Here is a 1,153,433-nt window from a genome sequence, read left to right as displayed (position 1 = left end):
AAAACCTTCTGTACAGCAAAGGATACCATCAATAGAACAAAAAGGCATCCTACAGTATGGAGGAATATATTCATAAATGACATATCCGATAAAGGGTTGACATCCATATAAAGAGCTCACACACCTCAACAAACAAAAAGCAAATAATCCAATTAAAAAATGGGCAGAGGAGCTGAACAGACAGTTCTCCAAAGACAAAATTCAGATGGCCAACAGGCACATGAAAAGATGCTCCACATAGTTAATCATCAGAGAAAAGCAAATTAAAACCACAATGAGATATCACCTCACACCAGTAAGGATGGCCACCATCAAAAAGACAAACAACAACAAATGTTGGCGAGGTTGTGGAGAAAGGGGAACCCTCCTACACTGCTGGTGGGAATGTAAATTAGTTCAACCATTGTGGAAAGCAGTATGGAGGTTCCTCAAAAAACTCAAAATAGAAATACCATTTGACCCAGGAATTCCACTCTTAGGAATTTACCCTAAGAATGCAGGAGGCCAGTTTAAAAAAGACATATGCACCCTTATATTTACTGCAGCACTATTTACAATAGCCAAGAAATGGAAGCAACCTAAGTGTCCATCAGTAGATGAATGGATAAAGAAGATGTGGTACATATACACAATGGAATATTATTCAGCCATAAGAAGAAAACAAATCCTACCATTTGCGACAACATGGATGGAGCTAGAGGGTATTATGCTCAGTGAAATAAGCCAGGCGGAGAAAGACAAGTATCAAATGATTTCACTCATCTGTGGAATATAAGAACAAAGAAAAAACTGAAGGAACAAAAACAGCAGCAGATTCACAGAACCCAAGAATGGACTAACAGTTACCAAAGGGAAAGGGACTGGGGAGGATGAGTGGGAAGGGAGGGATAAGGGGGAAAAAGGGGCATCACAATTAGCAGACATAATGTAGGGGGTGCACAGGGAGGGCTGTACAACACAAAGACAAGTAGTGATTTTATAGTATCTTACTACACTGATGAACAGTGATTGTAATGGGGTATGTGGTGGGGGACTTGATGATGGGGAAGCCTAGTAACCATAATGTTGCTCATGTAACTGTAGATAAATGATTCGAAAAAAGAAAAAAAAAGTAAGGCTATGTTTTCTTTGCCTCAGTCTCCCTCAACTTCACCAGCGGTTCTGGAAACAAGCTTACGAATAGCAATTCTACATGGGGCAGGATAAGAGAGAGAGAGAAACTGAGAGAGAGAGAGAGAGAGGAGCATGGCCGTTCTGTGTGGGAGGGGCCTTCAGAGCCCTGGGGGTGCAGGCAGCGCTGTGGGAAACAGCCATTTGGAGAGACAACCAGCGGTGGGGAATTGTGTACGCCTTGTCATCAGATGAAGCTTTTGGAGTCAGAGCAGATGTCATAGGCAGGACTGCTACTCTCCAGGTTGCCCACCTGAGCACCACCAGCCGAGGTGGACACACATTTAGTTTGCATATGCTCATCTCCTCCCACTAGGCTCCACATAAGCAGGGTTATTTTTTCCCCCTTTCTTGTTCACTGCTGCATCCTCAGTGCCTAGAATAGTGACTGGCACATAGTAAGCACTCAGTAAATGGCTATTGAATGAATGAATGAATTCATGCAGCCCAGCTTTCTTAAGTTGAATATGGTGCCCCCTCATTCCTCACTTTTGTCAACAGTTCGTCTGGTTCTTTCTCTTCCCTTTGATATAAGAGAAGAACTCACTTTAATCACCCATTTCCTCTGGATTCTTGTCTCAGCCACATCATCATGTGTCAATGGCTTCACAGAGGGAAGATACTATTCATAGAGAAAGGAAAATAGGATTAGAGAATGTTGAGCTTCTTTGGTTCCACCCTTTAAAAAATATAATTTTCCAATCCTTAAAATTTCCATGTTAACTTCTTGAGCTAAAGACACATTAGTTTCCCATGGCTGCTATAACAACTAAGCACAAACTGGGTGCCTTCAAACAATAGAAATTAATTTTCTCACAATTTTGGAGGCCAGAAGTCCAAAATCAAGGTGTCAACAGGGCCACATTCTCTCCAGGGACTCTAGGGGAGAATCCAGATTCTGATGGCTGCCAGCATCCCTTAGCTTGTAGTCACATCGTGCCATAATCTTCACAAAAACAGCCTCTTCAGTCTCTCTTTGCTTCTCTGTGTGCAGCCAAATCTCCCCCTTGTGAGGATACATGTAACTGCATTTAGGGCCCAGCTGGATGATCCAGGATAATCCCCCCATCTCAAGATCCTTAACTTAATCATATCTGTAAAAACTCTTTTCCTTTACGATTAGATTTGACGTGCTATCTTTGGGGCCATTATTCAGCCTACTGCAACACTGAAGGCCACTAGTTAAATATTTGTTTCATTTGCCAAACATTCTCTGGGCACCCACTCTATGCCAGGCACTGAGCTAGTCTATGGAGACAGACAGTAATAAACAAGATGATGTGCATCTTCCTCGACCCCACACTCTAGTGAAAGATACAGCACAACAAGGTAATCCACAGACCCTCAGGGCTAATCAGCTAGTCAATCACCTAGCAAGGTCTTACCTGAACAGAACCCAGGACAGGTACATTTTGACAGGTCAAGAGGACTGGTGCTTTAGGGATTTTGAGCAGGAAGGAAAAAGGGGAAGCCCCAGTACTAGCTACAATCTATTCAGAGGGCCTCTTGTGCATTAGGCCCTCTACCAAATGCTCTGATACATTATTTAATCTAATCTAATCTTATAATAAACCCAGGATATAGGTCTGATTATCCCCATTTGAAAGATGGAAAAAACTGAGATTCAGAGTTAAAATGACTTGTTTAGGGTCTCATAAAAATAAAAGACTGAGCTGAAATTTGAAGCAGGTCTGTCACACTGTAGTTGTCCTTAATCAGTCGTGACTTCCCGAGTGGTGCTAGGACACTGGACACGGTTCACTTGAGTACTGGGAGAGGGGGAGAGGCAATACTGGCAGTGCGAAGAGCTACTTTCTGGTCCTGATTGCTCTGCTTACTGTCTGTGTGTCCTTACCTAAGTACTTTACCACTTCAGCCTCAGTTTCCCCATCTGTTACATGAAGGGATGGGACCAGATAAACCCAAAGTCCCCATCTAAATCAATCTCTGCATCAGGAATGCACAGCTGAAATAAAAAAATCTATATCCTCACACTTGGCCTAGAACAGGGGCTCATGTCAGGCACCCAGGATCCCCAAGAGCCAAGAAACAGTGGAGACAGTGGGCCCCAGAGCTCTGGACTAGGATTACATAATGATGTAGCCATCATGCAAAACCAATGGCCTGGGACACCGGGATGAGGGATTTGGAGATGACTCTACAGGCCATTCACTTGAGTCCAGCCTGGAATCTGAGGACACAGAAGCCCTTATGGTTTCTTTAAGCATACAGGTGACAAACAGGTGGCTTCTCTACCTGCCTCTTCAGCAGCTGAAAGTCCCCAGGGGGAATTTCATGAGACACTCTAAGAACAAAGGGATACCAACACTTGCAGCTCTTATCTTCACTGATTGGAGGATGTAGGCCTGATGGAGGGTCATGGACCTCTGACAACTTGATTACATCTTAGAACACTCTCCCCAGAAAAATTCTCACAGGTGTGTACACACAGCATACTATAAAGCCCATTCGTGGTCACCAGGTTAAGAATCTCTGGTGCAGAGGGTGGATTTGTTTCAGGACTAAATCAGCCTAGAGGGCTAAGGAAAGAGTCAAGGCCACTCAGAAGTCACTTATTTTCAAATCATCTCATGTGATTCAAAAGCTGTCTTTGTTTGGAAGAAGAGAGTCAGAGAGCGAGAAAGATGATAATTAAAACATATTGGCATACAATTCTCAACCAGTTACTTTTTTTTCTTTACATCTGTTTTAGGATCTGGAGAATCTAACAGTATTTCCATTTCCTTGGTGATTTGGAAATTCATCCTGAAACACAGATCCTAGGAACAATATTGGTCTGCAAAAACTGGTCCTTGCCTTTCAGCAAGCCCTGGGGGTCCCTCCCATCTGTCTGGCAGCCACATTTTCTGATCCACATACCCATCAACCACCTGAAGTAGACTATCTGAATCAGAGTCAGCAGGGTGTCAGAAGTCTACAGGCAAAGTACCCCACCCATCACTGCAGTGTCAATGTTTGGATATCCAAGATACAGCTCTGAGAAATTTGACAGTTTTCTACTAATCCTTTGGAGGTCACTAATGCTTCTGAAAATCTGATAAAGCTATATACCCCCTCATAAAAAATACACAATGTATACAGAAACAAACATTTGGTACCAATTTCGAGGGGCTCACAACCTCCCTAAAGTTTACTCATGAATGCACCATCCAAGCTGGTGACTGCAAGCCACATGTGGAGCCCTTGAAATGCGGCTAGTCTGAATTGAGATATGCCCTAAGTGTAAAGTATTCACTGGATTTCAAAGACTTAGTATGAGGAAACGAATGTAAATTGTCTCATTAATTTTTATATGATTACAAGCTGAAATGATAAGATTTGGATATATTGAGTTAAATAAAATATATTATTAAAATTAATGTAACTTGTTTCACAAGTCTTAGGAGACTCTGGATTTACAAATTACAAACATTTGCTTTAAATCCTGTCCCACCCTATTCCCCACTGCCCCGTTGCCAGATGTAGTCAAGGTGGCTGTTCTAGACAGGGCTCCCATGACATACTTCCCCCTTCCCTTCCCCAGCAACCACTTACCCTATCAAGGACCACAGGGGAAGGATGTAGGAGAAAATGTAAGCTGCAGAACAGGATTTGAAAGGAGAAATTTGACTTGGTAGTGATCATTAGCTCTAATTATCTCTCCATCCTCCATGGGGATTTTAGGGTCTCTGTAAACTCAAGGTATTCTCGCTTCTGGATACTCCATTCCACTGCTTATCAAATGCATTCAAATACTCCCACAGCCTACATTAAATAGAATTTATACCTATTTGAGCTGATCTGCAATTAGATATTGAACATGTTAGTATTTATAGACATTTAATTAAAACATTATTAACTTGAGTATTTGACCTTGTTGCTGTTGAGTCTCAAGCATTCTCATAGGACTCTGCAGAACTCAGAACCCAAAGGGAGGGCACCTATTCAGCTGGCGCACTCCAGTACAGCCTGCCTGTTGTTCATCTCTAAACCCATTCCAATAGGTTAATGCCCATGCCCTCCAGATATTGTCTTTGAAAATCACCCTTGCCCAAAGGGTAAAATGGCCCTGACTTTCATGAGCTTACTTTGTCATCTTGGATAAGATGACAGCCTTGATTAACACTCTGCAGAAGGAAGGAATAAGTCATAGTGGGTCCTAAACAATAACAGCAGATTCCAAAAATTAGGGGTCCACTTGGGCCCCATCCTCATTGTGGATGAATCCCACGCTAGGAATAGGATCCCACAAGCACTGACCACATACACATTGACACTGAGCACTAAAAATGGTCATTGATGGTCACACATAGAGCACTTCTGAGTTTGCGGTATCACATAACGCATTTTTGCTAATGCGGGATAGAGAAGATGACAGCGTCACTGCCAGCACCCTCGTCTCCCACCCCGCAGAAACTAGAGTCCTGGCATAAGCATCTGGGTCCCTCATCAGCTGCAGAGAAGACCACATAATCCTCTCCCTCCTGCAGGTGCACACATATGGTTCGTCTGAGGCATGCAGCTTTGGTGGGGAGGTGTGCCCCAAGAGGCCATGGAGAGCCCACCCCCATCAGAACATCACCCTACTGGGTATGTCCAGCAGTACCAGAAAGTCCTCCAGCAGTATGGGGAGGAGCATAGGTGCTGAAGTCAGACACCCATGAGTTTGAACCTTGGCTCTGTCACTTGCTAACTGTGAGACTTGGGAAAGGTTCTTAGATCTCTTCCATTTCCTCGTCTCTAAAGTGGGGAGACCCCTCCTACCCTAAAAGGCTGTTGTAAATATTAAGGGAGATGTTGCTTGTAAAACACCAATCCTATGGTAGTCAGTCAAATCACCTGCTTTCCCATTCAATGTCATATGCTCCCTTGAATATTCCCAGTCCAGCCAAGGAGTGAAATCACACAGCTCAGGGGTTACAAGCCTGGAGTCAGAGGACCTGGATGCGAACCAACATTCTGCCACTTATTATCTGTGTGACTTTGAGCCAGTTACTTCATAGGTCTTCTCATCTATGAAAAAGGAAATGAAAATATTACAGACTTTGAAGGGTTGTTGGGAGGAGTAAATGAATTAACACATGAAAGTATTTGAAACAGTGTCAGACACATAGGAAACTCCCTTAGCTACTGACTGTTATTATTATGGTAGGTGCTCAATAAATGTTAATCAAATTCAAGTTTATCCACAAGGTGTCCTGGGGAAAAGATGTGACCTCCTTTCCATTCAAGTTCCCAGAGAATTATCATTTTTTTCAAGGTCCACATTTCCTTAGGAGAAAAACACAGGAGGGTGGAGGCCAGACCCCTGCCTAGATTGTCCTGAGGTGGACTGTTTTGGTGTGCTTTTCTGATATTTCCTTTCTCCAGTGTCCCTAGAAGGACCAAGCATGTAGTATGGCAGATAAGGGAATGGCATTGAAACAAGAAGTGGTCCTCTTTATCTTTCAGAGTTCTTTTCTATTAAGCTCTTATCTCTGTCCTACTGAAAAGAGAAGCCCCCATACAAGATGGCAGAGGAAGAGGCCAGAAGGTCTGTGGAGGACTGTGACCTACTAAGGATGTGTGGTTTTATAGGGACGGTCAGATCCCCCACCAAAACTCCTTGGTCTAGACCTTCACTGCTCAGTGTGCATGGCCCAGGAGCATAGTCATTGTATGAGAGCTCATTAGAAATGAAAAATCTCAGGCCCCATCCCAGATCTACTGAATCAGAATCTTCATTTTTACAAGATGCCTGAGTGGTTCATTTACACTTTAACATTTACTGCTCTAAAATAGTGTTGAGTTTGAGGGCTGAAGAGCTGGGTTTGCATCCTGGCTCAGCCACTCACAAGCTGCCTCACCTTGGAAAATTTACTTACCATATCTGAGCCTCAGCATCCTCATCTGAACAACTAAGAACAATTATAATGTGCTCAATCCAATAAGGATTATTGGAGCATGCTTATGGAAGTGTTTTGTAATGTATTAGGTGCTAGATAAGTATCAGATTTCATTGCTTTCCACTGTGAGCAGTTTTAAATAGTTTTGGTGTTCTATGCACTGAGAGGATGCCAGCCTGTTCCCTTTTTGATGTGAGGATAGCAGAGCATACCCCGATGTGAGCCCACCCGCACCGAGACGATGGCAGCTGCACTGAGAGCTGCTCCTGTTTGGACTGGATCTTGTCACTTTCTCCCAGTGCTTCCATGTGGACTGCCTAAGACCAGTGTGAAGGGAGGCAAAGCTGGCCACACAACTCCTGGGAGACCTGAAAGATTAATATTTATTAAGCCATAAAGAGGGATGCCCTGGATAGGGCAAAAAACATGGACTTTGAAGACCATAGGGCTTTACGTTGTAGCTTTGCCACTGCCTAGCTACAACTTTGAACATGTCAGCTGAGCTTTCCAATCCTCAATTTCTTCATCTGTGCAATGGAGAAAATAACATAGACTTTCCAGACAGCTGTAAGGATATTGTGAGATAATGTATGTAAAACTTCTAATATAGTACTTGGTATGTAGATGCTCAATAAATAATGGGAGTAGCATTAGAATTGTTATTACAACCAATGAGAATTATTATGCCCACTATAGATATCTGGTTTCCCAGTGACCATGAGAAGCTTGTCCTAGGCAAATATTTTGGGCCTGGAATAACTTGGGAGAAATAATCAGTCACTGACTCATTATTCAAGCATTTATGAAACTCCAGCTGCATGCAATGAAGCTTTGTGTAGCAGAAAGAGCATAGACTCTGCCTTCAGAAAAGCCATATTGAAACCTCCAAGGCTCTTCCCTCCTCTAATATTCTAGAATTTGTCAGCTTTCAGTGTAAGAAGAGAGAAGAGTACCCAGAGCAGGACCAATTCTGAGTGTCACCAAATTGGAAAGAATCATTCCTTTGCTGAAGGAAAAATACATGACTGAGGGCAAAAGGGATGAAAGAACAGGTCACACCCTAGGGTCCCACATCACAGGGAGCCAGGAACCACTGACCTCTAGGACAGCATCCACAGAGTAATCCTTCACCCCACACGAGAGTAATGTTTGATCTCCTATTCTTTGAGCAGCTTGGAACATACCAGAAGTTAGGATATTCCTTTAGAGCAAAAATTCTCAAGCTTTTGTGTGCATCATTATCACCCAAAGAGCTTGTTAAATATACAGATTACTGGGTTCTAGCCCCAGAGAAAGTGGGTCTTGGGATCAACACATGTAACAGATGTTTCTAATGTAGGTAAAATAAATTCTGCCTTAGGGACTGAAACCCACTCTTTCTGACTCCAAATTTTGTTCTTTTTCTATCACACTAGGACCCTCTGAAGGATGGATGGACACATGTATTGGTGGAGGGATGGATGAATGGATGGATAAAATGAATTACGGGTTCCCTCACGTAAGTCCACAAAGCTGTATGGGTATTAAAAGCTGGGACCCTTACCTTGTTTGTTTCTCCTGTCTCCTTACCATGGTTCCTGGGAAGGAGCTGAGCTTTGGAGTGCTGGCCATATTATTCTGGGACACTGATGAAAGCCAGCTTGGTATGATAGAAAGAATATGAGCTATGGAATTAGAACACATGTGTTCAGATCTAAGCTCTGGTACCCCCTGGTGGTATGACCTTATGGAAGTCACACTTTTACTGAACCTTAATTTTCTCATTTGTAAAAAGAAAAGTGCCCAACCGGCAAGATTGTTAAATACCGAAGTATAATAAATGCTAGCTAATTTCCCCAGATAAGGACACAACCACCAGTCCCACTCCCTTTTCCCTCCTGACCTGAAATCCTTAAGGAGGATCTAATAACCTCTCACGTTTATGTACAGATGGCTTTCAGTTATACAGTCCCATTGGAGTCTTGCAACAGTGTGTTGCCCTTTGTGAGGTAGATGGGGGTTATGATTCCCAACTAATAGATAGCAGAGGCAGTCAGGATCACCAGGTCACCCGGGCAGCAGTTGAGGAGTTACAGATCCCAAGGGATCTTTTGGTAGAAGTCCCCTGGCTTTTCAACTGCTCCCCACTGCCTCCTCCTGAAGAGGGCGCTCTCATAGTAAACTCGAGAAAAACTTTGACAGCTTGGCAGTGCGACAGGATCCCGGTTAAAATTAAATTGGTCCCTTACACTTGTTACTAGATTGTAATCGAAAGCATTTGAATTTTCAGTTCCTCCCCATCTACATCTGGCTGCTTAAGACCATTCACCCTGAAGGTGTTCCTGGAAACTTGAAATGTTCTCTTTGAGTCTGTTTCATGGACTCTTTGCCCCTCTGGCCTTCATAAGGCATCTGTGTTCTGCTTTCTGATAGAGGAGGCTCTGTGAGGGGACAGAGTCTATTTATTCCAACTTGCTCTGTCGCCTCTAATGTACTGTCACACAAGTGACTTGCTGTGCAATACTAGAAAAGTAACAATAAAATGCACGATTAAGAGTGTGGCTAATGCCTCCAAGGGAGTCTGCTCTCTGGAGGTCACATTTCCCCATGAATTCATTGCCCATGGACAGTTTCCCCATGGCCTTCGGAGGGGCTCTGCTGTAGGAAGCCTATCTTATTTATCCCTTTTCCACTTTTCCAAATGGAGCTGGGGATTAGGTGGGAAGTGAGAAGTGGGGAACAGAGAAGGTAGCCAGGGCCCACCCCATGCAGAGACCCTCCACGGCGAGATGGGCCTGCCTGGCCCTTTTTGTGGGAGAACTCTCTCCTCATCCTTGAGGTCAACCTTGCTTCAAAGAGCCAGCCCAGCTCTGCCTGTTATGGCTTGAATGACCTGGAACAAACAGATCCCACTGTGCTAAAATTTTTCTGGTCTGTTAAGTAAGTCCAAGTCACCCTGGTTCTCTCCTTTTTGGAGAGACTAAAGAATTAGGGTCTTCCTTGGATTCTTTTAATGAAGCCAACTGACTTGACTAGAATGCCACTTCCCTCCAACCACACAGTCCTAGATAGTGGGCAGTAATACCCCCACACTGTCAACAGATGGGGGTGGCAAGGACCCAGGAAAAAACTACAAGAAGGGAATGAACATGCATTGCATATTCATGTGCTTGACATTTATGTGACATCTCCAACCTCACACACCCAGCTGTGGTGGAGTCCTAATCCAGCCGACTCTCAGGGAGTATCATTCCTTAGATGAGCCAAATGTGGCCTTCTCACAGGAGACCCACTGGGTAAGAGGAAGTCCAGTGGCACCATCTGCAACAGGAGTGTCTGATACGCCCTGCTGGGGACTGTGGTGGAGAAATCAGGTCTTGCCCAAGAAGCCGCATCCAAGCACCAGCCTGGTTGTCACTGGCCCCACTCTTGGGGGAGCCCATACACAGAACCCCTCATTAAGGGCACACAAGGATAAAGCAGGTACTGGGTGAATTGTGAAGCAGCAAAGTTGGTTGTATTCTAATTCCATAGCTCATATCCTGGGAGTCTTGGCTCCTTCGCTTGCACCTTGTTGACATGACTGTCCTTTTCTTCAGGCCTCCAGGACACCAGGTGTCCCAGGGTCCATCTGATAAACTCACCTGAGCTCCTGGAGGTTAGCAAGAGAGGCAGGGAGGCAGCCTTAACTGTGGCCTTCTGGAGCTGAGGTCAGCACCTGGCATGGAGCCCTCAGTGACTTCCACCCTGAGAACGTCAGGAAGGCAAGCCAACAGGATGGAGGCCAGCCCATAGGGAGGAGGGTTTGACATCCCTCAGATCACATCCCAACAGGATGGGGGCCCACCCTTCAGGCTCCTGTTAGCTGATGCCCTAAAGGAATTCCCTCACCATATCTCACCCTCTGAAGTTCACGAAGAGGCCTGACGTCTCTATATCCTCCATGCAGCCACTGTGCAAGGTCCCAGGAAAATCACCTTCAAGATTTTGCCTCTTCCTTGGAGCCTCCCCTTCTACATCACCCCAGCCCTTGGTGCTACCTCCCTATCCAGTCCTGGGGTCAGGGGGACGTGACAACTCAATTCTGCTCACCCACCCACCCTCCCAGCCAAGGAAGATCTTCAGGAGCTCATCTGGCCACTGCCCTTGAATGTGACATTATAATGTGATATTACACCCTGGGGGGGGCCTGCTGTTGAGCAGAGCCAAGACCAGCCCACTTGCAGGCTGGAAGGGGCTTACATCTGGTGGCAAAAGGAGTTTCAGCAGCTCAGCCCTGAGCTGGAGGGAGTTAGGAGGCAGGACAGGGCTGCAGGACCAGGACACAGGCTGCATGAACATCGCAGGTAACCCTTGCTTTAGAAAGAGATCTATTAGGGGCTAGCTTATGCATAATAAAAGGAACCTTTACTTGATTTAAAAAAAAAAAAGAGTGACCACCACAGTGTTCTCTGACAGTAGTGGCCCCCACTCCCCCCCACCCCCCCACACCACAACTGAAAGCACACTTTGATTCAGGGTCAGCATCTGTGCATCATTTTCAGGCCCATGCCAGTGGCTCGGTGCCCCCCTGCTGCTGGGGCTCCCAGGAAGCCACAGTCACGGAGAATGCTTCAGGGCAAGCCGGGTAGGCAGATCTCAAGACATGGGCCCTGCTAAACAAACCCAGAAGGCACTTTCCCAAAGTGACTGCAGAAATGCCAGGATGCAAACGGTGACAAATTGGCCCAGCTAGGGTAAGATGAGGCACAGCATGTTATTCCTCCCTTTATGTGTTACTTTGGGGCATCTCAGTCTTCCCAGGTTGGTCTGCAGCTGACGTGGGGTAGGAAGAGATGGACTAAGAGCTCAGAGTGGAAGGTAGAAAGGCCAGAGAAAGGAGCCAAAGGAGAAACAGCCAGGTGAAGACAAAAAGCTAGGGGCCTCTGCGGGACTCACGGCTCCAGAGCTGAACTTGCAGCTTCGTGAAAGCTGACTTTAAGCCGACCTTCAGCAGCGCTTCTTAGCAATGTACACCAGGCAATCGCTGGTAAATCTTTATTAATTTTAATTGGCGGCACCCATTTATAAGAACCATTAAAAAGGATAAATTGAGCCCATCCGGCGTAATGTCTTTTGTTAATTAGTTTGTCAGCACTGTTTTAATATCCCCTAATGACTTCATATTTCAGACCTGACATTAAAGGAGACGCTGTGAGAAAGGAAATGGTCTTATCACGGTGTACTGTAACGTTTTTCTTTTTTGAACAAAAAGTGTCCTTCCAAACGCTGACCAAGGTTAGATATCATTTAATTCTCAAAGGTGGGTGCTTGAAGACTTCTGAGGCCCCACTTCTGTATCCAAGCCCGGCCACCCCATCATTTCTTAGCTTACCTTCTTCTTCCAGCCATCTCAGGCACCCCCAAAACACTCCCTTCATTTCTTCCTTCCTGCCTTCATGGATTCAACAAACCTTTATGAGGCCCCTCCGAAGCAGGGGAATCAGCTGCATGAAATCAAGCAAGACACAGCTACTTTCTAGAAAGAAGACCTAACAGCTTTGTACTCTGCATCCCACAGAAAGCCTCTTCTCATAAGTTCCAGGCCATCATTTTTGTTTGGGCAGGAAACCAAATAGGGGAGGGAAGAGAAAGAAAGACAAATAGTTAAGAGGGACCTTGACTCATGGTTCCAGACAGTTTTGCTTCAAAATCAAATGAAAAACAAGACTGACACTGAGGTGGTCGCCGATGGGAGGAGCACAAGGTTTGGACAGCGGGAAAGAAAACCATGCTCGGATCTTGGCGCCACTGCTTCTCCCACCTCTGCCACGGCGTTCACAGGAGAAGACGCAAAATCAAACCCTGCAACGCTGGAAGCCTTTTGGACCATTTACATGCTTGTAAGATCTAAACAGAAAGAAGGAAATTAAGCTTCGCTAATACGTAACGAAAGGTTTCCCACCTTCTTGCTGCCTTGGTCTGCATGTCCGAGGGCCACTGGGACACAGGGTGTGGGGCAAGGGAGGAAGGTCAGTGGCGGCGCCCGCTCTGCGTGTCGTCACTGCAGCTTTCCTTTGCCTTGTCCGTGGATTTACAGGTGATATTCTCTAGGTTGAACTGAATTACTCTCACAAAAGCACAATTAGAAGTCGTCGCTTAACCCACTAGTTGACATGAAAAATGACAGCTAAAACTTTCCCCAGTCCTGGTACAAGCCCTTTGTCAACCATATTAGGAGATAAAAATAATGTTGATCTAATCACATCTGACAAGCAATTGGCCAAAAAAAAAAAGGCATGAAAAATTATCAAGAAGACTATTTGAAATGTGAATTTACAGCCACTATTATTCACAGTAAACTCTGTCCTAGGGATAGTCTGTGCCTTGAGATACTAATAATTATGGGATTTATTTATGCTTTATGGATAAATAAACAGACATAAACGGAGCTGCATGCATGTTTAAAAATATTCTAATTGATAGGGTATAGGGACATAAAAGTCTGAAGACCACCCAAGTATGGGACTCTTGGCAAGTTCTTAACCTCCTGGACCTCACTTTTCTCATCTATAAAATGGTAATGATTCCATCTACTTTGTAGGATTGTTCTAACGGCATGAATGAAATGAGGCATTTAAAGTGCGCCTCACAGAGGCACATGACAGGAGACGCAGTCCTCCTCCTCATTCGCATCCTCACACCAGCAAGCCCTACTGGGTGATCCCTTTTAACAGGGTCCACAGCAAGTACAGAAGGAAGGGAGGGTGGGAAGGGGGGAGGGAGGGAGGGGGGGAGGGAGGGAAGGAAGGAAGGAAGGAGGGAAGGAAGGAGGGAGGGAGGGAAGGGAGGGAGGAAGGAAGGAGGGAGGGAGGGAGGAAGGAAGGAGGGAGGGAGGGAGGAAGGGAAGGGGCAGCAAAGGGAGGGAGGAGAAGGAGAAGGAAGGAGGAAAGAAGGAAGAAAACCCAGTTTCCCTTTAAAGGGACAGTAAGAGTTTCTTGCAGCCTCGAGGTTCCCCTGGTGCACTTTCTCCCAAGAGCTTTCTCCCATCTCATACATTGTTTGGCTGCTGTACAGGGGGCCCCAGCAACCGCAACGCACAGCTGATGCATGTGAACAAACAGCCCCGGGGTGGACCACCTGTCTAAAGGAGTGGTTGCTTCTCAGGCCATCAGGAGTAGCTGCTTTTTAGGAAGGTGGGCAGTTATTAGGAATGGAGATACCTTTAGGTGAAATCTTTCCTTTTCTTTTTTCTTGCATGCCTGTGTTTCTGTGCCTAAAAATAGCACTTTGGAGGTAGATTTCTTTGGTTCTTAGGGGGTTTTCTGTGTTAAGGGGACATGTTGAAAAGCGAATGTTCAAGAGGGAGCAAATACTCTAGGTATCAACTAACATCTAAAAGGTGATGTCAGCCTTTTGAGAGTGAAATCAAAGCCAAGAGATGGGGTAGGGAGCAGGGGTAAAGTAGGGAATGGGGGAGAAAGGGCTGAAAGACAAAGTAAGGGACCCTAGGAGTCCGTTGAACATTACCTACACCCCAGCTTTGGGAGCCTGGCCCTTAGTTTTGATGAGAGGACTATTGGCTTCTGAGGATCTACCCCTTCTCCTTTTCCTCCCTGTCTCCTCTCCACTCCCCCACTTTCTCCAATGTCCTCTCCCCAACACACACACACAACCACAGAGCTACTAGAGCTCTGAACTTTAAAAAAAGATTAGAATGAAAACAAGATTTGAAAAACCACTAGATTCTAATATAGAACAAATCTGAAAGGAAAATAAGCTGCATGTGGGTGCATATGGATGTGTGTAGTTCACAACTTTCAGCAACAGCTAATCCTCTTGTGCCTCCCAGACAAATTTCCATTAGCACATACTATGAATTAGACTTCATACTAAGTGCCAAGGATACTAAGATGAATAACAAAAATTATCTTTGTCTTCAAGGAGCTCACAGTTTAGGTGGCAACACCAATAGGTACACTATGATAGATAATTTCTCACACTCTTTACAGGAGGTGAATCTGTGGTAACATAGATGAGAGGGGTATCCGCATATTCCTTTGGGGAAGTTGGTTTGGGGAAGGCTGCATAATGGGAGTGTCTCATAAATTATATAGTTCTTAAAATGTTTTTTACTGTGCAGAAAAGAGTATACATCATGACATGTATCATTTAAACATCTGTGAACCCATTCCTCAGCCTAAGAAATAGCTTATATATCTTTGAAGCCCCTTTGAAGGATAAACCCAATTGGTTGTTATTTATGTTAACATATGTAGCTTCAATTAATTAGTTTTTGTTAATATACAGTATTTGAAATGTCTCAGTGCCTTTTAGTACTATCTGGCTGTGCTTCTGTCAATACAACTCTCATAAAGACTTTGTGGGCTTCCAGTTTATCTGATTCTGGTCTGCTTCATGCCATAGAGCCATATTCACAATTCCTTTGTAGAAAGGCCTCTCACCGCTTTTGGCAAATTCAAACCTTTTTGCTAACTAAGAGGGTCTAATAGGAACCACAATAAAACTTCAGAGGTCTTACCTAACAGTTTTACATACACAAACTTGACTTGATCTTTACCCTGAAACCATTACATATGTTGAAAATGATTTACTGGCTTGAGGGACTGGAATTAAGGTGCAGTTTTGTTTTCTAGTCTATTAAGTCCTAGATTGTCTAAAGTCACTATAAATTCTTCTTGAAAACTGAATAGTTCTTTTTTTAGCTCATCTCTTTTTTCCCATACCTTATCATAAGCAGTCAAAAGAAACAGACACTTTCAACATTCTGCCTGGAAATCATTTTATCAAAGTCCAGTTTCTCTGCATCTTTATTAGCTTTTGATATTGTCAGTAATATGTATTTTAGCTGTTCTGATACATACATAGTAGTTTCTCTCTGTGGTATTTAATTTGTATTTCCTTGAGACTGGTGCTATAGAATATCTTTTCATGTACTTATGTTTCCATCTGTATAATTTTTCAATGAAATGTCTCATGTCTTTTATCCATTTTCTAGTTGAATTGTTGGCTTTTTTTACTATTGAGATTTGAGAGCTTTTTAAAATATATATTCTAAATACTAGTCCTTTGTCAGGTATTTAGTTTGCAAATTTACTGTCCTATTCTGTAGCTCACTTTTTTCATCTCTTTAACAAGATCTTTTGCAGAGAAAATATTTTTTATTTTTATAAAGTCTAATTTATTGACTGTTTCTTTTATGTTATCATGCTTCGGATGTCATAGCTAAGAACTCCTGACCAAGCCCTAGATCCCAAAGATTTTCTTCTATGTTATCTTCTAAAAGTTTTGTAACTTTACATTTAAATATGTGATTCATTTTGAGTTAATTTTGTAAAGTATGAAACAAGGTGAGCCTCATTTTTTTGGCCTCTTGATGTCCAATTGCTCTAGCACCATCTTTTTTAATGTTAAGATATTGAACCTTTTTAAATCCCTTGTTTTAGGAGATTTCTGCCACCACTTCAGTGGGGAAAAAGAGGTGCTGCCTCATTACTGCGATGTGGCAATGAAAGTTTAGTTTCCTCTCTGACTCCATTAACACCTATGGCTGAAACAGCTCCTTATTAGGGGCACTCCCTATTAGAGATCACCCTGGATATCACAAATTTGCAGCCATAGAATATACACATTTGGTTATGGTATAGTATTGTACATATCAGATTATATATGTGTATATATATATATATATATGTATATATATCTGCATCCCACAAATTTCTGTGTTTTTTTCATTTTCAATTTCTTCAAAATATTTTCAAATTTCCCTTATGACTTTAACTTTGATTTTTGGATTATTAGAAAGTGTATTGTTTAATTTTCAGATATTTGGGGATTTTACAGATATCTTTCCATTTTTTATTTCTAATTAAATGATTAGAAAATACGCCCTGGTATAATCCTGATTATTTTATACTTATTTAAGTTTGTTTTATGGAAGCATATGATCTATGTTAGTGATGTTCCATATGTACTTGAAAAGAATGTGAATGGCAATTAGGTCAGTTTGACTGATAATATTGACTGATAATATTGTTATTGATAATAAGTTTCTATATGCCTGTAGATTTTCTGCCTGCCTGTTTGCTGTATCAGTTACTTAAAGAAAGAAATCTTCAACTATAATGTGGACTTGTTTACTTATTCTTCCAGTTCAATCATTTTTTTTCTTCATGTATTTTGAAGTTCTGTTATGAAACATACACTCTTTTAGTATTGTCATGTCTTCTGATAAATACACTCCTTTATCAGTATGAAGTGTCCTTTTATCCCTGGCAATATCCTTTGTTTTGAAGTATACTTTGTTTGATATTAATATAGCCACTCCAGCTTTTATATGACTAGTATTTTCATAGTATATGGTTTTACATCTTTTTACTTTTAAAAATCATCTTTATACTTACAGTGAGTTTCCTATAAAGAGAAAATAGATCTTGCTTTTTATCTAGTCTGATGATCACTGCTTTTTAACTGGAGTGTTTATACCATTTACACTTAATGGAATTATCTGTATTAGTGGGTTTAAATTGCTATATGCTATTTGTTTTCTCTTTAACCTTTCTGTTTTTTATTCTTTTTCCTTTTTTCATGCTTCTTTTGAATTACTTGAATATATTTTAATTTTTTTTCATTTCCTTGATTGGATTATTAGCTACAACTTTTTTTCTTACTGGTTACTGAAGTGTTTATAGTATGCACCTTTAATTTATCACAGTAAATTTTAAATAATATTTTACTACTTCGTGTGTAACATAGAACTCTTACAACAGTGTTCTTCCATTTCCCACTTCTATTCTCTGTCCTATTATTTTGTTCATATCTCTTGATTTATTTGTATAGACCCAACTTTCAATCTGGTATCATTTCTTTCTCCTTGAACACTTCCTTTAGCATTTCTTGTGTACAGATCTAATGGCAACAGATACTTTTATTTTTTGTCTGAAAATGTCTTTATTTCACTTTATTTTTGAAGAACAATTTTGTGTAATATGAAATGTTTGTCTTTTATCACTATAGTTCTGGCTCAGGCTGTTTCTGACAAAAAAATCTGTTGTAACTTTTAATCTTTGTTTTTTCATATAATGTGCCCCTTTCTCTGGCTATTTTAAAAATTTTCATTGATCACTAATTTTCAGGAATTTGATTATAATATGCCTTGGTGTTGTTTTCTTTGTGTTTACCCCACTTGGTTTTTGTTAGTATTCTTCAGTATGTTGGTTTATAGTTGTCATTGTATTTGGCAACTTTTTATCCTTTTTTTTTCAAATGCTTTTTTCTCCTCTCTTCCCTTTATTGTGGAGTTATAATTACAAATCAGTAATATAGCTTTATATTTCCCAATAGGTCACTAAAGTTCTGTTCATTTTTCAGTCTTTTTCTGTGTTGCTTAATTTTGGATAGTTTCTATTGCTTTTCTTCAAGTTTACTGATCTTTTCTTCTTAAGTGACCACTCTATTGTTCATCTCATTAGTGATATTTCAGATATTGTGACTACTTTGGAGGGTCACAATGCCTGCCTTACCTATCTCAGACAGTTGTAGAGATGCAACAACAAGAGGGGTTTTGCATTAGGCAGGGTCCAAGCAGGAAACAGAAACCAATCTAAGTATTTACAACAAAGAGAAGCTAATACACAAAGTGATGGAAAACTGAGGAGCCAACAAAGGAGAGTGAGGCAGACCAGAGCTTAGTGAATCAGGAAGCCACCAGCATCCGTGGGCTGGAAGAATAGAGGGAAAAAGTAGTGTTACCACAGTCTAGAAGTTGGAGTCCTCTGAGAGAGCAGAAGACCTATTGCACAGGAGCTGGAGCCATGGGGGAGACACTGGTGCTACTGGGGATATATCCTGAGGCAAAGAGGGAGAAGAATACCTGGTTTCTCCCTTTGTCCCACCCTCCAATCTCCCAGGAGTGCCCCCCATTGGCTTCACACAGCCAGATGACCTGGGAACCTGAGGAACATAGCAGAGATCTCCTCCCAGTATAAAGAGCGGACTAACAGATTAGAGGGCTCCCAGCCCCAAGATCAGCCCAATGTTCAAGAAAAACTTAGAAATATGAATGCAGTTTATAAATGTTAACTATAATATTAGGATATCAGGAGTAAAGCACACATGCACCATTCCTTAAAAGATCCATTCTAAAATCTCTTGTTTCACAGATGAGCCCACTAAGGCTCAGAGAGAGACTGAAATGAATGCTAGATGTACACATGAAAGCTCAAAAAAATTTTACTATGCAGTTGTGACTAAATTTATTGCAGGGAAGAGAAGAGTGTAATGGTAACTGAGTCAATCACCAGTGAACAGTGTGATTGTGAAACCAGGATCATAAAAGGTATTGGGACCTCCTCCATGTTTTCTCAGATCACTCCCTCAGAGGGTACCATGTTGTAGAGATACATCAAATGGTCCTAAGGAGAGATCCACATGGCAAGGAACTGAAGCAGCCCACCACAGCCAACAGAGACCTGTCAGTGGCCCTAACTGGACCACCTTGAAAGCAGTTCCTCCTTCCCCACTCAGGCCTTCAAATGACCCAGCCCCAGTTGCCATCTTGACCACAGCCTCATGAAAGACCATAAGCCAACACTACCCAGGTAAGCCACTCCCAAATTCCTGACCCACAGAAACTAAGTTACTCAATGTTTGCTTTCTTAAGTCACTAAGTGTTGAAGTCAACTTGTTACACAGACATAGATAATACAGTGAATTATTATCACAGGATCTTTTAAATCTTTTCCCATATACGCCTTTCTTGCCATGTTAGTGATCTTGGCTGCTCCAGTCCATTCCAATGTGTTTCAAAATCTCAAAGCAAAGAGAGCTGAATCTTATCCCTTTCTTTCTAACTTTGCCACACCTGGCAACTGTTAAGCACCACCTACCAATGTGTGTGTGGGAGTGGCAATAGGGCCCTACACCAGTTGGACTTCAAGCCCTGGTTAAGTAAAATTGTTTGGCTATCCTACTCCCACAGAGCAATAAGTAGTTACTTTCTTTACTTGCCTATCTTGAGGGTCTAAGTTAGATTTTTCCAGAACAACAAGATTACATCCCAGGATGAAATGACAACTGCCTTCCAGTGACAGGAAACTGCTAGCAAATTTTAAAGGTCAGCTCTCCAATTTCAAAAAAAAAAAAATTTTTGGAAAAAGTGTTCTATTAGGTCACACTTGAAATAATGTTTCCATTGAATCCTTCTCTTAGTAACAGAGCAGAAAGTTTTAACTGCCACTTCCGCCAGAGGACATCCACTGCTCCCCTGCAACACAGACACACAGAGGTAACAAGGTAATGCACCACTTGCTGCTGAATGATGGGGCTTTTGCCACAGATAGCCTTGGAGAAGCAAGGATTGCCCCCAATCATGGAAGCTGGGGCAAGGATGGGTGATCTAATTGTGGGACCCCCAAAGGTGCAGAGTTGGGAACCACGGAGATCATGCCTTGGTGGCAACACCAAGATTCCAGGGTGAGCAGGGTGGCAGTGCTCACAGCCCTATGCCTGTGTCTGACAGTGAGGCCAAGCAATGGGGCTGTCCAGTGTTTAACAGCAGTGGTGACAGCTCTGTCACCATCAGGCTGGTCTCTGCACTCCTGACTGCCTGATATTCTGCCCAAACTGATTTCCCAACCCTTCCAGACAAGAGGCCCTTCCAAAAGAGCTACTTTCTGGAGCTTGCAAATAAAACCTTAGATAAGAATGCATTCCTCTCCTAAACAAGACCAATGAAACCTTGATGTAGATTCAGGGCTGAGTGAGTGAATTCATGAGAACCAAAAGAACCCTAAGTTAACTGTCATCATCACCAATTATTAGTTGAACTGTGACATTGTTGTAGGTAATGTGTTATTCTGGAAATAATTACCTTTTTAAAATGTAACCTTTTTCAGAAGAAAAAAATGGTGCACGGGCAAAGGCTTCAGGAGACAAACCCCAGAAAACCAAAGCAAAAAAATGACATGTAATTTATGAACTGAGTACACAAAGGAACAGAAAACAAGTCTTCATCTATATTGCAACAAAAAAAGAGAATAAAGGAAAATGTTACTTCTTTATTAGATGGGGCTGAGAGGAATGAGTAGCAGATGATTGAAAAAAAATACAAAATAACATTTTGATCTGGTTTGATTTTGATCAATATCAACAAAATGATAAGGTGTAGAAAAGTCTGGTTAACAGGTGGACTTGGAGAAAAGAAGGACAAAATTGCAGACAGCTTAAAATTGATGTAAGAAGCAAATAAGATTCATTGAAATGAGCTGAGGTCCTGCAGACAGGGATCTTAGGAAACCATGCAGTCATTGCCAGCAGTTGCAAACTGGACAAACATATATGTTCATGGTGCTGGTGATTTCAGATGCATCCCACTTAATCCTCACAAAAATGCTTTCCTGTAAGAATGCTTAGTCCCAATCTATAGGTTAAAAAACTGGATCTAAAAGTCATGCAATAGGAGTGGGATAGTCAGGGCTGAAATGCCAGGTCTGGGGTATTCTTCCTACAGCTACCTTCATTGGTGGGTGTAACTCGGGGGGTCGGGAAGGAATATGTTTCCAGCCTAGGGCAAATAGCCTTTAGAGCCTAAATCAGTCAAAGGGAGAAATAAGGTGGGAAAAATCCATTTATTGCTTACAAGCAGTGGTCTACTTCTGCTCACCTGTGTCTCTCGGGATTAGGCTGCAAAAAGACCCCCACCAAACCTCTCCTGTCCAGGTGGGCACTCGCTCTCCACCCCCTTTGTAATCACCTATTGATAAGGAGATGGACTGCTTCTCTCCACTCCTTGGAAACACCTATTGATATGGAGATGCACTAAGGCCAGGTGAGAGATTCTGGAAATACTGTAATTTTACCCACAGTGGGGAGATGGAGAGATGAGGAAAGAGACAAAGACCCCAGGAGAACCAGCCTAGACCCTGGATAGCAGGTGCTGCAGGGTAGGTCCCATGCCAAATGCTGGCAGAGACAGAAGCATAACGTGCACTGTGCCACAAATGAGATCTAGGTCCTGCCCTAACTCTGAAGCCTCCTAGCTGTGTGAGAAAGTTTATCTTCTGCTCTGGGCCTCAGTTTCCTAGTGAAATGAGGAGATTGGTCCAGGTGACCTTTACCATTGCTTCAAATGCCAAGTCTATGATCTTGGCTGATTTGAAAATTCATAGAGGCATTCTGGAAAAGCTGTGAAGCCTGAGAATAACTATGGTTTCCCATTTACACAGCATGTATGTATTTTTCTGTATTTTTGTTGCTTTGCTCAACATACCTTTCACCCTCTTTCTGAGGCTAGAATCCTGCTCCCACCTCTGTGTCTTTCCTTTGGTGCTCTACCTCTCCCACAGTCCATGGAATTCTGATGGGGCTGCCAATCACAGTACTGCCCACCCCTGGCCCCAGTGATTGGCCCAAACAAAGGTTGGGCAAGAAGACCAATCAGAATCTTTCCCTGAATGTTTAAGTGTGGATACAGGGAGAAACAAGGTACTGACTCCTGGGGTTGCAGAGCTAAATGTAAACCCGGAAATATACATTCCCCATCCTCACCCCTAGCACTACTACCCTCCCCTACCTGTATTTCCTCACTTTTTCACCTCAGTGAGGAGGCTTATCTAGGGTAGAAGAGAGAAACAAAGGAAGGAGAGATGAAGAAGGGAGGACAGTTCCTGGGGGACCATGCTCAGGTATCAACTCTATTCCAGGCTTCTTAGCATGTGAGCCCACAAATTCTACATATTTGGGGGTTTTCAGTCTCCTGTAGCTGTTGGGACAAATAAATAGAGTGTTTTAAAACAACAGGAATTTATTCTCTCACAGGTCTGGAGATGAGAAGTGTGAAATCAGAATCCCTGGGCGAAAATCAAGGTGTCAGTAGGGCAGCGCTCCCTCTAGAGGCTCCGGGGAGAATCCACTATTTGCTTCTAGCTTCTGTGGCTGCCTGAGCTCCTTGGCTGGAGATTCACACCCTTGCAGTCCCTACCTTGGGGCTCACTCAGTTCCCCATCTACTGTCTGCATCAGATCTCCCCCTGCTGCCCCTCATAGAAGAACACTTGTCATGGCATTTAGGGCCCACCTGGGTAATCCAGGATAATCTCCCCATTGTGAAATTCTTAATTTAATCACATCTGCAGAACCCTTCCCCAAATAAGGTAATATTTACAGGTTCCAGGTATTAGGACTATCTGTGGGTAGCCTGTATTCAGCTCTGTGGGTGTTTAACAACTTGAGTTGTTTGCTACAAAAGTCTATTATTTGCTACAGAAAGAATTATAACACAGTGTTTGTTGCTTAAAATTAGAAAATATCAGATACAAAAAAGAGAGTAAAATCACACCCCACCCAATGACTCAGCTACTAATGAGTGTCTAATGTGCAACAAGGTGCTGGTTAACAGGAACAAAGTTGGCCTGATTTCTGACTCTCTGGGCCTTACGTAAAGTCTGACAAAAGAAATGAAAAAGAAACAAGTAAACAAGCAAATATAAACTGCCCTGCAGCAAACCATGCTAATGCTTTATTTCTTTCCATTCTCTATGTGTATTTTTCACTATTGATGGATGCAATGTTTTATCTCACTTTCACTTGATTTTATATAATTAGCATTTCCCACATCATTAAATATTCTCCAAAAGCAAGGTTTTTATATCACAAATATTCCTTCCTCCGGATGTGCTCTGGTATATTTAGTCATTCTCTAATATTGTTTTCAATTGTTTTACTATCATAAACATTATCATGATGTTCCTTTTCACCTGAATGGCTAATTGCTTCCTTAGGAAAGATTCTGAGAAGTGGAGGGAGTTACTAGGTTAGAAACCCTTTTTTAAAGGGTTCTGGATGAGTTTCGCCAGGTGTCTTTCCAGAAAGAGCAACAGTTTACATTCCTACAAATTGCCTCAGAATGCCTTTCTCACTGCACATATTATGTTTTATTTTAAACTTTTGTCAGGCTGATTGGGCAAAAATTGTGTTTTTTCAATATGTATTTTTCTTATTAGAGTGAGTCTTTTTTATCTCAAGAGTCCTCTTTATTTCTTCTCCTATCAATTGTTCTTCCATGCCCTTCGCCATTTTTCCCACTAGATATTAGTGTTTTTCTCATGGATTGGTAACCAGATTGTCATTCAGAAATAGTTTTTCCTGGTTTGCTGTTTGCTCTTTTATTCCGTTTATGATACTGATTCCTGACTTCTGGCATCCAGAATTATGGGAGGCCACCAAGTTTGTGGTAATTTGTTTTAACAGTCACAATTATACCCCTGTAATGGGATAATCCCCCCACCCCCCAAATGTGAACCTTTAAGCTGAAAGAGTTCTGGCTTCGCCTCTGGAATTATTTCCATGCCTGACACAGTAGCCTTATTGGTGAAAGAGAATCAGCACTCCAGGACCCTAATTCAGCTTCACAAAATACAAAATTGAAATGCAATCATCATGTTCTTTTGAGGAAGAAAGAAAACTGCTCTTTGGACTGGGCTTCACCTCCACTTTAATATTTATCTTTTTTTTTTGATACACATATGGCTCATTCTCAGGATTTAAAGTCAGTTTTAAAAAAATCAATTTCCAGAAATACACATACATTCTCCGCTAACTGACACATTTCTGACCAACCTACCCCACATGCAAAGGTCTTGCACATTGGAGTGCAAAGCCCAGCTGCAGCATGAGCAGATTATGACAGTATGTCACTAGTCCCCAGCACCCCGTGGAAGAGCCTGTGCATTCTGTTGTCACCATTGTTGTTCATTTGCTTTCTGTGTGTTATGGTAAACCATTTGGTATGACACATGTCTAAGGACACAAATACAGTTCCTAACCTGCACTGTAAAGTGGTGGGGCCAGCTGAGAGCTGGGCTTTTGACTTAACAAGTCAGGTACCCAAATTGCTCAGGGTGGGAAGAACAATTTTACAAGCCATAAGGCAGAAGGAGAGAAATGGATGAAGCAGGTACCTGACATCTGAAGAGAAAATCAGGATGGAATGGAGGTGTTTAAAGGAGAATTTTATGAGTTGTATCATGAGAAATGTGAGCCTTCCTAATCTCCTGATGAAAACCTCAGGAAAATATACACACCCCACAGGTGCACTCGGCATTGAGCCATCAGATGAGATGAAAGGGTGAGAACAGCCTCAAGTTGGATGCTGGGTGAGCACGGAGATGGAGGGTCAAGGGCCAGCCAAGTCCAGATTACAGAGGCACAGGGCACTTGCTGGCAGAGGGGCAGTCACTCCCTGTGATGTGGCAATGGGAAGGCAGCACTCTAGTCTGCCAGCCCACATCGGGAAGGATGACAGTCTGCCTCTCTTTTGACTACACTGACCAGAGTGAGCTCATGCCTTCACTGTTTCCCACTTGGAACATTCCAGCAGCCTCTCACATCCTAACTTTTCCATTAAGAAAGCACAATATGTACACATAGTATGGACTCAATAAATATTTTTTGGGTGAATAATAAGGATCATATGATATGTTGGGAATCTACAGACATCTCATAAGAACCCTAGAAGGTGGCAAATTACTGATGGGGAAAGAGAGGTTAAGCAACTTGCTCAAGACACACAGTAAGTAGTAGATCCTGGACACAAGCCCAGGCCTCTACATTCATGAAATAAAATGTCATATGAACAGGAGAGTTTCTGAGATGTATCACAGGTATAGTGAGGACAGTAAGTTCTTCAGAGGAGGGTAGGATTTGTGAGGGCAGAGTGAGCAAGGGAGAAATTATGGCAGAAGTGGAGCTTCAGCTGGGCTTTGAAGGATGGCGGAGAGGGGAAGGATGGCAAAATGACATCAGGACCTTGTGAATCCAGGAGGTCGACCGCCCCAAAGCACATACCTGGGAAGGGGTCGGCTGACCCAGAGCACCTTAGTCAACTGATGAGGTGGATGCACATTTCTCTAACAGCCGGAAAGTGATGAAAAAGTAATTGTTCAATATGTGTAAAAGATCACTAGCCTAACTAAGCATGTGGATGCACTTGAAACAGGCCAGATGCCCTCCCTGCTGTGAACTCCAGACTGCAGGGCAGAGCTGCTGAGCAAGGCACTGGGGGGTGGGGAGCAGGCATGCCCATGGGTCTTCAGTGAAGGGGGGGGTCCCTACTACACTGCTTCTGCAGAGCCTTGACCTCTGCCCTATGCACTCAGACCCACTGACCTAACAGGAAGAGGGTTTTTCATATCCACAGGGAACACCCCCAGACCTCCTAGGATGATGCAGAGAAAGTGCCTAGACTTTGATCCTGGTGACCAGGGTTCTAGTTCCAGCTCTGCCATTTACAAATATGTCACTTTAAACAATTCATGATACCACTCATGTCTCTGAGGAGCAGTATAGGACAGCATAGTGACTCCTTCAAATAGTGCAGGATTCCTCAAAATTGAGATCAATGTAATGTATCAAGACCAGGACTTTTTGGAATGCTAGGAAATGGAATAACTTCGAAAATATCAATATGCATTACATGTTTGGTGAAACTTGTATTTCACTTGTGTATGCATAGGGGATGGTCATATTAAAATGATTTTTTGTTGTGTGCTGTGAACAAAAATGTTTGCTAGCCCTTGGCGTTGTGTCTGAGGTTGAAAGATGTGGAGTCAGACAGCCTGAGTCTGAATTGAGCTCAGTTGCTTGCCAGCTGTGTGACTTTGGGCAAGTTATTTCACCTGTCTTTTCATTGGTTTCAATATCTATAAAACAGGAAGATAATATTAATACCTTCATAAGGTTGCTGAGACAATTAAATCAGTCATTCATAACAAATCAATCAAATCAAACAATCAATCAATCAAATAAATCAATATATATAAAGACCTTAAGACAGTGCCTGGTGTTCAGTAAGGAAACATTGGCTGCTGTTCCTGTGTTTGTCTTTGAGGCAGTTGGACCAACTAGGGTCCCTCAGCTCTGACCAGAGGCCCTGCTTTTGGAGATAAGAAAGGCCTAAAGAGGTCCTGAGGCTGACCCCGAATCACTTGGCTCTCCCTCAGTTTGAAGAGCCCAGTTTCCCTTTTCTGCAGCCTTTGTTCTGGTCCAGGCCGGCCCAGAGATCGGGGGATGAGATGGCGTTGTGAAGGTTCCTTCATCTCCTTTGCCCAGGCCCTGAGGCTCCTCCAGAGCTGACCTTCACCCAGAGGAAGCAGCACAGGGACCCTCTGACAGCGACCGCACGCTGGAGCACCACAGTGAACTAACGAGACCACAGCAGACTAGAAGAACGCCAGGGAACCCGCTCCCTGGGGGTGGGAGCCCCAGTGCTGGTAGGAAAGCCAGCCAGCAACCTTGTGTCTCAATTTTGGCTCGTAATTTTACAAGCCAAAGTAGCTCATGAATTTTACAAAAAACAAAAACATTTATCACGGTTTATCAACAACATTATAGTATATGCTAAACATGGTTGAATTGTTCTTCTAAAGGATAATAGTAATATACAATATGAACAGTATTACATACATATACATATTTAGCATATATACAACATAAATAGCAATTTGTAGGTATTGTGAGTAAAACTATTTACTTACCAAAAAATGCTTCATGAGTATTGGATTTTACTATTTTATATTGGCAACTTTAATACATGTGTAGGGACACCTATTCTAATTTTACTTATCTTTAAACACAGTATAATGAGTCTGACCTCTTTTTCCAGGTGTTTACTTCCTATTATCCTCTTTTCCTAACATGTAAACCCCCAGTCTTTTCCATCAGCAATACTTAGCATGTACTCATACCGGTTGAGTTTTACATTAGGCAGTAGAAGAGCAGTGCTTATTAAAGAAACTGCAGGTACTCGTCCTGTTCTCAAGGAGCTTACAGTCTAACAGTACAAATTAAACCTAACTGTTGTCTCAAAATATAGAATATACTTGGATTGTGGGTGAGGTGTGCACAGATTAAACTCCTAAAAGATAATGCCCCATGTGGAAGAGAGGGAGAAGGAAATTAAGGGGCATTATGATTAGCACACATCATCGGAGGGCCACAGGGAAGGCAGTATAGCACGGAGAAGACAAGTAGTGACTCTGTAGCATCTTACTATGCTGATGGACAGTGACTGCAATGGGGTGTGTTGGGGGGACTTGATAATATGGGTGAATGTAATAACTACAATGTTGCTCATGTGAAACTTTTATAAGATTGTATTCAATGATACCTTAATAAAAGAATAACAAAATGTACAAAAAAAAAAGGATAATACCCCACAGTCCTGGGAAATCTATGACCAGGGTAGCTAGATGCTGTTTCATCATCATATTTACACAGTACACCTGGCGCTGATATAGTCTAGTTCTGCAATAAGTCCAAGCCCAAATTCCTGAGAACCTACATCAGGATCTAACTTGGGTAGGACAGGAATCCCCTCTCAGAGGTCTGCTTCCTACACTTCCTGTTCCCTTAGATCCTGCTCAACACATATTAGCAGGGTGTTCATGAATCCCAGGTCCACAACTCAAGGCCATGAACACCCAACCCAAACGACCTAGAAATCTGGGTCCCTGGAGACTTTGAGCTATGGCTGTGCTTTCTCTTTCCAGTGGTCAGATCACCAAGTAAGATCATCTCCTCATCAGATGGCCCTTACTGCTGAACTGCGTCCCTCCCCAAATTCATACATTGCCATTCTGATCCTCAATAACTTAGAATATGACTGTATTTGGAGATAGGGCCTTTAAAGAGGTATTAATATTAAATGAGTTCATGTAGGGGGTCCCTAATATAATAGGACCGGTGTCCTCATAAGAGGAGGAAGAGATGCCAAGAATGCACACACGCAGAGAGGAAAAGCCATGTGCAGACAAAGCCAGGAGGTGGCCCTCTGCAAGCCAAGGAGAGAGGCCTCAGAGAAATGAGACCTAATGACCCCTTGATCTTGAACTTCTAGCTCCCAGAACTGAGAGGAAATAAGTTTCTGTTGTTTAAGCCACCTAGTCTATAGTCATTAGGTATGGCAGCCCAAGCAGATGAAGAAAATAACCCAATGAGAGTTGAAGGTTTAGGAACCCCAAAGAATGGACACCCCCTAAAATAAATTTTTGAGGTTTTCCCTCTCCAAATTTTTTCCATCCAAGGTAGAAGGGTCACTGATCAGCTTCCTTCCTTCCGTCACTCCTTCCCCAACACCTTTAGAACACTTGCCATGGGCCAGCAGCTTTGCACCCTACAAATCCTAAGGCCATTCCTTTCACACTCCCCAGGGCTCTGTGTCAGTAGAGACACCACCAACCTCAGCCAGCCTTTTATTTTCCACTCCATCCCATCAAAAAATGGAGGGGAAGACCCTACATAGAACCAGGCCAGAGGGCACTGTATTACAGCATCGTATACTCTTCCTCTCTCATCCTTAGCCATTCCATATGCAGGGACAACACCAAATTAAACAGCTCAGTGTTGTCATCTCCACAGGCCTGTTAATGCAAGGACATGGCTCTGCAATGGTCATCACACGAACCAGTTTTATAATAACTGTATCAATTCCCACAGTATGTGCTGGGTGAATGTCACTTCTAACAAGGTTCAAGCCAGCCATTGCCAAACACAGCTTATAATAATCGCTTTGTCTATAGTTCTTCCTTCTATCAAGATATGGACCTCTCTGTTGATGACACAGGCCTCTGGGTCATATGTGCAATGGAAGAAGTCAGAGGTAACATGATTCTGGCCAAAAGCAAAGAGACCGCCTTCCAACCACCCCTGTTCAGGGAAAACCGCCTCTTTTGCCCTGCAGTCAGCAATGCCTTCATGGCATGTGGGGTGCTGTATTGTTGTATGTAACCCAATGGTGTCCACCAAAAGTGAGGACATATTCTCCACCTATGACACCAAAATCCAAAAGGAAAAATACCTCAGCCCCCGGTTCCAGAAGAAGTGGTGAAATGTGACCAACTTGCACTATTGCCCAACCACCCAAAAAAACTACATGTACAGTGATGGCTAACGGACCCACTATGATGTTTGTTTTTATCATAATCTGTGAAGAAGCCAACAGGAAAGCTGGGCCGTGCTAGAGGATAAAGTTTCCTGTGACTGGAGATAAGAAAACTAGACACATTTGCATTTGTTCATTTGTCTCCTGTGCATGTGTTTGCTTGTCCTTCTTACACAGGAGGCCTTCCTCAAGGGTTTAGTGACCTTGGTTGTCTGTTCTTATTTAGGAGTGAGACATCAAAAGTCAATTGGTACCCTGTAACCTAGAAATTCCACTTCTAGGTAGATACTCAGCAGACATATATGCAAATATGCACAAAAACATATGTACAAGAATGTTTGTAGCAGCTCTATTTGCAATAGCCCAAAACTTGAAACTACCCAGGAGTCCATCAATAGTAGAAAGGATAAATTGTGGTAAATAAACACAGTTGGATAAAATACCTCAATGAAAATTAATAGTTTTCATTTTATTAATATTAGAACTCACATTAATAAAATGCACAGTGGATGCATTTTATTAATCCAATAAACCATATGGATGGATCTTACAAACATAATGTTGAATATAAGCAATCAGAACCAAAAAAAAAATGCACATGCCATATGATTTCATTTACTTAAGGACAAAACAGGCGCAATTATTCATTTTTGATGTCAGAAGTAGTGATTATCCTATTTCACCTATATATTGAATATTTCACCTATATAAATCAGAAAAGCAAAGAGAAATAGAAATATGCTATCAGGAGAATTTAACACACCATTCTCAGTACAACACTGATCAAACAGACACAAATTAAGGAAAGATGTAGAAATCTAAACAACCTAATCAACAAGGTACACCTTTAAAATAATTTTATCCTGCTTTAAGCACACATACATGCACACAGACACACACACATTGGTATTCTGATAGAAGGATATTATTAAACTTCTAGGTATTAAACTTCTACATTAATTTTAGAAGGATTTATATTTTTATACTGAGTTCGTTTATCCATGTGTATGAAATGTCTCTCCATTTGTATAGAGAAAAGCTATTGATTTTTGTATATTTATCTTGTATATAGCAACCTTTCAACATTCTATTACTCATCTTAATATTAATTTAAATCATTTACTGTTAGACTGGTTTTGCAATCTGGTTTCCCACGAAAAGATCATTTTTCCCTTCTTCAGCAATATTCATACAAACTATTTCTTTTCTTAATTTCATTAGTGAGAGCCTCCAAACTATGTTCAACATTAACATGATAACAGACAACCTTGTCTAATTATTGACATTACATGGATGACTCGGGCACATCTCAGAATCAAAAGGAGCCTGTGTCCCTTAGCCCCCACACCCAGGAAGTTACCAAGGTCCTGATCATCATAGGTAGCCCTTCACTCCAGGAGCCTATAGTACCCCAGAGCTGTGGTCCATGGGCACACCAGGCAATCCCAGTTCTCCACTCCTTTCTCTTCTATCTCTGTAACTCAGGTCCCTATCACCTTGCTCTGCAGTTATTACAGTGGCCTCCCTATTCTCTCCTGTGCCCTCCTGTGGTCTGTCCAGCACACTGCAGCCAGAATGAACTTTCAAAATGCAAATCTGATCATGTACCCTCTTCTTTATCTCCAAGCTTCTGAGGATAAAAATAGGAAAAGGCCATGTGAGCTGGTCCCCGCCTGACTCTACAGCTTCATCTCATCTACTCTCCCACCCTTTTAGGAAGAACCGACCATCTTTCAGGTCCCTAGATACACCCTGCCCCTTTCTGTAACAGCATTTTTCACACCTGCTTTTATTATCATATGTATCACCAACATCATTGACTCCAAAACATATACTATATAATTATTTGTTCAATGTCTTCATCTCTAGACTATAAATTCCACCAGGGTAGGGACTGTGCTTTTCTGCCACCCCAGCACCCAGTCCAGGCCCTGCCTAGCCCTTATGCAATGTTCAATAACTATTTTAAGTTAATAATTACTTAATAGGCCAGTGGATATCAGCCTTTCCTACTTCATAACCCACCAATTCCTGTTCATTCCCCTGAGAATTAGGTGGACTAAAAGTGCCTTTTATTCTTACTTATTTTTCAATATCTTTTAGCTAGGCATATAGTATCATTGGTTGGTTTCTTCTCACGGCTGGGTACAACAACCCTTAAATTTCTCCTGCCAAGCCTTGGTGACATGCAGATGCCTGCACTCTTTTCCAGCCAAGAAGAGGTTGTGTGTTGAGATTTTCATTCCTCCTTGATTTGCCATAGCAAGGCTCTGTGTGGGGGACCAGGAAGGAGATGTAAGTCTCAAGAACCCACAGAATGTCAGGGCAGATTCCCCAGTCTCTGCACACACTCACCTCCAGCACCCTGCCCACTTCTTCCCCTGAAAGATGGCCCTCAGTGCCTCTCCCACCTCTCACCCCTTCCATGCCAAGAGCCTCTACCCAGGGCTTTGTTCTTTACTGTATCCCATCTCACAAGTGAATATCTAAGAATCACTGGGCTGGAGGGATAGTCCAACAATCCCCCTGTGAAAGATATGCTCTAACAAGGAACTTGAGCAGGCTTCCCAGCCTGGAGCCTGGAGCCTGGAACCTGAAGCCTTCAAACAGAGACAGGATCTTATGGGTAGGTATCACTTAAGGCTTCCTATTAGTCTGCCCAAAGTGTGCTCTGAGGGCATGGCAAAGCCTGCAGGCAGAGTTTTGGAGCAATTAGCTATGAATGCAAGAGGCCACCCCTCTCCTGTGGTCAACCAAACCACAAATGTATTTCCTTCACTTATTAGGATATAGCTAAGACAATTTAGTATTGTAACTGTGGCCAATTAAAACCCCTGTAATTAAAGAAGGCCGGGGTGAGGAGTAAAAGTACTCTGATTCTGCAAGCTCAAAGTGGTTGAGCAAAAGAGCAATGTATATATTCACCACTAGATGGCAACTTCCTGCTTTATTCCCTGTCCAGTCCAATTTTAAATCTAGCCATGATTCTCAACCATCCCTCCAATAAGCCAATCCTCCCAAGTACTCAAACACATTTATACTCATAGAATGTTAAGGGTGGGCAAAAAATTTAGTTAAATATACTTTTTGGCCAAATCTTATGTTTAGAGAGGAGGCAGTATCCAAGAGGTCTGTTCGACCCCAGGTTTACAAATTCTGTACAGCCAGCTTGCTTTTCTATTATTCCGCCCTGCCTCCTGACAAAAGCAATCCAAAAGATGCTTTAAGAGAGATGATGGGTGTGTTCAGTTTCTGTAGAGCAGTGTTATGATGTGTGCACTTTTCCTATACGTAATCCTGAATGAAAATAACTTTTCCACAGAGTGGGATGCTTACCTCGTCTGGGTCTTGTAATTATTTGTGAGCCTGGCTAGTCCTTGGCTAGTGAGCAACTTGAAGTCTGGGATCCCTTATGCAGCTCTGTGCTCCCATGAGCCTTATACAACACTTGGCAAAAGAACAGATGGAGCTCTGGAGCGGGCTGAAGTAAATTAGAGTCCCTGCAACCAGCAGGGGAGCTTTAGCCAAAGGACCAGTTTCTCAGGACCTCAACTTCAAAACAGAGGATGTTAAATTTACACTATCATCTAAATCTCCAAGTGCAAAATATTTAAGAGAAATGTTTAGTCAGGAATGTTGTAGGACAATGTTTCTCAAAGTGTGGTCCAAAGAGCCCTAAAGGTTTCTTTCCTTTGTCCATATTTGTATGAAAATAGGTTTTCTTAACCAAAACAGCCTATCACAAAGATTGAATAGAAGCAGATATGAGATTCTATAAAATAAACATTAAAGAGACTTGCAAAAATATATGAAATGTCATCTTCATATGTTTCTTTGTTTTGGAAAATACTGTTTATAAAAATATATGATTTACATTAATAAGGGCTGGGCTTTTAGAGCTCTTTTTAAATACATTAATAAGCACTTAAATTTTTCCATTATAATTTCTAATGTAGTAAGACAAATATCATATAACTCATGAAAACCAAAGCCGTTTGGGGATTTCAATGGCTTTTAAGAGTGTTAAGGGGTCCTGACCCAAAAAGTTTGAGAACCACTGTAGTAGAAACTTAATTAACACCCTTTTAGCTCTCCATTATTTGTCTTTCATTCTTCAGAAGCAGAAAGCTATACATCAAATTATGTTAATTGCAGCATTATAACAGCAAAGAAAAAAAGAGACAACCTGAATGCCTTATATCAGGGGAAAAGTTTAATAATAAATATGTTCCACTAACCCAATGGAATTAAGTATTGTGGTATTATATAATAATGAAATGATTATATGACATAATATTAAGAATGAAAAGACATAAATCAGTACTGCTTCTAACTGTAAAAATGTGCGATTGGAATGCATAAAATGGAAACATTAAACACCTATTACATTATGTTTGGATGTTGCGATTATGGACGGTGTTTTTCTTTAATTAAACTAGTGGCTATTACCACTTCACTATATATTTTTTTAAGCAGCATTTTTTAGATGGCGTTTTAAGACCTGGCTCCCCCAGGTCTCTTACACTTGGGGCAAAGGGGCCATTGTCTTTTTCTATTTAACAAGCCAAAAAGCTTCCTAATTTTGAAAAGCCAACTTCCTCCAGCAGCCGGTAACAAAAGTGGTGGTCTCAGGCCTCTGGGAACAATCCCTGGCACAGGGCAAATCTGTACAAATACACAACCGCCCTGGCTATGGCAACACTCAAGAGAGCAGGCACTGAATGGGAAGGGGTCAGCCCTTCAGCCCGTCAGCGAGCAACAAGCGGTCTTTGTGCGAGGAGCAAACTGCATCTCCCCCTCACCGGGAGGTTCTCCGCCACCTCCTCCTCTCTTGCACTGTCCCGCCCTGACACACAGTGTGGATTTATGTTTTGCTTCATAGGCAAATCACTGAACTTCCTCTTAAGCTGTGAAAAACACTGGCAGGAGGAGGATACATGCTTCAAGGAATCCTTCCCTTCAGCCCATTTACTGGGTTCTGTCCCATCGTTCCCAAGACCATCTTGGGTAACTCTCCTTCTGAACTCCAAATATGCTTATGGTACTATTTCCGATTCCCAAGGTGGGTAGCCCAGTGCGAAAGAAACATGCTGGATAATTAAGGAGATGATTTCATTCAGGCTATCGCAACAGGGCAGACATTCATTAATGCAGAAGAACATCTCAGAGAAAACAAAGGAGGGCTGGGGTTTTACAGAAGCAGGAGTGGACAAATCTTATTTGAAAGGGGGTTAGGAGACAGGCTGGCTATGTGACGGCAGTGTCCTTTGCAGTTCCTTTGCTGTCCCAGCAAGCTGGCTTTCTGGGAACATGAGGTTCAGATACATTTCAACAAGGTCCGCAGGTTACCAAAAACCTGGCCTCTCTTGTAGCCGAGAGGAGAGGAGAGAGGGGTCAGAGTGAGGTCCTGGATACCTCTGGGGGAGGTGGGGAGGTGCCCAGAGAAAGGCAGAGAAGGAGGGGTGGGAAGGGTAGACACATCTCCAGAGCTCTTTTGGCAGCTGAAATATTGCTCCTCAAACTCAGAAGTCTATCCTGTTCTTCTTTACCTCTTTTCTTTCGCAATTGCCATGTGGAGGAGGATATTTTCAAAAGAAAATCAGTTGGATTCCCTTTATTTACCCCAAACACACACACAACACACAGGGCCCTGTTCCAACCTCCTAGAAGAAAACTGGCCACCACCAGAAGATTCCAGCCTAATACTCAGGGTTCCTGAAGGATGTCTTTTCAAGAGGAAAAAGGAGCTGAGATGGTTGAATCACTCCAGTCACAATGGAAAGTTATAATTTTCCTTTGCAGTAAGAATAGCCTTTTTCCTAATGTCTTCTTTGATAAAGGCAAGGCCCCCCAGCTTGCCCCAGCACCCCTCATTTCAACCAATCCAGTCAGATGTGTGAATGTTTTCCATTCACAGAGGGCAGAGTTTATGGATGTAAGAAAAGATGAGCTGTTTCCCCCATTACTGGGTCTTTCCACCCCGAGAGACAGTGCACAATCGTGCTGTTGGCTGAAGATAAAACAATCAGGGTGGAAGCTGCTCTGGAAACAGGGGGAGGGATGGGGATTTTTCCATCTGGAATCACAAGGCTGTTGGTGGCAGGGCCAGATGGAACCACGGTCTGTCTACGGAGACAAAGCTTCTTTTTAAACTGGTCGTGCAAGCAAAAATATGAGGTTTCTGACAATGAAATGGACAAGAGGTAGGAAAGTGAGACTGTTTATGAAATGCCAAGGGCAGAAGGCTTTGACTTTGGTGACTTAAGCCCACAGTGTAATTCAGCACGAAGCTTTCTTGAGCTGGTGAAAACAAGGACTGTAAGGCTTTGAATTCAAACCAGGGGACGTTAGAAAAACAACTCAGTCAGCCTGTCTGCATCCTCTGAATGTAAGTCATCTTTCAGCTGGGAGCAAAGATGTTTCCTTAATAACATGGTGAACCAGAACAATGCTGAGACTTACATGACTATAAAGACTTTTATAAATGCTGAGAGTCCCTGTCGACACTACTAATGAACATCCTTTAAACTGCACTTAAGCCAAATTCCAAGGTATAATTAGGGATACTGAACAATGATACAATCTAGATTTGCACTGGAAATCCAGGAAAGATCCAGTAATGGGGGAAACAGCTCATCTTTTCTTATATTCTTTGCAATGTGAATTTGCTTAAAGCCGCAAACATCCAATTAGAGGGATTGCAGCAGATTTCCCAGAAATAGGAGATGAAAACGTTTGTCACATCCTGCATCCTAAATTCTTCCTTCCAGGGGAACTCTGTGTCACTTAATAATGCCAAAAGGAATGCCTTCCTGGCCCTCAAACCCATCTTCCAACCAGAGATCAGTGAACACTCTACATACCCTAGGGAAAAGTTACTTGCCCACCTCTGAGCTTTAATTTTCTCTTCTATAAAATGCAGCAGGTGGACATGATTGGTGTTTTCAAACTTCTTTAGTGCAATGGAACATTCGCTTTTCCCTGGAGGAACCTTTAGGATGGAACTCTATTTGTAAATACCCTGTGTCACTTGAAAGAACATAATTGACATGCCAATGATCAGACTGCTGGAGGGAGTGAGCTTTGTGTCTTCAATCCCCAAGTAGCTTTCAGTTCCAATGTACTGGCTCACTCCCTGCAAACATCAAGTGCTTTATAAATACTGTCTAGGAAGAACTGTGTGCTTCAGTGGAAAACTATGCATCATTTAGAGCACATTCTCCCAGGCTATCTGATTGTGATACTATGAGCTATTTTACAACTCCATAAATTGTAGATAAATGATAGCAATGCAAATAATTCTTGTTTATAGACATACAAATAAATTTCTTCCTATGGAGGTTTAATTCCCTCCCTAACCCCCAAGAGAAAAGCCAGTTTCCTTCTATTTGTAAATTTATTTCACATTCCTTTACTCCATATAAATCCATGCTTCTTTGACTTCTCATTTGAACTGGCTGTAACATCTTATTAGCTCTCATTAATAATGATCTAAATAAAGTCTTTGACATATGTTCAACTTGTATCTGTGAGTCATGATTTCAGCTTTCTTTGAAAATTACCGTATTTTGAATATTCATTAATAACAAATTAACATTTGGTTGATTTTGGTTGTTTTTTTTTAGTTCTCCACTAACCTTCAATAGCATTTTACTCTCCACCACAACTGACTTTAAAAATAAAATGTTAATGGATGTGCCTTTAGAAAAGTTACGTACACTCATTGGGGAAGAAGAAACAAGAGGAAAAGCATTAGGGGTTAATAGTAGCTGGGCTTCTGCAGGCCTCAAAGGACAAGTGGAGAGAGCAATTATCCCAACTTAAGAGGGAGGGGTATCCCAACTCAAGCAGCCAGGAGCCAAGGGCTGAAATAAGGGGAAGCCACCTACCCAACAGGGAGAGTACAGAAAACTGAGCATTCAGACGTCTCTCTCCGACCTGCTCCCCATTGGCCAGACTCAATGGTAAGCGACAGGGTAGGGGAGAGTGTGGAAGTAGGTTGGTAAGAGAGAGCGTGGCGATACAGTCCACGCATGTCAGCTTCCAGCGTACAGAGCAAGATAGAGGGGATACCATTGCCATTCAGACAGCCAACAGAGACAGTTTGGAATGAGAATCAAACCACCCACACCTCATTGTTCATATTAACATGACTTTACTATTCCATTGTTTTCATCGAAATAACTCTACTATTCCAGAAGATTCTTGCCTAGGAAGATAAAAGTTGTAAATGACTTTACTGTTCATCCCAGGAACTTTCTGATAGACTGATCACCTCTTCCATAGGAAACATCAAAAGAAAGTTTATACCCCAAGATACTGAACCCTTCAAGTAGAAATCCAAGTTTTTGCTGTGTCCACCAATTCAGCTATTATTCATTATATTATGATCCTTACCAATCCTAAACAAACATGTCACCTCCACAGTGGCAGAGTCCCCTTATTCCAGGCTTCAAAGTCAATAAATACTTCACTCTGCCCTCCCCTCTGGGAGGTCCTGAGGCCATGCAGAGTGGTGCCTCCACAATAAACTCAGCCTTGCCTTATCAACACATTGTTTTGGTAATTTGGGGGAGATGGTATTCAACAGAGAGGAAAACTAATTGGATGCAATTGTGTATGTGAGCCTGAATTACTCAGGAATGTTTCTTCCCTGCTCAAGTTCACTGAGCAGGATGAATGGCATAAATATTCTTTTTTTTTTCTCCTATGTGGATACAAAAATCTAGAGTTTGGGGGACTGGAAGGAATCCAGCAGATGATCTAATCCCTTCCGTCCTTTATGGATGAGGTCACTGGGCCTCACAAGGGTAGGTCAGCCAGGGGACTGGAATCTGAACTCAAGTCTGCAGCTCTGGGCCAGGTTTCTTGCATTCATTCATTCTCTCCCATTTGTTTATTAGCAGTCATTTACTGCATGCTGGGCCCTCTGCCCTGTGGTGGGTGCTCAGAGATGGGGTCACGTTTTTGGATATTTGCCTCCTTTGTCCTCTGTCCCTTTTAAGCAGATCCTGAGTTTCATATTCTTTTCTTCAAGAAAGCAGGGAAAAGACAGAAAGCTGAGACCAGTCTGAGACCAGGCTTCTAATCCCTGAAGTCAAAATACTTGGGAAGAACAAAGAAAACTATAGATAAAGGCCAAAAAGCCTAGGAGAGGCTTTGCCTGGGTTGCTATTGGAGGAGAGAGGATGAAATTTAAAAAAGGACATGGGTCCCAAGAGGGGTGGCCTGTGCTCTGCCAGGGAGGGGAGGCCCACAGCAGACCCCAAGAGGGAGAGCCTGCATGGACAGAGCCCTAAGGGGTTCTGAGGCCTCTGCCACAGAGCATCTGAGAGCCCCGCACTCCTCCCTAAGGCCATGTGGGCGAGACGGAGGGACCAGTAACCTGGACCAAATGCATTGGCACCGGTAGGGTCCAGGCATCAAGACCATGAAACTTAAAAATCTTTAGGGAGTTGGTGCTGTAGGTACAGGGCCAGACACTGAGAGATGAGAAGGCTCCAGAATTTCTCCCCAAAATTGGGTCAAAACTACAGTGACTCCTTCCTCTCCGCCCAGACTTAACAAACTCCCAACCAGCACTGGGGTGGCCACTCCATAGGAGAAAGAAAAATATGATTCCTGCACTGGGGTTGTAAGAACTCCTCAACAAAAAGAGATCCTGAGCAAAATGATGCTGCTGTTGATTTTTAAATAAGTCTTGATCTTCCCAGCAAACAGTGTTTTCTGAGGGTCAGGGCAGCCCAGGAGCAGGGCCCAGCAGCAGGGGGGGTTAGGTGGTGGGAGGCAAGCACAGGCAGCCTCACTTCCTCTCTCCCAGATGCATCCCGGGTCTGACCCCGCAGGTGCCCCTCCCCTGCTGGCGGGGTGGGGGGGGCCGGATCTCAGATTGCAGTTGGTTCTACCTCCCAGGAGGACTGAACTTTGAAAAGGGGGAAGGAAGGAAGGAAAAAAGGGGAGGGAAAGAAGGAATCATAAGAGAATGGAGAGTTTAAAAGAGAAGGTGGTAGGCGGGGGTGGTTGATGGGGAAGGGAAAACCAGACAGGAGGAAACAGAATGAGAAACTAATTGTGAAATGGCAGTACCAATGACCTCCAGCCTTTGGGTCAACTCAGGTCTATCACAGTGAGGCAGCCTGGAACAGGGAGCAGAGGAACTCAGGGTTCAAATCAGAAGGCATGGGATAACAGGATGCTCAGGGTTCAAAACAACAGGATGCTTGCAGACCTGAACATACCAGAATAAAGGCTTAATGGTCTGCCTACCAAGTCAGTCTCCTCTTAAGGGCAAACATTTTCTTTCCCTCACTAGCAATGTGCAATACAGCCCAGAAGGCAAACTACCCACCCTGGCATCCATGAATATTCACTCCAGAGTAAATCAGACCCTTTTTAAACCCCAAACCACCACCTCTGGGCTGCTCATCCCTGGAGCATACCTGCATGCCCTCCTGGAGTGTGTACTTTTGCTTTATAAAAACTTGTGTCTGCTTGCACCTGCTCGGCCTGCTTTTGATTTTTTTCTGGATGGAGTCAAGAACCCTCTCCAGAGGCTGAGGTTTCACCTACCTAGGCAGGGAGACCTCTTCCACAGATTGGATTTCCCTACAACAGGGGGTATCAGGAAGGCTGTGTGCTGAGTCTCCTCAAATTTAGATTTTCACAGAGGTCCAGATGAAATACCAAAAGGCACAGATCTGCATTTTAAGATGACGATGGTCAATCTCAAACTTAAAGTATGTCACCACCATGGGTTACTCCAACAGCAGTGCACTGAGTCTGTATTGTTCACAGATTGAGTGATAGCAAGTCCAATTTTATTGCAATGTTTTTATCTGTTAAAGGCAAGCTTTTAAAATAAATCACAAATTTCATAATGCTGTAAGAGGTCTGTTTTTCCTTTCTTTATTTACAGGGAGTCTTTAAAAACAGAGGTGACCCAAGTTTCTCTCAATCCCTGAGGGGCTCTCATGCCTCCCACAGCCCTAGGCCTCTTATGCCACCCATTTCTCCTGGAGAACACCCACACCAACAAGGGAAGCCCCACCAAATGCTCAGGGAGGAAGTAGTCATGGCACCGTAATGGTTAAATTTATTCTGAAACTTGTTAAAACGGTAAGACTTAATGTAGGACTATCGCAACAGGTGTCAAGACTATTGCAGTAGGTGAGAGATCAGCTCAGCTCCAAATGCAGCAGGAACAAGTGGGGATTCATAGCCAAGGAACAGGTTTGGGAAACTACTATATATATAATACAGTAATTATACATGCAGCTAAGGTAGGGAGAAAATCACTAAGAGGAAACCTCAAGGGTAGGGGCATTCTTGCTAAGCCAACTTAACAAGATTCTTGCTAAAGGCAGCCAGGAGGATCAGATCACAAGGATCAGGAGCTTCTCTCTAAACTGACTTTGCAGGATTCTTGCTACTGTAACTGGGATATGCAGGCCCAGCAGGGATGGAGCCGAGGTCAAGGCCTAGTGCAGAAAAGGGCTCAGACGACTCAAGTTTTGTCAAGGACAGAGTTTTGGTGAGTCAAGAGCCACTTTCAGAAGGTCCCACAGCTGTTATGACATCACAAGAACTAGTTGTCCTTCATGAGAGACTAAGAGGAGGGGAGAAAGGAGACAATCTGGATACCAACTCAGGGAGTATTTTTAATCCTGGCACTGTACCCCATTTGTTAATGGCCTACCCAGCAGGCCTTCCCTGACCTGCTGCTTGCATGAGCTCGCCTTGTCTTCCCCTCTGAATGAGGAGTAGGAAGAGGACATGCCTGTTACTGTGGTGGTGGTCGTCCCCGCTGTGTGATGGCAAGTGCGAGCGCAGGATACGTGCTAGAGATGGAGACAGGAGCCTTGCTCCTTGGCGACATTGCACCCAGATTTCTTAGTTATGTGAGACAATTAGTGGCTTTTTTGCAAACTACTCCTTTGCAGATGCTCTGTAACTTGCAGCCCAAAGCACTTCTAATACCCCAGACCGTGTGAGGACTTTTAAGGACACAGACATCTAAGCCTCGGCCTTGCCCATTAATGCTAGAAGTGGGGAAGCCAGACAAATGTATATCCATTTAGTGTCCTTCAAACTTAAACAACTTAGAATATAAACAAGTCTTAAACTGAAAGTAATAGCAATTCCACTACTAGGAATTTTTTCCTCAGAAAGTGTTTTCAAAGATACCTACTGAATGATAACGCATAATGGAGAAAATGCAGTCATCCCTTCTGTGTCCAAAAATAGTGGTTGAAAATACAGCCAATAGGAATTACAGCCCATACATCTATATTATGAAGTCATTAAACATGATGATGTTGACCTATACTTTAAGAAGGAATTCTCTAGGCAGCGATCAGAAAAGAACAGGTCACTAACTGTGTTATCTCAGCCCACTCCGATGCAGAAAACCACCTCTGAGTCTGGATCACACATGGGGCTGTCAGCAGTGATCACCATCAACACCATGAGGTGGGATCATGATTGGTTTTGTTTACTCTACACTTTTCTGTACCTTTTGCATTTGCTGAAATAAACACATTACTTCTTTTATAGTAGTTCCATAAAGAATGTCTAGAAATGCAACTCATCAGTAACACTATCTACCTAGTACAATATAGGGGAGAACTTTAAAAAAGGTTACCAACTATTTGCAAAACAAGGAGGAGGGTAGAAAATACCAAAGACCGATCCACAGTCCCACACACAGTCCACAGCTTTAATCACCCAAGTGCCTACTCAGTAACTCGGGCACAGACAGGTGAGATGGTTCCATACAGTTCTATGAGCCATAGTATGTTTGTCACACATCCCACCCCCTCCAATGATATGATATATATTGAAGCAAACACCAAATTGTAAGTATTTGGCTTTTATGAAAAAAAAAAAAAAACTCTAGGCAAAAATTTTTGTATTGTGTATGGTATAGACAGAACGTAATCCAAGGATTGTGAATAGCTTCTGCGAAATGCTTTCAGGCGTAAGTTTTGCCTAAGAATTGTGTGCAAAGTCTGACTTAACACTGTCTACAATCTAGAACCCTAATTCACACCAAAGCCCTCTTTATTTCTTAAAGGCATAAATACATTAAAGGATCTCCCAACTCCCAAGCTATAAACAGTGTTACCAGCTCAAACTCTGTGGCATTCTGATAGGTTCATCGCTTGCTTGGGGACTCTGACCCTGCCAGCAGCATAGCTTAATTCCTAAATTGGACCTTCTTTCTCTGTTTCCCAGTGTATTCTAGCAAAATAAGCAGTATCCCAGCATTCTTTATACTAGAACAACATTAAAACAATTGAGATTACATTTAATATTTGAGTATAGCAAAAGATGGTACAGGGTGAAGGAATACATTGCCCCAAAATATGCCATCTTGGCATAAGGACTATTTTGAACTAAAGACACTTGAAGAACGGTAGATATAGGAAGGTCATTCTGATCTTGCCTTTTTTCCCTGAAAGGGGGAGTTAATACTCCCATGTGAACATGCCCTCCCTGTCCCAGGAGGAAAAACATCACCAGCAACAGAGCTGAGGCCAGAGAAACTTGTGCAAACAGACCTTTTTAAAATAACTCTTAACTTCCTATAGTCTCCCCATATATTTTAGTTACTTTTCCACAATTTCTACTCTTTGTTCAACCTAGTATATAAGCACCTGGGCCTATCTGCTCCTTGGGTCTTCGTATTTCTAAGGGGGTTTCCCATGTACATGTAAATTTCTGTAGGCTTTTCTCCTGTTATTCTGCCTTATGTCAATTTAATTCTCAGGACCAGCCAGAGACCCTAAGGGGGTGGAAGTAAAGTTATGCCTCCCCTACAATGCTTATTTACTAAAACTGTTGGCTGAGTTTACTGAGCCATCTAGTTTTGGATAATATTGATTTGTATAATATTGATTCACCCCACATTCCTGCAGTCCCCCCAGTTTGGAGCTGCTCCTGCTGAGTTACTTGACATTAGGAAACATCTCACCATCCTGCAAATGTAGAGTGGCCGAGTGAGAACTGTAAACCCAGGCAGCCGGGCTGTAAGGCATCTGCCTCCCGCCACTGAACCATATACTGCCTCTTAACATGAGCCAAGCCAGCCAGGGCAGGTTGTCTTGTGCAAACCCAAAGAACCTCACTATCATAGCACTACAAGAAAATGGCTAGGAGCTATTAGAAGTTGTGATTCTAGGATGCCATCTTTAAAACCCAATCATCAGCTTCCAAAATCAAAATTTGTTTCAGTGACAAAGGTTTCCCAAGGGAAATGACTATTTCAATCACTGTCTATGAAATGTTCTTTGGGCTAACAAAGCCTGAGCTTTCAAAACATTTCCCTCAAGTTGAAAATATTTCAGCTGAAACATTTTGACTCTCAAAAGGAAGTTTCTTTGTAAGACACTGTAAGAAATGCAGGTGCCACTAAGATACACTCAAAACAAAGGCTTCAGAAAACACCAGCTTCCTCTCAAAATCACACGGTTCCCAATTGTCTCACTCCCACATAACTCAAAGCCAAAGGAAATCTGCAAGAATGTGTGTGCATTGATTCCACTCTGCTTGGAGAGCATCAATCCCAAGGCAGGGAAAGAAATAGAAAAAAATGAACAAGGAAAAACACGTTTTTGCCTAACTATGCATCTGGCACTTGCAGTTGTTACCAAAATGCAGACGTCCTTGAATGCCAACAAAACTGCACTGCTCCCTTCACTACCACCGAGATGAGATGCTACTGAGCTTGTCCCGGAGGCAGCTCAATTGCTACCTTAAGGATTCTCTTTTTTAAGGTATTCCCGCTAATGTTAACATTTCATGATTCCATCTACAGCAGAACCATTGGAGACTATAATTTGGGTTTGCTCTCCTCTAAATCTCAAGGAGGTAGCCAGCTATTTGGAATTGTTCTCCATGGATTTCTGCAGAGGAGAAAGCAAAAGTTAGCTTCAGGTCAATGCCTCCCTTGCTTTTTATTTGGGGGCAGGGTGCCAAGATCTAAGGAAATGGAATGAAGAGATGTATTCCATGTGAGGAGGAGAGTAGAGTGGAAAAGGGCAGATGCGAGACTCCCCCAGCCTGCAGTGGGGAGCCATGAACCTTCTGGAAAGATCTGAAAGAACAAATGGCCATCTAGTGCACCTTGGGGTGCTGGGCCACAGGCACTAAGGCTTCAAGTCTTCTCCAGAGTCCCTGCCCCAAATGTGCATGGATGCAGCAGGGGCAGGGGCCTGAAGGGGGCAAGCAACTGAGACACAGGGGTCTTAGAGTGGCCACTGGGGTCAAGACTGGCAGAGTCCTTCAGATGAGGCTTTAGTGCTTAAGGTTTTAAGATCTTCATATAGCTTGGAGAAGGTGGGTGCTGTGGTGCAGAGCTATTAATCACTGGAATTTAACTTCCTACAAACAGGTGGGATAAACACAAGTTGATTTAAAAAGTATAAAGAAATATATTATTCTTGAACATCTGGGTTTGTATTCTGACATTCACACCGAATACACATTCATCCATTTGTTCATTTGACAAATAGTTATTGAGCTTCTACCACGTGCCGTACACTGAGAGGGGACCTGCGGACACAGTGGTTCCCTAGGCTCCTAGTGGTCACACACTCGGAGATGTCCATCCTAAACCAAGGAGAGGCTGCAAAGGGTCACTGATGGAAGGACAAGGTTCCACTTAATCTTCTGGGTATCACCACAAATAATACACCTTGTACTCATACTCTTCCACTGTTAAATTATATATAACACATCAAGTTTCAAAATTACACATTTAGGAGTTTGTTTCAAGGAAATAATTGTGGATGTATGTAATGATTTTTCTGGAAGAATGTTCATCTTAATGCCATTTATAATAGCAAAACCCTGAAACAGTAAAAATAAGTTAGTTAAATGTATTACAATATATCCACCAGTTGGAATACTCTGAAGGCATTAAGAATGATGACTATACATTATTTTTACAGTTAAAAATAAAGCATTGGAGAAAAATACTTTAGAAGATCATTTGATAATGTGGAAAGGCATGAAAAAAATATGTTGGTAAAAAAATTATATACTGAGCAGTTCTTTCTTTTGTAAAACTGATAGAAATATGTATATGTATAAATATGTGTGTTATGTTTACAGGATACAGGAGTACTGGGAAAATATACAACAAAATATTAAAAGTGGTTATTTCTGCCAGTTACGTCATGACTTTTGTGGGCCATAGGCACTTTTTCCTTCATGGACCCCTTCCTCCATTAAAAAAGTTGAAAATCCTATTTTTATGATGGTATTGATATAAAGATGAATGCAGTCCAGCTAGATTCATTGTTAGTATGTTCATGATTATTATATTCATTTTTTTCTTCCTTTTTTAAGAGAACTCAAAATGAAAACATCCTGGGCCCTGGGCTCCATGCCTCCTGGAGCTGTTAGGTAAGTCAGCCCTGATTTCTGAGTGATGGGATTCCTTGATTTTTATTTCCTTCTTCATGCCTATCTGCATTTTCTAAAGTTTTGAATGATGATTTATTCTTTTATTATAATGAAAAGCCATTTGAACAAATAAGTCGGTAAACATAAAAAGTGGTCTCTTTTATGCAATGCCAACATTCAACTGAGTGCAGCTTCCGGGGGCAACACCCTCCAGGGACTTGAAAGCAGCCCAGCTGGACCCAGCTTGACATCCATGGCGCTACTGGTCTACCTCATCGGATGACTTAGCTGCCATAACCAACCAACAGGACAACACCTCTGGCTTTCAGGACACAGCAGCTTTCTGGCTTACCAAAGAGAATGGGACGGTGCCCTGTTCTTCATGCACAAAGACAGCACAACCAACCCACGCTGGCTCAACTTCTCTCGGGGTGGAGACGGATTGCTGTGTTTCAGCCACTCTGTGACCCAATCTGAAGGGCATTTAGGCGAGGAGGGCAGGCTTTGGTAGGTATGGAAAGGCACTAACCCGCCCTGCCCTGCTCGGTCACAGCTCCAGTCTGTCATAAATAGGTGAGCTTTGCCGAATGGTGAAGTCTGTCAAGACTTAACAGTCTTGATTTTATAAAGTCAGCCTTGATACAAGGGAGATGAAGGCAGAGATACTGAACAAACAAAGGCACAGAAAATTTTGAAAAGAGAGAAGCAGTGGGTGCACTGAGAGTGTGTGGCAAGGGACCACACCCAGTCTGAAGAATCAAGGATCCAGCCTCCCCAGGAATGAAAGTTTGAACCCAGACACGGAAGGTAAGTAGGAGTTAGCCAAGCAGAAAAGGCGAGGATCAGGGGCAGAAGGAGGGGCTTATGCCCAGCACTGAGAGGCTGTGAGGAACTAAGGAACTGAGTCCTAAGGAACTGAAGGCTTCCAAGATGGTTGGTGAGTGTGGCAGGAGATAAGACTAGAGAGGCAGGCAGGGCCTGCATGTGAAGGGATATTGACGTCTGCAGGGCACTAGGACTGCTGTCCTCACTCCAGTGGGAAGCCACCACAGAGTTCGAAGCAAAGGAGTGCTTTGTGGATGTGTGGAGAATGAGTTACTGAACACTCCTGCAGTGGCCCTTGAGTCACTGGTACTGGTTGTTATGCAGCATAAGCCTGTAACATTCCAGCCTCGTTTAGACAACTGAAAGAAAGCAGAAGTACCTCCATACTTCCCACCCTCTCCATCCCCAGCCTTCAGAACCCCACCAAGAAGCAAAACTTCAAATAAAATGGGGCAGAGGCAGGAACACCCCGCTGTCCTAAATACTACAGATTCATAGTATATCTCAATGCTTCTGGTGTACATCTTCCATCTTTCTTTTTCTTCTTCTAGATTAACTTAACTCTTCCTAGCTGTTTGAATATATGTGAATTTTAAAATCATATATAATCAGCTTATTAATTTAAAGCCAGCTTGTCAATTTTCACAAAATAAAACCTGCTATTATTCTGATTGAGAGTGCACTGAATCTAAAGGTTAATTTGGAGAGAACTGACATCTTTGAGGTAGAGTCTTCCAATCTATGAACATGGTTTAGCCCACTATTTATTTAGGTTTTCTTTAACTTCTATCATTAATGACAAAGTTTTCCATTAAAGAGGACTCAGGTGCGTTTTGTTTTTGTTCTTAAGTCTATTTCTATATATGTGATGATTTTAGATGAATATAATAGGCAAATGTTAAAGATATCAATTACAGGAAATGTCTAGGGAAAGTACTTTGCAAAATGTGAAATTTTATACAAATTTGAGACATTCTTTCTCACCAAGACTACTGAACAAGCATTTTTGACACATCATTTTAGAAAGCCAGTCTACATACCCTCAAGGCATCTATCCCAGGGATCTATTCATTAACCAAGATGCTGAGACTATACAACCAGGATAGCCAAAAAGAGTGACATCAGAGGCCAGGAGGAGTTCCTGGCCTGGAATAAACTCTTAAGAAAAAACCAAGTTCTCAACCTGTGTTTGAATATTACCCAACAGCCACCAGATGGCCTCAGGAGGAAAAAAAAAATCTCAAAAAGCCCATCATTCAAGCAAAACTCAGGGACTTGATACACTTGATAGAAAACCTCATTCATTCTATGAGCTCTCAAGACTATTGCTGAAAATTAGCCTAGCGCAGCCCTCAGTGGGACCTGAAGTCCTTCTTCAGCTTCTCTGCCCTCTTCCATCATCACAGAAATCCTCATCTGCCGAAGAAAGGCCAGACGGGGCTGCTTCCTGGCAACAGTCCCTGGCTGATGCTCTGCCTTTCAGCTGCCTCTGAATCTGAGCTAGTGACTCACACCCTCTTCTCTGAGCCCAGCACCCCCTGCACCCCCTCCACCTGCCAAGCCCTGCCTGCCACAGCGCAGCTCTGGTGGGTTCTCACCTCCTTCCTCTTTCTATCAGTTTGGAGGTAAAAATGGCCATGAATGAAGCCTTCAGGACATAAAATTTCTTATGAAACACAAAGGAGAAACACTTTGCCATTATTTATCATTCGATTCCAGTCTCTTGGATCCTTCTTTAATCAATGTAGAAATAATCATTATTCTTTGAATCAACAAACACTTACCAAGCACCTACCATGTGCCTGGCAGTACTTTAAGCACCAGAGATACAGAAGATACAAAAGTGCCCACCTGCTTGCAGCTGACACGTTAGGGGAAGGCAGAGAGCAGCAGCAAACAGGATCACTGGTTGCAAAGCAAAATAATTTGAGAGACTCAGGGTCTTAGTTGGGGTTCCCCCCAAAGCAGACCCTAAGATAAGGATGTACAAGTAGGTTGCTTACTGAGGAAGAGATCCCGGCAAGCACAGGTGAGCCACTGGGGAAGTGACAGGGAGGGAAGAAAGCCATAGTTCATGAACCAGAGTGTTACCGCTGTGGGCAACTGAGGCTCAGTCCCAGAGACCCTGGTATGGACTGTGTAGAATGTGCCTCAAAAGTATCCCACTGAGGGGCAAGGAAGTTCAGGGGTTTATACACCCACTCCCATCCCTCATCAGTGAAGGGTGGCTCCTAGGGTCTTAACTCCCTGCACCTCAGGCAGAGAGAGGCAGGAAGCCATGAGCATGTCCAGGCACTGTCTGCAGGTGGCCTCTTAGAAGGGCTGTGCAGCTGCCACTCCTAGTCATCATGTTCCCTGTTACATGCCCAGCACTTAGTGGGGTTTCAGGTACACAGCAGGCAGTCAATAAATATTTATCATGCAATTGGATGTTTTATCATCTGGAGATGTCTTTAAAGCTATTTCAGAATCAGCAGAAGAAAGGCACTGAACTTGGACTTGGAAACAGTGGGCTCAACACACATTAAACTGTGTGACCTTGGGCAAGTCCCTTCCTCTTCCCAATCGCAGCCTTCACAGTCACACAACGGACATTCATACTTGTCTGACTCTAGACTGTGATAAGGAGTCAATGAGAGAAATGCTGTGAAAGTGCTTTGGAAAATCAGAACAGGCTAGAACTGTTTATCTTGTGTAAAAATACTGGAATATGGAATGAGATCCTAAACAGTAGATTTTGGTCAAGTAAATTCTCTGTTTCCTCACTTATAAAACAGACACAATGATAACCAGGCCACCACATATCTCAGGGGGCTGTTCTGGGGCTCAAAAGGTAAGATAATGGATGTAGTGTGCTCATCCCCTTCTGAAACTCTACTAAAATGACCATAAAGGGATGTGGATTTTAAAGAGGGGAAGGATCATAAACCCATGATGACAGAGCAACAGGAGGGGAAATAATGGCAACAAAATTTTGGACGCTGGAAAGTAGATGGCCACTTAGCAAATGGCTTAACTAGTAGAGAAAGTTAAATGGCAAAATGTTGCTGAGGAAAGCCAAGAAGGAATGTAGCTTGCCCCAAACATTAGGCACAAGAAGTGAGGATGAAGGTGGGGCAAAGAACAGGCAGATCAGCTCAAAGTCTTTTTAAGGAGTCAAACCTCCAAATCCCCTCCTTAACCCGGTGGAAACTCTGGGGGTCCTACCCAGCAATCTGTTTTTACAAGCCTGCCAAATGATTGGGGGCTCCCTGGGGATTATCTGATTCCATAGGGGTGTACACTTAACGGTTGTCTTTCTACAGACTAGGCTATTTTACAACCCTGTAAGGACAGAAGTTTAGCTGTAGAAAAACTGATAGTAATGTAACTCTTATCCAAAAGAAATGGAAATGAATTTTGTCCAGCAGAGATACACCAGTTTTTAGAAAAGATAACTCCATTCCAGTTCATTGCCCTATAGGGTTATTAACCAGTTTTACATCCATTGGCAAATTCTTTTCGGTATGACTGATCACGTATGTCTGTTCATATTCTCCCCTTAACTGGTTTTAACAACTTCCTGGTTCCCTCATTAATTAGGAAGCTAAAAAAATTTTAACACAAATTCATTTTATGTATGTATGAGAGCCATACATTTATATACGTATGAGAGCCAAAAAATTCATTTTATAATGTAAAGAACGAGAATTTTACCATCTTGAAAAGTATACTTCAGCACAGCGATTCTCAAAGTGCAGTCCCTGACCAGCACAGCAGCACCTGAGAGATGCAGATTCTCAGACCCCTCCCAGACCTGCTGAGTCAGGATCTCTGGGGGTGGGGCCCAGCTATTCGTGTGTACGGGGTCCCCCAGGTTCTGATGCTCACCCAAATTTGAAAAGCACTGCTTTAGCTTCAGCACATCCATCAAACACTGTCAAGATGCAGTTTTCTTCCTGACTCGTTGAAATCTTGGAACCTGACTGCTGTATGTGGTCTCTAACACAGCCTGTCTGTGATAGATGAGAGCAGGCCAGGCTACCCTTCTCTCTCACCTCCAGAGAAGCCTCAGCTGTCCCATCACTCACTCCCTGTCTCTCCCTGCACAAAGGAATGGAACAAGAGTTCTTTGTGAGCTGGAAAGAACATGAATGTCTAGTTATCCTTGAGAAGGTTCATCTAGGCCTGTTTGTACCTGCTGGTCTGACTAGGTGGCAGAGAAAACCCACAAGCTCCTGAACTAATGGAGCCCCAAATATTGTGTTTATTTATTCTTTGCCTCCTGCAATAATAGACTGTTATTTCATCACTGGCAGATGCACAGTAACAAGCCCATTGTGCCCTGATCTGCAGCCCATATGTTACACATTTATCATGCAGCCTGATGGGATGCTCTGCCCTGTTCACAGGAAGCCCTCCCTGATAGCCGAATGCCACACACACCTGATAACTGTCCTTCACCAGGGGAGAATCTATCAGAAACACTGCCTTCTCTTCCTCCGCACATCTGATGGGGTGGGCAGGGCATTTCAGCCACTCCCAGGGCACTAACACTCCACACCCCACCCACCCCGCCAAGCTGGCTGCTGCCCATGGCTATCCTGGGAACTCAACACAGAGGTACCGAAAGCCAAGGGGGCAGCCCAGTGGGGAAGGGCACCCTTGGGAGGTAGCAGAGCATAGTGATTCAGAGAAGAGATTCAACAAGCTCTGGGTTCAAATCCTGCCTCTGCCACTTAGCAGGTGTCAATTTGGGCATGTTACTTCTGAACCTTTTCAAGCCCCATCTCTCCAGTAGAATAGGGGTGATAAGAACACCTTCCTCTAGAGGTGCTGTAAGGACTCAATGAGTTAATTGTAAAGCCCTTAACACAGAGCCACATCCCAATTAAGCGCTAGCTGTTTGTACTTGATGGTGAGGGTTGATAATGAAATAGATTCCCTAAAAGCCCCCTGGAAGGGGATCAGGGGCCAGAGAATGAAAAGTAGGCATTCAGTGGTGGATGAAATAACAGAGGCCAGGAACGAGCTGGTTAAGAAGAACCTTGCAATCAATGAGGACCCCCCAGTCTGCCCTACAGTCCCATGGAAACTTTATGTGGCTGTCATTTGCTTATGTGCTAACACCAGCAAGCCACAGGGCCAGTGGGGAGATACAAATTGGAAAATCCAAGTGGAAACTCTTTGTCAAATGGAAAAACACTAAGCAAATTTTTTCCTCCTTTCTTCAATTGCCATAATCCTCTCTTTTCTACAAGATCCTCATAGGCTCAGGTAGAAAACCTTCTAACCTAAAACCAGTGGTTCCCAGCTGGACGTAACTGTCACAACTGGGAACTTGCATCTAGTAGGTAGAGGCCTTGGATGTTCCTAAACATACTACCAAGCATAGGACAGTCCCTGAAACAAACAATTGTGTGGTCCCATGTATCAATAGTGTCTAAAGTCAAACTTGGTTGCCTGGATTTGGACAAATCTCTCTCTCCTCTGTGTTCTGCAAATACCTTGTTTGAGCTTGTGCTGGGGCAGTAGCCTTACTCTGCCAGGTACTGTAATTAGCTGGTGGCTTCCTGGTACAGCAGAAAGGACACAGACTCTGAAATCTCACTCAGCCACCCCACTGGCTAGGTCCCAGAAAAAAACCATTTAGCTACTGTGAGACCATTTCCTCATCTGAAATATGGAGATTAGAATCCTTACTTGAAAGATTATGGTAAGGATGACATAAAATACTCTGTGTAGAGCACCTGGCATATGGTAAGTGCTCACTATGTTCTAGAACATGTCTTAGCAGATAACAGCCCAGAGGCCATAGTAATGTCTTGCATACCTACACTGCCTGTAGCATCTTAGGCTGTGCCATGCACATAGTAGGGACTCAGAAAATGTTGAACTAAAGTGAAGTCTTCCCTGGAAGCCAAGGCTCAAGAAATTAACCCAGTCCTCTGCATGGACTCATCATCCTGCAACTTGTCTGTGGTTATGATCTAGCCTTCAGGATGCACCATCATCTCAGGACAGCTCTGAGAAACCTGTTTCTCCCTGTCACCAAGTCTTAGGCCCTTCTGGTGAGCTGGGAAGCTGAGACTGGCCTTTGATTCTTTCTTGGATTGCCGGAGCCTTGACCACTGCTTTGGAGCAACCACTGCAGCCCAGCTATTACTTTGTGACAACCGGATAACCCACCATTAGCCAAACACCTGCTACGGTGCAGGGATGAAAGTCTGGATGATCATGATTTGCCTGGAAAATGAGAGGGGCCAACACCTGGCCTTCCACATTGAACAGAGCCTTCCTAAAGATATACCCAGTCTACACCTACCCACTGACACACACAGCCTGGCCACACCCTAAACAATCAGGGAAAGACCATCTCTACCCTTTGCCACTGCAAAGCTTTCAGAGGATCATCTACTACGAGCTTGTCTCCTGGTAGAGAAGACATCAGGGGAAGCATTCTGGGCCAGGAGGAGATCTGCATTCAAGTATGATCACCATCACTAACTGGATATGCAAGTCCTACTGCCTCGCTGAGCCTCAGTTTCCCATCTGTGAAATGAAACCTAGAAAGATCTCTAAGGGTCTTTCCAGCTATGATATTTTATGCTCTTTCTATGCCCAGTTGTGGCTTTGCTTCTAAATAGACCTGCTAAATGCCATACAGACAAGCCCTGATCTATTCCAAGTCGAGCCCTTACTGCTCTCCAAGGACTGTATTTCCTATTACTGTACACCGTGGCCCACAGCGAATGGCAGAGAGAGATATCTGCCCACTGTTAGAGTTCTTTGGTATAGACACAAAGAGTCCTTCCCCTTCTCAGTCCCTTGAGGCCAGGCCAGGCTGCCCAGGATGTATCAGTCAAGGACTCAGATTGTAAAGATCCACGGCAACACAGACACTCTGCCAGCCCACAGGAATCCAGGCCAAGATTAGATAATGCTTACTGTAGACATACACCATAATTTCCAGATGTTTATGAGCTAACTACTCCAGGTACAAGATGGTTTTTGGTTACTTCCTTCAAATCCCTTAAGAAAAAGAACTCAAGCAAAACCATTGACCAAACAGAGAACTCCACTCTAAATGCCCTACCTATCTTCTCCCTGAATCCCCCTTCTCTCCAGGTCCCAGTGCTTTCACTGAGCATGCTGTCCAGGTCACATCAGCTCCAGGGCTTCCGCTGACACGAAGGACACATCTCACCTCCATAGAGCTTTCTTTCCTCTATGGATCCAGAGCCCACCACTGCCTGCCAGCTGCCCCGCACTCTCAGCTCTGGGCTCAGCCCAGGGTGGCCGAGGAGAAAGAAGAGGAATTCTGGAGTTGGAATCCCAGCTGTGCCAGTTTGGACAAGATACAATCCTTAGCCACTATGCATCTCAGTTTGCTCATCTGTATACTGGTGTCAACAAAACTCACCCTGTAAGAGTGTCCTAGAGATTCAATGAAACTGCACTTGAAGTACCTGACCTACACCAGGTGCTCAGAAAAAGTGCTATGTTTAGAAGATCTCACCAACTTGGCTGAATAATGTAGCTCCAGGCACAAAACACACAAACGGCTTGACAGAACCAATTTGAAACCAGAAGTTCTTTTGGCACTTAACTAGAAGTGAATTGGATTCCTTTTGGGTTAAGAGAAGACATTCTCTAAGAATTTCGCATTTGATTCAGACAGATGCCAAATCTATGGAGAAGTCTCTGATTTTTGTCCTAAGAGTCCTGAGTGGAAGTCAGACCCTTGTGGATTCAGGTTTTCAGGTTATCTGAAGCAGATCACTTCCTGATGAGACCAGTTTGCAATGGTTCTCAAGCCCAGCTGCACAGTAGTACCACTGAGGGAACTTTTCCAACCAACCTCTGGGTATGCAAGGCCCACCCCAAACCAATTCCACCAGAATCTCTGCTGGGTAGGGCCCAGGAATCAGTACTTGTAAAGAATTCCCTGGATGATTCTGATGTGAGATCCACTGGACCAGATCTCCAAAACCCCTCGCAGGCATCTTGCTGCTACAACAATGTATGATTCAGAGTACCTACTTAGCTGAATAAACGAAGATTCTGACTCACCTTTATTTTTGCTGTATCCATACTCACATTGTATGAGGTATAAGAAGAAAGAGTTTAATCCCAAGTAAGAATGCTAGAGCAGTTCTGCCCAACAGAAATTTCTGCAGTGACGAAAATGTTCTATAATCCACACTTTTCAATACAATAACCATAAGTCATATGCGGTTATTGAGGATTTGAAATGTGGCTAATGTGACTGGAGAAATCAATTTTCAATTTTATTTAATGTTAATTAGATTTAAATAGACATATACCATATTTAATTAAATTTAAATAGATATATACCATATTTTGGCTACCATATTGGACAGTGCAGACATAGAATGCCTATCTTTCATAAACACATCTATGTCTGGGCATCTCCATGCACTTCTTTTACTAACAGCACCCCATTTTCACTTGGGGCAGCCCTACCCCCACTGCTTGCAATCCTTTGGGGTAGCTGCCCTGCCCTTCTCCGGCCAAGGAATGGGCCCAGGACCCAAGCTCAGTCAACAAGACTCCCCTCCCCAGAATTTGACTCAAGCTTCAGTGTCACAAGAAAACAAGTTGCAATGGATTAATACCAACATCAGTGCCCTAAGACACTGCATTAGTTTTCAGAACATTAGTCCAGAGTGTAACAATCACAACAGTAATATGTGATATGAGCTAGGCATCATTATCATCATGTCTGTCATCAGCAAAGTCACTTGTCCCCAGAAGCTCTGAGGTCCCAGCTCTTGAACTAAGTGCTTAAGTCAAAATGTCATTTCACTAGCTTCCCTGTGCATCATTTCTTCATCTGTACAATGGGAATTAACTCATCTTAATTTATTTCAGTTCTTGTGATGACAGCAAAAGAGATATTAGTCCTAAGAGCTTAGAGCCAAATGAGGAGTTAGAGGTGTTGTTCCCTGGGTATAAGTTTGGGGGAATCATGGGAGGATTTGATGTAGGACCTAAAATCTGGACCCAGTTTACAAGGTGTATGACACCCGACAAAATATTTGTCCTCTATAGGCTTTTGACTAAAATGAAATTGAGATAGACACTTCCCTATCCAATGTCACAATTTTCTAATCTATTTGCAAGCCCTTCCTACCTTGCCTGACACCTATCCCCTCCCGCTTCCACGAATACCCAGAAAACTCTCTAGCCTAGACCATGCTAATCTCATACCCAACTCATTTCTTTCCCTAGCAGCCTACCTGACCAGGAAGTTGCCCTGGGTAAATGCTCCAGTAGCTTCCTGTACTAAGCCGCTGGCAAAGTACTTCATCTTTGGAATCATGTTAAACTATGTCCTCCACTAGTTGACCATAAACCGTACTAGGCAACGACCAAGTTCCTCTTGTTCACCACTGTATCCCCAGTGCCTGGTACAGAGCTAGCCACATAGATGATACTCAATAAGTACTTATGTACTGTTTGAATGTTTGAATGACTACCCCCAAACTATTTTATCATTTGTCATTTCAGGGAATATCATTTCATGGAATTAGCAATTTAATGCTGCAAAACAAAGTACCCCAAAACTTACTGGCTTCCAACAACAACGATCACTTCTTCTCTCTCTATTCCTGTGGGAGAAAATTTCAGACAGGGCAAGAGAGGTTGGATTGTCTCTGTTCCACAACCAGGACCTCAGCTGGAAGGCTCAAAGGCGGGGTGAGAATCATCTCAGCTCATCACCTAGCTGGTGATTGATGCTAGCTGCTGGCTTAGAGATTAGCTGGACAGGTCAGCCAGAGCATTTCAGGTGGCCTCCCCCATGTGGCCTGGGCTTTCTCACAACATGTTGGCTGGCTTCCAAAGGTGAGTGTCCTGAAAGAGTAAGAGAGAGACAGGAGAAATGTCCCCTTTTCATGACCTAAGCTTAAGAGTTACACAACATTACTTCCACCATGTTCTGTTCATCAGAAGTAAGTCACTAAGTCCAGCTCATAATCAAGAGAAGGGGAATTAGACTCCATCAACTGAAAGAAGTGATAAAGAACTTGCAAATGTATTTTAAAACCACCACAACCACTTAGCTAACACAAAGTGCAGTATGAACGCTAAGTATTTGGTGAAGACTTCAGCTCAAATTATTAGCTGTGTGGGTTTGCAGAAATTCCTCTGAGCCTGGATTTCCCCATTTACATGGGGAATAGGTTGCAATTGTTTGTCCCCAGCCATTTTTACATGGTTAGAGTCTTCTTGCCTCGTTGAGCTAAAGAGAATACACTCTAACTTTCTGGAAGTCCTGTGACCCTTCCCATCACTTACCTCCCTTGGTTTCTGACCCTGCAGGCAGCCAGAGGTTGCTACTGGAGCTCAGGGGACAACTTTAAGGAACATATGGGGACCCACTGAGGACCTTGGGTTCTCCAAGGCCTTCTCTGTACAGCCAAGGTGAGGAAACCTCAGCTTGTCAAAGATGGGGATAGTGAGAAAACCAGCAGTCACAAACCCAAAGAATGTGAATCTTCTAGGGGCCCAGGTCCAGGAATCTGCATTTACCTCCATGAGACTGTCATTCACCCTAACTCCTAGTAGGAGTGGGCAAGAGCCAAAGCACACTGAGCGATCTCATTTTATTGAAGTTCTTAGCTGCTGCTCTCCATTCAACACCTTTGCCCAGTTACTACTCTGTGGGAGGGGACGGGGGAGAGCAGATTGGATCTCCTCAGTCCTGGGCCCGAGCACAACGATGGGCCGCACTTTCACCTTCTTCTGGGCCCGCTGACCATTCCCAACCCTCGCCTCCCACCCCTGTGGGTCGTGGACCCCGTGCATCTTCCCTCCCTCGGGGGATCAGGGGTTGGGGGTGTCCCGAGCCGGGTCCAAGGAGGCGCACTGGGAGAGAACACCGCACACCTGTTCCCACTGGTGCAGATCACGTGGTGAAATTGGGTAGCTGTTAACGCTTTCTCTTCCAGAGTTAGTGACCTTAAACTCCAGGTGTCCTCCCTTAAAAAACGCACGGGGGCCAGGACTGTGCGCTCACCCAGTGTGAAGACCTCAGCAGACAAATGGGGAAACTGAGGCCCACAGAGGAATGTGAGATCTGTTGGACGTCCCACAGGAAAACAGATGCTAAGACGGTCTAGAATCCCAGTGCTCTGGGCGAATGCTCTCGCCTATACACCCTAAGGGCGCCTGACCTCTAGGGAAATTCCCTACCGCAGGCCTTCCCAGCGCGAAATCTCCGTGGACTTGGCGCTCCAGTTATGCATGCTCCGCTGGGCTACAAAACTTAATCCATAGCTTCGCACCGCCTTCACGGTGCCCTGAAAAGGGGGGATAGAGAGGAGCGAACGCCCACCCACATCCTAGAGAGATAACCGGGAGCGGAGGCTTGGCCTCGGCAGGCTGAGGACCCGGCGGGAACGCACTGGCCCTTTAAGGGGGGGACGGAACGCATGCGCGGCGCGGGCTGGAGTCAGGCCGGGTGGGCGGCGGGCGGGCAGGGGACGCAGCCGGCAGCAGCTGGGTCCTGGGGCTACCAGGGCGGCAGCGGCCCGAGCCTCGCCTAGCCCCCGAACCGCGACCTGTGCGTGGACCCTGAGCTCTGGTGCTGCTCTCCGGGGACTAGCGCAGCCCGCGCTCTCTGAGGCTTTGTCGCTTGCCTCCAGTTTCATCTGCGGGCTGTTGCTGCGGGAGCCTTCCGGCTTGCCCTCCGCCCGCGGTACTTCCTCCACCCCTAGCCAGGGCAGCGCGAGCCCGAGCGAAGAGCTGCGGAGCATCTTTCGCCCGCCCCGGCCGCGTCACCGCCCATGCTGCAGCCAGTCCGGGACGGCGACCCCGCGGCCCGAGCCCGCCGCTTGGTGACCTCAGCCCGGCCGCTGTGCGCCGCTCGAGTCGGCACGGCTGAGCCCCGGGCCCGGGAACGGGACCCGCACCTCGCGATGGCTCGGCTGGCGCAGCGCGGCCACGGGCGTCGGTCGTCTGCCCGCTGAGACGCGCCCGCCTAGGCATCGGCGGGGCCTTGGCGCGCCCAGCTTTCTCCTTCCCGCCGCACCTTTCCCCTTTCGGGGGGCTCCGCTGCTGCTTTTTCCGGGGTCGAGGAGACAGGGGGCCGAGACAAAGCCCATTTTGTGCGGGGAGTTGGGAGTTGGCCCCCGGCGGGGAATGTGTGCGTCGGCGCGCGCCCCCTCCCCGCACCCGGCCAGCTGCGAGTCGTGGACTGGTCGCGTGGGAGAAATCGCGCCCCCTCGCTGCTCTCCGGCCCGGGGGTCTGGGCCCCAAGCTGATGCGGCCTGGAGTTGATTCAGTTCCCCCGCTCCGGAGCGTGCGCAGGTGCAAGCGTACTGTATTTTGTAGAGGAATTTGTTGTCTCCAAATCTGGGAACTGGGGCGCCCAGTCGACGTGGGTACCCGTGCCTTGACCCTCCCTGGTACCAGAGGTCCGAGCTGTCTGGCCTCAGTTTCCCTCTGATTTTTCTCCTGTCAGCCCTGACTCCTGCGGTTCATTGTTCTCCCTGTCAAATGGGGGTGCTTTGTGAAGGCTGCCAAGTTGGGTTGTGTTCCTTTTATTCCGTTTTTCGAACAGAACAAGGCCTTTAAGGCTAATCACGGATAACCACCTCTCCACCTCCCACTTCACGTGGAGGCACTGATTTTTTTTTTCTTATCAAGTAGTATTTTATTGTACAGGAGCCACGCCCTGGTTTCTTAAAGGAGCCTTGCACTCTGCTTGGCCATGTGTTATCTCTGCCGCTGGTGTGTGCGAGGTCTCCTGTGAACCACCTATTTTTTCCAGCCTCCTCATACCACCTCCCAACCCCGCCAAGGTTTTGGGGATGCCAGGGGGTAAGAAGGTGGTCGGGGGTGGCAGCAGTGGTGGTGTGCCCACCGCTGCTGCGGCCCCCTCAGGAGTCAGGCGTTTGGAGACCAGCGAAGGAGCCTCGGCCCAGAGAGAGGATGAGCCAGAGGAAGACGGGGAAGAGGACCTGCGAGATGGAGGCATCCCGTTCTTTGTCAACCGGGGTGGGCTGCCTGTGGACGAGCCCACCTGGGAAAGGATGTGGAAGCACGTGGCCAAGATCCACCCTGATGGAGAGGAGGTGGCCCAGCGGATCCGTGGAGCCACGGACCTCCCCAAGGTGAGGGGTGTTTGGATGGGGAGAAGGGGCCGAAAGGTTTTTAGTGACTTTGGGGCTGTGAGAGAAAAGCCACACTTTCCTTGGTGGGGTAAGGGATATTGGCATGGTGAGATTTAAAAAATAGAGTATGTCTGTCCAGAAGAATTTTCTCTCAAAAAAGTCACTGAGATGGTTCTGTGGGGTCTACATGCCCTGTTTCCAGGAGGCCCTATTCCATCTCTGTGAAAGCATCCATGTTTTGTGGGCAGGGCAGCAGATTAACAAGTACACTAATATGGCTTTACATTTTATTTGCTAAGCCAGAGAACTGTGGACAGAGAGATAATGACTAAGGAGGATACAGGGCTCTGGACGTTAAGAAAATATTGTCATGCCTTATCTCACCCTCCAACAGCCTTGTGAAGGAAGTGCAGTTTGGGGCCCCATTTTACAGATAGGAAAACTGAAAACTCAAGTTGAGAACTCAGGGTCCCCCAGCCAGTAAGTGGCTGAGACTCAGACACAGGTCTTCAGATTCCAGGTCTGCTGGACACTAGATTCAGGACACTTAGGAAAGGGCCTATGGAGAGGCATCTGTTTAGGGCTGAAACTCCTCCATGACAGCAATCCTTCAGTTGTGTCACCCATGAAGGATAAGGCTGTGTCCCTTTCATCTTTGTCCTTCTAAAGCCTCCTGTGTGCCTGGCACAGAACAGGCACTCATATGTGTTTGCTGAATGAAAGGGTGCTTGAGACCTTCTGTGCTGTACAGTGCTATGTGAAAAGCATGCCTGGTTTTTTATTTTTTATTTTTTAACTGTTATGGTTAAGATTAAGGAAGCAGTCTCCCAAATGCAGAGTCCTCAACAAAAAGCCCTTTGGTCTGAGATCAGAGGCACATGCTTAGGCAATCTGCTCAGGTGAGAAGAAAAGCACCCAGGGAGAGTGGCACTTAATGTGGACTAGACGTGGAAACAAGTGGCCTGTTTGGTTTTGTTTTTAACCAAGTTACTGGTAGAGCCATCAGAAATCATCTTCTGGGGAAAGGGAATTGCAGAGGTTGAAGGTTAAGCAACTGCCTAATACTTCCTGGGGAAGTAAAATGTAGGTTGATTTTGAATGGCTACATAGTTGCTCTATCTATGAACTTAGAATTTATTTAAGAATCCCCTATGATCGGACATTGTTTCTAATATTTTACTCTTAAAATGAACACAGTGGTGAACATCCTAAAACATAAATAACTGGGGTCCATCTCTGATTATTTCCTGGGATAAATTCCTGGAAAAGGAGGCAAATACATCAAAGGATACGGATATTATTAGTTCTAATCACCTGCCTATCTACATCAACTCAAGCAGGCCCCCTCAACCTTTTTGAACCAGTTTTCTCATCTGTAAAAAAGGGGTTGTTTGTGGTGAAAATTAAATGAGAGACTATGTGTTAAAGCATTTAACAAAGTGCAGGGCCTGAAAACAACACTGGTTATTGGATGCTCATTGCCTTTTTCACATCCTTCATCAGGAGGGGAGGCTAGATGTCACACAGCATTTGTGTAATGAAGCCAGAACCACACACCCTGTCCACAGCTTCTCCCACATGAGCAAGTTGGTGATTAGCAGACAGCTCTTTAGCCATCTTGCTTACATTAATTCAGGCTGTGGGAGAGTGTGATTGGTTCCCTGCAGAACTGTCACCACTCCTGAAAACTAAAAAACAAAAAAAACAATGAACTCATTAGCCACTGGTCTGTAATGCCATCTTGTTATCTTCAACATTCATGTATGGGAAAGACACCAGTGTAGTTAATGTCTGGGACAGGGGGTGTCATGACTAATAGGAGGATGGTAGCGTGGAGGGAATTTTGTGAGGGGATTGGGAAAACCTGAAACTTCCCCTCCTCAAACCATGGGAAAATGTCACAGAGAACCGACACAAATTTGTGTGGAGTTCCTCCCCAACCCTGGCCCAGAATAGAAAAGGGCCTATCATCTGGGAGGAGAAGAAGAGTCCGGGAGGTGTGGTGGTTGGAGCCCAGGGTGCCAGCAGCAGAGTGGACCCACCCCTGGGCTGGCCCTCTCCGAGGGGCTATACTAGAGAAGCTGGCACAGAGGTCACAGCATGGTGAGCCCAAGTGATGATTTGTTGGGATGGCACATGTTTTAAAAGACCACTTGAACCAAAATTTAAAATGGGGAGATTTCACGTAAAGATGCAGATTTTTGGCATCTTTTCAGAAAATGAGAAGATATAGAAACAGAGAATCTGTGATCCCACAGGACAGCTGGAGCTGGAGCTCAGTGGTTCTCCCTCCCCCAGTTGACCACCATCCTCATCCCTCAGTCCCAGGCCACCTTCCCTGTCTATGTTCCCTGCCCAGCCCATGCAGGTGGTTCATCGTGGGCCTCCTGCCTGTAGCATAGTGCGATCAAGCCCTGCAGTCAAATCCACCATGTTCAAATCCTGGTTCTTTCATAAGTACTTACATGAGGGTGTGTGACCACCTTGTGCCTCAGTTCCCTTAGCTGTAAAATGGGGATAATAACTACACTCACCTCCCAAGAGGGATCTTGGGAGGAGTTGAGAGAGTGCAAAACAGGTGAGTGTGTATTACATACCCAGTAAGTGGCGCAAAGGCTGAGGGTGCAGCAACCTCCGATTGGCTCTTTGGGGAAACAGCCTTTAAAAGGGTTTTTAGGCCAAAAAACACTCCATACCAGAAGACTGTGCAACACAGAGAAGACAAGTAGTGATTCTACAGCATCTTACTACACTGATGGAGAGTGACTGAAATGGGGTTTGTCAGGGGGGGTTTGGTGAAGGGGGGAGTCTAGTAAACATAATGTTCCTCATGTAATTATAGATTAATGATACCAAAATAAAAATAAAAAGTAAAAAAGGGTGATACCAGTATGATAAAGGGCAGCTGTTTCTAAAAGGATCCCAGCTCCATGAACGGTCTGTGCTCCTACATGAGAATCTCCCCTTGATGTCCCAAGCTGCCACCACCTTTAAAACTCCATGGCCTCTCATCCCAGGCCCAGCTGCTGAAGCACCTACCTCTGACTGGCTCTGGACAAGAAATTGCTGGGGTCAGCCCATGCCCACCAATAGCTCTGGCACACTCTAATGGCAGTGAGCAAGAACGGAGCCTTTGCTGCTCCCTGTTCTAAGTCCCTGTTCTAAGGCGCCACAGGTAGCCTCTCATTTACACTATAAGTTTGGTTCTATTATGGTGCCCATGTCACACATGAAGCGTCTGAGGCAGAGACATTAAGAAGTTTGATGCCAGAGAGTAAATGGCAGGGCTGGGATTTAAGTAGTGATGGTCTGGTTCTAGAACCAGCTCTATCAACCTCGAGGCTGTCCTGCTCCTTGCCCACACATTTAGCTGCAGACTGCCCCACTTCCTCCAAACCTGCTTATTGTGCTGAACTGATACAGGCTTATACTGGGAGAATGTCTTTCTAGACTCAGGACTGTGGGTATTCTTGTACAAGGGTAACCCTTGGCCTTGGTAGTGGAGTTGTTCCTGAAGAGATCTGGGTGGTGAATAATCACTCATCTCCACTGTACCCCACTTAACCCCACCCCTTGAAGATGGGGAAGCATTTCCTGGCTCCTTGTTTAGAGGCGGGGGTCGGGGGGCAAATCCAGGTGACCAGTCCTAAAGTGGGCTTGATCATTTGGATATACAGAATCTTGCTCATGTGTTTTTGAGTGAATGAGTTTGTACTTGTATGAATAGCTAGAAGGTAGGTGTTGGCTCTGTCTGCAGTGGTTAACAGGGGCTGACGAGCCTCACAGAGCTGGCAGGGCAGCTCCTTCCAGCTAAGCCTCAGTGACGGTGGCCTTGGAGGCCCTGCCTGTGAATTCCAGGACTGTTTTGACTCCTCTGGAGGCATTTCCTTCTCCCAGAGCAGCCAGTTACTGGGGCCTCTGGATGGCAGGTGATTTGCCCTCATGGGTGCTGTGCAGCCCTGGCCCAGGCCTGGCTCTAGTGAGCCTGTGTGAAGGACTCTTGGACTGCAGCTCCCTCTTTGTTTGGAGTGTCTTAAAGGATGGCATATTTTCAGCCTTTACCCAAAGCTACTGCGAGTCACTGGATGCCTTCGCTTGAGAAGCAGGGATGACCCACCTGCCTCTCAGGACTCGCCACCTGAGGAGGTCAGTTGTCACTCTGTTTACGGCAAATAGCAAAGTAATTCTGCTAATTCCTCTCCCATCCCCAACCCCACCCCATATCCTTGACACTAGAGAGGTAAGGCCAGGCCCTCAGAGAGTTCTGGAGCCCATCAGGCACAGGGTAACTAGGCAGAAGAGAGAAAGCCCCTCATCCACGGCCTTTAGCCCCCTTATCTGTAAGTGGTGGTGCTAGCTGACGTGAAAGGGGAAATAGCTTCCTCCAGACCTAGAAGTGTCAGCTGCTCGGACTGCCCAGACAGGAAGGAGGGGACCAGTGAGGGAGGGACAGGAAGTTCATGCAGAGTTGAGGCTGGGACTCTCCTGAACCAGGCCTTCTCTCCTGCGTCTCTGCCCTTTGGAGCAAGTAGGTGTGTGTCAGAGGTTGTCCTGTGTCCCCCTGCTGTCATTGGTACCCCAGACACAAGTGTTTAGTGATCACTGGTGGGCTCAGCATTCACTACAGGGAGAACCAACCCCGAGTTCACACAGGGCTCCTGCTTTACTCCTTCCCTTCATGCACACCCCTGCCTCTGCAGACAAAGACTCTCTGCAGCCCCAGCCTGCTGAGCAGGCTCCATGTAGGCTTGCGGGCTGGGCAGAAGCCTGCAGGGAGGGTGAGACCTCTCTGTGTGAGGACCCTGAGGCCACCTCACAGCAGCTATGCTGGTGGCCAAGGGGGAGTCCAGAGGTGTGGACCTTATGTCTGGAAATCTGTTTCTTCCACCCAGAGAAGTTTATTCTATGACCCCAGAGGACCGGACTCTAGATACTTCTCTTGGCCTTCTTGGCTTCACTGACTTGTTGGAGTCAGTCAGGATTTGGGCTCCCTTGACCTGGAGATGGGGCCTGGAGGTGCACACCTGCCTCCTGGTGGTGTGGACTCTTTCCTGGAGACTGCCTGGTTGCTGAGGAACAGCCCTGGGGGCCGTGGCAAGTAGGTCCACAGCAAGCCTTGTCCCAAAGCATGTCCCTCCAGCCTACTCCTCTGACTTCCTCCCCAGTGGTTCAGGTTGGAGCTGGAAGGCCAGGTCCACGTGCCAGTAGAGTGAGGTGCATTTACTCCTCACACGGGTGCTCCCCCACCCCAGGGCAGGGCCCTGAGAGGATGGGATTCCAAGTAAACCAGTTAGGGTCCCACATTTGAACCAGAGTGAACCCCAAACTCAAAAGAATTAACCTCATACTGAAATAATTGTTAAGCTTGAAGTTAATGAATATTTACAATTCAAAACAGTCAACCTGTGTTTTCTAAAATTATTAAAGCATAAAACTGGGACATCAACATAAGCTCCAAATTAGGAATGTTGTCAAGTGCCAGGAGGGAGAGGAATGGGGGCCTGACAGGAGTCTCCAGAAGTTGCCAAGAAGAGAGGCAAAGAGAAGAAGAGAAGGGGGAGGCTTCTCCTGGGGTGTGTCTTCTCTAGGAGCTAATCCTGGGTGTCAGGTGGGCTGGAAGCTCCGGATTGAGCCTCCTTCTTGTAACTACAGCTCTTTCTCTGTCCCCAGATTCCCATACCAAGTGTGCCTACGTTCCAGCCCTCTACACCCATCCCTGAGCGCCTGGAAGTGGTGCAGCGCTACATCCGGGAGCTGCAGTATCCTCCCTGGTCTGGGGTCATGGCCACCTCCCAGCTGTTGTGCTGGTCCAAAGGCCAAGTGGGGTTTGTTTTCATATGGGGCTAGACAGGTATCAGCAGATGACCTCATTCCACAACTCCAGGGGCACCATTCACCTGGCATCTCTGCCACCATGGAGTTGTGTAGGCACAACCTGTGTCTATCCTGGGGATTGGAGGATCTTGTCTGATGAATGCCAGTTGCACTCCAGCCTCTCTGCCACCTACTTCCTCCATCTCTGTGTGATGGGATAAATGTCTCCTGTACAACCAGCTAGTGGGATGGCCAAGTCGAAGTCCACCAGCCCAGACCTCTGCTGCCCCTCTAGCTGCAGCACTGGAAGAGAGAAGATCCCTTGGGGCTGTTTACAAACTGGTTTGAATGGGGAGAGGAGTGGACAGAGGAGAAAAGGATTTTACACTCCAGGTGGTAACTTCCACATTTTGTTCTCCCAGTTCTCTGACTTTCTTTCCTGGCAGGAGGCCAGCTGCCCAATGTGGACTCCTGAGCCCCAGATCCCCTGATATCCATGGTCTGGTCCCTACCCCTTACACCTGGCCAGAGCTATGTGTCTTGGGTCCTCTCCCCAGGCCTTCCAGATGCAGATGAAACACAGATGGAACAACCAGGCACAGGTTCTGAGCAGAGAAAAGCCACGCTGATTATTGAAAATCAGGTCTAGTCCTTCCCTTTGCCCAAAAGAGAACAACCCAGCAATTTAGTGGCACTAGGCGTCCACTCCAACCTCCTCCTCTCTTCATGTTGCTTCTGAGCTGATTGGAAACGGAAGTGCTGCGGAGAGCTATCCCCAACTCAGCCTCTTTCCCACCCTGGCTAGCCAGGCTGCCTGCTCCACAGCTCCTTCCTAGGAGAGGAGAACAGGGGAGAGCAAGGGCGGGAAGCCAAAGAGAATGGGAGAGGGACAGAGAGGGGCTGTGTGGGGACAGCAGAAACATACTTGCTGTGCCTCCCTCCCCGACCAGACGGTCAGGTTTTGGGCGCCCTTCAGGGTGCTTTGCAGAAGCGCTTTGTGGGTCCTTACCAGCCTGCACCCCTAGGAGTGCTGGGCCCCAGGGTCTGGGGGATGGGTGGGGACAGAGGGACATACCTCTTCCAGACCAAGCCAGGAAGACCTTAACCAGCATCCACAGGTACAATCACACAGGGACACAGTTCTTTGAAATTAAGAAAAGCAGACCTCTGACAGGGTAAGTGTGGGGAGTACCCTGTCCCTCTGCACAAGGCTAACAGTGTCCCTGGTCATCTTGGAGCCCCTTGGGAGCCTTCAGGTGGGAGGCAGGCAGGGAAACTTCTGCAGGGAGCCAGTCTGCAGGAGCAAGTACCACCATGGGGCACTAAGGATGCATAAAGAGGGAACTCTGGCCAGGGTGAATGGCCCCAGCCAGGGCTCCTTGAAAGATGGTAAGTCCCCATATCCATGCTGAGATGGGAGGATGATGGCAGATCCCCAGCCTGCCTTGGAGCTGACAGAGGTGGTCCCAGGTAGATGTCTGTACATACGCCTCAGCTTTCTCATTAGTGAGAGGCGGGAGAGCCCCCCTCCCCTTCCCCTTTCCCTGCCCTTGCCGTTCACTCCCCACTGCAGGGATCTCGTGCATTACCTGGTCACCACACTGACCTCTCTTTCAGTCATTTATTACAAGGTCCAATGTCTGAGCAGCAGGGACCCCACTGGAGAGAACCCTGCATTCTCACTTCCCATTTCCACTGCCCAAGTGTAGACCTCTGGCTGGATTCGCCACAAAGAAGCCCTGAGGGTAGAGGAGAGCGAAAAAATGCCGCAGCTGGGTCTGGGGTCTCAGCCCAAAGCTGCCACAGACTTTAAACCCTGTCTTAAAAGTTAATGTGACTTTTACATCTTGCTCCACAGATAACCTGTCCATGTTCACTTTCTTGTGAAAAATGCTTTAAATGGTTTAGTTGCTAGACTACTTAATTACTCCTTCTCCAAGCTCCTGGGTGGAATCCTGACTCCTAACCATAAAGTTTTGCTCTTGTTTTCCTGTGGCTGCTGTGTGCTGGAGGCCCAGCACTAGTCTCAGTGGGATGGAGGAGTCCTGCATCTGCCAGGAGCCAGGAGCCAGGTTGTCTTCCCAGGTGCAGGGGCAGCATTCAGTGCGGGAGGAACCAGGCCTCCGGACAGACTGTTAAAATGGCCTGAGTTCCAACTTCAGGAGCAGGCCAGAGAGTCGCCAGGCAGCTAACTGCCTGGGAGCCCATGTCCAGGTCCCAGGCAGCTGGCCAGCTGCGGGGGATCAGTCACAATCCATCACAAGCGCTTTGGAGGAGTCATGGTTGGGTCAGGGGTGTCTGCTGTGTTCCAGAAGAGACAAGGTCCCCAGCATAGATCTGTGTTCCCACCGGCCCCCCCAACACTGTCTTCACAGAAGGCCCCCAGCCCAGAGGGGGTTGAAGACCTGCCCATGACAGCCTGCCCCCTATTCATGCTCCTCTCCCTTAGAGGTCTTGGGAGCCAGGGCTTGAGGTGGGAGGAGGAACCTCCTTCCTTACCTTCAGTGGCTACCTCTTCTCCCTCCCACTCTGGCTCAGGAAAGACTTGTGAGGAGGAGAAAGGTGCTGGGCTTGAGCTGAGGCAGCTTAGAGGAGATGGCAGTGGTGTGTGTGGGGGTCTCTGTCCTTCTAGCATTTCTATCCTGCCTCTCCCCTCCTTCAGACACTCCCCCACCAGAAGGAGCGGGAGGCTCTGCTCTCATGGTTCTGCATCCCTCCCCCTCAGGCTGATGGACTTGGCCAAGGAAATGACCAAAGAGGCTCTGCCAATCAAATGCCTGGAAGCCGTGATCCTAGGAATGTATCCTTCCTCAGCCCTGGGAGGGGACAGGCAGTTGCTCAGCCCCTCTGGGCCCCGACTTCCTCCTCTGGAAGAGAAGGCTGCGGTTGCTTCAGGGCCTCCAAGCAATCTCTCCCAGCAGTCATCAGCGTGGCCTCAAACTAAAGGACCTTGAGGAGGGCTCAGCTCCCTGAGCTTCAGTGACTAACTTCCTGGCTTACTGGGCCTCTCTTTTATTAGTCACGTGGACAAATCAGGGCACAGTGTCTCAGAAAGGCTGGTGTGCCCTTTCCAAGAACCAAACTGTCTGGGAGAAGCAGGTTGGATGCCCAAATATTGGCATTTCCAGGACATGTTGATTTGTGGGATGGTGGATGGGATCTTTGAAACAGAACTGCCTTTTAAAAAAGCAAACAGGGTTTTTCAGTCACCCCTGCGCCCAAAGGGCAGAGCTGGAGGCCTATGACCATGTCACTAGGGTAGCTAGGTGGGACCGACCAGCCCCGGGCAGAGCAAGTGGGAGGCAGGTGTATATGACCAGGTCATTGTCCCAGTCAGTCTGAGCCTGAGCCCTATCCTTTTGTCTTGTTTTATTATGGAAATTGTTAATCAAGCTTGGACAAACAGAATAGTATCATGAATCCCATGTCCATCACTCAGTTTTACAAATTTAGGACCAATCTTAATTCATCTTGGCCCGCCTCCTACATCTCCCCCTTTCGCATAGTACCTACTGGCTTTTAAATATTCTCTGTGCCCCTGGCATAGGCACCTGGCTTGGTGGTGCAGTGTGGGCAAGGGGGAGGGTGCCTATGGAACAGGGTCTGCTCTCTAGGACAGACTGGGAAGAAGATGATGGTCGAAGGCTTCTCTGAGAAGGGCAGTGATCCCAGGGGGTGCTCCCCCACCTGCCCCACCCCATTGACAGACCTGCCTTAAATTATACAGAGACAGTTGATTTGCAGGGGTGATGGATGAGATCTTTGAAGCAGAACTGCCTTTTAAAAAAGCAAACAAGGTTTCTTGGTCACCCCTACCCAAAGGTCTCTGTTCCCCAAAGGTCCCTAGAGCTAACTCCACCATGGCATTTGTTTCTAACAGGCAGACGCATTTCCAAAGAGCCTGGCAAGCATTGCCCCAAAGGGTTCTTTGCTGAAACAAGTATGAGGCCAACCCAAGCACGTGAGCCACTGTTAGCACCTCCTTCACGACCCCACGTTCTCTTCCCCTTCAGGACTCATGCACACCAAAGTGGAGGTTCCCACCCTCATTGCAGGAAGGAGGCTGTGCTCCCTTGCCCCCAGAACACACGTAGAAGCTGGTCCAGGCTGAATCACATGGTCCCAGAGACCTTTCAGGGGTTACCTGGTGGCTTGGGGCAGGAAGATAACAAGATCAGCCCCCACCTGGGCTGGGGACCCTCCCTCTGTGCCCACAGAACTGCAGTGTCCCTCAGTTGCCACACACACAGTGGGTGCTGTCCTTGGTTTGTCCCTGTGCCTCATCCTCACAGCACCCTGAGCCTGTGCCTTGTTCATCTCTGTGTGCTCCATCACTTACTTGAAGGAGTCTGGCTCAGTAAGCATCATAGTTGACTGAGAGAGCAGGCTTCAGGGTCAGGCTGACCTAGACCTGAATCCAAGCCCTGCAGAGCACTCACTGGGTGACCCGGAGCAAGTTCCTAACATCTCTGAGCCTCAGAGTCCTCAGCCATAGGGCTCATGGCAGTGCCTGTCTCACTGTTTGGTAGGATGATTGAATGAGTCAGTGCATGGAGGACACTTGGCACAGCCTCTGTATGGGATATCTGTTCCTAGCTTTTACCTATTCATCTCCTACCACTCCTCCCAGAAGCATTACTGAGTAACTGTTATGTGCCTAGCTCTGTGCTGGGCTCCAGCCATACATCAAAAACATGACAGACAAGGTCCCTGTTCTCAGTGTATGTTCTAGCAGGGAGAAAAAAAAAAGCAAGTAAACAAAGACATTAAATAATTACAGATTGTGGTGAGTGTGTCATGGAAGAAATAAAAAGCAGAGCATGTGTGCTTTAAGAAGGGAGGTCAGCCATGACAGCATGAGAAGGAGCCAGCTGAGCGCAGGCAGGGCCCAGCCCTCTGGTCCAAGGGAGGAGCTAGTGCATAAGGTCCTCAGGGGGAAATCCAGATGGACAGAGAGACTGAACAAGTCTGGTGAGCAGGGTAGGAGACTGGAGTGGACAGCGGGACCAGGCTGTGTTGGCCTCCAGGGCCATGGCAACGAGCTTCGTTTTATTTGAAGGGCAGTAGGCACTATGTGTGCACATGGGGCAGGGGGCGGTGAGAGAGAGCAGAAATGCCTGTGCGTCTGTGAGGAAACGTGTGAAAGACAACATGGGAGTGTGTCTGAGAGAACCGCGGGTGAGCGGTACTGTGACTGACAGCACAGGGAGGGAGACAGGCAGGGTGCAGGTGGCAGGCCTGTCATCCCTCCTGCAGACACTACCCCTGCAGTTTGGCCTAAGGGACTTACTACTAGCTATTAGGATTTTGTGGGCCCTGCTTGACATCATGGCAGCAGCCGCTACTCACTAAGAACCCTGACACATAGAAATTTGTGTTTACCGAGCACAGACCTATGCCAGGCTCACGGAGATGAGCAACACAGGGTGTCTGCACTCAGGAGCTGAGTGGTCTAGGGGCCCTCACACAGCCTCCTCTTTGGGGTGGCACATCCTAGTCCTGTGCCTGTGTGCTGGCTGCCTCTCCCTGGCCTGTTTCCTTAGCTGGGCTGATGTGGCCAGTTACCTCACCAACAGCATGCCCACACTGGAACGCTTCCCCATCAGCTTCAAGACCTACTTCTCAGGGAACTACTTCCGCCACATTGTGCTGGGGGTGAACTTCGGGGGCCGTTATGGGGCCCTGGGCATGAGCCGACGCGAGGACCTGATGTACAAGCCACCAGCCTTCCGCACGCTCAGCGAGCTCGTGCTGGACTACGAGGCTGCCTACAGCCGCTGCTGGCACGTGCTAAAGAAGGTGAAGCTGGGCCAGTGCGTGTCCCATGACCCGCACAGTGTGGAGCAGATCGAATGGAAGCACTCCGTCCTAGACGTGGACAGGCTGGGCCGCGAGGACTTCCGCAAGGAGCTGGAGCGACACGCCCGCGACATGAGGCTCAAGGTCAGTGCGGGCACTGCCCACACGAGTCAGGGCCCTCGGCCCGGGATCTGGACATGGAAGGTCTGTGGCTTCCTAGTGCATCATTCTTCTAAGGAATGCCTCCCGCACCCTCACCCTGTTCCCCTGACCCAGCAGAGGTGGCGTGAGGATCAAGGGAAATAACAGTGTAGCATTTCTGCAGTGTCGGGCTTTGCTCAGTGGTCATTATTGCTGAGCCAGTCCCTTCAGGTGGGCAGGCTAGGGAAGGCTCTGGAAGGAGGCAGCAGGTGAGCTGGGTGTGGGTGGAGAGGGACAGGGGTGTGACACTCCAGGTGGAGGGGGCTGCCTGAGTAAAGATGATCGGTGGGAAATCAGAGCCTGCCTGGAGGGAACAGTAGGGTGGGATCTCCATCACTCCTGTGTATCCTAATCTTGACTTCCCAACCCCCACATTCAGTAAAGGACTCAGAGGAAGTCAGGAAAAGGAAGACCATGGGATGATGATGAAGGCTGTCATTACTTCTGCCTCTTTCCCATCCCCAGATAGCAGGAGGGGCTCGGGCTGTCCTACCCTGAGCAGGTGGGCTCCCCTGCTGAGGAGTTTGCCCCTATCCCTATAGTGCACAGAATCTTAGGTCTGGGTCTCCCTGGACTGGGGGTGCTATCCCTGGGGCCTTCTAGGCTAGTGTGAGTGTGCTGTCCCTCCCCACTGCTCAGTCACTGCTGTGCCTTGACTGTGCCCCTCCCACAGCCTGGTGGCACATTGCCTTGGTGCTTTCATGTTCACTGCTGCTCCCCAGGGCCATGGGGAGACCAGTGGGCAGTAGGCAGGGGCTCTGTTTTCAGGGTAGGAAACTAAGATGCAGGTTGCCCAGGGACTTGCTCATAGGCGGTGAGGAGACTGGACTGGAGTGCAGGCTCTGGATGGGGAGCCGGGGTCTGTTAATGCCCCAGCAGTGGGGTGTCAGAGCTAGGGCTGCCTGTAGGCCAGCCCCTAGCACAGGACCTTGTGGGGTGACCATGCTTCCCCCCAAGGCAGCATCTGGCTGCAGTGGACCCTGCTAGGCTCTCGGGCTGGTTGTCCCCTGCATAGCTCGGGTTGCCCAGCACCTGGCTGTTGCTGCTGTTGTTTTTAAGGGAGCAAGTTGGATCTAGAGTTAGAGCCAATAGTTACTTAGTCTTTAATGCTGTTGTTCCCAGTCTGTTTGGCCCTAAAGACTCCCCATGTTATTTGTCCGTCTCCAGCACTCCCACAGTGTACCCCACAATTTGAAAATTCAGGAAAAGTTGACTGTGCTGTATAAAACATGAGTCATTTGCTTTATTCATTTTTGCTTCATCAGACCTAGCTACCAGTCTGAGCTTCTGATTGGCTCAAGATAACCAGTGTCTCCCTTGGGGCTGGGATCCCAGCCCAGAGCCCAGATACAGGCTGCTTCCCCAGTTGGCACGTCTTCCTGGCATGGGTCAATGGGTCCCTTTTCTTGAGAGCATCTTACAGTATCACAAAAGCTCAGTAATATGCCTCTGTGTCCACACTATTTCTGGGGCTGGCAGGGATTGTGCAGCCCTGCTGAAGAACCGCTGCCCTGACAGCTTTGGAACCTGGGCAACAGGTTTGGGAAGACCCACAGATAGGGCACAGCCCGACCTGAGGCTTCCTGGCTCTGCCCAGGGTGGCCTTGGGGCTTGTTCCTGCAGGGCAGGAGGGGTTCTGGGGCAGCCCTGGAGTGAGCCTTTGATTCTTCCTCCCAACCAAGATTGGCAAAGGGACTGGACCTCCCTCCCCGACCAAGGACCGGAAGAAGGATGTGTCCTCCCCACAGAGGGGCCAGTCCAGCCCCCACCGGAGGAACAGCCGCAGCGAAAGGCGGTGAGAGATCCGGTCATGCCTGGGGGGGGTTGGTGAGGGATGGGGTTGAATCTGGTGGTCCTGAAGGAAACTCATCTTCTAGATCCCCACTATTTTCTCACTCTGCTTGTATCATTCCCACTCTTCTCTTTTTTCCCCACAGAGGGAGGTAATTTGGGATGGTGGGTGTTCATGCGTTGACACCTCCCAGCAGCAATGCAGTCCCATTTCCCCTGGGAAAACAGTGCTCACTGGCCCACTGGTTACCCTGTGTGGGGCCCTAGTGCGGGAGCAAGAGGGCCCGTACAGTCTGCGGCAAGCTTATGTGGGAAGGAGGGTTGGAAGGGTGGGCCCTGCTGGGTGGTGAGTTCTCCCAGGAATATTGTTCAGAAAGGTTTACCATCAGGTGGTGGCTGAAACATGGCTTTGAACTTAACTTTTGCCCCTGGGGATCTGTGGTTTTTGCCTGTATCAAATGGCAGAAACATCCCATTAAAATACCAGGCCACCACCTCTGATTTGTCTCCTACCTGTCAGTCTGGCTCTTGCTTTAAATATCATTGTCATTTAGGAGCCACAGCTGTGGTATGATTAAGGGGCACCAAGCAAGCCTCCAATGTCCAGCATCATTCACTTTGATCCAGGAGGCTTTTGTAGAGAAGAGATTTATGGCCAACTGCAGCCCAATTAGCTGACCTCCAGCAAAGAGCAGGAGCCTGTGGAAAGTGTGAGGCCCATGGATGCCATTGCTGCATGGGGGCACCTTGGATAATGGGGAGAGGCACCGGGGCAGCCAGTGCTCACTCCCTCCTCCCTCACCTCCTGATGACCACTCCTTCCCCCCTCCTCCCTACAGGCCCTCCGGTGAGAAGAAGCCTTCGGAGCCCAAAGCCATGCCAGACCTCAATGGGTACCAGATCCGGGTGTGAGGCCTCGCCTCTGGGGGCCATGATCCACCTGCCACAGCCAGCCTCACTGGTGGGGAGGGAGGTTGGTGATGGGACAGGGTGAGGGGTGAAGGAAGAGTGTGTCCCAGCTCAGCCACCCAAGCTGCTGCCCCTCCCACTGGGCCAAGCCCCCTAGCTTTGGACTGAGAGGCAGTTAGTGTTTTATTTGGAGTTTTTAACTGAGCAACTGAAGTTTAAGGTATTTGGGAAAACCTTAAATCTAATGGATCTGCCAATAGGTGGAAGGCCAGTGTTTAGGAGGTCTAAGTGCTATAGGGCTGGGAGGAGGGGTTGCTGGATCTGCTGGTGCCCCTGCCCCTGACATCCTCTGGCACTTGGGCACATCTTATCTATGGGAAGCCTCTCAGCCCCACTAGGCCTGTGGCCGGACAGGGATGGGATCGGGGAGGGCTGGAGGTATTTCTCCAGAATCTTAATCCAGGGAAAGGGAAGCAGGGTAGGAATCATCCTGGGCAAGGTCTGTGTGGCCCCTATCAGGTGCTTGGCACAGGCCACACGTGCTCTAAGAGTGGGAGCCCGTGACCCAGGAGAGGCCTTATGCCTGCAGCCCAACAGACAGTGCCATGTGGGCTGTAGGAGAGCCCAATGAGGGAAGTCCCCAGGCTCTATTCTACTCAGCCTAGCTCTGCCTGCTGCTAAAGCCAGGGCTCCCTGTGGAGGGACTGGGCTTTGCCAAGGGCCCAGAGTGGCACTAGGCCCAGCATAACTGTGGAGACCAAGCAGACCTGAGGGGATCCAGGAGCTGTGGCTGGGATTAGGTGGGACACTCAGGCCTGGGTCTGTCCCTAGGGGTGGGCAGTACTGCTCCCCACCTCTTAGCACCTCAGTCCTTACTGGGGAAATGAAGCCCAGACTAGGGTGCCTGTGCCCAGCCTATGTCCCACATTTAGCAGCCTGTTTAGGCTGAGGTCCAGGAATGATCAGGCTGGGTGCATGTGGCTTGTTAGGGAAGAACTGAGCAGCTGGAGTCTGCATAGCCTGCCTGGTGGGCAGATTTCCTGGTGAGCAAGTGAGAGATTAAGGAGAGAGGTCGGTGGGGCTGGGAGAAAGTTCTGGAGGCTCAAGCAACAAGGAGGTATAGGGGAGGGGTGCCCTGTGAACACCGAAGAGGTGCAGAGTCCAAGAATGGGGGTGCAAGTGAGAAAAGGATGTGGGGGAGTTTAGAGTCAGGCTTCCTTTAGATATGGGGGATGATGAGTCCCTATTACTGGAGGTATTCAGACAAAGACAAGATGGTTGCTTGTGAGGAAACTGTACAGAGGATTCAGGTTATAGAGAGGCAGGTGGATGAGATGACCGTTAAGGTTTCTTTTTACTGAGAGGCTGTGATTCGGTCAGGGGCAGCTGTTAGTAAGGCTACAGAGGGGCTGGAAGCCTGGCAAAGGGAGGATCAGAACAAGAGTTGTAAACTCATGCCTACAGGGCTAGGCAGGTGATTAAAAGGAGGGCTGCAGGGCTGGGTGGGGACTGTGGCCTACTAAAGAGGGCATCTATTAAAGCAGCCACTGCTGCTCAGCTGTTCTCAGAGTACAGGCCTTGCACTGCCAGATTGTCTGTTTGTTTCTGGAGGCCAGAACTCAGAATTTTTATGTGAAATATCCTGATTTTTAAATGTTGGCAATCAGTTCAGAAAACTTAAAAATCCCACATGAAAGAATGCCAGTTTGTAATCTTTGAGATAGAGTTTGTGCTGGGGAGAGGCTTACTCAGATGCCCTGAGGTGAAAAGTGTGAAAGTTCTAGCCTTCCCAGAGCAGGCTGGGCCTGGTAGGGTCCTCGCTGCTGAGGGTGCTCCAGAGTGGCAGCTGCCCCATGTTCATCCTCCTTACTCTTGCTGCAGACCACTCACCTAGAGACCCCTTGCTGTTGCCATGTCACCAGAGGGGAGGGGAGTGGCACAGAAACTGCAATTCTCAGTCTGCCAGGGAGATGGATGGTGTCTGGGAAGCAAAGAAAGAGGAAGGGAGGGAGCCAGGATAACTTTGCTGATGTGAGTGCCTGCCAGAGAAGGCCCCGGGGTAGGCAGCTCTTCAAACCAGCAGCTTTTGGCCCAGAGCCAGGCCCAGCAGGCAGGCCAGCTGGTCAGTCCCCTGCGATTCTCGTGGACCACCAGGTCCTAAGGAGGTGCCTAACCTGTCCCCAGGGCTGCAAGACCAATCCAGGGGTCATTGTGACCCCTGACTCACCATGCCATCCCATCCCAGTTTTCAGGGAGTGGTGTGGTGGTCCCCATGTTCCCACATTTGCCTGAAGCAGAGATGAGGTGAGGCCAAAAACAAGGTCTTTTCTGGGTCTGGGTGTGGGTATCCCCTGCAGGCCCCTCATCAGCAGGCGATGGCCCAGGCCCCTGGGGACCACAGGGCTCGAGTCAAAAGAGATGTGAGAGGAATCTGGGAGCCAGGGTCCCAGGAGAAATGAGTTACTGCTGGTGCAGGAGCCGAAGGATGCTCTGACCCACAGCTCTTTCCCCCAGAGCCCTCTGGGGAGAAGGAAGTAGAATGATGCCCCACCCCCACTGCTGACTGTGAGGGAGGGCGCTGACCACCCAAGCTGATAATCCCCTAGCACTCCCCCTTCCTAGCTAAGACTTTGGGTCTGTGGAGACCACCACAGGCTACAGGTGCTTTTGAATTTATTTTTAACTGTTTCTCATGTAGCAACTCCGCCTCCCATCCTGGGCACGTTTACACAGGCTCTGCTCCCTGGCTCTGGCCTGGCTGCAGTCCCTGGGAAACCAGAGGCTGGAACTTTGGGGCCTTAATCACCGCCTTTGGCATCACCACATCTCACTTCCTGTGAGGGGCAGCGCCTGGCTCCTCTGGGCTCAGCACTACCTTCCAGCAGTCTGTATGGGCTCCTCTGCCCCCAGGGTGGGGGCTGCTGGCTGGAGGGCTCAGGTGAGGTCAGAGAAAGCTACTTGACAAAGGATGGTCAGGCTGGGGGGTGACTGCTCCCCAAAGCCTGGCTTCTTGTACTCAGTGCCAAGTCAGAACACTGGGACCTAACTGCCAGTCCTCTTCCTCCCAGGGCCTCAACACATAGTCATGTCCCCTTACCCACCACACCAGCCACCCCATCCTCCCTGGGCATGGCCAAGTTGGAGAGCAGCAGCCCCCAGCCTGGGAGCAGTGATGAAGCCTGGGGCCATGGTTCTGAAGAGCAGGTAGAGCCCAGAGAGTGGCCATATCTGGTATCTGCTCCTCTGTCCTCTCACACCCCACTCCTTCCAGCTTGGACTTGACCTCCTCATTCTGAAATGGGGTCTAATTCTGGACAACAGCATGCCCAGAAGCCCATGTGCCCCTGGGTCTCCTGCCTGGATTGTTTCCTGGCTTAGTTGCAGCAGTATCTCTAGGCCCACCCTCTGGCCTCAGAGTGCAGGGAGGTGTGAGATGGGCCCTGCATAGTGGCTGTGTTGTGTGCCAGAGCTCGACTGTGTTGAAATCTCCACTGCCCTATTCCCACTGAGAAGCCAGTGTGAAGGGCAGGAAGCTGCTCTGGAGTGTGGGGTGGGAGCGGAGAGGTCTGCCCCAGCCAGGCAGGGCTGCTGTGGTGCTAGCTGCAAGTCTATCAGTATTGACTTCTTGCCTCGTCTGGGTGCTCTGGAGTCCCAGGTTTCCCTTCTTCAAGTCTGACAAGAGAAGAAGCCAGGTGTGCTTGGCCCTGGGGACCTGATGATGGTGGGCCACCCCTTCCCTTAGCTTTGTGTTGGGTTGCCATCCTTCTAGCCTCTGTTCTTCTCATATCAGTATTGGCCCCCCTTTCACCTGTATACTTTGTCTCATTCCTATTTTCACTTTCTCCCTGAAAAGAATAAAGTCTCCCCAGCTCTGCAGTATGGGCTGGGTAGAAATTACATGTGTGTGAGCCTTGTCCCCTTTCTTCTGGGAGCTGGGGCTGGAGACTGACCAGAGGAGAGGGGAGCCCTAGACCAGCCACCAGAAAACCTCACAGCCCCTGCAGTCATGACGAACCTTTGGAGCCCCCAGACTGTCACCCTCAGCCTGCTGAAGCCCTCACTCAGCTCTTGTTAATCCTAATCTGGAAGAATTTTCTTGCTGGCCATAAATGAACCCCTTCTCCCTGACACAGGCAGCTGGGCCCCCAGAGGCAAAGTCTGCTCCCAGGATGTGTTCCAGAACCCTGCTTTCCTTCCTAGTCCCCAGCAGTCCATCAGCACAGAGGAGGAGGAATGAGTGTTTCTCCCAGAAGAGGTTATTGCAGGAAACCATGGCAACAGATCTATGTCCCTTCTCAGCAGAGTTCCCAGTACAGAGTCTGTGGTGGTTAAAGCCATAGCTTTAGAAAACATCTCTGGTCTCACCCATCGCCCATTCCTCCCCTGCACTGTCCCTCTGGCTCTGGACCTCTTCCCATGCTTTAAGGCAAGCCCAAACAGTTGCAGCCAGACTTGCACAGCAATATCTTTTAGACCCCATGGCATTTTATACGTTTAACCCTTCCCCACTTTTTGGCTCTTTCATTCAGCTTGAGAATAAAGCCTAGGCTTGTAGGAGGTAGGATATTTACTACTTATCCCAGCCAGTCTCTAAAGTACTAACTAAAAGTATAGTTGAGCATGGCAAGAACCCTCATTTTCAGTAGTGTGGTAAGGTGTGGCAACTGGGAAAAGGAGAGGCAGTCCATTGGAATCCATGAACATACTTGACTTAAGGCACCATTCAGTTGAGCCAGTTCTCAGTTAAACACAACATAAACTATACTGAAAAAGGCCCTTTTGATAAAAGTAATCAGAATTTGTGAATAACTTGGATTGTACACCTTACACAAAGGCAGTAATTGATACATTCAAAACGAACTAAATATAAAGAAAGGGCCTTGTGGGTGGGCTCCAGTGAGATGGGCTCATACATAATGGACCCCTCAACTGGGCTTATACAAATAAGGGCTGGGTAAGTGCTGGGGTAAGGGTCTGCAAGAGGCTCACTGTGGACACCGATTGGCCACATTCTTAGAATTAACAGAGAAGTAAATGTCATTGTAGACTCTCAGCAGGCTCAGAACCCAACTTTGTGGGTGGTTGTCAGTAGGTGTGGAGGGGTTACTGCATTTCCTGTTGCCCGCTTTCTTCTAGGCTTGCAGCATGTGCCTGCCTAATTTAGGCACGTGAATACTCTGGGCTGTACCTTTGGTGTGCGGGTGGCACTTTAGAGCCATGAATATGAAGAGGTTAACTTCTGCCACCCTATCCCCCACGAGGATCTGACATCTTGACCACTACTGTGGAGGGCAGTGGTGACAGGAAGCGGTGGTCATACCAAAGACCAAAGCAAATGGCCCAGATGCAGGTTCCCAGGTAATCAATCCTTAGTGTTTGCCAAAAGGGAGAGGACCAGCTGCTGAGACCTGGCAGGTGGAGATGGCCCACCTCAGGACAGGTGGAGGGGTAGCTCTCTGAGGCTAGCCCACATGGGAATTTGCACTCCCTCCAACCCCCAGCCAGAAAGGATTTGGTCATGAGAAAGACCTCCAAGAATTTAAGTGTAGAGATTTCCACTCTTCTCCACAGCTGTCTGAGGCCCCAGGGGTACAGGAACTGACCAGGGATGGGGCAGAAGGCAGGGTTCCCCCTGAAACATACCAAGTTCACATTCTCCTAACCTGGGCAAGATCTGCACCCTGCCAAGCTCGCCTCTGTCCAGCCCTTACCTGAAACAGTTCTGTTTTGCACAGTCACTCAAGAGGGGAGAGAAATGGAGAGGAGTGGCACACCGGGATGAGACTGGGGTACTGCAGGTCAGCTCCCTACCCCTGGTGGAGAGCAGAACAAGTACACCCCTTCTACTCAGGAGAACACAAGAAATACTGCATCATGTAACCAACCAAAAAATTAATCTTATTGGTAGCCACACGAGAGCAAGAACTGGAGAAGGAAAAACAAAAACAGCAAACCAGCAGCAGACTGATTGGTCGTTTTCCTTCTCCCAGGACCTCTACTTGTCTGCCTTACAAGATAACCTGTCTTTCCTGCTCCTGGAAAGGCTATGTTCTGAAGATCTTGGGGTAGTAAGAAATAAAGCAAAGGAAATTCTCAGGTTACCTCTTTGAGATTCCTATTTCCTGAGATGTAAATGTCATAGATGAACACCTGAAACACCTGAACCGCCAACTCCTAGTGCTCCTGTCTACTGACAGTGGCAGGTGAAGCGCTGTGTACATTTAACGTAAGTGCTATGCAAATGTTACCTGACTCAGGCTACCAGGAGGGAAACCCTCCAAGCCAGGAAAGGAATCTTTGGGGATACACCTCAAAGCTTAGGAGCTATAAAACAATTCCCAGCCTAGGGACCAACTGCCCAGCCTGGCTGGGGAAAACTACCTACCCTCAATTCCTACCAATAATACTCTGGAAGTCTCAGCACATTCCTTGCTTGCCAAAGCTCAAGTAACATAATTTCACATCTGAAAATTCTTTACAAGTGGAAAAGATTATTACTTTAATTTCCATGTCACCAAGATATATGAACTGAAACACAAGGAGGGCTTAGCTTACCCACAGTCACCAGGTGACCTGGCCAAGATGACAAATGGTATTCCTAATCCCTGGCTGTTTTCTTTCCACTGAATCCCCCCAGCCCAGGTGGTTCAACAGAAGCACTCAGGTACCTCTAAATAATTCAGTTTCTCAGACTGATTCAGAGGGGTGAGGTCTGGGATTCTGTTCAGGTAAGGCAGAAAATCAAAGCTGGTTTCAGGGTTTCCCATTGGCATGGTGGACTTATTAGTGCATAAAGAGGTTGGAGGAAGAAAAAAGTATCAGCAGAAGCCCAGGAAGGAAGATAAATCTTTTCAGAAACAGATGGCCCACAGCTCACCCTGACAATACAAGACATTATCAGAAATAGATGCTCAGGAAGAGGCATCTGCCACATGCATCGTGCCTCCAGCAGCTGCCACTGCTTTGACCAGGAAAACACTTCTTGCCCTACTTTTGGCACAGACCTTCCTGAATTCAGTGTGTATTACAGGGAGGTCTGATGACAGCAGATGGAGTAAGAAGAAAATCAGCTGAAAGAGCTATTCTCCTCTAGCTGGCAAAGATGGAGAGAAGAGGGGCACCGCACAGAAGTCAGAGGGGCAGACTTTGCTCAAGCCCTGTTCCTCCCAGACCTCAGAACAATGGGAACTGGCCTGTCATTGCAGGGAGATTACACCACCTTTCTCTGGTCTAAATTTAGGATTTGAGACCCCACCCCAGGATGGGTCTCTTCCCCCACGCCCACCTTATCTCCAGGTCTCATTCTCCCCCATGCCCATTAGGATCCTAATAAAATGACCGACAGTAGCGGGGGGAAAAGATGAACCTTTATTTGGAAAAGAGAGTTAAATGATCATTTAAAATCCCCATTTCATTTCCAAAACAGAAACAAGAAAACAAGGAAAAGATCATCCTATCAAGCTCCTGCCCTCTGCCTTCTTTAGCTGTTTTTAAACTGCATTTCCTGGCAGAAGAGAACAGTGATGGGTCATAGTCCTAAGAACCAATAGGGCACCATCTTGAGACCATCTTAGGAGGTCTCACCCAGGGAGTAAGACAGTGAGTGGTGGGGTGTGGACAGTCAGGCCTGGGGCTCAGACAGGCATATGCCCAGTACCCAGTGTTTAAAAATACACATGCATAGATAAATTCTCCAGAACCTAGGCATGGAAAAATAGTATAAACATGAATGCAGCAGCAGACTTTAAGCTGGGTCTTTGGCTTTAAAAAAAAAAAAGAGAGAGAGAGAGAGAGAGTGAACATTAGCCTCTAGCTAACAGTCCCTAACCCAGCTGCTTGGTTATTCCCTTCAGTCCCATTCAGGAGGCCAAGTGGGACAAGAGCAAGGCAAATCTGCCAAGGGCCAGCTGCTCCTCTGAGTTAAGGGAGATGTGAGGGGGAGCTAACCCAGGAGCACCCCAGCAATGAAAAATTAAGGCATGTAGGTGATACATGTGGGCAAGGAAGCTCCCTGAATGGGCCAGCATACCCGTGCCCTGCGGGGAGGCAAGTGAGCAGCCAAGGCCCTGCTGGCCAGAGTGAATCCGCCAGCACTGCTGCTTCAAGTTCTTGGATCAATTTTGCCTAAGGCTACCCTTCTGCTGAGGTTTGGCCTAAACTAAATACCAGGCTTTTCTAGGGAGAAAATAGAAGGGAACTGGGGAGGCAGCAAAAGTAACAAGTGGTGGGAGGAAGGCACAGAAAACTGCTTCTTAGGTGTGTAGAGGAAAAGAACAGGTCCCTGAGGTCTTCTGAGTCCCAGCTGAGGCAGCTGCACAGCCCCAATGCTCTTGCCCCTACCGGGATTCCCACCCTTGCCCCAGTTCTGCAGGCTATGGAGTCCAGTGAGAGGAGAGTCTCCTGAAGGTTCTTTCTCCTCATCCTAAAAGAGTTTTAAACCTCAAACCACTATCCCAGCCCACTGACCCCCACCCCCCAACAGGGATTGTGTGTATTATTTATGCATTCAAACTTGTGTCTCCTCAGGGCACCCTAGGGAAAGGGAAGAACCCTAGAGAAAGCATCCCAGGCCTGTGGGGAGCTTGGGAAAAGGTGTGGAGGCTGCTGGGCAGGTAGTGCATCCCTGAATCTGCTGTTCCAGTCTTAGGGCCCATTTGTTCCCAGAGCCCAGATGATGAGTATGGCATGATGAACACCTAATGAAATATGGAAGGTGAAAGGAGAGAAGGGCCTATGCCCCTGCTGGTGCCTGGCAGCATACAGCTACCAGATCATGCTCCACACCTGCCTCTAAGCTAACAGCCCCAGTGTGTAAAGTTAGCTGGTCAGAGGAAGGAATGGGTGTACACGCAGAGCAGTCCCACTCCTGGAGGACACATACATGCTACATACATTTCACATATGTGTGCCTGGCAAGAGGGCTGGACCCAAAGATTGTAAAAGCAGGGAAGTCGGGCCAGAAGGTACCACCAAGAAATGGCCTGAAAGCAAATAACCAATGAGATTAATAGGTCCTACAACCCTGTAGTTAGAACTCAAGGGTGCTGGATACATGGAAGGGAGAACCCCCTGCTGCCTCTCCCAGGGCCACCAAGTATGTGGTGCAGGATTAGGAACAGGATGGGGTGGGGCAGGGACCACAGGCAGAGAACATGGATAGGCCTGGAGAACATCTAATCATGGGAAAAAGGGAATGAGGATGGGGGACGGGGAGACGTGTTTCTTGGATGTAGGTTTCCAGAAGTATGGGTATTTCCACCATCTCTGATCCAGTGAACTCTTCTGCAAGAGAAGCACTCTTCCCCTGAGAGCCCCATCATAGGGGCGTGATCTCCATCCCAAAGCTGGCCAGTAGACAGAGGTGGTCTGAAGAGCAGAGGGGGTTGGGTAAGCCATTGGCAGCCCATAGAATCTCTTCAGAGAGGAGGGAGAGACGGCCCAGGAGCTTGAGAGTCCCATCTTTGTACAGCCTGCGATCTGGGGCACAAAGCAGAAGCCAGTGGGTTATGCAGCCACAGCCACAATGCATGGGACAGCCAGGGCCCCAGGAATTGTGCCTCATAGAGGCTGCTACCCCTTGGCTGCTCTACCTTCCTCCCTCATCTCCTCCTGCTGCATCTGGCTGACGCCTCATTTTTCTCAGATACTCCAAGATGTATCAAGAATGAAGCAGGGTGGTTTCAGGAGGACTGTGGCAAACTAGAGAATATCCCAGGCCCAGTATTATAAGATCTTCTAATTTTATAATAGGAGATTTATTTATAGAAGCTATAAATCCAGATTTTCTACATAAAATCTGATTCTTAAACATACGCAATCAATTCAAACATTTTAAAAGACATGCTTTAAATAAAATGGGCATGGGGCTGGTGGTCTGCTATACCATGACTACCAGTATAGGATGAGGAGACAGGAAATAGGGTTTCTGTAACCTAACCAAGTCCTTCACTAACCAGCTGCTGCTAAATAAATCCAATCACTTCCAGGTGCTCTCTTTTTAACATCTAAAACAGAGGTAGGGCTTGTTCTGCCTCTCAAATGCTACAAGGATAAAGAGAAGGCAGCAAGTGGGCTAAGGGGAGAATGATGAGGATGACCAGTGCCAGGTGGTATGAAATCTGCTCCTGTGCTGGTCAGGTCCCAGAAGCCTATGCCATGTGACCAAATGCCTACCATCAGCTATTCCCAGGGACTTGAGGGGTGACATTTAGGAAGTCAGGACCCACCAGGCTTACCAGTTCTGTTCTCATGGTCACAGGATTCAGCTGAGAAAAAGATGTAATCTACTGTCATTCCAAGACCCAGGGGCATTGTGGTGACCTCTGGGCGTCCATGCTGGGGCAGGAAATGAGTATACACTGAGGTCAGGTGAAGGCAGTGCTGAATGGTGCCTTCAGTCCTACAGGGACAGAGGGGAAGATGTTAGCAAACATTATTAAACTTTTTCCAAGGTCATTTTCTCTGTTGGTTTTATGAAATTTTTAAAGAGATGATCTTGAGTATCTCAAAATCTAGCAAATTCCTTCCTATGCTAGTAAGAGACTGACAGTCTTACCAAGAGTTAGCCTACAAATACACACATTTATTTTCAGTTCCCCTGGTATTCCTCATCTCCCACTCTCCTCTTGCTCCCTGTATATATCAACATATACCAAATGTACCCCTGTCTGTGGGTCATCAAGCTCTTCTGTGAGGTCTTATTCCCTGAGGAAAAGTGCATAGGCTTTTTATGTGCAAGAATCTGGGTGTGTCACCACTGACCTCTGCACACCTGTATGCCCTCCATAAGCTTAGCAGGTATTAGGGGAAGAGGGAGCTTGCAAAATGTGCTCCCTGAAGTCAGCTCCAGGAAAGCCAATGGGAATCTCTGTCATATACCTAGACAGGGTCTGGAATGCAAGCTGAAGGGAACTGAAAGGAAGATTACCTGGGGAAGACAGGCTCAGGCTCAGGCTCAGGCTCAGGCTCAGATGTGTCTTCCCCAAGGGCAGGCTTGGCCCAGCCAGCAGGCCACTCTGTAGAAGATCAGAGAGAAAAGGTTTTATTATTCACAGACAGTGAGGAAGGGGTCAGAACCTTGCACCCTGAGATCCCTCAGATTTCTGACTAGACTGCTCCAGAAAGAGAAATAGAAAGAGGAAAGGTGAAGGGAAGAAGAAAACAATAGGCCAAAATCAAGAATCTCAGGAAGGCAGGCAGACAGAGGCTTCTAACATAAATATTTCTTCCTTGGCTCAGCACCTTTTTAATTTAAATTTTTTCTTTAGAATAGGTAATACAGCATATGGTACAAAAATCAAAGTGCAGAGAAAAAGACCAGTGAGAAGTCTCCCTCCCACTCTAGAGCCCCTGCCACTCAATTTCCCTCTCCAGAGGCATGTAGAGTTACAAAAGTCCTGGTATGTTCCTCCAGAGATCTTCTATCCACTGTGTGCATATGTATGTATGTGTGCATGCATATACTATGTGTGTATACACATGTTTACATACACGTGCACATACATGTACACTTACATAAAGAAAAAGATACACATGACCAATATCAGGAAAGAAAGAGGAGACATTACAGAGCCTACTGACATTAATAGTGTTATGGACTGAATACATGTGTCTCCCTGAAATATACTGAAATCCTAACCCCAATGTGAAGATATTAGGAGGTGGGGACTTTGGAAGGTAATTAGGTCATGAGGGTGAAATCCCCATGAATGGGACTAATGCCCTTATAAAAGAGGTTTCTCTTGCCCTCTTTCTGCCATGTGAGGGCAGAACAAGAAGTTGGTATTTTATTATAACAGCCCAAACTGACTAAGACAACAAGATAACAAGAATCAACAAAACCGACAAACTCTTAGCTAGACTGATCAAGAAAAACAAGAGAGAATTACCAAACCAAAAATGAGAGGGGCCATCACTACCAACCTTACAGGAAAAAAAATTCTGAGAATATTATAAACAACTGTATACCAACAAATCAGATAACTTAGATGAAATGGACAAATTCCTAAACACATAAACTACGTAAATTAATCTAAAAAAAATAGAAAATCTGAATAGGCCTGTAACAAGTAAAGAGATTGAATTAGTGATTTAAAAACTTCCCACAAAGGAAAGCTCAGGTTCAGATGGCTTCACTGGTGAATTCTGCCAAACATTTAAAGAAGTCATAATACAAATCCTTTACTTCCAAAAAAATAAAACAGGACACATCTCAATTCATGCTGTAAGGTTACCCTGGTATCAAAACTAGATGAGAACATCTCATAAAAAAAGATAACTACAGACCAGTAATCCCCTGTAACTGTGTATGCAAAATTCCTCAAAATTCCTGTGCTATTATGGTTTATAAAAAATACCTATTTGGAGAAATTCCATTTGACCCAGGAATTCTACTTCTAGGAATTTACCCTAAGAATGCAGCACTCCAGTTTGAAAAAGACAGATGCACCCCTATGTTTATCGCTGCACTATTTACAATAGTCAAGATATGGAAGCAACCTAAATGTCCATCAGTAGATGAATGGATAAAGAAGATGTGGTACATATACACAATGGAATATTACTCAGCCATAAGAAGAAAACAAATCCTACCATTTGCAACAACATAGATGGAGCTAGAGGGTATTATGCTCAGTGAAATAAGCCAGGCGGAGAAAGACAAATACCAAATGATTTCACTCATATGTGGAGTATAAGAAGAAAGGAAAACTGAAGGAACAAAACAGCAGCAGAATCACAGAACCCAAGAATGGACTAACAGTTACCAAAGGGAAAGGGACTGGGGAGGATGGGTGGGAAGGGAGGGATAAGGGCGGGGAAAAAGAAAGGGGACATTATGATTAGCATGTATAGTGTGTGTGGGGCACGCTGTGCAACACAGAGAAGACAAATACTGATTTTACAGCATCTTACTATGCTGATGGACAGTGACTGTGAAGGGGCATGTGGGGGGGACTTGGTGAAGGGGAGCCTAGTAAACATAATGTTCTTCATGTAATTATAGATTAATGATACCAAAAAAAAATACCTATTTGGTCATTCAGATGGCTAAAATATATTTCTCATATATATTTGGTCTTCCTCTAAAGTTCCTGACTCACAGCCTCCAAAAACTCATGGAATTACTAAGTGTTGAGAGTGACAAAGGTTCCATTTGTTATGTTAATGGAACTTTTGGAAAGCACCTAAACATGGGAACTGATTGCCAGGGGAACCAACCAGGTGATTAGAGGGGTTGGAACTAGTCCCTCTCTCTGACATCCAGGAAGGGGTGAGGGGCTGGAGGTGGAATCAGTTGCCAAGGCCAATGATTGAACCAATCAAGCCTATGAAATGAAGCCTCCCTCAAAACCCAAAAAGGAAAGGGTGCGTGAACATGTGGAGATACAGGAATGGCACCCCAGAGGGAGCACAGAAGCTCCACACCCCTTCCCACATACCTCACCCCGTGCATCTCTTCCATTCCACTGTTACTGAGTTATGTATCCTTGTATAATAAACTGGTAATCTAGTAAGCAAAATTTTCACTGAGTTCTGTGAGCTACTTTAGCAAATTAACTGAACCCAAGGAAGGAAGGGGTGGTGGGAACTTCTGAAAATTATAGTCTGTGAGTCAGAAGCACAAGCTGGCCTTGTGACTGGCATCTGAAGTTGAAAAGTGGGGAATCTCACAGTACTGTGCCCTTAACCTGTGGAACATGATATCATCTCAAATTAGATGGTATCAGAATTGAGTTGGATTGTTTGTTGGTGTAAGGGAAGCACCCTCCTGGCCACATTGGAAATTGAGTATCAGAACACCAGAAGAACAATATACCAGCAAATCAAACCCTGCAAAATATAAAAATGATTACAAACTATTATCTAGTATGATTTATCCTAGGAATGTATGTTTGGTTTAACATCTGAAAATCAATTAATGTAATATATCATATTAATAGGATATTAAAGGACAAAAAACACATGATCATCTGAATCAACATAGAAAAAACATTTGACAAAATTCAGTACCACTTTATGACCAAAAAAACACTTAAAAAACTAGGAATACAACTTCCTCAACCTGGTAAGAGGAATCCACAAAAATCCCCATAGCTAAAATCATACTAATTCTGGAAGACTGAAAGCTTAGCCCAGCATCAGGAACAAGACAAGAATGTGTACTTGCCCCACTCCACGCCATACTAAGAGTTCTAGTCGGGGCAATTATGGAAGAAGAAATAAATGGCATTCAGACTGGAAAGGGAGAAATAATACTATTTCTACTGCAAGATGACATGACTTTTTATATATATAAAATTCCTAAGAAATCTATTAAAAAACTATTAGAACTAGTAAAAGAGTTTGCAAGATTGAAGATACAAAATCAATACATAAAAATCACATTTCTAAACACTATCAATGAATAACATGAAATTAAGAAAACATTTCCACTTATAACAGCAACAAAAAGGATAAAATAGGAAAAAAATTAACAAAGGTGTAAGACTTATACACTGAAAACTACAAAACATGCAAATAAAAATCTAAATAAATGGAAATTTTTCCATGTTCATTAATCATAAGATAATATTGTTAAAATAGCAATACTTCCCAAAGTGAAATTTGTAGATCCCTGTCAAAATTCCAACTACCTTTTTGGCAGAAATTGACACACTGATCCGAAAATTCACAAAGAAATGTAAGGGACCCAGAATCATCTAAAAATAACAAAATTACAAGATTTACACTTCTCTATTTCAAAGTTAACACAGCTAAAATAATCAAGACAGTGTAATACCAGCATTAGTATAGACATATAGATGAATGGAATAGAATGGAGAGTCCAAAAACTGTTATGTCCACGGTCAATTGATTTTTCAGAAGGGAAAGTGTGAATGGAAAATGACAGCTAATGGATATGGGGTTCCTTTTGAAGGTGGTAAAAATGTTCTAAAATTAGATGGTGGTGATGGCTGAACAACTCTAAATATATTAAAAGCCACTAGTTTGTACACTTTAAATGGATACATTTTATGGCATGTGAATTTCATTTCACTAAAGCTGTTTTCCAAAAAAGAGTAAGAGAATGTTATGAACTTCATGCCAATAAATTTGATAATTTAGATGAAACAATCCTTTGTACACCTTACATTTTCCCTGTTGAATTATTTTATCTTTTTGTTGCTATTATAAATAGGGTATTTTTTTCATTGTATCTCTTAACAAACAAATCATTTATATATATATATTTCTGTATATTAATATTGTACCCAGCTACTTTATGCTGAATTACCTTAATGCTTAAAATAGTTGTTAGTTGGCTTTCTCTCAAGATGGCAACATGAGTAGGGTGTGGAAATCTCCTTCCAAAACCATATATACTTTGAAAATACAGCAAATACAACTATTCCTAAAAGAGAGACCAGAAGATACAGTACAACACCCAGGCTACATCTCCAGCTGCAAGAACTCAGCATCTCACAAAAAGGGTAAGACACAAAACCGTGACCCGGAGGAATGTGGGCACTCCCCCCACCCCAGCTCACCAGTGGGAGGAAAAGAATCAGAGTGGGGAGGGAGTGCAAGCACAGGACTGCTAAATAACCAGCCCTAGTAATCTGCACTGGGAGCACAGACACACATTGCATGGTGTACTGGATATTAGAGAAACAGAAAAGTAAAATCCGAGATGGAGACTGCAAGTGGGTCCCCACAGCCGGCAACCCTGGGACAAAAGAAGAGTGGGTGCTTTAAAAGTCTTAAAGGGACAAGGGCTTAACAGGTGGACAAAATCATCCTGGCACACTCAGCCCAGCAGGCTGGGGATTTTAAGAAACTTCAGGTGCCCTAACCCCCTGGGTGGCAATGCAGCTCTGAAGCCCCTCACAGCGATAAACAGCCTGCTGTTCATTACCCACCGCCAGCACTGCAAGCAAACCAGCTGACCTGCCATTGCTGCGGACCAGCCGGGGAGCAGCCCCACCCACAGAAACCACACAGTTTTCTCCCAGCATGCAGCTAACTGGGCCAGACCCAGAGGCTACAGCCTACACACAGCTGCCTGGCACGGGCGGAGGAAGCCAGGGCAACATCTGGAAGGCATGAAGGGGCGCCGTTCTCACAGGAGAACACACGCTGTTCATCTGCAACCCCTGCCAGTGTCCTAGGCTATCCCGAGGGCAGCCCCACCCACAGAAGCTCAGGGGATTAACCCAGAGACTGCTCCCTGTGAGTGGTTAACTGGCACAGGCAGCAGAGAAGGGCAAGGTGAGCAGCAAGCAGGAAGGGACTTTGTTCTCCCAGCTGACACATGTGCCACTCGCCAGTGATCACTTCTATCGCCACAAAACGGCAGAAGAACTTGGTCCAGTCCAAAATCACTCAAACACCAGAGAGAGGGCCTAGTGAAACAGATACAACCAATCTTAATGAAAAAGAATTCAAAATAAAAACCATACCCATGCTGATGGAGTTGCAAAGGAATATGTGAGAGCTAAGGGATGAAGTCCGGAGGGAAATAACAGAAATGAAACAAGCAATGGAAGGATTTAAGAGCAGACTGGATGAGTTGCAAGAGACTGTTAATGGAACAGAAATCAGAGAACAGGAATACAGAGAAGCTGAGGCAGAGAGACATAAAAGGATCTCTAGGAATGAAAGAATATTAGGAGAACTGTGTGACCAATCTAAACAGAACAATATTTGCATAATAGGGGTACCAGAAGAAGAAGAGAGAGAAAAAAAAGGATAGAAAGTATCTTTGAAGAAATAATTGCTACAAACTTCCCCAAGCTGGGGAAGGAAATAGTCTCTCAGACTAAGAAAGCCCACAGATCTCCCAACACAAGAGACCCAAGGAGGACAACACCAAGACATATAATAATTAAAATGGCAAAGATAAAAGACAAAAATAGGGTATTAAAAGCAGCCAGAGAGAGAAAAAAGATCACCTATAAAGGAAAACCCATCAGGCTATCATCATACTTCTCAACAGAAACCTTACAGACCAGAAAAGAATGGCATGATATATTTAATGCAATGAAACAAAAGGGCCTTGAACCAAGATTACTGTGTCCAGCACAATTATCATTTAAATTTGAAGGAGGGATTGAACAATTTCCAGATAAGCAAAAGCTGAGGGAATTTACCTCCCACAAACCACCTCTACAGGTTATTTTAAAGGCACTGCTCTAGATGGAAGTACTCCTAAGGCTAAATAGATGTCACTAGAGAAAATAAAATCACAGCAAAGAAAGCAGACCAATCAAATACTAACTAAAGGCAAAAAATAAAATAAGCTATCTGCAAAAGCAGTAAAGGGAAACACAAAAGAGTACAGAATAAAACACCTAACATATAAAGAGTAGAGGAGGAAAAATAAGAAGGTAGAGAAAAAAAGAATCACCACACTGTGTTTCTAATAGTGTAATAAGTGAGTTAAAGTTAGATGGTTAGATAGTAAAGAAGCTACCCTTGCCCCTTTGGTAACCACGAATCCAAAGCATGCAATGGCAATAAGTACATATCTATCAATAATCACCCTAAATGTAAATGGACTGAATGCACCAATCAAAAGACACAGAGTAATAGAATGGATAAAAAAGCAAGACCCATCTATATGCTGCTTACAAGAGACTCACCTCAAACCCAAAGACACACACAGACTAAAAATGAAGGGATGGAAAAAGACATTTTATGCAAACAATAGGGAGAAAAAAGCAGGTGTTGCAGTACTTGTATCAGACAAAATAGACTTCAAAACAAAGAAAGTAACAAGAGATAAAGGGGGACATTACACAATGATAAAAGGGTCAAACAAGAGGATATAACCATTATAAATATATATGCACCCAACACAGGGGCACTGACATACATGAAACAAATACTAACAGAATTAAAGGAGGAAACAGAATGCAATGTATTCATTTTAGGAGACTTCAACACACCACTCACTCTAAAGGACAGATCCACAAGACAGAAAATAAGTAAGGACACAGAGGCACTGAACAACACCCTAGAACAGATAGACCTAACTGACATCTACAGGACTCTACACCCAAAAGCAGAAGTATACACATTCTTCTCAAGTGCACATGAACATTTTCCAGAATAGACCACACACTAGGCCACAAAAAGTGCCTCAGTAAATTCAAAAAGACTGAAATTCTACCAACCAACTTCTCAGATCACAAAGGTATAAAACAAGAAATAAATTGTACAAAGAAAACAAAAAGGCTCACAAACACATGGAGGCTTAACAACATGCTCCTACATAATCAATGAATCAATGACCAAATTAAAACAGAGATCAAGTAATATATGGAGACAAATGAAAACAACAGCACAATGCCCCAACTTCTGTGGGACACAGTGAAGGCAGTTCTATGAGGAAAGTATATAGCAGGCCAGGCCTACTTAAAGAAGGAAGAACAATACCAAATGAATAAAGTCACAATTATTGAAACTGGAAAAAGAAGAACAAATGAGGCCCAAAAGCAGGAGAAGGAGGGACATAATAAAGATAAGAGAAGAAATAAATAAAATTGAGAAGAATAAAACAATAGAAAAAAATCAATGAAACCAAGAGCTGGTTCTTTGAGAAAATAAACAAAATAGATAAACCCCTAGACAGACTTATTAAGAGAAAAAGAGAATCTACACACAAAACAGAATCAGAAATGAGAAAGGAAAAATTATGACAGATACCACAAATATACAAAGAATTATTAGAGAATACTATGAAAATCTATATGCTAACTAACTGGATAACCTAGAAGAAATGGACAAATTTCTAGAAAAATACAACCTTCCAAAACTGACCAGGGAAGAAACAGAAAATCTACACAAACCAATTACCAGCAACAAAATTGAAGCAGTAATCAAAAAACTACCCAAGAACAAAACTCCTGGGTCAGATGGATTCACTGCTGAATTTTATCAGACATTTAGAGAAGACATATTACCCATTCTCCTTAAAGTTTTCCAAAATATAGAAGAGGAGGGAATACTTCCAGACTCATTCTATGAAGCCAGCATCACCCTAATACCAAAACCAGGCAAAGACCCCACAAAAAAAAGTACAGACCAATATCCCCGATGAACATAGATGCAAAAATACTCAACAAAATATTAGCAAACTGAATTCAAAAATACATCAAGAGGATTATACGCCATGATCAAATGGGATTCATCTCAGGGATGCAAGAATGGTACAACATTTAAAAATCCATCAACATCAGCAGCAAATCAACATCATCCACCACATCAACAAAAAGAAGGACAAAAACAACATGATCATCTCCATAGATGCTGAAAAAGCATTTGACAAAATTTAACATCCATTCATGATAAAAACTCTGAAGGAAATGGATATAGAGGACAAGTACCTCAACATAATAAAGGCCATATATGACAAACCCACAGCCAACATCATACTTAACAGTGAGAAGCTGAAAGCTTTTCACCTAAGATCGGGAACAAGGCAGGGATGCCCACTCTCCCCACTGTTATTCAACACAGTACTGGAGGTCCTAGCCATGGCAATCAGACAACACAAAGAAATAAAAGGCATCCAGATTGGTAAGGAAGAAGTCAAACTGTCCCTATGTGCAGATGACATATTGTCCATAAAAAACCCTAAAGAATCCACTCCAAGACTACTAGAACTAATATCTGAATTCAGCAAAGTTACAGGATACAAAATTAATACACAGAAATCTGTGGCATTCCTATACACTAACAATGAACTAGCAGAAAAAGAAATCAGGAAAACAATTCCATTCACAATTGCATCAAAAAGAATAATACCTAGGCATAAACCTAACCAAGGAAGTGAAAGACCTATACCCTGAAAACTACAAGACCTCTTACGAGAAATTAAAGAGGATGCTAACAAATGGAAACGCATCCCATGCTCTTGGGTAGAAAGAATTAATATTGTCAAAATGGCCATCCTGCCTAAAGCAATCTAAGGATTCAATGCAATCCCTATCAAAATACCAACAGTATTTTACAACAAACTGGAACGAATAGTTCTAAAATTTATATGAAACAACAAAAGACCCCAAATAGCCAAAGCAATCCTAAGAAGGAAAATTGTAGCAGGGGGATCTCACTTTCCAACTTCAAGCTCTACTACAAAGCCACAGTAATCAAGACAATTTGGTACTGGCACAAGAACAGACCCACAGACCAGTGGAATAGAATAGAGAGTCTAGATATTAACCCAAACATATAGGGTCAGTTAATATATGATAAAGGAGCCATGGATATACAATGGGGAAATGACAGCCAGTTCAACAGCTGGTGTTGGCAAAACTGGACAGCTACATATAAAAGAATAAAACTGGATCATTGTCTAACCCCATACACAAAAGTAAATTCGAAGTGGATCAAAGACATGAATGTAAGTCATGAAACCATAAAACTCTTAGAAAAAAACATAGGCAAAAATCTCTTTGACATAAACATGAGCAACTTCTTTAAGAACATATGTCCCCGGGCAAGGGAAACAAAAGCAAAAATGAACAAGTAGGACCATGTCAAGCTGAAAAGCTTCTGTAAAGCAAAGGATACCATCAATAGAACAAAAAGGCATCCTAGAGTATGGGAGAATATATTCATAAATGACATATCCAATAAAGGGTTGACATCCAAAATATATAAAGAGTTCATGCATCTCAACAAACAAAAAGCAAATAATCCAATTTAAAAATGGGCAGAGGAGCTGAACAGACACTTCTCCAAAGAAGAAATTCAGATGGCCAACAGGCACATGAAAAGATGCTCCACATTGCTAATCATCAGAGATGTGCAAATTAAAACCACAATAAGATATCACCTCACACCAGTTAGGATGGCCAACATCAAAAAGACAAACAACAAATGTTGGCGAGGATGTGGAGAAAGGGGAACCCTCCTACACTGCTGGTGGGAATGTAAATTAGTTCAACCATTGTGGAAAGCAGTATGGAGGTTCCTCAAAAAACTCAAAATAGAAATACCATTTGACCCAGGAATTCCACTCCTAGGAATTTACCCTAAGAATGCAGGAGCCCAGTTTGAAAAAGACATATGCACCCCTATGTTTACTGCAGCACTATTTACAATAGCCAAGAAATGGAAGCAACCTAAGTGTCCATCAGTAGATGTATGGATAAAGAAGATGAGGGACATACACACAATGGAATATCACTCAGCCATAAGAAGAAAACAAATCCTACCTTTTGCAACAACATGGATGGAGCTAGAGGGTATTATGCTCAGTGAAACAAGCCAGGTGGAGAAAGACAAGTATGAAATGATTTCACTTATCTGTGGAGTGTAAAAACAAAGAAAAAACTGAAGGAACAAAAACAGCAGCAGATTCACAAAACCCAAGAATGGACTAACAGTTACCAAAGGGAAAGGGACTGGGGAGGATGGGTGGGAAGGGTGGGATAAGGGGGGGGGGAAGGGCATTACAATTAATGCACATAATATAGTGGGAGGCACAAGGGGAAGGCAGTAAAGCACAGAGAAGACAAGTAGTGACTCTATAGCATCTTACTATGTTGATGGACAGTGACTGTATGTGGTGGGGACTTGATAATGGGGAAATTAGTAACCACAATGTTGCTCATGTAATTGTATATTTATTTTTAATGATACCAAAATTAAAAATTAAAAATAAATAGTTGTTAGTTGACTCTCTTAGATCACCAGTTATTGAACAACATTAGCAGCAAATAATAATTTACCCCCTCCTTTCCATTTTTTAACTCCTATTTCCTTAACTATATTTCTAATTCTGATGGCTGGTATCTCCAAACACAGCTGAAAAATAATAGTGGCATCCTTGTCTTGCTCCTGACTTTAATGGGAAGGCTACTAGAGAGTCTCCTCTAAGCAAGGTGTTGATTTTTGCAGCTGAGATAATTTTGTTTTAGTTTTCATTTTTGCTCTGTCAGGCCTGCAGCCCTTGTGCCATCACAGCATGCTCAGACTGATCAAGATAACTGTATTATACTAGTATAAGGGATTATCTATATCCTTAATTTGAGAGCTCTTTTTAAAAGAATCTAGAAAAAATGTTGAATTTTAACACATGTCCCTTCAACATATTTTGCATGATATGCATTTCATATATTTTAATAGACCCTATATATTAACATGATAAATTATATTAATAGATTTCCCAGTATCAAACTATCTTTATATCTCTGATAACTCCATTTAGTCGTATATTACTCTTTCAATGTGCCGCTAGATTCTGTTTCCTGAACTTCTATTTAAAATGTTTTGTATCAATATTTGGAAGTGCAGAATATCAGCATATGTAGTTTCCTTTTCCTGTGTAACTGCTGGTCAGATATTGGGGTCATACTGGTGTAATAAATCACATTTTCCAAAATTAACTTATGCCATATAAATTTCCAATTTCTTTTGCACTTAGTTAAGCAAAGAACCCCTTATAATCCTATTAATTCTGCATCTGGATACTTTTCTTACTCCTCCCCTGCTTTCTTACATAGTTTAGCTAATGGGCTCATCTAACTGATAGGTGATTTTACTCAAACAACCAACTCTTAAGAGTTTATTAGTTTGTGCTATTTTTCTGTCTTCTAAATTATTTCCATTTTTATCTTCTTTCAGTTTATTCTTTTTTCTAACTTTGTGACCTGGATGCTTAATTTGCTTACTTTCATCTTTCTTATCTATTAATACAATTGTGTGATTCTAAATATCCTATATAATTCTATGAATTTTTCACTGAACACCATTTTAATTACATCACAGAAATATATTCTATTTTCATTATTATTATTTCCTATTCTATAGTTCAGTTGAAATTTCACCTTTGACCCAAAAGTTGTTTGAAATTTTTTAAATGTCTAGGTAATAGTGTTTCCTATGGATACTTGAAAAGAAGTCTTTGCTCTGCTTTCAGTGGTCAGTTTGGTATATATCAGTCAGATTTACCATACAATATGTTCCTTAATTATATTCTTAGTTATCATTTCTCTACTTGATGTGTTGTGAACTGAAAAAGATATATTAAAACCTACCATTAGTTATTTTCTGACTATTATTTCTTGTTAAATCCTGTGGTTTCATTCTGTGACTGTTAATGTGATGCTATTGGAGCATAAACGTTCATAACCCTAACATCTTCCTCTTGAGTTACTCCTTTAGCCTTACAGTACACCAGAAAGATCACAGTGACTACTAGCAGGATAATGAAAATGGCTTCCCTCCACAGCAGGTTCTGCTCACGCAGCATGTGTATAACAGTCCTGGCTCTGCTGCAGCTACTCAGGACCCGAGGCCTCTGACGGCCCCACCAGACCACCGGAGCACAGGGGTCACACACAGCTGTCTCAACCCGAGTTGCAACATCTTCCTGGCTTGTTCAACACTGGTAGCAGCCAAGCAAGTAAACTCTTCCGCAAGTACTTGTGAGGAGGATAGTAAGTTGTGTCAGGCATGGGCCGGTGGAGAAGCTGGATTCAGAATTTCCCTCATGAGAAAACTGATCAGACAGCCTTTGCTCTGTGATCACCTAGTCAGTTTGTAAATCATGGTTTACAAAAATTGTCTATTAGCAATTGTTTTTTCCTACAATGAGCTCAATGGAGTATGTGGTATGTTCTTAAGTATTAAAAGACCTGAAGCTTTATAGTTCAATGGAAATATGCAGGTGCTCATAAGAAAGACAACATATAACCTCTTTAAGTGTCTTTAAGAACTATACTGGGAAGAAGAAATCACTAATAACTGAAAATGTTACAAGAGGAGGACTTACAATTTAGATCCCCTTCTTATGAATTAGTCCCTCACAAAAGGGACTGAGGACAGGGAGAATCACTGTTTATTATTATACCACCAGTAAAGAAGAACACTCCAGCACAATGCAACGTCAGCTGTGGGAAGTTAGACCATCCTTTTGCAACTCAGATGCTTCCCATTAAAGTCAGAGTCAGGGTCAAGACAGCAAGTTTTGATGTGCATGGTCAGGTTGGATGTCTGGTACTAGACTGGAAATAGACCAGGTAGGCACACCTAACCACATCCTCTAGAAAAAAGATCAAACACTTTGATCTCCTTGGACTGAACTTATTCTATTCATGGTCTAAAGATGGTGATAGCTTTTTAGATCTGGAGTCTTTAAAACAGACTTGTGGGAAGCCTGCTAAGCGCTGAGTAGGAGTACTGAACACATGAAGGGCATGTGTACAATATGTGGTAAATGGGTGTGTTTATCCAAATTTAATCTCAATTTTGAAAATACTGCTATTATTTTACAGTTTAGTGAACTGGATATTTTCCCCCTACATAATAATTCTACTTACAAAGTGGTTGTCAGAATGTATTTTAAATGTTCTTGGCTTAATTTTGTTACTAAATGGAAATGCTTACTTTACATTTCAAGTACAGTGCTGATTTTTTTTTAATAACCTATTCTTAACATGGAATTACCTTTGCAGGATCCTACTGCTTCCCTGCCTGAGACTAACTGATACAAGCACTTAACCCAGTTGCTGGCACGAGCTAGTCACTCAGTGCATGGTGGCTGTCATCATACTGCTATCGCTGCAGCAGCAGTAACACATTTAACTTTGCAATTTAAAAAAACTGAGCCATTGAAATGTCTGCTGCTCTGTGCAAAATGCCAACTCAAATTAAATTCCTACAAGAAAAATAATCTCATTGCTTACTACCAGTCTTTCTACTATAGTTTTTCCAGCCATTGCCTGGTTTCTTAATTTATTCTAGCAGTATCTTCAAGAAAGGCTTTTAGTTGAGCATAAAATTCATAAGCCATACCTTCTTTCCTTGAAGCCTTGCTACCCTGCCTTCCAGAGTTGAATGGTTATCTTAACAAGTCTGATGCCAACCTGATTATTTTTTCCCTTTAAAGCAGCCCAATATTTTTGGTTCAGTGGCACAAAGGATTCTTTTATCTGTGACTTCTAGTAATATCCCTAGCATGTCTTAGTGTTGATTCTCCTTTGTCATTTTGTACCAAGACATGGTACATCCTCTCAATGCAAATATTCAAATTTTTTCACTTTGAGAAAATCTTCCTCGAAATCATACTTTTCAATATTCTCTTTGTGCCAGTATATTGGTTTTCTTCTTTGTGAACTGCAATTATGTGTATGCTGAATCTCCTTATCTTCCACTACTGTCATTTTCTCTCTAGTCCTTTTTACCCTTTAACTTTCTTTTTATTTTCCCTGCCTCTGTCTCTTTTCTTATTTTCAGCAGTACCTATTCTCTCTTGTGTTGCATCCACTTTGTGTTCATTACATATGATTTTTAAAATTTTTCTTATCATGTGTACCTCTTTCCTCTGTATTATTCCACTTCTTTTCTGAGTTCTGCAGCTTACATTTCCTCTTCAGATGTCTTGCCATATTCGTGAACTTACTTTACAAAAGCAATTGTTTTGTTTTTGTGCTCTTATTTTATAAAAATAATTACTTCTTTTTTTTTCATGGGGAAATAATCGTAATTTTCATATGCCCCATGGCAACAATTTTTATCTTTGAAGTTAAGTGTTCTTTACCTGCCTTTTATTTGTTCTACTCCTTCCACCTTTTTTTTCTTGCAGTATTTTAGTACAGACCTCATGCTGGTTCCTTTTGGGCAGCCCAACTTTGAATTAGTTGAGGTTTTCTATACCAGCTATTTGTACAAAGTTTATCTAAAGGGAAGAACTGAGTATACATTCCAAGTAACAGAAATTTTCCTTATGACACAGGGTTGTGTATGAGTTCTTTCAATCTTTACATCTCCCCAGCGAAAAGAGAGATGCAGCTCTGTATCACATCCCCCACCCCGCTCCATACTTAACAGACTGCTTAATGCAGTATGGCTTGATTCCTCCATCAGTGTTTCCTCCATTACCTTTCAGGACCAAAACAGATTCAATCTCCTGTTGCAACCTCTGCATCTTATTCTTGTTGATGAAACAAGGGATTTGGGATTCTGCACTCAAGGTACACTCCTTGCCTCAGAGAAATAAACTCTGCTGGTTCTGAGAGCCATGTAGCCCCACAGAGAAATCTCCCCTTAATTCCTCCAGCACCCCTGCATAATCTCCAGTGCCTTTTGCAGTCATTCCACCTGTCTTGTGGTTCATGGTTTCAGGTTTCTTCAGATTACCTAGTTTTCTCAAAGATGGAGTTTGCATTTCTTTTTTCCATTCCCTTAAGCAACAAGAAGTGGAGAATGTCAACCATACTCTGCTACATTCAATCTGGAAGTTCTCAGTAGGAATAATTACAGCTAGGACTACTGTCACCTTACGATTTTCAAAGTCCTATCATGTGTACCTCTCTCTTCTATATGCTATACATGAGCTAGTTATTAGCAGCTTAAGCCTACAAACGTTAGGTTAAGTGTCTTATGCAAGGTCTTGGAGCTGCTTAGAACCCAGGTCTCTTGATTCCTGGCCCTTTTTCTTACCACACTGCACATCTATGCATGTACATGGCCACTGAACTCCACTGACCTTCCTTCTGAGCATACTTATTGCCATAAGTTGATTTCTAAGGGTTATACCTAGAAAAGACTAAGAAACCACATAACTGACAAATATCAGAAGTAAAGAGGAAAAAAAGACCAAGAAAATAAGCTTAGCTCCAATTACCTGGCTTAGTATCTGTTACTCCTTCCATAAGAACTAGTCCTACCGGCCGCTGACAGGCAATGTCACAGAACCGGAAACGTAACAGGAAGTCTCGGCTATAGTTACATCTCTCTGTAAACCAGGAAAAGCCATACAGTGAAAGAAAGGAAGAAGAACCACATGCTAAGACCTCCTTAATATCAAGAGTCTTCCAGCATAGGGACAAAGAGGAAGTCTGGCTCTGAAGACAAGGAGATTTTCCGATGTTTATGATTTAAAGATGTCCATTTTACTGGGTGACCATCAGGCAGACAGTGAGAAAAACAAAGGAACTTGCTAAAAGGACTGAGGGGATTACACTTCCTCTTGTCATTGAGGTGCTAGTTTCCTCCCAAAACGGGCATGGAGGCACAGCCAATCAAGAATATGGCACGTGCTCACCTGATCTCTTAGGGTGACAGGAGGTGACATACTGACAGCAATCAGTGATGCCCAGGGAGCTGGGCCATAGTGGGACCTGCAGCTTCCGCTGGTAAAGCTGATGGGAGAAATCTTCCTGTCCAGATACCTACAAGGAAAAAGTAGGTGGGAATGAGGAAACCAAGATAGAAAAAGGAAATAGCCCATGTTCTGGGGACACACAGATAAACATACACACACACAATCACATACTACATACATAATATAAACAAAACATGTAAGTCTCAGAGGAAGGTTAAAAATAAGGAGCTAATTAAAAACATTGTTTTTTTACTAGAAAAAGTGAAATGTGTATGAGACAAGAAAGAGGGGCAAGACAGAAAGGCATATGAGTCAAAGAAAACAGAACCATATGAACATATTGGCCCCCTATATTTCACCTCAGAAAAATCTACACAGTTCTCCACAGGGAATATCAACTTTCAGGGACTTTAATTTGCAGTGAGAAAAGGTTTATCCTGATCTTTGGATCTTCTGGATCAAGGTCTAGCATTTTAAGCCTACTGTTGGAAAACCACAGGGTCAAACCAAATGGGAAATGCACCAAATCACTTTACCATATCTATGTCACCATCCTCGGTCAAAGCCAGTTAGCAGCCTGGGAATGGACAGAATGTAATAGGGGAACATTCAGCAACATCAGTCAGCTGCATATCTCCAACATTTGTAGCAAAATTCCCTTTATTTCATTTTAACAACAAATGTTTGAATGCCAACTATGTGCAAGACACTAGCTAAGTGCTAGGGAGAGAGCAATGATGATACAATCTCTCTGATATAAATTTCAATATGCCATCTGAAGTAAAACAGACCTGGAATTTAATGGCCATTGACTAGCTGTGGGACTTTGGGCAAGCTAGTTAGCTCTCTCGGGTTCAATATCCTCAAATATAAAATGGGATAATACCACTAAATACAACTAAGAATCAAATAATCACTACCAGTTATTGATGGCTTCCTTTGAAGCAGGGACTAGAAGACTTTACGTGCATTATTTTATCTAATCCACCAAACCCAAAAAAATTCCTCTGAAGTAGGTTCCATTGTATCCTCAGTGTACAGAGGAGTCAAATGGGGCATAAGGTAGTTAAGTAACTTGCCCAAGGTGACAGAGCAGGGATTTGAACTCAGGACTGTCTAGCTTCAAAATGAGTGCTTTAATCACCATGCCAAACAGTGCCTGTCACATGGTGTACACTTAGTATATTCTTTTCCCTTCCCTGAGCTCCTTGATCACAGTAATTTTCCAGCAGAATGGTGTCTTTCTCTGCACACATGGTAACCAGGACACCCCTGGCACCTGAATAACCTCATTCCAAAAAAAGCCCAAAGCGCTCAACAATAATTCAGTCATTTTGTGTCTTTTCTCCACTGTACCTTGCTGAAAGTTAAGCAATAAGTTGGATTAGGAGGGGCAACACAGGAACAAGGAACTTCGGTGATGTATAAAGAAATCATCATAAGTTGAATGCCTATCAGCAGGGCAAAATAAGCCATGATAAAACTATGAGATATCTATGCTATTAACATTCAGCAGTTAAAAGGAATGAGATAGATCCAGATAAACATTGTTGAGGGAAAAAAACAAGCTACAAAATGAAATATACAGTAATATGTCATGTTTATAATCACACACACAATAGATACAGGTCAGCTACAAGAAGCAATCACAGCATAGTATTGGAGGGCAGGAGCTCTGGAGCCAGACCACCTGGTTACAAATCCTGACTCCACCACTACCTGCAGAACTTAGAGCAAATAAATTAATTACCTAACTTCTCTAAGCCTTAAGTCTCCTCATTTATAAAATGGAAGCAAAGAGAGAAATTGTGAAAATTAATGTGTTAATACATGTAAAGTGCTTAAAATAGCACCTGGCACATAGTAAGTGCTTAGTAAATGTAAACTATGATTACAGTATCACAGGGCATAGAGATCATTGTAGTGCATAGAAAATAATCTATAAGACCACCACCAGACTTCAAACATTATTACTTGACTCCAAGGAAAAAAGTAGAGAATGCAGGTAATAAAGGGAGCTTTGGTATTATCTTGTAATGTTTGAATTCTTGCAAGGATGTGCTCATGTATTGTATATAAACTAAAAATAAATTAATGATAAAAACAGAAACGATTCCAAAATGACAAAAGCACTCAAAGGTTCCTAACTTCCAGGCTTGGGTACAAGCTATTCAACAGAACAAGGAAAAGCATGAAGAAGTCAGAAGAGCTGTAAAAATGAGATTCCCGCCACAGAAGCAGCACTGGATGCCAACATCCAAATCTCTCACTAGGCTGTGTTCCCACCCCCACAATGGCCTTCCCCATTTCACCTTCCAGGCTGGCATCCCATGGTACTGGAGCTTTCTGTCTCTGATGAAGTTGTAGAGAGGTGAATCTGGGACAGAATTCAGGTCTCCACACAAAATGATGGGACAGTGGCTGCCATCTGACAATCTGGCCACCTTGTCCACTTCAGCCAAGAGAATGGCCATCTGAGCCAGCTTGATATCACCCCGGCGAGGGTTGTACAAGACGTGGGTATTTGCCACACATAAGGGGGGCACAGAGACTTGATCCAGGCCTTCTGGAACTAGTGGCTGTAGCAGCAACACTAAGCCTACATTGTCCCGATTGAGGAGCTCCAAGCCAGGTCGGAAGTACTCCACAGGGCTGGCACAGCGCAGACGGAATCTTGTGGGCTTATAGCAGACAGCACAGCCATCTGTCTTACACCTGGTCCTCCTCTTGTAGAAACAGGTGAAGCCTGCAAGGAACACCCCACCAAGGAGATGGATCAGAGTCCTTGAAGCCTGAATCCCTCCAACCAATGGCAGTGGCTCAGGCGTATGTGCCTAAGTAAGGCATTGCTCTTGCTGTTCAGTAAGGGGGGTCCTTGCCCTTGCAATTCCTCGGCTCTGCATAGGTTCCCTTACAGTTAGTTGTAACCAGATGACTGAGAGAGAGAGGGGAAGGGAAGACAAAAAGGTATGAAGCAATATCATTTGGGAGGAAAAGCATGGTTATCTATAGAGTCAAACTGGGAGTTGTAGCTCCATAGTCTACTATCACTGTAGCTTTGTGACCTTGAGCAAGTCACATAGATTTTCAGAACTGCAGTTTCACTGTAAAATGGGGATAAAAATACTTAGCCTCACAGGGTCAGTTACTTTAAGGATCAAGTTGCAATATATGTCAGAATTGCTTTAAAACTGCAGAACTCTACTTTGCTTCTCACCCACACAAAAAAGGTCACAGCTGAGACTGAGGGTTTAATAAGACAACAGAAAAAGATGGTGCCTTCAGGAGAGCAGACTACAACAAGCAAAACTGGTGAACATGCCAGGGAGCTGCATTACCCATCATTCGCAGGGAGGGCTCCAGCTGCTCCCAGTAATGATCTTCTTGGACTTCCTGGAGACATAGGATCTGGAAATTGACAAGAAAACCAATCACTCCAGAGTCCCCAGAGTGCTGGAGCGTGACTCCTACCCTAGGAGCAGACACTGAGGACAGGTGGAAAGCTGCTGTGGGTCTCAGGCCCACACTAACTTCCCACAGGGCTGACTCTTTCCAGGCAGCCAGGACCAGGAATAACAGGCCCAGAGTTGAGCTGAGTCTGGACACATGTGCTGGATTTTCCTGCTCCTTGAATAACCTCAAGTCTCCCTCCCTGCATAAAGGTGCTGGAAAGTGTGTATCTAGGGAGAATCTTCTCATCTGCAAAAACTAACTCACTCCAGACAGGTAAGCTCTAGGCCTAAGCAGGACTCCAGTCATATCAACAACCATGAAGTTGAATTCCTTTTCTAAGAGTATTAGTAAACAGCCCAAGTCCAGAGCAAATGCAAGATAGCAACCCTTTTCACTCACATCGGGGTCCCAGTGTTGGAATTCCTGCAAGAGATTCGCAAAGCGATAGTTCCAATTGAGGATGTCTGGGTGGCAATGCAGATAGAGCTCCGAGCTCTGCTGCATCAGGTCCTGGGCCAGGATGTTATAGGACATTAGAGTGAATTGGAACTGAGGGCCATCCCCTGCCTCCAGGCCCTGAGCACCTGGCTGAGCAGAGAAATCCTCCCATTCCCGCCGCAAGATTTCTGCAAAGGGATTGAGAAGAAGAGGTTCATGACAAGTACTTAACCACAGGCCCCACCATCTCCCACTCCTGACTCAGTGATACTGTGTCTAAAGTTTCTTTTTTCATCTTCTCTATCACCCATTATTCTCTGTGGCAATTTGAGCAGCACTCTGACATTCTCAGACTAGACAGTAAGCTCCAAAGCTAGAGATAATCTTGGCTGATTCACTGTATCTAGCATAGCAGAGCACCTGGCACCTAGCACATACTCAACAAATAGATATCGACAATTTCTCATTTTTGATAAATCCATGGGTCTCTGGGGAATCACTCAGATGAATGAAGTTAAAGACATTTCTAGAGTAATCTCAACCTTGGGCGTTTTCTGACCTCTAAACCATAACACGTCCCCCATCTCCCCTAGAGCATGGAGCTGCATAGAGAATTTCAAACCTACCTGAGCCACAGAAGTCACTCTTCAAATGTTAATGGGAGCCAAATAGGTAACAGAAAAAACTGAAGTTCGACACAGAGAGTGAAGGCCCTAAGAGCTCTCTACCCTACCCCCAGGAAGTCCTTGGGTCACCTCCAGAGAACCCATAGTGTAGAGAACCAGAACTAGGGTCTGCTTTCAGTTCTGCCCCTACTTAGCTTTGTGACTTTAGGCATGTCTTGTTACCTCTCTGCACCATAGTTAGTTCACCTCGAAGACCATGAGGCTGGATGAGATGATCTCTAAGGCCCCTCTCGACCTGACACTACAAGATTGTCAGAAGAACAGAATGTAGCCAGAGTTCCCCACCAAAGAACCTTCTCTTTAGCAATGGCTCTGCCCACACCCAAGACAGCCTGCTGCTCTGGCTCAGTCAGCCAGTTGTCAAACTCACCATGATATGGAATTTCCATTGGAGGAGGCTGTAACTGCCCCAGGCTCTCAAAGGGCCAGACAGGAGCCTCTTCCTGGGCCATAGGCTCAGGTGCTATGCTCCAGGCCAACACTGCAGGGTCCTCTTCCCATTGCTGTGCAGCCAGGGCACCCACTGGGAGGACAGCACAGTCTGCATACTGGGGGACAGTCTGCATCGGCACAGCTGCCCACATTGGGCCCTTGGCCTCTGGTAGTGGCTCCTCTCCTATCACCTCAGGAAAAGGCTCCTCCAGCTTCTCTGCTGCCCGCAGATCACTCAGCTGCCTGCTGGACCATTTGTCCTCTGAAGCAGCATCCTGTTCTCCAGGATTATCCATCAGGAGTGCCAGGCTGCTCTGGGCTAATCCCTTATCTACAAGGGGACTCTCACTCACAGCTGAGAGCACCTGGTTTGACCCTTCTTCTCGCCACTGCTGCAGCAGGCCCTCACACTCCTCCTGGCTAGGGTCCCGAGGGGCCATAGCAAACTTGCCCTCTCCCTGCAGGGATGAGCTCTTCGCCAGGAAGGCATTTTTTCGACAGGTGAAGAAAGCATCTAAGGAGAAAGCCAAAACACCATGTTATAAGATGATAGCATCACCCAACCCACTCTTCTCCCAACTAGAGTATAAGTCCCATACAAGCAAGAATCATATCCACCCTGCTCATTATCACACCATCAGTAAGCCTACCCGTTTTAGTGCTTGGAACATGAGAATCATCAACAGAATGAGCACTTATGGTATACCAGGCACTCTTCCAAGTGCTTTACAAGTATTAACTAATTTATATGGTAGGGATCTACCCCACTATTCATTCAGTGCCTGAATGAAAGAATGGCTGTCCCACAGAATCTAGGGCAGATGTGGTCACATACAACCACACCCCTTTTATCTAGCAGTTAAGACTCTATTAAACACCAGCTCTTTGGTTCTAAGAGCCACATTACTTTGGAACCAGCACTTGACCATGGACCAGAACTGTACGTTATTATGCACAAAAATTAATAAAACTGTGTGACCTTGGACAAGGATCCTAGTGAGACAGACTTACTCTTGACTGTAAAATGGGGACAAGGGAAGTTTGAACTAGACAATCTTCTCCAAGAACTTTTCTAATTCTATAAATCCTCTAATCTATTAATATATTCCAAATGAGAAAGTACATAAAACTTACTTCTTAGTAAAGCCCCTTGGTCCTCTTTCCAAAATTATTTATTCCACTCATAAATCTTCACAAACTTCATTATCAGCTTTCCTTATGAGGCTGTAAGTTAGAAGGTGCCAACAACTGACAGCAAGAGACAGCTGTCATTTCTTTGCTACAGCGGCCACAAGTAACAGCCAACAAGCAAGAAAGCAGGTGGGAAAACTTTAAAATTAGAGCCCCAAAACTCCAAGCACTGTATTTTGGTGCAAACATCCCCCACATACTAAATCACTTATTTACAGACCAGGACAAGGAAAATGCACAATGCTGACCCCAACCACCAGAGGCTAATTTCATCAGCTCTACTTTTTTTTTAAGTCAAGAAAAACTTTGAAATGGTTCCAATGTTGAAAGATACTATCTTATTCATGGCCTATGTGAATTTATTTCCCACTAAACCAGTGGTTTTCAACCAGAGGTGATTTTGTCATGAGGAAACATTAGGCATTGTCTGGGGACACTGTGGTTATCACAGCTGTGGGGATGCTACTGGCATCTAGTGGTTAGAGGATAAGGATAGTGCTGAACACCCCACAGTGCGAATGACAGCTCCGCAATACATTATCCAGGCACAAATGCCAACAGTGCCAAGACTGGGAAACCCTGCTTTAAACTCATGGGCTGGGTAGCTGGCTTAGTCTCAGGGACCTACTGATTCTCTGCCTCTGGAAACATCATCTATGCAGATGGCAGAGGGTCCTTGGTTTATGTGAGTTTGATTTTTGGTGGTGGTGGCGGTGGTTTGTTTTCAGAACCTTTTGTTAAAAAAAAAAAAAACCTTCTGTAGAAACCAAATACACAAAGTTAACACAAGTACGTGGGACTACTTTAACGGGTGTGTTTTGTGGGTTGGGGAGGTGGCTTCTCTGAGATCCCTAAAACTCTGCCTACCGCTCTAGAAACCTCTGGACTAGTATGTCACTAAAGCTGCCATGATGGACATTGGAAGAGATCGAGAAATGACAGCAACTTGGTTAAAGGACTATGCCTTAGTTTTCTGCAGACAATTACTTCTGTGGAGTTTCTCATTCCTCAGAAGTATGGACACAGAAGACACACCTGAGTTGAGTGCCTACTACATTCTGGGCAGTGCTAGCTAGCACTAGAAATACAGTGATGCAGAGCAAAAGATAAAGAGCAAAACGGGTACTTGCATTTCTAGTGGCAGACACACAGAAATAAAAAAATCAAACTATTTTATATGAAATACACAACAAATATAATAATATGAATTACAGACATATTGTGCAAAGTTACAGACAGAAAAATCACAGAATGCACAGTTGGACCCCTTATTTTTAAGAAAGTATTTCTTGGTCTGCCCCGCCCCCTAAACTGAGAAAACTCTGGGAGCTCTGTGGGATCGCTAAGAGGAACTGATGGTCTCATAAGAGCCTCAGGAATTTTAAAGACCAGGAATGGAGGGTGCAGGCAGATCATTTAAAAAGTGAAAGAACTCTCTTTGCTCTCTAAAATATCAACTAGGCATTGCCTCTACCCCACATCTCTCAGAGCACAGGGGCTGTCTTCAAAGCTGGGGCTTAAATGTCTCTGGATTCTGAGCATCCGTTTGTCAACCAAAGGCTCAGCTGAGAAGAGCTGAGACAGCTGTCCGAGGTGAGTGTGTAGCTGACCCAGGGGAAGACACGTCCGTCCTAGTCTTCAGCCCACAAGCCCCCCAGGGCCAACCGGCCCCTACCCATTCGGACATTCTCCTCGGCCCCGAGGTGCCAACCCTCTCCAGCTCCCCCAGGGCAGTGACTCAGCGGACCCCAAAATCTCTCTGCATTCCCGAGGGTTAGGAGCGGCCAGGAAGGAGCAGCTCCCGCCTCCCACCGGGTTAACTGTGGCCCGACGCCACCGCCACAGGCGTGAGGAGGCGGCCGCCCACGAGTGTCATCGGCCAGGCCCGGGCCTCGTGGGGTCCAGGGCGGGCACCGGAGCCAGGAAAAAGTGGTCTTGAGGCCCGACGCGCCGCACGCCACCCCAGGCCCCACTGGACCGCGCCGAGGCGGGCCGGGGTCTGGCCCCCGCCTGTCAGGACGCGGGGCCGGTACCTGAGAGGGCGCGGAAGAGGCGCGCGGCCGGCAGCAGCAGGTAACACAGGCACGACGCGATCATGACCGGCCGCCTGCGCTCGCGCCCGCTCCCGCCTCCCCTCTCCGCCGCGGCGCGCCGGGTCTCCCGCAGCGAGGCCCCGCCCCGGACTCGCCCCGCCTCCGGGCCCGCCCCCGGGCCGGCTCACGTGATGCCGCTGCCCTTCAACAACAGCTTTATTGGGAGTGTCCTGCCTGAAGGGCGCGGTAGAGGGCGGGGTGTCTGTTCTGTGGCAACGGTCGGCCTGGTTTCCTGAGGCCAACCAGGCGCCGGAGTTTGAATAAGCCCCTCGCTGAAGGATCCCTAATATTAAAAGGCCACAGTTACGCCGCTTAACTAGGGGTCCGAGTTGGGTCCACTAATGTAGCTTTACCGCCCCTCAGTTTACACATCTGTAAACTGAGGGGCTGGACTTTAAGGTCTCATCCAGCCCTGACTTACATAATTTCACCCTTCTCAGCCCTGAGAGGAGAGCGAGCAAGTTTTCCCCCTTTTAGCTCCTTTTCCTGACTCTCCTGTCTTTCCCCAGCTCAGAGTGTAGGTCACAACGTGAGCCTACACCTTTGCCTCCTTCCCCATCCTGTGCCAAATGGGCCCTCTTTTTATCTAAGCTGGAAAAGGGGGGGTGTCCCACGAATAAGGGAGTCAAGAAAGGGAAAAAAAACTTCTGCTGAGGTAGGGACCAGGTCTATTTGGTTGGTTGGTCTAACTGAGGTTAGCTCTCTAGTGCCTGCAACGGAGTCAGCACGTGGTAATGGGGCCAAATGTCTTTGTCCACTGAACAAAGCTTATGTCACTAAATGAAGGCCAGATCCTCCATTGATTCTGTGCCACCCACATACCACTTTGAGTTTCTCATCCACATTTCCCAAACTCAATAGTCTACCCCAACCACACTCAAGAAGGAAGGCCTATACAATACTCCCAATTACAGTACCCAGTGTCTGAGCTGTGCAATTTCCCATTTGTGGCTGGAGCCTTGGTTGTTCAGGGAAGCCCTCTAGAGAGTCACCAGATCCAGGACCTGCTGGGTACATCATAACACTGAAAGGCTGAAAGGAGGAAGAAGAGAAGGTCAGTATTGTGGCCCCTCTATTTTCCCTGAGCTTTAGAGACAGTGTCTGGCTCAGGCAGCTGTACTCACTGCCCGTGTCTAAGAGAGCCTCTTAGAAAGGAGAGCACAGAAGTCAGCTCTACCTAAGGAGCTCCTAAAGGTAGGCCCACTCCTTTGATGTGGCTTAAATAAATCTCCCTCGTACCTTCCATACACTTTTGTCCCAATAGCTACCCAGAAGTCCAAGTTTCAAATCAGATCCTAACTCAAAGTATTTATTTAGAGACCATGCTTATCATTTTGTGAAATGAGGGTTCTCTTATTAATTTGGAAAATGTTTTAAAAGTACAAATTCCTAGGCCCTTCCTACTCCCAGAATTGTGGGAATTCTGAATCCCCAGGTCTGGAATGGGGCCGTTGAACACTGACCACATTATTCTGGTGGACAGTTTGGGAAACTACTAAAGGACCTCAACTGGGCTGTTCGAGGCATGTGTGGGCAAAATGTGTCAGGCCAACTGATCCCCTATTCTTTTCAAGGCTTTTCCTGAGACCAAGTAAGCAAAGCTGCCCTCTTTCTGTTTCCTGATCCATAATCAGCTCTGTCAGAAAATGAGGATCACAAGCTTTGTAGTTAGACCTCCTGAGTTCAGATCCTGACACTTCCTACCCATGAATTTTCTCAGGTTACCTGACCTCGTGGTGCCTCAGTTTCCTCACAGTGCCCAGCCCAGAATACATTCTCAGTGTTTACTATTATATTTTTTGAATTTAGACCCAAACATCCCTGGCTACTGCTAACATATCCCTGGTAAAATGCGGGCCTTCCAGTCTGTAATGTCTTATTGCTAAGCAAGCAATAACTGCAGATTCCAAGGAGACTTGGCCTGGAGAAGTACAGCCTCAGGCTTCCCCACTCAAAGGAAAAGTACAAGACTAATCTTCACCATCTGTAGCCTCATCATGTCAGAAATAGTTCTCCAAGAAGAGAGACTGGATAAGTCCCTCAATTCATCCCAGATAACAGAGGAGACAACGATAAATATCTGCATCCACCTGAGTGGGGTTCGAGAATACGGAACCTCACTAATGGGTCAAGTGGGAGCTTTTGCAATACTTTGAGGGCTCTAAAATGTTCTTTTAGAGGGAAGTTTCCTGTTACAGAAAACCTAAGCCCTTGAGGGTTCAAATTTTACTTATGCCAACAGATATGTATGAAAGTTCAACATGGTGGCTGTCTTTTATCAATTTATTGGTTGAACATGTGCAATATACAGGGTGGCATAATGCTTCAGGATTACAGAGGCTAGTGACCAAGACCTGGATCAATGCTGCCCAAGAGAAATATAATGTGGACCACATATGTTATTTAAAATATTCTGGTAACCTTACAGAAAAAGTAAAAAAAAAGTGAAATTATATGTTTTATTTAATCCTATCTATCTAAAAACTTAGCATTTCAATACATCCTCAGTATTTAAACCTGAGATATTTGTGTTCTTTTTTTTCTTTTTTGTACTAAGTCTTTGAAATCCAGTGTGCATTTTGCATGGACAGCACATCTCAATTCAGACTAGCCACAGTTCACGTGCTCATAGCTAAGTGGGGCTGGTGGCTACTGTATTGAACCTTTGCAGTCCTAGAGGGCTCTCAGACTTGCCTATGTTCAACACCTGAAGCGTGTACACGCCTAGTAACTTGGCTTCTCCAAGCTGACTGTTTCCTCTGGGATCTCAGGATTTATGCCTAGATATTCCAAAAATATGCCAGATTGGTCTGAATTGATGTATTCATTCATTCACCTGTTCACTGATTTGCTCATTCATGTATTCATTAGAGATTGATTAAGCACCCATTAATGTTTATACCAACCTCACCCCAGTGTTTGTCTTTTCTTGACCTCAGGCCCCCTTAGCCTCTTTCATTGAACACTCTATCCCTGGGCTTACAGCCTTTCCTATCTCAAGTCCTTCTGTCCCAAATCCTAGAATGTCATTGTCACCACCTCCTCAATGACCTCATTCCCACTGTACTTCAGACGTGTCATTACTGGATCCTGCTCCATCTCTGAAATCAAAAGTTCACACACCCACTCTGATGGATCACCTTGTGGCTTTCCGTCTCTCCCACTTTCACTTCTGCTTCATCTGTTTAATTCCATCAAACCCTTGAGTTCTCTGTTCTGTCCTCAAGCTTCCCTTCAGTCATCATTTCTTTTTCTATTCAATATGAATCCCCATGAGCCATCTTTTAAATTACTCTTTTCCCTGTATCAACTCTCTTGCCCACTGTTCTTTGATCACACCTGTCTAGGTCAGTAAAACCATTCTGTTTCTTGGCTCTTATATCTGGGCTGCTGAACACCAGTGAATAAAATTATCAACCTCACAGATTGGAGCCACAGATGTGCTGGCCTCCAACCTCACTTCAGCCCTCAACCCTCCCCAGCAATTCTGTGTTCTTAAATTAGTTTTCTCTCCCATTGTCACAATGGCCATTTCTCTCAAACTTGCTGTCCTCTTACCTCCCTTCTTGCTCTCTGGAGATCATCTTCCTACCAACTTGAGGGAAAAATAGAACCGCCAAATGAAAACTCTACCCTCCGTTGCCACAGCAACACACTGACCGGTATCCCTCCCAGCAGTGGCTGAGCTCTCCACGGTGCTTGGCATCCATCCCTCTGCCTCCTCAGAGGCTGTGCTCCCTCTGCGCACTCCTCTCCTTTCCTTTTCTGACTCCTTCCCATTAACATTTAAACCTGCTCAAATCACTTCAAAATTATGAAGCCCTTCCTCAGCCCTCCCTTGTCTTTCTCAGACCTTCCTCCATTTCTCCCCCTCTCCTTCACAGCCAAGCTGCTTGAAAGGGTTGTGTGCTCCCCTGCCTCTACTTCCTTACCTCTCGTTCATCTTCAGTCCACAGAAATATAGCTTCCACCATCTTCACTCCACTGAAACTCCCCCATTAAAGTTCTCAATTACCGCTAAATTCAATGTACACTGTCCAGGCACTATTATTTCTTGAGTAGTCTGTAACTTTGCATAACTCTCCCGTTCTTGTAAGATGCTCTTCCCAGATAGTTTTTTTCAACAAATGGTGCAGGAACATTTTAACATCCACATGCAAAATGAACCTTGACCTACACCCTACACTTCATACAAAAATTAACTCAAAATGAATCATAGAAAAAGTTCTGAAATGGATAGTGGTGATGGTTGTACAACATTTTGAATGTGCTTAATGCCACTGAATTGTACATTTGAAAAGATTAAAATGGTAAACATCATGTTAGTATATTTTACCATAAAAATATTTTTAATGGATCATAGACCTAAATATAAAAGTAAAAGCTAAGGCTATAAAACTTCTGGAATAAAACATAGGAGAAAATCTACACGACCTTGGGTTAGGCAGAGAGAGTTTAACCAAAACCATGATCCATAAAGAAAAAAACGATTATTTTGATAAAATTTTACTTCATCAAAATTAAAATTTGTCCTCTGTGAGAGACACTGTTGAGAGTAAGAAACCACAGACTGAGAAAAAATATTTGTAAGCCACATTTCTGACAAAGGACATATGTAGATTATATCCAGAACTCATAGCACAGAAAGAAAAGAAGCAGCTCAATTTAAAATGGGCAAAAGATCTGAACAGAAAACAACGAAGATATATGAATAGCCAATAAGCATATCAAAGGATGCTCAATTTCATTAGTCATTAAGGAAATACAAATTAAAACCACCATCATCGCACACTTATTAGAATGGCAAAACAAAAACAATAGTGGCAATATCAAGTGTTGGCAAAAATATGGAGCAACTGGTGCTCTCATGTATTCCTAGTGGGAATTCAAAATGGTATAGCCACTTAGGATAACAATTTGGCAGTTCCTTACAAGGTTAAACCTACTATATGACCCAGCAATATCACTCATAGGTATCTACCTAAGACAAATGAAAACTTACATTCACACAAAAACCAGTATGTGATTTTTTTGTAGCTACTTTATTCATAATCAACAATAAAGGGAAAATATGAAGATGTGTCTTAGCAGGCTGATGAGCAAAGTGAGGCACATCCCTGCAATGGAATTTTACTCTGCAATGAAAAGGAATAAGCTACTGCTTTATCCAATAACATGGATGAAACTTAAATGTATTTTGATAAAGTGAAAGAAACAAGACCCACTAAAACTACACATTGTGTGATTTCATTTATATGACTCCGGAAAAGATGAAACAATAAGGATAGAAAATGGAACAGTGATTGCCAAGGGTTGGGGATATAGGGGGCTCATCATAAAGGAGCAAAATGATGGAAATTTTAGGGTGATAGAACTGTTTTGAATGGAACCATGGTGGTGGACACATGACTCTATGCATTTGTCAAAACCCATGGAACTTTGTGCACCACCAAGTGAATGTTACTGTATATAAATTAAATAAAATCAACCAGGATATAGGGGGAAAGATGAAATGCAGACTGTGACAAATGAGTTAAATAATCACACTGAAGGAGATCAGGAGAAAGAGTTGACGTACATAACTTGGGGAAAAATATTTTGACTGGTTATTATAAGAAAAGAACTACACAAAAGAACTACATGCTAATAAACACTGTGCTCCAGTTGGTAAATTTGTTTCCACGGTAGCAATTCTGAAACTTCTCTCTATATATACTAGAGATGAGCAAATAAGTAAATATATATTGGAGAGAATGAGAGTCAGTCTTTTTTGAGAAAGAAAGAAAGGACAAATATGAAAGGGAAGAGAACACGAATGTCTCCTGTAGTGCTGGACTAGAGTCAGAGGCATCAGTATAGACTCATGGTTTTTGTTTAACATATACAGATAGATGGGTATAGAAATAAATACAGATACATGTGTTATGCATGGGTTAATATACATACGTGCATATATTTCCTAGCTCTATCCACTGAAATGGACTAGAAGCCATGAGAACCCAATAATGATGAGCATGCTAGCTCCCATATCTAGTTTTCCATTCTCCTTGAAAAAGTGATTGATTCTTTTGGTGCCAGAAAAGAAGGAAGAGATCAAAATAAAAATAAAAGAGGGGAGTTGTTGAAAGGGCATAGGGTCCAACCTGAATGAGTTCCCATAGCCAAAGTTGGAACTTGAACAGCAATACAAATAGTATTGTACTGTAACCCAAAGAACAAAATAAACATCCATGAGTCTCTGTTAATATAAACAACCAAATAAACAAATACATGATGGGGAGGGGAATGGCCACTATCTCTTACAGAAGAATCCCAATTAACAAATATAGAAGGATTGTGGGAAATTGAAAATCACTATTCGAAAACCATAGTAATTAATTGTTGAGGCAAGATCCCTCAGTGGATGCTAAAATTAACAGGCACAAAGTTTAAACGGAAATAGGATATTTGCAAAATCTTAAAGTATCTTCTCCAAAATACATTTATCAATTTCAAAGGGGAAAACAACAACTTTACAGTTGAGAAACCTGGTAGATACCACTTTGACCAAGTGATCAGTATAATACATACAGACATCATGTATCCTTGTTATGCATGAGAAGTACTGATGAACTCTGATGACCTTCCCAATAATCATGACAAAACATCTGATAAATCCAAGGTGAGTGACATGCTACAAAAAGTATTTGACCAGTACTCTTCAAAAGTGTCAAGGTCATGAAAGACAAAGAAAGATTGAAGCAATATAGATGAGAAGAGACTAACAGAAACATGATAAATGGCACAATGTGGGATCCTAGATTGGATCCTGAACAAAGAATGGACATTAATGGAAAAACTGGTAAAATACAAATACAGTCTGTGGTTCAGTCAATAGAACTGTACCAATGTTACTTTCTTAGTTTTAATAATTTTTCTATGGTTATGTAAAATGTTAACATAGGGGGAAGTTGGGTAAAGAGTATACATGGGAACTCTACTATTTTTGTAACTTCTGTAATCTAAAATTATTTCAAAATAAAAACTTTAATGTAAATAAGGTTAGCCTTCGGCAATAGAGAAAAATTTTAAAGAACACTATACAAAAAGAACTTGCAGATATTACAGTACATTCATTAAAAGATACAAAAATTTTTAATTACGGTTTGTGAATATTTTATTTCTCCAGAATTAATTCTCACGCAAAAATAATTGCTGTCCATCATGATAAAAACCTTTATTAAATCATACTCCTGTTAAAACATTTTCAGTGGCTCCTTAATTGCCTTTTAATTACATTCGAATCTATCTCTGAAATTGCTCTGGTCCTTGTGGCCTCTCTTTTCCCTACTACTTACTCTTTGTACCCTTTATTCCCCCAGAACAAATGCACCTTGGGTTCTACAACCTTCCTTTATCCTACATTCCTGGAAATGCCTTTCCCTAGACTCCACTTGTTCAGACAAATGAGAAAAGATGACTGCCAGAGCCACCAAGGGGGGGAGGCTGGCTGTTGCCAGGTCCACCCACGAGGGTCACAATGACTGCATGAGGTCATGGAATCTTGAAGATGAAATGAAAGTGGCTCCAAAGTCATGAAGTCACAGGTGGGTGGGTATCCTTTCAACACAGCTCCCAGGAACAGAGCTGAACCCGTCCCCCAGATGATCCCAGGAAATACCTACTTCTGCCAGACAAAGTTGGGCTCAAATCCATGGATGTCCTGTTCCCCTGAAAGCCCACTCTCCCCAGAGCTTTCTGGGACAGACAGATAATTACAGGCCCCCTGGGATTCGTCTGTGTGAGGGTAGGGTGCACAACGTTTGAGACACAGGTGGATGGACAGGTGTGTTTATTGCAGAAGCAGCAGAGAAGTGGCAAGAAGCTGGCAGCAACCCCCGAGAAGGCCCTGGCACCATGGACATTTATGAACCTCTAGATGATCCTGAGACAAAAGGTGGAAAGGCACCCCATCCCTCACCACTCAGGCCCTCTGGGCTGCTTTGATATAACACCCAGTGATCACAGGGACCTTGAAGCCCCCTGTCCTCCTCACCAGGAACCCTCTAGAATTGAGATGACGGGTTACACTGACCTAGCTTCAGAGCTTGCAAGCAGGATATGAGAGAGTTGGATGCAATGCTATGCTGTAACTGGCCCACACCAGCTCTAGCTGACTTTAATTTTCAGTTTATGAGTTGGTCAGTGTCATATTAGTAGTTTGCAATGAGCTACATTGGGAATATTTACACCACCTGAATTCACTAATATTACAGGATTTTTTTTTCTTGGAGAGCCAGTTAAACATTTACCAGCATTCCACTGGTCAGACAAAATTCTAAAATTGTTTGACTAATGAGGAAATTAAGACTCAGAAAGCTATCACTGTTTGATGACTAAGCTGCTATATGTCTTCTATGTGGCCTATGCCAGGCCACTGCTACTTTCATCTATTATCACGACTTTGTCTTACAGGCTGTGAAATAAATGTTGGAGCATAGGCCTATAGACAAGGAATAAGAAAGGCACAGAACCTATGTGGACTCATCAGGAACACCACTATCTGAGAACCTGGGTAGTTAGAAATGGGACCCCTGCCATGAATGCTCAGCCTACCCAAAGAGTAAATTGGCTAAGTTCTGACGGGCTGCCTGTGGGGCAGCTTCGCTCCCCCTAACCATTGCCTCCTGCTGATTTGGAAAGGCTAGCTCTGGACCTTTGTGTGTGACTTTCAGGAGCTCATGGCTGGTCCTAGATCAGTGGCTCAGTGACAGAAAAATCACATCTATAAAGTGCAGGGGCTAGTGTGAGGGAAGCTCAGGAGATGTGTATTTAATCACAGCAATTAATTTCAACTCCAGGGAAGTTTTTCAAGCCCTTCCTTCCTCATGGTCATAAAATAAATGTTAGATTGGAAGGAAGAAAGGCTAGGTCAAATTTTTAGGAATCAAGTTATCCTTCTTGCTCCTAGGACTGCTTCTATTCTGTTTTATTTTATATTTGACCCGAGTCACCTGCCCAGCCCTGTCCCTTGCCTTCCCTGGCATCATTTGTGCCTGCTAATGTGGAAGCCTACATATCCACACACAGCCTTTCCCTGAAAGAGTAGAACCGGGACCCCACCCAATCCAATAAGAAGGAAATATGTGAGCAAGGGGCCATCTCCAAGGCAGATCCCAAACATGGAATGGGCAGGAGCAGCGGGTCTCCAGAGAACGCGTAGCGGTGCTTAGCACAGGACCCCATTTAAGATGGGAGAGGCAGCACTGCATTCAGGAAGGAGACCTGTAGAAAGGAGTCCCCCTGGCAGGGCTGAATGCATGCCTCAGTTCCTAGGCACCCTGAGCCACGTGGGGCTCAGGGGACAAAGGGGCAGCCAGGATCTGGGTCACAGAGGAAGGGGAAGCTGGTGGTAGACTCCACCTGAGAGGCCGGCAGGTTTCACTTCCAGAATCAAGGAGATGAGTTTTCTTCCAGATGAATCTGAAACCTCACCAGCACCACAGGACAGTGATGAAACTCTCTACTGTGAGGCCGAAGCCTCCCAGGCTGTGGGAAAAGAGAAACCAGCCTGGGAGTGTTCAGAAACAGACCTGGAGATCGAAGGTTAGAGTGGGCATTTAGGGGGCTCGGGTGGGGGCTCACCTCCTTCCTAGGAAGTTGGAGAAATCTGGTCTCCCTAGCAGGCCATGGCCCTTCCTGGTGGGCATCCTGTAGAAGAAATGTGCCAGGAACGCTCAATTGTATGCCATGTCCTTTTCAAGGCTGGCCGGGTGGCAGCAGCTGGAGCTGCCCCGTGCTCATGGCTTCAGGGGCCAAGGGGTCACATCAGCTTCATGAGAGTTGAACCAACACATGAACAGGGACTTGTGGTTTCCTAAATGTTTCCACATGTGACACATTACATCACCTATGCAATAGTCCCAGGAGGTAGGCATCATTACCCACCTTTTACAAAGAAGGAAACTGAAGCTTAAAGAGATGTGTGTGAGCTGTCCAAAGTCAACGAGAGCTTGCCAATGTTGGCTGATCCCATGTTCACCCCACCATGCCGCCCTGCCTTCTGTATTCTATATTCCAGTGGCTCCTGGAGTATTTGTGGCCCGTCTTGTATCCCAGGGACTTTCCTCTCTGTGCACCATGGTCCCTGTTTCCACTACTTGAGAGCCCCATGTTTGCCCTCTACAATTTCAAAGTCAGCTCAGAAACCTCCCCACCATGGTCAACCTACAGCCTCACCCTCCACACATACCTCCTCCCTCCCTGCAAGGTCCCCGCATCTTCTTGCTCTTTTTCTGACTTCTTTTCCCCTCAAGACTGCTGCTCATGTCACTCTCAACATGGAATTGTACCTGGTTGGAGGGGTTGGCAGATAAAAACTCCGGATGTTCTGTGCCAGACTCCTGCTTCTGTCTTTCTCCCTCCCCACCCTCTGCTCCTTGCAAATGATACCAATGTGGCAAGCTGCTTCTGAAATAGAGCAGTAGTGAATACACCTAGAAAGGTCAGTAGAATCAGAGCAAAATTAGTGCCAAGGAAGTGGGGGTGGGGGGAAGTGGCGGATGGGTTGGGTGGGGGGGTTACCTACCCTACTTTGGCAAACAGGAAGGAACCTCTGATGACTGAATTTGGGGCCAACAGCTCTGTGCCGGGACAGAGACTAAGGGCTTGGCTGCTGCAGCTTCTAGGGCCCCTGCAGCTGGTGCTGAGATCTGGGAGTGGGGCAGCCAGGGCTTTGGGACAGCCTGAGACATGAACCCAGGTGGAAATATCAAGTGGTGGGGAGACTGCAGCCGAGGGAGAGGAGGTAGCAGACATTGTTCGCCCGCTGTGTGCCGTTTTTCCTATGCAACCATGGTTCTCACTCAGGTGATTTTTATACCCCAGGGGACATTTGGCAAACTGGGGGTGGGGGATGCTATTGGCATCTCGTGGATAAAGGCTAGGAATCCTGCTGAATACCCTACACAGCCCCTCACAACAGAGAATTATCCATCTCAGGATGGCAGTAGGGCCGAGATGGAGAAACCCTGCTCAGCAGCCCTCCCGAAGATGAGGCCAATTTGTAGCTGTGCCAGCCAAGTCAACCTCCTTGTACAGCTGTCCTTTCACCAACAAAGTTTTCCTTGTCCACCTTAGAAATGTTTGGGGTGGGTTAGCCAAAGGCCCTGGGAGCCAAAGGAAAAACAGATGCAGGCTTAGGCCCCAGCTGGCCCCGGGAAGCTCAGCCATCGACGGGGCTTGCTTATGAGAACACAGCTGTGGGGGCATCCAGAAGCCAGGGAAGCCCAATGCCCACTGACCACGAGCCAGGCAGGTCTAGGGCCCAAGGAACAAAGGCCCCAAGAAGTTGGAAATGGAGAGCTTAAGTCCCTGATTCTGTTGGCTGCTCTGACTGGTTTAGCACTGATGAGCTAGCTATGATTTGTGGCTAGATTTGTCACTGGTAAAGTAGGGATGATGGCCCTTTTTGTGAGGAAAAACGACATGCAAGTCTTTGAAAGAGGAAAGCCTGCTCAAATACGAGTTCGTTTCCAACTTACCTGAGAGTTTCCCCATCTTGTAATGATTTGCTACCTGTGGATAAACGCTAGGGATCCTGCTAAATACCCTACACAGCCACTCTGACCTACTCGGGCTATTTTTAAGTGTATCTTTAAGTCTTTTATAAAGCTTTATCTATGGCTCACATTTTAATGGTGGGGATAAGTGTGATTCATGTCGCTCTCAACATGGAATTGTACCTGGTTGCAGGGGGTGGCAGATAAAAACTCCAGATATTCTGTGCCAGACTCCTGACACAAGAGTGAGACTAAAATGGAAGTGGGGACTCTCTCAACCAGCACAGATCACCAGTTTTCTGTCTGTTTGACTTTTAGAGCTGTTTCAAGGTGTGCAGGAGAGCTGGGCCTTTGCATGTCTTTGATGATCAGTCATTGTATGAGGCCAACAGGGGAAGGTAGGGGTGGGACACACTGCTCCTTCTCCTAGGAAAGCTCAGGGCTCTTAACCAAAGAGAGATGTCCATATAGGGCTTTCTGGGTTAGAGTCTACATCTCCCACCTCTGGCTGACTTCCTGATTGGAGTTGCCCTCTAGAGCACACACCCGTAGGGAGAGATCCTCAGGCAGAGGGGACACCAATCAGAAGCTGGGGGTGGAGAAAAGGCAAAGATAGAAGAGAAACCTTACTTCATCCACATGCCTCTTTCCATGCAGATACTGAGAAATTTTTTACCACTGGACAAAGGGAGCTATACCTGGAGGCCTGCAAACTAGTGGGTGTCGTACCTGCCTCCAGCTTCATCCAGAACATGGAGAAATCCTACATGAACCTCAACCACCGTGGGCTGGGCCCCAACGGTACCAAGGCCATTGCTATAGCCCTGGTGGTAAGCTTGCCAGTGGGGGCCCACAAAGCCTGACAGAGTTGGAGAGATGACAGAGTGGCAGGCCCACAAGTCAGAGACCCTAAATTGCAGCCTTTATACCCACCATGCTCTAGGCTCTATTTCACTGCCAGGTGATTTCTCCAGCCGACATAACACACCAGCTGCTAGGAAGGAGACTGCTGGCAACTCGGGCCTTGGAAGTTATGCTCTGTCCTATTCGGGAAGCAGAAATACCAGCCCTGGAATAGCGGCGAGGCTGGGCTTGGGCCCAGGTGCTGATGTGAGAGCACAATACAAAACGTCAGCCTGGGTCTCAATTCCGAAGCGCACCTTTGCTATAAATGGGTTCACTACTGAGCCATTCCATTCCATGTCTGCCTTTAGCAACATCATAATTCTTAAAAGATCGAACTGTAGAGTGGGTCATGGTTTCCCACAGGAATAATGTTCTCTTCCTTTTTTGGCTTGGCATGAGTGAACAAGGACTTGACCTTGAATTCATCCTAGCTTTCTATAATTATAATTGATTATATAAAAAACTGACTCCCATCCTAGGAAAACAGAAAATTTAACAATAGCTGTGTCAGCGCAACACTGTTTGTTCACTTATGACAGTAAAGGGTATGTGCCATGAGAAAGAAGAAAAGCACTAGCTCATTTTTGGAGATATAAAAGCATCTGCTTCTAGCACATGCCCATTAAAAAGTTACATGTCATGTGAGATTTGCCGCTTTCTGGGGAGAGGAAGGAAAGAGGGAAGAGCAGAGAAAGAACAAAGCCATCTTGAAATTTATTGAGCGTTGAAAGACTGATTAATGGAGTGTTAGGAATGCACCATTACCTCATGAGTTTCATGGGGAAAAAATGTATAATGATGACATCCTCTCATGACTTGGGCCACTTGTTTCTTAGTAACAGCAGTTTCTGCCTGGGGGAGTTTTCCTTCTGTGGTTCCCTGCATCACTCATTTGACAACCACTGGGACCTTCTGGAGGAGTGCACTTCCATGGATCCTTTGTATTGCTAACTTCAGACATGCTGTGTTTCCCTGGCTTAGATTAAAAGCCCCCTGAGAGTAGGGGTCATATTTCTCTTTTGAGTCTGTCCCCCACCTGCATATCTCCATGCCCTTGCACTTGGTGGGGTGTGGGCCCCTAGAGGTCCCAGATGTTCTCTGTTCATCCTTGTTTCCCCAGAGGTGGCACAGAGGGGAACCAACAGTGATGCACCTGCATAAGACACATGTGGATGGACGTGGTGATCAGTTGGTCTGATGCACCACGCAGTGCCCGTTGACCCCAGGATGACTCTGGGAGTGGCCATTTAAGCCCTGTTTCTGGACACTGCTAAATGACACCTAGCAGGGGAGGCCACTGGGGCCAACTCCCTTGGCTCTGAGTACACAGAATTGTGCCCACCCCAAGCTGAGACCAGACTGAGACATTTCATGAAGCCACCCAGTTGGGGGTGGCCATTCTGCCCTGCAGTAGCTCACACTATCACATTTTCCCTCTTCCTGGAGCTAGAGCTCCTTAGCACTTGCTGCTCCCCTCACTGCTTGGGGTGCTTTGAAAATGCTCGGATCCAAAGATGCATCCATTGCTTACATGTTCTGTAATGGGAATGAGACAGCAAAGGGAAGGATCAAAGTGCTGGCTAGAGCTAACTAGCCCCAGTCCCACACACTGCAAGTCATTTCCCCCTGCCTTGCTCTCTGTGGGAGTGCAGACTCAATGAGACATAGGTATTTAAGTCCAGATCCTTCTAAAGAGCCTTGAGACAATGTCCTGATGGGCCTGAAGCCTCAACTAAAGGAAAGGCCTCTGAAGGAAGCAGCCACAGGATATGCTTAATGCTTAACTACCCTTATTAAAAGTATCAAGTTCTCCTTAATCCTGGAGTGGGTCACAGGCCTCTCAACTGAAGCTAAATAGTTAAAATCTGGTCAGCTCATCCTTGTGCCTCAGCTACTTTTCAGGGCTCTCCTGTTTTAATGTCCCTCTTCTGAAGTCCCCTGGGAGCCCCTTTTGGTGGGATGCCCAGAATAAGCATATTGTCCCAGCAAAGCTCGGTGGGATAGAAGGTCCCTGTGTTTTTCTCCTGTCCCCATGCACTCCTCCAGAATTACTAGCCTGCATCTCCATGGCCCTGAAAAGGCTGGGCTGTTCAAGAAAGGGGACAGGTTCCAGGCAAGAGCAAGGAGCTGACTGGGTCACCAACGACCTCTGTCTTCCTCCCCCTTCCCTGTGGTGGCTGAAGTCCAACATGACTGTCCACACCCTGGAGCTGGCAGACAATTGCATCATGGAGGAGGGCGTCTTGAGCCTGGTAGAGATGCTGCAAGAGAACTACTACCTTCAGGAGATGGTACTGGGCCCTGCCTGCTGGTCCCCCTACACCTGGGGGCTCAGAGCCTAATCAGGACAAGCCAGAGGCCCCTGCCCAGCCCAGGCCAGCCGCCAGCTTTTCTGCAATGGGTCCGGGGGTCCCAATCCCTAGAAGTGACTTCTCAGAGGCTGGCCAGGGGCACTGGGACCCCTGTGGCCATAGGAAACCCTAAGAAGACATTTCTGTCTAGACCTCATAAGCCCCAAATGGATAACCTTACTTCTGTATAGTTGCCTTAAATGAACTTAAGGAAAATAAAAACATGGAATAATTTCATAAAATATAATGTGCCCAGAGATAGATGATGATGATGGTTGCATAACAATTCAAATATACTTACGACCACTGAACTGTGCACTTAAAAATGGTTAAGATGGTGTTATGTCTATTTTAACCACAATTTTAAAAATTGAAAAAAGGGGGGGTAAAAACAATTAAGACAATATTGCCTGGTTTATATGAAGTTCCTCCCACTAGCCTGAAAGGACTATGTCCATTTAGATCCCTACTTCTTCCTAGCAGAGTGATTCATGCTACATGAATCAATGAATGCAATTTACAGTGATGGTTCACTCTAATTTTTTAGTTGTTTTATGCCAAATTCTGTACATAAAGCTGTCTTGGGTTTCCAAAAAAATTATAATACGTTTATCTAAAGTACTGCGGCTAAATTGGGGCATGGGAACTCATTGAAGTTAGCTGTAGAGAAAACTAAGACCAGACAATGGGCCTCAGAACAAGGCTTGAGAAAATCCAGGTTTCCTATCTTCTTCTCGGCTTTGCACTTCCTAGTCCTTCTGTCCCTCCACCACTGCCCCCTCTTCCACCAAAACTACTCCCTGGGTGCAAGGCTCAAGCAAGCCCCACCCTGGCATCATTTGTTAACGAGGCCCCTTCAGTGGAATTTTTACAAACCTAAGCATTCTCTTATCTTTTAGAACATTTCTGACAATAATCTTGGTCTGAAAGAGGCTCACATCATCTCAGAGTTTCTCCAGAGAAATACCTCTTCACTCTTGACCCTTCAGCTTGCAGGTGAGCCCATGGAAGAGGAGGGAGAGGATATGGGGAATGAAAAGGAGGGGAGGGAAAGAGCCGAGAGAACCCAGGTCTCATTGAACCGGACCAGGCCCTTCCGCGTTCAGAGACCAGAGCACTTGTCTACACCCTGCTAAGCCCTTCCACTCACGTTTGCCCCCTCTCCGCAGCCACTCTGGCTTCCCAGCTTTCCTGGACGAGTGACTTCTGATGTACTGTGCAACATTCCTTCCACTGCATAGAAGTCTCTACCCCAGCTGGCTGCACGGCTCACTCTCTTGCTTCATTCATGTCTCTGCTTAAATATTATCTCCTTAGGAGGAACTTCCAGACCTCCCTATGCAAGCAGCACCCCCCCCTCCGTTACCATCATTCTCTCTCCTGCTTCCCTGCTTGGTTTTTCTAAATGACATCTATTGCTACCTGACCCCGGATTTTGTACACGGATTTTTTAGTTTATTATTTGTCTTTCTCACAGGAAAAACAGTTTTCTTATGAATTCTAGCATCCACAGTCCTGCCCTCATTTAGGGTTGTGGTTTGAATTTATACTATATTCAGGGTCCCCTAAGGCAAGAAATTAACATAAGGGTCTGTCCTATGTTGGTAATGCCCTGGGACATGCAATAGAAACAAACACAGCACCTCTTTGCACAACAACCCCTGGACCCAGCTGCAGGCTACTTAGGATTCCCACAGATAAAACTCCACTTAAAAAAGGCTCTCAGTCCAAAATTGCAAAACAAGGAAACAAAACACCATGAGAGTTTTCAGATGCAACAAGTGGCAGCATGGGACCCTCCAAGAACTTCAGAAAATACAGTTTTCAGATACAGACTATACATTGAGTGATCAATCATTTATCATCCAAACTGCATGAGCAGTGCTATTCATTAACTGAAACTGCAAGCAGATATCTTGCACTCAACTGCAGAGTGAGAAACATATAAATAAAAATATGCAAGAAGGAACCACTATTTTTTAAAAGATTTCCTCTAAAATATAAATTTATATTTAATAATTTAATTCAAGAAAGAACTGAATGGTATTCAAAATATTGAATGTCTTGATTTAAGAAGACTGTACAGGGTATAGTTCTGCCAGTGGAATATCTGTTTCCCTACACCATCTCCATAATTATCAACAAGTTACCTGTGAATCAGATTTAGTGTGTAAGGGTGTTGAAGTCACAGAGCTTGGGTTCCAGTTTTTCTGGTTGTATTGGCTTGGGCTTCTAATATAGTATTAACATACTATGAAGAGCTCTTTGTAAAAATACAAAGAACCTAGCTCTATACCAGGCTGCTGAATAGAATCTTTAGGGGGAGGGATCTGGGAATCTGTATGTTATCAAACTTCCCAGATGACTGTCTTAAAGCTAGTTCTGCACTATTTGTAACCCCTGATGTAAACACAATAATTTAAATAACTACTCACTTAGTTTTATACATTGACTAGCTCATTATCCCATTTTATTGCACTGGTACCAGACACAGCCAAAGAAGTATTTGTGTTTCGGTAGACTGATTCATTCATTCATTCATTCAGCATTTATTGAGCACCTGTTATGTACCAAGCACTATTTAGGTGCTAGAGATACAAAGATTATTAAGGGCTCAAAGGAGAAATTTGGGTATAAGTCTCTGTGTTATTTATTTCCTAGAAATCACACCTATTTCCTAGAAATCTTTTTAGACAACTAAGCAGGTCCAAGGCTAGGGTCAAAAAGGGAGGCACTCTCTTCAGTCACAAATTTTAAGGGGCTCCAAAAAACTCAGCAACCAAGTGAATAATGTCTTAATGCAATGTTTTTAAAAGTCAAAATTAATGCAAAAAAATGTGTGATGATCAAAATATCAAGACTTTAAAAAAAAAAACAGGATCCAAAAGGAATAGATTAGGGTGAGGTGGGTGAGGCCTAGCTATGCAGGTGGAGAGTCAGATCTTGTCTTTATTTACAATTTTTAAATTGTGTTCATCATAGATGTTTTTGCATTGGTTTTGATTTATTTTTATTTTTATTTTATTTTTTTAAAATTTTTATTAAGGTATCATTGATAATACACTCTTATGAAGGTTTCACATGAAAAACGATGTGGTTACTACATTCACCCATATTTTTACTTTGATTTTTTAAAATATCGTATTTAAATACTTTTCTTCATGATTACATCATGATTATTGAGCTTTTCATAACAAAGCAGGTTTTGCATACAAAGCAGGTGCCTCCCTTACCCTCTTCTCTGGTCACAGCCAGACTTGGATTAGCGTTTTGTATAGTGTTGCAGACTTTAGGCATGAGGCTGGGGCTTGGTGCTGCAAAAGAATGCACAGGGTGTGGTGTACCAACTCCTGGAACTCCTGGACGATCATGGCAGAGACGGAAGGAATGTTAAAGGAGATGGTAAACAGTTGCCCTTCTTCTAGTGTTTTCTTCTATGTCCATGTATTTGCTTTAAGTACTTGTCCCTTTTTCTATGGCTGATTATTCCAAAGGGAAGAGATTGGCAGGGCTAGGACTGGGGAGGGTAAGGAGCCCTAGTCTGGACAGCATTGCAAACTTCCACCTTCACTACAGGAAATAACTTCAAGGACGAGTCTGCAGAGCTGTTCTCCCAAGCCCTGTCGGTAAGATGCAAGGGGTGGGTGCACCTGAGCGCTGCAGGAGATGCCCCTGGTAGTTCTGGAGGTGGGGTGACCCTGGTGATAGGGAAATGAGGCCCCTTGCAGGGTTTAGAATGCTGGTGAGTGTTTGGACTCTGCCAATCCTGGCAAAAGCCTCATCAGGGCTGTTTGGATGTCATTAAACTCTCCTAGAATTCATCAACAGTAAAGCAGAAAATGAACAGGAGATTGTCTTCAGTGTAAGACCCCTGGCCTACTCAATTTTTGGTGTATGGGAGCCCTCCATCACACTGCCCAAAATAAATGAGCTACTTATGGTCACATAAAAGACAAAAGTTACCTCTCTCCACTGTTGCTTTCTGTAGATCAATTACCGAATTAAGACTCTAGACCTCAGCCACAACCAATTCTCTGATAAGGGAGGTGAACACCTGGGACAGATGTTGGGTAAGTGTCCCACAAAAGGAAGAGGGACTTGGAGGACAATTGCTTGTCAGAGCTGCAACTCCTGTCCTTCATCATTATCAAATGTTTTGATTATAAAAGGCATGTAAACCTTATCAAAAAAACATTTTAAATGGAGCAAACATTTGGATATGGGAAGTAAAACTTTAAAATGATTAAAAGAACACATAGAGAAATAACTTGCTCACCTCAGGGAGGCTAGAGATTATTAAATACTCACAGGGAGGATAAACTGTAACAAAAATAATTCACATATTTGAAAACAATAAATTTAAAACTTGCATATGATACAGATATTTTGGGACAATGTTAAGAGACAAGCAACAGGTGGGAATAGATATTTGCAGTATTTGTAAAATACAAAAGATTAGTGTTTTGAATATTGATCAAAGATCCTAGAGATCAACTAGACAATAAGTACTCCCAATAAAACAATGGTCAAGGCATATGTACAGTAGAAAAAGAAGCCAAATGCCCAAACTCTTTAGCAATTAAAGTAATGCAAAACAAAACAACGAAAAGATCCTCCTTGTCCACTATCAAAGCTGCAAAATGTTCAAGTCAGAGATTATCAAGTGCAGTGACTACAAGGGAGAAATGAGAAGATTCAGAAGCTGTTAGTTAAACACACATTGGAGAGCAATTTGACAGTATTTAGTAAAATCGAAAATGTATGTGTTTTATGATGCAGTAATTCACCTCTGCCTGTCTCAGAGACACTCTCATACACAGAGAGAGATGTCTCAAGCAGTTCATTGCAAAATTGTTACAAAAGAGAAGAGTACAAACAACCCAAATGTTCATCCCGAGGAAATGAATAGAAAGGGGAGGACACTGTTAACCAAAGGGACAGGGTGCTCAAATAGGTGGGTGGTAAGAGGAAACCTCACAGGCAAGATGGATTTTCATTGAAACCTGAATATCGAAAGTAGTAGCCTGCTTGGTTCTGGAAGCACAAATTCCAGGCAAAAAGTATAAATCTTGAATTGCTTGAAGAACATGGGGGACAGCGTGGCTGGAGCAGAGTGGCCAGGAGAGGAGAATGCAGGAAGAGGCCACTGAGATGGTCTGCAGTCATCATGTTGGGCTTTGTGGGCCATGACATGTACGAAGTCTGGATTTCATTCTACATGTGATGAAAAATCATTGGAGGATGGATGCTAAAGTGAGGGGGTGACCTGGTTTGCTCGCAGTTTTAGAACAGCGGTATAGAGAATGCTGCCAAGGAAAATCAGAAGGGAAGAAGAGAGGCCAATGAGGAGGCTTGTGTGGTAGTCTAGGCAAGATGGGATAATAGCTGAGCTATGGGAAGAGGTAGTGATAGACAAGAGTAGATGAATTCAGATGAAATTTCAGAAGGACTTGCTAATGTGAAGAATGAAGGAAAGGGAGAGAGAAAGAGGGACTCGTGGTTATTTTGTTTCAGCCCCTGGTTGGATGGTGGCGTCATTTATTTAGATGGGGGAAACTCAGGAGCCGGTATGGAGGAGCAGGAGTCAGGAGCCAAGATTTCCATTTTGGTCACATAATGTTTGTGTTGCCCATTTGACACCTACCTACAGATGTCAGACAGATGGTTTGTTATGTGAGTTTAGAGTTTGGTCAGCAGGTCAGGACTGGAGATACACATTTGGGATATATCATATGCATATAGACGTATTTAAAACCATGGGACAGGATGAAGCTGTCTAGGTAAGGAGGGTAGATAATGTTGAGTAGGTGGACATCGCACTGACCCCTGGGTCATCAAACATTTCCAGATGTCACAGAGGGGGAGGAGGAGCCTGAGAAGGAGCGGTCAGTCAAGTAGGGAAACTGAGGTATCAAGGATTATTTCACGTAACCCATCTGAAGGATTATTTCCAGAAGGGAGAAGTGGTCAGCTGGGTCAGGTGCTGCTTAAAGGTCAAATAAGATGAGGACAGAAAAGGGACCCCTGGACTGGGCAACAGGGAGATAATTGGTGGCTTGACAAATGGTTCAGTTGTGTTAGTGAAGTGGGTGAGTTTGGAAACTCACATGCAGAGTATGTTGAAGAAGTGGGAGGTACCTCCAGAGACTCTGCTGAGATGAGGCTGGAACGGAAGGCGGGTGCATGGAGTCCAGGAGGATTTTTAAAGGATGGAAAATGCTGATACAGGAAAAGGAGAAACTGATGATGCAGAAAGAGGAGGGAATGGTTCTAGGAGCACAGCCCTTGAAAAGGCTGAAAGCAGTTGCAGCCAGAACAAAAATGGAGGGGTCGCCTCTGAGAGCAGCAGGGCCCGTTCACTCATGGAGAGAGGGAGGGGGCCAAGAGTGGGTGCTCCGGTGCTTGCAGGCTGGTAGATTACGTGTAGGGAGGATGAAGGTTCCCCATCTCACTGCTGCCATTTTCCCAATGAAGTAGGAGGCCAGGTCTTCAACTGATAGTGGGGTACAGGCCCATAGATGTGAGGAGGGGGAGAAGGTATAAGAAAGCACTTAGGAGGGAGGACAAAGTGTAAAAGAACTGAGCAGTTTGAGTCTCCACTTGAAAACTAATTTTCAAACATTTGTAAATGAAATTTCAAAATGCAAAGCGAAACAGACTGTATTCTGTTTAAACACGGTTATTGTCATATTGTATATGTGGCTTCTAAAATATTTATCATATTATTAAAGCTACCAAATAGTGAGTGATCACATGTGATAGGCATCATGCTATGCAGTTTATGTCAACCTCACAACAACCTTGTGTGGGTTAATATCTGCATTTTACAGGAAATAGAAGTAAGGGAGAGATAAGTGACCCGCTCTTAGGTCGCACAGCTAGGAAATGATGAGAACAGAAGTAAAATTTAAATTTCTGGCCATTTAAGAGATGCAGGTGTGCGAGGTGTTAACTTAAGTGAGGGAATCGGCAGAGAAGAGGAAAAAGAGTAAGAAGAAAATGAGAGAGCAAGGGAGAGAGCATGAAGGTGGGAAGAAGTCTGTCCTCAAGATAATAGAGGGTGTTGTGCACTTGACCGAAAGTACATTCTGGTGGTTGACATGGAGAGAAACAGTCATTCCCAGTGTACTGTCCCTAAAAAATTATATGGAGTAAGACATTTTTCTGAGGCCGAGGGCTGAAGGGGGTTGCTTCCCTTCAGTAAAGCTTCCATGAGTGCTTTAGCCTCAGAACATCCATCTTCCCAGATAATACTGACAATAATAATGTGTTTAAATAGGATATTTTCTCTACCCTGCATAGCATATAAGCAAAAGCATCTTGAAGTTTTTAAAAAGTGCAGTTTTTGTGCAAACCCAATTTTTAGACCAGCCTGATGTCTCCCTACTTCCAACTGAGTGTGTCCTAAAGCTCTCCTGGATAGAAATACTGGAGCCACCACCGGTCCCGTAGGTGTCCATGAGAAAGGCATCCTGTAATGTCATGTGGCATGCCTAGCACAGTCTCCCTATGTAAACGCAGCCCTGGTTTTCCATGCTATCTCCATCTATTTTAATGGCTGAGTAATGTTCCACCAGGTAGATATTTATGATCTAGTTTACCCTTCCCTTGTGGGTCACAAACCTTACTTTTGTAGGTGATGGCATGGTAAACATCTGCAAGCATGTGGCTTTTCTCATAACCTGCACTGTCCCCTTAGGAAGTGTCTCGGAGGTGGTACTGCTGTGTAATAGGGTATACATGTTTTACTAGGAAAATCCCTGTGACCAGACAGTATTTGATTATACCAATTTACAGTATATCCACAGTATACAGGTTACACCAATTTGCTTGCCACCTGCAATATATGAGTAAGATAATTTTACCGCTTCATTGCCAGCTTTGGGCATCACCTTATAATCTTGTGTTTAAATGAATAACTAAAAAATTATTACCTCAGTTTTTTCCTTTGCATGACCGTTGAGTGATCCTCATCCTCAACGTCATGGGTATCTACCAACTCTGCAAGTGGGTTCTCTGGGATGTGGGGGATACTCAGATGACTCCCTCCCTCCCCCAGGCTTCAACGTAGGGCTCAAGTCGCTGAATCTGAGCTGGAATCACTTCCACATACGGGGAGCTGAGGCCCTGTGCAGTGGCCTCCGGGTAAGGCATTCTCAGTGCCATGTGTGAGCCAGTTGAGGGTGGTCAGGCCTCTCGCCCTGCCATCTTGAGCCTCGTCCTCATGGTCCCCATCGATGAGGGCATACTGAGCTCGCATCAAGTGCTGTCACCTTGTTAGACTCCCTCCCACAATTCCTGGATACACGTTATTCTTTACTGTAAATCCCACCCTGCCGGGGCCAAGGCAGCATCTTTAGGGATACTTGAAGAGGGCTGAGTAATTAGGGAGTGGGGTATGACCAGAACTCAAAGGGAATGAGTCTCAAGAGAGCTTGAGACTGTCTCAGCTGGGAAGGATCTGGAAAGATCTGGCAGATCTGTCTCTCCTGGTGTCACTGAGCACCCAGTGGGGAAGCCAGCAGTGAGAGACAGCCCCGTCGGGCTGCACGAGTCACACGCAACCCCCCACTGGTGCTCTTCTCCCCTCTCCCTGGAGGCTAACGGGACCCTGAAGAAACTGGATCTCTCCATGAATGGCTTTGGAAATAAGGGGGCTGCAGCCCTGGGGGAGGTCCTCAGACTCAACAACACTCTGGCCTACCTAGACCTCAGCAACAACGACATCAGCAATGAAGGAGTCTCCAAAATCAGCAGAGGCCTGGAGTTCAATGAACACCTCAGAGTTCTAAAGGTAAAGACTTTACGTAAGCTGGGCCCTGGGCTGCTCTGTGTGTGCAGTTGTGTGTGTGTGTGTGTCCATGCGCATATACATGTCTCCATGCTTCCATGTGGGCATCCATGTGTGTGTGCATGTGTCCATGTGTGTGTCCATGCATTGTGTGTGCATCAGTGTGTCCATGCATCTGTGAGCGTGCATCTATGTGCATGCATGTGCATGTCCATGTGTGTTGGGGTCCTGCAGCAGGCAATGGGGTGGGATATTGCTGGAATCATTGCAAAAGTTCCCTTGTGCTTCATGTGCACCTACATTCTTGACTATGTCATGGCTATAAACCCAAATCCCCCTCCACTCTTATCTGGTGCATGGCAATTGGGTCCTAAATGGGTCTTCCTTCCTCCCATCTGAGTCTCCTCCAGACTTTTCTCCACACTGCAGCCAGAGTGCCTGCTTTGAACATAAATCTGACTTGCACCCGCCCTGCCCCCATCTGCTCTCTTCCAGCTTAGATGCCCATGGCCTCCTCTGTTCATCCCCTGTGCTTCTCCCACCTCAGTTTACCTGAGGCTCTGCCTTGCTCTCCAGCCGAGGCCCTGAGGTCTTCTTTCTCTCCCTCCATCCTGCCAGGGCCCCGCCAGCATGTGCCCTCAGCTGGTAGTGCTTGCACTCTGCTGCTCCCCTCCACTTGCCATAATTACTGCTCTGTCTGAGAGCAAGCCGAGCAGCAATCCTCAGGGAATGCTGCAGAGCCCTCAGATCTCTGTTCACCCCTCCATGCAGGACTTGCCAGAATAGTGACTCTCTAACTTTCTGTCACCCTAACCAGCGTGAAACCTTCATGAGAACAAAGACTGTTTGGTTGTGGCTGTGATTATACCCCTTGTACCTAGCATATAGTTCTCCCCAGTAAATATTTATTAAATGAATGAATGGATGCATACTTCATTTTAAATTAATTTGCTTATGGAAGCTAATTTATAACATAGAAGCTTCCAGGCAGTTGGAAAACAGATGAAAGATGAGGTCCCCTTTCTGGGGCTCCTACTATGAGCCAGGTATGCCCAACTAGCAAGAGGCACAGGGCACTCAGCCCTCTCTGGCTTTCCGCTGTAATTCTGACTCCCTGAAGATGTGGAGTGATTCATGGGGGAGCACAGATGTGGGAGTGCTGGTGGAAGAGGAACGAGAGTTAGGAATCTATGCTGCTGAGCTGCCATCTGAGAGGACAGCCACCTTAGAGCCGCCAAGGTGACAGGAGGAAGTCAGGTCTCTGACCAGCAGAGGGAGCCTGGTGCCTGCATGGCAGACCAGCCAGCCAGGCCCTGGGCTGAGAGGGAAAGCCGAGAGTCTGCCCTGGTGGGAGGGAGTGGGACCAAGTATAACGCAGAGAAGAGAGACCGACCGAGCCTGCAACTGGCTCAGCCCCAGTGGCCAGTGAAGCCCAGGGAAGGACTGAGAACCTACATTTTTAAAGGCTAAAAATGGCAAGAGGGGTTTTCTCTGGTTTGGGTGGGATATCCGTGATTTTAACATTTTTCTATGTCTTTTTAAATTTCTTCTACAGTGACCATATGTAATAAATATATTTTAAATATTTTAAATGTTTTTAAATCAAAGACAAACTTTTAAAACATAACTTAAAACCTAACTCTCAGTTTGACCACAGGTGGAGGTCACATCAATTTTGCCACTGGAATTTTCTATTGTTCACATCCAGCCCAGCCCTCCTTTCCCTAATCTTGGAAATATGAGGAATTCCCTCTGGATAGTGAGTCAATTAAAGGATTCTAGATGCTAAGCCCTACAAAGGCAGGGCCCAAGCCCCTCTTTTCTCCCTGGATACATCAGAGCCTGGGAAACACTTGACATACGGTAGATGGTGAATAAAAGTTTAGCCTGCCTCATTATGAAACCACCCAGCAGTAAGCCTTCAGTAATAATAACTAACATTTGTTTGCTGCTTACTGTGTACCAAGCACTCCTTTGAAAGCTTGGCTTGAATTCTTGAATTGATTTATTGAATCCTCAGAACATCCCTAGGTGATAGTAACATGGTGGTCAGGGAACTAATACAAAGCCAGGAAGCTAGTAAGCAGAGCCACTGGGCTCCCCTGACGTGCTTCAGGGGCCCCCAGGACCCCTGAGATAATTCCGTGCACCCTTAACTAAGCCCACAGAGTCCTGTGTGATCTGGCCCATCCCAGCTTTGTGGACTTGTTCTCTCTGCTCCTGCTCACAAAACATTTGCTATTGCCCAAATAGCTCTGCATCTTGGCACCTGCCGACCCTTGTCTTCCTGAAAGTAGAGATCTTGTCATGTCTACCTGTGCTTAACCCAGCAACTGGCACATGGCAGGCCCCCAGGAAATATTTGTTGAATGGATGGATGGGTGGATGGATGGATACATGGCCAGACGGATAGGTGAGTAGTGGGTGGGTGGATGGATGGGTATGTGGATGGATGGATGGATGGATGAATGGATGGATGGATGAGCAGTAAAAATGACAGATGGATGGATGACTGGACAAGCAGATGTACAGGGAGATAGGTGTTTACAGAGAAGTCCGGGTGGAAGACAGAGACTGCGATTCGATGGGAAGAAATGGAAGTCATGCTCTGAGCCAGTGTCCTCCGTCTCACCCCACTTCCCACAGCTATTCCTGAACCCTCTGAGTATGGATGGGGCTCTTTTACTGATTCTGGCCATCAAGAGGAATGCCAAATCCAAAATGGAAGAGCTTGACATTTCCGTAAGTGATCAGATGGTAGTGGCTGGCAGCAGGGAACAAACCAGTTGCCATGGCTGCTCTGTGTCAGTAGGCACCTACAGATTGTCCTTCACAGACCCGCACACAAATGCTCCAGTGAAAAGGTCACTCCTTTGGGAGTACGACCCGCCCTCCAGGGGCCTTCAGTAGGAGTAGCCATTCAGTCAGTAATGTCATGATGAGAAATCGCTTACTGGAGCCTGGGAACTCGGGATCTGAACACCTGAGCAGGCCTGAGCAGACAGCAGGAGACCCCAGAGACAACGGCGGGGGTTTGCGGTCGCATCCGCCTGTGGGTAGTCCTGAGACCCAGAACCGTCCCACAGTCACAGGATTTTTAGAATCTGACTATTAAAACATGTCCAAACTTGTATTTGCTTTTCATGACTTGGCCTACTTAGAGTCGTATTGAGGGTAAACATCCCTCGATCGTGGAGGGAAGCCTGAGGAGGTAAGTTCCCTCTGCCAGGTACCCTTGCCTGAGTGATTACAGAGATGGCAACTGGCAATAATGAGAGTCTATACTCGCCTACTATTTTATACCATTATTCCCCAAAGTGAATTTATATATGCCACCTCATTTGATGCTACCCTGTATGCCAGCTCATGTGATCCTACTCTGGAAGGTAGGTAGAGTGTATTTGTGTATTAGGCCTGCTGTTAACGAAGTATCATAAACTGGGTAGCTTAAACAATAGAAACGTATCATCTCACAGTTCTAGAAACTGGAAGTCCAAGATCAAAGTGTTGGAAAGGTTGGGTCATCTGAGCGCTGTGAGACAGAAGGTGTCCCAGGCCTCCGTCTCGGCTCCTGGGGGCTGCTGGCTGTCTCTGGCCTCACTTGGCTTATAGAAGCATCACCTAGATGGCTCCTTCAGCCTGAGATGGTGTTTTCCCTCTGTGCATGTCTGTCGCTCTATCCAAACATCCCCTTTTTATAAAGGACACCAGTCATATCAGATTAGGGTTCATCCTAATGATTTCCTTTTAATGTGACCATCTGAAAAGACTATTTCCAAATAAAGTCACACTCACAGGTACTAGGGGTTAAGAACTTCATCATCTTTTTGGTGGGAATACAATTTAACCCAAAACAAGAACATTTCCTCATTTACCCATTTTATATATAAGGAAACTGAAACAGAGAGGTTAAGTCACTTGTCCAGGCCCACACAGCAAATGAGAAACAGAGCAAGGAGTAATCCCAGGGCCCCTCTGCCTCCTAATCCATGGAGTTCTATGAAGGCACTGTGTTAAAATCTTGTTACATTTTTTAATGCCACACAAATGTGATGTTTTGCTAAGATTTTAATGCCTTACAATTATATCAGCAATGATATTTTGAATGTTTAAACCCAAGTGCCTTAGAACTGAATAATAAGTAAGAGTTGGATTTATGTTTGCTACAGATTATAAAACATTATAAAAACACACCTGCTTTTCTTTTCGCTGTGTCCCCTTGCTCCTTCCTCCCTGCCCCAGGTGCCCTTTCATGGGTGCTCACCTTTCATGGTCTTTATCCCCAGAGGTCGTTTCTCCCCCTCCATCCTACAGTTCAGAACTTGTACCACCTCTGCCTCAGGCCTCTGAGTCTCAGTTACAGGCTCAGATTGTGATGGCATTTGTTCCCCTCTCCCCACTAATACAGGCTGCAAGGCAGGGACCCTGCACTGCCTTGATGTGTCTGAGGAAATGTTAAAAACAGTGCCATTTAGTCCCCCCAGTGACATACACCCCTTGGGCTGGGATCATGCTGCTACTTAAGAAGCCTACCAGAAGAGTCAGAAGTAGCCTTTTCCCTCCCTTTTGCTATCCATCCTGCCACAACTTTAAATGGTGTTGGAATTCCTTCATTGTAGATGCGTCTAGAACTTTCTCTAGAATATCAACAGAGGGGAGGGAGTATGTCTTCAGACCTTGCAGTGGGTTTAATTCTTCTAAAAGGCAAAGGATACTCAGAACCACATCTGAGGAGTGAGGCAGGTAGGTCAAACACTGCTTCACAGAACGTGTTTTCTCCTGTGGCCTGTGCCCCCGCTCTGAGGGCACTTCCTGAAGCGGAGCTCCCAGTGGGTTCTGAGCCATGACAAGATGGTTGGGACGAGGGATCCTCTTCCAGGGCACCAGCTGTGAAGGCCAACTATGGTGTTGAAATGGACATTTCAGGGCATTTGTTTGGGGACCAGCCCGGCAACCCCACAGCTGAGTCTCATCTGTCATGCACAGACCCTTATGCTCACCGTCTGAGAGCAGAGCAGAGCTGACAGTGTGTGACAGGCCACCAGCATCCCGCTAGAATCTCTGATCACAGTCACATGGGAAACTTACGAGTCAAATCACAAGCTCTATAAGGAGTGACCCATCCCAGCGTAGGAGCAGTACTGCAGAACAAACTGGAAAAGACGTCAGAACATTCTGACGTTGGCCTGGGTGGGCCCGCTGGTCTGGGCAGGGAGATGGCATGACAGTGGTGGCCTCCTGTGATGGGTCTCCTCTCCCCTTGCCTCAGAACGTGCTGGTGTCTGAGCAGTTCATGAAAACATTGGATGGGGTGTATGCCATCCACCCCCAGCTGGACGTGGTGTACAAGGCCGTACAGGGCCTCTCTTCCAGGAAAACGCTCTTCATGTGGACGAACCCGATTAAAACGATCCAGGTGAGTGCCTGCTCTCCTCTGAGACCCCAGAGACCCAGAGCCTCCCCTCCCCCAAAGGGTCTGCACAGTCCTCTCTGGCAAGGAATGTCTCAGACCTGGAATATTCCCTGTGAACATTGGCTCCCTCGGCAGTGGTTCCCAGAGGGAGGGAGGAGCTGAGCATGGGCTGCAGCGGGAGGCGCTTGAACAGGATGGCTTCTACCAGCCAGACTCCTCCACTTGCTAGTGTAGGCCACAGGCAAGCCCCTGTGCTCTCTGTGCCTCAGTCTTCCCACCTGTAAAATGGGCATAATAGCATCCTCTCACCAGTAGGGCTGCTGTGAAGATTAAGATCCATGATACACATGCAGTACTCAGAGCAAGGCCCAGCATAACATGCATCCAGCAAACATGGGACACCCTAGGTGGGCATCCTTGGGTGGCCCTTCTCAGATCCCCTCTTGGGGATAACGGGCCTTGCCACATGCTCCCGAGGCCTCCCACTTTACCCTTTCACTACACGACTCCAAACTCTGCCAGTCAGGAGCTCTGTTGGGTCTCACCAATGGCACTTACCACAGCAACAGCCCTTGTTGGGCTGCAGTTCATACAGCTGACCACACAATCCGCTTTAGCTGGGTTAGGCAGGGGCACATGTCTCCAGAGACAGGCAGGGGCACGTTGGGAGGGCTAGAGAAACACACTCCGAGTTTAGATTCTGGAAATGGCTCCCCACAGCCCGAATGGGTTGCCAGGATGCCACTGTTTCTGCCTCCCCCACAGCTGCTCACGGCCTGCTCTGTCCACATCAGACTGAGTGTTTGGTGAAACCATTCCATCCCAACCCCTAGCTGCATGGGGATTTGGGGAACACTGCTTTTTCTCGGCTCTCTGGTCTCCTCATGATGCAGTGGTGTGCTATGAAGAATGGAAGTGGGTGTCAGGGCTCCCCCATGGAGCCACCACAGCACTCAGTGATGCAGAGGTAGCTGACCGGGTCACTTCCGATGTGATGGACTGAGGTGCCAGTGAGGGGGATGTCAGCATGGACTTGTGAGCAGCTGCTGAGCATGCAGAACAGAAGTCACCCCAGCGGGGAGAGGCCCTGCACACCAGAGAGGGGCGTGTGGGGCACAAAGGGCAGGGGCCAAGGACTGATCCTGGAGGATCCCTGGGTGAGCAGGATGTCTGCAGTAATGCCTCAGTAGGCTGGGCTTTGCCCGGGGCCTTTTGAAGTGGGAGGGGAAGAGAAACAAAAACGATGTAAGGATTCTAGAAGGATATTTAATGACATTGTGAGGGTGTTCACAATGTATTGGTCCAGTGCATTTTGTAAAACTATATACAGTGAAAGGTGATGGATGGGTAGGTGGATGGATATAGATTAAAGATAGATAATGGAAAGATAGATAGATAGATAGATAGATAGATAGATAGATAGATAGATAGACAGACAGACAGACAGATAGATAGATATAGATAGAGATGAAAGGATACATCAAGATGTTACCTCTGGATGGTGAGATTGAATTTATGAGTTATTTTTCATTCTCTTCTTTCTCCTAATCTAAAATCACCTTACAATGTGAGTAGGTAATATTTTTTAAATGAAATTGATGAAATATTATTTTTAAAATACTCAGTGGTCTTTTGGTGCTGAGCTAATGGCTTACCTGCCATCCCAGGGCACCATCTACACTAGTCTTAGCAGAGGCGGTTTCAAAACTGAGTTAACTGGAAATGTGATCACCCTCGCTGTTCCCTCCAGTGCTGTGGGACCCTAACTGCATTGGCTCCAATCCTTCCGCCTTTGGTGGGCCTGGAGATTCTGCTCAGGGTGTGTGTGTTCTGGGCGGAGGGGAGCAGGGTTGAGAAGGGGGTGGGGAGGGGGTGCCTCCTTGGAACTGGGCACATGCACAGGCAGGGTCATGAGCACCTTGCACCTCAGTCTGCGCCAGCTCTTGATCTTCAGGGACTACTCACAAAGGAGACTCAAGCTGCTGAATCTGCCTTCTTACACTTGCCCTGCCCCTGCTGGTTCTGGGAACTTGGGCCAAAGGGAGGGGAAGGGCAGAGGAGTGTCACAGATGTTATAAGGCCCGGTGTCCGCCCCTGGTGTCTCCTGTCCCCGCAGAGCTATGTAGACCAACAAAAAATCACCATCATGGACTTCTTCAAGAGCTTAAACCCTAATGGGACGATGAAGATGCCTGTGGGCGAGTTCCGGAAAGCTATGATACAGGTGTGCTGATCCCTGGTAACCGCAGCACTGTGTGTGTGTGTGTGTGTGTGTGTGTGTGAAAGGCAGACAACACAAAGCATGAACACTTCATAGAGTTTCCTGGGAATGGCTGTGAGAAGCCAGTTGATCTCCCTCATTTACCTAGTCCCTGAGGGAAACCTACAGCCTCCCTCAGTCTTCGGCTGAAGTCTCTCTATGCTGTGAGGTCTGATGACCCAAGGTGCCACCTGAAGACACACATTCTATGCCCCCCAGGTCCTTTTCAAGATTGCATTTGACACTGGGCAGATTAAAAAAGGGAGTGGGAGAAGAGACCATATCCCAAAGCCCCAGTATTTCTACCTTCAGCCCTTTGGTCTTGCTGGAAATATGATAATGCCCCCATGGTGATGAAGGTGCTAAAGGCCCCCTGACAGGTAAGCTTGCAGAGCCCCATCACCAGAGCAGCCCTAGGAAGGACCTGGGTCTGGCAAGCATAGGACCCAGCAGAGGCAGCCCCACTGGGGCGCAGGTAGGGATGCATAAGACACTTGGTGGCGGACCCATGGTGGAGGGGCCTGGCCAGGACTCAGTAGCTGGGAGGTGAGAATGAACTTCACAAAGGGGAGTTCCTGTCCACCCCCAGGACTGCCCAGTACACCTGGGCCCCAATCTCCTTCACCCCTCTTGCTTCCCAGCAAAAGGAGACCCTCTGGAGTCTGAGCGATGATCCATTGGCTAGGGGCTTCCTCCTGCCTGTTGTGGGTCCCATATGTTCTGAGCCCTCAGTTGCCATCTGTGGTCCCATGGTGTGTGTCAGGAGCAGGGGTGAGGGAAGGCCTGGGAGGGCTGAGCAGAGAACTCCATTAACCCTGAATGTTCCCTCCACCTCCTCAGCAGGACAAGGTCCCTGTAAACCGGTACCAAGTCAGGGAGCTGATAAAGAGGATGGATGAGAAGACAGGCATGGTGGACTTCAGGTCAGTCCAGGCCTCATCTGGCTTCTGCCCCAGGCAGACCCCCACCTTTCCATAAGGCACCCTGTCTGGGTTGAGCTAAGCTCCAGGGACCACTCTGTCTGTATTTTATTAGGTGGGACCTCCCCACCTCCCCCACCCACAGCAGCCAGGCCACCCTTCTGGGTACCTCCTCATCTTAAGTTCATTCTCTCGGCAGAACTTCCTTCTTAGCCATGCGCTACCAACGACAGAGCCAGAAACCAGGGACACAGTGCTCACAGCTGAATAGGAGGTGACACAAGGGAGCAAATGGTTAGACCCCTGCATTGGGGTGTGTGCCAGGTACCACAGGAGCCAGGAGGTATCACTCAGGCAGGGGGTGTCCCATAGAGACAAGAGGACAGAGGGACAGCAAGTACCACACTGTGGGGTGTGAGCACATGTGCACCAGGGAACTGCCAGTCACCCACCTCTGCTGCGGCTTTTGGAGCGACACAGGGGGTGACTTTGGCTGAATTCCTTGGGACTCCCATCCATCAGGCACTGAGCTTCATGTCTTGTAGTGTCCATAAGGAGCTCCATCAGAGGAGCCCCCACTGGTCCTGCCCCACAAGCCTTTGCCCAGTACATCTCTCCTGTGCCTTGACTGGCATCTCCGTGGGGAGCAGCCATGGTGCAGATGGGAGGGGCAGACTGACCCATCTGCAAACCGTTTTCAGCAAGGGTGTGGCCATATGCAGGACTTTCAGTGCCCACATCCTTAGAATGGGGTAATAACCACAACATGCAAGAGGTTTTGTAAGGATGAGGTGGGGATGATGCACATAAAGGGCAGGCACATGTCATCCAGCAAGAGACCCCCAACCAAGGATAGCTCAGGCTCACCCCACCACCCACTGTCCCAAACACCCTTACTGCCCTCCCTAAAGTGGTGCCTCTTGTCCCTTGGGACACTGGTGGGAAGAGCCCCAGGAGGAGTCAGGAGACCAGGTTCCAGGTCCAGAAAACCTTTCAGCTTTACATATGAGGTCATGTGGCCTTTCAGAGGCAGTACTGGGGCTCAGGTTCCTGAATCTCGGGAACAGAGAAGAGGGGTGTCTTGCGGACACCTCAGATTGTCCCTGAGATCACACACTGAAGCTCTAATAGTTGTGAGAGCAGAATTATCATTCTTATTGATGCATTAATTTTTCATGTTCAGTTTTTGTTACAAGTTACGTCTACTTGGAAAAACTCTAAAAACACCAAAGTATAGCAACCCCCACAGTTCACTCATCCTCCCAGGGTGCACCCATGAACAGTGTGGGTTTTCATACAATCCAGCATGTGAGCATGTGTGTGTGTATGTGTGATATAATGGTTAGAAACGTGGGCTATGGGGCCAGACCACCTGACTCCCAATCCTGGCTCCACTCCTGCGGAGTCTTGGACAAGTTACCCAATCACCCCATGCCTCAGCTTCTCCATCTAAGTTCTGAGGCTAATAAAAGTACCTGTGGCATTGAATTTTTTAAGGATTAAATGAATTAATGCCTGTACAGCATTTAGAACATTATCTGGCAGGTGCTGGACTCAGAGTACATGTGTTTTATTATTTGTTATTTTACACACACACAGGGTTTCTTATTTATCATTAGTAGGATCATATGAGCATGTTCTTCTGAACTTACTTTGCTTTACAGTATGTCTTGGCGATCTTTCCCTGTCAGTACATTTAAATCCATCTCCATCTTTTTAACTATTATATGGTATTTCCTAACATGGAAGTCTCATAATTCTCATTTTCATGGGCATTTAAGTTATTTCCAATATTTTGCTGCTACAAATCATACTGTCCCAAACATCCTTTGGTATATAATGTTTGCACACATGAGTTTCTCTAACATGGGCTCACCAGAGCAGACCCAGTTGTTATCTCCTTACCTTCCAAACCAGTTTCTTGAAGCCATAGCAACAAGAATGGTCTGAAAAGAAGTCTCAGCAACAGAGAAGTCCTGGCAAGTCAGATGGTGGAAAAGAGGAGGTGGAGAGCTGGCTGGAACCTGGGTGGACGAATGCCAAGGCCAGGACTGTAAGCGAGCCAATAAAGTCAGGCTTGGTCTTGGTGTCTCCAGGCTGCTGGTGGGGTGAGGGGCACCCTCTGGTTTTAGTGAACACCAGAAGGCACATCCTGGGCAGCCTCATTAAGAACCAGGAAGACAAATTGGGAATGCCATGGAGTTGCTAGGCAGCAGGAAGAGAGCAGTGGGGAGAAGGTCAGTTCACAAAAGCTGTCATCATCGTAATTGTAAACTGTGTCAAGGGGAAGATTTCTGAGTTGGGGGAGGCAGTGGCAGAGGGCACAGGAAATGAGATGCTCAGGAAATGAGGGCAGAGCCTTTAGGAGCAAATGCTGAGGGGTCACAGGGAGAAAGCAGGAAACCAGGGCAGAAGACCTGGCATCTAGTTGTGGCTGGCATTACCTGGCCACCAAGCTTGGAGCCACATGCTTCCACCAGAAAGGTGGAAATAAGACCTCCCACCAGAAAGGTGAAATAAAGGCTTCCCGATCTGTTCTAGGGACTCTACCAATCTGCATTTCTTTTTAAAAGTCCTTGGGAATCTGGGGAGACGTGAAGAACTTAGCATAAGAAGAGCAAGAATAGCCAAGAACAATAGAAAACATGGGGATGGGGATTTGGATTAACCTTGCCAGCGTTTTTGGACCAACAGGGGCAGGAATTGTCTCATGCATGTCTGTAGCACACACAATGCATGGCGTGTATGTAGTAGACGTTCAATAAATACTTGTGGAATAAACCAACACTTTCATCTGGCATTGGCAATTATTTGGGCAAGTGGTGGGAAACTGGGAAAGTTTGGGGCTACTCCGGAACGGACAGTTTAGAGCACCGGCGGAATGCTGTCACAGCGTCGAGACGTCTGGCCCCAGCCCTTGGGTTTCACTTTGCTTCACTAAGGGCGGAGTTGATGCTGAGGCCTCTGTGCCTCATATAGCAGGATCATTATTTGAAATAACTTAGTCCCCCTCCCTGCTGCATATTTTCCCCTTTCTCTTCCTTATTCAAAGTCTTAATCTGAAGATGAATTTCCATTAATTGGGTGGTAAAGGGGCTCAGAGTCAAAATAAGGACGATGAAAAGGGAAAAAAAAGAAATGCAATAAGGAGTTAGTGGGCTGAAACTCAAGCTGCCATGCCCTCCCGGGTATCTGGATGTCTTTGCTCCGACTCCCCAAATAAATCGAATCCCCTTGAAGGTCAGAGCCCATGTCTTTTCTATTACAATCCATAAAATTCTGCATCAAGTCCCCTGCCTGTAACTGTGCAACCAGTAACCGTTGGTGTCTGCAGGGAGAACTGAGGATTATGAGGCCATGAAGTGTCAAAACAGGTACAGATCAATAAAAACAGCAAAGTTTTCTCAAGAGGTTTTTTTATTCATCTTTTGCTTAAAAAATGAAAAGAGAAATTTTCTTATCTAATTTTTTTGTTTGTAGATTTTTGGGAATGACAGAGATATGGGAGAGGCAAAACTCCCTCCCAGCACCACCTCGGACCCTCCAGGCCACCTCTTGACGCGGCCACACTCACTTAAGTGAGCTGGCCAAGTCAAAAACCTGCCTGCCACAGCCCTGGAACCTTCCCACTGGTAGAGTAATTCCTGCCTGTGACCACCAGGTGTCAGGTCAGCTCCAAAAGTCCTGAGGGCTGGGCTCCGGGCTCTTACAGACCAGTCATTGCCATTCACTTTCTCTGGTCTCCCAAACTTCTGCCCCTGAAGAGACCGGTTTGAAATCTGGGCCCCTCAGGGTCCAGTAGACTAGACAGACCTGGACAGACCTCTCCAAGTTTCCGTGTCCTCATTTTCTATCACTAGCTCATGCCCTTGCTGTGAGGAAAAAAATCAGGCAGCAGGTAAAAGCTCCATAAAAATTCAGTCCCCTTCCAGAGTCAGCCCACCCTGGAGTGAGCAAGACCACCAGAGGAGACCTGCTCCACTTGGGCAGGGCTGCACAAGGAACGCCCCTCTAACAACGGGCTGACTCATACTTTACCAGCGTGACAAGTCAGGAGGCTGGCAGGTAGGAGGAGCAGCCGCAGCAGCAAGACCGATGTGGCAGGAGGGACCTTGCAGGAATAGGAGAGGCCGTCAGGTCAAAGACAGTGGGAGGCGCTGGCCCACAAGCCCAGCATTGAAGGGGGTCAGGCTGCAGCGGGGGGAAAAGCACCTTGGGGTGCCCCTTCCATGTCCAACTCAATTTGGCTTCATGCACTCACTGCATCCCCATTTTACAGTTGGGGAAATGGAGGCATGGAGAACTTAATCATCTTGCCCCCGGTCTCCTGCCAGTAAGTGGCAAGGCTGAGATTCAGACCCTGGTAATATGGCTCTGGCTCCCTGAGGTCTTAGCCATTGAGATTCACTGCCCCATGTGGCTTCCAGGCAGCTTCGTATCAACATGGGGAAGTTGAAATGCACTTGTTCTGTTTACATCCTTTCTGCCACAAACAAGAATAACTGAATTGATGAGCAAGCATGAGCTCCAGGGTGGGCTGGACTGGCCAATGGGAGGGAAGCATAGGCAGGTGGTGCTTCACTGTGGTTAATTTCTCAAGACCAGGACGATATGCCCTCCCTGCTCCCTGCATTGCTCAGAAATTGCACCAGGAGAGGTAGGGTAGGAGAAAAGAAGGAAGAGTGTGAAATATCTGTGTGCCAGAAGCATAAAGTGGCTAAGCATGCAAATTCTGACATTTGACAATTCTGGGTTTGAATTCTGCCTGATTTCACCAATTACCAGCTCTGCACCGTTGAGAAAATCACTCAACCTGATGAGTGTTGAGAGTTCCTCATTAGTAAACAGAGATAATAATGGTGCCCTGTCCTTCACGGGGCTGCTGGGAAGATTTAATGAGATCATGCATGTGGAACACTGAGCCCAAGGCCTGGCACACAACAAGTGTTTCATGTAAGCATGATCTCATTACAGTGGAGTTCTACTCCTCAAGGAAGGGGTGTGGGGAGCTATGGGTCCAGCAGGGCACATTAGGGGCCAATGAACAGCCATCTTTGGAGAATATTCAAGTATTGGGCCTTTGAACCACCATGGGGAGCATTCTAATCCCAGGCTTTGGTTTAAGGTTTGCATTAAATCTAAGGAATGTGTCCAGAATCTTCAGGATAGAAGTAGGTGGGAAGGCCAGGGACCTCCTGAGCAGCACCATGTGGGCAGTGCAGGGATACCATAGACAGCTGGCATGTTTCTTGGCTGCTGAGCTCTGAACCATATTCCAGAGCTGGGAATGCCCACCTTACAAGCCTCGGAAGGAGCAGCTGGGATGTAGGTTCATGCCTACACCAATCACTCTCTGAGATAGACTCAGGACCTGGCATCCCAAAGAACTGGGGACCACAGAGAATTCCCTCTAGGAGCTGCCCCATTACAGCTAGATGGAGTCCTTGGAACAGGGGTGGTGGCAATACTGGTGGGGTTATTCAGAGTCCAGAGCCTGCTGGTCCATGGTGCAAGCTGTTAGGGGACTAGGCTGCCTTGCCAAGGGGGGGTTTGGGGTTGGTTTTGTTTTGCTTTGCTTTATTTTAAACAAAAGAAAACAATGATTGGCAAGGCAAGCCTGTGTCCTAAATACAGGCTGCTGACCAGCGGCCTTGAACTAGAGGAAAAGAGCAGTTCTTCAGGAAGGAGACATTCTGCAAGGGAAGGGAAACTAAGAGTAGCTGGGGTAGGGAACCCTGAGGCCCGGTGGTGACCTTTAGGGAGGGACGGTGGTGTGGTCCCTGGAGGGATGTCTTGTTGTTTCGCCACCACCTTAAGGAGTCTGTGGATGAACCTGAATGGGGCTAACTGGCTGGCTGCTGTGGTGACCAGGATGAATGAGAACTATGGTGGGTGTGTACACATGTCGTGGTGTAATCAGGTACAGGACAGGGTCTTTTTCCCACTTCTTGGCACTAAGCATCAAAAACCCTTGGAATTTCCTGAGCAACAGGAGGTGTGTCTGTTATGCTAATAAGGTGACCCAGGGTGGGCCCCTAGAAGCTTCTGGATGGGGCTAGTCACTAGAAAGGCCAACCTCCTGAGCAGAGCTTGGGACTTTTGGCCAGTAGGGAGAGGGCTGAAGATTGAGTTCAAACCCAGCCAGTGTTCAATCAATCACTGCTTCCTAATGAAAGTTCAGGGGAACTCTAGACACTGAGGCTCAGGAGCTTCCTGAGAGGCAAACACATACATGGATGTCCTGGGACGGTGACACATCCTGACTCCACAGGGAGAGGGTGTGTGATCTCTGCTCTCCATTTCAGATCCTGCCCTGCATGTCTCTTCACTTGCAGCGCCAGAGTCATATCCTTTACAACAGAACTGTAATCCTAGTAAGTACAGCACTTTCCATGAGTTCTGTGAGCAGTTCCAGTGAATTATCAACCCTGAGGGTGTCATGGGAACCCCCTACTTTGTAGCCAGCTGATCAGAAGTGCAGGTGTCCTGGGGACCCCCTTGCAGCTGGCATCTGAAGTGGGAGAGGCTGTTAGTCACTGAGCCCTGAACCTGTGGAATCTGCCACTACCTCGGGGTGGTGAGTGTCAGAACTGAATCGCAGTACACTCCAGGTGGTGTTACCCCAGGTGTGGTGGAAATGTAAAATGTATACACACAAAGCATGCCCACATTTGAATTTTGGAGACATGATGTGTATTCTTGAATATGTCTTTGCTCAACAAGAGGGTGTCTCTGCCCAACCAGAGGGTCTTGCCTATATGCTAACCACAGCCCCACATGCTTCCCTGCCAGGGTCGCTAACAACTAAACTTGGAAGCAGCTGCTGGGGTTTGGGTCTCCCTCCTGGCTGTGCCTCCATTTTCCCAGCAGAGGGCGCTCCCAACTCGCAAGTCCTCCAACCCCGCCAAGCTGCTTGCGCTTTCCAAGGCAGGGTTGAGAGAAGCACAGAAAAAGAAAGTAGGACCCCAAATTGGCTCAGGGAGATCAAATTTTTATTAGGTGTCTGTAAAAAGCAGCAATGCATCTGGCTTCAGCGACGCATATCACACTGGGGGATTGTGGGCCAGTGTGCCTGGGAAGCAGGTTCTGTGAGGGCTGTTTATACAATTCAGAGAGTCTCTTTAAAAAATACAATTTTACAAATACAAAGTTAGGTGTAGAAAATGGATGTTTTTTAGGATAACATAACAAATGGCAGTGTTTCTAAAAGCTGAGAATGGTATAAGCATCAAAACCTCCCAGGGCCTTAGTAGATGGCCTCATTGACTCAGGGTCCCTCAGCTCAGCCTCTTCGGCTTCTTGGTAAGTGCACCCCTGCCCACATCTCCCCCAGCAGTGACCAAGCATCTTCCCGATATGGAGTCATTTGCTTCTGCCCTGCCATGAGAACAGGCTGGACTCCTGGACTGGGAGGGGGCTGCCCTCCAGCACCCTTGCCTAGCTCTCCAGGCTTCTCTCCGAGCAGCTGTCCTCCAAGCAGCCCGTTGGAGTCACACCATGAACGTGGGTGGGACGCGGTGCCTTCCCCTCTGCCACGTCCGGGAGGCTGCCGCCTCTATCTCCTCGGCCTTTTGGGAAGTGTGAGGCGGCTCTTGGGCTTCTCTTTCCTTGAGTCCTGGCTCCACAGTGGGTCCTCAATCCATTCTGTGTAAAACAGCCCCCAAAGCATCTTTCCCAAGCCAGAAAGGGTCACCCCAAAGCCCTTCCCAAGGACAGGGCAGGTGGGTGGCAGGTCGAGGACACAGGTAGGCCAAGGGCAAAAGGGACAGGGGAAGAAAGGGGAGAGGAGGCACTACCTATCGATCTCCCAACAGGGCCCCACTGCACTCTGAGCGTGCTACCGCCACGTCAGCAGCCCACAGCTGGTAGGCTGGCAGGAGATCAGAGGCAAGAGGTGCACCCCTCAGTCTCTGTGACTCCCACAACACCTCCCTCCAATCTGTGCCACATTGCCTGGAAACCAATCCAAGCCGTAGCAGCCGCCACAGTCACCTAGCCATACCGCTGTCTATCCCATCTCAACAACATCTGGTGCTGTGGCAGAACCCGGGTTTGAAGACCTGGGTTCAAAGCTTTCTCCCATTGCTCTCTGGCCATGTGGTAAGGCTCCAGCTCCTCTGAGCCTCAGTTTCTGTATCTGTAAGTGGGATACTTGCACCTACTTCTCAGGAGTGTGAGAGGAATAAGTAAGATGATGTAAACAAAAGCACAGTGGAAATCTTAAGCTGTATAAAAATGTGAAGGAGCATCAGTACATGTTTGCAGAAAGACTGACACATGTAGGAAGGAGAGGAGGTCCTTCTCCTTCCTCAGCTACATACCTCCTCATTCTCCACATCTCAGCTCAGCCAGCACCTGTTCCAGGGAAACCTTCCCAACTCCTCATTATGGCTTAAGGAAGATCCTAGATCAGTGGTTCTCACCTAGGGGTGATCTCTACTCTCCCAAAGGACATTTGGCAATGTCTAGAGACATTTTGGGTTGTCATGGCTCAGGGGAGGTGTGCAGAGGCCAAGGATACTGCTAATCACCCGGTGATGCACAGAAGAGCCTACTGTTGATGGAATGTTTGTGTCCCCCACACAAACCCATGTTTAAATCCTAACCCCCAAAGTCATAGTATTAGGAGATGGGCTTTTGGGAGATGATTAGGTCATAAAGGTAGAGCCCTTACGAATGGGCTTAATGCCCTTATAAGAGAGACCCTAGAGAGCTCCCTTGCCCTTTGCACCATGTGAGGACACCGCAAGAAAACAGCTGTCTATGAACCAAGAAGCAGGCCTCACAACACCCCAAATCTGCCGGCACCTTGATCTTGGAGTTGTAGCCTCCAGAGCTGGGAGAAATAAACTGCTGTGTTTATAAGCCACCCACTCAATGGTATTCTATTGTATGGACTGAGACAAGCCCCCACTGTAAAGAATTATCCAGGCCAGATGCCAAGTGCCATTGTTGAGAAGCCCTGCTATAGATGGAATGAGGCAGGTGACCTCTTTCCCACTGGATGGCCAGTGCTCTTCTCCTGTCTTCCGGGCAGAGCTGAGGATGACTGGTACTCAGCTTCCCAGCCTCCTTTGCAGCTAGTCATGGCCATGTGACCCAAGTGGTCCAGTGAGATGTAAGGGGAAGTCCACCAGAGGCTTCTGGGGAAAATTTCACTCCTTGATAAAAGTAACAAGCACAGGAACACCCACCCTTCCACTCTGATTCTGGATGCAGTTGTGTGAGGATGTGACTCTTGGTGCTGTGGCATCCACCATGTGGACTGGAGATGGCACCACTAAAAATGCTGAGGATGGCAGGACAGAGAGACAGGATGAGCCTGTCTTCAATGACATCACTGAGTAGCTGGGCAATCCCACCCTACACCCTCCCTATGAAGTGAGCCAATAAATGTCCTTCTCTCTAGGCTTCTTTGAGTCAAGGTCTCTGGTGCTTGCAACCAAAAGCATCCTAGGAGATACTGAGCACCCTCTCTGTGCTCCCTGTACATACCATCATTGTATGTCCACTGGCTGGTGACACACGGCCCTCCTCTGCTAGACTGTGGGTCCCCTGAGTCTGTGGCTGTGCTCCCATCTGTAAATCTGCAGACTTAGCAGCATGCCTGGGACAGAGGAGGGACTCAAAGATGTGTGATGAATACATTTAGAAGACAGAAGGAGTGAACAGCTCCTTGCTCTCAGCAACCCAGCTGTGGGGTTCCCTGAGAGCTGCTCCAGCAGACACACCACCCCAGCAGCCTGGCAGTGCCTGGGTGTAAACACATCTTGGGTGAACACCCACAGATGCCTGGGATGACCGAGGTATTGGCACAGAGGCCGAGGCTCCAGCAGAACTCTGAAAGCGGGCATTCCGAGTGCACCAGGAAAGCTGAGGACAGAACTGCTCCACGGGGCAGGATCGGAAGCATGCTGTAAGCGCAGGTGCTTCTTCCAGAAAAGGCCTCCCTGTGGACACCCTTCCTGATACACAGCCACCCAGAGACAGACTTCCAGCTGCTAAGACCCCTGCCTCACAATAGAGATGAAAGGACTGGTAAGGGCAGCATATCTCAGGGTTGAGGGAGTAAGTCAACCAGGGACCTGCTGGACCGGCGGGGCCTGTGGAGGAGGAGCCTCCCTCAAGCTTCAGCGGGGTGGGGAAGGGTGACAGGGCCTCATCCCTCTCTCCCCCAAACTCCCACCATGATGCCAAGGTCAGTCAGTCTTGCCCCCTCTACAGTCTGGGCTGCATGCAGAGCCTCATTTGGGTTTTCTGCAAGGACCCGCACTAGCCTGGCAATAGTATGTCAAGGGAGCCCTCAATGAGAGGGAGGTAGTGTTGCCCAGTAGCTAGGGACACAGGCTTGGCATCAGGCTGGCCTAGGTTGGAATCCTGACTCAACCTCCTCCTCCCTCCCTCCCTCCCTTCCCTATTTATGGAGGTTCTAATATGTGCTGGGCATTGTGTGTGGCAGCAGGGTTATAGCCTTGAGCATTGCTATTGACCAGATGTAAATCCGAACCACAGCTCCACTCAATGGCATGGAGCTTAAGGCCCGATCAGGACGGCATACATAAAAAATCAGCCGCCCACACACTGTCATTGTAATGACGTCTGCGAAGGAAAAGCAGCACAGGGGACAACGTGGCAGCCGTGTGGCCTGGAACCAGTTGTTCAGTTAATCTGACTCTCATTATTGTAATAATGGGACCCACCTCCTAAAGCTTTTGGAAGAATAAACAAGACACTGCACACAGACCACTTAGCCCCTCGCCAGGCCCTCACCAATGGGAGGGGAGGGGAGCATTATTGCCCCCGAGGCTGGTGGAAGGCCTCAGCACCTGAGGAGGAGGCTGGGGAAAAGAGCATCTCATACTGGCTGTGGCCTGAGGGGCTTGCCAGGGCAGAGCGGCAGCTGGTTTGTGGCTCCCATCAGGCCCATTTTCCCTCTGGCCTGGGATCTCCCTGCAACTGGGAGGCCCTTTCCAGGCCCCAGGCAGGGCCTGCCTGCTCCCCCTGACCTCCGCCAGCTGCTGCTACTGGAGGCAGGCAAAATCCCCAAGTCAGGACCCTCCTTGGCCCAGGCTTCTCCCTTCCCCTGGCTCAGGGGACTGAACAGCCCCAAGGGCAGTCACCCTGCCAGGTGGCAGCTGAGTCAGCTGCTATGCAGTGGTGACAGCAAACAAAGCAAGTAGGCGTGGCAGCATGGAGGCCTGGTCTGGAGCTGGCAAAGCAGCCCAGGCCTCCCTGTCCCCTCTCCTGGGGAGAATGACACTATGGGGAACAGGAGGCCGGGATGGGAACTTCTGTACTGCCTCACCCCCTGCCCAAAGCCCTGGGGTTGGCACACTGACCCCAAGGGAGTTGGGGGGCCCCTGAACCCAGCCACCAGCACACCTAGCCTCCCCTTATTGTCTGAGATGGATAGTACTGCATGGGATCATGAGGCCCCAGGCCCCTTGCTGCCTCAGTTTCCCTGGGAGGAAGGTCAGGATGGGGCATCAGGCACTACCACTGAGGAGAGAGTAAGACAAGGTGGGAACAGAGCGGGTAGGTATCTGTTCAGACCCACCTTCCAGTCAAGGCCCCAAGGACATTCTATAGTCTAGGAGAGAGATGGGGGGAAGCAGGTCTGGTTTTCTGGTGCAACCTGTAGAGTCACACAGGGCCCCACACTTTGAAGGCTTGGGCTTGGTGTCATGATCTCATCTCACTGTCTTAAAACTCTTAATTTTTAACAAACAGCCCCACAAATTACATATCCAGTCCTGTCTAAAGGAAAGGACACTTATATACAAAGGGCCTTCCTGCCTGGGAAACGGAACTGAAGGGTGTTAGAGCTGCCAAGCCATTATCCTTCCCACAGCGACTCCAGGGAAGGAAGAACGGGAGGGGCCTCCTCCTGACTTTGGCCACATGGGATTTGTGATCTGGAGGAGAGGAGAGATAAGGAACACAGTTTGCAAGTAAGGCCCGCAGAGAGACAGGCATGGCCAGGGGAGGACAGTGCCCCTCTCAGGCCCTGGGTTACCTTTTCCACAAGTGGGGTAGTGGGGAGCACTGATGATCCCCTTCAGCTGGAACTCACCATCAGAGGAGCCTGCAGTTCTGAGCAGGCAGGCAGAGAGCAAACAAGAGGTAGTCAGGCCTCAGAGCCAGGAGAAAGGCTCCTTGGGCCCCAGCCAGCAGGGCCAGCCTGGGCCCGCTCCCGCCTCTGGTCTCCAGCCAGTAAGTAATTCAGAAACTCCTCCAGAATGCTGCTGGGGCTGCTGGCCTTCCTCCCCAAGCCGGAGCCAGCCTGCATGGGCCTGGCCGACTCCTGGATTCCACCTCCCGGAGGCCAGACAGCTGCTCTTGTGGCTGACCCCTCACTCACAGCTGGTCTGGGGTCAAAGGGTCTCGGGAAAAGAGCTGGCAGGAGGGGGGCTGGCCCTGGGTCCCCAGCCAGGGCTGGGGAGGAGCCAGGCTCCACAGAAGAGGGTGGGAGGATGCCCATCCCTATGTGCTTAGAGGAAAGGAGAAGAGGCTTAGCCTCGGGGATCTGCCTGAGGCCCAGCCTGGAGTCGGCCCAGCTCTCAGAGGCCGGCCCAGCATAGTCTGCCACCCCTGGCAGAGACCAGCCAGGACGCACTGGAGCCGGGAGCCCCACCAGAGCCTTCTCAACACCCCTCCCTTCTGTCCCCAAGGTTAAGAATGCGCCACCAGAGACTCCCTCCTCCGCACCCCTGGGTCCCCGGCTGCTAATCCCTCTCCATCAAAACTCAAAAGGCCCCAAAAGGGCAGACTTCGTGTCAGGCTCTCACTCTTCACACTTGTGGGAAGTTTGTGGCCAGCCAGCCTTGAGTAAAAACCCAGAGAAAGGGGCAAGGGAGGGGATTCGATGAAGTTGGCAGGAAAGTGTTGCTTCTGCAAGGGGAAACGAAGCAGTGGGCTAACCTACCCGTTTCAGAATTGCGCCGCAGAGGCTTCCCTGCTCTGACGCAGCTCATCACCCGCACCAGCCTCCCCCGCCCGTCCCTGCCAGCCTCCCTTCCTCCTCCTCCCAGCTCAGCCTTGCCACTGTGGCTCTCCGCGACCCCTTACACTTCTAAAGCCTCTCATGGTTTTCAAAGATTTCCCAGGGCTGCTTCTCTTGTGCTGCCATCCTTCCATGTACCCTCCCATTTTTGCAGACAGAGAGACAGAGGCAGTGGCTAACTGAGGTCAACCGCTAAGTGACAGAGTCATAACCAAAAGGCAATTCTGCTGACAGCTTCCTGGGGGCCCTCCCTGGACAGGGCTGTAACGACCCCAAGTGGAGAAGAGCTCTGGAGTTAGAGCCCAGCTTTGCGGCTTACTGGCTGCAGGACTTGGCCAAACACCTGACATCTCCCAACTGCAGCCTTCTCACCTGTAAAGGGGGATCTAACAACCCTCTTGCAGGTCACTGTGAATACAGGCTTCACCAGGATTATAAGGGGCCTGGCACTATGCCTCGTTGAAAGGAGGCACTCAATCAACCGATACTGTCCACCTTCGTGTGCTGTAACTGCTCACCCCTAACCCAAGTGGCATCCCCCACATTCCCACTGCCCAGTGCAGTCCCAGGCCTGGTTCACAAGCTCAGAGTGGTACCAAGCTATCAGAGATCTGGACGCACCCTTGGAAGAGCAACTCAGGCCCCAGCTGGAGCTCTGGCCCCCAACACAGTGGAGCCAATGCTTTCCTCACGTACTTTCCTGAGTGGCTAGTCCAGCCATCTGAGATGAAAAGTGAACTGGCCCTGAAGGCCCTGATTCCAGTCGCCTTCCGTTGTGAATGAATCTGAAAGTACCCTGACTCACCTCCAGGTCCACCAAATCTATAAAAGGTGCAGAACACAAATCTCCATTCACCTCCTCAGAATAAGAGGGGGTCTCCCGTGTGCCTCTACATCCATGGGGCCTCGAGGGTCTCAAAGCAAAGCCCAGTGCCTTCTGGTGCCCCTGCAGGACAGCGCTGCCTGCTGCTCCCACCTGAGCAGGCCTCCGCTGCCCAGCCCCGGCTGGCTCTCTGGCCTCCTCCACTCAAACCACTGCCTGCTTCTCAGGAGCCCCAGCTAGCTCCCTGACTTCCCCCTAATTGTGCTCCTGTCATGTTTTGACCTCTGTTCCTGCCTGAAGACTGACCCTTGGCCCCAGACCTCTAGCCATGAGCTCTACCCATCTGACCACATACAGGAACCTGCTGCCCACTCTCACCTGTCACCTGGTCTCCCTGATGCTCACCTCTGATCACTAATGCAGGACCCAAGTCCTCTGCAAAGTGCCCCCTAAGCCTCATCAAGAACTTCTGGAAACCGGGGGGCACCTCAAATGCACTCACAGACTAGACCAGGTTATCACCATGTGGCACCTGTGGGTAACTCCTCCTGCCCCCCTGTGGGCACCACTGATACTTGTTCCATCCTATTCTGAGGGGCACTGCCCCACCCAGTCATGCTGATGTCTGTGCGCACTGTTGCGGGGAGAGAATGTCTCTTCCCTTCTGTGTCTTGCTGTTAGAGGCCCCAGGCAGGACTGTTTGGCTCCCAGGGACACAGACAATCTGAATGACAGAATTCTGCACACTGAGATTTACTACATTCTTCCCACAGCTGCCTCTAGTGTCCACAGGGCTCTTGGGAGCTGAGGTGGGAGGGGAATCCTGATGACACTCCCTGAGGACATTTAGAATTGCCCCTCCTGGCAGATGCCTCAAGTACCAGCATACGGGGCCTGACCCCCTCCCTGGGGATGGGTCACAGCCCATGCACCCCTCTACTGATCCTACAGAGGATTTCTAGCATGCCTGTCCCTCCTGGCATAGACAGGTCTTGGGCTTACAGTGGGACCCACTACCCATCCACCAGCTCAGCCTGGCTCCTGGGCTGTGCTCTCCCTTCACCAAACTCCTTCCCCACCTGCCTGGGACTCACACTGCCTCCATCCATTCCCTCCTGGCAAGTGTTCCAGACCTTGCTTCTTCAGTGTCTGAGACATTTCCTATTCCTCCCCCATCTCAAACACGACCCAGATCTGGATGCACACGTGACAGATCCTGCACCTCGCAGAACTCCCCTTTGCCCTTTCTGCCTGCCTATGTGTTATTTCCTTCTATATCCAGAAGCTTATAGAAGTGATAGCCTCCATTTCCTGTACAAAATGAAAAGTGCTGCAGAATGACATGGTTTGGTTGGCAGCCATCTCTCTCTTTCTGCAGGGGGCTGGGTGCTGGGGTATGGTCTCTTTCTTGTCCATCTGCCACATACCCCTCCTGTCTTGGGGGAAGAACATACTACTGCCAAGCCTACGTGGGATCCCCCAGATGACTTAGAGACCCTTTGAAACAGACAAGTACTGTTCTCTTCTTACCACAGAGACAATACCTCCTCTGCTGCCACATCCAGAAAGCAGAAACCATCACCCCTCACCAGAAACAGCCCCGGTGAAGATCATGTTTACATGTGTCCTGTGCAGAGCTCTGTGACAGGGGCACCTCAGGAAACACGAAGATGTCTAAGATAAAGTCCCTGTCCTTAAAGGGTCTCTTAATCAGTTTTAGGCTATGAAACTTTCAAGAATCTGATGAAAGTTAGGGACTTGCCCCAGGAAAATGTACCCCCTCCCAGTTCTGCATACTATTTCAGGGGATTTTCTGACCCCCTGCTGCCCACCCTTGGACTCCTAGGTGTCCATGCCCCAGAATAGGAATCCTTCCTCAAAAGAAGCTTGCAACTATCCCCAGAACACCAGACCACCAACTTCAAAGGAATGTGGACATAAAGCTTGTCCTACAGTAAGAAGCCAGAATATGCTATAGGGTTGCAGCGGAAGGACAAAGGGATCGCCATTGACAGGATTAGGGAGCTCCTCCTGGAGAAGCTGGGGTGGGCTGGCCCTGCAGGACTCAGCCCATGCAAGGAAAGGCCTGGAGCTCCTACGCAGCACTGCTGAGTATCTGGGGTCCGCTCCAAGCTGAGAGACCAGCAGGAGGCAACAGGCTCTGAAGACTGTGTGGGACTAGAGAATTCCAGACTGGAAAGAAAGATATCTCCACCTGAATGTCCTTGGGAAGAAGGCTGGAAAGCTTACTAGAGCATACGTTAGCTTTACCCACCAGTTCTCAAACTTTAGTGTGCATCAGAATTGCAGGGGGAAGGAGGCATGTTAAAAATGCAGAAATAAGCCCCTCCCATCCTAGGACCTAGGAAGTGACACGGCTAATATGCAGACCACACATATGTGACCTTTGAGTGGGAGAAGAGCTCCCACCCCCAGAGGGATTCATCTGTCAGGATTGTCCTTCTGTTTGGGTGCAAATCACAGATCTGCCAGTTGACATAGCACAGGCATAATCTTGTCACCTCTCCCCATGGGAGAGCCCATGGCCTCCATGTCTGTGGGATTTGGAGCTCCTGATAGAAAGGTGAAGGCAGGAGACTCCAGTTTGCTCTGCACTCAGGGAACAGAGGAAGCTAGCAGTTCCTTCTGCCAATCCTGCAGGGCAGCCCACATAGCAGGGCCGGGGAAGGGGCTGCCTGCTCCCTTCCAGCTTCCCTTTTCCTCCAGGTCTGACCTTTCTGGTCCCACCCCCATCTAAGCCTATACTTGCAGAACATTCGGTCCCTGTGCTCACTGGGGGCTTTTAGGCAGGGATCTGGCAGGGCTGAGCCTGGGACTAGGGTTGGAGAGGAAGGTAGATGACAATGAGAAGGGTGACGGGCTCAGAGCAAGCAGCCCTGCCCAGCTCCACCTGGGGAAGCCCCTGGGCAGACACAGGATCTGAGGTCCAGGCTGCTGTGGATTGCCCAGGGCTGACGTGGGGAAAGCAGAAAGAGGAGAGCTCAGAGCAGTGGCTCCAGGCCTCACAGGCTCACGGACCATTGGGCATTTGCCCTGGACCAGGGGACACCTCATTTTGCAGCTTGAAGGCATGGGAGGTAGCAAGTCTTGTCACTCTGGAGATGAACCTCAGTGGCAGTGAAACTGGTTTTGTCCCCCCACCGCCCTCCCCACCAAACACACACACACACACATGCATGCACACAGGCACACATCTGCTTTGGAGAGAGGATGGAATCACATGGTTCTATCAAAGCCTTTAGAGCTCACCTGGCCTGATGCCCTAATTTTACAGTTAAAAAAACTGAGGCCCAAAGAGAAGGACTATGTATCCAAGACCACATGGCCTATTGATGACAGAGTTCCAACCCAGAGTCCCCAACTTCCCCCAAAAAGTCTTTCCTCAGCACTAACACAATAGGTCTTCTCAGGGGTGATATTTAAATATTTTAACTACAGGAACAGCACAACCTCAGCAATCAGATCGGACATCAGCCTTAGCAATGGGCCAGGGGCCTGTAAGACCCCAGAAGTTCCCCTGTAGTTGCCGGATCTGGGAGAGGTCATGGGACTGGGGCTGTGGGGGATATTTGGGGGACCTGGGGCAACTATTTACCAGCTAGAATGGAAGTATTTCAACATCACAACAATGCTGCACCACTTAAACATCAGCCAGGGTGAGACAGCCCTCTTTCCCATTTAGAACGGCTGTCTTGGGAGTGCAAGCTCTGACTTCCTGCCTGTCTGTGAACTGCTAAGCGCAGACCTGCCAGGTACAATGGGGGCCTGTGCATGTGGAGTGGGGTGGGGGGAGAGAACACAGTGAAAAGCAAGTGGCAGGGACCAGCCTTTAGCTTCAGGAACCTGGCCAGGTCACCAAATAACAGACAGTCCAAGCACCAGCCTGCCTGTCCCTGTGGCCAGCATAGCTGCTTTGTGTGTTAAGCTTGGAAACAGCTGACAAAATGGGTGTGTCATCCTTTTGGAGGTCACAGTATTCAGGTGAAGGGACATAAAGTAAGCTGGCGCTGGCTCTTCTGCTTCCCTGGCTCTGTAGGGTGCCCAGAGGCTGGGCTGAGGGGTGAACCAGCCCAGTGTCCAGAAGTCCCTTAGGGTTCTGTGGTTCAGCAGAGTGCAGACACCCTGGAGGTTGTCTACACCTTCTTCCCCAACCCTGGAGGGTCCTACAGAGGGTAGGAGCACACAGGGCCTGGGCGGGAACTCTGACACTCAGTGAATGAGCTGAAAGGGACAGGGCACTGGCTTTGGTGTCAGACCAACTAGGTCTGAATCCTGGCTCAGCCATTCCCTGGTTTCTGTGACACTCACCTCCCTAGTCTCTGTTTCTTCATCTGTAAAATGGAAGCAATCATACTGACCTTGCAGGTGTGGTGAGGAGTAAATGCTGCATGTAGTCCTCAGGTGAGATGGTGAGTCCACACGTGGTCATGTGTCAATTATGCTTCATAACTTTTATATGTATGTGACGTATTTCCTTTGTGGGTATTGAGCTGATGTGTATGTGCCTGACAAAATTCTGAAATATAGTAGGTGCTCAATATGTGCCAGGGTTTTCCCCACTGGGGTGCCCTGAGGTATGTATCTTTGAGGGATGGGTTACTGCAGCACCCCCGTGGGCTTGTCAACTCTCTCCTTCCCCCTAGTGACCAGAAAGAGCCCCTGTGGAGCTGCCCAGGACCTCATAGAGCTGTCATTAACTTTCTGGGACTGGCTGCCCTCCCAGAGCTACAGCCAGAAAGCAGAGCCCTGGTCCCTCTACTCTTGGTTATCCAAACATAATTGGGGTTTCCAGTGTCCAACACCCTAGGGATTCAGGGAAAGGTGAGAGGGTCCGGGCATAGCTCCCCACCCCACACGCAACCCACAAGTTAGCCTTCTGACTTCTGTTGCCTTCTCCCTCCCTGACCTGGAGACCTTCTCTCCCCGGAGGCAGGAATGGAAGAGGGTAATTAATTAGTCTTGCCTGATCCTATCTGCCAAACATTCCATCTTCAACCTTTAAAAATTATAAAAGCCCCAAGTGTGACATCCTTATTCATCATCTTGTAGCTAGATGGGGAGGAGTGCCCTAGGATTAAATCATCAGCTAGTACTTGCCTGGCATTTCCTAACCCCAGGGAGAGGCTGAGTGGGAGGCTGCCAGAAGTGAGTGCTGAGCAGCCAGGGTACCTGCCAGTGCCCCCTGCTGGGAGCTTGGGCCCAGAGCCAAAGCATCAACTGTGGTGGGAGAGGCTGAGGGCTGTGTCCTTCCTCTTGCAAGGAGGTGGAGATGATGGTGGCCCCGCCCCTCCCCGGAGACCAGGGAGAGTCCCAGCAGCCTCGGGCCTTGTAGTCTGGCTGTCTGTATCCTCCATGGCCCCAGCTCCTTGCAGAGAAACTCACCAAGATCCTGCTCTGGGCTCTTCTGCCTGCCCACTCACTCAGGCCCTGGGCCAGATTATGAGCTTAGAGCAGATAGAAGCTTTGCTTGCCTCTACCACTGACCACCTAGCAGTGTGTGACCTCATCAGGTTGCTTAAAATGTTGAGCCACTTGAGTTTAGTTGCCTGTAAGATGGGAGCTCTACTAACATCTCCCTCCCAGGGCTGTGAGAATTAGCTGAGATAGTGCACATAAAACGCTGAGCACAGTGCCTGGCTCAGACTCGACAGAGGGTGGTAATCTTTGTTCATATTATCCTTGTCCCCATCACAGCAGGGAAACAAGAATAAACTGCTCCCTAGCAGAGCCAGTAAATGGAGGCCTCCTGAGTAGCTGTCTACATATTCACCCAAGCAGACACTCAAACACTGGGTGCTGAACTGTCACCAGTCCTGAAACAAGACTGAGAAAGCCATGTCCTCCAGCCCTCTCCGGGAAAAGGACACACTTTGACAAGCTTCCTGGGAGAGGTGAAATACTCTTCACCAAGGAATATGCTCAACACAAGAGCTATTTACCTAGTGCAGCTGCCTTCTGGAGAGGATGGTCCGGCCAGGCAATAGTTGGTGAGGAGGGGTCAGTAACTTGGGGTGGGGCCAAATTGCCAAGGGGAGTAAAGGAGAAACTGAAGCTGCTGCCAGCCTCCCCACTTACCCCGAACCCCATGCAGGGCTCAGCCTCTTCTACAGACAAATGCTGAACAAGCACTTAAATCACACAACGTGAAGGCCTTCTGATCTATGAACATGCCAAGAGACCATGTATCCAGCCTGGCCCCAGATGCTCCTCCTAGCAGGAGTGTAGTCAGATACCAGGGAGGGGGGACCCTGTAAGTGGGGGCACATGGCAGGGCTGGGAAGCAATGTTTTCAAGGCCCCACCCTTCTGCCGTCATCTCTGAATGTTTCATGCTGTCTGAGGCTCGTGCTGGAATAGGGCTACTCAGAGTGCTGTCTAGTGCCCCTCTGCAGGCTGCTTGCACAGATCCAGGATAAGACAAGCACAGCAATCGCCAGCAAGCTTTTAGATACTTCCATAGCAATTCAATAGTCATTTATGTCAGCTGAATTTTAAAAAATATTTTAATTGGCTGTATTTTGTATGTCTCCTGTTCATTTCATTTTTTCCAGCAATTCTTTTGTGTTACATTCTGCAAAAGAAATGACCAGTCCTTGATTAGAAATTAAAAAGAGAACCATTGGCCCTTGACCACAGAGCTGGGGAATTTCTGCTCAGATGTCTTTTCATCTTGGTCTTAACAACCTGCATGTCAACATTTTCACCTGAAAATGTGCTGCTTAAGGAGGCATGTACAGGAGGGGCAAATGGCCCCACTTCCTGGACCCCAGCAACCCACCTGACCCTGGTCAGCTCCCCACACACACGCACCCCACCCCAGACACAGCCAATCCACAGCCCTCTCCTCCCCCGGAGCCCATAGGACTTTCTGTCTCCACCACTCATTTAGCAGTTCAGCTAATAAAAATCATAATAATAATTGAGTGCAAGGCTTTGTGCTGTGAAATGACACATGTCTTCTTGAACAGGTCTCTGGGGTGTTGTCTCCTGTAGCTGCTTTGCAGCCTCCATTGCCTGTGTGCAGAACCTCCACTTGCAGCCCACTGCCCACCCCTCTTGGCACGTGTGCCCTGTGGGCAAGGGTACTGCAGGAACAGATGGACAGTGCAGGGCTGGACCCAGCAGCAAACAGCAGAACTGCCTCGGTGCTGGCAGAAAGGGAGAAGCCAAGAAACCCCTTTCCCTTTCTTTTATTTATTTCCAAACACCAGGGCTTTTTTCTTTATATCCTAAAACACATTGAATTTTTTTTTAAGGTAAAAAATTGGAACCGTACAGGGAGTAGACAGAACACAGGGTATGTGCGACCTACCAGCCCCAGGGCCCCCTCAGAGACAACCACTCCTGCCCTCCCTTCAAAGGGGTTCCTTGGGCAGCAGTGGGCACTGTTGTGTAGATCTGCCCATTGTTTTCATGCCAGTGACACCGCCCACCCCTTCTGTACTAACGTGTTCTGTTTTAACAGTAGATCTTGTAACCAGCTATCCATTCTCACCTGCTCCTCTCAAAATCTTCTTTCTCATTAGCTCAAGAGCTGGAAATTTCCTCAGAAACTTGCTCTTTCAGGGCTGCCAGAATGGGGCCTCAGGTGTGGGTGTTTGTATGCCAGTCACCTGAGACAATCTGGGGCCCCACCCCTGGCAGGGGCTAGTGGCAGGCGCCTGGGAATATCAGGTGAGCTTCCGGCCTTGCCAGATTCAGGACCAGCAGATTGTCTGCCTTCTCTAGTTACAAGCAAGGAAACTGAGTCTCAGGGAGGGGACATGATTGCCCATGTCACATAGAAGGTCGTGGCAGGGAGACCCGCAGCCTGGGGTGATGTGCTGGCCGCTCCCAGGGGCCTCAGGACCCACATTGGTCTCCTAGGGCTGCCGTAACTAACTACCACAAACTGGGTGCCTGAGGACAACAGCAATGTATTCTCTCACCGCTAAGGAAGCCGCAAGTCAGATCAGGTTGCTGGCAGGGCCACATTCCTCCTGAGGCTCCCAGGGAGGAGCTTCCTCTGCCTCTTCCAGCTACCGGTGGCTCCTAGAAGTCCTGGCCTCACAGACACACCACTCTAGCTCCTCTGTTGTCACGTGGCCTTCTTCCCTGTGTGTGTCTGTGTGCCCTCTCCTCTTCTTATAAGGAGACTCTAAACCCAGGATGATAATACCTCACGATCATTAACTTACTGTATCTCCCAAGACCCTATTCCTAAATAAGGTCACATTCTAAGGTTCCAAGTGGATGTGAATTTGGGAACCACATTTTTTAACCAACTACAAAAACAGTTCCACAGGCAGACTGGATGCCTGTTTTGGGCTCCCAATCCCCAGCCTCACAGGTTTCTCACAGCTTTAAACCTTGGATGCTAGGGGACTGAGAGGGGCAGCTTCAGGCCAGGAGCTGTGCATCCAGGTTGCTAGGCATAGCACCCCAGATCCTTGTACCGGCTGGTGCCCCCAGTCCCAGCTGCTAGGTGTGACTGCTCACAGCCAATAACTCCTGAGGATCGCCCCAGCCTACTGGAGCTGCCTGGCCAGAAATGCTGGTTGCATCCAGATGGAGGCAATGAGTGAATGATCCTGGAGCACACAAGGCCAGTCTCCCCGCCTCAGGAAGGGATACACTTTGAGGGGCCACTCCTACTCCAGAGCTGCCAGGGGGCCCAGCGGAGGTGAGAGCTGTGTTTGTGAGCATCTTCCCTGCTTCCCTCACTGCCTCACTTTCACCTGAGAGTCCTCCTTCAAACACTCACCTGCGCAAGAATCCCCACCGCAGACTCTCCTTCTAGGCAACTTGACCTAAGATAGCAGGGAGGGCTGGGGGGTGCGGCAGGCCCGGGAACAGGGGCAGTGGCTCTCCCTGAGTCAGCGAACCACCCAGTGACCCCTCACCCAGCCCTCCCTTTGCATTCACCCTGGGCACTAGGCGCCAGGGAAGAGAAGGTGGAGAGGGCATAGCAGAGGAAGGGTAAAATAAATAGGTATCTCCATGGAGCTTGTATCATGGAAATAAGATGCACAGACATGAGCCGACTTGAGAGCAGTTACAGAACAATGTGGCCATGTGCCCAAACCAACCAGCATCTCTTGGTTATCTGAGGACAAGTCACAAAGGGTTCCTGAGCAGGAATTCACTTCTAGGCACCCTCACCACCTCACCCCGTTGTCATATGTTCTTGGTTCAAATACCAGGAGGCAAGAATAGATGGCTAACTAGAGTCCTTCTGCCACAGACCCCAAGGGTTGACAGAGCCTAGGTCCACCAGTGTCTAAGCCATTCTTATCAGGTAATTAGTTGGTTAGTTAGTTAGTTAACTGATAGTTAGTTAAAGAAAGAGGAGAATTTGGGCCAAGCCAGGCAGAGAGAACATGGACAAGGGCCCAAAGACAGCATGGCATGGTTAAGGGAGTGCCAGTAGGTGTCTGTGGGAATGTGAAGCAGGCAGTTGGGAATGAAGCTTAAGAGCTGGGCAGAGAGATCCCATGGGATCAGGAGAGCCTTGGGTGCTCAGCAGAGGAGTTAGGACTTCACCTTGAAAGTTGCGGGCAGCCACAGAAGGATTTTAGAAAGAAAATTACATGATCAGATTTTCATTTTACAAAGATTACTTTGGCATGGTTTGAAGGGTAATTTGGAAAGTGGTGTATTAGTTATTTATGGCTGTATAACATGTTACTCTAAAATGTAACAGCTTAAAGCAATGAATATTTATTATCTGACACAATTTCTAAGGGTCAGGAGTCTGGGAGCAGCCTAACGGGGTGGTTCTGGATCGGGGTCTCTCCTGTCTGGAGGCTTGCCGAGGGCTGGAAGATCTGCTTCAAGATGGTTCACTCACATGCTGTTGGCAGAATGCCTCAGGTCCTCACCGTGTCAGCTTCTCCATAGGGCTGCTCACAACACACACAGCAGCTAACATCAGAGCCAGCGATCCAAGAGAAAACAAAAAGGAAGCCATAGGCTTTTAGGGCCTAATCACATACAGACACTTCTGCCATATTCTTTTCTTAGAAGTGAATCTATAAGTCCAGCCTACACTAAAGGGAGAGGAATTAACTTCTACCTTTTGGAAGGAGGAGTATCAAAGATTTACAGACATGTTTTAAAACTGCCATATGTGGTTGGTTAGCCTATAACCAAGAGACCAGTTAGGAAACTATAGGAATGTTCTAGGAAAGAGATGTCATGGCCTGAACCAAGGCAGGGGCAGTGGGAATGGAAAGGAGGGGACATCTTAACGAGTTGTTAGTACCTTGATGGCTTATGGAGCACGGGGAACTGTGATGGGCTGGGAGCCCATTGGCAGGAGCAGCGTTTGGAGCACTGGACACAGGACCCTTGGCATGCAGGGGTGGCCTGAACTGCCTCTACCTGCAAATGGAAAGAAGCTGTCAGGTAATAGCTTGGGGGATAAAACCATCACTAACCAAACTGAAAGCTTCTGGGAGCCCAGTAGTGAGAACCTTTTAGATCTATCCCTCTAGAATAAGGTTAAGGTGAGAGCAGCCCCACAGAAGACAGAAGACAGAAACCACAGGTAGACAATGATAATTGCGGAGCAACATACTCTGAGTGAGGATGTCATGTCCTACAGCTCTACCACCTATCCTGGATGTGGTAGGCATGCATGTGTTCACTCACTCATTCAACAAATGTTTGCTAAGCATTCCCATGCCCCAGGCATTCTGCTAGGCCCTGGAGAGAAAAACCAGGAATTAAAAAGGCATCAGAGTTCTCAACAGTGATACTAGAAGCTAGAAGGCAATGGAGCAATGCTTTTGAAGTTCTGAGAGAAAATTATTTCCAACCTATAAATCTGTATCCAGCCAAACTATCAATCAATGTGAGGGGAACATGCAAACGTTTCACTCAAGCAAGGCCTCAAAATGCATACTTTCTCAGGAAGATATGGAAGATTTGGGCCACTGAAAAGTGAGAGAGAGACAGAAAGAGTTCCTAGGATGATGGAGGTGGGAACACTTCAGAATGACAGCCTAGTCAGCTCGTCCAGTTTGAAGCAGAAGCAGGACAGGACTCCAGGGGAGATGCCTTAAAAAAATCAAAAGAGCCAAGTCCAAGTTATATAAGAGAGGAAATGTGATCAAAGTACACTACAGGCCTCATCTGTGAACAAGTTCTACATCCACATAACAATGTACACACTAAACAATGGTTTAACCAAAAATGTCATAGGAGGACAGGTGTAGAGAAAGTGGGGTGGGCTAAGGAGTAGGGTGTGTGGTTAGAGAGCTAAATCCTAAGATCCCACTATAGAAAGTCAATTGATAAACTCTAAAGTATATATATAATATATAATTTATATTTATTTTATATATATATGTTTAAAACTCTGGAAGTATATAGCCTAAGAAATAGCTTAAAAGTCAAATGTGTTTGCCTCTGGGGAGGAGAACTCAAGAGCAGAAAGATGTCATTATAAGCTTCTAGTATATTTGATTTTTTTAAACACATACAGTTATTACTTTGGTTAAAACAATAAAAATTAATAAATAAAAACACAATAGTTAGTTGGTGAGGGAGTCTCCAGTCTGGTGAGCAGGCTTCAGGTGAGCAGCAGTTAGAAGGTTTCTTGGCTGAGTCACAGGTCCAGGGCTTGGAAGGTTCAGCTCCTTTATTTGGGGAAATTACATCAGTGCCCTCCAGGTGGTGGCAGGTGAAGAACAAGGAGCAAAGGAAGCTAGGCTAAGGTTCTGGAAAGCAGTATCTAGGCCCCAGTCGAATTGAATACTGAAGTCATAAACTTTTACTTGGTAAGCCAAACTGGGTTTTTGCTTCCTGAAGAGTCTCTGACTGGTCCTCCATTTCTCCCTTAGACGGTCTTGGAAAGACCCAGACAGTTTTGACTATGTAAATGGGCACCAAGGTCAGGGCCTGGCCTTTATCCAGAGTGTGAAAGGGAGAGCAGCACCCCAGAGCAGAGAGACATCTGTTGTTGCTCTGGCCAATCCAGCATCTAATTCTTCTTCCTCTGGCACTCTCAGTCCACACAGAGGTGATCCCCACTCCAGGCTCCATGGGGAGCACATGACCCAGGCCTAACCAATGAGAGCACTGTGTGTCCTTGACTGCCATGATTGGTCTGAAGTGGGCATGTGACCTAAGCTGGGCCAGTGACAGCCCTTGTCAGCATTTTTGCTGAATGATTAGAGAAAAAGTGCTACTTCACTGCTGGGACTGCTGTGTTCCAAGTCTGCAGATACCTAAGGGGCCACCACAAGGTGAAAAACTGCCTGAGAAGGAAGCCTACCCCGGGAAAAGCAGCACAGGGAGTTGGAAGGAAAGAGGTTCCTGATGATATCATAGGTGCATCTGGATCCAGCCATGCCTGAAAACAACATCCTAAGACTTTTAGTTAATTGAGTTGATAAATTCCCTTTTGAGGATTTTATGCCACTTATAACTGAAAGACTTTTAAGTGAGACACTTTCCAGGAGACAACATGATAGATGTGGGAGACCCCAATGGGAAGGTAAAACACAAAGTCATAACAACTAGGTTATCTAATCCAGCCATCCTCTCCCAACTTCTGTGATTCCCCTTTCAGGGCTAACCTAGTGCTGGGAGTTGTTTTTATCAAAGGACGTTTATTCTCTTACATGTGCATATGGAAAAAGGCCCACTGCACAATTCTGCAGACTCTTGATTAGCAGGGTCACCTGGTGACATAGCTGAGCCTCTCACACGCTCAGATACCTAGTCAGTCTTTATCTGATCCAAACACTGTGTCTTCATCTGGCGCTATGTAGGACCATCCAATTTCTGCTCACTCTTCCATGGGTGAAGACTGCCCCTGACTCACCATCAAATTTTTCACTGAGCCAAGAACCAAAAGCAGAGCTAAAAGGTTCTTCCTCTATCTGGCTGAGCCAGTTTCTGTTTCCCTGACCCATCCACAGTACCTAACAACATAGGAAAAGTCCAAACCCACTCCCAGAGACAGTCCTTCAGGTGTTTAAGGAGAGCTGTTGTGCCCTATTTTATTAATAGGGATTGAGTTCAAATGCATGAGTCAAAAAACAGACTACACATGCTTTACCAAATGCAGAGTGAGATTTTGTCACATTGCTAGAGGGCTTCTCTGGGCAGCCCAGAGCTGGTTTAAAGACTCTGTGAGGACTTTAATGTCCCTGTTCCTTTTCATCTTTCTCCTCCATCATCCTTATAGGTAGCTTTTAGCCTCATGGCTGCCTCACAGTCACAAAGTGGCTGCCCCACCTCCAGACTCCAATTCACACTCCAAGCAGGAAGGAAAAGAGGAAAGCATCAAGGAAACAACTTTCCCAGAAATATGCAGCCGACTTCTGTTTATGTCACATAGGACAAGATTGTATTAATGGCTTCCACAAGTTGCAGAGTAGTAGAGGATATCTTTTGTTTATTTCTTTAAATCTGGATACATTGCTGCTTCAAATAAAATGATAGTACTATTGGTAGGGAAAGACAGGAGTATGGGCATTGGGTAGGCAACTAGCAATTGCTTCAAAAGCTTTCTCCAAACAAAATTCTTTTACAGAGGCACATTGAAGTACAGCTGAACCTTGACTTGGGTGGGAGCCCCTAACTCCAAGTCCAACCCCACCCCTTTTGGGTGACTTTAGGAGATATTCTTAAGCTCAGTGAGCTCCTAAATGATCGTTTGCTTAGAGATGAAATGCGCTTTTCTCAAAGGTTTCTGGAGCTATTACAGAACACCCATGCAAAGTACCTTAACATTTGGACACTCAACAAATGTGAATTCTTCTCTTCCTATGGTGACTCATCATGGAACATGTGTCTAGTCCTTTTCTCCTATACATGCTCCCAGGATCTGCTCTAATGTCGCTTTCAAAAGGTAGCACTAGGATGTAACACAAACTCCATGCATCTTGTTCTTGGCATTGTCCTTCCTTCTCACACCACCTGGCTGTGAGCCCATGATTGTGGTGAGTACGGGGAGCTTGGCACTCATTTCTCCTTCCCATGGGTTCTTGGACTATCAAGAATAGACCAGAAGGAGATAAGCAGGGACCTGCATACAGGGTCAGCTTTATTAGTGTAGAGCTGGATGGAAAATTGGCAGGGCCTCCAACTTCCCTCCTCAGACCTGGACCCTGCACAACCCTGATGAATTTTCCAATCACAGCCAGAGAAACCGCAACTCAGGGAGCGAGGGCCTCACCGGCCCTGCCAGCAGGCGAAGGCCTGCATAGCCTGCTTAGTCCAGGGCAGCCAAAGTGGCTCCAGCTGCTCCCCCACCACATCTGAGCATGCCCGTCCTGGACTGTCATGCTCTCCCATCAGATCGGTGGTTTTGTCTCCAGCGGGGAGGAAAGTGAGAATGAGGTGAAGGAGGCTGCAGTGGGCCAACAAATGGCCCTCCAAAGATGTCATATCCTAATCCCTGGAAACTGACGTGGCAAAAGGGACTTTACCGATGTGATTTAGAGTCGTGGGGTGAAATAATCAAGATGAGGTAGACAAGAAGATCAAAGGCAGAAGGAAGAGATGGGATAGTGGGAGGAGAGGTTGGAGTGATGTGTTTTGAAGCTGGAAGAAGGGGCCATGAGCCAAGGGTTGCAGGTGGTCTCTAGAAGCTGGAAAAGGCAAGGAAGCAGATTCTCTCCCAGCCAAGTGGGTTCTTCCCATGGATGCCACTAAGACTCATTTCAGAACTTCTGGGCTCCAAACTGTAAAAGAATAACTTTGGGTTGTTTTTGGCTACTAAGGTGGTGGTGATTTGTGACAGCAGCAAGAGGAAAGTATCACCAGGGCTGAAGGAGAGGGGACTACAGGGGAAGAAATCCTCCCAAGGATGCTCCGTGTGTCTCACCTGGGCCCCCAGGGGCCTTCCACAAGCTCAGGCGTGTCCTTCACTCCACCCTTCAAGGCTCAGCTCAAACAGTGCTTCCCTGGTGCGGCTTTCCCTGAGCTAACCTGACTAGGGGGAGCTAACTGTCCCCTTGTCCTGGCACGTGCAAGGCACTCGGTCCATACCACTGTTCTGGACACCCCAACTTGGTACTGTGGTTTTCAGTCTGACTCCCTCATCAGAGGGGGAGCCCCTTGGAAATTGGAGCTACAGTAATTCTCCTGGAAGTGTGTTGGATTGAGCAGAATCTAGCCAGCTCCTCCCCAGCACAGACTTGTGCTCCTGGTATCTGTTTTCATATTGACCCAGCCCAGCTGTTCACAGCTCCTTACCCCAAATAGGAGTCCTCCCTCTGCATCTTTAACAAGCTCTCTTTCAGTGCCCTGTCTTGGTCATCTGTAGAAATATCACCATAGAGACCTAGTGTTTGATTTGCAATATCTACCATTGTAGTCCTTCCTCAAGACTGAGGAATCAGGACTAAGGGGTTCCAGCCCAGGCTGGTTTCTCCTTTGGGTGAAGGATGTATAAACCCAGCTGCTATTATTTTCATTAGATGTTTTCTACCCCAAGTTTGGTACATCCCAGAGAGCAGGGCTACAGAGAGGGAGGGGGAAGCAGAGGGCAGAGAAGGGAGGAGGGCTCTGTGCTCCCACAGTGCCCCTGTCTCCCATTGCAGTGCCTCCCTAAGGCCTAGCAGCAGGCCTGCCCTAGAATTCTTGAGATACCTCTGGGGTCTTTCCAATAGATTTCCTGTTTGGCCTAGCAGAGCCAGAGTTCATTTCCCTCAGGCACAACCAAAGAAGTCTTACAAAATCTGGAATGAGTGAGCCTGAGCCAAAAACAGAGTGCTGGCACATCATATAGATGGTGTGTTCCCAAACCAAATATGGTAAAGCCTCTCTTACCCAGAGGTTGTGATTGTGACCCTCTTGCCTATGCAGGACACTGCAAAACCAGGAAGGAAGAAAAAGGGCCTTTGTTCTATGTGCCTGGCTGCATGGTGGGGGCCAGGAGGAACCGAATCATCGAGCAGAGTGAAGCAGGCAGGATGTTCGTGAATTAGAACACTGGGGAGAAGCCAAAGATGCCAGGATCTAATGGCCAGATAGAATAGGCACAAACAAAAAAAGCAAAGAAGGCCAGAGTCCGATCAGGTGGGAAGAAGCTGCCCTTTGGGCATCAGAGAGCCCTGATGAATTTCTGGGGCCAGGTTTGTTCTGTGTGTATGAGCACCCCTCCTGAAGGCCCAGGACCCCTCACTGGCACCCCCCCTGCCTTTGCTAGAGCCACTGCATCCTCAGTGCAGTTCCGAGGCCCAATTCAGCCCCAGTCAGCCTCAAGCTCATGTACTTGACTCATGACTAGTCCATGGGCCTGGATTCCACACCTCTTTACTCTCATGGAGGGATCAGTCTTAGCAAGATTGATTAACCAGTTTCCCAGCCCACACTGGGTTGGAAATCCCACATTAGAAATGGGAGAGACACTAACAGAGGAAACACACCACTAGCAGCCAGAACAGATGAGCTGCAGAAGGGTCTCTTCACCTCGGGACCAGCAACGTGAGGGGCCAGCGAATCTTCTGCTGGGGGAGCTGTCCTGTGCATTGCCAGATGTCACCAGCATTTCTCTGCCCACTAAATGCCAGTAAGACCCCCCTCTATTTGTGTCAACCAAAACTGTCTCTGAAATTGCCACCTGTCCCCAGGGGACAAAATCACCCCACATGGGGAACCACTGTGCTGCAACAGGAGGATAAGAAATAGATAAAAATTACTCACAAGAACCCAGAATATGCAACAGCTTAGGGCAGTTAGTTAGGGGGCAGGGCCCCCAGCATCTGTCTGTGACTCTTAAGGGTGAGCAGATTCCCAGAGAGAGTGGTAACCCCAGCCACCCCATGCTTGCCACTAACCCAGAGCTTCACTGGCCTGGCTCTCTGGCCCCCTACCCCACTGATGGAAACTCCCCGTGAGGCAGAGAGCAATGCTGACCTTTTAAGGACTCTCTCTAGCATCCTTTGACAGTACCTAGCATACTGCAGGTCTTCCCTTAATATTTGTCTAATTCAATTCAACTGTAAAGATTTCTACAGTGACTCCACAGGGCTTTGGCCTTGTTGGGGGGGGGTGGATGCTCAGCCTTTTCCAATGAGAATCTCTCAATACTTCCAGGCCTGTCTGCAAGCCTGCTTCCTCCCTGGGGCCACACCTGCCTCCCTGCCCTGGTCCTCTGCCCCATGACCTTCCTCACCTCTCTCAGCACTTTGTCTCCTACTCTTATCTCAGAGGCCTACACTCTAATCCCAGTCAGAGTGTTATGTGCAGTGCAGACAGTCAGGTGCGTGGGATGTCACAGTGGGCTCCTCATTTCTTGTTTGCAGCATGTGCCCCTTCTCTCTTGCCCCTCAAAGGGTATGGAAAATTGAGAGGTGGTCAGTAGAGCTGTAGTAAGTAAAGAAGTGCTACAGTCTGGCATCTGGGGCCTCTCAAATCGCATTTTCCTCTCTTTGTCCTCAGAACATCATGACCAAAAACCCAAGCTGAGTTAGATGAGGAGCCGTCTGGCACCTGCCTGGGGTGGTGTGCATTCATGTGTGTGTGAGAATGTGTGAAAGGATGTGGGTGTGCTTGAGAGAGTGAGCAAGAGCATGTGGAAGGAATGTGAGGAGATGCACGTGTGGGTCTGTGCACAGCTTTCTACTGGGGGTTATTTAGGGCCTGCTTTCCAGTTCCTAGAAGCAGATACCTGGGTGAGAGGCCTCTTTGCAATCAGGAGCATGGGCCTGGGCATTTCCTTTTGCAGTAGGAATGTGTGATGTGATCAGTCACTCCAGTGGCCAGACAGTGGGGAAGCCTGGCTGGAGAAACAAGGTTCCCCAAGCTGGTCCAGGGAAGGCACACTCAGGGACAGCCCTGGAAAGAATGGCCTGTGATGGGTGTATGCAGCTCCTGGGCCATGGCTGCTGGCCAGGAAGATCGCTGCTCTGGACATCAAGGTGGGAGCACAGAGCCTGGAATGTGCCCTGGGACCTAAGTAGAATCTCACACCCACCTTGAAAGACATGGAGAGGCAGCTGTTCCTGCTGGCCTGGAAAACCCACACCATGGGAGTTCCCAAAGGCTCTATCCTTAGAGATCTGATCCAAAATCCAAACTCAGCCATGGAAGAAGTTGGTCTGGTCATTTAGTCCAGTCTCCACTGGGTGCTAGTTTCCAGTCCAGCATCCCCGACAAGCTCTCATTCCTGCAGCCAGGAGACAGACTCGTATACTGAGAATGACAGACACAGGAAGACCCTGGGGCAATCTTTCAGGGCGGCAAGCTGAGTGGGGTACTCCTGAGCAAGTGAAAGAAGGTGCACCAGAAAAAGAGATAAAGATTCACACTGAGAAAACACTTTGGGGGTCGTGCCCCAGGCACTGTGCCAAACACTTCATCATACACCAACTTGGAGATCTTCAAAGCAATGACCAAGGGCACAGGGACATTAGGCAACTCAGTGGAGAGATGGACAAACCAAGGCTCAGAAAGAGTAGGTGACCTTCCTGATATCACCCAGCTATTAAGTAGCAGGATTCACACAAGGTCAAGACGAGGTACAAAATATCTAGCGATCAATAGACTGGTTAAATAAATAAGTGTTTATTTATGGAATGATGGGCAGCCATCGACATTTCTTGGTAGAAGAATATTTAATAACCTGGGAAGATGTTCAAGATATATAGTTGGGTGCAGAAAAAACAGGTTATAAACAGCATGTACAGATACAGAGGTATGACTTCCAAGAGAAAAACATCAAAACATTAGCAGGAGCTTTCTCTGGGTAACAGAAGTAGGTATGATTTCTGTTCTGACTTTGTCCATTATTTCCTTACAGTGATCATTTTATAACCAGGACAAACCCGATAGGAAGAGCCCAGGCTGTGTTTCTGTGGGTGGGTAGGAGAGGGGCCAGGGGCCAGACCGTGGCAGGATCCGGGGCTCGGGAGCTGGAGGGTATACGGTGGGAAGCAACACCCTTCCTTAAAACACATCGGACTTTTTCTAGATAGAGCAGCAGGCAGGCAAGGCTGGGTGCCCACCCCAGCTGTGGTGACCCTTGGCCGGCTCTGAGTACACAGGCAATTCAGATCCACCCTTCTGGGCCTGTATGTGCAGGGCTCCAGCCAGCTGTGTGGTGGGCAAAGATGGGAGAGGGCAGAGTTGGACCAGCTTTGTCCTGGGTGTGCATGGAAGGGGTGGGAAGAGCTGGCGAGAGATGCTTATGTGTGCCTTTGTGCCAAGTCTTCAGGTTGGTGGGGGTGGGATGTGGGGTCCCCTCATTCAAAGATAGCAAAAGTGGCAGTTAGAGTTCGGTCACATAGAACTGTGGTTCTCAGCAATGCTGAGCCCCAGCAACACTCCTTTTAAAACTTATTTAAAAATATCTTGTAACAACAACCTGAAAGTAAATTTGTTGACAATATAACCTACCTACAGATATATTTTTTAATCAATCTAATGTCTCAACTATATTATAAAGAAAAAAGTTCATAATAAAACAGCATGTATTTCAATATATAAATGTTCAGGCATGACTAGAAGACAACATCTCCTCCTCCCACTACCCCCCCAACCAAAGACTCACAAACATTTCCAAAACTTACTTTGGAGGAGATTCAGCTCTAAGAACAACTGATTAGAATCAAAATCACTGGCATATTATGAGTGTTTCTTCTAAGCCAGGCACCATTCTAAGCTCTTTATATACTTACTAAGTCATCTAATCTTCACACTATGAGGTAGGTATTCTTATTAGCCCCAGCCCCATTTTACAGATGAGAAATAGAGGCCCAGAGAGGTTGAGTTACTTGCTCACGGTGGACACAGCCAGTGAGCAGGGGAACTGGGATTTGATCCTGAGCAAACTGGCTTTCCTGGGGGATGAGGCTCAGCCTGCGGGAAGGGGACCAAGACCAGTAGCATTGCCCCCAGCATTCTCACCAGCAGTGCTTCTCAATCACAGCACTATTTGTGCTGTGATCTGGAGAACTGCTGAGGGGCTGTCCTGAGCTGTGTCAGAGGTTTAGCAGCAACCCTGGTTCCTATTCATTAGATGCCAGCAGCACCCCCTTCTATGGTGACAACCAGAATGTTGCCAGGCATTATCAGATGTTCCCTAAGAGGCAAAATTGAAGTTGAGAGCTACGGAGTTAGAATAAACAAGGCAGATTCCAAGAGAAGACATAACCTGAGCCAGGCCCAGAGATAAGGGCAGAGCCTCTGCAGCTACAGAGAAGTGGGGCAGTGTTTCCTAGGGAGGGGATGGAATGTCGTAGGCACGGCAGTGGGTGGATGGTCATGTGGAGGGCGTGTGTCAGTGGGTTTGGGTGGCCCTAGGCACATGGGTAAGGAGAAAAGCTGAGACCACGTGGCCAGAAGGAGAAAGAAGCTGCCTTCCTTCCTGGTTCCTCTCCAGACTTCACATCCTGCCCTGGGAGAGGACCCCTGATTAAGACAGCATCATGAAAATGATTTGGGTTGAGGATCCTCTGTTGAACAGAATTTACCAGGCTTTTCCAAGCCGACTCCAGCCCGCTGGGGGGTTAGCTTGACTTTCAGACCCTCAGATGAATCACTCCCACACGTGGAGATCCACCTCCCTGTTCTGTAACCTCCCCTCATTCTTAGCCAGTCTCCCAGCCACACCTTCTCAGGGCCTGACAACCATCTGCAGGCTCCTTGCCGTGGCCTCAGCCAGCAGAGAAGGGGTGGGGGTGTTCTGGCCTACACCCCTAAGAATGCTGAGGAGCTGGGGAGACAAATGAATTAGCGGAACAGCAAGGAGCCTCCTGCAATATCCTCTTCACCTCCTGGCATCCGCTGAGAGCCTCTGGGGGAAGAGGGGATTCTCAGACAACCCTTTGGCCACTGCACTTGGCTCCTGACTGGAATAATCAGAGACGGAGCCAGGAATGATGTCATGCCTCTGCAGGAGTGTGCAGGATGACTTTGAGCAAGGCATTTACCTTGGCCTCAGCTCTCCCCTTTATCAAGTGAGTTGGGGCGGACTTGATAAGTTTTGGCATTCCTGCACTGCTGTTCTGACTTGCAGATAAAAACCTCCTGGGCTAGTCCCTCTGAGAAGAGTGGGGGCCCATGGCTTTGAATACTCGACTCACTTCCCCTCCCCCTTCCTCTAGTCTCGCTGCTGAGCTGCTCTGCCTCCCCAGGTGGTAGGACTACAGCTGTCAATCATGGTGCTCTGCCCCTTCCAAGAATGCAGGGATAGGAAAGTGTCCCAGGCTGCCCAGTAAGAGGACCCTTCCTATTATGTTCATGGGTTCATTAATGGACATGATCCCAAGCAAGCCAGTTAAGAGTTCTTCCTGGGATATGACAGACAGAAATGATGTTCCCAGGGACTTATTAGGCTGGAAAGATGTGAATCTAAGGCTACCAGCTGTCATCTTCCTGACATAGGAAGAAAGCCCATCTGCAGAATAAAGCCAGTATATACAGTGAGACAAAGCAGAGGGCCTGAGAGATTTAAAGCCCTGGATCGAACTGTCCCTGAAGGTGATGCCCAGTTGTAAGTTAATAAATTCCCTTTTTGCTTAAGCTGGTTTGATTTGGGACTCTGTACCTTATAATGGAAACAGTCCTAACTAATATAACCCTTCAGCAGTAGGACTGAGAGAAGGGATATTCAGCACAGGAAGGGGTAGAATCTGCCAGTTTATACTCCAGCCTGAGATGACAAACTCCAGAAACTCCAGCACATTTCCGCCGTTTGCTTTGACAGTCTCTCAGCTTCAGCCCGTGGAGGGGAGCTCTCCAAACCTCACCCACAGCCAATGCCACCGTGTGCATTTTTAAAGCTCTAATTTAATAGTCTGAAAAAGGAGTTCCTTGCCCCCAGCTATATAACACCCCAGGAAACAAGTGAAATCTGTGATACACAGCCTCCAGCAAGCTGTCTCCAGGTTGGAGAGCTGGGGAGCTGGGGAGCTGGGGAGCTGGGGTACACATCAGCATGGGCTCTACACTCAGTACTTGACCCCATCAGGGGAGGTCTGGGTCCCCCAACACTGGAGCTAGGAATAGTCCACCAGCCAGGCTGATGTTTGGCAGGTTGGAAGTGCCCTTCCCGCTGCTTCAAACTGCTGACCCGGGACCCAGCCCCAGCCACCAGGCCAAGAAGGGCTGGGGTCTCTGAGTCACTGGTTGATACATCTGCAGTCTGGGCTCTTGGAGCAGCATTCCACTCTGCTATGAACTGATATATTTCACAAAATTCACGTGTTGAAGCCCCCACCCACAGTGTGACTATATTTGTAGATAGGGCGTTTGGGAGGCAATTAAGGTTAAATGAGGTCAGAAGGGTGGAGTCCTAACCAATAGTCTTGGTGTCCTTATAAGAAGGAAAAGAGAGATCTCTCTCTCTCTCTCCAAGCTTGCACCATGGAATGGCCATGTAAGCACACAGCCCTGCTGTCTGCACCCCAGGAAGAGGGCCCATGCTGGCATCCTGAGCTCAGACTTGCACCCTCCAGAAATGTGAGAAAATAGATGTCCATTGTTTTAAGTCACCCCATCTATGGTATTTTGTCTCCGCCCCTGAGCTGACAAGACACACTCCCGTTCCTCCACAGGCAGGCCGCGTGGCTCTTCTGTAGGGGTGGGGAAATAGTCCTTAGCCCAGAGCTCTTAGCACTTACCATGTGCCAAGCTCAGTTCTAAGCATTTTCCATGCATTAGATCACTGAATCCTCATTACCTCATAAGGCAGACAGCACTATAACCATTATACAGATGGGAAAACTGAGGAGGTTAAGGAACCAGTCACAAAATTGAACTCCAACCCTGATGGTCCAAATCCACCACCCCTAGTGGCTGAGAAACTGAGAAAAGAAATAAGGAAAGGTCTCCCCCTCAATAACCTCTACGAATCAGCAGGAATGGGAAACCATGACCTCTCCACTCAGCATTTAGACCCCTGGCAATGCTGTGCTGTGGAATGAAGATGGATCTCCCAGCCTCCCACAGTCCACAGGAAATGATCAGTCACTGTATGCCTTCCAGGGAAGTGCCCCTAAGTGCTGTTTTCTATTCAGTAGCTACATGACCTTGCCTAAGCCACTTGAAAAATAAGAGGTGGACAACAACACTGCTCAAGACCCTTCCCCTTCATTCTGTGGTTCCTTGGTGCAGGTGGTGCTGTAAGGGAATTGTGCAGAATCCGTTCACCCAGCATGTCCCCATCAGGGTTGTGTACGCCCAGGTCAGGGACTGGCACGGATTCTAACTCCACCCCAAGGAGGGCAGCAGGATATGTGTTGCACGCAGCAGCCCCAGGTACTGGAGCTGAGGGCTCGCCCCAGGCCCAGGCCCTCCCAGGTCTTCCTCATGCAAGCAAGCCTCACTCAACCCAAGTGGCCAAGCACCATCACTTCACAACCTGGCCAAGTCCCCAAAAGTCCTCATGTGATGAGGAACTGAATCCTTCCAAGACTCATTGTCTGTTTGTCCCCAGTACCCAGGACTCTGAGCTGGGGTAAAATGATGGGTTTTAGCCCACCTGGGTGAGTGGACTGAGATAGCAGCCCAGGAGCTTGGACTCCTGCCCCATCAGATGTCCACTGGGATGCTGGAACCAGGGGTTGGGCCTGTGAGGGACCAGTGGCATCTCCTTGCAACTATGCCCAAGACCCACAAGGTGTCGCTGTGTAGCCGGCAGGATGAAGGGTGAAGGGGAGGATTTTCTCCAGCACCGACCCTAGGGACGTGGAAGCAAAGGCAGGAGGCCTAGGGGAGCACAGTGTGGCCCTCTCCCCCTCTCCCCAAGTGCAGCAGACCTACCGTCTGACAGCATGTGTCGTGGTCTACGAGCTTGGGGACAGCAGAGATCTCCACACAAGGCCTGAAAGGAGATGAAGTGTGCTCCTCCCTGTGTGCTGGGCCCTTCACAACCCAGCCAGACCCTGGGTAGGACCGGAGGCTCCCTCCACCTCACCACACCCGTCTCCAGGAGCTCAGCTCAGCTTCCTGGGGCTCCCCCACCCAACACCCCACAGAAGGGGTCAGTGGGCCATGTGGAGCCACAGTGCACAGTGACCAGGGAGGCATCTCATCAGCTCTAGACTGCAGAACCCCCATGCCTCACCAGCAAAGCTGGTTCGGAGCTGGGCTGGGAGACTCAGACTAGCCATTTCCAGCCTAACCCAAGTCCTGAAGGCACATCACCCAAAACCAACATTCCCCAATGCTGGCTCCCTTCCCATCCTCCTGGGGCCCAGGGAAGGAAGGTCACCTGTTCTAGCCTCTGAACCCTGAGGCTCCACATGCAGGAGACCCTGGACACTGCGATGGAAAGACTTGGAGCATTTTACTTCCCTCAGCCCCTACACCCCATCTGAAGGTTGACGGGGCTCCCCTGCAGCCGCCAGAGGTCCAGTTGTAGTTCCTGGCACCTCTGCTGCCCCCTTAGGCCTAAGAAGGATCGTCCAAATTAGGAGGGGCTGGGGGTCTCCCTAGTCTCGGGGCCCAGCCCCCTCTAGCCCCAAGCCTGTCTCTCTCCAAAAGCCACTCAGAGGCCTCCATCTGGCTCTTTCCTGGAAAGGAAAATCAAGGGGTGAAGGAGAGAGGGAGGCCGAGTGCAGTGAGTACACTCAGAGCCCATGTGTGAGATGGAAAAGGAAGGCAGGGGATAGGAAGGGACACAAGAAAAACAGGGGTGCGGGGTGCACCCTTCACAGGTACAGGGAGACACGGATGTGACAGCTGAGTGAGGAGCTGGCTCAGATAGAAGGCTGTGGGGTTTGGTCTGGGTGATGGCCACGGAAGGTCTCAGGGGATGGCAGATGCATCTAACCAAACAATCCTATTAACAGAAATCATCCAGTGTCTTTCCCTTATCCGTCAGTGCACAAATACAAACTGATCACCTGCTAGAGGCTTCTCTTGCCAGGCGATACAGGGAGACACCAGAAAACATCCTGTTCTCCAAGGCAGTACAGTCTAGGTCTAGGCAGGAAGACAAGACTCAAGAAAAAGAACACACGTCTGTGCATTGTACACAACACTGGCTTGAAAGCCCACTGGTAACTGTACGAGTGTGCAAGAGCCCAACTAGGAAATGTTTGCTCATCACTGCTCTCTGATTATTCCTAACATAAAAAACACAGCAAACATACAAGACTCTCAAAAGCCCTGCCTAATTCCATATAGCGGCTGTGACTCTGTTCAAGATTTTACATCCGTGTGTGCGCGCGCGTGCACCCGCATATCAGACCATCTGTAACTTTGTGCTTGGGAGCCCTGAAAGAAAGGAATATTCTAAGAATTGTTGCATGTCAGAGCAGCAAAAGAACGGAAGGGTCCCGTAGGCCCCTCTCACAGTACAAGAAGGGAGAAGAAAAGGTTGAAGGGGTCAAATCAACGCCTCAGGTCATTCAGCAGAGAGCAAGTTAATTGGCCATGAGGCTTGTTTCAGCTGATATATGAGCTCACTGGAGGTCAGAGGCAGAGCCAGTGCTGGGAATGGAATACCGGAGTGTTTGTATTCTCTTCTGCCTATGACAACAGTGGGGGAGATGGTGGCACCTGCTGTCAGCCATGCCAACCTGGAGAGTGACAGTCAGTGGGAGGCAAAGAAGGGAAGTGGCTGGGCTCTGGAGACAGACTTCCATGGCTGGAATCCTGGCCTTATTCCTTACTAGATGCTTACCATCTCTGTGCTGGTTTCCTCATCTGGAAAACAGGGACAATGACACTACCTCCTTCATGAGGTTATTGTGAAGATTTAGATGGACAGAAAATGCAACAAATTTAGAAAGGTGCCTGGCATGCAGGAAAAGCTGAGTAGAGATGTGTTGCTCTGATTATTCTCTGCTTGCATGCTGGCCAGCAGGCTTCCAGCAAGCCCACCTCAGCCAGAGACCACTGCTGGGACCCAGAGCCCACCCTCTGAGCTTTCCAGCTCACAGGCTTCCTTTTTTACTGATTTCCTTCTAATTCCCAAAACCTGACCAGGCAATTCATATAGAAGCTCTAGCCACATCCTGGTGAAAATAGGAACAGCAGGCCAGCTGCTTGGTGCTGGCCTTGTCCTCTCTCTGGAGTTGGGGGGATAGGTCAGCTGACAGACCACACATCCCAAGCCAGAAAGCTGGTGTGCTGGGAAATTGATGCTGTATTTTCTCCTGCCCTGGGATTTGCTTACTTTTTGCCAGACTTTTGTGGCATCAGATGAAATATGCATCCAGTAGAGAGTTCCTGTGGTCTGGAGCTTACATTGGGCTGTTGACATCCACAGAGTCGTCTCTTTGTGCAGCTCATTTTTATTTTTGTCACTTGCTTTACTCTCTTAACTTCCACCCCCACTGTACATCATTGCATGTCAAAACCAACAGGATCTGTGGAGCTGGCCTTGTCTTCATTTTAGGACTGGGCACCCTGAGCACAGACAGATACTTCTCTTGTGTCTGGCATGAGCCTTGTTGAGCCTGTGAACCAGGCTAGCCACAGCTTTTCCCTCAACGCTGGGTACCAGGCCTTCCTTAGCAACCGCCACTGAATCACCACAGAGAGAGCCCGTGGGATCAGGCCTCTGGGGTGGGTCCATTTAAAGCAGCCACACTTGAGCCTGAGCCCAGCAGAGCTGGCAAGTGGAGGAGCATGGGCTTCATGCTGGCATGGGGCCGCCTGCCCCTCTGCCCCTTCAAGAACCCGTGACAAACAACCTTGCCTGGTGCCCAGGAGCCTGCCAAGCCCTGTCACAGTGAAACCCTGGCAGGCTCAGCAAGGAGTCCAATTTCAGCCCAGCGGGTAGGGAAACCAAGGCAGCAAGAGCCCAGCATATCCAAGGTCACACATGGGGCTGACAGCCAGAGGCCGGGCATCCAGGGCCGCATGCTGAGCCCTGAGCACCCAGGCCCACCCCTGGCCAAGATCCTGGGCCTTGACACAGAGGAGGAACAGACATTTCCTGAATCCTGTAGCAGCAAAGCCCAGAGAAAGGCCAGCACTTTCCACCCAGGGGTCCTCACAAGGGTCCCCTTTTTCCAGAGGAAACAGAGGCCCTGAGGCTCCCCAGGAGCTCCCTTAGGACATCAGGTTCAGGCCAGGAATCTGGCTCTAGAAGATTCCAGCTTCCAGCTGAGTGCCTGAAACACCAGACATCAAAACCCTGGCAGGCCAAGGGAGAAAGGAAGATTAGATCATTACAGCAGAATGAAGGAAACCGAGCAACCGAGGGAGGGGAGGAGGGACAGGAGCCAAGAATGTTTCAAGGCAACCTGGAAACTTCAGTATAAAGCAAGCCCAGACACTGGCCGCTCCCCACTGCCTGAGTTCCTTGGCCTGTGGGAAACCTGGCGCATCTCCACCCCTCCTGGGGAGACCGGTGCTGGTCTATACGTGCACATGTGTATCAGTACCTAAGCGACTAATGGAGGTGTTGGGAACAGTAGGTACGTTTTGGTGCTCTGTGTGCACACGCACCTGTGGGGACATAAACACGCGTGTGCAGGTATCCAGACTAGGTGTGTCAGCCGACAGGAGTGTATGTGTGTTTGCGTGCCGTCTACAAACATGTTTTCACCAAGCTCAAGGAGAAGCAGTCATCTCCAAGGCATCTTAGCAACAGCCATCCCCAGAAAAAGGCTTCTGCCAGCTGGAGCAGCGATGAGTCAGCAGAGGCTGCCCACGGGAGGAGCGCTCTCGCCCTGGAGGTGGCCTCTCCCTTCTCCCGGCCTGGCCGTCTCTCCTGGGTCACTGCTTTGGCACCCGTGTCCCAGAACACATTCCTGGAACTGGCCAGCACAGGCGGCTAAAGGGATTTTCCCTCCTCCTCCTCCTCCTCCCTCTCCCTCTCCACGTCCTGTCCCACCCCACACCCGCCTTTTTATTTTTCCTTCTTGCTGCAGAACCAAAACACCGCATTCACGAGTTCAGGAGCTGCAGCCAAATGGCAGGAGCTGAGGGCTGAGGGGGTGGGACACAGGAGCTGCCTAGGCCCAAGCAGCACAGGGGATAGGGACACCCACCAGCAGCAGAGAGAGCCCTCTTGGAGATTGCTGAGCTCCGCTTAAGCAAAAGTGTCATTGCCTGGGACTCCAGGGCAGGGAGAGTTCAAGGTGGTGGCTCCCAGAGAAACAGACTGTGTCTGCCTCCACCCCATTAGCAGAGCCTGAGTTTGCTAACACGGAGGATAAGGCAGGTAGACCAGAGGAACTGAGAGGCACAAGTATTAATCATGGCTCTATTGCCTGAGAGGGTGCTCATTTTATCTTCAGAGCCACCCTCAGGGGTGGTAAAATTATCTCCTTTTCCAGATGGGGAGATGGAGGTGTAGACAGGTGAAGGGATTTGGCCCAAGGTCATGAAGCTATTAGCAATGGAGCTAAATGGAATTAAACCAGTTTGGAGCTGCTGTGGGCGCTTTAACCAATGAACCACACGACCTCTTCCTGGGCCGCATCTTACACTGTGCGCCAGTGATCGCTGCACCTAAAAAAATAAATACAATCGAAATAAAAAGGGCTCATGCTGTTCCCTATTCTTCTCCTTCCCACAGGCAAGCAGATCTGGGTGAAGAGCCATCTGCAATCTCAGCAGCCCAGCGGAGGCAGGGGCAGTAACAGCCTGGCCCATCCCGAATCCCTGGCCTCTTTACTGGAGGCAGGAAATGAATAAAAGCTAAATGAGTTTGAAAATGCCAGGAGGCAGTGTTTATCCCCTTCCCCCACCCCCTCCCCCTGGCAAAAACCGTGTATAGTTACAGTTTAATCTTGGAAATGCCAGACAGCTGTTCCCGTTGCTAAGAGACTGGCCCACATTATGCAGATGTCAGGGACCTCAAATGTCTGCCGGAAATTACAGATCATGTTGGAGGCGCAGAGGGGCCTTCTCTGGGCTGGGGAAGCGCAGCGGGAGACCCGGGGTGGGTTGGGGTGGGGTGGGGGTGGATGGCAGAAATAAGAGGCCCACCCTTCACCGGGTCTGCCCTCTGAGGCTCTGGATCCTTCACTGCGCCCGCTCTGCCGCCCAGGCTCCCTCCCTCCTGCAGCTCCCACCCCACATCCGGGCCTTTTCCCTTTGACAGCTGTGCTGATGATGCCCATCTCCACCCTCCCCCTCCATTTTTCCTTCTGGAGCATCTTTCTTCAGTCCAGTGTCCCTTGTCTCTCATGCACTCCTCTCTGCCGCTGGGATGCAGCTGACCTGGCTGGGACTGAACTGCAAGGTGGGGCCAACCCCACCCTAGAAGGTAAACTCCCCTCACCTCACCTGGGGCTGAAAATGGGCACACACAAGCACACATACACCCTTCCAGACATCCCCCACTGCCCACGGAAACCCAAGGGAGGGCCATCACCATGGCAACCGAAGGCTAGCAGAGCTGCTGCACCCCTGGTCCATGGGGAAGGGGAGATGCCATCTGGGTGGGGATGGGGTAAGGAAAGGGGAAGCCCTTTTCCAAACCCAGGCTCTAATGTGGACACTGATTGAAGGTGACAGTGGCATCCACCAGGGCCCCAGTGTGGGCAGGGAACAGGTGCAGCTCCTCAGGCTGGAGAAGAGCACAGAGAGGCTGCCAGGTGGTGCCAAAGGAGCAATGGCATCCACAGGGCCTGCAGGATGCCCCCTGGGTATTGTGGGGGTAAGGGATGGGCTGGAGCCTGGTTCAGAGTGAGTGCCTGTTTCCCTGAGAACCCATGAGGTGCCTTGAGGGCAGAAACTAACTCACTGCCCATGTTTGATACCTGCTGTCCCTGCTACCAGCTGTGTGACCTTGGCTTCATCCAGCCATATAAAATACAGCTGGGTGAATTCTGTGCATTGTAGAAGGTGGCTCCGAAGATGCGAGTGGTGTGTTCCTCCATATATGAAAGCACTTTAGAAAAAGGGTCCTGGGAGCCCCATGGAAGCAGGGCCTTATACTCCTCTAGTCTTCCCTGGAGAGGCTGGTGTGAGAGGAACAAGATTCACACAGCTCTCTGTAAGCAGACACCACCTTCAAAGAGTGCCTCACTGACGCTGTCCTGGCTGCTCTGGTGAGCTTCTCCTCCAGCACATTCCTACAGCAACAGTGATGTCAGATGGGGAAACTGAGGCACAGAGATTTCCCAGATCTTCCCAAGACATCATGGACCATTAGTTTCTTCAAGGTCCCTCAGAGCTTCCAATCCCCTGCCTGCTCCCACCAGCCCCAAGACCATGACCTCTGTCCCCTGTCAGAGGTCCCCCTCCTTTTAGTTATGTGAGCTAGGCAAATAACCAGGCCTCTTAGCTCTCATTGCCCTTGTCTTACCAATGGGTTTCAGCCCCAGGCAAGTTCACTATGGATTCAGTGAGACTAAAAGATGACAATGGAACGTTCTTGGGGTGAAACGGTTTATACCCAACTTTATTCCCACAGTGGCAGCTCAGTCACTAGAATCCTGTCCACTCAGAGCGAGTCTGCATGCAGCAAGCCCGTCTCTGCCCCTGGGCCTCTCTGCCCCCATAGTCCTCTCAGTCTCTGTCCTCGGTACTGCAACCACTCCAGTGTCAGCTCTCCTGCAGCGTTGCAGTCCTGCCATTGTGTAGCCCAGAGTACTGGGCAGAGCTCTTTATATAGAGTCAATAGCAACGTATTGCCCACACGTGTGTAGTGAGGTAGAAAACCAGGGCCAGGTGAAAATCCTGGCCATAGGAACCTTCACTTTATCCACACCTCGTATGGGAAATGGAAACAATACTACCGACCTCTTAGGGTTGCTGTGAGCACCTAGTGAGATAAAACATCACCTGCTTAGAGTCTGTTAAACTCTCAACATATTTTAGCTCTGAGGGACTTTTATTAAGGTGGAGCCGGTTCCTGGGCTCTGCCTCCCTATAAAGGTCCTAGACTTCAGTGAAAGGAGGATGTCTTGCCAATGGGTTTCAGCCCCGAGGCAAGTTCACTATGGATTCAATGTGACCAGAGAAATTGACAGCAAAATGTTCCTGAGGTGAAAGGGTTTATTACCCAGCTTCTTCATCCGGTGGTAGATTGAGCAACTAGCGTCTCTGCCTCCACCCAGAGCACTGGGCAGAGCTCTCTATATAGCGCAATAATAGCTTATAGCCTAAAGGTGTGGAAGCGGTAGCCTAGCAACAGGCCAGTTACATTGTCAGGTGGTTTAAGTTCAGTGAGGATCCTGGTCATAGGAACCCCAGCTTCCCCGCAGAGGGGGAATTCTTTGGGCTGCATGTACAACTGCTCCCCTCCACCCCAACACAGCACCTGGTTTCTGCCTCTTTGGAAGGTTCTAGAAGGGCTGTCCAGGACTGTGCACCTGGGAGAACTCTGAGGGCAGGCACCAGCTACAAAGATCTAGGAGGTGAGGTTTCATGGGGCTTCAGGGAAGATGCTGCAGCTGAAAAGGGATGGAGGATGGAGGACAACATCCCTGCTCCGGGGGAAACTGCTGAGCCAGAAAGGATTTGGGGGCTGCAGCAGGAGCGACTAAGACTGAGTCATGGCTGGCTCCCGGTTCATTCAGCCACTCAAGGCCCTCGAAGCCTGCACACTTGGCAGGAGGGAGGATGAGGCAGCTGCTCAATCTCCGTCTTTGTTCCTCTTTCTCTCTCCCCTCAGCCTCTCCCATCCTTTCATTTCCTCTCCCCCTGTCTGCTCTCTCCCTCTATGCTTTCTCACCCTCCCTCTTTCTGTCATTCTCCCACCAACCTCAGTTCCCTCCCTCTTTCATCCTGCCCTTGAAGCTGATTTCTTGCTTTCTCATCCTTTCTTCTCCCTCAGAGCTCAGAATCACACTTGGCAGTCTCCCCTCCCACTCCCCTCCCCCTGTTCACTGTCCTTCCCTCCACCCTCTCAGCAGACAGCTCTTTCCCTCCCTCCTTCTGCTTCTCTCCTGTTTCTCCTTTCTGTCCCCCTTCTCTGCACCTTCCCCCACCTCTCTGTCTCCTCTTCACCTACAGGAGACACTTAGAGTCCCCAAACAGACAAAGCCAGGTCAAGGTCATCCATCAAGCCTCACCAGTCCTGGTAGGGGAGACTGGGGTCCAGAGACCAAGGTCAGGGCTGCCAGAAAATCAGAGTGGATTAGGGAGAGTTTGTCTCACAGTCCAGACAACCCCACCAGCTCCTGGAACCCCCTTTCTACCTTGGGATTCCTATACCATGTCACCTGTTTCCTATAAACCCCCTCTCAGCTTCCAGCTCCTTGCTGGAAGGGGTGCATGGAATGTCTGAATCCTGACCCTCCCCAGTTCTGCTCACCTCCTTACTCTGTCCCAGTGCAGGGAGATCAGGTGAGCAGGGAAATAAATCAGAAGCAATAACCTTCTGTGAACCCAAAGGAAAATGGCTGGGGAGGACTGTGCCATATGTAAGGGATGCGCTGTAGTAGAGAAAGCATCAGGCTTTGAAACCTGAGCTTGAATCTTGACCCTGCTTCTTCTAAGACAATTGACCTGGAGCAAGGCACTTGCTGCACCTGTGTCCACCTGCATAGATGGGGAGATAAACAGCACCTCCCTCCCAAGGCTGCTGGGAGAATGCAATGAGAAAATGCATGGAAACCACTTCACTCAGGGTAGCTGCTTGTAAACACCAGTTCTCCTTTCCTTAGAGAAAGGAAGGCTTTCTGGAGAAGATGGGGTCTTGAGGGATTGATAATAATAGTAATCGTACTTCCATTTTTGTTGATACCAGGTGCTATACTAAGCATTTTGGATGCACTGTCTCATTCAATCCCCCAGCAACCTTACGAAGCAATTACTTTCTTATCTCTGTTTCATGGAAGCAGCAGCCAGGCTCAGCGAGACCAGGCAATTTGCCCTAAGTCACACAGCCAAGTGGGGAAACAAAATTCTTATCTCCTCTGCTATCAGTTGGGGTGGCGGTAGGGGACGCAGCAAAGGACAAGAGCAGTGCCTAAACCAGGCAAGAGCAGGGGACAGTGAGGGTATAGGTGTGGCTGTGGGAAAATTCTAGTTGAGGCCAATGCAAACCCACCTGAGTGAGACCTCAGCCCCTGGCCACACTGCCCAAATTCTTGCTGTTGAACCTGGTGGAGAGAAGAGGAATGGGGTCCAGGTTCCTATATCTGGAGCACAATGTCACCCACACAAACCCCTCCTTCCCCCGCACACACCCTATAATCCAGGTAATCCCTACAGTTCCGGCCCTTGTATGGCAAAAATGATCCCTTTTGGTTTTGTGCCACCCTCTGTTCTGTAACAGGGACAATTGCTTCTTCTCTGGAGAATCAGGACAGGGCCTGTGGGGCTCCTGCCTGAGATTACAAAATGGGCCGGGGAGAGAGGCCCCTGGGTCGGTGGGAGGCAGATATCTTGTGGGAAAGAAGGGTGTTGAGGCCTACAACAGGTTTTTGGTGGGAAGAGGTAAACTAGGGGGATATTTGCTAGACAGGTGGAGTTGCACCCACCCTATATCCCAACCCCAGCCCTTCCCCCAGCCATCTCAGATTACACCCTGCATTGCTTTCAAAAAGAACACGGGGCTTCCATGGCAACGCACCCACGTGGTCTCCGCCTTAGAGGCTGGAGCGGGGAGCACTGAAGGGTGGCTGACAGGAGGCACGAGGCGCTCCTGGAAGGTGAAGGCAGATTCTCACCCTCCCAGCTCCACCGTCACCCTCACCTCCAAACCCCAGGCTGAGGCTGTACAAAGCTCCTAAGGAATGAGGAGACAGGACAGAGGCAGCAAGATGTGCCCTTGACCTGCGCCATTCTGTGCCACTGCCTCGAACGTTAGGGCAGCATCCTGTCCCACCCCTGGGCAACTCAAGGGCCGGCCAGAGGAGGCCCTGGGCAGAATCTCACCTTCAGCTGTGTCTTGTCTTTCCTTCTTTCAAAACAGAATCAGCCTCCTGGTAGGGAGCTGGGGTTTGAATTCTTCCTTGGCTGCTGTGAGCCATGTGACCTTGGGCAAGGGGCTTAACCTCTCTGAGACTATGTCCTCATCTTTATATGGGGATGGGCATGTCCGCTTCTCAGTGTTTTCAGAGTGGAGCAAAAGAGATGACATTTGGGAAAGTGCTTTGTACCAGAAAAAGCATAGAAAAGATAAAAGCAGAGCTCTCCTGGTGAAATGGGAGGGCAGTCAGAGCCCACCCTTTGCCTCCCCTGTCTGCCCAGGGGCCCAGCTCTACTGCGTGGAACACTGTAGCTCAGAAACGCTTATATTAAAACCTCGGGGTTCTTTTTAAGCCTTCACCGTTCTGTACTGTGTCTTGATTGATCTCCCCTGGACTTGACCCCAACCAAGAGCATCCGCTTCTGGCCAACTATCTAGTCTAGGACCAAGTGCCGAATGGGTGTGCCTTGCTGCCCGCCTCTACCGTGCTGATATTTTAGGCTAGTAGGGCTTTCCCTGGGGAAGAGGGCTCAGCTTTTTTAGAGCGTTCCCTTCCCTTTTCCTCCTCTCCTGTCTTTAGACTGGGAGGCTCCCTTGTGGTCTCTGGCTGGCAATTTCTCTCCAGCCCTGCTGATGGGGACTCATCTGGGCTTGGCCTCCTGGGAGACAGCCGAAACCCTGTGAAGCTGATCTTGGCAGAGGGGGGAGTAAAGGAAGAGGAAGAGAGGCCAGGGGGCCCACAGCACTCAGCCCGCCAGCTAAAGGGGCTTGTGCCCGGCCCTCACCTCCCTCTTCCTTCCCGATCTCCATGCACTGGCTCCTGGAGAACCCCACAGGCTTTGCTCAGCCATCCCATAGGACCAGTGTGTCCTGTCCCTTCTCCCCAGAGCCCCCGAGTGTCCCTGAGCTACTTCCTCCTGCCCTGGGACCCTGAGTGGGCCTCCTGCCTTCCTCCCCAGGCCTCCCTCCCTCATCCATCAGGTGGGGTGATCTCAGAAGCCCCCTCGGCTCTAAAACACTGACTCGGCAGTTCTCTGCAGCAGGCTGAAGTGCCTGGCCTGCAGCTTCCTTCCCTACAGCCCAGCCCTCTCCTTTCCTTTGTCACCTCACTTGGCAGTGCCCCCAATCCCATAGAGGGTGGCTTTCATTATTTTTTCTTTATTTTTATCAAAGGGTATTTTTTGTCAAAAATTGTGTCTCCCCTGAGACAGGGCAGCCTCTGAGCAGGCTCTGCTTGTTTCCATAGCAACAGCAGCTGGCTCACATGTGTGGTTGCTGTGGAAATGAGGCTGGTTCTCCTCCCCTCCTTCCCCTCCCCCTCACTTTCCCTTCCTTCACCACCTCACCACCCCCTCCTTGTCCTTCCCAGCACTTGGGGTGCAAGAAAGAGCAATGGGAGGCCCAGGGCAACATGGGAGCAAACTGGGTCTTGGCTCCTGATGAGCACTCGCCTTGTGGGTCAACCCCTGTGACTGGACATTTCTCTCGGCCCAGAGGGTGTGTGTGCAGAGCCATTCCTTCCACACACTGGGCTGCAGCTTTTCTGATACAAAGCATGGGGCACAAGCCGCCTTCAGCGCTCTGGACAAGGACCCAAGCAAATTCCTGCCTCTGACAAGAGTGGGAGCTGTCTTCTCCCTAACCCCGCACAAAGCCCACCCCAGATGTGGGTCCAGCACCTTCATGTCGCACATGAAGCCTTTTTCCGCTAGAGCAAAAATGTTCAAAAGGGAAGGAAGGATTCTTGGGAAGAAGATCAATGGCAATAGAGATGGAGACTGACAGAGAGGGAGCATTTGGAGAGAGCTGTCTGTTTGTCGGTAGATGTTAGATAGATTATGTATCACTTTTCCCACTGGTGCGTAAGCACTAAATAGCGGGAACCCTGCCTTCTTGTCACTGATGAATCCTCAGTGTCTCAGGGGGGTGGGGAGAAAGAAAAAATTAAAAAACACCAAAATGTTAACCGTGGTTGTTTCTTAGGTGGTGATTCTTATTACAGACTTCTGGTTTCTTTTCTTCAGTGAACAGGTATTCAATGTATAGAAAGAATAAACAGCAGGGTTATGTGTTTTACCTGAGAGAAAAAAAGGGACGGGAACCTGAAAGAGGCCAGGATGAGCAAGCCAGAGGCTCTTCAGCCTGAAGGCTGGGGCAGTGACTGTCTGACCTGACCAGAGAACTTAAGGTAGAGCAGGAGAGAGAGGCTGTCGGCCCAGGTAAGGGCAGGCCAGAGGTGAGACAGGCCCCTGTATATGCTGAAGTGACCACAGTGCTGAGAGGCCCAACGCTATACACCAGCAACCTGGGCAGGCCTCACCCGGCTTCCTGTCTCAGCCCAATCCCCAGGTGGGAGCAGGTAGCCCCATCCCCACCACTCCCACCCTCTCTCAGGCCTCAGACTGGGAATTTGGGAAAATGTGTGAAAGTTTCACACAGGCTAATGCCAGAGGGGCAAGTTATAGTTCCCTGTCCCCCGAGAGAGGGCTGGTGGAAGGCATTCTCAAGGTCGAAGAAACAGCGTCATGCAGATCTCATCCTCAGCCAAGGGCACTCTTCTCAGTTTCCTTCGCCCTTCCTGCAGTGAACACGCTGGGAGTGAACCGGGCACCTCAGAAATCCTCTCGTCCTGGATTAGGGGTGCAGGGGCCTGAGGGATCATGCTGATATTCCCACCAGCCCCCTTTTGATGGACAGACAGATGACAGAGGAGGCAAGGGCTCACCCTGGCTCATCCCCAGTCGGTTAATCCTGCCAGCTGTAGACAGAGAGAGGAGAACAAAGAGGAGAGGCAGGGGCGGGAGGGAAGGAGAGGAAGGAGGGATGGGCTCTCCTCCCCCACCGGCCACCACTGCCCTGGGGAGAGGCCCTCTCCTTGCTCTTCTGTGCCCCTCCACGGTGAGGCCACTGTGAGCAGACAGGGAGGTCAAAGATGGGCAACTGGGCACGATACGGGGGAGGGTCAGGAGATTTGGCGACAGGCATCTTGCATTCAATGCTTGGTAATCAAAATAGTGCTGAAAAATTAGGTTTGCACTTTTGAGGTAACAAAACCTTCACAGCAAAAAACCACCACCATATCACGGGGTTCTGATTTGCCCAATACAACCTAGTCTGAGCAGAGGCCTTGAAGCAATGCTCTTTCTACTGCCTTCTTGTCAAAGCAAAAGAAGAGTGCCTCTAGGGCACCACCCAATTTCTCTTTACTGTGGTGGACGACAACCACGGGTCAGAGGCCTGGCAATGACTACTGAATGGGTCATGTCCACCGTAAAGTCTCAGAGGAATTGCCTTTTGACAACACCCCTTTTGAGAGGTTCCTCCACACTCTTCTTGAATGCCTCCTGTGACAGGGATCTCACCTCCTTACAGATACCTCATCTCCCCAATCCTATATTTCAACTCCCTCTTACTAATATTTGTGCTACCCTTTCCATTTTTAAAAAATGTCTTTCTCATTCCATAATCTTTATAGAGAAGATCAGTGACAAATAGCATCCAGGTATATCTATCATCCATAAACACTAATTAGCCCTCACCCCAAGCAGGTCTTCCTGATTCTAGCAAAACTCTATAAACGCCCCCGACCTTCCCTCCCCTGACCTTATAAAAAGTGACTTTGCTCTTGGCCTTTCCTGCAGGCCTCAGCCCCAGGCGGGGCGCCGCAGGCCAGCTCCTTTTCTTGCATCTCCATGGCTCCTTTTCTCTTGCCCTTGGTTCTGTGCCCTTCCTCCAGCGTGACTGTGTCCTGCTCCAGTCTGAGCTCATCTGCCAGCTCCGAGATGATGCAGTCTGCCTCTTAGGCTTCTCCTCTCCTCAAGCTCGTGAAGACCTTTCATGACTACACAGTCAGAATTTCATTTCCAGGGGCCTCCCAGACCAACTCAACATCCTTTTACGGCTCACATACAGCCTGCCTTTTCCCTCTGTGTTTTGAATATTACCTGACCGAATTAGATCTGGTGCCATCCTCCTCCCTGAGTCTCGGGGAGAATGTGTTAGTCTCCTGGGGCTGCTGTGACAAAGTACCACAAATGGGGGTGGGGGTGGGGGTGGGGGCAGCAGGAGGGCTTCAAACAATGCACACCTATTCTTTTGCAGTACTGGGAGCTGCAAGTACAAAATCCAGATGTCAGCAGGGCCCTTCTCCCTCTGAAGGTGCTAGGGAGGACCCTTCCTTGCCTCTTCCAGCTTGTGGTGTTGGCCAGCAACCCTGGGCATTCCTTGGCTTGCAGACGGATTCCTCCAATCTCTGCCCCCACTGTCCCGTGGCCTTCCCCACCTTCCCGCAGCATTTTTCTGTGCCTGTGTCTGTGTTTCCTTCTTATAAAGATACCAGTCTTTGGACTTAGGGCCTGCCCAAATCCAGTATGACCTCATCTTAACTAATTGCATCTGCAAAGACCCTATTTCCAAATTAGGTCACATTTACAGGTTCCTGGTGCTCTTGAATTTGGGGAAGACACTTTTCAACCCTGCATACTCCCTCACCCTCCCCTTTGATTTCTCCCTCTCCCTATCCCCACAATCCCCAAGAAACTTTCTGGGTTCAGTCAGTTATTCTGACTCTTCCTCCTTGATATCCTCCCAGTCTGTCCCATCTTCAACCTCCTGACGGTTGGGGCCCTTCCGATCAGCACAGACTCTGGGGCCAGACTGTCCTGGCTTCCTTGCCTAGGTACGGGAATGGGAGAATGTTGCTTCACCCCTCCAGGCCTCAGTTACCTGGCCTGCAAACTGGGGATAATAGTGGTACCTACTTTATGGGATTGTTGTGATGATTAATAAATCACTCTTTGTAACAGAAGAACAATGCCTGGCACAGACAAGGCCATGGAAGTGTGAACGTTATGTCAGGCCTTCATCATTTCAAACATAGATCATGAACGACAGTTTCCTGACCAGCTGCTTTCCAGCTCCAGTCCTAAGCACCCAAACTGTCTTCAGACTGCAAATCTTACCATGTCACTCCATGTCATCTAAATGTGTTCCACTGCATTCAAGCTAAGATGCAAAAGTGGGCAGCAGAGAACACAGAACCTTCAGCAAGGTGGCTCTTACCTACGTGTGCAAGTTTAGTTCATTTCTTGCCATCTTATGCATATACCTGTATACACACGTGTACACACACACACACACACACACACAAGCCATTCTTAAGTCCCACTGTGGCCTAACTGTGGCTTTCTGGAAGCACCAGGCTCTCTCCTGGCTCTCAGCTTTTGTACAACTGCTCCTCTCACTGGAACTCCCCTAGTTGTCCTCTCCCCAGGTATCTCCCAGGACAGATTCAGCTCGGTCCACCACCTCCAGGACATTGACCCCAGCCTCCCAACCTTCTAGGCTGGATCAGGGCTCTGTCTTCTGGGACCCCACCCTATCTCTGCCCCTCCCAGCTGTAAGCTACTGCAGGACCAGGAGTGTGTACTTTCTCTATATCTTCAGAACATTCACTGGAGCAGAGCAGGTGTGGACAAGAATGAAGTATGCGTGATAAATGATATGGTGTTTTCTACATGCTGCTGAAAACTCCTTTGATCAGCATTCCTCTATTTCCCATCAGGTTTGATACCCACCTGTCTTCAGCAGGTCCCTGGGACCCTCCGTCTCCTGCCAGCCCCAGAGTCTCCTCCTCTCTGACCTTTTCCTGCACTCTGGACCTCTTTCAACAGCCTGCTCTTACTCCTGCCCCCAGTATCAGCTGAACTTGTTTCCTTTCTTCCCTTGTTTGGGCCACTCACAGGCTGCTATTAGCTCTTGTAATTGGATTATTTGCATACACGTGCTGTTTAGGGCTGCATTTGTGGGAAAACCTTTCCATGGTGCCGTTGGGTGGAGCTGGGTCCCAGCAGGAGAGGCCCCCAGAGCCCCTAGGGGGGCACAGGAGGGAACAGAGAACACAAACACTCACCCCAAGAGAATGGGCTTGCAGTCAGCCTCCACCACCCCAGGGCACCCCTCAGTGCTTGCCAAGGCACCTTAGCCCCTCGGGGCTTTTTGCTGGTAGAGAAGGAGGTGGTGGGAGGAGTAAGCCTTTCTCCTGGGGACTTGCCCACAGGAAAGAGCCTCATGGGGCTGCTCCAGGGCCCGACTTGCAAGCAAAGAGAAGACAGTCTGTGGGTGCCCTGGGCCTCAGAGGTCAGAGGAGCAAAGGTAGCCGAAGGGCGCCTCCTGGCTGGGAGACTGCACTGAGTGACAGAATTACCCATAGCCCCAGACTCCTGCTGGAAGGACTTTAATAGAGTCTCACCTGGCTGGAGGCAGCGGGAGCAGGAATGTCCGTCTGTACTCAAGGGCCCTGGCAGCAGCAAGACCCTGACCCGATTTCCAACTGCCAACTGGAATCTCAAATTCTCACAGGAATCTCAAACTCAGCATCTTCCCTCCATCCCCCAGCTTTTCTTCTAGATAGAAGGCACCCCATCCACCCAGCACCCAGTTACCCAAGCCAGAAACCAGGGAGTGTCCTGTGATGCCTCTCTCCCCTACCTGCATTGAGCTAATCACCAAGAGGGGTCATCCCTACCTTCCAAGCGGCCCCCACCACCACCCGGCTGTGCCCAGGCCCTCTGCCACACCAACTGCTTACACTGGACTGGTCTGATGGCCCCTTAACCCACCCTGTGCTCCTTTCTCAAATCACAACATGACCACTATGTCTGGAAGCAGAGCCAGTAATGTTACACACATTTCCAAATTTTAAGACCACCCTACCATCTCCACCTAATAGCCCAAGTGGATCTGCTCATTCATATCTTATGTTGTCTCTGTCCTATTAAAATTCTCCACAGAGTCCCACCGAACTCAGCAAGCAAGCCCAGAATTACAACTCTGAGGCCTCCTGGAACAAGATGGCTCTGCTCTGAGGAGAGGCAGCTGCCTTTCCACCCAGAGCTGCTTCATAATGGGATTCACTTCCTTATTTTGACTCTTAAGCAACACCCCTCTGTAAGGATTCCCCAAATTCCCAAGATTCTAGAAGCACCCCTCCCCCCATGGGATGTCTCTGGAAGCTCCCTCAGTTTCCCTGAGAAAGTTCATCTCCAAGCTTCCTTCTACCCTGTTGCTAGTCCTGGCACCTCTGTGGAGGTGTGGACAGGGGGGTACTTCCTGAGATTACCCTGACCAGCTGGAAGGGCAGGCCTGGAGCAAGGCTCAGCAATTGGGCCTAGTCTGCATGCCCAGGGCTGCTGTGGATGCCACGGGGAGGCCGGAGTCAGGACCTGGGCCCAACAGAGGAATAGCAGGTCCCTCAGCCCAAGCCCCAGGGGCAGCCCCCAGCTCTGCCTTCCCACTGCAGCCCCCAGCTCCTCTCCATTTGGCATTCAAGGCCCATTCTCTCTGATGGAACAGTAACCACTTTTTGCTGTCCCTGCTCATCTCTGCATTATTCATGGGCTTCACTGCTCCTGACAGGCACAGGCTGATCTCATGCTCCATTCAGAGAGGAAAAAGTAAAGGCTTTAGTGAAAAGGTGCTCCCCCTGCCCCACCCCAATTCCTTTTCTCCTCTGCCCTTTTCTTAAGGCAAGAGGGTCAAGAAGAGGACCTGTGATGGCCACATCCAGCTCTTGGGGTCACTGGGTCCCTTCAGTCATTTGCTGCTTCTCATTCTCCCCTGCTGCCGACTCCATGGGCCTGGCCCTGCAGAGTTTCGGGAGAGTGAAGAAGGTCCTGCCGAGACCGCTGGCCCTGAGTAGACCAGAAGAGCATGTCTTCTTGGTCATTTGCCTTTCCCCAGGGCCTGTTCTCTACTGCCCCCACCCCCAGGGCAGGTGATGGTGCTGGGCTGGGTTTGCCCCCATCCCTGTGCCTGTTTTCTGTCCAGTCTTCCCTAATCCATCCCTGGGCCCACCTACCCTGCCCCAGTGAAGCACTGGGAGCAGCAGGCAGGTGTGGCAGGCCCTCCCCCTGGAGCAAGGGGACAGGAACAGTGCCACCTCCTCTGAGGTGCCCCAGCTGCCTGCCTCACTGACATACACGGCTTCCCTGGAGAACACACACACAGCAGGGTCCAGAGGGACCCAGCCAAGGCAGGTAGGCGCAGGGAGTTAAGATCATTGAGTAAACGAGCCCTGAGCACTCACCCGTTATCACATTTACTCTTAAACAACTCTCTGAGGCAGGAGATATGCACCCCTTTTCAAAGATTAAAACACAGACCAAAGTCACACAGCTAGCAAGTGGTGGGGCTCAAATTCCCTGGCTTCAAAGCATGCCTTTGAGCCAACTCCTGTCAAGGGAGGGTCTTTTCTTAAGCATTCTCGATGCCACCCAGGAATCCTCCCTTGCCACCTTTCCAAGGGTGGGCTCAGGAGACCCTGGGCATGCCATGCCTAGCTGGCTGGGGATGCGGCAGCTTGGCCTGCCCCGGAAGGACCCAACTGCTGATCAGAGGCACTGGTATCCAGGCAACCAGCCTCCCTGGCTTCAGATAAGCAGAAACAGCTGGGAGCTGCTGAGGCTGGGAAGCTGTCAGTAGGGAGAAGGGGGGAGCCAGCCAGCCAGGCGGCCTGTTATTTTGAGCCTGCTATTCTCACCTTCCCGGACCTCGGCTTGAGCCAGGGCTTGTCCCCCAAACTTGTTCTTGCCACTGCTTCAGGGGAGGGGGTCTCCTGGGGCTCTCTGCCCAGCACAATTTGGGGGAAAGGAGGGAGAACTGCTGACTCTTCCTCTTTCTGTGAGCAAACAAGGGCAGGAAAGTTGGTCACAGGCGTCCAAGGTACAGGGGCTCTGGGGTCATTTAATAAACCAAAGTAGCAGAGGTTCACCTCTTGGGACCTCCAGGCCTCAATGAGAAGTTTCCTCTTCCCTCCACAGAGCCAGCCCGGCGGTGGGGGGTGGGGGTGGACAGGTCAGCTGAGAACTCCACCCCACCGCTTGACGGCAACAGTAATCAGCGTGGGGAGGGGTGCAGCCAGATGAGGCGTGGATTGTCAGACCAGCGAGGTTTGGATCAGTCCCAGCTCTGCCCACTGCAAGCCTGGCCACTCTGAGCCTCAGTTTATCATCTAGGAGGGGAGATGAGGATGACTATTGCAGGCTGGAGGGCAGATTAAGTGGGAAAGCGAGTGAGGTTCCAGCACAGCGTCTGCTGTTGGAGCTTGTTTGGTTCTCATCCCTGCCTCCCATCTGGGCCTGTCCCTGCCCAGCCTGGACATCTCTCCCACCCAGGTTCTGTCCTCTCCCAGGCTATTTCTGTCTCTGGTTCTAAAGGTCAGTGCCTTTCCTGGGATATGGCAGCTGCTGCCTCTTCTTCACCTCGAAGTGGTGTTAGTCCCGCTCTTAGAGATGGTGGCTGCCCCAGCTGGTTCCCCTCCCTCGCTTCACCCAGGACTGGCTGGGTGTGCCCACCCCCTCTTTTACACATGGCTTTCCAAGGCTGCCACTAGGTCTGGAGCATGTCCATTTATTGACTGACTCACTGACCTCAGCCCGTGGCGAGAACGCTCATTAGGATACCACTGACCTCCTGGGCCTCCCTCCCAAAGCTCCAGCTCCAGGCCCTCCCAGGCCCTCCATAGGGGCTGATGGGCTTTTCCTATAAGGAAGCTTAAAGGAAAGGACTCAAAGAAACAGAATGCCTACCTCAGGCCAGAAATCATCAAGGTAAGCTTCAAGCTTATATCCTTCCTCCCCTCTTCACACCTTCCCTTCTCCAGTCACAGGCCCCTTTCCTCTGCTGGCCCTGAGTTCTCAGGTGTGCGCCTGGGGGCTGCAGGAGGTGTGTACTCTGGAGGCCCCCCTCCTCGGGCAGCCAGCAGGCCGACTTTGCACCAGCAGTGTCCCTCATCCCCAGATGAGTGCAGACCAGTACCCCTGTGGGGGGGGGGGGCAGGGGGAGAAAGAAAAGGAGGCCCTGAGTGCCACACCCCTGTAACAAGAGCTTCAGCAGCCTGCAGCGATTAAAGGAGGCTGAAGGGAGCAGTATGGCTTTCTTTAATTGCTGCTGAAAATGCTCCAGGGAGACTCACACCCCATCAGTATTCCGCAAGCACCGCATGGGATGTGACTGACCCGTCCAGTGCTAACGGACTGGCTAACACCTACCGATAAGCTTCCACAAGCTTCCACGTGCCAACAGGGCTTTACATTCGCCATTCCATGCAATCCTGACAGCGGTTCCCTTACAGCAAGAACTTTGTCATTTTCATGTTACGCAGAACGCAGCCAAGGCTAAAGTGGAATGAACAAACCCAGGAAATCACACCAGTGCTTTGTCCCCAGTCCTCCTGCCCCTGCTGCACATGTTCAGATAGGAGCTCCTTCAAGGGACCCACAGTGTATCCTGACCCAGGCCCGCGGGCTGATCCTGTCTGCCCACCCCACCCTAGGTATGACCTCACCTGAGGTCCCAGAAGGACAGGTGAGAGGATGGGGGCTGCCCAAGGCCTGGGCCAGGAGCAAGGCCCCTGACAGCACAATAGAGGTCTCATCAGTGGTAGTGGAGAGGGAGGAGGGGGATAACCTGGTGGCCCCAAACACAGGAAACGCAGAAAAGAGGAAAAGGCAGCCTCCAGAGCAGGGGGCTGGGGTGGGGGACAGGGAGCAGCTCCCACCTCTCCCCACCAGCCCAGCCCCTGCCAATGTCTCTTCTTTCTGGCACCCCTAACCTCTTCTCCTTCCCTCATTTATCCCACTTCTGCTATAGAATTTCCTGGAGAGGAACAGGGACACAAAAGCAAGATAAACAGAAGTGAAGGGGGCTTTGGAGGGGCATTCCAGAGCTAAAAATAACAGGGTCAGCTGGCTGGAAGAGCTAGCCAGCCTCCAAACCCTCCCCTCCTCACCCGCCCCTGCAGGGTGGCCCCCAGCTCTCAACTGGGCCTCCAGTAGGGAAGTCTGGAATGCTAACCTGTTCTCTCCAAGCCCATGGTCCCCTTCCCAGACCCCACTCCCAGGTGAGGGCCACAGCTAAGGGAGATGGGAAGCCCACCCCAGGAAGGCCCTTGCTCTCCATGGCACCAAAAGGAACATCTGAGCAGCTCCAGGAGGCCCACAGCTCAGCGGACCCTCTCCCTTGCTTCCCTATTATTACTGTTTTCAACAAAATGCAAGCATACAGCCCTATTGGTAAAGACTGGGGTCCTTCAGACCAAGAAGGATCTTGTTCTCCACTTAAGTACCCCCCTTCCCAATTGGTGAGCAATTCTAGTCCTATAGATGATAAGGGAGGGGAGGACATTGAGGAAGAAGAAAATTCCAGGAGAAAACTCACTAGCAAGAGCCTACTAGTGCCAGGGTCCTGTCCATCATTTCACTCCACTCTCACAGAAAGTAGATCTGATTATGTTGCTATTTTCCAGATAGAGAAGTGGAGGCTCAGAAATGCAAGAACTGAGGTCATCAGAGTTTTCCCAGGTTGAAGAGGTGGCTTCATGCCCTGGGGCAGCCCATAAATGCATTTGTTTACCCATACTGTGGCATATTTGGGGAGACTGAAGTGATCTGGACATGGAAGGGGGTGTGGTCTGCTACTGAGAGGAAGGGCTTGGTTCTCCCTCCCTGGGGTTGCTCTGGAGGCCAACTCGTCCCCCAAGCAGCTCAGGGGGATCTACTGCAGCAGCTGAGACCAGCCCTGGAGCAAAGCAGTCATGCCTGCCAGAGATCAGTGCTTTCTGGAAGTCTGAGCCTGCTCCCCACCCACAGCTGGGGCCAGGCATCTTGTGTCTTGGCCTATGCGGGGCCTGGTCCCTGAGGACTAACAGGGGTAGAGTTCCCTCCAAACAGGGGCACTGCCAGGAAGAGGGGTGAGGAGTTGGGGTTGCCTGCATGGCTTGGTCAAGAGAACCCCCGCCTCATACCTATGACTCACTTGGGGTGTCCCTGCAGGAGTCCTGCCTATGAGTTGAGGATTTTCAGGGAGCCACGCCTGGCTCCAGTGGCCCTGCAGACAGCAGGGCGCCCTTTACTGAAAAGCCAGGAGGCCTTGGGCAGGCCTGCACAGCGTCAGCCACGCCACGGCTCCGCCCACGCGGGGGTTGTTCTTGCAGCCCTGCGCGGGAAGGAAACAGAGACTGTTAAACCCAGAACACTGGAGCAGGCTTAGCTGTGACTTAGCTGCTATCTTCACTGGCTGGCAGAGGGGTTTTTGTGCAGGCCATGGGAGGCAGCGGCTGTCCCACTGAGGTGCAGGGAGCAAAAAGAAAAGGGTGCTCACAATCTCAAGAATTCAGTCTTGTTGACTGGCTCCCAGCATCCTGCCAGCCTGTGCTTGAATACTCACAGTGGAGGGAGGCTCAGCCTGAGAAAGCTCTGATGATTAGCAAGCTCTACCTGGTTGTAATGAGCTGGAATCTCCATTCCTGTGCCTCTATCATCTGGCTCTGCCCTCTGGGGCAGTCCACAGGAAGCCTTTCAAAGGTAGAACGCTGTCTCTCAGACAGCTGCGTCCTGGCGCGCATTCCAATGCTAGAATTGCACGACAGCCACAAAAAGAATTAGATGGTTCAAAATCATGCTGCACTGGTTGATAATAATGCCCCCCAAGTTCTGCTCTCAAGACACTGCGTCTCAAAGACACCTGCAGGTAAGGAGTTCTTTATTTAATAAGCAGGAGCAGAACTTTTTATTGCCCAGCCCATGTAGACTCTGGACAAAAGATTCTCCTATGTCCAACAAGCATGAGGGCTTTCTTTGACAGTGTCTGGACATTGGGCTGTTTACTAGGTCTATTGGATTGCCCAGGCCATCTAGGAATGGCTCCCCAGAGACTTGTCCTGTTCCCTCTCCACCAATCCCATGAACAGGTGTCACTCCTATCCCCGGCCAGGCCTCATTTCTACCTACTTTTCCCCATCCTTATGGCTAACATCCTAACCTGCCTAAGTGGTCCTTACCTCCTAACTGTGCTCTCCACTTTCCGATCCTGCTTTCCACCCCACCCCCAATTCATTCTCCACCTAGAAGTCAGAACATGGGTCAGATCCTGTGATTCACCCACATAAACCTTACAGTAATTGTTAATGCACTTCGAATAAAAACCAAACTTCTCACCAAGAGCATAAGGCCCTTCAGCATGGGTTCTACCCCACCTCCCTGACCACTGGACTTCCAGGAGTATACCAAACCTTTCCCTGCCTCAGGGCCTTTACACTTGCTGGTCGCTCTCCCTGGAACACTATTCCTGTAGCTCTTCACATGCCTGGCTCCTTCTTTACCTTTAGGTCTCAGCTGGAATGTCAGCTTCTCAGAAAGACCTCCCCTGACTGCCTTATCTAAATTATTTTCCTTTTGTTACTCTCTGTCGTAGGCCTTTTTCCATTTCTTCTATACCACTTACAACCACTCACTCATTTATGTTACAGTCTGTCTGCCATGCTAACATGTAAACTCCATGAGGACAGGACTCTGTCTTGCGCATGGCTGTCCCTGCTGCGTCCCACATTGGACCTGGTACCTGTAAGCACATTTGTTGGATGATAAATAAACAGCCTTGCCTTTGCCCAGTCTATGGGGGTATTTGGAATCCAGCCCTCCTTGGAAACAGACAGACACAAAACCACCCAATGGCCTCGGGAATCCCATCAGAGGAGGAATGCATTTAATAAACACTAACCAGTTTTCATGGTTCATCCATTTACTAATTCCTTTAGCAAAAACCCACCACTATCCAATTACCAGAAACTGTTCTAGGGACTGAAACTTTAGTGGTGACTGATACCAACGAAATCTTCCCTTCAGGAACCTTAACTGACCCTACAAAAATCAAATAAACATTTGATTATAAACAAGTAAACAACAAAACAATGACAAATGGTGGTAAGGTGTGGCAAAAACTAAAACTGGGTCTTAGGAGTAGAGTGTGAGTGAAGTGGCCTGTTAAAGAGAGGTCAGGGGGATCTGAGGATTGTAAGCACAGGGATGAATAGGCAGGAATGCCCTGAGCTTGGCCCATCCCATTTTACCACCAAGTATCACGATGTTACAAATGGGCAGGAAGGCAAGAGTAGGTGGGAGGGATGCAATAAAAGATACCCTTGGCCAGATAATGCCCCTTAAAAATGACATAGGTAATTTGCCCCTGTGAAGTTCTGTTTTCATTCAGCCTCAGCCTCTTGGGGCCTGCTGACTAAAGGAAAGTCAGGGATTCCTTCTGTGAGGCAGGAAGTCAACACTGCCAGTCCCCTGTGTTAAATATCCACCCGCTGCATCTGCTATTAAAATGAGGGGCCGCCTGCCAACCAACACCCTCACTGGTAGATGTGTTTTAAGGTGCAGGACATAGGGCTCCACCCTGACGCAGCTTGTCAAAGGAACTCTGCAGTGAATAACAAATAGAGCTGCGATAAATTTGTGATACCTGATGTGGAAGCTAGGATGACTAAAAATAACAAAACCAGTCACACGTGTAGGTGACAAAGTTCAACATGATGTGTGTCTCCGTGTGAGAAGCCAGTTTGGCTTTGTCTTGCTCCCGCTTCCTTGGCCAGGGGTGCATTTAGAGAGCTGGTGCGGGTCTGGGGAGAGCGCATCTCTCTCACTGGTTCGAGTGCTGTCTTACCTCTCCCCTTTCATGTATTCTTTCGGCAACCCTGGGCACGCCCACTGTGACCCAGGTCCTTGCAGGCCCTGGGGTGGGTGGGGAAGCCGGACAAGAATGGTACAGGAGTCCTGGTCTCAGGCACTTGAAGTCCATGTTTTCTGTCTTGGGGAGCCCAGCCCCACCTGCCTGCTGCCCTAGGAGCTGTCCTAGCTGCCTCCCTGTCATCAGCCTCCACTTCACCAGCCTTCTTCCACCAGGCGGCTGAATTGGTCACCTCTACCTCTTAAATAACTCTGATCTCCCATCCACTGCTGGTGCCCCAGGTCAGGCCAGCATCCCTCTCCCCCGGACTGCTGCAGAGCCTCCCCCTAGCCTGTCTGTCCCACCCTGTCATCCATGCTCCACAGGTCTTCTGTAGGCACAGCCATCTTTAACAATCACACCTGGTCTCACCATTTCCCACCAAGGGCCCGCAGGCCTCCGAAAGCCTATCCCATCGCTGGCCCTGCCTATCTGGTCCAAGGCAGCCCCTCCCTCCATCAGGGACTGGATGAAGCTCCCAGAGGTCCCAGGGGTACCTCGCTGGACACTGTCTCCCCTGCAGGGCAGCAGCTCCGTGCCTCAACCTCACGGCACTACCTGGTAACACCCTGGGCCAAGGCCACTCATCAGAAATTCCCTCCTCACAGATATGGGTAACCGTGTGGTGGCAGCCACAGTAGGAGCTAGCCAACACGCAGCCCAGGCAGCAGCTGGTGTCGTCATGGAAACCGCGCAGAGCCACACGAGGCCTGGCCTCTTTGCTCTGCCTTTCTGGCAGGCTTCCTCAGCCACCCTGAAACCCATTCACCCAAGCATGCCAGGGCCTTGCCCCTACCCCCACCCAACCGCCCTTCTGTCCTCTTTGGCCAGCTCTTCCTCTCCCACCCCTTCCTCCCCCTCGCCTTCCTCCCAGCCACCCTCCCTTCTGCAGCCTTTGCCAAAGCGCTGGGAGGGGAAAGCTGGGCCAAGGAAGGACTCACATTTTCAATTCTAAGCAGATTTCCCCTCCACAGGCAGGGAGCCCTTTCATGCATTCTTTCCCCTATTATCATAAACGCAGGAACTTGCATTAGGATGAATGAGCAGAAACTCCTGTCTTTGTCAGAGCCTTGGCAGAACGCCAGGCAGAGAATGACCTAAAACATTCAGAACTAAATGGAGCTGGAGAGGGGGTGGAGATCCCTTGCTGGTGAGAAATGGGATGGGACTGGGGGGTGGGGGTGGGCAGCCCTTGTCTCTAATTATAATAACAGTGTATGCCGTGTGCCCAGACACTGTGCTAAGCCCTTTGCACAGATTCATGTTTAATCCTCACAAAATTCCTGTGCCCTATTTATCCCACCATCCCCTTTTATAGTTGAGCCAACAAAATCAAGGGTATCAAGGAACACGTCCAAGATCACACAGCAAATGGGTGAAAGAGTGGGATTTGAACCCTTGCACCTCTGGAGCCTGAACCACAACTTCAAGGTCACCTTCCTGAGGACTGGTTTATGGCTCTGCAACCAGTTCCCATCACCCAGACCTTCCACCTACCCACTCCCTCTCTTCACCCCAGCCTTCCTCATTTCCATTTGTCACTGTAATTTGCAAATCAGACTGGTTTGTCTATTTGCTGCCCCCAAGTCAGACATAAATGGGAGACCCCAGGCAGAGGGAATAGGGTCTCTTCAAGACCCAGCCTCTGCATGTTTGTGCTGCCTGGAGGGCAAACAACTTGCTCTATAAACCTTCCTATCTCATGTTTGTCTCCAGTGCACGAACTCAGGCACAGAGCGAACGCTCAGCAAATGTCAATTGCGTGCTAGGCTGAATGTTACATGTCTCCCTCCCAACCACTACCCCTCCCGTTCCACAATCCACCCTTTTCTGCCCTTTCTGTGCCCTGGTGGAGCCTGCCCCCTAAGGATGGTGTCAGAGTTCTCTTGGTCTCTGGCTTCTGGATGGATTTAGCCAATGGGAAGCTATAGCCTCAGGTTACAGGCAGGAGGAGAAAGAGCTGATGGTCTTTATTCCCCACCCATTTCTGACCACAGGTTAGCAGTGGCTGCTTCCCTCTACCAAAGGCCACAGTACCCATCCTCTCACCCTCTCCTGCAGCTCAGCTCTGCACAGGCTCTGTGGCCCACCCCCTACCCTGTAGTCAGGCCTGGGGTACATCCCCCTTACTGTTAGTTCTCCTTGCCTTGTCTACGACCTCAGAAAGAGTGCTCTCCGGGCACTCCCACAGACCCTGTTGAGGCGTGCAGCCTTCTGTGTCCTTTCAAAACCCCTCCACCCAACCCTGGCCCAATGCACGCTCCTCCTATTGGCCCCATCCTCTCCTAGGTGCCAGAGGTAATGGTATAGTAGTGAACAAAACAAAAGCCCCTGTCCTCACGGAGCTGGTGAGGAGTCAGACAGACAATAAACAAACAAACAGAACATATACCATGTCAAGAAGTGGTTAAAGTGAATGAGTGAAAAAATGAATGAAAGAATCAATAAATGCCATCATTTGGATGTCATGACTAGACTTTAGAGATGACCTAGTTTAGACCTCACTTTACAAATGAAGGGAAGGAGGCCCAGAGAAGATGCTCAAGGTCACACAGTGAATTGTTAGTAAAAGCTAGGTGGGTTCCAGCTATCCTTAACTCTGCCATAGCCAGAGGGGTGCAGCTCAGCCCAAATAAGTTGGGGGTTATGGGCAGGGGATACAAAAGCCCTTGAAGTTCCTTCTGGTTCTTTCCCTTTTTTAAGGACAATCTTCCAGAAGTGTCAGTGGGGGCAGCAATGAGTTTACTGGAAGGCTCAGGCAGCTGGGTAGAAACGAAGGCATCACCTGGCAGGAGCAGTGAAGTGCCTCTATGCCACTTTAGGGGCACCTTGTTGCCCAGCCAAGCAGAGGGCACTGTGGGCCCCAGAGCCCCCAGCATGCCAGAGCAGGGGTGTGTGGGTACAAAGGCCTGTCCACCAGGGCACTGGGGCTGCAGAGTGCTGGGAGCTGGGGGAGGGCTTGACTGTGGGCCTGGCTGTTTGGAAAGGGTATTGTTCTTTTGTTGCTGACCAAGCCCCAGCCCATGTGCAGGGCTTGGCTGGGAACCTGCAACTGCCCTGGTTGACTGGGTCATCCGTTTCCCAAGCCCTACAATTCTTCCCATTCCAACCAGCTCACCCTCTTGGCATGCCCCCAATGCCCTACTGGGTGGAGGGAAACAGCAGTAATATGTATTGAATCTGCAGTATGCTGACCACAATTCATGCATTATCTCAATACGTGATAATCTTTGCAACTATCCAATGAGGTGAGTTATTATCGCCATTTCACAGATGGGGAAAAAAGAGCTATGTGACTTGCCCAGGCCAGAGAGCAGGAAGAGCCAGACTCAGATTCATCCAACAGGAAGGCCTGGGCTCTTGCCTTACCTGCCTCTCAGACTCCTGCCAGGGACTTCCTGCCAGCCCACCCTCCCATCTGGCCTTGAACACAGCCTACAGGCCATACCCCAATCTCCTTTCTGTGGTCTTCTCAGCACTGGCTGCTCCCCCACCCCCGGCCCTTAGAGTCTAGGGTCCATGCCCAGTGTAGCTTCTCTGCCATGTGGCCCTGCACCAGGCTCTTGGCCCCAAAGCCAGGCTGGGGTTGCTATAGCAATGCCCTGCCCCAGACAGCCTCGTGGGCCCCACAAGCCGCTGGAATGTCTCAGAAATCCCACCCTTCAGGCCAGCATCCAAACTGCCTCTCCCAGACAGTCACTCTCATTAGGAGCAACAGGAAGATCTTTTCAGACCGTGTCCTGATTTTCAGTTTGGAAAACAGATGGCCACCATTTCGAGGGCCCCAGATGCCCTTTATTTCCCTTTTTCTTTCATTCTGTCCTCTATCTCTGCCCAATATTGTGTGGTGATTACAAGCACAGACAGAGCCTGAGCTCAAATTTCAGTTCGACTTCCCAGCCATCTGACCTTGAACTTGTCCTTGGTGCTTGATTTCCTGGTCCTCATGGGTATGATAATTATCATATCTGCAGATTAAAGAGATTTACCCAGTCAGACTCAGTGCCACCTACTCAGGAAGGCCTTCCCCACCCTTCTACTTAAAATTGCAAACCCACCCTTACCCCAGCACCTCTCCTCCTTCCTTCTTTATTTTGCTCCATAGCACATGTCACCATCTTACATATATTTCACTTATCTTTTTTGTTTGTTGGCTGTTTTTCTACTGGAATATAAGTGCCATGAAGACAGAGTTTTTTTTCTTAATGTGTTTTCATGGCTGTGTCCAGAACATTGCCTGGCACACTGAGGGTGCTCAAAAATATCTGTTGAATAGAGGGGTGAATGAGGACAGGCCGATGGCACAGGCCTTTTTCACAGGCTGTGATCTGAGGCAACCGGAATTTTACCAGGTGGCTGAAGCACTTGGCATAGGGCCCGGGCTGTGGTTAGCGCTTGAGCCCAGTCGATGCCATTGTCTCTTCCTTTCCCTTTCCTCAGCCCACACCCATACCTTGGGCCTCCCAGTGACACCCTTGGGAAGCCCTGCTGGGAGCCCACAAAGGGAAGCCGTGGCTGAGGCAGCATCCTGAATGGAGAGCTGGCCACTCTGGCTTCTGACCCATCACATGGGGACACCCCGGAGCTGTCAGGCTTTCCCTCCTAACTCTCACCCACAAAGGAGGTTGAGTCAGGACAGAAGACTGAACAACGGTGGCCTCAGGCCACCTTCTTGATGCCAGGTCAGCTTGCTCTGCCCAGGCCTGCAGCAGGAAGGAGCCCCAGGCACAGGGCAGGCTGTGGCTGTACAGGCAGCTCAGGGCAAGGGGCCTGCCTTTCCATGCTGGGGTTCCCCCACAGATGGCCAGCAGGCTGTGTGCCCCCCAGAGCCACAGCCTCCACAGGACCACTTTCACTTTCTGTTTTTTCCTCTGCAGCAAGAACCACGAGGCCAGGAGCTACTGCGCCAGCTCACTGAGATGGGGTAGGGGGTGGAGGGGTCAGAAAGACTGGCCCCTGGGGCCCCCTGGGCACGGGGAGAAAGGGGGTATGGCAGCTTTCTGTGTCCCACTGGCTGTGAGTGAATCTCACCTGATGACCCTCCCTTGGAGTCTCCAGAGGAGACATTTTCCAAAGCGCGGTTGTGGTTGTTATCTTACTGGACCCTCAAGCTGGGGCCGGCTGGAGAAGACAGGAATGGAAAAGCAGAAGCAGGAAACATCCTCCAGCTCAGATGGGACCTCAGCTGCAGAGCCAGAACATGAATGCAGTGTTAACCTTTTGCCAGGTTTCCTCAGCGTTCCCAGAGGTCCACCTTGCTCAGGGGAGACCTGCTCAATCCCTATCCACCATCCACCTGAGAGGAACTGAGGCTCGGGGCCTGGCAGCACCTGGAGTGGAAACATGGCTGCTGCCTCCAAGATACTTCTAAGGAAAGAGATTCTCCATATCTGGATTCCCCAGCAGAGCCAAGTGTGTCTTAGGAGCTGGCGTGGGGAGGAGGTGACATCTGGGAGGGGACCCAGAGCCATCAATAACCCTGGGAGAGAGGTTGTGTTCAATCTCATTTTCTAGATAGTAAATAACAGGCCTAAAGACACAGAGCTAGCACCTGAGAGAGGGGAATCCTCAGCCAGGCGTGGGGTACTCCAAAGCATTTCTGCTGGCTTTGGGGGGCAAGTCCTACCACAGGCCCTGTGCACAAACCACCTCCCCCCCATGCACGTTCTGTCTCTTTCCTTGTCCAGGTCTCCCCAAGGAGAAGTGTGTTTGAAGCCATCTGTCCCCTTCAGAACTGCCCCTGCTCCATACACACACCTGTTAAATGTCCCTGAGCTCTGAGCACCGCTATGTCCCAGGCACTATTCTAGGTACTAGGGACAGAGCTGGGTCACACAGGACAGAAAAAGTCTTTGCCGTCAAGCTTTTATGGAGGAAAGGGAGTGGACAGACAAAAAAGAAGAAAACACATAAGAAAGATAAACCCTGATAGTGTGAAAATGCCATGAAGAAGCTAAAGCAGCTGGTTGCATGGAGACTGAGGCTATAGGACAGAGGGACGGTCTCTCTGAGAGGGGGACATTTGTTCTGAGATTAGGGCCAGCTACGCTAAGATGGCAGCAAGGGTAAGGGCTCTGAGGTGGGAATGAACCCAAAGGGTTGTCCGGGACAGTCCCAGGTCACCCGTATTGTCCTGGTATTGTTTTTAATAGTTCCTCCTTTTGTGGCCAAGAGTGACCCATTTCAAAGACGTCACCCAGGACAAGGGGTTGGGTTTATTTTAAGAGCAGTGGAAAGCCATTGGAGGAAATCATATGATCCACGTCATGGAGAGATCTTGCTGGCTGCTCCCTAGAGAAGAAAGTTGAGGGACCAAGAGGGCAGAAGATCCATGCCCAGGGCTGCGGCCACCCAGGTGCACTGCGATGTCCCAGCCACTGGATTCCAGTGGGGGCAGTAGGCAGGGGAGAAGAGCATTTAGAAGGACCTGCAGGATCACCCCAGCCACCTCCACCCCTACTCAGGCTCAGCCCCCCTGAGCCAGCCCTGGGCATTTCTCAGATGACCTTCAGAGCTCAGGGACCTCCCCTCACATTTCCCTGTCTGTTCTTGCCTAACCAGATGCAGTACGTTGGGCCAGCCTCCTGCCTGGTCCCACCTGCATCCAGCCCTTGCCAGGTCCAGCCAGGCTACAGAGCCACAGGAGAGCCCACCTGCCTGCCTGCAGGAAGTGGGCTGGCAGCGCCTGCTCCGTGACCTTGGGCTGCAAAGTACAGCATCCGCAAAGTCAAAGTGAGTCACTTCCTCCCAGGGCACCCCCCTGGGTGGCCCTCAGTGGCTGTTCCCTGCCCCCTTGCCGCTGGCCAGGGGCTGGTGCTGGCATGAAAATGCTCTGCATGCTAAGTGCTTGCTGGGAGCCCGCCACCCCAGAGGCTCATTTGTCACCCGCTGCTGACTCAGCACTTCTGGGGGAGGCTTTTCCCCTGCCTTAGACGAGGAGGCGGAGAAATAAGGCGGCCCTGGCTCTTTCTGCCCTTCCTTCCAGGATGTGAGTGTGGGTGTCTGTGTGGGTGTAACTATTGTATGTTTCTGCGTGTTTGTGTCTGTGTATATGTGAGTCTGAGTGTCCCTGGGTCTGTGTGTGCCTCTGATGTGTGTCAACATGGGTGTGCCTTTCTGGGTCTATGTATGTCTGCCTTTTGTGTGCGCCTGAATCTGTGTGTGTCTTTTATATGTGTGTTTATGTATGAACCTTTCCTGTAGGTCTTTAGGTGTCTCTGTTGGCTCTGTCCTCGTGCATATGTTGTCTCTCTGTGTATGTTGAGTCTGTGTGTCTGGATGTTGTACCTCTGTGTATGTGTGTGTTGTCTATCTGTGTGTAGAGTTCGGTGTGTTGTATATGTGTGTGTGCACCTCTCCATCACACTGCAGACCTTTCTTCTCCTATCTCCCTCATTCCCACATCTTCCCCTCAGACCTCACTTACCCCCAGAGTGATCCTCACCTTCCCTCCCCTGGTCCCGAGCTCCTGTCTGCACCCTTCATCTCCTGTCCTCTAAACGTAGGACCTCAGGGATTAAGAGCTCAAACTCTGGAATCAGGCAGATCTAGGTCTCAACCTTGGCTCTGTACTTGTCAGCCGAGTGACCTTGATTGAGATTCTTACCTTTCTGAGCCTCAGTTTCCTCACTTATAAAACAGAAATGATCCTATTTCCCTAAAAGAGATACTCTCGTGATGGAGCCTGCCATAACACAAGCTGCAAAGGATGCCTGTTATTTCTTCTTAAAGCAATCAGCCCAGTATCAGGCACACAGCCAGGGTCTAATGAACAGCAGTCAAGAACAAAGGCGCTGAGCAGCCAGCTCCTTGGCTGTCAGGGAAGGGAGGGGTGTGGGAGCCAGTGACCTGGATTGGGAGCTGGGCAGGAGCCGTCTGCATGACGGCCACTGCAAGGAAAGACAAGTGGTGACCTGATTTAGTACTGCCGTGGGCGCCGAGGAAGTGAGGACTGCAGTCACAGGTGAGGGGCTGGAGCCATCCTGCCCTGCCCTTCCCTTCCCCAGACAGAGTCCTACCTGACAGCCCCAGCTCTGGCAAGAGCCCTAGGGGAGCAGCATGATTCCTCCCCACCCCACCCCCAGGGCAGCCCTCATGCTGTGTCCCTGGAAGACCACCCACATTCATTTGTTTGGATCTTCTTACCAACCCTGTGAAGGAGATTCTTAGCACACCCATTTTGTAGCTAGGGAAACAGAGTTTCTGCAAGGTTAAATTACAAGGTCACAGGACCCACATGTGGCAGAAAGAACCCTGGCACTCCAAATCTCAATCGAGTACTCCCTGGATGTCGACACCACCCACCTCTTCCTGCACACACAGCCTCCCCCCACCTGGCCCTCCCTCTGTGCCCACAGGCCGAGCTCCCACATGGGTTGGACCACATCTTCCCTAGCACTAGCTCCTGGACCAAATTCTTCCCAGAGCCTGCCAAGCCCTGCTCCCCATCATTAAAAATAGGACTTTCTTCAGAAGGGTTAGTGTTGATCATCTCAGGGCCATCAGTGTGGATCCTCACTCCATCCTTCTGCTATGTGCAGCAGGGGATGGCAAACGAGCTTGGGTGGGGCCACAGGGTCTTCCCCATCAGCAGGGGGGCCTGAGGTTGGCAGCCCACACTTCAGAGTTGCTGCCTAGGCTTGGTTGTGGATTCAGAGGGTAGGGGGCAGAACCAACTAGAAAGCAAACCAGGGATCCAGGCAGGTAGGAGTAGTGAGAGTGCAGGCTTAGAGGACAGAGACCACACACATTTCATGACTCTGTTGCTAACTAGCTGTGTGGCCTTGGGTGAGTCACTACCCCGTCTCTGAGCCTGAGTGTCCACATCTATGAAATGGTTTCTTCCAGGTCACGCACAGTCCCAGATGCCACTAGACCTCGATCATGGCCAAGTCTGTGCTATCAGATGCTACCCAAGACCTATATGTTAGGGAGACTCCGCCCCAACAATGCCCCGCCCCAGCCCTGCCTCCAGCTCTCCTGGGAAAACCAGCAGACTACACTGGCCATGTAGGAGCCAGCATGAGGGCTCAGGCTGTCTGGAAACAGAACTTAGAAAAGCCCACAGTAGAAGAGGGCACCAGAGAGCTTCTTTCTCTCCTGCTCCAGGGAGTCTGGCACCGAGCTGGAGGCAGAAAGCAGGGTTCTCTGCTCAGCACCCAACTAGATCTGTAGGTGAAGCAGGAGTCATTTCCACTTTTGGGGCCTGTGACTTGGGGAGGAAAGGGATGATAAGCATCTCTGGACTTCCTGATTCACAGGGTTATCTGAACCTGAGGTGGGGCCTGTTGCAAAGCAGACATGCCCGTTTCTGTCCAGACACAGTCCAGGCGGGCAGTGGGCGGCTGCAGCCTGTCCTTACATGGGGCTGAAGGGGCCCAGCCACTCAGTGACTCACTTACCCAGCCAGCTAAAACCGGGGCCCCACCCTTCCTTTCTCCTGCTACCCACAAAAGCCCCTTAACATAGCATTCTTGTCACACGGAGACTAAGACAGAGAAAGATATTTCCAAAGGTTGGCAGATGATAACTGGGAAATAAACAGAAGGCCATGTGATCACTTAACCAACTCTGGAACCACCTACCTCTGGGTTTCCTGGTGTGTGATTTTGTTAACCCTTTATTGTGGAAGTTGCTTGAGTTAAGTGTTTTATTCTTGCAGCCAAAAGCAGCCCACTGGATATGAACCTGGTGGGCCCTCCGGGAATGTTATCCTTACAGCAGACAGTCTGCCAGTAACAGGGTCCTTCACCTATTCTGGGGGTCTGTGAGGGCCTGGGGGGATCAGAAGAAGTCTGATCAGAACAAATGTGGAACCCTGATAATGGTGGTGCCTTTAAGAACTATGGGTCAGATGTAGGATGTATTAGTAAGGAGAACATGAAGGGAGGAATTCATCAGGAAAATTGGGGCCAAATTCTAGCTGTTAGGGGTTGAAGACACAGCAGAGTGAAGAATTGTCCTCCAGAGCAGTGTTCTTTCCAGTTGTGAACTGAGACCCATTAGTGGGTCATGAAACCAATTTAAGGGATTGCACCCAGAATTGCACTTCTTCTTATGGAAGAAATAAAAGCATAGCTGACATATGGTAAAAAGAACGTAGAGTTTCATAAAACTTGGGTTTCAGGATATGTATGTAATCGCTCAGAAGTCATGAGATGAGATGAGAAATGCATTTCTTACTGTGAGTTGTGGTTTTAAAGGTGGAAAGCAAAGGAGTACGCACCAAAGTGTGCCCTTCGTACATGTGAGGGGCAGGGGTCTCTGTCCTGACACTGGATTCCAGTATCCCCAGGACTGCCTGTGGAAGGACAGTTGACCTCCACTTTCCTAAGCACTGCATGAGTTTCTGTTTCTCACCTCAGTGTGCTCCAATCCCTTTGCTACTTTCTGTAGTGCGAAGGTTGGTGGCTTTTACCCAGATCCCCCATCCTCAGAATGTTTTCACATTTCCCAAGAAGCTCCACCGGACAAGTCGGTCAGGATCTTTGTTGAACCTTCCAAGTGTCAGGTGCCACCTGTCCCCATTCCCTACCCAGAAAACATGCGGAGAGGCAGGGGCCAGCATAAGCAATCAGGAAAGGCAAATTTGGCTCCGGAGGAGGTCTTTCCTCAGATGCTCTCCCCTCCTATTCCCACTGTTCTATTCCCACTGTTCGGCAGAATCTAGAATGTAGTGGGGTGGCACAGAGAAAAAACTAGAAAGCTCAGCTTCTGCCACCAGGCCGGAAGGCCGGAAGCCCCACCGGTGTCCTGTGCCAGTGGTTAGCCCCTGTTTGTCATTTTGCAAATCTGGTCTAGCCACCTCCGGTTAAAACTCCCAACCTCACCCCAGGGGGCAATGACTAATTACAAAACACAGTTTCTCTCATTTTCCTTGGGCTCCCCTCCCTGCCCACAGTGCCCCCTCCCAACGCTAGACTGGGCTGAATGAACTCTTGGCCCAGCCCCTCCTCCCCATTCTGCACCCTCTGGGGCTCTTTCTGCTCTGCTTCTGTTTTACTTTCACTTTCTAGTTGCTCTCATTTTTCTGCAGCTTCTTAGCCTGGAGTTCAGAGCCCTGGCCCTTTCTCAAGGCGAGGGCCATTTTTGAAGCCCTGGGCTGTGCCCAATTAGTCAGGTCTAGATTCAGTGAGAGTCAACAAATATTTAGTCAATGCATTCTGTTCCAGGTGTCAAGTATGCAGTGATAGCAACACGGCAAGGTTCCTGCACGCACAGCTTCTAGAAGCCTGGGTGATTCAGAGACACAAAGCAATTAAAAACGGTGGACAAAGGCCTTGCAGCTAGATGCCTGGTGCTGGAGAGGCACATGGGAGAAACGCTAAGCCAGCCTTGTAGGCAGGGCAGCTCCAGAGGGGGAGAATTCAGAGCTGAGGCCTGAACGATGACGTGGAGTTGGCTGTTAGCCAGGTGAAGAAAGAGAAGAGTCTTTTCAGGCCAAGGGAATGGCCTGTGCATCTCTGGGTAAACTGGCTAGAGCCTGCTGTGGGGGTGGGGGTAAGGACTGTGAGAAGCTGCAGTTGCAAAGGTAGGAAGGAGCAAGATGGAAAAGGACCTTTACACACCTGCTAAGCCATTTGGATTCTGCCCTGAAGCCATATGGAGTCTGCCTTGAGGGTGAGGGGTGCCATGAAAGGGTTGTAAACCAGAGTGACATAATTATACAGAATGGAATTGGAAGGCAGAATGGAGGCAGAGAGATCAGTCAGGAGATGGTAGTTGCAAAGAGAAGTGGATGGACGTGAGAGATACTTAGGATACAGGATCCATTCAATGCAGAGGTTAGGGAAGAGAAGCAGGCGAAGACTGCGTGAATGGTAGCCCCCTCTGCTTCCCACAGGATGAAGAGGTGGGGGTAGGGGGGGCAGGAGGGCCCAGATGACAAGGTCCTTCTGGAACAGGTCAAATGCTAGGTGTCTGTGGACACTGGACCATTAGGTAATGGTGCTCCGGGCCCCTAAACAGTAGCCTGGGACAGAGTGTAGACTAGTCACCACCTACACACAGAGGTAATGGTGGCAAGGTGAGGTGTAGAGTCAGAAGCTGTGAAGGCCTGCAGTAGAGAAGCCACCGCAGAGCATGACACTGGTGAAGGACCAAAGAACGACCAGCAGGAGAGGGATGAAGACAGCTCAGAGGGCGGGCCAGGGACACCCACTGCTCCAGGTCAAAGGATGTGGTCAGCCATGCAACTGGGAGGCCAGGTGAGGCAGGGCCAGAGCGGCTTCCCCAACATGGGGCAAAGGGAGAGCCTCTGAGCGAGGTGGTGGTCGACGGAGGGTGACAAAAAGCTGTTTGGTGCTGGGGCCGGGGAGTAGCCGGCAAGGAGAGGAGTAACCAACTCACAAGGGCCTTCTAGGCCCCAAATATCCCCTTTACCTTTCAGTAAAGCATGATTTAAATGTCTCTGCATTTCTTTAAAGATCGTTCCTTATTTTGTGCCCAGACCTGCTGCCTTGTAAATTCCACTCTCGTTATGCTGCTACCCTGGGGCCACACAGAACATGATGGGTCCGCCGCCCTCACCACCACCCTGCCATGCAGGAGCTGGCCAGGAGATACCACACTAGCACCCCTGCCTCCCTCATCCTCTTCCCCAAATTAACATTCTCATTTCTTTTCATTCTTACTCCCCCTTTGTCAGGCCCATTTCTGCCTCAGTTGCTCCCCTCTTAGAGATGTGCCCAGCTATGAACACCACCTGCCTGGGTAGGTTCTACCAGCATGCAGGGGGGACCATCACCTCCCTCTTTCTAGATGCCATCTCTGCTAAAGCTGACTCTCCCTGGCTCTGCTACCCTCAATCGTAGAACTAACTCTAAGACGAGAAGAGAACTTGAGATTCTTCAGGACCTAAACTAGAGTTCAGTGTCCTGATTTTGCAGATAAAGAAACTGAAGGCAGTCCAGGCCACAGAGATAGTAATTAGCAGACAATCAATCAGAGCCACAGGCCAGTGGGGCGGGCATGGACCACAGTGGCCTGGGGCAAGCATGCAGCCTTGGTTGTGGTGGCCATAGTGGTGGTGAAAGGGTGTGGGAAAGCAATGATTGGAGAGCTGTCAGTGGGAACATTCTGGAGGGTATCCAAAAGAATTCTATCCTACAAAAAATATAGGGCTGTTTATAGATGTTTGAGATGCTGTACCAAAGAAAGCCAATTATCCCATAATAAATTTTCTGCTCTTCTTTTAGCAATAGAACTCCCAATTTTTAGTGGGGCAGACACCCACTCAGTATAAAGATTACATTTCCCAGCTTCTCTCATAGCTAGATGTGGCCATGTGACAAAGTTCTGGCCAATAGGTGTGAGCAAAAGTGATGTGCAACATCTAATCTGAGTTAGCCACTTAGAGGTCAGAGTTCTTCCACTTTCCCTCCTCCTTTGCCCCCCACCCCCGCCTGCCTCCAATGGATGGAATGTGGACCCAGAGGCTAGGGTGCTGAGTCATCTTCAATCATGTAGAATAAAAGGAAAGAAGGATACCAGGAATCTGTATCCCTTACAAAGCAGTGCCACCCTGTCAGTCCTGAACTGCTTACACACCTACTGAAACCTGAGCGATAACATCAATCCTGTAAGCACCTATTATTGTGGGGCTTTGTTAAAGAACTGAACTGTAGCCTAACTATATGGAGATGTTCATTCCAACATTGTTTATAGGGTGGTTTTCCATTTTAATGGAAACACCCAAATGTCCATCAAAGAGAGAGTGAGAAAAAGAACCAAGGTAACTCTGTACAAGTAAGTACCTGAAGTCATTAAATGAATGAAATAGGTATCTGTACACTGACCTGGAACAGTATGCCTGATCTAACATTAAAATGAAAAAGGCAAGTGGCAGGCAGCAAACAAGATGGTTGGCTGGGTTTCCAGAAGCAAAGCATTTTCTCCTCCTGTAGAAGCTACAAAGGACACCTTCTGTCCCTTGCCTTGGATGTTATGGTGGTGTGAGGATGGAGGTCTAGTACTGTGGCAGCCTTTTTGTCCCATGAGGTAAATGGGGGAGGGGGTCAACACTGAGTGGAGCTTAAAGAGAGAGTCCACACATCAAAAAATAGCAAAGAGACAGAGAACCAGGTCTGTGAAGATAGCGAGTGGCTGGATTGGGCCTTAAATGAAGTCTACATGATAGATATCCAGTATGTGCAGTTACTGAACCTTCAAACCCCATACTGTTCATTGGTTTAAGTCAATTTTAGCTACATTTTCTTTATTTTAAAAAGAAGACTCCTTCTAAAGGTGTTTATTATTGCTTCCTTCATAAGCAAAATATTAGAAAATCTGTTTCCTTTAAAATGGATTAAAGAAGTAATGGTACTTCTAACCACAAAATACTATACAGCCAAAAGTTTTTTTTTAAATTAATATACAGTCTTTAGTTTCAAGTATGCAACACAGTGGTTCAACAGTTACCCATGTTATTAAATCCTCACCCTGGCTAGTACAGCTACTATCTGTCAACATAGAAGAATGTTACAGAATCATTGGCTGTATTCTCCATGCTGTACTACTATCCCTGTGACCAACTTATATTATGATTAAGAATTTTTATGCCCCTTTATCCCTCTCACCCTTTCCAACTACCCACCCCACCCCCTCCCCTGTGGTAACCACCAGACCCTTCTCCGTGTCTATGAGTCTATTGCTGTTTTGTTCATTCTGTTTTGCTTTGTATTTATATTCCACAAATAAGCGAAGTAATATAGTATTTGTCTTTTTCTGCCTGGCTTATTTCACTGAGCATAATATCCTCTAGATCCATCCATGTTGGTGCAAATGGCAGGATTTCTTTTCTTTGTATGGCTGAATAATATTCTATTGTGTATATGTACCACTTCTTTATGGACACTTAGGTTGCTTCCATATCTTGTAGCCAAACTTGAAAAAAAATTCTATATGCAGTAATACCCAAAATGTATCATTAAGTGAAAAAAAAGTGCATATTATGTAAAGTATGCTACCATTTGCAGGAGGAAAAAATATATAAACTTACACATTTAGAATAATGCTTGTAATATCTCTTGAAGGATACTCAAGAAATTCGTAACAATGGGGGCCTGACTAGCTGGGAACTGAGGAGAGAAGGATGCTTATTTTTCTATGTATTCCCTTTTTTTTTTTAACTTTTTGGATTTTATACCATGTGTATGTAATACCTGTTTAAAAAAATAAAGTTACTTTAGAAATTAAAAAAAAAAACTCCGAAATGATAGAGTATGTACACAGGCATATTTATAACTGTCACATGCACCCACTTGCACACACAAGTCATGTCTATACATTCCAAAAAGCCAACAACGATAAACACCAAACTGTTCACAGCAGTTACTCCGAGGGGGAGGATTTGGAGTGTGTGCCTGTGTGTGTGTGTGTGTGTGTGTGTGTGTGTGTGTGTGTGTGCAGCAGGAAATGATTTACCAACTGCAAAGTCACTCCACACTGACATTTATTGTAAAGCACCATTATAAACTTCGTAAGTATCAGTTCATTTCATCCTAACTCTAGGAGCTGAGGAAGATCAGCCTCACCAGCCCTACTAAACAGACTGGGAAATGGAGGCTGAACTCAGAAACCAGCAGCTAGTGAGTGGTGGGCCAGATTTGAGCCGAGGTGGTTTAACAACTTCCCAATGGCCTTATCCTGTCTTTCTGGCTCCTGGGTGGGGCTGCTGGCTCTCAGGAAATGAGCTGGCATGGAAAACCCCTTCGTGACCCTCTTGTCATTGAACCCCTTCCCACACCACCAAGGGTGGCAGCCCCAGCCTGTCTGCCTTCTTTCCCCCTGCACACTGCCAACAGAAATCACTCTCCTTTTCCTCCCCACTGTATCCCTCCTGGAAAACAGGAAACTGGAGGCTGATGGGGGCCCCATGGGAAGGTATTTTACTTAAGCTCTGTTTACCTGCCCAATTTACATTTGGAAGTACATAAAGGGTTCATAATACTGCATTCTGGTGGGACTGCGATGCTTTTGGATGGATGATTGGATAAAATCTATCCCATTCAGGAATGCACGTACTCTTAGAAACAAACTGTTCCAATTTTAGGATGGTATCCTACAGAAATACTTGCATGAGCATGCTGACTGCAGCATTCCCATACTTGTTACAGGCTACAGAATCTATGCTGCTGACAAAAGGAATAAAGTAGCTCTGACTGCCAAACAGGCACAGAAGATGTATGTGTTATGCCGTTTAAAAGCCAAGGTACAAAATGATACATAGAGTATAATCCAACTTTTTCTAAAAAAATTAAAAATAAACAATGTGTATAGAAACATATATACAGAAAATGGTCTGAAAGGATATACAGCAAAATGACAGTGGTAAGTAGAATTAGAGAAGAAGTTGGGGAGAGGGAGAACTTGTCATTTTTTTGTCTGCATACTTTCAAAATTGTCCAAGTCTTTATAAGAATATCTTAGTTTTGTAATTAAACTTTTAAAAAAATTAGCAACTAATAAATGAATCAGCTTGCCAACTGCCCTTCTCCCTCTTCTCCCCCTCCCTTCCGCACACAGTCTGCTCTTCTGCCATGTGCTATCTTTGGACCTCAGACTCCAGAGCCCCTCCAAACAGCTCTCACTAATCTCGGCTCCCCAGCAGCTCAAGCGGCTGCGGTCTTCCCCTGCGGGAGGTGGGCAGGAGTCCCCGTGGTTTATGCCCATCGTAAAAAGAGAAACAGCTGCGGCCCTGTGGATGCTCAGAACTCTAGGACATGTCAGCCTCTCTAGAGAGAGAGGGAGCCTGGCCTCTCCCCAGGGAGCATATTCCTTCCTCTCCTTCCTGAAAATACCAATTGAGGTAAAAGCATTTTCTAAGAATTGGGTGGAACTCCAGAGATGGTCTTGTCCAAAAGCCTCCTTCTGCAGGTAAGAACCCTGCATCCAGCCAAGCCACCTGCTGCTCTCCAAGTGCAGCTCCTTACCAGTTTCAGTCTGAATGCACACTCTTGTTAGCTGCCCAATAGAGGCATTCCATCAGGCAAGCTGCCATCTCTGTCAGTGGTTCTCAGCCATGATGACAACCGGAATTACCTGGGGAGATTTGCAATCTACTGACAACTGGGTCCCGCCCCTGGGGGGTGGGGGGTTATTTTATCTGGGAGGTGCCCTGAGCACGGGACTTTATTACTCCTCAGATGCTCCCAGCACGCAGCCATCATTGAGAACCACTAGCCCATGCAACGCAGTGTGGTGGGTGGGTGTGTACACACCCTGGACACATATATGACCCATGTGTGGAAAGAACAGGCAGAGCTGAATTTCCGAGAACACAAAGTAATATGTACTGCTGAGCTCACCAGCTAAGCCTGACACCCAAAGAAAATGGAAAAAAACAATTCTGAGAATGTGTTACTTAAAAAATGAAGAGGTTGTCATGGGGAACATCAGAATCTTTCTTGGGCTTCTTATTTTTGGTGTGTTTTTTCCTGTATCACACATGGGGGAAAAGGGTCCCCCAGTCCTTTCCAAGCTGATCTGACCCCACACATCCACAAAGAGAACTGTTTGCCCAAAATTGTGCTCAGGTTTTCTGGTTGAAGCGTCCAGCCCCTGTAAAGGAGGGATAGAGTGAGTCGTCCCCAGTTCTGCCAGGTGAAATTTCTCTGCCGCCAGAGTCCTGGCCCTGGGCTGCGGATCAGTTGGGCCCAAGAGATCCGTGCTCCTAGTGCTCCAGGAGCTCCAGGCCTTGCCCCTTTCCCCCGGGAACGATGTGACTAAAGGAACTGCTCTCCTATCATGCAGGGGTCCTCAGGTATTTGGGGGTTTGGCCTCAGGGCAAGATGCACATGTGTGAGGTATACAGGAGGGGCTGCCTGAAGCAGGTAAGAGCTGGCCAACTTCTAGGTCCTTCCAAATCTAGGTTTGATAAGTCAGGCATACAAAATGAATCCAGTGAAATTCTCTGTGGAAGTCCTATGAGGAATTGATTGGTTGACTTTAATTTGGACAATCAGAGAAGGCTTTCTGCAGGAGGCACACTTAAAGATAGGCAGGATTTAAGGGGGAAAGGAGACAAAGTGAGAGCTGCCCTATTCCTTCTCTCCTCCGCTTTCTCCTCCTTGACCTCAGAGAACCTGGCTCTGCCCTGGGAGCCTTCTGCAGCCTTCAGGAGAAAGAGAGCTCTGGGAGTGGCCTGGGAAGGAGGCAGAGGGCTCCCCCATCTCACTGCCCTCCTGGAGTAAATATCAGCCCCAGCTGAGCAGCTGCATCTAGACCAGCTGGGCTGACCTGGCTTTGAAGCCATCCCCCCCACCCCCGATCACCCCATCATCCAGAAGCCTCCAGGCCCACCCCTCAGTGCCTCACAGTTCCAAGTCATAGCAGGGGGAGATGCCCTCTGGCCTCTCCTGTAGGCCCTTGGAGCCAGGATCTCAACTGGGAATTGCCTCAGAAAGACCTGGAGAGCTTTAAAATACCCAGGTGGCCAGGACCCCAGCCCACATCTGCAGAATCTGACCATCCTGGGGTGGGGGCCTGTGCTTTGAGAAGGTTCTTGCAAGGCTGCTGATTGCCAGCCAGTATTGAGACCATAGTCAGTGCCAAAACGTAGGGGAGAAGGAAAAGAAAGCAAGATTGAAGGGAGGGAGGAACAGCTGCCCAGGGGCAAAGCCCAGAGGCTCTAAGACAGGTGGAGTACAAGGCCCAGCGAGAAGGGTTCTATGGTAAACAAATGTTCAATGAACAGCCGCAGAGATCTGTGCAGGCTCTCTGCTCCCTATACTCTCAGAGGGGACCAGGGACAACTGTTCACCACCAACTGAGGCAAAAAGACACAAAGGCAGGAACCCTCCTACACTGCTGGTGGGAATGTAAGCTAGTTCAACCATTGTGGAAAGCAGTATGGAGGTTCCTCAAAAAGCTCAAAATAGAAATACTATTTGACCCAGGAATTCCACTCCTAGGAATTTACCCTAAGAATGCAGGAACCCAATTTCAAAAAGACATATGCACCCCTATGTTTATCGGGGCACTATTTACAATAGTCAAGAAATGGAAGCAACCTAAGTGTCCATCAGTAGATGAATGGATAAAGATGTGGTACATATACATAATGGAATACTATTCAGCCATAAGAAAGAAACAAATCCTACCATTTGCAACAACATGGATGGAGCTAGAGGGTATTATGCTCAGTGAAATAAAGCCAGGCGGAAAAAGACAAGATCCAAATGATTTCCCTCATCTGTGTAGCATAAGAACAAAGAAAAAACTGAAGGAACAAAACAGCAGACTCACAGAACCCAAGAATGGACTAACAGTTACCAAAGGGAAAGGGACTGGGGAGGCTGGGTGGGAAGGGAGGGATAAGGGGAATAAGAGGCATTAGGATTAGCACACATAACATGGGGGCGAGGGGGCACGGGAGAGGCAGTATAACACAGAGAGGGCAGGTAGTGACTCTATAGCATCTTACTATGCTGATGGACAGTGACTGTAATGGGGTAGTATGTGGTGGGGACTTGATAATGGGGGGAATCTAGTAACCACGATGTTGCTCATGTAATTGTATATTAATGATACCAAAATTTAAAAAAAGACACAAAGGCACCAAAAGAGCACCTCCTATTTTCTATTGTCAAAGACTCCATGAAAGCAAAGACTTCATCATCTGTTCACTGCTGTCTCCCCCAAGACTGCTGCAGTTGTAAAGGCCCTCACTTCACAGGCAGAGAGATTGAGGCCTGGGGAGATTTGGCTGAGGCCCCACAGTTGGCGAGTACTGAACTGGGACTCAGCCCAGCAGCACACCTTCTAGAGAAAGGCTCCTACACCAGCCCACCTCAGGATCTGTCACCTGGAGCCCTGGGGGGCACAATTACCTGGCGGGGCACATGTGTTACTACAACAGCTTCCTGAAATACCTACCATATGAATCAATTAACAGGCTTCCTGTGCCCCCCAACCTGGCCTAATAACTTAGGACAGGGTTACAGCCTTCCCTTCCAGCCCCAAGGTCTCTGCAGAGTCCTGAACCCCTTCCTGACTTTTCAAATCAGAATGTCTAAGGATGGAGCCCAGAAATCTGCCTTTTCATTCATTACCCCTCCCCAAACCCCTCTACAAGCTCCTCCACCCAGCCCCCCAAATTTGGCCGATGCACCTGTCTAAAGCACGTCTCCAGACCCATCCTCCAGAGCTTCTGCTCCAGTGGGGTAGAGGTTGTGCCCAAACTGTGCATTTTTGCAAGCATCCTTGCTGACCCTTGGGAAACACTGCTTCACCATTTGGGGCGAGGTCCCCAATGACGAATCCTGGGAGGGGCCCACAGATGGGTCTGCGCAATAGCAGCTACAGGCTGAAGGGAGGTCCTCCTGGGATGGGGCCCAGGACTTTTACAAATTCCTCAAAGAGGTACATGACCCCAAATAGGTTAGAAACAAGGAGTCTTGGTCCCAGAGTGATATGTGGAGAAGAGCGAGCCTGGAGGGGGTGTCCCTTTGGGTCACATATGGCTGAACCCTGGGTTCAGATCTCCCTCGTAACCAGTGCTGACACCCCAGTCTTGTCTTAAGCCTGAGCTGAGGCCTGGCCTCCCTCAGTCGCTGTGTCCAATCCAGCCAGGCCACCCTGCCTCCCAGCTACCCACTCTGCCTCCTACTCCCCTCTCCTTCCCTGCCCCTCCCACCCCTACCCCACCAGTTTCCTGAGGATGCAGGCATGTGAGGAGTGGGGATTTCAGAGGCAACCCCCGTGACCGTGCTGTCCTCCTCTGAGCTCTGGTCTTGGGCGCCCTGGCTCTCCTTGCCCACAGAGGGTAGCAGAGTGTAAGTCTATGCGGGGGTGGGTGATGGGTGGAGAGGAAGTGGGAAAGGAATGGAAAGCATCACTCTCTATTTGGGGAGTGCTGCAATTTCTCTTTCCTGGTGTCTCCATCCCAACAGGAGACACTGAAAGGTAATGACCTGGCGTTCTTTCTATCTCTTGTGGTGCCTGCTTTGGAAAGCTGGGCTTGTGGGCTCAGCAATGTGTGTGTGTGTGTGTGTGTGTGTGTGTGTGTGTGTGTGTGTGTGTGTGCTCACATGTGTGCACCGTATACAAATGCAGAGGTGAACAACGATGGGCATGCTCATAGGGGCCAGTAGTACGGCCTTAAGACAATGTAGTATCAGCAAGCACAGGGGTGGAAGCAAGTTCATCAGGTCGCAGGTGAGTGTGTGTTTAAGTTCTATTTAAGCTGTCTTTGTGTGTCTTAAGTTGGGTGCACAGTGTGTCAAGCCCCCGGCCAGGAGTTCATTTTAAACCCATCTTAAATGAGGCCTTTGGCCTCTCCATTCCGGGTGCTTGAGCCCACTCCACACCATACCTGAAGCATGGGCCTTGGCCTCCAGGAGGAGCAAGCTGGGCACTGCCCTGGACACACCACTCCTGGAACCCCAGGTCTGTCTGAACACTGGGAGGTGTTCTGAAGTCACGGGCAGCCCCTCTCACCTGTGAGGATCCGGTTGGGGGCCTGGGTGTGTGTCTGGTTTTATGGTGAGCTCAAGGCTGGCCCTGAGGTGGTGAGGAGAGGAGGGGACTGACTAGAGATGGTACTGCCCATAGGCTGCCCGGGACTGTCCCTGGAGCCATCCAGCTGACCAGTGGCCAGGCTGGGGGCCAGACCCTCCTTCCCAGGCAGGATTCTACCTAACCACGGACAACTCTGCCCTGGCCAGCTGCCACATCTCCTCCCCCAGGAGTGGATGTAGGAGTGGGGTGGGTGAAAGGCATTATGGGGCAGGTCCTCCTGTCAACTCTTCCAATCCTTCACTTACCAGAGATCTGCCCTCCAAATCATCCTAGAGGACAACAAGGCCCATTTCCAAGTGGCTGCGGTCACTGACTCGTTGCTGGACAGGACCAACCTACCCCACCTCACTCACCCTCGCCAATGCCCAGCACAGGACTGCCTAGGCAACATCAAGGGTGTTGGGGATGTGTTAAGGAGAACAATCCTTTTGAATCCCTCTGTTTCTCCACCTTTTCCCATCTTTCACTCAGGATTCAGACATGACATGGTAGGATTGGGTCAGGCTGGAAGCCCTAAAAGCATCCAGGCAGATGCGCTGCCCTGTGGGCCCCATCCACCTCCACCCTGGTGGGCTGCTATTCCAGGACTATCATCCTCCGTGATGTTTGCATTCCAAAAGAGAGGAATTTCAGATGGTGGAGTGCAGTGGTTATGAACATGCACTCAAGAAGTTCGAGTTCCAGATCTTGACCTGGGCAAGTTGCTTAATCTCCTTGTGCCACCATGTTCTCATCTATAAAATGGGGAAGTAGTACCCACCTCGCAGAGTTGCATGAAGATTAAATGAGTGCCAGGAACCTAACGTATACAGGTGTAAGTATGCATGGTTACTGAAATTTGTGGAATTTCTAGAGCAAGCTCTGTTTAGAAGTCTTTTAATCTTTTAGTGCCTCTCAGGTCATCTCCGAAGGTGCATTTCTTCTGATGAAAGGCTAACCCAGCTGCCCAGCCAAGACTCAGACCTTTGGAGGCCAGGCAGAGGGTTTGTCTGATCCAGAATAGGCGATCAGGGCCTTTGAAACATAAATGAATTGTGTTTTGACTTAGCCAGTTAAAAGCCGTGGGAAGCACCTTTCCCCTGGGAAGAGGACCAGAAAGCAGGAAAGCCAGGAGGTTGTGGAGGGAAGGTCAGAGGGGAGGTGGCACCTGTCATCAAACCATTACCTGGAGAGTTGGAGAAGCCTGTGACAGCACCAAGCCCAATCCTCCCACTGTACAGATGGAGAAATCAAGGGCTTTATACTCTGGTGAGTGACTACTTAGGTTTTCAGAAGCTCAGTTTCCAGATCTTCAAAGGAGAAGATGAAACCTGCGTTCGGCCCCACTGCTGGGCACATGTAGGAGGCAGCAAAGGTGGGGTGGTGAAGCCCTCCAGAGACCTGTGCTCTCTGCCCTAGGAGGCACCAGAGCAGAGCCCAGGGCCAGTCCGCAGAGCTGGGGGTGGCTCCCATGTCAAGCGGGGCCAGGCCAGTTTGCTTACCGCTTGACCCCTCTCTCTCCCTGGCTCTCCTGTGAAGGGGCAGGGCAGTGCACCCCAAACCTGGGGGAGGACAGCGAAGGATGAGCTGAGTGGCTCTGGCCACCCCGAGGGCCCCTGGAGGCTGGCTTTGCAGCACCAGCTCCTGCTCTGTGTCCTCTCTTGGATCGTATTTGTGCTGCCCTAGTTTCTAAGAATTTAGACACTCCAGGGACCAAATTCATCATAAGAATAAAAACTCAATTCTCCATTAAAACTATTTCCTTTGTTGAAACATTGCGCAGATTTGGAATCTGACAAATCAGGTTTGAATTTGCTTTCTACCACTTTCTAGTGGAACAACATTGAACAAATCTTGGTTCTTGGAGGCTCAGTTTCCCTATATAGAAAGTAGGGAGTGTCATCTCTGCACCACAGGCTTTTTGAGAAGATTATATTAATTCAGCCATTCATTCAATAAATCTACTGAGCCTGTATGATGTGCCAGCCATTGAGAATAGAGCTATGAATACAAGGTAGGCAGGAACACATGCTCATGGGGCCTTCAGGCAGATATTAACCAGAAGTTACCCCAATATCTACATCACTGATTATGTTGAGGGTTTTGGAGGAGGAGTATTCATGAGGACGACTTGTGAGCTCAGTTTTGAAGGAAAACTAGGTGTGAGCTATTTCATTGAATCTAAAACACTATCGATTGTCAACACACTATTATTTTAGATAACAGAAAGAAAAACTCTCCCAATTAACCATGACACAGCACCTTCCTACCCTTAAAAATGTTGTTCTGTGCTTACTGAAAGAGGTCTTTCAGACTTCCCTTCAGCCCCAGAGGAATTTCCTATCTCCTACCTAATTTAAAACAAAGAAAGGGTCTGTAACGGCAGAGATCAGTGTAGGGTAAAATCCAAGAGAAATCCACCTCGCCCTGAAGCAAGCTTGCTGGGTGTAAAACTCCCCGGAGTTGGTAGCAGGTAGGCTCCCAGGCTCTGGTTCTGTGGACAAGGGAGGCAGGACCGAAGGGCTATGTGACCTGCACAGAGGGCAGGAAATGTGGAAAAGGGGTCCTGGCTGATTGCTCACTGCTAGGCTCAGCTGCAAGTTGAATAGGAGAGTGGACAAGGAAGAGGAAAATGCCAAACTAGGAGATTATTAGACACTATACTCTGTTAAATGCATCCTGTAGTCAGAGATTTAAGATGCAGCTTCCGCAGAATCAGTACAGACGGAGATGAGCCTCTATGATGTGCCAGGTTTCTAGCCCCCATATCTTGGTTTCTAAATACTGGTAGCCCCTAAAAGGAACCAGAGCACTTTGGGAAATAGCTAATTCCAGCGCTGGCTTGGGGAAAATACAAGATGACTCTGGAACATCTTGTGCCAGAGAGTGACAAAGTGCTAAAATAAAAATAATAATAATGGGGACATGTCAATAGGAATGGGAACCAGCTTAAAGGTATTTTCTGAGAGACAAATTTGGCATAAGTGGAACACCAAAATAAATAGAGTTATAGATTATAAGCCAAAGAATAAAATAACAATTCATGAGTCCGCCTGATACAAATAAATAAATGAATAAGGAAGAAAAGAATGTTCTTCTCTAACAAAGAATGCTAAGGAACAAACGCAGAAAAAATGATGAAATTAGAAAACCATCATTTGCCAATCACCATAATATTGCTTCAGGCAAGAATCATAAATGGAAGCTATAACTAATGGATAAGAAAAAAACAAGATATTTATACACAGTAAAATAGTGCATAAAATAGTATGTAGAGCAGAAAATTTTTCTTCTTTTGCTATGAAGGACATTAATAGGATAACCGGACATGCTTGAATAAGGTATGCTGATCAGACAATAGAACCATATCTATACTAACTTCTGATTTTGATAAGTGTACTGTGGTTATTATGTGAGAATTCCTTTCTTTTAAAGAAATACACACTGAAGTATTTAGGGATAAAGGGGGCTGTGTCTGTCACCTACTCTCAAACAGTTCAGGAAAAAAAAGAAAGAATATGCATGTATACACATATATATGTATAGAAAGAGAGAGAGAGAAAAAAAGATTGATAAAATGGAGGCATGGTAGTAAATGTTTGACAACATTTTCTAGGGGGAAAAGCCCCAATTACCAATTTCTGTGGTGTGAATACTGTGCCTCCACGGCCACTTTCAAGCTACCAATACGAAGTCACTGAACAGGGAGTTGGGAAGAGATACACACCAATGACTATAGCACCCAGCACACCCGTATAAAAGTAAACATGGTAAAACTCTAACATTTGGGGAATCTAAGTAAAGGGAATATGGGGAATTATTTGCATTATTTGCACTATTCTTCTGCAACTTTTATGTAATTTGAAGTTATTTCAGAGGAAAAGCTGGGTTGTTTTTGTTTTAAGTATGTATCTTGCAACTGATAAAATAACGTACATGAACTGGGAAAAACAATGAAAGCACATCCAAGTAGAGGCTCTATATGGGCAAAAGCCCTGAGGCTGGAGAAACACAATTTATTGGAAAACAAAAACCAAAGAAAGCTTGAATGTGAGGGCAGGGTGAGCTAAGAGGTGGGCAAGGGCCAGGACATGTGTCATTTGTAGGCCATACTGAGGGTTTGGGTCCCAGGGAGGACATCAGGGAGAATGTGGCTTTATTTGCATTTATTTCTCTGGCCTCCAGCTGACCTCCCATAAATGGTGACCATTAATACTGCCTTATCTACTCCACTCTCTGCTGTCACTTCCTCTAGAGTCCTTTTTGCCCAACTGGAGCTGACAGTAAGTACGTCTCTACCCACAGGCTGCAAGGCCCAGCCCTACTTTCTCCCTATCACCCTACTCAGACCTGCTCACTGTGCATACAGACCTACCCGCTTCTCCATCGGTTTCCTTCTGGCTGTCTGAGTTTTCTAGCTGAGTCCTAGAGCCCAGGGAAGGCCTGGAGAGATTTGAGTTCAAGATAGAATGAATGCACTGTTTGATGGGGATCTCCCAGGGCAACCTCCAGGCTTGGTAGAGTTTGAGTGGCTGTGGGCTTCCTTTTTTCCAGATGAATCACTGCTCTGTGTGTCTGCGACTGTGTGTGCCCTCCCCCCGACATGCCCGGGACCCTGCAGTAACAGAAGTGTACTGGATTTGTGTACAGAGCAGCTCCTCCTGCTGACTAGTATCTGTGCCAAGTGCCTTGCTAGTGTGCATTACCCATTCCACCCTTACAGCCACTATTATGTCCATTTTGCAGGAGAGCAAACTGAGGCTTGAAAGGTTCCCTGGAGTGTTCAGGTTCACACAGCTGACCCAAAGATTCAACCCAGGTCCTCTGACCCCTGCCGCCTGCGTTTCTGCCCACAGCACCGCCCTGCCTCCTCCAGTGACCCCTGTGCCGTGTCTCTCAGCCTGGGCATCTCCGCTGTGGGAACCCAGGCCACATGACAGCAAGCAGGCATAGCTGAGGGCCCTGCTCTGCCAGGAAGGGGTTAATTGGGATGCCCTCAGCTGCAAGGCTGGCTGCCATGGCAACAGCAAGGACTGGGGGGAGAGGAAGACCAGCACAGCAGGATCTTCTGAATTACTGGATGTGCAGCCCACATGTTTATTCTGAACATACAAGGGGGTGAGCCCCTTCCAGCTTCCTCTGGGACCAAGTGGCCACCAGGACTGGCTATGCAGAGCAAGAGTGAGGACACCAGTTCCCTGAGTGGGCCTGGCCAGGAGGCCCAGGCCCTGTTGCTGCCCTTCACCCAGGGCACTCTGCCTTTGGTGCTGTTCCACCAGGAAGACCCAGGGCTTCTGCTTTTAGCCTCCAGAGCCCCAGACCAGGTGGAAACCAGGAAAAACACAGATCTGGAGCCAGAAGAGGTTAATCTATCACTCATTTACTCATTCTTTTTCCAGATATTTATGGCCCGCCCACAATATACTGGCCCCTGTGCCAGGGGCTGTAACCTGGGGTTAGCTGGAAGCCAGATGGGCTCTGCACTCATGGAGCCACCATTCCAAGGAGCTGGAAGCCCCCCACACACGCTTTCAGTGCCACCTTAGGCAAGCTCCTTTCCCCTTCAGAGCTCACCTGCAAAACGGGGTCCAGAAAGTCCATGTGGCAGGGATGCGTGGCAGGGATGAGACCATATATTTGAAGCATTACCTGGGTGCCCAGCATATAGTGGGGCTGAATATGCAATTAAGACATAAATGCCTGCAGGCTGCTTACCTTTCCCTCCAGCCTCAGAAGGAGGTAGGTGATGATAAAATTCATAAATGAAAAACTCCAGGCTCTGGACCTTGGGGTTCACTGTGAAGCAAAAATCTCAATACCAACCCAATTAGAGAGAAGGGCTCTTCCACCACCAGGCATGTGACCTTGGCTTCAGTTCTCCCATTTGCAAGTGGGGGTGATCCTCCAACACTTACAGGAGGGAATGTACCTGAGCTGATGGGCAGCACCCCAGTGGGCACTTGACCATTCTGTTCTCCCATCTGAGCCACTCCCAGGTCAGAAGAGCCCAAGGCCACTTCTCCCGCTCGGCCTCCCAGTTCTGGCCTCCCACTCTAGCCCAACTAGTGTTTTGCTAGCAATCTGGACCTTAGCAGTTATCTGTTGATTTAATTCATGTTAGCTTTTCTGAGCTGGGCTACCCTCGTCAAGGAGAAAGCCCCCTCCTACTGCCCATCCAGGACTCTGCCATCCCTGTCCCCTGCTTATTACCCATCAGCCCCAAGCAGGTGTGCCCTGGCAGTATGAATCAAGAACTTGACTGTGTGACCCTCCCCACTGCACCCCAGGCCTGGTTTCATGTAGGACCACTGAGGTCCTCAAGGTCAGCCCTGGAGCCACCATCTGCAGCCTCAAGACAAGGCAGGCCTGGTGGGGACAGGAGGGTCAGCTAGGTTGATTACGGAAAAGAGCAACACGAACACCAAACCTGCACTTAGGGAACCAGCAAAAGAGAAAAACATCATCCAAGAATTTTGTATTTGGTATTGCAAAAAATACAAAACTTCAAAGTAGTCATCATGGGAAAATTCAAAATGGTGAAGGACTTCCTCATGTGTATTTTGTGGCTTAGTGTTATTTTATTTTGTACTGCTCATGGGGGTGCAGATGGCATAACTACTAGGGGTTTGGTGTTTCTAAAAGTCTTAAGTAACACCTGGGAAATGGAGGCGGGGCACACAGCCTGTGGGCTCCCGTTAGGCCTGACCCCTGAGCACAGACAGGATGTTTTCCTCTCGCTTCTGTCTGACACCCAGAAGACGAGATTAAGCTTGGTTGGAATTGGTGCTAATGAGTTATCCAGGATTTTCTTATTCTAGGTCCAATCTTGAATTTCCTTCTTTTCAGCTGGGTGTCAGGGTACATATTTGTACCATAACAGGGTTCAAAGAGCAGATCATAGCTGTCATTTGTTGGTGAAATTCTAGAAGGTCAGTGCACTGGGCAGAAGCCTTTTCAGGTGGGGGCCTACAAGGTTGGCAGAGGAACTGTGGAGATGAGGAAGCTCCCAGCCAGCCAGGCCCCTGAGATGGAAAATCTTTAACAAAGGATCCACTCAAACCACAGAAGAAAAGGACAGGCAGACAGACATGCCTAGCAAACACATTTCCCATTAGGAAGTCAGAAAACACTTGGGTAGCAGAAGGAAAGGATGCAGATGACAAGATAAGGGAACCCAGGGAGAATGTCTGAGGATTTCTTTTCTTGCTTTTTTAATGGACTTCCTGTTTTAGAGAATTTTTCAGTTCAAAGCAAAATTAAGCAACAAGTACACAGAGTTCCTCTATACCCTGCCCCTATTCACACAGCCTCACCAACCACCAACATCCCTAGCAGAGTGGTACATTTATTACAATGCAAGAACCTACACTGATGCATCACTATATCACCCAAAGTCTAGAGTTTAAATTAATGTTCACTCTTAATGTACATTCTGTGGATTTGGGCAAATGTATAAGGCCATATACCAACCATCAAAGTATCACACAGAAAATCATCTGTGCTCCACCTATTCATCCTTCCCTCCCACCTAACCCTTGGCAACCACTGATTTTTTTACCACCTCCTTAGTGTGGCCTTTTCTAGAATGCCTTTTAGTTAGAATCATAGTTTGTAGCCTTTTCAGGCTGGCTTCTTTCACTTAGTTATATGCATTTAAGCTTCTTACATGTCTTTTCATGGCTTAACAGCTCATTCCTTTTGAGTGCTGAATAATATTCCATTGTCCATTATCCATTCACCTACTGAAGGACATCTGATGGATACCAAGTTTTTGACAGTTATGAATAAAACTGCTATAAGCATCTGTGTACAGGTTTTTGTGTGGATATAAATTTCAGTTTCTTTGGGTAAATACTAAGGAGCATGACGGCTGGATTGTATGAATACATTTAGTTACGTAAGAAACTGCCGAACTGTCTTCCAGAGTAACTGCCATTTTGCATTCCCACCGGTAATGAATGAATGCTCCTGTTGCTCCACATCCACACGGTATTTGGTATCAGTGTTTTAGAATTTGTCCTTTCTAATAGGCGGTAGTGGTATCTTATCATTGTTTTAGTCTGTAGTTCCCTAATGACAGAAAGATGTGGAGCATCTTTTCATATGCTTATTTGCCATCTTTACATCCTCTTTGGTAAGGTGTCTATTCAAGTCTTTGGCCTATTTTTAATTGGAGTATTTGTTTTCTTACTGTTGAGTTTTAAGAGTTCATTTTAGGTAACAGTCCTTTATCAGATTGTTTTCAAATATTTTCTCTCTGTCTATGGCTTGCCTTCTCATACTTTTGAACCTCAGCTTTTGAGTTGATGGTTCCAGCCATTGACCAAGCCAGATGTGTACAGGGTCCAGCCATTTCCACCCAGTTCAGGATTCCTGTAATGGTCAGTCTTTGCTCCAAGTATTCCAGCAGGAGGGCAGAAACCTTGTCAGATCTGCACTGTAGTCTGATGGCCCCACCCTTCCCAATCCAGCATCTTCCTTACTCCTTCACAGGGGCTGCTCCCACTAACCCCTGGGCATACCGAATTCATCTCAGTGTCTGCTTCAGACCCAACGACTTTGTGCTCAGGAGGAAAGAAGTCAGAGTGATAGGCCAGTAAGGGCCTGGGGGTGGGAGGCCAAGGAAGGCCCCACTGATTATGTCACCATGTTGGGTTGAAACCTGGAGCCAGGACAGCACCTGGCAGCCAAGGGGTCTGGGAGAGGGTATGTCAGGTACAAAGTCCCTTGCCTATGTGGCCAAGGCAGGGGGTGACCAAGGAGTGGGAGGAAATGAGGCCACAAAGATTGGGATGGGGACAATCCTGCAGGCACTGGTTGGAAGTTTGGATTTATTCAGATAAATCTGGAAGTGGGAAGCCACTGGAGGGTTTTCAGCCTAGAAGTAAATGATCTGATTAGGATTTTTAAAAGCTTCCATTGGCTGCTAGGTGGAGAACTAGTTACAAGGAGCTGGAGGGGAAGCAGGGAAACCAGTTCAGCATTTTATTGCTTGGGTTAATATCAACATTCCAGCCCAACATCTCCCCTTAGACAATTATGCTGGCTAGTTGCATAGAATCCCATGCATATGCAGTGCAAACACACATAGATATCTCCAGGCCCCCACACTCATGAGGACCCACAGATTGCCATGTTCCCCCACATACACAGAGGCATGTAAGTCTAATGCACATGTGCTCCTGTACGTGGCAACAGCAGAGACATTTTCATGCACATGCAAGTATATACACTCCCTTCTATGCACTTCCTTACACACATATGAGATACTTTCATGCACAGACACACATACAGCTATACACATTTTCTACACAGCTACACAGACATACTGTTTCCCACTGTCCAAAGAGAAAAAGGTCTGAGTAGTGGGGGGTGGCTGGGAAAAGGTGTTAGGCATTTTATGAGAGGAAGAGATCATTGCAAACCAACCCAGTCATTGAAGAAAGAAAATGCCTGAATGCCTGCTTTACCCTAAATTGTACCTGATGGTTGGGGTAGCCAGTTATTAGTGAGACTGCATTAAGGCCTTCATTCATCAAGTCAGGGCCTCCCCCAACCCCTACTTGCAGTTCCTCCCCACTCAGCTGCCGCCGCCCACCCCTAGCCTTAACGAGCTCTCACTGCACCCCTAATGGCTCACAGGGCATGAGGGGTAAGGCACAGGTGGCTACACCAAAGGCCTAGGAAGTCCTGCAGCTCCGAGGACCCCACGGATTGGGGGAGGAGGTCTCCTTTCAGGGCCTCAGGTGCCTGGGCAAGCAGAGAACAGGCGGAGGGTGAGTGGGGTGGGGTGGAACTACTATGGGAAAATCTGGACTCCTCAGAAAGGCCTTTTCAAGGCCAAGTAGGACCCGCCCTCCAATCCCAGCCCCTCTCCATCACTTCCTTCCTGCAGCTCTGAGCCCCAGACACGGTGTCCTGCCAGCAGCCAGCGGCTCTTCACACACACACCTTCAGATCTCTGCTGCCCCTGCCCGCACTGCCACCTGGAACCACTTCCTTATCCTTCCGTACCTGGCTTAGGAGCCACTTCCTCAGGAAAGCCTCCCCTGACTGTCCCACCATGTCCCTCCAATGAGAGGTCCTTCTGGGCTCATCTCCACCTGAGCTTTTACTGCACCATCCAGAGCCCACAGGGTCATACTGCTTCCCCTTCAGGGCAGACAGCATGTCTGTTTTATTCATTGCTGCTTGGCACGTAGCAGGCACTCAAAAAATACTTCCTGAATAAATGAAGGTTGCTTCTATGCACCAGTGAAACTAGAAAGCAACAGACACCCTGCCCCAGAGAAATCCTCGGAGTAAAGGCCCCTCCCTGCCCAGTGGTCAGACATCCCCACCCCCTCATCAGCCTCCCTCTGCCAGAGGCCTGGAGCTGCAGTGTGTTTATCTGGACCAAGCTGTCCCAGGAAGGAGCCAGCCATGTTCCCACTCCATCCCCACTCTGAGGCCTGGGATTCAGATGTCTCTCTGGATGTTCAACATTTGCTCAGGGAATTAGAAGAAAAACAAAGTGAAACCGTTGAGGTGACAGGCTGGTGACTGAGGCAACTGGGCCACACCAGCCCGAGGGTTTCCAGAGAGGGCAGGAGGGGCAGGGGGCATGGAAGCCTGGGGCCGCCTGAGGACTCAGGGGAGGGAACCAAGTGGGGCTGGAGATCCCGGTGGCTCAGGCTCCTCCCTCTACACACACCCCTTTCTGAGGCTCCCCCCTGGGGGATGGCAGCACTTGGGCCCAATCATTCTATAGAACTGATGCACTGCAAGGGGAGACCAGGGCTCCTGTAGTCACCAGGCTGCAGAAAGAGATGTGTGCGTGTTCCCTGAGCTCAGGAAACCTAGGGCATGTGGGGGACACAGCCCTATAAATGCTCTGGCAGTAACTGCAGGGAGGCACAGGCAGGTCGCAGGGGTGCTTTGAACCAGTTCCTCTCCCCGAACCCAAGACCCTCCTCTTCCTCCAGTCCTGTGGATCCTGAGGACAAGCCTATGGCTGGGCTTGCAAACGTCTCCCCTGGCCTCCAATACCTGCCCTCAAACAAGGCTGGAGACAGATCCTGGGAGTGATCTGGGGAGACTGGACCACCTCCTTCCTGCCCTCTCACTGCCTCAGACACATGCTGCCTCTGCCCTACAGTGTCACCATCCAAGCCAGCAGCCCCCAAGTTCTTGGAGAATGGCCCCTTCCCAGGCCAACAGGATGAGCACCCTCCCCTGGGTCGGAAGGGAACTGCAGCCCCCCAGAGTCTCACATCAAGCACAGCTTGGTGGTCTTTGCTGATGATGCACAGAAGGCCCTGCCCGTAATGAATAGCAGGTATGGAGGGCCATTGCCCCTTCCTCCAAGGATGTCATCAGACCTGAGCCTGTCTGTGCTGGGGCTACCTGTCCACCCCACAAGGCACAACCAGCCTGCTCCATGTCTGAGGCGGCTGAGCAAAGTGGGACCCCTGGGGCAGGGCAGGCACCTCTGCTCACCCCTTACCTCCTGCCCCACCGGACCCTCCGCCCTTCCTAAGCTGCGCACTGGGAGCTCCGCCCCTACTGTGCCAGCCTTCAGCAGCTCCAGGCTGCCCCGAACAAGGGGGCTAGGCCCTCGTCAGCTTCTCTCCTGGGCTCTGTGGGTCAGGAGGGAGAGTTTGAGTGTGTAGTGGCTGCCTGGGGCTGGGGGGACCAAGTGCAGGAGAAACGGTCTTCCCTCGGCTTTGTAAAGCAGACCCACCCCCCAGCTTGAAGCTGGCTGGCATTGGCATGCGCCATAAATCTCTGGGATGCTGCAGCTGTGACTGGATTATTTATAGCTCTGGTCTTACATTCCTAACACGAGAATATCACACAAAGGGAAAGGTAATGAAATCTCACCTCTCCTGTACGTCCCTCACTCCAAACTGCAGGGCTTTCTAGAGCCCTTGTGTCTGTAGGAGGGATGACAGGCCCGCCACCCGCTCCCTGCCTGTCTCCCTCCCTGTGCTGTCAGCCACAGTCCCCCTCACCCGCGGTTCTCTCAGACACACTCTCACACACACATTTCCTCACAGATGCACAGGCAATTCTGCTCTCTCTGCCTTTCAGTTCACCCTGGCTGAGCCTTCCTAGGCCCCAGACACACTCCACACATCCTTGCCTTTTTCTGTCCTCCACTGCTGTCTCAGTGTGACTCACTCCCTTCACTTGTGTTTTTACTTATTTGCTTTGTCACTGAAGACACAGGCGCTTTAATTACCAGGTCTGTCCTCTGTGAGGCAAGTCAGCTCCTTGTCAATAGTGGGTGGAAGTGTCATCTTACATTCATCATGCTCTGCCTTTAAAACTCCCCTGGGCATTGCCTCCCTAGGGCAACCCATTCTGTGGCAGTGAGGCCTCTGGTTCCTGGGCTTGACACACACAGAAACACAGAAAATATAGGCCGCAGAACACACCTCTCACCTGCTAGAGGTAACAGCTGAGGATGTTATCAAACTGGATGCCCGGCCCCCATCCAGTGCAAAGGACAAGAAGTTCCTCCCTCTGCCTCCTGTGTTACTGTCTCCCTGGTGTTCTGTAGGATCAGCCCTGTGTTACACCATCCTGCAGGCACAAATAGGAAACCCTGAGCCCCGTGCAAGCTCTCGTGGAGAGCCACCCCCTTGTCTGGCCCTTTCACACCTCTGCCCACCTCCAGGTGCAAGCCTCTGATCATGCATTCTATCTGCAAGCCAGTTAGTCACCAAAGGTTCTCCTCCATTCTAGGCACTGTTCCTGGACTAGGCATTCCATATCATGAAAGATTCAGAGGGGGAGGCAGAAAACATGCAAACACACGGTATGGACCACATTCAGAACTGAAGACCCAAAGATGAGTTGATGTCATTCCTTCTTTCAAAGAGTCACAGCCTAGCTGCAGGAAGCCAGAGGCAGACAGATTAAAGAGGTGAGGGCAGTACAGTGTGACTGTGATGATGTTTTCCAGTGGCCTAGAACACTCTTGGCTCATGTTTATATCAGGTCTCATCTTTGATGTCTGTCACCTCACCTGCTGGGCCTTCTAGAATGACCTGTATAAAATAATAATGCTTCCCATTCTGTCAACCACACCCCCCCTACTTGTCCTATCCATCTTCTTAGCTCTTACCACCACCTGACATTTTTTGATATATTTATTTGTCATTGGTCTGCTCCACCAGAATGTAAGCTTCCTGAGGGCAGAACCTTTGTTTTGCTTCCTCCTTATTCCCCTGTGCTTGGAGTAACAATTGGCAAGTGGTGGATGGTTTATAGGTGTCTGTTAAATAAAGGAAATGTGGGCAAATCACTCTTCAGTGTCCTGACTTTCCCTTGGGTGAAATAAGTAACAAAACCCCACTCTCACTTGCCACATGGGGAAACTCAAACTTGAAAAGAGATAATACATGATAATCAGACATGCTTTTGACTCATCCGACCATAGATGCAAATAAATTCAGCAGAGATCAATCTGTGCATGGCTTTGCACTCTCTATTGCATAAGCAATGAGGGACTGTGGTCACAAACAGACCATGTATGCCCACTCTAATGGCTCTGCCCTGCAGTTGGCCCATCTGCTCCTAGAAATGGTGAACATGGGCTCTGCCATATTCAAGTGGGTGACTACCTGTGGCCACACAGCTGGTCAGGGACTGTGCTTTTGCTGCAAGTCCTTAAGAGGAGGGCAGAATCTATCAGGTTGTTTGTGTAAGCTCAGGACTCAGGAAATAACTGGAGATAGCCATGTAGGAATCTGGGTCCTGAACCACTGAGCCAAGTGAGAGATCTAGAAAAATGGTGGGTCAGGGCCTCAGCTGGACTGTCTCCAGAGCAGGTTAAGAAAGATGAGGGTGCTAGGTGGGTGTGCTCAGAGCAGAGTGAGGTCCCCCTATCTGTATATTGACTCTCTGCAGCACCATTAAAAAGTCCTCCCTTGACCTCTGTGCTCCCTGCTGTCAAGGCACTGGGCGGCTAGCTCCACCCAGTGAATTTGAGAGAGGAATTTGGTTGGGGCCAAGTTTTCTTCCAGCTGAGCCCAGGGAAGAGCTAGAGGCCTGACCAGTGAGGAAGTTGCCAAAATTATAGTATCAGGGAGATTCACTGTCAGATCCAGACTGGCTTCATTCCTGAGTCATGCTTTCCTGCAGCCTTACAGCATCTCCCAGCACCCATGTGTTCTACGCAGGTGTGGTGATACTTTAAACCAATGGACAAGACCAGAAATTTGCCGTTCCCTGATCAGTGAACTCCTATTCACTCGTCAAAGCCCAGGCAAAATTGCCCAAGCTAAAGCAGTTGCCCTTCCATTATCAAGTTGTGTGTTTCTGAAACTGTCCCACTAGACTGTGAGCATATCAACAAGGACTTCGCTTATTTATGACAACATTCTAAATGCTGAATATATGATAACTGACTAAGCAAGGGTAATCCATACATCCTGACTCTGCCTGATCACATCTCTCATTCCTCCTCCATAATCCAGGCATCTGCTCAGCTGAAGGGTCAAGATGTTCCTGTTTGGCAGGGACAGTTCCAGGTTTTGATGACCTGCCTCAGCCAGATTAGTATCTACTCCACATTATCATTTATACATACTCTGCAAGGGGCTGAGGGAAATAGTTATACAAAACAGGAAGAGTGCGCCAGCCTGTAGCAGTCCCCTCCTGCTCTAGCCATGGACCCCTGGCTCCATATAGGCACGGGACCTTCAAATCTTCCAAGAATCCCTTATGGGGCAGCCTGTCAGCTCTTCAGACAGGTCAGAGAGCCCCTCCTCTTGGGGGGCCTTGGAGGGGTAGAATCAGCTGGGAAGGGAATGTCACCCTTCCTGTCTGGCAGTGAGCCCTGCAGCCCTGCACTCTGGAAGGCTGAATGGGTGCATTCCACCCTGGGGCAATGTGCGCACCAGGCTGCTCCCTCAGCAACACCACAGGGCACAGGGGACAGGGCACACATAAAGCGAATACCTGACTCATCTCAGCCTCTCTCCTGAAGCTCAGAAGTCTCAAGGCTCTCGGACAAAATTCACTTGATTCACATCCTCTCTGCCCTCAGCTTGTCACTGTCTTCACTAACCCTCAAACTGACTTTTTCCCTTAGGCAGATAATAACATCGGTGTGTCAAGTCAACAACTGTAGATGACTTCATAGTTTACAATAATCGATTATCTCATTTGGTCCCCTTGATAATGCTTTGAAGGGGGAACTGTTCTTTCTACTTAACAGAAAAGAAATTCAAGACTCAGAGTGACTTCTCCAAGATCACTAGCACAGAAGAAATGTGAACCCCTTTCTGTCTAATCCCAAAGCCTGAATGAGCTCTTCCCAAATACTGCATCTCTGTATGTTACAGCCTTTTCTGGGGGAGCACTTGCTGAGGAAGAAAACCTACAACCTAATTCCCCAGAGCTGAATTTCCAAAACAGGGCAGAGGTCAGAGAAAAGCACTAATTTCGCTCCCAACCCATATCCTTGTTTCCTTCTCCCCAAGTCTTTAACCAGAGTGGCTGCTGGTCAACACCAGCTTCAGGATTTGAACTAACAGCTCTTGCCCTCCCCAGGGAGACTCCTAGCAGCCAGACTGAACTCCACGGCCCAAGACTGCAGACCAAGGGGCTAAAGCGTGGTACAGGGCTCAGATTGTGCTGTGGTTAAAAGCATGGAGCCACAGAAAGCCCTAGGTTCAAATCCCAGCTCCACTTCTTCCTAGATGGAGGAAGTCCCTCCCTATGCCTCAGTTCCCCACTCTGTAAAAAAGGGGGAGGACAGCAGGTCTCTCCTGGGCTCTGGCAGGATGCAATGAGGCGATGCACAGAGAGCACTGGTGGCAGGTGGGCCATATCCTTAGGGCTGTGTGGCAAGATTGTGGTCCTGCAGGAGCCAGGGAACAGTGGGGAGATAGGGTCCAGTCTGAGCTTGGCTGCACAGAGAACCAATGCCTTAAAGCTTTGCCAGGGCTCATCTCTAGGGTGGGAGTAACTCACAATGCTTTGCAAGGCTGTTCAAAGGCTTGGAAATCTTAAATGGGAAATATCCTGCACCCAGAATCCACTAATTCCTTTCCTTCTCTCCCTCGAATGTAAAATTTCCTTCAGAAAACATGTAACCTCCAGCTTTCGTTTATTATCAAGAGGAATACATGGTTTTGTGTGTGCTGTGCCTGACACAGTAAATGCATGTCCCCTTGGAGAGCTGAAAGGAGCTGGATGGGCCCCAGTGGGACCAGACACAAAAAGAGCTGAGCAAGAGGGTGGGTGGAGGCGGGGAGTGCCCAGTGCCTTCTGGCTTTACCGGGGAGTGCCTAGAGCTGCAGACAGGAGGTGGAGGGTTGTCTTCATGCCCCACTCAGGGAGGGGGGAGGAGTAAGACAAGGCCAACAGGTTCTGTTCCACCTGCCACTTGTTTGGTGGTGACCTTGTGGGAAGGACTTATCCTTCCCTTTTTAGGACTGTTTTCTCTCTGCAAAATGAAGTGCCCTGAAAGGTCCCCACCCCCTGGAATTTCCTAGGATGCTCCCTGATTGTACTAAAGAGGCCTGATCCTCCTGCTTGTCCATAGCCTTCTGCCTGCCTTCCCTGTCAACCACCACTGCGCCCTCCTACCCTCTCCTTCTCAGACACGTGGGGTTTATTTTTAACTAAAGTTAACAGGCAGTATCTGGAAAAGCTTGTCTGCAGAATTTCTTGCACTTGCTCACCCCCTCCCCCACAGTGGGAGGAGGAGTAGCTTAGGGCCTGGAGACCTGCCGGACAGGTGTGGAGTGAAGGACAGCAGGCCTGGGGACTAACACAGCTCAGCTGTCCTTGGCCAGCTGGAGGACTGGAAGGGGGCCTCTGGCTGCTCTGGTTGGGAGGAGAGGGTGCACCCGGGGCAGGGGCGGGGAAGTGGAACATTCTGGGCTTTCTAGACATCACCTCCCCAGCAGGGGCTGATTGTCCCAGGCTTCCCTCTACCCTGGGGAAGTCTCTGGGCAGAGTGACCCAATGCCCCATATTGCAGGCCAGGCCTCTGTCTTTCTCTGGTATAGAGGAGGAGGCAGGCAAAGCATATACCCAAGAGGCAGACTGAGCATGTCCTTGGGGCACCAGCAGGAAAAGGGCATCAACAAAGTATTTTGGTTTGGTGTGGGTTTTTTAAGGTCTAATTCTTAGTATTTCAAAAATTGCAAGGAAGTAGTCATCCTGGAAAAAATCAGAACTTTGTTGGACTTCCTCACACTGATTTTAAGATTCGGGGTGGGATTTTTTTTTTATTTGTATGTGGGTGGGTTGGGAGAGGTGCTCCTTAACCTCTCAGCTCTCAGGGCTGTTAAAGGTCTTAATCCAGCTCAGGGTGTCAAGGATCAGAAAGGGGGTGGGAACTGCAGGGTGTTGAGGAGGAGGGAGCATGTGACCTCAGGCAATGGGTACATCTCCTGGAGCAGGAGGCCTTCCCTGGATCAGTGTCACTGCATTGTTATGCAGGGAAAGCTGTGTTAGAGTGCTGTGAGGTAGTGAGAGAGGCAGGATTGCTCAGGGTCCCAGAAAAAGACCCCACTTGGCAGACTGAAACTCCCACCTCTAGTCTAGACCTGGGATTTGTTCTCCCTCTGCTCACTCTGGAAATGGCAGGGCTCTTGGCCAGAAGAGGCCAAAGATGGTAGCCATTTTGGAAGGGGAACCGGCAGCCCATTTCCTGGAAGGTAGTTCCGAAAATGGAACTCAAACCTGTGAGTCCCCTGCAGGGCAGGGCAGGGCCTGCATGCCTCTTCTCCCAGAGTTTCCTAGAGCAGGAGTGTGTCACTCACAAATACCCAACAGCAAACATTTACTAAGCACCATGAACCAGCACTTCGCATACATTCCCTCCTCAACTCTCATACTGCCCTGTGACATGGTCACTCTGTCCCTGCTCCAGAGGGGAGGAACCAGGCTCGGGGATGTCCAGTACATGCTGAGGAGCACACAGCTAGCTAGTCAGGGTGAGGATGCAAGCCCAGTTGTCTGACCGCCCAGCATGCTTTACTCAATACCACAGGTCTCATCCCCACTCCAGGCCTCTGGAGGGACAAAACAGCCAGCTGGCCCCTCACCTCTCTCTGGCCCACCATGTACTTCTCAACTTCCATGGGGCCAGGAGCAGACATGGGCCTCCCATATTCATTATGGGTGGGGAAACAGACGAACACCCCAGGCCCAGAACCAGGACAGGCTGCATGATTAGCAGGGCCCAAAGCAAAATGAAAATACCTCCATCTTAGCTTTTGTCACCTCCATCCTGCACACACCATGTGGCTGGGTCTCCAGGGACCTCCCTGCTGCCAAATAGAAGGGACACCTTCTAGGCCTTATCTTCCTCAATCTCAGCCCAGTACCAATGGACCCTGTCAGTGACTCCCTCCTTCGGTAGCTCCTGTGGCAGTCAGGACATTGCCCTCTGACGACTCCCCCCACCTTCACTCTCCCTCCCCCTGCCCTGGCAGTCAGTGCTCCCAGCATGCCATTGCCTTCTCATTCTGCCCACTTCCCCCCAGGGACCTCATCCAAACTCACATCTCTAACTACCCCCTCAAAGAAGACAACGCCTCTCAGCTACTGCCAAGACCTGTCTTGCAGCCCAGACCAGCATGTCCCACTGTTTACCTGGCATCTCTCCCCAGCTGGCCCATGGCACCTCAGGCCAGTGTCTAAAGCTGCCCAGACCTCTTCCCCTAAACCCATTTCCATGCTGCATTCCCTGGGCCCCTGAGCTGAGGGCTGGCCCTGCCTCCTCCCTTCCTCTGCCTCAAGCACCTGGGCACCAGGGCCTGCTGTCTCTCCTCCTGACAGCTCTCAGCCCTCCTTAACTTGGCTTCATCTCCATCTGCCTGGATCACTGCAGTCCCCTTCCTTGCTAGTTTCCCAGGGTTTCCCTGCACCCCTCCCAATCTAGTTCTCAAGCTGCTGCCAGAAAGATCTTTTAAAAAGGAAAATCAGACTGTGTCCCTCTGCTCATGACATCCTTCAATGGTCCTTCAGGATTAATTCCAATCCCTTCAGCTTAGCTCAGGAGGTCTCACTTGCAGGGTCTGCCTCACCTCCCCACACTCCAGCCCAACAAAACTAACTCTTCGCCCTTCTCCGGTGGAGCCTAGTGTTGCCGCCTCACAGCCCTCTCTTCCCCTCTGTCTCCTTCCTTTACAGGTCCCACCTTCTGGCAGGGGTCCCACCATGCTCCTGCAACCCCATGGTCAGAGCACTTCCTGTCCCAGCACTGGAGGTGTGTGGCAGGGTATCTAAGTCAAGCAAGAATGAACAGTAATAGCCAACATTTCTTGAGAGCCCATCACGCTGATGCTGATTGGCACTCTGTGTTTTGATTTTCCAACAACCTTGTGAGTGGTATTCTCATCTCACAGGGGAACCCTGATGCCCTGAGAGAGCAAGCAACTTGGCCAGCGTTAACAGCAGAGCCAGAATTTGAACCCAAACATCAACAGGTCAGTATTTGTTGGGTGAATACAAGTTTTCAGGGCAGCATGGACCTTCAGTAGTGTGAAAGGAGAAGCAGTGGGTAGTAAGGGGACAAAAGGAGAGGGGAGCAACCTTTCAGACAGGAGCAACTGTCTGGGATCTAGGCTTCTCAGGCCTCTGCCATCCCGAGGGGCCAGGAACCCTGTGTCAGGCTTGCAGCCTCAGTGGGGAGGAGAGAGCCCTGGGAAGAAGCCACTGCAGGTAGGACTGGAGATGAAGGGACAAGGAGACCAAAGACTCTGATTCAGCTCTTCCCAGGGAGAAGGGCTCGACCTGGACCATGCTGGATTAAGAAAAGGAGGCCTAGGCTGTCAGAGGCCCTCCCTGTCCCCAGGGTGCTGGAGGCAGCTGCTCTGGCTGGCAGACACCTGCTGACCCCTTCTGCCTCCATGGGGGTGGGGCAAGGCTGAGGACTCACAGAGGCTGAGCCTGGGTGCCCACTTCCTGTGCAAGGGCCAGGCCTGCCTCCCCCAACCCCAACTGGGTTGCTCCACTCGCTGAAGTGGCATGGAGACCCTTCTGGGGCAGAATGAGCCTGGAGCCTGAGAGGCTGCCTCTGGGCAGATAGTCTGGCCAGGTAAGTCAACCCTAGGTGAGGGGGATTCTCCATGGCAGCTCCTGCTCTGGGCCCCTCAGCTATCCCCCATTCTGTCCTGCCTGGGAAGCTCCCGGCCACCAATCTTTCCCCCTCCCCTAAAACTATCCTAATTCTAGAGAACTTCCTTGCCTCTAGCAGAGCGGGCATGTTGGCAACTTCCCGAGTCAGAAGTCAGGAATCCGTTGCCTGGTCTTCGCCAAAAAGAGCACAGCGGTCTTATAGCTCCAGGCAGATGAGGAGAGGAGGGGTGGGGGGGTGTAGTAGGTGGTCACATGGCCATCTGGGCTGGGACCCAGGGGCACAGAGTTAATGCCTTCATGTTCACGTGGTTCGACATTCCAGAGCTACTGCTCCCGGGGTGCTGGCTGCCAGCATCGCCCCAGTGCCCGCAGCAACCCAAACCTGTTCTGAGGCAGCCAGATCTCCTGGAGCTCTGGCTCATAAGCCACTAACCCATGGCCCTGGATTTCAAAGGCTCACTCCTTGCAACAGAAATCCAGGTCTCCCTGGAAGGGCTGGCGCTGGTGGGGAGTGAGGTGCGGGGCTGTGGGGCTAGGGGAGCGTGTGAAGGCCCCTCAGCTATGAGACAGCGAGTGAGGCCAGCAGGAGCGAGTTACTGTGCTTTGGCTGCCCTGGCTGTAAAATGGGGTAATGAGAGTACCTACTATGGGTATTGTTCTGTCAAAGGAGAATAATAGCAACAAGCAGCCTCAAAGGGTTGCCATAGTAAATAGGATATGACGATGCCTAGTCCATTGCCAAGTGCAAAGGTTATAGTCAATAGTGTTTCTCCCTTGCTCTTTTCCTTTATCCACAGTTTCCAAGTCTGTCGTCTAGGGCAGCAATTCTGCCAGCTTCACCAAGCCATCATAGGTGGTGGGAGAGAGAGCGGTGCGTGGCTACTGGTGACATAGGCACTTGACACTGCAGGAGATACCTGGCCTCCAAGGTCACCACCCGACCTCTCCCCATCCCCATTCCTTCCAGAGAACCCCCCAAGACATACAGAGGCTTCTTCAGGGAGCCCAAGGCACCAGAGTGATGTAGATACACTGGGTGTGAACTAAGGACACACACATACACACACACACCCCTCACCTAGGAGCCTATCAAGAATAATAGCTAATCTCTGGCTGTGGGGGTAGGGGACACCCCAAACCCAGACTGGGGCTCTGACCCAAGTCTCTTCCTCCCAGGACCTTCTTTCTTGCCTTCAGCTTGTCCCAAGACCTCCTATATCCCAGGAGATACGCATTATAAATCCAGCTTCCTTTGTGCATCTAATATGGCTGAGAGCATGTCCAAACAACTGCCAACAGCGTTTCCCTCAGCAGAGAGGAACTGAAGACCTGGGACCGGAAAGAGACTGCCGCGTTTGTTACTGAGTATCTTTCATACCTTTTTGTTTTTAAACCCTATGTATGTAATACCTTTTTTAAAATTAAAATACCCTACCCCTGGGAAGTTAGAAATAAAAGAGGGCTTTGCTTACTGTGCAAGGAATTTGGACTTTATCCTGTAAGCAATAGGGAGCAAATGGAGGTTTCTAAGCACGGACATGACATGCTCAGATGTGTAAAAGAACTGACTGCTACAGAGCCGTGGCCTGCAGTGGGCAGAGACTGGAGCCAACAGGAGACCAGTTGGGAGGCTGAGACACTTTTCTCTTGAGTCTAGCCTGAACTGGGGACCTCGGTTGTTCATACGGTACCCACAGAGGTAAGCCTTCCTGGATCAAACCCCAAGACCTGCACACAGACTCTTGTAACTGGTGGATACACATTTATGACCGCAAGAGACAGGACAACCAAGCCAGGCCCAAGAATTAATGGCCACTTCTTTTCCCCTAAAACAAGCAAGATCGCCAGGGTAGATGATGGCTCATAGGGCTGATGCTACCCATAGGAAAAAGATGCCTTAGAAACTAGAACTTCCATCTGCTTCCTGCCCACCTCTCTGTTCACCAAAACTGGGACACAGGTGGGCTCATTCTTTGATTAAGTTTGAAGGTAGCCGGCACCTGATGGAGACTTCAGAACAGCCTTGCTCCAGAGCCCCTGATTGGACATATTGCTTGGAGAGCACCACTGTGTGTTCCCAGAACACTGAGCCTAGGACATGCCCTCTCCCAAGGGCTTCCCAACAGCCCCTACAGCCTTGCTCACTGGCACTGGCTAGGCTTACACTGAGACTCTGGGAGTAGGGAAAGGGCTGAGAGATGGGGCTCAAGCTCTTAACCTGGATTTTCCAGGCCCTGTGGGCCAGAAGTCAGAGGCCCTCTGTAATGAACAACATAGGGGTCTTGGGAAGAGCCCAGGCTCCAGGCTGGGCTTAAACTGCACACCGAGGATGGCCTTGGGCCCTCTCTTGAGCTCAGCTGGCACATCTCTAAAATAGGAGCCATCACACCTTCCTCAAAGGATGGCGTAAAGCTTGGATGGCATCATGTGCATCTAGCTGGCCTACCATGCAGAACCTGGCAGGCCATTGTCTCCTTTGGTCCCCTCTTTAGCACTGGGGAGAGACAGCCAGGCTGAGGTGGCAGGAATAGAGGAGAGAAGCCACAGCTCAAAGGGAGGCAAGAGGTGTCTTAGTCAATCTTTCTCCCTTCTTACTTAATTCCATGCCCAGATGGTTGCTTATCCGACTGTCTTTAAATCTTCAGAAGTTTCCAATCAGCAAAGGTGGAGATGGTATGAAGATCTACATGTCAAAGTTAAGAAAAGACTCCACTAGTTCATGCCCACCTGCTATTTATAGTCAGAAACCTAGAAACTTCTCTGAGCATCCCCTTTCCTAACGGGATGGCTGCAAAAGACCAAGGGACAAATGTTTGTTCCCTGTCTGCCAAGAGTTAGAAAAAACACTGAGCCCCACGCCACCAGCCACTCACTCTCCTTTGGGCCACCTCATCATCACCCTTTCTCATATACAACTCTAGCTGACCAAGTGTTATGAATTATTTGTCACTGTTCTCTAACAGGCCTCTAGCTATGGCTCTGCCATTGTGTGACCTTAAGCGAGTTACTTCACCTCTCTGTGCCCTGGGCCCTCATCTTCACAAGGTGGATGTGCTGAACCTAAGTTCTGACCTCAAGTTCCACGGAGGGACTTTAGATAAGCATGAACACCTCTAAGAATCTGGTAACACCAATTGCCTCCCAGAAGGGAACTGGCTGGCAGAGGAGCCAACTGCAGAAAGGAGACCTTTCTGTACCGGATTCCCCTTTGCATCTTTTGAATTTTGAATCAAAGGAATATATTATCTATTAAAAAATAAACACATTCAATTGATATTAAAAAGGAAAGAAAATATATTCAAATCCATGTGTGTGTGGGACACCTGTGCTTTCTGCAAAAGGATTTTTTTTTTCATCAGATTTTCCAAGGTGTCTCCGACCTCAGAAATATATAGAAAGCATTTCCCTAGATTACTTTAAGGGTCATTCCCGGTTCCAATTTCCTTGATTTGATGAAGCGTGTTTAAAAAACAAAAGTGAATTTCAGTACTCATTACATTAAAAGCCTGGGTGATGCACGTGAAAAAGTGCCCTTGAATCTTACATTTAATAACTCAGCACGCATGCCCACATGATGGGAGTGGGTTCATATTCAAATGCAGATCTCCTGTCCTGCAGCCTTCAGAGATCTAGGTCAAAAAATGACCCTACAAGGGGATCTCTCAAAACCCTCCTTGTGCTATCCCCCTACCCACTTAAACATCCAGCTTGGATTAGCTGTACAAACAATGCATATCAATAAAGACAATATGGATTTTTAAATGTTGGCCACTTTGATTCTTAGGGGAAAGGGAGTGAGAAGGATGGGAAATGGAGGAGATCCAGGGTGAAATGGAGATGAAGGAAGCCTAGGCTCATCCAAAGGCCTCCATCTGAATCTCTGAGACCCACAGGAATCCTCATATGCTGGAGAGGAAAATGCTTCCCAGGCATGCAATGTGGAAAGCTTCAGGGAAGGGGGAATCTAGCTGAGGGATCAAAGTAAGACTGGTTAAGGCAACCAGACTAGCGGCTGAATGGTCAGGGCAAAGGGGTCCCAAAAAAGGGAAGGGAGAGCTGCCATTTAACAATTGGCCCCTGGCTACGGTAAACTTTAATTAACTGCACCATTGTAATTCACTTCCAGCCTGAGTTCCACCCAACCAGCTCTCTCTCTCCCTCTTCCCCATACTCTGCCCCTCTCCCCAGCCCAGGTCTCAGAGAGGCAAGCTTGCTTAGTGAAACCAACTGGCTGCCGGTGCTGGATGCCTCATTATTACAGCTCTCCTGCTAATAATGCACCCAGCAACAAGAAGGGGGAGCAACTACACTGTTCTCAGCTCTTTGTGACAGGCCCCTTTTCCTACCATGGGCACTAAAGCAAGAGTCTCATAATCCTAAAAGTACCTGAATGCATACCATCGCAATGAAGACACAGTGGCAGGCCAGCAGGAGCAGATACGCACAGAGGCAGGTAATAGGGCCCACTCCCACTTGGAGCCACTGGAGAGCACTCAAAGCGTCACACCCTGACAGGTCACCCACACACGGGGACGTGCATATGCACAGTTCAATGCTGTGGCTGCAGCCACCACTCCATTCAATGGTGGTTCAATTACACCTGTGACACTCTATCTATCTGTATTCTCAGGCTGCTGAGCTTTACCCATTTTAAGAGTGCATATATTGGGAGGGGGGTTGGGAACACCTTAGAGGATCATCCAGGCGAAATATTCTTGGTTTTTGTTAATGAGCTTATGAGAAAAGCCAATCCAGACCTTTACGTGAAATATATGATTGTTAGCCAGGCAAGGATAGGTTTTAGAATTAACTCTTCCTATAGTCTGCTATGCATTATCACCCCCAAGTTAATTACCCCTGAGGATGAAAATAGGTTTCATGACTCACAAGCACCAATACAACACTTGGCAGCAGATGAAAATGCAAGGACACATTTTCAGGAAGCTGACACGCAAATCTATTTATATGCGGGGGAGATTCTTAAAGAGGTGAGACAGATACCTCCCATGTACCAGGATTAAGAGGCTGCAGCAGATCCATTAATTGCCATTTGTCCACCGCCCCCTGCCCCGCCCGCCACACAGAGCCATGGTTTCCACTACTTCAATGATGGTGGTGAAAAAGCAGGAACAGAAACCAAAAGAGCGCTATTAACGGCAAGTACCAGCACTGACCCAACCTCCACACCGGTGCTCAGGGCTAACTGGGGATTTGCTTTTCTCTAAACCCCATATACCCACCTCCCTATGCATCCACCCCTCTTTCAAGGGAGCCAGATTAGGGGAACCAGGTCTCTTCCCTTAGTCTCTTAGCTGTGGTGGAGACTGTTCTGGCCCAGCTGCCCCCACCAGAAATGGGATGTGGCCAGGAATGAATTTCAGATAGGATCTCAGGTTTTGTTTTGCTTCCTCCCCGCCCCCCCCACATCCCCCCCCTCCCCAGCCGTTTTCTACTCTTCCTCCACTTGCCTCCCAGGAAAGTACAAGGTTCATTCGAGGTTTGTTAGCCTTGCCCTGGCCTGGGAGGGGTCCAGTCTGGTCTCGGCTAAGGGAGTCAGAGCACTAACGGTTATTCCTGCCCCTGGTCTCCTTGCCACCCCTCTGTACCTCACAAATGCCACCACCAAGTTGGGCAGATGAGTTAATTCCATTTCTTCACCAGTGGGAGTGCCCTAAGTGATCTTTGCCTCAGGAACTGGGTTTGAGCTTTCTCTTCCCTATTCCCCCCAGCTATCTTCTGACCAGCTAAGTGTGCTGCCCTTTTTCAAAAAGAGCAGAGAAAGTGTGGGGAATGACTGAGGTGAGACTGCTTTCCCAGTGCATCAGCTGGAAGCCTCTGGGAACCCTCCTGGCTGAGAGCATGCATTTGTCTTCCCGTTGCCCACACCCCTCCTGCCTCCACTGAGGGCTCCCAGCAATGTGGCAATTTTGCTTTAGATGTGTAATCAGTGATTTCTGCCACATCTCAGAGGCAATGCCTCCTAGCCCCCCACACCTCCCCTTTGAACAAGTCATAGCTGCATTGGGTATCAATCAGCATTTACTCACAGCCATAGGGGCAAGGCACCAAAAAGCATTCCTGACAATGCCATTTGCAGCTGGGGCAGCATTGGGGAAAATAGAGATGCTGAAGAGTAAACATAAATCGCTTAGTCAGCAACTGTCCTGCCCCAAGAGGTGAGTGTAAACAGCCTGGTACTGAGGGGGAGGGGCAGGCAGCCCGCGGGGCCTTCCACAGCTGCCATTATCTGAGGGCTTTCAAAGACACCAGTATTGCTGTTCTGTTGGGAGGTAGGGAAGGTATCCCCTTTGTTGGAACTATGTGACCTTAGCCCTAGAAAAACACACTTGCTGACTCAGGGCAGAATTAATATCAATTGGATTTATTACAACTAAGCTCCAAGGCACATTACAGTGTTCTGTTAACTACAGAAATGTATAAAGGACAAACAGAGCAGATTCTCCATGTCTAGCATTTCGCTCTACTGTTCAAAAGCATCCGTGCATCAATAAAGCAAAAACAAAACAACACGTGAAGATCCAACACATTCAGGTTCGTAGAAACAAACTGAAACATTTTCCCTCACAAACTTGCAACAAAAAACACCCCCACCCTCCCCAACACCCCTCTTACCACTTTGCAAACAAAACAGAAAAATGGAACAGAACAAAATAAAGTGAAGACTTCAACACTTGGGGCTGTTTAGAAAGAAGCTTTCACCATTTTATAGCCTTTTTTTTTTTTTTTTTAGGCAGCAACACTGGCCTTGGCAAAAAAAAAAAAAAAAAGTCATGTTCTTTTGTGTGTGTTTTTCCTTTCAGAGAGTGCATAACATTTACAAAAATACACACCAGCAGCAGTCGTTGCTAAGGGCTAGTAATTCTGTACCTAGGCAAACTCTGCCACCAAGTAAATGCTAACGAATATGATGCAAATGACCCAACCAATTATTATACTGCTTAACACAAACCAGGTTATCCTTCAAATGAAGAAGTTACATACCTTTGTTCCAAAATATAGAAACATACGACGAAAATAATGTCTATACATAAGACTAACTCTTTGCAGTTTGTTATATTCACAATTCTACATCTTGGGGAAGGGGAGGGGGAGGGCCGCTGTGGGCGGGGGAGGGGCTCTCTGGATTGGAGAGGAGCTGGTCTGGGGCAAAGGAGGTGGCTGTTTTGTGGTTCAAGGGTCTCTCTCCTTTTTCACTTTAACATCTCCAGCTAAGATCGTTGCGATTTCGCCCTGCATGAAAGCCCAAGGTACATTAGACCCAACCAAGGGGCATTTCTCTCCGCTGGGGCAGTACACCTCGCCGGTGGCTCCCTGTGCCTTGATACTCTCTCTGGAGCAAGGGAAACAGAATTTGTGGCTGGGGACAGATGGGCACTGAACGAAATGCGTGTCCTCCAAACGTTCGTGGCAAATGGTACAGCACAGCGGCCCGCTGTTGGCCATAGGAGAATCTGGAATGTTTTGGGGGTGCACTTGGTCCATGCCCGGGTGGGTGCTAGGAGGTGGGGGCGCCACCTGTAAATTCAGGTCCCCGTTCCGTGACGCCAAGCGGCGCTGCCCGGGCACAGAGGCCGGCGACACTGGGCTGCTGCTGTTGCGCCTCGTGGACGCAGTGGTGGAGTGCACGGAAGTGCCATCCTTGGGTGAGTGCGCGGTGCCCAGAGTGTCTGCCACTGACATGAGGGCGGCCATGGGGGACGGCCCATTCTGTGGGGCTGACTCGGGCGGGGTGGTCCGGTTGGAATGGGGTCCCAGGGGTGGGGGCGGCGGGGGCGGACCCCCCGCCGCATGCCCCGGCGCTGCAAACCCCCCGGCCGACATGGTGAGCTTTAGTGCCTCGCTCTGGTTCGCCATCCACTGCTGCCTCTGCTGCTCCTCGCCCAGCTTCAGTGCGCCCTCGGCGGAGTCCGGGGGCTCGGGAGATGCTTTCCTCTTGCGCAGGCTGGCGGCTGCACTACGGCCCGAAGGGGCAGCGGGCGGCAGGGCCCCGGTTCCCGGGGGTGCGCTGGGGGCGCGGCTGAGACTCACCAGTGCCGTGGGCAGCATGGGGCAGTTGGCGTCCAGGTAGGGCTGAGGCAGCATGTCGGCGCCGGGCACGCCCTCCTTGAAGAAGCGAACAGCCTCGGGCAGCAGGTCCCCAAGTAGGCGCCAGTCCCCGGAACCGTGCTTCTTCTCATACTCCAGATACTTGAAGCCAGAGGAGAGACCCCGTCCGAAGTCCTTCATACAGTCCTGGTACATTTGCTTGGCCACACCAGACGCGCTGGAGTACACGTTGCCCGAGCCGGTGGGATACTCAATGAACAGCTTTAGTTCGTAGTCCATACCAGGTTTGGAGACGGCGTCAAAGGCGAAGACTCGGCCCAGCAGCGAGTGGTCCTTCTTGAAACGCACCTCGTAAGGCGTGCAGCCCGCCAGCGTGAGCAGCGTGTCGCGAACCATCTTGGGCTTGCTGGCCCACTCCTCGGCGCGGTTGCGCAGGCTTTCGCTCAGCTCGGCCAGGGCCTCAGCGTTACGCTGCTTCTCCTTCAGCTCACGCTCCTGGTCGGTGCTCGATACTGAGCCGGGCCTTTTGACACCGGCACCCACGCCCACCTCGGCAACCGAAGACGAGGTGGAAGACGCCGCCGAAGACGCTGAGACTGACGCGCCTGTGGCGCCCCCGAGACAAGCGGGGCCCCCGGGGGCGCCAGGGGGCGCGGGCGTCGGGGGCCCACGACTGCCCAGGCCGTGGGGCGGCGGGGGCGGCAGCACGGCAGCGCTGGCCGGGCCATTGAGCAGCGTCTGCGGCAGCAGGCTTGGGGGTACGGTGAGCTGCGGGCCTCCGCCGCCCCCCGGGTTGGGCAGCCCCGTCACTAGCCCGCCGTGCGTCCCGCGCCGAGCCGCCACCGACGCGACTGCTGAAGAAGAGTTGGGGCTCTGGCGGTTCAGTTCCGGGGGCCCCTCCTCCGGTGTCGGCTTGGGGAAGCCATTGGGGCCCCCCAGGCCGTTGGGCAGCCGCGCGGCGTGGCTGCTGCTCCCCAGGCTCGGCGGCGGCGGCGGGTACTCAAAGCGGCTGCGCTGTTCCACGGCGGCGGCGGCTGCGGCGGCAGCGGCGGCGCTCAAGCCGTAGCGTTCCAGGCCGGACGGCGCCGCCAGCACCGCGGGTTTGCCGGGCCCGTCGACGTGGTTGAGCTGCTGTTGTTGCTGTTGCTGCGCGGCGGCAGCGGCCGCCGCTGCCGCCGCCGCCGCCGCCGCCGCCGCCTCTTTAGCCGACAGGGCCACTGTCTTGACGCCGACCGGCGGCGGAGGCCCGGGGGAGCGGCCGTCCTGGAAGCAGCCGTGCGCCCGCTTCAGCTGGCGAGCGGTCTCGATCACGAACTCGATGCGGTCGGCGCCCTCGTAGTTTACGCAACCGCGGCAGACGGGTTCCGAGAAGTCCCAGATCATGGCCCAGGGCATGCGGGGCAGGTCGCACAGGTAGCAGGACTGTCTCCGCGACGAGGACACCTGCGCCGCCGCCATGCTGCCGACCCCGGGGGTGGGTCCCCGCCCGGGCGGTCTCAGCAGAGCCTTCTCCGCCCGGAGGACTGGCCGGCCGCGGGGGGAGTCCGGCTGCGGGGGAAGGCGGGGGGGCGATAAAGTTCTGCCCCACGGGCTGGAGGCAGCGCGAGTCTCCGCCGCCGGCGCAACGCCTCTCCGCGGGGGCTCCACCGCCCGGGCCGCGGACGGGTTCAGCCCTCGCTTCGCCCCCACCTCCTGCTGCGGCTGTCTCGTCGGCAGGGAAGCTCAGGCGCCTTCTTCCTGGTGCAGCGGACCCGGCCTGGAACCTCCGGACGGGGGGAGGGGGCGAGGGTGCCAAGCGCTGCCAGCCGTTGGCTCTAGCCCCCTCCCCGGTGTGGCTGGTGCGTGGAAGCTCGGAAGGGGCTGTCTCTTCCTCTCCCTTGGGGGCCCCCTACGAGCTCAGTCCTCTGCCCGCCAGGCTTCCCGGGGCGAGGGCTAGAAGGCTCAGTGCCACCCGGCGCCCGGGTCCAATCTTGCTCAAGTCGTTGCTTCCCTGGAGGGCCGGCGGGCCGGGGGGCTGGGAGGCAGTGGCAGCAGAGAGGAGCTTCTCCCCTCTGCAGCTTCGGCCGTTCCGCTGGCGGTGGCTGCGTTTGCACGGCCGGAGAAAGCCGCCGCGGCCACTGCTTCCAGGACGCGGGAGAGGAAAGGAGAGGAGCGCACGCACGCAGGCTCCCGCCGCCCCAGGCCTGGCCGGCGCCTGGGCCGCCGCAGCAGGCGGGGCTCACGTTGGCTGCAGGGCGCTCGCACGGTGCCTCGGCCAGGGTCGCATCCCTTCCCGCTCGCACTCGCCCAGAATGTGGGGTTGTGATTGTTACTCTACGTTCCGGAGGCGCGTCTCGGCGCTCCCGCTCGCGCTGCGGCTCGCGCTGTCCCCGGCTTGGCCGCGCGGGATGCCGCCCGGGCGGAGCGCTGACGTCACCGCCATGCTCTGCACCAGTCCTCCCCCCCCCACCTCTTTACACTTCCTCCGTCTGTGGAGCCCACTTGTTGCTCGCGAAAGGCGCATGCGCGGCAGGACGCCCAGATTCCTCCCAGTCGGCCCCTCCTCTGCGCCTCCGCCCTCCCCTCCCCCCTCGCTGTGTGTGTACAACAGCTGAGGCTCGGCGAGCTAATGCTGGAAGTCCAGGACTGGGGGTGGAAATTAAACAGACGATGACCTTTCCTTTCCCCTCCCGGCTTTCCCAAGTAAAAACGCATTTAAAAACCACAAGCGTCGTTTCCGATCCCGCTCACCCCGGGCAGTGAATTTTAATGTCCTGTTCAAGATTGCTGTGAATTTCGTATAGGGTGTTAACCCATGTCATCTGCAATCAAATCTTTTCTCCCGTTACGGATATTTCATTCACTATCACCGATGAGGAAGCACCAGCAAAATTAGCTGTTTTCCACTCTTACAGAAACTGCCTTTTCGCATTGTTTTTTGTACACTGGTCTAGCAACCTAAGCCTCAACGATGGAGCTAAATAAATTCAGGGTAAGCCACCTCTCCCCCCAAGCCGCACTCTAAAAATTTTGGCTGAATGTCCAAAGAAGCTACGAGAACCCGGAGGCCTTTAAGGAAAACAGGCTACTGGCTGTTCACAGCTGCAGTTGGGGGCAGGGAGGGGGAGGTGCTGGAGAGGCCAAACAGGTGAGTGGTTTTTCTGGGTTTGATAAAAGTGTGGGGACAGCACTTAAAAATATTTGGTATCTCTTTGTAAAACGCAGTTTTCAGAGTAATTTCTAGTGTGCTGTGATTTCATCCCATAATGCCCCAGAAGGCTGAGCCGTCTGGTGATTTTGTTTCCGTTAGATCGCTGCTCGTCATTATTACGTATTGTGGAACATATATGTTGGCTCTAATCAAAGTTTTTCAACTGATTCTTCTAAGTTTTGGGTCTGTTTTTTCTTTTTTTCCCAGGAAATCAGATAATTCTGGGCAAGGCTGGGGATGGGGAGGCAATGTAATAGGATCTCAGGATCTGCAGTCTGGCAGACTAGGTTGGAATTTCTTCTCCATCACTTACTGGGCTTTGTTCTTGAGCTAGTCTTAACCTCATAACCTGTTTCCATCTGTAAAATGGGATCGTAACTCCCAACTTACTAGGACTGTTTTGAGATTTCGTTTTCTTTCTTGTAATAGGTAACTCACTGAGTACTTCTGTGGACTAGACATTGCTAGGTGGTTTGCTTGTATATTATTAAACCCTCAATATTATCTACAAGATAGATTCTACGATTAACTCTGTTTTACAGTCTCAAAGTAAAAAAGTTAAATAACTGGCCCAAGGTCACACAGCCATTGGAGGTGGAGCTGAGATCCAAATCAAGTAAACATGATTTGAGAAGCGACTTTGACAAGCTTAGGTTCTCAGAGGTGGTTTAGGGTGTTCAGAATTTCCATTGCTGCCCCCCCCCCACTTTGTTACATGCAAGCTCATGTAAAGTACTATGAGATATGCCTTTGTAACAAACGCCTCTTCTCCGATTTCAAACAGATTGTGTTGCTGAATTCTTCCATATACAGAAGTTTTGGATCTGCCACTGACACAGACTATAACATAAATACACTGTATAGTGTATAGAGCAGTGTTGGACTCACCTGAAGCCATTGGTAAAATGTTGGTTAGTATTAATATTAGCGTTGGTACTATTGCTAGTTAACATGTAAAAGTACTTTGTAAAGTGTATAAAATGTAGGGAGCATTATTCTTATAACTACTACCACTACGAATTGTAATAGAGCTCAGTTGAAGCAACCAGAAGGATTTATTTTTGACACTTGACCTTCAGAACCTGTTCCCCCATCCAGCACTCCCCAACACTCCCCCAGTACTCTGATCATCTGCTCATTCTGGGGCCCTAGGTGCAAAGGAAGGGCTGTTTTAAGGATAGGGAGAAAGGGGGAAGGAAGAGCTCTAGGGTGCCCCGCTTTCATCTCAGAGCAGCCAGATTTCTGTTTTTGCAAAACAGTGAGCTCACTGTGCACTCCCCAACAATAATAAACTTTCCCTGGCCTGCTGGCTCCCGGCAGTGATTCTCTGTTATATGCTGCTGTGGGAGCATTGCCTCACCCTTCCAAACTCCAGCCCTCCCCACACCACAGCTACCCTGGAGTGAGTCAAAACATAGGGCTGGGAAACGGAGTGACATCCCAACCGGCCCAGGGCTCAGGACTTTGGGCTTGTTAGCTTTGGCTTGGCTGGTTCATCCATTTCTTTACATTAATATTTATTCAACCCATCCTTTTATTTACCAAAAATACTGAGAAATAGCAATTTAGCCCCAACCCTCTAGCCAGGATGCTAGAGAAAGCAAGTTGGATTCTGTGTCATGGTGTTGTTTTGTATGTGCACACATATGTCTCTATCTCCTTGTCCGTCTCTGTCTTCACTGTTTCTAAAGGAGATATATATAGATATCTACACACATCCACAAATGCCTGGTGTCTTCAGGCACACTTGAATTAGAAATAAACATGCATTTCAGCAAACTTCCATTACAGTCCCATAATCCTTTAATTTAAAAAGCATAGCTCTCTTGATAACCCTTCCTCCCTCAAAGAATCACCATCCTTTATGATGGTAAATTTCATCTTAACTGTCTGTCTGAAATGGCTCTTTATGGGGATATGTCAGGGATTGTGAGAGGCAAGACTGTTTTCAGAGAGATTTTTCCCCTGAAGGAGGAGAATCCTATATGACAACACTGCGTCCACAGTGGTTAGGACTGGGGTGAAGGTGCTCAACCCAAAACACCAGGTGGAGAGACTCTGGCAGTGGCATCTGGGAGAGTCTGAGCCAGGCTCAACCAGGCCCAAAGGGAAATGCTTGCAATCCTCAGAAAGTTCCTCCTTAAAGCTGCTGTCTCCCCACAGCTTGCCATCTGAGCTAGCACCCTCAAAGAACCGCCCCACCCCCACCTCAGCTCTAAACTGGAGCAAAAGGTCAGCTCTCCACTTCGTCCTGGTTGGTGGGTGGGGGAGCAGGGGTCGGAACAGCCCAACCTTAGGGGTGAGAAGAGTGAAGTGTGCCCAGGCATTTATAAACTGGCCGCAGTCACCCTGTTGTCATCTCGCCAATCCCGCCCCCACCCCCGCTGGCTTGTGGCACACATAGGTCAGGCTGGGGTACTCTAGGGCCGGGCATCCCTGTAGCCAGCTGGCTTGGCTTTCGAGGAGGCCCGGGCTGAACCTCGCGTCACCCGGCTGCAAAGCGCGCAGCGAGCGGCCAAATGCTCAAGCAAGAGAAAGGCCTTTTTTGGTAACAGTCAGCCTGGCGGTAAGGAAGACCCGGTTCACCGGCCCGCTAGAGCAGCCTCAGAGCGGATGAAAACAAACGCCTGGGTTGGGCTGCCCTCTGGGCTCTCACAGGGCCCCGTCTTGCACGCCAGGAGCTAATGGAGCTACTGGGAAGAATCGAGTCAGCACAGTAATTTACACATTTACTTCCAGGCCAGTTCCGTGGGGGAAGTCTGCTTTTTTTTCTAAAGTATAAATTCTGATACTAATTTTTTTTCACTTAGGCCAGGGCGCAGGGTTACGCAAAGCCATTCGAGCGTGAAATCCCAGCAACTACGTGATGCGCTTAAAACCTTTTGCGAAGGCAGCCTGCGGCGCTGCCAAGACCTGCCCAGCCCGAAGCACGCAGGCAGCCCGGCATTCTCTGCAAAATTGGGTGGAAGGAAAAGGTGAACATAGTGGTTGGTGCCGGCCGGCCACAGAGAGCGATCAAATCTCTGACTGCTCTCTTCCTGAAGGGGCGGAGAGCAGGGAAGGGAAGAAAGGCAGGAGGAGTCGTGTCAGGTTCCTCCCCCCTCCCACTCCTTCCCTTGCCCGCATGTCCGGGCACCGGGAAGCCCAGCGCTGTCCTCAGCAAAAGCGGATGTGTTTTTTAGGTACCCCCCCCAAAAAAAAGGAACTATGGAATGAGTCTCCCATACACCAGTCCTCGAGGGGGCGGGGAAGGAATCGCTATTCAAGGGTGCTATTCATTGACTCAGTTGGGTTAAAACAAACACTACACCTCAAGAAGGGGTGGGGAGCAGGGAAGGAGGGCTTGAAGGGCAAAAATGAACGGGGGAGCCGTTAAGGCCACAGGTGCGCACACCCCCAGGACCCTCCATCTTACTCCGTGTGCACTTGGACCTCAGCAGGGAGCAAGAGTGCCAGTGGGTTCCCACCAGCCAACATCAGGCCTGGGGATTTCCACTGCCTGGCTTTGGAGACCCGTCGCCGCCGGCGCTTTCCTGTTGGGGCTGCCAGAAGGCAGGCCCTCAGAGCGGAAAGCCCTCCCTGTGACCTCACCATCCCTTGGTCAAGTCTGGTACAGACAGGCAGCCATCACTACTGTCCTTGGTTGGGGTGGAGGTCCAGGATCTCCAAATAGTTTGACTTGCCCAAGCTGGGCGGTTCAACCCAAACCTCAGGAGAGAGGGCGGAAGAGAGGGCACTTAGCATTGCACTTATTTACATTGTATTGTTCAACTTGGACTTGGCTGACCCTCAAAAACTCTTGTGACCTTGAGCAAATCATCTGAACTTTGGTTCCTTAGTCTATAAAGTGAGAATAATTACACTGCCTCCTTTGCCTGTCTCATTGGCCTGTGTGAAAGATAGACTATTACAATGTACTTAATAAAACAGAAGAGATTATGAACAACAGAATGACCAACATTTGTCTAGGCCTCTGAAGTGCATTCCCAGACATTATCTCACCAGTCCCACACCAGTCCTGTGAGGTAGGTGTTACTTTCATCACCTTCCTATATAGGTGAGGAAAGCAGGTCCAGAGCTGGTCCAGAATTACTGGAAACCAGTTCTCTGGCTCTAAACCCGCCTTCCTTCAAGTACGTCGGTTCTTTTTCCTTTTTTGTGGGGGAGGAGGGTGTCCCAGATGTTTCTAAGAAACTATGAGAAAGTAAAATGCCTCTCTCCACAGGAGTTTGTGGGTGAAGAATGCCACTACTATCTAAATAGATGCAAGATGATGTACAGGCTAGCACCAGCTATTTTGGAGTTAAAATCAGTCACCATTCAGCTTTGAGCAAAATTGTGTAGCCATGCTTCCCTGGCATCTCTGAGACTTTTTTCTCTCTTCCTGGGTTTTCTATACCCTGGCCCTAGGCAGAGGTGATGGAGGAAAATCTGAAGCTCTTAGAACACCCTGAAATATTTAGGAACTCACTGAGTTACCTTCACAAGATTACTGTATTTAAAGTGTCTTCACCTGAGGAGGACCCCAGACATTCATGCTGAATCAGGGACAGGAAAGTGAAGAGGGTGCATTTTATGGTGGAAGGAAGGAGCCTCTTTCTAGACCTACAAGTCATATCACACAAGTAGCCACCCTTTGTCCTCAACTAATTCAGGTCACTCTGCACCCAACAATACATACCTCCTGTGCTTGGTCTGGAAGCCACTCAATGACCATGGGAGGCTGCTGCCCTCAAAGCACTTGTAGCCTAGGGAGGCCTATACCCATAATGATCAAACCTGGCCCAGGTGTCATTGGAGCTAGAGAGCAAGGGAACAAGATACCTGCCTACCCCCACCCCATCTAGAGGACCACCATCCTTTAACCTGAACTTCTGTTTGGCCAGACTGAGAGGATCCAAGCCTAACTGTGTCCCTGGTGGGTGTGAAACTATTCTTATCACATTTTGTTTCAAAGCTAAAACTTGGCTGTCAAATGGCCTGATGGGTTTCCATTCCCCAGCTCCTTAACCTGTACCCTCCCATTCTCCATTCAGTATTCAACTACCTTTTTAGAGAGCATTTTCTCAGTCCTGGGGACCTAAGAACCAAGCTAGATTGGCTCCAGCCCCAAATCTAGAAGCTTCCATTTCCTTGTAGGTGTCCTAGCTTCCTGATGTAATAGCCCAAAATCATTAGAGACAGTGCTTACTGAACACTCCCAATGGCCATTTGATTGAACTGGAGCAATTTATGTACTCTTTCTTTCTGGGTCTCAGTTTCCTTGCCCATCAAGTGTTGATATTAAAACCTGTTATCCCTACCTCAGGGGCTTACAGTAAAATTCTGTATGTTAACACCTAGGGCTGTAGAAAGGTGAGACTTTGTCCTGAATCTCTTTTTCACAGCTAAGCCCTTCCAGATAAAATAGCTGAAAACCAAAGCTTGATGCTAAGGCCAATCCACACTCTTCATTTTGTCTCTGGAAGGTTTTCTGTTGGGGTGGGCAGCCCAGCATCATCTCTGTTCTTCTGGGCTGAGGGAAAAATAAGCAGTGACTGACCCTCAATCTAAGAGCTAGAGCAAGACAATAGCAAGGTTGGGCTGTCTTCTTGTCTCTCCTAAAGGGACATGGATTTCCCATCTCCAAATCCATCCCTGGTGGTGCCCAAGCTTGGAGCAGTTGGGTTTAGTTGGGGCTTTTGCTTTTTTGTTTTGATCAGTTTGGAAAGAAAAGAGGCAATGACCTCTTCTTCAAAAACAAAACTAGGCAGGAAGTGTGCTGGGTCTGAGTGGGAAGGACTAAGGGTGTAATTACAGGGTTTTGTCCAGCATTCTCATGTAATTAAATCCAAGGGAAAGCGAGCCTGAGCCTGACCCATACTTTTTGGATGCAGAGTAGACAAGAGGGGTGTATGTTGGGGTGAGGAGAGCAGTAGGTGAAAAATAGATCTGCTTTCCAAGCTGAGAAGAAGGTTTCTCCCTTTTATTAGTACGTTCACATCGCTTTTCCAAAAGGTAGCTGATTATTCATCTTTTGTTGGGCACCACAGCACTCTCCTTGGTGACATTTCCCAGTCGTGCGCAGCCTTCTCCTGCGCACTGATTTCCCTTCAACCGTGGACTCTCCCCACTCCCCACTTTTTTCACATTGCCACTTTCTGCCTGCTTGCCCACACAATAAACCCACTGCAAAATCCTCAGCCAGCTTTCTTGCCTAGAGTTGCAATACCAACGACCTCCAATGCTGTGAAATAATCCTTCCTTTTGTTTTAAACATCTTCTGTTTCCCCGTGTCCCACTTTAAAATACTTCCTACCACCACCGCCCCATCCAGTCTTCCACATGGCTGCCTCGGTTTCTCCTGGCAAGCAGTCTCTGTGTGAAAGAGCCCGGGGGTCTGCAACGGCAGGGAACTTCGAAATGGGTCCAAAGTGTCAGAGCCCCCAGGCCCGCCCCTCCTCTCCCCTCCCATTCCCAACCCTTAGTGTCCCTCTGATGTTTCCTGGACGCTGTGAACTGGCAGCAAGAATGGACACACTGCTCACATTCTTAAAGGCAAGAAACCTGACCCACCCCAAAACCACACACTCCAAAGACAGGGTACTCGCATTTTCTGGGAGGGCGGGCCTCTGCTACAGTTTGCAGGGTTGTTCTCCAGTGCCCTCTGCTCTCCTGCCCCCTCACCACCTCCCACCATGCCCACAGGTTACCTCCACCCCCACCTTTTACACCCCCTTCACCTAACTCTTCCCAAGAACAGATTATTAGAAAGGGCAGCCAAGAAACCTACCCTTGTTTCTGGCCTCTGCCAGAGATTAATCACACTTGGGGAAAGCACAAAATTTGACTGTGTTGGGGGGCAGAGTAGGGGAAGCTGTATTAAAAAGAAAGACCAATAGTTTTGACATTTGACAACCTGACCAAATTGGTGCTACCTTTCCTCTCCTTTATATTAGTAAGTCGGTGTAGAGGAGTGAATTATATTTCTTTCCCACCCACTTTACCCCCATTTATAGTCCCCCTCCTTCTCTAAGTCTTCATGTTTGATGCTTTAATAGTACTAACTGGCTTTTAATTCTGATTAACATTCTCAGCTGGTTTTGTGTGCGTGTGTGTGTTGGGGACTGGAAAGACACATTCACAAACCTGACTGCCTGACAAATTCCCCCTTTTCATCCTCCTCTTTGAAATGACATCAAGATGACTGGGGATGGGGTCTGAAGAGAGGAGGCATGGAAAAAAGAGAGGGAGGGGGGAGCAATTTATGTGCTTTTCTAAGGCAGCTAGTAAAATTCCTAAGGGAGAACAAATGCCAAAAGTGACTGTCTTGGTGTATTTTAGACCTGATCATCAGGGTGCTTTGCACTGTAACTAGAAGCCAGGGACAGCACAAGAAACATCCCTATAGCTGAGAGGTGCTCTTCTAAAGGAGGCAGGAGGTAGGCATTTGCTCTCACCAGATTCCTTTCCATCAGATTTTTTTTCTCTAATTCATTGCAAGATGTATTAAAACAAAATGGGCTGATAAAGAAAAGACAGGGATAGAAAACGCCCCATAAAACATGGCCCCCAAAGGAAAGGTGCAAAACCCATTTGATCCAAGGTACAGATATCTCCACCCTGGATTTTTTTCCTGTGCTTTACAACTCTGCAGACATCAGGTTAGCAAAAGGTAATAAATAGTCCTTGCACAGCAGGGGCTGGACTAGTGAAAACAGTTTACTGAAATTAATGGGCCTCGCTTGAACCAAAACCTCCACTTTGGAATTAATGCCAGACAGAGTTTTCCTGAACTCTATCCAACTGCTTAAGCAGCAGACAATTTTCGTTCTATTTGTGCTGGAAAATAAAGCTTGGGCCCTTGATCTCAGTGTAGATTATAATTTTTTTATAAATTCAGCACAATAAATAGTATGCCAATTTTCAGTTTCTGCTAGTAGAAGCCCTTGTGCTCTGGGCTGTGCCTGATGATCAGAAGTAAACTTTCCATTGAAAACCATCTCCGAACTCCCTCCCCATCGGTGGCCTCAGAGCTTTCACCGTGACATCCGAGAGATTTAAGGAAAGCTCCAGAAACAGGCTCGGTTCTCTGTAACAACCCTCTTCCCCAGGGCTCTTGGAAAAGCTGGATCTGAACAACGCTGCCAGCATGACCTCCATTCCCCACCCTAAATGAAAATCCAAAGCACCCAAGTGAAAAATACTCGCCGGCCTGCATCCCGACTCGGGATATACGGTTATGAAGCTGCTTTTATTTTTATTTTATTAATGTTATTTTTAAGGCCGAAAGGCGCGTGCGCGCGGCGGGACTTTACACCCAGTGGTTATGGCAAGTACAGTGGAGACCCATCACCCGGCTGTCAGTGTCTGATCTCAAAGTGCCCCGCTTCCCCCCGTCCCCCCACCCCCCATTTAATAACAGTCCGGTCGTGAGCAGCTTGCGTTCTGGTTTTCATTTGTACAGACTGCGCTGGTGACACAGGACATGTGGAAAATTTTGAGAGCACTGCGGTGAATGGCGTGGAGGGGGAGCGTGAGCAGGGGGAAGGGAGGAGGGGAGGAGGGGAGAGGAGCGAGTTACTTTTTAGCTTCCGCTAAGTACTTGGCAGTGCGCCAGGCCCAGAGGATTCTGGGAAGCGAAAGCCTCCCCAGTATAAACTGCCAGCTTTAAGCAGCCCTGACAGTTCGGCTCCTTCCAAACTTGGCAGCCGTTCAAAGTGCTCTTTCATTTGAAATGCTGGAAGCCTGCCATGTGCAATGCAGATTTGCTGTGCCTGTGCGCAGAAGGGACTGATAAATGCCGTTGCAGTTGCCATGGGGACAGGAGGCTATCAGAATGGCCTTGTGATCCGCAGCCTCTCAGCGCGGCAGGCTCTCACTCTGCCTCCCGCCCCTCCTCCCTCTAGTCAGTGAGATGGTGAAATAAATGTTCTGGAAAAAGGTTAACCCTCCCCGCTCTGGTTCCATAGCCGACAGAAGGTTAACCTCGCAGCACTTTCCAGGACTTAGTGCCAACCAGGACCACAGGCCTGAGCACTGTCCTTGACGGGTCACCACACCCCCAGCCCCTACTCAATCACACACATCCCCAGCCCTGCTTCCTGTTCCCTGGGGCTTTCACAAAGCTGTGTTTTTAATAGAGCTTTTAGTTGTAAGTCTTTGAGTCATCAAAACCCGGATGTAAACACAGCAGCCCTACCTTCTGCGATGTTTGCGTGTATTTCATCTTTTTAATAATATTTATCTGCCATCTTAAATTTGCAAGAATGCCAGATATTCTAGCCAACCACGTACATCATGCATGATCCATCTTGGGGAGAATGGCTGCCTGTCCATTCCTTGTTCTCCCTACCTTGAGACCGTGGGGAATCTGGGTCTTTCTGAAGCCCTCTTAGTGCGGTATAGACAATCCAGTGCCTCATAACGCCAGGCTTTAGAATGAGCATGAGACACTGGGTGATCGGAGGTGAAGTGAAACAGGTCTGTCATTTACGTTGTGAGGGAGGGAGGGGATACCAGTCTGGATAGCAGACCCCCCATTTTGCACAAGCTGCTATTTGAAACACAATCCGATTCAATGTACAGAAACAAAATAGCACATTCAGATTTGGTACGTGTTCAGGTCTATAATGCCAACTCTCCGGGTGGCCTGTTTAATGGGGAAAAAATGAAATACTCCATTCCAGCCAAGGCCTATGGAGGCCAAAGAGATTTAGTGATTTATTTACACTGAACGCTATTCCTTCTCAACCCAACTCGCTATTTCCTGAAGGTTTCCTGAACCTAAACCTTCGTTAACATCCCAGGAAGAGAACATATTTTTCCTGTGGCTTTCAGTATTTTCTGCTAAATATATTTCAGCACACTGTTTATCTAGGGTTTCAGCTTTCAGACCTTTATGTACTTTTGACACCTTGAGGCTGTTCCACTGAAAAATGATGTATGTTTATTAAAGAGGACTTTATGTGCTGGGCGTTGAGGCAGTGGGAATTTCTCTTTGGGTATAATGAGGGCTTCAGGATGAGATCCAAGTCAGAGGCCTCTTTGGCTTATGAGGCCCTTTTGACAAAGTGGGCCCTACATAGCTCACACAAGTCCTTGAATACCAGAAAGTTGAACCAAATGAGGTATTCCTTCATAAGTATCCTGCTGACTAAGAGGCTGGGACCAGAAGAAAGACTAAAAATGCCCCAAGTTCCCGGGGTTTAGCTACAGTTTCTTTTAACCCACCTCTCTCTGGGTGTCTGCTTATGATTGTCACAGCAGTTCTGGCCAGGACGATGCAGTCTATCTCACTGGAATTTCCTGACTTCAAAGTAGCCCCTTCCAAATAAATACATTTATCAAAAGCCATTTGCTTCACCTTGCCAGCAGGCCTAGGGCTGGAAGAGATAGTGTTAAATGCGATTTTTAGGAGCAGGTGGCTCTTGAGACATTTTGAGGTGGGTTTGGCTTGGAATTAAATAGGACATGGAGGCAAATATCAGGTGATTCAAAAAGCCCCTCTTTCTCTCCCCACCAGCCCCCCACCTTCCCAGACAATCTAGGCAGCTGGGTTTTTGGCTCTGGCAGCTGTTAAGCTTTGGCAAGCTAAAAGCATATTTCATGGTGGTGATTCCTTTCCCAAGTTGATGGACGTGTTTCTGTACTGAGTGAAGGGATGTTTCCTGACTGTGTGCATGAATCAGAGGCTGTATTTTTTGATCCAGGGCTCCTGGTGACAGTTTTAAAGTGGAAGAACAAAGATCATGATGAGCTCCTATCGTCAGGGTCCAGAAATGAAGAATCCATCTGAAGGACTGGCCATAAATAGCTCAGATGTATGATTTCTATGTTTTAACCATGCCAAGAGCAGCCCATTTCCCCAGAGGGCAATGCCCATGTTCACATTTCAGACACTACACATCCTTTCTCTCTTGATGTCCTTGTGCTGTTTGTTTATCTGTCGGCTTCAAAAGTTCTTACTTTATTTTCAGCCTTCCTCTCCCAAATGGGAAGATTTGCAAAAGCCATTTTTGTGACCCTTGAGAGCCTTCCCATATGGAAGCCAGCCGTGAGATTCTAAACAGCCTAGACACTTGCCCACGCTCTGCCCTGTTACAATAGGATGACAACAGAGTGAGTAGATGGGGCGGCCCCTCTGTGCCAGGGCCTGAAGAGCCAGCTTCCCAGAAGTCCATGGACCAGGAAGGTTTGTCAGGGCAGCTTCAGGAGTGCTGGGGAACAACTCCCTTTTGTTCTGCTGTGTAGCATGTGACCAGAATGCTGCCAGCTAATTTTAACCCCACCAAAGTACTGCTGGAAAAAAACAAAAAACAAAAAACTATCTTGCATCTGGAGAGAGAAATGCTGTGGGCTGGATAAAAGCATTTTCAGCCTATGTTCCTTCCTGTTTCGGTTTCCAAACTTGTATTATCGGTAACCTGAAAAATGATGAGTTTCACCAAATTCCTGGATATTGCACAAGAAGGACAATGAGTCTATTTCGGGTGCTGTGATTGTGTCTGGCACAGACCCTGGAAGCCATTGTTTTCGGGAGGGTGACCGCTTTGGGGTTTCCTGGTGCTTTTCTTCTAGGTTCTCAAAGCCCCAAAAGGTAAGGGGGAGGGGAGGTGCTCTCTCCATGGCAACCATGTCAACTGTACTCTGATGAAAGAACCTGGATGGGAAGTAGATGCTTAGGCCAGTGGAGGGGTGGCAGTGGCCATGATGACCCTGGAGGTGTTAAAAAGGTGGGTGGTGGAGTGTTTGAAGTGGAACAGCAGGAGCAGGAGGAAGTAGGGAGAGGGCGCTTTCACAATAGCTGGGTGGCCCCCTGGGACACTGGCCACCAGCTTTCCTGCTAAATTTCCATTTCCGCTTTCAGCACCAGGAGTTAGTGGAGGACTTCATGGAGTTCCTTGCCCTGGATACTGGATTCTCAAAGCATTCCCCTGGTGGTGAATTGATGTCTGACTGGGTGGCCTCTGATGTGAGTGAAAAGGTACAGAATCTGGAGATCAAGGAAATTAAGCGGATTAGATTAGATAGTGTGTAGCTGCAGCCAGCTGTTCTAAAATGGGTAGTGAGCTGGCTGTCATTAACCTGAGGGTCTATGCTGTAGTCCTCACAGATAATATGACAGCGAAGAGACGGAGGGAGACGCCCTGGTTAATTCTGCCGCACTCCTCTCAACCAGGAGGACGTTGTTCTGACAGCTGCTGAGGGCTTCAGCTGTCTGAAAGCCATTTGCTAAAGCCTGCCCTGTCTGGCCAACTTCTGTATATTTAAAGGATCCTTGTTGGTCATTGAGGCCCCCCTCTCCACCTGAATCCTCAGGCACAGACATCAACTTTGGAGGGGCAGAGAACTCCTAAGGGACTTTCACCCAACCGTCTGCCTCTAAACTTGCTGCTGTAACCTGCCCACAGTAGTCATGATCAGTTGGCAAATTCCTAAATTAAGGTTCTGTTTACTCTGCTGTTCCAAAGGCTTGTTTTGAGCAAGATGTTGTGCTTTAATTAAAAAGCGGAGAGCTCATGAGTAAGTGAAAATATTTTCGAATCTTCACAAATATGTTAGAATTTTGTTTCTTGTGTTTCACAGTAGGGGGTCAGGCTGGTCACTTTTCTCTATAAAAGCCCACTAAAACTTTTCTGTAAGCTAACAGCTGGCTCTTCTGCACAGTAGAATTATAAAGAGAACCTTAAGTCAAGAATTTGTTCATGCTTCTCTGCAGATTTTAGCCAGCATTCAGGTGTCATTAGGACACAGGCCATTTACCTTTCCCCCCAGAGGATTCCTAAAGGTTTCCTAATAGCTCCACAGCTGGAATGCAGCTGCGGCAGGGTGGAGCAAACACAGTTCCTTACGGGTCAACAGGGTGAGGGAGGGCAGGGAATCTTGGAAGGTTGGGAAAGTCCTTCTTTCTAAAGCCAGAGCTCAGGAATGAGTAGGGCCTCTGGTGAGAAAACTTTCCAGATGGGGGAAAGGAGGGTAAGTTTTTGCCCTCTGGGTAGATTCCAAAAAATCGCTTTGGGGAAGCCAACTATTTTGAAATCGCCTTTAAAGCAAACAGCATAAATGTTTAAATTGACCTGGAAAACCCTTTCATTTTCCTTCCCTTACAATCCAAGTCTGTTCCCTTGAACATTAATCAACAGGAGCATTTGCCCAACCTCCTCTCCTCCCCCACCATTTTTTTTTTTTATTATCTTTGGTTCAGAAAACTTTTTGGAATCTTTCCCAGGCTGTAGCTATAGAATGTTTCCAGGAAAATACATAAGGAGTGTCTGTGTTTTGAGTTTCTCTGGAGGGGGCTGAACATGTTTTTCAGAGGGACTGAGCTGGGGGCAGCCAGGTCTTATGCAAGAGTCCAGCCAAGCAAATGGGCAGATGGTGCTGGAAAGATCTGTGTGCACTCAAAAGTGCTGAAACGAAGGTGTGGCCTAGCAGGCCTGCCTATTTTCTACCTCTTTCAGCCTTTTATTGTGGCAGCTGCCTTGATGTGCTCTGAAGCACCCCATCTCTAGGATATGTGCTGGAAACAGCACCAGGGTTTGGACTTCATTCTCAATTAGCAGCACTTGTAATTTCTACCTAAAGAACACCCCAAGACTTAGATGGAGAAGTGTTGGGCGTCAATACTCACCCAGCAGATAGAGGCCCTTCCCAAGAGTGGAATGTAATAGGCAAAAGGTGTCCTGGGGCTGTGGCTACCAAGGGTGGTGCCAACCCCCAGCCTGTGCCAGCACAGCTCCACTTGGGCCCAGAAGCACACAAAAGCTACATGCACTCATGGATAAGAAACATCCATACACAAAACCAGGAAGGGCATACATAAAATCCAAGGGCAACAGGGACTCTCAGGACCCCTCCCTCATAGACGGGGCTCTTGAAAGCCAAGGTAGGTGGAATTTCCTGGAAATACCCTCTACTGGGGCTGCTTCATGGGTAAAGGAGGCAGAAATCGCTCCACAGGAAGGCAGCTTTGTGTGACAGCTGAGCTGCCCCAGCCACCCTCCAATGAGTACTCTGCTCCTCCTGGGTAAGTGCCCTGTGTCTCTGAGGATCCAGAGACTCAGGAGAGGAAGAAACAAGCAGGGGCCTGCAGTGCTGGAAACTCAAGGACTCAGCTCCTGGCTCTCCTCACCGGGTGAGTCTGATGACTGTTTACCAGTAACACTAATATGTTTCTTGCAGTAGAATCTCTTTCCTTTCTACCCAGGGGACAAACTGATGCCAGAAGATATCTTCCCCACTGCAGGTTGGGAAGGTGCTTAACAGTCCAGACTTTGGAATATTAATAGCTACAATGACAAGGCATTGCTAATAGTCATCAGGCGCCTCTTCTGTGTCTGGTGTTGTGCTAAGTGTTTTAATGCATTCTCTCTACTAATCCACACCCAATGAAGTGGGTTCAATTATTATTCCCATAGCATACATGCAGAAATGGAAGCTAAGAGAGGTTAAGTAACTTGTCCCAGAACACACAGATAGTAAATGGTAACTGCAGTTAGAACTCAAGGTCGCCTTCTTCTACACTGCTGGTGGGATTGTAAGTTGGTACAACCACTATGGAAAGCAGTATGGAGGTTTCTTTAAAAACTAAAAAGAGAAACACCATATGACCCAGCGTTTCCACTTCTGGGAATTTGTCTAAAGAAAACAAAATCACTAATTTGGAAAGAAACATGCACACCTATGTTTATTGCAACATTATCTACAAAAGCCAAAATATGGAAGCAACCTAAATGTTTACTGATAGATGAGTAGATAAAAAAGAGGTGGTATATATACATAATGGAATATTACTTGTCCATAAAAAAGAATGAAATCTTGCTATTTGCAACAACATGGATGGACTTAAAGGGTATTATGCTAAGTGAAATCAGTCAGAGAAAGATGAATACCATATGATTTCATTTATATGTGGAATCTAACAAAACAAAACAAATATAGACTCACAGACACAGAGAACAGACTGGTGGTTGCCCTAGGGGAGATGATGGGTGAAATAGGTGAAGGGGAAAAAAGTTAGACTATTTAATATCTTGATCTGGGTGAGAGTTGCATGAGTATATACATATGTCAAAATTCATCCAGCTCTACACTAAGATTTGTGCATTTTATTGTATGTACCTCAATAAAAAATGAAAGAAAGAATGAACTCAGGGTTGCCTTATTCTAGAGTCTCCATCAAATAGACCTAAGTTTGAATCCTGAGTCTGCCATGTGTGATTTTGTGACCTGTGCCAACTTCCAGGCTTCCTCATCTATTTTCATAAATTAAGCACATCAAATATTGGCAATTTCATATAATTTGGCCTAAACCTTCCTTATAAGATTGTTGTAAAAATTAAATAGGATAATGCATATAGAGTACTTAGCATAGTGCATAGACTATAGAAAGCACTCAATAGATGCTAGCTTTTCATAATCAGTATGTTTCAGAGTCAGTATGTTCGTTCAGTATGGATACATTTCATAGATTTTGGGTTTTCTCAAACCCTTGCAAGGTCCTGCACATCCCCAGACAGGCACATCAGCCCCAAGTACATTTGGGTGCAGTGCTGATGCCAGGGCAGGGGCGCCTTCTCACTCCTTGGTGACTTCTCTGAACTTGTACCAGGATCCAGACATCTGGAGCATACATTTGTGTCTGAGCCACTGATTCCTCCCTTCTACATTGCTCACCCATGATGTTCACTTAGGTTCATTAGGGGGTGCCAAGTCTTCAAAATCATTCAAATCTGATCACTTTCCCTTCCTGCTTAAAAATCTTCCAGGCACCTAACAGAATAATCTTTAGCTTGGAAGGCAAGGCCCCCAGGAAACTGCCTCCAATCCAGCCTTTCTGTCTCTTTCTACCCCTCAGTTGCTTTTTGACCACATTAAATCCCTCTTTTTTTCCTTGAAAATAACATGAACTTTGAAGTCCATGCCTTTGCAGGGCTCATTTCTCTACCTAGAAGGAACGTTTTCCCCTCTTCTTCTTTGAGCAAACTTTTATGCATCTTTCAAAACCCAACTCTGTGTTCATCTTTCCTATTAAATTCATCTTCAGCATTTCCTGGCTCTATATTCCATGGCAATTTGCATGTATCATACAGAGCTGTTATTTTCTGTTCACACAACTCCTTGACTGGGACTTGCTGAAGTTGAAAGCTAGGGCTTAACCCATCCCCAAACTCAAAGGGCCCAGAAGGCCCTAAATAAATGCTAGTCATATGAACGTACGTGAATGCAAATTTTTATGACATAATTTTATTGTCAGTAAAATAGTATGTGAGTATATGTGTATATTATTTATACCTTCCCTTGTCCCAGCAAGAGTTTGAAGTATGTGGATATACCAATCTTTCTTATCTACAAGCTGATATAGAATAGTGCTTGGCACATCCTACAGCCTAAAGAGCCAAAACTTTGGAGTCAAACAGTTCTGGATTTAAATCCTAACTTGCCTTCTTACTGTGACCTTACATCATTAGTTGATCCCTCTTATCCTCAGTTTTCCCTTCTGTAAAGTGGAGATTAATAATTACCTGTGTGGTACACATTGTTGATTGCCATCTAGTCGTCACTCATGCTTTCTTCCTTAGTGTCCTGAATTTTTTTTCAGGAGCCCACCCTCTCCTCCATGTGTCTGGTATAGGAAGGAGAAATCCTGATTAGTCTAAACTAATTTTGTTATTCCATTCCCCATGCCAGTCATTCATCTTGGGATGGATCTTTTTGGGGTGTATGTGGAGAGCTGTTCTAGCAAATATCCCTTGCTCTCAAAACATGAGAGAAACAATTGTCCTTCTGCAGCCAAATTGTGTCTGGAATGATGGCTGGGGCAATAGCAGCCATCTTGTTGGGATGAAGATAACTAGTCAGAGAACCAAGACAATAAGCTAGGGATGCTAGACTGGAAACATGGCATGAACTGGGTTCTAGAGGCACAACTCTGGAGCTGGATTATGCTGCCCTGGAGCCACCAACATCTGAACTATTTTCTTAGATCATGAATTCCTTCATTGTTCAGCCAGCTACCCCTGCTTCAATCTAATACTGCTGAGGTTGCTGTTACTTGCATCCGAAGCACTCTAAAAGATCAGTGTAACAGGGTTGTCATGATGACTAAATAAAATTAAGTTTGTTAAGTACCTAACACAGTGCCTGGCACATGGTAGGTTCTTAATAAAGATTACAGACTTCCCTGCTGTGACATTCTGAGGTGAAGGCATTAATGACTGTGATGAGTGGCCTGAAGAACTGGACAGATGGTAAAAAAGTTTAGAGCAGTTCAGCGGTGGGCGGGTGTTGGAATGACAAGGAAGATGACAATGACAGTGCAGTTCAAACATTATGTTATTAAGTGTCCTGATGGAACTTCTCAGGGCTGTAACAATAGTTCCCCTGTGTTCTTTTCAGGCCTATTCTTCCCCCAGTCAGAGTTAAACACTGCACAACACAAGCTTTTCTAATTGTAGGCAGCCACACTTGTACAGTCGGGGTGGTCTCTGATTACCCTGGGGCATGGAAGCCCTGTGACAGGATGAAGGCTACAGCGTAATTTGTAGCTCCAGGAGGGGCCAAGATTTGGAAGCAGAACTAACATACCCTCATAACACAAAACACGGCCTGTAACTGACAAAAGCAAGTCTGTCCTCTCCAAGGGTGCCCAGAGAAGTCCTGTGGACTTCTGCCACTTGAGAATGCCTGCCTTTGGGGACCCTGGGGCTGGTGGCCAACCTGGCTTTTGGCCTGCTGACCAGGACACAGAGTTCCACTGCATGCCAGCCCATAGCTCTTCTGAATGTCATTCCAGGAGGCTCAGCCACACCAGTGTCTGCCAGACTTACGTCCGCCCAGCTGCGTAGGCGGCCCTGGCAGCAGGAGATGGGGCCGGGTTTGTGCAAGGACATTGTGGATCCCAAAGGAGAGTTGTAGATGAGGCGGTGGCTTACTTCAGGGGCAAGCCAGGAGCGAACTCAGAAAAGTAGGAAACAGAGCTGCAGCCTCAAGGCAGCCCCCTTTTCAAAGACTATCTTCACCTTTGAAACCTGTTACAGGCCCCCTTGCCCTCCAGCTACCTTCTGGCCTTTTTCCCTGCTTGCCCTGCTCTCTCCCAGCCAGGTTCAGCATGGCCCTGTTTTCTAGCACTGACATTCAGTTCCATCCCTCAAATATTTATTGAGAACACTCTATGCAAGATGCTATACTCCTGCTAGTGACTGGGGTCGGGTGTGGGGGGCAGGTGGTGAGAGAGACACAAAAAGTCCCAACAAGATGAGAGTAGGAAGGACCTCAAAATGTTTTTCAAACTTCTTTCCACCTTAAAGCCTTCCCTCCTCTCCCCAACAAAAGCCCCTGTATTTAAGAAAGAGAAAAACCTGAGACCATACAGTTGAACTGGCTGGGGCTGGGGCAGGGGCCTGTCCCCTCTGGCCAGAGGCCGACTCCACCCACAGAGGCTGAAAAGCCCTGATTTAGACCAGCAGGGAAACTTAAGGCCCAGATAAGTGACCTCCCTGAGATACACTGTCAGTCAGTGGCCCAGTCAGGGTCAAATTCAGGTGTCTGCACACTGGCACAATGCCTTACTTATTGTACTGCCCTACCCTTTGCCCCTTTGTTTCAAAGATCAACTGGGGAGAGGAGGCAAGTTACCCCAGAATAGGATGCATGCTACAGGCCAGTGAAAGAGAGCAAAGGATCTAGTGCAGGGAGAAAAATCTTCAATGGAAGGCTGGGAGGAGGCTGGGCCTAGAATGGGATGGGTGATTTGACATGGAACTTGGCTGCCAGGCAGCGGGCAGTTCGGTAGTGGGAAGGAGGCAATGCCAGGCTCTGGAGAACATCATCAGCTAAAGCCTGAAGAAAGCCTGGCAGTGCAGAGACCTGGGTTCCAGCCCTGGCTCTGCCATTATAGGCTAGGTAGCGCTGGGCGGGTGGCCTCCCCTGTCTGGGTTTGCTTCCTTGCATGTAAAATGGCAGAGGGGCTGAGCTAGCTGGTCCTATCTTGACACACTGTGATGCTTTCTCCCCTGCCACGGGGCTGGCCCTTTTCCCCACCATCACCACCCAGGACACTCCCCAGCGTGTGCCAGGTGGCTAGAACTGACACCAGGAGGAAGTGGCCCTGGTGAGCCAGGAGAGCAGCACAGAGTTGGAAGCTCAAGGGGCCCGCCCAGAGCTTTGGGGAACAGTGACAAACCACAGGGAGGCAGGAACCCAGGGCAGAACTAGAGCAGGAACCATGTCTCTTCTGAGAAGTATGCCTTCCAATCCAGCCCTCTCCAGCAACTCCAGCCCTGCCAGCATCCTTTGCCCATGCCTGCCACCTGGTAGCAGAAAGGGGAGGCCTCCAGGGTAAGGGTGGCAAGCCTCTTAGCTCCAAACCTCAGTATTCTTACTTGTAAAATTAATACCTTAGTATTCTCATTTGTAAAATTTACCTTTCAGTATCTCGGATAGTGAAATGACCTTTTCGGTATCTCAGTTCTCCAGAGCCACTTGTCCAGTGCCTAGCACAGCACCTGGTGTAAGAACCACTCAGTAAATACTCGTCCCATACACTGCCAGAGGACTGCCTGCTGAGGAAGGCCACACAATTTGAAGGCTCTTGACATTAAACAGACTGGTTAAACTAGGGCCGGTTTGTCTCACGCACCGATCTCTCAATCGCAGGAGGGGAGAACCAAGCTGAGTATGGGGTTGGGGGGCGGGAGGTTGGTGAGAAGCCCATTAGACACAATGTGTGCGCGCCCCCTGCTGGCTGGGAGCAAAGGTGCAGACCTGCCGGCTCAGGGGATCCGGGGATGGTGCTGGGGGGATGTCCCTCAGCACAACTAGTTGCTGCTCAGTATTTTGACTTAGGATTCCCAGAGCACCCACCAGGTGTCACCGCCAGACTTAGGAAGGGATGCAAAATGAGCGGCAGGTAAACTAGGTTTTTGGAGCCGCTAGTTTTAGAGTCAGCCAGGCATGGGTTCAAGCTCAAAAACCATCCCAGGAACCACCTACATCAGATATAGCAGTGAATAAAATGCCTTGCATTTAGACTTGTAGTGTGTGTTATAACCTTGAACAGTGCACAGAATCCTTCTGAGCATTAGTTTCCTCACCTGTCACGGTGAAGTCTTCTCTACCCCTTTCTCCCAAAATAGAGACACTAGGTGTGGATCTCAAGGACTCTCTCACTTAGGGTGAATTGAAAACCACCACAATCATCCCTTCTCAAGGGAAACCTCATCCATCTGGACCTGGACTGTCACTGTTTCGTTCATTTGGAAGGGTCCCTGTCATGATTCTGGGCAACACTAGCTCCCCAGGTTCTCGCATCCATTGGATACCCTGGCAGACCACCGGCTCCAGGCCTTTCTGCTCAAGGATAATGGTGGAGCTGAGCTTCTAATAAGAGTCCATCAAAGTGGATGTGGGAGGATCCTGCAGACAGCTCCTCAGATGGTCCAAGTCCCACACTGCATCTTCCAGGCCACACCTGGGTGTTTCTCCTTAAATTAATCGGACTATTTAGCCTCACAGTATCAGCCTGGTAAGGGCCATTTGTTTTCCTGGCTACCTGCTGTCTTCCAGACTACTGGGTGACTTCTGTCTCACTGGCATGGCATTGAGGGCTTAAGGAGGATAGGGAAATACATTCTCAATGAATTTTTATTAACATCCACTATCATTACCACAATCAGCAAATTTCCACTCCCAGTGGTCTTTACTGCCCTCATGTACATGTGCACATATGCACATATCACACGTGCGGGCACACATACACGTGTGGGCACACACATACACACACAGAGCAAAGTGAGCGCTGGGAACCTTTGATGATATGCTTTAATACTCATATCAAAACACAAGCCAAGTTGGGTCCATTTTATTTTTTGAGGAGGTATATAGCATCATCTCACATTCTGTATATGTACGTGCTTTTGCATTCATTCATATAACAAAGTTTTATTGAGCTATTGCCAGGTATTAGGGCAATATCAGTAAACAAAATAGACAAAATCTTCGCCTTGGAGCTCATATTTGTGCAGTGAGGAGGCATATGGTTAAGCTAGTGGCATAAACATGTTTAATGGTGGGTTTGGGTAGCCCAGGAGAGGGGGTCAATTTTAAATGGAGTGATCAGGGAAGGCCTCCATAAAAAGGTGATATTTAAGTAAAGACCTAAAGGAGGTAATAGAGTGAGCCATGTAGTTATTTGGCAGGAGATGGTTATGGGCAGAGGAAATGGCAGATGCAGAAGCCCTGAGGCAGGAATATGCCACATTGACAGAGAGGCTGTCCTGGAGAGAAGCAGGGAGAAGAATAGGACAGGCGGTCAGGGAGGGAATGGGGAGAAGCAGGTGGCGGCAGGCTTTGAGGGTCACTGGTGTTTACTCTGAGTGAGATGGGAGCCATAGGGGGGTTTTGAGCTGATGGGTGATATTAACTGCCCTGCATTTGAACAGGATCATTCTGCAGGAGTGAGGGTGGGAAACCAGGGTGTGCCAGGCTGTTGAAGGGATGTAAGCAAAGGAATGGTGGCTGGGACCAGGGGGGTGGTGGCACAGTTCGTGGCTGGGCAGGTAGGGAGAGTGAGATGGTAAATCACTGTTTTGACGTGTATAAATACTGCTCTTGCATATTTTGCTGTTAGTCCCTAAGCTATGTAGGGAGAAGGAGCAGTGTTCACACATAGGATCTTGCTTGACTCGGCAGGGAATTGGAGTGTCCTCTGCAAGGCCCAGTCCTCAGGTGGGAATGGCGATGACGGTGCTTCCCTCACAGGGGTGTTGTAGGGACAATACATGCAAAGCACCTAGCAAGCATTTTTGGACTCGGTAAAGAGGAGCTACTTTTACTCATAAAAGGGGGTCAAGGATCCCCCATACTCTTTTACCAACCAATATAGTTCATTTCAACTGTCCTCTGAAGGTTCAGAAATTAGCACCTGTCTTGTAAGGAGGACATGAAAAGCTCTATTTAGAGAAATGTGGTGGGGAGAGGTTAACCAGGGTAGGCTTCCTGGAGGAGGAGCTTGGCTGAATTCCTTTCTTTTCAGGTGAGGAAACCAAGCTCAGTGACATTTAATCACCTGTCTGAGGTCACAAAACTAGAAGCTGGCTGAGAAGGCCTTGCATCCATGCTTGGCTTGGAAGCCACTGAGCTTAGCCAGGGTGCTGTCATGGGGACAGGCCATTCCCTTTAGAGACCAACGACCATTCATGTGAAGACATGGCACCCACTTCACAAACAGTCAGAGATTCTTGGGGTGAACTTTAGTATGTGCTAGGCCAGGCACAGCACACAGGGGTTTAGATGCATAATCTCATTTAACCCTCATCCTGCAGGTCACGAAACCGAGGCTGGTTTTGCCTGAGAGGGTCAGACAAGAACCCAAGTGTTGCAGTTATCTATTGCTGTGTAACAATCAACTTGAAAAGTTAGTGGCTTAAATAAATTTATTTTTTCTCATGATCTGGTGAGTCTGGAATTTGGGCAGGGCTCAGCTGGGTGGTTCTTTGGCTCCATGTGGCATTAGCTGAGGTCACTCACTTGGCTACATTCAGCTGGCTGCTGGGCTTGGAGGGAAGTGCCAAAAAGGCTTCCTTCACATGCCTGGTACCTCAGCATCCCTGTCCACAGCCTTTCCACTGTCTTCAGGGTAGTTGGATTTTTTTACATGGCAGCTAGCTTCCAAAGAAATGAAAGCAGAAGTTGCCGGGCTCCTTAGGGGCTAGCCCTGGAGCCGGCACAGTGTCCCTTCTACCACATTCTACTGGTCAAAGCAAGGCACAGGCTCAGCCCAGATTCAGGAGGAGGGGAAACAGATCTCTCCTCTTGATGGGTGAGGCAGCATGTGCATACTGGAATGGGAGATCTTTGTGGCCATTGTGGGAGGCTAACTGCCATCCCCAGCCTCCTCACAGCCAGTCTTTCTCCTAGGCCCTGGGCCTAACCCCAGGAAGCTCTCATTTCCCGGGACTTGCTGAAGACCGCTAGGCCCCCACCTCAAGGCACATGCCCATGTTTGGCCTTACAGGGCCCTCCTGCCCAATGACTCCCTTGTGTTCTATGCCTGGCTTCATAGGAATTTATCTTATCATGCTTTCTCAAGAACAGGCACCGATTTTTCCTGCTTACTGGGTCCCCATCACATGGGTTAGCCTGAGCCTGTCTTGTTCCCAGGAACCTGTAAGAACCTACAACATGGCTCACAGCCCGTCAGACACCTGAACAAGACAGCGTCTGATTCATGTTTGCAGACCCAGCCCCGGCACCGGGCCTTTCCAGGAGAGCTCTGTAAACAGGACTTTCTGGCACCTGAGTTCATGTGCTTGGGCCTGGAACAAAAGGAGAGTCTTCCTTCTCCAGGACCAGCATCATCACCATCACCTGCAAATGTGTTTAGGAAAACAGACCTCCCACTCACTCCTCCTAACCAGAACTTGCATTTTAACAAATGACCAAGTGATTCATATCATGTTAAAATTTGAGACAACAGAGGTAGAAGTACCCAAGGTGAAAGGAACAGAAACAGGTTGGGAAGACAGATGCCAGGTGAGCCCACCTAGAACAATAAGGTGTGGGTCTTAACTTGGCTGATGATTAGAATCACATGTGGTGCTTTAAAAACAATCCTGATGCCCAGTGTGTGCCCAGATCAACTAAATCTAGGTCTCTGGGGGTGAAGCCGAGGCAGCAGAAATTTCTAAAAGCTCCTTGGGTGATTTCGGTGTATAGCTGGGGTTGAGAGCCATTGGATTAGAGTATTAGTTCTTAAAGTATGTATGATCTGTGGACCACGTGCGCCTAGAACACTTGGGGCACTTATTGAATGTGCAGATTCCTGCGTCCCAGACCAGGTTCTTGAGTCTGAACCTCCTCATGGTGGGGTGCAGGAATCCACATTTCAAACAATCTCTCTGGGTGATTTTAATGTGCACCAAAGTTAGAGACCATTGGTTTAGGGCCATGAATAAGCAATTTGCAATTATGTTTTCAAATGCTTCAAATATAGTGGGCAAAATTAGAAAATATGGATAGGTAAAGTAGGGGAAAAATTTCTGTGCTCTCACTGTCTAAAGACAATTAGAGGCCCCCCTCCGCACCCGTTCTAAAGAAGGAAGGAACTCCCTCCCCCAGAGGAGCTGCCACCCGTTGCACAGGTCAGCTGTGATTTCGGATCTGTTCTGCTGGCAGGGTGGAACCAGCCTGTCATCTGGCCTGGACAGAATTATTGCCTCAAATTACATGGTTGATTATCAATTACTTGTGTCCATGTGAGAGCATGTGTATGTGTATATGCATAAGTGTCTTTGAAAATCATTAAGGGTCGTAATTCTGGATTATCGTTGATTAACGAGAGGGAATCCTGGTACCTCCAGCAGCCAGGATGGCAGCCCCGCAATTATGTCCCAGCTGATCAGTAATTGGTGCATCACAAGATGATTTCTCTCTCTCTCCACTGCCTCCTCCCAGCCTTTCCTGCCTGCTCTGCAATTAGCACCATCACTCATTCCCTCCCAGCCCAGGCTGAGTTCTGGCAAGTGGGTGCAACGGGGACGGCTGACAGTGGTGTGGGGGGGTGGTGGTGGCAGAGACTCAGGGGTGGGGATGTGGGGCTGGCTTGAGCCCCAGCTCGCTGAGAACTAGGGTGCCTTGAACAGTCTTACCATCATCCTTCCCAGCAAGCTCAGGAGCCATACTCCATCTCCCTGCCCACTCCCCACTGCATGGATAAGGAAACTGAGACCCAAGGAAGGAAAGAGGCAACTTAAAAAAGTCTAAAACCAATCATTCCACCCAGTGTAGCAACAGAGCCAAGGGAGGAGCAGACACAGAAGGGCCCCTCCTACCATCACTCTCATCCTTGGGAGGCTGTAAGGTTGCCACTGGTTATGCTTTCCTGAGTAGCATAAGCTTTTGCCCTCCAGAGACTGCAAATAGGTGACCAACTCCTGGGTGGGGAGGAAGTGCACTGAGGCCTGTGCGGGTTCATGCGAGGCAGCACATCACCCGCCTGGATCGTGGCAATGGCCTCCTAATTGTTCACTGCACTTCTACATTCAGTCCCCAGTATCTATCACGCTGGAATGGAGTGATCTTTGTAACGTCCCATCCTCTTACTCCCTGCGAGATACCCTCCCTCCACCCCTTCTAACTCCCCTTTGCCATCAGGATAGAGTCCAGGTCCCAGGCTCCTTTCTTGCTCCACCGCACTAGCCCTCTCTGCCCCAGCTCAGACCCCTCAGCACACTAGCTCCCCCCAGTCCCACCCCTCTACCTGGAACCTCTGTTCCCTCTTCCCATCTCCTATCACCTGGGGCACATATCTGTGGGGGAGGCGGTGATGCTTTCTCTCATATCTGGGCTCCATTCCCAGGAAAGGGGTTCTGCCCTCCCTGGGGACCAGCAGTTACAGAAGCAGCAACTTTAAGGACAGCTCTATGGGGGTCCGAGGGGATGGGGAAGGCGGGACTGTGCCAGAAACCTTCCACATAAAAGACCCCGCAGAGCCGCCAGGCAGTTTGTTTCTGAGCCTTACAGCTGCCTTGGCTATTTTCATTTTTATCTACTTAGGGTGGTCAGCAGGTCATGGCAAGTGGGAGACACAATGCTAATGACTCCGGCTCCACGTGGCGACCATTCAGGAAAAAGCTGCAATGTTCTCTCTGCCACATTAATCAGAGAAGCACATCAAGAGCTGTTGCGTGGAGACAGCTTTCCTTGCCACACCTGCCCTGCATACTAATCACCACTCCCTCCTGGCGGTGAGTCAGCTCCATGCCAGGCAGGGCAGTAAGGGAAGGCCAGAAATGTCAGCTCCATGTGTGTGGGGCACAGCCAGAGGGGCAGGAGCCATGGCCCCAGCCCCCGAACACACACTGCATATATCTTTGAGGTCCCAAGCAGGTGGGAATGGCAAATGCTGGGAGAGTTGATCTAAATGAAAATTCTTGGCTTCTTCCTTGGGTTTAGGTCTTACCCGAGTCTACCAAGGGGATCCCTGGACAGAGTCTGCTTAAAGCAAGAGGGACCTCACTGTGAGGCACTTTGATAATAATAAGACATAGCCTTAGATTGTGCTTAATACATGGGAGGCACACCTGTAAGCACTCTCAATATGTTACTCATTTAATCCTCGTACAACGCTATGCACTGGGTGCCATTACTATTTCCATTGTGCAGATAAGCAACGTGACACAGAGAGGTTAAGTAGCCCATCCAAGGTCACATAGCTAGTAACAACCACTTGGGTTTGAACCCTAGCACCCCTACTCCGAACCACTCTGTCCCTCTGCCTCTCATTGCTCTACCAGGGCTCAGTCGCCTGAGCTGGGAGTAACCATGGAAAGACTCTGAGTGTCTTTGCATGTATTCATTCATTGATTCACTCACTCATTCATTCATACAGCAACTATTTGTTGAGCACCTACTTTTTAAAAGGCAGTGTTCTCAGCACCAGAGGGACAATGGGAAACAGAACAGACACAGGCTTAAGAGGGAGACTGGCATCAGTTTTAATATTTTCATAATGGACCATAAGAAGTACTGGGTCCCATGAAAGAAGGGGGCCGGAGGCCTTTTCACTATGTTAGCTTTCAGAGCTCCCACGTTTTCAGCTTCCTCCTCCCATCATTCTGAACACAAATAAGTATTGATGGTTCGTTTGTAAACAGCGCATCAGGGCACAGCAGTGAGTGGTCTACTCAGGGGCAGCCTCATGGGGAAGACAGATAAATGCAAATGTTCCAGAAAGGAGCTATTGGGTGTTTTTAGGGCCAAGAGTGACGGTTCTGAGGGTTATTATTTTATTTATTAAGAAACACATCATTTCTTTAAGGGTCCTTGGCAAGGAGAGAGAAACCAAGAGGGTCTGCTAGATGTTCCCATTGGCTTTGCCCACAGTTACTATTAAATATCGTCAAAGGACCTGGCAGTAGTTGAGCTCCTCAGTGCACCAGGTGCCAGGCATCTCTCTGAGGAGGCTGCCCCCCTCTTCCTAGCTGCCCCACCTGCTCTCCGTGGGGCTTTTGCACAAGACGCTCAGGGGATTCCTGCATCCGCCTATAGAAGAGACACCTGCGTACTGTCTCCTCTCCTAGTGTGTAGTCCTGCAAACCTGACAATGAGTCTTGGAGACCATAGGCTTTGGTGAAAGGTGGGGAGCAAAAAATAGAGCATTTTAAAGTATGTCCCTGTTAGTTCCCTTCTTGGACTCCCCCATCTCCCCATCTGGCATATGAACTTGTTCCTCCTTTATACAGCAATGAGAAAAGTGCCATATGGCAGTTACATCGGGCTTACGGACTAGTTTCTGTCTGGCCCACTCTGATTTCCTCCCAGCCATGGGTCTATAGAGTGGCCCATCCTTCATGAGACACACAGAGAAAGGGCAAAACAACAAAAACCATACAGACATCCAGAAAAATGACACCAGCCAGGAGCTCTTCTGACCGTGTGTATTGATGTTTGCCACAGCCCTAGAGTACTGCTGTCACGCCCCTCACCCACCCCCATTCACTGAGGGACGAAGAAACCAAGATGCGGAGGTGTTCAAGACATTCTCAAAGTCTCTTGGCTACTGATGGCAGAGCTGCGGTCTGGGCCAGAATGACTATCAGTCTTTGCTGATTTGCTGTCATGGACAACCCGGTCATGGCTGAAAGATATTGGCAGGAAGGGTGAGAGTTTAGAAGGAGTTTTGTCCATTTGGACAGGAGAGGGGGATGCCAAAGAAAAGGCCAGTACATCCAGGAGGAGGGCCGTGGGCCAATAGACCCTGCCTCCAACAGAGCAGGGTCCGAGCTACCTAGTGGGCCAGCACACTAGGAGAGCAGCCAGAGGCTGGAAGCAGGCAGGATGCCTGCAGGCATCACTGTGGAGAACCGTTTAGGGAGCTGCCTGGAGCCCTCAGCAGGCCCTGGAGGCTGGCCTCCCCATTGGGTTTCCTGCCTAGCTTATGTTCTTACCAACAGCCCCCTCCACCACTGTTTTCTCTGCTCTCCAGGAGTGAGTGACAAGCACACCCTCTCTGAGGCCTGTTGAGGAGTGAGGCTACACCCGGGTTTGGTGCAACTGAGCCGCCCTTTGGAGCTCAGAGGCCTGGCACAGATCTCAGCTTCATGTCTGTTGTGTGGCTGTGTGGCCATGTCACCCCCCCCCCCGTGGCTATGAGCCTCATCTAGAGGGTAAAAACCCAGGTGGGCTCCTGGCGCAGAAGAGATGTATGATCTATGTGTTCTGCCCCCATTCCCTGCTCTTCCTTTTAGGACAAGAGAGGAGGAAGGAAAGGCACCCTGGACACTCAGGGCTGGCCCTACAGTAGGCCTGGTAGACACACAGGTCTCCACGATGGAAGGGCTCCTCCTTCACAGCCTCTGCGGCAGGCCTGGGGAGTGCAGGCAGGCAGTGCCAGGCCAAGTAGAGAATTGAGGGGCCCTGACGTGGCACCGGGGATGGTCCTGCCCTGACTCCTTTGGTGGCAAAATCACTTCTATCCACAGGCCGGTGTGGGGCTGTGGCTTTGTTTCACCAGCTGGCCAGTCGAAGGCTTCACCGGCTCCCCAGTCAGGCCTGCCGCAGGTGCAGAGGCAGGCTGTGCTTCCTCCCCTCCGCCGTCCCCTAGGATGGAGGGATTGGCTGCCAGTGAGGGGCTCCCCTAGAAAAGGGGGCTTTATTCAACACAGCCCTCCCAGATTCCTTTGGCCTTTTGGGGTCTTCCCCACACATCGCCCCTGCTGCAGGCCTGGAGCTTCATGCCCCGCAGGCTGTCTCTATAGCGTCCATCAGACACCATGGACCCCATAACACAGACTCAGGTCAGAAGTCCTGGATGGATGTTGGGCTGCTCCTGGCCCCTTCAGGGTTCCAGGGGACTTTTGATGTGGGTCTAGGTAGACCTCTCCTCCCCAGGGTTTCTCCTTTGAGAGAAAAAAAACTAAGGGATCTTGGAGGAACCCAGCATCCCAAGAAGTATGGTGAGGAATGGGGATTTGGAGAAGGCCGTGATGGGTAAGCCAGGTAGGCAAGAATCGCAGAGGACAGGAGGATACTTTTCCTCACACTAGTTTTTTTTCTTCATTAAAAAAATGTGAACACAGAGGTAAGGAGAGAAAAAGGTGAAAAGTTCCTTTTACTCCCATCTCTCATCAATATCACCACTTTCCCCAGCAGTATATTAGCAGTTTGCTGGGTATCATCCCAGACATTTTCCAAGCATTTACACACACACACACACACACACACACACACACACACACACACACACACACACACACACACACACACCTGTGTGTATGATGCCAGGATCTTTGTTTTTCTTTGCTTTTATTTAAATGAGATCGTGCCAATCATATTGTCTAACTTTTGCCCTTATATAATGGTATGTTCTGGACACTTTCTCACATCAACATATATGGAGCATTCTTTTTTTAAATTTTTGGTTTCATTTTTTTAACTTATGCATAATATCGTATGTGTGGATATTACACAATTGATTCAACCACTCCCCTTCCACTCACGCCTTCACTCAGGGTCCCTGTTGCCCAGCCAGTTCTCAGGAACATGCGTCAAAGGCTTTATGGTAAATGGGACCTCTGCACAATTCCAGGGGACCTGTCCACATTTGAGTGTACCACCCCTCCCACCCCCATGAACAGATAAGGCATCTCCAATTTGTTCCCATGCAAACAATTTTGTACCCAGTGTCATTGCCCATGCATCTTGGTTCATATGGGTGGTTCTCTAGCACTGGTACCTCAAGGTAGAGTGAGTGGGCAGAAGTACATGCACTCTGCATTTGACAGACCTTGCCAGGGTATCCCCCTGGCATCCATCATGTGGCTGCTGACTGAATCAGCCGCTTCCAGGAAATCAATTGCAAAGACTGGAGGTTGTCAATAGCTGGAACACTGGAGGCCATTTAGAGAGTAGATTAAATCGTAGGAGAAAATTGTACTAGGTTCAAGACTGCTCATAATGGAGACCCTTTGGTGACCTTCTTGGAGAAGGTAAAAGAACACAGGCAGATATATTCTCACTGATGATCACATACTACCAACCCACCTGCCAGAGCACAGCCCTCTGCCCTTAGAGCAGCCTCTCCTCATTAGCTGAACTGGCAGGAAAGGGGAGACCTGGCCCAGGGTCCAAGCCACCAGTGTGTAGGCAAGGAGGCCAGTGGGGGGTACCTGCTTCCCTGCAGGATGGACCCAGCCAGCCATCAGGCCCTTAGCTGCTCAAGGTCCTAGAGCCCCCTTGCTCCACTGCCCACCCATGCTCCTGTTGCCCACTGATCTGGCTGCCAGGCAGCGGACCTCTGGTGACCCTTTCTCTACCTCTTCCCCAGTCCAGATCCTCCCGCTGAGTACAGCCCTTTGTTCCTATGGCTCTGTTCTCATTTTCCAGCTTGAGACCCTCACCCTGCACCTCCAGGGCAGGGGTCCTCTTTGAGGGCAGCTTGGGGGAGGGAGATGCCATGTGGACAATCTGATGTGTTCCTTAACTGGGAGAGTGACCAGAGCCTTTACCTGGTTTCAAAGCAGCTAGGTTTACAAGCTCTCACCCCCGTGCCTTCCTCTCTAGATCCCAGCCACCCACACTCTCACCTGGCCCTGCACAGGAAACCCAGCCATAGCTATGAACTTGGGGAAACACACACTCATTTTCTACATGCAGCTGTCTCCCAACTCTTCCAGGTGACTTCCCTGATAATGGTCAAAATAACTCAAGCTACCACAGACTGGGCACTCACGGTGCATGTGCCAAGTACCTGTGGATATGATCTGATTTAATTTTCACAAACTCGGTGAGGTATGTACCACTGTGATTTACAGGTGGTGAATGGAGGCTCAGAGAGGTTAAGTGACTTGATCCAGGTCATACAGCTGTTAAGTGCTAGAGCCAGGACTGGAAGCCAAGTCCCGGTCAGACTCCAGGGCTTGCGGGCTTAACCACTGTGCTGCCCTGATTCCCATGTACTTCATTTCTTTCCTTCCTCCAGGGTGTCCCAGAGACCAGGGTGAGCTGGCCAATTTCCCAGGGCTGTGCCCAGGCTGGGTGGCACTGCCTCTTCTGGTCCTGGAGTTGTGTGGGTGACTGGCAGAGGAAAAACCCTTACATCTCCCCACCTGCCCTTCTCCAAATTCTCTGACTCTCTCTCTCTTTTTTTTTTAATTTTTATTTTGGTATCATTAATCTACAATTACAGAAAGAACATTATGTTTACTAGGTTCTCCCCTTCACCAAGTCCCCCCCCACATACCCCTTCACAGTCACTGTCTCTGACTCTCTCTTGAGCAAACCCAGCCCCTGCTCTGGGCCAGCAAGCCCTGACAGGCCACCCTGGCAGCCAGGGAACACTTTGGACTCGGCCTAAGGACTCTGGAACTCCCTCTGGCCAGTACCTCCCCACCTGGGGCTGGATTCCTTTCTTCCAGGCTGCCCAAGTCCACTGGCTGGGAGAAGGGAGAGAGAAGTAGCCCCCCACCTCCGTTCCAGAGGGACCTGCTGCCTTTGTGTGGCCTGGGGCCGGGACTGCCGCATCTCGCTCCTGCCTCCCTCCCTCCTGCTGCTGCCTAGCTAAGGCTCCAGCGGGAGGAGGAGGAAAGAGAAGAGAGAGGGTGACGTGGGAGGGCAAGAGAAATCAGAAGGACCAGAGAGGGCTGGGTACTGTGGGAAGGGCTGAGAACACCAACAACAATAATAACACAGCTACTAGTACTAATATTTTAAAGGCAGCTACCACGTAGCATTTGTTATGACCTACAGATCCTCTCATTTAATCCTTGCCTTTACATCAATGTGACTAGTAGCTGTGATTAGTTTTACAGGTGATAATTCAAGGCTCAGTCATTTGCGCGAATGTCCCGGCTAGTGGGGGACCGAGCCAGGACCTTATGTGACTTCAGAGCCCTAACCACCTCCACTGCCCCACCCTCCCAGCTGGGGCTCCTCTCCACTCAAGGGTGTGCCAGGATGCTGAGCCTCTGGGCATCTGCATCCTCCTTCCATGTGGCTTGCCCTCTGTTCCTCCCCAGTTCTCCCTGGTGCTGTTCCCTGCTGGGGCCCATCTAAGAGGTCAAAGTCGCTGCGGGCCTATTGGGCTGTTCCAGCGTGTCCTCACTCTGGAACAGCTCTGTGCCTTGAGGGTCTCCAAACACCCCCAGTTGCCCAAGGACAGACTCCCACAGTCCAGTGCAGGTGCCCAGACCATTTTTGCTGCTGAGGGGACAGAGGCAGAATGACTGGAGGTTGAAATACCCAATCACTGGATAACACCACAGAGCCCATAACATTAATGGAGGTCAAGGATACTTATCTGTTGGTCTGAAAAGATATCCTAGTATATTATTCCATGAAAAAGAAAGAAAACAAGCAGGTTTTATAGCTGTGTACCATAAGAAAACATTTTATTAATGAAACAAAAGTATTCTCTACTAAGCATAGAAAAAGGATGTTTGCCAAGATGTTACAGATGATTTTTGTTGTCTTCTCTTGGCTTATCTGTTTTCTTTTTTTCAATGAACACCAATTAATCACATAACTTTAAAAAGCAATAAAAATAAACAGTCAGTATCTGTCCTCAAACTCCCAAAAGCTCTCCAAAAAAATCACAGTTCTACATTCCTGGGCCTACCCTTCCCTGCCCACCTGCCCTTTTCACATCTTGGTTGCGGGTGGGAGTCGCACCTGCTCTAGGATGCCTTCCCTGACTAATGGGAGGTGTGAAGGCTGTGCAGGGCTGACCCACCTCTGTCCAATACACAGTGCCTGGGAGGCCCCCTCCTTCCCTCCCGATACCCTTTCACAGACGAGGAAAAGCTCTGCTTTCTACTGAGCTGTTGGCTTCTGCAGGCTGACACCAGCTTCCCTGAGACCAGGTCGCTCAGAGGCCAGGCCCTCCAGGTCCTGTGGGTTGGACCCCCCAGGCAAATGGCTCTTCTGCTGAGAGGTGATTATGGGAAAATGAAGAGTGAGGGGAAAGAAATCACAGAAGCTCCTGATCATAGGAAAAGAAAAAGCAGTGCCTCAGGATGGGGCCAGGCTGACCCTTCCAGAAGGCTTGGAGGAAACTAGGAAGGAGATGGGAATGGAGCTTTCTGAGCTTCTTCTACATAGTAGTGGATCTTCCCACCCCCACACGAACAGCTCACTGTCACTCCTCAGAACACCCTCCCTTTGTACAGGTGAAGCAGCTGAGGCCAGGTGGCACCCGGGCCTTAGTTTCATGCATTTCTGGTTCTTCATCCCCAGAGTAGGCTCCAAAAAATGACTCTGGATGGAGAAATTCATGTTGGCAGGCAGCACCTTCTCCTCCCATGTTAGGCACTGCCCAGTCTCCACAAGAGCCACAGAGACCCCTCTGCTCAGGAGCGGGGGCTGGGACCGTGCATTTTCCTGCAGGGTCTGGCTTTCTGAGCACCTCCTAGTTTAATGATTCCATCATTCCTGTCATTATAATAGCAGTCAACAGAAAGGCAGCCTGGAGTGCCTGGCAGAGAGCTGGGCTGCAACCCAGCAGAACCCAGGACTCTAAATGTTAAAAAACAAAATTCATCCAAGTAAATTTGAAGATTTAATTGGCTTTATTAAGTGATTCATGAATCCAGCAGCATCCCCTCTAGCAAGTAGAAAGATGCTCCAAAGGCTCCACAGAGGCAAAAGCTTTTACAGGCAGGACAAGGAAGTCATAAACAGAAAATAAAGATTATTTCACCTTCATCTGGGGACAAAAGGGTCTCAGGTGGATTCCTTTGAGGAATGGAAAGGACACAGGTGACATTATCTTACTGATGCTGAATGGAGAATTCCTGACTGACTACATTTCTGGGGAAGGTTGAAACTGAAGTTAAGTCAGGCATTCAGCCCTGGTTTGGTGACCTGGCCTAGCAGAAGTGATCCCATGTTGGGCCTGTATCTTTCTGTTTAACAAAGGAAATGGGCAGAGGACCCTTTAGTGTCACCCTGAAGCCCCATCTTCAAATCACAGTCCCTGAGGTGGCCATTCCTTGAGACCCAGAAACCAGGCTCCCGTCCCCCCACCCCCACCCCGCCAAGCCTCTTACACACTCAGGACAGACCTGCAGTTGGTGCATCTAACCAGCAGGCAGGAGACCCTTACTCTTCCAGCTCTGCACCTAGCTACCTGGGTCACCTAGGCCGAGTCACCCCTTGCACCAACCCTCCTTCTACTTACATAGTCTGTATCAAGAATATTTCAGAGGATGTTGAAGAATGCTCAGCTGCTCACTGCATCTCCTCCCTGAGTGGGAGTCTGGTAACCAGTTTCAGGCCCTGAGTATCTTGTTTTGGCTTCAGGGCGTGGAAATGTGATTAATTACGACATCTCGTGGACATAATGGGTAACTGCACTCAGTTGGGCAGAAGCCACAGGGTGACATCCAGCTTCCATCATTATGTGGAAAAGAGCTGATTGCAATTAATCACACTCATCACCTCACACAGAGAGAGCTGTCTTAGAGCTCGAAAAGAATCCCTCCAAAAAACAGAAAACAACCTATCTGCCACAATTTCCATCAGCTTCCAGCTACGTAACTCTTTCTTTCAAATTTGTCTATCTTCAAACTGACCTGAAAAAGAGTCTAGTGGCCATGGAGGGCAAGTGCTGTTAATATTAACAGAAGAAAAACATAATGGGCTGTTTACTCTTGCCATGAATTTCATGCATTATCTCACTTACTCCTCCCCCAAATACAAGGAGGTATGTGTTCCTATCCTCAGCTTTCAGATGAGGAATCAGAGACTTGGAGGATAAGGAGACACTAGGTTTCAAACCTGGGCTGTTGGGCATTAGACCCAATTATCTTTAGCCACCACTTTATACAACCTCACCAGCACCAGTGAATACCTACCATGGTAATCCCTTGAAGCTCGAGAAAATCCCAACTCCTGGGGCCCTGGCTTTAATCCCCAGACTGAATTCTCCTGATCACCCTCTATAGCAGTGAGAGGTGAGTAGGCATGAGGGGCATTAGTGTCTGACAGGCCCAGGCTGGAGTCCCAGCTCAGTCCCTCATTAGCACCATGACCTTGGGCTCACTCCTGAGCTTCACCTTCCTGAACTGCCAAACCTAGGTCATAATCTTTCACCTTGGAGGGGTGCTGTGAAGATTAGAGAAATAATTTGCTGCTGGGTAGATACTCCAGAAATGGTGGCTATTCTTACCTGCAAGGTCTGTGAATAGATCTGGAAAGGGGCCAGCCTGGAAGATTTCTGTAGGTGCTACATCTGATTCAACTTTTTTAGGGAACACCACCACTAAGGAGGTCTAGGACTTGCATGCAGGTGAGGGCTAGCCTTCTCACCCTTAGGCTTGTACTGTTTCAGAGGGAGTGGCTGTTGTGTCATGGCTCAAAGGATCCCCAGAAGGAGGAGCTCAGTCAAGTTGACAGAGCAGAAACAAGATCCTAGGACTCTGGGCCCCCATCTTTCCGCAGAGACACCATTATCCAAAAAGAGTGTCCTGGCAGAATTCAAGGCCATATGCCTCCAGGTATCTACAGAGACCCTGGTGCCATGATCCATCCTCTGTCAAGCTCAGGAAGCACAAATCCAAGACCAGAAACAGGGAGTCTGGATTCCAGCTCTACCTCCTACTGCTTGTGGACCCTTGAGCTTGGTTCTCCTTTTGCCTCTACAGGGTCACACCACTAAAGACTTCAGCGGCCCCTCCTCCTGCCTCTGCAGATGAGTGTGGTCCTTCTTGCCCATATCTGTCTCGTAGCAGAGATATGGCCCTGACGGGACTGTTCACACCTATAGCCCCAGGCCCTAACACAGCATTGGCACATGGAAGGTGCTCACTGGTAAATGAGTAAGCGGGATGCCTCACTACCAATAGCTGTGGAGCGCATTGCTGGAAATATTACCACTGCAGAGAGGATGACATTGGGGTATCTGATCATTCCTAGTGATATGTGAGTATGACACGATTCAACGCTTCCTGTTTCAGGTTATACCTAGGCCCCAGCAGGACAGATACCAGTATTAGTCACCTATTGCTGCATAAAAATTACTCCGATACTTAGAAGCTTAAAATAATAATAAACATTTATTATCTCACAGTTTCTGTGGGTCAGGAACTGGGAAATGGCTTAACTGGGTTCTCTGGCTCAAGATTTCTTAGAAGTAGCAGTCAAATGCCAATTAGGGCCACAGTCATCTGAAGGCGTGACAGGGCCATAGGATCTGCTTCTGAGGGAGCCCACTCAGATGGTGGCAAGCTGGGGTAGCTGTCAGCAGGAGGCCTCAGTTCCTTTCCTTGCTGGTCTCTCCATAGGTCTACGCTGGAGTGACTTAAGAGACAGCAGGAAAGAAGTCACAATGACTACATTAGTTTCTTAGGACTGCCTAACAGTACCACAAATGTGGTGACTTGAAACAACCAATATTTACTTTCTCACAATTCTGGAATCAAGGTCTTACCAGGGCTACACTCCTGGCAAAAGATCTAGGGTAGAATCCTTCCTTGCCTCTTCCAGCTTCTGGTGGCCCCATGGTTCCTTGGCTTGTGGCAGCCTGTTTGCATCTTCACACAGAGGTCACTGTATCTGTCTCTGTGTCTCTCTTCTTATAAGGATGTCAGTCATTGGGTTTAGGGTCCATCCTAATCCATTATGGCTCTTGATTAGTGCAAAGACTGTTCCCAAATAAGCTCACATTCACAGGTCCTGAGGGTTAGGACTTGAACATATCCTTTTGGGGTATAGCTGAACCCTAGAAGTCACATATGACCTAGCCTCAGAAGTACATACCATCACTTCTGCAATAGCAAGTGGTGACAAGGGTCAGCCCTGTTCAGGGCGGGAGGAGACTGCACAGGATGTGAATATCTGGAGGTGAGAGGCCATTCTGGAGTAGGCTACCACAATATCAAATAGCAAATTGAGCATGAGACACACCCTCACGTGCAGTGTTTACAAAGGAAACAATGGAGAACCAACTGCAAGCACTTGGGCCCCTGGGCCTATCAAAAATAGGAAAAGAGTCAGAGTGTAGAAAATGGGAAGATTGGAAATAGAGTTCTTCTGTGAGTTATGCCCCAATGGAGGTGGAGGTGGGTGCCCTACCACATTCATCTCAAGCCCTGTGGTGGGGGCTTCCACGAAGTCGTTCAAGCTGTGGGCACCCACGGGCCTGTGTCAGAAGGAGGGGCTGTACTGGGATTGGGGCAGAGGCCATTGAGTGCTTCCCCTGGCCAGATGTGGTGCATGGGGGAGAGAGGGCCAGCATAGGGTTAGTGTAAGACCTGTGGCGCCTCCTAGGGAATAAAAGGATCTCACCAGGAAAAAGTTGGAGGGGAATGCTGGTTTCTTGGGGGCTGAAGACGAAGTCACAGTCATTACCCCGAACAGAGATGCAGCCTGGGAACCTCAGGAGAGGGCCCTGAGGTGGAAACCTCTGAAGGGCAGGACATCGCCTTGAAAACAGCTTTCACCATTTGCCAGGCCCAGAGAGCTGGCAACTGTACAGTCAAGTAACGATCGCCCTGTTCCCCTTTCCCTCGCTTCTTTCCCTCCTGCCCCTCCCACTTAGACCTTGGAAGCAACCAGTAAGTGGGGAAGGGGATGGGTGGTCAGGTGAGAAGACACAAAAGCTTAGCACACCCCAGGGCCTGGCGGTGGCAGCCCTAACTCCAGACCTTAGAGCAGGAAGCGGAAGAGTTAATCCTGAAGCAAGATGAAATTCCTTTCATATCTATGACTGGAAGCTTTAAATCTCTAATTGATTGTAGATTTTGTGATATAAAATGACATTATCTGAACCTGATCAGAAGAGGCCTGGGTGGGCTGGGCTCTCCCCCAGGGGGAAGGAAAATGCCTTCCCTTGCTGAATAGTTCAAACGGATGGTGAGAGGCCAAAATCAGTTGCATTTTGATTACATCACTTTCAACGGATTGGTTTCACTGAACTCAAGCGTTCTCAAGAGAAGTTGGGTCAGAGCCTTGACCTTCAAGGAGGTTCCTAAAGAAAATTCCATCTCAGCTTCTGTCCAGAATTGAAGACTGTTTACTATTTTTTCCTAGCTATCTGTCTGGAAATGACACCAAGAACAGCAACAAAAAGAGGACTCCTTGTCCGGGTGCAGAACACCCACACCCTCCCAACTCTCACCGGGGCTTGGCCTGGCTTCACCCAGGTAGGGGAGGCAAAGCATAAGCTATGGGTTGCGTGTGCTGGAAGAAAGGTTCCTGGGAGGATACAGCTCAGCCTGGGAACAAAAGCTGTTTTTCGAAAGCTCTGTGCAAAGTCCACTCAATGGGGGAGGCATCTGGGCAAAGCCAGGAGAAAACATTCGGGGAGAAATTTCCACAAAAAATGTTTAATTCCCCAGGGACATTGAAGCCATGCTCTGATCTGTCCTGTGTCTTATTTGTTACTTTTGAAAAAAAAAGAAAAAGTAAAAAAGGCTGCCCATGAGTCTCCCCCCTCTCACTATCCTTGCCCCAAGCTTGGGACTTATTCTATCCTTTTTTAGGAGTCAGGCTTTGTCAAGAATGCCCTCGAGGGAAGGCACTAGGACCAGGCAGGAGCAGGGACTCCGGAGAATCAGGGCCTTCAGAGCGCTGGTCTGCTGATCAGATACCCACCAGGAAGTTCCTAGCACCGAGGGCTAGGCAGAGGCGTGGGCTGGAATGCGAGTGGAGATGTGGACCTAGAAAGCAGGGGCATTTCACGATCACAGCTTCTAGAAAAGATGTCTTCTCAGCACAGAGACTTCAGGGAATAGAGGCCCTGGTTCACTATTTCAGTAAAAAGTATTTGTTGTGTTCATGTAACAGCGGTATTTCAGGACCTAAACAGGCTTGGTTTTTCAGTCTGTAGGAGACAGGGCACCTAACACTCTTGAGAAGATATGAGGCCCTAAATAAACTCTCATATCACCAGGCCACCCATTTTTCTCTCTCCCAGACCCTGGTGCCAAGAGACCGTCACAATCGCCTCCAGGCAACAGAGCCTTCTTGGATCAGTTTCCTGAAGAGCTTAATCATGAACAAGTCACCATCTCTGCCTGGAGCTGGCAAGCCCAGGAGGGTCTCAGGGTGAGGCCTTCCCTGCTGAGGCCACAGCCCCTTCAGGGGGCCGCAGTGTCCCAAGCATGTTGCACTGGGGAGTAACTCCAGAGTATCTGAGCTCCCGTGGGGTTGTCAGGGCTTATCAGCTTTGGCCATGCTGACACTTTGGGCCGAATAATCTTTGCCGTGGGAGCTGCCCTGTGCATTGTATGGTGTTTAGAACCAAGCCTGGCCTCCAGCCATAAGGTGCCAGCAGCCCCCATCATTTCCCTCTCACACACTGTGACAAACAAAATTGCCTGTAGATATTGTCAAATGTCCCTGGGAGCCAAAATCATTCTTGGTTGAGAATCATTGGCTAGGAGCAGTGCCCATGCAGTGACCAGACAGCTAAGGAAATCCAGGGTAGAGCTGGGCCATACATATCACAAGGGAATCTTCACTTTGTGCAAAGAAAGAAAAAAAAGCCAAACCCCACCCAGGTCTATGTGGTCTGTATATCAGTTAGTGCTCTCTTGGTTGCACCAAATGACAAAAATTCAACTCTGAATGAATTCAGAGGGGTTGGATGCTGTCACATGTACCTGAGAAGACCGAGCATAGTGCTGGCACAGGCCTAGCTTGGCCCAGGGACTCAAACAATATCACCAGGACTTGGTTTTATCTTTATCTCTTAACTCTGCTCTTCTCCACATCCTCTTCTTGTAGGGGCAAGATGGCTACCAGTCCTGTATCTTCCAAGGTTTGAGAATGTGGAAGGAAAATGCGAAGTGTTCTTCTCTCTGCAATCCTAGAAAAAGTCTCATTGCACTTCATTGGCTCTGATTGGACCATGGGTTTGTCACCGAGCAAAACACCATGGCCAGGGAATGTGATGGCTTAACTGGCCAGGCTGCAGTCACACGCCCACCCATGGATCTGGTAGTACAGTCAACTGTGCATGCAGAACATAAAAGATGTATAAGTGGGGCTCCCAAGAGGAAAATCAGGGTACCACTACCAGAGGACAGGTGAAAGAATTCTGTATGACAAAAAGCAAGAGAGCTACCACAGTCTTTATCCTAAAAACAAGTTCATCATTATTAAACCCATCAAGGTGAGAGGTAATAATAGGGATGGCTTTGCTGAATGGCAGTACAAAGGTTGTGCCATGATTGTTCAAATCAAACTCCAGGTGACAAATGAAAGCTCTCTTATGTGTCTTTAGGACAAACTAGCCACTGAGATGATTCATTCAAATGGTTCCTAAAATGGAGACTATCAGAGTTCCACCAAGACTCTTCCTCCCCTACTTCCATAGTAACACATTTGTATTTGGGGCCATAGCTGTCCAGCATTTCCCAGTCTCTCTTGCAGTTAGGTGTGACCATGTGACTAAGTTGCACTATTTGAACAGAAGAGATGACCAGACCTATGACTGAAGATAGTAGGCCTGCCTGATGCTCACTCTTTCTCCCTCCCTTGCACCAGACATAAACTAGCTTGAGTCCCAGCTTTGACCATGCAACTGAGAATGATGCCCTAGAGGATGACAGAGGAAGATGCAAGGAACCTGGATCCCTGAATGACCATGTGGCACAGAGCCTCCAACCATCCTAGAATAAGTATCTCAAGTGAGAAAGAAAGAATTTTTTGTCTTTTCTAAGCCACTAAATCATTACATTTCATCTTTTTAAGATACAAGTTTTTGGTTTGGTTTTTTTTTCATATTCTAATTACCTTTGAAATCCATCATGCCACTGGCCAGTCAGGGGTCATCAGGGGCCACCTTAGGTCAGGCCCCAGAAAAACACATTTGTGGGACTCCTGTTTATATAAATGAATTAATTCAAAATTAATGCATTGTACAATATTCATAAGCCCATTGAGGTATAGTGATTTATCAATAAAGATTAAGAATAATGGAAAGAGAAATGCTGCTTATATATGCATTTATTGTCCAATTAATGTACATGGAGATTCCTTATTGCCAGGAACCATCTCTTTCTGTCAAGATCCAAAAATCATCCATATCTTTTAAATTTCCTATCACCCACTACAAGACACAATAGCACACCATTACACTTACTAAACACTGGGCACCTAATAATCTTTTAAGAACACCATGCCAATGTTCTATCTCAGCCTTTACTTGCCTTTTTTTTTCACAAATTTTCTTTTAATAAACATTTTTATTGAAACATGAAATGTTTAAAAGTACACAAATCATAACAGGACAGTTGTATGAGCAGTCACGAAGTCCTCTATCCCTAAGCAACTACTTATATACTTTCTGTCCCAGTAGACTTGACTATTACGGACATTTTGTATAAACTGATTCATATAATATGTGCTCTTTTACAATTAACTTTTTACTTAGCATGATGTTTTCAACATCCATCCATTTTGTAGCAAGTATCATTACTTTATTATGTTTTGTTGCTAAATAATGATTGTATAGCTATACCACATTTTGTTCATACACTCATCAGTTAGTGGACATTTGGATTGTTTTCACTTTTTGGCTACTAGGAATAATGTTACTGTGAACATTCATGTAGAAGTTTTGTGTGGTCTTATGTTTTTAATTCTGTAGAGTATATACCTAGGAGTGGAACTGCTGGATTTTATGATAACTCATGTTAGCTTTTTGAAGAATGGCAGCCTTTACTTGAAGAATGGCAGCCAAATACTGTCATTTATTTGATCTGTACTGAGTTTTTGTCCTAGAAATTGCATATTGTGTGAGTTAACCTTGAAAATAAAACTCAGTCTTTTTTTTTTTTTCAGCAAAAGCAGGTTTATTGGGCAATAGCAGAGAATTACAATTCAGAGCAAGCAAGATAGTGTAAAACCATAGGGAAGTTCAGAGAACAAAGGAGACTAAAAGCTCCTATATAGATGAAAGGGTGAACTTGGGAGGGGCTGTTATAAACAAAAAGCCCATTGGAGGAAATTGGGAGTTCCAAGTATTGTGGCTGCTCATTGGCTAGGTTGTGACAGTCTCTCACTGGCTAGCCTGTTGCAGAGAGGCAGAAACCTTCCTCCCTCCTGGTGGCCAGTAAAGCTAAGGCGATATGGTAGGGCCTGAGAGCGACCCCTGCTGGACCTTACTCGGCCCTGTTAGTGAGGTTTCCCTTTGTTAAGTTTTCACATGTGGAAGTGATGTTTTGTGTTCATTTGATAAAGAGCCTACATATTTCTGATCCTAGACACCTTCATTGGCCAACACTAATACTGAAAGGGGGATTTTAAAACAAGTAACAGTGGTAACAGAACACTTGACTTTGAACTTAGAATATACTTAGGCCATAACAGCCAGTTTCTACAGTTTCTTTTGCCTTTTGAAGAAGGTGTAAAGCAAGTTGCTGGCTTATATTCTAGACTTTGGGCAGATCCCTTTGCTGAAGAATCCTGGTTTTCCAGGCAACAGAACGCAGTCCCTCGTTGGTCCCCAGCCCTTGCCCAAGTCTTAAAGAGGGCCACTGGTGCACTTGCACAGATGCTGTGGGGCCATCCTTGTTAGCAATGAGACCCCTGCCCACCCTCTCATCCCCTACCCCCAATCCTGCAGCGCTCTGGGCTTGATGGTCAGCCAGAGGTGAGGTCGGGGGTCACCTTGAGGGGTGGAGCTGACTGAAGAGATGGGTGAGGGATGCCTAGACTTAGATCAGCCTTTGCTGCAGGGTTGGGTCTTTGATGGAGGCCAGTCGTGCTGCAAAACCTTTTAATGCTGAAGTCATGACCATTTAGGGACACAAGCTGGACTTCCCAGGCATATGACACATTCCTCTTCTTATCACAATAAATTGTGCTAGCGGTGAGTGGGCTCCGGGCAGAGGCAGGGGCTCTGCTTTTTCTGCTTTCAGCAGTACTGGTGTTTGTCACTTCCTGAATATGCAGGCTCTTTCTGGTAAGGGAAAGCAAAATGCCAGTATTAAAACTTGAAGAAAGAGTGTCTGTGGCTTGGAAAAAATCCCAGAGATAATAGTACAGTACTCTGCATCACAATGCTCTTGGTATGAAGGATGATATTGTTGGGAAAACATGGCAATGATTCTGAGAGGAGAAGTGGTTCCAGAGAGCTGGCCTCTGATGAAAGAGGGGATTTGATTGATGCACTATGTCAGTGAGCACACACATAATCATCTAGACACTGTCATTCCCATTCTTTCTGGTCCTAGGGCTGGCCTCACCAGATTTTCCACTGTGCCTTAAACAAGGTAATATATCAGGATGGGTTCTATCAGCCCTAGGCCTCACATCTGTGCTGGACACACAGGTGGCGTGATGTGTGGGCACAGAGACACACCCTAAAATAAACTCCCCCAAACTAGAGAGCCTCATTGACATCACTGAGCTGCTGTGATTTCTTCCAGCTTGCCGTTAGAGAATAACAAACACTTTACCATTCGCAAAGCACTTTTATTTATAGTATATTTATTTTATCCCATTCCATTCTCACAACCCTGGAAAGGAGGGCAGGTATTATTATCAGTCCATTTTAGAAATGAGAGATAGCAGCTCAGAGAGGTCAAGGGACTTTCTCAGCAGACTCCAGCTTGTAAAGCTTGTATTCAACTGAGATCTTTAATTGAACCCTGGGCTCTGTTCACTGTATCATGAATTCTACTTTTAGGGCAATCCCATTTCTGTTCCTTGTCTTTTGCATTATCTGGTTCTGAAGAGTTTAGTTTGTGTAGGTTTCTTTTTCGCATTTGTTTGGGTGGGGTTGGGGGGGAGTTACAGATGTTTCTTAGAGTCTACAGAAAAATTCTTGTACAGCAAGCACCCCAATTGACAAGACAATGTTAAGTTTCAGTCTGCAATCATTGCTGATTTCTCTTGAAATGGCGTTCTCACAGATTGCCCATAAGATGGGAGCTTTTCATGCATTATATCCCTAATGGAAATTAGAGGTACCTTTAAGAATGGGTTGGGTACTCATTACCTCAAGTTATACAAGAAACCCTCATGGGATGAGTTTACAGAACACCATCAACTCAAGTATTATTATCTCTTTGCATCAGTGGACACACTTTTGTTATATTTTATTGAAGTAGAAAGGTTTGGAGTTTTATTTTGTTAGAGTTGTTTTATTTGGGTGCAGAGCTCCCTAGAGAGAAAGAGAAGAGTGATGGAAGGAACTGATGAACTGTCATTCCCCATCTTGGCCTAGAAGACTCAGTCCAGCCCCAGTGAGGGAGGAGTAGTCATGTAAGACTTAGAGTAACCAAGGATACAAGCAATTGTGCTATGGGACACAGGTAGCCAAGAACAGCCAATCAGCAAGAGGTTCATTCATTCCCCACTGTTCCACCCCACCCTCCACTTTGGCTACTTGGTGGCCTAGAGTGGCCCCAGGAGAGCATGCTGCATCCAGCATGGCATCAGGAGTGCCCATTATAGGAGCAGTCTGTTTACAGAGTGTGCACATGCTGGCGAGGTACCCTTTTGTAGGGGGTGTGGAGAGAAGACCACCAGTGGGTTGGTTACAGTGGAAGAATAAGTTGGTCTGCCTATAAACTATGCCTCAGGGGCCTCCAGAAGTAACTGAGGATGAGTTGGCAAGGGAAGAGATGAGTATAAAGTTTGACAGACCTTCAAGAGGGCTTGGAGCTAATGAAATTTCGGTCTGGATATCAATAGGACAATCTATAGGCTGGTGAAGTCTGGTAGTGGGGTATTGTGAAACACTGAACTGTATCCTTCTCTTCTGTGTCATTCAACTTCAAAAATTCTGTTTGTAGTGAAGGTGCCATGCAACACGCTTACAGTGCAGTCTCCTTCTAAATGCAGTTATCTGGGGCAGGCCCCCTCCAGCCGATTGCCCTATCTCCCCCCATCATTCGAGGATGGGCCATGCAGGGGGGAGGGAGTCTCTCAGAAATTGTTTCTAGGGCAGCAGCTAAGAAGTCTAGCTGCAGGATTTGGGGATGGGAAGAAAATAAATAGTTGTTTCCTATGTCAGGGCAGATAGGATTTGCTAAAGGCTTCTGAGTGACTAGGTTATTAGGCAAAGATTTTTTGCTATTTCAACTGAAACTGGAATGAGAGTAAATATGGAACTACAGAGCAAACTGCAGTGTAAAGGATTTAATTAGAGCAATAAAGGATTTCCCAACATCAAAGGAAACAAGTTCTTTGCTCTTGGCCCATTTTTAAAAGTAAACAGAGAGGCTTCCCTTGTCTGCCAACCTTCCAGATCTAGTTTAAATGGCTCCCTACATATCTGTTCCTGAATGCCCACCCTTTGCCTGAATTCGCTGACCTTCTGTCCGTACTCCCATATCTTCATTATAGCACTTAAAACTGGTCTGTGAATTTCTCTGGGTAGAGAGAGAGTGTCTTATTCTTTACTGCTTCCTTGACCCTTAGGAGGTACACAGTACCTAGTAAATGTTGGTTGGTTTGATTGTAAGTGAAAAGCTGCATCAAGGCAGGAAAGTATGGTGGTGCTCATAAAAGCCATACACGTCAGCACTTTTTGAGCTTCATTTGTGGAATGGGCCATGAGGGGCTACATGAAGTTGATGGTGCAATGCGGTTCTATAAGGAAAACATTTTTGTGCCTGATCTTATACAGTCCCCTTCTCTACTTTAACCCTTCCTTCTGCCTGACAGTGGGTCTGGAAGCAAAAGTTAGGTGCTCTATGTGAAGACAAGAGGTCTGAATGATTTCTTGCGAATGGCAAAGGATTTGAAGGAATGATGGTGGAGAAAATGAGCAACATGCAAGCCCTGGGATGTGGGAGCACAGAGAGAGCAAAGTGTGCTTACCAAAGGCGGCGGAGGGCACGTCGGTGCCACAGGACCATTACCCCAAAAGCGTCTTCTTTTCTGTGTGGATTCCTAATACGGTCCACTCAGGAGGGGCCTCCAATGAGTGTGTATAGGACTGTGTACCAGTGCTGCCAGGAATAGCTACTTCACCGGGCCCTGGCACCTTCCTGAGGAAGAAGATGCCAAACCAACCCACCAGACAAATGAACTCAAGGGAAAGGGGTTAGTCAAACCCCAGGCGCTGTCTCACAACCGTCTCCACAGTGGGTGGGAAAGAACTTGGCCCAAGTGATCCAAAGACTCCCTAATGCAAGATCTGGAACATTCCAAAGCCCTCCTTACATGGAGAGAGGGAGGCCTATGGCGCTGCTGCAAAGTAAACAAAGAACGACATGGGGTTTCTTTTAAACTGAAGCGTGTAAAATAGAGGTGGGGAGGCTGTGAACACCCTGGCAGCAATTATGCAGAAAGACGGCAGTAGATACAGGGCAGCACCCTATCCAACAACATCAGCAGTGTCACACTCCATGAAGAGCTGTGTAAGAGCTGCTAATTACTGAGACTCCAATAGGAGCTGTGTCTTAAAAGTGATTTTGAACTGATTGCAGCTTATTGAACTGACTGCAGCTGTAAGCTATAAAGGAAGGAATCTAAATAAAAGTGAAAAATCCTTTGATCAAACACAAACGAACTGTTCCAAATAAAAATACCTTTATTTTACATACCCATCATAGCTGTCTGTTTCACATGTGTAAACAAATGCTTATACACATTTACTAAACATAGAAGTTCCCTGAGACAGGGACCATACTTGTTCACCCTTACAACTCCTTATGGTATACCATAGCATCTAGCACATAGAAGCTGCTTACTGAATTGAATTTGTGGTAATGATTTGACCAGATAATTGTCCTTTTTAGGATAATGGGCCACTATAAAATGAATACCCGGGTGAAGCAATACAAAAGGCCATTTTAATAACCTCAACTCCAAGAAAACATACCATTTTTTCTAGAAGCCCAAAAGAAATATGCAAATACAAACATTCTTGAAAGCCAACCACACTACATTCCACCACACAGACTGTGTTGCTTGAGCCGAGTTGCTAGGCAACCACTTGGTAATTCCCCTTGTAAGAGAGACGAACCTGTCATCTGCTTTCTTGGCTATATGTGACATGAGGAGACAACAGGTAAAGGCCAGGCAAGAACACCTGCACCTGGATAACACAATCACTCTTGAAGTGTGATGACACTGAAGAAAATCTCCATGCCCTGTCAGAAAGTGCTGGAGGGAGAATTCCATTAAACTATTAGCACAAGACATTCTGGTGAATTTTCTGGGATGTACCCTGTGGGTAAATCCTGTGGGTTATCCTGTTATCCCTGCCCACAAAGCAGGAGACCAAAAGCACTGTAGCTCTGCATGTGGATGGCTGTCAACTCACTAAGGGCTCCAGATCAGCATGTCCCATTATTGCAGCTGGGATGAGATTTCTACCAAATAAAAGCAGGCTTTTAAAAGAACACTCGACATCTCAAAGAAATCCAAGTTCTGAGTGAATAAACCACACTTTTTTTTTAATACCTGAGGAAATGTTTTTAGTAATGTCTTTGTTTGGACATGATTCCCAGACATTTTAGGCAAATGAGCTCCTTTGCAAAGACCCCACTCCGCTATAAGTATTAACATCGCTGCCTTTGAAATAGTCTGAAGATCTGATAAAGTATTGGAGAATGAATAAGAAATGTCTCAAAACTTCTCTGACATTAAGAAAAAATAGAACTTAAAGTTAAATGCCACTTTCGATTTAGAAGGCTAAGGGTATACATCTTTTTCATATGAATTTTCAAAAGGACTGTTCCCCTGGTTTAAAAAAAATAAGAATATTTGCCCACTCCCTACTCCCACAAATATTGTATTTATGTCTTCTTTAAAATGGCTTGCATTTCAGTCTCCTGTTTGATATTTAACTTTGAGATCTTAGACTCTGGGATCAAGCAGTCAGTTGAAAAGAAAGCAGTTTCTGAATCAAGATAAAACCAACTAGGCAGTTTTGATGAATAAGTGGGTACGGTTTCACCTTAGCCTCTAGTGCCCACTTACCCAAACTGTTGTGATGCTGACTTAAACAAGCCCAACTGGCCATACCTGTGGAGTGAAGCCTGTCAAGAGTGCCAGTCCTGTCTCTCTGGTGCCATAAAGAGGATTGCTGGCATGTGAAGTTCCTGGGCTTGTCTCTGCAAAATAAAGTCAGGGCATGTCATCTCTACCAACTACCAAGTTTTATAAGATTCTTCATGGAATTCCAAATAGAGTCAGCCATTCCAACAGAGCCAAATTGTTAGGGAGGAGGATCATGGGCATTCCTGAACAAATGCTCAGAATGCAAAAGACCCTACAATGACTCTAGGGGGAGCAAGGTGTAGAAGGAGCAATGAAAGCTCTGGAATTTCTTCACCAGAATTACAAGTGTGGAGCAAAACCTGCCAGCAGCTACCTTCACTCCACCTTCTCAACATGCAGTTGTACGTAAGTGGCCTGGAGAGCAGAGCGTTATCAGGGACCTGGCAAAAGAAGAGGAGATCTCCAGTCCCCCCTGCCCCAGTGGTCCTGGAGGTGACTCACTCCTCTGGTTGATGGTGTCTTCCTTCTTTGGAATCCTGTCAGTGATGTGTGAGCCCATTGTCAAATTCTCAGAAAGCTGGAGTCCCACTGGTGTCAAGTTGGTTGAACACTTTTTATGTAGAATTTACTTTGTGGAAGAAAAATATTAAATAGCCTGCCCTGATGGAGTTTAGACTCCAGTGGGGAAGACAGATACGTACCCAATAAATTAAAAGGTAAACCAGTCTGGATCAAGCCACAAGACATAGAAAGTGTTCAATTTGGGAAATACTTAATGTCTGTGTGGAAGCTGCTCCTGATGGTGGACTTTGTATTCAGCCTCCTATTACTGAAGAGTCAGGTTCCACTGAAGAGCTCCAGCTCCATCTGGTATTCTGCTGTGGTGGCCTGTGTTCCCTCCCTGTTGACAATTCCATGCTGGGGAGCTCAGCTGGGACGCGAAGGCTGTTTACAGAAGGGAGGGAAGCCTGTAAGGCAGGATAGGAGGCCAAGGAGTAGTTCAAAGTCCATAACACAAAGGGGCAATTGAACAGCTTTCTGGTTCTGGGTCTTCTACAGAAAGAGAGGTGGTGAGTTTAAGTCTAAGACTATTATATTCACTGGGGGGAGATGACACTTTATATTTCCCCTAAAAAGTTTCTAGATAGAGGATCTAACAAGTAGAAGGCAGCTGCTGAGTGGTTTGAAAAGATTGGAGGGTTGAAATCAGCATTATCCTCCCACCCCCACTCTGCCCCCACAACAAATACCTCTACCATGTGCAGAGTGAAAGAGGAGGACCAGATGGAGGTGTTTTCTGCAGAGTTCGCCTTTCTAGTGCTCAGTCTCCATTCCTGGCATCCTCTCCCGTGAGTGCTTGTACCTTGGGCCTTCTGGCCTGGCTTCCCACTGGCCTCCCCCTCAGCACAGCAGGAAAGGGTGTGGTGGTACCATTTCCACTTTACGACAGAGGCAGTCTAGCAGAATGGCTAAAAGCAAGGATTCTAGAACTCAAATCCTGACTGCACCACTTTCCACCAGTGACCTTGGCAAATGCCACAGCTTCTTTACCTTAGTTTACTCCCTGTAAAATGAGAGTAATGACACCACAACCGTCTCATAGGACAGTGTGAGGTTAAAATGACTAAATCTAGGCAAATCACTTAGAACAGTATCTGGCAGATAGGAAGCACCATGTTTGTGGTTATGAAAGAATTTGTCTTGGGTTCTATAGTATTTGCATGTTAAACAATTATACTTAAAAGAATTTCAGGTAAGATTGGCAAGAAAATGGAGAGCTATTTGGGAGAGGTTTCCATTGCCCCTGAAACCAAACCTGTCTATATATTAATATCCTGATTGTAACCCAAATATTATCCTTTTATTGTTCCTGCTCTTCCAGATATCTCCTAAGAATATGAGCTAAGAACCAATTGGCTGGTGGGGACCTAAGTCACCTGAACTTCTAAGGAAAAGAGGATCAGGCAACTCTATCACCCACCTCTGCCTCTGCCAGCCTGGGACCTATAGACCTCGGGCCCATGTGCAGGCTGGAGCCCCCCTCCTCTTCTCTCCTGACTCATGGCTCTGGGACTCTTGAGCATAAACACACTGACCATCCCAGCAGATCCTCCTCAAACTGTGAAGTGGTCAGCACTAATGCTAGATGCAGAATAGAGGATAACTTTTACAGATGGCCAAATTAAGTTTCAGAAAAATAAAATAGATGTCTTTCAAATGTCTGCCCAATAACTGATGCCAGTCCTTGTGTAATATTTTTATTGGTCCTCAGCAAAATTAGAAAAATAAGAATAATGCAATGTATTTTTCATAAAGCAGAATCATTCAACTTATAAGATTATGACTATCTTCCCTCCTGTGTACAGGTGAGGGAAGATGTTGAAATGCTCCTTCTTTTATAAAATGATATTGACAGGAGCTGGGATTTGAAACTATATCTTTTGAATACTTTCACTGTTTCCAATCCTTTCAACTACTTTTAAGTAATTTTAAAAGAATTTTAATTTATAAATAAAATTTATATATTAAAATAAGTATTACACAATTATTAAGTATATTAAATTATATACAAATTGTCTATTTTTAAATAAGTTCAAATAAAACTCAACATAAGGTTAACTCTTCATGGCATCCTATACAGGACTGAAAACTCAAATCCTCACATGGACAGGGCAGGTAATAATTTGATGAAGAGGGTGGAGATGCAGTTTCTGACCTCCTGTCTGTGGCTCTGCAGCAGAGGAGAAAGCTGCAGCCTATTTGCAAATCCGCTAAGTATAGCATTTAAGGGAGCAGGTCTCCACCTGCTGTCAGTGATGGTAAAGCAAGAAGACACCATACTTCGAAACCCACTCTCTGTCACAGGAACCTTAGCCTAAATAAGAGTGTAACAACAAAGATTTAAGAACACAAAACATCAGGAAACTATCAACAGAAGAGATGCTGATTAACAAACCCTGGTGAATTTATTTATTTATTTATTGGTATCATTAATCTACAATTACATGATTATGGTTACTAGACTCCCCCCATCAACAAATCCCCACCACATACCCCATTACAGTCACTGTCCATCAGCATAGTAAGATGCTATAGAATCACTAGTTGTCTTCTCTGTGTTGTACAGCCCTCCCTGTGGCCCCCACCCCCACATTGTCTGCTAATGGTGATGTTCCTTTTTCCCCCTTGTCCCTCCCTTCCCACCCATCCTCCCCAGTCCCTTTCCCTTTGGTAACTGTTAGTCCATTCTTGGGTTCTGTGAGTCTGCTGCTGTTTTGTTCCTTCAGTTTTTTTCTTTGTTCTTATACTCCACATATGAGTGAAATCATTTGATACTTGTCTTTTCCGCCTGGCTTATTTCACTGAACATAATATACCCTCTAGTTCCATCCATGTTGTTGCAAATGGTAGGATTTGTTTTCTTCTTATGGCTGAGTGATACTCCATTGTGTATATGTACCACATCTTCTTTATCCATTCATCTACTGATGGACACTTAGGTTGCTTCCATTTCTTAGCTATTGTAAATAGTGCTGCGATAAACATAAGGGTGCATATGTCTTTTTCAAACTGGGCTCCTGCATTCTTAGAGTAAATTCCTAGGAGTGGAATTCCTGGGTCAAATGATATTTCTATTTTGAGTTTTTTGAGTAACCTCCATACTGCTTTCCACAATGGTTGAACTAGTTTACATTCCCACCAGCAGTGTAGGAGGGTTCCCCTTTCTCCACCACAACCTTGCCAACATTTGCTCTTGTTTGTTTTTTGGATGGTGGCCATCCCTACTGGTGTGAGGTGATATCTCACTGTGGTTTTAATTTGCATTCCTCTGATGATTAGCGATGTGGAGCATCTTTTCATGTGCCTGTTGGCCATCTGAATTTCTTTGGAGAACTGTCTGTTCAGATCCTCTGCCCATTTTTAATTGGCTTATTTGCTTTTTGTTTGTTGGGGTGTGTGAGCTCTTCATATATTTTGGATGTCAATCCTTTATTGGACATGCCATTTATCAATATATTCTCCCATACTGTAGGATGTCTTTTTGTTCTATTGATGGTGTCCTTTGCTGTACAGAAGCTTTCTAGCTTGATATAGTCCCACTTGTTCATTTTTGCTTTTGTTTCCCTTGCCCGGGGAGATATGTTCATGAAGAAGTTGCTCATGTTTATGTCCAAGAGATTTTTGCCTATGTTTTTTCCTAAGAGTTTTATGGTTTCATGACTTACATTCATGTCTTTGATCCACTTCAAATTTACTTTTGTGTGTGGAGTTAGACAATAATCCAGTTTCATTGTCTTACACGTAGCTGTCCAGTTTTGCCAACACCAGCTGTTGAAGAGGTTGTCATTTCCCCTTTGTTTATCCATGGCTCCTTTATTGTATATTAATTGACCATATATGTTTGGGTTAATATCTGGACTCTCTATTCTGTTCCACTGGTCTGTGGATCTGTTCTTGGTGAATTAGTTTTTATACTGGTTTGGCTTTATAAAAATATTCATCATCTATGTTCATGAACTGTGCATTCTATATATCTAATTATATACAACCATACAGTGGTTCAATAAAAATTTGCCTATCAGTAAACTGATCTGACTCAATTGGTTCCATTACTAAACCTGTCTTTGAAGTTTAAGTTATTGATACCATATGGCTGCTCTCATAAGATAGTTTGACTTGTTTGTCCTTTTGGAGAACTAAAATAATCCTCACGCAATCATTTATTTCACTTACTCTCCTTTGCCTGGTATTCATTATGCTCTTACCCACTTTAAGTCCAACTTTCATCTGTCCTTAAAGTTTTACTTCCTGTTCTCTTCCTCCTCTAACAAACAAAAGAACAAGCTGAAATTATTATTTTCACTCCCTTGGTTTTATTAGATTTTTTTTCAGATTCCTCTGGCATTTATCACATTCTCTCCCATACTGTATTAGAATATGTCTATTTCCCACATCAGATTCCAAGGTATTTGAAAGGAAAGGCTGTTTTACTCTGCCTCAGAAAGAGGCATTATGGGTAATGGTCAAGACCCCAGGTTTCATAGTCATGTCATAGGCATAAACTCCAGTACCCTCATCTATAAAGAGGATATGATAATAACATCAATCATCATGAATTTGTACAGGCATAAGAGAAATGTATGTAAAGCTGCCTGGTTCTTAATTACTTGACAATTGTTAACTATTGTTTTCATTCCCTCCATCCCCTAAACAAATGCCTCATATACTGTAAGCATTCAATTATCCTTTATTGGTAGTTAATGCTAATAAATACATTCATACCCAGTAATGTCTTAGCATTGTGTGTCTGGAGGACTAATGTGATTAACTATGACCTCGCAGTGCTTAGAAAGGCTTGGATTACCAACACAGGGCTATTTCCTCCTGCCCCTTCATCTAGATCAGTACTATCCAATATAACTTTCTGTGATGCTGGCAATGTGCTAGAATGTGTGCTGTCCAATACAGCAGCCATTAGCTGCATGTAGTTACTGAGGAAATGTGGCTACTGCGAATAAGAAACTGAATTTTTTCATCAGTTCAATACCCTCTAATTATAAGTGGCTACCTTATTGGACAGGGCAGCTCTAGAACTTGCCTCCACCTATCAACTTTAAATTCACGCGTGTCCTCTTTTTCACCACTTAAGTAAATTTTTTTCTAATCTTAAAAAGTAACCCTCACCCATTCAAGGCATCAGCACTTCCACTTATTCCAATCCCTTTTCTTCTTTGGCTGTCACACGGTGCGTTCAGTGACAATTGGCCAAGAGCCGGCATGGTAGACAGCATCCATAGAAAACACATGTTCGACAGTCACATGGGACAAAGCGAGCCGTACATCAAATGACATGAAGTCACCTAACAAAAATACTGACTACGTCCCTGCCTCGTGAGGCGCTGTCTCACGGGTTAGTTCGGAAGGCGTATCAACCGCAGAGACAGGCGTGGCGAAAATGTGAGCCGGGCGCAGGGCGGCCAGGTCACGCCTCCATCAGTCCGAGACGGCGGCGAGATTGGCTGCCGGCCCTCCCACGCCGGCCACCGCCTCCACAGCTCGCGTGCAAGTCAGCATGGACTGTCCCTGTGCCCAGCCTTAACAGTGTCCCAGCGTACAAACCGAGAGAGCCGTTTCCCCTGGCCGACCTACATCCGCTCCCACAGGAAAGTCGCCTCCAGCTTTGTGGGCTAGAAGCCAGCCCACCCCCGTCTTCGCCAAACCCCGCCTCAAAACGGTGCCCCAGCTACTCGTCTCTAAAGGTCCCCTGTGCAAAATGGCGGCGGGGGCCTGGAAAACCATAGAGACGTCCTCCTTCCGCGGAGAGAAAGCGAGCCTCTTAGGAATGTCCGCACCTCCCAGCCAGGCTGCAGGCCGCGCCTTTTGGAGGAGGCGGGGATAGGGTGCGCCTCCAAGGGCCCCTCTAGGAGAAGAGCGGGCCGTCTCCATGGTCCCGGGTCCTCCGAGCCGCATCACGCGGCTGGTGAAAGCGTCGCGGAGGCGTGGGGAGAAATGGGCGGGACGCTGGGGGAATAGCTTGAGACCCGGCGACCACGGGGTTGTCATGGAGCCGCGGGGCCGTACTCGCGCATGCGCCGCCAGACCCGCAGGGCCGGTGGTGGAGCGGCAACCTCGGCAGTAGGTGAACACAGGCGGGCTGGGCCAGGGGTGGGAGAGGGTTTGGGCGAGGAGTGTGGGGAAGTGACTAGGAGTCGGGGAGAGAAAAAAGGAAGCGAGGTAGGCAAGAGAGAGAACCGGCACTTTCGGGGGACAGAGGGCCAAATGGTGGGAGCAGGAGGTGGTTTGTCCCTCCCCCATGTAGTTTGTTGGTTTTGCTGCGAGCAGCGGGTCTGCGTGGGAGCGGGGTCGCGGGTGAGGAGGGGGCTTGTGTGAGGAGCAGCGGGGGAAGACCGCCAGGGCTGGTGGGTCCTGGGCTAGCCCTAGGGGCCACAGCCTGCCGGGCGTCCGGATGGCGGGGGAGAGCCTGAAGGCCTGAGGGGCAGTGAGCAGAGGGGCAGGTGAGTGGGCACGGGAGCTGGTAACCGGTGAGGGTCCTGGGCCTCCCTTGTGGGGATGGGGGTACTGCCCCGTTCTGGGCCCGGAGCACAGGTGTGCTCTTTTCCAGAGACCTGCTGTCACCCATTTGGCTGGTTATTTCCCCTGGGTGGCCAGCTTGCCAGATGTGGTGGCAGGGGACGGGGAGATGCAGGAGCAGGTGGACAGTGCCAAGTAAGGAGTTGGTTGGTGGTGGGTGGGTTGGTGGGGAGCTCTGATCCAGACCCAGGGCACAGGCTGCAGCCAGGATCCCTGTTGCCCAAGTCCTGGCAGTACACATTGCCTGGGCGTTTGCCCTGGGAGGCTGTTGGTATGCCAGTCACAGCACAGTCCCAGGGTCTGCCCAGTTCTGCCTTGCTGAGCTGGCAGGCTGGCGGATGCCTGGAGGGTGCTCCTGCTGTCAGGCACAGATGCAGCGTGGGCTGGTGTGAATGGGGAGGTGGGCACTGTTACTGTGAACCCTCCTCAAAGCATGGAATTTGGGGAAGTTCTCCATATCTCCTCTTTGAAAGGAGTATGGAGTGAGCTATACCTGGTCTCTAAGAGAGGACATCGAATAAAACTGGGGTTCGAGATCTTTGTCGTGAATCTGCAGCCAAGTTGGAGAATGGACATGGATGTGAAGAAGAAAATGAATATTAGAGAGTTAGGTAAATGGGGTTTTCCCCCACTCTGTTAAAATACAGACATTCCCCCAGAATGGTATCTCCAAATATGCAGACCAAGAGAAAATGACTTCAAGAAAACCTAGTAATATGTTTATAATTCTGACTGGGATTACTCAGAATCACTGGGTTTTTTGGGTGGTAAGTTCTTAATTATCTGTGGCCTTATCCCTTTATTGTACTTAAGCCTCTGCTTGGGTTTTCATCTCACACCTTTGTCCATGCACACATGTTATACACATGACACCTTTTGAAGGGAACTCGAGCTCTCAGGGAAGTTGCCAAGTACCTATAAAAAGAGATCTGAGAGCAGCATTTCAGATCCTTTGCTTGTAAACCTTGGGTGTCCTCTTTATCAATCCATAGAAATTTGATTAGACCCCCCCCATTAATTTGGTGGATTCATCCCTGAGGTTTCATCTTAGAAGAGGGGTAGATGAGATATGTTTCCTGCAGGACACCAAACCTAGAAGTCAGATCCTTAGGGTGACCATGATTTTTGGAAATGCAGAATCTTGACCTTCAAGCTGTTCGGGTATTTTGGTGACAGCTAAGCTGCTAGGGCTGTCAGCAAGATTCAGCAGGACAGAAGATTTGTTGGAATTTATAATTCTGTTGAGTATCTCACACACCAATTGTTGGGGGCTGAGATTGCAAAGATGAAAAAACAACTCTTGAGATTGACAACACAAATAATTCAACTCTAATGTAAGAAATGCAAACGTAGACGTAAGAGCCAAGTGCTTGGAGCACTTGTTAGAATTTTATCCAATATTTATATAAACATCTGTATTTATTGATTTACTTTCTGTTATGAGTTTCAGTGTGTACTGTACTCTCTGGGAACCTTTTGGACTCTATGTTACATATGCACTTAGAAGAGACCAAATTAGGTCGATTCTGACAGTTTGAGGAGCTGAGGTTGGAGTCCTTCTAATGCAGGGTCAGGCATGTGAGGATCTGAGATGTTTGTAAAGCAGCATTAGTGGTTACCAGTCTGTGCCAGGAAGCAGAGATGGCACGGTAAGAGCCTCCTAACCCATTTTCAACCCCCACTGCTTATGAGTATTTAACTTTATTGTAAACTAATACCAAGGAGGAAAAATCTTGAGGTCATCAGACTTTGCTGTTTGCATGGTGGTGTGTCTGAGAGCTGGGGTAGTAAATGCCATCACTCTGTCTACTTCCCTCCCAGCGAGGGCTTCATGTATCCTGTGGATGAGTGGTTCTGTTGTTCACTGGCTAATCGATGTTCTCAGCACCACTCCCAAGACAGAAGTGCCTCTCCTCCCAAAACAGAGGGTCAAGGTAGGATGTAGCCCTTCATTCTCCATCCCACTTGAACCTCCCTGGGATGCGAGGCTTTTTCTGCTGCTTAAAGAGAACTCTAATTTATACAAAGGCTTTCCTATTTTTAGTCATTTTCAGATCTAAGTTTGTCAGTTTATTGTTCTCAAAGTAGATTATGCATTCTTTATTTCCAACTGCCACCAAAATTCCCCAGGATCTGAAATTTTTGCATCTGTTCTCCTTTTAACCTCTTTGTCAAAATTTCAGTGTTTTGATTTCACAATCCACATTGTCTTGCAATTTCTCAGTGAGCCAGATAGAATGAATCCCTATTTGTCTCCTGTAGTCTGTTGACTAACCTTCAGTAACAGTGCAAGATGTTTTTTGCTGTCACAAGAAAGACTAAATTGTCTTGTAGAAGACTAAACTGGGAGGCTTTTCTAAAATACCTGTAAAAGAGTCCATGTTTAGTAAGATAATATGAAACTTTGTCAAGTTCTCAATTAGTTGCAACTAATATGAGCTACCCTCCTAATCTAAATCAACAGCGGCTGGGTCAGACTGGAGGCTATCTGAATGCCCATCCACAGACTACATCTACTTCCATTTTGAAGAAGCCTTCTATTCACTCTTTGAACATTTCAGGGAAATGAAACTATGCACATTTGTTGGGTTTCATACAAAAGTACCCTGATTTAGTTGGAGATAGAGTTTTATATTTTAGTCTACTTTTTAAATTGGATTGCCCATGCTGTCAAACTTCATAGCCTCCCAGTAGAGAGACAATGCTTTTACACAGTGCTCGGCAAGATGTGGCAGTGCCATTATCGTTTATGCACATAGGACATGTGACCTGTGAAAGAGTTCTTGGTTTGACGTGGATTGAATGGGGAAGCCAGTCCTCTTAAATGAGTTAGATATGGTACAAAATAATTGTTATTCGAAACTATTTAAAATTCAGCCTCATTCAGAGCAGCGTGTGATCCTTTTACTCCACTTACACTATTTACAAAAGTATGAGCAAGAGGGTTGCTCAAGGATGCTGGAAACTTCCTTGTCTTCTATTTAATTTTATTTCAAGTCATTCCTCTGCTTCTGTAGTAGATCCTGTATTAGCAGAAATGTTTGGACTTGACATTTCATGGTATTCTTGATACAGTGCTTTTTGGAAGGGAGCTTGTGTTTCTACCCAGAAGGACAAATCATTGGAGTCGCAAGTGGATTGTGAATGAAAATGTCACTAGGTGTAGTGTACACCTAGTATCGTGGCCCATCCAGGCTGCTATACCATAATACCATAGACTAGGTAACTTGTAAAAAGTAGAAATTTGTTTCTCCCAGTTCTAGAGGCTAGAAGTCTGCTATCAGGTGAGGACTGTCTTCCAGGCCTCAGATTTTTCACTGAAAAGGTGAGGGATCTCTCTGGAGCCTCTTTTTTATTTTTTCCCCATTAAAATATTGCTATACAATCGTATGTTGGTTTCATATATACAACACAGCAGTTCAGCAGTTACCCATATTACCAAATCCTCACCCCCTCCGGTGTGGTGACTATCAACATAGTAAGATGTTACAGAATCATTAACTGTATCCTCTGTGCTGTACTACCATCCCCGGGACCAACCTATATTGTGATTGTGAATTATTGGGCCCCTTATCCCCTCCCACCTCCCCCCTCCCCAACCCCTCCCTCTTGGTAACCACTAGTCCCTCCTCTGTGTCTGTGAGTCTACTGCTATTTTGTTCTGGAGCCTCTTTTATAGGGCACTAATTCCATCCATGAGAGCTCCACCCTCATGACTGAAGCACCTCCCAAAGGCCCCACCTCCTGACACCATTATCTTTCAGGGTTAGGGTTTCAACATATGAATTGGGGGCGGGCACACAAACACTCAGACCACAGCACCTACCTAATCTCATTAGCATGGTCATTTTCCCTCTTGGCCTCCTGTTCTCTTTCTTCCCTACAGTGTTTTAATCATGCCACCCTTATAGCTGCCTTTGGTGACTTAAATGGTCTTGTTAAAATATCTGGAATGTTCTCAGCCTCTGCTAGCCCTTGAAGAGCTCACTTGTCTCATTCTTTTTACTGTTATCCTAGTTCTAGATCTGCTATGGCCCACCTGTGTGTCCAGGGTCAAATCTAGGCTTCTCTATAATTTCTGAACTCTCAGCTTGGACAGGTGACAGTCTGCCCAGCATCTCCCCTTGGATGGCCCACAGTCACATCTCTCTATGTGTGAATCAGCCTAGCCGCCCTACCCAACTCCTTCTGTGCTCTTGGACTCCCTAGCTTAGAAAATGGTACCACCATCTACCCCCCAACACATAGTCACCACTAAATTGAGTCATCTTCCTAACAATGTCTACAATCTGTTCACTTCTCTCCATTTCCACTGCCACCACTCTAATTCACCTGGACTATCATGGTAGCATCTGAATGAGCTCAGTGACATTCTTGCCTTTCTCTACTTTAGTCTCAGTCCAGTATCCAAAATGCTTTTAAAATGCTGATCTGATCATGTCACTCTTCCGGTTAAAATCCTTCTGTGGCTTCCCATTGCTCTTAAGTTAAAAACCTTTACAACATGGGTTACAAGGCCCTGCCTGTCTGGCCCCCACCAGCCCCTCTAGCCTTCTGCTCCCTGCACTGTGCTCTGGCTTCCCTGGCCTTTCAACTCTGAATGTGTCAGGCTCCTTGCTCCCTAAGACCTTCATACCTCCATCCGCCCTTCCCCCTTTCCCTGGTGAACTGCTCACTCCCTCATCCTCTGGGTGCCAGCTGCATGTCACTTCCTCAGGAAAGCCTCAACACCCTCCACCCCCAGGAGCCCCTCTCCTTTCATAGCTATTATCAAAATTAACTGTGATTACTTGATTAATGTCTGTCTCTCTTGACTAAACTCCAGGAAGGTAGCAACGTGTCTGTTCTATTCACTGCATATCCCCAGTCCTAGCACAATGCTTGGTTCACAGCGGGCACTTGATAAATATTTTTAATTGACTGACTATAAGTTAACTGAGCCTGTTTCCTCAGATAGCAACTGAGGAGATCATGATGAGGCTCAAGTCAGCTAATATTAATGGCAATAATGTTACAAGCTTTTACAGAATCAAAACACTATTATATACGATCTAATTTGTACAAAAAAGTGCCTTTTAAGTCAAAATGTAGCATGCAATACAAGGAGTTGTTTTTACTCTGTTCAGGACCCCATTCACAGGAGTGAAAGGTTAATTTGAAAAACTACACTATGGGAGGTGACCACAGTAAGTAGGAGCCTGCGGAGGTATGCTGGGAAAGCAGGCTTGTCCGAGGTGGGCATTACCTCGCCTTCCCTCCCCCACGCAGCAGGATGAGTTACCCATTCCAGAAAGCTTGATCAAATGTGCCTTTGTTAGCAGTTCACAAAGCTTCCACTGAATGTGGTTTGTGTGCCTTGAGTTTATAATGGAATTACAGGGCATTGAGGGGGTGTTGTACCCCCTTTTAGGTAGAAACGTTCTACTGTTTGGTAAACTTGAAGCCATCGTCAGTTGAGACCTCTGAGAAAATACAGAGGGAGTGGGTGAGGCCAGTGTTCTTCACCCTTACTTGACTCACCACTTGGATCACCTGTTTCAGCTCTCCAGGCAGTGACTTCTTATGTAATTTATTGTTTTTCACAGGGCAGTCGGATGAAAAGCATACTGATGAATCCACTTCCTTCACAGTAAAATATGGAAAGGAAAAGCTCATCCAGAGAGAGCCCCAGAAGGCCCTCAGCCAGACAAGTCAAAGGCACAGACACCAAAGAAGTGTCTCGGCAGCTCGGCATGGCAGCCGCCGAGTCAGATAAGGACTCTGGATTTTCAGGTTAAAAATACCTTACTCTTTCTACATTGTAATAAATGATTTGCTTGAAAGATGTCCTCCCTTAAAACTCATTTGTGGGATAAAGATGGGAAGATTTCATGTACAGGATAAATAACTGAGCTCTTAAAATGGCAATTCTGATGCCATATGGCAGATTATATACCCATCAGAGTCACCATGGGGTTCGTTCTTTTTCTTAAGTTTTCTTTTTCTTTTTTTTGAAATATAGCTGACATACCATGGAGTTACTTCTGAAGGAATAATTGGCATCATTTTTCAACTCAAGACTCTCAACTTTAAATCTTACGCTTTTAGCTCTTGCAAGTGTTACTGGAAAAAAATGTTTAAGTACTCATTATTCTGTTGTCTTAGCTCCTTTTTCATAGGAATGGTTACATTGCTGGAAAAGAAAAAATACTACTGCATTTTGTCACCATGTAACAGATTAAATGAGCGTAGTATATAATTTAAGAACTTATTTTGCTAAAAAAGTAATTTTGCTGTGTTTAAAAATGTTTTCCCCCACAATCCATCCCTACCAGTATCTGTGCAGCTTGTGTTTGGACTGTGAGACCCCTGGTTCAATTTCAGACTTGAGAATCTATTAGAGACAAGAAAGTAGAACAGTTTCCCTCACTGGTTTGTTTTAAACCTTCACCCGAAAGGGCTAACTTGCATACCCATGGAACTTAGTTTTGTGCTGAAGCACTTGTGTTTCCAGGTCTGAGGGTAGTGATTGGAGTATGGTTTTACTGTCCACATTTTTGGTCCAGGGGATGCAGAGGGGTGAGGTCAGGGGATTCTGGCTGGATCAGCATCGTGAAGAGTGGAGCCCTCTCCTGGAGGAAGATTTATATATCTAGCCTCACAGAAGCTAATCAGCCCATCTTTTTGGCCTATTAATTTCTAGTGAGAAATGTAGCTGTTAGGAAAACTCTCTGACCCTTAGATTGGTATATTTTCTCCCTGTAGGCATGCTGCATGGGAAGCCAAATTATAAATAGACTGTTGCTCAGAGAGGAACAGAACACTGACCCACTGAAGGACTAGAATAAGGACAGTCCAGGGAGGGAGGGCCCTTTAGGTTTTTCTTTATATCTTAGCATGATTTCCCAAGCTTGCCTCCTGATAAGGCTCATCTAAGGCATTTGTTAAAAATATTAATCACCTCTCCTAGAGACTGTGATACCGAGGGCCTGGGGGAGGGCCTCGAATATGGGTTTTATTTTTTTACAAGTGTCTCGGGTGATTCATGTGATCACACATGTTTGGGAAACATTGCAGGCTTACGGTCTCTTTTTTTTCTTTTAATACCATGTTTGTTTTTCATATCATGAAGGTAAACCATGCTCATCATAGAAGCTTAGAAATTTAGGAACATGTGAAGAAGAAAATAAACATTATCCATAATCCTGTCACCTTTTATTCCCAGTACTGTTGACATTTTGGTACTTCTTCCCACAAGTTCAGCTTTGTCAGGCCTGTTGTTCTGTAGTATGTCCCAAAGTCTGGGTCGTGTTTCTGGTAGTTTCCATATTCTCTGCGTAGGAGTACTCAAAGAAGTATTGTGCTGTTCAAACATAAGGCAGTGTTAAAAGTAATCAAACTCAATATGCCCAGAAAGTGGCCCCAGTGAGTGCCTCCAGCCCCTGTGGGCCAGTGCCAGCGATTTCATCACAGCCTGAGTTATCGTTCCAATTACCTTGGACTGTGATGTGATTTTCAAATCCAAGATAGTTTTTTCCATTTTAATTATTTTCCCAACTTTATATTTTGAAAAATTTGAAGTCTACAGAAAAGTGAATGAATACACAGATGTTTTTCATTCAGATCCACTGAGTGATATCATTTTGCCATATTGCTTTATATCTCTCTATATACATACACATATATGTAAAATATATATATAGAATATATACTGAACTATTTGAAAGTTACAAACACTGGACATTTCACCTTACATATTTCAGTATGAATCTCCTAAAGCAAAATTCTCCTATATAATTATAATATTATACCCAAAAATTTAACACTGATACAGTTCATCATAGTCCATATTCCGATTTTTCCCATTGTCCCAACAGTGTCCTTTATAGCTATTTGTCTGTAAACGTGTTTGTTTTGTACCCAGGATCCAGTTGAGAGTTGTGCATTACATTTAGTTGTCCTGTCTTGTTAGTCTTATTTAGTCTAGAACAGCTTCCTCATCCTTCCTTTCTGATCCTTTGTCATTAAAAAAGAAAGAAAAAAAAGGAACATTGTTATCTTTGAGTTAGACCTATTTTTTGTAAAACATCTCACACTCTAGATTTTCCTAGTGTCTCTCCATTATTAGAATCAGGATAAGCATTATTTTACCAAAATACTGTGTTTTTGATGTTACATCCTTCCCATTGCAACACATAAGAAGACCCTAAGTCTTTCTTACTCTTGATGACGCTCTACTTAATCACTTGGTTAAGGTGCTGTGTGAGTGTATTCTAGATTTCTTTATTGTATTCTCTTCTCTTTGTAATTTAACAAGTAATTTATGGGATGACACATTAAGGTGTATGACTGTACTGTTCCCCAACAAACTCTAGACCAGTGATTTTAGCATCCACTCATGATCCTGCCTGCATGAGTTACTACAGTTGGGGTTTAAAAACAGTGTTCTAACTTTATCATTCCTTGTACATTTTGTTAGCTGACATTCTTCTGTGAAGAAGTGCTTTCCCTCCTCATTTTCTGAATATCACTATGGATTCATGAAATTCTTTTGTAACTGAGTATGTCAATCCATTAGCACTGTTCTTTTTGATACTCAGATTGTCCCAAATGTGGCCAGAGAACGTCCCTTCTGGAGAACTCCTGTGTCCTTTTGACATATCCCCATTTGTGTTTGAGTACTTCCTTGCTTCCTGGGAGAGTGAGATGTCCAGGCTCATCTTGTACCTCCCCTGCGAAGGCCTGGAATCAGCTGTTTCCCCAAGGAGCCCTGCTTTCCTTTTTTGCAGAATGGCATTCAGTTTATGTATTTTGCTTTTGAAGTCCTTGGTTTCTTGGCCATTTAGATTGCTTGTGGGGCTTTGTGAAAACACCCCTGCCTCAGCATCGAGTAAGCTAACTTAGTAGACTGAGGGCAGGCTGCAATATCCGTATCTCCTAAAAAGCATCACTGGAGATTCTGTTTAAATGCAAGTGTTAAAGTTGCACTCATTCAAATTATAGCCACATTCCAGTCCTGCCTCATCCCGATTACTCTGAGATTCTTGTTGAGCATTTAGGGCATTACCACAGTCCTCATTAGCAGGGCTGTAGCAGCCTCTTGGCTCACTACAGCAGGTAGCTCATTAACTCCTTTTTGTATGGATTTCACGTAGGGCGACCTTATTTTCTTTGTCTTTGGGAGTATCTTTCTATCACCCTTGTGCAGGATTCCCAGTAGGCACAGTCAGCGTGCACTTAAGACACCAACAAAGGGGGTACTTACATGGGTGGAGGGAGAAAACAAAGACACATTCCCCAATGCCAGCTTTAATGAACTTAGCCAGAATAGTACAATTAGAAAACTTAGGAAGAAGTTACTTAAATTTCAGCAAGAATGTAAGTTTTGAGGTTTGCAGGTTGGTTTTGTTTTTATGATTATATCCTGTGTCCAGAGTCTCTAAAGGTCTTAATCCTGCCTCAGGTCCCACATACACTCCCCTCCTCCTATGAACCCTAATTGATCCTGGCTTTTGTATGTAATAGATCTAGAAAGGAAGTCTGCTGTCCTAGGACAGTGATTTTTAATCTTTTGGGGTGAAAGGGATAATAATGGATTCCATTGAGAATTCAATGGAAGCTGAAGACTTGCTCAGAAAAATTCACAAATAAATGTATCACAAATGCTCGCTTCAATTTCAAAGGGTCCATGTCTCCCTTGGAGGCCAAGTTAAGAGCCCCTAGCCTAGAGAGCCTAAGTGAACTGCCCATTCTTCTGCCCACCAGATGGGAGCTCCGAATGTCTGAGCTCAGCAGAGCAGATGGAGTCCGAGGACATGCTGAGCGCCTTAGGCTGGAGCCGAGAAGACAGGCCAAGGCAGAACTCCAAGACTCCCAGCAGTGCCTTCCCTACACTGTCCCCGATGGTTGTCATGAAGAACGTGCTGGTCAAACAGGTGAGGAGGACTGTATCTCCTAACGTCTTTGCAAATGGAAGTTTCTAAGCTTCCTGTGCACAGAGCTACTCCCCCTGTCTGCCAAGGAGAGATTTCAGAAGTAGACCACCGCAACCACAGTGCTGCGTGCTCCTGTCCCGGGGAGACGATGTTTCCCTTCAGCTGCTGAGTGTTTTCACAGAATGACTAGAATCTTGATGTGTTCTCATTTTTCAGACAGTGAGACTATTTTATTTCTGTATCTCTAGTTTTTCCACAGTCCCTGTGGAATTCCTTAGTTATGTATAAAAGAACCAGGCAGAAGTGTCTGAACTCCTATAGGACATTCTAATATATGGTAGAATTTAGGGTAGAAACAAAAGAAACTCTTTTTAATTTGAATCGCCTTGGGAATTTAGAAGTGTAGGATGCATTTATCTATTTATCTAGATATCTCTATCTGTCTAATTGGTAGAGGCAATTTCCATGTTTTTCTCTAGGCCATGTCATTAATGAGAAAGCAGCTCTTTGGTCTAGGTATGGCTATACCAGCAGAATCCACACAGCATTGCTGCAGAGTTGAAAAGTACCTCGTTTTGGGCTTTATTACATAACTATGTATATCATGGGTTATTGTCTAGATATGAAAGAAAAGAAGACTTAGATGAAAATCTAAGCTAAGCCCCAGTGTCTGAAACAGAACTCAATCATATAAACTTGGTTAAAGAACAACTAACCTTAACCTACTTTGTTGTAAAATATATCAGTTTTGTGTGTGTCCATTGGTGAGGCTGCTTGAAGCTAGTGAAATTTGAAATCTGGCTTTCTGTTGTTAACCTTCCTTCCCACCTTAGATAGAAGACCATGGCTCTAGGCCGACAGGAATCCTTAATGTCTTAACTGTTATCTAGGTATTTCTGAGGAACACACTGATTTTCAGCAAGGCAACCTGGTGGGTTTGCAAAAAGAATTGGAAGATTTTTGCTTGGCAAATCCCATCTCAGCTGGAAGCCCAGCTCTCCTTATTGAAATGAGGAAAGAGGATAAAGACATGAAATGGAGTCCGAATGAGATTGCCCAGGCCCCACCAGCACTGTGAGGCTTTTTGGGGCTTCCTTTTTCCTGGCTCTTTCTCCCTGCTTTCCTGTCTGGCTCCCTTGTCACTCTTTCTTATGCATCTGTGTTTATCTGCCTTCTTTGTGTAGGCGAGGCTGGCAGCTCCCGAGGGCTGAGAACAGCCCACAGTTGAGGAGTAAGTAGGCTTTTCCAGCAGAGCCACATACTTCAGGACAAAGACCTGCTGCTGGGAAGGCTGCTGGGCTCAATCTGGAGATAGGAAGCTTGGGGGCAGGATGACCTCATGGAGTAGTCTAGGAGTTCTGTTTTTCACACATGCTGGAATCCAGCTCATTCCAAAATCAAAGTAATTATATACTTAAAAAAAGCTCTGCATATTGTGTACTGTCTTGGTTATTGCTGCTTGGTTGTAGGTAATAGTCTTCTGAAGGTCTGATTCCAGTTCTGCCACTGGACTGGGGGATCTTGTACAGAGTTGCTTAACCACAATGGACTTCAGTTTCCTCATCTTTAACAGGAAGGCTCTATGTGAAATGATTCTGAAACTCTATCCAAGTCTAAGATCGTGTCCCATATTCCCTCAGATGATTTTTGCATGAGTAATACATGTTAAAATCTAGTAATTAGAACAAATAACCTAAGTATCTATTAGGGCAGTGGGTCTAACAGCAGCATTAGGAAGAACAATCCAGTGAAATCATCTTAGAAAGCAATGACTTAGATGTTTTCTGGATCCATTTGCCTTGTAGGTCCACCCTTAGGGCCTGAGTGACTAAGGAGATAGCCTGAAGTTTTACTTCTGACTGAGCTGGACTAGGCTGATCTTTACTTTGCAAGACCCCTGATTTTGGATCTCTTCTGACAGGGAAGTGTGGTTGCTAGGCCAGCGTTGCTTGTTTACATACATCCCAGCGTATATCTGAACACCCAAAGGGCTCAGAATGGACTCTCCTGGTCATTCCAGCCTTTACACAGATGACCTACAGTTGAACTTGGCCTAACATTCCTACCAAGGCATCCAAGATGCTGACATGTGTGCCAAACAGTGTGCACATGTGGGAAGAGAGTCCATAGCTTTCTCCTGATAAACGACCCCACCAGGGGTGAGAACCTCTCTCAGGCTCTTTGCCTGGCCTCATCTACTCTCATATCTTCAAGACCATGTTGGAATTGAACTTACTTTTTAAATACTGGAGACAAGTAGCCATGCCCTGCTTTATTAGGCTTCCATCTGAATCAGTGCTTTAATTAAAAATAAAAATGTAAACTTGAGGAGTAATATAACAAAGGCAGTACAACAGAATGGTTAGAATAGGTTTGAGTCAGGCTGGAATCCTAGCTCTGTCACTCGGTACCTTGGTGACATGAATGAAGCAAGTTACTTTTAACTTTCTAAGCCTCAGCCTGTTTATGAAAGGAAATGATAAGTACGTTGTGGAGTCATTCTGGAGACTAAATGAGAGACCCGTGTAAAACATCACACAGTGCTAGCCTGCCCTAGGCACTGATACTTTGTACGTATTACTACGGTGAATGGTTTTATGGCTCCTGGGTGCTACTGATTTAAAAAATGGGCCCATGAGCTCTGAACAACATGTAACTTTTTAACCAAAAGTTGTTTGCAGGTGAAAGAGGTTCCAGACGTAACCGAATGAAAATAAATTTTGGTGTAAAGTCACATGTATAGTCTTGAGATAAGCACATTTAACTTAAGCAAGGAAATTGTACTATCCATATTTTTATTGCCTCAGTGTGACGTTACCTGTTATTACTTCACCTACCTACAGTTTCCTTTTCTGAGTGATAGCACTTGAATAAAAAATAGATACTTACTTCAAATTTCCCTTAGTAAAAGTTAAGAAAGGAAAATGATACCAGACCCAAATGGATTTTCAAGCCGCCTTTTTGGTCATTTCTTTAGAAGGGCCACTTGCATATGTGAGGGTAGCTCCTTCCTAGAAATTGTCGTAAGCATCTGAGTGTCTGCCTTTCCCTGTAGTCATAAGCGTCCAGTGTCTGTCCTTTCCCCAGGTACTGAGTAGTCTGCTACTCTCCTCCTTTGTTTTTAGGGCAGCAGCTCATCCCAGCTCCAGTCGTGGACCGTCCAACCCTCCTTTGAAGTTATCTCAGCACAGCCACAGCTCTTATTCCTTCATCCATCTGTACCGTCTCCTGCCAGCTCATGTCACACTGGAGACAAAAAGTCGGACTCCAGGAACTACTTGCCCATCCTAAATTCTTACACCAAAATAGCACCACACCCAGGCAAAAGGGGCCTTTCCTTTAGCCCAGAAGAACGAGGAGAGAGTGGAGTGCGAAAGAAAATTTGTACAGAGAGCCTTGGGCCAAGCTTGTCTTCCAGTGAGCCGACCAAGACTGGGGCTGTGCCATCCAGTCCTCTGGCTCCAGCCCCCTCCAGTGCCAAGCTTGCCGAGGACTCTGCTCCACGGGGTGTGCCCTCCCTGGTGGCAGGTGGAAGTCCACAGACTCTTCAGCCGGTGTCCAGCAGCCATGTGGCTAAAGCTCCCAGTCTGACCTTTGCTTCCCCTGCCAGTCCAGTCTGTGCATCAGATAGCACTCCACATGGGTTGGAGAGCACCTCCCCGCTCTCACCACTCTCCGCGAGTTACAGCTCACCTTTATGGGCTGCAGAGCACCTCTGCCGCAGTCCAGATATCTTTTCAGAGCAGCGGCAGAGCAAACATAGGCGCTTTCAGAATACCCTCGTAGTCCTGCACAAATCTGGTTTGCTGGAAATCACTTTGAAAACCAAGGAGTTGATTCGTCAGAACCAGGCAACGCAGGTGGAGCTAGACCAGCTAAAGGAACAGACTCAGCTGTTCATAGAGGCTGCCCAGAGCAGGGCCCCTCAGGCGTGGGCCAAGCTGCAGGCCTCTTTAACATCAGAGTCCAGTCACACTGGCAGGCACCTAGAAGTGCTCTCTGGCCACCCAGACATATAACCCAGAAGGCATATTTTCCTGTTATTTGAGTGGTTCTTTTTAACTCTTTTGCTGTTATTTACTTCTGTTTCCCAAAACTTATGTTAAGAGCTTTTCCTTAAACTAAAATTCTTCAGTGGTTCACTTATGAAGCCACATGCCAATACTTGGCTGTTGTCTTAAGCTGTGGTCTGTGCACAGTTTACATATGTCTCTGTCCCACTGCAAATCTCAGATTTGGAGTGTCCTTGAGTCCCTTTTCCTTGGCCTGCAGGCACTTAGATGGGTCACAGGGCAAAACAGGAGGGAGGATTGTGTGGGGCTCTTCTGCCTGTCACCTCCCACCAGCCACTATTACTGTGATCAAGTGTACAGTGCCATGGATGAGCCTATGGAGTGATGCCTGTCAAACCAGGGAATAGGTGACATAAGGATCCCTTCATGGATCTTCTTTTGAATGCCTCAGTCACAGAGAAAAATAAGAGGAGGTGTGTTTGCATTCCACAAGGCCTTGTTTCATTTGGATGAAACCTTAAATGCTTTTGGGCACAGGTTGAGCCTGGGTGTAAGCACTTAATCACGTGCAGCTTTGTTTTCTGAAACTTGAAGGGCAAGGGGAAAGAGTAATACCATTTCACTCTTCTACTTTAATCACAAGTCAGATTTCACTTAAACTGGTAGGCAGAATGCTTCTGATTTTTGAAGTATAGAATGGATTCAGTACCATCTGGAATTACAGTTGATGGATTGCTTTTTTGATTTAAAGTCTGAAGAAAGTAGCCATGGCCAGCATCTCTTGGTCAGGAGTTGGAAGATTCAGGAAATTTATGCTTCCTCTCCCCACTTTCTTCTTTTAAAATAATGCAACCTGTATTATATGTGAAAATCTTAAAAGATAGCCCCATGGTTTCTGAGAGTGTAGTGTAGGTTAACCCTCTGCTGCCACCTTTTTTCTTTTTTTTATAAAAGAGGAAAGAAGTGATTGTTAAGCTTGCTAAATTTTGAATTAAAATCATCCTGCATTATGACACATAAGTTTACAAAATATAGGAAAATATTCTTACCAATTTATTACTTCTGAAGTTTGCATTTGTCCCACATCACAATGTGTGGGGCGATGGTGAAACAGCCTTCTGGGTTTCTCTTGTGCGTTGGATGTTGGCAGCAAAACCAAGGGTGTAGCATTGGTTATGTGAAGTTCATCCAAAGACGGAGAGTGTGATGAGAATTTCCAGATGATACACACTCTTTCAGCTTCATTGTAAGGGTAAACTAGATTTCTAAGTAGTAATGTTTCAAACTTTTTTTATCTTTCATCTAAAAATCTCATCCTCTTGAACATCTTTGTACAAATTACCTTAATAAGAAGTTCTGTGTGACTAACTTCATCTTTTCTGCAAGGAAAATGTTCTTGAAGTTTTACCAAGGCCAGAAGCTAATGGTCACATTGATGAGGTAATTGTAACTTTAATATAATTTTTAAATGACAAGGCTTCTGATTGCCTACACTCTGTTCTCAAGCAAGTGTGATTTAGATATGACAATTTAGAAATAAACAACTTGGGAAAATCTCTTCCCATCGTGGAAAAAATTATTTGCCTTTTGCTTTCCAAAAGGGTTTCAAAAATTGGAGTAAATCTGTCATTAAACAGATTCAGCTCCTTTAAATATTTTTCTCTTGGCCCACTTCCTTTGCTTCCCCAAATCTGTGTGGTACTGTGGCAGCTCTGTGCCATACACTATGCTAGGAAGCTTCCTTTTCAGCAGAATCTGTTTGGCAGCAAAGCTAGAGAGACAGGTGCATTCAGAACAGCCTGGGCACCAGTCATGAGTCGGAGTGTTGAAATCTGAACACTTGCTGTGAACCAAATTTATTCCATCAGTAAAACCCTCTATGGAGCTGTAAGCCTCCTGGACTCTTTTTCCTAGATGAAGGTTTGCCTTTCCCTTTCTGTCATGGTAAAAGGTAATGAAAGCCATCACTGATCCTCATTGCTGAGTGGCAGGGAGAAGCTGTACCACCCCCTGGCTCTTCTTGATCTTATAACTTAGTACTGGAAGTCTTTCTACGCTGTTAGTGTGGATATTCTTTCCCTAGTGGAGCTGTTAGCAGGTGAAGCTGAGTAGAGCAGCTAGAATTTGGAAGAAGAGATCCACTGAGGCTAGCAGACATTTGGGGTCGAAGCCAGATCGGCAAATGGAGGAACCTCAGAGTTGACAGGAAAGATGTCCATTGGTTGCACAAAGCTGTAAGTAGTAATGGTCTTTGCATTGCATGATTTGATCTGGTGTGAAGTACTGTGGCAGAGCTACTGTTTTCTGACAGTGAGAAGCCATTCTTATTTCAAACCAAACCCTTAAGGGAACTTTTGGCAGATTTTGTTGGCAGTGTTGAAACACGTCTAGAAAAACCTGCTGATTGAATTGGGTATGGGAGTGGAGGTCAGTGACGTCTGTACTTTGTGACATTCATTGCTTGTTATTGATTATAGTGTTGTCTAACTTACGACTAGGAGTCCTTCAGCAGAAAAGTAACTCTCGTGCATTTATTGAGGTGTTTTTCCTGCTATGAATTCTTTAGGGTAGAGATTTATTTACCAAATGTGAATTCCTTTGAGGAAGTATGAAGTTTTGTAGAAATTGACTGTGAAATATCAGAGAAAAATTAAAATCACTTACTTGAAAACCATTTGGCCTTTTTACTTCATAACTGCTTAAAAATACTAAGTGAAATCTAGACTAAATACTTGAATTGATGTAAGTTTCAAACATATGTACTCACATCTTGTAGGAATGTTGGGGCTAGATACTGGGGGTGTGGAAATTCCTTGTCAGACTTCACCAGTGTGAACTTAAATTAAAAGGAAATGCAGGCAATGTTGAGGCAAACGAATAGACCAGTGTTCCCTAAGGCTTAGAAGTTTATGTTGGGTGGGTTGGGTGGAGTGAGAGTAGAATACACTCCAGTGATTTCTTCAACTGACCTGACACTTCCACAAATAGAATTTTTTAATGACAAAACTACTACAGTTGTCCACTGGGATAAACGAAAGCCTCATTAAGTGAAGATCTTTCTAAAAACAAAGAGGTCCTTAGCAAGTAAACTCCAAGCCTTCCTCAATGCTTCTTAAGAGTTGATTCCTAATGTCATGCTCCTCATCATGGTTCACCTACAGAGTCTCGATGAGGAGACCTGAGTCCTCCCTGCTTCCCAAGGCCAGTCAGGATGCCCCTCCCTTGAATCTTAAGACCCTAACTAGAAAAGTTAAAAGCTTATCCTCCCTTAAAGCCTAGAGGGTTGCCATAGTCTAATTCTTAAACAGTATTTCTGTCCTACACAATTCAGAAGTAACTTCTAAAAATATGTCTATAAGAGCACAAAAACTAAATAAAGATGAGTAAATGTGGCTAGAGGAGGCCCCTTCTCAAACAGAGCCATGCTTCCATAAGAGGTGTAACCCAGAGAAACAAGAGGCACAGAGTGGATCCTATGAGAACGAGAAAACCACGTTTGTGCCTGTAGCTCTTGGTCCCTCGGCATGGTTCCGGTACACGGACATAGTTGTCCACCTAGGTAGGATGCCTGTTGGTGGATATGTCTGCTTAATCCACATCTTTCATGGTGTCACTGCAGATTGTAGCCTGGTGTGAGGGGATCTAAAGACCTGCATGCACTTGTCACAGCTGTTACTCATTAACTTGGGTGACTTTGGCCAAGTCACTGAAAGTCTCTAGGTGTCACTCCTCTCAGCTGAATCATACAGAATTGGAACTGGTTATTTTTTCCCAGTTCTGACCGTTTTTAAGATCTCCAGCTGTTACAGGTGAGCTATAAAATTAACAGATTAAATTGAAATAAAACCTGGGGTGCCTACAAAGTAGATTCGTAGTGCTCTGGTAAGATTATTTTCTGTTAAATTGTTCTATCAGGCTTTTAAGTTAGATGTGACTCTGAGAGAAGCATTTTGCCGGTCTGCATTCCTTTTGCCTTAGGTTCACCTGCTTGCAGCTAACATGGACTCAATCCCTATATAAAAGGCTGCTCTCAATTACTAACCACAGAGAATGATATGATTGGGGGTTAAATCAAATCATGGCCTTTCCTAATCAGTCATATGCAAACAGCTCTTTCCTTTCATCTGCAATGAAGGAAATAACTGGTTTTATATTTGGGGGAGTATGTCAGCTTTTATTTCATTCGAGATTTCTCTCCCCACAACCAAGGAGGATGTTTCTGCATATGTCCTAAGGAGCCTCCTAGGTTGGTTTAACATTTTTAAGGTAAACAGTCACAGACTGTAAACGAGGAAGCACTTTGTAAGGACTTTATTCTGGTCCCAGCCTTTATCCAGGGCAAGCACGGTAGGGATGGGGAGAGGTCTGCCTGGCGACACTGCAAGATCAGAATGGCTAGGGAGAGAGAGGCAGCAGGGAACAGCCTCTATATAAGAGGAGGGGAGTAATCCTTGCTGTCTACTTGACATCCTGAGATTATGGTGGGGTACCAAAAAATGATGTCTCCAAAGTGTTAAAAGCACTCCATTGAGCAAGGTAGCCTCCCTGCCCACAAACCCCGGGATGGAATTCAAGCGATAGCATTCCACCACTTAAGGGTTGTCATTGCTTGGAATAATTAAAACTGTCTTCTACTAAAATCTCATTCATAACTCATGGAAAGGCAGCAAATATCAACCCAGCTTTGGGTTCCCTGGAAGGAGCCGTTCCGTGGGTCCATGAAGTCCGGTGACAACTCTGACTTTTTCCTCTCAGAATTCCTCCCTCATTCTTAGAACACGTGGCTTTCCTATCTCTTTCGCTTTCTGAAAGATGGTTATGCAAGACATTAGAGAATTGCTTGAACGAGCAGTCTGTATGGTTCCTTCCTCAAATTACAGCAGCTGGGAGAGATGAGCAAACCAGAAAGAAAAGCCTGTGGAGTATGAAGTTAACACAGCAAGTGGGTGGAAGCTGTTAAGAAACGAAGGGGGATAAAAACTGAAGGCAGGATCCTGAGGCCAGCGCGTGTGAGGGCCCCCATAGGCTGAACATTAGCGTTTGGAAGGAGGCTTCTGAGGGGTGGCTTGAGCCTGAGAGTAAAAATAGCTGCCTTTAATTTTCCTAAAGACTCACTTTATCTCTGGAATTACAGTGGCCTTGGAGATGTGCTCAGTAATTCTGATAAATGTCTCTATAGCAGGCTGGCCGGGGCCTCTGTTCTCTGGGGGCACCCACAAGCCTTTGATCACTGGGTGGCAGATGGCAGCGCTTGGCCTGGAGCCCACCCTTAATCCAGGGCTGAGAGCAAGGCAGCTCCTGGGTCCTGGCTAAAAAACCAAGACCTGCTGCTGTCATACATGGTAAAGCCGTAACACTCCTGCAGAGAGCTGGGCTGAAATCATCGTCTCTGCTCATCCTTTACACAAGTTAATAAATTGCCCCAAAGGTAGAGGAAGAGAATTTAAAGATAACCACACATAAAAAATGGTACCCACAGCAGGCCCTGCACCAGATCTAATATGCAGGAAAACTGGCTCCCACTAGGTGGTTCTCCTAGTGAAAGTTTAATTCTGACTCCCCTGTGTTCTTCAGCAAGGCTTCTGGGCTTCTCTGAGCTGTCACTGGGCTGCGCAGGAAATGCGAATGAGCGTTCACTTGAGCAAAACACAGAGGAAGGGAATGATCCGCCAAAGCAAGTAGCCCAGGATACCCACAGCCAACAGCGAAGTTCCAGGCATGGTTTAGATGGCGTGCTTTCTCTAATGGCTCTGGTGCTCTGGCAGGCCGAGAGAGACCAGAGTAACTTGAAGGTGAGAACTTTTTTTAAAGCCTCCAAGTCAATGCCTGTCTAGTCAAGATGTATTTGGAAGTTTGTGCTTTATAGCCTGAGCTGCTTTCACTCTTGAAGCATTTTCTGAGCATCAGGCTGTGAAGCCCCTAGCCAGGAAGTTACTAATGTTGCTGGTTGTACTGTTCAGACTGGGCCACAGAGACGGGACTGGCCTCCTGACCCCACCAAGTGCAGAGGATTGGGAGAGGTGGGAGGGAGCACACTCAGTGGTAAATGTCTCTGCCACTGTTTGTTTTTTTTTTTAATTGAGGGCAAAAGGGCTCTGTAGCCCACAGGGTCAGAGGTGAGAAGGCACCTGACAGCACAGGTCAGCCCCAGGGTAGGTCCCTCTTTGGGGACCTTTACAAATCCTCAAATATGTGGTCTCCACTACTCTGTTTTTCACTCACCCTCCTTCCTCCCCCCAAATTTGTATTATTCTTAAACCCTGTTTATTTCCACTTCCCCTGGAAGTTTTAATGATTCCCAAAGCTTACTTAACCAAGACCTTGTCATTGTTACTTCAGGCTAACAAACATATTGCCAACAAGCTTATGGCCCAGGTGCTGATCTAGCTGTGGGTATAAAATGGTAAATGAAACAGGCATGGTCTCTGCTTATATTCTAGTGGGAGGGCAGCAATGACAGTCAACTAGTCAATCATCTCTTTGATGGTCTGAGTCTCACTAGGTCTTAAAGTTGGGTGTGTAAAACCAGGCAAGGTGATATTTTCTACTCCTAGTTTTATTTTGAAGATTAACATTTAATAACCTTTAGGTTTGGCATCCTTTGATTAGGGCATGAATCCTTAACATTAAACTGTTGAGAACAGAAGTGCTGATGTAGGCGCCATATATTAATTAGCTTATAAGTTCACTCCAACACCCGGGCACACTAATAAAGAGTTCTTGGAAGTGGATTATCCTGTTTGGTGGCTCACCTGCCGACCTCTGAGCTCACACACAGCAGCACCTGCACTTGCCTTCCCCAGCCTTCCCCAGCTGCAGCCAGCAGTAGCGTTCACAGGCACCAAGTGTGGGTCCTTCACTCTGCACTATAGGCACCTCACTTTCCTCCACCTGGTTCCTGGGCAGCAATGCTAAATACTTACAGAGGTGCAGGGCCTAGAGAGAGACACATGCAGTCCCAGCCCTGGAGCCCTCACAGCTGAGCCAGATGTGACTCACAGGGAAAGCAGCAACACAAGGTAGCCTGGCCTAGTGCCCAGGGCCAACTACAGGCCAGAGCTGCAGGGGCTCTCCAAGGCCTGGCAAGGAACTCAAGGTGAGTTGAGATCTGAGCTCAGCCTTGGAATATGCTGTTTAGATAAGCTTAGAGGAAGGGCAATGATGTTTTAGCCAAAGGAAAGAGCTTGAGTTCAGGCATCGTGATGAGAATATCATGGCTTTGGACCTGGATCTGTTTTCTGTGGGCTCCCAGCAAGTTATAGAGACTCTCCGGGCCTTGTTTCCCCATTTGTTAGTACTGTCTACTCTGAAAGATTATTGTGCCATGTGTGCAGTGTCTAGTACAGTGGTTCCACATGGTGGGTGCTCAACAAACAGTTATCATAAAATTGTTGCTGCAGGTGAAATATGCTGTTCAAGGAGTGACTGTGGGGCCAGCTGGGCTGACCTAGATCCAAGGTCAACCTTTCCTTCTACCTATAGCCTGGCTCCCCTCCTGCCTTCCTCACTCTGCTGCACCCAGAACAGAGCCCCTCCTTAGGACACACCCTGCAGAGCGCTTGGCAAGCACTCTCCCCAGCCTGTCCCAGGCCTCACCCCTCTTCAGGGCTGTATAGCCAGAGGGGGGGGGCTACAGACAAATCACGAGCCTTGACTATCAGCTCCACCCTAGCCAGGATCCTTAATCTCACACTCGGTGCAGCCTAGCTGGTGACAGTCACCAGTGTCCTACACAGTCGGTCCTCCACACCTGTTTCAGGTGAACTTGCCCAAAACCCCTGCTGGCCTTACTGCCCACCCCAGGCACCTCTGCTGCAGTGGCTCTAGCCATGGCTGGACAGTGGCAATCTCTGGGGAGCTTATAACATGCGACTATCCAGGCCACACCCCAGACCAACTCTACCAGATTTGTTGGAAGGTAGGACCTCCCCTACCCCACCCTCACCAGTAATTTTTAAAGCTCCTCAGATGATTGCAAATGCTGAGACAAGACTGGAACTGTGGCGATGGCTCCCTATTGTGGGATTGGATGGGGCTGGGGGAGTGGGGGAGAAGGAGAGACTAACTAGCCTCACTGGCGCATGTAGTGTGATCACTAGCATCCCACCTCCCAGGAGCTTGTTAGAAATGCAGACTCATAGGCCCAGCTGATTTGGAATCTGCATTTTTACCAGATCCCCAGGTGATTCCTGTGCACTGTCAAGTTAGAGCAGCGTTCGCACCAGCTCTTACTACATGCTCACAGCCGTCAAGTGTGATGCCAGGTGTTTTGCACACATCACACATTGTCTCATTTCACACAGCCTCTCAGCTGTTAGCACCCTCGCTGACAGACAAGGAAACACCTGCCATTCATTCAACAAATCCCTACTGAGTGCCTACTATGAGAAAAGCTCCGTGCTCAGGGTGGGATAAAAACAGGTGCTCCCTTGCTGGAGAAGAGCTCAGAGGGCAATGGGGCATGATGCCCACCTTATCACTTAACAGCTGTGTGTTCCTGGGCAACTTCCTCTGCCTCTCTGAGCTCGTTTCCTCTTAAACAGATCTGGGCTATCATGATGCAGTGTTTCCCCAGGCCAGGTATTCACCACGTGGCTTGGATCTAATATGAGTTAAAGCATGGTCGCTGTTGTCACAAACAAAAATACTACCAGGTGGTAGGGAGGAGATGGGGTGGGGTGACCCTGTGCCACAGTGGGGCTTGCATTAGGGCGACAGGGATGAGAGCGAGGTCGTGAGCGCTAAGAACCTCCCAGAAGGTAATGCACAGGGGAGGGGCAGTATGTGGACAAGACTGCCCTGTCCTCTCACTCCCTGACCCCATTTCCCTCGATCAAGTCGGTTTCGGTTTCTTCCCACTTTTCTAACGAGTAGATACGGGTCAGACTACTATTAGCAGCACGAGTCCGGCCCCTTGAAGCCAGTTGTGCTTGGCGAGGCAAGAAACCCTGCAGTCCTGGGCTTGGGTCGCTCCTGGTGCTCCCCTTGCGCTCAACCTATTCCAGCTGAGCGCCGGCCCCCGGGGGCCGGGTGCGCGGCCCGGCGGTGCCCCCTTCCGGCGGAGCCGAGGCACGGCAGCGGGCGCCGGGTGGGCCGCGAAACACTGGAACACAACAGCCCGCGGCGGAGACCCTGCTCCGCGCCGCCCTCGTCTCGCAGCTGGGGCCCCGGCTGCGGAAATACGGTCCTGGCGCGCGGGGCCTGAGGAGTCGGTTTAGGGGGTTCCTGTTCTTCGGAGTGCACCGTTGTGTCTTGTAATTTAATTGTCTCTCCTGAAAGCCTTGCTAATTAAATCCTTGCTCCGGCGAGCCGTCGTCCCCCCTCGCTGCTTCTACGTTCATTAATTGACCAGCGCGTGCGAGGGAATTCGCCTCTGCTGTCAGGCGCTCAGGTGGACCGGCCTCGCTGCCTGTTCGCGGGCCGCCTCGGCGTCCCACCTCAGGGCTCCTGGCTCTTTCCAGCTGGTCCATGAAGCAATCCTTGCGGTCTGAGTAAAGGCAGGAGCAGCCTACGCCTGCTGTGGTGACCTCTGCTGTCTCTCGGACTCCACCAAAACCACATTCATGTCATTTTCTCTCCCCTGTCTTTACAACTTGAAGTCATAACCCCCCATTGCCTTTTTTTAAATAATTAAAGTATCATTGGCATACAATCTTATGAAGGTTTCACATGAACAACGTTGTAGTTTCAACATGTGCCCATACTGTCAAGTCCTTACCCGACCCCAACGCCCCCATTACAGTCACTAACAGCGTACTAAGATGCTATAGACTCATTACTTGTCTTCTCCGTGCTGTACTGCCTTCCCCGTGACCTACCTATATTGTGATTGAGAATTATATTGCCCCTTAATCCCCTTCTCCCTCCCCACCACCCTCCCCAACCCCTTCCCTTTGGTAACCACTTGTCCCTTCTCAGATTCTGTGAGTCTGCTGCTATTTTGTTCCTTCAGTTTTGCTTTGTTTTTATACTCCACAAATGAGTGAAGTCATTTGGTACTTGTCTTTCTCCAACTGGCTTATTTCACTGAGCATAATACCCTCTAGCTCCATCCATGTTGCTGCAAATGGTAGGAATTCTTTTCTTTTTATGGCCGAATAATATTCCATTCTGTATAGGTACCACATCTTTATCCATTCACCTACTGGTGGACACTTAGATTGCTTCCATATTTTGACTATTGTAAATAGTGCAGCGATAAACATAGGGGTGCAAATGTTTTTTCGAATCAGGAATCTTGTTTTCTTCAGGTAAATTACTAGGAGTGGAATTCCTGGGTCAAATGGTATTTATTTCTGTTTTTAGTTTTCTGAGCAACCTCCATACTGCTTTCCACAGTGGTTGAAGTAATTTACATTTCCACCAACAGTGTCAGAGGGTTCCCCTTTCTCTGCATCCTTGCCAACATTTATTGTTGTCTTTTAAGAATGTTGGCCATTCTAACTGGTGTGAGGTGATACCTCATTGTGGCTTTAATTTACATTTTCCTGATGATAGCAATGTGGAGCATCTTTTCATTGGCCATGAAAAATTTCTTCTTTGGAGAGGTGTCTGTTTAGATCCTCCACCCATTTTTTAATCGGTTTATTTGTTTTTTGGGTGTTGAGGCATGTGAGTTCTTTATATATTTTGGATGCTAACCCCTTATAGGATAAGTCATTTACAAATATGTTCTCCCATACTGTAGAGGGCCTTTTTGTTCTGCTGATGGTGTCCTTTGCTGTACAGAAGCTTTTACATTTGATATAGTCCCACTTGTTCATTTTAGATTTTGTTTCCCTTGCCTGAGGAGATGTATTCGGGAAAAAGATGTTCATGTTTATGTTCAAGAGATTTTTGCCTATGTTTTCTTCTACGAATTTTATGGTTTCATGACTTACATTCAGGTCTTTGATTCATTTTGAGTTTACCTTTGTGCATGGAGTTAAACAATAATCCATTTTCATTCTCTTACATGTAGCTGTCCGATTTTGCCAACACCGTTGTTGAAGAGGCTATCTTTTCCCCATTGTATATCCATGGCTCCTTTATCATATATTAATTGACCATATATCCTGGGGTTTATATCTGGGTTCTCTATTCTATTCCATTGATCTATGGGTCTGTTCTTGGTCCAGTACCAAATTGTTTCAATTACTGTGGCTTTGTAGTAGAGCTTGAAGTTAGGCAGCATAATCCCCCCAGCTTTGTTCTTCTCAGGATTGCTTTGACTATTTGGGTTCTTTTGTTGTTCCATATGAATTTTAGAGCTATTTTTTTCTAGTTCATTGAAGAATGCTGTTGGTATTTTGATAGGGATTGCATTTACTCTGTAGATTGCTTAGGCAGGATGGCCATTTTGACAATATTAGTTCTTCCTGTCCCTGAGCATAGGGTATCTTTCCACTTATTGGTGTCTTTAACTTCTCTCATGAGTGTCTTGTAGTTTTCAGAGTATAGGTCTTTCACCTCCTTGGTTATCCCCTGCCCCCATTAAGAACTATTAAGAACTATTTTCTCTTAAGAACTATTCCTGCCTTCTCCCCACCATCCTCAGCACAACACACTAAGCAGGTTTGCCAGACTGGGCCCAATGACTTGTTGAAGGTCACACAACCTATCTAAGGCATCACTGGGACTAGGACTCAACATTCCTGAAGCTTAGGGGTCACCAACTCAGAAGCCTCCAGGAGCCAAACAGACAGGGGAAAAGTGTGGGTAGCTCTGTATTGGACTGTGGGGAGAGGTGGAGGCTGTGGCAAAGTAGACTGGCTTGCCCCTCCCCGGGGTCATTCAAACAATGAGCCTCACTGAGGGGCAAGCGTATCCAATTCTTGGTTAAGTCTGAGTGAGTCAGATGTCCAGTGACTTGCCCATGGTCACAAAGGGACTCAGCAGAAGAACCACTGGGCACTCCGGGCTCACAGTATGGTGATTTTCCAAGGTGCCATATCTAGATGGGAATGTGAGCCCTCTTGCTGAGTTTGGTCCAGCCAGGCCTAGTTCCTGCCCTCTGGCCAGCCACTCCCCTCCTGCCCCAAGCTGTAAACTTACTTAGGCCTGAGCCCCTTCCACAGCTCCTGCAGGGATCCCTCCCCAAATAGTACCTCTTGCCTAGGAGGCCTCCTCTCCCCTCCTATCTAAAAATCCCCATTAGATTTTTAGACAGTTCTGGCCCAGCTTTCAGCTGTCAGAAAGAAGAAGGCAGCTCAAGCAAATCCCAGAATTTGAGAGGAGGGGTTGTGGGGACAGTGTTATTTTAAGGAGATAACATAGGGATTTCGGGTACCACAAGCAGGCCAGAAAGGGGGCATTTAGGGACAGGGACTCTGGGAAGGAGCACACAGATGGACTGCCTCCTCCCTGGGCCTCATGGCACCTGCTCTCTGCTGTTCTGGCTCAGGGTTCCAGGTCAGCACCCTGCTCCCTGCCTGGAGGGCTTGGCGCTAAGGCTGCCTAATTGGGGGCCAGGCATTAACATGAGATCCCACCTCACCAGCCTTTCCTTCAACCCCTCAGGAGCCTTCTCCTTTCCCATATGTCTTCGATGAGCTTGGCAGATGTTTTTGTCTTTGGAGCCTGCTCTGTTTTAGAGTCTTTGGTGCCTCCCAAACCCTGGTCTCCAGCCAGTGGGTGTGGTGATGTCCGTCTGGTGTCTGCCTTCTAGCAGTGTCTGGTCCCCTCCTGCAGGCACCCTGACCCTGCTGGGAAGGGCAGCAGCCCAGAAATAGCTTTTCCCCTGGCTAGGTGTCACCCTCAAGCCCTGGGGTAGGGTCCCCAGCCTGGATTGTCCTCAGACTGCCACAGTCAGCCTCAGAAGATGCTGCTTGGTCCAAGCAGTCTGCTCATACCATCAGTCTAGGAGAGACCAGATACACCCCACAGGGCCTGAAGCCAGACTGTTTTCACCCACAGTCACCTTAAACAGCTAATTGTCAACTCTGTGAAGGTGGAGGCTTAGCCCAGTTCCTCTCTCTGTATCCATGAGGGCCTATTGAATAGTAGGTGCTCATTAAACATGTTGAATAAATGAATCAGTTAATGAATTAATGAGTGAAAACAACTCCTTGTTACTTTGTAGCAGGCAATTTATTAGATGTTTACAATAGTCCACAATAGAAAGGCAGTCTAGTGTTTGGGTTAAAAATTTAACTCAGGAGCAGGCAGCCTTGTTTGAATCCTAGCTCTGCCACTTATTAGGCTCAAGGTTGGGGACAAGTTATATAACTTCTCTGTGCCTGTTTCTTTACCTGGAAAAAGGGTTAATAATAAAGCATACTTCAAAGGGTTGCTATGCGGAATACATAGTCAATACAGGTAAAGTGTGTATATGAACAGGGCCTGGTATGTAGTGAGTGCTCAGTAAATGCAGGTTACTTTTACTCATAGTGGAATTACTACAGTAGCAATGGTATCAATGCCCCACACAACATGCTAGGGACTAGGAGAAACAAGAGGATTCCCCACCGCCATTCCTGCCTTCCAACATTTAGTAGAATTGGGAGACAAAACCCGCACAGGAAGGAGGGAGTGGGGAGAGCAGCAGAGTGTGCTGGAAGATTTCCATGGGGGCCAGTTGAGGGAAGGCCCTGGGGACATGTAGTGGGACTGGGAGAGGCCTGGGCTAATAGAAGAGGTGGGCTATGGGGAGGGGAATGATGCCCACAGGGCACAGAGGGCCACCAAGGGGACACGGGTCTCGCTCATCACCATGAGGAGATTGTGCGTCATGAAAGGTCACTCCGACATTTCAGAGTTTTCAGCCTTTTCTACTCCAACTCCTGGAAGTCTTGGTAGAAACAGTTTCCTTCCCGCCCATTTGCTGTACAGGAAGGCGAGAGTGATGGGGGCTCCCAGAGGCCTCTCCTTGGGCCCAGAGAGAGGCCCCAGGGCCTCTGGTGCTCCCACTTGGGTTGGCCAGTAGCTTTGGGACCCTCAGCCTTTGATCTCCAACCTGGAGGATGCTGTTGATCATTAGAAAAACTAGACACCCCTTCTTGCTTGACTCAAGTGAGACACCCTTGAGCTGGGGTGAGTCAGGGTTTTGTGAGAAGTGATCAGAAGGAAGAGGCGGGGTCCACAGGGAATGTGGCTGAACACTAAAATCTCTGACTCTGCCTTCAGGATGCATACTTATGCCCCCATCCCTCCTAAGTGGAGGCTTGTAATTCCCAGAAATCACCTGGCAGTCCTGCCTCTGGAGAGTCCCTCCTAACTGCACTCCCACTCACAGCCCTGCTTTTCTGCCTGGCCAGCTCCTATTCGTCCTGCATGACCCTACATTGCCTCCTCTGGGAAGTCTGCCAGCCTATCCTAGCACACTTTCCTTCTCTCTCCCTTCAGCATTCTCATGCTACAGCTATCTGTGATCAGCCCTCTTCCTTGTGAGCTTCCTAAGGTCAGGTAATGGGTTTCATTCATCTTTGCATTCCTGGTTCTTGGCATCATGCTTGGCATCAAGTCGGCATCAGTGAATGTCTGAGGAATGAATGGAGGAGCTGAGCCAGCACTACCCACAGAAAGAGGAATGAGGGCAGAGCTAGAGGCCAACACCCCCTCACCCTGCCAGCAGGCTCATCCTGGTTGGTGACAAGGTCCAAGGCTCTGCTTCATCTCTAAAGCATCTCAGCTAAAGCAGGAGCAATACATCGTTGCTCCCTGTCCATCCCCTCCTTTTCTCCAGCAGAAGGGTTTCCTCCCTGCATCCCTGAGAGTATGCCCAGAGGCAGGGCAGGAGGGAGAGGAAGGGAACAGTGGGGCCAGCTGGAACACAGGGTACAGAGAGGAGCCAGGGAACCTGAGGGATCAAATGCATGGAGTGATGAGGACAGCCATATTCTTAGGAAAGGAGACTGGCTAAAGGTGGCCATTGGGCCCTAAGGACTGGCTTCCTTGGAAGACTGGAGCGGGGAAGGGGATGTGGCTCAGGTCTTCTCAAGTTCATCCTCTTCCCTAAGCTTCTTTGATTCCTGAACCCTAGAACGTGGCAGTTCCTTTTTTGCCTCGTGCAACATTACAGCATGGGCCAAAGCAAAGTGCCCACTTTCCAGATGGGAATATTGAGCCACTGGGGAGCCAAGTGTCTCACTCCACCGGACACTGGGTGTATAGGCCAGAGGGCACATGCCCTCTGCTGCCACAGGCAGATGGTGCCCCCAGCTTGGGGAATCCGACAGTTGTGCTGCAAAGTACATGTACAGATTGCCCTGCACCCCTTCCTCCTCACAAGGTTACAGAGTAGTTAAATAAGAGTGATGCCATCAATGGCAACCAAAGGGCCAATGACAGAGGCGAGTACCCCTAGTGGTAATGAACCACAGGGCCATGATCTCCTCCCCAGTGCAGTGCTTCTGATGGCCTGTCCTTTGAGGCCTTGACCACCCTGTCTCAACCTTCAGGATCATCTTGGGCCCCTCCCCAAGGCCTCTCCAGTCATGTTCCATGTCCATGAGTGTCTCTGATGCCTTCCTCTCTGTGCCAGCCCACAGCCAGTATCCCCACCCACATGCTGGCTGCAGCACACTCAGATCACAGTGAATGTCTCTTACTGGGTCCCTCCCACTTCCACTCTTCACACCAAGGTCCCACTTCCTGAAATCTAGGTCTAATCATGCAGCTCCCTTGCTCACAACATTTAGTGGTTCCCTATTGACAGAAAACCGTCAAATACACTCCAGATCTCTTAGCTTGGCATTCAAGGCCTCCTGTGCTCAGGTCCCAACTCTTAGTCTCAACTCCCTCTGCCTCTCTGTGTTGCCCCTTATGCTCACTGTTCCATAATCACTCTAAAGCTTCAGGACTGTTTCCCCTCCCCAGAAAGCCCTCTGTGTCCTTCTCTACCTGCTAAAATCTCATCCATCTTTCCAGGCCCTGCCCAAGTGGAAGCTCTCTGGTCCCTACAGCTGGTTGTGCTATCTTCCTCCTTCTAGCACTCCCAGGATTCCCAGGATGTGAACCCCTGGAAGATATAGTTGTCTCATCTTCTCTTCCAGCCCTACACAGTGCTGGGCATATCAGAGGAAGAAGAGATGTGGAGTGATTTGATCAATATTTATTGGGTACTTACTATGTGCCCAGTCCTGGCTAGGCATCCAGGACACAATGGTGAGCAAGGCAGGTGGGTCTGCGCTATGGAGTGTAGCCAGCCCATGCTCTAGAAGGTGCTGAGGGTATCTCCATTCATCCTCCCACCCCCACCGCAGAATATCTAGGGGCTGCCTTGCTGGTTGCCTAGTGGCGTGTGTTCAGGGAATGCAGATCCAGGTGTAAAAATGGCCTATGCTGAATGATCTTCAACAGCTCAAGTAAAACTAGCACTTTGCAGCTTTGTCCTCCACCAGTCTAGGCCTGCATATCTTTAGGATGCATCAGAGGTCACTCCCATTCACCTGTTCGGGGACCACTCCCTTCTTGCAGGACTCAACCCCCTCCTGGCTGCTCTCAGGACAAGGTCACCAGGTGTTGTAGGGACTGGGAGGACAGGGGGCCCTGCTAACCCTCAGGAGTGGTCAGCTCTGGCTGTGATGGAGGAGCAGGTAGACCCCTGCTTCATTCTCTCCCCACCTGTCCTCTGACACAGGAAGGAGGGGGAGGAGAAGGAGTGGGAGAAGGAGGAAAGGTCCCAGGTTAGACATTCCATCCCTGGTTCCCATGGATTCCCAGTCTCAGCATGTAGATTGCTACCAACCAATGATGATATCCACACATTTACCAACCACACAGCGCAAGCCTGACCAATCACGACAGACACTGGCTGAAGGGCAGGAGCAGGGTCCTGGGGAGCCCCACGCAGGCGCCAGGCACTGCCTTTTTCATGACTGGATTGTGAGGAGAGCCAGGAATCCCAGGGAGGGGCCAGAGCTGCTGGGGCAGCAGGGTGGGCTACTCAGGAAGTCTGGACAGTGGTCATTTACTTACAGGAAAAAAGGTATTTTTTAATACTAAACTTAAATATTTTGACAGCTTGTATGACTGCATCAGTGCATTCCAGCCTTCCAGCCCTACTACCAACCACAGTGCCCATACAATCATATCGAATCCAACTTAAAGTCACATATTTTATTGATGTTCTTCATCGACAGTACAGGGTGATGTGTACAAATGCGACTGACGTCCCACACCTGGCAACCTCACCACCATCACCCCTCACTGGGCAATGTGCTAGGAGCAGACACCTGAAGGTCCCCCCATTGTTCCCACCCCCTATATCAAGCCTCACAGTGCTTAGCCTCCAGGAGGCTGGGGTTGGCTTGCTGGCTTCCAAGCTTGAGCTTTGAGGTCAGGAGAGAGTCAAGACCTGGATCACCCAGGAGTCCTACCCTCCCCTTCTGATCCCACTGCTTAAGTATGGCCAGAACTGGGGGTGGGACACCTCCTAATGACTGCTCCATCCAAGCAGCCTGAGCTGCCCTTCAGCCTTCTCTGCCACATCCTTCCCCTCCAGGTGATGTACCCTGCTGCCCACCAACATGGCAGAGTGGCCATTTTATTTAGAGGGTGGGAGTCTGTGCATGGGAACAGTGACAAGTACCCCTATAGCAGGGACCTCACCATCTTGTTTACCTACGAGTGCTGGTGCCTGGAAGAGACTGGGCACATAGTTGGTGCTCATTAAATATATATAAGATTCATGAATAAATGAATATGGAAAGAAGTATGAGCAGGTGCCATTACTACATCAGCCTCTAGGGGGCATGAAGGCGGGACCAAGGTGCAGTCTTCCCAGGCTCTGCTCCAGAGCTCAGGGTGTTATGGGGCAGTGGTGGGGGGTCACTGTGGCCACCACTTAGACGCTGTAGGGTGTGGGCTTCAGGCCTGATAGGTGGCAGACAGGCCTTAGGACCCTGTCAAAAGAGGGCACTTGTCTCCAACTCCCTCATATGTCCCAGGGGTCTGATCCTCTGGATCCCACAACTGAGAGCAGTTCCCCACTTCCAGTCAGATAAGCAGGTCTATATTCTAGTCTTCCCCATTCCTGAGCCTCAGCTCTCCCAATATCACCCCTCAGAGTTGAGCATAACCTTCCTGCTTTGCTCACCCCACCACTGCCCCCACCTGCCCCTGAAACTGCTCCATCTCCCTGTCTTCAAATGCCACTCCCCTCAACTAGCATTAACACCCCGGTTGTCCTGCCTCTCCCAAGACTTTCTTCTCAGTGGCTGGGTAGGGTCCTGAAAGTTTACATCATGATTTTCAGACCGCTCCATACCTGCCCCAACCTCCAGGAAAGCAAACAGCTCACAGCCATCTGCAGATCTTGTTTCTGGACCTGCGCAATCACAAAAGGACACTAGAGTCTTGGGGTGGAGAGTGATCTTCCCTTCTCTGACCCTGTGCAGAAATTCTTTCCAGGGCATGCCTTCCAGATGACTACCTAGGTCTTACTGGGAAACCTCCAGTGATGGGGCACTCACTACCTCCCCAGGTAGTCACTCAAACACTGAACGGCTTTAGCAGCTAGAATATCCATCAGAAAGAAACCCATTGCCCCTTTCATCCTCTTTCCTCAAAGATCACAGAGACTAACCTCTGTGACCCCCTCTGTTCCCCTCCCATGGGTATCCTTTCTCTATTTGTATAACAACATTCCTCTCAGCACCTCTCCCTTTCCCCTCCCTCTTCCTTCCTTATCTCTCCCTCTCCCTCCCTCCCCCCCCTCAAGTGTATACATACACACACACACACACACGTGTCGCCTTCCATAAGGCTGTGCACTCACATGCCTCTCTCATTGATCAGTATTCCCCCTTTCCTTCTTCCTTCTTCCTTGCTTTCCCAGCATCTAGCAAAGACCTGGAAGCTGGAGACCCAGGGAAAAGGCTAGAACAGCGCTAGGAAATGAAGTATCCAGTCAGGTCCTGGACTGGGCTGGGGTGGCTGGCTGGGATGGAGTGGACAGGGGACAGCAACTGGAAATCCCTGGCCATTAGTTGCTGTCTCCCAGAGAAAGGGATTTCCGACTTGTGGGGAAGGTGTTGACTACTGAGTTCTTTTCCCCTTCAACTGCCCACAGTTCCAGAGGGGATGAGGGCCCACACCCCTCTATTCCCCAGCAGTTGGTGAAGCTGACTTGGCTGCTTCTCACACTTGGTAATTTAAGCACTTTTGCCAGCCTCCAGGTCCTGGAGAGCATCATTCGGCTGCAGGAATCCACTCCCCACTCCTAACATGGGCTGAGAGGAGGCACTCTAACAGATAGTAGGGACCAGATGGGACATGATCAAGAGTGGATGAGCCAAGGAAAAGGGGAAAGAAGGGACCCCAAGTGGAAGAAGCAAAAGCAGAGACCTCCTAACAGTTGGCTGGCTACTATGGAGCCTAGGAATGCCTGGGTGGCCATTTTTTCTTCTTGTCATGATCCATCAGCCAAAGCTGTTTTCTGTATGTCAGAAATAAAGGGTGCACACTAGGACCTTACCAGCCAGAGGTTATAGTGGGTCAGTGGTGGAAACAAAGGACCATGGTCTTATGTTCACAAGGAGTCAAGACACGCACACAGAAAAATGACAGGAGTGTCTGCTACTTGTCCCACTGCTTGGAGCTCTCACCTCCAACATTGAACATGGGCACCAGCAGGCCCAGCAGCCACCTCTTCCCGAAGACCTCCTGTAAATTTTTACGCCAGGGCCGAGCCCTCACTGCTACCCCCTTGCGCAGCTGGTGGCGCGTCTGCCCCCGGAGGATCAACAGCAACTGATGGCAGCAGAAGCCTGCACAGGCCAGGCCGATGGCAAACCAGAGGTAGAGCATCAGGATGACGAACATTTCAGAACCGAGGACAGCTCCTGCAGGGGGGCGGGGAAATACGAGAATCGCTTTATACCCAAGCCACGTACAGAACCGCCATCCAGGCAGGCACTTTCTGCTAGGGAGGGAGGGAGATTCATGAGACTGAAGCTGTATTTTGTAGCAATCTCAATGCCGCAGTGAGAGAGAGCAAGGATGAACTAAAGTTGCCCTAACTTTTTCTCAGTGCTCATGGCTCCTGAGGCAGAAGGGAAGGACTGGGGGTGTAGAGAAGGGAAGGAAGCTTTGCCGGGCAGTGGCTAGACACTAACATTTCCACAGAGTCAGAAATGCCTGTCTCTGCCTTTTCTTTCTGATCTGGGATCAGGCAGGGTGAGGGATTTTTATGAGGAGGGAAGAGGGTAGAGCTGAGGAACCTACACAGGGATCCAGTGCCTGGGCAGCCGTCTAGACTGCAACAATTTCTCCCTGGGGAGCTGGGAGCACCGGCTGGACCTCTGGAAAGTGACAGCATGATTGAGAATAGGGCCTTGTCATCAAGAAAAGTCACGAGCTGCAAGGGCAGCACAGAACATTGACTTAGAGAATAATTCAGTCATTAATGTGAACAAGAGGACAGTGTGGCCACCAGAACATTTGGCGAGAGCTGTACTGTCAGAGCTCGTTAAGGCTGAAAGAGGCCCCCAAGGTCATCAGCCCAGCCCCCTGCCTTGAGTAGGAAACCCTGTCCCCAAAACACCTCTAAACAAGCAGTCTCTATTATAAACATCCACTGAGTAAGAGATCCCACACTCTTCTTCAGAGGTAGGGTGGTCAGTCCACACTGAGTTTGAGTCTTCCAGCTCTGTGGTCTTACACAAGTTTCTTAACCTCTCTGAGTTGCAGGTTGCTCATCTGTAAAATGGGTATAATAATGATGATGGTTCCATAGGGTTGTATGATTCAGGGAAATTGTGTGCACAACATTCTGGTTCACATTTGTACAGCGCTCCTGCTGAGGGTCATTCAAAAATGAGGAGACTATATCCAAAATAGGCTCAAGTTTAACTCCTAAGACCAACAAGCTTTCTCCTTTTCCTTCCCAAGGCTTGGAGACCTGGCTGGGCTGCAACTTTGGCAGCCATGACAGATACCCCTACCTTGACCTGCTAGCAGTTAGAGCAGTATACCCAGGAGAGAACTCAAAAGCCCTCATCAGCCCCTTTCTCCCTGCAGGGCAAGCCCACCACCACCTCCTCCAGTGAGACAAAGGTATCTGCTCCAGCAACCCCATCTTACAACCTATTCAACCTCTGCAAGTCTCAACTATATCCTTCCTCCTCCTGCTTCTCCCAGCCGTAGCCGGCCTCTTCTCTGGTCTCCCCAGGCCCCAATTTCCAGACTCCTGAGGTTTGGGCTTTTAAAATTTGTCCAGTCTGAGCACTGGTGAGTGCTGGTGGACTCAGCAACCAGGAGGATATGAACTTGGTTCAGGTTTGCATTAGCAACAGCTTCTTGCCCTCATTCCTAGGAGTTTTGATAGCAGATTGTCTTTGCAAAGTCCAGCTGCCCAGGGGGTGGAATAAGTCCAGCTGCCTAGGGGGTGGAAGGCTCACTCTAATTGGCATTTTGAGCAGGCCCTCCTCTGGCATGCAGGCAGCAGCAGGACAGGGCTTGCATTGGGCTGTACCATCCCTCTGACCCACTTCTCCTTGTCAGCACAGGTTAGCCGGCACAGCTATGTACAGGATAAAGTATCCTAGGGCCATTGTGCCCTTTGGGCTGTGGGAATGCTGACAGGCAAAGGTGGCCCTCGAGCTGGGATGTGAGAACATTGGAATTGTCAAGTGCGGGCCTGTCTTGCAATTCAGCCACAGGAATAAACCTGGGCTGATGGAAGATGTTTTCTGCAGGCGTTTTTCTGGCATGAAATCAAGGCATACAGAAAAGACCTTATGGTCTTTTCCTGGCCCCTTGCAGCAGCTACAAAAGGCTATTCTGGGGACCTACTTTCTCTCAAAGTGTTTGAAGTTATCTAGCCTGGCTGTCTCAGCTCCTCTGAACTATTTAATAATAGTTATGCTTCTTTTAGGAAATCACAGTTTTTCTAAAGGACCTAAATGGCCACACCACCCAAATCTCCCCACCCTGCTTCCCACCAAGCATTTATAACCCTTTTGACAGATCATCACCTAGCATCTTTAATATATATCCAGAGACAAGATGCTCCCTCCCTCCCAAAGTAGCTCATTAGTTAAGAAGCAGCCCCAGAGAGGTGGTGTGATATAATGGGAGGAGTAGGATGTCTGGAGGCTAGCAGCCCTGAGTCCAACTCTCGGGTTGGAGTCATACTTGCTATGTGTTCTCAAAGCAGTTTAACTTTGCCAAGCCTTTGGTTCCTGAACCTTTAAAATGGATGTGTTCATACCTACCTCACAGGCTCGTCAAGAAGACTGGATAGAATGAGACCTGCACAGTGGGTAGCATATAATAGGTGCTCAACAAACATTAGTCCCTTTCCCTTCTACAGGACCTCCCAGTGGCGCCCACTGTGCCGGCATACTTACCCAAGTGCACAGGTCAGATGACATCATCCCCATTTCCCAGATGATAAACAGGCTCAGAGAAGTAACACACCAGCACTAGTTCCATGAAGCCAAAAGAAAGTTCCTAAAATCTAACTGGCCAGTTTCCTCCTCTTTGGCATCAGCTGAGGGTCTGTGAGCAGTGGCCACCAGAAGACCCCCCTACTTCTAGCTCGCTGCCCTACCTGGCACTCACACTCACAGCCCCGCCATGCTCTGCTGGCAGATCTGACTCAGGGGCAGTACCACCAGTTGGGGACAGCTCAATCTATTAAACAGCTTGTCCCTTCTTACTCCCTCCCGTCTACCCATTCTCCTGAGCAGATGAGAGAGGGTGTGCCTTCAACCATTTGGGTTGAAAATAGGGGGAGAAGAGATAGAAAGGGAGAAGCCAAAGAGGTTAAGGGTATGTGTCAGAAAGGAGAGAGAAGGGCTGGCACGGAGGAAAGATGAAATGGGAACATCGCAACTTAGAAGTCGTGGCCTCCTTTTCCTAGAGAGTATGGTGAAGAGGTAAAAGATAGTAGGACTCATCCTTCTGTTGGAACACACATCTGGGCGCCAAGGTAGGCACTGACTGGCTCTGTCCTCCTATCAGATCAAAGCAAAAAAATCCTCTTCCTTCTTTCCTGTCTCCCAAACCTACCACATATGGACAGGCCTCAAGCCCAGGCTTATCTCTAATCAAACCATTTCAAGATTCTCCCTTTGGAACTATCCATTTTTATCTGAAACTACGTGGAAAAGAAAGTATCATCAGGCTCTCTGGCTCCCCTCATTCCTCCACCTGCCTGTGCTCACACTCCACCTCCTAGCCCGCCCACCTACCCTCCCTCATCCTGGTTATTTTGGTCCCAGCAGCCTCCTATGCCAGTGCCAGGATCCAGAAGGCCTGAGAGCTCTGAGTTCTGGGCCCAGCCAAGCCACCAGTCCTCAAAGGCAACCCCCATTGCTGGGTTCTTCCTGGGCCTCTGTGTTCCCTCTGCCAAATGGCACAAAAGTCCTGTGCCTGCAAAGGACTAGGTTGCAGCCCCAACAAAGACTGAAGTGATGGCATCCGTCAGAATGGAGCATAGTGTTTGTGAATGTCTAGCCCAGGCACATCAAGGCCATTTTGGGTTCTCAAAGGAAGTAGCTGTGCTCTGTCTTTCTTTGTCCCTGAAAGGTCAGGGAGTGAGGAAACATGCTGTATTCCCAGGGCTGCTGTGGTTGTTTAAAGACGTGGGGGCAGGCCAGAGGCTGCAACTCAGTAATAGCAAGATCCTGGGCAAGCCATTTAATCCCATCTGAACCTCAGTTTCTTCATCTGAGAAATGGAGATAACAATATCACATATATACACACATGAGTTCATGCTCACAATTGTAACCAACTCAGAGTCAAAGGCCAGGGTAGGGATGGGTGTAAGGAAATGAGGTGGGGGGCAAATTTCAAGCTAGGTGAAGTAGTAAGAACAGCCACCAGGAGCTGGGGCTCTCTGGGCCAGGTATCAGGGTGCTTCCCTTGGGGCACACTATGTAAAGTACAGTATTCACTAGAATGCCCAACAGAGTGCCAGTATGAAGGCCCTCAAGCCGGCTCCTGCAGTTAGGAGAGCTTCCTGGAGGGTCAGATCCCACACTAGTCCTATGGCTCTGTAGTGTGAAAAGAAAATATCTTTTGGAAAAGAAACTCTCATCATGGAGCCATTAAACATGGCTGCATCTCCAATCAGGGCGCCATTGAAGAACAGCCTGGCAGGGTTAAACAGAGTGAGTGGGAGGGCAGGGCTTAGCCTCCTGCTGGGGTTGGCCTGGCACTCTGACCAACCTTACTGTGGTTGGTTGGCAAGAGCTTTAGAAGGCAAGGTCCTTGGGGGTAAGTGTGAGCAGGACTGGGGTCCAGGCAGAGGAAAGTTATAGCACAGGTGTACCTTGCAGGTGGCATGGGGAGCACCCTGCCCTACCTGGCACTAAACGGCTGTGTTGCCTTCATTGCCACAATTCTATGAGAAATGGACAATGGCAAGCAAGGAGGGGGTGATGAATAAAGATGGGGTTGAGGAGGAAGTTTGCCAGATAAAATACAGCAGATCCAGTTATTTGAAATCCAGATAATAGTAAATATTTTTAGTATAAGTATGTCCCACACAATATTTAGGATATACTTACACTGAAAATTATGCTTGTTTATTTGAAATTATGATTTAAGTGGACATCTGTATTTTTATTTGCTAAATCTGGCAAACCTGGGGTTGGGATGGAGGGTCCCTTGTAGGGCCCAGCCTGCCTGCCAAGGCCCACTCACCGGCGAAGAACTGGCTGATGGAGGTGGGCAGGAGCGTGAGGAAGGCCAGGGGGTGGGCGAAGGAGATGGAGAGGACTGCAGAGATGTAGGCCACACCAGCCACCATGGAGTAGAGACAGGCAAGGGAGGTGTAGAGACAGAACAGGATGAAGTTGCGCATGTTCCTGCTGCCGATGCAGTTGCCCGTGAAGAAACAGTGATGGTCGTGCCTCAGGGCGACTCTGGCACACACTCGGCAGAAGTGGGTGCTAGGCGGGGGACACGAAGCCCTCCTGGCCGGGGTTCCCTGGCAGGTGTTCAGGTCGTCTGGGGAGTTCTGGATGACCAGGACATAATTGCCCAGGGCGTTGGTTGAGAGGAACAGGAAAAGTGCGCCGTGGAGCAGCGCGGGGGAGAACAGCGGGGTAGCCTCGGGGTCCTCGCGCATGCTGGGCAGGAAAAGGAAGATCTGCAGCACGAAGGTCACCAGTGAGATGCACAGGAAGTAGGCGGGGGCCACCACGTTGAGCAGCCTCAGGGCCAGCATCCTCGATCACATTCCTGAAGGACCCAGGTGAGAAGGAGATTTATTGCGGCGTCTAGGGGGCGCCCTAGGGCGCTACTCCCGCGCTCTCAAGCCCCACGAAACCCTCGCTCCGAGACTCCTGCCCCTCGGATCGCCCCTCCTCCCTTTCTTAACACGGGACCAAGCAGGAGTGAGACCCTGAGGCCGCAACCATCCCCGAGTGCCTGCTGCCTCGGTTTTTGAGTGACCTTGGCTTCCTGGTCCTTCGCAGACAACCACCAGGAGGGCGAGGTCGGGACCTCCAGTGGAGGTGTGGGCTAGGGCTCTCTTCCTTATGGCAATGGAAACAGGCCCAGGCTTGGGAATTTCTCCTTCAGACCCCCTACAAGGAGAAATCGAAGGACTCGGGGTAGGGGGCAAAGAGAAATGACCTGCTGGAAGTCTTGATTCACCTCCCCTTTCCTCGCCGCCTGCCCCCTCACCATTTGGGGCAATATTCAGGAACCTCACCGGTAACCAATTCTCTTTGGAGGTATGTGTGCCTGTGGGTCCATGATATTTGTGTGTGTGTGTGTGTGTGTGTGTGTGGTGGGGGGGTGTTCCTCATGTGTGACTGTATGTGTTACTTGTATGCACATGGGTATCTGTGTGTGTGTGTGTGTGTGTGTGTGTCTGCGCATTCACACACGCTCTCAGGCATCCGGTAGGGTTGGCTGGAGGCGGAGTGGGGAAGCGCAGCCGGAATACCTGTGTCAGCCGGTCCTGGTCACCCCATCCCTCCTACGCTGGCTGCCCTGGCTATTTCTTTGCAAAGAGCGTTTTCATTTGAGGCGACGAAATTAAAATCTCCCCTTCGCGCCCTCCTCCTGCTCTCCTGGAGCGAGAAACCCAAACAACCTCTATGGCTTCGAAACCCTTTCGATGCCGGCTCGCTTGCCCTCGGTGCAGGAGTGGAAGAGCTTGGCTAGCCTTTCCGCGGATCGACCCTAGTCGCAGATCGCAGACCCCACTGCATCTCCACCCGCCCCCGCCCCCCACAGCCGTGGTTCCTGCCCAGCTTCGGAAGCCACCAGGAAATCGGGCACTCCCGGCGCCCGAGATAACTTTTCCAGGGGCTAAGGAGTCGGCAAGCCCGAGGCGCGAGAAAAGTTCTGGGAAGGCGGCTGCACCCTGGATGGGCACGAGGCGTCCATCAGGCTGTCCCGTCCCGATCCGCGGCTGATCACCTTGGAGACCCCTTTGCAGGTGCCGGTGGCCCCGGGGACCCACGGCCACCGTGGGGAGCTGGAGGCTCTCTCTCTGCCTCCCCGGGTCAGTGCAGGGCACGCACGTGGGGGTGGTCACTGGGGATTCGGCACCGCCCCGGGCCATGCACTCCCGGGGGGTGCGGTGGCGCTGCCCACCCCAGGGAGCATTCGGCCCCGGGCTCCCGCGAAGCAAGTGTCTTCCCCACGCCAGTCGCCAGGGGGGTGCAGGAGCAGCCTCCAGATGCTCCCTGGCGCCTGGCAGGCGAAGGACAGGAGATGGGGGAGTGAGTGAGGAGCGCTTGGCGGGCGGCTGCAGCCCGGGGCCCTGCGCGGGAGAAAGACCGCGGTGAACCTCCCCAGCCGCCGGCTGGCGCGGGGAGCTGTCCTTTCAGCACTGGCGGCGGCCTCGCCCACGGTGGAGGGCGGCACAGACCGAGCCCTGGAGAGGCAGGCAACGCGGGCGGCCGCCGGCTGCTCGGCCACCGCCTCCCGGACTCTTGGGAAGCCGCCCCCCGCGCCGCCGCCGCACCGCCGCAGAGGGGTGGGGAAATGAACTCACCGAGCTCTGGTCGCCGACAAGAGGAGCCCTGGACGCCGGGTCTCGTCCAGCCCGAGGCTGCAAAGTTGTGGGCTCGGCCCCACTGGCTCGCAGCCTCCTCACGCTTCGCTTCGAGGACTGGGCAGGTAGTGAGGATGTGGGGAGGAGGGAGCGGGCAGCCGCGGTCCTCCCACTTCGGCGCCAGCGAGTGGGGGCCAGGAGGCGGCGGGGATGGCAGCTGGGCACCCCTCAGCCCCGCTACCCCTCCCTCCCCTTATGGGGGCGGCGCTCCGGCCACCCGTCTTAGCATCGTGGACTTGGCACCCACCCCCCTTGTTCCTCTAAAGAGGGCTGGGGCGACCTGTGACTTCAGCCACGGTTCTAACTGGGATATCTGGATTCAGCCCTGATGTGAATGCTCTAGCCATCATCTGCTCCTTCGATCCCCTCTGTGGCTGACAGCTTTCCCTGCTCTATCTCAGACAGAGGGAAGCCTGGGGGTTTGAGAGCTCAGCTTGCCAGGGGCAACACCCATTAAGATCAGCATCATTGTGCACAGAGGGGATTGAGAGCCCCAACTCTGGAGCCTGTCTGCCTAGGTCTGAATATCCACCATTCAGTACTATGTGATATTCAGATTCCAGTTTCATCTCTGTAGAACAGAGATGTAAGGGTTATATGACAATATATATAAAGTCCTTAAATAAGGCCTGCCCTTGGTAAGCACTATTTGAGTATTTGTTCATAATTATTGACACTATTTATTGGGCCCTAACTAGTACTGGTCATTGTGCTAGGCCTTTAGCATAAAAGAGTTTCCTTAATCCTCACAGCAGAAGTTCCATGGTCCCCATTGTATGGATGAGGAGGTAGAGGCACATTGAAGCCAAGTCACATGCCCAAGGTCATACAGTAGGTCAGTGACAGAGCCTGATTTAACTAATGCACCTGCTCTCAGCCTCTGCACAACCCAGCATCCCCCTGAGACCCAGGGGATAGACAGCAGAAGGGTCTATCCATATACAGAGCTTGAACCAGGAGCTTCTGCCTGGAGCCCTGCCCCCATCTCTCTGTTCCTATTTCCTTTCTCTTACAGACTCCACTATGCTGAGGTAGGTACTGAGAGACGCCAAGAGGGTGGGACACTTGACTTGGCCAGTGTGTGTCAAATGGGGGTACCGGAGTAAGTAGAGAGAGCATTAGAAAGGCTGCAGGAATATTGCTGCCACTGCCACCTCGGTTTCCTGGGCTGTCGTAGCTCACCCACCTGCTCTATTCCATTCCTCCAAGTGAAGAAAACATAATAAATGTTTCTTGCTTTCTCAACTGGTTGTTAAAACAAGAGCAATCCCTTAAAATGAGGACCATATGCTTATCAGCTCAGCCTATATTTTTGTATCATCATATACTGTTTTCTCTTTATTTTATTAGTATACATTAAAATGAAAAAGGGGCCAGGAATCCTTTTCATGTTCTGATAAGGGTCTTACATCTCAGTAAAAGAACAACTTGCCAGGCATTAGCCTCTGAGAATCTGGTAGCCTTGAGTTCCAGCAGCCACAGGGCAGACACAGGGAAGCACATATGACCTTTTCCCCTTCAGAGCTGTTTTGTATCAAGAGCATAGCTGTTTGGACCCTTTCACAAGCTCTGCCTGCCTCTCACACTGGCTTGGGAGGGAGGGAGACTGAAGTGCTTAGTTTTAGCTATATTGATTGAAGGTTTCCATTCCCTAAATACCTTGAGAGTCGGGCAGTATTTCTAATTTTATTTTGCATATGGGTGTGTTGTGGGAAGGTGTGTGTCTGAATTTGTGTGTGTATGAGGGGAGGGAAAGAGAGAGAGAGAAGCTAAAGGAATGTGGGAAGATGTCAGTGGTGGAGGGGGGGTGTAGTATTCAGCCAGGAAAGAGATGGAGATTCAGCTGTGGAAATGCAAATGGACAAGAGCAATTATTTATTTAGAAATATAGTTTCTAATGTAGTTTATAGTTTCTTTTTAGAAATATAGATTTTTTAAAAGAAATTGTTTCTTTTTCAACAGAAAAAGACATTAAATCTTCAGATGTAGAGCTAGTAGTTCCTCAGATACTCCCTTAAGGGAACTGAGTAAGAGGAAGTACAGCAAATGGCATTTTGTTTTTCTAAAATTGGTGCTTATCCCTGACAAAATCAGCAGGGAGTTCAATTTATAAATTTCACCCGGATTCTGATCCCATCAGAATTAAGCAGACAAGAACAAATACTTTATTGCCACTTTCAGCTGTGGGACCCTGAGCAAGTCACTTAACCTCTCTGGTCTCACTCATAAAATGGGATGAAGATGTTACCTTGAAGCAATGATAATCAAGTGGGATGATGTAATTAATATACGTGCCTCAGTCTCAGACGTTAGCTTCTTCCTCCTCCTGTCTCTCTTCTGGGCCCTCATCTTTTTCCATAAGAACCTCTGATCTTTCCAACTAGAATGAGAGCTCCTGGTCTATGTTGGAAATATTGTGGGGTCTTATACCACGATGATTAGGCCAGAAGTGACACTGAGTGGAAGTGTACCAACTCAGGCTAAACCATTGATACTGGTCTTTCTCTGAGAGGAAAAGTCAAGTTCCAAGGTCTTTGAAATGTCTGGTGAGGACACATTTGCATTGATCTTGCATCCTGCTGCCATTCACCCCAACTTACAGTCTCACACTTCATAAACAGCGTCAGAAAATAATTTATAAACCATGCTCTCCATTGCTCGTATCATATATTCTTATAGTTAAGCTTTGACGGTACCTGCAGGTGGTCCCAAGGGGACAGGAACGCAGGCTGGCATCTCATTGCCACCAAGCACTTTCCCAGAAAAGTGTGCCATAAATCTTGCTTGGATAAAATGAATTCCTTCCCAAATGACAATCATTCCATTTTGCCTTAAAATGTTCTGTACAAAAAGAGGAATTCTGTCCAGTAAGTGGCTTCTCTCTTGAGTGGGGAACCCACACACATGTCTGTCTGGCCCTACAACTTCCCAAGTGTTTGGGATGGAGAACATTCCAAAATACAAGGGGCCACACTTAAAGAAGTACTGGGGATTTTCCTCCATTCTCATATTCTTTATTCATATTGATCAGGGTGAAGATAGACTGGGGTCTCAAGGTTAACTGGTACCCTGAAATTGAGATTTTAATAGACATCCTCAGACAGGATGATCTTTACTGCCATAGGAAGTCATTGCCAAATGCAACCACAAAGTGCTCCCCAAGTCTCAGAAGGCTTAATAAGACGCCATCCCTGCCTGCCTGGATTTGAAAAACATGTAAGTGTAAACTTCATCTTAGCCAATCAAATACATGAAAGTTGTATTATCACTGAATTTCTATTTGGAGATGACAATTTACCCAGCCAACTACATCTTCATTGTAACAACAATAACATTCCTTTGGTGTAATAAAGTACTTTGCAGGTTACAAGGTATATCCACAAAAATAAAATTTCATTCACTCTCAGTAGCCCTGTAAGCTAGCTGGTGGCAAAGATTATTAAACCCATTTTTCTTATGAAGAAACTGAGATTCAGATACTTGCTGCATGTTAATCTGTAAGCCTTGCCTTCGTTCCACTGAAAATGTGACTAAACATGCAAAACTCTCATTGATACTTAACTTCTCTGGAACATGTCACTTTCATAAAGGAAGCAGGCATATACCATGCTCCCTCAGAATAAAAGACCTGCCTGGTCTCTGTGTAAGATGTTAATGTAAAATCACATAAAGTAAGCCTGCAGCCCATTGATCAAATGCTCTCAAGCACTCTGTTGCTTGCGGTGCTAGAGTGTGTATGTGACTGGGGGCAGTGAGGCTTATCATCCAAGCCCATATGGCAAGGTAGAAACAGCAGGTCTGAATGTCGTCACCCTCTGGGTGACAGGTAACCCCAGAGGTCTCCCTGACGATTGGTTGTGTGAGGGTGGACATCTTGGCTTGGCTTGGCAGAGCCTCCTTTGGAGTGTTCAGGCTGTAGAAAAACAAATGTGATCTTTTACCCATTCACCCTGGTTTCCCAGGACTGCTCAGGCAGTCCTGGTAGGGATGCCTTGCCTGTGGACCAGTGCACAGCTTAGCTGTGATGGTGGCAGTAAGATGAATTGGCCCTTTCATCTCAAAGCATGCAGAAGGCAGAGGGAGGGAGAAAGGAGGGTATGGGGAGGGAAAAGAGGAGGGCAGTAGAGGATAGAGGGGAGAAGAGGGAAAAGGAGAGAGGGATTGCATGCTCATCTGTCTGACACAACCTCAGTTTATGTCTTCATGATGGAGGGAGCTCTGCAGGCACAAGGGAGATCAGCTGTCTCCGCTGAGCCCTGCATTGCCAGGTGTCCAGGTTGGGAGGGAATGAGGCAAAGATTGACATCTCAATTACAGGAGGGGGGAGGTGAGACCAGGAGCATGAGGCCACTGCAGTGCCTTGGCTGTTTGTAGGACTCTTGGATACACTGCTATAGTCTCAGAGCCGCAGGCAGTCCAGACCTCACACCTCTGAACCCCTCCCCACCCCACGCGCCCATGTCCCCCACTGCTGTAGCAGAGATGGCCCAGGGCCCAGGGCCCAGGAGAGAGGCAGTACAGTGTGATGAAAAAAGCACAGCTTTCAATGTGAGGTTTCGGTGTTTGCTGACCTGGACTTAAATCCCTGTTTTCCTATTCACTTGCTGTGTGACCTTGAGCAACTGGATTCGAAAAACATGTAAGTGTAAACTTCATCTTAGCCAATCAAATACATGAAAGTTGTATTATCACTGAATTTCTATTTGGAGATGACAATTTACCTGGAGGTAAACTTCCTTAGCCTTTCTAAACCTCAAATTCCCTATCTGTCAAAAGGGGATTTGTATTTTGTCGTGAATTTTAAATGACAAAGATGCCAGCTCACTAGCACCTGCCCTTGCTACTGAAACAGTCCCCCAGCTAGGAGCTACCAAATAATCCTGCTTGCTGCATAGCACTTACTGCCTCTATGATGATCTCATTTGTAGATTTATTTACTTGTTTATTGTCTCTTTCCATCTGATAGAATATAAACCCTCAAGGGCAGGGACTTACCTATCTGCTTTATTTCTGTAACCTAAACCCAGCACAGAGTCTGGCACACAGTGGGTGCTAAACAAACATAGAACAAATAAACAGTTGGTGGAACAAAGAGGTATGATAGAAGTAGTTGGGGTGTGGAAATCTATACTTTGACTGTGGTGGTAGTTATATGATAAAATGTTTATCCAAACTCACAGAACTGTACCCCTCAAAAGGGTGCACATTACTGTATGAAAATTATACCTCAGTATCTGACTTTAAAAAAATAGGATAGAGAGCAATGCATAAACAGAATTCAACTAAATAAAGATTCATATTTACTGACATCCATTACGTGCCCGGCTGGCTGGGGACCAGGTACCTTCACATTGGTTATTTCATTTAATCCTTATCACAACTCTGCCTAAGAAAGTCTGACTCTACGTGTTTTGTAGAGGGGTAAATGGAGGTTCAGAGTGGTTATGAGATTTGCCAAGATTGCAAAGCTTGCTGGCAGCAGAAATCAAATCCAGGTCATTTGATTGCAATGTCCAAGCTTCGTCCAGTGTGGTTCCTTCAGGGTCTCACACCCCTAAACTCCCACACTGAAATAGAAGTAGAGCCTATTTTTCTTATGGAGAGGTGACTTGCTGATGTTGATCTCTTACACTTCATCATGAATTGGCCAATTAAAATCTCTTCTCAGTGAAACAGGGTGTAGACAGAATGGACTTTTTTGCTGTAGATAAGGAACGGGGTGTGATGGGGATAAAGTTAACACATACAGGCCTGCAGCAGGGGATAGAGGTCAGATGGGACCAGGGGACAAAAAGGAACCAATGTAGAGGGTCCAGAAGAGCAGAGGACAGGCTCTGGGGTCAGATGATCTAGGCTCAGATCTCATTTCCACTAAAGCACTGTACGACCTTGAGCCAGTCAATCACCCTCTCTGTGTCTCAGATTCTTGATTTGTAAAACAAGGTTAATTAGGGTTCCTACCTCATAGGATTGTTGTAAAGATTAAACAAGATAACATCTGTAAAGCACTGAGAATAGTGGCTGGGTATTTAATAGTATTAAATAAGTGATAGCTATTATAATTAATTAAGTTCTATGACATGTGGTAGAAACCTCAAGAAAACACTGGTTTAAACTAAACTGGAAGCTTACTTCACTCTTACATTAATGAAGTTTAAAGGAGTCGGTCCTGGACTGGTATGGAGACTCTGCAATCTTATAGGACCCAGATTCTCTCTAGCTTGTTGCTCCATCCTCTCGAGCATGGCACCTCATGGTTCAGAATGGTTGCTCCTGTCCCAGCCAATATGTCCATATTACAGAAAAGGAGAAAGGACATGCCCCGCTCTTTAAGGGAATTTCCTGGAAGTTGCACACAATATATCCACTGACCTCTTATCAGCCAGAATTTAGTGATATAGTCACACCCAGCTGTAGGTAGCTATGTAACCAACAACAATTTGTGAATTGCATTGATAAAGAGGAAAATGGGAATTAATTTGGGAGAACACCTTGGAGTTCTTTCTTCTACTCTGGAGAAGTTTAGACACATTCCAGTTATCCATATCCTAGGTCTCAGGACAGAAGCAGGATTTTCCTGGCATTTCCAGCCTTTCTGAGATTCCAGGTCCTCATTGACCAAGTGGGGCTACAATCTCCTGCCCCTTCCAACCCTCCCACTGACCCGTGCCTTCTTCCTGGCACTTCTTCTCCCATAAACAGGCCCAGAAAAGGCAGCTCCAGCATGCCAAAGCCTTGACCTCAAGTGAAAATGGACAGTGAGCCCTACAGGCAGCTGTGGTCAGTGCCCCAGACCATCTGGCCAGCTCAGCATTCTTGAAATATGACCCTGGATGAAATAGAAAAGGGAGACAGAAAAAATGTGCTTTAAATACTTTTTATTTTTAAAAACCATGTAAGTAACATATTTAGTAAGAAAATCCTTAAAATTAATTAAAAGTAAAGCAGAAATCCTTTAATATTAAACCCAGAGATAATCATCACTAGTGTTTGTGTATCTTTCAATCTTTTATCTATTCAGATTTTTCCTCCCTTAATTACAAATTTGGGCTCACATCTTCAACCTCTTTTACAACTAGCATTTAAAATTTAGCAATAGTAAGATGATCCTTCCATGTTTATAAATCCATTTCCCCAATATCTTTTTTAATGGACAGCTTGTATGTACCTCTTACAGAAGGGACTTTAATAGATATGCACAAAATTTGTCTTTGACTTTGCTATCTGGCTGAAATATGCTCTTTAGCTTAATCTTCAGCTTTTGAAAGGCTGAATAGCTAAGTTCAGACTTCAGCATCATTCCTGGGTTCCCTAGACTTGTATATGATCCATGATCCTGTAACCATGATACATAACCTTTGCATTCAAGGAGTGTAATTACTTCCTTTATACATACGTGACATGTCATTCAGATTTACTGTTACTAATCACTTTCAAATATAATCTTTTAGATGTAAGTTGCAATGTACATATTCTTTCAAATTCTATTAGTTGAAATTCTATCAGTCAGTTCAAAATTAAATGTGTATTTGTTATTGCAAGGGCAAAATACTCTGTCATTCATAATAATTATAAACACTGCCTCTTTTATGTACAGAAATAATTGTTAAGAGTTTTCAGGTGTTTAACAGAAAAACATTGATAGTACAAACATTGAGAAAGCATGTTAGCTGGGTACTTTTTGACACAACAACACAAAACATTAAAATAATAATATGAAGCAGAATAATAGAGATTAGGCTATCTCATAGTCCTAATCTTTGTAGAAATGTTTGGATACTAGCATTCGTAGCAGTCAAAATAATCTTTAAAAATGTAGTCAGTTTGCCTTATTCTATTTAGGTCATGAGGCTTTAACAAAAAGCCCTATTTGTAATTCTTTACACACTGTAAAGATTAACTAAAAACAGAATGTCATACAACCTCCCAGTTTCATGAACAAGAAAACATGTAAAACCAGGTGTAACAATATCCATGGTAAGTCACATTTGACATAACATGGGAAGGAGTATAAAGAATATGAAGAAAGAAAAAATTATTAGAAAAAATTAGGATCACGCTCCTCCACCATCATCAGTCAAAAGTAAGCGTCAATTTATTAACACAAATGTGCATAGTATACATACAGGGGCAAGCTAGCTACTGATAGCACTGGGAATGTATTGCTCTTACACTAAATTGTTAAAACTGTTAAATGTTAATGTTAAAGCATTGACAAGGGAGTTGATTAATAATGAAATTATCATCATGAATAATCTCTGATAAAATTTGATGTACTCTTTTATCAAAGACATTTGCTCCAGGAAGGTGATATTAGGCCTTGGCCTAGATTTCAGCTAAATACTGATCTTAACACTTGGCCATCTGGCATTCAACCAAAGTGTGTATTGAGTGCATCTCTAACTTTAGATTATTTCCAATTTCTCACTATTATTAGCAACATTGCAATGCATGTCCTAGCACAAACAACTCCATGGGGCTCTATGATTATTTCCTTGGCTGAATTCCTAGAAGTGGAGTAGCTGGGTCAAAAGGATCCCTACTGCCAAACTACCCTCCAGAAGTTTGTACTAGCTTCCCTCCCATAAGAGAAGTGGAATAGGAGAGACTATCCTGTCTCATCATCAGCCATGGCACCCGCATTTTCCATCTCCTGTGGCAGCTGACACTTGGGTAGTGGGCGGTAGCATCCTGTAGACAGCCCCAAACCCTCTTGGATCCCAGCAGAGCTATAATTTATTGTGTGTTTATCTTGTTTCCAGCATCATGGTAGACCCTTTAGGTACCTCTTGCATTTTAATCCTCACAATGATGATACACAGTAAATATTACTGGCCCATTGTATAGAAGACAATAATGAAGCTCACAGGTTGGGTGGCCTTGCTCCTAACCCTAATGGAAGCCTTCAGAGGCATGGCCAAGCAACAGACTGAAAGCTTTTTCCTGCAGGTAAATGAAACCTGTAAGATCCCATCCCCATGATCCCAACCGTTCAGCCCCTTGGGGGCTAAAGGGATCCCCAAGCCCTCCTAGCATGCATCCATTTCCATCCAGGGATTGAGGGTGGAAGGTAAAAGGCAGTGCCAACTGGACCTCACTCTACTCCAGGCCTGGCTCCGTGCACTTTGTGTGTCCATCGTTTCTTGATTGTTTCTGAAGGAAACTGCATCAGAGCCTCTGTCTTCCCTGAGGGGTGTGAGTGTGTGTGCTCCAGCTCAGACTTAGCACCAGGAGAAGGTCAAGATTTTTGGCCACTGAGTCCCCCATCACAGCAAGCAGGCAGTTGACCATTGGCACAAAGGGTGTGTAGTGACCACATGCCAGGGACTTCATATACAGTGTCCCGTGTAGATCTCAAACTGCTGGATGAGATGATCCACATCTGACCAGGGAGGAGCCAGAGCCTTGGGAAAGTATGCAAGAGCTCACAGCTAGTAAATGGTGAATGACCAAAATAGTCCAGGATAGATGCACATATTTTATCTGATCAAGACAACAAAATACACCGTAATATATTTCTATAATCCTTGAAAGAGCCAGAAGACTTCAGAGAGAAACAAGGAATCTTCAGAAACCCCACAGGAGCCTGCAGGCTGCTAGTCTAAGGCCTTACAGAGGAAGAAATGCATGAGCCCTGAGTGGAGGAGGACACACAAGGGTAGGCGGCCTGGGGAGGGTGCTGGGACCTGACCTCCCAGCCTGGAGCAGAACTGCCTGGGCTGCATGGGTAGTGGAGTGGGGTGGTGTCCTCTCACATAAGGACCTTGCACTTCCTTTCCTTTTCCAGGTCTGGACTTTGGGTAGTAAGACCAGAAAGCCTAGAGAAGGTGAGAAAGGAACCAGTCTGCTCTTCTCCCTGGCATCATTCAGCGAAGACACACATAGCACCCACAGGCACCACTGCCAGGCCCTGGGGTCACACAGATCTGGAGCCAATATGACTCACTCACTCTCCAGCTATATGACCTTGAGCAATTACTTAACCTCTCTAAGTCTCAATTTAAGCCATAGAATGTGGGCAGAGTAATAGCTCTTCATCGGTGTTGGGAGGATTGTACAACCTATGCTCCAGCCCTGTTGCTGCTTCAGTCAGAAGCCAGCCCCTGACTCGTTGTCTCCAGTGCCCACCTGTGCAGGGAGCCTGCACTTCGCTGAGGTCTGGGACCCCTGGATCTCCAGGGACCCACCCAGACCCTCCAGGATCCCAAAAGCCTTGTAGGTTGCACATTCTCTAGCCTTCAGGCCTTTGCATGTGCTGTGGCCCCTCCTGCACCTTCGCCTGCCTTATTGTACTCATCCTTCAGGCTTCACATAGCTGTCACCTCCTCCAGGAAACTTCCCTTGGCCCCAAGTCCAGCTGACACGTGCCCTCCTACCAACACATCACACCAAGTTTTCATGACTTGGTCAGTTGTCCTCTACTGGACCGTTAGCTCAGGAAGGGCAGGGCTCAGGTTTTGCCCATGTTGGACACACAGTGCCCAGCATGGACCCTGGCCCAGAGTAGATGAACAGGACATGTGAACAGAGTAGTAAAAAAGGATGAATGGACTCTATAGGAGCCTGGGTGGCAAAACTATGGGAGACATTGCCACAGACCCCCTGTTTGAGCCAGGGACTCAGGCAGGAAATAAAAAGGCAGGACTTACACAGCCATGGTGGTAGGGATCCTGCTTTTTTTCATTTTCTCAGACAAAAGAAGATGCATCTAGGGCTGCCCTGTACAGTTGTTCAGGTTCTGCACTTTATAATTCCAGCGGGCATCATTTTCACACTTCAGACATCACAGATGTGTACAGTTATTATGACAATTTTCCAGTAGATGGCAGTAAAGCACCCTGAGTTGGGGCACATGTTTCTGCTGGTGCAGATGCAGTTTGGGGCTATCTGCTGTGCTGGGTACATCTACCCGCCCTCCAAGCTGCTGAGAAATTGCCTGACACCCTTTCCCAATCTGGCCCCACCTTCGCTTCAGAGCTTTACAAACGACACCCAGGGTCTTAGTGTTGGCTTGAGGACTTCGGGAGAAGAGCCATTAGAACCAGAAATCCCCAACTGCCTCCTTTGTTCCAAAGAAGGTGATGATTGTGATCAGAAGCCCTGGGTTCAAGGCCCAGCTGCTGCATTTCCTATTGAGTGGTCTTAGGCAAGTGAGCTTGCAGGTTTGGGACCTAGCTTTCTCTTCTGGAAAGAATGCCGTAATGATTCTTGCCTTTGAGATTGTGAGGAACAAATGCTATGCTGAACATAGTCACGCATTGCTAGCTGTAAAGCACCTCTGCCCAGGAGCATCCTGCAGTAATAAAATTCAGGCCCTTTCCAGCTGACCAGGGGAGGATGTATGTCACTACTGGAGGAGACGAGGGCTGCAGATCATGTGACTCCAGTTTTGTCACCGCTCCCCTCAAGTCATCTTCAACTAGCAGATCTCTGCCCCGGTCTCCACCACCACTCCATCTCCAGGGGTGCTTTGGCCCCTTCAGTGTCTGCTCCAAACTCAGTATAGTCTGTCAGCCAGCGAAGAGATATTTATTGAGCATCTTCTATGTGGTAGGTGCTGTGCCACTCCCTGTGTTCTAGCTGCTTACAGGACCATGGGGGCAATAAAGTTAGCATAGTTGCTGTCCTGTTTCTGATCCTTCAGACCTTATCCCTTTCCTCTGGGACTGTGAGAAGAAGGAAGCCTTGCCCAGTCCCTCCCACTTTCTAGCTACTAGGCCACTTAATGACTGGACACTGCTTTTGGCCTCCACCATTGTAAATGCCCTTCATAGTCCAGACCAAGAGAGGCTCTCTGGTGTCTTCTCTGTCCCTCTCATATGGGGGAAGCCCAGGTTGGAAAAGCAGAGGATAAACTCATGACTATATCTGGATGCAAAGAAGGCTAGGAAATGAGTCTTCATTCCAGTTCCATCCAGTTCCCAGGGAAGAAGAGGAAAATGGTTGTTGAGGAACTATGAGAAGTCTCCACCACACCTTGCCTATGAAGTGCCATCTTGCTCCTACAGATGGGGGGCCTCTAGCTAGCAGACTCCTCTGCATAAATTAATCAGGAAAATAACCCAATAACCATAAGATCACAGAACAAGAATTATACCAAGACAGTAATGAGGTAATTTCCTCTTTGTGTATAAATGACATTTATAGTCTGTTGTAATTATCATCATCGCTAATATTCAGTACTGCATACCTCCCCACCCCCTTGCTCTCAGCTGCCCACAGCCCTTCTCTGTTGGCCCAGCTATAGCATCCCCACCCCCCACCCAGAGACAACCCCACCATACACCCAACACGGCTCCCTTGTTTCTTTTTAGAGTAGAATCTGGCTGAAGGAAGGGCCAGTGGAGGGAGCAGCAAGAGGGAGGCCCTGTGACAGTGGACACTGCACAGCAGGAGCGGACGGTGTGTGGCCTTGGTGAGTGGGGCAAAGAGGTGTCCAGGATGTTGCAAAATGCGTGTTCCTGACCCACCACCACCTTCTCTTTCTTGCTTAGGAGGTAGCTCTTGGGAGCTGAGGCCTCTCAGTCCCACCTTGTTCTCTCCTCCTATTCTTTTAAAATACTCAATTGCCTTCTCATGACCTCTTCCTATAAGAAGGGGATTTCAAGCCCTCAGGCACCCTAGAGTCTGGATGGGGGACTGGACACTGACATTGTTTTTCTCTGCAACCTCATGCCGGCCCTGTGCCTTAGGTGCCTCATCCCCATTGACAGATCAAGCCGCTGGCTTGAGAGCTGCTTGGCAGTTGGCCCTGGTCACCCAGCTCATCGGTGGCAGTCCTAGACTGGAACCAGCTGTTTGATTCTAAAGCCCACGCCACCATGGGTTATCCAGGTAGGGTTCTGCTGGTGGAATTTTAGGCAGGCTGCCAGATGGTAGAGGAAACTTTGGGGCAAGAGAATGTTTGCAGCAGTCACTGTCCCCACCAGCTTTCCAGGGATAAGTTTGGAGCAGGGAGAGAATGTGCCCCTGCTGGTAGTGTTAGCAATAAGCTACAAACCTGGCCTGCGATTTGGTGGTGGTGGTGGGGGTCACTTGAGACAAATTGTGATGGCACCACTGCCTGCTCCCCTTGCCCTATCTGCCCCACACTCCCCAGGCAGCTTCCCCACACCCTGACCCTGATCTCCAGGGACACTGGCTCTGCTGTCCCTCTGATCTCTCCAAGCCCAGAAAAAAACATCCGTCCACTCAGCAAAGGAGGCCACATGCCTATGCCTACAGTTCCCCATTCCTCACTTGTCCTCCCTTCCTGCATCTCAGTCCCAGGGCTGCTAGATCAGGGGAGTCCTGAGAACTTTCCAGAGGGCCCTAAAAGGGGAGGGCACCTTCTCTCCCCTGCCAGGGCCAGCGGGCTCCAGCTCTACAGAGCCCAGCACCTGGAGGCCTGTCTAGGCTGCCTCTTCCTCTCCCCCGACAGACAAGGGGAGAGGGCCTGCAGGGCAGGTTGGGGTTAAGGCCATTTCAGCGGACACCCTGGAAACAGGACTTGGGGACCAGGAGCTGTGTGTCCTGCAGGTTTACAAGCATGCTCCTGCTCCTATGTGTAAACTCACTCTCCTTCCGGCCCTCAGGGATGCCTGTACTCACACTCTCAGTCATTCACAAATGCGCACGCCACACCTTAGTCCCAGTTCTTCTATGGCAGCACGCTGTTATGGTCCAGAGTCTGAGCTCTGAAATCAGACAGTGTGGACTTTGCTTTATATACTGCATTATGGATTTTAAACAATGGTTTCTTGTTTTCAGAAGGTGACATTTGGCACTTGACTCACACAAAGGTGCAACAAGGACATTGTTTTCTTCTTTACTCCCACTCCCATCTCTTGTTCCCCTCCTCAGAGGCAACTCTTGTCACCATTTCCCATGCCTCCTTCCAGAGCTGGCCTGCAGAAGAGAGCCTCTGAGCACATACATGCACGTGCAGCCCACTGACACGCTCTGCACTGTTCTTTGTTTTCTGTTTGTGCAAATGCACCAGGAGGGCTATCTGAAGTGCTGGTGCATCCATCTACCAGCCCTCCAGGCTGCTGAGAGCTGGCCTGACATCCTTTCCCAGGCTGAGGGCTGTACCTGGTGATCACTCAGGTTCACGTACTCACTGAGCTCCTCAGCCTTTCTAAGGGCAGCATGGTGTCCCATCGTGCAGATGCACCATAATTCCTTTAACGGGCCTGCTGGGTGAGCACAGACTGCTTCCAGATGTTAGTTTGCCTTATTCACTGCTACCTCTGGTTTTTCAGTGAGTGCTGCCCGCACATGGCATCCACATGGACGTGAGAACCTGTCAGAAGAGGGTATGAAGGAGTGCCTGGCCTGGTTGTTTGGCCTCTTGTACCTAACTTTCTCAATCTGTAGATGACAATGATCAAAGCACCGACCTCACTAGGTGAGGAAACAGAATTGTACTGAGTGCCTAGCCCAGTGCCCAGCACACAGGAACCACAAATGTTAGTGCCTGAGGGCAACAGTGCAGAACTGGGGGGAGTGAGGGCCAGGTCCCCCCAACTCAGGGCCACCAAGTTAGATTGCAACGGCGTCAGCCTGGGAAATTCCCTGCCCTTGTGACCAGGGTTGGAGAGATTCATGCCTGTGGCCAGCCAGTGTGAGTGCCACAGGGAGGAGAAGCAGGGGGCAGGGAGCCGGGTGTGTGGGGGTGCAACTGCTTCACTGGAGCCTGAGCGAGGAACAGGCCTGGCTTTCCTGCTGAGTCATTCCCACTGGAGCTGCCAGGAGGGGCAGGCCTGCTGAGAGGGAGAGAGAGGAGAGTGTGTGTATGCGACAGCGAGCTCTCAGGCATACCACACACGCGTGCGCGCGCACGCACACACACACGCTTCCCAGCTTAAGGAAAAGGAGCCCCTCCCAGCAGAGACACTTTGTTCCCTGCAAAATATAAAAGCCATGGAGACAAAGGAAAGTAGGCTCCCCCCACCTTCCTCAGTTGCTATTGCTTACCCTCTCTCTCTCCCCACTGCATTTCTGCCCAGCCCTCTCCTCCATCCAACCCTGCCCTGCCCTGAGGGCAACCAAACATCTTGGATGGCCCTGGACAATGGACCGTCCCAGGGGCAGGTTGGTCAGCCTACTGACCCTCCTCCATTCTCCTCCTCATCCGGGACCTGCTCCCCTGGCCCATTACCCTGGGAATCACACCCACCTGGCCCCTCTCCTGGGCTGGAAGCCTTCCTGGCTGGAAGCTGGTGTTTTGCTCTAACAGACTTTATGACACATAGCCGTGCGCCGGTGGGGTTGGGGGACAGAGATGAATGAGGCTGGTCCAAGGGCTCAGAGGGGCTTACACCCCAGGGGGTGGGGAGGCTGGGGAGGGAGTCCCTGCCCCCACCGCTGGCTGCGTGTTGGACCCATGGGGTGGGCTGCCTGGAAGGGCAGAGTTGAGATGGGCTAGAGACTCAGAGGGCAGGCTGGATGGAGAATGTGATGCTTCCTTCCATTAAAAGTCACTTTTTGACTTACAAAAGTGTATGTAACTTGTACAAAGTCCCCAAACCCGCTTGTTATCTTACAGCTGGCTCTATACCCTTCTAGGCATATTTCTATTCATGTGGACCTGCTTTATGTAAAAGTCTGCATTTGACAGGATTCAAACAGGAGATGAGATGTTTTTTGCATTATCTCTAATTACAGTTTTCAACCATGCTTTGTCAAATCTCTTCTGGCCCTGAACAATATTCCAGGCAGATTCTTAGTTTTCTGATCAGATTTTCTAGGTTTTTTCAATGATTAAAAATCCAGGTTAGTCAAGTTCAATTTATAAATTAAACATCATATGCAAATAAAGGGTGATTCTCCTCCCCACCCTGTGCCAAGCAAGACTAGGAATGGGGAGGGAGGAGGTCTTCTCTTCCACTCCTTGCCCATCAGAGTGCTGTACCCTCCAGGGTTAGAGGTTGGGGTGTGATGGGGGTCGTGGGTGAGAGGCAGAGAGGGGCAGCTCCCGGTCCTGTTCCCTTGGCCAACACCTCTTGGTGATCAGTGATCCTGCAGGCAGGCTTCCAAGAGAGGTGAGCGGCTGGGTGCCCTGGGGAGAAAGCTGCTTTGGCCCCACTCTTTCTAACACTCACTGTCAATTCTGGCCCCTGGATGCTCACTGTGGGAATTCCTCCCCAGCTACCTGACCCACAGGAAACTCCTGCACCCTTGCCTGGCCAAATTGGGGCCTGGAGCCTGCCTCCACACCCCCCGGCCTGCCCTCCATTCCTGTCCATTCTCCTTTCCAACCCCCTCATATAGGCCACAGGACAGGTTGGCCAGTCAACAGGTATCCAGCTGAGCATGGGGAGCCAGTTTCTCCCTCATGGCACCCTGCTCTCTGAGCAATCCCTAGCAGCCCTCCCTCCACCCTCAGCGGGCGGAGGGGAAGGCCAAAGCACTGTGCCTTAGCCTGGGGACCTCTGACCCATGCAGTCACCCAGAGCCCCGTGCCCAGCACCTCCCGTGCTTGATCTAATGTTCTGCTGTCTTGAAATTCTTCATATTTTTTAATAAGAAGCCACTCATTTTCATTTTTCACTTGCCCCTAAAAATTACATAGCCTGGGACTCTGCTACTCTGGGACCTGATGCTCTGACCCTCTTCGTCTGCTTGTAAAAAGGAGCGGAGAGGTGGCACTGCTAGTTAGAGCAGCGGGGCTGGTTCTGGACGCTGTAAATGCTCTGGGAAGCCCCACCCTTCACAGTGGTTTCCACCCTTCTTTAGAGCAAGGGATGCCTCGCACCCTGTCAGTCTTCATTTGGATTCCAGCCATCAACAGCCAGGTAATAGGATCTGAACTAATCAGCATCCTGTTAGGAATGCGAGCATCCTTGTACATCAAACACACTCGCCAAATCAGGAATGAAAAGATTCAGATTATGTGCTTTTTTTTTTTACAACAATGAAATGATGTTGCACATACTGTTTTATAGCATGCTTTTTTCACTTAACAATACATTGTAAATATATTTTCATGGAGAAAACATTCATCTACAATCCAGTTTTCAGCATCTGTTCCAATTACATATTTCTGTGCAACAAACAACCCTAAACCCTAGTGGCTTAAATCGTCAATGATTTTTTTCCTGTTATTCAAAGGGCTGCCCAGGCAGTCCTTCTGACCATTCACAAGAAACAGAATCCAGAAAGAGAAAAACTGTTCCAGTGTTAGCTGAGCCACTTTCTGCTCCTGTGACCTGGGCCAAGTTATTGAACCTCAGATTCCTCATCTGTAAAGTGTTCCAGCTATAGATCAATCACAGGAGGTGCTGGGCACGGGACTCCAGATGGTAACAATGATGTCTCCCTTACCTGAGAAAGTTTGAGGATCAAACAAAAATTATAATAATAGTATCTACCATGTAGGGTCATCATGAGGATTAAACAGCTAATCTGGCTAAAGTATAACAAATGTTAGCCTCTAGCTATTATGTGCCTCGGCAAGGGGCTAGGCTAGTGAGGTAATTGCTGGGACAGGGAGGTAGCTGGTTCTCCAGCTCACTGCACTGAGATGCAGGAGGGAGAGGGGTTTTCTTCTGGGAGTAGAGGATTTGAAAGGATGCAGTGGGCAGAGCTGAGAGTAGTGAGCATTGCTCAGCAAAAGGAGAAATGAAGGCTGGTGGAGAGAGTCATTTTGCTGTAGCATAAAGGCATTTATTTGTTAGCTGTGTTTTCCTGCAAACTAGTAATATGCTGGTAATAAATTCAGGAGTAAAATATGCTGGAAAGCAGGTAGTGCCAGCCTAGAGTCAGCCAACTCAACAAATAACCCATGGGTCATCCACTGCCTCTGTCCCTGCTCACTCTGTCATAGGAGCCCCTTCGGTTGCTTCGGGAAACAAAGAAGAGGCGGAGGACCAATGAAGCATCTTTGTAGCACAGGAGAAACAATATCAAGAAGCCAAAATCTAGACCCCGATGGTTTCTGTGCCCAAATACCTTATTTCAATTCTTTGACTACATTTTCAGAGGTTCTAACATGTAGAGATTCTTGTCCTTGTGTTTTAAAAAAATTATGTAATATTTAAAATAAACCAAAAGATATAAAGAGTCACACAAGAACTCATGTTCTTGTTACCAGCTTAAGAAATAAAACATTGCCAATACAGTTAAATTTCCCCTGGGATACTTCCCATCACCTTTTCCCGCCTTCTCACAGAGGTAACTATGGTTCTAAACCCTGATGTTGATTATGCCCTTCCATTCTTTTTAATTTTTCAAATATACAAATACACCTGGTGGAAAGGATAGGTTGATTTACAGAGATCAGAGTTCCAGTGAAGGGCTTGGGGTTTTCCTGCAGGATTTAGATGACTTCTAAAGAGGCTCCAGGAGAAACAAAGAGAAAATAAAGGCCAAATAAAGGAATAGACTTTCAGTAACCTGTGACAATATCAACTGGAGTAATAAATACGTAATGAGACTCTTGGGGAGGGGCAGGAACGTCTTTGAAAAAGTAATGGCAGAAATGTTTCCAAATTCAGTGAAAAATAGAAATCCACAGAGCCAAGAAGCAGAATCCATGCCTGGCACAAAGAAAATCACACCAAGGCACATGATATTTAGATTGATGATGAAAAACAATTTTTTTTAAGGAGCCAGAGGTAAAAGAAACATTACAGGAAAGAAAATACAATAATCTCTGACTTCTCATTAGATATAATACAAGTCAGAAAACTATGGAATTAAATCTTCAACATTTAATTGAATCAAACAAAAAACTGTCAAGATAGAATCCTGTTTCCAGTAATAGAGTTGCAGGAATTCATTGTCAGCAGACCTGTTAAAGGCTTGAGGGAAATGATACCAGGGGAAAATCAGATCCCCACCAAGAAATAAATGGAAAGAAATAAGAGATGTTTTACCCTTATTTTAAAATTTATGTAAAAGATAAATAAAAATTTAAAGCAAAAATATTAGCAATGCACTGCAGAGTTGATAATATATGTAGAAGTAAAATGTATGACAAAAAGCACAAAGGACAAGAGAGGCAGAAAAAGGACTACAGCTGACCCTTGAACACCACAGGAGTTAGGGGCACCAATCCCCCTACAGTGCATAGTTGAAAATCTGCATATAACTTTTAACTCCCCCAAAACTTAACTACTAATAGCCTGTTGGTCAGCTAATAGTTTACCAGAAGCCTTACCAATAACATAAGCAGTCAGCACACATTTTGTATATTATATGTGTTAAATACTGTATTCTTACAATAAAGTAAGCTAGAGAGAAGTAAATGTGTTTTCAAATTGTCACCTCTCCAGAAATGTTTCCAATATATTTAGAGAAAGAATTCCACATATAAGTGGCCTCACATAGTTCAAACCTGTGCTATTCAAGGGTCAACTGTACAGTGTTATAAGTTTCTTCTGTAATATGTGAAGTGGTATAATATCATTTGAAGGTAGACTGTGAGAAATTAAAGATGCATATTTTAGACTTTAGAGCAACCACTAAAAAACAAGATCAATAACTAAAAAGCCAACAGAGATAAAATGGATTCCTAAAAAATACTCAATCTGAAAAAAGGCAGGAGAGGAGGGAAAAAAACAAAGAACATATGGAACAAATGGGGCAAAATAGCAAAATGATAGACTTAAACTGAAACATATAAAAGATTACCTTAAAAGTAAATGGACTACATAGATGAACCTTGAAAATATTGTGCTAAGAGAAGCTGATCTTAAAAGGCCCCATATTAGATAATTCCATTTGTATGAAATATCTATAACATTCCCATCTATGAAAACAGAAAGTAGATTTGTGGTTTCCTGGGGCTGTGGGAGGGAGGGAGCAGAGGAATGGAAGTAATTGCTAATTGGCATGAAGTTCCTTTTTGGGATAATAAAAATTTTCTAGAATTAAATAGAGGTAATGGTAGCACAACTCTGACTATACTAAAAACCATTGAATTATACACTTTAATATGAGGATATTTGTATCATACATGAATTATATCTCAATAAAGGTGTTTTCTTAAAAGTAAATGAACTAAACATTTGAATTAAAGATATCAAAGAACTAATAAGAGAGTGAAGAAGCTGCTGTAGCTCTACAGACATTGACAAATTGGAAGAAAAAGCTGCAAATTTGGGCTGTATTCCCAGCCAACAGGCCATCCAAAATGGGGAGTTTAACTCCCCTAGTTTAAGCTGGGATCCCAAAGAACTAGTCCTCTAGTCTAACACTGAAGTAGAAATAAATCAGTCCCTGCATAAGCTTTCAGCCAGGGTTCTTGTCACATGGGTGGTTGATTGCACCTCAAAACTTTAACTTGATTTTAGATGTTTCCAGTATGGTAGTTCCCAGCATCAGGCAGAAGCAAATGAAAATCCTCTCTGGGGAAGGCACTGTCATCCTAGGCCTCAAAATATTTCAAGAAATACTTTTTCAAATGCACTGTCTGCTTGTATAGCACACAATTAGGTCAGGCACACAAGGAAACAAAACACCATGAGCAAGAACCAGCAGAAACATCTACCAACAGAAACAAAGATTCTGGATCAGAGGCCACAAAATATATGCTTACCATTTTTAAAGAAATAAAAGTCCTGTTTGAAATATCTGCATGGAAACAAAAGGATTAAAATAAAATCTATAAGAAGTGATAGCTGTCAGAAGTGTATGTTGCTGAGTTAATATTTCAAAGGAGAAATATGATCATTCTACTGGATATAGAAATGTTTGACAAGAAATATCTGTTCATGCTACAAACTAGAAACAGGAGGATACTCCTTTAATATGATAAAGGGAGTCTATAAAAATAATAGCAAACATCATACTTAATGGTGAAACAATAAAAGTTTTCCCTTGAGATTAGAAAGAAAACAAAGACACTATCATATTTTCTATTCTACATACTAGCCAGATCAGAAAGGCTAAATCAATAAATGAGGAAGGGAGGGAGGGAAGGATAGAAAGAGAGAATGGAAAAAGTATAAGGATAGTGAATTAGTCTGCTAGGGCTACCATAACAGAATACTGGGTGGCTTAAACAGAAGAACTTTATTTTCCCGAAGTTCTGAAATCTGGAAGTCCAAGATCAAGGTTCTGGCAAGGCTGGTTTCTGGTGAGGCATCTCTCTTTGGCTTGCAGGCAGCCTCCTTCTTATTGTCTTCACCGGGCCTCTTCTCTGTGTGTGCGTGGAGAGAGAGAGAGTTCCTGGTGTCTCTTCATCTTTTTAAAAAGACACCAGTCCTATCGGGTTAGGGCTCCACCCTTATGAACTCATTTAACCTTAATTACCTCCTTAAAGGCCCTTTCTCCAAATACAGTCACATTGGGGTTGAGGTCTTCAACATACAAATTTTGGGTAACACAATTTAGCCCAAAACAGAAAAGGGAGAAACAAAACTGTCATACAGATGATATCCTTATGTATATAGAAAATCCAAAATAATCTAGGAATAGGAATTAATAGAGCTTAGCAAGGTTGCAGAATACAAAAGTTAATATATAAAAATCAATTATATTCCTGTAGAATAGCAACAAATATTTTGAGATTGAATAACTTTAAGTGTACTAGTTATAGAGTATAAAAATACCAGAATTTGGAAATAAACCACTTTTTTAAAGAGATAAGCAAGCCCTCTATAGGAAAAATTATGAAACTTTATCATATTTTTGGTAGGATGTGCCAACACACTATATTATTGGATTGAGAGATTCAACAATTTAAAAATGTAAATTAAATAAAAATTATCTGTAGGTTTGACCCAATCTGAATCAAAGTATCACCAGGTTTCTTTTTTAAAACTTGACAAGCTGATCCCTAGTACAAGGAGCCAAGAAAATCCAAAGATACTCTTGAAGTGGAAGAACAAGGTAGGAGAACTTGCTCGATCAGATTTCTGATTTTCCAATGAAGTTTTATTAATGGAGGTTGTACAGACAGACAAATAGGCATATAGAACAGAACAGAGAGCCCAAAATCAGACCCCACACATTTGGCACTTGACATATGGCAGGGCAGCACTGCAGAACAGTCAGGAAGGAATATTTTATTTTTAGTAAATGATGGTGGAGTAATGGGTATCCATAGGTAAAAAATGAGATTGAAGTCCTATCTCCCATAGATACAAAAACCTACCCCAGGTGATTTTTTAATAAAGATAAAATTAATATAACATAAAATTCACTATTTAAGCCATTTTAAAGAGTACAATTTTCATTGATTTTTAGTTTATACAAAGTTGTGCAACCATAATCATTATCTAATTAGAGAACATTTTCACCACCCTGAAAGAAACCCTGTATCTGTCAAGCATCCACTCTCCATTCCCTCCAGACCCCCAGCCCCTGGCAATGGCTAACCTACTTTTTATTTCAATGAACTTGCTTATTTTAGATATTACATATAAACTATAAATGGAATCATACAATATGTGACCTTTTGTGTCTCACCTTTTTTATCTAGCAAAATATTTTCAAGGTTCATCCATGTTGTAGCATGTATAAGTACTTCATTCCCTTTTATGACTGCACAATATTCCACAGTATGGATATACCACATTTTGTTTATCCATTCATTAATGGATATACACTTGGGTTGTCTCCACTTTTTGGCTATTATGAATAAGGTTGCCATCAACATTCATGTACAAATTTTGAAATATGTTTTCAATTTTCTTGTGTTTATACCCAGGAGTGGAACTGCTGCAACATATGTAATTTTATGGGTTTTTTTTTGAGGAACCACAAAACTATTTTCACAGCAGCTGCACCAAATTATATTCCCATCAGTAGTGCATGAAGGCTTCAATTTCTCCACATTCTCATTTCCCCTTGTTACTGTTATATTCATCCTAGAAGGTGTGAAATGGTACCTTATTATGGTTTGATTTGCATTTCCCTAATGACTAATGACATTGGGCATCTTTTCATATGCATATTGTCCACTTACAAATCTTCAGAAAAATGTCTATTCAAGTCCTTTGCTCATTTAAAAAAATTGACTTGCTTTTGTGGTTCAGTTGTTAAGAGTCCTTGTGTGTTCTAGACACTAGGCCCTTATCTGATATGTGATTTGCAAATATTTTATCACAATCTGTAAAGTGTATCTCTTGATAGTGTCCTTTGATCACAAAAGTTTTATTTTCATGAAATCCAGTTCATCCATTTTTTTTTCTGTTTCTTAACTTTGGGTGTCAATTTAAGAAACCGTCATCTGTTCCAAAGTCACAAAGATTTACACCTATGTTTCATTCTAAAACTTTTACAGTTTTAGCTCTTACATTTAGACCTCTGATATTTTTGATATAACATGAAGGTAGGGGTTCAAATTAATACTTTTATATGTGAACACGAATTTGTTCCAGTACCATTTTTTGAAGAGATTATTCTTTCCACCATAGTTGAAAGTCAATTGACCATAAATAGATGGGTTTATTTCTGGACTCTTGAATTCTATTCCACTGATCTACATGTATATCCTTATGCCAGTATCACACTGTTTTGATTACTGAAGTTGTGTAGTAAGTTTGAAACTGAGAACTGTGAGTCCTCTAATTTGTTTTTTTTCAAGATTGTGCTGGCTATTCGGAGTGCTTTGCAATTCTGTATGAATTTTAGAATCAGCTTGTCGATTTCTATGAAGTCACCTGGGATTCTGATAGGGATTGTGTTGAATACGTAGATCAATTTGAGTGTTGCCATTTTTTAACAGTATTAAGTCTCCTAATTCATGAATGTGGGATGTGCTTCCATTTATTCAGGTCTTCTTTAATTTCTTTCAACAATGCCTGCAGTTTTCAGTGTACAAATTTTGCACTTGGTCATTATCTATTCCTAGTATTATATTCTTCTCAGTGCTATTGTAAATGGATTGTTTTCTAAATTTCAGATCACTCATTGCTATTTTTGTGTAGAAATACAACTGTGTTTTGTATATTGGTCTTGTATCCTGCAACTTTATGAACTTGTTTGTTAGATTTAATAGTTTTTTCATGCGTGTATGGATTCTTTAGGATTTTCTGTATATCTAAGAACATGATATCTGCAAATAGAGATTGTTTTACTTCTTCCTTTCTAATCTGGGTGTCTTTCATTTCTTTTTCTTGCCTAATTTTCCTGGATAAAACTTTCAGTAAAATGTTGAATAGTAGTGACAAGAGCTGATATCCTTGTATTATTCTTTATCTTTGGGGGAAAACTTTCAGTCTCTCATTAACAGGTATGATGTTAGCTTGTAGTTTTTTATAGATGTCCTTTATCAGGTTGAGAAAGTTCCCTTCTATTCCTAGTTTCTTCAATGTCTTTATGATGAAAGGGATTTATCATGGAAGGGCTGGATTTTGTCAAATGCTTTTCTGCATCAATTGAGATGATTATGTATTTTTTCCTTCAATATATTAATATATTACATTGATTTTTGTATGTTGAACCATCTCTGTGTCACAGGCATAAATTCCACTTGGTCATGGTATGTAATCTTTTTAGTATACTGTTGGATTTGGTTTGATAATATTTTGTTGAGCATTTTTGCATCTATATTCATAAGGGATATTAGTCCGTCATTTCCTTTTCTTGTGATGTCTTCATCTGATTTTAGTATCAGAGTAATAAATATTGGCCTCATAGAATGAGTTAGGAAATGTTCTCTTCTGTTTTTGGAAAGAGTTTGTGAAGGATTGGTGTTAATTCTTCTTGAAATGTTTGGTAGAATTCACCTGGAAAATCATCTTGTATTGTGTTTTTCTTTGTTGGAAGTTATTTTATCCCCAGTTTTATTGAGATATCACTGCATTTAAAGGGTACAGCATAGTGGTTTGATTGGCATATATCATGAAATGATTATCACAATGCTTAGTTAGCATGTACCATCTCATATAGATACAATAAAAAGAAAAATCCCCCCCAAAATTTTCCTTGTGATGAGAACTCTTTGGATTTATTCTCTTAACAACTTTCCTATATATCATACAGTAGTGTTAAGTGTAGTCATCATATACTGCATACCTATACTTAGTTTTTCTATAATTGTAAGTTTGTACCTCTTGACCACCTCCCTCCAAGTCCTCCTCCCTTCACCTCACACCTCTGTTAATCACAAATCTGATCTCTTTTTCTATGAATTTGGCATTTGTTTTAGATTCCACATTTCAGTGAGATCAGACAGTATTTGTCTTTATCTGACTTAGCATTATGCCCTCAAGCCAGTCCATTTTGTACAAATAGCAGGATTTCCTTGTTTTTACGGCTGAATAATATTCCTGTGTGTGTGTGGGGTGTGTGTGTGTGTGTGTGTGTGTGTGTGTGTGTGTGTGTGTGTGTGTGTGTGTGTGTGTTTACAACTTCTTTATCCATTCATCCATCAATGGACACTTAGGTAGTATTTTGTATTGGCTATTGTAATAATGCTGCTCTGAACATGGGGGTGCAGATATCTTTTTGAGTTAGTGTTTTCATTTCATTTGGATATAATTCCAGAAGTAGAATTGCTGGATCATATGCTAGTTCTATTTTTATTTTTTGAGGATCCTCCATACTGTTTTCCATAGTGGCTGCACCAGTTTACCATCTTATCAACAGTGCACAAGTATTCCCTTTTTTTTTTTTTTGGAAGTTTTTTGATTCCTGATGTATTTGCTTTATTTGTTACTGGATAATTCATAGTTTCTATTTCTTCTTGACTCAGTTTTGGTAAATTGTGTGTCTAGGAATTTGTCCATTTCATTTAGGTTATCTAATTTTTTATATATATTTGTTCATAATATTTTCTTATAATCCTTTTTTATTTCTGTAAAGTGAGTTGTAATGTCCCTACATTCATTCCCGATTTTAGTAATTTGAGTTTTCTCTCTTTTTCTTGTTCTCTCTAGGTAAAGGTTTTTCAATTTAGTTGATTTTTTTAAAGCACCAACTTTTGGGTTTGTTGATTCTTTCTATGGTTTTCCTATTCTCCATTTCATTTATCTCCACTTTGATGTTTATTGTTTCCTTCCTTCTGCTTTTTTAAAATTTAGTTTGCCCTTCTCTTTCAAATTTCTTAATTTGTATTAAGTATGGGTGTATAAGTATGGGTGTATAAGTATGGGTGATTGACCTTGTTCTTTTCTAATATAGACATTTATAAAGTCCCCTCTGAGCATTGCTTTCACTACATCTCATGAGTTGTGATAAATGTATTTTCATTTTCATTCATCTCAGTCTTTTCTAATTTCCCTTGAGATTTCTTATTTGACCCATTGTTTATTTAAGGATATATTGTTTAATTTCCGCATTGTGAGTTTTCCAGATTTCTTTCTGTTACTGATTTCTAATTTCATTCCATTGAGGTCAGAGAAGATGTTCTGTATAATTTTGTTTTTTTATTGAGACCAGTTTTGTGGCCTAACTTATGATCTGTACTGGAGAATGTTGTGTCTGTTCTGCTGTTGTTGGATGGAGTATTCCATAGATATCTTTTAGGTTTAGTTGGTTTACAGTGTTGTTCAAGTCCTCAATATCCTGTTGATCTCTATCTAGTTGTTCTATCCATTATAAAAAGTGAGTTGTTATCAAATTGTCTATTTTGCCCCTTCAATCTTATCAGTTTTTGCTTCATATATTTTTGGGGGGTTCTGTTGCTACATGCACATATGTTTATAATTTTTATATCTTCTTGATGGTGACCCTTTTGCATTATATAATGTTATTTTTTTTTGTCTTGTAACAATTTTGTCTTAAAGTCTGTTTTTTCTGATATTAGCACAGCTACTCTGGCTCTTTGGTTACTGTTTGCATGGGATATCTTTTTCCATCCTTCCCATTTCAACCTATTTGTGTCTTTAGATCTAAAGTGAGTCTTTTGTGAGCTTTTACTTGTTTTTTGTATTTTTTAATTCATTCTACAAGTCTCTGCCTTTTGATTGGATAGTTTAATCCATCTACATTTAAATTACTGAACTTGCTGTCATTTTGCTATTTGTTTTATGTATGTTTTATACCATTTTTGTTCTTTATTTTCTCCATTACTCTTCTTTTGCATTAAACAGATATTTATTTTCTAGTTCACCATTTAAATTTCCTTGTCATTTCTTTTACTACATTTTTTTTAGTTATTTTCTTAATGGTTGCTCTGAGGATTACAGTTAATTCTTAGCTTATAACAATCTAGTCCAGATCAATATCAATTTAGTTTCAATATTATGCAAAAACTTTCCTTCTATATTAGCTCTTTACCCACCTTTATGTTGCTGTTGCCACAAAGTATGTTGTGCCACAATGCACAAAATGCATTGTGGGCTTATCAACATAGATCTATAGTTTTTGTTTTAGGCCTATTTGTCTTTTAAATCATATAAGAAAAAGAAGGGCTACAAACCAAAAATGCATTAATATGGACTTATAGTAACCTGTGCAGTTACCTTTACCAGTGTTCTTTATTTCTTCATGTGAAATTGAGGTACTATCTACTGTCCTTTCATTTCATCCTGAAGGACTCCCTTTAGGATTTCTCATAGGGCAGATCTACTAGTGGTGAACTATATCAGTTTTTGTTTATCTGGAAATGTCTGAACTTTTCTTTCATTCTTGAAGGGTGACTTTGATGCATATAGAATTCTTGGTTGATAGTTTTTTCTTTCAGCACTTTGAATATGCCATCCCATTGCCATCTGGCCTCCATAGTTTTTATACTAAATCAGCCATTAATCTTATCAAGTGTTCCTTGTACATGTGTTGCTTCTCTCTTGCTGCTTTCAAGAGTCCTTGTCTTTTGACAGTTTAATTATGATGAGCCTTGGTATGAATCTCTTTGAGTTTGTACTACTTGTAGTATTTGAGTTTCTTGAATGTGTAGACTAATTTTTTCATCAGATTTGAGAATTTGGGGGCCATTATTTCTTCAAATATTTTTTCTGTCCCTTTCTTTCTCCCTTTTCTTTCTGGCTGTCCCATTCTGCACATATTGGTAGTTTTGATGGTGTCCCACAGGTCTCTTAGGCTCTATATTTTTCTTTATTCTCCCCAGATTGGAGAATCTCAACTGACCTATCTTTGGGTTTGCTGATTTTTTCTTCTATTTGCATAAATCTGTTTTTGAACCTCTCTGGTGAATTTGTCATTTCAGTTATTATATTTTCAATTCCAGAATTTCTGTTTAGTTATTTTTTTATAATTTTATCTTTTTATTGATATCCTCTATTTGGTAAGACATAATGCTGATGTTTCCCTTCAGCTCTTTAAGCATATATAAAATGACTGATTTAAAATCTTTTTAAGGAAATCAGATGCCTGGACTTCCTCAGGAACAATTTCTATTAATCACCTCCTTCTTGTTCATGGACTATACTTTCCTGTTTCTTTTCATGCTTCATAATTTCCTGTTGAAAACTAGATATTTTTAATATTATAATATGGCAACTCTGGGAATCAGATTCTTCCTTTCTCCAAGGTTTGTGGTGGTTGTTTTTTTGTAGTAGTTGCTATTTGTGTAAAATGTTTTTTCTGAACTAATTTTGTAAATATCTTAATTTGTTGTATGTGGACACTGAAGTCTGTATTCAATTAGCTTTGTGGTTAGCTGGTGATTTAATAGAAACTTCTTTAAATATCTTGAACAAAAATATCTCCCAGTCTCTGAAGATGGGCTCTGGGTCTGTGTTGGGGCATGCCTTGCAAACTCAGCCAGGCAATTTACAACTTTACTTTAACCTTCACTTTCTGCTTGCACAGAGACAACAAGTCAGCCAGCTTAGGGAATACCATAAACAGTAACAATGAATAAACTACAACTGCATGTTACAACATGGGTGAATCTTAAAAATACAATATTGAGTAAAAGAAGCCCAACATAAAGTATATATAGTCTTTGATTCCATTAATGTCCACTTGAAAAACAGACCAAAACAAATTATATTGATTAGGGATGGTAAAAGTATAAAGAAAAGGAAAGAAGGATGATCATTAAAGTCAGGATAGGGTTATCTCTGAGGGGTGGTTGTGGAGGAAGATGGGGTGTGACTGGGAAACAACACAGGGAAATGTCTGGTGATAATGTTCTATTTCTTGACTTGGTCAGTGGTTACACAAGTGTTTGCTTTATGATTATTCATTATGGTGCTCATTTATGTTTTATACATAGTTTTCTGTAGGTGTATTATATCCCACTAAGTAATAAAGTTTATAAAACAATAAAAGGATTCATTTCTGAAAGCAGGTGACAATGCCCAGTGGAATGAGTACCACAGAGTTGTGTTCAGGAACCTGGCTGTGGAGAGGTGATCCTTACTTCATAGCCCAGAAGAAACCATATAAGAAAGCTATATTTCTGTCCCATGAGGATCCCTTTCGGAGTCTTTAGCTTTCATAACATACCAACATGGGAACCCAAATATTCTTTAACCTAATTTTGCAGAGCATCAGCCAGGTTCAAGACAGAACTGTGGAGAGGCTGCACAGGCTTAAAATCCCTGGATAGGTCTGGAAATGCTCGATTTAGATCGATTCTGGCTGGGGAAACTCTCCCTATCACATGTCTCCAGAGTTCTAACAAAAAGTGGTGATTTCTTTGTGATGTTATCAGTACCTGCCTCTGACCTGGCTCACCAGAAGTTTCCAATATGGTGCTGGTGACAGATGATGGTGACCTCCCACCAGTTATGAACATCCCCTCTTCTGGAGAGATGTCATAGTTAAAGAGGCTACTGCTAGCTAAGAACATCCCCCTGGTGGGCCTTGGTGAGTGGGGCTTGAGGCCAGGGCTCTGCTAGCAGTGGAGAGGCACGGTTTCTCTGCTGTGATAGGCAAGTGGTTACAGGGCTCTGACTTTTCCACTCTGGCTCCACCAACTTGGGGAATGACACTTCCAATGAGGGCTCAGTGCTGTGTTTCTGAATCTAAGCCTGAGGACTTAACCTTCTCTCAAAATCCACACCTCCACATTTGATTAGACAAACACACTGGGAAAATGGTTTTCCACCCCAATGCATTGTTCCCTTACTTTCTGCACAGGAAATCAAATTCCCTTCAGTTTGGAAAGGCAGATCAGGGTGTGTGACAGAAACCCAAGCTTTCAAAGTGGACCCACTTTGATGGAGAGTCTTGATTTGTCTCTTAGGGACAGAGGATAACCTAAAGTATTTGAGTTGTCCCTTAAAGTATGACTAGTGGTATGGTTCTTTCTTGAAAATACTGTCCCTGTCAGTGATATAAGTTTACATTTTGGATTCCATAGCAAAATCTACAGAGTTTCATGCCCATCACCTCCAGGCCCACTGACCCCTTCCCCCACTTACTCCCTACCTACTAGTCTCACCCAGCACCAGACCTTGGGGTGAAAGAGACAACAAGAATAGTTCTCCTACCTCAAAGCCCAAAATCACTGGAGTCTCATTAGTGAGAAACAGGCAGGGAACACACCAAGGTGACTCTTTCCTGGGCCTCCCATCTTTTCCCTCTCATTTTGAGTTTTTCTGAAAAAATCTTATCCGGGCAGTGCAGAAAAGCCATGTACAGTTGAGTAGGTTGTGTGTGTACAGGTGTGTTTGTTTTTAGCAATTACAATCAGTTCTGCAATGAACATCCTTGTGCATGTAGATCTTTGTGAGCTCAGGGGAGTATTTCTGATTAAGTGATTTCTAGACAACAGGGGTGAGGACTGTGCCTCTGCAGCTCTTTGCTGGAGTGGTCAAGGACTTCAAGCAATTTCACTGACCTATATTCCCAGTCAGCTAATGAGAACTTACTAAACTCTGGCATCTAAGATAACACAGACTTCACCCCCCAGAGCCACCTAAAAGTATTTATTGAGTCATGGCACTGTGCTAGATACTAGCAATAAAAGAAAAAGGAAATAATACAATCTGATCCTAACAGGATTTATAGTCTAGTGAGGGAGGTGAATATCAAAGAATCAAAATCTCTGCTTTCTGATCCTTGAGGAAAGGCATCACATTAGATGGCTGAGGTATCTGGATGCTGAAGGTTTCTACTCTCAAGCATAGAAGTTTTATTTTATGTTCACCACTTTTGATCAGACATACTTTCTAGACATATCATTTAATTGCTTTCCTTTTAAAATAAAATATTTGGTGAGAACTTGACTTCTCTTATTGATTCAGATTGTTGTTCTTGAGCATATTTTCAACATCAGCCTTCATCCTCGAGGACTCTTGTAGGGACCTGAACTAAATGGCCCAAACTTCTGAGTTTCTTTTACAGGTGTTCTATCTCCTCTGCTCTCAACTTTGGCTGATTTCACTGTGCTAGCTTTTTTTATAAGTCATTTTCCTTCGAATGTGCTCCTGCTCATCAGTTGTGGGCTTGAAAATTAGGAAACTAGGTTTATCAGGCCATTTGTTCAGTTGCTGTTACAGAGACCAAGCTAGGCAGGAGTTCAGGGCTCTTTTCCTCCAGTTCGTTATGAAACTCAGGTTCTTCATGTCTTGTTGATTGGACAGTCCTAGGGTATCATCCTTGTCAGCATTATCAAAACTGCCCCCTAGCTCCATCCCCATCTCCATGGTCCAGTCACACAAGGGCAAAGAGGAAATAGAGAGCAGGTGTCTTCCTTCTAAGAACGTGGCCCCAAAATGAAGTACATCACTTCCACTCACATCCCATTGGCTAGGACTTAGTTCTGTAGCTGCACCCAGCTGCAAGGGAGGCTGGGATATGTAGTCTTCTTGCAGGATAGCCAAGAATCCAGGTTTAAATCTTAGGAGTTCTTCTACTGAAAGGAGGGGGAGGGAAAGGATATACACTCAGCAGTCTCCGCCACATTGGATCTGTTGAAGTTGCATGTCAAGTAAATGTAGGTGAGCTCTCATTGAAGACGCAAGGTGCTCTTCTACAGAAAGAGCACCTGATTTTGACAGTTTCATCTGTTTGGGTTGTTCAGAGGCCTTTTGTTTCTTTGTTGTTGCTTTGGATTATGATCACAGACAAGACATTGGAGGCTAACAAAGCAGTCTTGTGTTCAGACATCTCCTACCTCAACACACACAAGTGAGAGCATGAAAAATGTCTCAGCACCCATAAGCCAAAAACACCATTCCTTTAAAGCTTCCCAGGGCTACAAAGCCTCAGCTGTTCATTCCCACATACCTTTACCAAGCACCTTCTACAAGCCAGACACTCATCTAGCTGGTTGGTGTTTAAGCTGTCGGGACATGGGAGTCATAGTCTGATTACACAGCCCACCTGGAATTCCCATGGGTCTCTCTCCTCCCCCATCTCTATCTCCCTTTATCGGACATCCTTCATGCCTATCAAGTCTTGTCTCCAGGAGCTGGAGTAGGTTGGTGTGGGCTCAACAATCTTATCCCTTGGCTGCTGCTTAAAAACTTTCCATGGCTCCCTTTTGCCTGCTAAAGGTCCAAATTCCTGAGCCTTGTGTTTGAAACCTTTTAAGACCTGTCTCTGGCCTCCCGTTCTGGCCTCAGTTCCTCTCTGTGGGGCATGTTCAGGGATCAGTTCATCCAGGGAGGCTGAGACGCAGGTTCTGTGTGGATGGCACCTTGGCCAAGGGGGCTGGAGAGCTACCAAAACCAGCTCTGGGTCTTGGCTGGAATACCCACAACCCAGTTTCCTCACAGGGCATTCAGTCAAGGGTACCTGGGAATTTTAGTGCAAAGGTCTCCCCTCCATTCTGTCTAGATCCTTCCAGGAAGGGAGTAACATTGGCCCTGTCTCTTGCTTGCAGAAAATGAAACTAAGCACCTGACATGTATTTTATACTCACAGCCCCTCTATAAGGTAGGTACTCTTATTGGACTCCTTCTATTTGTATCATGGCGCCCACTTTACTGTATGGAAATTAATCTCAGTGTGGTTTAGTAACATGTACAACATCACACAGCTAGTAAAAGGCAAAGCCCAGATTTAAACCAAGGTTCCACTGAATCCAAAGACCATGTTCTTTCCACTTAACAGGACTTTCTACAAGAACTATTACCCCGTACACAAGTGGGTTGGTGTGGGCTCAAATATCTTATCCCTTGGCTGCTGCTCAAAAACTTTCCATGGCTCCCTTTTGCCTTCTAAAGGTCCAAACTCCTGACCCTTGTGTTTGAGACCGTTTAAGACCTGCCTTATTGTCCTTCCACCCTGGGGTCAGATGCTAGTTCTGTAATGAGGAGCAAAGGGAGGGCAAGCTGCTTTTGTCCAGATTTTACTTTCTCTCACCAGTACCATAACAAGAGAACAACAATTAGTATTTACTGAGCATCTACTTTGTATACAATATCTCATTTAATCCTCACAACCACCCTTTAAGGATGTCACTGTTTTTTCCCCCATTTTACATATGCAGAGAATGAAGTGCAGAGAGGTTAAGTCCCATATTTGGAGGATCCAGCTGGGGTTCGAATCTAGGCAGCTAGAGTTCTTAAACATTACTCTTATATTTATCTGGCTTATCTTTGTTCCCACCAGCCTTTTCCCTGGAAGAGGATAACAGAAATGTCAGGGCCCGGGGGCCCCAGATCCCAACAAGCCCAGCCCTCTTGAGAGGGAAAAACAAAGTCAGAGAGATCAAGTGAACTAACCAAATTGCACAGCACACTGACAGCTAAGCTAGAGCTGGGACCCAGATCCCTGACACCCTGTTGCCACTGCATAAGAGACATCCAAAAGCCTTTCTCATGAACAAATAAATGAATGAATTGGTGGGAAGTGAAGAAATGGACAAATCTTGACAGAATCTTTTCTAGTGGCTCACTTTGGGTTTTCAGTAGATGGGTGAGTCAAAAGAACCAGGGGGTGGGGGCTTGGGGGACAGGTGCTTGGTAGGGAGAGGCATAACCAGGGTATGCGAGCCTGAGAGGGGGCGCTGTATAGCTAGTTATGGGGAACCAACCCACCCAAACACCGCTACCCTTTGCCCCTCCCCCAGCGTCTCAAGACCTTGTATTCAAACTGCTTCCTCTATCGCCCTCTTATATTGCTGACAACCCAACTGTTCAGAGATTTTTCAACAGCCCTCCTAGCCCATTAGCTACTGTACTGCAAGTACTGGGTAAAGTCTATTCAATGAAGTGCGCAGGCCCCTGCCTGGGAGATCGTCAGAGCGCCTGTTTAGTACCGACCCGTACTATGCATACTGATCTCTGGGGCTTCAAAAGCTGGCACCTGCCTCCAGGGTCAAAGCTAGTTGTCTCTAGCAGAGTACCCAGGACTGCTGGAACAGGAGACCTGCAGGACTGTGCCCCAGAGCACACTGGAAACAAGCCAGCTCTCTTCCTTGGGCCTCCCGGGCAGGGCTGTAGCTGATTCGTAGATCTCTCCATTGCTGGGGAAGGCGGCAGAACCGGGTACCAGCCACTGGGCAGGTGCCAGGAGCTGGTCCCTGAGAGGGGTAGATTGCTGCTACGTTTATGCAGTTGTGTGTCTTTCCTTGCTTTGGCTTGCCGGGTAGGGAAGGTTTGGAAGGGGGACATGCCTCACAGGAGAGCTTGGGGTAGGGGTGAGAGCTGTTGGGCAAAGAGTGGTCTAGTAAGTCAGCTCCTAGGCCCAGAGCATCAGAGGGTGCTGGAAAGCCTGCAGCAAGGGACAGCAGCCTTGTGCGTTTGCGACGGTGATTTGCAGATGGTTCCTGGTAGCGAGGAGGTAACTGAGGAGGAGCGGGGGCCTTTGCATATGATAATCCAGCCTGGGTTCCCCGGCGGGTCGGAGCAGCCTTGGGGCGGGGCCGAGGCTGGCTGCTGCCGGGGAGGAGCCGGGGCGCCGCTCCCGCGGTGATGCAGACGAGAATTTGCTGACAGTCCCTTGCCAGGTAGGGGCTGGCTTCACCAGGCCGGCGAGGAGGAGGGCCGGCCCGCAGTCTCCTCCCAGGTAGGGAGCGTGTTGCCTGTCACCGCATCCCCGCGTCCTGAGCACCTTGCCTGGGGCTGGGGCTGGGGCCGGGGCGCCGAGGGCGCAGTTGTGGTGAGCACGCGGGCGTTACCCGCCAGGCCGGGAGAAGGGGCTCAGAATCCGAGTCCTGGACAGGGAAGGGGGTGGGAAAGGACCGCTTCCGGGAGGGATGGGGGTGGGGGAGACTGCGCCACACACCCTTGCCACGCTGGCTGTCCCCCAGCCTGGACCCAGGAAGGGTGGCCGCCGCTTGGTGGGCCATATTCAGCGGGCTGGTGGGGTGTGGGCAGGAGACTTGCCTGGGGTCCCGGGCTGCCTAGGGCCTGCCTGACAGCAGGTGGGAGCTGCCTCTCTGACCACCCCCACCCCGGGATTCCCTGGGGCTGTGCCGCTCACTCCCTGGCCTGGAGTAGGAGGGGTGCGCTCTCCACAGTTATGAGTTGCGACAGCGTCAGGCCGCGCTGCTGCTGGTGTGGGTCTCATCCCGTGCTGAGTGGGCCCAGCTCCTGGGCCCCCAAGGGCAAAAGATGCCACCTTTTCTCATACCTTTCAAAGAAAGGTGCTCACTTTCACCCTCACTTTGGCCTTGAGAGAGAAACTGGATTTGGCTGAGGGGCCTGGGGAAACTGAGGCCCAGGGTCCTGTGGTTTCATCAAGGTCACACAGCAGGCCCTACAGAGTGACCTTCCAGGCACTGCCTTGACCTGATGCTGTCTGAGGGGCAGGGGCCGATCTCACTCTCTAGACCTCTGGTTCAGTCTGGGGTGCATCCTACCCCCAGCACCCCCTTTCCTCCTTCCTGAGAGTGGAGGGAGTCACAGCTTCTTTGTGGGGCTCCAGGGTATCATGGGTGAGGTTTGCAGAGATCAAAATTGTCTGAGGACAGGAGAAAATTGCTCATCTGAGCTGGGGGGCTGTGGGTCTCTGTCATCTTTGTGGGTTTGGGGAGAGGAAGGCCCAAGGGGCAGCCCAGTTTCAGGCTTCAGTCTCACATACCAGCCCTGATGAAAGCCCTGTGGAAGTTCCTGGGCTGCTGTGGGAAGGACAGGGGTCGAGGAGATGGACTTCCTCCTTTAATGGCCGGGCCGTTAGGTCTCCTAGGCGAAGAGGCTGGGAACCGCGCTGGCAAGTCCGCCTCCTCTCAGCATCACCCTCCGTGGTTTATCACCGAATCCCAACTCCTGTGCCCAGGAGAATGGACTCCATGGGATCGGTTGCCTTTGGAGGTGAACTTTTCCGGAATCCATCTTGTCCTCCTCCCTGGGACAGATGCCTTTCTCTGGAGGGAAACTGAGGCAGGGAGAGAGCTATATTTTCTTTCAGAGCTGGAGCCAGCCAGTGTCATTGTGCAGGTGAGGAAACTGAGGCACAGAGAGTGCGTCTAGTCGCTCTGGCTCTCTTACCTATCTACAGGTCTCCTGACTCCCCAGCCCACCACAGGGCAGACTGGAGGAGACCCCTTCCTCCTCCTCCTCCCCAACAGCCACCACCTCTGCTAAGGCGAGACTGTGAGTGCCTCCTGACGGGTGCAGGCAGATGTCAGTGATAGGGGACAGCACCAACGTTTTCCCTTAAGGTAGGTTCTCAAGTTACTTGGGAAAGAAGCGACTTGAAGAGCGGAGCCACAGTCACTTGGTCACCTTTCTGTTGTGTCCCCACAGGGTCGCACAGTTTCCCTTAGAGCCAGAGAAGCTAGATCCCTCCTGCTCCGGGGCCCGCAGCTGGGATGGCTGCCCAGAGGGGCCGCAGGCAGAGGACTTCAGATAGGAGGTTCTGCCCGCAGTATTCTGAGGAAAAGCGAGTGTCACATGCCTGGTGCATGAGCTGCTGCTTCTCAGACACGCCCTCTGGACGCAGAGCCCCTGAAGCTGGCCCCTGGTGATGCCACAGCATGCCCTGGGCTGCATGATGGCCACCAGTACTCCCTGGGGTGACCTGTGGGAGGGGATGGGGTTCCCAGTAAGCAAGACCAGAACGAGCTGCACATGGGGTGACAGTGCAATGCCAGAGGACCCACTATGTATCTGGCTCCTCTGCTAGGGTGCCCAGGGGTCCCTCCAGGCCTTCTCCAAGAGGAAGGACACTGGCCCATGGCCCCAGGAGGCTGGGGCTGTGTTTCTCCTAGCTAGCGAGGCAGAAGCAGACCTCAGAAAGGCCTTGGGTCCTGGGAGGAGAACCACTTGAAAAGCAGAGCACCTGGTTCTGGACCAGAGCCCCTAGTGGCTGGCACTCTGCCCTCATTTCCCCTACCTGCCAGTTGGGCATGAAAACACCTTCCCCAGGTGGATGGGAGGCTGTTAGAAACGTGTCAAGTGAGACCATTGTTCATGGCCTCAACAGAGTCTGTGCTCTACAGCAGAGAGGATGCCCCCTCTCCCCAGGGCCAGTCTAGGGCAGCCTCCCCCAGCCCACTTTTGTCCCTTGAAGACTTCCTCCCCCCACCCTCTTTGGCTGTCTGTGATATTTAACAGGATCTCCATGCCTGAAAATGATGGTGGCTGGCAGCACAGGGAACCTTCCCACAAACCTGTATCCTACTGATTGGCTTTGCATCCCGTGGACTCTCCACTCTGGTTCTTTCTGGGAAGTAACTGGTAGAAGAATCATAGGGATAATGGGCACAAAGTGCTGAGAGCTCTCTTTGCCCAGTGTGTCCAGGGTGCAGGGAGTCCCGGGCATTCACGCCCATGGGCAGGCTGGCTCTGGGAAAGGCTGTGATGAAAGTGCTTAGGGGAAGTGCTCAGCTTGAAGTGGTATCAGCAGCTTTTAGTGCACCGTTTGCCTGAGGGGGGCCTGGTGCTCCCTCCCCTTCCATCTCCCAGGAGAGCAGTGGTTTTCACAGCTTATTCACACGTCAACAGGGGTGGTGTACACTGGACTCCTCATTCTCGCTCATAGGTTGGCTGGTGCAACTCATGCAAAATAGGGTTGCAGGAGGAGCTGAGATGGGAATGTGAGCTATGATGTGTCCGTGTTCTAGATCTGTCTGATTGCTCTGGACTAAGCAAAGGTGGCTCTTCAGAAGATCACCTGTGGCCAGAATTCTGTGTCCTGTGTTTATAGGGCAGGATGTGCACCCAAACTGCCATGTTTCTTCCCAGCCCCTTGGGGGCTGGTACTGAGACATGCAGGGGCAAGGTGAGAGGGGCAGGAGCACCCCATTATCACCTCCTGCCTCCTCCAGGTGATTAGTACAATACAAAAGTGAAGTGAAGCCTGGACCCACTTAGAAAACCAGGACCCAAGTGTCCTGGGGTCCCTTTTCTCAGCCTTCCACTCTGCTGTTTTGTGCGAGCACCCTCAAGACAAAATCGGGACAGAGCCTCCAGATGCTTGGTCATACTAAGGCAGGGCCCCTGGTACCCTCAGAGGACCGGAGGCAGAGGGGCCAGGCCAGGTTCCAGTGGGGAAGCCAGGCCTTTGGTCTCCCCACTGAGTGGCCTTGCCAAGAAGTGGCCCTGAGACAGAAGCCCTCTCCTCACGCAGGCTGTCTTCTCAGAACCGTGCCCAGCTACAGGGACACTGGCCTCAGGACACGGGATCCTGGTAAAAGAGCCAGGAATCCTGAGGTCTTTGGAGGTACAGATAAACAAAATGGGCTTATGGCTGGGAATACGGCTGCTTGTCGGGTTTTGATGTGGAGGCCTCATTGCCTCAGGTGTCTGAGTGGCAATGACTTAGTCGTAAGCCGGGAAGACAGCTGGACACTCACCCTGTGCCCTGTGGGGAAACCAGATGTGCTTCGATGGGGGGCTTGTGAGCACAGAGGACAGGGCACACAGGCTCACAGCCCATGGGGCACTTGGCAGCTGGGTTTCCACCTGCTTCACTACCTGCTCACCTCTCCTTTGTGCCTTCTGCATTCACAACACAGTGAGGGGGATGAATGGAGGAAGTAGAAAGGTGCCGGCATGTGCTCAGTGACTAGAAGGGGTCTGTCCATGTTCTCACCCCTTTACCCACTCGGTGGTAGGCTGTCCAGGGGCCTGTGGACTGGCTGGCCACTTTGGTGGCAGTGGCTGACCAACAATGTTGATTGTACCAATGTTGAGTGTGTGTGTGTGTGTGTGTGTGTGAGAGAGAGAGAGAGAGATGGGAGGTGCCTGTCCTTCAGTAGAAAAACAAGCTGTTCTTCAGCTGGGGATCCCTCCTGGGCTGGGACTTCATGTGCCCAAGCGTGCAAACGAGGCCAGGCTTTGGGGAGACATTCTCAGGCACCAGAAGAACAGCTCCAGCAGTGTCCCTGGTCTGAGATCCAGTGCCGCTCAGTAACTTCACACTCTTGTTGGTACTTTTTAACCCTCTGCATGTGGCAGGAGAGGAACAGAGCAGGTATGAGCAGCCCACTTGATAGACAAGAATGGTGAGGCTCAGAGCCACACACAAGCACAAAACAGAACTCACACTGGGCCCCAGCAGTCTGATCCCAGCGGGGTGGCCCTCCTCCCTGGAGCACAGCTTCCATTTACCTGCTATTGTGCTGCGGGTGGTTTTGCTGAAGTTGCTTAAGACAAAAGGACTTGGAAGTGAAGGTCGTGCACTTCTCACCTTCCCCTCCACTCTGGGCAGGGTGTCCAGAACTGGGTTCTGCTGAAGGACAGCAAGGAAAATAGAAGGATAGGACTGCCATCCCACCCCCAGCCCATGCCCTGGGACACACTGAAGGCAGGTCCAAGGGGCCAGGCCCAGGCGTGGGAAGGAGGTGCAGTGCAGCCAGGCACTGGCTCCCCACTTCACGGAGGGGGCTCCTCCAACCCCCGGCCCAGGCACCAGCGTGGGGCGAGTGGGTGGAGGGGATGGGAAGCCATGGCCTGGGCTCACAGAACTGCAAAGACCTGCTTCCTGCCTGCTTCCCTCACACTCTGCTCTGGTTCAAAGGCTCTTCCTGCATGGGATGGGGAACATATCAGGTGACCTTGGAGGTTCTACAAAATACACATACCTTTTCTACCCCTGCTCACTCCCAGCTTGGATGAGAACTGCTTTTCCCACAAATCAAATGTGCCTGGATTGTCCCACCCACCTGCTCCTCCCAGCCCAGTCCATGTCCCCATCCCCATCCCCATCCACATCTGTTCGGAGTCTCCCTGCCCTTCAGAGTCCAGCCTGAATCCTCCATGAAGGATTCAAGAAGTCCAGCTCTCCTCCATGAAGCCTTTCCTGGATCCCAGCCAGGGCAGGTCTCATAGCCTTTAATGCATTTGTCCCATTTAAGTCTGTTTCTTCTGCTAGACAGTGAGCTCATCCTTCCATTTGTCAGGTGCACATCGAGTGCCAGTCACACACATGCCCTCTGGAAACTCCATGAGGAGGGGCAGGTAGACAAGTCAACACAACTTCAGAAACGCTACAGTAATGGAAGTACAAAGTGCCAGGGGACATTTTGGTAATGGCACCTAAAGCTGAAAATGTACATACTCTATGACCAGCAGCTTCACATGTAGGTGTCTAATTACCTAGAGAAACTCATACATGTGCATGAGGAGACAGTTCCAAGGACATCTAAGGTACCACAGGGATTAAAACACAAAAAAGGGGTCTCCACCTCAGTATCTTCAGTATCTACAATAATGGAGTTGGCAACTAAAATGTGGTGTTGTATAGCAGTTAAAATATATCTAGTTGCAGGATTTTATATTTTCTGAATTATACTTCCACAAAGTTGCCATACACACATATGCACACGTACCTATTTGTATTAACGTGAATACATCTCAAAAACAATATTGCAAAAAAAGGAAATTTCAGAATAATACCACTAGTCCACATTTAATTTTAATAAAAATCACAAAAACTTTACTCTCTGTGATTTATGGATATAAACACGTGCAGTGGTGCAGTTCCTACCAAGTTCACACTTGGGGTGGTCTTGGTAACAGAGAGAAGGAGCTGAGGCTCAAGCGGACATTCTGATGTGTCAGTAACACTTCTTTTAACAAAGTCCTGAAGCAGAAATGACAGCATGTTATGTTAATTCTGTTGGTTTTGTTCTTTTAACTTTTTTATGTTTAAAAATTTTCAAAATTAAAAAAAAAAGTCATCTGGGATGTCAGAGGAAAGGCATTGACTTTTCCCAGGGACGTCAGGAAAGACTCCAAAAGGAGGTGACAGCTGGGTGTTGAAGGCAGGGTGGGAGTTGGCAGGTTGAATTGGGTGTGGGCGAGTCGGGAAAAGGAGATGTAGGTGTTTAAGGCCAAGGAATACGTGGGCAGGCTCTTTGCACTTTTTAAATGCTTGTTGAATGGCTTGTGTTTGCCAAGCTGCCCCTCCCCTGCTACCTTCCTCATCCCTGTGCCCTGAGTCCAGCTTCTCTATTTCTGGGCTGTGTACATAGTAAATAGGCTCTTGAAAAAAAGTCATGTGTCATTTGAAGATTTGTAAAGTCTAGACAGTCTAATGAGGGTTGAGGGAGGAATGAGCTAAATATATAAAATTGAACATTAAAATGGGGAAATAGCCACTGATACAGAGAATATAAGAAGAATTCCTAGTGGATACTGTGCTCAACCACATACAAATTAAGCTGAAAACTAGCTTCAACTGTTTTCTGAGAAAATATAAATCATCAGTTCGGCCCCAGAAGACCTAAAAACCGCAATAGACCAATAGTCATGGAAGAGACAGAGGTTTCATAAAGCTCCATTCCAATAAAACCCAACTTTAGATAGCTTTTAATTTCTATCAAGCCTTCAAGGAAGATATAATTCCAATGTCATTTAAACATAAAAAACATAAACATTAAACATAGAGAAGGGAAGATTCCAAATTAATCTATAAAGCCAGCACAATGTTGATAAAGCACAAAAAAGAAAAATTACTAAAACAAATCTCATTTATGAATATTGGTGCAAAATTCATAAATTAATTGCAACAAATAGAATCATACAGCATCATGTTAAAAAGATGAATGCACCACAAGCAAGTGGAGCTATATTCCAGAAATACAGATTCATTAGGAGAACTATTAAAATAATTGAGCAAACTAATAGTCAAAAGAGATGAAAAATGCTAAAAATGTCTAAAAGGGATTTGATAAAATTCAACATATGTCTAATTTTAACCCTTATTTAATAGGAATAGGTAGCTATTGCTTAACATGTTCTGCTTATGTGTGTGTGTGTGTATATAGAAATACATATAAGAGAAAAATGACCACCATTACCTTCATTCTTTAACACTTCTTTAGAGGTACAAGCCAATACAAAGTTTGAAAATAGAAGCTATAAAAGGAGGCAAATTTATCAATTAAAATTAATAAGATTGGCCACCTGGAGAAAAACAAACAAGATAGTCTATTGAAAAACTATTAGAAATAGTAAGAGAATATACTAAGATGACTGCTAATATTAAAAACACAAATGAATAGCTTTCCTGTATATATGAGCTTCAGCCTCCTTTAAAATATAATAGAAGGAAACATTTGTGATATCAGTAAAAGCGCTACACATAACTAGAAGTAAATTCGGTCAGAGGTGGCAAGAACATCTCTGATCGCTGCTATTCACTCCTGGTTCCCTGGCACTTAGAACAGGGCCTGACACCTAATAGATTTTTGTCGCCTGGTAGAACTGGCTCACAGATCAATGGAATCTAGACAAAGACCTAAGCACTTTCGATGTGCATTGGTGATCATAGCCAGAGCCAACATGTAGTAGTCCCCATGTGCCAGGCAGTGTTCTATGCCCCTTGCCTGTTGACTATTGATTGCCTGTTGATCTATCCTGGAGAATATTCTCTGTGTGCTTGAGAAGAATATATTTGCTGCTGTTGGGTGGTGTGCTATGTGTATGTCAGTTGGGTCCGATTTGTCTCTAGTGTTGAATATATCAAGTCCTCTACGTCCTTATTGATCTTCTGTCTAGTTGTTCTACCCATTATTGAAAGTGGGTTATTGAAATCTCCTACTATTGTCCCTTCAATTCTGTCAATGTTTGCTTCATATACTTGCGTGCTCTGTTGTTAGGTGCATATGTATCCATAATTGTTACATCTTCCTGGAAAATTGATGCTTTTTCATTATATAATATCCCTTTTTGTCTCTTCTGTCCGTTTTTGACTTAAAGTCTATTTTGCCTGATAGGAGCTTGGCCACCCTGCTCTCTCTGGGTCACCACTTACATGGAATACTTTTTCCATCCTTTCACTGGCAGCCTGTGTGTGTGTGTGTAGCCAGCTAAGGTGAGCTCTTATAAATTACACATAGTTGCGCCTTTCTACACCCTTTACCTGAAATAACTCATTTAATCCTCACCATAACCCTAGGCTGATGGTGCTATTGATCCCCATTTTTAAATGAGGTGACTGAGGTGCAGAAAGGTTTGGTAACTTCTAGATCCAGGGAGGCTGGAATTTGAAGCAGCACTTGACTCAGAGATCATGCTCTTTGTGTCATTCCCACTACATAGTTAAATGGAGATTTTGAATCTAGAGGGAGGGAGGGAGGGAGGGGGGAAGGAAATGGATTATTAAACATGACTTTGAGACAACTATCTAGCTCTTTGGGGAAAAAAATAAAGCTGGATCTTACCACACTCCTTATACCAAAATAAACTCTAGAAAAAAAAGATTTAAAAGAAGGAAAGATAAAAGAAAGAAATTCTGATAATACTTGCAGAAAACACAGACAAATATTTTTAGAATTCTCTAGTAAGGTATAGTTTTGTCTACAGAAAAATCTGAGACTTCCATAAGCAAAAGATGCCACAAATAAAGTAAAAGGAAGACAAATGACAATTTGCCATCCAATGACAAAAAATTAATTGCCTTAATTTAGAAAAACCTCTTTAAAATTAGGACATTAACAGATAGTTCACAGAAAAAAATAAATGCAAAGGCCAGTCAATCAATAAATATGAAAATAATGTCTGGCTTTAACACTAAAACAAGAGATCATTTTCAACTCTCATATTGGCAAAGTTAAAAAATTTGACCATGTGTCAAGGGTGGGGGCAATAGGCACTCTCATTCCTGGCTGGGGTGTGCAAACTGGTTTATCCTCTTCAGAAGACAATTTGGCAATATCTCCCAGAATTTTAGGTGCACCTGACCTTCACCTAGGGATTTATACTACAGCTAACCTCACACATATGCACACATATATAGAATCAAAGATGTTCATTGCAGCTTTGTGCAACAAAAATGTAGGAACAACCTAAACCCATCAATAAGGACAATTCATGTAAATTACAGTGCATCTTTTTCAATGGACCACTATGAGTGGCTATAAGAATGAAGGTTCTGTCTGTGTTGGTATGTATTAATGTGTGGTGTATATTCATAAAACCAAGATAGAGTACCAGGAATATATAGGCGTATATAAATATTTGTCAGTGTGTTGATGGAAAAATTCTCAGGGAAAACTTAAGCAGGAAACTTGACAATGTTATGTTTGGGAGTAGAAGAAAGGTCTGAGATAGCAGGGGGACTTTGCATTGTGTATTACTTTAAATGGTTTGATTTTTTTCCCCCAGAAGCATGTTATTTTCTGAATTTAAAAAGAATATTTAAGAAGAAACCACTTATAGAGGGAGAACACTATTTAAAAGTCCTCACCTTAAACTTTCTTTTTAAATTTGTTACTCAGTGCATTCTCCTCTTGTTACATTCATAATTTTAAATCTGGAAGGCCCCAAGAGATCATCTCCAATCTTCATTTCATCCATGAGGAAAATGAGACCTAGAGAGGCTTCAGCCAGTGCCCCGGGGACCCCTGGCTTGTCTGTCTACTGAGTGCACCCCTCTGAGGCTGCCTTAAGGAAAAGGGAGCAATGACCCTTTTATACATGGGATCAAAGCTTCTCCCTTGGACTTGGGGGCCCTGTCTCAGCATGTAATCCAGCGAGTCTTATTTTACGTGCATCCGCATAGAAACCTGTTAATATCCTGATTTGCAGGCGCCTTCCTGGAGACTCTCCTTCAATGGGCTAGCTTAGGGTCCTTAAATCTGCATTTTAGCAAGCCCCCTGAGTGATTCTGAAGTCCTACTTGAAGTCCCCTGAAGGTGATCCCCCACCTCTGCTCTCCCCAGCTCAGCCTTGCTGGCAGTGTCTGTGTATCTAGGTTGAAGCCCCCCACCCCAGCAAGGGAGAGTGGGGTTCTCCAGCTCACCAGTGGCGAAGTCACAGAGCAGACCTAGGTGCTTGGACTCCCAATGCAATATTCCATCCCTGGCGCCCCTCCCCTCCAGCCTTCTCAGCTGGGATGATGGATGACTCCCCAGCTCACCTCCCTCCAGGGCTGGGTAGCTGGATGTGGAGGTGGGTTGCAGATTGGGGGTCATGGCTGCATCTGGGATGCCTCTCAACCCCTCAGCACTCACCTGAGGCAGCCCTCTTGGGAAGGTGCTAACAAACATCTTGGTGCTAGAAGGGGCCTGGCCTGCTTGGGCTGTGGGAGGAGCTGTGGGGAGGCTGGGGAGGACTAAGACCCATGCTTGCCTGCTGAGAGTGCTTCCTTGTTCCTGTGCCACAGAGCCACGGAGAAGCCTTCATCTTGGATAGAAATCAAGCAGGGACACAGCTGGGCCACTCAGAAGCACCTGAGGACTGATCAAAAAGAGAGAGGGCCAGCAACAGCAAGCTGCCTGGGCCCTAAACTAGACCTGCTGCTCCAGGTAGGCACTCTTGCCATGATCCCACCCACAGGGCTAAGCCCCCAGCACCAGCTCCGTCCTCAAGCCAGGACGGGGCCACCCACTGCCCATGGCCTGTGGCTCTCCAGCCAGTGTTTGGACGAAAGCTGTGGATGCGTGCAGGAAAGTCCAATCCCCTCTCCAAAGGACACTGTCCCAGGTGACCCTGGCTCCTGAGGTATGGGAAGGGGGTCAAAGACTCTCTGGTTCTGATTAGGATGCCCCCTGCCCTGCAGAAAAACCCTAGGCTAAGCTGCTAGCTGGGACCCAAATGGCTCTTGCTCAGCTGACCCTGGTTTGGAAGAGGCCCAGAACCCGGCTAGACATGGTTCTTCCCAGAGTTCCCTGCCTCTCAATATTTTTTTCTCAGGAAAGGATTATGACAGATGATATCTTCACAGACTCTTAGAGCTGGAAAGGATCTTTGAGATATAATTCAACCTCAGTCTCCTTTCACTTCACAAGCATTATGTATATCCATAGTGTCCTTTAAAATGTTGTAGCTGAACATCTCAGAGGAACCAGATGTTACCTCATCCAAACAGTACAGGAAGCCCTTGGGTCTCAGGTAGCCCTTCCTAGGCCCTACTGCCTCCTCCCCGCGTGGCCTCAGCCAGCCCCTGCCCCCGGCACCTTTCCTCTCCTTTCACCTACCTGGTGACTTCTAGCAACTCACCCACCTTTGTGAGAGGGACACTGGCAGTGTGGACATCCAAAACTAGAAGGTGTTAAGGCCAAGTTAGCATCAAAGTGAGGCTTTCTTCCATATTTAAGTAAGTCAATAAATGAAACCAAGAAAGGATTGCATAGTAGAGGGAGGCTATAACAGTGTCTATATAAGCATCTCTAAAATCTCTTTTCCATGAAAAAGTTGTCCTATATGGGTTGACCAAGAACATTGCTACTATCAATAAAAGTGATCTTAGATACAACTCTTTTCTGTGTAGATCAAAGTGCTTGGTGTTCACATCTCCCTTCTAATTTCCTGGTCCAGCCTCCTGCGAGCCCTCCAGAGCAAGGAGTCAGCGAGTCAGTATTTCATTTCTGTCCCTCCAGCCATGCTCAGTGCCCCAGCCCACACTGGGCCTTGTTTGTCTAGATTACTGTGACTGGCAGCTTTGAATAGTGGTAAAGAATGGGGGCTCCGGAGCCTGCAGGGTGCAATTCCCAGCTTCACCAGCAGCTAGCCTGTAATTTCTGTGTAAGGCAGTCTTTTCATCTATAAAATGGGGAAAAAAACAGTACCCTGCAGTGACTGAGAAAATTAAAGTTAATATCTATAAAGCACTCAAAACAACATGCAACATGCAGTGAATATTTAAGGCACATTAGCTCTGGTTCTTGCAAAAGCTGTTCTCCTGCAACAACTCTGCCTCCTGACTCACCTCTGCGAAGCACAGGGTTGCCATCTCACTACCCTGCCCTAGAATCAGCCAGAGCTCCTACTGCCTGTTTAGTGACTATGCTTTAACCTGCCCTTGAATGGTCTCAAAGGCAGAAACTCAGCATTTTCCTCACATCCAATAGAGAATCTGTAGTGTCTGCTGAGGAAGAGGTTTTCACCCTCAAGGAGATTGAACTGAGTCCCTAAGGAACTAAAGTGCAGCCCCCTTCAGCCCCTGGTAGGCAGGTTGCTCCAAGCTCTTCAGCCTCCCCAGCCATGGCCCAGCTGTGAACAACCCTGGATGCTGGGCACTGGGTCTACACACAGGGGGAGGTTTGGTTTCCCATGGATCTGCTAGGGTCTCAAAGGCAGGCAGCCCTGTCTAGACTCCCAGCCTCGTGGTACACATCAGAGTAAGGAGAAGCCAGAAAGGCAGTGACACAGTTATAGCACACACTCTTGCATGAATTCAGGCCGGGTGGCAGACATGACATCACTGTCCTCATTTATCCCTGGGAGGTGGCCAAAACTTCAGCTCCCATAGCTCAGGTGGGCAGCCCAGGCCAGCAGAGACCACTCCTGACCTGGTGCCTCAGAGAACTCGGCAAGGCCCCACCCTTCATCTCAGCTGCTTCCCTGGCAGAAGAGAGGCCACATACTATGGAAGAACAAGTACTAGGTTTAGGTAGGACAGACCTGGGTCCGAAACTAGGCTCCTCACCTGGTGGGGAGTCTACCTGTCATTTCTAGAATATTCCACTCTCTGCTTCCCTCCTTCACTCATTGTTCCCCTCTGCCCAAAGCCCCTGTCCTCACTGGTTTCTGTTACCCTAGAAATCCCACCCGCCACCTCTCTGGAGCCTTCCCTAGGGGTGTGATCTCTGAGCCACATCACCTTGACTTGTGCCTTTCTCTTTGTGGCCCTTACTCTTCCCTGGGTGTAGGCCTTGGTTTAACTGTCTGATCTTTCCACCTGGCTGGAAGTGCCTTGGCCAGGGCCTGGGGCTCTTTCACCTCCAGCAGGTGTAGGGCTCAGCAGACATTGGCTGTACTGAGTATGCTCTGGCTCCAAGTACCCCAGCAATACTGGGATAAGCCAGGGGGGAGTCTATGGCCCACTCGGACAAAGAAGGCAGAAGCAGGAAGCCAGCAGAAACGGACAGTGGGAACAAAATACAGATGAGATACCACAGAGGAACTAGTGAAGGAAGGAGAGAGAGATCACCAACATATTTTTTCCCGAGAGGCAGACTGTCAAAGACAGGAGGATGGGTCTCTTCTTCCCCATAAATAGTTACTACTCCCTTCAGCATCCCAGGCTAGTGCTTCCTTGTGTCTAACTAGAATACCTCTTGCTGCAGCTGGCACTCATTTCCTCTCCTACCTCTGGATTCAGGCTGCTGTTCAAGTTTTCCTTCAGCATGGATCAGAGTGATTTCCCTGACCCCCACTCCAGAGGCAAGAGCAAGGCTGGCCCCTGCCTGGGGGCTTGTGCTCTACTTGAGGGGGCCAGTGACCCCAGGAGACACACAGAGACTGCTGGGGGCCAAAGTATGGGGGCACCATAAGTCGCGGAGGTTGTGATAGCCAGTTGCCTCTCAGCCCTGCTTCAGGGCTAATCTTCATTACGAGAAATTCTGTACATACAGAGTCCCCACCGCAGTAGCATGGTGATTCTCAGGCCCCTCATGTTCCGGCCCTTTCTGCCTATCAGGCCCCGTGAAGCCATGTGAGCCAGACCCTCGGCCCCTGCCATCTGGCTCCCCACTGTCGCTGGAGCAGCTGTGCCCAGAGAGAGCCCCTCCCTCCGCCTCTCCACAGCTCCTGCCCCCAAGGCAGCCACCTGGCTCCTGCCCTATTTAGACAGATGGGGCTGGAGCCTGGTGTCCCTCCCATCTCTGCCACCCTGTGGAGTGGTGCCTTTCCATCTGGGGGACGGGAACTCCCCCTGGGCGGAAGCCTCCATGCAGTCTGAGCCCGCCTCCCTCTTTGCTTTGCACATGTGAGGTCTCCTCCTGGAGTCCCAGCTCCTCTCCAGGTCAGAGGCCTCCTATGCACTCAAAGCTAGGAATGGGGCTGCTGAAATCTTGGGGTTGTTGTGAGGATTGAAAGAGTTCATGCTTGTGGAGTCTTAGCACAGTGCCTGGCAGTGAGCCCTCAAGTAATATGACTTCTTCTACCCATCCTTTAAGAGCTGCCTTGGTTAGCACCTCCTCCGGGCTACTCTTCGGGGTTGGCCTCAGCTCAGTCAGGTGCTCCTCCTCTGTGCTCCCAGCACCCCTTCACAAAGCCTCTGGAGTGCACTTATGCAGACCTGTCATGGTGTTCCTTTGTGGTGGGGGTGGTTTCTGTACCCACAAGGATCTTGTGCCTAGACTACAAGGGCCTTGAGTGCAGGGATCAAAGTCTGGCCCACTATTTTGCTGAATAAAGTATTTCATGAGTGCCAGATAGGCAGCTGAGAAAGTCAGACTGAGAGAACAGGCTTGACCCTGCCAGGCTTGACTTTTCCAGGGCCTGTGCTGAAAGATCAGGATGCCCACACCGAGGCCTGGGGGATGCAGAGAGGGCTGAGGAGGAGCCCATCCCTTGTCATATGGTCTAATGCTTCGATCCTGAAAGCATGGTGTCATCACCAACCAGGAACTTGTTAGAGATGCAGATTCTCAGGCTGTACCCCAGACCTACTACATCAGAAACTGTGGGGTGGGGCCCAGCCATCTGTGGTGTAACAAGCCCTCTAGGTGATGCTGATGTACCAGAGCCCGAGAGTCACTGCTCTAATGTTTCAAAGCAACTCAGACTCATAGGACTTGGTTTCTCTTGGGGGTTTCTGCTCTACTGAAGGTTTCCGAGAATGCTATCAGGCTGGGTGCACAGGGAAAGGCTTTTGCTGGACCCACTCTCCTGAGCTTGAGACCCTTCTGCTGACAGGGTAGGTGCAATGTAGGACAAGCTCTCTGTAGACCTCCCCCTTCCCAGGTGGCTAGAGACCACAGCAGGTGCTGCTCCATAGGCCTTGATGCTAGTCCCTCCCCATTGCCATTGGCCAGTATTCCCTTGAAGTTCCTGCAGCAGGGGCCCCAGGGCAGACTTCTGGAACGTTAGGGCTTGAGAGAAGCTCTAGAGATCATTGGCTATATGCACATATGCTCATACACACACCAAAACACAAATAAGCACACACACACACAAATGCATAGACATATATAACTCAACATACACACGTATGAACCCATAAACATGCATGCACCCCAAAATATGCACAAGTACCCAAAATCCAAATTATAGTCAAAAAAGCATTCCCACGCATATCCAAATACCCTCAAAACATACACAGACACCCTACACACACACACACACACAAAACAAAACAAAACGTTGATACACCTCAAAATACACAAGAACAACAGACATTTATTCTCTTGTAGTTCAGGAGGCTATAAATCTGAAACCAGGTTGTTGGTAGAGCTATGCTCCCTCAGCAAGCCCTGGGGGATAATCCTTCCTTGCCACTTTTTAGCTTCTTGCTGGCAACCCTTGGCATTCCTTGATTTGTAGCTTCATCATTCCAGCCTCTGCCTCTATCTTCTCTGTGTGTCTCCATGAAGCTGTCTTATAAGGACACCAGTCATTGGATTTAGGGCCCACCCTAATTTGCAATGACTTCATTCTAACTAATTAAACCTGCAGAGACTGTGTTTCTAAATAAAGTCACATTCCATGGTTCTAGGTGGACATGAATTTGGGCGGACAACATTCAACCCAGTACATTCACCTGTCCCCAAACACACACGTACAGAGACAGACAGACAGACAGACACAAGCGCCTCTGGCAGATGAGAACTGAGATCTGATGGAAAGAGAATCCCGGTGTCTGCCCGTTCCTCCTCCTGGGTCAAGCTCAGTGTAGGTCCTGCCCTATTGTAGCACGAATCACATGGTGCTGCTTTCACCTTGGTTTGCTTTGTCTCATTTGAATTGGTTAGGTGTGCACATAGTACAAAACTCAAAGTAAAAAGAGAAAATATAATGGAAGTAAGTCTTCCTCAACATGCTTCAGCCTCCACCTAGCACCCCCTGAGAAGGCGACCACTGTCAAGAGTTTCTTGGGTCTCCTTCCAGTGGAAATCCAGATGCAGGCAGCTGCACATGAGGCACGTGCCATCTGCATTGTGCGTTCTTCATTGAACAGAGCATCTATCACTGCACTCTGATTGTGTTGCTTTCACTGCCCCTTCCTAGTCCAGTGACAGCACAGAGCAGGGGTTCAGTTACCGCTAGTTCTATCTACACATCACCAAATCGTCATCATCAGCCGGTTGGGTCCGTGTGGCCTGAGCTCAGCCTCCTGGCTGCAGATCCTTGGCTCTGCCCCAGAGTGTGGCACTGTCCACCAGAGCCCATTCTGGCAGCAGGCAGAGCTGGGGCAGGATGGCACCCAATAGCACACTGCCTGTTTGCGCCTGCTGCCAGACACCTTCATCCCAGCTCTAATGGGAGCTGACTCCAGAATCCACCTGAGCCTGTGCTGAGACTGGCTTCTCTGCCTCCCTGCCCTCCCCTCTCAATCCACTTGGGACTCCTGTGGAGGAATCTGTCAGGAAGAGGCTGGGGAGAGAACAACACTGCCGGCATCTTAGCCGGGTGGGGGCTGGTGGGGAAAAGGCTGTTGATGACAAGCCCTTTGCCCAGTCTTTGCAAGGCAAAGGCTTAGTCTGGACTGTTACCATGGAGACAGGAATTAAGGCAATAACTCAGGGTCAAACTAAACCTGCAGCTTTATCCAGTCGCGGTTGGTATATTTGCTCCACAACACTCAGATATGAGATGCAATGTGCCACATTTTTTTCTCAATCAAGATGTAAATGGCACCTTAGGCTGAGATTTCACCATGCCCTCAACGTACTGATTGAGCAGAGAGCCCCATGGGAGATGGAGATGGACAGGGGCTGACTCGCCCTGTGAGACTGGAAGCCAAGGAAATGTTGGCCAGCAGCTCCCTTTGCGCATATGTGGAAGGAAAGGCTTAGGTCACAGGATTTGTAAGAGCCCCTCCAGCCAAAACACTTTGGGTCTGAGATCATGGGAGCCCAGGGAGACCCCCCCCTGGCCCCACTGATAGTCATTCGTTCCTTCAAGTATTTGTGAAGCACTGAGCTCTACCCAACACAGCACTTGCTCTGTGAAGCAAACACAGCCACCAACTCCGTTGTCAAGAAGCTTTCCATCCCCTGGGGCAGTCAGTGATTTGCCATGTCATCCCACAAATAAACATCAAGTGTACTAGGTTCTGACAAGAAAAATACTTAATGGTACTGAGCCATTGCTATGTTCTAGGTACTCTTCCAAGTGTTCCATGTGAATTTCTTCATGTAATCCTCATATCTACCCAATAAGGGGGATGCTATTAACATCACCATTTTACAGATAAGGAAACTGAGGCAGTGGGAGGTTAACACACTTGCCCAAAGACATGAAACTAGTAAATAGCAGAGACAGGATTTGGACCCAAGATGATGACTCTCCCTAAGGACCCACACCTAAATGCCACACTATGTCTGAGGCATGGAATGTGAGAGCATGAAATATGGGGCCTTGACCTGGCCTGGAGTTCTTTCCTAAGGAAGCAGTGTTGAGATTAACTAGTGGGAGAATGAGTTAACTCATGGGAGGAGGCAACATTCCAGGTAGAAGGACAGGCATATGCAAAGGCCCTGTGGCAAGAGGGAAGGTGGCATGCTCCAGGCATTAAGGGAAAGATGAAGGAGGCCAGGGAGTGGAGAAGGGGAGAAATGGAATGGCAGTGAAGCAGAGCAATAGACAGGCCTTGTTGACCAAGTCAAAGAATGACAGGAAGCCCTTCCCACTGAGGCCATCACGACCTGCAGGCTAACTCAGCCTCACCTCGTCAGAAAGGCTCCCTGGACACTCCAGACTGGGTTCAGTGTCTTGTCCACTGCAGCAGTGCTTCTCACACACTGCATGTTGTAATCACCTCTTAGCTGAGGTCACCCCCACACACCATTCTAGAATGAGGTTGGTGAGGGGAAAGACATATGTCATTGCCCTTAGCACCAACTGCCCTGTAGAGAACTGGAAAGAATGCTTGAAAGCTACAAGAGGTGGGGGAGGATGAGATTCCTGAGGAGGGGTGCTTGGAGTGGCTGCCTGGAGGGAGCAGGGTCCAGCCAGGCCTGCTGGTGGAGCATCCCTACTGGGGAAGGACCAGGAGGCCTTTCACAAGATTAAGAAAGGAGGGAGCAGGGGAAGCCAAGGCCTTTGAGGAAACAAGGGGCCTCCCATCAGCTGGAGCTGGGGCTTCTTGCAGGGAGATGAGGAAGGTAAGACTGGAGGGGTCCCTGAGGCCCCCTAGAGCAGGCCAGGAACTAAGATCTCAGATGTCAGAAGGAGCAGCGGTAGCCAAGCAAAATCTCAAGCCTTGGATTCAGACCCCCAGCCCGTCTCTGCCTTGCCGCTGCTAGCTGTGTGATCCCGGGCAGGCTCCTCACCCTCCTCAGCACCCTCATGTGTAAAATGGGGACAGTCATCACCCTGCCTCAACAGGGCTTTTAGGAGTAAGGTGAGATGATGACGCTTCATAACCTGGAAGAAAGGGCACTCCAGGGCCTCCATCAGGTACCTCAGAGACGGTCCAGAGCCCAGGCCCATTTCAGGACCCCCATCCCCACCCCAGGTCAAGCCTTGGTCTTCCTGTACTTCTTATCTTCTCCCTAGGAGTCTAGGTTTAGACCAGTCCCCAGATTAGCTATAGGATCAGTGGCCACCATTTTTCACAGATCGATTGGGGGTGGGGTGGGGCAGAGCAGGTGGTAGGGCAGGCTGACCCCCACTTGCCCAAGTGAGAGCTGTGTTGGGAGGCCACCAACCTCCCTCCCCGATCACTGCACCTGGGTCTTGATGCTGTAGCCAGCACAGTACCATGGCAGCCAGGAGGAGCCATTGATCTGAGGATGAAGGGTGCCTCTGGCTTCTGGATAGACCCCCAGGGGCTTGGTGGCCACACTGTCCTGCATGGTGCAAGATCAAGCCTTGCTCCCCCTGCACCTGACCCAGCCAGACCCTGTGGGGTGAGGGAGGAGGAGGCAGCATCCAATGCAGGCCTTGAATCTTTTTTCTGGGTAGGCAGCCTACACAGAAACTAGTGGGCCCTCCCACTCCCTCTGCCCCACCAATGAGCTTGAGTGGGAGCTGATCAAAATGAGGGCACTCGAGGAGGATGAGAAGGATTCAATGCACAAGGAGGGAGGGAAGCTGATCGAATGGTGTGCCTAGAAGTAACAAACCTTCCTTCTGAAGTATGATTTCTAGTTATAAACTGGAATACATGCTCAGATCAAATAGTTTTTAAAATTCAGAAAAAAGTTTTTAAAGATCACTGACAGAACATAGCCCCACCATCCAGAGATAACTGGCCTTTTTTTCTGTAGGCCTGGTTTTTCATTTTCTCTTTCTCCCCTCCCCTACCTTTTTCTTTTAGAATTGAGATAATCTAGTTTAACAGCATTATATCCTGCTGTTTCTCTATTTTGACTTTACTGCAAGTGGGGAGTGGCCCCTCCCCCTCCCACTGTCTCCCTGACTCACCGTCCGACTCCCATGGGCTGCCTCTCCCTCTGGCCTCCAGCCCCATTTGGACACTATTATGGCTGCTCTTTGACTGGCAGGAAGGCATGGCCCCCTGGGTTGGTTTGCAGGGTCTGGAGGGCAAGGTAAGGAAACTTTCTGGCAAGGAGGGGGTTGCGGAGGTGGATGGGTGAGAGGAAGCCAGCATGCTCGGCTTCCAGCCCTGTTCGGTTGGCTCTCTTCTGCTCTTGCTGTACTCTAACTCCCTCTGCCACCCATGGCCTTTCCTCCCCTCTAGCAGAGAGTCCCTTAGATGTAGGGTAGATCTGGGAGCCTGTCTTCCTGAACCCCAGAAATAAGCCCTCCTGGGATAAGCAGAACAGCTGTCTCCCCAGCTGTGCCTTCAGCATGATGGAGTGGAGCTAGACACTTAGATTCCCACCCTGCCTCTGTCTCTCTCCAGTTGTGACTTTAGATCAGTTACTTAACTTCTTTGAGCCTCAGTTTCTCTACCTATAAAATGGGGATATTGATCCCTTCCTCCTAGGCTGCTACCTCTTAGCTTGCTTGAAAGGCATAAGTGGTGGTCAGTGGATTAACTGTAAGGAGGCACCTGGTACAGTGCCTAGCCCATCACAAACATCCATGTCCTCTCCTTCCCCTTTCTTCTTCTGAGGCCTCAGAGGTTGTGCCCACTCTAGCCTGGAGTGTGCTCCCAGAATTCCCTGTTGGCACTTTTCTCCATTTAGCTTCTGTTTTCAGGCCAGGAGCTTCATTCCTAAGTGCTGGGACTAAGGTTCTCTGACTTGGGGATGGCATATAGCAGAGTGATTAGGAGGGGTTGGGGAGGCTCATGTCCTGGCTCACTGGCTGCCTAACCTGGAGTAGTGACTTAACATCTCTGTGCCTGAGATTCCTCATCCATAAGATGGGATAATAACAGAACCTATCTGTTCTTTTGACTTGTATAAGAAACAGAAGCCACTCTAAGAACTTCATGCAAAACAGATTTGATACAAGTAACTACACCAAATTGCTGAAGGGTTAGAATCTAGGTCTTCAGAACAGAACAGACCCACCTGACAAACAGCTCCTCAGCTACGGCCAGGATGCTACTGCTAGAGCCACAAATTCACATCCCCTTACCTGCAAGCCTGGCCTCTCACCCTGCCCCACTCCCATGAGCCAGATGGGCATTGATCTGCTGCAGAGAACTCCCTTTCTTCAATACTGCCTGTCAGCAGAACACAGCCCAAGCACAGGAAGATGGCCTCCTCCTCCCTTCTGCCTTATAAATCTATCTCCAGTGAATCTAACTGATGGAACCTGACCTGTAGTTTTTAGCTTTCTAGCTTTTGCAATACAAGGAAGCACACCAGAAAGAGGGGGGATGAATGCTGGAGACCATCAACTGTGTCCAACATGCAATTGTTATGGTTGTTAATGCAGATAATGCATTAAGAAACTTGGCACAGTGTCTGGCACATAGAATTTTTCAATACATGTTAGCTCTTATTTTTATTGGGCCAGTGCATCAGCGAGCATAGCCTGGCCCTGCCCACAGAACCCTGGCAGAGAGAAGCAGCCACAGAAATGCGATGCTGGGCAGGGTGCTATCCATGGTGCTGTTCGTGGTGCTGTCCATGGTACTGAGCATCCTTTTGCAGGTGCCAGCCACCTGCTGCCTTATTTTAGCAGGTCTAACAGCAAAGTGGAACCCAAATCCAATTACCCCATGCTGGGGGTTCAGGGGTGACTGAGGGGCTTCTGGAGGAAGGTTGACCTCAGTCCTAGGACAAGGATAGCAAAGGCAATAGCCAACATTTGTGGAACTCATAGTTTACAAAATGTCTTCATGTACCAGCTCCTTTACTCTCATAACCACCCTGGTGTAGGCAGGACAGACACAATCATATCTATTTTCTAGACGACAAAGCTGAGAAGAATGACGTTAAGTCATAGTTAATAAATAACACAGCCAGATTCATACTCCGTCTCCTGACCCAAAATCATATTCTGCCTTTGCTCCGTGCTGTGACCTGGGGAGCAGGCATGTAACCAGCGACATGCCATGGGGAGGTAAAAATGAGTGTGCTTTCTAGCTTCTTACACAAATCATCCCAAATTTATTATTTCCTTTACCTGGGTGTGGCCCTGGGTAAGGGATCGTCCATCTTTCACTGAGGTTTATTCTATAGTGATCATTATGGAAGAACCACAGTAACATGGGACCTGCCATCCATGAGCCCATGGATTTGTTGGATAAGTGGATGATCACGTGCATGGAAAATGAGAGACTAGTGCCAGGAAGTGGTAGCAGAGGCCAACTGTGTAAAGAGGGTGGGGACGAGGTGCAGACTGAGTTACTCATTGGAGGAAAGCTTTGGGGAATAGGATTTGAGCTGGACTCGGGGGCTATAAATGCTGATGAGACCAAGGGCCCCAGCTGAGCCCAGAAGAAGGTGTTTGAGCTCAGTCAGGGTGGGGTGAGCAATTCTGAGAGACATGGGGACAGGAAAGAGGGCAGGCATGATGCCCCACAAAGAAGTGGCCAGGCCAGTAACCTCTGGCATAAGCAGAAATGCAAGTGTTTATAGATTCAAGGGGGTGTTGTTGGCCTCTGTGGATCTGCAGCCAACTTTCCACAGACTCAAAACTGGCTGAAAGGGGTGCAGGAATTCTCCTGTGAGAATAAAAAGACCAGCCTCATGAGCTTCCCATTGCATCATATCAGAGGTACTGAGCCACCCACCATCCTTCATCCCCAAACCACTTCATCCTCCTTCCTTATTTAGGTGGAGTCAGAAAATCTTTTTTGTCTTCAAGAACTCCTGATCTAGATGCAAATAACCCTGGAAATCTTAAGCTGTTGTTTCTCTATCTTGGCTGCACATAAGAATAGACTGGAGATGCTCATTCTTAAAGTCTGGAGTCAGGCATGAGTATCTGGATCTACTAAACACCTTCCAGGTGACTGCACTGACTCCCATCCCCAACCCTAGGCTGAGGAGTCACTGATCCAAGCCCAAGAGCACTGAATGGGAGCCCAAAAACCTAAATTGTAATCCCAAATCCACCACTTTCCCAAGCCTCAGGCAGTTCTCTCAGACTGCTGGCAACCCAGTTTCTTCATATATAAGGTTGGGCAAACTATCCTTTGCTGTGAAGATGTGAGTAGATTGAGACTCAGGGCACTTCAGAGCAAGGAAGGGCTTATTGCCACTTAGGGGAATATTCCTGGCCAGCTAACATTATGGGTGGAGAAGGACATCAGCCAGAACGCTCACTGCAGTAACACTCCCTTCCTCTCCTGCCTCTCCTCCAGAGTACCCAGCCCACTAGCAATGACAGTGAACCCAAGCCACTGAGATGACATCCTGGAAAGGTGGGGAAGGAGAAGATTTGAGAGCAGAAGGCATGGAATGGGAGAGAGATCCAGAGAAGAAGGGGAAGTGGGAGGGGTGCCCATGGTCAGGAACTCATTTATTTAAGGTTCAGGACCATGGGAAATATTCTTTCTTGTTTTTAACAAAAGGAGATGAATTATTGAAAAGCAGAAGTCCAGGTGGGAGTAAGGGTTGGGGGACAGATGCTGTGGCTTTGTGCACTTGGTGAGGGACAGGGTTGGGAGAGGATGTGGGGATAGCTCCCTACCCACAGCTTATTCTCCTAGGATGTGGCTTATGGCTACAGTGATATGCTCCTCCAAAACAAATTTCAGGCCCTGTAGACCAGCTGCTAGGAACTCCTGGGGTTGCTGGAGCAGAGTGGGCTCTGGCAATGTCGGGAAATTCAGGCTGTAGGCTGTCTCTGAGACATCTGGAGTCCCAGGTCCAGCCTGGCCCTCAGACACCTCCCATTGAAACGCCTCATCTTACAGACAGGAGACCCAGAGAAGGGAAGGTACTTACCCAAAACCAAACAGGTGGCCCAGAGATTAGCTCTCCTGGAATCCCTCAGTCTACAGTACTTTCCACAGCATCACCCTGAAAGGCTGGTAAGACTTCTAACCCTGGACCAGGGCTTGAGTGGGGTCATCCCCCTCCTCTGGTCCCCTGCCCAGCACTGCCAGCCCAGCAGAGGCCCAGAGGGTCCAGAAGGTAGCAGAGCAGAGAGTTACAAACTGCCTGGGTTTGAGGGCCAGCTCTGCCACTCACGGCAGCTTTTGCCACTAGAGACCAGGAAGGGGAGGAAATTGGAAGGGAGAGAAGCTGCACACTCCCTGATCAGATAAGATGTGCAGCTGAGGAGGGAACCTGAGAGTCCTGACTCACCAGCCAGCATTAAACCACCTCTCATTGCCCCCACTTTGGCCCCAAAAGCAAGGCTGACATTTGCTTTTCTACACAGGAAGAACAGAGGCAACGGCCACCTATAGGCTGCAGTTTGCAGGGTACTGGACAGTCTTTCCCATACCCTGCAGTGTTCCTCTTGCCTATACTAGAACAGAGCAGGTGGAAGGAGACTAGGAAAGGTCCAGTCTGGGTCCCTCATCACCACCTCACAAATAAGCTGTTGACAACGATGACAGTACCGGCCAATACTGAGCACATACATTTCTCAAGCACTATGTGAATGGCTTTATGTGAATTACCATATTTCATGCTCACAGTAACCCAGCAAGGCAGCACTCCTGTTATCCTCACTTTCTAGAGAAGGAAACTGAGGTTCAGAGAGGTGAAGTCACTGTCCACAGTCATACAACAAGGGCAGATCTTGGATTTAAGCTTAAACACTCTGTCTTCAGAAAGCCCACTTACCCCCACTGCCCGAGACGGCCTCTCTGTGCTCTGCTGTGAATTTGTGCCCACAGATAGGAGTTCCCTGATACCCTTGTACCAGGCAGATTGGTGCCCCTGCTCTGTGTTCCTCCAGCATCCTTGGATTTCAAGTTGCATTCTTTCTAGTGCTGATGCTGTGGTCTCCAGTAAGCTTTCTGCCCCTCTAATTCACACCCAAGGGCTATCTCTGCCTCCAGAAAAAAAGGTCTGGGCATGGTTTAGGGGTGAAGACAAAAGGGGGGCATTGCTCTCAGTTTCCACAATCTCTGTTGCCAAGGAAGCTGAGGAGGGTGGTGAGGTAGGGGTGAGGCTCTCCTCTCTCTCTTCTTCCTCGCTGCCTCTTTGGGGTGGGCAGCCAGATGAACTGCAAGCTTGCACTAGACCCAACCCTGCTAGATGGCTTTCACCCTGCTCCAAGCTTAGAGGCTGGGACTTTGTAGTTAGAGTCCTCCCAGGCAGAATGGTGGCCTGGCCGAGCAATCCTCTCCCCAAATCCTGAAGCCTATGAACTGCCTGAAGAGAACCTCATGTTTATACTTTCAGAGTCTGCACAGGGCCTGGGAGGAGCAGATATGCAGCAAATTCTTATTGAATGAATAGATGAACAACTGAAAGAACAAACCAGTGATCCATGCTATACTCTAACCATGACTTCATTTTCACAGTCCCCAGATACCATGCTCTGTCTCCCCTCTGGGTCTTGGCCAATTCAGTTCCCTCTATGCATGCTGCCTACTGCACTGTGCTCATGCTGACAGCACTCACATCTCAGCTTAGGGGCCACTGCCTCACGGGAGTGACCACATCCTCACAGGAGGATGGCCCTCCCTGGGGCCCCTTTACCTGGGCTGTTAGAGTGCGCTGGGCTGCGTGGCGGGGTGTGCTTTCCATGCTTATGTGTTTCCCCAGTGAGTCTGGGAGCCTCAAGGGGGTGCAAACCAGGTCTGCCAGGTCCCCAGAGCCTGGCCCATAGTAAGTACTCAACCCTTCTTAATGGAAGGAAGAATGAAAGGAGAGAGAATAGATGGAGGGAAGGAGGGAGGGATGCTTTGGGAATGAGAGAGAATGAGGGAATGGAAGTTGAGTGGAAAAGAGCAGTGTCCAGGAATCAACCCTCCTTAGAGCCAGATGGAAGCCAGAACTCCTCACATCCCAGGAACCCTTCCCCTCTCTCATGCACAGTGTTAACCAAATAATAACAGCAGTCCAAGTCCTTAGGCCTCCACAGCAGTTCATCGTGCTCTTTCACATCCTTGGCCTAGTTCCAGTCCTCTAGACATCCCTGAGAAGGGCTTATATGCTATTCCCCTCATTTTAAAGATGAGAATTCAACAAATGGTGCCAGATTACTGGACAATCCCCAAGAGACGCACTTAGACTCTTACCTCATACATGCAAAAATTAGCTCAATATTGATCATAGATTTCAATGTAAGAGCTAAAACTATACAATTTTTAGAAGCAAATGTAGAAGAAAATCGTTAAGACATTGGATTAAGCAGTTTACTTAGATTCAAAACCAAAAGCGTGGTCCATAAAAGAACAATTTCATACACTGGACTGTATCAAAATTCTAAACTTTGGTTCTTCCAAAGATACCAGGAAGGAAATGAAAAAAGAAGCAAAAGACTGGAGAAAACTATTTACAAAACAGATACGTGATAAAGGACCAGCATCCTGAGCATAAAGATGAGGAAAGAGGCCCTTAGAGATGATGCCCATAGGGACAGCCTGGGTCCCTAAGTCACCAGTCTCCCCACTGCATTTGTCTTTTGCAGCAGCTGCACAGCTAAGTGGAGCCTGCAGACCTGACTTTGACCCTCTCAGGAGAACTGACTCAGGTAGGGTAAGTCTTGGCAAGTCCCTCAGACCCAGATGTGCCCCCAACCTGCTTCCTCAGCTAGGGCACCCCCTAGTGGCTACCAGCAGAACTGTGGCTTCCTGCGGCCGAAGACATCGCCTGCATTTGCTGAGACACCCCATCCCTCCCAGGGATCCTAGAAATGCCACTGCTGCTACTGTGACCCTGGCGGAAGGTGTACTGTTAAGATGTACCATGTTCAGTGTAAACAATTATAAGTTTACATTTGGTTGAACATGTTAGTGTAAATGAGTTAACCAATAACCTGGGGTAAAAACACTGTGGGCAGCCTAGGCAGAAAGACAGGGGAGCAGAAAGTCAGGAAACTTAAAAATGAGGCTCTGTTAGATGCTAATCTGAGGGTAGGAGGGTGATTCATGTGGTCTCCTTCCTTCCTCCAGAATTAATGTTATTATGCCTTTCCCCCTATTTTTATGAATTAATACCAGAAGCCCAGACTCTCAGGCCACCTCCCATCTCCTGCATGCCAGGCCCTTTACCTTCATTTCCTTCTCCATTCTCATCTCCCAATCCTTTCCAAATCCTGAAACCATTCCACTATGCCATCTGGACTCTCCATCCACTTTTTATTTTACAAATACCTATGTGATGCTTCCTGGGCTCCAAGTCCTGTTCTCCATGACTGACAGACCCTAACCCACTTAGTCCTCTTAATTGCACTGTGAAGTGGGTGCTAATTGCTAGCACCATCCCCATTTTACAGATGAGCCCATGAGACCCAGAAACACCCCCAGTTCCTCAGTGCCTCACTCTCTCCCTTTGAACTGGAACCACAGACTCCCCAGGACTCAGCTTCTCTCCCAACCCCCTCAGGGATGGCTTCTGTTTCTCCCCCAAGACCCCTGGCCTGGGGATGGAGAGACGTCTTTCTTGCTCCTCTTTGCAAATTCCAGGTCCCTCCTTCCTCCCTTTGAAGCCCCCGTCTTGGACCCACTATTCCTGTCTTCATTCTCACTGACGTCAATAGCCACACATCCACAGAGATAACGATCCTGCTAACTCTCTAGCCTCTCAGTTCCTTGACACTGCCCAGCTGCTCACTCCATGGTCAGGCCCTGGACCTTATCACTACCAGTAACTGCAATCCCTTTCTAATCTCAGGGTCACACAGCTCATTTTCCAGCACCCATGTCCTATTCTGTCCGCTCACGCCCTCTAGGACTCAGCAGGTCTTCCCAGTTGGAACTCCAGCACCTTTCGCTGTTTCTCGCCCACCCCGTGTCTCATTTCTCTCCTTACCTGGCTCAAATTCCACAGCCAGTCACAAACACCTTCAACCTAACACCTTGCCTACACCTTCAACACTCTTGTCTAATTTCATACTTGCTTGGAAAACCTCTGCCCTGGCTACATTTAGCTGTCTGCCTACTCCACGTCTACAACTGCACAGATGAATACAGCTGGGGAAGGCACAATGGGTGTGGCTGCTCTGGTCTGTTAAAGACCTTGAGCCTCAATGGGCGCTCAGTGCTTCCCAGCAGTCCTACTACCATCCATCCACTACCCCAGTCCATTCTCTGGATCATTCCTGGGCTTCAGTTTCCACCTTTTTTCCCTGTCCACAAACATCCCACATATGCCCTCTGCCCACCACCAGCACTGCACAGGCACCCGAGACTCCATCCCCTCTTCATGGAGGAAACAGAAGCAGTGAGGAATGTGTGTCCACACGCCACACCAGGACACCTGCTCCCCTCCTGCTACTGTGGGTCAACTGTCCAGCTCTAGGTGAAGGCCAGGTTTTCCACTTGGGCACTAGTTCCCCACCCCTCCCACACCCTCACCTTGCTCCAGTGATTCCCCATCTCTCCTGTCCCAGCAGATGTTTATTTCCTACTGGATCATTCCCGTCAGTGCACCCTGTGCTACTGGTTCCCGCCCTGCCCTGTCCGCCTCTCAGCACTCTCTTGGGGAGTTGTTCCTGCCCCTTGGCTCCAACCCTCTCCTCTCACTCTCAGGCGCCTGTTCAGTCTGACCACTACGAGCCTCCAAGTTGCTTCAACTATGGCTAATTGTCAGCTGTCGTCTTACTTGGCCACATCAACACAACGGGCCCCTGCCTTCTACAGGAGACATTTTCCTTTTTTGGCTTCCAGAGCATCACCCTCTTCCAGGGCTTCCTCCTTCCTCACTGGCTGCTCTTCTCAGTCTCTTTCTGTTTCTTCCTCATCTGCCTAATCTCTCCACACTGGAGCATCCCAGGGCTCAGACTGTGACCTCCCCATATGCTCGCTCCTTTGGTGACCAAGTTCCACGTCCCTAAGAGTCATCTGCATACTGGTGACTCCCACATGTATGTCCGCAGTCTACCCTCTGAACTGCAGCTCACGTATCCACAGCCTACTCAACATGTCCAAACTCCTGATGCCCCCAGCACCCTGCACTTCCTGTCTTTCCCATCCAGTAATAGCACCTCTATTTTTCTGGTTGCTCAAGCCAAAAACCTTAGAGGCATATTTGACTCCTCTCTTTCATAGTCCCTGTCCAACCTGTCAACATATCTAGTTGGCTTCACCTTCAAAATATTTCTACAATCTGACCACTTCTCACCACCTCCATTGCTTGCATTCAGGTCCAAGCTACCCTTATCTCCTGCCTTGATTGCTGCAATATCCTCCTAACTGGCCTCTCTATTTCTACCTCTCTGCTTGCCCTGGCCCCATGTATTCTCAGTACAAGGGTCAAAGCGGTTCTATCAATGCATAAGTCATTTCACGTCACTCCTTGGTTCAACCCCTTTTACCACCACCTACCAATCCTCCCCCCGCCCCGCCATGCCCTTCACTCTACCTTGTCCAGCCATACAGGCCCACTTGCTCTTCTTCAGTGCTGCCTGTTGCTCTGCTTCAAGTGGCCTTTGCCCCATAGCTATATTTGCTCCCTCTCTTCAAGACTTCGCTCAAACACCCTCCTCTCAGTAAGGTCTTCCCTAACCACTCACTTTACGATCGTAATCTCACCCTCATTCCTGCACTGCTTCTTCCCACTAGAATCTCAAGAAGGAGGGATTTTATTTATCTTGCTCACTGATGCATCACCAACATTAGTCTGGCACAAGGCAGTTGTCCACTACATATTTGTTGAATGAATGAATGAGCCTGCTTTTCTTAAATGGTCATGAAGAACTTCCACGGTAAGAAGAGGTCTCGGCTTAAACAAATGCTCTTAAAATCACAGCAACTTTGTGGATAAGTCCAAACAGCTGCCCATTGCCTCCAGTTTTCACCTGCTCTTCCCACTCTTATCCATGCTTGAAGAATATTGATGCCAGTGCCCAAGAGCTCTGCATTTGAGTCTTAGGCTCACTGGAGTGGTTCAGGTCCCTGGGCAGATGCTGGTCTCCTGGTTCGAGTTTGATGTAAGACAGTGACATTACTGAGCACAGCTGTGTGCCAGGCACTCATGATCCTTACCTAATTTAGTTTTAGGAGCTATTGCCTTTCCTGAAAATTGGATAAGAGAATTTTAGGACATTAGAGATGATCATCTGTGAGCCCTCTCTGTACAGGCAGCCCATGAGTTCAGTGGTTCGGTTCTTCAGATTTAGTATTTGCACCCTATGATCTTACCCACCTTTGTGAAGTGTGTTGATTTATATATAAGAAAAAGCTTCACAAAGGTAGAATTAGGAATACATATTTGGATGTGCATTTTAGGAAGACACATTTGAATATGCATTTTATAACTCTTTTTATAAAGGGAGCAAGTGGTACAAAATAAAGATGTTCCCAAGGGACCTGGGCTATTCTTCTGTCTCAGAACTGGATTTGTGGAAGCTGTGCTCCTAGGTCAGGGCTATGTGCCATCTCAGGGCTGACCCTCCTGCCTGACCAATTGCAGGCTGACACTGGGCACTGGGTTTGAAGTGTATTCAGTGCTCCTCCCCCAAATCCCAGCAGGCTTCTGAGTTTCAGCATGAGAGGAATTCCTTGTGTCTGACCTGGACACCCCTATCTTCGCCAGGGAGCCTCCCAGGATGTCTGTCTCGCCAAACAACCTGAATTTGGTGGAAAAGGCACCAAATGTATCAGCAAGGGACTGCTTCCAATCTCGGAGCACCGTCCTGCAGGGGCAGCCCTTTGGAGGGGTCCCCACCGTGCTGTTCCTCAACGTCATCTTGTGGGTGGTGAGTCCCAGGCACTGTGGTGGGCAGACCACGAGGTCTCAGCTGGGGCAGCTGGTTGAACCTTCATAGTGATGCCACAGGGCCTCCTGCTGTCCAAATGGACCCCACCAAATGGTTCCCAAACGGGAACTCGCTGGTCTGCGTGGGTGGGCCTCAGGAAAGAGGGGGCTGCAGGAGCAGGCATAATTCCTAAGATTCTCTTCCATGTGCCATTGTCCAAAGGCCCTCCTGGCCAGTGTCCTTGGGCCTTCCTTCTCCCTCTCATTGCTGATTTCTTCAAGGAGCGTTCTTGTGCCATAGTTCTAAATATGCCACCAGCACCTTCATTCAACAAACTCTGAACATCCACTCTGTGCCAGGAATCCGCAAGGCACTGGGAATCCAGAGTTGAAAGAGCCAGCCACTTAGTTTGGAGGCCCTAGGGAGGCCCCTGGGGACCTCAGGGACAGGGTCTCCCCCATGAGAATTCAGGGACCACCAAGGGAAGACATGAGCTTTCTCACCTGCCGTCACCTTTCCTGGCCTGTAGCTCATCATTCTGGTTTACTCCTTCCTCCGGAAAGCTGCGTGGGACTATGGGCGCCTGGGTCTGCTGATCCACAATGACAGGTGAGGAGAGGCTGGGGCCTGGAGGAGTGAGCTGCTGGCAACCCTGGAAGATGTGCCGCCACAGCCAGGATGTGGCTCTGACCTGTGCCCTAGCCACAGCGGGTGACCCATCAGCCATCCCTGCCCCTGCTCTGGCCCTCCCTGCAGGTAGGGAACTTGGAGGGCAGCCACCTATGGGCACCAGGCCACTTTTTTCTCAGATCCAGACTTGCTGAATCCTGTGACTCCCAAGATGTTCTGGGGGATTATCGTCTGTCCCCAGAGATGTGTACAGCTCAGCGAACAAACTGGGGCATGCCCACTCTTGGGCAGGAGGGGACTGCAGCCCCAAGGCAGGCACCTGAGGCCTTTCCTCTCCTTTTCTACCTCCCTGGCCTTCCCTGGCCACAGCCTGACCTCGCTGATCTACGGGGAGCAGAGTGAGAAGACGTCTCCCTCGGATATTTCCCTGGAGATAGAGCACAAGGACAAGGTGGGTGCCAAGGCGGCCTGAACTGGGGGGCCCTGGCTCTGGGGCAGCCCTGGCATGTGCAGGAAGGAGCCCGCTCACAGTCAGGGGCTGTGCTGCCAGCCACACCCAGCCACTTCTGGCAGCATGACCTTAGACAAATTCCTCGGCTTTGCCAAGCCTTTTTCCCCATCAGAAAGATGGAGATATTAACCATACCTACCTCCTAGGATGCCAAGTATTAAATAATTCTACTATTTTAAAGAGATTTTTAAAACTAGTTTTTCTACTCTTCTCAAATCTCCAATCCTTCTTACAGCCCCAATCCTGCCCCAGTTTCCCACTCTAAGCCAAGGAACTCACCTCCCACTTCACATAGAAGATTCCAGACATCAGGTAGGGATTCCCTCAATCTCCTGCCACCCAACTCTCCCACGTGGAGCCCAGTCTTCTCCTTCCTTCTCTTCCTGTGGAATGCTAGTCCCCGACCAGAGCATGCTCGTTCACTGAGCCCCTTGCTAGGAAGCACCTGCCGTGGGCCAGCCGCTGCTCAGCAGACTGGAGTCCTGTCTCATGGCACTTTCCTCCTGGGTGAGAGACGCCAAGTCAGATGCGGATAGGACAGCGGTAAGGGCAAGAAGGCAAAAAGGGGCAAGGAAGGCCCCTACCAGCAATGGAACAGAGCTGGAACATTATAGATGGTGGTCAGGGATGGTCTTGGGCATAAGATGACATCTGAGCAGGGACTTGAATGCAGAGGGTGGGGGGACCACGAGACCCTCCCTTGCCCCCACGACTGCCGGTCTCCTTCTGCCCCATCATAGCCCTACTCCTGAAAGACAGGCTGTGCTTGCTGTCTGCATTTCCTCACGTCCGCTCCCTCCCCAACCCACTGAATGTGTCCCACCCCTGTCACTCCACCCAGACGGCCCCAAGGTCATCAGTGGTCCTGTGCCACGAAATCCGGTGGACATTCCTCATTTCTCATTTCAGCTGCTCCCTCTGAAATGTCAAATACTGTAGACCATCCTCCCTTCTTGAACAGGCACTTTTGGTTGCTTCTATGATGTTATGCTCTCTGAGTTTTCCTTCTGCCTCTCTGCCCATTCCTCCTCCATCCCTTTGCGGGCTCCCCCTCGCACCTGGGGTTCCCCGCTGATCCCAGACCCACCCCCTCTAGCTCTCCACTTCCCTGCCAGGCAGGGTCACCCACACTCACCATTTCTGTTGCCACCTCTACATGGATCGTTCCTGAATTTTCCATCTCTAGCCAAACCTCCCTGTGGGTTCCAGCCGCAGTTATCCAGTGTGCTTCAATACACCCACGAGGATACTGTAAAGTCATTTCCTGTTCAATACATCTAGAACATGCCATGACATCCCTCCTCCCCAACCCGTTCCTGGATCGCTGCTCTCAGAGTCTTCCCGCCATCCACCCAGGTGCACTGCCCTTGCTCCTGCCCAGGCTGATGGGCAGTCAGCTCATTACCAAGCGTCACTTCCACCTTCCCAGTTTTGTTTTTTTCTCTCCACCTCTCCCCCACTCCCCACTTGCTAGGATGACTCTGGTGGCCTCTAACTGATCTCTTTATGCCAATGCTTGCTCCCTACCGCATCCATTTTCTACCTACATCCAGAGTAATGCCCATGGAAGGGAACACACATTTCACTGTGTAGACCTTCAATGGCTTCTGAATCCTTGGGGAATAAATTGCAGGTGCCTGCCTAGCCATGGTCTCATGATCTGGCCTCTTGTCCACCTGTCCAATTTTTCCCTCTCAACTGCCCCACCCCTGGCCACAGTGACTATCTTTTAGAGCCTCAGAAGTGCCACCCCTTCCCTCCATAGGGCCTTCCACCTGCTCTGCCCTCTCCCCTTCCCCGTCTCCAGTTAACAACCTCACCCTTTGTTCAGATTTTGGCTCAAGCACCACTTTCCCAGGGAGCCCTGTCCAGCCCGTCTGGGTCCAGCTCCTTTGTTACATACTCACAGAAAATACACTCCCTTCCTTCCCACTCTTAGCCCAGTCTGTCCCGATCCCTCGTCTACACGCTCGGACCTGTGTGTCTGCTTCCCCAGCGAGAGCAGGCACTGACCTGGTGGTGTTCACCACTGTCCCTGACCCGGTGAGCCTGCCGTGTAATTAACACCTGGTTTGTTGGATGTGATGACTCAGTAGAACCATATTCCTTCTGTTATGATCCCTCCAAAACCTTGTCCCGTTGCTTGCCAGGACCTGCCCTGAGCAGGTCCGGGATGCCTCAGACCACTTCATCTCTTAAAGGTTCCTCTTTGAGACAAGGACAGTCACGCCTACCTTGCAAGGTAGCTCTCAGGTTTATTTTTAGAAACATCACTTTGGTTGGTGTTTGGGGTATTTTTTTGTGCAATGACAGAGATCATTTTATTTTTAAAATACCTAAGAATATAAATCATTATGGCAGCAGTGGAGCATCCCAGCAGAAGAGGGAGAAGTTAGACAAGAAGGGAGAGTGTAGGGACATGGCCCCTGTAGTGCTTGGCCAGAACGGTGGGGCCTCAGCTAGGCTGAGTGGTGTTGGAAGCAAGTGAGTCACCGTAGGGCCCCAGGCAAAGCAGGGCAGATGTCCTCACCCATGTGGCAGGGAGCGGACAGGAGGAGGCCACCAAAATGGGTGCAGTGAACTGACTGCTGGCACTTGATGTCTGCTGAGTGGGCTCTTGGGAACTTGTGGGCATTTCCTGCTTGGACGAGGAGAAGAGGGGAGATGCGGTCTGCTTCTCAGGCCTGCTGTTCAGCTGCCAAGTTTTCTGAATGGTTTGTGTCTTTCAGAGCTACAGTGTACATTCGGAGGAGTGTGTATGTGTATATGTGGGTGTGTGGGTGTCTGTGAGACAGAGATGCTCACTCACACATCTGTGTGTGTGCGATTTTCATAGGCCCATAGGCCCCACTTCTACTCAGGACCTCTGCCCTTTCATGGACAGTCCTGTTTGTGTGAATTACAGGACGTGTACATGCCTTGTGTGGTATACACCTGTATACCTGTCTTGGAAGGGGTGGAGGTGATTCCCAGAAGGTGTGTCCTCCACTGTGTATAACCACTAGGGCCCATCAACAAACCTGCCTAATAAATTGTACCCCTATTTGCCCTAAGGTGGGTGGTGGAGGAAGACTCTTCACGTGGGGTGGAGTGGCTAGACTTTCATCCCAAATTTTGTCTAGCAATTCACCCCCTCCCTGGGGACATTCCCAATTGCTGCTGCCACCATCATGCTATTCCCTTTCACTCCTCTGACTCAGACCTGCGCCTCTGGGCCCACTTGGGTCATGCTCCTGTTTATTAGCTGGCCGCTGGTGGCTGACCCCTACTTGATGGACAGCCCACAGGCCACATGCATGGGGAAGGGACATTTCACAAAGAAAGCAATGAGGGACAGACAAAAAGCAACTGACGTCTACCCCCTAAAGGATCCCTTCTCCCCCTCCAGTCCAAGGCCCACTTTCTCAGCCCCCGATTCCTGTAAATGGATGCTGATGGCATTAATGTCACCTCACTTCGGGGGAGACACAGCCCTCAGCAGTCACACTGGTTCCAGATGGAGCCGGCTTCCATCCAGTACTCAGGCTTTCTTGCTGCCGTCACTTGCCTGGGAAGGAGGCCCCTTCGGGACGCTGCCCTCGCACTGCCTGGGTTCCCAGAGCGGGGACGGGTGGGGACGGGCAGGTCCAGGCCTAGATTTTCTCACATTTTCTCTCTTTTTTCCCCAGCACTTCTATTCCTGGTTCTTCAACACCATCACCATGAAGTAAGTGCCTGAGCTTCCCAAGCGTGTGAGAGCAGCATTTCCTCATTTGGGGGAAGGTGGGAGGGGAGTCTGGGCCTGAGGTCTGTACCCCAGTCCCCACACCCCGCGGACCACCTCAGTCCAGCTTGGGCAGAGAACTCATTCCAGGGCTACAGTTGGTGAAATGGGAACTGGACATAGCCCATGTCCTGTTTTATCTCTGCCACAGCCCTCAGGAAAGAACCACTGTCACATGCTTATAAGAACACTTTTATGAACTCTACACCAGGGAAAAGAAATCCTTCCTGAATTCTTTGTGCTTTATTTCTATGAGCATAGTTTGTCACATTTGCAAAATGGAAAAAATAAAACCCACTGGGCAAAAGGGCAGGTTTCTCCTCTGAGCCTCAGCTAGCAGATTGCAGAGGGACCACCCTTTGCCCACCTCACCTTCTGGGTTTCTTTACTGCCAGACCCTCCTTAGCAAGAAAACGGACCCCAGGTCACCTGTTCTCTCCTGAGTCCCTGTACCAGCCTGATGCTTCAGCTGGGCACTTAGCAGAACTCTATGCACCCCCCACACACATACACATACATGTGTGCACACAGCTCTGCCCCCCACCTCAGGGCCCTGTATGTTCCTGGGCTCTCCCTAAACATCCCCTATCCTTCCTGCCCTTCAAACCCCTCCTCCAGGGTGCTTTCTTGCCTGGTGAGACCTCCTTAGGGTGCGATCTCCCAGCTCCCCAGAGGCCAGTGATCCAGGGGCCTGGCTGGACTCGTTAATTTGCTTCTTTGCAGAGGCTCAGAGGACTTCTTCCTTCAGGTGCCTCCATGCTCACCAACCAAGGGCCTGGCTGGGAGCATTCACACATTTCCCTAAGACCCCCAAGCCATCCCCATGAGCCACACCGGCAAACCCCTCTTCCCCCAGACCTGCTAAAGGGCCTGAAAGCCTGTCAGGGCAGAGGGCACCCTGACTGGGCCCTGGGAAAACCATGCTGGGCTTAGGACCAGCAGCCTCTGGTGTTTGGGCTCCACCTTGGTAACAGGCGACTCCCCACGGCCTAGGCCTCCAGTCAGCCTTTGTTACTCATCTGAGTCCCCAGAAAATGACAGAGCTAGTTTGTATGTGGTTCAAGAATCTTAGCCGCATGTGGGGTGAGTGAAGGGGACACTATTTCTTGGCACCATTTCTGGTTTTGCTTTGTTAATCTTTGAAATATGCATGAGCTCACATAAATACATCTTCATTAAGAGAAGCATGGAAGTTCACCTCTAGTCTCTCACACCCCTCTTCACAACCCTCCTAGAAGCAATCCCTGTCAACAATTTCAAGGGAATTTAACTTTTTACTTTTTGACAAGCATTAGTCTATTTTTATATTTTTAAAATAACCAGTAATATATATGAACATTTGGAGTTTGTTACCTTGTGAGGCTGTACTGGCTATAGGTTCCTGGGTTTAGTAAGTTCAGGCATGATGGGCAGGGGTGTGAGGGCAAATGAGCCGGCTCTCTGCTGCAAGAGATAAGGGAAACTGGGATGCACGGGCCTGCTTGAGCTGACCACGTCCTCAGGAGTAGGATAGTTTGAGGCTGACTTTCTTATTTTCTCCACCGTCCGCTGACACGTTAATGGGTAGACACAGGGAAGGAAAGAAAGTGTCTGTGCATGTATGGGGGGTGGGGGATAGGTACAAGCAAAACAGCAAAATTCCATGTGGTAGTGTCTCTGTGGTGTGCATGGAAGTATGACATAAAAGACACATGTCATTGCATTGGGGCAAGTCTGTGTGTACAGCTATGTGAGTGTGCATACCTGGTCCTGCAGGTCAGTGGGAGGTCAGTGGGCACAGCTGTGTGTGTCTTTGTGAGAATCCTTTGCTCCCATCCCCACTCCACCCAAGGACCCCCCTCCATTGGGAGCATATCATCCAGGAAGAGAGGAAAGCTAGACATCCTAGTATGCATGCTGCCCCCTTGGGGAGCTGTGTCTAGAAGACAGCTTAATAGAATGAATTCACTGAGCAGGGACAAGGAAAAAAATAGAGTTTTAAATAACTCCCTAGAGGGGAAGTTGAAAACCCTGACAATATGCTCTTTGTAGTATCGTTTAAAAATAAATCTGAATCCTGGACTGGATGCTAGAAGTTGCCCACAACCTATAAGCCTGACCAGAAGGCAAAGGTGAGTAAACTATGGGACATCTACCAGTGGAGTAGGGAGGCCATCTTGGATCTGGGCATGAACCAGTGCTCCACAGACAGAGGCCACTGTCACCGTTGTTACTGCACAACCATGGAAACATCTAGACAAAATGAAGAACAGTTGGAGAAGGCTTGAGATTAAATGCTAAGCAAAAGAGCAATGCATTGAATACTGTTTATACTATAGTTACTAAGTTAAACCAGTGTGATAACAAGAAACTAAAGGAAATTACCAAAATGCTTAGTAGTCATCACCTTAGGTTGGATGAGATTATAGATGAATGATTTTCTTCTGTTTTGCATTTTCCTAAATTTCTAAGATGCTTCTGTATAACAACACATGCTTTTAATTTTTTTATTGAATTATAACACAGAAAATTCCACAAAAAGTATATGTCCAACTTAGCACAAAGAAAGCCTATACAGCCACCATCCTGATCAAGAATTAGAGTATTGCCAACACCCCAGAAGCCCTCCCCTCCGCCTCTTCCCTCTCAATTCTCTCCCATCTCCCCAACTCCAAAGGTAACCAGTATCTGGATTTCTAACTCTCTAGTTCAATATTGCCTATTTTTGAACTTTGTATGTAAAATCATTCAGCCTGGGTTTGTGCCTGGGTCTTTCACTCAATGTTGTGTTTGTGAGGTTCAGGTGTGGCCATTCATCTTCATGTCTGTATAGTATTTCATTATACACATATATAAAACATCTTAGTATATCTATTATACATATTACACATATTTATCACATATACATATATATCTCACAATTCTTGTGTCCATCCCACCTTTGATAGATATTTAGGTTTTTTCCAGTCTGGGGCTGTTACAAATAATTCATCTATTAGATTTCTATATGTGTCTCTTGATACATATATGCATGTATTTCTGCGGGGTATAAATCTAGGAGTGGAATTGCTAGGTCACTGGGTGTGCATGTATTCAATTTCTGTCAATAATACCAACTGTTACCCAAAGTGGGCAGAGTGTGTACTCACGAATGTGGAAGAACACCTAGTCCCCCCATGCCTTTGTCAGCACTTGCTAGTGTCTGACCTTCTAACTTCAGCCAGTCTGGCATTGTGGAGTGATATCTCATTGTGGTTTTAATTTAAGGAATTAAAAGAAACAACTTAGAGAAAAACAGGATGCATCTTTGTCCAGTGCCTACGCCATAGCAAGCACTCAAAATGTTTGAAGAAGCAATAGAAGATGGGGTGAACACTTGATTTCAGAAGTGCCTCTGGGTTCCCAAGTGTGTATCTGTAACTTAGCCCCCATCTTTGATATGCCTGTGATATCTAGTGAAATACATTTTAGGTGTAACGGAGGTTCTGAGAAGAAGTGTGATATTTCTAAAAAGAAAATTAAAACTTGAGCGTAGGGTGGTAATCTCTTTTTTTCCTTTTTTTTAAGTTGGAGGGAGCCAAGTTAAACTGTGGCCACAGTGGCTTCTGAGGAACATCCTTGTCTGTGTGTCTCTTCCAGGAATGAAGATCTGATTAGCAAGTGTGGAGACGATGCCCGCATCTACCTCATGTTCCAGTACCATCTCATCATCTTTTTGCTTATCATCTGCATCCCCTCCTTGGGCATCATTTTGCCCATCAACTACACTGGAACAGTTCTGGGTAGGTGGAGCTCAGCAGGCCCTGGGTCTGGGCCACTAGATCTAAGAGGCAGCCTAGTAGATGGAACAGACTCTGGATCTTGGTAGTCTAGAAATCAGAATTTTAATCCCACTTCTCAGGATTAGTTATGTGACCTTAGGCAATCCATGCTTCAGTTCTTTAATGTGGGGACTGGAGCTGATACCTCCTTTGTCTGGCCAGGGCCTGGCACACAGCATGTACATGGTAGTAATTCAGTCTGGAACTGAATGGTTTTCCATGACCCCACCTGCACCTGGCCAAGAGTTCATGGAGGCCTTTGCATGACATGTGACCCACTGCAAACATCCCTGAACCTGAACTTTCCCTGCACGCACTCAGACAGACACAGCAGCATAAGCACAGAATTTGTCTCATGGGAAGCATATTCACACTTGTTCTAACAGGGTAAGTCCTTCTGGCAAAATAACATTGTAGGTAAGGGCTTGGGCTTCAAAGTCAGAAAATACCTTGGTTCTCCAACTTTTACCTACATCTGCTTCCCAGGAAATACCTTTGCCCAATCTAGCAAATTATTTCATTATATTTTATAGCAAAAAATATAAATCAATTTCTCCAGGCTTCAGTTTTCTCAGCTGTCATGGGGATTGGGAGATAATGTGTGTCAGTGCCTGGCACAATGCCTGATACACAGTGAGTACTCAGGGAAGACAGCTGGTATTTTACTTAGAAATATGAAGTGGACAGAGCTGTATGAAGCCTGTACAACTAGGTGGTATAGGATAGCACCTTAAATGCCCTGTTGGGAACCAGTTTCACCCTGATCCTCAGGTTTCTCCTCGGCCAGTAGTAGACCTAAATTAATTCAAAGTCTCACACAGGGCTCATGCCACCAAATACCATTACCAGAGTAAATAACTTCTCAGTCCTGTCTTTCCAGATTCCCACCTTAAGATCTAGTGTGTCAGCAATGATAATATAACTTAGGATTTCTAGACACATTTTCATAAAACCTGGAGATGTCTAAAGTGACAAACTAACACACTTAGCCAGAAGGGTTGACTGTGCAAATGGGGCAGCATCACATTTTCCAGAGTTCCAGGTTCTTGTGATTGTTGCCAGTGGTAACAAGATTGCTGGTTTTGTCATTCGGCTTGTGGTGAGCAGCTGGGTCCCTTTGACAAGCATTTACTATGTCTGCTATGTGCCAGTTCTGCACTGGGAGGCCGTGCCAAGACTTGGTCTCACTCCACAGCCAAGGAGCCCCACACGGCAGTCCCAGGGAGAAGAAGAGGCCTCTTCTATTTTTGTTGGGTGTTGGGGACAAGCTCTGGGGAGATGGAAGGAAGAACAGGATATAGGCAAGCATCTCGAGACTCCAGGCATTCACTCGGAAGCCTTCCATTCTGGGCCCTGCACTGGTCAAGGAGCCGGGCTTGAGGCCAGCGACTTTCTTCTCTTTCAGACTGGAATAGTCACTTTGGCCGGACCACCATCATCAATGTCTCCACAGAGTAGGTACCTGATCCTCTTAGTTCCCATTCTACTGGCTGGGGTCACTGATGGGGAGATAAGGTCCCATGTGTGAGTCTAAAACATGAGCACTGCTTTGCTCATAAGAAAGGCCTGATTTTCTTGGAACCCAGGCCCTGAGGAGGATGCCAGATGTTGCATTCTCTGATGGGACAGGACTCTTGGTGCCTCAGTGTCCCCATCTCTGTAATGGGTGGAGCTACCCAAACCAGCCACTCCTGAAGACCTGGAAGGATGGTCCAGTTAGCCTAGTATGTCCAGCTCCTAGGAGGCAAGGACCCTTTAGCAAGCAGAGATGTAAGGTGGTGTTTCCCTGCCCACAAAACAGTGAGCTATTTTATAGTTCAACCCTCATATGGCTGAACAGGTCATAGGCCAGATTCCCACAGCAGAGGACTGAGGAATCACTTGACCTGGGATCACACCCAACCTCTGTCACTGGCTGGCCAAGGGCGTGGGGCAGTGCACCTTCCTCTCTGAGCTTCATTCCTAATCCATGATGAGGAAAAGCTGTTGGATCTCTCAGCCCCATCCAGCCCTCGTGGTCCAGGAACCCATGGATTTTAATATCAGCCAACACAACTGGTGGCAAAATCAAGAGCCTGGTCCTGTTGGTCCATGCTGAGAAAATAGGGCCACTGGGCATGTTGGCTAGGCTTGGCTGACTTCCTGACGAAGTTGAAACTGCAGTTCCAGCAGGTGTGAGCTAGGATTCACATACTCCTGCCCCACCTCCTTCCCACCCACCACCCCACCCCTCTGCTCCTGCACCCCTGCAATCCATCAAACTCCAAAATCAGCAGAATGGGGCCATGGCATCCTTTCATGTCCCCTTTCAGCCAGCTCCTCCCAGGGGATGTAACACCAGAGCAGAGCTCCCCAGCTTTCCCCAGACCAGCCACTCATGGATGGTCCCTACACCGTCCCAACAAGAAGTGAATTTCAGTAGGGCACCCAAGACCCTTCAACATCCATAAACCCATACTGACAGAGAACTGGAATGTTCCTTGGAGACCATGCAACCTCTCCCCCTCTGTGGAAACTGAGGAACAAAGCCTCTTGCCTGATGGGAATGTTAGGTGATATGTCAGGCACTGGAACCAGTGGTGAGGCATTCTTTTGAAGCAAGGTGCCCTTTTCTCCTCAAATCACACCAAGTAACGTGGGTCTATTTCTGAGCCATCATCCTGGCCAGATGCCTTGGGTCAGCATCATGGGAGCCCAAAGCCCAAGTGCCACCGCTTTTCCCACCCCAGGGGAGGTGGAGCGGACCTACCCTCCTCCCTTCCGGGCCTGTATATGACCCCGGAGTCTCTCACCACAGAGATCAGATGGCCCTTTTGGGCCAGTCACTGCCACTCCAGCCCTTACTTTCCAACAGGGAAAATGAACTTAGTCACAGTACCACCCCCACATCATGTGAGAATCTCATGAGAAAATATACATAAAGCATCTAGTCCCACCCCTGTATACCTTTATTAGCTGGTGCAAGATACTCCCTTCGCCCCACTGCCATCCCTTCCAAGGTGTCCAGGTGTCTGGCGGTACCAGAGGGGGCCCAGGGGGAGGTCAAGGGGTGTGGGAGAGGGCAGTCTCACCCCTCCTGTGTCTTGTTCTGGCAGGAGTAAGATCCTGTGGCTGCACAGCCTCTTCTCTTTCTTGTACTTCATCACCAGCTTCCTCTTCATGGCTCATCACTGTTTAGGGTTTGTGCCCAAGAAGAGCTACAAGGTACGTGAAAGACCTACCAGAGCCAGGCCCGCCAGCTAACCCCACCCCAGTGGCACCCTCTCACTCCCAGCCTTCAGAGGCGTCCCAGCTGGGCACTCCCTGCACCCTGCAGGGGGCGGTCCCACCTGAGCAGAGCCTCCGCCCATTACCTGGCCCCCAGACACAGTTGTCCTGGTTGTTAAACCACTGGACCACTTCCAGACCTGTTGGTAAACAGCTGCCCCTAGGTGCCTCTGAACTCCTGCACCCTGCTGCCCTGAGCCCCCTCCAAGGACCCCGGACCTCCCCACCATCCTTAGACTAAAGGGTTAACAACCCCCTGGACCAGCAGGGAGCCTCCATCCTGTGGTCATTGCCCCCTGCTGGGTAAATATTTTTTTTACTATCCTTGCCCACTCACTATGCCCAAGCTCTTTTCCCTCCCAGTCTCTCTGAGGTCAGAGACCCCATGTCCTGCCCCCATTTCCAACGCCTTGGTTTGGGTCACCACCACCCCACCTCCGGGTCAACCCTGAGACTAGGACTAGCACTGCATTTGCTTACCTGGGAGGTGATCCCAGGAAAGACCTGGTGGGGTGCAGACTAGAAGAAAAGACCCAGATAAAAGGGACTGGAGCAGCTCACCCCCGTGGGCAGCCGCACTTAATCCCCTCAGGGAGCTCTGGGAATTGGGTAGGACGTGCACCCTAGTTTTCCAGCCTGGAGGGAGCAGTCAGAGGCACTTTCCCACCAGCTCCCTGTTCATCACTGGGTTAGGCTGCATTTGGGGCTTTAACTTTCCACTCCTTGCCCTGCCAGTGGGCTGACCCTAGGTGGTTGGGCTGCAGGGTGCAGCTGCCCTCTGGGTGTAGTCACTTGGCCCCACACTGCCGCAGCAGCAGCACACCTGCATGCTAGCAGTGAGGCGGGGGGAGTGCAGGCTCTCCCAGCTCTGCTAGGGAAGGAAATCAGTGAAGACAAACACCCTTGGCTCCATCCTCAGCTTTTCAAAGGCTCAATGGAGTAGAATTGACTCCTTCAAGACCATCCATCCTAAAGGCCTGATTCACCTTACCCAACCCCAGAAGGCCAATCCACACAACTCTGGAAGGTTACCCCCGATGCTTTGGCCTGCCAGGCATAAGACTGGGGTACCCCTGACCAGTCGGGGCTCGGCTTCTTGTCATCAGAAGCTTCTGCCTAGACTCCCATCTCATGCAGCCCAGTTTACCAGACTGTCGCATTGAGGTGATAGCTCAGGGAAACATTTCCCACTCACAGAATAAAATGGGAAGTTTGAGGGGCTTCCCCATCCCCTCCCGAGAATCTAGCTCACCTCCCAACTCCTGAGCCCAGTCTAGAGACAGCCCTAGTGACATGGGACTTCACAGGGAACAGGGAGTTGCAAGGAGAACAGAACTATCTATCATGCCACACAGTGTACAACTAAGCTTGAGCAGCCTTTGTGGGCGCTGGAGCTCTGGCCCCCCTGCCTGGCCTTGTCTGCAGCCCATGACTTTTCCTTCACTCAGCCGTCCCCAGCAGGGGGACCAGAGAATAACAGAGATGAGATTTTCCCACCTATGGTTTTCCACGGCCTGCTGACCTCAGGGGCAGGGAGGCTGCCCGGTATGAGGAGAAGGCCTATGCCAGATGGCACTGGGCCGCCCAAAGACCCGGACAGCCAGGAGTCCTCTGTGAGCAGTCGTCTTCCATCTGCGCTCCCCACCTAGGTCACAAGGACACTGATGATCACCTATGTCCCCACGGACATCCAAGACCCAGAAGTCATCATTAAGCATTTTCAGTAAGTGGGTTGGGGGTGCCAAGGCATGGTTTGCCTCCCTCTGATATCCCTGCCTGGATCCTCACGAGGGTAGTGAGTTGGCACAGGATGGTGGGCCAAGAGACACCCCAGGTGGTGGCTCACCCTGGATTCAGTGCCAAATCACCCTTTCAGAAAGGGGGAAGCCCTGTGGCCAGAGCAGTGTTTCTGAAGCCAGGGATTTCCTGCATGGCAAGGGTATGATATGCGTGAAATTTTCCTTTCCCTCATTGCTCCAACTATGGAGCCCGGGAGTTCCTAGGCCACAGCTAGCTAGAGCAGGTCATCTTGAGACATCTTTTGTGACCCAAGTTCGTAGATCTAGGAGCTAATTATCTCTCCATGAGCAGCAATTCCCCACTCTGTCTGCCCCTGGCCCTGTTCTGGGTCATTTGGAAAGGATGTGGCAAACCCTGGATTACCAGGGATCAACTCTGAAATTCAGCCTTAGGAGCAAGGGATGGATTCTCCCATCCAAGAACCAGGAATCACAGGCAACTGACACCCGGCCCTGTGGGCTAGAACTCCGGGTCGGGGGCAGGGTGGCACACCCCTAACCCCACAGGCTGGCTCAGCATCCATGTCTGTGGCTGCAGAGAGGCCTATCCAGGATGTGTAGTGACCAGAGTCCACTTCTGCTATGACATCAGGAACCTGGTCGACTTGGATGATCAGAGGTGAGGCTACAGGGGTCCTGTCTGGGTCTGGGGTGGGGGAAGGAGGGGAGAAGGTAGCTTTGCTGGCCCCAGACCACCAGATCTCCACCCCCACCATTGCCATTGGCTGACAGGCGCCACGCAATGCGGGGCCGGCTCTACTACACTGCCAAGGCCAAGAAGACTGGGAAGGTGATGGTCAAGGTCCACCCCTGTTCCCGCCTGTGCTTCTGCAAGTGCTGGACCTGCTTCAAAGAGGTACCTGGCCCAGCATCAGGGGATGGCAGTGGTAAGGCTGGGGCACTGGGTCTCCAGGCTCTGTCCAGGCCTCTGGGCAGTGTCCCCTGTCCACACCCTATGGCTCCAGGCCCCTTCAGGGCTGCTCAGGTGTTGTGGCATCTGGCTCTTCCCTTCCTTTCCACCGTGTCCTGCCTCCCTGTTGAGAATGTAGTGGAGCTGAAGCCTTCCTTGGGGCTGCCTGCAGAACAGTCCAGGGAGGCCTGCTCTTGCCCACTTCTAGTCTTGGATGGGAGGACCAGAAAAGGCACAGTAGGCTGCTGTGGACAGCTGGCCAGCCTTGTAAAGAGCTAGGCAGGAACATTTAAAGGTCGTGGGCTCCATCTTATCACCCAACCAGTGTGGCTAGAAAGGGACCTCGTGGCAGGACTGAAATCTAGCCAGTCCAGGAAAACAACCATCCCCCTTCCTTAAAATGCTGCAGACACATTCTGTCACTCCTCTGGAGCCCATCCCAAGTCCCAAACTACCTCCTTGCTCCCAGGTATGCCTCACTTTCCCCAAATCTAAGAGCCGGGAGCTAATTTCTGAGTCATAGCCTCCTCAGTTCTAGAGTTGGGGTTGCAGAGTCCAGCTGGGGCCCTGGGCTCTTTGCCAGGTTTCACAGGGAACTGGGAATGGAACGGAGGCCTCAGACCCGCCACCTGAGTGGAGAGAGTCCAGGTGAGGCCTTCCTGGAGCTCTGGCCTCTTTAACTCTGAGGGCCACTTCTTGCCCCAGGTAGATGCAGAGCAATATTACAGTGAGCTGGAGGAGCAGCTGACAGATGAGTTCAACGCCGAGCTCAACCGCGTTCGGCTGAAGCGTCTGGACCTGATCTTTGTCACCTTCCAGGACTCCAGGATGACAAAGCAGTGAGTGCCAGAGCAGGCTGCCTGCTGTGCCCGGCCCCAAGGATGGGCCTCTGCTCCTCTGAAACCATCCTTTTTCACCCCCAAGCCCCAGCCACGGGGAGGAGGAGAGAGAGCCTCCCTCCAGTGTGCGGTATGCTGACCTCCCCTCCACCCATCCCTGCTGCTCACCGGCAGCCAGCGTCCTGCTTTCCAGAGCACGTCCACATCGTTTCCCCCCAGCTTCCAGGTACAGCTTGTCTCCGGAGATGCCCAGCATCCTCACTCCTGTGCGTCCTTGCTTCAGCGCGGAGCTGGGTGGAGCCGCCTTTGACCTCCTGGTTCCTCTTCCAGGCCTTCACAAGGAAGACGCCTAGTTTCTCCCTCATCACTCTCTCCTCACAAGAGACCAAGTCAGGGTGGAGAAGCCCTGCTCCCCATTTCTCCTCTCCTGCTGCAGGCCTCCCCTAATTTATAGCCTTCCAGCCTCCTCTCTCCTCTGCCCCAGCCTCTGGCAGCCCCACGTTGATTAGGTCCATTCTGGAATGTTCTGGAAGGATCCTTAGGACTGGGTCAAATAGATGGGGATCCAAGAATCAGTCTCTTGAGAATTGTGGGGGCCCTCCTATCTCTGAGGGATGCTGGTCATGCATAATATTTGCCCACATCTCCCCCTCCCCTCCCACACTCTGCACAGGAACAGCGGGACAGCCAAGAATTTAGTCATGAATAATTGTGTGCAATTTTGCAAGACACCTACACTCTCAAATTTCTTATCTATCAGACTGGGTTACTTATAGCTCCCCTGTCCACCTCCCAGAGGGCTAAGAAGGGATAAGCGTTCTATCCAGTGTGCGTCGCCTAAGGCAGTATCCCCTGCGTGGGATGAGACTGCTCACTGCCTGAGACACCATCACATGGCAGAGAGGCTCTGAGGTTTCATTACAGCAGAAGTGTGAACCGGAAGACCAAAGACAGGCCTCAGTGCCAGCACCTGCCCCTCTTTGCTTGTGTCTTCAGGCACCTCAGTTTAGTAATTTGTATAATTGGGATGATATTAAGCACCAGTTAGCGCAGGGTCAGGCACAGGGCAAGAACTCAGTGGTGGCTATGGACATTAAGATGAGGCTGAAGTGAGTGCCTCCCTATCAGCCTCAGAGAAAGGGCCTGTGTTGGCTGTCCCTGCTCCTAAGGAGAAAAGATGGGAACCGAGCCATGTGGGGCCCTCTCTCCCTGGGCAATCCCTCCCTCTAATACCCCTTTCCTCCAGCGACTAGACCTTAGGAACCGCTCCCTCTAAGGCTGGAGGAGATATATCAAGGCTTCAAGACTCCCCAGGAAGCGGACAAGCTCCACCTGTGGGTCCTGGCATGAGACACTGTCATCCTCACCCCTGACCTCTGTTCCCCACCCTCTGCAGCATCCAGGAGGATTACAAGTACATCCAGTGTGGTGTGCCCCCCCAGCAGTCCTCAGTGACCACCATGGTCAAATCCTACCACTGGAGGGTCACCCATGCCCCACACCCCAAAGACATTATTTGGTAAGCTCCCTCTGCCCCTCCCCTCTCCTTTGAGTTCCTCTGAAACTTAAAAAGGCCACAGGGACTGGGGCCTATTCTCTCACTTCCACTGCCCCGTTGCCCGCATCCAGGTCCCCTGGGCTGGGCCATGTCCTCTCCTGGGCACCATGGCCTCTGCCCACCCTCAAACCCACCCCATCACAAGCATGGAAGGCACGCACACCTTGGGTAAAGGTTTTTCCTGCAGGAAGATTCCGTTTTTGGCTCACCTACAGGATATACTCAGAGCCCGTACAAATCGTGACCGAGGGGAAGACCAGGGCCTATTTCATGCGGGTCTGGGCCCGCGGGGCTGAATCAGACCCTGGCAGCCTGCAGGAAACAGCGTGTGGGCTCCAAGGGCTGGGGCCCGGGGTACTGAGTGCGTCTCCCTCCGTCCTCCCTCCCCAGGAAACACCTGTCCATCCGTCGTTTCCACTGGTGGGCCCGCTTCATCGCGATCAACACCTTCCTCTTCTTCCTTTTCTTCTTCCTCACCACACCCGCCATCATCATCAGCACTATCGACATGTACAACGTCACCCGCCCCATCGAGAACCTGCAGGTGCTGCTCTGCTCAGGCCAGGCGTGGGGGTCCCGAGGGAAACGGAGGAAGAACTCAGGCGAGGAAGGGATGGGGGACCACTGGGACGCAGCTCCAGAGCCCGTGGGCCACCAGCATTGGGAGGTGGCCGGGGGGTAAACGGTGGCACGGAGCTTCCTGTCCTAAAGAGGATGAGTGCGCAGGTTGTTGCCCATTTGGGGCCTGGGGCTGGAGCGGAAGGAGAGTGGGGGAGCTGTGGGCAGGTGCTCGGGTAAGTCTGGGGTCTGGGTGGTTCAGTCAAGCATGGGTTCAGAGGGCTTCTTTAGATCGGGTCACCCCAGGCCAGCAAGAGGTACAAAGGTGCAGTAGAGGATGTGGCAAGTGTGACAGCTCTGCTCTCCCCAGGTCCCTTAGAGCGGGGGCCCCTAGTTTGAGGGCTAGGCTTAAGGGTGGGGAAGAGGGACGTAAGTGCCAATACAGGCCAGGGAGAGAAGCAGGACCTCCACTTCCCTCACTTCCAGACACACCCACTCTGGGCTGGGAGTCCTGGCCCTGCAGGGACCATCCCCACATTAGGACAATGCTCCCTACTGACTGGGGAGCTCACAGGAACTGAACTGGCCCATTTACAAGTTCTGTAGCCTCAAAGCTGTTATAAGGGCCTGGAAGGCCTGTCCTTCCATATTATTCCCCCACCCTATTCCAGCAGTGTGCACACGCACATGCATACACAAGCACACGCGCACGCACACATGCACACATGCACACATGCACACAGAGAATCAAGCCACATCACTTCTGCTTCCTCTTGCCTTCCTTTGTCAGGAGCACCACAGCTCTTCTGGGGGTGGGCTTCCTTTATACCCCGGCCCCTCCACCATTTCCCAGACAATATAAGATTAAAGATAGTGCCTTCTCTCTGTGGTATGGGTCACAAGTGACAGCAGTGGCTCTGGCCTTACAGCAAAGTCACAGGGGAAGTCCCAAATGCCACTCCAGTGGCCTCAGTATGGAAGGCCTCTGCCCCTAAGCTGGAGGAGAAGAAGCCAGGGAGTAGAAGAAGGCAGGGGCAGCCCAGAGGGGGAAGGACTCTTCTTCACCGATGTGTTTCCTCCCTCCTCCGCTCCACCCGTACAGAGCCCAGTCGTGACCCAGTTCTTCCCCTCCCTGTTGCTCTGGGCCTTCACAGTGATAATGCCTCTGATTGTCTACCTCTCCGCCTTCCTCGAGGCCCACTGGACCAGGTGAGCTGCGGGTTCCTCTCCTAGCCCTAGCCCCTTTCCTGTCCCCACCAGCCTGGTGCCCAGGCCTCCCATCTGGCCTAAGGAATGGAATTGATATGGATGGCTTTAATACCAAGACTAACAGATATTTTTTCTTTGGAAAGAGGGGACTGAGTTGTATCTGGGAATCTGGCCTCCTGGATGCTGAGATAGGGCAACCATATAGAGGATGTGGACACCAAGCCTTCCCTGGGCTGCCCCCTCAGATGCTGCCACCCTCTTCTCCTTCCTCCCCTTCCTGTGCCCAAGGCAGACACCGTTAGTTAATCATGCTTCCCTTTCCTGCTGCTCCCAGCTGTGGCACTGCTCACGGCGTTCCCCTGAGATGGTATTGGTATGCACTAATAAACAGTGTTTAGTGAAAGGTGCTGTCTCCCTCTTTCTCTTCATTCTGTAGGTAAGCCTTTGGTTCTTAACACGCCTCTCTTTGTTTCTTTCTAGATCAAGTCAGAATCTGATCATAGTTCACAAGTGCTACATCTTTCTTGTGTTCATGGTGGTCATTCTGCCATCTATGGGACTGACCAGGTACCTCACCTCCGATTACCCCTCTTCCCCTAGCCAGGCTCACCCTAGAGTTGGAACCTCCTCTTTCAGGCACTGTAAGCCTACTGCAAGTCTGTTTCTCAAGTAACAGTCCAGGGCCTGCGCCAAGCATGAGCCAAGTATCATGCAAGTTCTAAGGTGTTGGCCATGAGCCGCCCTCAAAGAGTTTATCATCCAGCTGGGGAGACACATCATGTCTACCAGCTAACTAATAGCCACGGTGGGGGAAACACAGCCAACATGCAGTAGAAATTCAGAAGAAAGAGAGAAATGGCAGGCGAAGGTTTGCTGAAGGAGGCGGCCTTGAGCTGAAAGACCAAAGGGTTAGGGGCAGGGGTGGCCCAGCATTAAGAAGGAAGACAGGCCATGTAGACTGGCTGGCTGGACTATTAAGATGCAGTAGTCTTTGGGGACCAGGCAAGGGAAGACAGAAGAAGGATAGCAGGTCCTGGAATTGAACCCCAGGCTCTAGCTCATAAATTCATTAACTGAAGGGCTGCTTTGTTTCTGCCCCTAGTTTGGATGTCTTTTTCCGCTGGCTCTTTGACATCTACTATCTGGACCAGGCGTCCATCAGATTTGAGTGAGTACTAGAGTACAGGTTCTAGGGGTACCCCCAGGTCACACTGGGGCTTCTGCGGGATCACACTAGGTAGATATGTGTATCCTTTTATTTGTTCCCAAAGGTAGAGATGAATGCATGCAAACACTCCTTAGGCAGCTTCTTAACCTTTCCTGTGCCACGGGGCCCTTTGGCAATCTGACAAAGTGCAGGGAACCCCTTCTCTGAATGAAGCTTTAAAAGTAATTGTAGATTCACAGACAATTACCAAAAATTGTCCTGTGTACCCTTCACCCAGTTTCCCCCAATGGTAACATCTTGTGTAACTATAGTACAATATCACAACCAGAAAACTGACATTGATGGAGTCCACAGAGCTTATTCAGATATATAGTTATCAAAATATTTAAAAAATTAAACTTGTAACATAATCTTTACTATTACACATTTAATACTATTACACATACAGTAACAGGACAATGCATTTTAAATGTAGGTAAGCTAAAATTACATTTTATTGTTTTAAATGCATCAGTGTGAAAGCTAAAGTTGTTTAGTGGGAAGAATATTAAATTGGGGTTAGGGGAGATCTTTGACAAAGCACATGACGTTGTATTGGACACCCGGCCAATTTTGGTTTTTTTTTGTTTGTTGTTAGGCCACAAATGTTGAAAACCCCAGTGTTCAAAGATGTAATGTTGCAAATGACATGCAAGCTTTCCTAGCTTGCTTCCTAGGGCAAGGGCCAGAATTCTCCAAAGTTTCTGCAGTTAAACTATAATTGTAATCAGTTGGGGTTTTTTTTTACAAGATGAACCAGTTCATCTTCAGCTAGGTCAGTATCTTCAATGCAGTTTAAATATGAGAAAGAAAAGAGCTGTGAGTCCATGACTCAATTTTGATGCCAAGAAAGAATAGGTTTTGAAGGAGTTCTCAAATATGCCTGGGAGCTCACAGATTTCTCTTTTCAATGAAGTTGACAGAATTGTGTAGGTGGGGACGCTGGGAAACAACAGAAATACCTGGGTCACCAATGTGAGAACACGCAGCTTGGCCATTCATTCAAGTGGCTGAAGGAGTCCTAGTTGAAGTTGGCCAGCTATGTCAAATACAGGTCTGCAGGCAGTAGAATTTCAATCATGTAAATTTAGCATGTCTAATTTAGCAGCATGTCTAATAACTACCCTCATTTTGAAGTGATGATGAGTGCAAACGGTGTTGTGAAATATCAGCAACAACTGCAGCATTATGTGAAAATGTCTGATTTCATTGGTGACAGACTCACTGACATGGCTGTGATTTGTTGCCCACGTTCTTAGTTGAAGGCCATGCTAAATTGTATTTAGAAGTTAGTGAAAATAAAGATGTCATTTCTCCCCATTCAAGGTCAGTGACCCCCAAAGCCCTGCTCATGGGCTCTCCAGGTTCTATGGATCCAGGTCAAGCACTCCTGCTTTCGATAAGGCAGACCCTCTATCTCCAGCACATCCATGCTTTATGCAGACCATCCCTGCTCAAAAGCACCGTCCCAACTTCCTTTGGGCTGGGCACACATATATATGAAGCTCATCCCCATCTCTACCTCTGCCCCTCATGCCTACTCCCTTGGCTCTTTTCCCCTCTCTCTTCCCTCCTCCCTCCTGACATCTCTCCCTTTCTTTCTCCCATGGCTTCTGCTGCTGTCTTCCACTTTCCCCCATGCCCAGGTGTGTGTTCCTGCCAGACAATGGTGCCTTCTTTGTCAACTACGTGATCACGGCAGCTTTGCTTGGCACAGGCATGGAGCTGTTGCGCCTGGGATCATTATTCCTGTACACCACCCGCCTCTTCTTCTCCAGATCAGAGCCAGACAGAGTCCACATCAGAAAGGTATGTGCCAGGCCCTTCCCTGAGCACAGCTCTTGGGGTTCCCCTTGTGAGGGTGTCAGGAAGGGGGCCTGTGGTGGGAGGCGTAGTGCGGTGGGGTGAGTCCTTCTTGGACCCAGGATTGGAAGGACCAGCTTCCAGGGGACAGATAAGGAGGCACAGAAGCAGCCGAGCCAAGGGGACCAGGCCACCTCAGGGTGACCTCTGCCTTCTGCCCCAGAACCAGGCCATTGACTTTCAGTATGGGCGAGAGTACGCATGGATGTTGAATGTCTTCAGCGTGGTGATGGCGTACAGTGTCACCTGCCCTATCATTGTCCCTTTTGGTGAGTCCTCTCTAAGGCACCCCAGGGATGCACACCTCAGGCTGGGAGGAGGACTTGAGCCGCACAATGTCAGGCCACATCCTGGAGCATGAGGAGACCTGGAACAGACTGCCAGCAAGGCGGGGAGATGCCAGGGCCAGGGCCAAGTTTATGTAGGATGTTTGTTGAGTGAACGACTCTTCACCAAACTCTTCACCAATCTGGGGGGGGGTGGTCAAGGGAAGCTGCTGGTCCTCATGGGGCTCCCACAGCTCGTCCCTGGGCCCTTGCTGCTCTCACAGACCTGAATCTGGCTTCTCAGGCCTGTGGGGGCCTTGGGACAGCACAGATTCTGATCGTGCAGGCAGCCACTGAGCGTGCCTCCATCTTCCGGGCCCCCAGGGCTGCTCTACCTGTGCATGAAGCACGTCACGGACCGCTATAACATGTACTACTCCTACACGCCCACCAAACTCAACGAGCAGATCCACATGGCTGCTGTCTACCAGGCCATCTTCGCACCACTCCTGGGGCTGTTCTGGATGCTCTTCTTCTCCATCCTACGGTTAGGTGGGTAGCGAGCCTGCCTGGCCATCCCATCTCCACCTGCTCCCCACTGCTCCTCAGCAACAACTCTTAGATCGGAAAAAGCCCAGGAGGAACAAGGTGTTGTTCATGGAGCCTGGCCCAGCCCAGCGGCTTCTCTAGGCCTAAAGGACCCAGTCCTGGCAGACCTTTGAAGCTAAGGGCAAAAGGGGTGGCTTGGACCAAGATGGGCCAAATCATACACATTTTGGTATACAGCCCTCAGGGCAAGAAACATCATATTCCTTCTGATTCCAGGCTGGCAGGAAATGAAATATTAGCCATCAGGCTCAATTCCCATGGCATTCCCTCTGGGATCATATAAGATGCCTAGTCTATGGGTTACCAGAAACCTGGAGGAGGATTCAGAGTCAGCCCTGGCGGCCAACTTTGGCCCTAATCTTGATGACATAAACTTTCTGTCCCTGTCCCCATGGGCCACAGACTGGGGAAGGGAAAGTCTGCATTTTCCTACTCCCCCATCACAAGGACATCTGTGGTGTTTATGGGAATTACCCATTTGGTGTCCCCCTATTTCTTATCTCCCTAGATTTCATTTTTTATAATGCATTTTTCTAAGTATAAAGGACTACATATTTATTGTTTCTATTTCAAAGATAGAAAAAATAGAAAGATCAAAATTTGGATGACCTGTAAATCTTACCCAGAGCCTGATGTCTGTCCCTCCCAGACCTCATTCTGTGCATACTTTTTAGAGAAGGGGGCAGAACAGGAGGGATTTTATTGGTTAGTTGTTACTTTTCAAAATTGTGATAATCATTTTATAACATTCAGTCCTCTATCCTGAGTTTCTTCACTGAACATTCTGTCCTAAGAAATTTCCTGTGTTATTAAGATACTGTTTGAGCATAAGCCTTTTAATGGCTGCATTAAATTCTTTTAGGTTGTCAGTTCTCCACTGTTGGAAGCTGAGGTTATTTACCATTTTTTGCCATTATATAAACACAACAATGAGCATCATTATGCAGTAAGCTCTGACTGTAAAAACTGGTTTTCATCTTCACCTAGTCAGAAAACTGCTGCCATAAAAAGTTACCAAATAGCCCCAAGCAAGATATAAATGACTTCTAAATTCTGGATTGCTTTTTAATGCCACTAGCACATTAACTGAGCATATTCACTTCAAAAGGGCTTGCAAGGAAAGGTGTGGGTCAGAGATTATATTTTGGGACATTGGCATAAAGGAAAAGACACATCCCAGGGATGGTGATGAGGGGCGTAACATAATGGGCACATTCAGGGCATGTGTGATGGGCATTCAAGTGGGTATGTAAATCAATTACATATTTTTCATGAAATCAACAAGGTGCTACATTTCAAACTAGTCAAAAAGCACCAAGGGATGATGGAACTGTGTTGGTTCATCGATCCCAGGTGTTAGGAAGAGAATTGGGCAGGGCTTGAAGCCCCTGCTGACGTGCTGAGCGGGTCCCTGGGGATCTGTCAGTCCTCGTGGCATCTCAGTGGGCAGGCTCCTGCACAAAGCTCCAGGCCTCAAGCGTCAAGCCCCACAGACTTTTCTTTTCCTTGGCAGGTTCGCTGCACGCCATCACCTTCTTTTCCCTTTCCACCCTTATCGTTTCCATTATAATCGCCTTCCTTGGCACTTTTCTGGGGAAGCTTCGGAGGGTGTCTGACTATGAGGTGAGTTGAGAGCCACGTTTCCCCCACTGGCTCCCCCTGACCCCTGGGGGACACAGCTCTAGCATACCCTCCTGACCTGGGTACCCAGAACACCACAAAGATGAAAGTTCTTGCCTTTCTCTCTGATTAGGGGGTGTGCAAGCTCAATGTGTGTATATATATGTGTGTGTGCATGCCTATATGCCCTGGCATTGGCCCCCTCCTGGGGTGGGAAAATTTAGGAGACAGCTGTCCTCTCCTCCTCTCCCCTCTCACACCTCCTCCAAACAGCAGGCTCCCACCCATCCCCTCCTACACTGTGAGCCTGTCCAGCCACTGAGCATGAGCACCATTCAAGGGCTGCAGGGCTGAGAGACAGGATGAGTGAAGGACGGCAGGGTGGGGTGGTAAAGGATGATGACCTAGGGAAGGGGGGGATAGTCATCCTCTCAGTTTAAAATCCCAGGATATTAAATTTGGAGGGGAAGCCTGGCTGGCTGGGCCCTGTGACTCCTCTGGGTCATTACCTGTGGAGCCCAGGCTAATCATTTGAGAAGGGAGCCAATCCGTGCCTTCTGAGAGCTGTGCCTTGTGCTCTTGGTTTAGAACTCGTTCCAGATAGAGGGGAGACCCCCCAGAGCAGGTGTCTGCACATGCATGTTAGAGTGATTTCCAGGGGGCTAAAGCATTGTTTTTCTAGTTTTCATGGTTATATGTGTTTTTCTATTGGTTCACATTTCTCTCTCTTTCTGCTTTTGGCAACAGACACAGGTTTTCTGTTTATAATAGTGAGTTACTTCCTTTTTAAATGAATTTATATGAAGAAAAGAAAGTAAGCTGATTTAAAGCACTGACATGCTGCTGGGTCAGAGAGGGGAGCTTCTTGGAAAAGGATCCTCTTGCTTCTAATAGCCCCATATCTGGAGCCCTGGGCACAGGCCCCTGCTGCCCTCTCTGCTGGGCCCCCCTCCTCCGTGCCCTGGCCCTTGTGCCAGGCTAGTGAAGGACCAGAGTGAACGACCCCTCTGGTTCTGTCTTCCTAATATAACAATGCCATATGATCTGGTTGCCCAAATAGCCTCTCAGGAGAAGGCAGGTGGCAGGGGACCTAGACCACATTGGTTTAGGACTCGTTCCAGATGGAGAGGGGAAATCTTGGGAAGAAAGAAGAGAGAGTTCAAGTCAAGGCTTTTCCTAGAGTCAAACATGCTCATCTTTGAACTCCAATCCCAGCATTGCTTACTTCCCTCCATAATTGTCCTTGAGAATGGAACATTCTGGAAGGATCTCCCTACCATCTCAGTCCTCTCTTTGTCTCCCTGGGCTTTAGCCCTGCTGGCTGGGCTGCAGGTCTGGGAAAGTGGAAGATGAGTTGAGTCCAAGGGGAGCAGGAGGCCCGGGTGCAGGGTGCACACACCTCTGGATGCAGGGAGGGAGGAGGCAAAGGGCGGATACCCCCATTCGGTGACCCTCCGCACCTCTCCCCACTGCTGCAGCCCGAGGAGGAGATGGAGACGGTGTTTGACATGGAGCCAAGCAGCACCTCCTCCACGCCCACCTCACTTGTGAGTTGAGCTTTCGCCCTGGGGACACAGTTCAGAAGGGGTACCAAAGGGAGGGCTGCACCAGCCCTGGCGCTGGGGGTGGCCGGGCTCCCCCCTCTGATGCGGCAGGACTCGGCCCAGTCAGCTTGCTGCCGTGGCCCTGGCTGAAGAGCTGGGACGAGAGAAGATCCAGGAACTACTGGGCATTCCCTAGAAGGATCTCAGAGAGGACGCAAGAGGTCAGGGTGCACCTGGCCACAGCAAGCTCAGTCATGTAGACGCAGGGACGTGGGGCTCAGCCTCAGGACTGAAGGCTTCCTCCCAGGGCACAGGCGCACACAGAGCTGCAGGCAGCTATTGGAGCTCTGCGCTGAATCGTAAGGCAGGGGCGGTGCCAGATGCGTGAGCCCCCCAGCATGTGGAGAGACAAGGTCGTGCTCGGAGGGCAGGGGTCTGGCACTGGCTGCCACACCTCTTTGTGGCTCAGCCTGGAGGGCTGTGAGCACTCTCCTGTATCTTGACACAAGGGTGGCTGCAGGGCCATGGAGGCATGCACTGAGCTGGGCACCAGGTCAGCCTGTGCCCCAGTGCCAGCCAGGGTGCCTTAGAGGAGCATTGAAGAAGGGCAGCAGCCAGCCTGGGCACTCAGGGAAGGTTTCCCAAAGGAGGAACCATCTAACCTGACTTCAGGAGTGGGAGTAGGGGTTGCCAGGTGGAATGGGTCTGGGGGAAGAGCATTCAAGGAAGAGGATCAGCCTATGCAAAGGCCAGAAGAGAAAATCTGGAGCACTTGAGGAACTGAAGACTCTTTCAGCCTGGCAGAAATGCAAAGTGGGTGGTGGGAGAGGAGGCTCTTTAGTAGTGGCAGAATTGGGTAAAAGTGCTCAGAAACAGCAGTGGTGTGCACAGAACTACAGGTCTGCCTCACTTTGGAATAAAACCCTACATGGAGGGACAAATCACCTCTGGGAGGTGGCAGGAGAGAAGGCGCTTTGGTACTGGAGGACCACAAAGGTTTCAAAGCATAAAGTCTCTCCTCCTGTAGCATCTCCCCTGGGGCCCTTCCAAGACGACCCCTCTGGAATATTCTTAACTGTTGGTTATTCAGATCTTCTTAGGAACCTGACGCTTCATCATTATCACTTTTAGTCTTTATGATAAACCCATACAGTAGTGATTTTTATCCTCATTTTATGAAGGGAGAAACTGAGGCTCAAAAAGGTCAATTAATTTAGACCCCAGGCCACTACTAAGCAAGGAAGTAGCAGAGCAAAGTTTGAACCTGGTCTGTCTGATGCAAAGCCTGAACTTAAAAAAAAGAAATACTGGAATTGATTTTTTAAATCTTTCATTATTACAACAGTGGTATATGAACATGGTAGATAATTATAGGGAAAAAAACATAAGCACAAATAAGGAAATAAAAAGTATATATTCCCACCCATCACCCAGTGATTATCACTGATACCTTAGTGTGTCTTCTTCCAGGTATATACATAATTTTTGCTAAAATAAAATAATACATACTGTTTTGTAACCTGCATTTTTAATTAAGAATCCCCATCTTTTCATATATATGAATTTTTACCTCTTTGAATACCCAGTCCATTCTGCCCTAAGTATTCCAGAAATATCCTTTATCGCTTGTCCAAACCAAAATCCAATCCAGTCTCTGTGCTAGATTAAATTAGCATTGTGCACATTCCTTTTAATTTAGCATGGTCCCTTTTTTATGACTTGTGGGGAAGACCAAGCCAAGAGTCCCATCTTCTAGACTTTTCTGGCTCTTTCTTCATGATGTCTTACAGCAGGTTCCACTATCTCCTGTATTTCCTGAAAACTAGTTTAATCCAAAGGTTTGATAGATTCAAGTTCAACACTAGAGGCTAGAATACACTACAGGTAGCACCATGCATCACATCAGGAGATAATATCCCATTTAGTCCCATTAATGATGCTAAAGTCACTCCCTGATTCCGGGGCTCTCTTCCAGTGTTGTTACCATTTTTACCCTTATGACCAAAAGGTGATCTGGGGGATTTACTTCGGTGTTATGCAAATATCTAAATTCTTCTGTAGGAAAGATGTTCCCTCATTAATTACGGCTGTGTGATTTCACTGAAATGAATTCCTGCAGGAAAGGTTTAATTCTATCCCATAATTATCTATTTTCAAAATAAGGAGTTGGTTTAAAAGCCACTTCAGAGGATGCCCAGCAGCATCCCTAGTACTTTCTGGGTTTTTCTATTCTGCGCCCCTCCCAAGCATTCCTGGGAACCTTCCTGGATTTGACAGGTCACATGACCAAGACTTTAGCGACCAGTCTTGGGTTTCAAATCCTGATTCACAGGCCAACCAATGACACTGGAGGAGCTGTGGGTGTGCCTCTAAGGTTGTATTAGAAAGTACACTAGCTCAGGACTGGGGTCTCTCCAGACCCCAGCATAAGGGGATCCTCATCTCACCTCCCCCTGGGTTCAGCCTGACTTGGAACCAAGAATGAATGGAGCATGCATTGAAGGAACAGTGGGCTAGGAGTTAGGAGACCTTCACTCACTAGCCCTGAGAGCTTGTAGATGCTCATTAAATGATCATGAGCAACTGGGTGGGTGGGATGGCCAGGACTCAGCTGGTGGGGAGAAGGAAATATCCGTGGCTTGGAGAGGCAGAGGCTCTGGAGGAAGGACAAGAGGGGGAAGGGTGTGTTCAGGGCCTCGCCCCAGATGCGACCTCATCCCCATCTCCCCTCCCTGTCCTGAGCAGCTGTACGTGGCCACTGTGCTGCAGGAGCCAGAGATGAACCTGACACCAGCCTCCTCCCCTGCCCGGCACACCTACGGCACCATGAACAGAGAGCTGGAAGAAGGAGAAGAGGAGAGCGGTGCGAGGGGCTTTGAGAGCGAGCTGGACTCAGCCCAGTTCCAGGAAGGGCTGGAACTGGAGGGCCAGAGCCAGTACCACTGACCAGCGCCCAAGGCCTCCACCCGGTGACTCTGGCCGGGAGTGGCAGCCAGAGGAGGCCCCCGCAGGGGGAAGAGGAGGGCGGCCCAAATATCCTGCAGACAGTGGGGAGGCCCCAAGGGAGACATCTGCCACCCTGGCTATCAACTGCACGGAGACCCCGACCTGCTGATCCACTAGAGCAGGAGGTGCCGGGCAGTACAGAGGCACCCGGCATGGGATGGAGGATGTAGCCAAGCACCATGTCTTGGGAGAGGTGGCTGATGCCCTGGGCACAGATACCGAAGGCTGGGGGACCCTTCTGGGGTCAGGATGGAGAAGGTGTGTGTAAAGGAAGGGACAGAAGCCCACCAAAGACTGTCTGGGGTCTTTGCCACCCTTCCACAGCTGCCCTGCCAAGGACCTGCCACTCCCCTGCCCCACCCCACCCCTCCCCTGCAGTCTGAGGAAGCAAAGGTATGTGAGCTGGGCCTCGTGGACAAGACGTGACCACCTCATCTGGTTTCCCTGCATGGGGATCTAGAAAGGGGAAGTTCCTGCTCTCACCGGAGCCAGGGGCAGCTGAGACCAGAGACCTGAGAGGAGGTGGCTGAGTCCCTTCCTGTTGCTCTGCGCCTTGTCTGATGTCCCCAGGAGCAGCAGGGTGGAGACCCTTCTCCTTCCTATTATTGCAAGGGTAGCTCGGGCATGGCACTCGGGGCTTATTAAATGGGACCTGTGTGCATTTTGATGAAGGTGACCTTGGCTGGTTACTGTAAGGTGGGAGGGGCAAGGGCAGAATTCATGGAGGGAGTTCTTCTCCCAAAATGCTAGGTGATGGGAAACCATATACACCTCTCCAAGCACCAGGCCTAATGTAAAGATCCCCAAGGTCAAGGTGTGGCCACTGAGAGCTGCTCCTGCCTCATACCCACTGAGGGTCTGGGGCCTCAGCACGGCCAAGGTGAGTGGTAGCTCAGTGTAAGAAGCCCATGCTTCAAACTGAAGGCACTGGCCATTCCTTCACCTCCAAGTCGGACCCATCCTGTCCTCTCAGGGCCACCCTGAACCCTGGACTAAAGACCACTCAAGTGGCCTCCAGGGTGGTCCTGGCTCAGACACTGTGTTGCCTTGCCGGTGAATGGGGGTAGGGACTGTCCTCCACAGAGAGGTCCTTTCTAGTGGAGAAAGGCTGCCTCCAGGGGCTGCTACCATCCCACACCTGGAAGAGCCAAATCTTGAGCAGGTACAATGCTGGTGACACCCAGCACCTTTGCCAAAGGCAGGCGGGTGCATGCCTCTGGGCATCGGCCACATCAGAACCACCTGGGAGGCCAGCAGGGGAGGACATGGAGAAGGGCTGGCTGGGGCCTCAGTGGACAAGAATGAGCCAATCAGGTGGGGTCTGTGTGCTCTCTCCTGAGCTCCCGTCCAGCAGAGTGGTCGGGGCCCCCACAGGGACCTCTGGCTGCCATGGGGAGGCGGCCGGCTCCAGGCATTGCCCAACCCCCAGACTGTGTACCTGGCATGGGGGGAGTCCTGCCGGAAGCCAGCCTGTGGGTGCTCCGTCACTGGGCACCCCTTGCTGGCACCTGTCCGCAGGCTCCGCAGCCCCTACTGGGCTGCTCTGCTGCTCCCACTGCTCTCCCTCCTCGCTACTCCCCCTGCCCACCAGGCAGACTTCAGAAGCTGCATGTGGATAGGATCCCAGCAGATTACATGGCAGCATGGCTGGGGGGCCTCGCCCTCTGAATTTGGGTAAAGTGCAGTCTGGTTCTGAAAAAAAGTAGTGCAAATGTTGGGAAAGTTCCAGAGTCCATTCACTTCGCTACTCTTCCTGGAGACCCAGGACAACTGGCAAGGCCCCCCCCACCCCCAACAGCCGCTTGACCCCCCAGTCATGTGTGCTGGGCATGAACATGCTTATGCTCCTCTCCAGGCAGCTGCCCTCCAGCCTGCTCTCCACACCTCCATCTACCACCATCCCACCCTACCATCAGCTCCTGCCAGCCACCCCTCCCCTACCTGTCCCCTGAAGCACCCCCTCTCAGACTTGGTTCTTTCTGGAGGGAGCTGCCTCAAGGGGTAACCTCGTATTGCCTAGGGCCTCCAGGAGGTGCCCCACTGGTCCTGGAGCAGCTCCATGCCTGCCTGCCTCTCCCTCAGATGCTTCTGTCAAAGTGCCTATCAGCAGCATTACATCCTTTGGGGACTCCAGTGGGGCGTGTGGACTTCCCCTGGCTATGACCACTAAAGGAATGTGCCAGAATGCCGAACCTTCTTGTTATTAATGCTGTGACAGTGCCTTGAATAAACAAGTCCTCCCAACTTCTGCGGCTTGTGCCTCTGGACCAGCCCAGCAGGACCTTCCTTGTACCTGTGAAAAGCCAGAGCTGCTAAGGAGTGAAGCTCCCTGAGGCCTCCAGGCTGGATGGAGCACTGCACCTTGCTTCATGGCTTTAGGCACTGGGGCCAGAGCTGCCCCTTCTGGGATCCCCTGACCCCTGAGGCCTTCCCTGTCCCCATGTTCACACAGGAAGGCCTGGCAAGTGCTGCCTGGTCTCCTGGAGAGACAGGAAGTGGATCTGTCATTTCTGCTGTGGATGCTCTGAGAGCCAGACCCCTGAGCAGGAAGGGAGAACGTTCTGGTCTGTGAGCTACCCAGGACGCCACTGGTGCAGGCCCCCTGGGCAGCAGAAGCCTCAGGGTGAGTGCTGGGTCCGACTGCTGTTGGCCAGACTCGCTGCTGGACTGGAAAAGACAAAGACGTCAGGTGGAAATGCCCCCAGAAGAGGTGGCATACAGGGCTCGGGTCTGTACAAGCCTCAGCCAGCAGCATGAAAGCAGGGGAGGCTGAGGAGAGATTGGGCATCAGGGAGGTATGTGGGGCTGCCAGGTGAGGCCTGCAGAGGGTAAGAAACATCCTCTACCAAAGGCTAGTTGTGCCTGTCTTGCACCACGGCGAGGAAGAGAAAACCTCCGTGACCTGGAGGATGTGTGTCCCAGCCCAGGAGACCAGGCATCTGGCCTGCCTCTGGCCAGCTGGTCACGGGGCTGGCCACTTCACGCAGAAAGTAAGGGGCAGGAGGACATGAGCTGGCCACCCTGCCCTATTACTGAGTAGGGCAGATTGAGCCGGCAACCGCTTTATGGAGGAAGGCTTCCTCCCACGCTGGTTCCCCGTGGGGACAGAGAACAATCTTAGGGGCAGACTGCCCAAGGGCTGCTTCCCAGACTCCTTGCGGGACACTGTCCTCAAGCTGTCATAGTCCATCGGTTCAGAGACCCCCATGACATGAACCCGGGCATGGGGGCAGGGCCCATCCCCCTGAGCCTTCCCCCCTCAAAGCAGTTACCTTCCAAGTTGAATCCCATGAAATCCACAAGGGCTGCTTGAGAGAGAGAGAGAAATGTGAAGACCACGCTGACTGGGTGGCTACTGGGGCTGTGACTTGCTGCCTGGGAGCAGGGTGGGCTGGTGGCTGCTTTAGGGACAGGGGCCTTTTCCAAGGATCTACAAACCCCTGCCATAAGAGTTGCCCCTCAGGATGTCCCCCTGGGGGCCAGCAGCTAGGGTGCCCAGATCACAGGCCCTGGGCCATTCCTTAGCTCAGCAGACCTTTCCAGGAACTTTTGCTCAGACACAGACAGACATAGAGAAGCTGAAAGGGTGGGCCGTAGCCCCACACATGTGAAGTCTTGAAGGAAGGACGGGGTCGGTCAATCCTCTCTGTATCCAGCAGACTAGGACGACTGGAAAGCGGAGGGTTTGTATACCCGGGCTCAGAGTCTCCTAGGAGATTTTGAACAATCCCAATGTCTAGGCCCCATCCCTGAACAGAGTATCTGCGGTGGGGCCCAGGCACACCTATTTTACACAGTCCCCCAGGCAACTCTGGTGTCAGGGAGGGTTGAGCAGGTGAGTCGGTGTGAGGAAGCAGACCCAGCCTCATGCCCCTGGGTTGCAGAAAGCAGCTGGCCCCAGAGCCTCACGCTGCCTGCCCCTTGGAGTGTGTGGCCGGCAGCCGGGAAATAATTACAAACCACAGGCTGGGAAACCTCTCCTTGCGCTTCACATTGCTTCCCCAGGGAGTTCAGATATCAGGTGCCAGTAGGTAATCAACAGGTCCAAACACTTGCCTCCCTGCTTATAAGGGGTCAATACTTCGCACCACACAACCTGTATTATAATCATCTCGTTTTGCATTAGTGCTACGGTCTGGGCTGGAGAGACACACACCAGGCCTCAAGGCCACTTCCCACCACCACATCTGCTTCAGCAAGGGCTTGAAGAATCACCTCTCTCCTCTAAACGCACAGCCCCAAATGGCTTTCATGTCAGCTTTCCATTTGGAATGCGATACATTATAAGTGCAATAAGCAAATGTGCCTAGTGGACACCAGGAAGAGACAAGTGCTCTGAAGAAAAAATGCAGCTGGATAAGGGGGGAGAATGAGCAACTGGAGATGGGAAGGTTCAGACAAGCTCTTTGGGTGTGAGTGTGGAGGGGCTGCCTTATGGGGGCACTCGGCAGATGTGGAGGGCCTGAGGGTCAGGGCCCGAGGGGAGGCTGGGGTGTCTGGAGCAGAGTGAGGCCAGGTCTTTGAGGGCAACAGGGCCTGTGGGGCACAGTCAGGGCTCTGAATTTTAGTTGAGTGATACGGGAAGCTTCTGGAGGATTCAGAGCAGCAGAACATCATCTCCTGAGGTTTGGAAGCCCCGAGGTGGGGACAAGGTAGAAGCAGAAAACCCTTTAGGGCTCTGCTGGAGGACCCGGGATAGAGAGCAGGGTGGCTCAGACAAGGTCAAGGCAGTGATTGAGAGGTAGAGACATTCAGAATAGGGTCCAAGGAGTCACAGGTGGATTAGATGCGGGGTCTGAGATCAAGGAAGCAAGGACGATTCCCAGGCCTGCGGCCTGAACAGCAGGGTAAGGTGGTTTACTGAGGCAGAGGACGCTGGAAGGAGCAGGTTGACAGAAAACACCGAGATCTTTTCTGGTCATGTTTTATTTGCACACAGGAGTCTGGAGTAGGGGAGAGTGAGGCTGGAGATGCCCACTTCAGAGTCATTGGCATCTGGATGGTGTTTAAAGCCTGGGCCTAGCTGAGACTTACAGGGGAGAAAGTGCAGGTAAGAGGAGGTCCGTAGGAGATGGGGAGGAGAATTCGCGAGGGAGCCTGAGAAGGAACAGCAGTGGGGAAGGAGGAAAACCAGGAGAGAAGCCAAGGGAAGAAAGGGACTCAAAAAGTAAGGAGGGAGCCCCCAGCTCTAACCACGTAAATATGGGCATAGAGGAGTGAGTTCAAGCCGTGTCAAAGAAGCATCAAACCCAAATGTTGAACATGCCATTAGACACACGACCTGGTTTCTCCCACAAAGACATGGGGACAAGGAAGAGGAGCTGGGAGAGGGAAAGGTTTAAGAGGCACAACCAGATACAAGGTGTGGCGGCCCTTGACAGCATCTTGAACTGAACAAACCAGCTGCAGAAAGACATCTTTGGGACATCAGGGAAACTTGCAAATGGACAGAGCATTGGGTGATATCGAGATACAGTTCATCTTGGTAGGTATGTTGATGGCATAGGTTAAGAAGTGAAAAAAGTATCAGCCTGAAGTTCACATGGAAAACTTAACAGGTGAAAGAACATGCGGTCTTAGGTCTGCTTTAAAACTCCTCAGAAAAATAAAAGGGCTGGGGAAATCTTGAGTTGCTCACCACTGATTCTGGGTGAAAGGTTCATGGACATTCACTAGGCTCTGATTTGTGTGTGTGTGAACATTTTTTCCATAATAAAAGTTTAAAAATATAGGAAGGAGTGATCAATTCTTCCATGTGCTGCTGAGCAGAAAAGCAAGATGAGGACTAAGGCATGACCCCTGAATTTGGCAGGATAGTGGGGCTGGTGACCTCGATGGTAACAGATTAGGGGTACAGATGAAAGCCTGGCTAAAATATGCTCCCATTCTCATAGGAGTAAGGAAGTGAAAATGGTGAGGATGGAGAACTCTTTTGAAGAGTTTTGCTATCAAAGGGTAGCAAAGGAAAGCTGGAGAGGGAAGGAGGTGAGGGAGGGGTGGGTTTTGTGTAAGATAGGAGATGTGGGCTGATAGAATGCGGAGGAATACAGGACACAGAGAGAGACAATTACAGGGCTGAGACCTGGAACAGAGGAGGGAGGAACTACCCCGCACCCCCCACACACATACACATACAGGCACCTGCACACACGCGTGCGCACACACACACACACACAAGTGGACGAGAGTCTTTCGAGAGAGGTGAAAGCATCGTGCTCAGGATGGCTGAAGACATGGGTCAGAGACGAGTGTTTGGCCTTTCCCAAGCCAGGCCACCCCATCTCCTGGGTGGATGTCAAACATTCTGGAGCAGTAAGCCAGGCAGTACCACCTGAGTCTGTGCCGTTATTAGCAGAGCAGGCCTCTGTCACCAGAGCCTGTGGGGCTTGAGAAAAAATGGTTTTGGTGCCATAATGAGAAAAGGATTTCTAACATGCCCCAGACTCTGTGCCTGCAGTCACACAGCCGTACAGGCCTGGCCATGTGAGCCTAATGAAAATGAGGACCCAGCTAGAAGCTGGGGAGGTCCTGCCGGCAGCAGTGACATTGGGCTTGGCTGAGAAAACTGAAGCCTTAAGGCGAGGGCAGTGGGCCTGGGCCCAGCCCCTCCATCTGCCGCAGCCCAGCTCCAGAGCCCACACCCAGAGGCCAGGAGCACATGGGGGGCTGACCCCAAACCCACTCAGCTGACACCCACTTTTAGTGCTGCTCCCCTCCCTGAGTCCCTCGCTGTCTCTCCACCCCTACCTGCCTGCTCCCCCTGACCACACACACACACACACACTCTCTCGCTCTCTCTCTCTCTCTCTCTCTCTCACTGTTACACCTGCTCTTCAATGCTAGTATATACCCCAGGTTAACTCATTTAATCTCCTTAGAAAGCACACCCTGGGATTGTCACCTGCCCCTCCAAGGAGCATCTAGTTTTCCTCGGAGACACTATGAGCCCTTTTCTACTGGCCTGGTGCCTGCCCATTTCCATCCCCGGAGGGGGGCTCCCAGATCCCTGACTGATGAACTGCTTCAGACTCTGGATTACGTGGGTGTGTGTTGTAACAAACCAACCCCAAATATGTAACAGTGCAAACACAGTAGAAGTTTATGTCCTTTCCTATAAAATACAAAATGCAAGTCCCTGGTCTACATGTTAGGGAAGGTCCACCAGACACTTCTGATTAGTGGGGAGCCTCCTCTAAGCAGCAATTCACAGACCCAGGCTACTTCCACCTTGTGACTGCCACTTGAAATGCTTGGCCCTCAAGGTCACTGTGAGGTCTGCATCAAGCCAGTGGAAGGATGACAGCACACAGAGGGGCATGCAGGAGTTTTGGGGGCCCAGGTCTGGAAGTAACACATATGTCCACACACTCCCCTTGGCCAGAGCTCGGTCACATGCCCCACCTGATTGCAAGGGAGGCTGTGATGTAGTACAGCCTTGTGTGCAGGGGAAGATGGACTAGGTTTGACACCCTGCCAGCAGCCAATTTCTACCAGAGACCCCCTAGCTCTGTCTCCACCACTGGCTTCTGGACTTTCTCAGGCCTCTCCCTTTTTCACCCTGACGTTGGCCTTCCCAACCCCATCCTCCCACCCTGCTCTAGATCCACCAGCTTCATCTGGCCACAAGCCAACACCCAAGAAAAGACCAGTCCCAGCAGGGCAGAGAGAAACACGGAACAGGTTTATTCCTCGTGAGCACATACAACGACAGCACGCAGCAAGACACTGAAGTGCAGACAGCTCGGGGCAAGGGCAGAGGGCCTCTCCTGCTGCTTTCTCTTCTATCCAGCAGCCTGAGAACAGCACACACTGGGAGTTAAACCTGGGAAGCTGTGGGCCCCCAGGCAGTGTAGGCAGAGGCAGGAGGGTCCGGAGAGAAGCCCCAGGCCTGCGGGAGTGGAGGCAAGGAAGCACCACCAGAACACGGGTCTCTCTGGCATGGTTGCCCCTCCTTCCTCGCCATTCCCCAGCCACCCCTCACTGACTCCTGGCTGGCAAGCTGCTTCTGCAGAGCATTAACAAGGGAGTGCCCAGGAGAAGAGCTGGATGAGGGAAAGGGAGATACCACAACAGCAAAAGTATTCTGTTGGTGCCGTCCGGGTCAGCCCCTGAGCCCCAGCTGAGCCCCTTCACAGATCCAGGTCCCCTCTCCCTTCCACAGGGGTTTCTGATTACCTGCTTCCCTGCCTGTGATTCCACAGTGAAGGCTAAAATTGTCCCTCCTCTTCACTTGCAAAAAGTAAACGCCCCAGGGAAAGGAAAGCATTGAAGGCAGGCCAGATGGGAAGGTGCCCAAGCTCACCATCCCTCCCAGCCTGGCCAGGGCCCTCCTGAGGTGAGCCCATGCTCTGAAAGCCCTCTACCTTCCCCTCTGTCCCTCAAACGCTGCTCCTCCCACAGCAGAGGAAAGGATGCCCGGAGAGAAAGCTGGCAGGGAAGAAGCTAGTTGGGGTGGGGGTGGGGGGTGCACCCAGAAATCCAGAAGGAAAAGCCATACCCGTCTGCAGTTGGAGGTGAGGGGGACTGAGACCTCAGCCCTGTTCCATCCCCTCCACAGTGGGGACAAGGACCCAGAGGCAGGGAGGCCAAGGGAGCCTGGGTTACAACGGACACAGACCAACAGACAGACCCAGTCAGATGGGGCGGCTAGGTGGAAGCTGCAGGGCATAAGCCACTTCCTACTGGCCGTCCCAGCCTCGGCTCATGGCCTGGACCACGGCCCCGTAGAGCTGGCTCCAGGCGGCCTGCATGGCTGGTGTGAACGCGGGGCCCAGGCACTTCTCCAGCATGTAGAGCAGGGACTCGCCCACAGTCTGTGGAGGGAAGGGCACCTTGTCATTCCCCAAGGCAGAAAGACATCGCTCTATTCCGCAGGTGACAAAACTGAGGTCTGGATGGGGAAGGGCTCCTGGCCTTTTTCTCTCCTGCACAGGGTTCATGCTTCCTGAGCAGGATTCTGCCCTAATCCTTAGGTACCACAATGTGCCCACCTTTCCCCTTAAATATGAGGCTTTATAGTGAACTAAGCATTTCACTTCTCTCCCAGCCTTGCAGTCACTTGAGTGGGGCCAAGGTGTTGCCTGGGACCTTGCAGCTCAGACCAAGCAAAATCATTGCCCCAAAGCCTCAGTTTCCTCCTCTGAGAGGCAGCAATCAAGATGTTAGGGGCACAGGCTCAACCAGAAGGACCCAAGTTCAGTTTCTAACACCACCATGTATGATCTCTGTGACCTTGAGCGAGTTACATAACCTCTCTGAGTCTCAGGTGCTTCATCAATAAAAGAGGGGAAGTTAATATTCCAACACATGGGATGATTGGGATGATTAAATGAGATCATCTATAAAACAGCTGTTAGCATAGCAGCTGTAGACAGTAAGACTTCAACAATAATAATGGCTTTCATTTATTATTAATATCATAATAAAATAAGGTTTATTTATTCTGCAAATATTTACTGAATATCTATTAATCTGGGGTGCTGGGGGCAGAGAAGAAATGAGACAAACTCAGTCTGTCCCTCAAGGTGCTTACCGCCTGACAAGGTGATTAGGCTACATGATAGACTGTTATGTCAGTGGCCCCCAAAAAGCATACCTTAAGGATTCATGCCCTTGAAGGGGGTCGCTCCACCTTGACACTGGGCTCAACCATGTGACTAGTTTTGGCCAACGGGACTTGGGCAAAGCCAAGACTGGAAAAGTACTTGCTTCCTGGGATTTGTCCCCTCGGAACACTCCCTCTTGAAATTCAGCTGCCACCCTGTACAGATGTTTGGCTACACTTCCGAACAATACGATGCCACAGGGAGAGAGACCTCACAAGATAACAGGCCATCTTGGACATTCCTGCTCCAGCTGAGCCCCCAGCTGAGTGGAAGGCATGAGTGGCCCCAGCCACCCCACGTGGAACAGAAGCACCACCCTGCTGAGCCCTGGGAAATCAGAAATCATTGTTTGTTTGGGATGGTTTCATGCACAGCAATAGAAAACTAAGTAGATTCAGCAATCCCAAAGACTCCTTTTCTGTGATTCTGAGAGAAGCCACACCAGGGAAGAAAAACAGGAGGCTCAGAGAGGTCAAGGCAGTCTCAAGGTCACACAGCAGGTAAGTAACAGATGCAGGCCCCCAGCCCTGACCACCCGTGGGTACGGAAATGTGGAGAGAGAACAGGTGGGCAGGGAAGGACTGGGAGAGTGGTGGCCTGGAGAGAGGATGAGCCCCTTCTTTACCCACCGAGAAAGAGCTGAGCTTCACGCCCACTGCACGGTGCTTCCTGCCCAGGCCAGCAAGGTACTCCTCCAGTGAGGACAGGTCCTCCACATTGGTCACTGCAGCATCAATGACGAGCATCACCTGCCAAGGCAGCAATGAAACAGAGAGGCCAGAGCAACCGCCCTGCTCACATCCAGAGTTCAGGACCCTGGGCCCCAGCCAGGAGGGAGAGCGGCCACCAGGACCCTCCACTGTACAGGATCAGAAATGCAAGGCGATCTGTCTGCGTACAGTAGGAGCTCCACGTGTGGAGGGCAAATGGCTGATGTTACACTGTGAAGGAAGCTCCTCTCCTCTGAGGGTCTCAAAGCTCTAAACATGGCTGCTGGACAGTGTTGTCCGCTTGGGACAAGGGGAAACGGAGACCCTGTGCGAGTCACGAGCCTCTAAGAAAGCCCTCAGGTTGGTTTTCCTAGGCAGATGGGCCCTAATGAATCGGCCCCACCTGCAGGAGCCAGGGGACAAGGCCAAGGGCAGTGACAGAGCTGGGGCCAGCTGACTGAGCACCAGGCTTGACCCTGGTGCCCCAGACTCTGCCCAGCTCAGCACAGGAGGAAAGGAGGTGCCCCAGACATGGGGTGCAGAAGGAGGCCTGCGGCGGAGTAATTTTCCCCATCCCAGATCCCTCCGTCCCTCCCAGGAAGGCACTCTGCTGGAGCCCAGGGGCCACACCGGCTCCGCCCTCCCCTCACCTTCCTGATGTGGTCCAGGAACTCAGGGGAGGAGAGGCAGTCCTCTGGGCTGGAGAACTGGCGACAGTTGTACTGGAAAAGGGGCAGCAGGTCAGGCTCCAGGTCAAACAGCCTGTTGGGGGAGGCCCAGGAGTCAGACGGAGAGTGCTAACCCCTGGCAGGCCCCAGCAAGCTCCATGAGCCCTGGCTGCTCAGCAGTAGGAGGGTGGGTCAGGTCTCAGCCATAAACTGTAACACACCCTCCGACCTGGCACTGACCCCTCTGCCAGCTTTGCATATGCTCTCTTCCACCTCTTGCACCAGCTCCCAAGGGCATCCTAGAAAGGACAGTGTCCTAAGGCCTCTCACAGGACTTGGCATCGAGTGGCCCCTCCACGAACAGTTGAGGGGTGCTGGGACAGGAATCCATCCTCAAACAGGAAGCCTGGAGGAAAAGGAAATCTCTCCCTCCTCACTTCCCCTCACCCCACCCCACCGCCCCCACTCTCAGGTCAGAACACCCAAGCCATCACGTCTGAGGGGGCTGGGCCAGTGATGACGCCAGTAGTCTTAAGAATGCCTTACACTTACTTAGCATTGAGTGTGTGTGGTTAACTTATGTATTTCTCCCAATCCTAAATGGTGGGTATAACCATTATGCCAATTTTATAGAGGAGGAAAGAGAACCCCAGAGACATTAAGTAACTTCCATAAGGTCACACAGCTTAGGAGTAGCATTGTCACAGAGGGTGCCTGTGAAAACAGTAGGCTTGGGGAAAGCTGAGAGCATAAGCAGAAACTCTTCAGCCACATCTGGGACGGCTCACTGGGGTTCTGTGTAATTGAATTTATTCCCCTTTCATTTGGGGAAAGGTTTTGCAAAAACCTCCTCAGAAATTCTGGGCTGGCTTAGGGAGCCAGGACTCCTGAAAAACCATGGTGAGGGAGCATTGTCTTTGGTGATGGCAGAGGGGTTACCTAGAGACCATAAAGGTGAGCATGAAGACTGGCCTCCCCTTCCCCTTTGGGGTCTGTGCACCCCCTTAACCCTCTCTCTCTAGTGGTGAGACTTGGGCGTCTGTCATCACTTCCCTGGTGTTTCTCTGGTCCTAGCCTGTTCTTTTCCTCAGAAAGGTTTGCTGTTGGTTGCTGGAAGTGCACACCCTCCTAGGGCCAGACCCTGCACCTGCCTGCCAGGCACCCGGCACACCCTCCTGCAAGGGCCGCCTGCAAGGACACCCCAGTTTCGCGGCACTCACCACCCAAGGAACTAACGCTCAAGGGGCAGTAGCCGGGGGATTGGCGTCTGCTGGCCAGAGTGTCAGGAGATCCACTGGAGAGGACCCCGCCCGCCCCCAGGGAGCTCCGCTGGGAGCAGAGCATGCGGTACTAGCTCGAAAAGATGCTCCCCCCGCGGGATAAGGGCAGAAGGGGTTGCGCCACCCGTCGCCGCGCCCCACTCCTCTGGCGCACATCTGGAGGTGCCCCAGCGCAGCGGCAGAGGGCCAGTTTTCACTCACGCGGCTCAGGTCCAGCCGCCTCCAACCCATTCCTGGCGAGGCACCCTGCCACCCGCACCCCCGGGGCGCCCGGGCTGCTCTCACCTGGCGAACAGGACGGTGCCATGCTCCAGCGGGCTGCGGCTCACTGCCCGCCAGCTCTGCCGGATCAGCTCGGGCTCCGGGCGCTCCATGCTCGCCAGGGGACACGGGGCGCAAGGCTGAGACCCTCGGGGCGCGGGCACGGTCACCGCACGTGCTGCGCCATCTCCACAGCAACACGGGCCACTCCGAACCCTCTATAGCCTCCTGTGCCTTGGCCTGGTGAGGTCCAGCAACCGCTCCTTCCCCGTGCTAGGTGGATCCGCCCCCGCCGTGCCGGCCCAGCTGGTGCCTCCGGGGACCCCGCTCAGTCGCTGAGCCCTACTCCCGGGGCCCTAGGCTCTGAGCGCCCCGCCCCGCGCAGTCCGGCTGGAGCGCTTTAAAGCGACCGCGGCCCCCGCCCCCTCCCGTCCATCAAGGCGCGCATCTCTGGGCAACCGGCTCTGGCCGGGGATGACCTGGTGGCATGCCCGGGCTTCAGAGTTTAACAGAAATCGTCGAGCCCCTCTGGGCCGGTTTCTCATCTGGAAACTGGTGATAATTTTGCCACTTCGAGTTGAGGCACGGTTCCAAATTTGATCTCCTTTGGTAGTAGGCTCTGCATGCGCCACCTCTCCACTAGTGCCACTTACACTGCCTGGAGGCATTTGAGTTTACCACCCCCTTGGCACAGGCTCTCCTTCCTTCCACACTGAGGACAGACCAGGAGATGCCAGGGAATCTACGTGTGTGAGCAGGCTGCAGCCAGGGCTGGAGGGTTGTGTGTGTGTGTGTTGCGGGGGGTCCTCTGCTTTAGCTCTGGGTCTGATTAAGGAACCCTGCAAAGCCTGAGCCCCAGCCCAGCTGGCAGAGCTGGCGGGCCTGGAGCCTGGCACCCTCCTGTTTGCCAGGCGAGGGTGGCCTGAGAGCCCCCCAGGTGCCAGTGGGAGGATCCTCTCCATGAATGGGTTCAAAGTGGCTAGACAGGCACCAGAGAAGGGGGCTGAAGCCGCAGCCACTTCCAGGCAAGCTCAGGTTTTCTTGAGACTCTGTCTTTAGGAATCTCTGCCTCCAGTGCCCCCTGGTGCAGCAGCTGTGAGCACTGCAGTATCTGGGTGCTGAGTGCGTTCAGCTTGAACGTTCCATGACTCCATGGTTTTTAATAAACTTTTTCAAAAGTTTAAATAGAAAAGTACTCTTTCTTTAAATTGGAGTTGAAGTAACAGGGTCTCGTGCTGCCATTCAGGGGGTGAAGTTGGTCACCTAAGGATTAGATCTCAACCTTTTCCTTTCAACCATGAAAGTTCTTCAGGCATCAGCCCAGTTGTAATGGCCCAGGTTTTGGAGAGCAAAGCTCTCATTTCTTGTTCATTATTCTGTTTCTGGGCCTATCTCCTTTCAGTCTGCCTACTTCTCCCTTTGGTCCCATGGTTATGAAACAGGCTCCATGCCCAAACCTGTGCGAAGCATGGAGTATTGAGTCTTTGACTTCTAGATAGAACTCCTCCTGCTGGCCCTGAATCAGAACTGACTCAGAACTCTTTCCTGCTCCCAGGCACACCCAGTGAAACCATCTAGCGGGTCTCCCTCTTCCAAGGCCTCAGGAGTTTGGGTCACATCCTGACCCTTCTCTTCCCCATCTCCCCACACACCTTGGGTCTCTGGGCTGGAACAGCAGAGCAAGACACAAACTGAGGCAGCCTAGCTTCGACCTGAAGAGCTTGAGTAATCCCCAAGTAAGAGCACAGAGGTACTGGGGGCTAAAGGGAGAAGCCCGGGGTACTCAAGGACTGGATTCCAATGGGGTGTCCCATGGCCCTGCAGCCAGGTCAGTGTCCAGATGCCCAGTGCTCCTTGCTCAGTTAAGGCTTCCCCTCCATCCAGTTTGCAGTTCCTGGCAACAGTGTACACTGGGGCACTTCTTGCCTCCTTTCTTCTTTGGGCAGAGGCAGGGATCTGGGAAGTTAATGGGCCTTAGCTAGTAAGTGGTGGACTCAGCACTCCCTCTGTCTTTCTAGAGCCAGGAGGAGGCAGGAGAGGGCTAAGTACACTCTGATCTCTGCTCCCCTTGGAGAAAAGGCCTGAGGATCTGGCTGGACCTAAGCTGTCAGGGTGGTGTATCCCAGCCAGGAGACAGAGGGTCTGAATCCACGCCTGAGAGGCCAGGGAATAGTCACAGGGGCTCCACTCCCTGCCTGGCATCTGTCTGTGACTTGGGCAGGAGGTTCTAACTGAGGAGAGTTCAAGTACTGTTCTAGAGCCAGTGCTGCAGCTAAGGTTGGTTTACCATCAGCAACCATACAGAGCTGGCGTTTATCAGGCATTCCTGTCCAGACCCTGCATGTCATCCACTCTTCATCCTCACAATAACTCTATGAAGTAGGCACTATTTACTACTCCTTCATTTTACTGTTGAGGAAATGGAAGCCAAGAGGTTTGGTAATGAGCCCGAGGTCACAGAGTGGTGGGGCCGGCATCTGACCTCAGGTCTGACTCTGGCCCATCCTCTCGACCTCCATGCTCTGCTGCCTCCCTCACCTTAATGGATACTGACTAAGGGCCATGTCCCTAGTTCAGACTAAGCCAAGGTCACTGGGTCTGGACCAGTGGTGTACTGGCACACATGGCTTGTGAGAGCCAATTGTGCACATCTTTCCAACTTCTCATTCAGCAACATCAGGTTGTTACCCTGAAATAGGCCAGGTGGGAGTATTTATACCCTAGAAATCAGCAAGTGCTACAGAGCAAGGCTTTTTTTTCCTCCCAGAAAAAAACTGAACTGGGTGCACCAGGAAACCCCAGGCCCTAGATGAGCTGTGGATGCATTAAACAGAATGTGCACAGGAACACACTGAATCTGGACACCTCTGAGCTGAGTCCAGGCCTTCTCCCCAGGGCACCAGGTTGTTCTTTGAATGCACTTCTACTCCCAAGATCAGGCTGGATAAGCAGAAAAAGTCCAGCTAGGCCTCTAGTCTTGGCTCTATTTACTAATGATGGGAACCTAGGCAAGTAATGGTAGAATCCCCACCAAAACCAGCACTGACTTCACTGGGTCTTTGTGAGGATTAAATGTCACAGACGTGTCAGAACTTGGTAAACTGAGCTCTGCCAGTCAAGAAGTGTTTGATCCTTTCTAGCCTGCCATGCTCAGTGTTTCCCATCTCCCAAATGCCTGCCACCCCACCCCCACCAGCTGCTTCCAGGGACTCAAGGGGAGGCAGGTCAGGCAGTCCTGAAGATCCCCGGTCTCTCAGGATGGTGCTACTCCTCCCCTGCCCACCTGCTGTCCAGTGCATGTCAGCTCTTACCTCCTTCCCACTCTCATCACTCCTGGTAACAGCAGACCCCTGTCGAGAGGGGGCCTTGTAAGCAGAATGGCAGCTGCTACAATGCTGGGCTACTCAACCTGTCCCAGAAGCAGCCACCTATTACTCTTTCTCATTCCTTTCTATGCTATGTGAGCAGGTTAAAAGAGAAAAAATAAGGTCCAGCTTCTAACTTACTTTGGAATAAGTTTAAATAAATCAAAATCACAACCAGCATTACTCAAGTAACCTTGTACGGGGAGGACTCACATGCCCCTGGAGCAACCAGGCTCTCCTGCCCAGCCCAGGGCCTCTGCGGGAACTAGAATGGCCTGAGACACGAGACACATAGGAACGGTTCTCACACTCAGAACATTCTTTTCTTCTTTCTGGGAGCCAGAAGGCAAGTCAGATTCAGTTAAGTACAGGAACAACATGGTATTCAAAATAAGAGCTATTTATTACAAAAGTAATGGCCTCGATCATATGTGGAAACTTTTTAAAAATACATAAAATGTAGCTAAAGCAGCTGGCTGCAGGTTGGCCTAACAATGTCTTCTTCCTCTACCAGCAAGTTTGTGGGGCATGTCACATTTTTGCCAATTTCCAGGGGCTGAAGCCCACATTCAGTGCACCATCCTGACAGCCCTTCTCCCGGGCATTTTCCAACAACAAACCTGAGCACTCAAAGCTGTGTCGACCACGTGGCCTTCTCCCCAGAGAAGTATCTGCCGGGCTGGGCAGGGAGGAGGAAGAAGGAAGCAGACAATACTCCTTCCATCCATGGAAAGCCAGGGAGAGAGAGGAACCCTTCGTGGTGTGGCCAAATGAGCCTCCTTCCTCCCCCTCACTCAGAGCGCTGCCTCTCTGGCTCCTTTGAGCTCCTCCCTTCCAGCAAGATCCTAAGAAGGTACCAGGGAACATCAGCCACCTCCTGGCTGTCACTGGTGCCACTGTTCTTTGCTAATGAGCTAAAGCACACATTCTTGCCCTCTACCTCCAGAAGAGCCCACCCATCTGCCCCCACCCAGCTCAGAAGAAACCAAGTCCACCCACAGGAGGGAGAGAAGGGGCAGCAGTGGGGCCGAGGGATGAGCAGAGGTTCTCTGTCCCTGCTCTCCTTCCCTTCCAGAAATGCAATTAAGTAAGCAGCCCAGACTCCACACCAGGCAGTGTTTCCTGCTGGGGGAAGTCAAAAGGGCTGGAGCCCTGAGAGAGGGAGGTCATCAGGCCCCAGATCTAATTAACAAACTTGCCTTGCTTTTGACATTGCTGTATTTCCTCTATTAACATTAATGATGGTTGGTCTGAACATCCAAGTGTGGCCAGAAGCTCCCCTCCCCACCACCCAGTAGGTAGCACAGTCTGTCCCCAGGACCAATTTCCAGTCTCCGTGGCAACCGCCTCCTGAAGATGCTCTGAAGAGCTCTGACCCTGTCAGATTTGGTGGCGGATACAGAGGAGGGATTCATCATTAGACCTCGAAGCATCACAGTCCTCTGAGACAAAATAAATATTTTGTCATGCACCGGGAGTAGGGAGGAAGGCTGAAGGGCTGGCCTTGGGTTGCTTCATTTCTGACCCAAAGCTTTTCTTAATCCCCTTTATTTGGGAAGGAAGTAAAAGGAACAGATTGGAGCTTCTTGCTTGGGCTTCAAAGTGGTAGAGTAAAGAAACTCTGAATCATTTCTAGGTGCTCTGGGTCTTTGGGGGAAAAGATATTGGTGAAACAGTGACAGAAAAAGGGAAATGGAGTGAAAGGAGGTGTCGGCAGGGGAGGACTAGAGAAGTAAAGGCGGGAAATGCCTAGTGAGTGACAGGAACTCAGCCCAGCCAGGTTGGAGCAGCCCACACCCCGGCACCCCACGGGGACCCCAGCCCTGCACCACACAGGTACCGGCTCTGCCACACATCTATATCAGCTGCTAAGAAAGGGGCCCCAGAGGTGCGCAGTCACCAGGGGAAGCACCTGTCCTGTCCTGATAGCGAGGCTGGATGCAGGGGGAAGGAGGTGCAGCAAGAGACCACCCCCAGCACCCTGGGCCTGGGAACACAGCCGTCCAGGACAGGACGCCATCTCACCCACCAGTCCCATCATGCGACATTCTCAGGCCGTGAGGAGCCAAGGGCTCAGGAGGGCCACCCAAGGGCTGGTGAGTTCTCAGCCACCTCGCTCTGAAGCGCTCAGTCCTCTGTGCATGTTGCAGGCAGGAAGTCTAGCCACCTACTGCCACAGAGAAGGAAGCCACACAGGGAAACAGCTGGCAGGCCAGCCCCCCAGCTCAGGGGTGTTCGGCTGTATTTGCCTGTGGGAAGGAGGGCAGCAAACTCTGATGGTCCCACCGGCTCTGCCCTTGGTGATACCCCACAGTGGCCTGAGTGACCTCAGCCCTCTTAGAGGTTAGAGAATTTTTGATGGCTCTTACTTACAAACCAAACCCAGTGTGAAAGAAATGCCAGAAAATACTACTGTAGCCCTGGACTGTTTCTTAGTTTATGACACTCAGCTGTCCATAGTCATGGTCTATATTCCACAGGTATATGGACAAATGTATCCTCACACTCACACGCACTGTTGCACACTCATCCTTCCTCATGTTGCACACTCAGGGAAATGGGCTTGAGAAATGCTGTGTTTTGCTGAGCCATTCCCAGTGGTGGGATCTCTGCAGACAGGGCTGTAGCTCTCTCTAGCACTGGGTTAACATCCGGGTATGCTCCCAGAGCTTGGTCCTGGCAGGCGGCAGGATTCCTCAGGCTCCTCAGGCAGCTTCCCTGAAGCTGGGAGGACCTGGGGGGAGGCTCCACAGCTGGTTGTCCCTGGGACATTCCTGGACACAGGCTGGAGTCTCAAAAGTCCCACGATTCCAGCCACCTTAGTCCTGCCATTGGACTTTGGGGGTCCTGGGCTAGGGGACCAACCATCCCATAAGCCAGCGGGTGGAAGAGGTAGAAGCTATGGGAGAAATCCAGAGGGAGGCAGTTAGCATCCTCAGCAAGGCCTGGGCCTATGGACTCCTGAAATCCAGCTCCCCCTGCTGGAGCTCACATCTTCTCCCCCTACAAGACCCATCCCTCATCACATCTGTCTGAGTGCGCCATTTGGCACGCTGTAGTCCGAGAGCTTAGTAGATGCTGACTTAATAAAAGAAAGGGCTCTTTTCAAGAGGCCCAGGAGAGAGACCAGTCCCAGGGTCTGGTCATAGGTCATTTGGCCCAGAGTATTTGTCCAAACGTGTAAGTACTCTCAGGCCACAGGCCCCGCCATTCCCTGTTCACATGTTTATGTTGCCTCCCTGGCCCCTAAAGGCCAGTGATTCTCAACAGAGGATCTGTGAGACTGGCAAGCAAATGGGGAGAGGACAGGTGACTGCCACACCACACCCTCCTCCCAGTTATTCTGAGCCCACAGAGAGCTGTTCCACTGGGAGCCACTGGGACTAAAGAGGGGCACTGCTCCAGCTGTGCTGGGTGGTATAAGAGCTGGGAACCACTGACAAAAGGAAAGATTGCAAAGAGCTGCATGTTTCATCTATCTAGCTGCACATTAGGGCCACCTGAAAGCTCTGAAAATTGGCTGATGGTGCCCAAACTGGCCTCAACTGAATCAGAATCTCTGGAGACGCAGCCCAGGCATCCATATGCCTTGAAAGCATTGAGGGGATTCTAAAATGCACGCAAGGCTAAGGCTTGGTGCAGACAGGGGCGAGCAATGCAAGGCACAGGGGATGCTCACCTGTAGGCAGCTCCCAGAAGCAGGCTCAGGATTCCAGCTACATGGACACCCCTGGCCAGGGAGTAGGAGGCCAGGCTCCAGGCACAGAGCCGCAAGAGAGTGTCCCACAGAATGCCTAGTGCAAAGAAGAGAAAGTTAGCAACAGTCTGTCAGAGGATGACTCTGCGGATGCAGCAGAAAGGAGCCACCCCAGGTCAGAGATTCAGTTTCAGCACTGCTGCTCCATGTTGCCTCTTCCCCCCGCCTCCCCTTCCCGTACCACCCAAGTCCACAGGGGCAATGCTGACCTGTCAACATGCTGGAGAAGAGCATGGCTGGAAAGTAGTGATGGAAGTAAAGGATCCGGCCCATGAGGAAGAATGGGAAGTAATGGAGCACCCAGCCCAGCAGGAGCTGACCACCTCCTTGCAGCAGCACCTGGGACAGGCCTGGGCCCAAGCAGCACAGCCCCAGTCAGCAGACAGCCCCCCGTGGGGGGCAGAGACCCTGGGCTCTAGTCCAGCTCTGCCCTTCCTGGCTGTGTGACTTGAATAAGCCACATCACCTTATTGGGCCTTCCTTCTCTCATCTGGATCAAGCGGAACAGCCCTACACAGCCGCGAGAGAAGAGCAACTGGCTCTTAAGAGCCCTGCTCATTATCCAGCCCAGTGAGGGCTTGGCGCCCTCAGTGGGGATCCCAAACACCAGCAGGAGGCAACCCGGCCTCTACAGAAGCCCAAATCCTACAGGCCTCCACACAGCTTTCCCCACCATCACCTCCATCTCCCACACCTCTGCTGCCACAGAGATCTTTGCAGCAGCAGACAAGGCAGAGGAGGGTGGAGGTGGGAGGTGAGCAGTCTTGGATTATGGCTGTTCAGACAGGGCTGCAGAGGCAGAGGGAGCCTGCGTGACTGTCTCAGCTGCTGTGGTTCGTGGCTGGCTGCTGAAGTTACCAGGGGCAGCACGAGGACAGGGACCCACAGACCGTGCCCTGGGGGCCCCTGTCCACCCCACTAGAGGACAGGGCCATTAACAGGAGGGGCAAAAGAGAAAAGACAGGCAGCACTGCACAGAGCATGGCAGTTACAAGTGAAGGCTCAGAAGCCAGACTGCTTGGCTTAAAAACTCAGCTCTGTCACTTCCTAGCATACCTCCTGGGACAACTTTCTTAACCTCTTTGTGCCTTTGTTTCCTAAGCCATAAAGTGGGGGTAATAATACCTTACCCTATAGGGCTGTGGGGAGGGTAGTGTTTAACACATCACGGGGCATTTGTGACGGGGAGCTTTCAAACACAAAGGAGAAGGGACAAAGTGGGGGTGAAGGCAAGGGACAACCCCTCAGCTGGCAGGCCCACCCTGAGTCAGGCACCCTGCCAGCTGCAAGGTCAGGAGAGGGAGTGCCCAAAGAACCTGACCTTCAACCTCCAGCGGCAGATGTGCCCCTCTCTGCACAGCTACAGCAATGAAGCTCCCCAGGAGGAGGTAGAGGGTGATGCTCAGTAGGTTCAGCCACCAAACCACCTGCATGGGAGTGAGAACGGGGGTGAGTGGACAGTGGTGGCCCTCACCAGGCTCAGCTGTAGGGCCCAAACCGGGGGTGTGCGGTGCACTCACCGGGTTGCCGAGCAGATATATTCGGAAGTCTGTGTCATTGATCCCTGAGAAGCGCAGGCCCTGTGGAGCAGAGGACACCCTGCTACTCCAGGACCCACCTCACCTCACCTGCATGTGCTCCAAGGGAGTCTGAACAGGAGGATCAGAACATGCAAATCCCACCTAAGCTCTCTGGGAAGGCTGGGTCAGCATCTGGGCTGCCAGCCCCAGCCACCTCATGCTGTCACCCCAGCACACCCCACCTCCACCAAGTCTCAATGGTCCCTCTTGGTTCCACTTTCTGGAAGGAGCTCTGCCTTGAGTCCTACCTGATAGTTGATAGGCCAGTGCCAGGGTTTGGATGTGAACTCATTGTCCTTGGGTTTGAGGCCATTGTTCCCCTGCAGGAAAGTACAAAGAAAGCTAGTCAAGACAGCACTCTAGAGGGCTGACAGAAACAACAGGCCCAGGTATCTCTGATATATGGCCAAGTATCAAGAGAAGCCCTCCCCCAACGCTCCCTCACAGGGAAGAATCAGGTGCTCGCTCGCAGTCACTGTCTACCTGCTTACAGCTGTCTTACTTCCCAACAAGCAAACTTCTATTTCCGCAGTGACAGTCCCTTCAATACAGCCATCAAGGTCAGCAAACTGTGGGGTAGCCCTGCACAGTTCAGGATGTTTAGCATTCCTGGCCTCTGCTCATCTACTAGATGCCAGAAGCACCGTTATTCCTCAGTTATGCCAGCCGAAAAGGTCTCCAGATATCGCCAAACATCCAGGGAGAGGCAAAATCACCCTCCGTTGAGAACCACTGGTCTAGCCCAAGAAAGATCCAGTTCTGATCCAGTGAACAAACGTCACCAGCGCCTTCCTACTCCAGCTCCTCAAGGGGATGGGAATCATTGGCAGGCCTCCCCTGTGGTGGCTGGGTTGCTCCTCCAGGGTCAAAAGTGCCAGAGGGGGTGTCAGACCCAAAGGGCGCACTGTACAACACCTGAACCAGTATGGCCATCCGAGGGCCTCACCATGAAGAATGACTGGACACTGCAGCAGCTGCTGGGGGAAATCAGTTCCCTCAGACCAGTACGGTTGAGTCCTAAACCTGGGGACTCCAGCCAGAGCTGTAACAAGCCAACAGCATCCTATCCACTACATTAAACTCTAGGAAACCCAGCTCCTTTACTAAATGGAGAAATGGAAGGAAGGGAAATCTGTAACATTTGAACACTGTCCTGTGTGCTTAGAATTTACAGCGGGCTCGCTCCTGCTAACCTCACACAGGCAAGGCAGCCTTCTGTGCCAGGCCTCAGCGCCCCCGTCAGCAGGAGAAAAGCTCCTTCCCTGCAGTTCTGCAGCCTGGTCTCTCCTCATCCTGACCCTGCATCAGGTGAATAAGAATGATCTCTTATGTCCCTTTTCTTCTTTGACTCTACCTCTTAGATAACAAAAGAAGAAAGAAGACTATTTAGAGTTAGTCTTAAATTCTACCCAGACCTAGAATGATATTTTGACTGACAGGCCCATATTCAAAAGAGCTATGTCACCAGGCCACAGTGACAGCTACAAGCAAAGAGTCAGAGAAGAAGTGACCCATAGATTGCTCAATGTCAACTCATCACCTCCCAATGTGCAGAAAGGACAAAATTTGCATTTTAAAATTTCATCTGGTGAAGTAAGTCAACTGTATTTATTGAGTTCTGCTTACATAATCACTTCCAGGAAAGCCCATTTGACAATGGCTCCCCGGGGAAAAATAACAACTGCGACACCTCTCTGCAGCCCTGTGGGTGGAGTGCAACCACACATCGGGCTTGGGATACAGGCATTCTGAAACACCATTTCTGAAGAACACTGGTTTTCCATAAATCAGAATAAAGGCATCTCCCCCTAAATATCAAAACTGCAGCAGGGTTTCTCCAATTCACAGGGAAGATTAAAGCTAGTGGAGAGAATTTTCTCAATTTAAAGCTTTCCTCTCTTAAGTGTTCTTAGGCCTTTGATGCTATGACTGCTGACTGCTACTAATGCTAGAAGTATAACAATGAGTCCTAGAAAATGCTAAAAGGAAGGTGTCCCCCAAATAGTTTGTTTCTGTCAGTCCAGGACCATGAGTGGACTGACAGTTGGGATTTTATGTTGCATATAAATGACACACTCAAATTAGCTGTTCATCCTAAGTGATCCTAAATTTATATGATGGAATGAACTATCAACATCTCATGATCTTCAAGCAAGAGCACTCTGGTTCCTGGGGACTCGGCCACTTGAACAGTTCTGAAACTCACTTAGAGACAGAGGAGAGTAGTGGTGACTAGCACTGACTCTGAAGCCTGCCAGCCTTGTTCTGAAGCCTGGAGCCACCTCTTACATTTAGCTGTGTGACCCTGGCAAGTTACTTAACAACTCTCTGCCTCAATTTCCTCATCTGTAAACTAGGATCAACAATCTCCATAGGACTGTAATGAGTATTAAATAAGTGAATAGTGCCTAAGCAAGTGTTCATGGCATCAGTGCAGTTACCATCATCATCACCATCATCGTTTGATGATAAGGGGGAGAGGGTGGGCTGCCCCTGAAAACCAAGCAAACCAGTAAGAGAAGACACTTTCAAAGTCCTCCATCAGGGGGCAGTAGATCCATACCATGCCTACTCATTTGTGAACCAAATGTAAGTATGGCCAAGAGCTCTTAGGGAAGCCACCAAATGGGTAAGGTCACAGTACCCGGATCATCACCATGTGGGACTCCAGCAAGATCTCAGGAAAACTGGGCTGCAGCACATCCAGGCTGATGTTTGGCACTAGAAAAAGAAATCACAGAGAAAACCTTTGCCACACATTCTGTCTCACAGCTGTCCTAATCCACAGCATGCCAGAGTCTGAGGGTAGCCTTCCTGAGAAGCTAATACATAGATAAGAGCATTGAGGGGACAGAAGAAAGCTTGGCCCAATTCTTGATCATTCATTCAGCTTGCAGTTAGCATTCATCAGGCAATTCTAAGAAACACAAAGGCACCAGACCACAAGGCCTGTCCATGCTGCCCCAGCCACCTCCTTCCAGATCTCAGCACCGTCACCCCTCATTACGGTACTGGCTCAGATGCTGCTCTACCCTTCCAGGCGGACGGTCTGTGAGGCAGGAGCCAAGTATCCCTCATTCACCAGAGAATCCGCAGGGCCCTACATGGTTCCCATCAGACTCAACAAAGAGTTGTTTAACTAGTTAATTAATTGGCTATTTGGTTAGGATAGGTGGTAAAAAGAATGGAAAGAGAAGCACAGACAGGAGAAATCAAGAAGCTTGAAGGGGATAGTTTAGGAGGATAGATGACAAGTCCAAAGACTCACTGAGGTGAAGGTGACACTGAAGTGGACATGGAAAATTAGAGCCTGGAATACAGAAATGGGATCAGATCAAGGGTTGCGCGGTTGCTTTCTTTTTTTTTTGGCTGGATGTGGGGAGGACAAGGTGTAAAGTGAAAGCATTAAGCCTTGTTGATAAGGAGGTGCCCATGGGGCCGAGAACAGGAAAGCCTAGATGGTGACAAGACAGATGGGCCTGCATTACAGGCAGCAGGAAGGAGAAGAGTCAGATCTGGCAAAAGGAAGGAAAATGAGAAAAGGCAGGTAGCTATGGCCCCAGATGAGGTCACTGGTCATTAAGGAGCGGAGTTTAAGGACAATGGGAAATTTAAGCGGGTGGGAAAGAAAAGGAGCTTCCTACCTAGACAACTCATAGGAAGAGATCAGGTTTAAGAAAGGAAGAAAATGGCAACAGCAAGATAAAGTGGCAGCAGAGTTTGTTTTCTTTACAAAGGTTTGTTTTTCTTTATAGTTACAAACTCTATATAACTCTTTATAAGAGCTACTTATAAATGTTTCCCTTCAGAGCCAGCCCAGGAAATGACGTCACTCACATTTGGGATTGATATGGTCTTCCACATTCCAGATGGAGTTGAGAGTTTCCTTTAAATAAGGGGTGCAGGTAACTTCCAACTGCTCCCAGCCCCTGTGAAAAAAGTAGCCACAGATGTGGCCCAGAAGACCTGAAACTCACCAGAGAACAGCACTATGACTGCTCTTAAATCCACAGAACCCTTCTCTCTTCAACCCAGTGGCAACACCTTTTTCAGCCTCAAATTTATGTTCCACAACTATCCTAGAAGTAGTCTAGCATATAGTATGCCCATTTTAGAAAGGCACACAGACCCAGTGCTCTGTGCTCTGTGACACACCTCAGGCCTTTTCTCCCTCCGTCTGCCACTAAAAATAAGCAAACATGAGGTGAACACTGACAGTTGGGAAAAAGAGGCTTCTGGTATATGCCTTATAGTGTGAAAGGAAAAGCATGAACCTTGACTGGGACATCAAAACTCCAGAGACTCACCACTTGGGCAGGACCTTTCCTGAGGAGCCCAGGACACAACCTGTGACTAGATGGATGAAGCGAATTCGACTTCTCAGCACTTTGATTCGGTTTCCAAATTTTTTGTTTACAACCTCAATCCGCCAGAAATCGTTTGAGTCCCCTGTCCCATTCTGCCGCATAAATTAAGGAAAAAAAAAACAAAACACAAAGATGACTTTAGAGAAGATGAGTCAGAAAAGGGGAGTTGGCTACCCTTTTGGATGCTACCCTGTTACAAAGGCCAAAAATCAAATTGACCTCAATGGCTGAGGTGGGAAAGAGAACCAGAGGACCACAGAAATCTCCCAAGTGATGGACACTGCCCCAGCATTCACTGTTACAACCAAGAAAAGCAGTATAACTCCTGGAACCTGAAGTCCAGTTATTCACTTCATAGGACTAAAGTTTAAATTCACAACAGATTTTTGTACTTACACTGAAGATATCACCCTAAGCCAACAGAAAGAGATTTGGGCCACCTGCATCCATTACCATAGCCACCTGGACACTCACTCATCTACGCTAGAAAGGTCTGGCCCAGATATTGCACTTTGGATATTAAGACAGTTGTTTAATTCTCCTCAGGAGATGCCCACAAGAAAAAGATGAAGTTCAGAGTCTTGGCTCTAGTACACTGTGGGATTCACTAATAGAAAGAGGATTGGAAAATCCACCTTAAGGAACCCAGAATCTTTACTGATGCACAAAGCCCCTAAAAAGAAGTGTAACTGATAATCAAGTCTAGTTGCCCGCTAGCAGTTTTTGTTCTCAAATTACTCCCCAAACCACAGGTACTCATAGAGCTTCCTCCATTAATTGCATCACCCCAAGGTAGTAAGAATCCAAAAGCAATGTGATTAGCATCCCTCTGGAGAACAGGGAAGTAATACTTATAAATAAAGCCAATGAGAATTTGGGATTTGGCAAAGAATAAACATATGTTCAACTGGAATTATAGTGTGAGTCCATGGTTTCTATGTCCAAAATGAGTTTAAAAAGGACCCAAATAGGATTCATGTTTGACATTTATTGTCAGAACATAAAAATGGCATGGTTATTATGGCAGGAGAGAGATGGAGACAAACAGAATTGATAGGCTGCTTTTCCCACAGCAAACCTAGCCAAAATGTCCCCAGGTGCTGAGAGTCCCTGAGCAGCCTCCAATCTTTGGGAACATTCCAGAATTCTGGGGAGGATATGTTCTACCACATGGCCCTGAGCCAGGGCACACAACATTTTGCATCCTGTTCACACTCCAGTTGCTCACTTACTATGCCATAGCCAGTGACCTGATAGTGCTTCCGGGTCAGGGGGGCTTCATGATAGTGACTATGCAAGTTCCGAGAAGTCCTAGAAGTCAAAAGAGAGAACTGCCATTATCCTGAAGAAAAGAGATGTGCAATTTTTCTTCTTTTTCCAAGGATATTCAGAGTCAACTGTTAGGATAAGAAAAATTAGAATCTGAACTATTAAATCCAACATGGCAGGACCTTGTCTATTTACTCACAAGAAATATCCAGAGAATTGGAGAACTACCCAAACCAGGAGGGATTGATGGTTAGGAGTACTGGGCTACATGCCAAGAAAGGGTTAACTTTGTGGGGGGTGGGGTGGGAAATAACTGACAACACGGTTGGTGGCTCTGCTTGACTTATAAGGCAGGTTTGGGGAGGAGAAAATTAAAATTTATGATCTACATATGCCTGAAATAGGTAAACCTCCTCTCTTACTCTTTCTACTCCCACCACCAGTTTTATAAAGTGAGGATCTGTAGAGGAGTTGGGGGCATCATTTACTTTCATTTACTTTGTGCTTTTTATAATAAGCCTTACTTTTACCCATAAGAGGAAATAAATGTTCATTATAAAAATTTTGGAAATATGCAAAAGTAAAATTTTATAATTTAACAAAAGAAAATGAATTTATTTAGTAATAATATTTTTGAGTATACATAATCCTACTGACTAGAAATCCTACTTTTGCAGGGCTGCTTCTGCTATTGTTCCTGTTTGTTCTTGCACATGATGCCCTGTTTCCTCGTGTGCTTACTTTTTAATGTGTATTAGTCACTGTCACTGAAAAACTATTTACAGGAATAGATGACAATGTCTTTCCCAAAAGATTTACATTCGTTTTTAGCTAGGCACCAAGGAAACATTACTAGTCTAGGATCATGTTCATTTAAATTCATGGCTTAAAGATTTTGAGACCATCCAGGTGAAATGAATTTGGGCTGCAAATCCCTGTGAGGATCAACTGATAGTTACAACTACTCAGAAATCAGAGGCAGTCTCCTTTTACTCCCCCCACCAAGCCCTTTGGGGTTCTGTATCTGGGGAAGAATCCCTTAATAAATTTACTACTTTGGATGACCCTAGAGCTTTGACTTTAAAATTCCTTCTTCTCTCGAGAGGTGTTCAAAAGCAAAGATCAAAACACCAGATTATGGGTTTAAGACAGAAGTAGCTACAGTGTCCCACTGATTTCTCTGGATTCACCCCTTTCACTTAGATTTTAGCCTGGTATCTCCTTACTACCTTGTCAGCTCTTTCAACGTTTAAGAAGATGTTTTTATACTATTTCAGCATTTTTAGTCATTTTCAGTGAGAATATTGGGTCAATAAACTAGCTTGCCGTATTTTCAGAACCAGACTCCCACATCTTTATAAAGGTAGTCACTTACACAGCAGCTCTGGGCAACTCAAATTTTTCCTTTGTTCCTCTAGGAAAAGAGAAACTGAAAAGTACCTTCAAAATTCAAAGCTTCCTAAAGCCAAGAGAGGCAGGCAAAGGCTGGCCTGCTCATTTTATCAACCTTCACAAAATGGTCCCCTATTAGCACAGCAGCCTTGTTCCATTTACTAGAGCCCCATCCAAATGTGACTTCCGCTCATTTCCAGCTTAGAAGAACTCCCTATCTTGGTGCCCATACCACTCATTTAACCCAAACAGCAAATTTACTTACTCTTTGTGTTCTAGTCGAATGATGTCTCCATGTCTTACAAACTCCACTGGGAATGAAGGGTCTAGGGGATCTGCCGAGAAGAACAAGCACTGATATCTAAAATCATTCACACTCCTTGGGCTCATAGTAACTAAGGGCCTGCAGGCAAACAGCTAGAGCCCAACATGTGCTAGAGGTACTGACAAAGTGCTGTGAAAGCGAAGAGGCCCCTACCCGCAAGTCTCAGAGGATTAGAGAAGGTGTCTGGAGATAAAGCTTGAGAGACTTTTCAAGGACAAGGAGAATTTTGTCAGGTGAACAAGAGGAGAAAAGCATGGAGGGATGAAAGAACAAAACTCATTTGATCAATGGCAAATAGTTTCATAAGGTTTGGGTGGGTGGGCAAAAAGGAGAGTAGGAATAGATGAGGGTATGAAAAGGCAGGGCCAGACTATGAATGCCAGGCTAGGAAAGGTGGCCTTTATCATATAGGCACTGAGGCCCCCACTGTCAGATTCTTAAGCTGAGAAACCAGACAGTAAGATTTTCCTTTTAGTAATAAAAATAGTTTTCCAAAAACTCATTCCATGTATATGATAAATTGCCCAGCTCTCCACAAATCAAATGTTAAACTCTACAAATTTTGCTTGTGATGATCTTGTCTCTAGCAATACACTTGCTAAGTGTGAGGGTGAAGAAAACGATGAAATGATGAAAGAAAGGGACTACTTCTGTATCACCTAGAAGTCAAGGCCATCAGGATCTAGAAAGGTGATAACAATAAAAAAGGAATCAACAATAATCATAACACAGAAGGATACTTGAAAATTTCTGTCCCAGTAACCCAATAATCGAGGTCAGGAAAGAGAAATTTGCCAGCACAAATCACTGGCTCTCAAGAGGATTAGAGAATTCAACGATAGAGATGCCCATTCCTAGGTGGGCTTTTAAGGTCTCTTAAATAGATCAATCAACAATTTGACAATTGAATAAGTCAATGGAAGAGGTAACTTTTATTTCATATGGATTTGGGGAGAGGGGCATTTATAGCCATCAAGAACACAAAAATCTTAGTTCCCACTTCCCAAAGCGTTTATAGCTATCTGCCTTCATAAAAATCCTTAGTTGCTTGGGTGAAGAGCAACAACCACCTTAACCTAGAAGCCACAATGGAATAACAGATGAGGGATGTTCAAAGATTTGGCCCATGCCCACACAACTTTAGAAGTAAAGCTGGTATTCTCTCATAACTCCTCACTGTGATAGACCACTTATAATTGGCCTGTTGGACCAAAACACAATCAATACCAGTATTGAAAGGTATAGAAATAGACCCTGCCCAATGGTGTCATCATTTATATTTGCTGAGGAGAAAGACAGCAGTCGTGCATGCCACATTTCTAGTTTAAGAACCACGGCAATAAGAGGAGGTAAAAGGCATAAAGAAGGTGAATTTAGGTGAGCACCCCATTTCACCACAAAGGCTCAGGAGCAGCTGACTCGAGAGAGGCTGAGCCAGGTGTGAATGGCTGAGGGGTCACAGAGAACACCTATGGCCTAAGACAAGCAGCAGGGGATCAGAAAGTGAGCAGGAGATGCCCTGTGCTCTTCTCTCAGCTGCTGCAGAAGGCACAGCCTGCAGAAGCTAGCAAAGGCTCTAACCAAAGAAAGGAAGATCCAGCTATAGCCCCTGTCACAAAGCCCTGATAGCCCGATAAGTATGCTTCACAGCAGCTTTGCCCAGGCCAGCAGGGGGCAGACCAGTGGGTATAAGTGAGGTCCAAGGCACCAGCCTAGACAAGCCCAGCCACAGGGCTGGCTGACCCTCAGATCTACAACTGACTGACCCAGGTCAGGGGTGACCAGTGGGCAGGAGCACTCTGTTACATTAAGACAAGTTGAGACAGGAAAAAGATGGCAGTGTGAGAAGTGAGGCAGAAACCTCCTCCCAAAACCATATATAACAGGAAAATACAGCAAATATAACTAATCCTGAAAGAGCAACTTGAAGACTTCAGACCAGACTTCCTACATCTGGGGAAAATAGAAGACCTCACAGAAAAGGGTAAAGTATCAAAGCCATGCTCCATCAGGACCCAAGTGCTTACCCCACTCCAGCTCACAGGTGAGATGAAGAGACGGACTCAGGAGGGAGTAGAAGCCCAGGACTGCTAAACACCCAACCCTGGAGATCTGCTCCGGGAGCAGGAACCCACATTACATGGGGCTCTGGAGATCAGTGGGGTTGGAAAGCAAAGACAGGCAGAAAACTTGGAGAGACAGACATTCCACCCACTTGTGGAAATCAAATACCCACAACTGGTCGCTTCGAGACAATAGAAAGGCAGGTACTTTGACAGACTTCTCAAAAGAGAGAGGGAAGCTAAAGGGGCAAAGATTACACAGACCTCACTGCTCATGAGAAAGGGCAGGTAGACAAAATCATCCCAGCACACTCAGCCCAGCAGGTTGGGAACTCTCAGGAGCTTCAGACGCTCCATTCCCCTGGCTGGCAATGGAGCACCGAGGCCCCCAAGTGTGATACACAGCCTGCCACTTCGTCCTCCCGGCAAGCACTGGTCTGCACACCTGCTGCCCTAACCATCATGCCAGGCCCGCCAGAGGTTGGCCCCACCTAAAGAAGCTACAGGGGCATTGCACAGAGGCTCCTCCCTGCACAAATGGCTCACTGGACCTGGCAGTGGAGTAAAGCACTACAGCTGAGAAGCAGAAAAGTGCTTTCTTCCCAGAAGGTGCCGGATCCACTCACCTGTGACCCCCTTCATTGCTACAGGTGCTCAGCAGATCCAGAGAATAGAGCTTCTGGGCAATAGAAGGCACTGCCTACACAAAGTAATTCCATAGGAATTACTAAAAAAATGAAAGAGCAAAAAAATTTTGTACAAACAAAAATACTGCAGAAGACACCAGAAAGAGGGCTAAGTGAAACTGAAATCACCAATCTTCCTGATAAAGATTTCAAAATAAAAATGATAAACATGATCATGGAGCTACAGAAAAACTATTTAAGATCTCAGGGATGACTTCAAGAAAGAGATAGAAACTTTGAAAAATCTTCAATGGAGGGCTTTAAAAGCAGATTAGGAGAGGGAGGCGCTCAAGATGAGTAGGGCAGCAGAAATCTCCTCCCAAAACCATATATATTTTGAAAATACAGCAAATACAACTACTCCTAAAAAAGAGACCAGAAGATACAGTACAACAGCCAGGCTACATTTACACTCTGCATGCCTGCAACTCCTGGCCCTACATCTGGGAGAACTCAGAATCTCATGAAAGGGTAAGATACAAAGCTGAGACCTGGCGGGACCTGAGCACTCCCCCCACCCCAGATCACAGGCAGCAGGAAAAGATTCAGAGTGGGGAGGGAGTGGAAGCACAGGACTGCTAAATAACCAGCCCTAATAATATGCACCGGGAGCACAGACACACATTGCATGGTATACTGGATATTAGAGAAACAGAAAAGTAAAACCCTAGATGGAGACTGCAAGTGGGTCCCCACAGCCAGCTTGCCTGGGACAAAAGAAAAGCAGGTGCTTTAAAAGTCTTAAAGGGACAAGGGTTTAACAAGTGAACAAAATCATCCCAGAACACTCAGCCCAGCAGGCTGGGAATCTTAAGGAACTTCAGGCTCCCTAAGCCCCTGGATAGCAACACAGCTCCAAAGCCCCTCACAGGAATAAGCAGCCTGCCATTCATTCTCCCTGGCCGGCACTGCAAGCAAACTGGCTGACTGCCATTGCTGTGGACCAGCCAGGGAGCAGCCCTGCCCACAGCAACCACACTGAGTCTTCTCCCAGCGTGCAGCTAATCGGGCCAGATCCAGAGGCTGCCACCAGCACACAGCTCCCCGGTACAGACAGAGGAAGCCAGCACAAAGTCCGGAAAGGATGAAGAGGTGCCGTTCTTGCAGGAGAACACACTCTGCACGCCTGCGATCCCCAGCCCTAGGCTATCCTGAGGGCCGCCCCGCCTACAGAAGCTCAGGGGATTAACCCAGAGACTGCTCCCTCTGTGCAGGTAACCGGCACAGACAGCAGAGAAGGGCAAGGTGACCAGCAAGCAGGAAGGGACTTAGCTCTCCTAGCTGACACATGCACCACTTGCCAACGATCACTTCTATCAACACGAAAAGGCAGAAGAACCTGGTCCAGTAGAAAATCACTCAAACAACGCCAGAGAGAGGGTCTGGCAAGATAGATATAAACAATCTTCCCAAAAAAGAATTCAAAATAAAAGTCATAACCATGCTGATGGACCTGCAGAGAAATATGCAAGAGCTAAGGGATGAAGTCTGGAGGGAGATAACAGAAATGAAACAATCAATAAAAGGACTTAAGAGCAGACTGGATGAGGTGCAAGAGACTGTTAATGGAGTAGAAATCAGAGAATAGGAACAGAGAAGCTGAGGCAGAAAGAGATAAAAGGATCTCTAGGAATGAAAGAATATTAAGAGAACTGTGTGACCAATCCAAATGGAACAATATTCACATAATAGGGGTACCAGAAGAAGAAGAGAGAGGAAAAGGGACAGAAAGTGTCTTTGAAGAAATAATTGCTGAAAACTTCCCCCAGCTGTGGAAGGAAATAGTCCCTTGGACCATGGAAGCCCACAGATCTCCCAACACAAGGGACCCAAGGAGGACAACACCAAGACATATAATAAAAAAAATGGCAAAGATCAAAGACAAGGACAGGGTATTAAAGGCAGCCAGAGAGAGAAAAAAGATCATCTACAAAGGAAAACCCATCAGGCTATCATCAGACTTCTCAACAGAAACTTTACAGGCCAGAAGAGAATGGCATGATATATTTAATGCAATGAAACAGAAGGGCCTTGAACAAAGAATGCTGTATCCAGCAAGATTATCATTTAAATTTGAAGGAGGGATTTAACAATCCCCAGACAAGCAAAAGTTGAGGGAATTTGCCTCCCACAAACCACCTCTACAGGGTATTTTAAATGGATTGCTCTAGATGGAAGTAATCCTAAGGCAAAATACATGTCACCAGAGAAAATAAAATCACAGCACAGAAAGACCAACCAAATACTAACTAAAGGCAAAAAATAAAATCAGCTATACACAAAAGCAGTCAAGGGAAACACAAAAGAGTACAGAATAAAATACCTAACATACAAAGAGTGGAGGAGGAAGAATAAGAAGGGAGAGAAATAAAGAATCATCAGACTGTGTTTATAATAGCATAATAAGTGAGTTAAAGTTAGATAGGTAGATAGTAAAGAAGCTACCCTTGAACCTTTGGTAAACACGAATACAAATCCTGCAATGGCAATAAGTACATACCTATTGATAATCACCCGAAATGTAAATAGACAGAATGAACCAATCAAAAGACAGCGTAACAGAATGGATTAAAAAGCAAGACCCATCTATATGCTGCTTACAAGAGACTCACCTCAACCCAAAGACATACACAGACTACAAGTCAAGGGACGGAAAAAGATATTTCATGCAAACAATAGGGAGAAAAAAGCAGGTGTTATAGTACTTGTATCAGACAAAATAGACTTCAAAACAAAGAAAGTCGCAAGAGATAAAGAAGGACATTACATAATGATAAAGGGGTCAGTCCAACAAGAGGATATAACCATTATAAATATATATGCACCCAACACAGGAGAACTGACATATGTGACACAAATACTAACAGAATTAAAGGAGGAAATAGAATACAATGCATTCATTTTAGGAGACTTCAACACACCACTCACTCCAAAGGACAGATCCACTAGACAGAAAATAAGTAAGGACACAGAGGCACAGAACAACACACTAGAACAGATGGACGTAACAGACATCAACAGAACTCTACACCCAAAAGCAGCAGGATACACATTCTTCTCAAGTGCACATGGAACATTTCCCAGAATAGACCACATACTAGGCCACAAAAAGAGCCTCAGTAAATTTAAAAAGATTGAAATTCCACCAACCAACTTCTCAGATCACAAAGGTATAAAATGAGAAATAAATTGTATGAAGAAAACAAAAAGGCTCACAAACACATGGAGGCTTAACAACATGCTCCTAAATAATCAATGGATCAATGACCAAATTAAAACAGAGATCAAGCAACACATGGAGACAAATGACAACAACAGCACAATGACCCAACTTCTGTGGGACATAATGAAGGCAGTTCTAAGAGGAAAGTATATAGCAATTCAGGCCTATTTAAAGAAGGAAGAACAATCTCAAATGAATAGTCTAAAGTCACAATTATTGAAACTGGAAAAAGAAGAACAAATGAGGCCCAGAGTCAGTAGAAGGAGAGACATAATAAAGATCAGAGAAGAAATGAATAAAATTGAGAAAAATAAAGCAATAGAAAAAAATTAATAAAACCAAGAGCTGGTTCTTTGAGAAAATAAACAAAATAGAAAACCCCCTAGTCAGACTTATTAAGAAAAAAAGAGAATCTACACACATAAACAGAATCAGAAATGAGAAAGGAAAAATCATGACAGACACCACAGAAATACAAAGAATTATTAGAGAATACTATGAAAATCTATATGCTAACAAACTGGATAACCTAGAAGAAATGGACAACTTTCTACTCCAAGACTGACCAAGGAAGAAACAGAAAATCTAAACAGACCAGTTACCAGCAACGAAATTGAATCGGTAATCAAAAAACTACCCAAGAACAAAACCCCTGGGCCACATGGATTCACCGCTGAATTTTATCGGACATTTAGAGAAGACATAATACCTATTCTCCTTAAAGTTTTCCAAAAAATAGAAGAGGAGGGAATACTTCCAAACTCATTCCACAAGGCCAGCATCACTATAATATCAAAACCAGGCAAAGACCCCTCCAAAAAAGAAAATTACAGATCAATATCCCTGATGGACATAGATGTAAAAATACTCAACAAAATATTAGCAAACCAAATTCAAAAATACATCAAGAAGCTTGGTAATGGGGGGAGTCTAGTAAACATAATTTTCCTCATGTAAGTATAGATTAATGATTCTGAAATAAAAATTAAAAAAAAATACATCAAGAGGATCATATACCATGATCAAGTGGGATTCATCTCAGGGATGTAAGGATAGTACAACATATGAAAATCCATCAACATCATCCACCACATCAACAAAAAGAAGGACAAAAACCACATGATCATCTCCATAGATGGTGAAAAAAGCATTCAACAAAATTCAACATACATTCATGATAAAAACTCTCAATAAAATGGGTATAGAGGGCTAGTACCTCAACATAATAGAGGCCATATATGACAAACCCACAGCTAACATTATACTTAATAGCAAGAAGCTGAAAGCTTTTCACCTAAGATCGGCAACAAGACAGGGATGCCCACTCTCCCCACTGTAATTCAACATAGTACTGGAGGTCCTAGCCATGGCAATCAGACAAAAACCAAGAAATAAAAGGCATCCAGAATGTAAGGAAGAAGTCAAACTGTCACTACTTGCAGATGACATGATACCATACATAAAAAATCCTAAAGACTCCACTCTAAAACTACTAGAACTAATATCTGAATTCAGCAAAGTTGCAGGATACAAAATTAATACACAGAAATCTGTTGCTTTCCTATACACTAATGATGGACTAGCAGAAAGAGAAATCAGGAAAACAACTCCATTCACAATTGCATCAAAAAGAATGAAATACCTAGGAATAAACCTAACCAAGGAAGTGAAAGACCTATACCCTGAAAACTACAAGACACTCTTCAGAGAAATTAAAGAGGACACTAAGTAATGGAAATTCATCCCATGCTCTTGGTAGGAAGAATTAATATTGTCAAAATGGCCATCCTGCCTAAAGCAATCTACAGATTTAATGCAATCCCTATCAAAATACCAACAGCACTCTTCAATGAACTGGAACAAATAGTTCTAAAATTCATATGGAACCACAAAAGACCCTGAATAGCCAAAGCAATCCTGAGAAGGAAGAATAAAGCAGGGGGTATCTCGCTTCCCAACTTCATGCTCTACTACAAAGCCACAGTAGCAAGACAATTTGGTACTGGCACAAGAACAGACCCACAGACCAGTGGAAGAGACTAGAGAGTCCAGATATTAACCCAAACATATATGATCAATTAATATACAGAAAAGGAGCCATGGATATACAATGGGAAAATGACAGCCTCTTCAACAGCTAGTGTTGGAAAAACTGGACAGCTACATGCAAGAGAATGAAACTGGATCATTGTTTAACCCCATACACAAAAGTAAATTCGAAATGGATCAAGACCTGAATGTAAGTCATGAAACCATAAAACTCTTAGAAAAATACAAAGGCAAAAATCTCTTGGACATAAACATGAGCAACTTCATGAACATATCTCCCCAGGCAAGGGAAACAAAAGCAAAAATGAACAAGTGGGACTATATTAAGCTGAAAAGCTTCTGTGCAGCAAAGGACACCATCAGTAGAACAAAGAGGCATCCTACAGTATGGGAGAATATATTCATAAATGACAGATCCAATAAAGGGTTGACACCCAAAAAATATAAAGAGCTCACACACCTCAACAAACAAAAAGCAAATAATCCAATTAAAAAATGGGCAGAGGAGCTGAACAGACACTCCAAAGAACAAATTCAAATGGCCAACAGGCAAATGAAAAGATGCTTCACAGTGTTAATCATCAGATTAATGCAAATTAAAAACACAATGAGATATCACCTCACACCAGTAAGGATCGCCACTGTACAAAAGACAAACAGCAACAAATGTTGGTGAGGATGTAGAGAAAGGGGAACCCTCCTACACTGCTGGTAGGAATGTAAATTAGTTCAACCATTGTGGCAAGCAGTATGGAGGTTCCTCAAAAAACTAAAAACAGAAATACCATTTGATGCAGGAATTCTAGTCCTAGGAATTTATCCTAAGAATGCAGGAGCCCAGTTTGAAAAAGACATCGGCACCCCTATGTTTATCACAGCACTATTTACAATGGCCAAGAAATGGAAGCAACCTAAGTGTACATCAGTAGATGAATGGATAAAGAAGATGTGGTACATATACACAATGGAATATTATTCAGTCATAAGAAGAAAACAAATCCTCCCATTTGCAACAACATGGATGGAGCTAGAGGGTATTATGCTCAGTGAAATAAGCCAGGTGGAGAAAGACAAGTACCAAATGATTTCACTCATCCGCAGAGCATAAGAACAAAGCAAAAACCAAAGGAACAAAACAGCAGCAGACTCAAAGAATCCAAGAATGGACTATAGTTGCCAAAGGAAAAGGGACTGGGGAAGGTGGGTGGGAAGGGAAGAAGGGGAATAGGGGGCACTACAATCAGCACACATAACATACGGGGGAGCATGGGGAAGATAGTATAGCACAGAGAAGACAAGTAGTGATTCGACAGCATCTTACTATGCTGACGGACAATGACTGTAATGGGATATGTGGTGGGGACTTGATAATGGGGGGAATCCAGTAACCACAATGTTGCTCATGTGATCTTATATTAATGATACAAAAAAAAAGATATATGCACTCCTATGTTTATAGCAGCACTATTTACAATAGCTAAGATATGGAAGTAATCTAAATGTCCCTCAGTAGATGAATGGATAATAAAGAGGTGGTACATATATACAATGGTATATTATTCAGCCATCCTATCATTTGCAACAGCATGGATGGAGCTAGGGTGTATTATGCTCAGTGAAATAACCCAGGTGGAGAAAGAAAAGTACCAAATGACTTCACTCATTTGTGGAGTATAACAACGAAGCAAAACTGAAGGAAGAAAACAGCAGCAGACTCTCAGACTCCAAGAAGGGACTAGTGGTTAACAAAGGGAAGGGGTTGGGGAGGATGGGTAGGGAGGGAGGAAGAAAGTGATTAAGGGGCACTATAATTATCACACACAATATAGGTAGGTCACATGGAAGGCAGTATTGCATGGAGAAGACAAGTGATGACTCTGTATCAACTTAGTATGCTGATGGACAGTGACTGCAATTGGGTAGGGGGGACTTAATAATATGGGTGGGTGAATGATGAAACCACAATGCTGCTCATGTGAAACCTTCCTAAGGTTGTACATCAATCATACCTAATTGAAAGAAAAAAAAGACAAGTTGAGCTGCACCATATGCTGGGGTTTGCTCTAAAGTAGAAACAAGGCTTGGTGTGCTCTAAATTGTAAATGAGAGCAGCAGCTGTGTGCCCTCAATTGCGGCTACTCACTAGTCCTTTGCAGTATGTCAGGTAACCTCTTCTGGATTAATCTAAGCCTTGGCCCTGATCTCTGACTTCAATATGACAGCTCTAAGAGTGAGATGGCTGTGTTGTTCTCTGTCTACTGCCTGTGCCAACAACAGTGCTTGGAACACAGTAGTCCTTAAAAAATAACTGCTGAAAGAGTAACAGATCAGGAAAGATGTTGCCAAAGAACGCTCAGGGAAGGCCATCTCCATACCACTCTTCTGGAGGCCTGAGAAATGTTAAGGAGTAGGTAATAACACAGGAAGCACCAGCCCACACCACATTACCTGAGTTTGTGTTATGTTTCTTGATAATCCACAGGTTGTTGTAGTCCTTGTGCAAGTAGGTGGTGATCTGGGTAGGGATGGGAGGGAGAACAGCATCACGGTCAGCACAGCTGGCCACAGGACACTCAACGACAAACTGACATCACTTAAGCCTCTTTCAGAATCCCCAGCCATCAACCCGAGAGGCCATGTTTTCCAATAAGGTTCAGAAGTAGTATTGGTGGGATTTTTCTCCTTCGTTCTGTATTTAGAGGGTTTTTCCCATAAGAGCCTTTTTGATTTGTCTCTTTGTATCTTTCCACATCTTATCTTGTAAAGTTCCAGTCTTCTAGAGGTAGGAATCATGATACCCTGTACAAGACAGTCTTCAGCACACAAAGAGGATTTAGCGCATTTTAGAAAGTAATTAAAAGACTATGCCTCAAACGTTCTAATGGAAAAAATTCATGCCATTATATTTTCTAGAATATAGCCAAATGAAATAAAAACTCCATAAATATCTCACCCTAGACGCCTGAAATTTTAGCCCATAGCCATTTTGTACGCACTGATTTTTTAATTACATGTGTGTATATACATGTGTACACACATGTAATGCTGCCATTAATCTAAAAGCAAAAATCTGGAAACAGTATAAATGTCCGATAAGAGAGGAATAGTTAACATGATGGTATATCCACAGGAAAGACTGTTACACAGCCACAGAAAATGTTTCAAAGCCTCTTTTACCAGTATAGGAAAAGGCTTATAAAATGCCGATGCTGAAAATGGCTACCATCTCTCACCAGGCACTGTTTCAAGCACTGGGCAAATCTTATGTTGTAGGTACTATGGTTATCCGTACTTTGCTTACAAGGAAACAGAGATTAGTATTAGGCTCCAGGTGACACAGCTTATCTCTGGGAACAGGATTCAAACCGAGGCAGCTAACTCCAATGCTCCCAGGATAGAGACCATATCAACACAATTATGCCAATGATATAAACAAGAACATAAATGCCCAGGAATAACAGAAACATAGGCATTTCTCCGACAATGTAAGTTTTTATAACTCCAGTTGGACAAAACACAACTAACTTGCAAAGAGATTTGGAATTAGCATTTAGGAAAAAAACCATGCATGTATTATAGCTACTTTGTTTTAGTACATTTTGCTTTCTACTAGGGATAACAGCATTAAGAATAGACAAGAAACTAAGAAGTTTTGGTAGCCATGAGAAATTAAGCCCACACTCCTGAGCAAAAGCTACAAACAGTTCACCCACCTTGGATTTGCTCAAGCATGTTAATTTGTAGTGCTCGTACATGCACTGTGTTTTTGTTTTTTGTTTTCCAGTAATAATTATTATTAAGATTTCTATAAGAAAAATTACTTATTTATTGTGAGTAGAGTAAATGGCCTCTTTTTCCCATTGAAACATTTGTTTTTACAATAGAGTTTTTATAACATGAGCTCTCCTAGGAACACAGGTATCTTATTACAACAGAATGTTGTACATCAAACACCTGTGGATAAACACTGACCTTCTGGAATTATGTGGAGCTTTTGTTTACATTCTTATAGTCTATATTTTCCAATTTTATTTTATAAATGTTATGTTTTAAAAAACATTTAAAAATACAGAACTAAAGTTGTTGACAAGACATTAAACCACAGGGCACAGAGGGCTACTAGAAGCTATTTAGCCCAAACACCCCAATTTACAGATGAAGAAACCAGCTGAGGAAGGGCTCAGTAATTCAGTGAATGACAAAACCAGCTCTTGTCTCCCTTAGCCCAACGTGCTTTCTCTGTACCACCATCATGATCTCATGCTTCCACATACAGGCTGCAAGTGAACACCGCTCCCACTGGCTTAATAGGGCTTTTCCGACCTTGGCCTTTTTCTCCCTTTACATAGTGTAAATGCTCCTGGTCACCACGTCTGTAATTCTGTTTTCTACATGACACTTTATTGCAAGGTATTACCATGAAAGGGCCAGCTGTGGTTTTCTGCCCTGGCTGTACATCAGATTCTTCTGGAGAGCTTAAAACCAAAACAAAAATTCACAGTGCATGGGCCCCATCTCAGATCAATTAAGCCAGAATCTCTAGGGTGGAGCCCAGGCATCAGAATTTAAAAGCTCTCCAATGGACTCTAAAGTGCAGCCAGGGTTAAGAACCACTGGGCTAGGAGATAAGTAGAGAATCAATAATGAGAATCTGATCCTAAAACCCAATATTCTGGGTCAGCTTTCTAGTAAACTAGTAAATAAGGAAGTAATAATAAAGTATTTTGAGAAGCAAAACTTTTTTGCAAAGTAAAAATACTGGTCATTTTGCAAGAGGATTTTCACTTCTAAGCTCCTCAGAACAACAGCCTGCCCTGTAGCCTTCACTTCCTCACCTCTCACCTACTGCTTAAGTCACTGCACCTGGGACTTCTGCCCTTGCCAGCCCGCAGAAACTATCCTCCTCAGAGGCCTCGCCTTCCCTGAGGTCTTTGCAGCGCCTGACCTGTGCTCACCTCCTCCGCCTGGGGCCTCTCTTCCCTGTATTCCCCTCCACTCCTTCCAATCGCCCATTCCGCCTTTCTCCTCAGCCGCTTCTACAGGCGCAGATCTCAGCATCTTTAAAGCTGCCTTAAATGTTGCTGTTCCCCTGGGTGCCTTCACTGGCACCCCACCCTGCACACCCATTCTAGGCACTGGCACCTATCCCACTGTGTCACTAACACCCATGTGCCACATACTCAGATCTCCTTCCCGAGACAAGCGCCAGACCTAAAATACACTAAGGGAACTCTATCATCTACAAAGCCACTCTTCCTCCGCCACTTCTGATCATGGTGACACAGCATTCCCACCCATACACCTGGACCCCCAACTAGAGACCTAGACATAGCTCACCCCTGACATCGCCATCCTGTTACCATCATCAGTTACTGGGCCCTGACACTTGACCTGTGAAGTGTCCCTGAATCAATTCCCACCTCCACTCCCTGGTCTTTGCCTCTGTTCACCATCCTTTGTCATGACTTTTGCCTCCTAACTGGTTGCCTACCCCCGGTCTGCCCCTCCTTTCAATCCATCACACTCCTACTGGTATGATCTTACTAAGCTAGAAATCTAATCACAGCCCATTGCCCTTTAATAACTTTCAGTACCTCCCCAGGGTCTACAGAACAAAGTCAGACCTACTGGAACATGCAAGGCCTCTCCACACCGTGGCCCCACCAACCTCCCCAGTACTCTGCTTCTTCTCGCAGGCACGGTCCACCACAGCCACACCTAACATCCCATACCACGGGCACAGACGCGTCACTCACTCTCTCAGATAACACTCCTAGCTAACCCCCAATGTGCACTTCACATGACTATCTCACTCTGACCCTCACAACAACCCTATAATGGAGAGAGGTACTATTGATTTTTCCCAATTTAAAGATGAGGAAACTGAAGCACAGAACGGTAAGGCACTTGTTCAAAGTCCTCCTTGGATGGAACCAGGATGCAAACCCAGGTGATCTGGTCTGGTTCCCAGGTCTGTGTTTAAAACCACTACACATTACTCATCTTCCACTTTATGCCTGGCACAGTGCTAGGCACTTGAGCCTTCCAGGAGCCAGCGATCCACAGCAAAGAAACAGGAAGAAAGAGCACTCACAATTCCCTGTGAACAGCATTACCAAGCAGGCGTTACCACAGGGTTCTGAGACAGCCTCTCAGACGAGGGACACCTAAGCCAGCACAGGAAGAGGGAGGCCATGTGGCCGGCGGGGAGCCCCACACTGAAGCCTAAAGGAGCCAGAGTTAGCCAGAGGAGAAGGGCGCAGGAGGAAGAGCATGTCAGCGGGCAAAACAGCGTGGGAGAAGGACGGGAAGCCAGAGAGAATGGTGGGTTCAGCCACGACAAACAGTTTGGTGTCGCTGCTTAACGCAAACAAAATACAAGCGCACACAAGGCTCACTGACCTGCTGCTGGCGGGCGCCAACGCCCTCAGGGTAGAGGTGCCTGTGGGAGTGGAGGTAGCCGATGGCCATCCGCAGGTTCTTCACAGTGATCACAGAGCCATAGGCCAGGTCTGGGAGGAAGGAGGGTGGCAGCAGGTGTGAGCTGGCACGGCACTGGAGGCTGGCCCTGACTGGGGGAGGCCTCTGAAGCCACAGGACTCACTAGCCCTCTAACAGACCCCGCTGAGCCCAGGATGGCCTAAAGCGAGACGCACCGCTGCCTTCCCACTCCAGTGGAGTCAGTCCATCTACAGAGGGGGTTCACTACAGGCTCACTTGTGCCCTCCCCCTCCTCCCTAGGGATGTCAGAAGAAGTTCCGTTTATAATACAAAGATTAGAAACCACTTGTCCTTTAATCAACGTCTATACATACATTCAATGGAATAAACAAGGAAGAAGCATTCTGTCATCCAGAATGTTCTCCAAGATATAATGTTATGATAGACTTTTAAGATAGACTTCCCTATATATCCTTTTGTGCCTTTTGAACCTAATACCAAAACCATCCTATGGTTTGGGGTGTTTTTTTTTCTCTGAATTAAAAAAAAAAAACAGAGTAAACAGCTTACCCAAGAGCAGCCCCTCCTCCCACAGTCCCTGCTTACTGAGAAGCCTTTTCCTTATGACTGTCCTTCTCAACCCCCTGTAAACGGACGCCCTGCTAATTCCCACTCCACAGAACTATTCTCATTCCACAGTGATGGCCTATTCCTGTCTCCTCCTTGGCCAACAGACCACAGGAGTTACAAGTGGGTCCAAAGGTGGAGGAGGCCTGGCTGCGGCCCTGGAAGAACTCAGTCTTGGGGAAGGTGGCTTCACACACTGATGAGCAAAGGACAGTGGGCAAATGCTCAGCAAAAGTATGACAGTGTACGACATGACAGGGAGCCCAGAGCAGGGTAGGATGAATTCTCGCCCAAAGAGAAGAAGAAGAAGCAATCACAGCTGAGCTAGGTGTTTTAAATAATGAGCATGAACTGGCTGACACCACAGCTGTTTTTCTAAGTTCTCGTGCAGACCAACATAAGCAGGCCAGCTCACTGCTGAACATCTTAACTTTGTGAAGTGCTGTGCCCACTTCTCAACCCTCCACCCACTCATGGACTGCTCCTTCGCAGCCTCCTTCCTTAACTACCCCCCCCCTTCCTCCTGCATTCCACAATGAGCTGACCTCAATTCTCTTCCCCTTCCAAAAGTTTCCTTATGATGCCAGCCACTGCCATAGCATCAGCTACCCCTTGGAAAGCATCAATCACAGCCTCCTGGCCCCATTGCTCAGATTTCCCCAAGCATCTCAAAATCAACTTCTCTAATGTGGAACCCGGTATCTGCCTTTCCAAACCAACTTTTTTTTTTTGCCTGCTTTCCTATTTCTCATTCTTTCCATGGTGTTTTAGGCACTGTGCAAGGCACTGGAGACACTAAAGACATAGTCCTTGGGTCGAGGAAACAATCCCCTGGGTGCAAGTCCTCACTGACATCCTTCATCCTCTTCCCATGTCCAGTCTCCTTTGCATATGCTGTTTGCCTTACCCCTGCAGCCACCATGCCGAGCTCAAGTCCCTGCAATAGCTTTCCGGAGGATATCCTCTGCCTCTAATTCCACCACCTCTCTGGCCATCCTACTTGTGCCACCCGTGTCATCTCCCTATGGCACAGCCTTCCTGGCCTTCTTCTTGCTCAAAAGGTTCCATTGCCTGTTTAATAACATCCAACACCTCACCCAAATGTTTTAAACTTTCATAATCTGAACTATTACCTTTTCAACCTTATGCTCCAGTGCTTTTATGCATATAACCTATGCCTTAAGTTTTGCCCTCATCTTGGCCTTGGTCATGCTGCCCCTATGCCCCATATGCCCCCTCCTCCCTCTCCATCTGTTGAAATCTACCCACTCTTCCAGGACCTGACCCCAAGGCAGTGTGTTCTATGTTCCTTTGATCCCCCTCCAACCCCCTAGCAGAAGTGAGCTCCTGCTCTTCAACCCCCACAGCTCTCTGCTCCCTGTTCATATACCAAGTACGTACAGTCACTGACTCTGCGCTCCGGAGGGCATCCATCTATAGCCTCCAATGGGCCTAAACACTTGCTCAACTACTGTCCATGAATAAGTGAGTGGACATGAGTCACAGAATACTGTGGTGGAAACAGACCACCAGCCCTCGAGGGCCTTGTTCTTTCACCAGATTCTCTCTGGTTGGCCTTCCCACAGAGCTGACTTGGATGATTCCAATGATTCCACAGTCATAGTGGAGAAGTTATTCCTTAGGGTCAAAGAGATCACTGCTCAAGATAGCTTCCTCTGCACTTCCTGAGTTCCAAGTCACTCTCGAGTGCTTGTACCATATCTATACCTGGATCTTTCTCCCATCTTGCCATCTATAGGCTAAAACAACTCAAGTTATCCTACTGGTCCTTTCCACTTCAACTCCCAGGAGTATTTCTGCCCTTCTGACACTCACGTTCAGGGATGGAAGCATTGTGAAGGCTGTTTCCTGAAAGCCTGGACTGGAAGGCAGAACTGAAGAAGCCGTCGCCAGGGCCACTGTGGGGAAAGAATGAACAGAAGAGAGTCAAGTTAATGGAGTAAAACTGTGATTTCCCAGGAGGCCTGGGAAGTACTTTGTGCAGTTATTTTAAAAGAAGTACAACCAGAGTGGCAGCATAGCTATCATGGGACAGACACAGGGGATGGAGTTAGAACACCTGTGATACAAATCCCAACTCTGCCACTAACTAGCTAAGTGACCTTCAGAAGTATCTAACTTTGCTTAGCCTCATTTATAAATAGGGGGTTTGAAAAAAATACCTAAAGAACTTAAAAATGATTATGATTGTATGAGATAATATGTACCAAATGGTGAACACAGTTCCTGACACTCAGTAGCTACTGGTTAAACAAGAGCTGCTGCTGGCTTTACTGGATTATTATCCTCACTCCAACTGCACACTGTTATAGTGGCCCAACCCTGTAAAGCACAAGGGACTTTGTCTAGGGATATGGGACAGTTTGGCCATTAGGAAATTCTCTTCTTCCTTCAGGCCAGGCCTTTCTGAGCCCTCTAGATACCCAAAAGACAGAACAAAGGAGGAAACAAACAGGAAAAAAAATGCTGGTCTCCCTCATCCTAGCCCAGGAAATCACACAGCCTTTCCATGGGTACAAAGGCAAAATGAAGACCATAAATGAGAGGCTGGAAAGGCTCTGCTGTACCTTTTATTCAGCACCATGAAGTGAACAGCGTAGATGGCCGTATAGAGAGCCAGAGGCAGCACTATGAGGCACAGGATGCGAGCAGCCAGGTGTTTTCCTACGGCCACCTGCAAACACAGCCAGTGTGAGGGGTGGGTATATGGGGCTTTATTATTCTTTATACTTTATGTGTGTGTTATATACCATCTTTATGCATAAGCCATAATCATAAAAAATTGAAAAACTAATGGCCAATAAGAAAGAATATGTGGAAACCCTAAGCCTTTCTTTCTGCAACACCCCACCACCCAAGCACTACAGGGGCTTGAACATGGGCCAGCCCTCTGTTGTCTGTCCAGGGCCTCACTGAGGACCCCAGACTGTCACTGCGCTGCACCTTCAGCACTGTCACTCTTTAGGCCCCTCTACATCCCAGTCCCCCGGAACTCCTTGTACTTTCCCCATGCTTCCTGTACTGTGCCAAGCCCACCCACCACACGGATAACTGATTCTTATCTTAACTTTAGGCCTCAACTTCCTCCCCGAAGCCTCACTGGCCTACCTGAGGCTGGGCTAGCACCCTCCTCTGGGCTCCTACAGCACTCATTGGCTGGACTGTCATGACCGGTTTTCTTATTTCTCTCCCTCCATTGTCTCTAGAGAGCAGAATCTTTGTTTTATTCATCTGTATATTCTGTGTTTTACACTTAATGGAGAGTCTGTCTATATTTTCTGAATGAATAAATGAACTTGTTGGTACTTTGGTTCAGAGGTGATGGCAAAACATTGTAGCAAAGTTCAGGCCTGGGATCAGCCTCCCCTAAGTCTGAGTCCTAGATCTACATTTTACCACTTGTATAACCTTGAGAACATTATTACCTCTCTAGTTTCAGTTTTCTTATTTGTAAAGAGATGGCAATAACTACCTACCTCATAGGAGTGTTACGAGAAGCAAAAGAGGTAATGAAGGTAAAGCATTTTGCACAGTGCCTGGCCCAGAATCAACTCTCTTAATAAAAAGACTGTAATAAACCCTACAGGCTCTTCCTGGCCTCCAAATCTGAAGTCTCTGAGTCAGGAAAAGGAAACTGCAAGTCCAGAAAGTCATCCCATCCCTTTTACCTAAGATCCCATGTGGTCAGTGTCTGCCATATGTTTGGCATCAGCCCAGCTGGACAGAATCCCCTGGCAGGTAGTTTGTAGAGCAGTTAAAAAATAATCACAGAAACAAGAACCAAAGGAGAATTCCAAGGAATGTTAGTTCATCCCCTCCTTTTATACCGCTCCAGCCTCCACCCTGGGCCCACTCCCCACTGCTGTGCTGCCTACAGAGGGCAGCTGGGGCCAGCCCACCTTGGGCCCAGAACAGCCATTCCACTGCCTGCAGCAGAGGCAGAGAATGGCTGCTGGCTCTGCTGAGCAATACTAGGAGCAAAGACATTTCTAGAAGTTCTTGTGTTCTCACCACTGAAAGATTGAGGTCTCCAAACAGATGCCAAAGGTCTGAAATGGTGTTGCACCCCACTTGCAGGATGATAAAGAGGCCAACAAACTTGACCCCTAAAGCACCAGCCAGATTAATGCCGGTCAGGCTGAGCCAGAACCACCAGGGGGCAGAGAAGGGCCTGAAAACCAAAAGACACACAGTTCAGTTTGGCAACTGGAACCAAACTCAGACGCCAGAGCAGCAGTGGGAAAGGGCAGAGGTCCTCTGACCCAGAGAGGCTGTGCTGTGCCCTCCATCTTGAGGGCTCCTACCTCAGGGAACCCTGCATGGCTCCACAGAGAATATGGTCTGTGAAACGTGACACCACAGGAAGCACAGTGTGAAACTGAGTAGGGCATTTTTCTGGAGAGAGGGGCCAAAGATTTCCCAGCTAAGTACCGGGCTTCAAGTAAGCTGGAGGTTTATTCTTCAGTGGTGACCAGTCAAGCAGAAGTAAAAGGAAACTCCAGAGACGCCCCCTGGATCCAGTCAGCCTCTCCTTTGGGTCGCCTCCAGATGCCGTAAAACCCAGTGATTACTGGTGCTTACTATGTGTCAGGCACTGTTTTTAGCTCTTTACATTCATTCAGGCTAGCCTTCACTATAACCCCATGCAGGCAGATCCCATTATTACCCTCTTTTTACATGAGGAAATCGAGGTACAGAAAGGTTCAGAAATACAGCTAGTGAGTGGTGGAGTACTACGGTTCTCACCCTAGCAGTTGGTTCCAAGGTTTGCTATATTTAAATCACCCAGTACTCTGTGCTGCAATTTTCGGATTTTCTGGCTCTCTCCCTGCCAGAGTGCATGCTCAATAGCCAAGAATGACACACCTCTGTACCTCCAACTCCTAGCACAGTACCTGGCACATAGTACATATTCAAGAAATGGCAGGTGGAAGTGGATGTGGCAGAAGGAGAAAATAACCCAAAGTCCAGGGGCACTGGTGGTCCCTGGATCAGGCTTCAGTAGCTTCATGCAACTGAATGGCTGGGCCTGGTGAAGCCAAGCTGGCTTCTGGAAAGCCTAGGCAGAGCTAGCTCTTTCAGTCTGCACAGAATGAATGACCTGTTCCACTCTCTGAGAGGCCGGAGGATGATCTGGAAGGCCATTCTGGAGGAAGACCAGGCCCTCCAGAACAGCTTTAGAACTGACCAGGGCCTGCAGGGATCCTCTCGACTGTTGTAAACCATTCGAGCCACCCTTTAAATACACTATTCCCATCATTAGGTCAGGACTGGACACAACTACTGAGGGCAAGGAGACAAATAGTTCCCAAGTAGTATCTGTCCTGGTACCCTCCCTGCTAGGACAGAGAATGTGAGAAAGTTGTCCTGGGATCTCTTAACCAGCACTGGTGTTAAGGAGTGGCTTATAAGATGGTGGGGTGGGGAAAGGCAATAGGACCCTTCCGAAATATCCACAGATCCCTACCCAAATCCACCCCCCTTGTAAAAATACTGGTAATACTCTTAAAAAAGTATTCTTAGTCTTGTGTAAAACAAAAATAAAAGTACTATAGAAAACTTTTTAAAATCTATTTTTATGATCTAAAATGGGCAATATAAGTTTTGAAAAAAAGTATGCTTCCCTTAAATTCAGCTTCAAGACAAGTCCTCTAGGCACCCACCCTATCCCTGGCCATTACAGAAATTCTGGAGTTGCCACAGCTTCTGACCACCCCTCCTAAAGATGGTGTTTCTGACCTGTCAGCACAGGAGTTGTACTTGACCATGCTCAGCATGGCAGCCATGATGAAGAACATCAAGATGGGGTCAAGGAGGATGTACTGGGACAGAGTGAGGCATCCTGTGTCTGAAAAACATGAGCTCAGTGGTCAAAATGTGAATCAGAGATTGGCCCCAAGAACCAAATACCCCAGCAATAAAAAACAGTGCCCCTTGTGCTAAACTGCATTTAAGCATTGTGTAGTCAAGGCTAGATGGGCCCCTGAGTCATCAGGAGGTGGAAGGCCCTAGCTTTGGGGTACACCAAGGCCCAGTGATAGAAAGAGTATCTCACACTGCTCTCAGGCCCTTGATACAAGAGAGGATCATGTCATTCCGTCAGACAGAGCAGTGCTGAGATAGGGTCTTCCTTATTTCCACCTTCCAACAGGAGTTCTGCCATCCTGCTAAGGTGCCCACAAACTAGCTATAACTGGGCTAGCGTTGCCATTTTACATGCAGTCTCTGTTTAGAGTTGATTCTCTGTACAGGTGCTACAGTGTTGTTTCTTTTAACAAAAAAATGTTTATTATATCATGCCCCTGTTGAAAGCCTCCAGTGTCTTCTCATCTCTAACAGACTCCTCATGATAGCCAGCAAAGCATGCAGTCTCCCTCCCTATCCAACCTCCTCTCCCAGCCCCCTCTCGCTTACTCCACTCTGGCCACAGTGGCCCCCTTGCTGTTTCTCAAACCACCAGGTACTGCCCTTGCAGTAGGAACACCGCACATGCTGCTCTCTCTGTCCAAATGCTCTTCCCTCAGATCTCTGCATGGCTTCGTTTTTTGCTTTGCTCACATTTCTGCTCAAGGCCACCTCTTCAGGGAGCTCTTCACTGACCATCCTACCTCAACTGGAATCATTCCCTATTACTCAATCCCTTACCCCACTCTACTTTCCGCATTACACTTACTGCTTAGGATGTTACATTACAAACTTACTGATTTACTTGCTCATTTATTGCCTACCCATCTAGTGGGCAAGCTCCATGATAGCACAGTGTATCATCTGCATATTCTCTGAGGTGAAAAAAAGTGGCCTGGCACAGGGTAGATGCTTGAAAAATAGTTGTTGAGTGAAATGGCTGAATGGATGAATATATGAAGATGGAAATGAAAGACACAAGGAAAAAGCCACCAGTCCTATACAGAGAGACCCTATGATCTAGCAACATATCTGTCAAAAAGAAAAAGAAAAAAAAAAACAGAATCACCTCAAAATACCCACCTAAACTGGTCTGGACTTCTCTGAGTGTTAAGCTATAGTGTCATACATTTACTTTCAGAAGAACAAGAAGAGCAACAGGAACAATTTCTATGGATCAACTCTCATTTGTTCATGTGAGGATTACCCACAAAAAATATTTAAGTTCCCTTTTTGCTATCCCCAGCCATCTGGCTACTTCTGAGGCATGTGCCCTTGCATTCAGGTGAAATTAGTTTAAAGAAAGCAAACTAATCTTTACAGTAACCTAAGAGAAGCAGAATTAGAATTGTAAGTCTCCTTCAGACACACACATACACACACACACACACACACACACACACACACACATGCATACACAAATTTATATTATCCATTCCAAACTCAAATGTGGATACCTTAGTGATAATCTAGTCCTTTGGATTAACCAGGCCAACTCTCCCCAGGCTTGCTACATAAAGTATTTACAGATGCAAGTATTACTAGTGAATAAAGTGAGCTTTACAATATGCTTATCCAACCCTAAAGTTCCTTAAGAACCAGGCCCATAGATTGGACACTTCAACACAGGGATTTCCAGCTACATCCATAGCATGGCAGTCAATTTCCCAAGAAATGTGGTTTAAGACCACTTACCAAAGGTGAGGAGGGCAGCAGTGAGCAGTGCTGCTGGGAGGGACCCGGACAGCTCCAGTACAGTGAGGTAGGCCAAAGGGACCAGCAAGGAGCCGAGGAAAGCACAGAACTAGGAAGGAAAAGAGAACAGTGAAACAGCCAGCTAAGCTAAGTGTCAGGGACCTATCTGACCTGGTATGCTGATGTCTAGGATGGAGGACCTGATAAAGGCATGACTTGGTGACCTAAAATCACCTATAAATAAGAAAGGGGGAGTGTAACAGTGAAGCATCAAATTCAGCAAACTTTCTGTTCCCACTGGGAACCAACTTGAACAGTGACATGAAATCAGCAAAGTTCAACTAAGAAGGTGTGGGTAGGACAACACAGTGTTTTCAAGTGGGGGAGACTGTGCCATCCCTGCTAGCTGTGCCTTGAGAAAGTTACATCTCTGAATTTCAGCCTCCCCACCTGTGTAAAATGAAAAATCAGAGTCCCTACCTCATAGGTTTTCCTCTGGAGATTCAATCAGCTGAAGCTTAATTAATACACAGAAAGTACTCAATAAACATTAGCTTCTACTACAGAACTGTGGGTACAAGTTGAGAAAGACCTCACTGAAGGCCTTTTAATATTTTAGAGAATTATAATGTTACTTCTGTTAATTCTCCCTTGGCTTTTTTCTTCAATCACACCAGAAATCATTTTTTTAAATCTACCGGTTGTATTTTAATTTTGGTAAAAAAGATTGCTTGAAACTTTGGTATTTGCAGGACTGTTTTTTCATTCTGTTTGTTTTTAACCACCAGACTTCTCTACCTCTCTACTCTGCCTATCAAAAGAAAATAAACAAGTCCAGGGGAATGGAAATTCTCACCTTTGGGTTGTCACTTTCTGTCAACAGAAAGCAATTGTGTCCTAATGTGAAAGGAAACAAAGCAGTTATAGCTAGCCTTCTCAATTTCCACAGCAAGCCCACAGCACGGTCAGGCCTACGTCCAATTATGTATGCTATGTGGTGTTCAAAAGTCATTAGGAAGACAGAGTCATTTGAGAGTAAGGAAGGAAGGGATACTCTGTTAGTACAGTAGGATACGACCACACACATCATCCAATGACAGTCCAAACAAGCACACAGCATTTATCTCAAGTGCTCTGAGCTCCTTAAGGTAAGGGGCTTGTAAATGCACCCTGCTCTGAGAGCTCCACGTTGGAGGTCAGTTTCTGCAGGTTTCATTAGCTACAGGTACAGGGTTCCCACGGAGTGTTTAGGTCCTGCAATGTTCCAACAAGGCTGGTTCTGGGACTCAGAGCCAACACATGGCCCCCCTTAAAAGACTGGAAACCCCTTGGGTGTGCCTGAAATCTTTGTGGGGAAAGAAGCAGAAACCTAGTGACGGGTGAGGGATGCTGAAATCTTAAGAAAAGTTAGGCAATATTCCAGGAATCGTGGCTGTGGAGAGGAAGAATGCATAGCTTGTCAATACTCTGAAGTTAATGTCAAGTCTGTAGGAGACTCCTGGCTGACTAGGTCCCAGCTGCTCTCCAACCTGAAGTCTGATGCCTCACCTGGGCAGGGCAACAGGTAACAGTGTGTGCTTGCTCCTATCTACGTAATCTCTACTATCTGTGGCCTCTCCTTCCCACCTTACCCATCCCAGTTCTGAATCTCTACACATGAAATCTCCATTACAGGGTGTGGGTCTAATCATCATCCCCTCCCCCTGCCTAGACCCCAAAGTCCCTCCTACACCTGTCACCACTCCAGGGCTTCCAACTGTAATGCTTCTGACTGACTGAGGCCCCAGAGTTCAGTCAATCTATATCAAGTCAGGAAGCCTTACTCCTCTCATTCCCATGTAGTTGTGATGCTCGTATTTGTCGCCAGGCTTCTGGAACAAAAAGGTACCATCATATCCACTCAGGTAGCCAGCAAGTCCTATTAGCATCTGAGGAGAAATGGAGAACAAATAAAAAGATGAGAGACCTCAAGAAGACTCCTCCCTCTCCTGAACATCTCTGCACCTGCCCCGAGACTACAGCTTTCCTTGACAACTGCACTTACAAGGAGAGGCCAGTGTGACGTTTTCTCCTGCAGCTGTTGGAGAGCAAAGAAGGTTTTGTCTACAGAGCTCACTGCTCGGAACAAATCCTCTCCTGTATCAAGGCCAAGTTCTTGGGAACAGGGCAAAATGAACTCGTAGGAAGAAAAACACCCCAAAATTTGAAGGGCAGAGCCAGCCAGGGGCTCTCTTATTCAACCTTTTTTCCTTTGCTATGAAATAAAACATTACAACTCATGGGGGAGGCCACAGGCAAGGGCTGATTCCTGGAGATGGACCCACTGAAAGGGAAATGGGGCTCCAAGTCAGAATGAGGCAGGAGGAAAGTGGCCAAGGCGTTACACACCAGCAACAGGGAGAAGGGAAGAAAACAGGAAAGAGGAATGTGAAGACAGATGCATTTCCTCAGAGGGAAAGAGAAACATCCCAGTGGAAAAAATGCCCAAAGGCAAGAGACTGTTGTAAACCATTCAACGTTCCAAAGGAAGGCAACTTGGCACATCCCAAAGCAGAACAAGTCACTATAAACTGAGACTGTGAGCCATGAATCCTTCAAAATGTCCAAGAGGATCAGCCTCTTCATTTCTATCTTCCTTTGGCCATCAACAGTAAAACTCTTTTTTCCACACAATCAGAAGCGGCTAAAACATAAAACTGTCAGCAAATACCGAGCATCTGTAACAGCTCCAGGCCACCGCAGCCTTCCTCACAGTGGGCTATGAGGAACAGAGGTGACGCTGCAGGTAAAATGCCTGGTACTGTGCCAAGCACTCACCAGGCACTAGAAAGTCATTTCCCTCTCAGTTCCCTTCAAAATAGCTCGGAGCTAACTTCCTAACTAAATAACTCTTGCACATCAATAAGAAAAAGAATACCTACTAGAAAAAAGTACACATTTATAGAAAACAAAATACAAATGGCTAATAAATATATGAAGAAAATGTTCAACCTAACTCATAAGGAAAGGATATGCAAATGAAATAGTGATACACCATTTTTTACCCTCAAACTCGCAAAGTTTTGAAAGTATGATCATACGGGTGCTAGCAACAGCATAGGGGGAGCAAGCACCCTCACACACTGTTGGTGGGAGCAGATTATCACTACACGATTTTTGCAGGAAAACCTAGCACTGTCTAACACAAATTTAAATGTGCATATCCTTTGCCTCTTTAGTTTGACTGCTTGAGGATCTTTTAGATATACTTGCACAACTATGAGAAGACAGTTGTATAAGGATATGCTCACTGCAGTCATCTTTGGTAATGGCTAAAAATTGGAAATAACATAAATACCCACCAATTGAAGGATGGCAAAATAACTAATAGCACATAAATTATTATGTACATGGAATAATACATAGCCATTAAAAAGAATGGAGCATATTTCTATGCCAATATAGAAAGAAGTTAAAATGTATCATGTTTAAACTACATGTTGCTAAACACTTTTAGTTGATCCCCTTTGTATATATAAAGTGTTGTTCATGTGGACATGTATAAATATATACACATTTTATATTTGTATAAAAAATTTCAGAGAGGCTATATAAGAATCTGCTAACAAAAGGGACTGTGGTTACCTCTGAGGAATAGAAATGTGAGGGAAAGTAGTTTTTGACCTTTACTTCCTTTCATACTGATCACATTTTTTTATTATATGCAGGTATTTTTATTCCCCTCAAAGGTATGTTTGACTGGAGCCCACAGGCGCCCAGGGTTGGGGGCCAGCGGGCAGTGGTAGGTAGCCACCTCAGTACTGCAGGAGAAAACGTCCAACTCTCCACTTCAAGGGGCCTTTGATTCTTTGACCCGCTAAGCTACTTTGCTCTCTCTGACAGGTTTCTAATTTGCTCATTCCTTTCTTTCAACCAGGAAGAACCCAGGACTATCAGGAGATTAATCAGGAGGGCAAACAGACTAAAGTCCCTGGGGGCAGCCTTAGAAAGAAGCCTCACATTTCCCCTTTACACAGGAGCCAGATGTGAGGAAGGGAAGGAGTAAGTCAAAACCAATCGGCCGGTGTTTCCCATTCATGTCTTCACTGTGCTGGGCACTAGGGGACTCCAAAAACCAACAGGTAGCCCCAAGCTGAAAAGACTATGCTGGGTTTCCTGTGAAAAATCTCCTCCACCAGTGGTCTGGTTCTCAGGCTAACCCAGTGCAAACATTCAGCATGTTCTGTTGCTTAGTCCTGCGGTAGTAGCAAATAGCCCGTTCATGAGGGAGCACGACGTAAGGATTAAGAGAACACACTCTAAGCCTGTCTGAACCTTGACTCTGCCAGTTATTAGTAGTTACCCCCCTATGGCAAGCTACTTATCTTCTCTGTGCCCCAATTTCCCCACCTGCAAAATGAGGATACAACAGTGCCTACTTCATAGGGTTATCCTGATGATTACGTAAGACTAGAGTAGTCATCTAAACTGACTAGAGTAGACTGTATTCAATTGCTTGTACTTTTATTGTTGTTATCTTATTAAGGAGATGGGAAGAGGCATAACATCTACTTTTCTGGGCTTAAGAGCTAATTTTGAAATAGGCTACCTATCCCACCTCCCTCTCCACCCCTCCCTCCTAGAGGGGCCTTCTCTCTGGTCCCTACCCCATGTTCTCATGCTTCCCTAAGCCCACCTGTCACAGACCACCACCCCTGCCTCCATCCCCAAGTGCCCCATGCCCCAACGTCACCCCCTCTTCATAACAGGCAAATTCCTGTCCCCTTGATACTGAAGATGCCAGCCACTAGTTAGGAAGAAAGGACTGAGTGAAAGTCAGGGAGAATCCATTAGTCTTCTCAGAGGTGTTTGTTTTTAAAAAGAGCAAAATGAATTCTGATTGGTAGAAGTTCTAATTGTAAAACATACAAGAGGTCCAGGTCAAACAAAGTGCATGCTGGGAGTGGGGAGGGGGAAAGGAATTCCCCTTCTTTGTGGACAACCAGCTCCCTCAGCTATTTTTGCTTTATGCAACATATTCCTTCTCTCCATTTCTTTTTTCTTTTTTTCAATTGGGGTAAAATTCATATACCATAAAATTCACTACATCCAAGTGTACAATTCAGTGGTTTTTAGTACATTCATAAGGTTGTGCAACCATACCACTACCCAATTCCAAAACATTTTATCACCTCAAAAAGACATTCCATACCCATCTGCCGTCATTCCCCATATGTTCCCTCCCTCCAGATCCTGGAAACTTCTAATCTAGTTTCTGTCTCTATGGATCTGCCAATTCTAGGCATTTCGTACAAATGGAATCATACACTATGTGTCTGACTTCTTTCACTTAGCATAATGTTTACTACAAGATTTATCTATGTTGTACCATGTATCAATGCTTCATTCGTTTTTTTGGCTGAATAATATTCCATTGTACAGATATACCACAGCCTGTTTATCCATTCATCAGTTAATGGGCTCTCTCTCTATTTCTGAGCCCAGAGAACTCCTAAAAACACCAAAGATTTTCTGTGAAAGCAGCTGATGTAGAATGTCAGAGAATTCTATGTACAAGCCCAAGAATAAAATGCAAAATGAGGCTTGGTTCCAGCCCCTGGGAGAAAGCTGCCTTTCACCACTGCTCACCTTTCCCAGAGGTGGGTGCACGTCAAAGAAAAAGGTGCGGTTGATATAGTAACTTCCCATTTTTCCAAAGTGAGTCTCATCCCAACTAAAGGGAAAGCAGAAAGAGAAATGATAATTTTTGAACTGTCATACAACCCAAATAACCTTAATAAAGCACACTTAAGTTAAGGCCAAAGGCAATTAAAATGAATGAGAATTTAAAAAAAGCTTTTGACACAAGTGATTTGAGGAAGCAAGACATCAAGCTGGTCATTAACCTTCATTTACATAGAGAGAAAGGTCAGCAAAAATTTAACAACCAGTCACCATAAATTTAAGTTAAATCTATACTTACTCTTTATCTTGAGTTTCTACATACTTTAAAAGGACAAAGAGTTTTCCTATAACATAGAAAGGTTTGTAGAAAGAGTTTTCTTTCAAATCTGTTCACTTCTAACCCTCAACTACTAGAAACGACATTATTATTGATATTATAAGCTATACTGTGGCTACTGAGAGTAGCCTATAACCACCATTGTCATAGAAGTTGGATTTTGCTCATCAACCTGTGATAATTAACCTGCTGACTATGAATTCACTCATCTTATTATAAGAAACTAACCAGTGTATAAAAATTGAGGTAAGAGTCTATCTAAAACCTATCCTCATTGTACAAATTATTTTGCAAGTAAATAAGTGATTCTAATATATCAGCTTTTAAACACCATGTAAAAATCTTCTTCTATACAACCACATAAACCTCTTCACATCCTGCATGAGGACTTTCTAGCAGCAGTCCAGTTATCCAGCAGAGCCTGGCCATTTCTGTTTGTCAGGCTCCTCCTGCAGCTCAGGAGAAGGTTGCTTTCTAGTGACTATCCATTCCAGGTCAATTTCCATAAGCAGTTATTACCCATCTACAATGTAAGGGGCAAACATGTTTTTTCCCAGAAATATAGGGTTCTTTTTGTGGGAGGGGTTTGTTTGTTTGTTTTACTCAGTGGGTCCAACTGATATGTAGAAAAGTAAATTACTTCTGCATCTGCTAAACACACTGCTTGACATGAAGTAAGGACAGTACTGATGATGTCAAAGAGAGAAATAACTTCCAAGCCGTGTGATGAAATAGATTTGCAGAAAGCAGAGAGATCCAGTCCCAGCTCTCCAGCTTCCTAACATCATGACCTGGCAAAATGCTCCCCCTCCAGATCTTCTTTCTCATCTACACATTGAAGACAATAACAGTATCTGCCATGCCCCCCTCGCAGGTAGTATTAGGGCTCGATTCAGATAATACACGTGAAAGAACTCCATAGACTATAAAGTCCTAGACACACCAGGCACTATTTAAATTATATAAAAAGTCCCTACATTTGTGGTTAGTTTTAAGTCTTTTTGGAAACATACTAACAAAAGGGTATGAGATTTTTTTACTTCAAAATTTTCCCAAGTAAAACTAGTGGTAATATTCACATTTCCTGTCAGCTTGCCTGTGTGTGTGTGTGTTGGGAGAGACAGTCCTCCGCAGTTCTCCTGTGCTCCGAGAACTCCTAGGAACCCTGCAGGGTGTGCCAAAGATGCAAGGTCCTGACCGCTCTTTACTCAGGCCCTTTCTCAGGGTATGTATGCAACAAGCAACCACAGAGAAGAGTTAGCATCTCCCTCAGGACAGACAGTAGTCTTGTTTACTGCTTATTATAAAACAGCAGATCCGAGGGGGTGTGTCAAGATGGCGGCGTGAGTAGAGCAGTGGAAATCTCCTCCCAAAAACACATAGAGCTATGAAAATATAACAAAGAAAAATCTTCCTAAAATAGAGACCACAGGACACAGGACAACATCCAGACCACATCCACACCTGCAAGAACCCAGCGCCTTGTGAAGGGGGTAAGATACAAGCCCCAGCCCGGCGGGACCCGAGCGCCCCTCCCCCCGGCTCCCGGCGGGTGGAGAGAAACCGGAGCAGTTTTTTTTTTTGGCGAGCGCTTTTTGGAAGCCTTAGAGGGACGGGCCCCCGTTGCTGGGGAGGCAGGGTGGCGGGACCGGTGAGGAGGTGCCTGGGAACAGCGCCGGAGGACAAAGAATATCCCGCGTTTCTCCCTGCGAGACCTGGGGGCGGGTGCCTGAGACCGGTGCCTGAGGACGGAGGAGGTCGCGCGTTTTTCCCCTTTTTTTTTTTCTCTTTATGGCAAGCGCTTTTTGGAAGCCTTGAAGGGACGGGGACCCCAGTGCTAGGGAGGCACGGTGGCGGGACTGGTGAGCGGGTGGCTGGGACCGGCGCCTGAGGACAAAGAATATCCCCCGTTTTTCCCTGCGGGACCGGTGGGCGGGTGCCTGAGACCGGCACTTGAGGACAGAGGAAATCGCGCGTTTTTCCCCTTTTTTTTTTCTCTTTTCTGCGAGTGCTTTTTGGAAGCCTAAAAGGGACAGGGACCCCGGTGCTAGGGAGGCAGGGCGGCGGGACTGGTGAGCGGGTGCCTGGGACCGGCACCTGAGGACAAAGAATATCCCGCATTTTTCCCTGTGGGACCGGTGGGTGGGTGCCTGAGACCAGCACCTGAGGACGGAAGAAATCGCGCGTTTTTCCCCTTTTTTTTCTCTCTTTTTGCCAAGTGCTTTTTGGAAGCCTTGAAGGGACAGGGACCCCGGTGCTAGGGAGGCAGGGCGGCAGGACTGGTGAGCGGGTGCGTGGGACCAGTGCCTGAGGACAAAGAATATTGAGCGTTCCTTCCCTGCGGGACCGGTGGGTGGGTGCTTTTTGGAAGCCTTGAAAGGACAGGGACCCTGGTGCTAGGGAGACAGGGCAGCAGGACCAGTGCGCGGGTGCCTGGGACCGGCACCTGAGGAAAAAAAAAAAAAATCGCGTGTTTTTTCTTTTTTTTTTCCTTTCTGTTCCCTCTCTCATTGTTGCTGTTGTTGTTTTGGTTTGGAGAGTGCTTTTTGGAAATCTTAAAGGGGCAGGACAGGTCACTTAGACCAGAAGCAGGGAATCTGGGGATCTCTGGGCACTCTAACCCCCTGGGCAGCAGGGAGCACAGAGGCCCCTTACGGAGATAAATAGTCTCCTGGCTGCTCCCCCTCTAACGGGGCTCCACCATTTTGGAGGAACAGCCCCAGCCAGGCCAAGCCCACAGCAACAGTGGAGATAAACCCCAAAGCAACTGGGCAGGAAGCAGAAGCCCTGTCTGCGCACAGCTGCCCAGCACAAGCCACTAGAGGTCGCTATTCTCCCAGGAAAAGGCTACAAACCAACAAGAAGGGAAGCTCTTCCAGCGGTCACTTGTACCAGCTCTGCAGACTATCTCTATCACCATGAAAAGGCAAAACTACAGGCAGACAAAGATCACAGAGACAACACCTGAGAAGGAGACAGACCTAACTAGTCCTCCTGAAAAAGAATTCAAAATAAAAATCATGAACATGCTGACAGAGATGCAGAAAAAAATGCAAGAGCAATGGGATGAGATGCAGAGAAAAATGCAAGAGCAGTGGGATGAGATGCAGAGAAAAATGCAAGAGCAGTGGGATGAAGTCCGGAAGGAGATCACAGATGTCAGGAAAGAGATCACAGAAGTGAAACAATCCCTGGAAGGATTTATAAGCAGAATGGATAAGATGCAAGAGGCCATTGAAGGAATAGAAGCCAGAGAACAGGAACGTATAGAAGCTGACATAGAGAGAGATAAAAGGATCTCCAGGAATGAAACAACACTAAGAGAAATATGTGACCAATACAAAAGGAAAAACATTCGTATTATAGGGATACCAGAAGAGGAAGAAAGAGGAAAAGGGATAGAAAGTGTCTTTGAAGAAATAATTGCTGAAAACTTCCCCAAACTGGGGGAGGAAATAATCGAACAGACCATGGAATTATACAGAACCCCCAACAGAAAGGATCCAAGGAGGACAACACCAAGACACATAATAATTAAAATGGCAAGGATCAAGGACAAGGAAAGAGTTTTAAAGGCAGCTAGAGAGAAAAAGGTCACCTATAAAGGAAAACCAATCAGGCTAACATCAGACTTCTCAACAGAAACCCTACAGGCCAGAAGAGAATGGCATGATATACTTAATGCAATGAAACAGAAGGGCCTTGAACCAAGGATACTGTATCCAGCACGACTATCATTTAAATATGATGGTGGGATCAAACAATTCCCAGACAAGCAAAAGCTGAGGGAATTTGCTTCCCACAAACCACCTCTACAGGGCATCCTACAGGGACTGCTCTAGATGGGAGCACCCCTAAAAAGAGCACAGAACAAAACACACAACATATGAAGAAGGGAGGAGGAGGAATAAGAAGGGAGAGAAGAAAAGACTCTCCAGACAGTGTATATAACAGCTCAATAAGCGAGCTAAGTTAGGCAGTAAGATACTAAAGAAGCTAACCTTGAACCTTTGGTAACCACGAATCTAAAGCCTGCAATGGCAATAAGTACATATCTTTCAATAGTCACCCTAAATGTAAATGGACTTAATGCACCAATCAAAAGACATAGAGTAATAGAATGGATAAAAAAGCAAGACCCATCTATATGCTGCTTACAAGAAACTCACCTTAAACCCAAAGATAAGCATAGACTAAAAGTCAAGGGATGGAAAAACATATTTCAGGCAAACAACAGTGAGAAGAAAGCAGGGGTTGCAGTACTAATATCAGACAAAATAGACTTCAAAACAAAGAAAGTAACAAGAGATAAAGAAGGCCACTACATAATGATAAAGGGCTTAGTCCAACAAGAGGATATAACCATTCTAAATATATATGCACCCAATACAGGAGCACCAGCATATGTGAAGCAAATACTAACAGAACTAAAGAGGGAAATAGACTGCAATGCATTCATTGTAGGAGACTTCAACACACCACTCACCCCAAAGGATAGATCCACCGGGCAGAAAATAAGTAAAGACACACAGGCACTGAACAACACACTAGAACAGATGGACCTAATAGACATCTATAGAACTTTACATCCAAAAGCAACAGGATATACATTCTTCTCAAGTGCACATGGAACATTCTCTAGAATAGACCACATACTAGCTCACAAAAAGAGCCTCAGTAAATTCCACAATATTGAAATTCTACCAACCAATTTTTCAGACCACAAAGGTATGAAAGTAGAAATAAATTCTACAAAGAAAACAAAAAGGCTCACAAACACATGGAGGCTTAACAACATGCTACTAAATAATCAATGGATCAATGAACAAATCAAAATAGAGATCAAGGAATATATAGAAACAAATGACAACAACAACACTAAGCCCCAACTTCTGTGGGATGCAGCGAAAGCAGTCTTAAGAGGAAAGTATATAGCAATCCAGGCACACTTGAAGAAGGAAGAACAATCCCAAATGAATAGTCTAACATCACAATTATTAAAACTGGAAAAAGAAGAACAAATGAGGCCTAAAGTCAGCAGAAGGAGGGACATAATAAAGATCAGAGAAGAAATAAACAAAATTGAGAAGAATAAAACAATAGCAAAAATCAACGAAACCAAGAGCTGGTTCTTTGAGAAAATAAACAAAATAGATAAGCCTCTAGCCCAACTTATTAAGAGAAAAAGAGAGTCAACACAAATCAACATAATCAGAAATGAGAATGGAAAAATCACGACAGACTCCACAGAAATACAAAGAATTATTAAAGACTACTATGAAAACCTATATGCCAACAAGCTGGAAAACCTAGAAGAAATGGACAACTTCCTAGAAAAATACAACCTCCCAAGACTGACCAAGGAAGAAACACAAAAGTTAAACAAACCAATTACAAGCAAAGAAATTGAAACAGTAATCAAAAAACTACCCAAGAACAAAACCCCGGGGCCGGACGGATTTACCTCGGAATTTTATCAGACACACAGAGAAGACATAATACCCATTCTCCTTAAAGTGTTCCACAAAATAGAAGAAGAGGGAATACTCCCAAACTCATTCTATGAAGCCAACATCACCCTAATACCAAAACCAGGCAAAGACCCCACCAAAAAAGAAAATTACAGACCAATATCCCTGATGAACGTAGATGCAAAAATACTCAATAAAATATTAGCAAACAGAATTCAACAGTATATCAAAAGGATCATACACCATGACCAAGTGGGGTTCATCCCAGGGATGCAAGGATGGTACAACATTCGAAAATCCATCAACATCATCCACCACATCAACAAAAAGAAAGACAAAAACCACATGATCATCTCCATAGATGCTGAAAAAGCATTTGACAAAATTCAACATCCATTCATGATAAAAACTCTCAGCAAAATGGGAATAGAGGGCAAGTACCTCAACATAATAAAGGCCATATATGATAAACCCACAGCCAGCATTATACTGAACAGCGAGAAGCTGAAAGCATTTCCACTGAGATCGGGAACCAGACAGGGATGCCCACTCTCCCCACTGTTATTTAACATAGTACTGGAGGTCCTAGCCACGGCAATCAGACAAAACAAAGAAATACAAGGAATCCAGATTGGTAAAGAAGAAGTTAAACTGTCACTATTTGCAGATGATATGATACTGTACATAAAAAACCCTAAAGACTCCACTTCAAAACTACTAGAACTGATATCAGAATACAGCAAAGTTGCAGGATACAAAATCAACACACAGAAATCTGTAGCTTTCCTATACACTAACAACGAATCAATAGAAAGAGAAATCAGGAAAACAATTCCATTCACCATTGCATCAAAAAGAATAAAATACCTAGGAATAAACCTAACCAAGGAAGTGAAAGACTTATACTCTGAAAACTACAAGTCACTCTTAAGAGAAATTAAAGGGGACACTAATAAATGGAAACTCATCCCATGCTCATGGCTAGGAAGAATTAATATCGTCAAAATGGCCATCCTGCCAAAAGCAATATACAAATTTGATGCAATCCCTCTCAAATTACCAGCAACATTCTTCAATGAATTGGAACAAATAATTCAAAAATTCATATGGAAACACCAAAGACCCCGAATAGCCAAAGCAATCCTGAAAAAGAAGAATAAAGTAGGGGGGATCTCACTCCCCAACTTCAAGCTCTACTACAAAGCCATAGTAATCAAGACAATTTGGTACTGGCACAAGAACAGAGCCACAGACCAGTGGAACAGATTAGAGACCCCAGAAATTAACCCAAACATATATGGTCAATTAATATTTGATAAAGGAGCCATGGACATACAATGGGGAAATGACAGTCTCTTCAACAGATGGTGCTGGCAAAACTGGACAGCTACATGTAGGAGAATGAAACTGGACCATTGTCTAACCCCATATACAAAGGTAAACTCAAAATGGATCAAAGACCTGAATGTAAGTCACGAAACCATTAAACTCTTGGAAAAAAACATAGGCAAAAACCTCTTAGACATAAACATGAGTGATCTCTTCTTGAACATATCTCCCCGGGCAAGGAAAACAACAGCAAAAATGAGCAAGTGGGACTACATTAAGCTGAAAAGCTTCTGTACAGCGAAAGACACCATCAATAGAACAAAAAGGAACCCTACAGTATGGGAGAATATATTTGAAAATGACAGATCTGATAAAGGCTTGACGTCCAGAATATATAAAGAGCTCACACGCCTCAACAAACAAAAAACAAATAACCCAATTAAAAAATGGGCAGAGGAACTGAACAGACAGTTCTCCAAAAAAGAAATACAGATGGCCAAGAGACACATGAAAAGATGCTCCACATCGCTAATTATCAGAGAAATGCAAATTAAAACTACAATGAGGTATCACCTCACACCAGTAAGGATAGCTGCCATCCAAAAGACAAACAACAACAAATGTTGGCGAGGCTGTGGAGAAAGGGGAACCCTCCTACACTGCTGGTGGGAATGTAAATTAGTTCAACCATTGTGGAAAGCAGTATGGAGGTGCATCAAAATGCTCAAAACAGACCTACCATTTGACCCAGGAATTCCACTCCTAGGAATTTACCCTAAGAACGCAGCAATCAAGTTTGAGAAAGACAGATGCACTCCTATGTTTATCGCAGCACTATTTACAATAGCCAAGAATTGGAAGCAACCTAAATGTCCATCTGTAGATGAATGGATAAAGAAGATGTGGTACATATACACAATGGAATACTACTCAGCCATAAGAAGTGGAAAAATCCAACCATTTGCAGCAACATGGATGGAGCTGGAGAGTATTATGCTCAGTGAAATAAGCCAAGCGGAGAAAGAGAAATACCAAATGATTTCACTCATCTGAGGAGTATAGGAACAAAGGAAAAACTGAAGGAACAAAACAGCAGCAGAATTACAGAACCCAAAAATGGACTAACAGGTACCAAAGGGAAAGGAACTGGGGAGGATGGGTGGGCAGGGAGGGATAAGGGGGGGGAAGAAGAAGGGGGGTATTAAGATTAGCATGCATGGGGGGGAGGGAGAAAGGGGAGGGTGGGCTGCACAACACAGAGAAGACAAGTAGTGACTCTACCACATTTTGCTAAGCTGATGGACAGTAACCGTAATGTGGTTGTTAGGGGGGACCTGATATAGGGGAGAGCATAGTAAACATAGTATTCTTCAGGTAAGTGTAGATTAAAAATTTAAAAAAAAAAAAAAAAAGAAAGAAAGAAAGAAAAGGGGGATTACTCCTTAACAGGATAAAACTATTGGTAAATCAAAGATCAACGCATGCTTTAAATATCCTTAATGTTGATCACTTAAAGGGTGTCAGATGATCAGCTATGGAGGTACTCTTTTCTGATAATATTCCTTTCTCTTAATTAAAAAAAAAAAAAAAAAAAAGCAGTTACTGTGTGCTGACCTCCAATGAGTTCTGCACAGTGGTATAGAGGGCATGTCAAAGTGTGGGCAAAGGGTCTGTTTGTTTCTACGCAGAAGATCAAGGCCTAGCTTGGATACCCAGAAAATGAACTAAGATACGATATGAGGAGGAGCTTCCGGCATCAGCACTCTCTGGAGGACTCGTGCCGGGGGATGATCATCAAAAAGCCTCCACAGGGATCCAGACGATGCTGCGGTTGTGGCTGCATCCAGCCCACCATCTCCTGGACTTGCCATGAGAAGGAGGAGGGAGATGTCTAGGCTGGCATGTGCATACAGTGAGACAACGAATTTGACCGGATCTGTCTGTTGGAACTCAACCAGGAGTTGGGAGGGGTGCAAGTTGTAGCACCCCAAAATCTCATGACTATAGACTATCTATGGTTAAAAGAACATATGGGATGTGAACAGATCCCAGAAATGGGCTGCTTTAATTTGTCTGATGGTTCAAGTACAGTTGGAAAATATCCATCATATCATAGATAAATTTTCACAAATGCCTAGGGTGCCTAAATGGTTTTCTTGGCTTCACTGGAGATGGCTGGTAATTATAGATTTGCTTTGTTTATGTCACCGTATTCCTATTATGTCAATATGTGTGTGCAAATTAGTTAGTAGTTTAAAACCTATACATACTTAAGGTACTATACAAGAAGATATGTCAAAGAAATAATCAATCCTCCCAAGTTTCCTTCATATGCTACATCTATAGCTTTTCTTCTTCCTTCCTAATTACAAACTTTAAATAGAATTCGTGCCTCATATCGAATTTACCGAGTATCATAATTCCTCCAGGTGGTAAAGATACCTCGAGACAAGTGCTGGGCATAGAAGCCACAGGGCATAAATCTGCAAAGAAGTAAAAAGCTAACCTTTGCAAACAATATGGCTTCTCTCTCACTTACCAACTTTACATTTCCCTGTATGGCCCCGGAAGATGACTGGTTAGCCAGAGACGGGTAAGATTCCTCAAGGGAGGAACAACCTAAGACAGGCACAGTCGCAGGGGGGCCATCAGGTGAGAATTTGGGGATCAACAGAGGTGAGGCTCAGAACCTCACCCCCCCTGTTTTGAGAGAAATCTTCTGCATCCGTGGATGTTTTGCTGCCCTTGTCTAGCCTGGATTAATACTTAGTCCATAGGCACACACCTGATCATCTGATCATCTACATTTGCCTTCTTACAGCACTAAACTATGTTTTCTACCTTTATCTTGCATCTACCTACCACTTCAGCATTTTATTAAAAATAAAAATAATAATAATAATAAAGGGAGAAATGTGGGATCAACATATAAATCAAGTACAAAAATCAAACGAATATTCATATTTGACCTGATTGTTTATAGGTCATAATGCGTGATCAAAACCGAAAGTTTCTGTGATGAATGCCCTTGTACTGTTCACCATGTAAGAATTTATTCACTATGTAAGAATTCGTTCACCATGTAAGAACTTGTTCGTTATGCTTCAGAAGATTGGAGACTGACGAGAATTAGGCTTGAGATGGATTAATGATTGTACATTGAGCATTGACCCCCCTATACTGAATTTTATTGTTGTTAACAACCATTTGATCAATAAATATGAGAGATGCCCTCTCAAAAAAAAAAAAAAAAAAAAAAAAAAACAGCAGATCCCCCAAGCTCAATATTCCTCAGATGTGATGTAGCCCACTGCATATGCAGGCTTCCATCCAGGCCATGGCATCACATGGGACTCTGGGGCAAATGGGGCTGATGCCAACATGCTGATGCTCATCCTGCTTGTCAGGCCATGAGAAATGAAGTCCTTTGCCTCTAACCCAGGATTTTGTTTCTGCCAGTATCCAGAAAACAGTGCAGGCTCACTTAACAGTTTGCAAGTAGGGTAAAATAAGATCCCAGAGCCTTGTAGCTTGGGGTGATGTGGATAAAATTGTGTTACTTCCAGAACCTCTCACCTGGCCTTAGTGCATCTCCATATCAGTAGGTTTTTCCAAGGGGTGGAGAGAAGTCCATCTCTGTATCAGTAGGTAATTACATGGACGAGGGAGGGCATGTCTGGATGGGAGAGGTTGGGTCCCTTCTGCAGTCTGTCACAAGAGACATGGGAGAGCAGAAGCGGACGACTGCTTGTAAGCACTAAACGGGTTTTTCTCACTTTATTTCTCCCTTTGACTGATTTCAGTTTCAAAGATATTTTGCCCCAGGATTTTCCCCCTGGCATGACTGGTAACAAGCACAAGATGCTGAGTGATAACTTTCTGTAAGAGAAGAGACAAGGGCCCCACAGGCTGGGTTAGAGGGTGGACTCTGGTAGTGAATGCTCTTGCCCAGGTGGTAGGCAAGGCAGGTGGTAAGAGTCTCCCACTGTCCTTCCTATTAAATGCAGCTGAGTGGCGAGGCAGAATTGGAGCAAACTGTCTGAATGTTGCCTTGGTTACTGCTCACTCTCTTCTGGGCAAAAGGAGAGATATAATCATGACAATCGGACAGCAAGCTTAGCAGCCCCAGCCAACAGGCAACACGGATACAACTGCTGAATCAAGGAGTCTTCAAAGCTTGCAAAAATGGTGCCAGCAGTAAGGACCTTGCTATTCAACACAGAACTTTGGGTAAAATGAAAACACAGAAAGATCCCAGGTGAGATGCATGCTCGAGCCAAGTGGACATGCCTTGCTCGGTGTGCTCTCTCCGACTCTGTCCCGCAGTTCCTCCCCCTCTACCATGACCTGGGCTGCTTTAAAGAGTAAGAGGATGAAGGACAGGGCCAAGGTCTCCCTGTCCCCAGTGGGGCTGAAGACCATTCACACCCGTCCTAGTAGGCTGGTGAACTCCAGGAAGGAGAGGGACTCAAACTCAGGGCTCAGTTGGATAGAGGGGCCTGAGTTGCCACCCTACTCAATCCCATGGGGTACAGGGAGGATTGCTGGGCGCTGGGGTTGGTGCCGAAGATGCAAGGAGAGCCACAGCAGTGTGCCCAGGGACTGAAGGAAGAGGCCCCTAAGACCAGGTGCTCACCACACACACGGTAGGTAGCTCACTGGAAGGCAGCGGTGTCAAGCCTATGGAGGGGAGAAGGAAAAAGCAAACTCCCTTCCACCCTCTGCATCCCACACTCCCCAATGGGAAATGGCATAACCTCTGGTGGCCTCCATTGTAGCTCTGATGCAGGCCTATTAGACTCATTTAGTTCAGGGGGAAAAAAAGCACCTAAATTAAACTTGAGCCAAGCTCCCAGTAGGGAGGGGAAGGTAAAGTGACCTGTGAGTAGGGCCCTTGTACTACTATTGCAGTTCCCACTGCTGAGAGTATAACTGGTATTGATCTTGTAAGTGTCGAAGAGGATTATCCCATTCAGAAACTGCCCCGTGCTGGAAGGTGATCCTGTCGCCTTCTGTCAAGTCCAGGACAAACAATATAAACCCCGGAAAAGAAAGGTAAATCCTTAAAGGCAGAATGGCTTCTTTCCAGAGTTGAGAGGGACCCCATTGTCCAGATTAATAGCGCCATCTGCTGGACACATGCACAGTAATACTTTTTCAAAAGGGTAGCTATCAACCTACTACTACTAAGCCCTCGCTCAAATTGACTGCCTTACCCTTGAAAGCCTTAGTTAGGACTTTTTGACTTGATGTTGCCACTTAGGGGTGGATCAACTTGGAATCTATCGCTAACAAGGGAAGAGCTCAATACGGTTAATGGAAATGGTATATACAAGAGTATAGCTGGCCCAGCCCTGGAGGTATCTTGGTTTTACATGAAGAGATGGCGCCTTCTCTTTGAGAGAAATTCCCTCTGCCACTTGAAGCAAAGCCACCAGCTCAGTGGGGCCCTTGATTCACAGAGGTTCTTCTCAATTCTTGTGCCAGGTTCTGATGGTTGGGCTTAATTAAACGCTGATGGTATCCATTGGGTGGCAGCAGTCATCCAGCCCCAGTGACAACTCTGGAAGCCAAGTGCAGTAAAGGGCTGATCAGCACAATGGATTGAACTGAATTCATCCCCCTTGCCTTAGACAATACTCCTATGAACCAGACAAGTTATATTTTTAATGACTCTTAGGCTTTTGCCCTTAGCCTCACGTTCTGGTTTACCACTTGGAAGACTATACACTGAGAAATTAAAATAAACGTTCTTCAGAGCCAAGAACTGTGGGAAAAAATCATGGCTTTCCTGCTGATGGGGTAATCTGGATCACTCTGCAGATGCCCTTGGTAAGGGGCAGTATTCTGATAAAACCACCTGGAATCAAGCTGCTGATTAAGCCTGCACCCCCAGACTGCTGCCATTGCCACCTGGACTCATCAATGCCCCAGGCATGGAAACATTTGCCATCATGGACTGGGCACAAAGTAAAAGACTGTACGTTGTTCCTGAAGCAGAAGTCATCACTGCATTATGTGACTCCTGCCAAAAGTTGGCCTGTTTGTCTTGCAGTAAAGGAAGCCACACTGCAGAGGACGCTGAGCCTGCATTGTTGGGGAAACTGACTCTACTAGAAAATTGACTATATTAGGACTTTGTTCCCCTCTCCAGGCTATCACTGGTGTCTCACTGCTGCTGACACTTTTTCAGGCTGTGGTGGTGATGATGCTGTTCTACTCCAATCATCCGATTCTAGATATATCACTGTGGCCCTTGAAACTAAACGATGTCATGTTTTCTGCTTTCCAAACCATTCACAGCCTGACAATGGTGCGCAGTATTTTGTTTTTTTGCAATAGGTACTCACTAATGGGCCAACAGTCAAGGTATCTGATGACATTCCACACTCCCTACCCTCCACAGGCACCTGATACTGTCAAGCACTGAATAGCCTTCTCAAAAAGACTTCTGACTCTACTTCCCTGACCTCCTCCTGCTTCAAACACCTTAATAAAGCAGTTTGGTCATCTCATGCAGCCATCACTAGAAAGGATTTGTCTCCTCTTGGCCACCAACTGGGCAATGATGAGGACAAAAGGGGGACAGATAAACTTAGTTTAGAAATTTAAAGAGATTCTTCTCTGACTATCCCCGGGCATGATCCTTCTTTCCCCTAGATCAGCCTGGGCAAAGGGGTGAGGGGACATCTATGGGACTCAAACCGAACTGGAGTCCAGTCACCTGGATTTTCTTATTGGAGTGACACGGTCCTAGATAATGATTATCATAAAGATAATGATTACTTGGTTGAATACACTGCTTGTCAAGTTCCCCTACAGTGGCTTACATGAGTCAAGGTAGAAGACATAATGAGTCTGTGCTCATTTCCTAAGTATGCCCTTGACAAAAAGGTCTGGATATTGGCAGGGGCTAAGCGGAGTAAAGGCGAAGTTACAGGTACTAGAGTGGGATGCACTGATTACATGGCAGTGGAAGAAAAGAAACTACCCTGACACCTTAGGAGGGAACATCTTAGATGCCTAGAAGTGTAAAAACAAATGAAACAGTTAGTGCACTCTTTCTCCCAAGCGCAGCACCCAGCCTGACAAAACACTCATATGGTACAACTAAGTCAAGTGGCAGCTGTGGCTGGCAATCTGACCTGCAGCTGAGTCTGTCATGCCACTATGAAGTTGGAAAAACTTATGTGGACATAGCCAGTGTTCAACTATTCTGATATGCCTGATGACATCAGTACCAACTCCCAAACATGGATGTCTCTCATATGTGTGCAAACACACAGACCTGCCCAACCTTCTATCAGTCTGACTGATACAAATTCATATGCTTCTGACACTCTAGGGTCCTTAGGTTATGCCTTATAGAGGCTGCAACTACACAGCACATTTACCACCCAGGTAGCTTAACCAAATCACTGTAATGTTGGTTTAAATGACACTTGATGGTAATCCAAATAAAATTTAATAATCCTGAACTGGAGGGACATGTACCCCTTCAGATAATATGACCATGTAGGCAAAACATGGGTCAGCTTAAACACCTGTGGATCAGAATGGGTAATAGTGGCTGGTTAGCTCAGTTGGTCAAAGTATGGTGCTAATAAGGGATAATAGATTGGCCTCAGACTACATGAAAAAAGACTTCTTGGTCCTTCCCACACCCCATCCTGCCCCCCCACACACAGTTATTCACAAGGGGCTGAATCTAGGACCCTGGATGGCATGGTTGAGGTTAACACCAAGGGTTGGCCTCATCCTGCTGCTTAGAGTCCAACTGACGGTAGCCTTAATTAAATGCTGTATGAGACAAACCGAACAGATTTTTATCCCTGCCTCTCTCAGCCAAGTTAATCAGAGTAGCCAATGGCATTGCATGTTCATGTGAAAATTTGTTAGGAACCAAAACAGTGTAGGACTGAGAGGTAAGACTGTTGGGAGAGACAGTCCTCCATGAGTCTCCTGTACTTCCCACACACCTTGCTGGGTATGCAAAAAAGGCAAAGCCCTTCCTGCACTTTACCTGAACCATTTCTGAGTTTGTACCAAGCAACCTTGAGAGATAAAGTAATATGTCTCTCCAGGACAAAGAGTAAGCTTCCTTACTGCTTGCTATAAAACAGTAGATTCAAGCCTGTTGTTCCTTAGCTGCAAGGAAACCCACTCTGTGTGCAGTCATCCATCAGAGCCCCTAGCATCATCCTGTGGGACTTGGGAGGCATGAAACACTGAAACCAATATACTAACGTTCATCCTGCATTCTGTGCCATGAATAATTAGTCCTTTATCTCTGACCCAGGAGTCCCGTGTCTTCTACCAGCACTCATGAAACAATAACAACCTAATTTATTAACTTCCAACTAGGGTAACTCTGATACTTTGTTAGCTTGCTTGCTTGCTTTTTGGTCAAAGTTTCATTGCTGACATCCCCTACACTAACTTTCTGCTCAGCAATACTAATTACATGGCAGTGGAAGGAAAGAAACAACCCTAGCACCTTAGGAGGGAATATCTTAGATGCCTAGAAGTGTAAAAACAAAAGAAACAAGAGAAAACATGGTGTAATTTGCTTTTCATTGGCCAAAACATAGGTTGACCAAACAAATGAACTTGTTTCAGATTACAATATTCCTCCTTCCAGATGGAGACTTTTTAAGCTTATCCAATAAAATTTGACTCCTGAAATTGACAAAATACAACATTTAAGAAAGTCTCTCCTCACAGAATGACCCCAGACCTGCTTTCTGGGGCCCCTCATCACCATCGGGGACACACGTTGTCCCTGCTCCAAAGAATGAAACTATATCCTTGTTAGAAATTTTCCCCTCAGCTCATGCCTGGAAATTATGCAGATTAGGAACTCAGACTTCAGGGAATTCTGTACCAAGAATTTGAAAAGCACAGTTTGGAAGCCAGATGAGACAAAACCTGCAAGACAAGAACACTGCTTCCTCCGACCCTAAAGAATCCCACTTCCACCCACCAGAGCGGAACGATTCCGTTTGGAGGCTGCACCTGGCCGGAGGTAACCACCAGAAACCTGTTTTCCTCCAGCGCGGCCCCGCCCCTCTTCCTGTGAATCTCTCCCCGGACCAATCAGAGGGCACATCCCTCCCCCCCAGTTGCTATGGTGCCCTCGGAGCCCCTCCCATCACTCACCAGACGTGCTGAGGCTCTTCCAGACGGTGGAATCGGGTGGCGAAGGACAGCAGCGTCACTAGGGCCAGCAGGGCCCACTGGCCAGCCGCCTCGAAGCGCCGTGAACCCTGAGCAGGCCGTCTGGGGCTCTGCGCTGCAGCCTCGGCGGCCATGTTAGGGCGCACGGTCCTAGCAGTCTGGAGCCCAGAGCGGCCCCTCCGGGGACGCAGCTCGGACCCTGCCAGGCCTCCGTCTACAGAAGGCGGCATCCTTCCCCACTTCAGGATCGCCCTCCGACCCGCAGGCACCTGGATCTTGCGAGCCTCCCCTCCGAGAAGCCACAGAGGGGCAGCTCGCGGTACCCTGGGAAATGTAGTTCCGTGCGCCGGCAGCGGGGCGCGGGGCCCCGGCCTCTGGGCTGGGCGGGTAGTACAGTCGCAGCCCCGGCCGCTAGGAGGCGGCTAGTGGCGCAGAGCATGACGGAGCGCGAAGGCGGGCCTGGCCCGGCTGGGAGAAAAAAGCTCAGGGAACTGCAATTCCCAGCCGCGCCGGGTGTAGGGGCGTGGCGGCAAGACGGGGCGAGCTAGAGGAGACCGTGAAGATCATTCTAGTCCAACCCCTCCCTTTGCCAAGACGAAAGCCTAGGGGCTGACGTGTCGGGCTCTCACAGGCCTCAGTCATCGACGCGTCCGGAGAGTCCCAGGCACGAAATTTTCTAACCTGGAAGAGGGGTCGCCCGAAGTGCGAGATGCAAGCGGGGAAGGTCTGTGCCGCGCATCTGAGTAGAGGGGTGTCGCTTAGACTTAATTCCGTGTGTAGCGGGGGATGGGGGTCGTGGGAAAGGTGAGTGGCTGGGCTCCCCCTCCAGTTCGGACAACGTACTACTCCCAGCATGCAGTGCGCTCCCTGCTCCTCTCTGCTCTGCACCTGCGCGCTGGGTTTGTGGCTCAGAGAAGAGTGGGCTGAGGCGACGTACCCTCGTGGGGTATGGTGGGTAGGCATAGGTCGCTGTACCCACGTGCTTCACCTGCCTCTCCCTATTCCGTCTACTAGGGCTTCCAGACATCGACCCTCGCCTGTCTCTTCTGCACAAACCCTGCGTGCCCCTTTCCCAGCTGGCCTGACAGGTCCTAAAAACATACGGTTTTCCAGGGTCGCTTGCATTTTGAGAGAGCACTTTTAAGTCATCACAGTCACTTGGGGAGCTTCTCAGTCCCGCCCTAGATGCACCGATCTCTGGAGGAAGGGTCCCAAGAATCTGCATGTTTAAAGTGACCCATATGAGCCTTATTAAAGTTTGAGAACCACTGTTGTAGCTCAGAGGAGGGTGGCAACCACATCAGGTGTGATACAGCATCACTTTAATAATGTATAGGCCTGCCACTCCCAAATAGAATTTTAGGAGAGTTTCTCTAAATTGTGTGTTAGAGATGGTTTTAAAATAAAATCTGCTGTAGTGCTCAGAACTCACCTTAGAACTGGAAACAAAATTCCTCCAGGAGTGGTGATGAGATGGCTATTGTCTTGCCAATGGGTTTCAGCCCCAAGCAAGTTCGCTGTGGATTCAATGTTACCAAAGAAAATGACAGCAAAACGTTCTTGTGGTGAAAGGGTTATACCCAACTTTATTTCCACGGTGGCAGGTCAATCACTAAAATCCTGTTCACTCAGAGCAAGTCTCATACAGCAAGCCGTTCTCTGCCTCTAGGCCCGCACAGCAGTCTTCTGGGCCCCTCTGCCAGTACAGCCGTCCTCTGGGCCTCTGCTCTGCTCTCCTGCAGCCTTGCAGTCATGCCACCACGTCGCCCAGAGCACTGGGCGGAGCTCTTTGTATAGCGTCAGTAGCAAAGTATTGCCCACACGTGTAGTGAGCTAGCCGACCAGGGCCAGGTGAGAATCCTGGGCACAGGAACTTTCATTTTATCCACACTACTCTTTCTTTACTTGGGCTTAAAATTTAGCTTTATAAGTGCAAAAAGGAACATGGTGTGGTTTATAGTTATCTTTGGTAAGAATAGGAACTGCTGTCCATTCCATCTACAGATGGCCCATAATTAGGAAAGCTGAGGGCAGTGGCATTTAAGTGACTATGATCAACCTTAGTACAGGTCAAAGGTATAACATTTAGTAATTAGATAAGGCATTTCTTCAAGGATTCTAAGCTAATGTCTGCAGTTCTCTAGTGGTCTCATCCCTCACCAGCAGTCCCTCTCTTGCCCCAGGGAACCCTTCAGCCTGACCATGTACCTCCCAATAGGGTACATCTGATTGGGTTGACTTAACTTCTCCCCTTCCAAGAACACTGCTATCACCTGCCCTCTGCCAGAACCATCTTCCCTTTTCCACAAAAAGGTGCCTTTAATACAGAATGGAAATCCTGGGCACAGGAACCAACTTGGACGGGCCTGGGTTCCTGCTCCGTGCCCTTGACTACCTAGAAGTTCGTAGTTCAGGTGTGAAAGCAGGGTCACATAGCAGCCTGGTGTGCTGGGGGTGCAGAAGGAAGAGGGAACTTGGATGAAATGTCTAGTCAGAGGGGTGGTATACAGGGGTAATCTAATAAATTTTATTGAGTTCTTTCTTATCCATATGGATAAACATGTGTCTGCTGGAAGATTCAAGAGTGCTAATTACTGGTAACTCCTGAGTCCTACTTTGAAATGTTGGTTGCCCAAGAAGCACCAGAGAAGTTAACAAGAGTCCCTTAAACTTTAGAGGAGAGGTCACACATTCAGCAGGCAACCTCCAGGTCCCTCAAGGTAAAAAAAATGAGGGAAGTGGGCCAGGTAGAGGCCAGAGCAGATCAGAGTGGGCATGCCCTGACTGAAGGGGCCATTAATCTGCTCCAATCATTGTTGCTACGCAGGAGCCCTGTCCACTATCTCCAGATATTTTAAGAAAACAATAGGATTTGTACAGGAAGCATCCCAATCTTTTAATTTGGCAACTAATTGAAACATTTTTAAATTAAAGAGTAGACCAAATAGAAAACTGCCGTGCTGCCAGATGGGGACCTCAGCTTTGGGGCCAATGATATCCCCCAGTTATTTTTGCGAGACCAACTGAGATCCTGGAGGACTGGTGGGTGGGCATCAAAGCATCAAAGAGACGGGAACCAAAAGCATCAAAAAATTAGAATTCCTAGTCTTTCTGCTACTGCTGGAAGGAATTAAGCTATCATTTTAGAGCAACCCTTCATTTTACAAATGAGGGAGCTGAAGACTAGGGAAAGCAGAGATCTGTCCAATCTAGTTCCCGCAGTGGGACTAGATCCCAAGCATGCCAGCTCCCAGCCTGCACTGTACTGCCCCACATGCACTACTGCTTGTCTGTAGTGGCTGGCCTGTCTGCCCTGGACACCAAACCTGGCTCCCCCAGGAGCATAAAAACTTCCCACAAGTTGGAAAGAGACGCCCTTTCTGACCAGAGCCGAAGTTCCCCTGACGCCTGCCTAGCCCAGGTTCCCCATTGGCTCATGGGATCCACCCCTCCAGGGCACCTCCCTCTGCCCTGCAGCTCGTGAGAAAGGGACATTCCTTGAGAGGCTGAGGGTCATCACAGCACCATGACTGAGTCTGGCAAGGTAAGGAAGGCACCTACAGGCTGGTGGCCCCTTTTGGGGCCCCTTGGACCTCAGGAAGGCATGGCAGTACAATTTGGAGCTGAGGGACCCCACACGACTCCCAGGGCCTCTGACCCAGAGAGCTCTGAATCTGGCCAGAGTTGCCCAGACACAGGCCTGGGGAAGGAGGCCCAGCGGGATGGGAAGAAACAGTGCTGGCTTGGAGTCCCTGGCTGGGGGCCTTGCCTCTTCTCCAGTGGGCTCCTGGGGTGGAGAACCCACCAAGATGGATTCATAGGCATCCTTGTCCTCTCTCTCCACAGCCCATCCTCTATTCCTATTTCCGAAGCTCCTGCTCATGGAGAGTTCGAATTGGTAAGAACCATGCCCACACCAAGAGCCTGGGTGGGGTGGGATCAGGTGGGAGGCACCCTTGGTGAAAAGCTGGCCTGGGACAGAAGGGGTACTCTGCCAGACAGGGTACCACCCACAGCAGCCAGCATCTGCAGTCTCTGGAGCCCCCAGCCTAGAAGGACACCTCCACCTAGGAAATCCAAGAGGTGTGTGGGGATGGCAGAAAGGGAGGGTTGTTTTCTCTCCCAGGCCTACCACCTCTCCCACACTGCTCTCCAAAGCCCGTTAGCAACCATGCTTAAAACAGGCTCAGAAAATCCAGAGGTCCTAGGTAACTGGCAGGGAACAGCTGGCCTTCCTCAGTGCTTATCTTTTTTGATCAAGCAAATTAAACAGAACTGGCCAGTGTCAACCGAGGCATCGGGAAAGCAGAAACTGTGGCCCTTTGGTTTAGTCCTTATTTGACCCTTCCCTCCTCCCCCAGCTTAACTTAGCCCTTGGCAAAGATCAAAGCTGTAGCAACTCACTCTGAAGAACTGTGCTGACTGCTTTTATGTGCATGATTCCTTTTAAACCTGACAGCCCTCAGAGGGAGGTACCTTTACTGTCCCTGCTGTACATGTGAGGAAACTGAGGCAGAGGGAGGTTAAATAAGTTGCCCACAATTAAATAGCTTGGTGACAGGCAGAGCTGGAATTTGAACCAGCTAGTCTGACTCCAGAGTCCATGTTCTTAACTGCTACGCTATGCTGCCAGTCAAATGAGGAAACAGGCACAAAGGTTCATTAAGTTATTTGCCCAAGGCCAAACAGCTAGGAAATGGATGATACAATTTGAACCCAGGCAGCCTGCCTATGGGAGCCTGGGCCTAACTGGGAAGCCTACCACCAGGACCCTCCGCCATCCCACAGTCCCTTGGGATTTGCTGGAATTAGCAGGCAAGAGCCCTGGAGTGCCAAAGGAAATATGTCTCCAGGAAGACACCTTCCTGGGCCCAGAGCCACTTCCCTAGCTGGGCCAGACCAGAACAGCATGAGGGCTGGCACTGTAGGGCCTGCACGATTGGCCTCTCCTGCCTGGAAGACCAATTCCACCCTCTGGAGTAGAGATGGTCAGCCGTGTTCCCTAGGCTCTCTTCAGATGTGTCATCCTCCTCCCCTCACCCCTTTGCCCATCCATGTCCAGGACCAGCCATCACCATAGTTTAATGCACATGCGTGCATACACACACAGTCTCCACCATGGTTGACCGAGTGTTTTCACCCTCACCTGGCATGGGGAGATTATCAAAGCAGACGGAGAGGAAATCTGGTCACTCTGTCACAACAGATGCTCTGAGGCCACCAAAGAGCCCTGATGCCTTGCTTTGAATCTGCAGTAAACAGCCCCGAGAGCAAAGAAAATGGGTTAGAAAGGGATTCTTCTCTAGACAGAAAGCGTGTGCTTTGTGGTCACCTGAGCACCTTCTCTGGGCCCCTAGATGCGTTCATGAGGGAATCATTGCATGTCTCCAACAATTCAGCTCTGCTCTCCACTCGGGACAGAAATGAATAGGCCACTTCCCTGCTGTCTTCCAGAAGCACACAGGGTGCCAGGGCATGCACCTCCACAGCACCCCCCGGGGGCATGAGGGCCCTAGTCGGGGTGTGGAGAGTAAAGCTGCAAGAGGTCAGGGCCAAGAGAGGCAGAGAGCATCATGGAGCTGGGGTGGTGGAGTGGGTGGTGACCAGGGAAGCTGGAAAGGGGGATAGAGCAAGCTGGGCCTTGACCACCCAGCAGTGTGGAGCAAGAATCCTCCCCCACAGGCTCATGTCACCCTTGGAAGCATAGGCAGAGGTATCCCCTGACTGCTGTCTGATCTCTCTCCTAGCTCTGGCCTTGAAAAGCATCGACTATGACACGATGCCCATCAACCTCATAAAGGATGGAGGGCAGCAGGTAAGGAAGCCACCCCCAGCTCATGATGTGGGAACTGGAGGGCCTTGAAGAGGGTCCTGGCAAGGGGTATCGACTTCTGCCTCCAAGAGATGAACCTGCTGGCTCCCCTTTGTGGGACTAGGTGACAAGCTGTGCAGCAAGAGGAGGCAGGGAAGCACCTAGGTTCCCGGCTCTGTACCACAGCCTGGCTTCTCAGTGCCTGACTCCAGGAGGATGGGTGGCACATGGGCCTTTGCTCCATGCTGGGCCTTGATGGCCACTGTGAGATGCAAGGAAAAGCACACAGCCAGGCCATTGGCATGAAGCCTGTAGTTCAACAGCCACTCGGGGTTGGGATACTGCATGGATCCTCCACGTGTTCCCCTGGGCCTAGGAGCCAGAGCCTTCCCCAGGGGAGGAAGGTGTGGATGGGCAGCAGGCCTGGGGTCTTCCTGCTCATCTTCTTCTACTTCAGCTAACTCAGGCCAGGCCTCCCAGACCACCAGGGCCTTGTCTCCACAGTTCTCTGAAGAATTCCAGGCTCTGAATCCCATGAAGCAAGTGCCGGCCCTGAAGATTGATGGGATCACCATCAGCCAGTCAGTGAGTGCAGGGCCCGGGAGGCCCCTCTCGTGGTGCCCTGAATAAGAGGACCTCATAGCTCTTCCTGGACTGTGTATGGCCAAGAGCCTAGCACTCAGTAGGGATGCAGTATTTATCAGAGGAAGGTCAGTTGTTCTGGGAAGTGAAGGGAGGGGAACCAAGCTCTGCAGGACAAGGGTGGAAAAAGAGCTCCTCTCTGGGGAGCTTCTTGGCTTCCCAGGGCTTGGCAAGGAGGGTGAAGGCAGCAGAGGCGCTGGGAGACGAGGGAGGGAGAAGTTTGCTGGCTTTGTCCACTCTGATCCAGGGGTCCCCAGCCCTCACTGCTCCCCTCTGGATAGCTGGCCATCATTGAGTACCTGGAGGAGATTCAGCCCACTCCACAGCTCCTGCCTCAGGACCCAAAGAAGAGGGCCCGCGTGCGCATGATCTCCAACCTCATCGCTGGCGGCATTCAGCCCCTGCAGGTGGGGCTCTTGTGCACATGCGCCCTTGCACACCTCTCCTACTGGTATCCTCTCACATGCTCTTACCGTTAAACCCTGGCAAGCTGACTGCGGAGAGCCCACAGCAGAGTGCCCAGCTTGGGGGTGGAGGTGGCAGGACAGGGAAGGACTCTTGGGTTCAGACCTGGACCTGTGGCAAATTGGAGAGGGATCCCAGAAATCATCCACTCCACTGGGTCCCCACCCACATTCTGAGAAGTCTGGGGTTTCCAAGGACGGGTCCACAGGTGCTGGAGGAGGGAGAAGGATGGGGCGAAGCGGCGCCAGTGCCCAGAGCGGCCTTCCTCTCACTGTTCCACATCATAGTTTGGGATTCACATAAGATTTTGTTTAAAATGTTTTCACCAGTAAAACTACAAAATAAGTATTAAAACAATTTATTTGTGCTAAGCTCTGACTTGGCAAATAAGGAAATAGCTCCAGGAAAGTAAAGTGACTTTGCTGAGGCACTCAGCTAAGAATGGCAGAGCAAGGACAGAGCCCAGGGCCCCTGACGGTGCCCCTGTGTCCCCTACCCCCATGTCACTTTGTCTTTTTTAGCAAAGGAAGTTGATTGAATAGACAGGAATCCCCACTTTGTAGCTGAGGGAACTGAAGCCCAGAAGTAAAATGGCTCCAGGGGTACAAGGATGGAAGTAGAGTCCAAATCTCCTGAAATCCAGTCCTGCTGCTCCTCCCCATTCAGCTACTATTGCCCTTCCTCTCCTTACAGCGACCATGTAAGGGAGAAACACTGGGTGCAGGGGAGATAGGCCTTGGGTTGTGGCCACACCTGTCACAGCCATGGCAATGCCTTGTGCCCCCACCCTTGCACATGTCTGCCAGCATCACAGGCTTCCAGACTACAGGGGCCACTGGGGCAACCTGGGAAGGTGGCTGCTGGAATCACGACCTCCTTGCAGCCTCAGGCAGGAGGAGTCTGGTGGACCCTGAGGGCACAGATGTACAGCCAGGGGCAGGTGGGAACTAAGTTTCCCTGACAGGGCTTGACTGAGTGGGTAAGGCCAGCCTAGCTCTCAAAGCCAATCACAGATTTTCCTTGGGCTGCACAGAACCTGTCTGTCCTGAAGCAAGTCGGGCAGGAAAACCAGCTGACCTGGGCCCAGAAGACCATCAATTCTGGCTTTAATGGTGAGTCCTTACCCCTGTGAGCTGCCCCAAGGGGACCTCTCAGAGTGGTGGCTCTCTTACCCAGGTCCCTGGGCATTTGCAGTAACCTCCAGACCCTTTGGTCTTGACAGAGGCATGGGTGAAGATAGACAGCAGGCAGGGTGGTGTCTAAACCTGGCCTCACCCTCTGGCACTTGTGGGAACCGCAGTACCCGAGGCCCACCGCCCTTTGCAGCTGGATGGCCCAACTTCTGCTTTACTGTCCACCCCATCCAGAAAATGCAGGCCAGCGAGTGCCAGTGCATCAGTGTGAGAGCCACAACCTTGGCCAGGGGCAGGTCTTGTCCCCCGTGAGCTGTGAGAGAGGGGATGGCCACTGGACTTGAGGAACCCAGGGGAGCATCATCTCACCCCCGGGCTCCCATCAACCCTCTCCAGATCTGGTTGGTTGCCACATTCCCTCCAGCACACATGGCCCGGCCTGTCACTCAGCTGCCCATTTCAGAACTAAGGAGGCCCAGGTCCAGAAGGGCTGATATCTCCTTTCTGTGTCAAGTAAGATGATTCATGTGGCCTCCCCACAGCCCTGGAGCAGATCCTGCAGAGTACGGCAGGCAAGTACTGTGTGGGAGACGAGGTAAGCCCTCCCGAGCGTGCCCACAGCAGCCTCCTCCCTCTTCGACTCAGCCGTCTCCCTCCACCCCGTGGCAGGTGCCACTCAGCTTCCTGAGGAGGCATGGTGGGGGACCAAGGTGGCCTTCTCTTTGCCAGGCAAAAGGTAGCTCATGGGGCGCTTCTCAGCTCCCTCCTGGTCACCTGCCTCAAGAGGAAGTGAGTTTCTCAATCCTGAGGGTACAGCAGCTGAAGCCCTCGTCTCTGAAATGAGGTGGTCCAGGCTTCAGATGAGGGGTTAGACTAGAGAGTGTCTCCATTCCCTCCCAATTCTGAGAGCCTAGGGTTCAGGTGTCCTTGATTCCTCCAGGCTAAGGCCCTGGCCCTGTGGTAATTCTGGCCCCAGGGGCCCCCTGCCTCACCCTGAGGGGTGTTTTCCTGCTGGGAGCCCTCAGTCAGGCCTGGATGGCAGGTTTAACAGGCACAGTGACACCCGCTGAGACATGCAGACCTCTGGCCACCCAGAGCTGGTTGTCAAGGCAGCTGGAGCACAGCCTGGGAAAAGCACATCAGCTCTGAGGACGGACCTAGATGGGCCCAGGGGAGACAAGGAGGGGTGGGCAGTGGGGGTGGGGAGGAGGAGCCAAAAGCTGATGGGAACATCAAGGGCTGGCACCCCAGTACAGGTGCCAGGGGACACACCCAGCCCTGCCTGTGAATCAGGGGTGCACACCTGATGCACACCCACCCAACCCTTTCAGGTGTCCATGGCTGATCTCTGCTTAGTGCCTCAGGTGGCAAATGCTGAAAGGTAAGACAGCTCCCCACCCTCCTTCCTCCTGGCTCCTCCCCTCTAAATGCTCAGCCTTCCATTCAGGCCCTGACTTCAGCTACAGAGGTAGCATGTCATGCAGACTCTCCCCAACTGCTAAGGAGCCCCCTGGGCCAGAGCATGCCAGCCACTGCGGCCTGGAAGAGACAGTGGAAGTGATCAGTGAAACGCCCCCTCCCATGCCCACTGCTGCCCAGGTGACCCTGCAGAGCTCCTGCTCCTAAGAGGAGGCAGCTCACTGGTGGGCGCTCCTAAGAAGAAACCTACCCAGAAGCCTGCTGTCCCCAGATGTAGGGTGTCTGTACCCAGCAGTGAGCTCTGCGTGTGCCTTCCTCCATCAGCCCTTCAGTAAGGCACCTCTCTGTGGAAGGCATTGCACTGGGCACCATTAGGGATGCGGGAGTGTATGACACATTCCCTGCCCCTGAAAATCCTGTGACATGAGTGGAGAGAGAATTGGTATATATAATGCCTAGCACTGTGCCTCACACATAGTAGGTTCTCAGTAAAGAGCCATTGCTTGGAATAGGACAGCAGGTAACAGATGCCAGACAATACCACACAGGACCTACCCATCCCTAGAGAGCCACCTGTGAATAAGCTCCCCTGTGTGGCAGGGTCACCCTCCTTGCCCTTCCTGGCCAGCCCCAGGGGCCTTCTCTAGCCCTGTCTCTGTGCTTCCTTGGCCGCCACAGGGCTGTCTCCCTGTGCCCATGCAGACCTTGGCTTAGATGGGTGTTCCTCTACCACAGGTTCAAGGTGGATCTCACTCCCTACCCTACTATCAGCCGCATCAACAAGACACTGCTGGCCTTGGAGGCTTTCCAAGTGTCTCACCCCTGCCGGCAGCCAGACACCCCACCTGAGCTGAGAGCCTAGCTCTCAAACCTGGCCCCTTGGTTTGGGAGCAGGGAGGAGGCGCAGGAACAAAAGCTGGGTGGACTGAACAGGCCTGGGAACACCAAGCTTTAACTGGAGAGGCAAGAGACTTGTACCCCCAGCCCTTGAACCTCAAGTCTAGCTCTAGATCTGCCTTCCCACTCAGCCTCTTTCTGCCTCAGTCCCCCATCTGTGAAATGTGGGCAGGGTGGGATGGGAGGATGCTGGGAGGAAGAGAGGCAGGAACGTTACCTACTGTCTCTGTCACGGGGCAGTTACAAAGGTGAAGGAAGAATATAGGCTAAATGCCTGGCAGTTTACCCAAAAGCCTGAGCGCTTCCACACCCCCTCTACTGTACCTGACTCCAAAGAACGCCCACACTGAAATTTGATAATTAAACTGAAGCCAAGGCCTCCAGGTTGTTTTGTTAAGGTGAGCTGGGTTTCAGAAGATGAACACCTTTTCTAGCTGGAATGCCCCTGTGTCTGGACCAGGAGAGGAAGTCAGCCAGCCTCTTGACCACCCTGTGGTAGGCCTGGCCCCTGGGACCTAAGGGCAAAGAAGAGAAATAAGCCCAAAAGTCTCCTGAGAGAATCAGATAAGATCCAGAAGAGAAGAGATGTAAGAAGCAGGGAAGAAAGCATTTGGTGACCAGCTGAGTCCTCAAGGCTGGGGATGGTACCATGGTGAAGTGTCCCACTGCAGCACTGAGAGGGACCCTGGCCCTCTCCTCCAGGCCCCCACCTTCAGGGCAGCATTCTCTGGACCAGACCCAGGATTAGGCACTTGGAATAAATCCAGTCCTGAGTGGTCCTGGGAACGGGAGGCAGGCTCCTCCGTGGGCAGTGTGAACGGCTGCTAACTAGGCTAGCTCAGATCAACCAGATTAACAATTGGCCTTGGGGTCCCTGTTGGAGTGAAACAAAATGACCTTTGTGTCCCACACCTGAGATTTCATTTCCCCTGCATGGCTGAGGTTCAAACAGGGATGGTTTAAATGTGTCTGATTCGAATGGAAGCCACTTTTCTCAGCCATGAGTCCCTTTTCTTCATCCCCAATCCCAGGGCACCTGAAATTCTCCCCTCTCACCAAGCTCCTTTGTGGTGTCTCATCTCTTAAGTGATTTGGGCTCCAGGCTTTAGAATGACCGAAGTGAGCCACTCTTGTTCCTGATGTGAGTTTGTCCTAGCAGAGCCAGAAAGAAGCACAGGAAGGTAGGTGAGACACAGCAGTGATGAGGGAGGCTTGCCTGGCTGGACAAAGTTCACCTGGGCTCTCTCCAAAAAACCTTTACCTGAGATGAAAGACTGAGCTCCTCAGCCCCAGGGTCAGGAATCATGACCTGATTCAGACATTTGAAATTGAAGGTGATCAAAGCTCCTGTGGATTTTAAAGACAGAATGAACTCAGGGGAAAGGAGGGTGGCCCCACACCTCAAGCCATGCTCCTACAGGGATCAGCTAGGAACAGCAGGCGAGCCTCAGGGGCTGGGCGTTGACCAGATGGGGCACCGCTGCCACTTCCCAGGCATTCAGGTGGCAGCTGGCTGTGCCTTTGGGGGCCTAGATGAAAAAAAGATTTCCAACACTGCTGAGGTTACCAGGCGCTCCCACCCCTTCCTCTCCCAGCCTCGCCTCCAGGCAACAGACAAGCCCAAGAGACTTGGAGGAAATGAGAGAACTAGATAGAACCCATATCTAAGATGAGAAACAAAAAGAGACAACCTGAGACAACTCCCCTGCCCTGAATGATTCTAGAGAGAACTAGGTACAGTGTGGGGGCTGGTGGGGCAGGGGTGGGGACTGGGATTTTTCCTAGAAGAAAACCATCTGGTGATTGTCTTACTCCAGCTAGCACGGGCTGGGCATTGGCTGTGTGGCTGTGCAAGTGGAAATAGCAGACGTGGTCCCTGCTCTTACTGAGCTTATGTCCCTTTACTTACTCCTGGAAACTTAACTGGCCAACTTGAATGCTACTACTCAACATTGTGGGCTTGTTGCCTATCTGTTTGTCTGTCCTGATCCAAGATGAGAGTTGACATATTTTAACTCAGGTCTCCTGCTAGATGGTATCAGAATATTAACCTGCTTAATCTGGGACTCCATCAGCCATCCTAAAACTGGTGGCAAAAGCTTAAAGGATTTTAAAGAAATCTAAATCACATTAAAAAGGTGATACAGCCTCTGTTATCAAACTTGTTATCAAACCATCCCTCATCTAATGCACAAAGCTCATTTTACATATTTTTCTCATAGTTCCCATATTTCCAGGCCTCTGGTTCAACAGGAGCTTTGTGATAATGTGTCCAGTGTAAGGTGAAAATCAGCTGTGTAGCTGGGGAGGGCAGAGAACAAATGCCAAGGCTTTTCCTCTGGGCTCAGAAGAGATCCTTGGAGTCTGTGACGTTTCTGAGGTCTCCTATCTCACTGGGTTTCCCGCAACCCCTATGCCCAAACCCAGGCAAACTTATCCTTCCCTGAGAAACAGAAATGTTTTTCTTAGACAAGCCAAAGAAACTCACCAAGCTCCCTTGAGGTGACTCAACTGGGAAGTGCTGGGTCCTTGCAAGCGTCTCCACGTTGATATGTGTGCCACCCAGAGACAGTAACCTTTGTGACTCTCAACTGCACTGGCTTTAGGAGGCTAGTAGTCCATCTTCTTACCTCATAATGGTTTTGTAAAGGAGATATTCGTATTTTAAAGCAAGAACCTGACCTGTGGGGAGTCTACACACAGGCCATAGCAATGCAAGGTGGTCTCAAGGTCAGGGCTGGGAACCACCCTTACTGCCTTCTTCCCCCAGAACCAAGGAGACAGCCTCAGCTCTCATGGGCCTGCAGCAGCTTTTCTGGTGTCTCCTGTTGGCCTCAGGCATGGAGGCTCTGAGGAAGTGAGGGAATGGGGAGATGAAGGGGGAGGGCAGAGTGAAGGCAGGCCCAGGGAGCCACCAGCTCAGGATCAACTGAGGGATGGAAAAGAAGTGTGTTGGGGTGTGGAAGACAGTGGGGTGAGTAGAGGTTCTGGCCTTACTCGATGACCACAGCTCATGAGAACGGAGAGCAGTCTTGTCTGGTGTCTAGGCCTGCAGTTTTGAGTCCGACTGAGGCTATTGTGCGTTCCAGCCATGGGGATAGCTGCCTGCCTTGGGAATGTGGAGACCTGCTAGTGTGCTGGCTTCAGTCCCTCTCCATAGGGGAGGGTTAACCCTCCTTCAGGAACCTGTGGCTGGCCACATGGGAGAGCAGAGAACCCTCTCCTCTAGTCCCAGAGGAACGTAGCTGTGCCCTGAGCTGTAAAGAATGCAGGATTCCTAAACCATCTTGCCTGTGTGAGAGCAGTTCCCTCAAGTTCTTCTGGGGACACACTCCTGACCCATCTGTTAACCTACTAACAAGGTGACTAACTAGCCTTGCTCCGTAAGGAAGTGTCAAATTAAAACGTGTCCTTCCTGTACAGCTGGCTACTCCCCACCCCAACCCATCCCTGTTTCTTTCCTCTTTTGGGGCACCCTAGATCACAAAGGAGCATATATTTCCCCAGGTGCACAGGCTTTTCTCTAGAGCTTTGAGGCTTAGCAATAATTAATTTTGTATAAAAGTAGTTTTGAAAACTACCCGCTCTGTGATTCCATCAAGTTTGCAAATAAATTCCTATTTTCAGGGGTCAGATACATCGATCAATCCAAAACCATCAGCTACTTAGGAGATATTTTCAGTAAGGGCTTCTCTTCAAAGGTTGAGTGGGTGGTAAAAGTCCAGTCCTTCATTCCCATATCAGCTGTCAGAACTATGAAGAACAACCAGCAGACACCTGGGCCTGGTGAGGCCACAGGGAGACCTAAGCCACAGTCTGCCCACAGATGGAGTGGCCATGGTAGATGAAGAACAGATACTGGAAGGCTTGGTCACTGGTAATTAGCTGCGGAGGGTCTTCCAACTCTATGATAACAGTAAGTCCTGGCAAACACTTCAGAAGCATGAAAGCAGGAAGGAAGCACTGCTAGGAAATACTTGAGAGCAAAGCAAAATATGTAGGATTATGTTCCAGAGCAATTTTACATATCCATTAAGGAAAGTAGGAGATTTATTGGGCAAGCAGGTGGACACATATTAATAAGATAAGCACTCATTTTATCAGCTTCTCCTAACTTTTAAACCTAACTTATTTAGCTCTGGATCCCAAGGTCACAAGCAGGCATCATTGCACTTTGGGAGAACAGATGAACTAAGCTGGCTGCAGAGTTTAGCCAGAACCTCATGGGTTAAAAAGGTCAGGCTGAATCTGAACTGCCTTGCATGAGTGGGATTATATAATCCTGAACTATGTCAGGATCAATATGACAGATAGGAGTGCCTAAAAGTTAAAAAATAATCTTCAGTATCTTATGTGTTAGCAGTGATATACTATATATTCAGCATACCTGAACTTAGGTAGCTATATGTAGTCTGCCTGGGCTTTTTATTTTTGATTCTGGTGTAGTTTGGTGAGCAGATTTTATTCACTTAGCTCACAGGTATTTCAGATCTCTTCCTCCTTTAGACATCAACCTCTAAAATATATGGCAAAGGAAGGCAGAGTAAGATCTAACAGATGCATCTTAGAACCACAGACCTCACTGAAGATAGTATTTAAATGATAGCCCTTCCTGCTCGGATCTGAGCCCTTCTCATTCTGTAGTAGATACCAGGGATGTGCACAGGCAGCATTTTAAGAGAGGTCAGAGGTATCAGGGGTCATTTTTGTAAATGAAAACAGGGTGAATTAATATCAACTAGACTGTGTTCATGATTACATTGGTGTCCAAAGGACTGGTTCCAGAGGAAAAAAGATGGGGGCATGAGAAGTGAGGTGCAAATCTCCTCCCCAAACCACACATATTAGGAAAATACAGCAAATACAGCTATTCCTAAAAGAGTGACCAGAAATAAGCAGTCAAGGGATACACAGAGTACAGAATATGACAACATATAAACAGGGAGGGAGGAAGAAAAAGAAAGAAAAAAAAGAATCTTCAGATTGTGTTTACAGTAGCATAAGTGAGTTAAGTTAGACTGTTAGACAGTAAAGAAGCTGCCTTTGAACCTTTGGTAACCACGAATCCAAAGCCTGCAATGGCAAATAAGTACATATCTGTTGATAATCATCCTAAATGTAAATGGACAGAATGCACTCATCAAAAGACATTCAGTTACAGACTGGATAAAAAAACAAGATCCATCTATATGCTGCCTACAAGAGACTCATTTCAAGCCAAAAGACATACACAGACTAAAAGTGAACGGATGGAAAAAGATATTTCATGCAAACAATAGGGAGAAAAAAGCAGGAGTTGCAATACTTGTATCAGATAAAATAGATCTCAAAACAAAGAAAGTAACAAGAGACAAAGAAGGATATTGTATAATGATAAGGGGTCAGTCCAACAAGAGGATATAACCACTATAAATATCTATGCAACCAACATAGAAGCACCCAAATACATATAACAAATACTAACAGAATTAAAGGAGGAAATAGAATGCAATGCATTCATTCTATGAGACTTCAACACACCATTCACTCCAAAGGACAGATCCACCAGAGAGAAAATAAGGAGACAGAGGCAATGAACAACACATTAGAACAGATGGACCTAACAGACATCTATATATAACACTCCACCCAAAAGCAGCAGGATACATTCTTCTCAAGGGCACATGGCACCTTTTCCAGACTAGATCACATACTAGACCACAAAAAGAGCCTCAGCAAATTGAAAAAGATTGAAATTGTACCAACAAACTTCTCAGATCACAAAGGTATAAAACTAGAAATAAATTGTACAAAGAAAACAAAAAGGCTCACAAACACATGGAGGCTTAACAACATGCTCCTAAATAATGAATGGATCAATGACCAAATTAAAACAGATCAAGCAATATATGGACACAAATGAAAATGCCCCAACTTCTGTGGGGCACAGTGAAGGCAGTTCTAAGAGGAAAGTATATAGCAATTCAGGCCTATTTAAAGAAGGAAGAGCAACCCCAAATGAACAGTCTAAATTCACAATTATTGAAACTGGAAAAAGAACAAATGAGGCCGAAAGTCAGTAGGATGGACATAATAAAGATCAGAGAAAAAATAAATAAAATTGAGAAGAATAAAACAAAGAATTAATGAAACCAAGAGCTGGTTCTTTGAGAAAATAAACAAAATAGATAAACCCCTAGCCAGACTTATCAAGAAAAAGAGAATCTACCCACATAAACAGAATCAGTAATGAGAAAGGAAAAATCACTATGGATACCACCAAAATACAAAGAATTATTAGACAATACTATGAAAAATTATATGCTAACGAATTACCTAGAAGAAATGCACAACTTTCTAGAAAAATAAAACCTTCCAAGACTGACCCAGGAAGAAATAGAAAATCTGAACAGACCCATTACCAGCAATGAAACTGAATCAGTAATCAAAAAACTACCCAAGAACAAAATACCTGGTCCAGATAGCTTCACCACTGAATTTTATCAGGCATTTAAAGAAGACCTAATACCCATTCTCCTTAAAGCTTTCCAAAAACTAGAAGAGGAGGGAATACTTCCAAACTCATTCTAGGAGGCCAGCGTCACTCTAATACCAAAACCAGGCAAAGACACCACAAAAAAAGAAAACTACAGACCAATATCCCTGATGAGCATAGATGTAAAATCCTCAGCAAACTGGATTCAAAATACATCAAGAGGATCATACATCATGATCAAGTGGGATTCATCCCAGGGATACAAGGATAGTACAACATTCAAAAATCCATCAACATCATCCAATACATCAATAAAAAGGACTAAAATCACATGATCATCTCAATAGATGCTGAAAAAGCACTCAACAAAATTTAACACCCATTCATGATAAAAACTCTCCACAAAATGGGTATAAAGGGCTAGTACCTCAACATAATAGAGGCCATATATGACAAGCCCACAGCCAACATCATACTTAACAGTGAAAATTTGAAAGCTTTTCCTCTAAGATTGGGAACAACACAAGGATGCCCATTCTCCTCACTTTTATTCAGCATAGTACTGGAGGTCTTGGCCATGGCAATCAGACAACACAAAGAAATAAAAGGTATCCAGATTGGTAAGGAAGAAGTTAAACTGTCACTGTTTGCAGATGACATGATACTGTACATAAAAAAACCCTAAAGACTCCACTCCAAAACTACTAGAACTAATATCTGAATTCAGCAAAGTTGCAGGATACAAAATTAATACGCAGAAATCTGTTGCATTCCTATACACTAATGATGAACTAGCAAAAAGAGAAATCAAGAAAACAATTCCATTCACAATTGCATCAAAAAGAATAAAATACCTAGGAATAAACCTAACCAAGGAAGTGAAAGACCTATATCCTTAAAACTACAAGACAGTCTTAAGAGAACTTAAAGACAACACTAATAAATGGAAATACATCCCATGCTCTTATGTAGAAAGAATTAATATTGTCAAAATGACCTTCCTGCCTAAAACAATCTACAGAGTCAATGCAATCCCTATCAAAATACCAACAGCACTCTTCAATGAACTGGAACAAATAGTTCTAAAATTCATATGGAACCACAAAAGATCCTGAATAGCCAAAGCAATCCTGAGAAGGAAGAATAAAGCAGGGGGGATTACACTCCCTAACTTCAAGCTCTACTACAAAACCACAGTAATCAAAACAATTTAGTACCGGCACAAGAACAGAGCCACAGATCAGTGGAATAGAATAGAGAGCCCAGATATAAACCCACACATATATGGCCAATTAATATATGATAAAGGAGCCATGGACAACAGGGAAATGACAGTCTCTTCAACAGCTGGTGTTGGCAAAACTGGACAGCTACATGTAAGAGAATGAAACTGGATTACTGTCTAACTCCATACACAAAAGTAAACTTGAAATGGATCAAAGACCTGAATGTAAATCATGAAACTATAAAACTCTTAGAAGAAAACATAGGCAAAAATCTCTTGACTATAAACATGAGCAACTTTTTCATAAACATATCTCCTTGGGCAAGGAAAACAAAAGCAAAAATGAACACATGGGACTACCTCAAACTAAAAAGCTGTACAGCAAAAGACACCATCAGTAGAACAAAAAGGCATCCTACAGTGTGAGAGAACATATACATAAATTATATATCTTGGCAGAGACATCCAAAATATATAAAGAGCTCACATGCCTCAACACCCAAAAAGCAAATAACCTGATTAAAAAATGGGTGGAGGATCTGAACAGATGCTTCTCCAAAGAAATTCAGATGGTCAAGAGGCACATGAAAAGATGTCCACATCACTAGTCCTCAGAGAAATGCAAGTTAAAACCACAATGAGGTATCACCTCACACTAGTAACGATGGCCAACATCCAAAAGACAAGAAACGACAAATGTTGGCAAGGATGTGGAGAAAGGGGAACCCTCCCACACTGCTGGTGTGAATGTAAATTAGTTCAACCATTGTGGAAAGCAATATGGAGGTTCCTCAAAAAACTAAAAATAGAAGTACCATTTGACCCAGCAATTCCACTCCTAGGAATTTACCCTAAGAAAACAGGATCACAGATTCAAAAAGACCTATCACCCCTATGTTTATTGCAGCACTATTTACAATAGCCAAGAAATGGAAGCAACCTAAGTGTCCATTAGTAGATGAATGGATAAAGAAGAGGTGGTACATATACACAATGGAATATTATTCAGCCATAAGAAGAAAACAAATCCTATCATTTTTCAACAACATGGATGGAGCTAGAGGGTATTATGCTTAGTGAAATAAGCCAGATGGAGAAAGAGAAGTTCCAAATGATTTCACTCAATTTGTGGAGGATAACAACAAAGGAAAAACTGAAGGGACAAAACAGCAGCAGACTCACAGAACCCAAAGGGACTGTGGAGGGTGGGTGGTAAGGGAGGGATAAGGGGATTAAGGGGTATTATGATTAGCGCACATAATATGGGGGGGTATGAGGAAGACAAGTAGTGACTCTATAGCATCTTACTATGCTGATGTAATGGTGTATGTGGTGGGGACTTGGTAATAGGGGGGAATGTAGTAACCACAATGTTGCTCATGTGAAACCTGATCATAAGGTTGTATACCAATGATACCTTAATAAAAAAAAAAAAACAAAGGACTGGTTCCAAATGTAAATAGAGTCAGTTCATTGGAAAATGAACATCACTGGGTACCAAATACTGATAAAACACAATAAAGTGCTATTTAGTAATAATCACCACTCTAAACCCAATTTTTCTCCCTTTGGGCCAAACGCAGCTCCCAGTTTATATACTGTGCCATGAATTTACATGCAGTTGAAAGTCAATCATGAATCTCATTCTCACTTTTTTTCTTAGTTGTGAATTTTTCTTAATTTTTATAATCCTAATAGATTGCAAAATGATTCATATAGATTTATAGGGCACCTATCCTCTTAAGATGCAGAAGAGAGATGAATTTAAAAACTTTAAACGTAAATCAAGTTTATTAACTTAGATGTTTCAGGTGCATAGTGAAAAAGTTTATTTATGACAGATTTCAAATCTTGGCAGAGAAGACAAAGAATGCACAAAACTTCACAAAACTCTTATATAATATTAAAAACACAAGAACTGAGCTATTTAAAGAACCATAGCTCAGGATCATCTGTGTATCACAGCAACACATTCAGTGCCACAGGTGGGAAAACACGATTTTTTAAAGGAAAAACCACTCAGCAGGACGTAATGATTTAATATCAATTTGGTACAAAGCTCTTAACTTAGAAATCACAGGAAATGTTGACAGCATTTCTCGCAATAGAGGAAGTGTAAAACCAGATGACAATAAATGATTGTTGGGATACCTTTGTATTTTAAAGAAAAGACTGACACTGTTTCCCTTCCAGACCCCTTTTGTAATGTCTGTGTCAGCACATGATACAGAACAGTAAGAAAGAATGCCTTTGTGGTTGTCAATGGCTTAAATATTTACCAAGAAAACATGGTCATCTTTCACTCAACTGATAGATGTACAGTGTGCAGCACCAAAGCAGGACTTTCAGAAATATAAGCTAAAAGGTATAAATCTTGGGAACCTCTCTCTATTCCAATTATCCCTACCTGGAGTCTGGCTTTCTTACAATGCATCAGTTTGATTACAGAGCAGCTTTCTTCTGGGAGTTTCAATACACTTCCCATTACTGAGGGAAAATGGATACACTCGAGTCATGGATTTACAGGGCTGCTTTCTCCAGACTTTACTTGCTCTTTCAGCATGGCTAAATGGAAATAATTCAGCTTGATTAAATGAAAACAAATTCATTTATGGGTCCATAATCTCAGAAAGGGATGTTAGTGGGGTTTTTAATACAGAATTTCTTAGTAAAATGACATGAAAGAAGGGATTAAGATGTTTTCCAGATGATTCTTGGCCTGAACCTAAAAATCAACAATAACAATCAATGACAAGGAACATTTTAGATAGAGGTATTTCAAACCTGAGTGAGGAAGAGAATTCAGGAGCCCCCTAACCTGACCACGCCGAGGCTCTTCTGTGACCCTGTACACTATAACGATCCAGACCCAAACTTAAGAATTGTTCATGAGCCTCTAGGAGAACTTTAAGAAAATGCACTTTGTCCCTCGAAGTCATTTCATATAAATTACTTTACCCTTGGATAAGCCAAAACTACCTGCTTAAAGGACAGAAAACTGTAGAATTTAATAAAGAAGCCTGTATTTGTAGATTACTGGGGTGCCTTTTCCTCATATCTTACAGTAAAGAAGAGCCAGGAAATTAACTCTGGTCCACATGTCTGGGTCCTAAAAGAAATCCAAGTACATAAAATAGAAATAGATTAATTCAAATTACCGACCAGAACCATAAATAATTTCAAAGCCAGCACCTTGCCTTTGGACTTGATTTTTGAAGGAATGACTATTTGTAAACGAACCCCACTATTGAGGCTTTACACAACTATTTTTGCTTTGTTTTGTTTTGTTTTTGTTTTATTTTGGTATCGCAACTGGTTTTTTTTTTAAGCTTAGAAATAAGATTCATATAGGATGGGCTTTGTGTGGCCTTCCTGGTTCAGGCAGGAACAATGCAAACCTTCAAAGGGAGAAGTGATTTCTGAAATAGAACCACACAATACTTGGCAGTTTCTCTCACTTGTTGGGTCCCACATCCTGCCCTAACCTCATCATCTAAACAGCTGGTAAGATGTCAGTAGAGCACTTGGAGGGGCTGGATGGGTCAGAGCAAAGGGGTGACACTGACCATCACCAGGTACCAACTGAGCCAAAGTAGTTCTTGCCTGGGTGCCTCCCCATTCCCAGAAAAGAGGCAGCCAGGAATCAATGCCAATTGGGGCTTTCCTTCTGAGAACGCTGAGCTGTAAACTCACACTGAAATTGCACTTAGAGCCAGTGACAGACTATAGTTGGTACAGATGGAGGGCTTGCTCTGTTTATTACTCAATTTGTCATCTTCATCAGTCTCCCAGTCTCCCATCCTCTTCACTCACTTGGTAATATTAACAAAGGTTCTGCTTGCACAGTCATACATGAGTCACCCAGCTATCCCAATATGGGACTACAATCCCTCTCCAACCCTCCTTCCAGCTAAGGTCGATTGCTTTATCTACTCAACTCACGCTATAATTCTGGTTAAGGTAAACAGAGGCCTTGGCTACCATGTTTGCCAGTGCTAAACAATATAAAGAAGACATCAGAGAGAAGTGGGGGCACCCTAGTTCCTCTCTGTCTCTCAGTTGTGCAGAAATGAGGGTCTGAGGATAGGATCCCATGTACTGTGAAGACTGGGACTTTGGCCATAAGGATACTCCCCATATACAGGGTAGCTGATGATGACTTTAGACACCCTTTCCCTACTTACTCCCTAAAGCACCATGCATCATGGCCCCTGAGCACAATCAAACACACAATGAATACAATGACTTGCTCTCTAAAAGGCATAAATCCCTTAACAAGCTACCCCCTACAATAACAACAAAATGAAATTAACTTTCTTCAAACAGAAACCCACTTCCCAACTCTTTTCAACCACTGAGACTCTGGGGAAGGTGCTCTTCCCTTTTCCAAGAGCCTGAGGCCCCCAGGAGTTCTCTATTTTTGGCCAGGTGGAAAGAGACTAGTTTAAGAAGTTGAGGTGGCCTTTTCAGACCTAGGAGAAATCGTAAATGGAAGCTTTAAAAGGGAGAACAAACCATGTCTTTGGTTTGTTCTGTTTACTGCTGTGTATGACCATCCCTCCAGATTAAAGGTGGTGGTGATTCCTACACCTTACAGCAAGGTCGGCCTACAAGGGGCACAGCTTGTTGGCAGACATACTCTTGTGGCGTAAGGCTTCTGTGAGGTGTGGCCAAAATTCCTCTCTTTATCCCTTTCTTGGCCATAGTCAAAACCAACTGACACTCCAAGCTGCACAGCTTGTCCAAGCCCTTTCCAATCACACCATCTTCTTTCACAGCCCTAGACTCCTCTACATCCCAGAGAATACAGAGATGAGGTCACTCCTCAAGGCCAGCATTACACTTAGCAGAGGGGACCTACCCAAAAATATCCCTGAAGTCGATCCTGTTAGAAAAGACAGCGAAGTGGGTGTGGAAATCTCCAACAACATGAGGAGAACCAGTGAGGCTTCTGGCTTAAAGAAAATTCTAACTGATGAAATGCAAACTAAAGAACTAAACAAAATTGGGATATGAGCAAAATTCTGAGGTACAATTGACAGCTTTTCCCTCTTCCCCCAACTTTCTTATTTTTATCTCTTCCTATCAACTCAAAAAGGCAGTTCCCAAGTTGCACAAAACTATTTCACTCACACCCCTTCCTCACCCTCCAGTATAACAAGGTCCTTTATGTAAATAAATGGTCACCCAATTCCATACCTTAGAAGTACATATTTTGGAATTAAAAGGCAACCACTGGCAGAAAAGCGGTCTTAAAAAAACAAATACAAAAATACAGACCTTAGGTTGAGTTTTACCTAATTCTTCTAAAGAGGGACTGGGTGGGCTCATCAAAAACATAAACTCACATATTTTCCATAAATGAGAAGTTTTACAATCATATCTAATCCCACTGATTAATATAAGACAGTGAGCTTTCAGATTTAAGTCTTCCACATACTATGTAAGGGATAATACATACTTTTTAAAAGTCTGAGATCATGTTTCCTAGATAACAAAAATATTTTTAAAGTGCATGAATCAATTAAGAAAAAAATTAGTCAATTTTAAAGTTGCTACCTACTTCCTTTATAAAGCTACATTTTGTCTGAGGATTGAGTTTTAATTTCAGAGTCCTGAGGATGTGTCATAAAGCAACACAGATTAGAATAAAGTCCTTCAGAGCAGCTTCACTCTAACCTGCCAGTTAGAGAAGAAAATAGCATAAATTATGGCCTGAGGGAAGAGAGAAATATAGCATGAGTTCTGAAAGATGGAGACTAGAAGCATTTTTATGAGGACCACCTTCCAGGTAATTCACATCAAAAGAAACAAATCTGCTAAAAAAAGAGAAGCTCTCTGACATAGGAGAGTGGATATCTGTGCAGGGAACATAGACTAATTTTTGACAAGGAACAGAATAGTAGAATCATCTTTATTTAAAAATTAGTTTATAATTTTAAAACTATGTGGGTGGATACATAAGGGTGTTTACTATCTACTCCTTTTAAGTTTTCTATTTGCTAAAAATTTTTCATAGTAATTTTTTTGGAAAATTAGTACTTCAAACATGTCTTCCTTTCTAAAAGCCCCATCTCCCAGCAGAATGGTAAAACTAAACAAACTGAAGTAATTTAAGAACTCAGCCACTCTGTGCAGAGAATTCCAGTCTCTCTCCTACTTAAAGCACTTTCTTCCATCTGTTTGTTAATATTTATTTGTGCTCTAGAGAACAGGGTGAGGGTAGAAGCAAAAATGACTTTCATTTCATTGTTTGTTCCTATGAACTTGACAGGGAGAAACTAAGGGAATGACTACCTCTTAGGATTTGCTTCAGTAAATAATATATTGTTCCTAAAGTTCAATAATTTCAGAAGTTTAATATGAGTATAGTGAATGAATTAGACAGTGAAAACATCTTCTAGCTATTTTGTGTTACTGTAACATAGAAACCCTGTTAGTGAAACACCAGTACAGAATGAAATACAACAATACCCAGGACTTCAAAAGTGACCAGATAATAAGAGGCACACAGAGGCGATGGGAACAAGTCCCTCAGGCTTCCCTGATGCAACAGAACTAGGATTCCAAAGAAAATAAGTACAGAGACTCTCATGACAAAAGTAAACAATGAGTGTTATCCCAGGGAGTTTGCTATGGCCTGACCGCTCCATTTTGAGAGAAAGTCAGAAGTTAATAATAAACAGGAAAAAATAAGCAAGGCGTTAGCTGACTGGAGAATAGCCCAGTAAAAAATTATTTTATAAAGATTATATTCAGTTAGCTAAGGCATGATTCAGCTTCAGTGACGAAAGCCTGGTCAGTCAGCTACCTGATGGGATGATGCACAGCAAGTTTGCTTTTCTCTGTTCATATGGACAGTCGCTAAATAATTCTTAATTTCCTGCATGGTATATAAATTTTGGCCAGTATAATATAATGGAGGTCTGAGATAATGGAGGTTGTGCTGCTCAGTCCACAACATCCTATACTACTTGGGGCTCTGTTCCCAGGGGAACAGAAGGTGCAGACTGGATGGCCCTTCGTTCATGACATGGATGCTACTACAGACCTGCCATGTGGAGCCCTGTTCTTGGAGTTCCTGCTCCTGTAGGGAAGAGAGGCTTGATGTGAGGTGCCCACACAAGGAAGGAATGAGCCAAAGGGAACAGCATGAAGATGACTCCTTGGAACAGGCAAAGGACTCTGACATCCTAGGATCACAGGACATCTCTGATTGGCCAGTCAATTCCCCCGTACTCAATTCTGGGCAAATGGGCAGATTCCCTCACAATCTAGAATTCCTCACGGATAGTGCCGGGCAAGTTGGTAGCATCCATCTCACAAGGGGCCAATTCCTCCCAAAGCATCACAGGATTAACCTGTAGGAATGGAACCTACAGGAATGCCCAGCTTCTCCTGACATCATCATCTTTAACTCTATAGAAAAGGTGGCCTCAATGGCTCACAGCAGATGGAAGCCTTCTGAGAAACAGATGGAAACTGTTTCAAAGGCAAAATGAAATGTGCTAAAAAAATAAAGTAATAAATAAGTCTTATTATTCCTCAAAATTCTAAGGCAGTAATAGACTTGACACAAGGAATAAGAAACGAGGCACAGACAACCGCAGTGGTCCCTTTTCCACCTCCTCTGCCTGAGGCCCTGCCACCCTGCTGCTCTGGTGACTACTGGTGGCAGGACCCGGAAGCACTCCGGGGCCTCAGGACAACTACAGCGGGAAAGATATCACCAGAGAAATGCAAGCTTTGGCCTGGTAAAGAACAAATCCAGTCAGCAGCAAAAGTGAAGCTTCACTATCCCCTCTCTTAAAATACTTTGAACACCAAAAGCTTTCAGTCTTCCATGCAAGAAGCCTAAATCTGGAAACTCTGGAAATCTGATTCATTCCAAATCAAAATTTCTAAATAACATTCCTACTCTAAAGACAAAAAGTATGTGGTGGAGAACCCACAAGTGTCGTTTTTGGTTTTTTTTTTAACCTCTCAGATTATACCCCCTCCTATTGGTTGTACAAATATAAATTTAATAACACTTGACTCTCAAAGATGTGGGTTCTAAGATCAATTCTATATCTAATTTCCACCCTTTCTGTCTCAACCGCCAGTGCCCCTGAGAAGTGACACTACCTCTGGAAGCAGGAAGTGATGGAGGCAGTTTTTCTTCCCAGAAGATCGTAGACTACATCAATCATCACTTCAGACTGCATGGAAGTTCTTAATGGAAAACACACAGACTTAGGAAAAGGAAATAAAGGAGGTGGAAAAAAGGCAGAGTCAAACCCTCAGAACTTGTAACACCCCTCCTGAAGCAGGGAGGGCTCCCAGTCTGTGCTTGAGACCACGAAGGGCCAGCAGGCCGGAATATGGCAGTGGTGAGAGGCTGGACAGAGATCTCCATCCAAGACACTGGGTTCATTCATGGACAATGTGCTTTCCTCTCTTCCAGCACTTTCAAATAGTGAAGAGAAGAGAATGGCTGCCACTAAACACATCTGCAGTAAAGGCGCTGGGAGAGGAGAGAGCAGAAAACAGTTGGGATAACACACCTTGTATCAAAACAAACCTGTTTTTAAAAGATAACACCCAACTACTTTTTAGACTTTTTCCTAATGGGTTCCTCCACAGAGGGATTTTGCCAGTCTGAAGCAATAAGAGCATGAGTCAGGAACCACAGGACAGGGCACTACACCGCCACCTGCAGAAGCCAAGAAGGGGGAAAAGCTATGTGGAGTCAACAGTCAGGCATGCCAGGCAAGGCATGAGGGTCAAGAGCCTCACGCCCAACTTTCAGCTCTTGCCTGTCCACAACAGGAGGCACCAACTGGCAGCCTGTCCCAGCCAGCAAACACCCACCTGCCCCAGTCTGAGCAGGCCTTCAGCTGGTGTAGTAGATGTGGAAGTAGAGGGTCTTGTTGCGTAACAGGGAGTAGGAGTTGTCAAACTTGAGCAGGTAGATGCCCTCACCAGGGTAGTCGTGGCTTCCAGCCTGCACATCTCGGTGGCTGTCCCGACGATACACAGGCATGACCTCCCCATAGCGACCTCGCAGGGAGCTCCTGGAGCCTCTCTCTACATCTCCAGCTGGGACGGGGTCTGCATGAGCAAAACGACAGTGTCTAGATATGACATCAGACACTAAGTCCTACCTGAAGGTAAAAGAATGGATTAGGTGACCCACAGGTTTTCACCCAGGGGGATGCTATTGTCCTCCCACAGGAATTTGGAAATGTCTGGTGGCCTTTTTGGATATCACAGCAACTCATGGGTGATATTGGCATTAAGCACCTAACATCAGGACGGTACCTCTTCAACAAAGAAGCATCATATGCCAGTAATGGCGCCACTGAGAAGAAATGACTTAGGCTTATAGAGCTTACATAGCTCCAGAAATGTCTGGACAGTTCAAGGGGGAGAAAAGGATACTTAGAAGGGAAGATTCTGATACCTTTTCATTCAACAGGGGAAAGAACTAGCTAATGGAGGTGGAAAATGCAGACAAACACATTATACACAGAGACCTAGAACTTCCACTTAGCCTCCTGAAGATCAGCAAATAAGAAATGAGATTCTCCTCTTCCCTAAATACCTGAAGATTTCCCTGTAGACTTACTTTTCCATGGAGAAGTAAGTTAAGGGGTTGATAATACTGTACAGGAAAATCCAAGAATAAGGCTGATGCTTAGAACCTATTCTTATATTACCAAAACAGAAAAAGTATGTCTCAGGGCCATCCTGAGTGGACACTGCCAATAACTGGCATGGAAACACAGATTACTTTTAAAACTTCTCTGAGCATGAAATAAAGAAGTGAATAGTATTCAGCCAGCTGTGACAGTTTGGAGGGGGGTACATTTGGCAAACTGTAATCACCCAGTCTGATTCCAGACCAAGAATAATTGTAAATATCCCCAAACTAAAAGAGAAATATAAAATAATCTCAAAAATTAACTATAAAATGATCTGAAAAAATACTGCAGCAGTGACTCACCCTTTTCCCTGCCCCAACCCCACGCCTGGCCCCAAGGAATTGATGGGGAAACAGGTAGGCACTGATTAAAAGGAAAAGAAGCTTTTCACCAAGGCATCAAAACCAGGCCCACCAGCATATTCTTTAGGAGCCTGACTTTGGCCTGTATCACTCAGCATAGCTGGCAGTGCTGAAACGGATTCCTTGCCTGCATCCTAAAGAAAAGGAGGACTAATGCAACACAGGAAACAGTCTCTAGAAATTAGGACTAAATCAGAAAAAGGAAACTGAATATAATGTTAAAATTAAACTTACCTTCAATCTCTTCCTCCTCATCCTCATCTTCATCCTCATCCTCACTGGAATCACTGACCTGCACGGTTATGTCCGTGCTGGTTACAGGGGTCCAGTCAAAATAAACCCCAAAGCCAATGTCATAGTCATCAGTTGCAAATTCCCAGCAGACACGCTTCCCCTCTGGATGGGTAGGTACCCGGATGGTCACTACCTCACCCCGCTTCACCACCAGACGGCTGTTCTTCTCTTTGCCCAGCTTGCTTTTGAATTCCTTCATCTTGGCAAAGGTCCAGATGCATGGAGGAGCCATGAGAGGTGGGGAGACTGAAAAGACAGGCAGCTTACTACTGAGAAACCAAGAGGAGATGCTGCCACACCTGGCATTTTGCTTAGGGAGATTGTCCCAGTCAAAGACATTCTTTCTACCAGCTTTGACTTCTTTTCACAAGTCATTTTCTTACTTTCTTTCCTTCTGTCTACCTACCTTTCTTTAATTACCCACTGGGAACAAAAACACCCACCTTCCACACCCCAAGAGGTCTCACCTTTCCTGTGGTCACCGAGAAGATCTGCAGATTCCAAATCAGCTGAAAGAATATCTATAGCTCCTGTGTGCTCAGACTGGATCACAATGATGTCCCCAGACCTTTGTGGAACTTGATACTTGGCCATCTGCACAACAGAATTCTGATTAGAGGATGTACTAGAGTGGCAGATTCCAGCTAGCCTCTTTCCAAATGAAGACTACCCACCCTTGCCCATTACCTCCATTCTCCTAACCCAAAGCCTATGCTATTCAACATTTCTTCTCTTTCTTCCAGGTCAGATAATCCTTGCTAATAAATTCAACTAATTTTTTAATGCCCCCAAAATGTTCCCTAGTTTACACATGTTTGTTCTCTCCTCACTTTTGCAGTTTTCCCACTGCAGATCCTTTATAAAGCCATTGCCCATGAAGATCCTCAAGGCTTGCTACTGACTTCTGCATCAACATCATTTCTGGCTCATGCCTGCATCTCAGCCTGGCATGCATAGTACCTCCCTGTGGCTCCTCTCCTGGAAGCTCTTGCACCCAGGGTTTAGCTTGACTCCCACTCTGCCACACATTCTCCTGCTACAATTCTCACTCAGGGGTTACATCTAGATCACTGTCAATCAATTCGCCAAAGTACTGCAGAGAGAAAATTTCGTTTATATTCTCTCTGTCTCTGTCTCTCTCATCCATGGCACACCTTGGATGCCCTATCCTATAGGTTGTCCCATCCACTAACAGTGTTCTATAAATAATTATAATTTCACCTTAACCAGCTCCCAGTTTGCATTTAAACAGTACATTTGCTGCCAGACATCGAACCCGTATGAAAGAGTATAAATGTCACTTGATACATCCCTCGCTAACCCATGGGAGGAGACTGCAATCTTTCTCTAATGGGCTTCACTTCAAATCACTCAGATTAGTGTTCCCTGTTTCATATTAACAGGCCTTAATTTCCCGCTCCTTCTCCAAGCAGTTGGCAGATAACTCAAGGGTACATGAGTGAGATGGCAGTGAGCTATGACACCATATGAAATAAACAGTTTGCAATCCTCCCAGACTATATTCTCATATCTGTTTTTGGAGAGTTAAGTCCTTCAGTTCTTATCTCTATTGCTGAATAAGGTGAATCAGACTTTGGCTAACTTGCTTAATGAGTCCTTCCTTTTCCAAAAAGATAAACAAATGATTTGGTTCACAACTTACTAGCTGCACAGCCTTAGCAAAGTCACTAACAGCTCTTAGCCTCAGTTTCTGCATCTGTAAAATGGGAACATAATGATACCCATCTCACAGGGTTATTATCAGTAGTAAATGAAGTATTGTGGATAAAAATGCCTTGTAAACTATAAGGCATTACACAAACATAATTATAATATTTGTCATTGTCTTTGGTGACACTAATAATATCTGTTATTAAAACATATGTGTTAATAATGATACAAACCATTCCTCTATGGCAGGGAGACCACTGCTATGGATTGATATCACTTCTGTGGGACCTCAACTATACTGACTAGATCTACCACAAGAAAATGAGACTAAAACACAATTCAATGGTTAAGGCTCCTCTCATCAAAAGGATTTTAGACAACACATGAATTTTATTCTGACCACTCTGCGAGTAATTAAAAATCAGATGTCCCAGTGCTTTTTAATCCCAACCCAACCATAAGTAATCTCAGATTTGTTACCACAAATTCCTCCTTTTTGAAGAGAGAGTAAGAATGTGTTCCCTACCTTGCTGAGGACCTGGGCTTGGTCTGCAGGCAGCAATTCCTGTTCCACTAAGGCCTGAGCCTCCAAGGCACCAGCTGCTTTCTGCAGATCTCCCGTGGCATCCTCACCCACTGGAGATACCATCTGTGGCCTCTCAGAGGAAGAGAACAGGTCAATTCAAGAACTCTTTCAAAAGGCACAATAGTCCTGGAGAAACTCAGAAATAAAACAACCTTTAAAGGACACCCTCCCTCCAGCCCACACTTTCCTCTGGCATTTAGGTCTAAGTCACGTTAGCTGACCACTGCCCAGGGCTGAACTGGCTCATAATAAAGCAATGACAGCATGAGGGGGCCCAGGACTGATGAAGCCAGGTCCCAGGTCCCAAGAACTGTGGTAAACACACAGCTCAGTCATCGGAGATGGACCGCAGATCTGAGTTTATTTCTCACTCTGGGGACCCACACCATTTGCTCCCCACAGAATTTCAACCAAAGAAGAGTTAGAATCCTAGTTCTGTTCTACACAGAACGCCAGTGTTAGAAACAAAGGGAGGTGGCCTCCCTTAAGCCAGAAATTGATCACAAAGAAGTACAAACTGGTCAACAAGGTAATCCCACTCCAAAGTCCTCAGCAATGCACATTACACTCCATCACTGACAGCCATGTCCCACCCAGTTCACTGGGTAATAAGAAAAGCACCTGCTTTCCTTCCATTTTTAAGCACACTAATTCTGCTATCCCAATGACTCAAAACACGACTATTCAAATAGGTGATCTTAAAGAAGCAGGGGAACAATGTATGCTCTCTTCCATTTCCCCTGGCTTCTAGAGAGACTAGAAAGTGGGTTAAGTGCCAGGGATGTCGCATAATACCCAGGCCTCTTGGAAATCATTGAGAACAGAAAGTGGCGTGGATTCTTTAGAGCAACAGTTATCAAAGTATGGTCCAGGGACCCAGGTTCCTTAAGACTTTATCATAATAATTCTAAAATATGATTTGCCTTTTTTCATTTTTGTCTTCTCAAGAGTATATGTTGGAGTTTTCCAGGAAGTACATGACATGTAAACTCACAACAGAATGAATGCAAAAGCAGATCTGAGTATCCAACTGTCTTCTTTTAAAGAGATTTACAATGTCTCTTTTCTCACTAAATTATTTTTGCTTTGGAAAATAGTTGTTTTTCATTAAAAACATGTTATTCATGTTAACATGTAATAAGTTCATTATTTTTATTCTTAAATGAACCAGTAACTTTTAGAATTTTTGTTTTAATTTCTAATATAGTAAATATTGATAGATAAAACCCACATAAACAGATTCAATAAATTTGAAGAGTGTAAAAGTTTGAGAACCTATGCTTTATAGGTCATCATTTCCTCAGAAAAGCCAAGTAATGACTTGGAAATGGTACTGTAAACCACAAGGGGAAACAGAAGACTTATTTTGGTGTTCATTAGTTTCCTTCCCTCTTTCTCCTTTGTTAAATATATACAAGAAAAATCACTCCTAGTTTATAAATTACCTCTTCTTCAGATAAAACAGACCCAACTTTTGGAATATCCAAGTTGCTTCAACCTATCTTAGATCAAACAAGAGGCAGTTACAGTAACAACCAGAGGACAGGGGCGACCCTGTTGATTTTTATGGGTTTGCTTGGGTAATGCTGTGTAAAATGTAAATTGGTCTAGGCTGTCAGTCTATTTTCTTCTCTTAAATACAGACATTACAGTGCATTTTTGTGTCTTGACATTATATGTTATTATCTGTCTCCTCCATTAGAAGGTGAGCCTGATGGCAGGGCCTGGGTCTTACTCCCTGTATGCACAGCATCCACAGCCAAGCCTGCCGCAGAACCCTAAGGCCCTTGGCATTCTGACTTCATCTCCCCTTGCCCAGTCCTCTTGTCACAAGGCCTCTTGAATCTCTGAGAGTCCTCAAACACTTGCAGCGCCTCCAAGATACTACACCTGCTGCTGCGGCCTAGCATACGTACTCTTCCACTAGTTACACTCGGGCTTCCTTCCTTCAAGCTTTTCCTCAGCCATCACTTCCGGGGAGGGTTTCCAGATGTCCTCGAGTAAATGGCCCTCTCCTGCCTGGCCCCACCACTCTTTACACCCTACCCCGCTTCACTGTTCTTCCCTGCACTTATTCCTGCCTGACATATTATATACCATATTTTGTTGATTGCAAGATGCATATTTGTTTTCAGATTTAAATACAACTGAAATAGGGATGTCCTACAATACGAGGTGTCTTAAAACTGCTGCAGGCCTGGACTGACACTGAGTCCTCCCACAGGAGATATCACTTGCTCCTGCCAGTACTGTGGAGTACTATCAACTGAGACGACTTGAGATTAAGTTCTATGTGAGGGTTTTGTTTAGACCACAGTGGCAGAGCGAATTTAGACAACAAACTGATGACTACAGATGTATGGTTCATATTCTCAGGGGGGTATTTTTTTCTTCCGTTATACAGTTCCAAGGTTGGGACATTCAGGTTTCCTTGCAGTCCTCTTCTGTATGGAGGGATCTTTTTTCCTTGTTTGTGTTTTTATTGAAGGTGCAGGCTTTTGGTGTCCCAGCTCCATGTGGGGGACTCTTATTAGACTCTATCTTAGGTATTTTTTCCTTTCTTGGTGATACATAAAATAACAGTACACCTTGCAGTTGACGGCAACTTAAGAGTCTATGAAATAGGATGTGTATGTATTTTCTGTCTGCCTCCCCTACTAGAATAGAAGCTCCCAGAAATCAGGGACTTGAATTGTTTGTTCATTTGTGGTATCTCTAGTGCCTAGAACACTGCCAGGCACCTAGCAGGCTCTCAACGAATATCTGTTGAATGAATAAATGAGTAAGTTTCTTTTTGTTTGGGAACAAAAGAGGAATATTTGGAATGTGAATATAAATATTTGGAATACAACATTTAATCTGATCACTAGTCTGACCTCACTATATATGGCATCTAAAATTTAGTCTCTTCTTGCCTTCATACACACTACTTTGCACAGATATGGTTCTGCTTATTTAAAAAAATAACATTTAAACAGGACATGCAACAGCCACATAAATGTAATATTCACATTAGCATTTTACACTCTGAATAATTAGTGGAGGATATTCTGGGAAAGATAAATTGCAAATCCCTTGGTGCTGAAGGTAAATCACATAAAGGAAAAAAATCACATAGAAAGATTTCTGGTTCGTGCTGACTTGGGGCAGGGAGGCCATCCCAAAGGGAAGGGAGAGCCTGGCCAGCTGTTCAGCCTCACTAGAAAAGATATAAAGAGTTGTGCAATTTCTATTTCCAATATATATAAAACACAAACACTAAACTTCAAGTACCATGCTCTCTGGATTTTTTTCTTCACACACTAGATTTCAGAAAGAAAACTTTAAAATTAAATCTCTTATTTCCCAACAGGCACATGAAAAGATGTTCCACATTGCTAATCATTAGGGAAATGCAAATTAAAACCACTATGAGATATCACCTCACACCAGTTAGGATGGCCAACATCTAACAGACAAGAAACAACAAATGCTGGCAAGGATGCAGAGAAAGGGGAAGCCCCCTACATTGTTGGTAAATTAGTTCAACCATTGTGGAAAGCAATATGGAGTTTCCTCAGAAAACTAAAAATAGAAATACCATTTGACCCAGGAATTCCACTCCTAGGAATTTACTGAATGAAAACAAGATCCCTGATCCAAAAAGACATATGAATTCCTATGTTTATCGCAGCACTATTTACAATAGCCAAGATATGGAAGCAACATAAGTGTCCATCAACGGATGAATGGAAAAAGAAGATGTGGTACATATGCACAATTATATTATTCAGCCATAAAAAGAAAAGAAATCCTACCATTTGCAACAACATGGATGGAGCTAGAGGTTATTACGCTCGGTGAAATAAGCCAGGCAGAGAAAGACAAGTACCAAATGATTTCCCTCATTTGTGGAGTATAGCAACAAAGCAAAACTGAAGGAACAAAAGAGCAGCAGACTCACAGACTCCAAGAAGGGACTAGTGGTTACCAAAGGCGAGGGGTTGGGGAGGGTTGGTAGGGAGGAAGGGAGAAGGGGATTAAGGGGCCTTATAATTAGCACACACAATATAGGTAGGTCACGGGGAAGGCAATATAGCACAGAGAAGACAAGTAATGACTCTATAGCATCTTACTATGCTGATAGACAGTGACTGCAATGGGAGGGGTGAGGACTTGATAATATGGGTGAATGTTGAAACTACAATGTTGTTCATGTGAAACCATAATAAGATTGTATATCAATGATATGTTAATTAAAAAGTTGTGTATATGTATATATGTGTGTGTGTGTGTGTATAATTAAATCTCTTATTTCCTAAGAATGTTCTGTATTCTTCACTTAAAACATTTATTTACTCTTAGGAAAAATCAGTTCTATGTCAAAAGCTATATCCCCCAAAGATCCTTCAAATCAACATGTGCAAAAAATGATGGTGCCAGGAAGACAGAAAAGAGTTCTCCTTGGGGGATTTGATGAGAACATGAATTGTCCCAAATAATCAATACCTTGAGGAGGCTGTGTCTTCTAAAAGGATGGTTATTATATACAGTAACCTAGCAGCTCCAAGCACAGAACTCAAAACCCTTCTATTGCTATTATAAGAATAAGCTCTAGAGTGGAACAAACCTAAAGCTGTATGTACTTGGGCATATCATCACTGTTTCATTTTTCTCATCTTAAAAAAAATACTTTATTAGGGTAGTTATGAGGATTCAATGAGACAATACATTTTAACACCTTGTATAGTACTGAGCAAATGGAAATACTTGATAATATTATTATTACAGAGAAACATTCAGTAAAGTGTGGCTATTATATCACCAACTATATTATAATTATATTAATGATTATCTTCCACCATATGAATTCAGGGAGGAAAAAGTTTTATTTCATATACTTTCTTCATAAAGGTAAGAAGAAAGAATGCTACTCAGGAAATAATAGATTTTTAAAATATCTTGACATGCCCTCCTACCCCCAGCCATCAATCTTGTGTGGGACATGGAGACCACAAGTTCTACTGGATAATAGTGTACCATGAACTGATCAGTTTGACTATAATATCTCCTAGCTCAATAGTCTCCAAAATATAGTTTTTCATTGATTATTCCATTAATTTTTGTGGTTTCCACTTATTCCAGGGCCCAGTACAACTTTTTAATTTCTGCTCTATACTCTGATGCCAGTGATGGTAGGTGGATGAGAAGGGTGGAGAGGTAAATTAAGAATAATAACCTGAAGGTCATCATAATGGTTTAATCTGAAAATTACATAATAAAAAACTGCTTCCAATAGTGTGAATGCATGTGCTTTTTATGGATAAAAACGAGACACACATTCTCTTGAAAGTCCGCCTAGAATCCACTCTGTTTTAACATTTGAACCTGGTCTTCACGAGAAGATAAATGAAGACACTATACTGTTAGTTTTATTCTCTAAGAGTAAAAGAAAACTTTACAACCTGAAATAATCTGACATTGCCCCTAAACACATTTAAGGTTTGATTAATGAAAAACCATCCACATCCTTCACTTCAACTTGTCTTCCCCTCTGGAATCGCTGTTCACCTCTTTCATCAGTTCCTTACCCCAGAAGAGAAAACCTCTAGAAGCATTTTATCAAAAACAGTTGCTATCCCTACCTGTAGGGAGAGGAATGTGGTTCTGGATCAGAAACAGAAGCCACTAGAGAGGTGACGCTGGTGTTTTCTAGATCTTCATTCTCTACAAAATCATGGAAAGAAAAATTCAGTATCAAAGAGAGAACACAATCATAATTATCTTGTGTCTTAAAAAACATTCTAGCAGTTTCAACCAATTTTCTTTTTCTAAAAATATTCTGGGCATAAACTTTATACTCTGGGAGGCCCAGTACATAAATTATTTAAGTCATCACTTGCAAGTATTCTCAAATTATCATAACCCACTCATAAATAAATAAGCCATTTTCCAAAAAACAAATCCCCACAGAATTAATCCTAATCCAAGAATTACATTTCTCAGAAAGCAAATGGTTAAATTAGGCAGAACATCGAGGGCAGAGCGGGAGGTAGGATGAAATGAACTGGAATTCAGTGCCAAAGTACAGAGTGCCACATCTATATTCAGTAAGCTCTCATGACTATATCCAGGTCAGGTAAACGATTTTTGCAATTTCATTCATTCACTCACCAATCACTTATTGAGTAACTGTTACTGCCATCAAGTAGTACACTGGTGACATGCATAATGAAGGATATGTTCCCAAGGCCACAACAAGCCAATGGCTGGCATTATCACTGCCATTTTGCAGGTAAGGAAACTAAGGCATAGAGACAGGACTCAAACCCAGGAGGTCATGCTCTTATCCACTAGGTACTACTAAATTTTATGGCTTATTCATTTAGCCTTTCCTTGAGCAGTCAGAAAAGCCTGTGGTTCAGTGTATTCAGAAAACCCGTGGTTTAACCTCGTCTAGGTAAGACAACAAGAAACTAAAGCCCAAAGTTCACGTATGTCTCAATACAAAATACAACTTCATGAAATAAACCTCCACCACTGAAAATTTCAGTTTGGTAGCAATATAAAAATGCAAATGACAGGCAAATGTTTGTGATCCAACTTTAGTCTCATTTTTTTGTATGTGTATAAGATCTATGTTTCTCTTTGTCTACTCACATGGTTAGGAAGATCTCAAAGCTTATGCCACCCAATTTTTCTCTTGTAAGATAATTAAAAATATATATATATTAGTTGTTGCCCCCAGTTCCTGGCATAGAACTCCTATAACCATTACAGTTTCCTATGTGATAAGAGCACTAGGACCGTCGTTTGCTCAATTTGGTCTTTGACCTTGGCTCCTGATAGAGTTCCTAAATCCCTTGTTATTTCCTGGGTGGTATCAGTGTCTTTTGTACCAGTGAGGTGACTCTGGGTGGGCTCCTCGGTGGAGGTTCCTCACCAGAAAGACCTAGCCATAATTAGAAGCTTGAAATTCTCAGCCCTATTCCCTACCCCCATTCTCCAGAGAAGGGAGAGGGGCTGGAAATGGAGTTAATGATCCATCATGCCTATGTGATGAAGTCTCCACAAAATCCCAAAAGTATGGGGCTCAGAGAGCTTGCAGATGGTGAACACATCCATATACTGGGAGGGTGATACACCGCAACCCCACAGGGACAGAAACTCTTGCACTCAGGACTCTCCCAGACCTTACCCTCTATATCTCTTCCTTTAACTACCCATCTGTATCCTTTTTCATATCCTTTAATAAACTGGTAAACGTTAAGTAGGTGTTTCCTTGAGTTCTCTTGAGCTGTTCTAGCAAATCATCAAATCCAAGGGGAAGGAGGCCATGGGAACCTCCAATTTGTATCCAAGTGGGACAGAAGTTGCAAGTAGCCTGCTACTTGCAATTGGGATCTGAAGTTGGGGGCCGGTCTCATGGGATCTGACGCCATCTCCGGGGAGTTAGTGTCAAAATTAAGTTAAATTCTAAGACACCCCACCCAGCTGGTGTTGGAGAACTTCTTGGTATGGGGAAAAACACCACACCATCTGGTGTCAGAAGTGGTGTGAGTGTAGTGTGAGAAGTTGTGTGAGAGTAAAGGAGAAACACAAGAGGAGGACGTTGGTTTTCTTTACACCTCTCAACAAAGGCACTGAGTCTAAGACAATCACCGAAGGTTCCCCAGCCTCTGCTATTCTGTGAAGAGGTCCTTTTCACCGAGAAATAATGAGAATACAAAGATCTTCCCTATGCTGACATAAGGAAAATCTGCTTCCTAATAAATTCTTCCCTTTGATCACTCCTCTCCACAATATCCTTTCAAATATGTACAGCCCGCTATCACATTTCCTGCACGTTCTTTCCAGGCTGACGATCTCCAGTTCTCTCAATCATCCCTTAGATGACCTCTGACCACGCTGGCCTTATTTTGTTGTTCCTCTTTATTCTATTTAAAGCAAAGAGCTAAAATGGACAACTTTTCTGGATGTGTCCTAATCCACACAGAACACGTGAAACAATAATCTTTTAATAAGGACATTATTTCTTGACATAATACCCTAACTGGGCACTAGATTTTTTTTAACTGCAAACTTAGCCTGTCAGCCTAAATAAGTCAATCAAGATCTCCAGAGCTTGTAAAAATAAACTTATTCCAAGCCCAGTCTCTTCTATGCTCTATTTTTTAAACAGATTTTTGGAAAATAATTGATTTTTAAATTTAAATGCAAGGCCTTATACATCCATATTCTTTATTTCAAATTAACTTTTTGAAATTATACTAATACATGTTTTGCTCACTATATAACAAATTAAATACAGAAAAGAAAACACTTTACCCTTCCAGACTTTAATATGCAAATCCATTACTCAGTGTAGAAAAAACAAGAAAAACAGATAGGCAAAAAACAAGAGCCAAAAAACCCAAAAACAAAACCAACCACATTCCACTAGCCAAAGATAACCACTGTTAACATTTTGTGCATATCCTTTCAGAAATATATTTATATATTTATAAATACATTTATACATATACATCCATATCAGTATGGATGTATATATACATAGATATGCATGTATATACACCTATGTATTTATATATTTACCCCCTATCCCCAGTCACCAATCTTGTGTGGGGCATGGGGACCACAGGTTCTACTGGACAATATTGTGCCATGAGCTAATCGGTTGAGGTATAACACCCAGTAGCTTAGGGTTCTCCAAAACAGAGCTTCCACTAATGTTTCATAGTTTCCACTCATTCTAGGGCTCAGTACAAATATATATATATATGTATTTCTGGAAGGGCACAGACCAAATGTTGTTGAACATTATTCATGAACATCTTTCAGGATCAATAAAAATGGGACTATATCATAATTTTAAATGGTTGCATACCACTCCATAGGCTATAAAGAAACCATAATTTCTCTAACCAATACTCATCTCTATTGTTAGAGATTGTTTCAAACCTTTTACTGTTATAGATAATGTTATTATTACAGATGTCTACCACCTTTTAAGAACTTCCCCTGCCCACAGGCTTAAAGGGGCAGTCCCTGTGAGCAAGGTGTACTCTGCTAGCTACAGCTCATCAGTCCAGGGTGAACGTCTGCCCAAAAGTCAGTCCAATTCTCTTGCCAAAAATCTTGTACCATAGACCAAAACAGACTGTGAAGAGCCTCAGTCAGGTCAGAGGCTGATCAGTCCTGCCACTGTGGAGACGTCACAAGCTTGGTAAATGCAGATAATTAAGCAGAAAAGACAACTGACAGAGACAGAAAAATAATGCACTTGAGCAAGAGATGAAACATGGGATGGGGGGGTTCAGGAGGAAAAGAGACAGAGAGGCTACCTGGCCACTTTCCAATTCCCAAAGTGTCCAACTGTGCTTCCTGCAACTGGGTTCTGTGAGATTCCTTTATGTCCTAACAATAAGCTTTCTTTTCACTTTTTATTGTAAAATATGCCAGACATACAAAAGACTGCATGAAAAGCAGACATATAACTAAAAATGTTAACAGTGGTACCAATACCTCCTTACTCACTTACTAGGTTTATTAGTAGTACTTAGGAAGTCTTGCCTAATGTCCCTTCCCAATCATCTCCCCTCTTCTGAATTTTGAATAAATAATTCCCTCATTATTCTTTATACATTTTAATCATATTAATTACTGTTAAAAACTTCCTTTCAGAAAAATTTAAATATACACAAAATTAGAAAATAATGTAAGATTCCTGTACCCATTACCTATCTTCTCAACACCTTTTAACATCCTGTTTCATTTATCCCCTACCTCCCTGCCCCCACCACCACACACAGTGGACTATTTAATGCAAAGTCCAGACATCATTATAACCATCTAGAATACATCTCTAAAGAAAAAGACTTTGAAAATATGTATAATATCATTTTCACTCCTGAAAACTGGCAATTTCTTAATATTATTCAAAGCCTAATCCATGTTCAAATTTCTTAAGTATCTCACCAATTTTTTTTAAATAGGAGATTTGCTTGAATCAAGATCCAAATAAGGAAGGTTCACATACTAAATTAAGCTGATATGTATTTGAGGTCTCTTAAGCCATATAAACCTTTGCCCCATTTTTTTCATACAATATTTGTTGGAATAAGAATAAAAAGGTCATGAGACCTGCTGATTTTTGCACATTCTGAATTTGGCTGATTGCACTTTGATGGTCCTGTGATTCTTCTAACCACTGTATTACCTGTAAATTGGTCATAGATCTAGAGCTGTGCTAATACAGTAGCCACTAGCACATAGGCTAAATTTAAATTGACTAAATTAAGTAACATTTAAAATTCAGTCCATGGTCTCACTAGCCATGTCCAAGTACTCAACAGCCACAAGTTGCTGTGTGGACAGCACAGAAACATTTTCACCATCACAGAAAATTCTAGAGGACAGTGTCAACCTAGAGGCTTGGCTAGATTCAGGCTCAGTTTTGATCTTGAAATAATACTTCAGACATGGTACATGAAACTCCCATTGCATCATACCAGGTAGCCCATAACGTGTGCCTGTCACAACTTCAAAGATGTAAAGATGGATGATTGCATTCATGTTTTCAGCCTATCAACTAATGGCTTTAGCAGCCATTCAAATCATTATCTAAAATCAATCCATCATTTCAATAGAGACTAGAAAATAATTTTCAACATTAGTTAGAATTTTTCTATAAAAAATTTCTATGAAAAAAAAAAATAACTTCCCCTCATCAACTATTTGGTTATTCCACAGTATTAGTCATAAAAGAGAGGTAGGATAAAGGTTTAAGTCTTCCCCAAGAGTGAGAATACTGAGGTAGAGTCACAGCAATCCCCATATAATGATTTGTTTTTTGAAGTATTATTAGAAACACATAGATTTTAACATATTTTATGTGTTTCTTTTCCTAGATATGGGCAATGGGTGCTCATTATAGGTGGTTCCTGTGTCCTTTGAACATGACCCCAATAGTCTTGTCTACAGCACAAGTGCCAAGTTCATCCTTTTTTTAATTAAAGTTTCATTGATATACAATCTTATTATGGTTTCACATGAACATTGTGGTTTCAACATTCACACATACTATCAAGACCCCCCCACCCCATTGCAATCGCTGTCCATCAGCATAGTAAGACACTATAGTCATTACTTGTCTTCTCTGTGCTATATTGCCTTCCCCGTGACCTACCTATATTATGTGTGCTAATTATAAGGCCCCTTAATCCCCTTCTCCCTTCCTCCCTACCCACCCTCCCCAACCCCTCGCCTTTGGTAACCTTCTTGGAGTCTGTGAGTCTGCTGCTTTTTTGTTCCTTCAGTTTTACTTTGTTGCTATACTCCACAAATGAGGGAAATCATTTGGTACTTGTCTTTCTCTGCCTGGCTTATTTCACTGAGCATAATACCCTCGAGCTCCATCCATGTTGTTGCAAATGGCAGGAGTCCTTTTCTTTTTATGGCTGATTAATATTCCATTGTGCATATGTACCACATCTTCTTTATACATTCATCTGTTGATGGACACTTACATTGCTTCCATATCTTGGCTATTGTAAATGGTGCTGCGATGAACATAAGAATCCATATGTCGTTTTGGATCAGGGATCTTGTTTTCTTTCAGTAAATTCCTAGGAGTGGAATTCCTGGGTCAAATGATATTTCTATTTTTAGTTTTTTGAGGAAACTCCATATTGCTTTCCATAATTGTTGAACTAATTTACCAACAGTGTAGGGGGCTTCCCCTTTCTCTGCATCCTTGCCAGCATTTGTTGTTTCTTGTCTGTTAGATGTTGGCCATCCTAACTACTGTAAAGTGATATCTCATTGTGGTTTTAATTTGCATTTCTCTGATAATTAGTGATGTGGAACATCTGTTCATGTGCGTATTGGCCATCCGAATTTCTTCTTTGGAGAAGTGTCTGTTCAGATCCTCCACCTATTTTTTAATCAGGTTATTTGCTTTTTGGGTGTTATGGCTTGTGAGTTCTTTATATATTTTGGATGTCAACCCATTATCAGATAAGTCATTTATGAATATATTCTCCCATATATTGTGATGCCTTTTTATTCTGCTGATTGTGTCCTTTGCTGTACAGAATCTTTTTAGTTTGATGTAGTCACATTTGTTCATTTTTTGTTTCCCTTGCCCAAAGAGATGTTTTCAGGAAAAAGCTGCTCATGTTTATATTCAAGACATTTTTGCCTACATTTTATTCTAAGAGTTTTATGGTTTCATGCCTTACATTCAGCTCTTTTATCCATTTTGAGTTTACTTTTGTGTAGGGGGTTAGACAATGATCCAGTTTCATTCTCTTACATGTAACTGTCCATTTTTGCCAACACCATTTGTTGAAGAAGCTGTCTTTTTTTCCCCATTGTATATCCAGGGCTCCTTTATCATATATTAATTGGCCATGTATGTGTGGGTTTATATCTGGGCTCTCTAGTCTATTCTATTGATCTATGGGTCTGTTCTTGTGCCAGTACCAAATCGTTTTGATTACTGTGGCTTTGTAGTAGAGCTTGAAGTCAGGGAGTGTAATCCCCCCCAAGTTTTTTCTTTCTTCTCAGGATTACTTTGGCTATTCGGGATCTTTTGTGATTCCATATGAATTTTAGAACTATTTGTTCTAGTTCATTGAAAATTGCTGTTGGTATTTTGATAGGGATTGTGTTGAATCTGTAGATTGCTTTAGGCAGGATGGCCATTTTGACAATATTAATTCTTCCTATCCATAAGCACAGGATAAATTTCCATTTATTAGTGTCTTCTTTAATTTCTCCCATGGATGTCTCAAGTTTTCAGAGTATAGGTCTTTCACCTAACCTCCTTAGTTAGGTTTACTCCTAGGTATTTTATACTTTTTGATGCAATTGCAAATGGAGTTGTTTTCCTGATTTCTCTTTCTGCTAATTCATTGTTAGTATATAGGAATGCAACATTTCTGTGTATTAATTTTGTATCCTGCAACTTTGCTGAACTCAGTTATTAGTTCTAACAGTTTTTTGGTGGAGTCTTTAGAGTTTTCTATGTATAATATCATGTTGTCTGGCTAAATTCATTTATAAATGCCCTACCTCAGACCTGGAATCTGCCATTTTCCTAAGGAGTTCTGGTCCTTTTTCATCAGAGAAGTTATTTAGAGACCACAATCTAGGTAAAATATCATACACACACACACATACACACATCATGAATTCACCCAAATACTTCCAGTTCAGAGTACAGGATATTTACCTAGTTTTTATTTTATATCTGTATTTCTTGGTCTCTTTTACAGAAAATACTCACATAAATATATATTTGTTTGATTCTACAATATAATCATTAGAATAATAATATTATTACTAAAAGTATGGTTATTTAATCAGAGGTTTAAATTCATTGCAGTTCTTTTTAGACCTATGATATATCCCAATGGACATGTTCTGTCAAATTTTACTGTTTTAAAGTCACTTGAAATAATAATTCTATGTGTGGTCTTGCCACTAACTTCTAATTATGCCACAAAGCTCATTTTTTTCATTTTATTTTAATTTTTAGAAATTCCTTTGGATTTATTCTTTATTTACACTGATGTAAAACGTTTTCATGTTTCCAAAGAAAATTTTTTTAAATCAGAGAAGCCTAACTTTTATTGTAGATGACTATTTTTATTTGTTTTTAAATTTAATTTTCCATTACTTCTTTTTGTAATATAAGGAAACATATATGCATATACTCATATTTTACCTTTCCTTAGGAAAAACATATACACATTCTTCTGCACCTTGTTTTTATTATTTCACATATAGTCTTGAGATCCCTCCATAAAAGATTACACAGATCTTATTCTTTCTTTCTCACACCAGCATTCCTGGTTGTGTGGAAGCACACCATATTGATGTCCCTACAGTGGTCATTTGGGTTATTTCCAGTCTATTACTATTACACATTGAACTACAATTCCTTGTGCATAGTTCATATTTTGCCCATGTCTTTGGGATAAATTCCTAGCAGCAGAATTTCTAGACTAAATTCCTCTCCATAGAGATTGTATCATTTTATATTCCCATCAGCCACATATGAGTGCCCCTGTGGGGACAGCTTCCACAACAGATTATGTTGTCAAATTCTAAACAGAACATGAGGAATGGTATTAATGTACACTCTTATTTTTTAATGCATTCAAGCTTTCTTTTCAAACAATAACCTCTCTTTACTTTTATTTCCTTAAGACAAATCCTCAGAATTGAAAGGCCATGTCTACACATTAAGACTTTTATATATATACACATTGCCCAATTTCTCTCCAAATTTAACTTCTATTAGCAATGTGACCATTTCCCCACATACTCACTAACACTATAATTTATAATCTCTGCCCATCTGATAAATAAAACAGCATGAGACATTACTGTATTAATTTGTAATCCTTTGATAATTCATGTCAAAACAAATTCTTTTATGCATATAAGCTTGGTTGTTTTGTTTGCTTCTGGTTAAAAACATGAGGTAATACTATACAAACTGTTTAATCTACCTTCTTCATTCAACAATGGCATTTATCTATTTAAAGTAGCCCACTGAATTTACCCTTCAGATATCACTTCACTAAACATTCTGCCAAAAATCAAAATATACATAGCAACCACATCAAAAAGGTATTGTGAGTTAAGAATTTTTGCCTATTTCATTAAACAAAACTTTACTGATACTCTGCTATGTGCCAAGCAGTATATTCCATATTGGGAAAAATAAGTTAAATTAGACATGATTTGTGTCCTCAAAGAGCTCAGTCTACTGAGGAAAGAAACTCATAAATAGACAACTGTAATATAAACATGGTGTTATTTAGAACAGAATTAGAGTTATGCACTAGTTATCACAGTATCACAGAAACACAGTAAGTATGTAACTAATTCAGGTAAGAAAGGTGTCAAAGAGGTTTCCTGAAAGAGATGACAATTAAGCTGTCTTAAAGAATGAGTAGGATAAGGCCAAGTCAAGTGGACAAGGGCACTGAAGGCAAAAGGGACTGAATGAGCAAGCGCAAGGAGACAAAAACCACCACAATGAAAACTACAGAACATTAATGAAGACACAAACAAGTGGAAAGACATCTGAATAAATGAATCTAAGTTCACAGACTGGAACTTAACACAGTTATTTTTGGGGGGGATTTTTTATTAAGGTATTATTGATATACACTCTTACGAAGGTTTCACATGAAAAAACCATGTGGTTACTACATTTATCCACATTATCAAGTCCCCACCCATACCCCAATGCAGTCACTGTCCATCAGTGCAGCAAGATGCCACAGATCCACTATGTGCCTTCTCTGTGCTACACTGTTCTCCCAGTGAACCCCCACACCATGTGTACTAAACATGATACCCCCTCTCCACCCGCCCTCCCACACCCCTCCCCTTTGGTAACCACTAGTTCCTTCTTGGAGTCTGTGAGTCTGCTGCTGTTTTGTTCCTTCAGTTTTGCTTCCTTGTTATACTCCACAAATGAGGGAAATCATTTGGCACCTGTCTTTCTCCACCTGGCTTATTTCACTGAGCATGTCCTCCAGCTCCATCCATGTTGTTGCAAATGGTAGGATTTGTTTCTTTCTTATGGCTGAATAGTATTCCATTGTATATATGTACCACATCTTCTTTATCCATTCATCTACTGATGGACACTTAGGTTGCTTTCATATCTTCGCTATTGTGGAACTTAACACTGTTATAATGCCCATATCACCCAAAGCAACCTACAGATTCAATGCAATCACTATCAAAATTGCAATGGCACTTTTTACAAAAATACAAAAAAAGTATTAAAACTCATAAGGCTGCAAAAGATCCCAAAAAGCCAAACAGTCGTAAGAAAGAACAAAATTGAAGATGCCATACTTTCTGGTTTCAAAATATATTACAAAGATACAGTAATTAAAACAGTATGATACTGTCATAAAGACAGACATATGGACCAACGAACCTGAGTAAGAGCCCATAAATCAATTCACATATATATGGTCAACTGATCTTCAACAAAGGTGCCAAGAACACAGAATAGGTCAAAGATAGTCTCTTCAACAAATGGTGGTGGGAAAACTGGATAACCACATTCAAAAGAATGAAATTGGACCCTTATCTCACACCATACAAAAATCAGCTCAAATTGGATTAAAAACTTAAACATAAGGCCTGAAACTATAAAACTTCTAGAAGAAAACTGGGAGAAAATCTTCATGACATTGGTCTAAGTGATGATTTTATGAATATGACACCAAAAGCAGAGGTAACAAAAGCAAAAACAGGCAGGTGGAACTACATCAAACCAAAAAGCTTCTGCATAGCAAAGGAAACAATCAACAGAATAAAAAGACAACATATGGAATGAGAGAAAATATTTGTCAACCATGTATCAAATAAGGAGTTAATTTCCAAAATATATAAGGAACTCCTACAACTCAATAGAAAAATAACTCAATTAAAAATTGAGCTAAAGACTTGAATGGACATTTCTCCAAAGACGACATACAGATGGCCAACAAGTATATGAAAAGATGCTTAACTAATCATCAGGAAATGCAAATCCAAACCACAATGAGATATCACCTCACATCTGTTAGGAAGGCTATTATAAAAAGCACAAAAGACAAGTATTGGAGAGGATGTGTGGAATTGGAACCCTTGTATACTGTTGGTGTATGCTGTAGGTGGGAATTTAAAATAGTGCCACCAGTATGTAAAACAGTATGGGATGCCTCAAAAAAATTAAAATTAGAACTATCATATGCTCTACCAATCTCACTTCCAGGTATTTATCCCAAAGAATTGATATTAGGATCTTGAAGAGATAATAGCACTCCAATGTTCACTGCAGCACTAGTCACAAAAGACAAGATGTGGAAACAATTTAAATATCCACTGAAAGATGAATGGATAAAGAAAATGTGACATATACATACAATAGGATATTATATGCCTAAAAAAGGAAATTCCACAACATGCAACATGGATGAACCTTAAAACATTATGCTAAGTGAAATAAGCCAGCCACAGAAGGATAAATATTGCATGATTCCATTTACATGAGATATCTAAAATAATCAGACTTATAGAATCAAGAGAGTAGAATGGTGGTTGCCAGGGGCTGGGAGAAGGGGGAATGGAGAGTTGCTAATCAATGGGCATAAAGTCTCAATTATGTAAACTGAATAAGCTCTAGAGATCTACTGTACAATATTGCCCCTTTAATTAACAATATTGTATGTGTGCAAGAAAATGTTAAGGATGTATTTAAAATTACACAGAAATTTTAAGAAGAATAAACATCAGTATAACAAACAGAACACCATGCCAGTTCATGTGTATAGAAGAGTACACAGAGATGAGTCCAGAGACCCAGGTCCCACCAATTTAACTCTGTTTATTGAATTCCTAACAAGTGCCTGGCCTCATGCTATGTACTGGAGATAGTGCACTAAAAAGGAGATACAGTTCTGGCCCTCTTGAAGATAACAGAGAAAACTGTGAGAGGCTTTTATTCCACAGATGATGAAGAATGTTAACCTAGGAAACTACATGGTCACATTTGTATTTTTTGGTAGAATTCTATGGCAGCTGTTGGTAGAATGGATATTACCAGATCAGACAGGAGGCCTTTGCAGAAGTCCACATTGGGAGGCAATAAGGACCTAATCATGATAGTTGAAACAGACAGAACTCAATTAGAAAATAATAGACATATTCTAGAACTTTGCTGAGAAGTTGTATCAAGTCTAATGGTCTACAGATTCTGGATTCTCTCTTCCCCCTTAGGATAATTGGTACATCAGCTCATTTCTAGTCCCTGACATTCCTCAAAGATGGCACACAATTACATTTGCCAGGTTCTTTCAGGACCCTAGATGCATAGTCATCTGTCAACCTTGTGGCTTTCAAATACTCAACCTTGGGGTAGGGGTGGGTGGTGGAGGGTGGGAAGTAGGGAGGGGAAAGTGGGGGTGGGGATTGGAACGGTGGACATTGTAAATAGTACACAATGTAAGCCAGACTGGAAGATCTTTTTCCAGCCCCACCTAGTTAGGGAACAGGCACATGACTTAAAATACTCCCACCAAGAATTTGGAATAGGGTTGGCGCACAGAGGAGACAGAATTCACTGAGTGACAGCCAAAGAGCCCTGGCCAAACTGCTTTTGCTGCTTAGCCTCTAGAGTCTATTCTTCAGCTTTCTAACAATGTGGTGAGCCTCCTGGATTCAATAATCCTTTGTGCTTAAGGCAGCTAGAATTGGTTTCTATTACCTATAAACAAGAACACTGACTAAAATAGCTGGGTGAAATTTGCCTGGGTCCAGAAATCTGAACTTAAAGTAGTTAGTTACCCTATTTTCATTCTGATCATCTTTATTATTATGGACAAGACTCAGTGATCACTTACTATATGCAAATTACTTTCTAAGCAGAGGCAGAAGGCACAGCCTCGATATACGCTTGTCTGTTCTGGTCAGTTTTCCTAATCTTCACACCCTTCTAAATCACCAGTTGCCTTGACGATATAATCAATCTTTTTGGAGACAGACCCAGGGAGCCAATCTTGGGGGCCAGGGTAAACATGGCACTGACTTCCATGTCACAGCACCTCAGGTATGAGTTTGATTTCCCTGGGATCAAATTTAGGCAGCATGGTGGAGGCAGTTGGTGTCAGATGAACCCACGTTAGGGATGATTGAAGAAAGTTGCACCTTGGCCTCCTTCAGGCCAGAAGTCAAGAGCTGGATTGTCCTTGTACAATTTATTCCGGATACAAATGTTTTATCAATTATATGTTATAAATACCTGCTTCCACTTTATGGTTTACCTTTTTATTCTTTTAATGGTGTCCTTTGATAAGCCAAAGTTAATTTTACTGTAGTCAAAACTCATCAGTCTTTTTCTTTATTAGTCATTGTGTGTCCTGTTTCAGATGTCTTTCCCTCCTACACTGAGATCAAGAAAATATTCTATTATCTTTTAGGACCTTTCTTATTGCCTTTCACATTTTCATCTACAATCCAACTAGAGTTTATTTTTTTGTGTATATGGCGTGAGAAGAATCAAGTTTCTTTTCTTTTCTTTCTCTCTTTTCTCTAAGGATATTCAACTGACCCAACATTTACCATTCTTTCCCCACTGCTCTACAGTACAATCTTTGTTGCAAATCAAAGATTTTGTTTCAAGGCTTTTATTCTATTCCTAGCGCCTATCGGACCATTTGTAAAAGCTTTAAAATAAGTCTTGATACCTGAGAGAACAAATCTTTCCACTTTATTGCCCCTACTCTTACTCGTTCTTATGAGTTTGCTTTAGGTGGGCTTTTGTTTCTATATATATTTTAGAACCAGCTTGTAAAATTCCACCCAAAAAACCCACCAAAATCCTGATGGAATTTTTGTCAGGATTGCATTTCATCTATAAATAAAGTGGGGAAAATTGATTATCTTACACAATATTGAGTCTTCTAAAAATATGACACATCTTTCCATTTATTAATTTCTCTCAATAATGTATCAGAACCTTCTGCATAAAGGTTTTACATATCTTCTGTGATATTTATTTCTAGGTATTTGAATTTTCTTTACTTCATGGTAAACAGTAGTTTTATATTATTTTTTAAACTTCACTACTGGTATATAAATTCAATGGAATTTTAGATACTGGCTCTGTACCCAGCAATCTGGACAAATTATTAATTCTAATAATTTATCTGTAGATTATTTTGAATTTTCCACATATATAATCATCATCTGAAAACAAAAGATTTATCAAGATTCTTTTCTAATCATATTTTATTTTTCTTGCCTGACTGTACTAGCTAGAACTAGCTAGAATATCCTAAAATGATGAAGAGCATGTTGTCTTTTTCCCAATTTCAAGAGGAAAACTTTCAAATCTCAGCATTAAGTTTAATGTTGTTTACAGGTTTTTTGTAAATATGCTTTATACAACTTTGGAAGTTTTCTTTTATTCCTACTTTGCTAAGAGTTTTGAATCATAAAGAGAGGTTGAGTTTTACCAGTTTTTTTGCACCTATTAAATTGGTAATTTTAAATCCTCTGGTGTATTAAAATGGTGATTTACACTGACTTTAATATATATTAAATGACTTTGTCTTCCTGGAAAAACCCAACTTAGTCATATATATTGCTCGATTCAGTCTGCTAATATTTGTTGATGACTTTTATATCTGTTAATAACGGAGATTAAATTGTAATTTTCTTTTCATCTGAGATCATTTTGATTCTGCCTGAAGGATTTATTCCTTAAGTGCAGATCTGGAGGTGATAAATCTTGTTTTGATATCTTTATTTCACCCTCATTCTTGAAGACTATTTTCACTGGGAAAAAAAAATCTTGCATTGGTATTCTCTTTCAGGATTTTAAAGACAATCTAGCTTCTATTGCTCCATGCAGAAATGAGATGGAAGTCTAATTACTATTCCTTTGAAAGCAAACAATAATTTTTCTCTGGCTACTTTTTTTTCTCTGCTTTGGTTTTTTAAGTTTTAACTTAGTATGTACTTACTATGGATTTCATTGTATTTATTCTGCTTAAAGCATATAAGGCTTCTTGAATCGGTATATTCCATTAGTTTTGGAAAATTCACACTATTTCCATCAATTCTTGCTCTCCTCATAGCTGATGACTCCAATTATACAAATGTTAGACCCTCTCACCAAATCTTTAATGTCTCTTACCTCTTTTCTGAATTTTCTATTGTTGCATTCTCACATATTTCCTTCTGGATATTTTTTTTCTGACCTTTCTTCCAGTTCACTATTCTCTCTGCAGTTGTAGTGACTTGTTGCTAAACCTATTAATTAAGTACTTAACTTTCATCTGAATTTTCAGTTATAGTATTTCTATTTGGTTCTATTTTTATAAATTCAGTTACCTGCCAAGTTTCTCAAACTTATCTTTTACCTGCTTGAACATAAAAATGTAATTATTCTTAAGTCTGTATCTGGTTAACTCCAAAATCTGGTAACCTTCTGGATCCATTTTTACCTCCTATTGTTTCTTGTTTTTGTTCACATTGTCTGGTGAGCAATGATACTCACACATCCGGTCTTTTCTGATATGTGCCAAAATTGTTCTTGCAAAATTGTTTGTGGAAATAATTTGAAGCTTACAATGATCCTTCAGAGATTTGCCTTTGCTTCTTCCACATACCTGGGGGCAATAGCACCCCAGGATCACATTAATCCAATTTCACGAACATAGATGTTTCTGAAGCTGAGCTGCAGTACCTGCAATGACCTACTTTTAATTTACCCTTACTTCTAAAACATGGCCTTTCATGGTCCTAACCCAGAGAAAAGGGGGTTCATCAGAGTTTTACCTACTTGAATGGTCCTGAACAGTAACTCCTATTACTTTAATCCAAAGAGGCACTTTCACAGCTTTGACAGTCTCCCCATTCAGGAATTCAAAATATGCCCTCAGAGGAAAAAGGAGCCCCCAAATGAACTCTCATCCTTGGACCTCTATCTCTGTACTTCTGCCCTCACATGGATCATAGCCTAACAATTCTTCATTATCTGGCTTGTTCTCCAGGATCTTCAAGATGTTTATATGTCGACAATTATTTTCTAATTGTTCCAACTGGGAGAACTGATCCCAATTACCTAATCTGCCATTACTCTACATTTGCTCTTAACTTTTTCAGTTTGAAGATACCTCAGTGAATAAAATGGAAACAAAATAGAAAATTTTAAATTCTACCTTCTTTCTGTCATTGGCTAGTAGTATCAGCTTATCTAAGCAGTGGTTATATCTCCCTTTGATTTATCCTGCTGCTTAGATCAATAAGGTTGAATTTTTAGACAGAAGTGAAATTAGCACAAAAATGCAAGACAGTAGTAGATATTTTAAATTATATAAAATTAATCCATAGGTAGATTTACATAAAAATTCATCAAAAAGAAAAAGGCCTAGAAAAGGTCTGTGCCTGATGAGTAAAAAGGCAAGAGAGATGTATAAAATTGCTCTATAAACATACTGAAGAATCTCATGACACATTTGTGTCTATTTTTTCTGAATAGGTACTATATCCACATTATTCAAAACTCAAGAGTATAAAAGTAGGCAGTGAAACAACATGGATGGAGCTGGAGGATATTATGCTCAGTGAAATAAGCCAGGCAGAGAAAGACAAGTGCCAAATGATTTCCCTCATTTGTGGAGTATAACAACGAAGCAAAACTGAAGGAAAAGAATAGCAGCAGACTCAGAGACTCCAAGAAGGAACTAGTGATTACCAAAGGGGAGAGCTGGGGGAGGGTGGGTGGGGAGGGAGGGAGAAGGGGATTGAGGGGTATTATGTTTGGTACACATGGTGTGGGGGATCACGGGGAGAACAGTGTAGCCCAGATAAGGCACATAGTGGATCTGTGGCATCTTACTACACTGATGGACAGGGCCTGCATTGGGGTATGGGTAGGGATTTGATAGTATGGGTAATGTAGTAACCACATGGTTTTTTCATGTGAAACCTTCATAAGAGTGTATATCAATAATACCTTAAATAAATAAACAAACAAACAAATAAAAATAGGCAGTGAAAACTACCCCTCATCTCAGTCCCCACTTCCAAAGGCAACCATTATTAGGTTTTATGTAGTATTCCAGAGATACTTTGTGCATACTTAAAAAGTGGGTGTGTGTGTACACAAATAATGAACATACTAGACATACTACTATAAACCTTGCTTTTTCTACTTATTTCAAAGACCTTTCCATAACTACATATGAAAAGTTTCCTCATTCTCTTCTACAGCTGATTAATATTTCATTGGATGTTCCATAATTTATTTAACCAGTTTTCTACTGATGGACACTCACATCCTTTCTAATATTTTTACCATCATAAACAATGCTATAATAACCTTATGCTTCATCACTAAACAGGTATATGAATAAATCTATGGCATAAATTCCAGGAAGGAATGGATCAATGAAGGCCTATACTGTAATTCTGATAGATATTGATAAATTGCCCTCCATAACATTTGTATCAAATTACATTCCCATCAGCAATGCATCAAAGTTTTTGTTTCTAAACACCCTTATCAACATAATGAGATATCAAAATACCCATTTAGATCAAAATACCCATATGATTTTCATTTCCATTACGAGTTAGGTTGAGCATTTTTTGTATGTTCAGAGCCACTTTTTATAGCCTCTTAACAGCTTATGCAAGAAAAAAAATGAAAAGAGATACTGCTTTATATTTTTAAGGTTAAAGGTATATATAAATTATATAAGAACTACTGGTAAAATGACTTGTAATTGGATTCAAAGAGGCTGGAAGTAAGAAAAAGAGAAACAGAGGTATAGAGTGTAGAAGATGCAGTCCTGTTTTAAAGAGAGGGAAAATAACTGCAAACAATTTTTATGTCTCCTAAATTTATTTAGTTAAAATTTAACTACTGTAAAGAAGAAAAAGCCAGTTTTTCTATAATATAGCTTTTAATGTCAACCAAATATAGATCAATTCTACAAGTACTCCTAGAAGAGACCAGAGAAACTGGGACAAGCTTTGCAAATTTAGATGGTATGTGGAAAAATGCCTTTTTTATTTTAATGGGTGTATATTTATTTGAACATGTATTAGGAAAAACTGACACAAACCAGTAATATCCATGAGTATTATTTAGGATAAATCCAAATTTTAAATATCAATTTAAAGAAAATAATAAAAATAGAATAATAAAAAATAAAAACAATATTGGAAGGTATTTAATGTTGCAAGAATCATGACTATACCTGAATGGCCAAAGTCTTGGGAACAATGAATGGAGACGGGAAAATGGAAGCTCAAGAATAACTCAGTTAAAACTGGTAGCCTCCAATGCAAAGGTGAGGTAGGGGAGTAAAAAAAAACTTTCTTCAAAGGATTTCTTTTATATTAGACAATTTTAAAAATATATGAGTTTTCTATGTTACCAGAGTATGGTTTCAGACTTTTCTGATCATGCTACATTTACATTTACTATGAACTAGAAAAAAAAGTCTTTTTTTCTAGAGCCTTTAAATATGAGGTCAGAGTTCTTTAGAACAGACCTCATAGGATTTCCCGTTCACTAAACAGGCCACAAAGAGATAATTAACCTGGCCTTTTAGATTCAAGTACAGAAGAACCAAAAGCAGGTTATGTGGTTATAGACTTAAGAGGCCTAAACAAAAAGAAACTGGCTGAATTTATATTCCAACCAAATCCAGAGAACATGTGATCCGATTTCTCTTCAGCCCTTATGAGTGGGACATGCTCCTAAATGGTCATTCAGATTAAGCATGGGTTGTACTACTGTGGACTGATTTATGACAGTACTAATAGGCTATCTCAACACCATAAAAACACAACTGCTTTCAGATAAAAAACAACCACAGGCGGACAAATTTATACCATTTTGACAAAAAACTTCAACAGAAAACCAAAAAATACAGGACTCTCTGGTATAAACTTCCACTCTTTTGGAAGTTGGAAATCCAGTATGGTAGCTATCAATTAAAATTTTTAATTTTAATTAAATAACCATATATATGTAACATCATCATCACTGCAGGAAGACTTACTGCACTGTTCTAAGTCCTTTATAAGAATCATGAAAGAGTTCACCTGACTGTTTCCAGTCATTACAGTCTCAATGCATTGATAGTTTTCAGGATCAAATACACCAAATCAAGTTCTACTGCTGACTTCAGGATCAAAACAGACTTTGCCATTTACTTCCCCCAAAGCTCCCAACATTAAAAAAAAAAACACCTGCTTTTAAATGATGCAACAAGTATGCCTCAGAGAGTTTCAATATGTAAAGATTAATATTTCTCTCCTCTTGGGGACTGAAGGATCCAAGTGCCCTAAATAAAAGACTATTAAAAACAATTACAGCTCATAAAACAATAAGAACACTATGACCCACTGGAGAATTTAGTTCAGAAGAACATTAAACACTTTTCACTTTATCACCAAAACCTCAGCTAACAAACATGAAGACTTTCAATAGGTATCCTCTGCAGAGAATACCAAAAAAAAAAATAAGTTATGGTTATTCTTCATAATTACTTGAAGGAATAAGATACGCTGACAAATCAAAACTCTTAATTCAATAACAACTGAATGTCCAACTTCATTTCTTATTGCTGTTTTCCCTCTAAGAAAGGATGACAAAAACCTCTTTCAATTTCATTCTTTCTTAGGCCTCTATTGCTTACTCACTGGATCATTTTCCAGAGGAAGTCAGCAGGATCCAACAGAAGAAATTCCTAATTTGAAGCAGATTTTTTACCCCCAAATCTATACAACTCTGAGCCATGCCAAATGAGTGATTTCCACACCACTTGGGAAACCTAGCTAACTCTCTAACTCATGGTTTCTCAGCAATAGCACCACTGACATTTAGGGATATATAATTCTTTGTTGGGAGGGCTGTCCTGTACAGTGCAGGTTTTAGCAGCATCTCTGGTCTCCACCCACTCAGTAATAGCCCTCCCCGGCTTCCCAGATATAGTTCTGAGAACCAAAATGTCCCCTGGGGGAAGCAAAATCACACCTGGTTGAGAACCACTGCTTTCGCCCACAGAACATTCTTGATTATCTCAACCCTAATTCCTCACATTCACTTGATACTCCTCCAAGTCTGTGTTGAGACTTAGTCTCACAATCCAGCAAATATTTACAGAATCTCTATGACACAACATGTAGGGCTCTAAGGAAATAAACATACAAGTTAAATTCAGACCCTGGTTTCTTGGAGGGTGAGTATATAAAGAACTGTGATAAAAGACAGCCAATTATAAAATGTTTCAGATTGATTTTTGTTCCTGTGGTATTCTCATCTCACCAAACTAAAAACACTTTGGGGGCAGAGACCATAACCGCTCTGGATACCAATACTTAATTAATGGCCAATAAAAATAAACTATTGTAAACTTCATCATAACAAGATGACAAATTCACATGAACAAAAAACTCCATAGCTAACCTGGAGAAATAAGTTAACCTCTCCAGGCTGTAATTTGTTCTTCTGTAAAATGGGGAGAAAATGATTGTTGACAGGATTAAGTCAGATAATATGAGTAAATCTTTTCCCACATTCTGACACAGAATAAGCATTCAATTATTGTAAGCTATGATTACTATTATTTTATTAGCCACAAATCCTACCTTAAGGGGAAGAGCTTGCTCTGGGCTACAACAACAAACCACTACATGACATAAAGGAAATCAACACTTATCTCAAGAGGAAGAAAGTAACCGTTAAGTATTTCTATCAGTGTTCTGGCAGAAAAAGTGAATGCAGGTACCAACTAATGGGCTGGGGAACAAACTTAGTGACAAACCCACTATCTTGCAATATATTTCTGGACTATTCTTAAGACCTTTCTATTTAAAAATATGTGTGATTTTTGCCATAAGCATACAGGATCTAAAGGGAAAGTAGAAAAAATCTGTAATTTATAAATATTGACACATGCAAGGGACAGATGTTTATAAGACTTTGAGTCTCATTTGCTTAACCTTTTAGAAATTATGCTTAATTTCTATTGCTCTAGTGTTAAATACATGTCATCAAGTTTGAATTTACTGCAAAGCCTAAGAGTTCGTAAGTTAAAAAAAAAGAAAAATTGTTATCTGTTTTAAGAGAACATAAAGTCACCAAAAAACGCTGGGTAATTCAAAGGTGTGTGTGTGTGTGTGTGTGTGTGTGTGTTATGAAAGCAGTATTAGGGGATGAGAGATATATGGGATACAAGTAAAAGACAGGAAAAGTCACCATGCTGGAAGTTGCACATCCAAGAACACCTCCCCACAGCACAGAGTTTAGGTGAGCAAAAACAGACCTTATTCTCATAATAATACATGACACCAGTATAGTTTGTACCATGGGCTTGGCACCAAGTTCCTCATACACAGTGGCTCATGTAATCTGCCCAGCAATCTTATAAGGCAGGTACTATTAGTACCCACATTTTACAGATGATGAAACAGACCAAGGGAAGTTAAATGACTTGCCCAAGTTGACTTCATTAGTAAATGGAAGATTCTGACTCCAAACCAGGCACTGTGGCTGGCACTAACTCTACTGCTATACTTCATGGCCTATTTTAATTTCAGGTTTGGAAAATTAATTTCCATTTGCAACTCAGTGAGACCAGTTCTCTTCCCCTACCTTTCTGTATTTCAAAAGAGCATCCTTTTAGTTGTATGTTGTGTGGTGATCTTAAGGAGGCCAGAAATGTAAAAGTGTGACAGGCCCTCTTTTACCTTTGAACACTTAAGTAATCCACACTGAGGAACCTGAGTGGGTAGAAATGAACAAGAGGAAGGTCCTGGAGAATACGGGAGGTCGCCAAAGTTCCTATTTCTACCCCTATTTCCTGCCTTTGCTCTGGCCACTATAATCATTTAAAAGACCCCAGAACCTACCTATTCCAACTCTGCTTTTCATCTCTCCCACGCTGAGAGATGGAGAGGATGGAGGCGAGGCGCCGAGACCTACGTGCAAGGAGGCTAGAGTCAAGTGGAGTTCTGGCCAAAGGAAGGTAAGGCTGCCCGCCTGGATGGGGGCAGAGGAGTGCGTGGAAGGGGACAGGTGTGGGGATCGGGGCGGGGAGCCAGAAGCTGAGGGCAGCGAGGCCAATGCTGGGGTCCGCAGCCAAGGCGTGATCAGCGGGCGGGCAGAAGCTGACGAGGCGCCAGGGGCGAGCAGCCCTGTCACTACCATCTGGGCTGATCTGAGAACGAAAGCGAGGCAGGAACCGAAGCGTTTCAAAACAGGAGTAGAAAACAACCTCGAGTGAAGCCCTGGGTCCGGGTGGTGGCAACGGCGGGGGCGGAGGTCGCGGGGCAGCGGGGCCCGGGCAGCAGCGAAGGCGGGGGCTCCGCCGCGCAGGGGCTGTCCAGGCGGGTCCGCTCCGCCGGGAAACGCGGGCAGAGCGCGGCCGAACCTCGCGCCGAGGTGCGGGGCCCCGAGGCCGGGCTGCACCCACCCGCCGGCGCCCCAGCCTTGCGTACCTGAAGCGGCCGCCTGGCTCCCCTCCACTCCCAGGCCGTCCCCGACGCCGCCCGCCGGCCCTCGGCGGGCTGTGGGGCTCAAGAAGCCGGACCCCTCAGCCACAAGCCCGTCCGACATCTGCAGCCAGCGCCAGGAGCGCCTCGGCCGCCAGCCGCGAGTGGCTCCGGAAACAGCCGAAGGCCCAGCGAGTGCGCCCGCGGTGCGCCGGGAAGAACCGAGCGGAGCCCACGGGCCGGAAGGGGCTGCGCGCCGGCCCCCGAGCGGCCACAGGAGCTCTGGCCAGAGGAGGCTGGCGACGCGGACGCTGGGAGGGTCACTGCGTGCTTGTGAACGCAGGATTTTAAAGTCGGGCTTGAAAGGACAAACAAAACCTCGGGTAAAGTCTGAAAGCCCTGTCCGGAAATCGTGGTATCCATGGAGACGCTATCGGAAATTGGCGTTGCTAGGAGGCCTCGGAGCGTGGGTTAATCTGCGTCATGGCTGAAGTCCCGCAAGGTTATTATTCTGGCCCCGATGAAGATGAAGACCTAGAATCTGAGAGATCTAAACTGCCTAGGTCTCTTAAAATTGCCAAAGACGCCGAACCAGACAACCTGGCAGAGGTACGCACAGAGCAATCTGTAGAGACTGACCAAGATCCACAGCCAGAGACCGAGGAAGAGGACTTAATAGAGGGAGTTCCAGAGAGTGCTAAAAATGTAGACCCACGCCCAAAACCAACCACCACATCTGAGGAAGAGATTCCCAAGGAGCCAGAGATAGACCTTTCTAGCGATCCTGAGCCAGGGATTTCCCAAGAGGTAAAGTCGGAGACATACAGAGAGATGGAAGAAGAACCTTTAGAGGATTTGGAGGTCCCTGTGGATGAAAAATGTGAGGAGCCAGACCTAGAGCCACCAGAAGAGGCCAAACCAGATGTTACAGAGGATGTACTCAAAGGAACGGATCTAGAACTACCAAAGGAAACCGAGTCTGATGTTCCAGGGACCACAATCATTGAGACAAGATTAGAGTTCCTGAAGGAAACCAAACCAGAGGTTACAGAGAAACCACTTGGAGAACAATACACAGAGACAGCTCAAGATCCTCCAGAGCAGTCTAAACCTGAATTTCCAAGTGAGAAACCAAGAAAATCCATTGAAGAGGTAGATCTACAGCCACCAAAGATGACCATACTAGAGATCCCAGAGGAGACTCACAGAAAGTCACCTGAGGAGAAAAGGACAAAGCCATCTGAGGAGGCCAAATCAGAGTCTCCAGAAAAAACAAAGTCTACTGAGAAGGCAGTGCTAGAGCCTCCAGAAGAGATGAAGCTAGATGTTCCAGAGGAAATGCAAAAAAAATCAATTGAAGAGAAAGAGACAGAGCCACCTGTGCAGACTAAACCAGAGTTTCCAGACCAGAAACCAAGTCAGTCTACTGAGGAGACACAAAGAAATTCAACTGAGGAGAAAGTTCCAGAGTCACTAGAAGAGATCAAATCAGAGTTGCCTGAGGAAAAATCAAGAAAACCAACTGAAGAAACAGGTCTAGAGCAATTGGGAGAGACCAAACAAGAAGTTCAAGAGGAGACACAAAGCAAGTCAACTGTGGAGAAGGTTCTAGAGCCACCAGAGTATACTAAGCCAGCAGGTGAAAAGGAAAAGCAGAGAAAATCAACTGAAGAGAAAGGACCAGCACCACCATTGAAGTGCAAATCAGAGACACTGAGAGAGTCAACTGAGGAGGAAGGTCTAGAGACACCAAAACAGACTAAACCAGAGTTTCCAAAGGAAAAAACAAGAAAATTAACTGAGGAAACGGGTCAGGTGCCACCACAGAAGACCAAACCAGAAGTTCAAAAGAAGACACAAACAGAGCCAACTAAGGAAGATCTAGAGTTACCAGACAAAGCCAAACCACCACTTAAAAGAGAGACAGAGGTAGAGTTTGCCAAGGAAGATATGAAAGAACCAGTCCAACTTAAGCATTCTGTAGACAAGGATGAGCTGGAGTACCCTGACTCTAAAACAACAACGTCAGTAGAAAAAACTAAAAAGGCTACAAAAGGCTCTGTGTTAGGGTCTCGCTCAATAAGCAACAGAGACTCAATGACTTCAAATTATGAGTTTGCTAAAAAAAAACAAGAACTGTGTGAGTTTATTGATACCAGTAATGATTTCTATTTCTCAGAGTCTCAGAGGGATTTAAGAGAATCCTTTAGTGAAAAGAAAGTTGTAGATACGTCCCCAAAGTTGGAGAAGAGGGTAGGTAAAGAAACCCAGCCAAAAAAAAGTAGTGAGCTACAATTTGAGTATCTTAAATGGGAGCCAGAGAATGTTGCAGAGTGGATTAGCCAGCTAGGCTTCCCTCAATACAAGGTATACAAAAACAGCATTTTTGAAATCATATACTCCCATCCTGCTACCTCTTATTTCTCTATCCTTACCTGAGTTCTCGCCTTTTCTTCACTAGAGGGAGTACAAAAAAGCCTTGGACTATGCAGACGTGACTTGGATTTTCATTTTGGCCTTTTCACTGATGTATATTTGTAGTTTGGGTGGGGGAGGGTCACATTTGTTTTTCCTTTCCATCAAGGTGATTATACTTCTCAGCAATCATTGAGTAATGAGTAAAATTTATACAGGCCTCTTTTCATAGAAAATTATTTTTAATAGATTTTATCCAATGCAGACTTTAGTTCTTTGTCAAGTTGTTTTAATGGCAGATCTGTTAACATGAACTTAATACCATTAATCTTAAGTGTTTGCACCAAATATGTCATATACATCATCAGCACCTAATTGTACTAATCTAAGTAGCCAATTAACCAAAAAATAGTTTTATTTAAAAAGATAGGGTGAATCCTCTCATTTCCCTGGTTCCAACTATGTTCTTAAGCTACCACAAAACAACACAAGATCTGAAATCTTTGTACTCCTGTACTTAAAAATGTAATTGAGGCATGAAAGAAGCACTGGTGGTATCATGCCAAAAAAAAAAAAAAAAGGAGCAGTATGAAATTTAAGCAAGAGCTTAGATGGAAAATATGTGGGATTATTAGGATTAAGTTAAATTTAAAATTTTGTCAGTACAGAACCAGAGACATTTATTTATTCCCCCCTCCCTTCCTTCCTTCCTGATCTCTCTCCCTCCCTCTCCTTCCTGCCTCCCTCTTTCCATTCTTCCTCTCTCTCCCCCTCCCTCCTTTTCTCTCTTTCTTGTTCTTTTCTTTTCTTCCCTTTCCTTCTTTCTTTTCTTCCTGCTATTTGTTGTACATCCTTTGAGTGATGTTCTCATTTTATTGACAGGAGTGTTTTACGACAAACTTCATCAGTGGCCGAAAACTCATCCATGTAAACTGCTCAAACCTCCCTCAGATAGGGATAACAAATTTTGAGGACATGAAGGTAAGTTGTGTATAAAGTTTCCTTATAGAATGCTGTAAGAATGCTGCCATCTGTATCAAACCCACCTCCTTTTCTTCCCACCTGACCTCCTGCTTCTGTCAGTGGTGGTATCATACTCCCAGGCCTGCAGGCTCACAATGATCCCTTCCTCTCTCTCCTTTGATCCCCACAAAGATCCCAACAACTGTCAGTTTCTTCTGTAACATCTGGTTTTATCCACTCCCACTTGTTCAGACCTTTATCACCTCATACCTAGAACATTCCATTGGCCTCCTGCTTTTGGACTCTCACCTTTCAACCATTTATATATACTGTTCAGAAAACTTTTGGATCCTTTCTGCTTACAAGATAGTCTTAACTCCTTACCTTAGGATTCAAGGCCCTGCACAAGGTTTCTCCCCTACCACCCCTCTACATGAATCTTATGCTCCAGCCTCACAAGTCTAACTCACACCCTCCAAAACCTGTCTTGTGTATTCCTCCGTCTGCATCTTCGCTTAGATCCCCTTCCCCTGTTCTGACTAATATGAATCAAAATCATCCTTCAGGACCCAGCTCAATTCTCATCTACCCATGAAGTCTTGCCTGACCTTCGCAGCCCACAGTAACCTTTCCTCTCAGCTCTCATATTTTTTGTATCTCTTATACCCATTTGACACATTTATAGCACCATATGTATTTTTCCTGCTTTGCTATCTAACTTTGAAACAAGTTATGTTACTCTCTCTGGACAAAAGTTTTCTAAGAAATCTATAGCACCAACAGTCCATGATTATGCTTCTTTGCATAGCAGTGCCCTCCATTTATGGTGCTCTATCATTTACAAACCTTCACATACATAATCTCATTTATAGCCTTTCCTTTAATACCTCCCACCCCCAAATACCAGTGGTTTCATTTACTATGTTCTTGCCCATAAATGCTGTACCTCACTAGTTCTCAAACTTGGATAGTCTTTGTAATCAGATGAGATTTACAAAAAAAAAATGCTCTGCATTCCAGAGATTTTGATTCAGTAGGTCTAGGATTGGATTTGTTCCCTAGATGACTCTTCATTTAGGTCTTAGAACCATATAATTCCATAAGTCATATGACTTAGAAAATAAGAAACATATTTTTTAATACCTAAGCCCTTTTCCTGGCAAAAAGATATAAAGAAATTCTTTAAATTATTAAACACATAGTCTTAAGTGAACATTTAATCTCTTAAATCCACTAAGAGCTATCCTCAGTGCTTACAATGTGTTGGGTACCATACTTATATTTTGTCCCTTAATCTCTGTTTTACAGAAGCGAAAACTGAGGAGAAAGGTAAAGCAGCTTACACAAGATCATTCAGATAGTTCAGTGTAAGAGCCAGGATTCAAAGTCATTCTGTGTGACTTCCCAATCCATGTTCTATTTAAACCACTATACTGTATTGCCTCTCTAAATGAACAGTTTTGTAACCATGAACTTCCATATGCATAATGTACAAAAGAACCACTTATTACAAATTGGTATTTTCAACCATGCCCTGTGTAGCTACCAAGTAATACCAGATAAGTATCCTTCTCTTTTTATGTTCACAGTTACACAACTGTGTTTATGTTATGAGTTCTACTGATGTTTATAGTGTACTGAATATTCTAAATAAAATTAGGGAATAGAATTAGCAAAATAGTCACTTGTAATCCATATTCCTGAAACATTTAAGTACCAAAAATTTCAGTATTTTATCATGAGAAAGCATTGTTCAAAGTTTGCCAAATCATTTTGCTTCCTTGACATTCTAATTCCAAAAATCAAATATCAGCATGCAATCATAAAAAAATATAATCATGCTTTTCAAGTCTTGCAAGAAACAAGAGGTCTTAATCTTTTGAAATCCTCCAAGAGTAAATGATGAATCCTCATATTCCAAAAAGTTTGAATAAGCTATGTTCAGAATACTTCTTATCAAAGGCACCAGACAAATGTGGCCTCTCCTTGAGTTACTAGAATACCATAAAGTTCAAGACTTTCAAAGGCGTGTTAGTTAAGCTTTGCCTAACACTGAGGCCCACATAAAAACACTAATTATGCACTATAACACAGTAGCTTTTTTTTTCCTTTTTTTTCTTTTGGTATCATTAATCTACAATTACATGATTATGTTTACCAGACTTCCCCCTTCACCAAGTTCCCCCCACATACCCCTTCAGAGTCACTGTCCATCTGCGTAGTGAGATGCAGATGCTGTAAAATCACTACTTGTCTTCTCTGTGTTGCACAGCCCTCCCCGTGGCCCCCACACATTATACATGCTAATCACAAGGCCCCCTTTCTTCTTTCCCCCCTTCTCCCTCCCTTCACACCCATCCTCCCCAGTCCCTTTCCCTTTGGTAACTGTTAGTCCTTTCTTGGGTTCTGTGGGTCTGCTGCTGTTTTGTTCCTTTGGTTTTTGCTTTGTTCTTATACTCCAGAGATGAGTGAAATCATTTGATACTTGTCTTTCTCTGCCTGGCTTATTTCACTGAGCATAATGCCCTCTAGCTCCATCCATGTTGTTGCAAATGGTAGGATTTGTTTTCTTCTTATGGCTGAATAATATTCCATTGTGTATATGTACCACATCTTCTTTATCCATTCATCTGCTGATGGACACTTGGGTTGCTTCCATATCTTGGCTATTGTAAATAGTGCTGCGATAAACATAGGGGTGCATCTGTCTTTTTCAAACTGGGCTGCTGTATTCTTAGGGTAAATTCCTAGAAGTAGGATTCCTGAGTCAAAAGGTATTTCTATTTTGAGCATTTTGAGGAACCTCCATACTGCTTTCCACAATGGTTGAACTAATTTACATTCCCACCAGCAGTGTAGGAGGCTTCCACTTTCTCCACAACCTTGCCAACATTTGTTGTTGTCTTTTGGATGGTGGCGATCCTTACTGATGTGAGGTGATATCTCATTGTGGTTTTAATTTGCATTTCTCTGATGACTAGCGATGTGGAGCATCTTTTCATGTGTCTGTTGGCCATCTGAATTTCTTCTTTGGAGAACAACACAGTAGCTTTTTAAAGATCATACATGGACTTAAATAAGCCATAGTTACCTTCATTACCCATATACTAAGCATTTTTAATCCCACTGTTGCAATTACAGCACCTAGTACATCCACAATTTACCTCATAACAACACTTTCACAGTGTAGTTATCTTTTTCATGCTTACTGTCCCACAGCATCATTCATGGCCTCTGGAAGCCTGGGAGGAGGGGGGAAGAACAGGTGGCTTGGAAGTACAGAATTCTGGACATGCTGCTAAGAAACTGAACCACATTTGAACTGTGTGCCCAATTTACAAGGCATGCAGTTAATTTATGGCCAGTTTCTATTTTCTTTAACTCCCTTTTACTTCCTTAATTTTGCAACTACTCATGCTTCACCTGCAGAAAGAATTCACCTTTCTCTTTGGCCTTCCTACAACATTCTGAGATTACCAGAGAAGAGCTAAGTGTATAGGTGAGACTGGTGAGGTGTACAGAAGGAAAGAAACACTGATTTTTCTTTTCACCTACCCAAGGGAGCTCTTCAAACCACTATCCTGTCTTTCCCCTTTGTAAGAATACATTAGCTTGGTAAAAAGTGAGAGTCAATCTTATTTATTCTAGTAAAAAGCTAGACAAGATAGAATTATACTTGCTTCAGTTTACTCTCTTAAAAAATAATTCTCAAAATATTTTTAAATATTCACTCCATCAAGTGAACAGAAGAACTATGATATAAATATTTGGAGGAGAAAATAGGTGAATTGCTTATTTTTTTATATGCATTTTATTTTACAAAGTATAGCCTTATAAGCTTTATTATATCTCATCAATTTTACTACACTTGCTTTGTTGCAAACTACTTAAATAGCACAACATGTGAGCAATTATCACTAGAGAAAAATATTTTTTTAATTTTTAATTTTCAAATAATTTTAGTTTTACTGAAGAGTTGCAAAGGTAGTTTGGAGAGTTCCCATATACTCAACCCAGCTTCCACTAATGTTAACAACTTATTGAAGCATGTGATAGTAGGATACAGGCAGATAAAGTTCAGGACCCTGTATGTTTCAAAAAAAAAAGCCCCAATCCAACTCAGCTGCTTAGTTAGATAGACCTCAGCTGCTCTGATTGGTTATGCTCTATGCAGATAAAACCCAGCCATTCAATGGATCACTGAGACAGAGTTTAGGTGCTCTGACTGGTTGTGCCTTACGAAAACGAAGCATTGTACTTTCAGCCAATGAGGAGTGAGTTGTGATGTCATTAGTCCAGTTCTCTATTAGGTCCAGGGGTGGGTGGGACTTCCTCCTCTCAGGAGGCAATATAAACCCCAGACACCACAGCTGTGAGGGCCTTCTTCCTTGGAGCTCGTCCTGATTAACAGGAACTTTCTCTTTTCACTCATTAAAAGAGCTTTGCTGGTTGCTCTGTACTCTTTGCTGGCTTCATTCTTTGTTGCCTCCAAGACACAATCCTGGGAAGAAACAGTGTTCCAACCAGTAACATTATATAACCATCCTATATGTATCAAAACTAAGAAATTAAGTAATCCATATAGTACTACTGAACAAACTATAGACTTTATTCAGATTTCTACAGTTTTTCCAGTGATGTCCTTTCTTTGTTCCAGGATCCAATTAGGTATACCACTTTGCATTTAGCTGACATTCTTCCTTGGTCTCCTCTAATATGTGACAGGTTTTTCAAATATTTCTTTGGCTTTCATGATCTTGACACTTTAAAGAGTAGTGGTCAGGTATTTCATAGATTTCCTTCAATTTCAGTTTGTCTTGCATCTCCCAGGAGGTCATGCTTTTTGGGAGAGACTGTCAGACAGGTGATGAGCCCTTCTCATCTCATCAAGGAGCACGTGATATCCACATGATTTATTACTGGAGATGTTAACCCTGATCACTTGGTTAAGGTAGCATCTGCCAGGTTTCTTCACTACAAAGTTACTGTTTTTCCCTTTCCATATTCTATTCACCAGAAGTGAGTTCTAAATCCCACCCACACAAAGAAAGAGTAATTAAGCCCCATCTCCCATAGGGTGGGTATCAAAGAGTTTATGGACATACAGAAAACTAGCACTGTAATAAATATATTGGGGGAGATATTTTGAGGCTAGGCAAATACTCAATTTCTCAACATTTTGACCACTAATTTTAACTTTCTTCAGTGGATCTTGCCTGCAGAAGTTATTACTGTGTTGTTCTAATGATGATTTTTCTGTTTCCCTCATTTCTTCCATGTTTAATTCAAACTCTCCTTAAGGAATTCTTCTGTGCTTAATTGTCCTTTCTCCCCAGTGTGGTAGTTCTTTTAAGTTGGTCCCATGTCCTTTTGACATGTTCCCTTTATTTTGTTAGCACTTTTTGACACTGTATGTTACTTCAGACTCATTTTGTATTTGCCTTGCTGCAGACCTAGAATCATTTGTGGCTCCAAGGAGCACTGGTTGCTTTTATCCAAGAATGGTATTTAGAAACCAAGATGTGGGCACTAGTTGCACTTGTTGCTGCTGGGGTATCACTGCTTCCGGGCACTCATAAGGAAGATGTAGGAAATGTATGTATACACAAATATCCATCTTATTTCAGTAAACACAAGCTTATGTTAATGCCTCTGACTCTAGGCAGCACCACAGCGGTCATTCTGGCCTTTGCATTGTTTCTATTCCTGCCCTGCTTTGCATCTTTATATCTTTTTTCTCTGACAGTGAGAAACCTGGTTGTCCTTATCTATCAATATGTATTCCTATGAGAAAAAAAATTGACCAAATAGAGTACAGTCTTTCTGTACAGTTCTTTTTGTCTTTGGCTTTGTGCTACCTCAACAAAGCACTGTTTTTCAAAGTTAAAGGTATTTTAGGTTAGCTCCTTTCCTCCCAACCCCCTTCAGTGAGATTAAGACTTACTTTATAATACAGTGGGATTCATTTGTTCACAATCTATATTCCATCATAGGTTCCTGTAATATCCTTGCTTTTTGAAAATTTGCATACAATAAAGTCACTCTTTCTAGTATGGTTCTATGGGTTTTGACAAATGCACAGGGTCATATCCACCACCACAAAACCATACAGAACAATTCTTTCATCCTAAGATCTCCCCTGTGTCCCCTTTGTAGCCAGCTCATTCCTCTACTACAATCTCTGGCAACCATTAATCTGTTTTTGTCCCTGCTTTGCTTTTTCAGAATGTCACATAAGTGGAATCAAATAATATGCAGCCTGTGAGTCCGATTTCTTTCCCTTAGCCAAATGCATTTAAGATTAATTCACATTATTATATGAATCAACAAGCAGATTTTTAAAAGATTATTCATCTGCTTTAGTAATGGTGGCTTAGATGATTTACATTTGAACCATAACAATTACGTCTTTAAGCTTAATTGAAGCAAATTATAGGTTCCAATTAGACAAATGTGCACTTACATCTATAAGGTAGCTAAACAGTGCATAATAAATTGGTAATGATGAAGAAAAACCATTAGTAGTTTACAAATACAAGCAAAAGTAGCAGCCTTCAAAAAACATGATCAATACAAGATACAATAATGATATAGTAATAATTATAATCTTCCTGGGACTATAAGATTATAAATGAGAGATGCTCTGCAATGATGTCAAGAAATTAGTATGGGCCACCATCCTAGAATGTGGAATTAAGAATCTTTAGAAAACTCTAAAAATCTTTATGAATATCTATGTTTAATAATCCTTACAAATGCAAGTAAGCTACTAATAAGTTGCTCTAAGTCTTAGACAAAAATTAAGTCTACTGCTTATTATTCATAAGAACTAAAGAAAGAACTAAGTTTTAGATTAGTTTATTGCCCATTAAAGGACTCTCACGATCCATCGATGGACCTCAGACATACCTTAAGAATCACTGATCAATGCTCAGTGAAATAAGCCAGGCGGAGAAAGACAAGTGCCAAATGATTTCCCTCATTTGTGGAGTATAACAACAAAGCAAATCTGAAGGAACAAAACAGCAGCAGACTCACAGACTTCAAAAAGGGAGTAGCAGTTACCAAAGGGAAGGGGTATGGGAGGGCGGGTCGGGAGAGAGGGAGATGGGGATTAAGGGGTATTATGTTTGGTGCACAAGGGGGAGGGAGGTCACGGGGAAACAGTGTAGTACAGAGAAGGCAAATAGGGAATCTGTGACATCTTACTACACTGATAGACAGTGACTGCAATGGGGTATGGGTGGGGACTTGATAATATGGGTAAATGTAATAACCACATGGTTTTTTCATGTGAAACCTTCATAAGAGTGTATATCAATAATACCTTAATAAAAAATAAAAAATAGAAAAGATGCCATTACCTGAGCAACCGAGAATTCCTCTCTGCTGGGGGCTGGCTGCCCTCTGGTGGCCGTTTTCGGGAAACTGCAGCCGGTCAGGCAGCCGGGACCAGATGACAATCCCAACTCTACCCAAGCCTGGCATACAGCGCCTCAGCCAGGGGCTGGAGGCCAGGCCTCACTCTGTGATGCCCTAGAGGAGGCAGGGTGCAAGCCAACACCTGACACCCCTGCCAGCCAGGGTATGGCCCCAGTGCTTCCCTAGTCGTGTCCCTGACCCAACCCTCGATAAAAAATGATTTTGTGAAAAAAAAAACCTAATCCTGAATATGGATTTGAGATATCAGTAGCAACTCATAGTGTGTTTTAACTTAAAAAATATATGTATATGTATACACACACACACACACACACACAGGAGGGATAGTTAGATTGTATTTCCTCATTTCACACGTATCTAATAGCTTTATAACACTTGAAATTTCTGCATTAGAATATTAATCAGTATTGGACTTTCTTGGCCTAAGGTAGGCATTAGCTCTTTTGGTTAATACTAACTATGTTAATAACTATAAGATCCCTCCTCGAGAACTATCTGTAAACCTCAGTGGATTTGTAAAATAACCTCTCCTGGTAGGTGGCAATCCAAAGGAGAGTCAGGGTGAGATACTGACAAAACAAGATGCTCAGTGTAGCAGCGTCAATTATGAATGAGAATTATTTTTTTATTAAGATATCATTGATATACACTCTTATGAAGGTTTCACAAGAAAAACAATGTGTTTATTACATTCGCCCTTATTATCGAGTCCCCACCCACACCCTATTGCAGTCACTGTCCATCAATGTAGTAAGATGCCACAGAGTCCCTATTTGTCTTCTCTGAGCTACACTGTCTTCCCATGACTCCACACACACCATGTATACTGATCATGATACCCCACAATCCCCTTCTCCCTCCCTCCCCACCCGCCCTCCCACACCCCTCCCCTTTGGTAACCCCTAGTCCCTTCTTGGAGTCTGTGAGTCTGCTGCTATTTTGTTCCTTCAGTTTTGCTTCGTTCATATACTCCACAAATGAGGGAAATCTATAAATGAGAATTCTTAAGAGCCACCTGTAGTAATTAATTTGTATCTCAACTCTTAGAAACTTCATTTGCTTACAGACCTCAGTGAATTCCCCCTGGGAATGTAAGACAACTATGTTGAATGCCTTGTACCCACAAACCATCTCTAGAGTCTAAACAAAACCAATTCAAGTAAGATTTGAGAAGAAAGGTATCTTGCTTATCTAAAATGTATTGCTAATGGGCGGTTTTACAAGTTTAGAATTGTCTGTAACATGAATTTTACAGCCTTGGGACTATGTGTTTGAAACAAAAAATTAAAAAAGATCCACTTCACTTACTCCTTTGGTTGTGTTCTGGCAGAAATTTCATGGACTACATTCTAATCCATATGCAGAATATGAATTCAAATAACAGCATTCTGACAGACCTATGATTAAAATAGAATTTGAAAATGCAATGACAGGTTCAATTGAGGATATCAAGATGCATGGTGTTTGATGAATACAAATTATGTTTTCAAGACATGAAAAATTGTGGAAAATTTAAAAGATATTAAAAGTATGCAGGCACAAGTACTCATAAAACAGCTGGAAATTGAATGTCTGCTTTTTAGTGTTTGAGACTCATTTTTAGTCAAACAAATTGAACAACTGTTTGAGTAGTTTTTTTCTTTGTTGAAAATTAACTGAGCCCCTTATAGACAAGTTATTTATTAACCTTCCCAGAGATAGTTGTGGCTCCTAATCTGGTCATATTATCTGTTCGTATGGCTGGGCAGATAGCTCAGCCAAAAGAAAGAAATGAATGTATCCATAGCCATCTGATGCAAGTGCCTAGAAACATCTTTAAACGGTACTTTAAAAAAGATAATAAATCACATGATGTTTCTCTTCAAAACTTTGTTTTGATAAGACAAGGATAATAAGCCTTTCAATGTGATATTTCATTATTTTGTTTTCCCAATAACTTGTGGGGTTAGGATTCAAGAGGCCTATAAAACTAAGTAAAACTTATTTGCTTTGGTTGTATTTTAAGGTTAGTTCCATTAAAAAAAAGCTTCCTTGTATTTCAGGTAATTTCTTGGCATACTCGGGACCTACTGAGAATTGAAGAGCCATTATTCAGTCGCAGCATCAGCCTTCCCTACAGAGATACTATAGGCTTATTTTTAGAGCAAAAAGGTCATACAGGGGTAAAATCTGATTCCTTGATGTTATCTGAATTTGTGCAAGCAGCAGGATTACAGGATTATGCTCCACAAATAACTGCCCCTGAAGAAAGTGAGGCATTAAATTACACTGAGCCATAGAGAAAAGCCATTTCACTTAGCTTGAAAGATGAAACTAAATTACTTGTAGGAAAAACTGTGGTCTTATGGGGTTTTCTTTTTCTCCTCTTTATTAAGGATCTGAGTTAGAACTGTTGGCTCCTTACTAGCCTTATCACTGACTCACAGCACCTCCCCTTTGTTTGTGTTTCAATTTAGCCCCTCATTAAAACAAAGATAGCAATGCTTCTCTTTCTGGGTAATTGTAAGAATTCCTGTTAAATTCAAGTAATGCATCTAGTAGTAGGAGCATGTTGAGGAAACAGAATTACAAGTGAAATCTCTTGCTAACCTAGATAATCCTCTCCACAAGTGCAGAAAAAGAAACAGTTTAATTATTGAATCAAAACTAAATCAGACTGTGATGCACATCACAGACAAGCCACAAAAGAGACTACAAAGATAAGGAAATCTTACCCTTTCATATAGCCAGGCAGATACAACCCTTAACTTACATGTTAACTATATGTACCCAAAGGAAAAATAAAACTTCTCATATCTCTATGACAAATAAGAAGTCATTCCTGGGAGCCAAGCATTTAGGCTAAATTTGCACAGAGTCGGGAAAACAAGATAACATCCTCCTAGATGCTCACATTTCAAAGAGATGGCTCCAAGCCCCTCAGAAAGACAAGTCATGGGAATTAAAACTGGCAGGTGGTGAGAAAGGAAAGAAGGGAGGGAGAAGAAAAGATGGTGGCATGAGAAGTGAGGCAGAAACCTCCTCCCAAAACCACATATAACATGAAAATACAGCAAATACAACTAATTCTGAAAGAGTGACCAGAAAGAAGACTGCAATAGACAGCCTACATCTGGAAAAAAGAGAAGACCTCACAGAAAAGGGTAAAGTAGCAAAGCTGCAATCCAGTGGGACCCAAGCCTTGCTCCTACCCCAGCTCACAGGCAGGATGAAGAGAAATGGAGCAGGGTGGGAGTAGAAGCCCAGAACAGCTAAACACCCACCCATGGAGATCCACTCTGGGAGCACAAACCCACATTACATGGTGCTCTGGAGATTAGTGGGGTTGGAAAGCAAAGACATGCAGAATACCCAGAGAGACTGATTCCAACCGCTTGTGGAAAACAGGGACCCACAACCAGCCACTCCAGGACTAAAGAAAGGTGGGCACTTTGAAAGACTTCCCAACAGCAAGAGGGGTACTAAAGGGGCAAGAATTACACAGAGCTTACTGCACAGGAGAAAGGTCAGGTGGACAAAATCATCTCAGCACAACCCAGTAGGTTGGGGATGTTCAGGAGCCTCAAGCGATCCAACCCCCTGGCTGGCGATGCAGCGCCAAGATGCCCCACTGCAGTATTCAGCCTGCTTCTCCTCCCGCCTGGCTAGCACAAATTTGCAAACCTACTGCCCCTGCTATTGCACCAGGCCAGCCAGAGGGTGGCCCCACCTATGGCAGCTACAGGGACATAACACAGAGGGTCCTCCCTGCACACTGGGCCAACTGGCCCTGGCAGTGGAGGCAGGGACTGCAGCCAGGTAGCAGGAAAGAGCTCTTGCCTCCCATCAGGCACCAGTGCCACTCACCTGTGACCCCCACCATCACTCCAAGTGCTAGGCAGCTCCAGAGAAGAGAGCTTCTGAATACTAGAGGGCAGGGCACTGCCTACACAAAGTTGTTATCCCAGAATAATCATTAGAAATATGAAACGGCAAAAGAATCTGGTACGAACCAAAATCCCTCAAACACCAGAAAAAGGCATAAGTGAAATGAAAATCACTAATCTTCTTAATAAAGAGTTCAAAATAAAAATCATAAACCTGCTCACAAAGCTACAGAAAACTATTCAAGGTCTCAGAAATGACTTCAAGAAAGATAGAAACTTTGAAAAATACAGTATCTGAAATGAAACATACAATGGAGGGATTTAAAAGCAGATTAGATGAGATAGAGGAGACGGAAAATGAAATATAAATTAGAGAACAGGAATAAAAAGAAGCTGAGGCACAGAGAGAAAAAAGGACCTCTAAGAAAGAAAGAATAAAAGAACTATGCAACCAATCCAAACAGAACAATATTCAAATTATAGAGTTACCAGAAGAAGAGAGAGAGAAATGGATAGAAAGTCTCTCTGGGGAAATAATTGCTGAAAACTTCCCCAATCTGAGGAAGGAGGTAGTCTCTCAAGCCATGGAAGTGCACAGATCTCCCAACACAAGGGACCCAAGGAAGACAACATCATAACATTTAATAACTAAAATGGCAAAGATCAAGGATAAAGAGAGACTTTAAAAAGCAGCTAGGGAGAGAAAAAAGACCACATACAAAGGAAAACCCATCAGGCTATCAGACTTCTCAGCAGAAACCTTAGAGGCCAGAAGGGAGTGGCATGATATATTTAATGCAATGTAACAGAAGGGCCTCAAGCCAAGAATATTCTATCCATCAAGATTATAATTTAAATTTGAAGCAGGGATTAGACAATTTCCAGAGAAACAAAAGTTGAGGGAATTTATCTCCCAAAAACCACAGTGTATTTTGGAGGGACTGCTATAGATGGAAGTGCTCCTAAGGATAAATAGCTGTCACCAGGGAAAATAAAACCACAGTAAGGGAAGTAGACCAAATAATTACTATGCAAATACAAAATTAAGTAAACTACCCACAAAGCCAGTCAAAGGATACACAAAGAGCACAGAATATGACACCTAACATATAAAGAGTGGAGGAGAAAGAAAAAGAGAGAAAAAAAAGAACCTTTAGATTGTGTTTGAAATAGCACAATAAGCAAGATAGACTGTTTGATAGTAAAGAAGCTGCCCTTGAACCTTTGGTAATTCCAAATCCAAAGCCTGCAATGGGAATAAGTACATATCTATCGATAATCATGCTAAATGTAAATGGACTGAACACCAATCAAAAGACATAGAGTTAGAGAATGGATAAAAAAGCAAGACCCAACTATATGCTGCCTACAAGAGACTCACTTCAAACCCAAAGGCATAGACCAAAAGTGAACAGATGAAAAAAGACACTACATGCAAATAATAGGGAGGGAAAAGCAGGAGTTGCAGTACTTATATCAGACAAATTAGACTTCAAAACAAAGAAAGTAACAAGACAAAGAAGGACATTACATAATGATAAAGGGGTCAGTCCAACAAGAGGATATAACTATTATAAATATCTATGCACCCAACACAGGATCATCTACATATGTGAAACAAACACTAAAATGATTAAAGGGGGAAACAGAATGCAATGCATTCATTTTAGGAGACTTCAACACACCACTCCAAATGACAGATCAACCAGACAGAAAATAAGGAGATGAAGGCACTGAACAACACATTAAAACAGATGGACCTAACAGACATCTACAGAATACTCCACCCAAAATCAGCAGGATAGATGTTCTTCTCAAGTGCATATGGAACATTTTTCAGACTAGATCACATTCCAGGCCACAGAGAGAACCTCAGTAAATTCAGAAGGATTGAAATAGTACCAACCAGCTTCTCAACCACAAAGGTATGAAACTAGAAATAAATTATGCAGAGAAAATAAAAAAGACCACAAACACATGGAGGCTTAAAAGTATGCTTTTAATTAATCAGTGGATCAATGACTAAAAACAGATCAAGCAATATATGGAGACAAAATGAAAACAATAACAACATTGCAAAATCTTTGGGGTGCAGCAAAGGCCATTCTAAGATGGAAATATATTGCAAAACAGGCTTACCTCAAGAAAGAAGAACAATCCCAAATGAACAGTCTAAACTCACAATGTAACTAGAAAAAGAAGAACAAATGAGGCCCAAAGTCAATAGAAGGAGGGACATAATAAACATCAGAGCAGAAGTAAATAAAATTGAGAAGAATAAAACAATAGAAAGAATTAACAAAACCAAGAGCTGGTTCTTTGAGAAAATAAACAAAATAGATAAACCCCTAGTTCAGACTTATCAAGAAAAAAAGAGAGTCTACACACATAAACAGAATGAGAAATGAGAAAGGAAAAATTACAGACACCACCAAAATACAAAGAATCATTACAGAATACTATGAAAAGTTACATACTAGCAAATTGGATAACCTAGAAGAAATGGACAAATTTCTAGAAAAATACAACCTTCTAAGACTGACCCAGGAAGAAACAGAAAATCTGAACAGACCAATTACCAGCAATGAAATTCAATCAATAATCAAAAAACTACCCAAGAACAAAACCCACAGACCAGATGGATTCACCACTGAATTTTCTCAGACATTTAGAGAAGACCTATTACCCATCCTCCTCAAAGTTTTCCAAAAAGTAGAAGAGGAGGCAATACTTCCAAACTCATTCTATGAGGCCAGCATCACTCTAATACCAAAACCAGGCAAAGAAACCACAAAAAAAGAAAATTACAGACCAATATCCCTGAACATAGATGAAAAAACCCTCAACAAAATATAGCAAACTGAATTCAGAAATACATCAAAAAGATCATTCATCATGATCACGTAGGATTTATTCCAGGGATGCAAGGACGGTACAATACTTGAAAATCCATCAACATCATACACCACATCAACAAAGAGGAGGACAAAAATCACATGATCATCTCCATAGATGCTAAAAAAGCAACAAAATGCAACATCCATTCATGATAAAAACTCTTATCAAAATGGCAAGAACCTCAACATAATAAAGGCCATATGAGAAAAACCCACAGCAAACATCATACTTGACAGCCAAAAGCTGAAAGCTTTTCCTTTAAGATCAGGAACAAGACAAGGATGTCCACTCTCCCCACTTTTATTCAACATAGTACTGGAGGTCCTAGCCACGGCAATCAGAGAACACAAAGAAATAAAAGGCATTTAGATTGGTAAGGAAGAAGTGGAAGTATCACTGCAGATGACATTGTACATAAAAAACCCTAAGGAAGCCACCCAAAACCTACTAGAACTTATGATTGAATTCAGCAAAGTTTTAGGATACAAAATTAATACACAGAAATCTGCTGCCTTCCTATACACTAATGATGAACTAGCAGAAAGAGAAATCTGGAAAACAGCTCCATTTACAATTGCATCAAAAAGAGTAAAATACCTAGGAATCAATCTAACCAAGGAGATGAAAGACCTACACTCTGAAAACTACAAGACACTCATGAGAGAAATTGAAGACAAAAATAAATGGAAATTTATCCCATACTCATGGATAGGAGGAACTAATATTGTCAAAATGGCCATCCTGCCTAAAGCAATCTACAAATTCATTCAATCCCTATAAAATACCAATAGCATTCTTCAACAAACTAGAGAAAATAGTTCTAAAATTCATATGGAACCACAAAAGATCCCGAATAGCCAAAGCAATCCTGAGAAGGAAGAACAAAGCTGCGGGGACTACACTCCCTGACTTCAAGCTCTACTACAAAGCCACAGTAATCAAGACAATTTGGTATTGGCACAAGAACAGACCCATAGATCAATGGAACAGAACAGAGAGCCCAGATATAAACCCAAACATATATGGTCAATTAATGTACAATAAAGGAGCCATGGATATACAATGGGGAAATGACAGCCTCTTCAACAGCTGGTGTTGGCAAAACTGTACAGTTGCATGTAAGAGAATGAAACTGGATCATTGTCTACCTCCATACACAAAAGTAAACTCAAAATGGATCAAAGACCTAAATGTAAGTCATGAAACCATCAAATTCATAGAAGTAAACATAGGCAAAAATCTCTTGAATATAAACATGAGCTACTTTTTCCTGAACACATCTCCTTGGGCAAGGGAAATAAAAGCAAAAATGAACAGATGGGAGTACATCAAACTAAAAAGCTTCTGTACAGTAAAGGACACCATCAGTAGAACAAAAAGGCATTCTACAGTATGGGAGAATACATTCGTAAGTGACATATCTGACAAGGGGTTAACATCCAAAATATATAAAGAATTCACACACCTCAACACCCAAAAAGCAAACAACCCAATTCAAAAATGGGCAGAGGATCTGAACAGACTCTTCTCTAAGGAAGAAATTCAGATAGCCAACAGGCACATGAAAAGATGCTCCACATCTCTAATTATCAGGGAAATGCAAATTAAAACCACAAAGAGATATCACCTCCCACCAGTCAGGATGGCCAACATCCAAAACTAAGAGCAACAAATGCTGGCGAGGATGCAGAGAAAGGGGAACCCTCCTACACTGTTGGTGGGAATGTAAATTAGTTCAACCATTGTGGAAAGCAGTATGGAGGTTCCTCAAAAAACTAAAAATACAAATACCATTTGACCCAGGAATTCCACTCCTAGGAATTTACCCAAAGAATACAACTTCTCAGATTCAGAAAGACATATGCACCCCTATGTTTATCGCAGCACTATTTATAATAGCCAAGAAATGGAAGCAACCTAAGTGTCCATCAGTAGATGAATGAATAAAGAAGATGTGGTACATATATGCAATGGAATATTTTTCAGACATAAGAAAAAAACAAATCCTACCATTTGCAACACGGATGGAGCTAGAGGGTATTATACTCAGTGAAGTAAGCCAGGTGGAGAAGGACAAGTACCAGATTATTTCACTCCTCTGTGGAGTTTAACAACAAAGCAAAACAGCAGGAGACGCATAGACTTCAGGAAGGGACTAGGGGTTACCAAAGGCAAAGTGGAGGGTCGGGTCGGTGGGGAGGGAGGGAGAAGCAGATTAAGGGACTTTATGATTAGCACACATAATGTAGGGGGATCACGGGGAAGACAGTGTAGCACAGAGAGGACAAGTAATGATTCTATTGCATCTTACTACGCTGATGGGCAGTGACTGCCACGGGGTGTGGGGGGGGAACTCGATAGTGTAATGTGGATGAATGTAGTAACCACACTGTTGCTCATGTGAAACCTTCGTAAGGTTGTATATCAATGATAACCTCAATTTAAGAAAAACTGGCAAGTGGCTTTTTGAGCTTTTTGAAAGCTTTATATACACCTCAAAAGCAGAGAAAAATGATTTGAATTACCAGTTTTGTAAAGGAAATATTTTTTGAAAAAGGAATATGGAATCAGAAAAAAAAAATTTTTTATTTTCATTGTTTTATTGTATCATGTGTCCAAAACATCTGAACAAGGTGATACCTGGGTGGTAAGGCAGCCACTTTCTCCAGAAAAAAATTTTTTTAAAAATTTTCTTTAGATTTATATTTGTCCTTACAAACAAATCTGTGTCTAGAAGTACCATTGACTATGGGGTAGGATCTGGAGTTTGCTTACAAGGCTCTTTTATGTGGTACTTTCAAAACCTTTATAAAATGAAATTCAGGCCAGACTTCACTCATGACTGGACTGTTCAAAAGAAATGACAGAATATTTCTTGTTTGAATGACTCCTGTTCCTCTCTATTTTTACAGACTTAACTGTTCTTTCTTTCACCAGTCTCACTTCTTAATCCAAAGAACCACTCTCAGGCTACAATAATCCAGAAGGGCAATGGTGTACCTTGTCCAGTTCCCTTAACACCTGAATGAATATGCTAAGGAATCCATTTTTTTTTCCTACTGAGAGGAGAAACAATGCCTCAAATTAGCATTCATACCAAGTGTTAATATCTGATGATGAACCTATTTTTTTTTCCAAATTGGACTAACAGAATTTTATCTCATGCTATGCAACAATATACCATTGAGTTTGCCTGGTATTTATGCAAAATATTTAAAATACAATTATGCAAAAAGAAAAATGTAGGTGATTAACCTAACACTCTAGTGGCTTAAGTGTATAGTGAGTGGTTTTATTCAAAAGTAGCATTTAGGAAACTGGTTCTGATTGATGACAGAGTCAATGTCATCTTTCCTCAACTTGAATGATCATTGCTATTGTTTTCTACTCTATTAAAATTGACAAAGTATTTGTAAAACGTAAAGGAAATAAATTGCATTGTAGCAATAAGATATGTATTTTGCAAAATTGTTTTTAGCCATTTAATATGAATGCCCTATTTTTTAAAATGATTTTATGGTTTAAAATGGTTTATATGGGAACAGCTTTAAATAAGATAGACCAGAACAGTCCTATATAGCTGAAATTAGCATAAAGTGAGTCATAATTCAATTAAAATTGTTTACCACACATTTTACTTCTCTACCCAAAAATGGTAGGAAAATCAAACTGTGTCATTTGTCAGCTACATACTGCTTAAGGAAAAGAAGCTGCAGTATGTAACTGATAATGACATTTTAACTTCTTGAATTTAGCTTTTAGAAGAGAGATAATCTATATCACCAAGGCTTTCCTGGGGAAGCAGCTTACTTAAATGTGTTAGGTCATATAGTTTCATTTGGTTACTTCCAAAGACAAACACATCCAAATATTCTGATGTAAGAGACCTCTTGTTTTACACAACATTTTAAAGAGCCATCAGTACAATATTCTGATGCCTAACACGTGGCAAACACAATATAGTCACATGACTCCCACTGTCAATTGTGATAATCAGGGGACAACCACTGGAGAGAGAGAGAAAAAAATTCCTAATTCTGAGGTCTCTTATCTTACTGGGATGAAGAAGCTGAGGAAACTACTGGCTGTTCTTCTCTGGTTAGGGAGATGCCGAATGAATCACAGTACAGATGAGTAAGGTGGTCTTGGAGAGAAGCACTGGTTGAGAGATGCTGACTGAAGGGAGTTTTCTTGAGTTGCACAGCAGTCAAATCGAACCAGGGGAAAGGCCTAGGGTGAAAAGAAAAAGAAGTTACTTTTTTATGTCTGCTCAGTACATCTGATTTGGCTGTTAAATATTTTCTTTAAAGAAAGTTTTCCTCCACTTGGAAATAAGGTTCTTCATTCTCTGTATCAAACTGATTAAAATTCACAGTTAAAATTTTAGCTCAAACTATTCAATATGTGGATTTGATTGTACTTTTGATGAGTTTTCACACATAGGTACATTTCTAAGTGCATTTGTGGAGGAATCCTTATAGTAATGACATCACTCACCTTTTTTATATTTCCCTGAATTTAGAGAGCACATGAGAGGATCATGAGTATTGGTAATGGAAAATATCTCATTTCTTTTAAGATAATTATCTTAAAAGAACAAGATATCCTCTTCAACTGTATAGGGAAAGAAGTAGAATTATATGCAGGACAAAATGGGGCAATGTTAAATATTAGTTTATAGTGGAATTCAAGTTAAAAAGCATTTAAGACGTTGGGTTATACTGTTACAAAGATCAAGAGTAAGGCAAGGATATTGCTCTCACCAGCCTTATTCAACATAGTACTAAAAGTTGTAGCCTGTGTAATAAATAAGGCAAGAAAAGGAATTAAAAGGCATAGGGAAGGAAGGAAGAATAAAACCATTCCTACTTATTGGAAAGGAAGTAATAAAAAAACTGTCCCTATTTATAGATGGTATGATTGTCTAGAACATTCCAAAGAATCTACAGACATATCTGTTAGAACTAATAGATGAGTCTAGTAAGGTTGCAGGATGCTAAGTAAACATACAAAAATCAATTGTATTTATAGATATAGTTGGTCCTTGAACCACCCAGGTTTGAACTGCATGGGTCCATTTTTACATGGAATTTTTTCAATAAATATATTGGAAAAAATTTTGGAGATTTGCAGCAATTTGGAGAAACCTATTCTTTTCTCTAACTTCCTTTATTGTAAGAATATAGTATATATAACATACAAAATGCACATTAATGAACAATTTGTGTTAAGAATAAAGCTTCTGGTCAACAGTAAACTATTAGTATTTAAGTTTTGGGGGAGTTAAAAGTTACATACAGATTTTTTTACTGCACAGGGGTTTATGCCCCTAACCCCTGCCTTGTTCAAGGGTCAGCTGTACAATACCAAAACCAGGATATTGACACCAATATAATCAAGATACAGAACAGTTCTATCACTAAGGGATCCCTCATATTGGTCCTCTCCTCCCCAAACTGGCAACGTTAATCTGTTCTCTATTTCTATGATTTTCATCATTTCCAGAATGTTATGTAAATGGAATCATATAGTAAGTAACCTTTTGGCATTGACCTTTTTCATTCGGCATAATTCTCTGGAGATTCATCCAAGTTGCTGTGTGTATCAAAAGTTATTCCTTTTATTACTGAGTAGTATTCATGGCATGGATGTTTGTTTAATCATTCACCTACTGAAGGACATCAAAGTTGTTTCCAGTTTGGGGCTATTATGAATAAAGCTACTATGAACATTCACATACAGGTTTTTGTGTGAACCTAAGTTTTGTTTTCTCTGGGACAAATGTTCAGGAGTGCAATTACTAGGTCTTATGGTAGTTGCATATTTATTTTTTTAAGACACTGCCAAACTTTTTCAGAGTGGTTATACCATTTTACATTATCACTAGCAATGTATAATCCATTTTCTCTGCATCCTTATTAATATTTGGTGTTGTCACTAATTTTTATTTTACCATTATATCTATAGATCAATTTATGGAGAATTGGCATCTTTATTATGCTTCTCCATTTATTTACATCTTCTCTTATTTATTTCATCAGTATGTCTCTCCATTTATTCACATCTTGTCTTATTTATTTCATCAGCATGTTGTAGCTTCTAGTATGCAAGTCCTATACATATTTTGTTAGATTTTCACCTAAGTATTCCGTTTTGTGTGTATGTGAATGGAAATGCATTTTTAATTTCAATGCCCAAGTATTCACTGCTAATACAATTTACCCTCGAACAATAGAGGGGTTTGGGCACAGAACCTCCATGCATTAAAAGTCTGCGTATAACTTCTGATCCCCCAAAAACTTAACTAATAGTCTACTGTTGACTGGAATCCTTACCAATAACACAGAGTCAATTAACAATATTTTGTATGTTATATGTATTATATACCATATTTTTACAATAAAGTAAGCTAGAAAATGAAAATGTTAAAATCACAAGAAGAAAATACATTTACAGTACTATATAGTATTTATTGAAAAAAATCTGCATGTAAGTAGACTCATGCAGTTCAAACTTGTGTTGTTTAAGGGTCAACTGTAATTAGAAGACAAAAGATAAGAGGGGAAGAATTAAGGATTCTTTACTATATACATATTTTATATATATTCTGGACATACATATATGTTTATACATATATATGTAATATGGGGAATATATATAGAGATTCCCCATATTTCTAAAAAGTATACATAGATACACAAATCCACACATTACCAGGGTTTTGACTTGAACAACTTAGCAAAGGAGCATGTAATTAGATAAGAAACACTGGGAGAGCAGACATGCTTCTGGACACATTGAGTTTGAGTGGAGATTATAAATATGAATTTACCTGGGTGTAGTGTTGACATCTAGGACAGATATATAGAGTCAAATGCTGTCAGCATAAAGGTGGCAACCTAAGTCTCTCAAGTGGGAAATATCACCAATGGACGAAATGTAGAATAAAAAAAAAAGTAGGCCTGAAAATTCCCAGATTTAATGATACAGCAGAAGAGGAGCTGGAGACAGGAAGAAAATGAGGCATATGTGAGGATATCATGAGAGTCAAGAGAAGAGATTGCTTCAAGAAGGATGATGTGTCCAAGAGTCAAGGAAGAAAAAGATATAAAAGCATCCAGTGAATTTAGTGACATGGAAGTCACTGATAGTAAGAGCAATAATTTTCCCTTTTAGATTATCAAAGATTAAAAAGATTGATCTTGAAAGTTACCAAGCTAATGAGAAATGGCACTTTCATACACTATTGGTGGACATGTAAAAGAATATACCACATTTTTGATAAGCAATTTGGGAATACTTATCAAACATAAAAAATATATAACCTCTGACCCAGAGATATTCTTCTAGAATATTATTCTAGATAATCATCCAACAGAAATACTGGTACCAGTGTGCAAAGTAAGTACGAGAATGATCAGTGCATCCATTTATGCAAAATTTGGAGCAGAAGGAAACTACATCATCAAGAGAAAATAGGAAGACTAAATTTAATGAAATACATTAAATGGATGCCTATGCAGTTGCTCATAAATGAAGTAGACATGACTATACTAACACAGAATGGTAGCCGACATAGTGAGCAAAAAATATATATATAGTCCTCATATTTATAAAATGTATACATAGACAGATATATGCATACACACTATATGACACAAATATATGTTTGTAAATGCATACATAAAAAGACAAAAATATAAAACCTTATGTCTATTAAATATTTGGGGGCAAAGGAGGGCTTTTACTTCTCTACTACTTGGATTTTTTTACAAGAATGTATTAGTTCTGCAAATTTTTAAAGATAACATTAAAAAATGCATTTGCTAAAAAACCAGTGTGAGATAAATTAGAATAGCCAGCTGTCTGATACCTTACCTTCTCTGAGTCAGGTTCTTGGCATAGGCTTTGCTGACAAAATCTTGGAGTTGAAATTTTGGGCAAGATGCTCCATCTTTCCCACAGTCTTCAAAGTGCACAGAGAGGAACAGTTCATTCAGAAGCCGCAGTGCCTGGGAGCAGGGCATTTCCTTTGCCGTGCAGATGTTTAGGGCTGCATAGAACACTCCCTCCAACCACTTGATGTTGAGGATAACTCCCCCTACACATAAACGAGAAGGGAAATACCAGTTCGCACCACCAAAAAGGTGGACCCTAGGACAAACCCCAGACAGCAAACAGCCACCTTTCTTCCAAGGCCAAGAGCCCTATTTGTGCCCTTTATAACAAATCATGTTGACCCTACTACAGGAAGACAGGCTTGACTAATGTAGACATTGCTAATGACAAGGGCATCTCTAGAAATCTCTAGAATGGTCCTTGCCAGTGAGGAAAAGGGACTAGAGAAAATGACAAAATTAAAGCAGGGAAAAGCCATGTAGTCCCAGACGCAGCATCCTCCTGTTACAACAGGCTCTCCCCTCTGGTTGTTTTCAATTCATCTTTAAAGGGTCTGAAAATCAGACTTCTCAGCTTTCACTAATAAATGCTGCTTTTTGCCACCAAAGCTGCTGCCATACAAAACCTAAATAGCTGAGAATGTATCTGGCTTGTACTCCCCCACCACACACACACACACACACACACACACACACACACACACACACACACACACATTATAAAATAGCAACAGATCAAGAGGTAAGTCATTTCCAAAAAAGTGCCCAAAACATGGTAAGCTAGTACCAGCTGGACTGTAGGGGCAGGTAGCTTGAAGGATCACAGGATCTGGAGGGCAGTTGTGATTTCCTTATTGGCGCCCCAGATGTTGACAAAATCTTCACTACACTGGTACTGAGGCCGCAAGATACTGGTGTGGTTCAGCAGGAGTTTCAACCTGAAAGTAAAGCCACCAAGACTGGGAGTGCAGGGCTAGGACTGGTGTAAACCACCACGTGATCTGCCAAGTTCACTTCCAGCCCCAACAAATACTCCCCTGCAAGGCGCTGCTCAGAGGCAAACGTGGGTGTGAGTGAGTCGGTGCTGAGGGTGCTGCTTAGTAGTTGGGTTGTTCAGCCACGCACCTAGCAAAACACTTCCATAATGTTACCACGTGCCAGGCACCTGGCGGGACACCAAGGGTACAGAAATAATATTTGACACACACTCTCAACCACATTTTATGTTGTTGGTTGTTGGTTGCCCTTCTCACTGATGCACAAGGGGAACACTAGTCAGTCTCTAGTCGTGAGAAGCCATGCTCCATTGCAGTTCTAACATCACATCAAAGAAAATGTCCCGCCCACGAGTGCTGTTTGTGAAGTGGGTAAGACACAGTTAGAAAGGCTGGCTGAGTCCTCTGCAGAAGAAACTGCTTCCACCTCATTACTGAGAACGACCAACTCCAGGAAGTAGGGGCTGGGGTGGAGGTGGGAGGCAGAAGCCGGAAGCGAGAAGACAGCTGGTCAGCCAGTTTTGTGCTCACTCTAACAAAATACCTGGGTATTGGGACAGCAGCTACAAAGCTGTACACAGTGCAGGCTCTCTCAAGCCTGGTTTGAATTTCCACACAGATTTTAGGCAGCTGAGATGGCAGGCAGCAGAGGAATATGACGTTGGCCCAGCCCACCAGACGAGTGTTATGGTAAAAGCACTGGATTCCCAGTTTCTGAAGCTCATCTAGAAGGGATAGAGGAAGACAGATCACAGTACAAAGGAGTTTGACTTGGATATCAGTTGTGGGGAGAGGATGACAATTATTTTGTCTCAGGTTCTGTGACCACATAGAGATCCCCTCATGCTTCCTAAAAGACATAGAGCAATGCCCTGACCCCATTACTGAGGCAGCCAGGGCCACTACAGCAGCACTCGAGACTATATGATTATTCATTCCTCTCTTATTTGTAGACCAAGTGCTGGAATTTTTCAGATTTTTTTTTTTACAAAGAGAAAAAACCTGAAAGAAGCCTTCTGCTCCAATTTACTGAATAAAGGTTCATCATGTGCCAGGTAACCTACAAAGTAGATTCCATGCATTATCTAAAGGAATCCTCACAAGGAACTTCTGAGGCAGGAACTAGTAGTGTTCCTACATTACAGATGAGGAAATCAAGACTTCAAGAAGTTAGGCGACTTCCCCAAAATTACATAGCTGCCTGATCTGAGCCTCATGGGGAAAGACTGAGAGCAAGGCTGGAAGGAGTTTGGAAAAAAATACTTACAGTTTCAGTAAAGTATACACAATTTCATGTTAATATTGATAAATGCAGAGAGAAATGTGACAACTCATATAGGTGCATAAAAACACTCATGGTACTTATCTGATACGGATTGTCAAAACTAAACATGTAAACTTGTGTATGGTTGTATATTATAAGTGTTGTTAGAAAACAGAATATTACAGACATTAGAGAAGTGAGTTCTTATCTTAAGCACCAAGAGTAACCAACAATTGATAAGTCTGATGTTGATTATCTGGGTCCTCATATACCTGGAAGATGGATAGGACAAAGGAGAAGTTTAGAAATCACGCACATCCATCCTTCTTTCATGTGTTGCTCTCAAAGTGGATAGAAGCTGATGCTGAGCATTTTGAATTTTTGCTTCCTTACACAACATGTAGTAATATTCTAAAATGGTAACTATATCCTTCTCAGTCAATCTCCTCAAGAGCAACTGCTGTTCTGATTTCTATCGCCACAGATTAGAAAATGGAATCATTACAAAATGTTTTTTAAAATTCAGTAAATGTAATTTTTAAAAACACAAGGCCAAATGTTTGGAACTGGTTAATACCCACTAGCCTCTAATTGGTCCAGTTAGAAGACCTGAACTCTGTTTAGAAAGCTTCTCTGTGTCAGAGACAGAAAGGTCTCCATAGGCACCGAGGGCACAGGGAGGAGAAGTGGACATAACCATTTAAATGAAGAAGAAAGGGTTTTTTTCATCTTGTTTTATTTTACTTAAAGTCAAAAGATTCATTCAATCTGGACAGAAATAGGAGGAGCATGAAAAGAAAATTGTTTTAAAGAACCAGTTGAACATCTTCCCACTTTTGTCAGGGCTAGCAAGCTGAGAACTCCTTGTGCTGCGCTCAAGGATTCCTCTTTCAAGGGACCCTTTCAAAACGGCCCTTGTCAACACTGAAACAGCACACCCAAGCCCCCTTTCTATGAACACTGCTCCTCACCCAGGGCCTCTGGTTTCCGAGTGGAGATCCGCAGGCTTTCAGCAGGGATGGGGACAAGCTAAAGCAGCACACTAGCCAGCTGCTTCCCAAGGTGGCCACCTCCAATGGTGCCCACCTTCAACACATCATCACCAAGCGTGTCATCAGGAGCTCTAGTCAAGAGACATCTGGAAGATTGCTTCTCATGTAATGATTCTCTGGAGAATGAACACAGAGACACATAAATGCACACACACACACCCTGTAGCTCTTCTTGACAGTCAACCTCTAATGTTCTCTGCTTTAACTTTCTCATACGGCAGCCTGGTGTCACCTGAAGTACTTCAGGGATACGGCATTCCAGTTATGTGCCACTTATCCAGCATCACCAGGGAATGAAATGTTCCTCCTGAGTAAATTTTTCAGAAAGTTAACATGCTTCTTCAAAGGACCAAAATGTTTTAAAAATCCTTAAATGAACTTTTTTTTGACATGTATTGTGCATTTCTCTGCCTTCTTAAACACGAGGTCTGAATAGTTAATCATTTCTTTGACTCAGACCCTCATTAGGAATAGCCACTTGTCATTCGTCATCCTTGAACGCTGTGGGCCAGCTCCTTCACTGTTTCCTGTGCAGACAGCTGTCGATTTTCATTGCCATTAATATGAGCATACCGCTATCCTTACACCTACTCTTTCTAGTTTGCTATTTCAGTTTTGCACAGATCCAGGAAATTAGGTAACTTGGTATGATTTATAAAAGTTAAGTGATCTTTAAGGTAAAACAGACCTGAGAAATTGAGGATCAAGGATTTGAAGTGACTCTTTTCAGAGGTTTAGTTACTATTGGTTCTAGATGTGTTTTCTTGGCCCAGGATGATCAAAGTCTAATCTCTGAATACCTAAGGCATTGACTTATGTTGATATATGTCAGTCTTATATTTGTTCCATATTTCTGTAAAAATTGGAGTCTTAAAGCTCATGAGATTTCATATAAGCATCACAAGACACATTTGTCTTCTCTCTTGGTGGAAAGGAGAATGTTTTCTGGGCCTGATCATTCCAAATATAATGTATATCCTCGAAGTTTTATATATTGGTTTCTCACCACTCATCTTGGATGTAACCAACAAGTTATGTATCAGTTAGCCAATCAGCAAGTTCATTGAGCAGCCTGCCTTCTCGGGTATATGCTGTATGTATAACATGTTCAATTCAGATCTGGTTGCACCATCTAGGAGTTGAGCTAATCTCAGAGAAAAGTAGACTAAGGAGAGGGAAAATGCCCCTGGAGTAACCTAGAGCTACAGAATCCAGGAGCTTAAACCTAGATAATGGGTTTTCATGCACTTCTTATTTAAGTATCTAAAGCCACATTGTATAAAGATATCAGGACTAGACAGACCTCTACAAATAGGAATTCCTGGTTTCATGCAAGTTACCTGGCCATAAGGACCCGAAAGTCCCAGGTGGCTTTCTTGCAAGGGAACATTCTGCTATTAGATCAGTCCCAAAAGAAACAAACAACCCCATGTTCAGCCAATAGCCATGGAATCAGTAGTCACTGATAGCTGTGCAACATGAGTTGGTGGTCCCAATGAGTGAATGAGTGGATGAATGAATGAATGATTTAATCAATCCAGCACCAAAAAATCACCACAAGCCATGCTTTATTATGTAACCATAGTCAAGGGACCCTGGTATGCATTTCCCTGGTACCTTCAGACCGGGAGTGATTGACTGTGGTTTGGAAAGGTAGGAAAACAATGTTATCTTCCAATATAAAAATCTTAAGTCATTTGGATTCTCTGAAGTGTGATTCTTCTCCACCTGACTGTTCTTGGAGACCTAGCTTACCTCAAATAGCAGAGTAGCTTGCAGAAGGTTGCATGGGCAAAGGTTTTGATCACCAGTCCCCGAGAACGACCCTGCAAATACAGCAAGCTGCGATCTTCCTCTTGAATCCCATACTCAAACTGCAGGGACTCGAGGTCTCCTAGCATGTCCATTTCCAAGCCACCATCTCCTGCAGTGACAGATACCAATCAGTTTGGCTCCCTGGGAGTCAAAGAATGAGGGTGTTTGTGCCCATCACAAATTCTCATGATAGTGGGCTGCAGCACCTCTCTCCTCCCGAATTCCGAACTTGCGTTCTCATGCAGTTCTCTAAGTGTTAAGTCCTGGAGAATTCCTGTGCACTGACTGCCCATGAATCAGAAATACCTGGACTCATGAAATACCAAACAAAATCCAAAATGATGTTCCCCCACATAGGCCATTGACACCCTTTTCAGCAGATGCATTTACATTAGCAATGGGGTTCACAAGTGCTCTTGGGCCAAGACCCTCTCTCTTCCATTTCCTCCTAGGTTTTAGAAATAGGAATGGACACTTTGACCACATTGCAAAGGCATTCTTCCCTTTCAGTAAATTCTGTGTTCTCCACAAGATAGAAAAGAGCCCAAACAAAATATCACATTCCTGTTGAGGGCAAGGACATCTAGATTTTAGAAAACGAAGCTAGAGATGTGTAAACCCATCTGCATAATCTCTTACCAACCAAACCGAGGAGATGGCTCTGCTCCTCAGTACTTCTGGTCATGGAGGGTAAGAACTACATTTCCAGATAGAATTACCCAAGAAGGTTGTCATTATGACTCCTTAGCTACCAGATTACTTCAGTCCCCAAGCCTTAAAGGGACCAACCCCACCTAGAGGTTTCCCTGACCTGCAACATGAGGAATTCCTTCCACTACTGGAAATGCTGCACCAGGGCAGCATGGGACCTCCTTTTCCCAACAGAAGAGTCAGGAGTTCTAGATTTTTGTGAGTAGAATATCAGATCTTAGTGCTACACTCAAGGAGTTATTTTTAAAACCCCTTCTTACTGTGTTCAAGAAATCAATGAATACAGTGAATAAGTTCTGGGGATCTAACATAACATCACGATGACTATAAGTAATTATACTGTATTGTATAGTTGAAATTTACCAAGAGTGGATCTTACATGTTCTCACCACACACAAAAAGGTAACTATATGAGGTGATAGTATGTGATAATTAGCTTGACTGTAGCACTCATTTCACAGTACATATCAAATCATCATATACACCTTAAATATATACAGGTTTTGTCAATTTTACTTCAGTAAAGCTGGAATAAAATCAATGATATTCAAAACTATGTTTTACAGCGATGGCAAAATTGAGATCAGAATCCAAAAATATGGAAGTCTCTGATACACTTTTTAAATTAAAACAAATTTATTGAGGTTAAATTCATGTAACATAGCCATTTCAAAGTGATTAATGCAGTATATTCACAATGTTATACACCCACTACCTCTAGCTCGAACATTCCATTGCACCCAAAGGCAGGCCTGTCCCCATTAAGCAGTTATGCCCGTTCTCCCATCCTCCTTAGGCCTGCAACCAGCAGTCTGCTTTTTGTCCCTATAGATTTGCCTTTTCAAGATATTTCATATGAATGGAACCAGACAATATGTGACTCTTCATGTCTGGCTTCTCTAATCCTTTCATTGGAGGGCTGTTATGTCACTCTCAATCTCCTCAAAAACAAAGTCTCCAGCATTTGAAATGAAGAGCATAGAAGTTCTCATTGAGGCTAAGAAACACTTACTTAGACCAAAACAGTGGGTAGGTCATCCTAATTTTGCAAATGGTGTTTCCTGTTCCAAAGGAGAAGTTCAAAGCCTCTCAGTTCAGCATGACCGATGCAGCATTGGTTAACTTGTACAAATGTGGTCTAGGCCCATCCTTCACTTACCATTCTCAGAAATGGGGACCCAGTGGTGGTGGCTTTGTACCATGTCAAGTTGGTTAGGCTGAAATAACATGTTCCAGAATTCTCTTCCCTGTGTTTCTGGCTAGGGTGTGCTATGAGCTTTTTGTGCAAGATCGGGAGCATGGAATTGAAGCAGCAGCCAGTTGGATTTATGCTTGCAAGGTTGGGGCAGGCACTTTGGCCGTCTGTTGGCGACCTCATTGGAGTTGGGCAGCAGTGGTTACCTTCCTCTGGATCCTCCTACAGCTTTCACACTCCCCAGCCAAGTGTGTGTTCAGCTCCGTGACAAAGACCACCAGCTAGCTCCTCCTGTCCATACCCACTTCATCAAGGCTGGAGGCAGTGAGAACTGACAGGGATCCCAGTCCATCTTCATGGGCTCTAGCTTGTCCTTGTTATCCCTCAATTTTTATCCATCTTCCCTTCCCTCTGCCTGCCCTGTGGATTTCCAGCTCTACCACCATACATAAAAACGAGCTTCCTGAGACTGTTTAACCAACTGCCATACTTACATAAGGCCAGATCCCTGTAGTGAATCCCACAGACTAGACAGAGAGACTATATATGCCTAGTGGTTCTGCCTCTCTAAGTGAACCCCAATACACTAGTTAATAAAGTTACCAGTTTGAAGAGCAGCCAAAATTTTAGCAGTTTAGCAAGTGAAACTCCTGTTTCCTCATCAGCAAAAGAGATGATTAGTAAAGGAAGAAAATATGAGGCTACCTGGAGTTGCAAAAGGGATTGCAAAGTGAAGGAGCAACAGATGGGATCTGACCCCCTGAAGGCAGGGCTTCTCAGCACTGGCATTACTGACATTTTGGGCAGGATGATTCCTTGTTGTAGGGGTCTGGTATTCACGTCGTAGGACGTTCAGCAGCATCCTGCCCTCTCTCCACTAGATGCCAGCAGCACCTTCAATCACAACAAAAAGCTTCTCCAGACATTGACACATCTCCTCAGGGGCAAAACTGCCCCCACTTGAGAACCACGTTGTCTAAAAGCATGCTGTGTGCCTCCACACGGGCATCTTCTCTTTCCCTCTTACCAATTCCCAGTCACAGGAACTCAGTTGCACAAACTTGAGAGAATCCTGCCCTCCTATTACAGATTAAGATAATGAGTCCAGAGAGAAAGGGTCACCCCACATCACACAGCTTGTCAGTGGTAGAGCTGGGACAAGAGGCCAGGTGTTCTGTCTCCCAATTTAGTGCTCCATTAGCCACACGGCCCTGCTTTGCCATAAGCACCATCACTCCATAACCTGACGTGTTGACAGGCTGCTGAATGCAGTCACTGAGGCAGATATGCAGTAGTCCTAAGAGTCGGGGCAATAATTTCATTGTTCTGTGCAAAAAACCAGGAGGGAAAGAGAAGGCACCAAGGAATAAACAGCTTTATTAGGAGTGTAACATGTCCAGGAAACCCAGTTCAGACATACAGAAGAGAGGCTGATACTAGTACAGGGCAGGAATCTAGCATTACAGAATATGCTCTTAAAACCAAGTGTGAAACTAAAACCTCCATTATAATATCCTAAGTCAGAAATGCTGCTGAGTTTAGCCCTGGTGAAACTTCTGGAAGCTCCCAGTGAAATGATGAGATTCACGTATGAAGGGAGAGCTCTCCAGCACTGCTGAGTCTGAGCTCCATACAGGGTTATGGGTCTGCGGTGGGAGAAGTAGTGGAAAAGATAACAGGGACGTTCTCCCCCCCAACTCAAGGCCATCTCAGTGTGCAGGTGAAAGAGGAACCACAGTTTTTTGGACAGAGGGTAGACTGGGGCAGCAGAGGGATGCTGGCTAAAGAAACACAATATCTGGGTAATCTCTGTCATAACGTGGAGGACCCTGTACAGTCTGGTGTGAGGGCACCGCCAGCAGGTCCTAGCAGCACTGGGATAGCATGAGGCCCTTCAGGAGACACCATTTTGATTCTGTTGACTTCATTCAAAGCAGAACTGCCAATGTCCAGCACCAAGTCCAGGGTCATAATCAGCTGAGAAGAACGGAGCGGCCACCCTACAACAGCCATTATCTTTATGTCTAGAAGACTTCCTTTCCAGAGCAGGCACTGTTTTCAGACCAAGAGAGCTTGCCCAGTATGGGCCCAATCTAGAAATTACTCCCACCTTCCCAAGAGCACCAGGTGGAGCGAATGTTTCTCACAAGTCAGAGCTCTAGATCTTGGCCCCTACATGACAGGCAGCCTCTGGACAGAAGGTCAGTCTGCAGCCGTCTGTGCCCAGGCGCAGGTTTCTGTCTGAAAAGTTGCAGGCACTGCCTGTTGATGGGCCCACGTGACAAGCGAGGTGATGCTGTATCTCTCCCAAGAAGAGGGCTCTCTGCTTCCCCAGGCAGCAGAGGAAAACATGAGGCAGGTTTCAGGGTAGCTAATGCCACTTAATTCTTCCACCGAATTTGCTGTGGAAAGAACACAAATGAGCAGTTTTCACTGACCCCTACAGAGAGGTAAAGGGAATATGAAAAAACAAGGCTCACAGATAGGTAACGTAAGGCAAAGAAGAAGGGATGGGCAGGTGGAGAAATTTCTGTTAACACGTGAGAGAGTTCATTTTTTCAAAGATGGATTAAACACCCATTCTGTATCTTACAGCCCTGATTTAAGGCATTTCATTCTGGTTCTGCCTTCCTCAGAACCAAGATCCAGTAGCTTCAGATGACCACAGATTAGGTCCCCAAATATCTAACAGGGAGCTAAGCTCCATATTAACAAAAAGCTCAGTAATTTGATGCTATGAGAGATGAGCTAGCTGTGTTCCCCAAAGAGCTATAATCTATTTCATCCACTTTTTATTTCCAACAGGTAGGTGGTCACATGCAGCCCCAGGAAACTAGTCTGGAGATACTGCCAGTAGTTAGTTCCTCCATACTTTTAACATAATCCAAGCATTGTAAGTTAAGTCTCAGCCCAAAGTCCCCAGATTCCACAACTCAGGGTAATTTCTGCTGCTCACAACAGTGCTTTTGACCTTTAGGTGCTCAGGAGATCCTTAGACCCACAGGCTCAGCTACCAGAAATCCCATCCAGACCTTGGGAATATAAAGTTGAGGCTGCTTTGTGAACTGTCTCCTAAGACTGCTGAAAGGGTAAGCTGCCACTACATACCGAACTGTTGAGAATGGCATCGATCTTCTCCTCTTCTGCAGATCCTTTATCCACCTTACTCCTATACGCTAGCAACTGCTGACGATCCTTTAGGTCCCGGCAAGTCTGCACAGCACAACAGACAACCATAAAAACCTCCTATCAGCCTTCTCGATGTGGGCCTTCTGCTTTTTGTCATTCCCACTTTAAGTCATAGTTCAAGGAGCAGCTAAGAGGCTACAGTGGGGTCAAGCACCCACAGAACTTCATGTTGGACAGACGTTTACAGAGGTTATGTGGCTTGACTCACTTCTACGGATTCTCTGAGTACAAAAAATTTATAAAAGCAGAGAGAAACCAGTCAGAGGGCTGGGAAATAATACAGAAGCGCAGTTCTCCAAACTCACTCTTACCAAACCATTTTGTCCATTAAGTCAAGAATGACAGAAGTACCTCAAGATCCAGGACAAAGAATATCACAACCCCCCACTCTCCACCAAGGGTCTAACTCAGGGCTCTCAACTGCTAGAGACTCACATCAATGACGAGATCATGGCACTTGAACTTGGTGGCTAGGTTCAACTTTGTGTCTACATCTTCTACCAGATTGACATACTCCTGTAGTATCTGTGAGGAGAGGTTACTTCTGATTAATGGTTCTCAGACCCATAAAATACAGCTCTAAAAGGTACAAAAAAATCAGAAAGCAGAAGAGTTAATATCTGATGTCTGCAATTCCCATCACCAGCCAAAGGACTAGTTCTGAATGGGAATGAGGTGGATTGTGCACTGCTTCCACGCTCCCCCGGTAAATGAGGGAAGAGCACATTCCTCCTTATCCTAGAGCTAGATGCCCATGCCAGCAACAGGTGTGCTCTAGATCTGACCCAGTGCTGTGCCTAGAGCACCCCAATTCCCTTCCAGTGAGGTCTCCTTCTGTATCACTGTAGTCAACAATGTATGTATGTCACTAAGAGTGCCATCAACAGTATGTCAGCACTCTACCCAGGGAGGACAGTCTGGGATTACTTCTAAGAGCAGAAGAGCACTTTCCTCCCTGGCCTTTTCTATCTCCAGGTCCCGCAGAACCATTAAATTGCCTTAATGATAAGACCAGAGCAGGTGAAGTCTCCTGTCACTGATCAGCAGGAGGCTAAAAGTTAGGTCTCCTAAAGATCCTGCCTACCTCTCTCAGGAGCCCTTACCTGGACAGGGGCACTGTTCTTGTGCAAAATCTCTACGACCCGATGGAAGCCAATGGGTGCTCTCTTCTTCGTATAGCCCAGCCAGTTCTGAAAAAGGAAGGGAGGCAGCAGTAGCTAGGCTAGATATATGCAACACACTCTGAGCTGGTCTTCCTACATCTTATGGTCAGCCTAGAACAACGTGGAGGTGAGAGTAGACGGATGGGAGGTGGGGAATAGAGAAGAGAGGAGAGATGAGCTTTTCAGAAAGTCAAGGAACTTAAAAGGGCGGAAAAGAGTCAGAGGTATGAAATAAGTTCTTAGATCTACAGGCAGAGAAAGTCTGTGAAACACAGCTAAATGAAATAAACAATTTATTTAATACTTGCAGTATGAACTTATCCTCTTTATATTTATATATAGATGTTTGTTTGTAAATTCATGAAGAAAATTCTAGAAAGCTACCCAGCAAACCTGTAACGGTGTTTGCCTTTAAGAAGGGGCTAAGATGGAAGCAGGTGGACAGTGGAAGGGAACTTCACTCTCACTCTCTCCACTTCCACAGTGTTTGATTTTGACACAGGTATGTACTGCTTTGGTAGTTAATGTACCTAATTAAATAATTAACAAAGGGGGAAACAGGAAAATCCTCAAACCCGTAATGAAAAAATGGATATTTACAATGTAAATCAACACAGATATGACAATCAATTGTAATGCCAGATCTTGATTGGCTCATGTAGGGAACAAACACGAAAACAAACAAAAAACAGCCCTAGAGAATTAACTTAAATATAGATTATATATGTGATGATATTATTATATTAACACTAAATTTCTTGAGTGATAATATAGTGGTTGCAAATGAGATCAATGCTTAAGTATCATGATGTCTGCAACTTACTTTCAAACGGTTTAGGAAAGGAAAAAAGCATGTCTGTGTATAGAAAAGGAGAAAGCAAATATGGCAAAATGCTAGTAAATTAAGTGTTTGTTATACTATTCTTAGTATTAAGTGTTCTTAGTGTTCATTATACTATTCTTTCAACTCTTCTTGGGTTCCAAATTTTGCAAAAAACGTTTGAGGAAAAATATAAACCAGTAAGTAGGCCCTGAGTCTCCCACGAGGCATGGGATAACAAGATAATGGCTCCAGGCATCAGCAACGCCAGTCAGTTCCAAGGCACCCACCTTTGTGGTGAACAGGGCATCTACATCATGCCAGGCTCGAAGCTTGGCGCGAGCAGCCAGGGCTGTCAGCACATACTGTTTGTCTGGGATCTAGAAACCAAGAACAGGGAAGTTAAAGAGCAGGAGAAATGAACCAGGAGAGGTGTTTCAGAATTCTGGAAAAGATAGGTAAACATATTCCCTGGTATTGATTCTTCTCCTTAAGATGCATGAATCTCTCAAGTCAAGAAGAACTTAATTCCCAAGCCCCAGTATTGCTGCATGCCTTTGAATTAAAGCTTCCTGTCACTTCCCACAAACTCATTCCTTTCAACCTTTAACCTTGAATATTAAGGTACTTCCTGTGCAGGGTGATAAAGCAACAACTACTCTATGTAGCTACCCTGATACTTTACCAAATACTGACCAAGGTATATCTACCTTAAATGTCTTCTTCAGGTTGACTGGACTGCTGAATGTCCCCTACAATCAAAGTGGAGAAGGAATTTTAGTGTGTTCGACTTTACTAAATACCATCCAATTTCCCTTTTCCACTACCTAAACATTCTACACTTCACTCTGTAACCATTTCAAGCCAGAAATTTAAGAGAAAAGCTCTACTGGGTCTCACTGGATCCCACCACAACCTGGCTTAAAGGAACTGGATCAGAAAGTATGGTATATATTTCTTAAATTTATGCTAATCCTATGATCATTATGCTCATGTCCACCTACCTATGATCATTAAATTCAAACCTCTTCAAAAAAAATTTTTTTAAGTACCCACAGATACCTAACACCCTGGCCAGCTGCTCCTCTTCTCACATGGTGAGAATCCATTTGCAAGTCTGGGCCTTTGATCAGAGACTGCTATGGAACCAGCACTGCTGAGACAGAATGTACTACGCTAGCATGCCAGCTCACCAGAGCCACGCAAGCCCTTACAAATCTTTTTCCCTCTTGGCTCATCCTTGCTGGGGGCCAGGAAGGCTTCCAGGTGGATTTTGAGAACTATGCACACCCTTTGTAAATAGAGTACATTGAAGTACTGACTTTGAACTAGGTTCCTCATGTGCAATGAGTGTCTGGGACATTCCTTACACATTTTGCTTGTACCTCAGCTTCCATGTAATGATAGAAGCAGGAGTAGAAAAGCGTTGTCACTAGTGGCATGTTGAGGATGGAAGCTTTGCGGGGGTGCTTCCGGAAGATTTCAGTCTGTCCTGCTAATTCTAGATGTCGATCATTTGCCTGTGGTGGAATAAGCAAAGGGAAAAATAGGACAATGTCCAAGGAGGAGCAGGAGGCGAGACCTTTAATACTACAGTGGCTGTGTTTCTACTCTAGGTAAGAGATAGAAAAAGAAAAAGACAGAAAATGCCTAGGGTAGCCCAGGGGAGTTTAAAATCCGTAAAATGATAATAGATCCAAGTTGGATGGAGGTAGACCAGAGAGGCAGAGATGAATTGGGAGTTCTGGGGTGAAGAAGAACTACTTCCAGGTTAACAGCAGATGGAAAGAAAAAGGATGCCTGAGAACAAGAGAGGAAGGGGGCTATCAGGGTGAGAGAGAAAATGAAAGGCTGTTAGAGAACATGACCGAAAAAACGAACTAGATGGCTATGGCCCTGAGCAGTGGCACTGAAGCAGAAAACGTAGAGATGAGGAGTCTAACCTCAATAATGATCTGACGTTCCAGAAGCGTGTAATGGTCTTGTATATGTGCAGAATCTTCTGCTGAAAATGGCAAACTGGTAGAGGGCCAGAAGGTTAGTACTTCCTTTTCTACTCAAACAGGAAACAAATCACCACTGTAAGCATAAGAGGCTCATGGTGCTTTACAAATCTGATCTTAATTCACCTTTAAAGCATCCCTGAAAGGCAGAGAGACACAGAAAGCAGCAAACAGCAGACCTTTATTGGGATTTGGTATTTAAAGTTTTGCCAACTCAAGAGTGATCTTGAAAGTCCACAGAATATATGCAGTCATTAGGGATTTTGCTGAGGAATGAATGAGAATCCTCTCAGTGTGGGAGCTGGAATGTTTGATGAGTCACTTAGCTAGTGAGAGAGCCTAGCCACCTGCCCATCATCCACATCCCAGTGAAGCACTGTGACTCCTGTCATTGTTAAATGTCAATGCTTAACTCACCTTAAGAGACACTTGCATTTATTAGCCATTTCTTATTGCCGAATAATATGGTAAAATTAAATTACATGGCATGGTGGTACATTTGTACATTGGTAAAACTCTCAAAGATCTACACAAATGTCAAGGGCCCCAACTTCAGCACTATCTTCTATTTTCACACATGAAGAAGTTGAGGTATAAACAGTGTCTTACCTGAGAGTCATACATACAGTAAGTCAATAGGTAGGGCCAGGAATAAAGGCTAGATTTGTAACTCCCAGTTCACAGATCTATCCTTCAGCAAGTGCTGCCTTATTCCTCCACTTCACTCACTCCAGGAAGAATTGCAAAATTCCATTACACTATCCCAGATAAGTGTGAGACACAGCCAATTTTTAGAAGAAATAAAGGGACAGAGCTATAGGTTCCAGCTATTTTATCATTCCAACTTTTCTCTTTGTTTACCAGAGACATATGATACAGCTCAGTATTTGATAATGTTGAAATTAAGGACAGCATTGATATAAACTTCTAAATGTGAAACCTGGAAATCATGTCACATGAGAATGAATAAAACAGCTGTGAATACTGAACCTGTAGTAAGGCCTACTGGGAAGACTCTGCACCTACCTTGAAAGACACAGGGAAGCAAGTTTCAGCTCAGCCTAACAAAGCACTTGCTGATAATGAAGGCTGTCCAACAAAATAAGCTGCTTCCAGAAGCAGAGTGCCCATTACTGGAAGAATAGTATGTGAGGCTAGTTTTAAATGGGCTCATACTGTGGATAAAAACCTGAACTGAATCAGTGACCTAGGATTTTGGGGTTTCAAGGACCAGTGACAGTGAAAATAATATGTAAGGCAAAGTGTTGCTGACTTTTTTAATACATGAAGTCACAAAAATATTATAATCCACCTTATTATCAAAAAGGTGGGGAAAGGAAGGGAAAAACCCAAGAATAAAAGGTAGTCTTTCAAATTAAATTGATTTAGCTTTATGAAAACCTTTTTATATTGTCTTTACTTTTCTCAATTTACCCCCAGTGAAAACTCTACCAAAGTGGAAGCACTGAGACTAAGATGATCTTTAATGATGCTTGTATCATCCACTGTTAGCCCTTCCCTTCAACTATCTATCCATTCCACTCACTTTTAGTGTCTTCATTCCTCTGTATAAGAGCATTTATACTTAAAAACCTTTCTCCCCTATACTCACCCAATGCAGCTCTTAAGAAATTCTTTTCGTTTCTCAGGGTCCTGAATGTTCAAGTGCTCTCGATAATGGGATAACTAAAAAAGAGAGAAAGGCTTTGAGCTATTTTGTCTCCTTAGAAGGGTGAGGTACCTCCATAAGTAGAATTTCCTTGAAAACTTAAAACCTAAATTCTTCATTATCAAGATTCCTCTGGGTGTGGATGGGTGGGAAGGAGAGCAAAGAGTGATTCAAAATTACTCTGGTATATCTATCACTGCACTATCCAATACAGCAGCCACTAGTCACATTGGGCTTTTTACATTTAAATTAATTAAACAGAGTTAAGTTAAAAATTCAGGCCCTTAGTTGCACTAGTCACTTTTTAAGTGCTCAATAGCTACATGTGACTAGTGGCTACCACCCCATCAGAGAGCACAGATACAGACTACTGCCATCATTGTGGGGACTTCTATTGGACAGTCCTGACCTATAATGAAGCACTAAGTAGATGGAGCACCTGGCTGTACTCAGAGGTTTGGCTTTCGCCTCAGTATTTAACCAAAACCAGCTTTTGCTTCAGCCTTAGCCTTTGAAAGGCAAAAGAGCTAAATGCCTACTTCAAAGTTATTTTGGGCATCCTTGACCTTGTACATGATCAATGGTAGTCTGATCCCATAAACAACAATATCATTAACACAAATAGGGCATGTCATTCCAATTCATTGTTGACAGCTAAGTAATCACATTCAAACACCACAGGTTCTTCATGTGATTCTGAAGTTTCCTTACGTGCTTATTTTGAAATTCTAAAAAAATGAACAAAAGCTTAAATGACTGCTATTACAAAAGTTAAATGTGATAATTAGTGATTGCAAGAGTTGCAATTTTGTATGCAATTATTAAACTTCCCAAAAATTAAAAAAACAGACTGATAGTTAATATGACTATTAAGAGAAAGAACTGGCTTTAGGAAGAACACCATATCCTTTCAGAGACAACAGATATGTATAAAAATGTAAATGATAATATAAAACAGAGTAACTGAGATTATATTAAACCATAATCTTTATAAAACATTTGGTGTTCCATTTTGGCCTTGAGTCTTAAAAAAAAACAAGTCCTACTCAGAAATTCTTCATAGTCTATGAAGATAAACTAAAAGTAGACTGTCAGTTTTGCTATTACCAAGTTTACAGGGTAGGAGAGCTCCAAATTTATGTGCAACAACTGTATGATAAATCATCTTCAATTCAAATGTAAAAGAGAATATTAAGATAAGAAATTTTAGATTAAAATGAGCTATCCAAAACTTCATTGATCAAACTTCAAAACAAACTTTTAAGAATGCTGTATGAAGAAAATTCCTTACAGTTTTAAACCTATGGAGATTAAAAATGGAAACAAAAAGCTTTTTAAAATGATTGTTAAGACGTGCCATCATTTTGAATTTTGAGTATATTAGGATAAAGGACTTCTCTAAGATTTTTTCCATGACTTGAGTATTAACTGCAAGTTCCTTTTATAAAATGTTACTGAAAAACATCTTCCTGAATTATACAGCCTGTTGTGCAACGAGTATTAACAGTATTATTAAATGTGCCAGCTGAATGTGAGCATCACTATTACCACAGATGCACCATACAGTGATGGAAGGACCAATCCTGCCACTGATGGCGCTGAGAAAATCTTATCCCTGCATTGTAATGTCAAACTTTTTAAATGGATCCCTAAAGTTTTAATAATACAATGAAGTACCTGGTAAAACTTCAGATATATTCTTGTATACCAGGCATTTATTCTATAATGGTGAAAATCTGCCAAATATCAATTTTTAATATTCAATCATTGAGCTCAAAATGTATATTGGGTGCACCACCAGGTTGACCCATCTTCCGTCATGACCTATACCTGGTTACCTATACCTGGTTTCTTTTCCCCTTAGCTTTCAACATTTTCTTTACTATTAGAAGCCAAAACCCACAAGCTCCTACAAGCCAGAAATTGAAAATGAATAGAAACAAAAATAAAAATTACAAACTGAACAAGCTAGTTTTCATCTATTCAAAAAGCACTTATTCAAAAGCCCAATCAAAAGGCCATATAAGAAGAAACAGATGAACAGTGACTGTAATGGGGTATGTGGTGGGAACTTGATAATGGGGGGAATCTAGTAACAACAATGTTGCTTATTTAATTGTATATTAATGATTCCAAAATAAAAAATTTTTTAAAAAAGAAGAAACAAACAGTACATTATTGGGATTAAGTTCTCAGGCTTCCCAGGGCCCCTCTCTTCTGGATATAATCAACATACAAGGAAGGGAAATAGTTCAATCAGTCTGGGATCTGAGAGGCTGGGGTTCTGGCTTAGATTCCTTTAAGTAGGTCCCAAACTGAAACAAAGGCCACACTTACCGCAAGCTCTTCTGTCCTATCTAGGAACCTGGGAAGAAGCAGAAGGGAGCAGGGTATGTTTATCTATTGCAGTGTGGCAGGAATACCTCACAAAGCAGGGTGACTGTTCTAGGAGAAACAGTTCAAACCCATCTGCCTCTAGATACAAGACAAGCTCTTCTCTCCTTAGACTTTCTACTACTAGCAACCCTTTAAAACCCATAGTGGATCGACTATCATTGTTCCTCTGCTCTCTCTAGCTGAGCAAAAAGCAAGAATAAGAAGACACTGCAGGGCACTAATAATTTTATAACCTTAACTGTCAGGTCTGACAGAAAGGCTCTGTCTCCATACAACCATAGCTCATAGTAATCTTACGGGGGTTTTGAAAGATTAAAGTACTCTTCTCTGTCAGCACAATCTTGGAAACAGATTTTCTGTATTGTTCTCTGTTGTTTTCATGTTATAGTATACAATGTCTTCTGTCTCTTCCGAAAGGTGGTAAGGCCTTGGAGAACAGGCCTTTTGCCCTGTACTCCTTAGTCTGAATGGACCGCTATAATTAACACCAATACTTTGACATACATGCTTCATTAAGTCTTGTTGATTGGAAAGGGAGGGAGGAAGGAAAAGCCTACCTCAATGAACATGTCTTTCACAAATTCTTACAAAATCTGTAATCTTTACTCTAACCAGGTGACCTGCTTTCCCCACTTAGTCTTTAGGGAAGCTCATTACTGTGCTGGAGTCACTGGGTAAAGGCATTACCTTGCGCCACATGGCAGCCTAAAGAGAGGTTCCAACCCCTTCCCTGACACTGAAGAAAGAACTTAATACACATATATTTTAATCTAAGGGCTGGGAATAGTCCCTACTCATCAGAATGAGATAGGGAAGGAAAACATGATAGAAGACAGCCCCCTGCCCCCAGGCAGGGAGAATCCTACCTCGCCTCTCACAGGCCCACCGCAGTTCCCTACTGCTTTCATGAGGCTTCCCGTGGGTACCCTGACAGAAAACTATATAGTTGCCTCCTCTGCTCTTCCACTGGCATCACGGGGGACCAAGTGATCAAAGATACCCTTATTCTAGTTCTTTCATAAGAAAATGCTTAATAAATACTGTCACTACTACAGACTAGGCATTATGCTGATGCCTTATGTACACTCTTTTAATCTTCACAGTGACCCCGTCGGGGAGGTATCATCACCTCCATTTCACACATATGAACACTGATGCCTGGAGAGGCTGGGTAACTTGCTCAAGGTCACTCTGTGAACTAAGCATTGAATACCAGTGTGGTTCAGACTCTACAGGCTGATTCCTAGCTTCCTGCTACACTCTCCTTATCACAGGCTGTGGTACATTATTAGTTATCCCATCACACTTTGTTTCTTGTCTAGTAAGCATTTCTAGAAAAACAAGAGAGTGTCTTCTCTTTCTTTGTATCCCCCAGAGTACTTCACACAAAGCACTTAATAACCTCTATAGATCAGATATCAGTTCTTACCTGAAGAGGTCTAAAAGCAGCTTTTGATCCCCTATTTCCTTAAGGAAGTGGATGAGATGTCTCAGGGCAACCTGTCGCAACTCCAGCTCTCGGAAGAGGACCTCTGGCAGGCAGGAAGGAGTCAGATGGGGAGAGATTAAAGTGTGAAATTGTTCTCACTACTCACACATTCTAAATACTCTCTCTTCCAAGTTGATCAGAAGTTAGGAACCCATCCCTATGGCTCAATCCACCATCAGCATACTCCACGGCCCAGGGCACCTCTAAGCCACTGAGTCGGCTTTCAGTTCCCACCAACCCAAGCAGCAGGCACTCAGCGTGGACTCTGACTTCCTCAAACCACACAGCCAGCTGACTGTCCAGTGACTAGCGGGGCTTTGTAGCTAATGTAGTTAACACCCTTAAGAGTGAAACTGCCCCCAGAGATGTGACACATCTCAGGTCACCCCAGCTGTTTCTGAAGTGGACCTGATGTTGTGAATTCTGGTCTGAAAGCCCCAGTGACATTCTCCCTTCAAATGTTGCAGACTGAAGATTTCCCTCAAACCATATTCACCTTTGCTCAGTGTCCTCTTCAGGAAGATCAGAACCTAGAGGAAAGAGAACAAAAAATGAATTACCCTGTGTAACCTTTCAACCACAAAGCCCTGCCATAAGCTCCTTACATCTAAGAACAAGGTCAGCAACTAATGAGGAATCTTTGCAGGTCCAGACAACAGATTTCTCTACATGACAGGAGGATGGGTGATGGACATCTGGAACTGAGCCGTGTCTTGGGAGTCCGCAGGCCCAACACCCACAGTGGCGAGAGACGCCTCCCTCTGAGACTGCTCTCACCTCTCTCCTCCCTCAGATTATTTTTTAGAACACAGAATAGCCAACCTAGTACGTCTTGGTTATGATCAAGAGTTCTACACACAATGCATGTCCTGCCAGCTGAGACTCTGAGCATGTATTACTAAGAATCCTACACTTAAAGAGGAAATCCAGGATCTTTACTTGACATTTAACCCAAAATGTTAAAGTCTTTGCTGAATGGACTTTCAGAAACAAATGAAAACACCAATTTCACAAACAACAAACAGAGCCTACAACTCACTGCAGTAATGACGTTTCCATCATGCATGCTCACTGCTTCTTCTAAGAGTTGTAGCTTGTCCTGCAGGGAGCGGAATCTTTCTAGCGAGCAGACCTGGCAACATAAGGAAAGAATTAGTATGCAAGGAGGAAGACCATTTCCTAGATTCCTTTGTCACTGGATACTGAAGAATGGGCAAGAATGAAAGGAACTGTCCCCAAAGAGACCCTCTTTATTTTTACACTACAGTACAGTGCCCCACACTCTATGAGACAGTAGATTCCCACCACCTGCTCTAGTCCAGCCTTATGCCCTAGAAGAGCTTATGTCCTGATGAAGTCTTGCCAAAGCCAACGGGTAAAAAAGATCACTTGTTCTCTTTAAGGTGGTATAATTTACATACTATAAAACCTACCCTATTTAAGCATACAGTTCAGTGTTTTGACAAGTACATACGTAATTCCAGGTAATTACTATCATAAGATACAGACTGTTTCCACCACTTTGTCATTAATACCCTCCTCCAATCCCCAGCCCCCTGGCAACCACTCATCTGTTTCAGTCACTAACGTTCTGCCTATTCTAGAATTTCAGAAAACTAGAATCACACAATATGTACCCTTTTCTATCTGGCTTCCTTCACTCAATGTCATGTTTCTGAGATGAACCTATGTATTGCACTGATTATTAGTAGTTTGTCTCTATTTACTGGTAAGTACTTTTCCATTGTAAAGATAAACCACAATTTTGTTATCAATTTACCTACTGATGGATATTTGGGTTGTTTCCACTTTGGGGGCAATTATGAGTAAAGCTGCTATGAACATTTTATTTGTGTTCAAGTCTTTGTACAGATATGTTTTCATTTATCTTGGATCGTAAATGCGTAGGGGAGAAATTCAGTAACATACTGAACTTTGTAAGAAACCACCAGACCATTTTCCAAAGCAGTTTTACCATTTTACATTCCTGCTCACAGTTTATGAGTTTCAGTTCCTCCATAGTTTCCCAGCGGTTGGTATGAGTATTTTTAAATGTAGCCATTTTAGTGTTGTAGAGTGGTATCTCAGTTTTAATTCACATTTTCTTGTTAACTGATATTGGGCATCTTTTCAAGTGCTTATTGGTCATTCATGTTTCTTTTTTGTGATATAACTGGTCAAATCTTCTGCCAACTTTCTCATTGGGTTGTTTATCTTCTTATTACTAAAGATAATTCATGATTTATATGGTCTAGATAAAAATTCTTTACAGGTTTTTACAAATAATTCTCCCAGCTTATGGTAGTCTTTTGATGTTTTTAACAGTGTTTTCAAAGAGCAAATGTCTTTAATTTTGATGAAGTCTATTTTACTAAAAATTTTTTTTTATTCATATTTTTTGTGTTCTTAGGTAATAAATCTTTGTCTAACCCAAAGTCACAAAGACTTTCACTTATATTTTCTTCTAAAAGTTCTAGAGTTTTAGCTCTTATTTCATTTAGGTTTATGATCCATTTTGACCCATTAATTATTATGATGTCAATACTCCCAAAAGTCAATCTATAGATTCAATGCAATTTCAATCAAAATCCCAGCAGGTCTTTTGTAGACACTGACAAGCTGATGCTAAAATCTGTATGGAAATACAAAGAATAGCCAAACAATTTTGAAGAACAAAGTTAAAGGACTTATATTACCTGATTGCAAGATTTACCACAAAATTATAATAATCAAAGCTTTTGTAATGGCATAAGGATTGACAAATCAGTGAACTAAAATAAAGACTGCAGAAATATACCTATAAATATAGGGTCAACTGATTTTCAAAGAAGCACCAAGGAAATTCAATGGGAAAAGGATAGTTTTTTCAACAAATAATGCTGGAACAAATGGAGAACTACATGGGGAAAAAAAAAAAACCTTGATGCTGACCTGACACCATATACAAAAGTTAACTTACAATGGATCACAGACCTAAACATAAAAGATCACTCTCACTCTTGAATGTATTTTTCCCTCTGATCCCAATTTTCCCAACAAAACAACAATTCTGTAGAATCAGAAACTTTGCACCTGAAGTGCTTACTGGATTTATTTTCATTCTGATAAACCACTTCATTTAATAAACAGAACTAAAGAGAAAGGTCAAGAAATCTTCCCTGTGGGAACAAGCTGCCCAGCATCCCAAAAAGTCCCACAGGAATTCTCTCTCTGGTGGCCTTACCTTGCCCTTCTGAAGGCGTCGCACTGTGTCACTGAGGCTCCAGTCATTGCTGTAATCCTGGAATATCAGCAACACATGAATCCCAGGAAGTTAAGGGATCAGAGTTACCAGTGTGTCACCTCCTAACCTCAAACTCACAGTCTTAGTCCACAAAGGGGAAGTATTTTGTGTGAAGGAATGGATGAAAAAAAGAAAATGAATACCTGGGATGGTCATGTTCTGAGTTTCTGAGTTTCTGAAGGAACTAGAGCAGAGACAGTCCAGGCAGGAGATGGATCCAAGAGGAAATGAACCAACTCACAAAACCAGGAACCTATGCCTACTTCTTCAGAATTTCAACTCCTAGATGCAACTAGTCACACTGTGGGACTCTAAATGGCTTTGCTGATAAAAGGAAAGAGGGAGACATGTTCCTTTACTGCACCTTTCGATACAGTTTTTTCCTTATGAATCAATTTGTTCTTTTATGTGCCTTATGGGCATATGAGCTCAACCAAGCTTCCCAACCACACTGATGATCAAAAGCTTCAAAGTACAGCCTTCAAAAGGTAATATAACAGGAAAGGAAAGTGAGCTAGGAAGGAATAAGAAAACATATTTTGAGTCCTAGTTCCACCAAGTAAGACTCCAGGCAAGCCCTAATATTTAAAAATCCAGTTTTCTTATCTATAGTAGGTGCTCAAAAAGCACCAATTGGCAAGATCAAGCAATATAACAAATGTTGAAGCACTTTAAACTGTGTAATGCACCACACCAGTGTACAATGCAGCTCACCCTGTATTCCCCTTTGGGTCTCCCTAGCTCTGGAGCATAGCTTTTGGCAGGCGTGTCCGACAGAGCTGAAAAAGAACAGGCAGCTGGTTCAGAAGGACACCATGTTCTTGACATTCCTTTCCTCTACTGTTTCCTTCTCACACACATTTTTTGAACTTGTGGGCTCCCAAGACATCTTTATGGCCCAGAGCAGATCTCAGTTCCTCCCCAAAGACAGCATACCCGAAAGTCACCCTTTGCCCCTGTAGCCAGAATAATCTTTGCCTCATTACTCAGTATCAGAAAATTTCTCTAATAGTGGTAGTAGATTCAGAAATCTCATCTAATCATCTAAATCATCACCCATGACTGCCCAGACTGTCCCCAAATCAGTAACATCTCCCACAGTAATCAAGAGAAGAGAGGCAATGCCTACCATCAGAAAGTGACTGAAAACTTCCAGGTCTAGTTCTCCCTAGAGGTAAAGAACATACATGGGAAGAGATTCAACAGTTCAAGTCAGAGCCATCAACTTTGGTTAAGAACACAGTGTGTGTAGAACCTTTTTGCAATATGGGAAATGAAGGCTTGAAAAAGCTCTCATTCAACTTCAGAAACTTGAGGTACCAAGAAAAAAAAGGCAGGGAGAAAAATTCTTAAATTTTGGTGAAATATACTTAACATAAACTTTACATTTTTACCAATTCTAAGTGTTCAGTTCAGTAACACTGAGTATATTCACACTGTACAACCATCACCACTATCCATCTCTAAAACATTCTCATCACCTCAAAGTGAGACTCAGTCCTCATAAACACTAACTCCCATTCCTCCTTACCCCCAGTCCCCGGTAACTACTATTGTATTTTCTGTCTCAATGAATCTGAACTATTCTAGGTGTCTCACAAAAGGGGAATCATACAGTATTTGTCCTTGTATGTTTGACTTACTTCCTTAGCATAACGTCTTCAAGGTTCATCCATGTTGTAGCATGTATCCAAATTTCATTCCTTTTTAAGGTTGAATAATATTCCCTTGCACATACATACCACATTTTGCTTATCTATTTATCAGTCAATGGATAACTGTGTTGTTTTAATATTTTGGCTATTCTGAATAATGGTGCTATGAACAGTGGTATATAAATATCTGTTCAAGCCCCCACTTTCAATTAGTTTTGCTATATATCTACAAGTGGATTGCTGGATTCAAATGATAATTCTGTTTAATTTTCTTAAAGAACTGCCATCCTGCCATCCACAGTGGCTATATCATTTGACATTCCCACCAGCAGTGCACATGTGGAGGGAGGAATTATGATGTAGGCAAATTTCTTCAGTACCTCTCATAGAGTTAATGTCAATTTTGTTTATCATGTTCTAGAAACCCAGTCCAACCCCTATTTCTCTCATTTCTCCCACCTCTAATCCCCAACTGCCAGATTCAAGGGTAATCCTTTATCTTTCAATAATCTTTTTCTTCTAAATAAATGAAAATTGTAGCCTGAGTGTTTTTTTTAATGAAGAAAAGGAGGACTCCCTGTCCCTTTAACCAACACACTTTACCTCTAAAAAAGCTGCTCAGGGAGTAGGTAGAAGAAGGTTTGGGTAGCTGTGTATAGGAGGAGAAGCTGTTTCGGCTTTTTAGCTGTTCACGTCCCTCAAGGTTTGACCCACTATTACCAGCAGTCTCTTTGATGGACCATGAGATACCTGCAAGAAAATAAAAATGAAATCGATCATTCTCATCCAAACTATTCTCTTGACATCCAGCATTCCAAATACTTTAAAAGCTTTTCACCAGTGGCCCTGGTCCCTTGTCAAAATGGACTTCAATAATTGGGGCATGGAGGAAGGATAGAATCAAAGACTAATCAACAGAAAAAGAGGCAAAGATAATGACACAGAAAAGGACACTCAAACAGCTATTAAACATATGAACAGATGCACAACCTCACCCTTAGTAGAGAACTACACAAAGCAAAAGTATGTTTGGATGCCATCAGCCCCCTGTAAGACGGGCAAAGATCCACCACTGAATAATAAATACCCTTTGTTGGCAAGGCTGTGAGGAAACAGGAACACTCCAATATTGTTGGTGGGAGGACAAATGGGTACAAGCCCTGTGGAGGGCAATTTGGAAGTATCTGACCAATACAGATACAAATATTCTCTGCAAGGAATTCCACTGCAGGAATTGATCCTTTGAATACACATATATGGGCAGAATACAAGGTTACTGATAGCAATATAAACAACAAAGATTGGAAAAATCTTAAGTTCATCAATAGTGAACTGGTTAAGTAAATTTATGTTACATCCATACAATGTGACACTATGCTGCTATTTTTAAAAAAGAAACAATGAAAAGGTTCTTTCTCTACTGATATGGAGCTGTATCATCAAGTAAAAAGAGCAGGGTATAAAATATGCTACTACCCCTGGTGTAAAAAATGGGGTATATGCATTTCCAAGTGCAAAAAAGAATCTTTAGATGAATACACAGGAAGCAAACAACAGCAGCTGTTTTTTGGGAGGGCAGAGCCTGAGAACTGAACAGATATATGACACTGTGGGAGGGAAACATTTCACTGTACACCTTATATAGATCTTTATTTTGAAATTATGTGATGGTCTCCTATTCAATAAAAGCTTTAAAAAATATTCATAAAAATCAGATGTACTGAGGCAGAGCCAAGATGGCGGCATGAGTAGAGCAGCAGAAACCTCCTCCCAAAACCACATATATTTTTGAAAATACAACAAATACAACTCTTCCTAAAAGAGAAACCAGAAGACACAGGACAACAGCCAGACCACATCCACACCCGCGAGAACCCAGCGCCTCGTGAAAGGGCTAAGATACAAGCCGGCCTGGCAGGACCCGAGCGCCCCTCACCCAGCTCCCGGCGGGAGGAGAGGAGTCGGAGCGGGGAGGGAGAGGGAGCCCAGGACTGCTAAATAGCCAGCCCCAGCCATCTGCACCAGAGCTCAGACACAGTGCGTGCGTGGGGTGCTGGAAACTAGGGAAACAGGACAGTAAGACCTGTGAGCGGGTCCCCGCAGCCGGAGTCCCAGGGACAAAGAAAAGTGAGTGCTTTTTGAAAGTCTTAAAGGGACAGGGACCCCGCAGCTGGACGGAAGTGTCCCGGGACACTTAGCCCAGCAGCTGAGAATCCCTGGGAACTCTGGGCACCCTAACCACCTGGAGGGCAGCAGGGCAGCTCGGAGGCCCCTCCGACCTGGCTCAGCCATATCATAGCAGCAGCCCGAGGCAGGCCATGCCCACAGCAACCACAGAGCTAAACTCCATAGCAGCCAGGCAAGAATCAAAAGCCCCGTCTGCGTGCAGCTGCCCAGCACAAGCCACTAGAGGTCGCTGTTCTCCCAGGAGAGGAAGGCCACAAACCAACAAGAAGGGACGTTCTCCCTGCCATCACTTGCGCCAGCTCCGCAAACTATCTCTATCGCCATGAAAAGGCAAAAGATTTGATACAGACCAAAATCACAACCCCTGAGGAGATAGACCTAACCAGTCTTCCTGAAAAAGAATGCAAAATAAAAATCATAAACATGCTGACAGAGCTGGAGAGAAATATACAAGAGCTAAGGGATGACGTCTGGAGGGAGATTACAGAAATGAAACAATCTCTGGAAGGATTTATAAGCAGAATGGATAAGATGAAAGAGGCCATTGATGAAATAGAAACCAGAGAACAGGAATGCATAGAAGCTGACGCAGAGAGAGATAAAAGGATCTCCAGGAATGAAACAATATTAAGAGAACTGTGTGACCAATCCAAATGGAACAATATCCACATTATAGGGGTAACAGAAGAAGAAGAGAGAGAAAAAGGGATAGAAAGCGTCTTTGAAGAAATAATTGCTGAGAACTTCTCCAAACTGGGGGAGGAAATAGTTGCTCAGACTACAGAAGCACACAGATATCCCAACACAAGGGACCCAAAGAGGACAAAAACAAGACACATAATAATTAAAATGGCAAAGATCAAAGACAAGGACAGAGTATTAAAGGCAGCCAGAGAGAGACAAAAGGTCACCTACAAAGGAAAACCCATCAGGCTAGCATCAGACTTCTCAATAGAAACCTTACAGGCCAGAAGAGAACGGCATGATATATTTACTGCAATAAAACTGAAGGGCCTTGAACCAAGGATACTGTATCCAGCACGATTATCATTTAAATATGAAGGAGGGATTAAACAATTCCCAGACAAGCAAAAGATGAGGGAACTTGCCTCCCACAAACCCCCTCTACAGGGTATCTTAGAGGGACTGCTATAGATGGGAGCACTCCTAAAAAGAGCACAGCACAAAACACCCAACATATGAAGAATGGAGGAGGAGGAATAAGAAGGGAGAGAAATAATCATCAGACTGTGTTTATAATAGCTCAATAAGCGAGTTAAGTAAGACAGTAAGGTAGTAAAGAAGCTAACCTTGAACCTTTGGTAACCACGAATCTAAAGACTGCAATGGCAATAAGTACATATCTTTCAATAATCACCCTAAATGTAAATGGACGGAATGCACCAATCAAAAAACACAGAGTAATAGTATGGATAAAAAAGCAAGACCCATCTATATGCTGCTTACAAGAGACTCACCTCAAACCCAAAGATATGCACAGATTAAAAGTCAAGGGATGGAAAAAGATATTTCATGCAAACAACAGGGAGAAAAAAGCAGGTGTTGCAATACTAGTATCAGACAAAATAGACTTCAAAACAAAGAAAGTAACAAGGGACAAAGGAGGACACTGCATAATGATAAAGGGCTCAGTCCAACAAGAGGATATAATCATTATAAACATATATGCACCCAATACAGGAGCACCAACATATGTGAAACAAATACTAACAGAATTAAAGGAGGAAATAGAATGCAATGCATTCATTTTGGGAGACTTCAACACACCACTCACTCCAAAGGACAGATCCATCAGATAGAAAATAAGTAAGGACACAGAGGCACTGAACAATACACTAGAACAGATGGACCTAATAGACATCTATAGAACTCTACATCCAAAAGCAACAGGATACACATTCTTCTCAAGCGCACATGGAACATTCTCCAGAATAGACCACATACTGGGCCACAAAAAGAGCCTCAGTAAATTCTAAAAGACTGAAATCCTACCAACCAGCTTTTCAGACCACAAAGGTATAAAACTAGAAATAAATTGTACAAAGAAAGCAAAAAGGCTCACAAACACATAGAGGCTTAACAACATGCTCCTAAATAATCAATGGATCAATGACCAAATTAAAATGGAGATCCAGCAATATATGGAAACAAATGACAACAACAACACAAAGCCCCAACTTCTGTGGGACGCAGCTAAAGCAGTCTTAAGAGGAAAGTATATAGCAATCCAGGCATATTTAAAGAAGGAAGAGCAATCCCAAATGAATAGTCTAATGTCACAATTATCAAAATTGGAAAAAGAAGAACAAATGAGGCCTAAGGTCAGCAGACGGAGGGACATAATAAAGATCAGAGAAGAAATAAATAAAATTGAGAAGAATAAAACAATAGAAAAAAATCAATGAAACCAAGAGCTGGTTCTTCAAGAAAATAAACAAAATAGATAAGCCTCTAGGCAGACTTATTAAGAGAAAAAGAGAGTCAACACACATCAACAGAATCAGAAATGAGAATGGAAAAATCACGATGGACCCTACAGGAATACAAAGAATTATTAGAGAATACTATGAAACCTATATGCTAACAAGCTGGAAAACCTAGGAGAAATGGACAACTTCCTAGAAAAATACAACCTTCCAAAACTGACCCAGAAATACACAGAAAATCTAAACAGACCAGTTACCAGCAACGAAACTGAAGCGGTAATCAAAAAACTACACAAGAACAAAACCCCCGGGGCCAGATGGAGTCACCTCGGAATTTTATCAGACATACAGAGAAGACATAATATCCATTCTCATTAAAGTTCTCCAAAAAATAGAAGAGGAGGGAATACTCCCAAACTCATTCTATGAATCCAACAGCACCCTAATACCAAAACCAGGCAAAGACCCCACCAAAAAAGAAAACTACAGACCAGTATCCCTGATGAACGTAGATGCAAAAATACTCAACAAAATATCAGCAAACCGAATTCAAAAATACATCAAGAGAATCATACACCATGAACAAGTGGGATTCATCCCAGGGATGCAAGGATGATACAACATTCGAAAATCCATCAACATCATCCACCACATCAACAAAAAGAAGGACAAAAACCACATGATCATCTCCATAGATGCTGAAAAAGCATTCGACAAAATTCAACATCCATTCATGATAAAAACTCTCAACAAAATGGGTATAGAGGGCAAGTACCTCAACATAATAAAGCCCATATATGATAAACCCACAGCCAACATCATACTGAACAGTGAGAAGCTGAAAGCTTTTCCTCTGAGATCGGGAACAAGACAGGGATGCCCACTCTCCCCACTGTTATTCAACATAGTACTGGAGGTCCTACTTATGACAATTAGACAAAACAAAGAAATACAACCAATCCAAATTGGTAAAGAAGTTAAACTGTCACTATTTGCAGATGACATGATATTGTACATAAAAAAACCCTAAAGACTCCACTCCAAAACTACTAGAACTAATATCGGAATTCAGCAAAGTTGCAGGATACAAAATTAACACACAGAAATCTGTAGCTTTCCTATACACTAACAATGAACTAATAGAAAGAGAAATCAGGAAAACAATTCCAATCACAATTGCATCAAAAAGAATAAAATACCTAGGAATAAACCTAACCAAGGAAGTGAAAGACCTATACCCTGAAAACTACAAGACATTCTTAAAATAAATTAAAGAGGACACTAACAAATGGAAACTTATGCTCCTGGCTAGGAAGAATTAATATCGTCAAAATGGCCATCCTGCCCAAAGCAATATAAATATTCGATGCAATCCCTATCAAATTACCAACAACATTCTTCAATGAACTGGAACAAATAGTCCAAAAATTCATATGGAACCGTCAAAGACCCCGAATAGCCAAAGCAATCCTGAGAAGGAAGAATAAAGTGGCGGGGGGGACCTCACTCCCCAACTTCAAGCTCTACTACAAAGCCACAGTAATCAAGACAATTTGGTACTGGCACAAGAACAGAGCCACAGACCAATGGAACAGACTAGAGACTCCAGACATTAAACCAAACATATATGGCCAATTAATATACGATAAAGGAGCCATGGACATACAATGGGGAAATGACAGTCTCTTCAACAGATGGTGCTGGCAAAACTGGACAGCTAGATATAAGAGACTGAAACTGGATCACTGTCTAACGCCATACACAAAAGTAAATTCGAAATGGATCAAAAACCTGAATGTAAGTCATGAAACCATAAAACTCTTAGAAAAACACATAGGCAAAAATCTCATGGACATAAACATGAGTGACTTCTTCATGAACATATCTCCCCGGGCAAGGGAAACAAAAGCAAAAATGAACAAGTGGGACTATAGCAAGCTAAAAAGCTTCTGTACAGCAAAGGACACCATCAATACAACAAAAAGGTATCGTACAGTATGGGAGAATACATTCATAAATGACAGATCTGATAAAGGGTTGACATCCAAAATATATAAAGAGCTCACACACCTCAACAAACAAAAAGCAAATAATCCAATTAAAAAATGGGCAGAGGAGCTGAATAGACAGCTCTCTAAAGAAGAAATTCAAATGGCCAACAGACACATGAAAAGATACTCCACATCGCTTGTCATCAGAGAAATGCAAATTAAAACCACAATGAGATATCACCTCACGCCAGTAAGGATCGCCATCATCGAAAAGACAAACAACAACAAATGTTGGCGAGGTTGTGGAGAAAGGGGAACCCTCCTACACTGCTGGTGGGAATGTAAATTAGTTCAACCATTGTGGAAAGCAGTATGGAGGTTCCTCAAAATGCTCAAAAAATAGAAATACAATTTGACCCAGGAATTCCACTTCTAGGAGTTTACCCTAAGAATGAAGCACTCCAGTTTGAAAAAAGACAGATGCACCCCTATGTTTATCGCTGCACTATTTACAATAGCCAAGATATGGAAGCAATCTAAATGTCCATCAGTAGATGAATGGATAAAGAAGACGTGGTACATATACACAATGGAATATTACTCAGCCATAAGAAATAAACAGATCCTACCATTGGCAACAACATGGGTGGAGCTAGAGGATATTATGCTCAGTGAAATAAGCCAGGTGGAGAAAGACAAGTACCAAATGATTTTACTCATATGTGGAGTATAAGAACAAAGGAAAACTGAAGGAACAAAACAGCAGCAGAATCACAGAACCCAAGAATGGACTAATAGTTACCAAAGGGAAAGGGACTGGGGAGGATGGGTGGGAAGGGAGGGACAAGGGTGCGGAAAAAGAAAGGGGGCATTACGATTAGCATGCATAGTGTGGGGGGGGCATGGGGAGAGTTGTGCAACACAGAGAAGACAAGTAGTGATTTTATAGCATCTTACTACACTGATGGAAAGTGACTGTGAAGGGGTATGTGGGGGTGACTTGGTGAAGGGGGGAATCTAGTAATCATAATGTTCTTCATGTAATTATAGATTAATGATACCAAAATAAAAAAAAAGAAAAGAAAATTTAAAAAAATAAATGTCCTGAGTGAGCCATGAAAAAAAAAAAATCAGATGTACTATGTAAAGGGGTTGAGTGGTATTGTATAACAGCTAGACAGTGAGACTTGGTGGCTAAAGAAGTCAATTTTGCCAGTTATGAATAATTATTAAAGTCCAATCCAAGCCTTGAACTTGGAACTGTTCCAATACTCCTCCTTGTCACCCTCTGTCTGATTCATCTGGAGTGAGAAGAAACAGATGTATATCCCTTTCTGGATTCCCCCAAAAGGGTTCCAAATGCTTGACATTCCTTCACTATACTACAAACTCCTCACACTAATCAGGGATGTATGAAGGAATGTGGTAAATTAATAGTTCCCAAATATGACTGCATATTAGAAGCACTTCTGGTACTTATTACAAATTGAGACCCCCTACCCTGACCCTCAAGACCTACTGAATCAAGAGTGTCGGGATTGATGTCTAAGAACCAAATTTTAACAAGCACTCCAGGTGTGAAATAGGCAGCAGGCATTCGCTGTAGGACAGCAAACCTGGAGAACTACTACTGTGTTTCCTTTTCTGTATTATCTTCTCTTGGGGTTTAATTTCCAAATGAATGCTCAGCTAAAAATAGTCTACCCTCATTCCCTTTCCTGACAAGCACTGAGCGGGCAAACAAGTGGAGCCTTCATTAGGGACAAGAACCCTGACTATCAGTCAAGGCACCTCTTCTACTTACTTCCTACAGGCTCCCCAGTCCAGCTGACTCTCTCCAGGTCATCGTCATCGTCATCATCCACGAAGTCTCGGAGGCTATTCACTGCTCGCTTGGACTCCTTTAACTGTAGAAGGGCATAAGGCAGGACACTCAAACCATCACCACTTCCCACCTTTCTCTGTGACAACAAAGAAGGCTGTGGAATTGGGACTTGAAGATGGCCAACACTTTCACTCTCTGTAATCGAAAGCTTATCCTGCTAGAAAGACAAATTGTTTTTTTAGCCAGCACTGCAGTCCAGGGCAAGAGTTAGGAGGACTCGAAGCCACTTTTGAGTTTTAATTATATTCTTGGTCATGATTTGCTATGTAAATCTGAGTGAGTTTATCCATCTCTCCAAAAATGAATGTTTCCCCACTTGTAAAATAGATATAATAAAGACAAAATTTCCAAGCCAGTCCATTTCCATTTTCAAAAATAATAAATTTTATCACATGATAAAAGATTTGGGGTTATTGGAAAAAAAAACCTGAAGGGAATGAATCATCTTAAGAATATAAACAAGGGCAGTGGGTTGATATTTACAATCCCTCTGCCTCTTTTCTGAGAGCAATTCTCCCTGAAGATTGTTCTTAAGATGAACCAAAACATTTCTGAGCCTAAAGAAGACATGATCGAAAGCCAAGGATGCAAGAGGAAGGAATTTCAGTTGGCACTATGGAGGAGGGTGCAACCGTCAGCAGCTGTTCATGGAAACTTACCTGTGAGAGCTCATCATCTTCATCATCAAAGGTGAAAGCCTTGAACTTCGAACTGTTCCAATACTCCTCCTCATCACCCTTTGTCCGATTCATCTGGAGTGAGAGGAAGACACATATATATCCCTTTCTGGATTTGCCCCAAAGAGTTCCAAATGCTTGATGCTCCTTCACTATACTACAAACTTCCTCCACTAATCAGGGATGTATAAAGGAATCTGGTAAAGCAAATACTGAACCTGCCATATGAACTCAGATCCTTGGGTCTCTGACTGATTAAGCCATACTTTTGATCCTCTAACACAAGTGGTCAGTCATGCCTAGAGTACCTGCTTTGTTCAAGGCACTTGCAGAAGTGTTGTAAGGGATATTTAAAAAGTACAAGACACAGTCCCTCTCCTGAAGGACCCTACACCAAGAGTTGAGGTATTCGCTTACGTATGCATAAAGGTAATAGTGTAAGACAAATGAGTGTTATAAGAATGCACATTGAATATTGCTGAACACACAAGATCCATCAAAGCATGAACAAAACAGAAATGATTTCATTCATGTATTCAACGTGTATCTACTGAGCATCATTTCTAAGGCACTGGTCTAGGCTGTGGGCATACTATAGTACTGACAAATATCTTGCTCTTATGTATGCTTGTTATATGCCTGAAAGAATGAAAACAAAACAATTAGAAGCAGCACAATTATCCTGCCTATATCTTCAAATCCTGACCAACTTTTTAACAAGTATTGGCCAAAACGTGGGAAATGAGGGCATGGCAAGAAAGCATATAGTCAGTCAAAACACAGGTTCCTCTCATACTACTCTAAAATAAGATTTCACTCTGAAAAAAAAATTTGCCCCAGAATTATGAACTAAACTATCAGTGCTAACTGGAATAGAGTGAAAACATGTTTAAGCAAAGAACTAGGTACAAAAACTTGCTCAGCATCAAAAATAACTCCAAAAGCTACACAGTGTCAAATTCTAAAGGATCAATTTCTTGCTCCTTTTATTTCAATAGTGCCTTTCTCAACAGAAGATTGAGAAACTCATCATGGTAGCCCTGATGAGGCTTCTGATGGCTTTCACATACTCTATATATCATCTTCCTCAACACACAATGTGGTTATGTCCCAATAAACTCATCGTAAACTGAAAATATTGTACATCAAAAGTGTATTTACTACACCCCTGACCTACCAGACATCATAGCTTAGTCTAGTCTTATCCTGAACATGCTCAAATCACTTACATTAGCCTAAAGTTGGGCAGAATCATCTAACAAAGTCTGTTTGAGAATGAAGCGTTGAACATCTCATGTATTTTACTGAGTACTGTACTAAAAGTGAAAAACAGAATGTTAGTGTGTCGGATGTTGACACTTGGGGTTGTCTGGCTAACTGGGAGCTACTGCTCACTGTCAGGCATCATGAGAGAGCATTGTACAGCATATTCACTAGCCCAAGAAAAGATCAAAATTCAAAATTCAAAGTACGGTTTTTACTAAATACATATCACTTTCACACCATCATCAAGTTGAAAAATCTTAAGTAGAACCACTGTACATCAGGGACAGTCTGTACTCTCACTTCCTGTTTTCAGAAGATGCAGGGATGGCAAAAGTACTAGTGGGAATCTTCTACTAAAATTTCTACTAAATCTGATCCCTTCCTACAACAGACATTGTTAATTGATTTCTATTGAATTTGGATGTGACTGAATCCTTTTGTTTATTTAATTCCAGATGTCAAAACCAAATGAAAAAGCAAGCAGACACAGTGAAATCATTCCTCATAGTGGTACAAGCCTGGGCTTTATGGTCAAGAAGGCTTGAGTTTAAATCTTTGTTCTCCGATTCTGAGCACACTAGGTAAATAATTCTACTTCTAAGCCTTGGAGAGAATGATACCTACCTCACAAGGTTGCACTGAAGAATAAATAGGACTCAGGAAACACCTAACAAAGTGCCTAGCAGAAAGTAAATACCAACATTAGTTCTTTTTAGTATATCTAATTGACATCTTTTTGTTTCCTCATCTGTAAAATGGGCTTATCAATAGAAGACCTTATAAGACTGTTAGGAGGCTTAAGCCAATTAATACATGTAAAGCACTTAGCTTATTTAGCACATGACACATAATCAATGCTTAATATTAACTTTTACTAGTAAGTCATCATGGTTATCTTGGAAAACGCTAGGAAGAAAATATTTTTAAGCAATCCTAAATTTAAAAGACTTAACTTGAAATAAAAACTTTGAAAGCAGCCCACAAACACTGAAGGCGTGCAAAAGCATATGAAAGTCTCTGGCACAGGTGCCAGTTTATAAAGCACTTTGTCATCCCCAGGAAAACTCTTGTAAGGTGGGCGTGGCAGATTCCATTTCCATTTCACTAATGAAGGAAATGGAGCACCAAAGAGTAAGTATTGAAGCCACCTTGCTAAATGCTCCTATAGTCCAGTTCCTGGCCTGTGGATCATTCCCACTGTTACTTGCATGGTCCTTTTAACTACTTGTCACTCTAGGAAAAACTAGGGTAGGTCATTACTTCACTACAGTAAATAAATACCTGTAAGTATACAGGGAGGCATAGAATGTGTCTGGCAAACCCAGTAATCCACCAAAAGGTTTATTAAAATCTTTTTTACCCAAGCAAGGGCAGTGGATACTTGACACCAATTTATACTTCTAGTGCCAAATTAGAACCCAGAATTACTCGGCAACTAAAGAGATAATGATTTAATGACTCTTAGGAGTTTCAAAGCAATCAGATACAATTTTTAGAGTGCCTGAAAAAGATTTCAACATGACTTAAAATACTTAACAGACTTGTCCTTGTCACCTGTTAACTGTTTACAAAACAGGGTAGCAGATCCAAGGGGAGAATAGGCACACGACAGAGGAAGGAAAACAGGCATCAGCAAAAAAAAAAACAAAAAACCAAATCCACGACCAACGTGATCCCTGCCTCAGGACGTCCCAAAGACCAGCTACGGAGAAGTTACAGCCATTCAGTTATCATCTTCCGAACAGGCCTACACAGGTGAAGCTGTGAACTTAGACCAGAAAACGTGCGGTAACTAGGAAGACTCTCTGGGCGAACGTCCAGGAAGCCACTCATCTACCGCAGTCGCCAGGGCCCTGGGATTACTGGCAGGGCAAATGCTCCTTCGCAAACAACCGTCGGGGCTCACTCACAGCTCCAACCCCGAGCGTCCAGGATACTCAGCATCCCAGCGCAGGGGTCGCTCCGACTGGAAGAGTGAGGCCTGGAGTGCTTAAGGACGCCTCAGAGAACAGAGGTAAAGGATCAGGATGCAGAGAGGCTGGACTCAGCCAGGTACACGGCCCAAGCGCCGTGGGAGCCCCTCACCTCTTCCACACCGAGCCCTCCCTGTCAGAGCCGCGCCACTCTTCCGCCGCAGGACCAGCCTCTCTAATCAGGCTCGGCGGCATAAAAAGGGGCGGAAGGGGATGGTCGCGTGGAGTCAAGAAAGAGGCGCAGGGTACACTGGAAGTTGTAGTTTATTTCGCCTACGCAGTCTGGTGCTGTCCACAAGGGACATGGGCTTTTTAACTACAATTCCCAGATCCGTCCTTAGGTCCTTTGCTTTACTATTAGCGCGACCTCACGCGGTCACCTAGGGTCATTCAACAACACTACAACTCCCATGAGGCTCGTCAGGGCCTAAGTCAGGGCCCAGGGAAACAAACGAAACATGTGTTTGAGTCGCTATGGCGGCGGAATGGTCGTGTGAGCTGTTGGGTTTCCCGCCTCTTTGGGAAAATCTGAGTGAGCTTGAAGGAACATCAGAGCATGCGGAAGTCAAGGTCTGGAGCGGCGGAACGGAAGTACCCAGTGGGGAGGGGTGAGGGGGCGCCGGAAGTTAGGGCGAGAAGGGGGCGGGGGGGTGGTGGAGGGAAAAGCAAGCCTGCAGCTTCTGCGGCCGCTTCTAGTAGTTTCCAGGCGCTGTCGGGCGGCGGGGACCGAGCGGTCCTGAGACTGTGGCTGTGGCTGCTCGGAAGCTGGTGGAGGTGCGATAGGAGAGCCGATGGCCAAGTGGGGTGAGGGCGACCCACGCTGGATCGTGGAGGAGCGGGCGGACGCTACCAACGTCAACAACTGGCACTGGTGAGCCGCGGGCCGGGCCGCGGGAGCGCTACGTCCAGGCCAGGGTTGCGGGGGTCACTGGAACCTCGGCCGGGGCAGAGCTAGAGCTCTGGCAGCCCTGCCCGGAGATGGGGGTGGGTCCTTCCTGCGGAAGGGGTCTGTAGTCTCAGGCTTCTCCACGGCCCCGGTTTCTGTTTCAGCGTTTGGGGAACAAGGGGGCGACGTGAAGGGCTGCGCCCCAGAGAGGGCTTCAGAGATACGAGGAAATAACCCTTAGCCTATGCTTCCAGCCTGAGCAGGAAGATGCTCGCCACACGTGGCCGGAGGGATCGGTGGGATCCAAATGGCCTTACATGGGTTGAGACATAGCAGTGTTAAGCTCGGGGCCGGGGTCTAGAATTACTATTTTGTGGCTTACAGGTGAAATTTCAAAGTCACATAGGGGACCACTACCTCAATCTAGAGAGCAAACGTTTGGAACGTGTTCTGCGGGTGGCTCACAGCTCAGAGATGCTGAAGACGCCATGGCCTCTCACCCGGAACTGTTAGTTTGGTGGGGTTGTAACTCCAGGGTACGCGCCAGGTTGCCAGCAATCATGGCTTTATAACTTAAACACTCTGAGAGCCTATCCTCTTCATGAAGTCTTTCCGAAGTAATGTTTCCTTATCTTTTAACTCCACTGATCTTTGTTCATACTGTCCTTACTGTATTTTTACTTTTTGCAACTCTTTTTGCTACTGTTTCTCTACTAGTTAATCAGTTGGAGGGCAGATGATTTTTCTTCTCTGTACCTTTGCCTGATCCTCTCCTCTCAACGAAACAGAGTGCTTAAACCAATTTTGTTTGTTTTGTAGCCCTGGACTTACACTGCTTTCACGGCCATTTAGAGGACACAATGTGTAGGACATTTATAGCGCAGCCTAAATTTGACAGGTCAGAACATTTTGCTAATGAGGTCAAGATTATTAGCGTACTCGTTACTGGATCTTTGACCTAAACACTGCTTTGTATGCTCCTGATCTCAGCAAGATGTGCACAGTTTTCCACTTGGTCAAATGGGGGCGCCATGTTAAACTTTCAACTGTGAACCTAGCACTATTACACTGAGAAAGGAGAGCATAATTTTCTATTTGATTTGTAACCAGTTGTCTTTATTGACAGTATGGAACTCCTTGTCTTCCTAAAAGAGGGTAACACATTTGTGGACATACTAGAGTGGGACTAAGTTTTGTGTTCTTTTCAAATTATTTGTCAGGCATCTTTTAGCCTTGGATTCTCTTGGATGGAAAAAGCAGCATGTCCTTCATTTGGCTATTGGTTCATAGCTTTGTTTCTGTTTTGCAGGACAGAGAGGGATGCTTCAAATTGGTCCACAGACAAGCTGAAAACACTGTTCCTTGCAGTGCAAGTACAGAATGAGGAAGGCCAGTGTGAGGTGACAGAAGTCAATAAACTTGATGGAGAGGCATCCATTAACAATCGCAAAGGCAAACTTATCTTCTTTTATGAGTGGAGCATCAAACTAAATTGGACAGGTAAGTCTGTGCTGAGCTGTTAGGACAGAGGTTAACTGCATGTTGGTTGACCTGTAGGAGCCAGGTAGAACAGTCACTGAGAGACTATGAACTTCTCAAGGGAGGCAATGCTGCTGTGTAGACAGCAGTGTTGATGCTGAAATTTCTCTGCCACTGTGGGTTTCCTTTCTCTGGATCTCATGAGTCCCACCAGTGAAGCAGCTGGACTGACTCTTCGGGCCACATACTGTGTGGGAAGCGTAAGGTAAAATGTCCTTGACTAGCTACTTCTGTCTCATGGGTGATTTAAAAGTGGGGAGAAGGATCTTTTGGGTCTTGACCTCTTTTTAACTCTCTCCACTGTGAATCTAACAGCTTAGACCAACGTGCTAATGAAGCTTATATGTGACTGTGATTTGGGACAGTTTTGCCCTTTAGTTTAATGTGACTGGGATATTAGCAAAGAATTGGGGCCATGCACGTGCTCCACTTGGATAGTCCTGACTACTGGGAAGTTGAATTTTAAAAGGCACTAAACCTAAGGGAGTACATGTATGGGGAAATGCATAAAATAAGTATGTGCTTTAGTAAATTTTTCTCCAGTGAATGGTAATGAAGAGGAGAAAAGTAGATATACCTATGTTTTGTTTTGTTTTTTAACTATTCCAGCATAGTAGTTTGGAAAGCACCCTAGGTATCATCATGCCCAGTCCTCTTTTTATAGATTGAGAAACAGCCCTAGAGAAGTGAAGATAAATAAATGTTTTATTGGTTGATTTTAAAATATAATCAGTGTGCTAGCATAATGACATACAATGTGTCATATTTATGGCATATGACATAGATGTTCTTAATTCTGCACTATGCTGCACGAAACTGCTGAATGAAAACCACAGGGTTTGTAGGGAAGATGGGATTAGGGACATGACAATACCCAAAAGCTTCGTCAGCAACACATTTTTTTTGAATTAGGAAAGTAAAAATTAGCAAGTTTTACACATGTTCTATGGTAAGAAATATATAAATAATACAGTAAATACGGTGCCTTACCTTGAAAGCACCTGAAGTTTACTTATGAAAGTGAGCATCAGAGGGGATGTGGCTTGTGGGCTGTTGTGAAGTGGTAGGAGAGAGGTCACCTGAAGTCAGAAGGAACATCACATCAGTTGTGGTGGTGTGGCTCATAACACATGGTGAACTGAGGTCACTGGCAGGTAAATGTTTGTGGTGTATGTGTTTTGTATATTCTTCTGCAGCTCTGTTGAGCTAGTGTGGGTATTTTGTGTTCACCTCATGTTTCTCTGGATGACATCACACGTAAACAAACATATAAATTCATGTTACCCCAAGTTTTTCCTAATACCCCAGTTGCATTGGAACACATTCACATATTTTAAACAAGCATTCTAGCAGAACTGTATCGACTGTTGACCCAAGTCCGCCTTGGCAAAATTCCTGCTAGTGCTGAATCCACTTGGTCCCTCACTGGAATAACACAGTTGGTCTCAAGAAATCTGATGAGGAAAGGCATTACTTCTGAGTAGGGAGCGGGTTGGTGCATGTAGCATTCTCTCAGAATAAAGAAGGTCGGTTCAGTTGTCCAAAAGAAGTATAAGAGTAGCAGTTAGGAGTCCGAGAAGACAACTTGCTGCAGAAGAGGAGGCTAATGACACTGCATTGCTTTTGACAGGTACCTCTAAGTCTGGAGTACAGTACAAGGGACATGTGGAGATCCCCAATTTGTCTGATGAAAACAGTGTGGATGAAATAGAGGTTCGTGCTTCCCAGTTCCTCGTCTGAGTTTTCCACATCCTCTTATTCTCAGATGAGAAAAATGACCTGTCATTCAAGATTAAAGCCCAGATTAGGCCCAAGCATTCAAAAGCCCAGTCTGCAGATGATTTGGGGAGCTTCCAGGACAGCTCGTATAATTACTCTGCTTTAGCTAGCAACGTGGGTTCCAATGTTAGCTGCCTTTGCCTTGGCAGAACTCAAAAAGGAACACTTGTGGGGACTATACAAACACTGCAACCCTTGTGCATTTCCTCTGAAAATGTCAGCTGTTACCTGATTGCTCAGCACCCATATTCCGTAACGTGGGTGACCCTCAAGTTATTTACCACCTGCTTGTGATCTTTCACTCAGATTAGTGTGAGCCTTGCCAAAGACGAGCCTCATACAGATCTCCTGGCCTTAATGAAGGAAGAAGGGGTGAAACTTCTAAGAGAAGCAATGGGAATTTACATCAGCACTCTCAAAACAGGTATCCCTTGGGTAGCTACATATGCCTTGAGGAGATAGTTTTCCACCTGTCAGACTCACATTAAGGGTCTTGACAGTTCTTTGGCAAATGAGCAAAGATTGGGGGGTACTTATTTTATCTTAAAGTTAGTCTGTAAACTGAGGAAAAGATCTTGAGACGCATGCATTTTCTACTATGTTGGCTATAGAGCACTTGAAATGTGGCTAGTCCAGTTGTGAATGTAAAATACACAGTGGATTCGAAGACTTGGTACAAAAATAAAAGAATGTAAAATACCAATAATATTTTGATATTGATAACATTGAAATGATAGTTTTGGATGTATTGGGTTAAATATAGTATTAGAATTAATTTCACCTGTTTTAACTGTAATGCAGCTATTAGAAATTTTTGAGGATGACATTCCCAAACTCATTACTTCAGGGTGGTCCTGGACTCTCTTTGATACAATTCTCCAGGGACATTTAGAGAGTTACTGGAATAGCAGTCCACTCAGCTCTCTCCTGGAAGTCCAATTCTGCTAGTGTGTCCTCATCTTGATGTAGAGGACATAGAGAACTGGCTTAGAAGGTAATCAGCTTTGGTGGAGACCAGTGTTCTGATGCCATAACTAATTGTGGCTATTCTACAGAGTTTGAGGCAGAGGGGAGAAAGGGACTAAATATGCTTCCATGGGTATCTTGTCCCACTCTTAGTAATTGGAAGTGCCAGTACGTTCATTGGCTATCATCCATACCACATACATTTAACAAGCTGTAATGCTTCTAATTGAGTCAGAGCTTAAAATAATCCCCAGAATGTACTACGCTCTGTAGTGTACACTCAGATACCTGTCTGGCATAGACCAAAGGTGAAGGTGCAAGTGGATAGGCTCTTCCTTGCCTTGTCATTACCTCATTCTGGGTTAAGATGGCCATGTTTGTCAAACTGTAATGAAGCCCCAAGGCTCAGCTACTAAGAAAAAGTGTCCAGTAGGTGGGATTTTATCTTTGCAGGGTTCACGCAGGGCATGATCTTGCCTACAGTGAATGGAGAGTCAGTGGAGCCACCTGGGCAGCCAGCACTGAAAACTGAGGCACGCAAGGTGAATGGTTTTCCCACCCGGTGGGGTAGTTGGCTCTCTGGAAGGGGAATCAAGCCACTGCCCCTCAATTCCACATTTCGGCTCTTTCTCTCCAATCCTAGCCTCTAAGCCAGAGCAGCCTCTCATCTGCTTGTGGTACCTTTTAGAGAATCTGCAATATGTGATTGTCTGTCTGCCTGTCTTTACGTGGTTTTTATTCATTGATAACAGAGCCTATACCAAATGGAAGCTATCAGGGACTTCAGAGCCTGACTCTTGATTGCATTTTACACCAATTAGGAGGTTTTGAACACAGAGTGATCTTCATCTGTATATGTCTTCAGTATTTCTTCTAAGTTGGGTGTTGATATTTCATACTTTGATACTAGAGATCTCATCAGGGTGTCAGGTTAGATCACTGACTTCACCTATCAAGAAATTCATCAATTTGCCCCATTTGTGGTTGAACAAGTATTTTTCCTGGAGATGGAACTTAGGTGGTTCAGGCTTAGCACTTGGTTTTCAGCCCTGTTGCCCTTTTGTCAGTACAGTGAAGGATACTCTGAGTAGATGTGAGAGTGCTGCTTCCAGAAACATCCATACACACACATTCTCTCCAACCCTCTGGAATAAGTAGCCTTGGGGGTGAAAAAAGTTTGTGAAAATGAATGGCAGTTCTGCCCCTGGAAGCCATGTCAATCGAGGTTTCACCATTATTCTTAACTGACGATTTTCACTGCCTCTTCCACAGACTAAGTCTGCTCCTCCAAACACCCAGGCCAGACCTGTTGGTGTCAAAATCCCCACTTGTAAGATCACCCTTAGAGAAACCTTCCTGACATCACCAGAGGAGCTCTATAGAGTTCTTACCACCCAAGAGGTAAGTATGACCTTGCCCTTCAGGCCTGACGGCACCTGCTCTTCCAGGTGACTTGAGTGGTGGGCACACCTGTCAGCGTGCAGAGGCAGTCTGATGAGTGGAACCGTGAGGCTTTCCTCATACAAGCAAAGGAAAAACACATTTGTTCAGCTTACTCATGAAAGTGAATTTGCTGTTTTTTCTCTATATACTAGTAGCTTTGGGTCCTCTTAGGTGGGAACCACTGGAATCATTCTTGTTAGAAAAGTGAGTGGATCAAAAGTAGTGGCGTCATGGGTTAAGGAAGTATTACTGAAGCTGAAGCCGGGTCTGTAGGCATGGTGTCAGCTAGCGTTTGTCCCTGGGTCTCACTGAGAGCCGTGCATCTTCTCCCTGCCTTCTCTTTCTCTACAGCTGGTTCAGGCCTTTACCCATGCTCCTGCAGTGTTAGAAGCAGACAAAGGTGGGAAATTTCACCTGGTAGATGGCAACGTATCTGGGGAATTCACTGATCTGGTGAGTACCTGCTAGCCCCAGACCCAGGATGTAGCCTCTGTCTGGTTAGAAAAGTAACATCTGCTTTCTTTCAGCTCTGTAGGTGAAATTCTAAGGCTTGAATCTCTTTGTTAATAAAACCTCATTTTTTGTTTTTCATCAGTTGAATTCTCTTGCTTTCCTAGAATTGTTGTACATAGCAGGGTGAAATCAGTTTCTTCCTAGAGAAATCAGACATGGAAGAGAGGTTATATGTATTGGCAGCTTGTAGCTGTCCACTTGTAGCACTGAAATTTTACCTGGGCAGTTGACCAGACCTGACTTAGGAGCAAGAGGAGAAGCCGCAACGAGTATCAGGGCAGCTGCTGCCAGCTCTGTGGCCCACTGTGTCCTCCTAAGTAGTGTAATTGCACATACGACAGACACCATACTGAAGGCAGATGGCTAACCCTGGCTAGTCCACTGTAATCTAGACTGACCTTTCTGATTATTTTAGGTCCCTGAAAAACATATTGTGATGAAGTGGAGGTTTAAATCTTGGCCAGAAGGTAAGTAAGCATATTCGTTTATTGCCATTACTCCCAGGACTTTGTCTTTCATTCTTAGTCTCAAACCCAGTTGGAAACCCTAGATCTGAAACCTCCCACTCCTCTGCCTTCCCCCAGGGCACTTTGCTACCATCACCTTGGCCTTCATCGACAAGAATGGAGAAACTGAGCTGTGCATGGAAGGCCGAGGCATCCCTGCCCCTGAGGAAGAGAGGACACGGCAGGGTTGGCAGCGATACTACTTTGAGGGCATCAAACAGACCTTTGGATATGGTGCACGCTTGTTTTAAGGCCAGCAGTGGGGCTGCAGCCTGCCCAACCCTTCAGTCCAGCCCTCTCTTGACTGGGGCTCGTGACTCACAGGATTGCACTGTCCCAACCACTAACTTGGGGCTGGGGCCCCATCCTCCGCATATACCTTGGGTTTGTGCATGTTTTCTGCTGGGTGGGATGAGAAGGCAGTTTCTTTTATGTGTATATACGCTAAATAAACGTAATTTAAAAAACATGCATATCAGGAACCTGTGTTGATAGGGTAGATTGTAGGTATTAAGAGTTCCCTTGAAGATTTTTAATTAAAAAAAAAACAATGGAGGGCATTTGTCTCCATTCTGGTTAAGTGTAGGTAAGAGACACAAAGGAGCCTGCTTGTTACCACCAAGCATTTCTAAGCTAGCATCCTTTCTGCAGACTGGCAGAAAGTTTCCTCTCCCTCACTGAGGGTTGGTGCTCTGGTGTAAACAGTGCCAACAAACACTACTGCAGGCAGAGGTGGCATCCTGGACTTCCACTTGCTGTGGTCTCTTCCCCTACTGCAAGAAGAGGGATGACCAGGTGCTGGTTTGAGATGAGATTCCCCACTCTGTGACCAGGGGAACTGTGGGCATTGGGTTAACAGCCTGTTTAATGAAGTTAGCACGATCCAGCACCAGACTAAGCGGTTTCCTCACATGAGCTTATTGAACCCCCATAATAACCCTATGAAATAGATAATACCATCATTTCTGTTACAAGAAACTAAGCGTTGGATTTCTTAAGTAACATATTCCAGACCCTACAGCTAATGATTAGCAGGGTGGGGTTTGGGACAAGGATTGGACCTGCTGAGCCAGGCTCAAGTCTAAACCACTACATCTACCACCTTGTTGGGTTTATTCCCAAAGGAAAGCTCCTGCATTTCTAGTTATGTCAGGCATCCCTCCTGGAGTAGAAAATTCCAAACCTCTTAGTATTCCCAGAAAGAGGAAGAAATGAGTGTTTAAATACCTGGTTCCATAAACAAGTACTGAGCACTGACCATGTGCTGGGGATATGATCTAGTGGGTTCAGACTGCCATGTTACAGGAGGTGACGACCTGAACAGGCAGGGGCACTTTCCTAGGCAGGTCCTGCCCCAGCGTCCTGCACCCCAGTGTGAGTCAGCGCCCTCTAATCCAGACACTACCTCCTGCAGCTACAGCTGTTTCCTTCCATCTATTTTTGTCTGTTTTATTAGGTGGCAGCAGGGCCTGCAGGCTAATCCTACCAACATGACTTGGCTAGAATGTTTTAGTTGAAGTAAAGTAGAAACTCAGTACTAATCTGGAAATTTTAGACCTCCCCAAAGCCACATTTGGGTTCAATTACTCAAAAGAGTGCTAGGCTGAACTAATTCACATTCAGCTCAGCATTCTGCCTTCTGACGATCCAAAAGAAAGCTTTTGATGAAGAACCTGGACTACAGCTTAAATCAAACCTACCGGCCCCGCCTGTTTGTTTGGGTAATAGACAAGCATTAGGCATAGATTAAATTTAGACAGTGTGTTTATGGTAAGATAATCAGAAAGAATTTAGCAGTTACCTGTGAAAACAGACTCGGATGTCTCATTAAAAAAAAAAAATTCTGCTAAAAAATACTTAAAGCATGCCTGTGCTAGTTGTATTGAATTTCCCAAACAATAGGAAAGGCGTGAACTTGGACCCCATCAGGTGACCTGAGATTCTGTCTTTCTGACCCTGTAATATTCTAGTTGCACCAGAATAATTTTAGACTGTGGTCCAAATCCAGACCGTTAAACCGACCTCGAGGAGTGACGGTAATTGGAAAAATCTGGCTCTCTCCAGGTGGTGGCTCTCAACCTTGTCTCATCCTACTTTGATATGTCTCTGTCCTTTCCCAAATGCCAGGAGTGACAGTGGAGTGTCTCATAAGGATACCAACTAAGCCAGGTACGTGTCCATCTTTGTTATCCTATATAGTCCTGCGGGCAACTAAACTGGACCCTTTGTAGCAAGTTACTTGGGGCAGTGGAGCCACTTACTCAGAGTACATGCAGTTTACATCTCTGACCAAAGAACAGAGTACATGTGCTCTGAGGTCCAGCCAGCTTCCCTCTGCCTCCCAGGCCCTCACCAGTGAGATGACAGAGATAACTCATGTTTACGGTTTAACCTCTGTGCCCCAGGAGCTTTGCCTGCCCAGCTGGGTTGGGTAGTCATAAACAAAACACATGGGAGCTGGGCTTGGACTGTAAGCAAGGGCCCCCTACACCCTTCTGCTCTGCTGGGACCCCAAATTCTTCATCAGACAGAATTTGCAAATAAAGTGCTTTATTGCTAAGGATCCCACAGAGCTTCAGGGCAGCTGTCTAGGGGCTAGGACTGAAGTCCCTTAACTTTGGAGGCTTTTGTGAACAGGAAAAGTGGGACCTCAGCATTTCAATCCCATAGAAGGCAAGGAAGTGTGACATAGGGGGCACAGGGAGGCAGGGAAGAGGCATGAGGTGTGCTGGGGGTGGGGGCAGTTATGTGCATCTCTGCCTAATTCTGAGCTCAGTGCATTCAGTGACATCACCTGGGGAGCCTGAAGTCAGCCACGGTGGGAGTACTTACACCCCAGAAATTGCCCAAAAGCTACAAATCAAAGCATCCCCCCACACCAACAGAGAAGAGGTTTACCAGCTCACCATGGCCACATGACATCCTCCCCAGCCAGTTCTGAGCCCACCCACTCAGGGCAGTGCCACCTCCCCCAGCACAATCCTACCACTTAGAACAAAGAAGGGGACCGGGATTGGTTGATCCATTCCCCACCTGGAGCCAGCCGTGTCTCGGCTACCTCAGCCTGTCTGTTCGCTGAGGGTTCTTCAGCCCTACGGTAGTGTCCACAGAAAGGCAGCCCGGAGCTGAGGCTAACCAGCTCCTGGTGGCTCCCAGCAGCGCATGGGGCAAGGAGGCCATGTGCAGCCACTGGGAGAGGCGTGCTGCTCACCTGGGGCTGGCTGGCAGCCTGGCAAGAGGAAGTTGTGGGCAGGCTGAAGGGACTGGCCCTCCGGGCTGGGTCTGAGTGATTCACTGCAGGTCCTGGAAGCAGGGTGTGTCTGGAGAGCCCAGCTCACACCTGTGCACAGAGCCGGGCGGAAGATCCCAGCTCTGAGGGAAAGAAGGAAAATGAGTGGCCAGGGTGGGGCAGCGCCTCCAGCAGGCAGGAGAGGGAGAGCTTCACAGATGCACATTCCCAGGCATCCCCAGAGGCCGCAGGAACTGAGCTCCCTCCCTCACCCTGGGCCCGAAACCCTTCAACCTGTCCCAACCCTACACTGACTCCAGGGTGCTGGCCTGCCTGGGTCCACCCAGACCGGCCTCATGAGGTCTGGACAGAGGAGGGGTATGAGGCCTGCGAGGCAATTCAGCACAGTGGCCCCCTCACTAGTACTCCTTGGCCTCTTCCAACTGGGCCAGGTACTCCTCCTCGGGAGGGTTGTCAGCACACGCCTGGCCATTGTTGGGGGGGCGCACAGCATGGTAGCGGCTCCAGTCCCCTTTACACAGGATCCAGGGCAGTGTGTCCACCTTGAAGTGCAGCTCTGGCGAGAAGTCGGTGCTGACAAGGTCAGGTGCGCCAGCACCCTTGCCTCGGGTCAGCAGCCGGCTGCCTGTGTCGTAGCAGCAGTGCTGGGCAGCCGGCGTGCTGCTCTCCATGGATAGCAGAGAGCGCAGGCAGAAGCGTGCTGTGGGCTGGTATACGTCTAGGTGCTCTCGCGGGCCACTGGCATCTCTCCACTGGAAGCTGCGGCCCTGGTGCTCGTCCTGCAGGCTCACGGCACTGTACATGGCCTCCAGTGGGTATGCACATGGGCAGCTGGGCAGGTCCCGGAGCATCTGGCTCAGGTACTTGGCCAAGAAGTCACTCTTGCAGTTCAGCCACTTCTCACAGCTGTCCACATCTGCAGAAGACGGGGAAGTGTGGGAGGGAGGCTGGTCATCCCCTTGGAGGGCTGGGAGCTGATCAAGGGCCAGTACATGGAGATAGAAGGCCCAGGCCCCGGCTGGCACAAAGGTGTGGCTTAGCAGGGCTTAGGGGCAGGAGTGGAAGGACCCACACGAGGGCAGTCCACCTGGCCTCCACCATTGACACATAAGGGCTACCACACACCACCCAGGTAGCCTGAATGCCCTCTCCTGTGCCAGGTATTGTCCCCTTGGAAGCTGGAGGATGGCAAAGTACCAGGAGTTGCGGGAGGAGCTAGAGGGGTTGGAGGCAGGGACAGTGGTGTAAACCAACTGGTAAGACAGTATTTCACTATTGTAACCACCAGCCCGTTCTTGCTCTGAACTCTGCCTTCTTGGGCTCACTCTGTCTCTCCAGGTCCCTTGTGGCCCCCCTCTGTCTGTGCTGCCCTCCTTCCCTGTCCCTACCTTGAGAAATGTGGCCTCTTACTCTTGCACCAGACTTGGGGCACACCTGGCAGGGCAGGGCTCAAGTTGGGCATGTGTCTCTCTCCAGCCAAAACCTGAGCTCCTTGAGGGCAGGTCCCAGGCCTAATCTTTTGGCAATCCCCACCCTGCACAGTGTCAGGTGTACCCTACCAGCTCAGGAAGCTGTGTAGTGTTGCACATAGGCCCTATCTGCAAGTGGGGGGCTGTCAGTCTGCACCCCCTGAGGATGCAGGTGAGACCCAGAGTCCAGACGCAGAGCATGCTGGCGGGGGGCGGTGAAAGCATGGCCGCTCCCAGCTGCCAGAAGGGGCAGCCCTGGAGTTCTGGATGCTGGCCTGCTCCTGACAGCTCCGCCTCCCCAGACAGAGCCTGGCCAGGAGCCTCCAAGAGCCACCTGGGTGTGGAAGCTGGACCATCCCCAGCCCATCCTGCTGCTGGGGCAGCTGCCCCAGTGGAAGATCTCCACGCTCTGTCTCCCATTAAGACCTTCTCCCCAGCAGGGACATCAGGCCAGAAAAGCCAATGGGCCTGACCAGGAGGCTCAGAAGTACTGGGCTCCCCTTCCACTGGGAGATGTACTCTGCCTCACTGGATGGAGAGAGGATTCCTGTCTGTGCAGTGGTGCTCCACCCTCCTGAGAGGGGTTCTTCCCAGGCCCCAGGGGCAGGGCTGACCTCCCAGCACATCTGGAGCACTCTGGGCTGCGGGCTGCCACCCCTCACTGGGGAAGCCCAAGAGGTCCTTGTCCTCAGTGCCTTCAGGAAGAGAGGCTAGGCTGGTGGTGCCCCAGGGTACCTCCGTGCTCCTGCTGGGGAAGCCCAGCCCTCACCAGGTTCAGTGCCCATAGCATCTGGGACGAGACTGGAACCAGGCGGGACTGCCATATTCGTGAGCTTCCTGCATCCCTCTCCCAGGCCTACCCTAGGTACAAGGCTTATGTGCCACATTCCCAGGGGACCAAGCTCAGAGTGAAGCCACTCCCTCTGCAGAAGCAGGGGCTCTTTCACCAGGATGGGGGCAGGTCGCAGGCATGGGACTTGGAGGCAGTGCAGGCGGAGCTGCAGGGCCAAGTCTTCTGCTGGCTGCCGCTGCCACAGGTCCCACTACAAGGAGACCAGGGGCTCCACTCTTGAAGCTCATTGTCTGGGTCAAGGCAGGGAGCCAGGGTGAGACAGCACAGCCCACAGGGTTTACTGGTGCAAATTAGCAAAAGGCACCCCTTCCTTAGGAGGATACAGCCAGTGCTGGAGCTTCCCAGCCTAGCAGACAGGGCAAGGGCTGGATTTCAGCCCCATCTCCTCAACGGGGTACCCTCGGGCGGTGAACACCATGCAAATGCAGGAGATGGCCCTACAGAGACAGCACAAACCCCAGCCACCCACTGTGTGCCCACACAGCAGTGGAGATGGAAAGGTATCTGGTGGGGGTGGGGGTGCTGGAGGCCACCTGACCACTGTCAGTGTGACCTCGGGCAAGTCCTCCCGCATCTCAGAGCTACAGTTTTATGTCAACCAAAACCAAGGTGACAGTACTTCCCTGGCACTGGCAGTATTAAAGGATGTTCCTGCTGCCCACGTGAGAGACCTGGTGGTGGTTAGGAACCTGGGATACACCCTGACTGCACAGGCCAGAGACCCAGGGCTCTCTGTGGAAACCCAAATACTGACGCAGCCAGCTCTGTGCTCACTTCCCATGCAGGTCTGAGCCTGCTGGCACCAAGAGTTAAGGAAAATTGATGGGGGGAAAGCTGAAAGTCATGAAAATTCTTCCTGTTAGCCTACACTACAAAGCCTGCGATGACTTAGTCTCCACAGGCATGTCGCCCCAATGACGGGACATCAAGGCTCCCACAGAAGTGGCTACAACTTTGCCTGAAATGTGTCTGCACCCAGGGAAAACCTGAACTGCAATATACAAGAATAACAATGGCTGTCATGGGGGGCTGGCAGGCTTTAGGTGATATTTCCTAAACAATCTGTACTCTTACATCGTTTTCTAATAAAAATAACAAAAATAGCCAATACTTTGTTTACTGTGCACTGGCACTTAAGATGTATTAACTCAATATACACCCAATCCTACATAGTAAGAATTGTACCATTCTCCATTTTATAAAGGAAGGAACTGAGACACAGCGAGGTTGAGTAACCTGCCCAAGGTCACTCACTCAGCTGGTAAGCAGCAGAGCCCGGCTTCAAACCCACACAGTCTGAAAATGAGGTCCATTGTGAGTGGTGGGATTTATATTTCCCAATCTGTTGGAAACTGATATGAATACATATATTAACAAATGTCTGTTTTGCTTAGTGGGGGGGAGGGGTCCCAGGGCTGTTGTGAAGGTCAAATGTTTGGGGGAAAAAAACTTTGCAAGCTATGGGTAATGTTACTATTTATCAGATGATGGTGTTTGTACAGGCCTAAGCTCCTGGGTCCCCAGCAGGCCCTGCCTGGGAAGCTCTTTCCCACCCCCCTTTCCACTCTGGACCTCCAGGGGCAGCAGCCAGGGATGCCCAGATGGGGGTGCTTACCATAGCTGTCCAGCTCCTTGAAGGCCCAGGCCCCAGGGGCCAACCAGCCCTGCTCCCAGCCGCCTGTAGCCCCACTGAACCCAGGCTCCTCCTCGTCATCCTCGTCCTCATCACGGCCCTCCTGGTCCTCGTTTTCACTGTGCTCTGCAGGGTAGTCCTCCTCCTCTTCCTCCTCCTCTTCCTCCCCAGGGGCTCTGCCCTTGACACCTGTTCTTCCCTCTTGGCCCTCCAAGTAGCCCCAGAATAGGGGCCAGAAAAGCTCCCTGGTGGGCAGCCAGCTGGGGGTGCCCTGGGACCAGTGATTGCTGGGCTTGGCCAGCAGGTCCATCTCCACCTCAGTCTGGGGGTCCTCTGCCACCTCGAGAGTCACCTGCAGGACGACAGACACAGGCCAGCCAGTTAAGGAGGGCTCAGAGCTGGAATCCAGGAGAGGGGAGATGGCGAATGGGGGACAGGGGCAGGGGAAAAGGCACAATCTTTCCTCCAAACCAGCTCATTCTCTTGTCCAACCATCTTGGCCCTTAGGGGGAAGTTGGGGTTCCTATGGCCAGGATCCTCACTGAACTTACACCACCTGATGGTGTAACTGGCCCGTTGCTAGGCTACCGCTTCCACACCTTTAGGCAATAAGCTATTATTGTGCTTATTGAGGGCTCGGCCCAGTGCTCTGGGCCACGGTGCTAGTGCTTGACCTACTGCCGAGAGAACAAGCCAGGTAATAAACACTTGCACCCCAAAGAATGTTTTGCTGTCATTTCTTTGGTCACATTGAATCCATAGGGAACTTGCCGTGGTCTGAAACCCCATTGGCAAGACGGCCCTCCATGACTGTAGGGTCACAGCTGAAGAACTGGCTGTGCATCAGAATCTCCTGGAGATTTCTGACTCCCCGACCCCATTCCAAACATGGATTTAACTGGGCTGGGCTGGGCCAGGCATGGTAGCTCTAATACGTGCCAGGATAGAGACACACTAGTTTAGGGGACACTGGCTTTAAATGCTGGCTCCACCAGCCCTCAGGCTGCCCAGCCTCAGGGGGCACTAACAGCCCTGAGCTTCCATTTCCTCCCTGTAGGGCCAGAAAATGGGAGCAACTCCCCACCACAACCTTCAACCTTCTGGCTGGGGGGAGGCACGCTCTCACCACATTGTGGACAGGAAATGAATAACAAGAAATCTTTATGTGAAAGTCAACTTTAAAAACATCATATGGGGTTATTATAAAGTAATATGAGGTCACTGAAAAACATCTGAGTGAAAAAACAGTTAAATATAAAGAAGAAAATGAAAATCACCTGTATTCCATCACAGACATAACATTTTGATGATTAATCTTCCAGGTTACACACACACACACACACATTTTAACAATTAGAATGTTACATTCTATACTTCTGTGGCCTTTTCTCTTTTGGTGAAAGTATTCTGTAAACTGTAGATGCTACACAAAAATGAGGAATTGTTATCATTAGGGATTCAGGACTAGCAGCCAAGTGTGCCAGTTGGAATTCCAGTGGCCTCTCTAGCTTCCTCTCCCATCAAGTCCCTTGGTGGGCAGGCCCCCTACACCAGCCCACCTCATTCTGCACTCGACCACCTCTTCTGTTCGTGGGGCCCACAGTAAGGGTCAGGCTTTCCACAGGAATTCCTGGAATCCTGCAGTTCACAAAGCATGTGGCTCTGCCAGGTTGGTGCTGTCTGTCTCCTGCAATGGACTAGGAAATAGAGGCTCAGGGAGCCCTGTGACTTGCTCAGGGTCTGCAGCTAGAAGGTGGAGGAACAGATATTCCCTCTGCTCTGTAAGGAGGGTACAGAGAGTCACTTTCTCTGACCACCCACAGGACCCCCACCCTCCAAGGAACACAGTCTGAGGACACCTGATTACAGAGCTCAGCTGTTCGGCCCAGCAACTTGCCAAGTGTCCACTGGGCCCATGGCCTTCCATAGTTCTCGCCTGGATATTGGGGTTCAGGGCACTCAGGTCTGTGCTGGCCAGCCCTGGCAGCTTCTGTAGCTCCAGCAGCAAGGGAATGTTCTCCAGAGTCCTGGCAGCCGAGGCCTCGTCCAGGGTCCAGGCTGCTGGCTCAGGGAGAGCCCGGTGTCTGTGCTGGCGTGGTCCTGCCTGGAGGCGGGTCCTGGGGAGCAGTGGTTTCCCTTCCTCTTCCCCAGGAGAGCTGGGATCTAGGGAGGCCAAAACCTGAGGGAGAGAGTGGGGGAGAGAGGGGTGGGTGAAGTCAGGGCTCTCTCCATGTGGGCCCTCGCAAGGCTGGTGGTGGCAGATTCAGAAGTCTTGGGGTCAGACCAAGTCACAGTCCCCTGTGGCCCTGTATCCAAACACGCCCGCTTTAGCACCTCTGATGGTAAGTGAGGCTGTATCCACAAAGTGCTTGGAAATAGTGCCAGTGTGAGGCATGAGAGGAGGGCTGAAATCAGGTTTCTACACATGAAGAGACAATCCAACTTCCCATTTTACAGATGAAGAAACTGATGCTCAGGGAGAGAATGAGTTGTTTAAGGTAGTGGTTTCACAGTGCAGTTTGCAGACCACCTGTGTCAGAACCCCCCAGCACCCCTGTCAGAGAGCAGACACCTAGGCCCTCACTAGTCAGTGCAGGAACACCTAGAGGGGAGTGAGCGGCAGGCCTGGGCCTTGCTCCCCTGCCACCTGGGCTCCCAAGCCATCCCTGTGGGGCTATATTCCTTGGCATCTTTGCCCAGAGCTATCTTTCTCTGCCGGCCCACCTGGGGCCCAGCCACTTTTCCTATCCCAGGCTGCATGTACAACCATCTGTCAGTTAATTCCCTCCACCAGCCAGTACCCATGGGGTTCACACCAAGACTGTCCTTGCTTTAACACAAATAATAAGTGAAAGGCAGATCCTGGCTGTCTCTGACTCCTGGTCCAGCCTTCATCTGCTCAGACAGTGGGCACTGGGGGCTCAGTGGCTGCCCACCTGCTCGCAGGCTGCAGTCATTGCCCAGGTCTCTATGACCAGACAGAGAAAGCTCTGTCCAGAGTTGCCCTTTGAGCACAGGACTGGGAGTCTGTCCACCCTGCCCCACCCACCTTCCACCCCACCTTCTGCCTCACACATGGGGCAGCGTGGAATGCCTGAAAAGACACAGGTCTGGAGAGTCAGAGCGGCTTGGGTTCAAATGCCAATTCTGCCTCTTACTTGCTCATTCAACTTGATAATTTTCTCATCTGCAAAATGACAATAACAATTCCAACTTGGAAAGACTGTCAAAATTTTACTTATCAAACACTTCCACAGCATCTACTAATAATGTCAGGCATTATTCTAACCACTTAATCACTCATTTCAACCTCCTCTTTCCGCACCGCCCTGAGTTGTTACGAGGATCAACGGGAAAGAGGGATATGAAAAGCAGAACCTTCTGTTCTCGTGTTTTGCTCATTCAACACATTCAGCACCCCAGCGAAGCAGAGGTGCAGTCCTGCCTAGAGGTGGCAAAGCACAGGGATTAAGGAGCACAGACTCTCCAGCCAGACCATCTGTCTCAAATCCTCTGCCAGCCCCCTGTGTGCCCCCAGGAAAGTTACTTCACCTCTCTGATCCTTGGCTGCCTCACTTATGAAGTGAGGATGATGCTAGTTCCTGCCCAAAGGACTTTTGTGAGGATTTGAGTCTAAACAGATAGAGTGCTTGGTGCCCTGGCTAAGGAGTTTGTGGGGCCCAGTGCAGAATGAGAGTGTGGGGCCTCTAGACATTTCAAGATTGCAACAGCACAGCCTTAAACTCGGCACAGGGCGCTGTGCAGGTTCATAGGTCACGCGGCATGAGGCCAGCTCTGGTGCTTGCAGGGTTTGTTCTGTCAACAGTACTCTCATTACAGTGAGGAGCTTAGAGGGGGGGCTTCACTGGGTGCCATGGCGGGCTGGGTTAGAATAGTGTGTGCCAGCCCCATCCCTCTGCCCACGGTCCTCTGGCCTGGCAGAAGAGGCAGTTGCTGTTGAGTGCTGGGTCTCCTGGGAGGCTAAGGTGACTGCGTGTGGCCTGGCTTTGAGTGGATAGGTCTAGGCCTCAGCAGCTGGGGCTGCGGGGAGTGGAGGTGCTGGGCTGTACCTGGCAACTGGATTTCATTATCCAGAGCAAGTTCCTGACTCCTGAACAGAGAGGAGACGGAGAGGGTGGGAGAACACAGAGGGGGTCGCACATGAGCGGATGTCTTCATGAGTGTGTGCCCACGTGTGCATGCGTGCGCTGAGGCATGGCCATTGAGAGGGGGCAGAACTGAGTTTGGACCCGGGTTCTGCTGTGGTGACCTCTGAGACCTTCTGTAAGCTCTTATCCTCTCTGAACCTCCACAGCCTCCTCATTAACATAGACTTGTCCCTCCAGGGTTGCTGGCGTTCATTCAGTGGCTCAGCAATGGTTTATTGAGCTTCTACAGCGTACTAGGCTCTGTGCTAGGCACAGGATACAGCATGAAGAAAGCAAACAGAAATTCCTGCCTGCCAGAGCTTACACTGTAGCCAGAGGAAGTGACAGAAGGCATGTAAAGGGCCTCTCCCAGGTCTGGTACAGAAGTGCTGGGACAGTACTTAGAACTTAGGGCTCTGGGGCTCTGCCCATAACTGCACGCCTTACTTACAGTTGCCTGTGTCCACTTGCCTGAGGGCCTTCACTGGCACTAGGGCTGCTCTGATATGTACACTGCACACCTAAAGTGCCAATGACAGGCAGGGCAGGGAAGGCATCCCCTAGGGAACATCAGGTGGTGTCTGGCTCTTGTCAGGGAGGGGCGCCACGGACACCTAGTGGGTCAAGGATGCTGGTATACATCCCACAACACACAACAAAAAACTGTGAGAGTGCAATTCTAGTACAACCCAAAATGACAGTAGTGTGGAGGCTGAGAAACCCTGGTCTATAGATGTACTTTCAACAGGGTCAAAAAATGGATGGGGGCGGTGTGCGTGTGCGTGTGTGTGTGTGCACGCATGCAAAACATATTAGATACTACAATGCTTTGCTAACTCTCCAAAGGGCCATCTGTGGTATTAAATTTAATACAACAGTGTATCTGTGGCATTAAAATTTCATGGGAGAAAGGCACTTAGAAAAAAATATCTAAAAGGCCCCTTAGGAGGGCCGCAACGAATGAAGAAAAGGCAGGCGGACACTTGTCCAGAGACCAGCCCCTGCAGTGCAGCCCTGTGGAGGCCTCAGCAGCCTGGGCGCTCCCTCTCTCACCACTCCCCTGCCCCTGGCTGGGCCCCTCTGTGTCCTCCGCTGGAAAACGACATTTTCTACCCCGGCCTCCTCCTAGAACAGCTCAGTGCAGGGGAGAAGCCAGGACACCCTACCACACAGGCCTGCTCCTGCCTACCCCGGAACAAGTCTGGCAGGTTTTGTCTCCATGGGGATGAATGCCCACCCGCAGCCTGGGGTGGAAAGGCTGCCCGCTGGTGGCAGGAGACACAGGCTCTGACAGACCGTGGATCCTCTCCATGTCTCAACCAGTCTTTCCGACTCACTCCCAGGTCTTCAGTCCATCCTCCAAGCCCACTCACAAGCGGCTCAGAAAGTGCTCCCCTGCGTTCTTAGCGACCTCTTCTTCTTTTCCAAGTACAGGATAGCATAAAGGTCCCTAGCTGACTACTCCCACCCTGCAAGTTGAAGGACGCCGCTTACCACCTTACCTTGTCTCAAGTCACACCTGAAGGGACTCAAATCCACGGCAGATCTGATTTATGAGGCGCGCTAGAGGGTCACTCGACCGGCCGAACCTCAGTCCGGCCTGCCACCCCGCAAAGCGCCGACTGCTCTGCGCCCTCCCGACTCCTCTCGGAGTGCGCGCCAGGACCGACGGCTGCAGGACAGGTTCGCTCAGGGCGCGGCCGATGCCGGGACGCGGAGGGCGGACGCGAGGACAGGGTGTCTGGCCCTTAACTCAGCACAGACTCGCGCTTTCTCCCCGGGCTGGCCGCTGGGGTCCCGCGTGCCCTCCCGGCCCTCGCCCTCGGTGGTCGCGGCTCGCGTCCCGGTTCCCGCGGAGCGCGCGCCCGGGAGGAGGGACCGAGCACGCCGCTGCCCCGCGCCCCGGAGCTCACCTCCGCCAGCCTCGCGCGGCTCGGGGGCGGGGGCCCGGGGCCCCGCGGCTTCCTCAGGGGCAGCCCTCGCCCCGCGGCCAGCAGCGCCGTCAGCAGCACGACTCCGAGCAGCCCCGCTCGGCCCAGGACCCGAGGCATGGCCCCCCCGAGGCTGCTCCGCCCCGCGCCTCCGCGCCTCCTGACCCGCTCCCGCGAGCCTGCAGCGCCCGGCCTGCCTCCTCCCGGCGGCCCCGCAGGGAGCGCGGCGCGGGTGGGGCCGCGTGAGCGCGCGGGGCTCGCGCGGGGCGACCGGGCAGCGCGGGGGCGCGCGTGCTGCTGCCGGGGTCCGCTCCCGGGAGAGGGGGCTCCTCCGCGAGCCCTGACCAGTCTCGACCCAGCGGGCGGCTGCCTTTGTCTGGCCGCCTCCCGCCTGCAGGCCCCCAAGCGAATTCCTGTTCGCGGGCAGTTGCCCTACGGGTCCGCGCCCTCCAGCCCTGCCCTGCGACTGCTGCGGGGTCGCCCTCTCCGCCGGCCCTCCGACGGCGTTGCCGGGTCACAAGAACCATCAGAGCCTTCAGCTCTCGGGCACATGCTTGTTTATGCCTAGAGGTAGGTTTGCGCGGGGAGGAGGGCCTGGAAGTAACTCCCCGCGAGGCTCCTCCGGCTTTCCTGCCGGAGAAACACCTGCCACTCTGCACCCAGTTTCCGCAGGGGGTTCCAGGAGCACTAAGAAAACCAGGAGAGACTTGGAACTCAAGTGAGGATAAAGTCCCAGTCTGTAAAAGTGTCTGTGAAAGTGTGTGTGTGTGTGTGGTGGTGGTGGTGGTGGTACCTACCTCACAGGTGTGAGAAGTAGTAATGTAAAAGATTTATATTAGAGTGAATTATATGAAGTTTCCATTTTTTAAATTAAAAGGGTCAAAATATTGGCAATTTCATATGGTTCAACCTATTAAGAGTTCAGTGAGTTTTAACAAATGTACACATCCAAGTCACCACCACCATGATGATACAGAACTTTCTGATCTAATTACCCTCTGGGCACTGTAGGAAAATTTATGCTTCAGTGGAAAACAACATATTATCTACATACAGTATAGCCTTCCGAGTTTCCTGATTCTAGTTCTTCATTGTCTCTGAGTTATAATATGACTGTAAGTTGTAGGTAACTAATAGCAAAGCAAAATAGTTCTTGTCAATAGAAATGCAAATTCTGTCCTGTCCTGTAGAGGCTCAATTGCTCTCCATCCGCTAGCATGGAAGAGATCAGTTTTGCCTTCATTTGTACATTCATGTCAATACTCATCTGTAAATGTTTGTTTTCCAGCGTCTCCTTTGAACTGATTGTAATGCCCTTACCAATATCCTAACGAGTTAAATAAAATCTTTAACTGTTAGCTTTTGTATCTCCAAGAGAGTCATGATTTTCTTTTTTTGGAAATTATCTTTTAACAGTCCTGTTATACAGTTAATCTCTTCTTCCCTACCCTTGGCTCCTGGCAACCACTGATCCACTCTGTCACTATAGATTCTGCCTTTCTAGAATTTCATGTGAGTGGAATTGTATTTATGTATTTTTTCGTTTGGCTTCTTTCTTTAAGCATGTTAAAATTCATCCGTCTAGTTGTAGGTATCAGTAATTGGTTCCTTTTCATTGCTGACTGGTATTCCATCAATACTAGTTTGTTCATTCACTATGATGACATTGGATTGTTTCCAGTTTGAGCTATTATGAAGGAAGCAGCTGTGAGTATTGCAGTGTTACGTCCTTGTGTGGACATGCTTTCACACCTGGTGGGTGAATGAAATTGCTGCCCCAAAATGGCCAGATTTTCTCAAATGGCTATTCCATTTTGCATTCCCACATCTTTGCAAACAACTGGTATCGTAACTTTTTTTAATTTAGCCATTCTAGTGTGTGGGTGAGTGGCAGAATCTTATTGTAGTTTTAATTTGCACTTTCCTGATGACCAATGATGTTGAGCATTTTTCTATGTGCTTATTGGCCACTTTACCTCTTTTTGTGAAGTGGCTGTTCAAGTCTTCTGCCTATTTTTTATTGAATAGTCTTGAGTTTAAGAGTTCTTTGTATATTCTGAATAAAAGCCTTTGTCAGATATATGTATTATGGTTATTTTATCCCAGTTTGGGGTTTGCGGTTTCATTTTATTAAGTTTTCTGAAGTTTTCATTTTGATGAAGTCCAGTTCATCAAATTTTTTGAGTCATGCTTTTTGTATTTTGACATCATTGCATAACCCCCAGATTTTACCTTTTCTCCTAGATGTTTCATAGTTCTGGTTTTTACACTCCAGTCTATGACCTAATTATTTTATATAATAAGAGCTAAAGGTTGAAGGGCGTTTCCCTAGACATGCCCCTGTCCCAGCACCATGAGATGACTGTGCTTTCCCCACCGAATTAACTTAGCACTTTTGTTAAAAATGAACTATGTACATGTGGGTCTGTTTCTGAACTCCATTCTGTTCTACTATATGACCATCTTAATGCTAATTGCAGTCTTGGTTACTGTAGCTTTGTAGAAAGTTTTGATCAGGTAGAGATTCTTTCAAAATTGTTTTGGCTATTCCACATCCTTAGCTTTACATATACATGTTATCCACTTGTCAATGTCTACAAAAAAGCAGGCTAGTGATCTTTCCAATGCTTAAAACTTTTCACTAGTTTTCCCCAGTACATAAGATAAACTCACGACAACAGCCCTGTGCAGCAGGCCCTCTTGCCCACCTCACCATTCTCCCTTTGCTCACACAGCATCAACTACTTTTTCTTTTTCAGATCCTCCATTCCTTAGGAAAGTTTTCTGTCACCTCTGTTTGAACCAGATACTGGATACAATTTTTTATCATGCTCTTTACTTTGACTACTTAGCAGTTTGTAAAATGACAGGTATGTTCCTGTGCTTATTTTTTTAACGGAAAGTTAAGAACTGTATCTACTTTGTTTACTGCTGTTACTGGTAATGTTCAGTGCAGTGCTTGGCATGGAAATAGCACCCAATATTTATTGGTTGAATGAATAAAGGCAGATACAGCTTTCTGAATATTTTATTGGGGTGAAACAATGTATTTGCATGGAACGATTCTTAAGTCATCTCAAGCAGTCCCTGTGCAGTTCTTAACATGCACTGTCAAAACTGATACACCTGTCCCAACCCACTATTTATAGCTTCACAGTCATCCAACAAAGTTTAAAAAAAAAAAAAAAACTCACCTGGGAAGAAAGGGAGCATTTTAACACATAACTAAGATTTGAAAATTTTTATTTACATTTCCCCTTCTCTCATTTTCTCAGATTATATGAGCATTATAGCAATGGAAAGGGGTAATCACAGCACCTCCTGCAAATTCCAGTTTACAGGTAAATTGGTCAATGGAAAAATATGGGCCAACAAAATAAGATCTCAGCTCCCTATAAGCTATCTATTCTTACTCTCTTTTCCCCTTCTCTTAATGTTAGCTACCTTTATACAGAGAAGGATCATCAAGACTATGTAGGCATGTTGGCTGAATCAACAGTGATTTCACCAGTATCCTGTGAAGAACCATCAAGGATGCTTTTTACCATTCCAATCACTGGTTTAGCATCACTGAGATCACACAACCTGGTGTTAAGAGTAAAGACAAGTTACCACTTCACCCTAGTCACTGATACATCCCATCTTCCCTTGGAAGGCCTGGGCCAAATGACTAAGCTTTTGCACAGGAAACTTGGGAAGTATGTTGGAAACAGCAGACTGAGTTGATGCAAGGCTCCTAGTACACTTAGGATGCACTTCCCTGTGCAGATGGCAAAAGGCAGGATACTTAACATGACTTCAGCGTACTGCTCGTGTTTCTACCTTTCATTCAACCTTCCCACAGCTGCTTCAGAAGAACAGAGCTTTGGGTATTGCTTCATTAAAAACAGTTAACTGTAGTTTAAAAGCCATTGCATTCTTTAGGGTCAGTTTATTATAACTCATCATACCACAAAGAATCACAGTTTTAAGGCCATTTATCATGTGTATAATGCAGTAAACATGACCTGGCCTGCAGCTCTCCAATCACGCCACTCCCAAGGTGGGAATAGGAGTGTGGCACCTTCTGACTCAACTAGAGAAGACTAAACACTTTCGGTACAGGCTCAAGCCTAACCCCTTTGGTTTGCTCCCTAGAAAAGACTCAATCTATAGCAAAAGATGCTTGGGAGACAAAGTCACTGGAAACAACAAAAGGGGAAACAGCATTTTCTAAACTATTAAAAGCAAAGAGATCAATGGCTGGTCCTAACATTTTTTAAAATATGATATAGCAAGAAGCCAACCTTCGTTGCCGATTGCTACCTGGGCATATGGCAATTGGCTAGAAGCCTGGACACTGCATTTCATGTGGACAAAGCTGAGGAGGGAATGGACATGCTTTGCTCCACATGAAAGGTGTCTTGATTAACTGGCTTAGTGGATTAAGATGCCTGCTGGGCACTGAGCTTCCATGTGCAGCAGGTAGCAGCAATCTACAGGTTCTGGGGCTGCATTTAAGAAAAGAGCAATTTACTGGACAGCTTACACGTAAGAGAATGAAACTGGATCACTGTCTAACCCCATACACAAAAGTAAATTCAAAATGGATCAAAGACCTGAATGTAAGTCATAAAACCATAAAACTCTTAGAAAAAAACATAGGCAAAAATCTCTTGGACATAAACATGAGTGACTTCTTCATGAATATATCTCCCCGGGCAAGGAAAACAAAAGCAAAAATGAACAAGTGGGACTATATCAAGCTGAAAAGCTTCTGTACAGCAAAGGACACCATCAATAGAACCAAAAGATACCCTACAGTATGAGAGAATATATTCGTAAATGACAGATCCGATAAAGGCTTGACATCCAAAATATATAAAGAGCTCACACACCTCAACAAACAAAAAGCAAATAATCCAATTATAAAATGGACAGAGGAGCTGAACAGACAGTTCTCCAAAGAAGAAATTCAGATGGCCAACAGACACATGAGAAGATGCTCCACATCACTAGTTACCAGAGAAATGCAAATTAAAACCACAATGAGATACCACCTCACACCAGTAAGGATGGCTACCATCCAAAAGACAAACAACAACAAATGTTGGCGAGGTTGTTGAGAAAGGGGAACCCTCCTACAACACCGCTGGTGGGAATGTAAATTAGTTCAACCATTGTGGAAAGCAGTATGGAGGTTCCTCAAAATAGACTTACTATTCGACCCAGGAATTCTCCTTCTAGGAATTTTCCCTAAGGATGCAGCATTCCAGTTTGAAAAAGACAGATGCACCCCTATGTTTATCGCAGCACTATTTACAATAGCCAGGAAATGGAAGCAACCTAGGTGTCCATCAGTAGATGAATAGATAAAGATGTGGTACATATACACAATGGAGTATTATTCAGCCATAAGAAGAAAACAAATCCTACCATTTGGAACAACATGGATGGAGCTAGAGGGTATTATACTCAGTGAAATAAGCCAAGCGGAGAAAGACAAATACCAAATGATTTCACTCATCTGTGGAGTATAAGAACAAAAGAAAAACTGAAGGAACAAAACAGCAGCAGAATCACAGAACCCAAGAATGGGCTAACAGTTACCAAAGGGAAAGAGACTGGGGAGAATGGGAGGATAGGGAAGGATAAGGGCAGGAAGAAGAAAGGGGATATTATGATTAGCATGTATAATGTGGGGGGTGGGGGAAAGGGGAGGGCTTTGCAACAGAGAAGACAAGTGATTCTACAACATCTTACTATGCTGATGGACAGTGACTGTAATGGGGTTTGTGGGGGGGACCTGGGGTAGGGGAGAGCCTAGTAAACATAATGTTCTTCATGTAATTATAGATTAATGATAACAAAATAAAATTAAAAAAAAGAAAAGAGCCATTTGCCAGCTAGGAGGAATCCTGATTTTTAACTTCCCCTTAATAACCTCTTTGGGCTATGCTGATTTTACTGTGTGAAGTGCTCAACAGTTCTTGATCTCCATGAAAGCATACAGAAGGAAAACCGCTACCCTGTCCTCTTATCTAACCACATGAGTCATACCAAGTAGATTAAAACCCTTTGGGGCTTATCCAGAACAGCAGGAAAGGAAATAACACCTTGGGAATCAGGTCATAGCAATTCTCTATACAAGAGAACCAGGAGACAGTCAACTGTATTTAACCTTATTCAGATGGCTGTGCCACATCCCTGCAAATTCTTACAAATCAAGAATTACCCAAATTCTTCCCTCATTGCCTGTGGTATGACTAGCAGTTCTGTGATGTTGTTCAAACAGGTATAACTAGGGGCCAGAGATTCCCCATCAGTTTGGGAAGGAGGAGAGGGGAGAAACAAGATCATGGTAGGTAATCACTTTTTTTCCCTTCTCCAACTAACCAGGGAATCTCTCCATTAAGCCATTCTTCCTCCTGGTTTCCACTAGTCGGAAGAAGTGAAGTGTATTATACACTACAAAATTCAGCTGGAATGTACTAGTCATAGAAACTTAGATACAGGCTCCCTCAAGTAGGGAAGAAAAAAGAAGTTCCCCATGAAAGGTAAGGCTGAGAGTACAAGAACAGGGTACCTGATCTAGTGATCCTTCAAACACAGCACCACCTGGTTATCAGCTTTTTTCTCTTGAGATAGAATTTTAAAAATCAAGATCTGAGACGAATGGAACAGATTAGAGACCCCAGATATAAACCCAACCATATATGGTCAATTAATATACGATAAAGGAGTTATGGACATACAGTGGGGAAATGACAGCCTCTTCAACAACTGGTGTTGGCAAAACTGGACAGCTACATGCAAGCGAATGAAACTGGATTATTGTTTAGCCTCATACACAAGAGTAAACTCGAAATGGATCAAAGACCTGAATGTAAGTCAGGAAACCATAAAATTCTTAGAAGACAACATAGGCAAAAATCTCCTGAATATAAACATGAGCAACTTCTTCCTGAACGCATCTCCTCGAGCAAGGGAAACAAAAGCAAAAATGAACACATGGGATTACATCAAACTAAAAAGCTTCTGTATGGCAAAGGACACGATCAACAGAACAAAAAGGCATCCTACGGCATGGGAGAATAAATTTGTGAACGACATATCTGACCAGGGGTTAACATCCAAAATAGATAAAGAACTCACACGTCTCAACACCCAAAAAGCAAATAACCTGATTAAAAAATGGGTAGAGGATATCAACAGACAATTCTACAAAGAAGAAATTCAGATGGCCAACAGGCACATGAAGATTCCCCACATCACTAATCATCAGGGAAATGCAAATTAAAACCACAATGAGATACCACCTCACACCAGTAAGGATGGCCAGCATCGAAAGACTAAGAACAACAAATGCTGATGAGGATACGGAGAAAGGGGAACCCTCCTACACTGCTGGTGGGAATGTAAGCTAGTTCAACCATTGTGGAAAGCAATATGGAGGTTCCTCAAAAAAACTAAAAATAGAAATACCATTTGACCTTCTAGGAATTTACCCAAAGAATACAGCTTCTCAGATTCAAAAAGATGTATGCACCCTAAGTTTGCTGCAGCACTATTTACAATAGCCAAGATATGGAAGTAATCTAATTGTCCATCAGTATATGAATGGATAAAGAAGATGTGGTGCATATACACAATGGAAATACTATTCAGCCATAAGAAAGAAACAACTCCTACCATTTGCAACATGGACGGAGCTGGAGGATATTATGCTCAGTAAAATAAGCAAGGTAGAGAAAGACAAGTGCCAAATGATTTCCCTTATTTGTGGAGTATAACAATGTAGCAAAACTGAAGGAACAAAACAGCAGCAGACTCAGACTCCAAGAAGGGACTAGCGGTTACCAAAGGGGAGAGGTATGGGAGGGCGGGTGAGGAGGGAGGGAGAAGGGGATTGAGGGGTATTATGTGGTGTGGGGGGTCATAGGGAAGACAGTGTAGCACAGAGAAGACAAATAGCGAATCTGTGGCATCTTACTACACTGATGGACAGTGACTACAAGGGGGTGTGGGTGGGGACTTGATAATATGGGTGAATGTGTAACCACATTGTTTTTCATGTGAAACATTCATAAGAGTGTATATCAATAATACCTTAATAAAAAAAATCAAGATCTGGAAGGTAAAGCAAGAAAGGTCAAACACAGGACAGAGGGACGACAGAAACAGATCATTGGAAGAATAGTCAATTCTTTGGCTCCTGAAAGGGCATTAGGCAAATACACAGCCCTTAGTAATTGTGTAGGATATTTATGTTCATCTTCCGTGACTACATGAGAAAAAAGCATGTTTTGATCATCTGAAATTCTCACCCTATTTAAGATGGTGACTAAAGAACTAAGATGCTGAGTTCTTCAAACAAGCAAGGAGTACTTTGGATTCTGGAGACTAAACTTTTTTTTTTTTAATTTTTTTGAGTTCACTATTTTTCTAGTTTTACATTTATGTTCATAAGTTAAGATTGACATATAATTTTCTTGTACAATCCTTGTCCATATTTGTTATTAAGTTTATACTAGCATCATAAAATGTGTAGAACATCCAGATGATCATGGCAGGTTAATCAAATCTATTTGTATTCTCTTCTTTCCAAGTTCCACCGAAATAACATAAGGGAGTAAAACAGGAGTAAACCTGAAATTCAAATTTAACCACAGATCCTGTACTTCATCTGGCAAATATGAGTCTTCAGAGAGAAGCTATTTCCAGTCTCAAGTCCTGGGTAGAATGTCTTTTAAAGGGAAGAAAATTTCCAAAGCAAAGCAAAAAATTAAAGTGTACCAAAGACACTGCCCCTGAACATTCTGTTTCAATATTTACTTGCTCTATCATGTACACCATATTCTAGGGTAAAGCTTTTAAAATAAAGGTGGGAGGAGAATCTGCCACTGCACTTGATCCATTCTTTGTATGTGATTTTGATGTCCTCTAGTTATGAACTTCTGATGTGGTCTAGAGAAAAGGGTCTGATAAACCCAAAATGCATAAAGGTAATGCTAAATAAAAGAGGGATGAGCAAGTGAAAAGGATTAGTCCCACTTCTACTGTCCAATTCTGGTTACCAGCTTTATCAGTAAATTTAGCTGATATCTGTTTGAATCCCATCAGATTCTTGAATCTGGCTGTTAAACCATGTGCTAAACAGTACTTCTGTATGTAGAATTTCTACTCACTCCCAATGGCTGTATATTAACATATACTCATATTTCCCCAAGTGGTGGTTAAATAATGATACAACAGGCCCCTAGATTTATATTACAGTTTCAAGAAGGAACAACCAGTGTTTTGTCCTCTAGAAAATAGAGGTCCTGGACTGATCACAGGACTTTTGTCTCTTCAGAATAAACTGTGACTTAGCTGAATTTATCCTGAAATAACTTTGCACCAACAAAGTGATGTGTATTTTTTAAATGCCCATACTAACTCACATTTTAAATTACAGTGACTTCATGCAAGCCAAAATGCTGCCTAAGGTCTGTGACTTCTGCAAACTCTGTAACATTAAATAGTAACTGTAGTGCCAAAGCTATCTGGTATTCTAACGGGGTTCTATGGTGAGGAACTAGATGTGTAGGGGAAGTTAGCAATATATAGTTTTTTGTAGGGCTAGTTACTTAGTTACCACAATCTCTTTTTTACTTCAACTTGTACATGCTAAATATAGTCCCTGCACCTCCAGTTGGTTTTTTCATTCACTCTTTTCTATTCTTTAAAAAAGTAAAATAAAACCTTGGAATATTCCAAGGGCTTAGGGCTCTCAGATGCTGAGTGACCAAAGATAAGACATGAAAACAGAATAATTCACAAACAATAATACTGCCTTTATCTTCTACTACACATATCTGCACGACCATATCACAGCTGACAACAAAGTAACTCAGGAGAACCTGGACTGAGAATGTTTATCAATAACAGGAGTGATTTCAAAGAGAGCTGCAAAAACTTTCACACATTTTTCCATTCTGTTCCCAATCCTTCCCCTGTAATAGCTGAAGCTGACCTTGAGTATAATAAAGCCAGAAGTTCTTTTCACTTAAGCTTTGGTCAACAGAAAAATTTTTTTAAAGAAGAACAGAATAAGAACATGGTGATTTTCAGAATTTTTCTTTGGTCAAGCTGTTCAAAGCTCTCTTCTGAAAGACGTCCCTTACCTGGTATGAAAACAAAATCAAAATAGATGATCCCAGCTAAGCAGAGAGGTATGTGTTTAGAATTTCTCGGGGGGAGGGGGAGAGGAGGAGACCCTAAGCCCCAGGTGCTAGGTTAGCATTGTCTTAGGACATCAAGAATGAAAGAGAACTAACACTCAGAAAAGTACTATTTCAATGGGTCAGTTTCTAAAACGAGTAAGTTAATAACTTTAATCTTAAACAGGAACATGACAAATGACTTCTGAGCAGAGGGTTTACCAACGTTTTCCTTCATCAGTTTAAATCCTAATCTGGACCCAGACCAGGCATAGGCTGTCCTAATTCTGAAAGTAGAAAGAAAGCATTATGGACCAAACCCCAGAAGTGGTGCTGGCTGTCATCAGGTCTTCCCACGCAGCCCGGCCCCTTTACACCAATTGTGCAGGGAATCAAGCTGCTCTGTACACAGACTAGCAGGATGAGAGTCAGCCTCACCACAGAGGTCTGACAAGGGTGCGACGTACGTGCTTCTACAACCAGTTGTTTTGAATAGGGGGTGGGAATGTTAGGTGAGAGCTTGAGAAAAACCCAGAAACTGGACATACTCTCAGACAATGACAATTACTAAGAAATATTTGATGGCAGAGGAAGAGATCATCTCGTGACAAGAGCAAAATGGAACAAGCCCTGGGAGGCTTCTGGCCAGGCAAGTGAGACAATGAGGACTTTTAGCAGTGCTAGTGTTTACTGTTTTTCTTAAATGGCTAAACTTAAGACTAAAGGAAGAACACTCTGGGCGATTACTTGACGTGTTAAATAAGGATTTCAAGGATGGCAACCTCTGAGACCTGGAGTGAAGTGGAAGGCACCTGCTCCTTAAGGGCCAGGGAGTCTCAGGACCTGGTGGGAGGTGCTGGGAGTGGGTGATGGCCTGCGTGGTTAGCCAGAGACAGGCTAGGGTCAGCGCGACTTCACAAATAGAAGAGTTATAAAACATTTTTTAATGGACAAAAAAGCAGTAAGTCACCTCTTTTTTTAAAAGGTGAAATGTAGCAAAGGAAGGATGGGAAGCAGTTTTTTCACTATTTACAAAATGCCACTTAGAGTTGAGGGGCCATAGTCAGTAGTTGAGGAAATGTCTTTCACACGAGATGGCCACAGACGTGTGGTTCCTGGGACTGGCTCAGAAAGGCCACACACCGTCCTGGGTGAGGGAGGGTTCCTCTAAGGGAGCACCAAAAAGGCTCAGTCTTCTGTCTCTTCATATATAGTCTCGTCAAAGGGCCGGTCCAGTAGAGGCACCAACCGATGACGGGAATACTTCAGGTGCAATAGGTCCCCCACTTCATCTATCTCCTTTAAAGCCTAAAATACATAAGACCGAGAGGAGGTTAGCCAAAGCCAGCATGATGAAGGCATGCTCGTGCTTTATTTCTCTGAAAGCAATCATGGCAAGATTATCCTTTAGTGAGACCATTTGTGTCTAGTGCATTTGCTCTGATCAGACTACAGTAGAGCTGTGAAAAGATCTGCTTTTTGAGCAAGGACATCAGGCTGACCACAAATAATGGGTTGTAAATAGCAGGTATGCAGGATAAAGGGTATAATTCATCAAAGTATGTCATGTTTGGTAGCGAAAGGAATATGCTCCCTGAACTCACCAGGCTGGCTACAATTGGTCATCTTTACTTTTATTCTTAAGTATGTGCCCTTTCTATTATCAAACCACTAGAAAACTGATGTTTGTGTTGAATCTGTGTTGAGATGCTTCCTAGATGCAAAATGAAGAAGAGTCCCAGAAGTGGACCGCTGCACAGACTCGGTGAGAGAAAGTGGAGGCCGTTAGGAGGCCCCGGGTGGGTGAGGGGCAGGGTGTAGGGGAGATAACAGGGGAACAACAGCCACAATTTAAATTCAGGTCTGATTTTAAACTCTGAAATCCTGATCTTGAGAAGCAGCTTTCCCATCAAAAGTCTATTTCAGTGTAACTTCCTTTTCTGTAAAACTTGCTTTCTTAGTTTTCAAAGAAAATATGTTTCTTATAAAAAAACCACACATTAAGACGTTATAAAATAAAAAGTTTCTTCCTGATTGCAATTCTAGTCCTGCCTGGTAGAGATAATCTGTATATGGTTTCTTATATGTATTTAAAAAATAAACTCTTGGTTGAAGTATAACCTATATACAGCAAAGTACACATACCATAGTCAATGCACAGAGATACCCTTCCCCAAAAGCAGCACTCAGAGAGTCAGAATAGAGGGCCCCAATATAAGGAAGGGATATGTGTTCAGAATTTCTCAGAAAAAATGTAATGGAAGGACAAGGAAACCCTAAGTTCCAAATACCTCTCAGAGAAATATAAGGAAGACCGCAAAAATTCTGGAATCCTAGATTCTAAGGCTTTCTAATGAAAGCAGCTAGCACAGGTCACAGAATGCAGTTTTAAACTCATGGCCGCTCTCCAGCCCTGTAATTCACTTCCCAAGCACCTGTGCATGCTACCTGGCGGGTCTAATAACAAATCTGGGGTGAAAGGGCCTCAGCTGAGGAGACAGTGGTTCTAGCTGTGAGACCATCTCATTAGACTGAGAAACTGTAAGGTGAGAAGTAGAAGACTTGTTGCCTGGGCGTGACTCCAAATTTTCATCACATCATATAAACTTTCTGTCTACTCTTACGGTTATAATTCCATATGAAAATGCCTGCCTTCTATTTCAGAAAAGGAAATCAACTGATTATTAGTAAAAAGACACACCTGTTCTTAAATTAACTTTAAAATCAGTGTTTGTAGAGAAAAAAAAAACGAACAGTAAATAGTATTCCTTATTCTTGAATTGTAAAAAAATCTGTATGTGAAAAATATAAAAGGCAAATAAGAGCTGGATTTCAATATGCTATCAGAACAGTGAGGATTTGAGAAGAGGTTTAACTGAAAGCTCCATAAGGAAATACTTTAAGATTGAATCAGCTGGGAGAACCCATTAACCATTTATTCCCTGACCTCTGATGCAGGATTTATTAATTTTAAACAACACAAGATTACTAACATCACAAAGGACATTTATGAACTGACTTCAGAAAAAACTAGTATTTTTTTCATCAATATAAAAAAGAAAACAGACAGGAAAAAACCCCACAGTAGCCCAAAGGGACCTAGATTATATGATTTTCTCTGGCCCCATCCAAGTATTTCAGCTGAACAGGTTTTATTTACGTAAAAGATAAAACTGTAACTAGAAACTGCTGGCCATTATGTGGGGCTATGTGGTTAATTAGGAATAAGGAACCATTACAAGTACCACCATTTGTTAGCAAATAGTCAATAATGAACCTTTGGTTCAGAGGGTAAGGTGGGTACTTAGGGAAAAAAAAGTATTAGTACGGGTTGAGTTTGGTCCTTGAGTAGGAGAATATTAGGATAGCTGTGCCCAAGGCAATAACCTTGCCCTTCTCATTAAAAAAACACAAAAAAACAGCTTTATTAAAATAATTTACATGCCACAAAATTCACCTTTCTGAAGTGTACAATTCAGTGCTTTTCAGTATATTCATAGAGTTCCACAATTTTCATCACTATCTAATTTTAAAGTAGTATTACCTCCAGAAAGAAACCCCGCACTCTCATCCTCACTCCTCCTCCCACCCAGGCCACGACAACCACCAGTTTATTACTTGACCCCGTGTATTTGCCTATTCTGGACATTTCATATAAATGTGGTCTTTTGTGCCTGGCTTCTTCTACTTAGCATGTTTTCAGGTTCATCCATGTTGTAGTGGGTCCAACTTCATTCTCTTGCATATGGTTATCCAATTTCCAGTACCATTTGTTGAAGAGATGATTCTTTCTCTATTAACTAGTCTTGGCTCCCTTGTTGAAAATCAACTGGTTGTGGATGCTTGGGTTTATCTGGACTCTTCTAATCTATTGGTCTGTATGTCTACCTTATGCTAGTACCCCACTGTCTTAATTATTGTAGCTTTGCAGTAAGTTTTGAAATTAGAAGTTTGAATCTTCTGACTTCAATTTTCTTTTTGAATACAGTTTTGCCTATCTGGGGCCCCTTACAGATCCATATGAATTTGAGGATCAGTTTTTCTATTTCTGCAAAAAATGGCCATTGGAATTTTTATAGGGATGGCACTGGTATAGACCATGCTGTACTTTCATCTTAATGATATTAAATCTTCCAACCCATGAATATGGGATGTCTTTCCATTTATTTAAGTCTTCTTTCCTTTTTTTTTTTTAAGCAGTATTTCATAGTTTTCAGTATGCAAGTCTTTCACCTCCTCAGTAAAATTTCTTCCTAGGCATTTTATTCTTTTGAATGCTACCATAAATGAAATTTATTAATTTCTTTTTCATTTGTTCATTGCTGGTGCACAGAAACACACTAATTTTTGTGTGTTGATGTGCAACTTTGCTGAATATACTCAGCTCTGGAAGGTCACGTGTGTGTCTATTTTATGGCATTTATATACACACACACACACACACATATATAAATCATGTCATGGGGCCCATTACTAAATGAAAATTCATTTGTATATCACATGCTCATGTTTAGTACCATAAAACATCCTAAGACAAAATGACTTCAACAAGCCTATGATGTAAAAAAAATGCACTTCATGCTTTCAAAAAGCTAAATGAAAGGCAAAGTCAAACAGTCCTGCCAGGGGACCTTAGGGAAAGGACTGGAACTTGCAACTGGCAAATGTATTTATTGGCAACACAAACCTACTTTAGGCATCCTGGTTGCATCCAAGTTCTTTCATAAATGTGTATGGTTCTCAGGAGTCAGAATTGTTGTTAGAAGATATACTACTAATGCCATTGCTTATAAGGACACAGTTTTAAAAAGGTATGTCAAAACTCCTAAACATCCATATAGAATCAAATAGAAGAAAATAGAGTAGAAGTGATATAACCAAATATCACTGGGTTAAAAAAACAATCAATGCAGAAATTTTAGATTTTTGAGAAATGTGAAAATCTACTGAAAAAATCTGAAAGGTGTAATAAAAGAAAAACAAAGTGAGCCCAAGACCGTCAGAATGTGATTAAGAATATGCTTATACTTGTAGAAATTTTCTTATATAGAATTAAGGAGAGATCAAAGTCTTCGGCTGTTCAGAAATATAAAATGTCAATTAAATTGTTATAATGAACTTTCAAAAACATACATTCACAATATTCTTCAAGATTCCTAGCTCTATGATGGAATAACTATTTCTATCAACTAATTTTATGCAAATACCATGTTCTAGAGCTCTATGAACTCCCAGAAAGCAGCCCTTATTTAAAGTCTGAAGTCTTGGATGTGAAATAGTAGCATATTAAAAGAATATCAAGAGATGAGAATATATTAAGAGACCATAATTCATTAAACTTAGTAATAACACCTGCCTCGCACTCTGGTAGGTCCTGGGAATATATAATGAGTGAACAGACATAGTCCCTATCCTCAAGATTTAATCTAGTGGAGTTGATGGCCACTGAATAATTATAGGTTAAAGAATTTACTAAGGAGGAATCTTAAGATTCCAAGAAACATCCAGGCAGAGGGTTTGAGAGTACCCCAAGGCAAGTTTCCTTTAAGTGGAGATGTGAAGAATGAGTTGAAGTCAGCCAGGCAAAGGGGAGAGAAGGCTCTAGAGAGAAAATTCTATAACAGAACAACATACAAGAAAGCTTAGAGTATAAACAGCTAGTGCAGAAAGAGAACTATACAGTTGTAGAGGCCATAATGAGGGAGAGTGTGGAATAGATGAAGCCAGAAAATTCCCCAGGCCCTGATCACACAGGGTTTGGTGACATTTGCTAACCATTTTACAATTTGTAAATAGCAGTGTTTTAAGCAGCATTGTGTACTCCCTCTTCTGTTTCACCAGTAAACACCTTAGTTGCACAAAGAACATCAGGATCAACAGATGATTAATTTCATCGATAGACAGACCTTAATGTAAGGTGTATTTATATCAAGATGAAAGTATCTACTTACAGTATCAAGTATTTCTTTGGTATGAGCTGCTGACAGGCAAAACCTGGCTCTGGACTCAATAATTGGAGTAGCAGGGAATCCCACCACAACTACACCGACATTCCGCTTCAGCATCTCCCGTCCAAAGGCTCTGCAAAGGGAAAACAAGGAAAAGAAACCAGGGAGAGTAATAAAGTACACAGTACAAACATGTTGGAGTCCTGAATGATTTAAACTCTTGAGTGATACAGGCATCGGGAGACTTCTAGCAGGCATTTCCTCTAACTTCTTTTAAAGTAAAATTGACAGACTTCTCTTATTCAGTCCTCAAGTGGTCTTCTCCCAAATGGTTTCCTTCATGAAGATGAAAAGAATAGAGTTGGCAGAGACCAATTTTTAAGAGGGCTTGTCTAAAGTAATTTGTAACTGTAGCCTTGAAGTATCCCTGACATGTTAACAGTGGTTCAGAGGCTTCAAAATAAACTTGAATTTATAACCTGGTCCTTGAGATGTTAGGCTTGGTAATTTGAAAATTCTTAAGATTAAGGATGCAGAGGACATGCTGTAACGTGGACATCATTCTGCTGGCAGAATGGCTGACTAGCATTAGCCCTCCATACCAGGTATTTCTCTGATCAACTTGGGTGGCAAGCTACCTTTGGAATTCAGGGTTTCCTCTGGTGTTTGTGAGGCTAGCTCATTCCCAGGCTTCAGCTGATTTCCCAGCTACACAATTCTTGCTTAAACCACCCCCACAACCCTGTGCCCATCCCCATGCCAAACTGGCAGCATGTGACCTTACTCCACATTTGTATCTTGTCTGAATAACATAATTCTAACTTTCATGTAAATCTTTTTTACTAAATTTTCTTTGTCTTTTTCTCTTGTTGACCTATTTTGTTCCTTTCTGATGTTTCCCTTAGCTGTGTAAAGCACTTGTTTGAGAATAAAAAAATCCCACAGGTTTTAGTTACATTAGTAACTAATTACATTGGCATCAGCCTTTCCCCACTCCCTCTAGTACCAGTAACATGTCTTCAATGTACTTCCTTTGTGTCAAGGATGACCGAGTGCAACCAGTACCTTCAGCACATGCTCCCAAACTGTCTAGTGCTTTATTCCAATTCTGCCTTGTCTTGTCTAAATCTCACTTAATTCTAATGTACACAGTTTCTTCCCTGTATAGAAGAGATCAGACACAGTCCTCTCTAAAGGAAGGTTTCTAGACTAAGTCAGTTCTCCAGACTCAATAACTCTCAATTTATTTATGATATGTCTATTTAAAGAAGAATGGGGAAGAGCCTACACCTCTGCTCTGGTTCATTTCCACCATCGCCTATGAAGGTCATAATGCCAACTGCCCATACAACTTCCTATTGGAAACTGAACTCATTCCCTCACTGAGCATCTTTTCCCAATTTCCCAAATATTTGCAAATAATTATTTGTTTGCTTCATATTTGCTTTTTAAATGTCACTGGTTTGGTTATACCTCTGGACTTCTCAAATACATTGAAAGCTATTCCAGGGCAAAGCTTTCCATTATTTAAGCCTGGTGTAATCTGCACAGCTGTAACCATGCAACAACTTTGGCCTTATCGCTCAGTACTCCCCGGGGCACTGCACTTCAGTGCCACTCCTTCTCTGCTATTCCTCCATCAGCCAAGCATGCTCCTGTGTTATGTACCGCCTTTGCACAGAAATGTCTTTCTCCACGAGGCTAACTCTTAGCTCCTTAAAGCTCAGGTGTCATCTCCTCTTCCCAGTGAAGCTCATCCTGGCCATCCCATTTAATACTGTTATCTGCCCATTCACAGGGCCATCCTCCCATATCCTGCTCTATTTTTTTCCCTCCCATATCCTGCTCTATTTTTTTCCCATAGGACCTAACATCTTCTAACATATTACATAATTTACTTATTTATTACATTTGTCTGGCTCTTGTCCCACTAAACAATAAATTCCACAAGGACAAGGGTTTTTATTTTTGTGTCTTGTACATTGACCTATGTCAACCCCTTAGAGTGCATTAAACCCAATGTTTGTTTAAGGGAAGACTAACAAATTAATGTGTTTTACAAACTGGAATCCACTATTGAACCTATGGCATAACTAGCAAATGAAGGCTAAATAAGGAGGCCAAAACAGTTTTCCCTAACAAAATAAATAAACCTGAGTCTCACATCATGGAAACTCTGAAGTCTAAGGAGAGACCAGTCTATAATCTACAACAAAATGTACCCAATTTTGGCTGGCATGTAGAGCATCAAAGGCACCACTGGAGAATCTTCATTTCCATAGATGATGAAGCCCATTTCTTTCAGGCGTCTCCTGAAATATCTGGTGTTTTCAGCTAACTGCTGTATACACTCTTTGCCTGAAAAATCACAGGGAGGGAAACAAAATACTACTAAAAAAAGGAGCGGAAAAAAAGACAGCAGTCTCCTTTACCTACATTCTATCAGTCAGTCCCATACTTTGTTTCTTTCCAACACAAAATATTTTTGCAGAGCAAACTGTATGTAATATAAACAAACATATCTTGCTTTGTATTTTCATACTTCGTGCAGACAGAAAATTTTATAATATACAAAATAAAGTTTAAATGACTAATATTTCCATGGCACATTAGCATCCTCACCTTCATAAATACTACCTCATTTAACACTCTACCTCCCTTTAGAGTAGGTAGGACATTTATTATTATCTTCATCTTATCTATTAGGAGACTCTCACAAAGTCATACAGTAACACACAGCACGGCTGAGACTAGAATCTAGGTCTCTCAACTTCAATATTCATCCCAACTAACTGTGCTGCAAATTTTACACATAAAACTAGAGCAATCTAAAAATTTAGAGCCCCCAATTTTCCTGAGTTGATTTTATGTTACCATTTCCCTAACATTTCTACCAGACAGCAACAGCATATCCATCATGACATGAAATCTTATTTTTGATCCTACTTTGTTCATCTTCTCTAAACATAAACGGATTAAAACATACATTTCTCTAACTGCTGACTAAATACGTGTGCTGACTTTGACATTATGGCAGGTCAATCTATGAACAGATGTCCAAACAATTGTGCTGTTATAGAGAACAAGCCATAAATTCAAAAGACCAGCTTACAAAGGGCTAAGAACTGTTTTATATCCTTCAGAACTACAGACACCCACAATGAAGAAAGGTTACAGTCATTTCTCACATCTATTAGAAAGCCAGCAGTTTCATATTTCAAAAAATATAATCATCAAACTCTTCAAAAGATAAGTTAATCAGAAATTGCTATAAATAACCCAAAAGTAATATTCTGTAAATAATTTCAAGGCAACAGAGAATAACACTTAAGCTTGGATTAGTTTAGTTGTGAATACTGAAGAACATCACTTAATTTATGACATACATCTTACATATAACAAAACAGACATCACAGTGTTATATTTAAGTACACTGAGAATTAATGAGCCACATACCCTAATTTTTCCCTAGAAATACCAATATACATTTGCATTCAGAAGAGACTTCCACTTCCAGCCATGATAGAGTACCAGGGGCTGAGTTCACCTCCCTGTGGTGAACAACAGAAAACTGTGCAAAGTATATAAAACAATGGCTTTCAGACACTGGGCCACAGGTAGTGCAGGACTGTGCTGCGGGAAAGAAGAGAAACAAGAAAAGAGCCTTTGGATTGCCCCTGTACTGCCCAGAGGCAGGTCCCAGCCTGCTCTCCAGGGAGGGGGATCCTAGTCTTGTCAGGTGAGGACACTAGAGATTGGAGTTGTGGAGGATAAGGTGGCTAGAATCAGTTAGGCAGTGTACAGGGGAGGAGGGTGATGCAAAGAGAGTTTTGGGGATCTACAGAAGGGTCGCCCTGATCCTTTGGCAGAGTGCTGACTTGTACACATGAGGATTCTCAGGGGTTGGGGAAAGACCCACCCACAGAAAGCAGCAGACTGAACATACCCCAGTGCTCATACAGAGTTAGGAATAGTTTGTATTTTCACCCACCTAAATGGAAAGTCCTCAGAACCCCACTAGTAGGGGAACTACATTAGCTCTAAAGGAAATGTTGCTCTGGACCTACCCTAACAAATTTTAATAAGAGCAAATCAAAAGGATCCAATTGAATCCCAGAACAAAGTCCAACATTATCTAAAAGAATGAATACATGACACAGCCCCCTGTAATATAAAATTCACAACATCTGACATATAACAAAAAATTCAAAGAAATAGGAAAATATAACTTACCCACCAGGAGAAAAGTCAATCAATCAAAACAGACCAGAAGTAACAGAGTATTAGCAGACAAGAACACAAAAATCTGTTACAAACATGTTCCATATATTCAGAAAGGGAAAGGAGACACGATAAAAAGAGAAAGGAAATATATAAAAAGGAAGAAACAACTGACACATGTAACTATGCTGATGAATCTCAAAAGCATTGTTCAATGAGATAAGGCAGACACAAAAGACCAAACATTATTGGAATTCATTCAGAGGAAAGTCTAAAAAAGGTATGATTAAAGTGACAGAAAACGGTAGTGGTTGCCAAGGGTAGAGAGAGGGCTGACAGCAAAGGGGTGGGGTATATGGGAACTTTCTGGGGGTGACAATATTCTACTCCTCAACTGTGGTATGGTTACATGGCTATACATATTTGTCAAAATATATGGAATTATACTTAAAATTGGTGAAATTTATTATATGTATATGATCTCACTAAAGATGGTTTTTAAAAATCGAGCCACACATTAGCATATTAGTATACATTAGTTTTTCCTGTACCCACTTTATTATTTTGCAACTTGCTACCTTTTTCTTATCACAAACCAACTAAATTCTGTTAAAATGTTTTTTTTCTCATTCCAAAGATACCAAGAAAAATTATCAAGGAAAAGAAAAAACGGTAGGAGATTTAGAGCTTAACTTTTCCACTCTATCATTCTACGAAAGTTTTCCTTAACGAAAGGAAATCTCAGTCTCACCATTCATTGTCCTTTGTTCCCTGACAAGAGTCCCAGAGGAAAATACATCTAGAACAACACTCATATACGCCACCTGGATACCAGGAATAGGCACTGAAAACCCCAATTTACATATCATTACATATCTTCAGAAAGATATACCACATTTGTTTATACATTCATGTGTTAATGGCAACAGAGTTGAGATTATCAACCTTCATTATGCCAGCCATAAAGTTAAAAAAAAAAAAAGCTAAACAGAAAATCTCCTGACATATTTAGGCATCCCAGTCACACTCAAATAAGGAAAGAATTATTACAATTAACAATTAACAGCTTGATTTCACTTGATCCTAACTGCTTTAGATTGATATGGTAAAAGAATGAACTATTTACACTTCCCACATAAAGAAACAGGCCCACAGATGTTAAATTACATTCATGAAGGGCTTTCATTCAGTAGGAGACAGATCAAGGTTTTCTCTCAGTGCTTCTTTTCCTAAGACCAACAAATTGTTTTTCCAACATTTAACCCTTTTTTGGGTAACAGTATCTGTATCTTATTTTTAAAACAGCACCTACTGAGAAAAAGAGAGTCAACACAAATCAACATAATCAGAAATGAGAATGGAAAAATCACGACAGACTCCACAGAAATACAAAGAATTATTAAAGACTACTATGAAAACCTATATGCCAACAAGCTGGAAAACCTAGAAGAAATGGACAACTTCCTAGAAAAATACAACCTCCCAAGACTGACCAAGGAAGAAACACAAAAGTTAAACAAACCAATTACAAGCAAAGAAATTGAAACAGTAATCAAAAAACTACCCAAGAACAAAACCCCGGGGCCGGACGGATTTACCTTGGAATTTTATCAGACACACAGAGAAGACATAATACCCATTCTCCTTAAAGTGTTCCACAAAATAGAAGAAGAGGGAATACTCCCAAACTCATTCTATGAAGCCAACATCACCCTAATACCAAAACCAGGAAAAGACCCCACCAAAAAAGAAAATTACAGACCAATATCCCTGATGAATGTAGATGCAAAAATACTCAATAAAATATTAGCAAACAGAATTCAACAGTATATCAAAAGGATCATACACCATGACCAAGTGGGGTTCATCCCAGGGATGCAAGGATGGTACAACATTCGAAAATCCATCAACATCATCCACCACATCAACAAAAAGAAAGACAAAAACCACATGATCATCTCCATAGATGCTGAAAAAGCATTTGACAAAATTCAACATCCATTCATGATAAAAACTCTCAGCAAAATGGGAATAGAGGGCAAGTACCTCAACATAATAAAGGCCATATATGATAAACCCACAGCCAGCATTATACTGAACAGCGAGAAGCTGAAAGCATTTCCACTGAGATCGGGAACCAGACAGGGATGCCCACTCTCCCCACTGTTATTTAACATAGTACTGGAGGTCCTAGCCACGGCAATCAGACAAAACAAAGAAATACAAGGAATCCAGATTGGTAAAGAAGAAGTTAAACTGTCACTATTTGCAGATGATATGATACTGTACATAAAAAACCCTAAAGACTCCACTCCAAAACTACTAGAACTGATATCGGAATACAGCAAAGTTGCAGGATACAAAATCAACACACAGAAATCTGTAGCTTTCCTATACACTAACAACGAATCAATAGAAAGAGAAATCAGGAAAACAATTCCATTCACCATTGCATCAAAAAGAATAAAATACCTAGGAATAAACCTAACCAAGGAAGTGAAAGACTTATACTCTGAAAACTACAAGTCACTCTTAAGAGAAATTAAAGGGGACACTAATAAATGGAAACTCATCCCATGCTCATGGCTAGGAAGAATTAATATCGTCAAAATGGCCATCCTGCCGAAAGCAATATACAAATTTGATGCAATCCCTCTCAAATTACCAGCAACATTCTTCAATGAATTGGAACAAATAATTCAAAAATTCATATGGAAACACCAAAGACCCCGAATAGCCAAAGCAATCCTGAAAAAGAAGAATAAAGTAGGGGGGATCTCACTCCCCAACTTCAAGCTCTACTACAAAGCCATAGTAATCAAGACAATTTGGTACTGGCACAAGAACAGAGCCACAGACCAGTGGAACAGATTAGAGACCCCAGAAATTAACCCAAACATATATGGTCAATTAATATTTGATAAAGGAGCCATGGACATACAATGGCAAAATGACAGTCTCTTCAACAGATGGTGCTGGCAAAACTGGACAGCTACATGTAGGAGAATGAAACTGGACCATTGTCTAACCCCATATACAAAGGTAAACTCAAAATGGATCAAAGACCTGAATGTAAGTCACGAAACCATTAAACTCTTGGAAAAAAACATAGGCAAAAACCTCTTAGATATAAACATGAGTGATCTCTTCTTGAACATATCTCCCCGGGCAAGGAAAACAACAGCAAAAATGAGCAAGTGGGACTACATTAAGCTGAAAAGCTTCTGTACAGCGAAAGACACCATCAATAGAACAAAAAGGAACCCTACAGTATGGGAGAATATATTTGAAAATGACAGATCTGATAAAGGCTTGACGTCCAGAATATATAAAGAGCTCACACGCCTCAACAAACAAAAAACAAATAACCCAATTAAAAAATGGGCAGAGGAACTGAACAGACAGTTCTCCAAAAAAGAAATACAGATGGCCAAGAGACACATGAAAAGATGCTCCACATCGCTAATTATCAGAGAAATGCAAATTAAAACTACAATGAGGTATCACCTCACACCAGTAAGGATAGCTGCCATCCAAAAGACAAACAACAACAAATGTTGGCGAGGCTGTGGAGAAAGGGGAACCCTCCTACACTGCTGGTGGGAATGTAAATTAGTTCAACCATTGTGGAAAGCAGTATGGAGGTGCATCAAAATGCTCAAAACAGACCTACCATTTGACCCAGGAATTCCACTCCTAGGAATTTACCCTAAGAACGCAGCAATCAAGTTTGAGAAAGACAGATGCACTCCTATGTTTATCGCAGCACTATTTACAATAGCCAAGAATTGGAAGCAACCTAAATGTCCATCTGTAGATGAATGGATAAAGAAGATGTGGTACATATACACAATGGAATACTACTCAGCCATAAGAAGTGGAAAAATCCAACCATTTGCAGCAACATGGATGGAGTTGGAGAGTATTATGCTCAGTGAAATAAGCCAAGCGGAGAAAGAGAAATACCAAATGATTTCACTCATCTGAGGAGTATAGGAACAAAGGAAAAACTGAAGGAACAAAACAGCAGCAGAATTACAGAACCCAAAAATGGACTAACAGGTACCAAAGGGAAAGGAACTGGGGAGGATGGGTGGGCAGGGAGGGATAAGGGGGGGGAAGAAGAAGGGGGGTATTAAGATTAGCATGCATGGGGGGGAGGGAGAAAGGGGAGGGTGGGCTGCACAACACAGAGAGGACAAGTAGTGACTCTACAACATTTTGCTAAGCTGATGGACAGTAACCGTAATGTGGTTGTTAGGGGGGACCTGATATAGGGGAGAGCATAGTAAACATAGTATTCTTCAGGTAAGTGTAGATTAAAAATTTAAAAAAAAAAAGAAAGAAAGAAAGAAAAGGGGGATTACTCCTTAACAGGATAAAACTATTGGTAAATCAAAGATCAACGCATGCTTTAAATATCCTTAATGTTGATCACTTAAAGGGTGTCAGATGATCAGCTATGGAGGTACTCTTTTCTGATAATATTCCTTTCTCTTAATTAAAAAAAAAAAAAAAAAAAAAAAAGCAGTTACTGTGTGCTGACCTCCAATGAGTTCTGCACAGTGGTATAGAGGGCATGTCAAAGTGTGGGCAAAGGGTCTGTTTGTTTCTACGCAGAAGATCAAGGCCTAGCTTGGAGACCCAGAAAATGAACTAAGATACGATATGAGGAGGAGCTTCCGGCATCAGCACTCTCTGGAGGACTCGTGCCGGGGGATGATCATCAAAAAGCCTCCACAGGGATCTGGACGATGCTGCGGTTGTGGCTGCATCCAGCCCACCGTCTCCTGGACTTGCCATAAGAAGGAGGAGGGAGATGTCTAGGCTGGCATATGCATACAGTGAGACAACGAATTTGACTGGATCTGTACTGTTGGAACTCAACCAGGAGTTGGGAGGGGTGCAAGTTGTAGCACCCCAAAATCTCATGACTATAGACTATCTATGGTTAAAAGAACATATGGGATGTGAACAGATCCCAGAAATGGGCTGCTTTAATTTGTCTGATGGTTCAAGTACAGTTGGAAAATATCCATCATATCATAGATAAATTTTCACAAATGCCTAGGGTGCCTAAATGGTTTTCTTGGCTTCACTGGAGATGGCTGGTAATTATAGATTTGCTTTGTTTATGTCACCGTATTCCTATTATGTTAATATGTGTGTGCAAATTAGTTAGTAGTTTAAAACCTATACATACTTAAGGTACTATACAAGAAGATATGTCAAAGAAATAATCAATCCTCCCAAGTTTCCTTCATATGCTACATCTATAGCTTTTCTTCTTCCTTCCTAATTACAGACCTTAAATAGAATTCGTGCCTCATATCGAATTTACCGAGTATCATAATTCCTCCAGGTGGTAAAGATACCTCGAGACAAGTGCTGGGCATAGAAGCCACAGGGCATAAATCTGCAAAGAAGTAAAAAGCTAACCTTTGCAAACAATATGGCTTCTCTCTCACTTACCAACTTTACATTTCCCTGTATGGCCCCGGAAGATGACTGGTTAGCCAGAGACGGGTAAGATTCCTCAAGGGAGGAACAACCTAAGACAGGCACAGTCGCAGGGGGGCCATCAGGTGAGAATTTGGGGATCAACAGAGGTGAGGCTCAGAACCTCACCCCCCCTGCTTTGAGAGAAATCTTCTGCATCCGTGGATGTCTTGCTGCCCTTGTCTAGCCTGGATTAATACTTAGTCCATAGGCACACACCTGATCATCTGATCATCTATATTTGCCTTCTTACAGCACTAAACTATGTTTTCTACCTTTATCTTGCATCTACCTACCACTTCAGCATTTTATTAAAAATAAAAATAATAATAATAATAGGAGAAATGTGGGATCAACATATAAATCAAGTACAAAAATCAAATGAATATTCATATTTGACCTGATGGTTTATAGGTCATATTGCATGATCAAAACCGAAAGTTTCTGTGATGAATGCCCTTGTACTGTTCACCATGTAAGAATTTATTCACTCTGTAAGAATTCGTTCACCATGTAAGAACTTGTTCGTTATGCTTCAGAAGATTGGAGACTGACGAGAATTAGGCTTGAGATGGATTAATGATTGTACATTGAGCATTGACCCCCCTATACTGAATTTTATTGTTGTTAACAACCATTTGATCAATAAATATGAGAGATACCCTCTCAAAAAAAAATAAAATAAAAAAAATAAAAAAAATAAAAAAAATAAAAAAAAAAAAAAACAGCACCTACTGGCAATGAATGGGGTAGGGATGACTGGGTAAAGGAGCCTAAGAAGACATAGGGCGACTACGAGACAAGTAAAAAGTAGTTCTTCCAATAAACTCATCTTGAATAGCAAATACAATTACCACTGGTGAGCAGAGGAATAATGCCTGAGTGGAAGAGTCAGACTAGCACTAAAGAAAGGCATCAACTTCAGTAAAATGGCAGTTACAGTGAGTCCCAGAAATGCACTGGTCTGTGTGTCCAACAAAGCTAGTAGACTGAACCATGAAACTGTAAGTTATTTGACTGATTTTGGCCTAAAAAAGGAAATTTCTTGTGGTTTGACTTAATAATCTCAAAGACACTAACAGAAAAAGCAGCCAAATAAATGTAGACAAATTAGTAAGCTTTCTGGCATTTACACATATTGGAAAGCAGTCCCTTATTGAGGTGAGACTCAATTTCAAATACAACAGTTGCCCATTTTGAATTAAGTATCAAATGCAATAAGTGTAATTACTATTTAAGTCCAGCTGCTAGCTCAGTTCTAAGTTTTCTTACTGTCAAGTTGCAGCAATTATGGGTCTAATATGGATTTTAAAAGTTTAGACTAATAAAAAAAAAGATAGTACCTTTTAAAAAGTTCTTTATCCTTGATTCAGAAAGAACACAGATGTTATAAGAGGTCAGCATTCTCATCTTCTTTTCAAACATAAATCTTTACTTTTAAGGGTGATAAAAAACTTAAAAGCAATTTAGAGAAAAACCTACCAATTCTTCTTAACTTGACAAATGTACCTCACTGTGTTGCTGTTCTTTTGGGCTTATGCAATACAGTTCGCTAGAATGAAGCCATTTTTAGAACCTCTTCCATAAAAATCTACAGCTCGGCATGGAAGAGAAAGAAAAGTAAACACGTGTGTAATTTAATTTCTCAGAAAATGTAGCAGATAACTTCAACAGGATAGTTTTTAGTCCTCAACTTCTTTGCATTACATTTTATCCTTAGGAAGGAAGTAACGAATATGAAGAATCAACAGGTTGTGGTGGTATTAGATTTAATTCTTTCAAGGAAATAGCCTAAAACAGGGTAGAGGATGGAGGTGAAAGGAGCATCACAATTATCTTGCTATTAATAACCACTACATATTGATAACTTTGAATCACTTTTATAAAATAGAATTGGATTTAGAGAGCTATGTTTATTAACTACTTCCATTAGATTTTCAAGTTGTGCCAAATGCATTCCAGACATTTTTAGAAGGAAAGATTCTGTCAAGTTTTGATTCAGAGTTATCGGGATTCTCAGCCATGTAATCTTAAGGTTTTAAGGAACTACTATATTATTACTCAAATAAAACTTCATAAGCCTTCTCAGACAGGAATCATTCAGAACAGATAGTGTTTTACGAGCTGCAGATTTTAAGTCTCAAGACTCGTTAAAAAAAAAAAACAGATAAGATCTATGTACAAAGAATGGGATACAGAAGGCAGCAGACATTTTTCTTAAATGGTATTATATTAGTGCTAACTACTCAGAATTTATGCTTCAAAGAATACAGCACGTATTCACCTGCTTCAACAGCAGCATCATTTTCAATTTAGCGGATGAGTTTTTATGTAACTTAAAACCAACAAAATGTGTCTGAGTGCAATTTCAAAAATCACATTTCTGGTGTTAACTGAAATCTTTCAAAATAAAGGTCACAAATATAAATGATGTGCAGCCAAAGCTGACCCTCTAATTCACATTATACTCCATTACACAGCTCCTAATCTTCTTAGATTTCCTGGATATGCTGATATAATCTGCCTTCCTGGGAAAAATAAAATAAAATTACTGCAACTCCTTAGACTTACACTTTCCAATTAACTGTAATGGGCTGGAAGAATCTGAAATTAAAGAACTTTTTCCCCCTCCCTCCTTCTCAGAGGTCATAATCTCAAAGCAGATAGGGGTTTTCTCAGTTTAGGGTCCCCCAAACGGAACAGATGGCCTCACACATGGATTCAGTCAGTCTTCAGGTAGAAAGATCTTAGATGTAATCATGACACTTTCAAGAGACAAGAAAACCTGGACTAAGAATTCAAATTCCTTTCATGCTCAACAATTAAACACAGCATCTTTCATACACTACATCAGTAACTTCTGAGAGGAAGAACAGACTTAGTAGGCTTTAAGAAAACCTTTTAGACTACATGCAAGAGAATGAAACTGGATTATTGTTTAATCCCATACACAAAAGTAAAACTCAAAATGGATCAAAGACCTGAATGTAAGTCATGAAACCATAAAACTCTTAGAAGACAACATAGGCAAAATCTCCTGAATATAAACATGAGCACCTTCTTCCTGAACACATCTCCTTGAATGAGGGAAACAAAAGCAAAAATGAACACATGGGACTACATCAAACTACAAAGCTTCTGTACAGCAAAGGACACCATCAACAGAACAAAAAGGCATCCTACAGTATGGGAGAATATATTTGTAAATGGAATATCCAACAAGAGGTTAACATCCAAAATATACAAAGAACTCACACGCCTCAACACCCAAAAAGCAAACAACCCGATTAAAAAATGGGCAGAGGATATGAAGAGACAATTCTCCAAAGAAGAAATTCAGATGGCCAACAGACACATGAAAAGATGCTACACATCACTAATCACCAGGGAAATGCAAATTAAAACCACAACGAGATATCACCTCACACCAGTTAGGATGGCCAGCATCGAAAAGACTAAGAACAACAAATGCTGGCAAGGATGTGGAGAAAGGGGAACCCTCCTACACTGCTAGTGGGAATGTAAGCTAGTTCAGCCATTATGGAAAGCAATATGGAGGTTCCTCAGAAAACTAAAAATAGAAATACCATTTGACCCAGGAATCCCACTCCTAGGAATTTACCCAAAGAATACAAGTTCTCAGATTCAAAAAGACACATGCACCGCTATGTTTACTGCATCACTATTTACAATAGCCAAGATATGGAAACAACCTAAGTGTCCATCAGTAGATGAATGGATAAAGAAGATGTGGTACATATACACAATGGAATACTATTTGGCCATAAGAAAGAAACAAATCCTACCATTTGCAACAACAAGGATGGAGGTGAAGGATATTATGCTCAGTGAAATAAGCAAGGCAGGGAAAGACAAGTGCCAAATGATTTCCTTTATTTGTGGAGTAGAGCAACATAGCAAAACTGAAGGAATAAAGCAGCAGCAGACTTGCAGACTACAAAAAGGGACTAGTGGTTACCAAAGGGGAGGGGTGTGGGAGGGCAGGTGGGGAGGGAGGGAGAAGGGGATTGAGGGGTATTATGTTTAGTATACATGGTGTGAGGGGTCATGGGGAAGACAGGGTAGCCCAGAGAAGGCAAAATAGTGAATCTGTTGCATCTTACTACACTGGTGGACAGTGAATGCAATGGGGTATGGGTGGGGACTTGATAATATGGGTAAATGTAGTAACCACATCATTTTTTCATGTGAAACCCTCGTAAGAGTGTATACCAATAATACCTTAATAAAAAAATAAAAATAAACATTAAATTAAATTTAAAAAAAAACCTTTTAGAAACAGAGGCAAATTTAAGAGTTATTTTACAGTTGAGCAAACTAACACCCAGAAAAGCAAAGTAACTCAGTGAAGAATCAAGATTTGAGCTCCCTCGTTCTTGTGGTTCCACAGACTGCACTCTTAACTACTACTCACTGATCCACTCGTGCTTCTGTATCAAGTAGGGATGCCTAAAAGGGAATTGTAGGTAGGAACCCGAAAGGAAAATGATGAAGTGACTTAATTACAAGTCACTGCTGGCGCCTGCTACCCCCCCACCACGGCCCACCTCCGGGAGACTAGCCTGCAACTCAGGAAGGCTTCTGGACCGACGCTGCTCCTGCCACCCCAGCCCAGAGGCTCCGACCACCATCACCTTGATTCTCTGGTGCTGTGCCATCTGCTCCCAGGACAAGAAGGTCATGCCTAGAGACTTCCTTCCATCCTACATTCTCCTTTCCAATTTCCATTCTAAGATTTCTACCATTCCTCCATCTTCCAAAGTGGGGGCATCTGCAAAATTTCAGTCAACTGTAGCCAGTGTTTCTCAGTAAGACTGCTGTTGGCATTTTGGGCATGACAATTCCTGATTGTAAAGGCAGTCCAGTGCCTGCAGAACATTTAGAATCACTGGTCCTTTGGCAATATATGCCAAAGTACCTCCCCACAACCAACCAAAAATGACCCTACAGTTTTCCAAATGCGGCTCAGGAAGGCAAGTGTTCCTGGTTGGTTGAGAACTACTGGCCCTGAGGGTTATTTCTTCACAGGGACCATGGGTTTTTCTCTTGTACCCCTAATCCTGAGTTAGAGATGGATTCCTATATGATCTTGTGAATATTTTTACCTCCCAAAGATTCGTTACTATTCATTAATTCTAGAGGAAGATATAAATGTGGAGCAACCTGATATATTTAGAGTATAAAACCACCTGTGGGAAAACCCAATATAAAATACCAGCTAACTGATTAACAGCACATTAAAGGCAATCCCTTATGATTAAGTAGGGCCTCTCTCAGTAGGCCCTTTCCTTACCTTTCTGGATTTTTATTTCTATAATTCACACCCTGCTAAATTCCATTTTAAAATTTACAATTCAGTGGTTTTTTAGTATATTTGCAAATATGTACAACCATCACCATTATAATTTATCACTGCCCAAACTCCATACCCACTAGCAGTCACTACCCATGCCTCTCTCTCTTCCCACTGCCCTGAGCAACCACCAATCTATTTTCTATATGAATTTTAGGATCAGCCTGCCATTTCTACAAAAAGGCAGCTGGAATTTTGTTAGATAAATTTGGGAGTACTACCTTCTTAACAATATTAAGTCCTCCAACCCATGAGTACAGATATCTCTCCACTTATTTAGGTCTTCATCCTGCTCGTTTTTGTACATTTATTTTCCCTTGGGTGGAATTTAGTAAATATTCTCAAAATATTGGCCTGGGAAGGTAGGGCAAAAGGAAGAAATGAATAAACACTTTAAATGATATTGTTCCCAGTTTGCAGTAAGAATAAATAATGTTTCTTTTCTCTATTTCCATCTTTAATTTCCCCTAATGGAAATGTGTCTTTAAAGTAGTTGGAAAGCCTAATCCAAGTGTTGGCAATAATACGGGACCCTCTAGTACTTTGTAAAAATGGCAAATATGCTGAACCTAAACATATGCGTAACTCTGTGACTGAGCAATTCCACCCCTAAGCACATATACCCAACAGAATTGTGTATCAAAAGTCATGTACAAGGAATGCCACTCTTAATAGCAGCAAAAACCAGGAAACAACTGAAAGGCCAATCAGCAGAATGGATAAACTGTTACATTTTCAAACAGGATACTAGACAGCAATGAAGATGAATTACTGTTCCACTCAAACATGTGGATGTATCTCAAAGACATAATGATCCAGATTGAAAAGAATAATTACATGCACTCTGTTCTGTAAGATCCCATTTATATGAAGTTCAAAAATAGGCAAAACTAATACACAGTGATAGAGGTCAGAACAGCAGTTGTTATGTCTGGCAAGAGGCACACGATCACCTTCTGTGATACTGGCAATGGTCCATACTAGGATATGGATGGTGGTTAGACAGGTATGTATATATTCATTAAACTGTCTGCTTAAGATTTGGCAACTTTACGAATGTCAAAACTTCAGTAAAAATTTAAGTACTTGGAAAGACTGAAGTTAACTGGAATGAAGTTAATTTCTGATTCCTTAATCTATAATTTTAAATATATCCAACTACTATTTAATAATCACCCTCTGACTTAAAAATAAAACCAAAACAAAACCATCTAAATATCACACGGGTGGGCTCAGATATTCACTTCTCAGCCTTCGTTGTTTAAAGACAAACCTGGAAAAATAAAAAGTGTTGGTGTTGTGTGTTCCAAGAATTTGCAACAAAGGGGAAATGTTATGAAAATAGCACTTGGGAGTTACAGCCCTTGCCCTGAGGCAGGAAATGAAAGCATAAAGGGGCTGGCGCTTCCTTTCTTCCTCTTTGTAAATAATCATATGAATGAATGCACAAGTGAGACAATACCAACCATAAAATATTTATTTTCCATCTGTGCATCTAATTTCACTCCCATAAAGTCATTTTTTCCGCACACAGTTGTTTTAGTATTAGATTTTTCTTCTACATACTTGGCCAAGAGGGAGATGCTGATGAATGGCTGGCCCAAAGTATTACTAACAAACCTAGTTCAGACTGCCCACTGGAATATTGCCTTTTAAGAGAGCAATGGGACATTATGATTGAAATTATTTGGGTTCAGTGGCAGTCAGAACTATTCAGCAAAGAAAAAGTTAAAATGATACCACTGTAGTACTCAAGCATGACCAAATGCTTCACCTCATGATCTGGGATTAAAATGTCGATGTGGGATTTAAAAAACTGTAATGTCTACGGGTGAGTGTAATATTATCAGTGTACAGCAAAGGTTCTACTTCTGAAACTATGCTTTCTAGGAAGACTGGAATCTGAAATTATGAACACTAAACATGGTAACATTGACAAAATAATAATTTCTTAGGACTAACACTTTTGCTGAATTACAGTAGAAGAACAGGTTCTTTTGGAAAGCAGAGGGTGTAACTTCCATTTTAAAAGGGGTGAAGCTAAGCAGAGGGAGTACAGTTTAAGAAAGGCTGGGCGGCTTTCTACCAGGACTTAAGATGTTCCTGCACTAAACAGACCTTAGGTAAACAGTGCATTCCTTACATGTGCAAGTATATCCTTTAACAGGGAGAACTGCTGGGACTCCTGACTCTACTTAATCAGCAAGTCAGAGGTCCAAAAATAACTCTTATTTCTTCCAGGAAAGGGGAAGTGAATTAGCAAGTGAACATTTAGATTTGATACCACAGTAAAAAAAACTGTTCTGAAGTCTCTGACGTTTTCGGTACCCTAGGGGAATTCAATTGAATTTTGAATCCCCATTATAATTGCTACTGATTTTTAAGAAAATACACACATCTAAAACAGTTGTAACAGATCATGTTATTTTGTTCCACATATTACTTACTCTATATAAAAGATGAACTATTTCATCAAACTCAATTTTGTTAATTAAAACAAGAGTGCTCATTTTTGAGAAAGAAGACCAATTTATTGATATGTTCACCAAGAGTTAAAAAGAAACTGTTCATATAAAGTAGTTGTAAATGCACTTCAGGATTTCTTAGAGAAACTTAAAAGCAAACACTGAGAAAGTTGAATTTGGGGACTACTAACATTCTTGAAGCCTTAGGGCAGCTTAACTTTAAGACACAAAACTATTAAGAAAAAATCTAGTACACAAAAATAATTAAATAATGAAGCTTTAATTTATTTCACTGTGTGTGTGTATGTACAAGAGATACAAAAATGGTATCATAGTCATTACACCACAGGAAAAAAAAAATGCCAAAAATTTTGTTTTTCTATAAATGTTTATGTATTTCTAATTTTAAAAACTCCAAAGGAACCAGGAGCACTATGAAAGATTCTACAGTATCTTACTTCGCTGATGGACAGTGACTGTAATGTGGAATGTGGGGGGGACTTGGTGATGGGGGGAGTCTAGTAAACATAATGTTCCTCATGTAATTGCAGATTAATGATACCAAAAAAAATTAGGTTATGGAAAAATTCCTGGCACATTTAAGACATGCCTCTACTTTGTGCTTCATTAACTTGTTATTTTATAAATTCCTGTTTATTGTTACAACTTTCCATGTGTGGTCTCATGTCCTCAAAACAAACTGAAAACTCTGATGGCAAATACTGTTTTTTTCCCCCCTAGTACCTCCTCCAAGAATACACAGCAACACTCAAGCTGAAATACTCTGAGAAAGTGGAAATCCTTTTACATGTTCAAACTACTGGACAACTGGTTCAAATCCTGACTCCACTTAGTAACCCTGTGACCCTGGGTAAGCAACTTAACCTCTCAGCTTCCTCATTCTATAAAAGAGGGAGAACTATGTCTAAAACTTGTGAGAATTTAATGAAAAGCACTTAGAACAGTACTCAGGACACATAAACACAATATATGTCCACTATTATTATTTCCCTCCATTCATGTTTTCCCTTAAAATTATGCCACTTATATCTTTCACACGCTACATGTTCTGACCCTTTGGATTAGCTTTAGTTTTTAAGATGAAATAAAGTACTAGCTTACTTTCTCTCATTGTTTCTAGGTCTCCATTTTTTAATTCTTTAGCACACTCTTAATCAAAACACAGGACACAGACACCCTTACTAACATATCATCATTCTTTAACACTCTAATTTACAATTTTTAAATATGCCTCATATATTTTACCCTCCACCATACTGCCAACTTTCAGAGCTAGTTTTAACCAGTTTTCCCTTATTCACCAATTCAGATGATCCTACCATCACATAACCCACTAATTATCACCCAGGTGAGGCAAAACACCTCTGCAAATTTAAGAATCAAAGATGGCAAGCAAATGCCCTCTTTTTCTGAAAATCACTCCTCACCATAAAAAGGGGTGGAACCTGCTCTCTACTGGGGCTAAACTGATTCTCCACCTAATAATATGGAATAGGTATAAAAAGATGCTTCCATTGAGGACATTTTAGAACTTAAAACAATTAGACACCCACTTTGATGTTAATACATTGAAGCAGCAAAAGCAGGTTTGAGAAAGTCAGGAACTAATCGTTGCACACTCTTCCTGAGTTTCACTCATTAGTTTCACTGGTTCTTTGGTGGTATATGTGCCTGAAGTCAGACTATCTGGGTTTGTATTCTATTTCCAGCATCTACCATCTGTATGGTTTTGGCTGGGTTGCTTAACCTCTCTGAGCCCCAGTCTACAAACTGGGAATGATTACACCTACTTTATAGTATCTTTAAAGATTAAATGAAATAATGCTTGTAGAACACTTAATGAAATGTCTGATGCATGGTATTTAAAAACTAATTATTTTAATTGTTTTATATTTATATATACAAGATAATCTATATTTAAACATTTTTTATTTTACTTAAACAATATTTAAGGCATTATTCTTCTACCTTCAAATTAGAAAAACAAAAGGTACCTCTGGATTTTTAAAAGATCAGATACCAAATAAAAGAATAACATGCCTTAAAAAGACTAAAATATATTAAAATGTAATGACATATCTCTTGTCTGCTAGTAAAATAAATTTAACGTGTCCTCACTTAACTGTGTAGATGGGGGAAGGGTGAGGTATAGCACCAGTGGTGCCCAGGTAATCAAAGTCTCCGTTTGAATTTGAAATATTTTATTATTTTAAAAGCAGATTATCTTATTGCTAACATTTAATTTTGGCATAAGTCCATATATGCCAGTTCCACTGAGATGGGAAACAACTAACACATACTTAGGGGAAATAATACACACGTTTAGTTAGAGAGGTGGATTACAATTATAAATGTGTCACAGATAATCCGTTTATAGAACCAAAACTATATGTGATATGCAAAAGCCAAGAATAAGCAAAAACATAACTGTATTAAGGTATGTTTACAATTGTTTTAAACATACAGAAGAACAAACTACTTCAATCCCAAGCAACATATTCGTCAAAAGTAGCTTTCCTTGAACAATGCTGTGTGGTGGCCTGTTTCCATTTACATTTTTGTTCCAAGCTCACACATGCAGACATTCTACATACAAAGACTGACCTGGACATACACATAACACCTTTTAGATGGGTGTGGGGTCTGGATGGACATGTGTTCCAGCATGATCCCTATAGAGTTGTACTTTCTAAAGGAACAGGAGAGACTGCTTTCTGGAATCATCTGCAGCCCTGGCATGCTTCTAGCAATGCCAGTTTCTTCTAACATTCTTACAATTACTGGTCTATTGACTCCCAGGCTGTAGTGACAAATATCATGGTATGATTCTTTGTACAGTATCAAAGGCCTTAACCAGTCCTGTTTCTTGCTGATCATTACTAGCGGTGTCCTCAACCACTTCCTTGAAGAAACCTCCAGAAGTCATAAAATATACATTTGAACACCTGGGAAAATCCATTCCTTATTTGTGTGATAGCTTTATCACTTGCACACATTTGTCAGTTATTAAATATAAAAGGCCAAACTGTTTTGTCAGAACACAAAATACATAACACAAAGAGAAGTGAGCAAATGCTGCTGGAAAAATGGTGTCAACAGACTTGCTCAATGCAGGGTTACCACAAACCTTCAATTTGTGAAAAATGCAGTTATCTATTACAGCATTTCTTTGAACAGCTCTAAAGTAGGGGGGAAAGGCAGCAGACAAAATTTCATCCCTCATCACAGCATTGTCTCAGTCAATAAATTATATACTTGTCAAAAAAAATTATATACTTGTCACAAATATCCATACAGGATGTATGAGGAAGAGTAGGATCTCACGGTTTACTAGAAAGGAGAAAGTGGCAAAAGAATGCTAGTAAACACATAAATCAACTGACCTTTAGGTCATCCTTTGCTCTAACTTCTCCATCAACACCTGCAGAAATGTAGACTGCAATTAGGACCACAAAATCTAAAAATATCTTAAAAGTACCAAATGGGACTACAGAAGAAGGAGGGGTAGAAGAAAGAGTAGAGTATAGGAATATAAAGAAAAGACATCACAGTGAAGCTATTTTTAAAACCACACTATGTTGGAATTTGGACTTGTTCAGGTTTTCACATGATTTCAAGAGGAAGAAGGATAAAGCATCTTATCTAAGAATGTTACCTAAAACAAAAAAAATATTAGCTAAAGGGCAGGGAAAAATGATTTTAATAACACCTTCCCCTTAACTACCAGTTAAATGGCACTGGAAAATCTTCCTGTTAGGACCTAAAGAGACCCAAGGAATTGGAAATAAATGTACCTTCAACTAGTTCTTTATAAGCCATTTTCACGTCCAGTGGACAGTCTTGTAAAAGGGCTATCTACAGGGGGCTTCGAGGAAGAAGCAAGAGTCCAGTAACTTTACAACAATGAAGCAAAATGAGTAGAAACTAGGTTTACCATCTCCTAGGTGCAGCCCCTATTTTGCTTGACTGGCAACAAAATTAAGTATTCAGCTTGGGCAACTGTCAAATTAATGAACATCAAAGCAGAAAGCCTGCCTCTCCTTACCCTAGGGATACTGTTTCTAAAACAGCCCTTTAGTTTTTTACCTCCTTACAAGAAAGAATGCATCCAAGTATTTGAAACTACTCTTTCATATTACTATTGCTATTTCCCTCATCTGCAACCAGAGCAGCTTTTGTTAACACCAAGCACAACAAACTCCTCTCACAGCACCATTGATCACCCACCCACCTCTAGTAGGAGCTTAATCCTTTAATTCGTTTCAGTGCCAAAAACTCGGATTTCCTGACAACTGCCACAGGATGGGCAACAAGCAGCAGGGGTCAAGGCTTAAAGTTGTTGATTCAATATAATCAAAAGTTTGAAAGAACGTTAGCTAATGCACAGCCAGAAACAGAGGGCCCTAAACAAAAGGAACAAAGGAGGCCAAATGCCCTTGAAAAATTAGGGAACTGAGTTTTAAAGTGTGCCAGCTCAGGATAGAAAATCTTCATTTGTCCAGACTCTCCTCCTGTCCTCCTTAAAGGCTGGAACACACCATAAGCCACTGTTAGAACTAAAGGAATGAGGACATATGTTTATTGTGGTTAAGCATCCACCTTCAGATGAACAGGTTAGCAAATAAGGCAATCACTGGTAAAAGGCTAAGCCTGGAATTAAACTAAACAGTTTTAGAGGTAGAAGGTGCGGCAGTAAAATTAAGTGTTTCAAAACCTGATTAGTATTGATTTTTTTTAAGTTTATAGTGGGCAAGGCCATTTGTAAATTATATACAGAAATTTTTGAAATTCTGATTTAACAAGCTTTTTAAAAAAAGTAAAACAAAAATAATTCTAACCAGCCTTAAGAAGCCTGATCATAGGTCTCTGAATCCTTAGTTCTCTTTCTGCCTCCCCTAATTGTTTTCTAATTTCTCCATCTATGCCACTGATTCATCCAGCAAGGATTATCAGATCTCCAGAAGGAAGTATCAAGGCATTTAGACTTCAGAAAATAATGAAAATTGGCTACTTAGCTTTATCACCAAACTCCTATTCCACAAGTCAACATTTCCCTTATTTTTCTTTTAAAAGAAAGAAATCATGTACCTTGACTTCCAATTTCCTCTACCTTCCCCAATTACCACCAATCAGCAGTCACTTTTGGTTCTCTTTGACGTAGGCAAACTAAAAAAATAATAATAACCCTTAAATCTCTTGATAGTTTGCATTATAACTGAAGTTTTCTTTAAAACGCATACTCTATGGTCTGCTCCACCAAGACTCAGAGATCTGGTGGAACGGACTAGAAATCTTGTTTTTAAGAAGCTGTACATCAGTGTGCTCAAGAGTGGCTGCACGTTAAAATCATCTGGGGTGCTTTCAAAAAACACTCTGCAGGGGTCTCACCCCCAGATATTCACTGGGTATGCAAAGGGCCCAACATTGGCATTATTACTAATTTTTAAGCTCTCCTGTGTTGGAGCCCATGGACAAAGTTTGAGAACATGTAAAGTATGCCTTAATGAAGTCCTTCTGAACCTCATTCCACCACCAAAGTAGATGGCATGGAGATACAAATATTCAAGTAATCAGAAAAACCATAGGTGACAATTAAAAAAAATTTTTTTAAATCAATTCCTCTTCAGAACGCTCTCAAATCTGGCAAGCTGTCAGAAGTGTACCTGGTTCCTAACTGAGGAGTCCATCTATCCTGCTGAATGTTTATACATATTAAGTATGTATAAACATACTTAATTGCTACAAGTATTCTTGTAGCAATGAATAGCAATACAGTTGAAGAAAAAGCTAGTGTCCTAGACAAAGTCCTCAGAAAGAATTCTGGGGTAAAAAGCAATTCTAACCATGTTAAGGTTTAGAAAGTTCTCAATAAATTAAGAAGTCTGGGCTATAAACTACATACACTGGAAGTGATGAGAACAGGCTGAAGTAATAACGGTCATATGTCTCAGCTAAATGGCAACTGAACAAATCAAATTGTGGGGAAAAAATATTTAAAAATTTTTTTCACTTTCTAAAAAATTGTAGTTGACATATAAAAACTAAATTTTATAAAACTAAGATAATTCATCCACTTCAATCATAAAAAAGCAATAAAACAAAAAACCCAACTCACAGTACTCTGATTATTAGTTCAGTTTCCCTATATCATCTTACCACATTTCCGAAAGGAGGGGCACATCTAATTCAGACTCCTTCCCTGTCCCAAGGGAACATACTCAAACTTATTTATGTTTGGTATTAAGAACAATATTCTATTAAATGAATAAGTTTACATTTGTTCACAGGTTAGCTTCCAGACTGCAGCCTGTCAGCATCTTAATAGCCAGCCTCAAATAAACTGAAACAATACAAAAATGTGGCAAGAAACATTTATTAGCATTTGGATCTGGAAGAAAGAGACAGGAGTGCAAGAAGAAACAGACAGACCATGTCACAAAAGTTATTTTGAGTATTCAGAGTAGATTTCTAAAGGAGAGAGGGAGGTGAAAGGGGTTCCTGATTCATGGAGAGGAAACAGGCAGGTAAATGCCCCAAAGGACCTTCATTTGGAGAGCTGATTACTCACAACTTAGCTGGGTTTTTTTCTTGAAAATGACCAGAAGCCAGAAAATTATAAATAGGTTTAAAACAGTCTATCTTAATAAAATGCTAAATATCACTAATGAAACTTCAGAAGTAGAAGCAGGCAGAGTTCAGGAAAGCCACATTCTATTTGGAGACAAGATATTGAGACAACTTGTCCCATTCCTAAACTCAAATTTCTCCACTTGTACTGCTGGCTGATTTTAGAAGGCTTAAGCCATTGGTTAAGAAATTCCTTTTGGCTAGATAATGAAAAGGATACTTTACAAAAGGAAATCTTTTTTCTCTTTGATTGCTGGTAATTAATTTACTAAAGTGCTATCTTCTATAGAGAAAAATCCAGAGTTTGATAGGAACCTAAGATTGGTAAGATCTGCATTTGCTCCAGCAAATGGTTGGCTTTAAGGAATCTTAATGGCTTTGAGGAGGTGGGAGAAGGGCAAACTGTGGTGGTGGTGATTAAGGAGCAGAGGGAGGAGGGTATTTTCCTGGAAGAGGAGGAGGAGGCAACTTTTAGAAAATCTGAGGAAGATGAACAAAGGAAGAATTTATCTGTGGCTCTGAGATGAAGTCCTTCTCCAGTATCCTACCCCTACCCTTAGACTGTAAGTTTTCTCAAAAGTAAGGATCATGTACTCTTGTAGGTAAAATTGCAGCATTTTGAAAATCTCTTGCCTGGCTTTAGGAAGGCAAATTCCCTCAACTTTTGCTTGTCTGGGAATTGTTTAATCCCTCGTTCATATTTAAATGATAATCATGCTGGATACAGTATCCTTGGTTCAAGGCCCTTCTGTTTCATTGCATTAAATATGTCATGCCATTTCTTCTGGCCTGTAAGGTTTCTGTTGAGAAGTCTGATGATAGCCTGATGGGTTTTCCTTTGTAGGTGACCTTTTGTCTCTCTCTGGCTGCCTTTAATACTTTGTCTTTGATCTTTGCCATTTTAATTATCATGTGTCTTGGTGTTGTCCTCCTTGGGTCCCTTGTGTTGGGAGTTCCATGTGCCTCTGTGGTCTGAGAGGCTATTTCCTCCCCTAGTTTGGGGAAGTTTTCAGCAATTATTTCTTCAAAGACACTTTCTATCCCTTTTTCTCTCTCTTCTTCTTCTGGTACCCCTATAATGCAGATATTGTTCCATTTGGATTGGTCACACAGTTCTCTTAATATTCTTTCATTCCTGGAGAACCTTTTATTTCTCTCTGTGTCAGCTTCTCTGTGTTCCTGTTCTCTGATTTCTATTCCATTAATGGCCTCTTGCATCTCGTCCATTCTGCTTTTAAGTCCTTCCAGAGATTGTTTTATTTCTGTATTCTCCCTCCCAACTTTATCCATTAGCTCTTGCATTTTTCTCTGCAAGTCCATCAGCATGGTTATGACCTTTATTTTGAATTCTTTTTCGGGAAGATTGGTTAGGTCTATCTTCCCAGCTTCCCTCTCAGGGGAGGATGTCTGTGTGATTCTGGTCTGAATCAAATTCTTCTGCCTTTTCATGGCAATGGGCACACGGCATGTATGTCAGCTAGGAGAACAAAATCCCTTCCTGTTTGCTCCTCACGTTCCGCTCCTGGGAGAACGGCGACCCCTAGCAGCTTGTGTTAGGTAGTTGCGTGCAGATGGGGTCTCTGATTCTTGCCCTGGCCACTGTGGAGTTCCCCGCAGTTGCTATGGGCGTGGCCAGCCTCAGGCTGCTGCTCTGCTATGGTGTGGCCGCGCAGGAGGGGGAATGGGTGGGAGGCTGTTTATCGCAGTGAGGGGCCTCCAAGCTGAGCTGCCGCTTTGGGGGTTAGGGCGCCGGAGTTCCCCGGGATTCCCAGCTGCTGGGCTGAGTGCACTGGACACTTCCGTCCAGCTGTGAGGCCCCTGTCCCTTTAAGACTTTCAAAACGCACTCACTTTTCTTTTGTCCCAGGGGCGCCAGCTGCGGGGACCCGCTCGCAGGTTTTACTGTCCTGTTTCCCTAGTATCCAGCACACCACGCACTGTGTGTCTGTGCTCCTGGTGCAGATGGCTAGGACTAGGTAGGTATTCAGTAGTCCTGGGCTCCCTCTCCCTCCCCGCTCCGACTCCTCTCCTCCCGCTGGGGTGAGGGGCACTCGGGTCCTGCCAGGCCAGGGCTTGTATCTTACTCCCTTCATGAGGCGCTGGGTTCTTGCAGATGTAGATGTAGCCTGGCTGTTGTCCTGTATCTTCTGGTCTCTCTTTTAGGAATAGTTGTATTTGTTGTATTTTCAAAAATATATATGTTTTGGGGAGGAGATTTCCGTTGTCCTACTCACGCTGCCATCTTGGCTCCTAGCCTCTTGCCTGGCTTTAGTGTATCTCCATATCAACAGGTGTTTCCAATGGGTGTAGAGAAGTAGTCCTTCTCCATATCAATAGGTAATTACATGGGCAAGGGAGAGCTTATCTGGACTGGAGAGGTTGGGTGGAGTTCTCTCTTCTTCTGCAGCCCAGTCAAAAGATATGTGGGATGCCTGCTTGTAAGAAATAAATGGGTTTCTCCCACTTTATTTCTTCCTTTGACTGACTTTGTTTTCAAAGGTATTTTGCCCCAGGATGCTCCCCTGGAGTTAGATCTGGCGGTAGTTGGCAGGACCTCTGAACCTTAAATTTGTCTACATGGGTGCGACCCGCAGGCTGCCTCTAGGGATGGTGGGGAGGCCCCAGTGGCTGCAGTGAAAGACAGTGCAGCTTCACTCAGTAATGCCCTATATGTGGGACTTCCAACTGAGGAGGTCCTACTGAGGAACTGGTCTAGGGTAAAGCACCTCCTAGAGGGGTGGAGCCTTCTGCTGAATTGGGAAAAGGAACCCTGAATGCCCTTACAGCAGCTGACAATGATCTTCTTTCCTCGAGATAGTGGAAAATGTTATCAAGGAGAGAGAGAGAAGGCTATCAAGGAGAGAAAGGGAATTCGGCAGGAAAAAGACACATTTTAGCATTGCTTAGAGGAGCTGAGTGATGACCTATAGGATGCCCTTAAGGAAGAGAGACAGTTATTGAGAAGATGGGTTGCGCTCCTGGAAGATTCCTTAGCAGCAGCGAGGGGGGAGGCAGCAGGAGAGTCTGTGTTGCAGAAGGTCTTGGGGGAGGGGGAGGAAGAGTGGTGCCTTCAGCCCAGGAGATAGCAGAGGAGATGTCAGAGGAGGATGAGGGGATGGGGCCTAAGGCTGATCTGTGGCTGAGGCCACTGCCCAAGGCACCAGCCTCTCCTGTATTAAAGACCCGCCCAGTTGTAATTAAGAAAGTAAAAACACAACCATCACTGGCTCCTCAGGGGGAGGAGCCGCCCACTCCCCAGGTTGTGGAGCACTCCATGCTCTGCCCCATACCCAGGATTAGTTGGTGGACATAAGCGTCTGATATCGACAGAAGCCATTGGAATCTCTGCCTACATGGCTTTTCTGTCTCTGGGATATGGAGGTGGAAAACATTGTTATGTCGATTCTGAAATGAGTAGACTGGCTTCCCTGATGACTCACCCTTCTTCCAGCAGTGGTTGCAAAGTGCCTGTCACACCTCAGGGAATCAGGAACTTCAGGATTGGTTGACAGCAGCCATCAGGGCAGTTGGACCTAATCAGGGTGATTTACCATACTTACCCACTAGCTGGAAAACCTATGTAGAGCTCCAGCAGGTTTTACAGGAGCTGGACATGAAAAATATCATCTATTAATATGGACCCCTAGGGCCCTGATGAGTTGTTCACCATAGGAATGAGAAATGTGGATCTCCATACAGCTCTCCCACCTCTCTTTGGGTCCCTAGTGACTCTTCTTGCTCCCCACATAGGGGATTCCATATGTGAGGCTACTCGTACTTTAGCAGATCTGGGGAAGGTTGAAGCAGTAAAAGTATGGAAGGAAGTATGGGTCATGACTGAAAAGAGAGGGGTAAAGGGTCCCATGAAGGTCTTGAGGACCCAGATATGGGTTGATTTGATAAAGGCTGGGGTAATGAAAGAAAAACTTAATCTTGTTAGAACTGTGGCACCAATTAAAGCCAGAACAACAGTTCTAGCTGCTGAGGTCCAGCTGCTGGAGGCAAAGCCCCATGTCTGACCTGTGTCCCTGCAAGACTTCCTGGCGTACATTACCCAGGCTCTGCCTCAGCTCTCACCCCCATAGGACAATACAACTGAGGAGAGGGTCAAGGCCCCCACCTTGGGGGATGTGGTGGGAACCAAAGGCCACGTGCAGAATTAGCAATTCATTGGTTCCCTGTGAATGTACAATGTGTCCTTGTGCTGGTGGACACAGGAGCTTCATGTTCTCTGATTTATGGCAACATTTAATGTTTTCCTGGGACCCCTGCTATAATAGATGGCTATGTGGGGTAAGGCAATTAGAGGGAAAAAAGCCCAAATCCCTTTGGGGATAGGGTATACCCCCAAAGGAGTATACTGTGCACATTTCTCCCATCCCAGAATATATTTTTGGGGTAGATATCCTGCAGGGCCTGTGGTTACAGACCACTATAAGTGAGTTCAGGACTGAGGGTATGTGTGGTAAAGGCAGTTCTGAAGGCACATGCTAAGCACCCACCTGCACCTCTGCCTGAAATTTTACCTCGGAAAGTGACAAATACTAAGCAGTATAAATTGCCTGGGGGGCACAAGCAGATTAGAGAAACTCTACAGTAGTTGGAGAAGGTGGGCATCATAAAGCCCACTCATAGTCCTTTTAATTCCCCAGTGTGTCCAGTGAAAAAGTCACACAGCTCCTGGCATATGACCGTGGACTACAGGGAATTGAACAAAGTCACACCTCCTTCGCATGCCGCTGTACCCTCTAGAGCAGCCCTTATGGACACCCTCAATCATGAACTAGGGACCTATCATTATGTTGTGGACTTTGTTAATGCTTTTTTCTCTATTGACATGGCACAGGAAATCCGGGAGCAGTTTGTCTTCATGTGGGAAGGCCGGGAGTGGACATTCACGGTCCCTCCACAGGGATACCTCCACAGTCCTACCATTTATCATGGACTTGTAGCCCAGGACTTGGCCACATGGAAGAAACCACAAACAGTGCAGGTGTTTCACTACATTGATGATATTATGCTCATGTCTGATTCTCCTTCAGATTTAGAAGAGGTGGTTCCTGGACTGCTGCAACATCTACAGGAGAAAGGGTGGGCTGTGAACAGCACCAAGGTTCAGGGACCTGGTTTGTATGTAAAATTCTTGGGGGATGTCTGGTTGAGTAAAACTAAAGTTATTCCTGAAGCAGTCATAGACAAGGTCCAGGCTTCCCCTACCCTTACCACTGGTAGTATTACAAGAGTTTTGGGGTCTTTCGGGCTACTGGAGAGTGTTTATCCCACACTTGGCACAAATTCTGAAGCCCTTATACCAGTTGGTACGAAAGGGCATCAGGTGGGACTGGGATGAGACATGTGCAGCTGCTTTTACTGCTGCTAAGTGAGCAGTCAAGGCTGTGCAGGCCTTGAGTGTAATGGACTCATCAAGGCCCTGTGAGCTAGATGTTCATGTAACCAAAGATAGTTATGGATGGGGGTCTTTGGCAGTGGCTTGAACGGATACACCGACCCATTGGATTCTGGTCATGACTATGGAAAGGAGAAGAGATCTGATACACCTTGATAGGGAAGCAACTGGCTGCTGTGTACCATGCCTTGCTGGCTATGGAGCCCATTACGAGAACAACTCCAACCAATGTAATAACCACCTATCCCATTATGGGGATGCGAGACTGGACCCGAAGGCCACGGAGTGGTGTGGCACAGACACCTATGCTGGCCAAATGGGGTGCATATTTACAGCAGTGTAGTACCCTCTCTACTAGCCCTTAAGTAGAGAACTCCAACACTTATTGGGGCCAGTGACATATACCAGTGGAAAGCAGAAAGAACTTGTTTTTGAGCCATGGGTAGCAGAGTCCTTACCAGGAGGGAAAAGCCCCTATACCTGAAGATGCTTGGTATACAGACGGCTCCAGTTGTGGGCAGCCCCCAAGTGGAGGGCTGTGGTTTTCCGTCCTAAGACTGACACAATATGGATAGAGGATGGAGAGGGGAAGAGCAGCCAGTGGGCTGAGTTGCAGGCAGTATGACTCATGATCACCCAGGTTAAAGTTGTCTGCACTGACAACTGGGCCATCTATTGGGGCTTGACCCTGTGGCTACCAACATGGTACCATGCCAACTGGACAGCTGGTCACCACCCCTTTGTGGGCAAGAGTTGTGGCAAGATCTATGGGCCTCTGGTCAGACTAAGACTGTTACTGTATGTCATGTGACTGGCCATGTGCCTTTGGCATCCCCAGGGAATGATGAAGCAGACACACTGGCCCAGGTGAGCTGGCTAGAAGGAAAGCCTGCCTCTGATGTAGCCCAATGGTTACATCAGCGTTTGCTGCATGAGGGGTAAAAGACAATGTGGGCTGTAGCCTGTTGGGGGGAGCCTGCCGTTGACCTTTGAATAAGTCAGCAGAGCCTCAAAGGAGTGCCTTGTGTGCTCTAAGGAAGACTTACACCAAGTCTCGCAGCAACACGGGACAAGAGTAAAGGGGCCAATATTCCTTGTCAGGTGGCAGATAGACTATATTTGGCCTTTGCCCATATCAGAGGATTACTGGTATGCCATGGCTGGTGTGGACATAGCTACTGGCCTGTTGGTTGCTTTTCCTGCATGTCATGAAGATCAGCAAACCACCATGAGGGCCTACAGCATCTCTTTGCAGCCTATGGCTGGCTGCAGGTGATTGAAAGCAATCAAGGCACCCACTTTACTGGACAGGTGTTACAAGAATGGGTGCAGCAATTAGGAGTAAAGCAGAAGTTTCAGGTACCATATAACCTTACCGGAGCAGGCATGATAGAGAGGTACAACGTTACCTCTGGTTAAATGTTCCAGTTTTCTCACCCAGGGGCCATTGTAGAAGATAGGGAATGTGTAGACTGTGAGGCAAGATTTCTGGAGGGTGTGGGTAAAATTGCAATATTTCCAGAATCTCTCACCTGGCCTTAGTGCATCTCCATATCAACAGGTGTTTCCAAGGGGTGGAGAGAAGTCCTCCATCTCCACATCAATAGGTAATTACATGGGTGAGCCAGGGCTTCTCTGGACTGGCAAGGTTGGGTAGAGCTCTCTCTTCTTCTGCAGCCAGATCAAGAGAGATGCGGGACTACTACTTGTAAGAAATAAACAGGTTTCTCCCACTTTATTTCTCCCTTTGACTGATTTTGGTTTTAAAGGTATTTTGCCCTGGGATTTTCCCCCCAGAGTTACTATGTTCATTTCTGCACTCCTCATCAGCACACCCACCACAAGATACAGAGAGATGGTTGATAAATGTTTAAGAAATGTGGAATCGAGTATTTTTTAATGGTGTCCTAGCTAGTACATTACCAGAAAGGAGGAATCTAGTCTCTCAGAATCAGATACACTGCTAAACTGCATTGTGCCAAGAATAAAGCTGTGTTTATCAGAAAACTTTTTTTATTTTTTTAGATGAATTTATAATATTGAAATAAACAAATTATGTAAAAGCAGATAAATAATAAAGAAAAAAGTGGAACCCAACCATTCTGGGCTCAGAAGTATAAGGTTTAGAGAGAGGGATGTCCAGGCTTGGCTCAAGGAAAAGTCCACCTGCCAACATAACAAGTGGAGGTAAAAGCTGTCCACCCCTGGGTAGAAGTAGGAAATTCATTATGATCACCCAACTAAGACTTCGTTTTCTTTAACAACAGTTCAGTCCTGTCAGCATGGGAATCCTGGAATACTTTCTTTTAAAGAAGTTCCTCAGTTCTTCTAAATTAGTTTTTGATAGTTCCTGGGATTCTCCAGGTGATCCCTTAACACCTCATTAACAAGTCTGTTACAGGAATTATTCAAATGAGCCAAACCTAATTTTAATTAAGCCTCAATCTGCTCAAGGTATTCTTTTTTCTCCTATACTAACAGTTACGCAAATGAGCCCAGCTCCTTTCAAAACTAAGAAATACAAAAAATGCAGTTTTCACCATAGAAAATTATTTGTCATCATTTAAAAATTTACCTAGTGAAATGCACATATCTAGTTTATTTTGTTTCATGATTTGGCCATTTCACTCAACACAACATACTGTGAACTTACCCATTTTCTAATATTTCTGAATCGTGTGTATTCATTCATTCAGCAAATTTATTAAAAGGCTACTAAGATGTGAAACACTAAGGTGGGTGCTACACATATTATTAACTACACCTTGGAAAGAAATAAAATACATGAAAACAGCTCTGAAAAATGGGAAAGAATACTTTTTGTTGCTTTGGTCAGACATTTTACCATGATTATAAATAGATCTTACAGCTGAATTTCTATTACCAGATGTGGACCTGTAAGAAGTAAAAGCTAGAATTTTAAATGTCTAGTGCATTTGTCAGAATCTCCTCGGTCTCATTTTTCTGCACGCCAGCCCATCCTAACTCAGTATGCTCACTTGAAGTACAAGCACACTGGCAGCACAAATCCCATCCATTATTACCATACTTTGGTTCTACGGGTAAAATTGCAGTATTTCCAGAATCTCTCGCCTGGCCTTAGTGCATCTCCATATCAACAGGTATTTCCAAGGGGTGGAAAAAAGCAGTTCATCTCCATATCAATAGGAAATTACAAGGGCAAGCCAGGGCACATATGGATGGAAGAGGTTGGGTGGGGTCTCTTCTGCAGCCAGGTTGCTGGAGACATGGGAGAGCAGAAGTGGAGGACTGCTTGTAGGCAATAAATGGGTTTCTCCCACTTTATTTTTCTCTTTGACTGATTTTGGCTTCAAAGGTAATTCGCCCCAGGCTGGGAACAGATTTTCTCCCCAGAGTTAGAGGTTCCTAGGTCAGATGCCTTCCAATATCTACTCATCAATCAGTCACATACTCCTCCCTTTTTGGAAAAAGATAGGAATTGAAGGGGAAATGTTGAAAAGGTTGGGAGGGAAAGGAGTGCTCACAAAGTAGGGTAGGCAGTGGACCTCAACTTCCCTTGCATGCTGCAACATTTCTGAAGGCTCTAAATGCTCATCACAAAAGAGCAGCATATCTTCCCACAGAAGAGATGAAAACATTTATTAATAATCAACCACATATTACTTGTGTATTTTTTAAGCCTTTCAATCTTATTTTAAGCAGGATTTATTTCCTGTAGGCTATTAATATCCTCTGGAATCTAATAAAAAAGTTTTACTGATAAAAGTAACATAATTACATGGTAAAAAAATTCTAATAGTACAGAATATTATTAAATAAAAAACCCCTAACGTTTCCCACCTTTCTGCCCAGCCACCTGCCTTCCCATTGTAGGAAGCAGCTCCAGGTTCTATTTCTGGCTTTTCTAGCAGTAGAATAATATACATCTGCTTCTTGCTCCATCAACACTGGATGGTGTCTATATGAGGCATGCTTCTAGATGTTTCTTCTACTACTCACCACCAATTTTTGTAATATTACTATTTTCAGTTCTTCTAGTGGCTGGTTACCCTTGTAAATTTAAAGATTATTTCTAACTTTAAAATGTGTTGATTTATAAACTTAAGATAGTTTCCACTGACTCTCCACCAAATACCAGGATAGAAACTAATACACTTGCGTGTTGCCCACCTTCTCTTACCCTCTTTCTATACCTCCTGCTTTCTGCCAGTTACTTTTACATTCTAATGTATTTTACATTCTGAAACCACTGTCTCAGATCCACTACTTCTGTTTTGGGGGGGAAAAAAAGAGAAAAATCACACTAAGCCCATAGTTCGACAGCGAATAATAGCCTCTGTGTGAACATATAGCCACAAGCCTTACAATGTGATACAGGTCATCATTGCTTGGAATTGAACAGGTGTTAAGGGACAACCCTAAAATCCAACAAAGTATTTATATATTTTTTCTGTGGATAAAACTTTAGTAATGTAGAGCAGAATTTGGACACACTCATTCTGTTATTAAAACAAAAGATTTACCTATACTACAACTTATTTACACTTGCATACTGAAGAGGTAAATTGTCTAACAGGACACATTACTGTTCTTTCCAATATTATAAAGACAGTCCCCATTACTGAAATCCAGTCTGTTCCTAAGTGTGTCAGAGTGTGCATTTTCAGGTTGCAGAGTCCATATCATTAAAAAACAGGAAAAATATGTGTTCCTGGCTCCTCCCCCCAAGATACTGAAACACTCTTAAGTATCTATGTAATAATCTATCCAGAATTTCTGTAAAATAATCAAGCATCTAAAATACTAGTGACCTACTTTAATCCTTAAAAACTTGGGGTACATTTGCAAACAGCATTAAGTGATCCTGCATGTACAAAATCCATTATATTTCCCATTAACACATTCATTTGTCTCAATAAGCTTTTACAGCTCCTACATTTCCTTACAATGTAGGGATTTGGGGGACTCTTAGGCTCCCCTACTTTCTTCATAGGCTTTTCTGCATTTCACAGTAATGTGAGGAAGATGACTAAGATATGCACAACAGAGGAAGGATTAAAGATGGCGGCATGAGAGGTGAGACAGAGGCGTCCTCCTAAAACTGCATATAATATTATGAAAATATAATTAATACAACTAATCCTGAGAGAGCAACAGGAAAGAGGGCTGTTCCAGACCGCATACACCTGGAGAGAAGAGCAGACCTCACGGAACAGGGTAACATACCAAACCTGTGGTCCGGCGAGACCCAACCCCTTCCCCCACCCCAGTTCAAGGGTGGGAGGAACAGAAACTGAGCAGGGAGGGAGTGGAGGCCTGGGACTGCTGAATAACTAACTCTGGAGATCTGCTCTGGGAGCACAAACCTACATTTCATGGTGCTTTCATGATACTCTCGTGATTATGGGGTTGGAAAGCTAAAACAGGTAGAATTCCTGGAGAGACTGAGATTCCAGCCATTGTGGAAAGCAGGGATCCATATCCAGCTGCTCTGTGACAAAACTTATACCTGTGTGCTCGGCCCACTGGTTCAGGCAGTGGAGACAGGCATAGCAGCCAGGAAGCAGGAAACAGCTCTTTCCTCCCTGGAGGCACCAATCCCACTCCCCTGTGAACCCCGATATTGCTTCAGGGGCTGAGCAGCTCCAGAGAGTAGAGCTTCTGCACACTAGAGGGCACCATACACAAATATGTAATGCCAAAGGAACCTAGTACAGAGTAAAATTAATGTACCCCTGAGAAAGATGACATGGACCTCATGACTCTTCCCGAAAGGGAGTTCAAAATAAAAATCATTAACATGCTAATGGAGGTATGGAACGATATTTCAAGAACTCAGGAATGAATTCTGGAGACCCAATCGTTGAAGAGCCCAATGGAGGGTATTAAAAGCAGGTTGGATATGGTGGAGGAGACGATAAATGAAATAGAAACTAGAGAACATGAATTCAAAGAAGCTGAGGAACAGAGAGAAAAAACGATCTCTAAGAATGAAAGACTATTGAGAGAACTGTGTGACCAATCCAAACGGAACAATATTCACATTATAGGGGTACCAGAAGAAGAGAGAGAAAGGGATAGAAAGTGTCTTTGAGGAGGTAATTGCTGAAAAATTCCCCAATCTGGGGAAGGAGATAGTCTCTCAGGCCATGGAGATCCAAAGATCTCCCAACACAAGGGACCCAAGGAAGACAAGACCAAGACATATAATAATTAAAATGGCAAAGATCAAGGATAAGAACAGACTGTTAAAAGCAGCCAGAGAGAGAAATAAGATCACATACAAAGGAAAGCCCATCAGGCTAACATCAGACGTCTCAGCAGAAACCCTACAGGCCAGAAGGCAGTTGGCATGATGTACTTAATGCAAAGAAGCAGAAGGGCCTGGAACCAAGATAACTTTATCCAGCAAAATTATCATTTAAATTTGAAGGAGGGATTAAACAATTTCCAGATAAGCAAAAGTTGAGAGAATTTACCTCCCACAAACCATCTCTACAGTTTATTTTTGAGGGACTGCTATAGATGGAAATATCTGTAAGGTTTAATAGCTGTCACCAGAGGTAATAAAACCACAGTAAAGAAAGTAGAACAGCTAATTACTAAGCAAATGGAAAATTAAATTAACTATCCTGAAAGTCAATCAAGGGATAGACAAAGAGGACAGAATATGATATCTAATATATAAAGAATGAAGGAGGAAGAAAAAGGAGGAGAAAAAGAAAAGAACCCTTAGGTTTTCTTTGTAATAGCATATTATGTGAGTTAAGTTAGACTCTTAGATAGTAAGGAAGTTAACCTTGAACCTTTGGTAACCACGAATCTAAAGTCTGTAATGGCCATAAGTACATACCTATCGATAATCACCCTAAATGTAAATGGACTGAATGCACCAATCAAAAGGCATAGAGTCACTGCTTGGATAAAAAAACAAGACCCATCTATATGCTGTCTACAAGAGACTCACTTTATACCCAAAGATATACACAGACTAAAAGTGAAAGGATGGAAAGATATTTCATGCAACTAATAGAAAAAAACAGAAGTTGGAGTACTTGTATCAGACAAAATAGACTTCAAAACAAAGAAAGTAACAAGAGATAAAGAAGGACATTACATAATGATAAAGGGGTCAATCCAACAAGAAGATGTAACCATTAAAAATATTGATGCTCCCAACACAGGAGTACCTACATATGTGAAACAAATACTAACTGAATTAAAAGGGCAAATAGAATGCAATGCATTCATTCTAGTAGACTTCAACACTCCACTCACTCTGAAGGACAGACCAACCAAACAGAAGATAAGTAAGGACATAGAGGCACTGAACAACACACTACAACAGATGGACCTAACAGACATCTACAGAAGTCTACACCCAAAAGTAGCAGAATACACATTCTTCTCAAGTGCATGTGGAAAATTTTCAAGAACAGATCATATACTAGGCCACAAACAGAGCCTCAGTAAATTCAAAAAGACTGAAATTGTACCAACCAGTTTCTCAGACCACAAAGGTATGAAACTAGAAATAAATAATGCAAAGAAAATGAAAAATCCCACAAACACATGGAGGCTTCACAACATGCTCCTAAATAACCAATGGATCAATGAACAAATAAAAAGAGATCAAGCAATATATGGAGACAAATGACAGCAATAATTCAACACCAAAAAATCTGTGAGAAAAAGCCAAGGCCATGCTAAGAGGAAAGTATATTGTAATACAGGCCTACCTCAGGAAAGAAGAACAATCACATATAAGCAGTCTAAACTCACAATTAATGAAACTAGAAAAAGAAGAACAAATGAGGCCCAAAGTCAGTAGAAGGAGGGACATAATAAAGATTAGAGCATAAATAAATAAAATTGAGAAGAATAAAAAAATAGAAAGAATCAATGAAAGCAGGAGCTGGTTCGTCAAGAAAATGAACAAAATAGATAAGCCCCTAGCCAGACTTATTAAGAGAAAAAGAGAATCAACACACATCAACAGAATCAGAAATGAGAAAGGAAAAATCACAATGGACCCCACAGAAATAAAAAGAATTATTATAGAATACTACAAAAAACTATATGGTATCAAGCTGGAAAATCTAGAAGAAATGGACAACTTCTTAGAAAAATACTACCTTCCAAGACTGATCAAGGAAGAAACAGAAAATCTAAACAGACCAATTACCAGCAACGAAATTGAAGTGGTAATCAAAAAACTGCCCAAGAGCAAAACTCCCAGGCCACATGGATTTACCGCAGATTTTATCAGACATACAGAGAAGACCTAATACCCATTCTCCTTAAAGTTTTCCAAAGAGTAGAAGAAGAGGGAATACTTCTAAACTCATTCTATGAGGCCAGCATCATTCTAATACCAAAACCAGGCAAAGACACCACAAATAAAGAAAATTACAGAAAAATATCCTTGATGAACATAGATGCAAAAATACTCAACAAAATATTAGCAAACCAAATTCAAAAATACATCAAAAAAGATCATCCATCATGATCAAGTAGGATTTATCCCAAGGATGCAAGGATATTACAACATTAGAAAATCCATCAACATCATCCACCACATCAACAAAAAGGACAAAACCCACACGATCATCTCCATAGATGGTGAAAAAGCATTTGAAAAAATTCAACATCCATTTATGATAAAAAATCTCAACAAAATGGGAATAGAGGGCAAGTACCTCAACATAATAAAGGCCATATATGACAAACCCACAGCCAACATCATACCTAACAGCAAGAAGCTGAAAGCTTTTCCTTTAAGATCAGGAACAAGACAGGATGCCCACTCTCCCCACTGTTATTCAACATAGTACTGGAGGTCCTACTTATGACAATTAGACAAAACAAAGAAATACAACCAATCCAAATTGGTAAAGAAGTTAAACTGTCACTATTTGCAGATGACATGATATTGTACATAAAAAATCCCAAAGACTCCACTCCAAAACTACTAGAACTGATATCAGAATACAGCAAAGTTGCAGGATACAAAATTAACACACAGAAATCTGTGGCATTCCTATACACTAACAATGAACTATTAGAGAGAGAAATCAGGACTGCATCAAAAAGAATAAACTACCTAGGAATAAACCTAACCAAGGAAGTGAAAGACCTATACCCTGAAAACTATAAGACACTCTTGAAAAGTTAAAGAAGATACCAATAAATGGAAACACATCCCATGCTCAGGGGTAGGAAGAATTATTATCATCAAAATGGCCATCCTGCCTAAAGCACTCTATAGATTCAATGCAGTTCCTATCAAAATACCAACAGCATTATTCAATGAACTAGAGAAAATCATTCTAAAATTCATATGGAATCACAAATGACCTCGAATAGCCAAAGCAATTCTGAGAAGGAAGAATAAAGCTGGGGGCATTACGCTCCCTAACTTCAAGCTCTACTACAAAGTCACAGTAATCAAGACAATTTGGTACTGGCACAAGAAAAGACCCATAGACCAATGGAATAGACTAGAGAGTCCTGATATAAACCAAACCATATATGGTCAATTACTATACAATAAAGGAGCCATGGATATACAATGGGGAAATGACAGCCTCTTCAACAGCTGGTGCTGGCTAAATTGGACAGCTATGTGCAAGAGAATGAAACTGGGTTATTGTTTAACCCCATACAAGTAAACTCAAAATGGATTAAAGACTTGAATGTAAGTCATGAAACCATAAAACTCTTAGAAGACAACATAGGCAAAAATCTACTGAATATAAGCATGAGCAACTTCTTCCTAAATGTATCTCCTCGAGTAAGGGAAACAAAAGCAAAAATGAACTCATGGGACTACATCAAACTAAAAAGTTTCTGTACGGCAAAGGACACCATCAATAGAACAAAAAGACATTCTACAGTATGAGAGAATATATTTGTAAATGACATATCCAACAAGGGGTTAACATCCAAAATATATAAAGAACTTACATACCTCAACACCCAAAAAGCAAATAACCCGATTAACAAATGGGCAGAGGATATGAAGAGACAGTTCTCCAAAGAAGAAATTCAGATGGACAACAGACACATGAAAAGATGCTCCACATCACTAATCATTCGGGAAATGCAAATTAAAACCACAATGTGATATCACCTCACACCAGTAAGCATGGTCAACATCGAAAAGACTAAGAACCACAAATGCTGGTGAGGATGTGGAGAGAGGGGAACTCTCCTACACTGCTGGTGGGAATGTAAGCTAGTTCAACCATTGTGGAAAGCAATACGGAGGTTCCTCAAAAAACTTGAAATAGAAATACCATTTGACCCGGGAATCCCACTCCTTGGAATTTACCTAAACAATACAACTTCTCGGATTCAAACAGACATATGCACCCCTATGTTTATCGCAGCACTTTTTATAATAGCCAAGATATGGAAGCAACCTAAGTGTCCATCAGTAGATGAATGGATAAAGAAGATATGGTACATATACACAATGGAATACTATTCAGCAATAAGAAAGAAACAAATCCTACCATTTCTAACAACATGGATGGAGCTGGAGGCACTATGCTCAGTGAAATAAGCCAGGCGGAGAGAGAGAAATGCCTAATGATTTCCCTCATTTTTGGAGTATAACATGAAGTAAAACTGAAGGAACAAAATAGCAGACTCAGAGACTCCAAGAAGGGACTAGTGGTTACCAAAGGGTAGGGGTGTGGGAGGGTAGGTGGGGAGGAAGGGAGAAGGGGATTGAGGGGTATTATATTCAGTACACATGGTGTGGGGGATCACGGGAGAACAGTGTAGCCCAGATAAGGCACATAATGGATCTGTGGCATCTTACTACACCCACGAACAGTGACTGCATTGGGGTATGGGTGGGGACTTGATAATATGGGTAAATGTAGTAACCACATTGTTTTTTCTATCATGTGAAACCTTCATAAGAGTGTTTATCAATCATACCTTAAAAAAAAAAAGACATACACTACACACTTAAAACAACTCAAGTGGACAGGAGACAGGGTCTCATCAGGAAAAACCCCAAACACTAAAGTGCCCTCTACAGCCTCTTCCCCAGATTTGGGCACACCTGCAAACATTTTTGGTGGTGTGCACCTGAGGATTTAGTTTAGAATGGAAACAGGGTTTCCATTCAGACAGTTAAATCTCATAAGCACTTTTGAGAGTCATTATAGCAAACAGAGAGTGAGTATTCCAACAACAGGGGCTACTTGCAATACACTATTTATAGACACATTCATACTAGAAGCATTAAAGTATAGGAGACAATTTCAAAATAGTGATCATCTCTGGGGAAGGGATAAGAGAAACAGAATCAGGAAAGGGCACTGAAGGAGTTTTAGTCACCTTTTCCTTTTTAAAAAGTGATATAAATAGGATGGAATATTAACATTATTAAAATATGAGCTCATGGGTACATTATTTTCTGTACCTTTTCATGAAATCTGCAGGCCAATGAAATTATCTGAAAGAAGCCACATGCCTGCTACTATACCCAGCCCACAGAAACTATTCAAGAATTTGAACTTCATACAAGACAGGGTAAGAGAGCCAGTATGTCTGTACGTTTGTGTCAATCTAACACTTAATAAGACAGCCTCCTGTCAGGATTCCACCTCCACGTACCCTCCCCCTCCCCCCTCCCTCACCCTTAGTCCCTCTACCTGTACTATTATGCCTCCTCAGCTGCCTCCTTTCTATTCCTGAACATAGAGTTGCCTCTGTCTCAGGGCCTTCTATCCCTGGCTTTTCAGGGCTAAAGCCTCACTTCCTTTCAGTCTTTGCTAATATCTCATGTTCTCAATGAACACCCTATTAAGCAAAATGGGTCCCCAAAACTCATGATTGGCCCACCTTCCCTGCTTACCTTTTTCTAGAGTCCTTACCACTTTCTAGCACACTGTATAATTTACTTCCCTTACTAGAAACCTGTAAGAAAGGAACTTAGAAGTGCTTTATTCTTCATGAATCACAAGTGCCTAGAAACAGCACTAGCACACACTCAATGGGCATTAAATATTTGGTGAATGATTAATAAAACTTCAGTTTTTCTATGCTATAGTACTCTCCTCTCGGACTAATACAACCCACTATCCTCTACCCCCAATACTCCCCAAGGGTGTACTTCACTCAAGTGATCTACTAGTATGCCTACACCTTATGGATTCTGACTCAGAGTCTTAACACTGAGATACTCAATGTTTATTAATTAATGAGATTCAATGTCCCTAACATAAGAGATTAGGTTTCTCTGAACACAGGCCATTTCTATTATAAAGTCAAACCCAGGTAGCTAATTGCAGATACCTCTCTTTTTTTTTTTTTTGAGAGGGCATCTCTCATATCTATTGATCAAATGTTGTTAACAACAATAAAATTCTGTAAAGGTGGGTCAATGCTCAATGCACAATCATTAATCCTTCTCAAGCCTAGTTCTCGTCAGTCTCCAATCTTCTGAAGCATAACGAACAAGTTCTTACATAGTGAATGAATTCTTACATAGTGAGTAAGTTCTTACATGGTTAACAGTACAAGGGCAGTCATCACAGAAACTTTCGGTTCTGATCACACATTATAAACTATAAACAATCAGGTCAGATATGAATATTCGTTTGATTTTTATACTTGATTTATATGTGGATCCCACATTTCTCCCTTTATTATTATTATTATTTTTATTTTTAATAAACTGCTGAAGTGGTAGGTAGATGCAAGATAAAGGTAGAAAACATAGTTTAGTGTTGTAAGAGAGCAATTGTAGATGATCGGGTATGTGCCTGTAGACTATGTGCTAATCCGAGCTAGACAAGGGCAATAAAACATCCATGGATGCAGAAGCTTTCTCTCAACACAGGGGTGGGGGGGTGAGGTTCTAGGCTTCACCACTGTTGTTCCCCAATTTCTTAACTGATGGCCCCCCTGCAACTGTGCCTGTCTTAGGTTGTTCCTCCCTTGAGGAATCTTACCCATCTCTGGCTAACCAGTCATCTTCCGGGGCCATACAGGGAAATGTAAAGTTGGTAAGTGAGAGAGAAGCCATATTGTTTGAAAAGGTTAGCTTTTTACTTCTTTGCAGATTTATGCCCTGTGGCTTCTATACCCAGCACTTGTCTCAAGGTCAGATACCTCTCTTTTTAAGGTCACCTGAACGCATGGTTCTTGTGGTGCTTAGTCTGCACCTTTTTTTTCTACAAGGACAACAAAAAATGGATTCAATGATGCCATAAAAATAAGCATTACTTACTATGCTCAAACCTAAAGGAAATCAGGCCAATCAAGATCAGGTAGTAGCCTCATAGAGAAATGGTTATTGAGGTGGAGCCAACATGGCGGCGTGAGCAGGACAGTGGGAATCTCCTCCCAAAAACATATATATTTTTGAAAATAAAACAAATACAACTAATCCTAAAAGAGAGACCAGAAGACACAGGACAACAGCCTAACTACATCGACACGTGCGAGAGCCCAGCGCCTGGTGAAAGGGATAAGATACAAGCCCCGGCCGGCGGGACCCCGCACACCTCCCCCCAGCTCCCAGAGGGAGGGAGAGGGAGCCCAGGACGGCTAAACACACAGCCCCAGCGACCCGCACCAGAGCGCAGACACAGTGCATGCATGGAGGGCTGGAAACTAGGGAAATAGGGCAGCAAGACCTCTGAGTGGGTGCCGAAGCTGACGCCCCTGTGAAAAAGAAAAGCCAGTGCTCTTTTAAAGTCTTAAAGGGACAGGGATTTAACAGCTAGACGGAAACAACACAGGTCACAGCCCAGTGGCTGGAAATTACAGGGAAAACTGGGCGCACTAACCCCCTGGGCAACAGCTCTGAGACCCCTCACGGAGGTTAACAGCCAAACAGCCCCGCCCCCAATACATTACCCCTCCAGGCGCTGCGAAAGCAGAGAAACAGCCTAAGGCAAAACACGCCCACAGAAAGGCAGAAAGGAAAATTCCTACACTTCAGCAGGGCAAGACACAAAGACCCAGCCTACACGCAATTACCCAACACAAGCCACTAGGGGGTCGCAGTTGTCCCAGTAAAGAAAGGCCAGTAGCAAGTGAAAAGTTTGGCCCTCCCAGCTGACAGTCAATAGCACCTGTCAACATGAAAAGGCAAAAAAATATGATCCAGACAAGACTAACCCAGACAGCTTCAGCATCTGCTACATCTTCCCCTGAGAAGGAACCTGGGGAGATAAATTTAGCCAGTCTTCCTGAAAAAGAATTCAAAACAGAAGTCATAACCATGCTGATGGACTTGCAGAGAAATATGCAAGAACTAAGGAAGGAGAATACAGAAATAAAACAAGCTCTAGAAGGACTTCAAAACAGAATGGACGAAATGCAAGAGACCATTAATGGCATAGAAAACAGAGAACAGGAACGCAGAGAAACTGATGCAGAGAGAGATAAAAGGATCTCCAGGAATGAAAGAATTCTAAGAGAGCTGAGTGACCAAACTAAAAGGAACAATATACGCATTATAGGAATACCAGAAGAAGAAGACAGAAAAATGCATAGAAAGTGTCTTTGAAGAAATAATTGCCGAAAACTTCCCCAAAGTAGGGGAAGAAATGGCCTCTCAGACCACAGAGGTACACAGAACTCCCATGATAAGGGATCCAAGGAGGGCAACACCAAGACACATAATAATTAAAATGGCAAAGATCAAAGACACAGAATTAAAGGCAGCCAGAGAGGAAAAAAAGGTTACCTACAAAGGAAAACCCATCATGCTATCATCAGACTTCTCAACAGAAACCCTACAGGCCACAGGAGAATGGCATGATATACTTAATGCAATGAAACAGAAGGGCCTCGATCCAAGACTACTGTATCCAGCACGAATATCATTTAAATATGAAGGAGGGATTAAACAATTCCCAGAAAAGCAAAAGTTGAGGGAATTTGCCTCCCACAAACCACCTCTTCAGGGCATCTTACAGGGACTGCTCTAGATGGGAGCACTCCTAAAAAGAGCACAGAACAAAACACCCAACATATGAAGAAGGGAGGAGGAGGAATAAGAAGGGAGAGAAATAAAGAATCATCAGACCGTGTGTATAATAGCTCAACAAGCGAGGTAAGTTAGACAGTAAGATAGTAAAGAAGCGAACCCTGAACCTTTGGTAACCACAAACTTAAAGCCTGCAATGGCAGTTAAGTTCATACATTTCAATAATCACCCTAAATGTAAGTGGACTGAATGCAACAATCAAAAGACACAGAGTAATAGAATGGATAAAAAAGCAAGATCCATCCATATGCTGCTTACAAGAGACTCACCTCAAACCCAAAGACAGGCGCAGACTAAAACTCAAGGGATGGAGAAAGATATTTCAGGCAAACAACAAAGAGAAGAAAGCAGGTGTTGCAATTCTGGTATCAGACAAGACAGACTTCAAATAAAGAAAGTAACAAAAGACAAAGAAGGACATTACATAATGATAAAGGGCTCAGTCCAACAAGAGGATATAACCATTATAAATATATATGCACCCAATACAGGAGCACCAACATACCTGAAACAAATATTAACAGAACTAAAGGAGGAAATAGAATGCAATGCATTCATTCTAGGAGACTTCAATACACCACTCACTCCAAAGGACAGATCCACCAGACAGAAAATAAGTAAGGACACAGAGGCACTGAACAACACACTAGAACAGATGGACCTAATAGACATCTACAGAACTCTACATCCAAAAGCAACAGGATACACATTCTTCTCAAGTGCACATGGAACATTCTCCAGAATAGACCACATACTAGGCCACAAAAAGAGCCTCAGTAAATTCCAAAATACTGAAATCCTACCAACCAACTTTTCAGACCACAAAGGCATGAAACTAGAAATAAACTGTACAAAGAAAAGCAAAAAGGCTCACAAACACATGAAGGCTTAACAACACGCTCTTAAATAATCAATGGATCAATGACCAAATCAAAATGGAGATCCAGCAATATATGGAAACAAACAACAACACTAAGCCCCAACTTCTGTGGGACAAAGCAAAAGCAGTCTTAAGAGGAAAGTATATAGCAATCCAGCCATATGTAAAGAAGAAAGAACAATCCCAAATGAAAGGTCTAATGTCACAATTATCGAAATTGGAAAAAGAACAAATGAGGCCTAAGGTCAGTAGAAGGAGGGACATAAAGATCAGAGAAGAAATAAATAAAATTGAGAATAAAACAATAGCAAAAATCAAGGAAACCAAGAGCTGGTTCTTCGAGAAAATAAACAAAATAGACAAGCCTCTAGCCAGACTTATTAAGAGGAAAAGAGAGTCAACACAAATCAACAGTATCAGAAACGAGAAAGGAAAAATCACGACAGACCCCACAGAAATACAAAGAATTATTAGAGAATACTATGAAAACCTATATGCTAACAAGCTGGGAAACCTAGGAGAAATGGACAACTTCCTAGAAAAATACAACCTTCCAAGACTGACCCAGAAAGAAACAGAAAATCTAAACAGACCAATTACCAGCAACGAAACTGAAGTGGTAATCAAAAAACTACCAAAGAACAAAACCCCTGGGCCAGATGGATTTACCTCAGAATTTTATCAGACATACAGGGAAGACATAATACCCATTCTCCTTAAAGTTTTCCAAAAAATAGAAGAGGAGGGGATACTCCCGAACTCATTCTATGAAGCTAACATCACCCTAATACCAAAACCAGGCAAAGACCCCACCAAAAAAGAAAACTACAGACCAATATCCCTGATGAACGTAGATGCAAAAATATGCAACAAAATATTAGCAAACTGAATTCAAAAGTATATCAAAAGGGAGGGCGGAGCCAGGATGGCGGCGTGAGTAGAGCAGTGGAAATCTCCTCCCAAAAACACATAGAGCTATGAAAATATAACAAAGAAAAATCTTCCTAAAATAGGGACCACAGGACACAGGACAACATCCAGACCACATCCACACCTGCAAGAACCCAGCGCCTTGCGAAGGGGGTAAGATACAAGCCCCGGCCCGGCAGGACCCGAGCGCCCCTCCCCCCAGCTCCCGGCAGGTGGAAAGAAACTAGAGCGGTTTTTTTTTTGGCGAGTGCTTTTTGGAAGCCTTAAAGGGACAGGGACCCTGGTGCTAGGGAGGCAGGGTGGCGGGACCGGTGAGCAGGTGCCTGGGACCGGAGCCAGAGGACAAAGAATATCCCGCATTTCTCCCTGCGGGACCGGCGGGTGGGTGCCTGAGACCGGCGCAAGAGGACGGAGGAAATCGCGTGTTTTTCCCTTTCTTTTTTTCTCTTTTTGGCGAGCGCTTTTTGGAAGCCTTAAAGGGACAGAGACCCCGGTGATAGGGAGGCAGGGCGGCGGGACTGGTGAGCGGGTGCCTGGGACCGGCGCCTGAGGACAAAGAATATCGCGCGTTTTTCCCTGTGGGATCGGTGGGCGGGTGCCTGAGACTAGCACCTGAGGACGGAGGAAATCAAACGTTTTCCCCCTTTTTTTCTCTCTTTTTGGCGAGTGCTTTTTGGAAGCCTTAAAGGGACAGGGACCCCGGTGCTAGGGAGGCAGGGCGGCGGGACTGGTGAGCGGGTGCCTGGGACCAGCGCCTGAGGACAAAGAATATCGAGCATTCCTTCCCTGCGGGACTGGTGGGTGGGTGCTTTTTGGAAGCCTTGAAAGGACAGGGACCCTGGTGCTAGGGAGACAGGGCAGCAGGACCAGTGAGCGGGTACCTGAGACCGGCACCTAAGGACAAAAAAAAAAAAAAAACAAATCACGTGTTTTTTCCTTTTTTTTTCTTTCTGTTCCATCTCTCATTGTTGCTGTTGTTGTTTTGCTTTGGACAGTGCTTTTTGGAAGTCTTAAAGGGGCAGGACAGGTCACTTAGACCAGAGGCAGGGAATCTGGGGATCTCTGGGCACTCTAACCCCCTGGGCAGCAGGGAGCACAGAGGCCCCTTACGGAGATAAATAGCCCCCCGGCTGCTCCCCCTCCAACGGGGCTCCACCATTTTGGAGGAACAGCCCCAGCCAGGCCAAGCCCACAGCAACAGCGGAGATAAACCCCAAAGCAACTGGGAAGGAAGCAGAAGCCCTGTCTGCGCACAGCTGCCGAGCACAAGCCACTAGAGGTCGCTATTCTCCCAGGAAAAGGCCACAAACCAACAAGAAGGGAAGCTCTTCCAGCGGTCACTTGTACCAGCTCTGCAAACTATCTCTATCACCATGAAAAGGCAAAACTACAGGCAGTCAAAGATCACAGAGACAACACCTGATAGGGAGACAGACCTAACTAGTCCTCCTGAAAAAGAATTCAAAATAAAAATCATGAACATGCTGACAGAGATGCAGAGAAAAATGCAAGAGCAATGGGATGAGATGCAGAGAAAAATGCAAGAGCAGTGGGATGAGATGCAGAGAAAAATGCAAGAGCAGTGGGATGAAGTCCGGAAGGAGATCACAGAGGTCAGGAAGGAGATCACAGAAGTGAAACAATCCCTGGAAGGATTTATAAGCAGAATGGATAAGATGCAAGAGGCCATTGAAGGAATAGAAGCCAGAGAACAGGAACGTATAGAAGCTGACATAGAGAGAGATAAAAGGATCTCCAGGAATGAAACAACACTAAGAGAAATATGTGACCAATACAAAAGGAATAATATTCGTATTATAGGGATACCAGAAGAAGAAGAAAGAGGAAAAGGGATAGAAAGTCTCTTTGAAGAAAAAATTGCTGAAAACTTCCCCAAACTGGGGGAGGAAATAATCGAACAGACCATGGAATTACACAGAACTCCCAACAGAAAGGATCCAAGGAGGACAACATCAAGACACATAGTAATTAAAATGGCAAGGATCAAGGACAAGGAAAGAGTTTTAAAGGCAGCTAGAGAGAAAAAGGTCACCTATAAAGGAAAACCCATCAGGATAACATCAGACTTATCGACAGAAACCCTACAGGCCAGAAGAGAATGGCATGATATACTTAATGCAATGAAACAGAAGGGCCTTGAACCAAGGATACTGTATCGAGCACGACTATCATTTAAATATGATGGCGGGATTAAACAATTCCCAGACAAGCAAAAGCTGAGGGAATTTGCTTCCCACAAACCACCTCTACAGGGCATCCTACAGGGACTGCTCTAGATGGGAGCACCCCTAAAAAGAGCACAGAACAAAACACACAACATATGAAGAATGGAGGAGGAGGAATAAGAAGGGAGAGAAGAAAAGAATCTCCAGACAGTGTATATAACAGCTCAATAAGCAAGCTAAGTTAGGCAGTAAGATACTAAAGAAGCTAACCTTGAACCTTTGGTAACCACGAATCTAAAGCCTGCAATGGCAATAAGGACATATCTCTCAATAGTCACCCTAAATGTAAATGGACTTAATGCACCAATCAAAAGACATAGAGTAATAGAATGGATAAAAAAGCAAGATCCATCTATATGCTGCTTACAAGAAACTCACCTTAAACCCAAAGATAAGCACAGACTAAAAGTCAAGGGATGGAAAAACATATTTCAGGCAAACAACAGTGAGAAGAAAGCAGGGGTTGCAGTACTAATATCAGACAAAATAGACTTCAAAACAAAGAAAGTAACAAGAGATAAAGAAGGCCACTACATAATGATAAAGGGCTCAGTCCAACAAGAGGATATAACCATTCTAAATATATATGCACCCAATACAGGAGCACCAGCATATGTGAAGCAAATACTAACAGAACTAAAGAGGGAAATAGACTGCAATGCATTCATTGTAGGAGACTTCAACACACCACTCACCCCAAAGGATAGATCCACCGGGCAGAAAATAAGTAAAGACACACAGGCACTGAACAACACACTAGAACAGATGGACCTAATAGACATCTATAGGACTCTACATCCAAAGGCAACAGGATATACATTCTTCTCAAGTGCACATGGAACATTCTCCAGAATAGACCACATACTAGCTCACAAAAAGAGCCTCAGTAAATTCCAAAATATTGAAATTCTACCAACCAATTTTTCAGACCACAAAGGTATGAAAGTAGAAATAAATTCTACAAAGAAAACAAAAAGGCTCACAAACACATGGAGGCTTAACAACATGCTACTAAATAATCAATGGATCAATGAACAAATCAAAATAGAGATCAAGGAATATATAGAAACAAATGACAACAACAACACTAAGCCCCAACTTCTGTGGGATGCAGCGAAAGCAGTCTTAAAGAGGAAAGTATATAGCAATCCAGGCACACTTGAAGAAGGAAGAACAATACCAAATGAATAGTCTAACATCACAATTATTGAAACTGGAAAAAGAAGAACAAATGAGGCCTAAAGTCAGCAGAAGGAGGGACATAATAAAGATCAGAGAAGAAATAAACAAAATTGAGAAGAACAAAACAATAGCAAAAATCAACGAAACCAAGAGCTGGATCTTTGAGAAAATAAACAAAATAGATAAGCCTCTAGCCCAACTTATTAAGAGAAAAAGAGAGTCAACACAAATCAACATAATCAGAAATGAGAATGGAAAAATCACGACAGACTCCACAGAAATACAAAGAATTATTAAAGACTACTATGAAAACCTATATGCCAACAAGCTGGAAAAACTAGAAGAAATGGACAACTTCCTAGAAAAATACAACCTCCCAAGACTGACCAAGGAAGAAACACAAAAGTTAAACAAACCAATTACAAGCAAAGAAATTGAAACAGTAATCAAAAAACTACCCAAGAACAAAACCCCGGGGCCGGACGGATTTACCTCGGAATTTTATCAGACGCATAGAGAAGACATAATACCCATTCTCCTTAAAGTGTTCCACAAAATAGAAGAAGAGGGAATACTCCCAAACTCATTCATTGAGGCCAACATCACCCTAATACCAAAACCAGGCAAAGACCCCACCAAAAAAGAAAATTACAGACCAATATCCCTGATGAATGTAGATGCAAAAATACTTAATAAAATATTAGCAAACAGAATTCAACAGTATATCAAAAGGATCATACACCATGACCAAGTGGGGTTCATCCCAGGGATGCAAGGATGGTACAACATTCGAAAATCCATCAACATCATCCACCACATCAACAAAAAGAAAGACAAAAACCACATGATCATCTCCATAGATGCTGAAAAAGCATCTGACAAAATTCAACATCCATTCATGATAAAAACTCTCAGCAAAATGGGAATAGAGGGCAAGTACCTCAACATAATAAAGGCCATCTATGAAAAACCCACAGCCAGCATTATACTGAAAAGCGAGAAGCTGAAAGCATTTCCTCTGAGATCGGGAACCAGACAGGGATGCCCACTCTCCCCACTGTTATTTAACATAGTACTGGGGGTCCTAGCCACGGCAATCAGACAAAACAAAGAAATACAAGGAATCCAGATTGGTAAAGAAGTTAAACTGTCACTATTTGTAGATGATATGATACCGTACATAAAAAACCCTAAAGACTCCACTCCAAAACTACTAGAACTGATATCGGAATACAGCAAAGTTGCAGGATACAAAATTAACACACAGAAATCTGTAGCTTTCCTATACACTAACAACGAATCAATAGAAAGAGAAATCAGGAAAAGAATTCCATTCACCATTGCATCAAAAAGAATAAAATACCTAGGAATAAACCTAACCAAAGAAGTGAAAGACTTATACTCTGAAAACTACAAGTCACTCTTAAGAGAAATTAAAGGAGACACTAATAAATGGAAACTCAACCCATGCTCATGGCTAGGAAGAATTAATATCGTCAAAATGGCCATCCTGCCCAAAGCAATATACAGATTTGATGCAATCCCTCTCAAATTACCAGCAACATTCTTCAATGAATTGGAACAAATAATTCAAAAATTCATATGGAAACACCAAAGACCCCGAATAGCCAAAGCAATCCTGAGAAAGAAGAATAAAGTAGGGGGGATCTCACTCCCCAACTTCAAGCTCTACTACAAAGCCATAGTAATCAAGACAATTTGGTACTGGCACAAGAACAGAGCCACAGACCAGTGGAACAGATTAGAGACCCCAGAAATTAACCCAAACATATATGGTCAATTAATATTTGATAAAGGAGCCATGGACATAAAATGGCAAAATGACAGTCTATTCAACAGATGGTGCTGGCAAAACTGGGCAGCTACATGTAGGAGAATGAAACTGGACCATTGTCTAACCCCATATACAAAGGTAAACTCAAAATGGATCAAAGACCTGAATGTAAGTCATGAAACCATTAAACTCTTGGATAAAAACATAGGCAAAAACCTCTTAGACATAAACATGAGTGATCTCTTCTTGAACATATCTCCCCGGGCAAGGAAAACAACAGCAAAAATGAGCAAGTGGGACTACATTAAGCTGAAAAGCTTCTGTACAGCGAAAGACACCATCAATAGAACAAAAAGGAACCCTACAGTATGGGAGAATATATTTGAAAATGACACATCCGATAAAGGCTTGACGTCCAGAATATATAAAGAGCTCACACGCCTCAACAAACAAAAAACAAATAACACAATTAAAAAATGGGCAGAGGAACTGAACAGACAGTTCTCCAAAAAAGAAATACAGATGGCCAACAGACACATGAAAAGATGCTCCACATCGCTAATTATCAGAGAAATGCAAATTAAAACTACAATGAGGTATCACCTCACACCAGTAAGGATAGCTGCCATCCAAAAGACAAACAACAACAAATGTTGGCGAGGATGTGGAGAAAGGGGAACCCTCCTACACTGCTGGTGGGAATGTAAATTAGTTCAACCATTGTGGAAAGCAGTATGGAGGTGCATCAAAATGCTCAAAACAGACCTACCATTTGACCCAGGAATTCCACTCCTAGGAATTTACCCTAAGAACGCAGCAATCAAGTTTGAGAAAGACAGATGCACTCCTATGTTTATCGCAGCACTATTTACAATAGCCAAGAATTGGAAGCAACCTAAATGTCCATCCGTAGATGAATGGATAAAGAAGATGTGGTACATATACACAATGGAATACTACTCAGCCACAAGAAGTGGAAAAAATCCAACCAGTTGCAGCAACATGGATGGAGCTGGAGAGTATTATGCTCAGTGAAATAAGCCAAGCGGAGAAAGAGAAATACCAAATGATTTCACTCATCTGAGGAGTATAGGAACAAAGGAAAAACTGAAGGAACAAAACAGCAGCGGAATTACAGAACCCAAAAATGGACTAACAGGTACCAAAGGGAAAGGAACTGGGGAGGATGGGTGGGCAGGGAGGGATAAGGGGGGGAAGAAGAAGGGGGGTATTAAGATTAGCATGCATGGGGGGGTGGGAGAAAGGGGAGGGCTGTACAACACAGAGAGGACAAGTAGTGACTCTACAACATTTTGCTAAGCTGATGGACAGTAACTGTAAAGGGGTATATAGGGGGGACCTGATATAGGGGAGAGCATAGTAAACATAGTATTCTTCATGTAAGTGTAGATTAGAAAAAAAAAAAAAAAAGAAATAAAAAAGCAGTTCCTGTGTGGTGACCTCCAATGACTTCTACACAATGATATAAAGGGCATATAAAAGTGTAGGCATAGGGTCTGTTTGTGTTTATACAGAGGATCAAAGCCTAATTTGGCTACCCAGAAAATGAACTAAGATACGATATGAAAAAGAACTTCCAACATCAGCACTCTCAGAAAGACTCATGCCAGAAGATGACCATCAAAAAACCCCAACAAAGATCCATGCACTGCTACAGGTGTAGATGCACTCATCCCACCAGTTCCTGGACTTGCCATGGGAATGAAGGAGATATCTAAGCTGGCCTGTGCATACAGCAAAACAACAAATTTGACTGGATCTAAACTGTTGGAACTCAACCAAGAATTAGGAGAAGTGCAAATTGTAGCGCTCCAAAATCTTACAACTACAGACTTTTTACTGTTAAAAGAACATATGGGATGTGAACAGTCCCCAGGAATGGGTTGTTTTAATTTGTCTGATTTCTCTCAGACTGTTCAAGTTCAGTTGGACAATATTCACCATATTATAGATATGTTTTCACAAATGCCTAAGGTGCCTAACTGGTTTTCTTGGTTTCACTGGAGATGGCTGGTAATTACAGGTATGCTTTGGTTACGTAACTGTACTCCTATTATGTTAATGTGTGTGTAATTTAATTAGTAATTTAAAACCTATACATGCTGAAGTTACTCTATAAGAAGGTACGTCAAAGAAATAATCAATCTTCCCAGGTTTTCTTCCACCTGCTACTTCTATAGCTTTTCTTCTTCCTTCCTAATTATAACCCTTAAGTAGAATTCGTGCCTCATATCGAATTTACCGAGTATCATAATTCTTCCAAGTGGTAAAGACACCTCAAGACAAATGCTAGGCATAGAAGCCACAGGGCATAAAATATGCAAAGAAGTAAAAAGCTAACCTTTGCAAACAATAAGGCTTCTCTCTCACTTACCAACTTAACATTTCCCTGTATGGCCCCGGAAGATGACTGGTTAGCCAGAGACGGGTAAGATTCCTCAAGAGAGGAACAACCTAAGACAGGCACAGTCGCAGGAGGGCCATCAGGTGAGAAAATGGGTATCAAAAGAGGTGAGGCTTAGAACCTCACCCCCACTATTCTGAGAGAAATCTTCTGCATACGTGGATGTTTTATTGCCCTTGTCTAGCTTGGATTAACACATAGTCTACAGGCACACACCTGATCATCTACATTTGCTCTCTTACAACACTAAACTATGTTTTCTACCTTTATCTTGTATCTACCTACCACTTCAGCATTTTATTAAAAATAATAATAATAAAGAGAGAAATGTGGTATCCACATATAAATCAAGTATAAAAATCAAATGAATATTCATATTTGAACTGAGTGTTTATAGCCCATAATGCATGATCAAAACCAAAAGCCTCTGTGATGACTGCCCTTGTAATGTTCACCATGTAACTTATTCACTATGTAAGAATTTGTTCTCCATGTAAGAAATTGTTCGTTATGCTTCAGAAGATTGGAGACTGACGAAAATTAGGCTTGGGGTGGATTAATGATTGTCCATTGAGCATTGACCCCCCTATACAGAATTTTATTGTGGTTAACAACCATTTGATCAATAAATATGAGAGACGCCCTCACACACACACAAAAAAAGTACACACTTCCAATTGTAAAATAAATAAGTAACCGGGATGTAATGTATAGCATAAGGAATATAGTCAAAATATTGTAACAAATTGGTATGGTGATAGCTGGTACCTAGAATTATCATGTATATAAATGTTAAATCACTGTGTTGTACACCTGAAACTAATGTAATACTGTGTGTCAACTACCCTTCAATAAAAAAAAATAAAAAAATAAAAAATAAAATAAAATAAAAAAAAAGAAATGGTTATTTATCTCTACTTTTGGTTACATTTTTATTTTTATTGTCTTCTATTTTGGTAGAGAACAATGTAAGTTAACAGAAGTTTGTGATACTAATTAAAAGTTTTAGGGAGTAATTTAAAAAATATATTATTTAAAAGCTGGTAGTGGCAAGTTATAAAAATGGTTGCAAATTCTCTGACATGCCTCCCATTTGAGGTGGGGTCGGATTTCCCATGCCCTCCAATCTGGGCTGGCCTTAGTGACCTTAGTTAATGACATATCAGAGGTCATAGTTTCAGCAGGTTGCCTGGGAATGCTTGCTCTCTGAAGCATCACCTCTGAATACCTGGTCACCATGCTGTGAGGAGACCATGCCACATGGGGAGGACACATGAAGGTGCTCTGGTCAATAGCCATGGCTGAGCCAAGGCTTCAGGTCACTCTAGCCCAGGTGACATGTGAATGAAGAAGCTGACCCCAACCCCAGCCCCAGCTAGCCATCTGAGTCTTCCCCAGCCGCTTGGGTCTTCCAACTCAAGCCCTGGATATTGTGGAGCAAAGACAAGCCATCCCTGCTGTGCCCTGACCACATTCTTGACCTGCAGAATCTCTGAGCATAATAAAATGGCTGTTGCTTCACACCACTAAGCTTAGTGGGTAGTTAGAAAGGCAACAGTTAAACTGGAAAATGATTGCTAACTTGAAGCCTATATCTAATTACCATATTTCATTTTCTCACCACCAGCAGAGATTGGATTTCATTATTTAGTACAGATAAGTCGTTTATCCAGAAGTCATGTGTCACACAGATCTATATGCTCCAGGATAAGGCAAAGAAATTATCCAGGATTAACTTTAATAGCTATTAGCCATTCATTTTTTTTTTAGTCATCTAAATCCATGTGCTGAATAAAGAAGGCTGATGCACCTCTTGAAGTAACCAGATGAGCCCCATATTTATATGTATCAGACAAGGCACATTATTTCTAATAAATACTGTACAGGAAGGAGAGAAGATGACATTGTAGCTATTGTTAATAGGGAACTATTCACAGGCTCTATGCTGTATTCACAGCATTAATGAAATATTTTCTTCCCCAGGGCATCAATTCATGAAACTGAAAATGATTATCAGTACTTCCAAAAGTCTCTCGTTAGCGATAACATGTATGTTCACCGATCAGAAAAAATATTAAGATTAAATTCTGATTTAAGAAAACAGGATTAAACCAATCAAAATCAGACACATCATTTCTCATTTTTCAATGCAAAGCAATCAATCTTACCACAAAATATTATAAAACTGAGGAGAAGAGAGCTCAAGGCTGATAACATGAAATTTTTTACAAGAGTAAAACTGATTCTATAAGTATTAAAAAAGCAATAGGTGAAATTAATGGATGTCTCCTACCTACAATGAAAATATTTAAAGAAGTGAATAAACAAAACAAAACCCAATAGCTCCCCTTTTTTTATAACTTTTCTGCAGCCAACACTGCCCTCTAGTGATACAGAATAAAAGTCAAATACCAGAAAGTGAAGATCACACTTTTTTAATTTAATTGGTCATTTTAGTATGTTTAAAGTCAGTGCTTCTCATTTGGACTATAAATTCCACCAAAGACAGAATGAACAGATTCAGGATTTTATCTACTGTATGTTAACTCAGAAACTCTTTTAAAAGGCATTAAGTCAGGGCCACTATTTCATGGAAAACAGCAACTTTTAAATACAATTGGAACAAAATATTGCCACATAGTTAATTACATCTTCATATAAAATTGTGCAATTCAGGTGAGACCCTGAAGGCTTATCACCTAAGGCTTATGAAGATAGGTGGGATTATAAGATTAAAGCTTCAGTGACTGCAGAAAAGACAATTCAGCAGGAAGCAAGCCAGGCTAGTTCTCCTGGCACGTGTATCAAACACACTGGAAAGCGTCTGTACAAAACAGGGCCTCAAACACCTGCCAAGTCTCCCCACTGGTATACCTAACTCCTCATTTCAGGAAAAAGCTCAAGATAAAGAGCATGTTTGGTTGATAAGTATTTTCTGAGCCCAGGAAATTTTCCAAGAGAAGAAAGACTTACCAAGGGTGGTACCATCCTGCCCCATGATGCACTTCATAGAGGTGATGATCTGCTCCACAACAGGTGGCGACAGTGATGTGGCATACACCGCACTATGAGAATGTGTTCGCAGATAGTCTATTAGTTCCTGAGGAGTTCAGATAAGCAAGTTATTAGGGCAAGTTTTCAATGCTTGAAAATTCACATGCAGGTGAAAGTGGACTCCTCCTCCCTTCAATCGCACTGCAACAGCGATACTAATCTGAGATGCCAGGTCAGCTAACATGGTCAAAAAATAGTGTCACCAACAGCTGGGCCAGGTATGTGGTGTCCCTAGGCTTTGTTTTGTTTCTTAAATATGCCACAACATGGAAGAAAGAAAAACTAGTTTTAAAGAAGTCCTCTAAACATACCATTTAGTGTTTTTAAATAGATCCACATTGCTGACAGTGTGTAGAGTGCTTTTTATATAATGATTTACCCCCAAGTATTACAGAAAATATCTGTAAAGCCCAGCTTCATACTCTTGGATAAAGACAGTTCTCGAACACCAATTTTAAAGGTATTAATATCCTCTATATGCAGAGGTTTATAAAAAGATGAAAATGCCAGAAATTAAACAGGAATTCAGTGGGTCTCTCATGAGAACACTAAAGCCATCTGACCGAATAAAGAAAAACCTTGTCTGTCACAAGGATTTCAAAACAATCATTTGTATATCCCTATTCTCTGACATCTTTTAACTTCATTAAATCTTTAAATAAATGTGCAAAGAAGCTTAGATTCCAGACACAAAATAATATGGCTATAAAATAGTGTATAACTTCAAAAATACTAAAAATTGCCCCAAACCACAAAAACACAAAACACAGTGTGTGCCTAAATGATCTCCGAGAGTATTATTTTTCCACTCTTTGGTGTAGCAAAAAATCTTATCAAAAAGCAATCAATTATCCAAAGTGAGCCTGGTCCATTAACAAAAATTTTAGGTAAAAATTTATTAGACTTGACCAAAACCATTGGTAGTGGGTTTTCTCTAAAAAGTAATCAATTATTAAGAGAAAGTCCATGCTTTAATACTCCCAAAGTCAAGTTTTAAGAGAAATTAAGGACACTGATGAACATATACTACGTGCCAAATACAAACACTTGACACAAACTGTCTTTTTCCTATTGACTGCAGAGTTTTTAAAAACAATAGGTTTATTAAAATATAATTCACATACCATAATATTCACTTTTTTAAAGTGTACAATTCAGTAGCTTTTAGTATATTCAGAGCTGTGCAACTTCCATCACTATCTAATTTTGAAACATTTTTATTTCCTTAAAAAAAACGCCTCATACCCACTAGCAGTCACTTTCCACTTCCCTGATCCCCTCAGCCTGAAGTGACTACTAACCTACTGTTTCTATGATTTGCCTATTCTGCATATATTATAAAAAAGAAAGAGTACGTGACCTTTTATGACTGACTTCTTTAACTTACACAATGTTAAAGTTCACCCATGTTGTAGCCTACATTATCTTTTAAACCCTAACTACAATCTTATAAGGCAGGCATACTTATCTGTGTTTTACTGAAACGGAAATTAAAAGGTTAAATGCTTTGCCCAAGAACTCACAGAGTTAGGTAAGTACTCAAATCCAGGCCTCTGTCTCCATGGTTCAACCATTTACACCATGCCACACTGATCCTCAAATGCCTCAGAGTTCATTATATAATTTTTAAATTGGAAAGCACAATGCCTTATAGTACACTGGTGCTAGCAAAATAATATTCTTTCTTCCTGTCTCTGTGCTCATCCAAGATGCATCTGAGTCCAAGGGCAGGGAACTGGTCTTCTATTTCCATTATTCACATGACCTCCCCACTATTTTTGACACTGTGAGCACAACTCAAACCACAAAGATAACTAGCAAACAGGCAGCACCACTGTCTGTTCTTCCATACAAGAGGGTTCTCTGTATGGCAGGGCAGCATGTAGTTTAGAATGAAGCTCAAATAAGAAAACAACAAACAATGAACAGAACCAGCATTTAGTTCATCAGTCACTCACCAGGCAGCTTAAGTGTGAGGCCCGCTGGCATTATGAGCCTAAGCCACAAACACATTCAGGCTGTCTACAACCCAGTTTGGGACTGTTTACTAGACGTGAGCTACCAAAACTAGCAGCCAGTACCTCACTTAACTGCTCGTTTCTCACGGCCCATTTACCTTCTTGCCTCCAATGTATCCCCCAGAAGCACCGAAGCTCTTGGTGAATGTTCCCATCATAACGTCCACATTCTCAGGATTCAGGCCAAAGTAATCCACCACACCTCGACCCGTAGGGCCCAGAGCCCCAATGCTGTGAGCTTCATCTAGATACAAGTATGCCTTGTATTTCTTCTTAAGGGCAATTACTTCAGGAAGGCGAACAATAGATCCCTCCATGCTGGCAAAACAGGGTAAAAAATAGATACATTGAGACTTCTTTGAACTTTCAAAATTTATTAATTTTTAAGATTATTGCTCTTTTAAATGGTCTGACAATCTCTATGGTTTTAAACTGAAAACATTAGATGATGCCATGGCTAAGCAAATGTCTAGAGGAAAGGAGATTGGCTCTTTTAAAAAAAGCACCAGAACACAATTTATCTTACTTTACCTCAGAGGGTCACCACAGCAGATTCTTCTAAAGCTTGCAATTTAAGCAACATAAGAATAATTTTATTTAAATTATTTATTACTAAGATAATAAATATACATTTTTAAAGGATAAAAAAACATTAGGAGGTAAGAGAGTAAGTGCAAGGGCTGAAAAATAGGTAACCAAAATAAAATATTTCTTAAAGCTAAAATGGTGTGTAATTTGTTTTGACATATTAGAAAACATACGCCAATTCTTGCCCCTATGTATGAATTCCCCCTATAAACAGTAGAAAAATAAAGGCTCCAAACAGAAAAGGGATTTGGAGATTATGTAGCATGGTAGAGAGAATAAAGAAGGGGCAGTCAAAAGACTTCTGGTCTCCTGCTACCTCTGCTTCCAGGAATCTTCACAAATCATAAACACTGTCTCCTTAGGTTTCAGAGGGGTCTAAATTGGCATTTCCTTCATCTTAAAAATTTATGATTTCACGGGGCTAAATCAGACAGATAAAAATTATTAAGCAGGATTACCTATATATGCCTTCCACAAGGATTAGAATTTTCTTCCAGGGCCTTCGTGTCCGAGGCTGACCATAAACAATAGCATCTTTCAATAGCTTCTCTAGGCTTTGCATATCTACAGCACACAAAAAAGAATTTCAGCACAAAGTAACTTTCTCTTTCCTAACTTCATTCTAGAAATGCAAATATACATTTCTTATTCTGGATGTGTTATCTCAGATAGCAAAGGATATTAACATATTAAAGTTGGGCAGAAAAGGGGGAAAATGGTTGCATTAAAATCTTATCTAAAATGTAACAAACATTCAAAACTATAGACTTGACTAAATGACTGTGGCACAGTTGATTCACAGTTGGTTAGCATGCTTATGAAATTACAAATGTTTCATGTTAAATACTTCGCCATTCAATTACCTTTTTTAAAATTTATAGTATTTTTATTTTTAATCCTATTCTGAGTCACTCAGAAATAACTGCATAAAGAAGACTGAGCAAGAGAGTGTGAACAAACTACTACAAAGATATAACTCCTAAAAAGTAAATGCTGGGGAAAAACTTCAAAGTGCATGCCCCATTTCCTTTCACCTAGGATATTCAATAAATACTTGTTAAATAGCTTTATTTTGGTAGTGGAGTAAAAATACTCTAGTCTGAGCATACGTGAATCTATGTGCTAAGCATGGTGAGCAATTTGTTGAGATGCTCCATGTCTGACCTATCAGCTTGCTGTACACAGTCAAGTTCTTGTGGTTCTGTTGGTCCTTAAGCTGTTTAATAGGCCTAATAAACAACTTGGTTGGTACGACCATTAATGAGAACCATAATTTCCTATTAAAGAGAAATGCTTTGAAAACCACTCTTACTACCATCAGAGACTTCATACTTACTATATTTGTCCTGAAAAAATCCCTTAAGAAAACCCTCCAAGAACGCAGTATAGCACAGAGAAGACAAGTAGTGACTCTATGGCATCTTACTACGCTGATGGACAGTGACTGCAGTGGGGTATGTGGAGGACACTTGGTAATACGGGTGAATTTAACAACCACAATTGTTGCTCATGTGAAACCTTCATAAGATTGTTTATCAATGATACATTAATGAAAAAAAAAACCCAAAATCTATGCAACATTAAATCTGGGGTGTATTTAACACCCCATCATAAAATCTGATTTTATATTCTTTATTGCTCATCACCAAAGAGGGGGTTACAAAGTTACATGATTTTGCTCTTTTGATAAAACGACTGTGGTAGAAAAAAGAGATCAGGTAATAAAAACACATACCACAAACACAACTAAGATGGCCGAAGGCTGTGACTGTGTTTAAACCTTCAGTTATCATAACAAAACAACTTGTTTGCTACCTAACCCAGAGAGGAGGTGCTTCCACAGCAGTCAGTCAGTCTAATCTGAAACCACTAGTCCTGCTGCAGAGGGCAATGTGTAGCAATCAGCAGCAGACAAGTAAAAATGTACTCATTGTTTCAGCTTCCTCTGTTTTGAGAGGAAGAGAAACATAAATTTCTCTTTATTTATGAAGAGAAAGGAAGAGAAAAATAAATATTGATTCAAAATTTTAGACGAAAGGAAATATCTATAGTAGAATGACCATATTTCTATTTAGAAAAAAAAATCAACATCATTCTCATATTACACTTCCCAAGTCACATATAAATTAAAGATTTAAAAAAAAACATACCACAAACCACAAGAAAATATTATATACAATAACCTATGATCTTATAATGAGGAAGGCATTATGCAAAATCCTAAAGACGTAAGATGGAGTCAAAGACAAAAGTCTTAAATGTAATAACATAAATATTTTAATATGTCTGCACAGCAAGACACTAAAAACAATTAAATATAAAATATATTGTAACATAAAAGGATAATTAGTATAAAGGGCTCATCAGTAAAAAAGGAAAACAGTCTGAAAACGGCCAATTTACAAAAAAATACAAGCACAGTAACTGTATAAAAAAGTTGCTTGATACCTTATAATCAAATAAAAATTAACATGTTACTGACTCACATTAGATAAGGAAAGATTTTAAATGATTCATAATGGCCTATGTTGGCCTGTGAATAGAAACAATTACTGTCTTGTTGAGTAAAAATTCATACAATGTTTGGAGGTAATTTAGCAAAAGTATAAAAATTTTATACCCTTTTAACCAGGCATTCTAAAACTGCTAGGAATTTATCCTAAGGCACTACTCAGACCATTGAGCAAAAATGTGGGTGTAGAGAAGAGTGTTTCCAGTAGAAACATTTAAAAACAACCTCAATGTCAAAATGGAGGGCAGGACTAACGAGGGCACCCCCAGACACTGCCTGACACCCTAGCTAGCCTTAGGGGAGGAGGAGTCACATGTACTGCCAAGCAAAGTTCACTACATGTTTTAAGAAAATAGCAGGTTATGCAACACTGTTTATAAATTCCATTTACATAAAACAAAACACTATTTGTAACACTCGCACTGTAAAACATTTCAGATAAGACAAAGACAAAAGTTGCAAAGTTATTAGTATTCATACATGATCCATCCTGAGGTACAGACCTGAAATTTGGGTGTATATTCTAGACTTCTGTGAACACACATATTTTGGTAAAAGATGGTATTAACATACGGTTTGGTAATCTTTCCTCCCTACATATGAATGTTTTAACTGTGAAAGTTATGCATTTTTTTACTATAAATGGTTATTTTAATAATACAAAAGTACTTACATTTAGGGAGGAAGTTTTGGCTAAGTGCCACCTTTCTCTGTGCTTTTACAGCATATATTCATATCCCTGTATCAATATCTGATGTATTCTAATTTGTCTATAGTCTCTTCATTAATCTTGAGATTAGGGATCCTGGATTTATTCACTTCAATACCCCAAATGTTATGGCAAGATACACCACACGCACCTAGTCAATAAATACTGAACTAGTGACTTATGAACAAGGAAGATGAAAAAGTTGAAAGTGTAGTAAAAGGATTATGTTGTATTTTGTACCAAAAGACTGTCTACAGCCTCTGTTTTCATTCCAATGAGGGAGACATTAACTTTTTAAAAGGCTGGACCAGAAAAACATTTTAAATGTTGTTATGTTAGCTTCATTACATTTTCTATTATTAATGTAACTGATATCACCACTGCCAGTAACCCAAAGAATATTAAACACTACAGCCAACAGTGAATTCCATGACAACTCACTGTTGTGTTTGAAGATTCGAATAGTTGCTCCCGAGAGTCTGGCCCCTAGAACCAGCGAGGCATGGTTCAGTTCATCACTTAGAATCAGGCAACCCTGCAAAACCACAAGCACAGGAAAATAAGAAACTGGGGAGAAAGATTTAGTTACACAAATTACAAAATGCTAAAATCATTAATAATTATATCTTATTAAGGAAAGCTTGCACAAGAGCAAAGCTATTAATTTCAAAAAGAAGAAAAGTACATACATATATACAGTTGACCCTTGAACAATACAGGTTTGAACTGCACAAGTATACTTATACACAGATTTTTTTCAATATATATACTGGAAATTTTTTTTGGAGATGTAAGACAATTTGAAAAAAACACTGTCTTTTCTCTATCTTACTTCATCGTTAAGAGTACAGTATACAATACATACAGTATACAAAATAATGTATTAATCATAGCAAAATCATAGTATAATACCTTGGCAAAAAATAATAGGATATTTTAATGAAAAGCAAAAATGTATGTTTATCTGTTTGTGTTATTGGTAAGGCTCCAGTCTTCTAGTAGGCTATGAGCAGTTAAGTTTTTGGAGAGTCAAAAGTTATAAGCAGATTTTAAACTGTATATTCTTTTTCAAGGATCATCTGTATACATACATACATATATATAATTTTTTAAAATTAATGTAGGAGTAGACGCAAAACCAAAGACTTTAAATTCCTTCAGTCCTTGATTGACTTAGATATTCAGTATATAGCAATAGGCTTTTATTTACACCTAAAATCTGATATATCATACAGTCCTCCTAGGGTTTCAGCTGTGTTGGTTTGATAGAATTCCGTGAGTTATGGTATGAGGTACTATTTTATTCATGAGAAAAAGTGTTTGGGGAGAAGGCAGCTAAAGGAAGTAATGCCTGTGGAAATAGCACATACCTCCTCTCGTTCCTAGGCATATATAGAGTTCAATGAGTATCCCACTTATTAATCTTTTCCCCAAGTGACATGGAATGTAGACCTTGGTTTTGCCCTTAAAATTCCTGAACAGGAGGGAGAATCAAGATGGTGGCGTGAGAGGTGAGAGATAGAGAATTCTCCCAAAACCACATATAGTGTGAAAATGTAGTTAATACAACTAGCCCTAAAAGAGCAACAGGAAAGAAGGCTGCAACAGACTGCACACAGACCTCACGAATAGAGCAGACCTCATGAAACAGGGTAACATACAAAAGCCTTGATCCAGCAGAACCCAAGCCCTTCCCCCAACTCAGCTCACTGGCAGGAGGAGGAGAAATGGAGCGGGGAGGAGGTGGAAGCCTAAAACTGCTGAACACCCAGTCCTGGAAGTCTGCTTTGGAGCACAAACCTACATTGTGTGGTACTCTGGAGGTTGGTGGGGTTGGGGAGCTGGGACAGGCAGAGTGCTTGAGAAACTGAGATTCCAGCCATTTGTGGAGGATGGGGATCCACATTCAGCCACTCTGGGACAAAGGAAAGGCAGGTGGTCTGAGAAGCTTCCTAGCAGCTAGAGTGCTGCTGAAGGGGCAGAGTTTGCACGGAGCTTGCTATGCGGGAGAAGGGATAGGTGGACAAGGTTGTCTGGGCACACTCTGCCCACAGAGCAGGTTGGGAACTTTGAGGAGGTTCAGGAGCTCCATACCCCTGGCTGGCTACTCAGCTCCTAGGCCCCCACTGTGATACGCAGCCTGCTGCACCTTCCTCCTGGCCTGCCAGCACCTGCTCACAAACTGGCAGGCACTGCACTGGCATCAGGCCAGTCACAGGGAGGCCCCACCTACAACAGCTAGAGACTCTGAGCACTTTATGTTTGAGAGCACTTTATGAGCACTTTATGAGAGGCTTTATGTTTGTGTGCTTGGCCCACTGGCTCTGATACTGGAGATAGGCACTGCAGCTGAGAATCAGGAAACACCTCTTTCCTCCCACGAGGCACCAGCACCACAACCTTACGATTGCCAACCTCAATCAAGGGGCTGAGAAGCTCCAGAGACTAGAGGTTCTGGGCACTAGAGGACACCACATAGAATTATGAAATGTCAAAGGAAACTGGATCAGACCAAAATCTCACAAACCCCAGAAAAAGGGCCAACTGAAACTGAATTCACCAATCTTCCGGAAAGTGAGTTAAAATAAAAATCATAAACATGTTCATGGAGGTACAGAAAAATATTCAAGAACTCGGGGACTAATTTCAGACAGCGATTCAATCATTAAGAAATTCCATATCTGAAATGAAACATACAATGGAGGGATTTAAAAGCAGATTAGATGTAGTAGAAGAGACAGTAAATGGAATAGAAATTAGAGAAGAGGAATACAAAGAAGCTGAAACACAGAGAGAAAAAAGGATCTCTAAGAATGAAAGAATACTGAGAGAACGGTGTGACCAATCCAAATGGAACAATATCCACATTATAGGGGTACCAGAAGAAGAGAGAGAAAAAGGAATAGAAAGTGCTACTGAGGAGGTAATTGCTGAAAACTTCCCCAAAATGGGGAAGGAAATAGTCTCACAGACCATGGAAGCCCACAGATCTCCCAACACAAGGGACCCAAGGAGGACAACACCAAGACATATAATTATTACAATGGCAAAGATCAAAGACAAAGATAGAGTATTAAAAGCAGCCAGACAGGAAAAGAAAGATCACCTACAAAGGAAAACCCATAAGGCAATCATCAGACTTCTCCAAAGAAACCATACGGGCCAGAAGAATAGCATGATATATTTAATGCAATGAAACAGAAGGACGTCGAATGAAGAATACTGTATCCAACATGATTATGATTTAAATACGAAGGAGGGACTAAACAATTTCCAGACAAGCAAAAGTTGAGGGAATTTACCTCCCACATACCACCTCTATAGGATATTTTAAAAGGACTGCTCTAGATGGAAGCACTCCTAAGGCGAAATAGATGTCACAAGAGAAAATAAAATCACAGCAAAGAAAGCAGACAAAGCAAATACTAACTAAAGTCAAAAAATAAAATCAACTATCCAGAAAAGCAGTCAAAGGAAACACAAAAGAGTACAGAATAAAACACCAAACATATAAAGAATGGAGGAGGAAGAATAAGAAGGGAGAGAAATAAAGAGTCATCAGACTGTGTTTATAATAGCTTAATCAGAGAGTTATTAATAAAGAAGTTACCTTTGAAACATTGGTAACCACGAATCCAAAGCCTGCAATGGCAATAAGTACATATCTATCGATAATCACAGTAAATGTAAATGGACTGAATGCACCTATCAAAAGACATAGAGTAGGGATCACAAGAAGATGGTGGCATGAGTAGTTCAGTGAAAATCTCCTCCCAAAAACATATATATTTATGAAAATACAATAAATACAACTATTCTTAAAAGAGACACCAGTGGATACAGTACAAGAGCCAGGATACATCTACATCTGCGAGAACACAACATCACACGAAGGGGGTAAGATACAAGCTGCGGCCAGACGGGAACCGAACGCTCCCACACCCCAGAACCCAGCGGGTAAAAAGGAGTTGGAACGGGGAGGGAGTGAAAGCCCAGGACTGCTAAACAACAAATTCTCGAAATCCGCACCCGGAATCCAGACACAAGGTGCACGGGGTGCTGGATATTAGAGAAACGGAAAAGCAAAAACTGCGGGCAGGTCCCCGCAATTGGTGCCTCTGAGACAAAAGAAAAGTGAGTGCTTTTTTCAAGTCTTACAGACAGAGGGACCCCACAACTAGACGAAGTCGTCCTGGCACACTTACCCAGCGGCTGGGAATCCCGGGGAAAAACAGGTGCCCTAAACCACAGCTATCACCATGAAAAGGCAAAAAAATTCAATCCAGTCCAAGATAGTTCAGACAACCCCTGAGAGAGGATCGGCAGAGACAGAGCTAACCAGTCTACCTGAAAAACAATTCAAAATAAAAATCATAAACATGCTGACAGAGATGCAGAGAAATATACAAAAGCTAAGGGATGACATCCGGAGGGAGATTACAGAACTGAAACAATCTCTGTAAGGATTTATAAGCAGAATGGATAAGATGAAAGAGGCCATTGATGAAATAGAAACCAGAGAACAGGAATGCATAGAAGCTGATGCAGAGAGAGATAAAAGGATCTCCAGGAATGAAACAATATTAAGAGAAATGTGTGACCAATCCAAAAGGAACAATATCTGCATTATAGGGATACCACAAGAAGAGAGAGAGAGAAAGGGATATAAAGTGTCTTTGAAGAAACAATTGCTGAGAACTTCCCCAAACTGGGGGAGGAAATAGTTGCTCAGACTATGGAGGCACACAGAACTCCCAACAGAAGGGACCGAAAGAGGACAACACCAAGACACGTAATAATTAAAATGCCAAAGTTCAAGGACAAGGACAGAGTATTAAAGGCAGCCAGAGAGAGAAAAAAGGTCACCTACAAAGGAAAACCCATCACGAGATCATCAGACTGCTCAACAGAAACCTTACAGGTCAGAAGAGAATCACATGATATATTTAATGCAATGAAACAGAAGGGACGTGAACCAAGGATACTGTATCCAGTACGATTATCATTTGAATATGAAAGAGGGATTAAACAATTCCCAGAAGAGCAAAAGTTGAGGAAATTTGTCTCCCATAAACCACCTCTACAGGGTATTTTAGAGGGACTGGTCTAGATGGGAGCACTCCGGAAAAGAGCACAAAACAAAACACACAACATATGAAGAATGGAGGAGGAGGAATAAGAAGGGAGAGAAATATCATCAGACTGTGTTTATAATACCTCAATAAGCGAGTTAAGTTAGAGAGTAAGGTAGTAAAGAAGTGAACCTTGAACCTTGAACCTTTGGTAAACACGAATCGAAAGCCTGCAATGGCAATAAGCACATATTTTTCAATAATCACCCTAAATGTAAATGGACTGAAGGCACCAATCAAAAGACACAGAGTAACAGAATGGATAAAAAAGCCAGACCCATCTATATGCTACTTACAAGAGAATCACCTCAAACCCAAAGACATACACAGATTAAAAGTCAAGGGATGGAAAAAGATATTTCAAGGAAACAGGGAGAAAAAAGCAGGTGTTGCATTACTAGTATCAGACAAAATAGACTTCAAAACAAATCAAGTAACAAGAGATAAAGAAGGATATTACATAATGACAAAGGGCTCAGTCCAACAAGACGATATAACCATTATAAACATATATGTACCCAATACAGGAGCACCAATATATGTGAAACAAATACTAACAGAATTAAAGGAGGAAATAGAATGCAATGCATTCATTTTGGGAGACTTCAACACACCACTCACTCCAAAGGACAGATCCATCAGACAGAAAATAAGTAAGGACACAGAGGCACTGAACAATACACTAGAACAGATGGACCTAATAGACATCTATAGAACTCTACATCCAAAAGCAACAGGATACACATTCTTCTCAAGCGCACATGGAACATTCTCCAGAATAGACCACGTACTAGGCCACAAAAAGAGCCTCAGTAAATTCTAAAAGACTGAAATCCTACCAACCAGCTTTTCAGACCACAAAGGTATAAAACTAGAAATAAATTGTACAAAGAAAGCAAAAAGGCTCACCAACACATGGAGGCTTAACAACATGCTCCTAAATAATCAATGGATCAATGACCAAATTAAAATGGAGATCCAGCAATATATGGAAACAAATGACAACAACAACACAAAGCCCCAACTTCTGTGGGACGCAGCAAAAGCAGTCATAAGAGGAAAGTATATAGCAATCCAGGCATATGTAAAGAAGGAATAACAATCCCCAATGAATAGTCTAATGACACAATTATCAAAATTGGAAAAAGAAGAACAAATGAGGCCAAAGGTCAGCAGATGGAGGGACATAATAAAGATCAGAGAAGAAATAAATAAAATTGAGAAGAACAGAACAATAGAAAAAATCAATGAAACCAAGAGTTGGTTCTTCAAGAAAATAAACAAAATAGATAAGCCTCTAGCCAGACTTATTAAGAGAAAAAGAGAGTCAACACACATCAACAGAATCAGAAATGAGAAAGGAAAAATCACAACGGACCCCACAGAAATACAAAGAATTATTAGAGAATACTATGAAACCCTAAATGGCAACAAGCTGGAAAACCTAGGAGAAATGGACAACTTCCTAGAAAAATACAACCATCCAAGACTGACCCAGAGAGACACAGAAAATCTAAACAGACCAATTACGAGCAATGAAATTGAAGTGGTAATCAAAAAACTACCCAAGAACAAAACCCCCGGGTCAGATGGATTCACCTCGGAATTTTATCAGACATACAGAGAAGAAATAATACCCATTCTCCTTAAAGTTTTCCAAAAAAAGAAGAGGAGGGAATACTCCCAAACTCATTCTATGAAGCCAAAATCACCCCATACCAAAATCAGGCAAAGATCCCACCAAAAAAGAAAACTACAGACCAATATCCCTGATGAACGTAGATGCAAAAATACGCAACAAAATATTAGCAAACCGAAATCAAAAATACATCAAGAGGATCATACACCATGACCAGGTGGGATACATCCCAGGGATGCAAGGATGGCACAACATTCGAAAATCCATCAACATCATCCACCACATCAACAAAAAGAAAGACAAAAACCACATGATCATCTCCATAGATGCTGAAAAAGCATTTGACGAAGTTCAACATCCATTCATGATAAAAACTCTCAGCAAAATGGGAATAGAGGGCAAGTACCTCAACATAATAAAGGCCATCTATGAAAAACCCACAGCCAACATTATATTGAACAGCGAGAAGCTGAAAGCTTTTCCTCTGAGATCAGGAACAAGACAGGAATGCCGACTCTCCCCACTGTTATTCAACACAGTACTGGAGGTCCTAGCCATGGCAATTAGACAAAACAAAGAAATACAAGGAATCCAGACTGGTAAAAAAGAACTCAAACTGTCACTATTTGCAGATGACATGATACTGTACATAAAAAACCCTAAAGACTCCACTCTGAAACTACTAGAACTAATATCGGAATTCAGCAAAGTTGCAGGATACAAAATCAACACACAGATATCTGTGGCTTTCCTATACACTAACAATGAACTAATAGAAAGAGAAATCAGGAAAACAATTTCATTGACAATAGCATCTAAAAGAATAAAATACCTAGGAATAAACCTAACCAAGGAAGTGAAAGATACAAGACATTCTTAAGAGAAATTAAAGAGGACACTAACAAATGGAAATTCATCCCATGCTCCTGGCTAGGAAGAATTAATATTGTCAAAATGGCCATCCTGCCCAAAGCAATATAAATATTTGATGCAATCTCTATCAAATTACCAACAGCATTCTTCAATGAACTGGAACAAATAGTTCAAAAATTCATATGGAACCACCAAAGACCCCAAATAGCCAAAGCAATCCTGAGAAGGAAGTATAAAGTGGAGGGGATCTCACTCCCCAACTTCAAGCTCTACTACAAAGCCACAGTAATCAAGACAATTTGGTACTGGCACAAGAACAGAGCCACAGACCAGTGGAACAGAATAGAGACTCCAAACATTCACCCAAACATATATGGCTAATTAATATACAATAAGGGAGCCATTGACATACAATGGGGAAATGACAGTCTCTTCAACAGATGGTGCTGGCAAAAGTGGACAGCTACATGTAAGAGAATGAAACTGGATCCCTGTCTAACCCCATACACAAGAGTAAATTTGAAATGGATCAAAGACCTGAATGTAAGCCATGAAACCATAAAACTCTAGAAAAAAGCATAGGCAAAAATCTCATGGACATAAACATGAGTGACTTCTTCATGAACATATCTCCCCGGGCAAGGGAAACAAAAGCAAAAATGAACAAGTGGGACTATATCAAGCTAAAAAGCTTCTGTACAGCAAAGGACACCATTAATACAACAAAAAGGTACCCTACAGTATGGGAGAATACATTCATAAATGACAGATTCGATAAAGGGTTGACATCCAAAATATATAAAGAGCTCACACATCTCAACAAACAAAAAGCAATCCAATTAAAAAATGGGCAGAGGAGCTAAACAGACAGTCTCCAAAGAAGAAATTCAGATGGCCAACAGACACATGAAAAGATGCTACACGTCGCTTTTCAGCAGAGAACTGGAAATTAAAACCACAAGATATCACCTCACAACAGTAAGGATCACCATCATCCAAAAGACAAACAACAACAAATGTTGGCGACGCTGTGGAGAAAGGGGAACCCTCCTACACTGCTGGTGGGAATGTAAATTAGTTCAACCATGTGGAAAGCAGTATGGAGGTTCCTCAAATTGCTCAAAAAATAGAAATGCCATTTGACCCAGGAATTCCACTTCTAGTAATTTACCCTAAGAATGCAGCAGCCCAGTTTGAAAAAGACCGATGCCCCCCTATGTTTATCGCAGCATTGTTTACAATAGCCAAGAAATGGAAGCAATCTAAGTGTCCATCATTAGACGAATGGATAAAGAAGATGTGCTACATATACACAATGGAGTATTATTCAGCCATAAGAAGAAAACAAATCCTACCATTTGCAACAACATGGATAGAGCTAGAGGGTATTATGCTCAGTGAAATAAGCCAGGTGGAGAAAGACAAGTACCAAATGATTTCACTCATCTGTGGAGTATAAGAACAAAGGAAAACTGAAGGAACAAAACAGCAGCAGAATCACAGAACCCAAGAATGGACTAACAGTTACCAAAGGGAAACGGACTGGACAGGAGGGGTGGGAAGGGAGGGATAAAGGCATGGAAAATGAAAGGGGGCCATATGATTAGCATGTATAACGTGAGGGGGGGCATAGGGAGGGATGTGCAACACAGAGAAGACAAGTAGTGAGTCTACAGCATCTTATTATGCTGATGGACAGTGACTGTAATGGGGTTTGTGGGGGGACTTGGTGAAGGGGCAAGTCTAGTAATCATAATGTTCTTCATGTAATTGTAGATTAATGATAATAAAATGAATGTCCAAAAAAATAAATAAATAAATAAAAGGAAAACTGACCAATGGAAATACACACACATTCCCTAAACAAACATTCCCTACTTAAGAGTTCTCACAGCAAGAGCTGCAGATAAAACACCTATTTTCATATTTGTTGACTGTCTGAAAAGCTACTGAAAATAGTTGAGTTCACTTTTCTTTCTTTCTCTACTTTGCTGTATTATCAGTATTTTCTGTTTAAAATTTCTAATCATATTTTTAAGGAGAAAATAAACTATTGTTTTAATGAGTAAAAAAAAAAAAAAAAAGAATACAGCACTCCAGTTTGAAAAAGACAGATGCACCCCTATATTTATCACTGCACTATTTACAATAGCCAAGATAGGGAAGCAACCTAAATGTCTATCAGTAGATGAATGGATAAAGATGTGATACATATACACAATGGAATATTACTCAGCCATAAGAAAAAAACAGATCCTACCATTTGCAACAACACAGATGGAGCTAGAGGGTATTATGCTCAGTGAAATAAGCCAAGCAGAGAAAGACAAATACCAAATGATTTCACTCATATGTGGAGTATAAGAACAAAGAAAAACTGAAGGAATAAAAGAGCAGAAGAAGAATCACATAACCCAAGAATGGACTAACAGTTACCAAAGGGGAAGGGACTGGGGAGGATGGGTAGGAAGGGAGGGATAAGGACAGGGAAAAAGAAAGGGGGCCTTACGATTAGCATGTATAGTTTGAGGGGGGGGCATGAGGAGGGCTGTGCAACACAGAGAAGACAAGTAGTGATTTTACAGCATCTTACTATGCTGATGGACAGTAACTGTGAAGGGGTATGTGGTGGGGACTTGGTGAAGGGAGAAGCCTAGTAAACATAATGTCCTTCACATAATTCTAGATTAATGATACCAAAAAAAAAAAAGAGACATAGAGTAATAGAATGAATAAAAAAGCAAGACCCATCTATATGCTGCTTACAAGAGACTCACTTCAAACCCAAAAATAAACAGAGATTAAAAGTGAAGGGATGGAAAAAGGTATTTCATGCAAACAATAGGGAGAAAAAAGGTGTTACGGTACTTCTTTCAGACAAAATAGACTTCAAAACAACCAAGAGATAAAGGAGGACATTACATAATGATAACGGGGTCAGTACAACAAGAGGATATAACCATTATAAATACATATGCACCCAACATAGAAGCACCAACATATGTGAAACAAATACTAATAGAATTAAAGGAGGAAATAGAATGCAATGCACTCACTCCAAAGGACAGGTCAACCAGGCAGAAAATAACTAAGGACACACAGGCACTGAACAACACACTAGAACAGATGGACCTAACAGACATCTACAGAACTCTACACCCAAAAGCGACAGGACACACATTCTTCCTAAGTGCACATGGAACATTTTCCAGAATAGACCACATACTAGGCCACAAAAAGAGCCTCAGTAAATTCCAAAAGATTGAAATTCTACCAACCAACTTCTCAGATCACAAAGGTATAAAACAAGAAATAAACTGTACAAAGAAAACAAAAAGGCTCACAAACACATGGAGGCTTAACAACATACCATACTCATAAACAATCAATGGATCAATGACCAAATTAAAACAGAGATCAAGCAATATATGGAGACAAATGACAACAATAGGACAAAGCCTCAACTTCTGTGAGTGCAACAAAGGCAGTTCTAAGATGAAAGTATATAGCAATCCAGGCCTATTTAAACAAGGAAGAACAATCCCAAATGAATAGTCTATAAAGTCACAAGTATTAAAACTGAAAAAGAAGAACAAATGAGGCCCCAAGTCAGCAGAAGGAGGGACATAATAAAGATCAGAGAAGAAATAATTAAAATTGAGAAGAATAAAACAATAGAAAAAATCAATGAAACCAAGAGCTGGTTCCTTGAGAAAATAAACAAAATAGACAAACCCCTAGCCAGACTTATTAAGAGAAAAAGAGAATCTACACATATAAACAGAATCAGAAATGAGAAAAAAAAACACAACAGACACCACAGAAATACAGAGAATTATTAGAGAATACTATGAAAATCTATATGCTAACAAGCTAGATAACCGAGAAGAATGGACAACATTCCAAGAGTGACCAAGGAAGAAACAGAAAATCTAAACAGACCAATTATCAGCAACGATATTGAATTGGTAATAAAAAAACTACCCAAGCATAAAATCCCCGGACCAGATGGATTCCCCGCTCAATTTTATAAGACATATAGAGAAGACATAATACCCATTCTCCTTAAAGTTTTCCAAAAACATAGAAGAGGAGGGAATACTTCCAAACTCATTCTATGAAGCCAACATCACCCTAATACCAAAACCAGGCAAAGATCCCACCAAAAAAGAAAACTACAGACGAATATCCCTGATAAACACAGATGCAAAAATACTCAACAAAATATTAGCAAACCGAATTCAAAAATACATCAAGAGGATCATATACCATGATCAAGTGGGATTCATCTCAAGGATGCAAGGATGGTACAACATTCAAAAACCCATCAACATCATCCACCACATCAACAAAAAGGACAATAACCACATGATCATCTCCACAGTTCAACATCCATTCATGATAAAAATTCTTAACAAAATGGATATAGAGGGTAAGTACCTCAACTTAATAAAGGCCGTATATGACAAACCCACAGCCAACATTATACTTAACAGCAAGAAGCTGAAAGCTTTTCACCTAAGATAGGGAACAAGACAGAGATGCTCACTCTCCCCACTGTTATTCAACATAGTACTGGAGGTCCTAGCCACAGCAATCAGACAACACAAAGAAATAAAAGGCATCCAGATTGGTGAAGAAGAAGTCAAACTGTCACTATTTGCAGATGACATGATATTGTATATAAAAAACCCTTAAGAACCACTCCAAAACTACCAGAACTAATACCTGAATTTAGCAGTTGCAGGATACAAAATTAATACACAGAAATCTGTTGCTTTCCTATACACTAATGATCAACTAGCAGAAAGAGAAATCAGGAAAACAATTTCATTCACCGTTCCAACAAAAAGAATAAAATACCTAGGAATAAACCTAACCAAGGAAGTGAAAGACCTATACCCTGAAAACTACAAGACACTCTTAAGAGAAATTAAAGAGGATGCTAACAAATGGAAACTCATCCCATGCTCCTGGCTAGGAAGAATTAATATTGTCAAAATGGCCATTCTGCATAAAGCAATCTACAGATCCAATGCAATCCCTATCAAAATACCAACAGCATTCTTCAACGAACTGGAACAAATAGTTCTAAAACTCATATAGAACCACAAAAGACCCTGAATAGCTACAGCAATCTTGAGAAGGAAGAATAAAGCAGGGGGCATTATGCTCCCCAACTTCAAGCTCTACTACAAAGCCACAGTAATCAAGACAGTTTGGAACTGGCACAAGAACAGATCCACAGACCAGTGGAACAGAATAGAGGGTCCAGATAGTAATCCAAACATATATGGCCAATTAATATATGATAAAGGAACCATGGATATACAATGGGGAAAGGACAGCCTCTTCAACAGCTGGTGTTGGCAAAACTGGACAGCTACATGTAAGAGAATAAAACTGGATCATAGTCTAACCCCATACACAAAAGTAAATTAGAAATGGATCAAAGACCTGAATGTAAGTCATGGAACCATGTAAGTCTTAGAAGAAAACATAGGCAAAAATCTCTTGGACATAAACATGAGCGACTTCGTCATGAACATATCTTCCCAGGCAAGGGAAACAAAAGCAAAACTGAACAAGTGGGACTGTGTCAAACTAAAAAGCTTCTGTACAGCAAATGACACCATCAGTAGAACAAAAAAACATCCTACAGTATGGGAGAATATATTTGTAAATGACATATCCAATAAGGGGTTGACATCAAAATTATATAAAGAGTTCACATACCTCAATAAACAGAAAGCAAATAAGCCAATCAAAAAATGGGCAGAAGGGCTGAACAGACACATCTCTAAAGAAAAAATTCAGATGGCCAACAGGCACATGAAAATATGCTCCACATCCCTAATAATCAGAGAACTGCAAATTAAAACCACAATGAGATATCACCTCATACCAGTTAGGATGCCCAACATCAAAAAGACAAACAACAACAAATGTTGGTGAGGATGTGGAGAAAGGGGAACCCTCCTACACTGCTGGTGGGAAAGTAAATTAGTTCAACCATTGTGGAAAGCAGTATGGAGGTTCTTCAAAAAACTAAAAATAGAAATACCATTTGACCCAGGAATTCCACTCCTAGGAATTTACCCCTAAGAATGCAGGAGCCGAGTTTTAAAGACATTTCCACCCCTATGTTTATCGCAGCACTATTTACAATAGCCAAGAAATGGAAACAACCTAAGTGTCCATCAGTAGATGAATGGATAAAGATGTGGTACATGTACACAAAGGAATATTATTCAGCCATAAGAAAAAAACAAATCCTATCATTTGCAACAACATGGATGGAGCTAGAGGGTATTATGCTCAGTGAAAGAAGCCAGGCAGAGAAAGACAAGTACCAAATGATTTCACTCATATGTGGCGTATAAGAACAAAGAAAAAACTGAAGGAATAAAACAGCAGCAGACTCACAGAACCCAAGAATGGACTAACAGTTACGAAAGGGAAAGGGAATGGGGAGGATGGGTTGGAAGCTAGGGATAAGGAGGAACATTACGATTAGCACATATTATGTGGGGGGACAGGGTACACGGGGAAGGCAGTATAACACAGAGATGACAAGTAGTGATTCTATAGCATCTTACTATGCTGATGGATAGTGACTGTAATCGGGTATGTGGTGGGGATTTGATAACAGGGGGGAGTCTAGTAATAATGTCACTCATGTACTTGTACATTAATGATAGCAAAATTAAAAAATAAAAAATAAATAAAAGACTGCTTTGTTAAAAAAAAGGAATTCCTGAACATGCTTTAGTTTAACACGTAAACATGGATTTCTGCAAAGCAACGGAAGAGGCTCTTGGTTCTTACTCTTTCACATCTCATGGGGCCCTTCAACCTATAAGATCTTAACTCAGAAACAGGTTTTTCTGTGCCAGAAATGGCCTCAAAATATCCAATTAGATGGAAACAGAAAGTCACAGAATGTTATCAGCATGCTCTCATGAAAATAAAAGGGAGAGGGCAGACACATATATATATGACTGTTTATTACAGAATATACTTAAGAAATTTGTCTAACAGCAGCTGTCTGCCTGAAATTGTTAGTGTATGTAAAGTTTTTATTACAAGAGAAAAAAACCACCTAGTTAGAAATGAAGAGAAGAGTTGAAGGTACCAATAGGGACTGGTAGTTTTAAAATCTGTATGTACACACATGAACGCAGAGGTATACATGCATACATTTTTCTAGCTCTGTACATAGAGGAGCAAGAAGCAGTGACACCCTAGTAGTAATAAACACACCCGACCTTGGTTTCTAAATATCATCCTCCAATAAAAGGAACCAGGGCTCCATGGAGAACTAGTTGACACTAAGGCTAAGATAGGTAAAAAAGTTGGGAGCACCTGTCATGACCAGTCTCTAGATGGCCAACACTGAAACAACTGGAGCAACAGAATAAAAAGGAATCATGTTAGACCCGAATAAGAAAATATTCATAAATATATAATGAAAAATAGGGGAGAAGTAGCAATTCTTCCTTGAAAGAACAACTCTTCCTTTAAGAGTTAAGGTAATGAAAGACAAAAAAAGAAGGAACTGTCACAGACCGGAGCAGACAGAGGAGATACAACCACTAAATGCAACGTGGATATGCAACTGGATCCTAGAAACAGAATAATGGAAGAAGTGGTAAAATTGAAATAAGTTCCATTCTTCAGTTAATAGTATTGATCAAGGTTAATTTCTTGTTTGATAATGTTCTGCTGTTAGGTAAGATGCTAACATAATGGGAAGCTGAGTGAAGGGTATATAGGAACTCTGTATTCTTCTGCAACTCTTCTTTGCGTCTACATTTATCTTTGAAAAAAAGTGTTAAAACTGAAGAAAAGTGAGAGAAACCGGGAAAAAAATTAGGAGATGCTGAATTTCTCTTCTATAAGTCTTCAAATCCTTTATTTACCACTCTTGGCATTTCATTCTACTTTAAAAGGTATCCCCCCACCTTTCCCTCCACATAGGTTTATGTTCTTCTCTTCCCAGCTAGTTTTTTCTCTGACAAGATCTGCAATATAATTGTGTTCTTTTTGTTTATCACTTCCTTTTTAGAGAGCCTTATTCACCATTTCTATGTATCAATCTGTTTTTTCTTCTAATCTACTATGAGGCTCTATTATATACTCGGTTCAAAAATGAAATAAAAATTAAATGTCAGCAGTTAACATCTAAATGCTTAATGTTTCAGGCATTATGTTAAGGGTTTTAAACACATTATTCCTTTCAATCCTTACAACAAATCTTTGAGGTAGGAAATATTATTACCCCTACTTTACATATGAGGAAACTCCCATTCAGAGGAGGTACAAATCATACCCAAGGTCACAAGCACAGCGATTCAATACAAAGCTCCTGCTTCGAGAACACATGTTAATATACTGTCTCCCCTGCCTTTAAGCTGAAAAATCAACCACTTCAAATAAGAATTTAATATCAGATACAAAGAAATATAAAACTAGATTAGTTGCCACCATTAATGGATTAAATGACATTGAATAACATTGTAACTATAATGTTTTATGTGAAAGATAAATCTTCAAGGTACTATCTTCTGTATCTATATACAAGACCTCTAATTCTAGATAATGATTGTTAGTTTCTGAGCATGCAAGGAGAAGTGGGATGAGGTTATTCAATCCTATAGTGTGAAAAATTCTGAGAAATTCCAAATAAGAATCTCAGGTTTATATAGCCAAAATGTAGGATAGCAATGTATTATCATTACTGTGAAGCCAAAGAATCATATATTATGTCACTGGTGGAATTTTAACCTATATTGTTGCCTGTATTACACATATTGTACACATGATTTGCCCACATATCTCTGAGGAACATGCATGACAGCAAGAATAAATATTAGGATACCTACATATTTTCATATTTTTTTTATAAAAGTGCACTAGGATTTTAATATTTTAATTAGGCATGGATATTATATTAAGTGCAGTCAGAAAGTAATAATATCTGAAAGTTAGGATATTTAGGCCATATTTTCATATTTTTTAACTTAGGAAAAACCACCTACTAAATAACTTTTCAAACTAAACATTCTTTCTTCCATAAGTTTAGCCTTTTAGGAGGTTTCATTTATTAGAATCCCCTTCAACATTGCATGAAATGAAGAAGGCAGGAGTTATCTAATAGGACAGCAAAAGATCAGTGGTTCTAACAAGAAATCTTCAAATGACATAAATCTCCTTAGGATATACTTATCCAATAATTTGTGGTAGAAATATCTTCAGGTAATCTATGTTTACTCTAAAGTTTACAACAGCTTCTGGCTTGTTCCAAGTGCTTTACAAAACAAAAGACATATACAAGGGCGTCTTCATAAATGACAGACCATCTTACTTTGCCAACAAGAGCAGGAATGTTCATTGAGTTTGTTGCAAATCCCATGCCATATGCCATAGCAGCTTCTACTCCCAAGAAATTTGCCACAAGCTTCTCTAGTTCTTCATGCTTGTCCAGGTTTCCTGTGTGAAGAAGTTAACCAAGTCAGTACCACCAAATCCCAAATTTAAGAAACACTCACTATTTTATAAAAGAAATCAGTCTACATGTTATATATTTTAAGACTAAAGTCTACGAAGGAGTTAGTATTATGAAGAGTAATGGCTAATGAGGAATACAGTAATTGAACAAATTAAGATTCAGCAACTGCAGTGGAATTTCTGTTAAGAGGACTGCCAACAATTTCTCCCAAGCCAGTTCCCGGTCTAGGCCTTAAGCGACCCGGCAACATCTGCTTTTCTACATTTGAAGTCATCTGCCACATAAAACAGTCTAAATAGCCTGTTGTAAAGAGAGCCTACATGGACTGAAAGGGACTCTGCAGGGTAAGAGACTAAGTAAGGGGGGTGCAGGGTTCAGTCAGCCTTCCTCTTATCCAAGCACCTAGCTGAAGTGCCAGGCATGTAAGTGAAGGCACCATGGATACTCTAATCCTCAGTCACAAAGACCTACCCAAAATCAGAGGGAACTGAAATAAACTTCAAGCCCTCCCCAAATTGCAATCACAAGCAAATAAGGGTAAGTTTCTGTGTTAAGTGACTAAGTTTTGGAATGGTTTGTTATGTAGCAAAAGACAAGTCAAAAAGCCCCTTCACTGAGAAAAAGCTATTCATTTGAAGAAGAAAAATGCAAAGCTGAATATGAAACTGGAAGAAGCATATCATTAGGCTTTGTTTTATAAGTGGATTTGTGGGTAATGCCTATTTGTGTATTTACATGCATGCACACACATATACACCCGTGCGTGTGAGTCTGTTAGGCATAATGTTCATGTACAGCAGCTGTGTGGGTGTGGTGTTTTACATTACAGCCAAATTATTTGTTGGTTTATGAATATACTGCCCGTTCATTTTTTTCCATTGTTTAGGTGATCTCAATTTAGGAAACGCTAAAGTTTTTTAGAGCTCTTTGCCAATAGATAGTAATTCAACCCAGTATTGATAATTTCACAAATAACCAAACTGAGAAGCTTTTATATATACCTGAAGACCACATAAAACAGATTTATATAAAATTATCATTGTTTTATGTTTATATTTAACATGTACTTTCACACAAACAAGATTGTCTAAGATAAAAAGTTGCAAACATGGATGGATCTAGAGGGTATTATGCTCAGTAAAATAAGCCAGGTGGAGAAAGACAAATTCCAAATGACTTCACTCATTTGTGGAGTGTAATACCAAGGCGAAGCTGAAGGAACAAAATAGCAGCAGACTCACAAACACTGAGAAGGGACTAGTAGTCACCAAAGGGGAGGGGTTATGGAGGGTGGGTGGGAGGGAAAAGGGGATTAAGGGACACAATAATTCACAATCACAATATAGGTAGGTCACGGGAAAGGCAGTGCAGCACAGAGAAGACAAGTAAGGATTCGACAGCATCTTACTACCCTGATGGACAGTGACCACAATAGAGCAGATGAGGACTTGATAATATGGGTGAATGTTGAAAACAGAGTGTTATGTGAAACCATCATAAGACTGCACATCAATGATACTTTAATAAAAAATCAAGATAAAAAGAGAAAATAACATTGAAAAATAAATAGGGGCAGTTATTTAACAGTCTTTCCAACTTCACATGCTTTTTATGAGCAGACTTGAAAGAAAACAGTTGAAAATAAATTACACTGCCTTTTGTCCAATAACCAGTAAATTTTTTTTTTCTGATTCAAAGCTGGTGGTCTCACACCAGCACTTTTTTTTTTTTTGGTATCATTAATCTACAATTACATGAGGAACACTATGTTTACTAGACTCCCCGCACCACCAAGTTCCCCCCACATACCCCATTGCAGTCACTGTCCATCAGCGTAGTAAGATCACTACCTGTCCTCTCCGTGCTGTACAGCCTTCCCTGTGCCCCCCTCCACACACATTATGCATGCTAATCATAATGCCCCCTTTCTCCCCCCACCTTATCCCTCCCTTCCCACCCATCCTCCCTGGTCCCTTTCCCTTTGGTAACTGTTGGTCCATTCTTGGATTCTGTGAGTCTGCTGCTGTTTTGCTCCTTCAGTTTTTTCTTTGTTCTTATACTCCACATATGAGTGAAATCATTTGGTACTTGTCTTTCTCTGCCTGGCTTCTTTCACTGAGCATAATACCCTCTAGCTCCATCCATGTTGTTGCAAATGGTAGGATTTGTTTTCTTCTTATGGCTGAATAATATTCCATTGTGTATATGTACCACATCTTCTTTATCCATTCATCTACTGATGGACACTTAGGTTGCTTCCATTTCTTGGCTATTGTAAATAGTGCTGCGATAAACATAGGGGTGCATATGTCTTTTTCAATCTTAGGGTAAATTCCTAGGAGTGGAATTCCTGGGTCAAATGGTATTTCTATTTTTAGTTTTTGGAAGAATCTCCATACTGCTTTCCACAATGACTGAACTAATTTACATTCCCACCAGCAGTATAGGAGGGTTCCCCTTTCTCCACATCCTCGCCAACATTTGTTCTTGTTTGTCTTTTGGATGGTAGCCATCCTTACTGGTGTGAGGTGATATTTCATTGTGGTTTTAATTTGCATTTCTCTGATGACTAGTGATGTGGAGCATCTTTTCACGTTGGCCATCTGAATTTCTTCTTTGGAAAACTGTTCAGCTCCTCTGCCCAGTTTTTAATTGGCTTATTTGCTTTCTGTTTGTTGAGGTGCGTGAGCTCTTTATATATTTTGCATGTCAACTCTTTATTGGATCTGTCATTTATGAATATATTCTCCCATACGGTAGGATGCCTTTTTGTTCTATTGATGGTGTCCTTTGCTGTACAGAAGCTTTTCAGCTTGATATAGTCCCACTTGTTCATTTTTGCTTTTGTTTCCCTTGCCTGGGGTGATATGTTCATGAAGATGTCACTCATGTTTATGTCCAAGAGATTTCTGCCTATGTTTTCCTCCAAGAGTTTATGGTTTCATGACTTACATTCAGGTCTTTGATCCATTTCAAATTTCCTTTTGAGTATGGAGTTAGACTATGATCCAGTTTCATTCTCTTACATGTAGCTGTCCAATTTTGCCAACACCAGCTGTTGAAGAGGCTGTCATTTCCCCATTATATGTCCATGGCTCCTTTATCATATATTAACTGACTGGTATATGTTTGGGTTAATATCTGGACTCTCTATTCTGTTCCACTCGTCTGTGGGTCTGTTCTTTGCCAGTACCAAATTGTCATGATTACTCTGGTTTTGTATAACCAGCAAATTTAACATGTCCTTTAAAAAAAAAGCACCTCCCTCACTTTGCATTGTGATTTTACTTCAGTGCTCAAATCCTTAAGGACAGAATAAGATTGATCAATGATACTGGCTACATGCAGAGAGAAAAGATGCAGAGAAAGAAGACTGTTAAGCTTGGAGGCTGTGTGTCCTTAAAGCTTAAGCAAGTCATTTAACCTCTGTGCCTGTTTTTCATCTGTTAAATACAAATAATAGTATTTGCTCTACCTACCTCATGACACTGTTGTGAGGATCAAATACCTCCAAGCAATTTATTAAACATGAAGTGCCATAAAGATGTAAAGTATGACTATTGTGTGTCAACACTGCACAGTGCTCCCGCAACCACATCGTTGGGGACCCTGAGTGAGAACAGCCCAGCTGCACTTGCCAATCTCTAGATCCATGAGAAGTGATAATGAATCATTGTTTTAATCCACTAAGTTTTGGAATATAGTACATACTCATAAAGTTGCCTTCTATGGTTCTGTAACTTTGATGGTTATCAATCGTCTGGAACAAAATGGGAGAATTTGCAGTTTTCCTTTGAACTAAAATAAACTTAATCTCTATATGAATCTGTTCATCTTAACATTTTCAGATGTAATAAAAAAAGGTTCAATATTTATTGAGTGTTGCCATGTTGCAAGCGCTTTACATGAATTAGCTTATTTAATTCTTGTTACAGCCCAAAAGGTAGGAATTATAGTCCCAATTTACCAGTATGGAAACAGACTAACCCTTATATGCTCATGGGCTCAGGACTAGTGACACTGTTAACCACTATCATTTGCAAAATCCAGTAAAGTCAACAAAAAGTTATAAATGAAACAAATACATATGGAAGTTTTCTAGAGATATTCTGTATGTATAAGATAATGGAAAAGATTAATATGTCTCAAAATGTGTTGAAAGCATAAAAATCATCAGCATTTCAGAAAAATAAAGCATTCTTTACCTGATCTAAATTACACAGCAAAGTGTGTATTTGGATTTTTAATATTCTAGCTCCTTCTCAGTGTTATTCCCTTTTGAGTGAAAAGTTAAGAACATCTGCTGGCCAAACATGCCCACACTCACCCATTTCCTGCCGAGTACTGCACACTCCAACTCCATACTCCTCTAGGACTTTGGCAGCAGCTTCTTGACATGATCCAGTATTCCGTGCAAATCCAAGATAGTTATAGGAACCCATGTTTATAACACCTTTAATTACATTCCCTGTGTACCTGTATTTCAACAAAATAAAAGTTCATGAAAAATGAGCAAATCTAATACTTACATGTGATAGTAAATATATTGTTAATACAAAAAAAGCACCATATGTCAGAAGTAGTGAGAATATGGTCTAGATGAAAAGCAGCTCAAACTCATAACCAATTAGGAAAATGGAAAAATGAAATATCAATTTTCACTCATCTATAGTAATAAATATTTAAAAACTGCCCATATCCAGTGTTGGCCAGGACAGTCTCATACGTTGTAGATAAGAATATCAGTGAGTACTTTTTTCTGGAGGACCGTTTAGCAGTATTTATCCACTAAAAGATATGCACACTCTTGGCCTCAGCAATTCTCATACTCATATGAAAGGATATATACATAAGGATCTGTTAAGAGTTACTACACAATTTATTTACCTTGTTTTCCCCAGGCACAAGGACCAGTGATATTTTATATGGTGAAGGTCAGCCTGGGCTACTAAGAGAGGACAACATGGTTCAGAGGCCCACCAACCTAGGATGGGCATTAAGTGTGGACAAGAAATAACTGCTGCTTTAACTCTGAGATTTTGGGGTTAAGACCAGATGATGTAGCCCAACTTGCTATGCACGATAAACATCTATACTGTGTAGAATACTAAGCAGTCACCATAAGGAGTCTGCTGTGAATATATAGAAGAAGGATGTTACCAATATGTTAGCAAGTAAAAAAAGCAAGATGTGTAATGATTTTTATAGAATGATCCCATTTTTGTAAAAATCAGAAACTACCTTCCCAAAACCCCAGTAGATACAGTATATACATACTGCACAGAAAACATCTGGAAGAATGACACACAATGAACAGACAACAATGGTCACCTCTGTGCAGTAGAGATTTGTGCAGAAGGTAGTTGTCATGGGGAATCTTCAGTTTACCTGTATCTTTAAATAAATTTTTTAAATCTTTGATAACAACGTGACTATGGTTTACCTGTATTTTTAAATAATTTTTTTAATCTTAAATAATGACAATGCAACTATGTAATACTTGTGCAATGTCCAACAAATTAAAGCTTACAAATATGAAAAGTTATCTAGTCAATCCACTTAAGTAAAAACATTCCATCTATCCTTCAATCATTTGAGAAATCAAAATATCCAGAAATATCAGATACTTGATTCTGGTAAATGACATAATAAAAAGACAGTTTTTCTTTGTTTTTCTTTTCTTTTTTTAAGTCAAATTTTGTTTCCAACTATTATCTAACACAGTATCAAATGTAATAGAAAAATGTATTATAAAAATGTCAGAAACACTGGACAATATTCAAGGAAATTAATCGTGTATTCTCAGCTTCTACTCCTGTTTCACAGATGACTCAATCTGCAATAGAGTATTTTTTTGAAGTGAAGAAATTCTTTTTTATTGTTGTCAAGAAATAATTTCCCAACCAGGCTCACTTGAATGACCAGTTGTAATCATGAGATTGTCTTTCCATGATGTCCACCCTGGCTCCAGGCACACTACAGATGGGTCGATTCCAGTTGTCCCTAATCCTCATGTAGAGGTTCCTTGTATAGAAGTTTTCGAAATCTTGATACAATGACACAAAGTCCTGCCAATAAATGGTGAAATACTGTAAATTTAACTGAGCTACTTTAAAAATTTTACAACTTCCCTTTCTGTTATGCAAGAGCACTTAAGAAGGAGAAGTCAATTATGTTGAATTAACTGATACGGAAAACACTTGGAAAGACACCAGTTCTCTGTTTATCTTAAAACAACTTGGCTTTGATGGCTGACCTATATGAAATGGTTGCAGATTTAACTGTCTGACTGCATGAAGGTTGAACCAAAGAATTTAAGTTAATGAAGTAGGCCTCATAAAAATAAACCTTACTTGTACAATTCTGTCATTAAACCTTCCAAGTATTCCTTCCTAATAACCTCAAAAAGACTGCTCTTCTGCCCCTACCCTAGTAATATAGTGGAAGAAATGCCATTAAAAACCCCTGCTTCCAGTTTCAAATTAGAAAAATAATTCCAAAGTGAAGATTCCATCCTCTGCATATTTTCAAAGATCAAAATGAAACAAACCCAAAGGAGAGTGAAAAATCAAGAAACACTGAAAGGCAGATTATATAGAAAGACACCTTCTCAGGTTTCTTTCTTTGGATAGGAGTTTTTGAAAAATTTTAAAAAAAGAAAAAAAGATTCTCAAGATGAATTCCCATGACCAGGGGGACTTAAAGCCCTTCCTCTCCTCCCTGAGATTAAGTTATACTAAAACTTAAGTCTGTAAAAAATGACATCTCACAGGCACAGTCGCAGGGGGGCCATCAGGTGAGAAATTGGGGATCAACAGAGGTGAGGCTTAGAACCTCATCCCCCCTGTTTTGAGAGAAATCTTCTGCATCCGTGGATGTATTATTGCCCTTGTCTAGCTTGGATTAACACATAGTCTACAGGAACACACCTGATCATCTACATTTGCCCTCTTACAACACTAAACTATGTTTTCTACCTTTATCTTACATCTACCTACCACTTCAGCATTTTATTTAAAAAAAAAATAATAATAATAATAATAAAGGGAAAAATGTGGGATTCACATATAAATCAAGTATAAAAATCAAACGAATATTCATATTTGACCTGATTGTTTATAGTTCATAATGAGTGATCAAAACCGAAAGTTTTTGTGATGACTGCCCTTGTACTGTTCACCATGTAAGAACTTACTCACTATGTAAGAATTCGTTCACCATGTAAGAACTTGTTCGTTATGCTTCAGAAGATTGGAGACTGACGAGAATTAGGCTGGGGGTGGATTAAAGATTGTGCATTGAGCATTGACTCCCCTATACAGAATTTTATGGTTGTTAACAACCATTTGATCAATAAATATGAGAGATGCCCTCTCAAAAAAAAATAAATAAATAACATCTCAGTGAAGCTAAAAATGAGTGCATAATGTTATGATGTCCCATGTGGTATGACCATTGCTCAGAACAACGTGACTAGATCACATGAGACCTTTTCAACTCCTAAAGATAAAATAAACCAACCAAAAGAAAACTCTATTACTGTTTTACTACAGTCAGCAAACCACTGCTCCTAGCCCTCAGATCTGAGCTTGATGCCAATCTAAATTAATCTGTTAGGTAAGTTAATCAAAACATTCAAAGTTTAGGCCTTATTCTGTAAAAGATTTTCATTGCTAAACAAGATTATATAAAACTTTAAGATTAATAGCCTTCTATGACATTGGACTCTAACATGCTAAATAAACCTTACATTAGATAAAATCTTCTGAAAGCTGAGCAGAATCAGAAAGTACCCTTAGGAATGTGCAGTGCCTGATACCATCTCTCTCTCTATTGGTTCTAGCATTTACATTTCCTTAAAGAGAAAATAACCACAAATAATGTGTCTTTTACAATTGGAAATGTATTACTGAAAGAGTTTATCGCTTTTGTCTCGTCCAACAAGAATACTGGATGGCTGAAAACTGGAACAGAGACATCTAAATTTAAATTAAGGACTTCTTTGGCTATTATTCACCATGCATCTATTTCCCAAAAGAAAAAACAAGAAGAACAAAAATCATCTCCATTTCTTTTCAATTCACATAAAATAGGGTAAACATACTAACTCTTCTTGAGCTCATTTTTTTATAACCTTTCTAAACACTGCATATTAATGTATTTAATGTTAAATACTTGACAGATACTCCATCACAAATTTTTATTAGCAACAAAGCAATCTTTTTTGTTTTTACTATATGTACATCATAAAAACTTAGCCTTGTCCTATCAAAAGGAATGAAGTAGAGCTTTGGGTAACCATTACATAGCTGTCTGTGGTTAGGAAAGAAGGGATGCAGTTTGGCTGCAGTTAGAAGGTTTAATAGAGACATCTGAAGGGCAGCTAAGCGAACATCCTGCACTTAGCAATGAAGTAAGAAACATGGAAGGGGGTCACTATTCAGAGTTCAAGTTCTAGGCAATGTGAGTATCTGTTTCCAAAAATAACTCATACACTTAAATATTCTAGGACTAGGGTTTAATTGGAGGAATTATCTTTTCAATCATTTATTCAAATACCTTTTATAGAACACTTCTGCTAGCCTTAGGATTCTTAAAGAACAAAGTGTTCTTTATGCAAACAATGACACTCCCACTATTGCTACCCTCAGCTCACCCCCATTACCCCGCCTATTCCCATCCCACTCAACATTCCCACCTCCCTCTTCTTTCTCCTCAGTTTAGTCACTGTGAAATGACTAGTCAGGGCCAGCCTAATACTTGTTTGCTCTGTCACCGAACAAACATTTACTGACCCATGCTTTGCAGGCACTAAGGCAGGCAATGGGGATAAAAATGACTGAGATACAACTTCTACATTCCCAACGAACTCTTAGTGTAGTGGAGAGACACATGAATAAAGTTAGAATACAGTGTAACAATACTGTAAAGAGATGCTTGCTCAGTGAGAGTATCTAACTGGTAGGTGAGTAGCAAGGACAGAGTCAAGTTCAAACAGCCTTCCTGCACTGTCTGAACTTGATGTACTCTTCCTGGACACGTTTCCTGAAGACCTTGTGCATACCACATATATCAGCACAGATACACATATGTCAAGTAGAGAACAATACCTAGATGAGGCTACACTCTGGACTGTTGGGCTTGAAGTACTCACCAGTTAAGTGACTTCTACCATTTGCCTCAAAGAGAAGAATTCAAATTCATGGATTTCTTAATTAGGGATCACTGAAGACCTTAACAAACATAGTGTCTCATCTATAAATTAGCCAATAAATAGCCTTTACTGCTTAAGCCTATTTGAGATTAAGTTTTCTAGAAAAGCATCCTAATTGTTTAAAATAGGTACCATTTATTCTAGTGCATATAAAGGCCTTAAGATGACAGAGAAAAAGGGGTGACTCAGTATTATCACTTTCAGAAGTTGACTTTGTAACTGCCTATATTTGTTGAGAGCAATTCTAGCCCAACACATGTGCACAAATATTTTTGAAATGATGATGATAATGAATAATTACATTAGCAACAAGAATTCCCATTTACTAAGTACTTAAGATGTCTTGCAAAATCACATGTATTTTCTCTTAAACAACCCTGCACCCTCTTATAGAAGATGTTACTCTTATTTTCAGAGAGGCAAAATGGTTTTTCAAGTTAGAGAACTAGCCAGAGGCAGGGCCAGCAACTGATCTAGGTCTTTTAATTCCAAAGTCCATGTTCTTAACCCCATGCATTTCCATGGCATATGATTTTTTCTGTAAGTTTTATGTGACGGAGTTTGTTGAGCTGCCTGACTCAACAATGCATATCCCAACTTACTTAGCCTACCTAACATAACATCACAAGAAAATCCACTTTGGTGGTAATGAGACACTTGTCTATCTGGAAAAAATCATGGCGCTTCAGAACACTCAGACACTGAAACGGAAGGCTACACACCTGAAATCTTCTCTTTAAAAACACACTAACACCGTCTGCAGTATTTCAGTACTGCTGAAATATTTCAAGACATGGTAACAACCAACATATTACTACATACCAAAGACAGGTTAGTGAAAAAAAAGTCCATGGCATTTTGAATTTTTATTTTGGTGACATATATTCTAGAAAAGGAAACATCCTCATAAGTTAAATCTAAAAATAGCTGAAACATGACAAAATTGTTTCAAAACTTTAAGAAAAAAAATCCTGAAGAATTCCTGCCTGCATGAACAAGTGTTGACGATGGAGTCATCCTATGGTTAAAAAGCATTATACAGCTAGGGGTATTTTTTATAAATCAATAATGTTGTCTTCACCCCTGTTTAATGAAGAAAATTAGGTGAATAACCTGTGAAAGGTTATTAGACTGTTAACTAAGAACTCTGAACTACTGTTAAGAGTTTTCCCTACTGTTCATATAAGATACTACTGTTCTTTCCTGTTTTAAATGTTATAGACAAGAAGCCACTTCCTTGCTGTTCCTATGCTATCCATGAAGGCATAATAAGAGATTTCAATATTAAAGACACTTCCCCTTAGATCTAAAACAGAGTCATGTGTGTCTGCATGTGCGTATGTACACACACACACACACACACGAACAGTAAATACCTCAAAAGACTCAAAAGTTTTCATTGTATAACCACCACTCACAACACTACTCAATCTTAAATATTTACTGAATGTCTAGTATATGCCAAGCACTCTTCTAGGTACTGGTTTAAGTAGTAAACAAAAAGGTAACAGTAATCTCTGCCCTTGTAGAATTTATATTTTGGTGGAAGAGACAGCAACTAAATGAGGCAAATGTATAAAATATGGAGTATGTTAGATAGACATTAAAAAATGCTAATGGAAACAAAAATCAAACAAGGAGGGGGTAAAATGCTGGAGTCATGTTAAAATTTAGCTAGAGTGGCCAGGTAAAATAAAGAAGGAAAAGAAAGCATGAGAACTATCCAAAAGACTACCGGAAGGAAGAGCTTTCTGCAGGCAAATGGCAAATGGAATGGCGGAAGGGCAGGATATACTTGGTATGTTCAAGAAACTGCATAGAGGCCAGTGTGGCTGGAGCAGATGAGTGAGGGACTACTAAGCAGTAGGAGATGACACCCAGGTTAAAACGGAGTTGATAAGAAGTGATGGATCTGGATTTTCTGATGGGCCACATGTGGTGTGTGACAGGAAGAAGAATCAAGAACAATTCCAAGGTTTTTAGCCTTAGCAACTGTCATAAAATTGTCATTCATGGAGATGGGGAAGACAACTAACTGGTTAGCAGAGGATGTCAGCTCACTTTCAGATATGTAAATTCTGAGATGCCTTTGTGGAGATGTCAAGTGGGCAGCTAGATATACAGGTGTACAGTTCAATAAGGAAGTCAGCACCTGATACAAATCTGGAAGTTATCAGCACACACAGGTATCGACAGCCATGACAATGGATGAAATCACTAGAGAAGAGGAGTGAGCACAGGTGACAAGACTAAGGAAGAAGACAGCCACACTCACATCTACATCTAGAAGTTGGGCAGATGAGGATACAGCAAGGCACAGTGAGAGAAAATAGCCAGAGAGGCAGGAGAAAAACCAAGCAATTATAATGTCCCGGAGAACAAGTGAACAAATGATTCTGGAAGGAGAGACTCATCGACTGTGTCAAATGCTGCTGACAGACCAAACAAGGTAAAGACTGAGAAAGGACTATCAGGACTAAAAGGACTATTTCGCAACACAGGTATCACAGGCAACCCTGAGAAGAATCATTTTAGCTGAAGCAGTGGGGGCAAAAATCTGACTGGAGTGGGTTCAGTAAATAGTGAGAAGCAAGACACTGGAAACAGATGTCAGGGAACTTTGCTCTAAACAGAAGAAAGAACGGAGCAGAAGATGGAGGAGAAAGTAAGATCAAGAGAAGGCCTTTTTTAAGATAGGAGAAATAACACATTTTAAATGGGAATGACCTAGTAAAGGACAAACTGATGTAAAGCTGACTCACCAGAATTCTAACAGTCACAACTGAATGTGTAATAAACAGGGGCAGGCCCTACTGAATGGCCAGATTTAAGTAGGGCAGATCACTTTTTTATATTTTTAGTTATTTACTACAAAGGTTGTCACAGAATTTCAAAATTCTTTAGTGAGACATATAACTACACCTAAAATACAGCTTAAAACCTAAGGGAACTTCAATATGATTTCTAAAACTGGGATCTAAGAACTACTGAGGGCTTATGGGTAGTCTCAAGGATCCACAAATTCTATTATCATGTTTTAACTTCATTTTCTAAATTTTGACCAACATTTAAAAATAAGTTTACCAAAATGGATTAAAGACTTGAATGTAAGTCATGAAACCATAAAACTCTTAGAAGACAAAACAGGCAAAAATCTCCTGAATATAAGCATGAGCAACTTCTTCCTGAACGCATCTCCTCGAGCAAGGGAAACAAAAGCAAAATGAATTCATGGGACTACATCAAACTAAAAAGCTTCTGTACAGCAAAGGACATCATCAATAGAACAAAAACGCATCCTACAGTATGGAAGAATGTATTTGTAAATGACATATCCGACAAGGGGTTAACATCCAAAATATATAAAGAACTCACACACCTCAACACCCAAAAAAGCAAATAACCTGATTAACAAATAGGCATAGGATACGGAGACAGTTCTCCAAAGAAATTCAGATGGCCAACAGACACATGAAAAGATGCTCCACATCACTAATCATCCGGGAACTGCAAATTAAAACCACAATGAGATATCACCTCACACCAGTAAGCATGGCCAACATCGAAAAGACTAAGAACAACAAATGCTGGTGAGGATGCAGAGAAAGGGGAACCCTCCTACACTGATGGTGGGAATGTAAGCTAGTTCAACCATGTGGAAAGCAGTATAGAGGTTCCTCAAAAAACTAAAAATAGAAATACCATTTGACCTGGGAATCCCACTCCTTGGAATTTATCCAAAGAATACAACTTCTCAGATTCCAAAACACATATGCACCCCTATGTTTATTGTAGCACTTTTTACAATAGCCAAGAAATGGGAGCAACCTAAGTGTCCATCAGTAGATGAATGGATAAAGAAGATGTGGTACATATACACAATGGAATATTATTCAGCCATAAGAAAGAAACAAATCCTACCATTTGCAACAACATGGATGGAGCTGGAGGACATTATGCTCAGTGAAATAAGCCAGGTGGAGAAAGACAAGTGCCAAATGATTTCCCTCATTTGTGGAGTATAACAAAGAAGCAAAACTAAAGGAACAAAATAGCAGCAGACTCAGAAACTCCAAGAAGGGAGGAGTGGTTACCAAAGGGTAGGGGTGTGGGAGGGTGGGTGCGGAGGGAGGGAGAAGGGGATTGAGGAGTATTATGTTTAGTACACATGGTGTGGGGGATCACGGGGAAAACAGTGTAGCACAGAGAAGGGACATAGTGGATCTGTGGCATCTTACTACACTGATGGACAGTGACTGCATTGGGGTATGGGTGGGGACTTGATAATATGGATAAATGTAGTAACCACATTGTTTTTTCATGTGAAACATTCATAAGAGTGTATATCAATAATACCTTAATAAAAAAATTTTAAAAAAATAAGTTTACCACTTTAATACCCTAACAGTACTCAATTTAAATGTGGAAGGACTTGGGATATGTCAGACAGGACACCAGTTCTTTAACTTTTACATTCTCAGTTAATAGTAAAAATCAGTTCCAAACTGCTGAATGAAAAGGAAAGTGGAATAAAGAAATAAAAGCCTCAAGATTCAAAAGACAAAAAAAGCCTAAGAAAAAGCTACACTGTTGCTCCAAACAAAAATGCCCAACAGGTGACAGGGAAACTCTTACGAACTAAGCACTATGAGTAGTGCAAAGGGAGAAAGTGGTGATGTGCTACAAAACTCTTTCAAAAAGTTTACTTTGGTTATAGCTTCTTACAGTGAGGAATCCCTAGAGTGAATAAAAATAGATGACTGCTGATCAAAGGTGTATGATTAGGCAATAAAAGGGAATGAATTACTGAAATACACTACAACATAGATGAACTTCAAAAATATTATGCCAAGGGAAAGAAGCCAGACACAAAAGAGCACACATTGTATGAAATATCTAAAGACAAAAACAGGATTACTGGTTGGCTGCCTAGGCAGGGGAAGAGGAGAGAAGAGTGGAGTGACTAATAGGTATGGGGTTTCTTTTTCAGATGACAAAAATGTTATAAAATTAGATTGTGGTGCTGGCTGCCACTTCTGTAAATATAAAAACCACTGAATTGTACATTTTAAACAGGTGACCTTTATAGTATGTAAATTACATCTCAATAAAGATGTAGAGCTCTTTTTAAATCCACAGAACTAAAAAGGTGGAACCAACTGATAATCCCCCAGCTTAATACATCAAGCAACTATACTATGCTAAGAGTTTTCGAAGAGACTGTTAAAGTGATAATTATCAGAATGTTCGTGGTAAGCTCTTTCTGAAGGAGGTCAAGAATAAAATCCTTCCAGAAATTCCTATCAATGTATTTCAATCGGTTTCCTTCTTTTGCATCTTGAAAATTAAACTATCAGGATGTGGACATATAATGTCCTTTCCCAGCATCCTATCCCTCCCATTTTTGAATATCTGATTGTGAGCAAACTGCAGAGTTTAGTAAGTTGTGTGGTAACTACCTACCATAATTTATTCCTGAGCCTTCTAGATATTTTCTCATTTCCTCTCTGGATATTAGAACATTTTTATTAATTCAAGTTTTTGCTGTATCTATCACACACGTTTGTAGACTAGTTCTGCCTCACATAAAAAAGAAACAAACCACAGACCGGGAAAAACAACATTCTCATCCAAAACACCACTAATAACAGAGGATCAGGCATAAAGAATTCCAAGACTTTCATGCAATTTATATAAAATAGAACAAACTCATGCTAACTCATTTTTATTAGTGGGACCCTGTGATTCAATTCTACCTAAAGTAACATAAGAATCACCAGCATGACTAATTAAAATGGGCTCTCTTCTGTGAAGGAATGAGGACGTAACTAGGAATGACACAGTGAAATGAAGAAGTGGAAACATTTGCATTTTATGAGAGCAAGCACTTTCTCTTACCTCTTTCTAGTGTTAACACTTTAAAGCTTCAGTACCTTCCTCACTATATCTAATACAGCATCAGAAAACAAATGATCTAGCATAAGGCTTAACAAGTCTTCCTTTTCCTTTAAAAGCTGAGTTTTTATAGGAAAATGGCAGAATTCAGCCATTTTACCTGCTACTGTTATCTACTACAAAAATCCTATTGAAATGAATTTGAATAAATTAGTACAGCCCTTCTCTAAAACAAACTGTGGAAGCAAATGTCCCCTTCTGTCCCAATTTCCTATTAGAATTATTACTTGGTTAACTGTATGCTACTCAGTTTATATTTTTGTTCCCCATCTGCATACAATTCAAGCACCATTTACCTGTGCAGTGCTTTGCAGAAGTCTGTAAGTTTGAATGAAGTATTTGTTTCCTCAACAAAACTCTTAAACTACTTAATAAAATCTATGCGTTCCAATTCTGTAACACAAAGTTAAGTACACAGAGGCAGCCCCAATACTTAAACAGTCAACTTACCCTCTGATAACATGAAACAAATTCCAAAGACAATGACTCATTCATGAAGTAATTCTGGTGCACCCTTACTGTACCATTCATCTGTCACACTCTGACAGAGCACACCAGCTGTGCCAACTCTGTCAGCCCCTGCTCAAAAACTGCTCAGGATTCCTCACTGCCTATCATTTAGTTTGACATTTAAAACACAATTTCTCATACATTCACATTTCAGGTTCTCCCAAACATTCCTCATGCCTATACTATCCCCTCAGTCAGGAATGCTGTCTACACCACAATCAGAATTCCCCCTGACCCACCAGTTCTGCATGTCAATTACCAGATCTCTACACTGCATTGATACTAGGAGAGGTCCTTTCAGGTAAAGATTTCCTAATTTGAATACATGAATAAAACTTCAGCTCCCATATCAGCCAGTACCACCATCAACTCAGTGTATTAGGAAGATACTGGCCTGTAAACAAGTAATTAAAATACCATACAACACAGTAAGTCTCAAGTAAGCTATAACTTATAATAAGGAAGTCATAACTGAGGTATGTAAAAAAAAAGTCAACATGTGAATGCACTCTAGCTGAAAGTCTCTTAGGGATGTACGGGGGCAGAAAAAAGGAGAATCAAAGCAATTTTTAAATTTCTTCTGGTTTTCAATAATGAAAATTAGTTTGACCTCATTACTAGACTTCATTCTGAAGACCAGAGCTTTGCTTGCATTAGGAATTCATAACAATATCTCTTTGATGAATTAACTTGTAGGCATTTCAGGGCAGGAAAAGGGTTGGTCAACTTGTGGTCCTGGAGCTGAGGGCGGGGTGCCGAATGGTTGAGAAGAGAGAGAAGAATGCCATATCTGGGTTCTCCCAGGACATAACCCTCAATCCACATGCTGACTGGTTCTGCCTTCCTAGCACTGAAGAGGTCTTTTCCTTTCCTGTTTCTTGATGCTCTCCTCCCCTTCTCCCGTGTGATGCCATCCATTCCCAGTGTTTACCGGCTCCTCTCTCAGTGGTGACCCTGCTGCCATCACATCTCCTCTCTCCTTTAGCATCCCACAAAAGTAAGAGATAGCATGGACAAAATAAAAACCTTCCTTCTGAATCCCTTCTCTAATCCAGTACATTCCCTAGGCTGGAGGATAGCCTCTCTATATTTCACATGCTAAGAGCAAACAAGTTTGTTTTTAGTAAAATGAGGCATTTTTTAACTAATTTTATTTATTTTTGAGAAAAGGTAATCATGCTATTATAGAGAATTCTAGAGACATAAGGAGTATAGTGAGAAAAGTGAAGTTAAGTAAATGAGGTCCTACTTCTCAGAGACAACCATTATCATCTCTCTTTACCATTATTAAAACAAGATTGTTTTCCACTGTAAACAAAATAGCTCAGCCACATTCTGTTTTAGGGCATCTTTGTTTTAGGGTGAGGAGCTGATCTGTAAACCAGACATCTATACATAAGGTGTCTATGAGAAAACACATGAGTTCTGAAAAGCACAATTTTTTCAGAAGACTGTAGATACATCTTGGGATACAGTATGGTATCATGAACAGAAAGAACATGGCTTTTGGCATTTCACAGACCTGTGTCCGAATACCAACTCTGACACTAGGTATCTTAGGACACATTACTCAACTTGTAATTTTTAGCTTTCTTATACATAAAATAGGAAGAATCTTGTGATGATTATATTAAAGACATGTTAAATGCTTTTAATTTCTCCATGCCTTTGCCTTATTTTCAGCTTTCTTTGTGACATTTTTTCATTAACTTCATCAGGAATATTTTTATTTTAATGTAAGCCAAAATTTCTAAAGAAAAAAATGCATGAAAATACCAAGATTTCTATAAAAAGCTTCCAGTTACAAAATCAAAGAATCTCTAACACTTACCTGTTGTTCTTCTCTTTCTGTTGCATGGTGACACTTTTCAATTCTCCAATGCCTCAAAAAATCTCGAAGATATCCAAAGAGAGTGAGTACACCATACCCCACGTAAGTAAGCACGGCGACCAGCATTGGTGTTTCCTCAAAAGCTTCATTAAATGGTCGTTTATATAGCCCTCCATTTTGTGTAACATGATGGATCTAAAAGGGAGATTAAAATGTTTATTTCAATCACAGTAAGAAAAAGATTACTGCTTAGTCTTTCTTGTCAGTGGTAACACAAGTAATCAGGACTGCTTAAAATCTAAGTCCTTACAGATTTGCATTAAAAAAATCCACTAAGATACAAGAAGGACAAAATTGTTTTCAATGGAAATAAGTTGTAAGTCGCACGTATTTCAGATGAACAGCAAACAAGAAAAATAGAGGGAAGACTGCTTCAGAACAAGGCTCAATGATTTCTATCATTATTTGATTTTTTGAACTAAATCCTAAGATGCATAATCTCCTTTGTTCTAATAAAGAAAATAGAAAACATAAATTAACAAAGAGAAAGCCTATCCTGAAAAACAATATATCAGCTTACAAATGAAGTATCAAATTTAAATTTCAGTTTTAGAATAAAATTAATTTGTAAATGTTTTACTGCTATATATTCTTAAAGCCACCCTGCCATAGTGTTCCAAATAATTATCAGCAGTAGGTCTCTGCGGAAACACATGGTTTATACTAGTCTTTCTTGTCAGTGGTAACACAAGTAATCAGGCACAAAAGCAAAACATAAGAGTGGTGCAGTATTGTATAAAAGTAGAAATAAATCCAACACAAGAGGAAAACCTGTTAAGAGTGATCAGTAACCGTCAAAATCATTCTCTCCCACTTAATCTTGACCTAAGTATCCATTTCTAGATATTTATATTATCCCTGGTTTCATCATTTGGGATACTTGAATTTTACTATATGAATAAAAAGCTACTGTACTTCTGATCTCACGGCTTAAAGCCTTATATTTTTTTACCTACTTTAACGGAAATCTTATTGTACAGAAAAATTCCACTAGAGAAGTTCATGTGTTAACTTTTATCTTTTTGAATGAGATGGTCAATCACAATCTACCAGGTGCATTATTTTCAACTGAACACTGTACCAGTTACGAAAAGTCCCAAAGGAATAAAAGATTCTTTCTTGGCCTCTCAGGCAACTTGATCTAGAGCTAAATTTATTTTAGAATATTGTATCCTAGTAATGTTAGTTTGGGGAAGTTTCTTGAATGTTGTTAAGTCAGAACATTTTGGAAAGAAACTGTTGTATTTGATAAAGAAAAGGCATGGCACAATACATGGAATCTAGTGGTACTGATTCCATTTGATGGCCTAAGGAACTTCTGAAAACTGTGAAACTGGTTTAGGTCATCATCTCTTCCCCAAAGGGGTGGAAGTTTGTGTGTCAATATTTACTACTTAAGACTTATAGACACTGAGAAATGACTAGTGGTTACCAAGGGGGAGGGGGTGGGGTGGCAGGAATAAAGGGGCACAGTAATTTGCAATCACAATATAAGTTGATCATGGAGACTGTTGAAGCACTGTGATGTACATTGGAAACCAACATAAACAACACTTTAATAAAAAAAAAACCCACTACTTAAACTTTTATGCAGGAGCAAGGCTGTAATGTTCACAATGTTATTATGTTTAGGACATAATAGTGAGCCAATATCTGAAGATAGGAAATATTTTAATATTAAAAATTAAACATATAAACATATTAAGTTGGACAAAGCAAAATCAAAAGCACTTAAAACACAATAAAAAAACATTCTGATCATGTGTTTTAAAAACTATATCTAAAAAATGTTGCCATAGAACACTGTGTTTAATACCAGTTCCCAACTCTCCTTAACTTTGAAATTGTTTAAACTGTTCTCTCGCAATTGAACATACTCGTAAAAAGTAAGGCACTTTTCAGAATTCCTACGTCTCTCATATATACATGACAGATTTATGTGTCAGGAATGCTGCAGGTGGATTTCTTTAAAAGATATCCGCCTTGACTTCAGACACACCCAAACCAGCAGGGCCAAGTAAATTCATATGCTTGGCTGGACTATCTAGGAAGGAGGAAGTTAAATCATTAGTTTGCTTTTAAATATTGTGTGATTCCATCATGGCCTAATTTAAAATTAAATGCATCTTAAGGAATTGAGATTCAATTATGAAATAACTTCTGGAATGTGGCCTCAGTCAAAACACAGGTCACTCTCTGATCATTCAGGGTGAGAATGGACAAACTGATAATGCAAACCTCTGATGGGTGAAAAAGTGTTAGGACCCAGAGAGAACAAAATTACTTGATCTTCAAGTACTGATGCTCATTTTATCTCTGACATGATTCAAATAACAACAATGATATTACCATCTTATACATGTATAATGTTCCATAAGGGAAGACACCAGGCTTACTTTGCTCATTATCTAGTACTCAGGATAGTATTTATTAAGTGCTAACAAATAGTAAGTACTAAATAATGTTTCCTTACTACTAATAGTATTACAGAAAGTAGCACCTTACGGGAACTCAATGAATATTTACTGAATAAATAAAAATACACATTACACTCTTCGGTCTTTCAACATTAAGCATCCTGTCATAAAAAGGGTTAAGTTTCAGGGATCACACAATTAATATTAGGACATTTCTAGAACCAGATCTCACACCTTTTAGTGTTAACTGGACTGGAGATCAAATTCACTCTAAACAAAACATGGGCTGCAAACTTATGATGTATTTCATACTCTGGATTCATCACCATCCAAGAAGGCTCTTCTTAAGAGGCCTCTGAGTTATTCTAACTTTTGAGAATTAGAATGTCAACAAGGCGATCAAGAAAAACGTTAGTGTATTACTCCCTTCAAGTAAAAAAACAGGTATCTTTCTATTCAGATTAAGCAGACAAGAGTGTGATGCTGTTACTAGTATTACTCAAGGGATGACTTAAGAACTCCAATGAATACGATAGGTTTGCTTCAACAGTAGTATTTTCTTCAAGAACATGCAATAGAGTAAAAAGGCAAAGGAAAAAAATTTTTTTTTCAGTCAAGACTACAAGTAAGTACATCATCATAAAACACATTCAGGATTGGGAGGGTGCAGAATCAAACCAGTAAGTCATTTTGTTCACAAGTCTATTAAGGATCACAGTCATATTTATCAAGCAGCTGAAAAGGGACTTTTAACCAAAGCAATAATGGGAAGGTACAATCAGAAGATAAACCACAAATATAACATATATGCACTATAATCACCTGGAGAGATACAAGGAAGTGGAATGAGGAGATGTGGGAAGGAAGCATACTTTCTACTTATACCCCTCCAAACCAATTTATTTTCATTTTTAAGAGTATATATTACTGAATCTTAAGTTATCATTTTATTTTTTAAATGTTTAAACTGAATTTTCTCACGGGTTTTATTCACTATTTGGAGTAAAACAATTTAAAAAGTGACATGACTCTCATCATAACCTCAGGTCATCTATCTATACAGACTCTCTAGAGAATTCTTAACTACTTGTTAGTTCTCAAATAGACTTTACATGCTATAGTGAGTATGTACAAATACACAGTTCCATCCCAGCTTTCTCAGAACTCTAAATTGACGTTTCCACCTGCCTCCTGTATTGCTCCACTTAGACATCCCCAACTCAACAAGTCTAAAGCTGAGCTTCTCTCACCATCCAAACTCCTCCCTCAATTAAAACCTGATCCTCCTCCAGTACTGCCTACCTGAGGGACAGCATCACCATCCAGACTACCCAGTCTCCCAGGTTTGGAGTCATCTTTAGCTCCACCTTATTTTCAGGCTTCATTCTAGATACAGTAATGAATTTTTATGTTCAAGACCTTCATGTGGGGCACCAGGAAATTTTAAGGCCACTGGAAATGTTCTACATCTTGAAAGAGGTATGAGAGACATAGTATACACACAGGTTAAAAAAAAAAAACCCTGGAGTTGTACATCTAGCATACTTTATGCACTAAACAGAATGTATGTTACTCCTCAATTTTAAAAAAAACCCACTTTAATGCCTCTTCCTCTGGTGGACCATCGCAATAGGTGCCTTCCTCTGGTCTCCATGCTACCAAGACCCTCCCCAACACTCCAATTATCCCTCAGCCACACCAAACTTCTTGCCACAGTATTTCCAATAAAAATCCTCCCCTAGAAGGAGTGAAAATCTTCTAACAGTGGTAAGTCAATAAATAATGTCCAATACTGAAAAGTCAAGAAACAGTAAAATCAGCATGTTAGTTAGAAATATGGAGGCAGACACTAAAAGAATTTACTAAAATAGAAAGTAGTTGCTTCTGAAGATGGAGAAAAGGGATAGAAAAGAACAGAAGACTGCTGTATATTTCATAATAAGCCTTGTGGAACTATCTGATGCTTAAAACCATGTGCTACAGGTAAAAGACTGTTAAGAATTCTTAGATCTTACAGAACTGGACCACAGAGTTATTTGGCTGTCAATGGGCACTATTTTCAAGGCAAGGAAAGAGTAACTCCAAAGGTGATTCAGAGACCATCAGGGTTCCCTCCTCAGTTTCAAAGGCAGGAGTTGGCATTGGAGTGGGAGAAGGGAGGACCATTACCTCTGACTCAATAGGTAAGAGCCTGAAAGGGGCAACCCAAAGCCTAGGGGAGGTGGGAGAAAATGAACCCCACCCAATAATTGAGAGGGCAGAGTATCAAAGCAAATAGATTATTCTTGAGTCTTAAGATCTCATGGAATATACCTTGCTAAATTTTGGACTTGGCTGGGACCTACCACCACTTACCTTTTCTTTCTTTTTTTTAATTAGAGTATCATTGATATACAATCTTATGAAGGTTTCAAATGAACAACATTATGGTTTCCACATTCACCCATATTATCAAGTCCTCACCCCCACGCCACTGCAATCACTGTCCATCAGCATAGTAAGATGCTATTGGGTCATTACTTGTCTTCTCCGTGCTGTATTGCCTTCCATGTGACCTATGCTACCACCACTTTCCGCCCTCTGAATCTCTCCCTTCTGGTAATGGGAATGTCTACTCTGTCTGTCCCACCATATTATTTTGGAAGCACATAATTTACTTTGTGTCGTTTCAGGGGATTCCTGAAACCTCTGTCCAGGATCATCCTTCCAAGTCAGCTTACAGTGCAATCAAAACTTAACTTTTTTTCTTTTCTGAAACTAAAGAAGCCTCACAAATGGAAAGGAATTCTCAGGACGAACTGATATCTTGAGCTTCACTCGTGCCAGATTTAGGTAAGTTAAATGAGACTTTGGACTTCGAAACTGATGATAGAAAGTGTTAAGACTCTGGGGGCTGTTAGGGTTAAATGGCCACATTTTGCATGAAAGGACACGATTTTGAAGGGAACATGGGCAGAATATTACAGTCTGAATGTTTATATCCCCCACCCCATTCATATGTTAAACCCCAGAGTGATGGTATTTGGAAGTGGGACCTTGGGGAGGTGATTAGGTTTATGTTAAGTCATGAGGGTGGGCTCTCATAATGTGATTAGTGCCCATATAAGATGAGGCAGAGATCTCCACCGAGGAAAGGCTATGTGAGCACATTATGAGAAAGTGGCAGTCTACAAGACAGGAAGAGGACACTCACCAAGAACCGAATCTGCCAACACCTTTATCTTGGACTTTCCAGCCTCCAGAATGATGAGAAATAAATACGTGTTGTTTAAGCCACCCCACCTACGGTATTTTGCTATAGCAGCTCACACTGACTAAGACAGTTGTAAAAGAACTTAAGGCATACAACCTATTCTCAATTGGTTCAGTTAAAAATAATTGTGAGTGTGTGTGAGTCTATGGAGAGGGAGAATGGTGGAGAATTTTCTTCATGAACCATTTGTGAGTCAGCTGCAGTTATAATAATGCAGCTTTATCATTTAATACTTCTTCAGTATTTCTCAAAAACAAAGACATTCTCTTAGATAAAACTATAGAATTATCAAAATCAGGAAACTGAAAATATTCATATCTAGGCTACAGCCTTTATTTCGATTTTGCCAGTTGTTCTAATGACGTCTTTTATAGCAAAACAAAGTCCTGGATCATGTGTTATATCCTGCTTCTTTAGTTTCAGAAAAGAAAAAAAGTTAAGTTTTGATTGCACTGTAAGCTGACTTGGAAGGATGATCCTGGACAGAGGTTTCAGGAATCCCCTGAAACGACACAAAGTAACTATGTAATGACCAATAATAGGGCAGTAATCACTGGGAAAGAGAGGTGTCCATTTCTGATATAAATACAAAATCACATAAACTGATGTTTTGAGGCAAACAATCACATTCTGGCTGAATGTGACAGTAGGATGGCAGAACCTGCCCTATCGCCACAGAACCCACCCACCTGGTGGACAGTTTAGAACAGTTTTAAAAAATTTTAATTTCCAACATGAAACACCCATTATTCTTCAGCAATCAAAGGACTGTTATCATGCCTTTTCCTTTAAATGAACTCTATTCATTCCCAGTGTTGCTATTCTGTTGTTCCTTAAAATCACTTCTGCTGAAATGGTCTTTTCTTGGAATTTTACTGAAGTGTACTGCCTCTCCCTACTGCATGCCGCACATACTAGAGAAAATAGTCTGGGGCTTTGTGCTTGTCATACAAGCTATGCCACACTGACCATATATTTCTAGAAGAGTCCTCCTTTTTCCAGCCAGTAAAGTTTGAAAAGTAGAGAATCCACATTCTTTTTTGCAATCAGGACAAATTCCCTAGCTGTGCAATAAGCATCTTACATGGAATGGACTGAGAAGTGCTTCCAAAGCTAGTGATAAAACAGACTTATATTTTGACGTTACTGTTGTCTTATTGAAAGCTCAAAACTGGGGGCCTCCGAGTATATCTGCATGGGAACGTTTCAGTCCAGTGGCGTTCTGTGCACTCTGGCAGTGGTGTTCTGTATGGGAGTCACCGCTCTCACTTGCCACCCACGTCTTCTCTGTAGCAGTCTCCTATCTCCAGATAAGTATCATGGAATAACAGATGAATATAACAGGAGATTAGAGTAGGAGTGCAGCTCTGCCACAGGCTCTGCACCTTCCTCTGAGTTCTCTCCCACCTCTGACATGTTCTGGGCTGTGACACCATGCCCTTCACTCTGTGGTTTTGCAGTGGACACCAGCTGCAGAGACGACGTGGTTCACATCAATTTCCCTGCTCTGGCAAACTCCCTGATACACAAGGGTGGGCCCCTGGTGGTCACATCTGTGCAGTATGACCCTGTTTCCTGGGTCGTAAGTGACTGACACAGTGGTGGGCACCTATGCCAAAATTAACCTAGCAGCCCTCTCACAGGGATTTAAAATTTCAGTGGGTAAAGAGTCTGAAGGGCACAGGGCCTCCAAAGTCCTGAAGAAAAGGTTGATAAACTCCCACCACTGAGGTCTCAAGTTCTGTGCTATTTCTGCCTCTGTGACTTTTCTGAGTTGTTCATCAATTCCTCCCCATTTTATTTTCCCCCAGGATCTATCATCTTTGCAATAAAGCACCTTTTTCTTTAGCTAGAATTAGTTTCTGTTGCAATTAACTGAAAGAAATATAACAGATATAGATTGTATATTAAAATCTCCTGGATTTCTTTTCTACACTCAATGACTGGGCATTTATGTTAGCACAACATGCAAACTTTTAGGTTTGAGTACTTTTATTTAAATGGCTCTCAACTTTGTCAGTTTTATGCATTTGGAATACTGTTACTATACTATCTAGGATAAGGAATACCTGATTCAAAATTATTAGTAGGCACTTGCCTATATTAAGGGACACAGATGCTAATCCCCTTCTATAGATGGCCTCTAAGCTTGCATTAATTCACCTGAAGAAAGACCAAAAAAAAAAAAAGAAAGAAAGAAAAAAAACAGAACTACTATTTTTTAAAAGGGCAACAGAAGACTGCAATCAAAATTCAGACAGCACTTGTCTAAGTTTATCTAACTATAGAGAACATGCCCATTACCATTAAACAAGACTATTTCATGATAGAAAAATCACAAACTAAAAGGGAAATAGTAGATTATTTAATATACGAGTTTAAGAAAATTAGCTATTTAGGAAAAAAAACTAGTTAAAACTTCTGTTTATATTACACTGTGAAGAAACCACTAACTAGCTCCCTTATACATTCTCCGTATCATCCCTTCAGTAATACAATTGCTCAGTTTTAGCTGGGTACATGGCCACCCAGCCAGATACAGTCTGTATTTCCCAATCTCTTTTGCAGCTAGGAGTATCCGTGTGCTGAAATTCTGGTCAGTAAGAAATGAACAGAAGTGATGGGTCAGGACAGGATTACACCCTTTAAAACAGCAATTGCTTTCCCTCCATTTCATCTTCCCTCTGCCTCTGGCCTGCAATGTAGATGTGGATGAAGATTCAGATGCTAATGTAGACATCTTAAAAACTGCAGAACAACAAAGATGCCTCATAACCTACCTATACAGGATGACCTGTTCACCTCCAGACTCTACAAAGAGAAATTCCTATCTTGTTTGAGCAACTGTATTGTTGTGTCACGTTTATAGCAACAAAAACAAAAACAAAAAAAATCAAAAAACAATATTTAGACTTTCACTTCCAGGTTGGAGTTAACAGGTAGAGAGACAAGCCATCTCTTTAACAGAACTAGATAAAACTATACAGAATACTCTAAACAAGAAATAGTTTTAAAGACATTGAATAATTGTCTTCTATGCAAAGCAAAGAGGACAAGATGACCTAAAAATCTAGAAAGTAAAGAGCCTTTCCTTAGTGAGCTGAAACTGCCAGTTATTTTCTCTCTTAGTGGTATTTGCATAGTTTGAGCATGGACTGATGGTAACTGAGCTTGCCATAGGCAGAAGAACTCTACCAAGAGAAAGAAAAATAAGTGGAGATTAAAACAGCTTTATAGGAGGTATAACAGCTTGAGTTATAGAAAAGTCCCAGATATAAGCCCAGTTTTCTGCATAGGGCATTTACCAAGAGCTGAAGAAGCTGGAGAGCTAGAGTAGAAATGTGACTTGAAATCAACCACATTACAATGCTTAGGAAATAAAGTCATACTAGAGGGAGGGGCCGGCAGCAAATACACAATGGATCCCATCCTTGACACTCACCATGCTCACTAGAATGGACTGAACCACCTGAAAGCTTCAGTCCAGCCCCATCGAGCTCAACTCCCAGTTAGAAAGCAATGCTCAGCCCCTCACCATATCTAAGACAGCAAAAGACAAAAACACGGACTTTAGTCTCTGCAGGTCTTTTAATGTCCAGTAATTAATCAAAAACTTCTACATTCCCAGGAGAGGCAGGGAGGGAATATTAATGTGACTGAGAGAGCAAGAAGGCACAGTATACAGCAGTCTACACATTCACCTCTCATTATTTCAGTGCTGCTAGCCTTAAGAAATCTTTCATTGATCTTCCCCCTCTTTAAATTCCTTATGTTCAAAAATGGAGAGCCCTCCTGTTTAATTTTGAACATTTCCAAAGCTGCAAAAACAATTTTCAAACATCAAAGCCTATTCTAGGAACCCAGAGCCCTCATTATACCAAGGAGCTTAAAATCATCATAATCATTTACTTCTTTTCACTTCTTCAACAAATATTTCATTTCTATCCATAAGTAAACATCAGGAATTATACTCCATATTTGATGATACAAATAAAAGATAATCTTTGCCTTCAAGAATTCTGCAGTTTTTTTTCTTTAGAGAAAAAGTATGCAAAGATCAACATGATTTTTGAGATAAAAGAGAATAAAGAAACTCTGAAAGAACACTGTCTAAAGGAATTTGCATTTAAATATGCAGGATGAAAAATGCACACAAAGTAAGGAGCATTTCTTTTACAAGTGATTCTAAAGCTATCTCACTCTTCCTCTTCACATGACTAAATGACCAAATTAAGGAGATTAAGTAATCTACCCACAGTCACAAAAGAGTTAAATTAGAAGTTGGCACTAGAATTCAAGTTAAACCCCATTTATTGCCATTTCTTAGTCATATTCCTGAGATTTTTCTATGAATCACATTTTCCTTTATTTCAGAGATACTGTAGGATCTGAAAAATCAAAAGTTAGCATAAGTGCATAAGTACAGCCATCTTAAAGGGTTAAACACCACCCTCTAGCCTAGGAGAAGGAAAATTATTAGAATCTTGAAAAACAAATTAGTCAGCCAGTGTTAAATGTAGTGACCTTCAGTTAGCTAACCTCAAATCAGTTAATCATGAACACCAGGTGGTGGGCAGCTGCGGCCTTCAGACTGCTAACCTTGGTCGGATAGTCATGCATACCAAGCTTATCTTGCTGAAACACTGTGTAAGAAAATACTGTCTTTTTGAAAATGCTATGCTATAAAAACCTCTGGCTTTCACTGTTCGGGGTCCTCGTTGAGACCCGCTGCGTCGGGCTAACTTGGACCCCTGCTAGCTGGTTCCTGAATAAATTCCTCTTGCTTATTGCATCAAGAGACGCCTTTCGTGAGTGATTTGGGGCAGCGTCCTCCTCTGGGAAAATCCAACAATACTACAACTTAATCTAATTGTTTTAAAATCAAAGTTGCTTCAAAATTAGAATTTCACTTTAAATTCATCCTTGTGTTCATTTTTGCTTATAATTAGCTGTTTCTGCTATTCATATTATTAGCTATACTTGGACTGAGATGAATAGTTGTATGAGTTTCCTCTACTGAGAAAACATCTGTTTTGGGGGAACCAGAACTAGCACTGACTTAGTTTTCCTGGAAATAACCTGCTTCCTTTTCCTATATACCAGCCAAGTCTATACTGGAGGTGATAAAGATATTACCCTTTAGCACACAGAGCAGAGGTCAACAGACAGTTGTATTACAGCCTAATTGGTGATCACAAACCAGGTTTCTAAGCCCAGCTTCTCAACATTTCAAATCAAGATGAGAAAGGGAGGCATGGCAGGAAGTCAGTGCTGACTTGAAGTACCAACCAGCGACTCAGAAGACAATGGGAAGAGGTGTTAGAAGAGCTAATGGGAAGTTAATAAAATATTCTAGGGTGTGTCCGTGCCATTTTCAGACCATCAAGACCATCGCTGGCCTCTTCCTACTCCTCAGGAGCCATCATCCCTAATAATGAGAACATTCAGTATGCCCCTACTGTTTTTAACACCCCGCCCCCTGTAAACCTGAAACACTAACAATTACACTATGGGTTTCTTTAACGGCACGTGTACCACAATCCATTTTTCACCTATGTTTATAACATTATTTAAGGAAACTGGTTTTTGTCAACCAGCAAGTACATATGAGGTATCATACTATAATAAATACAAAAAAAGAGAAAAATATATTCAACACCTAGATTTTTCAAAACAGCCAGTAGCTACTATGCTTTAGATTTTTTTCCCCATTAAATAAAGCACTAATGTTATCATTCATTCTTTCATTCATTCACTTACTCCATTAATATTTATTAAGCCTGTGCTATGGGCTAGGCATTATCTGAGCACTAGAATTACTACCACACACTGCAGAGAGAGAGACAATAAATAAGAAAATAGAGATACAATAAAATATCAGGCAGTTGTGAGAGCTATAATCAGAAAAAAAAAAAAAAGGGCAGGGACAGAGGAGAGCATTTCAGACAGGACCGGCAGACATCCTCCCCGAAGGAGGCTAGGGGAAGGCCACGGCCTACACGGAGTGGAGAGAAGAACTAAGGAAAAATGTCTTCCAGGCTGAGGTAACTGAAAGGTAAAAGTCCCTGAGGCAGGTGTGCTTGATGTGTTCTGGGAAGAGCAGAAAGGCCACCTTGGCTGGAGTGCAGCGACCTGGCAGGATATGAAATTAGAGGGGTGTGGGAGAGCCAGATGATACAGGGCCTTGGAAGCCCATAGATACTTTACATTTTGTTACCAGTGATAAGAGGCCTTCAAGAGTGTGTCATGATCGGCTTAAATTTAAGAAGTCTGCCCTAGGGAAATGCTATTTCCCTACTTCCCCAAAGGTATAAAAGCTACCCTCAATTTGTTGTTTATCATTTCCATGCATTTTAAAAATACCTTTACTATATCCATAGCCATACATAATATTGGCCTTGCATGTTTTAATCCTTATATACTTACTGTATCTTTCTGCAACTTTTGCTTAACAACATATTTCTGAGATATACCCACATTCATAATACAGACCTAGCTTCATGTTTTCATTGCTGTATAGTATTACACTGCATGAATACGTCATGCTGGTTTTTCTTATTTTTTTTTCCATTCTCCTACTAATGAACATAAGGCTATTTCCAGTGTTTTGTTATTGCATTTTTACAGTAAACATTCTTAAATGTCTCCTTGTGTCCATAAGCAGAATTTCTTGGGAAGACAGTGTTATGGGCTGAACTCATCCTCCCAAAACTCATTATGTTGAAGTCCTAACACCCAATACCTTTGACTGTAGTTGGATGCAGAGTCTTTAAAGAGACAATTAAGTTAAAGGTCATTAAACTGGGCTCTGAGGTCATTACAGAGGGCTGTAATGCAATATGACCAGTGTTCTCATAAGAAGAAATGTGAACAGAGAGGAAAGACAATGTGATGAAGACAAAGGGAGAAGATGGTCACCTACACGTCAAGAAGAAAGGCCTAGAAGAAACCAACCCTATCCACATCTTGATCTCAGACTGTCTGAATTATGAGAAAATACATTTTTATGAATTAAGAGAAAAGACACTTCTGTTGCTTAAGCCAACGAGTCCATGGTACTTTGTAATGGCAGCTCTAGCAAAATAGAAGTGTTCAAATTGTGGGTTACAACCTATCAGTGGGTCACAATATCAGTTTACTGGTTTGTGATTTATAATTTACAGCATTTAAACTTTCAGTTAAAAACATATATTGAGTGGTTCAGGATAAAGACTAACACACTGTGTTGCACTCTTCAAGGGTAAGTACTCATTTAAGAAACTTTTGTTTCAGTTGTATGTATGTATGTATACATAAAATATACATATTTTATGTGTGTATTGATATTAAAATGCTATTTCTTAGTGTAGGTCAAAACAAAAATGTTTGACAACCTCTGCTATCCTACACACCTAGATACAGGCATTAGTAGGGCAATCATTAAGAATGTGTGTATTTCAACTTTTCCAAAAATTATCAAATTGTTTTCCAAAGCAATTGTACCAATCTATACTAAGAGCAGTTAAATACTGCTACATATCAAGTTCCCACTGCCATACATGATGGTCAACATTTAATGCTCATATTTTTATAGCTTTCAAAATGGCAAAGAGGAAAACAGTATCTCACTGTTTTAACTTACAGTAACTTGAAGACTGGTGAGAATGAGCATATTTACAGACTTATTTTCAATCAGGTTTTCTTCTTCGGTGACTTGCTAGTTCCTATCTTTCACCCATTTTTCTACTGGGCCGCATGTTTGTTGCTTGTTGATTTGCAGGGCTTTGTAGTCTGGATACTAACTTTTTACCGGTAACGTGTTCCAAATATTTCCTCCTAGCCCAGAGCTTATTTTTCAGTTTTGGTGTCACTTTGTGGGGTCATGTTGTGCAGAAAGAAGGCTTCTGTTTTTCAAATAACAGTTTTATTGAGATATAATTTAACAATATGCCATTAGATTTACCCTTTCCAAGTGTACAAGTCAGTGGTTTTCATTACATTACACAGTGATGCAACCATCACCATAACTTAATTTTAGAAAATTTTCATCACCCAAAAAGAAACTCCACACCTATCAGAAGTTACTCCCCATTTCCCCTTTCCCCCAGCTCCTGGCAATCTCCTAATCTAGTTTCTTTCTCTATGGATATACCTATCCTGGACATATAAGTAGAATCATACAGTGTGGAACCTTTTATGTCTGGCTTTTTACACTTACCACAATGTCTCTTTCATCCATGATGTAGCATTTATCAGTACTCCGCTCCTTTTCATGTCTGAATAATATTCCACTCTATGGATATACCATTTTGTTTACCTATTCATTAGTTGATGGTCATTTGGATTGCTTCCATTTTTTGGCCATTATGAATAATGCTGCTATGAACACTCATGTAAAAGTTTTTGTGTCTGTATGTATTCATTTCTCTAGAAAGTAGAGTTGTTGGGTCATATAGGAACTCTGTTTTAACATTTTAAGAACTGTTTTCCAACATGGCTGCATCATTTTATGATCTCACCACCAATGCATAAGGGTTCCAATTTCTCCACATCCTCACCAAAATTGTTACTGTCTGGCTCTTATTTTAGCTATTCTAGTGGGTGTGAAGCAGTACCTCACTGTGATTTTGATTTGCTTTCCCCAATGACTAATAATGTGGAGCATCTTTTTTTGTACTTATTAGCTATTTGTATGTCTTCTTTGAAGAAATATCTATTCAAATACTTTGCCCATTTTAAAATCGTGTTGTCTTTCTATTGTTGAGTTGTAAGAATACTTTATATATTGTAGATAACAAGTCCCTTAACTGCTATATGATTTGCAAATAAATTCTCCCATTTTGTAAACTGTCTTCTCCCTTTCTTGAATGGTGTCCTTGTAAGTACACAAGATTTTATTTTAAACCAATCAAATCATTTATTTGTCCTTTGGTTGCTTATGCTTTTGAGTCATATCGAAAAAAAGTATCTAATCAAATTCACAAAGATTTATATCTTTGTATTTTTCCTAAGAATTTTATAGTTCTAACTTACATTTAGGTCTTTGATCCATTCTGACTTAATTTTTAAAATATGGTATGAGCTAAGAAACCAAATTAGTTATTTTGCATGGAAATATCCAGTTGTCTCCACACCACTTGTTGAAAAGGTCATTCTCCCCAACCCCAATTTATCTGACACTTTTGTAGAAAATCAGTGACTCTAAATACAAGGATTTATTTCCTGACTCTCAATTATATTCCATTAGTCTGTATGTATATATACTTATGCCTGTACCACACTGTCTTGATTACTGTGGTTTTATAGTAAGTTTTGAAATCAGGAAGAGTTCTCTAACTTTTTTCAAAACTAATCTTTTGGGTTCCTTACATTTACATATGAATTTTAGGATCAGTTTGTTGATGTCTCTAAAAATGTCAGCTTGCATTTTGATAGGGGCTGCACTGAATTTGCATATCAATTTGAAGAGTTTTTCCATCTTAACAAGACTGTCTTTCAATCCCTGAACATTGGATATCTATGCATTTACTTAGATCTTTAATTTCCTTCAAAATATTTTGTAGTTTTAAGTGTACAAGTCTTGAACTTTTTCTATTAAATTTTTTTCCTAAACATTTTATTCTTTTTGATTCTGTTGTATGCAAAAGTTTAAACAAATTTATAAGCCTTTATAATTTGTGCTTCAGTGGTTTTAGGAAATTCACTATTTCTGAGGTTGCAAATATTTTTCCGATAAGCTACAGTTTTATATTTCATTTTCACATTTGTATATCTAAAAACCTGAAATTGATTTTACAAAAATGGTGTGAGGTATTTTTTCCTTTTCCTTATCCACATAGCTTGTATCTACACCCTAACACTCAAAAAACAAATAGCCTGATCAAAAAATGGATGGAGGAACTGAACAGACACTTCTCCAAAGAAGAAATACAGACTAACAGGCACATGAAAAGATGCTCCACATCACTAATCATCAGGGAAATGCAAATTAAAACCACAATGAGATATCACCTCACACCAGTTAGAATGGCCACTATTGAAAAGATAAGAAATAACAAATGCTGGCAAGAGTGTGGAGAAATAGGAACTCTCCTATACTGTTGGTGGGACTGTAAATTGGTGCAACAGCTGTGGAAAGCAGTATGAGGTTCCTCAAAAAATTAAAAATAGAAATACCATTTGACCTAGCAATTCCATTCCTAGAGAAAAAAAAAACCTGATTCAAATAGGTATCTGCACCCCTATGTTTATTGCTGTACTGTTTGCAAGAGCCAAGATATAGAGCCAATCTAAATATCCATCAATAGCTGAATGGATAAGAAAATGTGTTATATACATACAATGGAATATTATTCAGCCATAAAAAGAAAAGAATTACTGCCATTTACAACAACATGGATGGATCTAGAGGGAATTATGCTCAGTGAAATAAGCCAGGCAAAGAAAGACAAATACCAGATGATTTCACTTATTTGTGGAATATAAAAACAAAGCAAAACAGAATAAACAAAACAGCATTAGACTCATAGACACTGAGAAGTGACTAGTGATTACCAACTGGGAGGGGAGTGGGTGGGGGGCAGGGGAGGAGGATTGTACCACTGTGATATACATTTGATAAAAGAGAACACAGTGGGACATTAAAGAAAATAAAGCCCCTTGTCTCAGCACCATTTAATAAAAAGGCGATCTACTGCCTACTGATCTGAAATGCTACCACCATTATCACAGTGTGCTTTTTCTGTATTTTCTAATCTGTTCCAGTTCTCTACTGTTTGATCAAAATCATACTGCCTAATCGATTACTACAGTTTTATGGTAAGTCTTATTATGTAATGAAGGTGATTTCTCCCACCTCATTTTCCTTTAAAATTGTGTTGGCTCTTCTTGGCCTTTCGCTTTTTTACATGAATTTTAGAATCAGTTTGTCAAGAAATAAGGAGAGAGGGAGGGAAAGAAAGAGAAGAAAAAAACACTTTACAAGGTAGGGTTTTACCTGGAACCATATTGCCTTAAAGATCAACTTGAGGAAAATGATATTTGTACCACATTTTCACTATACTTTGGAAACCAAAGATGATTCTATAACATTATATTTTCAGACAGTGGTTTTATTCATTTAAAGATGAGGTTTGGATCAATTAAAAAGGTGGTCACTTGAACTTTAGAAATAAGAAAACTTTCAAAACTACCTTTAAGGTCTCCTTATATTGCATTTTACCTTATAGAATGATATTCTGATCAGAATCTAAAATACGTATGTATGTAAAAATACACACACTTCTTGCATAAGCAACCTCATTTCTAAGAATTTATCCTTACCAAAACATCAAAAGTGTGAAGAGATGTACAAAGTGTTCACATATTGGAAATATTGGGAAAAATCCAAACATTGTGCATGGGAATTGGTTAAGTACATTACACTATAAATCCATTTTTATGGGATTTATATACTCTTTAAAAGAACGTCTATATTAACTGATGATACATTAATGATATTAAGAGGGAAAAAATGTAGACTATATGTAGCATGATTTATATAAAACTGTATCACCCCATCCATATATATATTTGTCTGGCAGGATATACATCAAAATGTTACAGTGGTTATTTTTGGGTTACGGAATTTTGGGAGCTATTTATCTTTTTATGCTTTAATGTATGGGTCTAATGTTCTGCAAGTATGGTACTTTCCAACTCCTGTATTTTCAGATGAAATAGTATGTAAACTATGTTGACAAGACAAACACTACATATGTTCATTTAAAATTTTTACTGAAAATATACAAATGTTAAAAGAAATACTTGCTTTTAAAACAAAAAAAAAAAAAAATGATAGAACTTTTCAGGTATGTAAACTCTCATACGGAGTATAATGCAGTTGTAAAGGGCAAACTTTCTCCCCTGAAATTTTAAATCCCTGTGAGAGAGGGTTGCTAGGTTAATTTTGGCATAGGTGCCCACCACTGTGTCAGTCACTTACGACCCAGGAAACAGGGTCATACTGCACAGATGTGACCACCAGGGGCCCACCCTTGTGTATCAGGGAGTTTGCCAAAGCAGGGAAATTGATGTGAACCACGTCGTCTCTGCAGCTGGTGTCCACTGCAAAACCACAGAGTGAAGGGCATGGTGTCACAGCCCAGAACATGTCAGAGGTGGGAGAGAACTCAGAGGAAGGTGCAGAGCCTGTGGCAGAGCTGCACTCCTACTCTAATCTCTTGTTATATTCATCTGTTATTCCATGATGCTTATCTGGAGATAGGAAAGTGCTACAGAGAAGACGTGGGTGGCAAGTGAGAGCGGTGACTCCCATGCGAACACCACTGCCAGAGTGCACAGAACGCCACTGGACTGAAACGTTCCCATGCAGATATACTCGGAGGCCTCCAGTTTTGAGCTTTCAATAGAACAGTAATGTCAAAATATAAGCCTGTTTTACCACTAGCTTTGGAAGCACTTCTCAGTCCATTCCATGTAAGATGCTTATTGCACAGCTAGGGAATTTGTCCTGATTGCAAGAAAAAAATGTGGATTCTCTACTTTTCAAACTTTGACTGCCAGGAAAGAGAACACTTCTAGAAAATCTAGAAATATATGTCAGAGTGTGGCATAGCTTGTATGACAAGCACAAAGCCCCAGACTATTTTCTCTAGTATGTGCGGCACGCAGTGGGGAGAGGCAGTACATCTCAGTAAAATTCCAAGACAAGACTAGCCTCTATCATCAACTCTCAAGAGATGAAATCCAAAAGTTACCAGTAAGTTCTAAACTGCCAAATCCAGTAGCATAATAGAGTAAGACAAACCAGAATACAACACAGGCTCTATCAACTCACTAACTGGGCTATTTATTTCAGTGATCTGGAATTCAACCTTCTTATTTATAAAAAGGGGATAACATTTACCAGCAAAGCCCTTGTGAAGATTAGATAGAGAAGCTTGGAGAGGTACTGGTCACAGTAAACGATACCTACTACTATTATTATCCTTGGCTTTTCATCACCAAGATATTCCTTACCCCTCCTTTATGATTGCAACTTGTTTCCCTGAGCTTTCTCACAACACTTCCTAATGCTTCTGTTCTTTCACAATCAACCTTCTTCAGCAATGTGTGTGTGTGTGTGTGTCTGTCTTCTCCCAGGAACATTATCATTCCCCAACATTGTATCTGTGGTATCTCCTTTCTTGCTTATGCTGGCTTCTACCTACCACCTCCCACGGTTTCAACTACCACCCATTCATTCATTCAACTGAGATCTCCTGAGTTCCTATTATATACCAGGCCCAATGTAAATAGAGTAGTTCCCCCTTATCTGGGGTTTTACTCACCTGTGGTCACCCACAGTCTGGAAGCAGATGATCCTCCTTCTGACTTGTCACTAAAAAGTCAACAGTAGTCGAACGCTACATCAGAATGCCTACACCATTCATCTCACTTCACTCATCACACAGACATTTTATCATCTTATCTCACATCACCACAAGAAGAAAGGTAAGTACCATATAAAAAGATATTCTGAGAGAGACCATTCGTGTAACTTTTATTAGTATGTTGTTGTAATCCTTCTGTTTTATTTTCAGTTACTGTATTAATCTCTTACTATGCCTAATTTGTAGATTAAACTTTATGACAGGTATGTATATACCGTAAAAAAACGAAGTATATATAGTACTGGTGCTATCCAAGGTTTCAGGCATCCACTGGGGGTCCTGGAAGGTATTCCCCACAGATAAGGGGAACTACCGTAGGAAAACTTCTTCTGTGCTGAAGGGGCTTACTAATTAGGCAGCAAAAGGCTTATTTAGGATGATCCAAAGCCATCACATCTGACAGGTCAGTACTCTATCTGCACAATAGCTTCTGAATCTTTGCAGATTACAAAAATAGTTGAATATTTCTCCCAACTTCAGTATGTATTATTTGGAATAAGTTTGGATCACAACCATAGTCTCAGTACAACTGCATTTCTCAGTGTACTTAGAAATCATCAGAAAGCATCAGACTGAATTTTAACAGACCACGTTAAAAAATGAAATCCCCAACACAGGGTGTACCCAATCCTTTCGAGTCCTACAGTATACATGTGTTCTTTCCACAATGAGCAGCAAAAATTATTTTAAAACAAAAGGAAAAAGAGCCACCTTAACCTTCATAATGGGTGTTGAAGGTAGTCTTAATGACAACAAATGTAAGATAAATTGTGAGGTGAAACAGGTCAAGAGCAAAGGGCTTACTTGCTTAATTCATCACAAATTACAAAGTACAAATTACAGAAGACTTCTTAGAAGCTATTCAGAAGGCAACTGACTTTTGAGGCCACAAACCATGTATTTAATCAAGTAAGGCACACCCACTGAGATTCAAACACAGCCTCTACCCATCCCTCTCAATTGCCTATTCTGCCAATAAACACTGCTTCTTTCTTTCAAAAACTGAATCTAATTGAATCTCAACCAATTAACTATCTTACTCAGAGCACTACAAACTTTCTAGGACACCTAGGCCAACCTCAGAAAGTAGACAAAGCTGCCTTTCCTGAATATCCAAATTCCAAAATATTATCTTATGAATACAGTGGTTTGTACATTAAATACAGTTTTCACGTCCCAAGAATTTTTATTAAAGAGAATTCCTGAGTACCTCAAACGACTCTGGAATCTTTCAAATCTAAGAATTGAAATGTTCTCCTTGGAACAAAACCATTTGAAACAAGAATCTAGTCCCACAAGTTATAAATAGTTACAACACTATTTTTGCAAAGCCCTGAAGTCTTCAGATGTATCATCAAGCCCTGTGAAACCTGAACAGGTATACTGGCCATTCAAGCTACTCCTCCTGTTCTGGTCTCATAATTAACTTCTTTTCTCAGTTACTGTTTCCTCTCAGTGGAAACAAAAGCTAGTAGCTATTTAGTAAATCACCCTTTAGAAATTATTCATTGCCTCCTTCTAGGTATAAGTAGAAGGACCAGCACTTTGTTCTACTTGCTTATCTTATTATTTAAGTAAGAACATAATTTGTATCCCAGTTCTCCCAGAGGAATGTTATTTATTCTGGCAGGTAGAAAACTGTCATTCTTCTAATATTTCATTAAAATTACTCTTAAAGGGAAGAACATTAGGTCCAAAACTGTCTCAAAGGCAGATAATTTTTACCCCATCTATACTTGTTAACTAATTAGGAAGGTGATATGTGTCCAAACCTCAAAAGTTCTATAAAGAAATGTAAGATCTTTTAAAAAGTGCTGTTAACAAGGATCTTTAAAAGTAAAAACAAACAGTATTATATTTCAGATGCAACCCAAATATGGCATTTATTTAATCAAATGTTAAAGAAAATGTAAGAAACTCTTGGTAATTCAGGTCACTGAATACTGCAACACGCAGCTGAGAAAATTTCCTGCAAATCCTCTAGAGGTCTTTAAAAGTAGGGTAGAATCATCTATCAAGATTAGCTCAAAGAAAGTCCTACAAAGAGATAAAGGAACTGAATTACATAAACCCCTAAAGGTTCCTTCCAGCTCTAATTCTGCCAAAGCTTCCAGTTCTAACTCTTTTCAAGGCTTCCCTAATGCTAACTGCTACGATTCACTCCAACTAAAGGCTGACCCTCCTCCTACTCATCTGAATGTCAGGGAGGAAAAATTACTGCTTTATGGCTGGGTACTTCTTGTGAAAACTCTACTGTCATCATTAGAAAACAGTAAACCCATGAGGATGTCCACTGTAAAGAAAAAAAACCCTATACTCTCGTCATGTTTCTCCTTTATTCTCGCAGTGCCCCTCAACACTTCTGACAACATATGTGGATTTTTCCCACACCACAGAGCAGTACTATGACACCAGCTGGGTGTATTACAATTTAACTCAATTCTGACACTATCTACCTGGAGATGGCATCAGATCCCACAGGTTAAGGGCTCCATCCTACAGGACTCTCCCCACCCTCACTCAGATGCCTATCTGAAGTCCAAGTTGCCACCTGTGGTCTGACCAATAAGCTATAAATCAGTTTTCCATGACCCCCTCCCTCTGTTTCAATTAACTTGGTAGTGTGGCTCAAGAACTCAGGAAAACAGTTTACTTACTGTTTACCAGTTACTTATAAAAAGATGACAAATTGATACAGATGAGCATCTGGCTGGAAGAGATGCGTAGGGCAAGGTAAGTGAGAAGGGATGGGTCACTCCCAGCACCTTCACAGGAACGCCAACCTGCAAGCTCTCTGAACCCGATATTTTTGATATTTTTACAGAGGCTTCATCACACAGCCTATTTCCAGCCCCTCTCCCCTCTCTAGAGAATGGAGTGGGGCTAAGAATTCCAAGCTTCTAATCATGGCTTGGTCTTTCTGGTGACCAGCCCCCATCTAGGAGCTCACCCAGAGTCATCTCACTACAACAAAAAACACTGCTTATCACTCAGGAAATTCCAAGGGATTTAGGAACTCTGTTCGGAATCAGAGTCGAAGACCAAATATTAGAACATGAGATGGTCCTCGTGTTCCTATCACTTAGGAAATCACACAAGTTTTAGGACTTCTGTGCCAGGAACCAGGGTCAGATAAATATATTTCCCTAATATATCACAGCTACAATTTTTAAAAAAAGTGTTAGGATGTGGCAAAATTGGAACTCTTGTGCACTGCTGATAGGAATGTAAAATGGCATAGCCACTGTGGAAGACAATACAGCATTTCCTCAAAATATTAAAAACAGAATAATTGTATGATCCAGCAATTCCACTTCTGGGTATATATCCAAAAGAACTGAAAGCAGGGTCTCAAAGAGATATTCGTACACTTAACACAGCATTACTCACAATAGCTAAAACATGGAAGCAACCATTGAAAGATGTCCACTGACAGATGAATGGCTAAGCAAAATGTGGTACATACATTCAGTGGAATATTACTGAATATTTTATTCAATGCCTTAAAAAGTAAGAAAACTGTGACACATGCTATCACATGGGTGAACCATGAGAACATTATAACAAATGAAATAAGCCAGTCACAGAAGGCCAAATACTGTATGATTCCATTTAAATGAGGTATTTACAAGTAGTCATATTCATATGGACAGAAAGTTGAATGGTGGTTACCATGGACTAGGAAAAAAGGAGAGTGGGGAGATACTGCTTAATGTGTACACAGTTTCAGTCTTTCAAGAGGAAAAGAATTACAGAGATGGATGGTGGTGATGGCTGACCAGCATTATGAATGTATTTAATACCACCGAATCATACGTGGTATGTTAATTAGTCTTCAGTTAAGATGGTAACTGTTACGTTATGTGTCTCACCACACAAAAAAAAATCGGGGAAGAAAACAGAAAACAGAAACAGTAATGTCTGATTGTTTCATATGCTCTTCCTATACTACAAGATCTGTTTTCTTAAACTCTAAACCCAAATCCAACAAAGTGGCAAGCATGTACTTCACCTGCCAAATCCAGTAGCGTAATGGGAGTTGGTAGGTAGAATCCATGTCAATCCATATGGATTCTTGAGAGTATAAAGGGATCTTAGAAGTTTCTAACTTCTCTCCTGTTCATTAAAAGGCAATATTCTTTAGCACATTCCATTAGACCATTCTTCCAAATGCCACCAAAGTGCCTTGAGTGGAATTTTTCACTAACATGTATTAGAAAAGTGAGCCAGATGTTAGAGTAAAGCAGATTTTAAAACTTCATTTTAGCAACTTGATATTTCTTCATCTTCTTAGTGGCAACCTCTGAAGAAACATGCCTACAAATGCTAAACTGTGAGGTATTATGGGAGGGATCTGATCTACTACTCCTTCAGAATATAATTCCTACATTAAGTGAAAAGAGCACTTAAACACAAAGCACCTCTAAAGTGTGAGCACCCTCCTCCTGAACACTCTCCCCTCTTAAAAATCATAATCCACTCACTTGCCTCTCCATTAGGTTTCCGTTACATGCTATATTCCAACAACTTTGTCCACTAGCCATTTAAGTTGCTAAAAAACAACTCCTTCCATCATTTATGACCTGATTCTTATCACTTCCTCTCTTACACACTTATTTCTTTAAAAATGAACACAAATAATATGAATCTGAGTTATGTTGCCTTACAGCTCACAACTTCAGGGGAGGTCCACTGTCTTTTTTGTATTTTCTCTCCAATTCTCATAATCTTAGTATGTCAACATGACCTGGAGAAATCCTTTCCTTTCTGTTTCACATCAAACAGTAACAAGCCTATCTATCCTATCTACTGATTGGGAGACAAGGCTGCCAGATATTTATGTTAAAGCCAAATTAAATTACAGCAGTGACACTCCTGCTAAAGGGAAAAGGCTACTTTTGGGAGGGAAAAATGTTTCCCTCAATACCTGGAAGAGATTTACAAGTATTAAAGTCAATTGCAAGTATCGTAACATTCTCCTCCAGCAACACTGATCTTGCAGCGTTTTCAACCAGCTCCTTTTTAAGAACACATTTCAGCAGAGTGTCAGCCCAAAGAAATGGAAGGATAACAATCACTGTCTCGAATTCATAACTTCCAAAGACATTTCAGAGCCGCCTAGAGTTTGGCTGGTGATTCAACCTTGGTTATTTAGTATAGAGACTCATCATAAGTCACCACCAGGTTAAACAACTCCCTGTATGATAACACTCTTGCTCAAAGGGTCAAAGGAACTACCTAACTCTACCGGGAGCCCAGGATGGGCTCTCACTAAGGCTGGGTTAGAAGAGCCTTATGCCGGCTTCACTGTCCTGCTTGTAGAGGAGGCTGGTAAGTGGTATCAAGTACCTCCTTTGCCTCCTGGGCACACCAAGCGTGGTTTCCCTCGGAGGGCTTCAGGAATCTAAGAGGAAGCAGCCACTTCGAGGGCATGAGGAAGGAGCCTCGCGAGAAGGAACCAAGAGCCCTTGGGTGGATCCTCCCTGGTCTGAGGGGTCACTCCTGCCTCTCGAGCGGGGTGGCCCGCACTTGTGGCTGGGTCGGGGAGAGGAGGGTACTTGGGCTGTGAGCAGAGCCCAAACCTCCGGGGACAAGAAGACCTCAGACGCGGAGAAACGGGGGAGCCTCCGCGCCGCCCTTGAGCCCTCCCGCCCGGGGCAGGCCTTGCCAGCGCGGACACCGCCTCCAGCTCACCTGGCCACGCCCGCCCCCGCGGACGCTCACCAAGACCTCGCCAGCTCGGCCGCCCCTCGGCCGGGTCCACAGCCGCGCCGCTCGCGGGGTCCCGGCCCAGCGCCCCCGGCCCAGCCTAGCCGCCGGGTCCCACCGTACCTGGCCGGCGGCGGCTGCACAGACAGCGGCGCTGCTCCTCACGTACCCGTTTCGCACATCCCCGTTCGCCACGCAGCCGTTCGCCCGCACCGGGCGACGGCAGCAGCAGCCTCCGGGCCCCGGCCGCATCGTGCCGCAGCACCAGGGGCAAGGCAGGTTCTGGAGGCGGCGGCACGAGCAGCGGCGGCGGCTCCCAGTCCCGCTCGGCACCCCACCCACCTTCTCGAAACCGGAAATGGCTGCACGCCGCTGCCAATTCCCAGCTAGGCCGTCACAGGGAGGCGGGGCTCACTCCCGCGGTGGCCGCGGCTAGCCAGAGGCCTGGAGTCTACGGACCGCTGGCCAATCCGGAGGAGGGAAGGCGGGCCCATGCTGCTGCCAGGCCAATCATAGGTAAGAGCGGAGCAGCTGCGGGTGTCGAGGAGGGCTAGGTAGCGCTTGGCTGCTTAATGGTTCACACTAAGGAGGCGGAGCCCAGGAAGAAGTAGCCAATTAGGGTGTGAGGAAAGAAAGGGGGCTGAGCCCAAGTCTCCAGAGCGGGTTCCCGGGTTCTCCTGGGCAAGTGGCGCCCTCTCTGCCCATGCCTCTGGGGAAGTTCTTGGATTTGACTCCAAGCCCAAGACAGGGATCCTTTACTTAATTAGCCAATTCCGCTGTGGGTGTTTATAGAATAGCCTTTTGACAGTCTCTCACCTTAAGAATTAAGGAACAATTTCTTAAGGAATAATTCAGATGTCTCTGCCCTTCACATCTGCCCCTATCAGGGTTTTCTGTACAATTTTCTTTGAAGAGCACTTCCTTGTAAGTCAGGAAACCTGATCTCCTTCCAGCTCTGCCCATAACTAAAAGCAAAATCGTTAGGCAGGAAAATAGATATAAGCGAGATTAAAAGAGAAAAAGGCCAGAAAGTGCACTAAAAAAGACCCCAAATTAATCAATTAAAGCTCAAAAAGCCTAAAGCAAGTTGGCCTGGAGTGTTTGAATATTTTCCAGATAAAGGAAGGTACCTCAGCATAGCCCATGTCTTTATTGTGTTAATCATGTAGGCCCAGCTTACTTCTTTTACCTTTACCTATATGCTTGCTGTTTTATTCTCCTTCTGGCCCTAAGTAAGTAGTTTGTAACCTAGGCAACTAATTTAGTATGCAGGCCCAGCTGTAAACAACATAGTAAAAGGTAGAAAAGATTCCATCTTAAAGATTGAATTTTAATACCCAGGAAGTTAAAAATGTAAGATTCTTAACTTTCTCTTTAGCAAACAGAATTTGTTTGATCTGCTCCCAGACCAAGATGCCCGTATCCCAGGGAGAAATCAGAGCAGGAACTTACTCGTGTTTAAGTTAATTCTAAGTATTCAAAGGCCACTTAACAAGTCTGCACCCACAGCCCTTGGTCACATTCCTAAAGAATCCTTAAAAGGGGGAACCCCCAACCTTTCGGGTGCCCCTCTCTCTGAGGTCGCCCACACTTTCTAAGTGCATAACCTTTTAACTTTAAACTCTTTTCAACCTTTCAGGGCGCGCTTCTCTCTCTGAGGTCACCCACACTTTCTAAGTGTATAACCTTTTCATCTTAAACTCTCTCCAAACTTCAGGGCGCCTCTCCTGGCTGAGGTTGCCTGCTGCACTTCTCTCTTTAAGTTACTTTGCTTCACTACTGTGTCTCTGCCCTTCAATTCTTTGTTGCAGCGGGGACAAGGACCAAGGAAATACACAATGCTCCCCCAACAAAATCTTGAGTATTTAACCACTTTGGAAGCCAAATTCTTCAAAAGAGTTAATACTTACTGCTTCATAGACTTACTGCAAAAATTATATTAATAAAACAATGTGTACCTGTAAGATAAATTCTAGCCGAAATAAGCAGGGACGAGAGGCAACAAAGGGCCAGGCAGTTTATTTGAGCGCCGTTCCTGGGGGATATTCCCCCATCTGGCTATCACAGGCCAGGGAAGTCACACTCAGCAGGGCAGGCAGCGAGTTTTTAAAGAAGGTACGGGGAGGCGGAGCTTAGATTTACAGCAGAGCGAGGATTGGCTAGCCTAAGGCACATTTTTCAGGTTGTAAGGGGGAAGCAGCCGGGGACTTTGGCGCGTCATCAGTGTCCGACGTGGTCACCCCTCCCCCCAGTGCCTTCAACCTTACAGTACTTATCATAATACCTAGCCATACCAGGAACATAAAAATATTTTCTCACTCCTTTAGGTCTATCTTCTAAAAGGGTTGGAAATAAAGGAAATGGGTTTGCATCATAGCAAGAGAACTTCTGTTACCTATAAAGAATTTACTGTCATAATTAAAAGAGTACAAACTGAGTCAGTCTGGGTTGTTGGTTATTATTCATTGGCAAATGTGCATACTACAGTCCCTGAATTCTTCCCTCCATCCCCTTCTTAGAAAAGAGGTTGAGAAGGGATCAGTTTTGCATGATTTAGGGACTGAACAATCTAACAACTGGTTGGTAAGCCAGGTACCCTCTTTGAGTCAACAAACACTATGATCCCAAAGAAGATAGGTATGCAGCAGATAAAGAAGAAATTCAGATGGCCAACAGGCACTTTAAAAGATGCTCCACATTGCTAATTATCAGGGAAATGCAAATTAAAAACAATGAGATATCACCTCACACCAGTTAGGATGGCCAGCATGGAAGAAACAAGGAACAACAAATGCGAGGATGGGGAGAAAAGGGAACCTTCCTACACTGCTGGTGGGAATGTAAATTAGTTCAACCATTATGGAAAGCAACACGGAGGTTCCTCAAAAAACTAAAAATAGAAATACCATTTGACCCAGGAATTCCACTCTTAAGAATTTACCCAATGAAAACAAAATCCCTGATCCAAAAAGACATTGCATTCCTACGTTTATCACAGCACTATTTACAATAGCTAAGATATGGAAGCAACCTAAGTGTCCATCAGTAGATGAATGGATAAAGAAGATGTGGTATATATGCGTAATAGAATATTATTCAGCCATAAGAAGAAAATAAATCCTATCGTTTGCAACATGGATGGAGCTAAAGGATATTATGCTCAGTGAAGTAAGCCAGGCAAAGAAAGACAAGTACCAAATGATTTCACTCGTTTGTGGAATGTAACAACAAAGCAAGACTTAAGGAACAAAACAGCAGGAGATTCATGGACTCCAAAGGGGGACTATTGGTTACCAAAGGGAAAGAGTTGGGAAGGGCAGGTGGGGAGGGAGGGAGAAGGCGATTAAGGGATATTATGATTAGCACACCTAATGTAGGTAGGTCCCGGGGGAGGCAGAACAGTACAGAGAAGACAAAGACTCTATAGCATCTTACTACATTGATGGACAATGACTGCAATAGTGTGTTAGGGGGGACTTGATTAAAAAAAAGGTATGTGGTAGATGCATGAAGCTAAAAAAGAAGCATACGGTTTGCACCTCATGGAGCTTCCATTCTAGTGAAAGACAAGATGTACACATATAAAGTCAACAACAATAAAAGGTTGACCAACAGCCAGAGCAATTAGGTGGGAGTTCTGATGAGAATGGCTGGATGGCAGTGACAAGTCTAGACTTCCTATATGGGACAATTTTTAGGCAGGAATCTGGTTGGAGGCTTGACTAAGGCATTTACTTGAAATTTAGACAGTGGAGTAAATGAATCTGGAGAAGGCTTGGGAGGAAGATGTGGAATGATCTTGAAGGATGAGAAGGATTCGGAAAGCTGGAAATAAAGAAGGGGAGGGTGTTCCCAGGAGTGGGACCTTCAGAATCTCATGTGCAGAGGCTGGAAAGAGTAAAGCCTTGAACTAGAGCTTAAGAATAAGGAGCCTGGCCAGATTAGGGGAATCCTGTTAGCCATTCCCTTCTTCCAGAGGGCAGGACACCAGATCCTTGTCTTGTTCTGCCACTGACTCACCATATGTAGCCTTGGGCGCGTCAGGCGGCACCATCCTTGGTTTCCTCACCATCTTACAAAGGTAACACCAATACTACTTCCCTTGCAAGTCTTTTGTGAGCATCAATAATATAATATACAAGTGATCTAATGATCTGCATGCTTTTGCCAAATCACTAAAGAGATGCCTTGGGATGCGGCAGGAAATACCCCGGTATCCACATAAATAGGAAAACAACTCCTTCCAGATGCAAAGCCCCCTCCTCATCATTTCTCTGAGTTCATAGGCAAAGTTCTGTGCTAGGCACCAGGGTTACAACTCTTCCTTCAAGATTGTTCAAAACACTTCAACTGTGAAACCTTTCTTGAATCCCAACCTCCCCACAAAATTAGTCACTTTCTTCTTTGTGAACTTTATACACACCTGTGTAAGCATGTCACATCTTTTTGGGATTCTTTATTTTGAAAAGGTGATTGCACAATGGTTACAAGCCAGACTTCTAGCCAGACAGGATTGAAGACTCAGGTCCAGCACTTGGAAGCCTTGTGACTTTGTCAAAGCTGCCTGACCAATCTGTGACTCAGTTCCTTCATCTCTAAAATGGTACATACCTCATATATTTGTGACAGCTAAATGAGAAAGCCATTTGGTACAAGAGCCTGCTGCATAATATTCAGTATGTGTGGGCAATTATGAGCTGAATAAACTATTTGTTAAATGAATAATTGATTGAATACATTCATACCTCCAACTAAACAGAGAGTAAGCTCCTTGCGTTCAAGGGATCGTCTGATTCATTTTTGGGTTCACAGCACTTTAGCACAGTGCCTTGCACACAGTAAGTGCCCAATAAATGTTGGATGAATTAATGAAAATTTGGCCCTGCCTCCAAGGAGCCTTCTATCACATGGAGACAGTGTTAATTAAAATGCTTTTGGTTGCAGATAACATAAATCAATATTAGAAAATTTAATCAAGAAAGGTAAATTTATTGGAACTCTCCTCAAGATAGGAAAGAGTTCACACCCAGGAAAAAAATCCAAAACCTCCGCAACAGAAATTTATATACGTTCCTCCGAGCACCAAGGTATTTCTGTGGCTTAGCTCTCAGAGACCTACAACTTGCACTTCCCCTAGGTCAAACTTAGAAACTCCCAGGAAAGAGGAATCTGATTGGCCCAGCTTCGAACCAATCCTTGGTCAAGCTGCTGGAGGTGAGAGGAATCAGTTACAGAGAAGGAGGAATCATTGCAGAGCAAAGAGGGGCAGCTGTATCATTGTCTATTACATGGAGACAAAACCTGGGAATAAAAGAACAAATAACAATCACGTAGAATGAGTGATAAAGGAGGAGGATTCCATACAGCATTTTTTAAAGGGTCATGTGGAACTGCTGCCTTCGAAGAGAAATGAAGTGAGAGAAACCAGGTTGTTCAGCTGGAGGAGCAGCCATCCTGCTCTAACAGACGGGAGTCTTGGTTGCATGCAGTGCAAGTTAATGCTGGCTGACTTAAACAGAAGGGAATTCCTTGCAAGGTTCTTAGCAGCTCAGAGACCTGGCTGAAGGCTGGAGGGCTGGGCTTAGAAAAAATCATGAGGAAGAGGAGGTCCAGAGGGCTAGGCAGCAAGGACCTCAGCAAGGGTTTGTGGCAGAAACTGTCTGGTAAGTGCACCATGACCAAAATAAATGAGTTCGACCAGCCAGCCATTTCATCCTTGAATTATTTGCCCAAGAGGCAAAGACCCAGGAGAGAGCATCTGATCGGCTGAGTTTAGGTCACATTGTCCTATACAGGCAGGGCGGGTGTGTGGGGAGGAACAGTGGAGGAGGCACAAACGGGAGGATGTGGTTCCTTAACCTTTCATGGTGGGAGGGTGCTTACCACGATTCACCTCCCAATAAAGACACAAAATGAGGAGAGGTAATTTTCCAAAAGGAAATACTAAGAGGAAGGGATTGAACACTGGGCAGGTAAAAATGGCGAACATACACAACATCAGTTAAGACTGCTAAAGATTCCTAAAATAGAAGGGACCTTTAGAGGTAATCTACTTTGTACAAAACACAAGGCTGGACAACCCAGAGCTATTATCTGATCCCAACTCTGAAAGTGTCATTTGGTTTTTCTTTTCCAAACTTTTCATGCCCATTTATTCATTTTTCTATTTGGCCAATCATTCAACATACACTTTTTCTGGATTATGTTCGGTTTTACAAATACAATGATAAGCAGGAAAAAAATTGGCTCCGCCCTTGTGGTGTTTACAGTCTTGATTTACAAGGGAAAAAAAGGGTCTGCTATTTCCCTTTTTATTTCTCTTAATCCAATAAAATGAGTGAAAGAGTCTACTCTCCCTGGGTTTCTGGTCTAGTTGTGCTGGAAAATCTTGGATATCATTTTTGGATAATATTCAGTGGCAATATTTGCATCCATAAAATGGAATAAGCCCTGGGACAAGAGTTTAGAATTGCATTAATATTGCAAAGCCTGAGCTGTTTAAAGGAGTGATTGCACATAAGCTTTAAGAGAATGATGATTCCTGATGGGCGAGTCATCCAGTAGATTGATTTTAATCTGTGTCTAACAAGGCATTTGCAATTGGAAAGATAAAATAGATGAGCACCTCCAGGAATAGGCAGCTAGAGCCTTTGTCTCAATAGTAGATCTGCCCTTGTGTTTCCTTTGCCCCAGAGTAACCTGGGAGCCTTCTATGCAATGCCACACCCCACACTACCATCCGGGACTTCCTGTGGGTGCTCACTCAGCTGATTGTCACAATCATCTGAGGTTCTGCATTAGGAAGTGGACCTTTGCATCTGGCCCAGGAAGGAGGACAAGGGGTGGTGTTGCAGATAACGATTATGATGTTGCAGGAACCTCAGGAACTATGAATAAGGAATTGGGACACCAAAACCTTTGGCACCGGCTCAGCAGATTCATATCCCAAGGCTGAGCCCCAAGCACAGCAGGGCCTAGCCTTTTATATTTTCATTACAGGTTTGAAAGAAAACAACCTTTTCTTTTTTTATAATGCTTTTTTTTTGGTATCGTTAATGTACAATTCCTTGAACAACATTATGGTTACTAGACTCCCCCTATTATCAAGTGCCCCCCACATACCCCATTTCAGTCACTGTCCGTCAGTGTAGTAAGATGCTATAGAATCATTACTTGTCTTCTCTGTATATACTGCCTTTCCCATGTCCCCCCGCTACATTATGTGTGCTAATTGTAATAACCCTTTTCCCCCTTATCCCTCCCTTCCCACCCATCCTCCCCAGTCCCTTTCCCTTTGGTAACTGTTCGTCCATTCTTGGGTTCTGTGAGTCTGCTGCTGTTTTGGAAACAACCTTTTCTTACTGGTTACCATCTGGTGACAGGGCGAGATGGGATGGTGCATGTGCCTAATACTGCCACATCACTGGAAAGCCCTAGTCTTTTCTGCTAAAAACAACTTTGCACTTCTTTGAGTTTCCTCCCTCATTCACCCCTTTGATGCTCATACCTCTTTAGAGGCTACAGAGCACCATCTGAGTTTTCAAATTGCCCATCTTGGTTTAGGGGTTTGTATTTCCACAATAACATTCCATGGGCTGCTGTTTTTCTTTCAATTGAATTTTCAGTGAGTGCGGTGACAGATCATAGCACTAAGGGGGCAAGACAAGGAAAGATCAGGCATGTTCCTAGTATTAAGAGCATTATGCCTATCAAGGTTTTGAATCTTCCGAAGGTAGAGACCCAGCCTCCAAACAGTTCACTGGGACTCCAGCCTTTACAGGTTTGGACTGGGACGTCGGCAATTTACCTCATTCTATCAGTAATTTCCTCTATAACCTTTCCTTCATCATCTATTTGTAGACAGAAGTTGCTCAGGTTAAACTTCCTTCCCACACACTCCCCTTTCAGAAGCAAGTATATAATCTAAAGCTAAGTGGTTTTGATAAATCGCATTGCAAACCTTTATATGTTGTTTAGCTAAGGTATTGAGTGCCTTTGCAATCTCATTTGTTATGATTTCAACTATAGCTTGCAGCCTAATTATGCGGTTTAGCATGTAGATAGGGTTCTATAACCATAGGACCCATCCTCACCCCAAGTGGCCAGCCAGTAGTAGTGTGTAATACATTCCAGGGGCCACTTGTCATCCTTCCAATTTCCAATTTGTAGGGTACTCCTCTTTTCTCAGTGTCCTTGATCCTCATATACCTGAACTCCTAGATGTTCACCTTGGACCAAAGGTAGTAGGAAGAAGGAAGGTCATACAGTTCCTCAGACACATGACCCTGACCAGAAAGGGAGAAGCTCAACACAGGCAGTTTTTCCACAAAAATCCAATATAAGCCTCCTGGGGCCCTCCATTTAACCTCTAACGTGACATTGTACCAGGTGGAATTGAGGTGGGTGAAGTTTGCTAGTGGATGGGGGTCGGGTTCTGAATAATTTCGAGTTGAGCCCCACCAAAGGGTTACCTGGGATGAGGCATTGTAATATTTTTGACCCAGTCAAGTTAGATTCCCCACTGGCATGTTGCAGGGTCCTCCCCATCAAGCCAGACAGTATCTCCCAATTGTAAAAGTTTTTAAGACCCAGGACCCCTTAGCCAACCAGGGAATGGAAGTTTCATTATATGTTTCTTTAGGATTGAGTTCTTTTGCTTCCCAGGGCCGCTGATCCCCCATGTTAGTTCCTCTGCAGACATAGCAGGAGGTTGCATTGAGGGGTTGCACAATTGTTCCAGCTAGGGATAGGAACAAGTTCCTAGCGATGGGGGAGAGTGGTACCTCACTTCTTATTTCTTCATAAAAAGAGTGGAAGACCTCATAGGAGTTTCACTTGGTGTTATATTTGCCCATTTGATATGAAGTAGGGTTCCAGGGTCAGTGCCTCTTCCATAGATTAGAAGGCCTATGACTGCCCCTTGGGTCCACCTAGAGTCTTGGGGTGAAAGGATAGTGAAATTTACAGGGTTACAGGTTCCTGCGGTACAGTTTGAGTGGGCCACCCCTTTCTTTAGGGCTGCTGTTTTCCCTGATCTTTGCCAGGTGGCCCATGACATACAACTCCAATAGGGGCAATAATACCTATTGGGGGCCCCACAATCCCAATTCTGCGGATCCTCTTTCCAGCACATATACTTTTCCTCAAGCATGTAAGTCCACTCCCAATTTAATCCCTCACACATGTGACTTATCCACGACTTTTTGTTAATAGCAGCACATGCATCAAAAAATAAGGAGATTACTCCATTCCCTAACACTTGGGTCCAACTAAGGAGGGACCCACCCTGGTGGGTGTGTCAGACTTCCATCTGGATTTCTATAGGAGAGTGCTGGGGTTCAAAACAGGTGTACTGACTTCCTTGTTGGCAAATGGGGTATGTGGTACCATTGTGACTGCACCGTCCTATGATAGTTCTTGAAGAGCAGGAGAAATAGGTGAGGTACAGCGAGGTTTTTGCAACACCCTGCCCTGACCTTTATCTGTATACCTTTATCCCAAGAGCTGTTTGCAGGGGTACCTCTGGAATTTTGGTCTAGTATACCCCCAGTTATGAATAACAGTAACAGGCTATGCATTTTCTAGCTGCCAGTCCCTTAAGCTACTGCCACACGTAGATTGGTCAGCTTCTGGAGTGACCAAAGCAGGGCTGTAATTCTCTGGTTCCTTTGGTTTGTCAGGAGCCGGTCTCCAGATAATTTGCAGGGAGACACAGCATCAGGAACACACTCCCACTGGCTGGTGGCGGGCTTCAATCTGTTGTGATGTATCCATGGAGTAACTTCTGCCATCTTGACTGTGGTAGGGGTGGATAAAATGACAGTAAAAGGTCTCCTCTAGAGAGGCTTTAAGGGTTGTAAATTCCATTCCTTAACCCATACTGAATCTCCTGGCTTGAAAGGATGAACCTCTGTAGTGAGGCTGACTGGCAACCTTTCCCTGACTCACTGGTTTAGGGAAGATAGGGTGGTGCCTAGCGCCTCCATTTGTTGCTTTAAAGTGAGGTCACCTAGTTCTCTGAGACCTCCTTTAATGTTCTTAGTAAGAGGAGGTGGGAGGCCATAGAGGATCTTAAAAGGGGACAGCCCTGTCTGCCTATTGGGGCTGGATCTTATTCTCAAAAGGGCTATTGGCAAATACTTGAACCCAGTGGAGGTGGGTTTCCTAGCACAATTTGCTAAGTTGCTTTTTTAGGGTCCTGTTCATTCTTTCAACTTTTCCTGATATGCTGTGTGCAATTTCCAGGTAATCTTTAGCTCCCTGGCCACTAGGTGCACTCTCTCAGCTACGAAGGCCGGCCCATTATCTGACCCAATGGTGACTGGAACTCCAAAATGAGGAATAATTTCTCATAGGAGGATTCGGGCCACCTCCTGAGCAGTCTCAGTGCAGGTGGAGAATGCTTCCACCCACCTGAAAAACGTGCACACGAATACCAACAGATACCAAAATCCACGGACACAAGGCAATTCAGGAAAATCTATTACTACATTTTCAAAGGGAGAGCCTCCTGTGCCCTGAACCTGCAGGGGCACTCTTGGTCCTTGTCTCAGGTTGTTCTGGGCACAGACTTCACATCTCTTGCACATATCCTGTGCAATGCTGGCTCATCTTGGTACACAGAAGTGTCTATTCAGGGAGGATTCTAAGGAGGTCCGCTCCAGGTGTGTTTCTTGGTGAAACTGTTTTACAAAGGCTGGAGCCAGGGATTTGGTCTCAGACCGCACCTTTTCATGCTGGGAGTAGTGTGAGTCCCAGGTAGCCAGGGGAGTCAGAAACAGAGCACTTACTAGAATCGCCTGTCATGAGTCGCTCTCACTTTGCCTCCTGATGGGCCCTCTGGTTTCCTGTGGCAATCAGGGTCTCTCCCTTCTGGTGACCCCGGCAATGTATGACCGCCACCTTTTTGGGAGCCCATACAGCATCTAGCAGCTCAAGGATTTCCTTGCCATACTTAATTTCTTTTCCTCCTGAGCTGATCAGCCCTTTCTCTCTGTATAGGGCCCGTGTACATGAACAGTACTAAAGGCATACTTGGAGTCAGTGTAGATATTCACCCGAACTCCCGCTGCCAATTGGAGTGCCCAGAGGAGGGCAATTAGTTCTGCTTTTTGGGCAGAGATGCCTGCCGGCAAAGGCTTGGCCTCTATGGTGGAATCTAAGGTGACAACTGAGTAGCCAGCCAGTCACCTCCTGTCCTGGACGAAACTGCTGCTGTCCATGAAGTACTCTACATCTGGGTCGGGGAGAGGCTGATCTGGTAAGTCTGGCCTGCTGGAGAAAACCTCATCCATTATTTCACAGCAATCATGGTCTGGGGCCCCAGGGCCAACCCGCAGTAGCATGGCTGGGTTTAGAGTCCTCGCAACCTCAAGGTGCATGTGGGGGTCTTCACCCAGCATTCCCTGGTATCTGACCATTCAGGCATTGTGAGTTAGTACTGTATGTGGCACTCAGATGGTTAGATCTTGACCCAGCGTCAGCTTGTTGGCTTCTGCCACAAAGAGAGCCATGGCAGCCTGGGACCGGAGGCACAGAGGCCATCCTTAAGACACAGTGTCTGTTTTGATAGATATGCTACCAGCCAGTGCCAGGATCCCAACATTTAGGTAAGTTCCCCAACTGCTGATCCTGACCATTCATACACATACAAAAAAAAATGGTTTTGAGGGATCCGGGAGTCCCAGCGCCAAGGCATTGGTGAGAGTCTGTTTTATGGTTTGGAAGGCCCTTTCCTGTTCTTTTACCCCAAGTAGCAGCTCTTGTTCACCCACCCCTTGGTGGCTTCATATAAGGGTTTTGCCATGATTGAGAAGTTGGGGATCCATATCCAGCAGAATCCTGAGGCACCAAGAATTCCCGAAACTGAAGTCCAGTTTGGGAGGTGGGAATAGCACAGTCTGTTTCCTTTCTAGTCCGAGTTGTCACGGTCCTCGTAAACCTGAAAGCCCAAGTACTTGACTTTTTCTAGGCAGATTTGAGCCACCTTCTTTGATACTTCATATCCAGCTTCCCATAGTAGGGGCAGGAGCCTCTCTGTTCCCCTAAGGCATTCCTCTCTAGTGGGTCCTGTGAGTAGAAGGTCGTCCACATATTGAAGCAGGACACAACACAGTTGGTTGGCAGGGAATGTCTTCAAGTCTGAGGCTAGGGCTGACCAAAATATGCCTGGAGAGTTTTTGAAGCCCTGGGGCCGTCTCATCCAGGTTAACTGCCTGTGTTCCCTAAACTCAGGGTTTTCCCATTAGAAGGCAAATATCAGCTGACTTTTTAGGGCCAGGCAGATAGAGAAGAAAGCATCTTTTATGTCTAGGCAAGTGAAGAAAGTTGCCTCGGGTGGTATCAGGCCCAGCAGAATGTAGGGATTAGGGACTACCAGGTAGAGATTAACAGTGGCTTGGTTCACCGCACCTAAATCTTGGATAGGCTGATAGTATTCTGTCCCTGGCTTCTGGACAGGTGAAAGTGGAATCTTCCAATATGACTGGCATGGCCAGAGGATTCCACACTTTAGGAGTTTGTCCAGGTAGCGTTGGATGCGGCCCATGTCTTTGAAGGGACATAATACTGGTTTTGCTGCACTAGCTCAGCCCTAGGCTTGAGTTCTACGACCACCAGAGGAATGTTTCTAGCCAGCCCTGGGGGATTATCTTCTGCCCAGACTCCAGGAATCTAGAAGGGCACCTCAGGGCAACTGAAGAGACACCATTCTTCTTCCTGGGGAGCCATAAGAGACATAATCTTCCCTTCAGGCCCCCCAGGGCTAAGGCTATGTGCCCTCGGGAGTCAAAAGTTATTCAGGCCTGGAGTTTTCCCAAGAGATCACACCCCATTAAGGCCATGGGACAGTCCAGCAGATACAGGAACTCATGGATGACCCCATGACCTCCCAAGGTGCACCACTGAGGCGTCAGGAAGGACTGGACTTCTCTCCCAGTGGCACCTGTGATGGTCGCCTGTTGTTGAGAGAGTGGACCTACCTGCTGAGCGACCACAGTGTTCAGCCCCAGTGTCCACGATGAAGTCCATGAGTCGGCCCCCTACTGTCATTCAGACCATAAATTCCTGGGGGCCAAGGGGAATGGAGCCTGGTCGGCCTTATTCATCTTCATAGTCTTCCATTGCAGCAAGGCCAGCAAAGTCCTCCCCTGGCCCTCGGGGGCTGTTTTCCAGGGCTAGTACGGTCCCTGTACTACTTGCCCCCTTCCCTAGGCCCCCAGACCTGGTCTGGGTCTTCCCCGCCTTTGAAGACATTTGTTCTTCCAATGTCCATCCTGGTGGCAGTTGGCATATTGGTCTTTTCCCAGCCACTATCATTCAGGTGATTTCAGCCCCCTCACCCTCTGCTGGATGGGGTAGACCTCTGAGGGCATCCTGAAAGTTCCATTAGGGCCACTGTGATGAGATCTGCCTTTTTTTTCATCTTCCTATCAGCCTCTCTCTAAGCTTCTTGATCTTGGTTAACAAAAACCTTGGTGGCCACTTCCATTAATTGGCTAACATTCATTCCATTCCAGTGAAGCCCTCAAGCTAATGTCTCCCTGGGCCTGACTGATTTTCTGGTGCTTCTGAGTTGAATGGGGTGTAGAGCCTGAAGGCCTTGCTCAGCCTTTCGTAATACAGAGTCAGACCCTCTTCAGGTCCCTGGAGGATCTCAGAAGTGCTGGCCGTATTTGTGGCCCTTTTCCCTCCTCTTTTCATTCCATTTGTAAGAACCTCCTGATACCGTTCTAAATTCTGGTAATCCCGGTCATCATTTGGGTCCCAGTAGGGGTCTTCCTCTGGGAAATGGTTCTGGGTGCGGGCGTGGGTATTGAGAGTTCCATCCGGGGCATGGTCTTCCAGCGACCTTATGACTACCTGGGTTATTTGGTGCCTCTCCTTTGGTATTACATAACATTAGGAGGAGTAGGCAGACATTCGTCCATGTGGGTCTATGAGTTTGAATTATAGATTGTAACAAGTCAATCATGGCCTGTGGTTTTTCAGAATAAGGTGGAACATGATTTTTCCAGTTTAAGAGGTCTGTGGTAGTGAATGGCTGGTAGACAAAGACTTGTCTCCCTTGAACATGTCCGTCCTGGTCATAGAAGATAGGGCCATGTGTCTCACGCAGGGGCATCTGCAGGGCTCCTGGCCTGCGATTACTGGAGGAATCCCTGACCAAGGCAGATCAGCCCCTCCAAGAGAGGGGCTGCACAGTCAAAACTGGAGGTTCTGGAGTAAATGGTGGCAGGATGGTGCACGAGCGGCAGCACCTTCTGAGGCACCTGATTCTGCCTGGGGCTCTGCCATGGACTCAAGCAATGGCAGAGCAATTGGTACTGCTGGGTAAATGGATGAGGGAACATACGGTGGAGGTGTCTCCTCTGGTTCACAGGCGAGGACAGACTTCAGATTAGGCGAACACCTGGAAGGAGCCACCACTCGGGCCATCATAATGTTACAATTTTCCTCTAAGGATGGTTTCAGCCAGGACAGTCAGGACAGGACTATGTCTTGCTAACAGGCAATATAGGGGAACTGGTCTGGGTGTCCGGGACTTCCAGTGATCACCTGGAAAACTCTGCTGATTATTTAGAGATTCCCTCAGACAGCCATCCAACCTCAAAGGAGACCCAGGCTATTTCAAAAAGTGTCCAGAGTTTCCCAGTACTGTTTGACACCATAATCATTTCTGAATCCCTTCCTAAAATTCTTAAGCATACACTCTAAGGGGGTAGGCTTACCCTGTTGACCCCCCTACCTCCCTTTACGTATACACACACAGAAGAAGGAATTGGGTTTGGGGGAGGGGTGATTTAGATGGGTGGTTACAGGCTTTGCCCCTCTCTGGCCACTCTCCTCCCGGAGATATTTCAGACACCTCTTGGCGTTCGCAGGACTGTATAGCTCCCAGTCGGGATCCCTCTGAAGAGAGCCACCCTAAATTGAAGATTGTCGCAGACCTGCAGATCAGGACCCACATTCACTTCGTGACCAGGCCACGTCTCACGCAGTGGTCATTCACCAGAGTCTCACCAAATTCCACCCCTTGCCCTTTTCCTTCGGGTCGCAGTTTCACCCCAGATGGGGGTTACTCGGGTGACCCTAGGAGGTGATCAGGCTCCACTTCTGTCTTTTATGAATAACCTTAAACCCGGGTTCTTACCAGTCATACGGAGGAAGGCTCCCCACTGGTTCTTACATCTCACTAGGTTCCGCTGTACATTTGGGGTGTATCTCTGACCCGTCTGGAGGGGTGAGACCCCTACGAAACAATCGTCCTCTGGCACCAGGCGCAGTCACCTCTCCGGGCGCCCCGGGGACAGTCCCCTGGTGACAAAGGAGGCGAATACGCCATCTCTGAATACTGAATGAGCCCCCAGGAAATGTTGCAGGAACAGTGGGAACTACGAACAAGGAACCAGGACACCGAAACGTTTGGCGAGAAGCAGCGTTTATTGATGCCGGCACCGGCTCAGCGGATTCATATACAAAGGCTGAGCTCCGAGTGCAGTCTGCCTTGCTTTTATGCTTTCATCACAGGTTTAAAAGGAAACAACCGTTTCTTATTGGTTACCTTCTGGTGACAGGGGGAGACGGGGTGGCACATGCGCCTTATACTGCCACGTCACTGGAAAGCCCTACTCTTGTCTAGTAAAAAAAACTTTGTACTTTCTTGGGTTTCCTACCTCAGTGATGGTGGTGCTATTAGTCAAGACTTGGAGTTGCAGGTTTTGAAACAATTCAAATTGGATTAAGCATAGGGTAAATTTATTTACTCACATAACCAAAAATTTAGGGGTAAATCTGATGGCTCCAGGTGCTCAAACAGTGCCATTAGGAAGGCATTTCCATCTGTGGCTTGGCATCCCTCTGAGTTGGCCCCATTCCCAGATAGGGGGTCACCATGTGATGCTAAATGTGGCTCATGGTTGGAACTTGTGAATCTTGTGAATCTGAATCTCACCCACTCCCCAAATTCTGAGCTATAGGCTTTGAGATATGAAGAACCAATGGTTTCCCAAATGGAAGAGATGGATGTTTTTGCTCGAAAAAGGGATGCTGGCCAGGCATAAACAACCGATGTCCATTATGCTGCTCAGGTTTGATATGATGATGATAACAAGAGCTGGAAGCAGGAATGCCTAAGAGATTCTCAACATTTTTAGAGGATGTTATAAGAAATACTGATTTTAAAGCCAGGCAGAGAAAGACAAGTACCAAATGATTTCCCTCATTTGTGGAGTATAACAATGAAGCAAAACTGAAGGAACAAAATAGCAGCAGACTCACAGAATCCAAGAAGGAACTAGTAGTCACCAAAGGGAAGGGGTGTGGGAGGACGGGTGGGGAGGGAGGGAGAAGGGGATTAAGGGGTATTATGTTTAGTACACATGGTGTGGGGGGTCATGGGAGAACAGTGTAGGACAGAGAAGGCACATAGTGGATCTGTGGCATATTGCTGCACTGATGGACAGTGACTGCATTGGGGTATGGGTGGGGACTTGATAATATGGGTAAATGTAGTAACCACATTGTTTTTCATGTGAAACCATCATAAGAGTGTATATCAATAAGACCTTAATAAAAAATTTAAAAAAAAAAGAAATACTTATTTTAGACTCTCCTTCCTCTCCAAATTCAACCTCCAAAATTTGCCTAAAATTTATGTTTAGTTAACTGATTAAAGTGATTGATATCTTGTCATCTTCATATTCATCAACTCATAATCCCAAAGCAATTAATAAACATCTCCTGGTATGTAGATGTAAAAGAAAAATAGAAATATCTGAACAGACTGAGAATTTCCTCTCTAAGCATCAGTGATAACAAAGGGCTCAATCATACCAACAGCTCTGTAAATGTTACGTATTGTTAATTCTAAATGACATAGATTTATACGTAAAGTATACCTCACTTTAAAAAAACAAAAAAAATTTTTAAGGACATAAGAAGGTTCATTCATACCTAGGCATTGTGGTAAATGCATTCTATGGAGTAATGGGATTTGCATATCTAAACAGAATAGGTTTAAAGTGAGGCTGCCATTTCTTTTCTACTTCATTATAGAACCCTCCAAATATTTTGCTGTTTTCCCCATCACTCTTACTTGGCAATGTTATGTATTCCTGGACAAAATAACTTCCTTTTAAAACGGCCTTTTGAGGCTCTTTTTCCTACCCTCATTATTTTCTAACTTTTTCTCATATTTTTTTCTTATCTTGTACCTCTCCCCAAACCAATAATTTCTGGTGCCTGGTGTTTGGGAGAGCCATTTTAACCTATATCTAGAAGAGTGCCATTCTGTTCTTTATGCTCCCAGGGTATCTCCAAAACCACATGACCGGTCCTCTCAACAGATGTCCTGAAAAGCACAGGGATTAGAACAAGCAGCAGGGATGCATTAGCTGACAGGAAAAAGAAACTTTCTTATACCTAATTTAAGACCTTGACAGTCTAACATTTCAAAACACAGAATTTAGAATCCAGAAATAAAACCTAGTATTCATTTATTTTATTTATTTTTATTTTTTTTTAAATTTTATTAAGTTTCACTGATATACACTCTTATGAAGGTTTCACATGAAAAACAGTGTGGTTACTACAGTCACCCATAGAATCAAGTCCCCCCCCAAACCCCATTGCAGTCACTGTCCATCAGTGTAGTAAGATGCCATAGAGTCACTACTTGTCTTTCCTGTGCTACACTGTCTTCCCCGTGATCCCCAACACACACCATGTGGACCAATCGTGATACCCCTCAATCCCCTTCTTCCTCTCTCCCCACTCACCCTCCACCACCCCTCCCGTTTGGTAACTGCTAGTCCCTTCTTGGAGTCTGTGAGTCTGCTGCTATTTTGTTCCTTCAGTTATGCTTTGTTGTTTATACTCCACAAAGAGGGAAATCATTTGGTATTAAGAACACTTACAATTTAATAATAAAAAGATTAATAATCCAATTTCAAAATGGGCAAAGGAACTGAATAGACATTTCTCCAAAAAGAAATGCAAATGGTTAATAAGTAAGTAGAAACATGCTCAAAATCATTAGTCATTTGTGAAATGTAAATCAAAACCACAATGAGATATCACTTCATACCCATTAGGGTGGCAAAAATTAAAAGCCAGAGTGTACACAATATTGGTAAGGATGTGGAGGAATTGGAACCCTTATACATGTGGAAGAATGTAAAATGGCACAGCAGCTTTGTAAAACAGTTTGGGAGGGTCTCAAAATGTTAAACACAGAGTTAGCATATGACCCTGAAACCCACTCCTAGGTTCTTACTCTGGAGAAATGAAAACATATGTCAACACAAAAACCTGTATACAGAACTTCCTAACAGCATCATTCATAACATCTGAAGTGTAGAAACAACTTAAATGTTCATTAACTAATGAATGTATATGTTATAGTAGATAGATAGCCAGACAAGAGCAGGGTAGCTCAGACCTGCAAAAACAGACTGGTTCCAACATGGAGGGGAAGTTGACCCTGACTTCACCTCACAATGCGTTATATGCTCATCGGCATACCAAAAATCCCCCTCCTTGGTGCCACAACAGTTCTGAGGTAGACCATCTAAGGACAAAAAGAGAGAAACTGGAACCCTATTTCCCAGGAATCTCCCTATTCTGAGAAAACCCTACCTATCCCAACGAATATTCCACCCCCTGCTTAAACTGCAGTTATAAGAACCCCCCACCCACCCACCCTCACCGTGCTGCTCATCTCTGGAGCACACCCTCATTTGCTTCCTGAGTGTGTATTTTTGCCTTATTAAACTACTCTTTGCTTGTACCTGCTGGACCTGCTCGTGAATTATTTCTCAATCAGAGTCAAAAATCCTCCTCCAGGTTGAGGTCTCTCCTAGGGTGCAGGGAGAGCTCCCCAGGTTGGATTGCCCAACAGATGAACAAAAGGTCATATATCCATATGATGGAATATTATTCAGCCATGAGAAGGAATGAGGGACTGATACATGCTACAACATGCATGAAACTTAAAAACATTATGCTAAGTGAAAGAAGCTAGACACCAAGGACTACATATTGGTTCAGAACAGGCAACTCATACACAAAAAACAAATTAGTGATTTGGGCCGGGGTTGGGTGGGGTGTGTGTGCAGAAAATAAGGAGAGGGAGGTGGGCTTGGGAATGACTGCTAATGGATACAAGATTTCTTTTGAGGACCATGAATATGTTCTAAAGTTAAATCATGGTGATGGTTGTGCAACTCTGCAAACACACTAGAAACCACTGCATTGGATACTATAGGTGTTAAACTTTAAGATATTTAAATTACATCTCAGTAAAACTGTTAAAAAACAAAACCTGAGGCTCTATTAAAAAAAAAAAAACTCTCACAAGGATAATGTCCTCTTCATTGATGGGGAAGGGATCGTTTTTAATAAACTCTGTAATTTCAACACCTACCTCCGTGCCTGGCCCATGGGGCACTTGATACCAATTTAACGGAAGGAAGTAAGGAAGGAAGGGAGGGAGGGAGGGAGGAAGGAAGGAAGGGGTATGACTATGATCTTCCCTCAAAAACTATTCACTTTCTCTAGGGTGCCAAGAACCTAACTCATATTATCATTGGCCCCACCTTGCAAATGAGGAAACTGGGTCGCCTAGAGGTGTAGTAACTGACTCAAATCCATGTGCTAGCAAACCGTGGAGAGAAAATCAGAACCCAAGTCTGTATACAACAAAGCCAATATTCTGAAAATTCATTTCTGTAATTTTGACAGAGAGGCTTTAGAATAGATTTCCAAATATAGGGGTGAATCTGAGCTGTCTTGACATGAGTAAGAGAACTGTATGGGCATGCACAAGGGCATTGGGAACAAGAAGGGAAGGAAAAGGATAGCTCCTGAAAACTCTGTGTGAGGTGTGTCTGGGGCTCAAAGGGGTCCAATAAATAATATCCTTATCCTCACCAGTTCTCAGCCAAATGAGAAGACAAAGGAGTCAATAGATGCAGAACCAAAGTGCAAGGTTGAAGCATGGGGTGGGGGCCTGTGTGAATAGCATAGGGCCCTGTACTTGATTTAATGCTCTGCCATCATCCATCCTAAAATTTGTAGTAATTTTCATTTTGTCCTTAGTCCCACAAATTACGTAGCAGACAAAAATGTCACCTGACAAAATGTCAGTTTTATTAGTGTTATGAAGGATCTGGGAGAATGCAGCTTGAGTGTGTAAGAGCCAAGTTCCAATCTCTGGTCTAGACTGGGTGGCCCATCTAAGGGAAAGTTTGACTCTGCAACACTGTCTCCCACTGGGCCCAGCTGGAAGGGAGAAAGAGAGAGACCAGATCCCCAAAGCAGGATCAGTGATAGATTACCCACCCCTGTGGAAAAACTTCCCACACCAACCTACTCCACCTGCCAGATGAATAAGTGGTGGGGCAAGAGGCCAAGAGTGATTAGGTTAACCAGAGAAATGAGGAGGCATTCCCTTTTAACAAGGGTCTTAGTCGAGATTCTTTTGGTTACAAGAAACAGATACAATTAAATTGTCTTAAATGGAACAGGAAGTTTTGAGAAGGTGTGGCAGACACTGCTTTATAGCAACACCAAGTTCCCCTCCCTGTTTCCCTTCTTCCCTGCTGATTTTGTTCAGGTACAGGGAGGAAATCTTTTGATCTCAGAGAAGCAGATGTTCTGCCAGCCCCATGAATCATTACTGGTCTAAGGTAATCATGGAAATCCAATTCCTTATTTGCCAGGCACTCACTTTTCCAGCCTCTCTTGCAGGTAGAGTAAATATGTGACACAGTTCTAACCAATAAGATATAAGAGGAAGTCTGTGGAGACTCTGAGAAAGAGGGATTTTTCTTTATTAACAAAAATTTAGCCCCTTTCCTGCCTGCTCCCTTCCTTCTTACTTGACTTAGTGATGTGAGGACATGATGTCTGGAGCCATGGCAGCTATGTTGAGATTATGAAGCAACAAGCACAGAATGAAAAGTCAACATGCTGAGTGGCATAGTCAAAAGATGGAAGGAGCCTGGGTCCTTGATGACATAGCTGAACCAAACACATCCTGGATCTACCTGCCTCCAGACTTTTTAAGAAATAACATGTGTCCTCACAGTTCAAGCCACTATCATTTAGGTTATCTCTTTCTTGCAGTGAAGTACATCCTAACTTGTACAGACATATATCACATTCATAGTAAATAGCAAGGAACCCAAGGGTAGCTGCTCTCAAAGGTCAGGAAGCAAGAACTGGAAAGTTACCACACCCCTAGGCAGTTACTCTCTCTTCCAGCCTCATCTCTGTTTCTCTCTGAGAATTTGTGTCCTTTTTCATTCTTCTCAACAGATCAGTGTTCACTGATTCAACATTCACTTAAGAGACCAGCTCAGGCTGCTATTAGCATCTCAAGCTCAATTCCAAAGTTGATCCAGTAGTCAATCATGTCCATCCCTGGCCCAGTTCATACCATGGGGGCAAGGTCATATGCTCAAACTTGGCTGCTGAGGCCCACCCAGAAGGGTATGTTTGTGTGGAATTCTCAGAGAAAGAGGTGGCATGGGCTAAAAGATACCTCCAAGTGTCTAATGGATTGGGTGAAGAAGAAAGGAAGAGAGAGGGTGAGGCTGGGTGCTTTAGGGAGTGGTGGGGAGCAGGTCATTCAGCCTGAGAGACATGAATAGATTCCTACAGCAGGTGGAAGAACTGAGAGAGGTGAAAGCTATCCCGGGCAGTAGCTGAGAAGTTCCTCAGAAACGAAGTCAAAATTCAACCCCCTTAGGATTTTTCTTGAATAAGGAGTGAGGAAAAGAGCTCGGTAGAGAACTAAGAACAAAGGGAAGACTGGCCTTAGAGAATGAAAAAGTGGTCTCTAAGAAAATAAAGGGTAGGATTAGAAGTCTCTCTAATCTCCCCACCCTCAAAAAGAGAGTGAAAGCCAGAACTTCCGGTTATTTTAGGCTGAAGTCCCACAGAGAAGTGTGTGTTTGTGTGCTTTCCCTGGCAATCGCTGGCAGCAACGTTTCTCTTTGTAAAAGGTCATTAAAACAGACTGGGGTCAGCCCGAATCCTGTTCCTCAAAGATCAGAACACTTGGTGGAGGCCAGAAAGCTGCCGGAGGGTCACCAGGGCCCCCACGTGGCCTACCCTGGTAAGGGCTGAGAGCGGCTGGGGGTGGGGCAGGGAGCAGTTCTGAGAAGGGCGAGGGGGTGGGGGTACAGGGGAGAAGGGTGATTTCCATCCAGGGGTCAGGAGTGGAGGCACAGGCGTTAGCCCTGGCAATTGTAGGATGTGCCTGGAGAAACCACCGGAAGGAAATCAGGGAGACAAGACAGCCGGGGCTTTGGAGTCACAGTTGGACAATTCTGGGAACACAGAAGCTGGGGTGGATTTGTATCCAACTCTCCCTTCCCCCCCTCCTTCCCTCTTTATTCTCATTCCTACCCCTGACACTGCCCTTGGATCCTGCTCACCGAACCTTCCACTGCGCTTCTGGGAGGGAACACATTGTGTTTTGTTTTTTTCCACTAGAAACATCTAGGGCTGTGCTCTGCACGTAGGAGGTGCTTGACAAATACTTCCTCAGAGTGGAACTTTGTAACTAGAAGTAAGGACCCAAGACATAAACAGATATACTGATTGTCTGATAAGCAGACAGTACTCAGAGAGGATAGTTATAAAGTATTTTGCCTCTGCCCTTTGAAATGTTACTGATGGATTTGTTTTGTGCTGGTAAACAGTAAAGAGGCAGAAAAAAGGTTTGGCACAACTGGACCAATTAGAAATTTCCAAAACTAATTTGTAGGAGGGGAATTTTTTTGTTTAAATGAAATTATACCTGGAGGGCCTAAACAAATAAAAGAGATTAAAAGTAATAACAACAGCAAAACTAAAAGTAGCTCTCCTGCCCCATCCTCAATGAACAGCTGTTTTTAAAAAACACTCATCCACGGCTACTCCAGGGTCACTGCTAAAGAAGTGAGGCCCAGAGAGATGCTAACTAAAATTACAGTGGTCATTACTTCACAATAGCTTTATGTCAAATCATTGTGCTGTACACCTTAAACTTATACGGTGTTGTATGTCAATCATATCTCAAGAAATAATTTTGTTAAAAAAAATAACTGATGCCCACAGAGGCTAAGTGACTTACTCAGTATCACACAGCAGAGAAGGAAAGAAAGAGGGCAACCACCACTCAAAAAGCACAGGAACTTGAGGAAAAGCCAACAGAAAACTGGCCTACAGGCCAGATTCAGCCTGCTGCAGGTTTTCTTTAGCTTTAGAGCTAAGAATGCTTTTTACATTTTTAATGTTAAAAAACATCAAAAGAAGAATAATACTGTGTGACTGGTGAAAACTGCATGAAACTCAAATGTCAGTGTCCATAAATAAAACTTATTTGGTGTCCACCACACCCACTCACTTCTGCTGCTTTCACCTTGCGAAAGCTGAACTGAGTAGTGAGCACATGAACTGTTAAGTGGCCCACAAAGCCTGAAATACTTATTATCTGGCCTTTTCAGAAGAAGTTTGCTGAGTCCAGGTCTAGAATTCTCAGCAGTTTGTTAGGTTTTCAACTACTTGGGAAAGCCTTAGATGCTGGGGTCTGGGTGAGGTGGGTGAGGAGTCGTAAGTGGTGAGGGGAGAGAGGACTGCAGATACCGGGGTCCTTTGAGTAAAGACCCAGAAACCAAGGGCAAGTTCATGACCCTATTTTCTGTCGGCAGTACAGAAAATAGGGCAGATCTAATGTAAGGTATTATGTGGCAATTACGAAATCAGGGACAGCCTGACTTTCTGAGACTCTCCCATGTTCTGGTCTGGGCACCGTAGGGGATTTATAAACAAATTTTTAGGACACTGCACAAGAGGCTCACAGTGCTGTTAGAAGACTGTTAACACAATGTAAATCTTAAGAACACTGGCAATTATGGCCAACAATGTCAGCTTCTCAACAGGCCCTGTCCTTCCTCCTATTATATTGGCCAACACTTACTGAACACTTTTTCTGCCCTGCGCTGTGTTAAGTACCTTTTAAGCAATATCCTGTAGAGATGGGGTAGACTTGAGTATTTTTATCCCCATTTTGTAGATGAGGAAACGGAGACTTAGGGAGACTAATATCACACAGTGGCAACTGAACAAGAAAGTGGGTGGGGTCAGGATTCAGACTCATGTCAGCCTAATTTTATAGTGTATTTCTTAAGCAGCACACTTTATTGCCAGCAATGGGAGTTGGATATATCCCAACCCATGTAATATCCTTAAGAATGATACAGTGACTCATTCAGAATCAATCAGGAAAAGGGAAGCCACTCTTGAGTCTTTGAAACAGAAAGAGTTAAATGCAGAGAACTGGTAACAGAAAAGTTGAGAAGCTTGCAGGAGGCAATGAGATAGTTCAGAAATAAGCAATAGCCAGAAGATACCAGGGTTCCTATGCTGGGAGGGTGTCTTAGTCTACTCAGGCTGCTGTAATAAAATACTATGGACTGGGAGGCTTACACAACAGAAATTTGTTTCTCACATTTCTGGAGGTTGGAGAATCCAAGATCAAGGTACCAGCAAGGAAGATTTTGTTCTGAGGCCTCTTCTCTTGGCTTCCTTGTGGCTGCTATCTCACCATGTGCTCACGTGTCCTTTTCTTTGTGCATGAGGAGAGAGAACAAGCTCTCTGGTATCACTTTTTATGAGGGCACTAATCCTATTGGATCAGGACTCCATCATGATGACCTCATTTAACCTAATTAATCTCCATAAAGTCCTTATCTCCAAATACCGTCACCTTGAGGCTTCAACATAAGAATTTAAGGAGGCCGCAAACATTCAGTTTACAACAAAAGGTAAAGGAGGGAGATGGTGTCACAGCGCCCAGGGACAGGGATCAATCATTTTAAGTTAGAGCTGTGGTGGGTCTGTCTGGCAGCAGCTAGAGACACAGAAAAGATCCAGCAGCTGCTAAAGATGCTGCTCTAGCCATGCTACTTATGGCCAACACTATGATAAATAACTTTCCTAAAAAAAGGAGTTTTTCCTAGAAAGGGGAAAATAGCCTGGCCTTTCCCTTCCTCTTACTTTCTAATCTCCTTTCTTCTGTAAGCCAAGTAGAAAGCTAGCTGACTTGGGAAGTTCTGGAAAATGCAGTCTTTAGGGTCAGCCCCACTTTGACATAGATCAGGGGTAAGAGGAGAATAGATCTGCTGGCTTGGACTGGCCCAAAAAGCTTCATAGAAACTCTCCAGCTCTATGCTGACACAAATTGTCATCACTCAAGGACAGTGGTAAGTTGCCTACCAAGAACTCAAAATCACTTAAACTATCAATTCAACATATATATGATGAAAACCTTTTACCAGAAAGTATATCTAGTATAATCCCATTGTGTATTCCACAAATTAACACCAGCTATTGTAATAAACAACCCCAAGTCTCCATAGCTTGGCAGAATAGCAGATTATTTTTCACTATCACCTTCTAACATGGGTAAGAGGTTCTCCCAAGTGGGTCCCCTCCAGGTAGTTACTGAGGGACATAGCATCTTCCCATCAAGTGGCTGTGCTGTCTCAGAGTCCTTCATCCCCATACAAATGTAGGGTGCCATATAATCAGTAGAAGGACTGTGTAGAAGATGGGGCAGGTCCCTTCAGGGGATCCTTCTGGAAGCAGTGTATATTACTTCTGCCCACCTTCCCCCAGTCACAGAGTTCCAACTCAATTGCAAGAGAAACTGGGAAATGTAGTCTTTCTGCAGGCCCAGGAGGAAGTCTGGTTGGTGAGCACTGAGCCTCTGTGTTAAAAAATAATCAAACATATGCTTGTATGTGCATCAAAACGTTTCTTAAAGGATATGTAAAAAACAAGACCAGCTATATAATTTGGGAGCCCGGTGATAAATGAAAATGCTAGGCCCACTGTTCAAAAATTATTAAGAATTTCAGGATGGTAATGGCAGATCATTAAACCAAGCACACAGTCCTGAGCACAGGGGACCTGGGGGTCTGCAGAGTTAGTACACCCCGGAAGCCGCCCTGATGAAAAACTCCAAACATGACTACTTCTGAGTGGTGCTGGGTGTTGGGGAGGGGAGGGAGAATTTTCTTACCATATTATACTCTCGCATACATGTTTTTGCTAAGTACATGTGTTACTGCAATAATTTAAAAATATTTCACTCATAATGTATTTGAACCAAAATATATACTACTAACTATAAGAGGTAGAAAGTCTTCCAGGTTAGCATAACTTGGCACAGTAGCCTGACTGGAGCTATTGATCTATCTCAGGAAAGAATATGTCTGTAGGATAGGTGTTGGTCCACAGTGGGTGCCAAGGAGAGGAAAAGAACATTGATAGTTCCCATTTAATCTTTGTCCTGAGAGGGTTATCTGGTTCTGGGTTCTCAGATTATTTATACGCTGTAGTTTTATGAATTACATTATATAAGAAAGCATTTTCTTAGTACATAATTGTTTTATAAGTTTAAATTTATGGCATTTACTTTCAATCAATGAGAAAATATAGATCATTTTGATAAACAGAAAAAACTGAGATTATTGCAATCTAGTGTGCTATCAGCCTCAGCATCAGAGTTAGTATTTTGGGTTTGTTGCGTATGTGTTAGTCAGGATAGGTTGGGTTATGCTGTCATAACAAATGATCCCCAACATGTCAGTGAAACATAACAAAGGTTTATTTCTCACTTAGGCTCTGTGTTCAGCAAGGGAGCAGGCTCTGCAACATGTTGCTTCACTCCAGGGCCTGGCTGTCCTCATCACAGCCGATAGAAGAGAGCTATCACCTGCTAGCTGTTAGAGCACTGGCTTTGAGTGATACACATCTCTTCCACTTACATTTTATTGGCCAAAAAAACCCACATGGTCAGGCCTGATGTCAACAAGGCAAGGAATATAATCCTATCCAAGGGAGAATCAGTGAATTCTACTCATAAACAAGAATATAGTCTACCATAGCCAAACACGGCCAAAGTCCGAATTAACACAAAAAAATCATTAGAAATTATAAATGGTCACCTGGTAATCTCAAGGACTCTAATTAAATGAATCCCCAAGGTTGAAATAAAAATGAGAAAGTTTCTTTCAAAGTTGACACAGTAAGCACTCACCTTGTACTTATCATAAATACAAAAGACTAGAAACATCCATCTTAGAACAAACACTGGACTCTCTATTTTAGGTCATTATCACCATGTGATGTGTTAAGCATTCACTTTTACTGACCCACTGATTCTTAACCCTGGATTCAGAGTGTGTCTCCGGCAGGTACACCTGACCTTTGCTCAGCATTCAATTGCTTGGGTAATTTCACGTGAGCAGACATGCCCAGGCCTGGAATTTTCAGTTATAACCAGGGCAGAATGACAGTCTTCCTACTCAGTGTCCCATTTACAAGCCATGCAGATACAGTCATAGCCATGGCAGGAAAATCCACCACATGGACTGCTCTGAAGTCCAGCTGTTATCTAGCCAGTTTTATGTTAGGGAATCCAAATAAAGAAATAGAGAAGGCTTGAAAATTCGAATACCTAGAGGGGTCAGTTCAGTAACTGACATGGTAAAAAGGATGACGAGGAGAAACTGACCCACAAACTCATTGTCAGCAGGCTGCAGGGAAGGGAAGAGCCTGATAAACTAAAGAATCTGTACTTGTAAAAGGAGCAGCTGCTGTTCAGCTCTGATCAGTTGTTGCTGTGTAGAAAAAAAACACTTTTGAAGTTGCAAATCAAGTTATATGTGAAATCTGCTGGCTTTAAATACTGGCACTAATTCAAAATTTTGAAATACTGTATAAGCCAAATAAACACTTCCGTAGACTGCATTTGGTGTTATAAATCTGTAGTCTTTCAGGCAGGTAACCAGGGGAAAAGATCTTAGAGGAGGGAGGAGAAATCTGGAGAGAAGTAGAGGGGATCCCAAAGAGGGAGGGTGGGATGGAGTGAGGCAGGAGTAGAGGGACGTGGACAGAGGAGGAGAGGGGACAGGGGACCTGGATACAAGACAGAGGTGTTGAGATGGGATATGCCGCGAGGTGTAACCTCTTCACTCTGCTTTTCATAAAACCTTCAAGAAAGTGGACTTTCAGGATTGGTACCTTTGGAGTCAGATTTGTGCCTTCTTTATAGTATATTGTAGCATTGATAACTGGCTCCAAAGAGACCAAGTTACATTTGAATTATGTTTGAGTCTCCACCTGCTACCCCTTCTTCTGAGTCCAGATCACAGTCTGGTTTCCCAGATGGGAGAAGAGGTAGGAAAGGTGGGAAATTTGGAGCTCGGGTCCTAGAGACAGGCAGAACTGGGCTTGAATCCTGGGTCCCCTATTTATTTGCTCTAGACGTTTCTGAACTCCATTGCCAAGTGGGGATAAAAATAGTACCCATCGCCTAGTGTTGCAGAGAGACTTCTATGAGAAGATGAAGATAAAATGCTCAGCACAGTACTTAGCACATAGTATGTATTCAACAAAGAGTAACCATAATTGTTATTATTATTATTATTTACATATTATGATTTTCATTTATAATCATAAGTCCACAGGGAGAGAATGTGCTGACAGCAGATGCAAGTAGCTGGAAAATCAGTTTAAAAGTTTTATTTCTTATTAGAAAACAATGAAACACAGGGTCGACAAAAAACTTCTGGTTTTTATGCATCAGTTTCTCTGCGAGTTTGGTAGAGTGAATCAGTCCATTGGAGCATAATTACTGCTCTACACATGTCTAGCATTTTGCCTTTTGCAGAGGACTTTACTCTTGGTGCCTCTACCACTCGATGGAAGAGAGGGATCATCCCCATAGCGTGTGAGCTCCTCTGGAGTGGAAACAGAATTAGTTCCTCCGTCAGTGCTGTGGAATGAATGAATGCCTGCTGCCTGCGGAAGTTACCTCTCTCCTTCCCTCTCCCAGTACTGTGTCATCCTCAGCTTAGTTCTACAGGGAAGGAAGTAACTTGCCTGAGAGCAGCGTTTCATTATTAGGAGGGGAAATACCCTGCCCATGGGCTCCCTGAGTTTTGGCAATATGAGTAAGGGGTAGCCTCGCTCTGAGGACGTAGTGTGAGAGGACATTCCCATGGTTTAATAAAGGTTGCTTTGTACATAGACCATTTATGACCAATTGGTATAGGCACCTCAGGAATCTTCCAGAACCAAAGGTTCCAATATTCCCTATTCTTAGTCCTCCCCAACTGAAGTTAGAGAATTCTGTTGGGATGAATCTGGATGGGTCTTGACCAGGGCCTTGTAGCAGCACTGTCATTTCAAACTAGGACTGCTGGAATGAAATTACCATCAGAGAGATGTATGATTCAGATTCAAATGCAGTGTAATGCACATACACATGCAAATCCGGGACGTTATAAACCAAATTGAAAACATGTGATCCTCTTGTCCTGAGATGGCTGGCAACTTTCACTTTCTACTTTTAACATTTCTGTTTGCATTTTTTACAAGACTATTACTGTCATAATCAGAAACAAATGATGCTGTATTTCCATTTTGAAGAGAAGAGGAAGAAATGAATGCGGACTAGTAGCCTGAGCACTCCATGTGGACAAACAAGTGCTTATTTCTTGCTTGTTGCCCACTTTAGAGAAAGAAGTAGAGAAGGAAGGCAGGAAGGCTGGGAGAAAGGAAGGAGGGAGAAGTGGTAGGCTGGGCCCACCAGTGGGGACTGCAGGGACTGCAGGCCTGGGCCGAGAGGCAGGCCTCTGGGGGACAGACAGGCATGTGGGAGCAGCTGGGTGTGTCAGCAAGCCCTGACAGTCCTGCCAGGTTTGCAGTGAGTTAATTTAGACATGGGGGAATTAAGGATCATAAAGGAATTAAGGAGTCGGGCTCATTCTGACACCCAGCCCAAACGCACAGCCTATTTCTTACTCAACATTTGAAACCATAAGCTCTGCCCATAGCTTCTGCCCTCACTTGTCAAGAATGTGTGACTGGCCGATGATTCTGTAACATCTTTCCACTTTGAAAGATAGTAACCTCAGTAGAGGTGGTGAGGATTTGATAATGTGGGTAAACTGTTGAACTGCTGTGTTGTATATTTGAAACCAACAGAAGATTGTATGTCAATAATATTTCAATAAAAAAAATAATATACCATAAATAATCAATCTATAGGCAAAAAAAAAAAAAAAAGAAAAGAACGTGTGACTGGCTCTGACTTGGGAACAAGATTTTTAGCTTTAATTGGGGGATTTAATTTGATTAGGGTTCAGGCCCAAAAGACCTGAGAAAAAGTGTAGCAGGCAAAGCCAATGCTTCCTGTCTGACGCTCGGTTCAGGAAAGCGATCGAGAGCTTTCCAAGCACGAGTCACTGAACCATCGTGTTCCATGCTGGGGACTCAGAGTCAGAAGAGAACAGGCCTCTCTGTAGTGGAGTTCTGAGGTGGGAGACAAGTTCGTCTGTCTGAGAGCCGCGGTTGAGGAGGTGGTTTGCAGGTCCAGAGAGAGCGCCTGTGATCTCAAAGCGCCTTGACTTGCTGTTCATGTGACTTTGGGCACATCACTTATCCCCTCTTCTCTCAGTTTCCTCATCTGTAAAATGGGGGTGATAGCAGGCCCTGGCTTTAGGATTATGGTGCGGGGTAAATGAGATAATGCCTCTGGAACCCGCAGCACGGGGACCGGCATTAACACAAAAGTACCAGGTGGATTCTGTGAGGGGCCATAAACTCTCCTACAGTGTCCAGGAAAGCCTCAAAGAAGTGTGAAGTGTGTCTTTATGGACGAGTAAGAGTTTGTCTGATGAACAAAGAAGAGCAGCGTGTTGCAAATGCATAGCATGTTGCTGAAGAGGAACTTATGTGGTGTGACTTAGCCCCAGAAATGTGGGCTGGCTTAAAAATTGAGAAAGACCTTGTAAACCAGGTTTGGGTTTTATCTTTACCTTGAAGGCATGGGGAGAGTTTGAGAGATTTTGCTTCGTTTGTGAGGTTGCTAAGCAAAGAACAGCAGGATCAGGTATGCATTTTGGAAAATAGGTTCTAGAAGAGGTGTCCATTTGGGAGAATGGTCAGGAGCCTCTGGCTGTTGTCCCCAGACTGGTCACTAGAGGGAGACCTGGGCTCAGAAGTGACACCACACTGCTTGTTGAGGGGCTGCTGGTCCCTGAGGGGCCCCATGGACACAGTCAAATCCAGGCTCACATCAGCCCCTCTCTCAGACTGAGGCAGACCTGCTAGAATATGGACAGGGGCACTGCCACGTTAGGGGAAGAGAAACACCCCTGATGCGCTGTGAGCTCGTTGATCTCCATGCATCTAATGACTCACCTCTTCTCCTCCCTCCCAGCTCCTCTTCCTCCTCCTCTTCCTGTCCCTGCCTCTGGCCCACACCATGTGTGTGGACACCCCAGCCTGCATAGCCAAGCTTTGTCCCCAGGCCCACAACAGCTGCTGCGGGCCCAGGGGTGCATACACTGGCAGGAAGATGACGCTAAGGACGAGGGCAGGCCTGGGCCATGTGGAAAGAGAACTCTTTCTTCCCTAGGGTCTGGTGTCCCAGTGATTCCTCCACCGCCGGCATCTTTCTAACAGTCTTATTCTGTCTCTCCCTAGTGTGTCCTGGGAACTGTGTTAACGTGCTCTGCACATTCAGCCCTCACTCAGGACTCCTGGGAACGCTGATGCTTCAAATTTGTCATTTTTGAAATTGAGGTTTTATTTTTCTCTTTAGCCGGCACTGCTTTCCCGTCTTTGGGGTTATTGTTTTGTTAAATACCAATACTATTCAATGGGCCAAACCATCTTTGCAGGAATGTTGTATAAATGTGAAAGCACACTCTTTTCTCTCAAAGGCCTTATTGAGACAGGGACTGTGGGTTTAGACAGAGTAGGGCGAGGGCCTACTGGCAAGGCAAGATAATTACGGTCAGAGCAGTGTAACAATATGCAAAGAAACCCCCTACCAAAACTCTGTGTTAAACATTAAGCTTTAAAGTGATTATTCAGTGAGAGCAGTTAGTATTTCCCAGATAAACCAAAGTATCTCAGCATAGCTCATGTTTTCTACTGTGTTAATCACGCCATTGTAGGCTCCACTTTAGCTCGCTTAAAGACCCAGGCCTATATGCTGTTTTTCCTCCTTCAGACCTAATTAAGTAATTTGTACCCTGGGCAATTAATTTGGCAAGCAGGTCCAGCAGTAAACAACATAGTAAAAGCAAGAAAGATTCCATCTAGATTGCCTATTAAAACCCAGGGAGTTAAGAAGTATGGTTCTTAACAAACTCTTCAGCAAATGAACAATAACTCAGCCCACCTTGAGGGCAGGGCAGGCAGTCTTGACTGATATGCTCCCAGACCAAGAAGCTGCTATTCTGGGAAAGAATCTGCAGTAAATTTCTTATATTAATTTTGCAGAATTATCTGAAGGACTGATGAGAAAAGAGACTTAATGTCTTATCAAGGATGAACACTCTAAGACCACCTAATAGGTTCACACCCCTAGCCCTTTATCACATTCCTAAAAATCCTCAGCTGCCTATAAAACCCCTAGACAATGCACAACTACTGACTTTCTTGTCCTCTCCTGGCTTGCACCAGGAGCTCTTTCCTCTCACTTTATCTCTAAATAAAAGCCTCTCCTACCTTGAATGTTTGCTAAGTTCATTCTTCAACTCCGTGAACAAGAACCCCAGCATCATTTTCAGGGAGAGTCACTCCACTTTATGGGTGGGAATGTGGTTCTGGAAATTACTTAATGATCAGCAAGCAGTGGCAGAGAGCCAAAAGAGAATGGAAAACGCTGTTGTCCAGTTTGGTAGCTCAGCTCAGCCATGACATGCACATCTATTTTGTACATACAGCTATTCCAATGTCTGATTACATTTCTTTCTTATCATTAGGAATCTAGTGAAATATTGATACTTTCTTCCTTTGCCCTTTCTCTAAAGATTTGTCTTTCTCACCCACTGAACCACTAGTCAGTCTTGTCACATCTCTAGCCTTGGACATTCCAAGCTCCATTTCCCCATGTTTGATTAAAAAAAAAAAAAAGCTTTCCACAATTTTTCCAGACTAACCTTGAGGTTAGCTTTTACTTTTTTATCTGAATTATGTGTCAACAAATCCTCATCACTTTCATATGTCTCTTGGATATGTTGGGGGGGTGTTGTGTTTTTTCCTCAGTTCCTGTCCTTGCCACAACAAAGAACTGAAGGGCACAGGCACAGTAGTGAAGCAGAGTAAAAGTTTTATTTAAAGTTACTTAAAGAGAGAAAAAGTACAGGCAACCTCAGGGAGGAGAGGTGCTCTGAAAGGTTGGAGAGAGAAAGTTTAAAGCTACACACTTAGAAAGTGCAGGTGACCTCAGAGAGAGGAGCACACTGAAAAGTTGGGGGTTCCCCACTTGTGGGTAAAATTGCTATATTTCCAGAATCTCTCGCCTGGCTTTAGTGCATCTGTGTATCAATAGGTGTTTCCAAGGGGTGGAGGGAATTAAACCATCTACATATTAATAGGTAATTACAACAGTGCACGAGGGCTTATCTGGACCAGAGAAGTTGGGTGGAGCCCCTCTTCTGCTGCAGCCTGGTCAAGAGAGAGACGGGACTGCTTGTAAGAAATTAAGCAGGTTTCTTAACTTTATTTCTTCCTTTGACTGATTTCGGTTTCAAAGGTATTTTGCCCCAGGATTCCACCTCCGGAGTTACTCCCTTTTAAGGATTTTTCAGGAATTTGACAAAGGGCTAGGGGTGCAGACTTGTTAAGTTGTCCTCAAATATTTGAAATTAACTGAACCCAAGAAATTTACTGCTCTGATTTCTCCCTGAGATACCAGCTTCTTGGTCCAGGAGCATATCAAACAAGACCACCTGCCCTGCCCCCAAGGTGGGCTGGGTTATTGTCTGCTAAAGAGTAAGTTAAGAATCTTACTTCTCAACTACCTGGATTTTAAAATGCAATCTTTTCTTTAAGATGGAATCCTTCCTGCCTTTTACTATGTTGTTTACGGCTGGGCCTGCTTGCTAAATGAATTGCCCAGGTTGCAAATTACTCATTAGGGCTAAAGGAGGAAAAACAGCATATAGGTAAAGTTAAAAAAATAAGCTGGGCCTTTTAGCAGGCTAAAGTAAATCTTACAATGGCATGATCTAATTGACACAATGAAGACATGGGCTGTGCTCAGATACTTTTTCTTATCAGGGGAATATTCAAATATTCCAGGCCACATTGCCCCTGGCCTTTTGAGCTTTAACTGATTAACTCATTAACTTTGTGAATCGTTTCTGGCTCTCTAGTTTTAACTGGTTAACTCTGATTACCTTGTAGTGGGCTTTACTGGCCTTAATTCTCTCTCTACCCCGCTCATATTTATTTTCCTGCCTAACAGATACACCCTTTCATTTATTTTCTTAAGTTTACCCAAGTACCACATGAACACAAAGTACAGAATCATAAAAGTAAAGAGTGGAAGATGCCCACAGTCATTTGTTTAATGCTACAAATTCTCTGCATGGCAATCCCTGCACCTCTTCTCAAAGTAACTTTGCCATTCATCTTATTAAGAGATGGAGTCTATTTCCTCATCCCTTAAAACTGGGCTGACCTTTGACTTGCTTGGGCCAAGAGCTTGGTGCAGGCATGATGTTATTGAGTTCTAGAGCCTGGGCCTGCAGAAGTCTAGCTGCATCTGCTTTCACCAGCTTGGAAAGCTGCTTGGGACACCATGTAAGGAAGGGTCTAGACCACCGCAGTGAGAGGCCATGTAGACTGAGGCAACCCGGCTGGCAGCCATCACCAACAGAATGCCGCTGCATCTGGGAGCTCAAAGGGAACCAGCAGGGGAGTGACTTAGCAGCCAACCTACAGAATCAGGAAATATAATGTTTTTGGTGTTTAAATCCCTAGTGTTAGGGTGGTTTGTTTTGCAGCAAAGGATAACTGAAACCACTCTCATCACCCCTCTCTTGGTCCCAGTCTTCTCAGCTCTTTCCTGGTGCATTATGAATACCCATGTGTATACAACTACAAAGCTAAGATGTGTAAGTGGAATCACACTTTACGTACTGCTATATTTTCATGTGGATACATATGGATTATGTAACTCTTTAAAATCTCTATGAGGACTTATTATGCAGATGTACCACCATTTATTACCTATTCCGTGTTAATAGACATTTAGGCCATTTCCAATTTTCCACTGCTACGAATTCCATTGCAGTGAATATCTCTGTCCCCTCCCTGTCTCCCTGCTCTGATCCACCCTGTCCACCGCTGCCTGAGTTAAGGCAGGGCAGAAACAGAACAGCAGGCGCTTAGGGGCCCCTGGGTAGGTACCTGCAGGGTTTGGGTCTAACCCCTATTTTCTCAAGAAAACAGAGCAGCATTTGTGCCAGAGGGCCACCACTTCTCTCCCTCCCTATCCTCTTGGAACATTGTCATGGGGGTGGAGATGACACATAAAGGAGACTTACACGGGAAGATGGAGATAGGGCTGTGTGCTAGGAATGCTGGGAAAGCCTGAATCCAGCGTGTCGCCTCTACAGGGGCCCGTCACAGAGGGTTTGCGCCCATCCAGCGCTCCCAGTTCCCTGAATGCCCTGTGCTGTCTGCGGGAGCTTCTGGAGTCTCTCTGTGGCAAGGTGCTGCAGGATAGGGCCTGACGTGGGTGTCTGTGATGGGGCGGTGGGTGCAGGGCATGGGCTGCGCTTCTGCGGAGGGATTTCTGCCAGAGGAGTGTGTGTGTACATCACGCGGCTACGGGGCTGCAGGCAGGGCTATAGCTGTGCCTGAGTGTAAATGTGACCCACCTCAGGGATCTGCTGCTGTTAAATGAAGCGAGGCATCGCCATGGCAACACAGTTCTCTGCTCCCAGGCAGATGCCAAGCCCTTAAATTATATTTTTTTCTGGCTGAGAGCTTCTCAATTGCTTCTGGTCTCCAAAGTAGTGGGACTGTCAGAGCGCCAGATGCCTCACCCTCATCTCCAACCTTTCCTCAAAGCCTGAGAGGTGATAACTGGGGGAGCTGTCTGGGCGGCATGATGAATTTTGTTTTGGGGAGTAGCCTCCGGTGAAGGGGGTTGGGCAGAGCCACGGACAGCCCACTTTGATTCTCTCCTGGCCCAGGGATGGGGGATTAACTTGCGCCAGCAATGCGTTCTAGGAGAAAAACTGCACAATGAATGTTAGTGGAGACGCCAATCATCTCTTCCACGAATCATTTCCTTGCCTTCCACTCATTGTCTTTCCTTTGAAGTGGAAAGCATCCCCACCTCCTTGGCCACAGCTGACTGGAGTGGGGGTAGACGACTGGCCCGCAGAAAACCAGGCCAGTTCTCTCCCAGCGGTTCGGATTCTGGCTAATGTCTATATGCAACCAATCTGGGAGGCCAGGGACGGAAGGCGCCACTTGGGGGCAACCCTGTGTAAGTAAAACCAGCAAAGAGGGTCCACAGTCAGATGGCAGACTGCAAGGGAAGTCAAAATCAGAGGGGGAGGAGGGCAGGAGAGAGAAACAGGATGTTGCTGATGCCTTTCCCGATTACAGTTCACAGGGAGGCTGAGGGCACTTCCTGCCTTAGGTTGTTTTTTGTGATGCGGTAGGTTTGAGTCTTGTAGTGGAATGACCCCTGGTTAAGGCATGAGGAGGACTTGGATACGGTCTGGCTGATGAGGCTGGAAGTGCCTTTTCTAGCTGCATTCGCACTCAGGATAATCAGTGAAGCCCTCAGAAAAGGCTGCTCGGGCACCTGTACATGCAAAAGGATGCTGCTACCTTTCTGCAGCCAGTTGATTGCAAAGGAGTTTTGTGTTATACAATGCCACATGAGAAGTATGACAAAGGAAATTTTATTCAATCATCCAATGACATTTTATTAAGTAGCTACTCTGTACCAAGCAGTATTTCAGGTGTCAAGGAAATATCAGTGAACAAGACAGAAAAAAGCCTGCCTGTAGGAGCTAATTTTTGGGAGAACACACATAATAAATTGAAGATGTAATAGCAGACACTGTTAAGGGCTATGAACAAAATAAATGAGTCTTTCAATTTGAGTTGTATAGAATCATAAACTAGTAAGGTTTCAAAAAGTCCTCAGAAGTTTCCAGATGAAACAATAGAAATAATAAATGGCCTTTAGCCAAACAGGAGGGTAGTGAGGCTAACCCTAGCTCATTCTTTGTTGGCTTTTATGTCACTTCCTACAGGAAGCCTTTCCCTACCAACTCTGGATTAAGTGCCCCTCTCATTTCACCTAATATTTGGCCCATCACAGCATACTTTATGGTGATCACCTGTTTATATAGGTATCTTCCTCACTCACTGTAGGACCTGAGGTCAGAGACAATGCCTGTCACATTCACATAACACATTGAGTCTCACTTCATAGATGCTTACTAGTCGCTGGATGAATAAATAACAATGGCTGATGCCTGACTGACAGCATCAACACTGATACTTGTTTTTACCCTGTAGGCAATCCTTCCACCAAGTGACCCCTCCAAAGGCAGGTGTAGTTGATGACAGACATGGCATGATGGTCTTTAGAGATAAGAGAAACATCTTCCATAGCCAGAAGCCCAGGAGAGGTGTTTCGTTCACTCTTTTCCAGCTCTTGAGATTGAAGCCTTCAGGTTGACCACCTCTTAAAGATGAAGAAGCAAAGTCTGTAGGGCCTTTATCTGGTGGCTCACAGGAAGTGCTTGAGCAAATGGAAGCAGCCAGCCATTGGCTGGCCACACTTGGCAGACCTAATCTCAATGTGGGGACAGGACAGTTAATTCCTAACAAAAAGGAACACACAGAACACCCAGGAGAAGTGCACATGCACAAACACACACCAGTGTGCCAAAGACAGCAAGATTTTACCTCTTGTCCCCTTCCCTCCCCCAGAGCTTAAAGGAAATAAATCTTAGGTCCCTGTGGACCTCAATGCTACCTGTCCACCTATGGCACGAGAATACAGTAATCCTTTTCAGGAGGGGATGGTGGCCCTTATAAACTGGTTCAACCTTAAGGTTGACTGTTTATGGCCAGCAACTAAAGCCCACAACCAGTATGGTGGAGGTAGAACAAGATTTATTGGATCCTTTAAGTTTAGCAAGCTATCTGAACTTGAGATACAAAAACACGATGGAGGCTGGCTCCCTTGCCTGGATGGGTAGATCACATAGTCTCTAGCCAGCCCATGGGGACTCAAAGCCAGCGATCAGAACTAAGCTTTTGTGATAGTAAATAAACCCAGTTGCTTTCTGCATCATTAAAGCAATACCAGTTCTTATTTATAACAGGAAATTTCCAGAGTCTGCAGAAAAATGAATTTCCTCCATTTTTATTATTGCATGATTTTTTATTGGGTTTGCAGTGCATGTTTAAAAAAATTTATGTAAGTAATCTATACATAATATGTTCTTATAAAAAATCAGGCAACACAAAAGCACATAGAGTAAAAAATATCTTCTACCACCTCCCAATCTCTCCTCTCCACTATTACATTTGGATGTATTGTCTTCCCTGTGTTTACAAACATGTATGTGCATACACATATAATGGTCCTGTTTAGTTTTTACATATTAATCTTTTATATATATATACATAATACAATAGTTCAACATATTTTTATACTGTACATAACATTTTATAATTTCATGTTTTTCAATAACCAACATATCTTGGAGCTCATTTCCTGTCAGTGCATAGGATTAATGTTCCATAGTGTGTATGAACCATACTTTAACTCTTTCCCCAATTAACACTGACTGGTTGTTTCGTTTTCCACTACTATGAACAACACTATAATGAACATCTTTTTACACATATCACCATGTCCCACTATAGGCATTTCTATGGGGAAGATACCTAGTGGAATTGCTGGGTCAAGTTTAACCAAAACACTCATAATTAATAAATAGCTTTATCAATTTCATTCTCACAGTAGTGTGAGTGCCCATTTCCACACATCCCATAAACACTGGATAGCAATTCACTGAAATATACACTGAGTAACTACTATGAGCCAAGCACTGTTCTAGAATAGGGCACATCTCTGCCTTGTGGCACTTAGTCTAATGGAGGGAAACAATGAACAATCTATCATTTATCATATCTTCTTAAAAAGTATTATTTCCTTATTTAGGAAACTATGTGGAATTTTATGTCATAAGCGCTACAAGAAAATTGAGTATGATAAAGGAAACTAGAAATGCCAGTGGGACTGAGATTGTGAAGGGTAGTCATGGAATGCTTCACTCAGGCGATATTTGTTCCTTCCTTGAATGAGGTGAGTGTGACTCTTGCGAAGGAGAGGGTTCTGGGCAAAGGCTGGGGGCAGAAATGCGGTTTGTTTAGAGGTGCATCAAGGCCAGTGCAGCTTGAACAGAGGGGGTATGAGGATCAAGAGGAAATGGGCCAGATTGCGGAGGGACTTGTAGGCAACAAAAAGGACCTATAGTGAAGAGAGTTTTGAGAACAAGAGTGACATGATCTGCTTTAGGTGTTAACAGCTTCCCTCTGGCTGGGATGTTAAGAATAAACTGTGGAGGTAGTATGTGGGGACAAGCGAGGAAGGAGTCAAGAGGTTATTGCAATAATCCAGTTGAGAGAGAATAGTGGCTTGGGCCTGGGCAGCAACACTGAGGTGGACAGAAGTGGTTAGATTCTGGATACTTTGAAAGTAGAGCCAACAACAGTTGCTTAGAAATAGGGTGTGAGGGAGGAGTCAAGAAATTATGATCTCCTTAATTTTGCCAAATGGAGGGATACAAATCTATACCTCATTAATTTGCACTTCCCTAACTACTAGTGAGGCTAGCATCTTTTCACAGGTTTACTGGCTATTTGTATTTTCTTGATACAGTATTGTTTCCTTTCTTTTGGTTAATGAGTAATTTCCTTACCAAAAATCTTGCCCATGGGGTAGCTTTGTTTTCTGCTTACCCAAACTCTGGGATTAACTTCTCATTTTGGAAATACAGTATTGGAGAGATGTGTCTTGCCAGTGGGTTTCAGCCCCAGGCAAGTTCGCTATGGATTCAATGTGACCAAACAAATTGACAGCAAGACGTTCTTTGGGGTGAAAGGGTTTATTACCCAGGTTGTTCTCCCTGCGGTAGGTCGAACACTAGTGTTTCTGCCTCCGCCCAGAGCACTGGGCCGAGCTCTCTATAGAGCGCAATAATAGCTTATTGCCTAAGGGTGTGGAAGCAGTAGCCCAGCAACAGGCCAGTTACATCATCAGGTGGTTTAAGTTCGGTGAGGATCGTGGCCATAGGAACCTCAACTTCCCCACAGATGGGATGCTTACAAATGAGAAAACTGGGGCTCAGTTGAGTGGCTTTTTCACTCTCACAGCTAAATATTGGAGCTGTAATTAAAATTTAGCTTTCCTGATAACCACTCTATTTTACTTTCCATCTTACTATACCATCTTATTAAATCTGTTTTACCAATAAAAGTAATTGAGAGCCAACAAACTCATCTCCATAAGGGCTCAAATTTGGATGGGCTAGTTGATCAAAAGAAGTGTCAATGAAAATTTACTACCCAGGCTAAGAAACTAGATTTGCATTGCTTTTTTGCACTGTAGCCTTTGAAACAGGAGAAAACAGGAGAGGCAGCTTTCCTGCCTAGCCCACAGCCCCACCATGCTGAGATCAATAATCATTCCCCTCCTTTCCACCTCATCACCATTCTAATTTGCCTTAATCGAATCCACCTAGGGCAGTAGAGCTTTTTTTTCCTACTCTAATAAACCAACCTTTCAGATTAAAAGAGAAAAGACCAGCTTATTTTAGTGGAAAAGTAATTGGGGAAATTAAAACATGGCAAACCAAGTCTTGCCGAGTCTGTCCTGTTCAGCCGACATCTGTCTTCACTGTGGGCCTGGGATCCTTCTAGGAGAAACCTGATGTGGGGGTGCAGGAAACACGCAGAGGTGCTACTGAAATAAGCAGCAGAGAGTACTGAGAGGGTCCATCTCAGCCAGACTTTAAAAGCAAGATTGTCAGAGACTGAAAGGGCCCAGACTGGAATGCAGCTAATGAGGGTGCACATTTGCAAAGGTGAGTGGACACTTTACAATGCTGCTGATGGGAGGTGTAGGGTGTGCCTCACCTGACCCCTTTAAAAAGCAGCACAAAGGCCTTCTTCCAAACAGCAATTTATACTGGCTACAAAGAATTTGGAAGAGATAAGATTATTCCCCGTTAGCCTTTTCTGTGTGTGTACACACTGCATACAAAACACACTGGTCAAATATATTAAATGGTTTTGCTCAGTTAACATATTGAGCATTTCCTTCAATTATAAATCTCTCTCTAAAACACGATTGATAGTGGCTGTGTAGTATCTTATTACATGAAATAAGTCTGTCAAGCCCCTTTTGTTAGGACAATGTTGATGTTCTTAGATTTGCATCTAACAAATTTCAGGTAGAGGCAGAATTACCAGAGTATTTCCCCCCTAAAAAAAATCTATTCCAAAGATTTTCAATGGAATAATCAGAAATGTAGAAAGGCACAAATAAAACCAACATCAACTATAATTTCACCTCCGTTCACATTTTGCTTTACATACCCATTGTTTTTAAACAAACATGTAAGCATTCTATAAAAGGCTACTATGCAGTTCCATAATTGGATTTTCTGACAAATAACAGCATAATAATGTCTCCTGTATCTGTTCTTCCAAAACTTAGTGGCTAGTTTTCTGTGTAGTAATGCCATATCCACTAGGCTAGTAAGTGACACGGAGGCAGGTACTTTGTGCAAAAAACAGTGCCTGTTAACTCAGAACAGTGTTTAATAACCACTTAATCAAATGAATACATGAATTTAATCAACCAACTACCTGTTGCTGGATATTGAACTCATTTCAAACTTTGACTATTATGACATTTGTACACTAAAATCTTGGGGACAGCTCTATTTCCTTAGATGCAACTCTTAGACGTGAAATTTATTGGATTAAATGGTACATTTTAAAACAATTAGGATGACCATATAATTTATCATCAAGCGAGATCACTTCTGAGAGGAAAAGGGGGCATAATTCAGGACTGTCCTGGCCAAACTGGGATATAGAATTACACATTATGTGATGCTAAACACTACCTTAGAGGCTACAGCAATTTAAATTCCCACTAGCAGAGTATTAGAGCACCAATTTCCCCAGGCCTAACATTTGTGACTCCACTCTTGACACCACATTACGTCCTAGATAACAGTGAATATCTACTTGGTGTTTTTGACATAAAATAATGAAGAAAATAAGACAATCATCCCCTTGGTTACTTCTGGCTTCAGGTTCCTTTCTAGGGGTCTAATTTTCCTTCCCAGGTATTGGCAAAAGTTTTTTTATAAAAGGCCAGGTCGTATCTTTTAGGGTTTATTAGTCTATATGGTCTCTGCTTCAATTATTAAACTCTTGTCATTTTAGCATGAAAGCAACCACAGATAATCTGTAAATTAATGTGGTTGTGTTCCAATAAAACTTTATTTATAATACAGAATTTTGTATTTCATATAATTTTCATGTGTCACAAAATATTATTCTTTTGTTTCCCCTCTTCCCCAAACCATTTAAAAAATGGTTGTCATTTTTTAAGTTGGTGGGTAGTACAAAAACAGGAGGTGGGTCATAGTTTGCTGACCCTGACTTAGAAAATGTTTGGTAGACAACTGAAACCTAGGGGATCATCCTCAGGTAAATGTAGAAAAATCTCCAATTTTTACTTTTTCCTTAATTGTACAGTTTTCTGTGTATTGTCAAAGTAGAATGCATTATATACACCTTCAACTCTATGTGATTCACAAAAATAAATGGAAGAAAGAGACACACACAGAGAGAATTTAATTGTGCAAACAATTCTGCTCACCATCCCACTCAAGCACATCTGCACAGCGAGCCTGGGCTGGGAGAGGGGAATCTGCTACCCGGCCTCAGTTTCCACATGCTCCTCATAGGATCTTGCTTCATGGAGTGTGAGTTTACAGTTGGAAAATGTTATTTTTGTACAACACTGCTCCTAAACACAAGCCAACACTTTTTTCTGATACTCCATTGAATGAACAGCAATCTAATGCTGAAGGATAAGCTGACCCATTAGATTTACAAAACAGTATGCTGGTTTCCAGTGGGTCACATATAATGTATATTGTGGAAAATTTAAGGGATTCTTTTCCAGCAGTAATTTTAATTATATGACATTTTCCTATCATGCACTAATTAAAAAATTCGGTTACACACAAGGGATGAATCTATTAATTTTTATTACATTAAAAAACCTATAAAGGATTATGTTATGAACACAATAGTCAATGCTCTTAAGAAACAAAAAGGCAAGACCAAGGAGAAATGCAAATTCAGCAAGTCATGCTGCAAGCAGCAGGCATCAAGGTGGCTTCCAGCCAGTCACCCACACAAACAAGCTGGGATGTTCTAAGAGCCCACAGAGGAATAAAATATTGGCACATCATGTTTTTAGAAAGGAGCACTAAATTCTCAGTATCATTTGAAATATTAATATCCCTCTAGAAAGATGGTAGTAAATATTATCTTCACTTTATGAATGAGGAACCAGGCCCAGTGAAGTGTAAAATAACCAACTCAGGGTAGACCGAGTTGAGTTGGTGGGGGTGCAAAGATTAAAATTTGGTGCTTCATCCATTTTCCAAGCTGTCTCCAATCAAAAAAGACAGCTGTGACAGAAATAGCAAGGAATATTCTCATCGGTGAGACAGCACAAAGAATACTTGGGGCAGAGCAGGATGGTGCAGGGCAGAAACAGCCAGGGGCCCCAGTAGCACAAACAGTAAATACTGCAAGGAATAACAGGAAAAGAACTAATCCATGATACACTAACCTTTGAAAACAGATACGGATCTTTAATTTAAAATAGATTAAGTTTATTCATGGAGAAAACAGTTATATAACACCCTTGGGACTTAAAATTAATATTGCACTAAAAAGCCAAGAGGAAGAAGATGTTAGAGACCGAGAGACATCTGGCGAATCCACTGCTCCCCTTTCCTCGCGTTTACACAGATTTACCTTTTAGCTGAGAAAGCTGTAACTTCTCTTCCAGGGTATGGCACTTCCAGTCCCACTGTCTGAATGTGTGCAGAAGTCCTCTATCAAGGCCAGAAAAGATGGAAGAGAAGATCACAGAATCTGATGTTGACTGGAAGATTTACGAAGGTGAGAGACTCACGGTTGGTTCATGGAACCACAATTTTACCACAGATCACTAGACGGGGTGGTGGGAGAGTATTATATAATGTTTCCCATTAATAAAATTTGAGGTATTTAAAGACTCCATAGATATGGCAACTCACTTCTACTTCCTTCAGAGGTAATGGCTGAGGCTGAGAAGGCAGTTGTGGAAGGTCATACTTCCTTGGACTTCTCCCATTGGTGCCAACACCTACCTAGGACTGGACCATATCAAACACTTCCCTGAACAAACTGGTCAATCAGTTTACTCCTCAGGATGGGTTCCAAGGCAACAGTGTGATCAATGATGATTTTCCCTGCCTGTTTTTGGCTTGTCTTGGTGCTAAAGTCTACGGCAATACAAAACATAATGGTCGTTTACTGTAAGACCTGCTTGAGTAAAAGAACTGGTTCTCCTAGTCTCAGCTGTCAGGGGTTAACCTAGCTCGTTTTACTTGGCTCTTCTCATCATCCAGATGGCAGAAACCTTCTGTACTGGCGTCTCTTTTATTCTCCTCCACAGGTTCCAGAGGGAATTCCTGGTCTGTGGCCAGTACCTGTCGGACGGTCATGTTAACACGAGCAGTTTTCAAGTAGCTGGTGCACACCTGCCAGTCCTCCACTGAACAGGGCTCTGCCACTGAGTCTCTGGGAAGGTCAGCTGGTAGAGGTGTCTCTAGGCAGCAAGGCAGGCTTTCCCCCCAGGGGCTTGGAAGAACCTTTGGAACTGCATGGTTCAGCAGACGGCTGAAACCTGACATTACCATTATGTCACCACTGTGCATGAACATGGCTGTTGGAGCTTCATCTCTTTTGAGGCCACCCAAGAGAAAGATGGCCGATTGGCCGAAACTACAAAAACACAAGTAAAACAATGAACAATAGTTTCTGTTAGCAACCATGGTAGGGAAGTTACTGTTAATGGCATTATTTTCTAACTTTAGCTCAATACATATTGCTACCAAATCCTCCTTTTTCAACTGAGCTAAGATCCTTCTTTTTTGGCTGTGTCTATGAGTGACCAATCCATAATCTGCTACTTAAATTTATGACAGCCCACAGGACTGCTGGAAAATATGAAGTAATTTAATACTCAAATTAAAAACTTAGTTTTAACATTACCCATATACACATTATTGATGCATTTACGATTTAAGTCTTCCAATGAAATTATTTGAGTCCTTTATGGTATGTATCATTCCTGATCATTTTAAAGATAGGGCAATTAACAAAAGATTCTCTTCAGGCACTTTCTTTGTGAGATACACGTGTAGTAGTTTGCACAAATTTAAACTTATGTTCAGGGAGACAAGGACAGCAAACTATTCCAGCTTTTAGCTTTGCTCTTCTCTAGTCCAAAAGATTGCTCACTCTGCCTTATGGCTTTCCACCTGTCTGTTCTACAGACACTGACAATACCTGTCATTACAAAAGGCAGACTCCATGAGTCTTAAACAGAAGTATTTACTGTAATTTGGTCATTATTCTTAGAGGCCTTGGCTAATTTTACTTATGATACGTTGTTAAGATGCCCGGAAGTAAAAGATTAGAGTTCAACTATTTTGTAAATCTTTATGTATTTATTTATTAGCTTAAAAATGTGTTAGAAAAAAGGATAAAGTGACAAAAATTCCAAATCCCTAGAACTAACTTACCTGAATGACAACAGGGGTTTGGAGTAATCTAGTTCAGATTTGTCTACATGAATTCCCAGTGTGGAGTCCAATCGGTAGTAATTCAGGATACCTGCTTCGGCTCGGAAACTCTGAAATCCACAGGCTGCAGCTACTTGCTCTGAGAGGAAAGCCAGGTCAGAAGGGAAAGGTGTATAATGATCTGCTGAGTATTTCTTTGATAAAAGTAGGGAAAATAAGAAAAATAAACAGTGACCTCAGGAAAACAGAAAGCTGTGGCATAAAATCAATCACCACTTTAAAATCATCTAACTTACATGTAATATTAACATAGCATGATTTATCCATCCATTTTTAAGGCGTTTAGTAATCTAATGATGAGCTATTCAAGATACTGGGCACTGATTATATGGTAGGCACTGTGCTATGATTTATATAAATTAGACCAATTCACCCTGGAGTCTACACATGAAGCAATTACCACACCTCTCTCTAGTATACTTTAATCCCCAACAGGATAGTTCTCTTAAGCTGAAAAGGCAACTCAAAACTGCTACTGCCAAGAGATTCCTAAGGGAACATGACAACTAAATGTAACTGGCATAGTGGATGGGATCATGGCACAGAAAAAGGACATAATTAAAACTAAGGAAATGTGAATCAAGTATGAACCTCATTATACAATAACATATTGCTATTGGTTTACTAATTGAGACAAAGGTACCATATTAATTAATGTAAGATGTTAACAGTAAAGAGAATTGGTTATAGGGTATATGGGAAGTCTCTGTATTTTCAACTTTTCTGTAGATTTAATAATACTATCTTAAAATGCAAAGTATTAAAAAAAAAGGCCACTCAAATATTTTAGCCAGTTTGGTTTTGGGGCTTTCAACCCTGCAACATGCTTAGTGTTGATTTCACTGGTGAATCTGATGGTATGACATACTCAAAACATCAAACTGACTGACACTGTGCATCAAGGCAGGACTTTAAAATACAAGTGATTTTCAACACTTACCTCCCAGAAGTGCCTCTATTTTTAGCACCTAGGTATCACAAATATTTGTTCTAAAAAAACCTCCAAAATCTTCAAACGCCCCTCTACAATGCCCCCCCAAAAAAACACCCCAAAACCCAACTCGCAAAAGGCCAGAATCTCTCTACAAAAACTATACAATCCCTGAGAGTGACAAGGCAGCCATCGCCAGTGCTGGTGAGTTTGAGGGCTCCGTGGCCATGTAAGCGGCAGCAGCCTGACACTCTTGATGCCCCTCTCACGTCTCCCTTTGCTCCACCGACCTCAAATCTGATTGGAAATTCATTTGTGTCTCTTATCTCCGCTGGTGTCCTAAAAATGTATTCTAGCTGGAGCAACAGATCCATAGCTCTGGAGAGAATGTATCTACTTTGGCTAGAAGTGAGCTTTCACTTGAGGTTAAGGAAGACTTTTCTAAAGTCTTTGATGTCTGGCCAAGCCTTTTCAGTTTTAGTCTTTATTTTTTTTTCTTCTCCTGTTCCTGAACTGCAAATATAAGAGTTTTAATTTAATTTCTCAAAGCTAAGGGTGTAGTGAGACAACTTCAAGGATTTCTCAACCATTTTAAGTTTTAGTTTTTCAGAAGAGCTGCTATTGTAGCATTAGGTCGCTACTGCTGTAATGAAATAATTACTTTTGGGCTTTTAGCCCTATCCGAACTGTGTGCACTATCCTTGTCTCTGATTACTCAATTCAGAGTTTTTGATAATTTTCACTCCAATTCTCTTTAGTAAATGAGGATTACTTCGAGGACCTTATAATATAGTAATAACAATAATCCTAATAGTATCAGCAATAAAAATGGTAATATAAAAAATAAGCTAACATTTACTGTGTTAATGCACATAAGCACTTAGAAGACCTAGACACTGCTGTCATCACTATGTAGGCATTCATCATTTAATTCTCACAGCTACCTTATGAGGTAGGTCCTATCCTTACTGAAAGCAGGCTTCAAACCTAGGCTGTCTAACCCAAAGAACATCACATGGCATTTCCCCAGATACATATATATCTGGTTTTCCATTAAATCTGTATCACTGAAAATAAGAATTATATTCATGATATCATTATATTATGAATATTTTTGAGCAACATTTACCATTATGTTGACCAGTTAATATATAACAATTAATATATCTGTTAATAAGCTGGGTTCATGGAACCAGGGAACTTTAAAAAAGTAACTGGTTTTTTACTTTTGGTCTATACCAATCTGTTTTATTCAGTTTACTCTTAAAATTAGTCCTTCCACTTGTGTGAACATCTCAGTGAGACAAGAGACTTCTCTGTCAGCGATAAAGGAGGCATTTTCTGAAACACAGAGGTCAGGAAAGAAGAAACTATACCTCAAGAAAACATGGAACTCTGTTACATGCAGGCCCTTCCTTCCCATATCTCCTGCTCAGATCTTATGTAGCAGGCAAAAGTATCTAGATCTTGAAAGTTCTTTTGTGAGTTGATGGAGACCAGAAGTATATGGAGCATCTTTTACTCCAAGCAGATACTTTGTAGAAAATAAATTCTTGGCAACATTAAACAATAACAGAAAAAAGGATTGTAATTGAGAGCTGCCCTTAAATGCAGTAAAGAAAAATTTGTATCCCTGAAACCTGTTTAGAGAAAGCACTGATCTCTGCTGAAATAATACAACCTGAGGGCATATGAAGAAATTTTCTCTTGATAAATTATTCATTCCTTTTGAGATAATTTATCAAGAGGACTTTGGGAGGTTAATGAAACAGATCCTCCCACAAATGGATAGTCTGTTACTTTAAGCTTGGACAGGAAGAAATCACATAATGGGCCCAAGAAACAAAAACAAGGGAAACAATGAAACTAGCAGGAAAATTTGAATACCTTACTATCCCAGTTATAATGGTAGCCTAGGGTCACCCAGCGCAGTTTCTCTAGTAAACTTCGGGGTCTCCGTTTATTCACTTCCTTACACCTGTAATGATTGGAGACAAAAGAGGACTTATTTATCTTAAATGGCAGCAGTGGCCCTTTGTACAGACCATGGAGTCTAAATATGGTTCCATGGTGTAAGTTGTCAGCCAAGATCTTGACAGGGGTTAATGAGAACAGATAAATGAGTTGACTAAGAATATACTAAAAAACATGTTAGCATTTTTTGAATTAAGGTATCACTGATATACACTCTTATGAAGGTTTCACAAGAAAAACAAAGTGGTTATTACATTCACCTTATTGTTGAGTCTCCCCTATACCCCATTGCAGTCACTGTCCATCAGTGCATAAGATGCCACAGAGTCCGTTTGTCTTCTCTGAGCTAGTCTTCCCATGATCCCACACACACCATGTGTACCAATCATGATACCCCACAATCCCCTTCTCTCTCCCTCCCCCTCCAACTTCCCTCCCCCTCCCCTTGGTAACCACTAGTCCCTTGGAGTCTGTGAGTTTGCTGCTATTTTGTTCCTTCAGTTTTGCTTCTTTGTTATACTCCACAAATGAGGGAAATCATTTAGTACTTGTCTTTCTCTGCCTGACTTATTTCACTGAGCATAATACCCTCTAGCTCCATCCATGTTGTTGCAAATGGTAGGATTTTTTTTCTTTCTTATGGCTGAATAGTATTCCATTGTATATCTGTACCACATCTTGGTATCCATTCATCTACTGATGGACACTCAGGTTGCTTCCATATCTTGGCTAATGTAAGTAGTGCTACAATAAACATAGGGGAGCATGTCTTTTTGAATCTGAGAAGTTTTCTTTGGGTAAATTCCTAGGAGTGGAGTTCCTGGGTCAAATGGTATTTCTATTTTTAGTTTTTTTGAGGAACCTCCATGTTGGTTTCCACAATGGTTGAACTAGTTTACATTCCTACCAGCAGTGTAGGAGGGTTCCCCTTTCTCCACAGCCTTGCCAGCATTTGTTGTTCTTAGTCTTTTCTATGTTGGCTATCCTAACTGGTGTGAGGTGTTATCTTACTGTTGTTTCAATTTGCATTTCCCTGATAATTAGCAATGTGGAGCATCTTTTCATATGCCTGTGGGCCATCTGAATTTCTTCTTTGGAGAAGTGTCTGTTCATATCCTCCACCCATTTTTTAATAGGGTTATTTGCTTTTTGGGTGTTGAGGCATGTGAGTTCTTTATATATTTTGGATGTTAACCCCTTGTCAGATATGTCATTTACAAATATATTCTCCCATACTGTAGGATGCCTTTTTGGTCTGCTACATGGTAGCATTTCTAATTTCTAGTCTTTGGTTCTAAATCTTCTGCTGATTGTGATCAATATAAATGGCAAATCTCTAGCATCACTGATAAAACAAAAATGACATCATAAATGTCTTTACCTATCCATGGGAAATGGGACCATGGGCACTGTGGCTAATTGAAAATTTGGCTAACAGAACACATTTAATTTGGTTTGCTAAAAGTGGGGTGTGATTAATCACAACTATCACTATGTCTATAATGATGGTAGCTTCCCAGAATTGCAGGTTGTCAGCAAAATGTAGTATACCATAAAAAATTACTGGTCTAACATGACTTCTTTAACCCTGTGTAACAAAGCTTAGATAATTGAGGCTTAGCTAACGATTAAGGACCACTGTAATTGATCTGGTTTCTGACATCCCCTTGTTCAAAACACAGGTTTCTGTAAAACAGAGACGTGCCTCTTCTGCAATTAAATCTTACCTGATCAAAATCTACAGGTTAACTACTCTTTTCTAAAGAGGAAGCTTGTCTGATTTACCTCTAAATTTCTAAATACAAGAATGCTAGTCTTAATTATTCTATTTAGTATATTCTGTGTAACTTACATAAATAATAAAATTGTTCTTTGTCCAAGAACTAAACACCATACGTTGTTTGACTGCTTTAAAGAGTTTATATTCTGACAGGAGATGACAGGTTAGTATTAGAAAAATGAGGGGAAAATTCAAGGCAGCATAAAATCTAGTACTAAACTGAAGAGCCCAAGATTGACAGCCACCAGAATTAAGAAGAGGAAAGCTCAAAGTCAGTTGTCTAATCACTTAGGGCTTCATGGCAGAGTTGGGAGCTGAGCATGGCACTGAAGAATGACCAGCATTTAAACAGGGAGTGATGCAGTACGCCACGCTGGCGTACAGCATGAGCAGAAGCAAAGGATTTGCTATTAGAGACTCACACTGTAAGTGGTACTCATCTTGATGTTTGACAAAGACTTTACAGAACAGACGTTATCTGTCCTCATGCAGTTTACATTCTAAGGACATCGTGACACATACATACATCAAGAGCAGTAGCTACAAGGAATGGAATCAACACTCATTTATTTAGGATAGCTGTGCAGCAAAGAGGCCTAGCAGATCTGTTATCCTTTGAAAAGTCTGCTTATAAGGCTGGCCCTTGGCAGGCAACTGGAACTTGGATTTTGGGACAGTTCACACCATTCCCAGAATTGTAGTTCACTGTGCTTAGTGCCTGTACAACAGTATGGGTTTATGTTAACACCTGTTTTCCTTGTGGGAGTTTAGAATTTCGGGACATGTCGGGCGAGACTACTTATGTGACAACCCCCAGGAAAAACCTGGGCACTGAGCTTCTCTGGTAGACAACACTTTGCATGTTATCAAAACTCACTGCTGGGGGAATTAAGCACATCTTGGAGAGCCGTCTGGAAGCTTGAGCCTGGTTTTCTCTGGACTTTGCTCAATGTACTTTTTTCCTTCACCAATTTTGTTTTGTATTCCTTTACTATAATAAATCTTATTCATGAGTACATCTATATGCTGAATCCTGTGAGTCCTCCTGGTGTACCAATGAACTTGGGTATGGTCCTGTGGATTCCTGGCATAAGAGACAGACAACTATTACCAATTTAGGGGAAATATATACATAGGCTTAGCCAGTGACTACAACTAGCTGATGTGAACAGTTAGTATGTATAAACACCATTCATTACTTAAATTTTCTGTGTGTAAGTAAAAATACAAAACAAAACAAACTTAAAAAAATGCAATGTGTTATCAACACAACATGATTTCTATCAATGTTTCTCCAGCTAAAGGTACAAATAAATGAATTCCTTGATGTTCCCCTCTGGAAAGCATGCTAGTAGTCTTGAGACAGAAAAATAACTACCCTACAGAGGTGATCCATTCTACTTATGTCTCTTGCCAAGATATTATCTGGTCCCCACGGGCCTCTGGGGTAGTAAAGATTGCAAATAATTCACTCTTGGGCATTGTGAATAGTGTAAAGCCAAAACCAAGCTTAACACATTCCCAGATCATTTCCAAGTAGAAAATCCTGATGGACTGATGAAGGGGCAGGCTTCTCTCTTTTTAAACCTGATTTTGTCCAAAAAAGAGGCCAAGAAGGCTCAGTGCCAACAGAGCTGCCATATCCACTGTAAGGAATGCAGGGAATATGTGGCACCTAACCTAACTTTAAATCTTTATTTAATTATCCAAAAGAATGTTTTCAAGCAGGTAGGAAGGACCGTAAATACTGCTCCTCATTGCAAACAGAAACACACTAGGCTCTGTGCCCCGGAGCTCCTCCAGGCACTCACAGGACGACCACAGGCGAGCTGGCTACCTTCTCCCCTGGGGAATGCGCCCAGACGGCAGTACGCTCACTTGTCACAGGTAAGCGCTTTCTTTCAGTGCTAGCATTTCTCTCAGCCATCACGTTCCACAGCACTGTTTTCAGCTGAACCCTTATCGGGTGTAAATGAGCTCCTATGCTGGGTAGTTTGGGTGTCATAACTAAGCAGTGGTATTTTCTTTTCTTTCTTGCCTCAAGGGACATTAGTGAATCACTGTGAAAGCAAAAATACTCAGGACAGAGAAAGTCTGAGGTTATTTATGATAAAAAAAGTCTTCAAAATCCTAGTCCCAGTTGTGTTCTCACAGCACCTTGTCACTTCCCTTATTCAAGTATGTGGCTTTGGTGGTGTAAGTTCCTTACACTAGGTACCCACATTCCTACTTTAATAGTCCCTTCTTCAAAGGCAGGGACTGAGTTTTAATCTTACTATCTGTTCTACCACCAAATATTTCCTAAAATACAAATGTACATTATTTAATTAATCAAAATAAGATAAGACAGAAAGTGCTACAGTCTTTAATTCATCTTTCTCAAATTTAGCACTATGCTTTTATTAATTTAACTAAAGTAGTATTTCCTGAGCATATTCTAATATATACAAAGAACTATGGGTGGCTTTAAGACTGCAAAAACTGCAAGGCCTGGGGGTGGGGACAGGGGCACAGTGGGCAATGGGAGGGAGACCGGTCAGATGACTGGATTCACTATCATAAATGCTAGCATCATAAAATCTAAAAGGAGTAGAAAGGAGAAGGGATTAATTCTGTTTCCACATTGAAGTTATCAATGGAAAAAAGCTTTCATATATGCAAAAATGAATACAATGCATTTCATAAACTATTTATGGAATAAATACATAAGTTGCTTTATTTAAACTTGTATTTCCTTGTCCTGTTCTTTAAAAAGTTACCTTTGAGTAGATAATATATTCACAAAGTTCAAGTTACAAAAAGTACCTATTAACTAATTAATTCACAAATATTTATTTGGGAACTACCAGGTACTTTAGAATAAAAATGGAGGTCAAGGGGATAAAGAGGGGAAACTGGGGGCTAATTTTAACTGAATGATAAGGAATCATGTCTCATAAGATGATTATTAGCACAAAGACCTAAAGGAAGCAAGCCGTTGGTTGTCTAAGGAAGGAGGTTTTCACTAGAAGGAACAGCTTGTACATAGAATCTGAGCATGTCTCACATGTTTAAAGGAATAGCACGGAGGTCAGGATGGTTGAAAAAGGATAAATAGAAAGCAGTTTAGATGAGGTTAGAGAGGTAGCTGGGGGCCAGATCATGCAGGTCTTGCAGGCTATGGTTAAGACTCGATTTTATTCTAAAAGAAATGGGATTGTATAACAAAGAATTTGACTGGGCTTTGTTCCTGATTCTTGGGAGGGAGCTTTTGAATCCTTGGCACTTCCAGGAGAGAAAGAAGTATCTGTTACTCACAGTGGGCCCTAGGACCACACCTGAGGTTTATGCCAAGGTGATGACTCAGGATGTGGGCTTGTCAAGCTTCAAGGACCAAGCATGTGATTAGAGGGTTGAGGTTTTCTGCGTCAAGTGTTATTAGCCAGACCTTAGGGATATATAGGTGTGAGGCTAGAGATTGAGTTCAGTCATACAGATAATGATTCAATCAATCATGCCCAAGTAGTGAAACCCCAATAAAGGCTCTGAACACTAAGGCTTGGGAGAGCTTCCTGGGAAGGTGACATGTCCTCATTCCATGGGAAGAGGACCTGAAAGTTCTGCATTTAAGACCTTCCTGGACATCATCTTATGATGTCTGGGAAAATGGCAGATCTGGCATGTACTGTCAGGGTGACTCTGACCGTGATTCAAGCATCTTGTAATGGCTTATCCAGTCTAATCCTTTTGTTTCCCTGATGAGGAAAGTGAAACATATATCACATAGTGACACAGAAGGGGAAATAGGGCAGTCATCTATTTTCAATGCCACCAGCAATGTCTGGGCATATCATTTTCTTCAAACTCTTGACAACAGATGTTATGACCATCACATTTTTAATTTTTGTTTATTTATGAGACAAAAAAGTATACCTCACCATTGTGTACAGGATGATTTAGTAAAGAGATTCATCTGAGCTATCTTAGAAGATGACAGCTATGAGGAAAAAAATCAATTACTTAAAAACACAGTTCTCTTTGACTAATTTTTCACTCAACTATGATCTTCCTTTACTTTGCTCTCAATTCTAAATAAACTACTGAAAGCTTAATAAGGCTTTCCTCACTGCTCCTGCCTACAGCACCCTACAAAACAAGGCGGCTTTAAAGGAAAACCAATGGATTTTAGTTTTCCTTTCCCTTTTCAGCTTAAGAATCTTCTATTTTCCCTAGTAGAATTAGCATGACAATTTCTGAAAACTGCATCACCAGAGTCACTAAGGTCCAAATTTAACAGACAAAGCCGGTAGGTATAATGGTCTTCACAGGCTGTTTTAAGGATTTCTCACATTTTATCTTGTTCAAGCTCACACTATTAAATGAGGAAAGGACTACCATGAGGCATGGAAAGGTTAAGAACTTGCTCAATTCACAGAGCTAGTAAGTGGCAGAGCTGGGACTTGAAGCTAGGCAAGCTGACTCTAGAACCCATGCTCTACATCACTGACTCTTTACACTCTGACCCTGACCTACCTGTCCTGCTTCATCTCTTACCAATTCCACCCACGACTTCTAGGAAGCATTTTGCATAACCTACCTCCAATTTAGTCACCTAAGGGACCATTCCTGTAATGCCTTATAAACTTTATCCCTGTCAAATTGTATTTAATTATGTATCTGTTTTTGACTAGCCTACAAAATTCCTTGAAGGCAGGAGTGTCTTATCTGTCTTTGAATCTCTAACACTCAAGCACAGTGTCTGATATGCAGTGGGACTCAACAGCCATTTGTTGAACAAACACATGAATGCACACACCCTGTGCTTCTATCTCACATAAAAACTTATTAAATATTAACTCTTTCTCAGGTTGCTTTCTCTAATCAAAGCAGTCTTCTTGCTTTTCCAACAAGGAAAAGGCAAACTCCTAATCATTTCTGAAGACCCAGCACAAATGGACAGAGAAAAAAAGAGGATAATGGACCTAACTAAGAAATCTTTTTTCCCTTTTCACACCTGCTTCCTGTCCTGAAAAAGTCTTTCTTTTTTTGGCTCTCACAGCACTTTTCTAAACACCTATTGTAACACTTTCTGAGGCTCTATTATAATTATTCCTTTGATACCTAGTTCCTGCTATAGACTGCATTTCTGAGTGCAGGGACGACATCCTATTTATCTTTGTATCTCCAATGCTTACCATCGCCTGGTACACAACATTTTTGTGGAATGAATGAATGTTGAAACAACATTAAAGTATAAACATTAGTTCTCATAAAGAACAACTAATATCAAAAACGGCTAGTAGCAATGACTTCATCTGTAAGAATAAAGAGCTTTCAGTGTCACTTTTTTCTGGTATACCACAAGTCTTCAAAGGAACTTATTTTAAAAAGAAAAAAGGGCTAAAGGTGAATGAAAATGGGTCATCTAATGATTAATGAGGATGAAGTCACTATCTAAGCTATGATAAGCAAATCTTTAAAATGGATTGCAATTTCACATAACTGTCAAAGCATTTGTCCATATGTTCCTGGGGGAAAGAATATAATTGTGCTTGCTGTACTTGTGTGGAAATGAAGGAAAAACAAACAGGTCAGTCACTTTCACTGCATTACTATACAGTAGTTCCTTTCAAGATCTGTGATGACCACAGCTGAATACTAACCCTTTATTGTGACTGATATGACTTACCTCAGAAACTCTTTGCTCTGTTCCCAGAGATCTTGAGTTTCTTCTTCAGTCATGTGTTTGTCCAGGTTACACACATTCGGTTTCTGAGAATATAACTTAAGGCACTGCTTCACCCAGTGCCACTGGTAACCGGGGAGAAAGGGGTTTGGTATAAAAATAAATCCTATATAAAAGGGCAGGGAAACAAGAAGGGGAGGGAATGCTGCATCAGTTATTCAGATAATTCATTTTTGTTGACCTCTTTATAGTCACTACTTTGTTAGTTACTCCCCATCCTCTTTACTCATACCTCAAGTGATTTCCACACTTCCAAGCAAATGCTCTCATTCCTATCCTCCAGTTTTACAGGAGTTCCTTCAAATTAATAAAAAGCTAATTTTAATCATGAACCTAAGACATGTTTTTCCAACAAGAAAAAGGCAAACCTCTAATAAGTTTTGATGACCTAGCACAAAATGGACAGAGGAGAAAAAAGGATAATGGACCTAATTAAAAGAATCTTTTTTCCTTCTTTGATACCTCCTTCCTGCCTGGAAGAATTATATATTCTTCTGGCCCCCACAGCATTTTGCTCAACACCTATCACAACATTTTCTGAGATCTACTATAAAGCAAACATTACTGAGCAAACTTTAGAAAAGAAACCATCAAAGGTCACTCTGAAATTTCCACCAGGTCTTGTCATTTATAGAGGTGGTAAGTGCTTCCTGCAGTTACTACCTTCGTGACTCAGTGTTCACTTTTTGCTTTTTCTGTTTTCTGATATCTGGCTAACGATTCTTTATACAGAACTGTCTCAGAATAGCTGGTGTTGTAAGGGGTGGAAGCAGCAGCGGTGGCCGTGACAGCTGGTACAGGAGAGGAGCCGACAGGGCGGCCCTGGAAGGTCAGTGACCAGTGCTGGCTGCTGCTGGAGGCCAATTCTGAGGTCACCAACCAGTTTCTCAAACAATTAGGTTCACATCCTAACTGGCAGTTTGTTGATGTATATGGAATGAATCCTGACGTCCTTAGTACTCAAAACCAGTATGTGCAATGTTACTTCTGTTCCCAATAACAGAAAAGTATAACGTATTTAAAACAAGAGGAAAAAAAAAATCTCAGGGACAAGGTGTCACATCATCAGTATATTTCATGAAGCCAAACATCACCAGTGCCTGTGGAACAAGTGGAATGACCCATGCTATTGCCAACAATAAAGATGATGTACTTTGAATCTGGATCAACATTGAAAAGGAGGTTTCTGTGGAGGAGTCTGTGTCAGTGAACCCTGAACAAGCTGGATACTGGAGAACTATGAAGTTATTTGAATTACTCATGAGAGCAGTGCCCAAGAAGGTCAGACTGAGGCATCAAGTATTGATGAAAAGTAGAACTTCACTTTACTGCATTAGTTCATGTAGATGGGTATCTTTATGACTTAGATGGATGGAAACTATTTCCAATAAGCTATGGGGAAACTTGATGAAACATTACTAGAGGATGCCATAGAAGTTTGCAAGGAGTTTATGGAAAGTGACCCTGATGAATTGTGATTCAGTGCAACTGATCTTTCTGTAGCATAGTTTGTCAATAATGGAAACACCAAACACTTTGTTGTATTATTTGACTTTTGTTGTATTATTTGCAACAAAAATCAAATTTCTGCTGCCATACACTAACTGAAAAACTTCGATGTTTTCATTAACTTGACTGATTAAACTTTGTGTGAATTAAAAAAAAAACTGGTATAATATCTGCTTCCTAAAGCCTGACTCATAAAACAGGGAAGATGGTATATGTATCTGTTCAGTGTGGCATAATGAAAATACCTACAGTATGTATGCTAAAAGATCTTTCTGACCATGAAACTAATCTAACCTTATTCTTCTCCTTTGTAAAAGAAGAATTACAATATTTAACAGGACTTCTAAGCATGGTAAGGATTTATTCATCAAACATTTAACAAACACACACCATGTACTATCTTAAGAACTAAAGATGGAGAGGAGAAAAACTGTCATTAATAAAGGACCTAGAGATAGGATGGTAGAGACAATTACACAGATAACGTCTTTCAGAAGCTTGGCTATGAAAGGAAATAAAGGCTTCATACAAGGATGAAGAAGCAAGGAGCTATTTCATGGTTTTTAGGGTTTGGAAAAACCTAAGCATGCTTCTAGTTTATGAGCAAAGAGACCACAGCGAGGAACTGGTTGAAAGAGAAAGGAACACAGCAAAATCCTGAAAGCTAGAACAGGTGAAAGAAGGTAGGATCAAAAGGTGAAGGCACTGGCTTTGAACTGAAGGAACTCCTCTTCCTCTAAAATAAAAGAACATTTGCTTATAAATGTGGAGGCCACTTCTGCATAGGAAAGAAAAAAAAAGATATGGGAAAAAACCCCGAATAATTTATCACTCTGCTAGCACCATTATTTCACAAAATAAAGAATATTATAATACCTCCAAAAATATCATAGGAAGAATACCGCTGATTAGTCCAAGCCTGAAGAGTGACAGGAAATTGTAAGACTTTTTTTAGGCAGTCCATTCAGGACAACTGTTGTCTTCTTTTTGTTGAGTTAAAACTTGCCTCTTTATTTTCACTTTGGTCTTAGGTTCTAACACACAGAGCACCCCCAAATCAGTTTTTTTTTTCCCTCAATAAAAACGTCTAGCTTTATAGCTAACATTTGTAAGTATTTACTTTGTGCCAGGCACTGACCTAAGTACTTTATATGTACACTCACATTTAATCCTCATCATAACCTTATGAAGTGAATGCTATTTGTACACACATTTTACATGGGGAACCCAAGGCCAAGAGAGATTAAGAAACTTTCCAAAGTCTTATAGTGGGAGATGGCAGAGCCAGGATCTGAACCCAGGAATCCTGGCATTAGGACCTACACCTTAACCCACTAGGATGCACTGCTTCCCACTTCTTGTTGTGTATGACAGTTTTTTTTTTTTTGTATGACAGCTTTTTAAATGTTTAATGCCATCATGCTCCTCCTCAAATATCTTCTTCCTCAGACTTAGTCATCACCTTCCTGCTCAATCTTGTAAGGATGGGTTGTGGTGTGCTCAGGTTCCTTATGAATAAGCCAGTTCCAGAAGTAAACACAATCTTGATATACTCAGAATAAAAGGAAACTGTCATCTCCCATGTTTCAGACATTACACTTATATTAAATGCAGCTCACAATCTCAGGAAGATAGAATAAAGGCTCTAAAGACATAATGAGGTACAAACTCAAAGGACATGGATTAAGTGTGAAATCCTACAAAACCTCAAAAAGTATACCATTCTGGACAGTACAAAACCAAAGAGGGGTTGAAAACTTGGCAGTCTGAACAATCTGTTAAGGGCAGAAGGCACAGCAACAGAGAAACATGGCTTTGGAAACAGGAGTTAGGCCTGAAAAGTAAAGGGCAGCTTTTAAGAACAAAAAGTGTGTGAAAGACTGCCAGTGATGCATGCTCCTCACTTACCCACATTCATGGGGACAGTGCTTTCATATATAAAAGCCATCACTGGACTATTTCCTTTGTGACCTCAGTATTGTTTAATACATACAGAACTAAAGTGCAAGAAGCCTTTTGTAGGAAGCCTTAAAGCTGTTACACCTTCTCACGTTAACAAATACTTCAGTGGTCATAAGGTACTAAGAGCTATAACAGAGACCAGGCCCTTGGCACAATGACAGTACTATTTCTTTCTGGGGATTTCTCTTGCTTTTAATAGATATTTGAAATCACAACTACAATGTTAACTTTATGTTCTCGAGAAAGAAACAGGATGGCAAGACATAAGATTTGGCCAAGTAAGGCATTCCCGTATTTTCTGATTATTCCTAATATTTAATCTATAGTGGTCCTTGATCCTAGAAGAAAGGTTAGTAACATTACAGACTTATCATTATCTTTGTCTGTAATATGAGCTATCTAACATTACTAAAATTCAAATTCTAGATTCTTAGTCTATTAGGACTTTGATCTCTTTAACTATAAGTTTTTCAAGTGTTCAGCCTTGATGATAGTAACAAGTTTTGTAAATGGCCTAGTCTGTCACTTTCCGCAATATAAGGCAGGTACTAACGACTCCTGTTCTATTTCTTGGTTATGCTGAAATGGAAATCTTAGAAAAGGCAGAATTTAGGGGGGTTTTGGGAGTGAAACATTTCTGTGTTTTGTTTTTTTCTTAGTCTATTAACTTGCTTATAGCTCCTTCTCTGAAATTAGATAAATGATGAGTAATTTTGCCTTCTAAGGTCAGCTGCACTCACCAGGATAGCCTTCAAGTCCATAGGCTCGCCACTTGCTGACTGGCTGAAGTCCTGCTCTATAGGCATCACGGTCACTGACTGCAGACACACTTAGCTGAGATCTGACCACCTAACAGCAAGAAAACAGTCAGAGGGCTAGAACTATTTTGTAGGTCAACTCTTGAGAACCTCAAACCTCTAAAGACATTTCTGGTATGGGACAAAGTTACAGTCAGAAGTCTGGGGTCCTAAACTTAGTTCTGCCACTTGATTGATGTAAGCCTTAAGTCACTTCTTAGATTCTAAGTTTCCTCATCAGGTTACTAGCAAATACTAGAGACCTATGTAAAATTAAGGTAAGTAGTAATGAGAAGTGGGCTGATTTTGGCCTGAAGACTATCTTTTCCTAGGATATCACTCCTTTATGACTTCTTAAAGGACTCTGAATCATAAATGGTGTTTCGTGTATTGGAATATTGAGTTACAATGCTGTTTACTTTGGTAAGGGCTAACAACAATGTTTCTGAGGCACTTGGATCCAGTTGATGTTTAAACAGAGCTATAAGGAACATAAGGGTGGGAAGGGTGAGAGAGTGGAAAAAGAGTGCTCTATCCAGAAAAGAAATGTTTCAATAAAACACTGAGAACCCTGTTTGCTAAAGGGTATTTGTTCTTTTTTAAATGAAACTTTAATCTGAAACTCAGAGCTTTTGGCCTTTTGTTAATTACTTAGAAATTAATTTCTCAGTGGCTCATGAGATTTTCTTTGAATGTAAGAGCATCTTATGGATGGCTCACTAAATTGGTTAAGAGACCCAACATGCAGTCACTAAAGTAAGAACATTGAAAACTTTACTTTGAACAATGAACTTAGGATCTGGCTTGCCTTATAACACATCAAATGTTCTCTTCCCAAGAGATCTAACCTCTTATGCTATTCAGCAAGCATAGAGATTTATAGACAAAATACCAACAAGTGGCTGGTGTAGGACTGGCTTCTATAATAAATGGCTATCTAGGACTCTGAGTTGTGACTAGTTAACTCTTCCAGGTACACAGGGGCCGATAAATGTTTTCATTTTAAACATTTTGTAATGATTTCTTAATTAGGCTATTTTTAATACTCCACTGTATTTCAGCCACACTCACAGAAATGAAGTTTATAGTCCTATTCTCTCATATGATAAGTTAAACAACCTCTGAGCTTTTCAAAAAAGTTCTTCTGCTTCCTCCCTTGCCAGATTGCTAACCATCACTTTCTCTACCACTCTCATCAAGTGTCTTGTAATGGCAATTTGCTTTTCTAATTAGCTACTTCCAATGTTTTGAGCTGGGAAACTAAATATCCAAGTTTTTATGTACTCTAGATAGTGTATTTATTGCTTACTGTTTAAAGCAGTATACTAGAAAAATGTTCCTTTCTCAGGTGGACTACACTCTAAAAGCATGTAAAGTATTATGGTAAAATGTGGGTAAAAGGAGGTGAGTGAAAGTCTGAGATGCTCTCCATGAGTCAAGTATATTATTTTTGGGGTGCAGACTTTGTTATTTTGACAACTCCAGGGGCCTTTCTGCCAACAAATGAAGTTTCAAAGATACTGAGTTCTAAACAAATACTGTGCTATTACAGCATCCCAATTTTATTGAGAAACAATAAATTTGGGATGCTACAGGTTCTTCCAGGGTCACGACTGTAGGTCGCGGACATCCTTCTGTCCAAGCTATTACTAAGCTTGGAAAGAATGCCTCACTCGGTTACCTGTAAGACAACACATTACAGATATTCTCAGCAATTGTAAAGAAAATATACCTTACAGTACAACTGGGATTCTCCCTGTGTCCCCTTTATGTTACCTAATTTCCAAGGGGAAAGGTAGAAATAACAGATGATCCTTGCAGTCGTTTGTCCTTACTTTCAATACGGAGGGATTATCTCAGAAATCATACCCTCTTTTCAAAAGCCTAAGAGACGCAAGGAACCAACGCACATCGACTTAACCACATCGATCCCTCTGTTTTGGTATTACTTGGATAGTTTTTTTTCATGCTGCAGAGCGCTACCCTAACCTTTAACAACACGGTTTACGGGTTTTTACACAAATCAAAGTAGAAAAGCAAATGGTCAGTTAGTAGAAAAAATAAACATCAACTCCCAGGCTTTTTTGATCGAGCCTCAGGTACGGCCGCGTTTGGAGAAACGGGCAGCAAAGCTCTTCATCGCCAAAACGTGACGCTTTGTCTAGAGGCCTAGGCTGGAGATAGAGGGTTTATCTCAGCGCCCGTGGGGAGCAGAGACCGCTCAGCAACAGTCTGAAAGCGAAAAGAGGTGCGGCCTCTCCGCGAAGCGAGACGAGGCGACCTGAGGCGCGCGGGCGCCCTTCCTCTCTCCGTACCTTGTGGGCATCAGGCGCCGTGCCGCGGGCTGCGTGGGTCTCCGAGAAGTCAATGACCCCTCCCAGGTCTGCGGTCCCGGGACGGCTTTGTCGGTAGAAGCGGAAAAGCTTCCGAAAGGCGTCCTCCCCAGGCTCCACCGCCAGGGTCGCAACGGAACCCACGACCACTGCCATTTTCTTCATCTTGCGCGCAGGCCTCCTCTGATCCGGAAGCAGATTCCCGTGTCCCGGATCCTACAGGTTCTTCCGGGGTCACGACTGTAGGTCGCGGTCATTCTTCTGTCCAAAGATGGCGGCTTCGGCAATGAGGACCTCTGTCGCGCTGCGTACAGTTGTTGGCAAGCCTGTTGCTTTTGTCAGAAAAATTCCCTGGACCGTGGCCTCCAGTGAGTGAGGGAGATGTATCAGGGACGGAATATTTAGGTCCAAGCGATCCTCAAAAGCTCCACTTTCTGTGGAGCACTTAAATCAGCGTGGTGGCTGGATTTCCAGGAGGCTGAGTGAGTTTGTTCCCAAGCAAGCCAGTAAGCAGAAATCTGTTTGTTTGCAATTATCCGTTTAGGGATATACCTTAAGCCTTTGGGGCGCGTGCGTACGGTCTCTTGCTTTTTGGAGTGGTTCCGTGGAGAGTTTTTTTTTTTACTTGAAAACCAAGATTTACGACTTCGAAGGGATTTTGACTGCAGTGTTGAGGATGGATCCAAAGTGTCAAGATTGGAGGGGAGGAGATGAACTAAAAAAAGATAGTTTCAGTAATTTAAAGATGAGGACCTGAACTGGGTAGTGGTAGAGGTGGTGGTCTGATCTATGTTAACACAACAATCAACAGCTTTTCGTGATGATTTGAATGGGGGAAGAGTAGGGAATGAGGACAGGGAGGAATGACTTACAGGTTTTTGGCATTGGAGAATTTCGTGGTTGGAATGTAGAAGTGGATGGAAAGAAGATGAGGAATCAAGTTTAAATGTGTTGAATTTGAGAAGCGTGTGAGGTCTCCCTCTGGTTAAGTAGAGTACTATTGTGTATCATTGAGGAGTGCACACTGAAGTCATACTGCCTGAGTTGGAATTCCAACTGGGCCATTTAATAGTTGTGTAAATTTACTTACAAGGTAATTTGAGGAGAAGGTTCACCACTGTACCCTAGTTTCATCACCTATAAAATGGAGTCAATATTAGCTTCCTCATAGGATTGTTGATTTGGATTAAACGAGTTTACGTGTAAACTCCTTAGACTTGTGCTAGCTGCAGAGTAAGTACCTCAATAAATAATTATTTTCATGATTATTGAAACAAGCTCATAGAAGCCTAGGCTAGAATTCTTCAGAAATTTAGTTCCTGTGAGTTGTTGAAGGATTACTAGACATTTATTCATTCAGCAGATACTACTCTCCTGTGTATCAGGCACTGTGGCCACAGCGAACTCAATACTTGGGGAGCTTATGGTGTAGTGGTGGGGGGTGAGGAGACTTTAAACCAACAAATATAGGCAGCTGGGGGTGAGGAGACTTTAAACCAACAAATATAGGCAGCTGTTGAACCAGTGAGGTTTAGATGAATTAGGGGAAATAAGCAGGTGTCAATTAGCAAAAGACAGGAACTGTAGTGTCTTGCCAATGGGTTTTCAGCCCCGGACAAGTTTGCTATGGATTCAGTGTGACCAGACGAATTGACAGCAAAACGTTCCTTGGGGTGAAAAGGTTTATTACCTGGCTTGTTCTACGGTGGTGGGTCCAGCACTAGTGTCTCTGCCTCTGCCCAGAGTTCTGGGCTGAGCTCTGTAGCGCAGTAATAGCTTATTGCCTACAGGTGTGGAAGCGGCAGCCCAGCAACAGACCAGTTACGTCATTAGTTGGTTTAAGTTCAGTGAGGATCCTGGCCATAGGAACCCTAACTTTCCCACATATAGTTTAGAAGAAAAAGATCACATAAGAGTTTAAGATTATTCATCCTTGAGGCCTCACAGGGCTAATACATTGTGTTGTATTGCAGTAGGATCCTAATAAAATAATATTCAGTGGATGCATTTGGCCTGGGTCTTGAAGAGCAATTACAGCGTAGGCAGGAGGAGATAGGATTATTGACATATCAAGGGGAAAGAACAGTATGCAAGATGGGAATTTACAGGATGGGTGTGTACACAGAGTTTAATTTTTACTAGAGAGTAACTATGGGCCAGCAGTGGGAAATAAGGCAGGAAGGGTAGTTTTAGAGTATCAACTATTTAACTTAGTGTAAACTTTAAATTATGAAAGGCAAGCAAACTGAGATTTTATTTGGAAATCTCTAATATAGCTAGCAACATACTTTGTTATTGTTCCCCTATCTTCTGTGTGACTTCACAGGGATTATAATTCATGCACCTAGCACAGTACTTTGTGAAAGACACTGTTTGCTGGGGATGAAGACCACAGTAGGTTCCAAAATTTATCTGTCCATGTCAGATAAAAACCCCATCACCTCCCCAAATCTGGTCTATTACAGCTTTATACAGACGATCCCTTTATACAGAATGGTTCAACAAATGATTTTTGACTTTATGGTGCTGTGAAAGTGACAGGAATTCAGTAGAAGCCTTACTTCAGATTTTGAATTTTGATCTTTTCCCGGGTTAATAATATGCAGTACTATTCTCTCTTGATATTGGGCAGCAGCATTGAACCAGAGCTCCCAGTCAGGCACCTGATCATGAGGGTAAACCACCTATAATGCTAACAACCATTTTCTATCCATACAGTTACTATGTTTTTCATTTTCAGTATAGTTTTCAATGAATTGCATGAGAAGTTCAGTACTTTGTTATAAAATAGGTTTTGTGGTAGGTGATTTTGCCTAACTATAGGCCAATGTGTTGTGAGTATGGTTAAGATGGGCTAGGCTAAGCTATGATATGTTCAGTAGATTAGGTGTATTCAGTGCATTTTTGATTTACAGTATTTTTCAGCTTATGTGTTTATCAGAATGCAACCCCATCATAAACCAGTATGTATTTAGTACTATTGCTGCTTCCTAAATCTTAAGGCTTCAAGGAATCAAAGTAGCTTCTGTTTTATAGGAAGTGTAGGGACTGTAGGACCCCTTTTGGTTTCTATCTACCATCTAGGACAGAGGATACAAAATTTGTTAACTACCTTTAATATGTTTTCTCCTCTGCTACACAGATGAGCTGAGAGAGCACTTTGCACAATTTGGCCAAATACGAAAGTGCAGTGTACCTTTTGTGAGTATTATCTTTTAAAACAAGTGTTAATGTTACCATCTAATTCTTGATTTTTGTTAAAAGTGTATCAAGTTGTATGAATTTTGAATGGAGTGAACTGTTCAGTCTTTATTGATAAAGTTACAGATAATACTGATTAGAAAGTAAAAAAACCTTATAGTAGGTATTTGTGCTTTTTATTGTTGCATGACAAATTACTGCTGACTTAATGACTCAAAACTACATATATTATCTCATAGTTTCTTCAGATTAGGAGTATGGGCACAACCTTTCTTGGGTCCTTTTCTCAGGGTCTCACATAGCTGCAATCTAAGTGTCACTTGGGGCTGTGGTATCATCAGAGGCTCAACTGGGAGAGTGATCTCCATGCTCCCTCAGGTTGTTGGCAGAATTATTCTTTCAACTGTAGGGCTGAGATACCTGCTTTATTGCTAGCTTTCAGCTGAAGCTGCTCTCAGATCCTAGGAGCGCCTGCAGTTCTTTGTTACCTAGCTTCTCTATAGGCTTTCTTCCAATATGGTAGCTTGCTTTTTCAGAGTCAGCAGGTGAGTCTCTCTTTTTCCAGTCTGCTAAAGTAGCCTTATAATGTAGTCATGGGAGTGACACCCATCACCCTTGCCATGAAACTTCTCAGGGGAGTAACATTCCACTTTTACCATATTCTCTTGGTTGGAAGCATGTCACAGGTCTTGCCCCCACTCTCAAGGGGAGAGAATTAACACTGGGTAACATGGCAGGACATGTGGAGGTCATGGGGGCATCTTAGAATTCTGCCTACTATGTAATATCTATTACTATAAGGATTTAGGATACTTTTACAAAACTAATTGGAGAATTTTTTTAACCTCTATCTTTGAGTACTTTTTTTTTAAGTGTTTTTATATTTATTATATTTCCTTTGCTGTCTTACAAGGGTGTGGAAATAAATTTGTTCTACTTTATCCTGGGCTGTGTTTTTCTTTGAGCTTTTTAGAATTACTGTTTTTTTTGGGGGAGGTGGAGCGGGGGGGGGGGGTGATGTGATTACACGTGCTTTACTAAAACTTCTCTTTTTCCTCTGGCACTAAAAAGGCTGTGATAAAATATCAACCTAAAGTAAATTCTTAATTGTTGGTTTAATGTTTGTTAGTTGCCTTCCAAAGACCTAACACATTACTCATTATCTATTGCTAGTAGAGATGTAGGAAAACTGGCAAATTGTTGTTAAGTTTAACTGGTATATTCATTTTGGGAGAGAAGTTTGGCCAAATTGTCAAAGTTAAGAATTTGTATTTCCTTTCTTCCAGCAATTGCATTTTTAGGGATTTAGTTTATAGAACTTTTTTTGTCAAGAATGTTCAATGCAGCATTTTTTAATATTGCTGGAAACAATCTAAACGTTTATCAGTGAGAATGATTTTAATAGAAATTAATTCACTGATACAATGTAATTTTATATAGTTGATTAAAAGAATAAGGCATATGTAATACAGACTTGAAACTCTACCTGTAAGCTTAAAAACTAGTCAGTATGAAATTTGTATTTTTTTGAAGAGCATTTAAAAAAAATCTCAGTCATTTGGAGATAGAGGAGAGTGCTTTAGAAGTGGTCGTATCTATCTGAGGTAAGGAGCAGTAAACCACTGGGACATTACCAGAAACTTTCCTGTGTTCTAGGTTAATAATTACAGTTACCTTGGAAGTACAGGGCAATTTATAAGAATTTTTTTGGGGGGAAAGAAGCATATAACCTTGTGAAAAGGACTGAGGATGGTGTACACTGAATCAGTCTTTGTTATCTGTCCTTTATGTAGTAGGGCTAGTGGGGATGTGGGTCAGGGTGAGTCCAAGCACACCAGAGTCTGCATGAGCTGATGCATAAGTTGAATTATAAGCACTTGTGTTTTGCATAAGGGAGGTGGCAAAATTGTTTAAATTAACCAGTCTGGAACTAGATAAATAAGGGTTGAATTTTCTTTCTTCCTATTTTTCATCAGGCGCATGTGATAATAGTAGTGGTAGTGATGAGGGTGATTTGTCTCAGAAATGCAATTAGGTTTGACACAATATCCTACTTTTTAGAAGTGAGCAAGTTAGAAACAAACACTTCTTTATGTGATCAAAATTTATCTTGACTGCTGTATTGTGTGATTTGCATCTAGAATGACACAGAAGGCATTTTACCTGTATTTTCATTCTCCAATGGCAGCAGAAAAGCAGAATGTTAAGAAGGGATTAAGCTTGCTTTGGGTATCTAGGAGGATGACATATTAAAATGTCTGCTCTCCCATTTTGACAGATAAAAACACTGATTGTTTGATTTGGAGATCATGTAAACTTCCTCAGGTTCATGGTTAATCTTTCTTAAATTTTGAGTTTTTAGGACAAAGAGACTGGCTTTCACAGAGGTATGGGTTGGGTTCAGTTTTCTTCAGAAGAAGAACTTCAGAATGTACTACAACATGAAAATCACATTATCGATGGAGTAAAGGTAATACTTTCCTATGTATCATGAGCTTTCAGAAGTGTGGAATGACAAGGACTTCAGGAAGTTTGTAACTGAAGTTGCTTTAATGTTTGCTAAAGAATGGTGGGGGTGGTAGAATGTCCAGTTCTAAGAGGTCTGGGGAGGGAAGTCCAGGAAGACTCTACTGATTAGCACGGTATATGCAACATGGAACAGTGGGAGTAGCAGTCTACTTACAAGTCAGGACACCTGGGGTTGAAATCCTGGCTTTTCCACTTACTATGTGACCTTGGGTCACACTGATTTACAATTTTTAACAGGTTCAGGGACTCTCTTAACGAGGAACAAATAATATTCTCTTGACTTATTGATGCTGACTCCCTAATAAAAAGGCTGTCTTAAAGTGGCGATTTTCAGTTTGACTGTTTTTACAGACACTGCCTTTCCTTATAGTGTTGTTTTTTTTTTCCAGCTCCATGTTCAAGCTCAAAAACCAAGAATTTTGCAAGAGGATCAAACATGTGATGAAGAGAAAGATTTTTAAGATTATTGCCTATTAAATAAACAAAACTGAATATTATGTCTAAATGTTTTTATTTGAAAACAAATAGTTGCACCAAGCAAGAGCTTACTTTCCCCACTCCAAATTAAAACCACACAGTAGGGGCAAACATCATTTGGCAGGACAGTTCCAGTATGTGAACATCCTATTCACTGTGACTGGGGAAACTTCAGTCTTAAGCAGTTGTTCGTACACAAAATATTAACCCCAAAGTGCTAATATCACACAAAAGGAAGTGGTCTTAATTTCATTTGTGGGGTAGGTATGTTCTATAAATGCCAAAAGGTGGGAGAAGCATAAACACAACCCACTCTTTAGAAAAAACTAAATAGTTCAAAGAATTCTCCATCCCCCCATCTCCCGTAATAAAAAGTAGTGCCTGGGGTCTAACACCCAGATTTTGGTTTTTATCCTGACCATTTACAAAATGTTCCCCCACATGACTTGCATCATTAGAGAGTAGTTCATTCACTTTGAAGAGAGAGATGTATCTACTCCTTCCTCCTCTTCTTGCCTTCGTGCTCATGTTCCTTGGGGCGGCTGCTATCTGAGGGTCTTTTAGAGCCACCATGCTGTTTGGCTTCTTCCAAAAACTTGTCCAAACCAAAAGGATCTTCCTCAAACTGAACTGGTCCTTCTCGGCCTCTTTGCCTACGGTCTGAACCAGAAAACTCCTTATCGGGAACAAATCTAGGGAAAAAGAAACGGACTATGAAATACCTGGTCTTCACTGGTGCAAACACTGAAACAGCTGTGTGACCTGGTACCTGTTGGTCTTTATTCTAGCTTCTAGGTCATCACCATACATGTCCTTGTCCAGATTTTTACTGGGCCTGTAAATATTCTGGGCCATATCTTTACTGCCTCTCCAGGCTTGATCATAAACATTGTAAATTTCATCTTCTCCACCTGCAAAACCACTGTCCATACCCTGTGGAAAAACAGGATATTAAATAAATATGTATTATTTATTAAAAGTTGAATCTGATTACATTCATGTGAAAAGTAAACCCTTGCTCATTTACAGCTCACATTTTCAACAATCTGAACTACAAATTAAAAATCTTCATTAAATACCATTTGACCCAGTAATTCTACTCCAAGGAATTTACCCAAACAAGATCCCTGATTTGCAAGGACATGCACCCCTACGTTTATCGCTGTACTATTTGCAATAGCCAAGATAGGAAAACAACCTAAGTGTCCATCGATGGATAAAAGGATAAAGAAGTCTGGTACATACACGGAATGGAATATTTATTCAGTCATAAAAAAAGATCTATTTACAACAACATGGATGGATCTAGAGGGTGGTATGCTCTGAAATAAGTCAGGCAGAGAAAGACAAACACATGATTTCACTTACTGTGGAGTATAAAAAAGGCAAAACAGAAGGAACAAAATAGTAGACTCAGAGATACTGAGAAGGGACTAGTAATTACCAAGGGGAGGGGTTGGGGTGGGTGAAGGGGATTAAGAGGCACAATAATTCCCAATTACAACATCAAGTTGTTTACTGGGATGGTGGTAGAGCATGGAGAATATAGTTAATGAGTTTGTAACATCTTTCTACATTGATAGATAGTAACCACACAAGAGGACGTGAAGATTTGATAAGGTGGGTAACACTGTTGTGCATTTGAAACCAACATAAAATTGTATTTCAACAATACCTAAAAAAAAAAAAAATCTTCCTTAAAAAACTCACCAAGTCTTTAAACTTTAAAGATCTGGCTACTCTAGTAAAGTCATTAAAATTGGGGACTAGTATAAGCAAGTACTTGACAATTTCAATTTGTACAGATATAATGGCAAGAAGATGAAAGAATCTTAAAGCATTTATCTAATGCCATTTAGAGTAACAATGTTATACCCCCTAACTGCTTAAGAACGTCACTATTACAGCATGAGACAATAAGGTTCTTAATGAAAACTTTACACTTATCTCATATATTTGGGTGGTTCATTAATAAAGGGATGTGCTTTTTTAGAAATATTTTCATCACAACTAAATGATTTAAGCTTAAGCTTCTAAGAGTGACTGTCATAAATATTATGTGGAACTTTCATGCCTAAATACCTCTGCTTGGGCAAAAGTTTATTGCCACTGCATAGTGTGTTAAGAATCAGGACAGCCAACGTTTTCATTTTATTTCCAACAGTTACTAGCTAAACCTCTGTGTCTCAATTTCTTCTGTAAATAGAGGTTGTAACAGGATGACCATAGTGTTTTTGTTAGGATTGAGATAATACAAATAAAAAGACTTAGAAAAATGCCAGAAATATAAAAAGCACTCAATAACGTATTAAACAGAACTCAAATGCTGCCTTCAAATCTTAAAACCTCCGGGTCATAATTCCCTTTTCCCCCTTATATCCCAGAAGGACTTCATACCTTTATGTTCTTACTACAGTCAGCTTTGTTTTTATTTATATACATGCAAATGTGTCTTTCTTAGTAGACTAGAGGGATCCTTGAGGGCAAAGGTGCACCTATCTTTGATCTCACGGACTTATGTACAGTAAATAATCAATCTGGGTACTTCTTCAGGCCTAATGTGTCCTAACTAGTTAATAATAACTGGTACTAGAAACCAGGTTTCCTACTAAGTAATCTAGTACTTTAGTCTTAGAGCTTCGTTTTTCAAAGATCCCAAGTTTATGTGTTTCAATAGCATTAACATTTTTTTTCAAAGATCAATGAACAATAACCCAAGAAATATGTTCATAGGACACTATTATCATACTCTATTTTAGAAATAAAAACTTAATATACCAGAACCAAACTTTTATCACCTGATTTCTTTCATTTTCTACGAGTATCTCAAATCTTAGCCAACTGTAAGAGGTCAACATCAGAGCTATTTCATCTTGTCTTTTCAGTTATAACATGCAGCTTCTATTTTTTGTCATCATGCTAGCCTTAGCTGACTCAAATCTTTAATATGTTAACTTCCTTTTCCCCAAGGGTCAGTACTCATATTAACACTTAGGATATGCTCTAAGTTCCCTGTACCTTGGATTGGTTGAAGAGCCTTTGGTCATACTGAACTTCATTGGAAGTCCGAGGATTGGGTACACCAAGGGCAATGACTTCACTGATATCCCGATTTTCATTTCTCTGCAGTTTGGACCTGTTTTGAAATATAATGCCACTAACTGAAAACTTCACAGACAAGTTGAATCTCAATTTAAAAACAACCAATCTCAGAAGCAAAGGAAATGAGTATGTCTTGTTCACATCTTCTGAACTGATAATGCATAATCAGTTGGCAGCCCTCACAGCATTTCAGATACATGATTATTAGAAGAGGTAGGGTTTTACAATTAGGCCTTCCTGTTAGCTGGAAAGAATTGCTGAGAGACTCATTCATTCTTGACGTGAAAGTTTTTAATACAAGCAACATCTTACAATGCAAGCTGAAATATGAAATTGGTATGATCTATATTTGCTATTATTATATGAAGGTTGGGAGGGGTACTGGATGCAAACTAGATGTATCACATGAACTGTTTTCAATAAACTAGAATCAGTTCTTGTACTTCACCACACTTAGAAATTTTATCCTATTAGAATCTGAGGAAAACATGTCAATGATTTTCAACATTCAGATTAATTTAATTCCCCTGCTGCTTCAGTATGCATGCAATCTACATTGCAATGAAACCATGGTAACTGTCATCATTTATTTTAGAAGCTCAGGTCTTTGTTTCCTACAGATAATCTGATTTTCATCCAATCAGAATTCTACAGCTTTTCTGTTACATTTTTCATAGCCACTTGACTGGTTTTATGGGCCCAATTTATCTGCAGAGTCATGTTGATTTTTACAGCTTAGGAATTTCAGACCAAAGTGTCACTTAACTGCACACTTTCACATTTCATTCCTCTCTCTCCTAAACTGTACATTTACCCACGACTCTAAATTCAGATTTTCTGCCTCTCCCTGACTCACTTCCCCAGGGAGATGAAATATGCCATTAAACAAGAAAGACCACCACCAGAAGGAACATTCTTTTTCATGTTTAAGATATGATTTGAAAAAAACACATTGTATCAGCTGATACAATGATGAAAGCATGCGAAATTGCTTATTTGGAAATAACACATTTTATATTTGCATTTAACCCTCCCTCAGAATTCTACCTCTGTATTACTGCATTTCCTCTACTTTTTTGCAATTTCAGTCTTCAGCCTTTGGTAAACCACAAACTTCACTAATCCCTCTTTTATTCCAAGCCCCATACATGCAACTTGTTTGTTCTATACAAATTTGTACTAATACCGCTTAGTCAATTTTCCAAATAATTTTATGATAGCTGTCTTTCTAAATTTAAGTGAAAATGCTCACAGAAGAGGCCAATTTTCACTTCTTAGAAAACCTGCTCTTCCCCCACACTGTACTCAGTACAGTATTCTGCATGTAAAAGGATCTCAATAAAAGTAAAGCAGCATATTTCCTGCCTAAAGGGACAGGCACATAATAAATTTGGCTCATCATTTGAAATTGGAAAAGAACAAGCAGAACAGTCCTATGCATTTTCTTTTCACAAACATGATCTGATTTCCCTTTTCTACATTTTCATTATTCTCAATTCTACCTGACTCTACAGGGTGATTGAAGAAAAAAATTACTTCCAGGGATAGTCAATTATTCTGCTAAGAAAAAGTAGTTGAGTGCAAGAAAATAAGTGCTGATTTATAAAGTTATCAAACTAGAAAGGAAGAAGAGCAAAACTCATCTTAGGAGACTAAACCACCTCGCTAAAGGTTCATAAAGACCACTCTTTATAATTTTGTATTTATCTCAAATAGCACCTACCTTTTATCAGGGGCTGCCCTGGAAAGATTCCGGTCATGCTGTCTCTCTTTTCGTCTGTCATGCCGGATTTCATCCCTCTCTCGTGCCTCCCCATCCTCTACGTGGACAGAGTTGAAAATTACTTCATCATTATATTACCCATTAATATTTTGAACAAGAGAACATCAGTTAAACCATACACAGAAAATTTCATGAACTTCTTTGTAGTCACATTCAGCCCTTTTAACTGTAGTTACTTTTAACCTTACTTGCAATTAATTTGAAACTTTATTGGTTTCATATTTGAATGTAAATTCCGAAATCATGCATGCAGCTGAAGTGTTTGGGGTAAACTGTACTGATGTCTTTAACTTACCTTGAAATGTCCTTCAAGTTTTTGTGCTACAGGCAAGTTTTTATATTTTGCGTCATCAAGTCATTCAAATAAGATTCAAGGAAGTGGATCACTACTTAAAATCCTGGTAACTTCCTTACAGTTGCATCTTCTAGACCCCTACAACCAACTGCCTGCTTGACACCTCCATCTTAAACTTAACATGTCCACAACTAAATTCCTAATCTTTTCCTCTCAAATCTCTTCCCTGTGCAGCACTCCCAACGTTAGTAAGTGGCAACTCAATCTTTCCCAGCTGCTCAGGTCAAAAGTTCTGGAGTCATCCTGGACTCCTCTTCCCTTATACTTCTACCTAATCCAAGCAGATATTGTCAGCTACTGGATGTATGTCCAAATACATCCAGTATCTGACCATGTTTTCACTACCTCTCATTATCAGCTCTGATGTGGATTACTGCAGTAACCTTCCAAATGGTTTCCCTGCTTCACCAAAGGCCCATTCCACAGCCTTCTAATGTATGTCAGATCATGTCACTCTGCTCAAAACCCTTCAATTGCTTTCCTTGTTACTTGAAGTAAAAGCCATCCTTAAAATGGCTAAAAGGCCACATACTTTCTTTCCAACAAAACTGCACTTTGATTTCAGAAAATGTCTTAACTACTCATCTGTTTGCCATAACTACTCTTGACAACTCATGTCCTAGGACTCAGCTTTCTTACTCTAATCTCTCCATACAGGCCTCCCTGGCTTTTCCCTGAACCCGATTCAGGGTCTTTGTATTTGCTATTCCTTCTCTCTCTGGAGTGATCTTCCCCCAATTATCCACGGCTCATACTTCCTTATTTCCTTCAAGTTTTTGTGCTAATGTTACCATCTCAGAAATGAGGCCTATTTTCTTCACTTCCTCCTTTTGGTACTTTTGCCCCCTTCTCTGTTTTATTATTTTCTCCAGAGCAATTATTACCTTCTAATATACTACATGATTAACTTTTTTAATCTTTCTAACACTCATTAGAGCTATACCCTTCCAGCATGTGTTTAACAGAAAACCTTGTGTCTAGAAGGGAACCTTGCACATAGTAGATACTCAATGAAATGGATAATTAATTGCACTAGTCTAGGATTTATTAAAGAAACGAAAATCACCCTGACAATTTTCTTGAATTAGAATTAGTCTTCTCATTCTAACTGAATTAATATACCAAAGTAGACCACTAAATAAACCCAGAGAGAAAATATTGGCAGACTTAATGATTGGAGGCATGTTAGCCTACAAGACAGAAAAACTTGGTTATTTTACATGTGGGGATGCTAAATTATTCAGCTAGAGATCTCCTTTCTCTTTCTAAGTTCCAAGAAAATTAAAATATGAGAAAATCAATCCTATCATTTAAGTAATACATAATTTTTGAACTTTAAAAACTTCCAGTGTAGCCCCATAATTAAGGTCCATATTTAACTATACAGTCTTCATTTTCTACTGCTTCAGTTTAATATGGCAGAAATTACTTTCAATTCTACATTATTTCTGAAGTATCTACATTCTCTGTATATGTATGTACTACTTTTGCTTGTTTTTACAGTAAAAACAATTCAGATTTTCAAAATAAGATATATATTGTTCACAAAGTAAATTCAACTCAGTAATGAGACCGTCATACCTTTTTCCACATGGGTTTTGATCCCAGCTCTTCTCTCCCTGGCTTTCTGGGCCATTTCTCTAAGTTTTTCTTCATGTTTCTCCTTTTCTTTTTGAGCCATCTTTCTCTCTACTTGAGCACGCATTTCCACAGCTTCCCGAGCCTGTTGTTAAGTAAGCAGTACTTACTTAGTAAAGCCAGATGTTAAGTAAGATACTATCAGTGGATAAATAATGAGAGCTTATAGGTATCATCTAATTTTCTACAGAAGTCTGGCTTAAAAGAGCAGTTATAAAGAGTTAAGGTTTGTTACTGATGATTAAAACAAAGATTCCTGTAGACTAAAACACAGCTCAGATGGAAGACACTGCAAATGTAGTTTTTCACTCTGGGCAATATTTTAGTGGTTGAAACTATAGTGACCCCAATCAATTTTGTAAGTCAGTGTTTCAATACTGCTTTCTCAGAGACAATCTAAAAAATAAAATTAAACAAGAGTTCGATTTTCAGTATCTGTAACAACAGAAACTGGTTATGTTTTCAAAATCAATCAAATCAACTCAAAGTCTTGGCCTACATCTGCAAGAGACAATTTTTAAGAGTGTTCACTGCAAACAGAAGCTATACTTTTTTACGTTTAAACACATGCCATGATGTGTGAGAACTTCAAAGTCATGTATTAATACCATAATATTAATAGATGGATGCCATTTTCTGTAGCATTCAATTCATCAGATGTTTATTTGCCCTTCACTGGTACTGACCTTTTGGGAGACATCTACACTTAAAAGAGGAAAATTAATGAAGCTACAAATAGTAGCTAGAAATCTTTACAATATGGTAACAACCTAATGAACCATTATTCCGGAATGTTGTGAGGAAGTCACATTATCAGTGGTGAGTTATGTGTATTGAGTCTACAAAGGCTGAATCCAGGTACAGAGCTGCAACTAGCCCCTGCCATCTCTGGCAACCATACCACAGTTAAGAGCCTCTCTAGGTACTCAATACTGTAGCTAAAATAACAGTATCTTTTTTTTTTTTATAATTTTTTAATTTTTAATTTTTGAGAGGGCATCTCTCATATTTATTGATCAAATGGTTGTTAACAACAATAAAATTCTGTATAGGGGAGTCAATGCTCAATGCACAATCATTAATCCACCCCCAGCCTAATTCTCGTCAGTCTCCAATCTTCTGAAGCATAATGAACAAGTTCTTACATGGTGAACACATTCTTACATAGTGAATAAATTCTTACATGGTGAACAGTACAAGGGCAGTCATCACAAAAACTTTCGGTTTTGATCACACATTATGAACTATAAACAATCAGGTCAAATATGAATATTCGTTTGATTTTTATACTTGATTTATATGTGAATCCCACATTTCTCCCTTTATTATTATTATTAAAATAACAGTATCTTATGTAAATCAAACCATCATGCTGAATGCCTTGGAGTTTACAGTGATGTATGTCAATTATTCCTCAATGCAAGTGGAAAAACCCCCAAACAAAGAGTATCTTAGGTAACCAAGAATGGATTTACAAATTATCAAGAGCATTAAACAACTAAATTCTAATAGGCCTACCTTCCGATCAGCAATGTAGAGGGCTTCAGCCAGTTTGGCAAAATTTTCATTGATGTGAACTGTCTGCAGTCCTCTTCCATCAGCGGCCAGACGTTTGTCTAATGGAATTGTATAACCCTAGTGTGAAAGCATAGAACACCAGTCACAAAAGTGTGACAATAGATTCTTTAAAATTAGATTTAAATATACCCATTTTGACAACCACTTAGCTGTAGTTCTTTTCTTACATCCTTCTTCACAATTATGCAACCACAGCAATAGCTGGCAATGAGTGCTTTGTGAGCAGGACTGTTTAAGCACTTTACATGTATGGTCCCAATGAACCTTCACAGTGACTCTGTAAGGCTGGTAACATTATTTCCACTTCACAGATGAAGATACTGAGGGTATAGAGCTTAGGAAATGGGATTTAAACTTGGGCAGTAAGACCTCAGAGTCCAAGTGCTGGGAAAACAGATTCTCATGTTAAATTATTGTGAACTATAATAAAAGGAAATCACTATCAAATAGCTACATAGTTGTTCTATAAGAACATAAACAGACACACAAGAGTGCAATAAATTACTAAAATCATGGTATCGATAGGTAGTTTAATCTGTGGTACTGTTTTAATGACTTGCCAGATTCCTAGAACCCTGCAAGTTTTAATAAATGGAAAAAAGATAAAAGTTTGCTAGATAAATGAGATTTTGTGTTCTGAAATTTTGTATCCTATTTCAACAACTCAAGGAATATGCTTGACCATCCATGTGTAATTTTCAGGCTTAGCTTTATTTTTCCAGATTTCTGACTAGACTCCCAAATGCTGACCTCTAGGTCCATGGTCTTTATTTCTAATACAAGAAGTGTTATAGAATCAGCTCAAGAAACCATATAGTTACATACATATTAATCGATGTAATATGTACATCCAAATCAGACCAATCTATTTGTTTTAGGATGGGTACCTAACTTCCTTTGAGGAATAATTTACATTTAATCCATGGGTTAAACTGACCTTCTTCACCACTAAAAACAGAATCACCAAATATGATTTGGAGGAAAAGAGTAGAGAGTGATTACGAATTTTATTCTACATGATTTTAGATTCTTCATGACTCCTGGAAGCTTTGACAATGAGTAGAGATAAAAAGGATTTCAATAGCTTACACATGCATTGTTGTAAACAGAAACAAATAGTTAACAATTAAAGTACGGACATACCCAAACATTTACTCTGTTTGTCATATAATTATATAAATTAGTAGTTTCTTTCAGAAATAATTTTAGATATAAATTTGAGTTCTGAAAGAATACTGTGGTTCATTGATATGTTACTTTATTCTACCTATTCCTTCTCTCTGTGCTTCTTGTAACTACAATTCACAAAAAGAAACTACATGGTATTCATGTGCTTGGCATACTACGTATCTATTACATTAAAAAAAAAGTCAAGTCATTGTAAGTTGTGTGTTCCTATTTGAAAACATTCAGCTAAATAAGATGCTAAGATTTCATCTAAAGTTACCCAGGCTGAAGTGCCTTCCTGGGTGCTTTCTAGTAGGTTCTAATAATAGAATAATTTTATGACAACTTAATTACCTTTGCATTTTTCCAGTTTGAAATACAAGGAGGAATCTTCCACTCTTGTTGTTCTTTCACAGTCATCTGATTTGACAGAAGAATGGAAGAAGAGACATTTTTAGATTTATAGTCTAGTTAAAAGCCCAAGTGCAATCTTTTTCTTCAAAGACAGCTTAATATACACTGACATATGGGTGGATTTAGTCGAAGGCCAAAGTGCCGTTTGTTTGGTAGCACTATATACTATGTTTTCATATCATGGATTCTAGTAATAACTTTAATATAAAAAATGAAAAATAATCCACAAGTTATTTTTAATAGTAAGAAATGCTGGTTAGTATTTTTCCATATTTAAAGTGATATGACTTCTTTCAGATGAAGATTTGTTCTTTCAGTTGGGTAATAAAACATAACTAAAAAAAGCCACTTGGATTATCAGAGAACTAATGATCCCAAGCACTCACTTCCTATAATTATAAATCCTTCTTGTCAAACAGCAGACCCTACTCATTATTAAAAGCAGGGATTAGGTTAATAATAATAAAACTAATTTATATACATTCTCATAAACACTCTGGAATTAGACACTATAGTCCTGAGTGGGTCCTTTTTAGATCTTGAAAAACAAATTAAAAAAAACAGTATGTATAGGGAAATGTAGCTGTATAGGCATCTAGAGTTTATTCTATGAAAAGTTATTTATGAATAATCATGAGTACAAAAAAAGTATTTTAGACTCCAGCGAAGTTTACCTTTCGACTAGGAGAATGCATGACAGGTGCAGGAGGAGAAGGTGGTCCCCGGGGAATTTTCTTATTGATCCTGAAGCATAAATCAAAGCACAACCAGAGAGTGTTATACATTTTCCCCTTTTAGTTATCATGTCTCATGTCTCCCATCCTCATTTTTATTATAAAAAACATCAAACAGAGAGAATATAAAATGAATGCCCAGCTGTCATACAACAATTAGTGAGCTTCAACAATTACTAAAACATGCCCAACCTTGTTACCATCACTACTCACCTCACCTCCAAAATACCATTACCATTTCACAGAGCGGTATACTTTTCTCCTTTGTAAAAGACGGCTTTACTGAGGTACAAATGACATGCAATTAACTAGATACTGAAAATGTACAATCTAAGTTTTGAAATAGTACACACCTGTGAAACCATCATTACAGTCAGGACAGTGAAAATACCCATCACTTCTAAAAGTTTCTGTATGCCCCTTGCCTATATCTCTTATTCCTCTCATCTCCTCGGTGTCCCTCCAATCCTTTCCCACAGGCATCCACTGATCTACTTCCTGTCACTATAGATGAGTTTGCATTCTCTATCATAGAGTTTTATATAAACAGAATCATATAGTCTGTACTTGTTTTTGTCTGGCTTCTTTCAGCAAAATTGAGATTCATCCACATTACTGCATTTACTAAAAGTTTATGCCTTTTTATTGCTCCACAGGATAGATGTATAGATAGATTTTATTGCTCCACAGTATAGATTCCATGTATAGATAGTCCACAATGTGTTTCTCCATTCATTTGTTGAATGACTTCTGGGACATTTTTCTCCTTGATACCTTTTGAAGAACAGTGGTTCATTCTCAGGAATCCAGCTACTTACTTGAACCTTGGAGGCTCCATTGGATCTTTCTGCATTTCCACCATTCGAATAACTCTCTGTTTAGCTCCAGAGTTGAAAGCCACTCCTTGTTGAGATGGTGTATATCTGAAGAATGCAGATGAAACTAAAGATGTAACTAGTTCAAGCCTTCAAGAGGTATTCTTCTACTATTACAGCACTAAGCTAGATGGCGCTGTCAAATCCTTTTGCAAAGTATTAATAGAAAACTGCAAAATATTTGGGTAAAGCGATAGCAATGGAGGTTAAGAGAACTAACAGCACTTGTAACAGTGTAAGTTACCAGCAAAATGTAAACTAGAGTTGTATTAGTTTGCAAATAATCTATCCCTGTCCATTTTCTACCATGGAAGACACAGGGTTCAGTTTCACAGATCAGAGGTCTAGAAAATAATACCTATTTTATAGGTCGGCATTTGAAGAAAAAACAACGTGTAATATTCTCAGCAGGTAATTTACAGTTAGTAGTTTTTGACTAATCATAGATTATAAAACAGAAATAATAATGGTAGCAACCCTACCAGCTCTGAATTTTCCCATATCTATATGTGAATTATCTCTCTACACAAAGATTTAGTTGAGTGAAATCCCTCAAAATTTAGACATATTAGAGATACCTACTGTTATGTAAATGATATTAATGTAGTATTAATATTCTATATTATATTATGTAATATATATTATGTAAAATATGTAATTAATATTACATAATGACTATTATATATATATATAAAACTAATAATTTTAGTTTAGATCATAAACTTTAAGTAACTATTAATTTCTAAAAACAAAAAATATATTTTGGAAATAGCATAACAGCTAGTATCTTCAAAGCAGACACCTTAAATTCTTCCACTGTCAATTGTTTTCAGTCAATAAATGTAAATCATTATTCAAAATATCAAATTTACATTTGTGACTAAGTAGGATAATGAAAGAATACCAGGACTTCCAAGTCCAATCAAGTCCGACCTGACACTAAGATTTCTAGGTATAATCATACCGGATATACTGAGCAGGAGCCAGTTTGTCTGCTGCTCGAACTGGCATGGCTGCAGCAACCTTCTGAGACACAGATTTTTCTAAGGCTACCCTTGTCTTTTCTGTTATCTGAAATAAGAAACACCACATTGAGTGGTTTGGAAGTTAATAAAAATGTAAAAAGTCATCTGACGTAATTATATATATATATATATATCAATTCCCAGTTACCTCTTTAATGGCTTCTTCATCAGGTCTTTGTAGGTCTGGGTCATCTGCATTCATGACTTCCTTGGGAACCAGGTCAGTGTACTTGCTATAAATGACCTAAAATGTTCAAACACAACCAGACTTAAGAAAAGCAGATAATGAAAAGAAGTAACCTCATTAAGTCATTTCAGAAGTCAGCACACTTACAAATTTAGGACACAGATTTTGTCTTTTAGATTTTAAAACCAAGAAAGCTTAAAAATACATACTGAAATTACTGCCCTGGCTATACAAGTTAATAATTTTCCTTTGACCTCATATATTTAAATCATTTAAGATTGTCTAATCAAGTCTGTATCGAAATAAATTGTGCCAACAAAATCTTATGCATCAGTGATTCCTATTTTTGAGCCTCACTAGGACTTGAAATTAATCATGATATAAATTGCCTAGAGCACCATTATTTTGGATTACAAGCTCATCAGAATTTAAGTCAGGTTACCAAATAATTTCCAAATTAACTGGGCCTGGAAAATTTCACTGACCTCACCCTACTTATAATGTTTGTCTTTTCTGGCATCAACTCTATTCACAGACTAAGGAAAATGAACATATGCTATGGTCAAAAAACTCCGAAGACTTTCTTCCATGAAAAAAAAAAATACAAAACTTATTTTACACTCATTATTCAAATTCAAGACTGCTATCTGATTTCTACTAGGCTCCACATGGTTTCTATAAGGCTGACAGTGATGTGGTTAGCCCCCAACAAATAGAAACATTACTTACTTTCATGTCTGTCTATACGTCTCAAATATTTTCATGAGAACTTACATGGCAGATTTTACAGAAAAAAAGAGGTAGTGGAAATTTAACAAATAAGTAGCATACTAGATTTTGCTGCCTGAGTCAGGAATTCTTTGACACCATAGAAGAAAGGGCAACTTACGACTATGGAAGAAAACCAAATTCCTGGGCACCTGAGATCTTCAAAAATACTCTTCAGAAGAAAACTCTTTATTACTATAAGCCAAAAGTCCTATATCAAAAATTGAATTCTATCACAACGTTCCTTTAAAATAGCTTAAAGGAAATGCACACTATTCTTAATTTCTTACTCTGAACAACAGAGCAAAAAACACTTTATGGCCTGTATGGCCTGACCTGGCTTTGCTAAAACTTCAATTTTTCCCTGTACCTTTTTGCTCTTTCATTCATTTTGCTTCAGCCACATGGGCACTTGTATTCTTTTTTTTTTTTTTTAACACAATATGCTTTTCCCCAATTCTGGGACTTTATAGAGTGTTGTTCCCAGTTGAGTTCTCAACCTGAGTCTCAGTTCAAAGGTCATGCACGCATTGGTGAGGCCTCTGCTGACTACCCTTGCTAAAGCAGCAACCCTTCCCACCCAATCAATTAAGTGTTAAGCACTCTTGTTTACTATCTTAAAAACACTGCTCATTGTTTGGAATTATTTATCTATGTTACCTGTTTTTCTGTGTCCTCTATTTCAGTAATAACAATAATAATTATAATAGTTAGAATCTATTAATCACTTATTTTGTGTCACTGTTATTTAGCTATATATATATATATATATTAACTAATTTAACTTTCATATTGACCTTATGAGGTATGCACAATGATTAGTCCTACATTACTGATGAGGAATCTATTATTCATGAAAATATCTCCAGTGCCTGTAATCAGGCCTGGTCCACAAAGGCTATTCAGTCAATACTTTTTGTATAAATGCATGTACAAATTTATGAATTTTAAAGATGCTCTATTCCATGCTAAAGGTGACTATATTTTAGGGCCTGCAGAACATTCTATGTAAGCTGTTGATTCCCAGAAAAACTATCTCATGGCTACAGACTGAAATCTCTAGCTTGTTTTTCTCAGGAATAAGAAAAGGGGTCAGGTGAGAAAGTGTAGATGATTTACCACAAAACATGTAATCCTGATATGTGAGCTCCTAGTATCACCATCTTCTCGGAGCACTCATTTTCTAAGGGACCCAAAGGCTCACTCTATGAGAAGACTGAGACTCGGTGCATTTAGATCACACAGCTATAACTGACTGCAAGTCTTATTTCTCTACACAAGAATTCCAGTTCTCTAAAAATTAATGCCAAGATTATGAAGGGTTAATTTCTTTTATACAGCAATCATTACAGGAAGGGATACTAAGTAAATGGCTCCCTGGTAGTCATGTATGCTCAACATAAAGTCTCAATACTAATTTAGCATACAAGAGCCATTTGCCTCTTATTTGGGTATTCCAAAGTTAATAAGCCCTTAAATGAGCATCAATAAGATTCTACCATCTTACAAAGCTGAGTGAAGGACATCTGAAGAGCAAGATTCCTCCATGGTTATTAACTATAAAACCCCCAATTTTTTTGCCTTAGAACCAAATGTGCTGAAGAAACTCAGTACATCCCAGGGGGCAAAGGGATTGGAGAGGGTTATCTGAAAAATACAACATACTCTTGAAGATATCATGAGCACACATTATCTTTGTGAGTAACATAAAGCAACAACTCACCTGTGAAACACACTTTTTTTTAATTACTGAAAAATAATGAAGGGCTGGATTGACTAAAAGGATAATATTCACCACTTCTGAGATAGAAAGAAAACACTATCATTAGGTTTAGCTAGTTTGTGAAATCGTATGAACAAGGTAACAATGTACAATTTATTTTGGGGTCAGTTTAAAGATGTGGGACTTTTTTTTGGTGGGGGAGGGGTTGAAGGCATTCTTCTAGGTAATATCATGTATGTAACATTTCCTTTATAACTATTTCAGAATGGAAAATGTAAACACCAAGGCTTTTTATCAAGACATATCACTTTAGTCACAATTGGGGAAAAAACTCATTTACTTTTACTAAGGTTTACTTCAAAAATTTTTTCCCCCTCCGAATTTTATATTACGAGTAAGTCTTGTACACAGTATTTACACAGAGAGCTCAGACTTGCCCCACCCAGCACATTATCCCTTGGAATCTTGCCTTGTTCCTCATCTCTTCTACCTAAGGCAAGCATACTTCATTCTTGCTCTTTCATTATTAATATTTTAGTGAGAATTTCCTAGTTTCTGAAGAATACCCAATTTCCTTTGATGTACATGAGGAATCTGCACTATAGTGCAAATTCAATAATCCAATAAACTATTTTCATCCTACATCAAACACTCTGCATGTCTGGCTCTTAAATGATAGTGAATTTTTTAAATCCAATTTTGTACATTGAGTGGCCAATTCCTACTTCTAAATTGGGAACACCAGTGGTTTAAAAACAGGGTATTGCAGTCACCTCTAACTCCCTTCCTAGACCTCTGTAAATATGTGAGGTATTTCTGGTAAAGGCAATGGGGGCAAGAAAGCACTGGCATTTAACAGGTAGTCCCAGTTATGTTGAACACTATACAATCTTCATGACAGTCCCAAACCATCAAGAAGTGTCTCCCACCCCTATTCCCAATGCACAGAAGGCATTCGGTTAATACTGAGTTATTAGGTGCATTCAAAACTTTATGCATCAATACATCAACTTTCTTAATAATTAAAGTACATATTTATTAAATCTGTATAAGGAATTCAAATGTATTTTCCAGGGTATAAAGTCCAGCAAGGAAATACAGCCACCAGAAATTATGTTAGAACAGTCCAGGTAGTCCTTCTAATCACAATCTTGTCTTCAATTCATTGCGTGCCCTATTCATTTTTTAAAAATCCTTACTGTACTTTTTTTTAAAGACTTTGTTTCTGGAGCAGTTTTAGGTTCATAGCAAAATTAAGAGTAAGATGTAGAGATTTCCTATATAACCTCTGCCCCTACACTTCCATAGCTTCCTCCATATGAACCTACTATAAACTAGTAGTTTTGGGTTCATTTCTAATGGCTGCACTATAGACAAACATATAAGGCTTTTAGTTTGTTAGAATTATTATTAAGGTATTATTGATATACACTCTTATGAAAGCTTCACTGGAAAAACAATGTGGTTACTATAATTCACTTATATTATCGAGTCCCCACTGATACACTATTGCAGTCACTGTCCATCAGTGTAGTAAGATGCCACAGAGTCACTATTTGCCTTCTCTGCCTTCTACTGCCTACACAGTCTTCCCCATGATTCCCCCCACACCATGTGTACCAATCATAATACCCCTCAATCCCCTTCTCCCTCCCTACCCTACTCCTCCCCTTTGGTAAACACTAGTCCCTTCTTGGAGTCTGTGAAGTTTTGTTCCTTCAGTTTTGCTTCACTGTTATACTCCACAAATGAGGGAAATCATTTAGTACCTTTCTTTCTTTGCCTGGCCTATTTCACTGAGCATAATACCCTCCAGCTCCATCTATGTTGCTGCAAATGATAGGATTTGTTTATTTCTTATGGCTGAATAGTATTCCATTGTGTATATGTACCACATCTTCTTTATCCATTCATCTACTGATGGGACACTTAGGTTGCTTCCATATCTTAGCTATTGTAAATAGTGCTGCAATAAACACAGGGGTGCATATGTCTTTTTGAATCTGAGAACTTGTATTCTTTGGGTAAATTCCTAGGAGTGGAATTCCTGGGTCAAATGGTATTTCTACTTTTAGTTTTTTGAGGAACCCATATTGCTTTCCACAATGGTTGAACTAGCTTACATTCCCACCAGCAGTGTAGGAGGGTTCCCCTTTCTCCGCATCCTCACCAGCTTTGTTGTTCTTAGACTTTTTGATGCTGGCTATCCTAACTGCTGTGAAGTGATATTTCATTGTGGTTTTTATTTACATTTCCCTGATAATTAGTGATGTGGAGCATCTTTTCATGTGTCTGTTGGCCATCTGAATTTCTTCTTTGGAGAATTGTCTCTTCATATCCTCTGCCCATTTTTTAATAGGGTTATTTGCTTTTTGGGTGTTGAGGCGTGTGAGTTCTTTATATATTTTGGATGTTAACCCCTTGTTAGATATGTTGTTTACAAATATATTCTCCCACACTGTAGGATGCCTTTTTGTTCTGCTGATGGTGTCCTTTGCTGTACAGAAGCTTTTTAGTTTGATGTAGTCCCAAGTGTTCATTTTTGCTTTTGTTTCCCTTGCTCAAGGAGATGTGTTCAGGAAAAAGTTGCTCATGTTTATATTCAGGAGATTTTTGCCTATGTTTTACGGTTTCATGACTTACATTCAGGTCTTTGATCCATTTTGAGTTTACTTTTGTGTATGGGGTTAGAGAATAATCCAGTTTCATTCTTTTGCATGTAGCTGTTCAGTTTTGCCAACACCAGTTGTTGAAGAGGCTGTCATTTCCCCAGTGTGTCCATGGCTCCTTTATGGTGTATTTATTGACCATATATGCTTGAGTTTATATCTAGGTTCTCTAGTCTATTCCATTGGTCTATGGTTCTGTTCTTGTACCAGTACCAAATTGTCCTGATTACTGTGGCTTTGTAGTAGAGCTTGAAGTCAGGGAGAATAATTCCCCCCCACTTTATTCTTCCTTCTCAGAATTGCTTTGGCTATTCAGGGTGTTTTGTGGTTCCACATGAATTTTAGAACTATTTGCTCTAGTTTGTTGAAGAATGCTGTTGGTATTTTGACAGTAATGCATTGAATCTGTAGGTCGCTTTAGGAAGGATGGCCATTTTGACAATATTAATTCTTCCTATCCATGAGCATGGGATGTGTTTACATTTATTGGTATCTTCTTTCTCTCATGAGTGTCTTGTAGTTTTCAGAGTATAGGTCTTTCACTTCCTTGGTTAGGTTTGTTCCTAGGTAATATATTCTTTTTGATGCAATTGTGAATGGAATTGTTTTCTGATTTCTATTTCTGCTAGTTCATCATTAGTGTATAGGAATGCAAGAGATTTCTGTGCATTAATTTTGTATCCTGCAACTTTGCTGAATTCAGATATTAGATCTAGTAGTTTTGGAGTGGATTCTTTAGGGTGTTTTATGTACTATATTATGTCATCTGCAAACAGTGACAGTTTAACTTCTTCTTTACCAATCTGGATGCCTTTTATTTCTTTGTATTGTCTGATTCATCAGGCTTTTATCTTATAAAGCAACAATTTTTCAGAAACCTTGTTTGGCGAGACTACTGAAATCTAAGAATAAATGGCTCAATTTTAACATTCTACTCTACTTTCAGTACAAAATAATCACCAAAAGGCATGCTTGTTAAGAGAAAGCAAAAACCTTTTAGACATTCCTTAGAAATCAGATAAAATTCAAGGTTTTTTTCCAATCTTGTAATATAATACAAAAATGGGTTAAAACTGTATTTTATATAACTTGCTCATGGCAAATTACTGTCCTAAAATGTTGCTTTTTCCTAACATATAAGAGAGGAGAGGCAGCACATGCCAATAAAGAACAATGACTCTTCCAAAGGAAAGATGCACCATAACAGGCAGCTGGAGCCCAGGGCAGGCCTCCATGGCACAGGACAAATTTCCAGTATATTTTCTGCATATATAGGGACCTACTTTGCCTTTTGCAGAGGTGGATTAGGCTTCCTTACTGGTTTCAGGAGTAGTTTTCTGTTATTCAATGAAAACAACTATCATTCTTCCAACAAACACTGGTGAATGCCTGTGTGACAAGCTGTCAGGTACTACACTGGGGCCAAAGAGGAAAATATAAAGAAATAAGCTCTGTCCTCAAAGAATTTATACTCAGGTAGTGAGTAGATAATTACAACAAAAGGTGATGATTGCTATAATAAACATTGGGCATAGGGAGGAAGGATACCCAATGTACCCAGGGAAGACAGGGAGAATACCCTGAAATATACAAAAACATAACAGTGACTTATGATTATAAATCAATAGAATTTAGTGAAATAATAGGGGGAGGGCTCCCCCAGGCACAGGAGGGCCATGGGAGTTCCCAAGGCAAGAGAGAACATGTCATCTTAGAGGAGCTGCAAGTAGTTCCTCATGGTAGACATTTACAGGGGATGCTTGAAAGCTTTTTTGTCTTTAACAGCCACCAACAAAGGTGATGACTTTGTAGTGAAAATAAAGAGAATGGCTAAACTGGACTATTTGTTTTTGGCTTTCAGTATTCTGATCATGACAGTTGAGAATAGGCTAAAAAGGTAAGTAAGCAAGAGGTCAAGTGTACCAGAAGCAGCTTGGCAGTTCTTGTCCTTAAGGCCACCATGTGTGTTTATGTCGGAGTGGGGAGAAATAAAACAGATAAATAGTGATGAATTTATTTTTTTAGGCAGGTAAGACAAAAGCCAAGGAGATGGGTTCAGAGTTTGCTGCAGTAAATCAAGGAAGAAATGACAAGGGCCCAAACTAAGTAGCAGGAAAGGGGGATATACTTGAGAAGTTAGGGGGAGATAAGTGAGATCATGGTGACTAAACAAATGGCAGGTCTGAGACAACACAAAAGAATAGGATGATTGCTAAGCAATGCTTTTTAGGGTCCATACCGCCATTATGCCACTTTTGAAATGTGAATATCCACTGAACCACTAAGTCTACTATTAAGAATTTATTTTAAACAAATACCTTTGTGCAAAGATGTCTGTACAGGATCTTGAATAAAGAACTGCTTGCAAAACTAAAAATTGGAAACCATCAATGCTTAAAAAAAAATTGGGACACAGCACATCATAGATTTCTATACAGATTTTTTTTAACGAAGTAGATTTGTATTTACTAACAATAATCTTCAAAATATATTAAGCAAAAAAATGAAGTATGTGGAAGTTATGAGTATTAAAATCTCACTCATGGAAAAAAAGATGTATATGTTTATGTGTGTGTGTGTGTATAAAGTGGGAAACATATACATAAACATCTAAATCCATAACAAAGGTCTAGAAAGATATACATCACTGAAGAGGTTATTAGGGAAGTAAAGTGGGAGAAGTAGGCAGGACTGTACACTTATGTACTATAGGTACCTTTTACCATAGGAATACATTATTAGTGTAATTAAAAAAATATCAGTAAGATGATGGGAAAAAGGACTCCTAGGTTTTTAGAGTATTCAATCAGGAAATTATCATTAGTAATCACTGAGTTAGAGAATAGAGAAGATAGATTAAGTGGAAAATTATGCATCTAGATTTGGACTAGGCTGAGACAGTAAGATACAAGGACCTAGAGCCCAGGAGAGAAAACTGGGCTGCGGACACAGAACTGGCATTCATGGGCATTTGAGTGAAAATTTTAGCCAAGGGAAAAAATTAGATTAAGTCAAAGAGAATGTGTTTTGAGAAAAAAGTGCTAGAGACCTTCCCCAGAAAGCTATGTCAGCAGACTGACTGAGGTGAGCTATATTACAGTGAAATGAAGAGTGAAAGGGAGGTACTGACATAGAGGGAGGAGAAAACACCTCTTGCAAAAATCTTGAAGGAAAGTGAAGAAAATTAGATTGAAATTTGGTGGTAGCCAGAAGGAGCCTTGAGGGTAGTCAGAGAAAAACTTTTTCTTTCAAAAGATGAAAAAAGCAAGCATATTCAAATGCTAACAGGAAGAAGCCAGAAGAGGAAAGGTGAAAGATTTCTTGAGAATACCAAAAAAATGAGGTAGTAAAGGAAAGGGGAAGGGATGCAACTGAGGATACACTAGAATACATTTGGCAAGATGCAAAGTTCAGATAGAAGAGATTTTTTTATAGAGACAAAATGAAAACTCAAGACAAAAAAACAAGTTCAGGATAAGGAAAGCTGACAATTTTCTTCCAAAAAGTCTTTACATGCAAACTGATGGGGAGGCACGTGAGAGCTTGAGAGGGAATGGAGAGGAACAGGAGTTAAAGCTTAGAGGAATGCCAAGACAGCCCAAAAGAAACCTGAGATATAAATGTGTGTGACTGCATAATTGTTTCCCCCCAAAACTTAGCCAAGACGTAGGATCAAAGGATGGCTTATCATTAGTGATATTTTAGAGGGTACAATAAAAAGGTATGGGGCAGAGAGAGAGAGGCAAAGGACAGGTATAGAAGGCTCTCAAGTATTTTTCCTAACATCTTCCATTCTAAAGAGATCCTTTACCTCTATTTGGAGTATTTACTTATAAGAAAAAAACTAGGTGTCCTTAAAAACAGTTTTTTGGCTCTGAGTGTACTGCTCTGGGATGAGATTATTTTCAGTAAATTTTATTTTTGGTTTTTGGATTACTTTGTAAGCAGGGCCATCCTAAATCCAGATAGCAATAGTTAGTTTTGTACTAAATTGAGGGAGAAAGATGTTTGTGTGATTTATTACATTCAAATGAACTATTAAAATAATTTAGTATCTATGTAAGTACTTTGTAAATAATGGAGAATAGGAGGGGACTATAAACAAAACTAATTTTTGGTTTTCTTAGGGTGTTAGGATTGAAGATTTAAAAAAATTTGCTAGCACTTAAAAAATGTTAGTAGTATAAAATAATTAATTTAAAATGTACAATGAGTAAGTAAAAACTCTAAGTATATATAGGCTCTTGTCATTTGGGGGAACTGCAAAGGAAAAAAATCATTGTTATGAAGTCATATCTTCAATTAGCCTTAGTGTTATTTCACTGCTAATTTTACATAAACTAAATGACTAGAGATCTATCAATTCCACATAATAACAAAAACCTCTTCACAAAATATCTATGAATGGGAATAAAAATGAATGAGAGGATTACCTTGTCTTTTGACTGTCCTTGTCGAGCAATTGCATCATATTTAATTTTTCCTTCAGCATCCACCTGAATAGCCAGTGCATTTGACATTTTTTTCTTTCGGCCCATATCCAGTGGATACTGGGCCACATGGATCTCTGGAAAAGCACCTCCATCTCCAAAATCCTATATATTGAAAAGAAGGAGAAGAATATTTAACAGTAATTTGAGATTCAAGATTCATTCATTCATTCAACAAATAATTATTGAGCCCTTATTATGCAAGATGCTAGAGATGAGGCAGTAAACAAAAGAGAAGTCCCTGAACTTGTGGAGTGTATATCCTAGCGGGAAAACATATAAAAAGCATCTTTGGCTTGTGATAATGATAAATGCCTGTAAAGTAATAAAAGGACTTGGTAGAATGGGCTACTTTGAATAGTGTGGCTGGGATGGCTTAGTGAAGCGGTAACCTGAGCTAAAGTCTGAATGCTGAGAACTCAGTCCTGAGAAGATCTGAGATCTGAGCGAACATTTTCTAGGCATATCAAGTAGTGAGTGTGAAGGCACCACTGCAAGAACAAGCTTGGCAAGTTCTAGGAAATGAGTGTCCGGTGGGGCTGTAGTTTACTGCGGACAGAGGAACAGACACATAGGTGATACACTTGTGTGGGCAGATGAACACCAAATTATGAAAGGGTTTCTGGACCATGGTCAAGGACTCTGGATTTTATGTATGTGGCAGGAATAAACTGAGCAAAGTGTTTAGGATGAGGAAAAGATTTGTAGTTTAAGCATACAAGATTTTCTTAGTGAGCAACAAGTTAAGCTATAGTAAGGGCAGAAATGTAAAGAATTTTTTTCTTGGAACCAGATTTTAATAATGTATTACTTATTCAGTGTTCAATGAGAAGTTAATAAATAGAAGGACCCAGAAATGAGTTCACCACATTTTGAATGATTATTATATACAATTATTTAGAAGAGAAAACTAAGACTCCTAAAGAGAGCAAGCAAGTTTTGTCAGTGAAGTTAATGAAGTTCAGTATTACCAAAAAAAGTGGATCATCAAATAAACATGAATAATATAGTTTCTGAATAGATAATATAATTTTTGAATAGTTGTTAAATTTAGTAATAGTTGCTTAGTGTCTTATAATAATTTACAATATATAATCCACATATACTATATTATCTCATTTAATTCTTATACTTTTTCAATACTTCCTATTTTTATATGGAAAAAAATTCAAGTCTAGAAACATTAAAGTGATTTTCCCAAGGTCTCATGGCTAGCATATGCAGGACCTGAGCCCAGATCCTCTGACTCCAAAAACACTCTGTATTTTCTATTTCTACTAAATTGAAATACCTTTTAGCTCAAAAAAGGCAAGTCCCTACTATTAAAAAATGATAGGAAAAATATATAAAAATTAATCTTTTAGAGGGAGCTTGAAAATTTTATGAAAATAACTACTTTTATATAAGACCTTCTCCTTCAAGGAATATTCCATTAGATCCTGGATATATGATTTCCTAGGTACAATAAGCTTACTTGCTAAAGAAAGTTTTGACATTTATAAAAACAATGTGCCAAGAGAGACATTTTCTTATAAATCAGGCAGAAATAGTTAAAGCATTCCCAGAAAAGTGTTACCTGTACCCATGCCATCAGTGTGACACACTCTCAGATTTGCTAGAGTTCTTCAACTACAATAAGCACTTCAGAACTGTAGATGTAGTCATTAAGTGTGCCAGAAAATCACAGCTTTCACTTTGAAAACTAGAACAAAATGCTTTCCTCCACAGAACATTCACTCCCCTCAAGAAGCATTTATGATATTTCCAGATTAGCTGGCCATTTTGGTTTGATTTTCAAATAAACCATTCTGTTCCACAAGGCTATAAGAAACCTCTGATGGTTAAGTAAGATCTTCAAAAGCTAACAGTATCTGCATGTCTTAATGCTGAAATGGATGTAAGATGAGGGTTCTGCTGTATGTAAAATGATGCCTGCCACCTCCATTCTGGAATCTACAGAGAGGCCAAATGAGTGTCTATATTCCCTCAAAAGAGTCACTCAAGTCCTCTATAAGAAAATACCAACCACTGCCTTTTTGTCCCAGATGAGGGGGCATTACAGCTTCCTTGATCTTTTATTTTGCTCTACTTCTAAATTGCCCTATCAGTGAAAGCAAAAACAACAACAAAAATCTCTTAATAATTGTAGTAAGACTGGTCACCACACACTAGAAGGAATAAGGACCAAAGAACAGCTGAGGGAAAAATAAACAAGGAATACATTAGAAGACATGACTTTGTTGGGTGTTCATTTTCTAGGCTCTATAAAGAGCAGGCAGCAGGGAATAACACACATGAGAAAGGCTGAGAATACAGATGGCTTCTTGTAGGGTGCTAGGCAACAAGTTTCAATCCAATAAATACTCGGTTCACTATAATCACCACTTGGAGGCATATGAAAAAAAGCTAAGGGCATGAGCCCTTCACATTTGTTAAATAAAAATCATAACTATGTAAGAACAACATACAACAAACTGATAAGATGAATATAACTGGGTACAAAAATGAATGGTATAGACACAGAGATTTTTAATAGGGCAGGGATTCCTTGGGAAGTGGAGGAGAAAAATTTTCAGGAGTCAGAATGAATACTGGGAGATGGAGAAGAAAAAGACTGATGCCAGAGGAGGAGGTCCTGGGGAGGCAAAATAGTCTCAAATGTTTGCTTTTCTCCCTTGATAAAAAGGGTGATCAAGCATCGGAAGTCTATCCTGGAATTAGGGAAAGGAATATGTATTAAACTGATGTACAGGATCCTAAGTAATTAGGAGGATAGGTGCTGCCAAAGAGCTTGTTCTCTGGGAACAAGCTAGAGATCTATAAAAAGATCATTCCAGATTCTTCCTTCTCCCTCCCTCCCTTCAAATCAACTATTAAATTCTGTCTCTTACACCTTCTAAAATTTTATCTAATCTGTGTATTAGGCATGTAATTAACATTCTCAAAATGAAGACAAGAAAACAGATGAAGACAGGTTAGGCTCTGCCCAGGGTCAAATAAACAGTAACTAACTGATGTAAAAACAGTTGTTATTTATTTATTTACTTTTTAAAACTCCTTGTCAGTACTCTTTCCACTATTCCTAATGGAAAGGATCTCAGAAAAGGAAATGCTGCTGGAGTTTTCCCTGGAGAAAGGCTTCCCTTCAGGGTTATATGTTGTGCAAGGAGGAAGGAGGGTGGGAAGAGCACCCGAACATGAAATGGTTCTTTCGTTTTTTCCCTCTTACCTTCCCATTATTTTCCATACGCTATAATCCCGGATTTATAGAGAGTATGCTAGCTTCTTTTGTACATGTTTAATAGTTTGACATAAGAAGAGATAAAAAATGGTACAATTCTCCTGTGATCACAAAGCAGTGATAAGAAGAAAAAGATCAATCTCCTGAGAGGACCACAGGTCTTTAGAGCTCACAATCGAAACTGCTATTATGTTGACATTATTGACATTCATATACGAAGGCCATAGGGTTTAAATTTATTTTACAAAAGTGCTATAACAAATATAAGCACGATTATTTACCTCTAGTAACCGAGGTATCCAGCCTTTCCGGTACCCGTATGGGGGAGGTTCCCTCCGGGAGGAGACCAGTGAAGTCTGTCGTGATCTCTGGGATCTTGCCTTTTCTTCAGCCTCAAGCTGGTCCTGAGATAGCTGAGTAGGCGCAGGTAAAAAGCTACAAGCAAAGATAATAAAAGTCAGAATTAAAAACTCTTACATTTGATTATTGCAATTTGGCCATCAGAGACTGTTTTCCTGAAATACTTTTTCCTCTGGGCAAAAGAGCAAACTTTTTAATGACTTATGGTAGTATAAGGTATCAGTCATTTATTTTGCTTGGAAGGAAATAAGTACTCAGAGACATACAGGAAAAACATTTGACTAGGATGCAGGCAAATGCTGCTAGAATAAAAAATTAAATGTTACATAAGAAATTATTGAATTTTTATGTTCCACACTTCTTTCCTTATAATAAGCAAGTAAACATTCTAAATTACCAGGAGCCAACTGTCTAGTATATGGTTTTCTTAGTGTCTTTACTATTCTTATACTCCTTATTTTTAACTATTTTACTCTTATGCTTCTTACTTTTTAACTATTTTAGTGTCAATACAAAAAAAAAAAGGAACAGAACTGAATGTAACAAAGAAGTGGATAAAAGAAAGAAAACACAAGTTGCATATTTAAGTGGTTTTCCCAAGGGTATCTAGTTTAGAGTGCAATTTAAAACTTAAGAGGTCAGAGAGTCAAAGCAGAAATTCTAAAGATGTAATTTGTTATTCTTTAATCAAAGCAGCCTTTTTTCTATTAAACTATTCTCAACTTCTTAAGTATGATATTATTATAGAGATACCCCAAAGGGCCACAAAAGGATTCAAGTAGATGAATAATATGTTTAATGGAAAAGCTAAGGTTCCTTTGTGATTCTTGGCTAGTAAACATATATGAATAAGCAGTAGAGCTTATTTATTTAAAAAATATTTATTGATTGCTTGGGTACAGGTACTGTGGTAGGCAGACAATGACTATAAACTAAGAAAGACAGCTTACAGTCCTGCAGGGGAAAAGAGACAAATACCTACATAAAACCATAATTACAAATTATATTAACTGATGAAAGGAAAAGTACAGAGTGCAATGACAGCACACATCAGAGAGATCTAATCCAGTCTGGATGGTGGGGTAATGTGATGGCTAGTGCTCAGAGTTCAAATCCTCCCTATGCCACTTACTAACCTGGACACACTACTTGGAATGCTCCTCGAAGTATTAAATGAGAAAATCCATGAATGACTTGGCACAGAGTCTAGTTACCATTCAATACATGTTCCTCAAATATCTGATTGTTTGGTGCTCTCCCATGACTCCCCCAGTTTGGGTGAGTTGCCTGCAATCCATGCTCCCCCGAGACCTGCTATGCACCACTACTTCAACACCTATTTTTCTGTTTTGCAATCTTCTCTTCAGTTACCTTTCTCTCACTGAACTATGAGCAACTTGAGGGCAGGAATCATGCCTTCTGCTTCTTTCATCCCGAACTCTCCAGATATTGTTGGGCTCACAGCAGAGGCTACTTAAATGTTTGCAGGAGAAATAAATTCACTCTGCCTTTGGCATTGACCATCTTTGTGTCACTACTGCCTTACTGCCTTTCTTTAAACAAACCATCTCAAGATCTTTACATTTGCTATTCTCTCTGCCATAAAATATTCTATATACTTATTAAGAACATATTTTCCTATAGTGCTTTTACAGAAAACTCTCCTCCAGATATTTTAGGGCTTGCTTCTTAGCACTCAATTATACTTCCCCACAGTAGCTGTTTTCTGACCATTTTGTCCAAAACAGGACTCTGCCCCACACTTTGTCACTCTCTATCTATTTTATTCCTAGTACTTATTACCTGAAATTGCATTATTGACTATTTACTCATATAGTCTGTCTCTTCTAGAATGTAAGCTCTGTGAGAATAAGGAGTTTGCCTGACTGATTCACTACTCTAAAACCAGTACTAACATAGTGCCTGGCACATGGTAGACCTTCAACAAATATTTACTAACTGAATGAAGGAATGGAGTCAAAAGTTTTGGGCTTCTACCATAGTTACTTTCAGTAGACCATGTAAATCCAATACATAGGAAGGATATAAAGACAGTTACAAAGAAGCCAAAAATATTTACTACATTTCCTGACCTTCTGTTGGAAGACTGGTCACTAAAATTATCAAAAAGCAGACAGCCTACCAAAGCAGAGTTTGGACAATCCAGTAAACATGTAATCTGGCCTAGATTACAGTGAGAACATACTCTAGCCTTCTAGGGGGTCTCTGTTGTTCCCTGTAATGGATGACATTCTCACAAAGAGACATGCTTCTATGGTGGGGGTGGGAGGCAGGGGAACACTGTGGACTGCATATGCAAGCAGAAAGTTTACCTCAGTGGTTCTCAAATGGGGGCAAAATATCTACAATGTAGAAATTTGAAAATGTCTGGAGATATTTTGATTGTCAGGACTTGGGGGTAGGGGGTGAAGGGGGTGCCACTGGCATCTAGTGGGTAGAGGCCAAAGATGCTGCTAAACATCTTACTCTGGACAGAACAGCTCCATACAAGAACAAATTATCCAGTTCAAAATGTCAACAGTGCCACTGTTCAGACAACTTAGTCTCCCCTTTCCCTTTTACTAAAGAAGGCATAGTAAATTCAAGTGATATTATTAGCTGCATAACTTTAAATACATTTGAATTTACAAAGTTAGATCAGTATGACTGTTTAAATCTTTGGTGAGTAAAGCAATCACTGATGACACTAAGACTGTAACACATGTACGTCAAGCCCTCACAGTTAAGAACCCCTGGTGGATCTTGGAGATAAGAGCACTTAACATGGGAACTTGAGACATCTCTAAAATTCAAATCAGCTAGAACTCAACAAAATCAGAAAGCTATGTAGTCCTCAAGGATAGCCATTTAAAGACTGCACTCTACCATTGCCATTTTAAGCACACAATACCCACTGCATTTTTCCTGTGTCCTTCTCAAATTCCACCTTTTCCACAGAACCTTTCCTCATAACTACTTATCTTTGCCTCCTACCTAAAGGGCACTCAAATATTTGCTATCTGTAACATTTACAAAGGAAACTCTCTAGTCCATTCTGCTCATTTCATCTGATTCTCTTGGTACTTAAGGTTAACACTACACAAACAAGCATTTTGTATTGTTTTTTTCTTTCCTATCTATATGCATTCTACCCCATCTTCCCTGCAGCCAGGCTGTCATAATTCCTTTTTTGAAAAAACAACCCCTACGATAGTGCAAGGCACCCAAAAGTAATTATCAAAAGAATTTTGGATTAAAACATTGTTAGGATTCATAATTGTCATCAGCCAGGAAGAATATGTGTGAAGAGAATGCAATGTGTTTAGGGAGATCAAGCTTATGTCCTAGAATGATTACTTTTTTACAACCCTCTTTAACACTCAATTTTTCCTGTTGCATTCGCATGGGAAGTTCTACTTCACGGGGAAGCAAGGCTGCGCGGACTAGGAGTTACGTAACTCCTTGGAATCTCCCACTTAAGCATCTTTTTCTCAAAGGCGGGGACCACTTTGCAGGCGGTTACCAAGGCAACCGGGAACAGCGGATATCTCAAGTGGTTCCATCTACACAAGAAATTCTGGTACAAAGTTAAAGTGCGGAGCAGCGGCGCGCATTAGTAGATAGCGGTCACTACTGTGCCTAATTTAAAACTCTCTGTTCAGCGCCGGGCCCCTTTTCTCAGGCATCCTTGTTTCGCGGCAGACAGGCGAGAGCTTCGTTAGACAAACGGCCCTACTCCAGGCAGTCGCCTCCCGCCAGCTCCGCTCTGCCCAGACAAAAAAGCCCCTGCCCTCCACACTCCCCTCGCGCCCACTGGAGCCGCGGACCCGAGGGACCGCTCTCTACACCCGGAGATGCGGAAGCGAAGGCACGTGCAACTCCTCGGCTTCCGAAGCCCGAGGCCTGCTCGCCACCCCGCGGCTTTCGGCCCTGGTGAGGCGGCGAACTCAAGCCGGGAGGCCGCTCGGGAAAGACCCCAGCTTCGACGAGGCCTAGTCACCCCGGAGGCCCGCGGGAGGGCCTAGTGGTGTTCTCGGTCCACGTCACTCGGTGCTCCGGGCCGGGTCACCGACCGGAGAGTGTGGGCAGAGAAATGAGAAAGGTGGGTACTCCCAGACCCTTCCGTATTGAGGACCCGAATCAACAACCCACCTGGTGAGCGCCATCTTCTTCCGCTTCTTCCAGTGCGAGCGACAGCACCGCGGGGCGGGCCTTTCCCTGCGACGGGGATGGGAGAGGAAGGGTGCGCGATGCGCAGGCGCCCTGGCCGAAGGGCCTTCTGGGACTTGTAGTTCTTTGCACACGACAACAGTTCTAACTAAATCAAGCGGATATCGTGGGAGAAGCGCTTCAGTTAAGAAAAGTAAACGCACAACCCGTACGCTATATTTCGAACATGTTACATTTGAACTGCCTGTTCGACAGCCATGTAAAGATGTAAAATAGGCAGTGTATATAGTTTGAAGTATGGGTTAAAGGTCTGGGATGGAGACTCTTGGAGACTCAACTTCATAGTATCAGGTGAGATTACCTAGGAAGTGAGTGTATGTGGAGAAGTGAAGCAGCCTAATAACAGACTTCTGGACTGAACTCCAGTGTTTAGAGGTTGCAGAGTTGAGGAAGAACCAATAAAGGACACTGGGGGAGAAAGCATCCGTCCTTCTTTTGGATCAGAAGCTATAAGGTTGTAGGCTTGAGTTCCAAGTATCTGTCTTTCCTGGTTTATAGCAAGAGCCTGTGGTAGGAAAGAATGAAGCCACCATGCAAAATGAAGGCGAGAACACAGGGGTAAAGAGAGTAAGAGACTGATAAATGTTGTGACCTCTGACATCATCATGGGGACTGGATCCAGCAGCCCCTGAAGACCACACCACCTTGAATTTTTTAAATTAAGTGAGTCAGTAAATGATTTTGTTGGTGTATGCTGGTTTGAGCTGATACTCTATCATTCGCAATGGAGAAGAATGTATACAGTATTTTCTGTGTTCTCATAATTCTTGTTCTTCCCCCAGTCTTAACATTTATCACACTTTATAGATTTTGATGATTTATGTGACTGCAAGGAAGACTGAATCTCTCTCACCATTGTATCCCTATCACCTGTATCTGTACAATTTTGGGCAAGTCCTCAACTCTCACTGAATTTCAGATTGCTTTTACAGATTCATCTGTAATAGGACAGAGTGGGCCAGATAATATCAAAGATCCCATCTAGTGTCAACATCCTTTGATTCTTAGTACTACCTTTTTTTTTTAGTTTTTAAACTTCTAAATAGATTTAAATTTTTGCAATTCCACAAACTATTGATACATGCAACAACCTAGATGACTTTCAAAGGCATCATTGCTGAGTGAAAGAAGCAAGTCTCAAAAGATTACATATTGTAAGATTTACTGTGTGATATTCTTGAAAAGGTAAAACTATAGGGACACAAAACAGATCAGTGGTTGACAGGGATTGGGGGTGGGGGAAAGATGTGACCACTACAAGGACGTTTTTATGGTAACAGAATTGTTCTATATCCTGACTGTGATGGTGGTTACACACATCTATACATGTATTAAAATTCATACAACTGTACACCAAAAAAGCTTACTGTATGATAATTTAAAAAAGTTTTTGCCTGGTCTCTTACTACCCTACTCTTAGAAAGGCTTCCTTAGCCTCATTGAGCATCATTAACATTTATTCTACACTTGCTGGGATTCAGGGAACTCTTTAGGTTCCTAGAGACATAGAAGTGGTTTCATAAGATGTATAATTAAAAGAAGAGTAAGGGAGTACATGATGTATTCATTTTCTATTGCTGTGTAACAAATTATCACAAACTTAGTGCCTTAAAACAATACCCATTTATTTGTTCACATTTCTGTAGGTCAGAAGGCTGGTACAGGGTTCTCTTCCCAGGGTATCACAAGGCTGAAATCACTATGTTGGCAAGGCTGAAATATCCTTAGGCTGAGGCTCTGGAGAAAAATTTAACTTCACATCCTTCTTGTTGTTGGCAGAATTTGGTTCCTTACACTTGTAGGACTGGGGTCCCTGTTGTGTTGTGGGAGCCACCCTCACCTCATCTAGGCCACTCTCAGGTCCTCCCCACATAACCCCTGAGGACAGTTTGCACCATGGATGGTTGCTTTTTTCCAGATAGCAGAGTACCTCTCTCTGACTTTTTATTCTGCCACCAGCCAGAGAAAACTCTCTGCTTTTAAAGAGCTCATTAATTAGGTCAGGCTGTCTTGCCTGAGGGTTTTAGCCCTGGGCAAGTTCACTCCAGATTCAGTGAGGTCTAGAAACGATAATGGAACATTCTTGGGGTAAGAGGGTTTACACCAGGCTTTATTCTCCAAGTGATAGGTTGGGCACTAGAATCATGTCTGCATCCAGCAGTCTGCAGGTCTGTAATCCACCTCCATCTCTGCCTCTGCCTAGAGGACTGGGCAGAGCTCTTTATATAGTGACTCAGTCAATAATAGCTTATTGCCTAGGGTGTGGAAGCAGTAGCCTAGCAGCGGGCAATTACATCATCAAGGTAGTTGAGGGGCAGGTGATGATCCTAGCCATAGGAACTTCAATTTTCCCACACAGGCTCACCCAGAGAATATCTTAACCTTAAAGATAACTGTGCCATATAACAGGTGACTGATATCATATTTACAGCCCCAGGGATTTATGCAGGACATGTATACAGAGGGGGTGGGGAGGACGGCAGTCTTGGCAGAGTGGAGAAAGAGAAGGTTCCTATGGCCGGGCTTCTCACCTGGCCCTGGTCGGCTTGCTCACTACACGAGTCTGGGCAATATGTTGTTACCGACTCTATATAAAGAGCTCCTCCCAGTGCTCTGGGCTACTGCAGGTCTTCAGGAGAGCAGAGACTGGAGTGGTGGCAGCTCCAAGGACAGAGACTGAGACAGCTGCGGTGTGGGGGTGTGGGGGTGTGGGGGGGTGCAGAGAGGCCCAGAGTCAGAGACTGGCTTGCTGCATGCAGACTTGCTCTGAGCGAACAGGATTCTAGTGATTGCCCCGCCACTATGGGAATAAAGTTGGGTATAAACTCTTTCACCCCAGGAACATTCCATTGTCATTTTTCAGTCTTGTTGAATTCATAGTGAACTTGTCTGGGCTGAAACCCATTGGCAAGACGGAAGATTTTAGAATCCTGCCTGCCACCAGGATATAAGGCAAAGAAAAAAAAATAGCTATTTTGGTGAACAGGATTATTGATCACCTTGTATAGTGTAACAAGCATGATCTGGGAGTCTAGGATTTATATTCAAGCTATAGCTACACCAACAAGCTGTTATCATGGTCAGGACACTTAATTTCTTTGGGCCCCAATTTTATCAAACTTAAAATGCTGATCATGTTACCTTCTTTATATATATCATAGAGTGATTGTGAGACTTAATTGAGGTAATGTAGGTGAATATGTTTTACTCAACTCTGAAGTACTATGTAAATATGTTAGTTATTACAGTTAACATTTTGGCTGACAGTGATCTGTTTTAACCTCTGCTCCAGTAATAAAAATGTTATTATTTCTAAAAGGAGAATAAAAGAGGAGCAAATTATAGAAGGTCCTGGAAACCAAGATCAAGGAGCTTAGACTTAACTCAGCAGGTGATTCACCGCTGAAGGGAGACTTACATAGAGGGCTGGGTCAAAGAAATTGGCAAGAAAGAAGGTTCTTTAGACAATTGGTTTCTATGGTGATGAGAGACAAACGAGGCCACTGAGGACAAGGTTAAAATAATTAACATGGGAAATCAGTAAGATATAGACCAAGACTTGGGATGTAGGATTGAAATAAAGGTGGAGAAGAGCTTTTACAAAGCCTTTTTCATTTTTTACAGAGGCATATCAGCGTGAAGCATTTTTACCAGTCATGGTCCCTTGCTGTCCTTGGGGTGTATTAGTGTATAGAGAATAGTAACTGACTTTAATAGCAATCTTAGCAAAACATAATTAAGAAGGCAAATCTACTGTAAAAGTAATATGATATCATACCCCAAGGCCAAGTACTTTATTCAGATTTGTGGGGGAGGAGGTTTGAGTTCAGCTGTGCTGGATTTCCCTGCAGCATCCACCCTTCATTATCATGGGTATTTAGCAGCTGCCTGCTCCTTATAGAGAGCCCAGCACAGGCCAGAACTGGTGTCCCTCCAGGTTGCAAGGAACAATTGTCCTCAGGTGTTCCAGAGAGAAAGGTTAGGATTCATCCACAAAAAAACCTAGGGCCTAACTTGATTCCTAAGTAGCAGTGGCTCTGTAGCCACAAGCAGTTAAATGCACCAGTTCTGGAGTCAACATTCCTGAGTTGCCACCCCAGCTCTCTTATTTACTAGTGTGTATCCTGGGAAAGTCACTTAACTTTTCTGTCTCAGTTTTCTGACTGGCTAAAAAACCTGGGAAAGTACATATAACCTAATTTCATAAAACTGGTGTGACAGTTGAGTTTACCATGTAAAGTGCTTAGAAGAATGTCCAGCATAGTGTGAGCACTCAAAAAATAATTATTTTCTGGCCTTAACTTAATTGGTCGTAACAATTATTAAGCTTCTTGAGTATCAGATTTTGCATTTGTATAGTGAGGCAACTGAACTCAATTTTATTTCTAGGGTACCTCGCAATTAACATTCTATTCTTCCATATGTTTTTATTTACTGCAATGCCCTTATTTTAGGCTGTGATACCATTATGCTTTAGTTATTGCTACTTTATTTATATTCATTCTCTGGTGAAAAGTAGCATTGCTCCACCTTGCTTTCACATGCCTTCCCAATCTTTTTTTTTAAGGATTTATTTATTTATTTAAAAAATTAAGGTATCATTGATATACAATCTTATGAAGGTTTCACATGAGCGACATTCACCCGTATTATCAATTCCCCCCCGCACCCCATTGCAGTCACACTGTCTGTCAGCCTAGTAAGATGCTATAGAATCATTACTTGTCTTCTCCTTGCTATACTGCCTTCCCCGTGACCTACCTATATGGTGGGTGCTAATTATAATGCCCCTAAAGCCCCTTCAGCCCTTCCCTTTGGTAACTGCTACCCTTCTTGGAGTCTGTGAGTCTGCTGCTGTTTTGTTCCTTCAGTTTTGCTTTGTTGTTAAATTCCACAAATGAGTGAAATCAGTTGGTACTTGTCTTTCTCCGCCTGGCTTGTATCACTGAGCATAATACCCTCTAGCTCCATCCATGTTGTTGCAAATGGTAGGACTTGTTTTCCTTTTACATGCCTTCCTAATCTTTAAAAAAAATGTAAAGCAAAGTATTAGTTTGTATTAAACTGTAGGTAAAATGGCCAGCCTTATAGATTACTTAGTAACTGCAAGAGAAAAAAATGTACCTTTATACTTCCTTATAAAGTAATGATATGTCATTACTTTAGTATCACTACTAAAGGGACAACCTGACATTAGGTGACATTAATTTCCCTAATTACCTGATCAAGTCAGACCTAACTTCCAGTTCATAAGAAATTCAAGAGATAGAGGAAAAAGTTAAACAACATGACAGAAACAAACAGAAAAATCCAGAATGTGAGACATTTTACAGGACAATTGGCCTGTAGTAGACTATGTTATGGAATTTTTTCCAAGTTTTTCTTAGTTTTATCGACATTGTGGATAAGTAGGAGAATGACCTCATTCTTAGGAGATGCATGCTGAAGGACTTGGGGTTGAAATGTGTGCAACTTGCTTTCATACAGCTTAACTCAAAAATGACAAAAAAATGTATGTGTGTATTTATAGTGAGGCTGGGTGAGATGGGAAGGAAGGGAGAGAGAGAGCAAATATAACAAAATGTTAAAAATTGTTGAACTTGAGGCTGTATAGGTGTTTATTGAACTATTGTTTAAGCTTTTTAATATGTGTATGAAAATAATAAAAGATCAGGCATGAAAAACAAAGAGGATTATTTACATTCCCTAATTTCAAAATCTACTGCAAAGCTATAGTAATCAAGACAGTGTAGGACTGGCATATAAGGATAGATATAGATTAATGGAATAAAACTGAGAGTCCAGAAATAAACTCACACACATGTCTGTGGTCAACTGATTTTTGACTTGCTACTACAGGGTGTTGCTACAGTATGAATGTGTTCACGCGTTGAAAGCTAACCCCCAATGTGATGGTATTTGGAGGTGGGTCTTTGAGAGGTGATTAGATCATGAGAGTGAAGCCCTCTTGCATGGGATTAGTATTCTTATAAAAAAGAGACCCCAGAGAGCTCTCGTGCCTCTTCCACCATATGAGGACCCAGTAATAAGGTGCCATCTGTGAACCAGAAAGTGGACCCTCACCAGACCAAATCTGCTGGCACCTTGACCAAGATTTCCAGACCTTCAAAGCAGTGAGAAATATATTCCTTTTATTTATAAGCTATCTAATTTACAGTATTTTGTTGTAGCATCCCAGATGGAATAAGACAGGTACCAAGACCATACAGTGAGGAAAGAATAATCTTTTCAACAAATGGTGTTAGTAAACTAAATATCTACATGCAAAAGAATGAGGCTGGATCCTTAATCTACACTACATATTAACTAAAAATAGATTAAAAACTAAATGTAAGAGCTAAAAGTCTAAAACACTTGGAAGAAAGCAAGGGATAAATCTTCATGATCTTTGATTGGGAAAAAGATCCTTAGATATGGCACCTACAGCATGATCTGTTAACAAAAGAAAAAATAAATTGGACTTTATGAAAATTTAAAATTTTTGTGCTTCAAGGGATGCTATTAAGAAAGTGAAAAGATAACCTACAGAATGGGGGAAATATTTGCAAATTGTATATCTGTGAAGGAGCTTATAGCCAGAATATACAAAGAACTCTTACAATTCAACAACAAAAAGACAAATAATTCAATTAAAAGATAGGGCAAAGGATTTGAATAGATGTTTCCTCAAAGGATACATATGAATGGCTAATAATCACAGGAAAAGTTGCTCAACATCATTAGCAATCAGGGAAATGCAAATCAAAACTACAATAAAATACTAATTCATATTCAGTAGGATGGCCAAAATAAAAAAGACAGATGATAACAAGTACTGATGAGGATGCAGATAAATTGGAACCCTCATACATTGCTGGTAGTATTGTAAAATGCCGCAGCCACTGGTAAACAGTGCAGCAGTTCCTCAAAAAGTTAAAAACAGCCTTACTATATGACCCAGCAATTACACTCCAAGGTATATAACTAAAAGAATTGAAAACCTCTCCACACAAAAACTATGCACAAATATTCATAGCAGCATTATTCATAAGAACCCAAAAGTAGAAACAACCCAAATGTCTATCAGCTGATGAATGGATAAGCAAAATGTGATCTATCCATTCAATGGAGCATCATTTCGCAATGAAAAGGAATGTAGTGCTAAAACACGAATGAACCTTGAGTGAGATTAACCAACATGTAAAGTTGGAGGGAGCAGTCCACAAGAGATTACCTCCACTTTTAACACCAACACCACGTTAGGGGTTTCTTAAGCCATTCTGGATTTTGATAATTCATTAAAAGTGAACACAGAACTCACTGAGAAGTGTTTTATTCACAGTTTATTACAGGAAAATCATCCAACGGCAGAAGGGCATACATAGGGTAGAGTCCAAGAGGATTCCAAACATGGAGAGTCCAGGTGTCCTCTGTCTGTGTGGCCAGAACATTACTCTTCTGGCATCAACGTGTGACAACACACAGGAAGTATTGCCAACCAGGGATGCTTGTCTGAGCCTCAGTGTCCAGTCCCTCTAGATACCTACTGGTACGTGTGACCAAAAGCTCCCACACACAATCACATTACTGGGATTTCTAGCTAGTGCCAACACTAAGACAATGTGATGTAGTTAGCCCCTACCATAAATCATGTTTTTAGACTATCTAGTGACCCAAGGCTCCTAGGCAAACAAAGACACTCTTAGTAGGCATGACATTTCAAGAGCTTAGAGATTACTTCCTAGAAGCTGAGGATCTCTGGGCAAGGTTAAATTCTTTACTACAGAAACTCTGAAAACATGCTAAGTGAGAGAAGCCAGTCACAAAAGGCTAGATATTGTATAATTATGTTTATATACAATTTCTAGAATAGACAAATCCATAGAAACAGAAAGATTAATACTTACCTGGGGCCGGGTTGGTTGGGATGGGGAATGGGAAAGGTAAGTGACTGCTAATGTGGACAGGGTTTCTTTTCGGAGTGTTGAGAAATTACACAGTGCTGATGGTGGCACAACTCTGTGGATACACTAAAAGCCACTTGTGCACTTAAAAAAGGTGAATTTTATGGAATGTGAAATATATCTTAATAAAGCTGTGAAAGCAAAGTCAAGTAAAATGCAAAATTAATAAAATGAATAAAGTGAATAAAAAGTATGAGGCAGTATCCCTTTATATTTTCCTATGTTTTTTCTAGAAGGAATATTGATTGTCACTGAGTTGACCATAAATTAACTTAGAGCTGGTATCTTTACAGTTTTATGTCTCAGGAACACTGTTTAGGTTTCCACTTATTCAATCTTCTTTCATATCTTCCAATAACATTTTGAAGTTTTCTTTATATAGATTGTAAACATCTTTCAGGATATTGATTCTTAGGTGTTTCAATTCTTTGTTATCATGCATGTAATCTCTATTTTTATATCATTACTAGATGTAAGAGTAATTTTTACTAAGCAAGCCAAAAGTGTTCTGACATGCATCAGTTTATGAGTAGAATCCATTTCTTGACTGAGGATGACTTAAAAGTTAGAGTCAACTTGTATTTGATGAGATCTGCTCCTACATCTTCCTCCTGAGACTGAAGAGTTGTTTGGGTTTTGATGCACTGGAAAGCAGCTTTGCTGTTAGCCTGCCTGAGCTCTGAGACTTCCTGTCTAAAAGCACTGTGAGACCTACTGACCCCATTTCGTTCCAGATTTAATTATTCTTTTTGAAAGTTGGCTCTAACCTTAAGGGAATTTGAAACACAAGGCTCCAGTGGGGATAAAGCTTTAGATCCCAGATAACAATTCCTTTTTCTATTGAACAGCCTGGTAGGGGAACAATTTGCCCTTTGCCCTGAGCACTGTCATTTGTTTTGATCATTTTTATTCCTATCAAGTGTGCTGCCGGCTCAGAAGACAGCCATCTGATATCTAAAGTGACTCCTTACATTACTTCCTTGTCTTTTCTCTAATAACAAGATATTCCACCACAATATGCCTGTTTGTGGACTGGGGAGCTGTGGGGGGTGTGGATGCCTGTGATGTAATAACTCAAAGGGGAAAAATACTGGGACAATAGGAGAGTTATTATTTGTTGATGGGATCCTCAGTGCCTATTTATTTTAACCCTTAAAACAGCACTCTAAATAGTTAACTCTATATTATCCCCATTTTACACATTGGAAAACAGAGGCTTAGAGAGGGTATGTAAATCGCCCAAGATGACAAATGAGAAGTGACTAATCAGGACCTTAATCCCAAAGAGTATGATTTTAACCACTCTTTCACACTGGTTCCCAAATGGAAGATTCTCCCTTGCTATGAAATCTGGAGTCACACACACCTGAGCTGGAGTCCTGCCTCCTTTGCTTCCCAACTCTGTAACCTCCAACAGGTCTACCTACCTCACACGGCTGGGAGGATGATGTGAGATAATGAGTGTAAAAGTGCTCAGGTGCTTGACTCACAGTGAGTACTAAATATATATATTTTTAAAATGTATAAAAAATGGGTGAAATCGCTTGTTAGAGAAATGCAAATTAAAACCACAATGAGGTATCACCTCACACCAGTAAGGATCGCCATCATCAAGAAGACAAACAACAACAAATGTTGGCGAGGTTGTGGAGAAAGGGGAACCCTCCTACACTGCTGGTGGGAATGTAAATTAGTTCAACCATTGTGGAAAGCAGTATGGAGGTTCCTCAAAAAACTCAAAATAGAAATACCATTTGACCCAGGAATTCCACTTCTAAGAATTTACCCTAAGAATGCAGCAGTCCAGTTTGAAAAAGACAGATGCACCCCTATGTTTATCACTGAACTATTTACTATAGCCAAGATATGGAAGCAACCTAAATGTCCATCAGTAGATGAATGGATAAAGAAGATGTGGTACATATACACAATGGAATATTACTCAGCCATAAGAAAAAAACAGATCCTACCATTTGCAACAACATGGATGGAGCTAGAAGGTATTATGCTCAGTGAAATAAGCCAGGCGGAGAAAGACAAGTACCAAATAATTTCACTCATATGTGGCGTATAAGAACAAAGGAAAACTGAAGGAACAAAACAACAGTAGAATCACAGAACCCAAGAATGGACTAATAGTTACCAAAGGGAAGAGGACTGGGGAGGATGGGTGGGAAGGGAGGGATAAGGGTGGGGAAAAAGAAAGGGGGTATTACAATTAGCATGTATAATGTGGGGGGGGCATGGGGAGGGCTGTGCAACACAGAGAAGACAAGTAGTGATTCTATAGCATCTTACTACGCTGATGGACAGTGACTGTGAAGGGGTATGTGGGGGAGACTTGGTGAAGGGGGGAATCTAGTAATCATAATGTTCTTCATGTAATTATAGATTAATGATACCAAAATAAAAATAATAAAAAAGGGGGAAAAAATGGGTGAAGTGCTTTTTTCTGTACCAGACCAGATCCTGTGCTAATTTGGGGAAAGGCAGAGTTAAATACTACATAGCATGAGTCCAAAAGACCAGGGGTTGGTAGATCTGGGGCTTGTGGGCTGAATCTGACCTTCAGAAGTGTTCTGTTTGTTCCACACAAACTTTAAAACTTTTGAGTTAGTTGCAGACACCTAAAAATGAGGAGACTTTAAGAAAAATCTGGATTTCCAGCTTCTTTTGAAAAGCAGAAATGCTGGCAACATTGGGTCTACATTCTCACGTGGCAGCAATCATCTGGAATGCAGTTTGCCAGGTGGGCATGTGGGCTGCAGTCCCCATCCAACTCCTGTTGTATACAAAGCTGAGGAAGTGAGTCAGTGGCCATTTATTGCTCCCATTGCACTGCTTTTCTTATGACAGAAGTAAAACACGTCATGTACGTACAATGCTTTCAACAGAAAACAAAAGATAGGTCAAGAAAACAGCATGATTTAAGAAAAATGGATGACATTTTTGTTTGTTTGAAAGCCAGCTTCACTTATGGAGGTATGCCCAAGATGCTTTGGAAGTACCCAGGAGAGCCACTTAACCAGGCCTGGGGGTTCAAGAGATGCTCTCTGCAAGACCACCTGACCAGGGAGAGGTGCTCTTAGTAGGTGAGGTGCAGAAGGACAGCAGAGGTTTGGGCAGTGGGTGGAATGGGGGAGCCATTCAAGAACATGGAAGCAGCAGCCTCTGTCTTCTTGACCTATTGTCCTGCCTTTGGTCAGCTTCCTCTCCAGACCTGTTCCCAGGAGGAGTGGTGTCTGTAGCTCTCTCATCAATGGCAGAGAAGAGACGACAACCCAGGCACTGGCTCCATACACCTGCTGGACACATATTCCCAGGTCTCCTTGACTTCCCAGGCACACATGTACCTGTGGGGATGACTTCAAAATCCCATCAACATAGGCTCCTAATGAAAAGAGTCTTTACACCTGTTACCCAGTCTGCACCAACAATAACATAGGGCTATTCAGATGAGAGGCTGAGAAAATAATAAACTTCAGTCTGAGTGGCAGGTGGAATTTATATGCCCCTACAAAATGAACCACCTCTAAATAGTGTTCCTGACTAAAGTAAATTCAGTTCCTCCCAGGGCAATAAAGTGAAGCTTCCAGAGGTGAGTGTTTCTCTAGAAGGAATCCAGAAAAGTGGAGAGAGAAGGAATCTAGCTCCTGTCAACCTGGGAATGAAAACCTGTCTGAATGGGCAGGGCCAGGCTCAGCCCATAGGAAAAGTAAGTCTTTCTTCATAGTGGGTAGACCCTGTAAACTTTCTTTTTAGGGCATCCATTCAGCAGGCCTAGTGGTGGGAAGGTCAACTGAAAGTGAGGGACTTGAGCCTATCCTGCCTTACAGGCAGGAGCCCATTCTTGCCAGGGGTCTGAGAGACTTGGCAGAGGCTAGGTGAAGGCTAAGGATGGAGTTCCTTGTGGAGGTCAAGGCCAAGTTCAACTTAGAGTCAAATAACTCTGCTCCAAGACATAGTGAGTTACCACTCCACACTCACTAGGATGGCTCTAATAAAAAAGACAGAAATAACAAGTATTAGTGAAGATGTAGAGAAATCAGAACCCTCAGACTTGGCTGGGAGAAATGTAACTGGTGCAATCACTTTGGAAAACAGTTTGACAATTCCTCAAAATGTTAATCATAGTTACTATATGACCCAGCAATGCCACTCCTAGGAATATAGTCGAGAGAAATGAAAACGTTTGTTCACATAGAAATTCGTACACAATGTTCACAGCAGCATTATTCATAATCGCCAAAATGTGGAAACAACCCAAATGACCACGAACTGATAAATGGGTAAACAAAATGTGGTGCAATCCATACAATAGGATATTGTTCGGCAATGAGAAGAAAGTATCAATACATAATACAACATATATGCACCGTGAAAACATTACACTAAGTGAAAGAAGTCAGTCACAAAAGGCCAGATACTATGATTTCATTTACATAAATGTCCAGAATAGGCATATTCATAGAGGCAAAGCCACACAGAACTAGATTAGTGGTTGCGTGGGGCCAAGGCCAGGGTGGGAGGACAGAAATGCGGGTACTGGGAAAGAGAATTGACTGGCAATCAGTATGAGCTTCTTTCTGGAGTGTTAAAAAACTCCTAAAATTAGGTAGTGGTGCTGGTTGTACAATTCTGTGAATACAATAGAAACCGCTGAATTGTATCCTTTGAAAGGGTGAATTTTATGGTATGTGAATTATATCTCAATAAAGCTGTTATTTAAAAAAAATCTCTGCTCCAAGTTTCCTCAGGCTCCCTCTGAGATAACTGGAAACCACAATGGGCTCTCTGCTCCCTATTTTTAAAAATAATTTCCAAGTCTCACTTTACTTATTAACTCCTTATCTGATAGTTTTCTTGAGATTCTGCCTTAGACCCTTTTCTTGTGGTAATGCTCCATAAAAGCAGACTCCCAACTTTACCACAACTAGTTGTGTGATCTTGAGCAAGGTAGTTAAATTCTTGACCTCAATTTCCTCATTTGAAAAATGGGGATAATAATTGTAGCTTCTTCATTAGTTAACTGTGAGTATATGCTAAATATATGACTAAATATATGGAGCCTGTTTAGAAAACTACTCAACACATAGTACATATTGTATTAGTATTTTTAATGATTACTTATATATTAAAACCCCAGGACAGTATTTAGCACATAGTAAATACCCTATAAGTATTAGCTGTAAATATTATTATTTACTTATTTTTATTAGCATGGTTAATGGCCAACTTGTCCAAGGCTATCTGTTGGGCTGTTGATGAACATTTGAGCTGCTTGCAATTTGGAGTTATTAAGGAATAAAGCAGCTTTGAATATCTGGGCATCAGTTTCTCTAGGGTATACACTTAGGAGTATGTATCTGAATCATATGGTATGTGGCTCTTCCTATTTCCAGATAATGCCGAAGTGTTTTCCAAAATGGTTGATTCTTTTATTCATTTTATATTCCCACCTCCAACACTTGATATACACTTATAAAATTTTATATGATATGAGGGCATAAATTTTAATTCACATTTCCCTGATAACTAATGAAGGGAGTGCCTTTGGTTTCCTATTTGATGAAGTTCCTGTTGGTGTCTTGTCCATTTCTTACTGGGTTATATGTCCTTTTCTTGTGGATTTGTGAAAATTCTTTGTGTAGTTTGGAAACTAGTCCTTTGTCTATTCCAAGTATCTTCTGTTTCTCTGCTTGTCATTTTGCTCCAACAATGGTGTCTTTTGATGAACAGAAAATCTTAAGTCTTAAGCAAAGTCATGAGTTTTTTCTATTATGGTTAGGGTTCTTTGTGTCTTATTTAAGAAATCCTTCCTTGTCCCATGGTCTTGAACATGATTTTTTGTATTATCTTGTAAAAGCTTTACAGTTTTTCCTTTTATACTTAGGTCCATTCCATCTGGAATCAACTATTGTGTATGAAGTGAAATAGACCTGTAATTTCAATTTTTTTCCATGGATACTTAATTTTACCAGCATCATTTATTGAAAAGCCTATTCTTTCTTTACTGATCTGCAGACCACCTCTGCCATGTAGCAAGTGTCCATATGTGTAGGTCTGTTTGGGGGCTTTTTATTCTGTTCCTGTTTTAGCAAGTCCTCCTATCCTGTTCTCTTTATTCTCTTGGCCCTTTATGTTAAGATCAGCTTATCAAGTGCCACCAACAAATCTTTAAATTAAAACAAATTAAACAAAACGGTTTTCCTAGTCAGTACACATCTCAAGATCTAATCGGAGGTAGTGGGCAAAGAATTTTTCCTTCTAGAAGTGAACCAAAAAGTATGTAGATTTAGTTATATCTCTTTTATTTGACAGCTTATTCTAGGGACGTCAGTATGGGGTTGAAAACAATAGACAGAGAATGGCAGAGCCAAGGGAATTGATGAGACTCAGACTATATGTTTTGAATCCTTCTTATCTCTAGGTGCTGCAGCTATATCAGTTTGACTTAGGGCTTCTTTTGAATGCAACCAAAAGCATCCTAACTTATCCATAAGCTATCTTAAATGCAGCCCTGAATGCAGAAGCAAGTACAAAGCCCTCTTTATGAAAAGGAAAACAGCTGTCACAAAAACTGAATTTTATTCTATAGGAAGACAATGTAGAATAATAATTAAAATGATGATAGTTATAGTTAATGATTATCAAGTAAGGTATTGTGCAAAGAAGTGTACAGATACTGTATTTAGAATCTTATTCACTGGCTGTGATGTCCCAATGTTATTCTTTTCCCAGATCCAGAGATATTGACATTCATGATGTCATGCAGCTAATAGGATTCAAAGACAGTCCTGTCTGCTTCCAACACACTTTTCAGTTGTTCTATTGACTTATGATTCTTTATTAAATTGGGAAAATTAAAAACCTCCAGAAGAATAAAGTTTTGGGAAAGGGGAAATTCTGCTTCACTACTGGCAGGATTTTCTAGAAAACAGCTTGGCAGTTAAGTATTAAATACCTAAAAATGTTTATATTCTTTTAACTACCAATTCTATTATTAAAAAATGAATTGTGCCCAAAAATAAATTTCAAGGATGTTCACAGCAGCAAAATTTTTACTCGCAAAAATAGAGTTTTGACTAAGTAAATATTAGGAACTAAAATACCATTGCAACAATGAGGAATAATGCTTTAGAATTTCTAACAAGGAAAAACATACTATCTTAAGTGAAAGAAGCAGATGACAAAATAGTATTCACAGCAGGGTTTCTATTACATTTATTCTTTAAAAGGCTAGAAAGATGTATCATCAAACGATAGGAGCGATTGTCTCTGCAGGGTGGGATTTGGATAATTAAAATGTTTTTCTTTCATTTTTCTGAAATTTCCAAGTTTCAGCCATGAACTTGCAGAACATTTTATTTATGAAAATTTGGAACATATTCAAAAGTAGAGAGAATAGAAAAATGAACCTGGTGAATTCAGAATTCACAATTTTCAACACAGAGCCAACTTACCCAGCATATCCTTTCCTACTCTCTTCTCTGGGTTATTTTGAAGCCAATTTCAAACATCTATCTCTTTTCATTTGTAAACATTTCAGCATGCTTCTCTGAAAGATAAGGACTCCTTTTAAAAAACCAGAACCACAGTACCATCATTATACCTGAATTCAAAAAGTAATTAATTCCTTAATATAATCAAATATTCAGTCAGTGCTGGCATTTCCCTGATTGTCTTAAAACTTCATGTGTTATATATATATATATATATATTTATTTACATATATAGTTTATTTGAGTTGAGATCCAACTCAAATAGGTTTGTCCACTATCATTGGTTGATAGGCCATGTCTCTTAACTCTTTTACCTGTAGGCTCCCTTTTCGTCTCTCTTTTTTTTTCCCATTTAATATTTTATTGAAAAAATCAGGTCATTTGTCTTACAGAGTTTCCTATAGCTTTGATTTTGTATCTTCATGCTGTTCTCCCTCTGATTGTTTCCTATAAATTCTTCATTGAATTTGGAGGCTTGATCAGATTCAAGGTTTTGTTTGGCTTTGTTTTTGCTGTGGGGTGAGGGGAGGGAACAAAGCAACTTCACAGACCGTGGTGTTTACTTCTATCAGGAAGATGCCAAGTCTGGTTATCTTTCCTGTGATGTTAGCGGCCATTAATGATCACTGCTACACTCATAAATTATTAGGAAACACGAATTGGTGATGTCTCAATTCTATCATTCCTTTTCCATTCTATTAGTTGGATCTTATGATGGTTTCACATAAACAACACTGTGGTTTCAACACTCACCCATATTATCAAGTCCTCACCTCCTCTCTTGTAGTCACTGCCTATCAGTGTAGTAAGATTCTATAGAGTCATTACTTGTCTTCACAGTGCTGTATTGTCTTCCCTGTGACCCATTATATTATGATTGCGAATTATAGTGCCCCTTGATCCCTTTCTCCCTCCCCACTCATGCTCCCCCAAACCCTTCCCTTTGGTAACCAATAGTCCTTTCTCGGAGTCTGTGAGTCTGCTGCTATTCTGTTCCTTCAGTTTTGCTTTGTTTTTATGCTCCACAAATGAGTAAAGTCATGTGGTATTTGTCTTCCTCCACCTGGTTTATTTCTTTCTCTCTTTATTTTTATTTTGGTATCATTAATGTACAATTACATGAGCAACATTATGGTTACTAGACTCCCCCCATTATCAAGTGCCCACCACATACCCCATTACAGTCACTGTCCATCAGTGTAGTAAGATGCTATAGAATCACTACTTGTCTTCTCTGTGTTGTACTGCCTTCCCATACTCCTCCTCCCACATTATGTGTGCTAATCATAATGCCCCTTTTTCCCCCTTATCCCTCCCTTCCCACCCACCCATCCTCCCCAGTCCCTTTCCCTTTGGTAACTGTTAGTCCATTCTTGGGTTCTGTGAGTCTGCTGCTGTTTTGTTCCTTCAGTTTTTGCTTTGTTCTTATACTCCACAGATAAGTGAAATCATCTGATACTTGTCTTTCTCTGCCTGGTTTATTTCACTGAGAATAATACCCTCTTGATCCATCCATGCTGTTGCAAAGGTAGGATTTCTTCTTATGGCTGAATAATATTTCATGATATATATGTACCACATCTTCTTTATCCATTCATTTACTGATGGACACTTAGGTTGCTTCCATATCTTGACTGTTGCAAATAGTGCTGCAATTAAACATAGGGGTGCATATGTCTTTTTCAAACTGGGCTGCTGCATTCTTAGGGTAGATTCCTTGGAGTGGAATTGCTGGATCAAATGGTGTCTATTTTTAGTTTTTTGAGGAACCTCCTTATTGCTTTCTACAATGGTTGAATCAATTTACATTCCCACCAACAGTGTAGGAGGGTTCCTCTTTCTCTGTGCCCTTGCCAGCATTTGTTGTTTCTTGTCTAATGACCAGTTTTTAAAAATATTTAGGTGATTTAACATTCTTTACAGATGACTTAATTTTTTTGAGTGTCAGTATAACCTCATGGAGATAAAGATTAATGTGCTTCAATCCATTGTGATTTCAGTCACTTTATGACCAAATCGTACCATTTAGCAAGTGGGAGTTTCTTCGTGTTGACTTCTGAGTCCTTTTGTCCAGCCCCAGGTATTTTTGATAACATCCATGCTTTGTGGTATGACAAGATATTTCAGTATTTTATACATTCCATACCCAGATGTGTAGTGAGTCATTTCTCTAAGGAGCCCTGATTTCTTTTAGTGTGTCAATCTGTGTACAAGAGGTGGTAAATAAATGCTTTTTAAAATAAAAATAATAACAGACACTGGATGGTGAAAAACAGTACAAATTGGATAGGACTGTAAAAGTATCACAGCCCAGGAACTCTTTAGAGAGGGGGACACAGTCCCATACAGCTCAGCCAGAATTTCCACACAGTAGCATGGGCATGACCCTCCAGTTACCAAGAAAATTTGAAGTTCAGCAAACGTATTTTACAGGAATGCATAAAACTTTCACAGAAGTTGTATATATGGATAAACTCTAATAATCTGGAAAATTAATGAAAATAGAAAGCTTCATTCAACTTAACAGTGGTTCTCAGGCTTATGGTACAGAAAAGAATCATTTAAGGAACTTGTAAAAATACAGATTTCTGGGCCTCATGCCAGACCATCTGAATTCAGGGAGTAGGATTTGGAATTTGTATTTTGATAAGACTTCCAAGTGATTCTGAAGCAGCTGGTCCTAAAGACTACCCTGGGAGGAACACTGCCAGATAGATGACAGACAGATAGATAAAGCAGAAGAGGGAGATATACCTTAAAAGAGCGCACCTTGGAGCATTCTTCTGAGAATTAAACAACATTTAAAAAATTTAGATTGAGAGAACCAAGATGGCGGAGTAAGTAGAGCAGTGGAACTCTCCTCCCAAAACTATATATATTTTTGAAAATACAACAAATACAACTCTTCCTAAAAGAGAGACCAGAAGACACAGGACAACAGCCAGACTACATCCACACCTGAGAGAACCTAGCGCCTTGTGAAGGGGATAAGATACAAGCCCTGGCCCGGCAGGACCCGAGCGCCCCTCACCCCAGCTCCCAGTGGGAGGAGAGGAGTCAGAGCGGGGAGGGAGAGGGAGCCCAGGACTGCTAAACGCCCAGCCTTAGCCATCTGCACCAGAGCACAGACACAGTGCATGCGTGGGGTGCTGGAAACTAGGGAAACAGGACAGTAAGACCTGTGAGTGGGTCCCCGCAGCCAGCGTACCCGGGACAAAGAAAAGCGAGTGCTTTTTGAAAGTCTTAAAGGGACAGGGACCCCACCGCTGGATGGAAGTGCCCCAGGACACTTAGCCCAGCAGCTGGGAATCACGGGGAACTCTGGGCACCCGAACCCCTGCAGCGCAGCATGGAGGCCCCTCACTGTGATAAACAGCCCCATGCCCGTTCCCCCTCCGACGTGTTTCCGCCATATTGGAGAATCAGCCCGAGGCAGGCCACACCCACAGCAACTGCAGCGCTTAACTCCATAGCGGCAGGGCAAGATCAGAAGCCCTATCTGCATGCAGCTGCCCAGTACAAGCTGCTAGAAGCCACTGTTCTCCCAGGAGAGGAAGGCCACAAACTGGCAAGAAGGGACTTTCTCTTACCCAACACATGCGCCAGCTCCCCACAAATATATCTATCACCATGAAAAGGCAGAAGAAATTGATACAGACCAAGATCACAGAGGCAAACCCTGAGAAGGAGATAGACCTAACTAGTCTTCCTGAAAAAGAATTAAAAATAAGGCTCATAACCATGATGATGGAGCTGCAGAGAAATATGCAAGAGCTAAGGGATGATGTCTGGAAGGGGATTACAGAAATGAAACAATCTCTGGAAGGATTTATAAACAGAATGGATAAGATGCAAGAGGCCATTGATGGAACAGAAACCAGAGAACAGGAACTCATAGAAGCTGACGCAGAGCGAGATAAAAGGACCTCCAGGAATGAAACAGTATTAAGAGAACTGTGTGACCAATCCAAAAGGAACAATATCTGCATTATAGGGGTACCAGAAGAAGAGAGAGAGAGAAAGGGATAGAAAGTGTATTAGAAGAAATAATTGCTGAAAACTTCCCCAAACTGGGGGAAGAAATAATTGATCAGACAATGGAAGCATACAGAACTCCCAACAGAAAGGACCCAAGGAGGACAACACCAAGACACATAATTATTAAAATGGCAAAGATCAAGGACAAGGACAGAGTTTTAAAGGCAGCTAGAGAGAGGAAAAATGTCACGTACAAAGGAAAACCCATCAGGCTATCATCAGACTTCTCAACAGAAACAATACAGGCCAGAAGAGAATGGCATGATATATTTAATTCAATGAAAGAGAAGGGCCTTGAACCAAGAATACTGTATCCAGCACGACTATCATTTAAATATGAAGGAGGGATTAAACAATTCCCAGACAAGCAAAAGTTGAGGGAATTTGCCTCCCACAAACCACCTCTACAGGGTATTTTAGAGGGACTGCTCTAGATGGGAGCACTCCTAAGACTAAATAGATGTCACCAGAGAAAATAAAATCACAGCAAAGAAAGCAGACCAACCAAATAGTAACTAAAGGCAAAAAATAAAATCAACTACCCACAAAAGCAGTTAAAAGAAGCACAAAAGAGCACAGAATTAAATAACCAACATATAAAGAATGGAGGAGGAGGAATAAGAAGGGAGAAAAATAAAGAATGACCAGTGTTTAAAATAGCTCAATAAGCGAGTTTAGTTAGACAGTAAGATACTAAAGAAGCTAACCTCGAACCTTTGGCAACCACGAATCTAAAGCCTGCAATGGCAATAAGTACATATCTTTCAATAATCACCCTAAATGTAAATGGACTGAATGCACCAATCAAAAGACACAGAGTAATAGAATGGATAAAAAAGCAAGACCCACCTCTATGCTGCTTACAAGAGACTCACCTCAAACCCAATGACTATAGGAACAAAGAAAGACTGAAGAAACAAAACAGCAGCAGAATCATAGAACCTAAGAATGGACTAACAGTTACCAAAGGGAAAGGGACTGGGGAGGATGGGTGGGAAGGGAGGGATAAGGGTGGGGAAAAAGAAAGGGGGCCTTACGATTAGCATGTATAATGTGGGGGGGGGGCACGGGGAGGGCTGTGCAACACAGAGAAGACAAGTAGTGATTCTACAGCATCTTACTACGCTGATGGACAGTACTGTAATGGGGTTTGTCAGGGGGATTTGGTGAAGGGGGACCCTAGTAAACATAATATTCTTCAGGTAATTGTAGATTAATGACAACAAAATTAATTAATTAGCTAATTAAACATTAAAAAAATAAAAAATAAAAAATAAAAAATTTAGTGATTCTTTTTTTCTGATTTCAAAAGAATTTTATTCTCTGTTGAAAAGTTTAAAAATAGAAAAGCAAACAGAAGAAAATAAAAACCACCTGTAATCCTATTACTCAGAGACAATGTCCATTTAGTTGGTGTATATCCTTCGAGACTTCTAAAGGGCATTTCAAATGCTCTTTCTCACCAGCACACACCAGCAGTGATTTGCCTGGGGTCTCTCAGCTAGTAAGTGGGAAAGTCCATGCTGGACTCCATTACGTCCCACTGTAATCAGGACAGAGGAGTTCATACTTCCTTCCAGTATTACTTTAAACACATGTCTATACAGCACTTTTAAAATTGATTGTAAAATTAAAAAAAAATCTGTCTATCACCAGAACTATGTGATAGTTCTGAGCAGGGCAAGAACATCATCTTACTTATATTAGTTTCCTCAAAACATGGCCTGTTGCTTCATAGTGGCTCAGTATCTGGAACCCAGTAGACATCCAATAACTGTTCCTTCCAGGCAGGAGAGGGAGACAGTGAGGTCTCCACAGCCTCTCGTGGGACTGAACTGCAGATGCCCTAGATTGTCCAAGACTGACCTGTTTTTCTCCCAAAGAAACCACTGTAGTGTCCCAGTATTCAAAATACAGAATACCTCCCTGAAACCATGATGTGTGGATGTGGGGATGTGTGAATGGGTAACCTTCCAGACATTTCCTGATGAGGCAGCTTTCTTCAGCCCTGTCAGTTTTCCAGAGAATGGGGCAGCTGAGAGCTGTTAGCAGCCCACACCCACAGTTGCTGAGTGATGGAGGTACTGGATTGCTAGCAGGCCCTGGGCAAGGCACTAACTGTGTGTCCTAGACCACCTAAAATTACCTAGTGTACCACCAAGGGTGCTTGTACCACAGTGGAAAAAGTCCTAGTGTAGAGGATGGCACAGTGAATGTAGTGTTTTAGGTGGTGTTTTGTGGGGTATCTCTGAGGAAGGAGGACCAGATGAAAGTCTGTGGTCATGACATGGGATAGCACAGGATGTGTGGGACGCTCAGCAATGTTGGTGGTGGTTGAAGTGGTAAGGGAGGGAGAAATAGAAAGGGTGCAGAGAAGGATGTTCAACAGGCTGGTTGGTGATGAAGGACTGAGGAGCATGAAGCGAGAAGGATGACCTGGGTTTGGAACCTGGGGCTGAGGAGGATAGTGGTGCCTGGGCAGGCATGGAGATTCAAGGAAGGGAAGCAGCTTGGTCCTGCTGTCAATACCAAGAGAGCAATTCTCTATCGCTAGTGTTTGTGGGAATATCCATTGTTAAATATAAGGACTGGCTTCTCCTAGGATTTTAGCAAAAGGGGCAAGATAAGTGGATGCCAAAGCCCACTGCCTCCTGCCTCCTCTTCCTACATAAATGCCGCCATCAGCAGAGTAGGATCAGAGTGTCAGCAGCCTTCAGGGGAAGCTGTAAAAACCTTTTTCTCCTTAAGGATCGAATTAGCCCTTGATATGTGCTATATTTCGAATTACCTTTCTTTTCTGATGAGAGGGTGCTTGCTGCCTCCTCTGCTCTCTTTTCTTGGCAACAGAAGGGTGGTGTGAGTTTTAATTTCTCAAGAAAACTAAAAAAGATACAAAGATTCCCAGTCTCCATCTCACATGAGCCAAGATCTCTGAGTGTAGAGGGTCAGTGCAGACAAAGGCACTCTGATCACTTATGATGGTTTCTCTCTCTAATTATAGAAAGTATTTAGCTATTGTTCCCTAATTGCCTGCTGCAGTTGGGTTTGAACATTGTTTTTTTTTTCTTTTTTTTTTTGACAAAAGCCTGGTTTCTGATGAGTTGTTCTTTTCTTTTCTTTTTTTTTCTGCCTTGGTCCATTGCCATACAAGTTCCTGGCTATTCCGTTGGAGAACTGAAGGAGGTGGTATGGTGTTTCTGGAGAAGCCACTTTACCTCTTCGAATTGTTTTCATGGCTTCCCCTCTCCTCCTCCTAGTTGCCTAATAGAGGCCAGGAATTACCACTGACTGAGCATCCGTTTAGTAGGTGCCAGGCATTGTGCTAAGCCCTTGCATATGTGGTCTTCCTCAATCTTTGCAGCCTCAGAGGGAGCTATTATCCCCAGTTTACAGATGAGGAATCTAAGGCGCAGGAAGCTCTCACAGCAAGTAAACTGAGCCGGGATTCAAGCTTAGGTTTATCGGACTCTGTTACTTCTCTCAAAAGAGCCTGAGAGTTTTTATAGACTTTGGCTACTGATGCTCCTACCACTATGGGAAAATGGGGGAATCCTGTTCCCTCACTCCTAAAGTGTCTATATCTGCATCCCCTTCTAGTGGCTAGGGTTTGGTGGGGAGGCCTGCAGGTCGGGATTCCTGTGTTGGTTCATAACACGTGGAGAGATTTCCAGTGACACATAGCAGTGACATGGAGGAAAGCCACCTCACTACCCTGGGGGCTGTTGCAGTCAGGGTCCTACAGGAAATAGATGGCTCATTCAAGGGTTTAAATACAATGTTGAATGAATGGACTGCTTATAGGAGGTGTTGGCAATTAAGGGAACCAACATGCATGGGGAAGCAGCTGGGCACCTGCAGAGCAAGAAGCCATCACCACCCCTAGGTCTAAAGAGTCATTGCCTGGGAAATGGGTTTCTGCAGCCCAGGGAATGCTGGGGCAGGGCAGAGGTGCCCCAACAGGAACTGTGGCAGGACAGGAACTATGCCTGTGCCAGAAAGCAGACAGGAAGGGCAGGAGCACACTCAGGAAGGTGTGTGTGTGAACAGACATCTAGGTTTCTCTTCTCTGGCCTGCCTGTCTCCTGCTCATGCTTACCACTGGCCAAACCCAACTAGAAGAGAGACGTCAGGGGAGCCCCAGGTATGCAACCTTGTCAGTCAGCCTCCTGGGCACTGGGCAGGGCAGAGAAGGGTAGTGACGACCTCAGGGAGGATACAGACAATATTTAGCACAGGGGCTTACTTGAGCACACCCTCTGTATCAGTCTACTGGAGGTAGGACATTGCTTGCAGACTCAAAGAGTCATGGAATGTAAACGTTGGAAGAACCCTGAGATTCCTGCTCATATCCCTTGATGCACAAAAGTGGATCTTGAGTCCCAGGGAAGAAAAACGACTGGTCCAAGGTCCAAGGTCAGCAGTGAATTAGTAGCATAGGTAGGACTGGAGCCCAGCTCACCTAACTTCCTGCCTCTTAATTTGAGAGCTGTGGTCAGTTAATGGTTGGTAAGAAAGGATCATTGCTGAGCCAACCTGCCTAGTCCCTGTTAAAACTGTTCAAGGACCTCACGGCATAGTTTACTTTGGCCCCAGATATTTGCCTCAAATGATTGCCTCTCTAATTGTATCTATGATGAGAGTAGGCTGCCCATTCTAGAGTGTGGACTCAGGTAGCTGAATCCCAGTTCTGCCCTTATGTAGTGATCTTGGAAAAGTTACTTAGCTCTCTGTGCCTTAGTTTGCTCAACTATAAAATGAGGATAATAATGATATCAATCTCGTGCATTATGAGGGGTATATAAGAAAATATACTTAAGGAACTTACAGTAGCACTTGGCAATAGTAAGTGCTTGCTAAATTATAGCATATATATGTATACATATTTATTAGCATATATAAATATATGTGATATATACATTTATCTCTAATAACTTGACTGAGACTTCTGGTTAAGAATTCATATGGTTTTCACCTTTACTGAGCTATATCAGCTTAAAAATTTTTTTTTAAATTTTGGTATCATCAGTGTACAATTACTTGAACAACATTATGGTCAATAGACTCCTCCTAATATCAAGTCCCCCTCACATACCCCACTACAGTCACTGTTCATCAGTGCAGCAGGACACTATAGAATCATTACCTGTCTTCTTTGCATACACTGCCTTTTCCATGTCCACCCTCTGCTACATTATGTGTGCTAATCTTAATGCCCCTTTTTCCTCCTTATCCCTCCCTTCCCACCCATCCTCCCCAGTCCCTTTCCCTCTGGTAACTGTTGGTTCATTCTTGGGTTCTGTGAGTCTGCTGCTGTTTTACTCCTTCAGTTTTTTCTTTGTTCTTATACTCCACAGATGAGTGAAATCATTTGGCACTTGTCTTTCTCTTCCTGGCTTATTTCACCGAGCATAATACCCTCTAGCTCCATCCATGTTGTTGCAAATGGTAGGATTTGTTTTCTTCTTATGGCTAAATAATATTTCATTGTGTATATGTACCACATCTTCTTTATCCATTCATCTACTGATGGACACTTAGGTTGCTTCCATTTCTTTTATTTTTATTTTTATTTTGGTATCATTAATCTACAATTACATGAGGAACATTATGTTTACTAGACTCCCACCATCACCAAGTCCCCCCCACAAACCCCATTACAGTCACTGTTCATCAGTGTAGTGAGCTGCTGTGGAATCACTACTTGTCTTCTCTGTGTTGCACAGCGCTCTCCATGCCCTCCCCCCAACATTATACATGCTAATGGTAATGTCAGCTTTCTTTCCCCCCCCCTTCCCCCCCCACGCCCTTTACACCCATCCTCCTCAGTCCCTTTCCCTTTGGTAACTGTTAGTCCATTCTTGCATTCTGTGATTGTGCTGCTGTTTTGCTCCTTCAGTTTTTGCTTTGTTCTTATACTCCACATATGAGTGAAATCATTTGGTACTTGTCTTTCTCTTTCTCCACCTGGCTTATTTCACTGAGCATAATACCCTCTAGCTCCACCCATGTTGTTGCAAATGGTAGGATTTGTTTTCTCCTTATGGCTGAATAATATTCCATTGTGTATATGTACCACATCTTCTTTATCCATTCATCTACTGATGGACACTTAGGTTGCTTCCATTTCTTGGCTATTGTAAACAGTGCTGCGATAAACATAGGGGTGCATCTGTCTTTTTCAAATTGGGCTGCTGCATTCTTAGAGTAAATTCCTAGGAGTGGAATTTCTGGGTCAAATGGTATTTCTATTTTTAGTTTTTTTGAGGAACCTCCATATTGCTTTCCACAATGGTTGAACTAACTTGGATTCCCACCAGCAGTGTGGGAGGGTTCCCCTTTCTTCACATCCTCGCCAATATTTGTTGTTGTTTTTCTTTTGGATATTGGCCATCCTAACTGGTGTGAAGTGATATCTCATTGTGGTGTTAATTTGCATTTCTCTGATGATTAGCAATGTAGAACATCTTTTTATGTGCCTGTTGGCCATCTGAATTTCTTCTTTGGAGAACTGTCTGTTCAACTCCTTATTTGCTTTTTGTTTGTTGAGGTACATGAGCTCTTTATATAATTTGGATGTCAACCCTTTATCAGATATATCATTTATGAATATATTCTCCCATACTGTAGGATGTCTTTTTGTTCTACTGATGGTATCCTTTGCTGTACAGAAGCTTTTTCATTTGATATAGTCCCACTTGTTCATTTTTGATTTTGTTTCCCTTGCCCAAGGAGATATGTTCATGAAGAAGTTGCTCATGTTTATGTCCAGGAGATTTTTGCCTGTATTTTTTTTCTAAGAGTTTATGGTTTCATGACTTACATTCAGGTCTTTGATCCATTTTGAGTTTACTTTTGTGTATGGGGTTAGACAGTAATTCAGTTTCACTTATTATATGTAGCTGTCCAGTTTTGCCAACACCAGCTGTTGAAGAGGCTGTCATTTCCCCATTGTATATCCATGGTTCCTTTGTCATTTATTAATTGACCATATATGTGTGAGTTTATATCTGGGTTCTCTATTCTGTTCCATTGGTCTATGGGTCTGTTCTTGTGCCAGTACCAAATTGTCTTGATTACTGTGGCTTTGTAGTAGAACTTGAAGTCAGGGGGTGTAATTCCCCCTGCTTTATTCTTCCTTCTCAGGATGGCTTTGGCTATTCGGGGTCTTTTGTGGTTCCATATGAATTTTAGAACTATTTGCTCTAGTTCATTGAAGAATGCTGTAGGTATTTTGATAGGTATTGCATTGAACCTGTAGATTGCTTTGGGCAGTATGGTTATTTTGACAATATTAATTCTTCCTAGCCAAGAGTATGGGATGAATTTCCAATTTTTACTGTCCTCTTTGATTTCTCTTAAGAGTGTAGTTTTTGGGCTATAGGTCTTTTACGTCCTAGGTATTTTATTCTTTTTGATGCAATTGTGAATGGAATTGTTTTCCTGATTTCTCTTTCTGCTAGTTCATTGTTAGTGTATAAGAATACAACAGATTTCCTAAACAGATTTAATGTATTAATTTTGTATCCCACAACTTTGCTGAATTCAGATATTAGATCTAGTAGTTTTGGAGTGGATTCTTTAGGGTTTTTTAATGTACAATGTCATGTCATCTGCAAACAGGGACAGTTTGACTTCTTCCTTGTCAATATGGATGCCTTTTATTTCTTTGTGTTGTCTGGTTGCCATGGCTAGGACCTCCAGAACTATGTTGAATAAAAGTGGGGAGAGTTGGCATCCCTGTCTTGTTTCCAATCTTAGAGGAAAAGCTTTTATCTTCTTGCTGTAAGGTATAATATTGGCTGTGGGTTTGTCATATATGGCCTTTATTATGTTGAGGTATTGCCCTCTATACCCATTTTGTTGAGAATTTTTATCACGAATGGATGTTGAATTTTGTCCAATGCTTTTTCAGCATCTATGGAGATGATCATGTGGTTTTTGTCCTTTTTGTTGATGTGGTGGATGATGTTGATGGATTTCTGAATGTTGTACCATCCTTGCATCCCTGGAATAAATCCTACTTGATCATGATGGATGATCTTTTTGATGTAGTTTTGAATTTGGTTTGCTAATATTTGTTGAGTATTTTTGCATCTATGGTCATCAGGGATATTGGTCTGTAATTTTCACTTTTTGTGGTGTCTGTGCCTGGTTTTGGTATTAGAGTGATGTTGGCCTCTAGGAATGAATTTGAAAGCATTCCCTCCTCTTCTACTTTTTGGAAAATTCTAAAGAGGATGGGTATTAGGTCTTCACTAAATGTTTGATAAAATTCAGCAGTGAAGCCATCTGGACCAGGGGTTTTGTACTTAGGTAGTTTTCTGATTACCAATTCAATTTCTTTGCTGGTGATTGGTCTATTCAGATTTTCTTTTCTTCCTGGGTCAGCCTTGGAAGGTTGTATTTTTCTAGAAAGTTGTCCATTTCTTCTAGGTTATCCAGTTTGTGGGCATATAATTTTTCATAGTATTCTCTAATAATTCTTCATATTTCTGTGGTGTCTGTAGTGAATTTTCCATTTTCTCTTCTGATTCTGTTTATGTGTGGAGACTCTCTTTTTTTCTTGATACGTCTGGCTATGGGTTTATCTATTTTGTTTATTTTCTTGAAGAACCAGCTCCTCCTTTCATTGATTATTTCTATTGTTTTATTCTTCTCAATTTTATTTATTTCTGCTTTGATCTTTATTATGCCCCTCTTCTACTGTCTTTAGGCCTCATTTGTTCTTCCTTTTCTAGTTTCATTACTTGTGAGTTTAGATTTTTCATTTGGGATTGTTCTTCTTTCCTGAGGTAGGCCTGTATTGCTATATATTTCTCTCTTAGCATGGGCTTTGCTGCATCCCACAGATTTTTGTGTTGTTGAATTATTATTATCATTTGTCTCCATATATTGCTTGATCTCTGTTTTTATTTGGTCATTGATCCATTGATTATTCTGGACTGTGTTTGTGTGCTTTTTCATTTTTTGGTGTGTAATTTATTTCTAGTTTCATACCTTTGTAGTCTGAGAGGCTGGTTGCTACAATTTCAATCTTTTTGAATTTACTGAGGTTCTTTTTGTGGCCTAGTATATGATCTGTTCTTGAAAATGTTCCCTGTGCACTTGAGAAGAATGTGTATCCTATTGCTTTTGGATGAAGTGTTCTGTAGATGTTTGTTAGGTCCATCTGTTCTAATAAGTTGTTCAGTGCCTCTGTCTCTTTACTTATTTTCTGTCTGGTTTATCTGCCCTTCGGAATGAGTGGTGTGTTGAAGTCTCTGAAAATGAATGCACACTGCATTCTATTTCCTCCTTTAATTCTGTTAGTATTTGTTTCACATATGTAGGTGATCCTGTGTTGGGTGCATAGATATTTACAATAGTTATATCCTCTTGTTGGACTGACCCTTTTATCATTATGTAATGTCCCTCTTTGACTCTTGTTACTTTCTTTGTTTTGAAGTCTATTTTGTCTGATACAAGTACTGCAACTACTGTTTTTTTCTCACTATTAGTCGCATGAAATATATTTTTCTATCCCTTTACTTTCAGTCTGTGTATGTCTTTGGGTTTGAAGTGAGTCTCTTATAGGCAGCATATAGATGGGTCTTGTTTTTGTATCCATTCAGTTACTCTATGTCTTTTTATTGATGCATTCAGACCATTTACATTTAGGGTGATTATCGATAGGTGTGTACTTATTGCCATTGCAGGCTTTAGATTTGTGGTTACCAAAGGTTCAAGGGTAATTCCCTTACTATCTAACAGTCTAATTTAATTCACTGCATGTACTATTACAAACACAACCTAACAGTTCTTTTTTTCCTCCTCCTTTTTCTTCCTCCTCCATTGTATATTATGAATCATATTCTGTACTCTTTGTCTATTCCTTGGGTGACATCTATTTAGCCTTAGGAATAGTTCCATCTATAGGAGTCCCTCCAAAATGCACTGTAGAGGTGGTTTGTGGGAGGTAAATTCTCTCAGCTTTTTCTTATCTGAAAATTATTTAATCCCTCCTTCAAATTTAAATGATAACCTAGCTGGGTAGAGTATTCTTGGTTGAAGGCCCTTCTGCTTCATTGCAGTAAATATATCATGCCACTCCCTTCTGGCCTGTAAGGTTTCTGTTGAGAAGTCTCATGATAGCCTGATAGGTTTTCCTTTGTATGTGATCTTCTTTTCCCTCTCTAGCTGCTTTTAAAAGTCTGTCTTTATCCTTGATCTTTGCCATTTTAATTACTATATGTCTTGATGTTGTCTTTCTTGGGTCCCTTGTGTTGGGAGATCTGTGCACCTCCATGGCCTGAGAGACTATCTCCCTCCCCAGACTGGGGAAGTTTTCAGCAATTACCTCCTCAATGACACTTTCTATCCCTTTTTCTCTCTCTTCTTCTTCTGGTACCCCTATAATACGAATATTGTTCCATTCAGATTGATCACACAGTTCTCTCAATATTCTTTCATTCTTAGAGATTATTTTTTCTCTTTGTGCTTCAGCTTCTTTGTATTCCTCTTCTCTAATTTCTATTGCATTTACCATCTCTGCTATGTTTTATCTGCTTTTAAATCTCTCCATTGTATGTTTCATTTCAGATATGAAATTTCTTATTGATAGAATCTTTGACTTAAATTTGTTCCTGATTTCTTGAATATTTTTCTGTACCTCCATAAGCATGTTTTTAATTTTTATTTTGAACTGTCTTTCTGGAAGATTGGTGAGTTCAGTTTCATTTGGCCCTTTTTCTGGGGTTTGTGAGATTTTGGTCTGGACCATGTTCTTTTGACATTTCATATTTCTGTGTGGTGCCCACTAGTGCCCAGAAGCTCCAGTCTCTGGAGCTGCTCAGCCCCTGGAGTGAGGTTGGGAGTCATAGGGGAGCAGAGCTGGTGCCTTGGGGGAGGAAACATCTGTTTCCTAATTCCTGCCTGCAGTGCCTGTCTCCAGTGTCAAAGCCAGTGGGCTGAGCACACGGGTGTAAGCCTCTGAGCTTTGCTTCTCTAGCTGTTGTAGGCAGGGCCTCCCTGTGGCTGGCCTGATGCCAGCACACTGACTGCCGGTTTGCGAACTGGTGCTGGCAGGCTAGGAGGAAGGCGCAGCAGGCTGCGTATCACTGTGGGTGGCCTTGGAGCTGAGTAGGCAGCCAGGAGGATGGAGCTCCTGAAGCTCCCCAAAGTTCCCAACCAGCTGGGCAGAGCACCCTCAGACAACCTTGTCCTGCTCTCCCCTGCCCTGCGCAGCAAGCTCCGTGCACACCCCACCCCTTCAGTAGCCCTCTTGCTTCTAGGAAGCCTCTCAGACCACCTGCCTTTCCTCTGACATAGAGCAGCCAGATGTGGATCCCATCCTCCACAAATGGCTGGAATCTCAGTCTCTCAAGCACTCTGCTTGTCCAAGCTCCCCAATGTCCAGAACACCATACAATATAGTTTTCTTCTCACAAAGGAGAGCTCCAGGGCTGGGTGTTCAGCAGTCCCAGGCTTCCACCCACTCCCTGCTCCATTTCTCTTCCTCCTGCCACCACTGGATTAAGACTTTCGTAAGTTACCCTGTTTCCTGAGGTTTGCTCTGTTCAGTGAGGTCTGTGTGCAGTCTGGTGCAGCATTCTTTCTTGTTGCTGTTTTAGGGTTTGTTGTGTTAATTAACTATATTTTCATTCTATTTGTGATTTTGGGAGGAGTTCTCTGTCTCACCTCTCATGCCGCCATCTTGAATCTCTCCTATCAGCTATTTTTTAGAAGGATTTTTTTCCTCTCCCTATGACAGATAAGAAAACTGAAGGGTAAGTCAACTATATCTCCATAAAGCTGGAAAAAGAAGAGAAAACTTTGTGGCCCAGGTATTGTGCCTTTTGTGGGATTCTTCAGACAGTCAGAAAAAGACTAAGAAATTCCTGTTCTCCATGTCCCTCCAATCCCTGGCTTAGAAATTAATTCCATATAACTTACCTTGATTTACTTCTTCCAAGGTATATAAAAAAAATCCCTTTAGCCTTCCATCAATTAAGTCCCGACCAGACTGACCACCTCATGGGGCAGGCCAAGCATGCTTCCATGCCATGTTCATTGATACCTAGAAGTGTGCAGAGCCAGCAGGCCTTGCTCTCTCTCTCCCACCAGATTGTCTGCTCTTCCACTCTAGCACACAAATGTGTATGGCATATAGACTGACCTGCCAATTCTCTGGCAAATGCTAAATTGCCCTCTCGGTAGCTGGACCCTGAAGTTCTGTCCCTGAGTAGAACTCAGGACCCAGATCATTCTCTGCCCAGCGCAAGTCCTAAAATGCGAGCTTTGGCCCTCCACCTTGTTCTTCCTCTGCTGCTGTGGATTTGACCCCCACACATGGTGGTGATCACCTCTGGGATGCCTTGGGGATCCAATTCTGCTTTGTGGTTCACTACAGATCCTAAGGCTTCTCCTTCCTGCACAGAACAGAGTTCCTTTATTATGTTCCCTGAAGTGATCTTTTCTCATTGCCTTAAGAAAGAACTTTGAGCTTTGGTTTCTCTTGGTTTTCCTCTGGTTGGGTGTGTGATGATCTCTCCCAGATGGTCCGCTTCTGGTGGGACAAGAAACACAGCATCCTGCATGAAAACTTCTCTGGGACAGCATTTTAAATACTTGATTTTTCCAACCACAGGCCTTGCTGCTCCAGCAATGCAGGACCCTGGCAGTTTCTGAAATATTTTAGTTGTTCTGTGGTTTTAACATCTTTTATGGCTCTGGTTGCTCAGTCATTTTCTATTTAGCATTTTTGGTCATTCTATCTCAATTTAAAACCTTCAGTGGCTTCCTAGTGCATGTGGACTAAAATCTAAACCACTGAGCTCTCTCAGGACCTGTGTGGCTCAGCTCCTACCTGTCTCTCCTACTTCCTCCCACATCATTCTCTCTGTTTCAGTTACACTGGTTTTCTTCTGTTCTTCAAACATGCCAAGCTCTTTCCTACCCCTGGGCCTTTGCGTTTGCTTTTCCCTTCACTTGGAACATGCTTCTTTATCTTTTCCATGACTGATTTCCTTACCCATCATGTTGCATCTTCCTCAAAGCAGCCTTGTCTGACTATTCTAGTAAGACACCATCTTTGGTCTCTAACTCCTCTTTTTTTTTTCTTTCCACACCTCGTGCTTTTTTCTTTCACAAGGTTTATTACATCATGCAACTATCCTGTTATTTCTTTGCTTGTCTATTGTCTGTCTCCCCTTCTCCCACCCCAGCCAAAAGATAGTGCGCAAGGGAGGGACTTTGCCTGTTTTATGCACCATTACATCTTCAGCACCTAGTACCTGCTGTGTGTCAGGCACTGTTCTAGGCACTGTGGATCTAAATCTATGCTCTCATGGAGCTTATATTCTAGTGGAGGAGACAGATAGAAGCCATCTAAACAAACATGATAAAATTTCAAGCATTTATGCATACTATAATAAATAAAACAGTGTGAGGGGATAGGGTGTGTCTCAGGGAATGTGGAGGGATGGTGTTGGTTAGATAAGGGTAATCAGGGATGGTCTCTCTGGAGAGGAGACAATGGAACAGAGAACAGATTGCTGGGACAGAGCAGACCTTTGAAGTTATAGGGGAACACTAAGTGTAAGCGCTTCAAGGAGGCATCCAGCTTCGCAGCTTGAGGAGCAGAAGGGAAGCTGGTTTGGCTGTAGTGGTGTGAGTAGAGATGAGAGAAGGGTGGGAGATGAGGCTAGAGACAGAGGGAGTGGGAACAGCTGGACAGAGCTGGGTGGGTTGGGTAAAGTTTTGGATTTTCTTTTAAGTGTGATGGGACACATTTGCACAGTAATAGCCAGTTTCCCAAGGACACCTACCATCTCACTTGATCCTCATGAGAACCTCTGAGGTAGGTAGGGGAGATAATTCCTAATATCTTTCATCAAGAAGGTAACCAAATTTTATCAAGAAGGAAACTACAGTTCTGCCAAATTAGAGAATGTGCTTGAAGTCACATAATTCAAACAAGATTCTTTGACTGTAAATCAGTGGTGTTTAACCTTGGCTGTGCATTGAGATCTCTGGGGACTCCACAAAATACTTATATTTGGGTCCACCCCTAGAAAATGGATTTAAGAAGTCCGGGGTGTGGCCTAGGGAGGTTATGTGCCCAAGAACCACTGCTCTCAATCCACCTGACCACTGCATGAACCATCTCTTCAGAGCCTTTCCACTAAGCTGTCCATTAAAATCACTGGGGGAGCTTTCTAAGAATTAAAGAGGCTCAGACCTCAGACTATAGTTAGCATACCATGTTGAACTGGAAGTTAGCTAAATTAAAAAATTTTAAATAATTACATTTTAATTATAAGTTATATACACATTCATTATAAAAAATTCAAATATTACAAAAGAGCATAGAGTGTAAACTGAAAGTACTCTAATCCCATCTCCCCCATTCCCATTTCTCAGGATTAACTGCTACCCTGCTAGTAACAATTTCATAGTTAAATTTAAGGTCCAACTGGAGTAATCACATTAAGTTTTTAATATATTTACTCTTTTGTCTATGGTTTAAAATTTTTCATCTTTCAGTATCTTTATGTCTTTTGCTGTATTCTATTGCATCTTTATGCTTTTTAATATGACTTTTCCTGTGCTTGGGCTGCTCCCCAACACCCTTCTCTTGGGAGCCCTTATTCATCCTTTAATTCCCAGCCTACAGCCAGTTCTTAGTTTTTGGAGCATTCAAAATCTCCTGGGCAAAATGAATGCTCCCTTCTTTGTTTTCCTGTAATTACTTTGCTCCTACTTCTATCCTGACACTTCTCACACCACTTAGAAATTATTCATTTTCTGTCTTAACATCTATACAGCGCAAACTTGAGGTGACAGGGGCTGTATTATGCAACTCTACACTATCTCTGGGCTGCAATTGTCTTCTCCAGTTTGTGGCTTGTCTTTATCCTTCTGGTGAAGAGAGGTTCTTAAATTTAATGTGGCCCAATTTATCAAAGTTTTCTATACAGTTTGTACTTACGGCATTTAATAAACCCTACCCTGAAACCATAGGATGTTTTCCTTTATTTTCTTTCATAAGTTCTGATTTTGCTTTTTCCTTTAAAGTCTTTAATCTACAAGGAATTAGTTTTGTGAATTAGGAGTCTGTTAGATACCCAACAGATAGTTGTTCCAGCTCATATGAATAATCCTTCTCTCCCCATTGATTTATAACCCCAATTCTGTCATTTATCAAGATTCCATATATGCCTGGATCTGTTTCTGGGTTTTCTGGGCTGTTCCATTTTCCCCTCTGCCTATCTCTCTATTAATACCACATGGTCTTGATAGTTAGAGCTTAATAATAAATGTTGATATATGGAAACTTCTCAAAACATGTTAGTCGTCTTCAAGAGTACTTTGACTATGTTTTGCTCTTTATTTTTGCATATAATTTTTAGGTTAGCTTGTGAAAGTCCAGAAAAAATCCTTTTGGAAATTTGGTTGGAATTGGGTAGTGCAAGGGATGTTTGTAGAATGAATGAATGTCTGCTGAATGTCCCCAGATTACATCTCATAAATATTCTAATAAGCAGAGGTCAATGAGCAAATGAGTGGAGGTCAAAGGTAACTTAAGGTTTATAGGCGCATTCTTAACGTCCATCAGTTGTCAGTAAATTTCCTTGTTCTAAAAATCCAAAACTTCCACTGAACACGAATCTATGACCTATTTGTAAAGCCTTTGGAAAACAAGTTTTCAAGAAGATTCTCTGTCCGCAGCCCTGGCAAAAGAGGCCACTTGACAGGTAAAGTGTTTGTAGTCTCTCCGACTCTGCCCCGGAGGATCTTCCACCCGCGTCCTCCTGCTTAGGGAATCAAGAACTACAAGTCCCGGCAGGCCGCGCGGCGCCTCGGCTTAACCGAGCGCGGTCAGGGAGTGGTGGACAGCAAGGTTCCCTTGGAATCCCCGACGTGGAGGCGGTGGGAAGCCGGGCTCTGCGGCTCTGCTTCCCTCGGGGTGAGTAGGGGCAGCCCCTCGGAGGCCCGCGCGGAGCCAAAGGTTGCACAGCACGGGCCGCGCAGGGGAGCCAGTGTGGACAAGCCTGGTGCTCGCCTGTACTGAGGTCCTCGGGAGGAAGCCTCTCCCCCGCCCCCACTGGCCGGTGACCTTGTCACCTGACGCCCGGCGCGCGGCCACGTGGTTCGCCTGACTGGCAGTGCCCGCCCCTTCTGCGGAGACTCGCCCCCTCGTTCTCCAGGGGGGAAGGTGTGGAGTGGCTTCTGCGGGGGCGCAGTCCTGCGCGTAGGTAGAGTTGAGCTGGGGGGACGTTTGGTGGCTCAGCCAGACGTCCTCACCCCACGGTGGCCTCTGGGCCCCGAGTCGCAGGCGGCAGGGGCTGGAGAGTGATCCGGACGTGAGCAGCGCGCGACGCAGATACCCCACCTTCTGCCTGTATCTGCCCAGTGCTCCAGAGCGCTCCTTATCTCCAGTGCCTCGCAGGGCCCTTCCTAAACGTGTGCTGATGACAGCCCGGGTATGGAGAGCAGCCTTTAGAAGACACCTAGTACAGCCCTCTCCCCAGGTTAAGTGTCATTTACTTTATATTAACCAGGAAGTCATTCAGTTCAACAAGTATTTATCGATCCAGCTCCATGATGCTTGCCATTTTGTGGGTACTTAAGAAATATTTGCCAAGTTAAAAGTGAATTAGATTTTATCTGTGTCTTTTCTTATGCAGTGGTTCTCAAAAGTAAGAATCACCCGGAGGGCTTGTTACAAAACACAGAATGCTGGACCCCATTCCCAAAGTTTCTGATTCAGTAGGTCTGGGGACATACTTCTGAATACTACGGTTTTTAGGAAAAAATTCCCATGAACTTAAAGCACTAACTCTTCACACTTGGTTATGGGCCTTTCTGTCCTTGTTTGCCGGTTTAACTTTTGTAGTTAGTAAACACGTGCATATTACTTTGAACACTGTTAATTCCCCCCCAGATTACTTGATATACAGATTTTCATGTGTTTCCCCTGTCTACTCTGGGACCTTGGCATTAGTCAGGGACTCTTTATTTAATTAACATTGATTTGACTACCTTTTGGGCGTCAAACATTACCTTTGGCAGATTGTAAACCTGCTCAGGCCAACTAGGTGGTCCCTGGCATAGACTCAGCATCTCTCCAGTCTCGAGACATGACGGTATCATCACTTTGTTTGCTTTTTATCCACATCAGTAACCAGCTTACCTCGAAAACCTAATCTCTCTATCTCCGAGGGTATTGTTGGGTCTTTTCCAGTCTTGGGAGCAGACCAGAAGAAATAATGCTTATTTACCTAATAGTTTCTCTAGGAAATGGCAGGAAGCTGTGGTCACTTCCTAGGATTAATGAAATCAGAACTTCGAGTACCTTTCCTCTGTGCCTATTTTCACCTATATACCAAGCAGGGGGAGGTGATTCCAGGCTTCTTGTCCCAGAATGTGGCATGGACATTGGGCTGCAGGTGGATAGTAAGTGAAAAGGCCTAGCTGCTTCCTGGCCCAGGAACAGTAAGGGTTTAGAGCCCCATTTAGTTCTGTCCAGGGAATGGACCTGTCATGTGACCACCAACTTCCGTTTTGTAGAACTGCCATACTGTCCTGTTGTCTTGTTTCATGACCTGCTGGGGTGTTCCTGTGGTCTAGTGAGATGGATTTCATTCTTGTAGATTTGACAGTAACAGTACTCTTAAATGTTTCATAGATTGTAATTGGTTGTTTCAATGAGGTGCTTTACTTGATATTGTGACAAGTAGTGGATTTCCAGAGCTCCAAGCAGTGTCTTCCACATGCCTGGCATTGTTGGGGGCTGGTAGAGGGTCAGAAATCATAGTCCAAGCCCAGAATGACTGATGCGGTTACTACTGATGCGAATCATGTGAACAGCGGTAAGAACTTGTGAATGGAGATTCTGGGAATACCTGTCAAGGAGGTCATGTACTCTATAAAGAGAAGGGCCCAAGCTCCTACTCTGCCCTTTACTAGCTGAGCCACCTGGAGCAAAGCAGCCACCCTTTCTGCTCCTTGGTTTCCTTTTTTCTGTCTGGGGATGGTAATAATATTTGCCCATCTCACTGGGTTGTGTGAAATATCTAATGAGATAATGAGCGCAAAGGGCTTTGCAGAGGTTAGTTGTTGCTAATATTTTTATCTAATGATTAGGTTTTAGGGTCTTGGTGACCTCAGGCCTTCCCCTACCTCCCTGAAAGTGTGTGCTCTTATGAGAGAGAACTCAGGGGAAAGTCATAAAGTCAAACAGAACAGGACAGGTGATGTATTAGGAAAGGGTTTAATAATGAAAGGTGTTTTTCAACCACAGTCATATTTCACGGCTGACAGGATCTTTTAAGCTACCCAGAGGGAAGCAACTCATTTGCATGTTAAAGACTCATTGACACCTTATGGAAAACTTCAGCTCTGGTCTATTTAGACACAATTTGGCTCCAATATCATCTATTTTATGTTTTTCAATTTCCACCTGTTTTATTACTGAGGACATTTGCATTAAAATTGTGTCTTGGGAGTTGCATCTGCTTTGCTGACACTTCCCCATCCAGAGACCTCTCAAGGCTGCTGGTGGCCTCAGTGCCTCCAGGGGCAGTCCTGGGAGGAGGGTGCACCAGAGGTTGGGGTTTAGAGGAGGCAAGGGCTGGGAAGTGGTGCTGGAGGTGACTAGGAGAGGCTGGCTCTCAAGTCGTCAGCCCTGGGTGTGTGAGTCTATCTGGGGACCTGTGTTGTTAGTGGCTCTGCATGGCCTTCATGGGATATAGTTTATCGATTCATTGATTCATTCATTCGGGAAATACTTTTGGAGCACCTACTATGTGCTAAGCCATGGCTTGGAAAACTATAGCTTGAGGTCCACACCCATTACATGTTGTCTGTGGTTGCTTTTTGTCTTGCACCACAATGAGGAGTTGAGTAGTTGTAACAGAGACAGTGTAACCTGCAAAGCCAAAAATATTTAGTATATGGCCTTCTCCAGAAATAGTTTGCTCACCCCTGTTCTAGGCAGGAGAGAAAGGGGAAGGTGGAAAGGCCTGAGACCCTGTGGGGCATTGGGGAGTCAGATTACATAGGGCCTTGGAGACCATGGGCTCTTCCTCTAAGTGAGGTGGGAGCCATTGGAGAGTGGAGAGCAGAGCAATGCTCAGTGGACTTAGGTTTCAGAATAGACTGGGGAACATGTACTCAGTCATTTGTTCAATCATTTATTTATCAGCAGACTTATTAATTAATTAAAAAATGCTGCCTTTTGCATTTAGTGAAACAGGCAGATGGAACCAGATCATTAGAGATAAAAGCAGTGCATAATAAGACCAGAGAGGAAGGAGTAACAGATTCAGAGAGATTGACTCATAGAAGGCTTCATAAAGGAATAGAAGGGGGTTGAGGGTGGAGGGATATTTTGGGAATTGAAGCTGGAAAGGTAGATTGAAAATGGTGTGGGCCTTGACCTCCTTGACATTTTGGATGGTGGTGGGGATATAGGAGTTATCTGAATGCAGTGTGGGTTAGGATGAGGGTAAGTCCAAAGTGAAGGTTGGTGGGACGGTCAGTTTGGAAGGGGGGATGATTGAGTGGTTCAGGCAAGATGTGATGGCTTTCCTCCCCACCTTTATTAATTGTACAAGGTTGTATCAAATGCTGATCCCTGATGTGTTTGGAGTTCTTCCACCCAAGCTCTTCAGCTTTTCAGAGAAGAAGAAATAAAATTCAAAATAACATTAAGGGAAAGTCTCATGCTGAACATGTTGGGCATGATGTTAAAGTAGTGTCTCTGTTGATTTTCATGATGACCTGTGAGATAGGTACTAACATTAATGCCCTTTGTAGATGATTGCATGGAGGCTCCAAGTGGTTGTGACTTGCTCCAGGTCACACAGCTGGTGAGCAGTGGAGCTGGTATTCTTCTCTGCTCCAGAGTTCCTGGCTACAGATGCTCCATACCACCTTCTTAATGTGGGCTTCTCTGTAGACCCCACAAGGAAGGTCCCTGGACCACCCCTCATCTCATGGACCTTGTCATGCTGATGATCTTGAAAAAGGAAAGTGTGAAAGGAGCTGAGGCTTCTCAGCCTAATTTAAGGCCTGCTTCTGGGTCCAGTTGGGCACCTGTATCTTGGCAGAGACAAGGTAGAGGGTGATCTAAGCATGCTGTCCCTTTTGATAGAAAATACTACAGGCGACAGTGTAGAGAACAAGGTGAAAAGGGAGGGTTAGGCGGGGGCTTGCAGGGTGTTAGAAGCAATGTGCAGCAGTCCTCTGGAAGCTGACAGGCAGGGGAGTAGATAAGATCCTTAACCAAAGCATGGCATTGGTGAGGAAATAACAGTGACAATAATAATAATGATGATAGGGTGAGGAGAGGACCATAACAGTAACAGTGTGGTCATAGTAGTTGCCCCTGTGTTCTTACTGTGTATGTGGGTGCCTTGCTTAACATTTTGCATGCTTTGCTTGTTCCTTACCACCAGATCAAGTAGGCACTGCTGTTAGGATCCCTGTTTTATAGACAAGGTCACGGGATTCAGAGGGAGTTAGCCATTTGTCCTGCTTACCCTGTGGTAAGTGACTGTATCAGCACTTCAACCCCGGCCTGGCAGGCATGCCCTCAGCATGCTTAACTTGAGTAAACCCTTGGCTTACTAAAGTGTTGCAGAATGAGCAGTTTTCATAAATAAAGAGAATATAAAGAAAATAAAGAGTATGCGACAAAGCAAGGTTGTAATTTACAAACATTTTTTGTGCAGGGTTAGGAACCAATCCCAGGAGTTGGGCCAGAACATTTGTGTTTAGGAAAAAAATGAGTTTCTTAAATTATTTTTTAAAAGTTAATTGTTTGCAGTCATACTGGTGGGTTGAATGCAGTCACCTGGGGTTGGGAGTAGGTAGGATCAACTTGGAAGCCTTGGTTTTTGGGCATGGTTTCACTGATGGATTTGACCGCATGAAGCCTCTCTGTATTAAAAAGAAGATACTTAGAAGAGTAGTTCTCAAACTTTAGTTTGCATATGTAGTACTATTATGTTATTAGAATATAGATTCCTGAGTTTGATCCCTGGAGTTTGTGATTCAGTGCAGCAGGGGGTGGACCTCAGAAATCTGCATTTTTGTGGGTTAAAAAATATTTTTATTGATACTAAATTTTTCTATTAGTATAATTGACATGTAACATTATATTGGTTTTGGGTGTACAGCATAATGATTCAATATTTGTGTACATTGAGAAGGGATCACCATAATACATCTATTTTAACATCCTTGAACACACAGTTACAAATGTATTTTTTTCTTATGATGAGAACTTTTAGGATTTTCTCAGCAACTTTCAAATATGCAATGCAGTGTTACTAACTATAGTCACCATGCTGTACATTACGTCCTCATGACTTGCATATGTTATAATTGGAAATTTGTACTTTTTGATCCTCTTTACCCATTTTGCCAACCTTCCACCCACTGTCTCTGGCAATCACCAGATCTGTTCTCTGTGTATATGAGTTTGTCTTTTTTTTAGGTTCCACATGTAAGTGAGATCATACAGTACTTGTCTTTCTCTGTATGAGTTATTTCAGTTAGCAAAATGCCCTTCAGGTCCACCCATGTTGTCAAAAATGGCAAGATATCATTATTTTTTATGACTGAATAGTATTCCAGTGTGTGTGTGTGTGTGTAGCACATTTTCTTTATTCATTCGTCCATCAATAGACATTTAGATTGTTTCTATGTCATGCTGTTGTAATGGTGCAATGAATATAGGGGTGTATGCATCATTTGGAGTTAGTGTTTTTGTTTTCTTTGGCTAAATACCCAGAAGAGGAATTGCTGGATCATATGATAGTTCTATTTTTAACTTTTTGAGAAACTTCCATATTGTTTTGCATAGAGACTGCACGAATTTACATTCCCCCCAACAGTGCACAAGGGTCCCCTTTTCTTCACCCTTGCCAACACGTTATTTCTTGTCTTTTTATAATAGACATTCTGACAGGTATGAGGTGATATCTTGTGGTTTTGATTTACATTTCCCTGATGATTAGTGATGTTGAGCATCTTTTCATGTACCTATTGGCCATTTATTTGTATGTCTACTTTGGAGAGATGTTCAAATTGTCCGTTCTTTAATTGGATTGTTTGTCTTTTTACAGCTAAGCTGTATGAGTTCTTTGTACATTTTGGATATTAACCCCTTATCAGATAATATGATCTGCAAATATTTTTTTCCCATTCAGTAAGTTGCCTTTTCATTTTTGTCAGTGGTTTCGTTTGCCATGCAGAAGCTTTTTAGTTTGATGTAGTGCCACTTATTTATTTTTGCTTTTGGTGTCAGATTAAAAAAAATTATTGCCAAGATTGATGTCAAGGAGCTTACTGCCTATGTTTTCTTCTAAGAATTTTATGGTTTGAGGTCATATGTTCAAGTCTTTAATCCATTTTGAGTTAATATTTGTGTATAGTGTAAGATAGTGGTCCAGTTTAATTCTTTTGCATGTGATTGTCCAGTTTGCCCTACACCATTTGTTGAAGAGACTGTGCTTTCCTCATTGTGTATTCTTAGCTCCTTTGTTGTAAATTAATTGGTCATGGGGTGTGTGGGTTTATTTCTGGGTTCTGTTTTTTGTTCCATTGATTCATGTGTCTGTTTTTATGCCAATACCATACCATTTTGATTACTGTAACTTTGTAATGTAATTTGAAAGCAGGGAGCATGATTTCTCCAGCTTTGTTCTTCCTTTTCAAGATTGTTTTGGCTGTTCGAGATCTTTTGTGGTTGCTTACAAATTTTTGGGTTATTCAGATTTGTTCAATTTCTATGAAAAATGCCATTGGAACTTTGGTAGGGATTCCATTGAATCTGTTCATTGCTTTGGGGTAGTATGGACATTTTAATAGTACTAATTTTTCCAGTCCATGAGCATGGAATATCTTTCCACTTACTTGTGTCATTTTCAGTTTCTTCCATCAGTGTCTTACAGTTTTTAGTGTACTGGTCTTTCATCTCCTTTGTTAAATTTATTCCTAGGTATTTTATTCTTTTTGATGCAATTGTAAATGGAATTGTTTTCTTAATTTCTCTTTCTGATTATTGGTTGTTAGGGCATAGAAACAACAGATTTTTGTACCCTGCTACTTTGTTGAATTCATTTATTAGTTCTAACAGTTGTTTTGCTAGCGTCTTTAGGGTTTTCTATATATAATAACATGTCATCTGCAAACAGTGCTAATTTTAATTCTTCCTTTCCAATTTGTATGCCTTTTATCTCTTTTTCTTGCTTAATTGCTCTGGCTAGGACTTCTAATACTATGTTGAATAAAAGTGGGGAGAATGGGGTTCTGTGTGTAGTTCCTGAGTATAGAGGAAAAGTTATCAGATTTTCACTGTTCAATATGAAGCTAGCTGTGGGTTTGTCATATATGGCCTATATTATGTTGAGGTATATTCCCTCTATACCTACTTTGCTGAGAGTTTTTATCATAAATGGATATTGAACTTTGTCAAGTGCTTTTTCTGCATTTAACTGATCATATGATTTTTTATCCTTCATTTTGTTAATGTGATGAAGAAATCTGCAGTTTCAAAAGACACCCAGGCTGATTTTGCAGGTGTTCCTCTGACCATACTTTAGAAATACTGGGTTAGGAAAACAACAGAATTATAAAAAGTTCTGAGTCAGAAAGAGTCAAACAAGGACAGAGAAAGAAACAGAATAGGTAGGTAAAATAGACAGCATAGATGGGAGACAGTAAAATTAAATTCATGTGTATAAGTTATTATATTAAATACAAACAGGAAAGATCAACTACATGCTGTTCTGAGAAACTATACAAAATGTAAGTTAAAAGAATGGAAAAAGATGTACCTGTGAGTACTTACAAAAAACAAAAACAAAAACTGTGGCTGTATTATGAGGCAAGAGTCAAAATCAACTTTAAAGAAAATGAAGACAAGGCTGTTTGTAGTAGTAGATTCCATTCAAAGGGGTGACAGAGAGGCATAGAACGGGGAGGGGATGGTCACAGACAGAGTCCAGAGCAGAAACAAATGGTGATGGCCCAGGTCTTCCCATTGTGTCTGTGCAGGGTTTGCATCTACAGGTGGCAGTTGTCCTGGTCGGGACTTCTTCACTGGCAGCTGCAGCTGTGGTCAAGGATTTTAGTCTGTTACAGAATTCCCACAAATTGAAGGGGAGGCAGGCCATTGGGTGCAGTGATGCCAAAGAGTTCACCGGGTGAACTGAGCAGGTACAGGTTTGGTGGGGAAAGGTATCAGGGAAGCCAGGAGCCCACTTGATTCACTGACCTGGAGTGTGGATTTGGTTAAACAGATCAGCAGGTAGACACTGACTCCCAAACTGCAAAGCACCCTGTGGGACTGTGAGTGGGTAAAGTACCAAAGTCATCGTGTTCACTCTCAAGGAGCTCACAGTTTAGACGAGGGGCAGTCTATTCTAACTGAAATAAATATACTGAAAATCAGCCAGATACAGAGAGCTTACCTGGCTGATTCTGACTAGCTGCCATTTTGGCTATGGTTTTAACCACTTCTACCCTAAGCACAGAGAGCTCATGACAACTGTGTGTACATGTTGATATAATAGTTACACATAATGATGGTTAATCTATATAAAAATAGCATCCTTTATCACATATTCACTATCCTTTCTCTTACCCTCTTTGATTTTCTTCTTAGCACTTAACACTAGCTGCTGTTCTAATATATTACATGTCTGTTTGCTAATGATCTGTCATCTCATCTAGAGCGTAAGCACCACATGGGCAAGAATTTTGTCTGTTTTGTTCACTCTCCTTCCAGTGCCTAGAACAATGCCTGGCACTCCTGAAGGAATAATGACCTTGAGAGTTGTCTTGTGCCAGGTACTATACTAAGAATTTTATATCTCTATCAGATTTCATTTTATCAGCAACTTCAGAGGTAGGTAACATCCCATTTTACAAATGGGGAAATGGATATTAAGAAAATGAGTTTAAGAAAATGAGTTTTAGAAGGAGGGACATAATAAAGATTAGAGCAGAAATAAATAAAATTGAGAAGAATAAAACAATAGAAAAAATCAATGAAACAACTGCCACCTGCAGATGCAAACCCCTGCAGACACAACAAGAAGACCTGGGCCATCACCATTTGTTTCTGCTCTGGACTCAGTCTGTGACCATCCCCTCCTGACTCTATGCCTTTCTGTTCACCCCTTTGAATGGAATCTACTACAAACAGCCTTGTCTTCATTTTCTTTAAAGTTGATTTTGACTCATGCCTCATAATACAGCCACAGTTATTTATTCTTTTTTGTAAGTACCTACAGGTACATCTTTTTCCATTCTTTTAACTTACATTTTGTATAGTTTCTCAGAACAGCATGTAGTTGATCTTTTCTGTTTATATTTAATATAACTTGTATATGTGAAGTTAATTTTACTGTCTTCCATCTATACTTTCTATTTTTCCTACCTATTCTGTTTCTTTTTCTGTCCTTGTTTGACTCTTTCTGACTCAGAACTTTTTATAATTCTGTTGTTTTTCCCTTTGCATTATCTTTTTCCTAATCCAGTATTTCTTCTTTGAGAAAATAAACAAAATAGGTAAACTTAAGCCAGACTTATCAAGAAAAAAAGAGTCTCCACACATAAACAGAATCAGAAATGAGAAAGGAAAAAAGACTACAGACACCACAGAAATACAAAGAATTATTAGAGAATACTATGAAAAATTATATGCCCACAAACTGCATAACCTAGAAGAAATGGACAACTTTCTAGAAAAATCCAACTTTCCGAGGCTGGCCCAGAAAGAAACAGAAAATCTGAACAGACCAATTACCAGCAACAAAAATGAATTGGTAATCAAAAAACTACCTAAGAACAAAACACCTGCACCAGAAGGCTTCATTGCTGAATTTTATCAAACTTTTAGTGAAGACCTAATACCCATCCTCCTTAAAATTTTCCAAAGAGTAGAAGAAGAGGGAATGCTTCCAAACTCATTCTATGAGGTCAGCATCACTCTAATACCAAAACCAGGCAAAGATACCACAAAAAAAGAAAATTACAGACCAATATCCCTGATGACCATAGATGCAAAAATGCTCAACAAATATTAGCAAACCAAATTCAAAACTACATCAAAAAGGTCATCCATCATGATCAAGTAGGATTTATTCCAGGGATGCAAGGATGGTACAACATTCGAAAATCCATCAACATCATCCACCACATCAACAAAAAGAAGGACAAAAACCACATGATCATCTCCATAGATGCTGAAAAAGCATTTGACAAAATTCAACATCCATTCATGATAAAAACCCTCAACAAAATGGGTATAGAGGGCAAGTATCTCAACATAATAAAGGCCATATATGACAAACCCACAGCCAACATCATACCTAACAACGAGAAGCTGAAAGCTTTTCCTTTAAGATCAGGAACAAGACAAAGATGCCCACTCTCCCCACTTCTATTCAACGTAGTACTGGAGGTCCTAGCCACGGCAATCAGACAACACAAAGAAATAAAAGGCATCCAGATTGCAAGGAAGAAGTTAAACTGTCCCTGTTTGCAGATGACATGATATTGTACATAAAAAACCTTAAAGAATCTACTCCAAAAGTACTAGCTAATATCTGAATTCAGCAAAGTTATGGGATACAAAAGTAATACACAGAAATTTGTTGCATTACTATACATTAACAATGAACTAGCAGAGAGAGAAGTCAGGAAAAAATTTCGTTCACACTTGCATCAAAAAGAATAAAATACCTAGGAATAAACCTAACCAAGGAAGTGAAAGACTGTCTATACTCTGAAAACTACAAGACACTCATGAGAGAAATTAAAGAAGACACCAATAAATAGAAACACATCCCATGCTCATGGATAGGAAGATTAATATTGTCAAAATGGCCATCCTGCCTAAAGCAATCTACAGATTCAATGCAATTCCTATAAAAATACCAACAGCATTCTTCAACAAGCTAGAGAAAATCGTTCTAAAATTCATATGGAACCACAAAAGACCCCGAATAGTCAAAGCAATCCTGAGAAGCAAGAATAAAGCTGGGGAAATTATGTTCCCTGACTTCAAGCTCTACTACGAAGCCACAGTAATCAAGACAATTTGGTACTGGTACAAGAACAAAACTATAGACCAATGGATGAGACTAGAGAGCCTAGATAGAAACTCAAGCATATATGGTCAATTAATATATGATAAAAGTATCCATGGACACACAGTGGGGAAATGACAGCCTCTTCAACAACTGGTGTTGGCAAAACTGGACAGCTACATGTAAGAGAATGAAACTGGATTATTGTTTAACCCCATACACAAAAGTAAACTTGAAATGGATCAAAGACCTGAATGTAAGTCATGAAACCATAAAACTCTTAGAAGACAACATAGGCAAAAATTTCCTGAATATAAGCATGAGCAACTTCTTCCTGAACGCATCTCCTCGAGCAAGGGAAACAAAAGCAAAAATTAACACTTGGGACTACATCAAACTAAAAAGTTTCTGTATGGCAAAGGACAGTATCAACAGAACAAAAAGTCATCCTACAGTATGGGAGAATATATTTGTAAATGACATATCCGACAAGGGGTTAACATCCAAAATATATGAAGAACTCACACACCTCAACCCAAAAAGCAAATAACCCGATTAACAAATGGGCAGAGGATATGAAGAGACAATTCTCCAAAGAAGAAATTCAGATGGCCAACAGACACATGAAAAGATGCTCCACATCACTAATCATCCGGAAAATGCAAATCAAAACCACAATGAGATATCACCTCACACCAGTAAGGATGGCCAGCATCGAAAAGACTGAAAACAGCAAATGCTGATGAGGATGTGGAGAAAGGGGAACCCTCCTACACTGCTGGTGGGAATGTAAGCTAGTTCAATCATTGTGGAAAGCAATTTGGAGGTTCCAAAAAAAAACTAAAAATAGAAATACCATTTGACCCGGGAATCCCACTCCTTGGAATTTACCCAAAGAATACAACTTCTCAGATTCAAAAAGACATGTGCACACCAATGTTTATTACAGCACTATTTACAATATCCAAGATAGGGAAACAACCTAAGTGTCCATCAGTAGATGAATAGATAAAGAAGATGTGGTACATACACATGATGGAATACTATTCAGCCATAAGAAAGAAACAAATCCTACCATTTGCAACAACATGGTTGGAGCTAGAGGATACTATGCTCAGTGAAATAAGCCAGGTGGAGAAAGACAAGTGCCAAATGATTTCCCTTATTTGTGGAGTATAACAACGAAGCAAAACTGAAGGAACAAAACAGCAGCAGGCTCACCAACTCCAAGAAGGGACTAGTGGTTACCACAGGGGAGGGGTATGGGAGGGCGGGTCAGGAGGGAGGGAGATGAGAATTTAGGGGTATTATGTTTAGTACACATAGTGTGGGGGGGTTACAGGGAAAAACAGTGTAGCACAGAGAAGGCAAACAGTGAATCTGGCATTTTACTACACTGATGGACAGTGACTGCATTGGGGTATGAGTGGGGACTTGATAATGTGGGTAAATGTAGTAACCACATGTTTTTTCATTTGAAACCTTCATAAAAGTGTATATCAATAATACCTTAATAAAAATTAAAAAAAAGTACAATATGTATAAAAAAATGAGTTTAAGAAAATGACCTGGGGTCATACAATCTAAGTGGCAGAGCCTGGATTTGAATCTTTGTCTAACTAGGAAGCTGAACTCTTCCTCTTTCTCGTCTTTCCTTCTGCAGGGTCTGAGGACATGGCCAGAAGGGCTCTCAAGCTTGCTTCATGGACCAGCATGGCTCTTGCTGCCTCTGGCCTCTACCTCTACAGTAACAAGTACTTCGACCCTAATGACTTTGGTGCTGTCCGGGTGGGCAGGGCAGTTGCTACGGTAGGTTTTTCTTATTTGGGGAGTAGCAGAGGACCTGCAGTATTACTTGCAGGTGTTCATACTTGTAACAGGTAGACATGCTGGTCACACATTTGTGGAGATGCACCTGCACCTGTGCATGTTTAGACCTCCCTCTCTGCAGTTGCTTGGGCATGGTGTGCACCCTCATGCACCTGTAGTCCCATGTGCACATACTCAGCCATCCTGAAGTTAAACAGAATGGAATCGCACAGGGCCCCTGTTCCCAAGCCTTTACATGTAAGGTTTTGTATCTGATTGTAATGACAGACTCAGGGGTGGCACTGCTCAGCAAATGCACATGGAAAGAAGACTTTGCAGCTTTGATTAAATTCTGCCAGAAAACTTGACTTCTCTCTAATGAGTTGGTGTGAATGGTGCCTGATGCAGGGTTCATATTTAGAGCCTCTAGACCTCAGAGAACTTTGGCGATCCCCTCCAGTCCCCAAGCTAACAGAATCTGAATAGAATATTTGACAGAGGTTTTTTCCATTGGCTCAGGAATGTCGTAGCAGTGTGATCATGTTCTCTTAACTCTGCAGAAAGCGACTGTCCCAGATGTGCCTCTGTCGTTGCCCCAGTGGTGGTAGGTTGCTACGTGCTTCATGCGCTCTCTCCTCCTCTGCTGCAGGAGGAGCTCTTCCTTTCTTCCCCTTGGTGTGGATGTGCTCTGATGCACAGTCTGTTTGGGTTGTTGTCTAAACATGTCCTGAAGTCTCAGTGTTACCAGGTCTCCTCTTTAGCCTGGCTCAGAAGGGGAGGCCACTGATGTGGTGCCTGCTCTCAGGGAAACTGCGTCATAGAATCAAGGAAGACCAATAGATAAACAAGCCATGGAATGTGAAATGACTGCCAGGTGTTTCTTGAGTGCCTTGGCTCAGCATTGTCTTCTGTGTTGTGACGGGTAGAAATGAACTGTCTCACCTAGACCCAGCTTTGAAGGACTTCTGGTTGAGGAGTGCTTATGTGAATGGGCCAAAGGACAATCTAAAACCATATGTTGGGTCAAGGTGTGTGACTCAGGTGCCTGCTGCTGTGGAACCTCAGACACAGGAGTGAGCACTGTGGGCTGGGAGTCAGGGTGAGTGCCCTGCGGAAGGCAGGGCTGGATGGAACCTCAGGGATTTGAGCAGTTGGAAATGAAGGAGGAAGGTATCAACCAGCACTTTCTAAACCAGCCACCTGGCTGTGCATTCTTTAAAGGCTAGGGCTCTGGTCTTATCAGCCTTGTGCACTGCTCACTGATCAGGACTTACTCACGGTTGGCCTTGACACAGTTTGTGTCAAGCAAGTTTATGTCAAATGGAATGAAGTTGGGGGTGTAGACAAAGGAATGGACTCCTCTCAATATCAGCCTTATAAATCCTTTAATTTCTAGGGGCCTCAGTTGCTCAGTTCCGAAAGGGAAGGTTGGGCTAGGTAATCCATGCCTGAGATATCTGAAAGCCTGTAGTTTTCTTCTTCTCCAAGGATAAGAGGGATTTCTCCTGGAGTTTTGGACAAGGAGCCCAGAACCAAAACTTCTGCTAGTAAAGCAAATGTACATATAAAATGATATTTGTTTGGGATACAGAGAGGTGGGATAAGTTTATCCAACACATTCATTCAGCTAGTATTTACTGAGCATTTGCTTATGTGCCTGACACTACAAAAGGTGCTGGGGGTATGGTGATGAACAGGAAGGACAAGTCCCTGAATGTATAGAGCTTAAATTCTACTGAAAGGGAGACAGTTTATATACAAGGAAGCACATGAGCAAGGTAATTTTGGGTGGTGGTTTGTCATGATAAGCAACTGGGAGTTCCTGGTAGGTGGGGCAACTTCAGATCAGGGCTCTCTGCAGAGCTGGCTTTTGTGCAGAGCCCTGATTGTCAGGAAAAAGCCAGCTAGGCTAAGATCTAGGGGCAGGGCATCTTAGGGACTGTACTCCTATAGACAAACCACCTGTGTCAGAGGCCTACAGCTGCAGGGCTTGGGCCGAGGAGTAATGTTTGATGTGGTGCTAAGCCTTTATTTTTCTTGGTTCATAGACAGCTGTCATCAGTTATGACTACCTCACGTCCCTGAGGAGTGTCCCCTATGGCTCAGAAGAGTACTTGCAGCTTCGATCCAAGGTAAGGAATTCTTGGCACCCATCTGAACTAGGCCAGGACTGGATAAGTCCCGATGTGGCTGCAAAGCCAGCAAGCTTCCCATGTTCAGCTGGAGCTGGGCAGGGGCTGTGTGGGGATTGAGGTTGGGGGCTTGGGAGGAGAGAGGGGAGGATCTCCTCATTGGAGGTATTTTACTGCTGATGGGCTGGGCTGCCAGGTTGACATCAAGCTGGATCCTGTGGCGTTGAGGTTATTAATCTACAAGGCACTGGCAGGGAGGTGTGTTTCTGGGCAGCACAAGTGTCTGGGGTGACTAAGGAGGGATGAAGGCTCTCTCCCTGAGATAACTCAGCTGGCTTCCAAACTGTTTTGTCAGGCAAAACCCAATTGAAAGAGGTTAATTGCTTCTCTGTCCTTTGACGGCTACACTGGGGCCTTTCGTAGGCTTCTGAGTGGAGCTGTCCGCCCCACACACTGTCCTCACTTGGATTAGGGTAGTTGATTTTGATGCTACGACTAGATGTCCACAGAATAGGACATCAAGCAAGAGGGCATTTCTGTTGGATATAAGTTAAGTTTAAGGTCACATGTAGATACCTTTGGTTCCTTCAGAGAGGTTTGTGATAGATCTGTGTGTTTTTGCTCAGCCTGGAATGCCTTTTGCCCTTTAGAAAATCCCTACTCATCCTTCTGGACTCAGCTGAAACACCTCCTTTCTGTTATTATGATTTTTGTCTCAATCATCCTAAGTGGATGGAATAATTAATTAAAATTTTTTTAATTTAAACTTTTCATTATAGAAATTCAATCATTAATAAGAGCAGAAAGAATAGTATAATGAACTCTTATGGAATTGTTATCCAGCTTCAGAAATTATCTATATTTTGCCAGTTTTATTCATCTCTTCCTCACTTTACTTATTCACTCATTCATTCTTAAAATTTATTTATTTACCAAAGTATTTAAAAGCAAATCTCAGGCATCATATTACTTCATTGGTAAATACTTCAGTATATGTCTCTAATAGATGAGGATCTACAATACCATCATTATACTTAACAAAATTAACAATAATTCCTTAATAACCTCGAATAGCTAGTCTACATTCAAACCTTCCTTGTCGCAAAAATGTCTTTTTAAAGTTACTTTGTTCAAATCTAGAACCAAACAAGGTACATGTTTTGCATAAAGATTTGGTTTCCTAAATCTTTTCAAATCTATAACATCTCTAATATTTTCCCTCCCTCCCTCCTCTTTTTTTTTTTTTTTCTAGCTATTTGCTTGTTGAAGGAACCAGATCATTTATCTTGTAGAATTTTCCACATTCAAGATTTGGCTGATTGCATCCACAGAGTGTCATTTAATGGGAAATAGATTCATAGCACACAATTCAAAATACGTAACATTTGAACATACGAAACGATCCTTCTATCTCCGTTCCTCAGGTGCCCAATTTTCCTGCCTGGAGGCGACTGTTATTTTCTGTTCATCCTTCCAGAGATATCTTCCTACTTGAATTTAATCACTCTATTTTCTTTATTCCTGTCACAGACCATAGTTGGTTAAATGTCTTTCTCTCTCTTTAGACTGTAGATTCCTTTAGGTCAGGGATTGGGTCTTCTTTTTTTGTATTTTCTCCCTCTAGTGATGATGCCCAGGACTGAGTTGATAGGATTAATGTTTGTGTCAATGCCAAGATGTGCCCTGTTACCTCTTGCCTTGGGAGAGGCCTGAGGAAGGGTGCAAGGCTTTGTGGTTAGAAGGGCTGAATTTGTGCCTTGCCTGTGGGATGGTCATTTAACCTTGTGCAGCTGCCATTTTCCTTGTCTGTAGATTACAGATGCTTATGCCACTTAACTAAGGATTATACAGAGAATATCTGAGACAGTGCCTTGTGCAATGTAAGGGTAAAGCAGGTGTCATTACAAGTGAGTCAGATGTCTGCTGGCAGGTGTGCTCTGTGAGTACCGAGACTTGGTCTGGGTTGTAGGTCTCCATGTCTGCAGTACCTGCGACAGAACTCAGGACACAGTCGGTCCTGAATAAAAGTTTGTTGAATGAACAAATGAATGAAATGTTTGTACTGGAAGCTCTCAAGGCCCTGTCTCTGAGACTTAAGGCCCCCCTGGCTTTCCCTGCCTCCCCTCCCCCTTTCTCCATGTACTAGAGCTATGGGCCGTGGAGCCCGCCGGAGTGACATTCTGCGGAAGGGCTGAGGCCAGGGCACAGGGGCAACCCCTCCACAGAGCAGGCAGTTGTCCTTCACGTGTAAGTCATCTGAAAGGCAGTAGTGCTACAGTTTGTAGAGAAGTTGACAGCTTTGGGGGATGCAGTAGGAGAATTGCAGCCTGGCATTGGATAAGATGGGCAGCGTGTAGTAGCTGGCATCAGATAACAGGGGTGCAGCCCAGGGCTTGTGCTGGGCAGGGGGAGCTGGCTAGCACTAAAGAGCATGAGTAAATACCGCAGGAGTGTTTCTTCCATTGGAACGCTTCTCCTTTCTCATCTCCTTGACTGATAAAGGAGTGAGTGAAGGGGAAAACATAATTATCTCTCCTGTTAAGCCAGCGTCCCCAGGTCCTGAAGTATGTCAGGACAGGAGCTGAGCTCGGCAGGCAGTGACTTAGAGAAGCACTTTAAAGGTTGTTGCTCAGCTGGCTGGGATCCAGTGACTCAGTTGCTCATCAGAGTGGGCTGGGGGTGAAGGAGTATTTTCTAGGGGCACAGTGGCACTTTGCTAGGCAAAGGAGGGAGTGGGTTAGGGCCTAGATGCTTTGGAGAGCCAGACTCCTGGTGCCCAGGATACCTATAAACGAAGACAATGGGTGTAAACTGGCCTGTCTGCAGTGCAGAAAGAAGTCATGGCTGGTATAGACATCCTGACAGTAGGCTGGAGCAGGCAGGACTGAGTTGATTCTGACTGAGGGGTTGGGGTATAGTGGACATACGTTGATTTTGTAGCTCAGGAGCCATTCTCATTTTGGGGAACAGCACCCAAACTTCCCTGTGGGGAACCACCCATATCTCATGTACTTGCCATAGGTTTGAGTGGGGCTCACCCCACCCTCAGCTCCAAGGGTGGGCTTGTGACTTAGGCCATCTGTGGAGTCCATTCCTCTGGCCCTAAAGATGATTCAGGGTTGGGCATTCTGAGCCAGTGCTGGTCAGTGAACATCAGTTTCAGGTCTTTTATGAGGGTCCCTCATAGGAAACTCTTCTCTGGTGGGTTAGCTAGGAGTATAGGATGTTTGCTTAGAGCTACTAGCAGCTGTCTGGCCACCATGAGGGGAAAGTCTGCCCGTGAATAGAGCTAACATTGTAGAGAGATGAGTTGTTTGAGTACCTGTATCTTGCTGGAACTGAAGTCAGACTATCACTGGCCTTCTCAGTTATGTATGCCAGGAAATTTTCTTTTTCCTTAAGATGGTTCGAGCTTGGTTTTCTGTTACTTGCAACCAAATGGGTCCTGTTATAATGGGGACTCTTGGAGAAGCATGCTGGATCTTGACGCATAATTAGGGTTTTGATAAGTCAAAGGACTTGTGACTCAAGGGAGGAAATGAAATTCAGAAATTCCAAAGCCTAAACAGGGTAAGGAGAGGTATGGATGCTGCTGAGTAGAATTTGAGCCATTTTGGACCTGGAGCCAGGTCTTCAGGCTCTGGTCTGCCACTAAGTACCTCGACTTCCCTATCTGTAAAGTGGTGGCAGTGGTTTTGCCCCAGCTGAGTTTTTAAATCAGAGTGAGCAGCTTTGCTTAATTAAACACTGTGGATTATTTAATCTAGCCAGATAGGAGATCCAGAAGCATAGGTTTTCTCCTTATATTTTAACAAACAAGTTAATGATTTTCTGTTTTCCCTATTTCTACATTTATTAATTAGAATTATTCTATAAGGAAGAGCTGTACCTTCCTCCTCAGTTGTTCATTGAATCATTTTTTAATCAATACAAGTCCATGGATATTTTATTCTATAGGTTAAAATCCAAAACAATCATTATTTATTTTTATTGCTCATATTGTTCCAACTGTGGCCTGGAAGCTCCTTCAGCTTGATTCCTATGTCCTTTTGGTATAATCTTATTATTTTTTGAGCACTGTCTTAACTTTCTGGTACCATAAAATGTCCCAAACTCATTTTGTATTTTCCTTGCCCTAGCTCTGGAAGCAATTGCTTCTCCAAAGACCCTTGTTTCTGTTGTTGTAGAATGGTATTTAGAAACCAGGATGTGGGTGCTAGGTATGCATATTACTACTAGGAACAGTGTTAGGGAATATATGTATGTATTCTTATGCATACACATCTATTAAAAAGCTGTAGGTTCATACTGATATCTCCAATTCTAATCTAATGTCACAGAGTTCATTTTAACTTTCTTTCCTTATATGTAACCTATTTCTCTCATGGTGAGAAACCTGCCTTGTTATCTACAATTTATTTACTCATTTGTTCAACCCTAGTATACCCTAAAATACTTAAAACCCCCAGAGCATACAGGAACAGAAAGAATGGCTCAGGCTGAGTGAGACTGAATAAGTTAAGTTATTTGAGCTGCATTTGGAAAGGTGGGTAGGATGGAAATGTGCCACTGGGGACAAGATGATCTTGGCTGATGTTGATGGGTAAAATTTGGGGGATTTACTGGAGACTAGGGTTTGGGTGAGTGAAGGGGCATACTGTTAAACAGAATGAGGTAGGTTACAGAGGAACTAAATGTCAGGTTTCATACCATAGACAGTGGGGAGCCACGGAAAGTTCTTAAGTAAAGTTTTTTAGGGTTTCAATGAATGAGGATGCTTAATGTTATCAGTTACTGAATGTTTTTTGAACTCTACTCTTTCAGACAATGAGTAGAAGCATGAGTGTGTGTGTGTTTGTATGTGGAGAGAGATCTCATGTGCCTTTTCCTTTGTTAATCAGAGTCCTAATATCAGAGGGGTCCTCCGTTGCTGCTGTCATGGGGAAGCTTTTTAGCTGAATTCATTCACTTTCTTTTGTCCAAGTAGTTGACTGGCTCCTGTGGCATCAGATGCTTCCGGTCAGCAGGATATGTGTGTCGTATTAGTTACTATAGTGCTTAGCATTTGGGCTTGAGGAGGTAATGATTCATATGCTTTTCCTCTATGCCTGAGAAGCAGAACCAGGGAGATGCAAGACTGCTGGGTAGACATAAAAATGTCAGCTTTATTACTGATAAGTGCTGGGCTGCAGCATGTGGCTTGGGTCTGGGAGCAAGTAGGTTTGTTGAACTTCACCCCTGAATTTGACAGGCCTACCTACCCAGGCATAGACGTGGCAGAACAGCCTCTCACATGGGGGCTGGCCTCTTAGGGCAGGGCGGAGCTGACTACGAGCCGATCCCACCAGGAGAGGAGAGAGGAGGGCGTGAGCTGAGCATGCTCTGTTTCTTCTCCTAAACTCATCAATCTGATTGGCTATTCCTCTTCCCACAGGGAGTAAGGGAGAGGGAAGAGAGAGGTCAGGAGCATTATGCCTCTAATAGGGCTCCCTCCACAGGCTCCTGTGACCCTTAGAGGTAGAGTCACCTGTAGTACTTACCCTCAGACTGGGAGGTAGCTGTAAATTTGCTGTGTGAACCTTTGGAGCCCATTAAATTCTGCTCACCTTTATCACTGACCTTGCTTAGGGATACAGGCTGCTTTGGGCTGGAGTATGAGATAAATATTTCAGCATTACTGAAATCTGCATTTAGAGGAAGGGGTCACATGCTGTCAACCTTTTGAGCCATGACATACGGTAGGGTGTTCTGGGGGACAAGGGGTATTTCAGACGAGTGGATATTGGTCAGAGGAGTAGAGTAAAGGGTTAAGGTAGGGTGATGACTCTATCTGTAATTACACCGTTGAACTTGAGGCAGACATCTTCGGCATCAGCCAGCTCAAGCCTAATGTACAGATGCAGAGCTGGAAGTCCAGAAGCATGATGTGATAGCTTGAAGCCCGCCCTGCAGGCTTGTGGCAGATCATGGACTTGGTCTTGGACATCCAGATCTTACCCAGTATCATGTTCTTTTCCCTTTGTCCTTGGTCTGTCTGTCCACTTGCAACTTGGGGGAAAGCACCAAGTTGGCGAGAAAGTGAACCCAAAGATACCTGCGCAGCGGTCTTGCCAACTAGTAGTTGCTGCTTCTGGGATTGCTTCTCCCCTGATCCATCCCACAGGGTGTGAGCCCTGAGGCTATAGTGCTGCAGGGGTGGGGGTGGGGGTGTTGGGAAACAGCGGGGAGGAGGGAGACTGGCAATAGAGACTCCTCCCTGGAATTCCTTTATTTATTTAATCAATCAACCAAAGAGTTAATTCAATAAATATTTGGAATTTGCATTCCCCAGTAAGGGAAGTGTAGAACCCCCAGTAGCTCTTTGCTTTGGGAAAGGGTTTCAACTCTTAAGCTATTCAACAAATGCCAATTGGGGGATAACCATGCTAGTAGCAGCTTGGTGAAGATGTGATAATTCAATAAGCATTTTAAAGATCTTATTATTTATTCTGCAGGGGAACTGGAGCAGTGCCTGGCTCTTTAGGAATATACTCTGAAACCTGGGGACTATTCTGGCCAGACTGGGTCATGCCTTCACCATTTTCCCATCCATCTGTTATTAACTGGGGCTGCTCTGTCCCAGGTCCTGTGTGAGGCTCAGGCTCAGAGGATAGAAAGGGAAATAAGGCTCCACCTTGCCCTCCAGTTGCTTACAGTCTAGGAGGGCAAGCTTGTGAAATCACCACTTGGAGAAGGATCCATCTGTCTTCATCCCATCTCTGGCCCCTGACAGCAGCTAACTCCTAGCCAAGTGGAGCAGCAGCCAGAGCCCGCCCGGTGGATGGTGGGGTGGGGTGGGGTGCATGCCATGGAGGCCTCCTCTGGTGTAGTGGTCTCTGTGCCACTGTTCTTTTGCATGGGCAGTGAATGTCAGCCTGGTGTGGAAGCTTGTCAACAAGTTTTCATGCATCTGTCCCTCAGACTCCCTTTTGTGCTTTTGTTCGTCATCATGGAACATTTGCCTAAGAGTATTCTGCACAGAGGATGAGGGAAATTGAATCTTTGCTGTCTTGATGACCAGCTTTCTCAGTTTGTGATAATTTCTGCAGGAGCATGAGCTGCATTTAATTTGCTCTGCTGGGATCATCTAAGGACAGGCCTGTGGAAAATGGCGATGGAGTCTGCGATGGAATTCAGTGCCTCCTTTTTAGCTCTCTATGTACCCAAACGTTTCTGAGTACTGCGTCGCAAACCCACAAAACTTTCTTCAGTGGCCCTGACCCCAAAGTCTTTATGCTTCAGGGAGTGTTCCGTAGTAGTGAGCTCTTGGGCCTTGGTGTGGTCTGGGGAGAGACTGGGTTGGGGTTCACTTTCATCAGTGGGGACTCTGGAGAGAATGTGGTGTGACTTGAGCTTCCCCCTGGAGATTGGGCTCACTGTGTGGCAGCTTCTCTGTAGTTCCTAGCAGTCCATGTGGATGCCAAGTTATCTTCTTGATTCTCTGCACTTGTCAGTGATCTACGGATCATGGCCAATAACAGTGTCCCATTTTGCCATGGCTGCATACCCCTTGTATTTTTAAAAACATGAAATATATGAGACCTAAGAAAAGGCATAAAAATAATTGAGTGATCACCTTTATGCTCACTGCTCAATTTCAGATATAATTCCTAACCCATATAATTGTATCCCATTGGGTATTCCTTGATTCTAGCCTTCCTCCCACATAACCAGAAGTATATCTTGAATTTGTTTGTTTTCATTCCCATGCACTTCTTTATAACCAACTAACTATTCATGTATTGTATATTTTTCATTCTTTTAACTTTTTCCTTTCTTTGGTTTTGTCTTGAGCAAACATCTATGAAATTACAGATTTGATAGACTAGTGATCTCTTTTTGGGGGTCTGTGCATCTTCAAATAAGGAGTATTCTGGGTACTACCTGAAATTGCTTCTTGTACCACTTTTTTGCACACCGTTACTGGTACTGGGTCACACTTGGAGAAATGCAGGCTGCACCATCTGTAGCAGACGCTGGGCCGAACTCTGGCTTGCACCCTCCATTTCCTCAGTCTGTCCTCCGCTGGGCTTGGCCACTGTCTTTCCAGCTCTTCTCCTGGCTCACCCTGTTTCTCTCCTGGGGCTGCTTCAGGCTTGCAGCTGTCTGATGGGATGGTATTTGCTGCTGCTGCTTAGAAGCAGTGATCCCTTTCCAAAGGCCACAGCTGAAATGAAACAAAATAAGCCCCTGGGTTTCCAGTGATGGGAGGCCATTGCCATGTGCTGGGCATCTTTCCATCCTGATGAGCATGATTACGACCATTAGCCAGTTCATCATTTGCCAGTGTCTGTAGCTCCTTTGCATGCATGGGCTGCCTGGACACACAGGGCTGGCTTCCTGCTGTTGCAGGGCTGCTTGCCAACTGCCCTGCCACCTGGTTCTTGTGGGGCAGGTAGAGAGGGCAGAGAGCCCTGCTCCCCCGGGGATGGTGCTGTGTTGAGGGTTGAGCCTGCACCTAATGGGACAGTTGCTGGAGAAACCCTCACGTCAGCCTGTCCTTGCCCATCTCAGACCCCACCCTAGACCATGGCTGGGCTTCTCACTGTTGATAGCTGCTCACACTGAAAACCCCCCACAGTTTCCTTTCCTGCCTGAACTGGGTGCTTCTTTCTCAACTGAGCTGTTTCTACTTTGCTGAGGGTAGCACAGGGACATGGGATGAAGCCACACGATGCAGGACCTGGGGTAGATATAAGCAAGGACTTCCTTACCACTGAGATAGTTTAGTATTGAAGCAGGTTAACCAAGCACAGCTTTCCAGAAACAGGAGAGATTCTGTCTGTCTTTTATGGAGGTGGGGATGTGACAGCTCACCAATGGTTCCTTACCATGTCAGGTGGTCAGAGTCACCTTGGGAGCCTTACAAAGTCCAGATTCCTAAACTCTATACTCTAAAGATTTGTTTTCAGTGATTCTACGATGAGGTCTGGAAACCATATTTTTAATGAAGTCCTCAGATGGGCTTCTGATGTGAAGAACAAGCGTTTACAGGGACTGAACACCATGGGACAGGTGCTGTACTGAATTCTCTATTATCTCCTTTAACTTCACAGCAATCTGAGGTAGATGCTGTTGTTACCATCCCCATTTTACAGATGAAGAAACTGAAGCACAGACTGAGTGACTTGTTTGAGGATCTTGCTAGTCAGCAGGTATACTAGTAGCCTGTGATTGCCATAACCAATTACCACAAATTGGGTGGCCAGGGATAAGAGAAATTAATTTTCTTACATTTCTGGAAGCCGGAAGTCTGAAATCCAGGTGCCAGCAAGGCCAATGTCCTTCTGGAGGCTCTAGGGAAGAATGTGTCCTTGCCTCTTCCTCTGGCTGCCGGCCTTTCTTGTGGTTGCCTCCCTCCAATCTCTGCCTCCATCTTCTCTTTCTTATACAGGTACTTGCCATTGGATTTAGGGCCTGCCTGGGCAATCCAGGATTCTCTCATCTCAAGATTCTTAATTTAATTATTTCTATAAAGACCCTTTTTTCCAACTAAGATGACAATCACAGGTTCTAGGGGGCAGGACATGGGCATATCTTTTGGGGTACCACCATTCAGCCCACTACAGGGTCTTCGATTAATCCCGAACAGTGTGATCCTGGGCCTGTGGCTATAACCACTTGGCTTCCCAGCTCTCTCCCCTGGACTGGATGAGCTGCCAGGGTACCTCTAGGCCAGCAGTTGAGGTGTAGATTTCTTTGCAGTATCAGGGAGTTTGAGCTATTTGTCAAGCTGTGGCAGACCAGTGTTTCCCCCCACTCTCCCACCCCCTCAGCCCTCTGCCATTTCTCCTGAAGCCCTGTGGCCTGTCCCTCCCAGACTGAAATTCCCACACCTTAATGTGCTCAGGAGGTTAGGCCACAGGGACTATGAGGCCAAATTCATTCTGGCTTGGGTGAGATGGAGGCATTTCTCTTGCCTCAGTGTCTATGTCCCCAGAATGGAAGCTGCTGGAGTAGCAGGGGTAGATGGAAGGCCATAATATAACTAATAAAGTTGATGGAAGGCACTTGGCAGCTGTAAGGGTGATCAAGATGCTTGTTAACAACAACACTAATAATCTAATAGCCTGTTCTTGATTTCCTGCTTCTCACTGTCTTGGCCCCAAGCAGCTATTTTCTACCAAATTAAAATCCACTCAGCTTTCTTCCTGTCCCTGAATAAAACTATCCTCACAGCTCTTGCGTGTTACAGCAAGACTTTTTAATAGAGTTTTCCTTGTAGAACCCTGAGACATATGTCCAATTAGCAGAATAATCTCACTTAAATATACTAATAAACTGCTGACTGATAATGGCAGGACATGTGAGGCTAATTTAAAGCAGTGTGGTTCGGGAACTGGGGCACTGCCCCCTTCCCGACTGTCTGCCTCCAGGCCTCTCCTTCCCTCCAATGTCTTGCTTTCGCAACAGTCCTTCACGCTCCACACTCTATAGGATGAAAAGGGGTGTCCACGTGGTGCCCAGTCACAGTGCAGAGAACCCAAACCACTCACTATGCATACAGTCAGTCGTGCAGCAAATATTTATTGAGTACCTACCCAGTGCTGGGTGTTTGCAAGGTGCTGGGTATACAGTGGTCTTTTGGAGGAGTTAAGGGGTAACTAACAGTGGATGGAACTCGTAAGAACATCCGTTCCTGGAGATAGGGACTCAGTCTGTTGTGCTTGCTGCTATATCCTTAGCACTTAGAACAGTGCTTGGCAAACGACGGGCTCAGTAAATACTTTTTAGTGAATCAATGAGATAAGTAAACAAGACATGTCAGCTCTTACTGAGTACCCCAAAAGAGATAAAACACCGTTATGGGATTAAAAGCAATGGAAGCAGGGCAGGGAGATCAGCTGACATGGGGGTTTTCATTTGAAACTGAAAAGCAATGAAAGAACCGGGAGGAGCTGGGAGAATGTTGTTAGTGGTAGAGGCGAGGTGGGCTATGTAATTTACAGGGCTCAATGTGAAATGAAAATGCAGGCTTCTGGCTGGAGGTGGGGATGTCAGTCTCCCCTTCCCAGGCTCTGCTGCCCCAGCCCTCAATGGATGGGGAACTCCCACGAGATTGCAGCCTGTGCTAGGATGTGCTCAGGGTCTTATCAAGACCGGGTATGTGAGAGGTCCCTGCTGAGTTGCCTGTTGAACTTGTGATGCTGGTCAAGGATGGGGAAGGATGCTGCATGACATGTGTACCACCCTGACTCTTGCTATGCCTGCAGTGAGACCCACAGTGGAGGTGAAGGGCAGTGGCAGAATGCAGGCCTCCCTTTCCAGTGTGTGACCTGGTTGTCACCCTGGTGGAGAGCAGCTGTGACCGTGGGGTGGAGGCGAGGAGGTAGGGTAGAGACAGGGCATTGGGGGTGCAGTGAAGAGTGAGTAGCCGAGAACTCACTGTGGAGGTAGGACTATGTGTGAGATGAATCGCCCAGTCCATACTCCATTATCCCTTCAGATTTCACTTGCAAAACACAAATTCAAAAATAAATTTAGGAATTTCAAGACAGCTACTGTATTAGTTTCCTATTGCTGCTGTAACAAACTTCCATATAAACTTAGTGGCTTAAAACAATACAAATTTATTCTCTTACAGTTCCAGAGGTCAGAGGTCTGAAATGGTTCTCACTGGAGTAAAATGTACATGTAGAAGGGTTGCATTTCTTTTAGAGGCTCTAGAAGAGAATTAATTTCCTTGTGTTTTTGTAACTCTGGGAATGGTGGGGTGGGAAATATTTTCCCAGGCTGGAGCAGATTACCTTTGAAACCAAAATCAGTCAATGGGAGAAATAAAGTACGAGAAACCCACTTATTGCTTACAAGCAGTTATCCACTTCTGTTCGCCCGTGTGTGTCACAGACCGGCTGCAAAAAGAGACCCCACTCAACCTCTCTGGTCCAGATATGCCCTCGCTCCCCCATGTAATCACCTATTGATATGGAGATGGACTACTTCTTTCTGCCCCTCGGATATACCTATCGATATGGAGATGCACTAAGGCCAGGTGAGAGATTCTGGAAATACTGCAATTTTACCCACACTCTTTCAGCTTATAGAGGCTACCTGCATTCCTTGACTCATGTCACCCTTTCTCCATCTTCAAGACCAGCAGCATCTGGTCAAGTCCTTCCCATGCTCCCTTCTCTCTGGTTGTCTTCTGCTTCCCTCTTGCACTTGAAAGAACCTTTGTGATTGCATTGGGCCCACCTAGATAATCCAAGATAATCTCTCCATCTCAAAGTTGGCTAATCAGCAACCTTAATTTCATTTGCCACCTTAAATCCCCTTTGTTATGTAACGTAGCCTATTTACAGGTTTTAGGGATTAGGTTGAGGACATATTTGTTGGGTATTTTTCTGTCTTCCACATTCAACCACTGCAGGGCCCAGTGTGACTGTTTTGTCACATGCCCAGGAAGCTGGCCCTGGAAGAGGAAATTGCAAGCCTAAAAGCCTTGAGATGGGAATGAGTTTAGCTAGTTCAAGGACCTGAAAGGAGGCCAACATGATGAAGAATAGTGAATGACAGGACATGTGGCACAAAATGAGACTGGAGAGGCTTTCACAAGACCTGCAGAGGGTTAAGAACAGTGGGCTGGGATCTTCCTTTGAATCCTTAAAACAAAAACTCTATATGAAAAATTTCAAATGCAATTAAAAGATAGAGAGAGTAGTAGACCTAGCACCTAGATGTAAAATACGTTGCCATACTTCATTTATTTATTTACTTTTGCTGAGGATCTTCAATATATAAAAATCCTGGCATTTCACCTGTAATTTCAGTGTACATCTCTAACAACTGATGTTTCTCTAAGTATTCACATCTTTTTTATAATGAATGAAATTAGCAAGAGTTCTTCAACTTCATCTAAATCCTCTGTTCAGTGGCCCTGCCCCCAAGTGCCCCTCCCATTACTTACATTGCCTGAGCTTTGTGCCTATTCCCTCTTTCTGAGATTAGAGTGAGGCCTCCTTCTCTGTAGCTTTCAGGATCTTGTTTTCTGTTCCTTCCCACCAGCCTGCAAGATCTCACAGCTGTGAGGAAATGAAAAAGACAACTGTCACACACCCAGCCCCATGGTCCGAACAGGGATGCTGGGGAAGGGAAGGAAAGCAAGCTGGCTGGATATGTTATTCTGCTTGTGGCCTAACATTTGTTTTTCTTGTCTGTAATTGCCATTCCAGAAATGCCCTCACTCTTTTAGCCACAGATCAACTATTGAGAACAAATTAATTATGCATCTTCTCAGTGTGTGTGATCAAGAGGCAGATGGAGGGAAGGGTCCTGTTCAGTTTTTCTGGCAACGAGGTTCCCAAATGGATGCTTTCCAGACCAAAGAGTATGTGTCCTGGGCTCCTTTGGGCATCTGGATTTGTCTGTATGGTGGTAGCTTTGCCCACTGGCAGGCAGAGTCACAAGTTGACAGTAATATTATTAATCTCTTAAATTTGTAGCATATTTTCTGTTTGCTGGGGGCTTGTACACTCACATCAGCTTGTTTGTTGGGATTTCAGAGTTGCTGGAACAACTTTCTTTGCTTAATACCTTCCTAAATCATTGCTGATGCTTGTAATTCTACCATTAGAGATTAATTCCTTTTGCTTATACTCTGTTCCCTATTAAAATGCAAGTATCCTTGGCAGCTGTGTAACATGTTTTATTCATTAGGCTTTCTCAGCCACTAGCAGCTGCCCTCCTGAAATGTCCCCTCCTACAACTTTCTTTTTAAGATAGCCTTCTCTGAAGCATAATCTATATTTGAAACCTATCCCATTCCATAGAACTCTGCTCTCCATTGCTGAGGCTGGAAAAACAGAGAGGTAAAGAAACTCTTGCCAAGGTGGCAATGACAGATAACTCCCTGTGTTACCACCTGTAGGGAGTATTTGCCTATTACCTAGACCTGGAAACACAGTGCTCACTGCAAAGGAACCTGTAACTCTTCATCCTATCAGGTCAGTGGCTTTGGCCTTAGTTCTTCCCTTTTTCCATGTTCCCTCAGAGAAGCAGAGGAGAGAGAGGATCCTGGCAAGACCACATTGAGAGCAGATCTAGTCTGTGAAACTCAGATTGGGCATTGGTCTGAAACATTAGATTGTTCATTATGAATAGGGGAGAAAGTGGAGCTGACCTCTTTTAACAATCAATGTCCATTTTACAGAAGGAAGATTGAGTTGTAAGGACAACAATATAGTTGGAGTAGGGCTAGAGTTTTACAATTTTGTCTTTAGAACCCCAGTAACTTAGTTGAAGATTTTGAGAGTCAGAAGACTCCTTAGAAACAATCTAGCTCAGGGAAAGCAAATGCATTTCAATGCATTTCAACTACAACAGTAGTTGTCTGAGTTCAGAGTAGAGAATAAGTGGGTCTTCACCCAGGCTCAGTGAGTGTGTTGAGGTTGATTAGTGATGTCTGATGTGTGCCATGGGTGTGATAATAGAGGGGAGACAAGTATGCCACACGTGCTATTCCTGCTTCTGTCCAGCCTCATTTTACTAATGGGCCTGCTGAGGTCCAGAAGGTGGGAGGATTTGTTCAGTGGATGCACTAATTTAGGGGAAGGATTGGCCTAGAGAACTGTAGGGTAGTCAACCTGAGGAGCAGAGAGAAAAAAGAATTTCTAAAAATGAGAAGATGCTAAGAGAGCTATGCTAAACAATATTTGCATAATAGAGGTCCCAGAATGAGACTGAAAAATTCCCCAATCTGGGGAAGGAAATAGACATCCAGGTCCTGGAAGCCTGGCCTTGTCAAGTTGCTACAGTGGGAGACCTTATGTCTCCTGGGCCTACCTTGCTTCCTTCTCCCAACAGCTCCCCAATCTCAGTTTGTTTGTGCTGGTACTTTCCAGGCCCCTGTGTGGTCATGAATGTTTTTCCTAATCTCAGCGTTTAAGCTGACTTACTGGAACAACTTCTAGAGCCCACACACAGCTAGGTGCCACGGTGGCTACTTATCCCAGCCATGGGAAATAGCTGAAGCTCAGCAGGGGGTAGCAGTTGGGGGTTGTGAGCATGTTGGGAGGGCAACACTGAAGGCCCATAGCAGGCACTGGCTGCCTGGATTTTTTTCTTCTAATTCATGAGGAATATTTAACAGTGTGTTTAGAGGAGTAGCAGAGTTTAATAGAGATAGGTTTTGTAATCAGAAGACAAATGATGCAAACCTTAAGTCTTTTACTTACTGACTGAGTGATTCTGGCAAGGTCCCTCACTTTTCTGAGTCTGTATTCCTGCGTCTGTGCAATGGGGAGAATGCTAGTACCCCACCCCAAGGGCTCTTATCTGGATCAGGTAAGATGCTGTGTGTGAAAGGTTTCATGTAAAGGTCTGTACATTCATTACAGAGTATGTGATGAGTAAGATTTTGTTTCCCAGAAGCTGATATTGTATGCTGGTACAGTGAACTAACAATTCAAATAGAAACTAATGATTATGGAGAAGAGTATTTGTGAAAATTATAAATCAGAGGGCTACTTGTCCTTGCATTCTGCTGACAAGTCATTTGGCAGCTTAAGTTTGATCCTCATTTTAATATGAATTATGAACTGAGCTTAGATGTTAGTAAAACATAAGATTGGAAACTTGAATCTTCAAAACTTTTATCATCTGTAATCGAGTATTGCTAAATTGAATGAAGACAGCAATCTTTCATTTCAAAAACTCAAGGTGGATATATATATATATACATATATATATATATATATATATCGTATGACTAAAATAATTGATTTTTAGAAACAAAACAATTTATGTGTACTGGAATTAGATAGTGGTGATGGTTGCACAACTTAGTGAATATAGTAAAACCACTGAATTATGAATTTCATACTTTAAAATTAATTTTATGGCATGTGATTTTTATTAAGATAATAATCTTTTTTTTTTTTTGAGAGGGCATCTCTCATATTTATTGATCAAATGGTTGTTAACAACAATAAAATTCTGTATAGGGGGGTCAATGCTCAATGTACAATCATTAATCCATCTCAAGCCTAATTCTCGTCAGTCTCCAATCTTCTGAAGCATAACGAACAAGTTCTTACATGGTGAACGAGTCCTTACATAGTGAATAAATTCTTATATGGTGAACAGTACAAGGGCAGTCATCACAGAAACTTTTGGTTTTGATCACGCATTATGAACTATAAACAATCAGGTCAAATATGAATATTCGTTTGATTTTTATACTTGATTTATATGTGGATCCCACATTTCTCCCTTTATTATTATTATTATTTTTACTTTTAATAAAATGCTGAGGTAGGTAGATGCAAGATAAAGGTAGAAAACATAGTTTAGTGCTGTAAGAGGGCAAATGTAGATGATCAGGTATGTGCCTATGGACTAAGTATTAATCCAAGCTAGACAAGGGCAACAAAACATCCACGTATGCAGAAGATTTCTCTCAAAACGGGGGGGTGAGGTTCTGAGCCTCACCTCTGTTGATCCCCAATTTCTCACCTGATGGCCCCCGTGCGACTGTGCCTGTCTTAGGTTGTTCCTCCCTTGAGGAATCTTACCCGTCTCTGGCTAACCAGTCATCTTCTGGGGCCATACAGGGAAATGTAAAGTTGGTAAGTGAGAGAGAAGCCATATTGTTTGAAAAGGTTAGCTTTTTACTTCTTTGCAGATTTATGCCCTGTGGCTTCTATGCCCAGCACTTGTCTCGAGGTATCTTTACCACCTGGAGGAATTATGATACTCGGTAAATTCGATATGAGGCACGAATTCTATTTAAGGGTTGTAATTAGGAAGGAAGAAGAAAAGCTATAGAGGTAGCATATGGAAGAAAACATGGGAGGATTGATTATTTCTTTGACATATCTTCTTGTAGAGTACCTTAAGCATGTATAGATTTTAAACTACCAACTAACTTGCGCTCACATATTAACATAATAGGAATACGGTGACATAAACAAAGCAAATCTATAATTACCATCCATCTCCAGTGAAGCCAAGAAAACCAGTTAGGCACCCTAGGCATTTGTGAAAATTTGTCTGTGATATGATGGATATTGTCCAACTGTACTTGAACAGTCTGAGAGAAATCAGACAAATTAAAGCAACCCATTTCTGGGATCTGTTCACATCCCATATGTTCTTTTAACCATAGATAGTCTATAGTCATAAGATTTTGGAGTGCTACAACTTGCACCCCTCCCAACTCCTGGTTGAGTTCCAACAGTACAGATCCGGTCAAATTCGTTGTCTCACTGTATGCACATGCCAGCCTAGACATCTCCCTCCTCATTCCTATGGCAAGTCCAGGAAACGGTGGGGTGGATGCAGCCACAACCGCAGCATCGTCCAGATCCCTGTGGAGGCTTTTTGATGATCATCCCCTGACACAAGTCCTCCAGAGAGTGCTGATGCCGGAAGCTCCTCCTCATATTGTATCTTAGTTCATTTTCTGGTTATCCAAGCTAGGCCTTGATCTTCTGCATAGAAACAAACAGACCCTTTGCCCACACTTTGACATGCCCTCTATACCACTGTGCAGAACTCATTGGAGGTCAGCACACAGGAACTGCTTTTTTTTTTTTATTTAGAGAAAGGAATATTATCAGAAAAGAGTACCTCCATATCTGATCATCTGACACCCTTTAAGTGATTAACATTAAGGATATTTAAAGCATGCATTGATCTTTGATTTACCAATAGTTTTATCCTATCAAGGAGTAATCCCCCTTTTCTTTCTTTCTTTCTCTCTTTTTTTTAAAAATAAGATAATAATCTTAATTAAAAATAGAAAAACAGCTCAGGGGAGCCAAGATGGCAGCGGGAGTAGGGCAGTGGAAATCTCCTCCCAAAACCATCTGTATTTTTTAAAATACAACAAATACAACTATTCCTAAAAGAGCGACCAGAAGATACAGTACAACAGCCAGGCTACATCTACACCCGCAAGAACCCAGCGCCTCATGAAGGGGGTAAGATACAAGTGGCGGCCTGCTGGGACCTGAGCACCCCTCCCCCCAGCTCCCCAGCAGGAGGAAAGGAGTCAGAGTGGGGAGGGAGTGGGAGCCCAGGACTGCTAAATACCCGGCCCTAGTGGTCTGCACCAGGAGTGCAGACACACAGTGCATGGTGTGCTGAATACTAGGGAAACAGAACAGTAAAACCTGTGAGTGGGTCCCCACAGCCAGCGCCCCTGGGACAAAAGAAAAGCGAGTGCTCATTGAAAGTCTTAAAGGGACAGGAGCCTCACAGCTGGATGGAAGTGCCCCAGGACACTTAGCCTAGCAGCTGGGAATCCCGGGGAACTCCGGGCACCCTAAACCCCTGGGCAGCAGCACAACTCTGAGGCCCCTCACGGCGATAAACAGTTCCCCCTCTGGTGTGGCCCCGCTGTAGCAGAGCAGCAGCCTTAGACTGGCCATGCCCATAGCAACCGCGGAGCTTACTCCACAGCAGCCAGGCAAGAATCAGACACCCGTCTGCACGCAGATGCCCAGCACAAGCTGCTAGGGTGTTGCCATTCTCACAGGAAGGTAAGGCGACTGGCAAGCAGGAAGGGACTTTGTTCTTCCAGCTGACAAATGGGCCAACTGCCCACGACTACCTCTATTGCCATGAAAAGGCAGAAGAATTTGATACAGACAAGAATAACCCAGACATATCCTGAGAGGAAACCTGGGGAGATAGATTTAACCAATGTTCCTGAAAAAGAATTCAAAATAAAGGTCATAACCACGCTGATGGTGCTGCAGAGAAAAATGCAAGAGCTAATGGATAAAGTTGGGAGGGAGAATACAGAAATAAAACAATCCCTGGAAGGACTTAAAAGCAGAATGCACGAGGTGCAAGAGACCATTAATGGAATAGAAATCAGAGAACAGGAATGCAGAGAAGCTGACACAGAGATGGTAGAAGGATCTCCAGGAATAAAACAATATTAAGAGAACGGTGTGACCAATCCAAATGGAACAATATCCGCATCATAGGGGTACCAGAAGAAGAAAGAGAAAAAGGGATAGAAAGTGTATTTGAAGAAATAATTGCTGAAAACGTACCCAGACTGGGAGAGGAAATAGTCATTCAGACCATGGAAGCACACAGAGCTTCCAACAGAAGGGACCCAAGGAGAACAACACCAAGACACGTAATAATTAAAATGGCAAAGATCAAGGACAAGGACGGAGTTTTAAAGGCAGCTAGAGACAGGAAAAAGGTCACCTACAAAAGAAAACCCATCAAACTATCATCAGACTTCCAAACAGAAACCTTACAGGCCAGAAAAGAATGGCATGATATATTTAATGCAATGAAAGAGAAGGGCCTTGAACCAAGAATACTGTATCCAGCACGACTATCATTTAAATATGAAGGAGGGATTAAACAATTCCCAGACAAGCAAAAGTTGAGGGAATTTGCCTCCCACAAACCACCCCTACAGGGTATTTTAGAGGGACTGCTCTAGATGGGAGCACTCCTAAGACTAAATAGATGTCACCAGAGAAAATAAAATCACAGCAAAGAAAGCAGACCAACCAAATACTAACTAAAGGCAAAAAATAAAATCAACTACCCACAAAGCAGTTAAAAGAAGCACAAAAGAGCACAGAATTAAACAACCAACATATAAAGAATGGAGGAGGAGGAATAAGAAGGGAGAGAAATAAAGAATCACCAGACAGTGTTTACAATAGCTCAATAAGCGAGTTAAGCTAGACAGTAAGATACTAAAGAGGCTAACCTTGAATCTTTGGTAACCACAAATCTAAAGCTCGCAATGGCAATAAGTAGATATCTTTCAATAATCACCCTAAATGTAAATGGACTGAACACACCAATCAAAAGACACAGAGTAATAGAATGGATAAAAAAGCAAGACCCATCTATATGCTGCTTACAAGAGACTCACCTCAAACCCAAAGACATGCACAGACTAAAAGTCAAGGGATGGAAAAAGATATTTCATGCAAAAAACAGGGAGAAAAAAGCAGGGGTTGCAGTACTAGTATCAGACAAAATAGACTTCAGAACAAGGAAAGTAACAAGAGATAAAGAAGGACATTACATAATGATAAAGGGCTCAGTCCAACAAGAGGATATAACCACTATAAATACATATGCACCTAATACTGGAGCACCAACATATGTGAAACAAATACTAACAGAATTAAAGGAGGAAATAGAATGCAATGCATTCATTTTAGGAGACTTTAACATACCACTCATTCCAAAGGACAGATCCACCAGACAGAAAATAAGTAAGGACACAGAGGCACTGAAAAACACACTAGAACAGTGGACCTAATAGACATCTACAGAACCCTACATCCAAAAGCAACAGGATACACATTCTTCTCAAGTGCACATGGAACATTCTCCAGAATAGACCACATACTAGGCCACAAAAAGAGCCTCAGTAAATTCCAAAATACTGAAATTCTACCAACCAACTTTTCAGACCACAAAGGTATAAAACTAGAAATAAATTGTACAAAGAAAGCGAAAAGGCTCACAAACACAAGGAGGCTTAACAGCATGCCCCTAAATAATCAATGGATCACTGACCAAATTAAAATAGAGATCAAGGAATATATGGAAACAAATGACAACAACAACAAAAAGCCCCAACTTCTGTGGGACGCAGCAAAAGCAGTTTTAAGAGGAAAGTACATAGCAACCCAGGCCTATTTAAAGAAGGAAGAACAATCCCAAATGAATAGTCTAAAGTCACAGTTCTCGAAATTGGAAAAAGAAGAACAAATGAGGCCTAAAGTCAGCAGAAGGAGGGACATAATAAAGATCAGAGATGAAATAAATAAAATAGAGAAGAATAAAAGAATAGAAAAAATCATTGAAACCAAGAGCTGGTTCTTTGAGAAAATAAACAAAATAGATAAGCCTCTAGCCAGACTTATTAAGAGAAAAAGAGAATCAACACACATCAACAGAATCAGAAATGAGAAAGGAAAAATCACGATGGACCCCACAGAAATACAAAGAATTATTAGAGAATACTATGAAAACCTATATGCTAAGAAGCTGGAAAACCTAGAAGAAATGGACAACTTCCTGGAAAAATACAACCTTTCAAGATGGACCAAGGAAGAAACAGAAAGTCTAAACAAACCAATTACCAGCAACGAAATTGAAGCAGTAATCAAAAAACTATCCAAGAGCAAAACCCCTGGGCCAAATGGATTTACCTCGGAATTTCATCAGACATACAGAGAAGACATAATACCCATTCTCCTTAAAGTTTTCCAAAAAATAGAAGAGGAGGGAATACTCCCAAACTCATTCTATGAAGCCAGCATCACCCTAATATGAAAACCAGGCAAAGACCCCACCAAAAAAGAAAACTACAGACCAATATCCCTGATGAACGTAGATGCAAAAATACTCAACAAAATATTAGGAAACCGAATTCAAAAATGCATCAAGAAGATTATACACCATGACCAAGTGATATTCATCTCAGGGATGCAAGGATGGTACAACATTCGAAAATCCATCAACATCATCCACCACATAAACAAAAAGAAGGACAAAAATCACATGATCATCTCCATAGATGCTGAAAAAGCATTCGACAAAATTCAACATCCATTCATGATAAAAACTCAACAAAATGGGTATAGAGGGCAATTATCTCAACATAATAAAGGCCATATATGACAAACCCACAGCTAACATCATACTGAACAGCAAGAAGCTGAAAGCTTTTCCTCTCAGATCGGGAACAAGACAGGGATGCCCACTCTCCCCACTGTTATTTAACATAGTACTGGAGGTCCTAGCCATGTCAATTAGACAAAACAAAGAAATACAAGGAATCCAGATTGGTAAAGAAGAAGTTAAACTGTCACTACTTGCAGATGACATGATATTGTACATAAAAAACCCTAAAAACTCCATTCTAAAACTACTAGAACTGATATTGGAATACAGCAAAGTTGCTGGATGCAAAATTAACACACAGAAATCTGTGGCTTTCCTATACACTAACAATGAACTAATAGAAAGAGAAATAAGGAAAACAATTCCATTCACAATACCATCAAGAAGAATAAAATACCTAGGAATAAACCTAACCAAGGAAGTGAAAGACCTATACCCTGAAAACTATAAGACACTCTTAAGAGGAATCAAAGGGAACAATAACAAATGGAAACTCATCTCATGCTCTTGGCTAGGAAGAATTAATATTGTCAAAATGGCCATCCTGCAATCCAATGCAATCTACAGATTCAGTGCAATCCCAGTCAAATTACCAACAGCATTCTTCAACGAACTGGAACAAATAGTTCAAAAATTTATATGGAACCACCAAAGACCGTGAATAGCCAAAGCAATCCTGAGAAGGAAGAATCTCACTCCCCAACTTCAAGCTCTACTACAAAGCCACAATAATCAAGACAATTTGGTACTGGCACAAGAACAGACCCACAGACCAGTGGAACACAACAGAGACTCCAGACATTAACCCAAACATACATGGTCAATATACGATAAATGAGCCATGGACATACAATAGGGAAATGACAGTCTATTCAACATGGTGCTGGCAAAACTGGACAGCTACATGTAAGAGAATGAAACTGGATCACTGTCTAACCCCATACTCAAAAGTAAATTTGAAATGGATCAAAGACCTGAATGTAAGTCATGAAACCATAAAAATATTAGGAAAAAACATAGGCAAAAATGTCTTGGACATAAGCATTAGCGACTTCTTCATGAACATATCTCCCCGGGCAAGGGAAACAAAAGCAAAAATGAACAAGTGGGACTACATCAAGCTGAAAAGCTTCTGTACAGCAAAGGACACCATCAATAGAACAAAAAGGTACCCTACAGTATGGGAGAATATATTCATAAATGACAGATCCGATAAAGGCGTGACATCCAAAATATATAAAGAACTCACACACCTCAACAAACAAAGAGCAAATAACCCAATTAAAAAATGGGCAGAGGAACTGAACAGACAGTTCTCCAAAGAAGAGATTCGGATGGTCAACAGACACATGAAAAGATGCTCCACATTGCTAGTCATCAGAGAAATGCAAATTAAAACCACAATGAGATATCACCTCACAGCAGTAAGGATCGCCACCATCCAAAAGACAAACAAAAACATATGTTGGAGAGGTTGTGGAGAAAGGGGAACCCTCCTACACTGCTGGGGGGAATGTAAATTAGTTCAACCACTATGGAAAGTAGTATGGACGTTCCTCAAAATGCTCAAAATAGACATACATTTGACCCAGGAATTCCACTTCTAGGAATTTACCCTAAGAATGCAGCAGCCCAGTTTGAAAAAGACAGATGCACCCCTATGTTTATTGCAGTACTATTTACAATAGCCAAGAAATGGAAGCGACCTAAGTGTCCATCAGTAGATGAATGGATAAAGAAGATGTGGTACATATACACAATGGAATATTATTCAGCCATAAGAAGAAAACAAATCCTACCATTTGCAACAACATGGATGAAGCTAGAGGGTATTATGCTCAGTGAAATAATCCAGGCAGAGAAAGACAAATACCAAATGATTTCACTCATCTGTGGAGTATAAGAACAAAGATAAAACTGAGGGAGCAAAACAGCAGCAGACTCACAGAACCCAAGAATGGACTAATAGTTACCAAAGGGTAAGGGACTGGTGAGTATGTATGGGAAGGGAGGGATAAGAGGGGGGAAAAATAAAACTGACATTACCATTAGCATGTATAATGTGGGTGGAGGCATGGGGAGGGCTGTGCAACAGAGAGAAGACTAGTGATTCTACAGCATCTTACTACGCTGATGGACAGTGAATGCAATGGGAGTTTTGGGGGGACTTGGTGAAGGGGAGAGCCTAGTAAACATAATGTTCCTTGTGTAATTGGAGATTAATGATACCAAAAAATATTGAAAAACATAATTTATAAAAGTAATGAGTATGTTATAAACAATTTTGGGAGTGATGTAAAAATTACCTATAATTTCACCAATTCAAATGCATGATTTTTATATCCTCTCTCCTAACCCTTTTGTCCTTTATCCATAGTGTTTTGCCAATTTAATGAACTGTTTTTCACATTCAACATGGTACCCTCAGATTCTTTCCATGTTGTTACAGTCTTTATTTAAAATGGCCACGTTTAATACTCCATTGTGTGGCTGTTACATAATGTACTTAACTATATCATTTGTCCTGTTTTAGGATGCATCTACCTATGTTTTTCATTATAAATAGCATGTTACTGAACATCTTTGTACATAGGGTTTTTACAAGTCTTGGGTTTATTTCCTTAGGAGAAATTTCTAAAGTGACATATATGAATCATGGTGAGAGAAATGAAAGAGGATCTAATAAGTGGAGAGCGATCATCTTCATGGGTTGGAAGACTCAATAATATTAAGATGTCTGTTTTCCTCAAATCTGTACATGCGTGGTAATCCTAATCAAAATCTCAGTAAGCTTTTTTTTTTTTTGTAGAAATTGACTAACTGATTCTGAAATTCACACGGCGGTACTGAGGGTTTTGGTGTCAATGCTAGAAAATAACACTGAAAAAGAAAAACAAAGTTGTAGGACTAATATTATCTGATTTCAAGACTTACTATAGATTATAGTAACTGGGATAGTGTGGTATTTGTGTAAAGACAGACAAACTGATCTGTGGAACAGAATAGAGAGTCTAGAAGTAGGCCCACACCTATATGTACAATTAATTTTCACAATGGTGCAAAGGCAATTCAGTGTAGAAAGGTTTGTCTTTTCAACAGTGCTGGAATAATTAAATATTCATATGCAAAGTTGAACTTTGATCCATACCACACTCCATATATAAAGCTTGATTGCAAATAGACCACACACACAAATGAAAAACCTTTTTAACAAAGCTAAAAAACTTCTAGAATAGGAGAAAATAGTTGTAATTTTGGGTAGGCCAAGATTTCTTAGATACACCAGAAGCATTATCCATAAAAGTAAAAATGGTAAATTTTACTTTGTCAAAATAAAAAACTTTTTGAAAGATGTTAAGAGAAAGAAAAGACAAGCCACAGTTTGGGAGAAAGTATTTGCAAATCGTTTATCTGATTAAATACTTATACATGGAATAAGGAATTCCTAAAACACAGTAATAAGAAAACAAATAACCTATTAAATAATGAACAAAAGCTTTGGACACATTTCATCAAAGATGATACAAAGATGGCAAATAAGTATATGGCAAGATATTCAACATCATTAGTCTTAGAGAATCATAAATTTAAACCTTAATGAAATAAAATAATATTACATATCTATTAGAATGACTAAAATGAAAAAGACTTATACCAAGCCTTGGGAGGATGTGGAGGAATTTCCTTACACTGTTGGGAATGTAAAATGGCACAACCACTTTAGAAAACAGTTTCATCTCTTAAAAAGTTAAATATATACTAGCCATACAAATTGACCATTACATTCCTAAGTATTTACCCAGCAGAAATAAAAGCATATGTCCATACAAAGACTTGTAGGAAATGTTTATAGTAGCTTTATTTGTACCCCATACTGGAAACAATCCAAATGTACATCACAAGATCAAGGAATAAACAAATTGTGGTCCATTTGTACAATGGAATAGTACTCAGAAAATAAACAAACTTTTGATAAATGCAACAACAAAGGTGGATCTAAGAAAAGTTGTGTTGAGTGAAAAAGGCTAGACAAAAAAACAGTGGGTTGTATGATTCCATTTATATAAAATTCTAGAAAACTCTAACCTATACTGACAGAAAGCAGATCAGTGGTTGTCTGGAGATGGAAGGCATGTGAAGGGATGGGGCTGGAATTACAAAGGTCATTGGGACTTGTAGGGGATGATGGTTATGTTTACTAGGCTGATTATGGGAATGGTTTCATATGTGTATACATATGTCAAAAAGTATCAGATTGTACATTTAAATAAGTGTAGTTTATTGTGTGTCAAAATACCTCAATGAAGCTGAAAAACAAATAATGATAATGGCTTATGATCCACTGAAAAAGCAGAAGTCCATGAGTCCAAACTGATACAAATAAATGAATGAGTTGAAAATTTGATACAGAAATGGTTATTTATAAAATTTGAAAGTATTTCCCCACAAAATAATTATAAAGAGAAAACAAATAACTTTAAGTGAGGAAGTGAGGTAGATAACCATCATAATGAAGGGATCTCAGTTAACATTGCCTGTAAGGAGATAAGTAAAAATTGTGCACCACCTGATAGGATGCAATGAGAATAGAGCTTTTTATAAATTGTTGGATTTGATTAGCTAATTTTTTTCTCTATGCTCATGTCATGATGAATATTGGTATATAGATTTGTTTTTTTCTGTCTGGTTTTGATACTGGGATAATATTGGTGGCAGAATGAGTTGGGAAGTATTCTGTCTTCAGTTTTTTGGAGTGTTTGTGTGGAATTAGTAATATTTCTTCCTTTAATGTTTGGTAGCATTCAACCATGATGTCATCTTGGATTGAAGTTTTCTTGTTTTATACAAACCTATTTCAATTAGTGTTGGCATGATAAATCTTTTTTCCATTCTTTTACATTTAACTTGTTTCTGTTATTTGTATTTAAAGAACTCTTTTTTCCAGGCAGCATATATTTGAATATATTTTATCCAAATTGACAGTCTTTGGCTTTTAATTGGGGAGGTCAGACCATTAATATTTAATGGAATTAATTGATATGGTTAGATTTTATGTGTTTCATCATGTTTGCTTTTTCTTTTCTTTTTTCAAATTTTGTTATCATTAATCTACAATTACATGAAGAATATTATGTTTATTAGGGTCACCCTTTCACCAAGTCCCCCCCACAAACCCCATTACAGTCACTGTCCATCAGCATAGTAAGATGTCATAGATTCACTACTTGTCTTCTCTGTGTTGCACAGCCCTCCCCATGCCCCCTCCACAATATACATGCTAATCGTAATACCCCCTTTCTTTTTCCCTGCCCTTATCCCTCCCTGCCCTCCCATTCTCCCCAGTCCCTTTCCCTTAGGTAACCGTTAGTCCATTCTTGGGTTCTGTGAGTCTGCTGCTGTTTTGCGCCTTCAGTTTTTCTTTGTTCTTATACTCCACATATGGGTGAAATCATTTGGTATTTGTCTTTCTCTGCCTGGATTATTTCACTGAGCATAATACCCTCTAGCTTCATCCATGTTGTTGCAAATGGTAGGATTTGTTTTCTTCTTATGGCTGAATAATATTCCATTGTGTATATGTACCACATCTTCTTTATCCATTCATCTACTGATGGACACTTAGGTCGCTTCCATTTCTTGGCTATTGTAAATAGTACTGCAATAAACATAGGGGTGCATCTGTCTTTTTCAAACTGGGCTGCTGCATTCTTAGGGTAAATTCCTAGAAGTGGAATTCCTGGGTCAAATGTATGTCTATTTTGAGCATTTTGAGGAACGTCCATACTACTTTCCATAGTGGTTGAGCTAATTTACATTCCCCCCAGCAGTGTAGGAGGGTTCCCCTTTCTCCACAACCTCTCCAACATATGTTTTTGTTTGTCTTTTGGATGGTGGCGATCCTTACTGCTGTGAGGTGATATCTCATTGTGGTTTTAATTTGCATTTCTCTGATGACTAGCAATGTGGAGCATCTTTTCATGTGTCTGTTGACCATCCGAATCTCTTCTTTGGAGAACTGTCTGTTCAGTTCCTCTGCCCATTTTTTAATTGGGTTATTTGCTCTTTGTTTGTTGAGGTGTGTGAGCTCTTTATATATTTTGGATGTCACGCCTTTATCGGATCTGTCATTTATGAATATATTCTCCCATACTGTAGGGTACCTTTTTGTTCTATTGATGGTGTCCTTTGCTGTACAGAAGCTTTTCAGCTTGATGTAGTCCCACTTGTTCATTTTTGCTTTTGTTTCCCTTGCCCGGGGAGATATGTTCATGAAGAAGTCGCTAATGCTTATGTCCAAGACATTTTTGCCTATGTTTTTTCCTAATATTTTTATGGTTTCATGACTTACATTCAGGTCTTTGATCCATTTCAAATTTACTTTTGAGTATGGGGTTAGACAGTGACCCAGTTTCATTCTCTTACATGTAGCTGTCCAGTTTTGCCAGCACCATGTTGAATAGACTGTCATTTCCCCATTGTATGTCCATGGCTCATTTATCGTATATTGACCATGTATGTTTGGGTTAATGTCTGGAGTCTCTGTTGTGTTCCACTGGTCTGTGGGTCTGTTCTTGTGCCAGTACCAAATTGTCTTGATTATTGTGGCTTTGTAGTAGAGCTTGAAGTTGGGGAGTGAGATTCTTCCTTCTCAGGATTGCTTTGGCTATTCACGGTCTTTGGTGGTTCCATATAAATTTTTGAACTATTTGTTCCAGTTCGTTGAAGAATGCTGTTGGTAATTTGACTGGGATTGCACTGAATCTGTAGATTGCATTGGATTGCAGGATGGCCATTTTGACAATATTAATTCTTCCTAGCCAAGAGCATGAGATGAGTTTCCATTTGTTATTGTTCCCTTTGATTCCTCTTAAGAGTGTCTTATAGTTTTCAGGGTATAGGTCTTTCACTTCCTTGGTTAGGTTTATTCCTAGGTATTTTATTCTTCTTGATGGTATTGTGAATGGAATTGTTTTCCTTATTTCTCTTTCTATTAGTTCATTGTTAGTGTATAGGAAAGCCACAGATTTCTGTGTGTTAATTTTGCATCCAGCAACTTTGCTGTATTCCAATATCAGTTCTAGTAGTTTTAGAATGGAGTTTTTAGGGTTTTTTATGTACAATATCATGTCATCTGCAAGTAGTGACAGTTTAACTTCTTCTTTACCAATCTGGATTCCTTGTATTTCTTTGTTTTGTCTAATTGACATGGCTAGGACCTCCAGTACTATGTTAAATAACAGTGGGGAGAGTGGGCATCCCTGTCTTGTTCCCGATCTGAGAGGAAAAGCTTTCAGCTTCTTGCTGTTCAGTATGATGTTAGCTGTGGGTTTGTCATATATGGCCTTTATTATGTTGAGATAATTGCCCTCTATACCCATTTTGTTGAGTTTTTATCATGAATGGATGTTGAATTTTGTCAAATGCTTTTTCAGCATCTATGGAGATGATCATGTGATTTTTGTCCTTCATTTTGTTTATGTGGTGGATGATGTTGATGGATTTTCGAATGTTGTACCATCCTTGCATCCCTGAGATGAATATCACTTGGTCATGGTGTATAATCTTCTTGATGCATTTTTGAATTCGGTTTCCTAATATTTTGTTGAGTATTTTTGCATCTACGTTCATCAGGGATATTGGTCTGTAGTTTTCTTTTTTGGTGGGGTCTTTGCCTGGTTTTCATATTAGGGTGATGCTGGCTTCATAGAATGAGTTTGGGAGTATTCCCTCCTCTTCTATTTTTTGGAAAACTTTAAGGAGAATGGGTATTATGTCTTCTCTGTATGTCTGATGAAATTCCGAGGTAAATCCATTTGGCCCAGGGGTTTTGCTCTTGGATAGTTTTTGATTACTGCTTCAATTTCGTTGCTGGTAATTGGTTTGTTTAGACTTTCTGTTTCTTCCTTGGTCCATCTTGAAAGGTTGTATTTTTCCAGGAAGTTGTCCATTTCTTCTAGGTTTTCCAGCTTCTTAGCATATAGGTTTTCATAGTATTCTCTAATAATTCTTTGTATTTCTGTGGTGTCCATCGTGATTTTTCCTTTCTCATTTCTGATTCTGTTGATGTGTGTTGATTCTCTTTTTCTCTTAATAAGTCTGGCTAGAGGCTTATCTATTTTGTTTATTTTCTCAAAGAACCAGCTCTTGGTTTCAATGATTTTTTCTATTCTTTTATTCTTCTCTATTTTATTTATTTCATCTCTGATCTTTATTATGTCCCTCCTTCTGCTGACTTTAGGCCTCATTTGTTCTTCTTTTTCCAATTTCGATAACTTTGACTTTAGACTATTCATTTGGGATTGTTCTTCCTTCTTTAAATAGGCCTGGGTTGCTATGTACTTTCCTCTTAAAACTGCTTTTGCTGCGTCCCACAGAAGTTGGGGCTTTTTGTTGTTGTTGTCATTTGTTTCCATATATTCCTTGATCTCTATTTTAATTTGGTCAGTGATCCATTGATTATTTAGGGGCATGCTGTTAAGCCTCCTTGTGTTTGTGAGCCTTTTCGCTTTCTTTGTACAATTTATTTCTAGTTTTATACCTTTGTGGTCTGAAAAGTTGGTTGGTAGAATTTCAGTATTTTGGAATTTACTGAGGCTCTTTTTGTGGCCTAGTATGTGGTCTATTCTGGAGAATGTTCCATGTGCACTTGAGAAGAATGTGTATCCTGTTGCTTTTGGATGTAGGGTTCTGTAGATGTCTATTAGGTCCACTGTTCTAGTGTGTTTTTCAGCGCCTCTGTGTCCTTACTTATTTTCTGTCTGGTGGATCTGTCCTTTGGAATGAGTGGTATGTTAAAGTCTCCTAAAATGAATGCATTGCATTCTATTTCCTCCTTTAATTCTGTTAGTATTTGTTTCACATATGTTGGTGCTCCAGTATTAGGTGCATATGTATTTATAGTGGTTATATCCTCTTGTTGGACTGAGCCCTTTATCATTATGTAATGTCCTTCTTTATCTCTTGTTACTTTCCTTGTTCTGAAATCTATTTTGTCTGATACTAGTACTGCAACCCCTGCTTTTTTCTCCCTGTTTTTTGCATGAAATATCTTTTTCCATCCCTTGACTTTTAGTCTGTGCATGTCTTTGGGTTTGAGGTGAGTCTCTTGTAAGCAGCATATAGATGGGTCTTGCTTTTTTATCCATTCTATTACTCTGTGTCTTTTGATTGGTGTGTTCAGTCCATTTACATTTAGGGTGATTATTGAAAGATATCTACTTATTGCCATTGCGAGCTTTAGATTTGTGGTTACCAAAGATTCAAGGTTAGCCTCTTTAGTATCTTACTGTCTAGCTTAACTCGCTTATTGAGCTATTGTAAACACTGTCTGGTGATTCTTTATTTCTCTCCCTTCTTATTCCTCCTCCTCCATTCTTTATATGTTGGTTGTTTAATTCTGTGCTCTTTTGTGCTTCTTTTAACTGCTTTGTGGGTAGTTGATTTTATTTTTTGCCTTTAGTTAGTATTTGGTTGGTCTGCTTTCTTTGCTGTGATTTTATTTTCTCTGGTGACATCTATTTAGTCTTAGGAGTGCTCCCATCTAGAGCAGTCCCTCTAAAATACCCTGTAGGGGTGGTTTGTGGGAGGCAAATTCCCTCAACTTTTGCTTGTCTGGGAATTGTTTAATCCCTCCTTCATATTTAAATGATAGTCGTGCTGGATACAGTATTCTTGGTTCAAGGCCCTTCTCTTTCATTGCATTAAATATATCATGCCATTCTTTTCTGGCCTGTAAGGTTTCTGTTTGGAAGTCTGATGATAGTTTGATGGGTTTTCTTTTGTAGGTGACCTTTTTCCTGTCTCTAGCTGCCTTTAAAACTCTGTCCTTGTCCTTGATCTTTGCCATTTTAATTATTACTTGTCTTGGTGTTGTTCTCCTTGGGTCCCTTCTGTTGGGAGTTCTGTGTACTTCTATGGCCTGAGTGATTATTTCCTCCCGCAGTTTGGGTACGTTTTCAGCAATTATTTCTTCAAATACACTTTCTATCCCTTTTTCTCTCTCTTTTTCTTCTGGTACCCCTATAATGCAGATAGTGTGCCGTTTGGATTGGTCACACCGTTCTCTTAATATTGTTTCATTCCTGGAGATCCTTTTATCTCTTTCTGCATCAGCTTCTCTGCATTCCTGTTCTCTGATTTTTATTCCATTAATGCCCTCTTCCACCTCATCCAGTCTGCTCTTAAGTCCTTCCAGAGATTGTTTCATTTCTGTAATCTCCTTCCAGACTTCTTCCCTTAAATCTTGCGTATTTCTCTGCAGCTCCGTCAGCATGGTTATGACCTTTATTTTGAATTCTTTTTCACGAAGATTGGTTAGGTCTTTCTCCTTCTCAGGCGTTGTCCCTGTCATTTTAGTCTGAATCAAATTCTTCTGCCTTTTCACGGTGATAGCGGTAGTTGTGGGGAGCTGGTGCATGTGTTGGCTGGGAAAACGTCCCTTCTTGCTAGTTGTGGCCTTCCTCTCCTGGGAGAACCGCAACCCCTAGCGGCTTATGCTGGGCAGCTGTGTGCACATGGCGTGTCTGATTCTTGTCCAGCCACTGTGAAAGAAGCTCTGCCTCATTGCTGTAGGTGTGGCTGCTGCTGCTATGGCGAAGTTGCCCCAGAGGGGGAATGGGTGGGAGTCTGTTTATCACTGTGAGGGGCCTCTGAGCTGCACTGCACTGTGGGGTTTTAGGGTGCCTGCAGTTCCCTGGGATTCCCAGATGCTGGGCTAAGTGTCCTGGGACCCTTCCTTCCAGCTATGGTGTCCCTGTCCCTTTAAGATTTTCAAAGGGCACTCACTTTTCTTTTGTCCCATGGGCGCCGGCTGCAGGGACCCACTCACAGGTCTTGCTGTCCTGTTTCCCTAGTGTCCAGCAGCCCACACACTGTGTGTCTGTGCTCTGGTGTGAATGGCTAGGGCTGGGTGTTTAGCAGTCCTTGGCTCCCTCTCCCTCCCCGCTTCGACTCCTCTCCTCCTGCCAGGAGCTGGTGTGAGGGGTGCTTGGATCCCACCGGGCTGCGGCTTGTATCTTACCCCCTTCGCCAGGTGCTGGGTTCTCACAGGTGTGGATGTAGTCTGGCTGTTGTCCTGTATCTTCTGGTCTCTCTTTTAGGGAGAGTTGTATTTGTTGTATTTTCAAAGATATATGTGCTTTTGGGAGGAGATTTCCGCTGCTCTACTCACGCTGCCATCTTGGATCCACCCCCTGTTCCCTTTTGTTTTCTTTTTATTTGTCCAGTTTCTCATTGTCTCTTGTTTCCTCATGACTTATTTTGGAATGAATATTTTTTTATGGTTACATTTTACCTCTTTTGTTGGCTGATGAGCTACAGTTCTTTTTGTTATTTTAGTGATTGCATCGGTGTATAGAATGTATCTTTAATTTGTCAGTCTACATTCAAGTGACATTATACCATTTCCCAGAGTATAAGAATCTTCTAATAGTATACTTTAGAATAGAATAATGTGTGTTATAAACTCCATATTACTTTGCAATTATTTTTAAGCAGTCACTTATCTTTTAAAGAGACAGAAAATATAAGAAAAATTATGTGTTTATGAAGTTACTATTTCTGGTCTCTTTTTTCCTTTCTGCAGATCCATATTTCTCTCTATGGTATCATTTTCCTTCTTCCCGAAGGAAGTCTTTTAATATTTTCAGTAGTACAGGCAGATGAATTCTGTCAGCTTTTCGATGTCTGAAAGGGTTTTATTTTACCTTTGTTTTGGACAGATGTTTTGGCTGGGTATAGAAATCTGGGTTTTCTTTCAGTGTTTTCAGAGATGTTCCATTGACTTCTGCTTGTATTGTTGCCAGTGAGAAATCTGCTATCATTCTTATCTTTGTTTCTCTGTCCAAAATATGTCTTTTTTTCTCTGGATAGTTTTAAGATTTCTCTATCACTGGTTTTGAATAATTTCATTATGTAGTTTCTTTCATGTTTCATATGCTTGGGCTTGTTGAGATTGTTGGATCTGTTGGTTTCTAGTTTTTCTTTTAATCAAATTTGAAAAAATTTCAGTCATTATTTCTTCAAGTATTTTTTTCTCCACCCCCTCCCATCAGCTGTCCTTTCAGGACTCTGACTACATGTATACTAGGCTGCTTGAATTTGTCTCATAGATCACTGATGCTCTTTTCATTTTTTAAAAATTCTTTTTTCTCTGTGTGTTTTGTTTGGAATAGTTTCTATTGCCAGTTCTTCATGCTCACTTATTTTTCTTCTACAGTGTGGTCTGCCCTTAGTCTCATCAAGTGTCTTTTTTTATATCACACATTACAGTTTTTTATCTCTGGAAGTTTCATTTGTATCTTAGTTGCTTTCTCTCTCTCTCTTTTATATTGCCCAAGTTTCTGAATAACTTTTTGAACATATGAAATGCAGTTGTAAGAACTATTTTAATGTCCTCTTCTACTGATTCTAATTTAGTTTCAGTTCTGGTTTGTTTTTGATTGATTGTTTTTTCCTCTCAGTGTATGTTGGAAATTCCTGCTTCTTTGCATGTCTGAGAATTTTTTTTTTTTTTTTTTTTTGAGAGGGCATCTCTCATATTTATTGATCAAATGGTTGTTAACAACAATAAAATTCAGTATAGGGGGGTCAATGCTCAATGTACAATCATTAATCCATCTCAAGCCTAATTCTCGTCAGTCTCCAATCTTCTGAAGCATAACGAACAAGTTCTTACATGGTGAACGAATTCTTACAGAGTGAATAAATTCTTACATGGTGAACAGTACAAGGGCATTCATCACAGAAACTTTCGGTTTTGATCATGCAATATGACCTATAAACCATCAGGTCAAATATGAATATTCATTTGATCTTTGTACTTGATTTATATGTTGATCCCACATTTCTCCTATTATTATTATTATTTTTATTTTTAATAAAATGCTGAAGTGGTAGGTAGATGCAAGATAAAGGTAGAAAACATAGTTTAGTGCTGTAAGAAGGCAAATGTAGATGATCAGATGATCAGGTGTGTGCCTATGGACTAAGTATTAATCCAGGCTAGACAAGGGCAGCAAGACATCCACGGATGCAGAAGATTTCTCTCAAAGCAGGGGGGGTGAGGTTCTGAGCCTCACCTCTGTTGATCCCCAAATTCTCACCTGATGGCCCCCCTGCGACTGTGCCTGTCTTAGGTTGTTCCTCCCTTGAGGAATCTTACCCGTCTCTGGCTAACCAGTCATCTTCCGGGGCCATACAGGGAAATGTAAAGTTGGTAAGTGAGAGAGAAGCCATATTGTTTGCAAAGGTTAGCTTTTTACTTCTTTGCAGATTTATGCCCTGTGGCTTCTATGCCCAGCATTTGTCTCGAGGTATCTTTACCAACTGGAGGAATTATGATACTCGGTAAATTCGATATGAGGCACGAATTCTATTTAAGGTTTGTAATTAGGAAGGAAGAAGAAAAGCTATAGATGTAGCATATGAAGGAAACTTGGGAGGATTGATTATTTCTTTGACATATCTTCTTGTATAGTACCTTAAGTATGTATAGGTTTTAAACTACTAACTAATTTGCACACACATATTAACATAATAGGAATACGGTGACATAAACAAAGCAAATCTATAATTACCAGCCATCTCCAGTGAAGCCAAGAAAACCATTTAGGCACCCTAGCATTTGTGAAAATTTATCTATAATATGATGGATATTTTCCAACTGTACTTGAACCATCAGACAAATTAAAGCAGCCCATTTCTGGGATCTGTTCACATCCCATATGTTCTTTTAACCATAGATAGTCTATAGTCATGAGATTTTGGGGTGCTACAACTTGCACCCCTCCCAACTCCTGGTTGAGTTCCAACAGTACAGATCCAGTCAAATTCGTTGTCTCACTGTATGCACATGCCAGCCTAGACATCTCCCTCCTCCTTCTTATGGCAAGTCCAGGAGACGGTGGGCTGGATGCAGCCACAACCGCAGCATCGTCCGGATCCCTGGGGAGGCTTTTTGATGATCATCCCCCGGCACGAGTCCTCCAGAGAGTGCTGATGCCGGAAGCTCCTCCTCATATCGTATCTTATTTCATTTTCTGGGTATCCAAGCTAGGCCTTGATCTTCTGCGTAGAAACAAACAGACCCTTTGCCCACACTTTGACATGCCCTCTATACCACTGTGCAGAACTCATTGGAGGTCAGCACACAGTAACTGCTTTTTTTTTTTTTTTTTTAATTAAGAGAAAGGAATATTATCAGAAAAGAGTACCTCCATAGCTGATCATCTGACACCCTTTAAGTGATCAACATTAAGGATATTTAAAGCATGCGTTGATCTTTGATTTACCAATAGTTTTATCCTGTTAACGAGTAATCCCCTTTTCTTTCTTTCTTTCTTTCTTTTTTTTTTTTTTTTTTAAATTTTTAATCTACCCTTACATGAAGAATACTATGTTTACTATGCTCTCCCCTATATCAGGTCCCCCCTAACAACCCCATTACGGTTACTGTCCATCAGCTTAGCAAAATGTGGTAGAGTCACTACTTGTCCTCTCTGTGTTGTGCAGCCCACCCTCCCCTTTCTCCCTCCCCCCCATGCATGCTAATCTTAATACCCACCTTCTTCTTCCCCCCCCTTATCCCTCCCTGCCCACCCATCCTCCCCAGTTCCTTTCCCTTTGGTACCTGTTAGTCCATTTTTGGGTTCTGTAATTCTGCTGCTGTTTTGTTCCTTCAGTTTTTCCTTTGTTCCTATACTCCTCAGATGAGTGAAATCATTTGGTATTTCTCTTTCTCCGCTTGGCTTATTTCACTGAGCATAATACTCTCCAGCTCCATCCATGTTGCTGCAAATGGTTGGATTTTTCCACTTCTTATGGCTGAGTAGTATTCCATTGTGTATATGTACCACATCTTCTTTATCCATTCATCTACAGATGGACATTTAGGTTGCTTCCAATTCTTGGCTATTGTAAATAGTGCTGCAATAAACATAGGAGTGCATCTGTCTTTCTCAAACTTGATTGCTGCGTTCTTAGGGTAAATTCCTAGGAGTGGAATTCCTGGGTCAAATGGTAGGTCTGTTTTGAGCATTTTGATGCACCTCCATACTGCTTTCCACAATGGTTGAACTAATTTACATTCCCACCAGCAGTGTAGGAGGGTTCCCCTTTCTCCACAGCCTCGCCAACATTTGTTGTTGTTTGTCTTTTGGATGGCAGCTATCCTTACTGGTGTGAGGTGATACCTCATTGTAGTTTTAATTTGCATTTCTCTGATAATTAGCGATGTGGAGCATCTTTTCATGTGTCTCTTGGCCATCTGTATTTCTTTTTTGGAGAACTGTCTGTTCAGTTCCTCTGCCCATTTTTTAATTGGGTTATTTGTTTTTTGTTTGTTGAGGCGTGTGAGCTCTTTATATATTCTGGACGTCAAGCCTTTATCAGATCTGTCATTTTCAAATATATTCTCCCATACTGTAGGGTTCCTTTTTGTTCTATTGATGGTGTCTTTCGCTGTACAGAAGCTTTTCAGCTTAATGTAGTCCCACTTGCTCATTTTTGCTGTTGTTTTCCTTGCCCGGGGAGATATGTTCAAGAAGAGATCACTCATGTTTATGTCTAAGAGGTTTTTGCCTATGTTTTTTTCCAAGAGTTTAATGGTTTCGTGACTTACATTCAGGTCTTTGATCCATTTTGAGTTTACCTTTGTATATGGGGTTAGACAGTGGTCCAGTTTCATTCTCCTACATGTAGCTGTCCAGTTTTGCCAGCACCATCTGTTGAAGAGACTGTCATTTTGCCATTGTATGTCCATGGCTCCTTTATCAAATATTAATTGACCATATATGTTTGGGTTAATTTCTGGGGTCTCTAATCTGTTCCACTGGTCTGTGGCTCTGTTCTTGTGCCAGTACCAAATTGTCTTGATTACTATGGCTTTGTAGTAGAGCTTGAAGTTGGGGAGTGAGATCCCCCCTACTTTATTCTTCTTTTTCAGGATTGCTTTGGCTATTCGGGGTCTTTGGTGTTTCCATATGAATTTTTGAATTATTTGTTCCAATTCATTGAAGAATGTTGCTGGTAATTTGAGAGGGATTGCATCAAATTTGTATATTGCTTTCGGCAGGATGGCCATTTTGACGATATTAATTCTTCCTAGCCATGAGCATGGGATGAGTTTCCATTTATTAGTGTCCCCTTTAATTTCTCTTAAGAGTGACTTGTAGTTTTCAGAGTATAAGTCTTTCACTTCCTTGGTTAGGTTTATTCCTAGGTATTTTATTCTTTTTGATGCAATGGTGAATGGAATTGTTTTCCTGATTTCTCTTTCTATTGATTCGTTGTTAGTGTATAGGAAAGCTACAGATTTCTGTGTGTTGATTTTGTATCCTGCAACTTTGCTGTATTCCGATATCAGTTCTAGTAGTTTTGGAGTGGAGTCTTTAGGGTTTTTTATGTACATTATCATATTATCTGCAAATAGTGACAGTTTAACTTCTTCTTTACCAATCTGGATTCCTTGTATTTCTTTGTTTTGTCTGATTGCCGTGGCTAGGACCTCCAGTACTATGTTGAATAACAGTGGGGAGAGTGGGCATCCCTGTCTGGTTCCCGATCTCAGTGGAAATGCTTTCAGCTTCTCGCTGTTCAGTATAATGCTGGCTGTGGGTTTATCATATATGGCCTTTATTATGTTGAGGTACTTGCCCTCTATTCCCATTTTGCTGAGAGTTTTTATCATGAATGGATGTTGAATTTTGTCAAATGCTTTTTCAGCATCTATGGAGATGATCATGTGGTTTTTGTCTTTCTTTTTGTTGATGTGGTGGATGATGTTGATGGATTTTCGAATGTTGTACCATCCTTGCATCCCTGGGATGAACCCCACTTGGTCATGGTGTATGATCCTTTTGATATACTGTTGAATTCTGTTTGCTAATATTTTATTGAGTATTTTTGCATCTACATTCATCAGGGATATTGGTCTGTAATTTTCTTTTTTGGTGGGGTCTTTGCCTGGTTTTGGTATTAGGGTGATGTTGGCTTCATAGAATGAGTTTGGGAGTATTCCCTCTTCTTCTATTTTGTGGAACACTTTAAGGAGAATGGGTATTATGTCTTCTCTGTGTGTCTGATAAAATTCCGAGGTAAATCCGTCCGGCCCCGGGGTTTTGTTCTTGGGTAGTTTTTTGATTACTGTTTCAATTTCTTTGCTTGTAATTGGTTTGTTTAACTTTTGTGTTTCTTCCTTGGTCAGTCTTGGGAGGTTGTATTTTTCTAGAAAGTTGTCCATTTCTTCTAGGTTTTCCAGCTTGTTGGCATATAGGTTTTCATAGTAGTCTTTAATAATTCTTTGTATTTCTGTGGAGTCTGTCGTGATTTTTCCATTCTCATTTCTGATTATGTTGATTTGTGTTGACTCTCTTTTTCTCTTAATAAGTTGGGCTAGAGGCTTATCTATTTTGTTTATTTTCTCAAAGAACCAGCTCTTGGTTTCGTTGATTTTTGCTATTGTTTTATTCTTCTCAATTTTGTTTATTTCTTCTCTGATCTTTATTATGTCCCTCCTTCTGCTGACTTTAGGCCTCATTTGTTCTTCTTTTTCCAGTTTTAATAATTGTGATGTTAGACTATTCATTTGGGATTGTTCTTCCTTCTTCAAGTGTGCCTGGATTGCTATATACTTTCCTCTTAAGACTGCTTTCGCTGCATCCCACAGAAGTTGGGGCTTAGTGTTGTTGTTGTCATTTGTTTCTATATATTCCTTGATCTCTATTTTGATTTGTTCATTGATCCATTGATTATTTAGTAGCATGTTGTTAAGCCTCCATGTGTTTGTGAGCCTTTTTGTTTTCTTTGTAGAATTTATTTCTACTTTCATACCTTTGTGGTCTGAAAAATTGGTTGGTAGAATTTCAGTATTTTGGAATTTACTGAGGCTCTTTTTGTGAGCTAGTATGTGGTCTATTCTGGAGAATGTTCCATGTGCACTTGAGAAGAATGTATATCCTGTTGCTTTTGGATGTAAAGTTCTATAGATGTCTATTAGGTCCATCTGTTCTAGTGTGTTGTTCAGTGCCTGTGTGTCTTCACTTATTTTCTGCCCGGTGGATCTATCCTTTGGGGTGAGTGGTGTGTTGAAGTCTCCTACAATGAATGCATTGCAGTCTATTTCCCTCTTTAGTTCTGTTAGTATTTGCTTCACATATGCTGGTGCTCCTGTATTGGGTGCATATATATTTAGAATGGTTATATCCTCTTGTTGGACTAAGCCCTTTATCATTATGTAGTGGCCTTCTTTATCTCTTGTTACTTTCTTTGTTTTGAAGTCTATTTTGTCTGATATTAGTACTGCAACCCCTGCTTTCTTCTCACTGTTGTTTGCCTGAAATATGTTTTTCCATCCCTTGACTTTTAGTCTATGCTTATCTTTGGGTTTAAGGTGAGTTTCTTGTAAGCAGCATATAGATGGGTCTTGCTTTTTTATCCATTCTATTACTCTATGTCTTTTGATTGGTGCATTAAGTCCATTTACATTTAGGGTGACTATTGAAAGATATGTACTTATTGCCATTGCAGGCTTTAGATTCGTGGTTACCAAAGGTTCAAGGTTAGCTTCTTTAGTATCTTACTGCCTAACTTAGCTCGCTTATTGAGCTGTTATATACACTGTCTGGAGAGTCTTTTCTTCTCTCCCTTCTTATTCCTCCTCCTCCATTCTTCATATGTTGTGTGTTTTGTTCTGTGCTCTTTTTAGGGGTGCTCCCATCTAGAGCAGTCCCTGTAGGATGCCCTGTAGAGGTGGTTTGTGGGAAGCAAATTCCCTCAGCTTTTGCTTGTCTGGGAATTGTTTGATCCCACCATCATATTTAAATGATAGTCGTGCTGGATACAGTATCCTTGGTTCAAGGCCCTTCTGTTTCATTGCATTAAGTATATCATGCCATTCTCTTCTGGCCTGTAGGGTTTCTGTTGAGAAGTCTGATGTTAGCCTGATTGGTTTTCCTTTATAGGTGACCTTTTTCTCTCTAGCTGCCTTTAAAACTCTTTCCTTGTCCTTGATCCTTGCCATTTTAATTATTATGTGTCTTGGTGTTGTCCTCCTTGGATCCTTTCTGTTGGGGGTTCTGTATAATTCCATGGTCTGTTCGATTATTTCCTCCCCCAGTTTGGGGAAGTTTTCAGCAATTATTTCTTCAAAGACACTTTCTATCCCTTTTCCTCTTTCTTCCTCTTCTGGTATCCCTATAATACGAATGTTTTTCCTTTTGTATTGGTCACATATTTCTCTTAGTGTTGTTTCATTCCTGGAGATCCTTTTATCTCTCTCTCTGTCAGCTTCTATACGTTCCTGTTCTCTGGCTTCTATTCCTTCAATGGCCTCTTGCATCTTATCCATTCTGCTTATAAATCCTTCCAGGGATTGTTTCACTTCTGTGATCTCTTTCCTGACATCTATGATCTCCTTCCGGACTTCATCCCACTGCTCTTGCATTTTTCTCTGCATCTCATCCCACTGCTCTTGCATTTTTCTCTGCATCTCATCCCATTGCTCTTGCATTTTTTTCTGCATCTCTGTCAGCATGTTCATGATTTTTATTTTGAATTCTTTTTCAGGAGGACTAGTTAGGTCTGTCTCCTTCTCAGGTGTTGTCTCTGTGATCTTTGTCTGCCTGTAGTTTTGCCTTTTCATGGTGATAGAGATAGTTTGCAGAGCTGGTACAAGTGACCGCTGGAAGAGCTTCCCTTCTTGTTGGTTTGTAGCCTTTTCCTGGGAGAATAGCGACCTCTAGTGGCTTGTGCTGGGCAGCTGTGCGCAGACAGGGCTTCTGCTTCCTGCCCAGTTGCTTTGGGGTTTATCTCTGCTGTTGCTGTGGGCTTGGCCTGGCTGGGGCTGTTCCTCCAAAATGGTGGAGCCCCGTTGGAGGGGGAGCAGCCAGGAGACTATTTATCTCCGTAAGGGGCCTCTGTGCTCCCTGCTGCCCAGGGGGTTAGAGTGCCCAGAGATCCCCAGATTCCCTGCTTCTGGTCTAAGTGACCTGTCCTGCCCCTTTAAGATTTCCAAAAAGCACTCTCCAAACCAAAACAACAACAGCAACAATGAGAGAGGGAACAGAAAGAAAGAGAAAAAAAAAAAAGGAAAAAAAAAGGAAAAAACAAGCGATTTTTTTTTTTTTTTTTTTTTTTGTCCTCAGGTGCCGGTCCCAGGCACCCGCTCACTGGTCCTGCTGCCCTGTCTCCCTAGCACCAGGGTCCCTGTCCTTTCAAGGCTTCCAAAAAGCACCCACCCACCGGTCCCGCAGGGAAGGAACGCTCAATATTCTTTGTCCTCTGGCACTGGTCCCACGCACCCGCTCACCAGTCCCGCCGCCCTGCCTCCCTAGCACCGGGGTCCCTGTCCCTTCAAGGCTTCCAAAAAGCACTATGCAAAAAGAGAGAAAAAAAAGGGGAAAAACGCGCGATTTCTTCCGTCCTCAGGTGCTGGTCTCAGGCACCCACCCACCAGTCCCACAGGGAAAAATGCGGGATATTCTTTGTCCTCAGGTGCCGGTCCCAGGCACCCGCTCACCAGTCCCGCCGCCCTGCCTCCCTAGCACCGGGGTCCCTGTCCCTTTTAGGCTTCCAAAAAGCACTCACAGAAAAGAGAAAAAAAAAAGGGGAAAAACGCGCGATTTCCTCTGTCCTCAAGTGCCGGTCTCAGGCATCCGCCCACCGGTCCCGCAGGGAAAAACGGGGGATATTCTTTGTCCTCAGGCGCCGGTCCCAGCCACCCGCTCACCAGTCCCGCCACCGTGCCTCCCTAGCACTGGGGTCCCCGTCCCTTCAAGGCTTCCAAAAAGCGCTCGCCCAAAAGAGAAAAAAAAAAAAGGGGAAAAACGCGCGACCTCCTCCGTCCTCAGGCACAGGTCTCAGGCACCCGCCCCCAGGTCTCGCAGGGAGAAACGCGGGATATTCTTTGTCCTCCGGCGCCGTTCCCAGGCACCTCCTCACCGGTCCCGCCACCCTGCCTCCCCAGCAACGGGGGCCCGTCCCTCTAAGGCTTCCAAAAAGCGCTCGCCAAAAAAAAAACCGCTCCGGTTTCTCTCCACCCGCCGGGAGCCGGGGGGAGGGGCGCTCGGGTCCCGCCGGGTTGGGGCTTGTATCTTACCCCCTTCACAAGGCGCTGGGTTCTTGCAGGTGTGGATGTGGTCTGGATGTTGTCCTGTGTCCTGTGGTCTCTATTTTAGGAAGATTTTTCTTTATTATATTTTCATAGCTCTATGTGTTTTTGGGAGGAGATTTCCACTGCTCTACTCACGCCGCCATCTTGGCTCCGCCCCTGAGAATTTTTTTTATTAGGTGGCAGGTTTGATATTTTACATTTTTGTATTCTTAGAAATATTCTTGAACTTTGTTCTGGGACACCATTAAGTTTACTTGGGAACAGCTTGTTTCCACCCCCATCCCCCCAAGTCTTTCTTAAATATTGTTAGAATGGAATGGAACAGTATTTAGTTTGGTATATTCTCCATTACTTAGACAAGCCCCTTCTGGGTATTATAACTAATGCCTCAAATACTATATTTTTCTGTTCAGGATTGTGGAAATAGGCCATAAGTGAGCATTGCTTACTGTTAACCCTAGTCTTTTTGAGTTGGTCTTTCACTGACTCAGGTAGTTTTCTCATGTGCACATGCTGATACTGAATATATGGGATGGACCCTCTGCTGATGTTCACTATTGCTTCTTTGCACAGCTCTATGTTCTCCAGTTCTGTATTCTGTGAACTACAGCTGCTGTGTTCTCCCCAGACTTTTATCTCTGTCTCCTCAACTTAGGGAGTTCTCTGGGCACTGCCTGGGTTCCCCTTCCCTGCACTGTGTCCTGGAAACTCTCAATGCAGTGAACTGGGGCAGTCAGAGGATTCACCTACTTTGTGTCCCATCTCTCAGGAGCCACTGGCCCTTGTTGCCTGATGTTCAATGCCTTAAAAACCATTGCTTCACATGGGAAAGGTAATTTTGGTCCCTGCTTTGGAAGAGATGTCAAGAATTACATCAAAATCTTTGGCTTCAGCAACCCCAAGTTTAGAGTTTCAGTTTCCTAAGATGGGGAAGACTGGGAGGAGTAGGTTTGGTGGTGGAGTGGGGGAAAAGTCATGCCAGGTTTGGGGAGTTCATTGGACATTGGAGTGATGTCAGGGAGGCAGTTGGGTCTATGAGTCTGGAGTCAGGGGAGAGGCCTGGGCAGGGGATACCCATGTGTGTGTCATCAGTGTGTAGATGGTTTATATAACCAGTGTAGTGGGTGTGATCCCCAAGGGAGTATACCTAGAGTACTACTGTATTGATCATGTTTTTTCATTTTCTGTATTTTCTTATGCTTTGACAGCTTGGGGCCTTCTGACAGTGGAAGGACTGCCTTTCCCAGGGTTAACTAATTGCTAGAGATAGGAAACCACTCACCTTTGAGCATGCCTTTCATATGCAAACCAACCCATCCAGAGCGTTTACTCACCAACCACCTTTTTTATTGAACTTTTATACCCTGGGCCACTATCACTGCTGCTATCAGCTGCCCTAATCCCTACAGGGCCAGATACCAGACAGCTAGGGACATCCCTATGCCTTAAAGACCACTGAAGTTATTTAAACTACTTATTCCTAGGGCTGCTTACCTTGCCTCACCCATTCTTTCCTATAGAATCCACAGTAAGAGCTCTTGCCCACACTTTCCCCTCATTTCTTTTGTTTTCTGGCCAACTCTGGTGTTTCCCTGTGTGGTCCTTCATGGCGTGCCAACTTTTCTGCTTCTAGGGAACTGTGAATACAAACTCCTTCCTTTGTAATAGTTATTTCCAAGTCTGTGTGTCTTACTATAACTGATTAAAATAAATCCTAGGTACTCTTATAGTGAGTATAGAGATAGATGGCCTCTCTGGCTAAGTTGAGTATATATATTACCTCATCTCATTTAATCTTCACACCAGCCTTAGAGGTGGGTACTATTATCTTACTCATTTTATAGATGAGCAGACTCAATTAGACAAAGGTCATGTAATTCGCCCAGCTTTTGAATGGTGAAGCTGGTGGCAGTCTGATGGTGGCCCTGTGCTCTGAACCAGTCTATCCCACATGTGGTCAAGAGAGACAGAGGGTACTCCTAAGGAATGGGATTCAGTTTGTGATCAAGCTCCTTAAAAACTAATAAACTGCAACTTGTTTTATTCCAAGATGTGATGAGTTTTACTGTGTTGCCTAAATGACAGCTTTAAGCAAAGGGACTTTAGAGGCAGTCCTGGCCTGATTCCTTGGGAATTAGGGAGGAGTTGCAGTTCCCTTTTCATAATGAAAAACACTCATGTGAATCATAGTCCTCTGCTAAATTAGGGAAGAGATGCTGTTTTCTGCACTTAAGCTGGTCCAGTCTGCATGGCAGAGTCTTGTACATTTATTTATTATTTTTTTATTTTGGTATTATTAATATACACTTACATGAGTAACATTGTAGTTACTAGATTCCCCCCATTATCAAATCCCCACCACATACTCCATTATAGTCACTGTCCATCAGCATAGTAAGATGCTATAGAATCACTGCTTGTCTTCCCTGTGCTATACTGCCTTCCCCATGCCCCAACCCTACATTATTTGTGCTAATCATAATGCCCCTTTTCCCCCTTATCTTTTCCTTCCCACCCATCCTCCCCTGTCCCTTTCCCTTTGGTAACTGTTAGTCCATTCTTGGGTTCTGTGAGTCTGCTGCTGTTTTGTTCCTTCAGTTTTTGCTTTGTTCTTATACTCCACAGATGAATGGAACCATTTGATACTTGTCTTTCTTTGCTGAGTCTTGAACATTTAAAGCTGAAAAAAATGAGCCGGACTTTTTCATTTCCAGAAGATGTTGAAGAAGGGATTATTTTTAAAAATTCTCCCCCATTATTGCTATATATTAGTTTTAAGAAATATGAAAATTACAGAAAAACCTATAAAAATACTCTTGTAATGTTGCAGCACAGAGAGATACCACTGTTTACATGTCAATGCATGTAATAGGGCACTGGGTCTTGAGTTTTTGACCACAAAAATTAATCAAACATCTTTTTCTGTTCTGGGATCTGTGACTTTCACTTTCACTTTCTCTCTCTTCCTGTGTTTTGTGGGGTATGTATGTGTGTCTGACTGACTGTCTCCTTCCTCTATGCCTTACACACAACCCTAAACTCCATTGGTGATATTGTCCAGCTGGGAGAGCCCTGTTGATTGGGTCTGACTGTGGTAACTTTCTGCTTGAGGATTTAGACATGAGTAAAGAGTTGCCCTCGTTGGGCCTTTGCTCCAACCCTCCCAATCAATAATTAATCAGCATGGAGTTGATCTTATTAGCTATTCACTGCTCCCCCTCCCAAGCCCCAACCCAAGCTGGCTATTGACAATGCTTTTAATTAATATGAGGCAGATTAAAACTCATTACAGCAAGGTTATTGGTAATGAGGTAATCATAAGGCAAGTTACTGAGCTGGGAGTGATAATGAAGTTGGAGGAGGGACAGGGAGACTGCACCAACTGTTCCTGACATATTTTGGCATTAATGAAATGGGGAAGTCGGGGTTTTTCATTGAGGCCAGGCTGCAGTGACATATCCAGCCAGCCAATGAAACCAGGTGCTGGGTAAGGGCAGGACTCAGGGCCAGTGAGCAAATGGGTGGTTGGTGTTAGGGTGGTTGCAGAATCAGGGAGATCTCTTGGAAGAGAACCCAAAGTCGGTGTATTTAGACCAAATACTCTATGGTTATTTGCATTTCTTATACATGATGCTTTGCAATTTAGATGATGGATCATGAAATTCTTTCTGTCAGATTGTGGTCCAGATTTTTTGGCCAAAACTAAGTATAGGAAGTGGATGGTCCAGGAGTGTTTTGGTTTTTTTTCCTAGGAAGATCGATCCCACCTCACCCCCTTTTCTTTACATTCCCTTTGTTGAGCACTGACCATGTACTGGCCCTGTGCTGAGCTCTGTTTTTGTGCATTGCTCCATTTGTTCATCACTGACAGTTATCACTTTTTTCCTCCTTTTACTGAAGAGGAATCTCAGGCTCCAAAGTTAATCAAGTTGCCCAATGTTTTATGACAGTTAAGTAGCAAGTAACATTTGAACCCAGGTCTTTTTGATTCCAAAGGCAATGCTATTAATCTTTATATTTTATGACCTTTTCTTGTTATATTCAAGACCAGCTACAGGTTCCATTGGCCTTTTAAACTGTATACACTGGATTCAACTTCACCACCTTGGGCTGTGCTCTCTCTCTTAATTCTTAGAGTTAATCTTCTCCCTGCACCCTCCTTCAGAGAGGAACTCTCCTAGGCCCAGCTTGAACCTTGTATCCACATCCAGGTTGGAGGACTCTGCCCAGAAAGATGGAGTCATGTTTGTGTACACAGGGTTTCCCAAGAGTACAGAAGGGTGGAAGGCAGAGTCAGAAGTAGGTGGTCCTCGGGGGCATCAGGACAGCCTGCTAGTGCCTGGGGTCGGGTGTCTGCCCTGCTGCGGTGGGAGGGGGAAGATGGGCCTCTGGCTGCTGGGAAGAGGGTGTTCAGGGCTGCTGCCTTCTCTTCTTAATTTCTAAAGCAGCAGCTTTCTGTACGGTTCACTTGGCAACTAATTATATAGGATCTTTGAACATTTCTTCCATCTTTGTTGGCAACCGTTATTTAACTCTTCAGTTGGTTTATTGCCTCTGATATATACTCAATCATGTCAGCATTTTTCATAGCACTTAAGAGAGTGTAAGTCCACCACAGATGTTCACACTGACTTGGTTGACTTCACAGGTGGGAGAGGGCCCTGGGCTCCCTTGTCTCCTGTGTGTGCCCAAGCCCCCATCCTGCCTCAGAAGCTATAGCTCCTAGAAGGCAGGACCCTCATAGTTCCAAGGTCCTCTCAGCTGAGTTGGGGTGAAGACTGAGGATGCACAGCCTTGGGGCAAATGGGGCCACCTCCCAGCTCTGGAAGGACAGTAGGCATCAGGCTGCAAGTTAAGCCTGCCCTGCCCTGGACAGCTGCCTACTCCATGCTCCCTATACCTCTGAGTAAAATGTTTCCTCCAGTTAATAGGAGACCCCAGCTAAAGTTGGCTAAGTTAAAAGAGCTCTAGGTTTGGAGGGCTTTCTAGACCTTCCCTTGATTTATTAGCTATTTCTTTATAAGCAAAACACCTGAGTTTCTTATCTTTAAAGATAGCAATACCTTCCTCCCTAAGTGGCTGTAAGGATCAAAAGAAATAATGTATGTGACCAGGTTTTATAAATCGTAGACCTCCAAACAAATAGTATTCTTAGTAGGTCTGAGGGTTGGGTGGCGAATATGCTAACTCAGAGTACCCTTGAATGAATCATTAGTAGATTAGATTTGGCAACAAATACTTGCTGCTGAGGGAGTGGGACCTGGGCCAGGTAAGTTTTGATGGCCAGAAGCATCAGGCCATGGGAGAAGGCTGGCCTTGGTGTAAGGGTGTGATTGACTCTTCTGGGCACCTAGACCAAAGGAGAACACTGAGGGAGAAGGTGAATGAATGTGTGTGTGTGTGTGTGTGTGTGTGTATGTGTATGTGTGAAACTGGGCTGTTAAGCAGAGGCAGCAAGAAAAGGGAACAATGTCCAATGGCTAGTATGCACTCACACCTCTCTGGCCCTGGCCTTCTCTCCATAGGTGCACCTGCGTTCTGCCAGGCGCCTCTGTGAGCTCTGCTGTGCCAACCGGGGCACTTTCATCAAGGTGGGCCAGCATCTGGGGGCTCTGGACTACCTGCTGCCCGAGGAGTACACCAGCACGCTGAAGGTGCTGCACAGCCAGGCCCCGCAGAGCAGCATGCAAGAGGTCCGCCAGGTCATCCGCGAGGACCTGGGCAAAGAGGTAGCTGCCTGTGTGGGGCGGGATGAGCCCTGGATGGCCTGCTTCGGCAAAGGCTCTGGCAGAGTTCTTGCTGCCAGGTGTTGGGAACCCACTGCTGGCTCAGGGCCATACTTCACGGCAACTTTCAGTACTGAAATCAAAGAGGCTGGAAGGAACCTCATTGGCCATCAGTAAAATAATACTAGTTGGACCATGTGAAATAGTTGATACTTGACCTTTTGATCTGTAACCTCATATGATTCATATGGTTCACCCTAATAATATTTATCAATTACTGAGGGTTGACTTCCTGCTGACAGCAATGCTGTATTCCATACATTATCCCACTTAAGCCTCCTGGCAAGTGTGAGGGAGGTACTGTTATTAACCCATTTTGCAGATGATGGGTGGAGGCTTTGGTGATAGAGTATGCAAGGGCACTTCAGGAAGTGATTCTGTGCACTGCTGTTTGACGCCATCGGTAAGCTGTCCAAATCATTCATTGCATTGGCTTTTCTGGGATGTCCCTGGCAGGCATTCATCCAGCCTCTTCTTGATTATCTCCAGTGATAGGAAGCTTATTTTTTTATCTGCTGCCCTAAGTGGTCCCTTCTGCCAGTATTCTCTAAATGTAAGTGCTTCCTCCTATGGGCTAAAACCTACCTCAAACCTCACCTGTCTGATCTTCATTCTACCTCCTGGGGCAACAGAGGAGGCGAAGGGCCCTTCTGTCTTACCCCTTTGGACTCATGCCAGTGCTCTGTAGGGTATGTGGAACCCAGCCCGGGCACAGTGGTGTGGGTCCTCATTGCCTGTTTGGTCGTCATGCTTCTGGGGATTGAGAGGGCTGTGAGTGGCTGTCTGCAGGCTGCTGATCTGTGGGTCAGGCCCAGCCTGACAAATTGTGTGCTGTAATTTGAGGGTACCTCAGAGATCTCTACTGAAAAAACTTCCTCTCCACCTCACCTATCTGTGTATTGGAAATTTTCCTCTTTGAAAGAGAATCCTTTGGGTTTTCTAGAGTTTTTCTGAGCCAAATTATCTTCACGTTAAGCCTTGATCAACTGATGCCTTTCCTGAGATTAGTTTACAACTTTTGATGTCTCCCAAGTTTCCCTAAAATAAAATCCTCAGCAGGGCTTTCAAGGGCCACCCCATTCCCTTTCACCCTGACTGTTTGTTCCATAACATAGGAGTGGCAGTGGAGTTAGAGCTCTGGAGCCAGAAGCTTGGACCTTGCACAGATTATTTCTCCTTTTGGCTCCTCACTTTCCTAATCTGCAAAAAGGGACATAGTACTCACCTCATTGGGGTACTGTGAGGATTAGAAGAGGGAATGAATATATAGTGCTTAGTGCAGTAATAACCTGGAGCAAATGCTCAGCAAATGCTAGCTACTGTTATTGTTGGTATTTCCCTATGCTCTGGTCACACTGAGCCACTTACATCGGATTTGCTGTGTACCCTTAGTTCCAGGGCCTGTGCCATGGTCTTCTGTCTGCCTGGAACATCTTTACCCCATTCTGTTCCTGCCAGTAATACCCTGTGTTTCTAGGCCACTCACCCATCTATCCATCCATCTACCAAATGCCAGGCACTGTGCTGGCATCCCAGCCAAATTGCCGCTCTTCGGTGAAGTCTTCTGTGACCCTCTGCACAACCTTGTTCCCTTCACTCTTGCATTATGTGGTTTGCTTAGTAGTGTCTAGGTGGTTTTGCTGCAGGTAAAGTCATTAGGGATGAAGACTGTGATGACTCTTTTGCCCTGTTTGTACAGCACCAGAATAGTAGCTGGTATATAGCAGGTGCCAGTGTTTGTTTAATGAACCAGTGGAGGAATGAGTGATGGCTTTGGCTTCCTTGCCCACTAAGGGCAAGTGGAAACTAGGGCAGAGGTTTCCTAAAGACCCATTGCCCATTTTCACTGATCTGCATGGAGGTGGCCCAGGCTATCAATCCCTTAATGTAGAACTGGTATCAGGTGTCCAGCCAAAGATGTCCCACTCCTCAGTGGTAGCCTGGTCCGGAGGGGGCTTCATTAACTGCTCTGGGGAGCCTGGATCACAAAGGAGGTGAGCATGGAAACCTCTGTCGGCTCCTTTCTTACTGAGGATCATCTACTTCAAAGTGGAGGAGATGGAGGGAAGGGTAAACCTGATTCAGGACTGGAGTCAGGAGCAGGCCACAGGCTGGCAGGAGCTGGGCTAGGATGGATGGACCCCAGGCAGAGGGGAGGGCGTTGGCATGGTATGGGCCTGTGTGTGGCTTTGCTTCTTGCCAAGACTATTGGCCTCCTGCTTCCTACAGCACGAGATTCACCCCCAAATTAAAACTAAATAAATCACTGTAATAACAGTGTGAAGTGCATCATTGCTGGCATGTGGCAGCTCAGTGGGGGCGGATGAAAGGGAGGGAAGGCAGCACGTTAACCCTTGGAGGCTGACTTGTCTGTGCAGAGTTAGAGAGGGAAGGCAAGAGCAGGTCAGTGGCTCCCTCTAGGCCAGGGAGGAGCAAGGTGAGAACTTTGGAGTGTCCGCAGTTGTGGCAGGCCCATTTAACTGGCCAAAGGATGTTTTGGATAAAAGATTTTGTTTGTATCTTCGGGCATCTTCTCTAGGCCCCCCTGGCCAAGTAGTCCAAGTAGTCCTGCACATGAGCCTCTGGGTCCAGCCCCACAGGTTGTCTTCAGCCCTCAGAGAAAGGGAGGTGAATATCAAAGTCATGGTTCTGAGGGGGTGTCCCTCACAGCTGGGAAGCTCAGAAACCTCTGGTTTCTTACCCCGGCCCCCAGGGCACACAGTCAAAGTCTTCCCTCCCCCATTCCTCCTCCTCCGCCCTCCTGGGAAGATGGCATTTGTTCCCCGGTGACATACTTTCTCAGTCTGTGGGTGGAGGGAGGGGAAAGGGGCTGTGTGGGAACAGGGTAGGTGGGTGTGGGGGTGTGAGGGCGGGGGAAAGTCACTCACTTTGCACTTCTCTCCTCCTCCAGCCCCTCCTGTGACACTTTGCAGGGAGCAGCTCTCCCTGCAGGAGGATGGTTGAGTGTGCCCCACTAATTCTGGGCTCCACACCTGCACTGGGACCCTCAGTGGAAGGCTCTGTTTTGTGCCTGGTTTCAGGAGTGTGGTTAAGGGAAGCCAAGTCTGTCATGCACCACTATCTGCTTTCTTAACCTGAGTCCTTGGATGGGCTCTGAGGTTACCTGGAGCTCAAAGACTACATAACTGCCCCTAAATCTCAGCCTGAAAAGAGGAAAGAGTGGCTAGAGAGAGCTCCAGACTGGTGTGTCCCAGCCTGTGCTGGCTGATTGCATCTCTGCCTCCTGGGGCCCCCTCCCATCAGAAGAGGCCTTGGAGGGCCACTGGTGTCCTCAGGCCAGTTCCTGTTCCAGGCAGATGGAGCTGGCCCTGGGGGGTGTCCCTAGCATGGGGGTGGCAGATGAGAGCAGGGCTGCGGCGTTTCTGGATCCTATGCATTTAGTTCTGGGTCAGTCCAAATCCCCATACATCAGCCAGTGCCATGTGTAGAGATGAGAGCAAGTGATGGGACACTGTCCTGGCATAGGGGTTGGCTTAGGCAGGAATGTGACTTAGGCTGGGATGGGGCCGGGGGCCACAAAGCTGAGGGAGGGGCATGTGAACGACGGATGGGACCTCAGATCTTCTAATTCCCAGGCAAGTTCTTTGTCCCCTATTAACAGAGCTTCTGTTTGTCAGAAATCCTTTAGGAAATCATTTTTCTGTGTATCTGTATGACTATGTCTTGGAAGTTTCTCAGCTAGTATTACCGGAAAGAAACCTATTTTTTCCTTTTTATTTTGAATGTTAGGCCTTAATTCTGAAAGACAGGCTCCAGGAAGCAAACAGAAACTCAAACTCTAGGAGGTTAGGTAATTTCTACTGCCCCCAAATTGATCTGGGTCTGGAGTTGGTAAGGGATTTTCTCAGTCTTGGTCCTGTGATTGCTCTTGGGACTACGGGCCCAGGTGCAGTGCTGACCTTGACCAGCAGATGGCACCTGAGCTTGAGAGTCTGGGAGGGATGTTGAAGACATGGCCCTGCCTTGCTGAGGGGAGCCCTAACAGGTGGATGAGCCTCAGATTCCTTCTGCTTCTGGGCCTGGTCCATGCTGTGGAAGGAGACTGAACTGATACCTCTGCACCTGGAATGGGTCATACCTAGGCCTCAGCCGAGAGGCTGTTGACCAGTCTAGATCCCAGGAGCTCTTGGCTCTGTGCTGGAGGGCCTGGCAGTGTTCTTCACATTGACCCCCCACAACCCATCCTTATGCCTCCTTCAGGCTCTCACAGTTTGCAATTCTGTGGTTCAACATCTTTTCTTCATTCTTCCATTCCTTCTCTCTGTTGTCCAAGCAGCTGGTATTTAGTGAAAAAGACACAGTTGAGGAAGCTGTGGGTTTAGCCAAGAAGGAGTGAGAACTCTTCCTGGCCCCCATAATGTGGGGTCACCAGGAGGTACACTCCTCATTTGTAATACCTGGCCATTTTGCAGGAGAGAGAGGTTATATTTGGGTAGAGGGAGGCTCTTGAAGCAGGCAGCGTCTGACCCAAGGCTCTCAAAGAAGGGTGAGCCTGGAGGAGGTGGAGGTCAGAGGAAGGGACTACTGACTGATGAGGTGGGTGAGCAGGCTCTGGAAAGCACAAGGCATGGCCGGTGGTTGGTGGATAGTCTTGTTGACTGGCATATGGGCTTAGGTTGGTGGACAGTGGAGCTGAGGTTGCATAGTGGGGGCTGAGGTCACATTATGAAGAGCCTTTTTGTTCTTTTCATAACGGGAACCTGAGGAGAAGGAGAACTTGGAGAGGAACCTGTGCAAAGAAGGATGGAGTGGGACGAGGTTTTCTTAGTAATATGAGAGATGAGGTCATCTTTTACAGGTGGGGGAAGGTGGAGGTAGGGAGGTTTGAGGTGGGTGGAGAGCTCAGGTAGGAGTTACAGTGGGACCTGGGAAGAGGTGATAGAATTGCCAGCTGCACTGGTACAGTTATCTTTGGTTGTGGACACCTTCCCCCACAAACACATACAGACAAGTCCAGTCTCGTTGCAATATATTTCAATAACGGATCCAGTTTTATTTGTTGTTGTGGAATATAGTTGTATCAAATAAGGTTCTTTCTAGCTCTGAAATTCTATGAAAAACTGAAGGAAATGAGATCAGCTGCTATAGTGGAACACAGAGTACCTTCGTTAGGGGCAGGGCTAGGACTGTGTTGGGGTGTCGGGGTTTGGTTGTGTACTCTGAGACCTGTATTAGTCTTTTACTCCTCAGCTTCCGTGGGGTGGAGATCTAGACTTTGTTGTAATTTTCCACAGTACCTGGAGACAAGAGCTGTATGTCACAGATGCGTGGTGTTCTTGATGAACTGTCTGCCCACTGGGGCTCTGAGAATGCATCAGAGAACCATTGTTCATCAGGTGGGAGACTGCGCACCCCTTTGTTTCATGTGGACCCACAGGTACAGATGGAGGGCGACATTTTGTCTTCTTTCCCTCAAGGTGTAAGCAGGAGTTCAGAAAAGAGACAAAGGAGCTCTCCCCCAAGAGCATTAGTAGTTTGTCAGGCATGGTGGGGGTGGTCCAGAGAAGGCATTCTGGGCGCCAGGACCAGCAGGAGCAAAAGAAGGTGGGAGGTGAGACAGGAGAACGCCTGCCCACGGGTGGGGTTCCTCGTGGGGTGGTGCAGAGACGAGCAAAGGGCTTTTATGGAGGTCTCAGGGCCGGGGGAGGGCATAGTGAACGGCAAACTCTGGGATGACCCAGATCATTCCTGTATGCCTGTACACAAGACCTCTGCTGGCCCATGGAGACCTCTGTAACAACTAGGGAAACGGACCCAGTCTGGGCATCCCTTCCTCTAGGCTGTGGCAGCTCTGCCAGCGTTGGACTTCATTTTTCTATTAGAGTTTGCCAGAGAAATAGAGCCAGTAGGGGGTGGTGGTGGTGGTGGGGGGGGTATGTGTGTGTGTGTGTGTAATGAACAGAGATAGATAGATTGATTGATTTTAAAGACTTGACTTGTGCATTTATGGAGGCTGGCAAGTCAAAAATCTTCAGGATGAGCCATTAGGCTGGAGACCCAGGAAGAGCTGATGCAGTTTGAGCCCCAGGCCATCTGCTGGCAGGATGCTCTCTTGCTTGGGGAGGTCAGTGTTTTATTCAGGTCTTCAACTGATTGGATGAGGCCCACCTACATTATGGTGGGCAGTGTGCTTTACTCAAAGTCCAGTGATTTAAATGTAAAACTCACACAAAAATACCCTTACAGAAATGTCAGAATAATGTTTGACTAAATATATGGGTATGTGGCTCAGCCAAGTTGACACATAAAATTAACCCTGAGGGTTCTCCAAATGGCCTGTGGCTGTGACTCCACTTTAGTACCATCAGTCCTACTTTCATAGGACAACTTGAGCTTCACATTGAGCCTTTGAAGTGGGCAGGAATTTGTGACCTTGGGCATATTTCTTATCTTCTCTGTCCCTCAGTTTGCTCATCTGTAAAATTGGGGTTTGAGCAGTACTTGCCATATAGGCTTGCAGGGGTAATGAATTAATGAATGTGGGGCACAAAGAGCATGTCTAGTGCAGAGCCAGAGGCCAGCAAATGTTGGCTATTGTTTCTGTGTTATGATGATGCTTTATATGTGCTAGGAACAAAGGTTCTGAGAAACTTTCAATGGTAGAGTTGAGCTTAACCAGGTTTTCTGATACCTGATATGGTTCTGTGTCCCAGATGCTGTTTTGCTGGGAGAATCCAGCTCTCTGCACCTTCCCTACCACTGCTAGACTCTCCTGCATGCTGCCTTGAGAGTCTGTCCCTGGGCTACTTGAGTGCACCCCCAATGAGCCCCTCACCCCGGGCGCTGCTGGCAGCTCAGCCAGGCAGTTTTGACTGGCAGTTCCTGAGGTCCATCCGAAGCACCTGCTCTGTGCCCTTGCTCCCCAGGGCTGACCATGGGTGAAGGCCTGGAGGTGGAGCCATGGGCACCCAGGGTCATGAGTCAGTGGCTGTATTGTGTGCCGGCCTCACCTGGCCCCCTCCTCACTGGCAGGATGGCAGCGGACTCAGCTTCCCTCAGCTTGGAGGAGTCGGGTGTGGGGCATATGCAGGGATGAGCCGCCCTGGGTTGGACTAGGCTAGGGAAGTGCTCAGGGCAGAGGGGCCAGAGGAACCCCTCCCAGTCCCAGGGCTGACTCCACCTCACAGTTCTTTAGTGACTGCTCCTCTGTGCCAGGTATGGTGCCAGTCCCTGGGGGTCCCTGCCTTCTGGAGCTCTTGCCCTTATTCTTGCACACTAGCAGAGGCCTGGCCCCTTTACCACCCCCTAGGCTGCTCCCCTGGCCAGGAGCTGAGGACCACCTTGAGGGCTTCAGCTGTGTTTAGATTCACTTTTTCTTTGTCCTCAGCACAACCTTTGTTCCGGCGTCTGATTGCCTCCCCAGAGAAGGCTCTGGTGTAAGTGTTCTAGGAGTGGAACAGAGGAGCTGGTGGCTGCGGGGCTGTGCGGGGAGCACTGCGGGGCCAGGGAGAGAGATTGTTCTCCCTCCCAATTTGACCTCATCCAGCCTTCCCGGCAGCTCTCCATAAAAAATACATTTATATTAAAGACATAATGAATAATAAAAAAAGTCTTTTCCCCCAATAATGCCAAACATCAAAAGGAGATTTTTATCAATTATGAGAGAGAGATTTTGGCCATAAAATGGTAATTTAAGGAGTGGGAGATGGATGGTGGGAAGCATTAATGTCAGGCGGGACGGATGGTGTGCCATTAGTCACGGGGTGGGGGGACCATGGTGGCCTGGTGGCGCTGGCTCCTCTTCCCCAGGTGCGCAGGCCCGGCCCCAGCCCCGCAGCCACCGCCACCCCTCAGGCTCTGCATCCTTCCGCTCCGGCGACGCCGCCTCCCTGGGGGCTCTGCTCAGATTCTGAGGACCCACAGTCTGTTACCTCAGGGCTGCCACAGCTTGAACTGTGTCCCTGTCATGGCTGTGGAACAGTGACCCCCAGAGAGCCATGCCAGAGCTGCTCCCACCTCCTTCCAGCCCCATTGCCTTCTCCAGTTGTCCCAAAGCTGGGCCCTGGCCGCATGGGTTGGGGGCTGACTCTGTAACCTGCACTGCACCCAGCCTGCCCCCTTATTTCTGCTTCTGAACTCGTCGAACTTGCTCATCCTTTAAGCTTCAGGTCTAACAGCGACCACACCCATGCACACACCCACACTTTCTCGTTCTCTCTCTCTGTCTCTGTCTCTGTTTCTCTCTCTCTCTTACTCTGTCTCTCTCTCTGAAGGCTTGCCAGGTACCTGTTAAGGGCTGCACCAAGTCACTTCTCACTAAAACCCTCTGAGCTTGGTACTACTAGTACTTACTTTGCAGATGGGAAATAGGCACAGCCGGTGAACGTGTCGGTGCTGCCTGTCTGCTGCAGCTCCCATTCAGTTATTTGCTGCATTAAGGTTGGTTGCTTCTCCATCTTGGATCCCCCAGGGGGCTGAGTGTGGGTTCTGCCCACAGCAAGTGTTAGTAGATGTGGCTTTGTTGAACTGCAGGCCTGTTCCCTTGAAGCCATCACTGACCTCCCTGGCCAGGCTGGGCTGTGGCTCAAGAGCACTTGGTTTGACCACTGTGGTCCTCACTTTAGCCTTGTCATCTCAATGGTGAGGTTATGTTCTTGGGTTGACTGGTCTCCACCCACTCATCTTAGGGTTTCCTCAGAGCACTGCCCAGTGCCTGACATGCAAAAGGTGCCCAAAAATAGCGTGTTACATGATCAGACACTCCCTCCAATGCATGACATCATGACATGGTGTTATGGGGCCTGGGGTCCTCAGGGGGGCCAGCTCTGCCCCTGCCTATGTAGGGCTGTGTGAGGGTGTGTCTGGGGCTATCCAAACTGTGGGCTGAGGGCAAGGGCATGGTCTGGCTTCTAGAAGGGGCAAAAGGATCATTTCTGATCCTGTATGGTGTAAAGGTTAATAAAATAAGCTTTGTAGTTGGAGAGCCTTGCAGAAATCCCAAATGCTACCATATTCTAACTGTATGATTAACTCTTCCTGAGACTTAGTTTCCTCATCTGTAAACAGGGATGATGCTAGAACCTTTGCATTAGCAGGGCTGTGGCAAGGATTGAAAGCTACAACCCATATAGAATGCAGTGCCTGGCATGTAGTAAATCCTGGTAGCTGTTAGCTGTGCTTGTCATGTGCAGAGTCGTAAGTGTTGGGTCTGTGCAATCGACCTCCAAATAACTGGGAGATGCGTGGATGCAAAAGCAAGAGCGTTTATTGGGTGGCCAGCATGCTGGGGTCTCACACTCGCAGGTAGAGACCCCAAAGTACAAGTTCGTTCTTCTTTTATACACAGGAATGGGGTTGTGCGCAGAGCAGGCCATGTGCAGAGCGGGTTGTGCGCAGAGCAGAATGGGCTGTGTGCAGAGCAGGCCGTGTGCAGACCGGGCCATGTACAGAGCGGACCATGCACAGACTGGGCCATGCGCAGAGTAGGCCGTGTGCAGACCGGACCATGTGCAGAGCAGAATGCGCCGTGTGCGCAGACCGGGCCCAGATATGACCTGACCCTCAGTACAACCAACCCACTCACCAACCACCTGGACCGGTTCCCTCCAGGTGGAGCGACACTCCCAACCGCTGGGTGGGCGAGCCGTCCACCTTGCACTGGCTGGGAGCATCTGGCCAGCCCTGGCAACTGTGTTGGCCAAATCCCTCAATTCCTGCAACCTACCCCCGATGTGACCTGTCTCTCACAAAATAAAGTCACCTACAAAATGGAGCAGCATTAGTCAGGACTCTTCAGTAAGGATGGAATGAAGTAGTAAGACCAGAACACTCACATTATAGCCAGCATGTCACCTGGTTTGCCTGGGGTTTGACAAACACTGGCTCTTCTTGTTCCCCTTAATCATTGTTCAATGGTAAGTGCTTTAGGCAGAAGTTATCCAACAGAATCACTCACTCAGGCTATAAGGGCTTAGAAATTATCTCTTTCAATCTGTGTGTTTCAGGTGAGGAAACAGAAGGGAAGTCACGGTCCCAGAATGGCACAACAGGGTGGTGGCAGAAGCAGGATTAGAACTCAGGTCTCCTGACTCTTGGTCCAGTGCCTGTCCCCCTGGATGGTTCTACTCAGGGCTGGAAGCTTAGTGCCTGGACTGAGAGGGCCAGCATTCAGGGAGAGGCTGGTTTTGCTGTCCCAGAACGCCAGAAGGCCTCAAAGAGCTTTCACCCTGCTTGGACCTTGTAGTACCCTGTGAACTTAGAGGAAGCCATATTTTCCTAAATTCTTCCATCATGGTGATAGGATTCTAGAGTGTTCTTTGTGTCTAGCCTTTGGCCGGCCCTCCCACTTGCCAGTGGTTTTGGGTGATTATACCCATGCCATTACCAGTTCATCTTCAATCCACAGACATGCTTGGGTACTTCCCCCACTTTGGGATCTAACCCTCTGCTCAGCTGCTGTGTTTGGGCTGTTCTGTGGGGAAAGGGCCTTGGCTCATGGTGGCCCCATTCATTGACTTGGGAAGCTTGGGCCCACTGCTTGCTGTTTTGCTCACTCAGAAAACACAGATTTGTTGAGCAGCTGATATGTCCTTACCTCTGTGCCAATGCCTGGGGATATAGAAAATGTCAAAGCCACAGTCCTCCCTCCCTCCCAAAGCCAGGCAGGTGGAACAACACAGAGAGGGACTAATTAGAGAGCAACTAAGTACTTAGCTGCGGGGCTGAGGCAGGAAAAGTTTAGGGGAAGTTCAGGAAGTTCTTGGAGGAGGTGGGTCTTGAGCTGGCCTTTGGAAGATGCGTAAGATTTAAGGAGCACAAGTATGGGGACATTTGAAGCTGGGTGTGGGGTGGTGAGTGCTGAAAGAGCAGGCCGGAGGGGCTGGAATGGCAGGGCACTTTGGTTGGGGGTATATGAGTTTCCTAGGGCTGTTGAAACAGAGCACCACAATCAGTGGCTTAAATAACAGAAATCTATTGCCTTGCGGTGCTGATGGCTGGGAGTCCAAGATCCACGTGTCGGCAGAGTTGGGTCATCTGAGGTCTGTGAGAGGGAGGGTGTCCCAGGCCTCTCTCCCGGCTCCTGGGGGTTGCTGGCAGTCTTTGGTGTTCTTGGCTTGTAGAAGCGTCACCCAGATCTCTCCTGAAGATGCTTACCTGGCATTCTCCCTGTGTACATGTCTGTCTCTGTGTCTGAATTTATCCTTTTCATAAAGAGATGGCCATATTGGAGTAGGGGCCCAACTTATGCCAGTATGACCTCATCTTGACTAATTACATCTGCAATGACCCTATTTCCAAATAAGGTCACATCCTGGAGGTTAGGTACTGGAGGTTAAGGCTTCAACATATGAATATTTAGAGGACATGGAAGGACATGGAGACAGGAGGATTTGTGGTTGTGAGGATCAGAACCCCAATGTGAATGAGCTGAAGCAAAAAGGCAGATGTGCTGTGTCATGTAACCTCAGTCTGGGGAGAGTTGGGGTGGAGCTGGGCCCTGGGGGCGCTTTCAGGACTCTTCCCTCTGTCCCTCAGTTTCTTCCTGCAGGTCAGCTTATTCTCAGCTGGTTCCTTCCAGGACCAGCAGCATCGGCAGCTCTCACCCTCACTTCTTCCCAGCATTGCCCCTAGGAGGGTCTCCCGCCAGTTTTATTTTATTAAATTCTGGAACAGGACTCTGACAGCCTAAGTCAGACTGTGGGTTGAACAGTGTCTCCATGCCTCCCCACTCCACCCCAACTCCCTAGGCCAAATTCATATCTGTCTGGAACCTGAGAATGTGAAATAAGGTTTTTGCAGCAGATATAATTAGGTAATTTAAGATGAGTTTGTACTGGATTGGTCCTTATAAGAAGGCCATGTGCTGAGGAAGGCATAGTTTTGGGTGATTTGGCTACAGACCAAGGAACTTCTAATGACTGCTGGCAGCCACCAGGAGTCAGGCGGAGGCAAGGAGCGTTCTCCCCTAGAGCCTTCAGAGGGGACATGGGCCTGCCAACACCTTGATTTCAGACATCTAGCCCCCAGAACTGCAAGAAAATAAATTCTGTTGTTTTAAGCCACCCAGTTAGTCGTAATTTGTTACGGTAGCCTCATGCACACAAATACAGATGTTCATTCTCAGACCAGTCACTGTGTTTAGAGGAGGTGGGGTCTGTATGATGTCCCCCATGTCATTAAACCAGAGTTGGGGTGGGGCAGTAAGGCAGAAAAAGGCATAAAGAGGGGTAAGGCAACAATACTGTAGATATGCATGTCAGTGGATAAATATGTTACAGTTTCTGTTTATTTGGTACAAAAAAAGTGTACATATTGGCTGGATGTTTTACAGATGTTTTTTCTAACACTTACAATAATTCTGCAAGGTTGGTAGAGTTTGCCATTCCAGTTTTCCAAAGGAAGAAGCAGAGTCCCTGAGAAGTTAAGTAATAGCCACAGTCACATAGCTACAAGCAGCACAGGCTTTCAACTCTGTCGCCTAAGTGCCTGCCCCTCCCACTGTGCAGCCGCTGGTTTCTAGAGGGCACTAGAGTGGGCCCAGGCATCGGGTGGTGATGTTCACATCAGCTAATAGTGTGTGTGCGCCAACCCCCATGGCTGGTGCACAGGGACATTTCAGGCAGAGGCAGCCAACAGTGCAGGATGGATGGAGGGGCCCATGGCAGGAGCTGAGCCGGGAGGCTCTGCCCACCATCTGTGCCGGGTAAAGGTGAACTCTCTCTTTGGAGCCTTTTTGCGCTGTGTTCTGGAGGAGTTAGGTGCCACAAGCCCAGAAAAAAAAATGTCACAGTTAGTGCTCTTGAAGGAGCTGATCCCACTGCAGAGGGGCCGCAGTGCCTCATCTTCTTGAATGGAACTCGAGGCCTTCCCTCCCCTCCCCAGGGAAGGGCGCTGGGTCTCCCTTTGCAGGCTGCCCAAGGCTGGGGTTGGTGGCATGGGTGGGGGTGAGTGATTGCCCTTGTTTCAGATGCCTTCTCCCAGGTTTTGGGTGAGCCAGAGGGTTGCCTTTCCTGGTGATGGCTGGGGTCCAAGCAGTGACTTAGAGGAGTCAGTGAACCTAATTGCCGACTTAAGCTGTGTGCTCATCTGTGAGAGGTGCTCATCCGAGTCAGGCGCTCCCAGGAGACTCCAAGAAAAGTATCGCATTGAGAGTGGTTTGTGGGAACCTCAGGTGCTGCCTGGAGGGAAGTGGGAACATAGTTCGGGTTCGAGTAGGCAGCTGGTGACTATGTTCTTAAACCAGCTGCCACAGTGGGGAGACGGGAGATGGTGCCAAACTCTAGCCTTACAATCATCCCAGCCATGGGCTAAGGGAGCAGGTAGGGTGTTGGTCCTTCATGGAGGATGGTTGCTCCTGAGAAGTGTGAATTCCTGTGGCCATGAAGAAAGAGCCCCCGGGCACAGATGGAGGTGCTGAGATCGGAAGAGGGAGCAGGAGGAAAGAGCTGAAGGAATCAGGTGGGCTCTGGATGTACTTTGCAGGCATCATCTGTGGTCCTCTCAGCTGCCCTTAAGGGAAGTACTATCATTCCCATTTTACAGAGGAATGGACCAAGGCCAGGGAGGTTGAGCCATGGGCCTGAGGTCACACAGAGAGTAAGGCCAAGTCAGGAGCAAAAGCCAGGGCTGCCTCCAGAGCCCAGGCTCCTAAGCCCTCCATCCTGCCACTGTCTGAAGGGTCCCCGGGTGCTTCAGTTTCACTTCCCTGAAGTTTATGGCTTCTCCCAGCATTCCCAAGAGGGAGGTGGGACTGGAAGATGGGGAACCCCAACAGGGCAGGGACTGAATGTTTATTAAGGTTTTTATTCTTCCCTCGCATATGTTAGATGTTTTCAAACACAAGGTCTCATTTTAGGCCTCACTGCAGCTCAGCGAGGTGGGTAACCTTTCCTCACCTCTGGAAAAGGTGCCACCCCTTGGTACTTGCTGGCCAGGGGCTGGTGATAGGGCTGAGGAGTGGCATGCTGTCTCCAGTACCTTCTTAGAGCCAGGCCTCCTCCAGGGAGGAGCCTCTTCTCCTGCTGCCCCCAGGGCACGTCTCCCGACTCGCCATCTACCTGATGCTGCTCCTTGGCAGCAGAGGCAGGCAAGCCCTCCACGTCTGGCTGATTTATGTTCATCGTTGAAACAATAATGTTTAATCTGGAAAGGGCTAATCAATTTTTTATGCTGATTATGAATAGGCCAGCTGTGCCTGCTTCTTTATTCATGGAGCAGGAACAAGCCCGTGTCCCAGGCCAGGCTCCCTGGGTGATTTCTGCCCTGGGGGTCCCTGCCTCTAGGGGAGTCCCTCAGGGGCCTTGCCTGTGTCACTTTGGAAGTGACTCCTTGGGTGTGTGCGCATGTGTGTGTGCCTGTGTTTGTCACCAGGACTCCAGGTGGAGAACCAGATTTGAGTGTGTATGTGTGCACACATGTGTGTAGAGGGTGAAAGGTGGGAGTTACTGGATCAGAGAATTAGGAAGGCTGTTAAGGGTCTAGTACTCCAACACCCTCCTTTTACAAGCGAGGAATTATGATCCAGAAAAGGTGAAGTAACTTCCCTAAGATCACATGGCTAGTTGGTAGCAGAGGTGGGACTGAACCCCAGCCCTTGCTCAGAGGGTGGAACTTCTTCCGCAGAAGTACAGATGAGGTGAGAGAGTCAGCAGAAGGTACCATGGGACTCTTCTACTTGAGTTACCAACTCATCATACAAATTTGCTGCCTCTGAGGAGCTGATATTTTAGGAACAGACCTAATAAGAGGCCCATCTCAGATGAAAGTTACCTGAGGTCTGGGCTACAGATTTCAGGAGCTCTTGGAACCCACAAGTAGGGTCACAGAGAGGGGGATTTAGGGCCTTCTTGGGTGTGGAACCTGAGCAGGGCTGGAGTGCTGTCTAGAGAACAAGCAGAAAGGTCTGGAGAGGGCCTCTGGGGCGGGTGGAGAGGCCTGAGCTCACGAGTGGAGGCGGGGCTAAGGTGGCCGGCTGTGGTGGGTGTTGCCCAGCCGGATGTCTGCATGTTGAGGGAGACCAGGGGACCTGTCCAGGTGGGGCAGTTGCCTGGCTTGGCCTGCTTGGCTGTCCCCCAGGCAGGGCTCTTGTGTGTTTGGACCCTCCACAGCCTTTCTCCCTCCTGGAACTTCAGTCTTTTGTCTGTTCATTTATTGGCTCTGCAGGTGTTTATTGAAGCTTTTGTGGTACACACCTCAGGGGTTATGTGGGTGAATAACCTGCCATAGTGATGCTGGTTGTCCCGGTGAGAGGTGGTGGTGGCTTGGACCAGGACTGGATGGTTACATTTTGGAGACTGAATCAACAGGAGTCAAGGATGAATTCAGTGGGGAGGGGTGGAGGGCCTGGGAGGTGCCACAGTGGGCTCCCAGGGCTCTGGCAGGGACAGTGGGGACCTCAGAACTGACCACAGCACTGGAGGGGACCGTGTCCCAGCAGGTCATCCTGTTAGCAGTTTGGGGAAGGATTTTTCTACAGGGCTTGAATTTGCAAGTGACCCCCTCTCTCCTTACAGGCAGTAGTCAGAGGAGGCTGGCGAGCCCATGGGGGACTGGGCAATTTGAGGTTCAGCACTGAGAGGCTGGGATCTAGCACTGGGTTCCTGGTTTCCAGATATTTTTCTAAAAAGTTACCAGCACTCTGATCTAATGAGAGCTGTAGGAGTGTGTGTGTGTGCGAATGTGCACAAGTGTGTGTTGTGTCCCTGTAACCTGGTTTGTAGAGGAGAAGCTGTTACTTCAACAGCTGGAGTGACTCCTGCAAATTGGCTATGTCATCATCACTGTAATGAGAAATCTCTCATTGGCCCCCACCTTTTGGGGGTGAGCTGATGACTGGTGGCTCCTGTGAGATTTAAGAGGAAACTGGGCATGTCGGGAAGAAGAAGAGAAGATGTCATTTCAGGCAAGCAAGTCTTAGGATTTGACCTGGGGGCTAGGAAGGTACAACATGTGAGAGGCAGCCAGGGCAGCAGAGGACTCCTTGCCCTGCGCCGGAGCAGGACTGGTTCTAGGTGTTGTCACCTGGCTGGCACTGCAGAACCAGAAGCCATCATGTGCCACTCCTTGAGGCTCACACTTGACCTGTGTTCCCTACATTGCCAGTGCAGCCCCATGTTGCATTCCCCAGCTTTCTAGTCCCCCGCTGCTCTGAAAAAATACAGTAAAAGAATAAAAATGGACGTATACTGAGAGGGTAACATGAATGTGCTACATTAGAGGTCAGTAAACTTTTTCTGTACAGGGCCTGTACTTAGGTTTTCCCATTACTGCTACAACAAACTGCCGTAGATTTAGTGGCTTTAAACAATATACATTTATTATCACAAATTTACTATCTTACTGTTCTATGGGTCAGAAGTCCTAAAATTCAGGTGGTGGCTGGGCTGCATTCTTCCTGGACGTTCTAGGGAAACGGTCTTCCCTTGCCCTCTCCAGCTCCTGGAGGCTGCCTGCATTCCTTGGCTGTGGCTCTCCATCCTCACGGCCAGCAGTAGCCCCTTTAAATCTCTCTCTCTCTCTCGTTCTTTCAGCTCTGCTTCCTTTGTCATATCTGTGCTCTGGCTCTGACCTTCCTGCCTCCCTTTCATAAGGGTCTCTTGTGATTACACTGGGCCCACATGATAATGCAGGATACTCTGTATCAAGAGCCTTAACTTAATCACACCTTTGGGGACTAGGATATGGACATCTTTGGGAGGCCATTTTGCTGCCTATCATAATCTGGAAAACTTCTTACTGGTGAAACATACTCAGGTATACTAGAAAGTGCAAGGGCTTTGGTACCTGGACTCTTGTTTGGGCTCTGAGGCGTTGGAACTTGGCTTAGACCCATTTGCTGTGTGACATTTTGTCATGTCTGAGAGACTAAGGAAGTCTGTCCTGACAGCAAATGCAAGGATGTTTGTGGTTTATTTTCCCTCTTCCTGTATTTTTTAGGGTAGGAACAGCTGAAGGTTGTTGGGAAAGGCCTTTGGGGTTTTGTGAGGGTGAGCCTCCTGGGCCTCACCAGAAATGACTGTGAGCCTCTGTGTCCAGGCTTTCTTCCCAGGCATGCGCTGTGGGTGAGGACCCTTCCCCAGGCAGAGGCCCGGGGAGCCCATGTCATCCTGGCCTCTAGCTTGGGAACTGCTGGCCATCTTTCTGCCTCTCTCCCATCACCTAATCCCCCTTACGTGTGGTTCACACAAGCTCTTTGCTCTGCCTGGAAGGACCCTCACTCCTTTCTTCCACTGTGAACTGGCTTCTCATCCTTCAGATCTCAGTGCTTGGTCACCTCATCAGAGAAGATGTCCCTGCCAGGGTTAATCCTCTGAACCCAGGCTCTTAGACTTAGGGTACCAGCTGCCGCTCCCTTCATAGCTAGCACTTGTCAGAGCTGGCCTGTTTCTCCCCACTGGACTTCAAGGTCCGGGAGGTGGTGGCTCCAGTTTGGACTTGCTCCCTGTTGAGTTACTGGTGACTAGCATAGTGCCCTGTGTATGTTAGTCACTCAGTAAATATCTGATGGGTAAATAAATGAGTGACCATTAGGAAATATGTTCCTTTCTATAAAATGGGGGCAATTAGGTCTCCTCTGTCTAATCTCAAAAGGAGGTTGAATATTAAAGAAGAGCACTTTTGAGGCAACAGCACTGTGCAAACTTTAGGAATTACCCATGATTGAACATGCCGTCCCCAGAGAGCAAAGATATTCTGACATCTCTTATACCAAACCAAGCTCAAGTTCAAGGCAGAGGTGGTGAGTCCTCACACGGGCAGGCTTGCAGGGCAGGTGGAGCTCAGCCTGCCCAGTTCATGGGTCTGAGTTCTTGGTACACCACCTGTCTCTCAGCTCTGTGATGGGGAGTGAACGCTTGGTCCCCCGGGCACTCTGTGGCTCTAAGGATGGCTCATTGCTTCTCTACTCAGAGCACCCAGAGATGCCTACTGGGCCCTGCCTGCGGGGGTCCCCAGCTTTATACTGTACTGTCTAGGATCTCTGGTCTCTTCTATCCCAGAGATCTCTGACTCAGGCAGAGACATAGACATGTCACCCTGTGAGGCTGTACAAGTTATTAAGATGGGGAATGTTGAAAGATTAGATTTATCACAGCCAACAGTGGATTATGAAGAATAATTTATCAAATGTCAGCGCCTGCAGACTACAATTTATAGAAGGTTTGCTTAAGCTGAGGAGATCTGATTGGACTGCCCCCTCCTCCACCTCTAATGAGTGACAGACCTAATGGATAGCTTCCCAGGCTGGCCGGCCACACTGGGTGTTTATCTGCTTTTTATTAATCATTATTATCATAACATTTCCATAGAGTTCCTCCACCCACAGCTACGAAAGTGCCCAGTACCAAAGAGTCCCCTCAGCTACTTTGAAGGAGCTGTAGCCACTGCTAGGGGGTGTTTTAGCTATTCTGGGTCAACTGGAAGGCCCGAAGGCCCCTCACCAGGCAGAGGACAGGGAAATATCAGACCTTACCTCCATTCATTCACTAAGAAATACTTACTGAGCATCAATTATGTGTCAGGGGCCTTCTGTTTGCTGAGCCAAAACAGAAGTCCACTGTCTAGAAGGGAAAGGAGATTAAGCTAATATAAATCAAGACAAAGTGCAGCTGTATTAGTTGCTCTTGAGAAGGGTATGTGAACTCTGAGAATGTACACAGGGAGGCTTCCCTGGGGAGGTGGCAGTTGAGCTGTGATTTGAAGAATGAGTAGGAGTTGACCTTCATGAGCAGGGAGAAGGGGAGCCTTCTGAGTAGAGGGGACAGCACATACAAAGGCCCTGCAGTGGGCAGAGAGGGAATGTGCTGGTGGTTGAATGAGGCCGTCTGGTCAGGGTAGAGAGAGTTGGGGGCAGAGGGAGGAGACGGGGCAGGAGAGGTAGGCAGGGTCAGACCCTGTGAGTTGTGTGAAGGATTTTGGCCCTGGGAAGCTGGCTTAGGCAGAGAGAGGTGACACGATCAGCTTGTTTGGAAAACTCACCTTGGCTGCCTGTGCTGAATGGATTGCAAGAGAAAGGAATGCAAATGAATGGGTCAGTTAGGAGGTCATTACAGTCTCTGGGTACAGAAACGAGCTGAGAGCCTAGAATTGCTTACTCTTTGTCCAGTAATCTTTTCCTTACCACTGTGTCCTCTTCATGGAGGCAGTAGATGAGGCGCCTGCTACACCAGCTATCATTATTGGGGGTCTCCTATAGGCTCTATTCTAGACCCTTTCTATGTGTTTAATACAATGACTCTATGAGGTAGGTACCAAAATTCCCATATTACAGTTGAGAAAACTTAGATATGGAAGGGTTATTTAACTGCACAAAGTGGTACGCATGCCATGGAGCCAGAATTGGCCTGGGTGGTTTGGTCCAGAGCTTACAATGGAATCACTATGCCCTACTGCCTCTCAGGTCTCCCTGCCCTGGCCAGCTGGTGGGCATTCTCGGGAGCCAGCCCATGGCCTTTCTAGGGTGTGGCTGCTCCTGGCTTCTTGCTTCTCTAGCTGTCAGCTGCTTGTCACCATCCTGTGGGAGGAAAGCAATGTGGTCTGACCTGTAATGCCCTTGGCAGAGCCAAGTAGATTGGCTCTTCAGCAAATTGGTAAGAGTTGAGCATTGTGCCAGCCTCCTTGTGGAAATTTAGACAGGAATGCTGTTTTGTAATTTCTGGGGCTGACCCTTATCAAGAAGGGCCTCAGGTTCTGCCACTGGCCTTTCATTCTTTTTCCTCAGCTAGGCAGTAGCAATAGCTGATGGCTCTGCAGTTTGATCTTTCAGAACCTCAGAAAGAACACAGATTCCATGGAGAAAGGGACTGTATGTCTTTGAGCTGTTACTGTTGTTGTTATTTTTATTACAATTGCACTGAGTGGGAAGCCAGAGGTGGGGGTATTCCTACCTTGAGGCAGGGCAGCTATGGAGTGGGACCAAGGAGACCCTTGGATACCTTGTCCTCTCCCCTGACTCCACAGGGTCTAGATGGTGATATTGGACGTCCCCTCTTCTTATTTTGCCAGAAAGTCCCTCAGGATTGGGTGAAGCCACACTGGGAGGGAGGCACTGTCTCCAGCAGGCCCTGCTAAAATGCAAGTGTGTTTTTCTTTGGGTGTTGCCTCCTTCTGCAGAACTAAAGTCTCCTCATGGCCAAAGACTATGTCTGTTTTGTTGGCCCATATACCTAGCATGGTTTCTGTCATGTGACAGGCTTGCAGTAAATACCTGTTGTCTGATTGGCTTTAGCAAAGGAATGGCAAATTGGTTTCATTTCATATATTAACTCTGGTCAATTGGGAGTGACTGCCTGGAGCACTGGGTTGAGAGGGATTCTGAGGCATCATCTGGGCCCAGGAGAAATGAATGCTGTGATCAAATGGTGGTGTCTGGCATGGGTGTGCTTGGGGTGTATTTGTTAGCTATTGCTGTATAATAAGTCACCCTAAAATATAGCACCTTAGAACAAAAAACATTTAATGTATTACACTTTCTGTAGGTGGGGAATTTGAGAGTGGCTCACTGGATGGTTCTTGCTCAGAGCCTCTCATGAGGTTGTAGTCAAGATGTTGGCCGCAGCTGGAGTCATCCGGGGGTTCAAGTGGGGAAGGAGGACCTGCCTCCAAGGTGGTTCACTGTTGGCAGGAAGCCTTGGTTTCTTACCACATGGTCCTCTCTGCAGGCTTTGGGAGTGTCCTCATGACATGGCAACTCGCTTCCCTGGTGCAAGCCATAGAGAAGGCAAGGAGGCTGTCATGGTGACAGTCTCAGGAGCCATACACTGTCACTTCCTTCTTATGCTGTTCGTTAGAGGTGGGTCATTAAGTCCAGCCTGCACTAAAGGGGAAGGGATGAGGCTCCATCTCTCAAAGAGAGAGTATTTAAAAACCTGTCAACATATTTAAAAACCACCACGGGGGAATGAGAGTGCATGTGCCACCTATTTTCTGTTACTGTCAGGTACTACCTTAGCAGGCACAAGAGTGACCCTGAAGAGGTGGGATACGAACTAGGCATATTTAAAGGGCAGGAGCAGGACTTGCAGCAGAATAGGGTGTCAGCTGGTGGGTTGACTGTAAGATGTTGGGGTGCCTGGGGCAGGTCCCTGGGAACGTGGCTGAGAGGAGGGGGTGGGTTTCAAACAGGGGCATGTAAAAGGTGATGGTGGGTTTTCTGTCTGAGGCAGATGTCAGTGTCCTTCAGAGTTCAGAGTTCTAGCTAGCTAGAGCTACCTTGTCTGCCTCAGGATGGGGGTGGGTTGGGGGTGGGGAAGGCTTGCTCCATTAGTGTGGGGACCTGCCCCTGTCCCTGTCAGACTGCAGTGGGGGGCTGCTGGCACCTAGCCAGGTGTGGCGTGGGCCATCTCCAGACCTCAAGCCAGGCAGTGTTTGCTGGTGATGCTGTGGTGACCTGCCCCAGGTGCTCTGGGCAGTCTTACCGGCTCCCAGGTGGGGACTACCTGGCCATCATGTAGGCCTGGACTTGCCCGCTTTGGGGAGGCAAGCAGCTGCCCTCACGTGGAGCTGGTCAGTTTGGGGTTTGTTAACTTTACCTTACAGTGATATAGTTTCTGAACCCAGAATAGATCTGATGTGCATGATGTGGGGATAACAGGATGGCTATTTGAAATTGGGCCATCTTGGAAAATCCAGGGTACCCCCCATCCTGTGACTGGTGAGCCTGGTCCCACGAAGGGCCTGAAGCTGACTGGCTGCAGGTTCTGGTGGGGCTGGCTAAGTGACTCAAGTGAAACTCCCCCCGGGAGTCATATTGTGGCTTCTCCAGAAGATCCCGACTTCCTGTCAGCGTCTTTTGGGTGGAATGAGGACCCTGGCCAGTGCCTTGCTGCTCAGTGTGGCATTATGGGACATCACTCAGTGATCTGGTATCATGGGGCTCTGCACAGCTCACCTTCTGGAGAGTCTCTCCCCAACCCTGTACCTGGGTTTTTCACTTGTCTTCAGATTCCTGGACCCCTGCTGAAGCCAGCCTGCTGACAGCTTAACCTGAGGCCCTGGGGGATGATATCTTTCTTTGGGCCCTTCTGGTGTTTTCTGCCATAAAAGCCAAACTCCCTGCCTCCCTCCCACCCCCACCCCTGCTTTACACACACATCCTGAAAAAAACAGACCATACTAGAGAAACTTTCTTCCTGATTATCTTTCTTTGCCAGACAGGGCCATCGATATACTTGAATCATGGACCAACAGTAATTAAAAAGGACATAACTAGTCATTTTAAAATGCACTTGTTTTACTTAATTGATTTTGCCGCCAGACCCAGAGGAAAAAACAAAAAGGAACGGGGACAGAAAGCCTTAGAAGGGAGACAGGTTTCTGTGAGTGACTGGAGGCAGCTGAGGGCCCTGCTTGAATCTAATTGCTGCAAATTCTGCGGTTTGTTTCTGCTAATGGTTTTCTGCTGAAAGGCCTGGGGGACGAGGCCTGATTGGAGGGGGTGGCCATCATTTCAGCTGCACGGGGGTATAATTCTGTTTCCGGGACAGGGCCTATTTTTCCTTACTATCTATCAGCATAAAGTACTTCCACTGAACACTTTGAATCAAGGTTCCATTTAGAGATACTTTATTCATATTTAATTACAGGCTGCAGCACCAATCTTTAATTACCTTTTTTATAAGCCAGCTAGGAACATTCACTAGCAATCAATTATTGTGTGTGCGTTTGTGGAGTGTGTGTGGAAGCCCAGGAGGGTGTGGGTGTGTGACTTGCTTTCTGATAGAAGGGAAAGGCTGGCTGCAGGAGCACTGGGGAGGTGGTTGGGTAGGCAGGGATGGGGTGGGGGTGGGTGGGGTATCTGCCCCACAGCTTCCCTGTGCAGAGTGAGTGGGGCATCTCATTTTTCATGCCTCTCTTTGCTTCCAGTGGCTGCAGAGTGAGATTGGGGCAAATCCTCACAGCTGGGCCTTGTTCAGGGTGCTGAGTTGGTACCTGGGCTTGGGTGGTATCTTGGGAACCCCTCTGTCTCCTGGTGGGAGCAAGGCATTGTGGGAAGCCCCCTTCCCATTCCCTGGGGATGTGGTGGGCCAGGCTTCCTCTGACCCTGGAGGTGGGATGTGCTTGCCTTGTCCCTTTCCTTCCTCCACCTTCCCCTGGAGGGCTCCCTGCAGCTGTTGTTGCCACACAGCCCTGGTGCTGCCATGTCACTCTTCAGTTGCAGTGACTCTGCAAACGTCCCTGCAATGACACTGCTTTGAATACTCGTGTCCTTCTCAGAGAATGACCAAATGTTCCCAGGAAACTAGATGGAGGCTTGGGGTACACAGTGGGGTCAGATGAGCCCCAAATTCCTTTGCACCTGGAATATTGAGCCATTCCTGTTCACTGCCTGAGAGGTGAGGGTCTAGGTTCACAGCTCTGCCTCAGAAAACATCTTCCTGGTCTCCTACCAGAGGGTTTTCAAAGGAGGCTGATGTGGATCTCATTATGTAATAGCCAGAAATATTGCTGAAGCTCTACCTCCCTTCTGTTCCTGGATCCCAGTCCTGGCAAGAGGGTGAAGAGGGGATTTAACTCACACTTACTGAGCCTCTTGAGGGTACCAGGCACCAAGCCCATGTTTCTTTCATCCATCCCAGCTGGGACCTCAGAACCCACTGTATTATCAGAGCCCCTTTAGTTGTGCGTGACAGGAAATAACTCAAACTGACTTAAGCAAAAAAGGAGTTAAGGGTAGGCATTCAGGCATGGCTAGATCAAGGGACTCAACAATTGTGACCAGGATCCATTCTCCCTGTCCCTTGCTTCTGCTTTCCTCTTTGTTGTTACTGCATGACCCTTGGAGCTCCAGGCTTCAAGTTCAATTTTAAGCTTCAAGATCAGCAGAATGAAAGAATCCCTTCTCCTATAGTTCAAACAAAAGTAAAACAATTGGGTCTGATTAGACAAGTTGGGTCACATGTCCATTTCTGAACCAATCAGTGTGGCCCAGGGCATTCAGGGTTGTGACTGGCCGTGCTGGGGTCTCACACCCACCATGGAGTAACAAGTGGAGTCCACCTAGGTAAGTCTCATACATGATAAGTATTTTTACATTTGAGGTGTTTGGATTAGTACTATCCTTTCCACCATTTTGAAAGGAAGTATGAATTGATGCAGTTCTTTTCCAGTGGAAAGGATAGTGGATTCAGCAAATATTTGTTTGGCCCCAACTAGTTCTAGTCTTTAAGTGCAGGGAGTTCAGCAGCAAACTAAGCAGACAAAAATCCCTGCCCACTTGGAGCTGACATTTTAATGTAGTTTGTAATAAGGATGGTGGTCCTTTTGTTCTCCTATTCCAAGTCCAGGTCCAGTATAAAGGGTTCTTGTGTGGAGTGACTCAGGATTCTTTGGGGCAGATGGCATGGGAAAAGCTGGCCCTCAAGGAGCCTAGAACTCATGGAGGAGGGAAAAAGACAAGTGTGTGGTTGGGGAAAAAGCAGGAAGGTTAGTACTGGGAGGGGCACAAATAACCCAGTGAGGAAGAAGGGGGACAGGAAAGCCAGTCCATACCCATACCCCGTGACACAGAATTGGAGGCCCCTCCCATGTTGCTTGGACCTTTGGTCTCCGTAGGCTGTTGATAGATGGGATGGTGTTCAGTGAAAGCTCCCACATGGATGACAGGGCTGGAGGGATGATTTATGAGATGTTGCAGCCCAGCAAACAGAGCAGCGGGATGGTGGCTGTGGTTACCTGGCTTCCAAAGCCCAAGGAGAGGATGGGGGCTGAGGGGCAGGACAGAGTGGCTGCTGAAGAAGGGGAGATAAGGAGGCTGGAGGGCGTGGACTAAATAGGCCTCAGCAAGAGAGCTGGGGCTGGGGGTGAGAAGGAGGGGAGGCATGTGACTAATTGCACATACACACATTTATCTGCACTTGTGTTTTTGTTTGTATCTGGCCTTTCCAGAATTGTGGGGCTATACAGGGACTTCAATATATGGAGGGGATGAGAATTTCAGCCTTGGTCAGTCTTGCAAAAGGCTTTTGGGGGCCACCTTCCCATCTGGAAGACTGTTCATATCTCGACCACTTAGGTGTGACCACTCAAGTCAGAAATTTTCCTCAGGAAAATTGGTATGACATTTTTAAGAAGGAAGGAAGGAAGGAAGAAAGGAGGGACGAAGGGAAGAGAGGATGGGTGAGTAAGGGGTAAACCTTCCGTTTCACAGAGAAAGCAAGTGCAGAGAGGGCAGGAGAGGTGCCCAAGGTTGCTTTTGGGCGGCATTGCTGATCAGGACTGAAAGCAAGGCTCGGGTTGCAGTCCTGGGATCTCTGCCAGGTGGCCGGGCTGACAGTGGGCTCAGGATCTGTGTGGAGGCTGCTGTTCTGTCAGGAACAAGAGGTGGTTTGGGGCCTCCAGCCTAGGGCTTCTTCAGAACATCTTCTGTCTGATCCCTGTCTTGGGCTGTCCTAGGCCCAGGTTCTGTTAACTTCTGATTATATCCATATGTAAGAGCCCAGTGGTTCAATGGACAGATGAAACTCAGTTCTCAATACTCTAGTCAGTGCTTAGGGCACCCATGCATACATTTGAGGACACACCCAGCATGTGTTTTCAGTCTTGCTCCCACCATATGCCTGGTGTGAATTTCTGTGGCAGCAAAGGGCCCAGGCAAGGTGCTAGGTTGGTATACAACTGATAGAGCAGAAAATCTGTGGAATATCATTAGCACTGACTCCAGCCAGCACGTCTTCCTGGGATCAGTTAGGTCATGTGTCCAACCAGCGTGGCCCGGGATATTTAGGGTTCTGACTGAGACTCTGTCCCTGAAGTGAGTGATCTAAATTGCTCTGTTCTCTCTCTACTCTTGACAGATCCATGATTTGTTTATGAGCTTTGACGATACCCCTCTGGGGGCCGCTTCCCTGGCTCAGGTCCACAAGGCGGTGCTGCATGATGGGCGGACTGTGGCTGTGAAGGTCCAGCACCCAAAGGTGCAGTCTCAGAGCTCAAAGGACATTCTCCTAATGGAGGTGCGAACCTTCCCCTTTCTCCTTCCTTGTCCTCATTCTGTATTTTCTGGGATCCAGGAAGCCTCAGTGAACCTGGTTCAAGGCTGGTGGGTGGAGTGTGGGCCTTTGAGCAGCACAGTGGGAGAGGAGAGCTTGATACCATGGCAAAGAAGGTGTCAGGACAGTGCTGTGGCCATGGGACCCATGACTGGGTTGGTCACCTCTCGATTTGCTCCTGGTCTCACAGCACAGTGCGTAACTGCTGGGGCCAAGGAGACTTCAGGGGGATGTTGTAGAAATGAGATGAACCAAAGGTGACTTGCTTGGGGGGTTAAAAAAAGTTACCCCTAAATTGTTAAATTATAACAGAAGAGTTATAATTTTATACCCTGGTATAAAAATGACAGGAAGATCACATGAAATATGTAGTTTGTGTTCCTGCTTATCTGGTATGTTTTGAATGAACAAACTTGCATGCCTAAAAGCATTTCTGAGAAAAGCCCTAGTAGAGACTACCTCTGGACTTTTCTAGCTCCATCCCTCAAGCAAGGGAGAGAGGGTGAGCCAGCCACTGCCTGGGTGATGGGCATCACCTCTATAGGGAGGCAGGGATCCATTTAATGTGCTGGCAAGTCCCTCTCCTTTCATTTCCCTTTCCCTCTCTTTTGTCTTCTTTTCTCACTCTGGGCTTGAAGTTTATTCTTTCAACTTACTTTGCCTAAACATAACACATAATGAGGGTCTCTTCTGCACCATGCACTTGGTGGGTACTGGGGACACAAGAGTGAGTGAGCTCTATCCCCATCCTCAGGGGAGCCCCCTGTTTAGTGGGGAGCAGGTCTTACACAAACAACCGTAGTGTGGGGATGTGAGCTCCGTCAAAGGGCTATTTACCCAGTGCTGTGGACTGGTGAAGGCATCAAGGGGGCTTCACTGAGGAACCCATGAGACAGCCAGGCAATGGAAGCACAACCCAGCCTGTGCAACAGCCCCAGATCTTAGAGGAACAGAGTGTATTTGGAGAGCTTCAACTGGTTCAGATGGTATGAGTTGGGAGTGGTTGCAAATGAGGTTGGGAAGGCAGGAAGGACAGAACACGGAGGACCTTGTTTTCCAGGCTACACATAGAATGGGACACATAGTAAATATATATTTACTATGGAACTCAGCAGCTCTGATTTTCTCCTGTAGTCAGTGGGAAACCACTGAAGAATTTTAAATCAGGGGAATGTCATGATCAGATGTGCATTAGAAAAATCTGTTGGCAGTCTGGAGGAGGTATTGGAAGGCAGAAAGACTGTAGCCAGGGAGACTAATTAGGAGCTGCTCCATTGGTCTGAGAGAGAAATAATGATGTGAACCAAGGCAGTGTAATGGGAGTGGAGGAGAGGAATGGGAGTCATCAGGACTTTGTGACCAGCTTTATAGGGGGTCGGGGCAAATACTGGTATGAATGAAAAGGAGGAGACTAAAACGAATTGTAGGTTTCTGGCTTAAATGATGAAGTTTGGATTCCTTTAACCATGTGCATCAGTCAGGGTCCAGTTGGGAAAAAAGAAGTTATTCTAGATATTTCAAACAGAGAGAACGTAAAAGAGAAGATTGCTGAGAAGCCAAATGGGATGGTGAGACAGTTACCAATAGCAGGAAGCCAGTGCCACCATCAAGGTGGAGGGACAAAGAGAAGAGGCCATTCTTTGGAGCCCAGGAGCTGCGATGTCCAGGCAGGGCTGGCCCACTGTGAGTTGGCCCTGTAGGAGGTGGATCACAGATGTGACGTCTGTCACTGGGAGTGGGAGCCTTATAGATAGTGTTGGAGGCAGCAGGTTTTCGCCTCCCTCTGTCACCCGGTATTCCACCAGCTGGAAGCCAGTTAGCAAGGGAGCCTGTGAAATGTACTTTCTTATGAGAGTATGGGGGTTGGATGGATCTCAAAGCAAAGTCAAAGGGTGATGGAGCAGCCATGTTGGATGAGATACTGGGGTAAGGAGTTCTGGACTGAGAGAGCTCCATCAGTTTGCAGTTCATGCTGGAAATACAGACTCAGGATCAAACAGCAAGGAGATGCACAGTAGCTGAATCTGGGGGAGTAGTTGAGATCACTTAGAAAAGGTATGTAGAGTAAAACAAGCAAGAGGGCAGGGAAAGAACTGTGAGGAGTGTCATCATCTGAGGAGTGCACCCAGGAAGGTAGGTTCCCAAGGGAACTCTGAAGCCATGGACTGAGGGATTGGAGGAGAGTCAGGATTGAGCAGAGCTGCCACAGCCACTGAAAATGACTGTGAGAAGAGAGCATTCTCAAATATCTAGAGCTGCATAAGGAACCACCTCAGAACTGAGTGGCTTTAAACAGTCATGTGTTTTGCTCATGAATCTGCAATCTGGGTAGGGCTTGGTAGACTCTGTTCTGGTTTATGTGGTGCCAGCTGGAGTGGCTTGACCAGAACTGGGGGACCCACTTCCAGGTAGCCTGCTTGAGTGGCTGGCAAATTGGTGTGGGCTGTGGGCCAGGGCCAGAGATCCTCTCCATGTAGGCCTCTTCATGGCTGCTTGGGCTTCCTCACAGCATGGTGGCTGGGTTCTCAAAGTGAGTGTCCTCAGACAATAAGGCTCAACGTACATCACAGTTTTATGACCTAGCCCTGGCAGGCATATCCATTACATCCTCCTTACTCTATCAGTACAAAGGCCCCCTTAATTTATGAGGTGGGGTAGTAGACTCTGCTTATTGATGGGGGACATGGCTAAGTTCTAGAAGAATATTAGAATAGGAGGTGCTGTTGCAGCCATTTTGGAAAATATAGTCTGCCAGAATTCCTCAATGTTGTCAAATGGAAGATAAAATTAGTAAAGCTCTGAAAAAGGGATTTTGGATTTGGTGATTTAGAGTTCCTGGGAAGAGCATGGACAGTGGGTTAAGTGGGGAGGAAGAGAATTGAGGCTCCAGGGAATGGAGGCAGTTTGGACAGTGGAGTTAGAGCAAAGCACAGGAGTAGAGGCTGGGATCTCCAATGGGCTACAGCTGACGGGGAAGGCAGCAATGGAGTGGGATACTGGCGATTCAAGAGGGAAGCAGCTGATAGGTCTGATCCATATGGGGACTCAAAGTACTGGGCTCCAAGGACACAGGTGGAAACATTAGCCTTTGGTCAGCCTTTATTTTGAGATTAGAGGGAGGTGGCAGGGCTGGGTATGGATGAATGTGTGGGACAGCAGGGGAAGGCAGAGGGGGAAGGTGGAGGGAAAGTGGGCAGCTGAGTTGTACGAGCCTGATAGCCTCTATTTTTTCTCTGAAGTAGGAGGCAAGACCATCTGCTGAGAATGAGAGGGTAGGAGGTGGCACTGGAGGCTCGGGGGTGGGGGGTGAAGGTTTGGAATAGCTGCTGTGTGTCATGACAGGAAAGGGAGCTGACCAGGACTAGGGACCAGGGTTGCTGAGTGGCACTGGGCTTTCATCTGGAAACTGGAGTTGTCTGGAGCACCTGTCAGTGGCTGTGGAGTGGCCATAGCTGGGAGGGAACTGGGAGTCTCAGAGGATCCCTGCATGTCCTGAGACCCAGTAGCCATTCCTGCATCAGGTGGGAACCTGTCTCTGCTCAGTGGTGCCATCAGGACCCACTTGGGCTGGGGGGACAGCTGACACTGTTTCTCTGCTCAGAGCCTCACTGGCTCCCTGAGTAATGGTGGCCATAAGGTCAATAGCAATAATAGCAGTAATAAAGATTTGGCGTCTTCCTCCTGCAGATAAGCATCAGATGCATTCCTTGGGAAGTACAGCCTAGCTGTGTGCAGAGTACAGAGTAGCTTCCTCATGGTGGCCAAGGCAGTGCTGGGAGTGAGGTTGTCAGGTGGATCAGAGACCTTACAACCTTCAGAAGAGAAGCTGGAAACGAGGCCCAAGGTCACCACCTCTGTGGACCATCAACATTAACAGCAGTGTCTGATGGCACTGCCTGATCCCTGGACTTGGTCTCTGGTAGAAAAAAATCCTACTTGGGGTACTCTTCTTTGTAAAAGTAAGAAGAGCCCAAATGGAAAGCTCATTTCATTTTTTATTTGAAATGAGTATTATAATTGTTTTTTCTGAGTCCAGACCTAAAGTGGTTCCTTGATTTTGGGAATGAAAACCCGAGAAAGGTGTTTGGATATACTTGGCAGGAGAATGATTTCTAGGGGACATTAGGGCTACCTTAGCCACCAGAAATTTGGAGACAGAGGGGAGGGAAAGCTACTTTTCTGCATAACTTCTGGTGCTTTCTTTCATGACAATTCAGGTATTGTGTGCCCTTATGCTTCTCTCCCACTGCCCACTATTGTCCCTCTCTCCTCTCTAACAGTGATGGAACACAGCATTGTGTTGAGAGGAAGATAATCTTATTAGAGTAATTCTTACTAAGGAGAGAGTGACTAATAGGTTGAATCTCTGGATATTTGCAGTTTAAGAGGTGAGCTTATAAATCTAAACATATATCTGCTGTAAGGATAAGTCTGTAGGAGTAAGACTTCTGCGAATGAATATGTGGGGACTACTGGTTGTGTTAAGATGCATTTGGCCGCAGGTACCAGAAAATTCAACTAAAAGTGATGTAAATAATAGTAACCTGTTATTTGGTAATTTCACATTTTAAGCCTTCTGGAAGTAGTGTTGACTATTCCAAGGCTGACAAATCCAGCACTTTATTGTGATTTTTAAGGACCTAGATTCCTTTTGTCTTGTCCTTCTAAGGCAATGGCCCCTATGGTCCCACAACAGCTGCAGCAGTTCCTGCTCTTACAAGTAGATGATATCCAGATGCTAAGAGGTCCTATTTCTTCTCCCAGATTCCTTATCAAAAAGAATCCCCTCAGTAGAATTTCCATGATTTCTCATTGATTGGAAGTAGGCTACCTGCCTAAGCCTAAATCAGCCTTGGTAACAGAAATGAGACTACTTCGATTGTCCTAGACCAAGCATGACTCACCTTCTCAGGTTAAGGGCTGCCTTCCTGGAAGGACATGAAAGATGTACAAAGTTGAGGTTCTGTTAACTAGGAAGGTGGGGGAGATGGCTCTTGGGTTGGTACCTAATAGCAAGTGCCACCCTTAGTATTTTGTGTCCCTTGCAAAATTAAAAAAAGGGGGGGCATTCCTTTTGGGGAAGGGGACAGTCTGTGCGGTAGACTGTTGAATGGTGGCAGAGAAATAGAGGCCAACTGTCAGTAAATGGTGCTTGATGAACCTGATGATTGGTGACTTTGCACAAAAGAGAAAGGCACAGCCACGGGTGTTTTCAGCTTTGTCATTATCACCTGATATTGTCCCTTTAATAGTTGGGGCAACTCTACTTCCAGATGCACGGCCAGTGACTCTTATTGATTTGAGTGGCTGTCCAGAGCCAGACTAATTGGGCCTGAGATTGGAACAATGATTCAGCAGGAAGGGGTGCGCTGACAAGGCAGAGTCCATCCGTCTGCTGGCGGGCTGGCTTTGCAGCAGTTCTTGCCTGCCCACAACAGCAGGGAGCTTGGCAGGCTGCATCTCACTGCCATTCTCACTGTTTGAGAGCAGGGTAGGACTCACCGGACCTGTGAGCTGGTGGTTAAATCATAATCCCCAGGTCCCAATAGCACTGCCCCATATCACTCTGTGTTATCTCTTAAGCTTCTGAAATTGATGATGAACACCTCCTTGCTCTATCCTTCCCTAAATAATCTATCTCATGGCCAGGTACCGTGCTCTACATGCATTACCTGTCCCAACAGCACTCTGCAATATTGGGGTGGGACTCTGGTCTGAGTACCAGGATCTGATCCACTGTTTGATAGCATCTGGCCCATCCCATCTCTAAAAATCAAGATCTGTGACAGTTCTGTTTTTTACTTTTTTGAACAATGTTTTCAGTGTGTGCTGTCATCTCGTTTCTTTTCTGAATGTGTTGATTGAATAGTGGGGGGCTAGGTAAAGTTTGTGCTGGCATGGAACCCAACAGCTGACTTTTATTTTTTAAAATACATTAAAAAAAATTCAGAGCTGTAGGCCATCCTATGGAAACTTCTCTTCACCCTGTAATTCTGTTTTCTAAAATGTGTGTACTTTAATAACTTATCAGAACAAAGATAAACCCCATGAATGGCAAGCTATTTACGTCACTCTAAATTGGTTTTTGATCCTTGTCTAATATCCATTTTTACCAGATTTGATCCTTGCAGATGTTCTATTTACTGTGCTGTTTTCCCATAGAACATATTTCTTTTATAATATTTAATAACTTAATAATAGTAACTCACATTTCAGTTGCAGTTAACAGTTTACAAAGCTCCTTTTATGCCTTGTCTCAAGCTGCATTGTATTGTCCTGTGTGTATTGCATGAGGCAGGGCTGCAAAAGGAGGAAGTGAGAAAACCCTGGGTCCAAGTCCTGCATTTGAGATTTCCAGCTATGTGACCTTGAGAAGTACTTGAACCTCCTGAAACTGGTTTCCTTCTCTGTAAAATGGACAAGAGGATTAAATGAGAGCATGTATATAAAGTGCCTTGTAGCACAGTGCCTGGTGTGTAGTAGGTATTAAATAATGATAATTCCCATATTTTTGTTATATCAATAGCAGTCAGTAGTTTTCAAACTTTTATGTGGCTCTCAATTTTTTCATTATATTTCTGTCTGGCTCACAATGATTTTTCCTCCTGTGAACTAGTGACCATCTAGGAAAATAATTTCATTACTTTACTTTGAAGGAAGTATTAATTGTTGAATATACCTTGATTGATTTAAAAGGTTCCAAATCAAGTAGGAAATTCTCAGACATTCTGAAACTGATTCCTGAAAATTCCGAGGTAATCCCTTCTCCCACCAAAACATTGGAAACAGAAAAACCTAATCCATTTGAATAACATACAAGGGAACATATAATTATCTCTGGGGAATGACAAACCCTTTGAAATGTTCATTCATTTATTCGTTCACTCATTCACTTGAGTATTCAATAAACATCTGCTGAGTATTGAGTATGTGCTAGGCACTCATGAAAACATTGGCTGTTGGGAGAATTTTATGGAGAAGATAGATTTTGGGAGAAAAATAAAAAAGCCAAATTGATAACAACACCTGTTTTATTTTAGTTGATTGCATCTGTTGTCAAAAAAGAAAAACTTAAATGAATCTACTTAGGGCAGGATCTTAAGAAGGGAATTGAATGAAAGCAGAAGGCGAAACTGAGTTTTATTTTATTCTCCTCAGCCAAGAAAAGTCTGAAATGGCAGCAGCCTAAACCATTTAGACTTGGGCCAGATGACTCTTAACCTGGCCTTGCTCCCTACCCCCCTTGAAGTTGAGAGGGTTGGTACACCCCCTGAATTATGTGAGTATGCACATCTCCTAGGCTTCATGTCTGACATCAAATTTTCAAGTTGGTGACTTCCTGTAAGGACAGTGGTGTCCTCCTATAAAGCTAAGAACCCTGACTTCCATTCAAACAGACCCTCTCTTTTTAAAGGAAGCAGGAGAGTGACTCACCCATTACCCACATAATGCTTTAGAAACAGTTTTATGAGTACTGTAAAGTTTTTTGGGGTTATGAATTAGTTTACTAATTAGTTACAACATTTAATATCAGTCAATAAAACTTTGCTTCTATGATTAATGACATTCGGAATTAATAACCAATAGTACTACTAATGATTAATTATATAATCGATTAATAGAAAAATCCTTAAAGTGCCTTATAGTGCTGTTTGGATGTGAGTGATAACTAAACATTTCACATAAACATAACAGGGAGCATACAATAAATAATGAGGATTTATTGTTTGGCCAGAAGCATCTTCCTCCCCAGGTATAGACCTCACTAGGCTACATGTCACTCCCTGCTATACCCTGTCTGGTTGAGAGTAATTACCTAAGAGGTCATTTGTAAATATCAGTTGAACAAATGAGTGAGCCTCATTGTGGCTCCTTCCCTTGTTGCTCCTGGGTGAGAACCTCTGGATTTTAGGCTGGAGCAAAAGGCCCAAGTGGCTTTTTGCCTGAACTTGGAGCCCAGAGAGTGGAATTCAGGTGTGTCAGGCGATAGGTACGCCTTGCCCTGGCCCAGGTGAGTTAAAGGAAGTAAGGGAGCGACTCACTCACTACCCACATGGTGCTTCAGAAATCAGTTTTATGAGTACTGTAAAATTTTGGGGGGTCATAATAAGTTTATTTACTCTGTTTACTATGTGCCAGCTCTGCCTCCCCTCTGGTGGCAGCCGTGGGCCATCTGAGGCCACAGGGATGAGATGCGATACCTGGAGGCTGCTGTCCAGATGCCTGGGGTCTGATATGTGCAGTCCGGGCCCTTCTGTTGTAACCTCTCCCTCCTAGTTTCCTGTGACACAAACAGAAACAAAACATAAACTAAGTCGATTATCATAAGGTCACAGGTCTAGCCCATGAATGACGAGACAAGATTTAAAAGAAATTAGACTGCAGCCAAATGTAATTAAAAAGGGTTTTGATAGAAATTGAGTATAATAACCCTGTGTGATGATTCTTTTAAAATGGCATCTGGTACATCATCTAGGACAGTGGAGTTTAAAAACAAAGCTGTAAATGCCTGTAGTTAATGGCCCTGCTTTAGATTTCTTTCTTTTATATCACAATGTTTGTCATATTATAGACCAGGGCAAAAGGAAGCATAAGACCGGCTCATAGCTGGGGCTCACTAAGCCCTCTGGGTGGTTGGATGGTGTCTCAGTCAGCTTGGGCTGCTGTAGCAAACATACCATAGACTTGCGGGTGGCTTAGACAACAGACATTTACTTCTCACAGTTCTGGAGGCTGGACGTCCAAGATCAAGGTGCTGGAAGTTCAGTTCCTGGTGAGGACTTTCTTCCTGGCTCATAGATAAGCCTCCTTCTCTGTGTCCTCACATGGCAGAGAGTGAGCAAGCTCTTGTCTATGCCTCTTTTTATCAGGACACTGATCACAGGGGTCCCACTTTCATGACCTCATCTAAACCTAATTACCTCCCAAAGGCTCCTCCTCCAAACATCATCACACTGAGGATTAGGGCTTCAACAGGAGAATGTGGGGGGAGATAGACGTTCAGTCCATAACAGATGGGGAAGGCCTTTTGGTCCCAGCAGCCCCCTAGTTTTTAAATTTTTGTTCATTGCTATCTGCTGTTACCAGGGGGTGGAGATGGGTGTTCTTGGAGAACTTGGATAATCCATACCAAGAATTACTGGGAGGGGTGGTCACTTGGAACACTGACTGGAGGGCTTATAGGAGAGCAGGAGAGCTACCTTCTATGTGTCCCTCCTAGAATGCTGGAGCATCTCCCATGGCTCTGGCATCACCCTTGGTCACCCACTGCAGATCCATTGTCCGTGAACTTTCACAACTGTTTCAATCCAGAGCCCCAGTGGTGGGGTAGCCTCAGAACTGTATCCTAGTCCATGGAGAGGCTGTCGTGTGCTCTGCAGCTATCATTAGGCTCTTGTTCTCTGCCAGTGACATCTAACTTCACATCCTTAAACTGAAAAATGCCAGAGAAGTCTTCTAAAATCTCCTTTTTCATTATGTACTCACTCACATATCCACAGTGGAGCCAAACTGCCAGAAATCCAAGCTTTTCATCCCAGTGGTCAACTCCTTCCTCTTATCCTGTCCAACCATGCTTTCTTACTTCAATTTAGTTTTTTATTATGATGTATTTTAGATGTATGAAAAGTATAGAAAATAATATTATAAAGGCTTAGGTTCCAACCACTCAGCTTACATAAACAGAACGCAGTTCCATTGCAGCGCCCTGCAGCCCCTGGTAAACGGGACCACGAAGAACAAATCTGGGAGCAGCACAGACAGCAGGCGGCGTTCCAGTGCCGTGTGTAAGAACAAGCACTTGGGGCTGGGCAGAGCCAAGGGCAGTTCTGGCTCTGCTTCCTTGCTGGGAAAATTGACACAATCGTCTAACCCCCCAGATCCTCACTATCCTCATCTGTAAAATGGGGAGAAGAATATATATTGTGTTCTCCTGGGGCTGTGGAGACCAAGTGGAATGATAATGTGAGTAAAGCCCTTAGCTCAGTGCTGGGTATGTGGGGAGCACTCAGCTGATGGTAGTTGGTGCTGGTGGCTGTTGGGCTTTTATCATCTTTGTTGTAGACTACAGAGGTGGGTCCCAGGGGAGCAGTTTTCCCACCTACCTTGACTCTGGGGAGGCCCAGGTGGTTGTCAATGCCTGGACCCAGGCAGGAAGGCAGGGAATGTACCTCCCTTGGTGGTGCTGTGGTCCAACTGATGGGGTGCTTGGTGGATTTCAGGTGCTTGTCTTGGCTGTGAAGCAGCTGTTTCCAGAGTTTGAGTTCATGTGGCTGGTGGATGAAGCCAAGAAGAACCTGCCTTTGGAGCTGGATTTCCTCAATGAAGGGAGGAACGCTGAAAAAGTGGCCCAAATGCTCAAGCACTTCGATTTCTTAAAGGTAGGAGGGCAGGGCAATGAGGGCATGATGGTCTGCTGAGAGAGTGCAGGGGAGATACGGTCCCTGCCTAAGCATCCCCCTTTGTAGGACATGATATGGGACATCTCCTTCTAGAGTCTTCTGTATGAGGATGAATGATTTGTTCCTGGCAATGCACATTAAAGCCCTTGAAGGCAAGGTTACAAAGAAATACCAAATGTGATTGTTGACCTGTCAGTCAATCCAAAAGATGTTTATTGAATGATCTACAATTACAAGACGCTGAGTGTTACCCAAGGGCCTGTAAGCCGTGGTCACTGCTTCCATGAAGCCTGGGATGGTTACATTGATGATGATGATGGTGAAGATGATGATCACTAATGCTACTGGGCTCTGGCACTGTTCCTCACACTTCATGTATGTTATATTAGCTCAATACACAGTCAGTTCTGCTGTAACACAACATAGGTGTTCCTAGAAATCTCCCTAGTACGCAGAATCACACAACAGAAGTCACAAGGCTTATGGGGAAAACTGTGTTAGATTTACATCACTCAAAAATGTCTCAGTGGCACAGGAAATAAAAGAATATAGGAACCTAATGAAAATAGCAGGATTTTACACATTGAATGGCTGAGAAGTACATAAGACCACAGTACACTTGGCACTTTGCCTTGACATATGCTTATGGAAGTGGGCATCAAAAGGGTTGCTGCTTGTGAGTTACTATGAGGTGGTGGAAGGAGGGCATCTGAAACTGGAAGGAAAATAGTAACGCCAGATGTGTTATAACACATGTGGTGATGTTTGAGGTGTGAGTGTTTCATGTATTCCTATGTGGTACGTGGTTCAGCTGGAGATAGTTTTCTGCGTTCACATGGTGTTTTTGTGGATGATAATGCACATAAGCAAATGCAAAATTTGTGTCATGATCAAACTGTTCCCTAACTTATCAGTTGCATTGGAACAAATTTGCATTTTCAAGTATTAGAGCAGAACTGCCTGTGTAATAGAAGACGCTTACTGTGGGAAAGAGTATCACATGATACAGAGTGGCAGCTTTGTGTGAGGTCCTGCTGGTAAGTGCTCTGAAGATTCAGAAGAAGGGACTCCTGTGATGGATCAGGGCAGGGGAGGCTCTGTTAAGCAGGTGGCACTGGAGCTGGCCTTTGAGGATGGTCCTTATGTTCCCGATAGGGCACATGGGGTTGGACCGAGAGAGAAGCATGCCAGCACTGCTGTTCTCCCCCCACGTTCTCTCCTTAGCAGGGTGTGGACCCTTGTGCCAGGGGCACCTCTTCATGGGGCAAGGGGTGGGCCCCTCAGGTAGTCTACATGAGAGCTTGGCTTTAGCTCTTGGTAGAGATCAGCCTATCTGTCTTAACTCAGGAGGCCTGGAGAACATGGAAGGGGGTGTCACAGAGCCCCTAGGGGCTCTGCGTACTAGTTCCGGAGCCAGCAGTCAAGCAGTGCCCTCCTCTGTACATTAAATGGGAGGGCCTTTTGCTCTGGACTGAAGTATTCATGTGGCCTCTGAAAACATCTTAAGAAATGGAGGTAGTGTTTATACTTCTGCTGTCCAAATTGCAGACATGTGGTGAACTGAGGGAGGGTCTGCACTAGCCCCCTGAGAATCCTTAAGCTCAGATCATGGGGCAAAAGAACACAGCTGTGGGTATCAGTGTAGTGTCTTGACACACTGATTTTGTTGAAAGGTGTTGCCGTAGGCAAAGTTGAGCTCTGAGTTGAGAGGTCTGTCTAGATGCCCCCATATTATGCTTGACTGGCTTTTCCTTGGCCCCCATCGCAGACGTGGAGGTACAGATCCTCTTGTGCCTATAAATCCAGATGTGCAGACTGGGTCTGGTAACACTGTCCAGCCTTGAAGTTCAAACCACCAGTTCAGTGAACACTTACTTGGCTCTCAGACCAGTACTAATATTAGTGAATTAGCATAATGTTCTCCACTTGCATAAACTGTTTCTTTGGCTCCTTTATTTCACATTTCCTGAGCCTGTTGCTGTGCTAGGAGCTGGGGGGTGCCTAGATGAGTAAGGTATCATTGGCTCCCAGCCAGCAAAACTTTCCGTCTAGTTGGGGACAATCACAGAAATGTGTTGTTACAGTATAGGTTGGTCATGCTTGTCTACGACAGAGACTTATCTGTGTTTCTATGGATGCTGAGAGAAAGTGCTTAATTCTACCCAGATGAGGAGCTTCAAGGGGGCTTCCAAGAAGTGCTGATTATACGAAGGGGTGGGTAGTATGTACTGAATGATTCTTCTGCTGCATTGAATCTACGTAAGTGCTATGACATTGAATCCTTCCAACCATCATCCCATTTTACAGATGGTGGATGTAGAGTAGAGGAGCGACGGCTATAACTCAAATTTTCTGACTTCAACTCTGGTGCTCATTTAAGGACATTTTGTTGCCTCTTCACTGTCAGGGGTGCTCCTCAGCACCAGAACGATAAGCCAGACAAACAGAACCATCTCCTCTGCTGTTCCCATGGAAACAGCAAGATTGTCCCCTGACTGGGGCCAGCTAGCATCTGCCAGACCAAGACATGTAATAATAATAATAATAATAATAAAATTTTTAAACAAGGATGCCAAATGGGTAAATAATTAATATAACAATTCGAACTGCTGCTTCTAAAAAAACCTGTACACCATCCCTAAGACAGTGGTGGAATGGAAAGCTCCTGAGTAATTAATTTTGCCTAAACACATAACAAGTAGGAAGTGAATTTTGCACTGTGAACCCAGTTCAGCTCTTAAAAATGGAGATAGATTGCTTTTGCATGCTGGCATACCATCACAACATCTGTGTGTAATTAAGCCTCAGCAAAGAATTTACCTCTCAGTGTGTGAGGCATCTTCCAGGGGGGCTTTAATAACCTCAGCCCTATGGTATAAATCTCAGAGCCTCAGGCAAGCACTGAATGCAAACATGGTGTCGGGGAGACTAGGAGAAGGTGAGAGGCCAGCCAGCTGAACAGTCAAGACCAGGGCATTTGTGGATTTGGCACCAGAGTGTGTGTGTATGTTGTGGGGAGGGAAGAGGGCGAGCAGTGAAGTTTGTGACTGGCCTGGGAGACGGCTCGGACAAGGTAGGAGGGAGAGCCCTGTGACCACCGGGTCTGGGGCTCGAAGAGACGAGAGGAATGTGTCTGTGTAGATGGAGATGGATGTAGAGCTCATCTCTTGAGCAGGGTCCCTCCAGGTTCTTATTGTGAGGTCAGGAGCCTGGGACTCTCTAGAAATTGGAGGCAAACCCTGAGGGTATGTACATGCTTGGAGAAGTACCATAGCTTACCAAGAATCTCAGCGATTGAGAACCACAGGTGTATAATACTAATATTTTTTACGTGCTTGTCCTGCTAGACATTTTTTAAAGTGCTTTACATGTATTTACTGTTTAATCCTTACACAGTCCCACAAGAGAAATGCCATTATTAGCCCCATGTCAGCAGTAGGGAAGCTGAGGCCCAGGGAGATTAAACCATTTGTCCACAGCTTCCTTGTAAAGAGCAGAGGCAGGCTCTGCATGGAGGCAGCCTGACTCCAGAGCCTGCACGTTAAACCACTGTGCTATTCTGCCTTCCTAATAATTTATGGGCAGATGTGAATTATGCTGAGCTGTGTGTGCCATTACGTCTCAGCCCTGATTGTGCATCATGTGAAACTCTACATGGCTGTCATACGGCAGCTGATGTTCGCTCAGCAGGTTCTAAATGTGTGGTGCTGTGCCGAGCACAGGACTCCACACGTACTAGTAGGAAGTAGGGATTCTTCACTGTAAATGTCATCACCATTTTACAGGTGAGGAAACTGATGCTCAGAGAGGTCATAAAACTTACCCACTGTCACACAGCTTAGAGGTAGCAGAGTCAGGGTCTAGCCTGACACTCTGACTGCAGGTCTGTGCTCTGCTCCCTTGGGCTCAGGTGGTGGGTGCTGGGCCAGACAAGCCGGGGCCTGCTTCCCATGGGTGGCCACAAAGCACAGGAGCAGGAAGCATGAAGTCAGGGCTGGACGCTGAGACTGAGGCCTGGGGTGTTGGGCTGGAACTTTCCATAATCTGTGCCCTTCTTCTTGGGGTGGAGATTGGCCCCAGGGTGGGGGCAGGTGGAGTCCACAGGAGCAGGGCCTCTGCCTTGTGGCAGGGAGATGGACCCTAGGCCCAGAGGCCCTGATGGCCAGGGTGTGGCCCTGTCTTTGGGGTCAGCAGGCACTCTGCCCATGGGTCTCCCAGGGTTTAGTTTTGTTTGGGAGGGTGGGGGAGTTGGAGTGGTTCTTAGTGCCTCTTTAAAGTGTTTCTCTTTCATCTTTCCCTTCCTTGAGAGAGGGAGCAGAGGAAGGCACGGTCACGGTGGGTGCTGGGATGAAGTGAATTTCACCAGCCATGCCAACCCTCCTTCCCACATGGTGATTTAGGGTCAAGTCACTTGACCTTGTATCCCCTTGTCAAGCCAAATTTTGCAATTTTTGGTCATTCCCATGTTCTAGCCAAGGTGAATTGCAGTCCTCGCTGAGGTCCATGACAAACCCCTCTGTTGCCCAGATTTGAGTTTCTGTCATTTCAGATCAAAGCACCTGAAGCAAGGGGAACATTCTATTGTTAGCCTGGGTTGGTTTCATTGGGAGGGAGTGTTGGAGGGGGCAAGATGGAGGAGGGAGAGCCCAGCACACCCGTGACCCTGATTGACAAGCCTGAGAGTGTCCGGCCTTTGGGTTTTCTCTCTGAGTCCTGTGGTTTTCATGGCTGTTTTCCAGGTTGCTCCAGGCAGGCCCAGATGGGGGTCTGACTTCAGTCTCCAGAGTCCCAGCTGCATACTGCCAAGCTTAGGTTTCCAAACAGGCTGAGGGAAGAACTTAACCCCAAAATATGTCCCTGTCATTTGGAAGCCACAACAACAACAAGCTAGCACTAAGAATACTTTCTAAAAAATGCCAAGCAAAACTGAGTCTTAAGTTCAAAGTAGCAGAGAGTCATGGATTTCTCTTATTTTGCCATTTTTCAAATGGCAAAAACCGCAGGGAAGTAACAACCCAAACAACACCTGGAGTTCAGTTGGAAGCTTTGCTCCAGGGATTCCAGAGTGCTTCAGTTCTGTGTTCGGCCCCAGTTACCCTAGGACCCTTACCAGGGTGGTGCAGCAGCAAGTTCCTTCTGCAGGAGGAAAACCAAGGGAGAGAGGACTTAAGTGGCTGGGTTAAGACAAAGCAGTTGTTAGCAGAACTAGGAAAGGAAACAGATTTCTTGACTTGAGGGGCCATTAGCTTCCTGCTTGATTAGTTTTGGGGGTCAGGATGAGGGAAGTCCTTATTCCCCTAAACACCTGAAATAGCTGCCCTTGTTTTTCATTTGAAAGTGGAAACAAGTCCATCAGGCTGTCGGGGAATCCTGGCCTGCTGCTGTCCAGGTAATTCTCCCCCCTGGGCTGTGGTGGTACCGATTGTGTCGCTCACTCATACAGCAGCCTAGCTGCCCTGGTGCAGTTCGGTCTCTTGCCTGTTGGTGGGGAAACCTGTTCTCTTTTTAGCTGTTGGGTTTTCTCAGAGTCACAGGGGGTGGGAGAGCAAATAAGTGAGGAATGCATTTGTCTGCAGGTAACTGACAGTCCAAATTAAAAATGTCTTAAACAAAAAGGACTTATTTTCCTCATGTGATGAGAAGGCTTGCAGCAGTTGCCTGCTGGTGCTGTCTCAATGCTTTGACAGTATCAGGGCTGGTATCCCTGTGACTTTCTTGGACTTCATGGTTGTAAGATACCTGCTGCAGCTCCAGGTATCATATTCACTTCCAAGGTAGGAAGAGAAAGGTGAGAAGAGTTGCATTATCTACAAAAATCCCTTCTTATCAGGAAAATAAAAACTTTCCTAGACCCCCTAGCACACTTTCACTTATGTCTCATGAGCCAGAACGTGTCACGTGACCATGGGTATGTGAGGCAGGTAAGGAAAGTATTTAGGTTTTCCTGTCTGTGGGGAAGAGGAGGGTTGGGAATAGGGAGTTAGAATGCATCCCTGTCAGCCGCAGGGGGCTGGGAGGAAATGGGTGTGAGCAAACTCATGACTTCCTGACTGAAAAATTATCACCCAGTAAATATACATTCATTCATTCATTCATACAAAGTTCCATATAATACACCCATTGCACAGATACAGAAACTGAGACAAAGTGTTGAGATTCACTTGAGGAGGGCCTGGGGAAAGAGGGAAATACCTTTTAATGCCAATGCTGGCTCAGATATGCGGGGTGGCATACATTTTCCCCTAAGTACCAATTTCAGTTTCGGTTCTTAATTGTGCCTGGAAGGCACTGAGGAGGGCAGAAGCCATTCTCTGGCCCCCACATGGGAGAGTCTCTAGGGAGACGGCTGGGTCCTCGCTGGCAGAGGCAGCACCTGCCCTCCTCTCCTGGCCTGCCTCCTGCTTTCCCCACTGAGGTCCCTCTGAGGCCTTCTCTCCTGCTCCTTGGGGGAGCAGCTGTGCTGTCTAGCTTGCTCTGTGGTCCTCGCCCCCAGCTCCAAGCTGCCCAGGCCCTTCTGACTTGCCCTTTCCTGTTCCAGGTCCCCCAAATCTACTGGGAGCTGTCCACCAAGCGGGTCCTTTTGATGGAATTTGTGGATGGTGGGCAGGTCAATGACAGAGACTACATGGAGAAGAACAAGATTGACGTCAACCAGGTGAGGTTGAGAGCTCACAGTTGCGGTGCAGGGGACACAGGCTTCGCTGGGGCTGCCCAGCAGGGCAAGTGTGTCCAGGTGAGGTCTCACTGCCTTGAAAGGGGCCTGTTGTCTGAAGAATTATGAGATCACTGAGCATGAGGCATCCTCCAGATCATCAGTACAAGCCTCTGTCCCATCTCCTAAGCTGGGGCTGGCAGCACGCAGCAGCCACATGCTGACCCCTCTTTGCAGCTCCTGCCCGGACAAGTGATTACCATCTGTCCTCTTGCACCATCTGAGGCCCACAGAGCTGAGCAGCCACAGAGGACTACAGTGTAAAATCCCCGCGACTTCATCCTTCTGTCCCTGTGGGGTCTGGACACACCTCCTCCTTCCTGCTCTCCCCTCTCCCTGCTCCTCCCCAGATCTCAAAGTAGCAGGCAAAAAGGGGACAGCAGTAGCCTACTGTTCCCACATCATAAAGCTAGGATGAAAGGGGGGCTTCTGTCTCCCATCTCCCACCCCACTGGTCTCAGGGAAAGCAGGCCAGTGGGCTGGGGACTGTACCCCATCTTCTTCTCCTAGGTTGCCATGGGGTCCCACAGGTAGGGATGTAGTTGTACTTTTTCAACAATTTCATTGTACTTATAGTCCCTATTATGTGCTAAGTAATGGGTGTTTCAGAGGGGAATCAGACATAGTTCCTTTCTTTAATGGGTTCACAGCTTGGCATTGCAGTTAGACACATGACAAAAGCCTTCGAGCTGTCTGTTAGGCAGCAGGAAGGGTGAGAGAAAATCCAGGGGCTGTGGGAAGGCGCGCTCATCTCTGCCACAGGTCGGCTTCCCCAGCAGGATGAGTAGAAATTTGCCTGTGTGTGTGTGTGTAGGGGGTGGAGGAATTGGGGACAGGGATGGCATTGCAAGGAAGGGGAAGGGAACGGTGAGGGTTACCAGGGCTCAGGTCGGGGTTTCCAGGGGAGTATGGAAAAATAGGGTGGGGCAGATGATGAAGGCTTTGGGCATTACCCTAGGGTACTGGGGAGTCACTGAAGGGTATTGAGGACTGCAGTGACATGATCTGTCACTCCAGCTGGGTGGGAGGAAGGAATGGAAGGGATCAAACCCAATAGAGGTAAATGCTCTTTCCTCCTCTCTCAGGCAACACCCAAAGATGAGCCTGTGGTCTCAGTGGTGTCATGGCCCAGAGGAGAAAGTCACGCTGGCTCAGCAGATGAGCAAGTTGGAATGGCAGGAGGGTGTGAGGTTGTGAGCCGAGGTTTCTAGGTGCCTGTGTGGCCTCTGTCAGTGGTGATGATGATAGCCCCTACTTCTAAGAGGATTGTAGGACCATGTGAGTTAGTGTACAAATAGTGCTTAGCACAGTGCCTGGCATGTGCTTAGTGCTCCAAAATGGCAGCAAGATTGTTGTTGTTTTCATTTTTATCTGTGGGCTCTGCCCTTTCCTCCTTTCTCCATTATTTCCTTTTACCATTAATGTTTATGGAATGTCTAACTTCCCGGGCTAGGCCTTTTTTACCATAATAAACTTAGGAGGGAGGTCTCATCGCTCCATGTTGCAGATGAGGAATCAAAGATTCACTGAGAGAAGGTAACTTGCCCAAAGTGACACAGCTAACAGGGCTGGGACTGAAACCCAAGTCCCTCTGACTCCACTACTCAGTCCATGAAAGGAGGGGGTGCATCTGAGTGGATGGGGCTACTGCCAGGTGCATGGCTGAGAAAGGTGCCTGCCTGGCTGGCCTTGGCCTCCTGGGGTAGCTGTTGTCCCCTGACTTAGGGAATGGTGCTCCTGGAACCCTCCGGGGGCCTCAGGCCATGTGTGGTGTGTGGTTGGGTGGGGTGGCTGGACAGCACAGGGCCCACCCTGCTTCAGCGAGGGCAGCTCTGCCATCACCTGAACTGCCTGTGGGGCTTTCCTGGACCCATTCTACATAGAGGTGGCTGGGGGCAGGGTAAGAAAACTACTGTTCTAATTCAACCCTCCACTTTACAGATGGCGGGGGTGGGAAGCTCAGAGAGAGAGCAACTGTCTTTCCTGAGGTCCTGACTTTGCTTCCCTCACTGTTGGTGTCTAGGATGGGCCTGCGGAGGGTCTCAGGGCAGAGCTTCCTGCAGAGGAGGGAGAAAGACCTGCTTGCCTATCTTTTCCACTATTGGTGGCAGGGTCCCTGCAAATAGCCAGGGATCTTTTGCCCCCCAGGACACTTAAGTACCAAGTCTTTGGCTTCAGTGGGTATTGGGGGAGGGGAGGAGAGGGGAGGTGACGTCAGGCATTTCCTGATCTTCCTTGAAGCAGGGTCTCTGCTTGCTGATCAGGTAAGCCCAGAGGCCTCACAATCCCCTCAACCCCCACCATTTGCTGACATTCCTTTACCGCCAGCTGCCATGGGATTTTCATTCCAGCAGCACCCCCAAATCCATTAATCGCTTTGGATCCAGTGAGCCCAGGGCTGGAATGGCGTTTAATCTGAGGCAGCTTTGATTTTCAAAGACAAATGCCAGCAAAGATGTGCTGTAATGTAGTCACTTGCTCATGGCTGAGTGAGGTGCCTGGGAGGAGGGACAGCTGGTCTGGAGTGGCCTGTGGGAGTCGGGCAGGGTGGTGTCCTCTGAGGGCCTGGGCTCATCTGCTCCTGCCTCCACCCTTCTGTAATAGCCTTCTGTGTAGAATGGCTCCCTCAGGCCTCATGCTCTGGCTTGGCCTCTGTGAGGCAGGGCCCAGGCAGAGTATTTTCTGTGGATATGCAGAGTTGGGCAGGCTGATAGGAGTGGTTTGGGAAAAGTAATAACAAGAGTAATAATTATTATAGGCAACTGATTTGTGCCAGGCATGTGATATGTACAATCTCATATGCTCTGCTCTTTACAGCTGTCCTGCCAAAGATATATCATTAACCCTATTTATAGATGAGAAAGCTAAAGCTCAGCGAGGTTAAACAACTTTCCCAACATCACACAGCTAGTGGGGCAGAGCCGGCATTTGAACTTAGGTCTGCATGACTTGAAAGCCCTGGCTCCTCCACCTGCTGCATCTCCCTTGCAGGGATGCAACTCGGGCTGCAGGGGCCGCTGCAGGGGCCACCTGGTTGACAGCCTCACCACTGGCTCCTTGGGGGAAGCTGAAGTACTGACTGAGAAGCTTTGTCAGCACCCAGGGCACTATCTGAGTGTGCCCCTTCTCTCTCTAGCTTACATTAGGGTGGTTTTATCCCTTTTATACAATCATTATTCTTTTGGTATAGAAATGTGAGGATTAGGTAAATTAATGCTTAGCCCAGCACCTGGCATGTGGTCAGTGCTCCAGATTGGTAGCTAATTAATCACTATTGTTGTTTTCATTATTATTATAATTCCTGGACCCTGTCCTTTCCTCCTTTCCCTCCTTTCATCATTAATGTTTATCAACTGCCTGACTCCCTGTGTCAAGGCCTTTCTGCATTTTCAACTTGTAAGGGAGGTCTTATTGTCTCCATTTTGCAGATAAGAAATCAGAGACCAGAGAGGGAAGGTAACTATGTAAGGTCCAGGTCTTAATGGTATACTTTGTAAGTTTTCATGTGGATATACTGTGTAGTCACCAGCCAGGTAAAGATCAAATAATTTCTTGTCCTCTGGCAGTCTCCTTTATTACCCTCATCCCCCTCAGAGCTACTGCTATCTGACTTCTACCCCACGTATCACTTGTGATCATTACTGAACTTCATGTAAATGTAATCATACAGTATATAGTCTTTTGGGTCTGGCATCTTTGTCATCAATCAGCTGTGGGGCTTTTCTAAAGGTCTGTTCTCTTCCATCGGTCTCTTGGTTTATCCTTGCAGTAATACCACACTGTCTTTAGTTCCTTGATCCCCTGCCCTTGGCTTCTAGGCCATGGGGTGTGGGCCATGTGTTCTACTGTGTTGTCACTGACCATCAGTGATGCTGGGAGTAGACCAGGGACAGACCCTACTTTGCAGAAAGCATCTATTATGTCCGTTACCAACCAACACCAAAGCCATGGCCTCCTGGAAGATGTGTGTGTGTGCTTGGCATATGAGAGACTTCACATTACTTCAAGTTTCTAACAGACTTTTAAAGTTTCCCAAAGAGTGTGGGACCCAGCAAGCTCATTCCTGGAGTGCCTCTTCCTCTTCAGGACAGCCTGGCTGTGAGTATTCCTTGGGGAGGGAGAGACAAGGGGCAGAGATCTCAACCCAAATCCCCAGTAGGGTGGCTTCTGGCATCTTGGCTGCTTCAAGCTGGTGACTTAGCTGAAAGGTGAGGCTCAGCGGGACATGGTTGCAGAAGAAATTGCCCTTGAGGTGGGTGGGGACAGCCCTGATTCTTCCCACCACCTATTAAGTTGTCCCCACTCCACTTTGGAGAGTTCCCTTCACCTTACAGTGTCCTGGCCCAACTGGGCCTACCCTGTGAGGACCTGAAGACCAGTCTAAGTAGCCAGTTCTCCACTGACTTAGGTAGGGACCTGCCAGGTTAGGAGGCAAAGAGACCTGGGATCAAGCTCTAGCCCTGCTAGTGGCTGACTGTGAACATGACAAATCACTCCCCATCTTTGAGCCTCAATTTTCTTATTGAAGGCGTTGGGTTACCTGGGTTCTGAGGGTATGTCCTGCTTGGGTATTTTACATAACATTGATTCTTGGCTTGCTGAGAGCTAAGACTCAGAATCACCAGGAAAGCTTATTTAACAATGCACATTCCTGGGCCCCACCCCAAATTTACTGATCAGAATCTGGAATGGGAAGGGTTGTAATTATCTGCATTTTAACAAAGTGGTTCAGACAGTGACTGAAATTCAGGAACCACCTCTTACAAGGCTGGAGGACCAGGCACCTCTGACCTTAAGCCCTGCCCAGGTGGGCTCACCTGCTAGGGAGCATGAGGCCTTGGGGAGCCAGCAGCCTGCAGGAGCCCTCATTTGTTTGGGTCTGTAGCCCAGCAGCAGCGTATTTCTGAGGGCCTGACCCAGTTGATCATATTTGCCAGTCACTTTTAAGAGCTGGCGACAATGACTGTCATTGATTTCATTAAAAGTAAAGGTCGTGCAGAAGCGTGGTTTCCCAGGCTGGATGGAGCCTCCTCAAACACAGGATGACTATTGATTGCAAGACCTTTATCGAAGGTTAATTGGATTTTAGTGAGTGTGTGGTTAAGACCCCTCCTTGGCTGAGGCCCAATTGAATTTGTGTGAAATTAGCTAAGAGAAAGGTAACAAAGTTGGGACTTTGTGGGAGATGGGGACAGGAACTGGAGGCCTGGTGGGCAGACATCAGCTATTTGAAAAATGGGGGTGGACACAGGGATGGGGGTCTGGCAACAGATGCCAGCTTGTCTGTCCTGGAGGCCTGGGAGCAGCTGTGGGGAGAGGGCCTGGAGCTCCCAGTGGTCATTATGTACTTTTATTCAGTCCTTGGGGTGGCCCTCTGGTATGTGGAATGCCTCCAGAGGCTCTCTTTTTACCTCTCTGGAGGTAAAATCTTGTCTTTTATCAGAGTAGGGAAGGGATCTCAGTTTAGCTCTTACTTTGAAAGTCTTTCCACTGCTCCTCCTTTTTCAGTACCTCCAGCTCCTGTTTTCTGAGGAGCCCGGGGCTCTCCATTGCCCAGCCACTCTGGGCTCAGAGATCGCAAACATCAAGGTCCCCTGTTGCCAGCTCCCTGTTGTCTGGCCTGCTAAGTCATTTCTCAGTAGCTGTCTGCTCCCCCGGCAAGAAGTCTCTTTTTGTCTGCCACTGTAGGCCCATCTGTGCTCTCTGTCGGGGCAGGTCTTTGTCTTCACTTTTTCCGTTAGATTCATCTTAGGGGGGTTGGTGAGGGAGTGGGGTCAGTCCAGGGGTTCAGGCTGCCACGTGGAGCCAGAAGCCCTTGCCATGTTTCTTCTTTCCAGTGGTTTTAAAATCCATTCTGTATCACTCTAGGAGCAGTGAAAGGGTCTCAAATGTGTCTTTCAGCAAACATTTATCAGCCCCTACGATGTGCGGGCCCTGCCTATATGTGCTGTTATAGAGGTGTGGACAGAAGATGGGCTGGACAAGGCTCCACTAGGCTGGGTGCTGCAGTCGGGGGCAGAGGGCTCAAAGTTGGGGCACCTGGGCTTGTTTCTGGCTCTACCATTTATTGGTCTGGTGCCCTTGGGTAAGTTACTTAGACTCTGAGTCTAAGCTTCCTTATCTGTACAGTCATAGTGATAACAATACATATTTGATAGGGTCTTTGCGTAGGCTTTGCAGGCTGTGAAGTTCTGTTTTTAAAAAAAGTCATTTCTAATTCATGAGGTTATTATTCACAGAGGCTCGTCTTCTTCCCTCGATTTCCAAGACTCTTCTTTGCTCTCCTCCTGTGCACTACCTCGGTTGTCCATGAGTATGAAGTCTTGGAGGGAAGGGGTCATCGATCGAGCATATGGTGACTCTCCTTCCCCATTGCTAAAAGCCTTGCTGCAGCTAGGCCCAGGTTTCCTGTATCCCCCGACGCCACCTCGGGGTGAATAGGATGTTTGGTGTCTGCTCAGCATCACCTCCCCCTTACTGGGCCTCTCTGGCTCTCTGGTAGAAGGTGCTCAGAACATCAGGGAAGAGAAGCTAAAGAGGCATGAAGACCCTGGGTACAGAAATCACTAGAAGAAAATCTCTTCTTCCATCATCCACCCCTCCCTAATTTCTCAGACCAAATCTTGAGAGGCTCTGGATGTACAAAACCGGTTCCTGGGGATTTATTTCCCCAACAGCAGAGGTGTCAGGAGTGGAGCCGGCCTTCCTGGATTCTGATGGTGGCTCTGTGATTTACAAGCTCTGCTGCCTTGGTGATGCCAGCCACCGTTTGGAAGCCCAGCTTCCTGTTGTAAAGTGGGGTACAGAGAGTAACCTGTGGGAGTGTTTGATGATTGAAATGTAAAGTGTTTGGCACAGTGCTTTCAGTACCAGCTCAACACACGTTACTATGCTGGATTTCCAGTCCTCAGCCCACTCTGTGGTGCTACCTGTAAAATGTTTGCCAGAAGGGGAATCATGTGGGGGAGAAACCCTTTCCCATCTTGTATATTAACCCAGGTAAGGTGGAAGGATATGGAAATACTTCTTTGGAGTGAGTTGTTACCCGAGGCAAGGGATGTCAGATGGCACTAGCTCTTCCTCCCTTCACTGTGTCCTCCAGTAGTCACGACCCGTGGGGCCCAGTCCCTCTGGCAGTTGTGACCTTTCTCTGCCTGGCCAGGAGCCTTGAGGCAGCCTGGTTGGCCTTGTGGTGCCCCATGCACTGGCTCCCAGGTGATGCCCCAGTTTAAGCCCGACATAGAGAAGCTTCCCCCAAGCACCTAGAAACTCCCTGGTTCCTGTAATTAACCTGGTCCCTCTTTCTCACTATCTCTCCTGGTACCGTGTCTTCTTGCGGAGATTCCCAGTGCCTTCATGTTGGGGGATTTCATGCTGTGTTTCCTAGTGGGCTTGACACACTCCATGAATAGACTTGGTCTTGTGATCAGAGGTTTATATACCCCAGGGAGGTTCCTGGGGGTGGCGTGGGGGCAGAGAGTAACATGCTCCAGGCAGTGGTCTGGTCTGGACTTTCAGGCCAGGCGGAAAGCAAGCCTCAAGAAGCCTGGCAGAAACTGGAGGAAGGGTGAAGATGTATATTAACCTCTTTTTATTTTATATTTGGGCTTCTCACGTGATTATTGATATCCTGCAACACTAACCTGCTGTTTCTTTCAGAAATCTTGGCCTTCCCTTCATGACAACCCCCAAGAACATAAATAGATTTTCCTTTGGGTGTGGGAATAAATTAATCCATGCAATTATAGAATAATTAAAGTGCTTTCAGCCAATTCCAGTTTTGAGAAAAATCCAAAAATAACTGCTTGATTTAAATATTATTTACTAAATTAATTCTTTCCTCAGCCTTTTTATAGATTCCTGGTTTTTCCCCCTCACGACTGTTAGAGAGTAAAGGCATTGTGTAGTTACTGAATTGCTTAACGTGAGTAGCACATTCTTTTTACATGGATCAGTTAAAAGACTTGTTACTGGCCTCTTTTCAGAAAAGAGGTATACCACGGCTTGAGTTACCAGTGAGTTTTTGGTTAGACAGACAGTCCTGGGTTTCCCACTGAAACTCTTCTCCCAATGGAATGCCTTCTTGGATGCCATGGGGACCTTCCGAGGGTTTTCCTGTGGCCCGTCCTCCAGGCAGGAGCGCCTCCCTGGCAGTGGACAGGCAGGATGGTCTGGCAATGAGGAGGTTGTTCTTTGGACCCCAGCCACCTGGGTTCAGAGCCTGCTTTCACTAACTCCTGCCCGGGTGACCGAGCTTCTTCCCCTTTTTTGTATCTCGCCTCTTTCACCCATCTGCTGCAGAGGGTGGCTGCAAGTTCATGGGAAGTGCCTGGAATGGTGCCTGTTACCATTACAAAAAGGTGGTGCTCCCTTATCTTTATACAGATGCCACCATCAACAGGGCAAGGGGCAGCCTCAGAGGAACTGAGCAGACGTTTTTCCAAAGAAGATGTACAGGTGGCCAACAGGTACATGAAAAGGTGCTCCATATCACCAATCAAACCAACACCACATTGAGAGAGCACTTCATTCCTGTTAGAATGGCTGTCATCAGGAAGACAAGAGATAACTCTTGGCCAGGGTGTGGAGAAAAGGGAACCCTTGTGCACTGTTGGTGGGAATGTACATTGATGTAGCTGCTATAGAAAATGGTATGGAGATTCCTCAAAAAATTAAAAATAGAGCTACCATATGATCCAGCAGTTCCACTCTGGGCATATTGCTGAAGGAAACGAAGTCAGTATCTGGGAGAGGTACCGCATCCCCATGTGCTCTGCAGCTTTACTTAGAATTGTTTGTTCTCAGTCATGAGACAGAGCTCAACTATGGAAGGGCTGGGAGACAGGGTTGTGTGCCATAGGTTCTCCTGGGACCCTTAGTGCCCCTGAGTAGGAGGGGATGGCTGCCTTTCTTGGGGCAAATTCCCAGAGATTTAAGTGCAACTCTGACAGATGTTATGAAAATTACCCCAAATCTAGAAATAAGGCCAGGAGTGTACAGCATGTCCTTTCAAAGTCATTCTTAGGCATTGCTCAAGAGGCCCACCCAAGGATTTTTTAACATCTGAGGGAAGGTACTTCTGTTTGCCTTTGCTATTGACAATTAATTAAGGGCTCAGACTGAAGTCATATGTCAACCTGTAGATCTTATCTGGTAGAGATACAAGTAATTTTGCCCCATGGAAAACATAACTGCAAAGGTTATGATTTCCTTATTGTTCTGTATAACAATAACCAGTTTTGTATCTAATCTAGGAATCTTAGTTTTTTATTCATGATTAAATGCTCATAAATACCTAGACCCTCAAAATTCTCTTTGAATCAACTCTACCTTATTACTTGCTCCTCATTGATGAGTTAAAGTGTTTGACATGTTCATTCTAAATTTGTATGAGAGTTGTGTCACTAACTTTAGAAAATTACACTTTGATGGTGATACTGAGTAAAATTTTTTCCATGTTTATATTTTAAAGCTCTGCATTTTGCAAAAAATATGTCTGTGTGTCTTATATAGTATATAAGCACATTATAGTATATAAAGCGCTTTCCCATATGTGGTTGTATTTTGACCTTGAATCTTGAGGTTGCTGTGTGAGGAACTAGAGCAGATGGGGTAAGTTGCACTCTGCAGCTAAGGGAACTTAACACCCAGATTGAGAAGGGAGATGACTTGTCCGCCAGGTCATCCATTCCCTAAGTGGCAGTACATCGATGGTCCAGAGTGAAGCTGGCAGCATAGCCTAGCTCCCCCTCCTGCCTCTGCCTTCCATACCTGTCTATGCTGGTGAAATCTGGTTAAAGTGAACATTAAGAGCGGCCCCCAAAAGGAAAGACACCCAAGTAGGGCCAGCTGGATGGAGCATTGAAATGGGGGATGCTGCTCTTGTGTGTTTATGACCTGGCTACCAGAAGCTCACTGCTTATGGGCAAGGGCTCTCCCATCCTGAGTCCCCAGACCCCTAAGGTCCATCTTTCAATGTAGTAAAAGGGGGCCCAGAGCGATTAGCAATATTTCAGAAAGCTTAAGGGAAATCATACATCTCCCCATGACAGGTCTGCCAGACTAAATGAAATGTCATTTCTCTGCTTTTGGCTGGAATTCTGTCAGCTCAGTCTGGCTGCGCTGCTTATCTTGGGCTGATCAGGAGCCCTGATTGGACCTTATATGAATCCTTGACAAATAAAAATGAATTATTACTTAATAAATGCAGTTGGTTTGGCAAATGCAGCCTTTCAGCACATGGCTCCATAGAGCCTAACAAAACGACTTCTGAGTGGTGCAGAGTGGAGACTTGCTGGTTTCTCCAGAATCAACTCTGGCTGGGCCCCTCACCGAAGAAACAGACAACAGTGGTCGTGGGACCCTCCCGCAGCTCAGCCTGAATCTGAGAACTTGATGTGGGTCAAAGTCCTGCTCCGAATGCCAACAGACACTGAGTGTGGGCATTCATTTTACCCAAGGACGTCAGGAGCTGGAGAACTGGCATGGTAGCAGGGCACAGTGTGACATCAGATAAGTGTCAGGACTTTGGGAACCTCTTATATGATGGTTTCTTCATCTCTTAAAAAGGTGCAATGAAACCCAGTCTGCCATCCTCCCAGGAGTGTTAGAGGCAACCAGTAACAACAGGGGCATTTATGAGAGGTCACTAGGTTCCAAGTACTGTGATAGGCTTTTTTACCCAGCAGTAGCCCTGGGGAGCAGCACTGTTATTATTTCCATTTTACTGAAGCGAGTGTATAAGCACTTGTTTAAGGTCGTAAAGCTTAATCGAGAAGTGCAGGAGTTGGTGTGAGCCAGTATAGAATAGTGGCTACTAGAAGGCTGTGGAGTCACACCTGGTTTGGGTCGTGGTTCCTACCTCTGTGTAGCCATAGAGCTCTGGCTAAGTTAAACCTCAGTGAATCTCAGATCTTTATCTGCAAAATGGGGATCAGAATTGTACCTACTTTTAGAGCTGTTATAAGGATGTCAGATATTGTTACTAAAGTAGGGTTATTCTTGATGACTTTTTGGGAGGGCCAGTAATAATTGATTGGTATTCAGAGCAGATTAGTGGTATTAGGGTAAGCGTCAGAGGTGGGAACCTCAGCATCTCAAAAGAATGCAGAGAGAAGGGTCTCACTAATGTTGAAGGCTTAGTCCTCTAGTCACATGTTTAGCCTGTTACAGGCAATTCTATGCATAATAAACCAATCTATTGCATATAAATTATTTCTCAATAAAACTATTTAACAAAATAAAGCCAGTCCCTGCTGTGTTGGGAGCTTGGGTAGTGGGATTACATGGTCATTAATCAAATAATGGCACAGATAGTATGCTGGTGTCATGAAAGGAAAGGGCTGTGTCTTATGAGAATTTATGGCAGGAGAACCTCATCTGCGCTGGGAGGTCAGGGAAGGCTTCCCCAGGAAGGTTGCTGGGCTGGGATGGGAAGGAAGAGAGAAGTGAACCAAGTGAAGGTGAGATGGGAAGAATGCTCATGACAGAGGGAATATCATGTGCAAAGGCCCTGAGGTAGGAAGGCACAGGGATTAATGGAGAAGAGAAGGAGAGCATATGTGGCTGGAGTGTCAGCATGGTACAAGATAGGACCAGGGAAGGAGGCTGGGTCTGGTCACGTAGGACTTTGTAGTTGGAGTTGAATCTTTATTTTGAGATCCTGATCTTTTGTTCCCCACCCCTGGGCCCCAGCTCCTCTCCTTTGGCCAGGATATGTTTGTTAGTGACCATGGGGTCCGCCTGAGGCTGAGAGGAATGCCAAGGGCAGTGTGTGTCCTGGGGCGTCAGCCTTTAGGTTGAGCATCCCTTTGTCCCACAGAAACCCATTGGCAGACCATCTGTGGGCCGCGGTCTGGCTCTATTCAGCAGCTGTTCCCTAGCTGTGAAGAGGCTTTTAGTTTTAATAAAAAGGGAGTAGAGATAAGAAGACTGCCTCACCAGGGAGAGCAGCAGTGACAGGATGATTTAAACGGTCTCTCCAGTGTCATTTCTTCTGTGCAGACATCATAAATCAGATTAGCATTGGGTTCTGGCAGGGAGGGGAGTAGAGAAAGGCGCCTGCAGGAAGATTGTGACTCGGTCCTTCTAGGCCTGGCTTGGAGTTGGTTGGGCAGCCCCAGAGGATGGTGGGGTCACCTCTTCCTAATCCTCAGCCCTCTCGCTTTGTTCACTGGAGAAGGGACAGGTGGAATGCCCCCCACCCAACCCCAGCTTTCCAGCCCATTTCAGCTTTGGGGAAAAAAATAAAGAGAGATTGATAAGAGAATAGGGGGAAGAGAAATCAGGGAAGAATGGAGGGGTGGGCATGGGAGGTGGGAGTTATAGCCTTCAGAAAACACAGAGGCAGTGTTTCTTTTACCTTGCCATGCATTAGAATCACCTTGGGGACTTAAAAAAAATTACTCATGCCTGGGTACCATCCCCAACATTTCTGAGTTCCAGGTGATTCTAATGTGTGGCTAAAATTAAGAACTAGATTGGCACTCAGCTTCTATCTTAAACTCAAGAACTACACAATCTGAAGCCGTCATTTCCACCATGATTGCTCAGGTCCACCCGGTGCTTCTGGACTTGCTTGTGAAAGTGACCGGATTGAGGGACCAGAGTGGAAGTCTGCAATAGGTGTTAACGGGGCACCACTTCCACCCACCTGCCTCCCTTCTCTTTCAGATCTCACGCCACCTGGGCAAGATGTACAGCGAGATGATCTTTGTCAATGGCTTTGTGCACTGCGATCCCCACCCAGGCAATGTGCTGGTGCGGAAACGTCCGGGCACAGAAAAGGCAGAGATTGTCCTGTTGGATCATGGGCTCTACCAGGTAGTAGAGGTCTTTCCCACTCAGCCAGCCCCAGGTCTGGTCTGGCCAGGTATCAGAGCCTGCTGAACTCCCCTATCAGGCATGGAGTTGGGGGGCCAGATAGCTAAGGGAGCTGGAGAGGGCCCTGCCCTACCCTTAGAGTCATCATTTTGTGCAGGTCAACAAATTCTCTGAACCTCAGCTTCCTTCAATCAAGTGAGGTTGATGATACTTCTGTTACTGGCTATTGTGAGGAGTACATGGGAACATGTGCCTCCATATTCAAAAGTGCTTTTTCAACTGTAAAGAAACCTTGCTACCCAGGGAAGCCCAGGCTAGCCCAGTCCCTTGGACATGAATTGCCCTTCGAGGACCTGGGCCTTCAGGGGGAGGCTGACTCAGCCCCAGTGAGGAGGTGATATATAGTGGAAAAGGGGGCTGGGAACTGATAAGATGCTGGATGGCCCCAGACTCTGTCCTCTGGAACTTGGGGCACAGAGCTGGTTAGGATGAACCATGAGTTCCTGCCTAGAAGCTGGAAGTTCACTGCCGATCCCAGAACCCAGGGTCTGGCTTGAATCCATGAGACAGACGGTCCAGGGGACGTTTCCCTGATTGCTGCTCTTCCTCTCAGGGCCCTAATCCCACAGCCCAAATCTTGGCCTCCTCTGAAAAGCTCAGTGATGGTGGGTACATTAGTTTAAGGTAGGCTAGCTGCTGTCACACATAGGCTGCAAGCAAATGATGGCCCAGCACACAGACGTCTCATTGCCGAGTGGGTAGAAGAGTCTGAAGGCGGGGGTTGACTGAGGCTCTGCCTCCCAGGCCTCCCATCTGCCAGCAGCAGAGGTAGGGTGTGGGGGAGCATGTGTGGGAAGTTTTTCAGGAGCTGGGCCTGGAAGTGGAGCTTCTGTCTCACTGAAGCTCAGGCAGAGGGCCATATCTAACTAGGAGAGAGGCGGGGAATGTGATTTTGGTGGGCAGTTGGTAGTCTGTGCTGCTCAGGACCAAGGCTGGCCAAATAGTGGCTTTGAACTTGGACCTTCAGAGATGGCTGAACTTTGGGCCAGAAGCACAGGTTGTGCAGGAGCCACGGTCTTTATCCACTGCCCCCTTCGCCATGGCCACGCGGGTTGGGGACCAGGTCCTTCACGGAGAGAGGTGGCTCAGGTTCTGCTGTGGCTGCCCCGCCACAGGTGCTCACGGAAGAGTTCCGCCTGGATTACTGCCGCCTCTGGCAGTCGCTGATCTGGACTGACATGAGGAGGGTGAGGAAGTATAGCCAGCGCCTGGGAGCGGGCCATCTCTACCCCTTGTTTGCTTGTATGCTGACAGCCCGGTCGTGGGACTCGGTCAACAAGGGCATCGGCCAAACGCCAGTCACTGCCACTGAGGTAGGTGGGCCCCTCCCGGCCCTGCCCTCTCCCGAATGCAAGGGGCAGGCAGGGATGGCCCTCAGACCCCTTCCAGCCCAGGGTCTGAGATTCTAGACTGGTGGGCTCTAGGGGTAGGTGGTTGGCAGAATTGGAGGTATGCTGGGTGGGAAAGAGAGCAGAGGAGAAACAGTGTCCATTGATGGATGGAGGGGAAGGGAACTGTGTTCCGCTGTATCCTACAGAGCCTCATCACCCAGAGTAGGGACGGGTCCTGTTGACTGTGTCATCCAGATCTCTGTGGCTTTTGCTTCAGTCTACTTGTAGGTTCTTCTGCCAACTTCTCCCCCAGGACTTGTGGGACAGCCCAGGGACTGTCTCCTAAACAGGCTGGCACCCCCTCCTGTATCTGGGCACTGTCTCCCTTGTGTGGCTCCTCTAGGGCACCTGACTTGGCGGGGGCACTGGGTACGCTCCAGTTCCTCAGGCAGTGCTTCTTGTCCTGTTGTCCAGTGGTTTTTAGGGAAGTGGCTTTTCCAGTCGTCCTTTGCAGCTTGTTCTCCTTTGACTCTAGACAAGAGTGCCTTGGAGTCTGGGCTGAGACGAGCCCTCCTGGGACGCATACCCCCCCTCTGCCCCCTTGGCAGGCACCTACACGGTGGCTCATTCTTCTGGCTCAGGGTGAGCTCCCTCCCTGGCTTCTCAATCTCTCATGGCACTGACTGTCTTCCCAGTCTGTCAGTTTGCCAGACCACGTGCACTTGTCCATATGCACATGCAGACGGGTTTAGGCTCAGCTCAAGTCCCCGCTCATCACAAGGGACAGGGGCCTGCATATATAGTCAGAAAGACCTGGATTCTAGTTCCGGCACCTGCTCTTCCTGGTGGCATGACCTTGGATAAGATACCTCTTGTCACCTCTTTGAGCCTCAGGGCCCCATAAGCTGCCTATGGAAGGGGGCTTTAGAAATGGCTGGATCCAGAGTCTCAAATATTGTCATGAGGAGGCCACCTCTCATCATCTCTTGGCTCTGCTTTCCTCCAAGTTGACATTATTCCCCAGCAAGCTAGGTGGTGAAAATGACCACCAACTCCTACAGGCTTAAGTAGCTTTAAAGCTTGTCACCTCAAAAGAAGAGAGACAATCTCCTTCCTTTGTTGATTAGGGATGATAGTTTTTGCTTTATTGATAAGGCATGTACAGTACCTCCCCGTAGTTCCTGAAGTTTGTTCATTAAACAAACATTTATCTTTGCCGGACCCCAGACTACATGCTGAGGATCTGGTGATGAACAGGCAGACAGGCCTTCGTGGAATTTGCACTGGAGTTGAGGGAGACAGACAGTAAACAAGTGAATAAACAGGTAAGTGGAGTAACTGCAAGTTGTAGGCGCCAGGGAAGAAACAAGCAGGGGGCCATGGTGGTAAGTAATGGGGGTGCTCAGAGAAGATGTCATTGAGGAGTTGACATTTAAGCTGAGGCTTGAAGGACAAGAAAGGTACTAGCCACAGGGAGAGCTTGGAGAAAGCGCTCCAAGTGGAGGGCACCCCAGGCACTCAGCCTGCAGGAACAAAGACCCTGGTGTGTCTGGAGTGCAGTGGGGTGGATGGCGGATGAGGAGGACTTGGGGCACTGGGCGGGGGAGCACCACACGGGGCCTCATATGCCATGGAAAGAGGTTCGGATGAATTCTCAATACAAAGCAAAGCCTTTGACAGGTGTTTAGGCAGAAGGACATGCTCAGACTTGCTGTTTTAAGTACCTCTCTGGAGTAAGGTGAGATGAGCAATGGCACAATTAGTTAGGAGGCTGGGGTGGGGCTGCGGCCGGAGAGATTTTGGGGGCCCAAACTACACCAGTGGTGGTGGAGGTGGACAGAAGCAGATGGAAGGTAGTATGTGTTTTGGACAGAAGATTGAGAGGCCTTTCTGTTGGCTGGGGTGTGGCACAGAGGAAATGGAGGGGCCAAAGATGCTTCCTGTTTTTTTGGGGTGAGTCATAGGGCTGGGAATGGTGCCACTTCCTGACATAGGGAAGACTTTGAGAAGGACACAGTCGGTAGTCAGTAGTTCTCTTGAGCATTCAGATAGAGGTGTGTGTGGTTAAGCCTGGAGTTCAAAGAAGATCCAGGCTGAAGATATAAATTCAGGAGTCCTCAGCATATAGTTGGTATTTAAAGCCACCGGGCTGGACAAGACCATGTGGCACACAGTGGGCACTTAGTAAATGATACCTATTTTTATTAATAAAGTAAGAATTTTATTTTGCATTCTTATTCACTCATAAAGACCCAGTGTACATGCTACTGTATTAGTCTCCTTGGGTTGCCATAATAGAATACTACTGACCGGGTGGCTTAAACAATAGAAATTTATTTTCTCACAGTTCTGGAGGCTGGAGTCCAGGGTTAAGGTGGTGTCAGTGTTGGTTTCTGGTGAGGCCTCCCTTCCTCGTGTGCAGAGGGCCACCTTCTCGCTGCGTCCTCACATGGCCTTTCCTGTGTGTGTGTGCTCGCTCCCATGTCTCCTCCTTTTCTTATAAGGACTTTGATCCTATTGGATTAAGGCCCTACCCTTATGAATTCATTGAACTTCGATTTAATTTGTTTATAAATATGGTCACATTGGTGTTAGGACTTGAACATAGGGATTTGGGGTTGGGGAGCATAATTCTGTCCAGAGCACCAACCCAGGAAGCCTCTCCTCACCACCTTTGCCAAAAGTGGTCCCTTCGTACTTGTATCACTTCTGGGTAAGTACCTTATACTCCTCACAGAGTAGTTACTTGTATCTTTAAAATAACTCTAACTAGTTGGTGTGTACCTGGAGGGTAGGGGTCCTGTCTTGTACATCTTTTTATAAGGTCCCTGCAGACCTAGGACCAGGTCTGGTGGAGAGGTGTTTGTTTAGGTTCTGGAGACACGGACTCCATTTGCTCACTGTGGACAAAAGCCCAGAGAGAAGAAAGCTGGTTACTCCGGGCCAGCAGCCTGAGATGTAAGGGCTCAGTTCTTCTGTGTCCTAGTCTTATTGAGAATTAGGGAACCTCCAACATGGTATCACGGAGGATGTTTTCCCAACCAGAAGTGGCTTAAACAATCAGTGATTTGGTCTCTCCATAATAAGAAGCCTGGAGGTGGGTGGGTCCAGGTTGGTTTTTGAGTAGATCAAGAGTCTCAGGGTTCTGGGCTTTTCTCTCTCAACTCCAGGATGACCATGGCAGTTCCTAGTTTTATATCTTCATTCTGTGGTGAAAATAAGGGGCTATTTCTTATGCAACATTTCTTAAGAGAAAGAAAAGCTTTCCCAGAAGTCCCCAGCTGACTCCTCCTTGTGTCTCATTGGCCAGATCAGAAGCACAATCACTTGGCAGTGGCATTGAGCTCAGAGTGGTCATTGGCTGAGATCAATCAATCAAGATTCTCTCCTTGGGGCTGGGCATGGGCTCTGCTTCCCTGAAGGGCATGCCCCAGGGGTCGTGAACAATAGTGGGTTCTTTTAACAAGGAGAATGGGGGTGCTGTGTAGGCACCCAGCAGGGTCTGTTGCAGATACCCACCATTAGGATGTGTCCACCCTTGGAGGCTGTCCTCTGAGAGATGCTCTGCAAGATAGCCTGGGTGGGCACCTGTACTCTGTTTGGGCGGAGAGGGGCTGCCACAAGGCCAGGCCTGACCTTGCTGAGAGGGGGGTGTCTGTGGTGAGCAGGGCCTTAATCTTAGCCCTACAGCTGTGGCAGAAGGCACTGAGGAGGGAGATGGCCTCTTGGAGTTTGGCTTCGTGGAGATGTTCCAGTCTGATAGCCGCTGCCTGAGGGACATTTCAAGTTCCACATCAACTCAGTTAGCAGCAGCTCACACATGTTCCTGAAGGGGCTGAGAGTTCTGCTTCTGCTGCAGAAAGCAGGCAGGTGGTGGAGCCTCTGGCAGTGCTCTGGGGTCCTCATCGTGACTTCGATTGGCACCGACCGCCTCCCCATCCCTTATCTCTGATGACCCTCTTGGTACTGCTGGGAGGTGGACGTGGAGGGCATTAGCATTCCATTTTTAGGTGAGGATATGGGTTGGAAAAGATGGAAGGACTTACTGAGGGTCACACAGTCCCGCTGTGAGCTGAGAGGCAGGATAGCCTGGTGGTGAAGGCATGAGCTCAGGAGCTAGACTGCTAGAGTTTGAATCCTGGTTCACCACTTACTAGCTGTGGACTGTGGGCAGCTTACTTAACTTCTCAGTGCCTCAGATTCTCCCGCCCAAATAGGGGTGATACACTCCCTGATAGGGTTGTTGTAAAGATTAACTGAGCTAATACCTGTGCACAGCTCACTTAGTGAATATTTAGTGTGTGTTGGCATTGTCATCACCACTGTCATTTCTCTGGAGGTTGAGAAGGGTCAGAGCTGTACTGTCATGTTCAGTGTCTGCGCAGAGCCAGGCAAAACTCAGGGACAGGGAAGAGTGGGAAGCCAGACCCCAAACTTGAACAACAGGCTGGGTTGAGGACTAGCCTTGGATCCTGCTCTTTGGGCATCACAACTTCAGCACTTGGTGGGCTGAGACAGCTTCCAGCATGGAGGACGGTGGCAGGCCTATGTGGGCAGCAGGAGCCCTCGGTAGGCCTGGTGGGCATGGGATCAGGCAAGGTACAGGGCAGGATGTTGGAGTTGAGTTGGGTCAGGAGCTGAGACCTATGAGCTGCACCATCCTGGGCTTGGCTGAAGGGATGATGGGAGCCGCAACTCAGCCAGTTCCCACTTGCAGACCTTCTTCCCGGCCTGGCCTGAAAGTGTGGCTAGGGAAGAAGCCCAGGAGAGTAACAGGAGGGTGGCCCCCTGGCCTGAGAGGCCGGCCGACTCCAGCCTTATCAAATGTTTGGTGGGGAGGTAGACTTCCTGCCGTGATCAGTGCTGGTTTCCGGGATGGGAATCAGTGGGCTTGGCTGAGGGAGACAGGGACAACAGAGGCAGCAGAAACACAGCCTGGCTCCACTGATGTGTTCCTGTACTGCGTCCAGTGATGGGCCAGAATTTAGGTGAGATGTCCCATCCAGGTTTGTCAGGCTACAAAGCCCCTGGTGCTAAGATTCCCTTTGGGGAGGATTCTGGGGTGCCAGGGCAGCCGTGCTAGAACTCCCTTTGGAGCTTCTTTGTAGCCCCTCAGGTCAGAGGCTGCCTGGATACCCACTACCCTGGGCCCCACCTCCCACATCAGCTGTCCATTTCTGTCTCCCTGTTGCTGTTTCAGGACTCAGAGATCCGCAACAATGCAGCCAACTACCTCCCCCAGATCAGCCAGCTTCTCAACGACGTGCCGCGCCAGATGCTTCTCATCTTCAAGACCAACGACCTGCTGCGTGGCATTGAGGCCGCCCTCAGCACGCGTGCCAGCTCCAGCTCCTTCCTCAGCATGTCGCGTTGCTGCGTCAGAGCACTGGCTGCGTGAGTGTGGGCTCTGGCCTCTCCTCTCCTCCCAGCTCCCTGGCTGGCCCCAGGGGTCCCGTTTGCCACCACTTTGTCCCACCAGTCCCCAGGGCCCTGCCTAAGCTCCCCAATCTATAGCTCTCCTTGCAGGGAAAGTTAGGGCAGAAACTAGCTCTGGTGAATTTGCTGATGCCTCAGGGCACTGTTTTTGGGTGGTCCACAGAGCCACCTGCACTTGTCAAAGATGGCAGTTTCTAGGACCTCACCCTCCTGGTCAAGCTTCCCAGGCTATTCATACCTTCAGTAAAGTTTGAGATGTTTTCTGAGAGTCTCAGCCCCCATCTAAGTGTCCCTGGGCTTGGGATCAGAAGGCCTTGATGTACAACCTGTCTCTGATTGGTCCCAGGACCTCTCTCCCTAGGATTGGCCAGGCAGTGGGGCCAGCATTCTTTTCCCTGCGGGTATGGCTGTGACTCAGGAAACTTGCCAGCAGGTTCTCTTGGGATCTCAGAGATCTTTTTAGATGCCTCAGCGCCTTTGCTGTGTTGATGAGGGAGGGAAGAGTGCTTCCTCAGGGAGGTGGTTGGTAGAAGAGTGACGGTTCTGGGTCCTTCTGCCTGTGTGTGGCAGGTACATGGGAGGGCCATGCTCTGGCTGAATGTTCTCACCGGAGAGAGGAGGCCTAGACTGTGGTCGACTCCTGGCGCATCCCTCCGAGGCGGGAGTGGGTCCTTCTGGCAAACTGGTGAAGGGAGAGTTAAGCACATGCATCATGCCCACTCTCAAATATTGAATTAGAGTACACAAAATAGACTACACATGGGAAGGGCAGGACATGATTTATTCTTCCTCTGAGGGTTCAGGAAACAAAGTCTCGAATACCAGGTAATCTTCCTAAACACCAATTTTCATCATGTCCTTTTGTTGGTGCAAGAAGGCATTGAGCTGGGCTGAATCCATAATGGCTTCAGCCTCTCTGACTTATCTTCCACGTAACTCTTACCCTCAGAACATTTGGGAAGGCTTTGTATTTGAGTTTGTGGGATTGCAGATTGGCGTATGTTGAGTATATGTTTAGAAAAAGAGGAACATTGGAAAGTTGTTCCCAATGGGTCCATGGTCCTTTTGATACCCTGTGAAACACCTCCTTTTGCTTTCTCCACTTAAAGGAAAACTCCTTTGGGATAGTTGAGCTCCTCTGGTCCCCTGTTGGGCAGTGGTATAATGGTATGAACAGGAGTCACCCACTGGGGCAGGGAGCTGGTGAGTTGGCAAACCTTCCATTTTTCTAAGTGGTACTGAGTGCTGGTGCCTCTTCATCTCTCGTTCTCTCCTTCCTTCTTGCCCCTCCTGCAGGCACAAGAGGAAGCGTACCTGTTCGTTCTTCAGAAGGACCCAGATCTCCGTCAGCGAAGCCTTCCGCTTATGGCAGATCAACCTTCATGAACTCGCACTGCGTGTGAAGGGGCTGAGGCTGGCTGGCTGGCTCTTGGCCCTGCTCTGCTGGCTGTTGCCTGCTCCACACTGAGGACTTGCTGCTCCTTCTCCTTTCTGGTGTGTGGCCTGTTGTGGGCAAGCAGACTTCTCATTCCTCATTCTTTGGTTGTGTCTCAGCCGGCTTGCCTGGTTTCTGCCACATGGTGGCCTGGAGCCCCACAGTCACTGTCCCTGGCACCATTATACCCCACCTCCGAATGCCTTGTCTCTGGGTCCCCAACCTGTACCAGGCAGTAGGTTTCTCTCTTTACCAGGGAGGTGGTACGACAGTCTGCTTCCCCACTCCAGGGGTGTGCCATAGGGTTGAATGTCCCCCCACGCCCAATAACCTTTCCTTTTGTCAGGGTGGACCATGAATCCCATTGAATTCCTACATGCATTCCTACATTCAACGTGTAGGAAGTCTGACTTTGTCAGAGGAGAGCATGGTTTCTGAGCTGGCTAGAGAACAGGTTCCCTCTCTTTGCCCTGCCACTCCGCAGAGGCATTACACTTCAGTGAGGTGGCTTGGCCTCTGAGGTGTGCTCCGTTGCAGCCGTGTGCTCACTGCTCTCATGGTGACCCCTTTGGTGTTTTATGTACTGTGTCTCAGTAAACACCTCGGCACAGTTGCCGGCAAGGGCTTAATCAGTGAGATCACTACCTTGGCCGGTAAGTAAGAGTAGGCTTGGACCCTATGCTCCATCATGGTCTGCTTGGCACCTTGATCCTGTAATCCTACCAGCTTTCCACTGTTGGCCACTTCCTGCATTTTTTCAGGATTCTGAGACTGTGGTCAGAGAAGCTAAGAAGCCCAAGGCCAGGAACGGGGAGGCTCAGCTGAAACATGTGATTTTGGTTCTCCTGGGTCCTCACCTTGCCTGTGACCTGGCAGCTGATTTGTTCTAATTGCTTCCTGATGTAGCTCTTTGGTTCTTCATTCACCCCTAGCCCTGGAGACTCTAGTCTAAACTTTGGTCACTGTGGTTGGGGTTCCCCTCTGAAACCCCCATGTGCCCTGTCTGGACTCTGAACTTCCACCTTATTGCCTGCTGCCAGCATGGCATCACCCCCAGCTCACCCACCTGCTCCCGTGTCTGGGACATCCCCAAATTCTGCTCTGTCTTCTGCATCTGTGTGGTCTCCACATCCCCCAAACCCCAGATTTGGCACGTCCTACCATCACTGAGCACCTGTGCTCACAGGCAGTAACTGTACTTAAGTCTCTTTAATCTTACTTCACCCCATTCACAGGGGCAGAAAAACTCTGAATTTTAGTCTCATTTTCTATTCTCTTTATTCACAATACAAGCAGATTTTCCACTGACCAGAGACGATTTGCAATCACTTCATTTCCTGAAAGAATTAATTGTTTTTAGTGACCAGTTGGATGCACCCAGGGACCTGAGAGAATAATTTGCAAGATCTCATATTAATCATGAGGATGCCTGCTGCATATTATATTTTATGGTGTCTTTTACAGCCACTGAAGTAAATATAAATGTCCTTTTTGTTCAAGGTAATGGTTACTTGCTTTCCACTTTTGGTTTAATGGTTGGTTTCATTGTGTCCTGGGATCTAAACCATCAGCATGTTGTCAGTGGGCCTGGCACTCTCAAAACAGTTATCTAGGGATAGTAGAAAGTTTGGGAGAGTTTGGGGTACAGGGCTGTTTGAAAGTCAGAGGGGAGTTGGCTGGTGATTACTGAATGCCTTCCACATGTGTGAGACCATGTCTGGCTCTTTGTAAATAAGTTACATCACTGAATTGTACCATCAGTCCTATGAGGGGGAGGGCCCACTAGCCTCATCTCACAGAGATGTGAACTGAGGCTCAGAGAGGGTTAGTAATTTGCCTGAAGTCAAGCACAGCTGCTAAGCGGTGGCCCATGCTTCAGTTCGTATTCCACAGTGCTGTAGCTGTGGGTCGCACTTGCTTCCTGAGCTGTCACATGTGCCTGAATTGGTCCTCAAAAACCCTGATTACAGAGGAAGTTGGATTTTCAGTGGAGGTAGGGGAGAGGATAGGTAAAGGAGACAGAAAGTCCTGGAAATGCAGATGGAGTCCGGGTTGTTCGCTGAGGCTTAAGCTAGGATGAACCTGGGGCACTACAAACTGCAATTCTGATACCACCCAGCATTCGTGTAGACTCCACAGGCTCCAGGGCACAGTCCCCATCTGACTGTCCTCACTGCAGACCCAAGCTGGGGGTTCCCAGGATAACTGTACTTCTGACCAACCGACTACAAATGTGGGAGTTCCTACAGCCCCCAGATTCAATAATTTGTTAGAATGACCCACAGAACTCAGGAAAGCACTATACTTGTGATTAGTTTTGTTATAAAAGCTATGAATCAGTCAAATGAAGAGACATAAGGTGAGGTCTAGGAAGGTCTGGAATGTAGAGCCTCTAAGTCTCCTGTGGAATTGGGACACACCCTCTCAGCGTATCTATGTTTGTTGAGCTTCAGCATTCAGAGTTTTTATCAGGGTTTCATTACATAGACATGGTTGATTGAATCATTGACTACATGATTGAATTCCATCTGCAGCTCCTCTTCCCTCCCCTCCTCAGAGAAGGTAGGACTCATTCTGAGTCATCTAGTATAAACTTGGGTGTGATCTAAGGGGCACAGCGTGAGAAACAAAGGTACTTCTATCACTGAGAAATTCCAAGGAGTGAGAGATTATCTCCTGGAAACCAGGGAGAAAGGCCGGATTCTCTATTATATAGCAATCACCCTGGTGCCTTCTCCTCCTGTGCTGCTGGCCTATGTCTTTGTTGACTGTGTCTACTGCTTGACCAGGTGGGGCCATTCCTGGAGCCCAGAGCCATAGGAGGGGATTTTCTCCCAGTTTCTGTTATGCAGTTCAGAGATAGCTTGGATGAGTTTCTGTGTGGTACCTTTGCCCTGATCCCTTCTCTGTCCTGTGAAATTTGCCATGAATTGATTTGGGTTTAGTGTATCCCAGTAAAATCCCATGACTGTTTTTTCCCAACAAAGACAGTGTGTCAGGAAGTCACCATCAACTCTGAAGAGTGTTTCCTTTTTTAACACTTGGATACTTACTCAACTTAGGTGTTGGTTTCTTTGACTGGGGCAGCATGGCTATTCCCTGCCCCCCTCCTCTTTTTAGGTGGAGGGGAAATTCCAGCTCTTTGGCACATTCTGTCTAGATCCTCTCAGATATGTGCTCAGCTCATAGTAAGTTCAAATGTCCTGGCTTTTAGTAAATGTTTAATAAACACACACTTATTTAGAATCTCAGAATACTTTGTTTTCAGGGATGTTGAAATCTGTGTATTAAAAAAACTACATGCCCAACCTAGCCTCCATGAGGCATGTGGCCTTATTTGACTGCCAGGTTAATTTCCTCAGAGTCTGAGCCGACTCCCAGGTTCAGAGATGCCATTTTCAGCATTATAGACAGCCCAGGGCCCTCCTGTCACAGTGAGGCCTCCAAGAATGTGAGCATCTAATGACATTGCAGGGAACCAAAGTGCCTCCAAGGGGCACCCAATCCAACACTTAGGGGCAGGACTTTGTAGGAAGTTCAGAATTACCCTCAGTATAAGCAAATATGAGGAGGGTTAAATAGAGCCAAGCAGAGAGACCCTTGGGTTTCAGTGATCTCAAGATACAGCCATAAGGACGAGCTAGGGTCTGCATTTGGGAGCTGGTGATTGGGCAAGATCCTAATTGGACAAATGGCTACAGAGAGTGGCGTGTTCTCTGCAGCCTGGCCTGTTGGAGCAATGAGGTGTGTTGGGCTGCATCAGAAGGATCTTGATAGTTAAGGAGAGGCTTTGAATGCAAGGTGACTGGGGGTGACTGCTACTGATCACTGGCCAAAGGGGACTGTGGGATGCCCAGTTTCCTAAGCCTGAAGTCTGCAGACATTTTGGTGAAAGACCATGTGTTCAAAAAGGCTGTTCTCACCTCATTTCCTCTGTCCTTTCTTCCTGTGAAGTGAGGCCTGTTATAAGCTGCACTGACTAGTTGGCCCTCTCCCCTTTTGTAAAGGGGGTGGGGTCAGCCTTCAGCAGAGTAAGCATTAAATAAACCTTGGGCTATAGCTGTGATGCCCATTTTCCTGCAGTGACTGCTCCTGGCCTTTTTTTTCTGGAGGCTGCCTCAGCCCCTGCTGTCAGCTCACCCTGCCCTGCCAGGTCACCGTGCCCCTGGCCAGCACTGCTGGGGGCAGAAAACACTCTGTCCGGTCTTGCCTTTGGCTTAATAGTGGCCTGGTAGTTCCTCTGATGTGCCTTCCTATTTTCTCCTTCCCTAGGTGGGAGGCCAGGCTGCGAAGACTGGCAAAGTGTTGGGTAGTAAGCCCTTGACCTCTGCCATTCCAGCTCCCATTTCTCTATCCTCTCTCCCTGCTCTTTCATTCTAGAACAGTGTTTCTCAAACTTTCATGTAAAAATCAATAACCTGGGCTCTTGTTCAAACACAGATTCTGACTCGGTGGATCTGGGTGGGTCTGTGGCCCACACTTTGAGTTGTAAGGATACAGGCAAGAGGTCCTGAAGGTGTCCTGGACCAGCAGCAGCTGAACCTGGGAGATGATTCTTCTGAATCGGAAACAAAAGCCCAGCAATCTGTTTTAATAAGCCCTCCAGGTTCTCAAACCTACCTGCACACAGGAATCACAGGAAAGCTTTGATTGTCCAAGATTGTGGTTTAATTTAAGGTTTGAATGAGGGCTGGGCATTTTGAATTATATTTTGTTTTGCTTTTAACTTTTCATTTTGAGATAACTTTAGAATTACAGTAGAGTTGCAAAGATAGTTCACAGAGGGTCCCTACATACCCTTCCCCTAGCTTTTCCTGATATTAACATCATATATAACCACAATACCTTTATAACACTAAGGAATTAACATTAGTACAGTACTGTTAGCTTCTTGATTCAGATTTCACTCATTTCCCCACTGATGTCCTCCCCGTGTTACCATGTCAAATTCAGTCGTCGTGTCTCCTTGGTCTCCTCTGCTCTGTGAGAGTTGTTTAGGTTTCCCTCGTTTTTCATGACCTTGACACTCTAGAAGAGGACAGTTCAGGAATTTGGTACAATGTCTCTCAATTTTGGTTTGTCTGATGTTTTCTTGTGATTAGAATAGGGTTATGGATTTGGGGAAGAATCGCACAGAGGTGAAGGGCCAGTCTCATCACATCATATAGGGGAAACATGACATCATGATTTCCTGTTTTTATTCTTTAAAGCTCCCCAGCCAGGGTGGGGTACCCTGCTCGCACACCTACCCAGTGTCTTCTGGAGAAGGAGGAAGTGCAGCTTATGAACTCCTCCACATGTGGGCATAGGCACAGTCTCTTTGAAATTAAGGCTTGGCTATTTCCAAATTAAAAGGCTTCCAGGAAATTTTTAAAATGCAGACATGCCAACACAAGGTAGTAAAAATGGCAGGGTAGTGTAGTTTGCATGCTGACACTCACCACAATTAACACTTTAAGCATACACCCAAACAGAATGACAAATGGATACACAAATGGATCCAGAAGTGTGGATGTTGAGCCCTGTCCCCCACAACATAGGCCTGGTGCTAGAGGTTTTGTTTTCCTTGTACACTTGCTGTTCTAGAAATGGAAGTCACCAGTGGGGGTGTTGGCCAGGAGCCCTCTGGTCAGTTACTCCTGAGTAGTGGGCCTTGCATCCTTCGCACCAGTCTGAGCTGGCAGCTACCTTCCAGTGCCCAGAGGGGGCAAGTCAGAGTCTCATTGACTTTCAAACCATGACCCCTAGCCATGAATGGTGGAAGTGGTTGGTGGCCCTTTCTCTAGGTGGAGAATAATGGAGAGCGAAGGTTGGAGGGCTGGAGTGTCAGCAACACAGACTTCTTCCCAAGGCTAATGCTGGTTGGAACATGAAGTCTTTCAGACTCCCCAGGCTGGTGAGTTAGCAACAGAGGTCAGGGGCTCTGGCTATTTCCTTCCCTTTTGGAGCTGCCAGGGCTGTGTATGGTCAGTGGGGGTTGGTGGGGGCTCTCTGCCTGGCCTCTAGGTGTTTGCTCCTTTTTGTGCCAAATGTGAGCACATCAGAGTATTGACAAACATTTGTTGACGGTGGCTGTCACCCACTGAGGGAGGCCATTTAAGGTAGTAATTAAGGGCCTGTGCTGTAGAATTGGCCTGAATTCAAATCCTGTTGCCCTCAGAGTTCTGTGTGATCTTGGGCAAGGAACCCAATCTCTCTGGGCCTCAATTCCTCAATTTGAAAAGTGGGGATGATAGTACCTACCTCATAGGGTTATTGGGAGGATCAAGTTAGGTAATATATGCAATGAAGTTGCAGAAGTTCTTGGAGAGTGGGTACATGGTAAATGCTCAGTAAATATTGTTTATTTTTATTAGCTCCCATGGCTAATAAAACACTATTCCCAACACCCTTAGCTCTTACCTGCCCTCTACTTGAGAGACTGGAAACGTGAGGTCTTGCTTTCCCAGGCTCCCTTGCAGCTAGAGTTGACATGAGAGGTGAAGGGGAATCTTCTGAAGAGCTTCTAAGAAATTTTTCTTTAGAAATTGATTAGTGTTTTCCTGTTCCTTCTTGAATGTTGTATGGTTTTGAATGTCTGGAACAAAAGCAGTTATCTTGTGACTTTGAGGCAATAAGCACAATATGATTTATTTGGACACCTAGTATCCCCTGCTGAATGCTAAGCAGCTTCCTATGGAGGCATTTGTGGATGTTGCAATGAATGACACATAGGAATTGATGGATGTGAAATAAAGTTTATTACTGATAATAACTAGCAAAAGGTTTCCCCAAGAAGGGCTTAGGTTTGGTCTGGAGTGAAATGTGAATGTGATACGGAGGGGTGACTCTGGCTTTTATTGTGGTGGTGGTGGGTTGGGACCAGGATGAGGGCTCCCACGTGTGGGCCAGAGGGTAAATGGTTTGAACTTCTCCCACAAGTGCCAAGGGAGCCAGCATTTGGGCTTTCTTACCAGCTTGCCTACACTTGGGGCAAAAGAGAGAGGAGAGGGGCAGGGCTTGAAAGCTGTCAGTGGTCAACATGAGAAATGGACTCAGACTATTTCACCCATGAAAATCCGACAGGCTTGGGACAGCCCACCAGAAGGATGGAGGGAGCCCGCGTGTTGGGCAAGCCCCTTGTTGAGTGTCACCACAGGCTATTCGCAAGAGTAGACATGTGATAAATATGTGATGAAGACATAAATGTGAAGGGGGTGCTTTTAGAGCATGGGGAGGCTTTCTTCTGAGCGTTCTTTAATCAAATACTCCCTCCATCCGTGGCTTGAAGGTGGTGGTCAAGGTCACAGTGATCCTCATCACTCAATAGCTTAAAACAACACAAGTTTGGTATTTTACAGTCTGGAGGTCAGAAGTCCAAAAATCAAGGCATTGGACAGGCTGTATTCTTTTTGGAAGCTCTAGAGGAGGAGGCTTTTCCAGTTTCTAGAGGATTCCTAACTTTCCTTGGCTCAGGACTGTACCCCTCCTACCTCTGCTTCTTTTGTCATAGCTCCTCCTCTGACTCTGACCCTCTGCCTGCCTCCTGTAAGCACCTTGTGAGTACTTTGGGCCCACCTGGATAATCCGGGAAGATCTCCCTATTGTCAAAGCCTGAATTTAGTCACTCCTGCAAATTCATTTGTCTGCCATGTAAGGTTACATTTGCAGGTTCCAGGGAATAGGAAGTGGAGCTCTTTGGGGGAGAGAGGAGCACCGTTCGGTCTACCGCACCACTGAGTCCTGTGGTAGGCTTGAGAATGCTGAGGTCAGCTTTGTTCTGAGAAGAAGTAGTCATCAATATGTAATAAAATAACAACAGCAGCAATAATAGCTATATGTTTTGACTGTATGCTAGTATGCTCTGACCATATATATGCTCACCTCTTCGCATGGATTCAGTTTTACTTAATTCACATGACAACCCTATGAGATTTATGGGCCACTATTATCCCTTTGTGTAGGTGAGTAAACTGAGGCCCAGAAGGCTTAGGTTGCTTGCTGGAGGCACACAGGCAGTGAACAGTGGAACCTGGCTTTGAAGTAAGGTTGTCTGCAGCCAGAGCTTGGACTCTCAACCTTGACTTCCCAATTTCCTTGTGAGACTGGACTGTTTTCACTGAGCCTGCTAGAGGCTGGACCCTCCCTGCCTTCCTACAGCCTCCTCAGTCTAGAGCTGGTGGGTTCCTACAGTGGTAGGTTTCTGTGCCTCCTACAGGACTGCAGCTGGGCAGGGGCACCCCATGAACAAGTGATGTCTCTGCAGAGGATGGGCCTGTATGGTTGAGAACTCACCTGGCCAGTGGGACCTCAGACACCAAGCCCCTTGGGCTCATCTAGATACTGGGATATCCCCACCCCCTACCCCATCAAACCCAGGGAAATCCTTGTAAGGGGAGTTAATGTGGACAGAGATTCCATTTTGCCCCATAGTCAGTAGGAATATAGAGGAGTTCTTCCATTTTTTACTTCTTCCTCTCTGTTCCAAGTATCAGGAAAAAGTGACAGGACTGTGAGGGGGTTCAGGAGAGAAACCATAAACATCCAGGATATTTTAGTGAGCTGATTAAAAGTGAGTTCTGACTTGTAACAGTTTGTGTCCATAATAATCTGATGGCAGAGTATGTCCAGAATAGGCCCTGATCTTCTTCGTACCTTCGTACTGGGTTCTCTGGGTAAGGGTCAGTGCCACCCCGACTGGGCCCGGCAGTTAGAGGTCAGGTCCATTGTCCTAGTTCTGCTGTTACTGGACAGGTGCCTTTGATCTCTGAGCCTCCATTTCCCCCGCTGAGAGATGGGGTGGCTGTCCATAGGCTGCCCTTCTCAGAGGGCTGTGGTGAATGTGAATAGATTAGTGCCCATGAAAGGGACAGTGGAATGCTGACTAAAAGTCTAACAGATACACAGCACTCAAGTGGACAGCTTATCTACCCAGCACCCCTTGCAGTCTTAACAGAACTTTTTCCTGCAGGAACACCCATTCCTGCAAGTGTGCTGATCCAGGATCTCCCACAGCCATGGGCATAGACAGATGACTACCTTTCTGGCTACAGAGATTGGTTCTGGTTTGGGCTCAGGAGTCCAGGGACCTTTCTGCAACTTTCAGAGCTATGGAGAATAACTACCTTTGTACTATTGCTAAGCTCCAGTGTCAATCTCACCTGCCTCATCCTTTAAACTGTTAGATCCAGCCATTCCTGCAAGCCACGTTCATCCTTGATTTTTTTATTACATGAGCTCATAAATCTGCCTCCCTCTCTTTTGTGTAAGTTGGTTTAAGTTGGGTATCTGATTTTTAAGCCAAAGAGTCCTTATTCTTACAGTTATTATCTTGAAGGGCCCTGGACCCATGTTTGGAGGACATGGAAAACCTGGAGGAAGTCTAGAGGAGAATAATAGAGACCTACAGGGATAGAAAATAAAGAGATGATTATAGATTGGACACTCTCCAGAGAGCTGAACAAGAGCAAATGGTTAAATGACAGTAAGTTCTTGCTACTGCTGTTGAGACAATGAGAGTAAGGGTTACTTTATATGTCATTTTCTGGTCAAAATCAACCAAAAGGCCTATGCCATCCTGGCAGGATGCCATTTTATGGATAAGTTTTTTATAGTAGTCTTGCCTGTTTTCTAATGACCCATGGGGTTTTTAGAAACTGGCTATGTGGCTGACATAGGCTTAATTCTTATTGATTCTGCTTGTTGCTCTCCACGGGTTACCCCCAGAGAGCTGGTGGAACTCTTTCTTTAATTACAGTGTTAGTTTGATAGAGACAACCCTGGGAGCACTTAAGATAAAGGCAGGTGTTCCCTAGTGGTCTGAGGACTGAGCTTTCAGTTCACAGAACCCATGCTGGACCAGGGACCAGTTTGGGAACTGGACTGTGTGTGCAGAAGCTTCTCTTCTCTGTGTCTCCCTATTTTCACATGTCTGGTTGAGTGAGTTGAGAGCTCATGTAAGGGTTTCTTTCCTTGTCTGGGTTGTGGAATTCCTAAGCAGGCTGATCTTGATGTTTTACAGACACCAGGCTCACCCCTCTCCCTGGCCTTGTTCTTGTTCACTCTGCCTCTCTCTGCTTTTCCTTATAGCCAAGCCGTCTGCTTTCTACATTTGTGACAGCTCTCAAGCCCTGCCTTCTGTAGGGCGCCTCTTAAGACCAGTCTGATATTGTTGATCAGCCGCTTCTTTCTCCCAGTTGTCCAGACACTTCTCTCCACTCCCATCGTCCACATGCTATTATCTACCTGCCCTATGCATTCCCTGGAGGGCAAGGAACACAGATTTGTCTCTTGCAATCTCTGTGACAGCAGGACAGTGGAGGCCATAGTAGGCCTTTTATTTGGAGGTTGTGTGGTGACTCACACATGCCTTGATTCATGCGTGTAGCACGCATTCCTTCAATGCCCATTTGTTGGGGAGAGGAGTGGAGAAACAACATGGACTGGACTTGATGCCTGCCTGGACAGGCCTGTGGCCTCTCTGACAAGAGGAGCTGGCTTTGGGTAAGGAGGGAGGCTATTCATGTGGAGGCCGTGATGAGCTGGGCGTCTGTGCTCCGGGAGGAGAAGGAGGGATTTAAACGACTCTTTGGGACAAGTGATGCCAGTTGACAGCTCCATCTGGAATGGAAGCAAAATTTAATCAGACCAGCTCTGTGTTTCTCTTTTGGGCCAGTATTTCCCCAAATTTCATTTTGACCAAGGGGCATGCATTCACTGTCTTGGCGCGTGGCACCATCAGCAGTCACCTGGGTCTAAAAGGCAGGAGTCAGCCTTTATCCCTCCTTGACCCTCATGGAATCCCCCCGAAGACTCTGCTTCCTTGTGTGTCTTCTATTCAGCAGTCCCCCCACTTCCCTACCACCACCATCCTGGTTCAGATCTGGCCCCTTCCCCAGTCCTCCTTGCCTCCCGTCTTGTCCTACCAAACTGGCTGTTGTTCATTTCACCTAAAGCCAGCTTGCGCAGTCATGTTGCCAAAAACCCTTTTGCCTAAGGATCGATTCTCCCAAAGACCAGTTCACCTCAAATTAAGTATTCTCCAATATTTTCAGATCTATTTGACTTACTGATTATTTTTTGCTTTTTTTTTCATTTTAAAACCAATTCATGCAAGAGCATTTGACTTAATTTTGTATTTCTAATGAGTATTTATTAAGCAGGCAGCTTTTTTGAATGACTAGTTTGTATTCTTATAGATGTCTTTTTCTAGTTTACATACTTTCATTAACTTAAAGGTAACCAATATTCAGCCATTTGTCTAAAGACACTTTCCTCAAAACATAGCTGTCCTAGCAAGAAACATTCAAGACACTAATTACAATCAATTGTTATGCACTGTGTCATCTTGATCTCTTAACTAAGGGCACATCAATTTCAGATGGAAAATGGTGGGTATTAATGTTGAGTTTTGTATGATGCATATTATTTTATGAATTAGGGACCTTGAAAAAGGATGATTCTTATATGCAGTATGACAGGCCTGCCAATGACTGGTAAATAACATGCTCAATTTGTGTGTACTGAGTTGAGTGAGTGAAATTCTGAGGCAAGATCCTAATACTACCACTTGTAGCAATTTATCTCAGGAGTGAACTGTGTCAACCATCAGGCAGGGGGCATCTGCCTCAAATTTTAAACAAAAGAATCTAGTGGAATGAAATAGACCATCATCGATAAAGGTAACAAACTTTTGACCTAGGAAAATAGGTAGGATTTGCCTGGGGTTCTAAAACAGGTATGGCAAATACCTGGCATGGTGCTGCCAACCCTTACCATGATCTATGAATGCCAATTCTACACACTGATCTCTGTGTCCTTTTGGGTCAAGCTGGGATATGACTCTAGAATCCTTCTTACCATAGCATAGCAGTCAACTGCTACTGAATGAGTAGTGTTGGCATGTAATGGCCAGTTGCTGTTTTTATTCTCAGAGTAAGATCCTTTCTTTACCTGGGATAGTTTTGGGGCTCTCATTGATGCACATAGACAAACAAGTTCACTACTCCACAGTGACAGAACATGCCTAGCTTTCTGGTGATGGGGAGGAGACATCTTGGGCTCATTTCAACAGATTGATTTAAAGGCATTGGGATGTCATTCCCTAGCTTAGAGGCCTTTTAGATACTGGCCAATTTTTCTTTTGCAGGGAGTTTTATCTTCTGGGAATCCTTCTTACCATAGCATAGCAGTCAACTGCTACTGAATGAGTAGTGTTGGCATGTAATGGCCAGTTGCTGTTTTTATTCTCAGAGTAAGATCCTTTCTTTACCTGGGATAGTTTTGGGGCTCTCATTGATGCACATGGACAAACAAGTTCACTACTCCACAGTGAGAGAACATGCCTAGCTTTCTGGTGATGGGGAGGAGACATCTTGGGCTCATTTCAACAGATTGATTTAAAGGCATTGGGATGTCATTCCCTAGCTTAGAGGCCTTTTAGACACTGGCCAATTTTTCTTTTGCAGGGAGTTTTATCTTCTGGGATGTGGTGAGCCATCCTTAGTCCATACATTAGAACCCAAAGGATTTCTGAGCAACAGCCAAATCTCCTCTGACAGTGTTCAGCTTGGAAAGCTACAGCATGGAACTAGAGGGCTCCTGGGCTGGGAGTCCAGAGACCTGGGGGTGCTGACTGGCCAGTCACGTAGGGCAAATATCCTCCTCCCTCACCCTCTTGTTTCTCAACTGCAAATTAAGGAGACTGGGTTACATCAGTGTTTCTGGAGGGGGTGGTGCCGGTCCCCCCACCAGGCACTTTTTGGAGATGTGTGGAGACATTTTTAGTGATCACAATGACTGGGGGTATTTTCTGGCATCAAGCAGTGGAGTCAAGGACACTAGATGTATTCCTATGCAGAGCACAGCTTCACTAGACAAGGAATTTTCCTGTTACCTGTGTGATTTCCAGATGCCTCACAGGATATTCACGTGGTGAAAGTACTGATGAATAAACCCTTATGATCCTTCTAATGAACTGAATCTACAAACCAACTCTGTTTTACATGTAAAGGCAAAGCTTTTTTGCATGGTTTTAATACCCATTGAATTCTACAGGAATGCAATTACCAGGAGAATTGATGGAGGATTTGTTTTCCTTAGGATTATTGTTCACCAGTTTAGAAAAGCACATAACCAATGGCAATGTGGAATCTGTGTTGAATGGCCAGTGTGACCCACCTATATCATATTAATCTGACTTAAAAAATTATATATATATGTAACTATACAATGAAGTGGATTTATATGATGATGTGAAATCCACAGAAACTATAATATACCTACATAACTATATATATATATTGTTGGGTCTGATTGGTATGAAAACCACTGGTCTAAAGATACCCTAGGGTTCCTTTTGCTTGAACACCTCTGAGCCTGTTAGAGTAGAAAAGAGATTCATGTGGCATGAAAAGTGGAAAACACGCAGCAGATCAAGGCAAATGAATGTCCCCCGATTGACAGAGTCCACTGCTTGAGAGTGCCCACCACTGCATAGACCTGGGACTGTAGTGAAGTCCTTGATTTTGGACTCTGTGTTCAAATGGGGTTCAGGATCGGAACCTGCTAGTTAACACAGCCAGGTGAATCTTTATTGTTGGCAGGGGGTCCAGCGCAATGCGCACCTGCTGTACGTGGAATCTTTTCTCATAGCTCCTTAACTTCTATCGGCAAACCTTCCTCTAACCCCGTTTTCAGGATGTAATTTTAGTAAAATTCAACTTGAACGGCACCAAATTACATAATTAATTACATTCAGCTTCAATTACAATCACTAATTGATCAAAGCCTGCTAGCACAACACGTTCATTATTTGGCACACAATTATTGAGTGCCTACTTTATGCTGAGAATAAAGTAGAAAACAATTTCTCCTGAGGAGGGAAGATGGGGGTGGGGGTTAGGGTTGTCATGAAAGGCCTCATAGGGACAAGGGGTAGTAGTCAAGGATTTCGGGGGGGAAGTGGCAGGTGGGTAAGTCCCCTCGCCTTCTAGTTCACTTACGAATGGTTATATGCTGAAAATCACGTGGGCCACACTCTGGGATCAGGCAGGATGGTTTTGGGACCACGTCACACATTGTAGTCTCTAGGTCTCCAGTTTTCTTTCCTTGACTGTCAGATAATAATTGGTTAAGAAATTAGTAGATGCAGTGAACACCTGCCATCTAAGGTACTCTTAAATGACCTCACTGGGTCTTCCTACTCTTAATCCTCTCTGGGCTTTTTCCTCTCTCTCTGCAGTCAAAGGCCTGCTACTCCTGGATATGCAGTCTTTTAAAGACAGAGTCTGATTCAGCAGGGCTGGGTGGAGTCTGAGATTCTGTATTTCCATCAAGCCCCCAAGGTGAGGTTTTTGCTGCTGGTCTACAGACCACATTCTGAGCAGCGTAGTACTGGGTCTTCGTTTCCTTCAGGCGCTATTATTCCTTGAGGGAGAAGGCAATGCAGAGTCATTAAACACCTAGTTTCTAGAGATTGTACAGTCATGCTTCTCCCAGAGCAGGACCATTACTGTCAGGTTGCACTGGGGGTCACGTCCTCCCTGTCCTTCTGTGTTCATGTTACAGGACAGGACATGTTTTACTTCTCCTGGTAGTAGTTGTATTAAGTAGCTTACTAAGTGAGTTCAGATACAGCAATGAAGGTGACATGTCCCAGGGGTTGGTTAGGCCTTTGTTAAGTGATTTATCCATGTAATATTTCCCTTTCCACCTAGGAGTTGCTGGGTTCTACAAAAAATGGAGAGGAAAGGTAAAGAACTATATGCCCTGGGGTGGGGAAGGCAGGCATGCAGTGTGAACTACACCCCATGTGGAGCAACCTGTTCTGCGTCTCTGTTCTGGGGACGCTAAGGACCAGCAGGGCTGGCTTTGGGGTGATTGTATGCCCACTTTACCTGGGATGCGGGCAGTCTTGTCCACTTGGGAGCTTGAGTGGGAAGGCCCTCTGGGAACAGCCTCTGAGTTTCTTCCTGCCCACTACCCCTCCTCAGCTTCCAGGGGAACTGAGGAATCTAGCTGCTACACTGAAAAAAGTACGGGGTGCTGACAATTGGGCTGTTTCTCAAAATGAAGAGCTGTAATCACGTCTGTTGTCATGGAAGCGGATCTGATGCTGGCTCATCAGGCTGAGAATCCCTGGGCTGTGGGACCCCTTCTCTTTCCCACCTCTCCCTTCCTTCTGCAGCACAGCCAGAGCACTTTGCCAGGAAGTGCTGCTTGGCCTCCCCATCCGGGCTCCCTAACCTGTGCTCCAGAGCAGTGTCCTAACTCTCACATGGAGGCTGGAGTCAGGAAGGCCGTGGGACCTCCCCACTTCAGACTCAGGCCCCGTCAGCCAGGAGGGAGACGTTTCATTGTAGTCGTTTCTCCCCTGCTCTCCTGAGTTCTCAGGGTTTCTGTGGGGCCAACACATCCAGAGGGGCCAGCTTGTCTTTGATGCTGTGCAGCCACACAGGCATCCCTGGGCTGCGCTGGTCCTAGGTCAGTTTGAGCCACTGCCCGCCTTTCCTGGAGACGGTTCCCTTGTGGCTTCCTAATGCTGCGATCGCCTGTGTGATGGCCTCCATCCTCCCTGGTCCATCCCATCAGCACTGCCATGACTTCTCTGTGGAATTTTGTTCCTGAACCATGCTGGGGCTCGGGGAAGCTCTGAGACCATCTAGGGTCCATTTCTCTCCGGGGTCTTGCCTCCAGTGTAGAGGCAACTCTATAGTCGCAGAGGAAATGGTCACAGTGTCCTCCAACCTCACACCTCTCTGGACCCTTGAGATTTAAAATAGGAGCAAGGAGGAGGGTACAGGGCTCCTCCTCTGGGACCCAGTGATGTCTCCCCTCCTCCCATGCTGGAAAAAAATTTTTTTAGTTGGAATTGGGTGGGGGGGCGCAGTGGAGGGTGCATAGGGGAGGAGGGAATCTTGCTCTTACTCCTCATGTTTTCTCTCAAACCCTTTACTTTTGAGTCTATTGCATTCCCTTAAGAAGATCCAAATAGTTAGCTTTTTGAAATCCAAATCCAGTAAGAGATTCCCTCCATCCACCTTCCGCAGTCTTCTCTTCCCAGGCAACAAGCAGAGAGAAGCCTGGTTGATGCTTGATGGTGGGGGCGGGGCAGAGGGGGATGAACAGGAAGTGAGGAGGGGGCTCATCACCGAAGAGGGGGGCAGTCTTACTCTGCTACAAATACACAAAGTCTTCCATTTGCTAAAGAATCTATAATGAGGTATTTCTGATGTTTTTAAGTTCTCTCTTGGCTTCCAGGACCACTCAACTGCCAAAGGGTATCTTTCCCATCCTTCTGCTCCTTTTTCTTCCCCAGAAGATATGCCTGCAGGCCCACCCTCGCTGCCGGCAGAGACTCCTGGGGAGTTTGGATGTGCAAGATTGCTCATGGGGAAGTTCTTTTCTTTTTTTACTTACAGTGATTTTGAAGTTTAGGCATTCTCTCTTCCAGTTATGCTGAGGGTGTGTTTTTGCTCAGCTTTAATTTTTCTTCTTGTTCTCTATTTGTGTCTGGAGGAAATTTGGGGAGACAGACATGGATAGCCACCATTGTCTCAGTAAAATGAAAGGGAGAGGCATCCTCTGGCAGGTGGGTAGTGAAGGGGATTAAAAACAAAAGGGACCATTTAAGGTCCAGCAAGACAAGACGGTAGGTTTTCAGAAGTTTGTTTGCGTGGAATTTGCTGGACAGAGCTGGATTAAAATTCTGGTTCTGCCAAAACCAGCTGTGTGTCTTTGGATAAATCATTTACCTTCCTATTCCTAGTATCTTCCTCTGTGACCTAAAAATAAGAAAGATAACAACTTCCTACTTCTTAATGTTACAAGGATTGAATGGGAAGAGGCATAATATAAAGTGCTTAGCATATACTAAGCACTTAATAACATTAGCTGTTATTATCATATTATTATTGTCATTGTTATTCATTCACTCTCTCAAACTCTTATCCTTGGGAAGCATAACCTCTTATAAGAATATGTAAGGAGGCTTTATATTTCAACATTTAACATTTTCCCTTTAATTCTTTTACGTAGTAGCAGTAACAAGTTTCCAGTTTTGGTTTCTGATCCTGATTACATTCCACTGCCTTGCATATAGTAAATAGGTATTCACTCAATACCTGTTGAATGAATGATAGTCCATATTTTTAATTATAATGCAAATATAGTGAGGCCATGTTTTAAATCATTCTCTCCCTCTCTCACATACATCAGGCACAGCCTGTTTTTAAATGAGTCAAGGCTTTAAGCAGACAGTGTATTACTGTTGTATTGCTGTGTAACGAATTACCACAAACTTAGTGACTTAAAATGGCACATATTTCTCTCTGACTTTCTGTGGGTCTGGAAACCCACAGCTTAGCAGGGGTTTCTGCTCAGGGTCTCAAAAGGCTGCAGTCACAGTGTCGGCCTGCTTGTTCTTTTCTGTAGCTTGGGATCCTCTTCCAAGTCCCTTCAGGCAGAATTCAGTTCCTTCTGGTTGTAGGATTGACACCCTCAGCTCTCAAAGGTTGCCCCTCTCTGCAGGCAGTTCACAACATGGTTGTTTGTCAAGGCTGGCAGGAGAGTGTCTCTCCAACCTAAGAAAAGAGGCAGGGCCTCTTTTAAGGCCTCACCTGATTAAGCCAGGCCCACCCAGGATAAGCTCCCTATGCTGCAAATCCTTCCACCTTTGCTTGGTAATGTAAATGAGTCATGGAGCTACAGCCCATCACAGCCACACCCACCACATTTAAAGGGAAGGGGTTATACAAGATGTGCAGTGGTGGGGGTGTGGTGGGAATCTTGGAGGTCATCTTAGAACTCAGACTGTTCTGCACATGTCTATTTCAGCCAAGTAGATATTTTTACAAAAGGAAACTCCAAAATGTGTTGGTGGGGACTTTGTTGAGGGCAATCCCTAGCCATGTCACCCTAAAGTCAATGACAATCATTTCTCTATGCCAGATGTTCTTCAGGATTTCCTCCACTGCCTTTTGCAGAGGAACCTGTGCTCTCAGACCCTAGGCCTGCTCTCCTAACTCCTGGGACCTAAACAGAATTTAGAAAAATATGCACCCACAAATCTCGAACTGGCCATCATAAATGATTGAAAATGGCGATCGTGAGGGCAAATTTTATGCTCTGCTTGATTTCTGTCTTCGGCTCTCTCCTTCCCTGTCTCGCTGTCTGACATTAGATGCTTGTTTACTCAAGACCACAGGATGCTAAGTAAACAGCCCACTCTTTTTTTTTTTTTTTTCGAGCGAGAACATAGAGCAGAAGTTAGGGAAGGGGGCTTCTCGGAGCCGTGCGGGGCTGTGCGCGCGCCTGGCCCCTTCGCCTCCCAGAGGTCACGGCAGTGCGGAGCGTTCCCTCGGAGGAGACTCGGTGTCGCCCGGGGCTCCCTCCTGAGTGCCAGGATGTCCCTGTCCCGGGGCGTGTCTGGAATAGGCATCCGAGCAACACTGCGCTGGGGCCTCAACCTGGCCCCTGCAGAAAAAGGATCTGGACACAGAGGACCCGAGGTCAGCCAGATGGGGCTCGCCCCTGCCTTCCTCCGCTTTTCGTGCCACTGTCTCCCCTGAAACCAGCGCCGGGCTTCTGCCCAGCTCCCGACCTCTCGTGACCGCACGGGAGTGGGCTTCCCCGCTCCACCTTGCGTTCCCAGAGTGACTGCAGTACTGGGTCTTGCTCACCAGGGGTCGCAGAGACCCTGCTCGCTCACCCTGGCCGGGCAGGTACCACTTCTTAAGGCCAGCTACTGAGGGAATTTACACACATACATACAGTGCATGAATATTCAGCCAGTATACTTTTTGCTTCCTTAAAGAAATATGAGCTCTCCTATGTTTTTTTCTAGGAACATGAAGCTCTTTTTAAAATTTCTTCTGAGTACACACAAAAAAATAGGCAGTCCTTTTCCATCCAGAGACTGGCTGCTGGAAGCTATTCTGAAGGCTAATGAAAGCTTGTGTGAGAAACTGAAATACAGGCAGAGCCGTAGTGATATCAATTGGGCTCCTGGATCCCACTATGCCTGAAGCCTAAATACTGCTGTACTTATATACACCAATAAGCCCTTGCTCTCTGCCCACCTCCCTCTTTTTTTTTTGCTTAAGTTGGGATCAGCTGGAACTGTCACTTGTGACTGAAAAGTCCTTATTTAGGAGCCAACTCTCCAGAAATTCTACTACATTCTACCATGTGCCAGGCTCTGTGCTATACATTTTAAATACTTACCTGTTTTAATCCTTTGTTTAAGGACCTTGTATTGTATGGTAGGTATGATTACCTCAGTCTTACAGACTGGGAAAGAGAGGCTCAGAACAGGTAAGTAAATTTCTCAAGAGCTCAAAGACAGTGGCAGAGCAGAAATCCTGTGCTCTTTTGCCCTGACCTCCTAACGCTGTCTGGGCTACTCACTGGTATTTGGGCTCACGCCACCTGATAGCACTATATCACCTCTCCATGGATTTATATCTGACTAAACCATCTAAATTGTAAGCTCCTTGATGGCAGCAATCGTGACACATGCTTTGTTTGCTGACCCCACTGCTGTCGCCACTGCACAGGCCCCTAGCCAGCCCCTAGCACTGAGCAAGGCACGTCATAAATCCTAAACAAACCCTTGCTGAGCTCAGACATGCCCACGGCCCTTCACAGGAGGCTTGTCAGAGCCTGAGATGTGGGGCAGAGTGTGCAGTTGCCCCTGCTGGGCTAAACATACTCTTTGCAATAACTACAACCAATTCTCCCCAGGAGCTGACCACAATAGTTGCCATTTTCCATTCACTCAATATCCATCCATTCTATTTTCAGTAAACATTTTCTGAACATTTGTCATATACTAAACATACTGTAAAACTCAGGATTCTAAGTGCATACAACATGGCTTCTCCCTTTAATTTCCCTGAAGCAAATTTCCCCAAACATTGGCAAGTTGCTGTTAGAATTGCTGACCACCTCCCTGGATAGTTCGTCACTGGGACTCGAGCACTGGCTGGGAGGGGAAGATCAGCCCGTTCTCATTGGCCAACTTGGCACCCCTTCAACCAACAGGGCTGCCACGCAGCACAGCTCCAGGGCACCGTTCACACACACCAAAGACATTCTCAGAAGCTGAGCACTGCACAGCCTGTCAGCTGTGCACGACAGCCTTAATAACCCAAACAGAACCCATTACTGACACCTCTTCCCATTCCCAGTCACATTTGTGGAGTACTTTACAGTTTACAAGGAGTTTCACCTGCATGATGTTAGTTGAACTGTAAAGTTCTATTTGGGTTCCCATAATGCAGTCTTTCTCCTCTGCCCTTCACCCCATGGGATTCTCTGTTGACTCCATGGGCCCCTGTTGCCCCCTCTCAGATGGTGACAGCCCAGCTGAACCTGTGACATTACCAAGCACCGAGGTGCATTACCAGCCCCGGGCTTTCTTCCACCTCTAGCACTTACCTGGGCTTAGCAGTGGCCGCAGCTCGGCAGAGGTGACTGTGCCGGTGATCACGAACATACTTCTTGTTTGTCTTTTCAGCCCCGAAATCCTGTCAGTGAGGAGAAACGATAATAACATGTTATTAAGTTCTTTCTGGGTAATGCGATTCAGGAGTCAGGAGGCACTTTGGTCATTTATGTCTTTGAAAAGCTTAGAATAATTTTCAGTGTCATTATCCCCCATTTTAAAGAGCTGGGCTCCAATATCTAAAGATATATCTGGCCACTCCTGTACGTATATATAGATACCCATGTACTCTTAGATGTGCACATGTGAATGTGTGCACAAGCATGTGCACATGAGCACAGGATGTGTGCAAATGAACACAAGCTTCAGCTGCCTTAGCAAGCTACATATACGCCTTAAAAACTTGTCCTTTTCAGGATCATGGCTTCTGTCATCCAGGTTTCCAGGAATTAAGTTTTACTCCTGGCTTCTCCCATGTCCATTTTCGCTCACCATTATAATTCTAATACCAGAAGGAAGAACCCTGGTTATAAACACACCTGAAGGGGTGCAACACCAACCTGGAGGGATAGCATTTCAGTTGCCCAGTCTCCATAACTCCCGTTTTCCAAGTCCCTAGTTCCTAGTAACTTTCTTAGGGCTTTTGATTCCATCAGAAGTCTGTCTAGCAGGCAACAATTATTTGCTGATTTTCCCCTAACACCTGGTACCTGGTGTTCTAGGAAAGGGGCATCTATGCTTTGATGGTAGCCTGTTGAATTTCTGAGCCAGAGGAACTCATGAGATGATGTGAGCTGGTTCCCTCTTTGCACAATGAGCAAGGGATGGTCAGAGTGGTACATAACTAGACCAAGGCTCCTGAGAGCTAGTGGCAAAGCCAGGATTAGAAACCCTGCTAGCTGGTTCTCCACCAAGAGCTTTTTCTGGTAATGTGCTTCAGCCTCCTCAGAAGTCCACTTTGCCTCACTCCAGATATGCTCTTTTTCTATTTCTTGGTGAGCACAGAATTGGGCATAGGAGGTGGGGTCCTCTGTTACCTAGGTACAGTCCCAATCAACTCTTATCTAAGCAGTTATCGTGCAATGGTGAAAGCACCAGACGAAGCTCAGCTTCTAACACCAGCTTTGCCAAATGGCCTTGGAAAAGTTCTTAAACTCTCTATACTCATTTAATAATTGTCTGTAACTTAAGAATAGTAGTTCTGAACTCATAGGGTTGCTGTAGATTAATACATATAAGGTTTCTGATGTGTTTTACATGTTAGCTATTACTGTTAATCCTTAACCTGTCCTACAGCATTTTCATTTTGTTCTTACTAAACTCTTCATATCCTATGCAGACGCTTACCTTTTAACATGGTTTGTGGCTTAGTATTTTCCATCTATAGCTTTTCCTTCTCCCTCCAAGGTAATTTCATCTACTTCCATGGCTCCCCAAATTTACATCTTCTTTTTCCATTTACGTGAATGTCCCACAGGCTTTATATTAGCTCAGTCATTCATTTATTCATATAGATATTTACTGAATGCCTTTTATATGCCAAGCACTGTTCTAGGTACTAGGGATTTAGCAAAGAATAAAAGCACCTAAATCTTTGTCCTATTGGAGCTTACAGTCCTAGTTGGGGGTGTGGTGGTAGAAGCTCAGATCATGTTAGGTGCTGTGATAAGACCATAGGAGAGGGGATAGGGCGTTCTGGGGATAGGACTGAGGTTACTTTTTTAAATAAGAAAGGCCTGCTTGATGAGATGGCATTTGAACACTGAGGAGATGAGGGAGCAAGAAGCTTAGCTACTCGGAGATCACTGAGGCAGAGGGAACAGCAAGCGCAAAAGCCCTAAGGCTGGAACATGTTTGGTGTATTTGAGGTTCAAGGAAGCCTGTATGGCTGTAGTAGGGTGAATGAAAGGGAAGAGAGTAGAGAAGATCAGAGAAGTACTGGCCATGAGGGCAGATCAAGAAGGGCTCTGTAAGCAATTTTAGGAGCTGGACGTTACTTAGAGTAACAGGGGAATCCAGTGGAATGTTTGATTAGAGTGACTTGAAATAAGTTTTAATGGAACCATTCGGGCAGACATGCTGTGAGTGGATTGTAGGGAGCAAGAGTCGAAGCAGGGAGATCATTTGGAGGCCACTACAATAAGCCAGGTACCATGAAGGGTCTGAGGATATCATGTTGTGGATTTTTAAAGTCGCTGATAGGTTGCTGAGGATTGGGTGAGGGGGTAATGAGGTAGAGAGGGGAGTCAAAGATGTCTGGTCTGTGGACTGGACAGCTGGCAAGATGGTGGTGTGCTATTAACTGAGATAGAGTAGACTGTGGGAGGAGGAGGCTTAATTTTTTTCGGAAGGAAGGAGTTGAGTTTGATTTGACATGGGTAGTTTGAGATGAATTTTAAGCATCCAAGTAGGGATTTTGAGTAGAGAGGTTGGAGCTAGAGATATAAATTTTTTACCCCCAGTGTAGACATGGTTGAAATGCATAAGACTGGACAAGATCACATGTGAGTGGGTGACACTAGAGGGGGTCTGAGGACCAAGGCCTGAAGGCAGCCCAATGCCGCAGAGTTGGGAGATGAGTGGAACACAGAAAAAAGGACAGTGACTTAGAAGGAGAACTAGCAGAGCATGGGCCCTGGAAGCCAAGTGCAACAAGCACCTCAAAGAAGAGGCATGACCATCTTTGTTAAATGTTGCTAGTGATACGAGTGAAAAAAATCAAAGACTGATCATTGGATTTGGTGATGTTGAGGTCTTTGGTGACTCTCGTGGGGGTCATAATTAGGGGCCTGGGGTCTAAGCCTTGTACTTGCAGCTGTGTGACATAGCAAGCATGGCACAATGCACAGAAAAAGAAATCCAAATGACTTCTAAACATATGAAAAGATGTTCACCCTCACGGATAATGAATGAAATGCAAACTAAAACTGCACTAAGATACCTTTTTCACCTATCAGATTAGTCAAAAGACAAGTGATTTAGTAATATACTGTGTTGCTTAGGGCATGAAGAAAATAGATACTCCCCAACTTTGCCAGTGGGAATGCAAATTGGTATAAACTCTGTGAGGAGTATTTCAGAGTTCAGGGAATCAGAAACCATCTTAGGTATTTCAAGCATAAAAGGATTTAATATAATGATTTAGATGATGGCAAAAACCACTGGCAGGACTGGAAGAGCAGAAGTTAGGATTATAGGGTTATGCCATTATTTTTTAATTTTGGTCACACTGCCCTGAGCTGTGATCAAGAGGTCTGGAAAGCTGTTGCTTCCATCTGGAGCCTAAAGTCATAGCTGCCTTGCAGCTCTGAAGCAGTGATTTCCTAGCTACTGCAAAAACTCAGTGACCAAAGCCTGTGTGTCAGCTGCCTTCAGAACCAGATTAAGAATGGCTTCTACCACCTTCAGTCTTTCATGTCTCACGAGCACATCTCATTGGCAAAAACAAACTGAATTTGTATGCCAGTTAGGTAGGAAGTCTGGGAAGTATAGTTCCCAAATTTCTATCCCCTGTGATCTTTGTCATATCTCCCAAAGGGAGCATATACAAGGGGATTGAAAGGGTGCTGAGTGCCAGTGCATAGTTTGAATATGGTCTACCCCTGTGGTTTCTCAGCATCCATACCTAAGCTTTTATCCATATTTAAATTTCCAACAGCAACATTAAGGACAGCAATATGCTTCCATCCAAAAGAAAGCATAAGTATATGAAATAGTGTGAATGAGAAGGTAGCCAATCTCTCTCCAGAGAGGGAAGACCCAGTCTCAGTAGTCATTGTGTGTGTCTCTGGCTGATGTTCTTTTCCCTTCTATTTCAGTCACAATCCCATTTGATACCTTAAAGACTAAATTATAAGATTAGCCACTGCTAATATGCCTTAGAATAAAATAATAGGGGAAAGAAAGAGGAAGAAAATACCTAACGAAACAAGGAAGAATATAGGCGTATTTACTACATTTTTGCAACCAGCCTTTGTTGTTTTTTTTATACCAACTTGTTCTGCCATCTAACCCTTGTTCTTTTTACCCTCTGACAGCATTCAGCTGTTCAGGGCTCTCTACATGGTATAATGACCCAAGGCTTCCTTCCTGAAGGATGTGCTCTCCTGATGGTTCTGTATTAGGTTTCCATAGTTTTCCACTAACTTTTACTAATGGGCATATAGTAGTCATCCCAAAGAATCCTATGGGTTCTAGACATATTTCTCTCAGGTCACCATTGAGTAGCATCAGTTTCATTTTCCCTTAACAATCAAGATCTGTCAGATTTGAACTCTGCTAACAACTTTAATGAGGTTGGAAGAGGACCTGAGGCTCCAGATGAGAATGTAGTCAGCCGACACCTTGACTTTAGCCTTGTGATACCCTGCTCTGGGAGCCTAGCAATGCTGTGTCTTAACTTCTAACCTGCAGAACTGTGAGCTAATAAGTAGGTGCTGCTTTAATCCACCAAGTTCATAATAATTTGTCACAAGGCAATAGAAAACTGAATAATAACACATTCAGAGATCAGAAAGCTACAGGAACCCGATGTTCAAAATTGGTATCATTAATAGTGGGACAACTAGACATTATGTGCCTGTGGATGTGACATGAAGTTCAATAGGAAGTTCACAGAATCACTTTAAAGTATTTTGATCAACTGTATTAACTCTGAATCAAATAAAGCTTTTAGATTACATGACCATTTGCATTTGTCAAAATTCATAGAACTCTAAAGTAAGAAAGATGACGTTTTCTATATATAAATTATACCTCAATAAATCCAGCTTAAAAAAACCCAAGCCTTTAGATTTACCTCATTTTCCAGGAAATACTATGGATAATTAAATGAAAGCAAGAGGAAATAGACATATTTAGAATGTGGGACATTCTACATGACAGCTGGCCTTTGTCTTCAGAGTCTATGTCATGAAGGGGGAATTGTCCTAGATAAGACTTAGAAGTCATAATAAACAAAGTCATTGCATAAAATTTATTGGTTCCTGGTTTCAGAGAAACAGCTATAAAAATATTTTGAAGGACAATTGTAGAAATTTGAATATGCAATGAGTTTTAGTTGATATCAGGCGATTATTGCTCTTTTTGTTAGTCATAATATTGGTGTTGTTAATTGGAGAAATATCCCTACTCTTTAGAGATACAGGTGGAAATACTTAGGGGTTAAGTGCCATGATGTTTTATATCTACTATGAAATGATTCAGTGATGAGGCAAAAAATGACAAAATATGAATGATGGTTGAAACTAGGTGGATGGTACATGGGTGTTCATTGTATTCTTTTCTTCCCTACATGTTAGAAATTAGAATAGAAATTACATTGAAACAAACAACAAAGAAGAGAAAGCTGCTCCTGGACCCACATAGCTGCTCTTTACAGCCTATAGACCCACAGTGGGTGATGGACTGTAAAATACGGAGCCTAATGGCCACTGCAAAAACCCGTATCTGCTGAAACTGGCACCTTGAAAACAGCCACAGGCAAAGGAAGAAGGGCTTCTGCCTCCTTTCCATCTTCCAAATCATGGGTGCATGATTGATTAGATCAAATCCAGAACCCTGCTGGCTGGGGGCATTATACCATGCAGGTAATGAAGCTTAAGTTTCAGAGTCCCCCACTTGACACAGGTGTCTTCCAAGGCCCCATGAGGGCCTTAGCAATGTGTTCATGTACTTTTATAACCATCTTTGTAAAGGGAAGATATTTCAACTGCAAAGAGTTGAGACTATTTCTACTCTCATTCTCCCTGTGTCACACTTTCCCTTGTGTTAGGTGGTATTGGAATGGCCATGGGAATTTTGGGGACCCAGTTAAGAGGAAGTTGAACTGGGGATGCATTTAGTTGTTGTTTAGCAGGATATGCTTCTATGGTTTGCAGTCATTTACTCGTCATTCTGTTCTAGGAATGGCTTCTATGAACACTCCTACCACTTACTGTGCCAACTCCCCTAGCTTTGTGGTATCAAAGTGTGGGGTCATAGGCCACACCACGATGTGAATGCATCCTATGCCCAGCATCAGAAGTATTTGGTTGTGGAGGAGGAAAAAAAGGCTAAAATGCACAGAGCCAGAAGCTAGTCTGTGTAATATTCTTCCACTTGTCAGATGTATAAAATTGTAAGTGGATAATTTGGTACTCACTGCTACCTATTAAAATGGAAGATTTCATCTATCAGGAACTGCTCAATAGCTTAGCTTATACATTTATAAACACAGCAAATATTTTTTGATGGGCTTTATGAATTATAGAGTTTATCAGAATTCCTATACTGTGAGGCAATACCTGTGGTACTACTAAAAATAGTATGTCTCACATGTTTAATGCATATCAACCATCAACAATAAAAATAAATTTTAATGAGCCATGCTGAAGGAAAAATTCAATTACATTTTTATTTATTCTCCAGGAGATATTAAAAAATCTTGTCCTATGAAAAGGTAATCAATGATCACATAGCCAAAAAAACTAGGAAAATAACCTATTATAAAGATATATTGCACTGTTGAGTAATTATAATATTCTTTTTCTCAAATGTTGTGATTTATTTGTGGTATTTCAGCTTTTAAACATTTATAATGTGTTATTTGTGATTTTCTTCTCATTTGAAATAGAGTTTTGTAATTTTGCATTCTTTTACTTAATGAAGGCCTCCACAGTTGTATAAGCTTTGAGCAGAGAATGGCAGAGCAAAAAGATAGAATCCTGGTCCCTTATGACACTTGGAAACTCATGTCAACTCTAGATGGCCCACTGCCAGATCTTTATTTCAGGGAGAAATAAATCTCTATCTTGTTTAAGTGACTGTTATTTTGGCTTTTCTGTTATGAGGAGCCAAACAGAATTTAAACTGATATGCCCTTTGACTCAGCAGTTCCATTTCCAGGAATTTGCCCTACAGATATGCTGGCACATTTGCAAAACGATGTATGACCAAGGTCATTCACTGCAGCAAAATATGGGCAACAATCTATATGTCCACCAATGGAGACTGGTTAAATAAATTATGTACACCCATATGGTGAAATAGTAAACATTATGTATTAGGAGGAAGCTTGTCATCTAAATATAGGATTATCTGTAAGGTATGTTCTTAGGAGAAAAAAGTAAGTGTAGAATAGTGTGGATACTGTGCTGTTATTTGTATAAAATAAAAATACATATATATGCCATTGGTTGCCTCTGGGGACAACAAAGTGTCTGAGGGTAATTGTGGGAGGGAAAATCTTCACTGTGTTTCTTTTGAATAAGCATCTGAGCTTTTAATCTATTTAAAAAAATTAACATAAAAACTAGAAACCTTTATATTTAATAACTGTGTAACAAAATATATTATTTGTGTTTTTTTGTTATCATTAATCTACAATTACATGAAGAACATTATGTTTACCAGGCTACCCCCTTCACCAAGTCCCCCCAACAAACCCCATCAGTCACTGTCCATCAGCATAGTAAGATGCTGTAGACTCACTACTTGTCTTCTCTGTGTTGCACAGCCCTCCCCATGCCCCCCCCACACTATACATGCTAATTGTAATGCCCCCTTTCTTTTCCCCGCCCTCATCCCTCCCTTACCCCATCCTCCCCAGTCCCTTTCCCTTTGGTAACTGTTAGTCCATTCTTGGGTTCTGTGATTCTGCTGCTGTTTTGTTCCTTCCCTCCCTTACCCCATCCCTCCCCAGTCCCTTTCCCTTTGGTAACTGTTAGTTCATTCTTGGGTTTTGTGATTCTGCTGCTGTTTTGTTCCTTCAGTTTTTCTTTGTTCTTATACTCCACAGATGACTGAAATCATTTGGTATTTGTCTTTCTCCACCTGGCTTATTTCACTGAGCATCATACCCTCTAGCTCCATCCATGTTGGTGCAAATGGTAGGATTTGTTTTCTTCTTATGGCTGAATAATATTCCATTGTGTATATGTACCACATCTTCTTTATCCATTCATCTACTGGACACTTAGGTTGCTTCCATTTCTTGGCTATTGTAAATAGTGCTGCAATAAACATAGGGGTACATCTATCTTTTTCAAATTGGAGTGCTGCATTCTTAGGGTAAATTCCTAGAAGTGGAATTCCTGGGTCAAATGGTATTTCTATTTTGAGCATTTTGAGGAACCTCCATACTGCTTTCCATAGTGGTTGAACTAATTTACATTCCCACCAGCAGTATAGGAGGCTTCCCCTTTCTCCACAACCTCTCCAACATTTGTTTTTGTTTGTCTTTTGGATGGTAGCCATCCTTACTGGTATGAGGTGATATCTCGTTGTGGTTTTAATTTGCATTTCTCTGATAACTAGTGATGTGGAGCATCTTTTCATGTGTCTGTTGGCCATCTGAATTTCTTCTTTGGAGAACTGTCTGTTCAGCTCCTCTGCTCATTTTTTAATTGTATTCTTTGTTTTTTGTTTGTTGAGGTATGTGAGCTCTTTATGTATTTTGGATGTCAAGCCTTTATCGGATCTGTTATTTATGAATATATTCTCCCATACTGTAGGGTACGTTTTTGTTCTATTGATAGTGTGCTTTGCTGTACAGAAGCTTTTCAGCTTGATGTAGTCCCACTTGTTCATTTTTGCTTTTGTTTCCCTTGCCCAGGGAGATATGTTCATGAAGAAGTCGCTCATGTTTATGTCCAAGAGATTTTTGCCTATGTTTTTTTCTAAGAGTTTTATGGTTTCATGACTTACATTCAGGTCTTTGATCCATTTCGAATTTACTTTTGTGTATGGGGTTAGACAATGATCCAGTTTCATTCTCTTACATGTAGCTGTCCAGTTTTGCCAGCACCATCTGTTGAAGAGACAGTCATTTCCCCATTGTATGTCCATGGCTCCTTTATTGTATATTAATTGTCCATATATGTTTGTATTTGTGTTTTTTAAAAGCTCTTTTCAGAGTGTAAAATAAATGAATACATATTTCTTAAGTCACCCATTAATAGAGATGCCATAAGCCTGGCTTGCCCAGGACAGTCTCAGTTTATGCAACCAGCCTACAAAGTACATCACACCCCATATGAAGTCCAGCCCAGCTTGTGATGAAACCGATCCTGTTACTTTGGCTGATGACTAGATTAGTTGGCTTGAGTTTAGGGGTCTGGAGTGAATAAAAATATGTTTTAAATGAATGTTCATGAAGTGGGAAATGATCATACCAAGAGAGGTGACAGGAAGTGGAATACACTTAGGCACACTAATTTCACCTTCTGATCTCATGCCAGTGCTGGGCATTGTATACTGGGAGGAAAGGTGGATGAACCCATGTTATTTATCTGATTATTTCCTCTCTCTCTTTGATGTATGAATGCATGCACAAATGCTACATGCACATAAGTCATGACTCAACTCTGTAGCACTTACAACACTGTATTTACTGTCTGCCTCTACCTAGACTGTGAACTGTTTAAGGGCAGGGACCATGTTTGATTTCTCTGTGTCTTGGCACTCAGTCAAACTCACTAAAAGTTTGTTGAATGAATGAATGAACTCCATGGAAACCTATGCTGACACCTGGCACTCTCTTCTTCACAGATTCTGGTGGTCATATATTGAAGACTATAATCTTTATGAAGGCAGGAACTAGATTTACTTGAATCAATACTGGAACCCCAACACAGAGCATATTGTAAGTCTTAATGAATATCAGTATATGCCTGTTATATAGTAAGTACTAACAAATATCAGTTTGATGAATGCATGCATTCATGAATGAATGAATGATTCAGTTTTTGCATCAGCCACCCAAGGGCCATTCTTTGTACTGATCATTCCCATCACTGGTTATGGAATGAATGTCTGTGTCCCCCGGATTCATATGCTAAAGCCCTATACCCCCAATGTGATGGTATTAGGAGATAGTATCTCTAGGAAGTAATTAGGGTTAGATTATATCATGAGGGTAGAGCCTTCATGGTGGGATTGGTAGCCTTCTAGGAAGAGGATGAGAGAGATTTCTCTCTTTCCACTTTGCACTCACCAAGGGAAGGCCACATGAGGACACAGCAAGAAGGTGGCCTTCTGCAGTCCAGGAAGAGCCCTCACCAGAAACTCAATCTGTCGGCACCTTGATCTTGGACTGCCCAGACCCCTAGAACCATGAGAAATAAATTTCTGTTGTTTAAGTCACCCAGTCTATGGTATTTTGTATGGCAGTCGAGCAGACTAAATTAGGTAGTCTATGTGGCGCTGTCATAGGACTGTGAGTTCTCACACTGGTGGGGGAAGAGCTCACGGAGGAGGCTGGGTTTGGAGACCTTCCAGGTCAGGGAGCACCGTACAAGCTGTCATGGCTTCCTAGGGTCTCAGCAAAGTGCCCTCCTGTGTCTGCGGTTTCTCCAGAGCACCTCTTCCCAGCTGTTGCTTTCCTGATGGATGATGTTCCTGTGTCTGGGAGCATATTCCCCCGAGGGTACTCAGACTTTGATAAATCTAAAAAAAAAAACCTGGGAGAAAGTTAAGTGCTAGAATAATTCCTAAATGTCACAATTACTAATAATACACCCATCCTAATTATTCACTTAAATTGTGCCACATTCAAAATGGGCTGTGAGTTATGCCGTTACTAGTGAACAAGCTGTCACGCCATCCTCTTGCTTGCACTTAGGAAGATGTATCAAAGTCAAGGGACTATGATGATGTTTCAGGGAAGATTTTAAATTTACTCTAGTTCTCCAAAAAATAGCTAATTCACAAATTTTAGTATTTTCAGTATTAATAGTAACAAATCACCTTACAACTGATTGAGATACTCTACAGTGGGGAGCTAATGGTCCTTGGTTCTGGTATTGTCTCCTTCAATGTCCACTTTAAAACTGTAAGGATAACATGTCCCTACCACTTCACTACATAACGATGGAGTAGTGTCAGGTGTGAGATGGAGGTGTGTGTGTGTGTGTGTGTGTGTGTGTGTGTGTGCGTGTGTGTGGCTAGAGGGAAGGTAAGGGGAAGCAGGTAGGGCTGCTAGGAAGGGGATCCAGCAGAGAAGGGGGTTTCAGTGCTCTAAAGCCTCACAGTTTTGCTTTGAGCCCCAGAACAAGGCTCAGAGGAAGGCATGGGACCATCTAATGGTGGCAATTCTGTCTTATGTGGCAGTAGTCCCCACTTCTCCTTGCCTGTGTATCATCAGGCCTATTGTCCTTTGATAACTAATTGGCTTTGGGATGCCATCTTTTGGAGAGTTGTTGGTGCCTGGCCCACACCTGGCCTGCTTTTTGGTGTCTGGATCCTGGTTGATCTCTGGAAAAGGGTGAGTGGTTTGGCAGTGGAAGGAAGTTGAGAGTTTGGGTCAGAAGGACCTGGGCTTAAATTCCAGTTCTGTCTCTTACTAGCTGTGTGGCTTTGAGCAAGTCACCTGACCTCACTGAGCCTGTTTCTTCATAAGTAAATGGGATTGATAATAAAAATTTCAACCTCATGGGGTTGTTGTATTAAAGCCAATATAGTGCTTTAACATAGGTCTTTGCATATAATTAGTCTTCAATAAATGTGAGCTGTATTTTTTTTCTGTATATTTGCTCATTCTTCTGATATACTGAAGGCCAGGTGTGAAGACCTTTGGTTGGGCCACTATGCAGTTGCCATTGACAGTCTGCTGCTCAGCTTGGGATAAGGCAGGCTTATTGCTAGAACAAAACCAAAAAGAGTAGGGGGAGCCTAGTAAGTGTCAAATGGGGAGGTTTGCCTTTACTATCTGAGTCCCATCTGGGATGCACAGAGCACCAGGGAGCGCTTAGCTGCTTTGAGGGTTCCTGAACATGCAGAAATAAGGCAAAAGTCCAACTCTGGAAGAGGTTGTTGGATTCCAAAGCATGAGTTCTAGGAAGCAGGAGTCTGAGTGGTCTCCCCAGAGCCGTCCTTCAGTGGGAGTGGCAGGCTACATGGAGTGGGGTGGAAGCATCCCACCAATCACTGCCTGCTGGTACACAGCCTGAAAACTGTCTCTCCTAGAACCATGAGCTGCTCACAGTTGAGGGCAGGGCCATGGATAGGCATGGTGCTAGGGGCAGAGGATCCAGTGGGTGAAATGGCATGGTCTTGTTCTTGTGGAGTGCGTATGACAGAGGAGACAAATCTGGTGACAGGTGTAATGAGAAAGGACTAGGCTCTGTGAGGACCAAGTTAGACAGGGGAGGGGACAGGAGGTAAGATCTCCTTGAGGATGGGACATGGAGCTGAGACTTTAATGGTAAGTAGGAGTGAGACAAGAGAAACAAACACAGGTGTTGGGGGAGAGAAGGGATGTTTACAACAGAAGAGGAATGTCAGCTCCAGGAGGGCAAGGATTTTGCCTCTTGTATGCTGCTATGTCTCAATGCCTGGAACAGCAGGCACTTGACAGATAGCTGTTGAGTGAAAGAACAAGTTGAGTCACACAGGTAAAAGTCCCTGTGACATGGAAGAGGCTGAAAGAAGGTGGGTGTGCCTACAGTGCTGTCTCTAGGTGCTCAAAGCAGCAAGAGAAGTCTGGGGGCTGATTATGAGGCTCACCTAGTTTGGATTCCTCCAAAGCAGAGTCAAGGATTTGGTGCAGGTAGGTTTTGGGAAGCACAAGTGAGGGAATGGGGGAATCAAGAAGAAAAGAGGGAAAATCCTATAAATAGAGTGTGTACTGATCAATGGACCACAGGGGCTGAAACCCACCGGGGACCTCTGAGGAATCTTGTGGAACAAGCCTCAGCAGGGTCCTCCTGATGGGAATGGTTATTTATCTGTCTCTTGCCCTCATTGATTGAAGAGTGTTCCTGGCGGGGTTAAATCCCTGTTAGGGGCTGCCCTGCTCAGGGGCTGAGCAAGCTGCTGTGCTGTCAGGAAAAGCCCTTAGCTGCAACCCTTCCCCATGGCTGCAGGTGACCTCGGAGGGTCTGGGGTGGGCGTCAACAGTGTCTGCTGCAGGGGCCATACAGGGCTCGTGCAAGAGAGGGTGGGAGCTTTGGATGTGGGGAGAAGTAGGGAAATTCGAGATGCCTTTTGGAGGTGGAAGGTGACCAAGAGTAAAGTGTCTAAGCTCTTTTTCTTCCTCTCTCTCTCTCTCTCTCTCTCCTCTTTCATCCCATGAGTGTGTATTGTTGTGGTCTGGTTTCCTGGAAAGCTGCCTCTGAGGCTGAGTTTATGGAGCAGGCTGATTAAGGAGTGTCCCATGGAAAGGCAGGAACAGAGGCAGAAGTGGGCCAAGGGAGGACCACTGCCCCCTCAGCCAACCCACAGGTGCTCCTGGGCTAGACCTGCCTTCAGAGTTGTCTTGGGCAGGGCCCAGATGCCACACCTTCAGCAGTTCAAGATTGTAGGCCAACCTGGGAAGGGCCCATGTGACTCTGGGCTAGGCAGCTTTCTTCAGCAGAGGCAATTGCTATCAGAGTGTCCACCAGAGATCTTAAAGAGTCTTTTGCCTGTCAGGTACTTGTAGGTGCTGGAAGAACAGCAGCGAATAAGAAGGGGGAGGTAAGGGCCAGGCAATAGACAAACAAACAAGTGTGTAACAGCAGGCAGTGAGAAGGGCAAAGCAGAAAAGCAAGCAGGGTTAGCTGAACAATGGCGGGACTGGGAGGATAAAGGTGGGGGTGGAGGTGACTGAAACTTGGAAGACAAAAGTGCCTGACCATGACACCCTAAGGGCAGGGCAGCCTCTCCCTGTCCAGGCTGTCTGGGAGCTGCAAGCTGCCTGTCTCTTGGCCACGATTCCTGGCCTCTTTGGATGGCGTAGGGCAGCCCCTTTCCCCTGAGATACTTGCCTTGGGACCCTGTGCTTTCTTGTTGGCAGTCAGCCTGGGGCTTTAGCGGGTGGGGAATGGTGCAGGGTGGTAGCTGGAGATCGGCTTGTCTTCTTGCTTCCAGCCAGAACCACCAGCACAGCGCAGGGCCTGCTCATTAACCCAGTGATGGGGTGGAACAGGCAGCTGGGCTCAAGGTAGGGCTGAGATGAGTGTGTGTGCACATGTGTGCATGTGTGTACTCACGCACTCCTGTCTCCTGCTTTTTTGACCTGCCTCACCTTGGCAGGGGTCTGCAGGGTGAGGGAGGGGGGAGATACCCCCAGGCAGGCCAGAGCTCCTCCTGTGCTCCCTCAAACCAGACCTTTGCATTTGTGAAGCAAGGTTGAGCCTCCCTGCCAGCCACTGGAGTCTGAGGGGTCCTGGATCCTTAGGGGTGTGGAGCAGCAGGTGGTGGGCTGGGAGCACTGGCAGGGAGCATGCTGCGGGGGGCCCCAGGCCCAAGGGCACCGAGGCCTGAGAGTGGAGCTCCCCCATGGGCTTGGCCTCGGTGGTTACAACATCTGTGGATAAAATTGTAATATTTCCAGAATATCTCACCTGGCTTTAGTGTATCTGCATATCGATGGGCGTTCAGGGGTGGAGAGTTGTATGGCTTCGGTTCATTTGCATATCAATAGGTGTTCCTCAGGGGTGGAGAGAAGTTCATCTCCATATCAATGGGTAATTACCTGAGCAATGGAGAACTTATCTGAACCTGAGAGTTTAGGGGGAGTGCTAGTTTTCCTTCTGCAGGGGCAGGAAATAGAGATGGCCTGGACTGCAGTTGTAATAAATGGGTTTTAAACTTTATTTCTCCATTTGACTGACTTTGGTTTTAGAGGTATTTTGCCCTGAGATTTCCTTGCCCTGGACTTACAGCATCCAAAACAGCCCAATCAACTGGGACCAGCTGCTCTGTGTCCACCACATCTGGTGGGCTTCCTGGTGACTGCAGGAATGGAGCTGCAGCTGGACTGGATGAAGGCTTTGGAATCCTGAGCACTTGCCCACAACTGGAAATAAAAACAGTACCAACTCATAAAACAGGTGTAAGGAAGACAAAGTTCTAATGTCTGTGGTGGTGTTTGTGGTCATGCTGGGCTGTTTTGCTGCTGCCGTGAGCCAGAGCTCCTGAACAGCCCTGGGCTAGGGGCTCCTCTGCCTCCCCTTCTCTGGCTGCCTTGGAAAGGGCCAGCAGAGGCCCCTGGGACCTTTTAGAGTTACAGCATTAGTCAAATAAAAGTACAGGATGGCCAGTTAAATTCAAATTTCAGATAAAGGATCATTTTTTAGCATAGGTATGTCTAATGCATCATTTAAAACATATTTATAATAAAATAATTCATTATCTGAAATTTGATGAAATTTTAAAGTATGTCCCAAATAATACATGGGACATACTTATACTAAAAATTGGTCATTTACTTGAAATTTACCTGAAATTCAGATTTAACTGGCATCCTGGATTCTATCTGGCAACCCCGTTTGAGAGCCACATCTCCCTTGGTCCAGCACGTCCAGGGAGCCAGGGAGGGCAGAGCCCTCAGACCTTTCCTATCCTATTGTTGCTGGGCAGCTGCATCTGGGGAGGTCTCTCCCTGTGCACTAGGAGAAGCACTAGGAGAAACCTCAACCTGGAGAGGGGAGGGTTCTTGACTCTGAATGAGAACAGAGAAAGAATTCTCCAGCAGGTCAGATTAGTGTAGGTAAGGAAGGAATTCATTAAAGCAAGGGCAGCAGGGAATGGCAGCTGCCTTGCAGGCAGCAGAACAGGAAAGTGCAGAGGGAAAGAGGGAACATTTTTGGCCTAGGGCAGATTCCCTTGCCAATTCTTTTTTTTTTTTTTTGAGAGGGCATCTCTCATATTTATTGATCAAATGGTTGTTAACGACAATAAAATTCTGTATAGGGGACTCAATGCACAATCATTAATCAACCCCAAGCCTAATTCTCAACAGTCTCCAATCTTATGAAGCATAACGAACAAGTTCTTACATGGTGAACAAATTCTTACATAGTAAATAAGTTCTTACATGGTGAACAGTGCAAGGGCAGTCATATCACAGAAACTTTCGGTTTTGATCACACATCATGAACTATAAACAATCAAGTCAGATATGATTATTCGTTTGATTTTTATACTTGATTTATATGTGAATCCCACATTTCTCCCTTATTATTATTATTTATTATTATTATTATTATTATTTTTAATAAAATGCTGAAGTGGTAGGTAGATGCAAGATAAAGGTAGAAAACTCCCTTGCCAATTCTTAAAGCCATGGTCATTTGATGTCCTGTGTCTGCTTGGATCTGCACATCATGGGGACTGGCCCCTACTACTCCAGGATCTGGGGGAGCCATGGAGCACAGGATGGAGTAAGAGAACTTCACAAAGAAGGGAGATTTTCAAGTAGGCTACTAAGAGCAGATTGCACAGCTGCAGTTCCTTCTGGGGTCACCCAGGCAACAGGAACTTGCAGGCACAAGTTTTAGCTCTTAGCAGCCCCTTTCTACTTATCAGGAGTAACGTGGAGAGAGAGTGAAGACTTGGAGGTAAAATGAAATAGCAAAGAGACAAAACACAATAATCTGAACATTGAGAAAGCTTTATTTTAAAGTACACACTTAAAGAAAGGAAAGTGCAGGTGTCTTCAGAGAGGAGGTGCGCCGAAAGGTTGGAGATTCTGTCTTTTAAGGCTTTCAAGAATGGGGCAAAGGGCAGAAGGGGTTTGTTGGGTGTAGGCTTGACTTATGGTCTCAAGATGCTTATCTATGGTGAGACACCATGTCTCCTCTCCTCTACTATCAGTCCTCCAGATAATTCTGCTAAATAAATGCAACACAAGGGATTTATTTATCCTGTTCTTCTCCAAGATAGCGGTTACCCTCAAGCAGTGAGGACAGGTCAGTTAAGACTGCCTCCCCTGCCTTGAGGCAGGCTGTTGGCTGATTACTAAAGAGTATGTTAGGAATCTTACTTCTCAACTCTCTGTTTTTTAAAATGGAATCTTAGCCTTAAGATGGGGTCCCTCGTGTTTTTACCGTACAGTTTATATCTCAGCATTTTTCATCACTTCTCTACCCCACTCCTAACTCCGTGAGCACACCCTAAGCTGCTTCTGAGTGTACGCTCTTATCCAGGATCATGGGTGTTGAATTGGGAAACAGAAGACCTGGGCTCTGAGTCCCTGCCTTCCAACCCTGGTTTAGGCAGTTAGCCTCTCCAAAATCAACGTCCTCCTCTTTGAATGGGTGTAGTAAGGCATGTAAAGCCTGCTAGATGAGTGTGTGGCTGGCACATCATTCATCCTAGTACATTCAATCCGTGCATTTTAGGAAGCAGAGAGCAGAAGCCTCAAACTTTGATGCCAGTGGGTGCTGGGTGGGGGAGGGGCAGAGTAAGTGAAGTGAGCAGTTCTCCAAAAAGGCATAATCCACGGAGTTGGGGGGTGCAGGGCGACTGGGACCTGGCTCCAGCTGGTTATTGCTGCATGGTAAAGTGAGGTCAGATCTCACAATTTTTCAAAACAATCTAGATATCTGGATTTACATAGAAATATATGATTAAAAAAATATTGGCAACTAATTCATATTTTTCTTTAAATGGCATTTTAAACACTGTGTAGCCCTAACTAACAAGTAAAAACTAATAGTTACATAATACTTATCATGTACCAGGAATTATTCTAAGAGCTTTATGTGTGTTAATTCATCCAACTACCCTATGAGGTAGATATTATGATTCCCATTTTACATATGAAGAAATGCAGGTACAGAGAGGCCAAGAACTGATGCCATATTTGGCCTCATGGCAGTTTGTTATCTTTAAAGACTGTTTCCTTCTGATCTTGCCTGGCACTAGTTACACTGAACTGAACATTCAATCTGTGCATTTTAAGAGGCACAATGGCTAAACACATAAGCTCAGGAATGAGAGAGACATGGGTTCAAGGCCCAGCCTTTTCACTTTCTTACCAGCTATGCTGGTAAATGTCTAACAACTAGCCCTCCAGAGTGTTTGCTCATTTCCATGGTGTAAATACTCCCACCATAGCTGATCTGAAACTTCCAGGGTGAGGTCCCTGAATGTTCTTTAGGAGGAGGTGCACAGCTGTTGCTGTTGTGCAGCCTTAGACACGGTGGTCCACATTTGCATCCTCCTTGCCTGTAAAACTGAAGTCGGAATGCCTCCCTCTCCAGTGAGAAGTGAAGAGATTATGTGAGTGATGTGCTTGCACTAAGCCTGATCTCAGAAATCATAGCTGCTGTACTGTGATTACTTCCCAAGGTGACCCTCTCATCTGTCACCAGGCTTTGGCCTCAAGCTCATGTACATAAGAGGTAACTTCACCAGTGGTGAATGAATCATTTTGCCTTATGCTCTTCACCTACTGAAATCCTCTTTTTCAACTCCAGGCCAGTCTGCTTCTTCCAAGATGCCCTCCTGACTGCTCTTACCCACATAGCTCTTCCCCTGCATTTAACTCTGCCAGCTAAGGTGGGAAGGTCTCTGACCAAGAGATGCACCCTGGCCCCAATTCCTCTGCAGGGGTGCCCTCTGTGGGAAGGAGCAGCAGCAGCTTCCCGGGGGAGCAGGCTGACCTGCTTGCAGACAGGTGTGAGGCCTTAGGTAGATCGTGCATGTTTTCTGGCAATGGATTTTTCTGCCTATAAATCATGGTGGCAACCCCTTTCTTGTCTCCCAGGTGCCAAAGGGCAGGTAAGTGACCACTGAAAGCAGAAATTATGTTCAAAGTTAATTCATCACATGTATGTGGTACTAACTCCTCTGACCTCTCTGTGCATTCAGTTTTGTCATCTGTAGAGGGGGAATAATAACCAGGGCTATTTCATAGGGTTTTTGTGAGCATTAAATGTGTTAATTAATACAAAGTACTTAGAAGGGGCCTGACATATATTGCATAATACATATATTAGCTATTATTACAAATAATACCTTAAGTAACAAATAATATTATGAATAATATTGAGGGGTGGTAAACTGTCACTTTGAAAGTCCCTTTTAGGAGTCCTGAGAGGTTCTTTTGAGTGGGATTCTGCTGGTGTTTCCTCCTTGCTGGGTACTCTGAAGCCAAAGCCACCAGGGGCCTGAATCACCTCTGCTCACCCTGCCAGGCAGACCTCTGTGGGTGTACGTGCCTCATGATTTGACTCCTGAGAAGTCAGAGGCAATAGCAGTAGGTTAGACACCCTATCTGTGACTGTGACCTGGAGCAACACTGAGATACCTCCATCCAAGTATTTCTTCCTTTCATGCAAAGATAGTTTTTAAGCCCAAAAAAGGCCAAAGGCCTATGCTGGACTCATTCTGATCTCAGAGGAGCAATATAACTATGATGAAGTGCTACACTGGGGTCAGAAAACCCTAAATTTAGGGTCTGGCTCTACTAGTCTTTGCCTGGGTGCTCTTAGAGAATTTAATCAGTGCTTCTGGCACATTAACTGTGGGTTCATGGGGGACATCAGCTCCCTTGTGTTTTGCTCTGCATCCTTTCATTTGGGAAACTCATTCCCCCAAACCTGTGCTTCTGGTGAAACTATGAAACTCTGATCAGCAGTGGGGGTATAACCTGACCTGGGGAAAATGAGTCAGCTTCAAGAACCAAAATAGGGATGGTGAGGGAAGGGCAGGCTTTTTTTCTGTGGCTTCACTGGCTGTTCACTGAATTCAGTGTGAATAGGGTAAGCCTAGAATTGCTTGGACCATCTTTGTTGTCACACAGAGACAGCCTGCCTGAAAATGGAGCAAACTCAAGGGAATCCAAAATAGGAACAGAAGGTCCTAGTTGACATAATTTGAGCTCCTGGATGCAGCCATGCCTAAAGCCAGAACATCCTTGTAGCTCCCATTTATTTGTACCAATAAATTCTTCCTTTTTAATTATTCCAATTTGAGTTGGATTTCTATGGATTGCAATTGACAGAGTTCTGGAAAGTATAGTGTCCAATAAATGCAGTAGCACTTGAGGACAATATGTGAGATCCTTTCTACTCAAAGTCATCCAAGGACCAGCAGCATGGGCATCTCCTGGGAACTTGTTAGAGATGCAGAATCTCCGGCCCATCCTAGACCTAAAGAATCAGAATCTGTGTTTTAACATGACCCCAGGCTACTCATATATGTATTGAAGTTTGAGAAGATTACTCTAGACCAGTGGTCCTCTGCTCTAGTCACACACTTAGAAGTCCCAATCCCCAAGACACACCCCACACTAACTAAATCAGAATCTCGGAGGGTGGACCCTGGCATCAGCATGTTTTTTAAAGCTCTCCAGATGATAACAATGTACAGCTGAGGTTGACAACGACTGCTCAGGTGTGATTTGCTTGGTGGGAGCAAAAGGTCTAATACTTTGTGAATTAGCCTAGAGCAGAAGCCTGCTTCTGTGGGGGACACAGAAAGGGACTCCTTGGTAGTGGTGGGAACCCTTAGGAATCACGTGGGAGCTGCCTCTGCCAGGCAGAAGGGTCAGACTGGGCTGTATCCCACAGGCACCCCATGGGGGATTTTTACCAAATCCTGGAACACTTTCTTTTCCTACTACCTCAAATACCTTCTTTTCCCCTGAATTCATAACTAAACACTATATGAAAATCTCTTAAACTTTCAAAAATTCAGGTCCCTCTGACACAGGGACTTGAACATAAGCATAACGTGAATCTCAAACTGAACCCAAATGTTACTTTATTTTTTTTATTGAACCATGACCTGCTCCCAAAATATGTTGTGAGTTTTCATTTTCCTTCTGTAATTCATCATGGTGGTGAATCAATTCACTCTGGAATTAATCCAGATGCCTTCTAAAACCAGTCAGGTGGAAGAAAATGGGGATATCAGAATATTCTCTGACTTCAACTTGAGCAAAATTTTTGCAGTGAAAACTTTTCTTTTGTCACTGTGGAATTTGACCTGTGGTCTCAAGTTTCTGGTAGCTGGTCAGATGCTGTGTTCTCAGGCCTTTCCATCTCATTCTGAGTGGGGACCTCTCCAGGGCCCAGGGGGCCTGTGTGACCTATTATGAATAAGTCCAGGTGGCATCATTAGGATGTGAGCAGGCGGTAGCCATCAGTATGCCTGGAAAAACAGGTAAGATGGGGGTTTCCTCTTTAGGAGGGGGAGTAGATGGATGGGCAGGGAGTCTCTGGGGCTGCTTTGTGTTTGTCCTTTATGGTGTTACCGGCTGGCAAAGAACCATTTCCTGCCTGGTGCTCTGCTTGGGAGCGGGGAGAGGTGTGGGAGGGGTGAGGAGAGAGCTGGAAGCTGGCCTTCCCCTGCTCACGGTAGTCAGCAGCTCATTAGGGATTCTAATCAGGCAGAAATATTTTCCCGTCAGCTCATTACAAACTCTAACAAGGTCCCAGCTCCAGGTCGTGGCTGCTTTTCTCCTGCTGGGCATAACGATGAGCAGCTTGCCGGAGCCTTTGGTAACTCATTTGTTACAACATGCGATTCATGGCAGCAGGGGCTCTAGGGTGGAGGAGGTGGAGGGGAGAGCCAGGGAAGAGATGGAGGGAAAGTCCCCTTTGCAGAGGACAGGAAGGCAAAAAATGCCCAGTGCCTTGGGACAGTCAAGCCCATTCCCTAATGGGCACCTGGAATCTTCTGGGAATCTGGGCCCAGCTGTGTGTGAAGCACAGACCAGCTCTAATCGTGTGTGGAAGTAGGTGGAATCCCAACCACTTGCTGGCTGAGGACAAAGGCAAGTGTTTTATCCTGTGGGAACAGTCCTCAGGGCCTCTGCCTTGCATGCCTGTATGGCCCCAGAGGCCAATCCTTACTCAGTGATTTGGAAAATATTTCTCTGCCATAATTTTCCAGCTCAAAAACTATCAATAGACCCCTAATTCCCACTGTGTTACATCTAAACTTTACTTCTCTATCAAGGCTCTCGGTAAAATAATTCTACTCAAACTAGCAGTATTTCAAGTATTTCCTCTATCCCAAATCCTCTCTTTGAAATTCTTGAGGGCCTGGTATCTTCAATATCTCATAAAAATTGTTAATTTTACCTTCTTCTTGGTTGTTCTTCCTTCATATTCAAGTTCCATCCATTCATCCAAGCTTAACCAAAGCATTGTGTCATCTATGAATCCTTTCACGATTATGCTAAGTTTCACTGGTTCCTACGGCATGGCTGAGAGCAGGGATCAGCCGGCTACACGTAGCCTGTGGGCCGAACGTGGCCCACCACCTACTATATAAAGGTGCATTGGAACACGCAGCCATGCTTATACATTTATTTACTGTCTGTGACTGCTTTTGCTCTACAACAGAAAGCTGAGTAGTTTCAACAAGAGACCCGATGACCCGCAAAGCCTAAAATATTTACTCTCTGCCCCTTTGGAGAAAAAGTTTGCCCACCTCAGATTAAACTATACAATTTATAAATTAAATAAATCAAAAATTTAAATTAATGGGTTTCCTCAAATTATTTCAAAAAGGCTTCCCAGAGTCTTTTTTCCTCCACTCCCTACCCACGCTGTACCCTTCCCATGTTTCCTCGCTCTGAACTTCCATCACATTTTATGTTTGTTTCCTGTAATGCTTTTCTCTTTCTAAAAATTTTGAAGAGTCATTTATTTAAGCACCTGTTTTGTGTAATCCTCTAGTCTGCAACCCCTTTGAGGGCAGTAGAATCTCTTCAGACCCATCTCTGTAAGCCCTCAACTATTAGTACAAGGGTTCAGTAAGTGGGGAAAGACTATTGGTTGCAGTCTGCCGTGGCTCCTGAATGGCTGGGGAAGAGCTTACTTCCTGCTGGAATAAGGCTGCTGTAATCCTGCCCTTGAATTGGGAGCTAGATCCTGCTTCTGTAGTAGTGAGACCATCATTTAATGGAGAGAGGGATGCCCTACAACTTCATGGATGAGGTATGGGATGCTGTTGATTCTGGTTCATTTCCCTCTCTCCCTTCTTTAACATGAGCCCATTTTAAAGAATTCCAGTGTAGTCCCATTAAATCTACAGAGATGCCCAAGAAAAGGAAAAACTTCCTGCCTCTCAATCTTTATTATACAAAATCACAGCAGAATTGGGGTAGGCAGAATAACAGCCCCCAGAATGTCCATGTCCTGATCCCTGGAACCTGTGACTATGTTACTTTACAATGCAAACAAGGAGTTTGAAGATATGATTAAGGTTAAGGACTTTGTGATGGGGAGATTATCCTAGATTATCTGATTGGGTCCATTTTAATCACCTGAGGCTTCAAAGGTGGAATAGGGAGGCAGGAGGGGTAGGTGAGAGAGATGAGGATGTTAGAAGGACTTGATCAACTCTTGGGGGGGTGGGGGGGTGTCATGAGCTTACGAATGAGGACAGCCTCTAGGAGCTAGAAGGGTAAGGAGCAGATTCTCCCATTCAAGCTTCCAGAAAGGAAGGTAGCTCTGACAACACCTTGATTTTAGCTCAGCAAGACGCATGTCAGACTTTTAGAACAGTCAGATAATGAATTTTTGTTGTTTGAGACACTGAGCTTGTGGTAATTTGTTACTGCAGCAGTAGAAAACTAGTACAGATACCCCGTGCTCCTTTTTTCTTTTAACCTGGAGTGGCTGACCCGCCTCTCATAGACGGTTCAGTGACTCAGAGAGGCAGAGTGGGCAGGTGTAGATCAGATAGGCATCTGCCCATCCATCAGTGTTGTCCAGAGTCCTGGAGCTAAAGCTGGGCTGGTTGTCTTGGAAATCATGACCTTTGCCCCTAAGAAAAAGTTAAATTGAGCAAATGTAAATGACTTTTTGCTGGCCATCTGGGAAAGGGATGAACTGGGCTTGTGGATTTTTGTTGCATGTGTATAGTATACAAGCTTTAGGATTTTAGCACCAGCTGGTAGAAATCAGGTCTCAGAACCCTAAAGTTTAGGGCCTGCAGTGATTTCTTCCAGCCTTGCTTTGATTTCTGAAATGATTGGATGAACCATGTATCAATTATCTGTTGATGTAATAATGCGACATAAAAAACCATCCCCCCAAACCTCACTGACTTAATGCAAAAACCATTTATGATTGCTCACAGGTTTATGGATTGGTTGACCAGTCTGCCGATCTGGGCTGGGCCCAGCTGCACTTGCTTACGCTCTGTGGTCAGCTGGCAGGTGGGCTGGAGGCTGATTGGTCTAGGATGGCCTCAGCTGGGGACACTTGGTTCTTCTCCACATGCTCCCTCGTCCTCCAGAAGGCTAGCTGATCTTGTTCTCATAAAGGAGGCAGGGAGACTGGGGAGAGAAACAGACACAGAGAGAGGAGTGGGTGAGGGCTCTTGAGATCTAGGCTTGGAGCTGGTATGTCTCTGTCCACGGTTGCCTTGTGTTCTGTTGATCAAAGCAACTTACAAGGCAACATAGATTCAAAGAACAGGGAAACAGTCTCTGCCCCTTGGTGGGAAGAACTACCAAGTCACGTTGCAAATGGTGTGGGAAGGATGCCACTTTTGCAGCTATCTGTTGCAAACATTCTGGGAAGGGAAAAATGTCCTTAGCCCCAAATAGCTCCTGAAGGCTAAAGTCAGCTAGGCTACTGCCCACTTCTGGCCCCTCTCTGTAGGCTGTGAGCCATCAGAGCCTCTAGATGCTATCCTCTCTTCACTCCCTGTCCTGGCCCCCAAAGAAAGCCATAATTCTCCCTATGAATTGCCAGCCACCAGTCCCACCCTTCCCCTCTCCCTGCTCCAAGCCGGAGGGATGTTGTGGGCAACCAGCCGGCTTGATGAATGTGGCTCTGTAAACCTTCCCCTGGCCTCTGCTGTGGCATAGGCATGAAATGAACTTGCTAATACTTCGAGAGCCACAAACCTTTTCCTCTTCTTCAGCACGACGCAGCGAATTGATCTGGCTGGGTGAGCCACGACAAACCTCACGGAAAAGGGCATCAGCAAATTCAAAGCCTCGTTTGAGGTCTTGATTCACCGTAAACTAAGCTGCCGGCAGCAGGCACTGACATTCCTTCCACTGCAGTTGATACTGGGTTTTATCGACTTGCTGTAAGAAGTTGATATTGACCAAAACTGAGTTCCAATGAAAAGGTCCATGGCAGTATGTCTTTATTGCTCAAGTAATCCAAGGATTTGCTAATCCTTCCTTGTCCCACTCAGTAATGTTGCAGAAATTCTTTTGGAACTGAGAGGCCATCGCTTAGATGCAACAAGGTGCTCTTTCCCCACAAGGCCTCCTGGAAGAGGGATGGAGGCATAAGCAGTGTGTTGAGAACACAACCAAAGTGTTGGAAAATTTATTGATGCTCACACTTCAAACCATCATACCTTCAACTTTTAGAAACTCAGCTCTATCCCCTTGCAAAATGGCCCAGAAAAACAACAGGATGCCCCATGGGACCTGCTCATGAATAATATCTCAGTCTCTTTGCCCACTGCTCCTCAGCCTTGCCTACCTCCAACCCAGTCTATTGAATCGCAATCCCAGGGGATACTATGTCTTCCTTAGCAGTGAGGAATTAATATGACATTTGGTTTTTACTTATTTCAAGGCCCACTAGGAACACAGAGAAAGAGGGAAAATTTATTACTTGCTAATTTATTTTTGCATTGAAATACAGTCTGCAACCCTCCCTTCAGGGGTGGGTGTATGTTTGCAGTAGAATTGCATATAGTGACTTTTGAGTTATGTTGAAGGTTGGGGTCCCTGGAGAAACCATCAAAGAGAAGATGAGCAGATAGAACAGGGCCAACGAAGTAGCCCGGAGTGGCTGGGTCAGGGAGTGAGTCAGGCGGGCAGAAGAATTGCCAGCCAGTTTCCCCACCCAGCTCTGTTCCCCCTGGTAGTCTCTAAAGGCCCATTCAAGCAGGAAAACAGAGATCAGCAGTGAGAGGCCAAGCGGGGCAGAACCACAGGATGGTGGGGCACTCACGGACTTGCTGTCACCAATGGTCAGGGAAGCATGCAGGATGCCCCGTGCTGGTCCACAGAGGGGCTTTCTCTGTTCTCTGCTGACTTGTGTTTCATTAGCAATGCAAATACTAATCCTGGGGGCGGGGAGGGGGGGCTTGCAGCTCCAAGGAGGGAAGAAATTGATCACAGCACCAAATGCATCCTGAAGCAATATCAATTTTGCTCAGGTGTTATTTCCCATCATCTTGGGAAGGTGGGCCCAGTTCCTGATCCAGGAGTGAACATGTGGTCAGTTCTGGTCAATAAGAAGAAAAGAGAACAGTTCTGGGATGGCTCCAGGAAAGATTTTCCCTCCCTCATAAGAGAAAGTGGACAAGAAGTATCTGTCTGACACCTGTCGCCTTGACATGAAGTAGGTGGGTGGGAAGAACCTCCCTCCTCATGTTGCCCTGTCTTGTATAGTGGAAATTTATTGAGTAATACGATAGTTTTGGCAGCCATTTTATTGCCAAGAGATGAAGAGAATGTGGGGACATCTCTCCAGGGTCCCGCCATCATGGGGCAGCTAAAACAAAGCCATTAACGGACCATATTTCCTGTGAAAGAAATGGATCCTTGTTGGTTCATGCCATTGTGAATTGATTACTCTGTTTGTGCAGCTGAAATTATTTCAAAATGACACAAGTACCTAATTCATGGTTTGATGAGATAATCAAATGAGACAGTCAGAGTCTCCTAGACAGAGACCTGAAAATTTCTCTAGTCTCTCTGCAACGACTTGACAGTAGGTTTGAAATGTGTTCCCTGGGTATAATGAATGAGAGAGTCTGGGAAAACGAGCAGAGGAGTGGAATCACTTCACTTTTCTTTCTGTTTTGGGGAGAAGGCAATTAAGGTCATAGTGGGATGATTCTCATCCCATTAGGGATGTGCTTTCTGCTGAATCAAACACCTATTGAATACATCTTGCAGGCAATGAAAGGATTTTAAAATTTGTGTGTACCTCATATATGGTTAAATTTCATCTACTTTTCTCATTGCTTTACCTACTAATTTTAGAACTGAATAGGGCATCATTTTAGTTTGAGTTCAGTAAGCAGTGGATCCCATTGTTTTAGTTTTCTATTTCTTTGCCATTAGGTCTGCAATCTGTACAGACTCAAGGGGACCGGATAGTTCCCTTTTGCAAAGGAAGCTTCTGGTAAGTGAAGAATCCTTTTCTAATGCTAAGAATCATCTTCCAGTTGATTGATTGACTGAAATTCTTGAGACCTCAATTGATGAATTCTCTAATGGGGCATGTATCTGCCCCAGCATGGCTTCTGAACCCTGAAGCTCAAGTGTCATGGTAACCCACAACCTGAGAGAACCTTGCAAGCTATTAGCAAGAATAAGGGAAGGAACTGAGAGGTAATGTATTCTTGGCTTTGAGTTGTTATAGCTTGTCTGTCTCATAGGTAGATATTCCTTTTTAAAATTTGATTTAAAAATTATTATATAGTAAAATTGATGTTTTTGTGTATAGTGCTATTAATTTTAACACACATTCAGATTTATGTAACCACCACCACAATCAGAACAGTGTTTTTGTGTGCTAGCACTTTCTAGTCACATTCTTGCCTCACCTCTAACCTCTGCTACTCCCTTGTCTATTTTCCATCACTATAGGTTTGGCAGTATAAATGGAGTTATATGGTATGTAACCTTCTGAAACTGGCTTTTTCCACGTTAGCATAATGCCTTAGATTCATTCAAGTTATTGTGTGATTTAAAATCTGTTTATTTTTTTGCTGAGTGGTATTCTACCACATATCTATGTGGCTATACCACAGTGTGTTTAAACATTTACCTACTGAAGGACATGTTGTTTTCAGTTTTTGTTAATTATGAATAAAGCCACTATAAACATTTGTGTTGAGGTTTTCGTATGAACATAAGTTTTCATTTCTCTAGGGCAAATAATCAGAAGTGGAATTGCTAGTATGATAAGCATATGTTTAACTTTATAAGAAAGTGCCAAACTGTTTTCTGGTACAGCTATACTATTTTGCATTCCTACCAGCAAATTCAGAGAGTTCTATTCAGTCCACATTTTCTTCAGTATTTGCTATTTTCAGTACTTTTTAATTTTATTTTACCCATTTAATAAGTGTGTAGTGTTAAGTAACTGTGATTTTAATTTGTTTTTTCCTAATGGTTAATAATGTACATTTTTTGGATATCATATGTCCTTTTGTGGAGTGTTTATTATGGGCATTTGTCAATTTTGAAATTGTGTGTTTTCTTACTGTTGAGTTTTGAGAATTCTTTATATATTCTGGATGTAAGTCCTTTGTTGCTCATGTGATTTGAAAATATTTTTCTCCAGTTTGTAGTTTGTCTTTTCATTCCCTTAATGAAATTAAGGGTCTATTACAAACCAAAATAATTTTGAAGAAGAGTGATTTTCATCTTTTTCTTTTATGGATTATGCTTTGGTGTCATATCTAAGAAAGTTTTGTCTAACTGTAAGTGTCAAAGATTTCTGCCTGTCTTTTTCTACAAGTTTTATAGTTTTACATTTTATATTTATATCTGTGATTTATTTGAGTGAACTTTTGTGTATGGTGTGAAATTTAATTTGAAGTTCATTTTTTTAGGGTGTGGACATTCAGTTGTTCCGCACCATTTGCTGAAAAGACTATCCTTTCTCCATTGAATAGCTTTTGCACCTTTGTCAAAAACCAGTTTGCCATATTTGTGTGGGTCTGCTTCTGGTCTCTATTCTGTTTCATTGATAGGTATGTGTACTGTGTCTTTGCTAATACCATGTGTTGACAGCTATAGTTTTATAGTGAGTATTAAAATCAGATAGTGTGGTTTCTCCAATATTATTCTCCGTTTTCCAAAATTGTTTTAGCTACTTGTCTTTATCAGTTTGGGCTGCTATAACAGAACACCATAGAGTAGATGGCTTAAACAACAAACATTTGCTTCTCAGTTCTGGAGGCTGGAAGTCCAGGATCAGGGTGTCGTCCTGGTTGGGCTTTAGTGAGGGCCCTCCTCCTGGTTCATAAATGGTGCCTTCTCACTCTATCCTCACATGGTGGAGAGAAAGAGGAAACAAGCTCTCTGCTTCCTCTTCTTACAAGGGCACTAATCTCATTGGGGGGGGTTCCACCCTCATGATATAATTATCTCCCAAAGGTTCTTTCTCCTAATACCATTCCACTGAGAATTAGAGTTTCAACATATGAATTTGGGGGGAACACATTCAGTCCATGGAACCATTGTCATTTCTTTGCTTTTCCATGTAAAGCTTAGAATTTGTCTACACAAATCTATACACAAATCCTGCTGGGATTTTGGTTGAAATTGTATTGAATCTATAAATTAGTCTGAAAAAACAGGCAACTTTACTACATTGACTTTTCCAGTTCATATCTCACCCTTTATTTAGGCCAAATTTGAATTCTTTCTTCATCATTTTGTAGTTCTCAACATACAGATCCTGTGCATATTTTGTTAAATTTATTTTTTGAGTATTTATTTATAAGTATTTCATTTTTGAACTACTGTAAATGGTATGTATTTTTAATAAAAATATGATTGATTTTTGTGTGCTAACCTGGTAGCCTATGACCTTGCAAAACTTACTATGTCTAAGAATTTCTTTTGCTTTTGTTGTTTATTCTTTAGGATTTTCTCTCTTAAAAATTATGTTATTTGTGGATAAAGAGTATAATTTCTTCCTTTCCAATTGTGTGTCTTTTGTTTATTTTTCTTGACTTGTTATGTTAACTGTGATTTCCAGTATGATGTTGAACTGTCTTCTTCCCAATCTTAGGAGGAAAGAATTCAATCTCCTACCATTAAGTATGATGTTAACTGTAAGGTTTTGATAGATGTCCTTTATCAGATTGAGGAAGTTTCCTTGAATTCCTAATTTGCTAGGATTTAAAAAAAAAGTGATTAGATGTTGAATCTTGTTAAATGTTTTTCTGCATCAGTTGATGTGATCATAAGGTTTTTCTTTTGTAGACTTGGTATGGTGGTTTGCATGGATTGGTTTTCAAATATTGAATCATCCTGGAATTTCCAGAATAAACCCCATTTGTTTGTGGCATATTATTCTTTCTATATTTTCCTGGAATAATTTGCTACTGTTTTTTGAAGATTCTGCATCTATTTTCATGAGGGATATTGATCTCTAGTTTTCTTTCCTTTTTTTCTTTATCTTTTTTAAGGTGGGAGGTATGAGGGTAATGGTAATGGTAACTTCATAAATTGAGACAAAATGCTCCTTCTTCCTCTGTTTTTTGAAGTAGATTGTCCAAAATTGGTGTTATTTCTTCTTTGGTAGAACTTGTCAGTGAAATAGAGTAGTTCTGTGGATTACTATTTTTTGGAAGGTTTTAAACTATAAATGCAATTTCTTTAATAGTAATAGTAGTATTTGGGTTATTTATTCCATTTTGGGTGAATGTGGATAGTTTGTGATTTTTGAAGATTGACACATTTCATCTAAATTTTTGAATTTGTGTGCAGAATTGTTCATAGTATTTATTTTCTATCCTTATTATGTCTGTGGGGTTTGTAGTGATAGCACCTCCTGCACTCCTAATACTGATTTTGTATCTCTTTTTTTTTGTCAGTCTTTCTAGAAGTTTTCAATTTTATTGATCTTTTTGTATAGAAAGCTTTTGGTTTTTATTGCTTTCCTTTATTTGTTTTTGTTTTCATTTTCAATTTCTGCTATCTGTATTACTTCCTTTCTTTTGCTTGTTCTTTATTTTTTCTTTTTTTAAAGTTTCTTACTGTGGAAACTTAGATTATTGACATGAGAGCTTGATTATATTCTAATATAAACATTTAATGCTATATATTTCTCTAGAAGTACTGCCTTAGCTCCATCTCACAAATTTTGATATACTGTACTTTCATTTTTCAGTTAAGATATTTCTTAATTTCCCTTGAGATTCCTCTTTGACCCATGGGTTATTTGGAAGTGTGTTGTTTAATTTCCAAGTGGAGATTTTCCTTTTATCTTTCTGTTACTGATCTAGTTTAATTCCATTATGGTCAGACAATATTCTTTGTTTGGTTTCAATTCTTTTAAACTTATCAAAGTTTAACAAGTTTATCTTTGTGAATGTTCCAAGAATGTATATTCTGCTATTCTTGGGTGGAATGTTCTATTGAGAAGAAATGTGTATTTTTCTGTTGGGTGGAGTGCTTATAAATGTCAATTAGATACAGTTATTTGATGGTGTTGTTTCTTTCTTCTATATTCTTGCTGATTTATGTTTACTAGTTCTATTTATCATTAAAGTGTTCCAGTCTCTAGCTGTAATTATAGGCTTGCCTATTTGTCCTTTCAGTTCTAATGTTTTACTTCACGTGTTTCAAAACTTTGATGTTATGTACGTGTTTAGGATTGATAGTTCTTGGTGAATTGACTCCTGGTAATTTTTAAATTTCTGAAATCTTTTTATCTGCTATTAACATAGTCATGACTTTCTTTTGTTTAGTGTTTGTATGGTATACCTTTTTTCCTATTTTTATTTTTGTATCATTATGTTTGAAGTGAGTTTCTTGTAGACATCATGTATTTGGGTCATTGATTTTAAATCTATTCTGATAGCTGTCTTTTAATTGATGTGTTTCGATCATTTTCACTTAATGGAGTTATTGATAAATTTTGATTTAGGTCTACTATTTTATTATTTGTTTTCTGTTTGTACCCTCGTTTGTGTTCCTCTAATTCCCCTTTCCTGCCTTTTTTAGACTATTTAAATAATTTTTAGCATTTCATTTTAATTTCTTTATTTTTTGAGTATATCTCTGTACTTTTTTTAGTGGTTGCTCTAGGAATTACAATATGCATCTTAACTTTTCACAACCTACTTACAGTCAATAACACAAATATTAGACTTGCAGTTAATGTACCACAGATTCCTAAGACTCTGTTCATTTTTTTTCATTTTATTTATTTGGGAAAATTTTATTCATCTATCTTACAGTTGGTTGATTCTTCTGTCATCTCTATTCTGTTTTGAGCCCATTCCATATTTTTCATTTCTAGACTTTCCACTTGTCCTTCTTAATGTCTTCCATTTTTTTGCACAACTTATTTCCAGTGTATTAATGATAATTTGTTGGAGCATTTTTACAACAACTGCTTTAAAGTCTTCATCAGGTAATCTCAACATTCGTGTCATCTAGGTGGTGACAACTGTTGATTGTCTTTTCCCATATAAATTGAAAATGTTCTGGTTCTTCATGTGTCTGATAATTTTGGATTGTATCTTGAATGTTTTGAATATTTTCTTATGAGACTCTGGGTCTTTCTTAAGTCTTATGGAGAATATTGATATATTTGTTTTAGTAGGTAATTGATCTATCAGGTCATGTTCAGTGGGCTATGGTTCCCATGCCGTTTTGGCTTTTAAATCTTTTGTGTGCTACTTAAGTCTCTTCTTTGTGTGTGCTACCCTGTGGCTAGTGTGGGACCTGGGTAGTGGTCTTTTAGTTCAGTGCAAAGTTTTTCATAAACTAATTGGGGCCAACTCCATTCATGCAGAGCTTGAAGACAATCCTGGAAATTCATAATCAACTTTATGGGAGCACTTTCCTAAGCTCCTCCTTCTCCATACTTTCTGGGACCCTGGGGCACCATTTTCTGTCCTCCAGTCAGGAATCTAGGGCTTTATTTACTCTATTTTGCCATCCACTTTCACAGCTGTGTCTGGAGCCAGGAGGGAAAAAGCAGTGGAGGTTCACACTATTCTCTTGGGACCAAAGCTTCACCAATCATAGAGGACAGTTCCTCCTTCTCTTCAGTTTGGTTTCTGTGGGGTTTTGTTGCTCACACAGAATTGTGTAGGGGCCAGACTATGAGAGAACGGAGGTAAAAAAGAAAAAAAAATATTCAGGGATTTCTGCACTGTCCCTGAGTATTAGGAGTTCCCTTTCTTGATCCCTAAGCCAGTGCTAGAGGCTTGTCCTGGAACTCATTCTCTGTGCCCCGGTGCCCCTTCTGGGTTTTGGGCTGCACCGAGTTCAGGCTGGGGAATACCAAATGGAAAAACTGGTAAAACTCCCATTTACTTTTGAGAGTACTCAAATAGCTGCTCTATGCATTCTGTCCAAGATTTATACCTGCATTCAGTGGGAGAATCAGGGTGAAGTGTGCTTATTCCATCTTACCTGGAATAGGTGCCCCAGTATCCTCTTTCAGATTTAATAACAATTACCATTCCTTTACACTATGCTGAAGACTTTACATGGCTTATCTTATGCATTAACAATCTGACTAATAGAAGGCCTTCTTTTATAGGAAGAATAGTCTATTCTTTCATGGGCTCCTAGAGTTTATTTAAGTTGTTTTTATCATTTTGTTCCTTAAGTATGTATTGATAGACAACTAGGTCCCTGCTTTGTATGTTTACAGTGTTTAAACTGTAAAACAAATAGAAATTTATAAGTTAAATGCAAGTAAAAGTATGACACAAAACAATTCAAATCAACATCATTTATTTCATGAGACAGATGATGATGTTTGTTGAAACTAAATAGCTGTTCATACTGTGAACTGTAGTGGGGTTCCTGTGTGCAGTTTCCTGTGTCATATTACTGCTCCTTGAGGTTGAGTGATGACTCAATTCTCCCACTAATTTCCCTATTTAATCTCGGGACTACCCTGAAGCTTCCATTTGTACAGTGTGATTGTGACATCATTTGCCCTATCTTTAACTCAAAGTAGTATTTACATATAAGTCAGTCTTTCTTTCTCTCTCTCTCTCTCTCTCTCTCTTTTCTTTACCAGCCTAAGGTCACTGAAAAGTAGTCACTGGTGCTAACACTCATGCAAATGGCATTGAAAATTTTGATACTGAAATCTTCCAGCAGGATGCCTATGAGGCAGTCAGCCAGATAAGGTGAAATGCATTAATATTAGAATTTTAAGCCTGCCAACCAATTGAAAACTCATATTAAAAAATGTAATTTGAGAAAATTCCTAAGACTCAGAACATGTAATTGTGGATCCCCATTTGAGAAACGTTGCAATATTATTTAATTTAATCCTTTCAACAAAAATCATTATCTCCATTTTACAGTGAGGAAGCTGAGGCTCACAGAGGTTAAGTGACTTGGCCGAGGTCTCATAGCTGATAAATGGCAGGGTCGGCGTACAAGGGGAGCAGCAAATCTATCTCCAGAGCCTCCACTTGTAAGAGTAACTCAGTCAAGTCTGTTTCCTCCGTGGAAGTTCAAGCCTTGACCTGTTTTTCCAAAGTGGGCAGAGGCCGCATGAAACCCTCTAAACTGCCTCACCCAGGCTCCCTTTGCTACTTGATCTAAGGCCTTTATGTTCCCCTGCGTTAAAGGAAGATTTGTTTTATTATGCCCTCAAGACAAGCAAGAATACAAGGAACCTAGAACTGGATAATTTATTTCCCAGAATTCCCTTTATGCCCTTGTCACTGCACAGAAATGTGTTTTTCCATGGGGATAATCAGTGCACACATACATGTCACCTCTGAGCAGCTTCTTCCTAGACACAATTAATCACTTCCTTTCCTCTTCAACAAAATAGCATTCTGCTCACAGGCTGAAGGTAGCACCTTATACACTGTGTCATGTTCGCCCTTCTTTTCCCAAACTGTGAGTACCTTAGGGACAAGGAGCTGGACTTCTTCATCTTTGTGGTACTGGGGGAGCATCAGTTCAATGCACAGTTCAATGTGCATTTGTTGAGTTGAATTATGTCATGATCTCATACTTTAATTGGCTATATGTTACAATAAAACCACTCTTGATTTTCTCCCTGAATGATGTCTTCCTCAGTTTGTTTTTGTTTGTTTATTATGTGGCGGCTATTTCCATCTTCATCACAGTGGAGAGGTAGTTTTTGCTAAGAGCTGTGAGAATGCCTGGGCCAGTAATGGGCTGGAGAGAGTGGCCATAATAATGATTCCTGCTTCTGTCAGGGCCTTAGATCCTGCAAGACACTGAGGCATCCTATTGGAGGCCTTTGCACATGGGAGCTCTCAGGAAAGGCCCAGAAACACAGCTTTGGCGGCTTTGGCCCCACTGCTCGGTGGTCTGCAGGTTCTGGGCTGAGAAGGCCAAGCTCTTTGGAGGTTTGGAGGTTGAATTCTCTCCATTTTGTTACTGTTGACTTGGGGATTGGAGGAGGCAGAGAAATGGGAGGTTCCCGGAGGAAGTTTACATTTGCTTAGTGACTGTCCACTCTGGTGGAGTGCGTGCTGGGTGGGCAGTTAGGTTCCTCATGATGTTTGATGTGAGCTGTGAGGGTGAGGGCAGAGCAGGTCTCTTGGAAATCTCTCTGCTAGCAAAACAAAATAAAGGCTGCATTGTTAGCAGTACACTGGTGTTTGTCTAAGACATTTTGACTATTTGTCTATTTGTGACTTTAAGGAAACTGAAATTGATATTAGTTAACATCTTGATAAAATCTATGTTAGTAAATTGTGAATATATTTTATTAGGTAGCCATGGGTTTTGGTGTACCTGGCACATGACTTGTCACAAGGGTAAGAGAGAGAAGAATGGAATGAAGATACATAGAGTCAGCTTAATGCTTGGCTTGCTACATGTGTCAAGACTTTCTTCTTTTACTTTTTATAATGAAAAATAGTAAACAGGAGATTGGATTAAAGATGGCAGAGTGAGAGGAGAGACAGAGGTTTCCTCCTAAAACTGGATACAATTAGAAAATTTAATTGGCACAACTAATCCTGAGAGAGCAACAGGAAAGAGGACACATCAGACTGCACACACCTGGAGAAAAGAGCAGACCTCACCGGGTGGGGTAACGTACCAGAGCTGTGGCTCCGTGAGACCCGAGCCCTTCCCCCACCCCAGCTCACTGGCGGGAGGAAGAGAAATGGAGCAGGGAGGGAGTGGAAGGCTTGGGACTGCTGAATACCTAGCTCCGGAGATCTGCACTGGGAGCACAAACCTACACTTCATGGTGCTTTCATGAGACTCGCATGACTATCGGGTTGGAAAGTTAATACAGACAGAGTTCCTGAGGAGACCGGGATTCAGGCTGCTTGTGGAAAGCAGGGATCCATATCCAGCTGCTCTGAGACAGAAACATACCTGTGTGACTGGCCCACTGGCTCAGGCAGTGGAGACAAGCACAGCAGCCGGTAGGTGGGGAACAGCTCTTTCCTACCCCCAGGCACCAGTACCGCTCCCCTGTAACCCCCGACATTGCTTCAGGGGCTGAGCAGCTCCAGAGTAGAACTTCTGGACACTAGAGGGCGCCATATACAAACATGAAACGCCAAAGGAACCTTGTGCAGAGTAAAATTATTAATATAACTCCCGAGAAAGATTTAAATGATATGGACCTTGTGACTCTTCCTGAAAGGGAGTTCAAAATAAAAATCATCAACATTCTAATGGAGGTACGGAAAGATATCCCAGAACTCAGGAATGAATTCAGGTCGGAGATCCAATCGTTGAAGAGCACGATGGATGGTATTAAAAGCAGGTTGGATACGGTGGAGGAGACAATAAATGAAATAGAAACTAGAGAAGAGGAATACAAAGAAGCTGAGGCACAGAGAGAAAAAAGGATCTCTAAGAATGAAAGAATATTGAGAGAACTGTGTGACCAATCCAAGCGGAACAATATTCGCATTATAGGGATATCAGAAGAAGAAGAGAGAGAGAAAGGGATAGAAAGTGTCTTTGAGGAGGTAGTTGCTGAAAACTTCCCCAATCTGGGGAAGGAGGTAGTCTCTCAGGCCATGGAGATCCACAGATCTCCCAACACAAGGGACCCAAGGAAGACAATACCAAGACACATAGTAATTAAAATGGGAAAGATCAAGGATAAGGACAGACTGCTAAAAGCAGCCAGAGAGAGAAATAAGATCACATACAAAGGAAAGCCCATCAGGCTAACATCAGACTTCTCAGCAGAAACCTTACAGGCCAGAAGGGAGTGGCATGATGTATTTAATGCCATGAAGCAGAATGGCCTGGAACCAAGATTACTTTATCTGGCGAGATTATCATTGAAATTTAAAGGAGGGATTAAATAATTTCCAGATAAGCAAAAGCTGAGAGAATTTAACTCCCACAAACCATCTCTACAGTCTATTTTGGAGGGAGTGCTATAGATGGAAGTGTTCCTAAGGTTGAATAGCTGTCACCAGAGGTAATAAAACCACAGTAAAGAAAGTAGAACAGCTAATTATGAAGCAAATGCATAATTAAATTTACTATCCTCAAAGTCAATCAAGGGATAGACAAAATGTATAGAATTTGATACCTAATATATAAAGAATGAAGGAGGAAGAAAAAGGAGGAGAAACAGAAAAGAACCTTTAGATTGTGTTTGTAACAGCATATTAAGTGAGTTAAATTAGACTCTTAGATAGTAAGGAAAGTAAACTGGAATCTTTGGTAACCATGAATCTAAAGCCTGAAATGGCAATAAGTACATACCTATCAGTAATCACTCTAAATGTAAATGGACTGAATGCACCAATCAAAAGACATAGAGTCACTGAATGGATAAAAAAACAAGACCCATCTATATGCTGCTTACAAGAGATTCACCTTAAACCCAAAGACATGCAGACTAAAAGTCAAGGGATGGAAAATGATATTTCATGCAAACAATAGGTAGAAAAAAGCAGGTGTTGCAGTACTAGTATCAGACAAAATAGACTTCAAAACAAAGAAAGTAACAAGAGATAAAGAAGGACATTACATAATGATCAAGGGCTCACTCAGTCCAACAAGAGGATATAACAATTATAAATATATATGCACCTAACACAGGAGCACCAGCATATGTGAAACAAATACTAACAGAACTGAAGGAGGAAATAGAATGCAATGCATTCATTTTAGGAGACTTTAACATACCATTCACTCCAAAGGACAGATCCACCAGACAGTAAATAAGTAAGGACACAGAGGTACTGAATAACACAATAGAACAGATGGACCTAATAGAAATGTATAGAACTCTACATCCAAAAGCAACAGGATACACATTCTTCTCAAGTAGAACATTCTCCAGAATAGACCACATACTAGGCCACAAAAAGAGCCTCAGTAAATTCAAAAACATTGAAATTCTACCAACCAACTTTTCAGACCACAAAGATATAAAACTAGAAATAAATTGTACAAAGAAAGCAAAAAGGCTCACAAACACATGGAGGCTTAACAACACGCTCCTAAATAGTCAATGGATCAATGACCAAATTAAAATGGAGATCTAGAAATATATGGAAGTAAATGACAACAACAACATAAAGCCCCAACTTCTGTGGGATGCAGCGAAAGCAGTTTTAAGAGGAAAGTATATAGCAATCCAGGAATACTTAAAGAAGTAAGAACAAACCCAAATGAATAGTCTAACGTCACAATTATCAAAATTGGGAAAAGAAGAACAAATGAGGCCTAAAGTCAGCAGAAGGAGGGACATAATAAAGATCAGAGAATAAATAAAATTGAGAAGAATAAAACAATAGAAAAAATCAATGAAACCAAGAGCTGGTTCTTTGAGAAAATAAACAAAATAGATAAGCCTCTAGCCAGACTTATTAAGAGAAAAAGACAATCAACACACATCAACAGAATCAGAAATGAGAAAGGAAACATCACGATGGACCCAACAGAAATACAAAGAATTATTAGAGACTACTATGAAAATCTATATGCTAAGAACCTGGAAAATCTAGAAGAAATGGACAACTTCCTAGAAAAATACAACCTTCCAACACTGACCAAGGAAGAAACACAAAATCTTAACAAACCAATTACCAGCAAAGAAATTGAAGCGGTAATCAAAAAACTACCCAAGAACGAAACCTCTGGGCCAGATGAATATACCTTGGAATTTTATCAGACATACAGAGAAGATATAATTCTCCTTAAAGTTTTCCAAAAAATAGAAGAGGAGGGAATACTCCCAAACTCATTCTAAGAAGCCTGCATCACTCTAATATGAAAACCAGGCAAAGACCCCACCAAAAAAAAAAAAACTACAGACCAATATCCCTGATGAACGTAGATGCAAAAATACTCAACAAAATATTAGCAAACCGAATTCAAAAATACATCAAAAGGGTCATACACCATGACCAAGTGGGATTCATCCCAGGGATGTAAGGATGTTACAACATCCGAAAGTCCATCAACATCATCCACCACATAAACAAAAAGAAGGACACATGATCATCCCCATAGATGCTGAAAAAGCATTCGACAAAATTCAACATCCATTCATAATAAAAACTCTGAACAAAATGGGTATAGAGGGCAGGTACCTCAACATAATAAAGGCCGTATATGATAAACCCACAGCCAACATCATACAGAACAGTGAAAAGCTGAAAGCTTTTCCTCTAAGATCAGGAACAAGACAGGGATGCCCACTCTCCCCACTATTATTCAACATAGTACTGCAGGTCCTAGCCACGGCAATTAGACAAAACAAAGAAATACAAGGAATCTAGATTGGTAAAGAAGAACTCAAACTGTCACTATTTGCAGATTACATGATATTGTACATAAAAAATCCTGAAAATTCTACTCCAAAACTACTAGAACTGATATTGGAATACAGCAAAGTTACAGGATACAAAATTAACACACAGAAATCTGTGGCTTTCCTATACACTAACAATGAACTAATAGAAAGAGAAATCAGGAAAACAATTCCATTTACAATTGCATTAAAAAGAATAAAATACTTAGGAATAAACCTAACCAAGGAAGTGAAAGGCCTATACCCTGAGAACTATAAGACACTCTTCAGAGAACTTAAAGAGGACACTAACAAATGGAAACTCATCCCATGCTCTTGGCTAGGAAGAATTAATATCATCAAAATGGCCATCCTACCCAAAGCAATATACAGATTTGATGCAATCCCTATCAAATTACCAACAACATTCTTCAATGAGCTAGAACAAATAGTTCAAAAATTCATATGGAAACACCAAAGACCCCAAGTAGCCAAAGCAATCCTGAGAAGGAAGAATAAAGTAGGGGGGATTTCACTCCCCAACTTTAAACTCTACTACAAAGCCACAGTAATCAAGACAGTTTGGTACTGGCACAAGAACAGAGCCACAGACCAGTGGAACAGAATAGAGACCCCAGATATTAACCCAAACATTTATGGTCAAGTAATATATGATAAAGGAGCCATGGCCATACAATGGGGAAATGACAGTCTCTTCAACAGATGGTGCTGGCAAAACTGAACAGCTACATGTAAGAGAATGAAACTGGATCACTGTCTAACCCCATACACAAAAGTAAATTTGAAATGGATCAATGTAAGTCATGAAACCATAAAACTCTTAGAAAAAAACATAGGCAAAAATCTCTTGGACATAAAATGAGTGACTTCTTCATGAACATATCTCCCTGGGCAAGGGAAACAAAAGCAAAAATGAACAATTGGGACTATATCAAGCTGAAAAGCTTTTGTACAGCAAAGGACACCATCAATAGAAAATGTACCCTACAGTATGGGAGAATATATTCATAAATGACAGATCTGATAAAGGGTTGACATCCAAAATATATAAAGAACTCACGCACCTCAACAAACAAAAAGCAAATGTTCCAATTAAAAAATGGGCAGAGAAACTGAATAGACAGTTCTCCAGAGAAGAAATTCAGATGGCCAACAGACACATGAAAAGACGCTCCACATCGCTTGTCATCAGAGAAATGCAAATTAAAACCACAATGAGATATCACCTCACACCAGTAAGGATCACCACCATCCAAAAGACAAACAACGACAAATGTTGGTGAGGTTGCAGAGACAGGGGAACCCTCCTACACTGCTGGTGGGAATGCAAATTAGTTCAACCATTGTGGAAAGCAGTATGGAGGTCCCTCAAAAAGCTCAAAATAGAAATTCCATTTGACCCATGAGTTCCACTTCTAGGAATTTACCCTAAGAATGCAGCACTCCAGTTTGAAAAAGACAGGTGCACTCCTATGTTTATCGCAGCACTATTTACAATAGCCAAGAAATGGAAGCAACATAAATGTCCATCAGTAGATGAATGGATAAAGAAGATGTGGTACATATACACAATGGAATATTATTCAGCCATAAGAAAAAAACAGATCCTACCATTTGCAACAACATGGATGGAGCTAGAGGGTATTATGCTCAGTGAAATAAGCCAGGCAGAGAAAGACAAATACCAAATGATTTCACTCATATGTGGAGTATAAGAACAAAGAAAAACTGAAGGAATAAAACAGCAGAAGAATCACAGAACCCAAGAATGGACTAACAGTTACCAAAGGTGAAGGGACTGGGGAGGATGGGGTAAGGGAGGGATGAGGGCAGGGAAAAAGAAAGGGGGCCTTACGATTATCATGTATAATGTGGGGGGGGGGCACAGGGAGGGCTGTGCAACACAGAGAAGACAAGTAGTGAGTCTAGAGCATCTTACTACGCTGATGGACAGTGACTGTAATGGAGTTTGTGGGGGTGGGGACTTGGTGAAGGGGGGAGTCTAGTAACTATAATGTTCTTCATGTAATTGTAGATTAATGATAATAAAATGCATTAAAAAATAGTACACACATAAAAGCAGAGAAATTAGTATAATGAAGCCTTACATACCCATAGCCCAGCTTTAATGAGCAACTTTCTTCCATTTTTGTTTCATTGGTTCCCTCACCTTTACTTTAATTGTTGGGGTATTCTTGAAGCAAATCCACTACCCATAGATACCTCAGTATAATTTGTTTAAAATATATAACCACAAACATACACCAGACAACTACTTTTTAAAAATATAATTATAAGATCATTTTTATACACCCCCAAATAAACAAAAATTCCTTAATATCATTTAAAATTGGGTCTATGTACAATTTTCCTTGATTGTCTGAAAAATGTCCTTTTTATAGTTGGTTTGTATAGATTAGAATCCAAGCACAATCCACATGCATTATATAGATGACTTGTCTTTTATGTCTCAATCTATATTAGTTCTTTACCCAGCTACTCTCCAACTTAAAAATATATTTTTTTAAATTAAAAAAACTTGTTAGGAAACTGGATTGTTTGTCCTGCAGAACTCCCAAAGTTTAGATTTGGCTAATTGCACCCCTGTGGTTCTCCTAAACAAGTTTCTCTAATCCCCGAATTTCCTATGAACTAGTAGCTACAGCTAGAGGATTGTTCAGATTCAGGCTTTCTTTTGGCAGGAAGACTTCCCAGGTGACATTGTGTGCTTCCTGTTGAACCATTAGTTCTTCCATGGTAAGTGACATTAACTTTAGTCACTGGGTTCAGGTGATGTATAATCCGTTCATTATAGAGTTGGTATCAAGGTGTTTAAGTGTGAGTGGCAAAGACAGGTTTGTTTTACAAAGATTCACCTGCTAACTGTATAGAGAATGAGCTAATGAAGTGATATTGGTGGTGGTGAGACCAGCTGATAGCAACTGCAATGGTCTAGGTAAAGAATGAAGATATTTTACTAAGATAACAGTTGTAAAGATGGACAGGAGGACCCTATTAAACAGGAAGGTGTCTGTTGGATGCAGGGGTAAAGGAAAAGAATACAATTAATCAGTCAGCCTATTTGTCTTCTTTTCTCTTGATACATCACAACTTAAGGTGGTCTCATCCATTCTCATGGTTTTAAATACCCTTATATGCAAATAACTCCAGAAGTTGTTTCTCTGGTCTTAAACTTTCATCCTGAACTTAACACTCTCATATCCAAATGCCTGCTGAACATCTCCACTGAGATCTCATATTTTATGTCCAAAACTCTACTCTTGTCTTGTCCCCATCAACCTGCTTCTCCCCAGTCTTCTTCATCCTGATAATAACGCTCCTAATTGTTCAGACAAAAAAGCCTAAGAGTCTCCTTGTTTCTTACCTGTCCCTCATACTCCCTTAAGTTCTGTCAGCTCTGTCTTCAAAATGTACCTGAATCTGAGCAGTCCTCAGCACGTCTGGCCAAGGCCAAAATAGAGTGATCTTTCAGCTCATGCTAAGATCTCACTCCACTCCTGCAGTAGTGCAGATAAGAGATGTAGACCAGGAGATTTAAGGCTCAAAAGAGGTTTAGAGCTTCTAGCTCTAGCCTGTCAGAGGATGGGAGAGAGGTGAGGCAGTTAAGGCTAGCCTGGATAAACTGACAGCCAACTGATCCCCAGATATGTAAGTGAGTTGAGCCACTTAGGTAGTCACCCCAGATGTGTGAGAGATTGGGGTTTTGTGGTTATTTTATTATGTAGCATCATAGCAATAGACAATAATAACATACTAAAATCTATACTGTATGAACATTTATGTAAGTTATGAGTACATGTAAGTTATAGAAGACTAGGCATTGTATTTTAAAATAAAAATGTCAGACCATTTCACTTCCTGATCAAAAAGCCTTCAGAGACTTCCCATCTTATTCCTCCCCATGGCCTTCAGGCTCCAAAGGGCCCTACTCGGTCTCGGTCTCTCTTTCCAACTTCCTCTTTTACAACCTTCCTTCTAGCTCATTTAGATCTAGTGACCTTGGCTGTCTTGCTCAGACTCAAATTCCCAAGTTTGGTACTGCCTCAGGACCTGGGTATCTGCTACCCACTCTGCCTGAAATACTTTCCTTCCGGATATCAGCATGTCTCATGCCCTCACTTCAATCTGATTTGGGCTTGAATGTCAGGTCCCTAGAGATGCCTATACTGAGCATTCTAACTCAGGCCCCTTCCTCCACTTCATCCTTCATCACTGCTCTCTCCTTGTCCTGCTCAGCTTTCTTATTAGTACTCATCACTACATCTGGTTACATTATCTACTTACCCCTCATCTATCTCTGTCTTTCATCTGCCTTGTTCACTGCAGTATCCAGATCCAAGCAGAGTACCTGACTTACTGATTACACTCACTCAGTATTTGTTCAGTGCATGAGCTCTTAAAAAGTTTATCAAGTTCCTACTATGTGCTAGACGCCGTGGACTTGTTTTTGGCATCTGGGTGGAAGATTATACTATTGACTGACACATGGTATTGAGAAAGGGAAGACTGGAGTCTGTCTGGTTTTAGATGGATTGGGTTTGAGATACCTTGGACTAGCAGACAGAGATGGAAAAGGGCAACTGTGGCCCTGGTATGGAATTGGGGCCTCTGAGAAATTGGTAGGCATGCATAATAGAACATATAGAGTCCTACACTGGGGCTGGCTACCAGTCTGTCCCATCTGGGATTTCTATCTCTGAAGGGGGCAAAGGGGGCTTTGAGGAACGAATGGTCACTGTGGTCCATGATATCAACAGGAAGGCTCCAGTGGAGCCCCCTGATGTTGCAACTTCTCTCAGACAAGAATCGTTTATTTGGCCACTAGAGAGAAGCTAGAAAGGCCAGTAGTCCCATGAGAAGGTCCCCTCCACTTTAAGGTACAGAGACATAAAGATGGCTCATGCTGGAACTTCCCAGGTTTTGGGTGGAGAAATAATCTGAGGTCTGGGACAAAGAGCAAGAGAAGCAGGAAAATGGGCCCAGACATTTCACAGACTGAAGAGTCCTAACTTCTCTCTCATATAAGTCATTGTCCACAAATTTCCTAGATAAAAACTGTCCTTACCTTTGCTTAGTGCTTCATGGTTTATAAAGTATTGTATTGCAAAGTCAGGTGCTCCTAAATTTGAATTCCAACTGCTACTTACAACCTGTGGGACCTTTGGAAAATTTACTTCTACAAATGTCCTCATTTATAAACTGCAGGTTATAATATATTCCTCATGTGATTAAAGGAGACAAGTTATATAAAATGCTGAGCCCACAGCACATGCATAGTCAATACATGTTAATTTCCTATACTTTGTCTCATTTGAGCCTTATACCACCTATGAGAGGTGAGTTTGGCAGCTATTGTCATCACCCTATTTTACAGATGAAAGATCAAGACCAGAGAGATTTATTCTGACTTTCCTAAAGCCACAGAATTTTAAAATAGGGGAGCCAGGATTTGCATTCAGGCCGTTGGTTCCCACACTGTCTCTCCCACCAGGGTCCCTCTAGCTCCTTTCTGTGTCGATATTGATGGTTGATCACATGGCCCCTGCACTGGAGAAACAGTGTTCACCACATGGTCTGTCCTGTGGGCCAGGAGAATGCTGCCACCTTTGGTTTTGTTACAATATATTTTTGAAAATATGTAGAAGCAGAATGTCTGAAGGCCGAATAATGGATTTACATGTTATCAATGGTAGTCTGATCAAATTATATAATCCCTAATTGCACGTTACTTATAGACTTAACCTTGCTCTATTTCTAGCACCTCAGGTTGGGTTTAATTTCACTTTTTCCTTCATGCCTGAACACAGACTTGGCTGGCTGGCTCATACTGGGTGGCCAGTCAAAGCTAATGATTCACCTTTGCCTCCATTGTCCTAAATTTATGAGACTTTTCACCTTCTCACTAATACCAACCGTTTCCTCTCCCCTTTCCTTGTTATTAAAAAAAGAGGCAAATTCAATACAGAATTTAGACAATTGTCTCGCTAAACATGGCCATGCTGACGAGGGAAATAATCTTGCTGACCCTAACTGATGAGTAGGGGTAGGGTCATTTTTCCATGGCTCAATGGAGTCTGCTCGTTTCTAAAGGCTAGAAGAGGCTGTGGGTGACTTGAGGCACTGAGGATTGTGCTAAAGCTGCAAATTCAGGTGTGACTCATGCCCTGAACTGCCTGTATCGGCCACGAACTTGAGTGTGGTCAGGAGGTGGCGCCCTTTCTCTGCCCAATTGACATCAGTTGGTCATCACTGTGGGGAGGAAAAAGATGCGCTTCCTCGCTTGGACTGCCATTTCAGAGGCTCTGAGATGCAGCGGCCTGGTTTCCCTCTTCTAAACACACACGATTCTCTTGGTGAAGGAAACCACATGGGGCTTCGCTTCTTCAGCTGCCAGAACTGCTGCTCTGCCCCTCCCCTTCAGAGTGTCCCCACGGCCTCCATCCTCTTAGATGAGCATGGGCTCCAAGAGAACGATCAGAGCAGAGGACCGTCATGAGGGTAGGAGGGAAATGGAAAAGAAGGCAGCATGGCTGAGGGGCTGCTCCTGGCTGTGCTTGCCTCTCTCTGTCCTGTGATGTGGAACCCTGCTGCTCTTAGTCCTGGAATGACAAAGCTGCCTTGTCTTTCTGCATGCAGACCTCAGTCCCCATCAGGTTTGTGACCTGGGCTGCTTCTGGTTTTTATATGGATTGTGGGGGAATCTGAGGTCTGAACTGGGAAGAGAGGGATAGGAGAAATGAAAATCAGAGAAGATAACAGGAGGAAAAAGACAGCCAAATGGACATTAGAGAGAAAACACAAAGATGGAGATACAGAGAAAGACAGGTATGAGCGACAACATAACACATGCACAAGGGCGGGGTGTTGATTTGGAGGCCGAAGAATGGGTTTGCATCCCAGCTTATTTACTACAAGATCTGTGAAAATAGGAAAGTCACTTCACTGCTCTGAGTCTCCCCATTTGAAAATGGGAATAATTATACACCATGTACACCACTGTGACCAGGAGCAAATGGCACGCATGAAAGTGCTAGTTAAAATGGAATCACCCAAAGTTAACTTGACTTAGAAGAGGGGACGTGGTCCTGGCTCATGCTGAATCCTGGCGATGGGGCATCCATGCTCTCAGGAGCCCTGGGAGAAATCCTAGCCCCTTAACCCCAGTCCTGTTTTCTCAGAGGATTTTGTAAGAGGGGAAGTTGCTTGCTGCCAGCTCCTGCGCAGAGAAGCCTCCTTGCCCAGGGCTGCATTGGTGGGCATGTGTGGAGGCACTTCTAGATTACTCTCTCCCAGAATTAACACCCACAGCTAACTTTTTCTGAGTTTACTATGTGCCAGATGCTTCTCCGAGTGTACTATATAGGTTAACATTTAATCCTCACAACTGCTGTATGAAGTATTTTACTTCAATATGAAGTACTCCTATTAGCCTCATTTTACAGATGTTGAAATTGAAGCACAAATTAAAGAAAATTGCCTGAAGTTATACAGGAAGTGGCAGAGGAGATGAAAACCTAGGCCATCTGGTGCCAAGATCTTCATCCCACCCACTCGACTACACCGCCTCTCCACTTGGGTCCAGGTCCCTCATCTCTTATCTGGCAGGAAGCAGGAAACTGCCTCAGGGGAGAATTTTTCTGGCATGCGCATCTCATTCTAGGGGCACACTCTGGGGGCCTGTCCCTGCACTCAGCATGTTTTGGGGCATCCCAGCTTGCTTTGCCAATCAGGCCGGAACTGTAATGCCTTTTTCTTGTGGTAGGATGGCAATTTCAGCACCTAAAGAGACAGACGGCATAAAGGACGTCATGCGCCCTTTGTTCCCGATCAGATGCAGCACCCAGACAGTGTCTAGACACTACTAGCCACCAGCCTCCAGTCTTGTTTCTGGAGGTGGGAACACCCGTTGTCTGATAGGTCGGTGACTCCAGAGCTGGGCTCAGTTGTGCAGTGGCTGGGAGCAGACAGCAGGGTTTCCTACACAGTGTTCCCACCAAATGTAGGGCACTCTGATTTCAGTTACTTTCTTTAGGAAGGAAATTGTGAAATCCAATGATGGAAACAGGAGTGACAGAAATCCAGCAATACAGAGCGAAACACAATGACAATTCTTTTGCCTGTTTCATATCAGAAAGTGACGTGAAAGTGGTCAGGGGAGCCAGATTCCAAACAAAGAGGCCCCGAGGAAGGGCTCTGCAGGTGTCTTCATCTGGCTGCCATTGCCTGAAAACAAGGCCCACAATCCATTGGTCTCATTTTCCCCCCAGAAAAGGGCAAACCTCGTAGGGGCTCCTGGGCTGGAGACCTAAGGCCCCATTTAGGGTCTCTGCTAACACACCCATTGCCGTGGTCTTCTCTCCTGCTTCCTTGAGTCATTTTTAAGAGAAGATGCTGGGGTCCTCTCTTCCCTGTGTCCTGTCATGTTTGAGAACATCAGACTGTGACCTTATATGTGAACAACAATCTGTTGCAATTTGCAATTATGGCCAATGCTTTCTCTCTTCCTTTGCAGATATTTCAGTGTCTTCAGGCATTCAATGTTGCTGTGAGAAGTCTGAAGCCAGCCTGATATTTTCCCTCTTGCTTATTCTGTTTATTCTTTCTTTAGGTCTGAGGTTCCATGCTTTGACTAGGTTGTGTTTTCCTGATGTCTGTCATGACTTATTTATTTTGATTCTTTTTTTTTTTTGATGTTCAATGACTTAACTAGGCTCTATCTTGATGTTTGTTGTTCTAGAATAATTATTCTTGGTATATATGAAGTACCATTTTCATTTACTGATTCTTCCTTTATGTCAGTGAAATTTTCCTGTATTATGTTTCAGAATATTTCTTGATTTCTATTTTTATAAACCTGAGGGCTCCAGTTGCCCTTACATTTGACAATCTTTGTCCTTTACAGCCATCAACCCCTTCTAATTGCTTTAGTCTCTTTGTTTTCTTTTCTCAGTCACTATGATTTACATCAGGTCTTCCCCCAATCCTGTTAACTCTATTTTCATCTAGGTCTACTCCATTTCCTTCAGCAGTTTCTAATTTATTTGTTTGATTTGTAATAAGTTAATTTTGGTTCACCATTTGTTTCTGTAGTTCTGTGAAATTCCTTGTCATTTCATTTTATTGTTCTGTCTTCTCCTGTGTACTGATTTTATATTTTTTTTGAGTTCTTCTACAGAATGAAACTCTCATGGGGAACCTCGTTCTGTTCCTTGGGTTGCTTTTTCCCCCTGACTGTTAGATTGGTTTTCTAATCGTCCCTGTTCTCTCTCTTCCTGGAAAGACAGTAAGGCCCCGAGGCCCTTGCCTCTGCTGAGACCCCACAGTGCGATGGAGAGGCTCCTACTTATTGGAGTTTTCCTGTAGGTTTTTCTAGATCTGTGTCCTTACTTTCCCAGGCCCTGCCTCCCGCAGTTGCAGGGCATTTGTAGGACTTCTCGGGAGTCTTTAGACTCAATCACTTTCTTACCTTCTACTCTTGATAAGAACGATGTAAGGAGCCACTCTTATCACATCGGAATGTTCTCTCCTTCCCCAGTCACCAAGTTAGTGCTCTGCAGTGGGAGGTTCTATCCCTTTCCTTCTCTGGTCGCTGCTTGTGGCTTTTGGTTTGTTTCACTTTTTTGCTGTATTTCAGTGAAGAGAGAGAGTCAGCGTTCTTGTTCTACTCAGGCGATTACACCTGGAAGTCTACATTGGTTTTATTATCAGAAGAAATACCATAGGACTATTAAAATAAAACAGAGATCTCGGTTATGTCTAGGTTCTCCACCAACTGTTCAAGTATGCTTTTGAGTACAATAATATCTGCCTGAATGAATAAGTTTAATAAGACCACCATTTTTAGCACGGTGGCTTGTTTGAAAACAGATTGGGACAGATATGTGGGGAGCAAGGTTGTACCACACCTTCTCTCATTACATGAGCTTCAACCATTCTAGACACCTTCCTAGAGGGCTTCAAGCAATGTTCAGGTTTGCTTATTTGATTTTGCCTTTCATTATATTGAGCCCAGCTAACATTTCCCTTCTTTTGTGTGCACTTTGGAGATTTTCTTCTTCCTCAGGGAAGCTTTGGTTTTGCTCTCAAGACCTTTTGACTGACTGGGGGAGGCTCACCCCCATCATTGAGGGTAATCTTTACTTAAAGTCATCTGATGGTCGGTGTGAAAATCATCTACAAAACACCTTCGACACAACACCTAGATTAGCTTTTGATTGGATAACTGGATGCAATATTCTAGCCATGTTAGCATAAAATTAACCATCACAAATGGGGAAGGAGTAGTGGGAAATAGAAAGGGCAAAATATCAGAGGAGTTTACTGCCTCCAAAATTTAACAGGTTAAAAACGTGCTCCCGGTCCTCCACCCTGGAAGACATGACCAACAATGAGAACAGCTACATCTACACAGCTCAGTGAGTTCCTTGGAAATGCTTCACTGTGAAACTATCCATGCAAATGTGTGCTCTGGGCAACTGAGCACACCATACCTCCCTGCTGGAGATTCATATACACAGTAGCATATGGGAAACCATGAGAAATCCCATAGCAAAGAAACTTGCTTGTCTTTTTTATTTAATCTGATTTTTCTTAAACTCATTTGACCATGCAACCTTTTCTTTCTCTTCCTCATGTGACATCCAGCCACAGAGCATGCTTTTGGAAAGGCCGTCTTCATCTCCTCTCCCTAAACTGTTAGCCCCCTTTACTTGGGCACCGCTGAGGTTTCCCTGGTAACACAAAAAGAACAACTTTTTCAGTCACTTGCTACACATAAACATTTCCTGCTTTCCTGGTGTTCATGAAAAGTACAAGATTGGCTGACACAGGAAAATGAAATTTTGCGGCTTCTGTCTTGTGCACATGACAAAACCTTTTAAGAGATAAACAATTCAAAGTCCTTTTTATCAAATCTTTGAGTGATACAGTCTCTAGGAAAGTGCCACTTTGTATATCACTTATGTACCAGTCGGCCCCCTCGGGAGTATCAGAACCCTGTGGGAAAGCTTGATCTTGCACACCTGTGAGCTGTACCCCAGGCAGTAGGGAGAGTGGTGCCATCAAAGTGCAATTGATCTCATCCAACAACAAAGTCCGTACTTAGTTCTTGAGTATTTACTGGAGGCTAAGCCATGTATGTGTGTGTGTGCACATGAGAATAAATGAAGAGCTAATAGTTTGAGTTAATGGACTTTTTTGGGTAGGATTTAATCTTGTAACAGAGAGCCCTCAAATAAGAATGCCTTAAGCAAGACTAGGGTTTATTTTTCTCTCATGTAACAGCCTATTCCTAGACCAGAGCTATAATGGGGTTCCGAGGTGCAAGGGACCCAACCTCTGCCATTTCCAAGGTATTTATCTCATCATTCAAAATAGTTTAATACCATGTCCTCATTCCAGTTGGAAGGAAGTGGAGATGGTGCCAGGAAGGGCACATTCCCTCCCTTGAAGGATACAAGTCAGAAGTTTCATGTCACCTACTATACATCCCATTGGTCACATAGCCACATATAGTTTCAAGGAGGGGAGGCTGAGGTAGATAATCCTTAGCTCATGTGGCCATGAAACCCACCAAAGAATCAAGGCTCCTGCTCTTTGGGGGAATGGGAGAGTAAATTTTTGGGGGCAACTAATATTTTCTTGCATAGAATTTATAAAATGTGTAAAGTCTTTAGCAAGCCCTTGACTTTTTCTAAGCAAGCATGCACCACTGCCTGTTATTCCAGAGACTGGACTAAGGGATTTGGATTACAGGTAGGTAACATTCATACCTCTAAGTGGATAGGAACCACCGCAGGGTATGAAACATTTGAGGCTGCCACTCCTGTATCCCAAGTACTTCTAAAGTACTGTTATTTTTAATAGCAACTTAACATATTGCATTCTAATTACTTCTGAGTGTGGATGTGTCTGACTCCCCAATTATACTGTGCTCCTCAAGGGCGGGGACTCTGTTCTATGTCTGACTCATGGTACTACTTAGTAAACATTGGCTGAATCCAGTGGGGGGAGTTGACACCCACTCCCATTCCCACTTCTGCCTCCAGAATGACCTGAACTCTGACCTTTTGTGAATTAATTGGAAGGTATGGGGGTGAACCCAAACACTAGCTGAGCACTCTCTTCTTGGGCTCTCTGGCTGTTGGTTGCTTAACCAAATCTAACCTCCTATTGGGAATAGCTGCTCTGGCTTCTGGAAACCACCTGTTCTGGCTATCCATTGCTACGTATCAAACTACCCCAAAACTTAGCATCATGAAATAACCATTTGTTATGCTCACAGACTCTGTCAGTTAGGAATTTGGACAGGGCCCAGTGGGGATGTTTGTTTCTCTTCCACAATATCAGGGCCTTAGCTGGAAGACTCAGATGCTGGGGTGACTTGACATCTGGGGGCTGGAATTATCTGAAGGTTTCCTCACTCCTGTATCAGCTGTTGGTGGCTGTTGGCCAGGACTTTTGCTGGGGCTGTTGCTGGAACATCTACATGTGGTCTCTCTTTGTAGCTTGGGCTTCCTTACAGCATGGTGACTAGGTTCCAGTGGTGAACTTCCTAGAAAAAAGAGTATGGCCTTAGTTCTAACTTGGGGGATCACACAGCATCACGTCTGCCATATTTTGTTCTGTGGCAATCATAAAGACCCTTCCAAGATCAAGAGAAGAAATAGATTCTACTTGTTGATGGGGTAGTGGCGACAAACTTCTGGGAAGTGCATGTGTGACTGGAAATAAGAGTTGCAGCCATTTTTTAAAGCATGTTCCACCTGGTGGACTCATCCAGAGGACTGAGGAGTGAGGATTCCTAGATTCACCAAGGATTTCTGGCAGGAAGATGCTGTCACTACCTTCAGCCTGATTCCTGAGGGGCCCAGGAAAGAGCCAGGTGGTTTGGCAAAATCCCTGGCATCTCCCTGGCAAGCTGCACAGGAAACTGGAAATCTCCTTTGAGAGTCAAGAGGCCTGTGATTCAGGACAGGTGACTTGATCCACATGAGCCTCAGTTTCCCTGATCTGAGAGAGGAGAAGTTTGGACTAGATCAGTTGTTTTCTAATCTTTAATAACAAGGGATTCTTCTTCTAATTTGTATCATTTTCAAAAAAAAGTTTAGGTTGAACCCAATATATGAACAGAATACAGGTCATTAAAAGGGATTTGGGGGATATACTTGCCCACTTGTCCTCTCTGCTCCCCAGGGATTCTTTGTGGAACCTCCACGCTCCTCAGAGCATGTTTGGAAAATCCCTGGACCAGGATGTTTCCTGAGGGTCTCCAGGATGGGATTGGGATGAGAGAGGAAAGGCCCATCTCTGGTCTCTCTCTCTCTCCTCAGAGTAGTTTCTGCTTCCTTCCTGCCCCTGCTTGAACCCCACTCCCACCTCTCAGCCCCTGGCAGTGGAGTGTCAGGCAGGTGTTCTGGATGAGCCCAAGTCCCACAGATCTGGGGACTGCAATGTTTAAGGAGCAAGATTAAGGGATCCCTACTGGTGTTGTCCGATTCAGGGGCTCTTCCAGTGTCCTGTCATTTGTGCCAGACCAGCTTGGTCTGGGGAGCAGCTGGGGACATGGTATAATGGCTTAAGGGCTACAGAGACAGTGGCCTCCACAGTGCTACCTGCCAGCCTGGGCTGATGGCTCTGGGGTTCCCAGAGAGGAGAGGCCCCAGCCTGCTCTCACCACCCTTTCCTTTTGCCCATGCTCAACTGCCTTTCCCCCCACTTCTCCCTCGGCTGTTACCCCTCCCCAGCCCACTTCCACCCCCACTGTTTCTCTCCCACATTCTCTGCCCCCTGTCTATGTTTCTCCATCCTGATCTCTCTTTAAAAAAAAAAAAAAAATCAATCCACAGAGCGATTAGATTTGCAAATGAGCGGGCAGGAAACTGGGAACAAAGGGAACCAGAGCCGAAGAGGAGCAGGTATAATTACTGTAATTAACTCAAGCAGCAGGGACACATCCCCTAGTTGGAGGCTGCTGAGAGGCACTGCAGGGGAGGCGAGGGGAGCCGGCCTCCAGGCAACTCAGCGACGCCCCCTCCCAGGGCTGGGGCGTCCTCATGGGGGCCCCTGCTGGCCAGGAAGCTCCTCTTGGGGCAGGTGCCTGGGCCATGATATGTCTCATCTCCTGTCCTGGGCTCCGCAGGAGCAGGGCGGAGTGGATCCAGGCTCAGAGAGCAGAGTGGAGCCAGGGGCTGGGTCCCCTCTTTCATCTCTTACCTGGATTCTTAGCTCTTTATCTGCTTTGTGAAATCCTAAGAGCATGCTCTAGTTTCCCTGGGATCCAAACATTTCTAGAGGCCTTGGAGGGGCAACATGTCTTAGATCTGACAAAACCGTTGTATGTGGGTCCCCAGTCATCCCAAACATACACCTCCTGGTGCTTGAGGCCTCCCAGGGCACCTTGACAACCCCGCCTTTCACAGCTGCCCTCATTGCCTCATCCTCCGAGCCGTGTCCGACCCTGAATGTGCCTAGCATTCTCCTGTCTCAGCCTCCACACGTGAGGCTGTCCTTTCTTCCTGAGCACCCCTTTCCTAAATGCCAGCTGCTAAAATGTTATCCACCTTTTGACATACCTTTGAAACTTATCCTGCTTTGGTCAGGTCTGCAGTGACCTCACTCACCCCTTCAAGAAGCCCACTGGTCTTGTCTAGTATATGGGCCTTTCCTCCCTACACCCCATCCCAACTCCTTTCCTTTGAAGAAGGCAGACAGACCCTGAGTTTGGATACCTGAGTTTAAATACCAGCTTTGGGGATCTGTCTCAGTCAGATCCCCTTCACTTGCCAGTGACAGAAACCACAACTCAAACAGAGGGGTTTATTGCTAGGAGAAACTGAGAAGCCCAGGGATGTTTGCAGTCAGGTTGGTTGCATCCAGGGCCTCGGACATGATCATCAGCTCCCTCTTCCTCCTGTCCCCTTTCTGCAGTGCAAGTTTCACTCCCAGGTGGGCCCCTCCACAATGTGGAGCATCTCCAGGCTGTCGTCAGCCCTAGACACAGCCATCCCGACGGCAGAGATTCCTTCCCAGCGTTCTAGCATACACCTGAGAGTTCATCTCACTGGGTTGGGTGGGATCCAGAGACAATCACTGGGTTGGGGGAAATGAAACCCAGTGACTGGCCAACCTGGCATCAAGTAATCCCCCCTGGAATCTGAGCAGGGAGTGGGGCCAGCTGTATCCAAACCACGTAGATTCCCAGTGGGGAGGAGTGGAGCCTCCAAGGGAAACAAGAACACAGCAGAGATGCTGTGCAGGTGGGAACGGCAGATGCTCATCCCTGTGTGGGGCACCCAGGTGAGGGCCCAGGGCCTGGAGACACCCTGTATTCTTGCATGCCTCCCTCCCGCCCTGATGCAGCCCTGGGCACCTAGACCGGGCTACGGTGAGCCACAAGCACAGATTGCAGACTACATCCAGGTGTGAGAACTAACTGGGTCACTTAACAGCCTAGTGGCCTTGGGGAGGAGGAGTCCCTGAACTCTGAGCCTCAGTTTCCACATCTAGAAGTTGGGGCTGTGAACATATCTATTTTACAGCATCATGAAAAATAAGGAGATAATATGTGTGGAAGTGCCTCCCACTCACTTCTCAGCTAAGCCTGGCTTGCCTTCCTCCAATTATACAATCAGGAATTTAATTACCACTGAGGTAAGAAACAAGCCTTTGCCTCCCTTATTTCTGTGACATTGTGCCCTCCAGGCTGCCTTCTGCCTCCCTAGGAATTTGTTTTTATTTTCTTGGCCAGTTCCTCTCACTTTTATGTCTCCCTATGCCTACCTTTTAAGTGATGTGCATGTGCAGGCCGCAGGGCATAGGGTCTGCACTGCGGGCTCGGGGCCTAAATGGCTGCTGTTGGGGCTGCAGTTCAATCGCCTGCCAGAGTGTAACCCTAGGCAGGTTATATAACCTCTCAGTGACCCAGCTCCTCACCTGTAATATGAGAAATCACAATAGTATCTACTGCAGGAGGCAGGGTTTGAATGAGTTAATTTGTGTAAAGCATTTAGAACGGGGCTTGGTAGGGAGCATTATAAAAATGTTAGTTTTAATGTTCCAAATGGAAATATATCATGCTTCAGCACCAGGTTTCACTTCCCAAGATGTTTTACTCCCCAAGAATATTTCACTACTCTCCATTCTTGTGCCTAATTTCTTAATTCAGTCCCTGATAATTTCAAGCATGGACACTCCCACATCCTCCTGACTGGTCTCCCCTACCTGGCTTGCCTTCTAATCTATTCTTCATTCAAAAATCTGATTGTATCCTTCCCTGATTTAACTCCTCCCCAGGCTGCTATAGAACCCTCACCTAGAGCACCCTGGGAATATCTCCATGCCAGCAGTTGTCACTTTGCATAAGTGTCTGACTCCTCCATTATAAGTTTCTTGAAGGCAGGGACCTCATATTTGCATAGCTCTTGGCACAGTTTCTGGCACCTTATCTGTGTTCAGTGCTTGTTGGGTAAATCAACTGTGGTAATCCCTACAAGAATTTGTCAAGCCTTTTCTCATTGTAAGTGACAGAAGTGGCTCTGGGCATGGCTGGACCCCAGTACTCAAATGACACGATCAGGACCATATCTTTCTCCATCTGCAGGCTTTGCTTTCCTCTGTCTTGGTTTCATTCTCAAGCTGGTTCCCTGAAAATGACCACCAGCAGCTTCAATCTACTCACTTAGCAACCCCCATGATAAAAATGGCATCTCCTTCCCAACATTTTTAGCAAAAGTCTCAGCACACTCTCATTAGGCCAACTTACTTGCTATTCCAGGGGCATGAAATGTGGTAATTGGTCAGAAACACCAGAAATTTATTTCTTACAATTCTGGAGGTAGAAAGTCCAAGTTCAAGGCATCTCCAGTGACTGGAGGCACCCACTTCCTGGTTCATAGATGGTACCTCTCACTGCATCCACATATGGCAGAGTGGGTGAGGAATCCCTTGGGAGTCCATTTTATAAGGTCACTATACAATGAGGGCTCCACCCTCATGACTTAATCCACCTCCCATAGGCCCCACATCCTCACACCATAGTAACATGCCCATCCCCGGCACTGGGGAGTGGAGTCATGGTCACCTAAGACAAGTGGAGGAGTGGGGCAGGAGCATCTCCCCAAAGGAAAAATGGGGAGCTCTTGCCAGAAAAATGGGTCAGAGGGAAGCAAAAACAAAATTTGTACAGAAGTCCCAGGTACTGCTAGTTCTTGTGTAAACATTTCAATGAATCTTGATAACAATCCAAAGAAATCCATTCCAGCAATGAAAACACCTAGGTTCTGAGTGGCTGAGAGACTTGCTGGACTTTATACAGCCTCTTGGAGGTAGAGTCAGAGTCTTATCCTGACAGTGTGCCTCCAGAGATTTCCCCCTTTAAAAAGTTTTTAGAAAGGAATACATATACACAGTAAAAATTCTAAACAGTGCAAAGGGTGCACAGTGAACAGGTAGTTACACTTCAAGCCCTGGCCCTAAGTCCCTTCCTGCCACCATCAAGGCCAGAAGGTGCCCATTACTCCATCATGGCCAGAAGTAGTGTAACTTCCACCAGATTTTTATTAATCCTTCCAGAGATATGCTGTGTATAAGCAAGCATGTATAGCCCCTCCTTTATATGTATGGTACCCTCTGCACACACTCTTTGCACCTTAACTTTTATCAGTTATTATCCTATGGATTGTTCCATATAGATTGACCTCATTCTTTTAAAGGCAGAGTCTGCACTCCTAACCCTACCGTATTCTACCTCAGTGACTGACAGATGAGTTGTTATTGGCCATAACTGATGTGACAAATAGTTGACAAGTTGGATACATTGTGTTGAAATTGTGCCCAGGTGACTGGACTCTCATGTTCTGATGTCTGGAGGAAACAGGAGGTGTCATGTTCGGTTTGGAGTCCTTTGTGTTCCAGACTGTTCTGTCCCCTCCTTTTTTCTCTGAAATGGTTCCTCTTACCTCCTGGCCTACCATAGGCTGAGACACAGTAATATGTGAACCTCAGCTCTCCTCTCTCCTCTCCCATCTCATAAGAATTCAATTTACATGACAAAACCACATCCAATGTGTAAGAAGAAGCACATCTGTACCTGTTTGGGGGAGCACCATAAGGTGATAGGAGGGGTGCCTGCATTGTGCTTGGCATCTACCAGCTCAGCAGATGCTTTTTAGATGAACTTGGGATTGACTCGTGTCTCATGCAATTATGATCTAGTCCCCCTCCCCGCAGAACTCCTGGTTGTCTAACATGTAGTTAGAACCTATTAAGTGATGTTGTCAAAGAAGAGTATACGGAGATATTTGTTGACTCCTTATTTATAGAAGTGAGGCTTTGGAAATTACTAAATGTTTATAGCAACAGAATAGTTAAATAAATGGTGAAAGATTTGAATATAACATCAGTATTGTCTTAGTCTGTTTGGGCTACTATAACTAAAACACCATAGACCTGGTGGCTTATAAATAAAATTTATTTCTCATAGTTCTGGAGACTGAGAAGTCCAAGATCAAGGTGCCGGTATAGTCAGTGTGTGGTGAGATCTGCTCCCTGGCTCATAGATGCCCATCTGCATGCTGTTTCCTCAGTTGTGGCAGGGCAGGACAGGGCAGGGCAGCTCTCTGGAGTCTCTTTAAAAGGGCACTTGTGAGGGGTCTACACTTGTGGCCTAGTCAGCTCCTAAAGGCCCAACCTCTTAACACCATCACACTGGGGGTTAGGATTTAGCATGTGTATTTGTATGTGTGTGTGTGGGGGGGGGAGGGGAGCACAAACATTCAGTCTACAGCAAGTATATAGATCTTAAAAATTGTGTTTGTTTGTGTGTGATACAGGTTAACATGGCCCCCAAGTACAAGTCAACCACTTCTGGGTTTAAACCGACTCTTCCCTTACACTATCTTGGGAAGCTAACACACATCATGAGAGACCAATTCACTGTTTCCCCTCTCTTCTGGTTCTCACAGCAGCCTCACACGATGCCTTATTTGCCTCATTTCTAGTTCATGAGCATAAAGCTAATGTATGGAAGCACTAGGATTTGAGTTCAGATCATTCTGACTCTAAAGCCTGAGCTCCAGCTGCCCATGGGGTTAAAACATTGTTCCCGACCGTGCTCTGCTGAACTCTACTCTTACTGAATGTCACAAGGAAAACGGGGTCCCTGTGTTCAGGGAATGCTTGCATTTTGTTCTTGAGGTAATTTCGTTTCTGTTGGGAGGTAAAGTGATAGCATCTGGTTGTGGCTGAGAGAAGAGTGTTTTTTATAGATGGTGGTTAGGTTGACACCTTGGAGTCATTCCATGGGCACTGATCCATTATGTGATCTGAATATAAGATGGCCCTTTCTACACACTGCCTGGGCCATAGAAATTTGACATACGAGTGAGGCGTGCTTCAGAAATACTAATTTTGGCCTACCCTTTCATTTTTACAAATGAGGAAACTGAGGCCTCTAAGCTTTGTACTATATAAATTTTAGTAAAGCTTGCTGAGCCCATAAGAGAGCTCTGGGGCTCTGACTTACATTTGGGGAATACTAACTCTATCAACTTTATAGTTGATGCTCATTCAATTTTCCCACATGTGTAAGTTCTTTGAATGAATAAACAAATGTACAGTGTTTATCGAGCACTTACTGAGTGCCATGTACCATACTAGGCCTTTCTCATGCTATATTATTTAGGCTCCACCACAACTCAGGCATATGCCCTTGATATTTACACAACTAAAATGGAAACACATGTCTGCACAAAGACCTGTTGCACCACATTGGTTCAAGTTTTTTTTTCCTTAACACATTCCTAACTGATGTTGTAATGATATATGATAATATAAAGGAGATATGAAGTTTAACAGTACAAATAGACTCTTGTACTCAAAGTGGGGAAAGATAATAAAGATCTTGTCAAGAAAGCCTTCATCATAAACAAACACCAATTGACGGTCTCTAAGTGCACAGCCCAGAATAAAATGCCAAGAGGATGCAGAAATACTGCAAGACTTGGTATCTATCCCAGGATAGATCTGAGTTCAAATCTTAACCTTCTCTTCACAAGCAGCCTGACTTTGGAAAATCCTAGCTGAGCCCCAGTTTGTGTATCAGCAAAATGGAGACCATATACCCCAAGTAAATATTTAACTCTAAAAGAAATTGCTGAATTTTTCCAAAGTTCTGTATTATTTTTCATTTGTACAAACAAGTTATGATATTTTCAGTTGTTCCACTTCCCTGCTAGCACTTGGTATTATTTCTTTTTTTGATTTTAGCTGTTCTAGTGGGTGGTAGTGGTGTCTTGCGGTTTTAAATTGCATTTACTCAATGACAATAATGTTGGGCATATTTTCATTTGTATATTTGCCATTTGTATTTCTTCTTTTGTGAAGTCTCTGTTCAAATTTTTTGCCTGTTTTAATTGAGTTAATTGGTACAAGATCCCAAATACAAGCCTTTGGTCAGATATATGTATTGCATATATGTTTTTTCTGCTCATGGCTTGGCTTTTCTTTCCCTTTTAAAAATGCTGTCCTTTGAAGAGTAGGAAGCTTTTATTTTGACATAGTTCAATTTATCAATTTTTCTTCCTTTTAGAGTTTGTGCTTTTTGTGTTTTGTCTAAGACTTCTTTGCCTATACTAAGGTCATAACATTTTCCTCCTATGTTTTCTTCCAGAAGTTTTTAGTCTAGCATTTACATCTAGGCAAATGACCACTTTTAAGTTAATTTTTGTTTATAGTGTAAAGCAATGTTCGAGGCTTATTTTCTTCTAAGATGTTCAATTGTCCTAGCAACATTTGTTGAAAATCCGTTCCTATTGGCTTACTTTGGCATTTTTTTCAAAAATTAATTGACCATGTATGAGTGGGTTTATTTCTGGACTCTTTATTCTATTCCATTGATCTATATGTCTATCCTATGTTAATAGCACACTGTCTTTTTTATTGTAGCTTTATGGTAAGTCTTAAAATAGTGCAGTTCTTATGCTATTTTAGGATGTAGTGTAGGAGGTAGTCTAAGTTCTCCAACTTTGTTCTTCCTTTTCAAAGTTGTTTGGCTATTTTAAGTCCTTAGCATTTATATACAAATTTTTTTTATCAGTTTTCCAATTTCTATTAAGAAAAAGCCTGGTGGCATTGTGATTGAGATTGCATTAAATCCCAATATGTTGGGAAGTATTGACATTTTAATAATATTGAGTCCTCCAGTCCATAAACATTGTATGTATCTTCATTTATTTAGGACTTCTTTAAGTTTCTCCAGGGTTATGTTGTCATTTGCAGTGTAGAGGTTTAGCATATATTTTGCTAAATTTACCCATAAGTGTTTTATGTATTTGGGTGCTATTGTAAGTGGTGTTTCTGGTAGCCAGCCTCCAGATTGGCCCCAGTGCTCCTTTCCCTCTGTGTATTCATTGTATTCATGTCTTTGTGCAGTACCCCTCCCACCTCCTGCCCATCCCCTCCCTGCCACACACACACAAAACACACGGTACCAGGCTTGATTCGTGTGACCAGCAGAATGTGGCATAAGTGATGGAATGCCTCTCCTGAGACTAGGTAATAAAAGGTACCATGACTTCTTCTTCACTCTCTCTTGCAGTGCTTGCTCTGGAAGACATGAACAGCTCTACTGTAAGGCCCGAAGTGGTGAAGAAAGACTTTCATAAATGAGGAACTGAGGCATCTACCAACAAAAAGTGAACGAGTGATCTGGGAAGTGGACCCTCCAGCCCCAGGCAAGCCTTCAGATGACATCAACTCTGACTAACACCTTGGCTGCAACCTCCCGAGGGATCCGGAGCCAGACCACCTGGTGAAACTGCTCCCAGACTCTGACTCCCAGAAACTGTATGAGAGGAGAAATGTTTGTTGTTTCAAGCTGTTAATTTGGTAATTTCTTATATAGCAACTGAGAACTAATATAGTATCTTTTAAAAAAAATTAATGTTAGTCTATTTTATTTCAACTTCTAGTTCTTTGTTTTTAGAATATAGGACCCCCCCTTTTTTTTTTAAAAAAAAAAGAACCTTTTACCCCATGTCCTTGCTAAAACCATCTCTTCTGCAGATATCCTAGGATTTTCTACATAGGCAATCATGTCATCTGTGACAAAGATAGATTTACTTCTTTTCAAATCTGGATGCCTTTTGATTATTCTACTGCCTTGTTAAACTTGCTTAGACTTTCAGTATGATGTTGAATAAAATGGAGAGAACAGGTACCCTTGCCTTGTTCTTGATCTCAGAGGAAAGCCATTCAGTCACTTGCTGTATGATCTTAGCTATAGGTTGTCCAGAGATGCCCTTTAGCAGGTTAGGGAGTTTTCTTCTGTTCTTAATTCACTGAGAAGTCTTTTTTTTTTAAATTCCTGATTTCTGTCATCAATACTAGATTTATAGTTTTATTATAGTAACAAATACTTCTTTCAGTGTGATCTACACACATACACAGAATCACTATTTTTAAATTGATTTGTATTTTAAGTTATACTTTTGAAAATGGAAGATGAATTTCAGCTTGAGTTTTACAACATAGAAAAGACCACATAGGACAAAAATGGAGTTAACAGTAAAAATGTAACTATTTGTTTTTGATACAACCTGTGGGAACTTTTTGTCGGAAAGCTACATCTTCTTAATCTGATTCTTCAATTCATTAAATATGGATGATTTAATGCTATTTTGTCAGAAACTGTCTAGGTAGGATTAACCTGCAACATACTGACATTTTTGAGAGCAAATCCAAGCCATTTTCAACTAAGTGTTTGACATGGAGTGCTAGGCTTCCTGGTTCCCACTTGGGAAGTGCACTCTCACAGTCCTGTAAAGATTCTAATTCTGGCCATACTTCATTATTGGGGGTGCCCAAAGCTCTGACGAGTTGATCCATTTCTGAATCCACAAGGAAATGTGGCTTATTAGTTGCCAATTTGGCAAATACAGTGTCTATACTCCATATGTAACTAGAGTTGAGCAGTGAGCTGACCCCAGCAATACTTCTGGACATCTATACCGGAGTGTTACTACTTCATGCCTACATACTCTAATAGGTATTCTGAAAGTTCTGGCAAGGCCCAAGCCAGCCAGTTTAGTTGTTCCTTTGTTACAATAGGTTTTGAGGTTTTAAGTCTCTGTGAAGAGCTCTTCTAGAGTGACGAAACACCATTATTTGATTTGGTACAAATAACACTTAACAAGTGAAGAATCCATGAACTGATCAGGAGCAATAGAATGCAAGTGTTTGCTGAGATCCAAGGAATTTAAGGATGAAATGCAACCTGGAATTCTGCATAAGCACATCTTGGAAACTAATTGTAATTGGATGACAAAGTTCTTTTAACAGAGAAGTTTCTTGAACTGCTGTATTAAGAAGCCCTGCCTCTTTACTTTCTAGTCTGACTGTCTTCCTGGCTACCACCTGACCTGTAGTTTTGTGTCTACCTTCATATTTAGCTCCATAGTTGGGCCTTCTCCAAATTTCTCTCTTTTGGTATAATATCCCATAGTGCTTAGTAAGTATGATAGATCCTGGCTTATTCTATGCTGGTGGGGAGGTGGGGTTGATGAGGTGGGGGCGAGGTGAAGGCACTGGTGGCAGCTATTTCCTAAACTTCTAAGAGCTCTGAGAACTTTTATTATGAGTCAGTTTCTAATACTCCTTTTGAGCCTATTGAGATAATTGCACCTTACTTTTTTCTTTTTATGTTTTGCTAATATGGTGAGTTACTTGATTGACATTTGAACCAACTTGCATTCCTGAGAGCCCACTTGGTCATCATGTGTGAATTATTTTTTAAAACACTTAACGAATACTTTTTTATTTTCTATTATTCAAGGCACATTTGCATTTTGTGCATCTGCAAGAGGCTGGGAGACTCTACTCCGCAGTGGCTGCTGTTGGGATCACAGCGGTCGCTTGGTGCCTGACCAGTGGGTTTTTGTAAACCTCTGAGTTCTATGGGGAAAGATATGTGGGAATCTTGGTAGACTGTTGATAATGTCCTACCCCTTTGAATCAACATATTTGTTCAAATTAAATATTTGTTCAATTTTAATTTGGGGGAGGAGCTGAAAACTGGGTTAGAGAGTGGAAGAATGAAGGAGCACTGCTAATAGAAACCTCATATTAGGGAGAATATTTATTAAGCAACCTGAAAATGATAAATATTCACTATTGAAAGCATACTACTCCTCCAGGATTGTTTTATAGTATTCCTTCAAACACAACTCTGTTTTTCCTGAGAAGAATTTTGAAATTAAATTGCCCCCCATAGCCTTAAGTTTCCAACAAACTAACATTGTAGTGATGCAGGAACATACCTTTCCCTATATACTGGAGCACTAGGCAGTCACCTGGCAGACCCCCTCCTTAATCTGAATCTGGCCTATTTCCTCTTAGTGCTTTGAGATCAGTGGAGGTTAGATCAGTATTTAGTGAAAGCTCAGTGTCCCCTTCTTTGGGACTCTAAGGAGATGGATATGAGATATTGTGCAGATTATTTTTACTCAACAGCATTAATACCAGCAAAAACTTTTCTTGGTAAGGCTTGGAGGCTGGGGTCAGTATCCATATGCTATGAGTTAGGGAGATCGAGACATGGAATTTGGAAAAGGAAACTTTCGGTGGATGAGATGACATAAAAGAGCCTGGGTGGCTCCACTGAGTCCCAAACAGCTGCCAACTTCTCAAGGTTAATATGCTTAAAGGGCTGGAACCTATTGGCTTTCTCCCACATCCAATTAGCCATGGATCTTGGCATCTGTGAAAATAGTTGGTAGGTAGAGTAGAGCAATGCAGTCTTACTCTCTCCTCTATCCCATTTTTCATTCTTTTTCCCCTATCCCCTTCTAATCTAGACTGGGACCATCAGATGACAAAAGAGTTCCACTTTAAAACAAGTGCATTCAGGTATTTATAGAAAGGAAATGGACTGAATGAGCCAGCCGCTAAAAATAGAAAGTCTGACTTAATCCATTCAGGAAGATTGTGGCCCAAAGCATTTAGGGATAAAATAAATCAATTCAGATCTAATATTTAGAAAACATATCCCACATTGGGAAGGTTGGTCTGTCATGAGATATGCTATAGATTTTTCCGAATTGGCAGCAATGATGGGAATGGGCTTTGCAGGCAAAAGACTTGCCTTTTAGCCTGGGCTTCAGAAGAACTGTTCTAAATTTCCTCTAGTACAATTTGGTCTAAGTCCACTAAGCTTTGCACTAATTAAATGTCAGTAAAGCTTGCTAAGCCCATGAGGAAAGTCTGGGGCTCTGACTTATGTTTGGCAAATACTAACTCTGTCAATTTTATCGTTGATGCTCAATTTTTCCATAGGTGTAAGTTCTTTGAATAAACAAATGCACAGCATTTATTGAGCCCTTACTAAGTATCATGCACCATGGTAAGCCTTTCTCATGCTATTTTATTTAGGCCTTACCATAACCCAGGCATATGCTTTCCATTTTGCTGATGCACAAGCTGGTGCTCAACTAGGATTTTCCAAAGCCATGTTGCTTGTGAAGAGAAGGTTGGGATTTGAACTCAGATCTAGATTGGGACTAGATACAGAGCCGTGGAGCATTTCAGCAACCCTCTTGGCTTTTTATTTTGGACTGTGCACTTGCAGGCCCTCATGATTGTTTATGATGAAGGTTTTCTTGCCTAGATGTTCCTTATTATCTCTCTACCCGTTTGAGTTCAAGGGCCTGTTGTACTGTTGAACTTCACGCCTCCTTTATGTTGTTGTATATCATCCACTGTATCATTAGGAATATGTCGAGTACCAAGGGAAAAAACCCTCAACCCATGTGGTGGTTGAAAGAAGTGGCTGCACGGTCTTTGATACGCCTCCCAGTGAAAGTTGGGATTTACGTCTCGTCTCCTTGAATCTGGTGACTACTTTGACCAATTTTGTCCTGCAGAAATGCTACTGTATGACTCCTACGTGAGGGTATGTCACAAAAAGCCAAGCAGCTTTGTCCTAGGTCTCTGGGATGCTTGCTCTCAACACCCAGTCAGCGTACTGTGAAAAGCCTAAGCTGATGGAGGGGCCACATGTGTAGGCACTCCGGTCAACAGTCTCGTCTGAGTCCTGCCTCTGGTCATCGTAGCCCAGGTATAAGAAGCCTCTTGGGAGTGGATTCTCCAGTTCCAGCTGTTCCAGGTCTTAGGTGCTGTGTCACTCAGTTGTGTGAGTCTGGTGAGTAGAGGGCCCAGATGTCGTGGAGTAGAGACAAACTGTACCTTATGTAATTTTTGGCATGTTATAAATACTGACCTTTTAAAATAAACCTCTATATTGCTCTTTTTAAAGTCCCCAATGAAGTCTAAATATCATAGTGATATACTACTACTATCTTCTGTTTAGAAATCACACACAAGCTTTTTTTAGTAGTTAGACATTTTTACATCATTCCTTTTCTCCTTGAACTTATAATTTCATTCCATTTTCCCCATAGAATTTTAACCTGATGTAATATATATTTATACTTGAAAGTTATTTTTTTAATTGATTTCCATATCATACTTCTCTGCAACCAAAAACATACATCTAAATTGAAATAGGATTTTAAAACATTTCATGTGACTAAAAGCCTTTAAGTATTGAAACATTTCTTCTGGACTGAATTAGTGTTAAAATTATTATTGCTATGCAATTGAGAGAAACAACATAAACATACATTTTCATAAATAATTATTATCACTAGAAATGAAATTCATTGGAAATGTATCTTATGAGATGGATGAGATTTTAAAAAATTATTTCATGTATCTGTGGATGAATATTACTTATTGCTAGAATGAGACAATTGCAGTTGTGATCCTATTTTTTGTTCATTGAGACACATGCTGAAAATTTTCACACAAGTAGATGGAAATGCAAGGACTACTGTTATATTTGAGTTACTTAAGCTAATTCTAAGTCATCTATTAAAATCATGTAATGATCTATTGTCAAAAATTATTTTTAATGATCTGTCAGCTGACAGCTTAATTTGGTCATCCTTTGATGATGTGGAAACCACCTGACTTGGAAAAGGACTTGTGGCCAGTCATTTGGGTTGGTCACTTGTGAGTGGATTTGTTATCTACCCATTAGAGACATTTACAACCTTAATATTTACAACCTATTTACTCTTCCTGTTTGGAGTCCTAGAAGTTTATACCCCAGGGTGCAGCATATGAAGATTTGGGATACAAGAAAACCGTATCTTTTTTTTGGTTAAGTGGGAAGAGGTAGAAGTGAGAGAGAAGGTGTAGAAAGAGCTTACCTGAGGCCCCACCTGTAAGCAGTTCAATTTTAGGAGCATCTGTAGGAAAACAGGATTTGGAAATTGATGCTTATAAATCTGTCCATGCCACCAAACTAAGTCTGCTTGCACCCCAAGAGTATGTGTACATCAATTTGAAGACTGCTTTTCCAAAGGTTGTTAGAATTCATAGAGATGTTAATGTTCTGTAGAGGATAGGTTTGTTTCTCTTCTGGCCTATTGGTTGTCACTTAATGAGCTGTTCTGGGTTAAGGGCCTTGTATGTAACATCTCACTGTCCTGAGAACAATGTTAAGAGGCAGAAGCATTATTCCTACTTTGCAGATGAGGACGCAAGGGTTAAGGGAAGCAGCAGCCATCAAGTACCAACACTGAGGTTGAAGCCCAGGGCTGACGGTTTACAGAACCTAAACTCGTTAGCCTCGGTGGAAAATTGTGCCCAGCTTTGGGCACAGAGAGCACAGCTCTTCATATGAGCTATTGCTTAGACTGCTGTTGCTTTTATTTTGCCTCCTTGTAGAGTTTCTGTAAAACAGTGGTTCTCAAACACAGATGGCTGGGGCCCACCTCCAGAATTTCTGATTCAGATCTTGGTGAGGCTAAGAATTTGCATTTCTAACAAGTTCTCAGGTTTGGGAACCACACCTTTGAGAACCACTTCTCTACAGCATGTCCAGCCTCATGTGAGAGATTCCCATTTCTAATGCATTTATGCAGTGATTTTTTTTTTCTAAGTTTCTTTTAAGGTTGAGGTTTTAACTGCTTAGAAGTGAGTATGTATAAATATACACACTCCATGTATATTTCAACACCTGAAACAACTCTGGAAAAACTTGTGCTCTAGGCATTTTTGCTGGAGATTTTTTTAGTGTTTTTGCCCATGGGCATGCCCACATAAAGTGAAATGATGTTTACATATTTTTATTTATTTATATACACTTTGCACATGAAGGTTCTCTGTGTCTTTGCCAAGCTGTCATCTCTGTCTGGGTGGAATGTCCTTTCTCCCATTCTTAACCCATTGGTTCAATCTTTAAGACTCATCTCAAGGTAACATCTTCTCTCTGAAGCTTCTTGACTGAGTTAAGCACCTTTTCCCTGAATTCCTCCATCCCTATACAGCATTCTATAGGTGTAATCTTGCTTATGTGTTATCTCTCCCACCGGATGATAAATTTGATACTAGTAAGTGCTCAATAAATAATAATTACCTAACATTTGCTACACACTAGGCATTTGGTAAACACTTTACATGTATTATTTCATTAAATCCTTATAACAACCTTGTGAGGAATATACTAGTATCACCCCTATTTCACAGTTGAGAAAACTGAGGTACAGAAAGGTAACTTAGCAAGGGCACATTCAGGGGCATTTCCTTGTTGAAGTCCCTGTGACCCAGGACTGACCTGCAGGCTTTCAGCCCCAAGTACTGAAATGTCAGCTCACTGACGCTGAGACACAGAATTTGTATAGTGAGAATGCCAGTCCATTGATTTGCGTGGTGAGAAATGCTGCGTGGGATGGATGCTCTGGGCAGCACATTCTCTCTTATGGCAGGCTTCTCAGGAAGCCGAATTTCAAGGCTGCACTTGACTAGCCAGCACGAGTTTGCACCAAGGAGTTAGTAGCCTGGGTCTAATCTGTAGCTGCACTGGGTTGAGACAATCCAATGCTGCAACAAGGACGTCACTGGGAGCAATGTGGCAAGTCCTTGGGCACTACTGCTTCATGGATGAGAGAGCTGAGACTGCCGCTAGACTGGATGGTCAAATTCTAGCTTTGCCACTTATTAGTTACGTGACCTTGGGCAAGTTACTCATCTGAACAAGATGTTGATAATGATGGAACCTATTCATGACTTGTTGTGAGGGCTAAATGTGTTAGCATATGTAAGGAACTCAGAAATGTATAACAAGAACTATGGAAATAGTTGCTATTATGACCGTTAGCATTGTGTTTTCAGTGCCTAGCAGATGCCTGGCACATAGTAGGTGCTCAATGCATATTTTTGAACTAATGACTGAAAGATTAGTTTGTCTAGAACTTTGTTCGACTCTATCCATGTTTACTTGAGAGCGGTGACTTACAAAAAATTTTTTGACAGTGACCTGCACTAAAGAAATACATTTCAAATTGAGCCTAATACCGCATACACATGTGTATACTAACACACAGATTTTGTGGAAACTATACTTATTGTGATTACATGTGATGCATCCTTGTATTTCCAATTCTGTTTTGCATAAAAAAATACTGGTACTTACTAGGTCATTTTATCTGGCGATTTGATAAACAACCGCCTTAAGAGACTTTCTCCTTCAATGGACACATTCCATCTACAGATATGTTAATATTGCAGGCGGCTTTGCATATCTTTGCTCTGACTTTAAGAGGCAGACTCCTTCCTCTCATTTTTAGGGTGTTAGGCAGCTGTCCCCAGGTCAATAGAGACTGGTTCTCCTGTTCTGGGCTGGGTGCATCTCATGGCCTGGCT

The 1,153,433-nt window shown here is 44.5% G+C and overlaps 21 protein-coding genes, 4 long non-coding RNA genes and 2 pseudogenes across 82 annotated transcripts; 11 read left to right on the top strand and 16 right to left on the bottom strand.

Moving 5' to 3' along the window:
• The first annotated feature begins 58,680 nt into the window (after positions 1-58,680).
• On the top strand, positions 58,681-78,750 carry VASH1 (vasohibin 1). Its single transcript, XM_017649976.3, has 7 exons — positions 58,681-60,322; positions 65,993-66,081; positions 67,255-67,311; positions 68,862-68,936; positions 71,698-72,079; positions 73,819-73,931; positions 74,767-78,750. Exons 1-7 carry the CDS (start codon positions 60,020-60,022, stop codon positions 74,837-74,839), a joined length of 1,092 nt encoding a protein of 363 aa, XP_017505465.3. The 5' UTR covers positions 58,681-60,019; the 3' UTR covers positions 74,840-78,750.
• A 3,433-nt stretch (positions 78,751-82,183) lies between these two features.
• Positions 82,184-110,309, bottom strand: ANGEL1 (angel homolog 1). Of its 5 annotated transcripts, none has more exons than XM_037022553.2 (11): positions 110,167-110,295; positions 108,077-108,221; positions 106,881-107,456; positions 105,786-106,012; positions 105,272-105,341; positions 104,246-104,679; positions 101,874-102,000; positions 101,454-101,564; positions 85,764-85,851; positions 85,072-85,235; positions 82,184-84,313 (listed from the first exon to the last, which is right to left on the bottom strand). In XM_037022553.2, exons 3-11 carry the CDS (start codon positions 107,380-107,382, stop codon positions 84,153-84,155), a joined length of 1,884 nt encoding a protein of 627 aa, XP_036878448.1. In that variant the 5' UTR covers positions 107,383-107,456; positions 108,077-108,221; positions 110,167-110,295; the 3' UTR covers positions 82,184-84,152. The 5 variants fall into 5 exon arrangements, with proteins under 5 accessions (XP_036878448.1, XP_036878487.1, XP_036878527.1 ...); XM_037022592.2 differs by having other exon boundaries at positions 108,077-108,190; XM_037022632.2 differs by having other exon boundaries at positions 108,077-108,166; positions 110,167-110,284.
• Positions 110,310-117,810: 7,501 nt separating this feature from the next.
• On the top strand, positions 117,811-145,098 carry LRRC74A (leucine rich repeat containing 74A). 6 transcript variants are annotated; one of them, XM_073242091.1, is made up of 14 exons: positions 117,811-118,162; positions 119,683-119,811; positions 122,424-122,596; positions 124,856-124,963; positions 125,923-126,019; positions 128,600-128,649; positions 129,012-129,093; positions 133,083-133,168; positions 133,623-133,817; positions 136,461-136,556; positions 139,084-139,230; positions 141,344-141,451; positions 142,331-142,410; positions 144,325-145,098. In XM_073242091.1, exons 1-14 carry the CDS (start codon positions 118,123-118,125, stop codon positions 144,338-144,340), a joined length of 1,407 nt encoding a protein of 468 aa, XP_073098192.1. In that variant the 5' UTR covers positions 117,811-118,122; the 3' UTR covers positions 144,341-145,098. The 6 variants fall into 6 exon arrangements, with proteins under 6 accessions (XP_073098192.1, XP_073098191.1, XP_073098190.1 ...); XM_073242090.1 differs by having other exon boundaries at positions 142,328-142,410; XM_073242089.1 differs by lacking the exon at positions 144,325-145,098 and adding an exon at positions 142,607-143,852 and having other exon boundaries at positions 133,641-133,817; positions 142,328-142,410.
• A 4,291-nt stretch (positions 145,099-149,389) lies between these two features.
• Positions 149,390-154,669, bottom strand: LOC118972123 (uncharacterized). Its single transcript, XR_012120852.1, has 3 exons — positions 154,424-154,669; positions 151,903-152,014; positions 149,390-150,051 (listed from the first exon to the last, which is right to left on the bottom strand). It is a non-coding gene; the product is annotated as an uncharacterized lncRNA (long non-coding RNA).
• An 11,316-nt stretch (positions 154,670-165,985) lies between these two features.
• Positions 165,986-209,712, bottom strand: LOC140843247 (uncharacterized). The gene is made up of 4 exons (XR_012120851.1): positions 209,565-209,712; positions 208,443-208,501; positions 166,497-166,615; positions 165,986-166,156 (listed from the first exon to the last, which is right to left on the bottom strand). It is a non-coding gene; the product is annotated as an uncharacterized lncRNA (long non-coding RNA).
• A 42,776-nt stretch (positions 209,713-252,488) lies between these two features.
• Positions 252,489-256,693, bottom strand: IRF2BPL (interferon regulatory factor 2 binding protein like). The gene has a single exon (XM_073242086.1). The coding sequence runs from the start codon at positions 255,645-255,647 to the stop codon at positions 253,314-253,316; it is 2,334 nt and encodes a 777-aa protein (XP_073098187.1). The 5' UTR covers positions 255,648-256,693; the 3' UTR covers positions 252,489-253,313.
• A 42,440-nt stretch (positions 256,694-299,133) lies between these two features.
• LOC108390730 (uncharacterized) lies at positions 299,134-306,704 on the bottom strand. Of its 3 annotated transcripts, none has more exons than XR_012133745.1 (4): positions 306,516-306,704; positions 305,967-306,233; positions 305,245-305,378; positions 299,134-300,265 (listed from the first exon to the last, which is right to left on the bottom strand). It is a non-coding gene; the product is annotated as an uncharacterized lncRNA (long non-coding RNA). The 3 variants fall into 3 exon arrangements; XR_012133746.1 differs by having other exon boundaries at positions 299,136-300,265; positions 305,967-306,210; XR_012133747.1 differs by lacking the exon at positions 299,134-300,265 and adding an exon at positions 303,833-304,634.
• A 5,039-nt stretch (positions 306,705-311,743) lies between these two features.
• On the top strand, positions 311,744-328,956 carry CIPC (CLOCK interacting pacemaker). Of its 4 annotated transcripts, XM_017649915.3 has the most exons (5): positions 311,744-311,905; positions 314,179-314,291; positions 317,943-318,129; positions 322,102-322,271; positions 325,397-327,842. In XM_017649915.3, the coding sequence occupies exons 3-5, from the start codon at positions 317,994-317,996 to the stop codon at positions 326,288-326,290; spliced, it is 1,200 nt and encodes a 399-aa protein (XP_017505404.1). In that variant the 5' UTR covers positions 311,744-311,905; positions 314,179-314,291; positions 317,943-317,993; the 3' UTR covers positions 326,291-327,842. The 4 variants fall into 4 exon arrangements, with proteins under 4 accessions (XP_017505404.1, XP_036877788.1, XP_017505397.1 ...); XM_037021893.2 differs by lacking the exon at positions 314,179-314,291 and having other exon boundaries at positions 311,744-311,901; XM_017649908.3 differs by lacking the exon at positions 314,179-314,291 and having other exon boundaries at positions 311,747-311,905; positions 325,397-328,956.
• On the top strand, positions 328,401-451,757 carry TMEM63C (transmembrane protein 63C). 9 transcript variants are annotated; one of them, XM_037021368.2, is made up of 26 exons: positions 328,401-328,518; positions 365,545-365,645; positions 398,471-398,612; positions 414,160-414,222; positions 418,227-418,389; positions 418,919-418,998; positions 419,389-419,470; positions 423,199-423,236; positions 426,912-427,054; positions 428,499-428,547; positions 430,189-430,297; positions 432,010-432,083; positions 432,698-432,778; positions 432,892-433,015; positions 433,775-433,908; positions 435,305-435,427; positions 435,857-436,010; positions 437,127-437,233; positions 437,714-437,800; positions 438,336-438,401; positions 440,087-440,249; positions 440,467-440,572; positions 440,954-441,121; positions 442,692-442,801; positions 444,277-444,345; positions 447,088-451,757. In XM_037021368.2, exons 5-26 carry the CDS (start codon positions 418,240-418,242, stop codon positions 447,286-447,288), a joined length of 2,418 nt encoding a protein of 805 aa, XP_036877263.1. In that variant the 5' UTR covers positions 328,401-328,518; positions 365,545-365,645; positions 398,471-398,612; positions 414,160-414,222; positions 418,227-418,239; the 3' UTR covers positions 447,289-451,757. The 9 variants fall into 9 exon arrangements, with proteins under 9 accessions (XP_036877263.1, XP_036877226.1, XP_036877464.1 ...); XM_037021569.2 differs by lacking the exon at positions 365,545-365,645 and adding an exon at positions 331,859-332,076 and having other exon boundaries at positions 328,443-328,518; XM_073242083.1 differs by lacking the exons at positions 328,401-328,518; positions 365,545-365,645 and adding exons at positions 329,105-330,093; positions 331,859-332,076 and having other exon boundaries at positions 414,160-414,227.
• On the bottom strand, positions 344,936-353,701 carry ZDHHC22 (zDHHC palmitoyltransferase 22). Its single transcript, XM_017649938.3, has 3 exons — positions 353,171-353,701; positions 350,860-351,399; positions 344,936-346,047 (listed from the first exon to the last, which is right to left on the bottom strand). Exons 2-3 carry the CDS (start codon positions 351,383-351,385, stop codon positions 345,782-345,784), a joined length of 792 nt encoding a protein of 263 aa, XP_017505427.3. The 5' UTR covers positions 351,386-351,399; positions 353,171-353,701; the 3' UTR covers positions 344,936-345,781.
• A 3,256-nt stretch (positions 451,758-455,013) lies between the features above and the next one.
• Positions 455,014-463,476, bottom strand: NGB (neuroglobin). Its single transcript, XM_073242082.1, has 4 exons — positions 459,897-463,476; positions 458,314-458,425; positions 457,583-457,702; positions 455,014-456,161 (listed from the first exon to the last, which is right to left on the bottom strand). The coding sequence occupies exons 1-4, from the start codon at positions 459,983-459,985 to the stop codon at positions 456,027-456,029; spliced, it is 456 nt and encodes a 151-aa protein (XP_073098183.1). The 5' UTR covers positions 459,986-463,476; the 3' UTR covers positions 455,014-456,026.
• A 145-nt stretch (positions 463,477-463,621) lies between these two features.
• On the bottom strand, positions 463,622-521,057 carry POMT2 (protein O-mannosyltransferase 2). Of its 5 annotated transcripts, XM_073242072.1 has the most exons (22): positions 520,597-520,721; positions 516,813-517,000; positions 504,265-504,349; positions 500,460-500,564; positions 498,637-498,745; positions 496,777-496,885; positions 495,049-495,208; positions 493,605-493,711; positions 492,853-492,935; positions 490,351-490,460; positions 486,397-486,463; positions 475,868-475,937; positions 474,174-474,252; positions 472,882-473,033; positions 472,412-472,503; positions 471,219-471,295; positions 468,823-468,894; positions 468,515-468,574; positions 468,316-468,421; positions 467,204-467,344; positions 466,917-467,031; positions 463,622-466,136 (listed from the first exon to the last, which is right to left on the bottom strand). In XM_073242072.1, the coding sequence occupies exons 3-22, from the start codon at positions 504,322-504,324 to the stop codon at positions 466,031-466,033; spliced, it is 1,980 nt and encodes a 659-aa protein (XP_073098173.1). In that variant the 5' UTR covers positions 504,325-504,349; positions 516,813-517,000; positions 520,597-520,721; the 3' UTR covers positions 463,622-466,030. The 5 variants fall into 5 exon arrangements, with proteins under 5 accessions (XP_073098173.1, XP_036876956.2, XP_073098172.1 ...); XM_037021061.2 differs by lacking the exon at positions 516,813-517,000 and having other exon boundaries at positions 520,597-521,057; XM_073242071.1 differs by lacking the exons at positions 500,460-500,564; positions 504,265-504,349; positions 516,813-517,000; positions 520,597-520,721 and adding an exon at positions 499,493-500,333.
• Positions 521,058-521,199: 142 nt separating this feature from the next.
• Positions 521,200-546,818, top strand: GSTZ1 (glutathione S-transferase zeta 1). Of its 4 annotated transcripts, none has more exons than XM_017651554.3 (9): positions 521,200-521,338; positions 524,461-524,512; positions 526,362-526,429; positions 526,931-527,011; positions 527,350-527,475; positions 528,567-528,645; positions 529,209-529,261; positions 529,998-530,047; positions 530,821-537,036. In XM_017651554.3, the coding sequence occupies exons 1-9, from the start codon at positions 521,324-521,326 to the stop codon at positions 530,945-530,947; spliced, it is 651 nt and encodes a 216-aa protein (XP_017507043.1). In that variant the 5' UTR covers positions 521,200-521,323; the 3' UTR covers positions 530,948-537,036. The 4 variants fall into 4 exon arrangements, with proteins under 4 accessions (XP_017507043.1, XP_073098182.1, XP_017507042.1 ...); XM_073242081.1 differs by lacking the exons at positions 521,200-521,338; positions 530,821-537,036 and adding exons at positions 524,064-524,158; positions 546,788-546,818; XM_017651553.3 differs by lacking the exon at positions 521,200-521,338 and adding an exon at positions 524,064-524,158.
• TMED8 (transmembrane p24 trafficking protein family member 8) lies at positions 540,455-579,447 on the bottom strand. 6 transcript variants are annotated; one of them, XM_037020725.2, is made up of 8 exons: positions 579,308-579,447; positions 578,720-578,788; positions 556,906-556,987; positions 551,222-551,351; positions 549,492-549,618; positions 548,965-549,270; positions 547,647-547,775; positions 540,455-547,188 (listed from the first exon to the last, which is right to left on the bottom strand). In XM_037020725.2, exons 1-8 carry the CDS (start codon positions 579,423-579,425, stop codon positions 546,965-546,967), a joined length of 1,185 nt encoding a protein of 394 aa, XP_036876620.2. In that variant the 5' UTR covers positions 579,426-579,447; the 3' UTR covers positions 540,455-546,964. The 6 variants fall into 6 exon arrangements, with proteins under 6 accessions (XP_036876620.2, XP_036876668.2, XP_017507038.3 ...); XM_017651549.3 differs by having other exon boundaries at positions 547,044-547,377; positions 547,536-547,775; XM_017651551.3 differs by having other exon boundaries at positions 547,052-547,188; positions 547,536-547,775.
• A 337-nt stretch (positions 579,448-579,784) lies between these two features.
• On the top strand, positions 579,785-614,927 carry SAMD15 (sterile alpha motif domain containing 15). 4 transcript variants are annotated; one of them, XM_073242075.1, is made up of 3 exons: positions 579,785-581,668; positions 582,599-582,697; positions 614,794-614,927. In XM_073242075.1, exons 1-3 carry the CDS (start codon positions 579,785-579,787, stop codon positions 614,878-614,880), a joined length of 2,070 nt encoding a protein of 689 aa, XP_073098176.1. In that variant the 3' UTR covers positions 614,881-614,927. The 4 variants fall into 4 exon arrangements, with proteins under 4 accessions (XP_073098176.1, XP_017507036.3, XP_017507035.3 ...); XM_017651547.3 differs by lacking the exon at positions 614,794-614,927 and adding an exon at positions 592,165-599,073 and having other exon boundaries at positions 579,785-581,554; XM_017651546.3 differs by lacking the exon at positions 614,794-614,927 and adding an exon at positions 592,165-599,071.
• Positions 600,481-610,601, bottom strand: NOXRED1 (NADP dependent oxidoreductase domain containing 1). Its single transcript, XM_017651534.3, is given in 8 exon segments — positions 600,481-601,116; positions 604,765-604,987; positions 605,572-605,616; positions 605,619-605,722; positions 606,324-606,504; positions 608,015-608,211; positions 609,851-610,019; positions 610,550-610,601. Coding segments are annotated over 8 exon segments (1,143 nt in total). The 5' UTR covers positions 610,596-610,601; the 3' UTR covers positions 600,481-600,938.
• On the bottom strand, positions 613,175-642,132 carry VIPAS39 (VPS33B interacting protein, apical-basolateral polarity regulator, spe-39 homolog). 5 transcript variants are annotated; one of them, XM_017651543.3, is made up of 21 exons: positions 642,023-642,121; positions 640,562-640,616; positions 638,654-638,746; positions 637,914-638,016; positions 630,088-630,234; positions 628,959-628,997; positions 628,544-628,608; positions 627,770-627,826; positions 625,586-625,678; positions 625,043-625,076; positions 624,487-624,589; positions 622,998-623,025; positions 620,604-620,677; positions 618,932-619,007; positions 618,374-618,508; positions 617,699-617,740; positions 617,279-617,368; positions 616,109-616,195; positions 615,441-615,530; positions 614,925-615,029; positions 613,175-614,218 (listed from the first exon to the last, which is right to left on the bottom strand). In XM_017651543.3, exons 1-21 carry the CDS (start codon positions 642,103-642,105, stop codon positions 614,198-614,200), a joined length of 1,620 nt encoding a protein of 539 aa, XP_017507032.3. In that variant the 5' UTR covers positions 642,106-642,121; the 3' UTR covers positions 613,175-614,197. The 5 variants fall into 5 exon arrangements, 4 of the variants coding, with proteins under 4 accessions (XP_017507032.3, XP_017507033.3, XP_017507031.3 ...); XM_017651544.3 differs by lacking the exon at positions 642,023-642,121 and adding an exon at positions 641,848-642,016; XM_017651542.3 differs by lacking the exon at positions 640,562-640,616 and having other exon boundaries at positions 642,023-642,132.
• A 324-nt stretch (positions 642,133-642,456) lies between these two features.
• Positions 642,457-649,995, top strand: AHSA1 (activator of HSP90 ATPase activity 1). 3 transcript variants are annotated; one of them, XM_037020185.2, is made up of 10 exons: positions 642,464-642,480; positions 642,607-642,781; positions 644,106-644,296; positions 645,966-646,048; positions 646,421-646,538; positions 647,534-647,622; positions 648,353-648,481; positions 648,875-648,976; positions 649,452-649,503; positions 649,621-649,995. In XM_037020185.2, exons 2-10 carry the CDS (start codon positions 642,702-642,704, stop codon positions 649,791-649,793), a joined length of 1,017 nt encoding a protein of 338 aa, XP_036876080.1. In that variant the 5' UTR covers positions 642,464-642,480; positions 642,607-642,701; the 3' UTR covers positions 649,794-649,995. The 3 variants fall into 3 exon arrangements, with proteins under 3 accessions (XP_073098180.1, XP_036876080.1, XP_017507024.1); XM_073242079.1 differs by lacking the exon at positions 642,607-642,781 and having other exon boundaries at positions 642,457-642,480; XM_017651535.3 differs by lacking the exon at positions 642,464-642,480 and having other exon boundaries at positions 642,543-642,781.
• On the bottom strand, positions 646,041-663,048 carry ISM2 (isthmin 2). 4 transcript variants are annotated; one of them, XM_037020041.2, is made up of 6 exons: positions 662,809-663,048; positions 658,684-658,926; positions 656,730-657,099; positions 655,209-655,344; positions 654,876-654,976; positions 650,157-653,708 (listed from the first exon to the last, which is right to left on the bottom strand). In XM_037020041.2, the coding sequence occupies exons 1-6, from the start codon at positions 662,944-662,946 to the stop codon at positions 653,191-653,193; spliced, it is 1,506 nt and encodes a 501-aa protein (XP_036875936.2). In that variant the 5' UTR covers positions 662,947-663,048; the 3' UTR covers positions 650,157-653,190. The 4 variants fall into 4 exon arrangements, 3 of the variants coding, with proteins under 3 accessions (XP_036875936.2, XP_036875800.2, XP_036875894.2); XR_005061756.2 differs by lacking the exons at positions 654,876-654,976; positions 655,209-655,344 and adding an exon at positions 646,041-646,114 and having other exon boundaries at positions 652,754-653,708; positions 658,645-658,926; XM_037019905.2 differs by lacking the exons at positions 654,876-654,976; positions 655,209-655,344 and having other exon boundaries at positions 658,645-658,926.
• Positions 663,049-673,931: 10,883 nt separating this feature from the next.
• Positions 673,932-801,792, bottom strand: SPTLC2 (serine palmitoyltransferase long chain base subunit 2). 3 transcript variants are annotated; one of them, XR_005061721.2, is made up of 13 exons: positions 801,551-801,792; positions 776,577-776,771; positions 764,980-765,134; positions 763,394-763,542; positions 758,923-759,047; positions 742,353-742,446; positions 739,149-739,254; positions 738,201-738,420; positions 736,004-736,130; positions 710,101-710,239; positions 706,602-706,768; positions 699,919-699,956; positions 681,178-681,313 (listed from the first exon to the last, which is right to left on the bottom strand). XR_005061721.2 is itself a non-coding variant. In XM_037019836.2 (12 exons), the coding sequence occupies exons 1-12, from the start codon at positions 801,677-801,679 to the stop codon at positions 674,196-674,198; spliced, it is 1,686 nt and encodes a 561-aa protein (XP_036875731.1). In that variant the 5' UTR covers positions 801,680-801,788; the 3' UTR covers positions 673,932-674,195. The 3 variants fall into 3 exon arrangements, 1 of the variants encoding a protein (XP_036875731.1); XM_037019836.2 differs by lacking the exons at positions 699,919-699,956; positions 706,602-706,768; positions 710,101-710,239 and adding exons at positions 673,932-674,315; positions 678,959-679,088 and having other exon boundaries at positions 801,551-801,788; XR_012133743.1 differs by having other exon boundaries at positions 699,919-706,768.
• A 21,599-nt stretch (positions 801,793-823,391) lies between these two features.
• On the top strand, positions 823,392-846,237 carry LOC140850719 (uncharacterized). The gene is made up of 3 exons (XR_012133744.1): positions 823,392-823,547; positions 845,448-845,560; positions 846,099-846,237. It is a non-coding gene; the product is annotated as an uncharacterized lncRNA (long non-coding RNA).
• Positions 845,247-864,530, bottom strand: ALKBH1 (alkB homolog 1, histone H2A dioxygenase). The gene is made up of 6 exons (XM_017650598.3): positions 864,284-864,530; positions 861,912-862,020; positions 857,644-857,806; positions 850,109-850,199; positions 847,231-847,424; positions 845,247-846,427 (listed from the first exon to the last, which is right to left on the bottom strand). The coding sequence occupies exons 1-6, from the start codon at positions 864,464-864,466 to the stop codon at positions 845,998-846,000; spliced, it is 1,170 nt and encodes a 389-aa protein (XP_017506087.1). The 5' UTR covers positions 864,467-864,530; the 3' UTR covers positions 845,247-845,997.
• Positions 858,041-859,697, top strand: LOC140843217 (ubiquitin carboxyl-terminal hydrolase isozyme L3-like; annotated as a pseudogene).
• On the top strand, positions 864,515-870,528 carry SLIRP (SRA stem-loop interacting RNA binding protein). Its single transcript, XM_017650599.2, has 4 exons — positions 864,515-864,669; positions 867,444-867,502; positions 869,865-869,972; positions 870,421-870,528. The coding sequence occupies exons 1-4, from the start codon at positions 864,573-864,575 to the stop codon at positions 870,490-870,492; spliced, it is 336 nt and encodes a 111-aa protein (XP_017506088.1). The 5' UTR covers positions 864,515-864,572; the 3' UTR covers positions 870,493-870,528.
• On the bottom strand, positions 870,526-900,891 carry SNW1 (SNW domain containing 1). Its single transcript, XM_073242077.1, has 14 exons — positions 900,770-900,891; positions 896,539-896,692; positions 892,960-893,121; positions 883,328-883,423; positions 883,119-883,225; positions 882,098-882,202; positions 881,220-881,289; positions 880,486-880,551; positions 878,905-879,021; positions 877,330-877,471; positions 875,334-875,430; positions 873,527-873,644; positions 871,278-871,441; positions 870,526-871,200 (listed from the first exon to the last, which is right to left on the bottom strand). The coding sequence occupies exons 1-14, from the start codon at positions 900,781-900,783 to the stop codon at positions 871,002-871,004; spliced, it is 1,611 nt and encodes a 536-aa protein (XP_073098178.1). The 5' UTR covers positions 900,784-900,891; the 3' UTR covers positions 870,526-871,001.
• Positions 900,892-936,189: 35,298 nt separating this feature from the next.
• Positions 936,190-1,145,766, top strand: ADCK1 (aarF domain containing kinase 1). 10 transcript variants are annotated; one of them, XR_012133740.1, is made up of 15 exons: positions 936,190-936,297; positions 949,104-949,249; positions 951,298-951,381; positions 999,679-999,882; positions 1,025,691-1,025,849; positions 1,036,106-1,036,264; positions 1,042,824-1,042,940; positions 1,055,670-1,055,819; positions 1,056,995-1,057,192; positions 1,062,411-1,062,604; positions 1,063,943-1,064,140; positions 1,092,284-1,092,374; positions 1,094,035-1,094,128; positions 1,111,262-1,111,322; positions 1,145,266-1,145,766. XR_012133740.1 is itself a non-coding variant. In XM_037019540.2 (11 exons), exons 2-11 carry the CDS (start codon positions 949,115-949,117, stop codon positions 1,064,112-1,064,114), a joined length of 1,572 nt encoding a protein of 523 aa, XP_036875435.2. In that variant the 5' UTR covers positions 936,190-936,297; positions 949,104-949,114; the 3' UTR covers positions 1,064,115-1,065,389. The 10 variants fall into 10 exon arrangements, 6 of the variants coding, with proteins under 6 accessions (XP_036875435.2, XP_073098171.1, XP_036875530.2 ...); XR_012133738.1 differs by lacking the exon at positions 1,092,284-1,092,374 and having other exon boundaries at positions 1,145,266-1,145,763; XR_012133739.1 differs by lacking the exons at positions 1,092,284-1,092,374; positions 1,111,262-1,111,322 and having other exon boundaries at positions 1,145,266-1,145,761.
• Positions 1,145,767-1,146,289: 523 nt separating this feature from the next.
• LOC108391672 (cyclin-dependent kinase 1 pseudogene) lies at positions 1,146,290-1,147,168 on the bottom strand (annotated as a pseudogene).
• Between the last annotated feature and the right edge of the window lie 6,265 nt (positions 1,147,169-1,153,433).

The sequence above is a fragment of the Manis javanica genome, chromosome 8 (assembly GCF_040802235.1).
Source record: "Manis javanica isolate MJ-LG chromosome 8, MJ_LKY, whole genome shotgun sequence".
In the NCBI taxonomy this organism is placed as follows: Eukaryota; Metazoa; Chordata; class Mammalia; order Pholidota; family Manidae; genus Manis; species Manis javanica.
This window is presented reverse-complemented; position numbering and strand designations above follow the sequence as displayed.

Excerpts from the sequence above, each read along its gene's own strand:
- VIPAS39 (XM_017651543.3), bottom strand. The coding sequence starts at position 642,105 with ATGCCGCCGAGCCTGATTAGAGAGGCTGGTCCTGCGGCGGAAGAGTGG. Across the intron at positions 638,017-638,653 it reads AAGATGATGAGCTCTCACAG|TTAAAGGAGTCCAAGCGAGC; the intron begins GTAAGTTTCCAT and ends GCCCTTCTACAG. Across the intron at positions 615,531-616,108 it reads AGAACAGTGCCCCTGTCCAG|ATACTACAGGAGTATGTCAA; the intron begins GTAAGGGCTCCT and ends CTCTCCTCACAG.
- ZDHHC22 (XM_017649938.3), bottom strand. The coding sequence starts at position 351,385 with ATGCTGGCCCTGAGGCTGCTCAACGTGGTGGCCCCCGCCTACTTCCTG. Across the intron at positions 346,048-350,859 it reads CATCAGCCAGTTCTTCGCCG|GAGCTGTCCTCGGTTCTGAA; the intron begins GTGAGTGGGCCT and ends GCCCCCCTGCAG.
- ALKBH1 (XM_017650598.3), bottom strand. The coding sequence starts at position 864,466 with ATGAAGAAAATGGCAGTGGTCGTGGGTTCCGTTGCGACCCTGGCGGTG. Across the intron at positions 862,021-864,283 it reads CGGCGCCTGATGCCCACAAG|GTGGTCAGATCTCAGCTAAG; the intron begins GTACGGAGAGAG and ends TCTTGCTGTTAG. Across the intron at positions 850,200-857,643 it reads CAGAGCAAAGAGTTTCTGAG|GTGTAAGGAAGTGAATAAAC; the intron begins GTAAGTCATATC and ends CAATCATTACAG.
- SLIRP (XM_017650599.2), top strand. The coding sequence starts at position 864,573 with ATGGCGGCTTCGGCAATGAGGACCTCTGTCGCGCTGCGTACAGTTGTT. Across the intron at positions 867,503-869,864 it reads GAAAGTGCAGTGTACCTTTT|GACAAAGAGACTGGCTTTCA; the intron begins GTGAGTATTATC and ends TTGAGTTTTTAG. Across the intron at positions 869,973-870,420 it reads ACATTATCGATGGAGTAAAG|CTCCATGTTCAAGCTCAAAA; the intron begins GTAATACTTTCC and ends TTTTTTTTCCAG.
- ISM2 (XM_037020041.2), bottom strand. The coding sequence starts at position 662,946 with ATGCCTCGGGTCCTGGGCCGAGCGGGGCTGCTCGGAGTCGTGCTGCTG. Across the intron at positions 655,345-656,729 it reads CAAGGAGCTGGACAGCTATG|ACAATGAGCTTCAAGAGTGG; the intron begins GTAAGCACCCCC and ends GCCTTGACCCAG. Across the intron at positions 654,977-655,208 it reads TGCGACCTGCCCCCATCCTG|CCTAGCCTCTCTTCCTGAAG; the intron begins GTGAAAGAGCCC and ends GGGCACCACCAG.
- SAMD15 (XM_017651546.3), top strand. The coding sequence starts at position 579,785 with ATGGCTGAAGTCCCGCAAGGTTATTATTCTGGCCCCGATGAAGATGAA. Across the intron at positions 581,669-582,598 it reads TAGGCTTCCCTCAATACAAG|GAGTGTTTTACGACAAACTT; the intron begins GTATACAAAAAC and ends TTTTATTGACAG. Across the intron at positions 582,698-592,164 it reads CAAATTTTGAGGACATGAAG|GTAATTTCTTGGCATACTCG; the intron begins GTAAGTTGTGTA and ends CTTGTATTTCAG.
- POMT2 (XM_037021061.2), bottom strand. The coding sequence starts at position 520,844 with ATGCCGCCTTCTGTAGACGGAGGCCTGGCAGGGTCCGAGCTGCGTCCC. Across the intron at positions 474,253-475,867 it reads ATTCGACTAGAACACAAAGA|GACTTCTCGGAACTTGCATA; the intron begins GTAAGTAAATTT and ends TTTGACTTCTAG. Across the intron at positions 468,422-468,514 it reads TATATCTGCTCGGCAACCCG|GTGGTTTGGTGGCTGAACCT; the intron begins GTGAGTGCACCG and ends ACTCCCATGCAG.
- GSTZ1 (XM_017651553.3), top strand. Across the intron at positions 527,012-527,349 it reads GGATCACCATCAGCCAGTCA|CTGGCCATCATTGAGTACCT; the intron begins GTGAGTGCAGGG and ends CCCTCTGGATAG. Across the intron at positions 530,048-530,820 it reads CAGGTGGCAAATGCTGAAAG|GTTCAAGGTGGATCTCACTC; the intron begins GTAAGACAGCTC and ends CCTCTACCACAG.
- ANGEL1 (XM_037022443.2), bottom strand. The coding sequence starts at position 110,230 with ATGATCGCGTCGTGCCTGTGTTACCTGCTGCTGCCGGCCGCGCGCCTC. Across the intron at positions 105,342-105,785 it reads TCCAACACTGGGACCCCGAT|ATCCTATGTCTCCAGGAAGT; the intron begins GTGAGTGAAAAG and ends GTCAATTTCCAG. Across the intron at positions 85,852-101,453 it reads AGTAACAGATACTAAGCCAG|AGTGGCCTGCTGGCTGGGCC; the intron begins GTAATTGGAGCT and ends GATCTTCTACAG.
- NGB (XM_073242082.1), bottom strand. The coding sequence starts at position 459,985 with ATGGAGCGCCCGGAGCCCGAGCTGATCCGGCAGAGCTGGCGGGCAGTG. Across the intron at positions 458,426-459,896 it reads GGCACCGTCCTGTTCGCCAG|GCTGTTTGACCTGGAGCCTG; the intron begins GTGAGAGCAGCC and ends CTCCCCCAACAG. Across the intron at positions 457,703-458,313 it reads TCCTGGACCACATCAGGAAG|GTGATGCTCGTCATTGATGC; the intron begins GTGAGGGGAGGG and ends CTGCCTTGGCAG.
- SNW1 (XM_073242077.1), bottom strand. Across the intron at positions 880,552-881,219 it reads TGCATTCTCCTAGTCGAAAG|ATGACTGTGAAAGAACAACA; the intron begins GTAAACTTCGCT and ends CTGTCAAATCAG. Across the intron at positions 871,442-873,526 it reads GGCTCTTCAACCAATCCAAG|GGTATGGACAGTGGTTTTGC; the intron begins GTACAGGGAACT and ends GTTTTTCCACAG.
- LRRC74A (XM_073242087.1), top strand. The coding sequence starts at position 118,123 with ATGGACATTTATGAACCTCTAGATGATCCTGAGACAAAAG. Across the intron at positions 133,169-133,622 it reads CCCTGTGCAGTGGCCTCCGG|GCTAACGGGACCCTGAAGAA; the intron begins GTAAGGCATTCT and ends CTCTCCCTGGAG. Across the intron at positions 139,231-141,343 it reads ACCCGATTAAAACGATCCAG|AGCTATGTAGACCAACAAAA; the intron begins GTGAGTGCCTGC and ends CTGTCCCCGCAG.
- TMED8 (XM_037020725.2), bottom strand. The coding sequence starts at position 579,425 with ATGTCGGACGGGCTTGTGGCTGAGGGGTCCGGCTTCTTGAGCCCCACA. Across the intron at positions 578,789-579,307 it reads GAGCCAGGCGGCCGCTTCAG|GTCTCGGCGCCTCGCCTCCA; the intron begins GTACGCAAGGCT and ends CCTTGCACGTAG. Across the intron at positions 547,776-548,964 it reads TGAGGAGGAAGAGATTGAAG|ACCCCGTCCCAGCTGGAGAT; the intron begins GTAAGTTTAATT and ends TTGCTCATGCAG.
- AHSA1 (XM_037020185.2), top strand. The coding sequence starts at position 642,702 with ATGGCCAAGTGGGGTGAGGGCGACCCACGCTGGATCGTGGAGGAGCGG. Across the intron at positions 644,297-645,965 it reads CATCAAACTAAATTGGACAG|GTACCTCTAAGTCTGGAGTA; the intron begins GTAAGTCTGTGC and ends TGCTTTTGACAG. Across the intron at positions 648,482-648,874 it reads GAGTTCTTACCACCCAAGAG|CTGGTTCAGGCCTTTACCCA; the intron begins GTAAGTATGACC and ends CTTTCTCTACAG.
- SPTLC2 (XM_037019836.2), bottom strand. The coding sequence starts at position 801,679 with ATGCGGCCGGGGCCCGGAGGCTGCTGCTGCCGTCGCCCGGTGCGGGCG. Across the intron at positions 776,772-801,550 it reads GTGCAGCCGCCGCCGGCCAG|ATCCATCATGTTACACAAAA; the intron begins GTACGGTGGGAC and ends TCTCCCTTTTAG. Across the intron at positions 739,255-742,352 it reads TCGAATCTTCAAACACAACA|ATATGCAAAGCCTAGAGAAG; the intron begins GTGAGTTGTCAT and ends TGTGTGCTGTAG.
- IRF2BPL (XM_073242086.1), bottom strand. The coding sequence starts at position 255,647 with ATGGCGGCGGCGCAGGTGTCCTCGTCGCGGAGACAGTCCTGCTACCTG.
- VASH1 (XM_017649976.3), top strand. The coding sequence starts at position 60,020 with ATGCCAGGGGGTAAGAAGGTGGTCGGGGGTGGCAGCAGTGGTGGTGTG. Across the intron at positions 67,312-68,861 it reads AAAAGCAGACCTCTGACAGG|GCTGATGGACTTGGCCAAGG; the intron begins GTAAGTGTGGGG and ends CCTCCCCCTCAG. Across the intron at positions 72,080-73,818 it reads CCCGCGACATGAGGCTCAAG|ATTGGCAAAGGGACTGGACC; the intron begins GTCAGTGCGGGC and ends CTCCCAACCAAG.
- CIPC (XM_017649908.3), top strand. The coding sequence starts at position 317,994 with ATGGAAAGGAAAAGCTCATCCAGAGAGAGCCCCAGAAGGCCCTCAGCC. Across the intron at positions 318,130-322,101 it reads TAAGGACTCTGGATTTTCAG|ATGGGAGCTCCGAATGTCTG; the intron begins GTTAAAAATACC and ends TCTGCCCACCAG. Across the intron at positions 322,272-325,396 it reads AGAACGTGCTGGTCAAACAG|GGCAGCAGCTCATCCCAGCT; the intron begins GTGAGGAGGACT and ends CTTTGTTTTTAG.
- TMEM63C (XM_037021368.2), top strand. The coding sequence starts at position 418,240 with ATGTCTGTCTCGCCAAACAACCTGAATTTGGTGGAAAAGGCACCAAAT. Across the intron at positions 432,779-432,891 it reads GTCGACTTGGATGATCAGAG|GCGCCACGCAATGCGGGGCC; the intron begins GTGAGGCTACAG and ends ATTGGCTGACAG. Across the intron at positions 433,909-435,304 it reads GACTCCAGGATGACAAAGCA|CATCCAGGAGGATTACAAGT; the intron begins GTGAGTGCCAGA and ends CACCCTCTGCAG.
- ADCK1 (XM_037019540.2), top strand. The coding sequence starts at position 949,115 with ATGGCCAGAAGGGCTCTCAAGCTTGCTTCATGGACCAGCATGGCTCTT. Across the intron at positions 949,250-951,297 it reads TGGGCAGGGCAGTTGCTACG|ACAGCTGTCATCAGTTATGA; the intron begins GTAGGTTTTTCT and ends CTTGGTTCATAG. Across the intron at positions 1,036,265-1,042,823 it reads AGCACTTCGATTTCTTAAAG|GTCCCCCAAATCTACTGGGA; the intron begins GTAGGAGGGCAG and ends TTCCTGTTCCAG.